At 40.4% G+C, this 1152194-nt stretch overlaps 6 protein-coding genes across 48 annotated transcripts; 4 read left to right on the forward strand and 2 right to left on the reverse strand.

Moving 5' to 3' along the window:
• The first annotated feature begins 8305 nt into the window (after positions 1-8305).
• On the forward strand, positions 8306-27889 carry PYROXD1 (pyridine nucleotide-disulphide oxidoreductase domain 1). Of its 5 annotated transcripts, XM_072874629.1 has the most exons (14): positions 8596-8861; positions 11319-11414; positions 13528-13608; positions 15424-15520; positions 15862-15981; positions 17434-17562; positions 19234-19307; positions 20250-20410; positions 21405-21505; positions 22809-22938; positions 23868-23980; positions 26202-26324; positions 26623-26760; positions 27286-27889. In XM_072874629.1, exons 6-14 carry the CDS (start codon positions 17464-17466, stop codon positions 27532-27534), a joined length of 1188 nt encoding a protein of 395 aa, XP_072730730.1. In that variant the 5' UTR covers positions 8596-8861; positions 11319-11414; positions 13528-13608; positions 15424-15520; positions 15862-15981; positions 17434-17463; the 3' UTR covers positions 27535-27889. The 5 variants fall into 5 exon arrangements, with proteins under 5 accessions (XP_072730724.1, XP_072730696.1, XP_072730730.1 ...); XM_072874623.1 differs by lacking the exons at positions 8596-8861; positions 15424-15520 and adding an exon at positions 8306-8517; XM_072874612.1 differs by lacking the exon at positions 15424-15520.
• Positions 27885-54767, reverse strand: RECQL (RecQ like helicase). Of its 6 annotated transcripts, none has more exons than XR_012044364.1 (16): positions 54652-54767; positions 52331-52403; positions 50743-50940; positions 48636-48815; positions 47648-47754; positions 46477-46675; positions 45157-45323; positions 44507-44588; positions 43247-43395; positions 43044-43161; positions 41249-41387; positions 39763-39854; positions 36844-37063; positions 35827-35956; positions 35376-35623; positions 27885-31164 (listed from the first exon to the last, which is right to left on the reverse strand). XR_012044364.1 is itself a non-coding variant. In XM_072874566.1 (15 exons), the coding sequence occupies exons 2-15, from the start codon at positions 52344-52346 to the stop codon at positions 35435-35437; spliced, it is 1986 nt and encodes a 661-aa protein (XP_072730667.1). In that variant the 5' UTR covers positions 52347-52403; positions 54652-54766; the 3' UTR covers positions 31184-35434. The 6 variants fall into 6 exon arrangements, 1 of the variants encoding a protein (XP_072730667.1); XR_012044358.1 differs by having other exon boundaries at positions 27885-31168; XR_012044361.1 differs by lacking the exon at positions 54652-54767 and adding an exon at positions 54277-54530 and having other exon boundaries at positions 27885-31168.
• On the forward strand, positions 54761-69060 carry GOLT1B (golgi transport 1B). Of its 4 annotated transcripts, none has more exons than XR_012044375.1 (6): positions 54761-55025; positions 60074-60165; positions 62004-62182; positions 64424-64823; positions 65017-65098; positions 66468-66520. XR_012044375.1 is itself a non-coding variant. In XM_072874649.1 (6 exons), the coding sequence occupies exons 2-6, from the start codon at positions 56353-56355 to the stop codon at positions 66504-66506; spliced, it is 414 nt and encodes a 137-aa protein (XP_072730750.1). In that variant the 5' UTR covers positions 54771-55025; positions 56307-56352; the 3' UTR covers positions 66507-69060. The 4 variants fall into 4 exon arrangements, 3 of the variants coding, with proteins under 3 accessions (XP_072730750.1, XP_072730759.1, XP_072730742.1); XM_072874649.1 differs by lacking the exon at positions 64424-64823 and adding an exon at positions 56307-56374 and having other exon boundaries at positions 54771-55025; positions 66468-69060; XM_072874658.1 differs by lacking the exon at positions 64424-64823 and adding an exon at positions 56310-56374 and having other exon boundaries at positions 54771-55025; positions 66468-69060.
• Positions 69061-78449: 9389 nt separating this feature from the next.
• On the forward strand, positions 78450-145281 carry BCAT1 (branched chain amino acid transaminase 1). Its single transcript, XM_072874675.1, has 11 exons — positions 78450-78885; positions 96928-96999; positions 114109-114309; positions 117629-117739; positions 118636-118755; positions 121651-121814; positions 124157-124299; positions 130222-130307; positions 132229-132369; positions 133579-133653; positions 137724-145281. The coding sequence occupies exons 1-11, from the start codon at positions 78877-78879 to the stop codon at positions 137763-137765; spliced, it is 1164 nt and encodes a 387-aa protein (XP_072730776.1). The 5' UTR covers positions 78450-78876; the 3' UTR covers positions 137766-145281.
• Positions 145282-178909: 33628 nt separating this feature from the next.
• SOX5 (SRY-box transcription factor 5) lies at positions 178910-900546 on the forward strand. Of its 31 annotated transcripts, XM_072874851.1 has the most exons (23): positions 178910-179016; positions 197507-197676; positions 282731-282895; positions 285736-285831; positions 286426-286557; positions 411599-411685; positions 445061-445123; positions 540364-540445; positions 558291-558451; positions 641398-641629; positions 674959-675169; positions 735923-736009; positions 749708-749880; positions 752393-752461; positions 796959-797082; positions 810128-810213; positions 839263-839409; positions 862780-862957; positions 867862-868034; positions 883572-883680; positions 884602-884775; positions 891156-891372; positions 894752-900546. In XM_072874851.1, exons 10-23 carry the CDS (start codon positions 641399-641401, stop codon positions 895053-895055), a joined length of 2283 nt encoding a protein of 760 aa, XP_072730952.1. In that variant the 5' UTR covers positions 178910-179016; positions 197507-197676; positions 282731-282895; positions 285736-285831; positions 286426-286557; positions 411599-411685; positions 445061-445123; positions 540364-540445; positions 558291-558451; position 641398; the 3' UTR covers positions 895056-900546. The 31 variants fall into 31 exon arrangements, with proteins under 31 accessions (XP_072730952.1, XP_072730999.1, XP_072730913.1 ...); XM_072874898.1 differs by lacking the exon at positions 558291-558451; XM_072874812.1 differs by lacking the exon at positions 540364-540445.
• Positions 235542-265485, reverse strand: LOC140660442 (uncharacterized). The gene is made up of 5 exons (XM_072881743.1): positions 265372-265485; positions 246526-247671; positions 239472-239538; positions 239126-239329; positions 235542-235670 (listed from the first exon to the last, which is right to left on the reverse strand). The coding sequence occupies exons 1-3, from the start codon at positions 265483-265485 to the stop codon at positions 239509-239511; spliced, it is 1290 nt and encodes a 429-aa protein (XP_072737844.1). The 3' UTR covers positions 235542-235670; positions 239126-239329; positions 239472-239508.
• Positions 900547-1152194: the final 251648 nt, after the last annotated feature.

A 1152194-nucleotide genomic window follows, 5' to 3' on the forward strand; every position in this document is an offset into this window, starting at 1 on the left:
TTTTGTGCACTATAAAAATGTTAGTGATGTGGTCCAGGGTCACATCTCCTTTGAAGGGCTTCCATGAGATAGTGACTGTGTCCTCATCAATAAAATCACAGGAGGACACATCATAAGACAGAGAAAACAGGTAACCATACAATTCATCTGGTTCTCTTGCTATGGGACTACTGGGTAATTTGGATCTTTGTCCAAATTTCCCCATACAGAATTTAAAAACAGTTTGGCAATTTGGCATTTGGCAAACTGTTTCCTAATATGTTCAGGCCACAAAACAACATCTTCTTTCTACCGATAATCTTCAGTGTATTTAGCTTTTTTTGTCATCATCTGTGCATCAGGTTGGGTAGCCTGAAGCTTCCTGCTTCTGGCACAGGTTTATCTTTATATAATCTGAGAAAAGGCTGTTACGCCTCCGTTCAAAATGCCAAACCTCATTGATTTCACAGTCCCCGTAGCCCTTTTCCAGAGCCCTGTTCATCTCTGAGGTACCCCAGGTGCCCACAGGGGCTCTGTCTTCATCACTGTGGGTGCAGAGTGGCAGGTTTCAGCACAAGTGCAGCACAAAGGAAGCAATAGCTTGACATTTACCCACAAGGTGCGTACCTTTTTACTTTGATCATCCTGAAGTAGCCTGTCAGGATGTCAAAATTCTTAAAAATAACTTCAGGGTGCCCTGCAGGATATAGTTTTGTTTTGTTGATGAAGGGATATAGGCCAGTAAAATCATAGTAATGTATCTTTTCATCAGGGGCTGCTATGTGATACAGACAAATGGCATTTGTCCTCATGGTGGGTTGATCCTGGCCAGCAACCAAGCACCCACCCACACAGCTGCTCCCTCACTCCCCACCCCCCAGGTGGGATGGGCAGAAAATAGGAAAAACAAAAGTAAGAAAACTCATCAGCCAAGATAAATACAGTTTAATACATGGAGAAAAGAGGGAAGAAAACCCAAGCAACACAAAGGAAATCACAACATCCCACAAGCAGATCAATGCCCAGCCAGTCTCCAAGCAATAGCCACCTTGGAAGCCAGCCTCCCTCTTTTCTTCATCTCACCATGCTCAGGTCCTACACTATCCAATATATCCTCATCAACTACCATCCCCCCACTTCTTACTAGTTTCCACTTTGACATTGAATCATTGACTATAACTCTTTGGATGTGGCCATCCAGCCAATTCGTTATTTAACTAACAGTCTATTTGTCAAACCCATGACTCTCCAATTTAGCATCAAGAATGTTGGGGGGGCCTGTATCAAAGACCTTACAGAAGTCTAGGTAGATGACATCCGTGTTCTTTCCTTGTCCACTGATGCAGTCACTCCATCACAGAAGGCCACTAGATTAGTCAGGCATGATTTGCTCTTGGTGAAGCCATGTTGGCTGTCTCTAATCGCCTCCCTGTCTTCCGTATGTTTCAACATGTCTTCCAGGAGGATCTGTTCCAGGCCTCAGAACTAACAGCATCACCAGCCCGTTCCTCCTGCCTGCAGTTCCTCCATGCCTGAAAACAATCATGGTCTTTCAGCTCTGCAACACTCCCATTGCTTTCACTGCTCTCCTGGCTCTTCTTGCAGTAGCTATGGTCTCTAAGAGCATGGGTCTGCAGGATGTGTCCCAAAGCCTGGGTCTTGCTGCTTCTGCAGTAACCATGGTCTAACAAGGCCATCTTGATTGCATGATCTGCCTTCTGCCTCTTATTTGCAGCATTACTCTAAGGGCAAGGAAACACATTCAGCACAAGCCTGTACTCCATAATGGTCTTGCAGGCAGCTGTTAGACCCCTCAACAACCATTGGTAAAAGGAGGTCCCTACCACTCCCCACCCTCTCTGTGTGGAATTTACCTCAGTTTCTGAGTCACAGGTCCTTCACCCAGTTCTTCTGCTTCGTGTGGTCTTACTGAGAAATGCCTGCGGTCTTTTCCTTATCGTCCCCAGGCACACGTTCTTCCAAATTTGGCATTCTGCTCTGGTTTTCCGTTTTCACCGACTGTGTTGCCTCTGTCTTGCAGCACCATGCAAAACCCAAAGTTTGCCCCAGTTATACTGTATGGCCATGCTGTTGGGCTGGGACCAGGTCAGGGGGCCTCTTAGTCCAGCTGCCAGGACTGGTCTCTCCTTTACACAAGGCCACATAGGATGGGTCTGTAGCCTTCAGGCACATTCTAACTTGTTCGTGTCCCCCACCCTTGCGACACCCCCTGCCCTCTTGATCTTGTGCCTCCCCAGCCATGCTAAAGCCTGCTCAGCAGCTTTTTGAAGTGGGGGGCCCCAAGCCCACTGTTGTGGTTTAACCCCAGCTGGCAGCTAACCCCCACACAGCCACTTGTTCACTCTCCCCCCATGGGATGGGGGAGAGAATCAGAACAGTAAAAGTGAGAAAACTCATGGGCTGAGATAAAGACAGTTTAATAGGTAAAGCAAAAGCCCCACACACAGGCAAAGCAAACCAAAGAATTCATTCACTCCTTCCCATGGGCAGGCAGGTGTTCAGCCATCTCCAGGAAAGCAGGGCTCCATCACGCGTAACGGTTACTTGGGAAGACAAATGCCGTAACTCTGAATGTGCCCCCCTTCCTTCTGCTTCCCTAGCTTTGTATGCTGAGCATGACGTCATACAGTATGGGATATCCCTTTGGTCAGTTGGGGTCAGCTGTGCCGGCCGTGTCCCCTCCCAGCTTCTTGTGCTCCTGGCAGAGCATGGGAAGCTGAATAGCCCTTGATTTAGTATGAGCGCTACTTAGCAACAACTAAAACATCTCGCTATTATCAACACTGTTTTCAGCACAAATCCAAAACATAGCCCCATACTAGCTACTATAAAGAAAATTAACTCCATCCCAGCCAAAACCAGTACACCCGTCTTTTACTTTTATTTAATTCCTTTCTGTTGGCATTTAAATGTCAACTATTAATTTCATTAGCTCTTATTAAAGCGTGTTTTATACCAACATTTTTATGGATATATATATTTATTGTATGTTATATATCTTTATACACGTATATATACATACTTATATGAATATACATATATAAAGTGTATCTAGGTATAAATAAAAAATACAGACATGTTTTTACACTCCTTTATATATATATATATTTTGTTCTCTCCATATGTATATGTATAAATATATGTATAGATCAGTGCCCTGGTCAGAGGTCCATCTGATGCTGTATCATCTCAGGGTCCCCAGCATCAGACAGAACATAAGATTTTGTAACTTGCTATTACCTTTTCTGGGTTATTAATTCTTCCTGAGAGTGTTAGTGCCTTTCTTGTTGGGATCCAAAAAGAATCAGCATTCTCCTGGGGCAAAACACCCCGAATAATTTAACAAAACAGAAGAACCAGTTTGTATGGGGAGATGACAAAAAAGCCGCTTTTGAACAGGCTAAACACGCTGTGTCCCACATTGTTATGTTAGGTTCCAGTCAAGCCCTTTGTAAGTCCTTTGTAAACCCTTTGTAAACCTTTGTAAGTCCTAGTATCAGATGATGATATAGCACCTTGGAGTTTGTGGCAAAGAGGGAAGGGGAGGCAATACAAGTGCAGAGTGATGGGCAGTGTATAAGGGATGAGCCATAGGGCTTAGTAAGTGACAAGTGGACAACTGGACAGTACATGGGAAACCATTGTGAAGTCAGGACTTATGGAAGCAGAAGGCAAAAAAAATATGGGAATTCAAACCTGTGGGTTTGACAAGTTGATGCTCACATCATCCAAAGTGTTGGGGAAGAGGGGGAGCACAATGCTGCAGCAGACCTGTCTGCTCAAATTAGGAGTGTTACTTTATCTCCTGATGCTCTGTCTCCCGCTACTCATTTCCTGATGAGGAAACCCTTGCTTAGCAGGCACACGAGAAGTCCAGACAGCTTGCTGTTGATCTACATATAAATGTGGCAGTGTGCAGTTTGTGCAATACTGAAAGCTAAAAAGTTCCCTCAGTAGCCTTACGAGCAGATTCAGTGATGCCCTGTTACTGGTCCTACCAGACAAACAGATTATATTGGACCTTTACCAAAAGCACGGGGATTACAAAACTTACTGGTGATGGCAGATACATATACCAGCTACGTTGCTCTGTCCCCAGCTGCACATTCCGACCAGAGAGGAACACTGAAATGCCTGTGGTTACTTAGCCAGTGGATGGGCCCACCCTCCTGCCTCCAGTCGGACAATGGGTCTCATTTTAGAGGCCAAATGGTCCGACAGTGGGTGGCTGAGCATGAAGGACACAGAGTATATCATATACCTATCACCCCAGAGGAGCTGATCTAATGGAACAGACCAATGCCTTATTAAAAGAGCAGATGCATGCACGGCTCCCCTCTCCCACTCTCCATAACTGGCCAACAGTACTATTACAGGTTGTAAAGAATTGGAATGGTAAAGCATGCTTCCAAGGCTTTACCTCCTATCCTAGCATCTTCTGCTGGAACATCAGCACTACGAGGTACAGTCCAGGATGCTGACAGAGCCCAATGATCCCTCAAGAGTCAGAGGCAAGTGCAAACACCAGACTCTTCAAGGGAAACTCATCCCTGCAGATGGGAGACATGGACCAGGAGCCACATACTTAATCCTAAAGGAGCAAGCAGGCATCCTCCATTACATGTCTGAACTTATGCTGTATGTAAAAAAAAGTCTTTGTTTTATCTCATGCAGAACTGCTATGTGGGGCCTCACAGTATTGCTTTTGATCTCCGCATGCTGTATATCAGTGAACATGAAGTGCCGGACATCTCTGCCCTCCAGCAGCACCAAAGCTCCTCTTCAGCTACTACGTCACATAACTGGACTGTTTGGTGAAATTTGCACCACCGTGTCTTAGGGTACATGGGACTAGAGGTGGAACCTGATGGCAGGACATCTCTGATGCTCCTAGTTCCAAGGTGACTGCTATCCTATGCTTATTCTCACAATCAATATTTGTTTTATTACTCTTGTATTATTAATTTTAGTAAATTTTTTTTGTAAAATAATCTTTCTAGTAGCCAGAAAAACTTACTGGTATAATCCGTAACTTAGGGTATCTGTAGGAAAGGTCAACTGTATGTGGATCAAGGGGTGGAAGTTAAGTCATCCTGACCGGAAGATCACTGTATATCGAGGAGTTAGTGATCCACAAAACAGCTGACCTGGGTTGGCCCAAGCCTGTGCTGTGCTGCACGCATCCCATGGCCACAGGACGAACTCAGCCAGCTAATTGTAACGAGGACTCTGTCCTCAGCTCCCACACAGTACTGGCGATTACACCACCTGTGTGGCCTTGCCTTTATCTAAGAGTGCAGCAATGAGTTCTCATGTGAACATCCTTTTTGTTTGACAATAGAAATGATGAATAGAAATGTTTTCTTGTAAGAAAATCCTGTAAGAGCTCAAAAGACTGGGTGGGTATGCTGGGTAACCTTTCCACTGACGGGATCTGTATGGTGTGCCTCGTTGGAGACCCATCCAATACTGCAGCAACTCGGGGCTCCCACCATCTGTAAGGATGTGAGATTATCAATACTATCCTTTTTTTTGTTATAGTGTTAGCTCCAATAAATGTCGTTTTAAGTGATACTTTACAGAGTCTGAGTGCTTGCTTTTCTTACTGGAATCATAATGAACCAGCACCTCCTGGTGCCAGAACATTCAGGTGTTTTTCTAGAAGCAAGTCTGTAGTTTTAAAAATCATTCAGATTAACCACAATGATAATATTACATCATCTGCCTCTATGTGAATCAAGTACTAACTGACAAAAAAATCTTCTTGGAATCTTTAATGTCACTCAGCCTGTAAAATGTTTTGTGCTCCTTTAAGGCTTTATCACTTCTCTGATCCCCTTCCAAAGGCCAATCAAATAGTATGTAATTTTCAGTTCATCTTTATCATTCAATCAGTGGATCGGGCACCTCTTGCCTCCCTCTGCTCTCATTGTCTGAACCATTTTTCCATCTGCTTGAGGAATGAAAGACAGTGAAAAAAAAAAAAATTCCATATAGTATGTATCGCTATAAAGGCTTTATTGTCATATTCTGTACATTAATTTATTATTCATGAGTGATACATTACTCATATTCCCAGACAAAACCTACCATCTCGGCCCAAATCAACAAAGGCCTACAGACACCTGAGGTGCCCAAACACACTTGCAGAAAAGGAAAGATGACAGAAATGCAAAGTGCATCACCACCGGCACGCAGCGCGGTCAGCTTTTCACAACAGAGCCATGATCTAGCAGGCCTTGCTCTGTGCCAAAGCACGGTGGCCACTTAGCAGAGGATGCAGGGTAGCAGAGACCCAGTCAACCTGTAACTGTACATGTCATTTTTTTTCCTTCATAGAAAAATGATTGTGCTTTACAGACAAGTGGATTTCTTCCAGAATTTCTGCGAGGACTCCCCCAGGTCAATACTCACTCCATCTATGGACTGCAGCAAGGATTTGGCTACTGGAGTTTGGGGTGGTTATGACAGTCACATTTATATTTAGATTGTGAGCGTCAGATAAGCAGTCATACTTTGAAGGTTGCGCACACACTGATACAAGTGACATAGGCACCATGATGGGTCCACAGTGATTTTCAGAGTTCCTCAGAGAACATTAAGAGTTCTCGTTTAATAACGAATAAAACCTACTTAATGACTGCCATTTACTTTCATGGTCTCACATCCTCTGCTACTCCTCTCCAGTGCATATGCACTAAGCTTGGTAAGAAGTGTCAGGAATGAATTCGCGATGGTTTACTAATACTAAAGCCAAGTTCATTACATCCCCTACACAAATTAAATGTTATTAATCTGGAAAAGTTTTTACGGATCTGCACTTATCATCTCCTTGCTGTCAATTAGGAACTAAGAAGGTATGCTGTAATTGTAAGCAACTATTTTCACGGCCTTAATTTGTCCCATTGTGTCCAAAATGGCTTTTTACATTTTTTGTGAATGGAGGCAGTAACAACTTTTCTTAGTTTGCACAAGCAAACGCTCTAAGTAAAATGAGAATTTCTCCCATAATTTATCACATACTGCAGAATAAAATCCTTGGAAGGTATTCTTGTACTTGATGACGCAAGTCTATCCAATTTCTTGCACCGTTTAGGTCAGGTCATTTACCCAGGTAATTTATAGTGGAATGGGATGTGTTCAGAGAACAGAATTTAGTTTATGACCAAAATGGCCAGCAATTGTCTGGGCTGTGAAATTACCTTCAATGCTAGGAAAAAAAGTTACTTCTTAAAAAAAAGACAAAATGAAAGTATTTATAACTAACTGCCATCATGAAGTGACTGTTTTGAAGACTGTGATTGATGGCCTGATAGCAACAGGAATGCCTGAAAAGGCGTCGGCCATAAAACAGCATCATTTTCTGTGGTGCACGCAATTAGTAGTTTTATCTTTTATAGCTTATCACTTCCTCCAAGAGGGGAAAAAAGCACTGAAGGTCAGTTTTAGAATGAAAATCATACTTACTAATATGCTGAAAACTCTAAGGTAAACCAGACTGCAAAAGCTTCGACTCATTTTGAGCGGCTCATATCAAACTATAGGCATTGCTGGGCAGTTTATCACACGTCAATTTATCTCCTTACTTAGACACACTTCTCATGGTACAGTACCACACTTCGTATCCAAGTCTCAAAAGCAAAGAAGGAAAGCAGCCGAGCCATTCGCTCTGATGACCGAAGAGCAGCTGAGGACGCCCGGCCACCCAGCCCGGGCGCTGCCGGCTGGCCCCTTGCCGAGCGGCAGCAGACCCCCGCGGGGCAGCGCTGGGTGCCCCCGCAGGGTTACGCCTGGCGAAGGGAGGGTTGCAGGTAGGGAGAGGAGCACCTCAGAAACATCAGCTCCATGTTCATCTTCACACCAGGGTCTAAATTATACTTCTAGTATTGCGTCCAAAACCGGTGGGAGGCGGGGAGGCCTGGGGAAAATGCAGTCTCTCACATTTCAGTGTTTCTTTTCTCCTGATTTCCGGTTAAGGAATGAGGAAAGGCCTGGATGTGGGGGTTTTTTTCTTGAATTTTTATCATAACTATTTGCTATCTGTTCTCTTTGATCCCTTGACAAAGTCCATCAAAATCCTCCAGCGTTCAGGCCCGCGAAGTCCTCGCCCCGTCAAGGGGAGAAAGATGAAACTCGAAATTAAAAAAAACAAAACAAAACAAAACAAAATCCAAAAGACCCACAGCGGAAACAGCTGTTTTCTGACTCCCCCACCCCGCCCCGGCCGTGCCCTGACCCCGCGGGAGGGGCGCCCCGCCAGCGAAGGAAGTTTGGGCGCTACCGCGCGCCGTAGGCGGAGCGCCGCCGCCGCCGCCGCCGCCGCCGCCGCCGCCTTGCGCGCCCTAGCGAGGCCGCGGCGGTGAGAGATCGCCCCCGTGGGTGAGCGGCGATTTGTTTTTCCTTCGTCGCCGGCGTGCTCGGGAGCAGGCAGGGATAATGGCGGCTGCCCTCGGCGTTGCGCGGAGTCGGTTCGTGGTGGTGGGCGGAGGAATCGCAGGGGTTACCTGCGCGGAGAAGGTAAGGGCCGGGGCCCGTCTGCCCGCCTCGCGCATGCGCGCGCCCCCAGCCGCCGGAGACACCCCCCCCCCCTTCCGCGCCATGTTGGCCCCCAACGCCGGCCTCGGCCCTCCCCGCTCGGCTCCGGCAGGGGCGGCGGGTCATGTCAGCCGGTGAGGCCGGGGCTTGACCCTTGGGCTCCCGGGGGAGGCTCGCTGGCCCCATAGCGTTATGGGAGCTTCGGCGTGGCAGGGCCTGTAGGCAGGTGGTACGGCGTGCGGGCCTGCGTAACTGCGTGTGCGCGCCGAACTCGGCCAGCCGTACGCTGCGTGAAACCGGCCTGCGCGACTGTGGGGACCGCTCAGGTATTGGTGCTTACTTAGAGGCAGAAGTGCTTTCAGGGTCGACTTATGAACTTATGTAGAAACACTTCATTAGATTTATATAGTAATTGCATAGATATTCTCATGTATATAGTCATTACATATTCTGTCCTACCCCCCCCCAATTTTTTACAAATATATTGTCCCTCTTAAGAAAAAGAAAAAAAGCAGCCCCAGGGAAGCAGTGTTGTTATATAACAACAGTTATCTGTCTAGAAATATTTCTCAAGAGGTTAAAACTGTCCTGCAGATAACCTGATAAGGGCTTACAACCGCTTCATAAACAGAGGATTAAAACTTTGTAACTTGGCATTCTGTATGCTAGTCAAGAGGTCAGAAACTTGAAGGAGCACTGCATGCATTATTCCTCGTAGCCATAAAGGATTGTACTACAGCTAAGGTGAAGGTTGCTATGATGTGCTTCTTTTTATAAAAATATTGCTCTGTTTTTATTGGATCCATGTTTAGGGCTGTACACCTGTGGAGATTGTCCAATCTCTTCAGCTTTCCATGAGCTCAAGCTCTTAAAATAAATTTGTGTGTTTCTTGGTTTCAAGGTTTTTGGTGTTTTTAAAGTAACAGTAACTGGAGGTAATTTTGTACCTATAATGTGGGATGAAATGATGTGGATATTAGTTCAGTGAAGAATATTTTGTCTGTTAAAACTACAAAGCAATATAAAGACTGTGTTTCAGATGCATCTGCTCTCTGGTGATGAAGTGATATTATTTCATTTCTGACATATTGTATAAACCACATGCAGACTACATTACAAAAAAATGTTGATACTGTTCTCCATCTTTATGGAATTGGTTTGTTTCTAACATTTACCATTTTAGGTTTTTTTCCTTTTATTCATTGTTAAAGTAAAATGTGGGCTCTGGTACTACAGATACTTAAATGCTATATTAGAACAAGTAATCCCTTAAAAGTTGATAACTAGTTAAACTATTCACATAATTAAGGCTCTTGTGTATCCTTATGGGCTTGCAAGAGTAAGATTTGGGTCAATATTTAATATGCGCAGAGACTTCATATGTTTTCCTGGAAGTAATTTAGAATTATCTCTAATTGCTATGATCCTGATTCACAGTACAGTTATTTCCAATATATATTGGATGTCTGTAATCTTTTAAGATTGCTATAAAAGAGACTAAAATGTATTGTTTTCTTGAAAATGCTTTCTGCTGTGTTAGTGCCACAGAGTTCATGCTTTGTTTTCTTCCAAAGCTTACAGAGAGTGCCGCTTACTGCTGTAATTTATGCCTTATTTTTTATGCTTTCTCCTTTCCCTCACCATTATTGTTTTCCTGGAAAACTTAAATGTTGTGGTTTAGCCCCAGTCAGCAATTAAGTACCACACAGATGCTTGCTCACCCTTCCCACCCCCCGGTGGGATGGGGGAGAGAATTGGAAGAGCAAAAGTAAGAAAACCTGTGGGTTGAGATAAGAACAGTTTAATAATTGGAACAACAACAACAAAATTGTAATGAGAAGGAAAACAATGAGAGAGCGAGAGAAGAACAAAACCCAGGGGGAAAAAACAGGTGATACAACCGCTCACCACCCGCCAACCGATGCCCAGCCAGTCCCTGAGCAGCGATCGCTGCCCCCCGGCCAACTCCCCCCAGTTTACATACTGAGCATGACTCCATATGGTATGGAATAGCCCCTTGGCCAGTTTGGATCAACTATCCTGGCTGTGCCCCCTCCCAGTTTCTTGTGCACCTGGCAGAGCATGGGAATCTGAAAACTCCTTGGCCAGTGTAAACACCACTTAGCAACAACTAAAAGGTCAGTGTGTTATCAATATTATTCTCATACTAAAATCCCAAACACAGCACTATACCAGCTACCAGGAAGAAAATTAACTCTATCCCAGCTGAAACCAGGACACTAAATCAGATTGTTATGTGATGACAGAGACTTGCCTCTTTTTCTCATGTCTCAGTACTGCAGGAAACACAGTTAGCAGTGACTATTAGTGGTCTTCTAGCATACCCTTTAATTCACCAAGGCCATTAAAAGTGGCACTGTGTGTTCTGGAAGGATTTGTGTGTCATGCACCCATAGCTGGGGGCATGCTTTAAATAAAAGAGGAAGATTGAACACAATTTTTCTCAGTCCTGGTTTTGAGCAAGTACAATTCTGTGAAACGTAGTGGCAATAAACAACTTGTCCATCCATATTGCATTTTGGGTATGCGTTATATGATGTCTTGTAGTTTCGACTTCTCAGGCAGCTATCTAAGAACAAACATTGCATCAGGTCTGTCTCAAAAAAATTCACATATAGCTACTTTTTGAGTACATTTTGAAATATTCTGACAAAATTTTTTAAAAGCTGAATTTTCCTTAAAAGCTTGAGTTAGATTTACTTTCTCTGTCACAAAATGTTTCATGTCTTACATAATTTCTGCCTTTCATGCTTACATTGCAGCATCTCCTTCTGGATTGTGATGACTTGCACATTTCCATAGGCATGGATAAACCTAATATTCTGTCTGGCAGATTTCTAATTTTAGTATTTTAAAAGGTAAAGAAATGCAATGGCCTTAATAATACTGAATGAAAGTTTCAAACAACCATTAAATCTTAATGAGAGGGCAGGGGTAAGCATTGAGCGTAAGTGATGCAAAGTACATGATGTCAGTCTTAAAATTTCGGGTACCTCTGATGACTATTACATAGAATCACAGAATAGTTTGGGTTGGAAGGGACCTTTAAAGATCATTTAGTTCCAACCCCCCTGCCGTGGGTAGGGACATCTTCCTGTAGATCAAGTTGCTCATAGCCCCATCCAACCTGACCTGGAACAACTCCAGTGATGGGGCATCCACAGCTTCTCTGAGCAACCTGTTCCAGGGTCTCACTACTATTCTTTACTGTAGGAGTAAAGAATTTCTTACTTATACATAATCTAAATCTACCCTCTTTCAGTTTAAAACTGTTAACCCCTTGTCCTGTCACTGCAGGCCCTGGTAAAAAGTCCCTCTCTGTCTTTCTTGTAAGCCCCCTTTACATATTGAAAGGCCACAATAAGGTCTCCCTGGAGCCTTCTCTTCTCCAGGCTGAACAACCCCAACTCTCTCAGCCTGTCCTCATCGGAGAGGTCTTCCAGCCCTCTGACCATTTACCATGGCCCTACTCTGGACCTGCTCTAACAGGTCTACGTCTGTCTTGTCCTGGGGGCCCCAGAGCTGGATGCAGTACTCCAGGTGGGGTCCCTTGACCTGCTGGCCACACTTCTTTTTACGCAGCCCAGGGTACGATTGGCTTTCTAGGCTGCAAGTGCATGTTGACAGCCCTTATCTGATATTTCATAAACCAGGATCCCCAAGTCCTTCTCTGCAGGGCTGCTCTCAACCCATTCATCCCCCAGTCTGTACTGACAACTGTTGATTGCCCTGATCCAGGTGCAGGGCTTTGGCCTTGTTGAACTTCATGAGGTTCACATGGGCCCACTCATCAAGCCTGTCAGGGTCCTTCTGGATGGCATCCCTTCCCTCTAACTAATCAGCTGCACCACTCAGCTTGGTGTTATCTGTAAACTTGCTGAGGGTGTACTCAGTCCCACTATCTGTCATTGATAAAGATACTGAACATGATCATGTGCTTTCCATAGCATTCTGTAGTTTTTCTGAGGCTTATTAGATACAGCTGGGAGCAACTGCTGCAGCGCAGTATGTTACATGTCAACCTTTCTTCCCATTGTCTGTCAATACAAAGCCTATGGGTACAACATGTGTGAAACACATGTTGGGGATTCTTGCTATAAAGTGTGGATTACATGAAGTTTTACATAGCCTCGTTAAATTCATTTGTATTTGCTGAGGGTATGAGCAGGTGAATCTCCCTTGAACCAGCAACAAGGTTTCACCACTTTCACCTTCAGAATACTATGTTGCTCCTGTCTGAGATGCAGGAATACCTGCTAGTCCCTTTATAACTCAGTTGCTCATATACAACATGAAATGTGCTTCTTGGTGGCTTATACAACTCTTCTGTTCATCTGTAGAATGCTGGTGACAAGGAACCCTGGCTTTTGTCTGTACCTCAGAGATGAGTAGTTTGTACTTGACAGAGCTGATTTATTTTCTGTGGCAGAGCAATGCACGTTTAAAATGGGAATTCTTCACTTCGGCTTGGGGCCTGTAAAAATCTTGTATTGCTTAGTAGCACTCTGAAGGTGATAATCCGTTTATCAGTTCCCTAAATAACATTTAAAATAGCCAATAGGAATTGGCATTTCCTCTGTCAAAACAACATCTGTGAACAGTTAGTCACTACTATGCAACAAAAAAAGTACGCCCAGCAACTGGGTGTCTCCAGAAATCACATGATCATAGTGTATTCCTAGAGTTGGCCTTTAGAATACTGTAAGAATAGTCTTTTTGGTAGTCGTTTATACCATGGCTGCAGTTCTTGAAGATATATTTGTGTGTGAATGAATTAAAATCTTGGGTCTCCAAATTCTGTTCATTTCAGTTGTTATCCTTCCATAATCTTGAAGTAGTGTTTATCCAATAGGATTCTACAAGACTAAAGTAATGTAGTAACATACATTACTTTTCACCAATAATTTTATTGTCTTAAAGTCAAAATCTATTGATGACTGTATTCACTCATGATTTCTGTTTCTTTACAAGCTGGCCACGGAATTCCCATCAGAAGACATTTTTTTAATGACAGCTTCTCCAGTTATAAAAGCTGTAACAAATTTCAAACAGGTAAGAGAGACTTAATTTTTCTTATGGTCAGACCTCTTCAGAAGTTTGTATATGTACAGATAATTTAGAACCTAATGCTGAAAATGATTATGATTTTGAACTTGTTTTCACATTAGTGTGACTGCAGTGGTAAGTATTAGTAGGACTGATGAGGTATTTTATAATGATTCATAATCATTAGTAATTGGTGAATATATTCACAACATTCAAGCAAAGGTTAAACTGGGTACTTCCATGGCTGAAGTATTTTCTAAGTTATTGAAGCTTTATTTCACTGCTTTGTTAATGGGTATGCTCCATTTTAAGCACTGAAAATGGTAGCTGTTGAATAAATTGCTTAAGAAACTTAGTCTTGCTAATGGTTCATATATACAGTAGTGTGTTTGAATTTCGGGCAGAAACAACTTCTGACAAGTAACAAAAAAAGGGATAGCCTTCTGTGAAATTGGCTGCAGATTTATCTACATCTCCAGCAGCTGGTGATTCAATGACCTTTTTCCTTCTCATTTGAAAAAGAAAATAAAATCCATGCATGAGTTGAGATTTCTGGCAAGTAGGTTCATTAAGCTAGTTTCGCAGAGGTACTGAGATCTTGGAAAGCACTGCTCTCTTTCCCACTCTGAGGGAACTTCAAACTCTACCATAGGGCATAGAAAGAGTTGGAGACTGGATTGCACAGAACTCAGGATGCAAAGCTGCCAGCCAGTAAGAAGTTAGGTTTTACCTCTCAGGGGAAGTTAAGACACCTAGAGCTGGGCTTCCACCTGGTGTTTACATTCATGACTCTCTTTGTGAAATATGGTATCTAACAGGTGAGGCATGTCTCACGACAAGTAAAGAAAGACCACTCTGCAGTTTATCTGACAGCCTGGTTTTAACATAATTCTTCTCGGTGTATGAATGCCTGATTCAAATCACTACAGGGGGAAAATAAAGCATAGAGAGATTTGAACAGCAGTTATTTGCATTTAGTGGCTGTAACTGGCTATCAGCATCTCTTCCTTTTTGCACTGTGGTTTTTGTCCAAGGCTAATGGGATACTCAGAACTTAGCTGAGAGACTGAGAGCTCTATGTGAGACTGATAGAGTAACACGCAATTAAAGAATAGCTTCTGAGTTTGAGAGTGCTGACAGTAGGGTCGTGAGTATCCAGGAAAGACGCTTACACGTTGTAGAGATGTGAAGTCTGTAATTCACATCGGCAGAAGTTTCAGTATCTGAAGAATAAGGGAATAGCTAAAGAGTATTTGAAGGCAGCATCTCTAAGTTTTGGACATGAGCATCTTAATTTCTCTCTGAATTGTAAGCATGGTGTGGCTTCTGGTTCCTAGCTGTGTTCCAGACTCTTTGAATGTTCTGTACAGTAGAAGGCCTGGAGGCTGCCGTGTAGCTGCTCCCTTCTGGAAGAAACCCCAAATCAACATAACTTACTAGAATGTTTTCCAAGTTCTGGTTCGCCTGGGTTTTTTTGGTTCGGTGTCCTGTCCTGTCCCGTCCCATCCCCCCCACCCTTCTCTGAAATATCAGATAGTGACTACGGATGAGATGCTGAATAAAATGCTTTGAGGTGGTCTTGAATCTGTTTTGCCTAAACAGCTGTTTTATACGTCCTGCTTACGAGCTGAAAAACAGTAAGCACTTTTCCTGACATGAGGGCCAACTACCTGCAGCAAGAGATTTTTGAATCATTAGGTTTTTGAAGAAAATGTCACCAGATTTTTTTTTTTTAAATAAAATAAAAATGTTTATTCCAGAGAAAACTGTGTTTCCATAATTCTGTAAGCTATTTTGACCAAATTTTTTTTTTTCCCAAAGTACTGAGGAGAGGAAGATTCTTGCATGGGGGAATATCATTGAGTTATTTTATCAAAGTTAAAACAAACAGAAAACCAGGGTCTTAACACTGCATCAGGTAAGTTAAAAAGCAGTGTTGTCAACTCTAATAATATAGTCTATATATGGAATAAAACATTATAGCAGTTAGAGCAGCCATCAGGGTTCTCCATTTTTGCTCAATCTCTACCTTTAGAACTAAAATTCTCTATGGTACTATGACTCTTTAGCAGGAATAGGCATGAAAAGATTCTGTATATAAAAAGGAACTTTTAGCAGTAACTTAACATGTTTTGAGACAGTATGGGCTTTATGTTGTGACTTCTTTACTGGAAATTAACATAATGCATTTTGTTACAAGCTTTAGAAAAAGAGATGAATAAATGATTCATATTTTTAAATACGTCTCTCTTCCGACAGGTCTCCAAAACACTTGAGGAATTTGATGTAGAAGAGCAACCAAGTTCTCTATTAGAAAAACGATATCCCAATATTAAAGTTATACAGTCTGGAGTAAAACAATTGAAAAGTGATGAACATGTAAGCTAATGTGTTTTTCTCTTACTTTTATGTGGTTTTTGAAATTATTTAAAAAAAAAATATAAGAAACAGGTGAGTATTTTGGGCATGAAATTTTGTTGAAGAACATTCTGGTTATTAAAGTGTTAAGTTACCAATATTACAAGAAAATACTGCCTAACTTTAATTTCAGTTACCACTTACACTGTTGTTCAAGTAGAAATATAGGGAGGGGACATAATTGTTGATCAAAAATTACTTGTTAATTAAGAAACTGTATCTTTTAGATTTAAATCTTTGACACCTTAGAGATATTGCATTGAATACCTGATTGGAATAGCAGGGAAACCAGTCAGTGAAACTAATACTGTATGTCAATACAGGTGTCAAAATTTCTGTAACCCTTGATTGGAGATCTCTCTGATTCCCAAATTACTGCTTGTTGCTACAGAGACCAAAATATTAACAACTTTATGATTAAAAAAATAATAATTCTTGAAAGAACCAACATTTCCACCTTTTCTTCTTTCTTTTTAGCAGGAAATATGGTGCAAGTATGAGCAGTGTACAGCACATACTGATCCTTGTTGGTGTCTGTGTCAACTTGACATGTTACTTTTCACTTCAGCATTTATCAGAAACTCACATTCAGATCCAAAACTGGTTTTGCTCATTTTAAGTCACAGAGATATGATTCCAGTTAGATTATAATTCTGCTAATACTCTGAATGGAATTATATTCTTGTATCGTTGTTGTTATATTGTTTTAGTTTAGGTATGTCTCTGTGAACGTTAATATTTCATGTATAGGGATTTGGAGGATCTTTTGCCTCTGTTTTCTGAAAACCTTTAAAAACCTCTCTTTGTGCAAAACCACTGTAAACTATTTAGCTTATAGTTTGGAAAACAACAAATAAGGTCATAAAATGTTAAAATTTAAGTATTGCTTGTTGCAGAATGAGGTAGCTTGTTTAGTGCCTACCCTTTTTCTTTAGCAAAGAACAGAATTTGTGTCTTTCTAAACTGTATTCTAGCCTGTGTCTAGTTAAGTTAACACAGGTCTACCGTTGTTGAAATGTTTTGAATGAGATTCTTAATTGGTAATATATAGTAGTGCATAGGTCTACGTCTGTTACTGGGGTGGGGGGACATTGTCACATAGAAAACCAATGCTTTTAGCACAGATAGTGAGTACAGAGTGCCACCACGTGGTAATCTTTATATTTCATCTTTCTTTGAGTGCACTGCGTGCACTTTCCATTTTATCTGTCCTATGTTACATATTTAGGCTTGTAAGTCTGTGGTGAGTGTAATGCAAATAAATTACATACAATCAATGAGAGTATGAAGGCTTGCTCTTTAAGAAGCCAGTTACAGCTTTTAATATCTGCAAAATACTATATGGGGAAAAAAAAGTTGATGTTCTCTTAGATGTCTCCAATTGTTTTTTTCTTTTCTCTTAATTTTTAACAGAAAATTTTCACTGAGGATGGGAAGGAATATATGTATGAAAAACTTTGCCTGTGTGCTGGAGCAAAACCAAAATTAATTTTTGAAGGAAACCCATATGTGTTAGGAATCCGGGATACTGACAGTGCACAGGTAAATGTGTTTTGGACTTATAAGTGTATAATGTATTCCTGCTTCTGATGCAAAATACTAAAAATGATTGTGGAGTGAAATGGAGAAATGTGAGATGATGTTGTTTATTATATATCCTTAGATGGGAACACTTTCAGTAGCAGAGAAATAGCCTTAAAATACCATTAAAAAATTAATTAGTCACTAAATTTATTAACTTTATAGATAGCTGATAGAAAATATTTCTAACATGATAATGCAGAATAAATGGTATTCTTTTACCCTCCAGGCAGAAGCCAATCTGAAAATATAAACAGGAAGTAGGCACCAGTAGAAACTTCCCTGAGAGGTGTATCTGGTGCATGGTATGAAGGGCTACTTCCTACAGTGAAAAGCTACTGAAGGACACTTTTTTCTAGTTCTACTGTAGCCTCTCCTCATTGTACAGAAAAGAGTTATAGTCAAAGGTGTGGAAAAGTTTTCACGTGAGGAATGACTTAATAGACTAAAACTTCAGCTTGGAAGTAGAAGGTGAGGTTTCACTGCTGTAGGACTTTAGAATTAGAGGAGGCAGAGTGAAAGTGAACACTGCTTCTCCATAACATAAGAACTGTAATTCATCAAATGAAGTTAGATATTGAGAATAAAAAGGGAGTTAGTTTTTCAAGCAAACTGAAGTGAAACTATGAAATTTCTGTTGTTGGTTTTGAATATTAAAACTTTACCTGAGTTTAAAAAAAAAAAAGGTCTTCCCTGTGCATCCACTGTTGGCCACTGTGGGAAACAGTAGACTGGGCTATCATTTGTCAAAACTGATGCTGAACTTTGAATGAGACTGAAGATACTTGTTTCTGGTTTTGGGAGGTTTTTTAATGGTGACTGGTTGCATTCACTAGTCCCCTCTGATACACCTTCAGTATCCTTCTCTGAAGGGATTAAAGGACTGCAGTTTTCATCGTCTTCTACAGTTTAGGTTCTCTGCTACAATTAGTCAGGTAAACTGGAAGCGTGGATGAACAGATTTTAATGTAATTGCAATAGTTGTTTTGAAAGTCGTGATTCTTGATTTGTTTGAAAGAAAATACTTAAAGTGGTTATATTATGATCTAAAAAAATACTGTCTGGGCTATATTTTTTTTTAATTTCTCTCACCACTAAGATGGATTTGGAGACTTGTTTCTTTATGAAAGTTTTTTGCACAAATAAAATTGGTTCTTTGATTTGCTACAAATTATTTTTTAAATTTTGATTTTTGATCAGAAATTTTTAAATTCCTAAATTTCTGTATCTTTGCCTTTTTAATGTTATGCAAATTACTGTGAAAATTATGCAAGTTGTGATAAAACTGGATTAATAGATATCACAATGCTAATGGTCTCTAGGACAGAGGAAAGTCTCTTGGATTCTATTAAGGGGTCTGTCAAATTGGCTTAAATGTAATTATTTAACTTCTGTCTCAATTTGAGACTTGTAAGGCTGTATCAATAACTTCATCCCTTAATGTGATAGATCTTACAAGTTTCATTAACTTCTGTAACAAGATCTTAGCATAAGAAAATGTGTATCAGTAGTCTGAGAAAATCAAAATAAGAAGACTCAGAGAACAATAAAATACTGAAAAGGATGTAATTGATCAGTGTGAGGGAACATATGATCTAAGTTGTAATGGAGTTTTTGTTTTTCTTAATGCAGGCTTTTCAGAAGAATTTGGCTCAATCTGAGAGAATAGTAGTGGTAGGAAATGGTGGGATTGCACTTGAATTAGTGTAAGTAAACGACTAAGTTTTAAAGATACGTATGCAAATAAAATCTTTAATAATGATATGTGAAATCTAGTGTGCATGGGTTTGGGAGAAGGTTGACTTATAAAATTGTAGCTCTTAAAGCATTTAGTAGCAAAATGTATTAAAATACCTTTTTCACAGTATAGTGGCACTTACTGTCACATAAAATTCATCAAGCTTCAGAATAAGCTTTGACACATAGATATCAAGAATATACAGCATTTTTGTGATTTGGCACCAACAGAGATTTCTGTTAAGACTATTAAGGGCAATATTTAAGTTATAAAACGTATCTGACTTCTGGAGACAGAAGATGTAACAGGAATAGAGAGGCAGCTTATCTTGCACCCAGCCTAATTTAAGTTGATAGAGCTTTTGGAGTGTCTGACATGGCCTTTGTCTTAGGCAGGATATTGAACCGTGTGGTCCTGCAGTCTGCTAGATTACAGAAACATCTGTATTACACAATTATATAGTCTTGTTTTATGTTGCAGGGAGTCACTTTTTCACTTTCACTAGATTGTCCTCTGCATGTTCCAGGTAGTACAAACAAGATCCAAATGTCTGTTCTTAGCAGTGGGCAGTCTGGCAAAAATGCATATTTTTTTCATTGTGGGGAACAGGAAATACTAAAAACTACTAGTATAAACTTGATCTGCCTCCTCTCACCCCCTGCCCTGGTTCAGTGGAGGTTGTGCTGGTGAGAAAGTATGACCTGTCAACTTGAAGAGATTTTTATTTTTTTTTTAATGTGTTCCTTATGTAAATATTTAGAAGCAGTAGTGGATTTGATAGGCTCAAAAGTCTTGGATCCCTTATTTCTAGCTTCTGGAATGAAACCTGGCATGCTTCTTAGTTGTGTTGCTGAGAGTCAGATCCCTTTCGGGTAGTCTGTCACTTTATCCACTGTTTAAATGTCTGCAGGTATGAAATTCAAGGCTGTGAAGTAATCTGGGCTATCAAAGACAAAGCCATTGGGAACACTTTTTTTGATGCAGGAGCAGCTGAATTTCTCATTCCAAAGCTAACTGCTGAAAAACAAGAGACTCCAATTGAATGTAAAAGAACCAAGTATACAATAGAAGGTATGGTGTTTCAGTCTTCTAAGACTGCAGCAGCAGCATTTAATATTGAAGATAGTCCTAACATCAGTTAATTTAGCAGGCCATCAGTATGGTTTACTGTTATCATCAATGGCATTTCCTTCTTCAAAAAAATAAAAGTAAAAAAGCGATATAAAAAGCTATCCAGAATTGATGTAGACATATGACAGCATTTAATACAGTTACCTAAAAATATGCTTATCTTTATAGCTGTGTCAAGTTTATATCTCATTTCCTGTATTCCATCTGCTGAAGAACCTGTTCAATTTTCTGGAATATTTTAATGTTTTTCTGAATTATGTCAGCATTATGTAGGAAGGAGCTGTCCCATAATAAGCTATTGGAGGACCAGGTGAAACCTCACAGAACGTTATTACAGATGCAGTGAAACTGCAGTCTTAATCACAACAGTTAACTAGAACAGCATGAACAAACATTACAGAAACATATATATGACCAAAATAATAACAAAAAGAAGAGCATGGTTCTAGACTTCAGGCTGGAAGAATAAATTGTAAAAGTGTCAGCCTAAACGTCATAAAATGGCACCCAAGGTTCTTCAAATGTATCATGGTATGTTAGAATTTGCACTTCTGTGCAATGGAGGGGACAGTGCACATTTGCTAGCAGATGGACACCAATTTAAATATTAGCATCGATACTAAGCAACTAAGTCTACCATGGGTCTCCAGAACCCTGATGCTGTTGGGGGTCAGTCTCCATGCAGGCACCTAACAGTGGCATGGTTGTTTCGGAGATGAGTGAAGTAATGAAAGGCATAAAGTTGAAAGGCGTTAAAAATATTGGCTTGGAGTTTGATTTGTCTGCAAATTAATGGGTTTTGGGACATTACACATTTTTGTCTTCTCTTCTGGCAACCAGATCATATTTCTCTTAATTGAGAATCCTTGTTCTGAATTCTGCAGGCAGTGAAGTATGCACACTAAATCTGATACTCTCCATCTCTTTCCTTCAGGAAGTGAGGAAAAAGAAAGACCTATAGCAGCATCTGACAAACTGGGCAGTGCCTTAGGCCCCGATTGGCATGAGGGCTTATGTCTTAAAGGGACTAAAGAGGTATGGTCGTAATCTTGCTTACACATCTGTATAAGTGTTGCTGTAAGTGGGTAAGGATGACAGAATGTGAACTGTCACATTCAGGATTATTAGAAAAATAAGAACAAAATGTGCTTGAAATTACTTTCCTGTCAGAATTAAACAGGAAAATACGTTAACACAAAAAAAGTAGTTTTCTGCTTGAAGAAGGAAGTGGCTGATCAGATCCACCGGCATAGTTTTAGCAATTTGCTCTTCAGACTGAAACATAAATGTTGGTTTGCAGATTTCTGTAGGGCTGGTGTCAATCCTAGCTTTAACCAGAAGCAGTGGTTCCTCTATTGTCCTGATTTTAGCTGTCATACATACATTTCCTATGTGAAAAATAGGACAGTAGGATTTGTACAGAGGTGCAGGGAACATCAGTCTCCTGTTACAGCAGGTAGTGAAATGCAAAATCAGTAGTGGACATGGGCACTGTGAAGAGTTTCATGTTTGAAATAAAGTAAAAATCCTCACATTTCATAGGTTATCAGGTTTTACTTATTAATTTCTTAGCTGTTAGGTGTTTGCATCTGTTACACTCGTTTGAAAAAAAAGGCCTTTCAAAGGTGATCAGTCATATATTCTACAGAAATGGCTTTACAATACCAACTAAAAGGTGTTTAGGGTATTCAGCAAGCAGTGGTATTTTGGCTGTTGAAGGCTGTGGAAATGTGTTTGTGTAGTGGAGAATAAATCTGTGCAAGGCCTGAATCCAGAAAATAGTTTAGGCAAACAGGTAACTTTCCAACATCTGTCTTGAGCTCAAAATAGGAGTAAGTGGTTCAAACATGGGTTGATGGAACAGGATATATTTTCTTTTTCTTTTTACAGCATTTAGAACATAAACTTGTTATTGTTATCAGAATTTAATTTATGATAGAAAAATGAAGGATTTGAAATACTGAAAGACAGAAAAGATGAATTTACTTTTTTTCCTGTTCTGATAAGTTCTGAATTCTCTTCCTGTAAACTGAGGGGAACTTGCATATGTTTTCTGGCATGCCAGAAAAATCTAAATTGTCATGAAATTTCAAGGAACATCAGATATCTGCTGAAAAAGCAGGTAAATTGCCATTTGCTGTGGTTAGATCTGTGCCAAAAAAGAAAAAAGTCTGGGAACTCAGCTAATGTGTCATGCTTTAGGATGGGTTATAGGGGTTTTGGGTTGGGTTTTTTTTCCCAGTTTAGTAACATGTCACTTTAGATGAAGGTATACTTGCTATTAAAAATATTGTTATCGCTAATCATTATGTTTACAATTTTGTCAATCTTTCTTTAGTTTTCTCATAAAGTACATATTGAAATACTATGTGAAGTAAAGAAAATACATTTACAGCAAGAATTTATACAACTGCAACGGACTTCTTTGACTTTTCCTAAGGAAGAGAAAAAAGTAGAACCAGATGAGGGTAGGTGCCAGGTGCTGATTAGAAATAACATGTTGAAGATAAAGCAGTGCTGGAGCATGTTTGCTCTTGTTTGCTGTTTGCAAATACAGATTTGGAAAAAAAATAATCCTTTTTCTATAAATTAAATGGAGCTCTAGCAATTTATAGTAGTTGAGAATTTGATTTATGGGCTACAATTGAATTACAAAATGTTATGGGTCAGACCCTTTTTCCACAGTCACCTAAATCCTGTATGCAGAATATTCCCTCCTAGTGAGCTAATTATTTTATATATAATAAAATAATACATTAATAGTGGAGTTAGAAGCAAAAAAAACCCAAAAAAAACATTTAGTGTCAAAACTGATGTCATCCTTCAAAGAAAGTAGAAGAAAATATCACTTATTTCATGAGTAAGTCTATCTATAAATGCCACTGAATGAAAATTAATATTTAAAATAGTATTTTAATAGCCAGTTACTTTCAGCCTAACATTCTAGGAAGTCAAATCTCTGACATTCTTTTTGCTTTTGAGGCATTTCCTGTGCATCTGTAAATTGGTATGTAAAAGAATATTTGGCAGTTGTGTACTTCAGAGAACATCCCATGGGTCTGAAGCAGTGGCAGGACACAGTATTTTACGCCTACAAATTAGGACTTTGATTTAGGAACATTCCAGAGAAAGTTAATGGTAGGATGTGGAGCTAAGCTCCAAAATCTCATTTTTCTAGTCCTGAGTGAAGGTCAGAAGTGTTATAGGCAATCTCGTGGTTTTTGTTGTGGGGAGTTTTTTTGTTTAAATTTTATTTCTATTTTTTCCTTACCTAATCAATTAGATCTCTCAAAAGATTATTTTTTTCTTCTTTTTATTTCATGTCTTATTATAAGACATCGTTAATAAAAAACTTCTGTTGGTTACATTCTAAGGGCAAAATTTTCCCCTTTTTCAGTGCTATGGCCTGTATATGTGGAATTAACTAATGGAAAAATTTATGGATGCGATTTCATTGTCAGTGCAACTGGAGTTGTGCCAAACGTTAAACCATTTCTTGATGGCAATAATGTAAGTATACTGATTTCTTTTGAAGTTTAAGCTTTTTTTTAAAGTAAGGTGAAATAAGCTGTTTCAGCTGGTTTATGCTTCTGACATGAAAAACTGGTTGATAAAGGTTTTGAATGTCGTACAGCATTTTAAAATAAGGCAGGTATGTCGATATTGGAAATACCCAACATGATAAAAATTAATTTCATTACTGTTCTTGGCTTATTATATTGCTACTCATGGTATGTCCTGATACACAGTATATATACAATATACACTGTTAAGATTAAGCCTATACAAAGAGAGAAACACATTTGTTATAATTGGTTAAAGTGGCAAAAATTTAGAATAATTTTTGTGTTAATTCTGTACCATACTCTTATCTTACAAATCTTAAAATTTTCTCCTGGGAAGGAAGCAGTTATTTCCAATAATTTTCATCTAGGAAACTGAGCTATAAAGGTGCTCATATTCATCGAGGGAAGTCACACTTTGCATCAGCATCCAAACGTGGATGATGATGATGGAGTTCATAGCTGCCGTGTGAATTTTCAGGCCTTGAGATCGTTCTGTCTCCATGTTAGGTGTCTGGTTTAACCCCGGCCGGCACCTCAGCCCCACACAGCCTCTCGCTCACTCCCCCAGTGGGATGAGGGAAAAAGTTGGAAGGGTAAAAGTGAGAAAACTCATGGGTTGAGATAAAGGCAGTTTAATAGGTAAAGCAAAAGCCACACATGCAAGGAAAGCAAAGCAAAACAAGGAATTAATTCACTGCTTCCCATGGGCAGGCAGGTGTTCAGCCATCTCCAGGAAAGCAGGGCTCCATCATGCGTAACGGTTACTTGGGAAGACGAACACCACCACTCTGAACATCCCCCCCCTTCCTCCTTCTGTTGCAGAGCACAACATCGTATGGCTTGGGGCATCCCTTTGGTCAGTTGGGGCTAGCTGCCCCAGCTGGGTCCCCTCCCAACGTCTTGTGCACCCCCAGCCTTACCGCTAGCGGGGCAGCATGGGAAACAAGAAAGGCCTTGACTCTGTGTAAGCCCTGCTCAGCAACAACTAAAACACCCCTGTGTTACCAACACTGTTTTCAGCACAAATCCAAAACACAGCCCCATACTAGCTGCTATGAAGAAAATTAACTCTATCCCAGCCAAAACCAGTACGTTAGGGTATTTGGTGTTTTGCAGTTCCTTCTGATTAGGACATAAGATGCTATCCTCTGAATAAAGCAGAAGAAAATTATGAAAACAGACATCTGATGTAGAGCCATGAAATATTTCAAGGCCTGTGTTACAAAGTTAGATTAGGAATTAGGTATTTGCAGTGGTGTTTTCTGGCCTTGGCAAAAATACAAAATGAACTCTTAAGACTCAGTGTCCCTGTAACATACGTAGTGTGACTTGAAATTTGCTAAGCTGTTACTTCCCTGCCTAGGTAGCAGTAAATAATATTTTAAAAACCTGTGCTGTGTTCTAGAAATAACACTTAATGCTTTGTATCTTACCACAGAGGTCTTGCCACTCTAGTCTCATCTTAAATAATTTTATTCAGTATGTAATGCTATTCTAAGCTTTTTTTAATACATAGTTTGAGATATTTTAAAGGATATGTGAAGGTCACTTGTAAAATGCAACCCTGATCTGTTCTTAAACCTGGTGAGAAAAGAATGCAGAGATTGCTAGGAAGTTCTGGTTTTGTAGACTAATTTTGTCTTTGCTTATTTGAAGGGTTCTAGGTTTGAAAAGGTTCAGGATAAATGCTGTGGGGGGCAGGGTTGCATTATAATACAGGGAAGTAATACTCTTGTATGTGGACAGTTGTGAAAAATACTTCATTATGGCACTCCTTGGGGGATCTGCTTTCTTCCCTTGAAGATGAAGGAGTCTCGAGATTGTGAGGTTTGAACGCCGTGTTTCTCTTGTGGTTATCAGTCTTTTTCTAGTGAGTCAGATCAGATGGGAGAATGAATAGCCATAAATTGTTTACACTGAATGACCTTTTCCGCTGTTGCTACATGGCATCCAGAAGGGCATCTTGCTGGGTTCCCGCAGTATTTATTCACATAATTTTCTATCTTCAAATGTTTTGATTAAACAGAATAGTGACTTTACTGACTTTTTTTTAGGAGTGTGCCATTGGAAAGTAACAAATGAGATGACTGCTTAACATGGATGAAGTTGAATTACATAGTTTAAATGATTATTTTTCTTATTGCTGATCTGTGCAAATACTTCAGTTTGCTGTAGGTGAAGATGGAGGTCTTAAAGTGGATAAACACATGCACACATCCCTGCCAGATATATATGCAGCTGGAGATATCTGCACAGCATCATGGGAACCTAGTCCAGTGTGGCATCAGGTAAATCAAATCATACGATTGTGTGCTCAGCAGCAGTCTAATCTATGAAGTAAATTACACACTATTACACAGATGGGGGAAAAAAGAAAGTTTAATTGAAGCAGAAACCAGTAGGAACAAGTAGGTAATCCTGGGTGTGTTGATGACAGATAATTTTATCTATGTGTCTGAAAGCCAAGCTGTTCAGCTTTTCTGAGTATAATGAAAATATGTAGTACGTATATGATGAGAACAGCGAGTGTCGGTCATTGCACAGTGACGTGTATCTGTGGTTTTAAATCTTTTTTTTTTTTTTTAGATGAGACTGTGGACTCAAGCTAGGCAAATGGGATGGTATGCAGCAAAGTGCATGGCAGCAGATACTTTAGGGGAATCTGTTGATATGGATTTCAGCTTTGAACTATTTGCTCATGTTACAAAATTTTTCAATTACAAGGTAAAGTAAATACAGTCTAATAGTCTTAAACCACTGAGTAACACACATATTACTTGCTTATATTCACTTGCCAACACTGAGCAGATGCTTTAATATTGACAAAACAGTTTTCTCTATATAATAATCAATCTTAGTTTAGATTTTCTCCATTCCTACTAACTTTGAATGCTGAAACTGAAGAGGGCAAAGATCTTTACAGATGTATTACAAATTTTAATGGGTGAATGACAGCTGATCTACTTTGCACCTCTGTATATATTCCATTTCATTAAGTTTCTGTTCATGGATAAATTCAACACAGTTCAGCATGGTAGCTGGTTCATTACTGGTTTTTGTGTATGATATTTCAAGGTGAAGATTTTTAATTCTGTTGTGGGTTTGAAAGCCAATGAACGGGAGAGGTTCCCTAGGGGCAGATATTTCCCTGTTTACATCAGTCTTTTGAAGCTTAGAACTGTTACCAGCAGAAATACTAAAAGCCACTGCAATGACCTTACGAGTGCTTTTTCTTTTTCCTTCTCTTAGGTGGTGGTTTTGGGAAAATACAATGCTCAAGGCTTGGGTTTAGACCATGAACTGATGCTGAGATGTACCAAGGGACAAGAGTACATTAAAGTAGTGATGCAGAATGGCCGAATGATGGGAGCTGTGCTGATTGGTGAAACGGACTTGGAAGAAACCTTTGAAAACTTAATTTTAAATCAAATGGATCTTTCAGCCTATGGTGAAGATCTCCTGAATCCAAATATTGACATAGAAGATTATTTTGATTGAACAAAACCCCATTTCCATTTTGTATAAAGTTTTGACACTGAGTAATATAGCTTATAAAACTGTTTCCTCAGTATTAGCGGAAATGAGGGATAAATGTAATTCCTTATTAAGATTTTGTGTTGATCTTATCAAAATACTGACCGGCAAATTAAATTAATCTGTGTAGAAATGCAGCAACAAAGCAAATGGATTAGTCTTGGCAAAGAGTTTTTGTCTAGATTAGATAAGCGTATGAGAACAGGGCTATAACAGTCTTAAAAAGTGGGCTTCTCTGTGCTGTTAAGATAGCACCGCATTCATTTCAATGCGAGGTAGCCTTTACTTTTTAAAAGTAAATAAAACATGCTAAATCCCGTGCCTGCCTCATAGCTCCCTTCTTCCCCAAACCATGCATAATTCACCTGCCATGGTTACCAGAGCCCAGTTTCCCCATGGCTTAGTGCCATGCACGTTCCTCATCCCAACCAGCAAGCCACCCTTGTGAGCCAGGATGTCTTGATGCGACGGTGCTGCCCTACCTGCCTAAAGCTACCTCCAGACTTGGGCGGTGTGAGTATTGGCTAGGGTGGGAAAGCCTCTGCTTCCTAAAACCACTTGCTCAGATGCATGTTCACAAGGCAGTCGGGCAGTGTGTCACTGTCCCACTAGGGCCCCTCCGCTGCCCAGACCTGTGAGTACATGCCACAGGTTTCCAGACTCCTATTCCAGCTAACGATGCCATCTCTGTCAAGCTGGCTCAGATTAGCAGAGGACATCTTTAGGGCACAGGGTGCTCAGAGCTCTCACTACCTGGAACGTGGTCTGCAGATACATGGCAAGATGGATGCTTTATCTTCCCCCCTTTTTTTTTATTTTTTTCCCCATAAGTTTATTTCTGAAATAAATGTATTTTCTACTCATCTAAGTACAGAACACACAAACTTTGAACAGTGAAAGCCAGGATGAGATGTCACTTGAGAGCAGCTTTTTTACTGCTTGTCACTGCAGCTGTTCGGCTATTGTGGTAGAGCTGCACTGGTGCATCCTGTCTGGTCTTCAGAAGGAACAATGTGCAGCATGCTCCAAGGAAAGGCTAATGCAACAGCACTGGTGGATGTCACCTGCAGGGGTCTATCCCGGCAAGAGCCTGTGGAGCAGGCTGCTGTGTCCAGACTACATGGTAGATGGTGCTGGATGCTGTTTTGAATGCAAGTCCCATATGCTGATGGGATTCTCAGTAGACAACTGTTATGAGTCGCTTAATGAAAATGTGTTTGGGGACTATGTGTCTTGGCCACTTTCTGCCCTCTCCTCATTCCCACTGTCATGCACATTGGTTCCAGGAAGGAATTTCTGCAGGTACTAAACTCCAATTTGACTTGCGGTAACTACCTACTATTCAGTTGCAAATGGGGGTTTAAGCTGTTTGTTTTCAATCATCACTAGCTCCCTGGCTGTATGCTTAGTTATGCAAGATGCATTTTAACAATAGTGATGTGTACGTACAGGCTTGCTTCAATCAAGTTCCTCCTTTTTTAGTTGCTAGGCATAATTTAGTGCCTAGATGATAAAGCCCAACAATTTAAGCTATTCCTTAATGTCCTCTCTGTATTCCGTAGTGCCATCCGTGGACGTAGGTTATTTCATACTGGCTTTTGGTTTTGTTCTACAACTGCTACTTGGGAGTTGCTGTTTATTTAGGGTCAAACTGGGAACAGGTTGTTGTACTCCACTAAATGCAAAGTTAGCAGTACATATTGAGAATTCCCAGAAAATCACTCTAATTAAAGAGAGAGAATGACTGTTTAATTAAATGAATGAATGCTACTTTTGGCAAAGGTTTCAGTTAAAACAATGGGTGAAATATGAAGCTTTAGTCACTGACAAGATTCTACTAGAAAAATAAAGATGGAGAGCATGTTCTTAATCATGTTTGTTTTATATTTAAGTTAGTATACATCTAAATGTGGGGTGGGGGGAGAACCCAAAATGAAACCTACTGGAACTTATGTTTATAACAAGTTTGAACTTGCCTTACTGATCACTTGTGCTAAGATCTTAAAAAAAAAAAAAAAAAAATCTAATCTAGCATTCAACCTTGTGTGTGCCTAAGCAATGCATGAAGTCGGCAGTAGCTGCTGGGTCTTTACCCCTCTGGCACACAGTTACTTGTTTCTGGAAACACTGATGGGTCATCAAAGGAAGTCAACAGGTATATAGTTCTACTTCACCTACAGTTTTAAATATTCTCCCTGCTAAAATGGGAGGGAGAAAAAGTCTGTAGCTGAAGATTTTCTTTAGTCCATAGATGAGATGGTGACCCTTAGCGTAGAATGGCCGCACTTCAGCTAGCAGGATGTGGTGTCCTACATTACAGGCTGGCTTAGGCACTTCGTTGCACTTAATTACACAATGCAGAAATAAAACAATGTTGATGCACTTCAAAGAACCAATTTCAGAGAATATTGATTTATTTATATAACCATAAGTACCTCTTGATTGGGAAAAGTAGGAATGGAAAAAAGCTTCTACTAAGCCCCCCATTGCAAAAGAACTGAAGCTTTTAACATACCCTGGCACTTGCCTGTACTGAAAAACATCAGCTGTTCTGACCTCTTCAAGCGCTCCTTCAGGTTTATTTCAACATAAGAACATTGTTACAGTGAAAACAATCAATCACTGGTACAACCTCTGCAGGGCAGCAGTAGAGTCCTCAGCACAGGAGCTTTTCAGGACGCAAGTGGACAGGGTGCTGATAATCTCACCTAAGCTCCCTTTCCCACAAGAGGTTGGGCCAGATCATTCAAGGTCCCTTCCCCCCTGGGCTGTTCTGTGATTCTGTGTTGTCTGAATGTGGAACAGTGCTAAGCCACATGGTTTGCTCCTTGTTTGGAAAAGAGTATCACTTTCCTCAAGTCTACTTACTGGATGAAAATGAGCCTGCCATTATTAATGAAGCTTTTCCTTCTATATAATTAGTCAAATGTAAATATTAAGATGGCAATAGTGTTATAGCAACTTCTTGAAGTGCATGTGAGAGAAGGGAGGTCACATGGATCTAGGCTGAGATCAGTCTCAAAGGCTAATTTCCTGGTTACTGCATTTATCCCAATGGCATTTTACAGTCCTGGAATTAGGGGCTCAATATACCTCATCTTCTAGTTCAGAAGAAATTAGAGGGGAAATCCAGAACCCTGAGCAGCAAGGAAAGGACCACTCGCTCTTATTTGTAACTTTCACGGGGTTCAAAGATTCTTTTTAATACATAGCATAACCACAACAGCTGCATTTCTGAGATGAAGCACTGCTTAAAGGTTAAGCATAAACAAACCGAAAGCTCAGCAGTTGCTGCTCAGGAACTGAAAGTGTGGACAGAGCTGCTCTTCAGGCCTTTTCCCTCAACCCAGCTATTCTTGCTCCCAGCCCTGACAAACACAAGTAGAACTGAAAGCACCAAGTTCTCAGCAGCAGCAAAAGGCCTTACTGGTTACCAAACACTAAGATTTCAGTAGCAGCTCGTTTTTCCCAACTCATCAAGGTAACAGAGCTCAAGCATTCTCTTTATCATCTATCCCTTTGCACCTAGTACACTAAGGTCTTCCCATGTTCAATCTCAGGTCCTGACAGTGTTCAACATCGAATACAATTTTTCTGCCTTTCCAGTTAAAAAAAAAGAAGAAAAAAAAGTATCAGTTTCAATCTAATTCCAAACCTCAAAATTAAAATTCTACCATAATTTCTGAATTATCAAATTCCCACTACTTGTGAAACATCTTAAAAACAACTTCTGTCTTCTGTTCTACTTTGTAATCCTGAGTGATTTTTATCATCTTTCTTCTCTCAACTATTACGGTTTTGACTAAGCTTGCATTGAACCTGTGTGTTACGGAGAAACACACTCAGTGTTCACCCAGACAGGTATTTAATTGCCGTTGGGATGAGGTGAGGTAAGAACCTTCGCAGCAGTAAGCACTGGCTCTCTCTTACCTTGACAGATCCAAGACATTACATGAAAGGAAGTGTAGGTGAGTCAAAAGAGACAGGCTGCTCTTTAAAATGGTGGAGACACACTACTTTAAGCCACAGGCAAGCAGCAATACTCTCCTATAGTTGCTTTCTCTTTTCCATTTCCACAAACAACAGGAATATAAGCAAAGAGACAGGTGGAGTAGCAAAGTTAAGAGACTTGAATTGAGAAACTTCCCAAATATTAAGTTTAAGGTAGCCCACATTTAGGGCTTAAAGTATGCAACTTCCCATGCAGTCATGTTCTAGTGCTTAGAGAGCAGAAGAGTATTTCTTAGGACAACCAGATTCACTTCTAATTAGAATACAGATCTGTAGTTGGAATAGAAGCAAATTCAACAGGGGAAGGAGGGGAAAAAAAAGAGGAGAGAGCAGTATTTCTTCAGTGGCATTTTTTTCTGTATTTCCCATATAAAATATAACTTTTACAAAGGGAACAGCTGAGATCAAGTTGTCTTGGTTTTAAGTATAAATTTAGGTACTTCTGAAAAGCACAGAAGAGATAATTTTCTATTTGAATAACAAGCTAGAGAAATGCAGTTCTAAGAGCAACAGATGTATTTTAAAGGGATAAATACATGTAGTATTTCACAAAAATCTCTACAAGTCAGAAGCAGTGCAATGTTTTAACAATGCCCTGTTGAAATTCTTCTCTAAAGTACACTCAAGTACTCAAATATGATGTAGTAGGTGGAAGTATTGCAGAAAAGGGCCACATCTCTGCTCAAAACTGCAGTAATGGTGATGTCCACCTGGGCTGGAACAACCACCCCGGCACTGCAGAGGCTTTGACCCACACACAGCTCCAGAGGCAGGGTGCTGCAGCAGCCCAGGTCTCCGGATGTCTGATGTCTCTCCCTGGCACTGGCAACACCGGCAGTGGCAACTGGCACTGGCAACAGCACTGGCAACAACTGGCAGCCTCACCGGGGGGAGCTGTGCTCTGGTTGCAGTGCCGAGTTGCTGCATGAAAGAGCTGCAGGAGGAGGCGAGCAGCCTGCGTAGCAGCCAGGAGGAGGAACAGGCGATGGCAGGGTCTTCACAGAGACGCTGCAGAGCTAAGGACCACCCTGGTCCTGTGCTGCAACGGAGGGAAAACCTTGAGACTACCCTTACAGGAGCAGTAGATAGAGACTCCCACAGGAGGGAAAGCTGGAAACCTCTTGCTTCCAGCAACACAAAGGGGCTTTTCCCACCTGCAGCTCTGCGGTTGCAGAGTAGGTACAGTGCCCTGAGAAAGACGAGGATGATGACTCCACCAAGGAATGCATTGATACCAGCTGAACATGAGCCATGTGTTCACACAATGAAGAAAAGGAAGAGAAGAGTTACCAGAGAATCCCTCCTGTGGGGGACAGAGGCCCTCACTGACTTGGAGAAATTGACAGGTTTGTTTCTTACTAGGTGCCCAGATCCCAGATGTTGCTCTGTGACTGTGCGATTCAGAATTTTAAACTCAACAGAGAAGTGAGAAAAACATAGTAGAACCACTACCCTGGGCCTCAGGAGAGCAGATTTCAGCTTGTTCAGGGATCTGCTTGTCAGGATCCCAGGGAGACTGCCCTGGAAGGCAAAGGGGCTTGGGAGAGCTGCTTGATTTCCAAAATACAACCTCCTCAAAACACAAATAGTCTATTCCTATGTGCAGAAGGTAGAGCAAGCCTGGCAGAAGGCCAGCACGGGTGAACAGAGAACTCCTCAGCCAGCTCAAACACAAAAAGGAGGCCGAAGGTACAAGACATCCAGAACAAATAGAGACATTGCCTGAACACACAGGGAGGGAGTTAGAAAAGTCAGTGCTCAGCTAGAGGTGGAACTAGCACAGGATACAAAAAGCAGTAAGAAGAGCTTCTGTAAGTACCTTAGCAGCAAAAGGAAGGGTAAGGAAAGTATGGTCCCACTGCTCAGAGGAGTAGAGGACACAGGACATGGAAAAGACAGAGGTACTCGCAGTTTTTGCCTCATTTTCACTGGTAAGGTTTGCCCTCAGACCTCCCAGGTCCCCAAGCCTACTTGCAGTCCATGGGAGTAAAGCAGTAGAGGAAGGTGGAGTTACAGATCACTTAAGCCAATTGGCTGCACACAAATCCACAGGACTGGATGGGCTGCACTGAGGGGTGCTGAGGAAGCTAGCTGAGGTCAGTGCAAGACTATCACTTCTGAAAGGACCTGGAGACTGGGGGAGGTTCCTGACAACTGGGCAAAGGCAAGTATCTCACCCATCTGCAAAAAGGAGGGTCTAAGGAGTTACATGCCACTTGGCTTCACCTCAGCCCCCAGAAAACTTAAGGAGCTAATACTCCCAGAAGACATCTTCAGACAAATGGAGGTGATTGGGAACAGCCAGCTAGATCTACCAGAAGCAAAGCATACCTGATCAACCAGACTGAGATAACTGCCTGTGTGAATAAGGGGGTAGCAATGGATGTTGTATACCTTGACTTTAGCAAGGCTTTTGACATCATCTCCTATAATTTCCTTACAGCTAAAAGTATCAGTGAGATATAGACTGGATAAATGTACAACAAGGTAGGTAGAAAATTGTCTGGACCACCTGGTTCAAAGAATTGGGATCTGAGGTACGAAGTCCAACTGGTGGCCATTTACTAGTGGCAACGCTCACAGATCAATCCTGGGGCAACTACAAGTTAGGGTCTTCACTAACAATCTGCATACAGGGATGGAGCGTGCTCCAGCCAGTCTGCAGACAATACCAAGGTTGGGAGAGCTGTTGATACACTGGAGGAGCAGGACTGCTATTCAGAGGGACCTAGACAGGCTGGACACATGGGCTGACGGGGACCTCTAAGTTAAAGACAAAAGCAAAGTCCTGCACCTGGGATGGAGTAACACCATGCAACAGTTCAGGCTGGGGACGGACTGGTTAGAAAGTAGCTTTGCAGAAAGACCCAGGTTCCCAGTAGATAACAAGCTGAACATGAATCAGCAGTGTGCCTTTGCAGCACAGACAACAACTGCATCATAGACTATATTAACAAGAATGTAACCAGCAGTTTGGGGGAAACAACTCTTTCCGGGTGTTCAGCACTTGCATGATTACAGCTAGAGCACTGGGTTAAGTTTTGCACTTCCCAGTAAGAGAAACACACTGATACACTGGACTCACTGAGTCTAGCAGAGGGCTGCCTAGGTGCTCAGAGAGGAGCAGGGGCTTAGAGAGGAGAAACAGAGAACTGGATTTCTTCCAGATTAAAAAAGAAAGCTAGGGAGGGAGGAAGTAGAGTGATTGTTGTGATCTTGCTGTTGTCTTCAACTACCTAATGGAAGAGCATAGCAGCAATGGGGCCGGACTCTTCTCAGAAGAACAGTGATAGGACAAAGAGACAACAGACAAGTTGTAACACAGGAGATAACAATTAGCTCTAAGAAATATCCTTTTTTCTTTTTTTGGTGGTCAAATACTGGAACAGGTGCTGAGAGGGGTTGTGGAATCTCCACCCTTGGGGACACTCAAAACTTAACTGGACATAGCCCTGAGCACGCTGTTCTAACTGGACCTGCTTTGAGCAGGAGGTTGGACCAGATAATCTCCGCAAGTCCCTTCCAGCCTGCTTGATTCTGCAATAGTGTTACTACACACTACACTTCCAAAAGAGTTAAAAAGGCAACACAGTAATTATTTACATTTTGTAGTCATTGTTGCATCATAAGATATGCACCAGTTATTTTGATATGAAGTATTTTTCCCTTGACTACTAGACTTCTTCTAGATTTGAGGGTTTTAAATATGTTGGTTTTTTGTAGTTTCCCTGTTGTTTCTTTTTATTAAAAAATGCACAAAAATATACAATTACTAAAACACAAACTGAACTTACACACTGCCTTGTCCATGGAGAAGCAAACATGATCAGATCCTAAATGTAGTCTGTGAAATTCAGTCAAGAACTACTGGTTGGTCATCTCCACCTGCCTGAAGCTTAAGCTTCTTTGCTTTTAAGTTAGAACCACAGTTAGGCCGTTTATGTTCCTGTGAATTCTTCACTGCTGAATCTTGGACAGTCTTTGAAATAGTCTGAGCATTTTCTCTGCTTCCTTTCGAATTCGAAGATTGAGATGGTTTGTCCTGTAAGTTATAAATAATTCTATTAAAATTCTAACATTGTTTTCCTTCTTCAGTGTTCCCGCAAAAGAGAGAAGATAATGAGATCTATTTGAAATGCTGTTGATTGCATTACTATGAAAAATATATTGAGCAGATACCAAACTATTAAAATAAACTATAATGGAAAAGACATCTATATAGCAAGTCAGTACAGATATAAATACCTTGTAAACACTTTTCTTGTTTATTGTCCCTTGTATAGTGATGACATGTGCCTCATTTTTCAGCAGACTTGCTTTTGGTCCTATTTTCAGGTAGGATATTGTAGCAAATGCTGTGAAGCTGAAGTCTTCCCTGCATAAATTAAACCAGTGTTATAAGAGAAGGCTGGAGACAAAGACAGGCTAGAGCATGCAGGGGAAAAATGTGACCCATTAACCCTTCTGATGGATGTTCCAAATAGCAGCTTGATTGTGCTTTATCTATTCAAGTGGATAGTCACTTAATTTAGAGCGAGTCTGGCCAACACTTAACATAGTTCAGTCTGTGGACCTTTACACACACACATGTCAATTTGCTGGAATATGTGGAGGAAAATGAGGAAAAAAGATGTAATAAGCATCTTCTCACTTTCTTAAGAGTGTAAAAAGTCAGCTGTACAAACAGATGCCAAAAAAATTTTAAGACAAAAATAAAGGGATTAAATATTTGATTTGTACATATTCTTGGAACTGCTAGAACTATATGAAAAGACAAAATCACATACCACACAGACAGACAGATTACAAGAGAAGCACTGTTGTTATTTTCACTATGCTTTCTTAAAATTTCTGAGTACCACTTTCCGTATTAGCCAGCCTGTCCTGACTTAGACTTCATCTGGGCAACCCCATTTGCTTTGCTTAGCCATGGAATCTAAATGAGACTCTGTATAAACAGCAGACTTCTCTAAAATGAAGCCTGCTGCAGATTTAAAGGTTCACTCTGAATACAGAAGACCTCAGCTTTTTAAAACTGCAAGACATGCAGCATTTCAAATGTTCCTCCAACTTTTGTTTTAACATTCTGAAGTAGAAATATAGTAATCTTTTGAGGTTTTGTAAAATACATTAAATGCATCTGAAATAAAGGCTAAAAATGAGACTACAGAATATATCCATTAATATTATACAGAATTAACATGGGAGTAAAGAAAAATGACTACTAGATGTTAAAAAAAAAGTAGTCGTCATCTTACATACTTCAGATACTGCTGCAGCAGTAAATGGGCAATAATTCTCTCCAGTTCCTCTCGAGGGTGCTTTGGTGGAATAACTTCAGCCACTCTGAATTTTGATACACCTTTCCCAGACCACGCATCAATTAATTTCAGTGGGGTGAGTTTCTCACTCATGTTTTCAGCCTGCTCAAGTATCTTGATTAGATCCCTGCAGTATCCTGTTACATCCATTTTCTCACATGCTACAAATAAAAGTGAAGTAATATTTAAACAGCAATTTATTTAGTTATTTAGATAGTATCCATATATACATTGAGTGCATACATATATATGCACTTTTATATGTATATCTATAAATATATAAATGTATAACAAATAAAGCTGTAACTTTCCCTCTGTCAAATTAGGATATATTTGTACTCAAGCTTACATTTATCTTTCTACTTCATTATTAGAACTCCAATCCTGAAAATATGTTTACATGTATTTAACATTACAAACCACACAAATTATTTCAAAGTAGCATTTACAAAGCATAAAATTTGTAAAGTAGCTAGCTACTGTGTTACTCTGCAGCTGGATTCCTTTTCCTCACCCATAATATTTAGTATGGAAAGAATAGAGAGCAAAGAGAAACTGAAGAATATAAGCGAGACATTTCTTCTCTCAAGACACGGACAAAATGAGACAGAAAAAAAGAACTAATTTCATTATACAAATTAGCTTCATCATGACTAATTATTCTGAGCACTAACACATCCATGTAGCACATAATGATCATGCTTCTACTGCATGATCAGATCATGGCATAGAATTACCCCAACTGTCTCCTCCAACACTAAGAATTAAGTGCTGAAAACCAAGTACTACTGCTAGGTTTCCTCAGACCTTGCTTATATATCAAAAGGCCCTGGGGCTAAACCAGCAGTAAACAAGATATATTTCAGCTACACTTCATCACATGGCTCCTCTAAGTCTTGGGTACAAGCAACCTCCATACTCTTCTCAACCTCTGACCCCAGTATAAATTTCAACTAAGCCCCATTTCCAACTAGAAGATAACAAGACACTGTTAGTTGCATGACTTTGCAAAACAGTTTCATTATACAGATACAACTAACTGTATAAAGGAAAAAAGAGGTTAAATATCTTGTTTTGTCTACTTTACCCTCAAAAAATGTACAGGGTGTCCTGGTTTCAGCTGAGATAGAGTTAATTTTCTTTATAGTGGCTGGTATGGGGCTATGTTTTGGATTTGTGCTGAAAACAGTGTTGATAACACACTGATGTTTTAGTTGTTGCTGCACTAGTCAAGGACTTTTCAGCTTCCCATGCTCTGCCAGGTGCACAAGAAGCTGGGAGGGGACACAGCCAGGATAGTTGATCCAAACTGACCAAAGGGCTATTCCATACCACATGACGTCATGCTCAGTATATAAAGCTGGGGAAGAAGAAGGAAGGGGGGGACATTTAGAGTGATGGTGTTTGTCTTCCCAAGTAACCATTACACGTGATGGAGCCCTGCTTTCCTGGAGATGGCTGAACCCCTGCCTGCCCATGGGAAGCACTGAATGAATTCCTTGTTTTGCTTTGCTTGCATGCACAGCTTTTGCTTTACCTATTAAACTGTTTTTATCTCAACCCTCAAGTTTTCTTACTTTTGCTCTTCCAATTCTCTCCCCCATCCCACCATGGGGGAGTGAGCAAGTGGCTGCGTGGTGCTTAGTTCCCGGCTGGGGCTAAACCATGACACAGGGAAATAAAGTCTACTTATGAGAAGAGCTTTGAATACAGAGTTGTTCCTAAGTTTTTCATGTGCTGATCACTACATTATCCAAATGCTTCGCACAGGTATGAGGTATGAGTAGATGGTATTTTCCACGTATTACAAGAATCCATCTGTTACTTAAAGAAATTTAAGGTGGTTTTGTGTGTTCAAGAGAGATGCCCAAGACCAACTTTTTCTCAGCACTCTTTTCAGAGCTTTCTAGCTTTGTATGGGATTTCGTATGTCTAAACCACAGCTCTCACTTACTAAGTGCAGCAACAGATGCTTTGTGCATCTTCAGACTTACGGCTTTCTGGATGGGTACCAAAAATGTTAAAGCAGCCAATGATCACCCATGAAAGTGTAGTTTAAGCACTGCCCAGGATGTTTGTAGGCAAAGCAGCAAAAGAACTTATGTCCCAGAACCGCGTTCTGCTGAAACCATCCTCCTTTAACAGGCGGCAGGTCTTGTTTCAGCTTGTCTCCCAAGTTGCCTCTACGTCTGGCCCATATGCCTTCCCTCTTATGATCCCAACTTTCTTCCAAAGGAAGAGCACGCACTAGACAGGCATTGTGCTGTTAGGGCTAACACATGGCAAAATCCTGAATTAGTGTGCTCAGCTGTTCTGCACAACTGTCATGCACAGTCCTGACACAGGTAGGTCTCATGAGCATGCAGCACTGAAATCCTCAGATTTTTACCAGGCGAGTTGTAAAAGGACATGTGTGAATTGTGCCTTCTCAGAGCCAAAGTGTGAACAGTTTAGCATGCAGAGAGCAAGAGGCTCCTTCTCAAATTAAAGCTTTCACACACACACAAAAAATCCTGAAACAAAACCCAACACATACCAGAATCTTTTTAAAACAGGTAAGCCAATCTCCCCCTTGCCTGAGCTTCGCTTTTGGGAACAGGTGAACAGCTGAGCCTGAAAGATACCAAAGTGTTTGGCCTCAGGCAAAAAGCCAAACCAGGAAGTATCCTGCTAAACACCCTGAATTTGGCAACACTAAGCCACCAAAAACTGATGTTCATAACAAAAGTTGAACCTTGGAAACAGGCAGTATTACGAGCACACTTTACAGAAGTTGCTCACAGTTTGTCTAAACTAGACATTTCTTTAAGCCAACCTTCTCCATGTTCTCTGTCCTTGGTTATAAAAACAATTTACTTACAGTTCTCTCTACAGCAGTTATCACACATTCTGTTGCAGTTTGCAGAATCCCATACTTCATCAAAATGATGGGCTATGAGGACCCGGCGACACCTGAAAGAACAGAGAGCAAAGAGGGACTACAGAATGTAAATGTATCCACCTGTGTAATAAATCATGAAAGTGGCAAAAAGAAGGTCCCCTGGGTCAGCTCATATCTCAAAACAAGCATGAAGAATTAGCTCAGGAAAAATAAGAAAACAAACATTGCAACACAGAATTCCCTGTCAGTTACACTAATAGGAGTAACTAGCAGCTTTCAGCAATACTCAACACTGCTGTAGGAACAGTTTGGTTAAAGCAGAAAAGTAAGTATAATCTGCAATTCCAATAGAACAAAATATCATTAAGAATATTAAGAACTAATTCTTAGACTGAGGCAAACAAAGGCTGTACCAAATGCATGAGTTGTCCACAACATAGATACAAGTGTTTTCCATGAAGTATTCAATACAGCTCAGTGCAGCAGATGAAGCATTGAACACATGCAGATTCCTGTATGGCCATGAAACGCTGGTACCTTAGGGTAAAAGCCAAGGCATTCCAGTACTTGCTCTGAATGGGATTTGAAATCCAAACACCATTTGTTGACAGATATTTTATCTCAACATAACTGCTTCCAGAACTTTATCCTGAAGCCAGCAAGCAACACCCTGTCTTGGTTTCGGCTGAGATAGAGTTAATTTTCTTCCTAGTAGCTGATATAGTGCTGTGTTTTGGATTTTAGTATGAGAATAATATTGATAACACAATGATGTTTTAGTTATTGCCAATTAATGTTTACACTAGTCAAGGACTTTTCAGCTTCCCATGCTCTGCCAGGTGCACAAGAAACTGGGAGGGGGCACAGCCAGACCAGCCAAAGGGTTCTTCCATACCATATGGAGTCATGCTCAGTATATAAACTGGGGAGAGTTGTCCAGAGGGCAGCAATCGCTGCTCAGGGACTGGCTGGGCATCGGTTGGCAGGTGGTGAGCGGTTGTATCACCTGTTTTTTCCTGGGTTTTGTTCCTCTCTCACTCTCTTGTTTCCCTTCTCATTACAATTTATTATTATTATTATTTTGTTCCAATTATTAAACTGTTCTTATCTCAACCCACGAGTTTTCTTACTTTTGCTCTTCCGATTCTCTCCCCCATCCCACGGGGGCGGAGGAGTGAGCAAGCAGCTCTGTGGTGCTTAATTGCCAACTGGGGCTAAACCACAACACACACCAACATTCAGTTATGTGCAAGAGTACACATATTTAGCAGCCAAACCACAAACTCCAAACTCAAGACTCTGTTACAATGGTAGTGTTTCTATAGTGTGGTGGGGTTTTTTTGTTTTGTTGTTGGTTTTGTGGGGTTTTTTGTTCGGTGCTTTTTTTAAAATACCCTCCAAAAAACCAAACAAAAGTAGCCTAACTATTTAAAAACTAAGCAACCAAGCCACCACAGTAACTTACTTGTTCATATTCTGGCAGTAAGACACCATATCATACAGCTTCTCTTGCCCTACATTTTCCATCACTACCATTGAGCTGATTCTGAATATATCTCCAAAACCATAGTATAAAATACAGTCAGCTTTTTGGTCATCTCTACCTGCAATGCATTAAAACAAACAAAAAATTTAGACTTTAAACTTTAGAAGAGTTTTTTTTACTTTAAGTATAGCATTTAATTTACTTTAAGTATAGCATTTTCTGGTACAAATTCCACTCTTATCTGCATGGGCTTCTGCAGCCCCTGTATAGGGAGCGCAGGACTGTAACAGAATATCAAGCATAACATATTAGCCGATAGAACATAGCATGATACAGACTAGGAATAAAATAGGTTTAGAACAGTCTTCTACAAGTGCAGAATCAAGCAAACTGAAAATACTACACAGTGAAATTTTTTTACTCTTTAACAACTAAAATAAAATATTAATGTCATACAGAAAGCCAGTGAAATCACCATTTTCTCACCCTAACGCCTCTTGGAAAATGCTAGCCAAATACATCTTGAAGCCTAATTCTTATTTGATTAATAGACATTGTAAGTTTCAAATACGGTATTAGGTATTAATGGTAATAAATAGAGAATTAGGTATGATTTAACAAAATATACCATTTAAAACCAACTGTGTCTTCTATAGCTGAACTTAGATCACCTCTTCCTTCTTGTTGCCCCCCTCTCCCAATGATGTGCTGATAGGTGTCCTCCTGCTATTTATAAGATCCAGAGAGCAGAAAAGGTCTAAAAAAACCTAAACTTTTTGAAAGTTTAACATATAACAGAAAGGAACGACTTTACTTGGATGGGCAGTCAAGGGGAAAGAGGAAGGTTTCATAAGCTAAGTAGTATGTTCAGGCAAATGAGTAGTAGTGCTTAATCAATCCCCTCCCCTGCCCGAAGATTCTCATTTAAATCAGGTTATGAAAAAGAAACACACAAGTGCCTGCTCTAATCACCTCAAGCTAATAAACCCTGTGAAACAACTATTTCAGCACCTATACAGCCCTTGTCTCTCTAGCGTAAGCAGATGCAAACTCCCACAAACTTTGGTGACTGTTGTATTTCTTAGGCCAGTATTAAGGCCAATTTCTACCATACAGGCATAGTTAAAATCTCAACCAATTGCACCTCAGGGTCCTTGAAAAGCTTTCCTCCACACAGATTCGAATCTGTCTTTGAAAAAGTAATCATGCACAAGGTCAAAAAAACCAAACCAAACCACACCACCACAAAACCTTTTCTTCAGCCGTAACAGCTATTTAGCGCTGCTATACATTGATCAATCCTTGAAATTCCCTGCTCCAGACTCCCCATCCTACTTGCATTTCTGTGTCCACTGAAACTCATACAGACATAAGACATCATCTATAGACAATCTGAGCAAATCACGCATCCCAGTTGCTATGCAAAGAAAAAAAAAAGTAATCCTTTCTGTAACATACATTTGATTGGTCCATGACATGTTATGACATTATTCTGGTAAGCCACAGATGTCACAAAAATCAAATAATTAAAAAAATGCTGAGTAAAGGGCTAGGTACCCAGTTATTCTTTGCTACACTGCAGTAGAGAGGCCTGAGATCACAAATGTAGTTTATATTTGCTTTAAAGCCTCTTTACAGACGCAGAGTGGCATTATACACTTTGGAACCTGTCTCAAAGACAAGACACTTTGCATAAACAGCTGAAATCAAAGTACAATTTTATTGGTTTAATGGATGTAAATGGCTACTTTGCAAAAGCCATTTCCTACAATACCTGCACGTCCACTCTCTTGATAGTAGTTCTCCATGGATTTGCTCATAGAATGGTGAATTACAAACCTCACATCAGGTTTATCAATTCCCATGCCAAAAGCAACAGTCGCCACTACAACCTGAAATAAGATAAAGAAACCATAAAGGTACCAAAACACTATTTGTTTAAATGAGACATAAGTCTATGAAAAGTATCTGCTTAACCTGGATTTGATTTGCTGCCCATCCTTTATGAACTTTGGTCTTATATTTAGCATCCATGTTTGCATGGTAAGTCCCTGCCTTGATTCCCAGTTTCTGCAAACTCACAGTAACTTGCTCAGAATCCTTCTGAGAAAAACAGTAAACGATTCCTGCACAAAAGTGAAAGATGACTTATTGTAATGTCTTAAAAAAACCAAACAATCCCCAATTCTTAAAAACAACTTTGAAAGTTTTATTAACTTAAAAATAAATAAATAAAAACCAGTAAACAATCCTTGTGCCTATTCAGTCTGCAGTATTGGTAGCCATGAATGGAACTTCAGTTATCAGCTTTGACTTGAGGCTATAAAGAGAAATTAATTTTCCACATTAATCATGGAAATATTCTATTAATGTTCAAGGAGGACAATGGTTATTAATGCTTATGTAAAGGAGTGCTGTTCCTTATGACATCTACGACATCTCACCTGAGGTTTCAGATTAATCTGCTTTTTGTCATTAGTCAGTTTGGGCTAAGTCAAGGATTACACACAAAGCCATGTAATTTGTGATCATCTCAGCACAGTTTGTACTTGGGGAGCTGCTCATCAAGCCACAGAGTTCCACAGCAGAGACAGGGACAGATTGCTGCTCCAGGAAATTGGGTTCTGTTGCCTTTGTAATATGGCTCTCCTCTTTATTTGCACTACGTAATTTATTGACTACACAAAGTCCAACTTTTACAGTTCTGCTTTCATCACAGAAGCCGCAATTCACCCCACCACACACCCATTCTGGGCATTGAATAATACATGAATCTTACAATGAAATATGAAAAAGAAGTGTTAAAGATCGTAAGTATCCTGACACATAAGACACTAAATGACATACGCATGATTTAAGAACATACAGATAACCTTTTTCGAGCCTTGTTTTTCCAATCTTAAAAATTGCTGTTATTCTTATCTATGTAAACATTGTTTTTGTAATGTAATGTTGATGTAAACATACATCAACATTATATGTATGTTTACATCAACATTATATATCAATACTTCAGAAGATATAAGTAAACTGTAAAGACATTTAAACACTAATGAATGAAAAGAGTAATTATTCAAGGTATGGATCTTATTAAATTTAATTTATTTTAATGCTGGATGTTTAATGTATGGTGAAGGCAGAATTTCTCTACATGTTTCAGGATCACTTGAAAACATCCCTGTAGCGCTTAAGATGACAAAAAATAACATGCCTTTTTTTTTTTTAAACACTTTTTACCTGAGAGTCCTTTGTATCTTCCATTTATGATCTTAACTATGTCCTCAATGAAATCTTCATTATTTGAAGGCTTATGCCGAACCTCAAAAATATAATATACACACGCCAGAGAGTTCAAGTAGGCACACAGTGTGTCAAACAATCCTATTATTCTACTTCTTCCAGTACAATAAACACAGCTATTCTGCCATTTAACCAAAATTACTGTATTCTCTTTGTGTACAGTCAGATTACATCTCAAAAGTCCATAAAAAAAAAAAACCACCACACCAAAATCACAAGTTTTCCCATGAAGAACAATAAAAGAACCTGTGGCCAAACTGAAAATACGGTACAACACAATAATTCACAACTTTTCGTAATCATATGATGTATTTTCCAACAGGCTGTAGCAGTCTGAGCCCGCTACCTACCTCTCCCCTGTACACAGGCCTATCTGCTAAGCCTTGCTCACAAAGACAGAGCAGCCCAAGTTCCTCTGCAGATGACAGCAAGTTCAACAAGATGAAGTCATGGAAGAACACCATCATTCAGTTGAAAAGCTATTTATTATTAAAACATATAATTGGACATCTATTCTAAAATTCATCAACTGTAACTTACAGAAGATATCATGACTGCAATGCAGTCAAACAGGTAGCAAGACATACCTCATAGTAAAGATTGGGCCGGTTGAAAGAAGCAGTAAAGGTAATGCACTTCTGAACATGCAAAATTTTCTGAGCATCCTTTAAAACATGATTCGTAGCAGTTGCTGTTAATCCAATCAAGGGAGCATTGGGAAACTGTCTTTTCAAAATACCAAGAGACTTGTAGTCTAAGCAAGAAAACAAAAAGGAGAAAGAAAAAGATTTCTCATACCACAGATCCAAAGTTAAAAAAGATATTCATGTAGGTAGCATTCAATGGGGTAATACTGCAATAAATGTTATTACTGATCAATTTACCATAGAAATAATTTATACATCCAAATGAAGTAATAAGAAGGTTACACTTATGAAAATAGATGCTTTTGTTCTAACTGAATTTTATGGAAGCAGTCACAATTTAGAAGGCAAAACATACTGAAATAGAAGTTCTTAAAAAGTTAGGAAAATGTAAGTGGCATCGCATTAACCAACACTCAGGTTAGTTTGCAGGTCTGTTTTTACAAATAGCTTTTCAGTAAACACAGCTTTGCTAATAAACAAGCAATGTGGAATTTGGATACATAAGCCAGACTGTACTAAGGAAAGATTTTAAAGGCTCAGTGCTGACAATCACTTGCTGCCTTAGAACAGAAATGCAGCCAGAGGTACATATCCAAATTCCATGTTGCCTGTTTAACTGGCATGGCTTTTTACTCAGACACCACTTTTTAACAAAACTGCAAAGATTGACTTTACAGTTACTATTGCTTCAAATCAGATTTTCTTTCAAAGGCAAAGAAACAGTAACCAGAAAGTTACAGTCTTCTACAACTGACAAGATAGGAAACAGACTGAAGCACACTTTCTTTCCCTGCAAGTCAAGGGCATTTGTTTCACCTAGCTTTAGAAGCAATTAAAATATATCTCATGAATTTACAAAATGCCCTACCTCTGTTACCCAGTGTGTTAGGGAGCAGCGTACAGAATGACACTTTTTCATGTAGCAGTAGATTAAAGATGACTGTATTGTCCATATTAAAGATGGCAGCCAAAACCTTTCATTTCATTAAGCTCTAATTGAGGTAAGCTGAATTAGGAGTTCTTCAGAATCCTGACAGCAAAATCTACATTGAAATTGCCCCCATTTGCATGAACTTAGCTCCTGGACAAGGATATAGTAATTTCTGAATTAAATGTAAAGTCCTTGAGCTAACACAGGTACTTGCCATGCACTAAGTATTTACCTAACACATGAAAAAAGCACCTGGCTTTATTTCAGGCCTAACTCATTATTTATTGGTGCCTGAATAACACTGCAAACTGGATTTCTAATGAGCATACCAGGCCTGAAGTCATGGCCCCATTGACTACAGCAATGGACCTCATCTACAGCAATACGAGCAAGACACCCTGCTTGATAAGCTTTCTCGAGCTTTGACATGAACATTTTGCTTTTTGCAATCTTCTCCGGGGTCACATAAATGAGCTTCAGTTGCGAATTTCTGTCTAGCATTTCGGTATGAACCCACTTCACATGTTCCTGTTCAAAACAAAAGGAGAAATCAGGGGCTAACAAACTAGGACAACACATTGAAGTTGCTAGTGCTAAGATTCTTAAGAGGTTATTAACAATACATAAGGGGTAATTAATAGAGACTGATAACCTGTTACATAGTATTTACCACTACTGTAAGTCTTTGCAGAAAATCATTATATATAAAATGTTAATTTTAATACTTGGAAAATCTGTCGCAGAACTTTGAAAAAGCAAACTATTGAATATTTGTCTTTGCTTCATCATGTGGTATCAGTATTTTCCCAATAAACTATAACATAACAAACATGCCTGTGGTACTACAAGTGTAAAATAGTTTCTTACACACAATTGTAGTCTTTATTACTGAGTTTTCAAAGCGCTCTACCTCAAAGCAGGCTCCAAGTTTGGCACATTGCATCAAGCCACTAACCTATCAAATCCAGTGTCATGCGCAAGTTAATGACCACAGCCTCCTGGTAGTCAGGAAAATGTATTTCACTGTAAAAAGCAATTGACTAATAACAGTCTAGGAAAAAACTTACTTCTTGGCCTCTGGATCAAACAGCTTACCATCCTAAAGTAAGTTAAATAATTATATGTAAAAGCCTGCACTGTTCAGCATGTTACTAGTGGACAAAAATCACCTACTCCAATCTTCTTTTAAGTCTAAATGCTGAGTAAAAATCTACAACACACACCAACCAAAGGTACTTCACATCCTCTAAATAGGCCCATGAAATCTATTTATTCCATGAAAGGTGTTGGTTTACATGTGTTCTTGCCATTAAAACAAGAACACAAGATATTTATTCATGTTATCCATGTCACAGCACATAGCTGGCAAGATACTGTAGATAGAATGGCATTAGCTGATAAGACTGTGCCATTCATTCAGTATTCATAAATAACATAAGCAGAGGCAAGACACCGGCACATACACCACAGAAACCATGAAGACTTGGCAGTTAAACATACCTTACTGCTTGAGGCATTTAATAAAGTTGCAGAAATACCAAGCTGTTCCAAAACCATGAGCTGATCTTCCATCAGTGATATCAAAGGACATATCACAAGTGTGAAACCTGTAACAATCAATCATTGTGCAAACTGAACAGTTCAGATGTCACAAATATCTCCCCAATACTTTTTACTAATGCATCAGCCCTGTTCTGAAAGAACTGCCAAATGCGCACTTAAGCTTCGTACATAGTAGCAGATTCCCATCCTAGAAAGCTGATAAGTGAGTGCTAGGTCAGAGGGATACTTCTGATCAACTGCCTGTGACATGCACCTTCTCTTAGAATCTAGACCACAAACAACTGCAACAAACAGAGTACAAGAACTAATAGACAAAACAAAGAAAGTTGGATTCACATCTGTGTCATGAGGTGCTAATTTACCATACAACTAAGCAATGCTAGGTATTGGTAAATTTGGCCTTTGTAAATAAGTAAACTTCCATGCAATTGGATGGGTTATTTTTTTTAAAAAAAAAAAAAAAGCTTAAAAACTAGAACTGGATACTTATTTTTAAAAATTAATACACAAAGTCTCTCCCAAATAATCTGAAGCTAAAACTTCAGAGTGGAACAGACAAATAACAGATATCCATCCTTTAATAATTTATAGTCTGTATATTGAATTAAAAGAGAAAGAAATAAAAAAAAGTAGTGACAAACTTTTTAAAAGTTCTTTCAGTGTTTAATAACATAACGTATTGAGAGTAACTAGATAAATGATTTAAATCTAAATCACATCGAAAAGGCACATCTACTTTAAAGCTACTATTGCTCCTTCAGACAAAATAAAGACAGCAAATATTTCTAATAAATCTTTCTCTCCTATCTTTGCTCTTTTTTCCTCTGTATGGTGATATTAGACACCAATATAATGTTCATTCTCCAAATAACTCTCCAAAAATAAATCCAATTGTTTATATATGACCTTTTCTTCCCTTACATACCATCAGAACAGACAGCTGGTAACTGATAGCAAAGGCTCTTTCCACCGCCTGTAGGCATGACAAGAAATATATCCTTTCCCGCCATTGCAGCATTTACTGTTTCAAGTTGCAAGGACCTAAACTTCTGGAGTTTAAACTTGCTCTGCAGTGCAGTTTTTATCTTCTCGTACCATGGAAAATCTATTAAGGGAAAAAAACCAAACACATTTCATAGCCAAGTTTGTTAAAATGTAAGAAGGAAGGGCAATTTACATATACAATAACTAAATCTGGAAGCAATATAATTCCAGATCTGGTAAAGTGTTCGAAGATTCAATAATGGCACACAAAAAGCTACACACAGCCTGAGTCTGTATAAACTAATTTCCAAGAGGGACCTTTGAAAACCCTATGAAATGTAAACACAATCCACCTCTAGACTAAAGGCTCTCATTGCACATAAATGTGAACTAATGCTAAAAACTAACAAGCAGATGAAGAACTTCAAAGTGCTAATAATCAAGTTAACCGATTAGTCCAAAATTAAATGGAAGTGAGAAGCACACCCTAAAAATAAATAAAACCAGACACTGAGCCCTACAACAGTCTCACTACTAAGTTGCCCAAATGCTTCCCTCATGCAAATACAATGATTATAAATAGTATAATGAAGGCGCTACCATTTTTCCATATATTCCAGAGATAATAAGCATTTATTTAAAAAAAAAAAAAAGAAGGGGGGGGAGTTTAAGCTTCCCCAAAATAATCACCCCAACATGCTTATAATAGTTTTTTCTTTTCTTCAATAAAGAGTTAAAGACTGCATCATTTAAAGAGATAATACTGTAAAAACTTAAATTTCAGATGCATCAGGAAGCATATTAACCGTTTTTGTGTTATTAAAATTAAAATGCAGAAAAACTATGGGAACTCCAGGGTACACCGCACACAATGCAAAAATTAACTTTGGGACTTGAGGTGACATTGCTTCCCAATTTACAGAGATTACAGCCAAGAGCCAAGGCTCTCTGAAACCAAGAAAAGCCTCCCACTGACTTCAATAAGCTTTGTACTGGGACCAAATTTACCTACTGTTCAACATGTACACATCATCCGCAACATGTACACAGCATCTGATTGTGAAGATGTTAGTTTTCAAAGCATAGGAGGAGAGAATTAGGCACAAAGTCACCCAAAATAAATTGATTTGTTCAGCATAAATTCGCAATTATAAAGTATCGGTATTCTTACATATGCACGACACTTCTCAAACACAGACAAATACCGATTAGACTACAAAATTAATTTCATTTTTAAAAAAGCCAAAAAAGAGAATACATACAATAGATACAGGCAGAAACTAACAGTGCATTTCCAAATTCCAAGTTAAGTAAAAGAGGAGGGGAAAAAAAAACATAATAAAAAGATCTGAAGGGAATTTGGCTAGACATAACTTGGTCAAGACCCACCAGCTATCCAGGACTTCAGTTAATGGTTAACTTAAAGACAGCACTTCCAAAAGAACAGCAGCCCTCACACCACCATGGGGCACTTGCCACTTGGACTAACTCTATGTACTAATGTATTCTATGTTACTTTTGGCAGTCAGCATCCATCTAATTTGCATAATTTGGTGAGATGGTGAGGCTATATAACCCACGGCAGACAACCAATGTGCTACCCACTCAAGCAAGAAGAAACACGAAGACAGCCAGAAGTAACTTTGAGAGTGCAAGATTGTTATTATCAAATCCTGAAAAGATCCAGAGTAATTATTTTTAGAACATAAATAAACAGGGAATATAAGTATTGCAATATATCCAGATTTACTCTGGGATTCTTATAGCAAATCAAATCAAGTTGTGACTTTGCAACAAAAGAATAAAAGTAGTTATATCAGGCCACTCTAGTGATAATTCTGCCCAGAAGAACTCAGATTAGTATTTAGGAATGTCCTTAGGACTTACGTACAAACATTACCCTGTGTAATTACGATGGCAGGTCACCCAGCTGAACAAAATGAAATAGGACAATATCATTATCCAGACAAAAGTCTGTATGAACACATTTTTGCCCTACTGAATTAGTTTACTTCTATGTTAGAATATTTGAATTTGACTCTGCAAACCTTTTTTGTTCCATGCCTCAGGTGAGGTTTCGGTGTCTTTACTTCCACCTGCTTCCAAGTCTCCTGAGGACTGCTTTATCAGATTTGTTACCCTCATCTTCTTTTGAATGAGTTCCTGCTGTTTATCCACAAGCTCCTGAATCTGCATCTCCACTGCCTGCAGCTCATTTTCAATGGAAACCAGTACCTCCTCTAGCACTGAAGGGAAAAGCAAGGTGAAGGCAGAATAGAGACTACAGTAACATGTTAATCCCAGTTGTAAAGGATATTGTATTTCATTTGTTGATTGAGAACAATCAAAATTAAACACAAACCAAAGGCATCTAGAGAAACAGACAGCCTGACATGCCTACTGATAAGATTATAGCACCTAATATTGTATATGACATGTAAAAATACTTAGCAAGGCTTAACAACATATTTCTTATATTAGTAGGTCATATATACACAGGTACACTGTAAGTTGTCATCTCTGATACGGTGTATGAGAGATATGCAACAGTATAATTGCCTGCGTTGATTAATAGAGAAAAAAATATATCACAATCCAGTTTCCCAAAAACGGTGCCTCTCCAGAGACACCTGAAATTATTTTATTTTCTGCAGATGCATGTTAAGCAGTGAAAAGCATATTGCATCTGCCCTTATATTAAAGGTGCTATGTTACAATGAAGACAAGTACTCCAGCCAATTCCAAGATAAGCACTTTAGAACATTTTTAATAGAAAGCATTTACACGTGAGAAGCAACATTAACCTCAGCAAGTAAAGGTCTTCTGAAGATGGAAATAGGGACATTAGCAAAAAGCTACATTTCATGCACCCAGATCTCCCTTCTGTGCAGAACCAGAGGATCTGCTGAACGCCAAGGTTTGAACACAGAGGACAAAAGCTTTTGTGAACACAAGCCATTTTTCAGATCTGAAAAAGCTGAAGCAAATACTCCCCAAAAGCTTGGGCTGCATAAGTGAATCTTTGGCAGGAATTTGCCTCTTTACATCCTTATATGCATCTCTGTGAATTACAGATTGTGTTCTAGAATCCAATCCCCAGGGTTTAAAAGAATAATTAACACATACCACAGCATGCCAAGCGTGTATCAGTATTTCAGAGCCAGGCCAGAAAAGCATAAGAAGAAATGTCTTCCTTCCCCTCCGCCCCGCAAAATACGAGATTTTGGTCCAAGCATAGCAGATATGATAATCTGCTTATGGAAGAAAAAATGTATGATATGGAAAAAGATATCCTCATTACAAATGGCATAAAATGGGAACATATCTCTTCCTAAATGCCCACTGTTACTCAGCAGGAAAGAGTCAAAAGTATCTTAAAATATGAAGCATATTTTCAAAATATTGAAAACCAAGTAATTTCCTTGACAAACCTGCTTTTGTTTTAGTTTTTATCTAAGAAACAAAAAGTTATCCAGTAAAAGAACTTTTTCTTCAAATCTGAAGTATTATAACATAGACCCCACAAACTCTTTTCTGCACACATTAAATTCATATAACAATCAATAACATCAGGTGATTGTGTCAGTTAACTAAAAGATAGCAAAACGAACATATTGAATACTAATTTTGGATTACCTGCAACAGCTGACATCTTTGGAGATTAGAGAATGTTATCCTTAGGAGACCTTATTTAACCAAGCAACTGTCGCTAAGAATAAAACAGAATAAATTAAAAAAAAATTTAAAAAGACAAAAATTATTTCATGAGTAATCCTTCTAAACTTAGAACAAATTTACTGCAAGAGATTCTTCATTAATATAGGAGGTGTTAAAATAACAGTTTAAGTACTGGTTCATTTAATTTGCCTATATAAATATGCCCAACTAGATGACAACACACTTTGTCCCATCTGCAAAAGAGGCAGATACCAACGCACAACCAATTCCTAAGCTTATAGCTCGCCAGCCTTCTAAATGAAACCAAGTGAATTTTGACCAAGTTATAAATTTTCCACGAGAGGCATGGTCTAATATAGACCAGTCATTCACCTACCTTTGACCTATCTTTTTTTTTTGTCTCTTCAAAGATTATTTTACAGAAAAGTCTGAACAAATCATATTGTGCCCCTTAGAAAAGTAGTCACCATAACTACTTTTGGAGGAAGTAGAAAAGTCTTTCGGTTCAGAGAAGGGGGACTGGTTTTGACTAGACCATCAGTGAGATGAACTTAGAATCCTATTTATTGGCTAATTTTTTTAACAACATTCTTTGTCGTATTATATTCTAACAATAAAAAACTCAAGAAACTTGATATTCTCTCATCCTTCTTGAATTCTGGACTATTTATTATATACATGGGAGCCAAATCTGAGGGAAGGTGAAAGGGAACAAATTCAGCAGACTCTCACTATAAGCTGATCATAACATAACAAATATTTTACTGCATTCCTATAAATGGGGAAAATATATATAAAAAAGAACGTGTGAATAAAACACTGACTTTGCTAGAAGAGGTTATAATTAAAAATAAGTTAAAGGTGCACACTTCAGAAAGAAGTTGATTATTGTATGAGATAACTCAGCAGCGTCCAGGTCACCCACATAATTTGAGTTACACAGTTCTGTCTTTATACCACCTGCCACTTGCACAAAAGTATTTGGAAATATTAGTCTCCCCAAAGTACATAGCAACCAGGGACATCCAGAAAAATCAGCAGCTACGGCACAGACACCCTGTAAATGCAATATGCTACTTCTCCTCCCCCCGTAAACACAATCCTCACAAATATCACTAGGCTGATAGCTCAGGAAACATAAGCCATTTTCTTATCCAAGGAGTGGGAAGAGGATGAAAATTACTCATGAAAGTTTCCCTATATGCTGCTAAAGCTCTGCAAGGCTTTAATTTAGCTCCTGTCTCTAAAAGAAGTAGCTCAGCATACCTTATAATTGATTCTATACCACCACTGCCAACAAAGACCCCCAATTACCATTTGGCTCCTCAAAACTGCAGCTCCTAAGAAACTGAATAATGATGAACTCATATCTCATAAGCCAGAGTGGACAAAAGGCAAGCGGAAGCATCTTGCCCATTAGGCAGTTTTACCCCACTGTAAAAACAGCTGAATTCCTGTGAATTCACCCCATCACAGCTTTTTCTAAATACCCCACTAGTGGGGAAAGAGAGGCCTCTAAGTGCATGCTGGCCATGCCTAAAACAGACAGTTTAGTAACCAGCATCACTTTCCACCCTGCACAGAACTGAATCGGCGCCCTAGCACTGGAAGCTTTCTTACTCCACCTTCTATCCAGCCTCCAAATTAACGCTCTTCAGTCCCAACTCTAAGAAGTGAGTGGTGTTAATGAAGCATTATCAAACCAAGAACCCTTAAAAATTAGGGAATAAAACCAACGATAATTGCAAAAGCACGGCGTATCATCTTAGTAGTAAAAATCCACCATCCAGCCATAAAACACTGAGAAGCCACCTTAAAAAAAAAAGGTCATTAAGAGAGAAAAAAAAAGCGCCAAACCGGCAGCAGGGAGGTATATTTACAGCGGCCGTTTCAGCATCCGTCACCTGCGAGCCGAACACAAGCCGCGGGCACGAAACGCAGGGAGCGCCCGCCTCACCGAGGCGGCCCCACGCCTCCAGCGGCCCGTGACGGAGCCGTCACGGCCAGGCAGGGAAGCCACCTGCCTGACGGGCCGGGACGGAGGCCGCTGGGGCCACACAGGCGGAGGAGGAGGCGGCCGGCGGAGGCGACCGGCAGACCCCTGCCACCAGCGGCCGCGGCTTCTGCCGCGGCTCATCACCCCCTTCCACCCACACAACGGTTACAGCCCCGGCGCGCGCCGCCCCCGCCCCAACGGTTAGTGCCGGGGCGCGCGCTCGCGCTCCCGCTCCGCCCCCACGCTCCCGCATGCCGGCACCGCGACTGCCCCCCACTCCCACCTGGACAGCCGGCTGTCAGGCCCCGCCCCCTCCCGGTTCCGCCTCTTCCGCTGCCGGCTTCCCTTAGCCAATTGTCAAGAAAGAGCGAGAGCGAGGGTGACCACGTGCATCCCCTCTCCCTCAATCAACAGCGGCTCCGCGAGGCTCCCGCCTGCTTTAATGAAAGCGGAGAGGCGGGCACTGACATGGGAGGGGGCGCAGCCGCGCGAACAACGCGGCTGTTGATTGGCGCCGGCCCCGCCAATCGGCGCCCCCCTTTCACCCGGCGGCGAGGCGAAGGGGGCTGCGTGTTTCCGGAAGACGTGGCCGTTGTCAGCCGCAGCTTCTCTGCCGCGCGCCCGCCGCCACCATGATCTCCCTCTCGGACACCCAGAGTAAGCGCCGCCCCCTCCCCACCGGTAGTCCGCGGTGGGAGGCGGGCAGCGGCTCGCCCGCCGCGGGGCTGGGGGCACCCGAGCTGTGGAGCGGGGAGGCGGGGGCTGGGGGGACGGGACCCCGGTAGTGGCCGAGCAGCGCGGGGCGGGCCTGGCCGCACCGGTCCCGGACCCGCTCGGGCCCCCTCGCCCTTTGTTCGCGCTCGCGGCGCGTCGGTTGCAGCCGTTGGAGTGGTCGGGACTCAGGGCCCCGGCCGGGCCGCTGTGGCGGAGCGCCCTGCGGAGAGTTCGTCTCCTTCCTCGGCCCACGCCCGCTCGGGGCCCCGGCGCTCTGGCTGAGCGCGGCGCGCAGAGGCGGCTCTTGGCGCTGGGGAGGGAGTCGCCGAGGAGGGGTCCGGCTTGTGCGGGCGAGGGAGGGCCGTCGGCACGCCCGTTTGCCGCCCCGCGGCGGTCCCCGACGGGCAGCGGCTGGAAACCGGCCGCGGGTGGGAACGGGGGCGCAGACGGAGCTGACCTGGCCGCGTCTGTAGGCACCGCCGCTTCGTGAGGGCTGTTGGCCTGGGCCTCGGGTCTAGCGGCGGTAGCGTGAGCTGTCGGGTAAAACGGCAAGTGGGATGGGATGTAGGGCTGCAGCGGAGCGCTCGGCGGGGCTGACTCCCTCGTCCTTAGGAGAGCACTGACACCAGCGCCGCTGCCGCCAGCGTTTGTCATGGGCTCTAAGCTCTGCCGTGTTGGCAGGGGTGCGGTGGTGTGGCGATGGCGAGAATGAATGAAAGCTGAGCGGTAAACAGAAGTAACAATTAGCTAAAGTTTTCTAGTATGCCTCCGTGTGGACATGAGTGCTTTGGAATCACTTAATTACATGTTAGTGGCTTTACTGTGTTTCTCTTAACTTGCTGTTGTCATGCTGAGCATTTGCAGGTACCACTGAGGGGGTTTTAAGGTGAAGACCAGGTGCTCAATCTGAAGTGGAAAAAAAGGAGTATGTGTCTGTGACCGTAGTTTTGTTTTCACTGAACAGAAATACTTGGAAATAGAGATGCTGAAAGGGAAAAAACAAAGAAATCGTAGTAAAGAGGTTCATAAGAGTTTAAACTGCAAGGTAAAGGAGAATGTTAGGTCTTTGATTTAAATTAGCATCTCACGTATCATGCATTTCTGACATGGTTGCCGTGAAAGGAAATGAGCCTGCTTGATAAGCACCGTAGTGTCAGTTATGAAGGAAGGTAAGTGTGAAAGATGTAGAAAAGAAAGTTACAAGAACTAACTTTAACTTGATAGCAGGATACTGGAAACGGAGGTATTGGAGAGCCAGTCAAGGCCGAGGATGAAGACGGGCAGAAAATCAGGTTAGCAGCATTCAAGGTCCACAATTTCTTGAGAAATTCAGGTGCTGTGCTCTGTTACTGGGATGGGTACTAACCCTTGGGGTTAATTTTTAGGTTTCTGATTGATTAAACCCTGTGGGCTTTGCTTTTGCCCATTCCCCTATCCTCTTGTCCAGAGTATTCATTGGGAAAAAAAGAAAAATCTCTTCAGAAAGGGGAGATCTGTTCACTGTTTTTCCTTTTCTCAGTTCCACGTTTGGGACCTTCAGCTAACTCCAGGCCTGACTCTGTTGGTTTTAACTGTCAGAGCCAAGAGTAGTAAGTAAAATACTGCAGAGTTCAGGGGATTTTAGGGTTTTTTTCCACTGTTTTTCTGAAATTCTGAAGATATTTCATCAGATATTTTTAAACTCACTGCTGTTTGGAAAATTATGGAGTTAGCCATAGAGTCACTGGTGGAGTAATGTGATAAATACCTGGAGAGGACCACTGCATTAGTTGATGTTTGGAAAGTTAAATTTGCAGCTGTAGTCTAGAACATTTTTTAAGCGATTCATTGAATGGTGTTATAAATCACCAGTAATTGCAAAGAATGCACTTAGTTTTTCCCAAACAAATTCATTTTTTAATAATTAAAAATTGAAACTTTTCATAACCTATTGTTGTATTTTAGCCCCAATCGGCAATTAAGCACCACAGAGCTGCTCACTCACCCTCCTGCCCCTGGTGGGATGGGGGAGAGAATCGGAAGAGCAAAAGTAAAAAAACGCATGGCTTGAGATAAGAACAGTTTAATAATTGGGGGGGGGATATAATAAATTGTAATGGAAAGGAAAACAATGAGGGGGGGGATGGGACAAAACCCAGGAAAAAACAAGTGATGCAACTGCTCACTACCCGCTGAGCGACGCCCAGCCAGTTCCCAAGCAGTGATCGCTGTCCCCCAGCCAACTCCCCCCAGTTTATATACTGAGCATGACATCATATGGTATGGAATAGCCCCTTGGCCAGTTTGGATCAACTGTCCTGGCTGTGCCCCCTCCCAGTTTCTTCTGCACCTGGCAGAGCATGGGATGCTGAAAAGTCCTTGACTAGTGTAAGCACTACTTAGCAACAGCTAGAGCATCAGTGTGTTAGCAACGTTATTCTCAAGCTAAATCCAAACCACAGCACTATACCAGCTACTAGGAAGAAAACTAACTCTATCCCAGCCGAAACCGGGAGACCCATAAACTGCATTAATTTTTGTCTTCTGAGAGCCTATAGTGCAGGATTCCATTCTTATTTTATACACAGAAGATAGAGGATGTGCATTGTCTTTCCTGAACTTTCACAAGCAATGTATCAAAGAGCTGCAGTACTCTTGCACAGCCTATGGGATTTCTGCAGAAACATTGAGAAAGCATTGCTCCTTCCTCTCAGTAAATCAAAATAATTTAAAAAAAAAAAAAAAGCTGGGTAAATGTCACGTGGCTAGTATGTGTTTCTGCATTTCTAGGCACTGAAGTATTGTATTTGAGTAATATGGGAAGGCTCTTCTGGCGCAGGAGAAAGCGTTTAAAAATAGTTCACACCCCATATAAAAATTCCTAGTTCATTGTTGCAAAGATCATGTACAAAATGTCGGTGCTTTTTTTTAATTCCTCTAAGAATGCTAGTCAAATATATTTCCAAATTTTGATATAAATGAAGTCAGTTATACCTTCTACTGAGATATTGGCAACAGAGAAGAATAGTCCGTGACTAGTCATCTTCTTTCAGCAGTAATTTTGGGATGATTAGAATGGTGGTGGTTTTTTTTTTTCTTTTCCCTCCACTAACCAGAGAATATGGTTGACTTCTAAAGTGAATCTGAATCTGTTGTAGGAGTGGGTGATTACAAACATGCTTCAAGTGAATACAGGAGAAGTGTCAGAGTAGTAATTGCAGCAGCTGTTGGGAGTTGGCCTCTGCCATCTTGCTAGATCCCTACTTTGTGCTGTATCTGAGGGAGGAATGAATACTTGCTTCCCATGACTGCATATTTATCTTATTGGCAGCTGGTAATTCCTTTGGAGTCCTGCCTCCAAGTGTTTTCCTTCCAGAATACAGATTGTTTCTGCTCCTCTAAAGTAAAGAGTACTAGAGAAAAGGGCAGAGTGCAATTGTTATATTGCCTTCAGTCAGCAGATTCATTGCAAATACAATTTGCAATTCCATTTTTCATTGTAAACGAATATTGAGAATGTCTGCAGTAAATGAATTGTAGCAGGTTACTTAGTAGTTTTAATTCTGGGTGGTTAAAATGCTCATAGCAAAAGTTTAAAGTGGCAGGTGACATTGTAGAACTACAGATTTAACACCATGTGGTCTGCAACCTTGCTGAAAGATGAGCCCTTACAGCAGTTAGGGAAGTTGAATGTTGCTGTAACAAATCTCTTTACTCTGAGCTGTTTTGAAATTTTTTTGCAGTAACTAAATGGAAGTTTGGAAATATGCAGAATGATACTCCTGAGCTCTTCAAGCAACAGTAAATGATCAGCTAGATCTACTACATTGCAGTCAAAAGTGCAACTAAAACACTTAGGTAGATCTGGCTAACAGTAGCAGTGAATGTTATGATAGTGTAGGTGGAGTTTTTTGTTTGTTTCAGGCTAGACTATACAAAACTACTGGGATCTTTTATGTATATATATATATGCACACAGATGCAAACTGGGCTGCCAGCTTGTCTATAGTATTATGGCTGTTTTCACTAGCTGTTTTTATGTATCCTGTATGTTTCTAAAATCCCTGTGACCAGAGGCAGCAGTAACGTAAGGGTGAGTGCATGGATAAATGCAAAGATTTTTGCAGCTGTGTTGCTGTTCCTGTTACTTCTCTTCTATTCAGTCTGCATGAAAGTCAAGGCCTTAGAGGCTTAATTTTAAAAGTAGAATGTATTTCTATGTATGGTCTTCAAGATACCTCAGAAGCTATTGTCAAATGGTAGCTTTAATCATAGCTTGACATTTCTAGCCCAGTTTCTCAGAGAAACAAATCTTTCATCCTACTCTTGCTTTCCCAATATTTCTTGAACAACCTTTACAGACAGGCAGAATGCAAAGATATTTAGTATCTACTAATTTTGTGAAAACTGGCTGGAGACCCGAGCTGGTGTTTAATAGCTGTCCAGTGCATGTGCAACTTGAAAGGAGCCTACAGCATTAATCTGAGTTGTGTTCAGTCCAGAAGTTGTGGGAAGTGGGACTGCTATGTGAGATAATGGGAGGTGGAATGTGAGGTCTCAGGAGGATGGAAAGGACCAGGGTACTTAAGTTACTGTGGTAAACTTAATGGGTTAAAAGTTGCAAGTGGAAAACAAAGTTTCATTATCTGTTCACAAAACAATCCTTTTCTCCATACTAGCAGTAAATCAAAAGGGATGTCTTTGCCGTATGTGTATATGCATGCATGCTTTTTTTGTTGCATTCAATTTCAGTATATAGTTCAAATATGTATTTTTTGATAAGCAGCTTCCAAAGATTTCTGTCTGTTATTGAAGTAATTGATGTCCTCAAGACTTACTGTATTTGTACACTCAGGAAAGTTTTTTAGGTGGTCATAAAATAGGCTGAGTTTTTCTATAAATTTAAAATGTCTGTAGATTGGATGTTCTAAGTAAGTTTTTTCACAATTCTTATGCATCACTTTTTCCTGGTACTATGTTTTGTTACGTGCCTAAATTTGTTTCTTTTTCAGAGATTGGAATGGGACTAACAGGCTTTGGAGTGTTTTTCCTTTTCTTTGGAATGATACTCTTCTTTGACAAAGCTCTTTTGGCTATTGGAAATGTAAGTGCCTGCTGTTTAGTCTTAGATTCTGCACTGCTTAGAATTAATTGTATGATATATTAAAAATAAACTAAATATAGAACAATGTTATCAATTTGAAACTGGATCACAAAAAATGCTGTGGCAGTTTGGTATAAAGGAAGAGTTATGCTCAGTGATGAGTGAATAATTTTTCCTGATTAAAGTTAGAGCAGCTCACATCAGTCTAAATATCGTACCTCCAGGTCAGGCCTGCGGTATGTTGGTCAGACAAGAAGCAGCTTGTTCAACAGTTGTTATGCTGCTGCAAATAAGATTTTTTTTTTTTTGATTGGCTGTCATTACTAACACTTTCTTTTTTGTGATCTTGTAAGATAACTGTCAAATTTAAGTATCTATTTGGATAAGAATAGTGAAGTGTTCTGTACATGCTAGCAAATGCAGCTTTGCTGTGCTTTATGAGGAAAGAAAGAAGTATGAATTGCTGGTAGTCTGGGTTTAGAAGAGCCCTCACCCTTCACAGTAGAGAGATTTAACGTCTTCAGTTTTTACCTAATCAAAGTTTTCACTTAAAGCAGGATAGAAAATAAATCCTAGTTCTAGTACACAAGATTCCCAATCCAAAGCAAATATAAAATGACAGGGTGTTTTTCTGAATGCAATAATCTCTGTGCCTCTGCTGTTCTCAGCTTTGCCAGCCAGCCAAGAGCACAGCCTGGTAGAGGTTCGCATCCTCTTTTGCTGATGCCTGGAAGTCTGTGGTCAAAACTAATCTGTTTCATTCTGTGGCAGCAGGGTCAAATACTGAGATTCACTGAAGGAAAATTTTGAAATGTATATTTGAATTTGGGTGTATTAGTTGAAACGTTGTTCTGAACCATCAATAAAGTGTATAGTGGAAGAGTAAAAAATAAAATAATGCTTATTTTTTCTTTTCCTAATGTAAGGTGGAAATATGAGATCCTGTTTAGGGAAAATGATGAAAACATAGGTAGGAAGAGACAATGACAGGCTATATGGTAACCAAAGATAATGCAAGAAAAGGTACTGTATGCTTACAGAAAGTTAAAAAAAAAAAGTGATCAGAAAGGGGAAAAGGTGGCAAGAAAGTGGTTTATTAAATAACATACAAAACTTAGATTTCATCTGTAATCTTGAGTAAAATCCCCTTTTCAGCAAAAATGTTGCCCAGATGTATGCTTACAAGCTGAAATAATTACAGTTCCTGTTGCTAAAGGACACTAAAAGTAGTTCTAACTGGTTGGAACTATTGTGATAGTGTTTAGTCTATGCTGGAACTAGTAAATGGTAGAAAGACTATACACAGTAAAAAAAAAAAAAAAAAAAACAACCAAACCCAGGAGGATAACTGATAATGCTCTTCAGCTGTTTTGCTTTTTTGGCTTTGCACTGTTCAGTAGATCAGTACAAGCAATTGAAGACGTCCATGGTACAGAACAGAGGTGCTTTTGTAACATGTCTGTTCTCAGTTTTTAGGAACCTTTGCTGTCAGTAGTACTAAGCTTCAGCACTGCTTGCGGGTAATCATTGTACTTATGATACAGGACAGATAACTGTTGTCACCAGGTCTTTTGACGTGATCATGTTTGTCAGAGACCACAAAGGTAGACTCTGCTTTTTAAGCAGCTGAGAGAAGAGTTTTGAATGCTAGCTACATATGCTTTAAGATGGACTTTACAAAAGAAAATCACTAGTAAATTCCTTCTCACCGTCTTTTAGTATTAAAAACTTGTGCAAGAAATGCAGTCTAATTTGGTAGAATATTTATATGTGTACATCCTAAACTTAGGAATATAATTAGCTATTTTCTTTCTTTGGTTGGTTTTTGTCTTTTCTAGGTTTTATTTGTGGCTGGCTTGTCGTTTGTTATTGGTTTAGAAAGAACATTTAGATTCTTCTTTCAAAAACACAAAATGAAAGCAACGGGCTTTTTCCTGGGTGGTGTGCTCATAGTTCTCATTGGTTGGCCTTTAATAGGAATGATCCTTGAAATTTATGGGTTCTTCCTATTATTCAGGTAAGACTTGTTTCAAAATACCTTTCTGTATTGGTGTATCTAGGAATAAATGTATTCATTTAGTGTTGCTGCATTACAGCTGACAAAGCGGCATCCTTTAAATGTTCACTTTTGATAGATTTTATATCAAGTTGTTGATTTACATTTGCAAGAGGTGGAAAGTTGGTAAGTATTTTTCGAAGACTTAAATCTGCTAATGTTTGAGGCATATACCAAACTGACTTTGGTAATGTTGTTTATGTCTAACCAAAGAATTGTAAAGCTTCAAAATATCTGGGAGTCCAAATTGTTAGCAGTGCAAAGTTTAAATATTTCCTCATAAAAAAGGCAACTTAGATACTTAGTATTTTTTTGGTGAGGAGTTTGTTCTTTTGTTTAACAAATGGGGCAAAATACTTGGTTACAAACATCCTAAGTTTGTAACCTTACCATTTCATTAGTATGGTAGCCCAGTGAACAGATGTTTTCTCTCATGTTTCATTACACTTGTGCCCTAGTATAGTCAGAACTGCTGGTTTTGGTTAGCATTATCTGGACTGAGTTAAGAAAAGATGACAATTCTTAGTTTTTGAACAGCGATCCTGATACATGTTATAGCTTTCACAATGCATCATTTAACTTCATAAATGCAATTGTAATGGTGAAAGAATTTGACTTGTTACAAACTTTATATCTATATTTTATCTTTATTTCCACGGTTGAAGTTTCATACTTCAGTATAAAACAAAGTACAAAATATGCTAATAAATAAGGAGGGAGGCTTTTAGTTGTTCCTGGACTTCTCTTCAGATGAAGACACTTCCATTAATGCTTATTAATCTAATAACAGACCCCTAAAATATTTTCAAAGTGTTCAGCTGCTGGCTAAATAATACAGTTCCTGTTAATCAAAATCAACCACTCTTCTCATGGTGCTCTTTTTTCCACCCAGTTAAATTGTATGTTAATCTTGTATTTAGTTTAGATAAAATGTTTACATATTTTAGAAGAAAATCTTAACTTGGCTTTTAATATATGCTTCTTATTGTTCTACTCTGTATTACTCTGAACTCTGTCACTGCAAGTGTTTTGAAAATCACAGTATTTTACTGAATACTTTGTCCTTTCTTGCATGTAGCACTTGGATTTAATCAGCATTCTTTTCTTAGGCCCAAAGAATACCAGGTCAACTTATGCACCTTTGGATTTGTTAGGGCAGTATGTTGTGAGGATGGGCATTTCTGTGTGTCCTAATGGTTCTAGTCATGTGGGTTACTAGGATTTATATATGGAAAACCTTTATCAAGAGCAATTTAGCAGTTCTAGTAATTTTACTTCAACTCAGACTAAGATAGTACAAAGGTAAACCACTGTATTGTACTTTTTTCAGTCTTTTGATTTTTAGACCACTAAACCAGTTCCACTAGGTGTTCAGATCCCTCTAGAATCTTTACTCGTAGGTTGTTGTCTTGCATATCTAGACTACTTTTACACAGTCACCTTTCATATGCCCTGTAGCAGTAATTGCAAAGCCCCTGTTGTCCACAAAGCAACGGTTAGGTACCGGTGACCAAGAACACTTAAAAAAAAAAAAAGACAGGATTGCAAAGATGATACTTATCTTTTTTTTAAAGATGCATCTGACTAAAGTGAGACAGACATGCAATTATTATTTTACTCTGGTTTAAATCTAGGATGTCTTTCCATTAACATGCTGCCACAAGTTTCCCATCAGAGGTTTAGTCTTTTGCCATACTTTCACATGCTCAGATTGCATTCACTGGAGAGGACTATTGTGGGACGGTATCTCTTGTTGTACTCTAAGCTGCTTTTGGAGCCTTGTTCAGATTGCAGGCATCCAGAGTTATGGCTAAGAACATTATCCTGCGTATACTGACTGTTAGTTATTCTTGGCTACACCAATTGTTTTAATCTGTTAGAAGTGGTTTGCGTGCCTTGCATCACAATTTACTGGACCACTGAAATGATCCGGTCTTTAAAAAAAGAAAATCTCCAGGAAAAATTTGCTGGTATTGATATTATCCAGCAAATAGTTTTTACCAGTGTAGTGAAGAGGATGATGACTTGTGAAACTTCACTGTTTCACTGTGGCTGAGGTTTCATTACACGTTAATCCTTATTCTATGCAGGGAATGTGTAGCTCAACAAGAGACAACTCGGAATGCCACCACCAGCTGAATTGCTGCAGTTGACTGCAAACAGCTGGCATACTGCCATTTAAAATTTGTTTTTCTGTTGCAGAGATGAAGTGGACAGTGCAGGGGGCTACACCATAGCAGCTATGCTAGGCAACATCCCCTGGCTCATGATTCAAATACCGGACTTCACATGAATTTGTCAAATAAGTGAACACACAACTCTGTCATGCTTAATTTTCTTTAGTTAATGTAAAAAGTACCATATATGGTTTCAAAGGGGATTACTCAGAATTAACTTCAGTTGTTTTTACATCGGGTGTTGCAAGAATGTATTTCCTATAATGTAAAAAGAAATTATCTCAAAATGCATATGGTAATTTTGAGGAATTAGTTGGGAGCATCAGTTCTGTTGACTAAGTTGGGTATTCTTTCTTTAGTTATTTTTTGAAGAGCTGACTGAGGGTTGCCAGCTATGAAGAAAATTAAGTCCATGTAAAAATAAGGTGCTTCTTTCCTGGTTTTCTCCTTTCTCTGTGGAATGTATGTTGATATATTTGGTAAAATTAATGTGCTGCTAACAAACAAGATTTTATGTAATCTTGGTTTAAAAAATACCTCCTATTTCTTCATTCTATAGCAATAGGAGAATAGTTTAATTATAAAAACTAATACAATCCTCTGATATCTTACCTAAAGGGGGTTCTTTCCTGTGGTGGTTGGCTTTATTAGAAGAGTTCCAGTTCTTGGCTATCTCTTGAATTTACCTGGTATAAGCTCGGTAAGTGTTTGGTACTTCATGCAAAAATTGAAGCTTGTACTGTTTTTTATTCCATTGTTATAGCAATAGTAGAAATGCATAAGAAAAAGCAAATATAACTTTAGAACAGTGACTTTGAGTGTATTCCTGTATAGTTCTTGCACCATACAGATCACCTTCATTCCCAGTGAGAAACTTCTAGATGTAAAAGGAACAAAAGGACACCTTTGCAGAAGCTGCCCCTGCTTACAGGTTGTGAAGTGGAAAGAGCCTTGGGTTGTGACTTGGAATGCTGGGGTTCTGCTTCCTGCTTCACTGTTGGCCCTAGGTGACTAGATAGGTGAATCGTGCCACTGTTCTGTGCCTCTTCTCCTGTCTGTACAATGAGGACGACACTGTTCTTCTTTGGGTAGTAGTTGGATATATTTATGAAAAGCGGCCTGTAAAAGCAAACAAGCTTAACTCAGTGTTAAGTTGCAGCTTGTATGGTGAATCCAGAAACTTTCATGATGCATAATCATTCATCAAATATATTTATTAAGGACCACTGCAGCAGACTACATCTTGCTATTTACTAAGATTTGTATTTTTTCAAATGCAGTTTTCCATTTACTTAACCAAATAGCCAGGGATTTGAAGACAATTACAGGTGCCAGAAAGATGGTAATCTAGGGTGTTTCAGTCAACTACTTTTACTGTGCTAATTTCTGTATGTATTTTAACACAAACATTTCTAACCCTAGTTTTGAAAGCAATAGTTTTAATAGCTACTATTAAAAAATTACTAGGGGTTATAATTTAGATGTATACAGTCTGTTTTTTAAAAAATGGTGTTTGAGATCATCTGTTCCAATCTTACAGTTAGGCCAAGTTCTGGCTCATAATTCATGATCAATTGAATGCTTCATTTGTCAATTGATCTTACTTAGTCATATTTAATTTGATCATAATGGGGTTAAATCTTGTTTTAAAAAGATAATTGTTAATGTTTTATTCAAAGCCTACGTAGGCTCAGAAGAGAATCCACAGTAATGGTCAGTTGAAATATCTTACTTGGTCTACTAATGCATGTGTGGCTGATACTGTATTGTTTTGTTTTAATCATTAAGCTAGCAGTGTTAGCTGCATTCTTCTATTTCCTTTTTCATTCTGTTGCATCTTCATGTTGCACTGTTAATGTCTATATGAGAAAAACATGTCATGCAGAAACACTGTTGCAATGTAAGATTTTTAATTTTCACAAACTTAAATCATGAGACCTTGGTGAGTACTATTTGACTCTCATTTTCAGTCGCATACTAACTGTGCAAGTAGCCAGTAATATTTGAGAGTAACTTCACTGTACATAAATGCCATGCAGCTTAAAACCTTTTTGTCTCCTTTTCTGCAGCTTGTAGATAAAGTTGGAGAAAGCAACAACATGGTATAATGACAAGAGGGCAGAAGACTGATTCTAAACTTACTGTATTATTTATAAATCCTTTTGAAGAATACTCAGCACAAAGATTAAGTTGTGTACAAAGGAAAAGCTTGTTACATTCTTTACATAACAGTTTAATTTAAAACGTATAGTCAACAGTATACATTAGAAAAGAAGCTCGGCAAGTACGCTTCTAGGAAAGTAACTCCAGAGTTCAGGAAGTAAAATGAAGAGGTGAAAGTCATGGAATAACCCACGTTACAACTGTTCAAGACTACTTTTGTTGTTTTTGGAAAACATGCTAGAGGCAATGAACCCTTGTGGAATTAATGGAGCCTGTACTTTACCTCCTTATTTTGAAGGTACAGTAGAGCAAACAGGCCTGCATTTTTAGGGATGACCCAAACTTATCCAACCCTCTGCTTGCTATCTTCAGAGTGCAAAAAAACAAACAGAAAGCCTCTTGTGTAACGAGAGATGCATCTTTGCATGAAGGTTAAGATGACTATTCATCTTTAAGTGTATTATGACAAAAAAAGGCAAACCCTACATGGTTCTGTTGTAAACATTTTTGTAAATATGTGGCTGAAATAAAACATTGTTATCTTAATGTTTCAAAGCCAAATCTAAGTTGATTGTATTTGCCTTCCATTTTGGAATATGCAAAAGGTCAATCTTTAATAACTTCAGTCTTAAATGTGGTTCTGAACATGCAGAGCTCAACAGGGAACTCTGGAAACTGACTTGTGCTCCTTCCAGTTTGTTCTCCTTGAGTCATGTTACACATGCATCTGGATGAGAATGTAGCCCCTTGTCACTAACATGAAAACTTAGTGAAATACGCTTAGTTCACAGAAAAATGCATTTGGTTAAGGTGCTGACATGAACCCTGTGAAATGTATCTTACCAAAATTTGAACCTTTGTTTTTAAATAGTTTGAAGCTAAGGTTTCTTTGTTTACTCTGGAACTACAAATTGACTTTTATTTTTTACAGTAATAAAATGAAAACTTAAAATTCTGTGTACGTGAGTCTCTGGGGAGAAAATTGAGCTAATGGGACTGACTAAAGATCAAGTGCCAATCTCCATATGTTTTGTAACTTGTTGCTTGGGTCATCTTCAAATAACTTAAAACTTCTATCAGTCACAGCAACAACTTTGCTGTTACAGAGATTCTTAGCTAACCTGGAATAAATGTCCCCTACTAATGCAAGGGTCACATTTCTGCTTCTATTGGAATGTTAAACATTGTGCACTTTCAATAGATTTAGTTACGTAGTATCCTCGCCTAACAAAACGTGATCATTAAGTAAATTGTATTTGTGGAGGCTTTGGGGCTTTCTGTTTTTCTTTTCCCTTAAATGTAATCCTAAAAAAATTACTGAAATGCAATGTTAGTATTTCAAGTAGCTATGTAGTCTTAAAGGTCTAATGACTGTTTAGTGGGTTTTTTCTCTTTATTATGCAGTTAAAATTGGTATTTTCCAAAATAACTTTTAAGTTAAGAAGACTGCTCATATACCAACCCTTTTGGAAGTTACTACAAAGTTCATTTGTACAAGATGTTTTATTTTCATTACAACTGTATAAATAGCCACAATCTGCTATTCCCAATGTTTAATTTGCTTCCTTCTCAAACAGGCACAAAATCATTCAATGAAAAAATGCCATTATATTTACAATGAATAGCATCTGAAAAATCAGTGGTTTTATTTTATAAATGACAAAAAATGGGTGTATTTGCCTGCTGGCATGTGTGCTGTAGTTTACAGATGGGACTAAATATGACTTGTGGCTTCTACCTCAAGAGATGAACCAATTTTAACTGCTCCCGTAGATCTGTTGTGTGTTACAATGCCTAGAGAATAACACTACAGCAGTTTAGCAGACTCATCTTGTTTGCTTTGGTAGAGCGCTAGTCTGTACTCTGGGAATCAAGTACTGTTTAAAGCAGACAGTGTTCATCATTTACATTAGAAGTCAGCTACCTGAAGATTTTTGTTCTTGTCTTTTGAAAAGTAATGTGATGGGAAAGGTGGATTGCACCACATGACTATGGAGCTCTGCCTTGAAAGCAAATTGCTCGGTAAGCTGAAGTACCTTCATCAAGAAATCTGATTATATCTTTTGGAGGTGATGAAGGTGTTGCTGTGTATGACCTTTTAGCCCTCGGAAATGCCGGGATGTAGGCAGTTCATCTCACTTTTATTTAATTCATTGTTTTAAATCAAAAGTCATTTTTTGTCAGATATGAACTGTTGTGAAAAGTGTCTGAGGGAACAAAATTGTATGTTGAATTTAGCATAGTCTTTATCCCTCAAGGTAATGTTGTCTTTGAGACAGTTTTCCCAAGATAAATGTGGGTGGCAGCAAAGGTCAAAACGGCTTAGCCTTAAAGTGTTTCTGTCGTAAAAATATCTTTAACGGAAACATGCTTGGAACATTTCCCCTTTTAAATGTAATTTATAACTGCTGCTTTAAAAATCGTAAGGATGGATCTTATTCTGAGCAAATGAATACTGTAAATATCCTTGTCATACCTTGAATAAATGGGTACCTTTTTCTATAACTTGTGTTTGTGTCTCTTTATGTGCATATTTTAAAGTGTTTTGACAAGTTTTCCTTTCCAAAGGTTAGGGAGTGCATGCTGTTACTGCTTGGCTATCTTGCACTGTTGTGACTTTTGTAGTAAATAATGTCTTTGATTAATCTTAAATGGAAGGGTTTCCTCTTTTTCTTACAATAAACCTTTTACATAAACATCCCCCTGGTTATTCAGGTTCCAGTTTCAAACACATCACAACAAAATGTGGAAATTACAGTTACGTGGGAAATAGTTTCTTTGTTAAACTACCTCCTTTCCTTTCTGAGGAAATAACTGTGAAACTTTAGACATGTGCCCTTTTTCTCCTAGAACTTAGAGCAGGTTCTAGTCCCTGTGCTTTCAGTTTAGGTCAAGGATATGAGCATGGGTTCTCTATATCCTAGAGAGCAGCCTGATAAACAGGTTTACTGTTTTGTAGTGCGCTGCAAGCTTGCAGCCCACTCTTGAGGATTTTCACAGAGGGAGGAGAACAGCAAAGCAGGGATTTTAATTGGTTGTTGAGCTGTTGTGTTGGTGCTATGTGCTAGTTAATGCCCTAAAAACTTATTTTGACTGAAGTTCCAGCCTCTCAACTAGCTTTTACCGAAGTTGGTTCTATCCTAACAATTCCAAAGAATTATCACTTCCTAATTTAAAAGGAAAAAATCCTAGCTACATCTAGTTATATTTGGTAAACTGCGAGAGGTATAATGTTAATCTGTATGTAGCTCATGGCTAGTTACTTTCAGTGAACGGTTGCCATTTATTAACCAGGAACACTTTGACTTTGTTATTGCTCACAATATGGTACTGCTGTAGTTTAGAGTCTGTGTCAAAAACATTGTAAAGAAAGGTATCTTGTCTCTGCAGTAGATGTCAAAGGCAAGGTTTTATTGCATTACTTTAAAATTGTTTCCTTGCCAGATTTCAAGGTACAGACTCATCAAAAGTTGTTGCTTTTCTAGTTCACTTGATTATCAGGCTGGAAAGTAGAGTCCACGTCCCTAAACCAGATGTAGTATGTATGCCTCCCTGCTGTCTCTTCAGATGTCACTGCCAGCCCTTGGACTCCTGTCTGTATGTCCTGGCTTGCCTTGGCTGTCACTTCCACCCTTCACATTGCCGTTACCAGCTATGACAGCACTAGCGTGCCATTACCAGACTAAGTCACCCAGCAGAATTTAGCCTTTGTGGCCCGTTTGTTCTAAGCTTTACCCCTCTAGTATTGGGCATGGCATATTAAAGCATCTTTTAGAAGACTTGGATCTCATGCTCAGTCCAACAAAGAGATTCTGCAGCTGCTGTAGTCCCTCGCCAAGCCTAATTTCAGCACAATTATTATATGCTAAAGCATCCTCCTCAAATATGTAACAATTTACAGAAAAATTACAGGACTGATGGGGAGTAATTTGGTGTAGAATTCATTATCTCAAACTAAGTGTTACGACTGATAATTTGGGATATTGCTTAAGATCAAGTTACAGAAATGCATTTATGTGTTTTTTACGAGTCATTAACATGTCTAGTTTACGTGCTGAAGTAGTGCATATCTGGAGGTATACTTGCTGAAAAGCATGTGTATTCCTGTATACTTTCTAGCACATACCATTTTTCATTGAAAGTAGTAGTACCACTTGGTGGGGAATGTAATGGATCTCCTATAAAAATATAGAGGTTTGAAGTATCTTATTGCATATGATGCTGAAAGCTCATAAAAGCGTTGGGTTCCTAGCTGACTTACCACGTACAGGACTTTTTCTACTGAAAGGGCAACAGTGTTTAACCTGCTGTTTGGTACAGGGGTATAGATCTCGTTAAGATCCGAGATGTTTATAACCGAGAACTGGCCTCCTGCACCGCTGCGTTGGCAGCGGAGCTGACCACGGGCAAAACGCAGGTGACCCACAACCTCTTTATTTTCCTTTTTTCGGTGCCTGGCTCTGAACTTCGGTTCGGGTCCGAACCGGCCCATCTGCGATCAGGTGCGGCGGCGGTCACCCCGCGGGCCGAGGCCCCCGCGGGGCGCGGGGCTGCCCGCGGCCGCCAGGGGGAGCCACGAGGAAGGGAAACGCGCGGGGGCCGCCGGGGAGGCGGCGGAGCCCCGCCGGGGTGGCGGGGAGGGCCCGGGGGCTGCGCGGGATTCGGCGGCTCCTTGTGAGCACCAGCAGGGAGCCCATGCTGCCCAGGGTCCCCGAGGCAGCGAGCGGGGTTATACCTGTAAAGCCGGGGACTGGAGATCAGGTGGCGATATCTCATGAGGGCAAAAGATACTTCTTATTGTCTTGTTTTCAAATCAGCCACGCAACGAGCCAACAGTTTGGAGTCCTACAGCCGGTAAGTGGGACCCGAAAAATGTCTTGAAAATATCGGGCCGGTTTGTTCTGTACTTCTAGAGTCTTTTTAAGCTTGATTTGGTTTAGACTGGGGAACCGCAGTGTGGCTTTAAAACACGAAGCAGATGTTGAGCTTTTTATAGAGAGCTTTTCATGCCGAAACGCTGCACGTTGGCCCCTCTCTCGGCTGGCAGGATTTGAAGCAGTCGGGTTGTAGTTTGGAGACTGGGAAGGCAGGCTTTCCACTTGCCGCAGCCCAGCTGCCTCGCTGCCTCCTTTTCTCCAGGGACTCAAAAGCTCTTCCAGTAACAGAGAAATCAAGACGTCACATTGATTTCTACAATTTAATTCTACTGCTTTGAAATAAAAGGCATTTTTGGCCCAAAATGTTTTACACCACCCCAAAAAATCACATTAGGTCAGTCTTTAAATATTGATTTAGTTTTCATATTGAAACCAAGCAGTTCAGCAGCAAGTCTTTCAGGTGGCCTGGCTGAGTGGCTTTTATCATTAACCATCTAACTTAGCGTGTCCAGAGAAGGGCAACGAAGCTGGTGAAGGGTCTAGAGCAGAAGTCTTATGAGGAGCAGCTGAGGGAACTGGGGTTGTTTAGCCTGGAGAAAAGGAGGCTCAGGGGAGACCTTATCGCTCTCTACAACTACCTGAAAGGAGGTTGTAGAGAGGTGGGGGTCGGTCTCTTCTCCCAAGTAACAAGTGATAGGACAAGAGGAAATGGCCTCAAGTTGCGCCAGGGGAGGTTTAGATTGGATATTAGGAAAAATTTCTTCACCGAAAGGGTTGTCAAGCATTGGAACAGGCTGCCCAGGGAAGTGGTTGAGTCCCCATCCCTGGAGGTATTTAAAAGACGTGTAGATGTGGCGCTTAGGGACATGGTTTAGTGGTGGACTTGGCAGTGCTAGGTTAATGGTTGGACTCAATGATCTTAAAAGGTCTTTTCCAAACTAAACGATTCTATGATTCTCTGATTCTATGAACTTATGTGGAGAATTATCCTCAACTTGCTCACCCCCCCCCCCGAAAAAAACACAACAGCACAAAATATCAAGTGTTGCCCCTCTCTTGCTTTTCTGCCAGTTTTTAAGCAGGCCTGAGTGGGGGAGAAAGGAGCAACTTAGCGGTTATGAAATCTTGGGAATTACCTTGGATGGGGAAAATGGGCTGGTGAGGAATCATGGCGCTTCCTTTAAAAGGTAAAGGAGTGGGTTGATTTTGATGAGAACTCAGGATCCGCGTAGCCCCGGGTGCTAAAGCCTCAGATGGAGCCAGCTGAGGAGGGCTCTGCTGCTGACTCAGCCTCTGAGGTGCTGCTGCCACCTGCAGCATCTCCCTAAGCCCCATTTCCCACCTCTGGTGCACCTAAGCTCATTTTAAATGCCTTTTGAAGGCTTCGCTTCAGAAGCATGATTGACACTTTACCTTCTGAGACACAGAGGAAGCTAGCCCCATTCCGGCAGGGCTGTGGGGTGGGCAGCGCTGAGGCAAGGCAGGTGCAGTGGCCTGGAACCTTCTGGAAGAGGCCCTGCCCCACCGCCGCTGAGGAGGCTGTGAGGAGGCAGAGGAGAGGAGCTAGAAAACAGAAGTCTGGAAGAAATAGTGAAAATAAGCTCTGTTCTTGGTTAATTCCCAGAGCGTAATGTTTTTCTTGCCTCTCAGGGCAGAAATAAGTGACACATTCACAAAGTGCTTGTTCAGGAAGAATGCATAAAATGCTGTTTCTCTGAGTGGGTGGGAATGAAAGGGCAAGAGACGTGTTTATTTGGTTCCAATTACCCTCACACATGCAGGCCTTTTCCTTTCAGCCTTTTTCTTAGTGTTTTCCTGGTTGTCAGGTGTTCTGTGGCTGCTTTCCCCTTTATCTTCTCTCACGACTCTTGTTTTTTAATGTTTCTTTCTGAGAGTATAATTATGCAGTCTATTACTTTGTGAGGATGCCAGCTTAGACGCTTCCCACCCTTCAGCATCTATAACAATTACTTTCTACTCCCATACTTTTTATCTGGGTTTTTTAAACCCAGATCACTCTATTAATCCATTTTACAGCAGAGCCCGCACACAGCGGAGTTGGCATGTCCAAGGAGGTGGAAAAATGGCATGAGGATGGAAATGAGCACCAGAAGGAGGTACTGCCACAAAAAGATCTTGCTTCTCTGGAAAATAACGTCCACTGAAACCTTGCATCTCACTCAAGCCCGTCTGTGAGGTGACATGTGCCTGTGACTACGAGAGAGGCCACTGTGCCTTTACCTTTCTGTTTCCACAAAGAATCCTAACTGTTTCTTCTTCTCCTTTTCCAAAATGAAGACTAGTAATTGCAGCCATCACTTTCTGTGTAGAAAGCTTATTATTTCAGCTTCTCCAGTCATTCTGTTGTAGCCCAAAATGACAAGACTCTAAATGACGTGTCCTCTGAAATAAAAATAATTTTTAAAATTATCTTACCTTAATATTTTGTACATATATGAACACACAGATACATATAATATTTACGTAACACATTTTTCTTTTTTTTGTTAGGAAATTTCTACAACACCAACACAATTCTCACCCAAAGGTTTCTCTTTCCCTTACTTACTTCAGGACTTTAACAACTTTCCACAATCGTATTCCCAGTTCTGCAAGGCAGCTTTATGGAAATTATGTCCTGCAGTTACCTTCTTAATTGTTCTGAAGAGTTTTAGTTTTGAGACTTAAATCAGTCACAGGTTTTCCCTGAAGAATATTGTAGATGAAAGTTGATGTTTCCGTATTTTAAATATTTGTGCCAGTGCACTTTCATGCAGTTGCAGAAACTAAGCATGATTGAGTTTTAGTACAAAAGCTAAATAGAAGCAAAGTATTTCAGAAAGATCAAAACATACCATTCTGATACTTTTGAAAAATATTTTATTTTTTGTTTTTTGTTTTTTTTAAATAGCTTTGGAACACATTTCAAAAGGGCTTATATTACAAAAAGCTTTGAAAATTTTAAAAGATCAAAATAAAACTGAAACACAAATTTTGTCAAAATGATACCTTTTGACTGAATCAAAATTGCTTTCCCCACATTTTACTACAGGAATTTTTCATTCCGTTTCAAAAGGAAAAAAATATCAGAATCCCATCTTTCTTTTAAATGGAAAACCTGGTGTCTACCCACCTTCGCTCTATCCTCTTTATGCAGAGCAGCGTTATAAGAGGAAACCTTTGAAAGTGTATCAAGCTGTGGGCTTCTGCCCTTCATTCCTTGTAGAATTATGGAATTATACAAGCTACCTCTTTCAAAATTCCCCATTTGGCTTTATATCATAGAGCCTTTTCATTTTCCCAATGGTAGCTCCTCATATTTCTGTGGCTAAAATGTGAGTTTATTCAGTTCTGGTTTGGGTAACGTGCACGACTGAAACCCTTTCGGTCTTCTGCAAAAATTTCACTCACAAGCCCACAGCAAGCAGAAGGAATGCTGTGCTCTTCTGCATGGCTTCTGTGCAGACCAGCAAAAGGAATGGAACATACTAATCACAGGTTTTTGTGGCCACTCTACAAACATAGTCTGCCTCTAGGGCCCCAGGTATCACAGCTCCTATTCACCTTGTGAATCTCTAGAACTTGTGGAAACACTTTGGACTCACAGCATACAAATTACGTAATTCTCTAATTTCTGTGAAAAACTTACTCATCGAAACTTCTAAAGTTTAACAGTGCTGTCAAGCGTTCACAGAATGCTTTGCATTAATGGAAAATCTAGCGTAGAAATGAACAGTGGCTTGTTTTATGAAAATGAAATAGTCAGAACGTAGAAAATCTATGTTATTGATTGATCATACAACTGATTGAATCAGTAGAGGTAAAAATAAAGTCAATGCCCCTTGGATAACTTCTGGAGCTGAACATCCCACATAAGGAAGTGTAACTAGATTGAGACAATGCAAGCCAACACTGCAAAAATATGTCTGTATGGCACATTTACTCAACGGCAATTTCAGTTTTTGGAGTGTTGCAGCAAGATGCAAGTTTTGGGGTAAGTTCTGTAGCTTCTCTGAGTTTTGGTCTCCTTTTTCTGGTTTTTATTTGGAAGTTCAGGGCCAGCTTGACCAATAAAAAGATCTCTTTTTACTATATATCCTAGACAACTTGGTGTTTTGGCTTTGCATGAATCCTCTGTAATTCAGATAACATTTCTCCTTGCCCTCTCCTTTCCTTCTCTTCTTTCTTAGTTATGCCCAGGCCATGGATTCTGTTCTGTACCTCAGTAGTTGGCAGTAGTTTGAGGATAACTTGAAATGTATCTCTGTGGTGGAGCATGATGCAGAGAACTTCAAAAGAAAAAGGGCTCACAGCACGATACTATTCCGACTGGCAACCTGAGGTCTGGAAACAGTAAAATTGCATTCAAACAGCTTTTGTTCTAGAGGGACTCGGGATACTGAAGTTAAGTCTGGAGAAACTGTAGAACCTGTAATAAGGAATGCAAAAAGATATAAGGATAAATACCACATTGAGGGACAGACTCAGCATGACTTTTCTGAAAGGAAATCCTGACCTGCCTATCTAGAAACTTCTTTGAAGGATTCAATGAACATGCAGACAGTAGAGGTCCAATTCATACGATCGACTTGGATTTCCAACAGACTTGACAAGGTCCCTTACCAAAGGCTCATAGAGAATAAGCTCCCAATAAGAAAGGTGCTTTTATGGTTGCTCTCATTAATTGCTTAAAAGATAAGAAACAGAAAAGGGAGAGAGTCTGTGGAATTGAGAAAATGATAGGGAAATGGAGGCAAATAGAGAAAGGACAAAGTTTGCTGATGAGATTAAAAGCTTCAGGGTAATGGTGTTAAACAATTCAGCCACACTAGAGCTATCTGCAAAGAGTTGCAGAAGGAGCTTATGAAATTGAATACATAGTTGTCAAAATAACATAAAACAATGTCTGCAAATATAAAATGATGCACATGGCAAAAAAAATGCTAAATTTATGTAAACAGTGATGGGTTATGAATGACCTGTTACCTTTCAGGAGAGAAACCTTGGAATTAGAAAGTTTGTAAAAATATCATTCAGTTTAGTGCTCAGGAAGAGTCAAATTAGGAAACAGAATACCAGGCATTATTAGGAAAAGAAACAGAGGGAAAAAATCAAATTAAAAGTAAATATGGTGACCTGCATTTTGAGAGTTTTGTGTAGTTCATGTCCCCATCCTAAATCAAGGATGATCAAGGGTATGGAACTGTTTTTATATTAAGACTAAAAAGATTAGCACTCTTCACCTGGAAAAAGGAGGTGGCTGACAGAGGATTCAACAATAGTCTGTAAAATCACAAATGACATAGAGGGGATGAGTATTTTGATCTTCGTTTGTGTTTACAGTCTTACAATATCAGAAGAAGGGAGCATGATGTGAAATTTTCAAGTCACAAGTTCAAAATAAAACAAAATTATGTATTTTTCCATAGAACAGAGCTAAAATGCGGAACTCACTAGCACAAGATCTTATAGATGCCAAATTTTACATGGGTTCAAGGAACAATTAAATTAACGGAACAAAAATCCACGAAGAACTGTTAAGCCTAAAGAATCCATCTTTCAGGAAATTGCTGTGGTACAAACCCCTTCAGGCAAAAAGGGCATAACAGGAAAGTGCCCCTCTGTGCTTGTGCTGTTCTTGTAACTCTTCTGTTGGCATCGTTATTGTCGACTGTCAGAGACAGGATATTGAATTAAATGGACCTTTGGCCTGACCCAGCATGGTTGTTCCTGCGTTGTGGTTGTAATCTGAAGATCATTCATCATGAATGGATTGAATTGCTCTCATGAGCGCTGAGTAGTAGTTCACTGGTGATGAATTGTATCTGTCTGATGCTTCTTTGCTGCCTTCTCTGCCTCCTGTTTTTTGCTCCATCTTTCTTCTCTCCCAAATAGCCACTAGAACATCACCGTTCACATGAACTTTCATTTTGGGTAGCGTGGTTTACCCATGATTCTTTGGAATCCAGATTTTTGTAACTCCATTAAATAGCACTTTCTTACCTGGCTGAAGAGTGGCAGGAAGAGAGATCTCCTTATGTTTATGTAACCAATCTCTGGCACCGTACAAGAGAGAATAATTCACGTACATCATGCAAAGCAGAACCTGACACTTTTTGACAGCAGCAGTGAGATGAAATGGCTTTCTACAACTCCTCTCAAGCAGATCAGAAGGGGAAAACATTTACAAAAACAGTAGTAAAGGAAGAAAAGACTTAACCGTAAAATCAGTAAAGATGAAAGTAAGTGCGTTGTGAACGTTACACTGTGGTTACACTGGGATTTTCTCTTACAAATTCACCGTTTTGTTGTGCTACTGCTGTACAGTTTCACTGGCAGCAGCACTGGTAGAAGTAAAAGAGAAGACTGGCCTCTGATGTTTATTCTCTTGTCTTCAGGTGCTGGTCACCTCCCTGCCAGGTACCTACGCATAGAAATCAGAGACACAGTAGTACCCGTAGTACCTGCCAGCTAGCTGTAGGATGGCCAGCTGAGGTACGAAGAGCTGTGGAGGTGTAGCTACATGGACTTCAGCATGGACTACGCACTGGTGAGCAGGGGAAGGACCCCGAGCCCCATTGTGAAACGTGGCAATCCCAGCTAGCTCCAAATAAAATGGGTTGCGTGGGCCCCTCCTGTGTTCGTGGCCAGTGCTGGAGGACTTAGCACAAGTTGTGCACGTAGTGGTGGAAGGCGGAAGGCCTGGGGAAAGCCTGCCTTGCAGCGAGAGAGCTGAAGGGCTTGCTAGCGATGGGAGGGATAACTGCGAGGTGTTTGGTGTGTCAGACGCAACTTGGACGCAAGGAGGAGGAAATGACTCAGAGACTGAAAATGATGAGTTTCTTAATGCTTGTGAAGGGCGAGGAGTAAGAAGAACGTGTTATCCTTAGTATAAATTACAGTAAAAGCACTGAATTGTCTCTGCTTGGTAGGCGCAGCGCATGATGCAGGGCCATTTTAGGGGCGAGCCACGGGCCACGACCGACCCTGCAAGCCGACCTGCCCCGGCGGATAGGTGCGGGCGGTGGGTTAGCTCCCGCCGCCCTCGTCCCCGGGTGGGGCTCTGCCGGTGCTTCCCGAGAGCGAGGGCGAAGCGGGAGGCGGCGGGGCGGCCCGCCGGGCGGTGTGCGCGCCCGCCAGGAGGAGCCAGACGGGGCGGCCCGCAGCCCCTCGCCGCTTTCCCCCGCGGCGGCCGGCGTGCGCGCCGCCCTCGCCCGCTGATGCAATCGGAGCCCGCAAGCGGCAGCGGCAGCAGCAAGCAGCGGCGGCGGCAGCGGGCGGATCGGCCGGCCCCGAGCCCGCGCAGCGCGCCGCCGCCGTAGCCGCACCCGGGGGCTCGGCGATCCGCGGGGCTCCAGCACGAGCGCTGCCCGAAACAAGCGGCGGCCCGCCGAGAGCCCGCTCCGCCGCGGCAGGGAAGTACCCCCCGTTTGCCAGCATGATCAAGGTAAGCGGAGCGGGTTTCCTGCCAAAATCCCCTCGTCCATCCTTCGGGGGATGTGGAGTAGCAAAGGGACTTTTCCTTGGCAAACAAGGAACGCGGTAGTTCACTGATTTGTGTTTACAGATTCTGATGCTCTTAATTGTTATTTATGCTTCGCGAAGGAGATTTCTGTCCCCAGGAGATTTATTGCTTGAGATTCAGAAGCAGGATGTGTGTGATTCTACCTCTTTCCATGTCCTTTCATTGCAGACAACGTGTGTGGAAAAGAAATAATGAGTCGGGAGGGAGAAGGGGGGGGAAGGGAAGGTGTATAATTTCCTCGGGGGGGGGATTTTTTTACTGTTTATTTGTAACGTGGGACTCTTAAATGATTAAAAAGAAAAAAACTGCAAAATGTATGGTCTCCTGGTGAGCATCATGCTTTTTTATGCCTATGAGTTTATTATAGGTCTTATGTCTGCCATTGTACTAAAATAGACTATGAGTAAAACCCGGTAACACGTATTTAGAGGTTTTGAGTAATTTCTGAAATAACTTTAAATAATGGAAGAGGAATCGTCGGTAGTGAACACTAATGTGAGAGATGAGCATCTGTGGGAACTATCCTTTGATAAAAGTCATGTTTATGATGTTCTGCTTAGTGAGGCTGATCTGGGGATTAAAAAGAAGTCTTCGTTGTCAAGACAAAGGGCATGGATATAGCACAGGTGCTTTTCAATTAGATTGAGGGAGCATCACCGCAACTTTATACCCTGTGGTATAAAGCCCAAGAATAATTCTTGGGTTTTGAAGAAGCCCTGTGCTGGGCTGACTGTGAGCTTCACAGCCACAGCCTGATGCCAAAGTTAACAGCTGAGGAAAAACAAGACTGAGTTATTTGCTCTCCTTGGGTAACTATAACAGATGGACTATGGGCACAAGAGGCATGTGACTGGCAGGTGTCTCCCCAGCTCCTCTCTGCTGCTGATGACAAGTGTTACTCTCATCCCATCCTAGGTCTGGTCAACATTGCTCTCTCCTGGGTGGGTCTAGCAGTGGTGCAAGTGCTACTGATAATGGCAGGGCTAGAATGGGTGAGTTCTCTGGAGGAGCCTCAGGAGGCTCTCATTAGTGCCATTTGCACTTTCTGCAACTGGAGAGTGGCAGACCAGCCATGGCAGAAAACTGATCTGAAACTGCTCGGGGAAAGTACCCAAGCATCTGCCCCCAGCCAGAATGCTTAGGGACAGAATGCAAGTGTGTCAAGGAGTGAGATGGACTATGTTTTATATCACTTTTGATGTACCTGTTGTGCGTCTAGGAAAGAGGACATGGTCTCCAGCGTGTTATCCAGCACCTGGCAGTAATGATCTGGCATGCCCATGCAAAAAACAAGTAGCAGGCAAGCCATAGACCTACCTGCCTGTTTGCTCAAAGCCGCGCTGACATCTCATTGGGTTCTCCTCACCTGCACAAAACCTAACTTTGCTTTGTATTTTTACTGTAGAAAAGACAGCATGAAGCAGTAGCTGCAGCAGTAAAAGTGCACTCTTGTCACTTGCAAGTGGTGTAGCCTTGGGCAAGTCAGTTCTCTCTGAGCCCTTTACCCTTTATTTGCCTCATCTGTGCAGACTGTAAGCTCTTCAGGGTTATGGCTGTTACTGTGTATTTGCAGAGCATGTATCAAAGGTGCAGAAAATTACCATTTGATTATCACAATACTTATGCAAAACCCAATAAATTTATAAAGGTATCAGTAAGCAACAGTATTATTACAGCTCCTTATCCCTTCATCTCCCCCTTCATCATTTCCTGCTTTTAGTCACAACCGTCCCTTTCTTCTTGAACCATTTCCAACTCAACCTCAAGCCTCTCTTTCTGGGCTATTTAAAGGAATGTTATGTATAAGGAATGAATTATGCCTCTGGTTTCTGCAGTCCTGCCTTGTGTACCTATTGCACTGATTGCTACTGACAGGCCTAGCACTCCTAGCATTGTGTGATCCAGTGGATATTCTGATTTTCCCCATGGAAATTGAGTATTGAAATCTGCTGCAAAGTCATAGGTAAAAAAGAAGATTGCAAATCATTAGATAGCTTTAACCCAGTTGTTACCTTGCTAAACCAGTCTGTAGGCCATATCCTTGGTTTAATTTGATAGATGAAAATAATTCAAATGGAATTCACTAGTGATGAATTTATCCCTGGGAGGGCAACGTTAGGAAAGGAGGTAAATCAGCTCATTAACTGTGTAAGCACTCGGTTACGCTGAATTTGTTCAGCCATTTTAAAACCATTTATTTGGTGTGGGCATGCTAAAGGATCAGAACAGACATTATTTTCATTACTTCCTTATGTTATGCCATTTTCTGAAATGAATAATCATAGTTGAATGTATAGTGAACTGCAGATTATTAGTAGGTTTGAAGGCAGGACCTTCAGTGTTAGAATGAAGGAGCTAAGGGGTAACTTCTGTTTGGAAAATTTGCACAATTAGCCTTCTTAGGCCACGCACGTGAGGACTGGCATCTTCATGTCACTACAGTGACATATTATGTACTCCACAGTGCTAGATAAGCTCATCAGAGACTTCTATGAGCTCAAGCCACTCAATACTGATTGTGACTTTTGATAATAAGTTGTGGCTATCTAGCTGCCACGATGGCTGTAATGTAGAGATTAAATGCACAACCTTCATCTTGAATGTCTGAATTTTGGTGTTGCTTGGGCATAAATTGAAGTAGTACGTGACCCTAATTTGTTATTCATAGTCACTTACATGCTTGCAAATTGACACCCCCAATTCTTACATATGATGAAGCGAATGGGTGGTCCCATTTACCTTGGAAACAATTTCATTACTTTATGACTTTATACATTAAAGGGACAGGTAATACTACATCATAAAATACAGCACCTGTTGTAGAAGGGCAATTTAGCAAATATTACCATATGCTATTGCAGATGAAAATCCAGTGTTATGCTTAAGGAAAGTCCTAATGTTGCCCTGTGGTGTGTATATCAAAAGATCCAAAAGAGTTAACGTGAACTAAATAATTGAAACTATCTTTAAAATGATAAAGAAGTTTTACCTATCTGTCTTTTGTGCATCTTGGCCCATAGTTTATTACTGTTTTTACAAACTAATGTCATAATACCCTTTCAACAGAGTTACTCATTTACTTTCTTCCCTTGAGGTCTGCAGTTTGTTCCAAGTTTTATTTTAGAGTATACCTGATGCATTAATGAAGTGCAGCATATGACTTCTCAGTAGGTACACAGCTATTGCTAATTCAGTTTGCCTATTGGAGCATTTCACACAATATTTGATAAAAACACTGCTAGTAAACACAGAAAATTTATTTTTTTTCCCCTAGTATATGAATAGGGTTTAATTCCACAAGGTTCTGATTGTATTAATTTCCACTAGCATTCAGAGAGATCAGTGCCACACAAGTCATGTCTACTTGTTTAATTTTAGTTAGACTGTTGTCTTAGGGGTCATCACTTCTGTAATAAATGCTTGAATTGGCATTACCCTTACTGAGAGTGAACTTTTTTTAAACTTTGACACTGAGAGGCTGAGGGAATTGGGTTTGTTCAGTCTGGAGAAGAGGAGGCTTTGGGGTGATGTAATAGCAGCCTTCCAAAATCTAGAGGAAAATCAAGGAGATGGGGCCAGGCTCAACAATGATGTATGGTAGGAGGACAAGGGACAATGGCATAAATTGAAACAAAAAAGGTTCAGACTGGATATAAGGAAAAAATTCTCCCCGCAAGGACAGTCAGGCAGTGGAACGGGTTGCCAAGAGAGGCTGTGCAGTCTCCATCCTTGGGAGCTCTCGAGACCCGTCTGGATAAAGCCTTGAGAAACCTAGTCTGAGCTCAGAGCTGACCCTGCTTTGAGCAGGAGGTTGGACTAGAGACCTCCTGAGTCCCCTTCCAGCCTGGATTTTCCTATGGTCCTAGAAAAAAGCTTATGAACTAAGATTTTTTTTTTTTTTAATCCAGTCTTAGTCTTTGACATAGTAGTGTGGATCAGTACATGTTTACCCAGAGTTCTGCTTGCTGGGCTTTTAACAATACAAAGAACTCTGTGCAAAGATGGTCTTTAAAGTCACCAGCATAGGCAGATTTCTATGCAGAAGGCAATTTCTTTAACATGTCAGTATAGTAGTAATATTTTGTTCTTCCTTATCTTGAGGAACTCCAAGTGCTTAGCAGAAGAGGTTGAACCGTAATGTTGGTGCAAGTCTGTTCATGAGAATGCTACTTTATTTGGACCCTTTGGAGTTTGTTTGTTGGGGATTTTGGGGGGTTTTTTGGTTTTGTTTTCAGTTTGGTTCCCCCCCTCCCCGGGAGCCTTGTTGCTTTAATTACCTCATTAGGATCCATGGTAAGGTTTATCAATACTCCATCAGTTTGCCTACCACTGAGCCAGGAAGGACGACTGTACCTCCTTCCTACACTCTCAACACCTTTCCCCTAAGTACTGTTCCTGCTTTCACGATCCGTGTTCGAAAGCCAAGCTAGTACTTTTTCTCATAATCAGAATACATCCTGGTTTTGCTAGACTTTTTTTTTTTGTACCGTGTATTTTTAAGAATAATTCTTTAAACAAGGATCATTGTACCAGTATGCACTGGCCATGGGAAGGGAAGAGGTATGTAAAAACTCCTAGGGATGTTACTAATGTCAAGGGAAAGTTAAAGGGTATCTCAGGGATTCAAACATCTTTTTCTCAAGGTTGGGGTTTTTATAATACTGCTGGCTTTTTAAAAAAATAACAGCTTCTTGTTGGTTTCGAAATGAATGCACAAGGTGTTCTTTTTACTTCTTTTCAATGCAACTGACTGCAAGTAAAGTTCAATGCACTGTTAGAATTCTTACAGCTTTTGAAAAGGTTCTGTCTAGTAGTTTTCACTTCTGTAATATTTGATGCTAGATTTTCTAAATTGTGTAATTTTTCCTTTGATATGTGGAAAATAAAACACTGGCAAAACAATATGAAGCACTGAAAGAAAAGAGACCTTTCTTGATTTTCTGGAATGTGAACTTTAAATTACTATATCTTAAATATAATAGATAAATGTACCATACAAAATTGCATATTCTACTCTTACAACAAAATTAGTAATTCACAAGGTTTTATACAACTGCATATCATCATGCAATTAGTTAAAAATCACATAAAGTCCACTTAAAATCAGCAGTAATATTGTAATTTCTGTTGATACATGGAGTTTCTCCCTCTCCAGTAAAATAAAGGAAATTCTTAATCAAAACAATATGGGGAAGAAAACTTTATAACAAATTTTAATACTTGCAGTATCCTCAACATATTTAGCGGGCTAGTTGTTAAGTAAGTTTCTTACCAGATGCATGATGCAGGTTTTATTTCCCTGATTTTAAAGTTTGAGGAAACAGGTGGCGAGGTTAAGTTTTTGATCCTGGACGAATAGAAGTGTAAGTCACTTTTTTAATAGGATCTATATTTTTAAAACATTCAGAACTACCGTAATAATTTTTTGAGAACAGAACATCAAGATTTATGAAGATCATCAAATTATCAAGGTCACAGTCAGTGCTAGTGTTAAGAGTCAAAACTGTAAGTCCTTTGGAATCCTGCCCTATACTGTGGCAGTGCCTACTTGCAAACTCAAAAGAACCCTTGCTAATTGCTAGAAAGTATTGCCTCAAGTATAGGGGGTAAAAGCTATAGAAAATGAATAGTTGTGTACTAGTATAAAAATGTAATGTGAGCCAAGTTTATTCCTTACACAACATGAAGTAGTAGTTGTAGCATAGGGTATTATAGCATGCAGTGGCTACACAGCCACAATTTTTGCCACAGCTATACAGCTGCGTATATACATGCATGCACACAGAAAAAAATAATCATATTGTATTCACATGCTCATATATTTGAGGCGTTTATCCATTATGAGTATATTATTTGTTTTATAAGCAAGTATGGTGGTTAGATATGCTGTAACCTATTTATATGTGCATGGGAACTGAATTGCAGACTCTGCCTTGAACTGGATTAACTGTCTTTAGAAACAGAAGTGCAGTTTGCGAGACAAATGAAACAGTTTCCCATGCTGGGAAGTGTTTTGTTTCTGTAACCAGAAAGCAAGTCCATTGGGTTGTTTGACTGTAGTTGGTTCTGGTCAGTTTTTCTTCTTTCTGTATCCTTCTAACACAGCTGTGCTTTTTTCTAAATCTGATCCTGTGCTGTGGCCCAGTCCATGGCCCAGGCTTTGTCCTCAGTATTACACAGTGCTTTATAGAATACAAAGACAAGTTCTGTGGTCTATGCTTTTTTCATATTGGCAAGTGTCTGTACCATTAGAATAACTTCAATTTTTAATATTATCCTTTGCCTTTCAACACCTTTTCAGAGATGATTTTTGGCATTTACAGGTTGATTCTCTTGACACCTGAAGATAGAAGTTCAGTAACATCAGCATTCCTTTCTGGTTCTCCATTGAGCTGAAAATGCTGCATTTACAATTGCTTCCTTTTGGATCTTCTTTTAAGGGGTTTTGCTGTAGCCAGAAATGTTTTCATCATGTCAATTAGGCAAAATATTTATTGCGACATACATATAAAATTAATGTTCTGTCCTGCCATTTCCAGGTGAACTGGATTTCAACAGTGGACAAATCAGATCCAATTCTAAACTGTTTTAAGATGCTTAAGATTAGCTTCATAAATTCAGAAATGACAGAGACATTCTAGTCAAGAGCATTGATATTCATGTGGGCAAAACCCTTGGTTTATGGGGATGTTATAAATAAGTCATTTGTCAATTTAGATTTATTGAGCTGAGCAGGGCTGGTTGATCAGCAATACAGATGTTGAACTGTAAGAGGACAAGCCTACATTACTTTTCATAGGCCTATTTATCTTCATTACTAGTGCCATTTCTTAGTATTTCAAAGTTACCATTTTTCTAATAGAGACTGTATCACTCTTGATTTGTGATGACCTTTTAGCATGCTATAATTTTGGCAAAGGGCCTCTGCTTTGCGTGCTTAATGCTGACACCTCTACAAATACGTCATCTGTGACCACACTTTTTCAAGGCCACTTTTAACGTGCTCAGTACTATTTTGCTCTCAAATTCCCTGGGCAGAATCCAGTTTGCTCTGAGCACTGTCAGCAATTGATAGGGGATTTCAGATGAAGGGTTTGCTCACAGGGTACTTAGAAAGGACACACAGGGTAACTTTAATGCAACTCCAAAATTTTGGAGTGTTATAATGCGTGATTTTTCCCTGTCTTAGTGTTGTTACACAGTTGAATATATACTAAGTAAGTGGAGTATCCAGTTTTTTCGCTAGTTTAAAATATTTTACCTCTTCTGAGCAGACATCATCAGGAAAAGCAGTTTCTTGTGGCTGTTATCTTGGTGTTTTTCCACATTCAAGGGAGTAATGTGTGACACTGTACAGTGACAGTGTAGTTGTGCTCTGCTTTTCTTGGCTTGTTAGTAAGCTTCCATGGGATTATCTATATTTGCTTGGTGTGGTGGATTATGCTTACTACCTTTTGTTGCACCCACTGCAACTCATAAAGCCTGTAAAGCAAGAGAAGTTCCTTGCATTTTCTGAGCTCGATGTCAATCAAGCATGTTCCCTCTCTGTAGTTTGTTGTTAATTTGAACAAGAACATGAACATCATTGTAGGTGCTGTCTTCAAACAGGTTCCAAGGATTTTTCCTGTGGGTTAGCTCTGTTCCTAGTGCCCCTTACATCAAGAGGAAAGCTTCAACTTCCTTTCTACTTTGTTGAATTTTGTCCGGTTAAATCAAATGAAGGCAGTGTTTGAACACACAGCAAAAGACACGTCACAAGGATATAACCCAGGTTTTGGTAAAAGCCAGGGAGAGATCTCCCATTACTTCAAACCAATTATGCCAGGCTTAAAACCCACTGGAGCTAGTATAGGCAGGTCTTCTGCAGCCATCACCTGTATGCTGTTATGCAAGAAGCTTGCATAGGGCATAGCTGTGAGTAGAGTGCACAGCCAAAACCACATCAATCATTTACACTTGTTCTCCTTCCTTGAGAAGAACTGTGATGGATCTGATGGGTATGTCTCTGTAAGGAAGAGGAGCTATAGATTTAGTTCCAGGGGAGCTGTGCACACCCTATTTTGGCACCTGTCTGCCTCCCAGTGAATTCTCTGAAGAAACTGCCAACCAGTGTGACGTATGCCGATGGGACAATCTATGCCTAAATTTCCTGTCTGTAGAAGAGACAGATATTTCTACCTTCCTTCACTTAGGTGTTGTGACTGTAGAGCCAGTATTAATTTTTAAGGCCTCCAGGTATTACAGTGAGAAGATTCATTTAGAGCTTATAAATAATGAAAGTCTCAGTTCTTTATTTGGAACAAACAGTAAAATAACTGCAAGCATCATACAGACCAGCCCACCATCAGAATTCAAGAGAAAGCACAGTATTTGCAACACCTCTAGACAAAGCTTGCTGTCTTTCTGGTTTTTTTGTTTGTTTTTTTTTTTCTTTCTACCCTGGCTTGCATCACCCGTTTAAAGAGACCTACTAGATCACTCAATCTACTGTAAGCCTTGAAAGCTCAAGTCTGGGTCCTTTTGCAGCATTGTGGCCAAATGTCCAGGCAGAACACATATCTAGATGTATACAGTTCTGCCTGCAAGCAAAAAATGGGGACTGTGCTCAGCCATTTGAAAAGACCGACATAGCAGAGAAGCAAGTTTATAAGGAGTACTCCTCTGACCAGTCAGGCAGAGTGTACCTGCAGTATTGAGCCTATTCAGATCCCCAGGTTAGATAGCTGCTGCCATGCTTTATCAGCTTCATCTGTTGGACACTTAACAGCTAAACAAACCGCCTGGGAAGCAGAGAACAGGCAATAACTGCACTAACAGCCTAACGCAATACAGAAAATCGTGCTTCTTATGCTTTTGCACCAGTGGCATTTGACGCTCAGTGATGAATTAAATAGGCCATGCAAAGTTATCAGGGCTAGATGCAATATCAAGCCAGCATATGTCTGCCCTTTACAGACCAGCAACCACATGCACAGTTGCATAATGTTTTATTGTACTTAGTGTCATTTGAGAACCAGCTGTGTAAGTTACTGTTTTATTATCTCTAGTGGGACTGTATACACGACTTGTGGTGAAAAAAGTAACTCCTTTCTCCTCCAAAAGCTTTATTTTTCCCCCAGAGCTTTTGTTTTCAGTGTGTGATTCATCATTGCTCAGTACCTTATGTAAACCTTTATTCCAGTGCAAAACGGACTTAAATGGGACACGGTCTAAGCACTCTGAGAATAGCTACAAATGACCCCTTATACAGGCCAGTAATTCAGGCTTGACGCTCTGTTTCTTCTGGTTCCACTGTAGTTATGAGGGAGCTTGCAAACAGGAGTATGTCCTTAAATACAGGTTTTTATCTGCTAGCTCTTTTCTTTAAGCATGTCAGTTCTCATTTTGGAATCCATCACTGTCTCTGCTGTGGTTTGGGTTTTTTTTCCCCTAGGAGTCTACAGTGATTTATTTGCAAACTGCGGAAGCTTTGGTCTCCCGCACTAAATTGTCTGCTTCCAGTTCTAAACCCTCAGTAACTCTTCAGACAATGATTTTATTTGTTTCTGCTGTGTATGCATTCATGTTATTCACATTATCGTTTGGTAATTGCATCAAGCCACTTGCCTTGGTCATCATCTGCAGGATCTGTGGGTAGTTCCCACCATCAGAGAATTTCACAAATAAATTGTAAGCTATATTTTATGCATCTTTAAATCAGATCTGTACTTTACCTTTACAGCTGTCTCAGGATAAAAAATATAGCCAGTATAACTGAATCCCTGAGGAAAATAAGCAGAATAATTTTTATTGTGCTTAGGCTTATTTTTACTGGTATTAACAGTGCAGCTAAAAATGCATCCCATAGCTCTAGTTAACTTTACTATAAAATCTTGAAATGCTAATTTAGTACCTGGCATTATAGAATAGATGAGCAAAGAGAATGTTAGAGAAAACGTGACGAACACAAGCTTCCTTGTGGTTAACAGTAAATCCCTTTTACAGTGGTAGGGGAAAGTATGTAATAGCATTTATACCCTTTCTTGTTGCCAGTTTGATGTAAAAGATCTCATATCAATGAGAACTGGGCCTAAACACAGTAGAACCATGGTGACTTTCAGAGTTTTCATTTATTTTGTTTGAGCAATAACAATATTACATAGCCATGAGACACTACCTAGTTAGAAAACAGGCAGATTAATTTATAGGTCAACTAGATCCAGCTGGTTGCTTTAACATGTTTTTCTTTATGCCATTCTAGCAAACAATGCACTTGTTAAAAACCTAATTAATGCTAGAGCGGACAAACAAACCAACAAAAGAGGCACTTAGAGGCACTGTTCATAGGAGTTAGAGATGGAAGAGCTCCATTAGGTCATCTGCCTATTCCCCTAATAGTACAAGGCTGTTTTCCTCCATCAGAAGGGAAGAGTCGGTGAACTGAGCAAGAGGGTGAAGACAGAGGAAATGGCACTGGGAAGTGACAGAGCAACAAGAGCATCATAGGAAGGAAAACAAACAAGAACAGTATGAGCAGTGGGCTTAGAAATCAAGGTTAAAGTACATTGCATTTGGAGGTCATTCGTGAAGAGGATTTCTTTTGAGTACTTGCCTATTTCTGTAAAGAAAATAGGAAGGAGGATTGTATGGTTGTGCAGGAACTGTATTGACAGAACTAACTATTGAATAAAGGGACACCATGCTGAGATGTACAGCTGCTTTATGTCCTGTATGGGATGGGGCTGGTGGTAGGTTTTCAGTATTTTTCAATTGGGAAGGATCACACTTTAGACTCCATGTTGTATGAGTGTAATTCACAGCTCATGTTGTAAATTTTCTGAAATATCTGGCAAAATAGTTTTAGCCTGAAGCTGAATAGATCCCTGGTCAGGTTTTCCTTAGAGTTAGTTACAACAAATTAATCTATTTTCTATTTCTGGTGAACTCTTTTCTTCCCTTTAGCCTTCTTGATATTCCAGTTTGTCAAGCACACATTCTTTTTGGATTTCAGAAGTAGTTATCCTTCACCTTGCCTAGCCGTGCTACTATTCAGGTGAACTGATACAGGCTTTCTTGTACAACAGGTTAGGCATTACTGAACCCATTCAAATATTAATTTAAACACTGAGTCAAAAAATTGGCATTATTTCCTAGAGAAGTTTCTCACCTGAGTGCTGACTGCAATGACTTTACTTTGGCAACATTGTCCTGCATTTATTTAATCTCATGAAACCAACTTGGTCCACTTTTAGAGTTGTGATATAGCTATAAATGTTACTAAATATGAGTCTTGGATGGACTAGCTGGATGTTTCAATTTCTTTATGTTCTCTGTTTTAAGGTTTTTCTAACCAATAAGTTGTGCTCATATAATCTGAATTGTCTTTTATTTAAACATAATAAAACCGGTGATACTTGTTTTAAGAGGAGCATATTTCAGTTTTATTCAAACTACTTAAAATGCTTTAAATTAAACCAAAGAAACTGCTCAAGCCAGAGGATAAGTGCCTGCACAGTCTTTTGGACTAATTTTATTATAAACTATTTAAATTCAACCTTACTTTATGCAATGCAGCTTTCTTAGCTAAAGAAACTCTTGTATGTTCTAAGCCCTGATGCTTTCACTCTGATGCAAAATTATCATTAAATAATGTGGAAGCTTTCTTTTTCTGCTAATGCTAGTTGCCTTGTATTTTTCTTTATTGTATGCTGTTATTACACTGCCTCACTGTTTAACCAACATTAGTGCCAGCTCAAGGTCGAACAAGCAGCCACAGTAAGGTGATAATGCCCAGCTGACAAGGCATCAGGGCAGATATGTTAGGTAAGAGTAGTCTTAAAGAAATGTATTGGAAGTACAGAAGAACACAAATGAGAATTCTTGGTGAACTAAGTAAAAAGCTAAGCACTGAAACTGCATATGCTAAATTGTCCTTTTTTCTCCCCCCCTCCCCGTGCTGATCTGTGCCTACATTGAGGTTTATCATTGGGCCTGCTCTGGGATTTGTGCTGTACATGTTCTTAGAATTCTTTATTGAAGACTGGCAAGCCAATATATGGAGAGTGCTCCAACCTAACAAACAAAGATACCTCAAAGATCTCTGTTTGGCTTGATAAGTGGTTAGAAATACAATTTAAGAATTAGTCTTCTTGCTCCTTCTGTCTTGATTTTGAAAAGAATAGATTTAAAAGAAGTTGTGCGGATAAGGCATGCCATGCTATCATGTAAATGACCCAGCCCAATGAACGTACTTGGTGACACTTGCATGGTAACACATACATATGTGTATGTTCACGTTCACATACATACAACTGAAAGACAGCATTAAAATATTTTTATATCATGCAACTACTCCCATGACAGCTGAGGTAAACATTCCTGGCTGTTAGATCTCATAAATGAGCTTCCTGAGCTCTGGAAATATTTCATAGATGTCATTAAGTAAATATCTTTTTAGTTGATATTAAAAGTAGTATTATATGACTCGGCCCTACAGCAACATTCAGAATTTCTCTCTCAAGTCTGACAGCGGGTGTTTTGTTTGGTTTTTTTTTAAAGCTATAAACATCACTACTGTTTTTTTCTGCAATTCATCTTTTATGTGGTGTGGCTGCCAAATTGTATTAACATTTCCTAGGGGCAGATGAAAACTGTTTTGAAGTTATGGAAGTGTTTTACATGACTGTAGCAATACACAGAATATGTGGCATTTGTGCGCGTTGGAATCTATTTTATATCTGGAAGAGAAAGGCAACTCTGATTTGTATGGCTTTGAATGCCGAAGAACCTGCCATCACACACCTGATTTGGCTTGCCTGTAGGCAGTACCATAGTATAAGTCATGTATTGAATGTATTGATCTGCTAGATTCCTGGAATCTGAGAAGTATTCTAATTTCATTATCCTTCCATTGTAAATTAGAGCATGAAATATTTCTTAGACACTTAGTAGCCAGAAGCAAGCACAGGAAAAAGCAGTAAGACACTGTTTTAGCTTGGAGAAATGTCCCAGAAAGGACTTTCTTCATTGAAAACTGTTTTTCATATGACTTCTGACTGAGAGGAAGTTCTCACTCCATCTTTGCTGGGGCCTGATGACTGCTACAAGATAGTCTTGGTTTTCAGTTTCTCTGCATAGCAGGAGATGGGGTTGCCTCAGTAGAAGGAACTATATGCAGCCATAGCTGTGTATCTGTGGCTTATTTGCTTCTTTAGGTTCTTGTTCTCCATGAATAGCCAATGCCTGCCAACAAAGCACTGTCTACAGTTCTTTCGTGGGCATGAAACTGGGTTTTCAGATGTTCCCTGTCACTGGTAGTACTCTAACCAGGGCACTGGGGCTGTTGATGAAATTCTCACTCAGAGGGGAGACATCAGAGCTGTCTGTGGGCTGACTTGGATAAGCACACACTGGTGAAACCAGAAAGATGAATAAGAATTTTGTGAAACTGCAGATTCTGAGTTGTTTTGAAAAGCGGCCAATATTATTTCCTAGCTGAAAGTGTGAACTCTGTAGAAATTATTTGCAATTTATTTCTTTACTCCTACCTTCCACTAGGGAAAGTTTTCTGTTCCTCAGTGGTGAGATGAGTTATCAAGCAACAGGGAAAATTAAGTGAGCACAGAACTGATTAAAAAATTACATTTCTTTGAAAAAGGGTGACAAAGTACACAGCATATAGAGGTAACTGCAATTTTTTTTTTTCAGAACTGGTGCCTTTTTTTAAAAATTAAATAATGTCATACACCAGGTTAAAGAAGTGCAGTTTGCAGCTTAAGTTTACAGTGATGAAGCTTCTGATAATCTTCAGTTCCTGTTTCATAACTGAGGATGAGCCTATGGGATAATAGGGTAGCTAAAACCTAAGAACAGCAGTTTGATGAAGGATCTGGTAGAATTGCAGTTTATAGAACAGATAATCCCAAATGAGAACAAAGACATTGGTGCTACCACTGCGTCTCAAAAGCCACTGAGTGTGAGGGCACAGGAAAAACTAAGGCAAACTCATGTAGTCTAGGAAGTCTAGGGAGTTTAGGGAGGAGATGGGCCTGTTTTTGTAGCAGAAGGTCCTTTCAGCTGAAGGATGAGTGATCTGACTGCATAAAAAAGGTAGATTCTCTGTTTTGGAGAAGCTGTGAGATGCAGGAAGATAGCCTAAAAGATGAGCATAACTAGAGGCATGGCAAAAGCGGTAATAGCGAAGTTGGTTGGATGCTCTTGCAGGTCAATACTTTGGCTACAAGGTCTCATGCCTGTAACAGCATAGCAGTCAGAGAAGGTGTGCCAAAGACAGCAGGGAAAGCCAAGAGGCATTGACTGGAGCATCCTGATGCTAAAAGATGTTGAAAATACATATGTCTAATGCAGTCTGAGGACCAAATGCAGGAGCTGAATGTTCAGGTTTGGGAAAGCTCTAGCAGAAGTGGAGGTGACAACTATTAAGTATAAAATTTCCAAAAGTGCTCGTAAGTGTTACACACACAATGGTCCTTTACATGTTGGGAGGAGACTAACCCCCCTAAGACTCTTCTTTATATAAGTTAGATTGGAAGTAAGTACTAATGTGAGGGAGCACTAGTATACAACTGAATATATTGCGATTACTTTTGTAAATGCCAAAGGATTTGCAATGATTGTTATAGCATTGAGATTTTCTACAAAAGTAAAGACAGAATTACTCATCACCAGGTCTTTATTTTAGTAGTGTTTCTCAGTGATACAATGACATGTAAACCCCATTTTTTAACAAAATTTAATCTAGTGTAATGCTTTACACTTTTTTCTCATACAGGCTTTATAGTAATGATAAAATCAATGTGCAATTTCAGTATTTTTGAAGGAAAACTGTGAAATACTGTCCTATTTCCAATTTAGAAAAAGCAGTTGCATATACCATAAAGAAAATGTTGTTAGCTCTACACGACAACATAGGAAATACTGTCATGCTTGTGTAATTGCATAACAACTTGATACAGACTTGAGTGACTTTTGAGGAGACATTGACCCAGTGGCTCAAATGTATCTTTAGGATAACATCAGTGTTTTAATGGATGCAGTTTTAAATCTACCATGCTATTAAACACAAAGGGCAAATTTATGCTTGGCTTATCTCCCTTGGCAATGTTGGCACTAAACCAGGGAGTAATTTTCCCTATTGCATTTATCAACAAGTTTCAGATTTAAAAGCCATGGAGCCATTAAAATATGACTCCATCAATTAGAAAGTAATTGTGGTATGTCTTTCTAGTGCTGAGGGATTAACTCAATTTAATCTCAGTGCAGTTAACAAAGGCAGTTAGCTACTTGCTTTAAATTTGTAAAACATAATGACTTCATGGAGAACAGGATTTGCCACATGACATATGCCCAAAAAATGGGCTGTTGGTTTCACTGAATTCAGTGGGAGCCTTGAACTGAAGGGCAACACGATAGAGCCCCTAGGGGCTGTTCCTGTAGGTGGTCCACGCTTGGAATTCACATACGAGTTTTGTATCTTTTTAAAGATCATGAAAGAGAATATTAAACTATATCCAGCTTTGGTCCTCTCTGTGTTGATGCCAACACTTGCTTTAGGGCAACTTCATCAAGCAGAGATGGGAGGAAACTGAAGCATAATGGTTGAGTATTTGTCAGTATTTGCTGTCACCAGTAATTATTATTAGAAAATCCAACTTTGCATACTAGATATTAGACAAAAGCCAGCAATGGAGCTGGAGCTGCTTGAGAAATTCTTGCTCCACAGCTGGCAGTTACCGTCCTGTTAGCTGATGACCAGCGCACTCTCCATCCAATTCACTGCAGTGCAAAGAAAAAATCAGTTGGCTTAATTTATCTGCAGAATACGTAACTATTATAAACTGATGGTGTCATGAAGGCCTTCTGGGATTTTACCACTGAATTTGGAAGTATTTGAAGAATTACAGGGAAAGCAAGGACCTATTATACAGTGCTTAGTTCAGCCTGTCCCTCAGTTTGGGTAACACTTTAGTCCTGCTAGGGTCTGACACTGAATGCCATTGAACACTTTACCAAAAAGACTTGTCTTTCTGCAGTAAAAAACCCTAAACTTTAAGGCAAATAAAACATATTTTTAATAAGGTTTTAAGGTAAAGCATATTGGTACATTGTAAAGAGATTTGTGGTTCCTCTCGGCAGATGCTCCTATACTCGATAGGAAGGAGCCTGTAGCCGTTATTGCATGACTCCCTGCAGAGAGTTAAAAAAAAAGAGGAACAGAAGGGTTAAAGCTGATGGTGAGAAAAGGCAGGAGGGATGTTATGGCCTCCCTGGGGCGTTGGGGGGAGGGGAGAGGAAGTGAGATCTGCTGTGGTTGGGAGTTTGCTTTTTCTTTTGTTGGTAGCAAGCCTGCTCTCTGTTAAAGGCCCACTGAAGATACCGCGCTTTTTTTTTTTTTTCCCTTCTACCGTATCCCCAAGATCTGCAAAAAGGGAAAAAAATCATGTTATTTGCCTTGTGTGCGTCATGCTTCACAGCCCGTGAGCCATGCGGCCCCAGTCCTGGCCCCACTGTTTGGTGGCTGCTGCAGGGACTGGTGGCTGGTGTCTCCCTGGCACTGCCATCCGCCCTACACACAGCCCTCCTTGTAGGGTGAGGGCTGCTCCCTGGTTAAGAGCTTGGGGCAGGGATCTCACAGGCTGACCATGAAGGGTTCCCTGTGCACCTCCTTCCTTCAGGGGATTATACCTTTGACCTGGGGTTTTCCCACCTGGGCTGGGACTTCCCACCCAAGATGCAGCAAGGCTGAGGGGTGGCAGGGTGAGAGGCAGCCACCAAGTGGTGAGCAGCCAGTGCAGGCTTCTGCTAGGGCTTTTCCCTTGTAGGGTTGAAAGCCCCTTGCCTGTCAGCCCTGGCAACAACATCCCTTAGTGCCTCTGTCTTTCCTTCACCCCCTTAGACAGTGCCTCTGACCAGCCTGACTAGTTTCCCTGTGCCCACCCATCCCTGGCCTCATCTCGGCAGCTAGCCATCCTTTCTGCCATACCCTCCATCTTGCTAGTTTGTGCTTCCCTTAAGCTATCCTCCTAGCCATCCCCTTCATGGCCCATCCCCCAGACAGTCTTGCTCCTGGCGCCTTCCTCCCTCTCCCAAACCTCTGCCCCCACTTCACCTTTCCAGCTCTTTCTTAAAGGCTGCTCGGAAACAAGAAATGCTGTCAGGGCTGTATTTGTCTCCTTCGCTCCATGCTGTTGGGTGTAATATGCGTTTACTGGCCACTGGCAAGGAATGTCTAGCCTAGTGCAGGAGGGTCCACAAAGATGCTAGCCTGATGCTGTGGAAACTGGAGATCTTGCTTTTAGGTAGATGGCTTGCACCTATCTGTGTTATCCCTCTGTTGCTGAACAGAAGGATGCCGGGAACTATCACTCCTTTTCTTTCAGTTCCTTTCTAGCATGGTCAGTGGCAGAACCCTTAAATTCAACAAAATAGATAATTCAAAATACTCTGATTATATATTTATATAAGCGGGCATTCCTTATCACTGTCTTCATTTAATGAAGGATTTAACAAAACCAATTCTTTCCCTGTTTCTTTCATTCTGCTAGTCAGTCTTCTCAGAGATTAGGCAAAAGCAAATCTGTTAGGTGGATGCTTTAGAAGAGAAACTGGGATCTGATGGAATTGTGTAAAACCACAATTTGTTTATTCAGCGTTGAATGAAAGACTTGTGATGTTGTCCATACCCTTCCGCACTTCAGAGCGATAATCTAATCTAAGACGTTGTCTTTCCTATAAAGCCCTGAAATACAGTTGCGCAAAATAATGCAACTGAAGTAAAACTAAAAACCTAGAAGGTGGAAAGTTGTGCTAAGAAACTACCAAAAAGTTCTTGCTAATACATTTACTGATGATGAAGTCTGAGTGATCATTCAATACGATCTGTCCCTAAAAAGAATTAACTGAATGTGTATCAACTTTTCTGCAACGTGCATTGACTTTGATTTCCTCTGGTTTTATTTCTTCTAGGGCTGTCAGAACGAGTGCGTGGCTGGAGGATGTTCAGGAGAAACAGCAAAGCATATGACTGAATCTTTCAAGGTATGTTGTCTGTTAAAAGGTGAGCGTCTGAAGCATTTCAGTAGATGGTGCCAGACAGCATCCGTAACATGATAGTGATTGTTGTGCAGGCGTTCATAGCTACTGACATGCTTGAACATCATAATTCTGTAAATAATTCTGTAAGTTGCATTTGCTGAAAATGTTTTCAATGTAGAAATTAAGAATGTTACAAGAATAGCTTCAATTTATTATATTTTCAGATACTAGCTGAAAGGTTAGTAGGCATTAGGCAAAAATTAAAATGGTATAGGTGATTTTATTTTTAACTGTTATCTGCTTCAAAAGCAATAGGAATAAAGACTGATTCCCCCCATTAAGGTTTTTTCCAAACAAAGTCTATGTAACACTCTATTATTTGTTAAACTTTGGCATTATGAATGGTGTTCAAAAGTAGGTTTTTCCATTTGGTCTCAAAGTTGCAGAGCTAAGGATCTCAGAAGAACTCCAAAGCACACCACAGCTCTGGCACATTATCAGCACTCAACAAGCAAACAGGGCTATGATAATAAGGAATGCTGAGCAGCTGCCAGGAACTGACATGAAATTGAATCCCTCTTTTTTTTTTTTTAATTTTAATCTTATGCTTAGAACTGAGCTCAGTTAAGATATCACTCTTTTCCTCTGCCTCCTTCCTGGATGCAGTGCTAGTAACTAAGAGCTCATTTTAAACACTGTATGGACACAGATGTCAACTTTTGATTTTCTGTGGGAAATGTAAAGCCCATCAGCATGTACTCCTTTGAATTCTACCTTCTGTCCTCATTCTCTTTTTTTCCTGCCTCTCTTTTATACTTCTTTTGCCTTTATTCCTTACGTCACACATCTGTAATTCTTCCTCTCCCTCTCTTTCCCTGCTTTAAAATCTTTAAAAACCCTCATTTGTATTTTGCAGAAGTTTAAAAAAAAATACCCAGAAAACAGTGACCTCACTTGTGCTTTTTCAGCAGTTCCCTTCCTGTTATTGCTGACTATGTCAGCAGTACATGAGATGAAATAATAATGATACACTTTGTAACTGTCATGTTCTTCCTGATTTTTTGGGCAGTCTTCTGAATTATGCTTAGGTAGTTATTCCCCTTTTAGTTGCCAGGCTTTAACCAGATATGGAAAATAAATGCTGCATAAGATGTGTTGGACTCCTTGATAAGATTTATTCTGATGCTGATGTCATTGAAAACAGCAAAGAATTCTTGAGAGTCCATGACTACAGAATTTTGCCATGTAGCAACATGCCATTTAATTTCTTTTTCCTCATTCTCAGCCCTTCCCAGTTCTTCTCTTCCTCATTTCTTTGCATTTTGTCTCTCTGACAATTCTGCCCAAGAAAGATGATTTAGGATGACTTTTCAGCCAGAAGGTCTGATTTGGAAAATGTTGACAAAACCAGGCATGCAACCAGTTTGGAAACCCCAAGAATTCACAAGTATGGAGTATGGAGTTGTTTTGTGAATTCCCTTTTAATAAATAGACAAGATAGACCTCAGTAGATTCATTCAGTAGACTATGCTAGTGTATTTAAAAACAAAAATTACTTTACAGAGAGGAGACTCTTGTGTAACTGCACTGTAGTGTTTCCTTCCACTCATTGATGTAGTCCAGAAAGAAGATAGAGTAGCAACAAACTCTGATAGTGTTTGGGTCGTAGGTGAACTGGGCATAAACTAAAATGGGCTTAAGAGAGATTTAATTATACTGGCATTCAAGTAGGTGCCTTACCAAAGCTCCAAATATTGGGTGGCACAAAGCTGGATTTAATCCAGTTTCCTTTCCATCGATATTTGTATGTCAGCCAGAATGGCATATCATTGTAGTGGAGAGTCCGTGTGAGGGGAAAAATACATTAGCAGGTGGGACAGGTGGTCTTAAAGGGAATAATGCTAGAAAAAACAGCTGGCTCAGGCTGAAGTCTAATTTGTAAGTCCATTCCTGCCTTATGGCTCTGTTTCTGAAGATTAGCTGCAGTCACCAGAGAGGGGTATAGTTTTTTAGAAAATATTGTACTGTGGGGGGTGTGTGTATGAAAGTTATGATCAGAATACAGGTACTGATTGCAATGTCATGCATTATAATAATACAGGTACTGATTGCAGTGTCATGCATTATAATAATTATTTGCAGTCTCTTTAACTTCATTGTCAAATTAAAAAGAAAAACTTTATAAATGAAGGAAAAAATAACACCAGACAATGACAAATAAAATAGCCTGGATTCATTCTAGGGAACTTCACAAACATTTCTGTGGAAGACAGTTATGGTTACAATTTGAGAAACTATAGCTAATAATATTTCAAAGGAATCAAGTTGACCCATGGGGCTGACTGTGCTGAAGAAAGCTGCAATTTTGTGCCAGTAACCTAATTAATCCAAGAGTGTGGGAATGTAGAAAACAGGGTATGGTTTTGTTTTATGCTTACATAAAACATATTGTTTAAAGTGGGTGATGCCCAACGTTTGAGTGCCCTCTGAAGACATTTCTTTTTAGAATGCAGTGCTCTGCTTTTTAGGTGGGGCGAGCTTCTTTGAATTTTACTGCAATTTCTGCCTGATTTGGAAGGTGGAATTGGAGAGTCCGTTTACACTGGGAGGGAAGGAATGAATGCTACTTACAGCTTCTAGCAAGCAGTGAGCCCCTCTGCTAGCTGCTTGCTGTTTTCGATTCTCATGGGCTTCTCTCAAGTCAGTAGGTCAGAATTGGCACTTTGTTCATTTTAACTGCTACTGAACTGCATTAATTTGACTCACTTCTGCAGCTAAAAATCTCATCCTGACAGGTCTGTGATTTACAAGATACTTAATGTGTCACATTCAGAGTTGACATATGACCAGTGATCTTGGAACAGATAAGAAACATCGAAGGAAATAGCGATTATGCTAGAATTTCCTGTGTTGTAGAAAATGTCAAATCTCCAGGATTTATCTACCCAGCTCCTTCCACTAGAGTGAAATCTTCCTCCCTCCCCAACTATTGTATGCACATAATTATTTATTTATTTATTTAAATAACTGGCTGTGGTTTGTGACCATAACCTAAGAAGTTATACTTGTAGTTTTTGCCTATTGTCAGCATTGGACCTCTAGGAGGGGAGTATGAAACCAGTAATGGAAAGTGCAGTCATCCTCTGTACCACTGAAAGTATTTTGGAATGTTGAATCAAGAAATGCACATATCTGTTTTTGCTCTTACACATGTTTTTTTGCATTCAGTAATACCACAAAACAGCACACAGTTATGTCTAAGGCACTTAATGTTTATGATTAAAAATCTGGTAATTTCTTTAATGCATTCATTCTGCTTATTGTACTGTCACAAGACAGAATGAATGTTGTTTGGATAATGTAGCAGTCTATTTCCATACGTAACTCTAATTTGGTTTCTTTCAATGTGTGTATTAGCTCCGACTTTGAATTAATAATATTTGGTCTTAAGAAACTAAAGGCATCTATGATTACCTTCTCTTTTCCTTATGTTATCAATCCATATCCAGAAGGATGATTTTAGTTTTTATGTAACCTTCTGTCATGGAATACATTTTCTCTTTGAGAGACTGATACATGGAACACCTTAAGAAGGTATTACCTACTCCTATTACGTTTCTCTGTATTTTAATGATCTGAAGCTATATAGAATTAGTTGGGCATCTTAATGGTGCAAAGTTCAGTTCTTTTGTTTTAATTTTTAACGGCCTATTTAGTGTACCAAAATGGTGCAGACCTTCTAGGGAATACTGGCTAGTCTGCTATGCCAAAGCAGAATAAAGTAGCTTTAGTTTGCAAGTGGATCTGGATTGACTTGCTGATATGAAGACTTGTGGTAGTGGAATGAAAAATGTTTAAGTGGAGCTTCTGTATCTGAATGGCTCCTCATGTTACTTTAAATAACTGTGAGTGTTCCCGCACAGTCTTCTGCAGACAGACCCAACCTTCCCAGGCTCTGAGCCAGTGGGATGTGAGCCTATGGCAGACTGGAAGCTATATAGGCAGGTTAGTGCAGTGCTGTGCTCAAACTAATAATCCCCATTGAGATCTTGGACTTGCTAGACTGAATACAGTGCTGTGCTAGTATGTTTGCATGGCTTCCAGTTTGAAGCTAGCTCGCGTCTAGCTGTGTGAGATGCTGGATATAGTGAATTTTCTGTAATGATGTATGTTTTAGTATTTGTTTCTTGCATTAGTATAATGTTTTAGAGCCCAAGCTGTGAACTAGTTGACATTGTGCTAGGTATTGTACCAATTAGAACATAAAGATTATTTCCACACTGTAGGTATAACCTACAAATAAACAACCAAAAACTCTGACAGTTTTTCCATAGAATCTAAAGCGTATTTTACCTCTGGATGAAATATGAAGAAATTGAAAATTTATTTCCAATGCAGGCATTTGTGGTTCAAATTGAGAGATTGCCAATGAAAGTTTTACAGACGTTGATCTTGTTCTTGGAGGTCTCTTCACACAAATGTAGTTGTTCTTTGTAATAGGACCTTCAGTTGCATCTTTTAAAACATGTAGTCTTTGCATGATATGACTGTGAACTTGGTTGGCTCTATGCAAAACATACTGTGCTGATTCCGATTCTCTGCCTTGTTTCACGTTCTTGGCAAATAATGCAATAGCATTGAAGATAAAGAACAGGTCTATATCTTAACCTGGAAACATTAAAATTATAAATAAGTTATTATGGGAGTAATCTATGCAGTTAAGATGTAGGTTAGCTGTTATTGCAGTAGGCAGCATTTCTTGTTATATAGTGTACGTTAGAGTTGGGAAAATTCATTTTTTTTCTGTGGAGAAAGATATGCCTAATTTCAAAACAGCCTTTCAAAGGAAAACCTGACTAATTATTGCATTTTCTGTGTTTACATTAATGAAACTACAGTACTGTGATTCATTACCATGTTTATATTAAAACTCAAGTATGTCTGTAATTTCTGCCAAATATAGGGGGATATAGGATTCCTTACTCTGGGAATTGGGAGAGGGACCAATCCATTTTGAGATATTAGACAGTTTTAACCTTTATTTTGGAAAACTATTTTATATGTGAAAAGGTTGCTGACAGAGATAAAGAATAAACAATTCTCCAACCCTATTTTTTAAAATAAATTGTTTATTCGCCAAATTTTCTTCCTCCCTCTCCAATGCGAAGATTAAAAATGTATAAAATACAGAGTAGTCTATTTTTTTTGAAACATCTTTTTAAAATCTGAACTAATTGACTGTATCACATTGGCACAACATTAGAGTTACATGGTGAAAGTTCCACTCCTTGAAGACTTTAGGAAATACATGGCACTTCTCTTGTGTTTTCATTTTATGTGAGTGCTAGGTAGAGTTTCTGACGTGCTCAGAGCATATGGATCAAGGGAACACTGAAATGTTTCTGCAATACCTGCATGATAGTTACCACATTATGTACAAAGCTAACAAATATAAAGCAGTTTACATGGTTTATGTATTTTCACAGCTCTTCCTCTCCGGCTTGTTCTCAATTTGTCATTTTCTACTGATATCAATAAATTACTTACCTGCCAAAGCATATGGGCACTCAGTGAGGCTTTTTTGTCATGTTGCAGCTGTTGATTCTTCTGTGGTTTTGGGGTTGGGGGGGTATTAGGAGAATGCCCTGCATTTCCATTTAAAATTCTGTATTAGACCCCATTTTGAATTTTGATTGATCAGATAGAATATTTCCTTTATGTTAAGTTGTATGGGGAAAAATTTATTACAGAAATTTACTAATATCTTGATGCTGTGATGAGCAGTATCTCCCCAAAATGTGTATATAGGAAAGCTGCTTTTATGTAAACTGTCTTGAAGCAGTAAAAGAAAGATGACCAATTGGATATCTGTATGTATGTGTGTGTGTATAACATTACACAATAAGGCATCTCCAAATATTTTGTGTCTTAGAACCATAGGCCATCTAGTCCATCCTCCCACTGAAAGTGGGACTCTCAGCAGTAGCAGACCAGGTCAGCTGTGGCTTTGTCTGTTGAATGCAGTGCTGCACACTACTCTCTTTAAGAAAATTGTTTTTTTCTGATGTGCAGTCTGAACCTCCTAAGCTAAAACTATGTCAGTTACCATTTGGTAGGTCATCTCTGTATCATTTCCGTGGAAGTACATAGGTGTAGCCACTGTTAGATCAGGGTGCCAACCTAGAGGCCAATTCTGTTGTCGTCATAACAGTATTTAGAATTTGTGGACTGGGCATTGCTTTAGAAAAGGTAAATGTGATTTTATCTTGATTTCAGCTGAATCTATTCACCCTAGCTTCTCATCAATGGCAATAAAATTATTTGGTTTTTGTCATGTGTTGAATCAAAAAAGATTGGCGAGTAATAATATTATTAGATTGCAGTGCCTTCGTATTGCTTGATTATGCCTCCTAGCAGGGTATGTATATGCTGCAGAATTACTTCAGGTGATTTACAATCAAATCCATTCCCACCTGCCAAGAGGGAAACCATCTACAGAACAGAGAAAATTGAGTGCTGAGGGGTTTCTGTCCTGTTCTGCATCCACACAGGCATTGCACAAACTCTTTTGAAGACTACTAATAATAGCTGGGCAAGACTGACTTACATATCTGCTGCTTTCATTCCAGTTATTAGGAAAGTATGGGTCTAGGTCACAGTAATGATCAACACACAGTGTACTTAGAGTTGAGAGTCCTGTTTTGATGAAAGAGAAGAAACAAAGCCCAATATGTGTAATGAATGTTTCAGTGGTTGTTGGTTGCTAGGAGAAAGTGGTTTTCCTGAAGGAGACCATGCAAGTTGCATGCACAGGTGGAGGATGCACTAATGCAGCTTAGTATTGCCGATGGCTCTACTTGGCACATCAATATTTCTCAATCAAGCTTGTTATCAGAGAGTAGTGTCACTGCTTCAGGATCGTAGTAGCCAAGAAATGCTACTGAGCAACAAGTTCTTAGTGCTGTGAAAATAATTCACCATGATTCTTCCATGGTACACTAAGGGATGATTTCCCAACAGTCTTCAAGTAGGTTTCTCATGCCATCGGGAAGACATCTATAATGTGGCATTTGAGATCTGTGGCAGCTCTCTTCAGTTTTAGCTTGGTGCCAAGTAGTTCTGTGTTTCTCTTCATGTGTGTAATGTTTCTCTTCAGGTGGGTAATGTCCTTCAAATAGTTGCAGGCTTTTAGCAAATAGGTTTTCTAAGCTGTAGTAGAGAAACTGATTGTCTCACTATCTGAAGCTGTAGGATTTGCAAATAAAGCTAATCGTCTTCAGCAAAGAACAGGAGCTTTTAGCCAAGATAAAAGGAAGATGCTAGAAAAACAGCCAGGGGGCAGTTTGGCTGAGTTGATTTATAGCACAAAGAAAGTGATGTTTTATCTTCTTTTTAATGAGGAGCTTAAGATATAGTTGGTGTCTGTAAAAGCACACAGATTGTGCTTTTTCTGTGTGCTCTATGCACATAGAATTTTGGAAATTCAATTTGGCTTGTATAATTTTCTGGATTTATTTTTACCAAGGTGAAGAATTGCTTTTAAAATGCAGGGCTTTAGCAGTAGCCAATGATTGTCAAATGAAACTATATGACTCCAAAACATATGAAATCCATGGTGTCCTTACCTATTTCCAAGAATTCTTCAATTTTAACATCATAGTGATAACAAGTCCCCAGATTTGATATTAAATGTTTTCTTTGTTGAACACATATGAATAGGAACTACAATTTAGGAAGACAATTTAGTCTTTTTTTCCGTAGTGTTCTGTTGGCCTTTCTGCTTGCTTTTGAAATTAGCTCTATATCCTAACTCCCATGAACTAACAGCCTAGAGAGCTGGAAGATTTTTATCTTAATCCTGTACTTAGTCCACATTTCTGGGAAAGTACTGAATGGAATGAATTGGTAAAATGTGGCAGTTTCAGTGGCAGATCAAACATTGAAATTCATGGCAAATTGTAAGTTTACCTTCTTTCTGCCAGTGTGAGAGGGAGATGGGGTAAGAGAAAAAGGGAGGTGTGGTTAACTGAATGTTTGAAATTATTCCCGTAAGCTTTACACAAGAGACTGTACCATGAAAGCATTTTATATTCCCAAAAGTTTTTGAAATTCCATATGAAACGATAAATTCTGAATGTCTTCATTCCATGAATCCACTTCTGTGCATGTCTGCAAGCTTATTAAAATCAGGGTAAGAAGATTTAATTGCAACTGCTCAGGACTTGGACATGTGAGATTATGATTCTATTCTCGGCTATTCCACATAGCATGTTTGTGACTGGCCAGGCTACTTAGGTGAAATATTTCCAACTTGTTTGTCTGAAATTTAGGTTTGCAATTCATTTCTTCCTTCAATATGGCTACTTTTTTAGAAAAGCTTAGATGTAAATATCTCTTTTTTTTTGTTTCACTTTCTTCATGTGAAATAGAAATGATAGTGTTTCCTGAACCAGGAGACAGTAGTGTCTGAAATCTTTGTGGACCAAATTTATAAGTTTTGTTTTCATACCGCATTATTTGAACATCTAAAGCACTGCACAATGGTACAAAAATGTGGTATCTGTGAAATGTCACAGATCTCTCTATTCCAGTTTTGTGTCACAGGCCAGTGTGAGCCCCTCAGCTTGTGTTAGGCTCAAACCTTCTCTCAGGCAAACTCTTTCTAAAAATGGAACATTGTGTTTATGCTACAATGCAGAAATACAGTGGTTGTGAGGCAAGGAGCAGCACAGCATCAGGAATTACATTAACCAAGCTGTCAGATCTTTTGAGAAGCAGCAGTATATACTAATAGTGAATAATATGAATAGTGTAATTATTTAATGTGTTCCATTAGTGAAGAATGGTCCTAGTTTTGTATTTATGGAAATATTTGAGTATGAGTCTATGAGAGGACTTTCTGTGCAAGGAATTGAGCTATTACAGAATTGCAGTCTGTGATTTCCCTTATTGTTCTATATGGAATTGCTTCTTTCTAATTGAAAGCCCAGGTATATCTACATTGCAGACATGAAGTGCAGTTGCATGGGCGAAGAAGATTTTTATGTAGCTAACTTGACCAGCAGTAACAGTGAGCTACAGCAATGTGTTTTTCAGTCCAGTGCAATTACTGTATTAAAGCCTGCTCATACTTTCTCCCTATTCACACTTTCTGATCACCCCACTTAGTTAACTGGAAGAGCTGTTAGCAAACAGAAATAGTTTACATGACCAAAATGTAATAATGTGTCCAGTTTCTGTTCCTATGTTTAATATCTTATCAGCATCTTGGTGGTTTATATTTTAAAGAGGTAGTCATATTTGAAATGTTTTATATAATTCTTTGATAGATGAGATTACTAGATGACTGGTTTTTGTAGATCTGAAAATACCATTAGCTGGAGTAGAGGAGTCAGACCCCATTAAAATCAAATAGATGCTTTCCTTAAGATTTCCGTAATATCAGGTAGAAGGTTTCCTTAGGATCTCTAGGAAACCAATTCCCTCATCTTTCTTAACTTTAAAAATATGTATCTTCTGAAACTTGTGTCAGTGGAGAACAGACTGATGAGAAAGGGACAAAAAACCCCGCCAAACCATTACTAGTATATTTAATTTTCCTGAAGCAGTAGAAATGTGTGAGGCTATAAAGATTCAGGTAGTTTTGTCTCCCTTACAATCCAAATTCCTACAAAGCTGGAAGAAGGGGTCTTGATTAACTTAAATGGGCTTTGGACCAAATCAATGGGAGTTGGTGCAGGGCAACGTTTTAGCGCATATGGAAAAACTCTTAAAATGTAGTTAGTGCCATTGAAATCAATGATACTATGCACTATCCATGTGCTTGAGTGTTATTGGGCAAGATTGGTTTCTTCAATGCTTTCTCTACAGTCTAGCTGGACTGTAGCTTTCCAACATCTTTATTTCCCTTTGGGTGCATTTTGGGAGCTTCAGACTGCATTTTCAGCTGTGCTGCTGCCCTAGGTGCCCTTTTCATTCTCTAAGGCAAGAATTTTATGTCAATTCCAACCACTTACCTGTTGTCTTGTCAGAGCTAGTTTACTTCCCTGCCTACTGCTCCAAATCAAACATTCCTGCATCAGAGTTGGAGCATCCATCAGGTCAGGGGAAAGGTTAAAGAAGCCAACGGTAAGTTGTGCCCTTCTTTTCTTCCCATTGCTTGCGGAGTGTAGCAGAAGCTCATTCTTTGGTTTGACGAATATTTGATAAGCATGTTATGAATAGTTTAGGTTAGATGCCTTGCAGAGGATGGACTAGACAAAGTCCTTCCAGCCATATTTTCTATCATTTCCATGACTGACTCACAACTGATTCAGAGCCTTGACTCCCTTTTGCTTTGTCATTTGTTCTGTGGTTTATTACCCACTGTACAGTCAACCTGATGCAATGATTTCAGGCCCCAGTCCAATTACATGTGCTAACATATTCTCAGATGAAATCTCAGGGAAGCTTTATGTTGAAAGATTTCTGGGTGTTCTCCCTGGGGTTGCAAAACATATTTTGTTATATTTTGCTTCTCTTTATTTTTTCATAGTAGGAAAATTAGGGCTTTCTTCCTGCTCAAATCTTATTATATCTTGGCACACTTTCCATTCTCAAGCCTCAGGCTCTGCTGTAAATTTAAAATAGTAAAGGGATTATAGGATAGCTTACATCAACATTACTTTTTATATTTAGGAGCTAGTAATAGATTTCTAAGAATTTATTTAACTCTGTCTTATCCTGTTTTGAGTTGATAGAACTCTTATTGTCCTTACTGTTTTTAGTATAGACTTGATTACCATATAGGGCTTAAACCTATACAGAAAGTGATGGTCTCTGCCCTGGAAAACTAGCAGTCTTTTCCAAAGAAGGTGGGGATGGAAAAGAAACAAAACCACAGACCTTGGTTTACCCAAGGCCTGTAGGACATAGGTCTTCTCTTTTTTACTCAATTAGATGCTGCTGTGGTGTCAGCTAGTGATTACTGTATAGAGCTGAGAGGTAGTAAGTCAGACAAACTAGACAAAAATAACACCTGCTAGAAGAGGTTGCAGTTGGTTTCATCTACTGGAGCTGTATTCAGCATTTCTATTTCTAAGGCAGGGTTTAGGAACAGGCAGAACAGGTGATTGCTTATTTTGTCCCAATGGAGGAGAAAAGTACCAGTTTCCCTAACACCACACACAGCCTCCTTTCCCTGCTTATCTAGTTGCATAGCCTAGCACTGCTGCTGTCTGCGCTGAGGCCACTGGTGGAAGAGTTGGCATGTCATCCTTGATTCCTCTCAGAGTTTGGCAATAGTTCGGCACAAGCCTTTTTTTGTGTGTGTGCAGTAGTAGCTGTTAAGCATGATTTGTGATGTCTGCCTACTGAAAGCAGGCCCGTGTGGTGAAGGCTCTTCCTGGGTCAGGTGGCAATTCCCTGTGGGCTGCTCATAGTAGCTGCTCTACAGGAGCAATTGTGTACAATGTATAGTAGCCTGAACCCTGCTGCATGAGGCTGCTGGGCTGGAATATCTAATGGATGAGCTTCTCCAGCCAGCTAAGATCACTGTTCAGGTCAGCAAGAAAATGGGGGCAATCCTCTGCCACCTGCAGCTCAACATCTGGAAAGCGATGAAGCTGAATGAGTTACAGGAGAAAGGTGGTAGCTTGCTCATTGGGTGCAATGCTAAAAAAAAACTTGTTTAAGAGAAGAGAGGGTTTCAGCTTCCAAAGGTGAATTAACAAGCCACTTTCTTCAGCCTAGTTAGTATCCTCAACCTAGTTCCCTACCACTGCTTCTCTTTGGCAGTGCAAACCTCTTCTCCTCAGTCTGTCATATAGGAGAAGCCTCAGGTTCAGGAGGCCAGGCAGAAGGTGTTGTGGGGCGAAAGTAGCTGCTCCAGCAGAAAGAATGGCTTCCTGGGATAGAGATGTGTCTGCTGGGGAGGGCCAAAAGCAATGATGAGGGTGCCACGGCCATAAGGACTGAACAGCAGGAAAACGACATCCTCATCCCTGGAGCCCTCCTCAAAACCATTCTGTCTAGTCCCAGCCTTATTCTCTCCAACTCCCCCTGGCTATGCTTTGTTACCTTTCCCCTTTATAGTAATTCGTCATGCTCTTTGTAATCTGTTTCCTTCTCAAAATTTGCTCTGCTACTGCAGCCACATTTTGCTGTTCACAAGTGCAAGGGCAAAACAAGTTATTCAATTTTGCCTACGCTTCTGTGTCTGTTATTGCATCAGAAGGCCCTGATCTTTCCTAGGATATGCTTACAAACTCAGCATAAGTAATAAAAAATAATAATTGCAGTTGCTTTGTGATCTTGAATGAATCACCTTGACTAGAAGTCAGGGAGGTTACTTATTTCATCAGAATAGATTACAGTTAGTCTCACTGAGTGGATTTTAATGTTTTGAGAATCTCTGCTGAAACTCGCCATTATAGTTAGGTAACTTGTGAGCTGTTTTACAGCTGAGGCTGCCAGTTCTGTTTTTACTCAAGTAAATGATAGAAACGCTTGGCCCAGCACAGTGTTTAGAAAAATTTGGGTATGTCAAATGAATTACACCTGTTACAGCTGCTCAACCTACTGCTTATGGTCTAGTAGTTTCAGTGCAGTGAAAATAACTGCAGCCAAGGATCATTTGGGAAGGCATTGGCAAAACTTGATGGAAAGAGTAGGACAAAATATGCACTTGCCACCTGCACCTACCCGAGACAGCTCTCTAGGGTAAGAAAGGTAGGAATATAGTAATCAGAGTAACAGCTCTGGGCAGAGGCTGCTGTCAGCTCCAAATCCACTTAAGGCTATTGCAAAGGCTGGGTAGAATAAGCGTTAAACTGACATCTTGGCTAGGGGCACCAGAATGTCTTGCTACAGCTTTGGTTAAAATTGACACTGACCAGCATGTCACTTTTAATTTGACTTAGCTCATAACTGACAAGATCTATTTTGATCAAATGATAAATTTTAGTTTCAGGAGATCACAATATATCTTCTTTACTTGAGTTGGGTAGAGCTTCGCTCTGGAAGAAGTTGTGTTGGAATCAGCAGGCACTTTTCAGATGAGGGGCTATTCAAAAAAGTGCGTCTGGTTGAGACAGTGGCTGTTTGTAGGTGTAGTGTTGCTATATAAGCCCTGAAAATCAACAGTATCCAGCTGGCTTCCCCACCACTCCCTTTTGCCTACCATAGGCAGGGCAATCTGGTTCTTCCTATTTCTTACTGGAGTGCCCCAGGCTGGGACCAAGGCACATATATCTTGTATGTACTGCACTGCTGTGATATGGACAGTTTGCAGGGCTGGAACTATGTCTTTGTCATTTTACTTTAGGCAACAGGGGTCGAATAGCTGCACTCAATAGACTCTGTGCCACATCTATTTCTTTCTTTATCTCCCTTATCCTTTTGTTCCTGCATTTACCAGTTTTCCTTCCAGTTTAATGGTTTTATTAGGCAGCAGCATCAGAAGATTCTTGAGACCATGTTGATAAACAAAGCAAGCAGAACACAAACCTGGTTGAAAATTGCCCTTTGTATTGGCAGTACAAACAGCGGAGATCTGGATGCGTGTTAATGCCAGTCCCTAATGCATCCTTAATATGCTGCTTCCAGGGCTGGGGGAATGTTGACAAAGGAAATAAATAAATTGCTGTTTATAAAGGTCATAGGTGATATCATGGTAGCACTGAGATAATTTTTTAATGAGTGATATTAAAGTAATAGGTATTGATACTTAATCAGTATTCCTGGTATTAGTCACCTGGCCTTGCTCTGCTCTCTTTATGTGGATTTTTCTGAGTGTTTGGTTTCCCTCCTGCTGGTGCTGCTGTTCAGCACCACAAAAATGCTGGGACAGGACTTTGGGGCATGTTAAGCCAAAAGGGTCTGTGGGTCAAGTGAGATCTTGTGGAGGAGGTCTCACTACTCAGGGACCTAGAAGAAGTTGAGGGTGCTGGCAATACTTTGTGCTGCAGACCACACTGTGGGAGAGAGCACTCCAAGGATGGGTTCTCCAGTGCTCCCCTCTACATCCCCCTCCATGTTAAAAGAAAGATTGAATGTTTTGCAGTGCTTGATCGTGTCTTGACGTAAAAAGCATTGGGATTCTGGAAGATTCAGGTGACTTTGCACACTGTTAACTTGCACTACTCGGTGCTTGGTGAAAAGAGGGAGAAAAATACAATGGAATGAATAAGAGGGAAGAGCCTTAAGAAAGGATCTTAAGAAAATAATGGCCAAGAAAAATGTTAAATGCATCTCCTGATAGCTTAACAGGATTATAAGGATCAGGAAAATTGCCTTTTTGCCTCTTTAATGATTATTCCCCTACTGGTCTGTGCAGTTTACCCTATATTTGAGGTCTTCTGCAGGGTGTTCCTACTGTTGTTTGAAGGAAGTGTTATTTATGGGTCAAGTGTCGTACCTGATATTGTTGAGTCAGGTGTTTGCAAAATGCCTGAATGAAAGCTGGTTTCCCTAAATGCTGAAGGGGGTGAGAAACAGCAGGTGGGCTCCTTGTTCAGAGCGCGCAGCTCCAGGAAGCTCTGTGGTCCAGAAGCTGTTTGCTTCTTTTCTGAATAAGCATCATAGCTACCTACCTCTCTAGGCTTTCTGCCTTCAGGTGACTCAACCTGAAATCCAGTTCAGTGATTTCTGTTTGTGACTGCAGAAAGTCCCCAGTCCTTGGGGCTGAGAGCTAAGTAAGCAGTGTGGGCTACTGCTCTGAGCCATAGTCACTGCTGTGTGACTGCCCATGACACAGGAGTACCCATTTTATTGAACTTGCAGGAGTGAGCGCTTGGCCCACCTCTTATCTCTAATGAGCCAGCATAGGAGTGACTCTGGATCTGGGACCCTGTTTGTATTAACCATTAGAGCATAACAGTGTGCTTGTACTTGATCAGCATAGTTTTATTAAATTATCACTCACGTGACTCTGTCCAAGGCTTTCTAGAACCCCAGGTCTCCAAATCTGGAGAAATATCTTTGGTGGCAAAAATGGGTCAAAGAAAGCCCAAATGCTCCCAAGTGAGCGTGTTTCTTCACTTGTGGCTGCAGCTCGTGCTCCCTCTACATGTGCTTGTGGGCCTGTGAGAAGAGCCAGATTAAAATCGTTCCCCATCCTTAAAGTAAAAGCTATTTGTTAATCCTAATGAGCTTAGCAAACTGTTTTATAGTGCTGCCTTTCAACTAGTTGTGCTACACAGAACTGAGGAAGTGGCAAACTGAGGCATAAAAGCAGAAATCAGCACACTGATGGGCGTTCTAAGGGATGACACTCCATATGATAATTCTGGTCCCCAGGCCAGTTTATTGTAAAGATAATTACCTTAATGAAAATGACCTGAGATGAGACACAAGCCTTGACTTCAGGGAGAGCTGTTAATACCACTGGCAGTAGGAGTTCTTCAGAAGCTGTGATTCTGTCCAGAGATAAAGCCAAGGATGTAACTGTGTTCTACATCCTCGCTTAAGCCCCATTGACATCCTGCTCCTGCATAAGTGTTTTCCTGATCTGAGTCTTGCATTGTGGATAATTGCAAACACTCCTTTGTGGTTTTTATTTTGATCTGCGCTCTTCTGTGATATCTTTTTTCCCAAAGTGCATGATAAGAGGTTGTCAGGTAAAATTCATTTTTATTTTCAGGACATCATTAAGTAGTGCTTTTCTCATTGGAGCATTCACTGTCAGCAGGATAAAGGGTACTATAAAGAGTTAAGAAGAGTAATTGTTGTTTCATCAGATTATGTATTAGTTCAACCAGGCTAATGCACTGTAATATCTAGACAAGCCCAATAATTGGAGATAGTTTGAAACAAGCTTTTAGCTATTCATGTGCTCCAGCTCTAAGTTAATTTCACATCTAAGCCATTAAGCAAAAAAAAACCCCAACAAACCAAAACCGAATCCAACCAATCAATAAAAATAGGCCATTGTTCATTAAAGACCTCTTGAAAATCAGGTTGTTTACAGAGACAGGGGTGCGTGTGTTCTTTTTCAAAAGCTGGGACTAATTTTTTCTTGTTTTGCAAAATGTGTGCTGAGTCTGAGAAGTCAAAGTCAGTGATATCTCTTGCAGAACCGCCTTTTTAGAGCACATGCAAATAATTTGAACAACAGTCTGAACTGCCTGCATTCCAGTCTATTCTATATGTACCCAGCGTAGAGGAGTAAGATTTCGCTTGGGTGTCTGTAATAAGGGTCAATGCTTTCTGAGTCATGTTAGGAAAGAAAATGGAGCTTTGAATACAATTCTTTGTTGAATTCTTCCTTGCCTCTGATCAGCACCGTTTAAATGCTCAGATGGCGTAGAAAGAGAATGGAGAGGGTGGATCAAGACTCTGCCCACTTCATATCTGTCTCTAGTTGTTTAGCCCCTATCTGTGTATAAAAAGGGAGTGACGTGCCAGAGATCCTGCTTTCCTCCTTCCCCTGCTGTTCTTTAGGATGATTAAGAACAGCTACCATACAAGTTACTATAAAGAAAATAAACTCTATCCCAGCCAAAACCAGTACAAAAGATTATGCTTCATTTCTCCAGCTAGTCATGGTTTGTAAGAGAAAGTCTCTACAGTTAATCATGCAGGGAAACACTTAGCTGTCTTTGCTAATGGGATCTTTCGAGGAAAATATGAACGTGAATGAACAAGCTAGTGTGACCCAAGTAATCTGCTGACTGCTGTCTCTGATCTCTCACATTGGTTTTACGCATTAAAGGAAAATCAGCGTAACATGTCTACTTAGTTGTGAGGGGGATTAATTTCTGATGATCAGCTTACATTCTGAGGTACAGCAATTGGGTGTTTCTGGAACTTGTATAGATGTGTTAATCTAGATATCCAAGAAATTTTCATCTGCTAATTTTCTGGTTTTACACCTTGTACTGCTTCCTCCACTTAACAGTGCTTCAAAATATGCTAACTACTTCTGGTATAAGCAGCATTGTGTGTATGTGTGCATACACAGTATGAATACTTTGCCAGCTACTTAGAGGTTAGCTGCCTCTAACTATTCTGTCATTAAATGTCCCTGCAGATAAAATATTGCATTTGTCCATGTTCACTGATGCAGAATCATTTTTAAATCAGTCTGACTTAGTTATTTTTATACACTTCATTTTTGTCTTCGTGTTCCTTCAGGCTTCAGACTTGATTATCACCCCAGCTACGACTTTCAAGGAAAAACCAGACCCCAGTGGTTTGGTATTTGGAACTGTGTTCACTGATAATATGCTGACAATTGAATGGTCCTTGGCTTCAGGATGGGAGAAACCTTGTATTAAGCCACTTGAGAACCTTTCGTTGCATCCAGCCTCCTCGTCTCTGCATTATGCTATAGAAGTGAGTACTGAATCGATTTGGAATCTGCTATTTTGCTTCATTAGCTCTTGAAGCCATAGCTTTGTAATACGAGGACTATTACTGTCTTAAGTTTATTAGTACTGAGTTACATTTTGTTTTGTTAACTGATGTCCTTCCAGAATAATTCCATTTATTTACAACAGGGTTATGTTTATGTTAGTATAACTCAGAAGCAACTCTGGCCTGTGGATTCCAGCTCACTTAACTTTCTAGCCCAGTGAAGGTGAGCCCTTTCTTGAGCGGTGACAAGTTCATTTGAGAAAGCATTCTAGTTCACTGACAGTGGATTGGTCCAATTACTGTCGCTGATGTGACTTAATGAAGCACTGGATAAGACTGGGTGAGATTCCAAAAGTAGCTTTAATTTGGGGGCTGAACATGCACTTTGTGAAAGTTATTTTAAGCTGTTTTAAAGATTCATAGCTTCGATTGCAGGACAGACTAGACAGATGCTTGTTTGCAACTCTGATCAAGTCTGGAGAGCTCTGAACTAGTTCTGATGCATTCAGCATATACAAGTGTATTTAAAGCAGAGAATATACAGCAGGAACTTTGGAAGGTTTAATGTTAAGTCGGAAACCAGCGTGGTTAATAGTTTCCGTGCTTAGCTGCTTACTGTCTAAAGCTGCCTTTTGTGTTTCCAGAGCAGCTTTGGCTATGCTCACATCTGTGTGAGAGCCTCAGTAGGGCACGTATGCTGAAATGGAAGCCTGCTTCTCCTCCCACTTCTGGGTAGGTGGGAGTGTCTCCACTGAAGTTAGTGGAGTTGCTTGTGCTTCTTTATTATTTATTTTATTTTCCTTTTTTTTTTTTTTTTTAACCGCTGGTATAAGGGAAGGATCAAGCTTTTCCCTGCTTGTTGTCCTTGAGCTCCTGCCTTCACCATTTTTTGTTCTTGCTGTTTTTTCTCCATCTTAGTCACCAAGCCTCCAGAGGTCCTGTGTAAATTACAACAGGCCCCTGTGACTAAGGCTGCAGCTTATAAGCTGATCTGCCCAAGGAGTAAGAAACCACGCTGGAGTCCCAAATCTATATTTCACTCAGTAGCATATTGCTTTAATGCTCGGCCTCTGGCCCAGTCTGAAATCATTGCTAATATGAATATGCTCTTATTTTTTTTCCCATTTTTTTTTATTCTTTTACCCTTATTGCATCACGTTTCCTCTAGCCAAGAGGACAGACAGAGGAGAATCTGGTGCCAATGCTGTGGCTCAATGAATACACAGTGGGTATATTAAAAATGATGAATTTGGCATTCCCTCCCCTTTCTCCTTGCCCTCCATGATGCAGTGTGATAGTCTGGATCTGCTGAACTCCAGATCCAGCTCCTGTGATGTACAGATGTCAGATAATATTGTTTGCACACCACTGTAGCAACCAACCATCAAGCAACCACAACAGTTGCTTTTATTCAAGTTGAGCATTTCTGGAACACATCACTGTCTCCCTTTTTAATGAGTGAAAGGTTTTACTGAGCTCTGGAAGGTTAAAAGTATTTCTTTTTGGAGAAAAAGATTTAACAGCTTGAGAAGGCTTTGTGTTTCAGTAATGATGTGATTCTTATTTCTCTCAAACCATTGATCAAATCTTAGTAGTAACATTCCTTCCTCTTCCCTCTCATTAAAAGTTCTGTGAATGTGTTTGGGAGAAGGGTGGGGGGAAACAACTGTTCTGTGATAAGAAAGTAGCATTACAGGAATGTGGTATTAGTTAGTAACTGGCCTGATAAAAATCATATCAAAGTATCAACCATGTCACTATATCTATCACACCTTTATTAAAGATATAATTTTTTTTCTTGTAACTACAATGTTTATCCTAGGAACAGTTTCCTTTCCAAAACTGCATACAAAGCTTTTAATAAGGTTGGCATTGCCATAGGAATAAGATAAATTTTGAAGGCAAAAAGTTCTGGGTTCTAATTCTGGTTCTGCTACATAGTTGGCATGTAGCCTAAGGAAAATTGCTGGGATTCCTGCAACCCAGTTACAACCCAATTAAAATTTGTCATGTGGAAGGACCTAGCTCTGTCATGGGATTGCACAAAAGCTTTCTAAACATTGCATTCCACTGATCCTTATGGGAAAATGTTATAGAAATTAATAATAATGAAAGCTTGAATATTCTACTGAAATTACTTATACACAAATACTTTTTTCCAAATAAAAAACCTACATATGTAGACTTCCAACCACATAGAATGTATTTCCGGCCATTTTTTGTGGAACAGGCAGGAGGAGAAGTCTGAGGAGACTGACAGCAGTGATGCAGTTAAATTCATAGAACGTATACTGAAATTTAATGTACAAAGAAGTGCTTTAGAAAATAAATTCTAAATATCTGAACTCTTGTCTGTAAGCATAAGTGATCCTTTAATACTTAATCTAAATAATACCTGTATATATGCATATATTAATGTGAGTTTATATAATACATGTGTTTTCTGTCTATAACTATAACTGGAAATTATCAATCTGTAACTGAAAATAACTATAGATATTTTGTGGGCATATGTTTTTTGCTGCGGTTAGGAGATGTTGTAGAGCATTCTGCTGGGCGGGCACTGGTGGGATAAGGGTTTCTGGTAAATTGATTGTCAACACCAGTCATCCAGATTCTCCAGTTTGATGGGATAATTATGATTAATTTAAGTTTCCTGTAAAGTATAGATAAAACATTTTCATGCATCCTTCCTCCAGTGTAAGGCTGATACATCTGTGTCTTATGCTAGCTAAACCCCCTTCCACAGCATAGGGGCATATGAGGGAAATAAGTGACCAAGGATTTGCTATGACTACAGCAAGAACTGCAACAGAGTTCCCTTAATTACCTTATTCTATGCTTCCTACCAAAATGCATTTTGGACAGAGCCCTAAAAATGACTAACATATATAATTAAATTCTATAGATTTTTTCCATAAGGGAGAATACTATTTTGCCTCAGCCTTAGGTATCAGTCAGGATGTGAGGGAATAGTTAAGTTAAACACATGCTACAAATTTTAATTGCTGTAACCAAATTATGAAAAAAATGGTTATCATTGAGTCCCCTGGCAGAGAAAGATATATCTGAAGCATAGGCAGGTTGTCTTTGTAATATAAACTTCATAATACTACCTCACAGGAGTGTGTTGCAAGGATTAACTAGGTAGCATTTATGCTTTGAGTACTGTGAGCAGGAAAGTGAAGTTCTTTTTTTTCCAAAGGTGTTCTTTGTGTTGTGCTTTTGCACAGATCATCATGGGATAACATGTCTCAATTATTATTTGATTTCTTTTCCCTCCTTTTTGGCTTGGTAGTTGTTTGAAGGAATGAAGGCTTACCGAGGAGTGGATGGCAAAATCCGCCTGTTCCGGCCAACCCTCAACATGGACAGGATGGCGCGATCAGCAAGACGAGCAACTCTGCCAGTATGTAGCCAAGGCATCTTATTCTCCTTAAGTCAGAGCGTATTTTCATTTTCAGAGTGCAAATCTCTGAAACTTTACAGTAGCATAACATTTATCAAACACTCTAACTCTTGAATAGTTCAGTTAAACGTCAAGAGATCTTATTCCGTGAACTGTTTGAAATGCATTTTTCTTTTAAATCACAACAGTGTTTTGCTTTCTTTGTTGCCTCCCTACTGCATCAGGTGTACACAGTCTGTTTCTGAGGGATGAGCACTGTTCTGCAGCTATTTGCATGCAGACAGCTGATGAAATTGTTCTGGTGCTAATGTTCTTCCTTTTCTTCTTTCCACTTCAGTTAAGTACTTTAGCCTCTGAGTGACTTCATTTTTGGTCATGCTAGCAACCTAACACTGCTTTTAGCAGTTGTATATTGGCCACTGAATTTCCTCCCATGCTTATTAGATTTATTACTGTAAGAACTTTGCAACTTTGTAAAACTGGGAGACTTGGTAGGCCCCTTGGAGTTACAACCCAAAGCACTCTTCTGCAGAACAGGTGGTACCATAGGTTGCAGCATGCCACAGTGAAGGCGTTCCCTGCACAGGGAATTCTCTCCATGTGCTTTGAAGGCAAGAAGGGTCAATGGCTCATTTTACTATCTCAGGAGAATACTTTGTAGCAGAAGGAGGACATTCAGGATACTGTATAAAAAGGCACAGTGGCAAAGACCATGGGATCTTAAATTCTCTAAGAAATGCACTCAAGGAAGATGATGTAGTCCTATGAACCTCTATGGGCTGTCACTGTTACATATCCTGATGAATTGTTCCCCTTAGCATATGGATCTATAAAGACCACAGAGTGCTCGGGCTATATTTCTCCATTTGCCTTTCTCCCTTTGGTTTTCCTTCCAGTGTTTTGACCAGAATGAGCTGTTAGAGTGCATCCGGAAGCTTGTGGAAGTGGAAAAGGAGTGGGTCCCATACTCAACTGCCGCCAGCCTGTATATCCGTCCTACCTTAATTGGAACTGAGGTATGAAACATTTTTTTCCTCTCTTAACTTTTGTGTATTTAAGCACGAGGCAAAAGCCTCCATCCATAAAGGGAAATATGCAGCAGGCACTAGACAACAGTATTACAGTTAAGGGCTTATGTTTTTACTTTTGAGTTAGTCACCTATAGCTGTACTTCACAAATTTATGTTGACCACACCACCACCTAGTGGACACATTGATTCAGGTCGCAGAAAATAAACTTCGATTAACTATTCTGAGTGGTAACGACAAAATTTACATTAACTTTGGTTTTGTACTAAAAGGATAGTTATTTGTGACGGTAATGTATGCCTTTAAAATATTAATAATCCGGAGAAAATGTAAGGGAACAGAAATTTGCTGTGTAGATTTTGTGATTTCATCTCATACCTCCATCCTGACCTTAGTGAGGAGATTTCAGAAGATTCTACCCAGTAAATTAAGACGGCTCTTCTGAGAGATACTTTTAACAGAACTAAGAACAAGTTATTGTGTCAATTTATTCTTGAACCCAGATAAACCTGACCTTATAAGAGGCTCCTTAGCAACTAGGTATTAGTGTGTACTCTGTGAGTTTCATGTGGGTGTAAGCCAAGCCTATAGTATTTCTAAAGGGAATTAGAAACAGGGAGTTTATTTTAATTAAAACTGTAAGGGGTTTTTTTTAGCAGTGGCAAGAGAGAAACTTATAATGGTAGAGCATAGGACAAGGAAGCTAAAGAATGTATGGTTCCCAACTAGGCAAGTTACTCTTCTGCAATATCCACGTCTGTGAGTAGTTAACATACATGAGCATTATACATTTCACATGTGTTCTAGGACTCCATTAATTTAATGCTTGTAAACTAGTTGCAGATTTTCAGATGGAAGGATCTCTACTCAGTGACTGTAAAGTATTAATATTAAAAACTGACTTTTTTTTCCCTGTCTCTGTTTTTGGAAATTCTTTTGCTGTTGAGCTTTGTTTCAGGTTAGCCAACATATCTGGCCTTTCTGCAATGTCATATGTTGTTTCTGGGCTGCATTTCCTGCTAATCTTTTATGAATCAGCCCAATTATGAAACCCAGTCAGCATGATCTTTTGAATGATCATGTAAGAATCAGGAAAAATATCAAGATCTCAGTTAGTTAATCTTGTTAGAAGTTTTGCTGAAAGAGTAAGGTAGGCAGAAATCAAAAGAACCCTCTCAGCATCTGAGGAAGGCTTATTTGAATTTTCCAGTAGTTACATTATTAAACTATTATTTTCTCTCCCACCTCCCAATTTAGCTTCACGTGCTTTGTGCACAGTGTTTTGCTTAGGCCTTTGGTCCTAAAGATTTAAGTTCAATAACTTTTTTTCGATGGAGACCTAATCTTAGAAACCAAGGATGAGTTTGTTCTTTTTACGAGACTGGTTTCTCTGAGTGGAGAGAAAATAGTAACCTGTTCAGTTGCATAGAGGAACCCAAGAATCATGGGCAACCAGCCGTATGTAGCCCTGCTTGAGCAGGGGGGTCGGACCAGGTGATCTCCAGAGGTGCCTTCCGACCTCAACCATTCTGTGATTCCGTGGTCAGTCCTGGGCTTTGCAAAGAATCATATAGTTAAGCAAAGTCTCCTACCACAGGATTCAGACTTTGACCAGTGCCAGACTTTTCACGTCCACCTTCAAGTATTGATGGTGATGACTTGAAGTGTGACAAGTCATCTCTCAGAGAGAGGGGGGGGGGGGAAGTGATACATTCCAGGTTATTTCCTGTGCTGTTGTGTGAACCATTTCCAGCAGACAAATCATTTTAGCTTGTCACACAGCCATTCACAGAGCCAGCGATTTCAACTCTACCAATTCTAGCCAGTGCTCAACTCTACCAATTCTAGCCAGTTCTAAGTGGCATTGGCTAAGTCTCATCACTAATGCAGCTGACAGTGGTTCCTCCACTGTTGTTTGTCCTGGTTTCAGCTGAGATAGAGTTAATTTTCTTTATAGTGGCTGGTATGGGGCTATGTTTTGGATTTGTGCTGAAAACAGTGTTGATAATACAGAGATGTTTTAGTTGTTGCTGCACTAGTCGAGGACTTTTCAGCTTCCCATGCTCTGCCAGGTGCAGAAGAAGATGGGAGGGGACACAGCCAGGATAGTTGATCCAAACTGACCAAAGAGGTATTCCATACCATATGACGTCATGCTCAGTATATAAAGCTGGGGAAGAAGAAGGAAGGGGGGGACATTTGGAGTGATGGCATTTGTCTTCCCAAGTAACCATTACACGTGATGGAGCCCTGCTTTCCTGGAGATGGCTGAACACCTGCCTGCCCATGGGAAGTAGTGAATGAACTCCTTGCTTTGCTTTGCTTGCGTGCACGGCTTTTGCTTTACCTATTAAACTGTTTTTATCTCAACCTTCGAGTTTTCTTACTTTTACTCTTCCAATTCTCTCCCCTATCCCACCAGGGGGGAGTGAGTGAGTGGCTGCGTGGTGCTTAGTTGCCAGCTGGGGCTAAACCACGACATGTTATTGCTAACAGTGGTCCTTGCCACTCCTCCCCCCAGAATGCTTTGCAGGCTTCTGCTGTGATTAATTCATATAATTATATAGTATCTTGTTAAGCTAATTTCTGAATTCTCAAAAGCTTGAAACTATTTGAGAATATTAGAATAATATATAGATAAATGAAACAGCTGTAAGTGAATGGTGACAGTATATAAAATCAGGGTTGTTATGTTGCTTGGATAGGGAGGAAGTTACATAAATATTTTCTCTTCATTGCAGCACTTTGCATTGTCCTGGTAAAAGCACTCTTGTGCTGCAGTTCCTCTGAAAGCAGTGTTTCAAAAGCTAATTGTGCAGCATCTGATGTTTGGAGTGAAGTATACCAGTAACTTTTGATTTGTTTACATTCCTTACTTTCAGCCTTCCCTTGGAGTGAAGAAGCCAACTAAAGCCCTACTGTATGTCATACTGAGCCCTGTGGGCCCTTACTTTGCAAGTGGAAGCTTTAATCCAATATCCTTATGGGCTGATCCAAAATATGTGAGAGCCTGGAAAGGAGGAACGGGGGACTGCAAACTGGGAGGGTAAGAAAACATAATTCTGCACCTTCTACATAGCTCACAAAGGAGATTTGGGTTTTAGTGAAGTATGTAATCCAGCAGAAGTAGAGGTATTAAATGTACCAGTTAAACAAACAATGTAGTATAACAAAGATTTCAAAATTGTATTTTGCAAATATTATTTACACAATTCAGTTGCATATTTTTGTTTGGGTATTACAGCCAAGTGGATTATTTGCAGAGGCAATTTTGCAGCATCTCAAGCTGAGGAATTGGACTTGGAAGGTGTCCATGTAGTACTTTGTCTGTTCCCCTTGCAGAAGTTGACACTAAAGATATCAGTTCTGTGATGCAGCATTCAGTATAGCAGCCTGCTGCCAACTGGGCAGTGAGCAGCATTGACTGCTGACCTCTTTCCTTGGCAGACTGTCCTGAAAAGCCATCTGCAGTTAGCTAGGGGAGTGTGGGTGTTTAAGGGAAAGCATGAGACAATTATCTGCATTGACTTGACCATAGTCTGGCAGTTTTCTGCTGAACTAGGCCAAAGCACTAGTTAGGTAGAAACATAATTCTTAATGTCCAAGTATTTGACTTGTAGAGTGAAGCTGCTTAGGATTTGACTGGAGCAAGCAACTTGGATGTGGATAAATAAATTACTTGATTATACATCATAGAATCATAGAATAGTTTGGGTTGGAAGGGACCTTTAAAGGTCATCTAGTCCAACCTCCCTGAAATGAGCAGGGACATCTTCAACTAGATCATGTTGCTCAGAGCCCCATCCCACCTGACCTTGAATGTTTCCAGGGATGGGGCGTCTACCACCTCTCAGGGCAACCTATTCCAGTGTTTCACCACCCTCATCGTAAAAAATGTCTTCCTTATATCTAGTCTGAATCTACTTTCTTTTACTTTAAAACCATTACCCCTTGTCCTATCGCAACAGGCCCTGCTAAAAAGTTTGTCCCCATCTTTCTTATAAGCCTCCTTTAAGTATTGAAAGGCTGCAATAAGGTCTCCCTGCAGCCTTCCCTTCTCCAGGCTGAAGATCCCCAACTCTCTCAGCCTTTCCTCATAGGAGAAGTGTTCCATCCCTCTGATCATTTTTGTGGTCCTCCTCTGGACCTGCTCCAACAGGTCCATGTCTTTCCTGTGCTGAGGACTCCAGAGCTGGACACAGTACTCTAGGTGGGGTCTCACCAGAGTGGAGTAGAGAGGCAGAATCATGTCCCTCAACCTGCTGGCCATGCTTCTTTTGATGCAGCCCAGGATATGGTTGGCGTTCCTGGCTGCAAGTGCACATTGTTGGCTTATGTCCAGCTTTTCATCCACCAATACCCCCAAGTCCTTCTCCGCAGGGCTGCTCATCCTTGGTCTTTGGTTTAAACGAAGCTTATTGTCTCTAGCTGGGAGTTTGTTTTCTAGGCAGGAAGTTAGTAGTTGTCAAGTGCTACTCAACTGAGCTAGTAGAATAATCAAAGGGCAAGAAAACAGCTTTCCTTCATTCAGTCTGATGTTCTGAGACTTTTACTCTTTGTGAGTTTTTGCTTAGTTTTAGAAATATATTAATTGTTTCCTGTGCATCCTTCATACGTCAGCTGTGAAAAAAGGAATAGTCTGGAATCACTATTGACTTGATTTGTGCCCAGAGGTGAGAACTTAACTCCAGTCTGATCAGCACTTTGGAGCTGCTGACTTTGGGTCTTGATGGTTGTTGAACATCAGAAGCGAAAGGGGTTTTTCCCCCCCTCAAAGCAGCTACAGAGTAAACACATATTATTCAGTCAGGTTCACTCCAGCATTTTAGGAAAACAGTTGCTCCTCAAGGATATGGAATTCATCAGGGCCCATCTGCAGCTCCTGGAGCTACTAGTTCTGTGAATGTCTTCTACTAGAAAAGACATGACTCGCCTCTGGTGATTTTTGTGGTCCAAGAGGTTCATCTGGCATATATGAGATGAGGTAGATGGTTTTGTTTTGCTTTTTTTAAAACCATGAGCTGGATGGGAATTGTTGCTCTCTCTCCAGGATGTCAGCTGCTAAATAAAGTTAAATGCTTTCCTAAGGTGTCTAATTGCAATGATTAGAATGTCCAGAAAATGGAACAAGAGGTATTTTTAAGACAATTTGGATGGATATGTTTGAGCTGTTGATACTGTTCAGCCCTTCAAAGTTTTTGGGTTGTGGATACAAATGATCTAGTAAAATACTAGTAGAGTACTTCCAATTAAAATATTCCAGGGACAAGCAGTGACTGTGCAGAGCACTTGCTCATAAGGTAGATGTGCACAAAACCTTGCACAGAAATGAGAAAATACCCAACCAGATACTTACAACTCTTTGCTCTTTCTTTTTGTTTCTGGAAGGAATTATGGTTCTTCTATTTATGCCCAGCAAGAAGCCCTGGAGTTAGGCTGCCAGCAGGTTTTGTGGCTCTATGGAGAAGATCACCAAATAACTGAAGTTGGAACAATGAATCTGTTTCTCTACTGGATAAATGAAGATGGAGGTATAGTAACACAAAATAGGAAAACTTTAACAGAGTAGACAGTTGGGATTGTAATCCACAAAATGAGTATTGGAGTGCAGATCATAAACCTTTTAATGAAGATCAATTAACAAAGGAAATGTCTATTCTCTTCAGAAAACTGATAGGTGACTTAGTTACACCATTGTGAAAGAGGAGATTCTGGAGCAGCTGTGAGTACTGCCTACTGATAATATACTAAACTGTTGGGCCAGTCCACGTGCTCAGAAGGGTAGAGTCTAGCCATACACGAGGTCATACTGCAGGTTTGGTGTCAACTCCAGCAGCATGCTTGATCTTGAAGGAGGTGTTGGGTCAGAAACAATACAGACATACTAAAGACACCTTATGGCTGTGTAACTCTTCAAACTCTGTGGTTTTGGGTATGAGTGGTTCCCATCATCACTTTCTGGCAAGTCAAATGTTCCTGAAGCATAGCCAAAAGTATTTCAGCATCCAGCTGATGAAGAATTTTGCTCGCTCTTTGAAGAATTTGAAGTTTTGTCCAGTGGAGGCAGAGAGAGAGAAACATGTCAGTCAGTGTTCCACATCACTAATGCTCAAATGATGCTTTCAAGATATACCATCATTCCTGAAGCCCTTTCTATCTCTTTGTACCCACAGTCATCTCTGAGCAATGTACATGCTGATTAGAAAACTATCTAGTCAATGAGCAGCCAACTATTTAGGCATCTCAAAAACACCCATTGGGCATGCAAGTATTCAGTGCTTGAGAAGTGAGAGCTGCACCTGAGAACTGGTTTGGAAGACTACATGACTCTGAGTCCTTTAAAGGATTAAGACAATGTATAGGCAAGTGAATAAAAGGATACCTCCTGACTTCCGTGAGTGCTGGCCCTCCATGAAAATTAAGTGTTACTGAATTTTTGCATGGCAGCAGATGCAGGGTTTAGACTGATTTCATCATAGTGCCATGGGTACCCTTGGAAATGGACATTTTTCTGACAGTGCTCAGCTGCAGTACAGAAGCAACATTCTGTGGGGACAGCGGTGTGCTTTGGATAGTGTAGGGTAATGGGAATCCAGCTACCTGACTCCCATCTCCAGTTTCATTACATGTTCTTCTGCAAATCTTTACCACTTTTGTAAGAAGAGGGATGATACCCCCTCAGTGTTGAATGAGTCTGTGAAGTCTTGTGAATGAAACTATAAATATGAGAAATCTTGTTGTTGTTGTTGTTATAGCAGCAGTAGATTTGTCAGTGTAGCTAGACGGCCAAATTCACGCCTTGTGTAACTTCGCTGGAGAGTCATGAAAATAGATTTTGGCTCATTCTGCCCAGGGAAAGGACACTGAAGGGGGGACATAATTAGAATTCAATGTTCTCATTGTACTTAAACCAGGAGTATGCTGGAATTATCCAGCTGCAGCACTGTACTGTTCCAAAGATCTGCCAATCATTGTGTTACCAGTGCACTACTGAATAGTGCTATTGTGAGGTGGCCGTAGCAAACAACTTGTAATTCATGCCACCCAAGCTAACTGTATACTGGCAAAGCTGCCATTTCACATGACATGGTCATTAGCATCATTGGAGCACTTTGCTGTCTCCCAGTGTGTTGATTAATGCTTAATTTATGATATCTTTGGTTGAGAATCACTCTTGCTGCCAATGTGTGTCATCACATACCTGCCTATGGCTTTACGTTGTGATTTAAAAAGTGTTTGCCATTATGTTCTGTCACTTCACAAAGGATACTTACTTAGGCTGTGGTTTTGTTTTGCCATGCAAATTCTGCAGCTGAGAGAGGGATCTAACATAAAAATAGTAAGGCAGAAATTGCAGATCATCATCAAAAGGAAAATGCCCTTCTTTGAGTGTTCAGAGGTCACTGTGGAGTAGTTGGAACTGTTCTCCTTGGTTTATAACAAATCAAAGACCCAGCCCAGTAAAGCCTAGACTAAAGGACATCTATGCTTCCAATGAGCATAGGCTTTTCTTGCAAGCCTTTGCTGTATATTTTCAGTTACAGCATTGTGACTAAACATGACATGCTGTCTTGGGCGGCAGGAGGAGCCTGGAAAAATGTTTCATTTGTAACATCAAGGAGGAAGTAGGGGAGGAAACTACTCAGTAACTACTCAGTTTCTGGTAAATTAATATGACATGCTCTGTGCTGCTCTTGTATGCCCACTGCTGCTCTGGCTGAGGCTTATAATATGACCAAATCTGGATCCCTGCTGTTGCATAAATACAGGAGTGTGATACTTAATTCATCAAATACTGTTTATGGTTTATGTTCACAAAGTGAAAATTTTGGTCACCCTACAGTCCCTTCCACCTGCGTCTTCAGAGCACATAACAATCCCAAGAAGCTGTTAACATTGAAACTCGTTTCCTTTAATATTGTCTGATCTTCTGCTTAGAATATAGGCTTGACTTTATGGAAAACCTTAAAATTTAAACATATGTCCAACCTGAAGGTTGCTAACTATGAAATCTGTGTGCACTTTCCAAAAATTCAGTTTCTTCAGAATGATTTGGAACCATCTGGGCTCTACTTCTAGTTTTAATGTTAAGGCATTGTGAATAGCATTCAGGCATTACTTAATATTTTTGTGCTGTTATTAAAATGGGGATTAATAGTACCCACTTCAAAATAGCTACATAAATTAAAAAAATAAATATGTTAAAAGTTCTTGGAACAGTCAGGTAAAATATCAGGCAAGTTTGCCTAGTGTTCTGTGGGTGGAGGATTATTTATGCTGCAGAAGTATCTTGTACAAGTAGACTACTAACAAAATAAGGATCACACCTTCTGCTCTAATAGAAAGCCATAGCAATAGCATGGAGGGGAGAGCAGCAGACGAATGAGATGGCAGACAAAGAAAAGGAGGGGAAAGTAATTGAGGAAAATAAATTGCCAGAGATGCAAAGACAGTGATTGCATGAGGGGAGAGTAGAAGAAAAGCCTGAGGGAAAGGTCCAGAACAAACTGGGAGAGGCAGTCAGCTGTTAATAATAGTGAAATCAGGGTTTCCTGGGTGCTCCTTGACCCTGAAGTTCACTGGGTATCTTTTATCATCTTGGTAAAATGTATTTTGGTGAATTTCTCAGCATTGTTATAGTGTGACTAGTACTTAAGGTATCCCATGTTTGGAATCTTATCTGCTATATGTTCATAAATACAGGTGTGTAAAAATTGAAGCTATGTAATATGCAAGACCTTGTTTTAAAAATCCCTTTAAACACACTGTTGGAGTTCCATTGTTACAGCATGCCTATACCATGCCTGGTGTAATGGGGCACTGGACTGATAGTGCTACTACTATAACAATAACAGTAGTCAACTGAAGAGAAACCCTGACATTTTCCTTCAAGTGCCTTTCCCCCCCTTTTTGCTACCATACATTTTAAGGCTTCTAGCCCATCAAAATAATTCAGAAGGCAAATGGAGTCTGTGAGCTCACAGTCTGTTTTTTTGGAGATGGACAAACTGATGTCATACGGAGCCTGGTTTGGCATCAATTCACAGAGAGGATGAGCTTTTTGGCATGCCATGTTGTATAGCATTATCATCTCTGCCGGATACCAGGGGAGCAGATGTTCCTTGGGTGGCCCCAGGCTGGTAGACATCATATGTATACTTGACAAAATTCTACAGAGCAGGCTGTTTAAAACATTTCGAGACTCATGTCCTGTCTGCTCAGTGCTGTTTGGCAGCTGGTTTGGCCTGGCACCTTTTCAAACTAGCTCAAATCAATTAATATATGTTGTTGAGCTTAAACAGGTCGTGGCCAAGGTCTGTGGCAACATCACCAAATAGAGAACATTATTTGGTGTGTAGTCACAATCTTCAGTATTAAGGTCCATGTTATTTGAAGTTTTCTGTTAGAGAAGGATGACCACTTGTATATGACTGGGCCACAAGTGCAGAACATCAGGTTTTCAGTGTTCAGCATCAGGTGAGCCCTGTGGCTCATAGAAAGTTTTAAAGTCCTCTTCTTTTGATAGTTGTGCCAGAATTAAGACCAGACATGCATCACGATTAGGAGTGATTCTAGACAGACTCCAAAAAAGGAAAGCTATTGTTCCTGACTGTATGAGAAAGAAGAGACCACTGCTGTACTTGGGAGTCTGGGATAGGTTAGAGAATGGCACTATCGGTAAGCCAAACCAGAGCAGAATATATAGCCTGTTCTAGGGTAGCTTTTTTATACATTTTGGCATGACAGTTTACATCTATTACTTATGCGTGTATGGATCCTCATAAAAGGGACATGGAAGCATAGGTAGGAAAAACTTCTAGTCCAAATGAGTAAATCCAGGGGTGGCTGCATTAAAAAGTAATAGACATTTCCTGAGAGAATGGACAGTGAGTAGCAGATTCAATGAACAATTCCATTTATTTATCCTCAATTCCCTTATCCCACCCCAGCTCCCAAAGCCCCCTCTTGCAGAGCAGGAGAGAGCCCATGCTGTAGTCAGTCTGGAGCTGTTTATGCACTGGCTGGCAGGCAGTGTTTGTGCACAGAATTATCTAGCTGACTGTTGAAAACAGAGTATTAAGCAGCTGAGCTCAACGTGCTCTCTCAGTCCAAGGATGAATACCATGTTTCTCTCTTCTACCCAGCTGCAAGTTTTCAGGACCTATAGAAACATTTTTAAGACAGCTTCTTCTTTGAGGCTGGTTCAAACAGGCCTGGATTCAGTCATCTTTTGTGGGTCGGGAGAAGAGGGCAAAATAAAAACATGAAGATGCATATCTTGTTATTTTATGTCACCTAGGTAAAAATTAATCAAAAACCTTAATGGTTTGTGGATTTAATGAGCAGGATAGTATCCTTATAAGATCAAGAAAGTTACTGGATTCTCATTGAGAAGAGAAGATGGTTAGGAAAAGAATACAAAGAGTATTACTGAAAGACTGTGGATGTCTTCACTTCTCGGTGCAAATTTGAGACTGTCTTAAAAGAGCCTGGCTGTGTGAAAGAGTAAATTCTCAGTATTCTCTGATAATAGAAACCACTGAGTATGCTATGTGATGGTTTAAAATGAAAAAGACTAACTCTGATTTCCTGCAAAGATCAGATGGAAGAACCAAGACTACATACGAACTTCTGTGTTGTAATTTAAGTATTTACCAAGTATGGATTACCATTTATCTACTGTTTCATTAGTTGTTAGATGAACATTTATCTAATGTTCTTTTTCAAAAGCAAACAAGAAAAACAAGCTAACAAACCAAAATAGTTGAACAATTTGAATTGTTGGTGCTTTTGGAATTTTATTAGGACTGCTCTTTTTGTGTAAAGAGAAAATTAGGGGAAAAAAGGGATGTCTAGACTAAGACAAAAGACCATTAAGGAAGTCTCTTCTCAAGATGCATTTGGCAAGGTTTCCACTGCTTTGCTTGTTCGGTAAATAGGCCTCAAAATTTCTGGTAGATGTTCCATACTAATGCTATGAAGTATGTATACTGAATGCCATATTTCTAAATTAAGGAAAGCAGTTCAGGGTAAATCATGATCTGCCCTGGGATTATTAGGCACGGCTTTTTCTTGTGCCTCTCTATTCTGAATTTGAAGACTGAGCCATTCAATGGTTCCCAGTAATTATACAGTGAATCCGTACTACACTGAGGAATAAAACCTACTACTAGGCTTTAGCCATGTATTTATTAATGTACTAAATATGTTTCTTACCCTCTCACTGAAGTGTACTCAAAAGGTTCCAAACACTCAACCACAACTTGTGCTTGAATTGAATTTGTGTAACTTGTATTCTTATAGAACTCTGATAATTGTTGCATCTTACTGGGTAGGGAAAGTTTCTGATACCATTCGACTTCTTTTTAATTTTCAAGTTTGGCGTAATATCGATAAACATTTTTGTTTCTTTGTTTTTCAACCAGTGTTTCTATTTCTTTTGTGCTTGACAGAAAATGAACTGGCAACCCCACCTTTAGATGGCATCATCCTACCAGGAGTGACAAGACAAAGCATTTTGGATCTGGCACGCAGTTGGGTGAGTGTTTAGACCTTGGCAGTAATGGTTTCAACTATCACATTATAACATCAACAAGAGGAAGCATTCCTGGTGCTCAGTATCTTGAAGTTCAACTGATCTGGTCAAATCCCTTAACCTAAATGGGAACTAGGGGCATGCTAATTCATAGATTCCCAGCAACATCATCAGAATACCCACACCTGTCACACAGAACAATACCAAGCTTGTTAAAGTAGCTCCGTGTAGTATTTAACATGAAAATTCTCATTAAATCCACTGGTACCAGCAACTTAAAGCAAGGAAACAAACAATTATCGTGCATGACCACAGCTATACTTCAGTCATCAGCACACTATTTCTCCACTTAGTTCTCATGGTTCCACCCTTATTTCTAATAACTAGCATGCAGCCTAAAATCCAGCCACAGTCTTGAAGTCATCTGTCTGCTTCCAGATTCCAGTTCTGTAGTGTAGCCATCCAAGTACTTATTTGGACACTTGGGACTACCTCATATCTTGAAATGCAGCAAACTGTTCACTCTGCCTGTACTGTATCCAAAGGTTTTATTGCGGCTTGGATAAGAATACTATACAGCCAAAGGCTCATCAAGCCCAGTATCCTGTCTCCTGGTTTTGGCCAGGCTTATGTTCAGGGAGGAGTAACAGGAATAACACAGGCATGTGTGATACTTTCCCCCTGGTATTAACTCAACTTCCAACCACCTGTAGCTGAAAGACTTCCTGAAATACAGTTCACAGTTATATCACTTAAATCTAACTTGCGGTGAAGAGAGCTAGGCATGTACTTCGTGGCATATGTGCCATTTGTTGACCTGCACTGAACTCTTAGGCGTTTTTATTCATATTGGTACTCCCCTAGTGCAGATATGCATGCACACTTCTCAGTCCCATCTCCTTTACAAGACAGACAGGTATTCCCAGTTGATAAGGCTTGTTTGTGAGATACCAGACTCTCACCTCAGTCCTCTTGAATAATTAGGTGTCTTCTACTCTCACAAAGGTTGTTCTCTTCTTCCTGACCTCTGTTCCCTAACCTATCTGAAACTCTGCTTACATGGTGTCCCTGCCTCTCTCTCCAAATACTATCCTGTCCAGAGCTAATCATGTTTTCTGCTATCATAAGCACCTCTGTTTCATGTTAAAAAGCTTGCATATAAAACAAGGGCTAAGCTTTAGTTTGGTCTGATAGGACAATAAAGTCCACATAAATCCATGAAATGAAAATTTCAAAGTTTGATGTTTATTTTTGTTCTTTAAACATGTCCCCTCAATCAGTTGCTATGCATTCAATCAGTTGCTATGATTTCTTCAACACTTGTAGAAGGTAAAACACTTCCTATGTTAAGACTGTCCAATGTGAATTGCTTTACTCATACCTGCAGTACAGTTAATTTTTGTATGTGACAGCTGTGTGCAGGCTACAGTGTGAAATTTCACCAGGGATTAAAGAAAGATATCACATCTAGTTGGCATCGCAGGTGGAATTAACAGAATGCATTTTGCTTAGGAATTGTCTGAGAGTGGGATGCAAAGCTCTCTTGACATAATAGAGTAATTTTTGTACAAACTCTAGCATGCTAGAGACCATGAGTAGTCAGATCCTGTGTCACATAACCCATGACAAATTCTGTGTTATTCCCTAATGCAATATTGATATTCTGTACCAAATCAGAGGGAAGTGCCACTTAATCATCAGCGTTGTATGTGGCAAATCACTGGCTTCCTTGAAGGTTATTCTTTTGATTAGAGTCTATCTTGTGTGATACTGGGAGGTTTGAAAAGATCACATGATCACAGCCAAAACTTGACTGATTGCCACTAGGCTAATAGTTCTATTAGAGATGTTTCAACATGGAAAACAAAAATACAAACCATTTTTAAACTTTTTACAGTTTTTATGGTTGATTCTTCTTGTGCAGGGAGAATTTAAAGTGTCTGAGCGATACATCACCATGAGTGACCTGAGAGCTGCCTTGGAAGAGAACAGAGTAAAGGAGATGTTTGGGGCTGGAACAGCTTGTGTTGTATGTCCTATCTCTAAAATTTTATATAAAGGCAAGGTAAGAAAATGTCTCTCTCTCCCCCCCCCTTCCTTCTTTCTTCAGAATTTTATCATAATTAATTGCAGCTGAAGCAAAAAAACCAAGTGAGATAGAAAAGGAGCGCTGCCAGAGGCTCCTGGAAAGATGAACAGTGTCAGTATGTTGTTTCCCAAGTGAGTTACTGCTATGTTGTCAGAAAAGAACTTTCCCTCTCGTCTTCTGGGGTTTTTTAATAGTTCAAATCATAAAATCTCAGTTCCTGGGTGGGGGGGAGTTCCCAGCTCCCAGCCTGTTTAAAAATATAGAAAAATACATTCTCCCACATTTATTTTATTGAACATTTTTTCCAAAGTTAAGGCACCTGGGAAAGGTGAGGAGAGAAAAGACTTTCGCAGGGAACCAAATCTCTGAGCCACTGCATTCTTTCCTTCTCAAGTTCATCTCTTCTTCACCACTCATTGCAGGCAACCCAGCTCTGATAGAAGAGCTGTTTCAGGAGGGTGCACAGCTGCTTCCACCTGCTATACACCGTATGGGTGATTTCTCCTGCGCAGGTGGAATTCCACAGGCATTCAGACTGTTAAGCTGCCTTGATGCTATTTAGCCAGCACAAAGTTAGTTCAGAAGGCTGGGTTATTGCAGCTGCATATATGAATGTGCCTTGTTCCATTAAATATGACAAGTACAGTAAATGTCTGTTAGGTGATAATTCTTGAATTAATAAGATGGAATAAATGGACTGATATTATCAGATGCTAAGATAATATGAGAGACATCAAGATGCTGAGTGATAAGTACTATAAATGTACCTGTTGTGTTCTACATGATGTACCTTGAAATGAAATACTGTATATGTATTTACTGATGTACTTTGAAATGAAATACTGTATATAAGAGTGTTACTACGCTTGCCTGTACAATATACCCTCCGTTTTGGACAGATCTTTTGGAAGGCTTAGATTAGCCTTTGTTTAAAAACAGCATAACAGTTAAACTAATCTAACTTTTCACTGGCTCAGCATGCCCTCATAAAAAACATTACAACAGTCTTGCCTACTTGTAAGGAGGGCAAGAAAGCTTATATAAATATTTATTAAAATTCCTGGTGACCCTAAGGTATTCCTATGTATATAAAGCTATTATTACATGTTATTACATGTTATTCTCTCTCTCTCCCCCTTCTCTCCCCTCCTCTCCACCCCTCCCCTTTTCTTTATTCAATGTCAGCATTTGCACATTCCAACTATGGAGAATGGACCTCAGTTAACAACCCGTTTTCTGAATAAGCTGAGTGATATCCAGGTAAGGTGCTTCCTCTTCTTCAACCAGATAAAATAATAAAAGGTGAACATTTGAAAGCATCGGAAAATAATCTTTTTAATAGTGGTGTTATAGGCACCACTAAATAATAATATAAGCTCTTTTGTTTGGTGTGGTTATTCTATCTTTTTTTTTTTCCCTTGAGAAAGTATGATATGGATGGAGAGTGATATATTTTTTTCCTTGTTCATCTTGGAAGCTGAATGAGAGTTGTAAGATATTAATGCTATCAGTGAAATCCAGTACTGTTGTTACATGTTCCCTTTTAAGGGAAAAAATAGCATTATGAAGCGTCTTAATAACCACTATCACAAATGAATGTAGGCTAATCAATAAAGAGATGGGTGAAGTAGTAAGCACTCACTGGGTGCAGCCAACTGATCATCGTTTCTGTTTCTCAGCATCTTTCCAATCACATGGTCACTTCTTGTTCTTAAAACAGTTCCTTCCTCTGTGATTTTCTAAATATCAAAGTCTATTTGGAATCTGTGCTTGACCTTTTCAGGTCAAGTCAATACCATTTCAGGTAAAGTCAATGAGCAGCACGTGATGGCCCTTCTTATTTTAGTTGCCCGTTTTCTTTTCCTTATTTAGTGTAGTTTATGGTGTGGGGGATTTGGGGATAGGAGTAGGTCTTGGCAAGTTACAAGGCCCTTTATTTAAGATCTGATAGCAGCTGCTTGGCATTATTGCCATGATTTCTTCAAATCAAGTCTGATGCTTACAGTTCTACATTGTTAGCTTTTGGCTCAAGATGTTCTTAGATTTGCTACTAAAATTTTTATCTTCCTGCCAGTAAGCTCTGAACTAAGAATCTTCCTGAAAGATTGTGAGATGTACTGCACCACGTAGCAACTCTATGAATCCCATAAAATAATTAGAACTTTTTAAGAAAGAATCCTAAAATTGATTTTTCTTTCTATTTTACAGGCCCTTTACTAGCATGTAGAAATAATGTGACACAGGGTTCTTCTGATGAGACCCCAAACAAAAACTACCCATGAATTGCAGTCTGCTGTCATATGTTGACCCACCTAAAATCCCATGATAAGCAGGTTCATTTATGTAATGTTATTTATTCAGTGTTTTGTGCTATATTGCAGTCCAGGTTTAAATCCATTGCTATTCATTGTGGCTTCTTTCTTGCTTAATTCAAGTAGGGTGAAGCATTCTTAGACAAGGGGAGGTCAGGCCATCTCATATCATTTTGGTGGTTCTTGTGTACTCTTGTTTCTCTACATATTTTTACCTTTCACAGCTGCTGGTCTCCAGCATAACTACTTCCCCCCCCCCAAGAGTTGTAGCTCAAATGCAAGACCATTTGACTGTTCTTCACTAGGAGGATGACATGGGATCAGCATGTCTTGTTCTTTAGAATAGTATTGGACATTTCTGGCTGCAACTCAGGGAGGAAAGAATTCCTGATATTCTGGTACCTTTGTGTTGCTGGCTGAGCCAACTTTCCTGGGGGCAAAAAGAGACACGCCCCCATCATGTTTCTGTTGTTTCAGCTGTGGCAACTGTAATGGCTTGGGACCTGGGTCTTTCTCTTCAAACAGTAGGACTGACAGCTAGGAAGAAGCATAGGCACCTTTGGTTCTAGATTTTATTGCTTGTTGAGGGGAAGGAGAGGCTTAGTATTCCATGTTCCCAGCTCAGTTACATGTAACATTTTTATCATTTTACTATATGAGAATACAGAGCAGCCTTTCTCAAGAATCCCACTACATACCACAGTTTTATTTCATCTTTCTCATCCCAAGTACCTGATACACCTATCTAAAATAACAGTTGGTGTCCGTCACTTGATTTTTTGTTGTCATATGTCCAGACTTATTATACACTTCTCATTGTGATACATACTGATCACTGTTTCCATAGCTCTCTGCTCTGTATTAAAGCCATCTTGCTAGAATGTCAAATATCTATCTTTAATGTCTAAAAGCACTTGTGTAACTCCTGTGTTGTCTTCTGATGTCTAGGTGATGCTTTTGCAATATATGTTAGGGCCTTCAACAATTTGTGATCAGTTTGATTCTCCACTGATGACTTCTAATTGCAGTCATGGAACAGCTCAGCATCAGAAAGAGTTGAGGCCAGTTCTAGCACCTTGTTGAGTGTTATATGTGGGAATAGGTACTGCCTTAGCAGTTTGTGTCATGAGACAAGCAAGTGCCTTCTCTAAAGAATGGCTTGTGAAATCCAGAATTCTGTTTCAGAAGACAACACTATGTGTCTTTCTCCCTTAGCCAATAGATAGTGGATTATTAAGACAAACTGATCCATCCTGCTCCCCGAGGCTTCCTCCATGCCTCCTATGGACCTTTTCACCTTTCAACTATGTACATACCATGTGTTCATTAGTTACATGCCAAGAGTGAATCCATCACTCCTGGAAAGTGCTGGACTATTATATATATGTTTACTTCTGGGTTTTCTTCCCTCTTTAAAAAAGCCAGGAGAGTTAGAACACTTCATTGTTAGAAACATGATTTTAAAACGAATGATGCATGCTTAGCCTTTAAGAGTCATTCAGTGGTTGCTGATTGTGTTTCTGCACTTTTCTACCGGTGGAGAGATGAGCTCATATCCAAATGGACCCCAGGTTATCATACAGAAAACAATGCTGCAACACACAAAATGGAATATATAATCATAAAATGTCAGGGGAGTTTTCAGGATCTTTCACAAAGATCTTTTATATGTTCTACCAGGAAGGGGAAAAAAGTATCTGTTTGCAGTATCATTGGACTATTGTCATATCATTTGGACAGACTGAGGCTGTTATTCCAAAGAACATTCAAGTTCTGAAGAATAAAATGCAATGGAAATTACAGCCAAACACAGCTTTGGTCTCTGTGCTGAGCTGTTGCCTGAACCAGGGCAATGTATCCATTTCATGTTGGACAATGGACATTTGCAAAACAGTAAAAATTCTCAGTACCGATATTGTCCTGCATTTGAACCTGTGACCACGAGGTGCAGGGCTCCATATCCAATATCATTATACCGATTCCCTTGTGTACAATACATGCTTTTTAAACATTTTCAGATTATCTTCATTATTGTGTTTCCAAGTCTGTTTTCATGCTGCTCATTGTTCTTTTGCAAGTCTTCTGTGTTCAACAGGATTTCTTTGAACAGCTGTTCAGTGGAACTAGAGCTAGAGTGACAAATTAGAAACTCATGGGCAGAACTGATTCCATTTCTCATGCTGATTGAGAGAGACAGTAGTAGCACTGCGATATACATTTCCCTTCATGTCACTGAATGGAAATCATGATTACTAAAGGCTGATAAAGATTTTAGATTAAATCATTTACATTGTATACAGTAATGGTGTGCTTATGAATGAATTAGTCATAGTACACTGTCTTCTATAACCGCTTGAGTTAGAAGATTTAGAGATGAGATTCTTTTCTCTGGGAATACACTCACTGAAATACCACTGAGATGTTTTTGTGGTTTTGCATTCCATGCTTTGAGAATAAACAAGCTTTTGCTATACCCTTTAAAGTGCATTCGTTTCTGCCTGGCGATCCTGTTGGTTTGCGTATGGAAAGATGACTTGTTTTATTTGGGTTACAACTCTCCCTAATTGTACTCTGTGGTATTTGTGATGGGTTTTATTTCACATTCAATCAGAATGCTGTAATAAAAAGCCACCTTGAAAATAAAAAGAAATAAAAACAAATGTGTTTGTTTATTGGAGCTTGAGCAGTGGCATACTTATGAATGAATTAGTGAACTGACCTCAGGGAATAACTGTATTAAATTGATGGAAAGCTCTAGTGAAGCAGGACTATTCCATCTCATCTCTAGTGAGTATCAGTATCGCCCCTTCCTAGTCTACTTATTGGAAGATGGATAAAGCTTCAAGCCGCCTTTAGGCTTTGCTCAAATCAAAGACAGAAGTAAAGTCATAAGAAATAATGTAAACTACTGTCGGGGTGGTGGATATGAATCTTTCTGAGGAGACCTAAGAAGTTATCATAACTGTACACTGTTACTTTTAACTTTTATTCTTAAAATCTGTTTTTGCTTTGTTTCAGTATGGAAGAGAAGAGAGTGATTGGGCAATGCTGGTGTCGTGAAGGTGGAAGAGTTCAGACCCTCCAGGGAGAATAGACATGAATAATGACAACTTCTGTAGCTGCCTGTGCGTAGCATAGTTTCGGTATCAATTTGCTCCCCAGGATGATTGTTTCCACAATCCGGCGAATGTGAACACAATCATTTTGATTTCTACTGTAATCCTGTTGGTAGAAGCCTGTCTTCTTGGTAGAGGTGCTAAACGTTAGCAATAGAACTTTCCTAATAGTTTTCTTAGTGCCTCCTTGTGTCTTATGTACAGTCTGAAAACTTGTAAAATGCTCTTCAACTGCTCTTCAGTTTGGTTTGTTTTAACTGCCATCACCAGCAGAGCACGTTGTCATATAACACAAAGATGTTGCCTGTTAGCTGGCCACAGGGTTTTATTGACATTATTCTGCCTTTTGCTCTGCGTTGGGGAAACAATTAAGTTTAGCTATATGCTCTTTCCTTTCATACTCTGCTTGTATGGGAGATTCCTGAGTTTGCATAGCCCTCTAGATCCCCTCATGCATACTCTGTCAAATAACAGCTCTGTCCTTTAGGCCAAAATTCTCTGAGTCGATCTAGCCTGCAATATGGTCCCTGTTGGCCTATTGCCTTTCCCTCCATGGGGATATGCAGTGGCTGCTTGGGCAGTGCATACCTCTCTAATAGTTGAATACGTGCTTCCATACATGATTTACAGGGCTGAGTCAGGCCCTGCTGAGACAAGAATTACTCTTTATCTGGCCTAGCACAGAACTGGACACTGCAGACACAGTGTTGCCTTCCAGGTGAATGTCTAGAAAATAAGATTAGAGAACTGTGTCTGTGAAAGTTGAACCACTCTTCACAGCAACCAAACCTTTGGATTGAGGAATTTCTTTCATCATCCAGTAACGTAATTTAGACCAGCAAAATGTTTTTCTTGTCCCCTTCACCACTCGCTGTGAAATGTATCCAGCCTCCATTGACACATGTACTTTAATAGGGCCTTCCTATTAAGGAACAAGCTGTGTGGTCAACAGAAAATATTTAGCACAAGAAGGAAAGATTTCATTCAAACCCTGGTTTCATTCTGATTAAGCATATACTTCTTCATATACTGGTACTGTCTCATATGCAGTCTTGATACTATTTGGAAGCAATATAGAGTATGTAGCCCACAGTTAGGGAAATAACTTCTGCAAATGTTCACTAGCAATCATACTGTAATATTTATTAGCTTTCTCTTTTTGCACACAGCTTTGTCGAACAGCTTTAAGATATCTCTTGCCAAAAAGGTTCACCATATTCTGTGTCAATGTTCCAAAGTGCTACTTCAGTGTAAAACTGGTGGAACTTTATTGACGCTAGTGGAGTCCTATATGAAGTAAAAGTGAAACATTTATTGCCATAGTTTGCAGTAGAGATGCACCAGTATTAAGGGAAATATTTAGCACTTTATTTTTTTTTTTAAGACCCAACAGTATCTCTCCCATGCTTTGTAAGTCCTTTGTAGTTACTGGCATTTGTTAACATAGTTTAAAAAGGCAAAATATAATTTCTAATAGATCATCCATGCCTTACACAGCTGCTAAAAAGTAGCCTTATGGCTTTCCTGTTCATTTTTGGTCAGATTTTAAAGACAACCCCTACTTAGCCATCACTTTCTTTTGCTCCCTTAAATCATGACTTTTACTATCTTTCACTGCAGTCCAATCTGATCTTTTAATGAAGAACAGTTGAAGGTTCTCTCTGACAATGTAACCATTGTTAAAATTTGTTGGACAGTTTTCTCTTTAGAATACAACTGCAAGCACAAAATGTTGTTTCACTTACAGTAGCAATAGTATTGTGTGTCTGCTTTTCTGACCATTTGAATCTGTATTGCGTGCTGGTCTTCGTTCAGTATCTTACTATGTATTATAAGCTGCTGGTAGTCTTTCTTTTTATTTAATTAGATGGGTGGAAAAATTAACATGGGGAATATGTCAAGATGCAATGTGGGGTAGAGAGTTTTGAGACAAGTATCGTAACTAAAGAGTGCCTTTAACTAGAGTGTGGCATGGAGCTCTCTAAAGATTATGTAATGAGCAACCACATGTGGCTTCCTGTTACTGAACAATCTAATCTATCCCCTTATGTACATCTTAAATTTAGCAGCAAAAGGAAAAGTGGAAATATCTAACTTCAGATGCATGGCAAAGTGATTGTGTGATACCTTAACATCTCAGGCTGTTGATAGAGTTGACAGCTATCATATCAAAACTCCCCATGAAGGCATCAGTATACCAGCAGTAATCTATTCACTAGTCAGAATGAATAAGGACCAGTTAGAAGAATTATTTTACTGCGGGTGTAAACCTAAAAGTTGTGGAAAACTCTTCTTAAATTGGATGCAAGTAATTTAATGTGAGGAAACCAGGTGGTTTCATTTATTGGGGTTTGCACTGTTCCCTGCACTGACCAGAGAGACACCTTTTCTTTTACTGCACGTTTTGAGCTGATGGAGACTTCAAAATGATGAGAGTTGAAACTGGAATGACCCACAGAAATGCGTAGACTTTTCTAGCAGAGAAGAACAAAAACATGTAGTGTGTGTGTGTGTTAACTGTTGTCTTTAACATTGGTTAATTGCTTTACTCTGGCTATGTCAACTCAAAGTTGTGCTTGTTTCCAAATGGGATCCAGGTGAATAGGTTCTAGATTTTAAACTTTCAAACCTAAATAAGGGGGCTGATGGGTCAGTATAATATAGGAAATTCTTCTGATGTTGCATGCAGTCCTGCCCTGCATTCTGCCACTGCTTTTTTATCCTGTTAACCAAAGGAAAGAAATAATATATGTAAATAATAGTGAATATTTGGTATTGCATTCTCCCTATTTTCACCTGTAAAATTTAGGAGGGAACCGTGGTATTCCCTGAGCTAATAATAGATTGTAAAAGAACATCTGCACATCTTTTCTCCATGTGCCCTATTTGTTTAATTGCAACAGATTTACATGGAAAGAGTATGGTATGTCATAACTAGGCAATTATCCATTCTTCATCACTTAGTTATGGTTCTGCTAATTGATCATTTAAGACATAAGATAGTCTAACATTAGGAGAATTTGAGACTGTTCAAAAAAGATCAACAAATTAATATTGTTGCATGATATTTGCATAATTGGCTGCAATTATTTAATGTTTAATTGGGTTGATCAAATGAGATTCAGCCTTTCACATGCTTATGTTTTACAAACACTGGTACTTTAAAATTATAATAATGAACTCTAATTTTTGTATGTTCTTTCTTCTCCCCTTCATTCTTTTGATTATTATTTTCAGTATTGAGCATGTCCTTAATTTTCAGTTTGGTGAGCATGATTCATGCGTAGGAAAGAAGTCCTTCAAATGAGAGAACTTTTCATGAAAGTGGCATTTCATACAAGCTTTTCGGATGCCAAGAGCTTCAGCAACTGGGATTACTTAACTAGATTCTTAAATGCAATGAGGGCAAATTTGCTGAGAATTTACAGTGACAGACTCTGGTGAGAATGCTAATAAAGGTTCCTGCTTAAGGTAGATAATCTGTTCAGTCTGTAGCAGTGCAAAGCAAACATGATTTTTCTGGGATATAGAAGGGAAGTCTAATAAGACAAAAGCAAGATAGTGAGAGAGATCTCTGCCCAGCCATTTTTTACACCTGTTCAACTATCTCAAGCCAAAAAGCAGTTGTCCTCCACTCCTTTCTAGATAAACCCTTGTTTAGGGTTTACCTAATGCAACAGAGAGATATCATTGATCCTCTCCTGTATACTTATTTTATACTTATTTTTTCTCAGGCATGAAGAATGGTAATTTGGAAAAACATGATATTTGAAAGAGTCATTTGGAGTGCAAGTTATTTGAAATGCCTGTCTAATACATGGTCTTCCAAGGAGGTAGACAGAAAAACAGCTAGGACTGATCTCATAGCTGCCTGATTAGAGGAGGAACCCTCTTGAATTCAGTGGCCTCTCCAAAATAATCTGCATAATCTCAATAGATTGCTTAGTGTGAACTGTCTGTTGATAGTGCCTTGCTATGAAATAGAATACAGAGATGGTAGCACAGCCTGCCGGACTATGGCACATTGGCTCTCTCTGCATGGGATTCACCCTACTGATGGTAAGTTTTAATGTTCTAGTGGCAGCCTCATATACTGAGAGGTGGGCAGGTGTAAGTGATGGCTGAGTGTGCCCTGAGGTGAGCCGTTCCTTGCTGTCTTTCTCTCCCTTCCACACAGATTTGCAGCCCCTTTTCCCCAGCCTCCTATCATGATGCCACTTAGTCTCATATCTAAAAGTGACCATTTAAGCAAAGTTTGCATTCTTTTTGTTTTTAGCAGTAGTGACAGTCAAAAAAAAAAAAAAAAAAAGGCATTTTGTTCATCTTGCAGGAGGTGTTCAGGGATCAGAATTGCACTTTACCACCTGCACATGTAATGCCTGAACGGACTGCCACTGACTTTGTGACCCTGGACAAGTTCTCTAACCTCTCTGTAAGTGCAGAGTAGTAGTACTACCACTTATATCACTTTTAACTCTAATCCAAACTTTTGCATAAAAAGTTATTTTACTACAGATCAAATAAGCTTTCCAGAAAGCTTTTTAAGCAGCAGAGAAAGATGCCATGTAAAGTCCAGTATTTCAAGGATTGCTTTAGAGTAGACGTATCTTGATTATGCAGGAGAAAAATGTTATTTGAATGAGAAATATATTTAAGGTTTGCTGTATGAACCCATAAACAAGTAAAATATGTAGCTGAGAATATAAAATAACATACAGAAAGATCTTGAAGAGAATTCATCTCCACCTCTCAAACAGTGCTATCTTATTTAAAAGTGATACTTGAAGAATCTAATGACTCTACATTGTACTTCTCAATGTAGAGTCATTAGATCACAACTATTCTAGAGGTACACTTTGTCATGTAGCTCTGAGACCTCTTTATCAATCTTGACTACAAATTTTCTGAACTGCAATATTTAGCAATTGGGAAGTGTCAAAGAGCTGTGTTTTACTGTATTTTGTCACTATCCTCAAGATTTGGAAAAATAATTCATAGGTCCTAAATCATTTAAGCTAAGTAACTTCTTAATAAGTATTTGCATTTTTAGTCATAATACCAAAAGAGAGAACTGGTATTGCATTGGTGAAAAATACTGTTGTAGCAATCCTTCTGTCCATGCCTTGCTTTAAGCAAGATGGTTAGTAGTGGGAATTCCAGGATATTTTCCCTGACTATGCAAAAATCTGAGTGCCATGTATAGCACAGTTGGCAAATATATCCCCAACTCCATAAACAAAACAAACTTAGCTGTTACCTTGAGCTAGAACAGTCAAGTACATTAGGGCTTAGCAGGTTTGTAACAATACTGAATTAGAATAGTCAAGCCTTAGATTTGGAACAAAATTTTGGAATTAGTAGCTCAGATAGAAATAAATCTCATTAACCACACTAGCAAGGTTAACCACACCCAAATTTACAAAAAATAATGGTGTTTAAATTCACTAGTAATAACAGCATGGCTAGACATCCTCGTCCCTCTCTCTGAACATGAATTATACTGTTTGCTTATCTTAAAACTTAATTTATTGTGTCTGATTTTTACCACAATCCTGAATTCTCATGCCATGCTTTAAAAAAAAGAATCTTAAATTCCATGTTCATAGGAAGATCTTAAGAAGGATTTAAGACCTTGATATAGAATTTTAAAGTCTTTAAAATTTGTGCTGGATAAAGTTAAGGTAGAAAAAGAGAAAACAACTTTGTGGAAATAATTAACTACAGTGTCCAAATGGTTTTCCAGCACTGGTCATTTTTGGTTTTTACCAAAGAGGTATGCAGGGAATAGTAGATAAAATAAGCATAGTGCTTTTTTTCTAAGCAAGAGTTGGGAAAGTTTCTAAGAGCTGGTTCTCTTAATAATGCTTTATAGGACTTGATTCTGCCAGGCTTAGAGCATTCATTTAATTGTGAGATGGAGGAGCTCAGAAGTTATCTCAGGCGGTACTATCTTGGAGGAACAGATTTTCTTTCATTTTATGATCAAAGTGATCAAGATACGAACATGGAATCATTTAAATTTTGCACCTTTTTATAAAAAATTTGCTGTTCATTTTAGAATTCTGATACAGTATCACTGAACTATTATCTTAAACTATCAAGTCTCAGTAGGTTATGAGAAGAAAGCAAACATTCTTATTCTTTGTGTAATCACCTTCTTCCTGTATGCCAAATCCTCTCTTTGTTATGATTTGGTCACCACTAGACTTGTGACCTCTTCAGGTGAAATAACAGGTTTTTTCTCTACTGTACCCTACTAGTGCACTCTCGGGTTTTTAGTAAGTACTAAGTGCTTGCAGCAAATGCCAGAGCAAAAAGTAAAGTGAAAAGTCTTCTGTTTCCAGAACAAGCATGCTAAGGAATGAGGGTGAAATTACCCATCAGGTCAGTCAAGACAGGAGGTCAGAAGAATATCATTACCGTTCTCATTCAGTCCAAAACAGAGACTACCCAGGTATACCAAATGTCTAGCAGGATGGTAGATTGCTATTGCTATTTAAGACTGCTCTTATTCAGTTGCTTAAATACCTACATCTGTGCCTACATTTTCATGACTTGGGCCCTAGTATCTTAACTGAAACCTGCAACACACTTTTATATGTTACAAAACACTAAAATATTGGATCGAAGCAAACAGGTAATGCTCCAGATCATCCAACAGTCAGAAACTGTTTTGTACAGGTCAGTGGCCTGTTCTGTTCCCATAATTTATATTCATTTTCTAATGGCCCAGTAGTTGACTAGAACTGCAAGTAGGAGACAAATATAATATTATTAACTCTATTCCGTAGTCGAGGATGTTGACAAAGAGTGAATCTATTACCTCCATCTCCTGGGGAGATGGGTTGGACTCTAGCTTGGCCACTATAGTAGAGTGTGACAGAAAGTAAAAGGTTCTTTGCCGTGATGGAGACAAGTAAGAGTTTTATCTGAAGCTATTTGCAAATAATTTCTGTCAAAGCAGTAAATTTGGAAGGACAGATGTCCCAATCTACATGACCTTCGAGGCATTTAGAAGGGTGCAGTAGTAGTTATCGGAATTGTAGCATATAAGCAGTGGGAAATTAGCAACTTAAGGAGGGAGAAGTAAACACCTCTGAAGGGTCTCTGTTTTCTCAAATGTTAAAGTTAACTGGGTACTTTACAAGGATCTGAGCATATAAAGCAGTAAAGGACAGATGTGTGAAAAAATACTGGATAAACTAAAGGAAACTCTACCTCATTCTTCTCTAAAGGTTTTGTAGAAGCACAATTAAGCGCTCCTAATGGCATTGTTACATACAGACCATCTGGCATGAAAGAAACGCTTTATATTTGTATGTCTATAAATCCTGTAATAACTGTATTTTGCTGGCAGTAGAAACAGTCTATACTATTTGCAGTTTTCCTCATCAAATCTGTAATTATGCAATGTTTCTGTCTCCAATAAAGGAATTTAATGGGCACCTGTTTGTGGCATGTTATGAAATCATCACTGTTGAGTACAGCTAACCAAGCATAATTATCCCATAGATGGGAGCTGTTATGAAATACATTCTTGAAGGCTGGATTAAAAGAAAAAGGAATTACCGAATGAAGTGTGGTGTTTAAGAACAGCAAAGCAAGATGCAAGTGGTGAGATAAGCTAACTCTATAGTCAAAATGCAAAGCATGTATTCTGCCTTCTGGCTTCCACTGAAGTCTAAGGATATGACACTCAGAGGGAAGAATGAGGCCTTAACAATGGCAGACACGCATCTACCCTGCCAAGCCTGGAGGCTGAGCCAGTTGTTTCACTTACAGTAAAATGCTGGACAAATCAAGTGGCAAAACTACCTACCTGCTAACTATGTTGTCAGGAAACAGCTTTTAACATGCCAGGACTATATAGCAGTGATTGAATACAGCCCCCATTCTAAGGGTTTTGGGGCGATGAACTCAAGGGAGAGAAGAAAGCCAGAAAACAACTTTATGCTTTGAGCACTTACTTCACGGGGCAGTTTTGAATAGTCATTAGTCTAAAGTATGTCAGCCAATGGGAAGCCCTTTGAAGATGGAAAGCAATGTAAAGTGAGCGTCATTAAAATCTTGACATTTGCCATGTGTAGTAGCTATATTTACCAAAAAACTTGACATATTCCCCCTTTTCAGTGCAGGGAACATTGTCATTAAAGGTGGTACTGATCCATGCTGTGGTAAAGTACACATCAGGGTAAATTTTCCATCTAGGTTGGTTTTCAGTGACTTCAGAGAAAGCTGGCATGGATACAGGACACTTTAAAGAAGCTGTAGACAGGTAAGTACTAAGAGTTGTTAATTACTGCTAGGAGAATGAGCCTAACTTGTCAGAATCAGGCTTTATTCCTGTATTTTGACCTCTCCACTTTCATTCTAAGGGAACCTTTCTTAACTGTAATCTAGCTTGAGCTTCAGTAAGACAGCTTTCAAAACTTGCTTATCCCAAGTAGTAATAATTTGAGGACTGATCCTACAAGGTGCTGAGTGGGCTTCAGAGACAGACAGACCTGTGCCTTTTAGCAAAACTTAAAAAGACCCCTTTTTTCCTCCCTTTTGAAACATCTCAGTAGCTGGCAATAGTTCTGTTCAATAAAGCGCTTGCAGTACCACCACCAGCACTGTGTTCTTGGGGATGGAGAGTATCAATTCTGAGGACTCTGATCTGGGATACATAGTCTTGTAAAGTTAATCTGACAAAAAAGATCAGTTTTAAAATAATGCAGGGGGAGGACAAAGCAGAAGGAAGAAACCTGTGTCCTGTACATATAAACAGGGCAAGGAAAAAAGTTGGGGATTCCAATATAGGCAGTCATTATTAGAATTAGAAATGCCAGGTTTGAGGGTATATCAACAAAAGTGTTGAATTTCAGTTTTTCTTCTTCCTTTCCTTTTGCTCAGTGTTCTGATATTGTGGCATCACAGTGGTGATTTTAAGAGAGCTGCTAAAGAATTACCCTGTTGCGAAGAAGAGCAAAATTTTCTGTAGTAGTACCTTTGTTGTTCTGGATGCTTGTCCAATGAGGAACTTGTAAAAGAAAATACAAGAATGTGGAAGGTGTCTACTTCTCTCTTTCCTGAGGGAATGATTTTTAATGCCAGGTAAGAAAATGTTTGTCCTGCTTCACCTGCAGGCGGTATTATATAGTATCGGTACAAATTTAGGATATTGAATTCTTAGCATTGCCAATGCCAGGTTAAGTAAGACAAAACAGTTTATCTTGACTCATATAAGTTCGTGTGGATCATGCAAAGAAATTATGTTCTTCTGAATTGATTTCAGAACAACCTCTGTTTTATAACTTTTTTTTTCCCCCATCTTGCTCATGGAAAAATTCTTTTCGAAGTTCAGCTTTGGTTAGTTTATGCTCTTAGTGGTATATAGGCATTTATCCTTTACTTTGATGGCAATGTAGGCTAACTTTTTTTAAAGCAAGGTAAAGAAAATTCATATATGCATCCTAGCCAAACTCAGTATTTGTGGGATCAATACCTAACTCTAAAGGATAAACAGAAAAACAATATTTTAAAATGGGTCATTCTAACCACAGACTGTGTAAAATGCACCCACACTTTAATTTTAGACACTCTACATATTATCAAAGGGACTTAATAATGAAATATTTTCAATTGTCATCTTATGGGTGAGATAACAATTGCATGTCTAAGACACATATGCATATTCATAGTCTACCAAACATATGCCTTTCAAACAAAAGGCTGATCAAGTCAATACTGACTTGATATGTGGTAATATCTATGAAGCAGGTGTTTTGTAAATGCTCAGCAAGCAGGCCAGTCATCTTGAGTACACAGCATGTATTCAAGGACCACTCTGGGTCTGCCCAAAGGCAGATGTAGGTAAAGCCCTGGTCTAGATGGGGCCTGTGCAGCTGAAGCTGTGTCACGATACAGAAGTGTGTGCTTCGCAGGCTTGTATGTGCAAGGGAGGTGATTTTATACCCATCCTTTATAGATATACAAATTAAATACATGCTGGGAGGCTGCCGCTACCAGAAACACTATCACCTGTAAAACAGCTAGGGCTGTTCTGATTCTCATTTTGACAGGGATGAAATTCATCTAGTGTACCACACCTAAGCTGAAAACAAAGACTGTGACTTACCTGCCTTTTAGGTGAAGTTTACATAGATCATCACCAAGCAGAGCCAGTGGAAACACTAATTTCAGTGGAAACTTCAAATTCAACTGGTATTAGCTCAGACCCTAACTTGAGCTGACTTTCATGCTCTGAGCATGATGAAGAGAATGGCTCCACTCTTCTTATTTCCAGCTGCTCTATCCCTGAGCTTCCCTTTGTGGCACTGCTGGCACTAGAGCAGTAGCAGAGTGACCAGATCCCTGCTTGACCAAAGGAAGGCAGAAGCATATGCACAGACCCCACGCATAGGAAGAGCAGGACTGCTCTTTTAGCCATGGCGGAGTTTTTAAGGAGCTGAGGCCAGTTAAAAAGTCATGCCCATATGAAATGTTAGGATTTTAATATCTCCCAGGTGCTAGCCACTTTTATTATGGCTCTTAAACTTTTATGCACCAGACCTTGCTTAAGCCATTGCTGAATTCTGGGTTCTTTTTTTTTTTTTTTTTACTTTCCTTTAGCTCATAGAAGCCTTGTGCCTGAGCAAAGACTGTAATGTTTGCTTTACTGTAAAGTCCTAGGTTGGAAAAGAAAGGAACTTCTGAAGATTTTGTATCTTCATCATAAGGGCATGGCTGAAAACGGATTAGAACAAAGATAGTGAAAAATACTCCCATTTTTTCAGGAAAACTCAGTGCTTAAAAATTTGAAGAATAATTCCACAGATCAGACTATTGTCCCAGTATCTTTTTACCTCTAGGGACGGGGTACTGACCATCCCATTGCTCTGGATCCTACCAGCTAAGACTCACATTGCTCCTAAATGCTTATAAACTTAACATCATTCCCTTCCTCCATCACAAAGTCTATCCTTACTTATATCATGCAAAGAACAGAAAACCTGAGTGGCTTGATAGCTGCTTATATTCATGACTTGAAAATGCACTCCCACAAATACCAACCTCTATGCATAACTCGTAGCACAGGTTCCCTTTGCTATTCCCTCCTTTTGCAGGTGGAATATTCCACCATTGAGGAAAAACAGTTGAGTCTGAGCTAAACTCATGGTTAAAAATCCTCCCTAATCCCTGCTGCCAATCAGTTTTCTACAGAGGGTTCTCCCTCTGAAGGGGTAGGGTCAGTAACTCACTGGTGGGGAGAGACCCCATCTGTCCTGTACTTGGTGTAATCAAAATGCCTACTTAGTTGTCAGGTGGCAGCAATCTTCACACCGTTATGCAGGCTTGCAAAGTCATTATGAAGATCGTGAAAGTGAGACAAGGGTTTGTTATCCATCGTACATTGCCTTACTAAGAGAAATTACAATTCCTCTTGCTCTGTTTTGGTATCTTCATCTACCATTGGTGATACTGTTAGGCTGAGAAGTGCTAATAGCTGCTATCAGGTGAGTCAGTAATCCAAAGATCTTAAAATTTGTCAATGGCTGTGCCAAGGAATTTTCAGATTGCAGAGTTTGTAGCCTCTGTGTGTGGTAAGATGGAGAGCAGAGAAAGGTAGGGTTCCATATGGTTTTCTGAAGGAGCAAAGAAACACAGTTTTGGGAATGTAGGGTTTACTTGCATGGCATACTTGAGGATTCCCGAGGAAGACACCTACCTTATGCTGTTTGGTCCCACCATATTCCTGAAATGAAAGCTTCTTTGTAACAAATAAACAAGCTAAAGAAATAATATTACCTAACTTCATTGCCTGTCTTTTTGCCTGTATTATGGAAAGAATCTGGTGAGACCCCAAATGCTGGTGCACTTTATCCCTCGTGCAGTATGACCTCCAAAAGAGGCAAAGCATAATTTTTTTTTTTTACTTCAGGGAGACCAGACTACAGCCTGTCAGCCTAGGCAGAGGCTTATTTAACGATATGTGCGTGAAAGCCTTGTAACTGATACTGGCATTATGCCTATGAACCATAACCAACCAGCAGATTTTTTAGGTCAGATGGCTGCTCTGTTTTTGAAAGATCAGTGTTACTGGGTTCCTACCTTGCAACTCCTTACCTCTGCTAAGGTGAATCTTAAGAGCTTGATTGTACCTCCTACAGCTATTTAACTTTCAGAGTCCCTTGGAAGGATTCCCTTTGTTAGTCTACATGCTGCTACATCCAAGCAGCACAAAGGAGAACTCCTTATTCCACGTTTCATTTCACATTCCAACAAAACAGATATCAACATCTGTACTATTTCCCCATTTTTGCATATGTGTAATATTGGCAAGCTTTTTCAGTACTAAGATAACATCAACTCAAAAGTTAAGAGAGATGTCAATAAGGCCAAAGTTCAGGCTGACAAAAGGGAAATTGCCCAGATTTTACAGGGTAAGATCATATTTAAACACAAAATTTATTTTCTGAACATGTACGTATCTCTGCCAAACCTCACAGCTTCTTTGTGGCAACTTTTCCCTGGAAAGAGAAAGTAACACGAACAAGGCTTTATTATCTGTTACTACGATTTAAGCAGCATGAGGGAGAGCCAACAATGTTTGACCCAGTGAGACTCTCATCAAGTCATATATGAAGTTCAAGACAAAATTCATCTGCTGTAGAGTTGTTTAGCCTGCTTTAACCATTTTTTTCTCTCTCTGATAAAATATATCTTGTCAGGAAAAATAATTTTGTGTTTGTGTAGAGCTGGTAACCAGAAAAATGTATGGTGTTCATTTAAAAAAATGAAAAGTAATTTTTCAGGGAAAAAAGAAAATTATGACCCACAGATCATCAGTAATCAACCAAGTACATTTTAACAATTACTGTTTCATTCAGTCATAAGATGATAAGTTTGAGATCTTTCACAGGAAAACTGGAAATCAAACTGCTATTACAGTAAATTGCTAAAACCATGTTGGCTTGTAACGATTTATTTTTAAAAGACACTGCTTCTCTTGGTTTCCTCTGCAGTGCATAATATAAGTTTATCAGATAAGAAGTGATTTTCATTAGGGAAAAATTATAAGCAATCTGGAAAGGAAGAAAAGATTAGCAGTTAACCTTGATCAATTCCTTTCTGTGCCTTTGAGCAAGGCAGGTAACTCTCCTAGCTCCTATTTTCCAGCTGTAAAATGGGGGTAATAGTTCTCGGCAAACTGAGAGACTCCTGTGAGGATAAATGCATGACAGGCTGTATGATCAATGAGCAATGGAGGGCCATATGGACCTGAAGACAGATTCCACCATGGCTGCCTTCTCCAAATTAATTTGTAATAGCGTGCTTACTCTTTCAATTAAACCTTACAATCACATTTCTGCCAAGCTCAGTGTTGCTTCCAGTTTCAGTGAAACTTCACAAGTTGGAACATTGCCTACAGCTGACAGTGACATTTAAATGCAAGAAAATCAAGCTTATGCATGGCCAAACCTTCTATAATTCCAGGCCTTGTCAGTCTACGGTATTGATTGTGGTTTAAACAAATAAACACCCAGCTCATTTTCACCTAACCCTGAAAGAGTTTGCATTGCCTAAATGTTCCATGCTGAATCCCAGGTGATATCTTCTGGGATTATGAATGTTCTAAACCAAATTAATTATACCAACAACAGGCATCCAGGCACAGTGCTATGTTTTTTCAAAAGAGGGCCGGGCCACCTGAATTTTAAGCCCTTCTCCTTTGTGCATGGGGACCAAACACAACTTGGACCTCAGAGGGGGGAGGCAAGTTGCAAAAGGAAGGACTTTGGGGACTGCACCAGAAAGTCAAGTTTCTGTGCCTGCGTGTTTAGTGGCCATATTTTTTGCATACACAGTTTTCTTAATTGAGGACCAGCTGTTTTGGGTGTACAAAGTTCTTTTGTGTTACTAACCAGCATAGAGTAAAAGAATCCACACAGGTGAGACTTGAAACACTTACTGTGTTTATTTTTGTGATCTTGACCCAAGCACACACAACTAGGAAACCTCACAGCCACCTGTGGAAAAAACAACACATTGGTTATTGCTTAGGAGAGAAAAGATGGACTTGAGTTGCAGTTCAGTGACTTAACCAAGATCTCTCTGCTCCAAAACTGCCTGGCTACATGTACAGTTAATAGCTGCAAGAGCCCTTTGGTGTCTGTGTGCATGAGTGAATAAATAGGCATTGTGGACTCTTGCTTGGCCAGGCCAGGGCAAGATGCGGTCAGGCTGGCTCTGCTTGCTGTACCTGCAGGAGAGTCCCCTCTACAAGGAGGTTATTCTGCAGCTGCCTTCTGGCTCCTTTGTGTAGCACCACATTTATTTAGCTGACCAGATAATCTTTGGGTGTATAAGATGAGGTAAGGTGTCTGAGACATGGAAAGTAAGACCCATATTTGGCCTCTTCCTTTCTGCCCACAAGTGAACTATTTTTGCTGCTTAAATGCACTCTGTAGTGCTGGTTTAAAAGAAAAAGAGAAAAAAAGTACCAAAAAGATTCTTCCATGACCTCCACTGCAGAAGTAAGAGCTGACATCAGCCCTGGAGCCCCTATAGTCAGTATTGATTACATATCTTGTCCCTGCTTTGGCTTTTCCAGGTTAATGCGATTTTCAAATGCCTGAACTGCAGGAACATTCATTCCCTGACAAAACACAGAGCTCCCAACTTTTCTTCATTTAGCTTGCGCCTGAAACCTGCCGTGTCTCCAGCAATCAGGTTGTGACCCCTCTGATTTCCACTAGCAGAATGACTCTAGGTTGTTTATCACAATTTTAACTTTCCAGGTAAATTACTCTTTTAACTTGAGATGCATGATTGGATCTTTCTTCCTACCTGAAGAAAGATGTCCATTGAGGGATATGTGCAGTTCTCCCCTCCCCTGAACACTGTAGGGAATGCAAGAAGTGTTGTTGTTTTTCATGCACAAAAGAAAAAAAAAAGCCTCGCATATCTTCAGTTTGCAATAGCTTCCTCTGAGTAAACACAACACTGCTAAAGAGAACAGTAAAGCCTCTGTGACGTATCAATGGATTTTTAGACCTGCTATGCATAATCAGCCTCCAACCCTGCTTACCTAAGTGTGATACACTGTGCTCTTGATGTCTATGCTTAGGTGCATTTTATCAGTGCAGACATACAGCCACAGCTCTACCAGTGAAGCTGCATTTTTTGTTTATACAGTAAGACCATACCTGGCCACGGCCCCACACAGGAAAAGCTATACCAGGAAAAGCACAGTTTTGCTAGAACAACGGAGTCATTTGGGGCTTTCGTTGGCACAGCTCTGCTGGGGAAATCACAATTCACCATGCTCCTAGTTGGCATTGCTGTTAGCAGAAGTTTGGAACGGAGTCGTAGTCTCACAGGACTCTCATAGCTCACAAAGAACAGATTGCCTTCAAACTTACTGATCCCAGGCGACTCAGGTCTTTGGTGTTTTCTTGACAGCCCTGGGAGCCTGTGTGAGCTAGAGCAGGCTTTTGCAGAGCTTTTGTAATGTACTGTGATTTGTTTTAAACTAGAATATCCCTCCTTCACCCCTACCTACTTCTACCACATTACTTACAGGAGCAGATGTGAGTACTGCCTTCTCTAGAAGATAATTTGTAACTGTTTTTACTTTACCCCATAACCACTTCTTTACCTGATATGAGAAGTTTGCCAGTAGATTGGGAAATTGGATCTTGTTCCAGCTTTAAATCTGGTGCAGGAAAAAAATAGGTCAACCCTCCAGACGAAATAACATCGTCCCTTTCCCCTGCCATCCAGCACCCTGTCCTCAAAAGAAGAAAGCAAAAACAAATATAGAGAACAGAGGTAGAGAGTGTATTTCAACACAAAACCTTCTGTATCAGTCCTGCCAAGAAACACAACAGTATTAATTCATTTTGTACTTATTTAAAAGCTTTAGTACTATGTTTCTTCCAAACCAAACAGAAACTGAAATAAAATCCCTCTTATGCCAAAATAACGTACAAAGAGGAGCATTTGGGAGAGTCTACCTAAGAATGGACCGCAATCATCATCCCATGAGCGCTACCTTACAAGTTGAGTTTCTTACCTCACATTCTCGACTTTTCCATTAATATTCCCCAAATTATTACCTGTAGTATTCAGATTCATAGTAAAGTAATTTTTAATTCTTTGCTGTTTGAATTTCAGCCTGCCATTCACCTTTCAGTCTTTGGGCTGGTCTGTTCAGTTACATTCTCCTGGTGGGAGGATGCCCTCAGCAGACACAGGGCGGTGTTACTGCTCCTGAACCCTCCATGCGCGTCTCCCAGAGAGCTGATGGATTGGCCAAGTGGCTTTGTACCCTGGCCGTACGTACTGCATGCCAGAGCTGAGTGAGTGGGTAGGTGTCCTGTCAGGCACACGCTCCTCTGCCTCAGTGGCTCTTCATCCCTCTGGGGGCTCTGTCCAAGGATCACCGCTGATTTGCTGAGTAGAAGTAACAGCCACTAATAGATTTGGACACATTTTCCCCTGCTGAGTGTCTGTCTTGCCTTGTCCTTTATATTGCTCTGAATTAGAGCTGGCCAGTGGATGGGCCAGATCTGGTCCATAATAAAGTTTTACTCTCCCATTCTCTCCTCCTGGCAATGCTCGCAGGACAACTTGATTGCTGCCACTGCTGATGTAAGGCTCTGAGGAACAGGGAAAAGAGATGGGGGTAAAATAGAGAGTCAAAGTCAAAGCTGTCAGGACTGGCTCAGCGGCAGGGCCATGTGAACCACGCTCTGTTCTCCAAACACACGGTGGGAAATGAAAGTGGTCTCCTAACTTCTGGGCAGCAGTGGGAAATTATCTGGACTATTATATTAAATTAAGCTGAGGAAATGGCAGAGTCTCAAGGAGAACACACCTGAATTTGAGTTATTTAATTCTTAGTTTGATTTCTTGTTCACCCTTCCATGTCTTCATGAGGAAAAATGGGGTTTATTCATTTACAAAAAGCAAGAAGTCATTAGCATGCTGACTGCACAGTTTATGTTGATTTTTTAGGATCAGTAGTATAGCCTAACCCAAAATCATGAGTCAGGTATTACAACCCGTCAAGACAGCCTTAAAAATCCCAAGCATCTTTTGCAAAATAAACCAAATATTTGGATCTTTCTTTCGTGGCTTTCCTGTTTTTAAACTGCATGATACACATATTCCACCTTTCCTCTCCATCATATGGGCTAAAAAATAATGTTTAAAAATAATTTTTTCCTTCCTACAGCATGTAGAGCTTTAAAAAAAATGTACTACGTATTATGGAGCTTGCAATAACACAGACAGCTCTTTGCTCTCTATCAGGTATTTTTTCTAACAGTTTTAAGATGTACCTACTTTATGGCTGCAGACATTTTGAAGTAGTGATGCTCATCTTTTTTGTCATCTCTTACCTCTCCTTTTCTCAGGAATCTTTGCAGCCATATCTATTGGAGACATCACAGAGTTAAACAACATGCTTCTGGTCTTTGCAGGTTGTGTATAGTAGCACTTTGGTTTAATAAGTGTTTTCAAATGTCTACTCATCTATCCTACTAACTTTAATTGTCATCACCACAAACGGCCTTTACCTTTTCATGAAAAAGATTGCAATATCAGTAGTTGCTTACAGTGAGAAGCAGAGATTAACAGCATTATAATCTGGTGCTAACATGTCATGCAACTAACGCACATCGCTTCAGATGTATTGTGAAATGCTATACGTGGGGCTGTGAAAGGACCCAGCTTTTGCTCCTGTCATGGAAATCAACACACCCTACTCTCTAGCCCTTGTCTCTTGATGGGATTTTTTGGCGTTCTTGTCTTATTAGGGATATGCATTTGTAAATTATTTAATCCCATGCAGGTAAAGACCTTTGACATGAATATAACCTTCAGCTTCATTAACGTCTCTTCAGAAACGTAGTCCTCTCCCACCAGCCAGCAATGCTGACCACTTAGTCTCCTTCTCAGGTTCTTGGGGTGTTCCTTGGCTGCAGCTGAGCTCGGAGGGATGCTGCCTGCCTTCGAGATTACTCGCTTCTTTCACTTACTTGCTCACAGTCGGAAAGGGGGTACAGCCAGTGTTGCCAAGGGCTTGGGCCTATAAACTGTGAAGAAAGAGATCAGCTTTATAGTTTGTCTGTGGTAGAGGATTGTTACCAAAATACCAGTAGGGTGACAGGGAGACAGAAAGATTAATGCCATAGTATTTCAGGACAAACTGTAATTAAGAAATGTTACAAATCTTACAAGAAAGCTGGTTCTCACAATATTTCCAGGTTGAAGAAATTTGCTAGGGTCACACCCCAGACCTATAGATGTATTTTCTAGAAAACTGCAAGGCTTTAAGCATCAGTTCAAAGTAGAAGAGTTTCTGGTGGCCGTGGGGATGCTTCTGCTGGATTGCAGGAATCAGTCCTACAGCCAAGGCTCTCGTCTGGAAAGGGCCTTTCTCGCATTCGTACTAAACCAGTGTTTTATTAGTTAGCAATAGATGGCGCTAAATTTCCACCTGTCCAACGCCGTCAGCCAGAAAATGTATTTGAAGTAATTAGGCCTGCAAGATAACACTTAAAAGGGTTACTGCTGAAGTTGATGAAAGTGTGTGGGCATAGAGAGGCAGGAGCGCCAAGATGCTTCACCAGCTGGAGGAGTCTTAGGTGAGATAGTCTGGCTGCCAGAACAGGCTGCCAAGATAGTCAAAGGGAAGGAGCCAGGAACTGGAGAACGATTTGCAAATTCTTGAGAACAGCTATCGTGATCCTCTTGCTGGCTGGGTCAGGTAATGCCTGTCATTATCAGCGATTGAGGATCCCAGGCCAGACGTGTTAAAATCCCACTAGAGATTCTCAGTCTAGTCGGTGGTTTGTCATAAGCTCCCCTCGCCCTGGGATTAACCCCTTCCCCAGCACAGGGGATGCATTTGAGCTGTGTCATTTGGGCCGAGGCTGTGCTGGCAGGACCGGAGAGAAGGGCTTCAACAACTTTCTCACAGTCCTGCTGGCTCATCACCCCATGGCTCTTGGTGCTTACAGGCGTGGGGAGCAGACATAGTAATTTCTCACATGAAGCAGAAGGGAGAGAGAAGAGGCTTCCCTACTGACTTCTGCGCTCATTTTCTGGTAGCAGCAGGGAGCACCTCCACAGCATGGGACTCGGTGCTTGCAGTTTTCATTGCACTGGCTTTTTCTTTTGTGTGATAGCCCAGCATCCCGAAGGTGACAGGTATAGGTGAGGAAAAGGACAGAACAGCTTATTGCAATAGCAATTCACTCTCATGCATGCTGTGGAAATTATATTCATAAGAGGAGAGGTGGTCCTGCTGGGAGCCAGAGCACAGCTGGTGCCATATGGCCTTCTCTATACTGCTCCGTTAGCTATCCTCACCTGGCCATGCCGAGCAGCTGCCTGCAGCCGCGCCATGGATTTCTTAATGCTGCACAGTCTGCCCTCATGCAGGATCATGCCTGAGATCCCTGTGTTTTAAGGTACAGACATGATGTTGCTTAGAGCGGTGTGGAGTGGGGAGACGAGGCTGTGTTTGCTATGGTTAGTTGGGAGGAGTATGTATCACGTGCTGCTAGGCAGTTGTGGGTACTGGCAGCTCTCAAAAAGTGAAACATGTCATGAGTACCACTCACAAACTTGTTTTCCTAAACAGTTTTCCCCTCACAGACACACCTAAACATAACTTGCAGGGCATTTTTTTCCATGATGGAAAATTTCTTTCTGCATCTCAGAAGGCTTCTCCTCAGAGCTGTTTTGCACAATGGAGTGAACAAAGTTAAAGTGTCTTGTGGACGATGGCTGCATTGCACGCACACTTTGCAGTACACTGGCTTCTTTATTAGGTGGGCAGGAGCTGGCGCTGCTGGAGGCAACACAAGTAAGGCTGTGCAGAAAGAAAAGGAATAGCTCACAAAATAAAATCCTGACCAAGCACATGAATCGGGCATGGAACATACAGAAACATAGTGTTAAAGCATAGAACTCAGACAAATTTTGCTCAGAGATGCACCTGTATTAACATTTGAAAATGAAAACAAAAAAATGGAAATCTTGTATTAACTTTGCAAAATCATCAAGATTTGTCAGATCTGACCCTAGATCCAGTTGCCCATCAGGAAGAACCAGACTGACTTGCCTTGTATGAGGAAAGGCATCCCGGTTTATGAGCCTCACCCGGAGTCTCAGTCCTGCATCCTCCAAGCCAACTGAATGTTGCAGGACCTAATAATCCTCCTCCTGAATAATGCCCACTGCTTTAGAATTTGATTGTTCACCAGTTCAGCACCATTAAAGCAAAGAACAGTGGATTTGATGCTTGAAATATGTAGCCTAGAGGTTTAAATGTCGAAGCCAGGGTTGTGTTCTGCTCCTCTCAGTCTCTTGTCCCTCAATAGAGGTTTCCACCAAGGACTGCAGTTCTCTTTCCCTGTTCCTCTAGTACTACTCACCCCACAACAGTGGTGTGAAAATGATTGGTTCCATCTCTCTTCAAAGATCTAATTAGAGGTGGTATTATTATTATTATTATTATTATTATTATTATTATTATTATTATTACTACTACTACTACTACTACTACTACAATGGTATCTCTCTGCAGTACTTTGCAAAAGAAAATATTGCCATAGATTGAAGTTAAAGACAGTTAAAGGAGTCCCCCTGCCACCAACCCACTGTTTCCTACCTGTGCTCACAAAGCTGTCTTGTAGCAATACACAGAAAGGGTCGCCTGTCCTCTTTGGGAAGAACTTAAAAGCCCCAATGTCAAAGGCTCTTAAAGGCTCTTCAGTGGCAGAGTTTGCCTATAAAGACACTAGGAAGGCTGTGGTGCTTATCTAAGATTGCGAGACTTTCAGATACTCAGCTGATGTTAAATGTGGGCCATTGCACTTCGGTTGCTGGTCTGTGGCTTCGGGAGCTCTGCTGCAGGGAGCAGGCTTTGGAAACGCTGGTCTTTGTGCTGGTGACTCGTGCTGTTCTGAGGGGAGAAGAGGTGGCTGCTGCCACTGAGCAGCAGGGCGCTCCTCCGCTGTTTCATACCGTCAGACAAAGGGTGTATAGAGCAGAAACTTAGACCCATAAATCCGGTGTAATTAAAATACTGAATGTTAACTGTTAAAAGTACTCCGAACAAAAAGACTCTGAAAGAGTTATTAAAAAAACAGAGTTTTCAATTACTGCTAAATGAAGCAATACATGCACATACAGTTAGTGATGTATCCTAATTATTATTCTGAACTTCTGCCTTAGTCATGTACGCTGGCTGGTGAGTGCAACAAGCTGCAAGAGGCAGAAATGATTCTCCAGTGTCTCCCTTCTTCCAGAAGGTGTTGCTATTATACAGCTCTGTTAAAGACACACAAAGTCGTGTAGAAAGCAGGGTGGAATAAAATGTGGTAAAGCAGGATAAAAAAATGTAAACCATACTAAGTATATAGAATTCAGTCACAAGGATTTCTATTATGCAGGGAAAAGAGAGCCTTTAGTGTAGTATGTGTCCACAGTATAAATAGTTCGGCAAAATGTAAACACCAAATATTTCCACCAGAGATCTTTGCAACCTCACATACAGTAGCTCTACTTTTCTTTTTCATTAAGGACTTCTTTTAATAAAGGGGCTTTTGTGGACTGAATTGGGAAAAATAGCAGCCACCTGTAACTTTTTTTTAAACCTAAAAGTACATACAGTACATCTATCAAAAGCGGAGGAATTTGAAACCTGCAGACTTTTTAAAGAAGCAAGTTCCACACATGATATAAAACAAATACCATGTGTGCACCAAGCCAAGCAAATTAACAAAAGGGCAGGGGCATTTCCAATATTGCTTAAATAACTCAGGCTTAATAATGGGCTCTTTTCACACAAGCTCACAAAAGCTAAAATGTGTTTAAGAAGAAAAACATGCATTTTCATTGTATTGTGTGGCAAGAACCCTGATTTTTTTAAAAAAGCCATTCACCTAAGCACGTGAATTCTCTATGGGGTTTTTTGGAGGTGAATGTAGCACCTTGATGTAGAGCTGTTCTCTATGGATAAAGGGGAAAGATTGGTTTTCCTGGACCATTATGTATTGCTTGTCTGTAAGAAGTACTCTCTTGAGGTCCCTTCCCCACCAGATAGGCATCACAGAAGTCCCCTGAGTGTTGTTTTGTTTGCTATCAGTATTCAGGGAGAAGCCAAGTGTTATGTGGGTACAGAGACTGATGCAGTGCAGAGGCTGGTTTTCAGAGAGGCAGAACTCACTCCGTTCCTGCTAGAGCCGGGTTGGTGTCTTTGGATGCTCAACAGTTCCATGTGTAAAACCATGAAATGTTCCCAAAGGTGCACCTTTAAGTCAGGGCAAGTGTACTCAGTTAAATTATTCTTCAGAGCTAGCAAGTCCCTTATTTTTCACAGCCCCAGATAACTTATAAACCCATTCCTTAGCGTGACCATTCAGCTTCAGCTCTTGGCTGGTGTGCTAGTGGTGAACCATGGTGGTGCTTTACAGGGATCTAGATTCATTAGGATTTCCTTAGAAAGGGAAAAATTTTTTTAACATGATCGTGCTTATGTTTTTCAGCCCAGTGGAGAGTGACAAAGAGACAGGACAAAAAGATACAAAAAAAATTACTCATGCAGGAAATTTAAAGTTATGTGTTGGTTGATATAAACAGACCTTTGTATAGAACTGTTGTTCCCAATCTTCATTGGCTTTGAATAAGCAATACAACATGTCACACTTTGCTTTTCCTGTTGGCCTCCATTTAAACTTCTCAATTTCCTGTGGCCACAGCAACATTAAAAGGTCTTGTGAATAAAACATTTGCCCTCCTTCCATATAAAAAACCAAAGGACCTCTACCACAGATCCAGTAGAGAGTAACTTGGACCCTTCTGTCCCTGTGATACAGAACTCTCTATGACTACAACACTTAAAAATTACTGCCTTTTGACTCCAGCCCTGTCTGATTGCATTCAGCCTGAGTCTAAGGACTGAGATATTGCCATGCCACTGCTATACTTGCCAGGTTTCTGGAGCTGTTGGTGGCTTGTTCTGTCTCAGGTGTTACAGAGGCCTCTGCACCAATTGCTCAAATGCAATTGGCATTCAAGAAGTTCCAGAAATGCTCCAGAAACTCCCCAGGTGTCATTTTGTCAATGCCAGGGGCCAAAGGTGTGAACAAGAGCCACCTGCACCCACCAGAGACTGCGTTGCAGTAGGGGACCTTAAACAGTCAGCTAGACTTTATTATGGTCCCTTTATCCTTCCATAGTGTCAGCCAAGATTTTCCCCTAGCTGAAAGTGCTTTGCAAACATTAACAAATAATTGTATGATTTAAGATTTTGTTCCCCTTTGGAAAACATAGAAGTATGTCAGAGAAGCTAAGATGTCTAAGAATCACAAAGTCACACCAAGGATGTGAATAGAAATGCTAGTTCCCAATTCCTCTTTTCCAGCCATGGGCTTTTCTTGTAATTTATTCTCAGTGGTCTCCCATTGTCTTGCCATGAAATTAGATAGAGCTTTTTGATACAGACACCTCACCTTTCTTTTTGCCTGTTATAGGTCTCACAAATTGTTCCCTCTAGGGACATAATGAGTGTCATGAGCATTACTGTTGGGTTGGACTTTCAGCTGCTTGTCTATTTGATTTCAGTGCACTTGAATTAGAGCCTGAACCTTGATTTGGCTTTGAATGCAATGGTTTGGATGCACAATCAGGTCATCCTGGATCAACAAGCTGCTGTGTGTCAGCTGAGTGATGGTAGCTTGGATGCTGAGGCCTGATGTTATACCAATTCCTCAGTTTTGCTGGTCATTTCAAAAAGATGTGGCTCCATGTATAGGCTAGTGTGGCATTTCCAGGCTACCTGAAGAGCAGCTGTTACTGTTATTCTCTGCTATCATACTAAAAAGAGACTTCTTTTTGTTAAATATTTTGGATGTACAAATTGCATCATAACATATTGGCCTAGTGCGTGTATGAAACAATTGCCTTCAGTGGATAGATTCAGAAATGCTTAACTTTATCCTGTGCTTGTGCACATGACCTGCTTGCACTGCCCTGAAATGGCTGAGCATCAACAGCCAGTCTGCGTTAGACTTTGTCCTTAAAAAGCAAGAGCTATGCTCCATGCTGCCATTTGCTGTGGAGTAGTTGTTGTGCACTAGATGAAGCTCCTGGATGGGTGTATATTTGTTACAGTGTTCATTAGTATCGAACTAAATAGTGTAGTGTAATATATATGTTTGTACATAAGCCAATGTAACTAAAAGGAATGAGCCATTACCTTTTTCCACCATTGAAAACGTCTTCACTTTTTGCCCTTTGAATAGTATTGGGTTTTTTGGATCCAGCTGTAGCAAAGAAGGTAGGTTGTCACTATACAGTTCAAGAAACAAGATACCAGACTTTGGAAAGGGGCTTCTGTCAGCTATTACACTGTTTCAATGTGTATCTCTGAAGTAGAGCTGGCTGAAATTTGTTTTCCCCACATTTACTTCTTTGTCATTTTTTATCACTTTTTAAAACAAATTAAAAAGAAAAAAAGATATGTTTGTCAATTTTAACTGACAAATCAGTGTCCCCCAGCCTCTCTCTACATTTTTCTTTTTCAGTACAAAAATGAAAAAAAGAAAATGTGAAGAAAATAAAAAAAAGAAAAGGGAGGAAATCAAAGAGTCAACAAAACTGCTTTAAACTGAAAAACTGAAGAATCTTTAAAGAGGAGATCAGTTATTTGCAAAATACTCATGTTTTTAAATGACAAAAATGGTGGGTTTTTTTAATACCAAACCAGCCTTCAACACAAAACATTGCAACCAGCTTTACTACACTGCTATCTATGTTGGTGCTGATTTCCCTGACCTGGCTCTGCATTACTTGCCTACCATAATAAACTATAAAACTGTCTTTGGTGAATGCAGAGTCCTCTCACATGGCTGGCTGCATTCTTGACCTGGCGTTTGGTCTGATTAAAGATGAGGCAGCTGAAAATAATGACTGTCACAAAGTGACAGTAACCCCCTTCTGATCTGAGGCTGCTCCTCACCGTTCCTGGGCAGGCAAGTCCATCCTCAAAAACCAATAGGCTGAGTATTTCAAAGGCCTCTTCTGGGAAATTGTGTCAGTGGATCAGCCAGATTTCAAAACAATCTCTGATCTACCTGTAGCAATAAAAAGGGCCCTCTTGAAATGCCCAGTAATAGAGCAATCCCTGATCTCCAGTTTGACCAGCACAGGGGTCACTGTTGTCTATGTGCAGCCTGTATCTGGTAAGGAAGCTTGCTATGCCACCGGCTGTAAAAGCCAAAGGAAAACAATTGCATCACACAGGGATTTTTTTCCTCCTGTGAAGGAAAGGAGAGGCTATGTAGTAGTCATCAAGCAGCAATCTGTAAGGTTTTGTTTTGTTTTTCAGTGCTGAGCAATCTGGTCAGTCATCCACACTTAGCAACTGAACGCAGCGTGTCCTAGTGCTGGCTGCTTGTGGCCTCTGTGTCTGTCTACTGATCAGTCATTCAAGACTACGTGCTTTATCACTCTCCAGGCAATCTAGATTTTAACAGGTCTCCTTTGGGGGTCTTCCCCTAACAGTTTCAAACATACCCTTACAGGCTGTAGGTGTGAGCCATATTGCTCTTCCTCCCTTACCCTACACCCTTGTAGCACCTATAGCAGGGCACAGGCAGAAGCCAGCTCCCGCTGTTGCTCTCCCTAGTACCAAAGAGCATCATTGCTACGTGAGCCTTCCTTGTGGCAGGGAGGGAGGAAGGGAAAGCAGGATGAAATCCATCTATGATTTTCAATAAACAGACAAATTTTGCTGGGGAAATGGCCCGTACATGGCTTGCTGGCTGGATTCAGCAGCAGGGGAGCCCACAGTTAATCAGCTCTGCCTTCGCCACTGGTTTCACAGCAGCTGGAGCCATGTCCCAGAGGAGGCACAGATGATTCAGCTGCTGGACAAACAAGGAATTAACACAATAATATTAAGCAAGAAATATCAGCATGAGCTCCTACTTCTTTGCCCTCTCCCCTTCCTCCCCTTATGTAAGGCTGTATTAAAAAACAGACCTTGGCTGGTGGTTTAGAGAGGAATGTTTGACATGGTGAGATGGATAATTGGGGCTAGCATTGTGGCCACCTTTGGCCAGGGCACAGCTGGGAAGGAGGCAGCGGACCCCCTCGGCTGTGCTGGGTGCTCGTGCACGGCCAGAAGCCCTGCCCAGTCTTGGGCTTTTTGGCACGCCTGGCCGGAGGAAGCTTACTGTGTGCGACCATAGCAGTGTTTTGGGGGCAGGCTGGGGGCAGCCTGAGGAGGAGTGTACATCTGCTCCTTGCCTGCTCTGAGAGTCAAAGTGAACAGGTGGGGGCATGGGGGGCAGATCAGGATGGTCAGGTGTGCCACAATGTCACCTCATCCCAGTGGGGAGAAAGCCTTCCTGAGCCTGGGGGAGAGCCCCGCGGGAAGTGGCTCCTTCCCTCCGCCGCCCCAACCATCGCTCCTTTGCAAGCAATGGCTGAAATCTGCTCAAGGCTGAAACAGTATTAGTGGGAAGCTGAAAAACATGCCAATGCACTGTCCCTTTGCTGGCTTTCACAATCTCAGTGCACCAGGGAACCATACTGCTCTTTGAATTGAGCTGGCCCTGAAAAACTTCTTTGGCTGGTAAATAAAGTGAAGACTATCTCGACCTATCTGCTTAGAAAAAAGGCATAAGAGGGACATCTGGCATTACTGCACTTTCCCGCTCGGTTCTCAGTCCTAACAAGTATTTGGCTAATGAAGTACCCAAAGTTTGTCTTCCTTTATGTGATCCAACATGCCACAGGATCCTCTTTTCACCTGAATTATGAAATGGCCACCCGAGGGAGAGAGATTTGATTGAAGGAGCAACCTAAGATGGGAATTCCACTGACACAAACTAGGGAGGCCCCCCAGCATCAGTCCCCTTACATTCAGGTCTGATGAGAAACACCTGCGCTGAGCCGAGTCCTTCCTCATTCAGCTGATACTGACAAGTTTTGAAACATGTATATACCACCCTAGATCAGAGAAATGTGCAGGCTATTCATACAGAAAAACATAAGCCATAGAAAAGTGCTCTCCAAAACAATGAAGCTATTCCTCCTACCAACCAAGGTGGTAAAAAGAAAAGAGGATTGCTGTTGTCATCCAATTAAAAATGCCTAGGCAGCACTCAGATGCAGTCCTATGCTGGATATGATCTGTATTTACATAGATAAGCCCTCCATGTCAGTCAAGTGTGAGATGTTGGGCACTTGAGGGAAATGCATTGCCCTCACAGTTGGAAGGAAATTATTTGTGATTGTAGTTGTCCTTCACTGTTGCTTAGTATTATTTAATGCTCCTATTTCAATAATGCCCTGAGGCTTTGATTAAGAACTGGCAATGAACTAGAGTGCAGTCAAACTGCTCTCGCTGTTACTGCAGTTGTACCCTGTCACTGGAGGAATTACCATTCCCTCGAATACTGTCCTTCTGCAGGTCTTCCTCTGCTTTTCCTAGTCAGCATGCAGGCATGTCGGCAGCTTGCCCTCTGAGCAGTGAAATGGGCTTACTGGACATTTTTCCATCACCTCTTAAATATCAGTCAGAGTATTTAATTTTGCTTTGCATGTGCTTTTGGAGATGCAAAATGCTGAGTGGTTGGTGGGGCCTATTGCTGTTGTCATTTGATTTCAGATGCAAGTTTGTGTCCCTGGCACCCAGTTGTGGTCTGGCAGTCCTGGTAGGTGACCCTTTGCAAGTCACTTTCCTATCTGCTTCTTCAGTCATATGCTGACTGGTATGGGTGGCATAAAGTAGATGGGGAAAATAATATTGTTCTTTATCTAGAACTTCACAAATATTAAAAACTGCAATATATTCTTTCCATCTTACTCTTGTTCTGTAATACATTAACAACAGATATATGTTTTATATCTTGGGACTTAACACATTGCTTTGGTTAATTATCCTTGTCACATCCACTTTGTTTATTGTGTTTTGTAGTTGTCATGTCCATTTGTTCTGCCCAGCCACTGATTTTGAGGTGAAGTGTCCCAAACCTTGATGCTTACTGTTTACCTAGTAAGTGCCCTGCTAGAATGTGGGTAGCAATAATCCAAGTGACCTCATGCAGTTTCCATAACACAAAACTTTGTTTAATCCAGTCAGTAAAAAAACCTAATGAAACCCATATAATTAATCAGAAGGTATTTTAAAAGAAGAAAAGCTTGACACAGTTTACCTGAGCTTGACCACCTGAATGAGAGAAGGGATCTCTCTGACTATCAATCTTTTCCTCATGGAAAGTTATCAGGCAATTGCTCTTCTTCAGATGGAAAGAAATTGAAAAACGATTCTTGGTCAGTTGGTCATCTGGGCTTCAGGACTGGCAAAATTGGCAGTATAACTTGCCTGAGCCAAGAAATCAAGATAGGTTCAGTTCCTTCCAGAGCACTCACTGGTTCATGCCTTAACTGAAGCTGTCCACTTGTCCTTTGTCCTCCACAGCCTACTGTTAAATTAAGGCAGGATGCAAGAAATACACCAATACCTGTGTCATATCAACTAGTGAACGGTATTCTAGTGCAGCCCTCTGGTCTTCACACTTAAATATCCAAAACAATTGATCTTTCTACCACTAAAGATAAATAGGTTATATTCAGTGTCCCTAGGGAGGCACAGGTCATCTGTAACAAATGGCATTAAAAACCTGAAGAAAGCAAAGCTGTTACAAAAGTATCTAGATTAGGAAGATATGAAATATGATGAGAAGTACAGAGTAAAGATTTTGAACTGGAAAACAAATAAGGAGATTGGGAGTATCAGTTGTAAAGTCTTCATTTATTCTGAGAAAGAATTAACTGGGGGGAGTTATTATTTTTCACTCACTCCTATCAGAAATAACTACTGCGCAGAAGCCCACTTGATTTATAAAAATGGTTTGTTTAATTTACAAGGCATTTGTGAAGTATATGATCACTATGGAATTATAATGCTTACAAACACCACCTGTTGAGGAAACTAAGTGTTAATATTTCCTAATTTCACAGGGAGAAATGGAGAATGAGGAGATTAGTCTCAGACTAGAGACTGAAAACCAAGCTTCCTGTGTCTTTTTCTGCAGGCGTTAGCCCATGGAATGAAGATGTCCTTTCCTCTACAGAAAATATAGGATGCAAAAAGAGTTCCAGAGAAGCCGTTGATGACAGCTCAAAGAAAAAATATACAGATGCTGTAAGGAGTAAGTAGTTACACATCGAGTATTTTCCATATTTTGCTTTGCTCATAAATATTGATCCAATCCCATGAATGTATGTAATGTTTCAATACACTATGATATCTATTTTTAGTTCCTTGACTCATGAGAAATGTTTGGGATTTTGGCAACCCAGGTACTTGTCAACCCCTGAACTCTTTTTCTTTGTTTTTCCTCTCATATAATACACTAAGGCTAACTAAATTGGTGAAAATGTTTTTGAAACTCAAGAAATCAAATGGTTAATTGAATTATGCAGGTTAAGAGTCTGCTTCTCCCTTACCTTGCATTTTAGTTAGCAACTTACAGCTGCTATGAGTACATGAACAGCTCTGATCCAGTAATATTTAGATGCTTTGTTCTAAGCGATTGTTTGGTGTGCAGTGTGGTGAAACATCTGGTCTTCTGTCATCTCCCAGCATTGCTAGGATGGGTGCTGTATGGTCCTCCTCTCCCCTGGTAATAATTCAGCATCATATTTAGAGTGACCAGTTTAGCTGAGTACATTCTAATCAAAGTTAGCATAAAAATAACTATCTCGTAAGTTAGATGTCCGTGACTTTTTTTTTTTAAAATAGTAAATGTTGGAACAAATAGTATCCCATATTGGTTCTGTAATTAAGATATGCATATGTTGGCTCCAAAGATCCCTCATTACATCTGCTTTAGGGATGCTGTTAGAGAGAAGATAATTGTATACAGTTGCTGCAGAGACAGTACAGGAGCTTAATCTGAAGTATAGGGAAAGCTTAGAATAGTAGCTTTGGACCACCATTTATCTTGTGAATTCTTATCCGCAGATATTATTGCAAGCATGTATTGTCCTACACATTTTATTAAAAAAGTATAGATATTAATATTTTGGATGTAGCTTTTCAACTATGGGCTTTCTCTTCTTGATTAAATCAATGACAAAACTCCCATAGATTTTAATGGTGCAGTCTCAAGTGCCCGAATAATAGATGCTGCTCCTGCTGCAAATGGCTTTCGTTGTGTAGTTTCTTTCATCCAAAGATTCCTGAAACATCTCAGACTTCATGAGCCAAGTTGAGCACCATACGCAATTCTTAAGGCTAAGCGTACAACTTTGTCAAAAAAGATAGGTGGGTGTGTCAGATGCACGGTAAAAATCTCCCATAGAAATTCTTCCTTTGTGGTTGATGAGAAACTGGCTGCTCATGGCTTGGATGGGTGTACTCTTCGCTGGGTAAAGAACTGGCTGGATGGCCGGGCCCAAAGAGTGGTGGCGAATGGAGTTTACTCCAGTTGGCGGCCGGTCACAAGTGGTGTTCCCCAGGGCTCAGTACTGGGGCCAGTTCTGTTTAATATCTTTATCAATGATCTGGATGAAGGGATTGAGTGCACCCTCAGTAAGTTTGCAGATGACACCAAGTTGTGCGGGGGTGTTGATCTGCTTGAGGGGAGGAAGGCTCTACAGAGGGACCTGGACAGGCTGGATCGATGGGCTGAGGCCAATTGTCTGAGGTTCAACAAGGCCAAGTGCCGGGTCCTGCACTTGGGCCACAACAACCCCATGCAACGCTACAGGCTTGGAGCAGAGTGGCTAGAAAGCTGCCCAGCAGAGAAGGACCTGGGGGTGTTGGTTGACAGCCGCCTGAATATGAGCCAGCAGTGTGCCCAGGTGGCCAAGAAAGCCAATGGCATCCTGGCTTGTATCAAAAATAGTGTGGCCAGCATGAGTAGGGAAGTGATCATGCCCCTGTACTCAGCACTGGTGAGGCCGCACCTCGAATACTGTGTTCAGTTTTGGGCCCCCCACTACAAGAGAGACATTGAGGTGCTGGAGCGTGTCCAGAGAAGGGCAACGAGGCTGGTGAAGGGTCTAGAGCACAAGTCTTGTGAGGAGCTGCTGTGGGAACTGGGGTTATTTAGCCTGGAGAAAAGGAGGCTGAGGGGAGACCTTATCGCTCTCTACAACTACCTGAAAGGAGGTTGTAGAGAGGTGGGGGTCAGTCTCTTCTCCCAGGTAACAAGTGATAGGACAAGAGGAAATGGCCTCAAGTTGTGCCAGGGGAGGTTTAGACTGGATATTAGGAAATTTTACTTCACTGAAAGGGTTGTCAAGCATTGGAACAGGCTGCCCAGGGAAGTGGTTGAGTCGCCATCCATGGAGGTATTTAAAAGACATTTGGATGAGGTGCTTAGGGACATGGTATAGTGCTGGTCTTGGTAGCGTTAGGTTTATGGTTGGACTCGATGATCTTAAAGGTCGTTTCCGACCTATATGATTCTGTGTGATTCTGTGATAAGTCAGAACAAAAGGACCGAGAAGCACATGGTATGGGCATAAAAAGGCATGATGCCATGGAGCTTCAAGCTGCAGTATACTAGAGGCTTACAGCAGACTGCGGAAAAAGAGCAGTGGTGAACTGGATTAGAGGTAACAAGACAGAATGGCCACAGCCTGCCAGTGACTAAAAGAGTAATTTTAAAATTATCTATGGATGGGTGCTGTCTGATGGTGTGGGCAGAATTTGAAGTGATGCTTCCCGTCTGGGCACTGGCACCCTAGCAAACAGCAAGAGTTAAAAATTAACAATCTGAAGACAAGTCAAAATGCACTCCCTGTCTGTAAATTAAAAAGTACTGCTTCAAACTCAGCCAAATCTGGCTGCTCCCTTATCCCCCACAACCACCATCGTAATTACAGCAGCTGATTTTCCTCACACCCACCTCAGAGATTTCTGGGGGTTTTGGCCAGGTTTGCATCCCCATATGATTCAGCCTACTTTTACTTATGTTTAGCGCATTGTGTAATAAGTAAAGCTTACATAAGTGAGGGACTGTGGCTCCAGCTTCAAAAACGTTCATCAAAAATAGGAGATCAGAAGCAGGATAGCAACTCATGTAGTTTTTTTCTTAAACACGGATACAGAATTAACTGTCTTTGGGCTAAATGCTCAGCTGTTTCAAATCTGTGTAGAATCGTTAATTCCTACTCAACTAAGCTAATTTACACCTTGCTGAAGGTCTGGTTCTCATCAATAAGCATCCTAGTGTTGAAACCTTGACAGTAAGTAGTCAAAAAGAACTGGGATGAAAATTTGACGCATTAAATTCACGGGGAATTTTCTCATTACCACTAGATAAGCCCTTACCTTACCCCAGAACAACCAGCCATTCAAAGTAAAAAACAGACTCTGCTGTGTATCTGTGTTCCTGTCCTGAAACTGCTCCTACTAGAACAGCCAGCAGTCCCTGCTCCAACTCATTTTATCTGGAAAAGGTAAACAGAAACCGCCAGTTCCTCACAAGAAGATGTTTGATTGTTTTATTGAACTGACACAGATTGGAATCAGTTAGCTGCAGATGCATGGAACATTTTCACATGGTCCAGACCATAGTAAGGTGAACTATACTACTCTAGCACCTTAACAGCCAAGGATGCAGGTTTCCTTGCAGTAGGTATTGCAAAAATATAGAGTAGGAAAGCTTATGGAGAAGTGAATATTATCTACATGATATCTACTAGCCTGAATGATGTGATGTTTTCTAAAGGTTAAATTAATTCCACTGGCATCTTTTGGGGTGAAATTGTTTCTAAAAAAATATATTTTCAGTTGCTGGGTAAGTCTGTGTGATCATTTACATTGATGTAGATCCTTGTGCTGCTGAAGTTAATAGAGCTATTGCAAAGTTATGCTGTAGTGAAGATCAGTCTCTGATCTTGTATTTTAGAACATCTGAGTTCTTATAAATCTAGTGTTTTCCACTTTATGCAAAATAAATTGATAAATGTACTGCTAGTAATGAAGGAGTTAAAAAATACAGCCCCAAAAAGGGCTGAGCTACAACCCAGGCAGTTTCTGTATTTAAGGATTTATTTTTTCAGTGTCTCTGCACCTTCAAGTTTTTTTGCTGGGGTTTTTTTTTTGCTTTTACAATTTAATCTTTCACATAATGGGACAGACACAAAGCCTTGGTTGGAAATCTCCCCCTAGCCTGTTGCAATATTTATAAAGCTCTGCTTTTTAAACATGCTGCAAGATGGGTTTAGTAAAACAAAAGGCATTATAATTTATTGTTCCAAGATTATTGATTCAATAAATTAACAATAATTTCCATGGAGGGTAAGAGCCCTGGCACTATAAAAGTTTATTTATCTGCACTTTAACTAGCATTGATTAGAGTATTCAAATTGTCCCAGTGCTATATAATTGCTCTTTATAGGTGGAATGCCCTCTGCTGTGCAGGAGACAGTAAAATAAACATTCAACCAGAAGTGACAATGGCTCTTTTAAAAGCCAGGATTGTTTGGGGGTTTTTTTAAGAGGGAAGAAAGAGTTTGTGTAATGTTTTAAAAACACGGCCAGCTTTGGCCAAACTACCTTGTAACATCGCAAGGACAGACAAGCAAAAGGTTGCTATTGCTATTGTTCTGAGAAGCACAAGACATAAATACAGTAGTAATATCGTTATATTTGACTATATCCAAATGAGAAAGCCTTTTTCTGTTGTTGTTTTAAAGTGCCATTCCGTGTTGCACTGAAGTGCAGGGTGGAAATTGTTGTTGCACATGCTTTTCCCTTTCTCCCTTTTGTTTCTGAAGTGCCCACTGAACCTGTTCAAGGCAACCATGAAGCTATTGTAGATATGTTAATAATTCAAGCAAAACAAGCCATACTTCCAGATTCAGGATCACCATGCAGGGTTGCTCAGAAAGGAACATTTGGCACCATGGAGAACAATAGCTGATTTAGTTCACAAGCAATTGTATTCCCCTTATGTAGAATACTTAGGACAGTTACATTTTTTAGACATAGAGTTATGAGGTCTATCTTCTGATACGTATGGTAACGCTGCTTTTATTTTACAGCTCTGTTGATGTAAAAGATTAACAGTACCTTTTCCCTCTTTTGGTTTTAATAAAACATCCAACTGCTAGAAATGTCACTTAGAACCACGAGTTTGCAATAATTAAAACAAATTATGCATCTTAGTAACCCAAGGTGGATGATTAATGCAGGCTTTAAATGATTGTTTGTGTTAAATTGTTTCTCCAAATGCAATTCAGGAATTTGAAGTTGTCAGATTAACTGCTGTATTTACTGGTCTGTTTGATTAAGTGAGCATAGTTTTATATTCCCTCTTGGAGACCTAAATAGCAACCATTTCCTACCAAAACAGCACACAAAACAAAGGCCCCATTCAGAGGACTATTCAGAGTGGGCAATGCTATATAGCCCTTTGTATCCTGAAACAACATGGTTACTGAAGTGCCTCTAAAAGGTACAACAATTTTTTAAAAGAAAATAATAATAGCCATTATAATAATAGTTGGAATATTATATTTTTGTCTAAAGCTAAATACATTCCATCATCAATTAATGGATTAATTTCATTATTGAACTTAAAGACATCTCTCAGAGGCCTTTATGATTAATAGTGTAAAACAGGGTTTAATGAATGCTGTTAAAAGGATGGCTAATATTCATTTGAAACTGCAGTCCACACTGCCAGAGTTTGTCCACTCTGTACTCTTTTCATGAATATCCATGGAGTTGAATTTTAATAAGCATTCATAGGAAATGAATTCTAGGCTTGGACATGTGAATTTTTAACCAAAGTGAATTTTAATTTCTTCTTCTGTGGGCCTTTTGCACCAGAAACTTGGTCATCGGAGCCAATGAGGGAACAGAAATAATGTCATGTGTCTTCTTTCTCTTTTTCCAGTCAACGATTGCATAATAAGCACAGCTTAAACTTTGATCATCACAGTTCAAATATCAAGACAGATGAAGTGTTTACAGTAGATTTTCATGAAAATTGTATAGTGCCTTTCTATGTCCAGATTAGATACTAAGTATTTTTCTCTTAGTTTGATGATAATTTTTTTATATATGCACTTTTCAAGAACAGCTAGCTAGCAGCTTTGCTGGGACAGTGGAAAACCACTGAGGAATAATAAATATTCCTAATAACTTCTTAGTATTTCTGGGCAAAGCCAACCTGATTGCCACATCATTCCTGAGAAGGGAGGGAAAATGGAGGACACAACATCCTTCACCTTCTCTTGGTGCAATTTCTTTCTTTCCTTTTGAAGGATGACTTATGGTAGGAGCAACTACAAACAGCAGCGGAGGTGGGAGGGCTCTGCCTTTCAGGATCTCCTGCTAATGGTCAGTAGTGCGGCTGGAGGAAAACCAGCTATGTATGGAAAGACTTTGGTAGGGGCACACTTACATGTAGTCCCACTTGATTGCTTTAAGAACTGGAAGGGCCAAACTGTTAGGCTCAGTACTGGCTTTACATTATGCAGAGAGGACAGAGAGATTGGGGTTTTTGGAAGAGGGGACATGGTTTCACCAGAGCAGGAAGTTTCTGACTAAGAAGTTGTTGGAAGCTGAGAGAGTATTTTTGAGAAATATCACTTTCTTGCTCTATTTTTATACTCTTTCCCAGGCATCCACTTATGGCCACAGTTGGAGTCAGGATAGTGAGCCAGACAGTCTGAGCCACTGCAGGTTTTTTGCTCATATTTTCTTGGGATTATCCCTTCTAGAGAAATGCGGTCCCTTTGTCATTCATGTGGACGTAGGTAGAGTAAAGCAACATGTGCAACATGGGATTTAGAGAGATCAGAAAATATCTAACTTCACAATTATTTATTTTGCTGGTTTGAGGGAGTCAAACATCATATGGGATGAATGCCAGTGAAATTCAGAGAGGTTGTTATGGTTTTCCAGGTCAGGAAGCTGTAAAGGCTTCAGCAGCACTGAATCCAAAGCATCCTTGGTGAGAAGACTTGGCTATTGCTTTTTCCTCATCCTCATGGAGAGACACGTGATGCTCTGCCTGGTTAGCAGGAAAAATACACCTCTGGGAAGTTTTTGTGACTCTGTGCTCTGGATTGCTAAAACTATATTAAAGCAGCAGACTACTGGAAAAATCTAATGAATGTGTTCCCAGCTATGAGGACACATACTCCTTCTCCACAGATATTTGATTTATAGTTAGAGATCTTCAGGCGATGCCTCTACAGTCTCCCTTCTAGGATCCCAGGTGAACTATGATGGATGGCTGTCAAAAACAGGCATACTACTTCCAAACCTGCCTCCCAGTCATTAGCAGTAAAGAAGACATAGCTGGGATGCTGGCTGCATCATTACATCAGGAGTGAGACAAGGATAGTATAACCAGGGGTAGCTGTAAGAGTTGGGAAACTGCTTGTTGGAGAACATCCACAGGGTTCTCAAAGATGTCCTGGACACTGGAGGAAATGAGGCACTCTAAGAGAAACTCTTACACTGAAATCAGTAATGTGATTTGACACAGTGCTGCTGTAATGGTCTCAAGGACTAGATGGCTAATTGCAAAGGTATAAGCAAGGGGAGGAGTCTTTTTCATCAAGTAGGAATGTTAGAGCCCTGGGGAAAAAACAGGAAATCTATTCATTAAATTTATTAAATTTCACTTAGGAATTTACAGCTCATAAGGGTTCATATTCCTAATGAAGAGATGAGTACTCTATTTCTCCTCCTTTTCTCAGTGCTCAGGGGAAGCCACTTGTACCAGCCACATACAGAAAAGCAGCCTGGGAAGCTGGACTGTGATTTTAGTTTGAAGGAAATATGAATCATAGGAAACTGCTCTGGTGATACCTTCTGCTATTTACATTTAAATTTCAAGTAAAGTACTTAAGCTCAGGTGTGTTGCTAGAAGTACTTCAAGCTGAGCAGCTGGACATCAGTTTCCAGGAAAGCCTGGTTTGGTTCCTGGGGTTGGCCTGTTGAGTGCTCTGGGCATCAGATGCTTGCCATACACCCAATCACTCTCTAATTGGGCTTGCAAAGTCCGCCTGAGCTTGTCTTTAAAGATGACCCTCACCCACTTTTTTTACTTAGCAGTTTACTGGTTAGTACATTTGTTTCCCCTTCCTTCTGACTGCCAGTGAAAATGTCCCTTTCCTTGACTGATTATTATGTGTAAAACATGGTCCCTGAGTGGGGACCAGATCCTAACTCTCCTCTTTGTTAAGGAGCTGCCCAGTCGCAAAGCTTCAACTTACTGAAAATGCTTTTCTCTACCAAAGCAAAACAAATCCAGTCACACTGAAGGCACTCAAACAATTTCTGAAGGCTGTTCCACAAGAGCAGCCACCTCAGACTAAAGCACTCAAATATAGTGTTCAAAGACTAGTGGAATGGCTCTGCAAATATGAAGCAGAAGTTGCACAGCCAACGTGTATTATGCTAGTTTGATTGTATTAGCTGATTTTTATTTTATATTGAAGTGTCCAATGATGACATAAGGACTTCTGATTGATTGAAAAAAACCTGAAGAGATAAGTGTTACGTATTGCAGTTTTTCAGTTTTCCGGTGGACATTTGTTTCTTTCACACTACCACATATCTCTGACAGGACTAAATGCCACAAAAGATGTCAGTCTCTAGGTCATAGATGACACGTATCTTTTCAGTATTAGAGCTTGAGCCTGAATGCTCAGTGAGACCCACTGAAGTCAGGCGCTCAGCTTCTGCTGCTGAGTGTCATCATATTTTGGAAGCTAATTTCCTTTGAAAATCCCAGCACAAAGGAACATCAAAGAGCAATGACTGAACATCATAGTATTGTGAAATGAAAGAAGGAGGGAATATATAGTGAAGAGGGTTTTTTTGCTGCAAGACTCTATTAGCAGTAGAAAACGTAGGGAGAAGTGGAGACTAGTAGAAGTAACATCAAAATATTTGTGGCTAAAATACTCAAAAACTTTCTGTTTCAACAAAGTTCAGATTCTTTTTAAGGAAAGAGCATGCTATTAAAAATGGTGGCTAGCAAAAAATCAGTCTTCTAACATAGAAGTATCAACAGAAATCTTTCAGCTAGCTGAAGATGTACAATTGTATTGAGGCAGGGGCAAGGGACTGAGTTGTTTCTAGCATTGAAATAGAAGAGGTGATACCTTTCTCTGAAGACGTTATTTGCGCCATCAGCTAGAAGAGAAGATCCTACAACAGGATATTGTGCCCCTTGCAAAAGATTGTAAGTTAAGGGAGTTTATTTGTCCCTTTCACCGTGTTGGTGACAGGGCCTTGAGGGGGGCTGCCCAGACTCCCCCCCCAGCCCAGAGCCCAGGACCCCATTTGTGCCCACTGGGGCCATCAGTTGCTGCTTCAGCGACACCGCAGCAGGGCCTGTCTCCAGCTCCCCACAGCCCTGCCCTGCCTGGCCATGGGTCCACACCACACTGGAAAACGCTATTGCTGGTAGCCACATACAGCACAGAAATAACTCAGCTGCCAGTATACAGCTGCTTTTTGCAGGACTTATATTTTTTAAAAAATCTATTACTGAGATTTATAAAAATAAATATTTCCATTGTCTTTAGTCTGCTTCCACTGCCTTCAGTGGGAGATTTTTCCCCCCCTCAATTTTCATGGGATCAAAGGCAGGTCAGTATTGAGCATTTCAAGATCTTGTCCAGTATTGTTGTAAGTTGAAAGCATTTGATACAGAAATCACTAAGGGTCTGTTTTCACTGAAGTATTAACAAGAGAATTGCCCCTAACATGAACCTTACTGACACAAATAACTCCTTAACTATTAATATGAGTTGTCTGGCTTGTTGTGGAAAAGAGGGGGAATTTGCTGTAGTTCACACACCTCATCTGTTGCTAACCCCGCAGCAACTGAAGTACTATTTTTCAGCATGGCTATTCTCACTTAAGCTTCTCTAGCTCTAGAGGTGAGTAGGCAAGTTGAGCTAATTCTGTAGCAAATGTATAGCATGAGATGGTTAACTTTACTGAATTATTTTACAGCACAACATGCTGAATTATAGCTCATGTTGCATGAGCCCAGGTTTATACACATTTATTTAAAATTCTAGAGTAAGAAGACCCCTCTGCACAGAACTATATTAGAGTTTGCAAGGGACATAGAATTACCCTGAATAAAGAAATGGTATCTGTAATTGGTGACATCATGCTAAGAGGAGCAGAGTTTGCATAGCTACTGGAATTTCTGTAGATAACTATAAGCAATGACTGTTGACTGGATTAACATGCTGCCTTGCCTTCTGCTGATCTGTTTACTTATGACCAAAAATGGTTTGCAACTGTGGAGTCCTTGCACTATATACAGTCCTGGAGCTCAGAAGCATTAGATTCACTGGTAACGATTGAATCAGTTGGTTAATGAGTCTGTGAGATCTGGCATTGGCATCCCTTAGTACACAGCAGTCAGTAATATATAGACTCTGTGTGTATACATGCTGAAGCTTAATTTGCAATCCTATTTAGAGTGGAAAAAAATGCCGCACTTAAAAAAAAAAAGTGCAAACAGGGTTCTTTTCACAGTGGACAGAGAATACTGTTAAACAGAGGAAGCACAATATCCCTTTTCATAGCAGGAGATCAAATGTCTGCAGAAGAGTTTAATTTATACTTCTTCATGTGCCAGAGCTGTGTCTGAGACATTGCAGCATTTCAGTACTTTCAATCAGGTCATAGTTTCCAGCACAGATTACTTCATCCTCTTTAAAATAGAACAAATAGAATAAATGGAATTCCACATAATCATGGTAGGAGCTGGGATTATAGGAAATTAAAACACATATTTAAAAGCAGAGGTCTGTGTGGTAAATAATCGTGACACAGAGCTTGGAAAGTAGTGCTTGGTCTCTTGTAGGTAGTTAATGGGCAATGAGGGTCTTTGGCTCTGCAGCTTTCTGTAGCATGGGGGTGTGGGTGTATCCTAGAGGAGGATGACGAGAGTGATGGTGGATAATGTGCAGTGTCACATTTAATGAAGTTGCTACCTTTCCAGAAGAAATATTAAAATAACGCCACTTGACTCAAATGCAACCTAGACAAACGCTGGCTGATGTGAATCAGGCATGGACTTTATAGTCTGTGCACCTCCACGCAGTTTTGATTGCTTTCCCCAGTTAGGTCCTCTGTTCCCTAGCTGCTACAGAATATTTCACATCTCCCAGCCACAGCTTTGCGTTGGCAGTTGGAGAAAAGGTGTTGATGAATTCTGTCTCAAATTTCTGCATGTCTGAAGAAAGCCCTTGTAAAATACCAGCATATATTATACTGATATCCCCCAAACAGAAAAGTAGCTCACTGCAACCTGGAATGCTTTGAACTTGCACTGTAAGACAAGTGTTTGCAGTATTTATTACAACAGGAGAAAATGAAACTAGAAACATGTTGTTCCTTAATTATAGTATTTGCCCAACACTGCCCTCATTGTGATTCACTTCTGGCAATAGAAAAAAGAACTATCAATAACTTACTTGTGACATGACAAAATTCCAACTCACATCAGAGCTATTTCATTAGGCAAGGTACAAGCATGCAGTGAAGACAGCCCTTGCCCCCGAAGGACTGTTTTGTCTCCATAAGTGAATGAGAGACTAAGATATTACATGTGTTACCTCAAGTCACAGAAGAATTCAGTAGCAAGGCTGGGAATCGAATTGTTTTCCTGAGTCACAATCCTGTGTCATTAAAGATAAGCTCACTCAGATCATGTGTGTTTTATGTATGTGTATATATGCGTGAATACCATCACGTTTGTCTAGTTTGACATGCAGGATAGGCTGTGGGTCTGTAACTTGCATATTTGTATCCTTTTTTTGCATCATGTCTAACTATGGTAAAGATTACACTGACAGACTAATTCCGTTCGGGAAGGTTTCTGTTTAAAAGCAAGTAAAACTCTGGAAGAGAAGGCAAATTCATCACTGGTGAGTTGGCTGAATCCAGTCACATGCTGTATAATATAACTTATCCTTAGGAATTCATGCCTCCATTGGGTCTGCCTACCAGATAAGCTACACCGAGATGAAAGTGAGTTGCATCAGATTCTGGTGCCCAGAGCACACAGTTCAGGCTCTGTTTCTCCTTTGTTCAACTGGATGCTATATAAGAAACAGCATTCTCTCTCTCAGAAAAAGAAGTTAATCGAGGGGGAGATATACAGGTAAAAGTTTTATGCATGGCACTCTGTTAATATTTCTGAACATTTCAAAAGTGTACTTTAAAGTTACTTGCGTTGACTCGGCTTCTTTAAAAGTTTAACGTGGATTGCTTTAATCGCAGAAAACAGAACTCTCTTGCTTGATTTTGGTAAATGCAGTCTCCTACTGACATCAAAGATTATAGCAACTGCAAGGCACTAGTTTGCCTTTGTAGTTCCAAGTTGCTCAAAAAACTTTTAATGTATTCTTGTAGGTGTAACCATGTGTCATAAATATACCCGCCAACAAGAGATAAACCCTAACTTGAAAGCAACTGTTAATCGATTACTGCAGAAAAACTGACAAACTCAAAGTGAATAATGGTAAAAGGTGTTAATTTGTGGATTTCTGCAGGCTTTGAAAAGCAAAATTAAGTCTATATGGGGTTTTGGATGTGTAACACAAACTGTGGGCCATGTGCCTCACTTGTATAAATCAGCATCATTGCATTGAGAGCCAGGAGAGTTCTGCTGCGCTCCAGCTGAGAAAGCGGCCCATGACTCTGAACACATGGTGATCAACATCAGTTTTTGTTTGGTTTCATTTATTTGGGGAGGGAGGGAAAAGAATCTAATGGGGATTTGCTAGACTATTACTCAAGTCCGTAAACGTTTTTCTTTTTCTGTATGAATCTTGCTGCTGCTGACTGGTACAAACTGAGTATGAAAAATGTTTCATGCTTGCACCAAGCTCTAGACCCCCAAGCCTTGGGGACCCTGGCAATGATGCTAGGAGATTATATGATCCATGGCAAAACGATTCCAGGCAGGCAGCAGACAGTAGACAACATTGGCAATCAAGAGGGGCAGCACTGGCAGCTCTAAGCATTGTCCTAGCTTGCTAAATGGCCCCTCTTTCCATGCAAAAATGCAGGCATACACAAAAACACTTCTCTTCAGAGTTAGGCAGAATTTCTGCAGCGAAACTTCTTACCAGCTCTGTATATTTAGCTCCAGAAGAAACAAATTCACAAATCTGTCAAAAAATTTGAAATTTTGAATTTCAAAAAGAAATGTTTTGACTTTTTTATTTGAAGTGCTTTGCTTTGTTATCTTAAATTTTACTTACATTCATAATTTAAAAAATAATTATCTCAACAAAATGAAGGAAGGGTTCATTCAGATAGAATAAAATTAGAGGGAAAAAATGGAATATAAAATTAGAGGAAAATATTGCGTTTGGTTTGGTCAGCAAAGTAAAAGATTAGTAAAACTTTAGTCATAAACTTCACTGCTTGTTTTCCTTTGCTCCATCCTTCTCTGCATGATTTTGCAATGCGTACAGGAACATTTAATGAGGAACAAATTCAGGCAAAAGGCCGTTAGAATATTTGTTGAGATGGATACGAGATGACATCTGACTCTAGTGTACTGGCAATCTCATGGGAATGTGGAAAGTCAGGTCAACCATACCTTTGCCTTTGTGGTAGAATTGATGCAGGGACAAGCAAAGGAGGGAACAAATAAGGGAAAGTCATAACCAAGTTGTATGTATGTATGTATATACATCTATGTGTATTTCTTTTAGTGCTTCAAGCTAGAATTGGGAAATCTCCTTTAGCCTGCTTTTGGATTATACTTGCAAAGCTTTATGTATCTTTTTGCCTTGAGTTGGTAGAGAAGAGGAGAAGGTAGAGTTACCATCATGGATCACAGTAGCCATTGAAGCTGATGCTGGGTATGCAATTTAGCGTGCTATAAATGTCAACTAACCAAAGCTCCCCCACTCACTTCTTGGTGCTGTGGAAGGATAATGAAACCGAACAAGCTTAAGTATCCTTAACCAACCTTTTGTCCTACAGCATCGTGAGTGAACCAAGCCTTGGCAGCTCTGGGACTGCAGAGCTCTCATGGACAGTGGGGTGAGGCTGATGGCAGGCTGTGCTGGAAAAGGGTGGCTTCACTGGCACGCACCAGGCTTGATCCTATGGCTCAGGGGCTGCTCGGCCTCACAGGAGGGCTGGTGGCATTGTCCTGCCAGGGAGCTGTAGGCAACCTAGCACTGCCACTGCGGTTGGCTCACATTAAAGTGAGAGAGGGAAGCTGCCCCAGGTGGGGAGGAACTTGCTCAGCCTTGCTGACTCCCCACTGGCTCAGCTTCGTGGCGTGGGGTGGGACTTGGAGCTGGCAAGGAAACGTTTTGAGAAATTGATGTATTTAGAAACTTGGTCAGATTCTTCTGGGTGCAAATAGTTGCACTGCTTTAATTTTAGCCCTGGTAAGGGTTTAGGGTGGTTGCCATTTAGATTAGTGATGTAAAGAAAAGTGGAGGGCAGGCATGAAAAGCCTGTGCCTCGAGCACTTCCAACACCATCTATGCTGCTTTAGCTTGCTCTGTGTAGATAAGGGCATAACCTGGAGCAGCATAAAGCACCTCCATACCAAAGCACTTGTGTCTTCTGTAAGTGTTGTGGTCATTTCTGGAGTGGGAGAAAACTACTTCTTTTGCAGCTGAAATTACTCCACAGTTACACAAACTACTGAGGTAGCTATGGTGGCATACAGGCAGTGCCTGGCCCTTGTCTAATTAGTTGGTTTCTCAAAACAACAACAAACAAAGCAGCCCAGCCTCACTCATCCTGCACTTTTCATTTTGATATTGTTTGCCTTGTTTTCAACCTCACTGGCTATGGGCATTTTCTTCCCAGCAGGACCTGAAGTTGTCATACGAGGGGAAAAAAGCTCCTACTGCAACTGTTAGCTGATCTCAAGGTGCATTGCAAATTAAACCTTTGTAGCCCAGGGTCTATTTGGGCCCATTGTACCGAATATCTCTTTGGCTATACTGACATCAGGGAGAACTTCTTCACCATCCTGCACAATCAGGACTCAGTGTTGCAAACAGTAAATTTAGTTTTTGCAAATTGATGTAAAAGACAAGGTATGCGCAATGTGGCTGAGTTAATTGTGCAGGAGAAACATGGGGCCAGATGCACAGCGATTATCAATTGAACTGAAGCCAGAGACCCAGCCCCTTAACTTTTCAAATTTTTGACTCCCTGATGTTGCCACTCCCTCTATCGCGCCGCATTAACTCACAGCGTAGCTGGAATGTTCCACAGTTACTTACAAAAAAGGATCTGTGTGGGAAGGTGAAGGAGGATGGTGGGGGCGACAGGCAATTCATGGGGAGGAAAAAAAAGGAGCTGGAAAAATCAAGAAATAGAAAGAACATAAGGGGGAATTGCATCTTTCCCTGTATTTGAGTGGGACACTCTTGGCATTTCTGCCACTATGAAGTGCTGCGTGAAGTTATATATTGGCTCACCTCTTATTCAAACAATTTAAGATGGCATTTCGGAGCAGTCGAGCGTTTCGTTATCCTGTCCCTAATTACGCATTGCTCCATCAAAAAACAGTGGTGAAATGAGTCCATTTAACTCCCTTGCAACGCTGTCTGAGAGTCCTGAAATATTCTGGAATGTGGATGGCATAATTTTTTTATAATCAGCATCTGCAAATGTGGTCATTCAAAAACCCCTTGGCCAATTTACCTCAGACTTTGTTTTTTCAATAGGGGCTATAAAAACTGAAGGAAACTGTGTTTGAAGTTTCTAATTTTGGCCATTTTAAAAAAAAAATGACATTTGAAACTTACAGCAAAAGTGTTTTCCATCCTACTCTCGCAACATCAAATGTCTAAGCAGACTTTCTCTCAAACTTTCTATAATATGTTACCTTCCATTGAGACTGCACATGGAAAATTTCAATGCAGAATTTATTTCATAAAACTCACAATAACAAGAGATTAGAGTGGAATCTCAGCGTATTTAACTAAAGCGCCTGCTCTTCTCCAAAGTTATGTTCCTCTGATGCACACACACATGCACACACACGCAAAGAGAACTTTCACAACAATGCAAGAGTCACCATTTGCCATCAGACAGGGCAAGTCATTGCATTTATTGCCTGTTCAAAGCAATTGAGAGGAAACAGTGGTCTATCAGACCCTACTGTGTGATAACTAATGGCTGACAAACAGAGATCTAATTTTTAAAATTATGTGTGTGTGTGCATATACTCACAGAAGTGGTGTGCAGTTGCATCTGCGGTATGAATTTGGAAGCTGTTGGTGTGCACAGACAATATACCCATAGATACAGCTAGGAAGGCGGTAGTTCCCAGAACGTGTGTGTTAGGGGGGAATGGATTCAGAGAGAACCGCTTTGACATCCACTGTGGATTTGCATAATAGGTGGCCACTGAGAGTGGAAGTACAGCAAGGACTGAGAATTCCCAGATTTCTCTTTATAATCTCCAGAGCAGCACACACCAAAAGATCTGCCTTAGGATGTATTCCTCCTCTATAAAATGGCCGGTTTTCTTCCTCACCAGAAACCTGTGGGTCTTAACTGATGCCTGTAAAACATCGCATCCTGGTATGGCATGTGCTGCAGAAATGCAAAAAATATAATTAGCGTTGCTGTCCAGTGGTAGAGCTTGATCCAAAGCCCACTGACTTCCCTAGATCTTGGCTCAGGTCAAATAATTTGTAAGTACTACGATTGCATTGCAATGCTACCCTGCCTCTCTGGTGTTTTGATCCTCAGTTACACAGGGGAGATGAGGAGCAGAGGGAAGAAGAAATGCTTCTGGTTTGCTGCTGAACATCTCATAGGAAACATTGGTATTTGGACAGGGGCAGCCTGCTGTGCAGATCTCCACTGAGACACTTCTGACGAGGATAAAAATCTAAGCAATATCACAAGGAACCTGTGTACCCAAACAGATTTGAACCTAACTGTTTCGAAAGAGAGTCTTGCAAGTGAGGGAGTCAGTGTAGCACAACACACGGGACACTTTTTTTTTTAAAGAAGTAATTCAACTAAGAGTATTTTCCTGAAGCAAAGAGACAGAGGGCTACTGCTGCATCAAACCTGCAAAAGTGCCGGTCAGCGGAGTGCAGGCCCTCCTCTTTCTTAACATTTCCCGTCTTGTTCTCTACTTAACACGGGCGCTAATGCTCTGTGACAGCACCTGAGAACACGGGCCAGCCACGAGCAGCTCTGCCGAGCTCCTCGGAGCTGCTGGCAGCCAAGGAAGCCATCATGCCGGCAGAGCTTGCCAACCACAGGCAGCACCGGCTGGCTGCGGGGCACCCGTGCCTGCCAGGGGCAACCTCTTTGAAGCGCAGCCACTCTTCCCGGCCCCGTTCCCTCCCTTCTGCTAGGTGTTAATACAAACATCTCCCCGTCCAAAAGAGTTTCATTATTTATTGGAGGCTACTTTTCTGCCAGCTGAGTCCCAGACTTCAGTAGCTTTGCAGGAGCCAAACAACTGGATATACGTCTCCAAAGATATCATAAAACCCAGGGTAAAATGGCTATTGAATGTGCATGCGGAGCACCTTATGAAAGTAATCTCTTGTGAGTGTCAGAGCACTGTGTGCCAAGAGAAACAGTGAGCGAGCCCTCTCTGGAAAGAGGTGCTGACAGTGACAGGTATTAGTGTGCTGATTACAATGGAAACATTTGTATATTAATTGCAAACCACTCAGACTCACCCCCCTCCCTGGTTTGCCTTTTTTTTTTTTTTTTTTTAAAGAAAAAAGGTGGAGGAGGGAGGTTTTTATTATTGCTGATCAGGGAGTATTACTTGCATCTCTCTCATGGCATATGTTCATACGCCTGTGGGCTCACACACACAGCGTTCTCATTTCAAAGCTGAACAGCTCTCTTAGCTATTTTTCTTTTCCCTTCTTCAGGACTTCAAGGAGTGAGTAGGATGTAATCTCAGAGTGAGGAGGCTTGGTTCTGTGCCAGGCACTACTGACTTACCACGTTGTCCCTGAGTAAGTCACCTCACCTCTCTTCTCCTTCATCTTGCCACCTGTAAAAAAAGGGAGTGTGATATTTTCCTTCCTTTGTTTAATTAACTAGCGGAGCTTTAAAAATTCATAGACTGAAAGCCTTCACGTCACTTTTTTTTTTTTTAATTAAAACCTAATTGACTTCAGGGCATTGTAGAAATCTCCAGAAACATGCAGTTTGAGTCTTATCTTACATGATTACTGTAGCCTCGTTGCTTTAAATAACTTCCATCATTTTAAATGCTAGTCTGCCTGTTGCAGGGGATGTAATAAGAAGGCAGTCCTGATCCAGCAAGGCTCATCCGTGGGACAATATTATATAGGCCTCTCCTGAGCACTAGGGGGGAAATCCTGCTTCACTGAGGGCTGGGGGAAAAAGATTTTGCCCTAAGTAACAAGAAATGGACATCATCCCAAAGCAGGAATTGAATTTGTACCGTATTGTAAAAGAATCCAAGTTGCAGGGAATAAGTAAGGGGAAAACCATACCACTGTCACCTGACCCAGCTTTCTGCTTGTTGCCTGTCTTATGCTTTTTAATTTGTCTGTATTTATATCATTGAAGCTTAAAAATTAGAGATGGAAAAGGACACTTGGGCCACCTAAATTGTTTTTGTGCGTTGCAAAATTGCCTCGTACAACTTATCTCCTGTTTTATGTGTGTTGGCATGTAGGGCAGAAAGGAGCAGAGAGGTGATCAAAATAAGGGCAATTGCCCACCCCAGAGACCCCCATTCACACTTCTCCTGTAAGCCCTTCTTTCAGGTAGCAGCTGGGATCTGATTCTGTGATTCCTGCTAATTTGAATATAAGCCATTTTTGTATGCAAAGGATTGCTGACACCAGCAAGTTTCACTGTAATGATTACTATGGAAACGTTTATCTATAAATATAAAATTCTTTAAAGCTTAGCCTTTTATCTTTATAGAAAAAGGCCTGTTTATGTCACTTCTAAGCTTCCAGCTTTAATGTAGACATGAGCTGTTCTCATGCCAAACAAGATAACCTCAGTGTTAGAGCTGTGTGAGCTTTGAAACATGGGAATTTGAGCTAAAACTATTATTTTTTTAATACAATATTAATAGCTGAATGGAAAATATTTTAAAATGCCTTTCTAAGCCCAAAGCTCTAGTTCACTTGCAGTCATCTTTTCTATAGGTTTTATTGTAATGTTGCTTGTATGGAATAGCTGCTTTCAGCTGCCAGTCAGTCCTTAAACTCTGTGTGTGTGTGTGTGCGAGTGCACATGCACGTGTGTGTGCCCTTGGGTGTATGCATGGCGGTGAGGCTTGCGGAAGCAGAGCAAAAATGGAGAAGTTACTTATTCATTAACCTTTTTCCTTTGGAATGCTTTTAGATGTTGCTTTTCAAAGCCTGTGTAAAAATATGGTTTCTAAGTTTAGGCCCCCAAAAGTCATTTGGGTTTTTTTTTTTTGCTAAGTGACAAAAAAGAGACATGATTTTAAGTTAATAAGATTAAGGGGTTTGTTACTTAAAACCTACACTGAAAAGGATGCATTAAGAAAGACGAGGACTAGTATTTTTTCTTTGCATTTTTATCTAAGAATTTTTAAAAACTATTTTTCCTTAACTTCAACATTTACACTTGAGAACTATCTATATTAACACAGATATTTTTTTCAAACATACACACTAGTACCACAAACACCCACATTTGCAGATGCTCTAAAGCTACTCCATTAAAGTTATTCTCAAATAAGATGGAATAATGGGGGTTAGGTAATATATATTTAGGGTCAAAACTTAAAGTGTTCCAAAATGTTTGCAGGATCAGGTCCCCACTGACTTTGGGAACAGAATTCGTGACATACGCAGAGTAAAATCATAGCTGATGATGATCAGAAGGTTAATTTGTTATTCATTGCCAGGGAGCAATTGATAGCAGCAACCTTGTCTACAAGGGCACAATTCATATATATGTATTAAACTTTCTCTTTGTGTAAGTTTTGATTATTAATACTGATGATTTTTTCCTTCCACTTTTCGGTGGAATGAGAAAATGGACAATTAAATGTTTCATTTAAAATTCAGCGCTAGCCTGATGAGCTAAAACTAAGAAGTTCAGTTCAAGGATAGAGGGGGCTTTAAGTTGCCTTTTGTTCTTCCAATTTTATAGTAGAAATAGAGAGATCCTTGGCATAATTTAGACACTGGGGAGAGTCAGTTTTAACGTTAAAATGTCTTTCCTGGATTGTTCTAGGGACTGCAGTCCCATCCATAGTGCTTCCTGAGCAGGTGTTTGAGAGGGAATCCCATGTTACCAGACTGAAGAGGCTGCTAGCGGTGAGACATGGTCTCATCTTCCTCTTTGATTCTCTCTTTGTTCATTTCCCTTCCTCATTTTTTCTCACCAGTGGACTGTTATTAAAGGTCTCTGAAATCTTAAATGGAAGTGCAGCTGAAGTACAGACAAACTATCCTAGACTTCACTGGGCTGTACATACCTCTGCTTGCCCTCACTCTGCTCTTCCAAGTTCACTTATGGTTTCAAGCTCTGAGAATAGCAGCAGTCAGAGGAGTCAATTGGACACTGTTAGTAATTGAACAGATTGCCTGGAAATAAAAGATCTAAGAGCCAGCATTAAACCCTTAAATAGGACATGCAGTAAAAGCACAACAATACACTGTGGGTCCCAGAGGGCTGAGGGAAATTCAAATAGTAAAGGTCTCATATTGGATTCAGAGAGATACTCCCAAATTTAGAAGCTTATTTGAATCCTATCCCAATAATTCAAACTTGTTAGATCTGTAAAATTAGTCTGTAAATCTCACAGGAAAGGCTGTGGGGTATTTCAGCACTTTCATTTGTGCTCCTGGCAGGAGCATGAGTATTAGTATAAAAACATAGAAATGACCATGAAAGTAACTTTTAAAGCAGTAGCAGCTTTTTATTCTCTTTCAAATCCTACAGAAAGGATTAGAGTTGTGGGAAAAGATTTAGCTTACTTTCTATTCAGTCCTAATTGGCTTGCCTGGCCTTGATATATTAAACCATACATTGTTAATGTCTTTATCACGTCTTTATTTCTTGTCCCATTTCAAGGTTCAGATCACGGTCATCAATCCTCACCAGAAAACAGTCTCCTTTCCTAGAGTGTTGCATTGTAAATGTAGCGGTGATTAAACTGGGAGGACTGAGGGTGGGGGATTACCGTGATAACTGGTACCTGGAAGGAGGGGTCTGGATGAAGTTCCCTGAAGTTGAGACAGGGACGTCACTGAGAGGGACTTGCATCTACGGCATTCTGCTCAGCCTGATACTGTAGGATATTCCTCTATTCTCCTTCTCATAAGCTGTGCTCACTGCGGTGCTCCAGTAGCACCATAACCAGGACTAATGTGGTGGGGTCTTTGGGATCTGAAGACATCTACTGGATGTCTCTGTGGCATCTCACACGAGGGGGCAGAGCTCCAGCAGGCAGTGGGGAAATGTATGGGTGTGTAGCAGAACCGTAGCAGTAAAATCAGCATCTTCTTTCCGTTAGTAAACTGGAACCAGACTCTTCCCAGCTATGCCAAGTGGCAGGACAAGAGGCATGGGGCACAAAATGGAACACAGGAAATTCCACTTAAACATAAGAAAACACTTTTTTACTGTGAGGGTGATTCAATACTAGAAGGGGTTGCCCAGAGAGGCTCTCAAGTCTCCATCCTTGGAGGTATTCAAAAGCTGGCTAGACATGGTCCTGGACAACGTGCTGTAGGTGACGCTGCTTGAGCAAGGGGCTTGGGCGAGATGATCTTCAGAGGTGCCTTCCCACCTCAGCCCTTCTGTGTGTCTGTTACTGTGGTATGGCTAACTGTTGCATGTATGAGTGAGACACTGCATAGGAGGGACAGTTGTGTGGGGACTACACAGAGCAATTTGCATAGCTTCGCATGTAATGAAGCCTGCTAGGCCTGATTTGAGATTGCAAGCATTCACTGCGACCCACAGAAATACCCCTAATTTGTTTGGCCTGCAGACTGGCTAGCATCTGGGGAGGATAAATAAATGACAGTAACCTCTACTACTTGTAGATACACTGGTGCAAGTGGGATGCCTTGTCCCTCCTCCAGAAGATGAAGAGAAGCCTGTGTGACAGGGAAGCAAAGTCCAACAGATTTTGCCTTCACTGGCAGAAGTATGTACTATTGCAAGGCAGCAGTATTGCAAGAGGTAAAATTGCCAGGCAGGTCTGCCCTGTTCAGTCACACTGGAATATTCTGGCTTTGCATTCTGAGAAGCTTTGTATGTTTTCTTTGCACCCTGGAGATGTTCACCCCATCTTTCCAGCACAACTGTAAAATTTATGCAGAACAAGGCATACATATATTACATGTATATCTACATGTATATGAATATTAGGCCTGAGGGTTTGGTGGAGAAATAGGTCACAGCTCAGTCACTCAGTTTAGTCAACACCTTCTTTGCTGGCAGATATTGCTGTTACATGATAACAAGCGTCAACCTTTCTGATGTGTATGAACTTGGAGGTTTTTAGCCTTCTTAATCAAGTACACCACAGAAGTGATGATTTATCTGAGGAACTAACCCATCAGGGCGGCCAGGTTTAATAGCCAAGAGCTAGAAAGTGCTCTTTCCAAGTTAAACACATTGTTGTGTTTCTCTGGGTTCTGTTTCTGTATAGTTTGTGATGGAAGTACCTGTTTCCATTCACAAATGGATAAACACAAGTATACATTTACTCTTCTGACTCTGGGAAAAAGATTGCTAGCAGGCTGACATGGAGGGGGCCCAATGTACCTGGAATAATATGAAACACCTTTTTTGTATGTATTAGTTTACATACTGTGTTCAGGAAACAGGGTACAGAAACTTCCTTAAAACTCCAGGAACAATAGCTATTGTTGGTTGTTGATATGGCATGAGCTCATATCCAGGATACCGAGAAAGGAACTCCTGACTACAATAAATAATATACTTCTTAACTCCTGGTGTGAAAGAATGTATTTATTGTTTTTGCAAAGAGAGATGGAGAAATAGGGCTTTAAAAAGAGGGGGTTTGCATGGCAGGACAAAGGCTCTGATTTTTTTTTCTTTTGAATTTTTAAGAGGAAAAAAAAAATTAAGGAATTTCTTATGGAAGAAAAAGTTTTATAGTCAGGTTCCCAACAGTCTGTGTTGAAATCTATTTTGAATTTGACTGCATTATATGAAAATGATAAGATTAGTGTGACAGGTCTATAAAGCTATTCTTTCTAGCTGTTTCTTTCTTGCCTACATCTGCAGTGGGGGTGGGAAACTATTCATCACACAGCTCAAAGCTCTTGGTCAAAGTTATACAGGAATATGTTTCTCTGGATTTTTACAAAGTTGGCTAGGGTAGAGGAGCTTCTTTAATGCTACAGTCTGTCAGTCCTTTAGGAACACAGCTTTAAGTTGTTTGAAAAAGAAATTTGCAGAACCCTGGCTGTTCTATCTCAAACTGACACTTACAGTAGATTTAGTGGATACTCATGACTAAATTGTGCACTACAAAAGGAAAGGCCTTGAAGGGAGCCTAATCTTTAAATGGTATGCGCCAGTTAAAACACAGGAGTGGGAGTTAGGGGGCTCTGCAGCATTTCTGATACTGTGGCACCAGTCACGTCACTTCGTAGAGGAAAAGGGAAAAGGCTCCTATCTGTCCTGTGGATCCTCCACTGCCTAGGAGCGTTACCTCTTTTCATCCCTTTAAATCTTCCCAAGAGAGCCATCTGCAGTACTTTGGTGAAGCAAAACTTTTGTCACGTTCATCATTTTATTGAAACATTAGCCTCTGCAAAGCTTTGCTCAGATGGCTTTTGGGTTCAGAGGGAGTGCTTGCTTGGCTTGCTGGAGGTCTGGACTGTGTAACACTGAAGCCAAATCCCCACTCCCTACTCAGTCACTTGGAGCGGACACTCATACCTCTGTATGCCCAGTCTTGCCATAAGCACCCAGCTAATGCCTGTGAGGTAGACTCCCCTGGAAAATTGAGTTATCTTTCCCTGTTTCTAAGACAAAAGCAATGGACACTCAAAACTCTTATCATTTTTTAAAGATGTCTCCTGCCCCAAAGTCTAATTTTTAACTGCCTAAATGGCTATTTCAGGTGTTCTCTGTGTTAATGTTGCTATACAGGTGTCTTGTAAGGGCACGTAAGCCTTGCAGTGACACTTCTTAAATGAAATGGTAAATTTTTTAAAGATAAGCTCAATCCGTGTTAAAAACCCAATAAATTCTAAGCACTGATGTCCAGCAGTGGGGGTTTTTTTAATGCTATATATGGTTTGAGGCACCAGTTTCCTGTAGAATTATGTGTTATTGGCTACTGCACTATATAGATGCCACAGAAATAAAAAGACAGCATTACAGGCTCCAGTCTAGAGGTGAAAAATGGAGAGTGACCTTTGATAGGTTGTTTTTTCTTGATTTCTTTTAGTCACTGCCCCTACTAAACTGAACAATTCTTGGAATATCAAAGTCTTTTGCTAACTTTTGCAGTAAATAATTCCTGGTTAGAGGCAACTCAGAATATTTTTTTTTTGATATGTGCACTTTACGTGTGCTTCGAAAAGAACATGGCATTCTTTTGGTTCCTTGGTTGCAAGGCTTTAAAAAGAAACTCAGTGCAACATTGCAAATGAGATAAGATGCATACTTTGACATTTACTTTTGTTTCTCCAAATTTTAATGAGAAATTTAAATAACTTCCTATGAAACATGCCTAGGAAGTGGTAAAGCTGTGCAGTGTGTTGCTTCAAGGCAAAAAGGGTCCAGTTGAAGTTGGTCTCTACAAACAGGCCACTATTTGCCCAGCCTGGAGTTGCTTACACACTTAGGCCAAACTCTTGATTTTCCCACGTAAAAAGCAAGGAGTTTTGGGTGAGGCTTGTTCTGTGGTTTTAGACTTTCTCATTTCAAGTGCATGTAGGAAAAAAGTGAAAAGCAAACCCAAATCCTTGCAGGGTAAAGTTGTGAAAATGCTTCATAGCTGTTAGGTCCCAAAGCTGTGATCCTGAAGGTATGTTGGGCAGATGCTCTGGACCCGTTCAAAGCCCCCTGCACACACAGAGCAGCCGAGCACCACTCTGTCAGCAACAAGCTACAGCCGAGTACCATTCTTACAAGCCACATTTAAATGTTTTCCCAAATGAACCCCAGCCAGCATTCCCCCCTGTAAAAATTAACCCATATATGGTTAAAACCATTTACCAGAGGAACAACATCCCCTCCAGACCTTCCCAAGTATGCTGGCAGAGATGTGTAAAATCCATAATCTATCAGAAATGGGACCATGTTCTGATATCCGAAAGACAAGCACTTTAAAAATTATCTTGGGTTTAAAGTGAGTGCTACCATATTTAAAGAATAAGAATATTGGCTAATCAATAGCGAATTCCCTATGGGATTTTATTCTAGAAAATTAGGACCAGTTTGTCTTTTGGTCGTTAAAAATAACGCCAGGAAATGATGAAGACACTGTATCTAGCCTTATAACATTCTTCAACATTATTGCTGATTCCTTATATCAATGTTTGTAACTCATGTAGGATAGTGAGAAAACTTGTCTAGTTTGAAAAAAAAAAAAAAGCATCTCACTTGACAGAATTAAGTTAAATAATCTTTAAGTATTCAGAGACTTTGCTTATATTTGAGAAACCTTTTCTGAATGTTCATATTCCGAGGAAGCCAACTGGACAGCTCAGCTAGTATGAGTCTGAGCAAGGAGAGAAGCAGGTTTAAAACTACTTTTGTAGGACTATTTTTGTTACCTTGGAAAACTACAGGGAAGTTAGTTTAGCAAGTTGCAGCTTTGACTATAGAAGGTTATATACCTACACTTTCGACTGTATAATCCAGCTACAAAAGCTGCTATAAAGGCTGCCTTTTAAATGTCCAAGTGCAACCTTGCCAAATTAGAATGACAAAACATTCCTTCCTAATGGGATAAGCCTTGCTCTCATACCTTCTGATGTGTCCGTATCTCCTCTGATTATTTTACAACAAAAACCAGAAGTTGCTGCACCAGAAGTACTGAAATTACTTAATCCTCCCGTGCCAGCTTTTTCCTGTTGATCCTGCTGCCAGTTCTGTATCAATGTTTATAGACATTCTTCTTCTCCCCCCTCTCCTGCTTAGATTCCCATTAAAGAAGCACAGAGAGTGTAGCTGTTCAAGTACTCAGAACCTGACTGTTGTGGGATGACACTGAGACAAATAGCTTCCAGATTTTATTCTATTTTTTAAACAAATAGATGAAGCACTTCTGTTAGTACAAATAGCATCACAGTAACTGGGACTAAAAGAGAAGGGCTCCAGTCACTATGCTTCTCTGCAGGGGACACTTGACATCTCGGACGTGACTCGGTCTCTTCAGTATTAGGAAGAAGGTGCCATGAAGTGCATCATGAGAAGCTTTTTTCTTCTTCTGAAGTACCAAACAGTAACTTTTGTTACAAGCACACTAGTGATATATGCTATTACCCATTCTACATTTGCAAGTCTTAAAATAATTGTTATACTCATGATCTAGCATCTCTCACACCAGAGGGAAAAAATATTTTCCTTACCTTTACCCTCACTCTTTATCTATTTTTATAAGTTTAAACAAGGAGGTTGAAAATTATTTCACGCTGATTCTGTAGTAGAAGCAGCAATCTAGACTCTGGTATAGTTTTGTAAAGTTAGAGGAAAAAGAAAGATAGGAAAGAAATACGTAAAAAGCTAAGTAACGTTTTGTCTTCTGGGTTCTGGTCCAAAGACAGGGCTTAAGAAGTTCTCCCAAAAGAAGTTAAAGCAGTCATGAAGGGTGCTGTGTTATTAAAACACACTCGTACAGGTTGTCCAGAGTTCCCAGTTCCCCTCTCCCATGCCATCTACACTAGTGCTTGCAGAAAAATGGCCACATAGAGCCCTTTATGTTTGTTCTAGTCTGTCTTGTATGATTAGGGGCCCTATACCACAGCTGTCATGTGAAGAAGCTAGAACCAGTCCCTCTGATTCCAGTTAAAATAGCTGCCTTTTTAGGTATGTGCTTAGAATGTGTGTTACAGAAACGTATTTGTTTTTTCAGAGGTCATTTTGAAAAGTATTCTAAGTGTCCTGGAGTAGTTAAAACATCCCCCTCTACTCACAAGGGTCTGTCCCCAGACCCAATTCATTTTCCCTTTTGGTCATCTGGTGGCTTCATTCTTGTGACTACCAAAATTCTTTTAATAGACCTTGGATCTCTACTTGAATGAGCAATTTTTTATGCAAGCATAATTCAGCTTTTCAGACTATCTGAAGGCAAATTTATCTGTGCTACATTGCAGAATTCGGAGTAGGTTTTGTTTTACATTTCTTTGCTTTTTAAAAAAATACAATAGTTCAGGTCAGGAAGAATTCCTCTGGTCAACCTGGTGTACCCCAGAATAATTCAGTTGCTATGCTTATGAGCTTCAGCCTATGTAAAGACATAAAACATATAGTAAGAAGATAAGCATCAACATAAGGTATCTATCTCTGTTATGTGGTTTACAAGAGCATCACCATTGCGATGGCATAATCATGATGGAATTGCAGGACACCGCAGAAAGTATTTGGATAGCAGATAGTAAGACAACATATAATCCAAAACTTCTTTGTCGTAGTCAATATAGATAAGGAAATGGAAAACTGATACTAGAGGGGAGGCCTCTTCCAGCTTGTTCTGTTTCTTTTTAGTGTCTAACATTCAGAGTCATCACCGAAAGTAATTCAATGGCTTTGCTTTCATCAAAGCATTGCAGTTCCTCCACAAAGTTGATGTAGACGATCCATCAAGGGAAGGTGGATCCACAGAGCTCCTTAAAGCGCACTGAAACCAGATCCATTTGTGGCAGCTGCCCTTCTCAAAGCCATCCCACAAAAAAGGCGCGATCTTGCTAGGACTGACCTATCCAGTTTCCTCCAGTACTCTTAGCTTTTAGCTTTATAGTTGCAAGCAGCTTTGAAAAAAATTGCATTTCTGACCTACAGAGAGGAGGCTTTATATTGCTGTGCCATGTGGTTTGTTTTTTTTTTTTTTTTTTAATGCCAAGCATTTGGAAGCTCTCCAGTATTTCCAATATTTGCACTCTCTGCATCCCTCTCTACTGCTGCTATTTGGAGCTGCTGCATTTCAATTCATTAAATTATGACCCCTTTTCTCAGAGAGTAACTGACTACATTTCAGCAATTAGGTGCACTTTGGACATGCGAGACCAAGTCTCCAGTGTTATGAATGACTTTTTAATTATGGGAAAAAATGCAACAATTTCAAAAGGAAAGGTCTCCCTTTCCTCAGCTTTGCTTCCACTGTAGTTCTGCATCCATATGCCGTAACAGACATGACCACAGTCTATTAGGAGGTAGCTTTTTAAAGTACCCCTCCAGAATGGGAGAGATCCAAATTCAAATGCCTGGATTTAATCATACAGAGGAAGGAGAAAAATCCAAAACTCTTCAAATCAGTTGACCACTCAAATTCAGAAGCTACCAGCTGTTTTGTATGGCTGAGTTTATTTCTGGTTTTAAGAAGGAAGTCAAGATTGGGAATTAGTTGAAAACTTTCAAGTTTGTCTTGGTGAAGAGGCAGATTCTGTATTCTCTGTGACTTTACTGTGAGATGTAGTGAGGAATCTGCTTCAGTGTGCTTGGTGAGCTGATAATCTCCAGCCTTCATTTCCATTTTACATGGTAGACACCTCCTACAAACAAGGGACTAGACAAGAGCTGGATGGGCAATAAGCTGTTAGTGAGGTGAGAGGGAGCTCCCTGATTTCTGGTGGTAGTTTCTGGCATGCCCAAATGGAGGAGGGCAACTGTTCTTCACAACTGTGGTTAGCTATATTGTTGGGCACCCAGGAGGAAGCTGTGGCCAGTGCTTTTTTCATTAGTGTTTGTCAACACCCTTCTGATCTCAAATGCAACTTCCCCAAATGGAAGCAAAGACTTTCAGCAGAGAAATAAAGCACCAACTCAAAGGCAGAAACCACTCCAAAATATTCCCTTTGCTGTGCTTTGCACTAGGAGCATGTCAGAGCAATGATCTCAAGTCTGGTGAAATACTCATGTCCACGTGAGTGGCTGTGTGTGTTGGGTGTGGGACAAAGCCAGCTGTTACAGAGGTAGAAAGATGTTTAAAAAGACTCTAGAATAAAGACTTAATGGGCAATATCTGGCTTTTTTTGCATCCAGATGGTATTTTTATCCTTTAAGCTAAAAGTGGCTCAAGTGGGGCTGTTCCTTTTAGGTTGAACAGCTGAGTGTGGGAGCAGGGAGAAGTTTCCAGTCCACAGTGATCAGGTGGAGGTAAGGTGAGTGTAAGGAGCAGGAGCTTGGGACTGATGCTCACAGGGCAAAGAGGTTGCTGTAGACAGCAGGGTGTAAAACCCACAGCCAGGTCTCCGGTGATGGGAATGAGTGGTTCCTAGGCACCAGAGGGGATTGTAGTACCTGTGCAGTTTGCTGCAAAGCAGAGCCATTAATTTGTTTGAATCCATGCTTGGGAGCAATGACCTACTTGCAAGAATATAGCTAACAGGGGAAGACTTGGGTATAAACCTTTTTTATTTCTGTTCTGCTTTACCTACCCTCTTTTGAGTTTTCTCCATTTAGAACCAGCTAATTAGTTTATAATCTAATTAAATTTGGCTTTTTTTTTTTAGTTTGGTCATCTTCAGGGAGCTCGCTATAAGGAAAAGCTCTGGGAAGATGTAGTTCAAGGCTCTGACTGATGAGGAAACCCATCAGGCTTTCCGCTGCCTCACGCAGGGAAGACCCAACCTGCACGGCTTGCTGCCAGTTAACATTTGGGCAATGGTGCAGCCCCCTCCCTACCTCAATTAAGATAAGGGAAAGGAAGGAGCTGATGGAGGGCAGAAGCTCCAAGCCTGCTGAGCCAAGCCATGCTCTTGTTTCTACCTTGAGCATGAATGGTGGCCCCTGCAGTAAGGTGTGCAACTTAGTTTGGTTGTTCTCACGGGTGGAAGATTTTTGTGGCAAAACTGAAGAATCATAGTCTCGCCTTTTCCGATACGTGATTATTGCATGTAATGCCATTATAGAACTAACTATAACCTTCAGATTAATTGATAATTATAAAAGAATAACCAAACCATCTGCAATACAGCTGGGCATAGGAGCGCCTGGCTGACACCTTAGAAAATGAAAAGGGGATTTTGGAGAAACATTTCCTATTAATTCATGCTGCCAGTTGGTCCTGGAATTCCTGTGGATATTACTGGGAGTCAGTCATCTAATTATGAAGGGTCTTCAGTGACCCATTTGATTCTCTCACACAATGATGGTTAGAGTCACAAGTTTCAAGAGCATTATTTTTTAGTTCTGCCTCCCTGAAAACTTACTGCTGTCCACCCACTTCTTAGAAGGGACCATTTTATATTAAACAAAGACTTTCGTGCAGGTCTTATTGTTGGCCTTGCTGTTATCTATTTATTTCTAAAGTAAACTTAAGGTTAGAACTGACTGTAGGCATTAAAGTGGTGATTCCTTACAATAACTGATATCCATGCAAAAAATCTCATTTCCGTCTGCTTTTGAAAAATCTTGGCCTTCAGATTTTATTGTGAAGTCCTTACTAGGTCATACAATTAATAGATTGACCTATATTTATTTTATTTCTCTTGCTACAGGTTAATTTTGACCTCTGGAATTCAGCAGAGAAATAAAGCACAAAATAATGCTGCATCAGATAAAATAAACTATTGCAACGTAAGTTGAAAAGCCAAAACTGAAGGGCAAAGGTGGCAGGAAAGAAGGCAGAGTACATAACTTCTGATGATGATATTCATGGCATCTCACAGTAAGTGCATTCAAATCCATTTCCAGTAACTACAGTTGCTTCTTTTGGACTGGGGGGATTAGCAGTAACAGGAGGTAGGACTTTAAAGTGAAAACATATTAAAATAGTCTACTTACCAAAGAGCATGGCTCCTATGATCTTCTTTTCAAGGCTTCATCTTCATTGCTATGTACTGTGTTTGCATCAATACAGTAATTTGTATTTGCAGCTTGTAGAAATTTAACTTAGCAACTGCTACCACCTTATTTAGAGGACTGTATTTTTTTTGTTGTTTGTTTGTTTTTAAAAAAAGTAGGTGCAGATCTTTAGCATATTTCCTGTCTAGTCTCCAGAAATAATACTCTAGGTCTTAGGCTAATACCTTACTGAGAGGAATCACCTGCCTTTGCTTAGTCCACAAACAGGACTAGTTAGGTATGCGGACTAGTTTGCGTTGGAGCTCATTTGGGCACCACAGGATTTAGAGCTGTAGCCATTCAGAGAGCATTAGCATTTTGAAAGGTTTAACCAACAAAAGCACACTTGTGGCTTGGGGAATACAGATGCTGAGAAAATGTTTAAATTCATGTAATGATTTGGATCTTCAGGACCGCTTGATTCACCTGTGCAACCTTGTCTCCAGACAGTGCCACAGGCTTAACTCACCTGCCAAGAAGTGTGAGCATTCCTTCGAGTCTCTGTAAAATGCATCTGTGTGCAACTTTGATAGCTTTTACAAGGCGTAAAATTACTGTTCAGGGTAACTCCCTTCAGCTACTTTTAAGTCAAGTGAAGTAAGAGTAAATATTTCTCAGCAGGTTGGAATTCCAAATGCCACTTCTCTTTCTGTCTTTGGAGTCTCTTTATATTTTTGTATGCATATATTTCATGCAGGTTCAAGCTGAGACATTTAGAGGTCAAGGGAAAAGGAGTCTGGAAAAATCACAGAACATTCTTGATAAATATTCACCAATATGGTAAATTCCATGAAAGTGTGGGGTTTTTTTTAAGAAATATGAATACATGAAGTGCTAAATCCATATGTAGAACTTTTTGTGCGATGATAAAATGAGAAAAATTTACATTTACCTTGAGATTTTGTTGGTACTCTTAGTATATAAAACTTCAATTAAATATATCCATTACTATTATTCTATGTCGATGAATATGGGCTTTTCTGAGAAGGCAATTATATGCTGATGTGATGGGCATTGCACTAACGTGGAGTCTTATTGCTAACGTGATGAGGGGTGGGGAAACTGCATATGGTGAAATCAGCCTTGTAGAGGGTCACGTCTCTGCATTAGAGCTCCTGTGGCATTGCTCAGCAGCAAGGGCTGGCTCCCGAAAGCATGCCAACAGGTGGCAGAAAGGCCTCCCACTGTGCTGTGCTGCTCCAAACTTTCAAAAGGGAATCCCACAGAGCACTGTCAATTAATTCTTGCCCTGACCAGGAGTGGATGCAGCCTTGATCTAAATGGTGCATAGGTTTTGCCATGTTGCATGGGACTCTGTGCTATGCTGACTAGTGCTAGAGCCTCAGTACCTCTGTGATGAGTACACATCTCAAGTACTTGGATATGGCTATATACATCTGCTTTGGCAAAAACTTGGGTTTAAGCCTCCTCTACCTTCGGGGGCCAAGCTGTTCAATGTGTAAAAATTTATACCTCCTTTTCTTGCTCCTTCTTTCTCATGTTAATAGGTTCCACATTTCTGGTTAGTTGTGGTTTTTCCACTTTCGTGGAACAGATTTTAATAGTGGCTACTCCCGTTTATCTCAGTTGTGCACGTGTGCTGGTGTGCTGGGGAGTGCTGCTCTGGTCTAGGTCTGATCTGCTCCTGCAATGAGTAAGCAAGACTTGCTCCTTCTCTGGCCCAGTGGTGTTGGTTCACAGCCGTGAAAGACTATGATTAGCTCAAAGTATGATTCTTACTTTTTCAGTCCAAATCTACCTTCCAATAAGGCAGATAGATAGGACATTCTGCTCTGAGTCCATTAGTCAGTCCCAAGGGGGACTGAATCCTTTTTCCAAGGGGCAGGATCAAAGGGTTGAGCCTGGGCTCTCCAGACTCTAAACAGGCTCTTTTGCTGTGGCTGTGAGCATAGTGCAGGTAAGATAGCTCTCAGGACAACTTCAGACAGTTTAGGTTTCTTGCATGTCCCCAGCAAATGCCTTCTCATTTGGAATCAACATGATCAAGGTCATGAAAGATGAATTTGTTGTTCTTTGTTCAGAAGGTGTACTGGTTTTGCCTCTTTACCTCTGTCTTAAAAGGAATCTTCATTATCTCATTATGCATGCTCTATTCTGGTTCACATTTCAGATTCTGCTTACTTTCTTACAGTTCCTTAGGTTTTGTTTTCATTTTTTCTGAAGTCATGTTATCACCTTGTGTTAACTGATTAACACAGAAAAGGGCTGGATGAATAATTCATTATGTATGATTTAATCAAAGAATTTACCTTTCCTTTTGTTTCATAAAATGTCTGCAAATATATCAAAGCTTTCTTTCAGCTATTTGTTTTTGCAAAGTTATTTTGCCAAATAATTGCAATAACTATTCCTTTGTGCTGGAAGTGAAGCATTCTTTGCGCAACACTTTGACGTGGGTATCTAACACCGTTACAATGCCAGCAGAGACAAAGGGGAAAGTTGTTATGGGTTGGTTTGGTTGGGTTTTTTGAGTTCCACTCCCATAATTTTTGCCTACATGTCACTTGAAGAAGCAGAAGAGAATAGGTCTGCTTTGGAAGTAGGTAGGGAGCCAGCTTGCTTCCTCTCTAATTCTGTGTCTGAAGATTTAGGCAGATGACCCTGTATTAATTACACTTCAATTGCTTCTTTAGAGCTAAAAGGAGTAGAAATTTGATGTTGTACACATATCTTCAATATCTACCTTCCTAAATTTTGATGCTCATCCGTCTGAGAGTCAGGTTATTAGGCATGCACCTAATAATGTGTATGGAGCAGCACAGACAGCTTCTCCCCAAGGAGATAGTCCTGTTAGCTATTTTGTCCTGTCATGGATCTCTTGCATTTTGTCTAACAAAATTAGAGAAGGAAATGGCATTTGTTATTTGCAATGTTTCAATCCCTCTTTGAAACCCACAGACAAGTACTGCAGCTGGTATAAGATTTAAAATGGCAGAAGCATATTTGGTGGAGGAAAGATTTACTAGCTGTGCAGAAAAGGCGTGGAATCTGGGGGCAGTGGATGGGCTCCGAGCACTTCTTTCTCTGTAAATGGCTAAACTGATAAGAAAGTATTGGTATCTGGCAGTGCCTGTTAGCTGGAGACCAAAGCATCTTTACCAACAATTTCCCACTGCAGATTTTGGGTCTTATGGGCACTCTTTTTTTTTTTTTAAATCAAAATAAATATATTAAAAATTATTCATTTTGCCTTTTTGTGTTGCACACGTGTGTGTGTGTGTATGCGTGTGTGTGTGTTTTTTATTTTATTTTCATAACCATTCCTAAGGAGACAGAGGGAAGATTTGCCCTCTTAAAATAATGGCAAAGATAGCAAATCAGATGGTAGTGGGGGGAGGAACAGCCTTGAGGAGACTGTTTATGAAGGCTTTCATTCCATCATGTACCTTGGACATAGCTCAAGTGAGGGAGAATCTGCTATGCCAAATCTAAACTTGGCCCTGGTAGAGGCAGATAAGGACCTGTGCCTAGTGCAAGCCATGGGAAGAATCATATTTGGAGACAGGCACAGCTGATTGAATCAAAGATAGTGATAACCTGTGGATCAGACTGTGCATCTTTTTGACAAGCATCAGCTGTTCGTTCCTAGCCTCTGGGTGACTCCTTTATACCAGATGCAGTATTTCAAAAAACAATTGCTAGTGATGCGGATTGCGGGGCGGGGGGGGGAATGTGAATTGGAAGCAACCCAAGTTCCGACTATGCATGGGTGTCCCATGGGTCAGATGAGAGAGGCTGTTTCCCAGGAATCACAGGCCAGATGACATTTGCAGAAAATGTGGAGGCAAAGGCTGTTAGAAATGGAATTGCCTGAATAGGCGAGGCCACATAAGAGGAATTAAAATTTGCTAATGCAGTAAGGTCACCATTAGCAACAATTAGTATCCCCAGTGTGGGCAGCTACCCCTAAACCGATGCTATTATGTGTCTGGAGACATCAACAGATAAAAGGTTACAGTGGACAAAGGATCAGAATTTGGTGATCCCTGGAAAATGACAGGTGTGGAGGACAAGTACATTTTTGACTGCAGGAGTTAAATAGGTGGCCGCTGCACGTCAGCTACTGCATGCAGGAGGAGAAATCCAGCTGTTTATCCGATCAAGGCTGCTGCATAGCTACATGCTGTTTCAAGCTGGATGAAGCAAAAGTAAAAGCAAATGGTATTACTTACTGAGGTGCAGTCAATGGAAAAATTGGATGTCTAGAAAAGAGTTTCAAAGCCTCTCACAAGAGAAAGAAGATGTCAAAAGCTTTGGACAGGACTTGCCAGAAGCTTCTACTGATGGCAGCTAACAGAAATATGCAAGTAGTTGCTTTTACATTTTTCCAGGAACAAGGTCTTTGTAAGACTGTGCTCAAATAAGGGAGTGCTCAGACAGACAGCTTTCATGTCCTGTTCCTCAGGAACAGCAGGTACCAAGGACAGCCCAGGTGTCTACCCTGATTCTCAGGTGGGTTTTACAACCTCAGATATGCTCTGTTCTTCTGCATCCATACTGCAGGCAACATCTGTTTAGCGAGTTCAGAGAAAGCCTGAGTTTATTCCTGTGTTCCACAAAACATATTTGCCGAAGTCCAGCAAGATTTGTTCTTTCTCCCACTCTCTCCCTCCTGCTCAAATTGATATTCATCTACCTGTGACTTTCCCTCCAAGATGACTTCTGAGAAGTGTCAATTCCACATAAGTTAGTCCAGGGGCAGTGGCAGCCAGTTATAAAGATGTGTGACAGAGCTGAGCACTAGATCTGAGACCCAAGGACTCCTTTCTAGAAGGGTGAGTGAAAAACTATGACATGAAAAGCAGGGAAAAGGTGGGGAACGATGTGTCATGCAAGAAGAAGAGAAAGCATAGCAATGATATGGAGAAAAAGATTTAGAATATTTGTTCCTTTTTTGTGGGACATCATAACTAGTTGCTTAAAAGGAAGACTTCCTCAAATCATCGTGTTTCAAGAAGTGAGGAGAGCAAACACTGGGAATAGCTGAGAAGGGGTCCCAGAGGTCTGCATGCAAAGAATTGAACACCTCCAGCAGGTTTATACAGCTCGTAGTGTGAGCTCAGCTGTAGAGAAGGAATTGCTGATATGTCCTCAGGGCACAAGTCTTCCATGAATTTACCGGTGCTAAAGCACATTAATACCCTCCTACTAATCTAGAGCCAACTTTGAATGGTGCCCTATGTACACATTGACTCACGCAGTCAGAGCACCAGAGAAACCTGTGGTGGACTGTGGTTACCTGGGTTTGGAGGGGCCACAGTAGTATCTGATCTTCTCATTGTTGCTGTTTCACACTGGAAATTTGTACTGTCTTTTTCTTTTTTGGAAGGAGAGGGGGGGAAGAAGAAAATTAAGGCCCATGTGTGCCAGAACAGAACTGGTAAAACAATTCAAATCAACTGGTGTTTTTTTCTCTGAAAAAAGTGGGTTTTATGCTTTAATCTGCCCAAAAGTGTGCATGGTCAGATTTTGCTTTTGGCATTGTGCTCTTTGTAATAAACCCTTATGGAGAGCTTGGTGTGAATCAACCTCAACCGCAACCACAAGCTCTATCGATCACAACCAAGCACAACTCCTACAGTAATGGCATAGGCATAAGACTTCTGTTGCCAGACCCGCTCAGGAGTCACAAATCCTTTCCCTTAGTATTTAGTTTGGAAGGACAATAAGCAAGTTGCAAGATGACAAAGATTCAAAATTATACAGGAAGATTAACAGATTACTTTCTTTTCTCCCTAATATTCTGAGCAAATCTACTACATCTTTTTAAATATATTAAAAAGGAGAAGAGGAAAGGCTAGTTTTAACATAACATAGCCAACTGATGGGAGTCATTGATGTGGGATAACTATCAGCCCTGAATTTTAATGGATTTTGAAAAAGAGAACTGGGCATATTTAAAGGGATGGGAAGATTAAAAGATTTAAAACAGAACCACGGAGAGTTGCACTCAGCATTGTGAAGATGAAATCTAAGCACAAATTGACAGAAACAGGCAGATGTTTCTTTTTTGGGTGAATCTTTCTGTAATTGTCCACAAGGGTTTCCTTGCCCTTTCCTCTGAAGCTTTAAAGTATGACTGCTGTCAAAGACAGCAGAAGTAGTACTGCTGTAAGCTCTGTTATGAAGCTAAAAACCCAGCAGAATGGCTTAATACTTGAAAATAGCAGCTTGTAATGCAAGCATCAGAAAAGAAAAGTTCCCAGCCATGAAGGGTAAGTAGTGGTAGATGTTTAAAGAGTAAAGTAAACCGGTTTTATCCAAAGGGTCTACTTAAGGCTTCCATTAGAAGGATTAGGTCTTTTCTTCTCCATCAGAGCTTATTCTCAGTTTGTACGTCAGTCTGCCAGCAACATAAGACTAAAATTGTCAGTCTGAGTCAACTGAATCCACTTTGGCATGGGGGACGAGGGCTTGCTGTTTGGAGGAATAGTTTTCAAACTCTGACACCTTGACCCAGAATACTCCAAGGTAATAGAAGTGCACTACTCTTAAAGAGGAGGGATTAGTAAGGACCAGGTAAAGACACTTCCCAGAGTGTCAAGTGTTTCGTGTCAGAACTATGACAAGGCAAATGAATAAAGTTATAAACTTTCATCATTTGAGGGTAAGTGTGTGAATACACGTATATGTATATATACACGAGTGAACCGAACTGTCGATGAGTTCTGAAGATGCCAGGGCATATAACTCCGTGAAGTGCCACATTCAAAGCCAAATAATACAGATTCTTTTGTTTCATTTTGTTTTCTTAGCATAGGAATAGCTGGTTTGAAACCCGCAAGCAGTTTTATGTCCTTAAGAGTATTAAGCGAGAAGTTTCGATATGAAATCATTATCTTCCCTCTTCTAAATCCAAATACTAATTGCAACCTTGCTGTGAGCCTACAATATTAAGGCTATCATAGCCATGGCAACCGAAAGCAACATTAAATGAAATGCATATCCGCTGCACAAGATTGGGTTTTTTGTTGTTGTTTGGGCAGTAGGCATGCATTTCTTTTCAGCAGCCATGATATACAGGTCAAAAGAACTTCCAGTTCTTCAAACCTCTGAGCTATTTTGCCACATATGCTCTGCTATCACTTAATATTTTATGTATCTGTATAATTAATTTCAACACAGGATGGTTTGTTAATCCACAGACACAAATAAAAACACAAATTAAAATTTCAGCATGGATTTTACAATGGCCCATTTACATTTCAGGATTAAACCCATAATAAAAACTTTTGTGTAGTTATAATTGGGCTGATTTTTCTTAAAACCAAGAGATAAACATCTGTGTAAATAGCTTCAAAAAGATACTGTGTTTAAGAAAAGAGCACTTCAAATGAGCTGCTTAAAGTCACTTTCTATGCTTTGCATGATAATTGTAATGCAAAATAATAAACAGCACAGGGCACCAAGCACAGCACTTCAAGGATGATATTGTGCCATTTATATAAAGATAATTAGGCATTTAAAAACAACCAATATCACTTTTAAACCTTCCAATTAAAATAAAAAAAAAAAAAAGAAGGGGGGGCTGTAAGGTAAGATTATTGAAATAAGTTTCCATTTGCTTGATTTTCCTGAGGGTATGTGTTCATAATGATCTGTCTGACTCCAAAGCATCTGAGTACACACTGAAATTAATTGCTGGGGACATTGCAGTGCACTATAGTTCTGTAGGCCATGGGTGATATTACTTCAGACATGGATATACTTTACCTCTTTATGGGTATATATGAACATTAGTTTTACCTGGAAAAGATGCTGCTTTGCCTAGATTGTCACGTAGCATAGAGGAAAACTTGTATTAGCTAAAGAACTTATTGCTTGGATTGCTTATTACAGTTTTCAGAGAGAAAGTGTGAGGGAGAAAGCTGTATCAACACCAGTGTCTTTATGCAGGTATAATTGTATCCCTGCTAACGAGATCTCTCTACCAGAAAAAGCTCTAAAACATTGCACCTTAATTCAACACTACTCTGTCAGCAAAAATTTCTATTCTATAATGTAATATTTATGTATGTGTATAAATGGTTAAGAAAGGGCTAATATAGTCAGACATCATTAGCATGGGCAGAGACTAGTGGGAGGCGTTAGAGATTAGCTGCTTATGCCCATGATTTACAGCAATTGTCCTGCTGGAACCAGTAATTATCTAGCAGATGATTATTAAAACACCCTTTAGCAAATTATTTATAAGGATACTTTTCATGTAAATTACACCAAAAGTTGTTCAGAGCAGAGCTTTACATTGATAAATAAATATTTTAATACAGACAATTGAATTGAATTGCATTTTCACCAAGTCTTGAAGTGTTGCTTTTAATGGTAGAAATGTGTTCAGGTAGTTCATGTATGTAACAAGAAAAGTAACGCGAGTCCGTTTCCTCTGAAGGAATCTCTCATGTCCCGCTGCTCTGCGGCTGTAGTTGCAGAGGGCAGCAGCGGAGGAAGTGCCAGCTGGTTGTGGCCGCTCAGCTCTGCGCCCTGCGCACAGTGCCGCGCGCTGGACCCAGCGTCCTCCAGGTGCAAGTAGGTCTTGTCTGAGGGACTTCTGCAGAGCACCTGAAATCGTAACCCTTTCCCCAGAGTGGGATAAATCATGAACTGCTCTAGATTCTGTCCCACAGGCAACTGGTGTGGTTGTTGGGTGTAAACCATGATGTCACTTCAGGCCTCCATTTCCCACTTGCAGAGAGAAGAAATAGTCCTCTGTGCCTCAGTGGATCTTGTGGGGATGAAGGCGCTGAAGATGCTCCTGCACTGACATGGCATGAATTCCAGTGGCAATCTTTGAAAAGACTATTTGCTGCTGGTGGGATAATCTAAACCAGAAATCTTTGCAGTGCTCAATGCACCCTTAGCCATTAGCAAAGAGCTTAGATGGAACGGAAATAGTATCTCTGAGCTTTGCAGGGGGTCTTGATTCTATGATTCTTTGCATAGGGGGGAATATTAATCTTTTCAGCTCTGCATGGTTGTGTGGCCATTTTTTTTGCGCAAAAATTAAAAAAAAAGATTCTTGTGATGAGTCTGAACTGTGATGTATGCTTAGCTGAACAAAAGCTTGTAAACTTGACAGTAGTATTAGTTGATCTAAAAAGACATATTATCTCATCCTGCAAACCGTATCTGCTTGGGTGCTTGGACTATCATGGCTGCAACTACACCATAGTTAATACTTGGAGATCAGCTTGTTTAGGGAGAAGGTGTAGCATTTTAATTAACTCTCAAGGGCTCAGTGTTGTGCTCAACTAAGTTACTACAGGTATTTTGTTTACTCTGGGCATGCTCAGAACCTTAACATGAGTTTTCTGTAGCTACTCATTGCTCTTTTCATGCTGGCTCAGTCATGTTTTCCTGTGGTAATAGTGTGACACCTGACTTTGTGTCATTGTTGTAGGAGGAAGAGTAAAGGTAACCCTCATAAATTCAAATATGTTTAAACCATTTTGACACAACTTGTAAAAATTAAAAAGCTGATTGCACTTTTAATAGCAATCTTGTCAGTAATATTCAAAGTGATAAGTCTCTAGTATTCTAAAGACACAGATTACCCTAAGTGACTGAAAGAGACTTCAAAGAATCTATAATTAAAATCAGTAATATGTACCGTACGTTTTAAAATCCTGAACTCTATTTGAGAGATTATTTTCTTTATATAGTACCTAAGAACATATTCAGATATATTGATACCACTCCTGTCTTATTTAATGACCATTCCTGCTGAAGACTAGCCTCTGCGTCTGTAGGCTGAGTCCTGCATGTGGGACGATATGCCATTGTACTGTCCCAGGAGGCACGCTGACAAAGAAACGTGTCTCAGTCACAATACTGTCCCATTCTCCTCTCTCAATCCAGAGAAAACATAAAAAAGGTGCAGTTTACTCCCCCCTGCCTGTCTATGGTTCCCCTGGCAAGCATGGTATGAGCAAATTCCTCTTAGTCTCCATTCATGTGCAGAGGCACAAAAGGAGAGAACAATATCTGCATTTTCCACCGTAACCCATACAATATCTGGGTAGGCAGCGTAGCTAGACAGGGATCTGGGGAATTGTTCTCCTGCTTGGGACTGAATGACAAACCGTTCTTGCAAGAGCAGAGTCTGCTGGTGTCATTATACTGAACTATCACTGACACACCTGGAGCCGCATGTGGATGAGAGGCACTTTATAACCAAAATTTGTGCCCTTCAGAAGGATTTATGAACCGTTTGTACAACAGCGTAAATTTAACAGTGCTGCTAAGAAGCTTTTAGTGATTTCACTGTGAGTTATATATGCAGAAGAAATGAGGATTAAGCTCTCCTTAAAGGTTTTGAGGTTTAGAAAATGGAAAAAGACAAGGGGGTGGCCTTTTTCAACCATCTGGGACCCCCTTCTTTCTTCCCATCCTCCACAAGCTCTCTAAGGTACACACTACTGTAGTAAGATCCTTAGGTGTGTCACAGCAAACTTCACCTGGAGAACTGGCTTCAATACTTCTAACTTACCTAAATGTTCTTTAACTCTTTCTTCCCTAGTCTGATCTTTACCCTTATTCTATTATTAATGTTAATTTTGTGAGCACATCTTGTCATAACTAACATTTTGTGTGAAGATGGGAGCAAGAAAAGACATGAGAATGTGTCAGCCTTTCATCATCCACTGTTTGTTTTTCTCCCTCATTAAATAATGGAATTATTCTTTTCTTTGCCTTCTCCTTATATTGTTGCACATAGTAATAGTAGTGAGAAATATATGACTTTCTTCTTTCTTTGGAAGTTGACTTGTTAAAAGTTGAATGATAGTGTTCATTGTGGAGACAGGTTTTTTATTTTAACTTTTTGAAAATATTTTTTATTTGAATAAAACTAATTTTCAGGCCTCATCATCATCTGTTCTCAGTGAGCTTTTAGAAGTCCCCGTTAGTATGGCTTTGAATATGAAAGGTCTGAAAGCTAAATGGGTTATCTCTTAAACTCTTTTCACTGGGTTGTTTGAAATACAGATTAGACTAGAGACAAAATAGTTTTGTTGGCCTGCTAGCCATTTATTTAGAGAATTAATTCTTCCTTTCTCCTGAGTATTAAAGTCCAGAGCTGGAACCAGCAGGTCTGTTAGAAATACGGAGTAAAGGAGTAAAGCAGAATCCTCTCATCTTTTCTTTCATTGTGAGCAATGGGAAGATAATTCCTTACTGCTAGAATCGTTAGCTGGAGGTAGAAGGGAAGACTATGTAAAGAGAGTGGTAAGAAAGAAGACTTGGATTTAAATATTCATGTTTTGGGGGCTATTCAATGATATTAGGAATAAATTACCAGCTAAGGACACACTTGATTGATTCTGTCTGAATTTGTTTTATAATATTTTCACATAATTTCATTTATTCTTTCCTTTAACATCCATTAGAGGAAAAGAGAAAAAATATACAGCATATGAAAAGAACATGGGGAATTTTTTAATATAATGTTAATAATGGTTGATATTTAATTGAGATCGTATCTTTAATCTTTTCTTCTTTTCCCCTGCCAGTGTTTCATCTCTATTCTTATTATCTTGTTTTCAGTACAGAATTATCACCCACTGGTTTTCAATTACAGCGATGCCCATATTGATTCTCCCCTTGATTTTAACTTAAAGCTGAAAAATTACTCACTTAAGCCAATAAAAGTAGATTATGTGGTTAGTTTTGGGTTCCTTTTTTAAAATAATAAACGAATAAAGAAGAAGAATGATAAGCTTATAATAATTCTGAGTTACAACAAACTGGTATGGAAATGCATTTTAAATCATTAGAACTCAGAACAGTGTTATAAATTTATATTTATCTCTTCACGTTGAGGTAAGTGTTCCCTAAGGACACAAATCCTACGCCTAGAATTCTAAGTTGCATTTGTCTGCTGGTACTTGGCACTGAGACCACCTGGCAGATAATGGATTCTGTCTATGCTTCTCTTAGCTTCCAAAAACAGGGTGTCTGTATGCAAAGTGCCTATTGGGAATGGTCCATGGTCCATGCTAGCTCCCAGACCGAGGCCAGGAATTGTCTGGGGGAGTGCCAGCTGGCATGGGCCGAAATCACCGCTCTTTGGGTTTAATAGCAGAGATGATCACATTCCCGGGCTTGGGAAAGTTCCCAGGCACTGCTAAATTTACTAACATAGATGTAGCCAGAGAACATTGTCCCTTCTAGAAGAAGTTACATAGTTTCTCCAAACACTTCCGTGCATACCTATCTTAACACAGAGATAGTCCCAAGATGCAGTAATAACAAATTACAAACTGATAAACAAGTTTAGGTGCAAGGTTTGACTTACACAGAGGCAAATGCCAGGAGTTGTCATTGTATGGTTTTGGTGGCCTTGTGCAGTTAAGAATCAGTCTTTATCGATGCTGAGAAAGTACTATCCAAATGAATTCAGGAGCAGAAGCTGAACAGAAGCTGAGTGGTAAGCTAATGGATTTGATTCTGCACCCATTGATGTTAATGGAAAACCCTCTTACCAGCTTCTGTTAGAGCAGAATGAGAGCTAGCTATAGGGAAAAATCAATTAAAAGCCATCAATTTCATACACACAATCAAAAATATAGATAGCAAAGGGTCAAAGTTATCTAACTACAATAATGAAGATCTTTCAGAACCTTAATCTTAAATTTCACAGGTAAGTAATCTCGAATACTTTTGACAGAATGAGTGGTTTGTAAGGGAATCCAAACAGATGCACACATTAAAGTATTGGCAGTTATGTGTGTAGGTGGGATTTCTCCACAGAAGGAGGAAGGAAAGGTCTTATGTCTCAACTTTAGGAAGATGCTGAATATCTATAGAAGAAAATTGCCTTAACTAACTGCAGCCATAGTGATCTGGGTTTGATATTCCCAGCTGCATCCAACACCTCCTATGTAGATATAGTATAAAACCAATACTTATTAGCCTGACCAGGAAACACTGAGAAGCCAAATCGCGTATGCTTTTGCACTGTTGCTTTGATTGCTACACGTAATCTCTCCTTTTCCTTGAGTGTGTTCAGTATTCTTGCCCATGTTTTATTGTGAATCTAACTTTTAAACCCAAGACTACTAATCCACAATGATACTTACCAATATTTGAGTGAAGATTTTCAGACATGTTCTTGTAGTCCTGGAAACTCCAGCGGACCCCTCGCCCAAGAGGCCTTTTTTGAAGAGCAGAGCCATCACAAAACTTTTGGTGCCATCCAGCTGCTAGGCATCTGTCCTGCCTTACTCTCTGGTTGTCAGTCCTGCCTTACTCTCCTTGCTTCAGACAGACAGTCCCACTTTCTCAGGGGCCCAGGTGTATTTGCCCCATTTCAACATCCATTTCTCACACTTAAATCAAATATTTGCTTTAACAAAGGCAAAGTTTTTCCTAGACTTGGCAATGCACAGGGTTCTTTTTACATGTCTAATTTCTCCACTTTTTATGCATTGTAGCAGCGTTCCTCTCTTTGGAAATGTTCCAGAAAGCACCTGTACACACTTGCTCATTTGTGAAATGCCGGTATGGTAGATTGTAATTTGCCAGTCCATTTCTTCTCTGAGAGTAAATTAATTTAGTTGATAGCAGCAGAGTTTATAGTTTTATACAGGCTACATATACATGCTATGGTAATATTTTAGCATTAGGATGGGGTAAATGAGTCATAACTGATTACGGAGCAATTCCTGTCTAGGTGGCAACAGGGAACTAAGGCTTCTCTTTCCATTCTTTCTGGGACGCCTGCCCTGCAAGTAAGGTACCTTAAGCAGTTGCCTATCTCCCCTCCCTTTTCATTTGCACTTAGTGTCACACGGTCTTAGGGCTCAGACCTTTAAAGGGTTTGCAAAACTGCAGAAGACACACGTTTTCTGGGGTGGCTCACCATTACGTGACATTGTTTTACTGCCTTTTGTATTTGGGGCAGGCATGTTGATGAGGGCTTCAGACTTGCTGGGTATTCCTGCACATCATACGTATTCGAATTTTTATCCCTCATCTCCCAATTCTTTAAATGGAATTTATTTTTCTTTCTTTAGGGTTAGGCCAGTACGTCTGTGGCTCTTTCTGAACCTGCATAGAGGCTCTTCTACCACAGCCACTCCTCCCTCCTCCACCCCCATCATACTAAAACATTTATTTAGACTATAGTACCCTCTATACCATCAAAAACTTGTTGTCTTTTCCTGTGAAACACCTCAGGTGCCAAACACAACCCCAATGCAGCCTGCGGAAATGGAGTCTCCCAAAGGGGATGCTGAGTGTGCATAAAAGTGGACTCTGTTTTTCCAAGGCACCTGCCAGAACCTTGCTGGCATTTTCAGCATAGGAAAATATTTGGCACTGGACATCTGTTCAGAAACTTTTCCCCTTGTAGGTAGTAGAAAATGTTCCCTTTTTTAAACATATTTATATAATTATTTTTGGGCCTATACGTATGTGAAAGGCTTCATTTTTCTCCCCACTGTGATCTTCAGGTAATTTACCTCCTCAGTTCTTCCTATTTGCTCTATCATTCCTCACAGTGAACACATCCAGCTCTTCTTCTTAGTCTCTGTCTTTCCCAGCAACCTGAGCTGAGGATGGTTAATTACTTTTACTCTGTGTTCCAACAAGCCACCTTAGAAGTCTGATTCTAGCATCTATTTTTTAGTTTTAGGTTCCTCTGGTATGTGCACCTTGTTGAATGCTTAACGTGTTTGTTTTTAACACCTCCTCCCCCAGTAGTATTGCAAATCGTTTCTCTTTCAACTTATGCACTCATAAAATTCATGGGGATAAGATTGTACCTGCAAGCCCCAAGGTTTACCACTTTATACTTTTCTGTCAGTTGGCTTTTCCAGATCATGGTGTGCAATTGGCTTATGTTCCTGTATTCAGTGTAAAATTACCGAGCATCCCATTTGCTTGTAGGTTGAAATTTTAGCAAAGAGTAAGTTGATGTTTTAACTATTGCTTATATAAAGAATTCATGAGAGCCAGGGGCCCTGTGTTTGTCACCTTTGTGTCCTGCACATTTTGCTGGCTTTGGCAAAGCGACAGTCCAGTGCGGTTGCAAATGCTAGGCAGTGTCTTGATTTGTGGTGGTAGCTTCAAAGTATTTAGCTGTATGTCGTGTTGTCCTTCCCCACTCCTTGCCTTGCTTTCCTTTTTCTTTTAAATCCCAGCTAAGAGCTTTGCATGCCTTTCTACCCAGGTCTCTTTTCTTTCAGTTGTTTGAATTTTCCATAAAGTCTACTGAATAGATCATATAAGTGTTGTCTCCGAGACTATGTTGATGGTGGCTATATCTTCTTCTGTAAACCTTTCTATTAACCTTGTTCTGCATGCTGCAATGTCTAATTGTTCAGTTATGGTTTTCTTTACTTCAAGGGTTTCTAATTGTCTCTCTGAAGTGAGTTGGAGTTTTTATCTGTCTCACAGCTTAGACCTGGACACAATAGGCCTCCTTCTTCCCTTCTTGGCATCACTTCATTGCAGTTGGAAAAAACAAGCGAACTGTAAACCTACTCTTCAGCAGACTCATCTGTTAATTCTCCTATTTTATACCTTGTTCTAAGACATTTGTAGGTAGAAGTAGAATGCAATATTCAAATGCCTCTAATGCACTGTTTTTCAGAACTAGAAATTGTCAGATTTAGGGTAGTCTTGGAAGTTAATTATTTTCTCTTTCTTTTTTTTTGTGCTTGCTTTGTGAATGCAACAGATACTGTGCAGGGAGAAACTCTGATATAGCCCTTCATCACCCTTCATTTTTCTGGACAGTTTCAACAAATGAGAGTTGTTCATCTTGTTATTAAGCTATCGATCAGAGCCCAAGATTTGTTTTCCTTCACTGTTGAATTCTCATTGACTAGCGTTATCGAACCTCAGTCTTTGTACAGCACAAAAGACAGCCTATTTTAACAAATTCATTGTGTTGGGTTGCAAATGGGAAGGTGATACTAGCAAAGTCATGAATTGTGTTGTCAGGACATGCTTCTTCATTTTATTCTATAAAAAAATACAGATAGAATATAACTAGCTGCTTCTGAGGGAAAATATAGGCTGCATTCCAGCAAGAAGTATATGTAAAGTGTTAGACCATGGGTAAGCTAATATGCAATTACTTTAGTGCATCATAATTGAAGAATAAAGTCAGTCACATTGAGAAAATTTCCTGAAATACCTCTCCAAAATAATTCAGGATAGTGTGTTCTTAAATGTGTGCATGGGAACAGTGTCAAATAAATAAACAAATACCACCCCACCCCCAACTCTAAAGATTTTGTTGTCCATTCTCAAATACTATGGACTGAAAGAACAACAAAAAGGTAAGCTTCCATCATAACTGTTTCTTCTGCACTCATGTTCACTAATTTTGCAACCCGACTTGCGCTTTCTGTAGTCAGGAAATAACTGTATCTCTATTTTGATAAAACTGTACAAGGTAATGTAACATTGAACCGCACAGTTTCCCTACTACTCATCAAAATAGGACTCGAAACATCTGCAAGTGGTGAGCAGTGCAACACACGCTGCCAGTACCAGTTTCAACCTACTGTCCTTAGGAAAGGAACAAATGACTAGATCATGACAGATGTTTTTTAAAGGGTTCAGGCATTTGTCTAGAAAACACAAATTGGAAATCAAACCTGAAGTGAAACTGACACAAACATCAGACAATATGAAAGTTCCTTTTAAAGAGGGAGATGGAAAATGGACACGGAAAGGGGTTATTTATAAAGAAAGTCCCTCCCCATAGACTAGATTAGTGATAGGCTGTGGTTTAAATAAGTGAGATGAACTAGCTGTAAATATTAATCCCTTGCTCCTCAAAGTTTTAAATTATTAGTACTATGTTTTACAAACTGGTCTTTTCTTTTTTGGGGAAAAAAAAGCTGTTCCTTTAAAATGGGGCAGGGGGGAGTGTGGGAGAGAAAGAATTACTGAATAAAGGTTTCTTTTAATTTATTCACTAAAGATTCCTGGCAGATAAAACTCCTTTAAAGGAAACACATTTTTTTCATGATCTTCTAAATTCCCATCTGTACTCAGACAGTTGTATTTACACTGTTACATTCTTCAGGAGCAAAAATTCTCTGATGTGAAACACTGAAGGAGTTGCACATGAATGTTGCTGAAAAATGTCTATGTGCAGAGTATTTCTTGAAAATGACAGTGGTGTTCACCATGATAGCCTCGTGTAATCAAACTCCCAGGGTACCATATGCACTGATCTAATAAGTTGTTGCAGCCCTAGCTAAGGAGACAGGGCTCTTTTCATTAAGTTGTAACAGCTCTTGGTTTTAATTCAGAAGGTCCTCAGTTTGTTTCCTGATCTGTCAAGCTCATGGTAGCTAAGATAACTGTGCTAAAGATATTTTATGTCTAGGATACTTAAATATAAGTATACCACAAATAAAGGAAGCAAGGAGGAGAACTGACAACAAGAGAGATGTCCAGTAAGTGCAATCAATAGAAATGATTTGAAATTGCTTAAGTGGCTTTAAACAAAAGCATCAAACCAAAACAAAACAAAAGCAAAACCAAACCCTAAGTCCTAGCCTTCTATTTGCTAGCACTTTGATACTTAAAATGCCTCACAGATGTCTTGTCCAGATCCTGGGAAAGTTGAAACAATTTTGGATTTGCCAGGTTTAAACCTGTATTTATGATTCATTCATCTCGGACCTAACAAACCTTTTCTGTCCATGACCTTTGCCATGGCCTGGATTTTGCAGCATATTTAGGTATTGACTTCAATGCTGCAGTAGAGTTTCTCTCTTCAAAGTCTCCAATTGCCTTCACAGGCCAACAAATCTAGGTGGTGTTTGGTGTCCGAAGTCCAAAGGAACAAGCTATTTTGAAATATCAATAAAAGAGCGGTAAACTTTCATTATTATGCTAACAGCAGTAGCATTACAACAGAGCAATCCACTTACAGCAGTTAATTTTGTGATATTTTCTACAAGACAGTAAAATTGTGCTGGAATAGAAAACCTATATAACAGTTTTCCAAGCATGGATTTTGACTTCTTGGATGGTACCAAATGCGGGTTGTCAAGATTTCAAATTCTGTGTATCATCAGTATCTTTGTGTTGCAATTTCTGAAACATCAGAAAGTAAGAAGTTGTCACTGTATATAGTACCTGCAGAGCATAAGACAGTGATTTCGCTATCCCTTGCTTGAATTCTCAGCAGATGCTGAGATGTGTTCTTCCAGGATCCTTAGTAGATTAACAAATTAGGTTTTCTTTGTGGGAGATTTATATCAGTGTGTGGAATACCTGGACTTCAAACACACAAAATAGGGTATCTACAAATGAATGAAGGGTTAAAATATGTGCATGACAATTTGGTAGTGGAGAGTGGATAGCACAACGGTAGTCTGTAGGAAGCATCAAAATACTTGAGGATATGAAGACTGATGCATTTCAAAGAAAATGCAGGTACCACACTGGTGATTGATCTTTATGCAAAGCTTTCTGTGTAGACATACAGAAGCAATGTGGTATAAGGGTTCACAATCACAAGCCTAGGAAATTTCTGCAATAAATTCCCAGCCAGGCAACAAAGGAGAGCCATGATACATAGACTGCCTTGCTGTCCTTGAGTCAGGTTAGGTATTTGCTTGTTTATGAGCACTGACAAGAAACTGCGTGGTGACTGACTCCTGTTTGGGTGACTGGGAAACAGATCCCTCACATGCAACAGCAGCCACTCTCATTGAGAGCTCATTTGCCTGGCATGGAATTCCAGAGACTGTAATTACAGATAATGTATCTCAATTTTCCTGTCAGGAATCTGCTATTTGTAGTACCAGCAGAACCAGAGTGTGTCACATCTCTGCCACACTCCAGCCAAAGCAGAAGCAGCTGTCGGGGTTGCCAAGCATACCGGGATAAGACGGATGCAGAGGAAGTATTTCTGTATGTTATTTGGTGATCAGCAAGCCTACAGGATCATCCTGTGCCACACCACGCATTGATACTGTGGTGCACAAATGCTGCAACTCAGTCAAGGTAGAAAAGCGCTTCGTCTGCAATGGTCTAATCTGTAAAATAAGACTGTAAAAACAAAAACAAATAGCCCTCCTTGAATGAAAAGCTCTGTTATGCTCAGTATGGTATGTCCCATATAGCAGCATCCCTCCTTCTCCTGTACAGAATAAGAGGACTTACTTCAATAAGGATGGACGTAATTTATAGTCAGTCAGGCTCCCAGAATCAAAGCTACACACAAACTCAAAATGAAGGCTGTTATGTTTAAGGATGTTGTATTTGTTTTAATTTGTGCATTTAGCAAACTAGGCCTCTGGCTTTTTCCTCCATTTGCAGTAAAATATTGCTTTGTTACCGTTAGGGCCCACAAGAAAAGGCACAGTATGAAATTCTGGGGAGGTACTGAATTTTCATTGCCTGGGACTAAACACTGAAGCTTAGAAGTAAAATCTCATCATTAAAGCAAGTGGAAATGACAATAGGATTTCTGTTTTAAAAGCTAGCATTAAGACACCTGCTGTTAGTGAATAACAGGTATCAAAGATTTTTTCACCAAACAAAGGTCATCCTTTCTCTTCAGCTGACTCTTTGTATTTGTAAAAGTAAAATCGACTTGACTCAATCAAGACTGGCTTTTTCCCCCCTATGCATAAAGGAATTTAACTTACATGAGAAAATGAAGGTCATTTCCTCAAGTTCCAGAAATCCGACGGCTATTTGTGACTCCCTTTTAGTTTGATCCAGGTTAGAATAACTGGTCGCTGAATCTACCTCTGACTACCCCTTGTGCTTATACACGTTGACTACCCATCCTACAGTTATTTAAAGCAGAGACTTTTTCACCTGCAGTCATCTGGAAACAGAATCTCCACTCTCCTATTCCTGTCTTCCATCTTACCCAGTAATTTTATTCTGAACAAAGATTAAAATCAACTTAGAGGAACATGGTAGTTATGTTTCAATGCATGCAGATGCAGTGGCTCTGAAATAGCACTAATAACGCTGTGACAAGTACCTTGTCATTTCTAGAGATGTCTCAGTTCATTTGGTGTCATTCATATGCCATGTACTAGTAAGCCAGAAAGAAGCAGTGCCTAGGATGTAGAAACTGTTGCATGCTGGTGGGGTGGAAATTGGGACAGATTTTCTTGGTGCAGATTAGAGTCAGAGAATCTGAACAATTCAGGTCATGAGGACCTCTGGAGGTCATTTAGTCTAACCCTAACCTCCTGCTCAATGCAAGGCCAGCTTGATCAGGATTTCAGGGCTGTATTTAAGTTTTGAAAATCTCCCAGGATGGAGCTCCTTCAGCTCTGCACCACCCTCAGAAGGAAGATTTTTCTTTTTCATTTAGTCCAGTCAGAGTTTCCTTTGCTGCAACTTGTTATCCATTGCTTCTAGTTCTGTTTTGGTGCCTCTCTGGGACAAGCCTGGTTCAGACTTCATTGTAACCTCCCTGTAGAACCAGGCAGGCTGCTGTTAGGACCCCTAAAGCCATCTCTTCCCCAGCTCCCTCAGCCTCTCCTCACAGGACAGGTGCTCCAGCCCCTGACCATCGTGATGGCCCTCTGCTGATTCTCTCTGGTTTGTTAGTATCCAAAACCAGACACCACACTCCAGCTGTCTCACAAATACCAAGCAGAAGGGAACAGCCACTTCCTTTGGCCTGCTGGCTGCAGTCTTGCTGATGTGGCTCATGATGCAGCTAACCTGTGTTGTTAATTGATTCATTTTGCCCTCCTACTGCACTGTGAAGCATGTGAGGGCACTATGGATAGATACCAGGTTTACGGAGGCGAGGGGGCAAAAAGAATTGTTCTTGTGGCAAACTATGAGCATCATATCTCTTCCAGTAAATTGACCGTTATGCAAGACTTTGAGGATAAAAGAGGAAGAAAGGGAACATGATATAAACAGAAAAAATGAGTGAGGACCAAAGAGGGCTCTTAGGGCAAACACACAAAAAGGCTTACAAACAACAGCCTCTTGTTCCCAAATATATCCATACAGGGACCTGAATGTTTCTAGAGAGGTTTAAGAGCTGTGTGTTGTGGGTTTGCAAAAATACCTGTGGATTCTGGGTGGGTTTGGTTTATGATTTTTTTTTAATTTCTTGCCTCAAACCCACATATGACCTGTCCATAATGACGGGTTTATATTCCTAATCGGTGAGTACAACCAATTCATTTTCAGAAACTATGCATCAAGTGTACAGTAGGTCAGACATGCTTTGGCCATTGGCCGTGCACATTAATTGTCTAGGATAACTAATTACCCAGCAAGCCTAGCAGCTCAGTGTGTGGAAAACTGGTACATCACTGCTCAAAGCTGTAGTCTCCTCCTTAAATCAGGAGAATGGGGATTGCATCTTTGACTTGCAAGACAGAGGAAAGCTAGTCCTCCAGCTAAGAGAACACTCCAAAAAATATATAAATATGTTTTCAGATGCTGCTGTTTACCCCCTTTAAAAAGTTTTCATTTTTCCAAGAAGATGCCATAAGAAGAGTTACATAGAAAGGTTATATAGAAAAAGCAAGCTTATTCACAGTGACATCATACTATAAAACTTGAATATCGCTGTATTATTTTTATTTTTTCCTCTTTAGCGATGTCTGTCTCTATTTTGCAGTATGTATGTCATGGAATTAATGGCATAAGTAAAACAATTAGGTAAGATATTAGAAGACGTACTTCATGCTTCAGTTTATGAGTATAAAAACCAGTAGGGCTTGTTAGGAAAATGTTCACATTTTTAGGTTTGTGTCCCTTGGAAGAAAGTACTGGCATGGAGAATAAACATGTTGAGAATATATAGCAGCATCGAGCTAAATGTGAGGACTTCTCAGTGGAATGAAGTAGGGGATATTTTGCAATCTTTAGTCACACCTCTTAGTCTTTAAAAACTGAAAGTGCAAGTGCATTGCAGTCACAATGTATTTATTTTTAAAGACTCTCTTCCTGCATAGCATACTTTGTATTGTGGTGCTGCTTGGAGCCTTTACCAGGGATAAAGACTTATTTCTCTAGGTGCTGTGCAAATGCAATCGGAAGACAGCACTTTTCCCAGCACACCACATTTGAATTTATTAGTAGTTGTGCCCAGATGCACCTGCAAGATCTGACACTAGAAAATAAAAAGTGAGTGATCCTAGCTCTGCCTTTGAGATTGGGTGAATGAAACAAGAAATCCTGTCCACTGAAACAGTGGAGGCTGGCGTAAATACTGCTGATGTGCAACAGGAGCGAGGGCTCGATCGTACCCCCGCAGTGACGCATGTGAGGGGAGGTTAGTGCCATGCAGAGCCCTGGTGTAGAAGCATCAGCGTGGTGTTATGCCAGCCCTTCCCCCCGGCTCTGCGTGCCCCGCTTGGGAATCTGTGTGCCACAGTCGCTGGTCTCAGGTGTGGATGTGCCTGGCGTGTTTCAAATGATGACTGCATCCATTTTGCAACTTTTTAAAACAGGAGTATCTTTGCACGTGAAATGCACTGTTTGCATCTAAGATTAACAGCCTGAATTAGCAGGGGAACACAGGAAAAGACAGAAGGATAGTTCTCTCTGTTTTGTCACAACTTCTATTTACGTGAGGAAAATGTTAGCGTTCTTTATCTCCTCAGGGTACCCGTCAGTGCCCCAGTTCCAGCATTTGCTATGTCGCTCCTCAGGGAAACCCTTGAAGCCATATGGTTCACTTGCTGTTCCTGCATTTCTGTGTTCCTAAGGAGTTGTTGGTGGTAGTGGTCCCTATTCTTTCTGCTACTTCGCTCCATGTCTCATTTGCTTTTTATGCTTTTTCCAAATGGAAAAGTGTCTGTTGCACTCCCTAGCTTTCCTCTAGCTCAACACTAGCAGCATATAAATACAATTCTGCCAGCACATGTGCTCCTTCTCCTATATTAGAGCAGCCAAAGAGATACAACTTTTCTGTGTAGTGAAGATATTAGGAAAATCAAGCTTATTCATCTTCTAGGTATAGTTGATCCTTTCAGGTAAGTCAATGGACTAGATTTTGCTTCCAGTATATTCATATATATCTCCCCAGGCCTTTTTCTCTGGGACTCTAACCCCATGGGGAGAGAAATCTGTTGTGTTTTACAAAGGCCAAAACTGAAGAGGTTGCTTTAGGAGTGTGCATGCATGTGTGTCTGCAGCATGACATAGCTGGCAAATAATTTCTGAAGTGAATGCACAGGGACTGTTACAGGAAAGGCCTCTTAATGGTGTATAGTGAAAGAGTGAAAGAGACTACCCTATGATATATGAAAACACCATGTAAGTGTTTTCACCAGGTAGGGATCCCCAGTGTGTTTGCAATGGATGTGTCCGTCTCAGGTGACAAAGGTTTAAAGGGTGCATAACGGCCACCTAAATTTTATCCTGTCATTAGAGCTTGCTGGGGCTCATGCTTAGACACAATGAATGAAGAAATTCCACTTATGTGTCTGTGAACTACCAGTATGCTTATTTTAAAATACAGAAGATTTGGTACAAAAGTTGCATGACATTTAGTCTCTGCAGGCAAGGCCAATGGAAAAATAACATGAAATGCACTATCAGCAACAATTTTCCACAGCTACATGTAAAAGGATTACATACAAATGCCACAGTAAGTACTGCATGATGTGAAGGTCAGTGTTGCATGCTAGAACTGTGGTTCTGTCCTCCAGGATGCAATTGCTTTTATTCAAAGCACTGCATGTTCAGCAGAAGAACATGGGGAATTCATGGGATAATTGCAGGACAGAATATTGTCCAAAGTATTTGTCAACAGCTCTCAAAACCGGAGCTTGCAAAAAGAGCTGGCAGAGTACTCATGGGAGTCTACTTCAGCCTGAACCAGTGAACCAGTTCAGATTTTTTCCAAGCAATTCAGTCCATGACAAGAGCTTAAAAGAGCCTTCTGAAGGCTAACAATTACACTGAACCTGAAGAATTAGCACTTCTAGAGGCATTAAAAAGAATAAACTGATTCGTGTATCCAGAGATTTGACCACATATCTCTCAAGGGGAAGGTATTCGTGACAGTACAGTGTCTTTGCAGCCAAGCACAGAATAGTAATTCAGACTGTAAAAGAAAAAAAAATGAGAGTTCCGTTCATCTTCCGTAATGCATTATTTTGGACATTTACATCCAAAATCTGCTTTTCTATGAATATATTTTCTCCAAGTTCAGAATTGTACTTTAAAATTTTACTGCTCATTAACCATAAAACAATTTAACATTTAACTTTTTTTTTTTCCCCTCACAATTTAATTTTACTTAAGTAATTTGGGAGAAAAAGATGCAGAGGTAAACAGAGATTCTGCAAATATGAGCAGAGTAGTGCATCTGTTCTTGAACGTACTCATCAGTAATCCCTATCCTAGGAGAAGCAATGGATACTAAGGCACCATATCCAGTATTTCAAGGACTTGGGCACATTATATAGCATATCTGAAAAATGGCTGTGTCATTATTTACATTGTACAGAACAAAGGAGTGTTTCAGAAAATGTCATGGAGGATTAAAGTGGGGAAAAAATGGATTCCATTTGCCACTTCCCATACTGCCACTAATTTTCTGTGTGTCCTCATACAAGTTTCATCTTGCAAGCTGTTAAGCACGTGCTTTCTGGATGACCCAACTCACTTCAATGAGAGTAGTCTAATACATACAAGTATTATATATTCAATACATGCAAGAAAGAAAGAAGGCCTTCAATTTTGCATGCCTCATTTTCCATATCCTTAACATCAGGAGGATATATTTATTAATTTTGTGGGACTGTGAGGACATATTATTGTTTGAGATGTCAAAGGGAAGGTTTTACCAAGTAAGATGAAGATAGAGATAGCAAAAAATGCCAGTACACATGGTACAAGTGCAGCCGAAATGAAAATCTACCCTTTTCAGGAAGGTTATATATCCACCATCCTAGAATTTTATCTAAATGTTTCACCATCAAATGATTTTAAGCTCTGAAACGAAAGAGTGCTTTAAATAAGACTGCCTGCTGGAAGGAAAAGGACATCAGAAGAAAAATAGTTATACAACTTGGGTTTACAGACTTTTAAGGTATTTAGTTCAGCATTTACCTGAAAGGTAGCCCATCCTTAAGCATATCTGTAGATAAAAATGAATTATTTACTGTGACACCTTGGTATCATTCAGAATTCTTATTTGATTTGATTCTCAATGTTTGTTAGGTGGATACACAACTATGATGGTTATAGCTGACTCTTACAGAAACATCCTTTGTCACATAAAACAGGTACAAGCTGAATGTAAAGCAAATAGCAGGTTCACTCCACCTTGTTCCTTAAAAGGAAATTTAGTCTTCTGAATGTTATGGTGTCTGGGGTTTTTTTCTTTCTTAGTGGTTTATTGTTTCTTTGAGGTGTCAGCCTAACAATCCTCTAGACAGTGATCATGGTATGGGTAACAGTACAGTATGGTGGGAGCAAAGAGAGTAGAAGTTTTACTTGGAGATGGACACTACGGAAAAATGTATTTTGTTGGTTTAAAGGACTGGGATTTTGCTTGTTACTTTGCTTACCTTACCTTGTAGTTCTGTACATTAGAGATTCCACAACAAAAAAACCCCAAAACTCCCTCAAGACATTTTTAGATGCAATAACCTATGACAGTACATTTGTTGTTTTACTGCAAAAAGGAAAACAAAATTTTCAAGCAATGGAGATAAAGTTTACACATATACCAAAAGGTAAAATATCTGTCTGTCCCTAAATGTGAAAAAGAATTTTCCTTCTATCTATAGGATTTCTTTTCTTTGTAGCAGCATTTGTGATATGTCTTGAGACCCAGAATGAAATCCTTAAATTTACTTCATGTTGCCCAGAAGAGAACTGTTGGACTGGTACAATTCGGTCACTTGGGCCCACCGCTAACTTTTCAATGAAATTGGTGTAAGTTAATGCCTAAATGCTTTTAAGGATGTGGGCCATATTATCTGGTCTAGATGACTAACACAAATGCAAGAAACTCTGTATCTTGCTACTGCTTTAACTTTTTCTGTGCTGCTCTCAGAAAATGTTCTGTTTAGACCTATTTTGCTGTGAAAAGCAATGTCCACCAATCACCTTGCAGTCAGACACATACTGGCACACAGCAGGAACTTCCTGATGTCCCTCTCAGTTATTAAACTGCTGAAATATGCAGTGCCATCAGTATTTTGGGATTCCAAAAAACTTCAGAATCATTTTGCCTCTGAAATATTAGGATATTCTTATCCATCTGGGCCTTAATTCCAAGAAAACATGAAGAAGATACTAGTAGATACCTGCTGAAGGTTATTTTATTCATCACTAGGCGTCCTCTACTAGAAGCATCTCCTTTTCTGGCCGTCAGGGTGTATTCATTTTAGATCAGATCTCACCAAACAGAAGCAGGCATGAGGCGAGAGGTGTACCAGCTCTGGTTAACAGGTCAGAGCCCTGTTGCATGAGCACCCCAGCCTCTTCATAAAGAAGAGCCCAGTCTCTGGTGCCAGCCCATGGAAGGAAAACAAAGGCTTGAGCAACCTCCTTTCTGTCTTTCCTGAGGCACTAAAACTTCTCCCTGAAGGTGTAATTTTCTTTCACTTGGTCCCTTTTATTTCATAATGAAGTAGAATGAGAACAGTAAAAAAACTTCAATTTACATACTACTTACTATATTGTGGCAAAATTATTCCCTATGAATGGACCCTTTGAAGGTCTCTGAAATGAGTGCTGCATTAGGGTGAACTCCATCCTCTACTTGAGGGCTTTGGGAAGTTTCTTCCTTCTCGGTCCCCCATGACAGTTTTCAAAATAATCTTGTTTGTGTAACCTGTAGCTATACTGTTAAAATGCACCCGAAAATCAGAGGCCTTTTGAAAAAAATTTGCTGTATTTATAGGATTGATTTTCTTTAACTCATCAGCCCCAAATGGCTACCTCATATATGTTTATTGCTCCTGGCCATGCATAAAATCTACAAAAATAAATCGGAAAAGGCAGAATCCCTGCCATCTTTCTGTACACAGACCGGGAGTCTGGCACTTGCTCTTTTGCACAGTTACCTGTCTGAAGGCAGGCAGGTTTTTGGATGGGATAAAATGAATAACCTGGCACTTGTTCTACTGTGTCACAGGCGCAACAGCTCCAAATTCTGCTGTTTGCTGGCTAGAACCTCCTTCTAGATAAGCTAATCAGTCCTGACTGCAGAGCTACGGGTTAAGGGGTAAGTAGGTCAGTTCTGTGGAGGTGGACTCTGTTTTGGGGAAAAGGAGAAGTAGAATTAGTCATGGATACATCTTCTTCAGCATACAGTTCATAGAGATTAAATGCTCTATGTTATAGCTATAGATAGGGTGGGATTTGAGGCATGTCACAGCATAGAGCCAGGAGCAGCTGCTGTCAGTTTTAGTGGCAATTCCAGAGCAAACTAAATTCGAAAACCCTTATGGTAAGAGTGTGTTTATGAATTTCATCCTTATGAAATCATGGGCTACATAGATAAGATAATGGGTGAGAGGAATATATATGAACATATATATGAAATGCATGAACTGAATAAAACACATCTCATAAATTTAATATATATAAATAATATAATATAGATTATATAATTATATATAATGGAACCTATGAACAAAAATTGTGCTTTGCCTAAAGCATGTGGGAAATTGGTGGTAGAGCTAGGAATTGTACAACACCTTGTGTTAGGTGCAAGATCATTCTTCTATAACTGCAGCAAAAAGCTGAAGGAAGGTTTATTCCCATATTAGCTTTCATTTTTCAGGCAGCATTGCCCTTCTAAAGATATCCCTTCAAAAGATGGACCTTTTAAGAATGTCTGCAGGTCTGGACTCCCTCAGATTAACTGGGGGCACATATTTCAAAGGGAAGTGGTGTTCATGTGGAATTCTCTGCCAGCTGCCCAGATCTCAGCCACAGAAGTAAAGGATAAGTAGTAAAGGAGTTTAAATTTCCCCAAGCTGCCTTCTGTTGTGCTTCAGCTTTGATCTGCCAGGATTACCTCGAGAGGTGGGAAAAGTAGTTAATTTTCCACTTTTACTTGACACTTCCCCTTTCTCTAGGGGCTGCTGAGTTAGTGCCCACTACCTACTAGGTGAGCTGAATGCAATACCAGAACTTGTACTTTCTTGGCATTGACTGACTTCACAGGCTGTCAGATAAGGAAGGCATTCAAAGATTTTCATTGGTTTCAGCGTAGCTGCCAGCCAACTACAACCAGCGCAGTGGACTTTCTACTCTGGTCAGCCCATGATGCATGCCATCGTCTTTACCTTGTCTTTTCCCATGTTTCCCATGTTCCCACAGAGCCTTAGTCCCCATGGAACACCCTTTAAATATCCTTATAATTATTTCTTTATCTTTCTCCAGCTCCAGATTAAAACCATTCTTTGTGGTGATGCCTACAAAAAGACTTGACTGTGCTTAGGTGACTCCTGCTATGCTTTTAAAGTTAAATATGATGTCTTATTGTGTTCTTTACTCCCTCACCTTTTGTCTCTGGAGTTATATTTAGGCTTTTTGTTTTATTATTAATTAGACATCACCCTTTTGTTCCACTCTTGTAGCACCTCAAACAGTGGATTCTCAGCCATGGCCAAGGCTCCTGACTTCTTCAGCAATACAAATATTTGGCAACAGAGTACAGCGTGTGTTTGTTTTTAAACAACTGTCACATGGAAGCTCTCATGTCCTTGCACTGTTGTCAGCTGTTGAAAAGGACAGAACAGCAGATGGACTAGAAAAAATGACTAACCATGACTTGAGCTCTACTTCTGCACTAGGAGTAAGTGGGATCAGAAATAATGCTGTCCTCGCCTCCAGGCTCCATCTTTTTGCAAACTTTTTGCACTGATATCCTGGTTGTGTGCATGCTCAGCACGGAATGAGGCTGGTCCTTGTGCTGGGGCTGGCTAACCACCCTGCCGGGCAGAGGCTGTCCTGGAAGGAGAGAGGTGGTGGTGGTGGAGCGTGATGGCCAGGGTGCATGTCACCTGGTGGCACCTCACTCTCAGAGGTGCCTTGCTCTAAGGTATGCTCCTTAACTGCAGTGTACTCTGACAGCCTTTCAGGTACCATGTGCTAGTGTCATGTACCATGTATCTATAGCCCGTCATATAGCTCAGATGCAGACTCTGCCCCACACAGCAAAACCAATAAAACCTGAGATATATTTTTTGTTTCCTCTGTGGTAGGAAGCAGAGGAGACCTCTGTCATGTAAACACTCTGAGCCAAGCCGCTTGGATGGTCACAACTATCCTTGAACTGATGTAGGTATTAGTGGTAACCTCCGGGACTTTCAATATGCCTTAGTTCTCATGGTAATATGTGTTCAGATCAGGGACGATTTTAAATTAGATATGCAAAAAAACAAATACTGCTTCTTCACTGGAACCACGTTGTGTTATAAGGGACCAGCCAGGCCTACCACCATGGTCGATGCTTGGGGTAAGCCTCTTCTGGCCTTCTCAGCTCTGCTCCCAAAACACAAAGGGCAGATAAAATAATATCATGCCGATTTCCAACAAATGCAGTGAGTCAGTTCCTGTTAATGATGAGACCCCTGTAAGTCAGATCATTATCACTGATTTCCATTTCCATTGCTCTCGCTGTTGTTTCTTTTGTTTGTTTGTTTTTTTAAGAAAGAGGATATTTCCATTTTACAACTGTTTTTTAAGCTGCTTTCCTAAGGAAATAGGTCTTATGCAGTGATGATCTCTGTTTGCCCATCCTTCTTTCCTTGCTCAGGAACTTTTGTGCCCATCAACAAGAACTGGTAGAAATATAGCAATTTCAAAGTTGCAAAGTCCCTGCAATCTTCATGAAAATAGCTGGCTGGATAGAAGAAAAAGACCCTGTTAGCGCTGTGGTGAGAGAGATGCCACAAAGGCAACTCACTCTGTTAGTCACCAGAGAATCCACACCTCTAGATGGCAGGAAAAGCTTCAGAGTTTGCATGTTATTAGACCTCAAACAGAGACACTTCTATTAGAAACTAAAAATAAGCTTTGTCGCTGCTCCCAGGAAAACTGATTTTTAATTGTATAAAATCCATCCTGTAAAAGAAGTGTCTGTATCTTGCTCTGTAGATTCATATGCTCCCCTCTCTCCATACGCATTAAGATTTAAGGTACTCATCAGTGGGAAATATGTATAATCTCCCACAGGACTGCAGTCTCTTCTTCAGTACTAACATATTAAAACTAGGCTTCTTAAACATTCATATTAATTAGTCTGTAAGGAACCATTATCAAAATATGGTGTGAATCCATAATTATGAGGGTGTGTTGTCTGGCAGGAAAATGAGGGTCTGATCCTGCCTACTCCAAAGTAAATGGCAGCTTCACCACTAATTTCCGTATGAGCAATAGTGATCCCTAAGGCAGCAGAAACAGGAGACAATTTTCCCCTTCCTGCCTCACTGGAAGCACTGTCCCACCCTTGCTGAGAAAGCACTTCACCCCTCCTGGGAGGGGAGATAGAAAGAAGAGCGTTTGGCGGCTATTATCAATATTCATGTAGAGCTGCAATTCACAGGCCTTATTCCCTGCTGAAATGTGCCATTAGCTTCAGCAGGGCTCGACCCGCAGAGAGTGGGACGGACCCCGGTTAGCAGCAGTCAGGCATGCCTGGCCCTGCTCCAGGTGCATCTATCTGCTGCAGGAGAGGACAGCCTGATTCTTCTCCAGTGTTGGGGCTGCCTTTGTCCCCTGGTCCTGGGGCTTGTGAGATGGGGCACCAAACTGCCCTACGTGTGATAATGCGTCAGCACAGGCTGGAGGCTTCAGACAGTTGCAGAAGTTCAAATTCTGCCGTTTCACTGGGCTTACAAGTAGGCAAAATATTTGTTTGCCCCGGATAAATGCAGTGCCAGAGCCTACAAGATACAGCAAGCTATGTGTTAATTTTCAAATATCAAGCCCGAAGTTAATCTCAGATTAGGATATCCTTTTTTTCTTTTTTTTTCTTTGTTTGTTTGTTTTCCCTTAAATAAAAAATAGCACAATCTAGGAAATGCAGAATGGGACTGGAAAACTGGAAAGAGATCTTAGATCTTGTTTTTCTGCCACTGATTTGTTTGCAGCCTTGGGAGAACATGAGGATATTATTTCTCCAGCCCCAATTACTGTCTTGTTTATAATTTGGTGGAAGAGCTTTCCCTGCTGTTTCCCATCCCCAAGTTTCCCTTCCTCTTGCCTTAGCCATATGCAAGAGCAGTGTTTTTGTGCTAGCGCTAGAACATTTCCCCCCTCTTCGCCAGCATTTCTTTCTCTCCTGAAGTTCCTGTCTCTCCCATTCACTGCAGCAAAGTTGCACTGCATTGGGAAGAGCAGGGGTAGAATATGGGCTTGTTCCCAGCTGCCACCTCGCTGCCCTCCCCACCTGAGTGCTGTGGGGGGCAATTGCCCTGACAGAGAGACCTCAAAGTGCCCAAATGTCTGGGTGCTCCCCCCGCAACATGGCTGCCCTGCTGGTTTAGGGAATGATGCTCTGGCAAGACATCTGCAAAGGGATTACGTTTCACTTACACTCTGTGCTGGTATAAATGGACAGGCATGCTTAAAAACACCATCATGAGATTTTCAGTCTTGAGGCTTTACTGACTCTTATTGCAAGATGGGCAGCTTAGAGGTGGAAATCTCCTAATTATGCACTTAACCTTGAAAGTGGCAGTACGGACCTCCCCTTAGTGTTTTACTGTAACAAGTTCCCACCCCAGTCAACATCAATGACCCTGGTGGTGGTTGGACACTAAAGGCTGGGTTGAAATCCCTACTTTATTTTTACCAAACAACCGTTGCATATCAGTAATGGTGCAGGTCAGCTATTGTGAGAAAACTGGATGTATAACAGGGTTTTCAAAAGGGCAGGCATTCAATGAGATGTTCTCCATATGTGCAACGGAGGATTTCAGCAGTCCCTTCTAGGTGTGTAACTGTTACCTTTTTTGCATCCAGTTACCTCTAAAAAATCTGGCCTTTGGTCACCTATCACTTGAACTGAACTGTTGTTGTGAGCAAGTGGAGAGGAAGAGAGAACCTATATCAAGTTAGCAGCCTCTTAAAACTCGAATATCACCCTTTTTTATTAGAATTTTCCCCACTTGAACGTTCTGTTGGCTTTTAGGAGAATGAGAATTTGAAATATGTCAGGAGCTGAGAGAAAAGCTTATTCTCACCCTCTGTCTAAACATTATATATCCTTGGGATTTCAGAAGTGTCCTGGGACTCCCAGTGCCAAAAGCTTGAGTTTGGTTGAGATATAGTCAGCCAGAAACAAATTCCCAAACCTTGGGTATTTTCACCAACTTTCACCTCTTTCTAAGCAATATTCTTTCTGTAAAATTAAACAGCCAACAATCCCTGCAAAATGAACATTTGCTAATTGGCTTTAGTGAAGTCAGGACTGCATGTCAAAGATGTGCTCAATAAAGTGCTTTAACCTGGGACTTTTAGCACAGAATTTGACTACGGCAGTGATTGTTTAACTAGAAAATGCCATCAAAACTGCAAGTAAAGTAGGCTGCTATACTGACTGTACCTAGCCACTAGAGAGAGACATTATCCCATGTAGTAAACTGAAATGTTTCACTCGCGAATGTCCAGGGACCTCTCCTCACAGCAAAGTATCCTGTTCATCTGGAGCGGATGATAGAATCGACTCACTGACTAAACCTTGGAGAGCTGTGGCCATGCTCACGTCACGCGCTGCATGTACAAGGAGGCCGTGCCAAAACGCTGTAACAATGACATGGGGAAGGTGTTACATTTACATTTATATGTTTTCCATCATATCAGTGTATCTGCAGTTAGACAAGGGAGGAAGAAAGTTACCTGTTGTTCTTTGATGGAGCAGGGCAGATGCTAATCAAGCCTGTGCAGCTAGCTTCTTGCAGCGTGACACTCGGGCATGCACAGACTTCTCAGGTTTTATAGACAGACCGAGAGCCAGATCTTATAAAAAGTGTGCTGAGCTGCACAAACCTATGTATTTCTGTACATGTTGTTGCAGAACCTTCAGCGCCAGAGCTCCTCTGTGGTGTTTGCTGAAAATAAGTAATGCCGACCTTGTTTTGACCAGGTGTGTTATAATCCCTGTTTGCTCTGAAGCGCTCCTTTACAGATGTTACCTGTCCCCTTTCAGATGTAAGCAGGGTGGTTGGTGGCTGGCTGAGCACAGGGCCTTTTGCATCCGCAGACCTGCTTTTTCAGCTTTTCAGTGCTGGCGCAAGCCTTGTGTGACCACCGGATTTGTAACAGGAGCATGAGAGTGCTAAGGTGTGCTGTGCTGTCCACGGCGATCTCGGAGGCTGCACTGGTGTGTGAACGGTTAACGTGGGCTGCCCAGTCCTGAGACTAACAGGTGCTTATCTGATCAGAAAGGAGAACCGGGCAGACTAGAAACTTTCATGAATTGATAGCGGAAATGTCCATAAAACTAACACTACATTCAGGCTGATAAATGTGTGGTGCGGACTTGGATAATGCCCGGAGGTCAAAAGCTACACTTCTATTTGTAAAGCCTGCCAAAACATTCAAGCTTCCAAGCACAGGAAAATCTAGTTAAAGTAACAGTGGTGGGAAACATAGGAAGTCTGATCGTGCTAAAAATGCATCTGGATACAAAACCGGCTTGTCCTGTGAATAAGCAGGGTAGTGCCTGATGTGTAAGTGGGGCTGGGTATTTAACCTCGGTGATTTTCTGCAGTCAGGTGCCAGTTTTGAGTCCCAGAAGGAATTCCTTGAGAGGGGAGTAAGCACTGCCTTGCTGTTTTGATCTTTCACAGAGTACTGAGCAAGGATCTGCTATTAGGATCAAGTGGTCATTTCCTACATGATTAGTTTTCTTTTAATGCTGGCAATGAATGACACTAGCATAGTATGAGTTCTCGTGTGTGCTGTTTAAGTTATTTAGGAAGTTCTACAGTTCTCCTTTTTGCTGACACGTAAACACTAGATAACAAGCATTTGATTTATGACTTCTAATTAATTATTTTATATTGGTTTTTAACCTCGAGTTAGAATTAATATTAGTATCTTTCTTTGCACCTGCACTTACTCTCAATTTCTCAAAATAGAGTAGAGACTTGCATGTGAAAATCCCACTGAATTTCACAGGCTGCTTTGAAAATCTCAGTAGTAGCACTTTAATGCTCTGAAGGTACAGATTCAGCTGTATGCAAACATGCAAAGAGAAGTCTCAGCCATGGGTTTCCACTAGAACTTAACTAGGTGGATGTTGAAAGTGACCATTCATTTTTTGTCTTGCAAATTAGCAAGCACTCAACTGAGGGGACTCCTCAATCATTATGCAAATAATAAACAGGTAAAATCCCCTTTTCTCTTCTTTTTATATAACAGCACACCCTTTAGCGCATCCTCAGAATTAATCAGTTTTCAGGATTGATTACTGTAAGGCACCGCAATCTGCTGTGACATTAAAACATTAAAACAAAACCTCTTAAAACCCCCTTTTTGAAAAGCTAACCAAACGTGGGTTGCAGGCAGGGGTATTTCCTGGCCAGCTGTGTTGATTCCGAGAAGCTTTTCTAGAATCTGGCACGACACTTTCTAGCATCTTACGACTGTTTCACACTTCTACTTTTACCATGTTTTCTGAATAATGGAAAATTACCTGTAAACATGAACGTTTAAATGAAAAAAGTGTGTAGTACATACTCATGTATCACAGGATGGTGCAAACAGCACTTGAAAAGTCTGTAAATCAACAGAGAGTTTTGAGGTTATACACTGAGTGAAGAATATAGAATTATATACACACAACTACCATCTTGATGGCTGATACAAATCTTCTAAGATGAGAAAACGGTTTAAAAAAATGTAAAGGAAAATGCTACCCTCAGTTTCCATGAGAAGAAAAAAACAAAAGTGCAAGAGAGATTCACAGAAAGGAGAATTGTTTTTTGCTTCTCCTCAGCTTTCCAGAAATGGACAAGGACAGCACTTTCTGCTCCTCCCATCTAACCAGTTGTCCAGCTCCAGGCCACAGTGGCATATTGCCATTTGCATTTGCAATATGGATCCCTCACCCCACCCTAAAACTCAGTAAATCCATACTGCTGTGCAGAGGGAATAGGAGGAGGTTCAGGAACTTTCTGGAGACTCGAGCTTGGCTGTGAGGGGGCTTCACTTTTCTCCTTCTGAAAGAAACCTGCTGTGACAAGTTTGCGGCATTCCCTGTCTACCAGGAAATCTACATCTACTAATCTAACTTCATTAGAGTTGTGCATAGGCACAACACGATTAACCTAACTTTGCAGAGAATTTTTTATTAAAGCTTTTCTTTCACAATTATCATTTTGCCCAATGAAGAAAAATATATATTTTTGTGCTCTCGCCCAAATACAAATGATCTCTTTTGGAGGTTCAGAGACCCTTTTGTAGTGTGTCTAAAAAGTTATTGCCTGTTTTTATTTGGATATGGAGGTGACAGCGTTGAAAGAGTGGCTGTCTTTGCAATACAAGCGTTCCTGACCAGGACAAGGAGCACACAACTAAGATGCCATTGCTTAGCGTACCCAGGCCAGTTGTCATCTGCATGCAAAGGCGGGGACTCTGGGAACCCAGGTGGCCAGTGCTGCGTGCTTACACACTCGTGCTGTGTATATATACTTAATAACTTTCCTTTGCTGATAAGTATACACTTCACCATCGAGGAACTCCGAGGGTAAATATTTTCACTAGTTTGCAGATGGGGAAACTAGTTTGAGATGGGAGAAAGCCAATGGCTTGTACGAGGATGGAAGGCCTGGCTAGCTCAGGACTGTGAGGCTTATAGTTCTGTGTCCACACCGTGCAACCACAGCACTGTGCAACAAGAACATGTTTCAGTTCATTCCCATTTATGGAGGAATATGAGACCATTCAAACAACTAAATAGGCCCCTTCCCTGGAATGGGAATGCATAAAACGTGTGTCCTGAGAAATAAAGGTAGGCTAAGTTCGTACTTGTGATCTTTCTTTTCTTTTTCTCTGTTAGTCGCATTGTTTCAGCATCCACTTTCTAAGGGACTCCGTAGCTGAAGTGGCTGTTTATTAAAAGGAAACCTCTTAGGGCGGCTCAGCTTAATTGTGTTCTCGTTGGAGTGAAACAGGATGCTTGGCCCAAACCCTATTTCCTTCATTTCACTCTGTTCTGTTACAAGCACTTCCCTGCCTCCTGCAGTAAAATACCAGTGACGCTGCATCTCTTGGAGCCCGGGGCGTTTGAAGGGATGCCTGATGACGGAAAGTTTCATTTATCAGTCGCAGGGGCAATGAGGACGCCCGTGTCTGACGGCGGGCAATTCTTTCGAGCCACTTTTCCACTTTTCACTTTTTCCACTAGAGGGGGTTACACGTTCTAGTTCAGAGCGCTGCGACCGCCCAAGATAAGATGGAGCTGCCTCTTGTCCACCTATATCTTTAACCGATACAGTTAACTCATAAATACAATAATGAGCTGACAGTACTAGGCCTTGAGGCCTTAATAACCATTACAAAAATCATTAATTACCAGGAAATTAGAGAGGTGTCTGTTAAGTGCTTAAATTTGCAACCTTCTGTCCACAAACAAGAAATCCAAACGCTTGCCTGAATCATAGCTATCTTCCCACACATTGGTTATAAGCTATATCTTGTTTATTTCTGCATATATTACTCTCAGTAAATGATTAGATTTGTCACCCATGACCCAGTATGCTGTTTGCAATTATTTCTTATATTAAATTAATCACTACGTATTTACTTTGAGAAATTATGTATGATATATCGATGCACGCATGTGTATAAGTGTATGTGAGCACATGAACTTTCCTGATTGCCTTTCCTCTTGTATGGCAAATTAGAAATAACGGCATTCAAGCCAGCGCAGTCACGCTGATGGGGAAACTAGCACAGAGAGAGGGGGAAAATCGCTACACAAACTTATCTTTCTTTCACATTTTAAGTATTTCTACTTATTTACTGAATTCTAAGGATATAGACAGTCTAATCTCCATTAGCAGATATGTGAACACTTGCGGCTCTAAGTTTTAAGGCTGCTGGTGTGGACTGCTCTCAGCCTCGCTTTTTCCACCTCCCACATCTTGCGGTTGCGCCTGGGTGGGGTGATCTGCATACATATGGACTCTCACCATATCTTTGGCACGTTGTGTAGCAGTAATACTACCCAGATAACTACTTTGCAGAATCAGATCCTTTGTGAATTACTTACTGGGTGAAAATAATTCACATGGCTTGTGACTTTTTCCTGAGTAACGCAAAGCCTCTCCTTTATACAATGATAATTAATTGGTAGTAGCTCATTTTCTAGGGAAACTAAAGCTTATACTATGCATAGAAACAGGACTTCCAACAATTTGGGCTCCTGTAATGTTTGGGAGTTCTTTTAATAAAAAGCTTTCTATCTCTGTTTAGTTTCCATCTAATCTTTTAGATTTTTCATTCTCAAAGATTTCTGTTCTGTACTGTGTTTTATTCTTCATTGCAATGCTTTCTCTGTCTTCTCTGAACATAATTTCTTCTCAGCAGAATTCACCCCCAACAACTTCCAAGTCTGAGCTGGATTTACAGATCCATTGTGTTTGAGTGGGTTCAAAACGCGACAGAAATATTCACTCTTAATCTGTTGTATTTCTGAGGTGCTAATTACTTTGCCACCTCTTATTTGCCACCCAGTTCAAACTGGCAACCCAAATGTACGAGAAAGTCTTTTAATAATCTTTTAAGAAAATTATATGGAGTAATTTACTTCTGCAACAAGTAACTTGCTTCAGGAGGGGGATCACTGGGATCCAGACAGTTGTGATAATGTGGATTTCAAGTCATAAACACTTCAGCCTGAAAAGAAACCACCATTACACCTATTAAGAACCAAGGTTTAAACAATCTTGTAGGTTTCATTACTTTTGTCTGTAAATATATAGCGTTCTTTATCCCCATACAAAAGGTGGACTGGAGCCTCCAGTATGTAAACATACAAAGTCCTTTCTTGACTTTTTGACTCTGTTTCCTTGCTTAACTAATACTAATAATGAATTCAGGGACACTGGATTTTACATAACTTCAGCGGATGGTCTTCTCAGTTACACCTTGTTGCAAAGCAGCAAGGCAGAGACGGGAGGGAAGCGATACTGCTTTGAAAGAAACGGCCTCGGACCTTCACGGAGTGAGTATGTCTGTGAACCCTTACTGACACACAAATGAACTGTGTTTTTTGAGGTATTGCATTGTTTTGTCTTCTGGGCTGCCTGGAGTTCTTCCAAGCGCAACTAACAAAGGCTTGAAGAAAGGATTCAACACATCATGGGGGAAAAAATAAATATCTTTGCTAAAGACTAGAATGGGGTTTTGGTCTGGTGCCAGGTACGCAGAAGAGGGTGCACCAAGCTCGTGCGGCAGCAGCGAGTCCCAGGCACCGCACAGATGCCAGGCAGCTGCCACTTCTCAAGCTCCCGGGGTGGCCGAGCAGGGTGCGGCAGGGGAGCAGGTTTGGGGAGGAGGAAGGGGGCATCCCTTTTGGGAAATGCTCCTGTGTGCGTCAGCCCAGACTTCCTCTTAGGCTTTTTCATGATTGCCTGCTTGCCTCCCTCCCCTCTGCTCCCAACCAAAAATATGGTTCATCACAAAGGAAAGAACCATTAGTCCAGTTAGACATTATCTATAGACAGGCAGATAGATTTACTGAGTAGAAATTATTTTCTCTCTTTATACAAGCAGAAGAACCTCTAGTAGTGAACCAGCTTGCCTGCAGAAATCAAACCAACGGAAGAACCCTGTAAGCCATAGAGCCGTAGCCGCGTTCAATTCAATTCAATTTCTATTCAATTCAAATATTCAGCTCAAATTCTGTAAGACCTCGCTTTCTCTTTCGGACTTAATGGAGGTGGCAATGGGCAGTTCTGATAGGTTTCATTGTATGAATTGAAATATCCAGTGTCTGCTCACACATGGAAACATATAGTTTCATGGAAAATTATTTTACCAGTACCTGAACTTAAAAGCCCCATAGCTTCATTCGTATATAGACATTTCAGTTGGTTTTGTCAAAAAGAGTATGCTAATGGTAAAGCAAAATGTCACATGACTATGTGTATACTTACTTTGTAACCCTGAAACTTATGAATCTTTCATTAAAAAAGAAATCCCAAAACAAATAGCTTAACTTTGGCCCTCAGTCTGTAGTACAAGGATTTGGCCTATGGATTCAGTTGGTAGTGGGTACAATTTATCTATGTACTGTGTCAGAGGAAGATACCATCCATCCTGTCGAGAAGCCTCCCAGTTGCACAAAGCATATGGGACGAGTTATTAGATTCAGAAGCGCATGGAAACTCCAGCTATCACCCTGCAAGGTAGCCCCAACACTAGCTGTGGAAATGCAGCTCTTAAAAATGCCCACAGCACCTTCCGACAGGGGTATCTCTGGAGAGCTCCCCCCCTTTTAGGATTAAAAATACCGGTGGCTAGCAGTATATCTAAGGAAGGCCCAGTTAGCGTCTTTTAGCTGTTTTGCCCGTGAGATCACAGATCCCATTGAACACAGCTGCCAAGATGATAATCACTTTCAGCCAGTGACATTTTTCATGAATGCTACAGTTTGAGAGGAGCATATTTTTTGATCTGCTATCCTTCCCTCCCCTATCTGTCAGAAGTTGGTTATAATCAATTGGCACTTGTGCAACACGTCTTCTAACCAGCCAAGGATCTTTAAAATAGCTTCACCTACTTCTGTTCTCATTTTTCAGAGATGGGGTTTTGAAACCAGAGGAGCTGACATGCCTCACTCCAGGTCACACAGGAATCAGTGACAGAGGTACAGCTGGAACTGGGCACGAATCCTGTTGGTTACGTTCCTACGCTGGGTTTTCCTCTGTGCTTACCTTAAGCATTTTTTCTCCTCCCATTTCTGTCTGACATCCTTTACTAGAAATTTGCTAATCTCAGGATTATGCAAGGGAGCATATTTTCAGTCATAGGATGCTCACATGCTTCACAGACCAGGGTGAACTTGAGCTCTCTGTTGCACACTTGTTGCCTGATACACACACACGCACGCATGCATACGCAAGCACTGGCTGGGCATTGATCATCAGGGAATTGGTTACCCCAAGAGGGGTGAAGACGTGAGCTTGTGAGTTACAGTAACAAGCAGGATCGCGCTTACCACCTCTGTGGAATAAATCTGTCCAAAAAAAGTCCTTCCTTTTGCTACAAAAATAACGTTCATCTATGTGCATTCTTCTCTGATGAGCTGTGTCACCACAGAAATGGTAATCCTGCCACTTATCAGTAAGCTGCTTTTTAGGAAAACAGCGGGTGAGGAGGGTAAACAGGTTGTAGAGGAAGGTAACATGAGAGTAGGACGGTGATTAGTTTTCAATGCCATTCCAACTATTCAGCAACTAAATAGATTGTAACTGAACAAAAGAAGCTGAAATAGGAAGAGATAGCTTTTCCAGCTCCTGAGTGCTTCAAGAGACGCTAACCGTTCCTGGGTAAAACACCGTTACCTGCTATAAACCAAATACTAATTATTTAATTATCCTGAAAGTGGTGAGCCTTTCAAAGCCCCAAAAGGCTGGGAGCAGCCTAACTACCATAAGCAGTGTGAAAGCTCACTACTTCATGCCTGGTGCTGTTCACGGCTCCTGGGAGTCTTCCCTGGTGCCTCTTCCTCTTGTCCCACGCCTGTTGTGGACCCTTTCCCCCGTCCATTAAAATTCGGTCTCTGCTTCCTTATGGCTACTAGTTATCCCACAGTCACTTTTGTCTTTGAAAACCTCCTTACCCAAAAGGAAATGTAATTAATCAGCTGCATGGAGGCCTTTACTATTAAAGTATCAGTATGGACCTAAGAAAGAGAAAAGAATATTCCAGATATAAACAGCTGGTGTCTGGGTGAGAAGGACTTCAGGAATATAATAGTTGGAGAGTCCTTGCTGTGAACTCTTGGATTTGCTCTTTGTCTGCAAGCCTGGCTCCTAATCCCTACTCTGGGTTTACAAATCCCAGCCCTGCTTCTAGGCTTGGAGGATGAATACAATAGAGTTTTATTGTAGATTTTTTCTGAACAAAAGTCCGTACTAGAGACCTTCTGTTTTTTCCAAACTTTTCAGTTTGTTTTGAAGTCAGCTAAAAGATTAAAAAAAACAGAGAAAAAAACCCCAGCTAATTCAGAGCCCCCTAAGTGGTCTGACAAGAGTTCTGCGTGAGGTTTTTTTGATATGCCTAATATACCCATTTCTGCATTTTCCAGACAGCCACTTGACTTTTTGTTTCTATCTTGATTTCACCTTTACGGCCTGCCATCTTCTCTTCTGGCCTTCTTTCCTGCTTTGACTCTTCTGCACAGTGCCCTGAAGCTGCTGCCAGGGGGTGGCTAAACCTTGGATTTCCCTGCCCCAGAGCACTGCCCAGGGGCTCAGCGTTTATTCCAGCTGGGATAAAAGCTGGGACAGTCCCATGCTTAGCCATACTGCAGGCCCTGGGCTCTTCACCTGCAGCAGAAGATCACACACAATCAGCTGTTTCAATGACATGGTCAGAAGAGAAAATAAGCCCATTTAAACCAATCCAAAACAAAAGCTATCTTTTTTACTAGTGAAATTTCAAGTTTATCAATAACAGTTCTTGACATACACATTTTCAGGAATAGATCGTTGGTTTGCTCATCTCTTTACTTCTTTTTGTCCGGAGGGAAGTAGTTCTGTGGGAATGGAAAAGATAAAAAAAGACTTTCCTGAATGACCTTCACTTTTTGGCAAAAGATTTGCAATCAAGTCTTATGTGTCAGAATGCCTAAGAGTGAATGGATGGTGGGACACATGTTCTCCTTGAAAGCTTTTATGTGCTGCAATGTGAACTGGGGAAGCCAGATCACCAGTCATATGGCATATGTTTAAAAGTATTGTTGAAATAAAACTCTCTTAAAAAATAGTATACAAACCAGTAGCATAAGAGGTTTTTTGTGACTGTATGCACATACATTTTCTTTGTGTTTTTTTCTGGTGACTGAAACTGAGCTCCAGAGAAGCTATTTAGGGACACATGTAAGTGCCATTGACTTTCAGTCAGATAGCAGGTATGTAATTGCTTTTGAATAGTTGCATCAGTTATGTGACAATTAGGATCAATGTATTTAACACATGCACTAAAAGTTTTGCTTTTCTGCAGAGGGCTTTGGATTTTTTGGATGCTGAAATCAGCATGTTGAAATGTTTTAGGAGTATCTGTGCCTTGGACGTGATTAGCTGCGATCTGATTCTCACTGAGGTTCAGCATATGAAATCTCTGAAAGATTTAGACAGCTTTGTGTGTTTATATATTTTTGCTACTTCATGTTGCTGATATCTGGCACTTCCTATTGCTAGATGATATTTACATATTGTATATAATTATCGTTTTTATAATATCGAGTTACATTTCTGACTTAAATTGATTATTATATAAAGCTGTAAAGTTCCACAAAATAGCTCTGCAGTGTAAAATGCCGTGATGTAAATTATGGCATACTTATTATGTGTTTCTTATGTTGTGGACTATTTTGTTGTACCACAGAAACATATGAAAATAGTAAGTAATGTGTTTGGGCTTGTTGTTTTTTTTTTCCCCCCTCATGCTATTATTTATACTTTCTAATGCCATGTCTTACATCCTGGTTTACAACAAGAGTCAGATACTCTTGTTGAACCTTTAAGGAAGTCTGAACAATTTGATCACAAATGAGGACAGTTCTGATTAGATACACTAAGAAAATAAAAGACAAAACCCAGTCTCCTCTCCTGGATGCAACCTGACTGCCAGAGTAGTTCCCACAGTACTACACAGATAGCTAGGTTCATTTTGGAGCATCCAGCTGTGAGGTGACACACTTAATGCACCAGTGATCTGATCCAGTATAGAAAATCTTTGGGGCCTGATTCTCCAGTGCCTCTCACCTTGTGCAGTCATTTGTAGTGAACAGCCTGAATGCCTACACACTGTAAAAGCAGAATATAAAATATTTTGCTCTGCTTATCCTTCACTGCATACCTGCAACCACACGAGCAGGTGTACGAGGTGAAACAGGCTTTAAGTTCCTAAGAGAATTTTATTTGTATGGAATTGTAAGACTGTTTGTTTTCTTTAAACATAAAATATAAAGATGTATGAGCCTTCTAGACAGTGATCTTATAAGCATTACTATAGGATACTTGCAGAGCAACAGAACGTGCACGTGTTTAAAAATGCGCAGGTCTAACAGTCAAAACACAGAGTAGGGCAAGTGCTAAACCTGAGCCGTTCTTCAGAAATTCAGATGTCGCTAGTTGGTTTAAAGTGTTGTCTTCCTAACCTAGCAATCCTTTCAGAAAAGGAGTTCCAATGCCAATTTTAAATCAATGATTGCCCTGTTACAAATACAAACGACATCTCATTGCGTTGCAACCTCCTCTCCTCTTTGTTTTTATGATAGTAATTTAGTGAGATTAGGAGCTGTGTTACTCCACAAAAGATGGTAGTGCAAGAAAACATATTGACATGAAAAAATATTGTAGCAAAAACTGTACAGGCTTTATGATTTTTCAAGCAAAGATCATGAATTAACAAAACAAACTTTCTTGTAAGGAACAGTATCTTTGGCTAGGGATTTGGCCACTTCTTTACTTAATTTTTGTTTGGTTTTGTTATGTTTGTTTGCTTGTCTTGAGGGTATTATTTACTGCGTACATGCTGGATGATAAACCTACAGCAACTGTGCTAAATTTTAAACAGGGTCACACCATTTTTTTCAGATTTATTTTAATATTAATTACTGCACCTTAACATAAAAAAAATCTTGTTGCACAAAGGTTGATTATATTCAAAATTAGAGGCTTTTGGCAATGACAGGAAATTGAGTCATTTTTTCTGTCCTTTTACAGCATTTTTTTCTTTTGTTTTCATTTAAGGAGCACTGTAGAGATACTAATCTTAATAAAACAGTATATACAAATCCCTGTTCCTGTGCTACTGATAAGACACTAAGTGCTCAGTCCTGTTAAAACTTACTCACAGGAACTGGCCTCTATTTTCAGAAGTCACAGATGATTTTGATTACCTCCCTTTTTCAGTCGATCACCAGTTTTAGAAAATGGGGCTAGATTTAAAAAATGAAAGACACCGGCTTCTGGAAAACTCTGTGCCACCTGAGGCACCACAATTGCTTCAACTCATAGAGCACCCAAAACTCCTAATCGTTTTGAAAACTTTATGTTGCAGTCCTTGCTTGAATTTAATGTGCACTCTGTGCACAATGCTACGCCATGCTGACATACCTGGATTACTTGGGGGTCTGGAAGTACCACACTTGCACTGTCCTAATGGTCTGCCCTGACTAATTAGTCCTAAGTGACCCCCACTGAGCCGTGCAAGACACATTCCTAGTGGTCTCCGTACGTAAGTAAGCATCACCACATGGTTCCTCATCCTGCAAGTGCTTCCTCCACCTCCAGTGGAGGCTCCATGGAAAACACTATTAATTAACCTGGTGGTGGGGTAAACAGCCAAGAAAGAAAGGGGACAGCCAGAATACACGCATGAGACCACCAGCTGCGATCGTTGACTGGTTCTGTGGCTTTTGGTAGGCATTTAAGTGAAGCTAGGGTTTGGGGGTCTCTGCCTTAGGCTACAGTATTTCCTCTCCCTCTGTGTCATGGCATATAAACTATGGTCTTGGGATGCTGTCACTCGATTAGTCGTTTTGGTGTGAAGAAAGGTGTGTTCTTCTATTAGGGTATAGCTGGGGGAGGCATAGGATGTTTTCACGGTGTTTGTAGCACAATGGAGTCACGAGTAGCTGAGAAGTTGGATTTGGAAATGGAATATATGAGAATATACGTGTATATTCACCTGTTGGAATTTATGGAAAGTTTTAGATAATGTTCAGTGTGGACTAAGGTTGAAATTAAAAAGAAATCTGGAACTTTGCAATTGGATTTGCGCCTAGGAAAGAAGCAAACCTAAATTAAGTGTTTTGGGGTTTAGGTTCTCCTCCTTTTTCTTGGGGAAGGGTTGAGGGGTGGGCTTCAGATGTGAGCTCGTTGTAAGAGGGAGATCAGGGAGGATCTGCCCTAAATTGTAGCTTTGTAATCCCTGCACTGGGCCCACTTAACTGCTTGACATGTGAAAATATTGTGTTAATGAAGTTCCAGCCTGCTTCTTAAATCCATCCTTGTGACTGTCTTTATTCATCTGTGTGTCTTGACAGATTATGCTTATTTTTATATATGTGAGTAATCTCATTGAAATCTAAGAGTTACTAATGGTAGCATGATAGATGAGTGTTGCTTGGGCCTTTAATCCATTATTGAAACTGAAAGCTGTTTACGGATTCTTGTAAAATTTAAATTTTGCTCAGCATGGACAACTAAAAGCAAGTATCTTAACTTCTTCAGCTGGCTTCCTTTCCTTTTTATCGTTCTGTATGTCTGCAATAGTTTAAATTACAGAACACCTAATCAACATTTAGTTTAATCAACATTTCCTGTTTCTTTCAGATTTTGTACCCACCTTCTGCTAAAAATAAATATATTCCTTATTTAGTTAATAGGACCTAAATGTGAGATCCAAACTGCATTTAAGACCATCAGTTACTCTGCTGAAACATGACTCTATTATTTAGTTTGAGGAACCAGCTAACAAGAAACTGGATAGAGAGCCCTATTCAGGGACACAACAGCAGCATGCTTTATGTTCCCTAGGAAGTTATTTGGATGTCTTTTTGAAATATCATAGCTGGGATTCTCTGTTGCCTCTGGGGGAAAGGAGACAGGACCTGCATAGAAGCAGATTGCTTCAATTTAAGTAACAGAGGCTTTTCCTGCTAACAGAAATCAGTGCAAGTATCACCCTGATTTTATTATGGAGAAGCAGATAAGCCATGCTGAATGTAAAAGACGAGAGCGATACTTTGCCTGATTAGGACTACATAAGGGTGTTCTGTGCTGATGCACTCTGATACGAAAACAGATATTTGTAAGTTCCTAAGTGGTTTCTTCATTTTGATATGGCTCTAAGGTTATCACAGTACCTCAATAATTGGATTACTTTGGCACAAAGATAATGTTGTTTTACAGGACTCGGGCTTTGTTCTTCAATGCTGTTATTTATACCTCTGAAAGGTAGTAATAAACCATTTCCATATGAGAAAGGTAGCATTTCACACCAGCTCTTGTGAGAATGAGTGCGCCAAGACTCAACGTACTAGAAAACCGGAGCGCTCTGAATTTTCTAGGAGGATGAGGCAAGGGGGCGCACACAGTAGCTCGTGAAGAGTGGTAGTGAGGGGACGGAGTCAGGGAGAACTCCAGACAGATCAGCTCTGCGCAAGTGGAGGGATCTACCCGTATGTTTTTTCCTTATGGAGTCACGCCTAAAAATGTAATTGTTGAACTTACAGGTACAGGGGTGGGGGCAATTTAGTGCAGGTGGACCTGTGTATAAGCCACCTCCACTAAGTATGCACAAATTGATTTCCAGGTGCACGCTGCTCACTGTAAAGGTGGGTGATACTTTTCATTTAAACACGGTCGCGTTCCATGAACTCAGCTAGAACGGAACCAGACTCAAGCCATGCTTCCCTGGCATTGGGAAACCGAAAGCTAGCCAGAGCTTTGCAAATTTCAAATTTTTAATAGGTGGCAATCTTTGCACAGTAGCCTACCTTTCATTGGGCAAGTCGCGCCAAAAATTTTCTTTTGTGCTTTCTTCAGTTATTCAGGGTGGAAGAGTGGCTTGAAGCTGTGCTCCCAGCTGTGTCCAGCCCGTGTGTACTAACATTCAACATCCTGTGCTCTCAAATATGCAGAGCTAAATAAGGAGACGTCTTTAGGTTCTACTAAAAAGCATTTGGTTGACTGAAAATTTTGAAATGAGTCAGTGCAGAAATGGTAACATCCTTCCTCTAAATAAATAAAAAAAAGCAGAATGAATCCTCAGCAATAAATAGTAAAAATTAAATTATTATTGGCATTCACAATTACTGGTTTTAAAAGTGTTTGGAAATAGTCCTTGAGGGATGAAATGTCCTTATTATGTAAGAAAAACTCAAATGCAGCTAGTACCAGTCCAACGGGGCTTTTTTTTTTCTAATTCTCTTTTCCACTGAACACCTTAATCCTATTGTAGAAGTAGAAAAATACAGCTCCTGTGGAGAGCATAATACAATCTCACACCATTGTGCTTTTGATCTTAAATAAAATGCACCCGCATTTGGCTTTTTCTCTTTGCTCCAGATTAGTTTTGGACCCAACCACCCTAATTCCTTTCTTGTGTTGAACTGCAAAGAACTCCATGATGATTGTAAGGAGGAGTTGGCATAAAGCAAGAACTGAAGGCGGGGGGGTGGCGGTGGCGGCAGTGCTTGTGGAAAAAAATGGGTGGGAATTGTATCAACAGAAAAGGGTTCTGAAAGATGTGGGGAGGACACAGATACTCCTGTCAGCTTAACCCAGAGAAGTCTGGCTGTAGGTCCCTAGGCTTGAGATTACCTGAGATAAGAGTGGAGCTTTATACGACATATTTCATTACCCATGCCAGTACCTGGGGCTGCCAGCCATCAGAAGGGGGGTTTGCATGAGCGGGTGGGGACTGAGGACTTGTGACTTTGATGACCAGCATGAGAACTTGTGCAGAATTTGGTGGCTGGGGCAGCGCAGGGTGAAACTTTGCCATTCAGCATGTGGGCAGCTTTCTCAAATGTCTGAATTTGATCAAGATGAGGCAAGTTTGGGTGGGGTTTTTTTGGGATACAACTGGGCCATGGGCCATTACCCATCCGGCCTGCTTGGCTCACTGCAGCCGGGCACCAAAGGGGTCCTGAAAGTCACACTGGCCCCCTGGCACCTCAAGCCCATGCCATGTCAGAAATGCTGCTGCAGAGCTCAGGAGTCCCATTCCTCTCCCAGTGTGGCTTTTTCTCTGGTAAGAGGAGTTACCGGGCCAGCTAGGAGGGCTGATGCGTGCATCCAGGCAGCGCCGGCCGGCCAGCCTCGTGCCAGGCAGTGGTGTGTTAGGTCTGCACGGCTCCCATCCCACCCACGGGACTCCCGTGGGAGTTCCTGCCACAGAGGTAGGGAGGGAGCCAAGAAAGAAACATTCCTCCATGTCTTTTTTTTTTCCCTTCCCTTTTCCCGTCAGGGTTACCACCCTCTCTCCCCACTCCTACAGAGAGGTCTGAAGTCTCACTGAATCAGCAGTTGTGAATATTATCTGTGCTGTTAATGGTTTGCATCTTTTTGCATCAAAGGGTAAAATCACTTAGGGACACACACGCAGTGAAAAGATCATATACAATAATGCATCCAAGCAGAAAAAAAAAAAGGTTGTAACGCTCATGAATTCCAGATGATGACTTTTTAAATCCCCAAGAAGGCAGTGAAATTGTTTGATTGTTCTTGTTAATTATTGGACCTGTCCCAGTATCAAATATTTGTAGAAGATAAGACTTCCCTCGTGGAGATGAATAAGAACTGAACTTGCTCTTCTCTGAACAATCTGGCTCAGGGTGCGTAGTTCTGCGTTTCCCACTCTCGGGCTCAAACCCCATCTAGCCGGCTTCACCGCTTCATAAACGCACGTGTACAAAACGCCCAATTAAAAATAAAAGACCCCGTAAGTAAACAAGAGAGAGAGAAGGAGAGAGGAGGAGACCTCTTACTTGCAGAGCGTGACTTACTGGCAGCCGCGGCGGGCTCCCCCCCCCACCGGCCCCGGGCTGCGGCCGCCCGTCGCCCCGCTTCTTCCCCCCGCGCCCGGGCACCGCGGGCGCGCAGAGGGGCGCGCCGCAGCCCGCCGGCACACGGACTTGCTCCCAAACAGCTGTGTTACGTACAGGCAGAACAAACGGCTGCTGAGAGGAAAACACCCCCCCACCACCACCCACGCACATACCCCCACCCACACGCGAAGCCCCGGGAGGGGCCGACCGGGTCCCCGCGGGCGGGTGCGGGTCCCCGCGGGCTGGCGGCGGCCGGGCCGCGGGGCCAGCCCGGGACACGGCTGCGCTCACCCGAAGAGCGGCGGGGGGTGCTGGCGGAGAGAAGGAGGTAACCGGGGGGTCCGGGGCAGAGGCGGGCAGCGGAGCCAGGCGCAACGCTGGCTCCCCGCCTCCCTGGGGGAGCGGGGACACGGCCGGGGCTCCCCCGGCCCCTCCGCGCCGGGGACGGGTTTCAGGCCGCCGGGCGGAGAGCGGAGAGCCGCAGCCCTCCCGGCCCCGCGGCGGCCACCCAGCGCGGGCGGGGAGCCGGCAGGCCGCCCGCCGCTGAGGTAACCCCGCCGCTGCGCGCCCCACTCGCGGGACCCCACTCGCGGGACCCCACTCGCGGCGCGGGCCGCGGGAATGACAGCGGTGATCTTCAAACCCGCCGCGGCTTTTTGAGGAGCGCGGGGCGGCGTCTCGTCGCCGGCCCCCGGGGAGAGCGCGGAGGGGAAGGGCGCGGGGGGGACCCCAAACTTCTGCTTCCCCCTCGGGTTCCTGCGCACGCGTGGGGGCTGTGCCTGGCCGGGGGGGCTCTGAAATTAAGAGGGGGAGCTGAGGAGAGGGGCTGCTGAAGGGGCTGCGGCGGGCGTCCCCACGGGCGGCTGTGCGTGTGTGCGATCGCACCGGTGTGACAGGGGCTGTCGGTGCAGGAGGTGCCAGCGGACACGCACACGCCCACGCAACTCCCGGCTGCTTACTCTTAGCAAAGAGCGGGAGGGGGACTGCTCCTCGGGAAGGGTCCCGGTAGCGACGTCCCCGGGACCCGCGACAGCCCCGCTCGGCGAAGAAGTTCCCGGGCAGGGCGGGGGCGGAAGGCGGGAAGGGCTCGGCGCCCCCCCGCCGCTTTGAACCGCTCGTTCAACCGGCGGAGAGCCGCCCCCCCGCCCCGAGGGACGGTGATGATGATGGTGGCGGCGGCGATGGCCGTTCGCCGGCTCCGCGGGGGCGGCGGGCGCGTCACTTACCGTTGGCCGCCCCGCCGCCGCGCAGGGCCGCCCCGGTGCGCGGCGGGGCGGGCGGTAGCCGGCGGGGAGGAGGTCGGGGCTGGTCTGAGGCAGCCCCGGCGCGCCGGGGGGACTCCCCGCGCAGCCCTCTCCCCGCTGCCGCCACCTCGCCTTCCTCCTCCGCCTCCGCCTCCTCCTCCTCCTGCCTGCCGGGGTGCCGGCGGCGGCCAGGCGCGGCGCGGCGCGGCGAGCCTCTCCTCCCCCATTGTTCCCGGTCTCCCTCTCCCTCTCCCGTGTTTTTTTTTTTTTTTTTTCCCTTTTGTTATTTGCACTCTCATTGTGTTGTTTGTCTCTGAAGCCGCCTCATGACCAGCAAAGGGATTTCACCTCGTCCTTGAGAGACAGAAGGGGGAAGGGGGGGAAGGAGGGGAGAGAGAAGGGAAGAGATCACCAAACACCCATCGCCCGGTCCCTCCCCGCACCTCTGCCTCTCCCCACCCCCAGTGTCTCACTTAGCATCCCGCGCCCGGAGGAGACATTACAGACAGCGGGTAGGTGCGCGGCCGCCGCCGCTTCAACTTTCTTCCTCGCTGCGGCCGCCGGCGGCTGTTCCCCGGCGGGCGCTCAGCGCTCAGCGGGGCTCCCCGGGCGGCGGCGGCGGCGGCGGCGGCGGCGGCGGCGGCGGCGGGGGCGGGCGGGCCCCGGCGAGGGGCAGCGCGGGGGGTGGGCGCCGCTGGCGGGGCGGGGGAGGCGGCGGGGCCGGCTGTCAGCGTGGCCGGCTGCCTCCCGGGCGCTCGCACACCTCCCGAAGTTTGGCACAACTTGTCACGCCCCCCCCTTCCTCCTCCTCCTCCTCCTCCTCCTCCTCTTCTTCCTCCTCCTCCTCCTCCTCCTGCTGCTGCGGCCGGGGCTGGGGGCGGGCGGGGGCGGGCCGGCCGCGGTGCCCGCGCGCGCGTGTGGCGGGGGAGCCGCTGCTCCGCGCCCTGCCCGGGCATGGCTCAGCCCTCGGGATCCCGGCGGAGCCGGCGGACAGGAAGCTTTAAATTATTGTAATTGCCTCTCCGTGCGTGCGTGCGTGAGTGCAAAGCGGCGGCCGCCGCCGCGCCGCTGCCGGGAAGGCGCGCAGGGGCGAGCCGGGGCGCTGCGCTGCGGCCGCGGGGCGCGGGGGGCACCGGCGGGCACCGGCACCGGGGGGCACCGGGGGAGGGGGGCAGCGGGACGCGGCTCTTCACATCTTTCTGCGAGGCACGTTCCTCGCTTCTGCCGGAGCAGGAGGGTGAGTCCGTGGAAGTGGCTGAAGGCTCTCGGTTCACTCGTTTCGGCTGCTTTCCCCTCAAAAGGAAAGCGGGTCAGGGGGAAAATGATCTCCCGGTCAGGGTGCGGAGCGCGGCCGCGCTCGTCCCGCCGCCCCCCGGTCGGGCTGGCCCAGGCACTGGTGGTGGGAGCGAGCTCTGCCTTCTCAGAAAAGTTAAGGGACTTTATTCCAGCCCGACTGCGATCCTAGAATAACCGGAGCCGCTTGCCGGGAGGAACGTGATCGGCTTTTCCCTGGGGATGGCATGCTGCCTCAGCCCTGTACTTTGGTCAAGGGTAGAACCAATAGCAAGCTGTGGGATTTTGGGTAATAAGTGTGGGAATCTGCAAGAGGAGTAGGTCTAAGAGTGATTTGTTTTCTTACTGCTCATGAATAATGGCCTCTAGCTTTTTTTTTTTTTTTTTTTTTAACCAGCAGGCCAACGACATAGGCACGTGGGAGATATGTAGGCGGTCAACATCGCGATCATCAACAACAACAACAATACAGTAGGGGCGTCCAGGAGGAGGGTGTCTGATGAGAACTATTTTCTTTGAGAGGCTAGTATCGCACGCTGGTGCAGGTAGCTTTTGTTATCGTTGCTACCGCTTAACTCTTGTAAAAGGAAAGCCAGCAGTATCCTAAAATTAGAGAGGAAGTGTTTTTGGGTTTTTTGGATACAGATGCATTTTGCTCAATCTCTGTCAAGGAATGGAATATTAACTTTAGTTCAAATTAAAAAAGGAAGTTTGATTCCAGCTGTGGAACTGTAAGATAATGTATCCTGGCGTTTCTCCTCCCAGTTTAAACACAGCTAGTTGTCTGCAGCCTTGCTGAAGTGAACCACTCAGACTAAAAAGCAACTTCTTAAACATGAGGAGCTAGTACAAAGTTCTTCATGAAAATATTTTATCACCTGAAGCTTACCTGAGAACAGCTACTTGTATCTGCTGCTGTTTTTATATCCTCTTAATCCTTCCCAGCACTGGGAAATACATTATTGCCTCAGAAACAAATTCTTCATCCTGCAAAATACACTATTGACTACTATTAAACTGGGATTGCAAGGGGAGATTTTTTTTTTTCCCTAGCTATAATATCTGGCAAGGTTATAGCCAGCTTTGTTTTATAAGGCTTCTCCAGCTGAAGAGGGAAAGGCTGGCATCGATGTGTTCCATTTTGTGAACGGGTAGCATGTCTATTCTGACATGATTTGAACACGAGAACCCAATAAACACATGGCCATTATGCATGGAAATCTTGCAGCAGGGCTTTCTGGTTGAACTTAAACTGTTTTGGTTGAGAGTTACGCTATAAGGAGTACAAGACTTGAAAGCTGCAAGTGTCTTATGTAAACAGATGGACATTTGAGAAGTATTGACTGTTTCGAGTTAATTCAGTTAACATGTGGGTGCACATGTATTTAATTTAGCCTAGTCTAAGTTTTTGTAAGGGATGGAAGCTAATACATGCTTTTTAGAAAGAAAATAAAAGCATGTGAATTTTGTCTATACATGTTGGAGCTCCAGCTGTAGAGGTTCTTAGGGACTGTGATCGTCCTGTTGTCGTGATCTCGTAGTACCAGGTGAGAGTTAACAGAGAGCTTACTGTTTTTCACTTAAGTATGCAGGTAGCTTGCTAATGAATTTTGAAATGCTAAGGTACCCTTCTGAGGTCTCTGTGCTGAGAAAATATAAAAGTGTTTAAACATACGTCTTGCTGCGCCTTTATCTTACGTGCTGCTTGCCAAAACCAGTTAGGTTGAGCAATATCACGAAACTGTCATATGTATTGTTTACAATGGGATAGTTCCTCAGTGTTCAGGATGAAGAAACAGCAGTTTTCTGTTACTCATCGTAAAAACGTACCGCTGTGTTCCAAGAAGGTTTGTAAGTGGCGTAGCTAACTATCGCTGCATAAAGCATAGGAGGAGATTGAGACTTGGCATCTCTGACAGTGCTGCTGTAATGCAACGTGTATACAGGAGCTTTGTTTCTGCCTGCAGTTCGTACTTACCCTGATATAAAACACTGTGATGTTGGCATATGGATACACCAAAAAATAGAGCGTTTGTTGAAAAATAAGAATTCCGGCATTTAGGAGAAAGTAAATGAACAGTCCTTCTAAAAATACAACAGTATGCTAAAATATTGCCAAAGCACTGCTGTGACGCTGTTGTAAGCTGTCATATTTTTTGACCATTATAAATAGATTAGTATTATTATAAGGATTTTTTTCCTATTAGCAAAGAAGCTTTTTTCCCCCGTTTTCTACATAAGGATCCTTGCACGTCCCCTGAATGGGCAGAGCCGTGCTCGCACTGAAGGCGGCAGGACGGTTGCTGGTGAGGAAATGGGCAACTGGGCCCTACAGCCTGGGAGTGGCCCTTGTAAAGCCTTGAAGTCTCCTGTACTGTAAACTTGTTTTTTAATAATCTGTTTTGCTTATATTCTCCATTTCTTCAAGACATTAGAGATGGTCCAATTCATCACTCATGATATATTATTATGTAGTCAAGTTCAGATCCGAATTTGGTTTAGACAGCATAGAAATTGAAGCCTGAAACAAGAATGAGCTCCTCTTTGGTGGCATTGAGGTGTTGGGGGCTTTTGCGAGTTTTCTTCCTTTTTCATGGTGTGCTCAGACCCGATTAGGAAAATTTCCTTTCAGATTTGTGACCAAACTGTAGGACTAGGGGAATTTGAAGCCAGACCTGTTTCCCTTTGTGGAATTTAGTAGCAGATAAGAACATTCAGGTCAAGACCAAAACACTGGATTCACATCCTACTGCTAGTTATGCTACAGTTACACCTTCTTTGGGCATTCTGTGGAGAGCGGAGGCTACAGGTAAAGTGGATTTCCGATGACCTGTGTGCAGTCTCTTAAAGCAGCTCGAGTCCATGTGCTGCTTGCTCCACTGATGGACATCCTAGATAAGTGTAAGACGATCATTCTTGCAGTACCTTTCCCTATGTCTCCGGCCTCTTCAGCCACGTGGTGAACACAGACAGGCACGGGCACATACACAGTACATTCTGTATATGTAAAGTGCGTTATCTGAACAAGTTTTTGTTGCTTACAGAGCAACTCGTCCTTTCTAGTTGCACACATTTCTAGGTGAGGAGACCATATGCTTCGTGGCACCTTGAGGAGGGTCTCCTGTAATATTTCTGACAGCTTTATTTTCTGTCTTCTCCAGCCTCTCTCTTTTCCTTTGAGCTGCAAGCGTAGATTGAAACTCAGGTAATACATAAGAGGATCCTTTAATATTGGCTATTTTCAGAGGCACAAAGGACAATTACTTTCTCTTCCTACTAACCTCCTGCTGGCTTACTAGCTGCTTGGGAGGCTGGTGATTTTAAGAATGCCACTTTACCCAGTGCATCAAATACGGAGCAAATCTTTGCTCGCTAAGATCCCAGTTCCTACACCCCGTGGTAACACCAAAAATTGAACTTGAGTGGCCCAGAGCGCCAGCTCCTACTGTGATGACTCATACAGCCATCAGCACTTTTTAGAGTTAAATTTGATCCATTGGCCCTGAGCAGTGCTGACAATTGCCAGCTAAAAGACCCTTCAGTGGATTGTCCTTTAACAGAAGTCTTCCCCCCCCCCCCCCCCCATTTCCTGTTGTTCTTTCAAATAAAAAGAAATCCTGGTGACAAAGCTAAAGTGTTTTCTGTGATTATTGTTTCAAGAAAGAGTATTTACCTATATTTCAAGGAAATTAATTGCCTGAAAATTGCAGGTCAGAGTTATTTTATAAGGATAGTATTCTTCACTACTGCAAAATCTCCTCAAGAAAAAAATCTCACAGTATTTAAATGATACATTTATGTACGAGTATTTGATCCTTTGAATGGTTATAGTTAAAATACATGGGAGAGTCTGTACTGTATTCATACTGTACTAGTCTGATAAAGGACACTGAACACTTAAACCTGTCTTTTTTGTTTGTGAGCATGTCCTGAGAGAAACTGAGCAGGCTCAACTGGCCAGTGCAATTTGATGACATTTTGTACCTTCTGCGAGGAGCATAGTTTTACAGAACACAATCCAAATAAAACCACATCCTGTAGAGGAATGATTTCCATTGTATTCTCCTGGTCCCTGGCAGGGTGGTCCGTGTTTTACTTGAAATGAGTCTAAAAGGTCTTGGGAAAGCTGACGTCTTCTTCAGTAGGCTTAGATTTGCTACATAGGGTTCTTGCGTTTGCTAGTCAAAGCCTAGGGAGATGCTTAAGGTATACTGGAGTATTAGTAAAATTGTATTTAAGGTCCTGCTCTTAGTGGCAGTGATGTTAATGTATTTAATTTAATTTAAAACAAGATTTTCAGCACTGGCTTTTGGATTAGGCAGGGTAGAAGGTTGGCTAGTATAGCAAAGAACTGGTGGGATAGGGTGAAGTTGTCTGCACATAGCTGGGCAGTAAGGGCTCCTCCTGCTCTAAGAATTTGCTTTGCCCATGTTTTTGAGGAGAGGGGACAAAATTCAGTTAAGCTTGCTCTGCTCAGAAGCATTGAGCTGGCTCTGAAACAGATGTAAATATGGTTTGCAGTATCCTCAGTTTCTGTAGGGGGTGAGTGAATACAACAGGTTTAAATTCGACTGACTGCCATGCTGTGTTTTGTAGCAGTCAGTCTAAAGACAGGTTTAATTAAACTGATTCAATTTCTAAACTAGGATTATGGAGTCTACCTGTTACACTGCTAGAAAATCCTTGTGTATGACTAAGCTTTCAGTGTAATGAAAAGGGCTGGGGGACACAGTTGTAATCCTCAGCTAACCAATTAAATATTTACTTAATAAGGATCTAAAAGTTAATTTTACGGTCCTTTTTAAAAAAAGAAAGCAAAACACCTGTTATATGGCTAAGTCAGTGCCTTTGGTCAGTGAAGGGAAGAGTTGCTTTTCTGAGCTGGGAACACCACTTTAATGTCACAACCGACCTTCTAGCGGGAGATTAGTCCTAATGGACCAGATTTATACTGAGAAAAATTCAGAAACCATTAGAGAAGAGAAGAAAATTAGAAAATGAATAGTTTTCAAGTGATTTCAGATCAGACTGAATTAAAGGCAGATACTGACTTCTGTATTAAAGAATTCTTTACAAACACAGCGAAAATACCTATTCTGTAACAGTGATTCATCCACCAAGTCACACTGTGGTGGAGTCTCTCCTTCTCCACTGACTCCAGAAGGAGCCTGGGGACATTGAGGTTCCCAGGCAAAGGCAGCCGTCGTGGCTCTTCATGTGCTGTCCTTATGTGTGCATCCAGTAACATACAACCGTGTTTTCACTGAAATGAGATTGCTCCTTAGGCCATGGTATTAAAGATCATGCTTCTCCTGCTAGAATATGGGCAAATGCATAAATAATAACAAGAAATGCAATATATGTGTCAATTACCCTTCCGTTTAATAATAAATTGAATGCATCTGCTACGAAGGGTATGCAAAATATATAAGAAGCATATGCAGTCACAGAAAAGTGAATGTGTTAATGCAATATTCTGCTTTATGAATTCAAATCTGGAAGAAGAGTGTGTTTAGCAGGAGATACTGTGCTCTTTGTTGTGCTTCCGATTGATTTTATATTTGTAATTGTATGCAGGCGGCCGCCAGAAGCAGGACAGTCTGATTCTGAGAAAACGGAATTATTTGTTCCGATTCCTGGGAATGCGAGTTTGTTTAGCGGCACCATGGTGCATTAAGTGCGTTGTGGTTGAGATTAACAAGTGTAGTACAATTAATTAGTTCAGGCTTGCAAGTCATGCATAGATTACTTGGTCAGTACGCGCACACGTAGGGTGAGCTTTTTAGTTCTCGCTGAAACTTGTTGCTGAGATCGGTTTCGTGCCTCCTGCCAATAGTCAGACGACAGAGCTGGAGTAGAAATACTGAAATACTTGTCACTTCTGTAAAACAGTTTCCATTTGAAACCTGAAATTATATAGGTTTATGAGGAATTCCTATTATATGAGGCGTTCCTATAAACAGGGTTGCTGTAGGTAAGTAGCAGTTTGCATGGGATGATGGAAGTTTTGCGACTGTAGAGGAATAATATTAGTTCTCATGAGAGATTACAAACGAGTAAATGCTGATGAATGTGTACAAATACGTATGTGTGAATTTAGTGCTTCAGAAAGGCAGTTGACAGTTCTGGAAACTAAAGGCTTCTCTCTGCCAGGAAAGTGCCGTAGAGGAAAGCAGCACCGTAAAAATGTGTGTGGGAGCATCCCCGGTGTGACCTGGGGTGTGTTCTGCGGGCAGCCCCTCCCGGGGTGAGGAGGGGAGTCGGGTCTGCGCACATTCGGGGCCTGCTCAGTAAAACACTTGCGGATGTGATTCTGTAAGCACGCGTGTGTAGTAGGTTACTAACGCGTTTAAAATGCACGCTTGGGAACTTTACGTGGATGCTTACCTCCTCCCTCAGTCGCAAAATGCCATTAGACCAATATCTCGCTTTATATGAGATGTTATCTTTGAATGCTAGCAATATGTGCATTTTTAAGAGGAGTAATGGGGAGGGAGGGAAGTAAGACAGAGTCTTGCACCTTCTACTACATGTCCCGCTGTTCTTTTAATAACTAATGCATTGTGTTGGTACAGAAAGCGGTTCCTAGTGAGAAGTAACGAGCTGAAATGGGGTAGAAAATGGAGAAACCAAGAGATTCTAATCCTTAAAGGTATATTGGACGTAAAGGTGTGGGTACAGTAGCGTGAATAGCAGCAGCAGTTCTATACCCAAGCACCTCTGCAGTGCACAGAAATATAGCATAAAGAAGTAGTAGTAAGAGGCTACATGGAAGAAAACTGCTGTTGCACAAGAGTGTAAAGTTTTAAGAATGACAGATTTTTCTTCTTGCTTTGCTTAGTTTTAAATTCTGTGTTTTTATGTATGAGAATAAGGAAAGTATTTACTTGTATAACTATACAGCTTTATATAATTATTTCTATCTCAACACTGTAAGTTTTGCTCCTTCTAAGCCTAAAGTGCTTAGAAATGTCTCTGTGTCTTCACTGTCCAGTTGTAACTAACTCAGAATATGGCATGTGAGTTGTAGAGGTGTGGTTTATGGCCCTGATTAAGAACAATGTTTGAGTATAGGCTTAACTTTAGGAATGTGGCTTAGTTAATTTAAATTCAGCAAAACGTGAGTGTTTGCATAAGTGCAGTGTTCCGTTAGAAAAATGAGATTTCAATGCAGCCAAAGTCCCATTTTTGAAGGTAGCGCAGACAGCGCCCTGTTGACCTTCAGGGTGATTTAGGTGCCTAAGTCACTCTAATGAAGGGAAAAAAGAAAAAAGTTGGTTTCCTAAGTTACTTGTGTTGTTAAACATTGCTTGTCTGTTCTTAAAGCCTGCAGGGCCTGTGACGAGCGTGAGAGGTGTCTTCCAGGAGCTCCAGAGACTGCAGGATTTACGTGGATTCCAGTTTTAAGGAATGATATCGAGGGCATTTTAAATGGTTAATGGTAGCAGAGATTGGCTTCTCCAAGTCCTTGTACAGTTTTGTTTTCTTTCATAGCACCAGGGATGTTGGTCAGGTTGGACCTCAAGTGGTCACCTGGTGAGTCCACCTGCATGGGGCAGGACTGGTGCTAGAGGCAGATCAGGTCAGCCATGGTTTTGCCTAGTTGAGGCTTGAAAACCTTCATGGACGGAGGTGCCAAAACCTATCTGTGCAGCTTTTGGTTTGTTTTAGCGTGTTGTCTTTCTCTGATTATATTTCAGTTTGCGTTACGTTGCTGTTAAGTACATCTGTCTTCATTTTATGATACTTTCTGGTCTTTTTTTCCTGGTTGACACTAGGTCAATAATGTGAATGTATATAGGATCTTTGTTTATAGTTTACATCCAAAGGCTAGCTTTAACCTAGTGAAGCTGATCCTTCTTGGCTTCCTCTGTCGATACAGAGAGAGAGGCTTCTGTAGAAAGTATTGCAGAGCAAGAACTTCCCTATCACCATTGACTCTAATAGGGATGACCCATCTCACTAGACCAAAGTTGCCTGTGTGAGAGTGGAGCTTATGACATGGAAGGTAAGCGTTACAGTTTTGTACCTGCTACCATCAGGGCAGGCTTTGCTATTTGTTTTAGTCTGTCGATGCTAAACCCCTGAGGTGGTGAGCCTTTGGAAGCTATAGCCACTTGAGCATGCATCCACATGGGATTTCCAAAATTGTGGAAAGAAGTTCAGCAGTCAGTGTTCACTGGTGTTTGATGGCTTGGGAACACAGCTGTTTCCAAATCCAGCTGTTTCAAAAAAAAACCCCCAAAACCTTTCAAAAAATCTGAGTGAAACCTTGAGAGGTTTGCTATTAGTTTCCTTTATTTAGTGGGACAAGATTTTTTTGCTGTTCAGAAAGTGTGGAGTCTTTTCAGTGTCTTAATAGGTTTTGGTTCAGCCCCTTGTACAGTTTCCAGTGTAGAGCTTTTGTTTGTTTGTTACAGCTCCAGCTTTGGAGAGCAACGAGTGGGGTGTTTCTGTGAAGCTGTGGACTTCTTTTTATTGACTCAAACACACAGTTTAAAGAAAATGGGGATGGAGGCGGGGGGCAAATGAAAGTATATTGTTTTTTATAAAGTATCACCTGCAAAGCGCTTTTAAATAATCCCCTATATAACCATGTATGGGTTTTTTTCACTTGAAAGACACTATCTCCTACTTCTAAACATTTGCACAGCAAAGTAATGCATTATTGCATTTTCATAAATAATTGAAAAGCAACTTAAAAGAAAGTAGGCCAACAGAAAAAAAAAAAAAAAGAAAGTGTTGGTTTCAAATTTGAGAGAAGAAAAATATGTTTCCTTCTTGATAGCAACTCAGTTAAATGTTATTAAATCCCATTCTCCCACCCTGACATGACCAAAGACAAATCTGACAATTGACAGTTTCATTTAAAAGAGAGAGAAATGGGGAAAAAGGTTTTGGAACACTGAGTCTGGTTTGTTTTGTTTCTTCTTTTTTTAAATTTTTTTTTCCCCTTGGTAAGAAAGACAATTGTGACCCCTTATCAGTTTGCAAGTGGCTGAGGAGCAAATCTCTGGAGGTCTGCGTGTTGGCTTTTCAGCGCCGTTCTCCGTGCTGGGCTGTAATAATGCAAGCTATTTTAGAACTGTGCATACGTTAGTGTTCTGGCACGGCATGATACAATAATGTGTGAAAAAGCATAAGATCACACCTTGGTGAAACTTGCAGATTTCCTGCATAATCCGACAGTGAGCTCTTGTCAGGTTTTGACTATATGTAAAGTGAGAATAAAGTTTCCAGAAGCAAAGCGCAAGCCTTGGATGCATTTTGAATGGCTGTGCAGGGATTTTGGCCCTGACGTGGTTATGAATGTGCCTGACTTTAAGCACTTTAGTGCCACCATAGCCAGCGGGCCTCCTTCAGTGCTTAAAATTTGGCACGTGCTTTAAGCCCTTCACCGAATTGGAGCTGTATTTTTGCTAGTGGTGAGAAAGATCAAAGAGCCAGTGTAAATAATTTCTTAAAAAACAGTCAGTAATATGAACAGTTTTCATATAACATACAGTGCAGTGTATCTGGCGAGAGAACCAGGTGTCATCAATGGGAATGGTTTATGGCCACGGGTCTCTTCACTGGGATGCTGGCATGTTGGTCCTGAGCTGGTGTGGCTGAGAGAGGATGGGCAGGCTGGAAGCGAAAACTTATTCGGTTACAAATGCTCTGAGAATCACAGAATCACAGAATCAGAATCACAGAATCGTATAGGTTGGAGAAGACCTTTAAGATCATCGAGTCCAACCGTAAACCTAACACTACCAAGACCACCACTACACCATATCCATAAGCACTTCATCCAAATGTCTTTTAAGTACCTCCAGGGATGGTGACTCAACCACTTCCCTGGGCAGCCTGTTCCAATGCTTGATAACCCTTTCAGTGAAGTAAAATTTCTTAATATCCAGTCTAAACCTCCCCTGGTGCAACTTGAGGCCATTTCCTCTCGTCCTGTCACTCAATGCAAGATGAAGACCAGGGCCTTTATTCCAGCAGGGGCTTTGCCGGGGCTCTGGCTGCCGCTTTGTGCTGTACCAGAAGTTACAGGGAAGTTACAGGAATTGCTGGGTGAGGTTCTTGTGCTGGGCAGGAGGCCTGAGAGGCAGGTCCTATCGGTCCTTTCTGGCCTGGAGATCAAGAGATCAGTGATTGCCGGTATTACTGTGTTGCTAAGTGGTGTTTTAACATCAGAGCGACTTGAAGAGTGGACCCCGTTCAGGTGAGCCCCATGGGTGGAAGCTTCATGCAACTGATGTCCTCCAGAGGAAAAAATGTCAGCATGTGCATTCCCCGCCTCTTTCCTCCCAGATTTACTCCATCTCCTTTCATTTTTTATAACCAGTGTGGCTGTATTTTAAGTCACTGCCCACCATTTCCAAAATGTGTGATGCATTTGTTAAGGATGTGGAATTTGGGATACTTTGATATAACTTTGTGTAGGTTTTATGGAAACACCTGACATGTATGTTTAGTTCCTAAACACCTTCTGTGCTTGATTTATCCTCACAGGTTGTCAAGGTATTCAGATGACCTGAAACTGAGGAAGTGAGAGAGAGCTCAGCTGGCAAAAGTCTGACATTGAGTCTGACTGCGGCTGAAATTTGTTTTGCAGAGTTGAGCCCAGGCTGCGTAGGCGGTGAAGAAAGCCTTCTTCACCTTCACCATTGTATCCAAAAAGCTCTGAGCGGCATAATTTTTTGCAGGTGATGAATAACCTATTTAGGTCACGTTGTTTCAATTCAGTGACAGTTCTCTGAGAAGGCATGGTGGTAATTCATAATAGCATACTCATGTTCAGGCTCAATGGTGGGGATGCTCTGGTGGTTCTTTGGTGGGTTTTCTCAGCCAGAGAAACCACGCTGTCAGCCATCTACCATGGACCACCATGCACTAGTTACTTCTTTACATTAGACACTACTGTTTAATATGGCTCAGCAGGTTGGCTTCTAGTGAAGCAGGCTCACAACTTTTAACCTAGCTGGATATTTTCAAGGTCCTGTGGCAACTGTGATCACCAGAGACATGCAGATCTTGAGGTTAAATATGGGGAGGATGCTCATAAAGCAATGTCATTTTCTGTTGTCAGAGAATTTCCTTTTGCTCTGGTTGTCCTGACCGGTGTCTCTTAGGGTGTAAGGACAGGCCTCTCTGTCTTGGGAGGTTTCTTGCATGGGTTGAAGGAGGGCTTTCTGGGCAGGCGACCGAGTAGTTTTGTTGACACAGAACAGTGTGCATCATTGTTTATGTTATTACTGTTTTACATTTTTTGTATTTGTAAGAAGAGCATATTGATGACTGCGTGTTAAAACTCTGTCTTTTAGTGGCTCGTTTTCTTTCCGAAAAAGGAAGAAAGCTACATTCTTTCTAAGAAAAACCCAGAATTATATTAGAACAAGTACTAGTGCTGTGTTCATACATGATCAAATTCAGGAAGATTAGGGCACTGTGTATAAATTGCCTTCGTGTTCGTTGGGTTAGCAGCTGTCAAATAAGTGATTATAGATGTTGGCAAAGCTTTTCTTCCCATAATCGCTGTGAAACTGGGATGGAAATATAACAGATGCCATTTAATATGGACCAGCACCTAAGTTTTGTTTCTGGGTCTGGCTCTTTATTGCCTCGTGGCCAGAGTTTCTTAGCATCTTTTTTGCTTTAATTCCTCACTACTTATAAATGGAGATAATAGTACTCTCTCACTTTACAGGAGATTTCTGAGGCTGTTTGTTAAATTGTTTGAGATCCTTTGATGAAAGATATGAAATATATGCAATAGCATTAATGATAAGATTAAATAGAATAATTCTGTTGAGATTGAGGAAAATTATTGCTCCTAGATGAGCTGTACTTTGCTGGGCAGTGTTAACCTTCTGCAGGAAATAATTTGGTCCGAGATTGTGTTGGGGTTTAATTTCCTGGGATTTTTTAAATTTGTTATCTGACAAGGCTTTTGGATACCAGGCAGTACACTTGAAGTCCTGTTGAAGAGCAAATGAAGCGTTGTGATGCTATTTTTTGCAGCATAGGAGTCTATGGTGACTCATTTAGTGTTCGTAATGCCTGTGACAGATTAAAAAAAATCAAATCAGTTACTCCCAGTGAGACAGATACACTCAGCCAGACCCTATTTGAGAATTATTTGCTGCACTGTTAAGACCAAAGTACGCATCTTCCCCCTCCCCCCGAAAGAATCCAGCTTATCATGAAATGTTTATCAGAGCCATATAAACATTTCTCGACTGCTGAATTTTGAAGGGAAATTCTTTCGGTCTAACATATGTATTGCAAGCAAAACTCTTCACAGATTTAGAAAAAATATATAATTAGCTCGGTTACAGCCCTAATTATTACCAAGCATGCCAGCATCTGGCAAGGGTACGGCGATCTGGGAATTCACTGCTTGAAGCCATGGAACAAAGTGTTCTGATCCGACCCCAGGCAGCGAGTCCAGGACTTGAACTGGAATCTTCAGGAGCAGAGAAGTCTTAAGTGTCTGGAAAATTGGCCTGTTGAGTCACCACACAGGCACTAAAACAAAACTAATTTTAAGCAGGTCAGAGTTCAGTGATTCCCTCTGGAATCTAATTTTTTTTTCCCTTTAAAAAAAAGTCTCATGTTTTAAGTGAAAAGGGTCAAAGTTGATGCACTGCTACAATTTTTGAATGCTTTCCCTTAAGAACAGCCACCCAGGCTAGGATTAGCATGAAGGGCTGCTAGGCTGGCACTTCAGTGTCTGGGTTAAAAATATTTTAAAGCAGTAAATGCAGTCAGAACGGAGAGTGAGATCCCTGGGAGCCTTCCTATTCAAAAATGTGCGAGCTCAGGGCAGCAACTGCAATGTAATTTAGGGCAGTATATGCTTCATAGCTTTGGAGAATATTGCCTCTTGTTAATGTTACATTGGAGGGCAGTGGGATAGTAGTAATTTTAGAAAGGTGGTATTCCTGTTTGTTTTACATTGGAAACTTCGGAATAAATAAAAAGAAGCATCAATTGAGGACGGAATGTAACTGCCGAAAACCAGCAATGAATCCACCTCTGAGCAGACTATAGAATCGACAGGGGAAAGCGGGTATAGAAACATTTTCGTAGGAATGCAGCTGCAAAAGGAACTTAGCAGACAAAGGCAAAATCAGGTACGTACTTCAAAAGGCATGTGGGCAAACTTTTGTCTGAGAGCCCAGTGAGGAGCCTGCTCACATTAAATTACAAAATGTTTGGGGGGATCAAATGACAAAAAGCTTGTATTGCTTTTCCATTGCTGAGGAAGTGGGGCTGTCTATAAGCAGGGATGATTCAAATAGCTGTTTTAAAAAAAAATGCTTGCAAGAGTGAGGGAGATTTTTAATTCCCATTCCTGTATTAAGATGATTTCCTTCTTTTTCCCTTTGGATCTTGCAGAGTTCGCTTTACATTTGCAAGTGAGAAGGATGGGGTCTAGGCTACCTAGGGAAGCTTGAATCTGAACTCTGTTTGTGTCAGGCATTGTGAGCTTGGTGATCTCTGTTTATCTCTTAGGAAATAGTCATGCTTGCACAACAGGGCAAATGCAATGCGCAGATGTCAGAACAGCTAAAACAAAGGGCTGTCTAGGAAAAGCCATGCCAAACCTAAGGGCTAGAGCAGAGAAGTCGCAGCTAGGACTTCTGCCTTCTTTTCTTCGCCATGCCTCTGCGTGGCTGTAGGCAAATCTCTAGGCCAAATGGAAAGCTCCTTATGCTTGGTAGTGAGTTATAGCTCATGCGAACTGTACTGTGGATAGGAGGATGTTTGTGGCAATGGTTGCCCACATACGTGTGCGAGGGTTTGTGCTCTGGTCATCGGTGCAATAGTCAGACTGGTCTGCAAAATAGTACCTGTTCCACGGGACTTCCCCTTTGATGTGTAGTGATTGCTAAGTATGTGGCTTCTGGAGTGAAGGCGCTATTAGGGTTAAAATTTATTAGGAGAACCTCAGTCTGCCTTGCTAGTACGCAAAGTTATTGGAATACTTCTCCTTTGGATTCCCGCAGGTATACAATGCACGGGGATTTGAATGGGAGGATGTGTGAGGCTCTGAGATCTAATTTGTCTTCCAGGTTATGGCAAGGCTCAATTTTTCTCAGGCTTAACAAGTAGTGACCACAGTTTACTAAAATATTTATTTAAATTTAGGGAAAACTTACTAACATGCCGTTGCTTTTGCATTTAAGATCACAGTTTATAGCCCTTTGAAGTCTGCATGTTTGAAGGGAAAAGAAGTGCTTAGGATAAGCTGAACGTGAATTAAATCGTGTAGGCAGATAACAGATTGAATTTGCGGTATGGCTCGTTTTGCTAAGGAAGTAAGTCAAGCAATGAGTAATGCTGGGCCAACTTGTATCACAACAGGAGGTGGTGTAGCTTTAGTGCAAGGTAGTGTGGATCACTGAATCTGAATTATGGACCAGTTCTCCTAACTTCAGGGAAGATGGTTCTGAAGAAAAAAAGTTCATTTATGATTTGTGTAACTTTATGATTCACAATTGTAAAGCTGGGATAAATCACACAGATTTCCAGCCCTGATACTTTCATTTGCGGTGATATGAAACTTGAAAACTACCAATTGTTTAAAGGTTTGGAGTTTTTTTTTTTTTGTTTTTTTTTTTTTTTTTAATGATTTATTTCTTCTTACTAATAGGTGACCTAGTGTAAACTTTGCAATAAGGAGGAATTTTAGGGAGCTAAGAGGCAGAACGTGTTTTGGGTAGTTTCCAAATATAGTACTGATTTTTTTGTTTGATCTCTGCATTAGTAATTCCACAGTTGTCCTTCTATCCAGCCCCTTTTAAATCTTCTCTTAGCGCAAGAGGGTTGCAGCATGTGCATGCTGTGCTGATCCTTTTTGTTTAACTGGCAATGCTTTTGCACTCAAACTAGCTATCAGAATATGATGGGTCAACAGGATCGTTCTCTTTATCATGAAGCACACCTGAAATATCTGCTTAGGTAGCGCTTGTGATTTCTCAGCAAATATTCAACCCAGTGGGGAGCTGCAGGACTCACCTCCATCTCCCAAGGGTTAACAGTAACCTATAATAATAATCTTGTGGCACAAAAATGCTTCTTTTTATGCATTACCTATTTCCAGAGGCCTAATTTAGGTTTTGTATCAAAATGGATATCACAAACGCTTGAGCTTCCTGCTGAGAAGGAAAGTGCTACCGAGAGACTTCGTTCTCTGTTATTCTCATGGTGTCCGGGAGGGGTGAGAAGGCAAGGAAACAATTGCTGATATCTGTAGCAGTAAGTATAAATAGTAGCAGGATGGGTTGCAAAGGTAGAATAGTTTGACAGTATTGTTCCTGTGAATGCCTGGCCTTTGCTCTTGGTTAGAATATATATATATGTGTGTGTGTGTGTGTGTGTGTAAATATATGTGTCTTTGTATACAGGGCAAATGTACACATCAAGAAGAAAAACAAATAGTTATATTTTGTAACTGCACAAAAATTTCACCTGTCGTTAAAAGAAAAGATTATTGTCATGGAGTAAAATGAGATTGTGTCTTCTTGCCTAAATACACAGACAGCTACGCTCAAAGATCGGCACGCGTGTGTCCCTGCTCTCTCTGTCTATGTTTCATGCCAGATTCTGCTGTAGATCCAGTTGAACTGTTTTCATCAGTTATGTTCCTCAAGGATCTGTTTGTTGAAAGTTTTCACATACAAAAAATCAAGTTTGGATTTTTTGTTGTTGTTGTTGTAAGAAGTAGAAACAAGGAAAAGAAAAGCTGGATTTTAAAAAAGAAAAATTTTTTTGAGATCAGAAATGCTTACTGAATACCCAGATACTGTCTTCCCCCCTAGTATTGATTTTCCATTGGAAGTGCATGTGGGAGGAGATGGAAGATTTCAACAAGACCTAAAAAATACTCATGTTTCTGAATGTCCTGGCAGTTGCTTTTCCCCCGCTCTGCTCTTTTGTACAAAACTTGGTTATATCAAATTTGTCCCGGACCTGTCCTCCTCCTTCTGCCCATGCAGATGCCCTCAGGGGTGGAGGAGCCCTTGCCCTGCAGCCTGCCTCCTGCCCAGCCCACGGGCACATGCCCCCTTCTCCTCTCCCCAACCCCTGCTTTGGGTGGGAGGGCAGTTCCTGTTGGGGAAGCCGTTGTCTTTGCTCGGTCTCTGGAAATAAGGGGTTCCCGGCGTTCCCCGTTGCTCTAGTCTGGCAGGTTCAGGTGCTGAAATGTGGATGTGGTGAAGAGTGCTCACCTGGTCTGCCAGCTCCAGTGAGTGTAGGCACCATATTTTACCTGTGAGGTCAAACGAGGCATAGCGGTGGGGTCTGGTGGGGAGAGGGCAAGAGTCCTGCCCAGTCCCTGATGCAGGTCTGCCTCGGCGTGCTGGCCGGTCAGGAGGCCATCCATGCTGGATGTACAGTGAGTGTGCTTGGGGCTGTATGTGTGTGTGTGTGCAGGCTTATGTGCTGTGGGAATAGGCAGGGCAGAGCCGGGTTGGGTCTGGTGAGGTTTATTCAGTTGGTTTCAGCCCTGCACATGTAGGGTTGTATTGGCTTTGGCCCGCAGTCACCTGGCTGAGCATAAAAGGGTCCTTAAGCAGACTGGCATTCGCTGTCCCGAGTGTAGTGGATGAGTGCATGGCGGAGAGCATGGAGAGCAGGAGCCGCGGCCCCGCTCTGCTGCTGAAGTGCTCTGGCGTGCTGGGTAAGTCTCTTGACCTTTTGTTCCTCAGTTTTCTTGTGTTTAAGGACGTACAGACTTACCATCACACATGGGTGTTGCAAGAATTAATTAATTACCATTTGTACGGTTTTGAAGACTTATAACCCTAAATAAACAAGAACTCAATCAGTTATTTTTCTTCATATTTATACTATAGGAAAAATCCACTAATTTAGTTCCAAGCACATGACACACAAAAACTATCTTCACACTTCTAAGTGGAGCTGGGGCTCGATGCCAACAGTTTTTTTTCCTAGTGAATATGGTATACTTGTACACTCAGATAGAATGGTACAACCTTACAGTTTCACTCAGGAGGTGGAAATTTTTTCTTACTGTGTTTTTGTACTTACAAGCTGTAAATACCAGGGGCTTCTCTTTGGTCAGATTCTTTGTCCTCACGACTGCACCCATTGCCAATGTCCTTTAGCATGTCAGCTTACTTCTCTGGAGTAGCTCTGACTAACTAGTGAACTATATGTCTTTTTTTTCCCATATGTTCTGCTGTAATAATAATACATTAATTAGTGCACAAGAGTCTGGGAATTAGGGAAGGAGAATGGAAACAAAATATAATAGGGATGTTTGTCACCTCTTGTCCTCTTGCCTCTGTGTGTGAAGAAGCCCCTTAGTGTATTGCTTTGGGAAGGAGGAGTAACTTATGACCCATACCTGATGCAACACTACAGAAATGCCATGCAGTGCCCTGGTTTAATGTGGAACATCTAGGCACAGTGGGGTGAAGGAAGTCAGACTTCATGACTGTCTCTGCATTTGCTGTCATAAGGGAATTAAATCAGAGCTAAGGGTTTTTTCTTTTGTGTTTTAATTTCCTTTGTTTTAAGAAAGTATTTTTTTAAATGAAGTGGGGGAGGAGGGTAATATACCACTCACATGCTTTGGGATCTGAGGCTCCTGTGGACCCCATAGGATGTCAATGGACTCATTAAGATTTAGCCAAGTTTTATGCATTATTCATAATATACATTCACAGCATGCACCCTAAAGACTGTCTCCTGTGAATGCTTAGTCAGAATCATTTGCATTCTGTATTATGGATCCATAATATAGAATACATTTAGCTACATTTTGCGTATTATCCTTTACACATATTTCCAGCCTTTACTGTTCTGGCATATGCAGCAAATGTGTTTAAACAATAGCATGCAGTTGTGTTTTGTTGCTCCATAAAAACTAATGCATAATAAGGACCCTGATGAAAATTAATTATTGCATAAGAGCAGTGGACAGGCTTTTTCCTCTTTTTAGCGTCAGTGACATTTTAAATTCACTTTTCTAACATGTTTAAGAAGTACTTTAAATTCTGGGCTGATATTTTGTAAATTTTTTGTTTCAAATACACAAAAAAATCATTTTTGATGTGGAAGGTTGGCAGGTGAGGAAACATCAAATTGAAGCTGAGATGCTTAATAACCATAAGAGTCGTTTGCTGTGAGTTTACTCTAATCCTATGAACGTTATTTCTGCTGTACATGACAAGACGAAAGAGTCAACAAAACACCACATCAGAAAATTAATTCTCCTCCTGTCATCCAAAGCGTTGAAGCTGCTCTGTTTTCTCTTTTCCTTGGCTGCCATTACATCATGGTGATTGGTCTCATCTCAGCTTTGCCACTGATCCACAGAGTGGCCCAGGCATGTTCCTTAGCACGCCTCTGCCTTAGTTTCCCCATCTGTTACACGGAAATAGCAGAAATGGTGCTCCTTGAAATTCTCTATAGTAGCTGTCTACTTAGATCTACCCCTTCATACCCTGGCACTGCCGATAAAGAACACTCCTGTGGGAAATACTGCTCTTGCAAGAAAACGGGATTTCTTTTGGGGCCAAATTGCAGTAGAGTGAAGGCGGGGAGGTATGAGGATTATCTTCCTTGTGCAGAATCCGTTAAGGAATCATTTTAATGAAGTGTCTTCCAATTCGGGGATCATAAAAATATTTCTAGTTGCCAGTCCCTATGCATGAAAACACCAGACAGGCAAAATCCAGGATCTTGTGGCATCTTTTGCAGATCCATTTCCTTTGGGGATCGGCCCCCGTATATCTTCAGGATGACGTAGGGAATGTCAGCCTTTCATGCCTTTCCTTGTTCAGGGCAGCGCTACAAGGTTGTACAGGTTACAGAAAAGCTGTTAGTATAGTGATGTTCTTGTCTGAGGAGCCTGGCTCACGGTGGGCAACGGTGGTTCCTTGAGCCTAAATATGCACAGCATAGATGAAGGATATCAAGTGACTTACTATGTCAAGTTTTTTGCAAATATTGTAATACTTGTTGAAAAGCCAAGGCTTATCAAAATACTTTAAAAAAAAGTCTTGATACCATGTAAGATTGAAATGTTTTTTCCCATCATGGGCTTAACACAGGAGAATGTTTTGGCAAAGTCAGTCGGGAGGCAAATATATATAAAATTAGTATAAAATGAGTTCAAAATCCTAAGGATTATTTATATTTATTCTTTGCCACTAGTTCTTCAAGTTTACCTTTAGGCAGCATTCGTACATACATGCCCTGAAGATACAATAGAGAGTTAGGAAGGATTTTGCTGTGGCCTAAGCAAAGTGGAAACGTGCTATCCTTTGGTCCAAAACTGACTGTTGAGCTCTCAGTAGAGTAAGGTCTAAAAGATAAACATTTTATTGCTTTTCTGTTCAAAAGAGATTACTAGTTTTTCATCAGAATTTTTCACAAGTGAATTGAGAATTGTAAATTTGTTTATAAATACATGTATTTTGCAGCATGCCATTGCTGTTACATGTTCCTTTTGCTTACATAGCAATTGACAGTTCATGTTTAAGTCTGATGCAGAGAAGCAAAATACTTCTTTTTTCTTTTATATAAGATGTAGTGCAGTGGAGTCCTCATCTATGTGTAGTGTAGTAATAGTCTATGTAGAGTGTAGTAATGTAAAGTAAGAGCAATCATTGTAGAGGGAGTATTGGCTTTGAGAGCAAACATTATTGGATGCGTTGCACGGTGGCTTTATGTCCCGTGGAGCAAAGCTACCTTTCCGTCTTAGTTGCTTGTGCTACTGCTGCATACATGGGACAGGGGGCAGGAAGGAAAGACAGCAGGTACGATGCCGGGATCCAGGCTTCCCCTCAGCTTTGTGCTGAAGCTTTTTCTTATTATCTCCCTTGAATCTTGAGCTTTCCTTCCTTATTCTCTCCTATTCCCTCTCCTCCCCAGCTCTTGCTGCAGCCCTGGCACTTCCCTGCTGCACCGTTTCCTCCTTGCTGTACCCTGAAAGTTCCAGCATAAAACCCAAACTAATATATGCAATCATTAGCTTGGCCTCTGCCGCATGCTTACAGCACTTAAATTATTGGTCCACCTTACTAGTTGGACATCAGCATCTGAGACCAGTGAGAATGCATTTTTTCCCCCTGCAAATCAACAGAACAGGAACATAAACAACGCTCAAAAAACCAAGATGTCAAAATGCCCCTTTCAGGTTCATGAATATGCTATATATAAGCCTAACTTCGGAGATTTTCTTTTATTCTCATGAATACCATTTACATTTGAGCAAATGCAAATTCATTTCCACTTTTGATACTCTGGAAGCTGCTTCTGGAAAGCGAGTAGAACGTGCCCTTTAGTCCATCCTAGTTCAGGCCCCAGCGCTGCGTGTACGACACCTGGATCTCCAGAGCATTCAGCGGTTCTGCTCCGTCTGTTTTTCTTTTCAGCAGTCTGAATTCATATTGTAAAATGTGCAGTAGTGTAATGAGCATGGGTTTTGTTAGTGTTATTAGGCTTGTGATGTGGAAAATAAAGAACTAACTTCCTACTGTTTAGTGAAATTTCTAGGAAATTCCTAGCAGTTTTATTTAATATTTGCAATAGGTAGCTTTATCTTTCTAAATGATTTTAAACAGTCTTTCTTCAATGAACAGCTGTTTAAATAGGAACTAGGGTACATAGAAAATGAGCATTGTACATTAGCTAGACTCACAAGGGACAGTAAAAGAAGGAGAGTTTTCTTTTTCTGTACTAATCTCTGTACCTCCATGGTAGTATCTGGCCTAACAGAGCACCTCTATACCAGGTTTCAGTTCAAGACTCCTCAGGTACTGTTACCATTATTAATTACACTATAGAAGCAGTGGTTTGAATGGATAGATTTTAAAGGGGTTTCGCTGGGTTGCCTACTATATTGTTACTCCATTTTACAGATGGGAAGGCTGTGAGTTTTTACTTCTGACTCTGTTCATCAGAGGAAAGCCAGACTTTACAGTTAGCTGATACTGTTGTATGCTTTGTTCTCTTGGCATTCTCTCTGCCCTTTGTCCAAAATCATTTGCATAGTATTTCTGTCCATCCATAGTGTTAAAAAGTCTACTATCAGAACCCTCATGCATTGTGGGGTTTTAAAAGTAATAGATTCTTGTTTCCTTTTTATTAGCCTCGATTCTCAGCCTTCATAGTTCAGGGTCTTTAACTTTACAACAGTAAAATTCAGCGCTTTAGAAAAAAGAAGCTGAGATTTTCATATGATCAAAGTGTTGAGGCTTTAAGGAAAGCACCAGGTATTCCAAGACAATAGAAGAAGTTCATGGGTATTTGCAACCCTGGAACTTCCTGGAATACACGATTAAAAGGGGCCACAAAGACTTTCAGGTTGTGTGTTCCTCCCACACAGAAGATCTTTCACCTTGTGGTGCTTCATGGGGTGCATAATATCCAAAGAAAAAAGGTGAGACCGTGCCTCTTATATCCCTGTTCTCCATACAGTAGAGTTGGGAGCAGAGGAATACTGAGAACAATGAACTGCATTTAGTGAAGATAACACCATCAGATTGTTCTTTCTGCTTAGGTAAAATGATCAGAGGAATAATTTTCCCCAAAACTTAATTGAAGGAGAGGTGCAAATTTGCACAGATTTCTGTACTGGGCATTGCTCAGCCACTTTGACAGACTCAGAAGACCTGTGCCTTTGAAAGGAGTATTCCTCATCCGTGGTCTAAATCTGGCCCCTTCCACTGGTCTTTGCTTCGTTGCTGGTATCATCAGGAGGGCAGGGAGCAGAGACCCTACTTTCCTGTTTCCTTCCTTACAAGAGCCGCAGAAATCAGCTGTGCTCAGCCAGCAGGACTCTTAACCTCCCCGTGTGGACAAAGCATTGCCTATATTCTGGGTTTTGTTACCTATCTAAAATACTTAGGTCTCTGATATGACTCTATTCAGAAATAGTTTCCTCTGCTGTTTTTCTGTTACACATTCTCTGCACATACAAGTTTCTCCTAGGAGTAACACCAAAATTCCCCCCACCCCTTTTCTGGTGATTACTGGTAAAGCTTGAAGTAATGTTGGGGCTTGCTGTCCTTGCCAGGCTGTTCCTTCACCTCTGTTGCGTCTCATCCTCAGCCCAATTAGCAAGATGTACAGTACCCTGCCTGTTATTTGTTCCCAAGTTTAAAAACTTAAGCTTGCTTTTCACCATTTTCTCACTTTTGCCAGTTTTGCAGCAGTGGCACTGCTCTGATCTTACTGATTTGTCTTAGCACTGAAACCATTTTGTAGTGACAGATGAAAAAGCAAAGACAAGAGTTTAGAGCTATATTAATTCACCTCTGTGTTATTTTAATGCTAAATCTCAATGATAAATACTGTTATATTACTGCTGATTGAAACGTCCAAGAAAAAGAGTCCTGTTTTGAAGTTCAGACTATTTTACTGAGTAGAGGGGATGAGAGCCCTGTTGAAAAGGGTAAAAGCTGAGGAGCCTGGTAGGTATGTCCATTTTAAATATGTGCCATGTGTGCTGAGGGTGAATTGGTTCACACAGAATATTTGCAGTCAAGTCAAAAATAGAACTCATAACTTGCATGCTTGTGCTTCCTCAGTCCAATCCCTTCAGAAACAAATCTCCATGTTACTTAAAAAGAGCAGAACTGAAACATGACCGCTGGAGTTTGCATTGATTTTCTGGTGATCTAGAGTGAGAATGAGGAGGAAGGCCAGGGACAAAAATTGGGACAATATATGGGGAGGTTTATGCAGATGTTATGAGTGCTGTACCTGCCCTGCTGTCTAGTACTTGGGTCTTCATGGGTGTCAGTCCAGCATCTCCTTAAAGTACTGGATTAATACAAGTATTCCGAAACTAGTGCTAGTACAGTGATGATGTATTACTCTAGTTCAACCAGGACTAGGGATTATATGTAGTAAATAAACTGCAGACAACTGCAGTCTTGGTTGCAGCTGGCTTGTTTCCTAAATATTAATACTAATACTACACTGGAAAAGTAAAACAATTTAAAAGAACTGGTTGGAAAATCTGTACAGGTGTAAAAGTTAAGCATATGGCAGAGCGGAGATTGCCAATGAAAATGACAGGTGATTAACATTCATTAATACTTTCAATTAACACCTTGAAAAATTCCATAAAATAATACTGCATGTAAATAATGTGTGATCTCTCCAAGTATTCTTCTACCTGTTTTTAAGGGAAGGGAAGAGAGAGAGAGAAGAGGGGAAGTGTATTCCAAAAGTACTTACTACAAAGATCTTTTTAGCCTTTGGTTTGTTTTGGAGTTCCATGGTCTAGTGATGAATAAATCAAGTTTGAGCTGTCAGTATGGGAAAAGATTTGGCCTGGATAAAAGTTAGTCCTTTATGTTCCCAAAGATGAGCAAAGATTTTCTTATCCATATTTTTATTGTGAGCATGAGAGAGAACCCGCGAGAAACTGCAGGGCGATGTGGAAGATGCTCTGGTCAGTTAGCTAATTACAGAGATTAGTACATGACAGTGGTTGCAGTCCTGCCCGTGTCATTCCACATTGCTCTCAGCTTCAGCGGGATCTCCCCACATTATGGAGAATTCTAAGTCTGTGCCTTTTCTTGTTGGTGCATACACAGGAACTAAGGAAGAAAGACTTGTCTCATCTAAGTAAGCTTTGTGACAGTAAGTTAAAAAGTCAACGTTAAGAACTGACTTAGATGTCAGTTCTTAACACAGCTGTTAATTATACTGAAAAAAGCTTCCAAAACCAGGCATGCCCCGGCTCCTTTGACCTGAAGAATTGTGTTTCTGGAGGGAAAGAAGCGTCTTGGTCTTGTAAAAGCAGGTGTGTGGTTTAAACAATGCAAGTAAATTCATGTGAATATTACCTATGGATTTTTTGACCCTTGGGATTTGACTTGTTTATTTCAGAAAGCATCCATTGGCACTGGCACTTGTAATCTTTTTTCTGTTTGTCATTACTGAGCACTTCAGTGGTCCTGGCTAGACTCAAGTGCTGCAGAGCTTTGGGGTTCAGGGGATCCAGACTTCAGGCTTAATTTCCTCTACTCCACTCCTGTTTGAAGTTCTTGCATTTGTTCCTTCATCATCTTTATCTCCTCTTCATAATCGGGTCCAATCAAGGCACGAGTGTGGCATTTTAAAATGTAAACGCCCCTTTTCCTTCCTTCTTAAAATGCTATTTCATAGGTTTAGAGTGTGTATCTATATGTTGTCATGTTTTCACACTGTTAGCGTCTTAGAGCTACCATTTGTTTGAGGTAGCTGAGGACTCATGAAGAGGATGTGATGGCTAGTAAAAAATACTACAAAATAGCTTCATTTGTAAAGCTCTGCCTTTGGGGCTGTGGGAGGGATGGAGGGATAAATAAGAAGTCCTCTATCTAAAATACCAATTAAAATGCTTAGTACCTACTTGGGCCACTCTTTTATACATGTGGTTAAGAACTATTTTTTCCTGTTTTAAACTTGGCTGTCACTGTGTTCCTCTTACCACCACCTGTAATTATTGACTAGACTTTGCCATATCAAGAGTGTGGCTCCACCTGACTGCATCTGCACTCCAGCGAGGGCTGTACCAGGCAGAGAGGCCTGGCCTTGACACCAGCTTTGTGGGTTGGCGTAGGTCCATTATGCTTAGGGCTAACGCCCTCTGCATTGAACTAGCCACCTCCGTATTGCAAAGCTCTGGGCCTGTAATTTTTCTTGGTCCTTGTGGTGTCCCTGGGATGGTTTTGTGGCATGTTTTGAATTCTGGCAATTCGAAATGGCAGAAGTACTGAGCAGATAGCATGGCAGAGTGGTGGTGGTGGGTGATTTTTCTGTAACACACCACTGGGTTGTGTGTTTCATGTTCTGGGTTCTTAGTTTGTGGATGTTAGCAGATGAGAGGTCTGCCAGAAAGGTTGAAGGAGCCAAAGTTGGCATTACACATAGACATACTCCTTGTGTAGCATGCATGCGGGGATGAACTCTCCTGTCAAGCTGTTCCCCCCTGGAGGGTCCTCACAGTTTGTTCCAGAAGGGAGTCAGGGAGAAAAATAGGTTGTTTTGCAGCGTGGATGATCAGGGCACCTCAGAACAGGAGTAAAATAGGAAGTGAACTAAATAAACCGTGTGCACGCACCCACCCTTCCAGTTGAATGCTAAATGAGAAAGCTGGGTTGGAGAGACAGCATCAGTTTAAGCATTCTTGCAAAGGGCTTTGACCTCTCCATTTGGTCTTAGGGACCCCCTCCCTGAAATAGCATGCAGATGATGGGGTACAGTTAAATAAAACTATAATTAGAAGCAACAGGAGGGAAAAGAAAAATCTGTCAGTCTGCTATCTTTTTGCATTTGACTGCTCTTGGATTGCTATTTTCAAAAGTGATCCACAGTGGCATCTCTTGGCTTCCAGGAAGGCAATGGGAATTTTATAGCTGATGCCAATGGGAGCAGAATGAGACTGATGTTAAGTGCTTTTTTTATAACCCCGTCCCTAGTGTACAGTCAGTTTCATTGTTTTCCCTGATATTTTTGTGGGTGTTACATAGATCAAGAAGGAGAAAATAGTACTTAAGAAAGACAAGTTGTGATTGTGAAACCACAAAACTGTCAAGAGAGGCTCTGGGGGGCAGCTGTGGGGCTTGGGACTGCTGTTAATTAATGTTACAGATTTGACTAGATTTCAGTATGACACTATTACTTTGAGCACCTTTCCTTCCTGGAGGACATAATCAGTAAAGTCCACCCTCTCTGACACAAGAAAATCCAGAGCAGTTCTACTGGTGAGCTCATGATTTGCTGCAAATGAGAGGAGTTTGGCCCTTTGGATTCCAGTTTGTGTTGTCCACCTGAAGCCTGACACCCTTCATAAGTTCATGTGTTTGGCATGGGATGTAGAAAGAACACGTATTTTCCTACAGCATTGTGACAGGCTGATCTGTGGTGAGACCTTTACACTGTGATGTCTACTCTCCCTTGATCCGTGTCTGACATTCACCAACATGAATGGCTGATACATGTGTGTGTGGAAGGGCTATTTAGACCTAAGACTTGCTTATCCTAGCACTGAAGCTAATCTCTTTGACGCTGCTAAGGTCAAGGTTGAAAGATGACTCCAAAGAGCAAGGAAAGGCAAGACAGGTTTGAAAATGGATACAGGGAGAACACACAAAATATGCCGCTGTAAATGCTGATTTGTAATCTCTCCCTTCCCCTCTTGCCATCCTTCCTTCTTTCCCTGTCGCAGGTTATTCATTAAGTATTTATTGAAATACATGGTAAAAAGAATTTGTTTAACAGTTGAAGTGCTAATTTTAAAAGTATTTTGGATTAGGCAATAGGTGGTGGATTTAAAGTTGGAGAATTCATATTCAGACAGATGCCTGAGGGTGGGGGCAGAAGTTACCTCTGCAAACTTCTTCCGCCTGACAGTACGTATTCTCACATACTGCAATAGAGTGGTGTTCTCGTGGTATGTGGGGAAAAAATTGTGGTATGTGGGACAAAAAACTGATTAGGCCGATCAGCCTTTGCCCCATCTCCAGGGGATTGCTTTTTAGGTCAATCAGGAGAAATCTGTGTGGAATGTAATGGCATTTGTTGAGCAATCAAAAACTTACCCTTGAGCCTACAAACTGCTCTTGTGGTATTTAACAGGACAAAAAAAAAAAAAAAAAAAAAGATAACCTGGGTTGCTTTTCCCCCTCTCTTTAAGCAAGGAATAATAGGTGTTTGGCAGTGGCAGGAATCTGTCATATTGTAGTTATGTTACTGTTTTTAATTGAGCGGTTTCAAAATCGTGTGAGGGATAGTCTTAGTACAGATGAGTTAGCAGATGCAGTAAGCCTATTTTTCAGTAGTCATGTACCATTATACGTAATACAGTATTTTTTTAAATTATAAATGCAGCGTAACATATGGGAAGAAGCCAAGCCTTGCACTGAAAGCATCGATTTCATTGATCTATGTTCTGTATATTTCTTTGGGTTTTATTCTTTTAACCATACCAGCCAAAACAAACTCTCTCTTTGCCTCAGTTTCTTCTTCTAGTAGAAAGAAATAATAAAGTTTCTGTGTGTAGGTTTATCACCTTTATATCTACTCTGAAAACCTTACATGAAAAGAGCACTAAAATTATGATTAAGTGCAGTAGATTTGTAAAAGTGGACTCTTTAAGATAGCATTTAAGTGTGTAAGATGAGATAACTTCCTGCTCCAGAGCTCATTTAATCATACGTATGAACTCCTGACATAAGAAGAGTGGCAGAAGTCTGACTGCTGTACTGCGAAGATGGCAGTCATTTCAAACCTCTGCAGCCCCTCAGATGAGTGTTTCTGTCTACCTGTGGTGGGTTTTTCTTCAAAGTGAAACGTGTTCATTAAAGCCCCTGTCATACAAATTGCTTTGCAAGAGGAGGACCTTTACCGGTACTCTCATAGCAGCGTGGAAGTCGATGAGGCTTTGCATACAGTGGTCTACACATATGTCTGGCAGGACTTTGGCCTAAGTTCTCTGGCTCGTGATCTGAGAAGAAAGAGTTCACCCTTCAATTGTGAAGTGGCTGTTTTTTCTGCTGTTGTATATATAAAGCCCGAGATTGTCTTTGTTTGAAAATAATTTTGATATTTCTTTTGTTTGGAGCATACCATGTCATAGCATCATCTGAGTTTAGCACAGCATTTACTTTCAATGTTGGAAAGCCAAAGCTCTTGTAAAGATGTTAAATTGTCTGATAATATTTAATCAGTTCATAGACTGTGCGTGCTTGAATAGTAAGCACTCCTGAAGAGCTTGCACCTTTAAAAAAAAAAAGTGAAGTACACTGATAATATTGCAGAGTGTAGAGAGGATTAAAATTATTGGAGCACTTAATTTTTTCTATAATTGCTTCAATTTGAAGGGAACTAGGCAAAATACCAAGCTGAAAATGAGTTGCATTAATCGAAAAATTCATCAGTCAGAAAGTAGGATCTAAACCAAAACGCCCAATTAAAACAAAAAAACACACTAAAAATGTTGGAGCTAAAGCCTTAAAGTAATGGGGCTCATATTCCTCCATGTTGGCTGTTGACTTCGGAGGATATTTGAATAGCCTCACACATTCATTTCACTGAAAACAGCAGAGGAGCTAAGGTGGAGTCTGAGCGTTGCTTAGAAAGGAAAGCAGTACACAGGGAAACCCTGGCTCCTTGCGATGCACCACAGTGGATAACAATCAAATGTGAGGATAGATCAGCTAAAGGTTAAAATCTTTTTATAGTAAGTTGACAATAAGATAAAATATTTAACACCACTGTGAATACCTTATGGTGGGTAGAGAGCTTTTCGGTACTATGTAATTATATTTCATAATGATTTAATGAGCCTTATTTAAAAAAAAGGTTGTATCACTTGAAAGGTACCACACAATCCAAAGTAAAAATGAGGCACGTTGCTGCTGTTCAAGGCTCTTTTTAAGTTTTCAGGTCAATAAGTTTACCAGTAAAAGTAAAATTTCGCTAATAGATAGTCTGTTTTCTGGTCTGACTTAAATTTAGCATAAGCATTGATTGTTTCTAAACAAAGGAGAGCTAAAAAGAATTTATTTTCGAAAGAGGATGAAATACTAAGTGTGCATATTATACGTCACTGGAACTTAGTAGGTCCTGACAAGTCTTGACCACATATGGCTCCAGTACACCACATGGTAGATTTTCATATAGCAGGTTTCACTGGGTTGTTGGCACTGATATAGTCAAGCAGAGATAGACACCCAGCTTCCAGTATGTAAGCAGTCATCTTTGAATCCGTGGGATAGCTCATGGACTGGAACTTCATTATGGACTTGCATATCTTTCTGAACCTTGTTCACCCTTTCTTTGCCATCATGCAGAATATTTCATGGTACCGTACTTCGGTAGAATGTGGACAACTGCTGTAATTTCCTATTTTACCTTTTACTTTGCACCATGTAGATGGTTGTGATACGCAGAGGCATAGCAAGTGAGTAGTGGCAAATGTCCAGGGAAGGCACTCGGTGCACATTCTGTTCTGTGTGGATCCTGAGAGCGTTTGGTGTGCTGGTCACCACTGGGTTGCTATGAAGGCGACAGCACTTGCATTTTGTCCGAGATCTCCATGGTGGCAGCTGGCTTCATAATCACACTGGCAACAACAATTTCCTTGTCTCGGATTACCACCTGCGTAGCTGCAGGATTGCGTGCTGCTGGCTCCTAAACCGCACGTAAAGAAAGGTCACGGGGAAGGTCTGCTGCTGTTGATCTTTTTGTCATCTCTTACACAAAAACTTGTTTGGGCCAGAATGCGTCACCAGTGGGTAAGTGCTGTTCAGATTCATTTGTAAGTCAGTCATGAGTGGAGAAAAACAATGCACTTCCTTTTTATTTAAAGTCTAATAATTTAATGACTACTTTCAAAGGTTCGTACTCCTTTTGTTCATACAGGAAAATGCTGTGTTTTGTGTGTGGTCCTGTTGACAGGACTAGGCTGGACCCACAGCCTTTTCCAAAATGGCAGAAAGGTTTGAGGGAAGGAAACCTGCATCCAAGTCCTTGTGTTTCTTAGCTGGGGAACAATAATCTGACCTGCAGTAAGAGTACCGTTACTTGGCTTGAATGCAAAGTGATGTCTGCCTCAGAATTTAATATCTGCGAAAAAATTTAATGTCGGGGAAAAAAATATTTGTAGCCATGGCCTCCACGCTTGTCTCACTGGGAGGTGCCAGGGGATGCCCAGTATTGGATCTGGTGGTAGCAAGGGCAGTGGGGCTGGAAGCGAGCGGCTTGTGTGGGACTCATGTCAGAGCAGCAGATGAAGGGGACGTTTCTTGGCTGATGAAACCAAGGGGCCTGGAAGAGTTGTAGCCTTCTCCTCACAGCTTCTTTGCTCCTCATCCTTGTAGTCGTGGGAGGACTTGAGCTGTGTGCCTCATGCACAGCTCAGTGGAGCTGGAGTAAGGTTGGAGGTGGGCAATGATGGAGCCTGTGGGGAAGACAAGTGCTCAATTTTTTGGCAAGTTTTTACTTCTGCTCTTCCAAAAGCGCATGTTACTTTACAGTTGATGCCACTATGTTCAGATGAGTTCAGTATGGGCTTTCAGACCAAGGGCCCAGTTTGTGAGGCAAATTAAAGGAAAACACTTGTAGCTGTGAAACCATTGTGTGGTATTATTTTCTAAATATCCTGCCTTATTTACTTAGAGATAATGACAGATAATTAAAATATTGTAGCATTTCTCCAAAGAAAGGAATGAAGGACCAGATTTTTGAAGGAACTTGAGCGTTACTCTCGTCAGGGCTGGAGAAACTTCCCTGGACCACCATTGACATTATGTGTGAGTTTCTATCATCGCACCCATTTTGATGTCTCGGCCTCCTCACCTAACCAGCCCACACCTCATTGTGTCTTCTTCTGTAGTGTACCCTTCTTGTGCCACATATACCTCAGGTTTTCCTCATTCTGATCTTTCAGCTGAGGTCTAGACTGCTACAGACAGCGTGTAACTATTGATCTGAGCTAATACTCGGAGAAATTATTTTTACTGTTTTTATGTGCTTTTTTCCCCCAGAAATGTGCACAGTAAATATTAATAATTTCAAATTCTAAAGTACTTGATTACCACTTCAGATGACCCAATTGCATGCCAGGTTTTTACTTCTGATATTCTGCTTCTATTCTTTTCTTCCCCCCTCTTTTTCATCCACCCTCTTGCTGGTGGTAATATAAATAAATCATCCTCAGGAGCACAGATATTGTGCAAGTTGCTGTGCTGGAAGTTAATACTTTAAATAGTCACAGGTTTGGTTTTTTTCCCCTTTCTCACCTGCACTTAATCCTATCTTCAGTGCAGAGTGAAAAGAAGAAGTGAGAGCAACAGTAGTGATGGTTACCTATATTGCAATTCCACTGCATTTTGATTAGCCTTAGGCTCAGTTTGCTTGGGTTTGTAATCCACTCATCAAGGTGGATACAAACTCAGAGAAATGAAACCCCAACTGTGTTTTTTGAAGGGATTTTGCGCTTCTCTTTTTGTATTGAAAACCAAATTCACACCATTAAGCAGTGGTGATGGGAGAGGGAAGAGAAGCTGCTCCCTTTTGAAACTCTGTGCATATTTTTAGATTAATTTTTATTCTTACTGTGTCTCTACAGACTCTGTGTCTGGTGGTATTGAAAAGAATTGTTGTCCAATATGCTTATTTAAACAATAAAGGTTATTCTTTTTTACTTCTCAGTGAATGTTACTTGCTTTTAAGAGCTACAGAGCTGGCTTGTGTGATCACTCATTGTCCCTCCTGTGCTATGTCTCTGTAACATATCTGTGAATACCTGTGAACGTTTCCTAAGATTATACCTCTTCTGGAAATAACTATTTTGGTGGAAATACAATAGTAAGTCACAAACATTTCAGTCATTAATCCTCTATTACCCTGCCTTAACATGTACAGTGCATTCTGTTTCTTGGTTTTAATAATACTTTTTTTGTTGGCTTCTTGATGCTTATGGAATCACAGAATATTTTAGGGACCTGCGGAGGGCGTACGGCTCAGCCCCACACTAAAAAAAAGGCCAGCTTTGAAGTTAGATCCTATTTTAAAGTTAAATCAGGTTGCTTGGGTCACCAATCATGCCAAGCACCGCTGAGGATTAGGCACCAAACAGATAAAAGTACGGTTGTACAGAGCTTCTCCACATAGCCTGGCCGTGTGAACTCCAGCACCCACACCTCAGATGGGCACCCTGAAGGAGAGCTCCTCCGTTGCCAGAGACACGCGGGTACGCTCTCTCTCTGCTCCCTGCGAGGGCTGAAGGGCTTCCTGCATCTGGTCTCACAAGCGCTCTGCGGCTGATGGTGAGTGGTACCAGGCTCTTCAGTAGCGACTTTGTGAAGCAGAGACTCCAGAGCTGAAATGTACGGTCTAACTTACTTGGAGGAGGAGACTTTATTTTGAATGCAAATATGAATGTTTTCATCCACACATGCATTAATCTTTTCAAGTCCTGCCAAGCTCTTTTAGCTAGTTTCTCAAGTTAATTATATGTTACGGAGTGTCTGGATCTTTTTATATTTCTTGAAAAAGTGTTTTAATTTTAAATATATTGTATGCCATTTAACTGTGTGTCTCATGTTAAGGAAAGGGGTAAATATGAGCAAATGATCTCTGCACCATTTACCATTTTGCATTAATGCCCTCTATGAACTGCAGAGTATTTTTTTCAGGATGTCATGTAAACGTATCCCACACTTCTGAGTATGGGAGTAAGAGGAAAGAGATTCTTTCCAATTTGTCCGTTTTTAAGACAGAATAATCAGAACTAACACCACTGGCAAACATTGTTTTTAAAATACGGGGCTCAGTCCACAGAGGATTTGATGGGAAGTTCTGCCAATTCTTTTATTTCAACAAGGTACAATCTTGTTACCGGAGTCCTTTTTCCAGCCTTTTCAATGAATGCTGAATGATTGTGGACTACTTCAAAGTGCCCGTGAATGGTAGCTGGGAAAAGCAAGTGGTTCTCAACAGGCTTGAATTTGTTCTCCAGGGGCCTGAGTTTTCACTGGGAAGTTGCAAGTTTTCTACAAAGTAATGAAGGTCATAACATATTTTGCTAACTGCTAATCTGTCTTAGAATCAATGGACTAAAAGTGAAAGACTCAAACTGTACCTGTATAACCACTTTAAAGTGGCACCAGAATGGGATGTCACAGTATAGGGCTGTCACGCATCCTTTCTAGTGCTTGGCAGTTGTGTGGGGAGCCAGAGCGAGGGACTGATCTGGCTGCAAACTAATGTTCAGTTAGTTTTTTAATGACATACCTGTCACATAAGCATCATCAGCTGTCCTAATGATGTAGCAGGAACATCAGGCTGAGGGGCAAGGGGAGAAAGAGAAAACTCTTTTAGCAGACACTGGCTTTTGCATTGGCTCCTGGCTGACCCTGCTTTGAGCAGGAGGTTAGACCAGAGGGCTGCTGAGGTCCCTCTGAACCTGAATTTTTCTGTGATCCTATGGAAGTGATTGTGAAACTGCAGCATCTCCTTTAAATACCTCAGTTGTGGGGGTTTTTTCCCAACTGCAATGTCTAAAGTAGCTGGAGGAGGGAATTTTCTGTTTGGCAGTCAGTTGGATAAAAACATGGATTCTGCTTGTAGAATTTGCTTCTTGGAGAAGGCAGCCATCCTGCGTATGTGAACTGGCTTCATGTGTGCTACATCACTGCCCTCACTGCAGCTCAGTGGTATATGGGGAATGTACTGAGACCGTACCTAGTGGTGGTGTTTGGAGCTGCTCAGCAGGAGCTGTGAATGCCAGCTTTGCGTTGACATACAAGGCAAAGACATTGGGGAAACCCCATTGTGGGGGCTTATTCTGTCTCGAATGGCACAGGTATGGTTGGATCCACTTTGGGGCCAAGTATGGACTGGTATTTTTTTATACACTGTGAAACTCTTGGCCACAGGAGGTTATGGATGCTCTAAAGTATAACTGTGTTAGAAAGAAATCAGACAAGTGGATGGATGAAAAGTCCGCTGGGGCTGTTGACTACAAAGATGTAGATACAACCTGGAGGTTCTATTTTGGGGTACTTGGGAAGTCTATAAGTTATAGGTTGCAAGGAGTTGGGACGATACACTGGAGGAAGAATGAGTCTATATCTGATTCTCTTCTATAGTCTCTCCCTAGGTATATGTTCCTGATTATTGCCAGAGGAGGGAATGGATGGGCCTTTTTTCTGACTGCGTATGACTCTTCGTACAACCCGTTGAAGTGCTTTGAAATCTGTTTTATATGGTTGTGAGAACTGGGGAGTGTAGCTGAACTGCTGATACTCTTTATGGTGAGAATTTGCTATTTGGAGTTGAAATAGCTTTGAACTACTTGATGACTTGTGCTGCCATTTAAAAAAGAACCCAATATGCTAAATACCATTGTTATCTTTTATTATTAGACTTATGTTTGCAGAACCAGCTGTCATTGTAAAGCAAATCGAGATCTTGACTGCTTGAGTTAGAGCCCATTAAAATGGGCTAAAGACTGAATATCCTACGTCAGGCTGCTTACTGTTGTACTGAAGTGTGCTCGGTATGAGTACTGTTCCTCTGAGACCTTAGCAAAAAACTAGGTGAGACTTTATGAGACTCTCCTACTGTGTAAAACAGATCCACAAAACTGACTGTGCATACTGGTAAGGAATTAATGATTGTGCATTTAGATGCCATTTGTAAACAACAGGGGAAAAAAGCTAAACTAAGTATTTTTACAAATTCTCCTTTATGATCCCCATTTTAAAATAGCTCTTACAGTATTTCTTAGGAATTAAGGGTCCAAATCTTGCAGTTAGGTCTCTGTGCTTTTGCAGGACTAAAGTCAGCAGGGCTCCACAGCAGCACAGGGGTTTGTCCACTAGGATCCAGCTGCAAGCCTGGAAGCAGACTTTGTTTGTGTGTTGGTCTTAGTTGCTCTGGAGTGGAGCCAGAGTTCCGCCTCTGCTTAAGGGCAAAATTGTACTCTGACAAGCCTTCTTTGCTGGTGCAAAGAGCTGCTGGGCTGTATGCTGATCCAGTAGGTTTTAAACATATAGTGCAAATTAAATTAGTACCCCTAACTTACTGTCAGTGCTTCGAGTTTTCCTCCAGAAGCCTGGTTGTACTCGTATTAACGTTCATACTCACATTGAAGTTAGTGACGAAGTCCCTCTTCACTGTGAGCAAGACCTGGTTTTAAGAGGCATCATTAGGATTGTGCGTGCCTGTGTGCTTCTTTATGGGCTGTAGGATTTGCATAGCCTCGTTTGTTTAATCTTGTAGACTAGTTATGGGCTTACATTCTTTTTCAATGTCTGTCTGGTTTGTTTTCTCAAAATGATGGGCAGGCCTTTCCCAAACAACTCTGATCCTCTAATTGATCTGGTTTTGGAGCTCCCACTTAATTCAATAGATGTTCTGAGCATGGAACAATTACAGGATCAGGACAATGTCTATTTAAGTTCAGTCAAGTCATATAAAAGTGTCTTTTTTCCCTCCCTTCCAGCAGGAAATTGATTTCATGCTTTTCAATCTCCCAGCATGTTTATTAAACTATTATTTATTCATTTAGTTACTTTATTATTTAATTTTTATACCAAAATGTGGCTTTGGTCTCTAGAAGGAAGAGTGGGAAACAGTTCAATTTTTTTTTCCCCCCTCAAAAAGTACTTATGTTCTGGCCTCTTTTTTAAGGTACAACACTACTGTGCACCTTGGAACAACAGTGGCTAACAGCTCTTAACAATAGGAGTGGGAATAATGGCAGGGGTAGCAAAGACATGAAGAATTTTGAAAAGCAATATTCTTCAATGTTGGGAAAGTAATGAAAGGTCAGAACGAAGCTCAATAGAAAAGCCATTATGAAGAGAATGGGCAGAATTCTGGTTTTATGTTGCTGTCACGGCTTTGGATTTGTTTTCTTTCCATTCTGACAAATTGTATTTAGTTTAATTCAGATTATTATTGTTATTTGCTTTAACTCATGCAGTTTTACTAGGTGTGATTTTAATGGTGCACAACTGTAAATGGCTATATTTTAGGGACTTCTTTCTCTTTCCCTTTTTTATTTGGAACCTTCTGTATAATGAATTCTTAACCAAGAATTATTGTTTAGTATTATTTACCCAGAGCCAGGCTGTGCTATCGAAATACAGACTGAGTAGCACCATACTCTGCTGTTAGCTCTGCTAACTGCTGTAGGACGGCTTAAGAAGAAGGGTGCGTGCTGTTGAATGTATTTCATGTACTGTTCAAAAGTCCTTGCCATTAATTCAATTCCACTGTGTCTGCAGTCAGTGTTGAAATCTCCATTGACTTCTGTGCCAGCAAAACTAGATCGGCTGTGACTGCTTTTGATAATATCATCCTAGAATTTACTTTCTTACCCCTAATTAATTAAAAAGACATTCTGCACCCATTAGTTATGGAAAAAGTATGTTTTGAAAATAGGACTGATAAAAGAAAATATGTACGGCTGAAAGAGATACATAACAGGTATCGATGCTGGATCTATCCTCATCCTTTTGGTTTTGACCTAAAGAAAACAATTCTGTATGATGGGGTGGTCATATAAAGCACAGTCCTCCTCTTCCCTTTTCCCTTCCCTATATGTAAAAGCAGCAAAGTTGACCAATACAATTTAAAATCAGCATCCTTCAGATATATCTTTCTTGCAGATAGATCATTGGTTGTTCAGCAGATGCTCAGTCAGTATGTCCAGATAACCAGTAATTTGGTCTATTTCAAACCTAAATAATGTGTAGTGACTACATGTGGGGAGAGCCTGCATAGCTCACGTTTATTTCCTCTCTATTGCATTTTGTATTTTTTCATTATTTTCATTTCTCCCAGCCATGTCTGATAATAAGATCCCCCTGTAGATAGTGCTGGAAGTCTGGAAGGTCTATGGAAATGTCCTCCCAGAGCTGTTAAAGACAGATTAGACATCCATTTCAGCAAAGGAATAGTCCAAACCCTGGACCAGCCCCTGTGGGTGGTTTTATGCAGACATCTTTCTTCTGCAATTTTTTAGAGCAGTTATCGGAGGCTGTTTCTGGTCTTGTTTCGTAGTAGGGGGTGGTGATTTAAAAGCGCTCATGATTTCTCTCTGCTGCCATGGAATTAAATACTAAAGCTCTCGTTTACCTCTGAGGCAGATGAACTGTGCCGCAGGCTGAATGCCTGGAAATCCCCAGCCTAGAAGTCTAATGATGAGCCCCACATGCAATCCACCACTGCCACAGTAGAGGTTAGTCTCAAATGTAAGCAGTGAGTACAACAGCTGCCAGATTGATGCTCAAAAGATGCAGGTCCCCAAATAAACCACTTATTCCTTCACCATTTCCTCTTCCATTATGCACAGGGAGGAGTTTTCTGTTTTCTTTTATGTGTCTTCATTTGTTTTTGACGAGTGCACTTAGCAGATGAGAGAGTACCCTTCTTGCCTTTGCCTAGGTATCAGTGTTCTGAAAAATGAACATAAAATGCATTTGGACTCTTTCAGGTCCAGAGGTTGGAATTTCAAATAATTGTAATTGAAAATCTTGCTTATATTTTGAATTAAGTTTACCCTTTTCCTCTTGCCATTTTTAAATTCAAAATTGTTAGACTAACATGTTTCTTGAAAATTGTTTTGTCACTGGGAATAGGAGATGTTTTCAATATTTAAATCTAGTTGAAGACTGGCTTACCCTTTTTCTTTCCTTTTTTAACCTCTCCAAACATGTACTTTTCAGATTCCTTCTTAGCTGTCTAAATTTCCCCTATGCCCTTTCTGGTTGACTTTGTTAGCGTGGTGCATTCCTTTTATGGAGCTCTACATTTTTCATTTTTTGTCCTTCAGTGGATTCTTCAGATGGGATTCTTGGCCGCCTACATCTTTCTCACTCTGGGTACCAGTGTGCGCGATCATCTCTTTCATGGGAAATTGGGCTTGTGTCCTTCTTCCTCTAGGGAGTCAACATGGAGAATCAAGGTACAAAGTTGTCCCTGGCCTTAACCAGGGCTGCTGCTGAAAGCGTGCCAGAGGAGACTTCTTTATATGTTGTGGTACTTGGTAGTGCTGGGCATTTGTTGGAATTTCTCAGCTGAGTGGGTGATGTACCAGGTTCCTGGGATTCTACGCTTGTCGCGTGCTTCAGGCTCTCAAAAGTTTTGTCTGCAGTGGTGCTTCTGTATGCACTTCTTACCCTTAAGGAAAGTGAAAGTATCCAAATTATCAGGTTGACCAACACTTGCTTTAAAATGTTGGATGAGTTTAACAGGAAGAACGTGTCCTTTTAATCTAATGGAGCAATGGGTAACGCTCTTGATTACAAAACTGGAAACCAAGCTACGAGCAAAAAGGGTGAAACAATAATTTTTTGTTGCAATATGTCAGGGGAAGTTCAGATTGGACATTAGGAAAAGGTTCTTCACTGAGAGCGTGGTGGGTCACTGGAACAGGCTTCCCAGGGAAATGGTCACGGCACCAAGCCTGTCAAGAGTTCAAGGAGCGTCTGGATAATGCTCTTAGTCATATGATTTAGTTTTAGGTAGTCCTGCGAGGACCAGGGAGTTGGACTCCATGATCCTTATGGCTTCCTTCCAACTTGAGATATTCTGTGATTCTATGAATAGTTCCCAAGCTGATGTGAGGACTGACAGCCTATACCGCTAGCCCTGAAAAATTCTCTTGTACTGCATCTTTGCTCTGCCTTCACATCAGATGGGATTGCCTTTCACTGGTCTGTCTGCAGAGGGCTCTGCGTGGATCGTACTGCTGTTCAGTGAGTGGGATCTCTGCTTTCCCCGTCCTGCAGGCTGCTTTGAGTTTATAGTCCCTCTGTGGTCTTTAAGCAGCACACTGATCCCAGCTGGAAGAGTTTACTTGCTGTTTACAGCATGTTCCGGAAGAAGTGTTCTTTGCACATACATGTTAGATCTTCATAGGGATCGTGCATTTCCTAATAAGATACAAATGATAGACTTGGTACTCATAGTGTTTTGCCCCTCTGCCTTTCTTCAATCCATCCTCCTTCCACATGTCTTTTTTCCTTTCATTTCATTGCTGTCACGTCTCAACTGCATACTGTAGCCATTGCTGTCTATAATGCATTGTTTCAAAGCAATTAACTTGTTATGGAGAGTAGGATAAAAAGCAATAAACAAATTCCAAGCATGTGGCCACTTGCTTGGTCAGGTTTGAATGCAGTCCTACCAATATCATGAAAGGGCAGGTCCCACAAAATAACACAACAGCGGAGTCTACTTTGCCACAGGGAAACCCTTGGAAGCAAAGCCAATCTGTGTGAAATATTCTTGATAGCTGTTTCTATGTTTTAGATTAAATTAATAGGCCAAGGTTGGAAACCTAATTCTGTGTTGCAAACATTTTTCATGGCAATGTCAATTATGAGTCGTTCTTTCTAATCCAGTCGTGAGCATTTTTCGTCTTTCAATACAGCGTGATTCACTACAGTGTACATAGAAGCCAAAAACATAGATGAAATCATAGAGCCATCCCTGAAAGCTAGAGTTAATTCTTTAATTTATGGGGGTTTTTTAGGTTTGTTGTTGTTGTTGTTTTGTCGTCCCCCGAGTTTATTCTATTTTCTGTCTTTCTGTCTCTCTCTCTTACAGGTTTACTTTTACATTTAAGTAAATTGTTATTCTGCTCTGCCTACTTCAAGCATTACAGGAAAACTTAGCTTGGGTTTTTAATACATTGAAATGACTGATTCTTAATCTAATTGCAATTTGTTTAACTTTATGTCCAGTTTAAAGCTTTGAACTTCTTGTAAAACACTGTATAAAGTACTGGGTGTTCTTGTACTTCCTAATTCTGTCTGGCATTTACAACAATTCTTTCACTATCTGTGAGGGTATGGCTCCTAGCTCTGCCAAGATGGGCTTAGAGTCTGATCCACTCCATTGCTGTGAATAGGAGTCTGTCCATGGACTTCAGTGGGAGTTGATTCAGGCTCTTTATTGCTTCACCTTTACAAACTGAATTCCAGGCTATTCTCCATGGTAAAAATCTTGGCACTATTGAAGTGAATGGGATATTTGCTGTGGAATTCAAAGGAGCCAAGATTTCAGCTAGAATATTTAATATCTCACAATTTAAAATAACCTATTTTCAGCCCTTGGATTTGACTTGGACATTCTGCTTTGAAACAGACACAGGAGATTAAAGTGAAATAAAATTTCCATACTGAAGCTTGATTAAGGTCAGAGTTACTATTAGATACTTGGTGTTAACTACAGCTGTGTAGGACAGAGTTTACTGAAGTCTTTAATTTGCCCATTAAAGGAAATCCTGCGACATGTCTGAGTCAAGGGTATACCACCCAAGTGGTAACTCTGACTTTAAATCTTGTTGTGTGTCAATACTTACTTTTGACTAATAAAAGTGCATATACTCATTGCAAAAAGGAAACAAACAGTGTGTGTGGGTAAATCTAATTGTAGGTTTATTTATTTATATGTGTTTTACGGGGCAATATTTCATACATTTGTGAGCCAACCAATGAACCCTGAAAAGTCTGATGATGACTGCCCTTGTAGAGGCTTCGCAGGGGCCCTGGGAGATTTTCCATCTGTGAACTGAGTATTTCTCTTGTAACATTAATACCCACCATCAAGTGCAAAATCAAAACAAGAATCATCAAAACAAGAATCACCACTATGTAAGACTTGGTATGGATATGGTATCCTGCTTAAATCTCCCACCCTTAACCATAGCACCTTTTTTTTTTTTTTTTAAAGTGTATGGCTAGTATTAAATATAGTTGGATTTCCCATTGCCTTCCAAGAGGACCTGTTAGATAGTCAGATAACTAGTTTGCTCTTGGATCCTTACATTAAGGAAAATAAATATTAGATAAATATGGTAGGAATCATAACCAGGAACCATAATCTTGGCTGAATTGTTACTATATTTTTCTCTACAAGTCTTTCCAACCATCTGAAAAAGAAAAAATGTATCCAGGAAACTCATTAATGTAGTTCATGCATCTAATATAGAAATTCAGTCATAAGATCTGTGAATAAAAATATGTATTAGAATATATGCCTGTGCATATTTTTATTTATTACATTAGTCTACACATATTAAAGTCTCCACTTAGAATTTCAGAAGGGCCAAGGTTGCTCTATATTTCATAATGTTTTAATTTTTAATTTTTTAAAATCCTTTTCACAATTACCAAGTAACTAAACTCTTAAACTGTTTCTGTCTGCCCCAAGGGTTTTTTCTCTTCCTCTATGTGTTGAAGGGAAATCTGAGCCTAAGAACACTAAAGAGGAAAAACATGTCTCATCTACTTGTCACGGCATCTATACTTTGCCATTTTTTTGCCACCCAAATGTGACAGGGCAGCACATAAATGTGTGAAGTCTGTCACAAATGGCAGCCAGAGCTGGGAATTCAGGAAAATGAGCTTTGCCTTTTTGAGGCTTTTGCATTTAAATCCTGCAAAGTGCTGGGTGCCTTCTGAAAGGTTATGCTAAGCCTGCTCAGTGTTAGTTCATGGGAGGTGTTCACCTTGAGGGATTCAGCCTGGAAAAGGCGTATCTTCTACATGGAGCCCTGTGGGGGATGCGTGGGGTAGGAGAACATGACATGTTGCCTGTACTCTCATATGTCTCATGCATGTGATGTTATCATATGTCAGAAATCGCAGGTGTGGCTCAGAAGCGTGGGAATGACGGCTGTGGAGAACAGAAAGTCTCTCTTCACCCGCAGAAGAGAGCGGCAGCAATGCAGGCAGCAGTGGTGCAGCCTCACCCAGTGCAGCAGGATTGTCTCCTCGGAAGTGAAAAGGTGTTTACAGTTCCACGATGCGTATATCGTAGTTCCTTCTTCTAAAGTGCTGTTTGGTGTCTTTTTGTGTCCCACATCTGCAGGAGCTCACAATATGCTCAGACTAAAGAGACTTGAGGATAATGTGACAACACGGAGCAGGAGGATGAGGCCACCACGTTGATCTTACACTAACACTTAAGAGAGAGCACCTGTGCACTAGTACAGATGGGCTGTGTTTTAAATTATCACGTGAGGCTCCAGGTGTTTTGCCAGTCCGCAACCATTCAGAGCCTTGAACTTCTTATTCAAATCCATCTACGTATCTGTCTGCCTCTCTGTGTGTCTATCATACAGGTTTTTATTTCATCGGCAGCGCCTTAGCAACACTGGTCCTCCCCCTGTTACAGCCAGGCCCTCCTGAGAGAAGCAGCTAGATGTGACCCCAGGAAGCTCTGTTTAGGCAGGAAAACAGCATCGTCGCCGGTTTTTGAAACAAGAGCTGACCATGTCACCATGCCCTACCTTCTGGAGCACATGGCAGCATGTGCTCCTTTTCTTCCAGGAGGCGAGGGTAGGTCTGATACCTTCCCCTCCCTTTTCTCTCTCTCACAAATGCGCTACCTTTCACTTGGTTGGAGGGCGGTTTGGGAGCCAGGCACATCAGCAAGCTGCTTGCCTTGGGTGTCTGGCAGGATGGGCAGAGCAAGGGATGAGCAGCATGAGGTGTGGAGTGGGCACATTACCTTTGCAGTCCGTGCTGTCTTCTGTGGTGAGGTATTTCATGTGAAGGGGAGGGGGGGGTAGAAGGAGAAGGGAGGGGGAGAGAGAGAAATGCAAACATCACCACTATCCTCAGTAAGAGATTTAGATCTCTGTGTTGGCATAAAAAGGTCATTTTGGGCCTGAGGGTTTTGACATTGTTCCTTTAAGTTAGACCCACAACATAAACTATTTTCAACACTTGCCATGAAGAACAAATGACCTTTAGTAACTTGCCCAGAAGACAAATGGTACGTTAACACAATAAATATACTTTGCTAGTATCGTGCTTCTTGCTTTAATTTTCAATTAGAAAAGTTACCTTTCCCTCTCCCTTTTACACAAAGGACTGCACTTTCATGCTTTGATTTTGTAACAGAGATTTCTTTGCCCTCTGTGGGATTGGTAATATTCACTGATAATTACTGGCTATCCAGTAAATTTCCTTCTGTTCAGGGACAGCGTTTTGTGCTCATCTGCTCCAGGTGGGCTGGATGGAGGGTATCTGTGAGGGAAGGAGCGGGTAGTTAAGGAGCCTCACCAGACAGGTCTGCTGCGAGAGCAGAGGAGAGGGAGTCCCAGGGACAAACAGTTAAGAGCTGGTGCTGGTAAGTATACCTTTTGTTTGACTGAGCTTTGGTGGCGTGTAAAATGAGAAATGAGACGGGAAATTAAAGGTGAAATTATTTCAATTTACATCAGTAAAGGTAGGAGGTATGGATGTTGGCATGTTGACTTCTCTTCAGGGAAATGAAGGGCCGGTACTCTTCTCTGTGCTCATTTTTATTTCAGTTGAGGTTTCCAGGCTGGGTTGTTAAGAAGCTAGCTGCCAAGGCACAAACTCGCTGAAGGACCTGAAAGTACATCAGTGGTTGTATGAGGGTGGAAATGCCAGGGTTTCTGCTGGGGATGCTCAGGCCATGGCTCGCCCAGCTGCTGATCTCGGCCCCACGCTCAGACGACACCGTGGAAGAAAGGGAAGTCTGCAGTGTGCTGGTGTGGGAGGGGAGGACACCTGAGGGAGGAGAGGAGAAGAGTGATGAGTAGGGATGCACCAGCTCTCCTCCACGCAGTGCTGCGGCTTCCCGAAAAGGGTGGAGAAAGGAGGTGGGCATTAGGAGATGCTTCCAGAGAGCTGGGTCAAGTTTTGTCAAGGGGATGACGGAAAAGATGTCATTGTCACACAAGCAATAAACGCCTGGAAGAAGGGAGAGGGTGTTGGTGGTGGGAAGATAGTAGATCAAGGGATGGCACAGTGGCAAGTAAATATTTAGAAAAAGAAGAATGATTTGTCATCCATTGGAGTCACAGATACAGTTCTCTTAACATTAATAGTGTTTGGAAGGTAGGAAGATCTAACGCGTAATGCAGAGGCTCATTTGGCATTCCTTAGATGTTGGTTAATTATTTCTAGGGCTGATACAGTGCCCTTCATCCCAAAGGGATCCAGAACACTTTACACAAAAGTAGATTTTTCAGTTTGTTGGTTGTTCTGAGGATTACAGTTACTTCACATCAAATAGAAACATTTTGGAGAAGGTTCTTTTTTTGGGTGGGGGGAAGATCTTTTGTTTCAGCTGAACAGAAGTTATTTTACAGAATCAAAAATGAAAGCTTTCTTTTGCGTTTAGGATCATAAATCCTTCAGAACCTTACTGAGGGTGTGTTTAAGTAAAGAATTTTTAAGCAAAGCCTCTGGAAATGAAGAATTGAAATACTTTAAGTTGAAATAGCCCTTTTGCATCTCCAGAAATGTTTGTTTCTTCTTTTGCATCAGACTGCCAACTGAGTCTGACCTTATTTCATACATAAATTAGTAATCCTTTTTTTTTTTTCTATCAGCAGTAAAAGTCTCAAATTTTTTTTCCCAGCTATATGTTTATGCCCTTTTATGATCATTGAAGTGGGACTTAAATAGAGCTGGAGAAGCGTGCTGCTCTGAGGCAGTTTTATTAGGGAAAAGCTGAGCTGGGGAGAAGGAGCTTGAAGTGGAAGGAAGCAAGGGATGAATGAACTGAAAATGAGGGAAAACTGAAAAGAGTTGGACAATGTGAGTAATGGTGACAGTTACTCCCCAGAGTAAAAATAGGAGCGAGGAAATGAGGATTAGGGATACGAAGATGAAAAGGGGAGTCAAGAGGAAAAAAAAAAGCTGACTGAAAAGGCAAAAATAGGACACTTCACCTTTATTTTAGTGAATGCTTTAATTCTCCATTTTCCTGAGAAATGCCATATATTTCTAAATTTGGAAAGGAGGAGAGGATGGCTATTTTTAGGAATTACTAATGTTTCTGGCTGCTTGCAATTCTGTAGTTAACCAGAGAAAAAAAGAAAAATACAACAATGTAAAAGTTAGTGGAACTTAAGAAAGTACTTTTGAAAAACAGGACCTTAGTAATACCTAAACTTTCAGGTCATTGTACTTCTAAAGGGACAACACAAGGCCTGTATTACTTAAATTTCATGTGAACATTACAGGTGTAATCCTGTAAACACTTACAGGTCATCAGTAATTTTTTTTTCTTTTAATGGAAACTGATACCCGTATGCAATCAGGTGGCTCCAGAAACTAAGGACTCGAGAAGAAGACTCAATCTTGCTAGACTTGTGATAAGAAATCACAAAAGTTGGGTGTGCTTTTTTATGCTGGTCTTTAGCCCCAGGAGGGAATTCACCCTTAAAAGGTTTTTTTGAGTGATTTTTCTTCTGATATTGCAACTGTGTGTGCCTGGTTCCCACCTTAGGGAGCCCAGCTTGTGTTTATTTAGTGGACAAGACTACTGGAAACTGAAAATTCCTTCTGGTGATTCCTCAATCTCACTTTTTTTTTTAAATTTTACTCAGAATTAATCAGTTAAAACGGGGTACTCGTCTTACTGGCCCTCCCAGAACCCCTGAGGTGGGTTTTGCTGATCTCTTTCGGTTGTTCATCGTTTTATAGAACAACACTGGGACCCTTGAGGATATGTTTGACTAGCAGCCACAGTCAAGCGCTCACAATGTGAGAAGGGGGAAGGAAAAAAAAAGACCTGGGTCAGCAGTACAAACGGGGAAATGACACCAAGCATGGTGGTGAGACTGAGGATTTCTGCTTCGCTGGTAATTTCTAACTTTCTTTTTAAATGGGTTTAGATGTGGATTTTCAAATGAGCTCTTTGAAGTAGAGACAAGGCTATGCAAATTTTTTTTAACAAGAAGAAAATATGAGGGAAAATTAAAATGATCCTTACTCTCATGCCCCTCCACTCTCCCTCTCTCTTTCCCCACCATGGCGTATACAGAGAGGGATGTGGTTATTGATTAGTATGTCCACAGTCCAAGTACATCCAAGCTACGGGAAAGGTATACTGCAGTTACCTGGGCAGGGGACACCATTTCAATGCTCTTACTGGCACCCCACTACCACATTAGGTCAGTGCTTCTATGTTGGTCTGTTGTTTTTTAATGACATATTGGGTCACGATCCTCATCGCATGTTGCTGACATCAACGGGTATTTTGTTACTGAGTGAAATTGGCATTGGTGTCAGATATTTCATGGGTTATTCCATCGTTCTGTTCTTGCTTGGACAACATGAGGCATATAAACGGTCGTGAGCCTGTTCATGGTCTCTGAGTCATGAGTTCTTGTTCTTAGGAATCGTTTGTTATACAGCACACATTATTTTTGCATTTGAATGTCTTCATTAAATTCAGCTTTCCATCTCTGTAATTTTACTTCAAAATCTGAAATTCCTGCTTTTCTTACAGGTCACTACTGAGTTATTTTAAGCCCTCAATTTTAGATGGTAGTGCTGGGTAGCGATAACTTAGGTAAAAACAGTATTAATTTTGTTTTATGAAAAGTTTATGGAAGTTTTAAGCAGAGCTGAAGTCTGGCATATTCAATTTAATTTTCCTTAATGAGTAAGAAATTAGGAAACTTTGGATGCAAGTATAATAGAAACATTTAGAAATTTGATTTATAGATGAAAATTCAGAAAAAAAGGTGTCTGCTTTTATTCATCAGCTTGGGGAGCGGGTATCTCTTTAAAGTACCGTAGGAAATGGCAGATTGGCGGCTCCACCTCTGAACCGACCTAGAGCAGCAGGATCCACCAAAGTAAAAACTGAAGAAGGCTGACACAAGACAGAGCATTGCTAGTGGAAAAGCAGGTTTTCCTCAGAAATAGCTGAGTGGCTGAGTGTGTAAAACCAAGCAGAGATAGCAAGAAGACTAAGGAAAAAGAAAAACCATATGAGTATGGGCAGTGTCTGTGAATCAGACAAAAACCCGATGAGACAGCCTCAGCAGTGGAGTCTTAGGAGTTGTCTGAGCTCTACTGATGCTGGAGCATATGTGAAGCTGAAAGAGCGGGCAGGAGGGAGACAGGACCTGAATAAAACGTTGCCTTCGCTGGGGAAAACAGATCACCCGCTTGTGCTAGTGGCCAAGGAGCAGATAGTGCAACTTTATAATAAACGGGCTCCCGGGGAGGCCTGGTTCTCCATAGCTTCTGCAGATCGCAGTCATTCAGAGTGGTGCAAAATGTCTATGCAACAACAGCTTTTCAATTTACTGGAGTCCTGACACGTGTTGGCACACGCACGTGGGGGTAGATGTGCCCTTGCTCTTGGTTGGCTGGCAGCAGTCTCCCTCTCGTGCCTCTCACCGCCAGAAGCCATGTAATTGCCTTGGCATGGCGCTGTGCCCTGCACGCTGGCCGTGCGCACAGTCTGCATTGTTGTGGATGGGAGACAGTGTGCATGCCCGTATTTTCTTATTTAAAGAGACTGAATACTTAATGTAAGAAAAATATAAAGGGTATATTAACGTGGGTGACCTTTCTCTTAGTTTATTCACCTCTTAAGATGGCTACAAAAGGAGGGAACCAAAAGTACTATATGGAAAACAGCAAGGGTAGTTGGACCCCGTAATCTCCTGTGACCTACAGAGATTCACCATGTCATTTAGTGTACTGGGAGTAAGCCAGGGTTTGGGGATAGCAGCAGCAAGAGGGTAAGTTGGAAGCTTGTGGGTCAACAGGAGATTTAGGTTAGCTGAGAGACTTCAGTGGGTTTCTTGATGATGGGAAGAAGCTGAAAGCTGGTGATGCTTGTTTAGTAGAAATACTGGAAGTGTGTTAACATTTTGAGTTTGAGGAAAGGGAAGTCAGTGGCAGGAAAGCATATTCAGTACAAACACTTAGGAGAAGTTGGAGCTCTGTTCTCCAGCATGAGTTGACCTTCTGAGGAAAATGGGGCGAATCCAGTCCCCACAGACCCAATTTGGTTGTGCCAGCAGAGAAGAGTAAAACAGAACGAGGGTAGAAAATAGGACTGCCACCTTGACTATAAAGGTTACAAAGTGAGACTGCTCTTCTGAGAGGAAGTCAATCAAAATGTTAATCAGCCTAATATGTTTCCAAGTTCTGTATTTTGCATAACTTCAATAGAAGAAGATTTTTTTTTTAAGTGGCAAAGTTGGAAATAAATAACATGACAGTAATACTAGTCTCATTGCCTGCAGTGTAAGTGTGGTGTCAGATCATAAAGGTAGTCAACAATAGCGTGGAGATAAGCAGTGAGGACCCCAAAAAGACAGAAGTGTACGGCAGGAACTGCAAAGCCATCAGTGACCTTTCCGTGTAGGAGAGTGGTGTCTCGGGGAGTGTGTATCAGTTTAAGTAGAGTCACAGTAGAAAATCCGTACTGTCAAAATGAACTTACTCTACCATAGAATTTTGTTACATTTTGTTTTTAAGTAGTCATTGCCCAAATGGAATTAAGATACTAGTTCAGTAAACATTTCAAATTCCTCTGAAATGGAAACAACTTCATTTTTTTTCCAGATTTGTTTGCAAAGTCGTTCTCTTGTCTGATTCTCCTTAGTGCATTAATAATTAAGTTGTGCGGTCCATTTTTGTTGCTGTCTTCTTTAGCTTTAAATCTTTCCTTTCACTTGATTTTCTACATGGAGAAGGTGGCTGGTGTGGCTCTTCAGCCCTGCTAGGCAAAAAGCCGTCGCTGTCCATATTGCTAAAAGATTAAACACACACAGAAACTGGGCTGCTGTCATCCAGGTAAAGAGGAGTTTTAAACATGAGCTGGTGCTGTGAGCTAACAGCTGCTTTGCCTGCAAAAACATCTTCCCCCACTAAAACTTTATTAACAGTTGTTTAGCTTCATCAGTGGGAGTAATGGTAGGAGGAGGCCTAATGTAAACAAAGCACAGGTGGCTGTGTGGGGATTTTATCGCAAGGGCATCTGGACCTGTTCTGAACAGAGATAGATATATATATGTCTCATATATAAATATATATATATTAAAAAAAATAAAAGCAATCCCATCATTTTTACCACTGGGGGAACAGAACTGGTTTTATTAATGGTGGGAAATGATAGGGAAAAGAAGTTAGTGCCACGTGAGGGAGCGGTGGCTTCTTGTCCTCTCCATGTGTCTGTAGACCTCTCTTGGCCTTGGTTTCCCAGCTGGTGAGATGAGGATATTCCTTACAGAGGTACAGGATGAGGCTCACAGGTAGTTAATATTTTTGAACTTGAAACGTGCAAAAATGATGGAAGTAGTAGGGATTGTTACTATTCCCCATTTAGCACAAAGTTGAAATATTGAGAGGCTAAAGCTCTCTCAACCAGCCAGCCTCAAGCCCCAGTTTGACTGCAGAGGAAATCTATTACTCATTTCCTGCCTTTACTTAAAATAAAGAACACCCTGCTGCCCAGTACCATGTCTAAGAAGACACATCATCACTAATTTTTTGCCAGAATAATAAAAGTGACAGAAGGGGATTCCCCTGAATGTTTGATGCTTTTCTGCTGCGCGGCTCTGGCAGTCCCAGAATAGCCGTGCAGAATCTGCACCGAAACGGGAAGTCAAAGGGTACGAGCTGGGCTCACACGTGCCTCTTCTCTGCTTTGGCCTTACTGGAAATGCATGTCCTTGTTTCAAGAAATAACTGAAGGGGCATGGTGGGAGAAAACCGATGGACTTAAATCCAGAAAAAGGTGTCGTTAAGAACGGAAGAGAAACCGCCTCTTTTCAAAGAAGAACTTGAGGGGAAGGCACTGAAATGGCCCAAGTACAAATTCACTCTGACTCCTTACACGTAACACAACCTTATTCTCTGACATGCTGAAGGCATACGTGCTTTTTGTATTGTATTGCAGTTCTGGGTAAGGATGTGACATCTCGCTGGTGGGGTTATGCACCACAAGTCCTAAGGAAAGTGCCGTCATCATGGACTCGGGGCACGTGTACCTGTGGCACTATGGAGGGTTGTACATATAGAGTTTGCAGAAATGGTATGCTGGTTTGCAGACACTAGTGGGAGTGGAGCCATGTCTTTACTTGCAAAGAGGTGAGCAATAGGTGAGTGGGCATACTGGAATGCATCTATGTAGCTTTGACTATATTGATACAGATAAATCGGTACAATTTTTATGTACTGGCGAGATACGAACTTTGTCAGCATGTGCTAATAGCATTATGAATTGAAGGCATTCAGCTCTCCTTGGCTGATACTTGCAGTTCTTAGGTTTGGCCCCTTTGGAATGAATCTGGCATCTGCATTGAGGCTAGATCTGAAAACCAGGTTTTCATGGGTGGAGATTTCAGCATCCCAAGTAGGTAGGCAGATGGCCACAATGGGAGCTCTTAAGCATAGAGAGGACTTGAAAATCTGTGCCTTGTTTAAGTAGATCCCTCCAAGAACCCTGTTTAAAATACGGATGTTGAACACCAAAAACTCTAGGCCCAATGTCAATTTTTGCAGTTATCTAAACTTTGTTTTTGAGTTACTAGAACTTTGCAATGGGGATTGCATGCCAGAGAAATGCACTGCTGAGGCTGGAGATCAGGACATGCCTTCTAATAGGTCTCCATTGAACATGGGGCCCTCCTAAGCAGCTGCTGACAGAGAAATAAATATACTGATTACCTGGTGTAAGTGGAAAACCTTTAAAATTCGTTCAAAACTTGCAGTATGCTCCAAAAGGGTGTTATTTCTACATCCTCATGTTAATTTACAGACAACAGGCCACCACTTAGTCAACTCTAAGAAGCAGAGTATATTAGCATTACTGTTATCATCATGCTGACAACTCGAACATAATTTTCTAATAATTGAAATTAAAAAAGCCAGACCCATAACCAGCATAAATCATATTAATTCCACAGACTTCAGCGAAGCTCCAGTGCCATTCAGTAACTGCGTGTCATATGCCTTATGGTGATCTATGGTTTGTGTTCGAAGCGAAGTAACGTGGTGATCCTAGACTTATGCAGCATCTACAAGCCACAGCAGTATTAAGTAGTACCTGTGAGCATCTAGTGCCGTACTCTCCAAATATCTCGATTTAACAGTATTGGAAAGAATCCCAAAGTGTCCCCCTGCAGCAGCACCACTCCACGCAGGAGAAAGGTGGCTTTGCAGGGGAGCGGTTGTCACGTCGGGTCACTGGGCAGACACATAGCATATGCCTCTTCCTGCATTCTCCAGCGCTGAGCCAAGGGGGTGTGCACAGAGCAGAGCCCCAGTTGCAGAGTTTTGTGTCGGAGAAGATGGGGCTTTGCTAGGGCACCCCCTTTCTGGCTGCAGTGCAGTGCTGTGGCCTCCTGCCTGTTTCCTCTCTCCCAGGTTCACAGGCAGGGCTGTACATGGCTTCCTGGAGAGGGAGAGACCGTGGCCCAGTGCTTCGAAGGTGGGAGAGAGGGGCTAGTGATGGGGCAGCGTAAGGAGGGAGCCAGTTGCCTGTCTTGTCTTCACCACGTAAAGCTTAACATTCCTGTCTCCTGAGGGCTAAAATACCCTCACACGAGGGTATCACAACATCTGTTTTCTGTACCGGATTTGCCCTGCAGTTTTTGTTTGGCCTTGGGTGAGTCATAAGAGGTTACCATCCCGTTTGGCTTAACTATAAAAGTAATAAATAAATAAATAAAAGAAGTAAAGAAATACAGTGAGAAAGGGAAGCCAGAAGAAAGATTTTTAGCTCTTCGTTACTGTTTTTAATGTGAAGAGGAAAAAGCTGCTCTTTTTAGAAACCACACATTTTAATATTGCCTACAATAAATGGTGCTTGAAAGCGTAAAGGGTCTGAGGTAGCTGGTGAGTGTCAGTAATTCCAGAGCTGAGACTTGACTACATCTGCAATACAGCCTCTCCCACTCAGAAAAATACACCCATGCATACATATATATATATGTATTCATATATAAGGCACAGCACTACATACGATACTTTGTGAGTATGAACTGCATGAGCATAGCACCTTCCTTTTGATTTTTGTCTCTTGCAGAAGCACCACTAAAATGACTAAAACGTGAGTTTTGCACTTTTTGTTGGGGAGTCTCTTTCTGGGGAGGAACGCTTTCTTGGGTGGTTTCAAGACTCGCTGAGTTTTCAAAAGAGCTGACTTCATCTCTGATAATGAGCAGTACATAAGGTTGAATTCCACTCTCAGCTGTGCCGACGCAGCTGCCATTGACTTCAGTGGGAGCTGCATGTACACATTCAAGGGCAGAACATGGACCAGAATTTTTAGGTGCATGTAAATGCTGTTGGAGGCTAAACAGAGGTCATGTAGAGATGCTGGCATAGAGCCACATATGATAAAGTAGGCTATGTTTTATCTTCCTCAGGATGCTTACTTTTAAAGCCTCTTGTGTTTTTTAGAGATGAAGACATAGAATCTCTTCAGTTAGTTGGTGAATTTTTTTTTAATTATATCCAATGTGTTAATTTCTTGCTGTGAACTGTGCTGTAACAGTGTTGTATGCTGTTGATCGGCTCCTGGATTCATCTCTAGAAACGGCTGCATTTTCAGTGATGAGACACTATGAAAATTCTGCAACCTGGAAGATGAATATCTAATTCTAATCAATATTTTTATTGTTTATAAGTTAAAATATTTAATCTTTTTTAATACGAGGATGGGATGAGATCAGGAGAAAAAGGAGTATTTACAGTTTCACTGGTTTATATTAGAAATGTTTCCATGTGACCAGAAGTCCATTAAGGAAACATGCTTATGTGGCATGCCGCCAGAAGGTATGCACTTTTTTTATTGCTTCATGTACGCTGAAAGTATGGAAACTAAATTAAGGTCCGCACTGATGAGCGACTTTACATGCGCAAAGTCCTCCTATGTTACATGCTCAGGCTCTTTTGAAAGAGAGAGCTTGAGACCTGTAGAAGGATCTTTCCTGAGACCTTTGAGATTGTGCTGAAGTGCTTTAAGAATGAATTTTCAGTTTGCTTATTTAAGTGCTGTTCAGGTGAGCTTTAGATCACTATGATTAAGACTATTTTAATAAATCTTTAAAATGCAAATCAGCTTCTGAAGTTTGTGAGCATCTCACAGAAGAATGTGCAAGAAACCTGTGTGTATATTGTATATACGTGTATGTGAGTGCATATATGTATATATACATACTGATGGAGACATGTATTATTTTGGTATTTGTAATATTACTGAAGTTATTCTGTGTGAGGCAGAGATCCTGCAAATCTATGGAAGTGAATTCTGTTGCATGATGGTGTGGTCTAAGGATATGAATCTTCTCACATGTTCATGTTTAAGTTTTTTTGATCCATATGAAGAATATCTGAAGTGCCAAAATGTTTAGGCATTCTAATCCAAATGATGTGAGTAAGAGGGATAAGTATTCTACATTTAAGAAAAGATTACATAGTTGCAATGAACAAAAAAAAACCAACCCAAAGCTAAATCTGTTACTCTTCACAAAAAATAGTTTTGCTTCCAAAGTGTCTCCTGAAGCCACCCGTGATGCTTGCCCAGCCACCTAGAAGAGGCCCCAAAGAGGTATTCCTGACAAAAAGCACTTCCTTGACTATGCTCTTTGATTTATTTTTTTGTGTCTGTTTTTCTTCAGAAAAGAATGGCTTACAGGGTAAATTCTGTTTTCAGATTCTTTTTTTTCACTTGGCTGAGTGATGAGAGCAAAAATTCCATACTGGCTTGGACTTACTAGGAGCTGCATCTCCAGAAAAGCAGGAGGCCAATCAGGGTATATATTTGAGTAATTCAAACTGCTGGAGAGAACCGTAAAGTGGAAAGGACACTGTGAGCAAAAGTGGCTATAGTGATGCTTTTTTTAGCAAGCTCAATGGAGAGGAACTACTGGAGGGGAATCTAGTTAGTGTCTTACTAGAAATTCTGAACACTAAAGGCTAAAGAGGAATTGCTAGTGATTAAACTTATTTTAAAGTATGGGGTTTGGGCTTGATTCAGCGATATACTTTCTGAATCCAGCTATCAGGAATGGCATGTGTTTTCCCTTTTCTTTACATACTGCATGTGAGCTTACGAATGAGGTTTTGATGGGATGCTGCTCCCCAGTGTAAGATAGCATCTTCATCCTCAAAGGGGTTCACTGAAGACTCGATGTTGAATTGTTCCTTCCTAAAAAAAGCCTGCTCACTAAGCAGTAGTTGTGAGCTGAAATATAACTCCAGTAGACAATTTACAATGAAATTCCCTCTTCCATACCTCCCTTATCTGAACGTCTTGGTTTGCACATGAAACCTGCTGCTTCTGTTGCTGATCCTGCCACTGTTGTCATGAAAGAGTTTAGTATGTACACTTGAAGCTCACTGCTTTTTTCTTTTGTCCTATGCCAAAAGCTCATGTTCAGTGGAAAATACAGCCTGAATGGTGTATCTGAAGAAAACATGTTTGTGATAGCAAATACCACCAGTACAATAATGTAAACTTCCACTAATGCAAGTGGCAATGGAGTCCTGGAGTATTTGTATTAGTAAGAAGATAATCAGAGCTATGGAAAGGTCCCCTTCAGCTGGATCCGTGTGTGATACCACCGTGTGGTGCTCACACAGTCCAACAATGATGACTTGGCTTTTTTTTTTTAATCTGGGCAGAGTTGTACTCTGCTGTAAAGCTGTAACTATCAACAGTGCATGGCTTGGCTTTATGCCATACTATTACTCAGGTATTTTCTCTTAATGAATTCAGAATACAGGATATGCAAGCTGGATAGATGGGAGGTATTCTTCCTTCACTTGTCTCTCTGCACTAACAATTTACATATTATAGATCATCATGGCTCAATAAGTATCCAGCCGTAGTTCTGATATGAAAATAGGCTTTCCTCATGACAGAAATCAGTGCACTAATTTAGTTTTATTCCACTTTTTGAAACTGTACTATGATTGGTGTGTCACCCAGATGGATTTATTCAAGCACAGTATGAAAATGGCCATTACAGAAATAGGCACAGTCTCTCCAGTCACGATGTAAAACCTGACAGAGATAACACTGTAGTGTAATGTAACTTCATAAAATCACATTTACTGTTCTGCATTCAGTAAAGTCCTCTTATTTAGGTATTGGAATGAAAACATGATTTACTACTTTTGTGTTTGGATGAAAACTAAGCTCAAAGGTTTGTCCAATGGAAAACTTTAAATATGAAAGATTCAGTGATACTCTATAGGACTTCCAAAGTCCAGTGTATAAAATTTCTGCAAAGTTCCAAATGTATGTTATACCTTTTTTTTTAAGTAACCGTAGAGTGTTTCTGCTGCTATGGGAAGAATTCTTTGAAAACCGTTTGGATACAAAAAACACTACCACATTGCAGTATACATTATTGTTTATTGGTTGCCTCTAGTTTGTTTTACTCTTGTCCTACTTGTGATTATATTCCCAGTTATTGCCATACTTCTTAGTAAGGTAAATTATGTATTTGATTTTAACAAGAATTCCTAGTACAGAATTACAAGAAAGTGTACTACTTACTTGAGACTTCAGTTCTAAATTCTTCAGATGAAAATACTTTTGGGGTTTTTTTCAATTTTTTTAATGCCTAGATTTTCCACACTTTTTTCAGAACTTAATTTTGAGGAATTTGCTTGTTATGATGGGTTATTTATATGTTTCCTTTGGAAGAAGTATGATAGTTAACAAGGGTAGTCGGATCTTTGGAGGCAAATTGTTTATGTAATTTGTTGTGCTGTGTAAAATTGCTGCTGAAAGCCTTATTACCAATGCAGCTGATACTAGTAGTAGTTAGTTAGAATTTAACATCTGCTTTTAATGCAGAGTTGTCCCTTAAAACATCTCCTAGAAGAGAGAAGAGTGGACACACACACACACACCCCTAGAAGAGAGAATGTATGAGGTTGTGTGCTTATTTTGTGTTTATTTTATGGGCTTTCAGTTTTGTTTGCTAAAATTGCCCTTTTAGGTAAGATGCAATACTGTTTTGTTTTGCAGAGCTAAGACTTGATGGAATATTTTTTTTTTTTTCCTCATGTGACTTAGGCAAGAGGAACTAAAGTCAAATTGAAAAGTTAATAGGTTCTAGATTCAAAAGTTAAATAGCTACTTTGAAAATTAAGAGCTGTGGTTGTAATTTTAGCTGTTTGAAACAATTTTCATACAGACCAGAAGCAAGCCAAATTATTGTTTCCTTGTGTGGGTAATCTTTTGGTACAAAAATCATGACAGATTTTACCAAGAGTGGTACTAATGTAATTACTGCCTCTAACATTCGGTGTATAACCTGTTGATACATAAATATGGCCTGAATTTGAAAGTATCACTTTGGCCGTAGTGAGCTGATAAACCAGCTGCAGTCACTCATTGCTCTCCAATATGGTTGCTGACGTGATGCTAGCGGTAGGATAATGCTAACATCCAGCTTGTTTTCTGACTTACTTTTCTTTTTATGTCTTATTTCCCACAGCGTAATTCTTGTAGGCATATTTTGGCAACCTTGGTTTGTGCTTCTTGGAAAGCTGCTGCATCTTTTTGCCTGTCCTTTTTCAGGCAACGCCACCATTGCTGTTTTATGACTCTATGGGGTTTTAATGTTTGAAAACCAACAACATGGCCTCGTCTAAATTGAATTAGCCCAGCTGTAGTCTGTTCTGGCTGCTGATCTGAAAGCTGAAGTCATTCAGTCTGAGATTCCCAGCCAGCAGCACAATACATTGTACTGTTTCAGTAGTAATGAAATTCCCCTACAGTATATACTGATGCTTGTTTTTGATAGGGAATATGTCTGATGTTCAGAGTTATATTAACAAAATATTTGAAGGCCAGGGAGATTGCTCTTGTGATGAAGTTCTTCTCTGATGTTGTTATCGTTAAAGCTGGCTGAAAATGTTCTGTTTAATACTGGTTTTGGAAAGCTGAGTTCTGAGGAATTTATGTAGGATAATTTTTACTTTGCAGTTTCAGCTGAAAACAGAAAAATCTTTGTATGTGAATGCTGCTGTGGTGCCTCACGGGAATTTCAGGTCAGCTGCACCCCGCAGATCTGTGTGTTCAGCGCCCTGGCTTTCCTGCGCATCCCAGAGTGCCCAGAGTCACTTACTCCTGTAGTCCCAGCAAGAAGAGGGACGGCGAACATTTGAGGAGATGTAGTCTGTGCTCTCAGCTCTGTGCCACTTTTCTCACTGTAGTATCTAAATTTCTTGCAGCAGCGTGTTCATTAATGTGGCTAACACCTGAGACAGTCTTCCTTCTCTCTCTTTCTGTTTCATCCGAGAGAAAATTGTGTGTCCAGTGCAAGTCTTCAGATCCTTTTCAAGGAGGGTTTCTTTTGTTGTTTGAAATATACAAACTGTGGTGCGTAGCATTAGGAAAAGCAGGTTGAAGAAGTTCGTCCATCAGATGCAATGGGAAATGATGAGGTTTTTCACAGACCCTTATTCCAATGAGAGCTGCTGCCACATTTTTGACCAGCTCCTGCAAAAACTCTGCCTCCTGCTGTACCATTACCATGATGGCATAAAAGCCTGCAGCGCCTAAGTGGAGCAATTCACTGTGATTTTGAAACTTTAAATGATATTTTGAATATGCTGAAAACATGCAGTCCCTGCAGCGTCCTGAAAATAAGGACCTTGTTCTTATATCTGAAGTACTGTGGAAGCCCGTGTAGATGAGTCAGAACACGCTGTCACACATATGAATTGGCGATGCTGAGGAAGTGTGCTGCAACTTGCTGTACCGGAGGACTTCTTGTCGAGAGGAGTGTGGGGAGGTTGCACACTTGAAGTGCAGGGAATAATTTCTGAATGGTCATATTCTTTGCTTAGGCCTAAAACATCTAGTGGTTTTGGTGGTTTTTTTGGGAGGGGGGAAGGTTTATGGATTTCGTTAGTGGGGAAAAAGGTGAGGGAGCTTTTTCACATAACTAGAATAGTGGTTTTGCTTCATTGCCTTACTCTGCAATGTTACATGTTTTAATGCACTTAAAAAGCAACTTTGAAGCTATGTTTGAACAGTGATAAATGGAACTTGTCTAACAAAAGTAACCAACATTGATGCAAAAAAATGAAAAACCGTTGCCTTCACTGCAACTCCAGGCTGCATTGCAGGCTCACTGAAGTTAGCCAGAATACTGGATTGTGTCCCAGCACCTGCTCTGCACGTTACTTACCAGGACCTTTCAGGGACCTGAATGGTCTTTGTGTATAACCTAGAAGCTGGCAAACTGAGCAGTACAGCGCTGTCTAGCCCCTCTTCTGGTGCCGGGGTTAAGTGCAAGCACAGAGTTCAGAGTGCCTTTCTCTTGTTTCTTCCTTTTCTACATTTTATTTTCTTGTCAGATTCTGTATAGAGATGCTAACCAGGCTTGTTGTGTCATCTGAAGATTTCTCAAAATCGGATGCCACCGGTGCATACTTGGCCCTGCAGAAGGTGAAACTCCTTGCAGGCAGATGCTCGGAAGACAGGGAGACGAGAGAACATAAGGATCTAAAGTACAACATTTTCCCACTGGAAGGAACTGTGGCTGCGCCCTTCCACCTTTGGGAACCATTCCTCCTCTTGCTTTGCTGTCTCCCTGCTGTCAATCCAGAGAGTGTCTCAAACTTCATTTGCGCTCATTTCACACAGAGTTTGCTTATCAGTCTGAAAGGCGACTGTCTGATCATTCCTTTTGCGTGCTTTCACTTTTAAGATCTTCCCTTTCTTATGTAAAAAAGGCAATTAGAGTCGTATCTGTTTATTTTAAACAAAATGGCTGTTAATTAGCATGATCAAAAACCCTGCCATTGTAGACTATGGGTTTCACTTTGTAGTCGCACTAAATTGCGTACAGTTTGGTGCCAGCTGACATGATAGCAACACAAAGTCTAGCTTTTTTTAACTTAATGAACAAACAGATTTATGAGGCTTTGTTATCTTCTTGTTTAGATCTATAGGTTCTGAATGCATTATTTAGAGTTCTTGTTTCTTAATGACTAATGTCATGTTGTTACTTATTAAGAGTGCTTTAACTTGCTGAAGAAGTTTCCCTCTCCTTTTTTCCCCCTTTTTTCCATTTTCCTTCTTTTTTTTTTTTTTTGACGGCTTAATTAAACAGTACATCTGTGGTACACAAAACAGTCGAGGTGCACTTCTCTAGTCGCATTCAGATGTTTCAGCGCTCACTCTCTAATGCTGTTCTCCTCGTGAGCAGACTGAATATTCTCTCATCCCTTAAAATGAGCAAAAGGGCAGTTCCTTAATTTTTTCATTGCCTCCATTACTGCCTGGTATTCATTCATAATGTCTGGAAAAAAGATGCCCACAATAATCCATCAGTGCAGTCCTGTTTTGTTTTGGAAAGAAAAAGATTAAGAATATTGGTGGTAAAGCTGTGATAGCTTGACTCCCATCCATCTCAACTCAACGCGTGCAGGTCTGCCATCTTAATGTGAATGACAGCGTGTCCTTCTAAATGAAAAAACATTTTAAAAAATAAAAGACATTTTAACTAGTAAGGGAAAATTCTGGGTGACTTCTTTTTTATTACTGTGACTATTATTTTTGGAGGGAAAGTGCTCATTTCAGAAATTTTAAAGGTCTGTTTTTTGTATTCGGTGTGTTAACTTCTAATTGCCATTGAAACAGGAACTAGAACTAGTGAAAATGTAGAGCTGGACTTTGATCAGAAGATCATCTACTCTTGTCACCACTGGAGAGCTGGGAACTGCAGTGTAGTTTCCAGAATTTACTTGCCTTTGAATGCGTGTATCCCCATCACTGAAGTTTCCGCTGCATCCTTAGCTAGCCATTTTGATGTTAACTTTTTCTGTATGCTGATACAAGGCCTAATTGACCCAATATTTCTAAAAGTGGCTGATTATTCAGGTATGTCATTATTTCTCTGCCTTTTTATCTGTTGGTCATTATTGAAGGATTCAAGTGAAATCCTTATTTGCATAGAGAAAATCAAAATTGAAGTCAAGTCATAAGCAAAGTCAGTGAGCTGGCATAAATTTGATTAAAAGAAGGTGTGATCAGACCATTTTACGGGTTTTGCTTTCATTTAAAACTTTACATTGAGTGTAATTCTTGGTTATAATTCTCCAAGTACATGTTTAATTTAAATACATAAGACAGTTAGTACTTTTTCAAGTGCTTATATTTCAGTATTAAACCATACATGATTTCATATAAAAATATTGAAGAAAATGTACTTGCTATTATGGAAGATTAAGGTAATAATATTCTGTACGGTCCATGAAATAAACAGTCTGTGTAGACTCAAGGCAAGGAGAAAAAAAAAAAAGACCAGAGAAAGTCAATATGAAAACAAATTGAAAGTACCACAAGTTTTAGCAATGCTCTGATAGATTCACATTTTTGTAACTAACTGTTGCACTTGTAATTTCCAAATTAAAGACAAATGAAAGAAATTTGAAATTTCCAGTGGAGAAACATTTTTAGAATTTTTTTCTTTTGATCTGTCACAACATTGTATTGAAATAAAATAAAGGATTCCTTTTCTGTTTTAACACCATAAAATAAAAAAGAAGCATCAGGTAAAAGAAATTTTCAGATGATAATTTGTCTTTATATATCAAATAGAGCTTTTTAGGGCTAGTGATTGAAATGGAAAATTTTCAACCTTATCAAGAGCTCTCTTCTACGTTTTTCTAAATGAAATATAAAAACTGGTGTATTTATTGAAAATGTTGAATATAGATGAAACAGCAATTTACAGTGGAAATACTATTTGCAAGTTTTTTGAGTAGATCTGTTTTTTTAATAGTGAACAGAAGAATAAGAAATGGTATACAGTTAAACAAAATAAATAATTCTGGAGAGAATGGAAGTCAAGCACTGTGGTCCATTTCATCCTGAATTCAAGAACAAGGAATTGGTCAATGAAAAAAACAAGGAAGAAATTTTGATAAAATAAGCTTATTAGGCACTAACTGCAAATAACTTGTGGATCTCATTAATAAAACTAAATTGATTTTCATAAAAATGAAAGTTAACAAATCAAGCTTTTGCATGAATTGTTGAAGTCTGAAGATAAATGAGATGTGCTTTCTGTCTCTCTATTTTCTCCTTTTTGCCTCAGAACATGAACTACTTAGTCAGGAGATGGTTTATGAAGGGAAGTCTCTTATGGCAAGTTATTTCGTAATTGTTGAGTTCCAGGAATTTTTCAGCTTTGATGAAATGGCTGATATTAGCAGTTGTTCTTCGTACTCGCTAACTGGAATATTCTATTATTACAAATTGTATAGGGGTATAAAAATTTATGCAAGTGCTATTTTTCATGTGCTAGTTAATTTACATATATTTTACGTTTAATTAACATATATAATACTTTTTCTGTAGATGTAATAGGAATGGGGCTTTGATCCATCCGAGTCCTTCAGCAGATGCTTAACCTTAAGCACATAAATAATCCCATTGTTTTCAGTGTCTTTAATCTGTGCCCTTAAGTGCTTTGTTGGATTGTGGCCTAGTATAATTATATGTTTGCAATAACAGTAGCTTATTAAAAGCAGTTGTTAGATCTCAAAAATAATATAAAAGAAATAACATGAAAAAATATGTATCAAACAGTATTGCAAAAATACATAAAAATTGTTTCAGAATCCTTATTTGCTTGTCATTGCCCATCACATTGCAGATTCTGCTTTTGGAAACGCTCCTTTAATTTATGAGGTCAAGACCAAGGCATATTAAGTAAGATCCCACAGATATTTATGTAAAAATTCAGGAAATTTTTACGAAGTTTTATTTGTTATTAATAGTGAATTCTATAACAAAGGTGAGATTTTATTAAATGCTTTTCTTACATATCATTCTAAAGCGCTTAGAAGGACAAATGGTAGCTGTTAGTTGCTACAGGAATTTGCTTAGCTCTTTAGTAAGAACAACTGAGTAAAAGTAGTGTTCATATGTTAGAAATACTGGTCTCTGTTTCCCGCGTTTCATCTCTATGTAGTTAGTGCCTTTCACATTTCCTCCCTCTTTTTGTGTCTGGATCCGTTCTGTAATGTTCCATACTGTGTCAAGCCCATTTTATTTCCTTTAACCCAAAGCAAAGATTAAAGACCTAAGGGTTAAAGATTGTATTATACTGTGATAAAATATTCTGATGGGATGTGGGTGATGTTGTCCACCTGACTGCCACCCCAACTGCATTTCAGAGAATCTTGCGATGAGAGTGCCTAGATTTCTAGACTATAAATCCTCTGAAATTTGGGGTTGATATTAACAGAGATACATGAGGTTTCCACTGACAAATTTAAGAAACCACTTGCATGGGTAAAATGCTGGTCTTAGCATGCAGTACTTGTGCCTGCAGCTCTGTACCGGTATCTCCCCTCTCCATAAATTAATTTACTGCTTCCCTGGTCTACCTGGTCCTCTGAAATACTTGTTCAGTTTATTTTTCCGTAGAAGCTTGAGAAAGACCACAATAGTAATAATTTAAAGGCAATTTTCCTTGGCCTTTTGTGTTTCTCAGTCAGAAATGTCAGCTTCAGTTTTATGTGTATTTTACAATGAATTGTCCCTTCAGCTCTTCTAGCACAAGCATCTTCCCTGGACTGCCAGCCAAATTTTTTGAGTGCATTTTCAACTAATGGGAGCGTGAGTAAGTGAGCACAAGCATACAGCAGCATTTAAAGGGTAAAAGAAATGTGAAATGGTCTGTAAATATCACTGTTGCCTGTGATAAAAAGGATGGCATGGCTATCCTAAGTTAGAATATCCAGCAGTATTTAGTGAATATGATACTTATCCAAATAAATTCAAAGTAAATTTATTTCTTTGCATATAATGGAGGTTCTCCTGTGGGTGTGATGGGGCATATGCATACTCTGAGTTGTTCCTTTACAGAGGAGCGTATAGCCCCATGTGCCGCTCTGTGATTTCATGTACCTATTGTAGGATGCGTCACACAGAGCTCCCAACTAGATGGCCTTGTCTGAGAATAGGTGGGTATAGCTGTGTATAGCTATGTGAAGTAGTGCTGTTTAGAAAAGGTGAAAATACAGCAAAAGATTGCAAGAAAACCAGAATCCCTTCTGGTTGAAGTGGCAGAGTAGTCTCCTCCCCCACTCACTTGGGGAGTAACAACTTCCCCCCAGAAATTAGTTCATTAGTGTGTATTGCTATTCATGCAGGAAGGTGTGTGATGTCCTGCGGCTGTATGTATTTGAGTAGAAAATGTCACCTCATATCAGATTTGCAATACTCCCAGCCCGTGCTGGCCCAGGGCATATAATCTCTTGAGATCTTCCGTAATGCACAGTGACTGCATCACTACAGCTGAATCAAAACTTCACCGTGTTCAAGGAGAGGATAATGGTTGCCACCTTATGCAGCTCAGATAAATGACAAGTTTGGGGAAGGTCACAGCTCAGTATGTAAAGTCGTCTTCCACATCTCACAAGAAAAAGAAAAATCCCACATTCTTCTTGGCGCCTCCCTCCCCAGTCTCTTTGCTTACACAGGTGGAAATGTTGAGATGAAATAGGCACTCGGCAGAGTGAGCGTGAGCGTGTGGCTGTTGTATTTTGATGTGGTTCTTAAATTGCCCTTCATTGTCAGAAGCTGTTAGGCTGAGGAGTGAAATATGCTCCATGAGTGGCAGTAGGAATTGGTAATTATCTTTAATTCTCTACAGGGGCACACGGAGGTGGGGCGTTTGCCCATGTGCTGGTCGGAGCTGACGCAGAGGGAATAGGGGCGAGGGCCGCCCATGACGCCAGAGTGCGTAGGGGGCAAAATGGGTTGATGTCATCCCCTTTCTCGGCAGCCCCTGTGCACTGGGAGTTCCGTGGGTGGGTCGGGGGCAGCTGGGTGGGAGCTCTTTGCTGGGGCTTCCACCCTGCTTCAGCCCCATTGCAAGGGGAGCCTTGGGGTTGTACAGGGGAAGGGCTGCACGCACAAAGGTGGGAGCATCCCTGATTTTTTTAGCAGGTCTGGTCAGCCCTTGGCCATTCCAAGCCCTCTAAGAAAGCAGCTTTCTCAACCCCAGGAGAAGGCAGAAGGGTGAGGGAGGTACGTGCTGAAGCTGGGTGGGATGATGGGAGCCGTGGGCAATCTGCACTAGGAATTGCTCTCAGCCATGGTTAAATGCATTTGCAATGATACAAGGAAGTTTTTGCAGTCACCAGCCCTCCAGTTGAAGCAAGACTGAAAAATGTAACACACCATGCCTTAATCCACTTAATATGGTCTCTGTCCATAGCTACCCACTTGCTGTCTTACAGTAAAGCTGTTCGGTTTCTCCATGTCCAAGCAGAAGAGAAAGATTAAGTATGCCGCTGCGCCGCATAGTTTCTGGCAGAACTTCTTTTCTGCTACACGGACTGTAAGATGCGCTTTGTTTTATTTTCTCCCTTTCTTTTGAAAGGTACAAAGTACAGTGACAGGAACTATCATATTCAATTGGACATGCTTTCTACAGATTTGTTAAGGATTTACTCTACACATTTGTAGCATTTAGTTGCCATGGCAATGACCTCGGTGCAAGAGGGAACAGCCTTTAGGTTGGACCTCAGATTTTCCTTTCATTTCCATTTAATTTGATTTGACTGCGAAATGTCACTTCCATTGCATTGATTAAGCTTCATTGCCACCACCAGCTCTGTTAGAAAAGTTAAAGGGCAGGCCAGTGGCTGTCATTTTTCTTCCCCCGCCCTTTTCTGATATCAATACAGATGGGGTTTTTTCAGAGGAAGAATAAGGTTTTACCCCATGGTGTTCCACAGTAAAAGCAAAACTAATGCAGCAACAGTCTGAAGCTGTGCTAACCTGCAGCTTCCTCATACGATTTTGTAGCGCTTTAAAAAATAGAAACTTGTTTCTCTTTTTCTTCCTGACATATGCTCCCCCCAGATAAATCAAAGTGAATGTACCCTCCAACCCTAGCAACCATACTGGAAGGAGGATGGCTGTCTCTTTTTCTAAATCTCTGTTATCCCCAGGGTGTGTAATAACTGCCTGCCGGCTTCCGTGAGGCTGGTAATTACTGCGAGCTGGGTGCAGAGAGTTCCCCTTGGACAGGCTCTTTCTCGTTCGTTTGGTGTTTGCTGATTATGCAACAAGTGCAACATAGAGAATGGCAGTGCACTGGGATGGGAGGCTCCAGAGAAGACCCAGGCAAAAGCAAGGATCGCTTAAGCAGTTTTATTAATGGCAAACAAAATAAAACCACAACTGTGGTATTCTTCAGTAATAGTCAAAAGCATTCTACCTTTGAAAGTGATACTGCCCGTCTGCGGAATACAAAGGTACAAAAATTGTGCTGTATTTATAAAGGCTTCCCCCTCTGGGTGCCCTAAGACCTCTGCTTTGTACTGTGTGGGCTGTCAAGGACTTAGATAAATTAGGTCTGTTCATTTAGGTATTGCAGAACCTAGGATACCTCTTTTGTCTACATCCCTGTGATAGCAGGCACACAAGCCTTACTGGCAAGCTGGCTTTTTGCTGTAAGCCAGGTTTTCTGCCACATGCTTCAACATCAGCTAAAATATCATCTTGAAATTTGCATATTGCATGATAACTGAAGTTAAGATTTCTCCTGCGTAGTTTGGTCAAAACTTAAGGTAAGACTCTTATAGTTACTTTTTCTTTTTTTTAAATATATCAGATGTTCATTTTGAAAACATTGAGAAACTTTGTCTTGATCTTACTAGTGCTGAAAATAATTCTGTCATTGGATTTCTAAGTTTGGTTGGATAGAAATTAAAAAACGAATAAACCAGAAATATTAAAACAGCTTGGGATGAAGGGAAGGGTATAAGGAAGGCTCATTAAAGCAGGCATGTGAGTACGAGCAAGTGGGTTGGCGAGGCAGAGGCCTGGAAAGGTCAAGGGAGAGAAAATGTTTGTCTAGCCACAGGGTAAACGATGCAAGGAAAAACTGAAAACCCAAAGTACGGCTTGAAAGACTTTGCAGCTGAAGGACTGTTTTTCTTTCCTGACTGAACTGAGCTTCAAATTAAGCCTCTTTCTTTTTGTAAAGGAGGACTGAACTAGTGTGAAGAAAACTCCAGTTCTGGACCCTGTCTATTGGCTGGCGTGGAGAAATAACTCACACATATGTGAGAAAGGGAGAATGTATTTCATTTCTTTTTCTTATTTCTGCTCTCTTTTCTATGACATGCAGCATCTAATATCAGGGCCACCCTCTCACAGAGACATCTTCCCATCGGTGGTGGTCAGGGCCAGGCGTGGAAGGGTGCAAATGCCTGGGGATGCACAGCTTTACTTCCACAGCACTGTTCGCAGGTGGAGAGGGCTTGAACTGGAGAAAGGGCTTCAGAGGGAAAATACTTTCTCATGTGTCCCTGTGTATCACGGAGGAGGGGTATGACCTGACCTGGCAGCCTTGAAGCTCAGAGCTTCATTGGCAATTCAGGTGAAGGAGCAAGCCACCTGGCTGTGAGCTGTAGCTCCGTTATCTGAGTTTTATGCTGCTGGTGGGCTGACTGCCAGAGGGGGGACAGCCTGCACGGTGGGTGCATCACCTGCTCGCCCTTCCGGCGAGCACCGGCTATGCTGGCTCCCTTTTCTGTTTGCCTCCAGAAAGTTAAATCAATAACTGGGGGGAGAAAGAAGGAAAGGAGGGAGAGAAGGAAGCAGCTTCCTATGTCAAAGCGTAAGATGAAAAAAGTAGTTTAAAGCTGGAATAACTTGGAGCGGTTCAGCTGGTGGCCTGTGGGATGATGCTGTCTGACCTGCTTGCTTTTCTGCTGTGGTCTTGCCTTGGGACTGGGGGTGAAGGGGAAAAGTTGGATGTGAAATCCAGCAGCTGTTGAATACTTTTGCTTAGCCATGCAGATTGTCACCATACCCACGGAGGGGGAGGAGGAGTTTGGCATTGCTTGAGCCTGGACACCGGCCCGTGGAGGTGCCCCAAAAATCAGAATCCTGCTCACGGCTTTGGAAGTACTCTATTGTCTTGGCCTGGGTTTGTAAAAGAAAATGTTAGCTCTCAGTTGTGTGTGTGTGTGTGTTTCTGACAAGATATTACTACCACTTTTTCTGCTTTCCATCGTTTGGAAAGGACACCAGTTTTAGAGGAAGGTGATCAGTTATCCTTTTGAACAGAATATTGCTAATATTCTCAGAGCATAAATGCAGATGCTGTGTACTCCACAGAAGGTGAGGTCTTCTGCAGTAACATTTCAAAAGCTCCAAAACTCAGAATTACTTAAACTCTGAGTCAGTATTTAGAGATAAAGAAAGTGTGAGGCTGTGGATAAAAGGGCGGATTAAGAGAAAAGACTTGACTTCTCTGTGCACTTTAGGTTTTAGTTCTTTAATATGGATCATGGTGTTTGGTTTCCTATGCAAAAGCAATTTGAGGCCCTTAGAGTTTTGTAAATGATCGATGTCGGTATTGCTAATTTTTTTTGTGATTTATGAAGTGGTTCTTTTTAGGAAAATAGTGTTTAAGACTAAATATTGAATTTGGTGCTTGTTCTTCTTGGCAGTTCTGCTGTGTGGTAGGAATACCAGCTTTCTGAACTCTCAGCCACACTCTGTGACAGAGATGGGAGAACAACAAATAGCTTCCTTCAGATGTCTCCTCTGTCATCCTCCCAGTTATAAACACTGTATAAAAAAACTGAAGCAGGTGCAGAAAGTTAAAAGCAAAATTATGAAAAATCCTATTTTTTGCAGTATCCCAAATCTTTGCTCAAAAATGAGACAAACCAGATTTATTTGGGTAATTCCTTAGAGCTTTTTTTTTTTTGGGTGCAAAACCAATTGTCTCTTCTGTCATCAAAAGCTTGTCTGTGACTCATGGTCTGAGCAACCGAGATGCTCCTCCATGGAGGAGCTGCTGCATCTCCTTGCCGAGGCAGGTGCGGAGGGGCTTACCACCTAGCACAGAGCAATTCCCATCTCCCTTGGATGCTGCTCATGGCAGCAGTGGAGTTGAATTGACACATCCTTTTCTACCTCAAACCCATGTAATTTTATTTTGAGTATTTATGTTACACCATCAGTGAAAGACACTATCTCACCCAGGTAAACCAAATTTGCCCTATTTAGTCAGTGAAGGGAGACGCTGGTTTAATTCCTTTGCACAAAGTGAGCAGGATTCAGCAGCTCCAGCTCCAACACATTTTTTTTTTCCTCTTCTCAGCAGGAGCTGAGTATTGGCGTTTCTCCCACAGCATCATTCCTTGTTGTTTTCTCTCAAGCAAAAACAACAAAAAAGGAAGATTAAAAGGAAGAAGTAGACAGATTTGAAAGAGGATCGTTAGCTCCAAGATCTGATAGGACCTCCTTGAAAGTGTTCACAACCCTGTGTCACCCATGCCAAAGTCATACTGCAGTTTTCAGAACCTTTTATAATCTCCAACATATAAACACTGTCTTTATCTTTCCCTTTTTTCTGTTTGCTATTTAACAGAAACAGTTCATAGTGGATTTTGTCTATTTACCTCTTCTTTCTAGAATTTAATAATTACTTCGTGACATTCATGTGTTCGTGTCATAGTACACTATTAATATCTTTGTTTTGTATTAGTCTTCTCAAAGCATTTGTGTGGAGGCATAAAAGGAGAGGAGTCTCCCCTAGTTTTAAGCTGAATTACCAATTTGAATGTCAGGCCAGGTTCACAAAAATTTCCAAAATAGGTGAGAGTTATAAATAAAATTGAATGTGTTACTGTTTTGGGGGAAAGCTGTGGAACTCAGTTTTTTCTTCCAGCTCAGCCCCAGAATAGATACATGCTGTTAGTTTTTCACTTTGAGCTTTTAGATTCCAGCAAGCCTCAAACTTAGCAAAAAGATAAGAAGAATTTTATGAACTGAAGAGTGAGTTTCATGCAGATATGAATCAGCACTGATATCTTGGCTACCATCATCATGTGAGTATGCTGTCATTGCAGCATATATGATAAATTTGGGAATCTTAAACTGAACACACTTGTCCACTGTGCCTGTGAGGCAAAGCAGGGAAAAGAAAATTTTTCAAATGCCAGTAATAGTAGTTTTAGAGAAAAAATGTTTTACCTGTAGTCTCTTAATTCAGTCTGTAAGCTCCATTCAGATTTGGAGATGCAGGAGGGCTTACTGGGGTTTTTGGGCGCCAAGCCAATATAAATACTAAAAATAAGAGGAAATCATAGAGCTGTTTTCTTATTGTTAATAGCATAATGCATCTTTTGTTGGGTTTCCTCTCTGCAGGACTCTCCCTGCTACAGTAGGGCTGTTTACCTCTGTCTTCTCTTATAAACAGAGTTCCAAAGGCCCTGTTCTGCAGAGCTGCTTCCACAAACTGTACTAAAGGCTGCAGATTCTTGCAGAGAATTGCACAGATTTGATTGACCAAGTAAACTTAATTCCCAGGGACAACAGAAAAATTAATTAAAGCATTTAGAGATGTGAGATTTGGGGGAGTTAATAGTGTTAGTCTATAATATGTGTCTTTAATGTCTGAAGGCTTCGAGTCCATGTTTATAAAGAACTCTTTTCACTTTGCCCCCATTTTGAAGCACTTACTTTCCTCTCTGCTTGCAAAGATCATAAAAAGATCTCAGGTCTTTGTACTTCAGATTGCTTTTGTTCAGAGTTGTCCAGTGTTTTCTCCCCTTTCATGTTTTTTGCACTGTTTGCTTTGCTATGTGTGAACATGCAGCCTGAGCTGTGTGCACATTGTGGGTTTTAATGTAAAATTCTGGTGGGTGAAATTGTGCATATCTCCTCCTGGTTTGCCCTTTCTTTTTACTACGTGAAAGAACCAGCAAAAGGGAAAATGCTGTTACTAAACATATAAATAAATCATAGCGTGGTAGTTTCATAATCAGTTTAGCAGATTTTATTCTAGTTGATATATAATATTGCATGCTTGTATGTGAAAATGAAGAGAAAGTAAAAACAAAATCGTATTTATCATCAATTTTGTTAATTACGAGAAACTAGTTCACAAATACACAGGAGTACTATCTTCAGCAAATCCTTTGTCTTCTTGTTTGTTTAATAAATTAGATGGATGTACCAAATAGCGTGCTGCTGGGGCAACATTAATTTTATTATAGAATAGAAAGTAGAACTATTAGTCTCTGATTCTGGCATGTTTGTAAGCTATCTGACTTATTTTCTTCTCCTGCCCTCTTCACAGCGCTTACCAAATTCCCCTCTCCTATGCTTAACGTAAAACTGTCTTACAATTAAACCAGCTGATAGTCAGCCCTGGAGACATTACCCAGTATCCTGGCAAATAGATAAGATATATTGTTTTATGTATTTCTGCAACACGGAGAGACTGCTTCATCACTTTAAGCAAGGGGATAATCTGTTTACACTAGAGGAATAGGCTCACTTGGTTTTCTTCCCTTCAGTTGTGGACATATTTTCAGGGGACAATATTTACCTCATTTTACCAATAGAAATACCTGGATGGTTTGTCTTAAATTTATTACATTTTAAAAGAAGAGTAAGCTAGGAGACTACAGTTCCCACAATCCTCAGGAAGCGTCTAATGTCTAACACGGACTTTTAAAATTGAAGCACTGTGTATGCAATTAGTTTTTTGCTACTGCTTGTCTTCAGGAGTTGGAAGTATCATCTGGACTGTTTTTAAATGACGTTCCTTGCAAAAAACCCAAACCAACCAGAAAAGATCTACTACTTAATATTGTGTTGTCACTGAAGAGGAAAAGCAGACCTTTAAGATTGAAAAAATGTTTAATTAACAGTATAGTCATTCCAGGTCTTCAAAAGTCATGACTCTGATGTAAAAATATCTGTCTTGAGTCAAAAATCTTAGACACATAGAAAGTCAGGAGTCTTCTTTCCTCTGAACAACTGTCTGTCCTGCTTTTTGGTTTGGGCAGTTGGTGATGACTTTCAGGTTTTGGTGCCTTGAAAGAGGTGTTTGTTATTTAAGGTTTTATATGTGGAAATAAAAACTACCAATTAATATAGGACTTAATATAACACAACTTGGAATTTTTGGTATGACCTTGACCTGTTATTTTTTAGTAAGGGACATGTCTGCAGGGAAGGGTACGGCCAGACTAGTTTGGAAGTGAAGAAACTAAGTTAATATATCCCAGCAGTGCAGGTGGACAGAGCATCTTGCTAAGGTGGCCATATGGGCCAGGATGGATTCCAATCAGACAGGTCAGAGCGCGAGTAACGTGTCTCTGCCCGCACCTTGAACTGCACAGGCATTTGTATAGTCTTCAGCTTGGCCCGACTGACTGCATGCTTGGCCCGAGGAAAAGTGTCTCAGTAGCTGCGTTAGAAATGCAGCCCCATGTGGCGTGATACCCAGTTCAGTGCCTTAACCAGCAGACTGTGCTGTTTCCTCATTTCAGTCATCATCAACCCCTATTTCTCTATTTTGTCCAGAGTTTTGAGCCTTTTGTCACACATTAGCAAAGCCAGTGTGAAATATTTGGATATTGAGGAATGCAAACTCTCAGAGATGATTATGTTTTATTATTGGACACAATTATAATAATGTTTTTCCGTGTCCTCTATAATTTTCCCGTTGAAAGCACATTGTAAACTTCATCTTATTAATAGTCAATAATGCATGTATAGTGGATTTTTAGTGGTAGTGGAGGGAACTGCCATTTGAGAAACCTCACACTGTGTTGAGATCCTAAAGTACAACATTGTCTCCTTCTCCACCATCCCTTTGGTTCATACGCTCTTTCAAGATGTGCCAAAACAAGTCTTAATCTCTGTCTTCAAGATACTGTATTGTAGTGTGTGTTTCAGCCTAGCTAAGCTATCTGGGATGAATTTTTATTACAGTGCAAGGTACTATTATTGTTCATGTGCAATAATAGCGAAAATACTGATTTTTCATTTGTATTCTTTGAGCTTTGTATATACCCCAGAGGTAGATAAAGAGTTTATGAAGAAAGGTTATATTTAAGAAAAATGGGTATCAGTGCTATGAGATTATACCCATGACAGATGGTTGTAACTAAAGCTTCATCTTGGTGCTGAAAAGCTGAATGAAACAGTATTCAGATTTTGAAGTAATGTTGGCTTCATTTCAATGGGACTTTTGCCTGAGTAAGAACAGACTAAAAACTCACTAATGACTCTAATTTTTTGTGTCAGCTTTGAGTAGATTTAAAAAATTGAATTTTCTTTTTTCTTATGTTGGATTGACAAAATTCCAACAGAAAACCTGGAGGGGTTGTTTGTTTGTTTGTTTGTTTAAGGAAATGTGTGCAACATTATGCCTTTGTTCGCTGGTATGACAAGATATAAAACAACATCGTTTTAGTCACACTGAAACGCAAAACATCTTACTGGGAATCATGAAAGAGTTGTTAAAGTAGTTTCTTTCGCTCTTAGTTTCAGAATTGGTTGTGAACCTCAAAATTTCTTGAGGTTCAATCTGAATAGTTACGTAAAAGTTCAGATACTAACCTTAAGCAAATCCAAATATCTCAAGGCTGGAAATCTCTACAAGAACATATTTCCCCTTGACTTGTCTAATACAATGAGTTCAGCAAGGCTACACCCTGGGGAGTTTTGGCCCACCATGTAGTCTGTATGCTTTAAGTGCTTACACTCAGCCATGAGGGTATTTTTAATTTCATCTTGAGAAACTGAACTGAGGGACTTCACAAATGAAACCATCAGAAAGACAAGGTTAATTCTGGCCGCTGTTTGTGGGAGTATGGTGCCTTCAAATACCAACACGTTTTTTTTTTCAGTGGTGGCATTTGGAAGAATAAATGAAGTGTGACTCCCGGCATCTCTTTAGTTGCCCTGAAAATGGAATGTCAAACAGCATATAATCATCTTCCTTGTTTAAAGAAAGAGGAGCAAGTGAGAGACCTAGTTTTCTATTTGTGTCAGTTTTTGGATGTCTTAATATTCTATCTTGTCTAATTTTCCAGAGAGTGATAATAGAGTTCCTGTCAAATTAGAGGTTACAGACTTTTTAACCTATGTCACAAAAAAACCCCTACATTACTTGTTATTACCATGAATATAATCCAAATAAAAATTTAGTTTTTAATGCTGTTATGCTGAAGGTTGCATTCCAAGCATATAATTTTATTCATTATAAATATTAAAAATATTCAGACTGACATTAGCCTGCTTGCTCCCCCATCGCTTCAAAAAAAGGCTGAATTTAATGTGGAGCAAACGTGTCGCTGCTTGGTCTGGGGAGCGGAAGTTTGGCCTCAGCCCCCTGCACCATCAGGACTGAGCAGGCATTGCTGCTGCGCTGCAAAGTGCAGTTCTTGGGTTTAATTGGTGTAGCAGAGAGGCTCTTTTCAGACGGGCCAGTCTGACATAACCATCTTCTAGGAGGGAGCGGGGATGAGCCGAGAGGGTAGATTAAATGAAGTGTATGTGCCCTGTGTTGGGCTTTGCTACGAGAGGATCCCGATGCGGCAACGCTAGATTTATAGCTAGCATCCTGCTAAGGTGGCTCTTTCCTTTTATCGCTGAAGGAGCTGCCATTGAAGCACACTGAATTGCAGAGAGTGGTGCAAAGGCTAAAGTTTCTTTAAAATTAAAAAGCCCCAGCCCTCTTCAATGTAAGAAGAGCTGTGGCAAGTACGACCTACTGTTTGGTCAAGTTTTATTCTCATTTACATGAATTCCAACAAATTTAGACCTGCCGTAAAAGGGTCCTACTTTCAAGCTTGTAACAAATGAGTAATGAATAAAAGTATCTCATTATTACATATTTTTGGTTCAAAATCCAAATTCCCCGGGACTTCTGCACCGAAGTCTGTAGTGCCCAGTGTTCACAAAGATGCAAATCCAAGACTGTGGTTTTCTGGTTTTGTTTTAAATCAGGTGAGTGTCACATGCTTTGGTTTTGTAATGAGAGTTTTTGTACTGTCCTAATTAATACAGTGTGCCTGTCCTGGACCTTTGAAGTAAGTGGGAGTTCTGCCACCAATTTAAATAGGAGAAGGATTTGAGCCAATTTGAACAGAAGTTTTCACTTATCTTAGTGCCTAATCTTCTTTTTAAAGGGATGTGGGAGTATCAGCACCTCCTACGTAACGCTCAGCAGCATGCAGAAGTAGACTAGTCTGGTCACTTACGGAGGCCCATTTAAAACCAGTAGGATTACTCAGGTGAGTGACAAGGCATTCAGAACAGATTTTAGAGAAGTTAATTCAGAGTGCAAAATGACAGTTAACCCATCTGTGTGAATATTACCAGTTGAAGCAAGCCACAAAATAATTTAGAAATTGTAAGATAAAAAAAAAACAACAAAACCCTCTCTGTGTTTTTCTTGCTTTTGAGTTGTCAGGGTTCGCACTTTCAAGGCTGGGGTTTTTTAAGCATCAGAGCTAGTAGCTCCATTTCCTTGTTAAAGTGGAGCCGATATTCTCCAATGAGCAGAGCAGATCATTAAGAGAAATGCCTATTATGAATCTCATGATAAAATCACAATATTTGACAACACTAGGTCTGTGTAAATACGTATGTATCTTTGCAGTGCTTTGTCCCTGGAGAAACACGGTTGTCTAGACCTCTTCTACTGTCCCACTGAATTGCAATGTATAGCTCCAGAGTGGCTGACCAAGTATGGCTGATTTATCAGGAAACTGGCAGACTCTGACTGTTGTCTTAGGAGGGTATTGCAAAAACTAAGGCAAATTTACTGTAAGATTTCTGCACTTCACTGGAATACTTCACGTATCTGTAAATTGAAGAAGGCGGAAAACTGATGTTCCCTTCGTACTGTGTCTCTCTTTCTTCACTGAGTGCAGAAGGAGCCCATAAATACTGACTTCCTCTAGTCTGCCCCATGGTCTTTTTAGGTTAACCCTGATTTTTCCCAAACTGCCAGTAGAATGATGTGTTGGAGTTTGTGTACTACATGCATGTCTCTCCAGTCTCCATACAGCATTCATCTAATTAAAGCCTTGCATACAGCAACATTAAGAATTTGGTATATTGTGTTAGCTTTATGGAAAGACTCTTTGTCCTCCATTCCAAATGGTGTGTTACATCACATAATTGACAAAGTTTTATTCATTTTTAATTTAAAGGGAGTCTCTTTCCCTTAGATGTTCATTTTCAGACTGGTAAGAATAAAGTAGCCATGACTGTAGGTACTGCTGTGTGAGGACAGAACTGGGAAAAAAACCAGTTCCTCTGGTGCACCTCTGGCTGCCACTTAAAATATGTCTGCATTTTAAAAAGTGAACAATATAGCTTTATTTATGTGTTTTTAAATAAAATTTAAAAGATTATTTTATACATTCTCTGAAGCAAGTACAGTGAGATTTTTTGCTGAAAGTTTTTGTTTTGCTCTGTTGCATGGAGGCCAGCTGGTTTGCTAGCTTGAGTGACCTCACATTCCTTAAATGTACTCATAAATCAAGCCAAGGCCATGCATTAAAAGCTCAGCTCTGACATTAATTCAAAGGAGGGGAAGTCTTATACATTGTGGGAGAAGTACCTAGCTGGACACCTAAGGCCAGATTTTTCAGTTCTTACTCACATTTAGCAAACTGGTATCACACTGAGAGTCTCACAGAAGACATGGAAGTCAACTGGATCTTGTATTACTTAAGTTAGATACAGATTCAAAAAGCATGCCCTTGAGACCCAATACCTGTTGTAAGTAGTGCAAACAAGCTGATTAAAACAAAAAAATTATGATAGTGAGATCATTATTTAAGACCTCATTACTTGAAAGTGTCATTCTTGTGAATGTCTCTAATAAAGGAAGTTTGGCAACATGTTCAATGAGATTGCCACAATGGAACATTTTGGTGTGATTTAGTGAAAAGGATGTAAAGCATCAGGTTTGCATTAATAGGTTAGCATGTCATTATATTTTTGGAAAGTAGTGATGTTTCTGGATCACACAAGGATTTTGGTCTCTGCAAATATTTCATTCTGAGAACCCAAGAAATGATGAGCAAACCTGGTTTGATTGTAGAAGCAGAAAGACAATGATGATTAGAAACATGAAAGTAAAAGACTTTAAAATTCCTGTGCTTTTTAAGACTTCTTGGGTCTCTAGGAGATTAATAGTGCTTAATTTAATATCCACTTTAAATATTATAATTTATTGTTATTTACAAAAAGAACTCGATACAAAAACTGAAAAAAACTAAAAAATAATATTTCCAAGACTTGAAGGCATTGTATTGCTGTCTGCTTATCACTGTGTTTGCCGTGTGATCCCTATTAGCATACAGCCACTCATCTTTTGACCTGGTATGAATGAAGGCAGACTCAGGCTTAGCACCACCATGGCTGCAAAGGCTCTGCAATGGGTTGTTTGTTACTTGTTTTATGGAGCACAAAATAAGAACACGCAGAGACAGCTCTGGACCAGAAGCATCTCTTCAGCAATTAGGATGGTATAGATAGATTTGGTCTAACTTGGGAGAGAGGGAAGGACTGCATGAATTATTGATGTTCCTACTGGTCACAGTAGCTAGGTTTTTGTGATAAGTGAATGTGCTGGGGTGCATGGCCTCATTGGCTTGTACATGGCGCCGTGTAGTCATTGCTGAATGCTCCCTGTGACGCTCCCTGTCCCCTTTGCACTGTGCGGGGTTCAGCTATATCTTGAATTTTTGCACAGTGCTCACACCATGAGTATCTCTAGGATTTTACTGTTGTTTATATCTACCTTTAAGGTATAAGGTATTAGAACAATATTTGTCTAGGGCATTAGAATGTTTTTAAGGTATTAGAACATTATTTAACCATAAAGTTGTTATGTGGATGCCTATCCACAGGGACTAACTACAAGGTAACAACAGCAAAGTAGCACTGAAATCTGGTTGTAGTAACTTCAGGTCAATTCTGATTTACCTTAAGTTGAAAGGGTATATATGAGGACCTTAACTGAATATCAGTAGCAGGAGTCCACAAGAATAACGATAAAATAATTCGTATTATTCTGCGAGTGGATCCAAATTAATACCTCTCAAAGCTGAAATACTTGTACTTTTAAAGAGTTACTGAAGCATTTTTAATGGCAAGTCCAAATTAAATGTTAAAATTTGTGAATATTTCAGTGGGATTTAGCTGGCTAAATTGAAGCACTTGCAGTTCAAAATAAAACAATGGCTTTTAAACCCCCTGATTAAAGAGATAAAGTATATGGGAACACTGTTCACAAATAGGGGTTATTCAGACAGGCTAACTTAAGGCTAGCTTTCATCTGTTCCTCTCTCAGTGGGGAAGGATGTGGGTAGAAGGTGCTTCAGAGACGGCATTTAGCTTAGGTGCTCTGAATTACTCCTTGAATAAGCTTTTATCTCTTTACTAGTTATGAATAACCAAAGAAGATTAGCTTCCTGGTGCTTGAAGTAACCTTTTTGAGTATACTCCTCATTATTGTTTATTCCTGACTGATTTCTCCACAAGAATAGAATTCTCCACCTCTTGCAGTTAAAAACACAGTTAACAACAAAATGAAAGTCTTCCTACTTAAAATATTGTTTGGCCTGTATCAAGATGTTATCCTTTTTCTGTACTTGCTAAACACTCTCAACACGGTCCTTATCAAATGTCTTTTATACAGTCACTCTCCAAGTAATTGTTTCATACACAAAATGGAACATAGCTAAGTGTACTCTAAACAGTTATATATGTTATCTATTCCTTCAACAGATAGGATAAACCCTGCAACAGGGTTTCTATTGGTAGGTAAAATATCCTTTCGAATGGATAAAAAGTTGGAAGATAAAACATACCAGCCAAAAAATAAGACAAATTATTAAGATTAATATTTAAATACATTATTGTTGAGAAAATTAATTTCATAGTACAGACACTGAGCAAAATAATTCTTCAACATGGTGTCACTGTATGAATAAAGATACTGTGGTAGGAACCATATCATGGAGTAAGACCTGACTGCGACTATCCAAAAAGTTTACTGTCTTAGACCACTCCACAATACACTGGGGAAACTGGTTTAAAATATCTAGCACCAGATGTTTCTTTCTGCCTTTGCACCTCACTTACTTGCACTTTAACTTGTGCCATTGCAGCTGCTTGTGCATCCATGTAAACTGCAGCCAGGAGCAGTCTTCATAGAGTGGCTTCACCACCAAAACCTTACGTGGTGTAAAACTTTAACATACCTTGAAGATTAAAAAAAGAAAAGGATATGGATAAGGAGATAGAGGGAATGCATAAAGAAAAATTATAGTAGTCAGCATTGGTTACACCTGTCTTAGCATTTTGGTATGGAGCACTAGTGTGGTTTTGAAGCAAATTTCCCTGGTTGTTTTTACTTAGCATATGTCAGCTTGGTTTGAAGTATGGTTTTGGTTTGTGTTGAACTAGATTCCTCTGGAGGAAAATAAAACAGAAGCTCCTTTCCAGAAACACACCACAGGTGCTCTGAGCACTGATGGAAATACAAGGATCTAAACCAATGGTTGGTCCCTTGAAAGAAACGTGAACTACACGCAAGATTCAGTACAGAGGACGAGGCTGAATCTAGTAGATAGTAAACCTGAGCCCCAGGTAATCTAGATGTAGGTGCCCCAGTATAAACTTCTACAATCTACTGCTCTGCCTCTATTGCACCAAATTGCTTGCTAGTGTAGACATAATAGGCAGATATCTTAATACACCAGCTGCCCAGCAGTCAAGGTACCCTTTCTAGACATCAAGGCAAGGAAGGAGCCTTGACAGAAGATTTGCAGGAGGACAGTGAGGTAGCCTTAATTAATATAATTTAGTTAATTCATCTTGATAGCACACTTGAGAGGAAAATAATGTCACCCCATTAGACATGAAGGGAACTGGTCTAAGAGATGGTATGGCTTAACCAATTTGACATAGGCAGTCTGGAATTAGACCTAGGAGTTCTGAGTGCCCAGCTCTCTACTTATTCTTTGTTTTCTTACTACCTTTCCTAAATGCTGGGCATAGACCTACTCTATTTATTTGCAACTGGGTTCTTAAATGGATTTAAAAGTAACTAAATAGATTAGCTATGTCCATGTAAGACATCACTTCTCTCACTTCTTTTAGCCTCTTTCTTCAGAGTTTTTGTTTCTGCCTATGCCCCAATTTTTCACACCTTGTTTGGACTTGTGTTTACTGTAACTCTACTGTTTCAAGTTTCCTACCTCCGTAAGACCACAAAGCACTTCAAGAAAGGATTTCCATGTATTATATTTTGTTCTGAAAGCCTTATCTCATACAGACATATTTGCCATTTTCTTTTTTTCTATATATATAAAAAATTATGTTTCAAAACCATTATATATGCAGCATTCTGCTTCCATAGCCTGGGTTAAGGCTGTCTTTCTGAAACTGCAGACAATAAAGCATTTTCCCTAAGAAAAGTTAAACAATGTGATAAATACTGATGCAGCGTTTCAACACACTTAATTATTTATTTTTTCATTGTTTATCATCATTTTGTCAACTTTCCATATCATTCCCCACAATGCTTTGTGCTAAATTTTCTTTGAAAATTCCTTTCCTCTGAACTTACCATGAACTTGTCTCTAAAATATGGCCATAAAATGCCACCAACAAAACAAAACAAAATCCTCTATTCACTAATAAAAGAACACCCTGTCTCCTCCTCATCCCTCACTAAAAAAGAAAAAAAAAAAAGAAAAAGACAGAACTTGTATAGAAAAATAATTGTCAATTGCAGATATGAAGCAGAACCTGAAGGCTGAGTAGAAAACTGAAATAATCGATTGTGAGGATGTGGTTTAAGCCACGTGCAGAGTTTGTGTTTCATTCCATTTGTTCTCACTGTACTGATGGCTATTTAGTGGGTAATGTCAGAAGTGTTGGGATTAGACTTGGTGTGATTGAGGGGGAGGAGGAGGATTGTGTTTCTTGAGATGCTCTGTGGGAGGAGAAGGATTATGCATGTGCTTTATGTAATGAGGAAGAGGCTGGAGAACTTGCATGTCTACGAGGAGGAGGTGGGAGGATTAGCTTTTGATGTAAAGGCGAAGGAAGGGCCCTGGTCCTGATCCCTGGAGAAGGAAATCAGAAATGCATTACCCGTTTTGTATATTAGAGAAGGGAGTTTTGTTTGGGCTTTTTTCCGAGGTGGAAAACAGCTGGATTATGGGAGAGGCAGGGAGGCAGGGGGTGCTGTGGGGAGGCTGGACTGTGCCAGCGCCTTAGGTGAAGGTTTACACCAGAGGCCTGGGAGAGGGCTGGAGTTGTGACTCAGGCTTCCTGGAATACTAATCTGTAAGGATGGGATGTCCTCATGGTCCTCCAGAGGACCAGGGAGGGGGTAGGGAAGTCCCAAAGTCTCAGTTTAGGTGAGGTTTGGCTCCTGTAGCGATGCCCTCTGATGAGGGGTGGCCAGCCGGCAGTGCGGGGAGAAGAGGTTTCTCCAGGAGCCTCTGCGTGCCCTGCCCCTTCCCAGGCCCTGCATGTCAGTCTGCAGGGCCCTCTGCAGGGCTCAGTAAATGCAGTTTGCCACCCTTTGAGGGGAAGATGGAGAGGGGGGACCGAGGCACCGAGGGATTGAGCAATGGGGATTCAGGAAGGAACGGTCATGGACCCCCCACCATGATCTGAGACAAGATCCCAGGCCCCTGCATGCTGTTGTCCATGCTTTCACCTTGCTGGAACAAGGCATGGTGGCATGGTTTTGAGGCAGGCCAAACAGCCCTTACACCAACAGGGCTCAGAGACAGTTTAGGAGTTACCACAGGCCAGGCACGATTCCTGGTCGGCAGTTTGGGTGTTCAGTATGGGCGTGAGCAGTGTTGTGCCATTTGGTTTTAAGGCCTGTTTTGTTAAATAATGCTGAGGTAGCCCCAGTGGCTGGGCCTGTACTTACAAAGGAGGCAGGACAAGGGCAAAGAGTCGACACCAACAGCCCGTGGTTTGTGGTGGTTGTTGGTGTGCACTCCAGCGTGGCTGTGGCCCATGGCAGCGGCCACTGTCCCAGCCAGTATCTGGGCCTCATCTGGGGGACAGCAGCAACCAGAGACGTCCCGTGAGGCATCACGGGTGAGTCTGTCCTATGTAGGGGGAGGAAGGAGCATCGAGCCATAGGGCTGCAAGCCATGTTGTGCCGAAGAACAGGCCCTGTCCCACGTTTGCCAGTCAAGGTGTAGCTGGTGATGCTGGTGCTCAGGCTGCAAATGTCTTCTCCAGGTTCCCTCTGGGAGCCTGTCCCTGCGGGCTTTCGTCTTCCCCCCCCTTGGGGCTCCTGCTGGTTGGAAGAGCTGTTTGGGGGAGCACCGGGGGTCCCTTGTGGCCTTTGAGCAGGCCTCAAATTCACTATCCGGTGGCAGTGAATGTCCTTCCCCGATGATGGCTGCTTCCTTTTCTGACCCTGGGAAATCCAGTGTCAAGTAAGAAGAGTTACGGGAAGCAGTAAGAGGAAACTGGGTAGGATTTTTGTTTTTGACTCTGCCCCTGCTTCACCAACCAACAAAAAGTCTGTCATTTTGAAGTACAAGTAAGGGCTGAAGCAGACAGCTGAAGAAGACATCAGCAGACGAATTGAGAAGACTCCACAGTCAATGAGAATTCTGGCTTTGAAAACATGGGCAGGAACTACTTTTTCGAAGTGATTGAGTTACCACAGTTTAAAACATTTTCAGAGGCAGTTGAAACAGCCTGAGCGCACCCACACAGAAAGTTATGGCTCAGCTGACACGTGGTAACCCATTACGCTGTGGTAAGTTTGTCTCACCATCATGTCTGCAAATGCTTCATAGATGCATTTAGTCTGAACATACTAACATTCATTCTCTGTAATGTTAAGTTTACACTTCGTACAGCTGAGTGAAGAAGGAAAAGATAGTCTGAAAGACTACCCCCAGGAGCTAAGTCAGAGGCTGGATGCTTTTATTTTTGCCAAATGCTACTTAGACTATAATAGCACCTAATTATGAAATTTAGCTGTTTCATAGTGCTTTTTACTCACAGATTTCAAAATACTTTATCAAAGAGGTATTATTCTTTTTTTATGGGTGGAGAAATGACAACAGAAGTGGTTAAGATCACCCACCCAAACAAGGATCAAGCTGGAATAATACATGTGTATGTTTTTACTCTGGGTCCAGTATATTACCCATTGAATCCTGATATTGTTTTCATAAATGTGAATTTTGAAGAGTTCTGAGGAAAGGACTAGGTTCAGGATTTGCTAATTGTTCGGGGGATCAGAGCTGAACCTAAAGATCTCCAAGAGTCAGTGTTGACTTGCAGATTCACAGGGGAGGAGATGATTAATAGACCTATCACCTTGTCAAGTCTGCCCTGTCCTCTCCCCTGCATCTGTAAACGTGCCTGTGGGACCATATGCAATGTGTGGTTGAACAGTTTGTCGCTTTCTCTTGTACTTGGCCCTGCTTTTGGGATGAGAAAAGGAGGAAAGGAATCTCAGGTTAGGCTCACCCCCACTTCCTGACTTGGTCTAGATTATTTAGAAAATCTCCACGAGAATCTATACGGGTGTTTGTGGAAGCCAAACAAAGCCCTAAGAGACATGTACATTATAAAAGGAAGTGTTTTCAGTGCTTTCAAGTGTCTGATTTTTTGTGTTTGGACCCAGCTTTGGAGTTATTTTTGTTTTCTGCATAAAACCAGCAATACTTATAGTTGACAAGTTGTGGAAGATACCTATTGAGAGTCTGGGAGAATTTACCCCATGGACTTTGAGAAGCACCAATGATATTTTCTTTAAAGAGGTGGAATTATTTCTGGAGAGCTATCAAAAATAAATCAGACTTTATTGCATCATTTATGTAACTCAGAGAAGGTGTCATAAGTAGTCAGGTCCAAGGTGAGGTCAGTGATGGAACACAGAGATGACAAAGCCCACCACACACCTTTTAATGCCTGTGGATTTACAGTAGCTTTTGTTTGCCTGTGCCATTGTTTTTTTCCAGCATGAACATTTCTCCTTCTTCACCCACTATTGAAAAAAATAATAAAAATTACGAAAGGTTTCAATATACAGTAGTTAATTACTATATTACAAGCTCTAATTAAATTCTTGGAGACTCTGCACAGTATGATGTCCATGCCAAGAGGGACATATCCCATTCTTAAGTGAATACATGTTCTTGTCAAGTTAACTTATCCACATTTTACTCACATGAAATATTCCTCATCTCTTGCTTCTTGACACACGTGACTGATAAATGTTTTAAAGGCACATTTAACATTGATATTTTTGTCATATGAAATGACAATGGCCTCAATAATTCTGAGATTTTATTTTATAGAAAGTGACACATTATGTGATGGCAGACTCCCCAGACCATAATGTAAGCCACACACTGGTAGGAATATATATTGCTTCAAAACTTGGTCTTTGTGTGATTCAAACGTAAACTTCTAACGTTTCAGCCACATGTGAGTAGTTAAACCTAAAGGGTGTTAATATTACAACAAGTCTTACAAATACCATGGACATTCAGAATAGTCAGAGCTCAGGTTCCTCTATCAGCTATTCAGTTTTCTTTGAGACATTTAATGAAGAGGGATTTTTTCTTACTTTTTGGTAATCAAGTCATCTGAGAAGGGAGATACAGTAGAAAGATAGCCAGATTTTTATAAGTCATTTGCAGATTTAAATGAAGTGTTACACAGGATTTTATTAGTTCTTCTACAGTTTTTATCACACATCTGTCAGGGTCATAGGTAAATTTTTTTGTTTGGATTTTTAGATAAACATTTAAGTCCTTGTTGTATGTGTGGACAAGTCTGTCTCAAACAGTTTTATTTTTGAGAGAACTTTTGTATTCACAAACTGATAATTTTGTTTTCACATTGAAATAGATGGGAACGATCATTCTGCTTGACCTTAGAGTTCCATTAGATCAGATGTCTCCAGGAATTATGTGTGTGTGTGTGTGTAGTTTAATGACAGTAAAATTCAGCCAAATGAGCTTTGTGTTGGCCTCATTATTCATTCAATATTAAGACTTTATATTATACCGTGTCAACACTTATTCTGACTTTGGCCCTGATTCAGCTTAGTACTTAAACACCTGGCTAACTTTAAGGACTTTAGTAAGCACTTATTCAAATGTTTAAAGCCAGGCACTTGCTGAATATGGACCCGTTTATGTCACAATTAAATACTAATGCAATATTTAACAAGGATGTTATATTGGCAGCAAGCAGATGGACTCACACGTATGGTAGCTACATCTATATCATAATACACATCTTCATTTGGAAACACTACAAAGTACTGCAGAGCAGCCAAGTATCGAGTCTTGATGATGGCCATGATAAGCAGGAGAAATAGTTCATGCAGTTAGAATAGTGTATCCCAGGCATGGTTAAAAATGTAGTCATGTGCTTTGATGCTTCAATTTGACTTTTTACATGAATTGTAAGTAAGCTTTGGACTTAAATTGCTGTTCAAAGCTGCCAGAAATTGCTTTGTTCAGTTTATGATGCTGCATAGTGCTGACCAAAGCATCAGCAAGAACTGTGTACAGTGGTTTGAGGATTTATTTATTTGTTTTACTAAGTCTGTCTGTCTTTTCCTATAGTGTTAGCTGTGGGGGTTTTTTTGTTTATTTTATATTTTCCTATATGGGTCCATTCGAAAGAGACAAGTTCTACCTCTGAAGTTAATATTGATGGGAATGTCAATGTATAAAATACATTGCTTTCCAAGCTGATGACATGAGGCCAAATAGGCTTAGCTTACTACTGTGAGTAAACAAGTGGCAATTCTGTCATAGGCAAGTGAAGCAGAGTTTGGCCTTTTTTATGTATGCAGTATTTATGCAGTGAAATATCCTTGTAGGTGAGGAAAAGCTACCACAGACATCTCTCAGGAGCCAGTGAGAATTTAGCTAAAGACATGAGACTTGAGTGTATAGCTTTGCATGGACAAATGTTTTAAAGAATTGGATGTGGGGGTTTTTTTTGTTTTTGTCTTTTTCTTATCTTAGGCAAGAATTCCGAAGAAATTAATTGCTGTCTTTTGCAGGTCAGCTTCACTTCTTGGTTTTCATTGAACATAAAAAGCCTCCATCATTTCTGTTTCTGTTGGGTCAAGCTGAAAGCTAGTCAAGTCAAGAGGGTTATGCTGATTTAAATCGCGCTGTGTTGATTTGTGAAAGTTGAAGTGCTGGCCCATTGTATTTTTCAATAACCCTTCAAAAAACCCTCTGTTCTTGTCTTTTTCTGAATCAGAATGAAAAAGGAAGCTTTCAGGAATTTTCACTAAAAAAAAAAAAAAAAAAAAAAAGCCCACCCTCCCAGAAGTCAAATCTAACCTTGAAAGAAAGACACCACTTGGGAGTAGTTCATAGCCCAGAGGTTAACATACTCCCACAAGACATGTGGAATCATCGTTCAGGGCTCTCATCTGAAGCAAGGGTTTGAACTTGCAGCTTGGGTGATCTGCTGTCCTGCTGGCCTGTGGGTTTTTTTTCTGTTTTCTTCAACTCAGTTATTCTAGGCTTGAGAATTTTGCTATTGAAACTAACCAGTTTCCATTAAAAAACATTGTCAATTAAAATGCATTTAATTGAAAAAGCCAGAGTAAGTAGTATAGCTGGGTAAATTCTGGTTAGTGTACCCCATACAGTGCTGAGATGGGAGATAGAAAAGTTGCAACAACTGAACAAGTAAATTGTTTTAGCCTGCGAGGAATGGACTCTTACCTGCATTGGGAATCCCTTGAACTCCAGTAGAAGGGGAAGGGATCTGCACTAGCAAACTGCCTTGCAGGGCTGTCATCTGCAAATTGAATTTTTGCTGTAGGGAAGAATTGACACTAGAAACATGTAACTGGCAACCTTGGATTTTATTATTTCTTGTTACACTTCCACAGATCTTTTTGTTACTGATTTTATTTGGAAGAAAGTACTTTCCCTGGTTTTCCACTTCAAATGATATGTAACTTCACTGCAAATGTAGTATTGTTTCCTAGTCATGTAATTAATAGTTTTTTCCTTCCTTAAGATGGAAGTTATTTGCCCTGGCAGAATGAAATGCCACTGTCAGAACTGGAGATCCGCAGTCTGCATTTTGTTGCACCAAAGCATAAAAGAGATCAATTCTCTTTGCTCAGAGTCATCTGTGTTGAAGAACTGTCCCACAGAGCAAGGTCAGATGGCTCGGCGGTTTCAGTGCAAGAGAACTGCTTATTTTTTCAGGAGCAATCTGTGGCTTTGCTTCTTCTATGAGTCAAAGAGGGAAAGAGGGGAAAGAATTCCACTGACTTCTGTACTCCTTGTACTAAATGCTGCATCCTGTGCTGCTGTCCTTTACAGGTGATGGTAATCCCGATTTACAGGTGTATGTTGTGAATTGTCTGGGGGTGGTAAAGGTGTTTCTTTACTGTTTGTCTGTGCAGTCTCACATGGTGAGGCCCTGGTTTTGGCTGAGAACTCTTAAGAAGTAATGAAATACAAATGATGTCCAGGAGTAGCGATTTACCCTCCTGTTATAATACCTGTGAAATTGCTGGACCAAACTGGGAGCTTTGGCATAGCTGCTTTAAGTTATGACAGACTAAATCAGAAGCTTTTCCTTTCCTTTTTCATTTATCCTTTCCTTTTTCCTTTCCCCCTTCACTTTCAATATTACTTTGTTGAAATAAATTATTGCCACACTCAACCTTTTTTAGTGTCGGTTTTCGAACCCATTGTTTCTTGTTTCAAGAGGAGCATTTCACATGAGGTCCCTATTCAAAGTGAATATATATGATAAGACAAATTGTTTCAACACTTGCTTGCAAGGCCAATAAAAAGAGATGCTGTAGTGCAAATTACCCTTGCAAATGCTCTAAAAAGCTAATAACATTTTTCCCCTCAAAGGATAGTTCCCAGCCATAAGGAGAGTTTCTCTTTCATGTTCATTTGCCACACAGATTTATAAAATGATCCCAAATCCTTGCATAGGCTGTGAGGGATTGTAGCTTTGAACTGCTGAATTGGAAAAGCTATTAATGGAAGAGGAAAAGTTTTCAATTTCAGTCAGATTGGGTCAGGATGGTATAAACTCAGCCCTCCAAGTTTTGGTGTAAGATGGAAGGCTGTTTCTTCTCTGTTGATAATTTTCATAGTAAGATTCACAAGGTTTTCTGTTTAAAGGCATGAAATGAGATTATAAGAATGTAAGGAAAAATCATTAGCATATTCACTGCTTTTTTTTTTTTTTTTTTAAGTAAAACCAGTCATTTTAATTTGCTTTCTGTGGAACATGGTATAATTGGAAACTTTTCAAAACCAGAACTATTAGGCAAGTGGTCAAAATCTTCAGAGAAAAGGTCCAACCATTCTGCACTGGAGTTCATCCTCCATGCAGGCCTGCGGGCAGTGCCAGGGATGGCCATTTCCCCATCGGCTTTGTGCACTGGCATGTGATAGTTTCTCCTTCTGTAAAATCCAGGGCAGTGTAAAGATGCAGCCCCGCAGCTCCCACTCGTATTTAGCCCCATAGTGATTGGGGGTGGGAGGTGTGCTGCCTAACCCCCAAGATCAGCAAGCTGTGTTCCCAACCCTGCAAAAACCCTGGAATTCTTCCACCCAGGGACGGTTTCCAGCTACGCACGCTTTTCCTTTTTAATCAGACCTGCGGTAGCTCGGTGATTGTAAAGGACTTTGAAAATCGGAACTTGGCCAAATTACTTCTCCTTCATGCCATTTTGACAGAAGGCTTTCACAAAAATTAAATAGTAAATAACTCCTGTGAAATTGCATCTTGTATTTACTGCTTTTAGTGATGGTGGGATAAGCGATCAACTGAAAGCCAAGCAAGCTGAATATGTGTGCTTCTGCGAAGATCGGCTTCCACCAACTTTTCCCGCAGCGCCACTCTACACACCCCGGGTAGATTGTGAGGGGGGACTCTGCCTGTAAATAGAGTTGCTGTATGCAGTCCTTTTCTTCCCAGCCTCTGTAAGTGACTGTGAAATGCAGTGGCCGCTAAACACTGGCGACTGATTTTGTACGGGCTCCCACCAGATACCTGGTGGTACCAACTCTCGGTTGTTTCCAGCCTCTCTTGGATTTGAAGGAGTGGTACAGAAGATTTGCCTGTAAAAGGCTCCCTAGCCTTACCTTGCATACACTGGGATAAATGGGACTGGCAAAATAGTAGCTGCTGTTTGCACTCTTCTGACTGTTCATGACATCCTTTTGGAGCGTAACACGTGCGGTGCTGTGTTCTGATGGAGCCAGCCCTGTCTCCTTCCCCTGTTTCCTTTCTGCTGTTAATCTGGTAACTGACCACTTATCGCATTTATTATCTTTGTAATTGAAACTGAGAAAGCCCCGTGCCTCTGTGCACTCGCTCTGATTTCTCCTCCCTCAGCCCTAAAACCACAACCCTTCCCCCTCTCCCCGTAACAGCAAGCCCTAAACACAAATAACTCTCAGAAGCCTGATGCTACTATGTATTTGATTTTGTTTGCAAGCTTGTCTTATGACCAGCTCTCAGCGTGGGAAGAAGCAGAGAGTGGGGAGATGGAGAGAGGAGTTGTTGCAACATATTTTAACATATGTGCTTTAGGCCTCTTGGTGGACTCCCTCTTGGGAAGAGGGGAGGGAGCGTGCCCCTAAGCAGTTGGTTGGCTTTGCTTGTTTCTATAGCAGCCTGAATGAGGAAAATCATGTTTTAACACTAATATATTCAACCAAAAAACCCTAACAATTACAGGAAGAGTCTTTTTTATTATTATTAAAGAAATTGCATTAAAGATGAATGAGCATATATTGGAATAATTATGTTTTAAGGTGTGTAACATTAAAAGGTACTGAATGGAATATCGACTGTTTTGTAGGAACAGTAATAATGAGATTTCTGTCAGCTAATCTTACAATAATTGGGTTATTACTATGCAAATTAAGGTATTACTTAAAAAAAAAGAGGAGGTAAGACAGATCCTTGAGGCAGCCATTTATCTATCCTTAAAGCAATGCTGTCAATTCTCTTTAGGCTGAAGATCCTTTTTTAAACAATTTGGAGATGCTAATTTCATTATTTTTTCACCTATGTTTCCTACTAGAATGTTTTTTTATTCTCCCCAGGTAGCAGATCAGGAGTGGTGGGTTTTATATATTTTCTAGTCTCTTATGGATTCCTTTAGGAATAATTAGATCAAATAACTATGATTATTACCTTTTTGTCCCCTCTTTCTTTTAAATAAAATAATGATTTGTGTATTTTGCCTGAGATTTTTACAGCAGGATCACAGAGAATACACATAAATTATTTTTATCCTTCTTTCCCTTTAGCAAAGAATTATTGAGCAGCTTGTTACAGTTTTCCTGATTTCTATTTCTTATTAAAGTTTACTTGCTGGCCAGTTACTGGCCTTGAAGAGGAATCGTGGAGTGCTCAGCATTTGCATTTTTGAGTTTGAGACTTTGATAGCTTTTACTCGATCCGCCAGAGGCCTGATGGCATTTGCTCTGTCCCTGATTGTTAGAGGTAATATTTACGATTGGGCTGCCAATGGGAATTTCCTTGTTTCAGTGTAAGTCTTAGTTCCTTCGTAATGCATAATATTTGCAGAAATTTTGTTTGTGGGAGAAAAGGTGCTCATAAAGGCTTTCTGAAGCCTCAATCTCTGCACTGTGAATGCTGTTGTTATCTGAGGTAGTTCAATTCAAACTTGCGTGGTTATGCCCAGACATGCTGTGGTCGCACTTCTGATTGCAGAATACATATTCCCTAGGAGGTGCTGAGCACTTGTAACTCCCACTGACTTCAGCGTTCCTGGTTTTCTGTTTGTATCAAGCATACAGATGTGTCACTGCACTAATCCAGAATTTGACTTCCTGTGTCAGCAATTTACTCTGGAAAGCAAAGCAAGACTTAGCGGTTGGATTTCAAGTAATTATAGTGTGTTACTCCATCTTAAACCCTCTTTTAGTGCCTCCCTTGGTCTTCTTTCTGGTGAGTTCATGGTGACTCTTGCTTTCTGCCTTTTTGGTTCACTGCTCTCCCACTCTGTACTGAAGCCTGGTTTTAATTACACTTAGTTTTAACATTTTCAGATCTTTCTTTCTTTTTTTAATGCGTGAGTCCCAAGAGAAGTGGAGGACTATAGTCAGCCAGAATGGGCACAGAATTACCACTTGAGGTCTTATCCCATCACAGGCAACAGCTTCCTCTGTGGCTTTCTGCAAGCAGCTTAATCTTTCCTCATTTTCTGTCTTTAGTACGAGTGGGGTGTAAGTATATCTAAAATTCACCTACCCTATGGGTAGTTAAAGGAAGTGATATTACCTTGCTATTTACCTACTTATATTATGGGGTGAATAACTGCATACTGAGAACACATTTATTGATTAAAACACACAAATGAATCAGGGCTTTTAAGGTGATTTGTTTCATTAATTAATAACAAGTTTATTAATGATGCTGAGTAATTTTACAAAAATGTACTTTGATAACGTTCTAGGTTTTGCAACCCTGTGAAGTATTTTGTATTACTTGTGGTAGCAGTTGTGAGGTGCTGCCTGTGAAAGGGGAGGGAGCTTATGCGATACGAATGCCAGTCCATACCTCATGCCACCATAACTCCCCTGAAGCATATGCTGCCGGTATCATTTGTAAAGGAGAAAGCTTGGTGAAAGCTGTGAACTTCCACAATGTCCTTGAACATAATAACAACTAACTACACATTAACAGTGATGTGGGGTCATACTTACATGTTTCATGGTACCTGCCATCCATCCAAGAGAAAGCTGTTAAGCTATTAGGGATGCACAAAGAGATGAAGTCCTTTTATTGACTCTTAACTGACAATTTCTCCTATGCTCAGTGTATTAATTCTTGCCTGATTAACAGTTCTGGAACAAACGGAGCCATTGACCTCGTGGACCCCAGGTTGTTTGACTTAATAATCAGGAAGAGTCTCTCTGTTTAGCTGGGTGTGCCTGACAAAATGAGTCGTGATCTTGGTTTAGATCTGAATCACAACAGCATACAGTGAAAGACAATTCACCATAATAGAAATAACAAGATGTCCAGAAAAAAACACTTGTGCAGTTTCTTTCTAGAAGGGCCATGTAAAACACCCACTTGGTAACCCCTAAGCCTTTGCTGCGCCATTGTTCCTAAGGTGTGGCATGGTTGAACTAGCTGCAGTGAAATAAAATAATACTAAACCATTTTCCAGAATTCACAGTTAAAAAAAAAAAAAAGATGTTTGAAGCTCAAAAAGATGATTTTGTTTAAGATTTCAGTTTAACACATATGCATCCTGCCCTGGTGATTGCTGGTGGTTGCCAGGAAGTTCTCCAAGAAATCTGCAAAATGTCTAGTCTGTGTAACAGACGGGCAAGCTGGAAAAATTGTGTGAAAGTCCAGAGAGTTTTAGATTTCTTTCTCTCTTTTCTCCAGAAGGAGTTTTGGACTGTTTAGATAAGATGTGTGAAACTTAAATTCTCTCTTTACACCCATTTGAACAAAACCTCTGAGCCTTTATTGAGTCTCTTCTTCCCTCGCAGTTACAGGTTGAGAACAGGGTGAACTCCTAAGCAAGCTGTGCATGGCAGAATTGATGAGTGAACAAAATAAGCATTCCTTAGGCAGGAACTGAAATTTGAGCAGCTACTTAGCATGTTTTCATTAGTACTGCAGCTATATTCCATGATGTGGAAGACCTATGGGGTAACTAGCAAGGCAGGGACATCTCCTGACTCTGCCATGGCGTGTGTGACACATCCTTGGAGTGCTGGCACACTTGATGGAACGATGGGGATCCCATGGTGGCACTGATTAATTGATGAAATAAAAACTACTACACCAAGGTCGCATTTCCTGAGTGACCGTTACTCTGACTGGGGCCATGATTTCCCATGCTAAGAACAGATCAGAGCAATAGGGGAAAGGAGACCCAGTTTGATTTTATATCTGCCCCAGGTTACCCCAGCTTCACATGCCTCAACAACTGGCTGCACTTTCGCTATTTTTAACTCCACCTCTTCCAAGGGTCCTTTGACAAAACACCACCCTTCTCTATGCGGCCCCAGGCTACCTCTGCAAGTCTGGGGAAAATCAGAGCAGCAAAGACTGCAGGTACAAATTACTGGTTTAGCTAAATGCCAGCACCCGAGCTGAGGGGGTCAATAAAAGTTGGCTCTGCAGCAGGTGAGCTCACTCTGTGGGTGTGTGCACTGGGGGCATAGAAGGGAGTGCAGATGACAGCAGAGAAGGGGGCTGCAAGACCGATGTGCTTAAGTTTATTGCTATTTTTCTTGGTTTAATTTACTGTTGATCTCTTAAAGCTGTTACATGTCATTTGATAACCATTAATAGGTAGGAGGTGTCAATTTGGTGTTGGTCTGTAATGAACTGAACTTGTTGGTAGGTAGTTTTACCAGCTAAATGGAAGGAGTGGTGTTTCATTGTTGGTTTTTTTATTCTGTTAAAACCATAATGATTGTTCTAAATCACTTGTTGAGGAGTTTACATACTGAGCCTAGAAGCACTCTATGATCTTTTCTAAAGCCTTTGATTTTAACTGTAGGTATCCAGTAATTCCATTAGATTTTTTATAGTCTGTCTCTTTTTAAAGGCAAGTGGGGGAAAAAAAAAAAAAAGGAAAAAAAAATGCTGTCCCATCAGTGTGTCTGAAGTCACTGCTGTTGAGTCTTCAGTAGCAGACGGAAAAAGGTTTTACCAGTTGTAAGATGAAGCAAAACTGGCTGAAATGTGTGTTTAGATAGAACAAGATTGGTTGGGAATGAGATGTGGGAGCCATCAGCACAGAGGTGGTGAATTGAAGCTATCGTTCCTCAATGATGTGAAAATACAGAACTATAATGCATATAATTGCTCAGATACTACAGGGACATTAAAAATACACAGTGTTTTATGTAACATAGCAATTTATAAGAATGAAGTAGCAGTTAGTGTGAGGGTAGTGCAGAAACGCTATAATTATTTGGGATATGATGTTAATAGATCCAATAGTAAGCCGAGATGCAGCTCTAAATAATTCATTTTTGTTTTACTTTTTGCTGGTTTTGCTTTCCTCTCTTCTCTCCCTGTATATTTCTTATTTTAAACTCTGTCATCTCTTTCCTTTTTCACTTACTGGTAGGTGATTTCACCCTCCTATGTGATGGCAGGCAGATGGCTCTCTCTGCAAATAATATTTAATGCTGTTCTGTCACTTGGCCACTGAGCAGTGTGGTAGCAGTAGGGCAGTTGAACTTGCTGTGTGAAAAGTATTAACGCACTTGGCCTCTTCTGGTGTAAGGTTTGTGATTCCAGGCTTGCTCATGAATGTGCTTTTTCCCAGGAGACGGTGCAAAACGCTTGCTGAGGCACCAGGTCAGCTGTTAAAAGCTAATTCTCAAATGGGTTCAGCTCTCAGTCCATATGTGGATAACCTGTAAGTGGGAGTAATTTAGACATTTAACCAGACAAAAATCCATGCCGCAAACCAAATGAAGATGTTATTATAGATTCATGATGCATTGTTTTTGTGTGTAGTCAAGGATGATGATACTAGGTACATCTCAAAAGAAGGATACACGTGAAGGTATAAGTGTTTATAGGTTTAAACCCGAATAAACAAAATGCTGTTATTTTAATCTTAGCACCTGACTGAAAATATTAATGGATGATATAGGGCAATATCCTTCCAGCTAAAAATCTGGAAGGCTTCATGAATGAAAAGTAATTTCTCTTGACCTCAAATTTCTGAGTGGGGTGAAGTATGAGGAGTGACTCCTCAGAGACAGCAATAGTGAAGATTAGAACTAGTATTATATGTATGGTGAATTTTAAGCCCCAGGTCTGTTTGTTGGTCAGGGCTTTTGCCCTTCTCCCCACTTCATGAAACCAATTCCTTCTTTTCAGTGTTCATGCAAAACTTATTTCCGTTTCATGTTGCATGGTTTCGTGTCCCTTTAGTTTCCCTTAGAGTTCAGGCTTTGAATAAAACCCAAACCCCAGAACGAAACTCAGCTGAAACCACCACATTTTGCATAGTTTCCACCAAAAACCATAAATTGCCCCACGTTCACTCTATATTTGGCCTGGATACACCAAAAAGCTACTGAAGCCTTACTGAAATGTTCTATAAAACTGGATTCCCCAGATTTCCTTATATCCTGATACACTGCTTTCATGCTTGAGTGTAGTAACAAAATTTTGTGACTGCTCTTTAGGATCTCTGATGACTTTTGGGAGCATAGGGTTTCATTTTGACCTATAAAATTGCTTAAGCTGGCCTGAAACACCTATCTGAAGTGCCTCTTTCTTTCTTGCATGGTTCGCTAGAAATACAATAAGCAGAAAAACACACGTTGCCATGTTCCTGTGACAGGAAGGGTGCTAAGTGCAGGCTCTTCTTAAATGTCCCTCTGAATCATTCCAGATTTGGGCATAGCAGGTATGCTAGTTTTTTGTGTTTTTTTTTTCTTTTTAACATGGAGGGAACCTATTGAAGGGGTTAATAGTAGTTTAATCTATTATTAATCCAGTAGTATAATCTCCTGGGAGTTCATTTTTACATTAACAGTACTATAATCTTCTAGGAATTAATTTTTATAATTTGATGAGTGAGGATTGCTTTTGCGGTATTTGATTTTTGACACCTCCTCCCTTACCCCGTCTCCCTGAAAAAAGTCAGTTGTAACCAGACTGCTGGTATTTTTGGATAACCATTCCATGAGAAGTGTTGAACAAAGATGCACTCTCTGTGTGTGTAACCAGTTACTGCTTTATTTCTCACAAGCTATGTGAAATGCTTTGAATCTGTAAAGACCCAGACCTTTACCTTTACACAGCTTCCAGAGTTTTCCCCTGTTGACCCTGCTTCTGGGCCCAGGAGTCACACTTCTGTTTCTGAGCCCAGCTTTTCTGACTTAATTTTGGTTAGGCTTGTGACCCCAATTGCCAAGGCCTCCACCTCTGAATTGGGAGTCACTGGCTCAGGCAATTTGTGTTGTGTTCTGGCAAATTGCCATTTGGGTAATTACATACTGTTTACTTTTGATATCTTCTTTGACTTCAAATCTGGGAGCAATTCCACTTCATTTCTTGTTGTGAAGTGGTGCTGTTGCTTGGTTGTTAACGGTCTATTTTGGAAGAGGGCTGCCTCTTGAGTAGCTGGGGGTGGGGAGGAAGCGGTGCCTGTTCATAGTTGGTAAATGATTGCTGGGTGCTTTGAATCGCAGGGAAGTTGGTGTCTGTGGATGCATATGTTCGTGTATATATAGTTGTTGGACTTGGCCAAGCAACAGTCGTAATGAAGCTAATAACATCAGGGTGTAACAGCTATGATCTTTGTTTAAGATTGGTGAATTCAGATGGTGAGCTTGTCCTTCTGCGTCTCCATGTATGACAGTGGGATGCTCTGTAGGGACACAGGATCTCTAGTTGGGTTGTAATGGGAAACTTCATTCATGATGCGTGTTTCAGGTTGCTCTTATCCATTTGTTTTATTTCAGAAAATGTTAGTTTAATTTATAGCTTTACAGCATCTTCCTGAGCAATGGGGATACCATGCATTCCCAAGTGCCTTTTTCTCTTTGCTTTAGGAAAATTGGCGTTACAGATGTTGCTGGGGGATTTCTCCGGCAGTAATTCAGTAGATGGCAATATTACAGTCCAAACTCAAATCTTTATTCCCAGACTGTACCTACTGTAAGGAATTAGTACCATTTTGATTTGAACTTTCTTAAAACAGTTTGTTCCAAGATTTTCTTCAAACCAGAGAAACAACTTACAATTCCAACTGGATTTGCAGTTTTAAAAAGGTGAATATCATATTTATTCTTGCAAGACATCAGTATCCAAACCTTGACCAATATTTGACATTGGGTAGAAACAACAGCCTAAATCAGTACTGAAGTCTTCTTCCTGATGCGTTTGCCACTATTATATTAATAACTGTCATTTATGTAACATCTTTCATCACACTGAATATCCAAGCAATTTACAAACATGTGCCTTGATTCCTCAGAGAAATCTGCAGTTAGTCAGGTTTAAATTTGTCTTGGGTCATGGGGGTTAATAACTCGATTCTTTCGAAAGGTGCTGCAGTTTTAATGACCAGAGCCCTTAGGACCTCTGAGACTCTCATGCCAAACATACCACCTCTGTCAGCAGGGTGCCCGCAGCACCATGCTGGCACGCTGACCGACTTGTGCAGCCTGGTGGGGAGAGCGCTACCTCTTGAATTAGCTGCCGTTTCTGCAGGACCTTTGGGTTTTGGGGTTTGTTTTATTTTCTCCCCTCTTTAGGGGGCATCCATCTCCATACTTGCCCATCCTGAGATACGGGTCTTTTGGAGATGCAGGTGCGTCAGATAGCAGGGTAATAAGATATGTTTATGTGTGTGATTTTTTTTTTTTTTTAATTTTTTTTTTTTAATTAAAAAAAGTGGAGGGAGAGGGGAAAATCTGGAACCATAATACTTCCAAACCTGAGTTTTTGGGGGTAACTTACCTGTTGGGCTTAATCCTAATATTTCAAAGGAGCGATGATTTTAAATTAGCAGAAAGCTGAGGGTGTTTGAGCCCTGGTGATTCTGAAAATAGATATTTATGCAGATGAGCAGGATGTGTGCGTGCTGCAATTCACCACTGTCTAACTCCAGATGTCAAGCACTTCACTGTTCCCAGTGCATAGGTCTAAAATATGTTTGTGCATAACATAAACTTGGTTTTACAACCACTCACATTTATACTGATTATAGGAGCTGAGCTACGTCCGTGTACTTCTTGCATGATTTCTTGTTCAGGAAAGTATCGAAAAAGATTACTATGAGGAGTATTTCATTCATTGCTTCTGATGTTTAAGAGGTTAGTCTTTGAAGAAATAGGTCTCATTATAACATGTAGGACTTGTTTGTTTCATTATGACAGATGCATATTTTACATGGAGATATTAAGACCCTTATGTATTTAAACAGCATTCAAGGATCTTCTTGAACTGGGCCTTAAATTTTAAGCAGATACATAGAGTATTAGAGTCAGGGAAGTATACTCTCCAAGATACCAAATCGGCAAAAAAAAGTGCAATTAAACTGTGTGTACAATAATTACATCCAAGATATCATGTTTAATGTTTACATTCTCCTGTTAACTTGCTATTATCTGCATTCATGAGCCATTCATAGATAGCTGCTTATTTATCCAGATAACTAGTAAAGCAAACATGCAATTGATGAGATTTTGACTCTGAAATCATTACAGTGAAGCTGGAATTTTATCCTACATATGCAAGTAGAGAGTATTACTGTAAGCGCTCTTACAGAATATTCTCATATGAACTATGCTGTAAAATGTCACAGTAAAATGTAGCTGCAAGGTTATTTGAAATTAGTCATTTAGGTAATATAAATATTATTTTATGGGGTTTATCCATTTATCAGTACTTCCCAATTCTGTTGTATCCTAGAGAAATGCCTTAGCAGTAGATAGAGAGAAGTATATACGTACAATACAGTCTCTTGGGGGGGGGGGGGGGGGGGAGTTATGATTTCAACTTCTCCAGAGCAGAGTCACTTTGGTGGTTGTCTTCTGTCAGTATGGCTGTAGTTTGTATAACTACCGATATTTTTAATAGATATACTTTTTCTTGTGGCAATTTAGTACAAAATACAGATCAAAGGGAGAAATTGGTACAGTACTTGTCACTGTGATTATAAGAAAACTTGTCACCTGTGCTTGAGCTGTTGTCTTAAAATACCAAAGAATCTCTCATTAAAAATAAAATGCTTTTACCCTCAATATTGCAGTTTATAATAGTATTACTTCACAGCATTTGGGGCTGTTACTAACACTTTTGCCAAGAATATCGTGTGTCTTGGGCTAAGCAACCCAAGCCCTGTGGTGGGAGCTGGTACTGCTGAGCTCTCTGAAGCATCAGGCCCTTCAGCGTAAGGCAGTAAGTGACACAGCGCTTGATGCTGACACAAGTGGAGCTTGATTTGAAAGTGCATGTCATGAAACAGCATTAGGCCTTTTTATAAATAGAAGCTTTGCAGTAAGTCAAGCCACAGGAAGACCGATTAATAATACCCTTCTCCAGTTTTGGGAGATTGGGCATTGCATGCTTGAGCATTCACTACTTCTCCTGTAATGACCATTCACCTTAGAAAACTGCTTATGATGGTTCCCTGAGAGGAAAGACTGTGCTTGGCCCAGTGCAGTGGTAATGCTGCGGCCAAGGCATTTACAAAGTATGTTTTGGGATAGCTGTAGGTGAGCAGCCCTGTTGCAGCAGTGTTTGAAGCCTTGGGGTCCAGTGCTCTAGACAGCCATAGACTGTCTGCAGGCATCAGCAACAGCTGAACACTTACAGCAGTGTTAGCCATTGCTTTCTATTACCTAGACTTTACGTTTATTTTGGCATATTATTTACTGTCAACAGTTTCTGCAAAAAAAAACCCCTATGTAATTCTACATGAGCAGGAGCTATAAAATGCTTGGGGTTAACTCAAGGTTAGCATGACTTTCACAGGTGTGAGGAATTAGGTGCCAAACTGTGGTTAATGGGAGCTGTGTTCTTGCCTGCAGTAAGCATGGAGAACATCCTTGACCCTTGCTAAGTATCGTTTTGTTTCTCTTCTCTACAAAGTGGTGGGAGCCTGAAGGGTTAACTGTCGTTTTCCTTAAAGTTCACTAATTAGACAAAAAATCAGCAAATATCATCTTGCTGACCTTTGAAATCTGCCTGACCGTTCGGGGCCTCGGTTTCGCGTGGGAGCAGAGCAGAGGGACGGAGAGTGAGCAGTTGTTGTGGTGGCACCAGCAAGGGTTAATCAGCCTTGCCAGCCTGAACAATGGAGACAGGGGCAGCTTTAAACGAAATGAGCTGAATATTTCATTCGGCCACTCAGCTGCCTGCTCCAATTGCCTCCATTGCTAAAACGAGAGCTTAATCTAAAGTGACAACAACATCAGTTTCTATGTGCTCCAGTCACACAGAACATGACTTCCTTAACATAAACACTATTTACATGGACCGTCTGGATATAGCAGGGAATCGGGAGTGTGCCCAGCTAAGACAGAGGCTACAATGAAGGACGAATAACAGGCAGCTGAGAATTAACATCGGCAAATGAAAGCCTGACCCTCAGAGGGCATGTCCCTGTTACATTTTAAAGCTAGAAAGCCTTGCACCGGTAACCTTACTTCCAGTGAAGACTATATAATTTAAAAGAAAATAGTACCTTTTCAGCTTAGATACTTAACCAAATGCATTATGTCTGACCCATTTTCCTACTCCGTATGACACGAGATGAAGGACCCCCAGCTGCAATTACCAGTTGTTCAAACAGCTGTAACCGATAAGCCTCCCCCTTCCTTATGCTCTCATCTCAAAGCAGCTCCTGCTTTTTGGCAGGAAAGGGGGGAAGGTGCTGGGCAGAGACAGGGGTCCCAGCCCAGCACCCACCCTGTGCCCCGGCCCCCATGCCACCAGGGCGAGACCTCTGTGCCGCACACTGCTGTCTGAAGAAGCCACCGCTGAACCTCGGAGTTGCTGTGCCGTTTCTGGAAGAGCAGGCTGTGCTCCGGCTTGCCTTGACAAGACACAAACAAGGGGTGTCTGCAGCCCAGCTTCTTCCCCCAGGCTCTGTGGGGACGGGCTCTCTGCAGGAGTAAATGCTTATGGCCCTGCTGCTCCACTGGGGAGCTCTGCCCAGAGGAGGGGTCTGTGGAGGACAGGGTTGGCCTCTTCCTCCTCTCTCCCTGCCTAACGATAAGGCAACTTTGTTTATTCCAGCAGTATCCCACTCTTGCAATCTTGCTCTCTTTTTTTGCTTTTGGCAAGGAGGAGGGGGGATTTTTTTTTTTTTTTTTGGCTAGGCCGCAGGTTTTTAGGCCACTGAAGGATTTAGGTATTCATACTCCTCTGTGTGTTGTCAAATCTTTAAAAAGATAAGGCCTCCGCATTGGGAAAACTCCAGATAATTCATTCACTGTGGGGGAAGGCAGAGCAGGAGGGAGTTTGGGGTAGCGTGGCACTTACCAGAGGTAAACCCAGGAGAAGTTAATGAAACTTCTTTCTGCCCTGATGTAGGTGCCGTGAGGGCCTGACCATGCTCCAAGAGGTAACTGCTTCTACCATCTCCCTTGCGATGCATGCTGTGGCTGCCCAGGCAGCAACATGGGCAAGGCCATGAGCACCTTCTCCCCTGGCCACTCTGGCAGCCCTGTTACTCCCTCCTTTCCTCATTCCCTCCCCTCTTCCCCCCAGGCTTGCTGTTCGTGCAGAGTCACTTGTTTGGTTGGGCAGGCAGGGCACTGTGCAACAGCGGGTCTAGGTATCAATTCCCCTTTGGGTAGTATGGGGCAATTCACTTTTCTTGACAGCTGTGTTAAGCTGACAGTTGCTCAAGCAGGCATTACTCACTAGTTATTTTATAGGATTTTTTTTTTTTTGGCTGGTTTTGCCATCCTCAAATTAGAAGTTTATCTTAAAAAAGAAAAAAGAAATTGTGGGATAACTCAGTGGTGTGTTGAGCTGAGCAGCATGACAGTAGGGTACCTAGATCTTAATCAGACCCTGCAGTTAGCCTTGAGAAACAGGGCAGGATTGTGTGTTTCTATGCAATTTTTTTCTCCATCATGTAGACCAATACATGCCCTCCTTTCGCGTAAAGGAAGGACAATATTTCTATCCTACTGAAGAAGAAACAGTTTCTTTCCCATCATTGAGCTGACAGCAGAATTTACAAAAAATTACTGATCCTGAAAGAATTTTTTTTAACCTTGTTGGAACACTTGCTGTTTTGAAAGTTCAGAGCATGCTAGTACTTGTAGCATCATTTAATATTCACCATCTTTTGTTACTGAATGTTAACTATTAAAATTTAGGAAATTTTGGAAGTGGAGAAGATGGATATCTGCATCAAAATATGAGAGGTCCATTGAGTATAATCCCAAACTGAAATCCTGAGCAGCTCCCTTTTCATATTAAAGAGTAATTACTGTTGCCAAGTTAAGTGGACTTTTGTGACACTTTTTTTTAAACATACTGTAGTTAACTTTGAGCTGCTGTAGCTTCACTTTAAAGAAGGAACACAGATCACTTATGGTGTCAATACAAGACTTAAAATAGTAGCCAAAATCTGTGCTTTTTGATTCTGTCTGACTACCATCTTTCCTTTTTCCTCACTTTCAGTTCCAGAAGGGAGTGTAAGCAGTCACAGATTTACAGAATTACAGATGTATTCCTTACACCATCAGAAAACAAGGTCTACTATTCTTGAGATGCAATGCACTGGCATTGGTTCAAGAACTAACACCTCTTCAAAGAGAGCAGTCACTAAAATCAGCTCATCACTGAAGTGCAAGGGAAAAAGACAAGACAGAAATGGGGCTATAGGGATTTTTAAGGGTCATCCAGACATCATCTTGCAAGTCTCCTTTCTTAGGTAATGATGCTGACCATCAGCTGGGAGTGATAGATTTCCAGAGATGCAGGACATAAGTTTATATACTCACTGTTTCATGAAATGGCCCCCACAGCTTCAACTGAGGGATCGGTGATCATTTTATTAAGCTTATTTCCTAAAAAGGCCACTCAGTGCTATTTATGCTATAAATAAGTCCCATAGTTCCAGTCCTAGAAACAGGCATCACGCCTATCTGCCTCTGGCTGGTGCCTAACTGGAGTTAGGTACCAGATGAGTAACAGGATATGCCTGTCTCCTCACAGCCTTCTTTGAAGGAGGTACCAAAAGAATGTATGAGAAATGAAATAGCAAGAAGTGCATCTCTGTACAGCTGGATATGCATTTAGTCTTATTCCAAGGAACTGGGAGCCCCAGTGAGTTCTTTGTTTTTAGAGGGTTTTATCTTGTTGGATCCACTTGCCCCTTCCAGACCAAGTCCTCTGTCTTGAAAACAAGACTGCGATTTGTCCGTGTCACACATTTGATGTTAGCAAAGGCTGGACTCCTTTCTGGAGACGTGTGATCTCAGGTGCTTCAAGGGAATGTAGGAGTTGTAGGTAGGTGAACTCCTCCAGGCTCCCCTGTCCTCATCCTGGGGCCCAAAAAGTGTGTGGATCAGGGAGCATTAACCCCTTCTTGGCCTGCATTTCTGTAGGCAGGGAAGATGTAACATACTGGCCTTCATGTTGGAGAGTAGCTCTTGGATGCTAATACAAGTGATTATTAAAAAAATCTCCTTTTCTGAGGATTACTAATCTGTCTATTAGATGTATGCTTATTACATAGTTATTAAACCTAATGAATGTATTTTTTAACATGCAATAATTATCTAATTAAATATAAAGCATTAGATTAAGTAGGCTAGCTCTCATACTAAAATGCTGTCTATTACAAGTAGATTTATTGAGGATTAACAACTACATAATAGAACTGTATCTATTTCAGGATTGTTAATCCTCAGTGAATGTTTTTAATAATTAATTGGCACTTAACTAAAGGATTATGTTCATTGTGATGGAGTTTATGAAGCAATAGAACATTTTTTGTGGACGATTAAGTGCCAAAGGGAATATTCCTATGATATGGCTAAATAACTGGGGGGGTGGGGAACGACACAAAAAAAACCCCAAACCACAACCCAACCCCCTCCCAAAAACCCACAACACAAAACCCAAGAAACTGGGTGGGAATGAGCAAATCGCATGTAGTAGCAACATTTTTATTTCTGTTGTTACCCGATAAGAGTTTGAAAGTTTTGTTTGATTTCTTATATATTATGTAGGAGAAGTAGTAACCGGCTACTTAGGCAGCAAGATATTTAATGCTGGAAAATAGTTAAATGGGAGTGTTGTGGTTAAAGATGGTAAAATATTTCAGTGTGGCTGATGAAGATCCTTCAGTATTTAAGTTTCATTCTTGAAATCTTTATTACGCATGTGAATTAGTGAACTAGAACATAAATACAATATACGTTTTGACTAAATGAGTTCTAGGAACATGTCCCTGTGTCAGCTGTTAGAGGATACAGAAGAAAGTTACATGTTTTACTTGAGCACAAAGAAGCGCTGTGGATTTTTCATAGAGTCAATTATGGAAGCAAACAGGAGAAAAAACATATTCTGTAGGTTTAGCTGACCCCAAGAGAAGACACCAGTCCTAACATCCAGTTAAGGTTTTGGCTGTTAACAACTAGGAAGGTTGAGTCAGTGGAATTAATCATCAGCTGTTACTCTGAACACCTTAAGATTTTTCATGGATGGAAAAATTCTAATGCAACCATGACGTTTTCTAGTGAATATTTGGTGAATTCCTGTAATTAAGGTATGTACACAGATCCATACACAGATATACACAGCGGGTTGCTTTAGAAAGAAGTTGTTCCATATATTGCATATTTTCAAGTGGAAACTGATAAATTGAAATAATGGCAAATATGTTATCTGATAATGAAGGATATTGATAAGTAAATATTCTGTTGACATTAACAAACTTAACCAGCTTTACTGTTTGAAGAGCTTTAAGAAAAATTATTAGCCTTCATGAAAAAATGCAACACCTTTTCAGGTGAATTGAATGGGGGAAAAGGGAGAGCAAGTTTATGTCTGTGCATGTGAACGTATATGCATATATTTTTCTATTCGCATAGCACAAATTAAATTTTCCTTCTTTTTCAGTGAAGTTGTACTTATTAAAATTTGCTGTAGTTATTTGGGGGGGGTTGCTGGGATGCTTTGTAATCCAGACTTCCTACAACAAATGATTTGCTGTGTTTTGTGTTGATTGCTGATGAAATTTGATTTTTCTAGATTGGAATGTGTTTGAATTGGGTCATTTTTCTGATAGGTTTTGGAAGTGAAGGTAATGGTTCTGTCTCTTTTTGGCAGTGTTGGAAGTGCCAGTACTATATGGGGCTCAGAACAGTTTGGGGGTGGGGAGGAAGCAAAGTGTGTTAGATATCCAAAAATCACTCTTTATTTTTGAAAATCATGGTTTGTAGTCACTTTACAAGAGAAACCTTAGGAGTAATGAGGAAAGTGGTGTGTAGAGCCAAATCTCAGTCTGAGGAGAAGTCCTGGTGTCTTCTTCAAGCTTAAGGTCTCTGAACTCAGACTTCAATTAGAGACATGGAGACATCCTGACAGCTGGGAAGGCCCTGAAGGTGCAAGTTCTGCAGATTCCTAGGACTTCAGAGTGTGCCATGCAGGTGACAGTCTCCTTCATACACAGCTCTGCAGGCTTTTTAAAAAATAAAAGATTAAAAAAATCTTGTTATCAGGGTAATTGCATTTTGCAAAGGGTGGCAACCCTGACTGCCCACAGGATTTGGCAAACTACAAGACAAAGCCAGGCTTTCCCCCTAAAGCTTAACAGCAGTTGTGTTGCAGCAGCAGCTGCTGCAGAAGGTGAATGTAGTGACGATATTGATGAGATAACTAATTTGTTTAGTAGACAGGGAATGAGGATTCGTCTGTTGGCTGTCATCATCCATCAGCCGTATGTTGCCCCAGGCAGTGGGTATATGCTGTTAGCCTGTTACTAATTTTACTTTGTTTTTTCTCAGCTTAGTTCTTTTCTTTGGTTCATTTCATTCATTTGTTGTGACTGAAAACTAAACAAGAAGGAGGAAAAAAAGCTCATTGCTACCTCTCTTTGTTTGTCAGAGCAGGTACCCTACAGCTCCTGCCTGCAGCCTCTTCTGTTTGATTTCACTGCAAGCTGTCAGTGAGAGATGCGGTGGCCTATAAGGGAAATGCCTTTCAGGGCTTAAGAAGTTTTCTCTAGAAACTGGGGTCTTAGCTGTATTTACCCTTCAAAATCAGTAGGTGAAAGCTACTTCATCATTACGTAGTATTGCACCAGCCTGCGAATGAATTGGTGATGCCTTGACGTTGCCATACCTGTGTTGATATATTGAGTTGTTGCATGTACTGTGACTTTTTTTTTAATTTCTGAGACGTTTTAGATTGTGCTAATCAAACTTGCAGTTCTGCAAGGGGCAGGAAGTTTGTGCAAAGGAATTTTGCAGTCAGCAGTATTAATTGGAAGCTCATAGAGGGTTTTATCTCATACTGATTATAATTTCACATTAGGCCAATTCTAAAAGGGGAGGTCTAATTTGTAGCTGCAGATTATTTGACTTGGATTAAGCTTTCCAAATTGAGCATCCCTGTCAGAAATTATTTTTATTATTGTACTAAGGGTCCCACTGTTGTCATTAAATCTGTACCGTAATGTTGTCACACTCTTCTCATTCAAAACTTGCTTAGTATTGTGTTTATGAGTATCTTCAGGATCTTTTCCACGTGGAGATGAGAGAGGTGTAAAGGGCTGTAAGGCCGTCTGAATTTCCAGGCTTCATTGCAATCTTTTTTTTCTTTTTTTCATCCTAATACTTCTAGTACTGATTTTTAGTGGTACTGACCACAGCTTTAGGTAGTTGCTGAGTTTTGCAGCAACTTTGAAAAGTACTAAGGAGCCATCCACAAAGAAGTGAAGTTGGTGGTACTATAGTTATGGAAGACCTCATGTGTGGATTTGAAAAAATGTAGTTAAAAACTTAACAGGAGGTAGATGTTGGTAGGTAGTGGTGAAAATGTATTTTGTGGCTGCATTATTTTTTTTTCTTCTTCTTTATCTTTTCTTCTGTCTGTTTCCTCTCCCAGTAACAAGTGATTTATGGCCCATCTCCTTGAGTCTTCACTCATTCGGAGTGAGCACATTTTGATGATGACGGTACTTTTAAACAGGATTGCTCTTGTGGTCAGCATGGAGTACACATCTGCTTCCTACCTAAATGGATGGCGGTGGTGGGAAGCCTGTAGGAACCTACTGTTGGTGGCTTTGCTGGGCCTTATAGAGCTTCTGGGTCTGAGGTCAGTCTCTTTTCTGCTCCCTTCCCGGTCTTGCTTCCTTCAGCGCTGGGGGGACTTGTCAGCCCACTGCAGGGCCTTGAGTGACAGCTTCCCAGGCCCCCTTCCTGGCTTCCTGCCTGCTGCTGCGCCCCAGGAGAGGCGAGGTGTCCCTCAGACCAGGTCTTGGAAGAGTTTGCAAATGAGATGTTGGGTGTGGGTGGCTTTCAGTAGTGCCTCCTGGGTACAGTGCCTCTGGCTGATGAGGAGTCTCTTAAGTATCAGTGCAGACATGTCGTTTCCTTACAACCCCTGCCCTCCTCCAAAAACATCTGAGGTTATTTGCGGTACAGACATGACACAGAGCAAGTGCTTAGTATGATCTTGTGATGGCAACTTCTTTATGAATTTACAGGTTGTATAGGCAGAGTAGGATTGGACAGGCTCAAGGGGATTTCAGGAAACGGACAAGCGAATCTTGATGAGATAACACTTTTTTTTAAAAGATGTGATAATCTGCATGCAAAACAAAGGAATTCTACTAATCTTCTCACAAAAGTGCAGTTTTCTAACCAAATCTTTGTATCAGGCTGGTGGCTTGGTAAGCCATGAGTTGAGTAAATGAGTGACTTTAGGCAGACTTGAGAATCCCGAGATTCCAACTTGGAAACCTTGTTAGTTTAATCAGCTCCCCACATGTAAACAATTTAAGCATGCTTTCTGGGTGGCTTTTAAAATTTAATTTTTAAATACAGTTGTTGATGCATATCTACCATAGTGGTTAAAAATAGAAAAATAAAACTTACTTTTGCTTGCATGAGCATTGCTTGATGCTTTATTCCAGGTTATATTGAACCCCAGACAGGGGAAAAATAGCTGCAGAGAATGTTTCTGGTAGCAGTGAAGTAGCAAATCCTCTGAAGGATCAGTGGGGCACAGAAGAGCATAGAGGGAGAGCAGAGGATGGCCAGAAGAACTAGGTTACAGCTCGTAGGTTAGCATTGGTGGTCACTGAAACTTCCCTCCCTGTTGAAGCTGTTAGTAGCAAGTTAGTGGGATGAGACATGCAACATGGTTCTCCTTGAGCAAAGAACTTCCCTGTATTTCCCTTGGCCCTATATTTGGGAAAGTTGGATAATACTGAAATTAGAGATGGAGGAACACTTTCATAGGATCATAGAATAACTTAGGTTGGAAAAGACCTTTAAGATCATCGAGTCCAACCGTAAAACTTTTCAACGTGCCACAAGGATGAACAGCATTCTTGGACTCTATGGGGAAAATTGCTGGCTATTGGGTTTGCCGTTATCTTTTTATAGTCATGAAAGTGTCTGGGTGCATTGTGATTTTCTTGTCTAAAGCTTCAGATGGGAGCTTTTTCGGCTGAATGTGTGGTGATGATTATGATGAGATCCTTTGTGGTATCTCATAAATTCCTGAGGTGAAAAGAGGCTTTGCTGTCTAGGAACTCATCGTGATAGTTTGTTTTTAAATAGGCAGGAGTAAAGTTAGTGTGTTTTCCTTCTTTCTTTTTGACTTACTTCTGTGGGGAAAAAAACCTATCAAGTAGTGATGAGAAATGTGAGAGCCCTTTCTGTAAAATACCACTGTTAAAAGATGGCAATATTTTGAGTACTTCCAGCTAGCTACAAGTCTTTTATCAAAGTGTTGTTTTTGCAAATTGTTTCTGTGCTCTGCATGTGTGTCTGTGTACTTAAACAGAGAAAATTATAGCAGGGAGGGAAGAAAGGCATCCTTCAGTAGGTAGCAGCACAGCGCTGGCTGTGTGTACACGCTGGGGACTGGGGGTCACATCCTGGGCCACTTGGGGAGGTGAGGGGAAAGGAAGGCAAGGGGAGCAAATCAGTAGAAGGAGGAAACAGTAAAAACAAAGGAAGGGAAGCAATGGGTGGGGGGGCTTTGCTTCTGTTAGCGATGCCTCGAACAGCAGTGCTTGTACCCAGAGGATCCCGAGTAGGGGCAGTGTCTCTTTAAAAGCAGTAGGGGGTTGGAGCTGGGGGAGCGCTCACAGCAGTAAGTATAACACAGCTGTGCTCTGTTTATGCTTAGGCTACAATAAAAAAGCTATAAAATGTGAGATGTCATAGCTCCACTTTGCTTTATTTATACTATTTCCTCTGAGCTCTGTCACACTGCACATTCATCTGCTAAGTTGCAGCAAGAATGGAGATTAAAATATCACGGCTCAAAATAGGAGTCAAGCGGAAGGAGATTCATCATAGCCCTATTAAAAAATATGTAAATATGGGAATGAAGTCATTTTAAAGCTGTATGGCTCTCTTCCTCAGTGGGCTGGGGAAAGCTGTGACTGATGTGCTATGCGAGTGACAGATTTATGGGACTTGTTCTTCTCTCTATTTTTCACTCCATACCACCAAAATACTTTTAAGATTAAAAATATCAATTTGAATTGCAAATTTTCTCTATTATATATATATATGTATATATATATATAAGGTTTTCTGGTTTTCTTCTTAACCATTGCCTAAACTAATAACGGAAAGAAATATTATTCCCGATTAAAAGGGGTCAGAAGCATGGTCTGATGTTGAACTTGCAGTGGACGAGATTTGCCCTTCCAGAGCGCTTTTCATCCAGGGTCCTCAGAGCACTCTGCAGGCATTATGTCAAGCCTTTCGTGCCCGTGGAGATAGAGGCCTGCCTTACCCTCCGTACAGGAAAGTACACTCAATACTTGCAACTGCAGTTCTCAGAAATGCCCTGTGGCACCCAAACCACAGTATTTTTCATAGAGGTTTGTTCCTTTTCTCCCCTGCAGCTATTTTGAAAATGGAGCGGGGGTAAGAACTCTGAAGTCCCAATTTCTGATTGCTTTCCGTAAGCGCTGTGCAAAGAGAGCTGCCTCCGCTAGCAGGAGCAGTGCTCTTTTGAACTTTGCAGCGAGTCTGTGGTCTTTGATGTGGTCAAGTTTGGGTACGAGTTTTCCCCTGGAAGAACAAAGCACAGATGTTACAAGATATTTGAGAAATGAGGGATTTTAATTAATGCCCTGAAGATACAACAAAGCCACCAAGATATTTCACCCACGTTTGGGTCTGAAGCCTGGTTTTGAATAAAGGAGGTGAAATGTGCTGCCACTAAATGGAGCTGTGTTTTGTAGGTCAGTGTGGGTAGAGTGCAAGGACAGGGTAGCCAAAGGGGAGCCAAGGGAGAGGGAGGGCTGCCCTGCCAATGCTGTTTCCTGAAATTGCAGTGTGAGCTGAGGGGCTGTAAGAAAAGCTGGGAAGTCCTTGATGCAAAGTGATCAAGGCAAAGCAGTGATTGTGTCTGCATGACCTTTGCAGCCATTGAGTTGGCCTGCCCTTGAAGAATTTTATACGTCTGTCCATCCAGGTAGGATCATTGTTCAGCTTTTGATCAGCAACTAAACAGTATGGAGAAATTTCATCCAAAGGAGGGATTAAAATTTATCATTAAAGGTGGTTGAGAAATACTAGCTTTCCTCTTTCTTTTGTCTTAAATAGTGGTATAAAAACACCAGAAGTTAACCAAAACTTAATTGACTGACATCCTTAGAAGTTGGTGCTTTGTGGATAAACAAAGATTCAGCTGAGCAAGAGCAGGTCACCCGTCTGTCCTGTAACCGTGTCAAGTGCAACACTGAGAACTGAAGGAGTCAGACCACAATTTAGTCTCCAATTGTCTTATTCCTGGGACTGCCAGCATGCCTCATGGCTTGTGCGAACTGACGTGCTAGGGCGAGTGGAACGTGGCCCACTAAGAATGAGGCTAAACCAACTTTCTTCTCATGGCACTTGATTTATTTCCTGGAGCAGTGGCTTTCCTGATCTTGACTTTCACCCTGTCTTCTATGTCAGTGTGTTGGCAGGAGTAAGGAGGAGTGCCCTTGGGTTTGGGTGTCTCGTTTTTGGTTTTGTTTTTCCTTTTTTCCTTCGATGCTATGGAAGTCAGGAAAAGTCAACCATTTTTACTACTCCAGTATATGATTTTGGAGTAGTTCTGGGATATATTGATTTATTCATTAAGCTCTTATTGCCAGCAGAAAAGACAGATATTTCCTTGATAAGTTACTTTTGTGCCATGCATGTTTGAGCATTGCTGCTTCTGGCTGAGGGCAGCGCTCTTGGTACTTGTGAGCTGTTTAACCTGAGAAGAGCTGTGGATACAGGATGCTAATGCCATTCAAGCAGAAGAATAATTGCTTAACTCTTTAAGAAGGGGCTGTACTCAGTGACATGGTATGAGTATCCAGGAAATGCTTTGCATTTAGGAACATGCAGCCTTCTCTATACTGGGCGCATTGGTACCCTGCTGTGTTCATCAATGTGGTGTTTATCCCAGAGCACCTTGCTTAGTATGGGATGAGAGTAACATGGACTTGTGCAGGATAGTTTTTGGTTTGTGTGCTGTTTTGGCATGTCAATAGAAGCCTATTTGACCTGATAACATTAATGTGTATTTTCTTAGTGCAGCTATAGTTCTGTAAGCCAGAGAAAGCTATAAAAATCTAATTGAGCTTCACGTATTCACAGCTCTTTGAAGCACCTGTAGGTTGTCGGGTACTTGCAAACAGTGATCCTCCTTCTCCCAGGTCACTTGTCCTTTTTTTTTTTTTTTCCCCTTCTGTTTGATTTTGCTTCAATCAAATGGTGAATTATTTGATGGAGGAACTAAGAATGGCATTTTTCAAGACCCAATATGATTTATAAGCCCAAATCCTGTTTCAAAAATGACTTGGGAATAATTTAGGAACCTAAGGCTTGTTGGAAAACAATGGATTTGGACAAAAAAGTGCTTCGTAATATCTTTTTTTTTTTTTTGTAAAATTTACTGCCTAAGCTACAAATTTTCAGGATGTGTGTATTCTTTCAATTAGCTAATGCTTTGCTTGATCTATGCATTTCTATGCTATTCTATCTTCTTCTTGAAAGAAAGGTATTGATATATCATGAGAAAAGGTAGTAGTTTCAATATTGTGGTATCTATTCAGCAATGGGTCTTCTGGTGGGGACCTAGGAAGTCCTGTTGTATTTCAAGGCCCAGACAGGTTTGGAAAAACATCTGTCCGTTCATTGAGATGGTGGTGAGGAGAAAACTCATGAACTGAAATTGTGTTTCAGAGGGATTCTCGGCACTCTCTGAAAACCAGACTCAACTTACGCTTTCTCAAGTCAGTCAAATTCTTGGTTCCTTCCAAAATCTTATCCTTTGCATTTCTAAAGTACTTATCTGACTGTGTACATAACCTGAAGTATTGTATTTGTTCTGTATACAGTGATGTGAAGTTTAATGTTTAAGAACTGTAACTTTTTTCTTGTAATGAATTAATTTCTTTTATATGCATGATGAATTTTAAAGAATAAAATACTGGCGTTACATTAACATAGCTAATAATAAGTTTTATTGCAAAATTCTAAGAATAAAAGTCTTAAGATTAACAGGTTGTGATTATAAATATACATTATAAATATCGTCGACTTCTGACTTCTAGATTTAAGTCATATACTTCTACATACATATAGAAGCTTCATAGGGCTGTCTTATTGATCAATTGGATTTGCATATGAAATCATCAAAGTATTATGCAAAGTTTAAGAAGTGCAGCTATGATACATTTGGTTCAAATTGGAAATTAACTTTGGAATTAGTTGCTAAATTTGAACATCTTAGCCCAGGCAAGAATGTGATTTAATTATTTGGGAGTCTTTTAAGAAGGTCTTAGAACTGTGAATTCAGTTGATTATGAGAACCTAATTTGAGACTAAGCTATATTGACAGTTTTTATGATATAACCGAGTTCTTGGTTGCCCACAGTAATCTGTCCAGTTGATATGACCCGCAGCTGTTTTCTTCTGTGTTTGAATCCAAGCAAGGAAATATTAGGTAAGAAGTCAGCATTGCTTCATGTCTTTTCCTTGCTAGCAATGTCAATTTTAAGCCAAATGCAGTACAGCTGGGCTATGCTGAATAATAAAATACAGGTAATCCAGTGAATCCACTAAAGGATTAATATTTACAAAACATAAGGCTCTCCCAGGCGTACTATATCAGTTTGGCTAAATATGGAAGACTATTAAAGCTTGACAATACAACAGGGTAAGTCATTTGCTATCTGTTACATTTTAATGAGAGTGTTTCCTAATGCCAATTGGTTGACACTGATGCTTCACAGCCTTTGTAACATTTATCCAGTATATTTAGTAACAGTCTTAATACTTGCTAGACTGAGTATCAAAATTGCTACTAATGCTGCCCTGATTAATTTTTTAAAAAAGCAAACAAGATGAATACTTTTTAGATATTTTTAACAGTAAATTTTAAATTGTTTTCCAAAGCAGCGTATTCATACAGTACCATTGATCCTGTGGATGTTTTAAAATGGACAAATTACAATGTTTTTACCCATTTCAGTGGTTTCTCTCTCTAAAGGAATAAGCCTTTAAAACTACCTAAACTATCATTAGGTTAATGATTTTCAAAATGGCTGCACTGTCAAAATGTATATGCAAGTTAAAACCACAAAAATAAAATTATAAAACTTTCACTCTTTATAGACTTTTCTGAGACAATTGCTGAATCTGATTTTTTTCCATATACAATTGTATCAAAAGGTATAGAATAAATTAATGAAATAGGTTTTATGATCATTTTGAAATGGGTACATTAGCAATTAAAAAGGTCAAAATTTTTTTTTTACTTTCCCAAAATAAGCACCAGTCAATTATGCCTGTAATGCTGCTGTGTTTTAACATCACCAGAAAATCTGATTCCCTCCTCTGTTCTGTTTTGAAGGCTGTGAGATTTCTTATTACTGTCCTGTTACCATGCATGACTTCTGCTCCAAAGCAGTTGTATAAAACATAAGGCTGTTCTGACTGTGGACATACATGTTGCTTGGAAGAACTAGAATACCCGTGTTTACTGGTTAGTGTTTTGTTCTTGTTGCCGAATTAAGTGTAAAGTTGAAACCATCTGTTTTCCTTTGATTCACAAGCACTTGTGACTCCTCGGAGGGGAGGAAGGAACGTTGTCTTTTGTCGTCTCATTCTCTGCCTCTAGGAATATAGGTACCTTTGTTTTGTTAGATTGTATATCTAGCTGGTCATGAGGTGGAGACCATGCTGTCCTCAGTTAATCTGCATCTCTTGCATCGCAGGTTGCAGGTCAGGAGGTCTTTGTTCCTTCCTGAAGTCTGCTGTGATTTCAAAGGTGGCCTTCTATGCTTAGTCATTAGCTCGGTCTTTCACAGAATGACAGTTTCTTGCAACCTACCTTTGGTTGTATTGGTTAGTAGCTTAACATCTGTCTTCATGTTTGCTTAGTCGCACTGGGATCTCTTCTCTCTTCTATTCTGCCAACCTGCGTAGAAATGAGCAGCACTTAATGTGCAACTTCTGTTTCCTCCCAGGCCTCTTGTGTGGCTTAGATGTGGAGAGGTAAGATGGGGGACTGTAAGTCCTTCCCAAGCCACTAGGCATGAACCAGCCCTGTATATTTCTGTGTCTTGTGTTCTAATGCCATAATTACTTCCATATTATATATTTTAATTTGGGTCTCTGCTGGCTACCCACAAAAATTAATTGAATAATAAGAGCAAGCAAAGAAGCTAAACTGGAAGCTTCAGGCTTAATGTGGAGTTGGCATCCGAGTCAATAAAAGGGTCAGTTTTCTTTTTTTGATGTATTTGCAGCTTCCATAAGCAGGAAGGAACATGCCTGCCTCGTTAGGTTTTGAGGTAGGCTTGCTTGCCATAATTGAGGAACTGCAGGCAGTGGTGGAGCAAGTGGTAATAAAAGTGGATGGAATAAATTCCCCTGGTGCCTGAAGCTGCCTGGCTGCTGTCCCACCACTGCCCAGGAGCACCCTCATTTAAATTATGAGATCCTGTATTGGCCACACGTCATTTTGGGGACCACACAGATGTGGGTTCCTTGAATGCAGCTAGCGATCTTTCTGGCCAAACCAGAGGGGTTACAGAGCAGATCCAAATACTTAGCAGTTAGTGAGGATGATGTGGGGTGAGGAGAATCTTTTAAAAATACAGTTCTACAAAATTCAGCAGAGAAAATGGCGTAAATGACGTTACACAGTACTCACCTGCAACCCCTGCAGAGACAATGAGTTTACACTTAAATTTACAGCTTCCAAGGATAACGAGGAGCAGTAAATACATGACTGTGCCCTGGAGAAAGAAAGAAAACCAAAGATAATGTACTACTTACTAGCTAGCCTAATGATGGCTATGAGACAGTACGCTATTAGTCCTACCATGTGCAACAGTTTATTGAGAGAGAGAGGCGCTCTGCCTCTCTTCCTCTTACTCTCAATGGAGTCAGTTACATTTTCTCATTAACTAAAACAGGATAGATAAGAAGATAGATCCTTCCTTTGGATATGGTGGGGTTTTTTTTTGTTTTGTCCAGCAAACATCACAGTTATGTTTCAGGGAATAAATAGAGTGAGAGTAAATCTCAACTGAATTTATTTAGCTGGAGAAGTTTTCACTAGCAATGTGGGAACACAATGTCAGACTGTAAAAATAACCAAATAAATAAAAACAAAGCTGCTATTCTAGTTCAGGAATCATATTAAAAAAAAAAAAAAAAAAAAAAGAGGTGACTGTGTTTAAACTTTAAATATTTTATTGACTTCTTTCCTACTGCAATTTTTCTGGTATAAAAAGATAAATAGGAAAATACTATGTAAATAAGTGGGACAACTTTCTAGTGTTGCAAAAGATTATTGAGAGAATATCATGATGCCAGACTACCATGGTACTGTATTTCTTAGATTACACTTGTTACTTGGTTTTAATACCTTTATTCAAAGAATCCTTAATGCACTTAACTGTATTATTATTATTAGGAGTAGTAAAAAGAATGATAAAATATTTATTTGAATTGCAGTAATTACTTGAAGTTATTGTCTCTTATTAATTTAAGTCCAAAGACTTTTGACATCAATGGGAATCTTTTCACTGACTGCAGAGATTTGGACCCTGCCCTATGAGAATATTCAGATATATTCTTAATGCTATTGGTTATGCTGCTGTTCACTCTGATAATCATCATAATTTATAGATTCATCACACTTGACTATAATTAAACTTTATTTTCAGAAGTGTGATGATAATTGGATTTCTCAGTCAAGACAACTGCTGACATCAGTGCAAGAATAACAGCACAGAGCGAGGATCCTTGAAGTCAGATAACAGATAAGTTAGAAGCTACATTTCAAAAAGGTCTGAAATGTGGCAAGTGCAGTGGTACCCAGAACCCCATGGAAAGCATGGAGGGAACGGATTGCCTAAAAGAGGAGCTGCAAGAGAGACCTGCTGAGCAGGGAGCAGTCTGCAGTGAATTAACGCTGAGGGTGTGGGGCATTACTGCCCCTTGGTTGGGTGCTGTTCACTTTTATGGGGGGAAAAGGCATGATTCACTGTGACAGAAAAATAGAAGCAGCACTAGGGTTTAATGGAAATAGTGATATTTCAAGGAAGGTGTACTACATAGTGGGTTTTTTCCCCCAAATTGCAGGTTAAGCACCCGAAGGACAACAACTAAGCATATTGTGAAAGTACGTGGGTGCTGGGGGTCACTGCCTCTTGCAGAAGCCAGATGCAATCCATCAGCTGCTTAGTGTTGCTTTGCTTTTTGTGTGACGGTGTCTTGCACCGAGTTGTGGCTCTGTGGCTCCCAAGCGGGAGGGAGCCCGGTTGTCCCTTCTCAGGGGCCCTGTCTCCCGGCTCTGGGCTGGGCCCCTGGACAACGGTTCAAAGGGGTTCAGGTAGGTTTGCTAAAGGATGCTGGTACTTTGTCTGGAGTGAGCATTTTGCAAATATTTTTCAGTCACTTGAGAAAGTAGCTCAGGATTTGGATGTTGTATTGTGCTTGTTCTGGTTCTGTTTCTTTTTCATGAACCATCCAGATTGCTTGCATGAGTGGACTGTGGTCAGAATTATGGCTTCGATACTGATTGCTGCTGCTTTTGCAAGGAAACAGGTGGCACCAAATCTTCCTTTTCCTACTGGAACCATCAAATTTAGGGGACAGTAAATTGCATTCACTCAGAACTGCAGTAAACATCTTCCTCAGCAGGGAGTAAAAAGCAGGGAAGGACTCAAAATATGTGAGTTGAGATTCCTCCTTCTTCAGTTTGCTGGGGCAAGGCAGCTTTGTGCCACCCATAAAGACTAAAAATTCAGTGTAAAGGCATTGCTAAATGGGGAGGTACTCTCTGCTTATCAGACAACTGGAAAAAGAGTGGAACGACTGAATGAAGTTGTTTTACATTAAGGGAAATATATTGAAACTAATGCTGTAATAACTGCTTAACAAATGGTTTTTAAAATAGAGATTTCATTACTAAGGCGTAAAATAGTTGTCACCTTTTCTTTACTTTATATATGAAGCAATCTGTGTCCTGTACCAGTTTTATCACTGGCACAATAAGCACCTCAGGCTGTATTATATTTATGATGTTGCCACATCATCCAAAGTATAGTTGAACATTTAGCACACTTCTTATTTTATAATAATAAGCAAGACTCTTTTCCCTGCCCTTTTTGATATATGTATAGATATAAAACACTTTAATAAAATAAGGTTTATGTAGACAAATACTGTATTTTTACGGGTAGACCAGATTAAGAGAGGATTAAACATTCACATATATCATGTTAGATACAGATTTATAATGTATGTGTTTCATGGTGTATGCTAGCCACTAGTTGCCTGCAGTCAGGAAGAAGTTTCCTGTATGACAGGCTGTGACATGACTGCAGTATACCTGGTACCTTACACTTTTGAGCTGTGGGGTTCTGGCTGCTGTTAGGATACTGGACTGGGAGCTACTTGGTCTAGTAAGCATAGCACATCTTTACTTTTTCTTTTAATTTCCTCAATAACAATGTCATTTCATGAGTTCACATAGAAATCTTTATTAGCATTAGTTACCAAAGATGTAACAGTATTATTATCACTAGCAGATTTTTTTATCCTGTTTTTCTTTTTTGTTTGTCTCTGCATCTCTTTGCTATCAGTCTCATACTAAAATACAAACAGTGACAGTGTCAAGTCCTTGCCTGTATGCATGTGCCAAATATGTACCCAGATGCCGTGCTTGTGCACGTGCTTTTCTTGTATTGTCTCATTAGGTAGCATCTGGTATGACAAGAACTTTTCTTCAGTCTCCAGTTGCTAATAATTTGCTTTTAAAAGAAGGACGAATATTACAGACTGAGAAAGTAAAAGTCCTGGGAGAGATAGTGACATCTAGGCATGTTAAGTCTGACTGTAAGTATCTAATCTGAGCTCCTAATTCTCTCTGTCTCTTTTTGAAAATTGTACCACTAACTCTTTACAAAATACAAAGCCTACAAATGGTAGGTGTGTAATAGCGGTGGTTATTCAGCTTCCAGATAGTAGTCTGCTACAGTTTGCAGGCAGTCCTCAGGATGTTCTTGCCTTCTGATTATGTCCAGTGTTAAGTGTACAGAGGTACCAGCTAGGCTGCATTTTTTGCTCTTCCCTGGGCAGGCTAAGTCAGCAGTGTGCACTAATGGCAAATGATGTGATAGGGAGGGGAAGTGACAGAGAAATATCTTCACTAAGAATGCTGAGGGGCCAGTTCTGTGTATTGGGGTGCAGTCATCGGAGAAGTGGTAGCCTGACCCCAGCTTGTATTTCCCAGCTCCTGATCCTTACCACTTGAGATGCTTCTCAAAACTTGACTCTTGTGCATTGCCATTCGCCCCATCCCTGAACAGGAACACAAACATTATCCGATAAGTGTTTGGTCTTAGATGATGCACATACTACCATCGCAACACTTTGCGTTCACTGATACGGTACATATTTCTCTGCTATAGAGAAGTACAGTGTAAAAACAGACGTGGGTAAACTTTTTTGGTTAAACCAGCATCTTGAATCATTATGATGTGGTCAAAATATAGATGAGGTTAAGAGCAAAACTAAGAACCTTTCACTTAAACATATACTGCTCCATTTGGAGCTATTCAGGAACAGAAGAAAAGGTGCCAATGTTAAAACTGATTAATACGTTAACTAATACAACCCCGGGGAAAGTACATGTTTTAAGTCCCACCCTCTGAGCTGATCAGGGAAGATAGGAGCTGTTACAGCCTTCAAGCAAGGGAGTCTCTGCTCTTTGCTCTAAGTTATAGCTGCTCATGCTTTCAGTTTGAGATCCCTGGTCCAGTCCCCAGCGTGTTGGCCAAGAGAGCAGCTGTAATACTAACATGAGGCAAGAACAGCCTCTCTTGCAATGTTTCTGGCCTGGAAATGGAGAGAGAATATTTAAAATCTCATGAGAGAGAGCTTGTCCTGATAAGCTCTCCTCTGTTAAGAAGACACTGATGGTTGAGCGAGTCGTGGGAATGAACGGGCAGCTTTCTGCAGGAAGTCTTGGAACAGAAAACATCCATGCCCAGTAGTGACTTTGGATTTCTAAGCAAAGTGATGCTCACATAAGACCTGAATTGCTCAGAAGAACAGAACCAGGCCCTTAAAAAAAAAAACAAACAAAACTGTACTAAGATTGTGTAATGAGAAAATATCAGGAAACAGCCATAGTGGAGACAAATAGCTTTCTGACTACAGCCACTAGTAATCAGGTATGCTGCCGTTAAGTGCCCAAAGCGTTTTGTCCTGGTCAGTGTTGCTGCCAGGCCATTGCTCCTCTGGGAATGATCCCCCAGGAGGCCCAGCTTTCCCAAGTGGTGACCTGGTCCTGGCAATTAGATCAGTGCCGTTGCGGGCAGAATTCCCGTAACTTGTATTTGGAACAAATGCTGAGTAGTGTATTGTGGTGGTTTTGTTTTTTTTTTAAGCATGCTTTACACTATGGCTGTGTATTTGCTAAAGCTGTGATGAGTTGGTGGCTTCTGGATGCCTTGCTGGGGAACAGAAGTGGAGGCAGCTAATCTGTATGAATTCGGTGAAAGCAGAACCTGGTTGTGCCTAACAGCATCCAGGTACTCCAGGCAGCATGGAGACAAATCTGCATGTTTGGGTATGTAGTCATCTGGCTATACTCATTTCCCAAGACTTTTTTTCCCAAGGTTGTTAATTCAGAGTGACAGATAAGGACGAGTACATATTCTTTGCCACTGACCTACCTTTCCTGTCAGTAGAGCAAAAGACAGGCAAGAAGTTGTATGCAATGGGATTCTCCCTAGCATGGGATATTTCCCCCACTATTAGTTCTTCTGTAATTAATAAAGAAGTGTAATGTTAAAAATGGTAACATTTCTGAATAGGTGCCATGCTTTCAGGTTAATTTAAGAATATCTTTTCATTATGAGGAAAGATTAAATTTCTTAGAGATTTGCTGCTGTCACCAGTACCCAACATCAGGAAATAGCTGAATTCAGAGGAGCCTTGTCTTGCGACTGCCTTTCCTTTAAACGCACGTTAAGTTCAGCATGCAAAATACTGTGGGAAAGTTGGCTTTCACCCGTTGACAGTGTTTAATGTTCAGGATTTATGATAGTTTCTTGTGTGTAAACACAATAGGCATTTTATAAATTGGATTGTTCGTAGAGTAATATCAGACGTAAATGATATTGTTCCTACTGATGACGTTATATAAAATACATAACCAGCTGCTGAATTTGTAGCACAGAGGCCTGTCATACTATCTTTCTGTTGTGTGCTGTGGGCTAGGTGCATCACTTATGTAACTTCATTTACTCCAACAGCTTACTTTTGGAAATATTACTGCATATAGTGACTATGAAAAGGAGTACCTACATTTTGCAGTACCAAAGGCTGTAATGGCAGTTTTCCAGAAGCCTTGAGATCTGCGTGTGATTTGCATAAAATATAGCATGTTTGCATGTTTTTTCATCTCAGATAAATGTATGCTAATAAGGTATGTATTAACTAGATGGATGTATACTAATATTATTTGTTTCATCAATAATAATTCTGTGACGTGCTTTCTATCCAGTGTGCCAGCATTTGTAACCATCATGTAATGTTTAATTCAGAATTATTTTTTTGGGGGGAAGAGGGTGGTGGTGTTACGGTTTTTTTTCCTCAGGTATTTTAAAAAATAAGTAGCAAATACATATTTGACTGACCAAGAAAAATCTGATCTGCAGCATTCCACTGTGCATGAGGAGCACATTAGTAAAAAGATGATGAGGATGTAGCTGACATCGGTATCTGAAAGAATCTCTTTCCTGTAGTACAAACCAGAAATGGCATTATCTGGCCTTTCTAAAGGGCATTTTAGCACTATCCCTGTGTTTCAAATCCTGGCTGAAGAGTGGATCAGCAAACAGTAATCAGCAGATGTGGATTCCAGGGAATGGGCAAAGTGTCTAATGACTAAATGCAATGATTAGTGAAGGTAGGATCAAGACAGGACCGTAATCCCCAGAACAACCAATATAACTTTTTTCTTTCCAAAGCTAGTTAATACCTTGCCCTTTTAATTATCCTAGCATTGGAGGGAAGTGCCATCTTCTACCTGGTTCTCATTATTCTATCAGATGCATTAATTTAAATACTTCTGAACATATAAAACAGGCTTCTGGGCAAGAGGCTTCTTTATTTTTTTTTTTATACACATTTTTATACCTCTCTGAGTTTTTATAGATTTTATAACCAGTTCTAAAGTGTGCAGCTCTCTTCAGCTGCACAGCATGCAGAGCTGGGGTCTGCTCAGGATGTCTAGGGTGGATTTGGCAGCTCTTGTGACACTGGGGCTAACAGCCTTCTCCAGGTAGCAGACCCCTAGAGGCACTGACCCGCAAGTGGATCCCCATCGCCATCTGCTGTGATCTCCAAGGTCTGGTGGAGAAAACTCGGTGGCTTCACCTGGGAGAAGGTTTGCTTCTTCCCTCCATCCAAAACTTTTATCATGTGAAGGAAGTAGGAAGGAGCTGACTGGTTCTACCTTACTTTTTCCAATCCTAACCAGCAATTTGAGCAGCCTTGGCATAAAAAGAAGTGGAAGGAAAAGAGTAGAGAAGCAGCAGGGGTTAGCTGTGGAAAGAGGGAGTAAAAGCAGTTGAGGGAAGTCCTAGGGAATAAGTGAAAGAACTACATATGCTTCTTAAGCTCCTGCAGCTTCAGAGACTTTGTCATCTAAGACTCATCTTACCTTTGAGCACTGTTGTTTTTTTTTTTAACCCCCCCCCAGTTGTATGGCTTTTGTGCTCCCAGGTCTTTTGGGGATGGTGGTAGTTGTGATTAATACTGTGAATTGTTGGTGTTTGCTGGAAAAAGTAATGTTGATTTCAACAGGGACTGTAAAGCCCTGTTTCATTTCACTTACCATTTTGATTTTTGAAAATTCATTTGGCATTGATAATACGAACAGAGCATTTTTGCAGGAGTGAGAGGCATTTTTGCATTACTGGCTGTGAGGAATGTTTTTTTCTGAATTTAATACTTGATTTGTCAAAATGACTTGTCAATGTGACAAGTTTACTCATAGCTCTTCCTAATCAAATCTTAAATGAATAGTTATCGTGGTTTTAGTTATTTTTGATGACCTGTCTTTTGTTGTTATTGATGTCAAGGTAAAACTGGAAAAGAAAAGGAAATGGAGGTCTTCTAAAAGCCATGAACAATACAAACATAACAGTTTATCGAGGCTCAAGATTTTGATGCCTTGTGGAAGGTGTAGTCTATCTACGGATCCCAGCCCTTAAAAGAAATGGAAGGCATGAGGCACACAAGTGACAGTTTTGCCGAGACACTATGGAAGTGTTTTCAAGTTTAATTTTGTTTAGCTTTCTGCTATGTGGGGGATGGAAGGGCAATAATTTGTGTTTCTGAGCCTTTTTCTTTGTAAAGAACCCCTTATTTCTAGTGTGCAGGGAAATACCTGACTAGTTTTTCTCATAAACAACCTTACATAAATAGTAGTTTTAATTAGGAACTTACTTTGCAAGCGATGGGTGCTGGTACACTCAGGGAGGAGGACCACCACTTCATGCTTATCTTGACTGATGGAAGATAGCTGTTAACCACATCATGTTTCAGGTTAAAAGAAGGCATTGGTATAAAGCTGACCTTTATATGGAATAAAGAACTGTTGCTTTTTAATAAATGCCCTTTTTGATAAGGTTTCATTTTTTTTCAGACAGTGGTTATATTTTATATAGTTACCTCTCTTATGGAGGGATTGAAATAAGCTAAGACAGCCTGCAAATGGTCTTACCCATTCTACATGTGCCTTTTTTGTGATCCTCTGTGTACCGATATAGGCGTAGTCTGAAAGTACTTCCTTGACCACAAGATCAAATGTGGAGAAGTCAATTTTAGCCTTTTTGTACTCAGTGACAAGTGGTGTCCCTCAGGGGTCTGTACTGGGACCAGTGCTGTTTGATATTTTCATCAATGACTTTGACAGCGAGATCGAGTGCACCCTCAGCAAGTTTGCAGATGACACCAAGCTGAGTGGTGCAGTTGACACACCAGGAGGACGGGATGTCATCCAGAGGGACCTGGACAAGCTGGAGAAGTGGGCCTGTGTGAACCCCATGAGGTTCAACAAGGCCAAGTGCAGGGTCCTGCACCTGGGTCGGGGCAATCCTCGGTTTCAATACAGGCTGGGGGATGAAGTGATCGAGAGCAGCCCTGCGGAAAAGGACTTGGGGGTACTGATGGACAAAAAGCTGGACTTGAGCCAATAATGTGTGCTCTCAGCCCAGAAGGACAACCGTATCCTGGGCTGCATCAAAAGAAGCGTGGCCAGCAGGTCGAGGGAGGTGATTCTGCCCCTCTAGTCTGCTCTGGTGAGACCTCACCTGGAGTACGGCGTCCAGCTCTGGAGCCCTCAGCACAAGAAGGACATGGAGCTGTTGGAGCGAGGCCAGAGGAGGGCCATGAAAATGATCTGAGGGCTGGAGCACCTCTCCTACAAGGACAGGCTGAGAGAGTTGGGGTTGTTCAGCCTGGAGAAGAGAAGGCTGCAGGGAGACCTTATAGCAGCCTTCCAGTACTTAAAGGGGGCTTACAGGAAAGATGGGGACAGACTTTTTTAGCAAGGCCTGTTGTGACAGGACAAGGAGCAATGGCTTTAAGCTAAGGGAGGGCAGATTTAGACTAGATTTAAGAAAGACATTTTTTACAATGAGGGTGGTGAGGCACTGGAACAGGTTGCCCAGAGAGGTAGTGGAGGCCCCGTCCCTGGAAACGTTCAAGGTCAGGTGGGATGGGGCTCTGAGCAACCTGATCTAGTTGATGTCCCTGCTCATTGCAGGGAGGTTGGACTAGATGACCTGTAAAGGTCCCTTCCAATCCAAAGCATTCTATGATTCTGTGATTTTTCCGAGCATGTTCTGTAAAGATGTTGTGCTTAAGGGGACAACTGCACAAGAGCTTTTGATGTTGCAGTGCTTGTCTGATGGCACTGAGTCATGGTGATAGGTGACCTTGTGGAAGATCACTTATTATGGTCAGCTGTAATCCCTCTCCCACTCATGACGCTGCCTTGAGCCATAGTCTACTCTCCCGATGGAAGGAGCTCCCTGCTACTTTCCACCTTCTTGCACTCACCTTTATTTTACATTTCTGCATTGCCTTTGAAACACAATGATAGCAATTGTTCATCCTTGAGCTCGGGTTCATTAATTTACAGGTGACTGAAGAGCTGCTGCATTTGATTTGTTTGCCTCTGAAGATACTTTCCTAAAATAGGAATGTGAAAAGCATGTACTTATTTTCTTTGTGGGTTACCCAATGTCTGGTATTTTTCTCCAGTTTCATATTTTTCTCTATTTACTGCTCAATATTTACTTGCATTTCCACTTAAGATAATCATAGGTTGATATCTAGTATGTAAATTGAATTTGAACAATGGAGGACTTGGTGTCACTTTAGAAGCCATGTGTGCACCTCTCACTCTGACTTTTGAAGTTTTCATACCGATGGACATGACACGTGAGAAACCTTGAGCAAAAATGAACGTCAGGCTAAAACTTAAAATCAGCAGGTTTTATGATGTCCTGTAGAAGCATGTAAGAATTTTAATTTTTTTTTTTCAATATACTTCTTGCTACAAGGAGGTGGAAGAATCCTGGTAACCATAATCGGATGCAGTACCTGCTACAAAGGTAACAACTTGCAGTTTCTTTAACATGCTGACAGCCAACTGTATTTCTAGGAAAGCAATATGCTCACGTGTGTGAACACACACCAGCACACACACACAGGAGTTTTCACACAAACTTTGGAGAGGAAATCCTGCCCTACTAAGAAAAATGTTTTAATTTCCGTAGAGAGCAGGGAAGTTGTGCGGAAGTCCTGCAGGAGACCCTCCTTGCAGTATATATACAAGCCTTGCTTTGTATATGGTGAAGGACCTACTGTCCTGGAAGTCTGGATGACGAAGTTTGAAGGTGGCATGTAACCTTCTACAGAACGGTATTGCTAGCTTAAGGCTCAACCTGCATCCCCAGCAGATACACTGTCATTATGGCTTCACGCTCCAAAACTTATCAATGGTTGTCATTTATTTTTGGATGGGTCTCAAGCTTTACAGGCCCACCTGGTGGACCTCTCCTGGTAGCAGAAAAGTCACATTTGTTATGAGGAAAGGAGCATGAGGTACATACAGAGGAATGGCAAGCTGCAGGACACCCCGGTGAGTGCTGCCTCACCCACAATGTGAATACACTGCTTGGATAATGTAGGTAATAGTTCTTTAAAAGTTCAGACTTCTCTGTTCTGGATGCTAGTTCAGGTGACTGTGATAACCACTCATTTGCGGCTTCCAGCTTAGGCAAGAGTCCACTGTTTCAAACAAATACTGTCCTGTGGTATACTGGTTCTAAACCAGAAGTATTTCCAGGTTTAGTGATAGTAGCAGGCTTTCTTTTTATAAGTAGGGTACAAAGAGCAAACCTTGGGGGATAACTATGAGTTAGTTCAGGAGAATAAAATAATAATATTCTCCTACTATTCCCCAATAAGAAAGAAAAAAAATATGCTGAGATAAATTACCAGTGGTAGTTGTTCCTATAAAAACTATGGAAGGAAATGAAACTCTTTTACTGACACTTCAATGGTGGGTTTTTTCCATTTCCTATGTAATTTTTAGTTAATTTGATTTTTAATGTAATAAAATATATTTATTTTCAGTTATGGGTTATGTTAATTTCTTAATTCTTCTTTCCTCTACTGGGAAAGAGTAAGAGGAGTGCATTTAATAAATAAATAAAGGAAGAGTAAAATGGCTATTCAGAAAAAAAAAAATAATTCAGTACTATGTGATAAATTGAAAAACTTAACCAAATGTAGAAATCTTTCATACAATCTGAAAAGCTACACTTGCAAAAGCAACCTTATTTTACCCTTTTTCCACCCCTTACTCTTCTTGAGTATTTTTTTTGTCTAGTGGTAAGTTAGAGACAGAAACGCAAGACCGTTGATAGAATAAGAGAGTCTGCACTAAGAACTGTGGGATGGTGAGGTATGTGTCTGTGAAATATCAGAGAAAATTTCAGGGAGTAGTAGGTAGCTGAACTGAAAATTCACCAATATGCAATAATCAGTAGCTGATACTCTTGAAAACGATCGTGGGATTTACATCAATCTCAGGTGGGTGAGATCTCTTTTCTCTGGCCATATGAAATAACAATGGAGGAAAAAGATTGGTGCCCTCCAACAGTGTGCTTGGGAGCTCTATATGATTTCCAATGGTAAAAACAAAGTCAATCTTAAATATTTTTAGGAAGTTCTGTGCATATTGTTGTTCAAGTGTTAACAGTAGTTTTTGGTTGACTGCCTCTTTTATACACTTACGTGGAGGAAGTAGTAAGGAACTTGTATTTCCTCTTGCTTTATTGATATCTTCTTTCATTTTCATTCATGAAATTCAAAACCTCTCAGTTAAATAACAGCACATAACAGGGCTGCTGCTGTTATTAATACGTCTTTGAAGGACAACGAAAGGAATGGGTGTAACCAGTTGAAATACTGCTCTTGAACAGTCAATATTGGAAGGCAGTAGCAAAGCCCTTACTGTCTCTAGAGGAGCAAATGGATTACTTTTCCACTCAGGCTCTGCTAGCTCTTTAGGGTGATTGAATTTGAATCTTTGCTGCTGCTTAATAGAAACTCTTATAAACAGGGTAAAAAATGTTTAGAGGGAGAGTGAAATCTCAACAACATCACTTATACAGACTTTTCCTTGTGGACATTTTTGTTGTTTGTTTTTTTTTTTTTTCATCCTACCTCCAATTAAATCTACGTGTCAGTGGAAGTACACAGTTACTTCAAAGACTGTTTCTTCGGGTCATGATTAGAGATATCTGAAATAATGAGAAAGTGGGAGGCAAGGAAGAGAGTAAAATTCTGTAAGGATTTATAACATTGGAGTGTAAAGAGGTGTCTTCGTTCATTTGTTTCAAAGGTCCAAAATGTGCCAACCTACTTCTGCTACATTTCTACCTGCTAGCTGAAACCTGAGCTAACCTTCCCCATCAGCCAGGGGAAAAAAGTGTCAGTATATTCTGGGCTGTTCATATGAGTGTAACAAACAAATACAACTTTTCAAGAGGGAACGTCATGTATCTGGGTTTTCAGTACCCTGTTTGTCACAACTCCTCAGCCATTTTGGGATGGTGAAGATGTAAGGTTGGCCTGCTCTGTGATGGATATTGGCTATCAGGCATCCCTGAGAGGCTACGGCCACAGCACTGTGCTACTTTACATAGACCTTGGGAGTTACTGAAATTACAGAAAGAAGACTTGGCTCCATTGCAGCCTTATGGCAGCACAGCGGATAAAGTACGAAACGCTTGTGTTTATCTAACTGGTGTGGAAGACAGTTGTAAATGGCAAAGAAGTACTATTATTTAGTTTCTTACCAAGCGTTCGTTTCTTTCTGTTTGTATGGATCAGGCAAACTTTCTGGACGTGGGACATGTTTATGAGCTTCTGTAATTTTTTTTTTTCTTTTCCTTGCATTTTTCCCATAGGCTTGTTCACAGCAACACCCACTGGAGGTAATGAGCAGTGACAGTATCACTGCAGCTTTCCCCCAGGGAGCCAAACAACATTGGCTCCTGTAAGCCAACGCTGTAAGCTGTGGTTTTTTATATAAAGGGTGGGATGCCTCTAGTCTCCAGCAGCATGTTTTCTGTCAACCAGGAGAAAATGCTTAAATAAAAAAGTCTAATAAACCTGGTCAAAGCAAAGCTGGGTTTTGGTTTACTCAGCTGCTGTAATGGGTTATGAGAATGACACAAAGTTTAATGCAATCTAGTTTATTTTATTCCTGAAGTAGTTTCGTTGTAATCCAAGGAAGAAGTGGAGCTGTCATGATAATGTGAGCGTGTTCAGTAGAAGAAGCATGAGATTCTGTTTTTAACAGAAACTCAACCCTAGGCATATGAAAATGTGGTATTAAGAGTATAAATATAAGAAGCTCCTGCTAAAGACATGGGAATGGCCCTTTTGCGTGGCCTTCTGATAGGAAGACAGATCAAGTGAACGTACAAGACCTGAGTTGTGTTGCTGTGAGAGCTGGGCTATAATTTAGTGAGCTGACAGGAGGAGTGAAGTATCTCCTCAATATCTGTGTTTGGCAGAGGAGATGAATGCATACATCAGGAAACAATGTTTAAGTGTTTTATTTCCTTATTTCAGCCTGTCAAACTGTCAGCGTAGTTAATGGCCACCAAGAGAGAGTGAGGGGAAGGGAGGGAGGGGAGGCGGAGGATAAATGGAAGGAAACAAAGGTGCTGTAGAGTCTGGAAGAAAGGAAAACTGGGAAAGATTAGCAGGGTGCTGAGACATAATGGTCCCCTGGATGCAAATATCCAAACTCCCTCCGTCGGCTTGAACCTCGTCTCCCCCCTCAAGCCCTCCAAGGAAATGCGTAGAGATAATGAATGTCCTGGTACACCGCACACGGTAACTTTATTTTACTATATTAATTTTTCTGCGGTAGTACTTAGGCCCGCAGTCAGCAGGACTTCATATCATGTTTAAGTCAGGTATTTTGCTGAAGTGGGATCCAAACTGAACAAGATGGAATTGGCTTGTCCGGACTTTGAGATCCCGGGGTTCAGGCAATTTCTTTGTGTTGTTTTACGAACTGTCTGTAGCTGGACTTTTTCTTTTAAACAAACAAGGTTTGAATTGTTACTTTATTAAGTATACAGGGAGATACAAGTGTCTCGGGACTTAATTCTTCTTTCTGACACACCCATGCACCTTCCACTAAAGTCAGTACAAATGGAATGCTTTTCATAAGAGAAGTATTTTTAAGGCAAAGCCAATATTATGTATTATTTTCATTGCATGGAAACAGAACGAGAGTAAAAAAATTTTTTTTAGTACATCAAAGACTGTTTGGTTCAGTAACCGCAGAGAGGAGGATAATGCAAACTATTCTTGTACTTTATTCAAAGATGACACTTTGTTTTCACTGCCTTGTAAATCACGTGGGTTGGCAGCAAAAGGACCTACAGTTCTGCCATGGGAGGTGGAGTTGGCTCGCACACACTCGGATGAAGCACCTTCTGTTCAGAAGTGCATTTTGGAGGTGCGGAACCCAGACAGCATGTGTCCCAAACTGGATAAATGATGAAGCTGAAGCTTTCTGGGCTCCGTGGGGAACATGTGGCTCAGTTGTGGCTTTACCTGAGCAACAAAAAGCCCTCCCCTTGTGCATCAAGGCAGAGAGCAGAGCCTGTATGGAGACAGGGAGTGGCTGTTGGGATTGAACCTTAGGATATGTAGTTTTGATTCGGAGGAAAGCTTTGGGCATTGCCTGTTTGTGTCAGTAGAGTTATGGGGCCACAGCCTTTCACGTGAAGCCGCTATCATATCATGCAGCGTCCTAAGGTATGAATTTGAACTGGGCATGGTAAAAATGGGTTTTCCTTTGGCATAGCATTGTCATAATAGTGTTGTGTGCATTCTATCCAAATATAGAGCTCTTATTAATTATTCCAGTGAAAGCCACTTGAATCCTGTAGTTCTTGTTTTTTGCCTATCTATTGCTCTTTAAAAATTTCCTTAAGTCAAACAAACAAATGGGTAAAATAAGGAAAGAGTGATACAATGGTATTCAGCATGGTTTAGTGTTTTTATTATATTAATGGTTGAAGCTTCCAACTTTTCTGTAGTCATTTCAATGGAGGAGGGTTTTAAGAGGAGTTTTGAAAGAGAATAAAGTAGTAGCTTTGTGAAGTCTTACAGAATGTTTTTGGTTATGAGGGGAGCTATGGGGAATACCTGGTGTACATTTTTGAAAATATGGTTAATAGGTGTTGGAGGGTGGTGCTGCCAGCTGCCTTGAGCGATGATTCAGCCGGGCTGTGCAGAATTGAAGAGAATAAAGTAAGACGGCATTAGGCTGGGAGGAGCCTTGGAAGTCAGGACAGCAGCAGATACCTGCTGTGATGAAGAAAGGAAGCCAAAGGAAAATTGCAAAGGCAGGTATTTAATGAGGAAAGCAAGGGATGAGAAGGATGATTTTTGCAGTGGCAAGTGCTAAGAGGGGGATGGGACTGCTTTTATGGACTCTGAAGCAGCCATGTCCTTAGAACAAGTTTTTAATGGCTTTATAGTGGGACTCCGGCTGAACTCTTCATGGTATTAGAAGTGCTCTGGTTTAGCACCCTTAGAAAGAGGTGTTACTTATTTGTCTCTGTCATCGTATGGGCAACTGAAAGGATAAAGCCTGAACCCAATCCACAAATTTCAGAAGCATTATGTCAGTAGAATACAGCAATGATTTTTTAATGCAAATTTAATCAAACGCATGGACCCTACTTGGCATAAGTACAATCATGTCCCCAGGCTCTGTCGTCTCAGGAGATGCAGCAGGTTAAGAGAACAGTATCTGCTCAAAACCTGACTTAGGGATTTCCAGTGACTCAGGGCAGGTGGAGCTGGTGATTGAGTGATATGTGAACTGAATGGGTCAGCCATTGCCGTGCTGGGGAGAACTGAGCCACCAGTGAGCCTTTCTTTCCAGTAAGTTGTGAAATCCATGGTTCATTGAAAAAGCACATGCTTCATTTCAGACCTGTAGTGGCATTACTAATGTCTGTCTGAATACAGAGACAAGTAACTGTATCTGCATATTTAAATTTTACATATGATCGTGATGCAGATTTGAGTTACCTTGCTATGCTAAGCTATGATAGGAGCTCAATATTAAATTATAATTCTGTTTCACCCTTGAATTGAGGTTCTTTGCTAGAGTGGACAAATGAGCCCAATGTACAGGCTTGCACAGCTGGAAAGACTGAAGAGCTGAAGCAGAACTCAAAAAGGAAGTGACTTTGTTAGTCAGCCAGTTTTTCAAAAGGAAAAAGTTTATGTGAATCACTGGAAAGTACTTCACATTGTTCTCATTCAGGAATATACATAGGAGACACTTTTTGCCAATAAAAGCATTAATTAATGGGTAATGAGGAGTCCTTGCCATTCCCATGTGAAAGCTCTGCCAGATTGGGTCGGATGACTCCACCTCCTAAAACTATGTATGCTTATGACATGCACTGCTTTAAGCCATAAATAAATCTGTGGCATTGTGCCTGTAATAATCTTTCTGCAGAGCGGTACAGCCTACTACCCATTAGCTGATGTATTTATCATGCTTACTGTTCTTTTCCATTATTTCTGTAGTATGAGTATGATGGTATCTGGTAAAGTAATTTTAAAAGTATTGTTAAAAGTACAAAAATACAGATCATATGAAGTACCCCTGAAGGTAATGGAGCTCTGTGTGGGCACAGAAGTAATTATTGTGGATCAGCTTGTTGCTCATATAACTGAAGTTCTTCATCCATATACACACACAGTGTGTGTATATATGTGTATATATATATGCACAAATACATTTATTTGTGATATATTTAAACTCTCATGCTTGTGCATACTTGACTATTACAAAAGCAAAGTGAATATAAATATATAAGACTATAAGCGTCTACATGTGGAGAAGTTCATAGGGAGATGCTATTTTAGTATGTAGAAGGAGGTGATCGTGTAATTAAAGACTCTTACAGTTTTCAGAAAGGGGCAGATGTAATCTTTATACCTACATAATGTTAGGCATTCAGAAGTAAGGACATACCAAGTGTGCAAGACTGATGTTCCATTGTTCTTAATTATTTGCTTTTTATAGAAGTAAAAGAAGAATTCTTCAATAAAAACTTTTTGTAATTAATTATGTTTTAATATTAAACTCCTATTGTTTACCAGTTACATACTTAAAAAAAAAAAAGAGGGGGTTCATCATTAAACACAAGTGATTGCCATCAGTGCAAGACTGATGTCACAAACCCCAATTTTTTTTAACTGTGGCTGTGAACAGGTTTTCTTCTAGCATTTCTGCTGGTTCCTGGGATTAAAAAAAAAGTCACAACAACTAACTGTCCCTTGAAATTCAAAACTATCTTGAAGCCTTACAATTTTAGGAAACCTGTTAGTTCTGATTTTAACTGGGAGCCAAAATCTTCTGTGTAACTTTTATGGTGTTACATACTCCTAAGGCAGAATTTTGGGGTTTTTTTCAGTTTTAAATCAGAGATTTTTTATGACGATATCACTCCAAAAGCAAATATTCTATGAACTGTGATTAAAATTTCAATTTTCTCAATAGACATTATGAATATATTTCACCGTGATTGTGCTGGGAAATGCAGGCTGAATATTTTGTTTCTCATTCAACTAAGTTAATTGAGGACTTTTTTGTATGGCTGTAGCCATATTTGGAAAAAAAAGACAACTTTTTAAAGCATGTTCATGAAAGGGCAGTAAATGAAGAGCTGTGAGCTGAGGATGTATGTTAACCTGCACTGGATGTATGTAACTGCTGAGACATCGTGAACAATTGCTCTGTTTCTGAAAGGCTTCGCAGTCTTCCTAAAAGTAAGCGTTGGCCTGTGTAGTAATACTCAATTATACGGTCTCAAAATGGAAGAAACAAGAGCATTGCTGTATCTAAGTATTACAGAGTGTCCACGTAGAGTGTAGCATTTTGGCGTCTCCCTTCTGTCAGCAGCTGAATACTATTAACTCCAAAGTAAATGAAAGATTTCAGAGCTTGCATGGGACTTCCCTGGAGGAGGAGTAGTTCATCAGCACAGTAAAGAAACTCTGGAGGGCTTTGATGGAGAAGTCTGCTGTTAGCTGTCTAATACTGCACTCCACAGTGGCAGTTCTTGACAAATATTGTGATGCTGTGCTCACGTTCCAAAGTTGCTAACATAGAAGATTTACAACTTTGCCAAGAAAATAACTTCTGTTGTTTGGAGACATTCTTTTATGGATTTAAGGAAAAGGCACAGTTGATGGAAACCTTTTAGAATTTCTGATACAGATACACCTGGGGATAATTTTGTGCAATAGGAAAATACTAAGGTATCAGTCTTCTGGAAAACGTTGATGTCTTTACACTAAGACTAAATCCTAGATATTCTGTTAAGTACGTTGCAGTTATAAAAACATCCTACACTTGCATAGTAAGAAGTCAATAGTCCTTTCAAAGTACTCCCTTTCTCCTGAAATGCCAAGCAAAAGAACAACATACAGATTAGAGCAGGTTTTCTGCAGTGAGTTTCCATCCTGGAATGTATTTCTTCATGCTCCACCCAGAAAGCCAATCTTCATCTTCCTTATTCATTTCGTCTACTGTGGCAGTTGCTGGGGCATAAATTATCTCCTGGCCCTGCCGCTGCCAAATATTTTGCCATTTGGCCTAAAAACACGTGTGCTGGGTTCTCTGGAAATCTCCAGTGCAAGAAGCGGGAGCTGACAGGAGCTGGGACTTTCTGGGGATATCTCAGAAACCCAGGGGTACCACTGGTGACAAGTTTTTGCGTGCGCACCAGAGCTCCTCAATCTCATCCACGCTGGACCCCGCAACCAGACTAGAACAAAAATTTTTAAAAGCATGTGTGTGATATACGTAGGCGACATTTGTGCGTGTGTATATGTAAGTTAGTAATTACAAACATGTTTTGATCAGGTCTTTACTGTAACTTACTTGAATTAGAGTGATTGGCTCAGTGTTTTTAGTGTTGAAAGGTGCAGAACAGAAGTGTTGGGGAATATATCACAAAATTAATCACAGGATGATGCTAACAAATTTTCAGAATAATTTGGGAATTAAAATTATTATTTCGTGTGTGTTTTTCTATCTGTAAGAGAATGATCTCATCAGGTGATAAATTCAGTAGAGGTGACACTTTCTGTGGGATCCCATGTATGAAAACTAACATTCAAATTAAAGGCTAATTTTTCTTCCACCAAAAGTGATGAAAATATTCCACTGGGCTTAAAGAAGGGCTATATGCTTTACACTATAGTGGCTATCCTGCAGGTGTTTTAGAATCATAGAATCATTTAGGTTGGAAAAGACCTTTAAGATCATCGAGTCCAACCATTAACCTAACACTGCCAAGTCCACCACTAAACCACGTCCCTGACCGCCATGTCAGGGTAAGAAACAGCTATCTGTAAGATTTGGTAAAGAGGCTAAGGGGATACCAATGCAAGAGTTTAAAAGACTTTCAAACAAACTTAACCCTTATTTATTTTTATTTGGATTTTCAGTTTTTGTTTGTTGCCTTAGGTATTAAGTTTGCCATTTGTGCTTCAAACACAGTGTTTTATATCCAAAAAGGGAAGTATATCACATACAGGAAAATGAACACCTTCTTTTATTGTTGCACTCACTAAAACGTGTCTTATTTCTTAGGAACTTTTTTATTCATTGTCTGTCATTCTGAGACCTTAACACCATTTTACTTTTGCAGTTCACCATATTACTTCATTTATTGGTCAAAATTTGGGAGGGGGAGGGAAGTATCAAACTATATTCAGAGAACAGTAATTCTTACGGTTACCATCCTTTCTGGGAAGACTGTGATGCTAGCTTTCAACTGTGCCCACTGTTTTTAAGCCTGTTCTGCACTCTCCCTCTTCTCTTATGGGTATTGCTGAACAAGTAAGTTAAACAGCAGCTGCAAGACCTCTTTCAGTCAAGCAGAAGTCTAGGAGTCCAGATTCCTGGTTTGTAGTGCTGCTTCTGCTGCACTATCACCATGTTATTTATTTGTCCCTTGATTTACCTATCTGTAAAATGGTAATGAGATATTTATCTTGAAATTTGCTGGAGACTTACAGCCTGATCCAAACTCTACTCAAGTCAATGGGAGCTTTCCATCTCCATGTATATTTCTGAACCAGACCTTTAGTTCACTGGTCTTTGAGTCCTATGAGATCCTTCAATGAAACTAGCTATGAAATATGAAAAATTATTGCTATTTGCACAGTGTTAGGGTGATAAGATAAATGCAAATGAAGTGTCTTTGACCCTGGCTGTGAACAGTCTAAATTAGACCTAACACAGCAAGAATATGTTGGGTTTTTTTTAAGTGTGGATGGGGAATCATAAAATATATGCATTGTTTCTTATGTCTTCTGAAAGCGCAGCAACAGGACGCTTCTCAGTCTCTACCTTGTTCATAATTTTACAGCATTCTGTTAATTTCTTAGACTGAAAAAACCCCAAAGATCAAAAGATCTCTCGATAGCTCTGTCTGGTGCTCTGGACTGTTGGAATGACTGTGAGCACTGATTGGATTTCTGCACCAGAGGCTGGGCACTGCAACCCTGCCGCTGGTATTTGTCCAGTAAAAATCTATCAGTAGCACAGGGGTTCCCACTCACTAGCTTTGGATTTGGCCTCAAATACAGCATTTAAGAAAAAGGAGGAGAAAAAAAAGGGGATAAAAAAAGAAAAGAAAAAAGAACTGCCAGGAGGAGCTTCCTTTTTGTCACTAAGACAACAACAACAAACTATCCCTGTTTAGTATACATTTTGAGATTTCTTTGGTGTCAGGAGTTCTGCCACCTGTTCCCAGCAGGACAATGTGGGGATAAGAAGAAAACTGGTAATCTTTGAGAAATAAAATACACATGTGCACTTACAAAGTGAACTTTGATAATCTTTTTAGTGAAGGAGATAAACCTTTTCAGCATTACAAATCACTCGGAGGATGAGCTTCTTTAGCTCAGCCCAGACAGCTGGGGGCTATTTGTTTTCATTTATTTAAAGGAACCTCGGCAGGCAGTTTCAAACAGAAAGTCTTGAGTTTTTGTTTTGTTTAAAAAAAAAAAAGGCAAGCAAATAAAAAACCCTACCATGGTAAAAGGTCTATATAATATTCTCTCCTTTCTTCTGTATTTTTTCATATTCTGATTTTCCTAATGCTTGCAAATAAGATAGTAAAATTCATTCTAAACCAGAAGCAATGCTGCTTGGTGTAAACCAAGAAGTTAGAGTAGAAGTAATACAGGTTGTATGCTCGTGCAAATTGGCATGACTCCATGCACCTCAGTGGCCTGGAGGATCTGACCTGTTAGGTGGTGTGGAGGCAGAACCAAATATTTATAACCATTAATAAATTAGAAGATGCCCGAAGCAAAACCGAATGCAAGAAAAAAATACCTTTCCAGGCTGGGGCTGGGCTGGGTCCTCAGCAGGAAGGCCTACTTTCCCAAAGGCATTTTCCCATCCTTGCTTCCCCCAGCAGCTGTTCTGACAGACCCTCTCTCCAGCAAGAGAAGGGACAAGAGGAAGCAGGGAATTAACCCTTTGCTTACAAGAGACTAGGCTCCTTCTTGTATTTGGCAAATAACAATCAGAAGATACTACCTCAAAAAAAAAAAAAATCTGCATTTGCTGTAATTAGAGGGATCAGAGGTAACAGATAAGAACATCCTGCTGTTGAAAATAGATTTTTACAATATCCTTCTAGATGGACACTGTTAAAACAGTGACAGTGGGGTCTTGGATTCTGGTAGCAATGAAAGGGTTAAATCATTTTTGGCAGCCCGTTGATCATGTAAAACCATAAAGCAGTTCCAGTAGAAAGAGATGTGTAGAGGTAGAAAATATCGGACCAAGTGCATGCTCTCTGTGGATAATAAAAATTACCCACTTTCTCACAGATGTCGAATCTGGCAGTTTTCCACTAAAAATTTGGATTGCATATCAACTATCCAAATTATTTTAGTGTCTGTTGAAGAGTGTGTTTGGCAGGGTTTCCAGTAGGAAAATAGGAAGTCGATTTGAAAACATTAATACTATTTGAATACAACTGCTTAAGCTGATTGTTCCTTAGATGAGCTCCAGTGGAAACACATTCTGCCCTGCAAGTCCCCAGCAAGTCTCCAGGTGGAGAAAGTGGAGATGTGAAATTGGTGCTCGAGAGCGCAGGGAGAGGCCTGCCTCCAGGACATGGGGGATCTACCTTCCTCCTCCTCACTTCTCTCAATTATATATAGCCTGGTTAAATAAGTATAGCCTGGTTAAATAACAGAGGGATATATAGTTGGACAAGCATTTGAGAGGAACAAGAACCAAAAGGAGAGGGTATGGTCATTGAAGAGAGCAAATATGGGAAGTACCTGCATAGCTTTTAGGGCTCTGAATGAACTTCACTGATTTGGGATAGGGAGGCGAAATCGTTGAGGCCTCAGCTAAGATGTACGTGCAATGGGTGGGTGCCATCAAAGAAGTAACTGAGGGATTAGATGCACCAACACTGGGAAAAAAGAGAACAGCATATAAAGCAGTCAGAGGTACATCCTTATTTAAAGTAGTGTATATGGCGCTAGTCTGCCCATCCCAGAATAACACGGGATTTTTTGGGTTATGACTCGACCTTGTAAGAGGACAAACACTCAGGTGTTTAGCATAGGGCTTCTTGCATCTTTCTCTGAAGCAGAGGAAAGATAATAAATCAGAGGAGTGGCAATGCTGCTATTCTTAGGCTCCAATTGAGACACAATAGGATGCAGTTAAGAGAAGAAAGTATCAGAAGAATAAACTGAAAATTTCCTGATGCTGAGTTTGGCTAGAAGTGAACTTATAACTATAGGTCATGGATATGATAAAATACTTGAAAACTAAATAACAGGACACTGATGCACTTCTGAAAGGAAGTGATGGAATTGACGTTCTGGCAGGCACTTCCACTGGCTTTGACACGTTATTTTAATGCCAGCAGAAGTTAGTATTTCTAACTGGGGTTATAATCAGAGTAATGTTTTACTGAGTTTTTCACAGAACAACAATTAATAGGAAAAAAAAATGCGCTCTGATTGTCTTGGTATTCTAGACACCTTCTGTCAGATCTTGAAAATGTCTCGTTCCACTGAGCGTCATGAAGGATGTGAGTTTGATGGCTTGGGCCAGGAAAAGTGCTAGAATAGAGCTGTTGCACTAATGTGACTTTTATTTATTGAAGTTGCATCAATTTAAAGCCAGTGCAGTGTTAATAGGGCTGCAGAGTATTTATCTTTGTAAATTCTGTGGCTCTTCTGTTTTCCTCTCCTATCTTTGTCCCCTTACTAGACTCAAATACGCTTTGGCATTAAAGCTTAGTCCTGCCTCCCTATTTACGATTGTTACTACACTGCCAGGAAGATTGGCGTATTGCTGTAGTATGAAGCGTGCACGTGAGAGAGGGAGTTTCTGCTCCACAGAGCTCGTGCTCTGCAGAGGTCAGAGTCAAGTGCTTCTCCTGTCTCTGATCTGTCAGTACGCTGATACACTTCTAAAAACACTCATAAAAATTCTCAAGCTTTACCACATTTAATCTTTTGATCTGGTGCTTGGAGAATTATTGTCAAGCCCTACTGGGTATCTGAAGGATAACAATGGGAATCGTATATTTTTTTGGTCTGGTGAAATTCTTGACATAGTGAAATTGTTAGACATTTATTACTTGAATTTCAGAGAGGAAATCAGACTTTCATCTTTCTGAGGACTCTTCCAAGAGGTGGTCTGGTCAGGTGTTCCTGTTTGCCTCAGGTCAAAGCAGATTCCTAGAGGTTGTGTCCAACCGATGTGTTGTCTCCCAGGCTGTGTTACACACTGTGGGAGAATAGCTCTGGGGGCAGAGAACGCCGCAGGATCCGTGCGCTGGAGTGGGGCATAGGGTAAATCATAGAGGATAGTAAATACACTTGAACTGTTAGTCTGGAGCAGCCAAGAGGAGAAGAAAAAAGAAACAGGGAGAGATGTTTGAAAAAGTTGTTTGTTTTTGTTTGAAGGAAAAAGTGTACCTATCAGGTCATGATTAGAAATTATTTTTTTAAATATCTTTTGTTCATACTTCATCTTTTAAGTCAGGAAATGTGTTCCCAGATACTTAAATGGCCTACTGGAAGTGCAGAATTGATCTGTGGAGAATTTGAAAGATTTTGACACATCTTGTAAAATGATGACCACTGTACGTTTGTGAATAGGTACAGTTTCTTGTATATATGTGTTAGAGCATTGTCTATCTTCAGCCATTGTAGTGGTGCACAAGATATTGATTGTAGGATCCCTACATGCACAACTGTGGCAAGAATTATTCAGTTTTTACTGCACTGTCCCTGGTAGGGAATGTCACCAGCTGAAATGGTAGGTTCTGGTAGAGGAGTTTTTCCTCTTCTTTTTGCCAGGGCGTAACACAGAGAGAATATATGAGATAATTCAGTATGCATATGTGAGACTTGTCAACTTGCTGAAACACTATCTTATCAGTTTTGATACTTTAATAAGACTAAGAGAAATTTAGGTCAAACCCAAAGCAGAGCTATACTTGACCATCCAACCATCAAACAGGAAAATATTTATTTTTATTATCAAGGAGTGCATCTGACAAAATAATTTTTGGGTCTCTTTAATCTGTGCCTATGGTCTCAAACCCTCAACAAATCTCAGTTCTGCCTTATGTAATAAAGCTTGTTCATGCATAAAATCAGACTGTTTGGTATGCGTCCTGTGTTGTTTGTCCATCCTGAAAGGATGGCTGAGCCAATTTGAATAAAAAAAGTCTCTCTACTTTTTCCTAATCTTTAGTGTCAAACTAGGATGCCAACTCTGCAATAGGCATTTTTGTCTAGATGGTTTGCTTGGATCTGCCAATCTGATTGGGTTTATCAGTTAAAGGCCTATATTACTTACTTATTCATTTATTTATTTTTAGGTTTGAGAGAAAGCTTTCAATATTTCACTGCTTTCTACATTTTCCACAACTGGGAATTGAAAAAGTAAAAAAGCGAGTCAAATCCTGATGCTGTGGTGGAGTCTAGGTCCAAATCTAATCTTTGTGGCTTCAGCCCAGCTCTCCCCCAAAGATTATACGGGAAGCTGCTTTTGTCATTCCTGTCACATGAAAATGGGAAGTTCTAGGAGTTTCATGAGAGCCAGTTTTTATAATATTTCAACCCCAATTACAGGAATTGGTTTTGATAGTTTGCTTGAGATTATAATAAGACTGATTTTTTTTAATTTTATTTTTGCCCGTGATTCAACAGAACCAAGTTTAGTGTTTTGCTCACACTGCCAACTCTCCAGTACTCAAATTTACACAGCCCTTTAACTTTTGGGCATACTTTTATATGTAAAATAGGATTATTTGATTACAGAGGCTTCCCTGAAGCCAGAGGCACTTTCTCTTCCTGTTCTTTGGACATGTATATTGCTTCTGGTATGATAGATATAAATGTCCTTGATCTTCACAAACATATAGCTGGTGGGCGTTATAACAAGTCTCAGCTTGCTGGGAGAAGTCTGTAAAACTAAGAATGTTTTCCGATGTGGATAATAAAATACTTTCCTGCTCCTTTATATGGTTTTAACAGACATTCAGGGTTCCAGTTCCTCTTAACCTGCTTTCCAGATTTCTTTGGAAATCAAACTTAAAGTTGTGAGAGCACAACTGACTTAGAGGGGTCCAGATTCTGCAGGTTGTAAGCGATCAAAGCTGGTCAGGACTTGTGGTTGTTCCCAGAGTTAAAGTATATTGAAGACTATTATTTGAGATACTTTTGCCATCAAAGCTTGGATTCATCTCTCTAGGACTAGTAATAGAAATTTCATGAAGTCTTTCCTTTTGATCTTGCTCTGTGAGATCTGTAGCTCGGCCAGAGATCCAGTTGTCAGGATTTTCAGTTTCATTTTTTGTTTTAAAATGTGTTGGTGTTTTTTTTTTGTTAAACCCCAGTTGAAAACCTTAGCATGTGCTGGCACATAAAGTTAACACTGGTCAATCCTAACATAAGAAAATAACATGACCTTAAGTGAAGCATTGACAAGTGTATAAAGACAGTATGTAATTTTCTGATTCTCCTCTTCTCACTCCCCAATCCTTCATCCAGCTTTAGGTGAAGGTGATAATAAGACATGGACTTATCTGAAATGAAGCCTTTCTGTCCTGTTAGGTCTTCCTGTAGTTACTGGATTTAATTTTTCTCTATTTGGATAGACTGTAGTCTCAGCTAGAGTGTTTGTCTTGGTGGCTATCTGATATTTTAGCAGGAATTTCAGCTTGCTTTTCTCACTTAAGCATTATTCGGAATACTTTTGTGGGTCAGTGTTTTTCAGGCTTTTGTAGCTTGGAGGATTTTAAAAACTTCTTCCACGCAGTTCTACCTCAAATGGTGACTTGTAGGACCACAAGATACCTGTTCCGCATGTATCCTTAGTGACTATGAGATGAAGCCTGCCCCATTATTCATTAGGAGTGGCTTTGGCCACCTCTTCATTTGCAACTTGGAATTTGAAAAGCTCACCTCTCCAACCATTCTGCATCTGCAAATTAATTAACACTTATAGTGTTGATGAATCAATCAATTTGATATCCTTAATGCAGGAAGGGGGCTTTGCAGGAGTCAAAAGAATAAAATGCAGGAAAACATTTGTGGTCGCTGGGTCTGAAAACCAGCACTCGCAGGATCGTGCTGAAAACCCGGGGTGCCAGTGTGGAGGGATGGGTGCAGGAGCGAGCATCGTCCAGATATGGGTAGGCTTGTAGCCTGGGCTCAGTCAGGCTATAATCTGATAGAGAGGTATGGGTGGATGGTTGCCTCTGTATGAAGTAATAGTGAAGCGAATACAAAGCTGCTTCAACTCTCAGACCTGTTTATGCAGTTAGATGGCGAAACCAGATCTGTATCAGTCTGGTGAGCAGCTGGCTGGGTCTGTGGAGCTTTCTGGAGCCTGTTGGTTGACTTACCATGTGTCACTTTTGCATATGTACTTTTAAAAACTATACTTATTTTTAAAAAACAGTATCCCACTTAAGTGAAATCAACATAAGGATGATGTCTACAACTCTCCAGCTACCTTTGAAAGAAGATGTTTGCCAGCTAATTTTTTGGTTGTTCCTTGTAACAGGAAAGCGTAACTAAATTTTCATTTATGATTTTTCCTTTTTTTGCAGGTAATTTTTAGAAGTTTATTTAAATATCTATTGGAAAAGGAGCTTTATCCTTTTAGCCCTTTCTTAGGCAGGGCAGTCCCTGCTAGCTTTTGAACAAGATTTGTCCAAGAAAATTAAGCCACTTAGTAAAAGCAAACAAATAAAGCAGCACATTTTAAATGAACTGCATTCTAAAAGAAAACATTTTTTTACCCACACCACCCGCATATATGTTAACGTACAGAATTAGTCCTAACCTGCCAAAAGAAGAAAATACACAACACCTTTCAAAGATGCAAATTGACAATTAACAAAACAATAGAGTTCTAGCCTTCCTTTGCTGAGGTGCAAATTGATAATCAGATTGCAATAAAAAGCTGGTGGCTTCTATTTAAGATTTAGTTTGAGATGAAGGCTCCCTACGGAAGAAGGGGAGGGAAAAGGACAAAGTAATGCAACCAGTTCTCTGCTGGGAAAAAGCTGCATAAGGAGCACTGGGATACCAGGCTGACATCAACTGTATAGTTCGCATGTCATAACTGTGACAACAACAGTAATGAGAAGGGGATGGTAAAATATGGCTATGTTACAGAATTGCAGAGGGCAGAATCTGAGGGGTAACAGCCTCTTTTTGTTCCTGTACATATTCTGTGCCCTACAGTGATGTTGATGAGAGAAACTGCAAACCCGGTGTGATAATTTTTTTCACTTATCTTTGGCAGTCTCACCCTCACTCTGCCCATTAAACTCCGTGTCTTGTATTCATCCTAATGTTTCACATACCCCTGAGCAGCTGCAGGTAACTACCAGTTTATTTTATCTCGACTTGCCTCAGATGTCTTTTATCCTTTCCAAATATGAAATTTTACATAATAATTTCTACTTAAGTTTAAGAGCAAATAAATAATGAGAACCACTATCGGCTTTTCTAATAGTAAGTTTTAGTGCCCGGTGCTTGGAAGACGGCAAAACAGGCTTTTATACTGCAGAAAGTTTCCATGTCACAAATTAGAGAGGACATGAGGAATTGGAGATTTGTTTGGAAGTTGTAGTTTGGATGCAAATTTTGAAGAAATGGTCGTAAACTTTGTTTTGTATTTTCCTACCATCTGACTTGTGTCTGTTCTGTGCTTTTGGCCAACTCCAATGAAATTGGTGCCTTAAGTCATGTCCCTTTGTGGCCTGTAGTATTTCTGCTGCTACATACTTATGAGTGTTGCTGGGTTTTAATGGGATTTTTGCTTATTTTGATTTTGGTTTACCAATGACTGGTTCCCAACGCTATTTACTTTTTAACATCTAATGTCTCTTGAAAGATCTGTGTTGTAGCATGTGTATGTTCATTTTAATTTTGTTCTTCTGAATTCTTTTCACTTGAAGTTTTGTTACTATGGGAGCTGAATTTTAAAAGTAGAAGAGTAATTTAAGGATAAGACCTTTTTAATAATCTGAATAATTTGTGGCATTTGACAAATATATAGATACATAGTCTGTGATTTTAAAGACTGGTTGGAGTATTTGAGACTTTGTTAATTTGAATTCAAGCTGTATGATTAAATGTCCTGGATATCTTGGAAAGTTTCAGCCATAATTATACAATTTTAATGAATTTGTTGCTCTTGAAAATGTTGAGTTGACAGCTGCTTAGGATGAAGTCCTGGATAGTTGCAGCACATGATAGGTAGGGGATTGCAGAGCTCTGAGCATGCTGCGCATTACTCAGTGCTCTCTCAAAACAAAGTTGAAGATTACTCTGTAAATGAGTGGCTGAGCCTTCTCTTCCCATCAACAGAGCAACTAGATTTTATTTTGTGGACAGCTGGCTAGTAGCAAATACTTGACATCTTCCTTTTATTTGTGGTCAGCATGTGTCAGTGCATGTCAGTCCACCAGGATGGTTGTCACAGCTCTCATCACGTGAGGAGGAATGGAGCAATTTTGGACGCTGACACTGGCAGTGACAGTACTCTTGAGCCTGTATTCAGGGAATGTATTAATCTCTCTTCCAGGTGTCAAGATTTAGCACCTCTTATGTATTTTGATTAGCGCTGAATAGGAGATTTTTATCCTTAGTGGTGTAGTAGCTTGTTGCATTTAGATACCATTTATTATGAACTAGATCCTGACATTGAATATTATCTGACTTCTCTGAAAGCCAACCCCTCTTGAGTGAATGTGGTGTTTGACAAGTAAATAATAGGGTATGATGCCCTATGAATGTGTTTTAACCTGTTTTAACCTGTGTTTTAACCACATAAGTTTTCCTAGGCTTGATGCATGTATTTAAAGTGTAGTATGCAAGGCATGTAGGTATGGAAAAGTTTGTTTACGCATTCAATGATTTCTTCTTGGGCGAAGTTCATGTTGGTATCTATCTACGCAGCATTTTATTATCCTGCCTCTGGTACAAAGGGGTATGGAATCTGAAGATTGGGGGGTGGACTTATTTTTCAAATAAAAGCCACTAAGGCCAGCACTTTTGTCCCCTTTCATGTCTTGTGATGTCTGTGTGATTTCTAACCCTTTATTTCTTTTTTCCAGGCTATTCATGTTTGCTGTTGGGCAGGGCAAATCAATTTTTTCTAAGTACTCTTTAATCATAAATCTAGATGTATTAAGCTTGCTATTACCTAGCCAGTGGTAGTTAGAAACAGGAAAAGGCAGGGGGGAATATCTAGTCAGTATAGCTGAACACTGGACTTCTTGCTCCGTGCACCTTGACTCTTGACTACAGTGATGCTTTTGGTTTTGTTGGTGAGCCGCTTTTTTTTTTTCTTTTTAATTTTATTCTTTTCATATAGGCTACTTTAGTATTTTGTCTAATTAATGTGCTTTGCAATGTCTGTTTTGTGTGCTCTGAATGCTCATTTCCCTTAGCTTACATTTCCCCTCTGGTTTTCAATAAATCTTGGTGCACCTTTGTATCCTGCCGTCTTTTCTGCTCTTTTTCCCTAGAGTGTTAATTCCCATCCCCTGAATATCTGTAAAATCAGCATTTTATTTTTTCCCTCCCGAGCAGCTATTGCCATCAGCTGTTATAAAATAATGGCTTTAGACATGTCCCTTATAGTACATTGACCCCTCTGCCTGATTTATCATTAATTTCCAGAGATTTGTTCCAGGCTTGAACTAATTCCTTCCCCCCAGGGTCTTGAGTTAAAAATCATGCCGAAACCCACTTCCTTGTTCTTTTCTACCTGGGATATTAATCATATTGCCACCAGCATCCCTGGCGCATGGAGGCATCCCACTACGGTTAAAGATACTATTAATGTCTTCCATTGGCTTCTGTTACAACAACATTCAAGTTTCTTAAACTTATTTCAGAGCTTGTATCATATCTTGCTACTGTTTATATCTTGCATTCCCCCTCCCCAGTGCCCACACTCTTACTTAGTGAAGAAGTAGTATTTGTCTCCCCCAGGTTCCTGCCCGATTACTTCTTTCTACTGCTGCTTCACGCAGTTAAAAGGCAGTGTGCTGACAGTCTGGCCAGAAGATCTGGCCATATGCAGTAGAACTTGGGCTTTACCTAACAGTAGGTCCTGTTAGGTAAACACCTTAATGTCCTGTTCCTTCTTAAAATTGCAATCAGCTCCTTTTAGGAAAAGGACTGAGCAGATTGCTGTACAGGAACCTGTTCCTTCATAGCTGAGGCTCATCCCTACCCTCTATTATTTTCCTGTTGCTGCAGTGCAGCCTGGCAAGCAGTTACAAACTGCTGCTTAGGATATGATTGCAAACATAGTGTACCTCTATATCTCCCTCTCAAGACAATAGGATCTGTCAGTGCTTGCTACTTCTGAAAATTAACACCCCAGAAAACTAAATGCACCCTGACCCATTATGAATTTTAGCCCTCCTGATATTAAAAAAGAAAAAAAGTTATTTTGACAGTGTGGAAATCCTGATACTGAATTGCTTGATTCAGAATTGCTTTGTACAGCTATTGGAGTGGCTTAGTAACGTTTGATCATATAAATAAAGTGCATGAACATCTATGTATATGAAGCAAAGAATAATGAAATGTATGCTCTAGGTTGCTTCTTGTTTGCAAACCTGATGCTGACTAAATTCAATTGTAATCTACAAGAATCCACAGGCGCATTAGCCAGCAGAGCTAATATGTAACAACAATACCGACAAATAAACATTTTGAAAGGAAAACATCAAGTCCTTACTCATCATAATGTTTATTGAATTAGAGTCTTCAAACACTGGGGCTACAGCATAGCATACAGCTTGCTCCCTGCCTCTGCCCGGTGTCAGAAGGACACGCTGCTTCTGAAGCCTGGAGTAAATTTGCCGAAGACCGAAGTATGTCTTGGAAGTTTTGTTTCTTGCAGGGATCTGTGTATAAAGACTCCATTTGTGAGGCAGAAGAAGCTACAAATAGTATGTTGTGGTATGGTTAACAAATGATACCGAGAGCTGTGGAAAAGTCGTACTGCCACATTGTCAAGTCTGCTTGCCAGCTTGGGGTTATATGTGGGGGTAAGACATTGCTAGTCATCCCTTTGCACTCATGCCTGGTATCCTTGCCTGAAGTCTCAAATACCTGGAGACATTTTCTAGTAATATTAGGCCAGAATTTTTTTTAAAAAAGTGCCTAGCCTAAAAAAAATTCTAAGATTATTTGTAAGTGTTAGGATGAAAACAAAATACATTCTGATGTTTTTGTTCTACTTCAGGTCTTAAGTCAGAAGTAGTGTTTATATACCAGCTTTCCCCAGAAACAGGAGAGATAGGGACCTAATAAAAACATAACGGAAGGTGAATTCTCATGTATTCACAGATGTCTAATTTAAGAGAAGTGCAGATGCAATGGCTTGTGTGCTAACAACATCTACAACAGTCTTGTGGTGTGTACAACGTTACCAACTATTGGTGTGTGATAAAGCTGCCAAAGTGATGTCAGCCACTTAGCCATATATTAGCTGCCCTTAAGTGTCACTAATAGCCTGTCTGTCCCTGCTTGGGCTAATTTACCCTGTGTTGCTGAGTTCCATGTTGTGGAGCATCTTTTGGCTACAGGGCAGATGGACCAGTTTTGGTGTTTGTGTAGTTTTTTTAAGAGTTTTTTTGTTGTGTTTTTTTTTTAAACATATCTACGAGTTTCTCATGCCGCTTATCGCCATGGACTCCTGCTTCTGCTGGCTCATGGCTGACTATACCGAGCAAACGGCATGCCATGGGCAGCATCATGCACCGTTGCTTCTGTAGGCCAGGAGGGTCACTGCTGGTGGTGAAGTGTGGTTGCTGTGGGTGATCTCATGTTTCATTGATGACATCTTGCCTTCAGCTCCTCGGTTGGGGATCACTGCATTGAAGCCACAACAAGGTGTGTGATGGTAGTATGGAAACCAGATGCTGGGGGGACAGTGTTTCTGACAAGGAAATGGTATTTCAGTGTCCTTTTTGGGTCAGCTTTCAATTGCTGCTAGCAGGAGGGGTGTGATGGGCAGCAGCCGTATAGTGATATAACAGCACACACTATATTTCTACTACAGGAAAATATCCCGAGATGCTCAATTACTACCAAATCTTTCCGACAAAAGGGTCATTTGAGGTTTTGGAGGGCTGGGTAGCTGTTTCCTCTCTTCCTCTTCTCTGTGCGTTAACTGCTTTCCATTTGATCTGAGCTTGTGGGAGCACCCATGGTCAGGCATCGGAGCCTCTGGGTTCTTTCTTTCCTCATCACAGTTGCCTGTTTTCTCTCCTGGAAACCTCACACATCATGTTTCTGCTTTAAAACAGTTGTCTCCTGGGCAGACGAAGGAGCACAGTGCTGCCAGCTTGCTTGTCGCCCCTCCTGCCCATCCATGCTGTCGCAGACACCTTGCAGAGCATGGGGAGAGGTGTGGGTGGCACAGTCCTGAGCCGGGCCAGCTCCAAGGCCGGGTGCCTGAAGCAGGACCAGGCTCTGCTGGGCAGAATGGCTCAGGGCAAGCTGCGGGAACAGTATTTTGGACCCCGTGGTGGTACCAACACCAAATAATTTTGGTGTTGTTTGAGACCGTGTGCATTTAGAATCAAATCTTACTCCAGGGTCTGCGCTGCAAAGAGGAATTTACAAATAACTTGAAAGGGGGGAAGTCTACTGGAAAGCTGCAGTTTCTGCCTATTTTGGTTAACTGATTCAGCCTTTCGAGGTCATTTAGGGTGGATTGATATGTTCTCATTCTCCGTATGTGCGGCAGCGCAAGGATTCTGCAGATTGCAATAAATGGGGAAAGGGAAGGAGCAGATTGTCCTACCGGAAAGTAAAAGACTCTTTCAGGATTGTGTAGGTTGTGTAATTTGAAGATCAACATTGCTTATGGTGAACAGATGGAGAGGATGATTAGAAGCTACAAGTGCCCTCCTGTGCTATAGGCCCAATGTCAGATAAACTACCTCTACAGAAAATTATCACTTTCTGAAATTCTAGGACAACTGTAGGTTGCATTCTATGAAATTGAGAGAGAAAACTGGTGTGAGGAGGAGGAAAGGATCTAGACTGTTAACTGTGTGAGACTGCAAACTGCCTCTTGGGAAGCTTGGATTCAAGGTGGTTTTAGTGTCTGTAAGTGCTCAGCCTTGTTTTTATGAAACTGTGCAAGAGGAAATTCCCATTATTTCAGTCCTGGAGTTCACTGTGGCTATCATTAGTGCAAACTGGGGTGATTTTTTTCACTCAGTGAGGGCACGCTCACCTGCCTCAGAGGTCTAACAGTGCTGTATTTATTGTATGCCAGGGCACACATGCTAAAATCTGACCAAATTATGCATCTTGTCACATATGGCTGTATTGAAAGCTGTGGAACAGTGCATGTATATTGTAACATATTGTGTAGTTAGCATTTAAGGTTGGTTGTGTGGGGTTTTTTCCTTTGTTTTGAAAGATGTATTTAAGGTATTTAGTGAATGACAATGTTGTAAAGCAATGGACAGTGTCTGGGGTATACATGGTGGATATGCACTGAGCTGACATGTCTTCTCTTGGCTGGGAATGAAGCATCTGGCAAAACTACCTGTTTGTCTCAAGGATCCCAGTTAGAATCAATACTGTGAGAACTGGGAGGACATACAATGGCAGGCTGGAAAATCCCATAACTGGGTAGGTACCTGCTAGTGTCTGACCAGAGCTTGGCAGACAAAACTGTCAGTGTTGGAGCAAGAAAGCACAGCAAAGTGTCTTAATGGAGCTCTTTCTGCCAGTTCTTTAAGGGCTGGGATGAAAGTTCTGCTCAGTAAGTAGAAAAAAACCTCAAGTCAGCAGAGGGGGAGAAAAAAGTGTATTTTCCCAAGGATAAACCAAACTGAACTACAACATGTAAAAAGGAAGAATTTGGTCATACTCATGGTTAAATCAATGGGAGTTATGCTGGTGAGTTAGGAGGGAAGATGATCAAGCTGTTCATCCACCTCTCTAGCACCAAGGGAGAGCAGTCCTTTCTCCAGCCCTAGAAGCCAAAGTCTTCTTGGGCACCCACAGCAGGCTGAAGAGCTGTGTGTAGCACAGGGCCAAAAGCAACATCTGCTCTAATCCTACCTTCTTAAAACGCCAAGGAGTGGTCACCTCTGCACGCTCTTCTTAACAGGAGAGCCTCTGTTCAGGGCCCAGGGCAAGAGCCCCACATGTTTGTGCACATGTGCTCTGGTCCACAAATGGCTCATATACAGTAGATGCTATTTAAAATGTTTTTTAGCAGTGGGTAAGGAGCTGGAAGTGTTGACACATATTCCGTGTACTTAAAAGTAAAAGGTAAAAACATTTTAACCGCTGGCGCCCCTGAGCAGCTTATTCTTGATGGTGGTAAATAAAATGGCAAGAATCATAGAATCATAGAATTGTTTAGGTTGGAAAAGACCTTTAAGATCATCGAGTCCAACCTAGCACAACCTAGTTAACCTAGCACTGCCAAGTCCACCACTAAACCATGTCCCTAAGCACCTCATCCAAACGTCTTTTAAATACCTCCAGGGATGGGGACTCAACCACTTCCCTGGGCAGCTTGTTCCAGTGCTTGACAACCCTTTCGGTGAAGAAATTTTTCCTAATATCCAGTCTAAACCTCCCCTGGCGCAACTTGAGGCCATTTCCTCTTGTCCTATCACTTGTTACCTGGGAGAAGAGACCAACACCCACCTCTCTACGACCTCCCTTGAGGTAGTTGTAGAGAGCAATAAGGTCTCCCCTGAGCCTCCTTTTCTCCAGGCTAAACAACCCCAGTTCCCTCAGCTGCTCCTCACAATACTTGTGCTCTAGACCCTTCACCAGCTTCATTGCCCTTCTCTGGACACGCTCCAGCACCTCAATGTCTCTCTTGTAGTGGGGGGCCCAAAACTGAACACAGTATTCGAGGTGCAGCCTCACCAGTGCCAAGTACAGGGGCACGATCACTTCCCTAGTCCTGCTGGCCACACTATTTCTGATACAAGCCAGGATGCCATTGGCCTTCTTGGCCACCTGGGCACACTGCTGGTTCATATTCAGCTGGCTATTGACAAATGCCCCCCAGTCCTTTTCCCCCAGGCAGCTTTCCAGCCACTCTTCCCCAAGCCTGTAGCGTTGCATGGGGTTGTTGTGGCCCAAGTGCAGGACCTTGCACTTAGCCTTGTTGAACCTCATACAATTGGCCTCAGCCCATCGATCCAGCCTGTCCAGGTCCCTCTGTAGAGCCTTCCTCTCCTCAAGCAGATCAACACTCCCACACAACTTGGTGTCATCTGCAAACTTACTGAGGGTGCACTCGATCCCCTCATCCAGATCATTGATAAAGATATTAAACAGAACTGGCCCTAACAGAGAGCCCTGGGGGACACCACTTGTGACCGGCCACCAACTGGATTTAACTCCGTTCACCACCACTCTTTGGGCCCGGCCATCCAGCCAGTTCTTTACCCAGCGAAGAGTACACCCGTCCAAGCCATGAGCAGCCAGTTTCTCCAGGAGAATGCTGTGGGAAACGGTGTCAAAGGCTTTACTTAAGTCTAGGTAGACAACACCCACAGCCTTTCCCTCATCCACTAAGCGGGTCACCTTGTCGTAGAAGGAGATCAGGTTGGTTAAGCAGGACCTGCCTTTCCTGAACCCATGCTGGCTGCGCCTGATCACCTGGTTGTCCTGTACGTGCCACGTGATGGCACTCAAGATGATCTGCTGCATAACCTTCCCCGGCACCGAGGTCAGACTGACAGGCCTGTAGTTCCCCAGGTCCTCCTTCTGGCCCTTCTTGTAGATGGGCACCACATTTGCTAACCCCCAGTCGTCTGGGACCTCCCCGGTTAGCCAGGACTGCTGGTAAAGGATTGAAAGTGGCTTGGTGAGCACTTCCGCCAGCTCCCTCAGTGCCCTTGGGTGGATCCCATCTGGCCCCATTGACTTGTGTGTGTCTAAGTGGTGTAGCAGGTCACTAACCATTTCCCCCTGGATTATGGGGGGTCCATTCTGCTCCCCATCCCTGTCTTCCAGCTCAAGGGGCTGGGTACCCAGAGAACAACTGATCTTACTATTAAAGACCGAGGCAAAGAAGGCATTGAGTACCTCAGCCTTTTCCTCATCCTTTGTCACTGTGTTTCCCCCCGCGTCCAATCAAGGAATAAAAGGAGAATATGCAGTACTGAGGGGAAAAGGGCAATGGCCAGAATATGACTGTGTATTGTTCTGCTTTTGCAGTTTGGGTATGTGTGTTCATGTGTGTAAAGATACCTTACAGAATCAGAATATGCAGCAATATGGAAGATGTTACTGACATGTGTATATAATGTATGGTATTATATACAGAAACTGTTTGTTAAATGAACACTAAGATTGTGAAGTCAGGCACTCAAAGCATAGGAAATGCCAGAATTAGATTTGTCTGCACAACCTTAATTCAGCCCCTTTGTGCATATGCATTATGATACAGTCTTTAATTACATGATCACATATCAGACCACTGAAATGATGGTGCTGACAGAATGAGAAGATATTAAATATTTTTTTTTTTAAATCCTTATTGTTTGTGTGGCCCTGTGGCAGGCATATTCTTGCACACATTCAAACCCCATCTTAAAAACAGTAATTCCATAATATTATTGGTATAATAAATACATGTGAAAATTAATAACTTCCTATGGACTTCTTTGTGTTGTTTATCACTAAATTATCTGTTTATTGTAAAGATATTAATTGATTCTCACGACATCCATCTTGTTGGCATTGTATACATTTTACAGATGGGGGAAAAAGTTTTTGAAGGGGAAGAGAACAGCCCAATTCACTCAAGTGCTACCTATGTAGCTACAGTCGACCTAAATCCTGGCAGCAATCCAGTTCATTTAAATCTGCCTAATTCTGTATATTTATTTGTCTGGGGGGTTCCTAGACCACCCAAAAGTGTTTGAACCCCCATACCCCAGAGGACTGCCCTTGCCACCTGGCTTAGGGGAACCCTGAGGAAAAGCATTTTCTACCCTTCTTCCAAAGCGAAGCTACTGTGCATCCAGGAGGCAAGAGCCACATGGCAAGCCAAGGCACCAAGCTGGCCTGGCAGTAGAGGGGCTGGGCTTTCAGTGGAGTGGTTGATCCCAGGTAGATATAGGCACTTAGCCTTTTCTGTTAGTTACCTTCTCGTCAGTTATCATCATGGGAATCTAGCTTCAGCAGAAAGGATTCTCTTGGAAGGCCTCTGTTCAGTCAGTGGAGAGAGGGAAATGCAGAGTTTCGTTGGACTAGACTTCTCCCCGCAAGTCTTCACAGGTACCTTTCTGCCTCCATTCAATGTGTAGGGAAGGTAACTGCTGTCATAGGCTTCTAAATGCATCTGGGTCAGATCTGACTTTCCAAAGTGTTGCTTTCACTTTATTATAACTGTTTGTATCTTTAAAATATAGCATCAGCTGACTGCAAAATATGGTATCCACAAGTATATGTTCAGGTGTACCAGGTCAGAAAGTGGGGCATGTATGACTAAGGGCTTCCTGCAAAGATTTTGGATTCCTGCAAAACTGTCCTCCTTTTGGCTTGCAAATCTCTGCCGCCTTCAATTCTCATATTCCAGTACTTAAAACGAATGAGTTAATGGTCCAGTAGGCAACTTTGTCTTTAAGTATGCAACTCATGTTCATTCCCAGAGCTGGCTCTTCTTGGGTGATATCCTTCTAGAAAAAATTGGAATGTGATCATGTAATTAGAGAGTATCGCAATGCATATGCACAGACTGAATCTTAGCTCATGCTTTCAATGGCTAAATTAGGAATGATTGTACAATCTTAAGTATAGTATTTTGTAATTAAGTATAGTATTTTGTTGAATGCTCACTTTTATTCAGCCTTTTTTAACCAGGGAATTTTTATAATGTAAAGCTGAAAAATAAGAATATTATCCTGTACCGCTCTACTGCCTTTTCCTTGTCACTTAGGTCATAAGAGGGCTTTTACTTACAGATACTCAGTAGAGAGCACTGCCACCTGAGCTGGTGGAGTAATTGCTGGTAGTAGGCTATTACTGCTGCACGCACTGGCCACAAAGAGGTGTTTCTGCTGGTAGTTGTGAACAGCAGCACATGGGTTGAGTTGGTCAGAAGTCCAGCAGTTAACTCCAGGTTGTGGGGGTAGTGTCCTCTGGCAGTTCTGATGCATTCTGCCGGGCATTCTAACTTATTTTTGTCTTTCTCATCTTCACATGTGCTAAGAAGCTCCTCTGCTCCTGCCAGCCCCTGTTGCTCCTTTTTTCTTAGTGCTGCTTTTCTGTGCTTTAGGTCTTTCCCTTGAGTCAGGTTGCTTTATCTGTCTTTACAACTTGGAAGCAAGCAGAGGGGTGTGAAGTTCACTGTCTTGCTAGTGCTTTCCAGTGCTAACACCTGGGAGCTTTCTGATGACTCGGAAGAGCTGCTGGAGGAGAGGCTTGTGAAGCCTTTGGAGTGAAGCAGGTTGGCACGATAGGGGTGGCGTGCAGAGCTGTGCAGGATGGAGCATGCCCAACGTACCAGGCCGTTCAGTCTGTTACGCTGATTGTCAGCAGGTCTTTTCTGCATATGTGCAAACTGAGAGCCTCCCCTTCCCCAGACTTGGACTACATTCAGGTAGCAAAGGGCAAGTCACAAGGGTCGCATTCCCCCAGTCATGTTTCCAGGTCATCCAAGAATGGTTTAAGCGAAGTCCCTTCACAGCCAGGGTGACCTAAGAGGATGTGTGGCTCAGGTCATGAACGGTAAGGCATTTAGCCACAGTAGTTCAGTTTTTCAATTTTTGTACTCATTGTTGTGGTAGTATTGGCTGCTGCATCTCTTTTCTTAATATAAAGTATATATTATGTTGGGCTAACCACAGTTAGGAGTGTGGCATTTCTGATGAAGTGGTGGTAAAGGTTTGACCCTCAGTGGTGCACTTCCTGCTGATACTTACAGCAGATATTTGTGGAGAAATGCAAACTACATAACGGAGGCTTTGCAGCATAGGTTGGAGAGAATTCTGTCCTCTGAAGAGGACTAGTGCAGAGGTATAGTGAATTACTCTAAACTTTACTTTGCCTTTTACTCTGGGGCTGCTTTGCTGACTGGTTGCCTGTACTGCAGTTGTTAAAGTAAGAAATACTGCTTTGCATTCAAGGAAGCAGATTTTCATGGTTGCATCTGAAAAAATTGTCGTAGCTGAAATAAGCAACATTATCAGCAATATAAATTTTCAAAAATAATCTGTATTAAACTATTATAATTCCAGTTTGGAGTATGTAAGGTGCAGCCATATTTGGAGGTTCTAGTCAGCCTGTTGTATTGGTGATTATATACTGCGAGGAGGGATGAGGGTTTGCTGCTTTGCCAGTTTTAATAGAGGCGAGGTAACTAATTTGATTCTAGATACTCTCATCATGAGTTGCTTGAAGGTGTTCAAATTTGCTTATGAAATAGTCCCTTCTGAGCTAAGGAGATGGAAATGAGACACTAAAAGGCTTTCTTGAAGTGCTTCCATGTTTCTCAGCTCAGAACATCACATTTGATATTAATATTAGGTACTGAGGCAAAGTCATCAAGTAGAAAAGGGAGGAAATGTAGAAATAGTCATTTTCTTGTGTGTTTCCTCAGGATGCTATTTTGAGGCTTTAAAAAAAATTCATGCTTTGCTGATGAGGCTGCTGTAAACCAGGGAAGTGGCAGATGTAATTTAAGTCCCAGGGCCCTGCCCTAGAAGAGGTCCAATACTGGCAGCATACATATTGCTTATATGAAGGCGAACAGATGGATACATTTGGTCAATTCTGCCGATTTCATATGGAAACCTTCAGAATTTTTCTTACTGTTTTGAGTGGAATACTTAAATCTGTTATCTGCTGAGAGTCTGTATTTGCCTGGGATGGGTGCTTTTGTAGCTTTGAGCAGGGAGCATTGCTTTACTGTGGATGTCTTCAGATCAGATCTGTTTATCTGACTGATGGAAGTTTCCCCCCATTCCCCCCCCCCCATACTCCAGGACCAATTCAGCTACTGGAGGAGTGAGCTGGATTTTGTTCAGCTTCTGTGGCATGAGAACTGTCAGCTGAGTCTTAATCATGGAGTTATTACTGGTAGTGAAAATGCAGGAAAGAGAAGAAATCCAGCTTGCTTTTCAGATGCTAGATTGATTGCAGAGGCACGTTTTGGTTATTGTTGGGGTGGGGAGGGGAGAGGAAGGAGGAGATGGGGAGAACAAAAACATCGTATTTTCTTTAATTAAGAAAAACACTAATTTTCTGATACTAATTCATGCTAAATTCTTGCTGACAGTTTTTAATGTTTCCCAACTCAAAACAACTGAAAGCAATCAAGTGAAGAGAGAAGAATGGAGAATCAAAGAGGAGGGGTGTAGCTGTATTAGAAGAACACAGCTTGAAGTGTTAATACTTAGTCTGAGGGGAAAAAAAAGGTGGGATTAATCTGTAATGCCTGAAATTAGCCGGTTTTGACTGTCCTCATAGGTTAGTGTGCGTGCACATGTGTGCACGTGTGCAATGATCTAATCATGTATGTTATCTATTGCGTCAAGGAAGGAACTGGCGTATGACTAAATCATTCTAAAAGTCTATTATACCGATGTGCCAGTATCTGTATTGTCATCTAGCTGTCTTTTTTCAAGTGTATAGCATATAAAAATATATACATCAAGTATTTAGACACTATCAATGACAGCTCTGTTCAGTATCAAAGTTCTTAAAGAAACTCTTCTCTTGCAGTTGGAATCATGTAAGAAATGGGATACTTTTATCAGAAAGTTTTAGCTTTAAAGCTTTCCAGGAAAGCTGTAAACAAAGCAGGAAAAAAATTGAAATCTCTGATATTAAAAGCATGCTTCTATGAAGATTGCAGTTGTGTGAGTGCTCATTTCTTTTTTAAAGAAAAAAAATTATTTGAACCATTAGCGACAATAACTTTCATTGAAAATGGGGGTTAGAAAAGAAGAGTAGAAGCCGAGCTCATTGGGAAAGAGAAAGAGGGCTTGAATTTGACAAAATAATTTCTTCTCTGTTCCCATCTCATGCTCTTGAGCTGCATACTTCTCACAAAAACAACTCCACCCGCTGTTGTAGAAAAAGGCCATCTCTAGGTACCTTCTCTGGAGGTTTTGTTTTGATAGTGCTAGTGCTAGTTTTGGGGATTAACATGAATAGCCCCATCAAAGTTTGTTAAGACGTGGTACCAATACAGAAAGATCCATGTATACTATTTAAAATACACTTGTTAACAGAGATTTAACAGTCATTTCATTCTCCACTGTTCATCACATTCACACATGTGGGATGGGCATTAACAGATTGAGCTACATCTTTTCATTTCAATTCTGTGGCAGCATCTCTTTGCAGGAATATTTTATGTGGTAATAATTTTCTTCCTATTACAGATTTTCTAACTATGTTAATGGCAGTAGACTGGCCACAGAGACATTCGTGAGAACTACCTTTGCAGTGACATTTAAACAATTTATTTGATCTTGCTTTAGCTTACCTGCTCATGCCTTTTTTACTCTGTTGTCGACCTTAGGAGAACTTCGTGTATAATCATGGGTCTTTCAATCACATTTAACTTAACAAAATGGTATGCAAATTTCTGTGATATGTCATTTCTGAACTCTTTGGGATTTACTGTGTGTATGCTGTCAGGTGGATACCCCTTGGCTGTATGGGCGTGTTTGAGTAGCAGCTGCCTGGCAGCTCCGAGGCCAGTTGTAGAAGGCAGTGTGTCTTAGCTGAGGATGCTCTCTTTTATGGGTATGCAGTTGTTGGATGTGCCTTGACTTACCCAAAGCAGGAGGTGCTATCAATGGCCTTTTTTGTGTGTGTGTTTGTGTGTGTATGATAATGGAAAAAGCAGAGCAGAGAAAGGTTGATGGCAAGGGGGGAGTTCTATGTATCTCACACTTACCATTGTTGTATTGATCATCTTCTTGTCATTTAGAGAAATTGAAAGTTGTGGATTTGTGCCTGAAATGTGTTACTGGTGTGGGAGTGCTCTTGGCTAAAAGCCTAAAATGAGGACTTTTGCTCTGTGAGGGCGTATCTTGTCTTGTGCTTGGTGTAGCTTTTCCCATACTGGACCATGTGTAAGAGTCTTCTTAGGATGAGAATGGTTAAAACCAATTACCACTGGCACTACAGTTGTTAACACTTGTATCAGTTTCTATCAGAATCTTGTATCAGTTTCTATCAGAATCAAAAGTCCTAGTGTAAAGTGGTGTTATAAAACCATCCAAGCCAAAACCAGGGAAACCGAAAGGCAAGAAATTAACTTAATTAATTGGCAAAAAATATATTTATCAGCTTGTTGATTTTTAGTATAATTCATGGAAATGAATTCTGTGAAATTTTCACTCTGTGACAGCTGATTGGGTGGGAAAAAAGTAGGATCGCGGCTGAATGTTTACATTGAGAGGAACATTCCCATTCGTTAAAAATAAAAACCTTGGACCTAACATCACTGAAATGTGTGTATGTGTGTTACCTGCTGTATTATGTCCCCTAGCTGGGAAACACTTGAAGCACATGATTAATCTCTTCAATTTCTGTTGAAATAATAATGCTTTTTTAAACCAAAAGATAAGCCCACATGTTTTAGGTTTGGCTTTTTCATAAACAGTTGTAGAATGAGGTGCAGCTTACTCTGCTGGCTGTATTTCATGCCTTTTCATTTCCTAATCCTGGTCATGAAAACAGAGTTACTACCTCAGAAAGTTATGTGAAAAGAAAGCTGGTTGCTTGGATGGGTCATACTGCTGGCCTTAACATGTGTTTGTGCACAATGTGTTGTTACTGCATTACTGAACTGGATTCTTTGTCCACATGTAATAGCCTGCCTACAAACGATAATAATCGCTGTACGTGTCACGTTCAGTTCTCTACAGCACTGAAGCTCCTCTGTCGAAGGGGAAAATTCAAAGCAATCATCAGTTCTCCTAAAATTGCCAGTTTTGGTTTCCATGTTCATACCAATTTAGTGTCTGGGTCTGATTTTTCCATTATCCTGCATCTTGTATATAACTATGGTTTGCTGTCAGAAATGAGTAGTCCAAGGATAAGACAAGGGAAAATCAAGCTTTCTGTCCCTGGGGTAAAGGAAATTATACGTAGTTCAACTTTCTCAAGTGACAACATTCATTAGGCTGTTGCTACAGATATCTGTATGTAGGCACAGATAAGTTGGTATTTTCTGGGCACTTCCAGTAATAAAATCCTAACTCAGTGTTTACAGAAGATGTTTAAGCTTTTTTCAGTGATTCGTTCACATGTAGCTTTTCTTTAAAAAAACTTTGATGGAAATGTGCAATCACAGAAAGCTAAACTGAGGGTCCACTGTGAATTTCCTCAGATTTCCTTCTACTTTTGCCTCCTTCCTTTGGACACGGGTGTGGGTCCTGCTTAACATATACTCAACCTGTGTGTACATTCTGGGTGCTCCCATCTGGGGTCTGCGTTAGTACCAGCTCCGCTGTTGCCATATGCAGAGCACCTTAGCCATCTCTCTACCGAAAAGACCCAGAGTTGAAGATATGATTGTGGGGAGGGAAGAGGTAGTCCTTTGCATTTATTTATTTATTTCCTTGCATGATTTTTGTTTTGCTTTTTTGGTTTAGTTTTATTTGTTTGGGCAAGTTTCTTGCCATTTACCTTTGCATTTGCATTTCCTATTGATTGGCAATTTTTAAACTGTTTATTGTGCTCTTTTGTTTAGCTGTTCAAGAGCTAAAACAAAAGCCACCAGGCCCTGTGAGGGACACATTTGCATGCGGCGAACGTTGCCCGAGGAAAAAGTAATTGCTAATGCATATTTATGTGGCACAAATTTGCCATTTGTTTATGCATAAAATTATCAATAGTGCAGGGCGGCCCAGCCGTAGAAAATGGTGACCTTTTTAGCTTAATAAATAGAAATCAGCTGTTATTGTGAAGAGATCAGCCATTTATTCTGTGTTGAGGGACACTGTCGGGAAAATGTAGATTGGTGCCGGCAATATCATTAAATGGAAGGCCAGTGACCCTTTCGGTATAGTCTATTATACTTTATCTAATAGGGGATAAATGACTCTGGTTGGCAAATAGATTAAAAAAAAAAAAAGGGAGAAAAAAGAAAAAAGAAAAAAAACAACCCCACCTCTCCAGACTTCTCTCTTATTCCTCAGCCATATGAACAGGTAGATACTGAGGAGGTAATCTTGCACACACCAGCTGGTATTTTTCTAGCAGAAAAGTGACTTTAAAAACAAACAACAACAACAAAAAAACCCCAACCCCCAAGCCCACTCTGTTTAGACTAGTTTTGACTGTTTTGGAGTGGGAAAAACAACTAGAGCCAGCCTGTGATTCTTCCTAGTTCATGCCATCAAAAGCAATGTTCTGAAAGGCCCGTACAAGGATCAGATTTTGGCTCGTGAAATGAGAACTCATAGTTTGAAAGTAGGAGGTAGGGTCTTTTCTGAAGACAACAGGTTTTCAAAACCAGTTATGCTTTTTTCTTACATGCATTCAATTTTTTAAGAGTGGATAAAAATTTGCCAGTTTATACCCCAAGACACTGAAGACCTCATCTGCTGAAGACGTAGCAACACAGTTTTCTTTATGCTGCTCCGCTAATTCACCTCAGTCTTAATGGGGAGACTTAAGACTTGAAGAGTTAAAAACTAACAGCCGTAAGCCTCAGGAAGTTCTTGTGAAAATGAAAGTATACGCAGAAAACCTCATGTTTCTATGTTTCTCTCATTCTGTTCTCTATAGTGCACTGCACCGTGCATAACTGGAAGCAGCTTTAACCACGCCACAGGTGAAATGCGGAGAGATGTGAGTCACAGTGACTGTAAATGGTTGCGTTTTCTGTGCGCACTGTGTGGTGGGCTGGGCGTTTGACTTTTTTTTTTTTTTTTAATCCCTGAGAAAGATCCAGCAGATGTTTGCAATGGCAGTATTTTACTTCGCAAAGGCTATGTTAGATTATGAGATAGACTTATTTGCATACGCAGCCTGGTTAGGTGAGATGAGATCCCACCTACCACCACTGCCCACCTTCAGAAGATGGAGGCTGGCCTCTGCCCACCCTTCTCCCTTGTGCTTTCAGAAAGTCCTGCTGTTATTCTGTGCTGGGGAAAGGCTGATCAGAGTCATTTTGGGGCTTTGCTCTGTTTGCTTCTTAAAAAAACGATCACAAGGTAATGTTGTCATAATCATGAAAAGCCACCACAATGTTTGCCACTGAGTGATGTCATCCCGGTGGCCTCAGTAAAGAGGCAAAGGGTTGAACAGGACAAATGAACTTGCAGATTGCATGAGAGGAAGCCTCTTTGAGGTAAGGTTGTCTGGGGATGATGGTGTGGAGGTTGTGGTCAGAGGCAGGACTTCTGTCTTGAAGGCTGTTGATCTGTTTTCACCACTATTAAAATTCAGGGAAAGTTTAAAAAAAAAATCATTTTAGTAAAATATAATACAATACATAAAACTTAGTATAGGCTATATTATACATTTGATGATGTATTACGCTCTATAATAATGTTGTAGAAGCCTTTGTAAGAATGTGTGCTACAGTTCGAGACTTCTTCATACCTAAAATTTTCTCTCGTATTGAGACAGTTTTTTGGAAGGGGTTTCTTCAATCTCCTGTTTGTACTTTTCCATGCATTTAACTCCTGTGCACAGAGCTCTTGCCTGCTTCTGGAATGCTGCCTTTGCAGTCCTCCCAAATAATGGTCCCCAAACCGTGTTGCTGTAGAAATGAAAACATTGTAGGACATGTTATGGAAATAGAGAGAAAAGTCGAAGAAAGAGCTAAAAGTATATATTTTCTTAGTTACATCCTATGGATCCCATAGTTAAGATGAAAGTGAATTTAATTGCGGAGTAGGATCTAGGTTTCTTCACATGGCAAGAGGTCCTTTTTTTTTTCTTTTGCTGGTTCTGTCGCTCCACTCAAGACCATAGCCAAGAACCACAATTTCTGAAGTCTCTATTAATGTTTGGGGATTACCTTATCTTCTCGTTAATAAACAGTTGTAATTAGGTGGTACTTTACCTTTACAAGCACATTTTTGTTTTTACTTCAATAAATTAATTAAGCTTTGCTTATTCCAAGTAGATCTGATTTTTCCAAAGGGTCTTTTCCCATGCAGGTATCTCCAGCTCTGCTCCTGAAAAAAGATATTCCTCTACATGTTAAAGCTCACAGCCAGTTGTTAGCCTCAGTTTTGCTTTTTCTTTTCTAACAGTCATAAAACAACCCTTTTGAAGTGTGCTGTTTGACATCATCTAGAAAGTTTTGTGTAGATAAAATTAAAAACTAAAAAAAGCTTAAGTCGGTTGTGTGGGAGTAAACTGGGGGCCACACTGTTGTAAACTAATCTGGATCCAGATGAGATTGTAGCTCAGGATATTATTATTTATTATTTATTATTTATTATTTATTATTTATTATTATTATTTTTTATTATTATTTAGTACAGCTACTGTTGTTATTACTACATGTTTTTTGTTGTATCTGTACCTGCCCAGGCCTGGTTGTGGAAGATACTGTTTTCCTGTGCTAAGTACAGAGAAATAGAAAGCAAGGCTTCTTCAAAAATCTAGAAATATCTAGGTTTATGGAAAATCACAAAAGTTTTGTAAAGAGGAGTTGGTTAAGGGAGGAGAGACAGGACAAGGATGAGCAAGTATCACTGATCAAAGTTTGTAGCAGAAAAAGCACAAGAATGAGCAAAAGGAGTATTACTTTTTCTTTATATTCTGCTTATATGAAGAGGACAGGGGGTAGCACCGTGCCTTGGTTCCAGGTTGCCGGGAAAGACAAAAACATGATGGGGAATATTCGTTTACTGTAAACAAGCCATACAGGTCTGATTGTCCTGTGACCTCTGTTCATTGTCCCGGGACCTCATCCCAAGTAGGAGTGAGTTGGGTGGGGCTTGTTCTTTCCTCAGCTCCTGGTGCATATCTGCTGTATTAATAATGTGTTTAGTTAGGGAAGGAAGATAAAGCACAAATTTTATATTATGCTTCTTAGTTGATGAGTGTTTAATAAGATAACCAAGTAACAAGAGTTAAGCAATTTATATTTTCTGGTTCTTTGAGATGCTGGTAACCAGGTAGTCTGATAGGTCCTGCAGATCTTGACCTTTCTTTGTAAAAGGAAATTTTGATGACTTATCCTCACTGAAGAGTGACTTTTTCCCCCCTTCTTCAACATAGATTTATTTGAAAAGCCCATAGAGATATTCAACTTTCTAAAAGCAGAAATTCACGTTTGAGGAAATTTCTATACAAAATATAGAGAACACATTTCCGTTTGCTCATCTGATTGCTCAAAAATAATATAGGAAATTGAGGTTTATCTTCACAGTTTGCCTGCAAGCAGAGCTCAGTATGAACCAGGGATGGTTGTCTTTTGAAACCTCATGCACTAGCCTGCTCTTGGTGACAGTCTTATGTGCTGCTGTGTTTCACGGAGCGCTCTGAGCTTTAGGGCTGGCAAAGAAATTCCATCAAGTTAAACCAGTAAAGTGCCTGGTTTTATATATTGAGGTTACTGATTTCAGAATTTGGTTGGGTGTGTGTTTTGTAGTTTAAAAATAAAATAAATTCCTGTTTATTGTTATTCATACATATGTTTCATAGTACATATTATTTGTTTTGGTTAGACTAGATTGATATTAATAGATTGTAACACAGTTTAGGGATGCAAAACCTGACTGAAAGGACAGCCTTCACACCTGAGCTGGTGCAGACTTTGGCTTGTGTGAACTTGGCATGTCATGTCACAAGTATGGTCTCAGACTTGCTTATGCAACTGTGTTCATGTGGTCCAGCTAAACAACAGTAGTACTAGAGATTTTTTGTTTTCACATCACTGCTTTGATGTGCACATAAAACTTATTTCCCCAGTTTTGCAACCGGGTAAACTGAGGCACAAAGCTAGTAACGGGGAGCCTATGGCTAGGCAGGGCCACCTGGGTCAAACAGTCCAGTTGCACTTTTCCATGCAACAGTGTCACAGGCCTCTGCAGAGGCATCCCAGCTCCTACCTCATGCATCCCACACATGTACACCTCGTGCCACAAAACACTTCTCCCCTCTCTGCTGAAGGCTTGGGGATAAAACAGCAGCAGCCATAACTGTAATAGGTGCCCAGAGAGATCTGGGGTGCATCACACTCCTGAACTGTGGAGGATGAGGTGGGGTTTGGGAAGTCATGCTGTCTAATGTTAGTCATTGAAGTTCTGGGCTTTGTCATACCTGGGGGAGATGCCACTCCATCACCCGTGCAGGAAGCTCAAGTGCAGCTTAGAGAGCCTCTAGGCAGGGGTCTAGAGAGCTCTAGAGAGCTCTAGGGCTCTAGAGAGCCTCTAGGCATGGAGTAAACGTGTGAGTAACCCTCCTACGTACAGGGTGACAGCTGAGAGCAGAGGCAAATGCAGAGGACTTCTTGCTCCCAGTGCTGTACTTGCACCACTAACCATGCTAAACAGGCTAATCATGCAAGCATGTTAGGCTGGGGATATAAAAACAGCATCAGTGAGTGTAGATTAGCTGTTTAAACACTCAAGAGAAACAGGAATATATAGTCATATTTTTCTCCTAGTTCAATCTTTGTATTGATTTACCATGATAAGAGGTGCCACTTTAGTTCTAATAATGTCTACTTTTATTTTCTTTCCTTTTTTTTTCTTTTTTTCCTATTACATATTTCTATGGCAGCTTTTCCATGTGATATATTTTGGGTCACACATTAATTTACACCAGCCTCTGTTCTGCAAAAAAGAGTTCATGAACTAAATGAAAAGGAATGGGGAGGGGGGATGTCTAGCAGAGCCCAGGCTTTTGTTTCATGTTTTGGATGTATTTTCTTTTTAAAATAAAATTGTTGATATGCATTTGCTTTTATTTTTCTAGCCTTCCTCTTGCTGATGACCAGGTTCCTGTTTGATCCTGTTTACAAGCTTCCGAAGACTGAAAATAACCCCAACTCCTCTGCATTGGGTAGGAAAACAAAACCATCTAAAGACATACGGCAATTACTCTGGAGGGCTAGCAATATGGAAGAGTGTAGTATGAAGGAAGAGCTTGTGGAGAAAAAGGAGAAGGTTACTAGGTTACCACAAAAGACATTAGTGTACACAGTTTTTCTCACCCACTCTTTTGGACTGGTGAGGAGGGGGAGGAGTGGGCATATCAGCAAGTAAATAAGGATATTCTCCAGCGTGTGTATTCCCGGTGTAAATGTTTTAAGTTTATCTATACTTTCTGTTACTCATTCAAGCTGCTTTGCAGTTCTATTTCAATCTATTCAAATCCCCAAAAGGATAACTTTAAAAGATTTTTGCGTTTGGGGGTTTTTTCTCTAAAATTTACTGGCAAGATAAAGAATTTTCCCTAAATTACTATAAACTTGTGGATATATGTGCAACATTTCAGTAGTATTGATGTGTAAGTTTATATATCCCAAGTACTAAATTTTTACAAATACTTTATAAAATGGCATTTCTTGCAGCTAGGGAGAGTTGATGGGGAACAAGCTGGTTAAATGTTGTTGGCCTGACAGGAGACTCAGATACAGGTAATCCCATGGTTAATGTGTCTGCTCGATCCTGTAGTAGTCTTTGTGCTTAAACTGACTGCCATGAATACTAAATGTTTGCAGAATTAAGGTTTCAAAGACAAGCACCTCCTTTTGGTAGCATGGTTTTTATCTTGTTATTGTGGACTTTAGGAAGAATATGGACTTTAGGTTGAACATGTCAAATGCTGTTGTGTGTGATGAGTTTGTCCGAGGGTTAGGCTTCACCTAGCTTGACCAGGTTGCTATCATAGTCATGTATTCTGGTATAATTCGTGCCTTTGCAAGGCGAGGGCAATTGCTACCACATCAGGATTAGAAATGCAGCCACAGTGACAGGTAACACATATGTCCAGTTTTCATGGGTGGAAATGAGGAAAAGGTGTGGAAGGCAATAGAGAGCCAGGGCCAGTGTAACTGAGGATTTAGGGCCAACTCTCAGATGAAACCCTGGGACAGCCTTCTCGATTTCAGTAGGATTTTTGTCCACATGCAGAGGGCTATTCCACTGTTCTTGTGGGGACAAAATTTCTAATTAAGTTTGAATGCAGGATTATATGATTGACTGATAATGTTCTGGTGTAAATCAGTGCTTTTCTGCTTTGTAGTGAGGCCTTAGACACGCATGTGAGATGACAGTCTAAGTCATGGTATTTTAAAATTATTGATTCAGATATGAAAGTTTTATGATTCACTTTTCTCTTTCTAACTGCCAGAAGTCAGTTGTGACTCTTCTAAGTAAGCTTATCAAAGAAGAAATCACTAATTTACCAGCCAGTGCTTAATAATCAAGGAAGTGAAACTTCTACTTTAGAGAAAAAAAAAAAATCCTTTGCTGAGTTGCTGAATGATTTTTAAATAATAAAAGCTTACCATGTATTGGGCAACTGATTTCTTTTTTTACTATTATTATTTTTTAAGACTTACATTCTGAGAGGGGTCACTAGCCTTTGAGAATTGAGCCACTTGGTTGACAAATCTGTCCTCTAAATTGAACAGCATTAATTAGAACTTTATGCTGCAGATTCTTACTCTTTAATGTGGGTGGTGGTATCAACAAAAAAGTCTAATGAATTTGATTGAAGATGATTTTAAAAGGTCTGCCACCTGTAGATAAAAATGTGCATTACTACACATGGTAATTATCAAGACTGAAGGCCGTGACATGATCCATTGACCTTTTGAAATCAAAACACTTACTGTAAAGAAAAAAGGCACCGATTTCTCCATCTATGTTAATATAGGACATGTCTGTATATTCAACTATATCAATACACTGTAATATATCTAGGGGGAAAAAAAAGATACTTTGGATTATGTTAGATTCAAGTTTCCTGTCTTCTCCTCTACAGGCTTGTAAAGCTCTTGCTATTTTTGTATGTGTTGAGGGATCTTTTTTTGGTCTAATGAAACAGATTGCTAAAAATATTCAGGTGTCTGAGACAGCAGCAAAACATCTCTGAGCCACCCTACAAAAATAAACTAGTTTTGTGTGTGCAGGATGAAAAAGAAAGTGTACAGGAACAGATTTCAGCTTCAGGCTTTCTATAGGGGCATTTGTGGTAAGAGAGGGGAGCAATAACCCAGCAACTATCATTGTAAAAATTATGAAAAGCACTTTGATGGTCCTTTTTAAAGTCAGTTCACCAAACAGGGGCCAAAGCAAAAGCCTGAAAGGCAACTCGTAGTTTGCCATTTACAACCTCAGCCCCTTGCTGCTATTTGCAGTTGAGAACGAGTGCTTCTGCATGCAGTAATCGTGAGAAAAACTAAAGGGAAATAAAGGATGCGAATGAAAGATTTTCTGTTTTCATATGAGTACTTGGAACACCAAGCAAGCGAAGAAGCAGCAATTTTAGCTAAGCTAATGCAATACAAGACCACTGCACCCAAACTGTCTCAGCAGAACTTCCTGCATAATTAGATTGTAAATCTTCTCAACTGAGGAAGTTTTGCCCAGGGTCAGATTGTCTAAGTAATAATCCATTCTACATAAATTAGAAGATTTGAACTGCTGGGATACATTATTACATTAGTTTTGTTTTTTATTCCTAATATAACTAAGGAGAACAAATGCAACAATTCTCTTTCTTTTCTTCTTTTTAATTATGTTATGTCTCTTCAGCTTTCCATTACCTCAGAAGGCCTTTCCTGTAGGTTTTTGGATTTTTCCTAAGCAATGATGATAAAGTTGCCATCTAGGCAAATTAATAATTTTTTAATATACTTTAGAAAGTGATACCACAGAATCCTTTGGCCACCGGATTCTGTGATATCACTTCCTCAGTGAAGCATTTAGTCAGAGATGGTGCTGCTCTTTTTGTGCTGTAGTTTTTGTGATGCTGAAGTTTTGTCTCCCACTATGACCCCCTTGTTCTGCAAAGAATAGAGTTGCCATCTTCAGGGTAAGAATTAATGGATGAAAATTTACTAATAACTAGTTTACAGCAAGCAGGCTTCCAAGTTTTTAATTCAATTATTTTCTTTGAGAAAAAGAAGATTGTGGGTACCTGACATGCATATACAACTATATGTAAAAGTGACAGGGGTAAATCCTGAAGTCATTACTCAGGCAAAAATCGCCATTTAAATTTCAGTGTTTGATCTGCTTGAAGGAAGCAAAGTTTGCAGTGTAGCACAGATTAATTTGTATGGACTTGTCAGTGGTTTGTTTGGTGTTTTTTTTGTGGGTGTTTTTTGTTGTTGTTGTTGTTGTTCTACATTTGACTTTCACTATGAAGTGGAGGAGCAGCCAACTTTTCAGGAGAGGCTTGTGGACTTACAGCTTTTGGGCTGGACTCTCGGGGTGTCTGTGCATACTCCGCCAATGCTAAAAACCAGAGAGAGGAGATGTGGAGGGGCTTGTGGAAGTGCTCGCGATGCTGCGGGCTCCCCGTTCCTGGGGCTACTTTGGGCATGCACCAACTCCACAGTCTCCGTAAGATGCATGTGTTAGAGATCTAGCTGTGCACAGCAGTAGTAACTGGTGGCAGGATTGCAAAACCGACTTGATCTACCTCTGTGATGGGTTGTCATCTTGTTGTTGTTGTTGTTGTTGTATGTGCAAGCGTTGAGAAAAATGCAATAGGAGGAAGAGGTTGGCTTCTGTCGTTAATGATGTTTTTAAATATCTGCCTGTTCTTACTGAAAACTCATATGTAATATTGTGCTAATTTTTTTTGAAAGAGAAGAAGGAAACTATCTGGGATGGGGGAGGTACTGAACTCCCTATTTCCCATCTACTTCCTGTGATCAAGGGTAGAAAAATTAAAAAGCGGAAAAGATAATTCTGTATTTTCAAATACAGGGTTATTTTGATTACCTGATGCTGGTTCTGTGAGCTCAGCTGTGTGGTGAGTCTGTAGTCAGCCTGCTCGGCAGAGCACTGGCAGCTGAAGGCAAAGCATAAGTTATGGTGGAAACAGCAAGTGCTCTCAAAGGTCCTGGAAACAGGGGTACTCCCAGACTCAGAGATGTGTGGTCACCCTTCTCTCAACTGCTATGCAAGGAGCAGACTTCAAGAGACTTTTTCATTTTTCTCTATTGCTGTGAGACACGAGTGGATGTGAAAAAGGAATAACACTTTAGAAGACATGAAGAAAAAACTGAAGATCTGTGAAAGCCCTTTGAAACTGGTATTTTGGGGAAACACCAAAGCATTCAGGTGCCCTTGGAAACATACACGAGCATTGGAAGTGAGGAGATAAAACATTATTTTTTACTTCCACTTCAAATCCAAACTTGCTTTCATTACTACCATTATAATCCTTATAAAATTACTTTTATGTATTAAAAATTCTCATTATTATTATTTAACAGCAAGTAGCTATGCCTTTTCTCAGGAACTTCAGATATAAAGAAAATCAGACATCAGACCTCAAGACTACTTTTGAGGCAGAAATAATCCAACCATTATTTCTGGTGTAAAAGGTTTGTGAATAGCATCATTTGCCTAGAAGCTGTTTTCCAACCTAATAACTCCCGGAATAATGACCTAAAACTGTTTCCAAGAGGATTAGGGCCCATATAACTATTAGGAAGTATAAGTTTTTGAAAAAGCTTCTTTCTGATTGGCAGAGAGGTGAGTTCTGATTTAGGTTAGAGCTGCTTGCTTAGGAGAATCGGTTTCAATCTCTCTGAAGTCAAAAGTGTTGAAGTAATCCTCTGGAGAAGGATTGTCTGAGGGTTTTTTTTCCTTTCTTTATATATATAATATATATGTGTATATGTAGATATTACTTATTGCTATAATAACCTCAAAGATGGTCATTTAACTGGGTTTTTAATCCATTTGGGAGGGAGTTTTTAATCTTCTGCTTTAGTTTGCCTTGGGCAAAACCCGTTCAAAATGGGCTGAGATTGCAGCTGAATGCTTAGCTTGTTGGTTAATCATCACTTGAACACTCTTCACTGGAGAGACTGCGGAACAGAGAATTTACTATCTGTAATGATATTGGTGTGTTTTTAAGGTTGTGCACATGTTGTATGTGCTTTACTCGTGTTAATTGCTTTTTTAGCTACTGTGATCTGTAAAGGGGAGGGAGGAGAAAACGTGGGCTCAGGATGACTCAGGAATATCCGCTGTACAGGGGTCAAGCATTAAGGGTTAGAGGAATGCATGGGTTTGCAGCTGAATCTGTTTGATAAAGAGCTGCTCGCCGAGTTGCACTTTTAAATTGGCAAAACTTCCCAACCGTGCATCAAAATACTGGTGACAGAAGTTCACTGCAGAAAGCACGTGAATTCACACTGAAATGGCTGTTAACCTCCTATTGTTTTTCACCTTCTTAAAATAACTGGAGCTAATGCCGTAGCTTCTGGCCGAATCCCAGAAATGTCTCAGCAGATCACACTGAAGACCTGAAATCATCAGTGAGTTCAGCCAGCTTTATCCTAGGGTGCCTTCACTGACAGTAATCAGGATTGGTTTACATCTGTCCCAAGAGCATACTCATGTAAGAAGGTGAAATAAACACCTGGCATTAGCAAAGTAAAATAGAATTATTTGGTTTATTTACCTGAGGAACTAGCATCGCTGGCCATTCAGAAATATGTAGTAATATGCATATACTATATTAAATCTGGCCTTCAGATAAGTTTGGCCTTGTGTGCAATTTAAAAGTGGTCTAGCAGACCTTCTCACTAATAAGGTAACAGTAAGATATGGCTGCCAACTGAGTTGTTATAAAAGACAGGGCCAGTTTTGTGGGACACTGAAATCCATCTTTAAAAAATGCAGAAGGGGTTTAATCAGTGATGGTACTTAACATGCAGCTGAACTTGACCCTGTTTTGAAAAAAATCACTCTAATTTTTGCATTGGTTGACTGTAGTCACAATAGAGAAAGGCAAAGAAATGTTTGCTGATCAGATATATGGCCAAATTCTTATTTCTGATGCAGGACGCACACTGCCAAAAATCTGATGCATATGCTTATGAAAGATTTTTCTGGTTCTATATGTACTATAAATATATTCCACATGGCTTTATACAAAGCTCTCTGTTATTTCAGTAAATCACAAGTCACTAAGCTAGATCCAAAGAAGGTGAAGCTCTGCATAAAATTCTTTAACTTTTTGTGACTTTGAAACCCTGTTTTAGAATATATTTGCTTCATTAATTTGTGGCTTTGATGGTCTCAGTTGGGCAAGCATTGAAAACGTAGACAAAATTTAATAGAAAAAAAATTTTCACAAAGTTCTCTTGTTGCAGGTAGACTAGCAGATAGGGAGAAGAAATTTCCTTTTTGTTTTCAGTATTCTAGGTTTCAATTTTAAACCAGGGCTATATAGTTTTATTTAAAATAAATTGTTTAAGGAATTCTGTTCCTGAAGATGTTATTTGATGTGACCAGGTTTGGCAAAACTGCTTGCTTAGTATGAATACGAGTCTTTCCCAGGATTTTAGAGGAAAAAAAATCTGTTCTCCCTGCACTCCCAGCATGGGACTGAGGGTGTGATTGCACAGTATTGTCTTCCCAAGCCCCTATGCAGGTCTGTCTGGGGGCCCGGGAGCTCCTCAGGGTGTCCCCAAGCAGCACTAAAATGAAGTCTGGCTATTGCCTAGCTGGTTTCCCTTCTTGATTTGAGAACTCTGAATTCTAGCATTATAACTAAAAAGATGAAAAAAGTGAGTGGATTAGTTGCAGAGGAATAGAGTTTGGTAAACCTAAGCGGTAAATGAAGAATAGAACTGCAGAGATTTTTCCTGTTGCAGCAACAGGTTGCTCTAGTTCCTCCCCATTTCTTTTAACCCTAACCACCATGTAGTCAGGTACTAGAGTAAAATGAAGTTAAGAGAGTGAACACTTAAGAGAGTTAAGAGAAGTTAAGAGAGTGAACACTCCCCCCCCCTCCCCCCCCCCCGCCTCAACAGCAGCTTGATGTTTCCAATGGAAAGTGCAGTTTTGTTGTCAAGATTGGTGATACAAATACAATATCGTCCCACTTGGTTGCTTTGCCCCTTCCCTTGCTCATAGACTCAGAATTATGCCTTCTTACTGTACCTTTTCCACATACATGAGCTTTTATGCTTTCTAGCATTGCAAATCTGGGAGAGTAGACAGAGTCCTGCTCCCTGCCATGCACTGTCTGCGCAGCCGCCAAGTAAATGCCAAGCGTCAGGCAGATTGTGGTTGTTGCTTATACCTGTGTAACAGCGGTGGAGATTACTGGGTTTGGGAACTGGAGAATTTTGGGACAGCTGTAGTGCATAATATGGTTAGGGGAAGCGTATCGGGGGGGGGGTGTGGGGTGGTGGTGTCTCATGTGGAGGACTAGCATGGGGGCAGTGATAGCGAAGGTGGGCTTTGGGGTCTCGCACCGGGTTCTCAGCAACCCCAGTCCAGAACAAGTGCTCTGCATCCCTTTGCTCAGGTAAGGGGGGGAAAGCGAGTGTCAAAGAATACTGACATCCCGCAGCTGCTTTTCGGTGAGCCACCGTAAACTTAGAAGTAAAACTTGACAATAATTTCTTAAACAGCCCAGTGTTTTGTGCCTTCCTCTTCAGAGTAGGGTACGTAAGACGAGGACAATGTCTTGACTGACAGCTGGGGAGTGCTGAGTCCCCACCCTTGGAAAATTAGGCCTCCTTGCAGCATCCCCCAAACTAAACCACCTGAAGCCTCCGGCTGCTCCTGAGACATCGGATGGGAGCCCTCATAAGGAAAAGGGAAAGGGGGATCCAGCAACTGGAACCTGTGAGATGGGAGAGCCAACGGCTTCCGATTTCTGGACCTTTGAAAGGGTTAATGCCGAGGTGCTCTATTGTATTAATGATGGTTGTCTCTTCGCAGAGCCCGTTGGGCTCTTTCAGGGGCCTCTCAAAACAATGAGTGCACTGAGGCTGTTCTGTCTAATTACTCCAAGACAGGGATGCTAAAGAGGAATTAATGACAGTTGACAAGTGCAATTAATAATTATAGCAAAGCTGGGAGTCATGCAGCAGGCAGATGACAATAACAGGGTAACTGTACATGACAGCTTTCATCCGTTCCTCCTCCACCCCCCTGCTTCTTCTTTCTTTTACCCTTTAATGTGAGCTGCTGCATGCAGCTGGGCCGCACCGCTTGCTCGGAAGGAGAAGGCGCTGAGATCTGGTCACTTTAGGTTTGGCCAGTTTCTAACCCACCCCCTCCCTCAGTCCCTCCCTCCTAAAAAGATAATAAAATAAAATAAAAAAATAAAAAAATTACCAACAGCACGAACTTAGCAGCACAGGCTTCTGTTAGCTTTCATGGTCAGGTGTTGACAAGACTACTTAAAATTCATGTTGGGTGATTGGAAGGAGAAGGGGACAGGGAAAGGCAGCAGCAAGCTGGAGTTGAAGTGGGATTTCCATATCAAAGGCCAGGCCTTTGGCTCTGAATGGTAATTAAAGTACCCAGATTTCATCTCCTTGGTCAGCTCATGAAAAGGAAAAAAAAATTAGAGGATTTTTTCACTCCCTTTAGACTACAGTACAGCAAGCAGTAAATTAAATGAAAGTTGAGCTAAAAGGTGCCTAACGCTTCAATCTTTTGCATCTAATAGAATCTATGATGTTTTTAAAGCATTTATTCAGTTCACATCTTCATCTTGCTGTGATTATAAAGGATATCATGTCTGCTTACATTTATTGGGCACACATCTTGGCCTTCCCAGGATTGTAAAAGGATTTCACTTTGCATTATGTTGCTGTTGTGTTACGGCCTTTTGGTTTAAAAAAAAAAAGGGAGGGGTGAGACTGTGAAAAGGAAGAAAAAAGGCACATTTCTGTGTAATTTCTAGCTGGTCATTGTAGGAACCACTAACAGTGAGAACCAAATAAATGCAAATTTAATGAGGCATGGGGAACTAGTAATGAGATACAACAGCCCCTCACCTTGAGGTTGCTCGTTCAAACCTAGACCATGGCACTGTTGAAAGTGGCCACAAACCAGCAGTCACATGGCAGTAAATGTGCAATGTTTTGTCACCTTGGTCCAGTTCCTACTGGACACACAGTGATGAAACGAAAGCCCTGCTTGCATTTGCTGGTAGTCCCTCTTCAGGGACAAGGACTGTGTGCTCTCTGGATTTCCTGCCCTTGGCGTGGGTCATGTTCAAGTCAGAGTTACACTGTAATGTGCGGTGTCTTGCCCCAGGCTCCTCCTTGGCTGTCCTGGTTCCAGGTCTCCTGTAGATGTGCTGAGGTCTCCAGTCTCTGGAGCTATTGGTCTGGCCTTTTGCTGACAGTGGCTGAACACCCAAAGCATGAGGGTTTCACCAATATTATTGGTGTCCTGTTGTGCCCTTCAGTTTCTCTTTAGATCTGAGCTGGCCAAGCAATTTCTCAACACCTTGGGCTCCTGCCTCTGGGTTTGCACCTCAGTAAATCCACAGTTGCACTCTCTTTGGCTGAATGCCCTGAGGCAAAAAGCAGTTTAGCTCTTTTCAATTCTGCTCCTTAGCTAGGGAAGACTGAAATCTTAAATCTGAGAGCCACACCTGTATAACTAAAGGTGACCAGGCTTGGGTCTCATTTACCTTGGGGCTGAGCTGGAACCTGCTACAGGTCACAGATTATCTCTCCTGACCCCACTGGATGCTGGATCAGTTCCTTGAGCTGAAACCCTGAAGTCTAGATGTTTTGGTGCGTTTTCCTGTAGTTACATCTCCGCTATAGCAAAGGTATGCCTTGTGACATAACCGTTTTGGTATGAGACATTATAGATGTGGGCAGTGCTGGTGGTATTCTGTTTGTATGAGTACAGCTGCTGTGGTGGAAGGGTTAAGAAGAGCTCCTTGAAACAAAACATGGAATAGTTAGGATCAAAATTTAAAAAGAGAGGGAGGGGGGAAAAAGGCTAATTTTTGTTGCTGTAACAAATAACAAGAACTTAGAAATGAGCCAAACTAAATGCTTACTGAACACAAAACCAGTCTGAACTTCAGAGGTTTTCAAATCTAGACTTGTATTTGAAATGTTGAGGTTATTTTTCTTCTTCACCTTGTCTTTCTTTCTTTCTCTTCCTTTCTTGCTCTCTTCCTTCTCTCTTCCTCTCTAAGGCGCTCTCTCCTTTTTTCCCCCTCAGCTCAAGTGCATCATTTTCTGCTATTGTGTTTAAAAAACTCTGCTGCAGGGGCTCTGAAATGAATAAAAATGTAATCCTCAATGTGCCCATTGTGCACTCTCATTTGTTTTTGCTGTATTGATTTATCAGCAGAGGGAAATTACTCGCTAGAAGAGAGGATGCCAGTCAGAATGACATTTATTTCATAGTACAAGGAGGCTCTCCAGCGTGTTTCCATGTAACCCAGATATTGGAGCTGTAAAAGGGCTTGTAACAAGGTTTAGTGCTGAGATTAGATCGTGTGGAGCACCTTGCTTTCATAACAACAGGCACTTGGCTGGAGCCAAGGCCTCAGGTTATGGTCAACTTTTTTTTTTTTTAATTCCTTTTTCCTTAACGTAGAGTATTTGGCTTGCACCCCAAAATATTTCTCTGTTCAAAACTCAACCAGGCAAACTTGTGAAATCTCATTTGGTTCTTATCAGGGTCTTGAGCTTTCATGTCACTGAGTTAAAAAGAGAAAAAAGATAAAATATTTACTTGTTAATCTTTTTAGCTTTGTGCTTCCTTGCATTTCTAGTGAAATAATCCCATGATTTTAATTCACCAAAGCAAATCTTTTCCTCCAGTGATGACAAGCTACACTTGCTCAAGGCTAACAATTACCTGTAAAAACGAAGTGTATTCTTTACCCAAAACCTGTAATAGGTATATGCGCATTGCATATAAACGTGGGATTCAGGAGGCTGAATCCTGGCCCTAGGGTTCGTGTTTGGCTGCTGTTGCTGGATAGTTTGCACTGAGGGCTTTGCTGTGCTGACTGGTGTCCGGTGTCTGTCGAGCTCCGCAGCCCCTTTTCAACAGCATCCAAGGTTGGGTGGTTCAAAGGAAGATCCCCAAACCCCAGAATTGGCCTTCCTCCACAGTGCTTCTCTTTAGCAGATGGATGTTGGCTTATTCTCTGCAGCATTTTATGTACCTTTGGAAATGTCCTGTTAGGAGGTATTCTTAAAACTCTTGACATATTTATGGCTATTTAAGAACCTGCGCCTGGAAATAACCTTCTGGATTGTCAAGCTCTTCCTCCTAGCATGCATATTGATAGCATATAACCTTCATTAATTTCCTGTGATTTCATTTATTATCACAGGTATGAAGTTGCTGCTAATTTCTGTACATCTATAGTTATCCTTCGTTGACTTACATGGTCATGAGCTTCAGTGTCATCATATAGCAGGGAGCTTTGGGGGTGAAACCTGCCCCATAAGCTGAGGACCGCTACTGCCCTGTGCAGGAGCACAAGTGCTGGCAGGGAGCTCACCACTCCTGACCATTGCTGGAACATGGGGAAATAGGCAGTAGGAGGTATGGGAAGTTATGTCTGTGTTGAAGATTGCTTGATGCTTTCCGTCCTAAAACTCTCTTTTCAGCTGTTTATATCTTTGCCAAATGATTTCAGCTTTGGCTGATATTTTCCATTTTGGGTGTTTGCCTCAGACATTTAAAAAAAAATAAATTTAAAGGAATTTTTCAGCCAAAATGGCTCAGCTGTCCTCAAGCTGAGAGAAAAAATAAGTTGTTTTGCTTTTATTAAAAATATTCTTCCCACTGTCTCGATGGAAAGCTCAGCTCCCAAGTTACAAGCTTCTGAAATGCTAAATTTCTTGTATCCAGTAGTAACTTTCTTGAGTGATAAAATTAACCAGGTTTAACTAACCTGTGTAGTTCTTTGCTAGACTGCGAACCCACTGGCTCACATGTCTCTGTTGCTGCCTTTGTCTTGGGGTGGTGGCTGGGGAGTAATGGTTAGGGTGAACTTAACTAGAACTAGTTAGCCCATCTGCGTACATCACTCTTTCTGTTTTAAACAGAGGATAATGCTGTTGCTGCAACTGTATCCAGCTGAGCTATAGCTCAGCCTGCATCTGAGCCACAGAGTTAGCTGAGGGTCTTGCTAGCTAAGCTTGACCTAAACTGAACTGTTCCTTTGTAGTCTAGATGAGATGTGTTATTTTCCTCCTAAAGTTCAGGTCAGAAATACAGAGAGAGCAAAAGGGAAAGAGTAGTACTGAACTGTGGAAGAGAAATAAAATTGAATAAGTGCCTGGCAGAAGCAGAGGACAACACTTGCTTTTGGTAAAGTTGGGAGCATGCATACAAATAGGTATGATGGAAATTGTCCCAGCAATGGGAGCGTGGCTCTTCCCTGCGGTGACGGGCACCTGTTATTTGCTCCAGACATCCCCTTCTGTGGGCAGGCGTTGAACCTTTCAGGAGAGAAGAAATTGGAGATTTACTTTTTCTGCCTTAACTGAGGTAGCAAATGGCCAGTGTGAGGAAATAGGAATGCTTGTTTGGGGAGTAAGAAATGGAGTTTGTGAATATGTGGACCTGAGGAAAGGAGGTCTCAGCACACCAAAGACTATGAGGAAGATGTGAGGTGGGTTGAAGTAGCCAGAAAATCATCTGGGCAGCCATGCAGGCCTGCATTCTTGAAGTCTGATATTGTTTAGGAATTACCTGTTTTGTCAATACATTGACTGATGGGAAGATTGTTTTTGTTTTGGTTTTTTTCTTTGGTGTCTGCATACCAAACCAGCTATATTTAGAATGAAATACGGATTCTGATAACAGGAAGATAAATAGAAAAAACTAAGTTTAAATGGTGGTGTTATCTTAAAATAAATGCTTCAGTAACATACAGTCTAAAGCTATTTAAGCATATGGAAATGTATGTAAAATCAATATACTACTATGTCATTTTTTGCGTCAGAATCAGCGTGTGTCTGTGCTGACAAAATGGCATGCATTACCTTTCCCCATCTGTTCAAAGCACATTTAGTAGTGCCTTGAAAAGCTTTTGCAAGTCATGACATAAATACACAACTGGATGGTGCAGTATAGATAGAGCAGCAATCTAGTGAAGCCTCCTTTAAAGGGAAATTATTTTAATCCTTTTCAGGCAAAAAATTAATTTTCAACAACAAAAAAATTGGTTTAGTATAAAAGTGTAGTAGCATTTACCAGTCATATCCATGCTAAACATTTCTCCCTACCACTATATCAGAAAATAGCTTCCAACGTGGATAAAATCCAAAATCAATTAGTTCAGTTTAAGTTATTTCAAATTTCATTGTTTGTTAGTTTTTAAAGAACATCTTCCAGATTGTCTCTAAACTTTACATGAAAATTAATTTAGTTAGAAGTTTCTTCCCACTTGCATATTCCAGCCTAGAGGAGCTGAAGATTTGCAGAGAACACCAGTAAAAATAGTACCATTAATTCCCACACAGTAGTACCTGAGTAGTTCTTCAAATGTCCCTTTCTTTGTAATTATTGACTTTTTATTGGCTTTTTAGCAGAGCTTCTTGTACTATGATATGTAGCAAAACCACACCACTCTCCCTTACCTGATGAGTGTTACTTGTCCATCCACATAACTTTATTGATGATTCTACATTCATATAAAAATTTTCTTTTAAGAAGTGTATTTTGCTCATAGATATGCAGAAGGCTGAGAGGTAGCTCACTGTCTATATGCTATCCTAAAATATAGGACTCTCCTTACATGCCCCAGGTGATTGCCATTTCTAGGACAGAGTAGTCTCAATCTTCTAGGCAACCTGCAGGACCACACAATTTTGAGCTTCTTATCTATGGTTTCCTCCTCCTCTGTGTAACCTGATTATAATTCCATCCATCAACTCATCATTTTCCTCTAGCAAAGCTCCTGGTAAATCTTTATGTACAACAGCTGGTGGTATGCAATCGTCATGCCCATCTACATAATCAAAAGGAATTGTAGATAGGCAGAAGTGAATGCCTGAAGTGAGAGATGGTCAGAGTTTAAAATGACCATTCATTTGTGGATCGTTTTTTTGTTTGTTTGATAGACTGTAAGGCTGTAGCAGTTTTGTGGAGCAAAAACCTCAGGTACTAGATAAATGCTTGTGGAATGACTGTTCCTGTTTCTGTGGCACCTGGTGAAGGACTAGGAGAAAATAATAGAAGCATGAACAACTAAATTATTTTGGAAGGTTTGTCTTTAAAACCACAGTGTCATTTGAGAACCTCCAAATTATGAACAGAGTTGGAGGCCAAAGGGAATGGCAGGAGTGTGTGTCTAATCCGGTTCCTCCTACAGCAGTGGCCTTAGAATAGACCTCACTAATTTTCTGCATCAAAACTAATGAAATTAAAAGTTTTATAGAGGTGCACATTGGTAATAGCTATTATTGTGACTTTTATCTTCTTATTCTTTGCTTATTATAATGTTGTTATATTTGGAAAGTATGTGGAATGAGTGCCAAAAGCAATGGAAAGACCTTCCTTTTGAAGCAAAATCAGAACCATTAGTTGGAAAGTCTTGCACTGTGATGTTTGTTCATCTCTTCACCATTGCTGAATTTTGCTTTCACTTGCAAGTGTGAACCATCAGATTAGATGCTTCCAAGGGCTCATTCACTGTGAGGTTTTGCAGGTGATTTCAGTTTAATGCAACCAGATAATTGTAGCCCTGGGGCTTGGCTAGGTTATAAAGCTGCTAATCCAGACAATATTATCCGATCACATGTTGTGCTTATATGAGAGACCTCTGCCTTTAATAGTCTCTCCCCGTGCTTGTAAGTGGGTTTTTGTGGTGTGTGGTTTTTTTTTTTTTTTTAGTTTCAGCAGCCCTATAAAAATGAGACACAGGCTAAGATTAAGATCCTGAACAAGTCACTGGAGTTATGCAGTACTCTATTATAAGTACTCCATACATAAAATACACATACATCATATATCAGTTGTTTCATGATGCTAATGTGTATGTTCACCTCCACGTTTGAGAGGGTAAGGTGGTGGGCACTGACAACTCTGAAAACTGAACTCTGTATTTAGCTCTAGGCCCACATGTAGCTGAAGCAAATGTATGGCAATGTTTTATAAGCAGTATTGTCAAGCAGTCAGAAAACAGATATTTTTGTTAAAGAAGTGTATTTGTATATTTGTCAAAACAGAAACTTTTCATGGCAATATGCTAGTTTGAGAGAAGCTTTTTGGGGGAGAGAAAGGAGGGTGAAATTGTGTGTCAGCCTGAAATATGGACCTCTCTTATTTGGCAATGTTGTTTGCTCACCTCTAATGAAGTTTTCATTATTTAGTTTCAAGAGGGACAGTTCTTGTAAGTTTGTCATCCAGCTCTTTGAAATGTAAGAGGTTGATACGGGTCATATAAAACCTTAGATGAAAGCTCAGGCCTATCGCTATCTGTGCTATGGGAAAATAAAGCACACTGTCCTGATATTGGTACCTTTATAGCATTGCTTTGGCGCAAGATATAAAGTGGAAGGAGGGGCTGACTTCTAAACCAGCCAGCAAAACGTGCTCCTTAGGTTTAGGTGAAATGCTGTGGCTGGAATAAATAATTTGGAAACTGGGAGGAGTATTGGTAAGACTTGCATCATAGTAATTTGGCCTGTTACAGATGGAAAGAGATCTCTATACTTCTACTTTTATAAAGTGGGATTGCTTCTGATTACTCCTTTGCATGCCGCTCATTTCTCGAGCAAACGTGTAGCCTGGCTGTGCAGGTCCGTATGCTGAGAAACGAGGCAGAGTCCTCAGCTTCTTGGAGGACGTCATGGGGCTGAGGAGCATGCCCTTAAGAATAGGAGTGCTGGGCTTTTCCCTGGAAAAGTTGGTTGTACCATTATTCTCTTCTGTGTTGTATTAGTATTACTAGATATTACATACTTATATAGCTAATTTCGACTCTTTATCAACAAGTGTTTGTAGGAGACAAACTATCAGAGTAAAAGGAATTGATCAGGATTAATCCGTTTACACTTGTCCTGCTTCAGAAAAAGAAAAATAACAGCCAACTAGAGCTGCACCTCTCGCTTGAGCTTGCTCTGGTGCTCGTTTGACCATGCTCTGAGCTGAGTCAACTTGCTGAACTTTAGCCCTTGACCTAGTGTCAAGCTTGTTCTCCCTCCTCCTACTTCCAGAATAAACTGGAGCATAGAGCGCCTGTTTCAAAATGCACTGTATCGGGATGCTGTTGTCTCAAGAAATCATGATGGCAGCAGAGAGTTACTGGGGTGTAGGAGAAGTCAAGTCACTTGGCTTTTTTGGGCTACTTCCAGGCTTGAACTAACTTCAAGGAAGGAGGAGATATATAAAACTAGAGGGGTTGTGCAGTACTACAGCTTTGGATGTCTGTTTTGATAATTTTTTTAGAGAAGAAGAGAAGACACCCAACAATTTCCTCATAAAATTTCTGTTAAATATATTTCTTTAAAAAATGAATTTAATTTCAGGCAGTTGTGACAAGGTCTATAGAGTTCACTGTGATACAGTCTGGCTCTGATTTTGCAAAGGCTTGGCAAGTTCACGTGTTAGTTTATGCATCTGAATAGTCCCTCTAACTTCAGCAAAACTATCGACGTGTGCAGATTTACAGGCTTGCTGAAGTCTCTGTAAGATGCGAGCCTAACAAATACCACAGATTTTACACGGGGGAACACTAATGTCAAATGTGTAATTAAAAATCTTCAGGACAGGCAAATTTCTGAGCATGTGCAGTATCCTTTTTGTGAACCTCGGGATCTCAGCTGGTTTTGGTGAAAAACATGGAAAGCAATTAGCTTGCATCTTAGAGGCTAATAATAACTGAACCTTTTGGCAGATTTTGTGATGGGATGATTTCCTCACAGTGATACAAGCCAAATGAATTAATAAAACAGATTTTTAAAAATCACTTATTCTAACACAGTCATTTTGCTGTCAGAGGTGCATAAAAGCAAAGAATTTGAAACCTGGGCTCTGCTACTTTGCACTTTGGACCTTTTTGTAAGGATCAATCTCATGTATTTGCACCATGTTAAAGCAATTTTCCCTCTGGAGCTAGAGTCTTGTGTGTTCTGCTTGAGATTTGAACAAATTTTGTAAACTGAGCCCTCTTTATTCTCTCTCTCTTTATAAAATTTGAAGAGATTTCTTCCATTTCAAAAGTAAAGGTTCAAACAGATCTGCCTGGATAAACAAGATGAGCGAGATTTGGTTCTGCGTCGGGCAGCAGGGGGGTGGTGGTGCTTGCTCTTGAAATCAACAATGTCTGTTTTCCCCAAAAAGACAACGGTTGTAAGCAGGTTTACCGCTGACTGCCTTCTTAATGTGCTTCAGCTCTGACCCAAAGTGACCTCCTCGCTGCTGCGCCAACTCGTTCAATCCCTACAATCGCTCGGTCTTTGTGGTCTCTCTGAGCATCACCAGAGATTCAGCAGTGCAACGAGAACGGAGAAAATGGTGCCTGCATACACACAAATGTCACAGTCACCTGCACGGACAAGTCCAGTAGCTTTAAACAAGGGAAACACCAGTTGCTAAAATGTAGGCACGGGAACCCTGTTTGTGAAGAGGAATATGGACACCCCAGTAATACTAATCTGGAGCTGAGGCTTGGTTCCCAGCTTTGCCACAAGCTTTCCCAGCTGACCAAAGGCAAGACGGATCATGTGCGTGTCTAACTGCCAAATGTAAACAGCAGCATTACTTAAAAGGAGAGCAGTGAGGATGGGTGTGCTAGGTGGTAATCCAGCACTTGAGTGCTGCCGTGATGTGGCCCACGTTGGGCCCGAGACACAAATGATAGGGTCATCCCTGCGGTGCTAGCTGGGCATCTGGACCTCACTGGTAGAGGACAATGTAATCACACAGAAGTCGTAACAGCAGTGCTTTCCAAAAAGTGAGAAGCAGTCCCTGGGAGAAGAAGCAAGAGCTGCTGGAAGAGAGAAGAGTGAAAGAGCAAAGAGATGTACTCCTAGATATTTTAGTTGAATTTAATTAGGATTGAGTGATATGTAGGCAACACTGGAGAATGGTGCCTGTTACATGAAAACTCAACTATCAGTCACTGGAATGAGATGCTTCTGGAAAAGAAGACATCACTTTCCCCTTTGAAAGTGTAGCTAGCTTTATAATGTGTCCAAACAGGATATAAAGTTCGCCAACCCTCTGTTCACCTCGCGTCTATTTCCCATCTCTGGAGTTAGCTAGTGTAGGGCAGTGCTGAGACACTAGTTACTGTATCAAAGGACGTTCCCTCACTGTCCCCTACCCTCATCCTATGGTGAGTCAAGCTTGGTGCCCTGCACTGAATGTCAGGAAAGTTTTCTGTGCTTCTCTCTTACGTAGCCAAACATGTCTGATGTGCAATGGGCTTTTTAACTGTTGTTTTGGTCTTGTTAACTGTAAGCCTAGAATGTTTTGTCTCTTTTGTTGAAGTGTGAAACACATGCTGATTCTTCTGAACAGGTAGTCTAGAAACCAAATGTTTATGCCTCTTAGTTATAAAACATATAGTTTTAAAAGTATCGTTTGATCTTACCTTTGAAAAGACTGACACCCCCACCACCATTCTGCTGAGCAACCAGAAAATACTGTAAATGCTTCATCCTCACCTGGGGCTCACGTCCAGCCTTAGGACTCCTTAGCCTCTGTTCCTGTTCCCATTCCCTATCAAAAGCAGTGATGTGCAAAATACAGACTGAAACCATTGCTGCCTAAGGCCACTGTCAAGGCTGAGAATAAATCTGATCAGCTGCACACTTGTATTTTTCAGTGGAGCCTCTGTTTCTTCTGTTCCTTTTCCAAGGGAAACAAAGGAGACAAAATCCCAAGCAAATGTTCATAAAGCACCTACCAGGAGAATTACTCTGTTCCCTTCAGCTTCTCATGCTGCACCCATCGCCACACTCTCTGAGGTCTGGTGGTTTTGTAGGTGGAGCTGTGGAGTCTTAATGTAGGGCTCTCCTTGAACAGTGTGACTTCTCTGTGCCTTTTCCTCTAGGCTTGCAATGGAAATGCAATGCTGCTTTGCATCCTGGGGTTTAGGCTTCATGAAAGTAGCCATCTGACAAAGCTTTTTTAAAATGAAAGGTAAGATGAAGCAAATTATCATTTGACGCTCAAGTCAGTCTCTCAGACATAGGCTTACAATGACAGTTTAGGTGTTTTAGGGTACCCTGTCTTGCATCCAGTTGCCTTTCCAGGAAGGTCCCAGTCTGGTGCCATGCCCTTGTGTCTGAGGGGTAGGCACAGTTTAGCCATAGCTGGATGAAGCTCAGTGAAGTCAGGGGCAGTATTTACCTGTGGAGCAGCTGAAGAAGCTAGCTACTAGTGCCATCATGGCAGTGCAGCACTCTGCCTGGCCCAATTAGCCTTGCTGCGAGGCCAGCCTTATTAGCTCAGAGCGAGTGCTTTGGAAATACAGTGAGGTACGGCTGGGTATCTCCGCAGAGCAATGTGTTTGGCTGTGGGTCTCCACCATGAGATCTCCTCCCTTGATCTGAGGGCACCGGAGGAAGCCCGTTAAACCTGGCCCTTCATTTTCTGATGAGCTGTCGGTGCGGTGCTCGCTGTCACCTCACCTGGGTGTCCCTGTCCTAGTGCTGTCCTTTTCATTTTAGTACTCAGTGCATGTCTTGCCCACAGTGATCTACCCTACCTGAAGCTCTTTTAAAGAATAGTAACAGCCCACATGGAAGCGGGTTCATAGAAGTTAGAGACCAGTATAACCTTTTGCTCCTCTCTGCCTGTCTCTTTCAAGCTGCTGTGAAGAGGGAAGATCTCCTCTCCTCCTTCCCCACTGCCCCAGCTCCTTCTCCTTGCTGCCTGGGAGTAAACAGTAGATGTTACATGTATTAACACCGCGCTCTAACACAATGCTCCTGGGCGTGCTCTGTGTGCAAGTCCCTGGCAGCTGTAAATTAATTAAAAGTAGACAGAAACCCTAGAAAAAAAACAAGTTCCCTTCTCCCTTCCCCCCCGCCCCTCTTTTTCTTTCTCTCTCTGTGGGTAAATAGCTAATTCCTTTGTTCCTTGCTGCACTATTTCATTTCTGCCATCATTGTCCTCATTGTTCTCCGAAACAGGAGGGGTCTGGGCCAGGAGCAGCCAAGGTCTTGGCTAATGACGGGAAGTCTTTAAAGTTTGCGCTGCATTTCATCTTCTCTGTGGGAGTTTTAGGACGCATCCACTGTTTGATCCCCACCGTGCAACTTTGCTTCTAGTTAATTAACAGATCCCCATTACACTCTCTCATCTGCAAGCACATGGGAGGCCTATCAGGAGGTAATTCAAGGCCAATCTGAGTGATGGCAGAAATTAGAGAAAACGGTTGTTTTAGGGTTCTAACATTCAGGCATAAAGCTCTCCCTTTGCAGAGGTGCCCTGTAAATTTGGGCTTGTTTCGTTGTATCATTTTAAGTTTTTAAGTGATCTGCTTTGCAATCAGGTCTCTTCTGGGGGTTCAGTTTTTTTAGGAACTGTAGACAGGAAGGCAGTTTATTTGTTTTGCTGCTGCTTTGCCGTGCTGGCAGCCTGCATGGTGTACGGTTTTGAGGGCCAGTTGAAATGAAACCGCAGTGTTATTAGCAAGATGTTTTCACCTTCCTTTCATTCCCAGCTTCCCCGTTCCCACCAAGCCTATTATACAGGTTACAAGTGTCTTATGGCAACTTTTTTAGTGTCGAGTAAAACCACCACAGGCCTCCCAGCTGCAGAGCTTTGTCAGGCTTTCAGCTAAATACTGCACCTCTCAGGAGTGCAACCTTCTGTCGACTTTGAATGTTTAGAGTTGTCTGATATTTCCCCCCCTTTCCTCTTTCCCTCCCTCTTCCCCACCCTATGAGCAATGACCCCCTTTAACTAATGAATTAGGAACTGCTCCTGCAGTTGCAATTCTCAGTTCAGCACTTGGCAATGAGAATCAAACCAGGGCTATTTAGTGCAGCGTTAAATGGCCCACCACATTAGCCCCCTGGCATGCTAAGCTATTAGGTTGTTTTACTGTTGTTAAAGTTACATTTGTTAGGTGGAGTTGCTGCTCCAACAGAAACTTGGTAATGTGGGAAGAGGCAGACAGCTCAGTGTCTTGTGGATGTATTGTGCAGCTACGAGAGACCAAAGTTTTCCCCTCTCTCCATGAGCCTATTACAGAGGAAAGTTTTTAGCTTTGTTGCAATCGAGCAGTCTCGATTGACCATTACGCTGTGGCAGGGAGTAGTCAAATCATTCGTTGTTGCTCACCTGTTCCTCGGTCAGCTCTCAGCTGGGCTGCGGCAAGGTGGCGTACCCTGGCAGGGAGCCTCCAGCACTTTGGGAGCTCCAGGTAGTATCAAACTTTGCAGGCCGTGTCCTCAGCATCATGGGCTACTGCTGGTACACTCACCTGGTTCTCTGGGCTCCTCGCTGCATCTCAGGGGAAGAGCAGTGTATGGGCTTGTTCTCCATTTGCAGATTTTGGGCTGACACGAGGGCCTCTGAACAACTGTGGCTGCACAGCGTCCCCCCAGAGGCTCCTCTAGCCTGTACCCTGCAGCACAACACAGCCCAAGAAATGGGTCTTTCTCAGAAATGCTCCAAAACTCCCTCGAAACAGGCTGTCACAGAAGAGGGATTCACCATTTTCTGCTACGAGTGAGAAAGGGGTATTATTTTGATCTTGCCATCGGGGCTGTCTTGAAGATCCTGGGCACAGTTCCTGTAGCTGCAGAGGATGCTTATCACACTGGGAGGCGGGATTCACCCCTGGCCATGAACTTAATGTAAAAGTGTAGAAAATGAACTAGAAGGTATATGCACCTTTGGTTCAGTACAGCGTGCTTGACTTAGCAATGCTCATTCTCAGTCTTTGTCTAAAAATAGTATTACTTGTCTGCTTATTTAAGGAGCCTCGTGTCTTATACTCTGAATGAATATCTAAGTAAAGTCTTTAAGTGTGTGTGTATATATATATATATATATATAATTGTGCCATGGGTTAGAGCAACATGCATAGGAAGAAAAAAAAAACCACCAACAAAACCCCAGGAAGGGCAGCAAAGGGAATAATTTAGTATTTGAGCCTCAAATACCAGTTTGAATCCTGACAGGGTCAGCACAGCCTTCTGTGTTCCTGATTTCCCTCCAGGTCACTGAAGGTTTTATGGACAAGAGGTGAAGGAGTGACATCCTTTTGCTCCAGTTAGGCATCTATGTTCTGTGGAGCCAACTGTAGGTGCGGGAACTTGCTCAGCTCACCTGCGGGATGGTTTTCTTTTTTTTTTTTTTTGTTCTTACTCATGTTGCAGCGATTTGCATCCTCTCTTTCCGCAGCAGCAATACTTCTCCATTGCTGGATACAAAGATATTATAAAGCACTGACTGATTCTTTGGGGCGGGAGGGGGAATCGATGCACCGATGCGAAGTGTCATCGTTTTATTTGATTTAAGCATAATGAAATGGGCAGCGCATTCACAGTCAAGGCACCCTGTTGCTGACGTGACTGGGGTAGACAGGGTCCTCAGCTGCTAAGCAGGGATGCTTGGATGTGCCACAGGGTTTCAGAGAGAATCCCCCTGCAAAAGGAAGCGTGTGCCAGTATTGTAGAGTGCTTGTGCCAGCCAGCTTGCAGGGTTGATTTGGCATTTGGCGTATTGGTAGCGGCTGCCAGTGTGTGTGGTAGAAGAGAAGGGAATAGACAAGAAAAACACATAGGAGTTTAAAATAAAAATGTAAAATTATTTGCTTTGTGCCATATGGACTCCAATATTTTGACAAAACTAAGGCCAAAATTAATCATGCTAGGTTAGAGTTTTAGTTCAAAAACATATGTATAACTGTCCCCCTGAGTGTGTATTTGAGTTACCATTTTCATACAGAAAAACCTTAACCTTTTCAGTTTCTTGTTCTCTGCTCCACTACCAATTGCTCCACCTGGATTAACTTTTTCTATTGTGTGAAAGTTTAAATTAGTTTTTGCTTTTTTGATAGTTTCTTAGTTAAATGTCAAAGATACTGTTGATTTGCTCTTTAAAATTTTGTTTGGAGGACTTTATTTTCTTTTTCTTTTCATGGAACTGAATGGATTTTAAAAAAAGTTGTCTTGTGTCCAGGCTGGACTGTTTGGTCAAAGAGAAAGGGGGAAGGGATGAGAGGATGAGAGAGAAGGAGTAACCAGGACCGCTAGTAATGGTTGGAGAACTATTATATGAAAAGTGGAAGTCTGTCACGCCAATCCTGCTTGTCCTGACTCAGATGCTGTCCCCACTGCACTTGTAGCACAGGGATTTTCAAATCTGGGATTTAAGTTTAGAAATACGGTATGTGGCCAATCTGTGGATTTTAATTTATAAAGGAACCATTCTGAATATCTACAGTAATATGACCTTTTGCACAATGTAAACCATCACATTTTTCACTATAATTTTTTTCATCAAGCAGCCAGCATCCTGTTATACCTGAGCAAATTATTCAGGCTTACACTGTGTTAGGTCATTATTGAACAAGCTTGGCTATGCATTGAAGCACAATACTGTTCTGCACTAGTTCCTGTTGTGGGCACTTTGCTTCACCACTAAAAATGCCATGTGGAGTCTAGCTTAATCCACTTCAAAAGCAAAGCTGAACTATACACAGGCACTCCTGAAAAGACATAAGGATAAGTGTGGAGTGGAGCTGTTCTGCATTAGTTTTTCAGGGCTCGTTTGTTATGTACACAAGTCCACAGGATGACATCAAATCATGAAAGATCCATTTTTTTATAGAGTTCAGGTGTGATTGAATCGGGTATTTTTGTTCATCCCACTGTAGAGATATGAGATGGATATGAAATTCAAATATAGATCTCTATCTTTTTAAAGTTTGGAAATGTTCAGAGGCAGGATTTAGGCAATCTTTAATTCATGTGAATGTAAGCAATACTATCACTATCTGAAGACAGTAAATATATCTCTGTGATTGATCTCAAGATTGGCCTATCTATTATCATAAAGCCCCTCCTTTGAGAGCGGGAGGAGGTGGGTGGAAATTTGAAAGAACAAATTTAAGCAACTAGTTTCCTTTCACTTTTAAAACCAAATAGTGAGAGAGGCATAAAAGAACCCCAGTTTGGATGATAACGAAACACTGCTTTGAAGTTTTAACTAAATTGCATTTCTTGTTCTCTGCTGTCGCCTGTAAGACTCAAAGAAATTGGACAAGCAATGATTAGTATATAATAAAGTATGTTCAAATAGCTTATGGTATTATGAAAACAAAAATTCAAAAGGCCAATATACTGACAGTTAAAATTTAAGGGGCAATAGGGGGGAACCTTCACAAAAACAATATGCTGATTGCATGCAGCTACCCTGCTGAGTCAAATCTTAAATAAATTATACATACATAGCTGTACTGGAACTGAGACTGAGAAATGAAGCAGTTTAAAATGTTCCCAGTTCTGTGCTTTAGGCAAAGCCTATATCCTCTCTGTGTCCTTAATGCATCAGACGTTTGGTCTGTTGGTTTGGGTACCCTGCCACAGTAACTGGGCAGTACTGGGTGCTTCAGAGGCCAGTGGAAAAATCCAGCTTTGTGCTAGATCAGATACAGGGAGAAGTGTGGGTGATTAAACAATCTCTCTTGATTCTTTGATAAGGAATCCCTTTCTGTCAACTGCACCCCCCCCATCCCCTCCACCCACTTGTAAGAAATCCTGATGAAGTACTGAAATGTTGCATATTTAGGTAGATTTTTTTTTCTGCAGAAACAAATTTATGCATCCAGAAATTCAGTTTCTAAGCAGCTGAAGTTCTTCAGAAATTTGGGTCAAATCTGGTAAGTAATTTCAGAAAAAAAAAAAGAAAATAAAATTCTGAATATAAAAAATATTCATTTCAATACATATGAAAGAAAGCATTTTGATTTCTTGGGATTTCCAAGAAGACTCAGTAACTATACAGCCTAGTGATAGGGACTGCTCACAGGCACATAGGAGATCCATGTTCTTATCCTGATTCTTCCTAAATTAAAGAAAGATCTTGAATGTAGTTTTTCCTCTTCTCACATTCCATTCTTAGTCTATATATATACATACACTCATGCATACACATTCATGGAGGGACAAATAGAATAATTCTGTAGGTTTGTGAGCAGGCTGATCCCTGTGAAAACAGGTAACTGGGGTCCACTCCCTATGCCAAGGAATAGGTAAATGCTTATGCAGAACTTCAACTGGAAAGACTGATAAGTAGGTCCTGATGTACCACTGGTTAGGGCAGATATTAGGATATGGTGCACACACAGATCCTTGCTCCAAATCATGTTTAATTTAAATTCAGGTCCTCCTGATCTTGGTGAATACTTTAATCCCTAAGACACAATGGTAAGGAGAGTTTGGCAGCAGCATCTTGTTCACAGGATCTACTTTTAAACTGCTGGCAGCACCTTCTTTTGCCCAGCAAAAGTATCCTTAAGCCACAGTTAATTGTGCAACTCCACTGTCAACAGTGGAAGCTAAGGTTTGGACCTAAGCTAGCAGAAATAACTCTGAAACTTTTAATGAACATTAACAGACTTTGCTCAGGTTTTGTGAGTTTCTTGGGATCAAATCACACTTCCTAAACATCAGTCGTCCAAAACCCGCATTAAACAAATGAACAAAGAAAATTTTATATACTGCTCAGCAGGTAATGCAGTTTTGGTGTTTGGCTAACAGAATCAATCAAATTGCTAATTGTAACCCTAGCACAAGAGGGTGTGAGCAAAGCATGCTGCTGCTCTAAGTCTAAGTGTACTGTCATGAAACTTTGCTGTTCTACCAAAATCCCCTTCCAAAGGTTCAGAGTTAAATCACAGTGAATAAGAGCAAAATTTGGCCCTCACTTTTGGCATAGTATTGCTTGCTTGCTATCTTTTTATCGGTTTTATTTGCTAGAATAGATACTATTTGAGATTATTTTAAAAAGTATATTTCAACATTACTTAAACACAAACAGAGGCTAATGTGTCTAGCTTTCAGATAGCTTATTACCATTCGAATACTCTGTAGATAAATTATATTAAAAGAAAAAAAACCACCCTGTTTCAGCTTCTGACTCATTCTAAATGGAGACTTAGCTCTAAGTAATCAAAATTGCTTTGGTTGTGCATAGCAGCATTAAAAGCCTTGTCCACTAATGGAGTGAAGCGGCTCCAGTGAAGCAGCCTTGCCCCCTCATTATGTGATCTTGCAAGTGCTGTTTGTCATCGTCGCTTGCTGGTCTCAATCTAACTGTACTGCTGGTGCAAATTAATGGTAATTCGTTATGACACGCTGTGTCCTTCCAGTGAAACGACAATATGGATCTTGTACCACCTCCGCCCTGCTCTCCTTTCCTCCCCACACCTCCCAGATCCTTTTCCCACCTCAAGATATCACCCCTGACTTACTCTTCCAACTCCTTCCGACTAACTGGTGTGTCAGGGTGTATTGTGGCTTGACTGATGGGTAGCACCCTGTGCTCTTCTGCTGACACATTATAGAGACATGTGTCAAACAAAAGGCAGCGCCTTCTGGTGGCTCAGGCAGTCTCAGTGCTGATGGAGGACTTGTACTTCAGGGAAAAGCTGTCCATGCACATGGGTATGATCATCCACCACCTTCTGCAGCTGAAGGAACCCTACCGACAGCATGCTCCAGCAAGCAGGGAAGATCAGTGGGTAACGCTTTAAAATCAAAGTTAGCTAATATATGTGGAGTTTTGGTGGGTGACTACTGTACTTAAACACTATTGGTTATTATTAATTTATTACATTTTTACTTCCATCCTGACTGCAAGAAACAGCCTTAAGAAAGGAAGCATTAGTTGGGGGCTCAGAACTCAAGAAATCCATGCCTTGCTTTTCCCCAGAGTTCTTTGTCACTTTGAGACAGACACTTATGCTCCCTTTAATAATAATCTCTACTTCTCATCTTTTGGTTATGCTGCTCTTTTAAATTACAAACTGTATTGTGAGGGCTGTCTCTTGCTTTGTGTGTATAGAGAGGTTCCTACAAGGGAGCCCTGATTTCAGCTGGGGCTTCTGTCCTAGATTCTCAGCTGGTGGAAGTTGGCCGAGTGCCACTGAAGTCATTAAGTATATGTGAAAGGTCTATGGCATATCATCGTTGTTGTTATTTGCATTGCTGGAGAGAGGGATCTTCAGCTAGTGTGATCTTAGCCCACATCTTAGAGAATTAACGTCCAATTCTTAAAGATATGCAGTCTTTCCTCACTTCAGTTATTTTCATTTAAAAGGAACAATTTTTATGTGAAAATTGAACATTTTTTTTTGAAACATCAGCTTTGAAACAAAATATTTATATTTCTGGTGGGGGAAATTGCTGGAGTTATTTGCTGAAGGTAATGTTTTTTTAGCAGATTCTTCACATAAAAATCAACCCACTGTAATTTCTCAATTTAAAAAAATATTTTGGGGAGGAAGCAAGAAAAGGAGGGGAGTTCAGATCAAACCTTAGATTTTTTTTTCAAAGAAAATTTCAGAAGAATCCAGAACTGATTAAAATCAAGGTTGTGGCTCCAGGTTCATCCTAACTAACATTAGGCACTTTTCTGAGGTCACTAGATGTTGAACATTGTCATTCAAGCCTTTTTTTGTAGTCAGCACAGAGAGATGCTTTTCATCAAAAATGTTTCAGCCCCCATTAGGCCTTTACAACCCGTAGGGCAGTCTGTCCATCTCTGCTGGAGGGATCCTGAGCTGACTGTGTTCTTAACCCGTGCAGTTGAATTTAAGTTGGGTTAGTCATCACTTGCCAACAGGTCATTGACTCTGGAATGAATTTTTTTTTATTGATACTAAAAGGTCCCCAAGATGATCTATTATCATTGAAATATAATGTAGACCCATCTACAATGCTATTCATCAGTAACAAGGTTAATGCCATTACCCCCGTTCCACAGATGGGAAACCTGAAGCAAGGGAAATGACTTGGCAGAGGTCAGCCAGAAAAGATGTGTTTCTAACCACACCCCACCCCCCCGCTCTTGTGGTATTTATTAGGAGAGGGGAAAAGCAAGGTTTTCTCTGACCTTAAGTCTTGGAGTCATGTTTTCATATGTTAGGCTTTCAGCTAAATTAATTCTTTCCCTAGTGGATTCAAAGCTTGAAGATGTGATTTCTAACAGTTCAAAGCCAAGTAAATAATGTCCTACAAGAGTTAGCGTATAAAATGTCACTGTACCTTCTTGCTGATTGCGTGATTTTGGGGTTTTGAAGTACACCTGACAACAGCACTTCCAGAATCTACTGCATCTTAAAAGATCTCTCATGGTCGCAAGGACTATTTCATGTACAGGACTAAGCGTAAATATTTTGGAGGCTGTGACCCTGTGGATATATCATAGAAGAGGAGGAGGTCGGGACTTCTGACCACAGAGAGGAAGGGTCAGTTGCCTTCTTCATGTTCCACGCTGTGCCCAATTGGCAGCGTCAACACCAAGTTAACTGGTTTAACATAAGCTGAAGGATCTCTATGCTATGTTGAAATAATTTCTCAGACCTACAGTGTATATATATATATAACCGGTGATACGACCAAAATGACTGTTATGGACACTTCAGGATCAATACTAGAGGTAAGGATGAATCCTCTGTCAAATGATTTTGGGAAACAAAATAAATCTTGATTTTTCAGCTTCAGAAGGGTAGAAATGTTGAGATATTTAACTCTGCCAAGCATCTTATCACCTCTCCATTGAAAGCAACAGCAAAAGTCCTAACTGATTTCAGTACTGCAGGATCAAGCTCCAGGTGTTGGCAGGGCACTTGCATACTCAATGCAAAGAACTTTGGGTTCTTTGAACTGGGGAAAAATATCTTTAATTTAGATTACATATAATCATTTTTTATTAGAGCTTTAACTTGGTTAAGTATAATCAGGTAGCTATTGTATAATTTAAATGGCCAGTGATTGTTATTTGATAATAACAACTTACATTTATATAGTGCTGTATACCCCAAAGGGATCCCAGAGGACCTTAAAGACTCAACAATAAAATACACAACAAAGTAAACATTAATTACAATTACACCATTAGTAGAAAATATAAGGATATTAAAAATCTGGCAGTCTGTGGTTTGCTTCTGCTCTCATTTGAATTCATTAGCCAAGCTCACCCAGAGTGCAAATGGATTATTAGTGGTTCTGCCATATTTGATTTAAGAAATGTTCTGTACAAGTATTGCAGTGAGAGCAGAGGAGGGTAGAAAAGGGTGTAAATACCCTTCTGAGGTTGCCTACAAAATCAGCTCCTCTCATGCAAGTTGCTTAAGTGGGATGTTATTTTTGAACTCTGTTGAGCCACTTGAATTCATCCCTCTCTTATTTGGGCAGTGGTACTGTGTTAGGCTCTGTGAGTCTGGTTCCTTGTTAGATGGGAGGAGGCTAAACAGGTTATCTTTCAAATGCCACATGCCTACAACATCAGAGTGGGAAGTCATACAGTGCTTTGTACAACTTGTTCCTTTTTTCATATATAAGCCTTGAAATTGTTTAAACTTCAACTCTGTTATTGTCATTCTTGGGTTATCAGTGTCAACACCTCACTGAGGTGAACAGAGCAGTTTATTCCTCTCAAGCTGCTCTTCCAGTCTTTTGTAGGTTCAAGTTCAAATTTCTTCACCAGAAGAGCTGTCAAGCATTGGAACAGGCTGCCCAGGGAAGCGGTTGAGTTACCATCCCTGGAGATGTTTAAAAGACGTGTAAACGTGGTGCTTAGGGACATGGTTAGTTAGCATGGTTATATAGATAGAGTCCAACCATTAATCTTAAGGGTCTTTTCAAACCTAAATGATTCTATGATTCTAAGTGTCCAGCTTTGTACTTTCTTTCCAGCAATGCTGCAGAAAAAGATGAAAGCTTGGGGGATGTTAATCTGTTCTACTGTAGCATCTCAGATAACAGTACCCTGAAACCGCAGGTGGGAACTGGAAAACCCACTGCATCAGGCACTTCATGGACAAGTTGCACAAAGACAGTGTCTGCCTTCGAGAGGTCTCTATCTAGGACTTGAAAAACAGAAAAATGAGAATTCCAGAATTGTTTGGGAAGGGGAATCGCTGAAGTGATGGGACTACTTTCAGATTAAAGTCCTGCTGACCACAAAAATTGAGCCAGGAAGCTGGATGCTATTTTTGTGGATGGTTAATATAGGTGGCTTGTTTTGTGCTGTTTCTTTTCTAATATAGAATAAATTCTAGCCTAATTCTGAAAGATTTCCAGAACCCCCTGAAATCCTCTTGAATTATGAAGTTTTTTCAACTGTTGAGACAAGTTGTTTGTTTGCACCTGAAGATAAAGATATACTGCTATTAAACATACATTTGGGGATGTCTGAGAAGTTATGTAAATTACTTTTTTTTTTTTTTTTTTACTGGTTTGCAAGAGTTCTTGCCCATCCGAGATGGTTTTCAGTTTCTGAAAATATTAATTTTCCCTGGCTTTTGGCCACAACGTATGAAAACACTCTACTTCACATAATTTCTTCTTAACATCATAGTTCTTTCTCAATCTCAGAGCTTTTCTTTAGTTTCTGTTTTAACAGTCTTAATCATTGCGTGAAAGTTGTTTGCTGATAGACTGTCTTGTTTTTCAGATTTGTAATGAAGCATGAGGGATTTTTACATTTTTGTGGTGAAAGTTTTGCATGGGTCTTACTGTAAACCTTTCACAATGTCTTTAATTTGTTTATTTTTGAGAGATGGAAGAAAGGGAAATGGTGACTTACAGGCAAGTTTTCTGCTCCATTTCCTCTAAGCAGCAGATGATAACTCTCAAGTACAAATGCTGTTACGCCCAGGACACTGAGTTCTAATTTTTGATCATAGGTACATGCACTGGTGGCCTATTTACTAACCTGTAATCTGCAATAAATTTGTTATAATATCGTTAAGAGCCTAATGTCTGAGTAAAGTTGAGCAAACACGCTCAAATTAATATCCAGGAGGAACCTTCTGAAGTTCCACACTGCTTTGGATCATACGTTTCTGATCCTGCTGCAGCCAAGCGTTGGGAATCAAAACACATGTAACTCCCAGGGAAGTGCTGTAAAAATGTTCTTTCTTTCTGAAACTGTATTTAAGAATAGGTTGATATATAATTATAATAATAATGGTGCTCATGATCATTAGACCTTGGAACAGGACCCAAGTCTTTTCACTCACCAGTGACACACAAACTAATAGAAGAATGCCAAGTTGGACAGTATTTTGTGTGTCATGCTATGTTCAACACCACCCTGTTATAAATACACATATATGAAACACAGATTCACCTTCCATATGAGCAGGTGTAGCTTTCTGCTTACTGCTCCACAGCATTGTAGGAAATCTCCCTCTCGTTCTGGTTAAAGTTGCCTTACATTTTGAAAAGTCTGGACAGATCCTATTAGAAAAGAATCCAGCCAAGGGCATCATCTTCTCTGAAAGGAAATCGGTATTCTTCCGTAAAGAGACTTTTTGAAATTATTTTATCTTTTATGAACTTAAAAGAAAAAACTTTAATCCTGCTTTTTTTTTTTTTTAAATGGTCTGATTTTTAGTTGGAGTTTAAGGACTGAACTTGTAATTATTAATTGAATTCTACCTGTGGGAGCAGGAACTAGATAGAACCTCATGTTTCACTTGTTTAAACATAAATCTCTACAATTTGATATTAAATACATTTCCTTGGGTTACTAGTAGTAGCATTCTCTGTGCCTGTAGGCCATCTACTAAAAAGTGAAAAAATGCGTACATATGTCGGTGACAGACACACAAAATGTGACTAGTTTTGTTGCAGGTGTCATTAGAAATGGGTGGATTTTGTGGACTAAACATGGAAATGAAAGGGAGACTGGATGGAATAATTATTTTTTATTTGTAATAAAACCAGATAATGTTCAAGTTGTTTGAAATCCCAGTGGTAAGGACTTAGGTACAATGTGATAATTGCAGTGATTTTAGAAGGAAATAAGAAGTAAATAAAAGGTAAGAGAGATTAGCTCAAGTCAGAGCTTTAATTTTTATTAAGGCTTGTGTTTTTAGAACAGAGGCAGTGTGTACATGACATAAGGAATGGCAATGCATTAGTGAAAGTAGGTGTGTGAAAGAAACTAGTCTGTGTTTGTGGGAGCATGAAACTGTTGAAAAGAAACTGCTACTTTCACACTGTCATATACAAAACTCACGATGAGCCTAGCAATGAAGTGTAGAGAAAGTCTCCGTTGTTCGTCCAAGAAAAATAGTACATCTCCTAGTATAAATGGTTCTGGGTTTAGTTTTTGTAGCATTTGGTATCAGTCTGTAAGACTCAAAGAAGGAGAGATGATCTAAATGAGAACATGAAAGTCCTGGGATTTTGTTACGAAAACTTTTTTCAAAATACGTTTACAAAACACTTTTAAAATGTTGAAGAAATATGTTAGAACTAATCTCAAGAGTGGGAAATAATTGGGAATTATTACTACTGCAAATTCTATAAAGCATCTCCTTTGTATGTTTATAGCGTGCAGAAAATATAAATAATAGCTGATTAGTAGTCTTGACTTAGAGCTCTCTGTTTCCTCCCCATATTGGATAAATCTCCTACTGATGGATCAATCATTTAATCAATCTACTAACGTGGCCTTCAGCACTATAGTATCTGAGTGCCTCCCAGTGTTGGAACGCTCAATAATGCTTGGTTTTTCTCCAGTTACTCTGTACTCCTTAATTTGATTTTGTTCTTACTTACACTGATGTAAATCTAAAACTACTCCATTGATTTTGATGGAGCAAGCCAGCATTTATGAGCCTGAAGAGCAGAATCTAACCCTCCTCTTGCAATTCCCCAGCTATTCTTTAGTTGTACTAATAATATTTCTTGGAGTTATTAATCTGCTCTCTCATTTATTCTCCCTGTTCCTGCTGCATCTTTTTTTCTTCTGCCGCTTTGGGTATGATCCAAAGTCTGCTGAAATTGCTGTCAGTCTTTCTATCGATTTCAGATGACTGAGGCTCAGTTTCCCACTTGCCCCTCTCTCCTTTTTTCCCCTCTGCAGGCCCTGAAGGTTCCTGTGTGAGTTTGTGTCTGTCTGAGTAGAGACTTCTGATTAATTAAAGTTACATGTATTCCTACAGTCTGTGAATAAGCACCTTGCTGTACTGGGATCCTAATCCCCATCTTTTCCTTAATACCCATTGCTTCCCCTCAGTTTAGTTTTCCTTTAACGAGATCCCCCTCTCCTCCTCATGCTGCAGGTCTTGCTCTCAGGTTCAGCATCTTGTATTTTAGGGAGAGCTTTGCGAAAGGCCTGACCTGAGTTCTGTGGAAAAATGAATGGAGAAACCCCACTTATTTCCTTGAGATTTTTGCTCAGGATAAAAAGTTGTAGTGAATATGAAAAAGGTTTTGAATGAGAGAATTGTGGCTCTTCCTTTGATATATTTTTTTCTTTTCTTTCCCCTCCTTGCCTTCAGTGTTGGAAGCAGAAGAAAATAAAAAGAGGAGGAGCTGAGAATTTAAGCTGGGAGACTTGGCAGGTAAGAGGTGTGTTTTCTTACTTGCCAGCGAGGTGTTTCTGGAAGTGCTGATGTGAATTGGCAGCGGGTTGGCTCAGCTCGGGGAGACGAGGCTGGCCCAGGACCTACACAGTCAGGTTGAGTTCTCTGTTCCTTCGCAGCCTTTCTGCGTAACCGCGGGCAAATGCTTCACTTTGCTGGTTCCTCATCTGTGACAGGGGCAGAACTGCTTCCCTGCCTCAGGAAGGCGGCCTGAGGAGAAACGCAATAAAGGCTGGGAAATAAATAATGAGACGGTATAATAGGTGGCAGCGTGTGTGAGCTACTTGGACCAAGTTGCCTAGCTCAAGGGTGACAACTGTCTTGTGTGGACAGCTAGGCTGGTGTTTGCATTATTTCAATAAATGTTTTACTGAGGTCCTTGTGTGATATCTGTAACTTCACTGCATTTTCTTCTTTGAAGACTCATTTGATTACTTTAGTCTAATTTCCTGTTCTACATGGGTTTTAAATGGGGTGGAGGTGAAACAGAGTATAATCAAGATGCAACACTTGCTTTCATATAAAAACTGTGCTGAAAGCACAATAAAAACTTCGGAAAGCCAAGCACTCATGGTTAGAGAGCTGCAGTTTGCAAAGACAGTTTCTAAGGGCTCACTTGAGGCACATCTGAGGACAAAAGGCTTTTCTTGCAGACAAAAGCCACAGCCAGGCTGCCGGATTTCAAACCTTCCTCCAAAGCTTGAAGCGCTGGAGTTTTTTTCAGAGGAAGAGCTCGAAGAATTTTAAGCATAATATTCCTTAACCTTGTTCTTGGAAAAACTTGTACTGTTTCCAAAACGCTCAGCCTGAGGCAGTCATGCATCATAGATAAATCAGCCGAAATGGCAAAATATTGGCAGGGTATGAACAACTGCAGGTAGTTGTTTAATCGCTTGTGTCAAGTAATCTTAATAACAGGTGTAGCTGCTGATCCAGTCAATTATATAAATCGTCCTGCAGTCTTTCCTGGGTTCTTACTGAGGCAAAGCTATTGATACATAAGATGTGGCTGAGTGAGACTGCAGTACTTGGCCCTGTGACTCTGTCTTAAAAGATAGAGCTTACCCAAACAGGGAGTGACTGATGTATTTCTGCTTCTCTGCCTTTTCTTCATAACGCACTGTAGCAAGGATCCTTGATTTTCCTCCCCCTCCTACAAATTTGTAAGAATACATTTAAATTTTAATATTCAGAGATCCAGAAGATGTAAATAACACCAAAATGAGTATTGCCCTGTTTGAAATTCCCTGCTGGGTCCACCTGTCGTGCTTTGTCTGACGTAGGGATAATCAGCTCTGTGGGGCAGCGAGTGCCTCCATTGCTCATCCGCACAGCCCTCAGTGTAGCGGCACTGAGCTGCTTTTTGGAGGGGGCTTCTAGCAACATGTAACACGAGAAATACCTAGCTCCTATGACTGGGAGTTTGCAGGCACATAGAGCAAGTTTGGCTCAAACTCAGATGTCAAAAGAAGTTTGTGGCTGATAAAAGAATAAATCATTTTCTAATGTGAAATAATTTGGTCCCTAGCACTTATGAGAAAACTCATCAATACAAACTAAATGGCAGCATTGTAAAAATAGATATTTTTTTTTTTAGTTGCAAAATTTTTCTGAGAATGAAGGATTTGTGTTTTTACTGTGTATGTCACTAATAGACCTCTAACAAGCTGTACATGAAGATGATTAGAGATGTGTTGTTTGGTTTGGAAGGATTTGTCTTCTGGGTTTGGATGTTTGTTTTTTTTTAATTTGCGAGTGCTTTCTTGGTTTCTTGAAATTCTCAAAACCATATATTGGCATCTGGTTTTTGCTGTGAAGTTACATCATCTCCGAGCAAACCAGTGTAATGCATCAGGCTGTCTCCCTATGTGTGCTGGGTCATATGTTTAGTATTAAAGCTCAGTTTCTGTGCTTTTTCATAACAGTTTAGTTGTCTGCTAGGAACTGGTAGTTAAAGCATGGCAGACTTCAGATAATTCTTCAGGCTCAGCCTCCGTTTCCACTGCCTTTGATCAGGATACATTCAACACTCAAATATTTATAAATTATCTTTTCACGTGCTCCTTTTGAGTTTCATAGATGTGCTCTTCCACACAATAGGAATAGTGAGTGATTTCTTATTATAGTTCCTTAGCATATAAACATTATGTTACTATAAACTCTGATCAAATTTGGACTGTAAGTGCAAGTAAGAATAGAAAGACATAGATCCTGCTATAAAGAGTTTGCAGTTAAAGTGGTAACAAGTGAAATGGAAAGGATGGGGAAGACAACTGTCAAATACAGCATGTTTATGTATATACAAATGTATGTATAGACATATATACCTTTGTTTATCCCTGCAGTTTAATTTAACATCATATTTAAAAAAAAGACAGTAGAAAGATTAATCTATAAAAAATTTGAACCATGTGGCAGAACTTGTCTTACTGATGAAAATGAAAAGCAGCCAGAGATTGAAATGGGGGGTGTGTGTGTCTGTTGGTATTTTTTCTGGATAGGTTGTCTTAAAGTCATTAAAAACAAATTATTTGACCTTTTTCCAAATAAAGTATAAATTTTTACGACTTTCCCCTCTATATGATTTTGATGAGAAAGAGTGAGTATTGGTGTACAGTTGCAGAAACTTCCTTCATGCAGATGTGGTAAAGCAGCACGTTAAATCTGTAGTCTGCAATTTGGACACCCATTGTAGGCTGGAGAGCATAGCTCTATGAAAAAATAAAAAGGAGGTTGTCTGAGGTTGTACGTTCGCCTCAGATTTTGCTTCTAATTTGGTAAATAATATAAATGTTCTCAGGCAAATTCTCATTATAATTCCATTTTCTGTTGCAGATACGGTTTTGGTCAACCTGAGAATTTGAGTCTGTTTGTGTGGCGACGGTGGGAAGTGGGTTGGGAGGAATTGCTGTTACTGTATTACTTCCCCTCCAAAAAGGTCTCGAAATGAAACCAACTGCTAAATTGGTAATCTGCAAGCTCACAATATTTGCATGCATTTCTGAGTGTGGCTGTGAGAGGGAGGAAGACCCCGTTCTTGCACACCATTTGTTTTCTGTGTCATCCTGAACTTTGAGATCTGAATCTTTTATTCACATGGATGGCTTTAGTTTTGGTTTGTTTTGTGCTAGTTTTTGTAAAAATCCATGACTGAGGCTTGTTTGCAAGAGTGGCTTGTGAGTGGGTACCTCTGTGTGATTGATCAAGTACACCCACCAGGTCTGGAGAGTATCATATTGATGTCAAAGGAACAAGTCCAAATCATATTGTGATGTTTTATTGGAGTGTTCATATGCGAGGGCTCTTACTGTTATGTCTTCGTGGATTTCAACTGCAAGAACTGTTGCCTAAGAAGGAACTAGGATGATTTTATAGCACTTAGGATAAGGTTCTTGTCCCTTCATTTTACATCCAGCAGTTGCTCAGGTAGCTGAGAATCAGTGGATGACTAATCCTAGATGACACAAGCTAAAATCATGTACATCCTCCACTGATATATCCATGAGAATGGGACCAAATGGGAAATGATAACTAAAGAAGCTGAGTGCACCAGAAAACATGCATGAAATGTCCTTTCACGTGTCCCATTCTGACAAGCAGAAGCTATTGGTTTGTCTCTCTTTTTTAAAAGAACATTTCAATGCAACCAAGACCAGATTTAGGTTTTTTTAAAGTAATCTTGATGGGTTTGGGAATCACATTAGGTAGGATGGGTGGTGATCTCTTGCCTAAATATTATGAGCAATGAAAATCATGTGGCTCTAAGAAACAGCAGAGTAGATGCCTGATCAAACATGATGTCATCCTAAAAGCAGTGTTGTTAGAGTAGCTGAGATGAGATTGAGAGTGAGAAGGTGGCACTAGAGTCTTGGAGAAATGTCATAAACCTAAAAATGTCTTGGATCAACCTGCTTGGGATCTGAAATTGTAATCCGGTGGCTTATATACTTGTTTCTGATTTCCTCTTACAAGTGAGCAATTTTTATATATGCATGGCTGGATTCTTTTTACCTCTTTGGTTTAGGTCAGAGTGCTCCTGGTCATTTTTCCGCTAATGATTTTGCTTGTTCTTTAGAAACACTTTTTTTAAACAAAAAATTCCCACAATTGAAAAGCATTGCTAAGTTGCCCCTGAAGGTAAGCAATTCCTCTGCCTTCCTCCTGTGAACAAGCTGTTTTTTATATATGTGTCCTGCACATGGGTACACTTTGTGATAGGTGCATGATTTTCTTTCTGAAAAATGGATAATGGGAATAAGTGAATCGGTAGTTCAAAGCTCAAGTATTTCATTCACGCTTCCCTGTGGGAAGTTCTGTCGCTGTTTCCAGTCCTGGTCTGTGGGATCTAACCAGCCCTGGTGTAGCTGGGCCAGCTGAGGGGCAGGGTTTCTGAAAAGGTTTGCCTTTCTTTGGCTTTGAGGCTTATGCGTGGGTGTTAACTTCTTGTTCATTTTTTCTGAAAGGGGAAATGCTTTTTATTTAGGAAAAAAAGAGTCAAGAGCTTTATCTGGCTTTCCTGCTTTCTGTGTGTGTTTAGTAATGTTGCTTTCTACTGAGAGGTGTTGGTCCAGCTTACCTGGAAGCAGTGTGCATCTGGGCTGTTTTTCAGAGGTGATGAGTAAGTCTCCTTCTGAAGCTGACGTGGTGTGTGGGCACCTCAGAACTGTGAAAATCAGCTAGTGAACATTTTTCATGGTTTTCCTTAAGCGTCACCGAAAAGTTAGTTAAAATTCCAGCAAATGTCAGCTCTACAGAGCTGTTATGCTTCACCAAAATACAGGGTCAATGCAGTGGACAAATCCTGCTTTCTCTCTTTGGCCAATATCATGATAATTTACAAAACTCCAGGAAGTTTTTGTCTCCTTTTCTGCTTCCAGTCAGATATCTGTTCAATGAAGGGAAGAGACCACCTCATTTACCAAATTCAGTACTGAAGTGTAAGTAGCATTTGTGGTGTTTGCTCATGTGAAAAATCATAGTTTTTGATTTCTAGAGTTTTAACCACTTTAAACAAAAAGATGTTAAACAGATTAATTTAACTGTGTAAATAAGTAATCGCATATAAATGTAGAATGATTTAATCAAGCAAATTAACTTGCTCACTGTAAGGATGTGAGAATGTAGATGCGCACACTTTTCACGTGAAGGGCTTGGTGGTGATGGAAAGGAGTGACCAAACCGAGCTGGACCCTCCCTGTTCCTGCTGGGCAGTTAAGACCCACGCCCAGGGCTTGTAGCTGCAGCCATGGGTGCAGGTATGTGTTTGCTCCATGGCTTCTCCAGAAGGAGGACTTTGGGTTTCAGTGCCTACTCTTCGTGGATCAAAGTGCAATTTGACTGTGACTTCCTCTGAGAGGAAACAAGATCTACCAGAAAGTTATCTGGGTGATTTGTGTTGGTTATCTGCCACACAGACTCACCACAGAGTAGCTCACAGTTGTTATACCATTTCCTGATACGGCACAGGGAACATCCAAGGTTGAGCCTGAGAGAAAGAGAACAGAGAAATAGTGGGCAAGAGCTTACCAAATAATTTTCAGTCAGGAGACTTGATATCCAGTGAAACGTCAGTAAAAGGGATTTCAGAATTGTTTTTTTGTTGTTGCTGTAAGCACAATTATAAGCTTTCCAGTTTGTCTGACCCATCATCGTGAAATGCTGTCGCCAGTATCATTAGCAAGGCAAGTGTTGCTAACATACTCAAATGCACAGCAGAGTTCTGGCTCTTCAGTGTCTGGACCAACTCCCAATATTAGGAACAGGAGTCAAATGGCCATCCTTTCTCCTGTGCTGACACATACCCCGCCATTAGCAGTCTGAAGGCAATTTTAATAAAATACATAGCCCTGCTGAGCTGGTCTCAGAAGATAAATAAGCGATGTAGAAAAGAAGCTTTTGTTTAAAAGTAATTATTTAAACTATGTATTACAGGTAATTTTCCTTTACCAGTAAAGCAAATGCTATCAGAATTTCAATAATAGCTTTGTGTTACTTATCTAGATAACATGATATTGTCATTTCCAGGAGCTTAAAATGCTGTTTTATTTTCATTTGTGTCAAATATAAGGGTAAATGAGACCTGAATATATATATATATAAACCCATGGGTTTTGTATAATTTTCTGAAAGCAGTGTTTTGTTTTCCAACCTTTTATAGTAATATAACAATCTAATGATAGTTTCATAAAGTGTGGACTTAAAACAGTAGGGTGAGGAGCATCTTCTTATTTTCTGTTTGTGTAAACATGCTGCGTTTCACATTTGATAGAAAACACTGTTCTTTGAAGAGGTTTGTCAATAATAACCGTAACAGCATGGTAACATTATAATGTACATGTAGACATAGCCAAACACTAAGTGCTTCAACCCATCTGTAGTTCAGAAAAAGCAGAGGTGTCATTTTTTACCCAAGAGATTTTTCACTTTCAAAAATTAAATTAAAAACTTAGCCTCTATGTTTCTTCCTCTCAGCATTATTTCTACAGTGTAAACCTCTCTAATGATCACGAAATAGTTTATTATAAGGAAGACGAACCAACTAAGGGAGGAAAGCAATTCCGCCCCCCTGAAGAAGTAACTTCTCTGTATTGGGTCTTTAACTTAGAGGATGGGCATTTTTGTTATAAAGAAGACTTTTTTATTATTATTATTCTTATCATGGATATTTGTATATTTTCTACTTCAGTTATGGATGAAGGAAGAGTTGCTACTTTGAGAGTTGAAAGCCTGAAGCCCTGATTGTGCAGCTGAGCCCATGTAGGGTTGTCCCCCGTGATGCTCAGCTGCAGCCATGGCTTCTAGCTGGGAGCCCCGTGGCGTGCTTTGGCTGCAAGGAGGTATGGCAGGAAAGATACCTAAGTGCATTAAGGGCAGTTTTCAAACCAAATTTAGGCCTAAATTCTGCCTAATCCCTAACCTAGTGTTTTCTTCCTGGATGTCTCTAGGCCTTTAGAAATGCCTAGCCAGTCAAACGTGGAGGCCCAGGGATTAGGTGGATTTTTAGGTCGTTTACATCTGGCCATAGTCCGTCTGTGCCAGAGTTTCCAATTACCCAAAATGGAGAAAATAGCATTTCCCTACTTCAGAGAAGATTTGTGAGGATCAATGTGTTCAAGATTGTGACAGTAGGATATATCTGTAACTTACATAGGTAATAGATCAACTTAAATACTTTTAATAAAAGTGGGCACAATAATTCATTGCTCTGTCACAGGAATATTGTGACGCTTAGTGTTTGTGATCTATGTGAAAGAGGTTGAGATCTTTTGATTAAAAAGTGATATTGATATAACTGTGTGAATTATGAGCATGCCTGCTTCCACACTGAATTTACTTTTTGACCTAGCTAGGCTGGAGTTTTAATCTGTGGTGAGCGAAAATTGTTGTTCCCCCCTCCGGAAAGTTTGGCCTGTTTCAAGCCATGCTGACCCTGGCTCGGCTTTCTCCCATTTCTGCTGTCTGGGGAGAAGGATGGTGCCGAGGCAGAGGGCAGAGCAGGCAGCTGATGCCAGGTGGGGGTCTTGCTGCCGAAGAGCCTGGCCGATAGCAAGGTAGCACCACGACTTGGAGCTGGCAGGCAGAAATCAAAATGCCACCCCTTGGCTGCGGAAAGAGCTAAAGATTTGTCTCCAGCAAGTGACAGGCGCCAAGGTACTGTCGCCCGTTTTCTAATTTTAGTGGGAAGGCTGGCAGGAATCTTACCTAGACAGACAAGCGTTGTTTCTGCCCGGGCCGATCTGCTGCTGCAGGTCCTGTTCCAAATTGCTCGGCTCAGTGCCTCCCCGGCTTTCGGGAGGTGGTGTGCCGGCGGGAGGGAGAGGGGAAACCCCTACCCTTTTCTCAGAAGGCATGTGAAACTTCTGAGCCTGCTTCAAGACAGTAAAACTCATACCTTATACTAGCTGTCTGAAAATAAGTGTTTGTAGGAATATTATTAGTAAAGCAGCAATTGATTTATGAAGACCATTTGAAGTGCCTGTGCTGGTACGTGTGGTTACACGCCTGTGAGAAGCTCCTGCGTGTCCTCTCGCCTGGTGACTTGGGTGCGGTTCCAGTACAGAAGCAGAAGTGGTTAGGGGAGTCCACCGAAGGGGAAAGAGAGTGGGTCTTCCCCCCTCCAAAGTGACTGGGGCTTGTGTGATCATTACACAGCATTTTCTGTCAATTTGCTCTGGTTTTGACTTTTGATTTTGGAAATAAGTGTCTAGGGAAAGGTATGAAGGAGTCTGAAATAGTTTTCTTTCTCTTCCTTTCCTTGATTCACAAGTCACCTTCACAACTTAGAGGCTGTGCTCTGCAATGCATCCACCTCTCTGCCTCTTGCAGAGTGGTGTGATATTCATGGCATCGCTAGAAACTTCTACAGTAGGGAGCTGGTTGGTCATTTCCAGGATGGGCTTTATTGGCATTCTAACTAGCCGTTTCAATGGTCTCAGAGCCCTTTAGAAAGGTAAGTGTGGTTCAATATACCTGTTTTGCTCCTGGAGAGCTCAAGGCACGAGGGAGAGACAGCAGCAGAGCCAGAGGTCACTCAAAGTCCCCTTCTGGCGTGTGGTTTGGTGATGCACTTACCCACACCTACTGCTGGAGGCTGCCGGAAGAAAGGAGTAGCCCTGCTCCGCCAGCCTTCTGCCCCGACCACGTGCTCCCGCAGCTCCCCTTTGCCTGGCACAGGGCTCTTCTGCCCCACCACGAGCCCAAGCAGAAAGTTAAGCTGGCAGAAAAGTGACTTTGGGAAACAGTGAAGCATTTTCTCCTGGTTTAGCTCACCGAACTGGTTCCCTGTGAGCTCAGGGAAATGCCAACAAGGCACTGTTTTTCTACAGTCTTAAACAGCAAACACAAAGTGATCTGTCACATTTTGAAAATACCTGTAAGGACACTGCAGCTAATAGTGTAGCTGTACGTTTCTTCAAATAGCCCGTATTCAGATACAATCTTAAATAGAAGAGAGTCTATTGGCAGATATTATTACCGTACTATTAACACTAGCTTTTATTAATGTGTTTTTCATTCTTGTCATAATGACATGGCCAGTATTTAGCTATTCTGGGCATTACATAAATAATAATTGGGAGTATCCTTTTGTCAAACGTGGCTGGAGGTGGACAATACAGAAGAGTTGATATTTATCACATATTTCAAAGGTCATTTTCACCATCTCCATTAAAAGCTATACTTGCTCCAAGCACATCTTGCTTGATGGAGGATAAGTTCTGCCATTTTGAGAGGAGTAGTTTTTATTTATAATCGTGAATGTGTTTAGCCACATGAGGCTGTCAATCAGTGAGGTGAAAGCCCAGTAGGATTATTTCTGTAAATGGCCAATTTCCCCCACCCTTCCCCTCCAAATCAAGGACAGATGAAAGGTCATGATTAAAACAGTGATTTTTTTCTGAAATTGTAAGTAACAGTTTGCAACTGTTTTTTACCAAGATGTCAAAACTGTATTTTATCTTGGGGAAAGGGGGGAGGAAGAAAATTATAAGTTCTTGAAGATGTTGGCAATTTTCCAAACGGTTGTGTTGAAATTTATTTTAATTATTGTACTTGTGTCAGTTCCTAGCAGGAGTAAAAGGGGGGAAGATAATTCAGTACAGTATTATGCAGCTATGGATTAAACAATTAATGGTGAACCTCTGTATCCTATTAGTATATTTGAATTCATTATTTCAACAAATTGTTTTATGAGCCAGTGACTAGTGGATTTAACCATTTATTTTGTAATCAAAACAGAACAGAAGAATAATTGTCTTGCTGAAGCAGATCTTTATGTGTATGAATCTTTCCAAGGAATTAACCTGAGACAGTCAAATAATGCAGAATGTCATTAGGAAGTTATTTTGTCCCAAGAGTTTGGTTTTCTTATGTGCGGTCAAGGAACTCTCTGTCTGGGAGGGCTTTGGCAGCTGGCTGGTGATCATTGCAACAGCTACCATCCCTAAAAGTGTTGAGGACTTTGGCACAATCAGCATTTCCCTGGAAAATATCTCAGTTGGCATTGTATGTGGTGTTCTTCTCTTGAATATGTGCTAACCACTCACGAGTCAGAAATAACACTTCTTGACTGATCGTGGCGTGCAGATACTCGCCAAAGTAAATACTTCTGTGAGCAATCTGTGAGCTCAATTTTGTGTGTAAGATCTATTAACAATGACCAAATAAAAAGACATTCTCAAGAAGTACCACAGGGCAAATTATCTAAGCATGTGAGGACATCACTGGTGTTTCTCTTTGCAGTTCACATTAGAAGTATGCTAAGACCCTCATGATACCCTCATGGAATTTGGGCCAGATGTATCTTCATAAATATTATTTATGCTAAATATTTTCTTCTCAAATTAGGCATGAAACCAAGATGCTGTCTTTCTATGTCGTTAGGTAACACATTTATCTTGATAAAGGAGGTAAAATGGGTAATATTCTAATCTCAATAGCTTCTGGTTTTCCATTTAGTGTTTTTTCTGCGATGGTATGATTTCCTTTTTGCCTTGAAGAATCCTGTGCCTTTGTAATGTGTGATAAAATGTGTGTCATCTTCTACCACCACAAGGGATGTGTAATCAGATACTTACTCTATCACCGATGATGTGAGTGGTACAAGTAATACTGGGTGACTTCAGCCATCTTTGCACTACTACATAGTTAATCCATAAATTTCATAATGCACAGGGCCCATGAATCAGGTACAGTTGACTATTTAAAGGATGGACAGTGAAGTGAGTCATTTCTGGGCGTATTTTATAACTGCCAAAGTCCTCAAAGAAGATTCCTGTGTTTGATATGTATGTAGTTTTTATGACCGTTTTTTGCCATTTCCTTTCATTCTCCTGTGCTGAGCTGTTGTGAGTTTTAAATTTGAGTGAAGAGCTTCCCTTTTTTTTTTTTCCCTCTCATGTGAGCAGGTGAGCAGAAGATGATGGTGCCACCCTCCTTACAAACTTTTAGGTTGGCTAAGGAAATTGACTATTGGTTTTAGTTGTGGTTTGGCTTTTTTGGTTGTGTTTTTTTCTTTTTTAAGTATGCAAATACTTCTTTGGTAGTCAGTTGAAATTATAGGCAAGATGCTGAAACAACCTCCTAAGCGTCTGTAGTGGTCGGTGGAACTGACAGTGTATTCTGCTGCACTTCTGCTGCATACTGTTCTCTTACTTTCTGCTTCTGGGTGAGTCATACAAATATCTAGTGCCAAGCTGTAGGACTGAGAGTGTAGCATGAGACAACTATTCTCAGGATTTCTCCAAAACATCAAGGGTGTTGATGTTGCATAGATGTGTTGCTGTGAGCTGTTTATCACTGGGTGCATTGCTGGGGAGGAGGGGTAGAAACAGAGGTGTTGCCCAGGCTGGTTATGAAGGAGGGTGCTCTGTTGCCTTCTTCCTCTACTTTGGTAGCCTACATTCACTAAAAATAAGGCTTTCTTGGCTTAGCACTCTTAAACTTGATTTATTTGTTGACCTCTTTTCAAATGGCAGAATGAAATCAGGGCGATGTGGAAAGGGAGAAGGTTTGGGTGCCAGCTGAGAAGAATATTTCAGGGGTCTTAATTTTCCCTTGTACACAGATAGTGCAAGCTAAAGGTCAGCAAGACAATTGATGTGAAGAAAAACATGTGAATATGGTGTTGGGAACACTTGCAGAGTGTGCCTGTATAAAAATATAAACAATAGGCCATTTAAAGGGATGAAAAGAAGTGGAAAAAAGTAAATTTTTACATGCACAACCATTTCCTTCCCTTTTGCTATAGGAGAGGAAAAAAAAAGATGATTTGTTTCAGAACCTTTTCTGGAACTCTGTGAAATGATTTATAGACGAGGTGTGCTGTATACAAGAGCTTTTACTGGCTTCCTTGCCAATGAATTAGGGCCCTATTCTGAAAAAAAAAAAAAAATAATGTTAGCACTTTCTTTGCAGCCATCCTAGGCTTCCGTGATGCGGAAGTCAAATGTAAATTCTGGCTGAATTGGACCCTTGTGGAGGCGGTGTTCAAACAGCCTGTGAGGAGAAGAGAAACCATTCAGGTCGTGGGCCTCTGCATGCTTCAGAGTCCTTCGATCATTGCTATAATTCTCTGAAAGCAAACTAATAAAACTTCCTATTGACTTGCATTTGTGTGTGCTTTGAGCAGTTATTTACAGTCTACCATCAGCAGATTAAAAATCAATTAAAATCCATAGAAACAGCCAAAGTTACATACTCCTCTTTGCTGGTAAAGATTTTTTAAAAGATTTTACATTAATACTTGCTGCTTGGTATTACTGAAGATAATGAATCAGATTTAGGCAAAGTCTATGCGTCTTTAACTCTACAGATCTGTGCGTTTTTAACTTTACAGAAGCCCTGCTAAGAACCTCTTATCCTCTGTGCCTCTTGCCCTCTGTAGAAATAGGAGAATTTATGCAATTCATTTAACTGAAATGGAGATGTTGAAAGCTCTCCAATACTATAATGATGGATGCTATTGCAAATGTGTAGGGAAAACAATAATCTTAATGATAAAATGATAAGTTTAATACCAGTACATTAGAATGGAAAGTGAATTTTAGTACCGCTAATACATTAAAATAAAGGAGACTTTGATTTGTGTTTCTGGTTTTCCATGGAAGCCCCACAGACTAATTTGGTTCCATCCCGCGATTCAGGGGGAGGCTGCGTGGTCTCAGGGAGGCGGCACTGGGCTGGGACTGCAGAGGTCTGGTTCTGCCAGCGACCTGCTCTGGGGGATTTCGGAGTGTGCGGGGGTTTTTTTCTTGAGTTTCCTCTCCATCTGTTTGCCTCCCATTCTGTGCAAGTCTAATCTGTTTATACTATTAAACTCTCCAACATAGTGCTTCTTTTTCATTTCTTTATAGGTATGTGCTCCAAAGACTATTATGCCATTGAATAGTCATGATACTTGTTCTAATATGTTATTCATGTGTAGACTGGAAGGATATAATCTACATTTCTAATTACTGTTTTTATTCGCCCTTTCTGTTTCATATCTTAATGCAACTTTTATCTTAAACGGAATTTGCAGTAACTAAAGAAGCCATGACTTCAGTGCGTTGCAGTTGTATTCAGGTATCAATCACAAAAGGCAATGCTGATTACACTAGTAAGACAGAAAGCCCAAGCACTGAGAAATTGGGGGGGTTGTGGTGGTGGTGTATAATTAAGGTAACTTGTGCAACCTTAGTTTAGTCCTCTTGTGGGTATGCATGTTGGTAGACTGCTGTATTTGATACAGCGTAATGATTCTGTTGATGGGAGACTGCATAAAAGCTAAAAAGGAGTTGCTTTATCAGAGAGGAGTCTGAATAACTTAGAGTAAATAAGGCCAGGCTTTTACAACAAATGCTGAAAATAAACAAAATACGAAATGACTGTTTGTTAAGCAAGCAGAAGCTATCCTGCAGGTGACATTTTACGTAAAAAAGACTGGCGTGATATATTTATAGACTACCATGATACATATGCACAAGACAACTGAATTAAGATCGCACAGTCAACTTACATCCCGCAGTTCTCTCTTTCAATTCTTTACTTTGCTGCCTGAATAGCGTTTATGTACGTGCGTTGGGAGAAAAACAGAAATGTCATCCTGTCCATCATACTGACTCCTCATTGTTGTCCTTGTGAAAACCTCACATCCAGCTGCACTCATTTCTGCCCCTCCCTGCCTGTAGGAGTATAGCTATAGGTGCTGCCCTCTCATCACCCTGGAGAGACGGAGAATTGTCAGGGTGTTGGGGAGGGAGGGCAATTTTTTTTCTGTTTTCCCTGTTTACCCATCTCCACCAGTCAATTCATGGCTTGTCTATACTGTTAATGGTCTTCTAGCCTTAGTGCCTTTTTTCCCCCTCAGTTGGTTCTGGTCTCCACTTTTCAGGGGATGCTGGCACTCTCTGCTTGTCTTCATCTTGCTCTTCAAGAGCAGTATCTATCAGTTCAAGTTTTTCATGTTCTCCGGTTCTCCTATAACAGCCCCCAGTTACCTTCTCACATTATTCATCTCCCCTAGCTCCAGATGTCAGAAATTCTCCTCTCCTGTTTCTACAGTCTTCTCACTTTCTTGATGGTATCCCCCAGCTCCTCGTTCCACTGTTGTTTTTAGTAATCTAGTAACTCTCTTGTTTCTCTCACCCACCACATTTAGCGGCTCAGAAAGCCATGCTCCCACTCTGCCTTGGCGTAGGCACTGACTTGCAAAGGCGAGCCCACCTCCCCACGGGTGCCTGGGGCTCAGGGATGCTCAGGGCTCTGTGCAAGCGCAGCCTGGTCAGCCTTGGGCATCAGGAACGGCAGGCATCTGCCCTCTGAAGGTGGGATCTTAAAATTGCTTAGCTTCTTTCAACTGAGAATATTTTTCAAGTCTTGTCTGTATTTGTAAAGATTCAGATATTTTCTGATCTGTTCGCCCAACTCCCGCTCCAGGTTTGTATTGTTAGCACTAGAAAATTAATTTGCTAAAGTTATTACATTAAGATACTGAAGCTCTTCTGCTTTCCTTTTCGTTACTATGTATACCTCCTAAAAATCTGTCAAAAATATGTCTTTTTGAAGCTATACAAAAATACCATTGCTTTCAATAGTGCTACCATTTCATTCTTGGAACATCATATTGCTTTACTGCTTTCAGGATTGGTTCGGCTACCTTCTTCTATGCTGAGCCCTGACTCATAACAATTAGCATTACATATGTGCTAAATTGATTTCTCAAACAGAGATGCTTTTCTGAGAGGGATTTTACTTTGCAAGCATTCTCGGCAACTGAGACTGCTCATGTGCTGGGGTATTAGATAACAGAGGGTCAGAGTCTGTACTCCAATCTGATCCCATTCAAAAAGAAACAAAACCAAACTGATGAGGTTTTTCAATATTTTACTTGAATCCAGAGAGTTGTATTTCCAGATAAAGTTAAGGTTCCTACATTTCTGAGTTATTGTAACATAAAATATTAACTGCCTTCCTAGAGCTATACACCCTTTCAGTTCTTTCTCAGCATATCATTTCTCTTTTTAGCTATCTGACCTTTCTGTAATTCTTCCAATCTATGGAATAATGCAATTTATCTTTTCTTTACACATCATCTTACTTGGCTGAGTGGAGGGATGGAGGGGATGCATATATCTTCTTGTTACTTTTTTCTGACTCAGTGTTTAGTCATTATTTTCAGTATCATTTAATCTGTGGAAAGTTTCCCCATATGTCAGGCGTATTTTAAACATGCAGCTGAGATCTATACTACAGTAAGCCCTTTTCAGATATGATGCTTAGCAAAGGGCAGAGTTCAGTCTACAGCATTTATTGGAAGTTAAGCTTTTTCAAATGCTGTTATTTAAACAAAACCCAAAACTGTATGTTCTTGTTTTGTTAAACATGTAAATCAGGTTTCCCTATGTATCTCATTTCCCTTAGAAGTCCATTTCTTTGTGTTGTCTACAGAAACACTTAGAAGTATTAGGTGAGCATACCTAAACTGTGGTACCATTTGCTACAAGATATTGTAAGTATTAAAGGTTCTTGCAAGAATCCATTAAGTACTATTAAGCATAGAGATGCAGCCTGTGGCTGAGGAAGTTCCCGTGTCAGATCCCTCCATGCTTGTAGATGGTATATTGAGTATTACTGTATGTTTGTCCTCTCTGACCATCCGCTACCCAACACTGGACTAGGCAGGCCTTTGAGCTGACCCAGTAGGCTTGTTATGACACCAATACAGTTGGGTATGTCTACAATTATCAGATGGCCATAAATCGATAATGTGGTTTCGTACCCACCTCTTGTTCTTCTGATGTATTTGTAATAAATACTTCCTGTCAGGTGTGTTGTCCAGATTCCATGTTTGTACATGTATGCGTACGTACAAGAATACGTGAGTGTTTCTATGAATGTCGCATACATTACAAGCCTATGAGGTCCTGATTCAAGGTGCACGCAATTCATAGTAGTCTTCCCCTAGATTTCAATGTATATTGAATCTCGAACTTATCAATAATTGTTTTAAAGATGTGTCCTCGATGTCAAAGAGTTTACAGGAAGCGCATAAAAAAAATACAGCAAACAACTGTAAGAATACTCTCAAAATGATACTACAGAAGCTCTGATTATTAAGTTTGTTTCCTGCAGAAGTTTGCTATTAGTTTATTGAGAATGCTGGACCTAAGAGTATTTAGTTTTCTTTACCACATATGTTTGGATGTTTAATTGAATGTAGTGGGGTTTGTGTGCTAATGGGTTGGAGACCACGGGAAAATAGGTATTCCTTAACCTTCCTCTTTGCTGTAATTACTGAATAATGCTATTTATGGTAAGGTTGTGTACGTATGCATGTCTTGGGAGAAGGATATGGGATTAGTTTTTAACAAAGAAATGGAATTCCTTTTCACAGGGAATTAGAATTGTGACTCTAGACTTGCTAATTTAAGTAACTTGCTGGCTAAACAGACTTTTATAAAGCATTAATGCTATTATGTGTTGTGAACATTAAACACATTTTCTGAAAATACTAATTTCCCATTGGTTTTCTTGCCTCCTTCTTGTTGCTTTCATTTGAGACTGGGTGATAATCCATCCTCGACACACCAGAGGCTGGGGATTTCTGAGACTGCTCTGGTGCCTGGTTTTAGCAGTACTGTTCCCCTCTCCTGTGGCTTTTACCTCTGTTCTTGTGAACAGTAGATGTTCACCATGTGGAATGATTCAGGATGAGGGAACCAGCTGGTAATGAGTTTGCAGCAACCTGGTATCCTTGGTGATAATGTAAACCCTGAGTATAGTACCCTAGCAGCTGTGGGCCTGGGTCTTCCCGAATTTCAAAAAACCTGGTAGCTAGCTCTTTCTAAACCCTGAAGACCAGTGCAGAAAGATGACGAGAGAACAACAGATAATCTTGGAGTTTTAGGGAAAATCAGTAACAAATGGTCAGTTCCAGAGACTGATACACATCAGTCTGACTTGTATTTCCTAGACTAGCTGCCCAAAGAAGGGGTTGACCTTTTTTTAAGAGCATTTTTTTGTGGGGCGGAGGAGGAAGGGGTTAGAATAAGTTGAAATCCTCTTTTTATAACTACTTCTTCAACACCTACAAGCTTGAAAAGTTTGATTCTGATCTTAACTGTTAGTGTGTGGGGAGGTTTTATGACTGCCATTTTTCACAGAATCACAGAACAGCCTAAGTTGGAAGGGACTTCAAAAAATCATCTAGTCCAGCCTTTCTCATTAGAGAGTTTTAAGCTGAAACGTTTCTTGGGCAATCCACCATGGCAAGCAGTTTTGCGTATGAAGAAAAATATGCTTTAAAATCTAACACTACAGCTAGTGCTTATCCTTAAGTCAAAGAGTACTGTAGGCTGTGCTCCATCCTGACAGGTTTTAGAAAGTTTGAATGAAATATGAGTGTAATCTTGGACATTGGTTATATAGCTCCTATTAACTCGTATTGGCTACTGATTATGCAATTTCTGTGCTGGTCACTTCGATTAGCCTTGATCGTTTGGGGGGGGGGGAAATCAATTCACTCTCCTGGTTTTAATTTTGATAATTCTAATTCACGGTGTTCTTCATCTGCTTTGTTTGATGCTATACATAAATCAAGGTTATAGACAAAACCAATTCGTGAATGAAAAGTTTCAATTTTCTTTTCTTCTTGGCTACAACTATGCAAAGAAATCATCATTTGGGCAACTAATATGCCTAAGTATCCTTCAAAAGGAACTGTGATATATTAGAGCTGTTCAAACGTCCTCACAAATCATTTTGCCTTACAGCTTTGATCCTGAAATATGTGAAATGATGTCTGATTTATGCCACTGATCCTTCTTTTAGATAGTTAAGTGTTCTTGCTTAATGTTATTAAATAAGTTCAAAGCAGCAAATAGGCCATCCTGGGCTGAGGACATTTGAAAAATAGCATTCTCAGCAGGCTGCATATACAATATATGTTCTTTAGTTATTTCCTTTGCTTTTTTGTGTACAGCAAGCTACTGGAACTTTCTTCTGCTCACATCTTTAGTTACAGTGGCTTTGGTTTTGCGTTTGTGGTTTGGGTTTTGTTTGGTGGTGTTTTTTTTTTTTCCCCCTCTTGATAGCTTTCTCCTGGGCTTTATTTTCATTGGGGTGAGGGGGTGGGCAGAAACAACCTCGGGACAATATGGGAAAATGGGAAAGATATCACTGTCTCCCCTAACTGGGAGGCTGGTAACATGTGCTAGCAATGGTATAAAACAAGCTGTGTGACCCAGCTGAAGCAGTACGAGGAAAAAAACTCTGAGGGTGTAAATAAGTGAGTCAAATTCACACTCTAAGGAGCAGAGTAAGTTTGACTACTTTTAATGAAAAACTATCATTATGTTGTGATTTCTCTTTTAACAGGCAAAAAGAAAGCGAGAGATGAGAAAACTCTTGATTCTAAAATATTTATCAGTAGAAACATTCCAAACTTGTATCAGAATACTGAAGTGCAAATCTTTCCAGGCATAAGGGTTGCATAGGAATCATATCAGCTCTAAATTTAGTAAACCTTTTAATGGAAATGTCATACAGTTCAGACACAAGATTTAGGGATTTCAATATGTTATATGAGCTTTATAACCAATATTATTCTTGTGAAATTTCAGTAGGAAGTAGTAAATCAGCATTTCCAGTCTGGTATGATCCTTGTTGAAGCAATGAGAGCCATCCGAGTCACCTGCTGCTGGAGAAGAGTTATTAGCTAGAGAGAACTTCTTCCCAACACTACGTCTTCAGCAATACCAGCCCCTAAACATCAGATTTTCAGATATAAGACTGAAAACAAAGATTAGATTTGAACATGAGACATCATCCCAGTACCTCTCTAGCTGTGTTGACTTTCATGTCTAGATTTGGGAGTTGAAAGTTGACAATGTGATCTTGTCCTCACTTGCATGCCTCCCCGGCTTCTGAACTGATTTTATGTCTCTCTCTCTCCTCATTTATATACTCCTAGAGTACAAATGTAAATGCATACAATGGCTTTTCTGGAGTCAGCCCTCTTTGATAGATAATGGTGGGTTTTGGTGTTCACAACTCATTGTACATGGATGGCATTAAATGATAAAAGAGACTGTTTCTGGAGCTGGCTGCATTGGACACATCATGGTTATTTCCCCTGTGACCTTAGCAGACTAGCTGACTGTTCCCATCCTAAATTGCTTTCAAGGGGTTCCTGACAGGTTTTTGTAAAATATTATTCCGGATGCTGGTTACACATACATTCATTTAAGCTTGTGGTTCCTGATATCCTACAAGCTTTTCAGAGAGACCACTGATGGCAAGCCAGTATGAGACAAATGAGACAGTTTTGGCGTCATGAAACTTTCCATCAGTTTTAGATAACTGCTGCTGCTGGCGGCATAGATAAAAATACACGTACAATTCTTGGTAAGGAGGTTAGCCACTGCTGAGTTCTGGTATGCCAGTTGGTCTGCTTATGCATAGTTTGGCCATCTCCACATAATGTTACTACACTCTTCAGTAAAGTGTAACTTGAACCATCCTGTGTTGCTTGGTGTTAGCTGCTGGGTCCATCTCCTTTTTCTCAGGAAATTGGGACCTTCCAAAAGTCGACATCAATATTGGTTTTGAGGTTTTGCTTTGTTTGTTTTATAAGGTTACACTGCTAGCCCTTTTCCTTGTCAAGACAGCTGTGAAAAACACAGTGACAGCAATCTCTAGGAATGCTTTTTTCTGTGCTTTTCTGAGGTCCAGTCCTCAAAAAGATGGCTGTCAGATTGCTTTGGAGAGAAGGCCAGATGGGTTGCTGCTAGGTGTGGTGTTAAAGCCACTGTTTCTTAATGCTGACCTAAACCAAGATTAGTCTGCTACCCAGATGCGATAACATTGCACTAGTGAATGAGAACCAGAAGGTTTTGTGTAAGCAAGAGAGAAACTGGCTGAAGTCTATCAGTGTAATATTTTAAATTCCTCTTTTCTTTGTTTAGCTTTTCCGTCATGAGCAATGCTTATAAAGTTCTCAGTCTTCAAATGATTTGTCTAGTAAGCTTCCATAAAAAAAATGAGGGGGACAATGGAAACAAAAGTAATAATACAAATACTTAGATGTTATGAGTACAAAGATATTTTTAATGAATAAATATGTATCTTTCTACTTGCTCTTCCCATATTTTTACATAGCATCCTGAAGAAATCTGCACGAACAGGATAGCAGGCAGAGGCTCACCAGTTGGTTGTTTTGGTGGCTGTATCTGCTCTTCTTCATGCCAGCCACTTAATTTTCCTTTCACCTGCTTCAAAGAAGTTATTACCCTGGGATTTAGGATGTCTGGATTAATAGTCATTTTCTGCCATGAAAAAGCATAATCATTGTTGAATTATTTGATGTCTTCATTACTTGGGGTCATGGGGGTGGTATGTGTGTGCTAAAATCACTTAAAACTTTTGTGCTTGTACCCTCATTAAAGGGTAGGAGGGGTTCAGGTACTACTGTGGCTTTAAAGAGCAGTGGAAGATAGAGATGCTTCAGAGGGATTAAAACAAATGCTCCCATCTCTGACTGTGCAAAATACTGGTTATGTTCCCAAAGGGTGCAATTTGCAATCATGTTTTCACAAGGTTTTAGACCATTACGTTCATGGAGAGATGGGTTGTATTGTTTTTCATGTTTGATTTTTATATTTCTTTTAAAGGAATAAATTCTTAAATAATAAATGAAAACACAAAAAACAGCGAGAAATGGGGTTTTTTTTGGGGGGGGGGTTGGTTTTTTTGATGTTGTCGGGAAGCTGCATTTCTGACACCCAAATGACTCTGAGCATTGGACTTTTGCTGTATATGGACAGACAGATCTAATCATTAGTGAATGCCAGAAAGCAGGAGAGCCGGGGAGAGAGAGAGTGTGTGAGAGGGAGCTTAGTTTATTTCTGCGGTGTCACATCAATCTGCCCGGTTAAGTGATTGAAGGGGAGAAACGCAGGCTGCGAAAGAAACTGGGCCCTGATTTGTTCAGGGTCACCAGCAGTGGTTTGAAACCATCTTGTTTGCAGATACCTCTTTCATGTTATTAGGCTGTCAGTTGAGTGACTTCGTAAGATTTATGGCTTGAAGCTGGAGCGCGTGCGTGTGTGTGGCGATGGCAGTGACGGGCAGCGGGCGGGGGGGAACAGAGATGTTATTGAGAAGACAGTGATCCATGCCTGCCTTGATTGAGCTTTGCAGCCTTTTGTCTAGTCCTAGTTAACCTCCTTATGCATTTTTTTCACGTGCCGCGTAAGTAGCTCAAGCAGAAGGTGAAGCAACAAGTGGTAAAAGGTTGCTCGTAACAACATAGAACTGCAATGGACTCGGTGCAGACTTATTGACTGTGTAATGATGGAATAAAGCTGTTTATTGGGTAGGTCCCAGGTTTAACTTAGTAATGTCTTTCAAATAGTTTTATTTACTGTAATGTTGTCAAAGCCGTTGGCTGAGTGTTCCCTTGTCACTGGTAACCTCGTAGGGAAATGTTATCTTTGAGAGAGAATTGAGAGACAACACTGGCTTATACTGAGAGTGAAAATGTTTTTCTAAAACAAAAAACCAAAAGCGAACAAACAAAAAAGCCACAAAAAATGAGGGGGATGACTTGATCAAAACAACATATAATTTAAATTAAATTTGTCTGTGTGTTAAATAGTAAGAGGAGATTTTATTTTACATAAGTTTGAAACTTTTCAAATACTGGATTTTGAGAAACTTGATTTTTTTTTTTTCCTAGAAGTTGGTTATAATTCAGAAAATAATGCTTTCTGCTCTTCTGTTTATACAGTTCCGAGTTATGCCAAGATCAAGGCACGTATTATTTTAAAATATGAGTAAGAAAACTTTCAATGTCAACTAGATTCAGTTTCAGCTGTGGTGATTTAAAGTCAACAAAATAGAGTCCAACAGTATAGGAGTTGGAGAACCTTTTTGAAACAAATTGTCACAGGGTTCTGCCATTTGAGGTTTGTAACAGAAAGAATTTATTTGTAATTAGTTATCCATAGGTTAAAAGAGTAAATAGAAATTGCTGTTCTGTTGTCATCCACTTAAAAAGCAAGCTATATTACTGATCTGGTGTAATTTGTATGTTGGCTTTCTGTTTTCAGCCTAGTCAAGTTAATTAACTTAGAAAAATAGACTCGGTTGTAAATGCTTTGTGAGGACCTGCCAATGCCTTTGGTATTATGGTAGGTTTCATGTACCTGACCATGAAATGCAAGTGCCGCTTCATGAAGGTGTTCTACCACACTGTTGTTTGCTAATTGATACAGTCGTGTGAAAGCTTACAGTAGTTCTGCAGAATTGAAAAGGGAGCTAGTATTTGTCTACAGGATAGTTTCTTCTCTCCCAAGTTTGAAAATGGGCCCCTTAGTGGCACAGCCTTCCTAGACAGTTGTTGTTCCCATGTTGAAATGTCCAGCAGGAAGGATGCAGCATGAGTCTTGCAGGGAAAAGAGTAGAGCTGCCTGCTCCCCACGGCATATTACAGCAAGAATTGCTTACTGCATCTCTTTTACAGCCTTTCAAAATTTTGTATTACAAAGTGTATAATTTTCAGTTTATGTTTTAAAATTTCTCAGAAATGAAGTTCTGCTTTTTTTTAAAAAAAAAAATCCTTACCTAATTCCCTTTTTTTATTAAGTCATCAAGACAACACCTGTTCTTTTCATTTGTGATAACTGTGCACATTTTGACCCTATAGTAATCTGACACTTTTTAGTATAAATGGGATCTTAGTTGTACAGACACAAAGATGCCATTCTTTCTCTATGTATGGAAGGATATTGATGAGAATCTGAGGTTATTAAGCTGAATAAAATACTACTTTCAGTAGAAAATTCTGTAACAAAGTCCTGCCATAATCCCTGGAAGAAAGATGATACTATCTTTAAGTCACAGAACTGGGTCTTGGCAGACCGTCACCTTGCCCTGTGCCTGGCATGGGCACAGCCATGCTGTGTGACCTTGCGCCAGACCCATGCTCCCATCTGCTCTCTGTACTCCTGCTGCAAAATGCATGATGTGTTGGTTGGAAAATGCCTGAGATCCTTGAATGGAAAACAACCTGTAATATAACTGCACTATGAATTACACCACAAAGTTAGTAGCTAATTTGATTGATAGAATATCTTGCAAATAAAAACTCAGATTCCCCCTCCCCCCTTCATTTTCGGTCAAAAAGTAGATGAGATTTTGGGGAGATTTTGACAAAAATGTTAACATTTATCATGAAGATAATTTCATTAAATCCTGAATTCTACCAAAAAGATTACTCTAGCTACTTTTAAAAGATTAAAGTAATTCTGATCAACTGTAGTTAACCACAATTTTGGAAATTACAACAGAGGAGCTTCAGAGACATTGCCTGGGCACACAGGGATGGTGTCAGGAATGCCAAAGCTCAGCCAGAGTCAAGACTTGCAAGGAGCGCCAAGGGCTGCAAGGGCAGCCTGGTGGGCACCGAACTGGGCATGAGCCAGCAGTGCCCTGGCAGCAGGGATGGCCAGCGGCCTCCTGGGCTATATCAACAGGGACACGGCCAGTAGCTTGCAGGAAGCGAGGGATCATCCCCTCTACTCAGCACTTGTTAGATCATACCCAGAATGCCATGTCCAATTTTGGGCCCCCAGTACAAGAAAGTTATTGACAAACTGGCATGAGTTCAGCAGAGGGCCACAATGGTGGTTGGGTGCTGGAGCATCCGCCCTCTGAGGGAGGATGGGAGGGAGCTGGGGAGCTGGGGGAGCTGGGGAGCTGAGGGAGCTGGGCTGGTTCAGCCTGGAGAGGAGATGGCTTCAGGGGTCCTAACAGCAGCCTGCCCGGTCCTGTGGGGAGGGGATTGAGAAAACAGAGCCAGGGTCTTCAGGGTGGTGCATGGCGGGAGGAAAAAAAGGCAATGGGGACAGACAGAAACCAGAGAGGTTCAGACTGGACATGAGGAAAAATGTCTTCATACAGGACAGTCAAGCAGTGGGGCAGGTTGCCCAGAGAAGCTGTGCAGTCTCTATCCTTGGGGGCTTTCAGGACCTGACAGGATAAAGCTCCGAGCAGCCTGGTGTGAGCTGACCCTGCTTTGTGCAGGAGGCTGGACTAGAGACCGCCTGAGGTCCCTTCCAGCCCAAATGATTCAGAGGGGGATTCTGTGATCTCTCCAGAGGAATTAGTACAAATTTGTTATTCTGCATCTTACATCTGTAATTTTAAGAAATTCTTCAGAGAAACTTACTGATGTAGTTGTTTGTTGTGCTGACTAGCAAATATGATTCCTGAAATAAATAATACTCTGCCTGTTAAGAAACATTAAATGTAGAGTTCGGTAGAGTTTGGGAATATTCAGTATGTTTCTTAAACAGTGAAAACTATTTTAAAGGCAAAGTGTTTGGAAGAGAGAAAAGGAACTGTATACTGTGTGATTATTTTGGGCATTTTTGTTTTGGTTTTTCATTTGATTCAGTCAACTCTTGAAAGCTGTCCTGTCTTCTTTAAATCCACGGTGGCAGCTACGGTATTGCTTCGTTCCTCATTTTAAATGCTTTCTGCCTCTACTTTTCAGTCACTCACACTTAGGTGAAATTAAGAAATCTAACTGTTGGGTATTACCTTTTAGACCTGCTGAAATAGCTCTTCCTGCTTGCATCCTTATGGTCTCATTAAGACGATGCTCACAGCATGCCTGACTCTAGTGAATATTTGCAGACCTCATTTGCCTACATTAGAGACAAAAAGCTTTAAAAAAAAAAATCCTTCTTGAGCAATAAATGGTTGAGTTTGTCAGTATCCGTGATCACAGAGCTGGTGTCTCCCAAGGCAAGGGCTGAATGCTGTCCTTGTAGTTGAGTAACTGTTGAAATGCTTCATCCAAGCCCTTTCCACTGCTGTGAGAATACACTTGTCCATGGCTTTGAGTAGTGGTTTTTAAGTGTGAGGGCTGCTAAAATCAGTGAGAAGTGAAGGTGTGTGCCACTGTTATAGCAAGCCCTGTACGTCAAGGACTTATGTAGGCAATATTATCATTCCCATTCATACTTTTTTATACCAATTAGAGTTTAGGAATTTTTTTATCATTATTTTATTTTAATGAGTTCTGTTTGGTTGAATCAAGTTATGGTAGCTCATCATAAAGCAAGATCCAAGGTCTTTGGAGCAAAACCCAGATTCCAACAAGCGTGAGTCATCTTTGTGGTTTACCTTTACGATTGTGACTCAACTGTTTTCTCTGTGCTCAGACTTCAGGCTGAGACTTTGGTTCTCTAGGGATTTAAAAAATCCTTGACCTATTCTGTAAGATTGAGGTCATGCTTTAATGCCAGCCAAAATTTCCATTATCTCTCCATTTATGCATTGTGTTGTGCTTCAGCTGTTCACCTGCCCACCACAGGTGACTCATTTCATTGTTGAGTTGATAACGATATATAATGGATATATTTTTTTAAAGCATGTTAGAATCACTTTGCAATGAAAGATGTCATATAAATCTGAAGTAATACTGATGTTACTTTTTTATTCAACAAAATGCAACTGGAATTAATTGCAAAAGTATTAATCACAGGTGATGTAACTGTCACGTTAATGAGAAGTGCTTGAAGATTACTGAGCTCTACTATAAATAGATAGTAATCTCACGGATTTCCAACCCTTATTTACTCTGTTTAAATCTCATGGTCCTGAACAACTGGGCCAGAAAACTCAAGATGGGACTTTTTCCCTTGGAGCTATTGAATTTTCCTGACAAAACAGTTTTGAGAGAACTCTCTGTTTACATACGTATGCCATGAAAATAACCTTTTTCGTTATATTTGAATCATTTCGCTGCTCTTGTTACTCTTGTGAATATAGAAATGTGAAGCTATTAAAAAATGGCAGTCTTCGTTAGAGGGATAGTTTTCTTGTTGAAATGTCAAAATAGAATCATCAATTTTTTAGAGAAAAATTTGGATTAGCTTTTTTGATGGAATCACTAATGGAAGTGAAGAAAGAAAGAAAGGTAAAAGGATTTTCTTCATCTGAAGAGGGGTAAAGTGCCTCTTTGTCTGATAAATAATTTGTTGGTCTGTGTTCAATTTTGGAAAGTTTTTGTTTCTTTGGATAATTGTCATCCTTACCTTTTGAAGCAGTAACCTGAAATATAATAGTTGTGGGTCTTTGAATGGATATGTGGCTTCTATGTCAGGAATGTTCCTTCTTCTGTTCCTGTGAGCATATAATTCATTTTTAATACAAATTTAATCAGCCTATAAAAATCAATTTGCAAATGTTCATTAAAGTTTTCCAGATTTTTGCAGATCAACCTCCAGTGCATCCACTCTTACAAAGCTTGCTCAAGCCTTGCACAGGGCACAGCAGTGATATTTTTATCTCATCAGTCTCCCAGGGCAATAGGGTAAGCCATTTCACCCTTAGTTCGAGTAGGTAACCAAACCTCAGACATGTCATTCCCAGGTGGAAGTAGTTAAAAATACTCAAATTGTGTACAGTTTCCACTTGTTCCTGGACTACATATGCACCATCCATACAGTATGAAATGCAGTTGCAGAGAGAACAGTATTTCCTAGTTTTTGAGAGGTTGACTTTGCAATTCTCATTGTTAACTTTTCTGTTGCTATCTTCAGTTTTAAGCTTTAGGTTTTATGTGCAACAGATGTCACTGAAGCAATTCTCTGCAGCCGTCCAATCACTTTTGTTTATTTCCATAGCTGGAAAAGTTATTGAAGATAACTGGATGGTAATGCGCTTCTCTAGAGTTATCCTTTTAGTAGATATTGGACTGTTACATGGTCTGTGTAACAAACCTCTTCCACTTTTGATCAGGGTGCCTTGTTCAAAGAACACCAGGGTCTGGCACTGCAAGGCTCATGAGGGGACCAAATGAGAGAGCACTGGCCAAGATTTTTGTGTTTTCTTGTTGCTTGAATTATCGGTAATGCCATAAGCATTGGCACCATTCAGATTAAGATTGGAGCAATGCATATACACAGGTGTTGCAAAAGAAATTAGAGAAAGCTTTACTTAGAACGTCCCCCTAATGGTGTGTGGGGGCATTTCCCAAACTATTGACTTATGATAGAAGAGCTGTTATTAGATGCATCGTTCCTGAAGACATCAGTGAGCGTTGCAAAACACAGTTTTCCTCTGTCTGTAGCAGGGTTAACCAGTTTATAATCTGTGAGGCACATGCAGCCTGCCAGGACAATTCATCTGAGGCGTGGTTCTCTTTGTTGTGTATGCTGAGCCCATTTCAGGGGTGGGCTGCTGGCTGGATGACTTATTGTGGTGGTGGTGGTAGGTGTCATGCAGCAGAAGAGATGCGTGGCATCTGGCCCCATTACCTGTATTAGAAAAGGCTCAGTTGCTCACACAGCTGCAAGATTGGGCTGTGCTGTTTTAGAAGATAGAGTTTCGGGCAGAAGATTTCCTAGCTGGCCATTGTCACGAGATTCCCTCTTTGTGTGTGATCTCCTGTCTCCCATCAGATGACTTTTTTTTTTTTTAATATATATGAACTGAGGCATTTAACCAAAGAGAGTGCTTCATCTTAGGTTTCCTGTTTCTAGTCCATGATAATGAATTTGAATAATACTTCTGGAATTTGGTATGTACACTCACTGAAAATTCCAATTAGTCTCTTCCCCACCTTCATTTCAGCTAGCTATTAGCAAGCTATGAAAGACTGCTTGCATACTCACTAACAATTTTCACTCCCACTTTATTCTGTGTATCAGTGCAGATATAATCACTGCAGTGTCCATATCTACCACAGTTTAAGGTTAAAGTTTAGAGCCAGTCACAATTTTTTTCATCTATAAAACTTATTTTCCTCTGGAATTTTTCTAATGAAACTATACGCTTTTGTTGAAATATGTCAAGTTCAATGAAACTTTTGTGGAGAAAGGTTTCTTATCTCCAGGTTCTATTTTCTCATCAAAACCAGATGAGAAAATCTGTAAGTTATTCTGACTAGAATAACTTACAGATATGAGAACTCACTTGTGACTTTACTGATCTGGCTAAATTCTTACCCTACCTGATTCAAACTTTAGAATTGCTTCTCAGTTTCCTTCATAACAGATGAAAGCCTTCACCTCTCACTTGTTTGGCTGTCTGGCTGTAACAGGGGGGACCAAGAGACACAGCACATGCTCCCGGTAGCCTGTTGGGAAGCACGCTTATACAGCATGTGAGAGACTGTGGTAAAGACCTTCATCTGAATCGATTATGGTAGGAATTTGAAGCTTGTGTCATATGTTCAAAGTGAATGCTCTAACCACTGGTGTCAATGCAGTTGATTTATCTGTTTGCTCAGGTATGTTGTACTTTTAATGGTGCTGGCATCGTCCCATTTTGGAACTTGAAAATAGTTTGAAATTGCACAGTTTTTCTCAAGAATGGGAAAACTATTCCCTGCTCAGCTAAATTTGAAAATTTTGAGAAAAATTGTGTGCAGGTCTCTTATGTACTGTAATAATACATGGAGCTACTAAACAAGAGAAATGAGTTTTTTCATTTGTTGCCAGCATAAACAGGTGTTTTGTCCATGGAGGATTGTGATAAGAGAGCTGGGTGCTATAAAGCTTTCAGGTTTTGCTATTTTATATGCAGTCAGTAGTGGTCTTGTCTTTTCTCTTAGGATTTTTGGTAACAGTAGTAGCAAGCAAGTCATCTAAAGGTCTTCAGTTGTGTCCCAAGAGTTGAGAGTTCAGAAATGTTATAAATTTTACAGTATTTCTTTTGGATGTGGTTTTAGTGTTTTTATAATAATATCAAGCCTTTATATATGGCACCTTTCATTCTATAGCACCCCAAAGCACTGTATAGAATTATTAGAGAGAAAAAGTTTTCCTCCTCATCCCTTCCTGCACACCCCACACACCTACCAAAAAAAGGGGGCGGGGGGACGACCCCAAATTGTTTCCTTCAGTGAATTTATTCTGTTTGCTTCAACTCCCCTCTGCCATGGTCTCCTCTGTCAGACTGCCTGGAAGGGAGCAAGGAGGAGGAAGAAGGGCTCAGAAAGTCCCATGAAGGAAGCAGAATTAACGTAGTGAACTCCCATGTGCTCTCGAGTTTCCAGACACCTTCCTATCCCGTTTGCATAAAGCTTTGTGGATTTGCAGGGACCATGAACGGAAAAGCCAGAAGCACTCACTGCAGCAAATATTCTTCTCAAAACCATCCATATATCAAAACAGGATTTAATGCTTGTAAAAAACAGAATTCTCTCCTATGATGTTTAAGGGCTTTCAGAAAAGGAAGCATGTTAGAAGGGGGGGGCGGGGGGAAGCTTTGGTGAGCTGCCAATTTTTAGGCACAGACTCCTAAAGAAAGATTTCTGGTACATAACCTGCACGGCCAACACATGGATGAAAAGCAAGCAACGGTAAATTAGTTTGAAGTGCTGGGATGGTATACAGGTTTATGTTAGCCCATTTTGAACAGGGTGTTTGGTGTACAGCACCAGTATAAGGCATGTAGCATATGAGTAAATAATCAGATGGTCTAACCTTTATTAGAAATAGAAGTAAAAACATGCCAAGTAAATCACTCAATGTTGGAGCTATTAGGAACTGTGCAAAGAACCCAAAACAATTCAATTAAGTATGGAATATTTCTGTGATTTCTCTAAGTGGCAGGAGACCAATCTGATTCACATTTCATACGACTGTAGAATTACAGAATAATTTAGGTTGATAGGGACCTCTGGAGATAGTCTCATCTGACCTCCTACAGCAGGTTGTTCAAGGCTGTGTCTCGTTGGGTTCTGAATGTTTGCAAGGGTGGAGACTCCACAACCTTTCTGGTCAGATGCTGGCATAGGTGACCATCCTCCTGGCAAAAAATCTTTTTCTTATACCCGACTGGCATTTCCATTGCCTCCTGTCCTATTGCTGTGTGGCTCTGAGAAAACTCTGGCTTTGTGTTCTCTCTCCCCTCACACTGGGTAGTTTTAAGCAGCAACTCTGCCTCTGGGCTTCCCTTTGCTTTCTCTTCTTAATGCTGAACAGACCCTGTTTCCTGAGCCTCTCCTCACATGCTCTGTGCTCCAGTGCCCAACTGTCTTGGCAGCCCTTCACTGGACTTGCTCCAGTGTATCAATGTTTTGTGCTGGGAAGCCTGAAGCTGGACACGGTGCTCCAGGTGGGGTCACACAAGTGCCTGCTAGCGACACTCCTGTTTGCACAGCCCAGGAGGCTGCTGGCTGGCTTTGCTGCCAGGGCCATGCTGGCTCATGCTCACGCTTGCCATCTACCTCCCCTAATTGCCCTGACCCTTCAGAGATCATACAGCGGGACCTTGCTGTAATATCAGCCAGCTCCCTCAGATGGAGCTTGTCTGGCCCTACTGTATGTGTCCCATTGACTTAAGTGATCTCAAACTTGACTTTCGTCTGTTGTGGGCACTGCTTTATGCTCACAGACTGCAAGTAGGCTTGGAGACCTGGGAGGTCTGAGGGCAAACCTTACCAGTGAAAATGAGGAAAAAAATGGGTTGAATACCTCAGTCTTTTCCAAGTCCTTTGTCACCAGCTCCTCTACCCCTCTGAGGAGTGGGACCATGCTTTCCTTACCCTTCCTTTTGCTGCTGAGGTACTTAAGCTCTTATTACTGCTTTTCACATCCTTTGCTAATTCCAACTCCAGCTGAGCTCTTACATTTCTAACTGCTTCCCTGTGTGCTCATGCAGTGTCTGTATTTGTCCTGTGTACCTTCTTCCATTATCTATAGACTTCTTCTTGTGTTTGAGCTAGCTGAGGAGTTCTCTGTTCACCCATGCTGGCCTTCTGCCACCCTTGCTTGACCTTCTGCACATAGGAATAGACTATATGTGCTTTGAGGAGGTCGTGGTTTGGAAATCAAGCAGCTCTTCTTGAGCTTCTTTGCCTTCCAGGGCAGTCCCTCTGGGATCCTGACAAGCAGATCCCTGAACAAGCTGAAATCTGCTCTCCTGAGGTCCAAGGCAGTGGTTCTACCATGTCTTCCTCACTCCTCTGTGAAGCTTAAAATCCTGAATGTCACGGTCACTGTGGCCAAGGTTCCCCTTGACTTTCCCATCCCCAACCATTTCTTGCCGCTTCTTGTGTAACAGGCCCGGCAGAGCATCTTCCTTAGTTGCCTTGTCCATTTCTTTAATTAGTTCTTTAGATGTTTTGCAGAAAGTTTCAAAATATGTCCCTAATGGTATATACATTCATGAGAGAATCAAGGACTCTAGTTCTGTTTAAATGATTTAATATTTATATTATGTTAGTTGTAAAGTGAATCAATAAAATAATGCACAACCTCCATGCATGGCAGTGTTAGAATGACCTACAGATTAATTAAGTTTAGCAGAACACTGTGAAAGGTTTTGGTTATTGGAATGGGATGGAGAGTTTTGCTTGTTTTGTTTTGTTTTTCTCTTGCAGGGAAAAAAGTGACCTTGGTAGGCAGACCCTTTTTGTCTTTCTTTGACGAGTGTTCTCACTTGAGTTTTCAAACCTCTCTGTTTAAGCATATAAAAGTAAAATAATACCAAATATATGTCATGTACACATAGGCGTAAGTGCAAAAAGCATCCTTTGTCATGTGGGAGTCAGCACCTTGGTATCCTACAAAAGCTGATACACAATAGCCACATGTTTAGACCCTCTACTAGTAACTCCCTTATTGCAGATTATCTTCTCCAGAGCATAGCTGCTTTTCATGGAGTGTCTTTGATGCACTTGTGCTGTGTAGGTCAACCACCTTATCTGTATGGCGTGTGGGAGCCATAACATTATTGAATATGCCAAGGTTTTAGATCACTGTTATTGTACTAATGTTTGCTTTGGTTTTTTTCTGCATAATCTTTTTTTGCATCCACTGCCCACAGATCTGATAACACCTGTGTGCTAATAGAATTACAGAGTTAGCGATTAGTAAAGGTGTCTTTGTTTTACACCCTCTTCTCTCTTTATGATTTATTAAAGAGGATTTTAGTACAGATGCTGTGACTTTTTTCCTCTGCTTCCTCCCACGCCATAACAGAATTTCAGCCTGTGAAGTCTTGCTTTGTTATTACATGAATATGGACAAGGGCATTCCTCCTCTAGACTTTAAATGAAAAAATAAACATGTAAGGAATCATCTTTCTCCCAGAGTTTTAGCTGAGAGTACGCACTTTTACAGAGACTAACTCAGGCTGTGCAAATAGTTAAAGGTTCTAAATTCAGGTATAGTTCAAGGAAGCAATCAAGATTTTTATCCAGCTCCTTAGAGTTTGAAGTATGCTGACAGAAATCTTATGCCAACATTTTCTGTCACAGGAAATTTCTTGTCCAGTCCACCGAAAAATCCTTTAACAAAACATTTCAGGGTTTAAAAACTAGTACTGACTGTAAAAAGTTATTACTTTATTTTGCTAATCTAAACCAATTAAGGCATCTTCGTTGTCAGTGTTCCTGAGCAAAAGTAATATTTTAACTCAGTCCTTATACAGCCGAAATTCCAAATTACGCTAGGAACTTTTACTTGTTTCTAACTTGCTAAGCGAAGCTTATTCTAGTTATGCATTTCTAGTGGTTTTGTCCCAGTGTGCTAATGAAGGGTTAAACTAGCAGCAAATTTTCCATCATCTGGCCATCCCTGTTGTTAAAGGGATGTAAACTGTATTGTGAAGTAAAGCTGTCTACAGTTGGCATGCGGCAAGAGAACAACACTGCTCGTAAGACAAAGTGTTGGAACACCACAACATTTGAACAGGAACTCAGAAGAAATAATGAAGTTTTAGATATTTTAACTTTTTGACCTTTTTCAGAAAATGAACATATTCTCCAAAGCACAGAATATGTTGAATCAGCAGCAGGCGATGTGAAACCAGATTGTGATGTAATCTTCAAGAAAACCATATTTGTAATAAGGTTAATTAAATTTGCTGCAAGCTTGTGACAAGCATGCTGTAAGTTTGCCAGTAAATCTGGTCTTGCTTTATCAAACTGAAGGGCAAGAATTTAAAAAAAAAAAAAAAGACAGAAAAAGGGGGGAAAAAAGAAAAAGCTTCCCTCCTCCAGAACAAGTAGTGTGTTGCCAGAGGACATGCAGACTGGCAACAATAACTAATACGTTATGAGAGGTTGAACAAGTTTAAATGGGATTTGTCTCTGAACTGAAAGGCATATTGTAAGAAATTTCTTTGTCTCCTTGTGATGCTGTTAAATTGAAAGCGCGATGGGAGGCTTCAGTAGAGGCAACAAAGGTTGAAATGATAGCCTGCTGTTTGCAGCAAGCATCATGGTTCCACTGATGGTCCAGACATCTGGTAACAACAGCCACTCCTTGTCAGGTTTTGCCCCACACTGGGCGCCTGAGCACTTTGCACTGTTTAACTCATCAGACTCTTCTAGCTCAGTATGCTCTGCATCAAGAATGTTTATGTAATAAAACAGAGCTAATTAAACATTTCAAAGGGAAACATTATTTTAACTCTAATTAGATATGATTACGGTTTCCTTATGCCTGCGCTGGATTGGTATTGAAGCTCTCTTGTTTCGCCTCCTTACCGAATTGTGCAGCATTGTTGTTTCAAAATAATTTTTGCATCTGCTTAAATAGGCTTTGTATTCCCCTTGCCCGGAAACAAACTCAAAATCTTTGATCCAAGATCCATGTATTTAAAGTAACAGCATATGACCCTGAGACACATGGGGTAAGTTGATACCCCAGGCAATCAGGGAAATAGGAGAAGCCCCCCCTTGCTTGAAACATTTGAGGGTATTCCAGACAACCACAAATGCTGGCAGGTGGGTGCAAGCAATGTACACAACATCTACTTTCCAGCTATTTGTGCTGTGATTCAAACTTTTCATAATTATTAAATCTAGCATGAGTGGAGACAGACAGGTACCACAGAGCTGTTATCTCATGCACAGGTGGACGCAGGTTCTGTGACCTTCCTGGAAGTCCATTGTTAAACAAGGCATTTGTCACAGGCAAATATAAAGCCTATCCTTCTGTATGTATTTAATCTAGAAAGATAGCATCTGACAAAGCTTTGGAGACACATCATGTTAGGATACTAAACATCCAAAATGCTGAGAAACAAATACATAGGGAAATCAAAAAGAACAGGCTAATGGCAGTAATAATCAGTGAATATTTTGTCAGTTAAGCAAATGCTGTATAACTTGTTTAGTGTTTTCTAGCTTTTATGACAGAGCCAGTCTGCAGATCATATGGGAGAAGCAGACTGAATATAAGAACCCATCCTTTCTTTGTCATCCCTAAATCCAAGTTTTTATGGGGAATTTCTTCAGCTAAAGGACCTTCAAATGCAAGTTACTCCAGCTTTTCACTTGGTTTTCACCCCTACCCAAGAATTTTTCAAACTCTAGCTTGGTTTCAAAAAGAAAAAAAAAGGGGGGGGAGGCAAAAAAAAAAAAAAAAAAAGCAGGCTTTCATTCAAACTGGTTCTCTGCAGTCCTAATTAAAATAGACTTCAATGAGAAGTTTTCTTTTCCTCTTCCAACTGAAGCTTAAGGGCATAGTTCTAGCTGGAGAGTATATTGTGTTCATTTTACTGTTTGAGTGGTTTGGTAGAGAAGCTGTCTTTCAAACGCAGAGCGACTACTACGATGCCTCAGGACTCAGCTGTCACATCAAGGCTGTTTTCCACATATATATATTATATAATGTGCATATATCATCACCGTCAGGTAGCTGAAGTTTGTACCTCTTGCATGGAAGCAACTTTTTCTCACCTTTAAGAAGTTCTCTCTACAGTGGGATTAGAGGTAAACGTATCATATATTTTAAAGGAAATAATGACATGGGTTGTTCCTTTAAAAAGAAAAGAATGATGCAAATCGAAAGACATGTATAAATCTCTCTCTACATAAATTGAGCTGCAGTACTGGTGCAGTATTCTTTCCTTTGTGCTAGGAAAACCGAAGGGGGGAATTATTTCCTTTAAATGTTACAGTCAACTTAAGTGACTGCAAGAGTTAGTAGACTGAGAGCAGCACTGGAAAAAGAAACCTCCCATTTAGCCACAGAGGAAATCTTCCATTTAGCCGTTTAATTAAATAGGAAATGGCAGTGCATAGCCCAGTCATTGTCTCAGCCCTCATGGAGAGGATCAGAAGAAGGTCAGGAGCTTGTTCATTTTCCATGCCCACGGCCTCTGTCCTGAGACCACCAGCAAGGATGGCCAATTAATACCAAGTGCTTTAGGGGGTTTTGGGTTGTGGGGTGGGGTTTTTTTGTCCACTAGGATCTAGACTGAAGTTGCAAATTCATTTCAGAGAAGCTGGTCCACAGTCAGTGACAAGGATTTCAATCACTGCATCTCTGACTAAGTATGAGATTAGTCAATGAAAAGTGAAAAATCAGTGCCTTGGGTTTTTTGTAACTAGCACTGCCACACCACCAAAAGATACTTTCTCAAAAGCTCCTGCAAAGTTTTGGTTTCAGAATTCAGTCTCCTGCCTAATACACTGAAAATACAGACAATGTCAAAGTGCAACACCAAAAACCCCCAATTTTTCTCAGCTTCAAAGAGCTATTTTTAAATTTTATTGTCATACTCATTTTCTGAATCACCTCTACGTCTAACTGAGGAGTCTGTACAAAGCTATCACTGCTTGCTGGTGAACTTCCTAAACCTTACCAAAACTGCATTACTGCTGCTGGGTTTTCCTGTGCTCTATCCCATTATCTCTGATTATCAAAGACTCAACTTGGTGCAGTGAAATTCCAGCAAATTTGAGCACTGGGAGCATCTGCAGGCCAGGCAGTAGACTGGTGTTGATAGTGTGAGCATCACCTGTAGCAGTCTGCTTGAGATAGTATTTATGGTGGTATCTCCTGGAAATTAGACTGACCAGCCCAATTTGTGTTGCATGCTGTAAATCACCCAGCAGATTTCAAAATGCAGTATTTTTTTTGCTTTCAGTTGACCTCAGCTGGATTCACTCTCTCTGAGAAGTGAAAGCCTGAGTGGTATTACTGAAGAAGGATGCCTGCATTTTGCTGGCTGCTGGCCTCTTCTTGCCCGATCCAGGCGCGAGTGCTGGTGCTCGCATTGCCTCCCCGCTGCAGCCGTGGCAGCCGGGTCTGATGCTGCGGTTCAGGGCTGGCTCGTCCCCGAGTGAGTGGCACAGACCTGAATGCTCTGGGCTGGAGGTCTGGAAATCAGTGAAGTATCGGGCAAGTAACTGAGAATTTAGGAACCTGTCCAACTCCCACAACAGCCACTGAGAGTCTTCTGTTGACTTCAGTGGGAGATGGGTTTTCAGTGCTGTCTTCAAAATGTTGTATGATTTTAGTTGGTAAGTGCTTGGCTATCCGTGGCTGTATGTTTTGCTGTCTGTAAGGATGTGGGTACCACTTACCTCATAAACTTATTTTGAACAAATATGTGATTGTAGAGATAATACTGATTTCTGTATGTATTGTCTATGCTGGTAGGAAAGAAAATATTGTGAAGACTCGTAATACACACAGGTTTTTTGAGGAGCTAGATTGCCTTCCACCCTGCAGTGTGATTCATTGGCGGTGTGCGGCTGTGCACATATACGTACTGTACACACACACTATGCATACATATATTCCCAGTTTCGGGGGTGGTGAGCAGAGGTTTGGAGATAACTGGGATTTTTTTAAAAAGTAATTAAGGTTTCAAAGAACCATCTGACTGTACATGTAAGAAAGGCAGAGACAATGCGTGGTGGTTTAATCTGAGCAGAGCATAAGGTTAGCTGTTATCTTTCATTGCCCATATTTAAAAACTAGTTCCAGGAGCCCATTTTTACAGCTAACCTTTATATTACATTTAAATTCCCTGTTGGGAAACTCAACTTCACTTATGAATGTATCTAAACGATAAATCATTAGAATATAAAAAGGAGGGAGCATCGGGGAGATACCCTGCTTGCCTGCGCTTGTGTAACTCAAAGGCAGTCTTGGCCGAGGGAGCAAGCACATTAGGTCAGTTTTGTACAGGTCCAGCCTGCAGTGAGGTCTGGGGTCAATCAGTGGGGTTACATTGGGATTGTCTTGGTGAGATGAAAGGAGATGGTGAGCCATGGCTTGCTGCTTCACTCGTCCTCAGGGCTGCTGGGCTCTGCCCAGCATCCCGAAGAGTGTGGGACCGACTGCCATCCACCCTACCTGTGTGTTTTATTTCAACATCCGCTGGCATCAGCCGAAAGTTGTTTGCAGCGGTGTGGCTCAGTGCTGGGGAGCAGCACGGCTGTGCCCAGGCCCTTGCAGCTCCCTGCGGCAGGGTCCGGGGTGCTGTGCTGCCGGCCAGCGGGAGCTGGGGGAGAGGACACCAGGACGAGCCTTCCTCCTGTCTGTGTGCTCACAGAACGGAAATGCAGCCTGACAAGTCTGAAGCTGTATATAGCAAGAGATAGATAAACTCTGTTAACCACAGAAGCAGGTTTTAAATACATTAAAATATTTTATCCCATTATTTGTTTTGACCAATTGACCACAATATTAAAAATTCAATCATGGAGCAGCTGACAAGTGCAGTTGCCTAATTTTATTTAAGGGTTCCCCCCCCCCCCCCCTTTCCATTTTTCCATCCTGTTAACGCTGCTGCCTGTGCCCAGACAGTAATGGGCTTCTTGTATGCCCACGACTGTTATGATCATGTAAATTTATTGGTGCTTAGAAGAAGCGAGCTATTAAAACATTACAACAACCATTACAGCCAGGCTCGTGTTGGCTTTCGCTCCCAATGAACATATGCTTCCGAGTGAATGCCTAAACTCTTATTTATGGATTTAATTTAATATGCGGAAAGAATTCAAAATTAAATTTTGTGTCTGCCTCCAGAGAGTGTCAGTGTATAATAACATGGTAATTTTTACACATCTTTATGAGAAATGGGAAAATTAATTCTTTCTGACAAGTTGTAATTATTCGACTTGGAACAGTTGCAGCTGAGCAGTTTGCATGCCTGTTGTCTGTTGCTGCGCAGTGTAAGGGGAAAACGTGGGGATGGAGATATATTGTGTGTCTGAGAGTTTCTAATAGCTTCTGACATTTTAGCCCTGCATATTATCAGGGTGCTCTTTAAAGGAGTGGGGAGTGTAATCTGCTGCCTAGCTGGGGACACACATGCAGCAGTGGACCCAGTGTCAGGAGATGGGGTGGGGATTATTTTGGTCTGTCTGCGGCTGAGGAAGGGGCTCTCTCCATTACTTTGCAAATGGTTAAAGCTGAAAGTGAGGTAACGTTCTTTGTACTCTTTAGCCTCACTTTTTTTTTCCCCTTTAATGAAGATACAGGTGGAAGAAAAGTGTTTTAGCTGCACACAAGCAGAGCTACCCCGTTTAAGTGTGTCCTCTTTCTCACCAAAGTAAATGACAGTTGGAGGCACTTAGCACCTCTCAACCTCTAGGGACTGACTCCCCAAAAAGTTAGTGGTCTTTTACAATGAGAATATTTAAAAATAAAACACACCTCTTGTTGAAACATGAGCTTTCATGACAAATATTTTCATGAGGGTAACTTTGTTTGTAGCTAACTTAACTTATGTTTCAGAGTTTCTGCTGAAAGGTAGGACATGTTCATCAAGCACAAGCCTGAAGCATCACTGGATGTATTAGATAAAAAGGAAATTTATTCAAGTGAATGAAGTGTGTATTCATGGCTTTGAAGGCAAACCTGGCAGTAGTGGGTGCTGCATTTTTTGTCCTCCTGGAATGGTCCCTTTGGGATAAACACATACTAAAGGCAATGCTTAGAAAACATTTTATCAGGCACACATTAAAGGAAATAGAAGTGCCACAAATAAAACAGCTCTGTGCTTACTTTTATTCCCAGTGACTTATCATAGTTGCGCTAGCTAGAAGGGTGCTAATGGTTTAGAAGGTGCTACTCTTTCCTGTAAGACACTGAAGAGGTTTTGTTGGTGCGGGTACTTGGCATATGAAGATACCATGGTTTAGAAATATTTATTTCTCCAAAATGTGGTGTGCTAGCTCTGATTTATGTCCTGATTGCAATCTGGGTTATTGCTGAAGCTAGGTAAGTAGTGCAAAAGCCTGTGAGTTCACAACTGCTTGGGTCTTGTAGGCATTTACCAAAGAATTCTTGAACCAAAGAGTAACTCAACTTCTAAGGTCTCAGGAGTCCCTTTGTGTCTAGTGGACACCTTGGCCTGGTAAGACACCAGCAGCTCTGTGAGAGGATGCTAACAGCCACTGCAGCACAGCGGGGCTTAGCTGGGACCTGGAAACTGCAGGGGGAGAGTGGAAAATGCTGCTGGTTTCATCCAGCAAATGTTTTTAGGGAGTCTGGGGCTTTGGGGTATTGTTCGGATGAGTGGGTCCAGGGAGTTATTGTACAAGGTAATATGCTTGTAAGAGGGACCAGTGTAAATCAAATTTCATTGGGAGTGATTCATGCCCAGAGATCCCAGACTCTTGGGATATCGCTTATTTCATTTAGACCTGCATAGTGGGCTCATCAACAAACCTTGAAGTTAGGGATGGTGGTGAAGCAAATGCTTCTCAGCCTGTGCAGCAGGAGCACAGGGTGCTTCCCTAGGGAGCTGTTCTGCTCCCTGCCGGGCTCACGCGTGAGCCTGGGAGAACAGCCTCAGCAGCATGCCCCGGCCTCACCTGCCCTGGACTCATGGGGCCTTTCTTCCAGACTCAACAGTGCGAACATCTACTCTGAGATGGTTGTCGGGACTCCCTGTTAATCAATGAGGAGAACAGGCAGTTTGCAAGTTCAATCAATGTTATCAATGTAATCAAGTTCAATCAATGCAATCGATGTTTGATGCTAAAACAGCTCAGGTGAATTGCACCTGAAATTGCTTATTTCTCTACCTTTTAACTGCCCAGGGAGCTACAGAAATGTAGAAGTCGGATGGATCTTGTCTTGATGAACCAAAGAGAACAGAAAAAGTTGAATCTTCCCTGTGAAGATGTCCCCTCTCTTTTTTTCTTTTTTTTCCCCAAACCAGTGAAGGTTTTATTTCCAGTTGCAGTGAGTCAAGCATTGCACGAAAAGAGAGTGTCTCTTTCACCAGCATAATAAATAATCTCCAAAAAGTCTAACTTGTTATGAGAATTACTGCTTGGCAGAACACATGCAACTCTTGGGGTATGCCTTCAGGTCTTCATTTTTCTTTCCTTCCAGGAAAGGCTGCAGTTTATTCCTGCTCTGGAGAAACCTCTCCTAACTGCTGTCATCTGGCACTCTGAGCCCTTTTATTCACTCTTTTCTGCTTTTAAGGAAACACTGCTCAGACCTTTTTCTTCCTGAGAACATGTTCTTCTCATGCCGTACCGAGCCACTGCATTCAGGAAGACAAGAATACCAAGAGATTGTCAGTTTTCTTCCAGTTCATTTTGAACCGCAACAGGAGACAAATTTAATGGTAAGGCAAAGTCTGGGCTTATTTAGCAAGACTTAAGAGCAGTCTTGTAATTACAAATTGGAAACAGAAAATCATAAAAAAAAGAAAGGCAAATAAATGCTGCAATTCTATCTTAACAGCTGGATATATTTATATATTGGCTAGGTAGAATATATACAGTATATATATGCTTAAATTTCTGTAGCTGGTTGACTTCTTACCTAACCTAGAATCACCTAGAGAGCTCCCAAGTTGGTGAGAACTCGAGTCTCAGTAATATCCCATGACCTGTGAGTGTTTCCTTCAGTTTTCACTGCCCTTGTCTTTTATTTTCTCCTTCCCCTCTTACTCCTCTTTGGAATTAAATGTTGGGCTACCACTGTGGGGCTTGTTTTGTTTAACAGTTCTAAGTATTTAACAATAACTTCCCCTGGTTGACGCAGACTAGCCAAGGATATCTGTGAGCTATGCGATTGCATAGCTCAATCGCAAAAACACTTTGACCACATTTAGCTTGGAGATGACGAACTGCTTTCTACCTGCTCTTACCTATTCCCCTTATAGGTCTATAAATGCATTCACGTTAAGGATGTACATAACAAAACACCCTGGCGACCAGATTTTACAGTTTTTATTGATGAGATGAAATGGCTGGTTAGCAAGTCCTCCAGCCAGTCCATCTGAAAATAGGTGTGCAGTTGCACTGCACTGCTGTGGAAGCTCAGCCCTGTTTCTAGTAGTCTTTCCACGTTTTTGCTGTGGATGAGGAGGATGGGGTTGAGGTCTGTGAATTCCCTGTGGCTGATGATTGTGCCGGCTGTGCTGCCCAAGGTGCCTAAGGATGATGCTTGGGTTGTGCACTTGTTTGCTGTGAGGTGCTGGGAGCCCAGGGAGCATTTGCTGTGCCATCCTGTTGACTAGCATGCCTAGGTGATGCTAGTCATGTCCTAGGTATGGCGGAGTAGGAATTATTTTGGGGAAGAACTGGTGAAAGAGGAGTCTGTCTCATGGGCATCCAATTCAGGAGGATACACTTTGTACTGGTTTTGGTCTTGCAGTGCACACAAGTTATATCTAGAAGTATATGGAGAAATTTACCTCAGAGCATTGTGATTTTTGTCAAATGCCTTCACCTAATAAAAACTTGGTCAGCTTAGATTTCATCTTATTACCACTACTCTCATGAGGCTTGTGCTGGATGATATTTCTTTTCAACCTCCCCCCGCCATCCCCCAAACAACTAAAAAACCCACCAAAAAAATCCCCCCAAACAACCCAACCCCCCAAAAAAACCCAAACGTCTTTCAGCACTGAACTCCTGTTAGGTGGCAGCTTGAATGATGGCCTTGTTTCATTAAGACAAATACAGCTTCTGGAGAGGTCACTGCTCATTAAATAACATACATTTTTCTTAAAATAAGGGAGCTTGCCCTTCCCATCTGAGCATGGGTGAAGAGGAACACTTTGAGAGGTCTTCAGGCCGTTCTGTAAAGCTCATTCTAGAAAATACTCCCACATTTGTAGTTCCCAGCCTGGGTATAAATGATAGAGAAGTAAGCAAAGCCAAATCACCAAATGTGCTTAATTTTATTTATTTGTTTATTTAATTCCCAACTATCACCAAGGCCATTTTGAAATGTATTTTCATGCATGTTGCCCAATATACCCGTTTTCTACTTATGAAAAAGAAAAAACTGTTTCGTGTTGTTTCTTACGGAAAATAGGAGAGAAGAAGAGGGATTCTTCTTTTATTCCTGTAGTTTCCCAAACTTTCGGCCACACAGGGCATTTATGCTGTTCCTGATATTAACATGGTGCTTGTTTGGTGCGTTATGTCCAGCGTGTTTTCAAATGTTATTTGTTGTCCTATCCAGAACCATATCTCACAAGTGCAAGTTTTGCAAAATGGTCCTGGTTGCAGCATTTCTTCTTTTAATTTGTTTAAATGATTTGGGGAACAGACGGTGGTTTAGAATGAGATGTGGGGGCTTCATAACTTTCCATAGTTCATGAAACACAGAAATTGCTATTTAAACATAAGTGAGCTTTTATCTGTAATAATGCCTCCCTTCTGTGGGGCATTTTCCACAAACCCAGTTTTTCTGCACCACTTCTCTCTTTTACAGATGGCAAAATGAGACTCGGAGAGCTTAATTACTCCAGGACTCACAGAAAGATAGCAGCAGATTAAGGAATAAATCATGTTTCTTAAATTGCAGTCCAGTGTTTGAAAATAACAGCATCTTTCTTTACAGTGCTAGATCAAGCTTAGTGATGAGTGAATAAAATAATCACCAATACAATAAAGGGATCTGGTTCAAATATATGTTCAGAAATTGGGAATTTTTTTTTTTTTTGGAAGTTGCCAGACTTATCTGAGATTCTTACATCGCCAAACACATGCTTGTGCTCTTCTGGAGTGATCCTCTTCAGAGACTTTCCTGTACTAATGACATCCAATAAAATGTTACTCATATTGCAAGATCTGGCCGTCTTCTGGTGGTTTTGCTGACTGAGCAGCAAACTTGCTGAAGAAGTTGGCTGATCATTGCTACTGATCATTCTGTGGCTTATGGCTGCTAAATTAATCTATCAGTTTTTCTTCTGTAAAACAGAAATAACACCTACTTCTTTGGTGTGTGAGGTTTAATGAGTTGTACTGTGTTTGATGAGGTAAAGCACTGTAAAAGTTCTATCAAGGTGCATCTGCTTCCAGTTTCAGCATGATTCAGGCATGCTACAGAGGAGATTTGCTGTGCAATAGCAGTTGTGGGAAGGGATCAAGAAACTTTTGAGTACGCTGCTAATATTCGGTCCAGGGTTGGAAGAGCAGATTGGTATATCCTCATCTATTTATACAGGGGACCAAGCGAAATCCTGGCTCCTTCCTAGTCTGAAGCTTGTAACTTGAGACAAATTTTTATCCCGTCAAAAACCTTGAGATTTGGGCCCACTTAGGATTTCAGTGCACCAAACCCATCCCACTCTTCCTTGCCAATAGGTAGCATTTCTGCCAGCTTCCCAGCACTGCCCGGATCGTGTTTCCCTTCTCCGTCTTTTTTGGTTCTGCATATCAGAACGTGATTAAAATCATTATATCCCTATCTATATCTTGCTGTCTGTTTTCCTTTTAATTAGGTTGTAAAACAATTAGTTACCACCATGTCTCTCTCTTCCCCCTCTCCCCCAGTGCGCCCAGAGCTGTTTGTTCTCCCCGGGCGGGGAGGAGGGGGCCCTACCGTCTTGCTTTATTTACAGCAGGGTGAAGGTCAGATATAAACAGTTTTTGTTCTTGTGCTGTTGCTTTCTTTTGTGACCTATCCTGCATTGTTTGGCTTTTTTCCTCCCCTGTGCTTTGAAGTGCCGCACACCAGGTGTTCCTGTTCTGAATTACACATGAAAGGACCACATCCCTGGACTAATTAACTAGTAAACTGCACCCGCCTCCCCTGGGTTTAATTGATGCTGCTCTTAAAAGGGGAAGCCAGTTTCTTATTCCTCCTGATTTCACACCGTAGTCATCTCCTCTTTATCTCCCTGAATACGGAAGATACTCTTGAATTTCTCACTCCCGGGCCACACGGTGCTTAATATGTCTTCTCATTTCACAATTAATAAAACAATTATCCGGTACAAAATTTTTGAAAGAAATCCTCCACGTTCTTTTTTTTTTTTTTCCTTGGCTCCTAATTTCTTTGTGCCTGATGGTTGCAGCCTCTCTGGGGAGTGCAATGTGCAGAACCGCACCGCTTCCCGAGAGCTGGAAGATCCAGTATCTTGCTGCTAATTATTTTACTTGATTGTCTTGACCCAACAAAAGCATTGGTGTATACCGACATCTTCCATGGCTCACAGTTTCTTTCCTGGGGCAACATTTCTTGCAGTGTAATGAGCAGGAGCTTTCGTGATTTCTTTGTTAGGCCCGGTAGTAGCACACCGATACGCATCTAGCTTGTCTCTGTGGTTGGGTGGGCCTTGTTGATGGCAGAAAACTGCACAAAGTAATAAAACCCAGTTTAAAATCAGAAAGCCTGAATCAAATACAGCTCATTTCTGTGGGCCCTCCAAAATTGCTCAGTGCAGATTTATCTTAAGTTGATAAAGACCCGTCTTTGGCTGAACCGGGGCAGAGCGTTGTGTTCGGGCTCGAGGACCTTGCATGCTGTTGGGGCTGGGGTGCAGGGAGGTCCCAGCCTGGTGGTGCTGGCAGGCAGAGTTGCAGCAGGCAGAGAACCACCACACGCAAACATTTGTATAATGCTTTATTAATTTTAGACTTTCTTGGCCTCAAATGCAGTGTTTGTGTCTTGCCGGTCCTTTGACATTTTGAGGTGTTAGGGGATGATTTCATTCCCTGATTTTCTTTACCTCAAATAGGTAATTTCTTCAAAGGGTACTGGTTTAGGTTTATGGTCAGGTTATGCTTGCCTGTCTGTCTGTCTTACGTACTTATTCACTCACCGTGAGCATCCTATAGCCTCTTTTAATTGAAGTCCTTGTTAAGTCCAGTGAAGTCTTTCCACTGACTTCAGTGGGTGCCAGTCCCTATTCATTTGGTTCGAGTTGTTTTCAACTTGAAAAGGAATTTCAAACTTAACAGTCTTATGAAATAGAGGGGAAGGATTCATGATATTAACAGAAAGTGAGTGGGATGCAGCAACATTTTCACTTAAGAGACATTTTCCTCTCTGGGTGGATGCCACAGGGTAGGTCTTAGTGTATAACATACCTGCCTCTTTCTTGGATAGCTGGCAGAGGGAAAACTGAAATACTTTGCTGTATTGAGAGCGTTTGGTTTCAGGGGTGGGACCTGAATATTAGGCAGATGCGTATTTCTTCAAGGCAAAAGATATCCCTTGAAGACAACCTCTACTGGGTAATAGCTTGGGGTCAGATTCAGGGTGGCCAAGGTGGGAGCTTTGCTGTTAATGCCATGGAGTTTTGCATTAGGGATTTGGTGTTGTCGATGTACAGTGCAGAATGGAGAACTGGCTGCTTTCCTCCGAAATTACGGCTGTTCAGCGCTGACATGAATTAGGGCTCCAGTGGGGCTCCCATCTTTTTTTGTTGTTGAAGATCCAGCAAAACACAATCTCTAGTCCTGCTTCCCCACTCCTCCTCTCCACCATGCTGAATTTCCCTACCCTTGAAAAAAAAAAATAATTTTTTTTTCCTGACTCTTGACAGCAAAATCATCACTCTGTTCTCCCTGAGGAGGGTAAATTTTGCACTTCTGTAGGGTGCAAAGTGACTTTTGTGGATCATGCCATTTTACGGAGCATGATGGGACCTCAGGCTTTGGAGTGAGCCAGCTAACTGACACTGGAGAACAGACCTTACTGCAATTAATTGTAAACTGACTGAAGCTTATATGTCAAAGACAGACTGAACTTTAATTAACATGAAGCTTAAGACAGACATTTTTATACTCTGAAGCAGCTATTTTAAAACAAACCAAAAAAAAGCAGTGAACTCACTGAATTTTAGCAGAAGGTAAAGGTAGAACTTTGGCCTTTATAAGCTTCATAGCTCTATTGAAATCCATGCCATGTTACCTTGGTTTAAAATCTGGAGCCTCTTTTGCATTATATTTGATTGTTTAGATTTAGTATTTCCTGAATTCTTAAATTTATTTTAATCAATTTTTGCTAACATTTGCAATAAATTCCTTTTTAGGGAAATTTTGCTTTAAAAATACCTTCAACCTGGTTTTGCTTATTTCCTATCTTATTTTCTAGCAAGGATGTTTTCAGCTTAGGGCAGATACAAATGAAAACCCGAAAAAAGACATTTTATTGCCAAAAAGCACTGGTATAATTCAAAAGCACCTCTTGCTAAATCATTTGTGAGTGTCTCATCAAAAGCATAGGATATGGTTTTGTTAGCGCAGATCAGGTCTTTGAGAATGGTTGTCATGCACTTTCTTAATCTTAGTCATTTTAACCCTTTTACAATTCTTTCTACCTTTCCCTCCGAGCTCTGATGTTCTGTAATTTTTTGCTGCCTTCCCCTTCAAAGGCAAGTTTGCCAGTGTTTTTGTGATTAACTTTTATATGTCTGAGTTTTTCAAAACACTACCAGGTTAGAACATACTGTTTAAAAGCCCATACTCATCTTTTTTTATTAATCCTACCTTTCTTTATCAAAACTGAAAGTCTTGTCATATCCTGTTTACATTTCAGCTTTTATTTTATTTCATCCTTCAGAAAAAGGACAAAGATACTGGGGCAGAATCTGAAATTTAAGAGAAAATTTGCAGTGGCCCCTGTTGTTCTTGCAATCTGGCAACTAGCTGGGTTACCCCACTTCGTTTCAAAGAAATAGCAGACATGGCTAACTTATTATTCTAACTGTTTTACATTTCCTTATCTCTCAATTATAATATCTAGAGATATGACACGATGGCATTAAAAACTTAAAGGAAAAGGATATATGGAATTTTTTTGTTGTTGTTTAAAGAAGATGCTGGCAATGTTTCTGCTCATAAAACATGTATAACATTTTATTTTAAAAACTTCCATAGGTTTAGATCTTGGGCTTAAAAATGTTTGGCATTACCGTTTTTACGACAATTGCAGAACAGGAAAAGGCTAGTGTAACTTAATGTGTAGAAAAGCAAGGTAATAGTTACTGTTGTGCTGCTAGATTTAAATGAATCAGAGTTAATATTTTATATATAATTGTATTTCAGCACTTTACTCTTTCCAGCTGGCCTTTCTCCCTGAATGTGTCCTACTTCCTTCTCATCTTTGCTCTCTCCCAGCGCCTGCCTTCCGAATCTCCGGGCACTGGGATATCGTGAGGAGAATGCACTGAGCTCTCACTTGCACTCGAATGAAAGAACTGATTTGTTAATTTGATCTCTTTTTCAAAATAAGACCTAAATTAAGTATTATCTCAATCAGCAATAAAATACATTCTTTCAATTACTTGTTTCTCTGACTTATTAAGAGAACTCTAAATAGTTTCAGCGAGTATTGTTGTAATTGTTTCCTCCTTTGATTTTCATTTCCTTAGTTGTCATCATCTCCTGGCAGCGGCAGCAGCTGTAAAGCAGATCTTTCAACAGCCTTGTTAATTGTGTAGAAATTAATCTGATTTTAAAAACCTTATTGATATACGGATTCGTGTGCCTTAATGTGCATGTGCATATGCCTGCTCACCTCTTTTACCCAGCGTATTCTTCTGCATCTCATGTCGACCTAATGCGCAGGTTGGGTCATTATCTCTGCTTGCCCATGAGGACTCTCACGTTCCTGTGGGGTCAGATTTCATTTCGGTGTTCCTATCAAGTGCACTGGCTACCTCCGTGGAAATACAGAAGCTTACTCATGGCTTTTATGTTTGTAAGAAACGTTGTTTTTCAGCCAATCTATCTTCATTTTATTTACTTCCATTCTGTGTGTGCAAGGGGAGATAATGTAAGTTATATACGTACAACTTCATCAAGGTGTGTTTCTATTGTCTTGTCCAGTTACCTATTGCCACAAATCAGCAGATATACTGGGAAGGAGCTAGGAGATCCACACTCACGTCCCCTGAAATACTGACCAGCTAGTGCCCAAAGGATGTTACCAAAATAGACATGAGGTTTCATTCTTGAGAGGCTTCCAGATGAACTGAAAGTATATAATGCCCAAAATTCATGGAGTGCAGGCAGCCATCTCTGTTTTCCTGAGAGGAAAGATAAGGCTCCTTTATGGAATAAAAAATCATAAAAATAAATTAATGTATTAAACAGTCTTTTGTAATGAGGAAAAAAACCTGATGCTAGCTTTCCACAGCTCCACAAAGAATACTGAAAAAGAAGTTATTCTGTACTTTGTGCTTACTGGCATATGCCACTGAGCAAATGAGAAGGCTATTGTTAAATAATATAAGTATCAATATAAATTGTATACAATTGAACAGTAGATTCTCTTCGTGATCCTACCTGTGGTCATTATAGCTTTTGTGGTACTGGTTATTGATTTTAGCATTCTATCTTAATTTCCAGACTGGAGTCTGTATACCTTAATTGTGCTGTCTACAATAAAAGGTTACCTCTTTCTTCCTGTCTTATATATCAGCGCTCTGGTAAAAAGCAGCATCTTCTCAGCATGTTGGTGAAATGATAACTTATACATCATTATGTAAAGTGCTGCAAAGTGCTTTGCATTTCTTTAGGATAAGCAGTGACATAGAAGGATAAAAATTTATCATTTTAAAGATGGTAAAACAACAGGTTCTCTATGCCAATACAAGTGGCAGAGGCAGGCGTAGCTTTTTCAACTTCAGTGAGATTTGGGTCAAGTTCTTAAAGAAATTCAAATTGAAGCTGTCCTTTCTACACATGTATCTGTCAGGAAAATGAGCAGCAATTCTGTGTGTAGAGGAACTTCAGCTGTGGAGCCCCTGCACTTGCTGGCTGATGGCTAGAGCTAGATTAGTGTTTTTATTCTTTAAAGCCGCTATTCAGTCACTGTTAGCCCAATGGGAGATGAAGGCTGAGTGTTTTCTTTCCCTCGTGCTGTCACATAACCTCAAGAATCCAGGGAAGAAACTTCACGTGTGCAGTTCAGGCTTTTGAATACCTAAAAATAAGTTATAACAATGATTTTGTTTGTAGAGTTGCTCTTTATCTCATTGCTTGCAATGCCAAACAACAATCTAAGAAAAAAAATTACAAAAAATGAGTGGAAATGCTGTTTGGGAGTTGTAAATAAACTCTCCATGAAAATCCCAGACTCAAATCCCAGCAGAATAGGCTTAGCCTTTCATCCCTATGAGACAGATAAATTGAGTATTGTGAGCTTACAACTAGCGTTTCTTCTGGATGAGAGTTGTAAAATCAGGGTCCCATCTTTCATGCATTGACACCAGACTGCTTGATATTTTATTTTAACAATGGTGATTTTTATTTGGGAGACTAACAGTTCTTCTTCCTTACACTAGCTGAGAGTTTTATTTCAGGGGTTGTATATGTACTGTATATATTTGCAAAAGACTTTGCATTTGTTTAGATAAAAAGATATGCCATAATATTAAATTATACATATAAAACATGAGACCAAATGAAAATTCATTCCTATTGTGAAATGCAGTCTTTTGCCAGTGACTACACATTTAAGCTCTGCACATCTAACTTAAACAGAAACACAAAAATGGAGAACAACCCTGTGCTAAGGCACGTCTTCAATCACTGTGCTGAAGTAGCGTACATATTTGAGCAAGCTTTGAATTCATTCGTTCAGTGCTGGTAGCGATGTAGATGTGGCAGCAGTCCGATGCATACAGAGGCAACTTTCTTTTAGAAGTGATAAAGGAATAAAGGGCAATCCTGGAGTATTAATGGGTGAGACTACATATGTAACACATGTATGCACACGCTGGCTTAAGGTTGCTTTCTAAGAGTAGGTGACTTGGGCTGCAGGAATTTTTTCCATAAAGTGTTTGGGGTTGATGAAAATGCTGCAAGGCAGTCTTGCTGAGAATGATAAGCCTCTTTTCCTCAGCTTCCAGGGACTTTGAATTCTGTCCTGTATGAACAGAAAATATTATTGGTCTTATGTTTATGGAGCTGTAAGGTGACAGAAATGCAGAGACGTTCCAGGGTGTCACCTACATGTTGGTCATTACTCGTCAAGTGAGATTCATCTCCCATTGATCCAGCAACTTCTCTTTTAGGTGCTTGAGCTAAGCTAATCATAAACTTGTTTTATTGTGAATAGATACAGATGCGTACGTGAAGTGAACAGTTTTTCCCTCCTATCTTAGATGCCCGTTTTCTTGGAGGCACTCTCTCTCCATTCATTGAAGGGGTAATTGATTGAAACTAGGCACTAACTTTCAGATTGTCAGTTAGATAGAACCAGAAAGTCCTTCAAATTCTTCATCTTGAGTCTTCATATCTGTATTTATACTACCTCATAGCTGCCACTTATGTATTACATGGCAAAGTGTCTAAAATGGGTTTTAAAATTGTTTTGTTTTTCAGATAGGAAAATGTGTATTTTATTTTGTCCACTTTTTTAATTAAACATACCTCAAAACTGGAATTGGACTACCACACACAGCAAGTCCACTCAGGCAACATCCTTGTGGAAAGACAAGGTGCTATTCTAAGACTAATCCACACTCTGTAGGGTTTGGGAAAGAGCAGGAGTCAAAATCCTCAGATACTTTGAAGCTCCTTCAAGACAGGAATAGTTTGAAACTCTTTTATAAGATGGGTTTATCCACAACAGTCTGTGTTAATACATTGCCACTTCCTCACAAATGCCTGCTTAGTGTCTCTGTGGAACACTTGGAAAATACAAAATATCTTTGAAGGGATCATGAGGGCTGCCAGATGATATCAGATGAGTCAGAGGTCTGTTACTTAAAAGGAATCCTGCAGGACTCTTGTTTCACTGGTTTCCATTCTCCTCTGGTCTCCACTGGAGACTAATGGACTAATTGGGCTAAAATATTACTTAAATGAAGCTGCTGCCCTTTCCTAAACTAAAAGGGGTTACTGAGCCACTGTTGTAATTTAGTTATTCAACACAGAAGAAATGAAGAATAAATTAGTTATAAATATGTGTGGGATGGCTTTTTAATATACAGTCTGCTCAGTGTTATTTTGCAGTAGGTGCTCTGTTGAACATGGAGGAACTTTGTGAAACAGAGCTGGTGCAAAGTATGGAGCCAGGATCTGCATGACAAAACCTGCAGGCTTTTAAGCTTTTCTGACCAGTGCCGGTATCTTGCATACAGCGTGCTTGGCTTGTGCAAAAGACAGGAGTAATTTTCAGATTTGAATTTTATGTCTAGGCTTAGATTTTTGAGCACCCAGATTTGGTTTTGTCTGTATTGGGGAGGGTCTTGTCTGTTTATCTAAGTGTGTGTGGGATGCACCAGATGAGACTATACAGAATGATCATATGAACACAAATCTGCTTGTACTGCTGACAGAAAACACTCTGGATGTTGTCTGCCAGGACCCTTCTTTACTGGGAAAATGAGGGGTGGGGGATGTGTCATGGGATCTGACTTAACTTCCAGTGTCAGTAGGAAAGGACAGAACAAATCAACGAAATATGGAGTATCAAATTGCCAGGACCAGACAGTATTCATCCACAAGCTGTAAAGGAATTCAAATGGGAAATACACACCGTAACAGACCATTTGGAAGAAACAACGGCGAAGAATAGGGTTAGTAAACACAAAGATACATGTGTTTTATTGCAGAAGAGTTAATGTGGTTTCTGTTAACAGAAGTTGTGTTTCACAGATTACTGCAGTTCTGTGGAGGAGTCAAGAAGAGATGCTGGTGTTATCTACTTTGATTTGAAAAGGTGTTCAACAGGACCCTCACCAAAGGCTCCTGGAAAAACTTAGCTGTCATGAGATAAGGAGTAAGAGTCTCTATGGATAAATAATTGGCTAAAGGGTAGGAAACAAAGGGCAGGAATAAATAGACAGTTTTGACAGTGTAAGGAAGCCAGTGGTGTAGTCTCATAGGATGTCTGTGCTGCTAGGATATCTGTTGCTCAACATATCTTAAATGATCTGAGAAGGGAAAATTGAAAAAAAGGTTGCAGCTGCTAATAGGTTATTCAAGGAGTTGAAACCAAAACAGATTGCAGAGAAGGATCTCACATTAGTGAGGGACTGGTCAGTAAAATTAATGGCAGGTAAAAATCGGTGTGTATAAATTGTGAAGTAATGCATATGGGCAAAAAAAAAATATTCTAATTTTGCGTACAAAGTCATGAACTATAAACTAGCTTACCACTCAAGAGTGTCAGCTCAATGCTTAGTACCAATGAATAAAACAAGTAGTATGCTAAGAGTTGTTGGGAAAGGAACAGAGAACAGTATTATGCGACTGTATTTAGATTATTATTATTATGTCATTAGTGTTGTAACCATGGTTCAACCACATATGGAAGACTCTATTCCATTCTGGTTGTTCTCTCTCCTGCCCCCATCTCCAAAGTAGAAAAGATGTAAAAAAAGGATGGCAACTACAATCAGCTGTACAAAGTGACTTCCACATGAGGAATAGTAGATTGAGATCCTTAAGCCTGCGGGAGAGAAATGGTAGCAGTCTCTAAAATTGTGAGTGGCTCCAGAGAAAATGTATGGTCACACCTGGTCACGCTTTCTTCTGGTACAGAACTAGGTGACAGCAAAAGGATCCAGCACATCACTGAGTCGGAACTGTTTTACTTGCAACACATAGTTAAACTGTTGATCTTGTTGCCGTGAGATGTCATGGGCACCAAGCACCGGCATGGGTCAAAAAAGGGGTTAGACAAATTAATGGAAGAAAAATCCATTGAGGACACCAACATAACCACCAGCAAGTTGCTGGAGGGTAGGAGAACATACTGAGGAAATGCTGCCCTGTGATGGCCCTATTTTTGTGTTCTGCCCTACTATATTCTTGTGGCACTGCGTAAGGCAGAAGACAGAGCGTAACTGGGCAGATCTGTGGTGTGGTCTGGTCTGGTACAGTCGTTCCTGTGTTATAATTTTATGTATGGTGTCAGTGGTTTACAGTGCATGTGTGTATTCAAAGTCTTTTTAATTTACCAGTTTGTAGACAGGGAAGTATTAATGATTTGCAGTTTTGGGGGCTTGACAGGAAAGGAACTGTAAAAACACAGGAATGTGTGAATAGGTATGAGACCTCATTGGTGTCCTCCCAGTAACAGAGCTCTTTCACGATCATCCTGTAGTTGCCTGCTCAGTTGTTTCAAGCTGTATTTGTGGGGAGATCAAACTGTCAAAAGCTGTGGTATAAATTTTTCTTTTTTTCATCAGCTTCACAGATCACAGTGCCCCAGCAGCTGGATGGCCATAGGGGCAGGGGATTATGTTATAAAGAGGGTCAACCCTACTGATATATAATGCCAGAGCTACTGAGAGAGTCACTGGATTTCCATTTACAGTGCTCTAGATACTGTCTCAGTGGAAATACTAGACTCCTAGTCTTGCTGAAAACCGTGACCTTTTCCCAGTTGATGTCAATAGAGCTAGATTCTCTCTCTCTCTTTTTTTCTTTCTTTTAGCTTGAGCGTGATCTAATTTGTTCAAATAGAAGTTGTGCTATATATTTTCCCTACGCTTTCTCCTGTTTCCATACGCAATGGCTGGGACTCTTGAAGGAACCTGAAGCGTGAAAGTGATCTGTGTCAGCGGGACTGTGTATTTAACTCCATTGACATCCTTTGTGAAGTCCTTACCAATGGATTACAATTATCAGATTGTTTAGCTTAGTGTTATTAATGTACCTACCATGTGCATAGTCAGAAAAGTACCAATAGTTTATAGCTAGCACAGCTCTTTAGATAAAAATAAATTTATCAGACTAAATTATGTTTCAGCTTTTGATGGACCTTTATTTGTTTGGAAGGTTAGATGTTTCAAATGTAATGTGACACACGCAGACTAAAAGCTAAATGATTTATTTTGGTGGCTGAATGTGTTATAATAGCCATAGCTAAGAAATGTGAACTAATCAAGGATTAGATCCAAGAGGTTGTTAGAGCACCAGAGATAAATGACCAGGAGATCTAAGAGAGATCTAAGCTGAGGGAGGCCAGGTACAAGTTAAAATACCTCATTAAAAACATCTATGTTAATAGGACATTTCATTGCCTAACTGAAAATGTCTCTTATATTTTACATAGCCGTTAACTCAATTGTTCACGATTCTGCTCCTGGTGTAATAAGGGCTTTTAACAGGTCCTTTTTTGAGGGGAGTATCATTTGTGCTTTGTTCACATAATAATATAGGATAATACACATCCCCATAACCTTGTTAATATATGGTCATATTTAAAAGGCAAGGTGTTGAAACTGTATGAAAATACAAGAATGGAAGGATCTTTGCTAGGTTGGCATACAGTGAATCTTATTTCCTATTCCTTGAGTCCCCAGACTCTAAATGGTGAGGGCTCCAGAGACTTTTGGATACATATGTGCAGCATAGTTGATTCTGATACAGACATGTCTCAAGCTGAGAGAAGAAATGTTGTTCAGAAATAGTTTTCAAGGAATAAAATACCTAGATATTTTTAATTCTAACGTAAAATATATGATGGGGTCTCAACTGCAGGACTGTATGTTAATTTACAAAATGGATTAGACCATTTTTACTCTAATTGCACTGATATTATATTATTTTGGCCTGGTATCATTTGCGTGTTGTTATTTTAGTACTGCAGATTGAAGAAGATGCAAGCAATCACACAAATAATTACTGAAACCATTAAAAAAAAAGACCTACATCTCTGTGGACAAAACTCTTATCAGTGCTGATATGCAAGAAGTACTTCAAGAGGAAGCAGAAAAAGCAGGGAGTGCAGCTGTCTGTAATTAATTGGAGGAATAATATAATAACTATTATTAGAACAAACCAAACAATAGCTTTGGCAAATATTTTTGTAGCAACTTAAATCAGCAATGAAGATGATAAGCAGCCGTCGCAGGGGCAGCATTAGTGTACTAACGATGATCAAAGGCAGCAGTCAGCAGAGGGTGACTGGCACGCAACCACAGTGGAAACCTGCCGAAACCCCTCCTCGCACTTGCCTCCCCTCATCCTCCCCTCTCCTGACGTGACATTTCTGGTCTTTCCCAGAAGGCTCCCATCCCAGGAAGGCTCCCATCGCCGAAGCCAGCCAGCCGAAGCGATGCTGGGTACGTAACGTGCACCTGTACGGACACGCTCAGCACTTTGCGCCGGCTGAGAAGTCCTCCCGGGTCTTGGAGCAGCCGCCGAGGGGCTTCACCCGCCCTTTGGTGGTCCCGTACCTGCTCTGCTCTTGGCTGATCCTGCTCCGCAGCGAGCGGGCAGCCAGTTCCAGCTGCGTGGCATTTAAATGTTACCATAGTGATGAGTAGTGGACACTGCCACCTTTCTCTTTTTAATTAAAGAACAGATGCAGGGAAAGCTGATCTCTCGGTGACCCTCTTTAAGCTGACATCAACACGCTAATTGTTTTCAATTCTTTTCTTCCCCCAGCAGTCGCAGCTCTGTCCTTCGTTCCTATCAAGGTCTTGCCTCTGGTTAGGTTAAAGAAGCAGTAACTCTTTTCAGAGGCTCCCTTTGGGGACTGTTTCAAGCGGTGGCTGCTTCAGAGCGACTAAACTCTGCCGTCTCCATTAGCGAGGCGGGTAGGGAGGAACAAATGCTCTTGCCTGTGATGGGAAACTTCTGACTTTCCTGCGCTAAAAACAATCCTAGCAACAGCGCTAAGCAGGGATTTGCTTGGGGTATCCGGAAAAGTGTATGATTATGAAACGTAGGCATGCATCCTTCCAACCTCCCCTCACCTTGCACCATTTCAGTACAGCACAGTCATTGCTAAACAAACAAGGCAGTTGTGCCTGGGATGAATTTGGCTCAGGAAGAATTCTCCTGCCTTTTAATCCCCCTTCAGCCCTCGACTTGCAAAGCAGCCTCAGCTTTCTGCCTTAGTTTTCTCTTTTATAAAATAGCAGTAGAATTGCCGTTCACCTATTGTAGATAATAATTGAGCTTTGTCTAGGTGTTTTAATGCATAAATTATTTTATAAAGAAGAACTGCTGCTAGAGCAGTCAGTCTTCATCAGCAATTGCTGTATGCCGATGTCAGAGATTGTTATGGCTTTTCTTTAGGGATTGAAATTGCACATGGTATTCATGTTAATGATAGGCAAAAAATACATTATTTAATGGCTTCTGCTGTATTATCTGCCCTTTTTGCTTAGCTTCAGGCTAGAGTCAATAGGCAATTTAGCTCGAGAAAAACAGTTACCAAACAAGAAAAGGGATATTATTCATCCCATGCAGGTGTAAGTAAAACAAAAATAGTTTCAGATATCAAATTCAGACTTGCAGAAAGCACTTGCATCACGTAAGTTAACTGGTGATTGCCACTGGATGTCCTCATTGCTGAAGTGTAGAGTTCGGCTACAAGATCCTAAAGATCATCAGTGACAAGAACCCTTGAAATGCAGGAGGCTATTCAAACTGTTTATACAAGGAGATGGAAGGGCTGATGTTCTTTGTTGTTGTTGTCTCCTTTATCTCTGGGCTTGCTTGAGTTGGAGCAAGATCTCATTTTCATGATAACCTTACAAGGCAGGAGGTAATTCCTACATATGAAATACATCATTCTAACACATTCACAACACTCAAAAAAATAATTATTTTAACTGTAGAGCCAAGCTATCTGATGAAGCAAGATTTACATCTGGGGTCATGAATTGCTTTGTGTATAGTGCACATGGCTTCTTTCCTTAGCATTTTGTCTATTGAAATGTAAAACAGAAACACAGAATTTGTCAGTTGGTCTGTGAAGTTCAGATCACTTTGTCCATCATGTAAATACTCTTTCTCTGGCAGTTCTCGGTGTTTGTTGTCTAAGAGGAAGACAAAACCATCTAAAATACTGCTAAATATTTTGTTGTTCCTGGAAGGAAAGTCAGAAGTTTTCTTTCTGCTATCATAAACCTCAACTGAGAATTGAGGCTGAACAATAAAAGACCAACTGATCCTCTCATAATCCACCTAGCCACTGTTCTGTTACCCACGAACAGATGCAGTCCTTTTTAAAATACACCAGCAGTGTGGCCTCAATAAGTGTTTAAAACAAATACTTCTCTACACACAAATTTCCTTCATGTGAAATAGGCAGAAGTTACGTAGCAGTGTTGAGCTGCACAGTACAAGCCCTAGTGAGCTTCCCCGGAGTTTGCTGAGTTTTAGGACGTAGGACTGTATTTTGCTGCATCGTGAGGATAAAGTGAAGGTGTGAAGTTCATATCTGAATGTCAACATCCCACAAGTAATCTTTTAATGCATTATGCTCCCACTTTAATTTGTAGGCATTTGAATTTTCTGTATCAAGTCAGGGAAAACTGACAGGCGCAGCCAAAAATGCATGTTGGCCTTCTATTCAAGTGAGACAGTGTGGGGTTTCCTTTCCCAGCAGAATTTGGAGTCTCATTTATTTGACTGTAGCTGAAAAATGGCAAACTATTCATTTAAACCAAAACCCTAATAATAATACTGATGCAGAAAGACCTTTAATAATTTTAAACAATGGTGATTTGTGACTTCATTTATGCCAAGAACATGACCACAGAGAGAAGTGTTGTGTGCTGTAATAAAGTGCAGAACGTAAGACCCAGCTTAAGCTGGGACTAAATGCTCGGTAGGTCAGTACATTCTGTCTTAATTTGAGCTCATCCACAGTAAGCCTTTTTTGCAGGATAAGTAGCTGAAAGGGCAAGGCTTCTTACGCCTCTTCTAGGGAGAGCATCTGCGTGCTTCTGGGGTTTTATTGGAAGTTATTTGATGCTAGATGTTTGCTCCATTATGACAGTGATTTTAACAATATTTTGGAATGAAAATAATTTGAGCAGATTAGTAATTGGACCACCCATTTCCTCAACATCAGGAGGCCAATTTCCCTTTGAGAATTGTCAACTGTGAAGCCACAATGCTTGAAAATTTATCCTAAGTTACGTATTTGGTTGTATTTATTTCCTTTGCCTCCAAATACTGGTTTGATATTTCCTTTGTTGTTGACAAGTTGTTGACAACATGCCAAGGAAATAGGGCTGCAGCTTATACGAGGGCCCCAAGTTTTTTTACATTTTCTTTAAGGTCATTCCTGTTAAGCATCTGATTTTTGTCACGTGCAAAGGTCCTGAAGTCAGATTCTTTAGTATAATACACTCCCATATTCAAAGACCACAGAGAGTCTGTTTGGCACCTTAGCAATGATGCAAGGGGTCTTATTGGCATATTTCAGGAGGTTGTTTGCCACTTTGTAGTTAATATAGATGTGACTGTGTATTTAAGCAGAAAGTTCTTGTGAACACAATGCACATTTTAAATGCTTGAAATTGAATTTAGTTTTATATAACTCTTGCCCCATATAATATGAATTTCTAACAAAAGCATATAGAGCTAAAGCTCTACGTCCAGTTTTTGTCATGCACGGAGCATTGGGTCTGTAATCAGCTCCTGCCTCGTGCTCATCCACAGCTGCAGTTCTGTTTTGAGGTCATTTGCCATGTATATGGCCAGCAGACCATACAAGGTCAACAGACCAGCTGCATCCAGTGTTTTGACTTCTGGAGCCCATGGTCCTGCCCCATCTTACCATGGATGTAGCCAGCTTTGTTTCCTGGCTCACCTTCAACGCACACAATGCACGTCCATCGTGGTACCCTGATGCTCTAGAAGCCCTCCACGTCGTGTGCAGGGGCTCGTTCAGAGGGAGGAAAGAAATTCGGGAGTTGTGCTTTTGCTTTTCACAACTGAAGATTTTTTTTAATTGCCGGACAAGTAGGTCCTCAGATCCATATACAGCTCTTCAAATTGGTGCTCTGACTTCCTGGGAAGTTGTTGGACACTTTGGAGTCTTGAGAATTACGTTGGAGCATGGGACTGGGAACCCAACTTTACGTCATGCCTTTGAAAATGCTGCATCTACGTGTAGTTGGTCCAGCTTACTTCTGTGGTCTAAAAGGAAGTCCACAAAGCAGAGTAGGAGGAACATACTCTCCTTGTCTATCCTAAAATATTATCCTGTTCCTTGTCAGTATGGAAGCAGTACTAGATAGATCCTCTGCCAAAAATATGACAGGTTGTCATGATGGAAGGACACTGCTCCGAATAACTGCTGGAGATTGTCTGCGTAAGGTTGATTTGCTGTGGGATGTATAGAGGGATTTACTGTCATCCATAGATATTGGAAACAGGAATCCCAGTTAGGAAGCAGGCATTACCCAAGTATGTGGTGAAATGACAGAAACTCATAAAGCTGCAAGGGTCCTTTTGTAAAATGCGTGTGAGTAGCCAAGTGGGACAATAGTAACACTGCTAATTCATTTAATTAATATGTAATTTACTTGGAGTGGTGTTCATTCTAGTCTGTTTTTCTTCAGAAAGATGTTTTCTGCTGTGGTGAAGCTGTGATTCATTTCCATTTCACTACTTTCATTTTCATGGTCTCTTTGTTAATTGTCAAGGCCTGTTTGATGATTACAGTGGCTAGTAAATGCATTGCTAAATTATGGTCATAAAAAACAATGGAAAAAAAGACCCATTCATTTAGATTTTTTTTTCTTTTTTTTTGTCCCAAGCAAAAGACTGTGTTCTGGACTCTAGCAAAAACAAACAGTGTAATATTTCTCCTATCCTGTTCGCTTTGCAGCTTCTTTGTTGTTTTTGCTTTCATATGCTTTTCTACGGGGTTATGTATATTTGCTCTAGGACAACCTGGAATGTAGGTAGAGCAGGAGTTTGAGTACATCGAAACTCCGAGGATGCAAGGGGTGTACAGGTACATCTTGGTGCCCCTCAGAGGGAACTGCAAATCCCTGAAGCATCCCATCACTCCTGGTGCGTGCTCCTCAGAGCAGGTCCTTCTGAGGAGGAGGGTTTCCAGCTAGGCTTGAAAGACGCTAGCTAGCAAATTAGATGATAATTTTGAACCGATGTCTGCTCTGCAGCAGAAAGGAAATATGGCACTCGCTGGGCCAGAAGTTAGGGCACAAAAATTTGGGGGAAATGCAAGCGCTGTCCTTGTTGGGTTTGTGCTCTGTTTGTGTGTGCGTGTGGTTGTATTAAGTTAAACTGTGCAGAAGGAAATACAGCTTGAGACTTTTGCCAAGTTGGTGTCAAATTAGGCATTACCACAGGCCCTTTAGTAAAAACTCTCCACAGAGGATGATATTTGTATGCAAGCCTTTAAATTTTTTTCCTTGGTTTTGCTTTTGATGTTTTGCTCCTGCTCAACAACAGCAAGTATGAAAATAACTCCCTTCAGCCTGGCTTTAATTTCAGTCCTCCTCCTTTTTCTGCAGAATTGTGGCATGTTGAGCTTAAAACCATCTTCACTTCAGAATATATGAAAACTTTTTGCCTAGCCAAAGATGAAGGATTATTTTTGGCACACAGTCAAAACATGGCTTGATCCTGTCTAATCCATGAGACTAGTTTGATCAGTTTAACTGTTACGTAGGTAGCTTTCCCAACGCCATAGCTTTTCCTCTTACAGATAGAATCTGAACTGGTTTCAGTGTAATGGAATATTAATTTTGCCTGTTTTAGAAATGTTGTAGTTTGAGAATATATGTCTTTGTAGCAGGGCTTATATCATTTATTCTTTAAAGCAGCACAGTATTGCTTAAATTTTAGATGTTATAGCTAAGGAGTTGGGTTTGTAAAGGAAATCTTTTGTGCTTTCTATTAAATGCAGTTCTGATTGACTCAACCAAAGTGATTAGTGCCCAACCTGTGTTATCCAGACGTTTGTCAGATATTTTATTTCATTTCATTTCATACATCTCGAACTACCAAGGCAACCTTGTCATTGCAATTTTCACACCCTTTCTTTTTCTTTGTTCTATATGTCAGTGAAATCTTATCTCTGCAGTCTTCTGTCATAGGTTAATAGTCTGGAACAAACTTCATTTAAGACTCTTACATAGGAAAAATGGGGAGAGATTATAGAGAAGAAAGTTGGTGGCCACAACCACCGTTGGATAGATGGTATCTAACAGACTCTGATAGTTTTGAAATACCAGCCAAAGGTCTGGGAGAGGCAGAGAAGACCTGACCTCAAAAGATTGACTCACTCGGTTCAGGTGCCTGGCTGAACCCCTGGGACCTCCTTTCACATCACCAAAGTTCAAGTTTTATACGGGCAAAACTGAAGTTGTTCAGGTTTTGCATGGCGTTGCTTTTAAGGATGGGACAAAACCACAAAGGTCAGGCCTGGATTTATATTTGTTCAGTGTTTTTGTTATTGTTCATATAAATCTACGGAAGTATGTGTAGGCTCCTGGAAAATCTGTGAGATAAAGTTTCCTTATTTCACAGTCTTACAAAAAGACCTGCACTTGGTTTTTCTTCAGCACATCCTTCATTGACAGGTCCAGGTACCTCTTTTAAACAAGGAACTGTCTTGTTTACATGTTCCTCTATTTCTCCCATTTCCAACTGCAGTTTCTGTTTAAAGTGGCTCAGAACAGCTTTTTAAAAGCAAAACATTATTTTTACACAGAAAAGTAAACCACAAGCAGGCAAAAATGTTAAAACAAAAAGGGAAGGTCTGGGATAAACCCCGGTCAACTTAGAATCCCTGCTTTTTGCCTGAGAGAAGCAGAGAGCCCCTGAGTCACATTTTCCTCTGTCCCCTTCCAGTATCTGCTCAACTGCCCTCTCCGTAAGGCTGCGGACTTTTACTATCCCCTTTGATCCTGTGTTCAGTCCTGGAAAGAATAAACTCTGCCAGCCTAGATTCAGCCAGTGAGGAGGCGTTTTCCAATTAATAACTTTTCTACTGTTTCCTCCAGGATATCATTACTGTTTCTAACAAATAATCTTTACTCTTGCTTCATTTCCTGTTCGTCTCCCTGTCCGTTCCCTTTGGTTTAATTGTTTGAAGTTAGCCAGCATAATAATAATGACACTGTGATCTACAGCAAGTCCATAAACTGCAACATGATTTTTTTCCTTTTTCATAAGATGCATCGCAGACCACAGACTCAAAACTCTTGGAGTGCCTGGAGACCTTCATTCGGATCCTGGTAGAAGAGCTTTACATTTTTCCTGCTCTAAAAAAAATTCAACACAAGTTACTATTGAGACTTTGCTTGGATAAGACCTTACAAAACAGAGCCTCTCAGCCGGTCACATGGGTGGATGTTTACAGATACAATTTGATAAGGAAGTCAGTAGTGTTATGCTGGTGACAGTATTGGCTTCTTTAAATAAGAGCCAACATTTCCCAATGCACAGGGAAGAACTCAGGAAGCTCTGGCAGATATGAAGCCCAGATTTTTGAGCTGACCTTCACCCACTGACACTTGTAGTCCTCCTCTAATTTGGACCCACAGCAGTCGTTGGCTGGCCGGCCAGCTGTGGTGTGACAGGGGAAGAACTGTGACTGTGGGTAGGGCATCTGCACCCCAAGTGCCTGAATCCTGCGAAAAACAAAACCCCAGGACTTTATACCAGCAGGACACCTGTCAAGACCTGGGAAAAAAGGCACGAAGCTGCTTTCTCATGGGGTGTTTCTCTCCTTTTCTTGATAAGGATGGCCATAGCCTTTATAGAACACCGAGTCACCAGTTAAAGAGATGCTGGGAGACTCCCTTGTCTTTCCCATGTCTCCTTTTTGCCCTGCTTAGCCTTTCCTCCTCTCCCTCCAAATATTTCTAACCCGTCTCTCCTTTGAAGACACAGAACAGCGTGGCTGCTGCTGGCCAGTGCGGTATCAAACACTGGCGTGCTGCCGCCGCCACACAGCTCGCAAAGGTCAGGCACTTTCTGTGAGCGGCTGTGGAGGAGCAGCTGCCGGGGAAGGAGTCCACAGCGCTGCTGAGACTTCAGGTGCTTTATTTTTCTACTGACCACTCTGTTTTTATTTTATCTATAGTTTCTCTCTTTCCTCCCCAACATCCCTCCTTTTTGCTCCATTATTCTCCCATTTCTTTTATCTCTTATTTTGATTTATTTTAAAGAAGATTCGGTAGTTCATAGTGAATGTTGCAAAAGAGGAGTGAAGAAAAGACAGAGTTAGATAAAGGAGGGAGGGTTTAGGGAAGAGGGCAGAACAAGTACCCTTTATCAGGAACCTGAAATGGATCCCCTTCTTTTGCCAACATCGAGTATCTCTGAAACTTCAGTGGAAGATTAACTGTGTAAGAGCTACACAGGTATGAGTTTATTTTTACTCTTGGTTACTGCCATTAGCAGAAGAGCAGAGGTGCAAGAGGTGGAGCTGGAGGTCCTGAGCCAGATGATGAATATGTCGTTGGCCGCGTGATAAATACGGTGAAACCACTGTTTTCTCTGTTTTCCTTTTTCAAGAAACGTAGGAAATTATGCGCACAAAAGCTGTGTTAAAATAACATTGCTTGCAAAGTCAAGCACTCTAATTACATTGCTCAACACTGTGTTGTCTGTGTAATTTCATTTCAGGATTCTTCTATCTGTATGTATGATACAGTCTACAATTATATGATCATGTACAATTTTTCTTCTACAGAGAGCCTCATTGACCACACAGAATGAAGATGGTCAATTAATGAGCAGCTGTTCAATCTTGCATTATTCCTTATTGTACAGCATGTAGCACTGTCCCTACACATACCGTTCTTGCTCTGAAGACAGAATTATTTGTTTTTTCATAGTCTTTTGTATGGCACTGTTCAATAGAATATCTAAGTGCATCACAAACTTTTACTTTATCTTCACAATAGGTGTGTTGGGAACCTGAGGAAGGGGGGTACCTCCATTTTACAGATGGGGAAACCAGGGAGCAGAAATTTTGCTGATGTGGTGCATCCAAGACAATTTAAGATACTAAAAAATCATCTGGTTTTATGTATTCCTTTCAATAGTAAACCCTCACCTCATTCACAACATACCTTCACAATCTGCAACAAGTGAATCAAACCCTCAAAACCCCATCCTCACTGACAACCCGTGCTTGATGCGTTCTGCAAGAAGATTTGTTCTGTGCAATGGTACAGGGATCTTGCAGAAAAATAATCTGTGATCGTGCAATTCCTGTGTTGCAATTCATCTACATGATGGGGCCAAACAAAGGTTGTATAGGCAGTTATAATTCTGCGTGTCCTAACTTTTCAGCACCAGATTTTGAAGCCTTTGGAGCATTTTGCGTGTATATTATTTTGTCTTTTCAGACTAGGCATGGTGTGTAAAACCAAACTTTCTTTTCCTTTTCATCATCTTCTTCCCTTCTCTTACCTCCCCCACCAGTATCAGGTGATTTTTTTTTCTTTTACTTTGGTTTTTTGCTACTTTTTACAGCTCTAGTACAGATATTTCAATGTCCTGTAATTTATTCTTTCTCTAAATGTCAATTTCCTTGCTGCTGCTGATTTGCGTTCAGATATAACGCCTAAAGCAGACTGTCAGCCATTCTGAAAGTATATGATTCTTCTCTCTCAATATCACACGAGCCAAGTCTGGCTGGAAGGACAGCAGAAAACTAAATTGTTCTCATAAAAAAGAAAACATAGCACTAATGTATCTTTATACTTATGTTCAGGTATCCCTTTTGTGTTATTAAGGGGCCTCATGATCTTGTGTGTTTTCTCTACAGGGGATCATGTTCATTTATATTTATAAGGTCTCCCGTAATAGATGCTTTCCAGAAACATAAAAGTGAGTCCAAAAGTTCTTTGGATGCTATCAAACCAGAAGTGAGCACTGCATTGTATTATCCAGCAGCAAAAAAAGAGCTCCTCAGAACCCCAAAAAATGAACTGATGAAGTTGTATATATAAACTAAAGGCTGATCCTGCTGCCCTTGTGGAGCTCAGATGATTTCAGTGCAAGGGAGCATAGAAATCAAGCATCTTTGTGAAAGCTTGGTTCTCCCTGAGATAGACACGCTTTAAGACATCAGGTGTGTGGATATATTTGTGTATACATGAATATTTAAGTCCTCAGAAACAAATTATTTGCTGCAACTCAACAGGTTGCCAGGCTGAGCCAATGCCTAGTGAAGGTTATTGCTGGTCCCTGTCTGGGTGTGGTAGCCTGTCCCACCTGCCAGGTAATGAGACTTAGTGGAGTAAAAGCAGTTTAAGCTAAGTTTCATTACCTTCTACTTGTGGACAGTTGCAAGTCGTGTTCTAGCTTGGCTGGTGGACTTACTTATGTACCCAGAAGCCCTCCTAAGTTTGCACTTTGACACTCATAAATACCTTTTCACTTCAGAAAACATGATAATTTTTTTAATTTAGAATATAACTTTCTTCATGTATCAGTCTGTATTGTGTGTGTGTGATTTTAAAGGTGTCTCAGTGTTCTATACTAATGTCATGGATGTAGACAGTTTGAAAAACATCCGTCAATCATTTTGTCTGCCTATCTATCTTTCTTGGTGGTGGTTGACATCTTCTTAGATTTTGCTGACTGTGTTTTAAGCAAAACAGTTGGTTATTTTGCGCTTTTTCTTCCCCTCTATAAAGGGCACGTCAGAAAGATAGCTGCCTGAATCCCATAACAATGAAGGCGTAACTCTTGAGTCTAATCCAAGTTTAAAAGGGCAATAAAAATTGACTCCATTTCAGTGGTTTCCAAGGTGTCTCTAAATAGATTATTATGAACAACTTAAAGGAAAATATAGTTCAGTCCCTGTTCTCCTCCCCTACATGTTCCTACCTCTGGAACAGGCAACATTTTTCAAGCGTTATTGGCTGTTCTTATATTGAGGCTCCTCTTCTCAACTATGTGCATCATGCTTTTGCCTTGCTAGGAGTGATCCCTACTGCAAACCCAACCACCAGCCTACAGTGGTTTCATCAAGCAACCTTGAAATAGTAAATAGCACTCACTCCAAGGCTATTATACACCAGCCGGGTGCCTATACATTTCACCTGGTAGAAGAGCGTCAGAGTTCGCCCACTTCTGTTGGTGGCCACTGAAAAGTCTCTAACGGTCCCATGTTGGCCCTGTCTGCTGAGACACAAGTTGTCACTGCTGTGACGAGGGAGCAGCCGTGTTGTCACACAGTCCTCTCACTGCAGCTCCCAGCCTTGCCTGGCATCCATGCTCTCATGGGACTGTGACTCAGCTAGAGTTTGGGGGTGGACTTTACTTTAGTGAGCTTCCCAGAGGGATAGAAAAGGCTTTTAAACTCTACATCCAGGTTTTACTTAAAGAAACAAAGACCTTTTTTTACATATATGTGTGTGTGTATGTATGTATGTATATATATATTAAAAAAGATAACACTCAGAAGAATGAGGTTAAATGGTGTAGAAAACTTGACTTATGAATATACCTTTCCTACCTAATGGCTCCTTGTGGTTTAGACTCTCCTCTTCAGTCTTCCTTTAAGCCTAGCAAACCTGTGACTCCTTCTCTTGTACCAAACTGTCCACAGTCCAGTCTGAGACACCAAGAAAAGTCTCTTTCCCTCATCCAAGGGACTTGGCTGAGCATCATCTCCTTGTTCAACCAGGGTGCTGCTTCTTATGAAGACTCCTCGGGAGCTGCACAGGCATGCTCGGTCCAGGCTCTTCTCTCTCACCCCTCTACCTGCCACCCTGCACCTAGAGAGCAGCCTGCGTTTTCCCTCCAGGACGTGGCAAGAGGGTCAGAGAAGCAACCTTCCTTGCTGCTGCCCAGCCCCAGCCTTTTCAAAGAAACATAACTGTGCAAGCACCCAGCCTGCAATCCTTCAGATATTTGTACGATATGAGCTGTAAAGGATGGAGGGATTTTTTCCAGCAATGCTTTAATTAGCCTGTATATGTGCAGCTACAGAAAGGCATGACAATTTTTGGCCTAAAGATCATCAATGCCCTGTGTCTTCACATGAGACATTTGTTCGAGCAGCCAGTTGTGTTGCTAAGTTAATGATGTGCACTTCAGGTGGTGAAAAAAATTGAGGATAAAGGGAGATCTCCTACCAGAAGGCAAAGCTGGACTTCCTACTCCTGCCTCCTCCCACTTGTTAAGTGCTGTTGTATAATGGAAAGAAGAGTTGGGTCTGAAACAAGAGAATTTAAATCTGAGATCTAAAAACACTTACAGTCTTGATGAGGGGCTGTATACTTTATTTAGTTCACTTGTAATTGGTTTTAATTTGTTGCATCTTTTTTTAAGACACGTGATTCGAATATGAATGTGGTTCATATTAGCTTTTGATTATAAAAATAAATAATATCAGATTAAGTAGATTCAGCAGTTTCTTTGAGAGTGGTACTTCCTCAGCCCACCCAACAGTAGCTTTTTCCAGAATGAAGCATATCAGCTTGTCAAGCCATCACCTGAAGGGCTGCAGTCATCTTCAGGGCTGAGTATGCACAGCACCAGCAATTGCTAAGAAAATAAGGGGTGTCAGCTTATCTTCCACTCAATCGTTGCTAGTAACAAGCAGGGATAGATTGAGCTGTGAGCCAGGGCTCAGTGTAAAAGGACTGGTTGCATACTTTTAGTAAATATTTTCAGATTCCTCCTGTGATATTTTAGATCAGTGACTGAAAAAAAAATACCCATTTATAGGTGGCTTAGAGTTGTGCTCCATCTATTTCTGCATCTTCCTTCCTTTGTGCCTCTGTTTTTTGATTACTAGATGGAGCGTTATCTGCAAAAGTTTTTTCTAGCACCCAGATTAACCTACTAGAGTTGAACAGATCTTTTTCCATAAGTATGTTAGATTTAGTAAAAGCGTAGATCACAAAGAGTAGGGCTAAGTAATTATGGGTTTGCCATATGTTTTGGGGGTTCAGGAGAGATTTCAAAGTCAACTTATCCGCTGGGTAGCGATCCAAAGACCTTTATGTGGCTTAAAAGAAGACCTAATGTAGAAGCTCCAGAGATGAAGCTTCCAAAGAGGATATGGTCCATCTCTTGAAGATTTTTTTTTTAATGAAAAGTGAGTAATTGCAAGTAAAACACATTAAGAAAACACCTAAACTTATATTTACCTAGCTGAGTAATTTTAAAGGCAGGTTCAATACAGTACATGCATGTTAAATGCTGTGCTATCATGTTTTCAAAGTAGATTTTTTAGTCTTGTATTCTTTCATTGGAGAGTCTTTCTTTTTAAATGTTCTTCCTTAATAGATTTTTTAAATTTAAACACAGAAAGAAATGCTATTGTCCAGCAGACTTTCAAGAAGTCCTTTTACTGGCCTCTTAATTTGCTTCAGCAGTTTGACATAGACTGCCATTTGTAGGCAGAAACCCTTGGCTATCAGCCTATAGATGATGCTCACACATGATGATCAGATAGTTAAGTTTTACTCTATCAAACAAGAATGCGCTAATGGTACTGACTCACTCATTTCTGGGTCTGCGTACAATCAAAATGTGGGGAGCAAATTTGGAAGTAACTTAGTGGTATTAAAAAATTGGCTGTCTTTTCCACATGTCTGGAACCCATGAGTCAGTACTCCAACACATACATTTTGCTGTTTAAATAGAATACGCTATGTGGTTTTTGGTTTTTTTTATATTAACAATATGGTTTATCATTCTATAGAACTTTTCATCCATAGATCTCATGTAGGTTTACCAGTTAAATGAGTAACTCATTCCTGATGGATCCCGAGATTCTCCTAGACATTAATACACCGTTGGTTTCAGCCTGAATTGTACGTTGAGTTTCTGTGCTGGTTTTGGCTGGGATAGAGTTAATTTTCTTCATAGTAGCTAGTATGGGGCTATGTTTTGGATTTGTGCTGAAAACAGTGTTGATAACACAGGGATGTTTTTGTTACTGCTGAGCAGGGCTTACACAGAGTCAAGGGCTCTTCTGCTTCTCACCCCACCCCACCAGCGAGTAGGCTGGGGGTGCACAAGAAGCTGGGACGGGACACGGCTGGGACAGCTGACCCCAGCTGACCAAAGGGCTATTCCACACCATATGGCGTCATGCTCAGCATATAAAGCTGGGGAAGAAGAAGGAAGGGGGGGAAGTTTGGAGTGATGGCGTTTGTCTTCCCAAGTAACCGTTAAGCGTGATGGAGCCCTGCTTTCCTGGAGATGGCTGAACACCTGCCTGCCCATGGGAAGGAGTGAATGAATGCCTTGTTTTGCTTTGCTTTGCTTGCGTGTGTGGCTTTTGCTTTATCTATTAAACTGTCTTTATCTCAACCCACGAGTTTTCTCACTTTTACTCTTGTGATTCTCTCCCCCATCCTATTGTGGGGGAGTGAGTGAGTGGCTGTGTGGGGCTTAGTTGCCGGCTGGGGTTAAACGATAGTCTCTAGTTCAGATGAACATTCATACTGGGGAAGGTTTTTAAAATTAAGCCCATACTTATGGGATTTCCTAAAGTGGGTTGGGATTAAGTACTTGTTTGTTTTCCTTGTGCGTGAAAGCAGAATTTGGTCCCTAGCATCATGCTAGTTCCTTGAGATAACTGTTCCAGGGAGGCTTAGTATCATAATTCAGTTAAAGTATATTTGATCCTGGTGGAAAAAAACACCCAGACATCTAGTTGAGGCCCTTGTTCTGTAATTCTTCGCTGTCCCGAGTGATCATATATTGTAGGTGTGGCTGACCGTGCCCTTTGCATGCTGGGCCTTTTGAGAACGGGTAGATGCAGCTTTCAGGTTTGCTTGCCCTGGCTGTCTCCCTTCCAGCAGTGTGAGGGGCGGAGAAGGGGAAGCAAAGAGCTTTCCGGTGCAGGAGCAACTCTTAACACTAGCGGGATTTGTGTTGCGAGGCTGGGGGTCATTTTTTGGGGAAGGAGTCTGCAGCAGCTGAATGCCATGAAAACAGCATGGTGCAAAATGGAGGGAAAAAATTGCCATAAGGTCAGAAATAGAAATGAAGAAAACCCGTCATCTCGTTATAGGGTGAATACTCTGAAATTATTCTCTTAACGATGAGTTTAATGGCATTTGACTGTCTGCAGGTTAGGTTGCTGTGCTCCCTGTTGTCAGGCAGGGGGGTGGGGGGGTTCATGATTTCTGATTAACTAAAAAAAGATGTGTGTGTTTTGGAGGCGCGTGGGTGAGGCAGTGCAAATGTCAAGTTAAGTACTGGTTATAAACAGTCTTTTTAAACAGCAGCACATTTTCATTCAGATCTTTTTAGGTTGTGAAGAATACTGTATCTCTAGCGCATATTTAAAATAAAAATCTTTCTGGCAGCAAGCTCGCCGTATCTAGTGCAACGTTCTCACTCTGTCTCTCATCCTCATCTGCTGAAGGAGTAAAACTTCTGAGGTACATCTTCAGAAATAGCAGCAGTAGCCAGCGCAAATGCGCAGTAATTGATTTGCTGCTGTTGTTGTTTGCAGTTGAAGCAGTTAAACCTTCCTAAGCAAAATCAAATTGTGCATGCGAGCTTCTGCATTGTTGTTCAAACAGTGAGTTTTCTAACGCGGCTAATGGCAAATGATACGATGAAAAATAATAGCTTCTGTTTTATCCTTCGTTTCCATTTTGCACTAAACTGTATACTCAGCCACGCATATGCAGGCTATAATGTAGCATATTTAATCTTCCACTTCGTCTCTGCAGCTTCTCCCTATATACCAAAATAGCAAGGACTGGAGTAGCTACTCTCTCAAACAGCACTTACTGTTCTTAGACGGGCTTTTTGTTGTTTTTAGAGTTTTCTTTTTTTAATCTGAGCTAAGTTTGAACAACTGTAATGGTGGGAAAATCTATCCAGGGTTCATTCTTTTTTACCGTGGAATTGGCAAACCAGGAAGAATAGACTTTGTCATGTGCAAATATGGTGACCATAAATGGTGCTGGAGGCTTTCTCCATTGTCTTGTGACTTTGCCACGAGAGAAAGCGCGCGCGAGAAAGAAAGACACGTTTGATAGAGTTGTGAAGAGCGCCTGAATGGCTGTTGGGTGTTGGGCATTGTCTGGCAGTGACCTCAATTCGGTACAGTAGAGACCCTTGAAAGCACTGTCTGAAGTCACAATACCACTATTCTCCTCCGCTCCCCAAAAGGGATTAGTTAAAAGGGTGACGTTCCGTGCAGAGAGTTCCAAGTATTCCCTGAAACAAAGGGCCCTGAAATGTTTTTGAAGTTATTTTTAATTGAGTTGAACTAATTTAATAAAGGTCCTAAGAAGGAGGGGGGGAGAAAAAAAAAATAAAGGAATGTGATTGTTTTATGATTCCTCGCAGATGGAATGGACATTTATAGCATACTTCTTCTTTAGTCTTCCAGAGAACAGTAGCCCCATTTACAGCTACTGTTAGCAATTTAAAACTGCTCCAAAATGAAGTCTTTCAAGAAGTTGACAGCTTATAAATAAATCTGTCTGATAAAATTGAACATAAACTGCATCTGTGGTTAGTTTGCCAAAATTAATTCTACATTTAATTAGAGATAGCAGTCAAACATATTTAATAAAAAACAGTCTTGGAGAGTAAATCAAATGAAGTCAGATTTTAGCAGACGCTTTGCTTCCCCCCCTCCCCCCCCTTTTTCTTTTCTTTTTTTTTTTTCCCCCTTTCCTCCCAAGGAGTGATGAAATGACCTCACCTCTATGATCCTCAGATATTTAGAAGAGGACGCTGAGGGGAGGCCTGGGCAACCCAATGAGATTATGTAGGAGAAGCCATGAATGACTTGCCTCAGACAGAGGGGGGCAATTATTGTGCTGCAATTTTTATTGATTCTATAATTAGGATTTTCAGCAATGCCGCTGTGTTTGCTGTAAACGTTAAAATGAATTGATATGCTAATTATTAACCAAACAGCAAAATTTGGGTTTGGTCTGGACTTAAACCCGCTGCAGTCCGAAAGTTGAGGCGTGTTGGCACAGGTGGACTGGAAGTTAGCTGTGCTGTAATTATTAATTACCGGCATTGTGAGTAAAGTTTTGTTGTTACATCTTCAAATCGAGGAACCAGGCCCCCGCATGCAAAATTTATATGCACTACTTCACATTCTTTTTCATGTGCAGCTCATTCATGTCTCTTCAAAAATATTATTAGATAGACTCCTTAGCCGGTGTAAATAAGTACTGCTCCCACTGTGTAAAGGGAGTGTGGCTCTTGGCAACAATTTAAAAAATACGAGATAATAAAATAATTCGGTGTCCCAGTTCACCAAATAAAGTCAGATGAGCTGTATAAAAAAATTGATCCATTACATTTTGAAATTAAGCAGAATGTTTTTCCTTTATAATCCTCCCTCTCAGTGCAGCTATATCTCTACCACCAAAACCAAACCAAACTTTATTTAAAGCTCAGACTTTGTATAGGAGATTTAAGCCCACGCTGTAAAGACATTCAAAACTTGTTAAGGTTACTAGAGAAATCCTGTCTGCTTGGCTTTTTTTTATGTTGTAGAAAACGACATGATTTTTAGGCATAAGGTGTTGAGTGCATGAGCTGATAATAGACTATCCTTCTTTCAGGAGTTTAGATTGCTTTTGTATATTTTGCACCCCAAAATAAATATTGTAGGAACTCACTGTTTCCCATGTGGAAGGTATTGATTAACCATAACTACAGCATTCTTCCTTCTTATCCTTTTTTTTTTTTTTTTAATCTAGTCATTATTTTCAGAACAGTTTTAAGATTGTAGAAATAAGTTTAAAAAAAGAACCTTATAGATAGCTTGGCTTAGACATTCCTGGAGGTCATGATTAAAACCTTATTTAGTTAACCCTATTAAAGTTCTACTGTTACCAATACCCCGAATGACCCAACTATACACAGAACTCCCTAACTGAGAAATGTGGAACATTTTGTTGGTACACTTTTTTGTTATGTGCTGTTGCAGCAGCACAGTAGCTTGCAGACTGAAATAAATACTTGTTTCTGCTTTGAACTGCAACAGAAAGGGATCTCTTTGCTTTCCTTTTCACCCTTAAATTATGAATGGTAACGTTGTTCAGCAGGGACTGTTTTTTAATCCAGTTTATGAGGATATCATGCATGTACATCTCATTTTAGGGAGGCTGCAACTTGCAAGTCTAACAAATCGCAGTGCGCCCAGTGCCTTAAAATAAACCATAGCAGTGTTGGCTTTAACTTTCTAGGAATTGTGGCTGAAATTTCCAGAGTCACCTAGGGAATTTGAAGCTGTTTTTAAATTACACCAGCCTTTTTTAAATTACACGGGAACTTAGATGTAAAATTCCACAGGCAGCTCTGAAATACTCAGCTCTTCATATTCAAGAAGTGAAGAACTATTTTCTTATTTCCAATATACTTATATTGGGTAGGTCCTCAATCCTTAGAGCTAGCATGTTAAAACCTATATAGATGTATATTAAAAACATTGGATTTGACCCTACTGACATCTGTTCATGGCATATGTGTAGTTATTTTCAAGAGCGCTCCTTGAGTGAGACAGTTGACTTGAGCAGGACTTCATATGGTTAATTATGCCGAAACAAAAGCACTTTGCTGAATCAGAGGCTTTAAGACTACTGTTTTGTGAGCATTATCCTTATAGTAGTTTTAGGAATGATATATATGCATATGCTCATTACCTGCAACACACATTCATACAAATACGGATCATTTTAAAAACAACTGATTCTCCAAGATCTAATGTATTTCTCTAAATATGGCCTAGTGATGATACATTATCATTCTTCTCTTTAGCCTTCATAATTACTTATTCAAATATTTCCTACTTACCCACATTTTAAAGTTTTCAAAGGCTTATCTTTTTAATGTGATGTTCAAAAGTGCTATATGAAGGTCATTAAGACTTAAAATTGCCATTTTGAAGCCAAGCTAGAGATTTTACTCTTCACTTAACACACAGTTACGGTTTGAATTTAGAAGAAGAAAAATATCGCTTACATAAAGACGTCTTTAAAAGTAGAGCACCTCCTTACAGAAATTAGCTCTTTCTTTTAATTGCATATCAGTGCTTGAATCTGGTGTGGATTTCTGAAGTAATAGGAGGCTTTGATGTTTTATTAAATATTTTTTAAAAGGTGGGACTTTCTGAGAATTAAGCATGCATATTGTATTTTGTGTACCAGGGACATGATAATTTCTTTCCCGTTACCAGTACTCAAGGAATCTAATTTGAGACTGTTTTTCCAATTTTTATAGTTTAAACACTTGATGTGTGATAGCTGTTTTTCAAAGGGATTAACTTAATGTAAGTAAAAGGTAAAGAGATTCCTTAAGTAAAAGAAAGCAAGGGTACGCTTTCCTTTTTTTTTCCCCCAAAGTGAGAAAGTCCATCCTACGGTGAAGAAGACTTTCCGCACAGGTTGCAATTTTAGGCAGAATGGAAAGTCTTAACATTTCAGTCATTCCTCTGCAAAGGAGTACACAGCAGAATCTCTCAACGTCTCAACATGTCCTGATCCTCTGTCATTAGAATATGACTGAAAATTTCAGGAGGGTTTGGTTTGTGGGGTTTCTTTTTTTAAATAATTTGGTACTTGTTAATCGCATCCAGTATAGAAATAATATCGATCACTTAGGCTTTCCATTATGAGAAGAGAGCTGAGGATCATGAACAGCTACTTTCCCACCCTGTACTTGTCTTGCGACGCCTATGGAGGATGTGCTGCATTACTCCATCTCCTTCATCTGCTTCATCCTTTGTTTTTATGCAGTGGGAATAACTGTGGGGTATCTGCAGGTAAAGAGGTACGTGCTGCTGTTTTCCTTTTATTGCTGTGGTTGCAAAAAAAGGAAGAGGTTCTCCATTATGATGTTTTTGGTGGGTACAGCTTGGAGTAGCAATAAGAATCTGTCCGAAGACTGGGATTCAAATTTTGGATGAATCTTTGGATTAAGTGTATCTGCATCTCTCAAATACATGAGTGGAAGGGACTATTACACTGAGAAATTAAACTGACTTGGAAGTGTGTGAGGCTGCCCATAAAATCGTTCCCCATGTAGAGTTTTACTGTGGTGATGGCAAAGTAGGATGATGGCTTGTTCTGCAAGAAGCAAACAAAATGTGAATGAAAGCAGGGGGTGTTATCACTCTACCTAGAGCCCAGTTTGGATATTTTGATAATAGTTTGAGTGGAGCCGGTGAAATCGTTTTAGGGGCAGATGATGCTGAGCTGGAAAATGAGGGTCTTTAATCCGCCAAGCTTTTCAGTAAGCTGCACTTCAAGAAAATGTGCCTGCAGGTGCAACAGAACTTGAACCTGATTGCTGTGTTATTCTCTCCAGAAAACTGGCTTTGAGTGTTTTCTCTGTCTTACTAGCTTTCCTTCCTGATTGACATAATCTAAAAAAGTTGCCAGAAGGGTAAGAGGATGTTTTGGGGAAAAAAAAGAAGGAAAACATGCTCTCATGCTGTTTTAGCCACCCCACCAACCTTTATCGCACTGTAAGCACTTCTAACTTTAAAAAATAAAAATAAAATAAAAAAAAAGCAGCAAGGGTGGAGTGGTTTGGGTGAAGATGCTCAAAGAGCATCAGCAAACGGATTAAGTCAGATGACTTTGCTCCTCCTACCAGAAGATAAGGGTTTTCATGAACAGAGAGGAATTACAGGAGGAGGCAGAGTAATATATGTAAGATCTGTGCATGTGCTGCTTATGCTGTTTTTTTATCCTTTACCCTGTACTTTGCAGAAGAAGAAATGCTTTGAGTGGAGAATGGTATTCTTTTACTCTTTCTAACTAACTGACTGGTCAGAGTTCCTCAGGCTGAGAAAACCTGCAGGCATCAAAATGAAGTGGTCCTGCTGTAGAAACACGGCCAGGGAACTGCAGGGTAACACCCAGAGATTCAGTCTGGTATTCAGTGAGATGTGAGTTGCACCACTCCGAGGATCGGGAAGGTCTGTGTCCCACGGGGTCTGCGCAGGTGTAATTAGAGAGGCAGAAAGCACAGTTTGTTACTGCGGAACTGGAGGCCATCTCTAACAGAGATATTTTTTTTCCCCCTCACTGTGTCAACTCTGAGACTGTAAAAGATGATTCAAAATCAGAAGGAAAAAAAAGTCGTGAAAGCTTTACAGCTTTTTGAACAAAATTTTTGGTCGCATTTAGAATTGCTGGAACATTTCAGTTCCTGTACGTGGGACACGAAAAACCAAGCAAAAACATTTGTCTGTAGCCCTGTTTGAGGGAATACGGTGTTTACCACCTCTGGTGATTGCTGCCTAGCTTGGATGAAAGGGGAGGCAAAAAAGCAGTGGCTGCAGAGTTCTGCATGCTCTATCTTATCGCCATTATAGGCAGGTCACTAGTGGCAAGTATTCGCAGGATATTATTGCCTAATGTCTCTAAATCAAACAAGGCTGTGTCACAGAAATGAGCTAAGAGGACAATTTCAAATCTGAGTAAAGCTGGAGGTTTGGTTTAGATAAGAGGCCGATACTGCCACAAACGCAGAACTGGTTTGGAGCTGAAAAAAGCAGAATTTTTTACTTGGACTGACAGAAGGTTTTCAGGACTAACAATTTCAATTAAATTTCTGCTGTTTCAGGAAGAGCTTTAATGAGAGGAACATTTTTTTCTTCATCTATACCAGTGCTGGAAAATGAACCCATTCTGGTCTCGGATGTAGTCCGCATTCAGTAAGCTAATAAGGAGTTCATATCATGGGACCTTAGTGTAAACCCCTGATTTAATTCTGTGTAATTTTGTGGAGTCCAGACTGTGGGTGGGATAACTTTTCAGCAGTTTTGTTTCAAAAACCTGCCAGGCACCATTTCATGTAAAATGTCCTATGTACCACTGGGCTTGATTTGTCCATGGAGTCATCAGAGATGCCTCTGAAAACAAAACCAACCAGCAGCCACTTTTCATCAAGCTGCTGGAGGTTTATTTTGTATTGTGGCTTTGCTTACCTTGTGTTTAGCTGAGAACAGGAGAGCCTAAGCCTTCACGCAGAGAAAGTAAGCAGTTCCAATGCAAATATCCACAGCCAAAATGAACATCCATTCAGACACTGAATCCGTTTTTGGGCTACAAGGAAAATAAAGTTTAGGTTATCATGGAAGACTTTCCTGTGGTATTGCCAATTTGCCCACAATGGAAAATACCAAAGAAGTTTTTTGTTTAAAAAAAAAAAAAAGAAAAAGGCACTCCATCCCTGAAGAAGCCTGTTTCAGAGTGATCCCCAGGTCTGAATCTTTTTGAAAATTCAAAAGATTTATATGGTTTGACTAAAGTTCGCCTAAGAACCCACATTTTGAGCTTCCTTCTTTGAACTGACGAGAGCCTCCTGAAGATTGCTCATCGCACCTGGAAACCAGACAAATTTCCCTCCTCTGCACTGGAAACTCCTATACTTCTGGCTTCTCTCCCACCCTGCATTTAATTATTTTGAATTCCAGCATGCCAAGCCAAGTTTAACTGCTACTTTCCTGCAAGTACGCTTTATTCTCCGCTCTCGTGCTGCCTGGCCTGTCGTGGTCTGCAAGTGAGCAGCAGCAGCGTGACAGGGAAGAAGGTTTGTTAAATTAAGACCCTCTTAGTCCCAAAGGAAAAGGGTTACTCACTCTTCCATAGATGAAAAATGACCTCTTCCTCTCCCCTTGCCCCTGAGGGATATTTTCCTGATATAACAACATGAAAACTTGGCAGGCTCCATGTGTTAGATGACACTGTATGTTGATGAAGAACATTTCTGCGATATCTCAGCAGGGGCAGACAAGATGGTATTTGGAGAGCAAGAAGAAAAGAAATCGGATGGGGGGTAGAAGTGGGTTTGCACGGGTCACGCAGGCTGCTGGTTATAACTCCTAACCTGCCAAGACCCACATGCATGACACGGGCCTTTAAAAATGTGTGACAAATACCTCAAATGAGGGACAGGACACCAAAGCGCAGGGGAGGCAAAAAGCTTAGAATGAATGTGGAATTTGCGCCCTTAGTATATATATATGAATTGTAACCTCGGCCTGAATTTCTGATGTCCTTAAACTTACAGGATTAAAAAGTGAGAGTGCCAACATGAGGGGACGGAGGTAAATTGTTATTCTGAATTATTTATTTGTTAGCAAATGATGCTTGTGTGCAATCGAGGATCAAATCCATTTCTGTGGAGCAATATACATTTACAGGCAGAGGGAAAAAAAAATGCAGCGGTCGCCGCTGCAGAGACACAGTACTCAAAACGCAGCTAAACAGAATTGGATATAAAGTTAGGGGTATACTTCACAGTGAGGGAGTGGAGAGCTGCGTGGCTCTCCTACTAGTAGAGAATAATGCTGCTGACAGCAAATACTATTGAGATAATGGAATTTCTTTCTTCCTTTTTTGTGGAGGGATGAACGAGAGATTGAAAGAGATATTCAGATTTTAATATATATTTAACCAGCTAGATTCACTCCTGGCACAGGCCCATTTATGTCAGATTTCACCTAGCAATTTTTTCCTTTCTCCACTGCCCCCCCCGGTTTGTATCTCTACAGATCTTTCTGTCAGTCAGGTCCGATGTACTGCATCAGTCTGATTGCTAACAAAATGCGTGATTCTGTATGTGGGGAGAAAACATTAATTCCCCAAGACGTGGAGTACAGGTGGATAGTTAGTCATCTAACTGTGACTTTGGGTTACGCATCCCTTTTAACTCTCTTCTATTGTATTTTTAAAGGAAATCGTCAAAAGAAGTGGCAACAAAATAAGCTGAAGGCTCTGGTTTAAAAGTGGCACCATGAATATTAGTTTGCTGTGCAGCATGCTGTGCAGGCTGGGCTGGGGAAGTGCCACTCTGTGACCCTCGGTGCCGGCAGTGGGCTCCGCTTGTCCCCTGGTACAGGCAGAGTGGCAGCTGGAGGTGGCACAGCCAAAAGGTGGGGTTGTGTTAATGCTCATTTTATTTATGAAAATACCTCTCTCCAGTTGTTATAAAGCAATTACCACAAAATGCTGCCAACGCAGCTCCAGGCTCCGCAACCCATCTCGCCTGTGGTTGTGCAGGCTCACGTCCCTGGCAAGAGCAGATCAAGGTGGTGGATTGAGGATTCTCATCACTGAGCGAAGTGGGGGGGAAACAGTCACAGATGCAGTTCATGTGAATTTCACAAGTTGAGGAAACCACTTTTTGTTAATAGTTGCTTTAACAGATGTTGATAAAGGATTTTGTCCTGTGAGGCCCCTTCTAACCTGGGGAAGCAATTGGAAATTGAGGTTTACACATTAGGATTTCCCCAAAATTCCTGACATTTATCAAGTGCTTTTGACATGATAATGGCAAATTGAGTTTTATTTCAAGTGTGGTTGAAAACCAGATGAACTCTTGCTATCCAACTACATCTGTTGTTTGCTCCTTCCAGAATAAATATTGCAGTTCCTGATGCTGAAACAGCTGGAAATCTTGCATTCATTTGTTTTCCTTGAGATGAAGTGTGTCCTGTGGGTTTACCTGGTGACACTGTTTATGTACTATTTATTTAAGATGGCTAGCTATGAAAAAAAGATACTCCGTGCAAGACTTCTTATGCTAGTATTTGCCAGCCTGGACATCTAGGATAACGCGCCTTGATCAATTTTACCTAAATGTCTCTAGGCAGATTCAATTTTTGGAGGTGGTGAATATTTCTAATGCTAGTGGCTATCTATAGGAGACAAATGAGAGCTCTCTAAACAAACCAGCTCATCCTGACACGAAACAGCACAATGAGAGCTTGATCTGGATGCCACTTCAGAATACGTAACTAAAATAATTCGCAGCTGAGGGAGAGTAAACTATGTAGAGCATTTCAACTCCAAACCTACAAAGTTTTTGTTTTGATAATGTCATTTTTGGTGATTTGGTTTTTTTCCTCCTCTGACACGACAAACGCTGGTATCATTTGTTGTCGCAAATAATACAGTGTGTTCTTTCCAGTTGTGCGGTGGGTGGGAACGTGGGATAAAGGTGGGGTGACAGAGGTGGAGTGGCATAAACATTTAAATAGTACACAGCGGTGAAGAAAGGCATCTTTTGTGCGCCTGGCTCCAGCAGAAGTTCTTGCTTGTGCTGCCGAAGATAGCCTGAGAAGATTAGAGGAGGGTCAGCTGGGGCAAGACAAAGGGAGACTGTGTAAAGCAGGATCAAGCCTGTTTGCTTAGCGGAGCTCTCTGTCTTCTTATTGACAGATGTAGCTGGTGCAGTATCAGACCTCTCAGGCTCCTCCTCTGGATTGTCAAGTGACAATGGTTGCGGTAGTAAATGACAGTGTAAAGTACTCCATGAATCCTTTATTTGTTTGGCAGTTGTAGCCTGGGATGGGGATTTAATATTGAATGGACTCCAGATTGTCTAAATTGCAATCGCAGTGTTTATTTAAGCAGTCTGTGGGGACTGCTAAAGCATGTTAACTTTTGCTTCCTTTTCATGTTGCAAAGTATTGAGGTAGGAAAAAAGGATGAAGGGGATTGGAAAGGAAAAGTTAGCACTGTAAAGACATAAGGATGCTAGCGATTCTCCTTAGCTTCTAAGGAATCATCAAGAGTTTCAGGTCACCAAATTAGCATGTAATATGATGGACAAAAGCCTGCCGTGCTACCTAAATAAGAGCTTTTCCTTTTGCTGGTGCACTAATCTGTCCCAGAGTACGTGCCACTATCTCAGCTCAGTTAAGTTGCTTTCAATGCCAGATCGCAGCTTGTAATGTCAGCAAATAGCATGTACAGTAATTTGTACTTTGATAGCACTGTGGCACCTAAAAAAACCCAGACGGAGTCCACAAAGCAAAGCAAGGGACTATGTACCGAAGTAATGAGAAATCACAAAAAATAATCAGCTTTCATAGATACCTATTTCAAAATATAAAGGAAAACTCGATCCCCTTTAGGAGCCAAAAGTACCTTGAATGTAGCCTTGCAACTAAGTGAGCCAGAAAGGTTAGGAAAAAAACAGCCAGATGTAATGAATCCTAACTATAGAAAAAAGTGTTATTACAACTTCTGGGACAGAGAAGGGTTTTCTTTAGCAGAAAGGGCCCTTTATTTAATATCATGGCTCAAGACACACGATCACGTTGGAAGTGCTAACAAACACATTCAGTAACAGGTCGCCGCTTGTTCAGTCAATAAAGACCCTTTCTTGCTCCATGTTTTGCAGGATCCTAAGCCTCAGGTATCTTTGACAGAGCTGTAAACAATTATATGTGGCTATGTGTTCGCACAATCTGATAAAGAGGACTTTAATAACCTTGATGCCACATCTGGAGCACAATCCATCTTGACTGCATCGGGATCCTCTGCAGCTCCTCTCTCACCTTACTGTGCAGTTCAGCTGCTTTTCCCCAGCTACACGCTGATCTGCAGCTTCTGTCTCCAAAAAACCCCTCCACTTCACTACACTGAGCACAGTTCCTTATCTGAGCCATCTGGGGCAGGACAGAGGTGTGAAAATAACTTAGTCCTGCCTAATATGCAGTTGTTGAGACTTTAGCCCTGGCAAAGAGGGCAAGTGTGCAGCTTGTCTGAACATAGTTGTCTGAGTCCTCCCCAACGAGTCTGAGGGTTTTGCAAGAGCATCCTCTTGCTTGCAGAGGTACGGGCGTACAACACTGGTCTGTATTCACCGCCAGCAATGAGAGAACACTCTCATTTTTGGGAGGGTTTCTTTCTCTGAGCACTTTGTTTTCTCTTAAAGCAATCATCCCTTTCAAAGCTAATGGAGGTTTTCAGTGGGAGAACAGGTTAGTAATAATGACTTGATGTCTCAAGTGGGATAGGGACCTTGATGTTTTCCAAGGAAATCTTGGCTATGCAAGTTTTGCTGATCCTGTGCACTTCATGTGAAAAGTATAAAAGCACCCAGAGATGCTTTTGTGTAGAGTTCTCTCTTTTATGTAAAACCAAGGAATGTTCTGACTCTTAGTTTCAGAATGATTTCTTTTTTCATTTATTACACACACATTCATAGTGTCTGTTACTGTACTTCTCTGTGTCTGTGTATATAAATATATAATAAAAAAACTGGCCAGGTGACAATTTTTTTTAAAAGTTTGGTATTCATAAATCACTAGTCACATCATCCAGACTTGTACTGGAAGCCTAGTTTTTAATCGGCTACAGTAGCATCAGCTCCAAGAAAATGAGACCCCAGTTCAGAGAAATATCCCTTAGTTTGAGTACACATTTAAGTACTTTCCTAGATACAGATACATTTAAGCATGTCCCGAAGTGCCCTCCCCATTCAGGGACTAAGAGGAGTTAATCAGTCTTCGTAGGTGGACGTAAAATCTTGAAGTATAACACAGGCTCTGCTTGAAGTTTGGTGGCTGATGTTATTGCAACAGCATCAGTACTGTTAATTCCCGAGTTGCCATCTTTTACTCTTAAAATCCTGAAATAGCTCGATTTAATGACAGACCACAGCTTTTATTTATAATCACATTGTACATGCCTTCAGAGTTATACATCTCCAGTACTTAAGCAAGGATTAAGTCAACTCTAATGTCTGATTATTTGTTTTTATAATTATTGTTGCCATTGTATATATGGAAAGCTGACAACCAGTATGAAGTATTTTTAAGGTCTGCACCCTCCCTACTCTGACATCCAAATTAGTCCTTCCTTCTTTATTTTCTTTTTCCTTTTTTTTTTTTTTTCCTGTGATATCCTTTTCTCAAATGAACGGGAAGAACAAATCCTCCTGTCCTCTAGCATAGATCTTCTCTCCTTTATCCTCAGGCACATGGTGTTCAAGGCTACAAACAGTAAGCCCCCCCCCCCCCGCATTCCTTCAGTCCCACGGCAACACTTGTGAGCAGGAAAAAAATTTCCCCACCAACCTCAGCAATAATTTTTCATGCTCAAAAATAACTGATGTAAATGTGTTTAGGAGGTTACTGAACATGTTGGGAAGAGGTTGCTTCTGCATGCCTTTGTCACTAGTCTGTGCAGCGTTTGCACTCGGATGCGACACTCCGCTTCCAAGTCCTCCCTGGTTGCTGCAGGGCCTCGAGCCGTCCCTCACCCAGCAGCTGGGCAGCAGTGATGGCAAAGCTAGCAAAGAAAGCAGCAGTGTATGGGACAGCAGCTCTGCTTCATCTTCTTCCCCAGCCCACCCGAGGGCAATGCGGGTGCTGGGGCTTAGGGTGGCTCTCAGACCTGGCAGTGCAGCTGAAGTCTGAATTTTGGTAATTGCTTGATGGACACCTCAGTTCTGCTCAAGAGTCCAGTTGTGCGCAGTTGGGTCGTGCTGGCTGGACAGGCTGCCCTTCCGTATGCGCTCATTTACGTTTTGCTAGCAGCTGTTTGAACAAATGTGAGAAACAACTGCTTTTAAGGTGCGTATATAACAAATTACACGGGGTTCTCTCCGAAAAAGGTGTGCCATTGGAATATATGAAAGTGCATCTTACTCAGTATGTGGGGATGATATTACTCTGTTATTGCCAATAGTGGGATATGTGGTATGGTATCAATTTTAGATTAAGAATATACCTAGTGTGTTCAGCAGCAGAGCAATTTTAGGTAATGTTCAGTGCTAAGATCCTGACTCAGCAAAAGACGTAAGCCCTGTCTTCACTTGCACTGGAGTCAAGCTAAGCGTGTATTTATGTGCTTTGCTGGTCACCAGTAACTAAATTACTCTGACTTTTGTGTGGCTTTGGTGTGTTCCTTTTATTTTTCCTTTTTAACTGGTATTTTTTAAGCGTGCCAAAGAGATAGTGGTGCCAGCTATGACTTTTTAATATACAGATGATTGACTCAGTAGACCACAAACACTTCTTTGGAGCTGTTACAATCCAGTGCATTAAAGCCTGCTCAGGGATGGAGGGATGCTGTATTTCCCACATTCCTGATACAGTGGCTCTATTGTGTTGGAGTGGCTGTTGCGCATGTGTATTGTTTCCATCTGTCTGCTGAGACTCCTTAGGAAACTTGTGATGAGAACTATTTACTAGGCTTGTGCAGCAGCCGGATCTGAAATACTTGCTTCAGAAAACCATGGAAGAGCATGAATCACAAGACTGTGAAAAAGAGCATCTCTAATACACAAGTCAGCCCTGACCTTCCCTATCCCATCCCTTTGCGCACACACACATATTATTTTATTGAAATATCAATAAAAATATATCTGATTCATTTTTAAAGTAGCCCAACATTCGGAATGTTTTTAATAATGGTAGCAGTGTTTCAAATATTGTTTGTTTAATCTGTTTTGGATAATGCATTTGTTCTTGTTATAATCGGTGAATACGAGGAGCTATAGAGATCAGTGCAGAGCCAGAAAGAACCATCATCTGGGCTGTACATTCTTCTAGCCTGATCTCCTCCTTACGACAGGCCATAAAATTTCAGATTATAATTTTATCATCAAACCTAGAACTGTTCTGTCAGTTCCAATATATATTTGAGGAGTCCATTACGTAGAAAAGAGTATGTTTTATAGCACTATGAAAAGCATTGGCATAGTAGATCATGAATAGTATCTTGCATGTTATTTAGAGAGAAAATGATATGTTTTAAAACTGTGAACTCTAGTACAGAGCTGACCTTTGGCAAAGCCTATTGCCTGATTGGGAACTGCAATTTTCAGCTTGCTTTCCCCCCCCTCCCCCTCCCTTGCAGTGTCAGCTTTGAAAATGTTCAATCAATATAAACCTATCACAGGGGTTAAAAGGAATAAACAACCTACCAGTCTTTCAGCAGTGAGAGGGTTGGGTCATGACAGTTATGGAATTAATGACTCAAAACTTCATATGGTTGGCTTCTGTTTGGGGGGGAAAAAAACCAAAAGAACAAATCGTGATTGACACCATGGTTTTCATCGTTCATGTAACTAAATAAAAGGGAAAAAGAGGACCAATAAAGAAATAACTTTAATTGCTCTTACAGTTGTGTTTTAAACAGAAACCTACCATACAAATTTGAGGGGCACTACCATTTTAGGGGAGGATCAGAATGCCATAGTGAAAAATTAGATGACTTTGAAGAACAGGGGATTAACAGTCAGATAAAACTTAACAGCATAAACAACAAGGTCATTTGGTTAAGGACTAACGACAAGAATGTTTGCTATACCTTGTCATCTCCTCCCTTCCTCAGAGTGAGGGGGAAAGACCCGGACATTTAGGTGGTCATAGGATTACTCTGAAACATTAAATGTGACAATGTGAAAAAGGCAATATGAGTGCAGAATGTATCAGGTTTGGTATTTCCAGCAAAAGAGGGAAGAAAGCCATTGTACAAAGCACGTAAAATATTGTGTACAGCTCCGTTTACTTGTGTTTAAAGAGATTAATTTAAACTGGAACCAGTTGAAGAATAGCTACAAAAATTATCTGGGGAACAGAGAGTCTGTTTAATGAAAAAGAACAAAGGGTTTGATTTGTTTAACGTAGCAAGATCGAGTAGTAACATGATTTATCCGGTATTAATACACCAAGAAAGAGAAGAACAATTTAAGTTAAGGCATAAGAAAAAAGATGTTCATATGTACAGTGGTCATTAAATTTAGGGTGGAAATTAGAAACCATCTACAGGTAGACCACATCTCTTTTCAAGAGAAGTGCCCTCAAGTAGTTCTCCGCAGAGGTGTTACCAGTGATGAATAGAGTGAAAAATTTTCTTTGTATGATGATACATATCCCAGTGTGATGCTGGCCTTTTTCACAGTATCATCATGTTGTTGACTTGCAGTTGACTGTAACACCCAGATCCTTAACTGCTCCCTTATCAGTTGCTCCTAATCCTGCATTTATGCAGTTAACTGTTCTACCTAATTACAGTTACATCTTCTTGTTCCGATTGCATCCTTTTCAGGCTGCTCCTCCAATTTTCAAGATCCTTTTGAATTCCGATTCTGTCTTCCTACTCGTAGTCTCTGTTGGTTTGATGCTATCTGCAGGTTCCGTAAGAACACTCTTCCATTGTCCAAGTTGTTAGTGAAAAGTAGCACCAGATTTAGGGCAAATCCTTGCAGACTGCCACTCTATGCATTCTGCCATTTTAGTAATGAACCATTAATAATACATTCTTTGTAATAGTGTCTTGTTTTCCTGTCTGCCCTATGATAGCTCCAGCAAGATCACGTGTCTTGAATATCATATAGTTTACTTATGTGAAAGTAGTGTCAGACAGTTTCAAAAACTGAACCACACTCCAAGTATGGCAACTACTACTTCTGTGCTCTGCACAGAACTGTAAGTAACAGAAAGAAATGGGATTTGTTTAACAACGTGTTTTCTTGACTGATCAATACAGATGTGTATTGTTTATCTCCTTGTTACCTGCCCATGTGCTTACAAAAAGTTTGTTTATTTTTTCAGATTTTCTGGGAATTGAAGGTAAACTGAAGTTTATAATTTTTCCAATTTTAATTTCTTTAAAGGCAGGCATTATTTTGTTCTTTTCCACCTGTACTTCCCCTGCCCTTCATAAGTTTTATGCTAACTGCTCCAGAATTGCTTCAGTTGCTTGCACAAATGCCTTCGGATAAATGTCATCAGGTATAGCCATTTGCAGATAGCTTAAATATACTGAAGTGATTCAAATTGCATTGACCTTGCCCCAGAATATTTCATTTCATTAGAGTATTTTGGCACAATCAAAATTTTCTTGTAGAAATTGTGATTTAGTGAAGACTATTTTTCTGTCAAAAAAGCATAACAGAAAGTTCCCGAACATCCCTAAGAAACATGGAGCGTATGGTAATTTCAGCTTCTGAGCAATTAATATTTTAGATCTATAAAAATTATTTCTGCTATTAATGCAAGTATTAATCTCTCCTAGTAAAACATATTTAGTAAATATATGCTGGAATATTAAACGATGTACTGTTCAGCATCAAGATCTTTTCACTACATCTTCCAAACAGACAAAGGTGCTGCCTAACTAGCACTGCCACAAACCTGGTCTGGTGAAACACCTTCTAAGTCCATTTCCCATATTTGTTCTCTGAGCTGAGACTTTCAGAGTTAGGGTCAGATGCTATTAATCATAAAGGTGATTTTTGCAGTGCTAGTTCAGTTCCTAGTGGTTTTGTGTTAGGATTATCAGCTCCTGTCCCATTATTCAGTCTGTTCTGATCTTCAGTATGTTCAAACAGCTGGCCAAAGTAATACACCTCCTATAATCAATCCTCGCAGACACCCGTCCTCAATCTTTTTGTGTCGAAAACAAATTCAGAGTTGGGATTTAAAAATAAGTAGATAAAAGAATGGCTTCCTCTAGAAAGGTTTTGAGGGCTTTTTATTGTTGCCGCTGTTCTTACCTGACCATGAATTCCCAGCAAAGGAGACTATAACTGGTCCTTGAAACTTTAGAGCCAAGATGATCGACGTGTTGCATTGGAGAGCTCAGGGAGGCTGAATATCGTCCTGGCTGGCAGTTGCGAGGTGATAGTATTGATTTCTGTTCAGAGTACACATGGATGCCTACAGATGTATTCTGTGTCCATTAGGTTCTGAATGCAGAGCTTTTAATTCTTGGTAAGTAGCAGCACGGTGCATAGGCAGGCTTTGCCCTGGTTTGTTTGTTTTAAATGTAAGTAGAATTAATACTGTGTGCGTCCGTTTAAAATGAATTGACCTTTTGTTAGAGTAAGGGCTGTATGGGGCTGTATAACCCACTTGTTATGGGGTGACTCCATTTGTCCATGCAAATAGGTGCAAAACAAGGATTATATCGGGCTACTGCAAAACTGAGAGGTAGGTCAGATTTAATGGAAACATCAGTCATTAACCCTTTTACAGCGGCTGCCTAGGGAGATCCTTGTGGATGAAAGTTGCGTTGTTATCTTACCTAGCTCTGCTGAGCCACGAAAAAACGGTGAGCCTAATGCACGTACTCTGTCTAGCAGAGTTTACTTAGGAGCTCTGCAAGGAGACAAACATAGACCTTTTCTTTTTCTTTTCAGAGAATATGAATCAATTAAGGCTGCTAAGTTCCAGGCTTTTACCATTACTCATGGTCCTGCTGCTTTTCCACTGCTGTGCCAAGACAGTGGGGATTAGGTACAGGGTGGGCAAAGGCACAGAATGGGAATCACAATGTTAAAGTACGTTGCCTTTTCTGAATACAAAAATGAGCAGTTTCTTGAACTTGCAATTATAACAGAAAAGGGACTACGTTTTTCGCAAACTGTTGGGATTTCCATGTTTCCATGTGATTTGCACAACAGCAATAATAAATCCGTGTGGTTATGAGGACATGAATAAGATGAATTTAAAAAGCAAAACGATTGTTCATTTCAAAATGATAGTAGCTCTTAAAAGCAGATAGTTGCAAATAAATACTAGCTAGAGTGAATATTATTTTAAAATATTATTTGCATGATGGTTTTTCTACAGCACAGAAGCAGGCATGATCTCTGCCCCCAAAAGCCTGCATATTTTACACAACAGAATTAAACAGTTTCTTAGGGTTAGGTCAGAGCTGAGGGCTAGACTGAGGAACAGTCTAAATCAGGTACCGTCTTGAATAAGATGCTAAAATTAGAAGCCTGAACTACGTCCTTTGTTGAATGGAAAAGCATGTCCTGTTCAGTCCCCAAATTTTGGTGCAAATTTGGTTTCACGTTTCTTTGTTCTGCTGTGCTTGTCGTGTTAAGTGGCAACGTTACAATACATGGAAATTAAAAGCATTGATTGTAAGTTGTAGGGAAATAGAGGGTTTTTGTAAGCACTCCCACCCATCTGGAACTTGCTGCTCCCTTATAATCAGTCACAGATTGTTAAATAAAGTAGACTTTACTTCACCCTGAACTCTTGCTTTATTCTTCTGTGAGTAGTCCAAAATAAGTATTGGATCCCTTAATTAGAACTGAATAACCAATTGGCTTGCATTACCTGCTGGCCTTCAGAGGTCTGTAGCCACTTTTCTATTTCCTTCTGATCATATTGTATTTAATGAAGGGGTTTGCTGGCCAGCTTCCACATAGGGTGCTTGCATTCTTGGTGACTGCAGTTAGTGTTTTTATTTATAATTTGTGCAGTGCTGCTTTAAATATTTTATTATCCAAAATGCAAATGATCTCCTTTAGCTTCCCTTTGTGGACAAACCTGTTTGCTTGACTTTCTGTATGTGTGTCATCTTTCCAACTGACATGTAGCAGTGTGGGATCTCACATTTGGATACTTCTCACTTGGCGCTGTGCTCATCCTTCCACTTACATTTTGAAGAGTAATTTCATATTTTCTTCTCTATCATTTTGTTTGCCAGCATGGATGAGAGCCATTCCTGGAAGGGGGTGTGCATCAGAGCTGGCACCAAGCGAACCACTGGCATAGGGAAGAGAAGCTGTTCCTGTGTCAAGAAGGCTTGGGCATGTCTAGGTTGTGCCGCCTATTCCACTCTCAGCTCGTTGCCAAAATTCTGTGTGCTCCCTTATGCCAAGACCTATTGAGAGAGAGACTGTCTGTGAGCGTGTGAATTTATAGATATTTAATTAATAATCGAGCAGATAATTTCCATAGTAATTGCCTTACCTAGGGTGAGGGAAGAAAGGGAAGGTACGCATGCATGTCGCATACTTTACCCTCGACTATAACCACGGGTTGGTTTCCAACCTGAGCGTGAGAGGTGAGGGATTTTTTTTTGTTTGTTTGTGCTCTGGTTTTTGTTTGGGGGGAAATTTGTGAGGAGTTGTTTGTTTTGCTTAATTGATGCAACACAGGGTTCTTCCAAACCAGCCCCCTCATCAGAAATCTTTGTTATGAGAAGCCTACTGTAATAAGGATTTATTGCGCGTAGCTCTGTTAATGTAACATGTTGGTGAGAGTGTGCCACAGATACTCCTCTACATTTGAGCTGAACATGAATCTTTCAGTCCTAGCTGGTGAGCCATGACTGTTTAGTTTGAGCTAAAGCAGCTTGTGTTTTTAGCTGTAGTTTTTCGTTAGTCATTATGAATGTTAGTCATTACAGTGGCTAAAACTAGACTATTTTTTGGTCCCGCTGTGAGAAGGTGAGTCAGGGGAAGACAATTAGGTATAGGTACGTGGGGTGTGACAGGGATTAATATTTACTGCAGAGTTACTGAAATAGTTTATACTGCTGTTTGTTAGATGAATTTGCTGAAGCTGCTTATTTTTTCTGAAATGTCAACAGGAGACAGTGTTGGCTCCAGTCCCGGTGAGCCGGCAGGTGCTGCACACCCTCCTGCCAGCTGAGACCCTCAGCAGTGAGCTGGGGTCCCTCCTAAGGAGACCCAGAGACATGGGATCTAGGAGGGGAGCTTAACAGGCATCACGTAGCTGAGACCTGAGCACATTCCAAAGTTACCTTACTGCCTGGATCACTTGAGGAGCAGTGATCTCCTGACTGCTTCATCCGCTGTCCTCAGTTGTCCTTTCACCATTCAGAAGTTGCTGGTTTTTCTTGTGGGATTTTTAGGTAAACTTCAAAATAGTTATATAGTTTTGATGTCGTCGTTATCCTTTGGGTTATGTAGGTATTTATCGTCCACAAGACTCAATCTCCATCTTGTCACAACAGTTTTTGCCGTTGTAGCAGCCCTGAAGTCCATGGAGATGAGCAGAGACTCTTCTCTCATTCTCAGAGTGCTTTCCTTCTGGTACAAAGCTACCGTAACTCTGCGTGTCTAAGATTTCTGTGCAAGATTTAGCCACTCTGCTAACACCATGTCAGCTGCATGTAATTACTGGTGAGGCGGCATATGACTGTCCTTCCATCACCCCAGCGCTCACCAGAGTTACCAGGACAAGGCAGAGAGGCAAGCGTGGCCTTTTTATGGAGTACTGTGTGCATGTTCAGCAGCATGTTCGCCTGTCAGACTGGGGGCACTGGAAAAGAAGAAGCCCCCAAAAAACCCATTGAGGCCTCGAGGCCAAATGAACAAACAGCAAATAAGAGGTGGACTGTGAAACAACCGCGTTTTGCAGAACTTCAAAGTGATTTTGAACAGTTGTAGTCTAGTCACTGACTCATCCCCTCCTCCCCCTTTTCACTTTTCCTGCCACTCCACGAACAGCATGTGAAAGCACTGAAAGAAAATAAGAATCTTAAACTCATAAACATACCTGCCTCCCATCTGGCACTCATCCCAGCAGCCTGGTGATCTCCTTAGTTGTCCAGCAGATAGTTGAAAAACAAGAGTCCTGTGAAGATTCGCATGTCACCATATCCCTGCCAGATGGCAGTTAGTAAAACATGGGCAAATTGCATTGGCTCTGCTTCCATCATGACAATCACAACAGAAACACTACAGTGTTGCAACATCGCTATTTTTTAAGCTAGGAAAATGAAGGGACCGTAAAGTAGGGCAATCATGGAATGCTGAACACCACTTAAACCTAATTGCAATGAAGTAAGTAGACTCTGAAGGGTACAAAACACCGCTGAAGGCGACCCACCGGTTTTAGCCTCTTGCTCTAGGAGTATGGGGGTGACCTTCAGGAAGACGGCACTGGGCATATTTGCCTCACCACCCTGTTGAAAAGCTCTTGCCAATTTTAATTCCATTTGTAATCCATTTTTTACTAAATGGCCATTCTTAATTGGATAAGCTTTTCAGTCTTCAGATCTCAGCAAAAAGGGAACAGAACTGGACCATAAGGCTTGATCATGTGTTTTTAAGCCAGGACACCAAGAGACTCCCTATTTCATTAGGATAAGCAATTTGAGGTAATAATGGCATAGAAAAGAGAGAAACTTTAGCACGCAGTAGGAAGTCAGGCTGCTGCTAGTGTCATGTGCTGCAGTAAAACAATGCCTCGACACCTCAGCTAGAAATCTGCACCCCAAAATGCAAAGGACAATCTCTGCTCTACCCACCTTGTCATGTAGTGGTACAATTCAGTGCTCAGCTGAGCCACTGCTGAAAGGGGAAGCCCTGCTCTTCCCTGCTTGCAGCCACTTGGTCCCATGCTCTTTCTTGTACCAGTTACGGCATTTTTCAGACCCTTCTCTGAGCTGTGACCAAGTAAATGAAACATTTGAGTGTGTGCACAATCCTTGTGTTTCTGGATGAGGAGCAAGAACCATCTCCCCAGACACCACCTTCTAGCTGGTACAGAAAACCATTTTCCCTTAGGCAAGAGGAAGCCGACTGGCTGCGTGTGGGTGCATGATGTGATGCTTGGGAAGCAGAGGTCTGGGATGTTGCTCAGGATCTTGTCTGTGCAGATCAGAACATCCCACAGCTGAGCACTGGCTTTCTGCACCACACGGAGCCAGCCAGCGCTTGGTGCAGGGATGTGGTACTGACCCAGTAATGTGCCTTAGTGTTTGAGGTACCAAAAAGCTACCGTGAGGGACCGTGGACTGCTTTTTGCTATTGACTTGCAGTGCTGTTAATGCCCATTCAGGTTGTTTGGAGAGCCATCCTTCCCTTCTCCTCCCAGGCCCTTGGCCCCATCCTGAACAATTTGCTTTGGCTGGTATCGGAAAAAAGTCACAAAAGCATCAGAACTTGCGGAGTTATCCAAAGGCATTTGAGCCTCCATGGTCTTGCTGGTTAGTGGCTAATTTGCGACTGCAGGCTTTCAGCAGGCGTTTGAGTTCCTTCTGAACCATCATGGGTAAAAATGCTGTGGGGGATGACTTTGTCAGAAGTGTCTTACAAAACAAAATTCGAGATCAGCCTAAGATAAAGAATTCAATCTGAAAAAGGTACTTATTCTAGTGTTTGGGTGTGTTTTAGGCAAAAGTGCCCATTACCCCTGTGCTCATCTGAGGCTGTGAACGACTTACTTCAGTCCAATTTCAAGGATAAAAGCAAGTAAGTGGGCAGGCTGAAGCTGCATACCCTGCTCAGAGTAAATGCACTTCAGGCTGGGATGCTGGCAAGGTATGTGCCTCTGCTGGCTGGAGAATTAGCTTTGTTTGTTGCTTTGGATTCATTTTAGGTCAGGTATGTGGGGACAGATGGGTTTTTTTAGCCCTTTGATGAGTCAAAAAGCAGTTTGGCAGCTGCAAGGCTGTTCTGCTCTTGGGTAGCTTGAGTGCCATGGCTTTCAGCAGAGCTGCAATGCCCAGCACAGATCCTGCCTCACCTTTTACAAGTTAATTTACTATGTACTTAATGACACCAGGCAAAGATTTACAAATCCTTCTACAAGCACCAGAGGAACTCAAATGTAATTCCATTAAAAACTGATGTTTGGTTTTCAGCATTTATATGTTTGTTTGCATTCAGCTTGCTTTCCTCTTCACCGTGGATTAGTTCACTTTTCTGCGCTGCTTGTTCTGCTGAGCGACCAGAGAAAGACTGAGAATCTTCAGCTACATTTTTAAAATTCTTGTATCAATTTTGGTAACTGTTTTTCTCCTTGAATTTATGATCTAAATTACCTGGCAATGTCCTGCTTCAATTGATAACATTAGCATTACTAGCTTGGCTTGAATCTGTATCCAAGAGTTATTCTGTAGCAGCAGTTCAGCTTATTTCTGGCTGAAGGAAAATAGGGGATCTCCTCCAAACCAAAACTTTTTACATCACTTCTTAATTTCTTACCATTTCTCCCTCTCCCCTCCGCCTTTTATTCTCTTTTCTTGCCCTGAAGCCTTATCCCCTTCTCTCATGGTTACTCTTAAATATGCCTGTTCCCCTCAGGCTTTGACCTTGCGCAGGCAGTAAGCGCAAAGCCGTGTTATTTGGAGTGAAGTAACACCAGTAGTCAGGAAGGAACAATGTAGTTCAGGCCAGATAAAATAAATCTCGCATTTCCTGTCAAGAAACTGGGCCAAAAGCAATGATGAGAGACAGAGGGGGCAAACCACGCGGCTCAAAACTAGAGACATATGGGTTAGAAACAACCGCAACCCTTGCTTAAAAACAGAAAACAAAAAGCAAAGGCATTGGATAAAAGAGAAATAATACCAGCTCCTCGGCAATAAAAACCACACGACGTGGGGTCTAGCCAGCTTCCAAACCCATCGCATGTGTGGCACAAGCGGGGTCTGAATTTCCTGCTACTGTACAAGATATTAATTGTCCTTTGATTAATTTATTTAATTGATGCTTTGTGTTGTAAATTAGAGAGCTGATCTTACTCTGACTGACTTGTTTCTTCACCAAACTCCCTTCCAGACCCGAGGAGACGCGCTGATTAGAAGTTGTTGCTACTTTTGTTGTATTTTAGTAACTCTCCAGCTGGTTTGCATAGCAGTGAAAATTTCAAAATCACGTATGTTTTGTACTGTGATTGCCTTATCCCAACAGTCAGCCGTTAATGCAGCACTGCTGGTGCAAGTGAATATTAATGAGCATATGGGTAAAGGGTTCAGGATCAGTCCCCAGACCAGTGAGGGTTTTGAGTGGGTGTTTATTTCTCGAAAAAGGTCTGTGGTAGCCAAACTATAGTTAGGATTTGGAGGGGGTTTTGGATTTTCTTTCTGGGAAGGATACCGATGTGTGTGTGGAGAGTGATGTCATCTGAGGAGCATCCCAACAAGGCAGAAAGCGAGGGTGGCGGCCGGGGCTCCTTGGTATGGTTCCCATGGGGGCCAGTGTTGGATCCTGATCAGTTCGGGAGACTGAACTGAAAGCAATGCGCCAGGTGGTGTAAGAATGTTTAAACAGACATAGCACTTTGAAGATGAAAAGTACTGTGCAAAGATTAACTAATTAGATTGTTTTTCCTCCTCCTTAGGAAGAGTTCGCAATGTAGTGGTCAGGGAACAACTGGCAATATGATTTATTTAAGTGCTGAAATGCTTTGTATGAAGTCCCTCACAGGAGGCCATTAGGAAAATGCGGTTACTTTAAGGAGGTGAAGAAAAGTCCTTTGTGGTGAAGAGGCAGGAAGCAAAGAGCAGTCAGTTTTACTATGGACAAAGATAATATTTAAGCACCTCAGTTATACGTGCTGAGAGTTCAAAATGGATCTTGACAGCATACTGGAGAGGCAAAATTTTCTGTCACGAAATGTGTTTGGATGAATTCAGTACAGAGGGGGGAGATTTGTGAAGCACTCTGGGAGAATTTGTCCATTTTCAGGAGTCCAGTCAAATGGGTGCAGAGGAGACTGGCAGGATGAAGCTCCTTCTCCTGTCCTCCTAGAAGGAGGTTAGGGGTTGATTTGAGGAGGGCATATTATGCACCTGTCTTCTGATTAAAAAAAAAATAATAAAAAATTAAAGCCCCCAGCAGGCGGCATGAAAGGACACAAAAGGCAGGGGCTACACAAAAGGAGTAACTTAGGCTAGAAATAAGGAGAAGCAGTGTGTGAGCATGTAGCGGACGAGTCTCTGTGCTCCGTTCTCCACTGCGGAGGCAGTGAGCGTGCCCCACGGGGCACGGTGTGCTCCCAGGGGTGCCGATGGAGCTGCCCCTCGCCCCGGCAGCCCAGGAAGGGGGCACGCAGCCGGGCTTGCGTGCAGTGCAGTCCCACCGCAGCCTGTCGTGTGGGCTTGCCTGTGCCAACAAGCCCAGGGTTTGATCATTGTGGAAGTGAACATCCTGATGGAAAGCTTAACTGATCTGACACAAAACTCCAGCCACAGAGTTGTCTAGCAGGATATCAAATAACAATATATTCAACCAGTGAACCACTGTGTTAGAACAACACATCTTCAAAACAAACTGAGCACACCCTGCAGGTATCCTTGTTTCTAGGTATTTCTGAAAGCTCTCCTCACTCTCTTAACCCTTTCAGGTGCTGTACATCCAGCACAGATGGAGAACTTGCACTGAGGCACGCCCTTTGCCTGGTTCAACGTGATAACTGCATTGTGCTGGTAGGATTTTCTTTGCAGCTTTAACAGGATGTAGTTGCCTGCTCATTTCCCACCGCTGTGTGTTGTGAGCTGGAGGGGGGAGAAGGAAGGGAGGTAATGCTTTAACGGGGAGTGATATGCTAATGCCGGGCATGGTATTTGTATTTCTGTAAAGTCCTGACACTTATGAAGTATAATGTAAAAACGGTTCAGTAATGATAACTGAATGCTTAAAAATGGGGATGTTAACTTACGATATCATTGGAATAAAACAAATAAGGAACCTTTGGACAATGGGTTTATAGCTTCTTTTAGGAAAAGAATAATCCAAATTTCCAGCCAAAGCTATAGGTAGGTCAGAGAAATTTGCATCTAGAATAGGATCTTTGATTCTTAGAGCTTGAGGGCATCTAGATCTGCACTTACTTAGGTCCATTTTTTGCTAAAACCTGAATTTAACTCAGACCCCACTCGTTTGGGATGGAGTTAGTTTGTGGCTGACTAGCATGTATATATATGTGTGCTACAGAGCGCTTGAGGACGAAATTATCACACCAACCAACCTCATCTAAATTAGGTACCTAAATTAGGAGCCAAAGCCACCTGTACAGTCAGTAGAGACAGGCAGGCTCCCAAAGGGGGCTTCAGAGCAGCCATGCTAGGAACCTCTGTTGACTCTATGAACAGTTAGATGCATGAAGTTAGGTGGTAGGAATACCCTTCTGGGTGCCTTGTGAGTGAGTTTTGTCTTTTCGGTTCGGTTTTCAAAGGACCAAAACAACATGAGAAACTCTAGGCTTGCAGTGGAACCAGGAATTGGAGAATCTGAAGCACAAGATTTCCTCTGATTTAAAGAAGAAGAAAGATCACAGATAATGATTTTGAATTTCAGTGTTCCCTATAGCAGAGTTGAACATGCATTCATGATCAAATTCAGGATTAAATTCTCATTTTGAATATGCACATCTGTTAAAATATTAACTTGTTATACATCAGAATTTTCCAGGTTTCCTGGCAAGTCGTGCTCAGGATGAAGTCTTTGCAACTGTGTGTATTCAAGGATGTGTTTATATATATGGGTATATACAAACACATGCTCTAGACAGTGTGTAGGTGAGAATGTTACAAAGAAAGATTCTTCCAAATTATTTATTGCAAGAGACAGTAGCAGTCCCCTGCATTTAGATTGCCTCAGTGAATTTTAAAAGATCCTGTTGGACCAAAAAGCTTTAATGTTTGCTCTGTCTTCGGCATTCTTTAAAATTTATTAGTGAAAAAAATTCCAGGTTTCAGAAGTACAATTTTGTCATGCCATGAGGCTCTCTTCAAACCTGGTGATGATACAAGCCTATGAAAGTCACCATTTCACTTTCATTGTCATTGTCTGGGAAGCATGTCACAGTGTCACAACATCAGCCAAACAGGGGTGTTACAAGGAGCTGATCTCAGCTGGTACCAAACCACCGCCGCTCCTGCAGTGCATACTGAACTAGGCACCCTTGGACCTCCCAGAGCAGCTGTAGCAGGATGGGGAGCACATGCTCTCCCAACCTCCTCCCTGGACATCCGATTTCCCCTTCTTCTCCTTCCCCAGGCTGGCATTGGCTGAAGTTTCCCCAGCAATGTAGGTGGGAAATGGGAAAAAGTGGTGAGGTCTCCTGGCTACTGACCAGACCCTACCTTATTTTCTGCAGACTCCAGCTCGTACCCTGAAGCTTAAATGGTAGACTTCCGTGCAGAGGGGCAGAGGCTAAACCTTGCCAGGGAGGTGTGATTGGGAAAGTTTCAGCAGTTGTATGTAATATAATTAGTTTTTATTCCCCCCCCCCCCCCTTTAGAAAAGGAGGAAAGTTCATGCAAAAACAACGTTTAAAGCAAATTGCAAAGCCAAACATTGACAATTAAGGCCAAATTCAGGTTGTCCCTCCAATCACACTTCTGCCCTCTTGTGTGAATGCCCTGTGATACACTTTTGAACTGCAAGAACCTGGGCTAGTTTTCCCTCTTCAGTGCGGAGGATGGACACATAACAGGACAGAAATAATGGGCAAATTTAATACCAGTATTTCCTAACTTTGAAATGCTTGACTTTAACCTTTTTTCCCAATGTTTTTTGAATGTACACTCTGTTGTTATTGATTTCAGAATAAACACTTCACTAGCTCTGAAGAGAGATATTTCTGTCACGTACAGCTTCTCTGAAGTTACTGGTTTCACCAGGGCTGAATTTGGCCCATTATAGCTAATTAATTGTATATTCAAAAATCAATATTAATAATGCCGGGTGCTCTTTTTAAATACATTGTAGACATTCATGTAGTCTACGTAAAGTTCATATGAAATGATACTTGCCTATTCTTTATTCATCCTTTCGGTTAATAAATAATCCTTTAGTTTTCAGTAGTTGCTTTCTGGGATCCTGTTGGACATCTGTATTTATCATTTAGGAAGCCATCACCAGTAAATCTTTCTCTCTTCAGATTTTTGACAGAAAGCCCAGGGTTTTCAGGATTGTTGGCTACTTCTCATTTTGTTTGGGTTTTTTTTTGTTCTGGGTTTTTTCATATATATATATATAATCTATTCTATTGGTGAGTTGCAGTTTATCAATTGAGAAGTTGTTTAGCAAAATGTACGGCATTGGTGAGGCACTGAGATGGAAAATCAACCATCCACTTGCTGAATCTCTGCGTTTGCTGCAAGGCACCATTTCATCTGGGGATATGAGTGACTCACAGAGGTTGGAGGGACTCATAATTTCCATACTACAGCACCATTCACTAGGATTTTCTGACTTTTGTATTTATCATTAGAGGCAACGTTACACAATGTCAAAGAAAAAAATCTAGCCTTCATAATGTGCTTTCCTGATTGTAAATGGGGCTGGATATCCTGTACTGAAATGTCAGGTTAGATCCTTTGTAAACTCTGAAGCCTGCTCTCAGAATAGAACACTTCTGGAGTGTATTAAATTGGTGTTAATTGAGAAACACATATGCCAATGACATTTTAAGCTACGCTAAATAAAACCAAACCTTTAGCAGGTCCCTATCACAGAGAGATCCTGAGATTTCACCGAACCTGCTGCTGCCGTCATCTTTTTTCCATCTATGCATATGTTACTTGCAATGATATATGGTAACTCCTGATGCAAATACCACTCATTCTGTTACAGCTTAAAAGGCCCAGAAATAGAATGCAAACACAATGTCTGTTTTTTTCTGCTCCACGTTATAAAAACCTATGACCAACAGCCTAAAGTTTGATTCCTTTTCCCTGCAGTTTTCACACAAGCTGACTTCAAAACATACGTTTAGCACTGCAAGTCATAAAAAATTCAGCGTCTCTTTCTTTTTTTTAGGGGGGCTAATCTTGCGAATGTCTTAGGGTTCTTTGGCTCCTGTTGCAGCTGAACCACAGGTCAGCACCTCAGGAGGGGCCCCGTCCTCAGGGGACCCAGTGCCCAGTATATTCACTGACTACTTCCACGACATGGCTGGTCCCTGGATCAGGGCCTAAGCGTATTGGTAGAGTACATGCGCTTTATCTTAAGACAAATAAAGCCATTTGAAAAACGCAAAGCAAAATTGGGGTTGAAGTCCCAATTGTGTCAATATACTAATGGGATGTGGCAATATTTTGCTACGCATTTGATTTGTTACAGAAAAGAAAGGGCAGCCTGGAAGTTTCCTAGGGCTGGGTCTCAGCAGTGCTGGCCACACGGCAGCGCAGTGGAGTGGTGGTAAAATTCTGCTCTAATGCAACCACACAAACTCTCCCGAGCTGGCTTTGCAGGACTGCTCTTGTTAGAGCAGCTGTCCTCTGCTGCAAGGTAGGGCAAGAGGTCAAGAGCCAGTTATGAAGAGCCTGGTACCATTAAGCTGGCATGATATAGTGAAACTCTGACTGGCAGCTCATTGATTTCCAAGTGACAAAGCCCACTGCTGCTTTGCCACTCAGTAACTTTTTGCCTTTGAACAAATAAAACCCTAGATTTTTTCCTCAAATAGCTCATGCAGCTTTTTTTTTTTTTTTCTGGACAAGCAGAAGTACTTTTGAAGGTGCATTGTACGGCCACTGTGCAGTGCACTGTAGGACCTCTTTTGGTGGGAAGATGATTTGTGGCCATACCCTGACTATGGCCTGAAGGTCCTTAGGTTTATTTCTGACTCACTGCCTTTATGAGCGTAACTAAATAGACACCAAATCCTTGAAAGGAATTTGGTGTCTATAAAACCCAGACTTGTAGGTGCCTGGCTCCTAAGTTGAGGGGAACAGGGTCTCTTCCCTGGTTGCTGCCCCCAGGTGTAGTTACATGGAGTACCCGGTGCCTGCCTGATGCACAGCTGATGGAGCTGTGAGGGGGCTGCTCCTCTCCCAGTGGGTGCATGAACCGCTAAGCTCTTGCACAGTCCACCTTATCCATCTGTGGCCCCCAATAAATCTTGATTTCTTTAGAAGTTCGTCATGCGTGCTGGCAATCTTCTTTCCAACTTTCTCGTGTTTCTGATAAGGCCTCAGGTTGTGGGAAAGTGTCATCACCTGGGACACGGTCAACCTGTACCTGTGCTCCAGGTCCCAGTAAGCTGGATATTGGCCTATGCTGTCTGTCAGGAACAAGGGCTGGGGGTTTATAATCTCCAGTTATCTGATGAATGGAAATTAATGAAGCTATTTAGTTTTTGAATAAATATCTCCCTCCCAAGCCTTCTTTTGTGGGAGAAGTATTAGACTGAGTGTACAGTAGTTTCTAATTCAGAATATGTATTTTTCAGGTCAGTCAGGTTTTCCTGTTCTTGTTTGTTACATACAGTACTACATGTGGGTTTAAAGTGAATATGTGCCTACGACGTCCTACAAAGATGGTAGCATCTTTATTTGCATTTCGCAGATGAGAAAACGCAGAGCGGAGTGCTTTGCTAGGGCCAGACAGGAAAACCGTGGCAGGAGGAGGGAGGGTTCTCCAACCGCCCATTGTGGACATTGTCTGTCCAGCCTGTCTGTCTGTCTGTCCTTCCTCCTCGTGGCATGGCGTCCCACCACCGTCCACTGGAGCAGCTCTGGAGTGCAGGAGACTCGCACGCTGTAGTGACTAGCCAGCTGTTGGTCAGGCAGTCTTTCACAGGGTAGATGTGTGCAGAATTTGATTATAACTCGCTTAATTGTCCACTTCCTTGTCATTGTTCTTGCTGCCTCCGCTCCCGTTAATGGCATGCTCACGTTGGGAGGACCAGGAGGGCAATGGGGTGCTATCCCAGAGGATCCCTCTTTTCTCCTTTCGTGTCTTTCTCAGACACGATAGCTGCCTCGCAGCCAGCGTTAGACCACGGTGTTACACGCTCAAACATGCTCTTATTAACCCCGGACTGGGAACTCCCTCGGTGATAATGCTGTAGGTGCAGTACTTGGGCTGGTGCAGATTTTAACACAAAATATTATGATTTGTCTGCCTGCTTGCCTATCTGTCTATCTGTCCATCTATCTAATGGACCTATGCATGCTGGAATAGCTTGGGGAAGGTCAGGGGGAGTTCAGGATGACAGAAAAAAAGGTCAATTTTTGTGTGCGTGCATGTGTTGCTCCAGCTAACTGATGAGGCGTCTTGGCAGGGCGTTTTGACTTTAGAGACAGCCCCGTTCGTTCGGAGGACACAAGCACCCTTCTTGTGAAACATGGTAGAAAGTTATTCACCAGAGGTTACTTTTTTACGGCTCTCCCAATGATAATGTTGCCTCGCAAATAGCTCCAGTAATTCTGCTGGACTTGTCAGAGATAAGCATGGTATGCACAGAGGGGCCCGAGATTTGGTTTGTGTTTAATTGGGATGTCTATACATTCGCACATGTTGTAAAATAGAGAGAGGGGGAAGCCTTTTAACAGTGGTGAGAGGGGGCTGAGTGTGTGCAATGGGGAATGAGGGGGCTCGAGTGTCTCAGGGTGGGTACACACATGTGGTGGGGTCGGTTAGACACGCAGCATGATGAAGCAGCTTGGAGAAGTTTCACTAAGTGACTTTTTTGGTGCCAGTACTCTTTCTCGATTTCAAGCGGTTTTGGGTAGGTGAGCTGGAGATCAATTCCCCCCCAGCCACTAAGTTAAGGATTCGATGGCCGGCATGGCGCTGGGGTCCTGCGCTTGGGAGCAGCCGGTTTCCAGCAGCAGCCCGGGCTCACAGAGCGACCATTAGGCGGGCGGAAGCCCCCGGCAGGGTTACGGACCAGACAGTCTATACCAAGGCAGGTCAAAGGGTGAGCTTACTGTTTACTGAATCGGTAAATAGCTAATTATTCAGCCTGGCAACGGGGTGAAACCCCACATGGGATGTAAATCCTCGACAATTCAACGTTATCTAGTGGGGAACGGATTTGAGATCCGAGGATCCCTTGCGGTAGCAGAGGGGAGCTCTCTGCGCTTTAAAACCTTTTAGGGTCATTGTACGATACCGCGGAGCCATTAAGGAGCCCTCACGTGCCAGAAGCAGTTTAACAGGCCCAGTGTTGGGCACTTAATTGTGTCAATAATTATTCACGCATTAGCACCAGCTCCTCCTTAAAGTGTGTACTGCAGTGACTCATTAAGTTATTACTGGTATTCATTACCAGTAAAATTAGCCTTTTTTTCAAAGTGTAAAATTTATGTTTTATAGAAAAATATTGCTAGGAGTGCAACAGCTTTGCTCTACTCCCTGCTTGGTGTGGAGGAAAACAAGACTATGTGGAGACGAAGCAATATTTTTTTTGTCTGAAAAGAAGCCCTCAAAAATAAAAGGCAGACAAATCAGAGAGAATCTTCTGCTTTTTTTTTCCCCCTTTTTTTTTTTGGTGGGGTTTATCTACTTAAAATTGGGGTAAGGGAGAAGCTACATTCCTGCCTGGCTTTGGCTCTTCGTCATGTGTGCATATATGCTGTTTTCTGGTATCAGGAGTGAGAAAGATGCCCAGTGTCTTTTGATTAATAAAGTGTTAATGTATATGCAGCAGTCTTTATGTTAAATGCTTCGTGGTGCACTTTGTTTCTTTAAATGTCGATCATTTACAGTGAGCTGTACAGTATATATGCCTGGAGGGAGAGCAATTGTTATACAACTCTTTAATCCGAACCATGATTAAAACCCCTTTTGTTCCTCCCTCCCTGCATTACTCCAGCCTATCATCTTCTCTGAGAAATCATTTGGCAAGTAGATACGTGTGTATTTTAAGAGAATAACTCCTTTTAAAGAATCAGTTTTGCTTTTGTTCTGCTTTTAGAACTTAGTTTTTTGCATTTCAATATACAGCGCTGTTCAAAAGGCGTAGGAGGGTCATAGCCATTTTTTGCATGAATAAGGTATAATTGAAATATGATGTATGCAGATATCATCACTTCTACAGCAATTATCCGGATTGTTTGTTTAGCGGGAACATACTTTCAAGTAGGGGTTGGTCAGTGGCAATCATGTTGCGTGACACAGCTGAGGGAAGTGACAAAGAATATGGAAAGTCTCACGCTGAAATCTTACGTTGCGCCGAGAGTGTCTACTAGGGGGAATCATTAGGAATTTTGGAGGTGAGGGCCACGGTGGTTTCAGAGAGAAATGTAAAGGAGGACGGGGAGGCTGGCGCTTAGATCTTGGGTAGAGGCTGGGGTTTGGCATTCTGTTTCATGTGGAGACCAGCAGTGAATGTGGTCCTTGTAGAAACTTGAAACAGCTCTATTAGTAGCTTGATTGGGGAGAGGAGAAGAGACGGAGTAAACAAAAATGTGCGGTCTGGAGATGGGCTTAATTGTGCACAATACATCTTGCCTCTGTGCAGCTTATTCTGATCACTCCAAATGGCAACACACACGCTCGCGCGCGCAGACACACACACACAAACAAATTTGATCTGCTCAAGCAGATAAAACTGCTATGTGTATAATATTGCCAGGCTAGAAGGAAAAAAAAAATGGACATCTGTTTAACAATTCTCTATTGTAGACAGGATCATAGAAACACTGTTGCCTGCCTGTCGTGTTCAATCAAAATGAATAAAATGCTGATTTAAAAAAAAAAAAAGAAAAAAATCGGGCGGAAGAGAGCCTTAAAGTATTTGCTTACACTTTTTTTGTTTGAATTTCAGCAGCATGATGAGGAGGGGGAATCCCAGGGGCAGGAGGAGGTTTCAGGAACAGTGAAGGGAAGATTTTGTTTTGTTTTGTCTTGGTTTTTATCCTCGGTGCAGCCGAGAGAGGCGAACAGCAGTCGGAACTAATTGTAGCTCGCTCAGGAAAGTCTTCATTAGCACTTGCCACACATGGTTACCAGATGTGCTGAAGAAGGGGTGGGAGGAGGGGGAAGGGGTATGTGGAGAATGGGCTACATACTTAAACCTAATAATCTGTCTTTTGTTTTCAGGTCTATTGTGTTGGGGAGGGGAAGAATGGGGAGAGGGAGAAATCCTGGCTGCTTTTTGATGCAGCCAGTCCCTATTAGCTGAATGGCATTCCTTGTCTTGCAGCCTCCTCCAAGGAAGGAAGAAAACCCTCAATCGTGGCCAAGTAAAGAGGGATTTATTTGTTTTTTAATATTTTTGTTCAGGCTGTCAGTGAACTATTATTGCACTGAACCCAGCTGAAAGTATTTGGATAATCAAACTGGTAAACCACCCTCTTTCTGGCCAGCTTGTGAATTTGAGCTGGGGTTTTTTTGTGAGCTTGTGGGCTTGCAGAGTATCGGTGGGGCTGTTGAACTGGCAGTTCGATAGCAGCAGCAGCAGCATCTCCTTAGTTCACGTGTACTTTGCCAGGGAGTATGCGATGCAGTCAGTGAAGCCAAGTCCGGCAGGAAGGTAAGAAGAGCTCTGTGGTCCTGTCAGTCAGCCCTGAGGTTATCTTAGTCAGATGTTTAACCTTCTGCCTGTTGCTATTAAAAAAAAAAAAAATTAAATAGATCTTCCATATGTAGTGGCCGTCACTGCTGCAGACCAAATTGTGGTCCTGCTGTCCACATAGGTGATTTTCACAGGAACCAGTGTTAATTTTACTGCAGACGTTACCACAAACATCGCTAGTTGTTCCTTAGGAAAAAAAGAGCCCCCCCTTCCTGGGAGGCTTTGAACTGGTCATCTCCAGGGGGATCCTGCGCGGCCGACCCACTGTCTCCCCCCGCTTCAGCAGCACTGCAGCTTCTTTCCCCTCTCGGTCCCTGAACTCTTCCCACAAGGTGGGCATTTTTCGTCCTGGCATCATCTGTGCTTGGACGTCCGCTTTCTTCCCGGACTCCCCTCTTCATTCCAGTGGCAAGAGAACATTACCATGTCCGGCTGACAAGGCTTAGATGACTCTCCGAGCTCTGAATAATCAGGGATGAAGGTTTAATTATGGCACTACACATGATATCCACAAGAATTGGCACTCTGGTCATGTGAGAGAACAGCACTAGATGAACTTTTACTAATTAAGCACTCTGTTTCCCTTCCTTCTGGAAACTGCAAGGAGGTATAAACGTGGGAAATCACTTATGTTAAAGCGAAATAGAGACATTTTTGGAATTTTAAATAATCTGAGTTGAACCTCAATCTTGTGGCTCCAGCCTTGTTTTATCCAGCTCAGTTCGCCAGTCTGTAATCTCATCCTGCTTTGGAGCCTGGAAATGTTCTTGCTCACAATCTCGAAGCGTAGCAGATGTTTCATAAATAGAAAATAGGTTGTGTGCACAGCCTAATCTAAGCACAGAAGGGCACAGAAGAAGGTTTGGATGAATGTAAGCTAATCAGGGCATGGATCTGCTGTACTTCGGGACTTAGGACCAAATTTTTTTTCAGATATATTCTGCCTACCAGATCCCAAATATGCTGTTCACTTTTTCCCACTGCATGGCAGCTCCCACTTGGAGCTTTTTTAATTTTTTGAGAATAGGGTAATGTCTGTCAGCTCAAGCTCACCAAAGCAAATGGCTGGTAAGAATTAATCTATTCCATTATTTCTTCCATTTTTGACTGACTTCTTCATCCAATGATCTTGTTATTCCAGGTCTGAATTAATCAAAGTCCAGGAATTCTTCTTTCAGATTCCCTCAGAGGAAACAATAAAGCCATATCACTTAGCTGACTTAGTTGTATCTGCCTGTCCTACTGTAGGTTTGTAGAGTCTCCTTCAACCCTGTTGAAATTGGTTGGATCAACATAACTAGCATAGGCAGAGTCACCGAGTGTATGGCTTCCATAAATTATCTTTACTGACTGTCAGAAAGGCCCAAGGAAAAATTTGATAAAAATTAACCTATTTACCATCCCAATTTTGCCGTAGCTGCTATTGCATCAGTTGTTTTCTTTAATAAAATTAAGTGCCATATTTGCAATTTGTATAATGCTATCCCACATTATTTACACAAGAATGAACTGTGGTTGTGCCAACATGCAGTACGTAGAGACAACATCTCCACTTACAATAATTCATGATTAGAAAAACCAACATTGCAAACTTGATGTTTTTGTCAAGTTTTCTTTCTTCTGGAGGCACACATAATTTTTTTTTTTTTCTCTCACGTGTTACCCACAGAATGAGTTTCACATGTAAGTGCTATTGCCTTCATGGTGAAATCACAGCCATGCACATCCTAGCTGATTTTTATTGTCATGTATTCCACAGAGATATTAAGTCAAATTTAAGTCAAATTTGAAATGGCTATTGATGGCTCAGGGGCCCGTGCTCTCCACTTAACAAGTTTTCAGTTACTTGGAATTTTGGCAGGACTTAGACAGAAGTGCTTTCAGAAATTTGATGCACTGTAACTTTAAGACATTCTTCATATTATTAACTTCATCTTTAATTATTATAAGTTAATTATTTAAACATTTTATTAACTCGGAGATGGAAAGCATAAAGATCAAATTTATTTCCTGCTTTTTGTGCATTTCCGCACTGAAGTCAAGGTTTCAGGCAACAAGGCAAATATTTTTATGCAGATGCAAAACTAATCAGCCAAACATGAAAATACTCCTGTGGGGTTTCCTGGAGGCCTTGCTGGGGATACTGCAATGCAAATAATATATAATGCAACTAATAAATAATATAGCATGAGTATTATAAGGCAGTAGGATTCAGTTAGAGACCGAACATAACGGGTGATCCACGTGAGCTGGTACTACCATCCTTTTTATGATGCTCCAAATCACATGTTTTTGCTGCCTAGATCTCCTATCATGTTTTTTTTTACCCTCACAATGTTCTTCTGTAATGTACTCCATCAAAATGCATGTTTCCTCACAGATGATGTCATTTAAGCGGAAAAGAATTGTAAATCCTTCTTTGGCCTCCTGTAGTTTTTCCTGGGTAGCCGGCTGAGCTCAAACTACTTCTCTTTCCAGTACAATATGTAAGTAATCAATATGTTTTTTTTAATATGCACATCAACAGTACTGTATGTAATTAGAGAGTATCCAGCACTATTCTAATGCTACGCAGTAATTACATATGGCAGTGTTTCTGCTCCCGCGATTTGCAATTTTTCCAAAACAAAACACGTGACTGAAACGACAGGCAGGAAAGTTTCATTGTAATGTTAGGAAAATCAAGAAGAGCAAGTTTACTGGGGAGAGTACAAATAGCTTTTCTCTTTTCCAGGGTAATGACTTGAAGATAGATATGCAGTGCAGCAACATGAGGTCCATCTTTTTGTCACCTCAAGATGAGGTTCCTGCGGTGTGTTATCCGGGAGGAACCTGCGGGCTGCTCAGGGACAGATGCTGGCGCAGGAGATTGCAGCCGGGTTTGTTTGCAGGATCGTGTGATGGGAGTAGAGCAGCCTGTTGCTCCCAGCCTGCACTGGCTTCCAATAAGTTTCTGATACTTACAGTGGATTTGCAGGTGTTGGCTCTAACCTGGACAGTTTCCAGAAAGGCTGGGAACCCAGTTACCTTCTCTTGTTGGGAATGTTGCTATAGCTGAGACCAGAGCAAGGCTAGGCTGAAACTTAAGTGCAACGAAAGGTGCTGGTAAGGTATAAAGCATCTTGGCATAAATACCTTTCCCCCCCGCCCCCCCCGCCCTTTTTTTCCTTCCTCCATCCCTAAATCTGCTGAGAAAGATACGGGGTCGGATTTATATATTTAAGAGTGATCCTTATCTTTTTAGTTTTTCATGATTGGCCATTTACAGTTTCACCATACACACTGGAAGAAACATAACTATGAAATGAGAAGCATTCCTGACTGAGTAAGTTTATTTTTATTTTACTTGATTCTGTTTCAGTGACGAAACAGATTAGTTTCCCAACACCATGCCTGCAATTTTATCATAAAGCTTACAACATGTAATGTGTCTTGTAAAGCCCCGTTCTGAGATTACATGAATGTGTGAGAATCTCTACCTCCACTTATGTAAAAGTAAATTCTTACTCCAATGAATTGCAGTGAAAAACTTGAATATGTGATATGGGGGCAGCCTAAAGGAGTAAGAGAAAGGTAAAAAACAAAAGGATCTCAAATGCATTGGAAGTAATTTGTGTGTGTTTTAGGGTCTTATTTTTTTTCTAAGCATCACTATTTATGGCAAATCTTATGATTTTAAGTACTGGTCTGATGACTTCTGGGTGGTTGGGAGGGGCAGTACCTAAAATATCCTTCAGACTATTGGTCCTCTCCTCGAGTCGTTTAGTTTCTCCTGTCCCACAGATGCGTGCCTCATCCTGCATGGTCTTTCCCCTTCCCCATGCTCTTAGGTCCTGGGTCCTGGCAGTGCTCCCTTACCGTGGCTGCGGAGGTCTTGGCGTCTCTCTGGTCCCAGTGAAGCCAAGGTGGCTGGGAAAGCAGTGCATTTCTAGTCCTACCTTCCCCTCTCCCCTGGGCTCAGCCTCCATCATTTTCCTGTGTGTCAAGCATCTTCATTTAGATTTGGCCCCAGGAACAGTGAGTTGTGCTGAAGAGCCAGCCGTCTTTTGCATTAAAATTTAAGGAGAACAGAAAGCAAATTACATAGAGTATAAAATAAATACTTGAGTAACGTTTTAATCTCACTTGGGGCAGTTTGACAAAATAATGAAAACATACCACATGCATATGTGTCTGCACATAATCATTGTCATTGTCATTGCTTTTGTTGTCAGCAAAATCAAGCAGCGAAACATTTTAGGGAAGATTGTGCTTGCAATTCAGCGGCAAGCCTTGGCTTGTGGCACGGGCGGCCAGCCTTTGCTAAGGGAGCCTGCAGCGTATGAGCTGAGCCGTGTTGCTCTGCAGAGCCCATTACTTTTAAGAACAGCCTTTGCGTGTGAGCAAGTACCTGCTTTTACACAACACGAGGCTCCAGGTCTCAAATGCTAATTCTTCGGTTTCACCTGAAGGTGTGGCTTGCCAAATTTTAGCCTGTTTCTGGTCCACGATGGAGCAATGAAAGCAATAGTGCTTTCTAGAGGTAAGGTCATACTGTAATGCAAACCGGAAAAAGAAATTGTGTCCCAACTTGACTCGTATTCATTTCAAATTCTGTGCAAAACTTTGAGTAGATTTTTTTTCACCAGACAGTGCAACTATGATCTTTTTTTCATCAAAAGGAAAGAAGCAGCAGCAACAAAAATTCACATCAGTGCATTATCAATTCTTTGTACCATTAGTGAATTTGAAACAAAATAAAAAATGCTAAAAAAAGATAACTATTTGATTATAGGGACAGCAATTTGTAGGTCTTTTCTTGACTTCTGTGAGCAATTTTCTTCCAGTTTAGGAAATTCAGGATTATTTTCATTTTGGTAAGAATGGAACATCCATTCAACAGACAATAAAAGCTGTTTTCAACATGTTAAATACTATGAAATAGATGTGTACAGCTAATTAAGGTATGTGTTGAATAGTAATTATGTCATCCTGAGGGATTTACAAATAGAGTCTAGTTAAAATTTGATTCAATCTTCTATCATTCACAGAAAGTGTAAATTATTATTCATTTAGCATGCTCTGATTTCAGTTCTAAAGTAATCCAGAAAAAAAGGAGAGGGATTTCTGTTTTATCAGCATTGTTTAAGAACTAAGATCCCTTAATTATCACACTGTACCAATAGTCTGCTACCAACTTACTGAAGCAGCCATCCAGCTTTGAAACTAACAATTTACCCTCCAAGCAAAGAAAGATATAAGAAAAAGTGTTTAGTCAGCAAGCAAATATACCAAATTGTATGTTTTGGCTGTTGTTGGCACTCGTGTTTCTGAGCTGTGCAAACGTGAGTCACTTACACAATACTTTTCAATCAAAGGCATCAAAGCAAAGGAGACAGATTTCGTAAGAAAGAAGAAAAAAAAAAAAGGCAAAGGTGAAATACGGCTCCATGGGATCCAGTTCTGTCAAGCTGCTGGAACCTCTTTCCAGGTTCTTTCTTTTTAGGTAACATTGGTAGACTCTTGGCCTTACTCCTTCGTGTCATTTCTCATCATAGTAACAACGAATTAGGTAAGATTCCTGATCACCTTGTGAAAGTATTATAGATTCTTTTACAAGGAAGTTACTTTTAATGACCTTAAAAGAAAAACTTTACTGCTTTTCTGGATTTATAACAGTAATTGAAAAACCCTGCAGTTACAATTAAAGCTGGCCTAAAATGAAAATTAAAAAAAAAGTTTCATGGAGTATTTTTATGTCTTGGAATGAAAACTGTATCTTTCAAAGAAATTGTGAAAATTCCTAAGAAGCCCGAAGACTCCAGGAGCTACAGTGGTAGTGGTGGTGTGGTAGAAACAGGTTACGTTTCTGTTCTGCTTGATTTGGAGGTCCAGCCTCTCTAGCTGCTGTGACTTCTCTTCTGCACGTCTGAGCTGCCATGGAAATTTTGTCAAAACTGAGATATTTTCTTGAAATTTTTTTTGCTTGTTGCATTTTAATTATTTAAGTAGGAAAAACTTTTCCCACAAATTGTTTTCATTAAACCTATTTCTTCCACTAAAAAAAAAAATCAGACAATAGTCATATTAACAAAGATACAAGATGTTACTCCACTTTTTCCGTAAACTAAGAATACGTAATCTGTGTGGTTATGTTGGCAATTATTGTTTGGGCTTTTTGGAAGGTAACTTCTAGTGTGCTGAGACTGGATGTATCTGTTGTGGGGTTTTATTGCAGAAAGGTAAATATTCTCCTGCATTACTTTTTTTACAGTACCTGTTTTCCTATTGATATCAATGGGACTAATCATGTATATTAAACAGCTTTATGGGAATAAGGATTGTGTATCCTGCCCTGCTTAATGCCAGCCAGTACTGAAGAGGAGCCACCTTTGTGACGGAGCGCAGCAGCTGCCCAGCAGCTCTCAGAAATGGTGTGCAATTCTTTAAGTTGAGCTTAAGCAAAGGTGCTGGACTTCTTTGGAAAAATTATCCAGAAATAAAACCTAATTTTCTGTGTTCTGATTTTATCTTTCTAACCGAAGTGGCATTTTGGTAAGGTGAATAGAAGAACCCACATTATATTTGGTTGGTTGGGTTGGGTTTTTTGGAGGCAGACAAATGGGCTTGACATAACCGGTTTTCTCTGCATGTCCCGTCGTATTTAATCTTTTGACACAGCTGATCGCTTACAGTATGGTTTGGAATACTACCCACTGAAAAACTGTAGTCCTAATTGTTGCTTGGAATTTGGCAGAAAACTATCATATTTATGCTTTTTTTTTTTCTCTTAGACTGCTTTATAGAGGTGGGTAATATTGTGGGTAATATTGTAGTAAAAGTGGAAAGTGTTCCCAGTTCTTAGCAAGATAAGAAAATGTTGTTTCTTATCTGTGATTTGAAAAGAGATGAAGGGTCAGTGAGGTAGAGATACATGAAAGCTATTGCGCATTTGGTAGGAGCTGCAGAGGAGGAATATCTCTCACCGGCGGCTTGTTTGAGTGGAAGGGAAGAGAAAGAGGGAGCTTCTAAGTGAAGGGAGAGGATTGGAAAAAATGTCAAGTAAAACCAGAGAAATTTGTCGGTTTATTTGTTTAAAGAAACAGGTACGCAGCTTTGAGATGGTTACTGAAAAGAAGAGAGCAAGTCAAGTTGAAGGCAGCTTTAAATGCTTGCCTGCTGTTGATGCTTTGGGATTTATAAAAATTCATAGGCCCCTTCAGTCTTTGGAGGTAGCTGAAAGAAGCAAGAAGAATGGGACGGGCTCCAAGCCACCTTCAGTTTTGAGGGTTTGCATGGAAATACAGGGCAGTCTGCTGGGCCCTAGGTGTAGCTTAGCTGGGGCTTGCCTTGTCTTCCCATCTGCCTCAGCATAGCTGCATATAGGGAAGGTTTTAGGCTACGCCTGTCCCCAGCCAAGAGTTAGCTGCTTGGAAGTTGTTCTTCTCAGCAGCATAGGCAGGAGCTATGAAGATGGACAAAATTTGATTTCAAGACGTAGAACGCATGTGCCAAACTTGGCGATAGGGGCTGGCTGGGTCTGCAGCCACTTAAATAACTTCTTCTCCTCACCATCCACAGCAGATTTGTAGCTGGTTTTCATCTGATGTAAGGTACAGGAACTGCTGGCCAGCTGGCCTGTGCTGGCCTTTGGGTTGGGAGTGGAGCAGATGCCCAATACCTACTTGTCCCTGCCTTCTTCTACAGAAAGCAGAAGAAAGCTGTCTTAGGTGCTTTTTTTGTATTACAATAGCAGTGGATGTATTTGGTCACTACAGTGTCCAAATACCGAGCTATTTTTTCTTGACACATCAGTTTTTGTCTTGCATTTCTTTGCACACCATTCTCCGATCAGTGAGAGGTGCGTGTCCTGTATTGAGAGGAGTAATGACGTTTCGTGGGCCTGGGGACCAGGGCTATGAAATTAGGCCCTGAAATTCATGAGTGTGTGCTAACTGTTGGATAAAATCTCGTATTTGTTCTTGAGTAATTAGAATATATTGGAAATGTGTGGCCAGTCTTTCCCCTGTTAGACTGAAGGCTACAAGCTTAACTAGCTTTAAACACAAAAGTTGAAATTCTTCTATATTCAGCTGACACATGAAGTTGAAGCTTCATGTAAAACAGTATTGCAGGATGCTGGTGTGCAGCCTGAGTGGACTCCATTTGGATTTTATGGAAGTGAGCCCTTTGCTTGCCTTGCCATAAAGAAATAACATGAATGAACACCAACACTGCACAGTCACTTTCCCAAAAGGTGCTGCAGAGTGTTTCCCAGTCAAGATTTTTACAATGGAGTCAAGCACTATAAAGTCTTTGACTCTACTCTGCTATATGCAATGAATTATTGTTTCGTATCACAGAATAATAATAACTTCAGGTTCAGAATTCATTATAAAGCAGGAGGATTTTTCCAAGAGGGTGGTGTCTCTTTGGGACGAGGAGACGAAGAACTGCTCCATAGAACTTGTAACAGGAATAATGGAAAAGGACAAGCTTGTTCTCCCATTTCTTCTTACTGGGATGTGCTCACAGGTTGCCGTCTCTTACAGACTAGTAAGTGGGCTAAAGTTTTGAAGCTGTGCATTTAAAGCTTAGATCTTACTTTTGCACTGAAGAGTGGAAGTAGCTACGATAACTGGTAGTGCACATAATATCATTTGTCACTGAGCTTCTAATAGCAACAGATTTCAAAATTACACTTACATTTTGGAGCTGGTGGAACGTTTGAGGGATTTATGTCTAACAGAATTTGCATTCCATGTAATTTGGATTTAATGACTCTGTGTAACACAGGCAAAAGGGTTTCTGAGTATGTGACTCTCCTTTTCCATGGCATAGTAGGTATTTAATCTTAATTTTGGTTGCATGCTACGAAATCAATATGTAAAGCAAAAGTGAACAGATACTTAAAAGGAAAGCAACAGAGAAGTTGAATAGTCATTTACTGGGTTAGTATTTAAAGCTGGCATATATTTCTGAGTGGGAAAGGGCTTCAGAATGGGGCAATTCACAAACCACTTCTTCCCCTTCAACAGCTAATTCAGAGACAGCAGGTGTGTAAGCAGCCCCTTGGAAAGAGGACCAAGTGTAGTTTGTGACAGAATTGAGTGGAGATGATCCCAAGCTGAAAGTCAAAACAGGATCTTCTTTTAAGTTCACCAAGTGACCTGCAATTTTATTCCAGCGCCTAACACAGGTAAGAGGCTTCTCCAGAATCTGCATTTCCCAAGGTGTTTTAACATGTGAATCCTAACCCCATTCATCGGTGCCTTCAGGTTTTGAAACTACTGATGCAGTGCCAGGTACCAGTACCAGGTTTTTGCTAGTTTTATTGGGCTTTAAGGTATCTGTTTTGGCAAAATCAAGTCAGAGCCATGGTGCATTTGTCAGCAATCCTACAGTAATGAATACATATGCAGAATATGTCTGGGACCAGAATTTGAGAGTAGAAGAGGACTGCTTCTTAAATCTTTGTATCTAATTTCCATGTAAATCAGGAGAAATTTGTCTGAGTTAAGCAAGAGATTGACATCAAGGTGGGAAGTGTTGTTGGCTCTTGGCCCCTTGCTGGAGCTGATTCCTGGAGAAAGTAAATTTGGTCCTGAACTGTGTTGCTGTTACAGAACATATACAAAAAAAACCCCTGAGAAATTCCAGTGTGCCTTTTGAAATGTTGTGTATAAACACTAGGGATCTGGCCGAGAGAGAGTTCACCTGCACCAACCAGGCTAGGCCAGCTGCAGACAGCTGTGTGGCAAACTGACATTACTGGGCCGATGGGCAGAGCCCTTCAGGAAGGCAATGAGGGTGGGAATGAACTCCGTGTTGCAGATCCACACCCTGAAGCTTCTTTCTTGCTCCTTTTCAGTTTCTATAGGCTTTTATACTTGCTCTTGGGCATGAGGTGCCAGATTCCTAGGCAGACCTGGGCTTTCCTTTTTTCTTTATATAGGATGAACTGTGCAATCCATATAAAATGCCCTGCCATGCGAGTTACTTGAGAAGTCATGTTTGGTGGCAGCGGAGGGTGCGTTCTGTGTCTGCTTACTGGAGGGACAATGTATTTTAGCTCATGAAAACTGAGGGCTGTTTTGCTCCATCATCATTTTATTGGGGGTGAACAGCAAGAAAATATGCAATTCTATCCTCTCTGGCTTAATTTCAGTTAGAGATAGGACTTCAGGGCCGTAATATCCTTCTTCCTCAGCTAACGTACCCACAGGACCTCTGTATTAAGATATAGGCAGTGCATTGAATGTGTGCGACGCATCCTATTGTGACCCCCCAGGCCCTCCCCAAGTGCTGTTTGTTGTGACTGTATCACGCTGAAGCACAGCAGTATGTGGCTTCTGCTGTCAGAGACGACCCCCCTCAAAATGAGGAGCTGCCTCTGCAGATGCATGGGCAGTGAGAGCTAGGGTGCTTCCACGGGGCAGCAGCCACAAAAGCTGCTTTCTGACAGATAGCGTCCTTATTCCTTGATCATTAGCCCTAATGAAGGGGTTTTGTCGTATTTAAAAAAAGAAAGGAAAAGAAAAAAGAAATGCGAAAGAAAAGAAAAAGAGAAAAGAAACAGCCAAGAAGGAGAAAAGATGGGGAATAGTTGGGATTATCTCTGTGCCGTCTCTCAGGTCCAGTGACAACACGACTACAATGGGTAGCTTTCAGGACTGCATATGGTCTTCCTTCCGAGGGAGTTGATTAAGCGACTCCGGATGAAATTGAAATCCTGTGATTTGACCTTTGTCTGGCCTGGGAGGGCTGCAATTCGCATAACAATTTCCTTTTGTTCTTTGTTTGGAGTTATTAATCCAACATGAGCCTCGAATTAATCAGGGGTAGTGCGTTGTTACATTTTTAATTCACAGCTCCACTGCTTGTGTCTTTTTTAATTAAGGCCGAATGATAGCAGGCCTTAGCCCCTGATTGCAACACTTACTAACCACACATTGAGGGATGAAGAGGCTAAATAGGCAGAATGAGATTACTTCAAGGTTTCACTTAATTGTTTTCTTCCTTTAAGTAAAGAGCACTGAATGAACATTGTTAATGCCAGGCTGGGAGTATTTCTTTTATATGGGTGTTATGTGCCTGCGTGTATGTGTGCGTGCTGGGGTGGAGGAGGTTATGACGGGTGCACCGAGGACTCAGAGCTCTAATGGTTCAAGAGTTTGTAAAATTGAAGCCTTTGGTTATTGATCTAAACCATTCCTCCCACCTCCCCTGGGGGGCAGGGGCAAGGGTAGAGGAAAGAGGAAAAGAGTTGAAGAACATTAAACTTAAGTTAGCTGCATGGATTTTCTTGTATCCTGCGTGAACCCATTTGTTTATGTAGTTTTTCTTGCTGTTTGCTAGTGATTCAAAGGTAGAAAATGCAGGAAGATTGAAGGCTATCAGAAATGCTAAAGAAATGTGTTGAGAGACACAGCTCTCCAAAGCCTGGAAGTGGTAATAATGATAATAAAATAAAGGCGAGCCAGTTGTGTCACACACCACATTTAGCTCATACTGAGGGATGTTTGAGTCATGTTTCAAAAGCTGTTTGTAAATTTGTATTGTCAGAGCAGTTCAGGGCCAGAAAGGCACAGGTGCTATTCCAGGGGAACGGTGGAGACGATCTCAAGTTAGATTCATGCTGGATAACTCAGCCTGTGGCAGCCACTTGGGCTGCTGGAAAAGCAAATGCACTGAGCGCCCAGCCTTGCAACATTTATTTGCACAAATAGTTCTGTTAGCTTAAAAAAAAACAAATAAGGATGACCAGATTCATATTGCAGGATCAGGCCCAGTGTTTTGGCCTCTTATGATCGCAGTACATTGGATATGATTGTTATGGAGAAAGGTTGATAGTTAAGGTCCCAAACCTTCAGTTGCTGAATATACAGAAATCCCATTTAATTCAGTTTGTGTTGTGCACCTGCAATATCAGATAGAGCTCCGTAATTGTGGGAAACTAGTTCTTCCTGAGTTATTTCATCCATCCAAGGAGCTAGATGGATGGGGGAAGCGCTTGCTTGGAAGAGTTAATGTTTCTGTGTAAAATGGCAAGCCAGTGTTAATCATACCAGGCCGCACAGATACAGAGCTGCCATTCTAACTCTGGCACGGGATATACAGGGCAGAAACGCTGTTCCTGCTTTTCTGAATTCTCAATGCGTGGTGACTGTTCCATGCAGGATTATCTAAGAATGCAATGACAAAACCTCTAGATTAAGCAAAAGTAGGGTATAAGCTCCAAAGGAGAAAAATGCTCCCAGTAAAAGCTTATTTCTGTGTTTAGAAATCTAAATAGTGAACTGAGTTTGCTTTTTTAGGTGAGCCTGAAAAGAACAGGCTATATATTCAGTCTTCCATAGAAATGTATGTAGTACCTGGAAACAAAAACTAACACACAAATCTTTAGGTCTGGCTTTCAGTTGCTGCAAAGAAGCACCTGTGACTCCATTTCTTTCCATGCTCAGTCATGTCAACACAGGATTTACACTGAATTGGGTTCACAGGTTCAATGCCATTTTCTTGACTTTCCTGCTCTTTTCTTATGTGCTGCCTGATCCTGTGGTCAGGATACTTCTGGTAGATTGCCAGCTCCCGTGCAGGGAGAAGTCAATGGGATACGAAGATGCTCAGCATTTGTTGGAGTAGGTCTGCCTTACTGGTAGTTCAAGTACCTTACACATAATTTTGTTTTTCAGAACCAGTTTTGATGCTCTTGCACTGAATAACACTTTATTCTGCAAGTACTGCTATTGAATCAGACTTTGCATGGAGAGAATAGTATTAAGTATGAGTAAGCACATCAGAATCTGACCGTCAATCAATCATTTATTGTTGTTTATTTCCATTCAAAGACTGAATGCTTCACATTTGTCCACCTTGTTCTCTTTTTCCTAGAAATCTCTGCAGACCAGGGTATGTTTGTTTATAGCAGACACAATTCCAGAATTGAAGCCTACTTTCAATGCCATTCTGTGTCTTAAATTTGCGTGCTGCTTTTTTAAATTATTGTTTGAAGGTTCACTGTCGTTGGTTTAAAGGTGTCACATTACACTTCCAAAGGGGCTTGGGATGAATGGGTACCCCTGTGTGTTTCTTGTGTGAGTGTTTTGAATAACATCTTAAAACCCAAAGTCCAGTCTGTTCTGTCTCCTGTTTAAAATCTCATGGCAGTGGTCATTAAAATGGGTATATTTGGGGTACTTCTAAAATCTGCTTCTTTTCCTTATTCTTGTATAGCATAATGTTAATCATTAATGTATTCAGCAGCTCTCCTCAGCAAACTTATAATACCGTTTAAGTGCTTTGAGATCCTTAAAGATGAAAGAAGTTGTATAAACAGATGGCAGCAGTATTATAATACTGCTTTGGATGGCTAACCCTCATTGTAAACTGTCTTGCAGGACCTTGCTATACAGCTAGAGCCAGGTACCCTGTCGGTGGTTTTCAGCAGTTGTTTGCTCTTTCTATAATATGACATTTCTGATTCCTTTCAATTACTCTGTGAAGGAAGTTAGGCTTCTTGCCATACTCAGGAACCAAAAGACCAGGTCAGGGTGCATGATAATGCTTTCCTGTCCTTGCCCAAAGTGGCTGTAGTTGCATTTATTTAAGGGACAATCCATTGATCAGTAGTTCTTGAATATTTGCAGCTGCCACAGTCAACGGTGATGAGTCCACAAATAAATAAGGAATGACTTTTCTTGTTGCTGCTGCTGTTATTCCTGACGGTTTTAGACAATCTGTTGCTATTTATGAAACATTTCTGTTGAGATCAAAACTGCCCTGGACTCTCCTCTCCTCTCCTCTCCTCTCCTCTCCTCTCCTCTCCTCTCCTCTCCTCTCCTCTCCTCTCCTCTCCTCTCCTCTCCTCTCCTCTCCTCTCCTCTCCTCTCCTCTCCTCTCCATCCAGCTCCAGCGGGCACGGGGATGTGCTCCTCACGTCTGCAATGACAAGCCACCCTTGTGCAGCAAAATGCCAAATTTCAGCGGCAACGCATCGGCTCTGCCACTCCTCCACCGCGCGTGGAGGTGCTGACACTCCTTCTCCTTGAAATCAGTGGCAGGTCAGCCCCAGCCCGTTACATTTCTCTGCTCTCCCATTTCGGACATAAGGTAGAGATTACGATTAATGGTCCTTTGAGTTGCTCGGCGCTCCTCCCTCTGCGCTGTCTCCCCACGATCGCCCTTCCCGCGCCCTCCCTCTCCCCCCGTCAATGGGAGCCTTTGATGTCGCACAAGAGAAGACTGTTGGCTAACAGTCTGGAGGCTGCTTCGTTTGAGCTAACCACCACATGAAAACAAATGTGATCCATCATATTTCATTAACTAGCTGCCCCCTGTTCGGGTGCCCTTTTTGATGTCAGAGCGCATCCTGACAGAAATCAGAAAGATATGTGTGATTAAGACCAGTAATAATAGTTAGTGCATTGTATTGTAAATTACCTTTCTGGGCCCCGGTACTTTATCAGCCCCACTGGCCTTGGCTTGGGTACATTTTTGACTACTCTGTATATACAGTGTATTAGCGCAATGGAGATCATTATGTGGCCTGTATTTGAGTCATTTTTATTTAAGATGCCAAACAATAAGCTGTTGATTGGGGGAACAAGAGGCGAACAATAATGTTCTGTGTCACATAATACACCACCATTTTCCAGCTTTGCTTTAGAAGGGCCCTCTTTATTGTTTTTGTATAAAAATGGTTCTTAGGAGGAGGAATATTTTGCTGAGGTATGTCATTATTTTGCAAATTTCTATTATCTCATCATGTTGTCTTCATTGTAAATTGCAGCTAATTAGGAACCTAGTTAGAGCCCCAGCTTTGAGGCTGGCTTTTTTGTGAAAAGAGCCCACCGATTACCGCACTACAAGAGAGGAAGGGAGAGAAAAAGGAGATTAATCTGGTTACCTAGGCGACACTCGCTTCCATCTGCGAGGAACAATACATTTTTGTTTCCTTGGCTCAGTTCAGATCTGTTTTGTTTGGGGGGGGGGAAGAGAGAGAGAGAGAGGGAGAGGGGGAGAGAGAGAGAAGGGGAGAGAGGGAGAGGGAGAGGAGGCAGCCCCACAACAATGCTGGACTCTGTCTGGCCCCGGCTTACCCGCTTCCATCCCTCTGCAAGTTCGGGGTCTCGGGGGAGTGGGAAGATGAAAGAGATAAGCTCCAAAGTTGTCAAAGGTCATAACCTTGCCACACAAAGCCAGCAGTTTTACTTCTAAATCCCCTTCTCCCAAAAAGCACTTAATGAAATAATATACTGTGCTTCTCAACACCCCGTAGTCTTTCTTAAGCAGCCAGGGCCCCGAGATGGTGAATTTAAGGAGTCGGTTAAAACTTCTGACTAAACAGTCGCCAACTAGGAGCGTCTACAGTAGATGTGATGGGGTTTTTCTGAGCGAGAGAGACAACTTTTCTTCCAGTGTCTCTTGTTAGCAGTATTGTGGCTTCCCTGACACATGTTTTATAGCTGCCTTCGCACAAAAGGCAGAGATCTGTGAAGGCAGGGCAGTCTGATTTTTTTTTTTTTTAATTTCTTTTTGGTTACCTTCACAAGGTCATGGTTTAACAGACGACAGCGACCTGTATCTTTCCTGTTGTGCATCAAACTATTAAACCCTTGCACGGCTTTTGCATAGGGTAGACAATGCAGCCGCGTTATTGCCTTCTTATTTTGGAGCAGCTTGCCAGAAAAAGGACGGAGGTAATAACCAGAGCTGATAGATCCTGGCTAAAAGCTCAGAAATGCTCATGAGCTCTTGAACTGAATTGGCTAAACCCACAGCCTTTTGATAAGCATAATGCTTTCTCCAGGTGTTATGTCATCGTGTATAATGTTTTGCTATCTGGTAGCGTTATGGATGATGACATTAAGTCACAAAAATATCAAAGTTACCAATTTTAGCTTATCTGAGCTTTCCAAACCTGGACTGTGCTGATAAAATCAGAACAAGTATCAGGTTAACAACCCTAAACCTCCTATTCTGCATTGCTCTGAAGTACTGTTATATTTTCTTCCTCTAAAGAAGCTTCTAAGAGCTGCTTCAGTGATGGTGCATTGCTCCCTCTGACTGGAAATGACAGTCATCATGTTAAAAAATCACAAATATTCAGGAGGAAAGAATGAATGAAGGTCCTGAAGGTCCTTTTTCCTTTGGGGAGCGTGAGGAGTCTTGAAATTGAAGTCATTTGAATTTCCAGTTCTGCCACGTGCTTTCTGTGGAATCTTGGCCAATTCATTTGGCCTATTTCTGCCTGAGACCTTGACCTATAAAGTAGGCAAAGCTATATTTCTCTACCATGGAGGACAACTTGAGTCCTAATTAATTAAAGACTTATGAAGAGTTTGAGATGCTTGGATGCAGGGCTCTGTATAAATGCAGAACATTTAGTCCTTACCTATTCTGTTTCAATAAATGCCTTGTTGGGTACACCTGAACCAGTTCTTCTGAGAACTCTCCAGTGAAAATTAAATCAATCATACTTGACTTTGTTAATTGAAGAGACTTGCTGAGATGTTTTGCAGACATTTGGATGGAGCAGTTGTCACCTCACAGACAATTAGCCCAGTGTTAGCCGTCGTTTTACAAGCTCTGAGGAGAATGTCCTCAGTAATTCTGCAATACATTAAGATGAGGCGGGGGAGGAAAGATGGTTATATGTTATCTATGTGCAAAACAGAGAAGGGACAGTACTCTTCAGGACACAGTTGGTACTGTTTGAGGGAAAGGTTTGGGGAGTGAAGTAGCGAGTAGAGACTGTTAACAGTATAAAGAAAGGAAGAGGAATATTTTACAAGTTTGTTTAAATAGCATTTTTGTATTTCAGTAGCAATGCTCATTCTGAAGGAATCATTAAGAACGCTCCAAAATTGTAGGGGGGGTGGAAATCTTCACCCATTATTAGAGAGAACCAGCATGACTCCACATAACAAGTTAGAGAAAGATGTTACTTTTAACTACATTATAATTTGGAGACACTCTAGGGTTAGCCTTCCTATTCTTAGAGATGCGTGGGGAGGGGGCCTTTAATAACTTTGGTTGGCCTACACTGTTCTTACATCTTGTGGAAAAGGTTGACAGTGATGGAGTGTGGACAGAGCCCATTACTTCTTAAACAGACATCATAATGTGAAAAAACAAAGTCATATGACTCCTATTGGGATGTGCTGGGTATGCATTTAGTCACCAGAGCATTATCTCTGGCTAGGAATTATCAAGGAAAGAGAAAAATAAAGAAAATGCAATGTCAGTTTAAGTGACTGCTAGGGAGAAATGAGTATGTTTCAGTCTGATACGGTTTCACTTGTGTTCAGAAGATCGGGAATCAAGAATCAAAAAAGAAGCTTTTTAGAAAAAATTTCCAGGGTGGCCCAGGCATGAAGAGCTTTGCTGAGTCCTGCAGCTACAGAGATGGAAGGATCCTCCTGGAGAACTGTTAAAGTTTCAGGAAAGATCAATGTCTGCTTCAGCCCCAGTATAAAAGCTGGAGCATTTATTGGCAATTCTGTGCCCCTGTCATCATAACAAGGCATTCTGTTTCTATGTATGTACTTCTAAGTATGTGCTTAGATCTGTTTCATTTTCTTGAAATGGAGGAGATCTGTTATTCCAAGGAAGGGAACTGCAAAAGACCCCGTTTCCTTTCATGTCCTGGCACTGTTGCCAAGGTCTGCAATACTATATACTTGTCTAGATAGACCCGGTTTACAGTTGAGACTTCTTAAAGTCCCAGCCAGCTGGTGTTTTTGAGATGGTGAAGGTGAGATACTCTGCACTGCAGCCTGCAATCTCACAAGCTGTGGCACCAGTGGACTGCTGCCCACCTAACACCAGCCTGGAGCATGGGATGGGGACAGATTTCCAGAGAGGAGTGCCAGGACCTTACTCCTGGAGACTCTGATGCTTTCCTGGAAGGTCTTTCTGTCTTTATTGCTAATTGGTGTAAAGTCTGCTTGGGTCCATCAAATCCGACAAAATAAAACCTAGAGGGGAATATTGCTGCAGCCTCACATCACAACTTTCGTGTTGCATTTTGGAGCAACGCAGAGTGTCATCTTGAGCTGTTAGTCTGAAAGTTCCTCAAAGGGTTTCTGTTCAGGCTAGTCCCTTATCACAGCCAGTTTAAGAAAGTTAGCTCTTAAATTCCATTTTTTTTGAAACTCTTTTTTCTGTGTTGTGTAATGGTTTCCCTGCATTTCCAGTCTGTTACTGTCAGTTCTTTTTGGGAATGTCAGGTTGCATAAAAGTTGATATAAACATTCAGCAGAGCTCGAAGCAGTCCCTGAATGAATTCTGCCTTGGCAACCTACTCCTTTACCAAAACAATTTCTGAATAATCATTGCAAGGACCAAGATCTGTGTTATTCCTGTGTTATTCTATAGTAAAGAATTGGTAATTATTTTTCATATAGGAGTTTGAGGAGATGTGAAGAACTCAGAGGGACAAGACACAATAGTTCACGTCTCTTGGTCTAGCACTTCTTTAGACAATTTTAAACTTCTCTTTCAACTTAATGAGAAATTTCCCTGGGAGAATGGGATGTGTTGCAAATGTGCGACCAGTCTGCCACATAAGTGACCCCACAACTAGCCACTAGCAGTGGACAGTTTGGCTGTTTAAACCGTAGTTAAGAGTCAGAATTTAGGTCGGAAAGAGCCCCTGAAAGTCATCTGGGCCAACTCAGAAATTAGTTCAGGTTGTTCAGGGTCTTATTCAGTTTCTGGACACTTCGTCCAATGCTGTACCACCCTCACTATCAATAATTTTTTTCTGTATATCTAATTGTTATTTCCCTTGTTATTATTGTTCTACTTAACAATATAGGCTAAAAACAATATAGATCTAAAAACATTTTAGTCATGTTTCAGGATAATGTTGTATCTTGTATCTGTTTGGTAGAGGGAATTTACATGGTACAGGATTGAATGTTAGTGCAGTTATTGGCAAACATGGAATATGCACACCATGGCTGGATTCCCTGAGATGACAGAATTATTGGTGCATGTTGGCTATCGGAGAACTTGGTGCTAATGAGTAACCACCTCTCTGCCTCTCTCTCTCTCTCTCTCACTAATACAGCTATCTCTTTTCTGACAGAAGAGAAGAAAGGAAGGGAGGAAAAGAGAGTGAGAAAATCCTTCATCTGTTACTTAGGTAGCAAATACAGTAGAAGAGACCAGTGTGCTGTGTACACGTGAGCTGTAGATAGTCATTTGGTTTATCCCCTTCTAGGCCACACCACATCAGTGGCTCAACTGCAGGCAATCGAAAAGGAGTTAAAGGAAACAGTCACTGATCACTTTTACTTCTTCCTTACTTTATTTTTATCCATGGTTACCCAGTGCCAAAATGCGAGGACTTCTTTTGTGTGTCATTTTTATTTTCTCTGTGAACAGGGAGCTATGTTTAGATTCTCGTGACTGAATAAATTTCCTACAGATGAGAGCTTTCTTTAAGACAGGCCCTATCATGTGCGCACTCTGTGAGACTGTTTCTCCATTCTACTTCAACCTCTTTCTGCTCCTTCAAAAGTGAAAAAGACCAGTAGAAACAGATTTTGAGGAAATATCCTTGGTAGAAAGGGTTTCCCAGGTTAATATGGAACCAGGAGAATAACTGTGCCTTCCTCTGCAAATGAAATTGTTCTCTATTAGCTCTTGAGAGAAGCTGACAGATACACACTCTATTTCTTCACAAAACATATGTTAGAGATCTTTGAAGAGGACTTCAATACAGTGCACAGAGATTTTATTGGCTGCTTCGTTAATGTGCTTTGGTTCAACAGTCCGTAGAATAAAATAGAAGTGTTGCCAGCAGAGACTGTTGAAAAATCATCAATTAAGTCCCAAAATGTAAACTTGGCATAATAGTCCTGGTATTATAAACTAATATATCCTGCATCCCTTTTTCTTTGCCTTTTTGTTTCTGAACTTCTTCACTGCATTCAGCTGATGCATTCTGGGCATTAACACTAAATCTCAAATTTTAAAAAGTGAAGCCTTTTGTGATCTAATGTGATCACTTGATGCAAGGAGTTGCAGCTTTGAGAGAAGGACAGACACTGGAAGATTTGTGAATAACAAAGGGTGAATCTCAGAAGACTCAGAAAGTCAGTTCAGTTTGTATCAATTCCTGAACTCTTGAGTGCCTGTCTGTACAATTCAGGCAGTTAAAGGGGTTTTGAGCTTGCTAGGATTTTGTCTCCTGCTTATTGTTTACCAACATGCACATACTTCCTGTGATAGATGATGACAGGAGAAAGGGTTCGTTTTCATGGAAGCACTATGAACTTAAAAAAAAATATTTGGTAACAGAAAAGTAGCAGTCAGTTGAGTTTTTTTGCAGTAGGTATTTCATGGTACTCTGTTAAGTCCCCTCCCACAGTGGTTCTCCTTGAGCAGGTTGACAGAGCCATCCTCTAGTTGCAAATCTTTTTTTTTTTTCTGTCTCGGAATGTTGTACCTGCTGTAATTCACGTACAATAAATAACTGAGCAGGAAAAAAAAATAGTTTTTCTGTTCATTGCTATCTGCTTGTTTGTTGCATACGCTTTTGAGAGATTTTATTCTCCTCCTGATCCTGCTAATATTTAGTTGTGTGCTTGGCTGTGTGTAGGTCAATAGTTTGCAGGTCTGGGGTACCAGTTAATGTCATTCTTGCTGAAAACACCTTTCTAGACAACAAAAGGGGAGTGCAAAAGTAACAGAAAAGAATGTAAAACATAGGCGTTTAAAGTATATACAACATTTACCAGGCACTCAATTTGAAACATCTTATATATGTACTTATTTTTAATTGAGCCATTTAAAAATGTCAAGTTGATTGGCTTCCTTTCAGAAAATTGTTTGGTGGTATTTTCTTCACTAGTGCTGCCTGTGGACCTGCATACATTGATTACTCTTTCTTCAAGCTTTCAGTCTGGAACTTTTCATCACATTGATGATCAGTAATTAAGAAAAAACAGATGAAGGGAAATAGAGGGATTGATGGTCTTCCACACTTTGAAAAGTGACATTGTAAGTCAGATTTAAACAGAAAAAGACAAGAAAATTAAGATTTCTCAAGACTTTTTCTTTCACAATTGTGCTTGTATATGTGTTACAAAATTCCTCAAACTAGACTGATTGCATACATTGTATTGACTGAAGGCTTTGATAATTTAGCCTAAGAATCAAGTACACTATGCACTATTCTCCATACTTTCTCAACTCTTTTTGCCATCTCATGTATATTCTGGCCTCTAAGGACAGTCTTTCTATAGACAGTGCTTTGTGGTATGTAAATGTTTCAGCAGCTAGATGAAGTCTTTGGCCAGCAAGTCAATAAAACTTGCTGTGAATCTGCACATTTTCTATTGCATTCAACTTTTATGCTTCCAGAGTGAAGATGATTAAGTTTTAAAAAGTTTGGAGAACTTGATTTTAAACATTGTTGACAGTTTCAGGAATCATTGGGCAGCCTGACATAATGTTATTCATGATGAGAGAGCTGTCAGCACAGATCAGGAGTGGTACCAGAGAGAAATGTAAGGCGATATTTTCGCTATAGTATGTGGGGATTTAGCTGTGCGACTTCTATTAATAATGGGAGTTTTGCAGTTAAATCCCCAAGCACCATCCCCCCCCAAAATGCTGAAAACATGCCCTGTAGTGTAGCTTGAATTAAATTTTATGTTGGCTGTTGTTTGGACATTGAAGATCATCGTGTCTGAGCAGTGGCTCTGGTTCCAGTTTCCTTCAGGTGCTGCTGAAGAGTAGGGAACTGCAATAGTGGATGGATAGAGACAAACCGCATGACCAATTTGTGATCTCTGTCTCTTTTTGTGCATTTAAACATCAACAGATCCATCTGTCTTCCAACAAATTTGCCGTCTTTGGGCAGATCTGATCTATCAGTATTTATATACATTGTGACTGGTCCATCAGGATTCTGTTCTGCACATCATAGTTGCACAGCAATGCCTATAGTCATATTTGTCAGAATTTCTGAGTGAGTTTCTGTTTGGACCTTTCTTTTCCTGGGTTATATTCTTGCTGAGTTTCCAGCATACTGGAATCCTTGCTCCAGATGATGCAAATGACATTAATAACTGACCTGGAAAAGTCAACATAAGCAAAGGGATGCGATCTTCTCTGTAATCATTTTCTCTCTCTCTCCCTCTCAAACTGACCAAGATTATGCAAGGCTTGGGACATCAGGCAAAGGAGAGGGCAGTCTGTATGAGGAATACCTCAGCTTGTGAAGGCAGCTTGTTCTGTCATTTATGGTTCTGCCCTTGCATTCAGGGAGGGAGTGGAAGGCTGCTGAGAATGACCAGCAAGCCTCAGTAATGAGGGCAATCCATAGACTAAAATGTCTGAATTTGCTTTTAAATGAGTTTATTTCTATTCCCATGTAGGGTCTATAGAAATATAGGGATTTGGGGAGCTTTCCTCTCTCACAACAGCATGGAAGAAAGAAGGAAAGCAAACCAGTTCAAAAGTATTTTGTAACTGGCATTGCATATCTGATTTAATATATTTCCATGACAGAAACAACCATGCCATAAAACTATGGCTGGTTTGGCTGCACAGCTGACCAGTGAATAAAGCCATAGGTGTTGACTAGAAACCCAGACCAACAAGTTACATCTTGCAAGGAGGTACAGGTCCTCATTCTCATTATCTTTAGAAAGTAACTTTTTTTTAGGACAGAGATTATGTCTCTGTTTGTAAAGTGTGTATTATATTTTGAGTGCTAATGTAATATAAATAGTAATAATGACAACTTCAGGATTTTTTATGGCCACTAAATCTTTGTTGTCTAAATTATTCCATAGCTATTTTTCCTTTTCCTTACATTTTCTTGCTCATTAAATTTTGATGCGACTGTATGTGGGGGGGGAAAAAGAAGAGGAAACATAATGCATTAATCCATCAAAAGCTGTGCTGAGAATGTTTGCGTTCTTCTACTGAAAGGTCTCCCACCTCAATTTTAAGCCACAGCCTCAATCCACTTTTGTTTCTGTTTACCTTTAATGTATTTTCAGTCATTGTATACTTATAAAATAATTAGCATACTTCAAAAACCACTATTTTTGTAAAGCCACAGTTTCTATGGTATAAATTCTTCCCAGCTGTGATAAAACACTCTTGAAATTAACAGTAGCTTGATGAGATCTATATGGGACTTGGTAAACAGGAGCAACCTTTGTGCCTCTGTAGCTGACGTTACCTCAGCGCTTCCCACCGCAGCCTGAGTTTTCACGTGATTGTTTCAGCTGTCCACGCATCCTCTGCGATGATATTTATTGTACAAAATTTCAGGTTTTGAGCGCATGTCTATCAGATTTAAACATAAAACATTTGACTGTTTCTTTTCTAATGATTCCCCCTTAGAAGCTGATTTTTCTCTTTATGTCATTATGAAGATTTCCTTTCTTTTAAAGTAATTTGTTAGACTCCCTGGTTACTCCTGATGTCAGTTACCTTTGGTTTTGTATGCATGTCTCTTAAATATTTCATTGAGGCTTGATCTTGCAAGGTCCAGAGTACTTACATGATTAAATATGAGTAAGTGCTTTGTAGCATCTTCAGCAAGAGTGCTGGGGCAGAAGCAAGCCCTATAGCAGACCCAGGGTGAGCTTTTGGCTGAGGACTGGCACTCAGTACTCCTGACAGTCTGGGGCCCAGGGATTTGCTCACTGTTGGGATTTTACCTCGCTTTACTCCACTATAGAGTGGATATGGGAACATTTGTGTCCATTTCCGCAATTTTCTTTGGTTAATCAACCGATGCTTGAAAAATTCTTTGAGTTCTTACAGAGAAGTACACAGTGTGCATATTTGTACTTTGTGTATGTGTGTTTATAAGCATGCAAAATATGTATTTATTCCAATTTGATGTAGTGATAGTCCCAGCTTGAAAGTAGTCTCCTGCAGATGTACTGTAAAATGACTAAAAAAACCCTTTTTAATGCCTCAGACACTGTAATGTGCAATCCATGTCCCATCCTCTAAGCTGTTACAATGCTAAAACTTGGAACGGCTGCAGAATGCCAGGTTAAAATCATCTTTGTCCATGTGTAAGGGTTTAAGGCAGTTATACATGTTTATGCTGATTATGAACAGTTCTAGTCTCTATGGCAAGTGCTTTAATTTAAAAACCTTTTATGGCAGACTGAAAGTGTTTTAAAAATGCAAATACAGAGGAATTTGATGTCCCCCAAATGCTATACTTCTCCACAGAATAAGGCTGGGTAACCACTGATTCTTGCAAAATTGAAGTGTGGCTTCCCAGTCTGAACTGTATCATGAGATCAGCCACAAGTGCATGCTATCACAAGGTCTGAAAGCAACCTAAATCTGGCATTACCAGGTGTCTTTGGGATTGTAACACATGCTCAACCCTGTACTGACATGGAGTAGAGTGCTGGGATTCCTGGGGGAACTTTGCCATCTCCTGTCTGTGAGCTTCTCCTCTCTTTGGCTCTCAAGGTATGTGATATGAGCGCTGAGGATCCTGGCCAGAGAAAGATTTTGTCGTGTCGTTCTTTGGAGCGAGGTACCAGTCGCCCCAGCAATAATGTGTGTCTCCAAGCAGAGTAACTAACTTTGAATTTCCCTTTTATTTTCAAGGAGAGCTGGGATTCTGACTCTTTAAAGACAGGAGCAGCACATGTATTTCTTTTGAGTACTTTGTTGTGGACTGTTTAGCTGATCTCAGTTTTCCTGGGAGTACAAGAAAACAGGATGATAGAGATATTCTGATTGCACGGAGGCCCTGGGCTGTTGTGTTCAGCTTGTTACATTGCTTCTCATATCACGGTTTTGCTCCTGTGTGATGAACAGACTGCCAAGGCAGCCTTAAGTGTCAGGAGACATTCTCAAATTTCATGTACCTGGTTTTAATCCTATTAGTCAGTACTAAAATTCCTGACTTTATTTTGGTTAGTGTCCAGGGGAACAAGGAGGGTGATTCTTCCATCTGCATCACGCTGGGCTACATGACAAGGTTTGCGTTCTGTAGGTTTTTCTTCCCTCCAGCAGAACTCTGCTTTTGTACATGAATTAATTCTTTGGCTTGGATGGGTTATTTGGGTCTGGGTTATGATGTGATCTTTGAAGGCAATTCTGTGCGGTTAGTCCACTTGCAATTATTGCACTCAGACTGGATGTATCTTCCTTTGTTGAAGGAGATACAATAACTCTTTTCTATTTTCCCCAGAGACCACATGACCATCTGAAAAAAAACTGATTATATTAATTCCAGATGAACATGAGGGTCTTTCTAATAATTAGAAGTTACAATGCATTAGGCAACAAGGGTTTTCTGTTGTTGATTATCCCCTGTTCAGCTTTTGATTTCTTTCTGCTGCCATCCTGATTACCAAATGTATTCAGATATTGACTGGAGTTTGTCCAGGTAGACTGGGCACGGAGGTGAGAAGGCTTATATTGTGGAGTGACTTGCTTAGCGCCTCAGTCACTGAGGACTCTCGGTGATATAGATTCTTTGTACCATATATATTAATTTCCTTCACGCCCTGCTTTTAGCCCAACTTGTATCCAGCTAATAATTCAATAGACATTAATTGTTATAATCTGGCTAAGAAAAGCACACACACAAGGCAAGTTTTTAGTATTCAGTTCATATTGGTGTACATGAAAGATAACCCCCACAGGGGCCCTGTCTACAAGCACTAGGGACTTCTCAGAGGAAAATGTACTGACAGATCTCAGGTCAATACCATAATCATCCCTCACAGAGATTGATTCTGGACATACCGTAGGTAATGGATATATTTTTGTTCTGTTGGGATTTATGTCACTTTGTGGTCCAATTGTTCTAGACATTTTGTCCATCAAAGTAGGAGCATCTACACAGAGCAGTAAAATAACAGCTTGTCTCCTTGGATCTAACAAAAAAAAAACCAAACCAAAAATGCTTTCTGATCATTCAGGCTTTTCCATATCTGTAGCACTTAAAAAAATTTATTGCAGTAGCTTTTATTGGCAAGAGTTGGCTGCTAGGGGCTTTCTTGACTAGGAATGAATGCAGTTACCTAGCGTTGTATGTCTAAATGTGCATCTGGAAAAAGGTAGCAGTTTTACCTGACTCCTTTCTGGTGTATCACCGTCCTTCCTCCGTACCACGTATGGCCTGTAGTGGCTGGCACGTGACTACAGAGCGGCTGCAGGAATCTAATAGTGTGACAAAAAAGGCAAACCCTGCCAGGTCCAGTATGAAAGGAAACTGCTCAAAGAGGGTTGGGCCTGCAGCAAAAGAAGATCTTGGGTGGCCTCAGTGTCTCTGAAAGTATTGTAGGGGATGTCTTTGGGAAGAGTCAGTCCTGCCAGGCAGCAGAATGGCAGAGCAAGCCACATGTATTTATGAGTCTGAGTAAAAGAGGAGACTGATTGAAAATTTGAGGACTATGGGTATAAACTCAGTCACTCGCAGCTCAAATTCTTGTCCTGTCCTCCCTTACTATCTACACATCCTGTGGTTTTCTTTAACCTCTTTCTTTCTGCATTTCCATTTTGCCTCCTTCCAGCATCCCCCTCTGCATGTCCATTCTTCTTCCTCTTTCACTGGTTCTTTCAGTCTTCCTTATTTTCTCTAAGGAACATCTTTTTTGTTGTTATTCTTATCTAGCCAGCAGGAAGAGCCGCTTCTAGCGCTGAAAGTTACTCTGGCTCTGGGGTCATTGAATCTGGCCCATCGAGGTATCTAAGAGAAACACTTGGTATGTTGACATACTAAGATGAAGTTGTCATGATGGCTGTTTGGAACACTGTCTGATTTGACAGTATTTACTTTCTCTGCAGTTTCGGTTGAAAAGAAAAACAGTGCATCTAGGGAGTAAAGCTGCAACTTGTAGCCTGGACCTGGTGCTCTTAAGAAAAGCATTATTTTATAAACAGATAGTGAAATGGTTAGCCATGGTAGAAGATAACATGTTATTGACCTGTGATAATTTTCCGAGGCTATTAAACTTCCAGGCATCATGAAAACAGTCTTCACTTGATAAGCCAGAACTTTTTAGGTGAGGGTAATGTATTTTTAATTGTAAATGTTTCCTGTTAATAGCCAGATATCTCCAACTAAAATATATGAATGTAGTATGTTCTATTATATTGTACATGTATATGGAGCCAATAATACTTGTGAAATAGTCCCATTCTTCCTCTGTTTCAAAGAAATAATGTTAATGCTTGTGCAAGCTAATGAATTGAGCTCTAGGGACTGAAATTCTCTGTTCATTCACAGAGCTGCTATACCACACTCAACAGCAAAGTTCAGCCACACTGTATTACAGAAATGCCCTGTTTTTATGATGGATTTCTACTATAGTCAAATAGGTAGTTCTCCATATAATTCATTCCTTGGACCATTTAGTTCCTTGGGCAAAATCAGGATTATCCGTCCTAATCCTGAATATAATTTGCTGAATGTTGCAAACAAGCAACAGTCCTATTGAAATCACTACTCAGAATTAGTAACCAAAGAGTGATATATTGCTTTGGTACATTTTCCTGGTCTAGGAGTACTTAGCTGGGCTTTCTCCCAGTCCTGTCATTTGTGCTAGGTAGTGGCAAGAAAAGAGCAAAAGCTGCAGCTGAAGCCTGGGTCACATCTTAATTTCCAGTACATGTCATGTTTCTTTTCTCTGTCCTGAAAAAATATTTGAATCATTTGAACAGGAGGAATATCTGATTAATGTAATATCAATAGGTAATACTAATCCTTAAATGGTGCCAACTGCAAATTCCTGCTTCTTTGGATGTGTTACTTAGGCATAATTTCATTTCAGCTGGAAAAAAAAGGAAAGGGTCAAATTGTGCCCTTACAGGCAAATCCAAAGGCAACATTTACATCTAAATATACAATTAGGTCATAACAAATCACTTCATCAGGCAGTGAGCTGCCTGATCTTTTCTGCCTGGCCATCAAAGGGCAGATTCTGATACACTTTTGGTAAGTAGCCAAATTGGTTCCACCTACATGAACAGATTCACAAGAACTATAATTTGAAGAAACTTCTTAACTCACATTTCATACATGCATGAAAGCCTGTACCTCCCTTATAACATGAGTTCTCAGATCTGAGTATTGAAACAGTGCTCAAGTCCTGGCAGCCCACAGAGTTTCATGTGGATATAAAAAGTAGCAGGGACTGTAGCCCTGAGCAGTAACACCTTACATCATAAAAAAAGATGTAAAAAATGTATCCCCCAAATTCCCACAGTTTGCTTGAACAGGTCTATGAGCAATCCTGAGTCCAGCTGCACTTCCAGAGGTTTTCCAGAGCTCTCTTGATTCTTCTGTCAGTTGCTAACTCTCCAGCTGTTGACAGTGACTTTCTCCTCTAGTACCTATTCAAACCAGAGCCTAATAATACATTTAAAAAACTTTATAATTGCTTTTTCGCACTACTCTCACATCGAAATCCACAGAGGGCGATCAGAAAACCGGCGCCTCCTTGTCCTCATAAACCTCCAGGAGTGCCTGCTACTAGTCTGCTATGTGTTGTTCTAAACTTTACTATGTTTTATAATCTGCTCAGCTGTATGGTCTCCTGTGATTTGCAAACATGAAATATTTACGTTTAAAATCTAATGCATATCATAGGAATCGGAAAGGAAAGGCATTTTCAAACTTCTCAGAACTAATTAGGTGAAGTGGTCAGGAAACTTCAGAGAGTGTAATAACCATGGAGACTTTCTTCCCGCCTTTTCATTGAGACCAAGTGGATCGGCCAGATTAGTAGAGTGCTGTGCCTGTCAAGTAGGTACAAAATATTAGCTATGTAAAAAGTTACCTGCTGTGTAGGTGGACTTACCCTGTGCTATTAGGATGTACATGAATTTAGCTTGAAAGCTGGATGGCTTGCCTGTACTCTTTGAGGCCATAGGGACTGCTTTTCAGGAGTAACACTGTCATTTTTTTTAATTGAAAGGCTCAACTTCTGGAGCATAATATTTATTCAAATAAGCAAATACTGCTTCAAAGCGAGTGCTCTAAAGAGTAGCAAAAATATACGCCGTCCTCAATTTCCTACCTTTTCTTTCCCAGTGCAATCCATTATGTAACATTGCACACTTCAGCTGGGTGAGCACACTGGCTAGTATTTCCATGTTTTAATAGTATTAACCATCTGTCTGAGATCAGCTTCATATAATGCTTTTGGAATGTGATGCTCTTAATTTGCTACGTTTTATATCTAAACTATTGTGCATTGGCCACTGACCTGCCATCAATCAACTCAAATGCCTCAGTGCCCTTTCCATCCATTTGTGTTTTCTCTGTGTGTGCTGAGAATTAGATTTAAAGCAATGTGCCAGTGATTAAACAATTACTCTGTCCTCTCTCTTACATATCAATAATTTGAAAGAGAAAAAAGCCAGCTATTCTTTTGTGTGTTTGGCTGTGGCCTCTAGCTTTGAATCTAGTATATGATGACAAAGTGGTGTCTGCTTAAAAAAAAAAAATAATTGTAACACATGTGGCCTTTTCAATTCCATTTGGGGACCTCTAACCATCATAAAACAAAGAGAGCAATTTAATGCAGGCTTTGATAATGTCATTTTCAGTCACCTTTTAATTAATAAACATGAAAAGCCTGAAATTGGATAGATCTTCTGAACTAACAATGGCAGCAATGTGAACTCATTTCCAAAGACAATTTTAAGGGTATTTGAAGGTGAGCATTACTATTTAGTAAAAGGGCTGGGACGACAAGCTACCAATTAACAGCCACTAAGATGTATTTGGGCTGAGACTGCAGGACACTGATACGATACTGCTCTTCACGTGAGCAACTATTTTATGCTGCGTAAGAACTAAACGGTAGGAGAAGTTTATTACTGTGAACTGAAGGAAAGCACCGGGTAGCTGACTTCCCTACCAAGTTGGAAGAAAGATTGGCTGTGAGCCTGAGACATGTCTAATGCATGTCTTCTCTTTGTCTTCACAGACCTTACTGAAGGGTAACGCTTCTCCATATGCTCACTCTGGAGGCAAAGGCATAATCCCTGCTACTGTAGCCCGTTATCAGTATATACACTAGCCTTTTGGATGCTGTTAAAATAATCATTCTAAGTGGATAAAAGTCCACGGAGACTGCATGTTGTTTATTAGACCCCAGGGCTTCTGTTTTGTTTCCTGGTATTTCTGGACACCATAGCAGCACTGCTGCTTGAGGAGGCCTGTTCCCAGACTTCCCCTTTCCAGGAACTCATAAAACAGGGGAGGGAAGACACGAGGAGAGGCAGAATGGCTGTGATACTGGAAATGGCTCTGCTTCCCGACTTCACATTGCTTTTCCATTTCTCTCGCACACACACGTGTGATTACATGTGCAATGTGTAACCTGCAGCCAGAGCTCAAGTCCTGGTATTTTGACAAATATAAGTTTAGTCCAGATTCCTGCTTTGAGCTAAAATACACAAATGAGCAACAGTGCGATTAGGAAAAGTAAGAGTACTGTTTCAGTTTACATACTCCTGAAAAAAAGATGTTCAGTAGTGTTAATTGGAACATCAAGTGCTGATTATGATTATCAGGGGAACTTGTCTCTCCACAATGGCAGTATTGTAACAAGAAGACTTGTTCTTTTCCTGAAGGATCAATCTATTACTGGTAATCAGTGTTTTGCCATGTAGCAAAACGATGGCATTTTAAGTTGTGTGTATCTTGCAAAAATGGGCAAAACAGTATTTTTAGGTTATTTTAAAATGCTTCAAAATTCTATATGTTCATAAAATTGAATTCCTCAAATTACACAATGGGAAATCCATCATAGTCCATCTAATTGGACAGATAGTAACCTAAAGGGTGATCTCGCTATCACAGTGCTCCTTTTGATCTGAAATGGGAAGAACTGGTGCCCTTTGTTATCATGACCTGAAGGGGAACAATTCCATGCACTGATGTAAGCTATTAGGGAAGCAGATGAAGGAGTCGTGAGCACACATCCAGGAAAATACCTGTTGTCAGTCTTCCACCTTTCCGAGCCCAATATGTTGAATTTGAATCCATCTGTTGACCACAGCTGTGAGGTTTGCACATGGGGAAGGTGTCTGCCTGTCAAGGGTCAAGCTGTTCACCATAAGTGTATAGCTGATGTTGCTACGCCATCAGTGATTCACCATCCCTAGGTAAAATGTAGAATATGTGAGGCGTTGTTTGTAAAGTAAGCAGGAATATTCTCTGGTGACTGTATTTGCCAGTTGGTTTCAAAGTATAATACCTTTAGAATTCATTGTATTAGACTAAATCCCCAATCCTTAAAGAGATTTAAATTCCTAAATTCCATTTATTTTGGTGGAAGTTAACACCTGACACAGTATGAGCATAGGTTTCTAAGTGACTACAGTGTTGATATTTATAGTACAGGTTTCATTTGAAATGTTGTACTCTGCCTGGGAAGAATGAAAAATAAATACCACTGAGGAAACTCAAAGGATGTGCTCCTGTAAGAGCATCATCAGTTCCCACTAAAATAAGGATGTTCCGTATCCCACAGCCTTGAGTTGAAAATGCTTCACAGGTATTCAGGAGTGGGATTTGGCTCAGCCACTAGTGAAATAAAGAAGTGAAGACATCATTGAACTGAATGGAAAGGCCATTGAACTGAAGAAAGGCACAATGAACTGAAGGGAGAGGCCATATCAGTTTGAAGTAGCAGAGACAATTTAAAACCTACAGCTATCTAGATTTTTCCCAGCAGTGTCCCTCCTGATACTACCTGCACTCACACTGGTGAATTTGCAAGAACACATCCCAGAGTAATCCATTTGCAAGCATCTTTTCTGAACTAAAAAAAAAGAGCAGTTAATACATATGCAGAAAGGAAAATATTCTTATCTCATTAACAGACTTTCTTTAAGCTTGCTAAGATTAGAATACTTAGTTATTTCAAATTGGTAAAACATGCATTCATTATAAACATGATTATAATGATAACTTTGTAGATAATAATCAATTATTTAAATATGAATTATTTCCCTACATTAGAGTCATGTTTTCAGCTATAATCACCTCGGGTGCTCAATTCCTCCCTCCTTTACAGCACCTCTGGCTGTGTGTGGAGCATTAACCATTTGCTTCCAGACACAGACTGGGAGAGTGCCAAGTCCAGAAACAAAATTTACTGTGTTGTCCTGGCTAACAACTTAAACATGTGTCTCCTTTAGACTTTCTTAGGTGGGAAAAGGGGAAAAAAATAATCCATGCCAATGGCCATTTTAACCCTCAATTTTTTTTCCCTTTCATTTTTATAAAAAGCTTGCAAAAATGCACTGGGAGCAATGCTCATGGGCTTAGTAAATCAAAATCTGATGCCCTGGCTGTTTGGAAGTACATGCAATCATCCATTTTTAATAAGAATTCTGAGAAGATTAGCACCCTGCAACAAGAGCTTCATTTACACTGTTGCAAGGCTTAGCGGCACAATAAACTCTCCTAGCTTGCATACGCTCCGTAACTCTACATGACAATTTAACCAAGTTCTTTGCTTCTCCTCATGGTGTGGAGAAAATCCACCTTGAAATATTAGATCTCTTGAGCATGTGCAACATGCTAAACATTTGTAAGATAGACTATTCACAACGTTTATGTGCAGCGAGTGGAATTTAATCTCTTTTATTCCTTGCTCCAAGTCTTGTCAGTTGTTTTCCCCATTCTTTAGTATTCTCTTTAATATGGTTTGCACATATTTAATATATTCCCTCTGAGGTTCTCAACACACTTTCAAGAGCTAGTTTTGCCTTGCTATGACTCTGCGGCGTATCTAGAATGTAATAGCACTATAATATACCTTTTTTTATAGATACATAAACTGAAACATTGAGAAGTTAAATGATTTGCTGGTGGTTATGTTTGGAGTCAATGACAGAAAGGAAGGAATTCATAAAACTGGACTATCAACATCCTGTTTTAACCTCCAGACACAGTGGTGCAATCCGTCTCACCTAACTTCAGATGTCTTCAAAGCAGATACTATGCTGAAGTTAGTTATCTGCTATTCCTTTCTGGTCAAAGCAGAGATACAGGCAGTTCTGAGATGCAGCTCACCAAATCCTTTAGTAGTTATTTAGAATGGGTCAAATGAATTCTGTCCTGTGAGACCCTAGTTCTCTCCACTAACTGCGAATGGAGCCTAGCTGAGATATTAATGGCTATGCTGAAGATGTCTAATGTTAGGTGAGACAAATCCCATCCAAGCTTTCTTTCCCATAAATTTTAATTCTGAGTGCTAAGTGGCTCTTTATCAAGGTTTCAAGAAGAATACTTTGGCAATAAGATTAATTAAATACTTAAAGGGAAAACTTGGCTGCTACCAGATTTAACCCAGGAAGAAAGGGTTTATTGTTGTCACGGAGCACTGAGCTGTGTATGGGAAGAGGAGGAAGCTTTGAGCAAATTTTTTAGCGTGAGGGGTCAGTGCCTGAGATATTTAGGCACTGGGAGGTTCATCAAAGTGTCAGCTGCGATTTTAAAAGGTGCTTAAGCCCTACTTCTGTAAGCAGTTTTGAGTACTACAGAGTGATCTTCTAGTTACATTTTAAGGCATTTTGAGAATCTGGCCCTAGGTACTTAAGGAAAAAAAAATCTATGGATACCATAAGGGAGGTTGACCAAGAGAAATTCGTATTTCAGAGGGGGAGTAAAATATACTAGAGAAACTGTACTGCATTTGGGCATGGTGATTTATATGCTTGTAGGGATTAATAACTTCTTTACTTCATAACTGCTTCATAGCACAGCTATGTCTTTCAGTCTGTACTGTCAGCTTTCAAAGTAGCAGTGACAGCCCTGGATGGAAGTCCATTACTGCAGAAGGTGAAATAGTACAGTTCGGCTATTCCTAAGCAGTAAACCACAAAACAATGGTAGTCTACAAAGCTTGACAATGAGGTGTATGAAGTTGTTGAAACTGTAGCTGGACTGATAGTTTGTCTTAATATCTAAAAAAGGTTGATGGGTCTCTGTGAGACCACTGCATAATCATCTTGAGCAAATGTATTTCATTGCTTTCATACCGCCCAGTCTAACTGCTGCCTCTTGTTTCATAACATGCAAAATGCCTGGGGCAGGAACTATGATTTTCTCTGTGTTTATGTAGCAACTACCATCCACTGGTGGCTGAGGTTCCTAGGCACTAGCATTATAATAGTTCTGTCCTGATAATTGCATAGGCATAGAGGCAGATGCTCAAAATTTCATATATTCCTAGATGGCTCACTGAATTAGAGGAACACAGAGGCAAAGAAAAGAGGGAAAAAAGCAAAGAAGTGAAGAGTCTTTTTGTATAATGTGTCATTTTTTGAACAATGTCAGTCCCTAAAAATATGCAGTCATGTTTAGAAGGTTTTGGACTTGTGCAGAGTATGGAAAGATCCTATGCTGATGTCTGAAAATGTTTCTAATGGAATTTGGCTTGCTTCAACAGAATACAATGATAGGTGTGTTTTATGTTGGGCTGGGAAAAGAAGGTAAGAATTTCATTATGAATATCTTTGTAAATAGACCATTAATCATCATGATGGATATAAAGTCGAAAACATGGCATAGCTGGCAAGCGCATTCCTTAAGTGAATCTAACCTGAACTTAATAAAGAAATGCCAAACTAACTGCAAAACACTATTCTGCCAAGATTCAGACTCTAGTCAATCATCCTGCCAGGTGACAGTGTGTTTAATGCTAGGACAATATATCACTAACAATCTCAGCTGCTACCAACTCAGCAGAATTAGACTCCTTACTGAACAAAAGCCAGTGAAGTACTGCCAGTGGCACAGAAGTTAGAGCCACTGCTGTTTGTAGAGGAAGATTGTGAACTACAGCCTGAACGGAAAAGCAAGTAGGAAGATGGGAAGTAGCCAGCACTGCTCTTAAATGCCCCGAAGAGGACACAGTGGCAGCTCTATCAATTGCATCACTACTCAGTTTGGCTGGAAAGCTTAGAATTGAAGAGAGCATAGTTCCACGCTCGTATCCCTTCACTGTGGCTGAGGGCAGTGCCGCTGGTTACGCGCACAATTTGTATGCCTTCAAAACATGACAGCTACTCACTCAAAAGCTGCAAGAGGTGGGAAGAGTCTTGTCCCCTTTTACAGTTTTTGAAAGAAAAAGTAGAGGTGGTAGTCTTTGTGTCTCAGTTAAGCTCAGATAACTGTCTCGCCAAAAAACTTAGAAAATTACTGTTTGTTTTCTCAAGTATTTTTCATTTTAAAACGTGCAGAGTTGCTTGCAGTTATCTATTCTACCCTAACCAGTGTGTTGCGTTTATGTGTATTTACTCTCAGACTAACTGAAAATGTTTGTCGAATCCTGAAAGAGGTATGTGAATTTGAAACAAGTGCAAGGGCACATGTAATTATTTTAAGTGAATTTTTCTCTAAAGTGAGTGTTTGGGCACTGGAATTGCCCACGTGCTCCTGGACAGAAACTCAGTGTTACAAATAAATTTGCATGACTGAGGAAGTTTGTATCATTTCCCATGACTTTGCAAGCTTCAGGGAGTGTTAAATGCTATTTTCTTTTGGTCCTTTGCCTCCATGCTAGAATCGGTGCCCAAGTTGGGATATGGCTTTGAATTCTGGACAGATTTTTAGGGTAGAAGCTAGGAGTTGACCACTCATGGCATCAATACCATAGGGCAGATTTACAATGGCACATAGGAAGGCCAGTGCAGGAGGTATCTCTGAGAGGCACTGGCTCCTACTGAGATCCTAATTCCCTGGGAGCCCAGAGCCCCTGCCTCACACAGAGGCAAGATACTGCCAATCAGCTGATTGGCAGCATGTTGCCTCTTTTGAGAGGCAGCGTCTGTTGGCTCCTGCAAAGTTCCTGCCAGCATTCTTAAACTCTAATTTGGGAAAGAAAATTACAATCTGGCACATCACCGTTGGAAGGTTGCCGACCCCTGCTCCACACTGTACGAGCGGCAGCTTCAGAGAACAGTGGTATGAAACTTCCTTTGTTTCATGCATCAGGAGCAGGCGTCTGAATGTGGCTCCTCCGCAAGGCTGTACAGCCCCACGGAAGGCAGCGAAGGCAATGGAGTTATCCACGTGTTGACAGTGAACAAATTGTCTATTCCTATTGTTGCTGGATGAGCCACTAGGTAACCAGATTGATTTTATGATCCCTTACTGAGTGTTCAGGACTGGTGCTTGAAAAAGACATCTTTTATCTGTCAGCCAGTAAATCTCACATTGAGTTGCAAACATACTGGAGAGCTAGAATTCAGCAAGACCGTTTTTATGAATAGAAACATTTTCAGAATAGACACTCTCCTGAACACACAGTTGTTTTACAGGAATTAAAGAAGTCCTTATGGTGGATGGATAAGCCAACTCAGGATAAAATAAGAACCAGACTATACTTTGAACTGCTGTTTGAACAGAACCTTTTTGAAGAACTTAAAAAGTTCTGAGTTTTTTTGGTTTTTTTGCCTTCTTCCCTGCTTTTCTCTTTTCAGGCTTAATTGGAAGCAAATAGTATACAATACGAGATAAGAGGCTTTTTTGCAGCATTATTGACATGAAATATATCAGATTTGCAACAAAGGTTTTTCTGGTTTATCAACATTACTCAAGATCTTGGATATTTGACATGCATGTAAAGCAAAATCCTCCATTGACCAAAATCCAAATACCACACCAAACAGCATATCAGCTACAATGGTCAGCACTGTTAGCCTCATCTCTTCAGAACAGCCATAAATCCAAAAGAATGCAAACTAAGTATGAGAAAACATTGAGTTTTCCTCAAATGAATGTTCATGACACTTCCAGGTCATCCAGTAAGTAGTATTCCATCCCTTGCACCATCTCTGCCTTTTTAGTAACAGATGATTGATGAGAGGACTCCAGAGGAAGCTGCAGAATATAGCCCCACTGAGATCCACCTCTATTCTGAACTTTTGTCTTGGTTTCCACAAATCCTTGCCATCTATTAGAGAACTTAATAACATACTAGCAGTGATTCAGAGAAAATAGAGTCTCTCAATGAGAGAAATCGTGGCTGTTGAGACAACTGTTTCACCAAAGGAAAATTCCAGATACATTGTCAGTTCTTCTAGCAGTTCTGTGCACTTATGCAGTACTCTATATTTTGAAAGTGCTGCAAAAAACCCCATTACCTAGCTGATTCTCTTGGAAGCCCCACAAAATAGATACTAATTTTTTTTAGAGTTGGGATACTTAGTGCTCGAGTTGACAAGACCTTAAAGATCTGAAAGAAGCTGGACCAGCACTGGCATTAGAAATTGGGGAATTCCTACCCTACGGTCACCTGTTCAAACTATTAGGCAGCTCATCTTTACCTCAAATACATTTTCTGTATCTAGAGATTACATAAGATGTATTTTTTGGTGATGCATGTTGAAAACAAAAAAGGGTTAATTTTATCGTCAAAATTGCTCAGAAATTACTAAGTAAGTGTCTTTAAAGTGTTCATTTGAGAGAATGTCCTGATGATATAATAGTACTTAGCTCATACCATAGTGCTGCTATCTTATGTTGTCTTGGCTGAGTGTGTTGTTTAACTGTACTGAAAGAACCATGTGACAAGTTCTGCATATATCCTAGTGCGGTTTGACAGTAATTCTTAACAAAAATTAACTGTTGCCACTCCTTGAACATTTGAATGGCTTTGAACAGATATTAAAGTTGTAGCAAACCTATGTTTAGGAAACAAAGATACTAATTCCAAGAGATTGCTAAATACCAGGTTCAAACTCTTGAGTTTGCATGTATTTCCAGCCTGTTTCCTGTCTGGGAGTTTTATTCTAACCACATCCATTTTCTTTACATAGGGAATATCTTGTTCTCTTTAATTGGAGCTGCACTTAGGCTCAGATCTGCAAGTGTTTAAAGTGAACAGTGACAGAGCCTAAGTGCCTAAATGAAATCTTGTGTTCCCAAGAACCTCTTCTTAGCTTATGTCTACCCTGATTGTGCTGAAACTTCCCAATTGCATGAGATCCTTAACTTAAAATAAAGTGGACTCAGAAGTGCTGCTGTCTCGGTAGAAATGAACAGTGAGCGTAGCACCTGTTGTCCTCAGAGATCTCTCCGGATCCACAAATTAAATACTGCTCTGTGGGGATTACTCTTTCCTCTTGCCGAAGGGGGGTCAGATGTGTGTTTCCCACGTTTGAGGAGAGTGGCCCAACCACCAGAACTGGAGAATCTGGGATTAGCTGAGATCTGCAATGTTCTTAATAAAATTGTTCAAACTGGCCAGAAAGAATAAAAGACTAATTTGGCTGCAGAAAGATATTTATCTCCTAGCTTAATGAATTAGGCAATGAAACAATTTTAATACTTTATCCATGGCCATGTAATGTAAAATGAAGGAAGAGGCCCTAGAAGAGATTCTGGAAGCTGGAGGACCATCTTCTCGGTTGCGTACCTTACCTGCCGTGCTAGCGGGTCGTCATCGTGCTACTTAACTTTCCCATGAAAGCGAGTTTTCTGCATCTTGTAGCAGCTTCTAGAGAGACTTACTGCATTCGGCTGGTCAGTAGTTGCAGCTTTAATGCCTGGTGGTTGGAGCGAGTCTTTAGGAACAGCAGGGCGTGTGTTTGTAGCCTTCAGGCAGAGGAGGGCTGGGCCCAGCTTCTCCATTTCCCGGGTGAAATCAGTCATCCTGAATCATTGAAGTGTTAGGTGTGTGGGGCATGGAGAGCCATAGGCACTGCCCTCCCTTCTTCCTCCTCTGGCGGTGTTCAGAGGAACCAGGTGGCCGCTTCTCTCCTCCTGAAAGCAATGGCCTGGGAAGACCCAAAGGTAGAAGATACAGTTGAATTGCGAGTCCCAAGGGGAAGGAGCGGTTCCTCGGTAGCAGTGAATTTGAACACCAGTGGGGGATATTATTTAAATACTGTCCCCATATAAGTAATAAGTCAATAAGTAACTTCCTTATTGACTGCCACAGATCAGTCTCCTTCTAGTGTTTAAGGCACCTAATTCTATACCCTATATAGACAGCTTGTGGGTGTAACTGGAAGGAGCGTGTTCGTGTATGAATGGTGTGTTCCCACGCTCATCTCCATAGGGAAGATGCTTGTGATGTTGATTTTTATTTGGTTTAGGTATCGGAGGTTATCGGGTAGGTTTTGTTACTGGCATCGGTTGTTGGTTGTGCCACGGGTGGGTTACGTTCTAGGGCCTATCGTCAGGGTACCAACAGGGGCCGGTGGCTCCCTGGGGGCTGGGAGCTATGGGGGCTCCCCGCAGGCTGGCGGGGCAGGGCCTGGCAGCCAGGGCCCATCCTGCCACCCCAACCAGAAGCAGGGCAGCTGGGGGGCACCGGGGCAGCTCCAGCCCCAGGCATGGGGCACCTCCGAGGCCAGGCCCAGGTGTGGGCCTGTGGGTGGGCCTGGCTTGGCAAGGCAGGGCTGTGGGGAGCTGGAGACGGGCCCTGCTGCGGCGTTGCTGGGGCAGGGGCTGACGGCCCTGGGGGGCTGAAGTGGGGCCCCGGGCCGTGGGCAGGGTGGGGGGAGTCCTGGGGCGTGGGCAAGGGCAGTCAGGGCTGGTGGTGCCCCCCGGGCCCTGGCACCTATGGGTAGTCAGTAAGTTAGACCTGCTGTGTAGCAGCTCCACCAGATGAAAATGGTTCATTTCTTCCTGCTTTACATTTTCTGAATAGTCTAACGATAGGTTTGCTTTCACATCCTTTGAGATTAGTCTTTATTTCAGACAATGCTTTCAACACTAAAAGGGTCATAAAAATAGACAGTTCCTGAGAGCTTAGAAAGAAAAACTGCTCGTCTCCCATCCTTCTCCCTCCCCCAAATTATTTGATAATGGAATGGGAAGCTTTCCCATAATCTTTTGCTTGATTTTTGCTAATATGAACCTGTCAAAGATCGTGGCATTTCCTTACTGTGTGATGTGGAGCCAGCTGGAACCAAATAATCCACCCACGTTTTCCATCATCTTTGTATTCTGATAGGAGCTTCTGCTTAGCAGAAATGAGAAAATACCTGTTATTCCTTCCTTGCTGTCATGGTGGCTACACTGAGGCAGTTTCCTACTTGGCTAAAGTCTGGCTAGATCTGAATAAATGTGACCAGACCAAAAATAACGGGTTTTCTGCCTGGAACCCACACACTACTCTTATGGCAGTTCAACAGGAAAGTAATGACACTTTCCTTTCCACTCCCTGCCCCAAAGAAATACTTTCAAGGATGAATTAGGAACATTCCTCCTTTGGCTTGAAGATGCAGAGATTTAGGTCTGTAAAAATGCCTTCCTTCATCCTCAACCTTACTCCTACAGAAAGGAGAAATACCACTTTTATGTGAGCACGTGGACCTGCTTACCAGAGAACATGAGTAACTTCTGTTATAATTTGAATTGTACTCTTCCTAACGAAAGCATCTACAAGGGTGGGCAGCCAGTGCAAAATACAGCCCCTCAGCCCTTTGGTTTTGAGGCCTGATGGCTCTGCAGCTGGAGGAAAGAATCTCTCCCACTTCGCTTTCCTGTTTCCAGACTGTCTTTTGGTCTGTATTGCATCTGTTTTAAGCATTAATGTTGCATGTAACGTCTCTCAAAGTCTAATCCATTGCTATGGACCCACCTAGTGACGGCTTTATAGATTCTTTATATTCATAAAGGCACTTCGTGCTTATCTCTTCATGATTTTTGTTAGGTTTGTATTTTTTTGAAGTTTGAAATGGATCACAGTACCCAAACTGAATGCTTTGCGTGAATACTTCCTTCATTCAGCTCTGTGTGTTTAAACACTGAGAAAACAATGACAGTTATGTGGTTGCCTGTGGATAAAGGCATAAGTACAAGGAGTGTGGTCACAGTGTTAGGGAGATGACCTCAAATATTATAGATGTATTTTAGATTACCAAAAGTAAGAATTGTCCATAGTCTAAATGTGAGGAAACTTTTACTCACTGGTATGGGAATGGAAATGGTCAGTGTCAGCTTGCAGTTTAGAATGATGCCACGAGACCTGCACATGCTGCTTACAGGATCCTCTTCTGTACCGTAACTGACTCGGTGAACGTGGTAAGTCTGAAAGCTTCTCTAGGCATGCAAACTGTAAAGAATTGGGCAACGTGCTATGGCTTTCAGTGATAATCTACTGCCTCGTTGCTTTGTGCAGTGATCGATGAGATTTTTGGACAGCCAGAAGCAGCTCAGCAACATCTGACTCTTCAGCAACAGATGCTGAATATCTGAAAATCCTAGACAGGTACTCCTGGTTTATGCAGAGAGTGACTATGTGCAGTCAGGCTAAGGCAACAAAGCTGCATGATGGGATTCACTGTCCACATGATGTGGGATCCAGTTAAGCACATGTAATGGGGCTGTTGCCTTTGTACTGCCCGTGTAGGTGGGGGTGAGCCTCCTTTCTGTTATTCCTGGTGTTCGTTAACCTGCAAATCAGAATAGTCCAACAGATTGTTTCTAAGAGGTTTGCTCGCTGTAGTCCTCCCCATGTAGTATACCCACTGTGTTATAATAATAACTGAATATTCACATATGAACAACTACTGTGGTACAAAAATTTTGTGTGTAACAACCTTCAAAAATACAGTACTAAGAATTTTTCATTGAATATCCTGTATTTTAGGGATAGGTCACGTTACAGGTCCTGTATAGATATCAGAGAGAGTGGCAGGGAGACTGTGTATATTTACCAACAATGAAAGCAGTGTTTGCAGCTAAAATTCTAATGCAAGGAAATATTTTGTAAGGTTTATAAGAAATATGTATTTTTTTAAAGAAAAAAATAACCTGTCAGGTTTTGGTTAATGTTGAAACTTTTCCATCCTGGTTGCACATGCTTTCTCTCCCGCCTATGAAAATAGCACAAGCTTTGCAGTGTAGTCACACAAAACTCTGCAATCAGATTTGTAAATGCAGGTCATTGGATCATTACTAAAAAATACTGTATTTCTCCTTATATGGGCTAGTCCAACCATGTGCAGAGACTATCAAAACTCTTACATGGTGGCTTAATCTCACAAAATCCCTGTCCCAATTGCCTGATGCAGGAAGCTCTAGTTCCCTCGGCTTTAGAGAGCTGATGCCATTTCATACCTCCTTGACAAAGACAGGATCTGATTTTATAGGCTCCCTCTGTAAATCAATGTATGGTGAAAGATTATCAACCCCTGAGGGCTTACCAAGTCTAGGGGATGGACTTGGTTCCAAGTTGTTTGAAGATTTGGTTTGCACCGCCCAGTATACAGTCTTAGGAAAGGAAGTGTGCTATTGGAATAGGTGTGGCTTAAAACTGGAGGATGTCATGATTATTGCTAGCTAGAAATGCAAGAGAACCCCATCCAAAACAAGCATAGTGTCTTGAGGATGGGTTGGTCTGCTGAAATTACAAGGAGTAAATTCAGATATTTTCTAAAAGGCTATCCACATCAAGTTCGTAATAATTTTTCCCTCAGTACTGTAACACAGAATAATAGTTAAGGACTTTTTCCTTAGTATGGTGACACAGAGTAATAGGTAAGGACGATAACAGGTTTGCTGAGAAATCGAATTATTTCCTTGTCATATTCTATCACAGAAGACTTAAGAGGGAAATCTGACTTGTAGCCATTCTTTTGCAATATTAAGGATTAGCTACTGTCAAAGAAAAAAGTGGAGGAAAAGTAGGTGCTATACTCATCAAATGAAGAGCAACAGATTACCAGGTAAAGTTAGACATATCAAAATGTGCTACTGGAAATTGATGGTGAGCTCAAATAGGGCTGCTAACTTAATATGTAGTCTTTCCTTTAATATTGGCTTCTAACCTATAAGGTTGGAGAAAGTAATTTTTCTGCTTCTCTTTAATTGAACAGTAGAATTGATGCTGAGAATTAGTCTAATGAATTTTCTTTCCTTACTTGATAAATTGGTTGAAAGAGTAATAAAAAATAAAATTAGGAGACCTATAGATGAGTGTTGTGATACTATAGCTATCTATCAGCATAACTTTTGTAAAGAAAAATGATGTCTAATGATAATTCCTTGAGCTTGTCAACAAATAGTAAAAGACAATCATTAATATTTTTTTTCCCTTTAAAGAAAGTTTTTGAAAAAGACCTTCACAAGGGGCTATTAGAAAAGTGGTTGTGGGATAGGAGTACTTTCAAGAATTAGATAGTCCTCTGAGGAACAGAAGACAAAACTAGAAGTATATTATCAATGTTTGGTGTAGGAAAACTACAACGGGGGTATCCAAAGTCTGAGCATTGTAGGTGGTGTTTCACATATATATATTGATGAATTGAAAATGGCTGTGACCGGCGGTACAGAAACATTTGCGTCTGAGGCAGAATCATTCAAGTCAGGGCTGGAGAAGATAGCAGAGGACTCCATGCAGGAAGACGGGCAGGTTGGCTACAGAAGTGTGGTGTAGACAAATGCAGAGTATTGCACATCAGGCAGAAAAATGGGTGTGACGATGCTCACTGCTCTGTTCTAGTGTAACTCTGACCATTTGGGAGCGGAAGGGAAGATGACCTATGTTTCCTTATGGAACACTTAATCAAAGTAGGTGGAATGATCCAAAGACAAGATCCAGTTGTTGAAAATGGAATAAGAAATAATGCTGAAAATACTAGAGTGGCATATGTCAGTAGCAAGCCCTTTCCTGTGATACCAAGCTCTTTATGGGTTAGGCTACCTGACGAATGTATATAGCAGAAACAGAAGGAATTAAAAGAGAAGCAGTGCAAATTTTAATCTTGAATAGGCTGACTTCTATATGAGGAAAAAGCTAAGAGACTGTTTAAAGATAAATGATAAAACCAGAAGTTTATGAAATAAAAGAAAGGAAGATCAGTTACTCCTTTATACTTTTTCAGTTATTACAAGAACAACAAGTCATTCAGTCAAATGCAAACATACAAATAGAAAATAGGAAACAGTCTTTTATGCAACTTGTAATTCACTTTTGGTCCAGATTCCCAGAGTATTTCCATATCAGAAAAAATAAAATAAAAGACTCACATGTTTATCTCTGCATTATGTGTCCAAATACAAGATTTTGGAGCTAGCCATGAAAAAAGTTGCTCTTACCCTGTCTTTGCAGACCACACCTCTAATAGGTGAGATTCTGTAACACATGTCAGGCTCTGTCTGTCCACCTTGGCCAGTGTAGCCATGAGCTCCAACCACAGGTGCCTGGACCGGCACCAGTCAGCTGTGGTCCTCAGAGGGATGTTGTGGGGTCACGGTGCATCTTTGGTTCGTACTTCATGGTATCAAACTCGGTAGTGCGCTTGCCTGTTTTTTCTGTCTTATAAAAATTGGTTTATTTTATATTTTAAGCCACTTTACACTTAGGCCAACGTTTCATGAAGTAATGTATATGCCAGAGTTAAAGCAGCCAGCAGGAGATGAGGGGCAGGAAAAAACTTCCCTTTCTCATTATAGAACGCCTGTCTGGTCTGAGCGCATCTTGCTTTGAAACATGTAGGACATAATACAGTGGAGAACTGTCTCTTGTTTTGAAGCAGGCTGTAGTTTGTGTGTTTCAGGCAGGGTTCTCACTTAAATTCTGTGGTGATTTTTTGAACTGTCATAAGAAAATTTGCTTGTATTAAATGATGTACATCTTTTTCATGCAATTAAACACAAATCCCTGGTAACATAATGGGCATTTTTTTAGTGGCCCTATGTGTCATGGCCCACAAATCACTCTTAAAAACTGTGATCTTTTTAGAGATTGTAGTCACAAAGCTCTGTATGGTTGCTCTTGTGCCAAAGGCCTGTCCTGACTGCATACACCAGGTTTTTACTTTGACTACAGTACTGGGACCCCTCTGAGAAATTTATGGCAAATTGCAAAAAAAAAAAAAAGAAAAAAAAAAGAAAAGGGCAGTTAAAAAAAAAGGTAGGTGTCTGTCTCCTTTTATTTTCTACTCAATTTGCACTTCTGGAGACACCTGCTGCCATACTATTGCTAGCTCAGAATTCATTAGAAAACAAGTTTCACCTGTGACATTCTCACATGTGAAATCTTTGCCCAGATTTTGAACCACATTGCTCTCAAGAAAGGGCAGTAGCTACATGCAAATACCAGGAGAGATGGTTGACAGGATTGATCATGTGGGGTCAAATGCTAAAAAGTTACGTATGAATGTGATTTTGTTTCTTGAAAAAGTGTCAAAAGACTATCTCTGATATCTGATGTGGTGACATTCGCTGTTTCTGCATTTTGACATTTTTCTCTGTATGCCTCAGGCTGTTAACATGCAGAAGTTATCTAATTTATTTTATTTTATTTATTGGACAGAGGTCAGGCACTTTGTAAATTATGGACTGCATTCTCAGTGAATCAAAATATTTAGGTTGCTTGTGAGGTTCAGTCCTTGGCATCGTGTCACTAATTACTTTTACACAACTCTGAAATAATGACAAAAGGAAAATGCATCAACAAAGAAAGAGAAATTAAACTTTGTAAAACAAAACAAAAGCCACATCAGAAATAGAACGTGTTATTTAAGGGGGAAAGCGGGTGACCAAATGTGCAGTCTGGATTCAGTACAATGTTACATGGCAAGAGAAGAGACACTCAGCTTTGGATCTTCTTCAGGCAGAGGAAAATTTATGATATAAATTTTCTTTGATAAACATTCCTGAGAAACTTCTTTGTATTTTAATCTTAATGAATATTTGTCTCAATCCAGTGGTGTCTCTTTTTTTTTTTTTTTTTTGGCTGTGGTTTTTTATATTCCTTTCTGATTCCTTTATATTCTGAATATACCTCAATGGCAACTGCTGAAGATCTGTCTTGCTTACAAGCTAATTGGTAGTAGAAGGTAGTCAACCCTGTACCTGGATTGCATTAGGGCTTTGAAGAGTGTCTTCAGATATTCTGGTTTTCCCATACTTACGCTTCAGAATACTGTAGCAGTATTTTCTCAGTTTTTCCCCATACAAGGTGCAGAAGCAGTCCCAGGGGCCTTCAGCATGCTACCCCAGCAATGTTTCTAGCCTCCAGCTGTCCCATGTAATGAGAGATGAGAAGGAAGAGTTAAGCCTCCATAGAAATAGCAATAACGACAAGCCATTGGTCTGTTTTATACCATACTTACGTATTTATTTCTCTATAATAGTGGCTGAATTGGAGTCTGGGTGTTGGAAGTAGGAGTTCAGCTTTTTGCTTTGACAGAACCAAATGGCATTAGTTTTGCTTTTACTCAAAAGTGGAAAATCACTCATAAAACTGCATCAGAGCACCATTAAAATAAATGAATGGGTATAGTATGCTTTTGTAACTTTATAAATGAAACATAACTCGACATACTCATTGATTGCTGTTTCAGTGTGCAAGGTGTAAGATAGCAACTTGTTTTATAACTCCTTCCCTTACAGAGATGCATTTAACGTCATTAGAATCATTGCGTAATTTACAGTTTGATCTTCCCAGTGACATGTGTAACAAGTTAAATATCAGTAGAGTGCATTTAATAAACACTAATTTGTATTAATCTTATCATAGACTGTATATGTAATGTAGGGACCTTGTGCATGGTACAGTAGAAAGGGAATATATTTATAAATTTGTTCTGAATTTTAAAACTGTACATTTCAGCATCTATATTTTTTGAAACACTTACTAGATAGCAGTTACATGAATTCTTATGATTATACAGACTAAAAAGGAATAAAATAGATAAGCAATTTACAGAATGTAAGAAAGTTACCTTTTTTGTCTTCTTTGTCTAATCACAATTACAGTTGAAACTGTAAACTGGTTCAGATAGAGGGTATTTCTTACAAAAGACCTAATTCTTCACTGCTCTTCCAGTACAAAGTGAATACAAAATGGTAATATTATTGGAAGTATTTTATATTCCCACTTTTTCTCTAATCCAATGGAGTATATAAAATGGAGGGCAACCACGAATTGAGCTGTGTGTGTTTGTATCATGCCCACTGCAAAAGAGCTCAATCTGGTTAGCTGAGGGTGGCTGCAGTCCTACGCTAAAAGTGTAATCAACGATCGTAATGGCACTAAAAGACAATCGCTTTTAGTGAAGAGAAGCAGACAGTAGATGAACCTGTGGGTGTAGAGAATTTTGATTGCAAACACTGGAGCAAACCTCATGACCACAAGAGGAAGGCTGGAATGCCTTCACAAAATGCATAGGACTAGGTGCTGTGGATTATTCCAAAATACCCTTGCACTTTTAATTGCCTGATGCTTGTTTTACATCAGACAATCAACAGAAGCAAATCTATTTCTTTTAAACCCAGCGTCCTTGGTGCACAGGTTGATAAGAGCAGACTATAGTGGAAAAAGCAGTCAGATTAGAAATACAGAGACAAAATGTGATCACTCTAACCCCGTTCAGTGGATGAGTTAAAAAAAAAGAGAATTGTTACTGGGGAAGTGATGAGAATGTGGTGATAAAACCTGCAAGAATTATATTGAGAGCCACACAGAAAGGCCCACTGGGTTAAGCAGAAAGATCTCAATTTCAGTGCACTTGGAATCACACTCAACAATTATTATCTACTTCTACAAATAGATCAAAGTTGTGGGTTTAAGATGCTTAGGCTCAGAAGCTTATGTTTGGCTATAAAACTTAGGTTGCCTGTTCAGAAGAGACTCGATTTCTACCAACCACTCCTCCGCACACGCACCGGGGGAAAAGGGAGTAATTTCCTTTTGATGGGAGTTGATTATCTGTATGAAATGAGTTAGGTTCATTGTCAGGTATATTGTGGCAGGCATTTACATGTTCGTAACAGTCATTGGAAATGACACCAAGGAGGAACATTCCTGCTGGCACTGTCATCTGAGAGGCTGAAGATCGGATGGGCACTGACGGTAAACAGGCCTGTCACTCAGAAAGTAATCATCCCGATCAGGATGGAGGCAGAGTAGGTGTGTAAGGTGAGGTTGTGGGCTTCAGTCTGGACGGTACGTTCCGTGCAAAATAACTGTGCTGAAAAAAGAACATAGGAAAAAAAAAATACTTAGAGCAACAGGTTCCTATTTTAGTAACATTTTATGTTCAGAACCTTAAGGAGAAACTGTAAATTTGAAAGCCAGTTAGCTCCTTAAATCATTTCAAGCACAGTTCCTACCCATGGATATGCTCTCTATTTTTGTGACTATTTTTTTTAAACTGTTCTGTTTTTTATTTAATTTTTTTTCAAGCTGCTTCTGTGCAGACCAAGGCTACTGAGATGAACGGTAAAGAGACCCTGTAGCTAACTGACAGTGTAGAGAAATAAAACAAGCTGTACCCAAAATAAAGGAACTGGGGGGGACACACAACACAAAATCAGGAATGTGTCCTCTCTCTAATTTTTCTCATTTTCACAATTAGAAGTTACTTTTTGCCAAAATAGATATGTAATTTAATTTTTCAAATGTGTTTACATATACTATTTTTATTTCTAAAAAATCCATTTATATTATAGTTTACATCTGTATTAATTTGGAGGTTCCTTTACCCTGGTTGATGCAGAGTGGACAGGATCAAAGAGTGCTGACCTCATTTTAAAAAATTATTAGGAACTTTATTGTAATATTTAGTGACCCTGAGGGAAGTTTGAATTCAAATTTTAGATTAAGGCTCAGATTTCTTCTTAAGGGTAGTGTCAGCTCTCTTTTACAGGGAGGGTTGCAGATGGTAGGCCCCTGCTGAAATTGCAAGTAAATAGCTGATAAATGAGGGCTTCCCACTTGCAAATGAGATGGTTTTACTTTTCCTTGAAGAAATTCAGTAAATTGAAAAACTCTAAATAGCACAGAAATTTCAGTCCTCCAGACCGCCTTCTCCTTCTCAGATTTTGCTATACTATATTCAGCACTCAGTTTTGCCAACACCGAACATGCCTGATGTGGCATTTACATTCTTTAAAAAAAGCATAGATTAGTTATATTTCGAAGAGTTAACTTCTCCTCTTGACACATGTACTTAATTCCCATTAATGGAAATGGCAGCTAGGCATGCACGCTGAAAGGAAAAATCTGTTCCTAAGCATATGATCCAAACTGCATTGTAGCTAAACATTTCCATACTCTGAAGTAAGCACTCATTATTTGTGAGATATTCTTCATAGTAAATGCATCAACCCCACTCTATTCTCCCTCCGCGCTCTCGTAACCTGTTCCAAAACACCTTTTCTTAGAAATCTTACAGATTCATTCTTAATGCTGCAGTTGTTTTGGATGTGTGCCTAAAAAAGAAAATCCATTTAGGATCTTCAGAGTTTTGCATATTTTCTGTGAGAATTTTCCAGTAAATCATTCTGTGGAACATCTTACATTTCCTTGGACTTTGTAGGTCTCTATTATTAAAGTCTACAGTGGAAACAACAAAACCCGAAAAGCTCTTTTTTTTTTTTTCCCCCAGCACTTCCTTTACTTACTGTATTGTAGTATCTGCCAAAGGCAGCAGGCTGAAGAGCTATCATTTGATGATTTAAAAAAAATAAATTAATGTTTCCTTTAAGGTTTTCCTTCTGCCAATATGCTTGTATAAAGACCTGTGGATTCTGTCTATGCAATATTCCAGCGTTACGTTATTTCTAACTTGAGCTGGGTGGATAATTGATTTTTTGGTTCACCTCTTGAACTGGAGAACCACAATAGCGAAAAAAAAAATCAGTTAAGCACAAAAATTCAGATAGGAGTTTATGATTTGAGTTGTTTCCCCTCAGCCAAATGAAAATCAGAGCTTTTTTGTTTAGTTCAACCCAAATTGTCCTCTTTTACCTGGACTTGTTTGTTTTGGGCACCCCTTAAAGGAAGCAAAGCAAGAGAAATGCAGATTCACTGAACTGCTGGGGGGGGAGGAGGAGGTTTCATTGTTCTCATCAGTTGAAGGTATTTGAACTTATTTCTTGAATTCTCAGTTTGGGAAGAGAATTGAGAGAACTGAACATGGATGTCCCAGGTTGCAAGTGGGTTTTGTAAGTACGACCTGCTTGGTAAAAAGGGGTATTGGGGCTTGCTGTTACTAGTCAAAAGTTTCAGGACAAGATAAAACTTCATATGTTAAAAACTGGACAGTTGCATATGATATACATTTTCTTCTTTCTCAGTCAGTTGTTATTTATCCCAGTTCCTCAGTTTTTCCACTTTCTGATATGATAGCAGCCTTTGTGATACGTCCTGGCAATTTCTAAAAAGCAAGCCTTAAAGTTAATATGAAATGATTTGTAGAAAGGTTTCAGAGATTCCCTCAAACCATTTGTTTAACTTGCTTTTTCTCCCTCTTGCGATTGCAGTTGAACTTATTATGAGAGCATAATTTTATCGATAACTCTGTACAATAGACCATTAATAATCCAATAATAACAATACAATGATACAGTAATACAATACAATATTGATACAATAGTAACAGTAACTTTTTTCTCCTTTTCGGACCCAACTCTGTTTCCTCCCCACTCAGCTGGGAGAGGGATCTCAGTAGTTGCAGAAAATATAAAATGAAGGAAACCGGGAAGAAGGGGTAGGTACCTGAGCACAAAATGTATTGCAGAAAGAGTAAATGTAAACTGGGGTAAGCACAAAGAAGGGTTCATGTCAGAAGCATTCAGGGGAATGATCCCTACTTCCTTCCTTTCTTCCACTTCCTCTCCCCTTCTCAGCTCTCCCTCTTGCTCAGTTATCTTTGTTTTCTCCCGTGAACATTTTTTTGCCCCCCCCTGGTTCTTTGTACTTCTTCCTAGTCTAGCCAATGCCCTCTTCCATAATTCCTGAGGTTGATGGTGGTTGCTCTGGTTTACAATCATATTAGCTGGGAGCCAGCAACCAAGAAGCCCTATTGTGCTAGGCATAATACCAGCTCGGAGGAGTATGTGATCATTACCCTGAAAAAGCTCAAATAGGAAATGACATAGGAAGGGGTAAATGTATGTGAACAGGCAAGGGAAGGACGTGGTAGAAGAAGGGCAGTTGTGGAGTGGAGCTGAGTTGAAAAAAAGGATATGAGGTTAGGGAGCTGAGTGGAGCGAACATGCAGTCAAAATATGATAGTCCTGTTCTGCCAAAACTGTTGACATTTTTTTGACTGGAAGGTGGTCTTAATTTTCCTCCAGCTGGGGCTTCTGAGTGGCTTCTCCCTGCAGACTTCTCCCAAGGCCAAGTGTGAGGAAACAGGGGAAACAAAGCAAGAAGTGGCAAAGAAAGAACAGCATTTATGGATGGGCAATGGCGCATCAAGGGGAAAATGAAGGACCAAGAAAAGGGGCCCTACAAATGTCAATACAGCAATGAAGTATGTTTTAACCAAACAGTATATGTAAAAATCATGCCTTTGTGGGAAAACCAGCTGAAATATACGTGTTTCAGCAGCGTACGGACTGTTGTCAACTGTGAGGCACATGGGATCTTTGTTTCTCATCCTTTCGCTGGAGTTGGCTAAGTGTGTCAACTTGGGCAAGCTACTAAGCCTGCCTGCATCTCAGTTTCCTTATTTGAGGCCAAATTCTCCTACTAAGTAGCCTCCTACTCCACACAGAGATTTGCTGATTTGAATAGAGCCCCTGTGGAGTGCGATACTTTTCAATACAAATAAAGTTTTGGAATCGGCCCTAATTATATTTATTACCTGCAGAGGAGTAACGTGAGACTTAACATGGTTTGAGACCCTCAGATGAAAGAGAAAGTATTTGGAATTGTTCTTTTTAATCATCTGCTGCCTTTTCAATGTCTACTTCATAGCTGTCCTAAAAGGGCTAGCTACTAAATAACAAATGAAAAATCCTTGTACATATTAACCAGGTTTGTCAGACTCCTATGAATGGACCTCTGTGGAAAATATTATTTGCTAGGGGCTACTGAAGGAAGTCAGTTTACCCTGCCCCACAGTGAGGAGCCATTAGATCTACCTCATGCCAGCAGCTGACAGATTGTACGCGACTCCGCTCCCAGCGCTGTGGTGGTGTAAGGCAGACTGGAGGCAGCCTTCGCAGATCCTCTTTTATGAACTGCAACGAAGGCGCCTTTGCAAACTTAGCTTCGGTGTTTTGTTTCGTGGATGGTCTAACGCTCTTTGGGGATGATGTGCGTAAGTTACAAGCGGGTTTGCTACTCGTGATTTAAATGATCATCCCGGACTTCTAGCTGATGATGCCTTTATGCCGATACTGGATCGACTGGCCCCTGTGTGAACCCCCTGGTTTATAACATACGCATCGAAAGGGAAAAGGAGCAGATTAAACAGTGTAGCTGTTGGATAGTAATAAAAATAATAAGCTTTTCTATTTGGAATTTTTTTAAGCCAATGGGCATGAAAATGTTGAACATTTTATGGATGCTCTGTGCGAGTATGTGTATATATTTCAAAAAGTAAACTTGCTTTCTCCGTGCCACTGGGAGGTACGGATAAGAGGGGAAGAGAGGGGGCAGTGGACCTAATCAAACTGTTGTGGGGTCAAAACCTTGTGGTTTTTAAAGGCCCTTAATGTTGTCCAGCTGCAAATGAAAGCAGGGAAAAAAAGGAGAGAGAAAGGAATTAGGGCTGGGGAACTGGAAAGAATGGAGTATAGATATGTGGTTGTGTGTGGGTGTGTGTGCATGTGTGTGCTAAAGAACAGGGAGACCAGGGTTTTTTCTCTTTTTTCTTCCCCTCCTCGCTGCGAGCTCAGTGCCAGGCTGGACACGGGCCGTGCAGACTATTGAGGCATTGTCCGCTCCGCTTCCAGAGTAGCCCCCGGCTAATCCCCGGGGCTTGGACGGGAATTTCCCGGCGGCGTTCTCCCGGCCGCTGCCCCCCTCTCCCCGCCGGGGCGGAGCGGGTGGCGGGCGCGGGTGTCCCCGGGCCGCCGGGGCGGGATGCGGGGCTGGCCCGGCCCGGCCCGTCCCGTCCCGCGCGGATGCTGCCCGCGGCCCCGTCCCCGCGTGTCAAAGGGCCCCTACCTGATCGCCTTCCTCGCCTGCCAGATTTTTATCTAGCTAATTGGAAGTGCGGCGGAGGCTGCGCTCCGCCAGCCGGCCGAGGGGCTCTGCAGCCGCGCTTCGCCCGCCTCGTTATCGGGGGCTGTCTGGGCAGGGGAAATTAGAGAGATCTGCCGCGGAGGGACTCCCCTTGCTCGCCCAGAGGGGGGAAAAAACGGGGAGGGGGCAAAAGGAAACAAGAAAAGCCCCAGCAGACGAACGGAAAGTTTATTTTTGTTGTTGTTTGTGCGTGTGTGTGTGCGCGCCCGCTGTTTTGGCATGTGGCTACCTTTTCCCTTGCACACAACAGGGCTGTTTGATGGAGTTTGGAGCTGAGGAAACTTTGGGTTTGTTGCCAGGACGGTTCGCAGCACTTTGTGGAAAGCAAGAGCTAACAGTGAGACCGACAGAGTGAGTGACAAGTTGTTTACAGGTTTCCTTGAAGGGGCCTCTGCTATATTTCAATCTGTCAAAGTTGCTTTTCTTCCCTCAGAACAATGCCTGATTGTTGTGCGGGGTGTTTTTTTTTTCTTTTTTTCTTTTTTTTTTTTCCCCTCCCCAAAGAGAGAGAAAGAGGGAGAGAGAAAGCGAGAGAGCAGAGAGGGAGGGGGGAGAGAAAGGAATGAAAATTCTTCAGAGCACAAATGCCTTTGGTAACATTTTTATGTGTCTAATCTTTTCTCCCTTATTTCAACTCCCAGAGAGTTGATAACTGTTTCAATTTAATCAGTCTGCTCTTGTTTTATCATCTTTCTCCACTGATCTTCCTCAGCGCAGGGGATTTGCTCCTAGTTTGCCGGTTTAGGTGGATTGTCGGGCTTTTTTTTTTCCCTCCCCCTTATTTATCCCCCCCCCGGGTTTGAGGACATGGAACGAGTTGACTTTTCCCGTTTGGCGGCGGCGGGCGAGCAGAATTAAAAGGGGAGGACAGGCACCCTGAGGTCGCCCGGTGCCTCGCAGCCGCGGCGCGCCGCGCCGCTGTGGGGGGAGCTGTGCGAGCAGCCTGCTGCGAGGCGCGCTGCCCCTTTAAGAGACTGGTCAAGGAGTCCTCGCTCAGAGCGAGCGAGCCGGGAGGGAGGGAGGGAGGGAGGGAGCGGGAGGGAGGGAGGGAGAGAGAGAGAGAGGGAGAGAGAGAGAGAGAGAAAATCAATCGGTTTAGAAGGTTTGGACTCACTTGACAGGTTCAGTTGGAGGCGACCATAGGTGGCTGCTGTGACAAAGGGAAATTGTGCTTTTCCAGCATGCTAACTGACCCTGATTTACCTCAGGAGTTTGAAAGGTGAGTCGAGTTGTTGGGGCGGGGGGGCCGCTGCCTTTTGCCTTGGGGGGGGGGGGTGGTGTCGTCTTTTTCCCCCCCCTTTTTTTTTGTTCTGTTTTGTGGTTTGTTTGTTGTTGTTGGGTTTTTTTAATTTATTTATATGAGCACGCGTCTTTGCGCGCGTGTGCGCGGATCGGCTGCCCGCGGTGCAGGCTCGCACACAGACACACGGGGACGGGCGCGCAACTCCGGCGCTTGGCGGCAGGCCGGGGAGATGCTCCCCCCCGGTGTGCCCCCCCACCCCCCGAGCGTTACCTTGGCTATTCAAGCGGCGTGTCAGCTAGCCGGGCGTGGGGTGGGGGCGGGGCGGGGCGGAGGAGCCCCCTCGCCCCTCGCCCGGCCGCCCCGGCGGTGCGCCCGCGGCGCGCAGCTTTGTTCTGCTGCCTGGGAGGCTGCCGTGCCCTCCTGCAGCCCGCCCGAACCGGCCCGCCGAGGCACACGGAGCGAGGTGCCTCCCTCGGCAGCACCTCCCCGCCCCTGCCCGGGGACTCCCCGGGCGACAGAGGATGCCCGGCGGCGGGCGAGGTGGGGGGGTTCCACTTCCAACCTCACCCTCCCGTCAAACTTGGGAAGGCGCTCCGCCGAGCACATGACCTTTTGTTGATCCAGCAGGAGCGATTATTTTTAGGCAAGTTAACATCCCGGCCCTCCGTCAGGAGAACATCCTTCTGCCCGGGGGGGGGGGGGAAGAAAAAAGTGAAACTCTTGCCTCCAAGTTTTGGCCGTCGCCTCTCTCGCGGAGTGTCAAGAGCAGGGTTTGGGTATGACGAGCGGGGTTTGGGTATGACGTAGACGCGCCCGTCTCCCCCTGCCCGAAGCAGGAGCCTTCCCTGCCTGGAATTAAGTTTTTGCTGTCACTGGCAACGGCTTGTGACCTTCCGGGAGTTTAGTCCCTATTTCATATGATCTGGCACTCCTAAGAGGTTTTGAAATGTTTTCTCAGGCGCTTGTATGCACGTCCATTGATGATCCGGCATCCCTCCCCTCCGGCTTCATTTTTAAAGGTTATTAATAGTCCCTTGTGCGGATGCAGTAAACAATCCAAACTTTAATTTCTAAGCGGTAAATAAAAGAACGCCAGGATGCGCGTTACTTAGGTTTTTCTCATCTTCGTGAAAGCTACCTCCTGTATAAACATTTGGTTGTATCTGACTATGCAATACAAGCTAGGTGCTAGACCAGCTGGTTAAAAATATGCTAAGTCAAGCTGTTCATCGTTCAAACCTACTGAATTTGATAGTAAAGGCATAGGAAAGAAGGCAAGATAAAAACATTTTAAGTGGGCTGAGGAACACGCATGCAGAGAAAGGACAGGAAAGAACGCTTGAATTAAAAGATCGGAGAAAAATAAAATTGGGAAACGCAGAAAAGAACTATTTTAACGCTTTCAATCCTCGTTCTGCGACTAGAACACTTCCTTACTAGAAAGTAGAATTGGCATGGTTGCACTGCTCCAAGGTCGTCTTTAATACAATTAATTTTCCAGACTTACTTGGAATACTTTGCGTTTTTCTTTGGGTTGTTATCATTACAATAATAGAACAAAATTGGTTTTGTTCACGTGCATTGTATTAATTTAGTTCAACTACCTGAGGAAACCGTTACTGTTTCTGGTGTCGAATCTGATCTAGCATCACGATCATGCATTTGCCTTGTTCATACAATTAATAGATTTGAGTATTTCATATGCTTCACTAAGATTATACATAGAAATCCGTAAGCAAACTATTTTGATTATTCTTTGAACTTTGTGATCAACAGAATACTTGCAAACTCTGTGAAGCAGAATGAAGTCCTTTCATTTTCCTGTTGGGGGACCTTTTTTTTTTTAATCTGAAGTCTCTCTGCGTTCTAAATATATATTTATATAATTTTTATAGATAAACAAATAATTTTGGACAAAACGTATTGCTGAGAAATAGAATGAGCTTCTTTACTCTCCCCCCCCCCCCTTATGCATACGTTTCATTTTCAGAGATCCCAGGTTTGCTCTTGTAAACATTCTAGTTAAATAATCAATACGCTGCTCTCCTTTTGCTATGCAGATAATAGCAAGCAGTAGAAATGGGAAGCAATAAAAACAAACCTCGGGACATATAATATTTTTTTTTTTCTTTTTACAATTTTCCCTCTGCAGTTGAAATTGGTAATACAAACCAATATCTCTGTTAATCATTACCATTTGTTTACATTGTGTGTGTTTGACTATAGTTACACACACATACACAGAGTAGATACTGTCCATGTAATATATGTGTGTTTACCAGAAAACAGCCATGAGGACACAGTTTCTCTTACAGAGAGATGCACAGACCCTCAGACACACACATGTTCACAGAGTTCACGTGTGTATGTATGCACGATGCACAGATGATTGTTTTTTTAGACGTTTATGGCAGGTTTTTTCTCAGATTCTCAGTAAACACAGCTCTTGGAGCACATTTCTGCAGTTGCTGGGGTCCAGCATGTCGTAGCTGCATGACCGACTTCAGATTTGTCAGTACTATCCATCTCCCACTATTCCCTTTTAAACTTGAATAGCAAATTACAAGGAGGTAAAGATTTATCAAGCGAAGTTGTTTGCAGTTCAGATCTCAGAGTGTCTGTATATATTTCAGGAGGTGGTTCTTCTCTCCCTGTCGTCTTTCCCGTGATGTTTCAGTGTATCCCGGTAAACTGCAAACAGTTCAGAAACTTTCAGTCACCCCAACTGAAGGGATCTGAACCAAGGGGACTTCTCTTGTGTGTCTGTGGCCATTATCAGGGGGCATTTGCGATACACACTTGAAATGAAAATGGTCCTCAGTGTCAGATGAATAAACATTCATTAATTCATTCAGCATCACTAGTAAATTGCAGTAGGTTTTGTGAATTAGCATGTATAATTAATTACCATACCAAAAATGTGAGGGTTTTCGTCCTTTCTTGAGAAGTTACTTGCATGTCTTTATTTCTGTTTGTGGCGGTTCAGCTGCTTGATTGAGAGGAGCATCAGAATGCGTACGCTGAGGGGGATGATGTTTGCAGAAGGAAGAAATTATAACTGGAATCTGTTCCGTTTGTTACACAGGGAAAGGATAACTTCTGGGATGTACTTTGTGATGTACCTGTGGCACTCTGAATTTGCTTTAAATGTCTCGAAAAGAATAACTCTGTTGTTGTTTGGGTTTGGTTTGTTTTTGGTTTTTGGTTTTTTTTTAAGACGGGTCATTATACTTAAATATAACAAGTATGGCCACACTAGAACGAAAGTTTACTTCATTGAGGAAAAGGTAGAGAGAATGCAGCCAGAACCATTGTGGACAGCTGTGAAATTTACAGAATGATAAAATCTCAGAAATGCCCAACATAAAGTTTTAATGTCTTAATAAAATCTGATAAATGAAAAATAGATAAAGTGACTGCTTAACAATGTCCCTAGCGTATGGAATGTTCTTAAACCCAAATTAATTACTGCATATTTACATTTCTCTGCAGACCGAGAGAAAGGCTACGCTAGGCATCCGGACAGAGTGACATCCTTTCTCTTTCTCTTTTTCATTCTTTTCTTCTTCTTTTTTTTTTTTTATTTTTAAAGTGACAGTTCAAGGTAAAGAGGTATGCAATGTTTATGGAAGAAAGAAGGATGGGTTAGTGCTTCCGTAGGAAAAAAGGAAGAGCTAGAAAAGACAAAAGGCCGTGGATGGGAGCTTGGGCATGGGGACAGTAGAACAAGTTTAACATTTACAGTCACCAGTTCTGTGCACTCGAAACGTTCTCCGTGCTAGTGACTAGCTTGTAGAAAGGAAAGGCTCAAGGATGTAAAGCAAGCCTCTGCTGGGAGGAAAAAAATATACTTAGCTGCTTCACTGCTGCACTGCACGAGTCATTTCAGACTCCCACTGAATTTATTTTGGGGTTGTACCAACACTGTCAAATGGAGAAATCATTTTCCTAAAAGGAAACTTTGCGTATTCCTAAGTGCTTTTCTTAGCTAAAGTTACCCTAAAAGCTTTATTCTTCTGCTGCGTTTGCTGAGAATTTTAGAGAAAGAATAATACCTTTCTATTAACCGGCTTGCTCAGAATGATGTCCCACTCTCGTAAAAGCTACCTGTAGAAGTAAGAGTGATTATTCCTTCATTTAAAAGAAAACAATGAGATTTCTTTAATATCGGGCTGAATAGCTTTTACCTTCCACTGAGATGTTTTGAGAAAAGGACTCTATTGCTTACATTTGTGGGTCTAGGGGTCTCGGATCTGAAGAATAAACACAGTGCCAGTTAAAAGTTTCAGATAGTGTTTTTTTGCGGTGACGAAAATTAATATGATTTTATTTCTCTGAGACAAGGCTGAAGGAATTAATGCATTTGCAGACTACTCATTAATGTCCTGCGTGCACTAATTTCATTTGTTGTGCTTATGCTTAGCGAGGAAGAAGTTGACTGTTACAGATTATGGATTTTAATGAACATCTCAATAATTTACCAGTTGCTGAAATTGTGAACTAGACTTGGAAGGCAAAAGCCCAAATGAGAGAGCTGATGAGTGACACACCAGCCCGCACAATTCGACTGTTGTATTCATTGCATTTGAATCAAATCGGGAGTTTGGCATTACTAATTCTGGGTGGCTGGCTCATCATATGCATTCAAGGAGTTAATTAAAACACACACAAACACATACACACACTCTCCCACCAAGCATCTTGCGATGTTTATGTGCATGGTGTGTTTGATTGGTACCTTTAGATAGGAGAGGAATTGTTTTTCCTTCTCTTGCTGTCCAGAGATCTTAAATATATAGCTAGTTTACACAATATTTACTACTTCTCAGGGAGCTTTTAACAAGCATTTATGGCTTTATCATTTAGGAGGCGTATAGTATCTGATTGAGTTACTTTAATGTGAAGCTCCCTGATAGGATAGGCATACGTGTCTGTGTAATGTGATATATCTATAGCTGTATAAAATACACTTTTACAATATTTATACAGGAAAGAGAGTATCTCCTCCCAAGGCAGATTTATAGTTTCTTCACATGCTTTTCACACTGTACTTAAAAAGACCTCTTAATGTTGAATAGGATACCTGCATGCTTGTGTGTCAGATACCTCTGCCTTCACAACTCTTGCAGAAGTCAGTTTGACATCCTCTTGGCTTTTTTTTTTTTTAATTATTTTTATTCATTTCTTACTCAGGCCTGGTTATAGCATAATTAACTCGTAAGTGGAGGGGGAAAAACATGTTGTCATGTTGCACCTATACGCACTGGAAATATTCAATGCCTGTGAATTCTGCTACTGTAGTCAAGAGAAAAGAAGTGCTCGCAGCAATTAATCAATAGCTATAGTACGTCTCTGCTGATGGCAAGGAGTTTGTTTAACAAGTAGCATCCTTAGAAGCAAAGCGCTTTTCCCTTTTAAAGTATCTGTGGATTTTTATCTAACTTGGAAAATTTGTAACAACGTCTCCTGTACTTCCTACAAAAGGTAAAATTGTTGTATTTGAGTATGTTAAAAGCTGTGCTGCCAATTAAGCAAATCCTCATCGCATTATTGTATTACCTAAACCAGAACTTACTTCTCAAACTTTTGAAATGGGTTGCATTTTTCTCTTGAGCTTTCGGCTTTGGGCGGCGGGCAAGGGCGAGCAGTTGCGCGCTCTGTACCTGACGGGGATTTACGGCGTACGTACCTTTCCCATCTCCTCCCGCAGACCCCCTGGCGAACCCCCGCTGCCGTCAGCGGCCATAAAGTTTTCACCCACGCCTTTGCTGAGGGTTATGATGCTAGCCTGCGGTCTGCCACGCGTCCCACCTCTCCCACACCCCACCGAGGGGCTGACTTGGTCCAAGTGGCTTGCGCCTCGCCTGGGGCCGTGGCCGGGCTCAGCCTGTGGCCAGCAGCCGCCAGGGGTGCAGCGGGGAGCCCTGCGCGCTGCAGCCTCCGCTCGAGAGACGCCGCTTGTCACCTCCGTGCCGAGCCCAGCCTTTGCCAGCCTGAGAAGCCAGGAGTCTCTGAAAGTTGTTCCTGAGCCCACATGTCCTCGTGACAGTGTGAAGTTCTGCGCGCAGTAGTTGTTGGGAGAGAGCGCATCTCGACAAGATTTTGGAAGAATTTTGGTGAGCGCTGCTTGCAGGGACCGTGGTACTTGAAAAGGATGTGAGGAGTGAATGGAAATTGTGAGATGTGCAGTGGTAATTCAGAGAAGCTGTCTGTCTTTTTTTAGGTTGGATGCAATTTTTTTTATTTTTTAGACAGAAAAAGAAAGAAGGAAAAGAGAAAGACGGGTTGCTAGAATCATTAGATGTTAATATGAAGTTCAGGAGTGTTAGAGGTGCTGCCCATGGTATTGGGGGGGGCTGTTTGTTTCTTTGTTTTGTGTTGAAATAAATTTGCAAGCATTTGCCTACCCCCTATTTTTGATCTGGCATGGCACTTCTCTTCAACTTGTCCTTTTGTCACCTTGTTTAAGAAAAAAAATATTCAATGTGTTGATATTAATTTTGACTTGTAGAACTCTGAGAGTTGAGGTGAAAATGAGAAAAAGCTTGGGGCTCATTTTGAAAGTTTGGAATGGCTTTGACCTTGTTTCCCTTAGAAGTATTGTGGGATTAATCAGGTAACATTTCTCATTTCTCAAATTGTAATTATATTTGCTATTTTTAAAATTTAGGTTTGGTATTCCAGATTTCCTTTTTGTACCTTTTTTTTTTTTTTTTGGAAGGATCAAGTATGGAAATTCGTGTCGGCAACTGCTCTTTGAGATCTATAATAATTTTATTTTATTTTGTTCTACCACGTACTTCTGGTTTTGTGTTTTCTCAAGTTCATATTGACTGTCTTCATTGTGTTTTGGTTTTTTCCCTAGGATGTGGGTGTCTGCGTGCTATTTGATCTAAATATATCATAAAATGTTACCTTAGTGCTAATTTTTCTGTGTGGTTGTATTATAGTCTTATTACTACGTATTTGTTTCTGTCTTACTAGTCTTAAGATAATTCTATTACTTTGGGGGGCAAAAATATAAACAGAGTGAATAGAAATTTAATTTTCTTGTCTGAATAATCAGAGTTCTGTTAGTGGTGAGGAACTCTGTGTGTGTGTGGGCATGTGTTATTCTTACATAGTTAAGACCATTGTCTACATCTAATGTTCTTCATGAACCTTTGTAGCTCTAGAGAAGAAAGACCTAGGAATGTAGTTTATGTAAAGAGAAACCCATGCAGTTTGTCATCCTCTTGGTTTCTTTGGTGCTGAGCTTGTCTTTTTTGTTTGTTTGTTTTTTTGTTTTTTTGTTAAGAATGCGGCAGTGAAAAAATGCCCCATGTTTGATTCATTCATCTTGCAGGTTGGGCATGGGCAAAGATAATGTATCTGACAGTGAGCTGGAGTTGCCAACCCAACTCAATACATAGCATAAGACCAGGAGCAAGGAAAATGTTAGTGGTTCCAAACAATTTTTAATTTTGTTATTCCTTTTTTACCATAGTTACATGAAAAGATTTCACCAAACTTTTTTGGCCAATTAAAACTATGAGCCTAAAAAAAAATAAATCTGAAGAGTGTGTGTACCCATATGTACAGACGCATTCGTGTTTGTTCTCTATAGTTTGGTATGTCCGTTTACTGGGTTGTGTTAAGTTGTGTTATCTTCAGTTCATTGGGAATCCTAAAGGGACTGCGCTTTAATAGAGTTTGATGTGACTAAAATTCATCAGAGTCGGAAAGACCAAAGTGCCTCTGCATACAATTTTTATAATTTTGAGGTGTTCCTTGTTTCAAGAGAGAATGTTTAATGAAGGGCATGAAGTGTGCGGTGTCTTCTCACCTTTTGGGGTGGCCTGCCTGAGTTAGGGTTGAGGCAGAGCTTTGTGCCGGGAGGGGGTATGGGCTTGCTGTAGCACTGCTCAGGCTGTATTCAACTGTAGAGAAGTCTTCTGTTTTCAGAGAAATTCCCTTAGCGGCCTCATTACATTCACTTTGTTAAACAAGACTGAAAACATTTTCTCCAAAGGTTTAGTCAAGTTTCTATTCATAGGGTTTTCTCCCTAAATTTTGATGCTGTGGCCTCACTGGGGCAGAGGCTTTTTTGGATAGAAATGAGATGTGTGGGAAGGTGATGGTTGGTAAGGGCGGAGGAAAGGATGTTCTTACCCATTTGGCATGTCTATTAACAAACTGGGTCATTTTGTTGTGTTGTATTTACATGACTTGTTCCTATGCTGGTGTGAAATGTGAATCACCAAAACATGATGATTATTTAAAAAAAAATAGGCTAAATGAAACAAAACTGAAATAGAACTGAAAGGCTAAATGAAATCAAATGAAAACAGAACATGCAACATTATTCTTTTAGTACAGTTTCCTTCTGCAGTTGCTGAGTAAAGCCAAATAGGTTTCCTTTCCATGTCTGTTAAAAATATCCAGGCTTTTGAGTTTGAAGATCACAGGGACTTAGAAAATACATCTCTCTCTTCAGGTTCAGCCTTTGGTTTGTCTTTTGCTCATGGGTTTTGCAGATTTAAGTAGGTATTTATGGTCAGTGTGTTGTAAAGAAGGCTGTTGATTCTCATCTTTGTCGAAACCATATGAACATTGAGTTGATTCTGGTTTTGCAACTGTGATCAGAATTTGGCCGAATTTCTCAGTGGAAGGCTCTCGTCCTTTGCTTATGTTTTGTAAGTTCTGCTCACTTTTGCTGTTCTTGCCTAGACTCTGAAATTAATTGTGTGACTCAGGAAACCGTATTAGGCTATGGTGTTTGCATGAAATACCATGCAAAGTATGGGAAAAATACTGTGCAACTCTCAAGTATGCCATGCATCTCTTTTATAGATAATCTGCATGTGTATTAGTGTCATTGATTTAGTGTGTTTTTGTAGAGTGCGAGCATCCTGAATCAGGACCCCATTATGCTCGTCACTGTACAAACACAAAAAAGAAGGTTTCTTTCCATTCCACAGAGCAGCCTTTGTGCTTAGAGCTTAGAGTAATATCAATGTGTCTTTGTATGGGGAAAATTCAGAAACAGAGAGTAGGTAAAAGATCCCTAGCATGGTTCATGAATGAGATTTCAGTCCTGAAGCCATACTTTAGAATTTATAAAGTGAGCAATATATGTGCGTGTGTTCTCTCTCTGTATGTTTTCTACACATAGGTATGTAGAAGTCGCTTTACTGTTAGAAGTACTGATAATATTAATAATAGATTCATACTTCCTATAAAGTCTTTTGATTAGGAATTCAGAGCATTTGGGAAGCATTAATATACAAATCATGAAGATTTCTGTGCTCTTTAGATTGAAAAGCAAGATTAGCCTTAACCTATAGATGAGAAAACTGAGGGACGGTGTCACAAAATAATTTGCATGGGTGGGTATAAAAAGTAGAGATACTGACTGCTAGTCCTGTTTTTGAACCTCAAGACCCTTCTTTTCCTTCTTGAGATGCTAAGAACTGCAAACTACAGACTTCTGTCTGTCCAATTATAATTTCTAAAGGTCTCGTTCTAGCAAGATGAACTGTAATATTTGAATTACCTGAATATGTAAAATAGGGACTTTGGAGTATAATTAATAATACAAAGTACAGAAATATTTACAGCCCCAGCCGCATTGGTTAGGGCTGGGAGGGAATACTGGCTGTAGCCCCTGCAATTGTCTGAGCGTGCTTCTAAACTAACTCCCTACCTGGAGGCAAGTTCGGAGAACTGGAGTTAGGTAGCAGCACCAGCAGTGTTTAAGCAGTAAATTAAGAGACAGTCTGTGTTACTAGCAGTCAGGTAAAGGTTTTATCCTGGAGAACAATTAACATCTTCAGCCATATATACAAGAGCTGTCATATGTTTTATAACCGAAGGACCAGGCACTAGGGGAGTCCAGGAAAAAATTCTTCACATGGAGAGTATTAATGCGAGGAACAGACTCTACTGAAAGCAGCAATGTAGGCAGCCACAGTGAGCAAACCAACTAGCTTAAAATCAAAAACCACGTTGCAGAACACAAAACGCATTGTGATTCTTACCCGCATATTTGACATTTGTTTTTTAAATGTGTGACAGAGATCCAAAATGAAGGAAATTATACAGGCTTATTAAAAGGGAGGAATTATTTTCTTATTCATGTTAAAAGTTCTTCTAATCTGTTTTAGTATTTTTTTCTCATTTCCAACTGTACGCTCAGTAAAAGTAGAGCTGAATCATTGGGGTCTGCAGGTAGATTTAGATTTGGTCTCTGTGTTGCCTCTCTTGCCACATGCTGTTGAGGAAGTGGGTATAAACTAAGGAGTCCTGGGTGGATTTGATCTCTGTAGCATATGAATATGCTACAGAATATGAATATGCTACAGAGCTATTAAGATATTTTCTTTGATAAGCTTTTCAAGAGGGAGACTACTTTCAAGATAATGGATTATAATCAGGCATGTTCCATAGTATTTCAGTAGTAGTTATTCATCAGTGTGTTCACAAAGACCTATTTTGTGATAGGGTCAGTCAAGGCGTCATTTAAAAAGGTGCCCATTCATTCTGGGTGTTTGGACTCGGTGGCACTGAAGTTCAGTGTCAGGTCCTAAAAATGTAGGCCTAATTAATTAATGTTCTGCTCAACTCTATGAAAAAGGCTGACGTTTTTCACCCCAGTAAACCAGGATGGCATGAAATGGTGACTCGGAGGAGATCACTGAGCAGAAGCCTGACTTTTCTTAATCTGCAACAAACTTCCATCAGTTGCAATACCACCAGAATTTCTAATGCATCAGGAGAGATTTCTGCAGGCTTCTGCAGATCTGTAGATTTCAGAAGTTCTGTGTTGGTGTTAAGACATATTAACTATCTGTTCCTCCTAAACAACTTGTATCCCTGGCAGATTAGAATGATCAAAACGGCGGTGAGGAAAATGTACCTGAATTCTGCCAGGGCTAACATCTGGGCCTTAGTGGACTTGGCACTGTACACAAAATCAATCTTTGTTTTGAAACTGTGTGTTTCCTAAGGTAGTAATTCCCACTTGTGGCCACCAAGGTCTTAAGTGAGACTGCTGCACAAAAATGCATTCTTCCAAATATACATTTGTTTGATAACCTCAGTTGTCAAAAGTGTGACCTCTGTTAATTTGTCACCAGGCAAATTATTGTCACCAGTTCCCAGATTCCATGAGAACCCCAGGCAGACAGCAGAGCCCCATGCTGGTAAGCATTTCTGGTTTTGCTGTTTGTGGTAATAAACAACCTACTTACAAATGAGTTGACTGAGGTACCTGCAACTGAGGTGACTTGCCATGGGTTGTCTGGTGTAACAGCAGCAGATTCAGTGGATTCTTGGAGGGCTCACTGCCCTCGTCTGGAGCTGATTCCTCCAGAGCAGCATAGCCTATCTTATATTTTAATATTAAATAAACTAAATGGTTAGCAAATAAGAAAGAGAGAGCCTTATTATTAAAATGGTTTATAGAATTTCCTTCTTGATGTTTATTAGAAAGATGAAAACAAGATGCATAAAGTTGCGGCTGTTATAGTTGGGTAGAGTCTGACATGGAAGCCTGTATTTTTAAAAGCAGCTATAAAAAATTAGAGCATAATAGAAGTTAGAACATTATTTAAAAAAGAAGATAAATAAAATAGCTTTTTACATACATGTGCAGTCTGTTGAAAGGCCATCCAAAGCACTGATACCAATTTAAGAAGATGATCTTTTGCCTTAATTATACATTTGGGAGATATTTGCTGAACATTTTGTGGAGAACTGCGAATACCTTAGTTGCCAGTTGTCTAAAATGCTGCTAATGATTGCTTCAGTGCCAGTGTTTTGATGGCTAGAACCTAGGCCTGAATATGAATACAAAGAACTCAATCTAAAAAAACCGCGTGTGCGCACACACTTTTTATAACAAAACAGATTTCAACCATCTGCTTGGCACTTAGCTTTGTAACTATAGGCTCTGATATGAAAGGGAGCACTGTCCAGGTTATGAATGGTATCACTTTTATTGGTACCTTAAAAAAATCACAGTGTTTTTAGAAAGGTTGTGTATCCAATGGTTTTCTTCAGTGGAATAATGAAAAAACTGCCTTAGCGAAAATGTTGTGCCTTCCGTCGTTCCTCCGACGGCAGCGTCTCCTTACCCTTGCAAAAGGGATTCTGTAGTGAAGAAAAGTTTCTGTTCTGCACCTCAGCCTTTCCAAGTGTATCAGAGGAGTTTAGATGAGTGGCCCTTAGAACTGACACCCCAGATGGTTTATGACACAAAGCACTGTTTGCTTAGGAATACGTTGTATAGCAGAGTCTGTTGCCCAAGCACTGCAGAGCGTGTCAAATCAGCATGGAAGTTAATGGACCAAAAGCCCTTCTGAATTTAACACTTTCCCATTTGATCTGAATTTACAGCTTTGAATCAGGACCGCTGTTTTCCTTTAGTGGTGCAGTGGTGGAAAGCAAAGTTGATAGCATAAATTACAGGCATATAATACAATAATTTTGACCCAATTCATCTGTTTAAAGGTTTAGAATGAATGAGAGTGACCGAAATCTTTGGTAAAAGCCTATTCATGAAATATTAAAAAAAAAAATTGAAAGTTAGGAGAAGATTTGAGTATGTATTAATTTGATACTCTGGCCAGTCCATGTTTTACTCTTAATAGGTTAAGCAGAAGAAAAGGCACCATACAAAAAATCAAACATCTTGGGAGCTTTCACTCTTTGTTAGCAATTTAGGTATTATTTCTTTGCCTTTGCTAGATTTATCCTTAAAATATGCAGGACAAAATGTGTTTCTTCTTTGCTTTTCTTCTTTGAAAGGGTTTGATAGTATTTTCCCTTAGGTGCACATTTGGAAAAAGATGACGAAAATGCAACCTCCTGCGTGTAACAAAGCCTCTGTGTTTGGCCATCCATTTAGTGCCGTGTCACATTAGTACTGCATTGTTAACACCTTTGGACAGGGCTAAAGGTTCCTTGCTGCTGTGTCTAGAGAGCTGCTTATGTCAGATCATAATGTTGCTGGATGCTTTTCTCAATAAATGTACTTTTCATTTAAAAGTAGGGCTGGATTGTTTGCTTCTGAGATGTCAGGAGGGTGAATAAAAGGACTAATTGTTATTTACGCTTTCATTTTATAAATACTTCCTTTTCTCTATGTTACGTGGTCTTGAGAAAGTGCTGCTTTTAACTATTACGTTTTATTTGCCTGAGTCTGTCCTTTTGTGGAGAACATCCGAGATGATGAAAGAAAGATAAAGCTGGATCTCTGTGGATAATATTATGATAATACTGGAAACTTAAAAGCTTCTGCATAGTTTTAGGTGAATCACAATGTATGGACAACAAAAATCTGACTTTTTAAAAAAATGTACGTGAAATAAGCCTTAACAGTATTCAGGTTATAGCCCTAACAAGCTAATAGACTTGCAGCCCTCTATTATTCCTGTCCTGTCTCTTCCTTCCTCAGCTCTTCTCCTTTCACTTTCTCCCCACAAGCAGTCGGGCACGCTTTCTACATTTTTATGGGGAGCACTGTTATTCTCACAGGTAGAGATTAAAACAATTAAACTTATTAAACTTCAGAAAATTCGGAGGCCCTTTAAGTGTTGATCCTAAGGGAAAGCAAGAAAGCCAGTTCTCCAGCTGCTGTGTCACCATGCCTTACTGTAGCAACTCTACTGACGTTACTTAACCATCTTATTAGTGAAACAGTTCTTCGTGTTGCATCCCATAAAGTGGGTTTCTTCAGGAGTGCGAAACAGCAGCCTATCTGCTGTTCAGCATTAATGATTGTATGAGAATAAGCTCCTGTATTCAGGGATGGATGAGAAGAAATTCTGTAAGAAACACTATGAGCGGATTCATAATGAAACCTTTGCTATTCGGCCCTCGTGTTCTTGGAAATTTTAGAGGGGAAAGTCTCCTTGACCAATGTCAACAATTTGGTCATTTTCTTTGCTTCTCCTCCTCCTCCCTTTGGGTAATATAGTAATATTTATTGTCAGTTTATTTTCTGTAGATTCCTCCAATCCACTGTGGTTGGAAGGGAGTTCCGGAGTGAGTGCATGGCGAGGTAGATTTGAGATGGCAGTTGGTGGTGTGGGAGGGAGGGTTGGGAGAAGGAGGAGGCAGAGTGGTACGAGAGTGCAGCTACAGTTTTAAACAACCTGCTAATTGTCCCCCTTTTTATTAAAATAGCAGCTTTCAAGCCAGGTCCCTGAACTGTTTAATTTGACTTACACTGTTAAGGCTAAGTTCCCTCATGCTTGTAATAAGGACTGAACAAAAACCTTGCTCTCTCCCTTCTTTTTATTTCTTTTTTTTTCTTTTTTTCTTTCTTTTCTTTCCACCACTGAAATTCTGGTTGTGTCTCTTTCTGTTGGTTTTAAACAAACTGCTGTGTTGTGTCACCTTCCCATTAGGTTTAGACATCCGACTTAACGAAAAGCTTGAGATGGAGAGAGGATGGTTCACAGAGGAGGATGCACTTGGTGGATCTAGTGTGGCTCCTTCTCCTGATTTTCAGCCAGTTCAATGTTACCATCAGGTTGCAGTTACATTTGCATTAAAGTTGGGTATGAATGACCAGGTTCAAAGGTTGGCCTTCAGCTCTCTTCGTGGCTTGTCATTGTCATAATCCAAAATAAAATGAGGTTCACAGTATGCAGGTGCCAAACGGCTACAGCATATCAGCCTGCCAGATTCTTTGACTGTCTAGCTCCAGTGTATGAGGCAAAGTGAGATCAAGCACATGTCAATACAGGACTTTGGAAATCCCTTGAAGCATTATGTGCTGCTTGTGCCTTCCAGGAAGCCCTAGGTACAGATTTGAAAGTCTCCAGAATGAATTTGGCTCCTACATTTCAAAGGCTGTGTAACATCTGTATTTTCAAAGATTTTGATGTTATATTTAACACTGAAAGCAGGAGGATAGGATGAATGCGTGTGTAGGAAGAGTGCATGATTTTCCTAAAGAAATTAAAAACATTGTGTGTGAAAGAATTGCATGTGAGTCACCTAGTGCAAAAAACTTGCGTGTCCTTTTAGTATTTTGGGGCAATTAAATGTTTTTAATACTTTGGCTCATGCATCTCATCTGTTTGGAAATATACCAGTTCCAGGGGTGTTTGGGGAGAAAAATCAGAGCTTGTTTTTCTCTTTCCTTATTTTTATCCATATGAAACATCAAAGTGAGTGCCTGAAATAAATTGATCTACATTTTTAGACCCATTTATCAGGTAGAGTTCAATAAAGCAATACAAGTGCATTGTAATTGTGAACTATTGTGCAGATGACTTCTTTTTAATTTGAGACGAAAATAATCCCGTTGAATAGGAGGGTATATGTAGCACCAAGGGTGGGTCTTGTATTGTGTTTTTAAATTTTTAAAAACACTTCAGGAGAGTAATAGGTAAAAGTTGCTTCTCACCAGGCACCAAGTGCCTTGTGTCAGTCTGGTTTTCATCAAATGAGTTTGATGCTCTTATTGATAGTCTTAGAAAAGAGGACAAGGACTGATTTAAGTCCAGAGAGCGCTGTTGGCCCTCACCTCCAAAGCTTTTGTTGCTGGCTTCTCTGCAGCTCCGGGCAGTAGGAACATCACGGGGAAGTTTGTTCTTCCTCTGTCTTTGCAGTATCGTTGTGTGAATAAACAGAGGCTATGCTTGTCATCCAGTCTCCTTGCACAAGCCCCACATTCATGTATGATCATAAGGCTCTGTCCAGCTCCTACTGAAAACAATTGTAAGGCTCTTACTGACTTAACTTGGGTGTTGGATTGGGCCCATTAAATGGGGAGAAAATAAAGTGGAAGTGTTGTTAATGATTCCTATTGATGCTTTTCCTGGCACAAAGTACTGCAGATAATTGTTTTTAGATGAAATGCAGTTGCATCTAAGTATTACATTTATTAGCTTTTTAAAGGAGGAATAACCAAACTGGACATATGGGGTGTTTGAAGTGTGATTGTGTGAGACTAAGATAATTTCAGGAGAATAGCTTAAGTCGCAAGATATGTGTGATGCCCTTTGTATACAAGATGTGGGACTGTGGAATTTATTTTACATGCACTGGTTTTCACTGAGAAAGAATCCAGAATGCAAATATATAGTCATAGTTAGAATATATAAGGAGTGCAGCCTCACTGCTGTAGACTTCAAGACCCATTAACCAGGCCTGATAGTGATGTGATCTCTGGAAATACTTCAGTTAAGTAGGTTTAATCCTTATTAACAGTAAGTTGCTTGAAACCATTTTGAGTAAAGTCTGAGAAGAAATATGGTAGATTGAACACACAAATAAAGGCCAAACCTGCTTAGGCTCTGAGTGGCTTTGACTCCTTTGAAGTTCTGTAGGTTTTGGACTTGATACAAGATCAGGACACTAACAAAAGAATTTTCACCTTATCTTCGTATTTTTCCGCTGTAATTGACAATGTCATTTCCACATTAAAATGGGGTACTACTCATGTTTTTGATATAATTTAGGTGTTGCCCCAGCCCTCCCCATGACTTGGTTAGAACATGTGGTATGGGCAGATACTAAACAGCCCGTTTTTCTTAAGCCTTATTCTGGAGCGTTCGGGTTAAATGACGTATGTAATTTGTCCACATTTTGGAGTGTTTCCTCTTGACTTCAGTGTCATTTAGCTGTGTATGACTGTCATTCAGAGCCTTTTAGAACAAGGAGATGGGAGAGGGCACTGCTTTTTTCACTGCTTTCTTCCCATTCATCAAGACGGTGGAGGGAAGGAATGAAGTGGCAGAGCTTTCGTTGCTACTGTCTTTTGGGAAATTTGTTCAAAGAACTATTTTGGAAGATGATGGTGAAGTTGTTCCTACTATTTGCACTGCATTGCCAAAACATTGTGCTCTTGTATGAGGTAATAGCTGCGGTTTGTGGCGACATTATGAAAACATTGGTTTGTTATGATGATTGAAGAAAAAATCCCAGATACATGGTAACGTATTTGTAATATTTTATTGAAGTGAAACATGGAAAATACAGCATAGCTTGGAGTCCCCTTGGACTGATTTCATGTTTCGGGAATGAAGAAGCAATTGTGCAAAACTGAAATGGGTGTACATGACATCAATTAAATAATAGATTTGGGGCCCTTTCAGTATAGTTTGTTCCCTCTTTTTTTTTTTTAGTATCGCTTTTATGTTTTACATTTGGTTGGTAGTAGGATGTATTTTACATTGCTAATAATCCAAATTAGAATGTATATTTTCTTTTTGTCCTGTGAAATAGAGGCAATATTAACTAAAAGGTAACATTGCTGCGGGACACTGTTGTAGAATAAACAGTGGGACGTAGGTAATACCTTACAGGTTATATAGCATAGTCATTGAAGGCTATCTAAGTATCTAGATAGGCAAGAAGACCACAGACTCTTTCCTCTCGTCATCTAATCCTGAGGTAAGGCACTCAGCATAATAGAAGGAGATTCATACTGTTCCTTTACACACTTAAGCTGGACAGGCTAAGCTCCTGGGTTTCCCAGCTGTGCTGACTGAGAGGTCTGAAATTAATTTTTGAACTTTTGATTGCCTCTTTGTTTACGCAACCTATTTTTGTTTCTTCTTTAATTCCTTTTTAGTTAATGGGCATTACTAAGTCTGAAAGCTTAGATCATGGCTTTTATATTTTTTTAGTTTATTAAGGGAATGGAATTAAAGCAACACAATATGTCTGTGATGCTCCAAAGCTCTAGGTGTATAAAACTGCTTGTTATCCTATTTTGACAATTTTGTATGCCTGCTAGGTATGCGAGTCCTTCAGTTCAAAAACTCTGCTTCATCTGCATTTGGTGTCTTCCATCGTGTTCAGATAATCAAGCCAGAACCTCTAAATGTTTAGTAGGAGTCACTTGCAAGAGAGCACCGGTGATAAATGTTACCAGATTGTATGAGAAACAAGTCCCAAAAGAGGTGTATTAGAACGGGGTGTCACTATACCAGCAAACTAGCACTGTTGCTTGCTTCATCCTCTTTTTTCCTGTGACTGTTTTAATCTCCTTTTTGTCACACACTGCAAAAGACTGGTCTAACGTATTTATCTTTTAGAGAGTTGAAACTTCTGCAGTATTTTCGTAATGCCTGTTGTTATGACATGTCTCCTGTAAAGCAGAGCAGGATCTACAGCAGAGAAGTAATGAATGACCACAGTCAATTACTGTGATGAACAATTGATTTCTGGTTTTTGAAAGTATACCCTTAATAATTATTCATTTGGCTGAACTATCCTATTCTTCTTTTTATGAGTTGTGTACAGGAAGATAGAGGCATGATACATGTTATTACTCATATAGCTGTGTCAATAATTATATAAGCTATATAGATGTGACAAATGGACTAGAATAAATAATGGCAAAGAACTGAACTAAAATATTTTGCTTTAGGTACATACTGGCTCTTTTTGGTGTGTTAAAGAAGCTAGACTATGAGAAAAATACAGTCTCAGAACAATTATATCAAAAACATCTCTAAAGATGTTCTGGTCAAGTCAGTGGGGTACCCCTTTTCTGGGTGTCTCTTTCTGCTTTGTGTGATGATTCATCCAAATATATAAGATTACATTTATTCTGTGCAAGAAAGAGATATTTAGGGTCATATTCTGTTTGTACAGGAATGTCCTTTTATAATGCAATAGGTAGTACCAGACTAACAAAGCAGAACAGTTAGACTCACAAGGTATGGGTTTACAGAAAATCACCACAAAAGGATTAAAAAAGAAATAATAGTATTTTATTATCCTGATATTGTAAAGCTCAAAATGGAGTGCCCAAAGTTTCTTTTGGAATCTGTGGCAGCTGAAAATGCTGAGAACTTTGCAGGGTTAGGCATCCTCCTCACACGCTTCAGAAGGTGCTAAAGTCAAAAGGAGCTTTTAACTCTTTGAGGTGATATAGCCTCACTGTGAAACGCTTGTCTGCAGAACATCCACGGTCTTGTTGTGGGGTGAAAAAGGGAATGGGAGAAGGAATGGCAAGGAAGGGAAGGGGGGAAAACTACTTACATAAGTACATTTGTATGAGAGAGACACTTAGCTGCCTTCTGTCCTACTTTTTGCATTGTAAACGGATGGTGGCATGATATTGGGCACTCGGTTCTTGTTCTCGGATTTTTTTTTTTCTTTTTTTTTTAAGTAGTGGCGGTGGGTCATTTGGAATTGCTTCATTTTGAACAGAAGGGTTTGTTTGGCAGTTTATAGGTTGGGGATGGTGCAGCTGGAAATGGACAGGAGTGGCAGAAGGGAAGAAAAAAAGGGAAACAAAGGTTGTTTTAGTCTTTTCTAAGGTGTACGGCTATATGGGTTTTGGGATTCATCATCCAGTGGAAAAAAAGTGAGAGACGGACCAAGGGAAATTATCCTGTTTATTTGACTAGGCCTTCCCTTGACTCAGGATGCTATAATCGTCTTTATGCTGGTTGTCTTTCAAAGTATAATTAGCCCGGAAGTGAATGTGGGTGGTGGGTGGTATGGAGAAGTATTTCTTCAGAAACAAATAAATGAGAAAGAAATGGTCTGCTGAAGAAAAAAGTCTTGGGTAGCTTTCCAATTTTTTGGTTTGGACAGTGTATATGTAACTCCAGAAGCCAAAGACGTCCTGAGTCAAAGTCCAGAGAGATTTCTCTAGAAACAGTCTAATTGGAACATGCCCCAATTTATTACAATGATGATAACACTTCGTACTTCTATTGTGCCCTCTGTGCTAAGATCTCAAGGTGCTTTACAAATATTAAGGGATTAACTTGCACAATGCCGCTGACAAATAGGTATTATTACTGTCCCCTTTTACACGCCCGGGGAATTGAAGTACCAAGGAGTACAGCAGCTCAGTTGTGCAACGCTTTTGCCTGGAGAGAAGAACTTGCGTTAAGTCACCCCACTGCAGCCAGAGGCTTGAATATAGCAAGAGGAAAACTTAGTACCTGCGTCCTCCTGAGTGTTTGCAGCCCTCCACTTAGCTACATTCAGATTTGTTTTGGTAGACAAACTTGCAGCCTTAGAGGGACAGGAGGCAAAGTTGTAATTAATTCCTCCTTAATTGGCATAGCAGTAAGTAATTCTGCTTAATCCATTCCTTGCTGTGAGGATGAACTAAGGCTAAACATTTGAATTGTGGAGAGGACAAGGGGAAGAGGGGGAGTAGGCAGTGAAAGATGGACAGAAACAGACATTTCTTATGCTGTTGTAGGCACACATTAAGAAATACTTACATAAATAAGACACCTCTCTTATTTTTCCCTCGGTTGCCTCTTGACTTAATTAGGTGAAATGCAAAGAAATAGACAATTCAGTTCGGAAAAATTCACTAAATTTTCCCTACCCCTTCTTGTCTTTCATTCAGTCCGTAAGAGTCTCTGGAGTGTGAAATGTGAAGACACCAAATTGGAATTAATTTTGCTTTTTCATTTAACAGATTGTGTTACATTAACACCACACTATTGCCAAGCAGCAAACCTTTCCTTTCCTCAGATGTTAGCTACTAATAGAGACTAAAGACTGCTGAAAGAATGGTTATACTGAAATGCTTTATTTAAGTTTATCCTCCCTTGTGGCTCAAGCGGGCCCTGATTCTGCTAAGATGTATTCACATGAGCAGTCTCACTGAGTTCGCTTTTATTGCTTCCTGGCAAGTAAGCTGGATTCTATTTCATATAACATCGCCCAAGTTAGAATTTCAAAGCTCACTCAGTCCTCAGAGAGACCTTTGCAAGACTCTCTTCTCCTGTATCTACACAGGCACTAAACACACTGAGGACACAATTGAATTAATCAGGACTACTCATGTACAGAAAATCAACCAAGATTCTGTTAAAGAGATGAGAACTTTGATATCATATTGTTCATTACCAGCCAAGGAATTGTTACTGCTTATATAACCGGATTATTAAATTGTTTATTGATGATGAGTCTTGCTTCCAATATTAAGCATGCATTGAGAGTCTTAGTGTAGTTCTACTGAAAAGAACTAACTATAAATATCATCACAGGATTTATTTTTCTCTCCCTAAATTGTGTTTTGTTTGTGCTTTTGAGTGTGCTTTCTAATTTTCAGTCCTACAAGTTTAGCCCAGGATCTGCCCGTCAGGCTGAGTTCTCTCATGCCCTTGGATGGTGACCAACAGTCAAATTCTGCAGGTTAAATTCTTCTCCTGAAGATACCTGCCTGTCTGCAAAATGTTTGTTTTGTGCCTCTTGCAGTCAGGATAGATCCTGGAAGTAAGTTATGCAGATCCCAGGGGGGTTAAATCTGATTCTGCAATTAGTACATTATTCTATGGTGACTAGAATGAAATGCTGTTCAGTGGCCTGTGTGTAATTGGTTCTGCAGGACTTAGGAAAGTAGAAGTAGTAGTAAAGAGCCCTCAAATTAGAAAATGAAACAAACAAACAAACAAAGATGTACACGATTCTCAGTGCATCCAGCGCTCAGGACTGTTTAGTGAGGAGGTGTCATTTGACATTACCCCTGTCTAGAACAGAATTGTACTTTAATAGTTTGGATCCCTTTGTTTTCTTTGCTGAAGATGGCAGTGTTTATAGCTCAAGCTCCCTCAACAGCAGTGGCCCATTCATTGGCACTATGTCACTGAAGAAAATACAAGTCTATTCCCTTCAGTTTTAGCAGAATTGTGTTTCATCTCTCTGTAAGAGACTATTCCATTTCAGGCGTCCTGCCCTTTGAACTAGAATTTTCATATACATTATTTAAAAGATCCTGTGCTACAATTGTAAGCCTAGATTTGTATGAATTTGAGACAACTTGAGCAAAACTGTCTTTGAGGGATGGTAGTTCTTTCAGCTGTGGTACTGTTGCCTTTTTCCATCTTTACAACTATAATCCCATTGCATTTGGAATCATCAGGACTCAGTGTGAAGTCGCTGCCGGTGGACCTGGGTCATGAACCCAATGAGCAGTCAGTCCTTTTTAATGTGAACAAAACTCATACTCTGTGTGTGTATGTTAGAGATGACATGGTTGCACATATGTAGAATTATCCTGCATTTCATCTATTACAAAAATAGAGAAATATATTACAGTGCTGCTGGGACTGCCATTCTCAAATGTAAAAGGCTTCAGCTGCTTGCTGTGTTATACCTACAACCCATGGTGGTGGGCACTTCACCTGGTTTTGTTTTTTTTTTTTTTATACCCATAGACCATTTTTAAAGAAAAATACAATCACGTGCTTGTAATCATGTAGCCTTTTCCAAGGATACTATGTTTCTAAAAATTTTCATTACCTGCCTATGTCTTCCCTCTAATGTTAATTCTTTGTTTCCTTAAACTATGGTGTGCGTGACAATATACAATTAAATAGTTGCCGGCCTTGCAGTTTATTGCTGTCATGGTTGTGTTTCCTGGTTGGTGAAATAGGTTTTTAAAATACGATTTGTCAGGTGTGTTTGATCCCACTGAAGATGCAAGGCGCATGGCATCCAGGGCTGCTCCAGTAAAGTTAACTGGCGACTATCCATTAAGTTCAATGGAGTTAAAGCAGGAACTGTGAGAATGTCAGATGTCATACGTTGGTCATAGTATTGCCCCAAATTCTCAAAGTGGTGCAATAGTGTATTGTGCCCAGCAATTGTGGAAAACATTGGTCAAAATGTTTATATCAAGGCTCAACTGCATTTTGACAAGCAGTCTCTTGTACAAAAAGGTCCCCCTCTGTTCCTGTGCAACGCGGACCTGAGGGTAGGTAACACTAGTCTGCTTTACTTGCAGCTATCGCTTCCTGATAGCTTCTCTTCTTTTTCACAAACGAAGCATGGAAAGATCTTTCTAGATTTTTACTGTTAGATTGTAAGCGTTCACTTCTAGTAGAAGAAAATCAGAAAACTGCGAAAGGGAAGATGAAATTTCTGTACATCAGCTCAAGTTTGGCAGTACAAAACAATGTGTGCTTTATTAAGTGGAGTTGAATGGGTCTAAATTAATTGTAACTGCTGCTATATGTGGGAAGGTATAGAATGTAAAATATAACATTAATAATGAATGCTTTCCTGTTGGTGAATAACTAATTTTTAAACTGCCTGGAAAATGGAGTTGCTGGACAGGATTCACTTAGTGAGGCTGCTGCCTGCCATGTAACTTTGCTGGTTTTAATAAGGGCTGAGTACACAGGTGGCAATAACAACAATGGTAGATTTTCTGAGAAATGCATTTTTTTCACAGTGCCGCTGATGGAAGAAACGCTTACTAGCAGCTGATAATTAATGATCAATTTGGAGATTATCACAAACAATTTACAAAGGTTGACTTTTCCTTTAGAAGTCCCTTTGGATAAACTGGATGGTAAATTACCTGCCTAAGGCTTTTACTTTACTTGTGCTAATAAGATGAAAATGAATGTGTTTGAAGAGCTCTGAACTGAACTTTTCAGACTGTCTGATAATCCATACAACTCTTCTTTAAACATCTTAAGTGAGTGAGCAAATAGAGACGATAATAAAATTGAAAACCATCATATAGGCGCATGTTACCACCCGGTCTAAGTAATGGGGCATGACAAATAAGAGGCACTGCTGTAGAGTTCATATTTTCATTTTATGGCATATGTTAAATATTTGATCATCAGCCAGCAGAGAGAAACAATTGGGCTAAGAGTATCATTTGCAGATAGAAGGGTAAGATTTAGACTGTCATAGTCTGAGCAGGGGATGGAGAACTTCTATATCTTTATCCATGCTTCAGTATCATCTCTTTACGTTGTGGTGTGTAGACCATTTAAAATCCTCTTCTGTATTTCCTCAGTCTGTAGAAAGGAGTTAGTAATCCCTGTTTACTTCAGAGGGGATAATAATCCTTATTTACTTCACAGAAGGGATATGTGAAGAGTAATTAGTATTTGCAAGTGCTTTTAAGGATGAAAAGAGTAGTGCAAGCATAGAAAGCTCTCTAGTAAATTGTATAAAGGAAAGGAGAGAAGTAGGATGAGGTTTGTAGAGGTATGTAGGTGTTTAGAGACATAGGCTCCTAGTCAGATTTTCAAAAGTGTATAGGTATCTTAATATTGGAAGCATATTTGAAGATCTCTTACAGCAAGACAAACTCTATGTTTTTGGCACTTTAATATCTTTATAAATCTGGCTTGTGCTTTATATCCATGGCATATGGGGTGGGGGGGAAGTAGAAGGAAAGGGGGTTAGGGCTTTAAAGGCCTAGTAACAGCTGCACTTTCTGATCTTCCCCCTCTGAAGCAAGGGTGGAGATGGGGTGAGAAGAGAGTAGGAGAGAAAGGAAAAAACCTTTGTACATCTGATGAGCTCTTTTACAAGGGGGGTTTTGCAGACTCTTAAAAATGCCAGCCGGGAATCCCAGCATACCGCTGTATGCTTGGTCCATGTTGCGAGTAGATTAGTGGAACCAGAAGTATGCTGTTGCTTAAAAATGTTCTCCTAGCATTAGTTTTGTATTTTTGAGACTTTATTTTGTGGTTCACATTTTTAAATCTTAAAATCTGATACACCTGTGTGAGCCATTTAAAAGAGAAAAACTAAACAGAAGGATCTTTGCATTGTTTGTGAATGAAGGGACAGGTGGCTAGATACAAGTTATAGTAGTATAGAAAGTACCCTTTCTAGGGAGTTCTGTCTTTTTAGTATGCCTTTATAATTAGTTAGCCAGGGCAGAGGTTGGCAAGGGGGCTGGTTTTAGCTTTCCATCATTATCTTGATAGTGCGTTTGTTGAATGCAGTATGCCTCATTTTCATTGTACTGAGGAATTATCATCCACGCTACTGCATAATAGAGGAAACTGGAAATCAGAGCTTGCGGCTTGCTGTCTGAATTTGGCCCTGATGTGCTGTGAGAGGGTGGGTTAGAGCTCTGACTTTCACGTGGGTGCCAGTACTGGGCAGTTCTGTGGGTAAACAAGAACCAAACTGGCATCTGTAACGGTTCATCTGTGAAATGGGTGTTGCCATTAGTATTTCATGATGAAGGTATGTGGGATTCCTTTAAAATAGTTTTTCTGAGTAAAAAGCGCTCAGTAATTGTAAATTACCACAGCATTACCTGGGAAGAGGTGAGTTTTCTTTTTGTGTGAAGGACAGAGAAGGGGGAGGGGATCGAGTGAAACTGGACAGTGTAGTGAAAAGGATTCAGTGACATTCCCCTGCTACATGCTGGGTTTTGGTTTAGGGTTTTTTGGTTGGGTTTTGGTTTTTGGTTTTGGGGGTTTTTTTGGGTTTTGGTGGGTTTTTTTGCATTATCACTGCCCAGAAAAGAAAGATGAATAGATTTTTACATAAATATAGTCAATAGGTAAAAAGAAAAAAATTCTTAGGATCTGTTGGCAGGACTGTATGAAGAAACTTAGTTTTGCAGTTTCCAAATACAGTAGCTGAATAGAGTACTTAATTTTTGCCCTTGCTTATGTGTCAGTATGCACAAAGCCATCAGGTAAATTAATGATACAAGCAAGTAATACAAACAGCGATCCCCAATAAAATGTTTTCTTTAAAGAAAGAAAGTCAGAGCTTGCAGAGCTTTTTATAAAGGCAGTTAAACATTCTTATCTCTTACGTAGAAATAGAAAAACTGGGAGCCAGAAAGATTCCATAAATTATATGGGGTCACACGGGAAGTTGCCGTCGTCTGAATTCTTAATGCTGTGTCCTGGTTTTGCAGCCCAGACTGAGGCGGAGAGGGTATTCAGCAGTAAACTACCTGGACATAGTTTCAATGTTAGTGCTTCTTCAGCAATGATCAACGCCATTGCTATACTGCAGAATTAAATTTCTGTGATGTATTTCAATCGGTCAACCAATCCTCTATCCTAGGTGTCATTCAAACAACTGTAGAGCTTGCCAGATGACTACTTACCCAAATCAAAAGCTATTTATTACCTTTTTGAAATTAAAAAATGGACAATGGACCTTTCTTGTTGCGTTTTGTAGCCAGTTCAGGCTGGTAACCTTGAAAACATAGCTGATCATCAGCCTGTGATGTGGAGGTGTTTGTTAATGTCTGATGCAAATGAATCCATGGTTTTTCTCAGTGTCCTAGTTTAATGTGACTATAATTATTCCTAATCAATTACTTTGGTTGCAGTAGGTAGCCCATGGAGTGACTGGGCATCCTCTTCCAATAGAGAAGTGTTCTTTCCAGTATCGTCTTCAGATACATCCAAAGGCTTTCTGGGAGATCTGCTTTCTGTTGCCCGTGTGCTATCTTTTTACAGGGATTCATGCTTGCATTGTTCTCGGTGCCAAATCCATATAGTTAGAAAAACAAAACAGCGGTGTATGTGTGGGGACTGTGGAGTAAAAAAAGAAGTGGGAAGTAAGGAAGTTTTGTTGTTTGTTTTTGTTTAATAGATCAGTTAATTTTCTAAGATGCCCAACACCTACACCTCTTACGCCTGAAGGAATCTGAAGGTCCTCACTCCCTTCAGAGCCAGTGGTGCCCTTTGAATGCCTCGTTCTCCATGCAGTGGTCATTTTCCTCGTAATACTTGTGACATACGTTTTAGATCTGAACATCTGGATTCAGATTCACTTATAATATAATTAGGTGTATCCCCAGCGGGGAAAAGGTTTTTGATGGAAGAAGTCTTTTCAAGAAAGCTATTATACCACTTGTTATGGCAATAGCAGCCAGGTTTACTTTACAGTAATGTATATTTATTTTTTTCAGAAGACTATAGCTCTCATCTGAAGTTGGACCTCCGTGGCAATACGTGCCTTAGACCGCTAAATTGTTTTAATACATCTCAGTAAAAACAGTTCTAGGCAAGAGCATTTTAATGGTGATTTTTTTAAGTGTGTTTGAAGGCAGTGTGTGGACAGTGTGATGTAGGGGAAGAGCCAAATGTTTATTTTAAGATGTGTTTGAATGAATCTGCCTACATAAACTTGCCAGTGTTAAGAAAGAGGGGCTCTGCCCCTTTTAGATCACAAAGGCCTCTCAGTGGGGGATGGTTTTGGTAATGGAAAAAACAAAAAAGGTTCCAGTATGTGGTGGAGGAGGTAAAATAAACAAACAGCAATGGATGATTACTTCTCTCCATCAAGGCTTCTTTATCCTTGCAAGCTCAGTCAGTGGTCAGCATGTTAGACACCCCTCCCTGTTTTATCCATCCCTTAACTGTGTTCTTTGACAGCATTGGTTTATACAGCTGGGTCTTTGTGGAGCTGGATGGGAATCACTGTTGAACAACAGACATGAAGGTAGACAAAATACCTATGGAAGGGCGAATGGCAGACATCCTCCGAGTTTCCCTGGAGGGAAAGATACTGGTTTCAGGGTTTTTCTCTTCCTTTCCACCCCACCCCCCAACTCCCAAAGATTTTTTAAGTGGACATCTTTTTGCGACAGTGTTTCAGTGCCTGCCACTGCAGCCTTTCTAAAGTCAAATTTGAGACTCCTTATGGTCCTAAAGGTATGTTGTCTGTTTAGAATGGTTTCTCATTTTCATATTTCTGGATTTGTTTTTCTTCACATAGCAATGTGCATTTGTTTGTGCAAGGGTATACGTGTGTTATATGACTAATAGCTATATTTTTCTTAGCTAACAGCTCCAGCACTACCTAGGGTTAATGTTTGTTTAAGCTGGGTAATTATCAGCTGTTTGTGACTGTTCTTTCTCTTGAAATTTGACAGGCATTTCTTGAATCAGGTACAGCAAAATATCAGCTTTTAGACAGTGGTGAGCTGAAGTCAATCCACTTACCTACATGTGCCATCACAGCGGTGAGGAAGCATGTTAGTATGTGCAAGCAACAGTTTTGAGAAGTGTTCAGTAGCGCTTTAAACTGAACATGGATGTTCAGAAATCAGAAAATTACAGAAGTGAAAGTGGCTTGTACAATACTAATGCAAGTGAACGGACATGTGCTATGATGGGTGATTACACCACACATTTGTTAATGTAGATTTTTAATTCTTACGATTTTATGAATAAAAACTGGGAAAATAGTACAACTTTCAACCTTTCACAAGACAACTGAAGAAGACTTCACAGTACAATATACACAGGGAGTGAAGCAGGAGCCTTCACATCATAATATAAACTTTTTCTCCCTCATGCAATCATTTGTTGGAACAGAGATGGCATGACTCTGCGGATAATCTGAAGTAGGAGATAAGAGTGCGAAACTGCCTGAACACTTGAAAAAAGTTCATCTTCTCTTTTGGAATATCAGAATGTCTGAGTTAAATTATTTTTATTTAAACAATTTTTGTTTTACTCTATTTGTATTTCAGAGTAATTTTCAGAGGCAGCAATTTTCACTAGTTTCTGAAAGGCAACATCTGGGCTTTGGAACAATCTCTTTGCAGCTTTGAAAATTCTACCTCAAATTGCTTAGACATTATAAATGTTCAAAATTTTTTGTGTTTTTGTTTTTTTTAACATAATAGAAAGGCAATAATGTATTTGTTCCCTGTCATTTTATCTTCAAGTTCAGTTTGATTTTTCTTTCTCAGGCTCTCCAGCACTATTTGTTCCTGGGCCAGGAATGCACCTGTCATGTATAAACCCTCCAAAAAGGGGGGAGCACACACATGCATGTGAACAAAAACATAATAAAAATTCTAGGCAGCTGGAATTAACCTGTTGGAAAGAAAATGTTTACATCCATTAGAAACATTGCTCTGCCTAAGTATATTTTTTCATACACACGCGCACACACAGACACAAAAAACATTTCACTGTGCCTGTAATTCTTAAAGGTACACATGGGTTCTCTGAGGCCCCAGTTCTGCTCCCACTAAAGTTATTTAGGGGCCCAGTATTTCAGTGATGCAAGTTCAAGCTCTGAATGGATATGCATACATACTTTACTAGCATGATCAGTTTTACCAGGAAACTTACAGTATACATCTGGATGTATGTGCTTATGTGTTTCCGTGTTTATATGTATTTTTTTATAAAGTGATAGACATGATGCAAATGTGTATGCAAGTGACAGTTGGAGCAAGAGTTCATATAATAATGGTAGAACGATACTGGAAGTTCAGATTCGTAAACATCAGTGGGTATATTGAAAATTATTTCATAAGTGCAATTATATGTACATTTGTTAGAAGCAAACGTACATGCAATATAAACTTATTATTCTGAATTTACCAGCAGGGAAATTCAGAGTGAATTGGGGAAAAAAGATACTTTTTTTTTTTAATTTCCTTGGTTTGGGTTTGTTTGTGATTATACACAAACTCTGGTGAGGGAATGTTGTTGTTTAAAAAAAAAGTAAAAATTCAATTTCTTGAGTTTGAAATGTAAGTAAGGAAAGAGAGGGGAAAGGAGAGGGGGCTTGAAGCTCGATAGCTGTTTCTTTGGCACTCCCATTACTGAGCAATGGCGTGATGGAAGAGTGGGAAAAGCTGTGTCATATTTTACCGAGATCTCAATCAAAAGAATGGCTTCTCGTACTGAAATCTGGGCGTCTTTTGGGAGAGAATTCTTATTATTAATGTTGATTCTACTGAAAGTAATTCATCATTTAATAATGCTTGAAGAAAATTTTATGTTAGCTTGATTAGACAAAGACTACAAATGACCAAGAATAAGCTCCCTAAATTGCAAAAGTTTTAATATTAGCTAACTTTTCAGAATGAGCCTGTGCTTCCTCAAATTTCTTTGTAATAAGTAAGTCATTCATAATTGTCATAATTTTAAAGCTTTTTCAACTCCTTGCCTTCATTTCACTCAATGTCAATGGAAATTAGGTATGCACGTCTGTGTGTGATGTATGGATTCCTTGTAGCATGCAGCACAGCTCTCCCACTCAGCGTCTGGAGACTGACTGACTTCTTTTCTGTCATTTTCAAGTATTAGTTTGTACAGTGAAATTTCAAGGCCTGAAATCTCCAATTATTTGACTAGATTCCTCTTTGTAGTTCAGCAGGTAGAAGAGTGATGATTACCTAATGTCATGGTGATTGCGATAGTACTTTCAGCAGTGAGCAGTTCCTAAAACTATACGTGAAAATAAAACCCAAACTCTGCTATTTCTGCTGTGACATGAGGACAAATGTAAAATAATAATAAAAAGTAAAAAAGCAAGATGTATGAGGAGCTGAAGAGTGGGGGGAGTTACATTTCTAAAAGGTTGGGGGATGTGGGGGGAAGGACGCCAGAGCTAATTTGAGGATGCACTGGAAAATAAATGAGCTTGTGGATTTAATTCAAAATCATCCAAGCAGAGTCTTTTGCATGAAAGAAGCCAATGATCAGGCTCAGTTTACTTGAAACATCAACAATGACTGCATCCTGCTGTTTCAGAGTTTGTGCTGATAGATGCTCATCGTCTTTGACACCACACCATTATGGTTGTATGTTGCCTGTACCGTAACCACGTTTTCACTACATGCCTCTTCTGGTTTTGAGAAGTTCTCAAAAAATCCAGGTTTCAAAGTTTGATCTTTTGGAAACATACTTTTCAGCAGAGGTAGAATCTGATCCTGTAGTTTCTGGTTTATAAACGTACTACTAGATTTTTGGCTCTTTTAGTTGACATACAGACTAGTGAAAAACAAAAGGCTTATGAAGTTGACAGGTACCGAACAAAAATAGGATACAGGTTCTCATGCTAAAGCTGATTTTGAATGTGTGTCTCTGGGCAAATCACTAAACGTTCCTGCTTAACACCTACTAGTTACTGTACAAAAGAGGGACAATAATGCAAAGTTCTGTAGGAGATGTCCAAAAGAATTAGGTAATACTCTTTGCAGTAATACAATATAATATCTTGATAGGAGTTCCTTCATCACCTTACAAATTCTGTTTTGGTTGAAGGTTGGTTTGTTTCAGGCTGGAATACTTCACTAAACAACTTAGTCATGCACAAAGAATCTTTCCCAGTTACCTGCTTCAAAAGGTCAATGAAAATCTTTGCATAATGCACATTGGAAACATGCAACATGAACTTTTTTTCACAACGTATTTTTCCTAGACTTGTTTTTACAGTGGTTTTTCATGCATAAATTCCTTGCAAATGCAAGAAAATGGAGATGATAAATTTTTAGTTGAGAGCATAGAGTTTATAGAAAGGTGTGGGGGTTTTCTTTTTCATTTTTCTAGTGTAAAATTTTTCTTTTTTTCAAGGTTTTTGTTAACATTTTGTTGAAAGACCCTTGTAACAACTTTCTCATTTGAGGGTTTCAAAACTTGTCAAAATGAAACCATTTACCACTGGCATTTTGAATAGTACCTTTTCTCAAAAACCAGTTTCCACAATATGTGGAATATCAAGTTTATCAGCCAAGCTGCTGATACTTTACTATATCATACTTTAAAATGCAAACTTTAAAATAGATAGGGAATAGCATATTCCCTGCCCATTTTATATTCAGAATCTTCTAAACTGGTGGACTAAAAAAAATTATTAAAGTTACCCTATACAGGGAGGAAATCTGGAAAGCAAAAGGGAGAAAGCGAGTTGGGTGAAATGGAAATTATTGGGTGGCCTTAACTGTAGGATTACTTGTGGCAGCTGCTATAATAGCCAACCGTACAGAAATATTACACAGGTTATGCCGTAGCAATCTTGGTTTGTATTAACAAAAGTGACTTGTTCACCAAAACCCTTGTCGAATAACACAACTTATTTGTAGCATATGTGCATTTTAAAAGATGGCTGATTGATATGATCTTAGAAAGTAATAATTAACAGATTATTCCATCTCAGTGTGAGTGACAGATGAGAAGCACGTTTCATGCACATTTTTTATTGATTAGCAGATTAGAGATGTTTGCTGCCTTTTTCTTGTTTTTTTTTTAATTGTAAAATTACTTCAGTAAAGAATTCCAAACCAGGCTGTAAATGACTCAAAGATATTGCCAAGTGAAGTCTGTTTTTAGTGGTATGTGTAGAAACAAGTCGGGCTTGCAGTTCCCAGTGGGACAGAGTGTGGGAGTCTGCCACCCTTACTCATGTTGAGTAATACCTTATTACACAAGTAATCCTGTCAAAATGAACAGAGTTGGGTTTTTTTAAAGGTACTAGTTATTCGGTGTACGTAAATAATGAATGAATTTGGGGCCAAAATGGAACGGAGACAGTCATTAGTATTAACTAGCACCTTTTGCTTGGACTGTCTGTAGAGAGATCGTAGCTTCAATAAACCTGGGAATATGAACCATTTTATTAGTACTAAACATGATCAGAGATGAGGCAGATGTATTGCTGACATTTTGGATAAGCTTGTGTTTGTGCATCTGTATTGTGTGTGTGTGTATGCTTACACATATATATATGTAACATTGCTGCCGTCTGTAAGCATTCCTGTGGAAAAGCAGAGTCTGCAGATTTCCAACATGTACTTTTAACTAGAGGGAAATATCCCTGCAGATCAGGAAGAGAGTCAAGCTGAATCCCACTGAAGTTCCTGGGACTAGTTTAGCATCTAGCATTTGGTTTGGAATCAGGCCGTGTTAGCGAGTAAATTCCTGATGCTGTTGGTAGCTGGAACGCTCCTCCACACTGCTGCTGGAGGATCAGATCTGCCCGTCTTGTCCTTGTGCATCTCTTCAGAGTGCAGCTTTGTGCCTGTCTCCAATGTAGGGGGCCGAGTGATTTAAGCTCTACCCATGAGAAAGACTTAGTCTATAGCTGCCAGAGAAACTCAAGAGGTGAACATTTTCATGCCGATTCAGAAACTGGCTATGCGACTCCAGTCAGGCGCTGTCACGCCTAGTTATGGTGAGAAAACAACAATGCCTCTCTTGATAAGGGAAAAAAAGAAAGTCTTGCACAGTCAAAATTTTGACATACAATTTAAATCATCTCTCTACATCCTGTGACTTGGAGCTGTCAAAAAGGAAAAGCCTGTGTTTGAATGGAAAAGCTTTTTATTTCTTTAAAAAGTGTACCAACTATAATTATCCATAACTATGCAGGCCTGTTTTAATGCTGTTTTATAATTACAGGTCTTAATGCTAGATTATACAAAGTCATTTATAAATAGTCAGAACAGAGGGACTTTGGGAGTTTTTAACCTGTAGATTGCTGTAGGTTGTGGCAGCTGACGGGATTTTGCCTCTGTGTGTATGGGGTGAGCTGTGTAATGATTGATGAATCCCTTAATTAACTCCCAACAAGTTAAGATTTATGGCCTCATATCTTTTTCTCCTGACACATCTGTGTTTGTCACTTTTGAAGACACGGATAAGCCATTTCTCCAAAAGCTTTTGTGGGTATCTGAAATGTTTCTGAGGTATTTTGCTTAATGTAACAAGATTAGAGTTTTATGACATAAAATTTATGAAATTTTATGGCACGAGCAATCAAATTGGGATGGATGCTGGTTGTGTGCTAGAGGGCACCATCTCCTTGAATACTGAATGCCATTTCAGATTTATTTTGGATATACAGTCATGTATGAAATGAACCAAAACCAATGGACAAATGGAAATGTTGTGGGGACACTTAAATGAGGTTCTGTTAATAATAATAATAATAATAATAATAATAATAATAATAATAATAATAATATAGAGCTGTGGAAGGATCACTTTTGTGAGGCACTGAACTCAAGGGGGAAAAAACCCAAACAAAATAATGTTATTTGTTAGCCTGAAATTATTTGGGTGGAACCAATACTTGTAGATGGCATGAGGAAACAATTCATGTGGACGCAGTGTAGCTCTTACTCTCTCCAGTGGGAAAATCCAGCCATGCTGAAGTCAGTCCAAAAATACTGAGATCAATAGACACAGGGTATCAGTTTAAGCCTACAAAGAGTCTGTTGTTAATTGAAGGGGAGTAAAGAAATACGTGGAGAAGCTATTGTAAGATGAATCGCATCAAATATTTGTGGGATAAGAGTGAGTTAGAAGAGTGAGATTTTACTTCCCTGAAAAAAACATTCTTGCTACCAAGAAAAGCATTTGTTTAATGAAAATTTAACAAAAGGCATGTTTTTTACTGCAATTTCTGCATGTTAAGAAGCCTTTCCAAAAACAGCAAAAACAGTCCCTTTACAAGAAATAGTCATGTTTGAATTCATCACCAGAACTAAATTCAGTTCCATCCTAGCCACTGATAAAAATCAAGTATGGGGATATGTTTCATAACTCCGATGTGTCTCTACAGTAGGCTGAGTACTGCCTGTGTCCCACTGTGTCTGAACTTTGCAGATTTAGGTTGTCTAAGAAATTACTATTTAGCTATTTATATTCAGTAGAATGATTAATGACAGTTCAAAATGCAACTCTTCTTGCAAGTCTTAAGTTGCAACAGATTTCATCTGCAGAGGCACCCTTTTAGATTCAGAATGTGGTCCACCATATTGCTACCTTTCTGAGAGTAATATCTTGAGGTTTTGTTGATTTTTTGTTTGTTTGGTTGGTTGGTTGGGTTTTTTTAATCCTATCCATAAGCTGATGTTTGAGGAAACTGATGTTTCCTCTCTTATTGTAAAACTTCTTTTAGAGAGGTGTAATTGAAAACCCTTCTGAGTTTAAACTAGTTTGAGGAAAAGATCTTGAAGTCATGCAAGTTGTAAACTGTCATGTTATCATTGAGGGTAGATCCAGGATGTTTGCAGTCCTTTGTTAGGATGGGATAATTCCAGTCCTTCATTAGACTTAGGTCTGTTTAGAAGAGCTCAGTTTCAGATAACGTTGTTACTCAGAATTTAGCTGTTTCCCTTTTTCTTATTGTTTATAATGGGAACTCTTCTTGCATCTCAGATATGGAATCTGTTAAGACCTAGTATTAGCTCAGTAGGAAAATGAAGATGTATGAAAAGAAGATAATTCAAGGATATGGGATGTGGGAGCATTACAAATTCGGAAAAGGGACCAATAAAGCTGTAGAAGTAATGAAAGACCGTCTGTGAATGAATTTACCTTGTATCATGTTGTTTTCTGCTCATGAACCTATCAGTGAGTTGATCCTTTGCTGCTATAGGCTTTGATAGTTACTGTCCTTTCGGAAGACATTTCTAAAAGTAGATATGGGTTTATTTATTTATTTAAATCTTGCATTGGCTTGTGGAAATTTCCCAGATGTTCATAAGGAGTAAGTAATTTCTGTGAAACTGTGATGTTTGTGTTTGATGTTACAGGGGATGTTGAGATTTCTGAAAGGCCAGATTGTGCCTAACTCATGTTGTCTATGGACAGAGCTACCTGAAAACAATTGCAATTGTCATCTGAGCTGTGAGGCCTTTACCTACGGCTGTGCATCTGTTTCTTTGTGTGTCCTAGTCACTTGGAAGACTAATGCAGTTTAGATCTGTAACTTCGCTACCTTAGCTATTTTAGCAATTTCTTAGCCTTCTAGCATGATGATGAGCACGTGGCTTGTAATTTAAACCGGGTGTTATAAGAGCTGCCTGAGGAAGGAAAAAGTTTCTTCTTCCCTCTCTAGTATCACTGTAGGTTAGCCTACAGTCCAACCCATAGGTTTTCATTTTAGATCAAAAATATAATAGTCTCTGTTATTGCTAGTGCATGGAGGTGGTCACCTCTATTGCCATCCTTGCCTGTTTTTATAAATTCCCTGCAGAAAATGATATCATCCCTGTTGGGAACAGTGACAAGCAGAAGGCAGTGATGATCTGCAGCGGAATCTGTAGAGGAAACCGTATATTCACTAATAAAGTTAGCAGAAGAGCTTTACTTCAACATGATAGTCAAACTCTCCTTGTGAAGCAATGTGACAGAATCTCGGTTATTCTGGCTTAACAGCAGTAGAAGTTTTTAACACAACTTGGGTATGTAGTATATAATACAAATCAATACAAAGCAAGGCATCCTCTCTCTATATTGTATTGTCAAAGTGAATTGTAGTGGGGAGTTTTGTAGATGGTTTATGATATTTTCAGTCATCTTATCAAATATAAATTTCCTAAAGTATAGAACGTTACTGTGGAATAATTGACTAATGATTTTGTGTCCCTCCCTTTTTTGTTTGCCAAAATTGAGGCAACTGCTTAGTGCTGATTTTCAGAAGGAGAGATTTTCTAAAAACCCAAGCTTCTATTAAGGCAGTGTTGCAATGAGTAACCAAAATGTTACACTCTGAATCAATAGCAAATGTGTATCTTGGTGCGATGCAACGCAGAATATGAATAATTCACATTAACTTCAGGAGGGAGTTGCATGGTTTCTGCAGAAGAGAAGCTTGGGATCTGTCACGTCAAACATAGCTGTAAAATGCTGAAATCAGTGGGCTAGTAGAAAACTGCCAGTAAGAGTCTATCTGGTGATCTCTGTCTTTATACATATGCTTCGCTGCAGACACGTAGGTGGGAAAGCCTAGAAGACAGAATTCAGGTAGGATGTATGAAGTGTTAGCCTGTTGGACTAAGTCAAACATTAATAGAAAATACAGATTGCTTCTCTATGTACAGACAATAGGTGGTGTTCAGAACAGGCGATGTGCAGCTGAGTACAGGTTTTGGTAGGTATTTTTTTGTCCGAGTTTTTTTGTTGTTGTTGGTTTTGGTTTTTTAAAATATAATCTAACTTGGCTCAGGAGGCAAAGCTCAAAATGAGATCATTAGAAACAAAATAAGTCCTAACAAAGGGCTGTTTAAAGTCACTGTTTGTTTTCAGACCCAGTTGACTGCTGCTAAGAACCATTTTGTGCTCAATACACCAAATCGTATGGACATGCTCCACCTCACAGCAGCCCCACACATGGTTCAAGAGGCTGCTGGGCTTTTGAAATGCAGTCCTTTAACTGTGAAGTGGAAAATCAAAATGGGGTAATTAGAATCATAAATACTACATTTTTGAGGAGGAGCAGTATTACTTCAGCCTGTCTTTTCAACTTTTACGTACAAGTCTTCAGTTGCCTTGTTCATAACTTCCTATTTTCTATGAAATATTTCTCTTTTTTTCTTTCTTTTCTTCTTTTGACTATGCCTATAGAATTTCTTATTTCTCATTCCACTCCTTATTACAGATGCCCCTGCTTAGCACAGTGGCCCATTATGCCATCCATGCACATACCCTGATTTTCATGAACAATGTTGGTGTAATTAATCCCAGAAGTCTGCATTTTCATACTTCACTGGACCCCTCTATTTTGAAGACCAAGCTGAAAAAGTGTTCTTGGTTCAGATTGTCCTGTAAGATTTTCAGTAGTGCTTGGTTTGGATGAAAACTGGATTTTCCAATGACTTGAGGATTTTTTCAGTCTTTCTGAAAGTTGAAGGTACACACATGCTATCAGAACAGTGTTATCAAACAGTCTCAAAAATTTTGGAATGTGGACCTGAATTTTAAGTCAAGATTTGTGTGTGATTTTTACAGTGTGTACTCTTATGTATCTTGCTTGTGTATCCTTTTTTATATGACTATAGATGTAAATTACATTTACATGTATTTTTTTCCTGATCTGGCTATAGGTAGGAAGTATAGGGTATCTTGATAGCAAATCTTCATTCACTTAGTACAACCCTGAATCTGTGTTGTCAAAAAGCTTAGGTTATTAATGTCTAAATGTTTAATTGCTTAACTATCCCAGATCTGCGAACCTGAAAAGATTCTTGCAACATGACTATAACACTCTGTTGTTCACATGGGTGAAGTTTTATAAGCACAGACATTTTGGCTTGCTAGCAAGTTTATTTTATTTTATTTTACTTTTTTATCAGTTACGGTTAAATACATGCAGATGATTATTCCTTAAAAGCTAAGTTGACAATAGCTTGTATCGGGAGACGTTCTGTCTTCTTAGAGTCTCTTGCAAATGCAAAACCAGATGGGTATTTTTTTAAAGGAATTGCATTTCATTATACAGTCTTCTTAGGTGAATTTTCATGTTTAAGAAGCCAGAATACAAGAGAGTGCTATATTAGTGTATTATTCTCACAACAAACAAGCCACTGTTCTGTTGCTACCTGCTTGGCCATTGTTCCCAATTGTGTATGCTTTGCAGTGGTATTTGGATGGTTTCCTGCTCTCTGCCAGCACAAAAAAGGCATTTCTGTTACAATGGCCCCTAACCACACAATGACAGCATTAAGGATTTATTTGGAGGTTTCATTATTTTCTCCTCTTTTGTTCCTTCCAGGATGTCTTCCAAGCGACCAGCCTCTCCGTATGGGGAAGCAGATGGAGAGGTAGCCATGGTGACAAGCAGACAGAAAGTGGGAGAAGAGGAGAGTGACGGGCTCCCAGCCTTTCACCTTCCCTTGCATGTGAGTTTTCCCAACAAGCCTCACTCTGAGGAATTTCAGCCAGTTTCTCTGCTGACGCAAGAGAACTGTGGCCATAGGACTCCCACTTCTCAGCACAACACAATGGTAGGTTTGCTAATGGTCTATTGTGCTTACATTCATTCTTTGAATTCTGCCTCTACAGTAGTTTGGCATCCAGATCTGTACTTTATGGAGTGTACAATGCACAGTTACATGTACAGAACATGCTACAATAATGTGAAAGCTTTGACTTAGCTGGACTGCCTTTACCCTCCACTACAAATGCTAAATCACTTGCAGTGCAAACTCCAGTTTTCCTCACCTTTGTCTGCTGGCATTTAGGGTGCTAAAAATTTTTAGCTACAGCGATGTGAATTTGAAGTATATGTGTTCAGCAAACAGTAAATGGTTTTGGAACACTGTAAGTGAGAGTCATGTTTGGCATGGTGTCTGAAATATCACCCCAATGCCAAGTTTATGCAATAGTAAGGCACGAAAGTCTGTATAAAGGGTAAAAAAAGCAACTTTGGATTTTGCTGGTTTTAAAAATTCATGTGTGATGTGCATTTCACGTGCCACAGATACCTACAAGAAAGTTTCCTGTGCTTATGGAATTAAATCAGCCTACCAATTTTTCACCTTTTTAAGCACTTTACAAATGACACAGTGCACTTTGTTAATTACGTTTAGCAGCCCACTGGAAGTCCAGAACTGGCTTTATCTAAAAGCAGACAAACAAAAAGAACAAAAAGCAATGCCATGTTCCTCACTAGTATCGTAGTGTCACTATTGTAATGTGACGTGTTTGGGCCCTTCATGCAGAGTACTGTGATACATTTTTATAACGGCTGAAAGGTGCAGGGAAAGGCATTGAGACCCCAGGACTTAGGCACCTCCACAAAGCTGTCTATTGTGAACACACACAGCTCTTGCCTGTTTACAAATTGACTGTAACTTTTCTGTTAGTCCCCCACTTTGACAAGGGCAGTGAGAATTTCACTTTAAGTGAAGATAATGAATGGACCTGCATATTTGAAGGCTTTTAAAAAGCATTGCAAAATAGGTGATAGTGTATCCTCATAAAAGCCTGCAACAGCTCCATAGTGGTATTTAAGCCCTTACAGCTCATTATGCGTATGTAACAAGCCCTAAGTAAAAAGCCTTAGGGATTATTATTTCTCATAGGACCAAGTCACTGGATATTCACTGAAGCTGCTCTCCTAGACAAAGTAACTCGCTGATCCCGATCCATTTTTGTTCCTTTTTGGTCTAATGCTTAAGTTCAAACAGTGGTTTGGAATATTTAATTTTACTTTGTGTTATTGCAACTTTAAATGAAGAAAGAACATCATTGGAAAGGGTTCTCATGGGCAGACATGTCATTATCTTTTTCTAGCTTGTTTACTTCTCATCCTTTATCAGATGTTTTATGGAGATGTAATTCATTAACATACAGTTCCAGCCAACCGGATGTTAGGGTATGTAACTGGTGTATGAGCTTTGGTGTATTTTGGTCTATTTTAAGAGAGTGTATTGAAGATAAAGGGTTGTTCCTGACAACATGTAAGTCAATAGACAAACTTGTGATGACACCAGTAGTGTAGAATCAGACCCTAATGAAATAAAAACTCATTGTCTTCTAAGGAGCCCAGCAGGAGTATTTTAACTACACCTCACTGAAACACTAAACTGCTCTTTAACTGATTTTAACTAACTTCTTTATTCATTTATAGTTTGTAAGACCAAGAAGTTTAGCTGATCATCTAGTGTGACTTCCTGCTATGAAGGCTATATTTAATGTGATGTCAAAACAGTGTGTTCTGTTTCTTTATAATACAAGATACTGAATTATTGCACATTTTAGACAGTTTTGCTGTAGTAGTGAGATGCTGTAGGCTTATCTGAAGCATGTTTGGGGGGTTGTAGGGACTGAATTTGTCTTCATACATATTTAAGAAAATTGCCAGTTTGTATGAATGTGACATTTTTGTAATATCTCTCTTTTAGTGAGGAGTGTCTTGTAAAAATCATCATCCAGGTAGGTCAGAAAGGATGTAGCCTATGTGCCTCCAGAAAGAAGGAAGTGATCAGTGTAAATGAGTAAAATATACATAATCACTCCCTCTGCTGTTGTGGTATGTAGTTATAAGAAAGAAGTAACTGAACCTAGTGCTTGAATAACTTTTAGATGACTTCAATTTGGGTGATTAGCAGTTATGAAAGTAATCCCCAAAGGGTATTCACTTTGGTAGCATTACATAGGTCATTTTTATACTGTTTGAGTTGACATTCTGTGCTATTTTATAGCCTCTGGGAAGCAAATCCAGGTGTATGCACATGTGCACACACCACCACACAGCGCGATCCAATACAGTGTTATTGATAAAGCTCCAGCAGTGTGCTTCACACTTCTTAATAGCTTGTCAGCTGTACTACTACACCTACTAACTGAGTTTGCAAGTGACTATGGAGTTCTCGTTTTGCAGCCACATGCTGTCCTTAGCAGGGTACACCTTTACAGATCTCTCCAATGTCCGATAAGACAGGATCAGACATACAACTGGTCTGAAATCATGTAGTGCATCACTCTGCTGCACCCCTCTAAACCATACTGCTTTGTGTGTGATTGTTGGCTAAGACTCTTCTCTGAAGGGATTCTTAGACATGGTATAGATCCAGAGAGATCTTTCTGTGTTAGCTTACATGTACAACACCCATTTGGCTTAGGGAACAATCTCAGTAGAAGAAAACCACAGCCAAGGGATCTGGAAGAGGTGTGGAATTACACAGCTTTGTCTCATCGGTAGGCTGCGTAGCTGAATTCCTCTTGTCACCAGAGCCGTCCCTGTCTCCTTATAGTCTGCCTCTCAGCACTAGGTCATGAAGGGACAGTTAGGAAAACAATTTCAGTGTTGAGAATCAATTTCTTGGCCTCACTTTTCTGGCTGCTAGTTGACCTTCTGTTTCATAGGTTACTTCCAGCTTTTACAAGTCCTGCCAGCTGGGACATCCTAGGATCCTTCAGGTAAAGGGCTGGTTGCAACAGAGTGATAGCTCAACAGTTTTTCCAACTTAGACTTTTGAAAATTTATCCTGTTGCACTTTACCAAGTTGTACAACTGTCAACTTAGAGACAAGGCTTGGAATGCTGGGTAAATTTTTATAAAAGGAGGGCAAAATCCCTAGAAAGAAATCTTCAAACCTAACCAAAATTGACAAAAGCTGCAAAACCCATCTTCCCATCAAATTAACAGGGTATTTCTGAGGATGCTGGAACTGCAGCCAGAGAAAGGTTAGTGCAATGGGCACAAACTGAAACGCAGGAGGCTCCATCTGAACATCAGGAAATGCTTTTTACTGTGAGGGTGACTGAGCACAGACACAGATTGCCCAGGGAGGTTGTGGAGTCTCCATCCTTGGAGATATTCAAAAGCTGTCCGGACACGGTCCTGGGCAACTGGCTCTAGGTGGCCCTGCTTGAGCAGGGGGTTGGAGCAGATGACCTCCAGAGGTCCCTTCCAACCTCAACCGTCCTGTGGTTCTGTGAAAGTCAGGGGCAACTCTATCCCAAACTCTCTTCCTCTTGATAGAAGAAACTAATACTTATTGTAAGTAGGAAAGCTCTTCCACTGATAAGAAAAGAAACAATAATTTATCAGACTTAAACCAAAAGCTCAGAAGAAAATACAAGACAAATCATTTGACCTAAAATATATCTGAGGGTCCCCTTCGCATGTTCATAGCAGGCCATAAGCTTAGCAGGGAAACACTTGACGATTACAGTATCGGTCAATACCTCTTTTGAATAAATCTATTAAGGCTACAGTATTTGGATAGCACGGATAGTTGTTAGCTCACCTAAGTTATGAGGGTTTATTTTACTTATTTCTATTTGTCTGCCTTACCATGTTGCTTTTGCCACCTCTCAAGACTGCTGATCTCACCAGTGGTGTCTGTGTGCTAATTTCTGAAAATAAGAGATGTCAGTCAGGCTAAAAGCACTGATTGAAGTATACCATGGGCATGGTATGCTGTGGCCAAATTCGACCATTCTTCTTACCTGTAGAACATCAATCAAATGCTGGACGAGATTTAAAAAAAAAAAAAGTTCTTACCAAAAGATCAAACTGATAAAGTGTAATTTTGCCACTGTCCAGTTGCTCCAAACTGCGTGACTGCACTGCTAGCCCACATTTGTCCTGCACTTTCAGTGAGATTTAGAATTCATTGTCAGCAGTGCTTTAAATTGATAGATAATATTACAGTGCACTATTAAATAGCTTTATTACTTCACACTAAAAAATGTTGCATTTCTGTGGTGAATGAAGTTATTCCTCTGTAACTTGGGAATAATATTAAGAAATTTTGGTCATATTAAGGATAATAGTAGTACTGGTCAAAGAGCTTACCGACACATTGCTTCATGCTTTTCCTCCACTTGTCCAAAATAAAAGGTTGTTTAATGCTGCATTTGCATTCTCTTATCACATACATCCTGGCCTGCACTTCACCTATTGGTCTGGGGTTGTCAGCATGTGAATAGTGTTGGGTCAGAACAACATGCGGCTAGAGCACTTAGCTACTATTCAGAAGTTGTGAAGATAATGGAAATCTGAATGCATATAGCTTTTTAAAAAGTCAAATAGGACTCTAATTATACTGAGCTAAAGAATGCCTATTAAAAAAAAAAAAGAACCACAGTGGTTTTAGAGAAATTTTAATTTCCAGTGTACCTTTGTGCATCAAGCTTAGGATAAGTTATTGTGATGGTACAATGCACAGTGTTGTGAACACCAGTGCCGTTATTGTGCCAGCTCTAATAATGAGAATTTCATTGTTTGGGGAGAGCAGTCTCCTACACTCTAGACAAAAGTGTAATTACTTTTGAACGATGTGGAATGTGCTCAGTTTAATAGCACGGAGAATAGATTCACAAAGATTCAGATAAAGCTAGCTTGGAAGCCATATGTGCAATGTGGCAGTATGAAATTGTTAGCAGGCACCATAATTACAACACACACACGCACGCACTCTCACAATTTCACAGTTTAAACGATAAACTGTTGTTTTTGTGAGAGAGAGACTGGCTTATCTGAACAAGACTAGTTCAATTAAAACAAAGCAGAAACGGTGATAAGTTTGCATTTGTCTTTTTTGATGTTCTTTCCTTCCTCTCTTAATGGTAAATTGATATTTATAAGATGATGAAATTGCATTGTTACAAACATTGCATTATAGATGTTGTCACAAAAGTGGCACATGAAAGCAGTTCCCACAGATACAATTTCAGGCTTGTATCAGAGTTTGATCCTTTCAATCTTTACATTTGCACCATTTCAGAGAATGACTGTATGGGCTATTAGGAAAGGGAGAAAATAAAGAAGAATCAGCCAGGACCCATCAAAAGCTGTAGAAGTTGCCTACTGTGTCATTTGGTCCAGACCCTAGAAAACCCTATGCAGTTATCGAGCACCAGTCATGATGGAGCCAGAAAAAGCTTTGATGCCTCCGGTATCTGCCTGACAAAATATCTTCCATTTAAGCTGTTATAACCTGCCTGTCTTCCTTGTCATGATCTGTATTCTCCTGGCTCTCCAATCCTGTCCCATCTATGTAAGTAATGCTTATAGTATTTAGCAGTTACTTGCAAACTACTTGTTGTGCACGTTCTATGAAGGGCAGGTAAACCAAAAAAAATGTTTTCGTTCTTCAGGTGAGGCAGGGATCAAAGCCATAGTGCAGTTCAGGAGAAGTATGCTAGTTTATGGAAGTTCCCTTGGTTTGTTCTACCACTTTCTTAATACAGTGAGTTTTCCTTCCTTGTGGCCATGGAGAACCAGAGTGGATATATCATTCCAGCTGAAGTCAATGGGCAGAAAGACTGGCCAAAGTTTGAGATGACCCGTTGGCATTTTGGTCAGACTCCGAAAGGTCCAAAGGTTGGTTAGGGGACAACAAATAAGTAATGAAGTAGGAAAACATTTTTTTTTTCCCAAGCAGGAAGGTTATAACTACATTTAAAACAATAAATTAACAAATCAAGACCAGACTTATGATATATAAATTGCCTGAAATACAGGGTGCAGATGACTGTAGTTTTTAAAGGCCATGAAGAGAAGTGGAAACAGCAGTTGTTTGTTTTTGCTGAAGATCATCTTACTGTGAAGCAGTCACGTTTTTAATGGATTCATTTGAATGCAGTTAAGCAGAAAATAATCAACAGAAAAGTAAACACCTTTGTTTTATAGAAGTGCTGGGAACTGTATGTATCCATTGTTTGCAAGTGATTATATGCCTAGGAATCAATTCATTGACTTCATACTGGAAAATATCTTCATTTAAGCTTCTTGCATAAATACTAGTAAAATCTAATTCAAGTGAATAGCTGAAAAATTCCACAGGAAAAAAGACAGGTAAAACCATAAAACCCACAGTCGGTAGGAATATTTGAACCAGATGGTCTCTCTTACGATGAAGAGAAAAGAACTATTAAGTGCACTATGAAAAAAAAAGAACAACGTAAGCCTTAAAAGAAAAAAACTTGGTTATCTTTCTAAGCAATCTACCCTAGGACATCCACAGTGGACACAGTTGTTTCATTCCAAATTAATATCTCAATCCAGAGTGCCTTCAGTAACTAGCTCAGTTTGGGATTGCACACATTTACTGAGATCTGCTAGGTAATTTTATTGAGGATTGTACGTTTTTACTGGAAGTACTGCATTGGCATCAGTTCTGCCAGGTCAGCCTAGTGGTATGTGCAGCTTTCATGGCTTGGAAGTGTAGCAGTGTGCCCACAGCAGTACATTGCAGCCAGTACCCAGAAGATTGGGACAACGATGTCTTCTGGAGGGAGGTAGGAGATACCACAGATTTGGGACAAAATTTTGAAGCTACCAATTTGAGGAGCGCTGATGAAGGTGAAGACTAGGGTATGGAGAAAGCCCCAGCAGGACTGCAAGGTTAGTTTATAGCAATAATGTAAAGATACTACATTTAAGTATTCCTACTTCTTGATACAGCTTTTGCTTTCAGCAGTCAATCCCTAGCTGTGACATAACCTAGGCAGGATCTATGGTATCTCCATCCTACCAGAACTCAAACAGTAGCTGTGGACTTCGTGTAGTTTCTCCAGTCCAGGTCCATCATCTGCGGCACTTTGCCTGAATTTATTCTGAAACGCTGCCTTTTCTTTGTTGATAGTGAATCTTTACGGGATTGCAGTGAGGCAGAAACTCTGCTGCCAATTAAACACCCAGTTCTCCATGGTTCTGGAAAGAGAAGGCAGCAGAAATTTAGTTAAGTTTTCATGCTTTCCCTTTCAACCGATGGCGTTATCTCCTTTGGCCAAGCTTCTGCACTGTTAAGAAGTTTGTGGCCTTGGGCTGGCAGTGTAGCTACTATCGGAATAGAGAGCAGCATACTGGACTTTCATATTCTTATCTGACACACGCCTCAAGGCAAGGCACGTGGGAATCTAAATTGATTATATTTTGCACCCTACGCAGTGCAAACTTCTACTTTTGCATACCACCTTGACTCATTTTTGCTTCAGTAGTTGCCCATTCATTTTAGAACTTCCAGAACATTTTCCCTGTGTGCTTTCTGTCTGCTGCATACGCTTTTCATATCCACCTTACTTCCTCTGAGCAGCTGGTGTGGCTTTCTCCCTTTCTTTTCACTGCAGGTGAGAAAGCCTTTTTCTCTATTTCCAGCTTTATAAGAACAATATTACTCTCTCATTTTCTGTCTGCTTTCAGTTGTCCTCTGAAAACCTTTTTCTGCCTTGCCCACTTTCTTCCTCTGCTTGTAGTCATATTTAACTTAGTCATTTTTATTATTTAATCCATTCTAAAGCCTTTTAGTAAATAGCTCATATGAAGACATTGCACAGTAAAAGAAAGTATTGTGCTATTTGCTTGGACAGAATGTCAATAAACTAAAGGATGGTTGTTTTTTGATATGCAGCTCTACTTTCAGTAGAGATATACCAAAACTGAAATGCATTGTGAAGTATTGGTCATGGTTTCTTGAATTTCAGGGTTGTAAGTCATCTGTGTGATTATCAGCTCTGGCTCCTAGAAGTGCCAGAACTTTCTGCTACGCTCAATACTCACAGTCATGTTTTACTGACTCTTCTCTCCCTATCAAATGTTTGTGTCCATAGTTAGGATGTTATCCATTGCAGCAACAATTTGAAGTGTCTCTTTCTTTTCTGTCCTTTTAATGGCTGAGTGTAATGCTCCGTCATGTTTTTTGCCTTATCTCTTTAAGTACGTTTTCTCAGGTTATACAAATTAAGTTGGATTAGGCTGTGCCAAGGCCAGCTTTCTTCCCCTGATTTTTCTTGCCACTGCTAATGCTTTTGCAGATTCACCAAAACTAATGATGGTTGGAGTGGTAATGAAAATGTGGCTTCAGGCACTTGCTAGCATTTAAAGTGTCATGTCATCCAGTTATGTTTTTTTTTCTTTCATGAAGCTAACTACTTCCTCTTGTCTTGAGTATATCAGTGAAATATCACCACCTTCTCCACTGTAATAAAGAGGTTTATTAATTTTCTCTGGAGATTCATGGCTGGAGAAGGACCTGTGGTAAACCAGACTACAGACTTCAGTATGTGTTTACTTAAGTATGGGCATCTAACATAGGTGGGTTGACTCCTAAGGCATGTGCAGAAACCTCTGTAAGGGAGAAGATTGACATGCTGCAATGTTTGTGAAGCAACCAATGTTCCAAAATGTTTCAAGACAATTAAACGGAGGAAACAAACTTTCCTAAGTAAAAAGAGTCCTTTATGTCTGGGTTAGCAAGCTTGCCTGAATAGTTTGGCTAGCCTCATTTCCAAATTCTGTTTGATACTGTTAAGTTCTTTGTTTCTTTTTCCAGTTAAGGTGCAGTTGTGTGACCAGATAAGGCATTTTTGGTCTTTGCAAAGGAGAGGTAGATGCAATGAATCCTGTGAATTTAGCATCACTAGATAAACCAGTGGACATAACCAAGTGGAGTTTGTGCCCAGTTTAACTAAGGATAATTTTTGCCAGAGCAGTGTAAACAAGACTGCCATTATGCATGGAAATAGTCTGCTTCAGCATCCTTTTTTAATGCTTTTAAAACTGAATCCACCCCAAGGAAAAAAAGGGCTATAAAGATTAACTTTTTGTAGTTTGTACAGGCAACAGGCAAATCATATAGATTGTCCGAAACATAGACCAATAAAATCTAACATCAGACTGTTATTATCTTTATTTATATTGTACCCAGAGCATGATTTATTTTTATAGAGACAGAAAAAAGAAACATTCCTGCCCCAGAATGCTTAGCTTATGACCCTGTTCCTGCAAAATAATCTGGTTGATTGGAACCTAATGCTGATGGTAGCAAGAGGGAGGGAAGGAGAGGTCACTGACTATAACTCCTTCTGCACACAGCTTTTTGTAGGATTGGAGTTTGATGACACAAAATAAGAAATATTATAGCAAAAGGTAAAATCTTTCTGACATCTCAAGTCTGAATTACTGCAGTAGATTGTGTGTGTATCTATACACTAAGTCGTGTCAGAAGTGGAAGCTTGCATTGCTTATTAATATTGCTAGCCAGAAATAAAACAAAATATCTGTGCTTCAGACCCTCCTCTATGTTGATTTTCAAATTGAATTTAAAGTGTGTGTTTCATCTCTGAAACTGTAAGTGAAACTTCCCTCTTTTTCATTCTTTTCATTTTAAGCTGCTGCAGTTGTAATCAGGAGAGTTGCTCAGGTTTGGGTCCATCTGTGTTCAAAGTCAGTAGCATTCGCTGAGGTTAGTATCTAGCTGCCTCAGATCTGTGGGTCTCCAGAAGACAACTGTATACAAATGCAGAGCTTAGTGGATTTAGGACTCTGTAGGAGAGAGTTAGTTTCTTGTATAATTTTCAGTTAAATCTGTGGGGTTTTTTATGGTATAGGACAGCAGTCTGAATAGTAAAATTTCTGTTGATTATAGGTCTGTTGGAACAGTAAGAGAACATTTTGGCTTTCTGTTATATAGGAAGGAAGTTAGCATAAACGTGGTCACTAACACATAATGTCATGTCAATCACAATGTCACTTTTGGGGTGGGGATTCAAGGGTGAGGACTGGTCAGACTAAATGTTTATAAAGTGTATGTCCAGAGGTAGGCTAGTAACTTTAGGTTTAACTTTATGGTTAATGGAAATAAATAGGGAATAGCAGAGTGTGATCCATTTTGTCCTAACATAGCTTCTAAGTAGGTCAGAGAAATCACACCCTAGAAGTGCCTATTTTACTTCATAGGTTACAACTGGAGCTTAGGGTGATAAGCTCAGCTGTTGATCCCTATAGTTTAGAAATCTGTAGTTAGATAACTTCAACCAGAAGAGCCTTGAGTGAGAGGTAATTGCCTGGCCAGAGAATTTGTTTTTTTGTAAATAAGTGTTTGCTATATAGTGTCTAGCTCTGTTGGGAATATAAAGCATTCTGCGTCTCGGAGCTCAAAACACTCAACTCACTTGAGTTTGTCTCCTGCATCTGGCTGATGTTAGTGTGAGTCCATGGTATATTCTTTGCTTTTATAAATACAAAATCTGCAAGTACCCTTTTCTTATTATTCTTAAATTTTTATTGTCTTGACACAGACAGTAATGCACATAGAGTATGAGGGAGAGCAGATTGATCATTCATGATAGTTACATATATAAGACTTGTTTAAAGTCTTTTTAAACCAATTTGATAAATACTATTGGAAAACAGTTTTCAGGATTTTATATATCTACAAGCAGAATTGAAAATAGAGTGATTCAATTCTGCAAAGAATACATCTGTGGTAGATGATGTACTTTTCCTGTTTGCTTGTGGCCAGTGTAAACTTAGCTTTTGGGCAGAGACCATAGCTTCAGTTTTGAAGCTGTCAACATGAGTATTGGGTAATATATTGACACAGGGCCACAGTGAATTCCCTAGTTTTCCATGTGGATAAACTAATTTGACTGAAATCTCAAGTTTCTACTTAGGGCTTGTATCTTTATTTTGCCCTGTAAAATACCACAAACAGTTGTTGGACTCCATACTTGTAATTTCATAAATATTAACAAAAATGGCAAGTTTTCAGTTTACTAGATGAAATTAGACTGTATTCCCAGCTTCCCAGTTGTTGATTTATCATTGGCGATTCACTTCTCTTGTCTGTGCCTTAATTTATACGCTGGTACAATGGAAATTATACTTGTCCTTCATCCATGATGGTCTATGGTCTATTAGTGTTTCCAAACTCATGGAGATTCTTGAATGCCATACAGTGAGATTGGGGTTCAGTTCACCAAAGTTTAGGCACATAAAAGTTAGGTGTCTGGGCTCTCTTCACAATTTATGGAAAAAGATAACCACCCTCCTAGGACAACCTTTCCAGTCTTAAAATAAGCCTCTAAGACAAGAAAGATGAATTACCCTCTGAAAGTGCTTGTCTATTGACTATAGAGGGAGCCTTGATGACTAGTTTAGACTAGATGTCTAATTTGGGGCTAAAATTAGGTGAGAGTAGTCCCATTCACGGTACATGGTGGAGTTAAAGAAATAACACACATTCCTGTATAAATATTCTCTTGTATTTTTGTAGAAGTAGCCATGTTCAAGCTCTTTTTGTGTTTGTGTATGTGTGTGTGTGCATGAGAATATGCTAGCAGATTTCTTTTTTAGCCAGCACTGATGGTATTTAGTGGGGTTTTAAGAACTGGATAGTCCCTAAAAGCAAACTTTTTGTTGTATATCCAGCCAGCAATGTTAAGTTCAAATAATAAATTTTACACTTACATGTACAGTTTGAAGTGTGTTGGTTAGCAACATGAATTGGAGAACAGAAGCAATCCAACATGCCTTTAAAAAGCTATTTTGAGAAGATTCTCTTGATACTGAAAAATGGCATTGATTCCAGTGGTTTTCCCCATTTTAAATTTAGGGAATTACTTCTTGATTACTATTAGAAACTTTTGTGCTTAATAAAGCATTTGTCATTCTTACTATAAGCTGCAACAAATGTCAAATTTCATTATTAAATTTAGTTCATTAAAGAGAACACAGTATATATAACCTGTTGTGTCTGAAAGATTTGATTTAGCCTTGCTCGGTCATTTTTATAGCAGTACTGGCAAGTTCAAATGCCATGCATAGGCTTAGTAGATAGACGTAGCAATATATTAGTTAAGAAACTGTAGTTAAGTTCCAGTCTTATTCTGTAGGAACTTGTCTGCTGTGCTTGTTTTAATTCTATTTATGTCCTCATCTATGTTTAATCCAGAAAGTGGGTATATATACATGAGCGCAGTTTCATTTTGGCACCGTATTTGGTATATTGTGTGCTGTGACTTGCATCATGCCTGCAGGCCATAGGAAAACGACACAAATTAAATGTGAAATAGAGAGGAGACATAATTTAAAACTTGCATGTTCTAGAGATGCAGTATGGCATACGAGAGTTGCAACATATTGCAAAAAATTCACCCTATTTCCCCAAAAAGAACATGTTTTCAGCTGTGCAGGGTGCTGGAGACATAGGCAGCTTTCTTAGCTGTTCGCTCGAAATAGCTGTCACTGCATTTTATTTGAGGTAGTATCATGACCACTGCTACACATGCTCTGTTGTCTTTTCGTTCCTGTCTAACTACACAGGTCAGTGTTCTCTGTCCTCTTCTGTGATTCTGTAATTATATTTATTTTACATAGACATGTGAGTTCCCTTTTCCCTTTTACATATGTTGTTTTGCTTCATGCTGAGAAAACTCCACAGCCTGACAGGGCGCACTTTTTTTTTTTTTTTTTTTTTTTTTTAAGCACTCCAAATTCTATCCAGCTTTAAACTCTTATGTTTATAACCCTGAATATCTCTAAAATGTCTTTACCTAAAACACTTTATGGTTTTATTACCAGGTTTATGCCAGTAATAATATTCACATCAGCTTTCTTAGGGATAATCTTTAAGCAGAACCTAGCAAGAAAGGCTTTGAAAACTATCATTCCCAGGAACGCAAATCTCAGAACATGAAACATCGGTTTAATCGCCCTCTCTGACAACTTAACACGACAGATTGAAAAATACAAGCCGATATGGAAGTGGGATCAATGGATTATCAAAGTCCTAAACATCTTCTCTTGGGGGGGGGTGCTTTGGGGTCCATTGGCATGCGTAAGACATGAAGTTTGCATAGCTTACCGCAGATCCGATGCTGTCTGACTGGCAGGGAAGTTGAGAGGGAGAGAGAGAGATTTACATGAGGGAACTCAGGGGGCTTTGTCACGGCAATTGTATGAAGTGATATACAGTGCAAATCGACTCGAGCATGTCCCTGGATAGCAGGCGGTTTACAGCCTCTTCGAGCAGAGATTACTGCTTTATCTTGTCATACTAAATTAACGTGGCAGCACACTGTTAAACAGTGGTGACCTCTTCATCTGTGGAAATTGCTGCCTAGAGGAGAGATGGTATTTAAGACTCTCTTTCTCTCTCTCTCTTTCCCTCCTCCCCACTTTCTCTCCCTCTCCCCCTCCCTCTTTCCCTCTCTCTATCTTGTCTTTTTTTTTTCTGTAGGGCCCTGAGGCATTTTTGGGTTAGGTTGTAACATTAAAGACAAAAAGAAAGAAAGAAGGGGGGAAGGGAGAGGCTTTTAACATCAAGGTGACAACAGCTATGTGTTAATTGGGCCTTTGTTGTTTGATTAATAGCCACTTTGGTGTAGAATATTAAGACAGTTGTTTGGACAACTTTCTAAAAATGACATGTCCTTTCAGTAAACTGGGATTAAGCAATGTTCTCCGGTCTGCACATTTTAACTCCTTATTGTTATTGCATTTAGTCCTGAGTTTACTGTTATTCAGGAGCAAGCGTGCCGTCCGGCTCTTCTGGCACCGTCCTCCGCTGGCATACATTGACATAGCTCTCTCCAGTGGCACTCGAGTGAGCTGCTCACTTGCTGGTATTACTGAGGGTCAAGGTGATGAAGATACCACTGAAATGTAGTTCGTCTCTTGTGTTAGACTGTATCAGAGGATTTTTAGAATTAAATAATGATCCTAGCAATACAGCTAAGCGGGAAGAGGACCATAGCCGTTTCATTGGGCTGGCAGTGTGATACAGAAGAAGGGGAAAAATAAATCTCGCGTTCCCATCTTTTTCAGTAAACTGAGGCAAGGAAGGAGAGAATGACATCTCTTCCTTAGACCAGGTTTTCTGTTCTTGATTTCTCTGTTTGCTATGCAGTGATTCATTGTGGGTCCAATCCAAAGCTCTTTGAAGTCAACATAAAGACTGCTTTGTCTTTAATAGGCTTTGGATCAAGGCCCACCTGACCTTAGGCAAATTATTGCAAATCAGTGTTATGAAGTGCTTTGAAATTTGCAAGCATACATGTCCAAAGGACTAATTTTTACTATAATTTTTTATAAGCAGTTGGAAGGCCAGGTGAAGTCAGGTTTGCCAGCCCAGCATTGGAGATAGCCCTATGTGCTGAAAATGGTAACATTATGGCTGCATGTTTGGGTGAAGGAATCCTTCCCTACCTCTTCCTTTGATGAATCTTTTAGTCTTTAGCAGATTCTGTTCCTACGTTATTTAGTTTATCAGTTGACAAGAGAAAACACTTTTATGTCAAAAACTCAGCACTGACTCTGGGATGCCATAGGTCTTTCGCTACTTCAGTCATATGAAGAAGGTTATGGAAATTTAATGATCTGAGATGGAAAAGGACTTTAAGATCATCTAGCTTGGATTTTTCCTTGCTGTAGACAATTGTTCCTTACTGTGAATTTCTTGAGCTGCCACCTACACAGATTCATGCAAAATTCTGTGCATTTTGTATTGTACATTTTGTATGTAACGTTTTCAGAGGCAAGCTTTTATTCACTTCTCTGAGATGCCAGCAAAGCTTATTTTTGCAGTAGAATATTTGCCATTTGAGATGCAATGTATCTGTGAACACCGATGTTATCATTGTTTTCTTTGGATGAATTTTGAAGGCCATTGAGCTAAGCACTTACACTAGAGATATGGAAAGGACTGACTTCTGGATTTATTATTTTTAGAAATCAATGCATTTGATAATTTATGTACAGCTTACAGAGGCCGCGTACGTGGCTCATGAATCAATCGGCAGCCAGCAAAAATGAAAGCTAATGAGCTCATTTCAATAGCAAGTTGCTCATTAGCAGGTAGGCTCACTGATCTTTCAGGTTTTCCAGTTCAAAGTCACATGGTCTTTCCATGTTCTTGGAAGAAGTAGTTTCCTTGAAAAGAACAAAACAGAAAAAGAAAGCATGGCAATGTTTTGAACATTTTCTCATTGCTTTGACATCTACATTTACGGTAAATGCTTGATATTGGGCTAGAGGGGCGATCACCTAATGGTCTGCAGGGCTAAGTCTGTGCCCATCACTATAGTACCAGCAACTTTCAGTAGCTGGAATTGAATTTACTAGTGAATTTACAAGATGTATGGGAAGAGGAGTATGGAAGCCTCTTCTCTACTTCTGCATAGAAATCGATATATTCCCAGCACAGCACTTTTCCCAGCACAGCATTTTCAGCCCAGGTTTTCTCCAGCTCAAGTCAGATGTGGGATGCTAGAAACTGCATTACTGTGCAGAGCTAGGCAGTATGTGCTTCCCCCTGTTCACCATTGACACCGTGGCCCATCCTGGTTAGATAACACCAGGCCTATGTCCTCCTGTCTCCTAGTAATAGTTATTTGATGCCTTGTTTGAAACACTTCGGTGATTCCAGTAGGACTTTTGTAGGGTGTACGCAAAAACTAGCTCATTTGGCCCAGGCATTATCCTTCTTGGTAGAGATACCAAGAGCTGAAGAAACCTGGCAATTAACCTCCCCCTGGGAAGCACTCTAAGGGACAGTAGTAAGAAGTATTGTGGATTTTATTTGCTAGGGCTCATAGACCAGCCTGAGAGAAGGTTTTTAGCTTTGTGCATTAGTAGAGTACATTGGTGTCCAGTGCTACCATTATTTTTTTTCCTTTTAGTAAAGAAGCAAATTAATTATTAATCTTTTTGAAAAGCAAACCTACTGCTTTAATTACCAAACCTTTCATAGAAAATTCTTGAACCCTTATGTTATTTATATACGTAAGTATATACGTAAAAATATGTAGGTGTATATATATGCAAACACACATACTTTAACTATCTCCTATAGACATGAGAAATATACTGCTCCTAATCAGACTGGAAAAAAACAGATTCTTGACAGAGTTGCCTGAGGCCCCTGCAAAAGAGGGACTCTTGAAACATATTTTTAAAATAATTTAAAAAAAGACAGATTTTCCAAATCTCAGGAATAGATTTTCAACTGCCTGATTTGGCTTGAAATGAGTTGGCTGAATCAGTTTCTTTTTCTTTTAAGTAAGTCTATAAAGCTTTGATGAATCTGGCTCATTGTTTAGCACTTATCTCATGAGTAAAGCTTGAGAGGTTTGGCTTGAAACTTACCAAATCACATCTTTGGAAAATGGCCCAAGCCTATTGATTTATTTGGAGGAAAAAAAAAATCCAAAGCAAAACACAACCAAAAAACCCTGATCCAGCTTAGTGAGTAAGTCCCTTACAGATCTATAGAGCCCCTACTGAATGAGCCCATCTATTTCTCAATGTATGTGAGCCCTGCACTTTATGGAATTGTAGGGCTGAGAGGGATTGCGAGAGGTCATCCAGTCCCAGCTTCAATCCAGGGATCAGCTGTACCAATGTCATTTCTATCAGATAATAGTCTAACTTCCTAAAGTTACTCCGTGCAGGAGACTCACAACCTACCAGTCTGTCTGTCCCAGGGTATTGCTGTCTTTACCATTAGAAAGTTATTCCTAATGTGTAACTCAAATCTTTTCTGCTTCCGTTTTAACTCATTAATTCTTGTCCTAGCCACTGCAGCAAGAGAAATGTAGTTCCTCTTTTCAGCAAATCTTTTTGTATTTGCAGACTGATATCACATCCCTTCTTCTCAACTTGTCTTTCAGTATGTGGAGTTCTTGTCTCCTCCATATTTTTCTAGACATTTTTTACTGTATTTTGGTTCCCGGACACTAGTAGTAGTGGAAACATTTACATTTTAACAGCTATGTCTCCTGCTTAACAACAGATGTGTTTCCATTAATGACAATGCTGTCTGCAGCAGGTGCATCTGAGATGCTACTGAAAAACTAATTCCAAGTATAAACAGACTCAGGGTGGCTCAGTCATGGTTTCATAAATGGTGCTGAGTAGTTTTGTTCAATTAACTTGCAGTTAAATCCTCTCTGGTACTAGTCTATCTAGTTAGCTGTGGTTAAATTTTCTAATGGAAGGAGGGCTTTGTATGTCTTTTGCTTAGTTCACTGTCAGAAGACAAGTTTTGGGGCTGCTTAGCTTTGCAGAGCTCTGACTGCATAGCTGTGGAATAGCAAAATGGATTATAGTGCCTCTTGCATATCAAAAGAATTGCCGGTGAAGTCTGACTACAGGATCTTTTCTTACAAGGAGGAGGAAGAAGAAACACTGGGGCTCGGGTCCTAGAGTGAGTTTCCAAGACAAGGAGTTGGCAGGGAGGAAATCTTTTAAATTTAAGACATTTGATCTGGAAGTCAATGGGAAAAAATAAACATCAGACCTTATGATATCAATTATCTGAGTCACGTTTAGAAAGTACTCAGTCCTCTGAACATAATTATTTTCATATGTACAAGATAGAGCATGCAACAGATTTAAAATCAAAATCCATTTCCTTTTATGATCTTTAAGGAATCCACTGTTTGTACAAGCTGAAACAAGGTAACTGATATAATGAGGGTTGTGCTTTTCTGTATTTTATGGATTTAATAAATCCTCTGTTAAAAGGAGTTATCAGGTCAATCTTCCCACTTTATTAGAAGAAATTAGTAGAAATTGACCTTGATAGCAGTCAACAGTTCTCTTTTTACTGTGTTTTGGGCTACTTGATAAGAGAGAAGCCACATTCCCCTTAAAGCGATTCTTTCTCCCTTGTCTCTCTATTTTTACATTTTGAGATTTTGTCTTGTGACCACCAGAAAGAAGGTATACATATGAGCCATCTGGAAATCAGAGCTGTTTGTGCTCATGGAACTTGATGCATTTTTACAAAGCAGTGAAATAAGTACTGATCTTAAAGGGAGAGTGAAGACTAGGAATTTGTTAATCTGCTGCACACCACTGCTTTTTTTGGAGCTCTGCTGGGGTAACTACAATGCCAGTAGTGAATACTTAGTGATTTCTTCCCATCTGTGTATCTGAGAGAGGCTGGAGATCAGTCTAGGGTACAGTGGAACAAACAGGTGTGCTTTACTGCCAAAGGAAAACCAGTATGCAAGACAAGATGGCAATGAGGGGTGAAATTTCCAGCTGATCATGAGTAATCTTCATGTGGTGAAGCCCTTTTCTTTCCACTCTCCCTCCTGACACTTTTTGGTGGAAGATTTGGAGCAAACTCCCCCTTCTTTGGAAGTGCAGAGTGCTACTGCAGTCAAAAAGTCAAAGTAATTGATGGCAGATGACAGCTGCTGATGAACAGCTCAGCCTCACACTTCAGTGAAGAATTTGGGTAGAATTTCACAACATAAGGATATTATAGAAATCTTCCAGAATTCACAAAATTTGCAGACCACATGGTTATAAACCACCATAGGTCCTGTAATAAAGCAAATAAAGTTTATACGGTGGTAGGAAGATGATGGTCAGCTCACCAAATAGGAATACTGTGAACAGGCATGGTCCTTGTGCTGAAACTAAAAGCACAAGATAGTAGGTATGATCAAACGTGTCGGAACTCTTCTGAATTTTCTGATTGTGTTTCTGAGGAAAAGGTTTGAAGATGCCTATAAATACAAGATATTAGCGTATATTATTTCCAAGAAAGAAGATGGAAATTAAAAAAGAACAAAAAAGCTCTGAGATTTTGTCAAAACCAATGTGAATTAAGGGACAGTCCTTTAAAATGGATGGCTGTGTTACAAAACTGACTGGAGGACTTGCCCCAGGAATTGTGGTAGGAAGTAGCTCTTCATCACTGGCAAAGGATCAGTTTGTTCTGTTACAGCCTCGTTTTTCGCTTCCAGATTTATCAGTTGTCTGTCAGGTACTCTTTTGAACTGTTTTGATGAATAATTGTACTTGTGAAGGTTAATGGAGTGTCAGTCCCTTATTTACTCTCAAGTCAAATGTGGTGCATGCTAGTCAGAAGTGTAGCTCATGCTTCATGACCAGCTGACCTTAACGCTTTAAAGTGTGGTTATAGTCAGATAAATGACTGTAAAAATGACTTTAAAGGGTCCCATGTTTTCTGTCTTGCTGTGGCTTTAGAGGTCAAATTTAGTTGCATAAAAATATGATATTTTTATTAATTGCCTGTAATGCTAACTTAACCTGGGGTTTGAAAATAAAGCTGTGTCCTTTTTGCCTCACATCATCCCTAGTAATAAACATTTTGCAAATGGTACTTAACTGACTATTTTGTTGATGATATGTCTGCAAAGCAGAGTCCAGTTCCTTCTTTTGTAGCTGTATTGACTCTTCAGTACTAATGGCTGTTAAAAAAATTTAGTCAATAAAGCAAGCGGATAGACATGACTCAGAAAATACATGGGGAGCACATAAGTTGAATAAAAATGACATTTTAAAGCCACTGTTCTGCTTATACCCATACATTGTTGGAGGTTCACCTGTTGCAGAAGCAGAACACAAATGCTTGCATTTTAACTTCTACTAATCTGTGCCAATCTAAAATTAATGCAACCCTTGTAGTCACAAGAATGGCTAGCAATTTCCAAAGATGTTTGTTACTGTCTATTTTCCATTTATTTTCATTAGTATCTTTACTGGATATTGTAAGAGAGTGTTTCTTTTCATCAGTGCTTAAGCGAAAGAGTAAAACCTAAGACAGACTACTAGTTCTTTTGAGAAATTTTCACAGTTAATTCTGGTCATATTTTATGAACTGTACACTGTGCATAAGCTGACCTTTCTCGTACTAAGACTCATTCTGTTACTTCCAAGGAACAAAGTTCTACTTTTTATTTAAGTGAATAATAGCTGTGATGAAAATTAATAAACTTGCACACAAAGGCTTAACGTATAACGTGTTCTGGAAGTGAGATTTCCAGAACAGTTTAGTCTTCTGAGCAAGTGATCCCATTTTCACTGAAAATAACCTGTGGAGGTAAATGCAATTTGCTGATGGAGATCTTCTGAAACTCTTGCTAATCATTCAATATTCTGGCCAGCTTCTTTAGAGAATAAATATGGGCTGAAATCAGGAGAATCAGGCTTATAATTAATATCTTAATGGAAAAATGCTTACAAAAGGATGTTGTTGAGACAGTCCTCAGAAATCCTCCGTTTAGTCACTGCAAATGTAACTGTGCATCCCTGTTCTGTTCTATGGGCATTCCTAATCCCAGATTTTCTCCTTTGAAGATGATGTTTTGGCTGATTTGGGTACCTGTGATTTATATATCATCTAATCTTTTCACATTACCAACTCCTTGTCTGATAACAGTATCTTGATTTGTATAGGCTTGAGGTGAATTTGAACCTACAATGTAAAGACTTCCTTATTTTATGAATCTGCTTCCTAAATAATCAAGGAAAACTGATAAAGTTGTGTAAAACTGGGTTGAGAGACAGGCCAGCTGGCAGAGTATGTATGTGCTCCTTCCAAATAATTTAATTTTTCTTTAACATAAGGCATGGATGGAAGGAGGAAAGTACCTTGCATTTCTACGAATGACACAAACATGCTTCCCAATTAATATGTGATACTGATGAAAGAAACAAAATGGTAATATTATAACTATTGCTAATATTAATAGCCATGTACTACTAAATGTACTACATTTACTACTCAAGAAAGCAGTCAGTGGTCAGGTATATCGGAAGTTGCAGCATAGTGTCATTGTAACATCTTCTTTCGGCCCTCTATTTTTAAAAGTTTCTTTGAAACTTAAGTTATGAGACACTATGTAATGTTTGAGTAACAGAAATGTAATGCCAAAATGTATTGAGAAGAGCTTTATATAAATGTGTAAGTGCAATTTCCAGTACTGTCAAAGATACTGTAAGGAAGATGAGATGCCTTTCAGATGGACTGGTCTTACATGTCAGAAACTAGCTTTTGCCTGTACAGTACAAATAAGCTCTCAGAGTAGTTTCTGTTTATAATATCATTTGCATGTGATTTTCACTCTTACTTCACATAATTCAATTTATTCAGGCAATTTATTTTTCAAATATGTACTCTCCACACACTTGTACATCTGAAGATTAAAAAACTTAAATCAGGAAATTTTATGTAAGTCTTTTGAGTATGTTTAAATATGTATACTGTAAGTGTAGACACTCATAGACCAGAATAGAAGTGAGGAAGAAAAATAGGAGAACCCTCTAAAATGTACTGTAATCTTTTTAATGTGTATGAATACATATATATATATAAAAAAGGATGAAGTGTGACTCTTATAACCAAATACCTTGTCTTTGTGTTCACCCCCGTCTGTACTCAAGGTCTCCAGGTGCTCAATAGGAGCTTTTTAATTATTTTTCCCTGTTTGATGTTGCTAAGTATAATGAATGGATTGCAGAGAACTTTTTGTTAGAAACCTTCTGTACATCAGCTCAGTGCTGGTAGGCACAGTGATACTTGGCTGGATCTCGTCCTGAGACTCACCCTTGATAAATTTAAGGTCAGAAAAAGACAGATTTTGTAAAACCATGCCCTATTAGTCAACCAATGCTTCCTCATCACAAAGTAGGCTTACATTCTTTCCAGCCAAAGTGGAGAAAATTGTGTCTTTCTTATTTGGGTTGGGCAATTCTGTGGGTTTTTCAGCATCACTTCACGATGACTGAAAACTACAGGGAATACTCAGAAATCAGTGATTCAAAGAGGAGCTTGGAGAAGAAAGGCTAATTCCAGCAAAAGTTATTCATCCTCTGCTGATGGTGGGTAGTTGCCTATGACTGTAGAAGAATAGATATTCTTTGGGATTTTTTGTTTGTTTGTGAACATGACATACAACTTTGCACAACATTAATTATTAAGGAAAATATATAGTGGTCTTAATCAGCTACAGGAATATGATTTATTTAAAAAAATGGCATAAGAGAATGAGAATGAACTGCCTTAAAGCTGGTAAAGATCATTTGTATTACTCAGAATAATTTAGGTAAGTGATGAGAAAGGGGAGGAAAATGAGCATTTCTGTACAGTTTGCTTACTGTGTAATTCTTAATCAGGAGTGTCACAACATCCCTTGATATCATCTTATCACAAAGGTCTCTTCGTCGTAGGCAATGTATACTACTGACTGCAGTTTAAAGGAACAGAAGAAAGAATAACTGATCTGCAGAGTGAGAACAACTGTAAATCTGTCATACATTAGAATTTATTGGGTTTTTTGCATCACTCAACCACAGTCTGAACTGGCTCCTGTGTGCAGCGTCTATGTGCATTTTAGATCTTGTTTAAGCTTTGCTTGAATGAGCTTTAGAATGGGACTTAAATGATAAAATGGCGTCATGCTGCTCCCCTGAGCAGAACATAATGTTACCATTTGAGGTGTACTAAGACGAAGAAGAGTGAACAGAGAATTGGTTCCCAGGAACCCTTGGATGCTGAATGTGCTCTGCCATTACCTTGCTTTGGAACCTGGCAAGTCAGTTCATGTCATTTCCTAATTTGCCCTATATGCAATATCACAAAGGGATTTTGTGTCAAAAATTAACAAATTTTTGAGTAGCTCTAATACATACTACATTTATGTATCAATGTTATGTGGAATGACTTTCATCATATTAATTTTTATTAATTATTCTGATATATTTGGCATTCTCTGATCAAACACCATCCTCTGTTTGAAGTGCATAAGATCCAAATAAGATTGATCCCTATTCTGTAAACATCTTCTGTGGAACTGACTTTCTGTGAATGTATTTATTCTGTGTTGATAAACACAGAATATATATATTTCCTTTTTTTTTTATTGTTATTTCCTGTGCAGAACTTCCAGAAGATTGCTTTCAGAAAAAGAAATAAAGTGATATTAATCTCTATGGAGGCAAAGATGATTTTGACAGTTACCATCCTGTAAGTCTAGTTGTAATCTTTTGAAAAGCAAGAGAACAAATACACGGTAAAAGTAAATAAATAGATGTGAAATGAAAAGGCTCATGAACAATATAAAACATATATAAAGCAGAACATGATTATTTTAAAAGTGTAGTGGATTTAGCCACACACCTACCCTTCATGAAGGATATGTGCAAGATTCCTCATATTAAATGTGTGGGCTAAGATCTTCAAAAGTATAAAGAACAAATTCCAAAAGGGTTGATTAGTGGAACTTGCATGGATTTCAGTCCATAAGTATGCATGTGTTGCAAGGTGCTTTCTTCATACAGTCTTTCATGCATCTCATTTGAATGTTCCAGGTAAAGTAACTATAAAAAAAGAAAAATGGTAATACATTAAGTTGTTGAGAGGAGGGTAGAATACAATATGATTGTTGTATATTGTTGTACAATATGATTTTATTTAACTAGTAGAAAGGGGCAGATATACTGAATGTCAGAAAAAGATGGGTACCTTCTTTGAAAAGCCACAGTGGCAGAGATCGTTAGAGGAATTCCTTCAGTAGAAATTAGGAAAAAATTCCTAGGGCAATATACTCTGCACAGGTGGCCTTCATTATAGTACCTTTTTGCTTACCCTGGCCTGTCAGAGCCTCCTAGTTATGTCGCAACATCTAGCTCTTGCGTTATTCCGAGGTGGCTGGAAAAAAAGGTGGACTGAAAGGAATATGTTTATGGTAGTACTTTGCCTGCTGTAAGCTGTCTAGTTCTTGGTACAGGTTTCATAGGACAGTGAGCGCCTGTAGCAACATTTTAGAAATATGGATAAATAAATATGTTGTTATAGAAGTTAGAACAAGTGAATTACAATACACTCATTAAAGTTGCCAGTGGTGCACCAGGCAGAAGAGAGCCGTAGTATCAAAGGAATCAAGGGGAGACTGCATGGCAGGAAATAATCAAATGTAAAATTACAAACTGATACAGCTGGATAAAGTAATCCGAAACACAGATAATCAATGGGAGTAAGGCACTTGGAAAACAGTAATGCTGAAAAAGGTTTAGGTGTGTTGAAACAAATTAGACAGGAGCTTGTCATGCAGCAAGGCAGCAAAAAAAGGCGGTAACAAGGAGGTAATTGTCCCTCTCCTCATAACTCTGCTGAGATTAGATGTGAAATAATGTGTTCAATTCTGGCCACATTAGAGAAGTCAGCAAATTGGAGGGATTTCAGATGCAAGCAACAAATTATTAAAGAGTTGTAGGAGCTGATTTGTGAGGGAAGACTGAAAGAGGAAAGGCTAAATATGGGCCAGTAATAACAAAGTAAATATATGCTAACTGTCCAAGAAGATGTGGATGGTACAAGCTCTAACATGGAAAAGGAATAGTCCAGAGCGCTGGAAGAAGCAGCTGTATAAGAAGAGTTCTGGGCTGAAAGGAAGCAAATATGAGGCAATGTTTCAGAGCCGTGAGGTTTGGGTTTGGGGTTTTGGGGGTTTTGTTTTGTTTTGTTTTGTTTTTTAATTGTGTAGAATATTCGTAGGGAGAATGGGAAACTTCACTGTCTGTCTTGGACATTTTACTAGCCCAAATGAAGCAACAAGGGACCACAGCAGAGGGCTGAGCGTACTGTTTTGTTACGTACCTGCTTGAGGTACTTGGCAGAATCGCGCTGCCTCAGTACGAACACAAGCACAGGCCCTTACGGGTGCGGGATATTTTCCTTTCTTTTGTTCCCCAGTTTGTAGAGTTGCTCTCTCCAGACAAGATATCCTCCAAATTGTCCTCAACACAGAGGACGCAGTTTTGACCACATCGTACGTGGCTTGTCTTTACTGTCCTCTCAGACACCCAGACAAAGGCATGAGGTGAAGTATATCTGTCTGGTACGATTTTTTTGTAGGCTACCAGAGAACAGATGAGGTGATCTTACATCCCTTTCCCGTCTGAAAACTGTGGTGAATCGTAATGTGAAAGCTGGGTAGCTGGGAACAGCCCTGGAGCCATTGCTAGCCTTTGGCATTCCTTTTATTATATCACTAAATTCTGTTCACGTGGTCCTCTCCTCTTCTCTCTAGGAGTTAGCACAGACAATGGGTTTGTTTCATAGTAAGAAAGCTGGTGATGAAACTGTTTTTTGACACTTAACTAAGTTTTATAACACAATACCGGAGTTGTTGTATGGTTAGTAAGCTTGTATTTTTACAAAGATAATAGTTTTATACCGCATGATTTCCAAACTAATAGAAGGATTTAATGTATGTTGAAGACTCTACCAAGCTGTTTTGATAAGTAGTCTTATTTTTTGTTTAGCAAGGTCTTAAGGGTGATCTTTAGTCCCCCAAGGAGGAGATCATAAAAGTCTTAAAAGTGCGTTTGCAGAGTTTTATTTATTATTTTTAAGCATGAAGATTACTAGCATGAAGATAACAAGGCTGTTATAGTACAACATGTTCTTTGTTTTTGCAGGTTATAGCTAACATATTAGTTCTCAAAATGCCAGTTTTGTTTGTCAAGTATTTTGAGAGCAAATAGATGTAATCCTATATTACATTCTTAAAATGAGTTCTGCTGGAGAAAGAAGCAGTAGGAGAGATCTGGTCCGAGGATGGGCGTCAGGAATTATGTCACTAACCACATTTACCCAATAAAAAGTAGTTGTTACTATTTTACTATATTTAATATCTGTATTCTGTAGAAAGATTTGCAATTTAGTTTTATATATGGGGGAACGCTTCATTGCAAGAAATGGGACAAAGAGGTGGGCTAAAAATAAAACCAAAATCTGTAGCACAAAATAAAATAAATAAAAAAAACCTGTTAGATATCCAATATAAAAAGGTTCTAAAATTTCACTCACAGGGTTTTCCTCATATACTTTTTACTACAAACAGATCCACAGTTTGTGTATAATTCTTTGATTTGTAATAAATCAAGTAGAAATGGTGGGATAAGCAGTAAGAAATACTAAACTTGTGCTGTATGTTTGGGGATGGGCTGGAATGCAGAATAGCCAGAGGAGAAAAAATGTTTGTCTTAAAGCATCGGTTATCAGATTGTGCTCTGTACTATAGATGGTCTGATAATGGTCTGTTGAAGAAGTGCAGAGAGTCAGACAGTCACACTGTGCTGGTTCCAACTCTTTATTTTCAGGGACTTATAATGAAATCAGTGGGAATTAAATTAATATATATTACTGTGCATTTTCAAAAATCACTAAGCACCTCCTTATATCTTTAGATACTTTAAATCCTTGAAAAATCTGCTCCTATGTTCTGTAAATCACAGAGGGTAAAGTTAGGAATCAATGCAAAATAGATTATAAGTTATTTCTTTTGTGTGAACGCAACTGAACAGTTTCTTACAACTCATCTCCAAACCTTAGAAGTGCTTGAAATTTTCTCTTGCTTGTGCAGTTATGGACACAGTCTGAGTGTCATGGTATTTGGAAAAAATCAAAGTACATTTCAGTGTTACTGTCAGATATTGTGGGGTGGCGCTTGATATATGGGAGAGTTCCCAATTTCCGTTTTCAGATGATTGGGCTGTAGTGCACCACAGAGTAATGTAAGAGCTGACTATTTATTGCATCAATAAAAATGAAAATACAACCGCCATGAGGTGGTCCAATAATCTCTAGGCTTTTTACATCAATTATATAAAATGTCCTAAGCTGCAGGAAATATTTATTTGTGTCTCAGCTTTACATATGGAGGAAAAAGGTAGAAGAAAGGAAAGTGTCTGGTGTATCAGTGTTCATAGAGCAGATGGTCTTCTTTTTGAGCTTCGAATCATTTTCAACCAGGTTCATAGATGTCAAACACTGGAAATACCTGTTAGTCTTCCCATTGAAACCTCTGCCAGTATATCTTCTGCTTCATCAAAAACAGGTCATTAATTAGACACAGCAGTTGATGTCAAATAAATACAACCTGAAGGACAAGAGATAGTAATGATTGCCAAAAAAAAAAAAGGCAGTACCAAGCAAAGTATTAACATTTTAGAGGGAGAGCTAGATATGATCAGGATTCTGTAAATCTGATAATTGGTATATACTTCCAGAACATGGGTTATGGAGTCCCAAATACATCATCTCAGCAAAGCCAAAGCAAGATTTGACTTGAATCTATTTTGCTTGACTGTAGCATGATCACAGTAAAAAGAAAAAAATGCACATCTCTATTTACTGTCTTTAGTTCACCTAATTCAGGTAAAATTCTTACTTCTCTGCCATGATGACCTCTTCAGCTGACTCTTCAGATCCATTCATCAACTTCTTCACTCTCCATTATATTTCAGTTCCTCATCATCATTAAAACCACAGTCCTAGAAAAAACAATCTATATAAGAATAGCTGTCAGTTTGCATGAATCTAATTGTAGAACCATAGCCTATGGATGTATATCTTTCTAAGTTCATTTGTGACACCCTTCGACATCTCTTTTATCCCTCCTTGGGTTATGTGTTCTTGTCAGTTCTTACTTCCTAACTGTGTATTTATCCTCTTCCACTTTTTTCCCCCTCTATGCCCTTTTACATAGTCTCCCTTTTTCTCACTATATCCTCCACTGTTTCTTTTAAATCTCCTTGGGATCATTGCTTTCCACCACTGATGAACAACTTTGTTCCGTGAAGGAAACCTATAGACAAAAGACCTATTTAAATGTAAGACAGAAGCAAAGAAATTCTAATGTGTAAAAAGAACAGTGGCCACTGGGAAGCCTTGTGGAATATGTATTTTGTCTTCCTGAAGGTGCCAGGTTGACAGCCACCATAAACCATACAGGTTTATGGTAATATCTGCCCTACAGCCCCTATGACATAGAATGTAGAAGGAATTTTCCAAATCAATTAAGTGATTTGAAGATACAGTTCCCATTGAAAGCTGATGGCACTTACGCTCCTACAGTTAATTACATTAATTAAGGCAAAGATTGTAAATGGAAGGTTAAGAAAAAAATAAAAGATCATTCTTGATTTGTGAATATTATGTGTATGTTTTGTTTCTTTTAAACCTTCAGAAATATTGGAAATGTCAAGTTTGGTTTTTCTCATAATTGCTGGTGGACCTCCTGGGAGCTTTGGGAGTGTTTTTATAGCTTTCAGATTTTCACTTGAAGTATCTATGCTGTTGAATCTTAAACATAGATATTCATTTCCTAAAAGTTTATTAAGTAAAATAAATAGCAAACAGTACTAAACTGCTTAAGAATCATTTGTCTTCAGACGTGTGAAGTATTCTGTTTTCTGATTATCTCTTACGTCATACTGTTACCAGCTTCCTGGTCACTATGGAGACTATAAAATAGATAGGCCTACATGTCTAATGTAGAAAGCAGAGCAAAAAAATTTGCTTTCGTATCTTCTTTACACATTCTAAAAGAGCAAAGTATGGGCAAAATTCCAGCTTTGGAAAAAAAGAACCTGTTAGGTTGCTTTTCGGATCACAGGCTTCTTAAAATCAGGCAGTTATATCAGTGCTTGTTTTAAAGATACAAGTATTTTATTCCAGGTGTTTTTGGCTGCAAAGCCAGAAGCTTGATTCTCATAATATTTTTTTTTGCTGCAGATGCGGCCTCCTTGCATACCATATGGTGGTAATTAACAGTTTCAGACTTAGTTCTGAGTTTTCTTCTGCTTCGATTATTGGTTGGTTTGGGACAAAATTCTAATGTCACAGAAGCCGAGTTTTCTGTCTAGAGTGTAATTGCAGATAGGAATAACGTGCGTCTCTAGATGAGGAAGAAGATGATGAGATCTCCTTAGAGCACTAAGAGATATTTTGGAAATCTCACCAAGTACAACCTGTTTCTTTTCATTAAGTGTTTCACTGTCCCTCTATAGAACTGAAATAGGCCTCAGTTGGACCCTGGAAATGGAGAGAGACAATTTGAAAGATACAGCTGGAATGAATAGTTTCTTTTAACAGCAAAGTATTTGCGCTTTTTATGAGAGCAAGGGTAACATTGTGTAATCTTTAAAAAAGATATTGCTCAGTGAGGATAAGTCCATTGTCCAGTGACATGACTTTTCCTGTCAATCACAAAGGTGACAAGGGGGCTAGATTAAGTAAAGCTTGCCCAAGATTAACAAAGGAAGATTATTGACCTCATCCTGAAAGGGCAGAAGCCTGTTTTATCATTAAACCTTGGAAGAGGTATTTCCTCCATAGGTGGAAAGCTGTTTGGCAATATAGAGGCAACTTTCTTGTAAATGAACAAGTCTACCTGTGGATTCTAGCTTGGAACAGAAGCAGAAGACGTGAAACGTGGGCCAGTCGGGGGTTTTTTTGTTGCTGTTGTTGTGGGGGGAAAGAAGGGCCCTAGGGTGTTTGATTCGGCAGGATCTGTGTAGGTCCTTGTCTGCCTTTCCGAAGTGGGAAAAGCAAGCAGCAGCAGCATCAGGTGTTGGTGAGTACAACCCCAGCTCCGAGTTCGATGAAATGTTGTGCCAGCAGGCATTAGCAGAGCAATTCGCAATGCAAATGAACAATAGAGCCCCATCCATGAAGCAGCTGCTAACTGCATAAAACTGTTACCAGGATTAACAGTGCCAGAGGCTGGAATGTAATCAAACTTGAACAGGTGAAATGGTTACGCAGCTGAGGGAGACTGTTCTCCAGTAAAAGACTGTCTGTTTTTCCACTGTTTTGGTGACTGAGAGATAGGTCTGTTGTGTGGCTTGATGGACTTCATTTTAAAATGTCAGTAGTAGATATTTAGGTTCTTTAATACCACGCTTCACAGGGGTGTTGCTTTTCTCTCAGTTAACTGAAAAAAGCCATGTGAATTTGTCCTTTCAAGAAAGGAACCTGCTAAATCTCACTTGTTGGGAGGGAACTTCCTTCTCAGGGGATTAATTTAGAACTGTTGCTGACATCTCTCTTTCTTGCCATTAAGGACTTCTCTGAGTGTTTTCAGGGGGATAGTTAAACTCTCATACATAGTATCAGAGGATTTTCTTTGCTAAAAGATTTTTAGCTTTATACAACCATTGACATGAGTAGGCTTTATGTGGAAGTATCCTTTCTTTTTATGTGGTTGAAGTAAAAATCCAGAACCACTGAAAGTTCTTTTTCACTTTCCCCAGCAATGACATAAGAAAGAGCAAAATAAAACAGAGGGACATAAAGTGAAAGCCAAGATAATAGTTGAGCGTTTCAGGTTGTTGTTCTGAATGACAGAATAAAAAGATCATGGACAAGTGGGGAAGGCAGATTCTCGAGCTGGTGTGCTAAAGGATACATGTAGAACTGTCATCAACAGCAGTAGCTGATGTGTGCCCTCATCCGCTGGTTCGGAAAGGAGAGGATTCCTCTTAGATTGCAAATCACGCAATGAATGTGTGATTGCTACAGATCTTTTTGAATGAATAATTCACTGGTGTACCATAATTTAGCCCACTGAGATGTGATTGCAGCTGTTCCCCTACTGTATATGTGTTTTGATTAAGTGGAGCGTATCTTAAACCCCACAAGTGTATAAATAGCCCATGTATGTGATATGCAAACACTGCTTACATGCACACATAACAAGAGCAGTCTAAGGAAACATTTTGTTTTGGGGATGATTACTTAGATGTATATTTTAATATATAATTTATCTTTTAAAAAAATCTGTGTAGAACACTTCTGGTTGCTTTTTTGTCCAGCTACAAAGTCTTCTTAACTGTGGTACCATATAAATGCTTTCAGCCAACATTGTAGTATCAGGGTGTCTCTGTGTTATTGATGAGTTTATCATTGCAAGACCTTTCCAACATAAGAAATTACTTCTTTTGTGCCTGTTTTACAGATAGGAAACTGAAATGCAGAAACAAAAGTGACTTTTTCCATGGTTACACAGAACATGTAAAAGAACAAGGAATTAAGGATCCAGAGTCATTTCATGATGCTTTACTCACAAACTACTCTCTTGTCCTCTCCCCCTCACACGTCCTTTCCCCAGAAAGAGAGGCAGGGAAATTTTAGTAGTTTTGAAAATACTTGTGGGTTCCATTTGAATGCCAAGCAATTTGTGATTTTGAAAATAACCTTGTATTACCTTACATATTATGCAATCTTGTTATGCTGCTTCTCTTATAACAAACTTGTCGTATACTCAGAATATATTTGTACATATAAAAACACTTGCCTGTACCCAAAATGTACATGGAAGCAGTAATGATGATTCCTGAGGTTTAGGCAGCTGTTACGAGTACTTTGTGTCTGTGGCCAATGTGTGGCATACACAGAAACACAGGTGAGTGTCTTTGGGGCCTACTTCGAATAAAAAAAAGAAAGTAGTTCCTGGTAAAATTAGAAATTATACTGTTCCTGTACATAATTGATGGTATAGGTAGATTTAAGAACTGTAACTAATGTTGGTATTTATTTGGCTTATCTGTCTTCAAAGTGTGAATAAGAAAGCAGCTTTCAAGATATTTCCTCTTTTGGCCTTGTCTGTAGGAAAAAAAATACCACTTGGTGGAAACAGGTTTGAATGTTAGATAAAATCTGAACTGATGCTGAAGTTAACTATTTTGCTCATCTAGACCAGTGTTCAAAACCAGTTTATTCAGGTCTGTGTATGTGAAAAAAACTACATTTGGCTCCAGCTCATTTTTGAAGTCCAGTGTTGGCAACTAGTAATTTTCCAGGTGCAGAACAAAAATGGAGGGAGTTGCAAGAAAAAAAAAGGAGCATTTCTGTTGACTAGAGTCGGAAGATTTTTTAGGGCTTGGTCAAAAGCTCATTGACGTCAGTAGAAAGTCTCTCATTAACATCACTGGGTTTGGCTTTTGGGGCATATGATGGCCCAGATTGTAATCTCAGTTAAATCCGATTCTGTTAGGGAATTTATTCACTAGTATAACGCATTCAAGCTGCTCAAAACTGTTTGCACTAAAAGTTTTCTTAACCAAAGGTAATCTTTTTGCCAAAACGAAGTAGTCTGTGAAAAAAAACCATCAAACATTCTTTACCTCATATCGTCCGTGTTGCTTTATTCAAATTCTAGCGAGATCATTTTCAGCAATTTACGTTCTATTTATGAAAAGACACATTTTTTTCTGAAATATTGGAGTTTATTAAACCAGAGACACCAACAATTCCTCAGGAAAAAAAAGATAAAATTATAACACAAATCACTAAAAATAGTTTATGTGTTGCTTTCATACCCTGTAAAATGAAAACAATTTAAAAATTAAGACTTTTTCAACGAAGTCTGTAACTCAGATCACTAGATGGTCCAGTGACTTTTTTAGAAATAATATTCATTAAACATCTGGAATACAAAAATGTAAGGAAATAGGATAATGAAAAAGAAAAAAAAAAACTCTGGAGAATCTGATGAAAATAAAAACTGTTCATGTTTGCGGCATTATATTATGCAGTGTATGTACTCTGCAGCAAGCTTTGTTCGGAGACATTGACCTAAGTTTTGCAAGGTATAGATGGCATATGTTAGCAGAGGAAAAAAAGGCTTTCAGAGATGTGTTCAGAAGGGTAGGGTATAAAAGGGACATAAAAGGGGAAAGGAATATATGCAGAGAACATTGCTTTATGTTGAAGGAGGTGTGGAGAAGAAGGCTCTCACATTAATGAAGGCAAGTTTGAAGATGCTGGAACCAGTTTTGGTTTCCATTAAAATTAATGAGTAGACCTCTATGGACTCTCACGTGAGGAGGATTGTGTGTATGTTCCAGGAAGTCACAGAGTTTTGCCATTGTGCTGCCAGTGAAAGTCATTAGGACCACCTTTGTGAAAAATACTGTCTTTAAAAGAAATAAAGATATGAGATGGAAGAGGAGAATAGAAAGAGAATTAGAAAACAGAAAACAATTGCTTCATCCCTTATAGATGGGAAAACTACTTGAACTGTGAGTTAAAATAAGTCATATCGTGAAGGGCATTTAATATTTGGTTACTATTTCATTTCTTACAACAATTACTTTATAAAAAGTCAGGAAATTAATGGTCCTTGTAAAAATTGAAGATTTTTTCAAAAGACAGCTGTAAAAGAACAAACAATTAAAGGTAATCAATACCATTGTTATTAGGAAACCTATGAGTACAACACTTCTCAATTAGGGAAAAACTGTATTTTATGTTTCTCTCCTGCAAACTGATCTTTGTTCGCTTCAGCCTGTAATCTTGGTTTATGGTTTATGGATAGGCTTTGTTCTGGGTGTTTTTGAAGCATTGCATGCCTTTTTAAAGGTTTCAACAGAAGAACAAACAGCAATGATCTCAAAGAACAAAGGATTGTTCTTTCTTTCCATCTTTATTTTTTTCTTTTTTAAGAAAATAAATAAATGTTTCATCTCATTTTTCTCCCCTTTCAGGAAGTTGATGGCAATAAAGTGATGTCTTCATTTGCCCCGCACAACTCATCTACCTCACCCTTGAAGGCAGAAGAAGGTGGGCGTCAGAGTGGAGAATCATTGTCCAGCACAGCCCTGGGAACCCCTGAAAGGCGCAAAGGGAGCCTAGCGGATGTTGTAGACACCCTTAAGCAAAGAAAAATGGAAGAGCTCATCAAAAATGAGCCAGAAGGTAAGGCCTGGGAAACTGGCCAAAATTTTCTGTTTTCTTTTCTCCAGATTCTTCGGATATGTATACTTTTTAATCTTCCCATTTTCTGCTCCATTTGCTTTTTCTTGCTAGCAAAATCAAAGTAAAGAACTCATAGTTCTTGTCTATATTAGAGATAAATTTCAGCAATATCCCATTACAGCTAACATTTTTAGCTTTTCCCAAATGTGAGCCTTTGTCTGACGCAGTGGTCTTTTTGTCACAGTTGCAATAGACACAGCAACCTCCTCAACATGGGTACAATGAACACTGTAATTTTAACAGCCTGGGGGTCATTTACACCACTACTCCCCCCTCCCCTATTTCTAGAGCAAAAAGAAGTGTTATCAGCAATGTCAATTTTTTGGTGAAATTATCTAGTAGGCATGTCATTATTTGAAAGGTAAGAAGTTAAATTTGGAATTCATGAAAGCTTTTGTCTGGAGCATGTCCTATCATGTCATCCTCTGTTTATCTGTAATGCAGGTACTATACAAACAGACACAGTACAGGCTTTCTCTGCATTATGTCTGGCCAGCAAGTTTCAGCCTTGGCGTATAGGTATCATCTCTGGAGAATCAGTTTCTTTTTGAGACTGTATGTCCAGTCGGTGACGATGCCACTGGTGCTCTGTGGGCTGAGACTAAGACTGAACATCTCGCCTCTGAGAAGCCACAGAACAGCTTTCCTTTAAGTAAGATATTCAATTCCTGCCTGTTTGGGGCAGAGTCAACCCCCTGACTGGAAGGTTCTCACTGTGTTCTCCATAGGTACCCCACATGCATATTTACAGCTAGATTTCCAGGGGACTGCGAGCCAGCTGATGTTGTGTGAACATACTGAGCCTTATTCCCTAATGCACAGTAATAAGACTTCATTTTCATTTACACCCGCCTATCCTTTGTAGAAATCTATTTCAAATGTTTAAAAGCATGGCGCTCAGAGCCCACCTCAGTGTTGAAGCATTAATTGACAGCACCTACAAGAAAACTTTAGGACAACCTGCATGCTGGAATGAAAATATGGATGCAAACACAGCCACCCTGTCACATACATGAGCATGACAGGATTGTAAATTAGTCTTCTCTTCTTCACTGGAGCACACAGTAAGGGTCTGCTGAGAAACAAATTCTTTGTCTAAGCATTTTTTTGAATACTATGTGTAATCATAGCATTTCGTTTTGCATTTACGTTGACTTAATGGTCAGTGCCATGACCTACCTTGTGCCTTTGAATGGAAGAGATCTTTCCTGTGTATGGTATGGGCTGGAGGGGGAAGGAGACCAGACTTTTATATTAGAGAGAGGAAAGAACAGGGGGTTCTGGGCAATGTATAAATACTCTGTTGAGTATGAGGTTGTACAAGCTGCACAGACTCCATTAAGGAAAGGCCACAGATAGACATGAGAATGGTTACAGAGCCTGTGCATTATCTCAGCTCTACTAAAATGAAAATATACAGTACAAAAAAAAAGACCTACAGCTTTGTGAAGAGATTGGGAGAGAGAGGAGGGGGAGCAACTGAATGTTGGGCTTTGCAAATGCATGCAACAGAAAATCTTTTCTTCCCTCTAGCCATTGTTCTATTGTCTTTCAAAGGCCATTAAAATGAACAGCAGGTTGTGATGAAAATTTCATTAAGCCCTAGTTAAATCATTATGAGGGTGCCATATTCATGTCTCTGCTTACTCCCCATCCAGGAAAAAATGAATAGGAAAGGTGTTTTTTTTTTTTTCCTTTCTCCTTAAAAGCGAACTAACAAAAGTTCAGAAGTTAGAAGAGAATGGGAAATGGGACGTGAAACAAAAGGAGGCCAGAGAGGTGAGCTGGCTAGGAAGAAAATTAGACTTGCATAAGAGCATTGAAAGGTGGTGAGGGGCAAATACATCATTTTGACAAGTCTCCCTCCCCTTCAGCCAACATGATTGTTTTTAGAGTGGCTAATTAAAAAATATACATTTCTAGGTGCAGAGGGCAAGACTGTTCTTAGAGATCCTCCACAAATATGAATCTCTTTCCCTAAAAGAAGTATGTACTACTGCAAGTACAATGTCTTCTCTGTATGAACTCCACCAGAAAATCTACTTATTGTCATGTCTTCTTCATGTAGTGCTAAAGTAAACTTGTCAGTCGTCACTGGTTGCTAGCCAGGTAACCAGCATATTAATCATAGGATCATAGAATACCAGGTTGGAAGGGACCTCAAGGATCATCTGGTCCAGCTTGCCTTTCTTGGCAAAAGCACAGTCTAGACAAGATGGCCCAGCACCTTGTCCAGCTGAATCTTAAAAGTGTTCAATGTTGGGGAATCCACCACTTCCCTGGGGAGATTATTCCAATGGCTGGTTGTTCTTATTGTGAAAAATTTTCCTCTTGTGTCCAATCGGAATCTCCCCAGGAGTAACTTGTACCCATTAGCCCTCCTCTTTTCCATGTGACTCCTTGTAAAAAGGGAGTCTCCATCTTCTTTGTAGCCACACTTTAAATACTGGAACATGGTGATAAGGTCTCCCCTAAGCCTTCTTTCCTCAAGATTGAACAAACCCAGTCTCTCAGCCTTTCCTCATACAGCAGGCTTCCCAGTCCTTTGATCATCTCTGTGGCCCTTCTCTGGACCCTCTCCACCCTGTCCACATCTTTTTTGCACAGTGGGGACCAAAACTGAACACAGTGTTCCAGGTGTGGCCTGACAAGTGCTGAGTAGAGTGGGATAATGACTTCTTTATCTCTGCTGGTGATGCCCTTGTTGATGCAACCCAGCATCCTGTTGGCTTGCTTTGCTGCAGCAGCACACTGTTCACTCATATTGAGCTTGTTGTCCACCAGGACCCCCAGGTCCCTTTCCCAGCCTGTGCTGCACTCCTGGATTATGTTTTCCCAGGTGCAAGACCTTACACTTGTCCTTGTTGAACTTCATAAGGTTCTTGTTAGCCCTCTCTTCCAGCCTATCCAGCTCAAATGAATTTCCCTGTGAATAAGGTAAGTTACAAGTGGGAATCTTTGGTAGTACATGTAGGTAACAGTTCAACAGGCCATGATCACTGTGTATTTCAGTAATAATTTTTAGTCTTGCTAGTTCATGGAGCTTTGTAGGAGAAGACCAAGAATCTTGGTTAAGCTTTGCTGCATTATGTCAACAACAATAATACAATACTTTATTTCTCTTTGGGAAGAAAGGGAAACATTTGCACCAGTAGCTGAAGTTTAATTAAATCAATTTCCTGTGAATCTTTCAAAGACCAGATATGAGCCAGATTCCCATTTCTCTATGTACTCAAAAGTTTATATATTATTTAACTTGTACAATGGGCTGTGTTTGCTCTGTTTTTATTATTTGAAATTGTCTTCTGAATTACTGTGGGAAATGTGCTTTTGAAGCATTCTTTCAAATGGCCTGTTTCTTCAAAACCAGAAAAAAGAGAAGGGCTTGGTAGACAACTTTAGGTCTTGATCCAAACCTCATATCAGTCAGGAAAAGGACTTCTCTTTTCTTAAATGGGTTTTGAGAACAAGTGAGATACTCCAAAATATTGATAACAGGTCTGACTGTTTTTAAGAAACTTTATTTATATAAGGTAAATGGTTTTCTTAAATTATGTTTGTTAGAAACTAAGAGTTAATACTTAGTAAATTTTGTCAGTAAAGGACAAGGATTTTTACAGTGTTACGAAACATACCGCTCAGAGTGCATGAATGCACATATGTATGTACGCATATATGTACGCATATATGTACGCATATATGTACGCACCTACATGTACCCACACATGCTCTGACAAGGGAAGCATCACTGTTCATATAAATGGTTTCCATGTTGATTTGTTGTATATATGCCCTTGGTTAACGTCCCCCATAGGAAGCCACGCTACCTATTCATTCCTAAGAACTTTCCAAAAGCTTGTCACTTTCTTTTCCTCCTTGCATATGTGTATGGTTTTGGTTTTCACAGGGGTTTATACTTAGCTCTAAAGCTCCATGCTCTTTTTTTTTCCCCCTAAACGTGCCATTTTACTCTTGCTGTATGAAAGTATGTATGAAAGATTGACAATGAGTCATGCTGACACAGAGACATAGAGTGTTTCAGTGAATCTAAAACTTGTGGAATTTTACTCGTTGCTAATACAGTGCTCCTTTTTCTTCTCTCAAATTCTGCAGAAAATCCTTACATGCAGCTGTAGTATTAGGCCCCCAAAGGCATAAACCTATTACTGAAGTCACACAATGTTATTTTATATGAAACATTCTGTCCTTTCTAACTTGAACTTCAGGAGTCAGTCCCCTTTTATTCCTGGTATACAATAATGAAGATAATGGAGTGGGTTTGGAGAAGCCTTATATACAGTGACAGACCTCAAGCCCTTGCCCTGAGGGTCGTCTGCCGACCATGGGATTTCTTTTGCAGCTAAAATCATTAGGCGAATGAGATAGATACAGGCATGTTTTTCTTCTGTTTTCTTAAAGCATCAGAGGATGGCAGAGACTCTCTGTCTGTCTGTTCTCTTCATTTGTAGAAATGAAATGGAAATCTCTTTGAAGTCACTGAGCTTGACACAAGTTCATGAAAGCAAAGACCAAAGCAGCCACTTAGCTTTTTCTTGCACTATTAATGGGATTGGATTGCTGTATTTTAATTTATGGCCTGTGCCTGTGGAAAATTAAATCTCTGCAATCTGTGTAGCCTTTCCTCTGAACGTACAGCTTGGCTTCTGGAAAAAAAAAATAGGCAAACAAGTAAATTCTCTCCTATTTTTAGAATAAGCCAGAGTACTCACCAGCTCTTTACATCTCCTAACTTTTAATTAAGAATCAATCTTCTTTTTCCCTTTTGGCCGTATATGTTTGTAACAGGTTATGTATCTGTCTGTTTGTCTTTAAAACTTACATACTGTATCTTCTGAGGCCAGATCTATGTTATTGTACAGAATTTGTAGGAATTCCAGATAAAAGGGATCATACGGGCATCTACCTGACCACAGAGACTGCACATATGAGCGTATGCATATGTGGGTACACTCGTTCACCTGCATGGCTCATTCTTCTATAATAAGGACCTGTGAAACTCAATTTGGTTTGGCCATTTAAATGAATACTTTGAATTTTATATAAATACATGTACGCAGATATACATATATAAAGTGCATATATTAGACATATATATTTAGACATATATATTCAAACATGCACACACAAGAATTATGTATATATAGTGTTTAATATTGTTCCTACTCCAAAATTTCTATCTTCTAGTCCTTAGGTCTTCTGAGCAGGAACAATTAATCTCAAGCGTTTAGTAAGCAGGTAATATATATGTTTGTAGGGCTTTAACAGGCAATGTGAGTACTAGAGCCTCGTGTATTATAGTATGCTGCGATACTATAAGTAATTACTTTGTCGGAAAGAAAGGGATGAGAAAGGCCTCTTGGGCATGATTTTTGTCTTCTGAACATCCCCCAAAGGCTATTTGTGTTTGATGTTTAAGTTTACATTCTAAATCACAGCACCTGTTCTTGTGGTAATTTAAATGGCTGTTGTTTAAGCAGTTCTGTAGTCTATAAAAGTGAACCATATTGAATTCAGGCTCTCTAGTTGAAATAAGATCCCAGAATATCTCCTAATATTGTCAAACTTTTGATCAACTTATCTTGTAAAGAAATCAAGAGGTCTCCCTCTTCTTAAGCCATAAAGTCCAAAGCAGACCCTTAATGGGCACAAGAAGGGAGGCCTTTGAAATGCAGACTCCTCTTTTTAAATCACATCTGATGAGATGGGAAGAAGTAAAGTGAACAGATTCAGGAAAAGCCTAAGGATACTCTAATTGGTTGAAGTTTGAATTTCTTTTATTTGGTTCTTTGCTGTCCCTTTGACAAAGTACGTGTTGAAGAGGCTTTGTAATGCTGTTCTACTGAAGGACAAACAAGGATACTTTGCAGCTGAGTACTTTTAAGTTTTGTTCGTACACTCCTGCTGCTGTGGAAGGATGCTTCAAGTGCATTGTGGTTCCATGTTCATCTATGCAGTCTGTCACCAGAAAATTTGTCTTTCCTTGTAGAGCAAGCCAGCATCAAATTTCCATGCACTTCTTTCAAGGACCCTGCCATATGGAATTGTGCATTCATATACTGCTGATAAAAATAAAAAATAATTTAAAAAAATTTAAAGATGAAGTTTATGAAGTAGGCCTATGTGAAGAGAAGGCACTGTTAAATGCTGCAGTGGCTTAAACCTTTATTAACAAGTGCTTTAACTCTAGAACAGAGGTAGCCTAGTTTGAAGCCCTGCCAGCTCTTACTTGCTCAAAGTGAAGTTTATTCATTTGTCACCTTCAGTTTTTAAGTGTTTTCCTTCCTAATAGTTTAGCCCGATAGTCATGGTTTATTTCAATGGATGTTTTCAAAATTTGCTTAGATTTCCTTCCAAGTCTCTCTTGCTTACATCCTCAAAGGTTTGTAGCTTTTGGATTTTTCTTTTCTCTTTTGATAAAGGCATCTGAGGTGCTGATACAGCATATTAAATATAGAAGAAAGCATTATGGTCAAGTGAGAGTCAGGAAACTTTTGCTTTTGGAGAGAAGATGCAGTCCCTCTCCCCCTCCCTGTTTTAGAATGAAAGTCTTCTCTGATGGATCTCCATAATTAAAATTTCCTTCCAGGGTACATTCACTCCATAATAATGGACAAGCAGCAGCCAAAGCAGAATGCTTGATCTCTCACTTCCCATCTTTTACAGTGCAGCATATAAGAGGTTCACCAAGACCAAAATAATTATTTGGGTTCCTGTCTGCCCCTAATTCCCCAGGTAACCAGGCTCTTCAGTAGCCGTGATTGATTAATTTCAGTAGGGGTTTTCAAAACTTGCTGCCACTCTTACCACCGGATCATTTTGATGTGCCTGTTGCCCCCAATGTATTCCAGCTAGATGAGTTTGCAGTCTGCCTTCATTTTTTGCGCTCCTTTTTTTTTTTTTTTTTTTTAAATTTACCCCTCCCCGAAAAGCCATTAGCTTTCTGAGCTTCGTTTCACTCCTTGGATCACTGCTGGAGAAACCTCTGACCCAGACTGGTAATATACAAATATACACAAGGGAGTGTGCCAGCTCTTTCTGTATGCTTATGTGCCACAGCTTTTGGGGATGTCATTTATTCAAGAGTGAAGAGCGAGCCACCTGTTTCTCAGGCCTCTTGTCCCTCATATTAAAGGTTCAAGCCCTTGCTGAATAGTAACATCTTAATCTGGGCAACATACGCAACATTTAGCTGAAACCTATTTGTCGAGCTAGTGGGGTTTGTGGGATTTTTTTTCCCCTCTCTCACCCCCGAGGCGCTTGTCACAACCGTGCATATTAAAATTAATCAGACCTCCCAGGCTCGTGTGACTGTGTGGTTTAACATGAAGAAGTGGATATCAAGCATTTGCCCTAATTAAATAGGCCTGCTTGGTTTTGTTCTAGTGGATACTTGGTCTTTTTTTTAATAAGAGCTGCTTATGGAGGAGGCACGGCCAGCTCTAGAGTTAGTGGAGAGCTCACTTCAAAGTTTTCCCCACCACCTGCGCCCAGGATGCTGAGACCTGAAGGGCTCCCTGCGTTCTTTCTTAACAGCACAATTTGCAGGAAGTAAGTGGAGGGGGAAGGGGAAAATACGGCCAAATGAGCGAGAGAGCGACCAGGGAAGGAGAGGCGAGGAGCTGGGACGAGCATGTGGATTGGCTTTTTGAAGTTGATTAAGATGACCTATCATCCTGTCTGATTAGCTTTAGATCTCAGTCTGTGCCATGAGCTATTCACAAGGCTGTCTTGTGTCTTCTGTTTACCCGAAGCAAGGGAAAGCCTCTAGGATAGTAAGGAGCAACATTTGCAGCAACTCCCACTTGCTTGTTTAGCTAATGAAGTAGCCTTGTAAAAACACTCTTAAGTTTGAAGCTGTGGCTTACTTTTATTAGTTAGGTGTCTGTTTAACGTTGATATTTTTAAGGTGGTTTGAACATTGCTAGTTTTACACAAACGTATGCATCTCCTGCATTGTGAATAAGCTGTACTGGGAAGACAGAACTGCTTTCATCATCTTTTCTTCTCATACAGTTTCATTGTGTTGTGGTTTCTCCGTTGCCTCAGGAGAAAACATGCTGTATGTGTGTGATTTCTATACTGTAATGTATAAATTCAAAAAGTGCTCAAAACAGAGTAAAGAAGAGTTGGGGGCGAACCCTAAAACCCGTTAAATAGTAAGTAAGGCCTGATACCATTTAGTAATTCAACAAGTTAATTTTAGCCAAAAATAGTAGAAAATTTGGAACGGTCAACATTTTTAGACAAAATGTTTCACTGGAAATGACATTTTTTGTTTTTAGATGTTTAAGATGATTAATCTGAAAGAGAAATGAAAACATTTCAATTAGGGTTAAATAAAACATTTTGGGTCAGGTGGAAACAGCTTTTCCCCTGACTTGGTTTGGCAGCTGAAATCAAAAAATTCAAACTAGTCAAAGAAAAATGAGTTTCAAAACCTGGGAAGGTTTCAGGGGTGTTTTTGTATCTAATGACCTGAGGAGGACAAATGAGCAGTTGTTATAAAGACACTTAAATGTACCTGAATGTTGTGCACTGTGGTTTTCAGAGTAAACTAATATTTTAGTTCAGAAAAGCTTTGAAAATTTGATTTCCTCTAAATGTGCAAATTTCTATATCTTCTGAAGCCTCAGTCAGCAAAGTTTTGCAGCACCTAGGACATTTTATTTTGAAACGGATTTTGGAAGTTTATCATACTTCACGTTAGACATACTTGGCATGTCTTTGCAGCAGAAGCCTATGAGTCTATTCTAGAGGGCCTAAAAATCTGCAGTCGTTACACCCCCAGAATTTGATTTGGCTTTCTATTAAAATTCTTGCAATCCAGTACGCAGGCAAAAAGCAAAGCTTTATTTATCTGTTTCCATAACAGTTCAAATTGTTGAAGTAAAACCCAGCAGGTAGGACGATACTCCATTGATTTAAAAATTTATTGCACGTCCGTGCACTAACTCGTTGCCATCTTTCTCTCTCTCTCAAAGTATTATTGTTATTCCTATTTTATTTTTCATTGCAAACCTTGGCACAACCCAAATGTAAAGAACCATATTGACACTGCCAAGCATCTGTCTGGTGCTTGACAGCATCATAGAAACCCTTCCACTGTTTCATCTGGGTTGCTATTGGTTATTTAACAACACAATGCAAACGGTGCAGTGTGGGTGTATATGAAATGGAAAGAAAGGTTGAGGTGGGGGGAAGGAGCCCTGTACAAGTAAATACGTCTTTCATCATATCTTTTGTTTGGTCTGTTTGCTGTGTGCTATTCAGTAGTCAATAGAAGTTGTTTGACGGCTCTGCAAAAGGGTAAGAAACCTTTTCTTAAACTTTTGTTCTCCTGCGTTTGTCTCAGTCCAGAAAGTTTTCTGCTTTTGTTTTTCTTGCCTCGCTTTGTTGTCACCTGTCTGTTGTTGAAGGGTTTTTGTCGTTGCTGTTTAGCTGAAGTGACGTAAGCTGATACTTACGAAACGCTCCTTATTGAGCAGTACAGGTGAAGAGGACCTTTCGAGAGCTTATGAAAGGTTTACCATGGTGGTCTTTGGGGCAATAGAGTTCTTTCAAGCTTGCGTTTCAATTTATTTATTTAGCCAGGGGATGAAAGTAAAAAGTGCACGAGGAGAAAAATCAGTCTGTGCTTTCTGCTGAAGAATGCCCTGTTAGCACTTGTGCGACTCGATAAGGCTTTCTGAGATGTTTAGCCTTGATTTAATTCGTATTTAAGATCTCTCCTCCCAGCACATTAATATAATGTCAATGTAGAATGCATTGCATGGTGTAATTACTGAAGAGAGCAGTAGTTGGGAAAACAGACGGTAATTGAACACATGGCTGTTTATTACAACAGGACAGTGCTCCTACGCTGGTATTTAGGGCATTAATAGGGAAGAATTGATTTGTTGTTTTAAGATGAATTCAATCACTGTTGCTTAGGCCTTTGTTTGTTCAGGCCGAGTTATGCTTTGTTTGTGTTATGTGCCCAAGAGGTTTACACACCACAGCGTGGCATTAGTCATGCAGAGGGCTTGGGAGCAGAGAGCCATTTAAATGAACAAAGGACATTTTTCTTTTTGGCTCTGTTTATCTTCCTCTCTAGTTTTGTTACCCTCTAATCTATCTCCATCTCTCTCTCCCTCTTTCTCCCCCCTCCTTTCCGCCCCAAACATTTTTGATCAATGCAGAGGTCCTCCCGCTTTCTTCCTTCCCCCTCCTCTTTATTCACCCTCCTGAAGACAAATGGAGCTCTGATTGACAGGTGGCAACACGGGGTTGCGGCACAGTGTAAATAGGAGTGGCTGCTCCCAAGTTTGTGCAAGGAAGAATTGGGGGGGCTAGGGGGGAGGAACGTTCAACTTGGAGGAAAATGATTAATTTCAAAGCGAACAGAGTGGGACTGAGATGTACCGCGGCACGTCTCAACTCTGGGGGTTTTGAAAGAGGGAACGCACGCACCTTTTGTGGCTCCTGCTGGCTTGCACTCTGGTTGGGCCCTGTGCAGGCCACATCCTGGGATTTAATGAGCCTTCTGCCCTCTTCTCCTTTTTGCTGATGCGAGTCGGAGGGAGGAAGAGAGAACCATATGACCGAAGTTGAATTCCTGGTCTCCCCGTTGTGAGCAGTATGGTTTATATTTTAGGCTCATTGTGCTTGAGAGGAATCTTGTCTTGATTTATTTCTGAGTGTGGGAGAGTTAATAGACACTTCAGAATGATGTGGGCCAAATTCTGCTCGCAGATCTAAGTTCACAGCTCCCAATGAATATGGCAAGAGCTTTAAGAAGGCAACATTTGACCCAATACAGGATTTGTAAAGAACCCAATGTGAATTGGTTTTTTTATCCCTATACAGACAGGGTTTATGCCTGTTCCTAGAAAGAACATTATTAAGAGAACTGAAAAGTAACAACAACAACAACAGCAGCAAAGTCTGTGCAGTCATTAATTGCTAGAAACTCAGATTTCCTCGATGGTGAGAGACTGCTTGTGTCTAAGTAATATAGTGCATGATGAATTAGCACCCAGACTTGCCTTTTGGAGGTATAGAAAGTACTAGCTTATACAGCACAAGGAAGGAGAGCCACAGATGTGTGACATGGAGAGCCGGATTCTTCCTGTCAGGGAGAAAGAACAATTTAGGACACATGTTCATGCACTGCAACATGCAAGGAAGGATAGGAACCTCAGTTGTTCTTCTGAGCCTTTTAGCTGTAGTTAGTTAAATTACTGACTCTCTGAATAAATAATAGAAGCACAGGAGATGACAGCTAGAAGAGGATCTGAAGTCCAGCAGTGTTTTTATCCATGGCTGCCAATTGGTTGTGTGGGGGACATGCTACTTGGCCATTTCTCATAAATCTTTTCTAAATATCTAGGAATTGTAATTGCAAAGGCCCAGCCCATATGCCCAAGGGGAAGTTTCCTTCCCACCTCAAAAAAGCCAAAAAAACAGTTATTGTATTGCTCTGCCAACAAGCAAGAATGATCATGGCTAAAGATTTATATAGCCCTGAAGTTACAACTGGTGTCCAAGTACTTTATCAGAAAGGAAGGTGTCTCTCCCGACTTGGAAGTGGTTATCCAAGTGTCCTGTTTTTCCAGTACAGTTTGGAATGTTGCATTAGTTTGGTACTGTAGATTAGCCCACACAATCTCAAGGTAAATAGTCTAGAGACAAAGATCACATGAAAGAAGAAAAATCCTCTCAGTTTTGTGTGCATCCTTGATCTTTTTTTGCTAAACCTTTTTCATTTTTTTTTCTTTTCTGTTTTGCCCACAACACATATCCCATTTCAGTAACTGAGCGTCTTATCTCCCACAGGCACTGGGGGGGGGAAAAAGGCAAAAAAGTCAACAACTAAGCAGAAAAATGGTTTTAACTGTAGTCATTACTGTGTATTCACTCAAATCCTGTAAGATCACTGTCTTGTTGCAAAGTGTAAAGCACATTAATGTATTTTTGCTGGGATGTCTATACACTAGACTTAAATAAAGCAACATATTTCAAAATAGTTCCTTTTCCTTGTATGTGAAATTAATATATGAAGATGAAACTAGAGGACAGCAGGCTTTCGCTAATGATTTTCAGCTGCAACAATTCTGGATTCCACACTGAGCTCATGTACAGCCTTAATCAGCAATGCTGTTTAACTAAATATGGAGACATTTCACTGAAGATTATTTTATTTTAAGTCTTTTTTTATGCATTTCCTCTTGCTGTGTCATCTAATTGATTCACAGCTCCTGTGAAGCTTTGGGGTATGGGACGCACATCCAGGCAAAACGCATTCTTCCTTTACAACTTTGGCCAAGCCAATCCTATCTGAGTTCAGAGGAATTAAGAAGCTGTCATTGGGAATCATTCTGTAACTAACCGTAAAATTATTAGATGAATAATACACATGATGTAGGGGTTTAGGCTATAACCTGTTCTTTCTGCTGAAAAAAAATGCAATCGTTTTGAGATGATCCTGTTATTACCCTACCATTTTTACCAGCATTTTGTTGCTAGACTGGTTACTGAAAGGGGGAACACAGTACTCAGTGGATGACCCAGTCTTTTAAAGTAACAGGGCCCACAAAAGACAAAAAGACAACAAAATTAGAGGTGCTTTCTTACATTGCTAGGCTGCAAAATTTTCCCAATTTTTCTAATGTAAACTTTTTGTTGGTTGTTGGTTTTGTCCCAGCCTTATGCCTTAAATATAGCATGGAGCAAACTGCCGTTAAAGTGCTAGAGAGAGAGAGTTCAGCTGCCAGTTCAGTTTCATCCTTGGTTTCTCACGTCTTTGCTAATGATTGATCAGCTTCTGTTCATTATAAATGTTCACCAGAAATCAGACTAAATCTACCAACCACCACACTCCTAGAGTATTTTCAGGAGCAAATGAGATGCAGTGTATGGCCATTTTTTAACTCGTCTGCTTCAGTTCTTTTAGTAGTAGTTCTTTTAGTAGACAGGTCCCTGTAGACATAAAGAAAGGTGAAAAAGCATCAAGAGGAGAAGAATGAAGATGCCTTCTGCATTTGCATAAACAGGCACCTTTGTGGGAAAATGAAATGGGGAGACAATTTTTGTAAGCTTTTCAGTATAACTCTTTAAGGGGAGGTTAAAAGATGCGATGTGCTGTTCTTCAGATCGTCTCTTCTTCCTTAGGATGCACCCTTGCAATCTGATTAATCTTGGGATAGGGAAAATACTAGCGGGGATTTGTTTGTTTGATCAATTTCTTTTCTTTTTTTTTTTTTTTTTTCCCAAATCTTGTTCCTAGTAGAAGAGGGCGTTGGGATTGTTTAGGCAATCCCAGGTAGCTTTCCTCCCAGGCTGAATGCATTCCATAAAGCTGTCAGTTCTTTAGCTTAATACTGGGTCTTAGTGTATTAATTCAAGGCTTTCAGTGATCTAGGGCACAACATGTGCCAGGAGTAGGAACTAAAATTAGAGGCAGACTTTTGGCTGTGAGAGCTGCTTGAGGCTACTTGGGGTGAAAGAGGAGGGAAGAGGCCTGACGTCAGCCACAGCCCAAGGACTGCAAGATGTCCAAAGCATCCCCTCAGATAGAGGTTTTTCTGCAACACACGCTGTAGTGAATGACCCTTCCTTTTTTGTCTCCTCCCACTCACTGATACAGCACTCAGTGGTTCATTTCACACACCAACTCCTTCTCGAAAGCTCTTGTAGTTCACTTGTTACAGCAAAGTCCAGTTCTTGGTATGCTGGGATTGTGATTTTGTTCTTCTCTGCTCTAACAGAGGAATGAAAACTTAAATAGTATCTAATCTTTGATAACATGCACCTAAAAAAAGTGAAAACATTGTGAAACAAAGTGAAATCCATATGAAGGATTCTAAGTTTCCATTCATAGAAAACAGCTCTTGATGATGTAACCTAATGGTAAAAAAAAGATTGGGCAAAACAGGGTTGAGCGACAGGAAAATTGCTTCTTCCTCCTTCACTGCAGTGAATATATTTTGTTACGTAAAATTTTGTGCTCTTGGCTGTATGCAAGAATCATTTCCCTGTAATTTTTTTTTTTATATACCATAATTCTGTCAAGGACTATGAATGAGGAATAATTAGGCATTATTGTTTGGTTATGTAGATTCTCTTGTGATCCCTTGTTTACTTCATTTAAACTGTCGATACTGTTCTTGCCGTGTAGAAGTAATGACTGTGTTAATTCATGAGTATGAGATTACAGGGACCTTGTTTTACATTGCTATAACACTTGTTCCTCCTCCGTGATCATTTCAGGCCATCTGAAACATATTCTTTCTTCATGGAAAGATAAATACTCAGAAAGACAAATTCATAGATATTTAGCTTTTATTAAAAGATCTTCAGTCTTTACCTTATCCTGGCTTGTCTCTTTCTAATGAAGTCATAAGGCTGCACTTTAGCACTGGTGTGGAATTCACATAAACATAAGAGGGGGGCCCTGGTCTAAATAAGATATGTAGAGGCTGTTCTGCAGTATGAGAAGTTTGCCTTATATTCAAACATAGAAAGATTTCTAAGTTTTTATTGTTCAGGAAAAAACCTTCTCCTCTGAAATCTGTACTGTGAATCTAAACTCTGATATTTTGCTCCTATTCATGTACAGCACTTTCTTTGATGACTGTTGGAGTTCTGATCTCACAGGGAGAGGAGAATATTGGAGTTGAGATTTCTTGAACAGAGCTTAGGGGGTAATATTGTGTTTAGTTTGTTTCACTAGATGCAAGCTAATCAGAGAATAATTAACAGTCAAAATGCCAAGGTCCTTATTCATGTAAAGGATCTGGTATTGAAGTCCTCAATAAAGTAACACTCACATTGAATTCAATGAGAGCTTAAACTGAACAAATGCTTCAGGATTTGTCCCCAGCTATTTTCTCCCTGTCAGTTTTTAATGAGCATCCCATAAAAGTGTTTAACAATTGTACTGACTTTGATTTTTCACGGTTTTGGAGAAAATTGCTTTCTCAGGTTGTGAAAAAAATGTTGAAACAAAAAAAAGCACATTTTTCCATCGTGATGTCTAACATACTGTAAGCAGATTCAAAGACTGTCTCACCTCATGCTTTCTGTTAGGGAGTATGTTAAGGACATTATAAAAAGTATTGTATAGAAATTGCCGGGAGGAAGAGTTACAGCTGATAGATGGAGGTATTTTAGACCTCATCTTAAGTTCTTGGGATTGAGATAAAATTTAGATAGAGAGGTAGTTATAGATGCCAGTTCTTTGTTTGTTTGTTTTATAAATGAAAGGGAAAAAAATGCCACTGCTAAGATCACCATACAGAGCCTGGTGTTTAAATGCCATGATTTTGTGTCAGAAGAAGCAGCTAGTGTATCTGGATTCATCCTTTGCCTTGCTTTCCTCAGTTGTCACTGAGAGCTCCCAGGCTGAGACAGATGGCTGCTGGTTTAGTTGTGTGCGTGGGAGACAGGAACTTCCACATGTGATTTTTTTACCATTTGGTAGTAATTAGTTTGTTGTATAAATTAACATTAACTGAACCATTCTTCAGGCATTGTTTGTAATTATCTTCTTTGAGCCTCTGAGTTGTGTAAAGAAATAAAAAGCGGAGAAGAAACTGCTTCTTATTTTGTACAGGGAAAGGACTCTATCATTAAGCAGAACAGAGCAGCAATTATCATCGCATGCCCAGTAGACTGAAAACTTCGAAAAAACCCTTTAAAGAGCAAGGATTTTTTTTTCTGTAAATATTAATGGAAATTAATGATTCAGAAGTGCAGACACATTTTACAAAATTTGCAAGAATGAAGTATGAATACAAGCAATGGTGATCGTGCCTTCCTGACATCATCATCATCGTTATTACTGCTACTACAACTACCACTGCTGCCACTTTATTTGATGTGTGTTTGTAAGGAGTAGAGAGTTTCTTTATTTTTTAAAATATATGTTCTCTCAATTTTATTCCAATTTTTTTCTCCTCATCTTTGAATTTTTTTTTTTTTTTTTTTTTTTTTTGTGGTAGACAGTAAGGATCTTGTGTCTGCATATCGGGCAATGAACTATCGTTAGTGCTGCTTTTCTCTGGGGATTTCTGTCGCTTCCAGCAACCAGCCAAATTGGAATTGTCAGGAGAACAGCCTCTCGCATGTTCCTTGGCACTTCTGTTTCCAGACTTGGCCAGAATCCAGACATGCAGAGGTTTGTGGACGTGAAAAATAACAGGGAAAATGCCCGATGGTATTAGCCCAATATTTTAGTGACATATTGGGAATCTCTAGGTTCATTTGCTGGAAAAGTTCAATGCTTCAGCAAGTAAGAAAGTTTTATATTTCATTAGACTGAAGTTCTTCCCTTTTCTACCCAGGAGTAGGTGAGAACTGGTGTCAGTGTCCGTCTTTTAGTATAGCTCTCCTGCCCTGGCTACAAAGCTGGCAAGATGGGCAACACGGCACTGCGCAGTAAATCCTCTCGCGTGTAGGCTAGGTTGCAGTAGTAAAACTCAGGTACATTCCATCACAAGGCACTCCACAGCTTCATTAAAATTAATTTAGTATCTGAAGTGTACCCTCTAGAGAAAGGTTCACTTGACTTGAGTTTTAAAGTGTCTTGGCATTTTCTTGTGAAACAAAATGAGGATAATTTTAGACCCAGACTTGAAGCTGTCTAGGTAAATCGGTGCTGATTGTGGTTTTACCTAAATTAGTTGCATACAGGGTCCACACCAGAGTTGCGTTTGGGTCTTCTTTCTCCATCAGAATTGCCATTAATATTTACATTAGTCCAGATAAATAGTTTTACCTGGACAATAAATGCTAAAAGAGCACTTGAAATTCTGAAATGAGTAAATATAGTTGCAGCTTAGTTAAGAATTGTTCTGTTTTTCTTGGCACGGTGAATTAGCCTATATGAAGCTCCGTGCTGTTTGGGGAGGAGGAAGGTGGGAGGGAGCATGTGGGAGCTTTAGTGGCTGGAAACGCAAAGAGAATACAAGCTGAGTACGCTGAAACCTGCAGCGAAGAGAAAGCTACCATGGATGGTTTTCTTTCTCTTTTTCTTTCTGGCAAGGGTTAATGCTGTAACCGAGAATATCTGTGATTCTCCGGCTTTGATATCAATGAATCAAACATGTTTTTGAACCATTCTGTTGAACACTTTATTTATTTTTTCAACTATGGAAACTGAAGGTGCCAACCATACTTTGATATTGATGTGACAGCGCAGTGGACAGGCTTGCAGTTAGCTGAAGTGAGCACGTGAGCTTTTCAGTTCACCTTCATCCCGCTGAAGGGCTGTGGAACAAGAAGGAAGAGCTGAACACAGCCTTTTGTTTTATCAAGTGTACAGCTGCAGCATCATCGTACCAACTGTAGAGCTATTTTTTTCATCCCTGGAGGAATACAAGGGGGAAAGATTGGTCCTGTGGCTAAAAGGACAGAGCAGAGTCAGAAAATACAGTTTCTTCTGGTTTTTGTTTTGGGAGGCGGGGGGGGGGGGGGGTTAACAGGTTTTCCACATGAACTTCATTCTCTGTGTCCAAGTTCTGCGTTTTTGAAGCATGGTTGATAATAGTAACTGTGTACTTCTTCACAGTGGTGAAATTTAATTACTGCTTGGGAGATGCAGCCTGACAGTGGTCCTACTTACAAGAAAGGACTAGACATAGGTCTGAGGAAACAAGCTAGCTGGAAATATGTGTCTGTTACAACTCAGCTTTATTTGTCTGCCCATGAGATTGCGAGGTAGAGTTTGGAAGCCTTTGGCCTGAATTCAGTAGCTTCCTCACAGGCAGAGCTCACTTTTGCCTCGATGGGATTTCTGCAAGTGGAGCAGCTGCAGAGTTGGGCCTGTAGGGTGGTTGGGCAATGCGAAGTTGGCACTGTAGCTTTGTGCGGTAGTTATTCTACTAGGAAAAGATTCAGTTTCCATACCTCTTCCTAGATTCTCCTTTCCTGGACCACACAATTCTCCTTGTTGAATCTTTTGGTGCTCTTACCTGGAGCAAGGGCTGTGCTGGGACATCAAGCTATGGTCCTCCGGGCTTGCATTCCTCGTGGCGCAGGACACCGCGCACACGCGCCGGAGTAGAGGATCGTAACCATAGAGGCAAACATAAAATCATCCCCTCCTTGCTTGCCACATCAGAAATGTCTTGCTGTTTCACACGCTTTTCCTCACATGCCTTGTGGAATTTATTTATTTATTTATTTTGTGGACATGCGAGTTACAAGCTTTGGCATGGCAAGAAGGTGAGGAATTTTTGGTTTTGTTTTTAGTTTGGGGAAGAGGCGGGTGGGAGGGAGCGTGTGGGAGCTTCAGTGACTCGGAGCTCAAAGAGAATGCATTAATTAACCCAGGAGGATCGCTGGGATGCGGGAGTGAGAAACTGCAGCTTTAAAATCCGGTGATCTTTATCCATTGTTGGGTTTGGGTCAAAGACCTTGGATAAGAAGGGGGAAGAAGGGTGAGCAGGAGGGTGGGCACAATGGGAACCAGATGTTTCAAGCTGACGGGGGTTGGCCTCTCTGTTACTGTGTGACAAGCCACCGATCTCCCCCGCACAGCCAGCCTTCAGAAGTATGTCATTCTTTCCTGAAGTCCTTCTGTCCTCCGCAGAGGGAGGGGGAGGCACACACGTGCATGCACATACATGCATGCATGCATACATGCACGCACACATGCTCACACAGACAGCCCTGGCTCTGCTTTTTTCCTTTGGCCTACCTTGTCGAATGGCCCTGGAAGACTAAACAGGTGTTATCTACTTTTGATTTCAGTGCATTTAAATTAATCCTGTCAGCTCAGCTGTTAAAACAACTGTCATCTCCAGCTGTTAGTAATTTTCGACTGGGCACTTTTACAGGTTGCCAAGTTCTGAGCCTGCATTGTGAATCTCTCGCTCCCTTTCTCTCAAAGCGCTATAGTAACAATTTGTATTTTTTTTTAAAGGGGACTTGCATTGCACTGTTTTTATATCGAACCCTGTTTATTATATATTGAAATAATAATATCACAAAACCCAACATCGTCATGCCAGACTTTGGAATAAAGAGCTAAACCATGTGTGGAGTGCAGTGCATATCAATCTTCTGTGGGTTTGTTGCAGCCTCTCTGTGCATTTTAAATTTGAATGAGAGATGAGTCAACCTGAGGGTTTGGGAGGGAGGAAGAGGGGGGGCTCTAAATTTTTGTTGCCAAAAATAAAGCCTCCTTTTTAGAAGCACTGGTCTCTTTTTTTCTCTTTTGCCTCAATGTACATTTAGTTTTCATAACTAGTGTTAACAGGAGGTACCTTGTAATGAAAATATTTAAAATACCTTTCAATTGTTAGACTAACGACATACGCATGGTAGCCTTAAGAATTGTAGGGGAAAAAAGATCATAAATTGGATACATGTTATTGATTTCAGTAGACACTCTCTAATGTGAATTATTCCTGTGTGGTCAGGATCTATAGTCCATTACCAGTGCTTCAGAGTCAAATAGCACTTGTGGATTACACAGATCTGAATCCTGACAAGGAAGGCTTTCTGTGCCTTTAAGGTTTCCACTCATTACAGTTGTCTGGCCAGATTTTCAACTGGTATAGAACTGAGGCTGCTCCCTTGACTTATGTTGCAAGCCGTCCTTAAAGCACTGGAAAGGATTATTCAGGCATTCTTTTGCATGTTCCTAGGAAAAGGATGTACTTAAAAAGTGGCTATAGGTAATCTTTTTCTCAGCAGACCACAGATGATTTCAAGTGTTGGGTAGCCAAATAAAAGGGATCCCTTAACAAATCATGCTTTGTATTGTCTGTCCCCTACATAAATAAGGGCACTGTTTCTATATCTTGTAGTAAAATAAAGACTTCAAATTTGAAACCTCATTTCTTCAGATTTTCATTATCTTTTAGGTTTGAATTTCTTCAAGAAAATTCTGTTAAAGGAGGAAATACTCTCCAAATAACACCAGTATAATTCTTTTCCTTTCACTCCTCATTCTTATGCTTGGATGAAGAATTTTATTATGTAAGAAAAGAAAAGAAGCCAAAAACTTTAGTAATTATATGAAAGATAAAAAGGAAATGTCAGGTGCTGAAGTACCACCTAATTGAGCAGGGCGGGTGCTGATCTCATTTCCACCTTTAAAATGTATCTCTGCTTTTTGGCATGTTCAGCCTGTAATACAGATTTGCAGCTTTCTGAGCAGCATCCTAAATTCCAGTACAGTTGTGGCTGTTTTTGAAAGCCCCCACATTAATGTCTTCCTAGAGAAGTTTTGAATTCTTTATGAAATAACTGTATTCATATGCATCAGTCTTTGGGTGAGCCATCATTATTATCTTTCTTCTCAAACAGTGCTACCATTTCAGTAGGAGGTGAAGCAACTTCCTCAAATTTCCCATCCCTTACTAAATAATTGTAGTATTTTTCAGTTAAATGTGAAATGATTACTGAAGGTCCCATTTAGTATTAAAATCTGGAATACTAGTTATGAAGTATGCATCTGTGCACCGGAGGCTGTGGATATGTAGGACCAAATTGCATACATACTTACATACATTACATACTTACATGCATACATACATACACAGAGCTACCATTGCTACTAGCATTAGCAGGAGCTGTGGTTGCTTATCTTGAATTCTGCTGTGTCTCTCATACTGCATGGATAAGTACTGGAGCTACAGTGGTATACCAGACACATTTTAGTAGAGAGTTTAACATACTTTTCCTTAATGTAAGAATTTAATCAATAATGTATTAATCTAAAATTCTGATTTCACAGAAGCTGCTACTGGGCAGGAATGTTGTTAGATCAAAGCAAGTACTTCCTATAAAATACTGCATTTTTGAAAAACAAACTGAAGTGATTGAAATTTCAAATTAAAAAAAGATACACTATGATGGAAACCTTTTTGTACCCCAAATCCAAGCATTTTGTTTTAGGGAGATTAAAGAGTTCAGACTCTGATGCAGTTTCATTTGGTTATTCATAGTGTATGCGATACTTCATTGTTTAAACCTGCATCAAGCCCTGCTGGAAGATGCATTGTCAAAGGTTCTTGCTTACAAGGATTTATCAATATAGGTTTAGTTTCTGCTTTGCAAGATGCCCCTAGCTGTTTGAAAAACAACTGAACTTTGAAGCCAGACATGCCTATGGTTCCTGAGGTGGACTGCTGCTTCCTTACTTCTTCCATCTCCACATCTCATCCCCACCACCTTTCGCACCAGAACTGACGTTTCACTCATGGCTTCTGCAACAAGCTGTCACCATCTCCTTGGTGCCGAATACTGTTAAAGGTACGGCATTTCTTAAAGTTAGATGGTGATTAACTTAATGCTGCAAAGGCTAATTTACACATATTTTTCTCATTGTCTTTTTTCTTTTGCAAGTTCCTTTCCTTGCAGGCACATAGCTTGAATCTCCTTTGGCATGACACCGTTGTAAAAGACAGGTAATTCCAGTGACAGTGGTGAAACTGTCTATGTGTAAAATTAAAGTGAGACTGAATCAGAGCCCAGTGTCTTCAACATACAAAATGTGTGTCTACTTTGCTTACTCAAATTAAAAGGTAATTCCAAACCTTTGCAGTTTTTGTGCAACTTGAAAGGTTCCATTAATCTTATCTATATGTAGTAAAACCTTGTCAATTCACACTAATGATTCTGGGAGTTAACAGGTAAGCACATTTTTCAGCTGGCTTCCCCTTGGGTGAGGGACTGAACCTAAACTCTTGACCCTGCACATCTAAATTTAGGGGTATTCAAAATCTGAATTTTGCAACTCGAGTCAATATTTAAATTTCTTTGACTTTGCATTTAGTAGTTTTGGCCAACAGATTTATGTTTGACAATCCAAAGGTGTAAGAGATATCTACATAAGCTATTATCTCTCAGAAGATAGACAGAGCACACATAGGAAGGGTGGGAGCGGTGGAATGCTCTAGCCTGGCTGAGGAGGAGTCTGCAGGCACACAAATATTCGTGCTGCTGAATTGATAAAACCTGTCCCTGTTCTCAGGGACCAAGGAGGCCCTTTAGTGTCTCAGAACTCAAGGGACCTGTGATACTTATAAGAGCGTTTGTCCATCCGTTTGTTTCTTTCTTGTGCGACTGGAGTAAGTAGAGGAAGATGTACCTGAAGTCTGTTTTTTGAGAGGAGAGGAAAGATTGCTCCATCGCTTTTTTTCACCATTGACAGAAAAAATGTATAACATGGGGTAAAACAGGCTCTGGTTGGTTATTCCTCTTTTCTTTCAGTTTTCATCTTTCAGTTGCATATCTTATTTTCTCTTTCTTCTTACCTTCTTTTCCGATCTTTCCACTTGTATTCTTGAAAGAGCTCATTAACATCCATTAACTAGATTTGACGAGCATGAACAAGCATCTCCAAGGCAAGCAAGAAAAGCGACAGTAATAGCAAAAATAATAGTGGAAATTTGGTATCAACAGGACATGAATATGTAAAGTGCACTGCAGTGTCAATATAGTGTAGAATATTGCTAGGCTCTTAATTAAGCAGTGATTTCTGTTAGATGAGATATTAAATACAGTTCTTGACTGTTCTTACGGATCTCTAACCCCAATATATAGTAAGCTGTGCTTCTGAAGTTCCCATATTCATAAAACCAAAAGTGCAAATTTAAAATTATCACTATATTGCCATGACTTGCTCTGTGGTTGTTCTTATTTTGGTAGAAGAGTGACATTTTCAGTTTAGTTTGTTGTCTAGAAAGACTATAAGCTAAGCTGAAAAAATACTCAAAGTAAGCGCATTCAGATAGCTGCACCTGTTTTCAGTGGTACCAATGTGATTTGCTTCCAACATGAGAAAAGAGGTGGGTTTTTGCTTTCCATAGTAAAGTGGTTGTTTTGGTACCTTTGAACAAAACTTTCTTTATCCACTGTTGATGGGTGTCCTGGATGATACCAGTTAAGCATTTTTCTCCTCTCCAGGTAGACTGCTTGTCAGTGGTCATGTGTCTAGATTTTTCTGATTCCATCTAGGTCATGGAAGATGTCATTTTTCAGCGTTTTCAGAAAAACATAGGAGATAAGCACATTTATGTGGCATGAATTTGGTGGGCTGTCACAAGCAAAGTCAACAGAGCTAAGATTAGGACTGTATATTTCTCTGTGTGTGTACACATGTGCACGTGTTCATGATCCTGTGAGAAACTAATGTAAACTGATGCCTATTCCTGCTTTTCTATGGAGGACAGGAAAGACAAAGCCCAATGTTTTCACTATTGTTTAAAACTTGATACGTTATAAACTCATTGAGGCAGAGACCATGCTTACTTTGTGTTTTCTTTACCAGTAACTATAATGTTGGTACTATTAAAAAATAGCTCACCTCACATAATGTGCACTAGTAAAGATAATATTTCTTTGTGATTTCCTTCAAAATTTTGCTTTAGAATTTCCAAAATCTTAATGTTTTCTGACCAGTTAATGTGACAAAGAAGAAATGGATTTTTACCTTAGATATTGTCTTTTTAAGTGGATTTTATTTTCAAGTTGTGAAGAAGACACAAAATATATAATTGTAAGTGACTTTTCTTCCACCCCATTCCTGTCCACTTTTTTCCACAGTCAAGAACTCTGGACTTATCCATAGGATATTTTTCAATAAGAGAAATGCCTGTAAGTACTTCACCTCAAGTTAAAACAATTAGAGCAGACACTTTTATGCTAAGCTAGAAGAGTAAGTGCAGCTTTTTCCCTGTTGAGCAAAACCACTTTAAAACAAGTTTAATGTATAATTGTTGCATTTTTCTGCAGTTTCAGAGTATGGTCATGAGCAAGTTATCATGAGGTAAAGATAAGAATTTGCAACTTGTCAACTACTTCTAGTTATTCCCTACATGAGTTGTCTTTACCTATTGTAGACTGATGTAGCGTTGTCTTCTTCCATTGATTGTAAGTTAGCATGTATACTGTGGAATAAGAGCGGGTGTACAAGCAGTTACTGATGAGTGGCCAATGTTCTGCAAGGTCATATTGCAACCTGTCTTTCAAGAAGATGTTCAGATGTTTTTAATTTGGACAAGGTCCATGGCTGCTTTAGGGGTATTTCCTTTTGAGGTTGCTGTGTCATACTAATACAAGCTGTTATCCTAGCAAGTCAACCATATGAATCTTTCAGAATTAGTGCTACTCTTCTTTCACGCACACTATTCAGTTAATTTTTTTCCTGCTAGAGAACCAGTTGATCAAACCAGTTTAGTTCTCCTGCATAGATTATTTCCTTTCACTGGTACTTTTTACAGTTGTCACGTCTTTGTTTTTAAAAGTGTATGTTGAACATTCTGAGAACATTTTGATGTTCTTACAACTACAGGGAGCGTGGCTAGAACATAGTTTTAGGAGGCTTAGTTAATTGCCCTGGTTAGAGAGCTCCGCCAGTGCTCTTGAGGAGTGTCAGTGGAAGGAAAACTCATGCTAACAAGAAGGTTCATGTGCAACTGTGAAATACAGGAAATATAAACAGTAAAATGTAGTAATTTTACTTTGATTGTATTCCCAGAACTGTATAACAGTTTGCAAACTATCTAGTCAGAACCCCCTCCCTGCTTTTTTGGACTTAGCTGAAAGAAATTTAATGGTAAATAAAAAAAAGTTAATTGCAAGCCTTTTTCTAGACCTAAGTTCCTTCCTCTAGAACTGCCTCTGCCCTGTATCTTCTCTCTTTTTCCCCACTTCCATTATATTGAATCAAAGTATTCGTAATGGCTTCTGTGGTTCAGGAGAAGCCATTTAACCCCCTCCCTGAAGCATAAAAATCTGTATTACAAGATGAGGATACTTCATGGAAAAACTCTGACTTACTGTTTCTCCTCCATATTTTAAGAATGATATTTATATTGCTAGGTATCTAACCTAGGTGGGCTAATTCAAGCTCTGACAACACCCGCCCCACTTCATCAAGTCCATAGGAAACTTAACCCTTAACCACTCAACTTGAAATACCTTGAAACGAGCTTAGACACTCGGAGTCTAAAGTAAATAGCCTAAACACACTTCTCCCCATCCAGCCAACGTTATGTATCATAACTGTAATTCTAAACTTTAAATTTGCGCTACATATGCATGGCAAATGCAGATTGTATGAGGCAGACTAGATGATCTTGGCCAAGAGGAAATGAAGGATCTTGAAGCATTTTCAGAGTCAGTGTCATGCATTGTGCCATGACATTTCATTGTGATATGATGAGACAATATTATGACGCAGGCAGTTTGACTTTTAAGTTTCGCCTGCAGGGCAAACTCAACATGGTTCAACTTCCCCTCCCACATATCTAATGGTAGTTGCAGGACACAGTCACCCAAACTCCTTAAAGCCAAAGGCTAGGCTGGCAGTGCTCCAGAAACCAGAGCACTGCAGCTGATGCTCCTATCTCCAGGCTGCACTGTGAGTGCTAGAGCATTTGACTTTTGGGTCGGATTCCTAAGCTTTCTTCTTTCCTAACCCTGCCTTTCCATGGAGATTGTGACGTGAAGTTAATATTTGAGGGACCTGTTGAGACTCCTTGATAGAAAATAATAGTTGAGAATCCAGAAGTTTTCTTTATTTTCAGTATGTGTGTGAACATGAACAATATTGTCTTTTATCTTCTGTGACAGGTGATTTGAGCTAATTTGTTGACTATTCATAGGGTTAAAAGAACCACAAAAGATTAAATAGACCTGTCCTTGAGTTACCAGGGGGCATAGGAAGTTGGTTGCATTGCCTTTCTGTGGATCTTTTCTTTGTTTACGAGAACAGTGAGTACTTTAGGAGGGGGTTTTTGTTTTGGTTTGGGTTTTTTTGTATTTTTTAGAGAGTCATTGGTGGCAAAGAAACGGATGAGCCACAGACTGACTGTATCACATTGAATGGCAGCATCATGCTGGCTCATGGCACTAAAAGAAGCAACCATATTAAATAAAATGTTACCGATTCAGTTTATTTGGCACACTTGTTGGCAAACTCAGCAGCAAAGGGGAAGAAGAAAATGAGCTAGGGATACTGTGTTGTGTCCTCCCCTTAGCTGCTCTCCTTCAAAGATGCTTGCTGCCTGAAATTACACTGGTGTTAGGTTGGTTCTTCTGGGTGAATAAAAGGGAGAATTTAATTCTTTAACACCTTCAAGAATTCAGCAAAACCAAATTTATTAACTGATCTTATTTAGTGATTGTCTAAGCCTACTGAAGTCAATGGAAGTCAGTGAACTTTGGAACAGAAGCCCAGAATATCTCCTGCTGAAACTCTCTTCTGTTGCATGAAGGTCTCCAATATTGTTTAAACTGTTTAAGCTTTTTCCCCTCTTTGGAAGTGTCTTCTCTGTGTCAGGGATAGAGCCTTCAGTCAGTGCATAGCACATGGAATAATTGTATTATACCTGTGTAAAGCCTTCTGTGAGGAAGCTCTTGTTTGGTGAGGTGGACAGACTTGAGGGGTGATGCTAAGACATAATATTAAAAAATAATACTGTGCATAAATTTTCAAACCTGACCAGTTCCAGCCAGTAGAGTTCTGAGGCAATTTCTGGACAACTGCACTTTGGAAAAATACATAAACGCAAATAATGTGCTAGGCAAGACCTTGAGCAAGAAAGCTTTGAATGGAACGGTAGTGTGTAATTTTAGTTGTAAACAACATGGGCTAATTTTGCCTTGACAGGATTCAGCCAAAATGAGTTGTAGTTAAAAGGATTTGGTGTGCCGTTCAGTACAGATAGCTAACAGTTTGGTGGTTTGCAAGGTTTCCTTTAATGTGGTTATGCTCAGACTGTGTATCGGACAGCTTCAGACTATTAAATTACACTCTTCTTTCTAGCACTGACTTCTCAGCTTCTAGAATATTTTCCTTTCTGTTTGTGTATTAGTTAAACACCGTCTCAGCAATTCAGATGCCAAAGTGAACCGTTTTCCAGAACGATTTCAGGAGAAGGAAACTTTAATCTGGTGGTATATCACAAGTAGCTCAATGTTTCATTTTGATTTTTCTTGAGAACTTTTGTTCTGTTTGGTCTCTGTCTATTTGTGTGGTGCAGAAAGTCCCAATGGCATGTATGTCGAGGCTCATATATTCTTTGCTCAGTATCTGCCAGTAGCGAAACTTGCAGGTCTGATCCACTTTATCCTGACCATACTGGAAGCAATGGAGCCCACAGGCTGAATCGCCACTTTCTTCTTTCAGGCAGTTCTGGGAAAGAAAATTGGACAGTGCTGGTTTCCTGTAAGACTGTTCCCTTGTTTGAACACTAAAACATCAGGACAGCTTATAAAGCCCTACATTCTCCCGGCACTGTTGTGCAGACGCATGCATGTTGTGGGACTGTTGACACAGTGGTGCTGCATACAGGCCCAGACTCATCGTCAGTTTGCAGCAGAGTAACGTTTCCACCTGAAAGCACAAAGAATATAATGCACGTAACTTGTTTTCACCCTCAGAGTAAAGAAAAAAAAAGAAAGAAAAACCACCCACAAAAACCACCCAGAACCTCACAGGTAGGAAAAAAAACCTAAGGTGATGTTGATTAAGTTTTTTGAAAGGGGTTAATGATTTAAAAGGCTGTGTCCAGTTTTTGGACGAGGCTGATGGGCATAATGAAGCCATTTCAACTTTCAGTGCAACTCAGAACCAGGCATATCTACTTTACCTTAAAATTGGACTTGGTCTCCCACGTGATTTAAATGTTTGAATGTTACATTCTAGTAGTTCTTTAGTATTTATTTCAAGCAAAGTGCAACCCTGCGTGTCTTTCACTTACATTAGAAAAATAAACAAAACTAATATTGTTAAATGTCTATTTTAAAAAAAGTTTTAAAATCAGCACTATTCTAGAAAAGTGGTTCTATCACTTTACTAATTATCCCATAATAGCATATATTCTGGACTACTGCAGTGTTTCAGGTCTACAGTATTCCTTCTCATGGAAGAAACAACTGTCACCTAAGCCCAGTATTGTCAGTATTTTTATTTAATGCCAGGTGCAGTAACCCTGTGAGGTGCAAACTCAGACTGGCATCCTGTGTGCTAGGTTTTCTGACGGCAAACTGTAAAAGCATTTCTTGCCTCAGAAACCATAGACTAAAAGTAATCTGACAGCAAATGTGAGCTGGGGGGCAGAACAGAGTGGGGACCTGAATTTGGATCACCTCAACCTCACTCCCGTATTCTAGCCAACACAGTCCATTTCCACATACAAATTTGAACCTTGCAGCTTGGGCCCACACCTAATTAAGTTTGAATGTGGCAGAGTGAATTAGTGTGTGGGTGTATATTGTCACGTGTGTACCAGGGGCACCGCTCCGTGCTACGCTAATTAACCAAGTTTTTGTGAGAGGTGACAAAAAACAACTCTGGTATTTCTGTCTTTGGTGCGGTTGGAATCTAAGTGGGAAGAGTAAGACAGTAATGCACATTGAATAATTTAATACCAGACTTACTTTTAGTTGTGGATCACATTTTTCTTATAAAATCCCTTTGTCTGTGGTATTTGGTTAATGTAACAAGAGTTGAACTGTAGTATTATGGGTATATGTAGCACGTATCAATTTTGCTCTTGTTTACTCTAGTAGTCCCATTTGGAGTCAACAGAAGGGAGTATTTAACAAAAAAAGCAGAATTTGCCCCACTTCCTAATATGATGGACTGGAAAACTTGTTCATATCATTTCTCTCTCTTTTTCATTTTATTTTTTGTTTCTGTAAATTAAGATTTAGCTTTTTGAAGAGAGTTTATTTAAATTCCCCAAATCCTTCTTCACAAATATACAAAACTTTCAGAAGAGGCACTTCTTAAAATACTAGAATAGTGCTTTTCACACCACTTTTGTAATAACCAGATTTGGTCAATATTTTTGTTTAAAAACCCCCCACTTTTTATGACAGTATTAGCTTAGCATAAAATCCAGTTAAACTGGAGGCACTTAGGCCATGCTTTACGAAGGTGGATTTAAGCACATATTTTAAATTAAGCACATAGTAAATTACTTTCTGAATTAGGGCTACATATATTCAGCAATAAGAAGAGTGGTGGTAGCTGTTTTCATATGGTGTAGATAATGCTGAATGATTAAAAACTAGCTGTTTAACTTTGAAATATGCAATATCCCTATTTCAACTGCTACATTAAAAGAAGGACTTTATTGGATTTATTTTAATTTTGAAAACAATAGATTTACCATAATCAAATTAGTTATCTTTTACATGTTGTCTTTTGCCTCTGGTAATATCTAATAACTGGAGACGAGCAGGGAGATCTTCCAAAGAAGAAAAATGGAGGGGAAAAGAAGATAATGAAATAAATGCTTAATGCACCTACATAGGCATATATGCGCTGTTTTGTGTTAGTGGGAGGAAATCCAACCTGTTACTTGAAAGGAATCACTTTATGTCTAAAACATATGACTTGGTCACTTTTAGCTTAGCACACATACCCCCAAATATTATTCTTGGCCATAAAAGTTCCTAGTTCCTTTGGGCAGCCTCACAGCTGCAGTGTTTTACTTTGTAATATCTTGTCAGTAGAAACAAGGTTGTACTGCCCAACAACCTGGACAAGGAAGTGAAGAGCTGAGGTTGAAATCCATCCGCAGAATTAAAAGCTGCACCCAAGATGCATGCACTCTGTACAAATTTTGCCGTTTGTGTTATAAAACAGATCAAGGCCTATGTGTCAAGTTTAAATTTACAAACTTCCGGTGGTTTGTGTGTAAACACCAAAGTAACATTAACATTACTTTAAACATGGTTTTGTTTGCTTTAATATCCTATAAATTTTACTCTGACATTAAATGTGTCGTTGAGTGTGATGAAGCTGGAGGGTAATATCTCACTTAAGTGCAATTTTTGTCATCGCTCAAAACTATGGTAATGCATTTGATGATTCTTATCTGTTCTTCGATGTATGTGGTTATTTTTCTTATTTTCATTCTCATACATATCTATAGCACTGTCTAGATCTGGAAGATTTGATTTGCTGTATATGTTGAAAGAATAGAAAAACTGATCCTCTGTTTTTATTATATTTTTCTGCAATCTTGTAGACCTTGAAATTGAAGCTGGCACATTTGCAAATATGATTTTCTTTCTTGGATCTTTTGAAAGTTGATTTTCTCCGTAGGTAAATTAACCTATGATTCTAACAGTGACTTTGGCAAAATCAACACAGTGGGGTATGGATACAAGAATTCTTCAGAGTTCTGTGTTAATAATGCCACTCTGCTCCTGTACATGAATCTATCACTCAGCTAATTGTATTTAATGGAACTGACAAAGAGCAAGCTTTGCTTGCTGTAGGAGAAATTCTGATAGAGGATTCAATGCTGGGGTGGGAACTGAATGGATACTCAACCCGTTCCTGATATGTGAGTTTACTTGATCACCTGCCTGTCCATCTCTAGGAGTTTTTTACTCCATTGCAAAGTCAGGTAGAATAATTCCACAAAGCCACAAAAGAATATTTTCAGTCATAATAATTTTTTTTCTAAAAAGCTTCCTTGTTCAAAGCATTATGCTGTATTTGCCCTGCTTGAATTTTGAAGTCATTGTAAGAGTAGATTCCATATACATACACATATACATAGTTAGTGATGCCCTTTAAAGTCTCAGAGTATGAGAAAAACTATAAAATAAAATGTTTCTTTTACAAAAAAAACCCCACCATTTTTCCTGCTTGTGCACATGGAATGATTATTACTGCACTGCAAGGGTTGGATGTGTCATATTTATTAAAGTCTTCATGTTGGAATAGAAGTACAGGTTAGCATTATTTATCATACTTATGCTTTCCTGATTCTTGGTAGTAAACATTAATAATCTGTTGGAAGTGTGTATGCAAATTTTGGACAGAAGAACAGCACGAACCCTTTTGAAAATGAATAAACTTAGGAGTGAATGGTAAAAAGCTTCTGCATTAGACTGCACATTGATTGTGTTGCTGCTTGTATCCTAACAGCACAGCCACATGTTAGAATAAAGCCAGAGGTAGTAACATTTTCTATGTGAAAATTTATTTCTGTCCCTCAGGTATTTTCACATGCATGTTGTTAGAGTTGAGCCATGCTATGCAATCGCAGGATGGTCATCAGGCATTTGGTCTAATTAAATTCAAAATCTGAGGTACATATATCCTGTCAGGTTAGTTCAAGGCTTAAGATAACACTTGAGCCAAACTCCCCAGTTCTCTGTATTAACTGATTGGTGTTTCTCCCTTTCATTCTACTATGGAGCAAGCCAACTTCCTCTCCAAATGTGTCAAGGATAGGGCAGGCTCACTCTGAAATACTGTTTCTGTTGACAGTTCACTTACAACTGGGTCTAAGTCTGTAAGACCTGAGCCCAAATTTGAGCACTAAAGAAAAGAAAGAAGAAGTAATATTGTAATACTATAATATTTACTGGGCAGATTTCTGCTCGGTTGCAGTGGAATTATGTAAATATGCTACAGAAATAGGGACTTCTCATAAAAATCCAGTGACCACCTTTCTTCCATCCTCAGTTCACTGCACCTTAGTTTTGCTTGTCCTTCATCCTTGTATGCAGAACATTTCACTAATTGTCCCACCTCCCCCCAACAATTTCCTAGTACCTGTCTGTTCCCCCAGTAATGGCTTTGGCCTGGCAGCCCTGTATGTTTCTTTTGTAGCTTATACCTTGTGTTTTAGGATTTGGAATGCATCTTCATTTGTTTTGGGAAAGCAGCCAACCTTTTCTTTGTGTTATCACAGTTAAAAATACTAGGCAAAAACAAATGCTCAGCATTGGTGCCCATACCTTGTTAGACAGCTATGCACCGGATCCAAAGTTCTCCAAACAGAACACAGACTGGAAACTAACCTTTTACTGTGGTAACAAGAATAATAGTTATTGGTAGCGATTTCTATTTTGTTTTGGTTTTAATTGGAATACGCAGTTCATGAAAGTACATTTTATAGTTTAGTAGACAAATGGCAGTGGAGGGTTTTGTCTGAAATATTTGATTACTGAGCTGAGTCTTCCCTTTATTAATAACTTTCAATTGCTACATCAGCTTTTTTTCAAATGTTCCCTATGTAAGGGATAATAGCGTGTCTGGTGAGCTTAGTTTCAGGAAGCGGTGTTTGTCAGCTACAGGAAGCGTGCTCCGAAGCAAGTATAGGACAAATTCTGCCTGTGAACTCAACTGTTGGTCATCTAGAAGCCAAATTCATCATCAGAGTAACTTAGAAGTTAAGAAATGCTGTCCCAAATTCTGCCTATTTTCAGGAGGCACAGGCAAGCATCAGTTTTTATTGGACATGGCAGTGGCCCTAAAACAAGAAAGACTGGCTATGAATAAAAGTGATCTGGAAATTAGATGGGTTTTAATCATTAGAACAGTGGGGTTCTGGAGCAGCATGTTGGAGCAAAGAAACCTCCCAAACTATTTTTACAGAAGAGCTCTATAAGTTAATGAAAAGCATCACACGACGTGCTGACTGTAGTATCAGAGGGACAAACCTGATGACCTAGAAGGCCCCTTGCAGTGCTGTAGTACTATGTAATATTTGTATGCAGTTACGAAGAGAAAAAAAATCAACAAGCCATAAGATTTACTGTGTGTGCTTCCAAAGGGCTGTTACAAGTCCCAGGGATTAATAAGAATATAGAATATTAAAACATGTATTACAAATATTAAAGCGTGTCACAGCTGTCTGCATTCTTCTAACTTTCTCTGAAGACAATGCTGAAAGAGGTCTGTACTCATTTAATGTTCACTTGACAAAATTTTGCAGTCTCGTGCAGTATAGCTGTCTTTTACAAAACAGTTGAAGGAAGTTAGACACTAAAATCCAATGCAAATGTTGCTTAGAAATGGCAGCTTAAACTGTCAGATAGCAAGAAAGTAATATTGCCCTTGTTACTCCTGTGTTTTCATTTTTTCCCTAGCTCGGAGGCTAAGCATTTTAGTGTGGGCAGTCGAAGTTTGCGAAGTTAAAAGCAATCGAAAACAGACGGACAGAAGGGGAATTTTAGGCAGTCCAATTAGTATGAATTATTTTCAGCATCTTGTGTGGCATAAATTATGTTTTTCTTTTGTTGGCACTTGCGAAAAAATAACAGCTATTGATTAGGCCTGTCAAGCCCTCATGGCCTGACAAGATATCTTTACTGTAGTCATGCAGGCACAAGCTAGAAATGATGCTGAGAGAGTGAGATCCTCTACAATCATCTCCTCTCATTGTTATTTTTAGTGGGCTTTTTTTTAGATGTACTGTATACAGTAGAACCTTATTAAAGCCTCACTTAAGATCCTCAGATAATCACCCTCACCAGGCTGCTTCTGAGAAGTTTTCAGCAAACCATTTTTAAACACAGCAATATATTGATTTCTGAGGGGGGGCAAGTGGGAGGTTGCTAATCTGGGCACTTGGGTCAAAGCTAGTGTTCGTGTCCCCGATTCCTTATTTTAGTGGGAGTGGGCAGCAAGCGTAGGCGCATCTCTCACTGATTAGAACTTGGTTGTTAGTTTTTGGTGCTGGCAGTCTGAAAAACTGTGAATGTTGTCTCTTAAATGTAGAACAGATGTAGATTTTTACTCTGATGGAATGAAATGGGGGACCAACGCTGACAGTGGTATGAAGAAGAATTTCAAAGGTGGCAGTGAGAGGATATAGTGGTTTGTTTTCGTTTTCAGATCTGAGCTGAGGAATAAATATTGTAATGCGTGCAAAGATCCTGTATTTTGGGGCTGAGTATAAGCACATTAGGGTGAGATGGGCAAGTGTTTAGACTTCGTGTTCTCAGGTGAAACAGGTGGGAGAGACAGGGTTTTGAACAATTTGGTTTCCTGAAATTTTCTTGTCCCTCTTAGTTTAGTATCAAGGTGTGGAATGAGAGGGAATGCTCCTTGCCTTGCTTTTTGAGGATCTTTTTACCAGCATAGTCCATGTTTAGATCTAGCAGCAGCCTTTGATACTTGAGCAGCAAACATTGTTAAATCATCTGTGATCCCTTCCCGAGGTGGATGGTATTGCTCTTGGGTGCTCCTCTATTTTCTTTTCTAAATGATCCCAGACAGCTGTGGTCACTTGTTCATTTGGCAAGAGAGGCCATTAATTTCCTCATAGTTATCTATTCAGAATTCCTGGGAAACGATTTGGAGATAGGTAGTGTGTGATAAAACCCATGATACGCAGACAGAGGTCATCAGCATATTGGTGGATGGGAGAATTCATTATGTTTTTCCTGCTTTTCTTCATTGGAGTTCAAAATATTGTCAGGAACAATGACTTGAGTCAGAGAGGGTGTGAGTTCCAGTGAAAGGACAGCTAGCTCTGGCTGCTGGGACATCTTCGTCTTTGGTCAAGTAGCGTATGGAGTTAAGAACAACCCCCTCCCCCCAAAAAAAAAAAATGAAACAGTTCAGATGAGAGAGTAGTGTCAGACATTAGGAAGGGATTTAGGTGTGATGAAGGGTGATTCCAGTCCCCCTCCCTCATTCACAAGGGTCTTTTTCTCTCCTTTGCCAAGAAGTTCATGCTTGGGACTGTCTCTGATCCGTCGTCTGTTCCTGGAGTTTCAGGTGGCTTTAGTAGCTAAAAATTCCCTTTGCTTGTTTGTGCTTGGCTGAAAGATTGCAGCCTTGCCTTTCATATCTGGACCCTACCACTGTAATCCTTGTCGCTGTGATTTGTAACTGAGATTATTACAACTCATTGTGCAGAGGGCTGATATTTAGACACTACAAAGAAGATAACCACTCCTGCAGAATGCCTTTCTGATTTCTTATGGATGACATTAGCCACGGGGGACATGCTGGACCTGCTTTTTGACACCTTCATTGGCTTCTCATTCATTTCCAGGTGCAGGTCAACCAGGTGCGAGAGAGTGACAGAAAGCCCTGATTATTTGGCATCTGGCTCAGCTTTAGAATAGAAGACCTTGGCTCTGCCACTGGGCCTTCTTGGGTGACCTTGGGCAAGCCATTTCTTTTTCTGCCTTATTTTCCCCACTTGGGAATAATGATGTCTTTCCAACTAAAGCTGGAAAATTACACAACCGTTAGGATGTACAAAGTCATCATCAGATTTGACACGGGCAAGCAAACATTGTCAATATCAGCTGATCTAATGAAGTTCTCTGCTTTTCCCCACAAATCTTACTTCAGCCATATACCCATAGACTATGCAGCTACAACACTACTACTGTAATGATAATGACCTCTTTTGTAAAGCACTGAGATCTAATGATGAAAAGCACTATACTAAACTGCCTGAACAGTTCTAATTGGGACCCTCAGAGTAACAGCCCTCAAAGTAATTGTCTTGGACCTGCCAGGAGGAAATTTTGACATGTGCTGGTTTACATCTCCCAGCTTCCCTAAGTCTGAGTTTGCTGATTATTCAAGGTGTGGTGCAAGGCCTAATTCTTAAGTTTTCGTGTCAGGAGAGTGATTGGAGTGTATCGGTTTGCTTTATAGGTTTTTAGAGGTATAGTAAGATACTGAGCTGGAATCCCTAGGAGTTCTGGAGTGCAACAGTTAAAATACATTTATCACTAACACTCCTGGTTTAATTGCTGTTGTTATTCCATATAAGACTTGTATCCTTTCTGTCCTTACAACCACTTCCTTAAAATACTGTATCCATAACTCTCCTGCTGAGATTTTTTGGTATGCCTCCTTTATTCCTCTCCCCTCTTGATTTCCAAACTCTTTCAAGGACTAGATTTAAATCAAAGGGCCTGTCTTTGACTTCAATAAGCTTTTAATAAAATCTGAAAAAAAATGCGACCAACACCCCTACAAGAGCAGTTTTTATGAGGGTTTGCCTCCCTGCTGTAACCCCACAAGACCCCATATTCTGAGAGTACTGCTTCCCTACACACCTGGCCATAATTAAGTAGTCTTTGTTTTTCTTTCAGTCTTAGCCTTGTTTTACCAAACATGGTGTAATGTAGTATTGGGGGGAGCTTATAAAAGAATTAACTTCAAGTAAAGTGAAGCCTAACTGCCTGGTAAACATGCCACCCAGTAAGAGACTTACTTATTTCAAGGCAAGTTTTAAAATGTTGACTGTTCTGAAGCCTTGGGTATCTCCCTTTACAGTAGGATCATTAATTTTCTTTTCCTTTTTTATTTTCTGACATGTTCCCCATCCTGATTTTTTTGTTTGTTTAATGGAAAGTTACAAGTAGGTGAGGATTTTCTCAGAGTCCTAGAAACCTGGCCATGTCAAGTTGAACAGCAGATAAACTGGTTAATAAGAACAGATCCCCCAAATTAAAGCACTTCCATGGGCTTTGGATTGAAAAGGAAAACATGAAAGAGAAAATGAAGGGAACGCAATATGGACATGATGCGTGATCTTGCTCTCCTTTCAGGTAGGAGCTAGCACAGCAGTTTTTAACAATCAGCCCTTGTGTGTTTGTGTGTTTTCCTTCCCTCCATGTTGTTTCACAGTTATCTGTTAGTAACAGCGGTATTATTACACACAGATTAAAAGACAGGCAGCTTTTAGGCTCCCTGACAGTTGGCCAGAGCAGAGATTAGAGATAAAAGTTAATCCCGTGAGGTAATAGCAAAAAAAGAGTACAAAGACATGAGATGAGCCGATAATGGTTTGTTTAGGTAAGAAGGCTTCCCTTGCCTTGGTGATAGGCTCTTGCTCAGTGGTGCTCTGAGTGATAGCTTCCCAAACCCTTTCTAAGGTTTATAACAGTTAGCAGTGGGCTGGGGAGAGAGCTAGGGAAAAAATATGGCAGCCGGCAGTGGTAAAACATAGTGAAATCATTCTAACCATAAATGGAAGGTGCTGGACCATGGGGGAGATGAGAGATGTTTTCTTCCACAGCTGCAGAGCTATTAGTCAGTTAACACTTGGAGGGAGGGAGGTTAAAACAGTCTAAGTCGGGGTTTAAAATATCAAAGAAACTTATGTTTATCTTTCTTGTAAAGGGAAAATAACTTGAAAATGTAACACCACAAATGTGACTGAGGGTGGTTAAAATGTTAATAGTCTGATAGATTTTGTTACATTTCTCTTAAGTTTCACTGTTCCTGGCTGTTTCACTATACCTAGTGCGTGTTCAGAGAGAAAAGTTTCCAAAGATTTTCTTGTATTTCATATATTTAGGAATGCTCTTAAATCTGGATGACATCACAAATGAAATTCAAATAAATCCATCCCTTTATAGTCAAGTTATGAAGGGATATTCAGCAGAAGATTAGGAACATGAAACAAGTGAATCTTTACTTCTGTACAGCCCTATCATTTTGCAGCTAACACAGATAAATATGTGTTTGAAATAGAAGCTATCTACCAACCACTGACAATTCAGCACTTTGCCACAGTCTCAAAATTGAAGAGGTGGAAATTTGGGTTTTTAAACAAAGATTGATGAAAGCAGTGGCATTCCAATTCCTGAGTATAATAATAATATGATTCTGAAACAACCAATTAGCAAGCTAGAATCACTGGACCTGCCTTAAAACTGGCTATTGCTAACACTAGGCTAAGAAGTGAACTGTAATAGAAATAAAAGCATGCTGTATTAGGCCATCTAGCCATCAGAATTGATGGAAGAAAAAATTTGCCCTCACATTTGCTTCTTTGTACTTCTCTTTTGATGAGGGCAGGGAAGTAGCATGAATACCAAAAGGCACAATTATAAATAGAAGAACTGCAGAGTGACCACAAGAAGGAGTTCTATAAGATACAGTTTGTTCTAATCTCTGAATTTCTTTAGTTCCCCTAAGAATCTGTTTCAAGGAGTCAGTAAATCAAACTCTGATTTATTCTTCTTTTCTGTCAAGGGTTGAATAGCTAGATATTAATTAATATCTCACTTGGAATATTAATGAAAATTATTGGTGTGATCGCAAATAAGGTCTTGGAAGGAAAAGTGATGAGCAGGTCGGAAACTAACAAGTCAAATTTTCTCCCTAAACTTAGAAGGAAGTAAAACTATTATTTTTAAGATTATTATTTTTTTAATATCATAACAAAGCACTTCGGTCACTCACTAGAGTGTTTGCCACTCTTTCAGGGTCTGTGGACTGTGGGACAGACTGGGCTAGTACCATTTGTAGATTAGTGTTCAAATTCATGAAATCCGAATTGTTCATATTCCTTGTTTGAGAGAGCTCCTTTGAGGTTTGAGACAAAAATATTAGGTAGCAATCAGTAAGTACTGTACTATGTCCTCTTTCTGCAGTTATACATAACTGTTTGCAGGAAGCCATCTAACAGTGGAATGAAAACACTGCTCCACAAGTCAGTAATATGACAATTTTACTTCAGAGGCCCACCATCTTTCAGGAAATATCAGTTTCCTCCAAATACAGAAGCACCAGCTGCTGTAGGTACATTACAGAGCTGTAGACTATCATCTTCTGATGCATAAGATCCTAACATTGCTAAAGTAACACTAAGATGTCACAGAGGTGGTATATCCTCCTACAGAACAGTGCGTCTGAGAGTGTCTTGTGTGGTGACCAGAGCTGCAGACACTTGCAAGATGCTAATTTTTGAATAAAAGGGGGTGATAGGTGGGAATTTTCACTTTCAGAATTTCCTGACAGAAAAAAGAACATTTTTTGTAACAATATTTTCAAGTTAGGCCTTTTTTTGTTGCAATCGTTTGTCCAAATATGATGCAGTTTTGCATCCTTCTCGGTCTGAAAGCCTGTAAACTTGCCAAGGTGTGTCATGTCCTGTTTTGTTGTTTTGGTTTTGGCCGTAGAAATTCCAGCCCCATTTTCTCGTTTTTCTGCTTGAATGAGCAGGAAAAAGAAGTCAGGGTTCAGAGAATGTCCTTTTCCAGAGGGGCTCAGCTGAGTTGCTCTTCCTTAAATAATTTTGAAGCTTCTTGCTTCAGGCTTAGATTAGTACAAAGTCAGGTTAAGAAGTTGTAAGAAGTTGTAAGAAACTGTGGTAACAAAATTTAGCCTCAATTTTTTTCCTTTAGAACAATTAGACAAGAGAAGGAAACAGAAGGAAAAATACCAGCCTCTCCACTTGCCAAAAGAATTGTCCTATTCCTCTCTTCTGTTCAGAGGTAATTCACATTTTTGGATAACAACTTGCCATAGCTTTCATAAACAGTGCTAATATAATTTGTTTCTAATAGAATTTCATGGTGCACATAGCTTGCAGATAATTGGTTTAGGAGTAAATTGAGGGGAGGGCTTTTCTCCAGTCTCTCTTTCTATCATTTGCTGCTACTATGTGTCATTCAGAGTCCAACTCAATCAAGAGTCTATTACTGATAGCTGAACAATGTGGTGCCTTTTATGATGCAAAAGTGGGCAGTTGCATTGTGCATGTTTCAAAAGGCATGACATAAAAAAAGAAAGAAAGAAAAGGACTTTACATACAGGCTTTTAGATAGGAAAGTGATTCATTGGAAGTAGGTTTTGGCTATAATTTCCTTGTTTAGAATCCTAAATTGAGTAACAGAGCTTCTTGAAGATTTTCATTTTTTGTTGAGAGCCAAAGAAATGATGCAAAGTTGGGATGTCTCTCCATTTAGTATGCCACGGCTGCTATGCTCCTCTAGCAGCGCATCTCAATGCTTCATGTATCCCTAACTTTTCCCAAAGTAAGGAATGAGGAAATAAGATCATTTAAGCTCCCTGCAGCACAGTTTGGTACCATCACATGCAGCTGTCTGTGTAAGTATCAGGGGTTGGTGTTAGAAGCCTTAGCGCTCAGCAGAAGGGAAATACAGATTATCCAAAACCTGTGTGAAGGTTTTTTTAAAAAGCAAACCAAAACATTTTTTGAAAGTCTTACCCTGATGAATGACTTTCTCTTGGCTGAATGGGTTTGCTCCCTTTAGGACTAGTGTACAATTTACGTGAATAGTATGTTTCATGTTCTTCTGAAGTGGGGCATATTGGGAAAAATCTTCCATTTTCCATTGTTGCTGTCAGACTTCACATAATGATGATGAGTTGATACAACCCTCAGTTTAGATGATATTCAAGTATTTGTGCACTTTTTCTTGACTGTGATAATCTATAAATAAACAAGTAGATTCCACAGAAATAGTCTTTTAAAAACATTCATCTGTGTCCATTGACTTGCACAGTCAGACATGCCAGAGAAATAGGTGTGTTTTTGTTGTGCTTTGGTACATTGGTCTGGACTAAAAAGATGAAGTCTCAAGCCTCAGGAAAGTGAGGGAGAATAAAAAATAATCTCAAAAGTTTTTTACTTGTCAGGATCAAAGTCTTTTATCTGAATTGCCCTATTCTTAACTGTAAAAAGACACAAAGTTAAATGAAAATCAGCTTTTGTGATCAGGAATCAAACGGTAATTTGTAAAATAAATGTAGCTTTACTGTGGTACCATTGGAGATCCCTTGCCATACTGCTCATCTCATACCTTTCTCCCAGTGATATTGTATAGGTAAACAGCAGTGATTCATGTTGGTGGTGTACAGCCCTTCACAAGAGTGTGTGCCTGGAGGTACAGTCTGACCACTGATAAAATACCTTCACTCTGAACCAAACAGCTTTTGTATGCTGTATAGTATGAAATGAAAAGGTAAAATTTAGTCTTTGGTTTCCCGTACCATTTTGTGTAAATAGGGCAGTAGGAAACGGAAATGAAAAAAGTAACAAGAATCCCTTTATCTCAAAAAGTGAACCTGTAGAAGATTTTGAGTAATTTTCTTTTCTTTCTGTTTTCAGAAACAAACTTGTATACAGAGATGATCAATTTGATCAGAGAAAATAGTCTTTTACAAAGAAAAAAACAAAAACCAACTTTAAGCAAGATCTCCATCAGTCATTCACAGGAAGATGTAGGGGATTTTGGTTCTATTTTTTTCCAGTCTTTTCCAGCCTCCTACGCGTCTGGGTTATAGGTGGGGTCAAGTTGGGAAGCATTAAAAATCAGAGAACAATTTTTGGTATGTTTAACGTTATCCGAAAGTAAGAAAAGCCATTCAAAAGACTTTTTCAGTGAGTGAACTTTCCTGATAGTTTAAGAGACCCAGGTGATTCAGGGAGTCTCAACAATGTCTGCAATTTTAAGTAATTATCTGAACTTTCAGAGTTTTAAACATTATTCCTGTCACTAGCGGTACCATACGTTCACCGTGACTGGCAACTTTAGGAAGCATGCCGTTTTTACTCTATTGACTCTTGGCTACCGTTTTGTTCATGCGCTGCTCTGTATTCTTGACAGCAAATTGATTTAACTTGCAGCAGGAAAGAGTGTGTGCGTGCACACGCGCGTGTGTGAGCGCGTGAGCAAGCGAGCAAGCGCGCAGGAGAGCGCGGGAGGGGGAAAGAGAAAGAAATGCGCCTATATGAAATGTACCAGGGGAGCAAGGCGAGGATACTGAATGGCAACATTTAGGCATTGACTGTGACATTGTATTAACCTTTTTAATGGATGTATGTAATAAAGTGACATGTAAATGGAGCACAAGGGGAGATATGACACTATATCTGGAAAAGGATAAAACAGTCAGTGAATACTGGGCTATTATAGCAGTTTGCAAACCTTGGATAAACTCAGTCAGCGGTTGTATAATTGGTTATTCAATCCCGACCCTTGTTCACAGCTCAAAGCCAGGAACACTGAGACCTGTTGCCAATTTGAGTGAATGCAGTGACTGTACTCGGCCGGGGCCTAACACTGGAGCCAGGCCTTTTCCTGTGGGCTGGTTTCCACCATGTCTGGGACTGGCGCGGTGACAGTAGCCCTTTTGTTGCGAAAGGCTGGCTGGTACTCCCCTCCTTTGCAAAATGTCTAACAGCTACACAAATATAAGAAAATAGGAAAAGGGACTTACTGTAGCTTTTCTCTTACCGAGTTAAACGTAGGGGCTTTGGAAAGGAGGCGAAGTCCAAGCAATAAGGAAAACTGAAGCATGCTGTGAAAAGTTATGGCCAGATAAGGAAAGCGCCATGTTCTTCCAACGTATGATACCAACCGTGGGGAAAACTGGGTTCTCTTAAATCGTGTGAGACACAAACTGTACATCCAAAGCGATGTTCTCCTGCTCCCTTTCGAAATACTCACCCCCGCGTGTGCGGTGGTCTCCCGACCCGTGCCAAGCAGCCTGGGAAGCACGTTCTGGAGAAAAGGTTCCTGTGGGCCCGCTGCGGTGGCTGCTTGCGCGAGCGCAGGAACTCCTGCGTGGACCCACTCCATAAAAAGTTCAAAAATGTTGACGTTGTCGTCATGGGTTTGTTTGAGAACCGCTGGTATGGAGGTTGTCTCTCGCATTATGGAGGCAGCATTGTATAAGCCAGCTGGAGATGAACAGAGAGAGTGTTACAAGTACCCCGGTTCCCTCCACCCTCATCCCTACACACACAACTTTCCAGTAAAAGCAGGGAGATATTTATGGAATGTCCTGACTCAGAGGCCAGCTGTTTCTCTTCTAGTAAAATGGTAGTTAGAAATAAATCAGAAGAAGGTTTGATTTTGGTTGATGAAATAATGAATATTCAGTAATATATATAGAAGATGAGCCTAGATGAGCTAATGGTCCCTTCTGGTTTCCAACTTTTTGTGAATGAATCTGCAGTGCTCTGAATCTACAGTTTCTCTTTTCCCTTTTCCCTCCCTTTCCCCCCCACTTCTCCCTGGCTTTCAGTAGTGGCATCTTGCTCCTTCACAAGCATTATAGTTTCTACATGTACCTAGGTTACACAGTGTTATTTTTGTCATGTCATCAAACTATGCCACCTCAGAGGGAAGGGAATTATTGACACAGTAGATTATGCACAATCTTTTTAAGTTACAAAATAAAAACGAGGTAATGGTTAAAAATTATATGCCTCGGGATCACAAAGAGATGGGCTTGGGGGCTAATCTCTTTGCCATTCTGATTTACTCTAGTTCAGAGAAAATAATACAGAGTGCCCGATTTAATGAAAGGCAGCAATTCAATCAAGAGGTTCTGCTGAGGTCATATAATATAAATGGTTACAGCACCTCTTGACTGAGTTACAGCCTTGATAATTCAGTACTTTGTTGTTATTTATGAGGGTAACTTTTCAAAGTAATCTGCATATCTCCCGCTAAAACCTGCTTTGAAAATTTTATACCATGATGTCATTGAAAAAGAATTTTTTTCTTTTGGTAAGAAAGGAAAAAAAAAAAAACACACCAGCAAAATGAGAGGGGAAAGGAATGCATTGTTTTAGAATAGAAAATTAATCACTTGGAAATGGACTGGTTATTGTGAAGCAAATGCAGAAAGAGTATTGAACTTGTGATACATGAGAAAAACTACAGAAACTCCTGCCGAGGCTTTTAATGGAAAATACACCACACCATCTCATTATAAACACAGCTTTGGGAGTGAAGAGTTATAACAGTGGAGAAAAAGTGGCATTATGGAAATATATATTTTTTTGATAATCATAGTTAATGTAGCTCAGCCTTAATTGAAGTATTGTATGGAGTAGCAGGAACATATTGTAGCAGGGATTCTTGGAATTTGGGTGTTTGGGGTGTTTATATGAAGAAGGACATAGTATTGCATGCTGGCAAAACTAGAATGGTTTAGTGGTCTGGAGAACTGCACTGAGTCCATTGAAGCCTATCCCTATTGATGTTGAAAAATCCACTCATCATACACCTCATCTTCTTAATCCCCCAGATATTATCTGTGTTTTACATTACAGTGCAATATTGTCTGCAATGATAACGCACTGATGTCTCCCTTAGGTCAATATTTCTGATTTAGTGAATTGTAGGTGTCCGACTAGAGAGTCTACATACACTCCTCTGTAGAAGAGTGAATGCTTGAGATGCCTCATTAATTTAATGTAGCTAAGAGACTAGTGGGCTTAAAGGATTTTGTAGTAGCCCCACAGAGAACTACCCAAAGGTAATTTAAATAAGGTGGAGGAAACTTTTTATTCCTTTATTTTCTCCAAGTTAGAAATGTTCAAAGTGGTAATAGCTGCTTTTATATGTTTTAAACTTACAAAAAGTATCTGAAATATATATGGAAACAAGTGTTTCAATTAAACTCGGATCAAGGCTTTGCAGAAGCCTAGCTTTTGTGCAGAGCATTCTAGCAATGCACACCTATGGTGCTCCTTTTTTTTCTCTAGCAAAAGGGAGAGGGAAGAAGGATAAAAAGTACAACACACTGCCTACCAAGTAAACCACAAATCACAGCTGAGCTACACTTCAAGTCTGAATTCTTGGAAAGCAAAATAACTTTCTTTGATCAATTGTTTTAGAATTGAATATCATTCATAAGATTCTCTGAGAATTGAAGAATTTCTATTGCCAAATTTAGAACCCACTAATAGGTTTCATCTAGATATAGTAGGAATTTGCAAATTTAGAGGCCAAGTTTCATAAAGATCTGAAAAAAGTTTGATTTTGGGATTGCTGCATTACATTTCTCCATTTTACTTCTCTGTCTGAGTTAGAATGAGATTAAGATACTTTTTTTTTCAAATAAGAATCTTATTTCCATGAAGAATTATTGTAGTTGATTGAGAAATGCATATTTCTATCTTTTCTATGAAAACCAGTCATTTTGTATTTTCCTTAATTCCCTGTCCATATAATAAAGAATATCCTGGCTCTTCTGTTATATATAGCCAAAAGCTGATGGTGCCATTTTTAGCACTGTTCCATTTTCCACTGCCTACCCTGCCATCCTTGCAAGGATAGGCATAACGTATTCTATATTATGCCCTAGAGTGTGACCTTTACTTTTTTAATTAGGCTGCCTTTTCTGTATTCCTGATTCAGCTTGTGTTGAAATAACTGGAAAGGTGCTCTCTTTGACGTACCAGGAATTAGATGGGACCCTCCAGCTCCATCATCTGTTATAACAGGCCTCAAGAAATACATGAGCAAATGGGAAAGTTTTCCAAAGACATATGATGCTCTGTGAGAGACTTGGAAGGTTAGCCTCCATTTTACACCAGGTGTCTATTAAGGCACTTCCTTTTCTTTCGCAAGGAAGCGGGAAGCTGTGTAAATTGGTGGTGTAGTGCTTAATGGTTGTGTTCATATAACCAGGAGGCTCCGAGTTTAGTTCAGTGGTTAGAACATAGGAGAGAAGGGAAGCCAGCACAGAATAATTCTTTCTTTCTCTTCTGTTCTTCCCTCTAACCATTGTATTTTACGTGGCATTTGACCATGTCTATTTGTCATTCATGTGGCTTATTCCCGCCTCCACCCCTCAAGTACATTGGAAAATGCCGTTGAAGAGGGAAAGGGGGACATAGAAGGGCATGACTGTGTGGTTTTTGCCAATTGCAACTCTTAAGACTTTGCTGAAAGCTGCAGTCGTCAGTGTGGTTATGTGATACAGAAATTTATTCCATCAGCTTTCAAGGTATAGACTGCTTTCATTTACGCCATAGCATCCCCCCAGGATTAAGTCATTTGTTGCTCTGGCATTCTCTTAAAGCCTGGTCACAAAAGAGAACTTTCTGAACAATGGGCCTGTTATCCTATTCAGCCTTTTCTGATCTATTAAATTCCCTGTTACACCATTCTGCAATTACTCCACACCCCACCTTCCCAGACCCCCTGTTCTCAAGCAACCTGGGAATTTGCCCTTGTCATTTGCCTCTCTCCACAGGAGCCCCACATCCCTCTGTTTCCCCACACCACTTTTGATATTGACTCTGGGTCCTTTTCTGTGCTTGGCTTACTCGCACGTATTTGGTACGACTCTCCTTCATACCTGCATACCAGAGAAACATTTAATATATGTTTATTCAAAGACTTCTCTATCTTATTCAGAGAGAGGTAGGTTTAAAAGAAAATATTTCAGTCTCAGCCCCAGTTTTATCTCAAGGTTGAAAAAGAAAAATTGAATTGCATGTGGTTCTTTTTCCAAACAGCTCTTACTAGATAGGAAATAAATCTGTGTGTAAACTGCGTATTGTTGAGCACTGTGTCTGCAAAGAGAGGTAGGTACCATACATGAGAGGTCAATGTTATTCACAAAATTAAATCGCAAAAGATACGATTCCATATAACAGTTTGATAATGTTATTATTCAGAGTTCATTGACATATTTTAGATGTGTCAATGTTAAAATTGAGGTACAGTTGATAATGGACTTGGATTGATTTCTTTTTTCACAGCAGCACAGCAGTTCTCTGACTGATTTCAGTGCAAACATTAAAATTTAGCTGAGTTTCTTAGGGACTTGGAGATAGCTTGAATCAAAGTTCAGAGTTTCCCCACAAAGATAAAGACACAAGAAGACAGAGCCAGGAATCCCAGCAGTAAGGCTGCACAGATCTGTTCTTTGGGTTCTTTCACCGATCTGTTCTTTGGTCCAATATGCTCTTCATTTGCAGATTTGGTCTTTGTCTGAAGGAGCTATCACTCCCAAAAAGCACCCACTTTTACTGTCAGGAGGGTCATTTTTAGGTCTTGCAAGATTGCATTCCTGAGTATAGGTCCAGCTCCTCATAAGGATTTGTCTCGCTAATTCTCAGATCATGCATTATGATCCCTGTGTCCCATTCTTTTACTCAGTTGTAACCCAGTCAGTGTTTGAGATCAGTCATAGAGGGAAGTTTGGGTTTGGTTTTTCTTTCGATAGGTAGATGTGCTCCCATTTAGGGTTTTGAATATGAGGCCAGAGGCTTAGAAGAGACAGGGCAGTGAATAGAACTTCAGATTCATAAAGACCCATGTTGTTGACCTAGGTGATTTGCTGCTTTCTGTACCAGTCAGAGCTGTTCAGAAGATGCCTTGTTCCTTTCGTAACCATGGAAGGTAGAAATAATCAGGACAAAAGAACATAGCTATGAAGATCACTGGTACCAGATTTCTGTGTGATAAAACATAGTGCAGCTTTTCTGCTCATTTACAGCAGAAGTCAGATGTCTCTTATCACCACACCTAAGCAGCGAAGGATGATTAGGGTCCTGAACTGCAGATGTTGCAGAGAAGGTAGACCCTTCCTAGTGGTTCTTTCTTCCTCTGAAAAACTTCTTCATCCTGCTCAATTCAGTTTAAGCCTCCTCTTCACTGATCTGGTGGGACTATATAAGCAAATGCCTTGGTATTGCAAAAAAATGTGGGTTTGTTTATGAGAAAGACCTCATTTCAGTCTAGCAGTCCAAACACTAGCAGCAGGCCTCCTCAAACAGGTAGTGTGAGAAATCTGGGAGGATGAGTACACCTACTCCTCCCTTGTTTTTTGATGAAACAAATTAGTTTCCAGAACAAGGAGAAGTTTGTTGGACAAAGTGGGAGAAGGCTAACTCTAGGTGGCGGTTGGTGAAATTGGTAGCACAGAGGTGTGGGGAGTGTTTCTTGTTTTAAAGTAACTTCCCTTCATCGGAGGAAATGTTGTCATTCTCTGTATTTCTGGGGTCTGTGTTCTTTTTACCAGGGAGAATGTAGTGCCTCTTGATTGTCATCATTGTGTAAAGAGCTGCTCAGTGAACGACCTTAATTCTTGGGAAGGTATTCTGTTCCTGCCCTGCATTCACCTTACTGGTCCTTGGTGATTCATGAAGCCATCCTGAATGCAGATGATCTTTCTTGTGGAACTGGACAACTATTTGCAGAGGAAGTTGTATCATCCTGAGGTGAACAGAGGAAGTCTAAGTTTTCTAAAATAGTCTGAAAAAGTTCTGCTGCAGCGTATGAATAAGATTCCTCTCTGATAAAAAAGAAGTAAGATTTTGTCCCTTTAGAGTGCTGGCAATGACTTGAAGGCATAGTTTATGCTTGAATCCAAATCCCGTTGTCTTTTCTGATAGCAGAAGTTCATGTTACAGCTCTTTACCTCCTCTCTTTCATGTTTGCCCAGGCTGCTGTAGTTATCTATTGGATGGCTGGGGAATGGGGGAGCTCGGTGTTTGTGACCATTTTCAGTCAAGGAGTGGCTGCAGGGTTGCCCTGACTCTCCTATTGCTTCAGCACATTGTGTAATTTTGGATTTTGACAAATGAGTTCCCTTTCTTAGACTTGTTCCTTCCTTGCTCTCAGTATTGTTTTCTTTGTCTCTCTTTTCTTTTCCCGTCTTTGACTTTTCTGCTTTTACTTTCTGACTTTCCTTTCCCCTTGTCTAGAACCATTATGTTAAAGAGCTATGCATAATAGACTTTCTCTGATTTCTCTTCACTTATTTGGGGATTACCTGTCACAACTGTTACATGGCTGAACCACCCATGTATCTTGATGTTATTCCCTAACTCAGGAAGAAAAATGCTCGATCAAAAGGAAACCCAATGTATTTCCTCTCCCTATTTACACCGAAAATAACAGAGTCCAAAAAATCCATGAATGGAGACAAGTGAGAACAAACAGAACAAGTTGTCAAGGCAGATGGAATGCTGTACTTCGGTGGAGAAGCCTGTGTGCAAATCTTGGAAGATTATTTTAAGAAAGTCCAAAGATTACATTAGCTTTAATAATTTCTACTTAATTTGACATAATGATTCCGTGCAAATACCATTTACATCACAACTAGCAGTCTGATTTACTATGAAACTACCTGCACTTCAGAAGCTTTGATTTATAGTGTACATCTTTTTTTTTTATTATTATTGTTCATATCTTTCTGGCATCTGGCAACTGATGATTGAGATTTTGTTTTCACATATGTTGTGCAAGAGGAGTTCAGGATGTGTAGTTGTTTAGCATCAGGTGCATGTGCTTTAATTCTCACTTCCAGTGGTAAAACAGTCTGTCATATTTTTAAAGAGAACAGAAATCTGAGCCTACTATGTGTTTTCTTGGTTGTTTCAAGGGGATATCCTTTTCAGTTTTCTATTTTCAATTTTTAAAATCCTTTTAATAGTTTTATTAACATCCCAAATGAGTATTTTATGGTTCTTTCAATGTTATCATTAGGTTCAAATTATAATAGTACACATTCACTCTAGGAAGTACACAGACAATCTGATGACTGTAGCCCTTTCACTACACAATTATGTCAACTTATACTTTAAATAAATAGGTCCAGATGATCAAAAGATGTACATGCTCTTACCTCAATTTGATTGATAACATATGACTCTAAACCAAGCAGTTCCATGATATGTCAATATTTTGATGGGTTTTAGCATTATGTTTTCAACTTTCAAGTGTATTTGCGCTTCCAGGTGACTTACTTGCTGGTTTACTGATTTTGTTTGGACATGGAATTACCTGGTTTGCCAGGACAGTGGCAATACAGGGTTTGCATTCGATGGAGCTTATCTGTTATATACAGTTTATTAATTGAGTAACCTCAACTAGTAAATATAAGCGTACGAATGCATGTATTCATTATTAGGATCAGAAAATATTTTGGCACGTTTTTTTCTCCTAGCGGTAACAGGTCTGAGTGCATCGTTTAAATGGGCGCAGTCACTTTCATTGAAGGGAAAATGAACTTTTCTTCCATCTGCCATTGTTCTCTGAAGAGGATTATAATACAGTTGGTGAAACGCTAAGAAAAATTATGTTAACCTCAAAAGAGGGAACGATATTTATCGCCTAACCTTGTAATGATCCTGCAAAAAACAAATACTAGGGGCGGCGGAGGGGGAACCTCTTCTGTCTGTCCGACTTCCACCTCCCCTTCCTCTCGCTGGCACTCCTGGCAGTGTAACTAATGGCCATATCTGGATCCAGCCTTCCCCACCTCCACTCCGCTGACATCATAAATTATCCAGACCTAAATGGACAACACTCATTAGCTGTGCACTTTACAGAAAAAGCCAGCTCAGGAGCTAAGCGCTCGCCCATTTTTATTAAAAGTTAAAAGGCTCCTTCCTGTCACGGAAGGGGGAGGTTGGAGGAGGTACAGTGGAGGACAGTGCCGCAGAGCTAATAAATAAAAATAATAACTATTACCATTGGTTGAGTGACCCGGGGAGAAGAGCACTACCGAGCCATTTGTTGTTCCCTTTCACTTGTCAACAGCAGTGGCTTAAAAGCCTTCGCCATTGTTCAGGGCCTAAAAGCACCTGTTGGGAAGATAGGAAGACAGCTGTCAAAAAAAAAAAAGAAAAAAACAGAAAAAGAGAGGGTGGGGGAGAAGGGTGGAAACCGATGATTAGTTCAGTGCCATGCACTGTGGTGCAGCTGCAGCGGGCCATTCCGTGGCTTCCATTCGAGGTGAGGCTCTTCCCAGCGGGCCGGGCCGGGCCCCGGCAGAGCCCAGAGCGCGCAGGGGTGCCGCGCGAGGGGAACGGGGCTCCCCGCGCCCGTTTCCGAGAGCAGTGATAGTTAACCAAAAAAAACCCCAAACCCCAAAGCAGGCCTCAACAGCGGAAGTTGTGGCTTTGCGACAAGAGCGCTGGTTTCACTTTTCTTTTTCTTTATTGCTCTCTTGTGTTGGCAAATAAGGCTCCTCTTCCCTCTTTGTCAAGGTAAAGCCGACCCGTAAGGAAGGCCTAGGAGTCCCGGGCCCCAGGTATCAACAGCTCCCTTGCGGCTGATCATCTGGAGGCCAGAGCGGCGTACTTTTTGGTGGTGGGAAATAATGGCTGTGGTAAGGGCTGAAAGATGGGCTATTTAGAAAATTGTCTCCTCAGCTTCATCACATATAGTCCCTGCTTCTGTCATTTCGGGGAAAATTATGAGCACTCCAGGACTCATTTTTTTTCCATTTTTAAAAAGTTGCTTTGAGATTTTCAGGTAAAAATGCTAAAGTAACCCTGTGTGAAGGGTTACATTGTTGCTGTTGAAGTTAGGATTTGAAAAGTGGAGTGGTTGAGCTTCAGAAGGATTTCCTTGAAATTCTAGCCAAACGCTGTACTTCTCAATTTATGTTTTACGGTTATTTAGATTATATACTTTTTGGCTCTCTTCGGGTTTTGTTTTAGGGTTTTTTTGAGAACGGGCTTAATTACTTAAAAAGAGACAGGTCAGCACAAAAGATCTTTTCTGTCAAAGGATAAACTCTGGAATCTCCCTAGAACATCTTTAATGATGTGTCAATACCCATTAAAAGTTAGTGTATAGTCATCTCGTTGAATGCTTTTTTTAAGCCCTCTTGCTTATTAAAGATGTGCTGAAGATGTAAAAAATTAGCAAACCAAAAACATTGCCCTCTGTTAATATTAACAAGTTATTATGGCCCTTTAATTAGAAACTGGCTGTGCTGGTAGCACTAATACAAAAATGTATTTCAGGGGAATATGTCTTTCAGTGGAGTATCTCTGTCCAACTGAGACAGAAAAATAAAACTGAAGTGAAACTTAATGGTATTTAATTCCAGATGTCTCTGTTTTTATGTTGTTACTCTTGAAATAGTCTCTGGAAATATTAAAACATCTTTGTGGTTTCAGAATTTCAGTGAAGCTCAGGCTTGGTATAGTGCCTCCTTCTGTCAACTGCCACAGGTTTTTTTGCTGGGTGGACCACTCCTGAGAAAATCAATTCCTTCTTTCATTTAGAGATGCCTGGAATTAAAGAGGCATTAAAAAGTGGAAGAACACAGATTAAGAAAAAATTCTCTTTTTCTCATGTGTAGGAGAATTTTTTTTTATTTTACCGTTGTCCTCCTTTTCATAAGGATTCCTACTGGTGTAATTGTAACATCAACAAAAAAGTAAAAGGTTTGCTGCTCAGGTGTTTGAAAGTGAGTTAGTTACACTGTTTCATTTATTAATTTAGTTTTTGTATGTCAGGAAAGTATGGGGAACATTTTTAAAATTTAACTTATTTTTTTAAGTTTGGCAAGGTTAAATAACTTGCTTCGTTCTTGTCTGTTAATTTAATTAGGGGTGAAGAAGATGGTGCTAGCGGGGACTTGGGATCATTCTAAAGATTGTGTATGCTGAAAAAGATGTTCCAGCAACAGTTGTGCCAGTGAAATGCCGCATTTGGCAGAACGTGTTCACGATCAGCTCTTTTGGCCAACTCGCTGGCCTGGATCTCCAAAGGCAGTCAGGAGCCGAGTTCCTTTCCAGAATGAGATTTGTGCTCCTGAATGCCTTTGGGAATCCAAAGCACTGAGTCCCAACAAATTTCAGTGACAAAAGTTATATTGTCCAGTGCATGGCATCCAGTGCCATTCACAGTGCCTCTGTGCACCCTTCTCTGGGGGAACACAGTTACTTTGCTGCAGAAATGGGAAAGGCAGAGACTGAATCAATTCTCAGACCGCCGTATCATACTAAGTATTTGCAAGGACAAGGATTTAGGTGGGGCATAACTGAGCAGTGACTACAAACTACGCTGTGCCAGTGTTTCTTCAGAATAATTAAGCTGTAGTGGTTTTGGGGGGATCCTGCAAGTAACGCAGTCCCATCTCCATGCAAATCTGAGGCAACCAGCAGCGGCTCCGGGCTTGATGTGGAAGGCCAGATTCACGGAGGTGTGAGTGAAGCATGCCACTGTCCAGCTGCCCTGGCACACAAATATGAATGCCACCCCCACAACAGTGGAACAGGTGGCAATTATCATGTAGCAGCTTGCAACCCTAGATTACTATTGTTCAGAGGGTAATCAACGTCCACTTAGTAGCCTTGATGGGGTCTGTTGTCACTAAGCTATGTAAGGCAATGAAGTATGTACTCTACAAGTTAGCGTGCTGGAAATAACAGAGATTGAGCTGGAATTCCCTGTTGTTCTGAGGTGAAAGCGGGGATGCAGGCTTGTTCCCTGACTCAATGTTGTGTCTGTGAAAGAGGTGGTTTTGTCGGGTATGCAGGCCTCAGAAGGGCTTCGTGGACATTTTATTGACGTAGACATTGTCAGTCCAGAAGAGTGTATGATGGACAGACTTTTAGAAATACCTGAATTTTGTCACATTCTGAAAGCAGACTCTGTCCCGAAGCTGTATGCCAATAAAGGGGATGGAAGCTGAGAAAATCTTGACTGTTGCCTTTGTAACCCCAAAATGAACATAGACTCCGCTGCTGGGAGATTAAGGACTGGCAGAAGGTATTACGTGACAGGCTTGATTTCTTTGTGTTGTACGTGTCATATCTGTAGTTCGACACTGCTCCCGGAGTAGGTGACCATTTGGTGAAACAAGACAGCCTGAAAAGTACACAGCTAATGGTGAACTGCCAGTGCATTCAGGTGATGGAAACTATAAAAATTTCAGACAATAGCCTGACTGTTCCTGAGGGTGTAGTTGAATGAGATGCTGGTTTTGGCCGCAAACCTAGCTTAAGAAGTCCCCGTGCCCTCCCCCTGTCCTGCTTGGCCATGTGTTCCTGCCTTGTGCTGTGGTTTGCTGGCTTCTCGCTTACATCCTAAGGGATAATTAGTTCAACAACTGGTAGTATAATGTATCTGAAGACTACTCTAACCTTTTCTTCCTAATAAACGTCCTTGTGTTTTTAGGTAGCTTTCTTGTAAGACTGGCAGTATGCATTGGTGAGCAGTTGTAAAAGTAACTGCTTGTATTATTTGTAGATAGAGTAAAATCATGGGTTTAGTGGCATTCATAGATTACTGATTTTGATTTAAAAATCTTGAATAATTTATTTACTGTGCTATGGAACCTTTTCTGGCTACGTGAATTATTTTTTTTTAGCACAAGAAGCAGTACTCTTGTGCCAGAAATCACAATAAAAATGTCTTATCATTCATATAGTGTATACTTCATTAATGCAGCATGATGGGTATTGCAAAAGAGAGCCAGCAACTTGAAAACAACTGTTGTATTATTAAGCATACACAACATCATGCAAGTATGTGCCATAAGAATACTATAGTAACCTGATGTCATTGTGCACCACAGGTAACTATGGTCACCTGTAGATACAGAAGTTGATTTTGTCCTTTGAAACAAAATGCTATGGGAGCTAACATGTGGCTGGGGTGGGACTGGAGATTTCAAGAGAGGGAAGGCTGGTTATCCCTGCCAGAGAAGGGAGCTTTTTAGTAGGTTTGGAAGCCACCCATGGACATATGTAGCCCAGCTGTTTTCTGCACAGTGGTTGTGATGGAGTGGGATAGTAAGAGTTGTACTGTGATGTGCTAGCCAGAGCACCGTAGCTTCCTAATATCTCATCGAAACTTGAATATTTCGTTCATCTCTGTGAGTCTGTGCCCAAAGACCAAAAAACATTTTGTGTATTAAAAAAAAAACCAAACCCAAACCAAAGAACCCAACAGCATGCTGCTTTCTATCCAGTCAGAGAAGCCCCAGGTAGTATTGCACTTAGCACCACATTTTTTCTTGTCACACCTGAGCAACTATGTCCTACATTTGAAAAATATTTACATTTATAGAGGTGTTTCCTAGTGTCTTCTCCAAAAGTTTAAAATGCTTTTAGACTGGTGAAAAATTGCAGTACTTCCTGGAAGGCAAGAGAAAAATGTATGTTGTGTGGTCTTTGATTTCCAAATTTAAATACATTCTGCGTTGTGCCTGCTCATGATTCATAGTGTCTTGCCTAGCTGCAAGTAGTTCCCTAAAAGCATGATTCTGTTGATGGAGAACCATATGTGTATGCAGATGCTGTATGTCTATGTAACCTGCTGATATCAACCATTTCTTCATAATAGTTGCTTTATTTTCTTTGCTAAGAAAATTGTTTCTGATTTTGTATAGGTAAGACCTTTGTAATAAAAAACGGGTGCATAAAAAGAGAAATTTATTGTGTCTGTATATGGGCTTGTCTGCTCTTTTAAAGGAAGAGTGGAAATCTGCCCTTAATCTTGCTTCCCGATTTTAAACCAGAAAGGGTTTGTTGTGGTGCATGAACACAGAACAGAGTGCCAGTGGGGTGGCGTGTCGATAGGTGAGGGTTGTAGAAACGGTGAGTGGAACTGTGGCCAACAGGTGTAATGTATTTATAACCGTAGCAGAAGAAAAGGGTGAATAATGCATGGAGGGTATTTGCCAGCTCTTTCATAATATAAAGGAAGGTGCTTGCCAGAAGTGGAAGGTATATCAGCCAATGCTAAAGTTTATTCATTATCATTTGTGCCGACCAAATACTTCGTCCTCTAGGAATGACATGTGTCGGCAGGAAATGTTTGGTGGTCTGGCTGTGTATTGAGCAACTCCTGGCTTCTCTCCACTCTGCTACACTTCATGTCATCATCCTTGCTGAGGCCAAACATCTTTCTTTTACTTTGTTCTAAGGAGCCTTTATCTTTCATCCCAGGACAAGAGCTTTGCGGAGGAGGGAGCACTTCAGGCATCTCTTAGGGATAGCACCTATGCTCAGGCACGCAGACACCGTGCCAGTGGGAGGCTCCAGGACTTGTATTGTTCCTTTAACTTGTGGTCGACTTGCGTTAGCCTCCTTCCCTTTTATCGTAGTTGTCTCTTCTTTATAAAGTCAGAGCTTTGTTCTCCCCTTTCCTCTTCAAATCTGGCTCTTCTGGAAGTGCCTCATGTGAAGAGCCCCTGTCCCACACCTTGTTACAGCATGATGGAATTACATTCCTTTCTCGGGAAGCAGGCAGCTGCATGAGACTGAAAGACTAGAGGTTTGCTTTTAGTAAATAATCAGCAGGAGCAGAAAAAGGTAATAGGAAGCGATTTGGCAGTGAAGACCATTCTAAGCTTTTATAAGTGGGTTGCCAGGACTGTGACCCTGGAGCATGGATTGAAAAGGGCTATCGGAGAGGTTAGGCCTGAAGGGTATGCTGCGCTGTGGCACTATGTTTTTGGAAGGCTGCCGTGGCAGGTTCAGGTACACGTGCATCTGCACTGCTGCTGAATTGAGAGTAGGATTAGGTCAGTCCCAAAGGGGAGTAACAATGCCTGAAAAAAAATAACGCAACTTCTGGAAGTAGGCTAAATTAAATAGAAGTCTACCAGATAGTGCTAAAAATGGTGCCTCTTACTACGGCTTTGTAGCCTCGGCTACTTCCTGGAAACAAACTGCTCCTTCCTCGGTGTGAAAACTTGAAGTCTTTTAAGCAAGTAAGTCAATGAAGCTATATTTAAACATCAAATACAGAAGTGGAGGGACAGTGGCATGCTTGTTAGCATACAAAAAGTTAGACTAAAGAGCGATTTTATGTTAGTTTACCTAGATGCTTTGCCTTCCAGTACTGTCAGAACAATTCAGCATATGCATATGTGTGCCCAGCACGTATGGATGCACACGTGCACCCGTACATGCAAATGAGAGCAGTTAACGTGGGACTGTTACACCACAGAGAAAGTGTTTTAATTCCGTGCGCTGAAGGCCTGCGTGAGAATTACTGGCTGCTGGCACCCGTCTCCAGGTCTCATTGTTGTAGATGAGGGAGTCAGTCTCGATGGTGCTTGGCACGGGAGGGAGGGAGGGAGGGAGGGGAGGAGGGAGAGCGGCGGGGCCAGGGGCACCGAAGAGCCAGAGCGCTGCTGCCACAATGGCTGGCACAGTCGGAGGGCCTTTCACCAGTGGGTATTGCCATACGCAGTGATGCGAAGAAGCATATGCAAGCAACAGAGGCAAGGGTGAAACAAGAAAAACAAAATGCGCCATAAATATCTCTAGAAAGAGCTAATGACTGATAAATGTGCTGAATAGAGACAGCAGAAATCATTTTTGTGGATTAATTTGTATCTCTATTAATTCAGTCAGTCTCCTCTTCGCCAACATTTACTTAATGATTCCTGTTATTCTTTCTATCTCGGTCTTTCCCTTTGGTGCCCTACCCGTAATCCTCTTCTATAACAACACTTAACACTTTTCATAGTGTTTCTGGAACAAAAATGTTTCCCAAACATTAATGAATTACTGTTCACAAACAACCCATGAACAGCTCTTTTGTAGATGTATTCATACTGTGCTGTGGATAGACTTGGAATTGTTTTACTGTGTGCCGTAGGACCTACGCTGCAAATAGGTAATGGGGGGTATTCTTAGCTCAAGTGGGGCTCGGAAGAAGAAATGGGGCTAATCCTGGGTTCCTCTCGAACATGGAATTAGGAGAGGCTCTGAATAATCGTGATGCTCAGAACGGCAGAGCACACCACGTATAGCTTTTTGGAAATGCTAATATAGATTATCATAACTCATAGCTGTCCTGATGCGTATCCGAAGTCTGTCCCAGTACAGCTCAGATTTCGGACGTAGGAACATTGTTCTGGTGAATGCAAGAGGAGAGTAAGTGTTGGGGTAGGGATCGGGCATAGCAGTTCCTGCGTGCAGGCCACCATTCCCAATTTCAAGCTGCACTTTATATGTTCAAGCATTAAAAGTTTTACTGACTTTCTAATGAATCCAGAGAACGAGTGCTTGGCAGACAAGATACAGTGTTTCTTTTCTTAATTTGAGAGCATCGTCTTCCCAATGAAGTCTAAAAACAGCCTGAACAAAAGATGACTTTGTTTCTGTATAATTCATGAAAGCTCTACAGTTGTAACCTTTTAAACAGTTATTTTTATTTAAGATGTGTAAATTTCAAATCTTTTTTTAATGGGGTACATAAATGACATAATAAATGTTTGTTTCCAAGATATGGCGCATAATGTATTTCACAAGCAGTTACTGAAATGTGATAGGGTGAGTATATGAATAGCATATTTTATGTAAGTACAATATGTTAACACGGTATATAATAGAATTCAACTAGCTGTAATTTAATATAGCTCTTTAGCTCTATAAAGCTATAGGGGTGGGGAAGCTATTGTCTTTCAGAATTCAAGTTCTTTTTAAGTATTAGCAGAAGGACAATGATTTGCTGATTCTGTATCAAAATTCTGTTGAAGTGCCTTATGTAAAAATTGCAGTTCCAGTCAAGAGAGGTTTGAAACTAAGTTAGTACATCAACTGAATATGAGTACATGGGGGTTTTTTAAAGGAAAAAAAATCTATATAATATTATTTTAAATAGTTAACATACAGTATTTCAACAGGGGAAGCGCTGATTAGATCACCACCATCTATTTTATGCCGTCAGGATTGCTGAGGGGCTTATAATTGTGTTAAATTTTCATATTACTCATATTCGCACATTAACGAACAGATGCATTGTTACTATTGGGATTTTGCCATTTGGCCTTTCACATCCCTAATCATGATTTCCTACTGAGATCTTTACCATTCTCGCAGAAATTCAGTCATTGATACATGGCCATCCTTCGCATTCATTATTCTCCGCTTGTTTGTCGCAGCTCTCCCGGAATCACCGGCGGAGTCGGGTTGCAGGGATACTCATTTGTAACACGAGTCCTTCGCTGGGGGACTCTGCCGCAAAGTCAATACGATTTTTATTGACAAAGCCGACACACACACCCCCCCACCCCCGCTCCCGGTAAAGTAACACCGGGCCCCGTCCCGGCGCCGCTCCCCGAGCGGCTGCCGCGGTGGCTCGGCGCGGTCCCCGCGGCTCACGGCCCCGGCCGCGGCGGGGCGGGGCGGGGGGAGGCAGGCGGGCAGGCAGGGGGGGAGGCAGGGAGGCGAGCGGGCAGGCGGGCAGGCAAGCAGGCAGGCAGGCAAGCAGCCCGCCGGGCGGCGGCGGCTCTGCCGCGGCCCGGGCAGCGGGGCCCGCCGCCAGCCCCGGCGAGCGGCTACTGTTGCTTTAAGGCGGCAAGTTAGACAGAAGACTTCTGTTTCTTTACGAGCGCACCACGGCGAATATTTTGTCTAGCTGCAGGGGAAAAGCTTTGTCGTGGACTTTGCTGACAATAGACTTAAAAGTAAGACGGGCTGCTTTTGGTGCCTGGAGGCTCTGGAGCCTATTGTCAGCTCACAATGGATTTCTATTGCCGCATTCCTGCTTTGCAAAGGTTTGTTAGCTTTTAATGACTGACAGCCCTCTACTGCAAATACCGCATTTGCTCTGGCCTGTTTACACGCTACTCGAGAATTTTTTGGAAAGCGCAGGGGGAAAAAAAGAAAAAAAAAGCAAGCGGCGGCGTTTATTTGACCTGTTCAGATATGTTTGGAAAAATGGTTTCCTTCGTGGGTGCTTGCAAAGTTCAGAAGTAGCCGTGCCGGTGCCGGGAGCGCGGCGGCATCTCCCTGTCGTCAGCCCCGGCACGGAAACGGTCATGGCAGTGCAGCTTCTCCCATCGGTTTCGTTAGGATGCAATTGCAGGTTTAGGGTTTCTAACAGAAAACTCGCCTTCGGGCCATCCTGGGCGACTGAGTCCGTGGTTGTTAGCGCAAGGAGCGACCCTTCCTGCGAAAGGCTGCCGCTCGAAGAGCAGGAAGCGGGCGCTGATACAGGAGGAAAGTGGCGTGCTGCAGCGCGTAGCAAGACGTTAGGGGAAGGAAGGCGCTCTCCCGCCGCCCGCGGGACCCGGCTGGCTGCTGCGCCGGCAGCGCCCAGCGAGGTGCGGGCGCGGGGCTGCGGCTGCGGCTGCGCAGGGTGTCCGCCCGCGCCTGCCCGTGTGCCAGGCAGCGGGGGGTGAGGCGAGGGGCACGCCGTGCCCGCGTCAGTGCGGCGGCGGGTACGTGGGTGTTACGCGGCCTGCCGTTGGTTTAGCGGGAGTTTGGGCTCGCTCGGTGCCTCGGGTGCGACAAGTGCTTTGCAGGGCGGGAGGAAGGCCCGCGGCCCGCCCGGCGGCGCGGGGAGAGCCCGGCCCGGCCCGGCCCGGCCCGGCCCGGCCGGCCCCGCGGAGAGCCTCGGCGGGGCAGCGCAGCCCTGCTTCCTCGGAGCTGGGACTTCAAGAAAGGAGGCAGAATTAGCCAAACGAGATAATGAAGGTTGCTCGTAATGGTTTTTACTGTGGGGAAAATTAACCAGTTGCTAATAATTGTATGGTCTCTAGGCCAGACGGTCCCTTTGATAAGTTAACATGTACTCCCTTTATGCTCCTGGTAGGGGGTAAACAAATGCCTGAACAAATACAAATACACATAAACACAAATGCGGAGAATAGCAGTATATGTCTTAGATCCAGATAATAAGTGTGGGTATTGTTATTTAGATGGCGCATACTGGGACACTTATCTTTTAGTACACTCCATTTTCTAACTGAATGCAGTGCTAATCGTGGGATTGAAAGCTATTGTAATTGTGTACCCATCTAAATGCTGACAAGAATATACAATTACATTGTTTGGAATTGAGTTTAATGTTCTCTGAATTTTATTAGCATTTATATTTACTTATGCATTAAAATTCTACACAAAAAGAGGTCAGAATACAAGAGTTACAGACATAAATATCAGACCCATCCACACCCTCACTGCATTTTGCCTGAAAATACGGAACTATTTTATTTTATTTTATTTTATTTTATTTTATTTTATTTTATTTTATTTTATTTTATAAGGAAGTGATAGAATCTGAAATGAGCAAATAACGGGTTTCCATTCGAAGCAATGCCTTTTCTCCCTCTGGATTTTGCAATCTTTTAAAGCTTTTTTCATACCCAACTTTTTATTATTATTTATAATGTGCGTGTTACTGGAAAATCTTTCCACAGTATGCTTACCACCACACGATGTTTAAACACACATTATAAAGTGGATGTAATTGTAAACACTCAGAGGGATATAATTACATGTAGCAGATTTAGGAGCTAATTCTTTGCTTCTCTCTCTCTCTCTTTCTCTCTCTCTCTTTACTCTGCATTTTATCAACATAATTATTTTTTGACTGCAGACTTACACCCAGAAATTGACAGGCATCCATTATAGGCAGCAACTTGTTCACCAAATTGAAAAACAATGAACTGCAGGTTTATATGTGCCCATTGTCGTACAGAATTACCGGGGCTTTGTTCCACAAGAGGAAAAAGCTAATGGTTTTGAAACAGCAGGTGACAAAGCACATTCTTTTTTTTTTTTTTTCCTCCCCCCCCCATCAGTTTGTTGATGAAGTCATTACGAACTGGGGCCCAGAATAGGGTTGGCCTTATTTTTAGCAGATAGACTTTTTAATGAGTTCTATTGTGGAGACAGTCATGTTGATTTGCTTACATTTTTTTTCCCCCCCTTCACTCAGAAACTCCCAGTATTGAAAAGCTACTATCAAAGGACTGGAAAGACAAGCTTCTTGCCATGGGATCAGGGAACTTTGGAGAAATAAAAGGTAACGCTGTTTCTGTGCTAAAGCAAATTGCGAATGAATATACAGATATCACTGGCTTTATGGAACTTGGTTTGTTTGCTCCTCTTCCCCTTCCCTTGAAACGTCATAATGTGGGGCTTAAATGAGATGTATGCTCTCCGCCTGTGATAATATAGATAAATGAAATGGTATATTGCCCTAAGTGAATGAACTTACGTAAAGCATTTGTTACATATAGCGTTCTGTGTTATAAGAGGACACATCCCATTGCTGGATTGGAAAAAAAAGTCAATTCACATATCAAACACAGGCTTATGTGGTATCAGAGTATAGCAGAGCTCAGCTTCTGAAATCTGAGGGTGATCAGAAGTCCTTGTTAATTTTGGGACAGATTTTGATGATGTAGATTTTTTTTACTTTCCTGCATGTAGGGAAAAAAAAAAAGAGACCAAAGTTTGTGTAATGATACCTCTAGGTACCGAAATTAGCCAGTGCAGATTTTAAAAGACAGTGTACAACATCTGTGCACTAAAGCATGTTCTTTTAAAGCTGTACTCCAGAAGGAAAATGACAAAATTTGACCACTCTCCAGCAGCAGTAGCTTCTGCTTTGCCAAGATATTTCCCCATTTTATATATGTGAGGTCATTTTAGGGAACCTGTAGTTGTTTGTTTTCATGTAATTTAATATTTTTATAACTCTTCCTCAGTGATTGTGATGAGGAGCCGACTCAAAATACACGTGTGTCAAAAATTTTAGTTTCCAGAGCAGCCATTATCACTCTGAAAAGAAACAGTGACTCCGATTCTTCTCCCATTTATATCAGTGTACATCTGGAGTAGCAAAATCAAAGCCAATGTTGTTTTGGAAATGTGAAAGTGGAATGAGATTAAAATTAAACCCTTCTTTTATGTTTATAAACTAGATTTCATTTCTCTCCATTATTTCTTGTTTGTTTGCTTACTAATGTTGTCCCTGATACAGAGATCCTCATTCAGGCAGGCTTGCAAACCTCGTGCCTGACAGGTTTTAAGGACCTTCTGCACAAGAGGTGGGCAGCGTTCAGTAAAGAATACAACATGATGTGCTCTGAGAGGTTAATGTATTGGTACATGTGCAAAGATAATGTTATTTTAATTATATGTGCCTTCCATCTTGTCACTGATAAGCCACCGGCATTAGTTTGCGTTAGTCCACTGACTTACACAAGTAGGAAAGTATGCCACTTGCTTCCCCTAGCTTCTCCCTAAGAGGCTGTAATTCAAAAATATATATTCATGACATATGTAGAATAACTTTAAAACAGAATATAGTGCTTCAGCCCCAAACAGGCTGAGATATTATTATTATAACAGAGGGCCAAACCTGGATTCTTTATTCCCACTGAGCACGTTTTCTCCATGTGCATAAAGCAACAGGTCATAAAGAGGTAGGGTAGCCACTGGGCTTATCTGTGAGTTCTGGTTTTTAAAAGCATATTGTTTTAAAGTAACATCATCGTCTGCCATGAACTGATGAATCTTTAAGATGTTTCAGGCCCAAAGTACGCAGGCGGCTTTCATATCCACTTTTGGGTGTGTATTTCAGCAGTTCTTGCGTGTTGTCTGGAGCCTCTTTAACTCTTGATATGCTGGAGCCTTTAGAAGGACTCCCAGCGATTCTCCTCTGCCTTTGGACTCAGTAAAGCTGCTCTGAAAAGCGCTGCGCACTGAGAAGGCGGTCTGTTCCCAGTCCTTATGATCTTGTTCTGTTGGAGGGCAATCTTTTTTCTCCCTGCCTCTCTTTCCCTTTCACAAGTTAAACTTGAAAGCGGCAGCAACAGCTATATGCTAGCACGAAAGAAATTCAACAGTCCTTTCAGTCTTGCCCGGGGGGAGGATGGGGAGCAACAGCACAGCCTCAAAGAAGAGTTTTCTTTGCTTTAATTTTTGTTTTTTAGCTTCATATTTTGAACACAAGTCGAGTTATTGTTCTGCAGCTCTGTTCAAAAGCCTCACATCTGAGGCTTTTTAGTGCAACTGTGGTTCTATGGTTGGGGGCATGGTTATTAGGTGTTTGGATCAGGTTTGGCAGTAAGCTGTGAAAACAGGCACTGGTTTATTTTTCCTACTGACTGCCGTGACAGTTGCAATTATTGTCCATTGTTCCTAGGTGGCTAGAAAGGAGGGAGGATACAATAGAGCATTGCCCTCTGGGGGTAAATGAATTTGACTTACAGGTTCTTGGGGGGTCAGGCAGGCTGATTATTTAGTGCCCAGGAATGCGGTTTTCATGGCACCGCCAGCCATGAGCGGCCAACAAACAATGGCTCAGCTGTATTGCAGCTGTATTTAGCGAGGCAACATGAAAGGTGTGCAAGTTGAGCTGTTTTATACTCAACGTATGCATGTACAAACACACATATATTATGCTAGGAAATGGTTTTGTCCTTCTGTAGGAACGTAGAGTTATTAAGTTTTCCAGTTGTGATTTTTTAATTAACTTCTCTCTATATTTGGCTTGGCAGCTTCAGGTTTTTTTCCTCATTTCTCTATTAGCGATATTTGGAAGCCCCGCACAAGTAGTGTCTTATTATTAATACACCCTGGAATGTGGACAGCACTAGAAGCTGTACTGCCCAACTGTCTTATGCACTGAATAGTTTTTTCCATTTAACTGTTCAAAATTTCATTGTGTTTTTCATTAGATCTGGGGGAGTTTTAGTACGTCATGTGCTAAAGTCTCAGCACTAGGCTACATATTGTTAATGCCCAAGTCTGTGTTATTACTATTGAGTTTTATTCTCTGAGAGAGATTAAAAGAAAGGGAGATGAAGCGGAAGACTTTATTTTCTATTAGTGTTATTTCTTTTAAGTTAGAAAGCAGTAATACTTTATTAAAGATAGGGGAGCTGGTGAATGGCTGGAAGTCACCAGACTCCTGTGTTTTGTATTTAGTTGTTCCTCTTAGTTGCTTTGTTACTTTCCGCAGCTACTTCAAGCCCCCCTTTCTTCATCTGCATGCCTGTAAAATGGGAGAACCATCACAGAGTATCTGCAGAGGTCTAGCTGCAAACTTCAAGGTCACAGTTAGAAGGATCTCTATATGTCCAGTTACTAATGGAAAAGGAAATGTAATATTTCATTCCAGGGCTTGACTGAAAGGTACTGCAAGGGAATACTCTTAAAATGGGGCAAAATCTAGAACCTGTCGTATCTGTAGAAATTTTCACTCAAATGCCTCTGTTTAGAGAGGTAGTGTGGGGCTCAATACATACTACAAGTTTAGCACTGGAGATTTCTTAAGAAATTGTGTTTTGAAATCCCTGGAATTTTTACTCTGTTCAAAACAGGTCAGTCTATAGTAAAACCCACAAAACGTGCCATTAAATTGAAATATTTTAAAATAAAGCTGTAAAACTATATATTGAATTGGTTAAAGCCTGTGTAAACTTGCTTATATCTGTCATATTCAAGGGCTCAAAAGGCCTCTGGATTATTCATAGATAATGCAGTTTATTGGATTCAGTGGAGCAGAGAGAACTTCAGGTCTCAAACTGATCATCTACAGGAAGGAGAATAATACCCCTTTCTGCTTTCAGCGTAGCCGCCTGATACCTGTGCACTGCAGGGTGGAAGTGCTTGCTTTCTTCCAAAGCAACATTACAGACTGCAGCAGATGCAGCATGTAGGGTGGACCGTTGATAGGAAAAGGTGTAAGAAGTTTATTTCCACACTCTTCAATGTCAGTGGCTATCCCTATACTTAGAAAATCAACATGAAACTTCTGTTTGACTGGTATTGGGCGTCCACTGAGCAGACTTCAGGGAACGGTGCTGGCCCCCCAGGTGGCCAGGTGCGTCATGTGGTGCACAGTCTTGCTAAGGCTGATATGAGTGAGGCAGCTTTAACCACAATGAGAACTCTTTTTAAAACTTCCCGGGCGTACACAAAGCCTTTCTGCTAATCTTGTCCATCTCTTGCTTATCGAGAGTTGTCAAGAAATAATAATACATATTTTATATGTTCCCCACTTAGCTAATTTTGAATAGGTGTGTGGAACAAAAGGCTGAACTGACTTTTGTTTAATCTTTCTGAGTTGGTTCTCTGTTGAAGTGAAGGCATTGTTAACTGTGATTGAGCCTGAATCTCTCAAGAAAGACCGGGCAAGCCTGAACCTGATATTTTTTTGTTGTTTGAAAATCCTTCTCTGTTGTACAGTTTAGTTCCTAAATAACTCAGGTGAAGCATTTTCTGCACTCACTGTGAAAGGGATCATCATTAGGGTAAATGCAGCTCTTCATTGGAGCCACTTAAATCTAGGTGACTCCAAAGACTGTACTGGCGTAACCACAGATTCATGAGCGTAATTGAAAGCAAGATTAGCCTACCAATCCTAATCTTTAATGCACGATAACACAGACATTTGTTTTGTGCGAGAAACTGGGTTCCAAGTTACGTGAAGTATCCAAGTATCAGTGCAGATATTATATCAAGCGGTGCTTGATGTGTGATAGAGCTGTGTTTGCTGAAGACTCTAATCTTGCTTATATGTTCAGAAGATGGGGCATGAGAGAGTATGCAGTGAACGGTCTTATGACTGCCAATAATGGATAAAGAGAAATAATCCATTCAGTGATACTATAGCTCGTCAGAGCCCATGAATTAAAGACATATGTTATGTAGATTCAATGTATGGATTAAAATGGATAATCTGGTAGGTGACACACAGAATCTTGAGATAAGTGGGCTATGCAGATTCGGTATATGGATTGTGACGGATAATTCCATTTAAGTAATGCTGGACAAGTTGAAGACAAGTAAGCTTCGGGTAGTGCTCAGGTTATGTGCAGTAATCCAGTGAGTGACACTTTGGATCGCATAATCTGTAAACTGAAGACAAGGAAGCTGGGGATTCTGCATTTAGATGTGGACAGGAGGAAGGAGGGGGAAGGGGAGAGAGATTATTCATGGGGAATACACTGGGTTTAAACCTTTGACTAATAAAGCACAGATCCCCAGGAGATGTTTGAAAGCTGCACGCTTTCTTAAGAGCTGTGTGAATTTTGCATTTGCAAATTAATGGTTGAAAAATGTTTGCAAACTTGTGTCAGATGTGGACATTTTGCATTATTTTTTGTGGATAGTATAGTATTTGGAGTGGGGAGAGAAGGAGGTTGAGAGAGTCGTAAGTGAAGGAGGTAAGATATGTCTGGTTGTCGACTTTTAACTGTGATAAACTCAGTATTTATTGCAACCTACTTAGTATCTTCTTCTCTGTGTTTATTTTTTGAGGGTGTTTAATAGTAGCAAATTGCTGAGAGTGAGCTTTAGTCTTTTGTTAATATTTCAGAAGTGCTGGGGGGGGGAACCTGCCCAGTGGCACACAGGGGAACCTAAGTTTTGAGAGGAAATTTGGCAGCTGCTGAAATAGTGGAGGTTGATCACAATGCAATATGATACTCTCAGGCTGCAGAGAAGTAGACAGTGCCAATTGAGCCACACCAACGCAGAACTTCTTTCAGGCCAAATGAAAGCCTGAAATGGAGATTGCGACTGGATGGAGCTGCTCCTATTTGACCCTAGAGCTGGAGGTTAGTTGAGGGTAGTATCTGTGGAAGGAGGGCTGGAAGAATCTTTTTTAAAGCATCTAAAATGCAAAAAATGTGAATTTGTGACAAAGCAGCAAATTTGGGCTGTTCCGGATTTATATTTTTTTATGTAAAGATACTTAATTTGATCAGAAAAAATCAGGTTCTGTTTAAATCAAATACAACTTTTATTTTTAAGAAGTGATTATTAATAGAGAAAATAGAATAAAATGGAACTAATTAAAGTAGCAAATGCCAATGGCTTTCTTTTGTTTGAACATATGGAGGCCAAACCACTATATTTAAAAATCATCCAGAGGGTTGGATGACAAAAGGGACCTAAACCAGTTCTTCTTTGTACTAAAATTACCTGAAAGATGTGCTGATAGAGATGAATGTTGCTGAGCTACAATTACCAGTTTGTCAAAACAAAGCAAATATACACACACATACATATTTTTTACTGTTTTTCCTGCTGCTGCATAAAATTCTAGCAGCAAATGCTATTTCTCTAGCCTAGTTCTAGCTTGTTGTCTAGACAGTGAAACAATGAATAACCTCTGAGAAATAGTCCCAATACAAATGTTGTCTATTCCTTTTGTAACCTTGACAATAAGTTACTAACCTGGTTGAATACCAAGCTTTGTTTGCAGTCTACTGTACCAAAACTTTTTCTGACAGCAAATAAAGAATACTCACTGACAACTTATTTCCAGCGTTGCGAAATAGTAATGTGCTAGTCTGTTATAGAGCAGACGGCTAAGTTTTTGTCCCCACAGAATATTAATTCTTGAGGGTAGTAATGGCAAAAGATGGTAATTGTTCATCATTTGTTTTTATTCATTCTGCAAAGTCTTCCACTGAAACCTTAAAAGATGAAGACTGTCCGTGTGCTGAAATAAATAACTTCCTCCTAGTTTGCTGTTCTAAAAAGGACTTTTATTTGTCAAACAGAGAAGATTCATTACATGAATCTGTAGGTACAGACAAATCAGTTTGAATTCTGGGCTTTTTCTTTCCTTGTTTCTTTTTCTGGTGGCTGCGGCTTGCTGAGTAAAAAGCAGTCAGAAAGTTTTCTTTTATTATGCTGACTTCCCGTATCAATCAAATGAAGTAATTTAATTTAGCAAGGTAGGTAGTTGTAAGTGATGGCAGTCATTGTGTAGTAAAGTTGGCTTAAATGCTTAATGAAAAATGCCAGTTTTTAGATGTTTACGTCCTGGCAGCTCCAAGATTTACTAGCCTGAAAAGCTATGTGCGAGCCCACAGTAAAACACTCTCTGAAGTATTGATCAGGGAAGCATCAAGGGAGTTTGCACACGTGCACAAGCACATACCCACATCCACCCACAAATACATACCGGCAAGTACATAATTTAAAGTATATACTCATTGCTTGCTCATAAACATTTTACATTTCTGTTCAAAGACAGAGGAGAGAAGAGTTTAAATTCTGAACTTACCTCAGCCAGTTAGATCTGTTTATCAGACTACGTTTCCTGAAGGCACGTAACATCAGCTCCCCATTGCCTCACATATACAACTTCGGGTGACGTCAGCAGCACAGCCGTCTGTGCAGCATGGGGGGAATACTCCTCTTTAAAATTATTATCAGGTTTTAAATAGACATTTTAGGGGGAGTATGACAAAGATTAGTTTGCTTTTAAGTAGAAGATGACTAGGTGGCCTCTATTTTACTTTCCTGATTTCCTTACTGAGCAGAGTAATACTGGGTTTGGATTTCTAATGTGACAGAGCAAAGTTAAAACTGGGGTGGGGAAGAAAAATAGTTGACAATGGGATAAGAATGAAACTCTCAAGAAAAGCTATTTTATGGACTGCTGATATTTTTATTTATTCTTTGGATATAATAATGTTATTGCTAGTAGGAGTTTAATTCTTCTGAGCACAGCTTACTTAATAGCCTGTTCAGTTTGAAAAACCTCCTTCTTGGCTCTTTTTCATTTTTATATCGAAACTGTTACATCCCTAGCTTAAAAATCACATTGAAAAAACACATCACTGTAGGAAATGCTTGGACATGACTCAGTTTTTAGCTGCTGTATGGGTTGTAGTTATGTCCTCATCACACTGTTGTTACATCAGAACAAAGATACACAGAAACTGAGTTGTGGCATGGTTCTGTCACTTCGTTTGTTGGATGCTGTCTATAATTGCTTCATTGGTAGGGTCTCTCTAGCTAGAACCCTACCTGGTATCCAACCAGGTCAAGCAAAGATTTAATTATTTATATGACATGTATCCCTGTTAAAGTCAGTGGGGAACTTCTTGGCCTTACTGATACAATTCTGCTGGTGACTTTAGTGAGGCCAGCGAAAGGGCTTACAGTGCATAAAGTAAGAATGACTTTAGGCAAGTTTCTAAAAACTTCACGCCTCAGTTTTGTCATATATAAATAAGTAATGCATATCACTACCTTTCTACCTGCTCACAGTCTTTAAGAAGATCAATTAGCTAATGCTTTGAAATTAAAAAATGCTCTATACCACATGCTCTAATTATTATTATACATCTTAACATTATTTGAATATAGAGCACTTCAAAATATTCTTATTTCCATTTAATGTTTGTGGGGTTTTTTCCCCCTACAAAGCTTTGTAGATATAGGAGGATTTTTTTTCTTTTGTAACCATAGTTAACGATACGAACGTAATACAATATTATTGTGTCTTCCAGGCTTTGTACTCGCACATTGTTTTCTTTGATTTTTCTTTGAAAGACAGATGCTGACAGTTCAAAAGCTATTTACGTAATTACTTTGATAGTAAACTGACTCGGGGGATAAATTTCACTGTCTGCATGGGTTTGCATGAGTGTGCACGCAAGCCCCCCTGATTGATAACATTCCTAGCAGTTTAAATGAGACATGTCAGAGGGATTGAGGAGAGCCTTGCCATGTCTCTGCCCCTTGCAGAATACGCTGGGTGCTTCACGGCTGCGAGCAGATCCGTAGGCTGGCTGTAAGCAAACATTCTCATCGCTTCAGCATTCACAGCAAAAGCTTAAAATGCCTGTTAAAGAAAATATTGGCTTTCCTAATTTCTCATTTACATTCTCATTCTGTCTAATAAATTATAATAAAGTATTTACTGTTTTGATCGCAAAAGCGGTTTCTCTGCCTTTTTTTTTGCTTTGGTTCTGTTTTGGGTGGTTATGCCAAGGTTTCTCCTGTTCGTTTTCTCACTTAAAGTGTGTCATTTGGTCATATTGGTGTCTTCATTCTAATGTTTATTAAAATGTTACTGTCACTGCCAGTCTGAGACTGTGAATCAGAACTAAGAATGTGTAATAGTTTATTTCACATTTCAGTAAATTTCTTTTACTACTTAAACACTATTATGGATAGTGTTGATCTGAGATGAAGTTTAGGTTTGGCGATACAGAATGCCACTAATTTGAGTCTTCTTTTATTGCCATCTGCTGTGGGTGTTGCATCCACAAACATGTTTTTTTTTCTTTCCGAATCTCTTTTTGTGGGGATAGAGAATAAGCTGACGCATCTGGAAAGCATCTTTTCTTGGGACATTCACTGTATCAACCCGTAGTGTATACTTTGATGGTCTCTTGTCTGAGTTGTTTTGATAAGTTGTGAAAAATCCACATTTTGCCATTGCAGTGATAGAGTAGAGAGAACAGTATGAGCACCTACAGCAATCTCCTGAAAGGCAGGTGGTCTGGTGGTTAAAAGCTTTGTTAAACATAAAATGTGCAATATCTATTTGTTGTGGATCTGACAGTAATTAAGAGTAATTTTTGAGGCAGTCATTGGTGTAAGCCACTCTGCTTTTACTCCTCACTCAATACCTGTGTGAAGTGGGTCTAGCTTGCTGTCAAGTTGTACACTGCAATAATGGACACTTGTTTTTTCTCCCAGCCACGCTGCACGGCTAGAGTGAAAGCACTGCAACCGTACACATACTGCGTGTAGAGCGCAGGACAGCTCCAGAACCATTCCCAACTCTCTACTACTTGGAGCAGCTCTAAGTGAGTTAATAACAAAGTGGCTGAAGGTAGCTGCTGGGGCTGGTGACTTACCCGCACTGAGGTTTGCACTGCCTTCCAAGTTCTAGCAGGGTTAGCAGCTGCGGGGATAATTCATTAATTCCTGAGTAGCATAATTTAAGTAACTGTCTTTATGCGGTTGGTGTTGTAGTTACTTAAAATACTGACATGTTTTGCCCTGTAAGCTACAGAATTCTTAAAATGGAAATCCCTTAGCTGCCAAGACACTTCACACGATGATAAAGGTTTAGATCTCATGCGGGTTAACAGAGAGAAAATAGTGACAATAGGACAGAAGTCCACTGTCCTTGCCTACCCACAATCTACAGCATCTAGAAAGGGATGCAAAAATGGCACCTGGTGCTCTAATTCTGCACTGCATTTTAGTATACTGGAAAAAATTCCTATCACTGAATGTACTCATGTAGTGACCAAGCTGTTGCCCTCAGCTCACCATTAAACAAACAACATCAAGTATCGTTTGGCCTTAATTTTTTATGCAAACTAAGTAATTTATGAATGGCAGCTGTGAAATGGCAGTTTTGTTGGCCATTTCCACGAAAGAAATTATAGAAAAGGTGTACTAGGTAATGAGGATAACATAAAAAATACCAAACTTAACCTAAATACAAACACTTTATGATCAAGACAGTCTGATTCAAGTACTTCTCTTCTTTTTAATTTTCACGCTTTTATAAGCCACCAGTTGTCTGCGAGAAACCTCAAAACTATCTGTGATTCATTGTCAGTGGGGCATATATAGACGTGTGGGTAAGGCAAGGGGAAATTTACCCCAGAACTCACTGTCACCCAGTAGACCCACACATCTGATCTCTCTTGCCTCTGGTTTTGTGCAGGTCACTTGAGAGTATGGCTATCCGAGTACTTATTTTGCAAGGAATGGTACCTTAAAGAATTGAAATTGTAATTATTACTGAAGTTATTGGAAGGATGGGCTAATCACATGAAAATAAAGTACCTACTAAGCCATGTTTTCCAGAAAGTATTCTCCAACAAAAGATTTTTTTTTAAAGTTGACAGTGATAAATTCTCCTTTTCGGTTTATTAGCAAACTGAAATTGCCCAAGAAATATAATGCAAGAAGGCTGCCTTTTGTCAGACTACTTCCACTCCAGTTTTATAAGCCAAAGGAATTATGCATTGTAGTTACAAAGATAGTACATAAAGCACCCCCTTTGGGCATCTCAAAGTTTCTTTAGAAACTGAGCAATAAGGAAGAGACTGAGTTTGGTGGATTTGTCCCCAGCTGCATGGCCGCCGTGTGTCTGCAACTCTGGCATCTGCACCGGCACATGTTGCCTTGACTGCTTGCTCTTAGTTCATCCAGACTTTCCTCTCATTCCTGCAATTCAAATAAAGCTGTTGTTTTGCCGGGGAAGAAGTTTTTTTGCTCCTCTCTAGGTAAATCAGAGTAAAGAAGAAACTGCAGTAGGTGAATGGCCCCGCGGCCGTGCAGTTGTTTCGTGTCGCAGTCAGGGCGGTGGCACGTGGAGCGTGCTGCTCTCTCTTGGGAAGCGCAGCCTGAGCTTTGCAGCACAGGGCTGGATATCAACATTTCTTTTTCTGCCGCTGTCGGTAACTAACTCTGTGACCCCTCTGTCTGTCAGTTTACACATATGGAAACATTTTTCCACCTTTCAAAGGTGTGGTGGGGATTAATTTAACTTTACAAAGTGCTTTTTGATTCCCAACTGAAAGCTACTGTAGGAGCTCAAAATACACTGATGAACCAGTACTGGCTGAAGATCTTTGATGTGTGTCAGTGTATTTGTCAAACAGTTTATTTGACAGTGATTTCTTTTTGCTTACCCTAACTTTAGGACTAAGCCAATCCTGTGTATTCCTTCTCTCTCTAAGTGCTTCTCCCTCTCTCTCTCACACACACCCACCCCTCAGTAAAAGTTTGGAATAAAATGTCTGCTGAATAAATAAATAAATAAATAAAATATTTAGTTTTCAGGTGTTTCAGTGTGCTCAGCGTGTTACACTGCCAGTATCAGTATACTGATAGTCTTCATTAGATGAGCATTACAGTAAGCCGACGTGCTAGGTGCGGACAGGACAAGGAAGGGGCTGCCTTCTAGAATAATTCTTCTATGCTGCTTGGAAACACTGCACCCTTTTTCCTAGGGAAAACCAAATGAAGGATGGAAGAGTGGCAAGAGAAATTTCTGATTAATTGTGTGGCCAGGTGGCAAATGCATTACTTGTAGCAGTTCTCTGTCTCCAATGTTTGAAATAAAAATCCTAAATTCAAAGTGTTTTCTTCAGCAGTGTTAGTATTTTAGCACTGGCTTCCATTCTTTCTCACAGCTTTTAACAGAACAGGTTTAAAGTCCTATGGTTTCTGTTTTGGTGTGTTTCCCTAGTTTCCAGCTTGTACCATAGGTTTTTTGGAGGCTATATCTGAGAATGTTCTGCTGTAGTTCTTTGCTATATGATGACAATATTTTCACATAAATCTCCAGCATCTTAATAAAAAGTTAATTAAGTTACATTTCCATTATATGAAAATGTTGATTCTCTGTGTTTTCCCACTTGTATATGGCTGTCTACAAATGCATTTAAGGGCTTGGACTTGTCTGATGTAGCAAATGGGATGCTGCTTGGGAGCGCAAGGCTGAAATTAAGTGAATGTAAATTAAACTAACTGTCGAGCAAAGAGCCCTAACAGTGACACCTCTAAGGCCGTGGTACAATCTTCCAAAGAAAGCAGTAGATGATTCACCATTTCAGACATTTCAATCCAATCTAGAAAGCTGTAGTAAATATATTGTAGGGAACATTCCTGCACTGGCAGGGGGGGTAGACTAAATGAGCTATTACCAGTAGCTCTTTTCCATGTCTGACTGATAGTTGGCTAGGAACATGTTTAGTATAGTCGCCAATTTTTCTTTTTTTTTTTCACTTGGAGAGCACTGGTGACATTGGCAGAAGAACACTTCCTGTATTTGAGAAAGGTTTGTGTGTCAGGGTTGTCCCAAAAGCAAGCTATTTTCAGAGGAGGCATAGACACCGAAAGCCTTAATCCTTTCCTAAAGCTTTTTTGAGAAAGGGTTTCATAGGATCTGACTCATGTGAGAGGGTGTGGTAGTATTGGAGATATCTGTGGATTAGCTGCTACACATACTTTGTGGTCTTTTAAATTCAAAGTTGAATGATACTGGATATACTAATAGCGCCATTTTTTGTTTTAGTGTATGATTCATAGCGTTTGATTTTTCCTGGAATTTCTTCTCCCCTTCCCTTATAACCACTGTCCTTCTGGGTAGAAGGAGAATTTTTACCGAATGATTATGAGAGCGAAGTAGTCAGTTTCTCTGTCTGCATCTGCTGAATTCTCCTATAAAAAACATCTAATGACAGTACAAATGAGAGAGACGGTGAGTTGCGTTTAACTCAGTTTTTCTGATGCGTTTATGCAAGACTTTTTCCTTTAAAAATACTCATCAGTGGCAGCAACAGCGATAGTAGTTATTGACAATTTAAATACTATATAATTTCATCCTAATCAGGGCAGCCGTAGATGATATAACAGGTAGCATCCTGACAGCTGCTGTGCGCTGTGCTAGTAACAGTGCGAAAGCTGGGCGTGGGGAGCCAGAGAGGTATCCAGCACCCAGGAGGCTTCTCTGCTTCCCCTTGATTATAGAGGGATGTTAGTACACACCTTACAGTTTCTGAAAGTGTCAAAGCATTGATGTGTCTTTGTCATAAATTTCTGACAAAAATGTAATCATCTTTCAAAACTGGAAGTGTTGATTTTGATCCCCACAAAATGTAAACAATGTTTAAAATTGGAAACTCTTTCAAAACAGGCAGTATTTTTCCCCCTATTAATCTGATAAAAAGGCAACGGAAAATAGGTGAAAGGGCCAGGAAACATTGAAGAGGGACACCAGATCAAAAGCCTGTGTACAGAACTATCCTTCATGGCTCATTTTCCTGTAGAGGGACAGGTCTTAATGTGCAGTATATTGCAATATGCTGCTGCTCTTTGGTTCTACTAAAACTTTGCTTACAGAGAAGCTGCAAAATAAAAACCTGGCTAGCTCTAAATTTCCTCTCTTCTCTTCACCTTTTTTTTTTCACCATATGATGCCCAGGGACTCCAGAAAGCCTCGCTGAGAAAGAAAGGCAGCTCATGGGTATGATCAATCAGCTGACCAGTTTGCGAGAACAGCTGCTAGCAGCTCATGATGAACAGAAGAAACTGGCTGCATCACAGATCGAGAAACAACGCCAACAAATGGAGCTGGCTAAGCAGCAACAAGAACAGGTGAGTGATTATTATAGTGGCTTTCAGCTTAAATAATTTTCTAGGAGGACTTTCCAGTAGCTTATCTTTTAGGGTTGATACTTCTCAAGTTTGCTCCCCACCCAGAATTTTTTTCCATTTGTTTTGTTTTCTTAGGTGAAGAAGTTTAAACAAAAAATTGGAAGAATGCTTTAATTTGCAATATATAAAATAGTGCTCTTTGTCTTTTAAAGATACACCTTCCAGTTTGGAGGTATTCTCTTCCAATAGTGTTTTTTCTAAAAATAAGTGTAAATAAGCATACAAATTCAGACCTCCTGAATAATCTTCCCATGCTGCTTGAATTGAGTGATGCTGAATAGGTATAAAAGGAACAAAATGCAGCATTTGGATTGTAATATGACAAATGAAAGGGTTGATTTTGCCAACTGTGCAAAAAAGTGGGGGAGAAGAATATAAAGTCAGTGAACAAGTGTGACTTTTTTTCTTCTGCACTTGAGAAGCTTGATTTTCAGCTCTTGCAAATATGCCCTCCACTGAAAATGCAAACATGTTTTCACACGTGAACAGTTCCAACGTGCACACATGGACACATGATATTTTATGCAAGAACACAACTTTTCTAAGATATTTGCACTGTGCAAGTTTTGACAGAAACGGATGTCCATTTTTGTACCTGAACATGAGCAGAGAATACGTAGGCATCTGGTTAAAAATTTTGTCAGGAGTCCATCCTGATACCTCTTATGTGAAAGCATTCTGGTCTGCCTGACCATTTATTTCAGCTTGTAATGAAATTTATCATAGAATTGCAGCCCTGTGAATTTAATGAAACTCACAAAACTCTTTGAAATCTGTCATAGTTGTCATACTTCAATGTTTGTATTGTACCAAAAAGGTCTTAAGATTGTAAACCACTGCTGACATCTTCAGACATTTTAGCCTTGGTTTTCCCTATTTTTGATTATTTAAAAACCTTATCTTAAATACCGTGTATTTTGGCCTCACACCTGAAATAACACATAGAGAGAACAGGAGAAGTGACTTATCTATTAAACTAGAGAATTTGTATCACACTGTTGTTTACATGGAGAAGGTAGATGAAGGTGTGAAGGTGGAATTGGCAAGATTCTTCCACGAGGAGACATCCTGCAGGAGCTATTTCCTTTGCCCTGTCTTTCAAAGTCACTACTGCTACAGGATGGCCGAACAATCTGAAAGTGAAAAAAAGAATGGAGAGAATGGAAAAAGGCAGTAAGAAATCCTGCAGGATTATTATTAGGATAACAAGGATTTCTTTTAATTTAAGAAATTGTGTATAATTCTGTGTTACATAGAAATTAAAATAACCAAACTTTCAAAAAAATGTATTGATAAAAATTATTCCAGTTGCTTAAAGAGAGGCTCTAGAAAGAAAACATTTAATCTTTTAGATGTGGAGTTAACTATGAATGAGTGTTTCTTATGCTAATAGTTTAATAATAGAAATGAAAGAAAATACCTAAGGGGAAGAATGCACAAAATTCCTCCCAGGAAGTGTGTCTAAGTTCCCATCTGACCCTGAGATGTGTACACATACCACAGGGGAAGAGCAATACTCCTTCTAATGTTTGTACTGCTGTGCTAGCTATTCATGAGAGCAGAGCTTTTGTGATGACTCAAATGAAAGTTTTTCAAGTTTGCTTTTTAAGTTTGAGATACATAATGGTTTATCTCCATCAGTTCTCTGAGAACTCTAATTTGGTTCCGTTACTGTCTGCTTTTTCCTTCGCTGTGTGTAAAATGTGTCTACAGTAAGGTTCCCAATCATTTAGTCAGTGGAGAGGGAGGATGGAAGTCCTTATGGAAAACACACATGACTTTAAGAGGAGACTTACAACTACTCCATCAGCTTCTGTAAATCAGTTTTGGTGTTGAGCTGTGTAGCCTTGCACTGCCCCCTTAGTTCCTTTCAGCTGATATGCACGTTGCAGAGTCGGTGGTTTTACCAAACCCAGTTCCAGTCTCTTTGTGTCTGTTTCTGCATCAAGGAAATACGCATACTAATACCTTCCTCACGGGTGTCAGTTTTCCTTTTTTTGGAATTTTTGAATAGGTGGTGCCAAACATAAAAAGAATATTACTGTCCATCCTACTTTTTTGCCTTTCCTGCCTTCTCCTACTATTTTCCAGCTTCCCTGCCAGTATTGTTCTTCCTCCAGCAAGTTGGAGCAAATGAGTGCTCACTTTTTTGGGGATTTTAGCAGTGCCATTTCAGATAATGAGAGAGGAGAGATTTTTGCATCAGTTCGCCTCTTAATATCCAGCACAGCATTTTCCATAAGGTTCCCTTTCACACTAGTATTAGCTATAAATTCCTCGTGAACATGAGCCCCTTGCTTCAGCAGCAGTCCAGGCTGCTACCACCCACACTTGAAGGTTTCTTAGCTTAATAGAGCAGTTTAAAGAACCAAGCAGGGTGGAAGTTTCCTATGTACCGACTCCAGGAATGATGATACGTATCTCACGTTTCTTCTGTGCAATTTCTCCACAGATTGCAAGACAACAGCAGCAGCTCCTGCAGCAGCAACACAAAATTAACCTTCTTCAGCAACAGATCCAGGTCAGAGACTGCGTCTCCACCATGCCCCTGTTACCGCTCTTCTCTCCTTTCTGTTTCCACATGCTTTCCCTCAGCCATTATTGTCATAGTTTCTTTAAGAATCTCTGCAGATGGCTTACATCTTATTTATGGAAACACATGAGGATGTTACCTGTCATTAAGCAAAAAAGGTCAGTTTCTAGAAGGCCTTGTATGATTAACACTGCTCCTATAGGATCAGGAAGCAGATGTGAGAGGAGCTGGTCATGTGAGCAAGGGTTTGCAGGACCAAGTCCTCTTTCAGCCGTAGATCAGGGGTGGCAAAAATGTTGCCAGAAAGAGTTGTATTGCAGTGGATCTCCTACAGCTCTGGTTTTGAGGTTTTGCGGAAGAAGTTCTCTGCAGTGATCGGTCATCAATGTCCCTCCTTCCCTCTGCCCTGGGTGTTGAAAGTCCGGAAATTTTCAATACTTTGTGTGAGGTATTGTCCCAATGAGAAACTGGTCAAACGGTTGGTTAGATTCAGGAGAGCAACTGTGTAGGTCCTAGGTATCTACAGGTTTACTCCTAGTAGCAGAAAAAAGTTATTAACCCAGCATAACCAGTAGACTTTTATTTAACCTCTTTTTTCCTTAAAGTATTCAGAAGTTTCTTTTCATGCCATTGACTGTATTTAATTACTTTTCTTCCATGTGTATATATGTATGCCCCTGTTTCGGGAATAATGCAAATCAGTGTGCCCATGAAGGTTTTCAGAGAATAACAAAGGAGGGGTTTGACATTTTACAGGTATCTAGCATCATGGTAAAATCTCTGTCTGTTTAAGTATGCAATTACATATAGAGAATTGAAAGTCACTGTGGAAGTGGATGCTATGTTCTCTTTGTTCAGTAACAACAGGATTTTCCTTCCAAAGCTTCTCATTAATATTTCAGAATTAGTTCCCTAAAATTATGGGCCATATCTGTAACTGGTCTAAGAAAACTTAATTCCAGCAAAATCAGAGGAGTCGTATGGCTTCACACGAGAAGAAAAACTGGCTCTATCATTTCAGAGGATATTCTGTCAGTATCGGGACTTGTGTAACTATGAAGAACTTCTGGGGAAGGTCCACCCCTCTGTTATATGGCAACTTATATACAAGATGGGCCTTGCTGAAAATAGTTTTGAGATTGGTAAGGCCTGGCTTGCCTTGACCTCTGTATTTTTTTTTTCTTCTTTAAATTTCTGTGTGGGAGGGATTTTTCTTTATTGCTGTATCTTTAATAAGACTTAAAAGGAAAAACAATAGTAGAACCTCTACAATAGCAAGGAAAGGATTTACATTTTTAGAATTTAGCTATGGCAGAGAGAGAAGAAGTTGTTTTATAAGCAGCGAACAAATATAAATTGAAATAACATAATCTGACCCTAACCCTTTTAAGTTTTAGGGCCTTGCAGATAAGAATGAAGTATGTCGTTTTTAGGGTAGTGGAGAACACTGATTATTGATAATGAGATATAGAGCCTTTCATCTCTTGATCCCTGGTCCAAGTTTGACCTAAGTCAGCTAGCTACCATCTGATACAAGCTGCAAGCCTAAGAAATGATTTGGAGGCCTGTCTCAAGGGATTTCGGATGAAATATTGACCCTGCCAAGGTCAGAATTTCACCTCCAGGGTCCACTTCATACAAACCCCATCAGATTTGGGGCACCCTCCTTTTGGACGGTCACATGATAAAGGTCAAGAATTGAACAGGCAGAGGGACAATACTGTCCTCTCATTCCCACAGAGATAATCTATTTGTAGTGAAGTTTTGATTATACTGCCTGCCTCTTGACAGTTCCGCGGTCCGTATGATCGTGTAGTCTCACAAACCCTGGTTGCAGCCCAATTACTGTGAAGTCACTGATGGGGAAAAACATGTAAAAATAAAAAAAGCCTTATTGACAGTGAATATGAAGCAAAACATTTCTTCTCAGTTACATGCTTAGTTGACTGTTGTCAGAGAAAAGAAACAATGCCTGAAGAAATCTGCCTTTGTATATAAATGGAGACAACGAAGTCACCCTAACATGCCCATGTTGAAAATGGTCTGTGAGTTTGCAATCAGGTTATGGTAGGTGGAACAAAACTGTAACATGAATGTAGCTGTGAGTTCAGCTTTTCTGACCTTGCCCTAATTAATCTAACAGGCTTCTGTCACATTGGCCCGGAGTTTTTAAATAGCATTAGATTTATTGACAGGGAAATATTCCTACAAAGTCTGGATAACTATTTGACTTATGTGCAATTGAATGATTAGGCTGCAGTTATGAACACAACCTATTTATGACAAAGGATTCATTTTACTTGAGCCAATTTTTTCTAAGCTTGTAAGAGTTGCCATAATTCCAGATAAATTATTACACAGAAAAAAGCTATTGAAATATTGTATTGAAAACATAATACCCTAAGGTTAAAAAAAAAGCACAACCTGACTGACCCCATGATTTATGACTCCTTTCTCTAGGTGCGCTAACTTGGAAACAGTTCCCTCTCTCCATACCCCAGCATACAATCACCAGTACGCACACCACACATAAGCACAGAGAGACTGCAACGTGTCTCTCCTCCTTAGGGGACTGCAAATGCTGAGTGTAACTATGGCTCAATTAAACTAGCCACTTCTGTGATGCTGAAGAAAGATGCGTTAGCTACTTGAGCTTAGAAAAATGTGCCTGGCACGTGAGTCTCTAATTGACATTATGCCTTTTTCAAGTCCATCTCTTCTGAATTATCTGGAAGGCGGTTTCACTAATGCAGAATACAGACAGCTTATCTTCATATAGAGAGTTAAGTAAAGAGATAATGCTAAACTGGAGAAAAGGTGCAGATTAGATTAAATTTAAGAATCCATACGACCTCAAAATGCCAATATACAATCTGTACAGGATTTTGTGTTTTGGCAAACAGTTATAATATTTTTTTTTCTGCTTTTCAGGATGTTCTAGACCGAATTTGTGAAGAGGTTTGAGTTTCTCTGAATAATTAACTAAACCTCCCCCCATCTTATTTTATGCCACTTTGTAATGCATCCTCCCATGCACACTGCTTTCTGTTTTATTTAATCTTTGTGTGCATGTGTATGGAAAAGGTTTTAGCTTTAACAATTTCTGCCTGCTGAGTATTCAGGGTTTTCCCTGCACACTTCAGTCTTGCTAAGTTACCAGAAATGAAGCTGGAATGCGTGTGCTGTCCTGTTAACTCTTGTCCATCAACAGCCGCAAACATCTCAGATTGTGTTTCAGAACAGCTCTGTAGTGATCTTCAGCTGTAGAACAGGCTGAGGAAAGAGCATGCAGACACCAAGTATGGCTCAGCAAGTTTTTGAACCAAATCTAGTTTTGTCCTTCAAGGCCTCAGGGGAACTCTCACTGCCACCTCCCCATATTCTTTTGTGCGGCCACAATCCACTTCCTGGCGTCCTTGCTCTAGAACATGGTAAAGTCTGGGGCTCTGTAGCTGTCCCATCCGGTGGGCAGAGAGTGACAGAAACTTGAAGGCTAGATGCTCCTTCTTCATGATGCTGAGCTAGTCGCCAGGACAGGCAATGAGCGTGCGTGGTGCTGTGCCTTGAGGGGTGCCTCTGAGATGCAAAGTTTTGTGGGGTGGTGCAGTTTACATTTTCCACTTGCTCAGAGAAAAAGTCTAGCCCAGGTTGACAATCGAATAGTTTGCTTTGAAGCTCAGTGACGAGTGTCACTTTAATTGAACTATATTTAAAATGAAATATGGTTGTTAAAATTCATAAAGCAATTCATATTCAGTAGGGCACTGTTGATAAAATAGGTCAACCTTGCAGCCTAAATTGTGATAAAACTGATGCTGCTAATCTCACAATTTTGTAGAAAGCCTGACAATGTTTTATGTTTTTCCCTCAAGCCCCAGCTCTTGGAGTCATGTGATGACAAAAATGCCAGCTTTCATTTCTTCAAAATGTAAACTTCCAGCTCTTGTATTTCCAGGCAAAATCTGAAACCACGAGCACGACAAGTTCCAAAATTAGAAGGCAAACAAAACGGAGGCCAAATGTTGTTTTTTAAACTGTTCTGATTTTTAGTCAAAATTTTTTTTGGAGAGCCCAGCTCAAGATCTTGGAACACTTCAGGTTGCCAATAATGTAAAACTAAGATCTCAAAGCAGCAAGAAGCAACAGTGCTGCTTTACGATGTCTCTAACATTTGGGACACAGTTTTGTTTGACTGTTTAGTTTAATACTGCCAGTACTTGGTTACTAATTTGTATTCATTTCTGGGTGACGTACTTAGCCCAAGAACTGAGCGCTATCTGAAACCTGAGAGCAATTCCTGCCAGACAGCAACCATTTGATGACTCTGTGTGTTTTAATAGAGGGTTTTCTTTTTCCTTCAGAGCTAGAGACTTGTCAGCAGATGTTCTAACAGGACTTCTGTTCGGACCTCTGAAGGATGAGAGAATCCTGACTAAATTCTGGTGCAAAGCTAGAAAGCCGCACCTCTAGCCCGCTCCGCCTGCCAGGCGGGATGTGACTTCTGCCCGGTGCCTGGCCGGATGGTGGAGGCAGCTCCAGAGCCTGGTGGCACCTGGCAGGCATGCCAGGAGGCCCTGCTCCCAGGTGAAAAGCTTACCGTGGCCTCGATGGCCTCAAGCTTTGCAGACCCTTAGCAGCTTGTCTGGCAGGGGGTGTGGGCACCCTGGCCCTCCAGACGCCGTGCCCCTTTGGGTTGCAGGCTTCCTGGCTTTTCTGAATCCCTCAGCTGCCCTGGGTGTCCTCCCGGCTCAAAATAAGGCTTTCCCTTGTGAGTCTGGATCCAGATTTCCATCCTTCCCACCCGCTGTCAGCTGGCTGTGTCCCTTTCCCCATGAGTTGTGTTGGTAGATGGCGAGGCCTGGCTGCGCTAGTATGTTCCCAAATCAGAATATTCCCATTCTCATTAAGTTCTGAGTTCTAAGGTGTTGTTCCAATTTGGAACGTAATAAAATCTTGAGCACTTGGAATTTCCTGCAGGATGGTTAGTCCCTTTTGTAGCCAGATCTATTTTTCAAAATCTAGCTGTATATTTTGGGGAGGAAAAAAGGATTTGGTTTCTGAGTTACACAGAAGTTCAGAAAAATATTTCTTAAGCTTAACATGCAAAGTTTTGAAATGACACAGTTGTTATTGTCAAAACTTTCCAAGCACCAAGAGGCTCTGGGTTGATTCCAGCGTTCCAAAACACTGGTAAAGAAACCCGCTTCCAGAGTGCTTTAGATATCATAATTTACCCACACAGTTATCTATAGTGATAATTTTCGTTGTTGTTGTTTAGATTTGTTGTTGCTTTTGAACTCCTCAGGTGAGCAATCGTCTGTTATCCAGAACTGGCTGAATGATGTTCAGGCCTGTTTGTGTTCTCTTTGTTTGGGAAAACATTGAGATTTTGATTGGCCTATTTCAGATGAAGTTTAGTTGTAAAAAGTACCAATTTCTCTTTCTTGTTGTGAGAAGACACTGACCGTTTGACTGTACATAAAGAAATGTAAGATTTGTTCCCTGCCCCAACAAGTTTGCACTCTAAATTATACTTCCAACACAGCTCATCTTTTCATTTTCTGTCTCCTGCTGGAAAGCAAACCCCAAGCAAACTGTGAGTTGAATACTTGGAGTACTTTGTGCCTCTGATAAAGGAAGGTAGAGATGCCTACCTTTAATCCTTGCCCTGTTGGTATCTCAGTGCAACCATAAGGACTTGTGAAATTTCTTTCCTGGTCCCCAGCTTCTTGCGTGCCTGTAACCCAGAGTTCTCTAGGAGGCTTTAAAGGGCTGTGGATGATGAATCCTTCACTCGAGATACAAAAATGAACAACCTCTATACAAGTGCTCGGTTACAGATTTAGTAATGTCTGTTGCTTCTGTATTACCATTTTCCCTGGGAATTCTGCTTTTCTAAGAAGTCAGTGACAGCAGAGCAGTGCTTCGTGGTGCTACGACCCCTTTGCAAGCCATTGCACAGCAGAGCAGTATTAGTTCTTCCGTAATTAGAGTCCTCTTTGCATATCAGAGAGAGGTGAGGACAAAAGGTTTCCTTGGTAGACAATAAAGCTGTTGAAGTGAGGGCCTGATCCAACTCCCACTGAACATAGTGAAAAGGCTCTTATTCATATTAGTGGGAGTTTAATGAGACCTTTCTTCAGTAGGAAACTGTGAGAAAGTATCTTCCTTCTCACTCTGCAGAATGTTTTCTGAACAGGCTCCGTCCACTGAGACGGTTTGTTTTTTGTTTTGTTTTTTGCCAGTGTGGATATGACAAGCTGTGACTGCACAGTCAAACCGAACAGGCTTGTAGACTGGGGACATTTTGTCCAAATTCATCATGTGTCAGGAGCAGCTGTTTTCCTGCGACTTATAAACATGGGCATACTGGATTCAGTGAGACAGGCCCAAGAAGGAGTCACGCTGCAGCCTTTCCCATGACTTTGCAACCTCTTCCCAAACAACTGAGGTTGCCGGCAAAGAGGCTAAACAATTGTTTCTCACAAAAGCTCTGCAGCTGATGTCCTATCAGTTATCAGAATAACTCGCCTGTCCCTTGAGCAGGAAAAAGCCCCTGGGAAATTAATTATTCAACAAAACAACCCAAAAAAACCACATCAAAAAAAAAAAAAGAAAAAAAGACAAGGTTGGGGGAGGAAATAGGAAAAGGGAGGAGTGAAAAGAAAAATCTAGGCTAGCAGTCAGAATGAGCTAATGGCTTGCTGGCCTCTCAAGTTCTGCAAATAATGTGTGTGTTTGGCTGAAGGATATGATGCCTGTACTTCAGAATAACCTATGGGCCTTCACTTCCTTCCATTACCGTAAAAGTTAAGTTACGTAAAAAATCACAGGGGTGTTCATCTACACTTATTTCTGTGCAGAGCAACATTTTGCACCAATGTACCACGTTTTTACTTCCAAAGATTTCCTGTACAGCAAGCATCTACAGATAATTCTGTCTCAGGCCTTTCCTATACTCTCATACAATCCAAATTTGCTGACTGGTGTAGTTGCACCAGTACAGACAAGGAGAATCTGCTTGGGATTTGTGCAATTTGAATTTATTGAGATTGCAAGGGCATGTTTTCATCAGATAAATCAGCTTTTTTTCCTATGCTGAGCTACATGATTGCAACAGCACTTGCTGATAATGAAGCTTTCTCCAGTGTTACCAGTCCAAATGTTCTAAAATTATGAGATTGTTTTGAACTTCGTGACTTTTTTCTTGCAATTTTAGCATCTTTTCTTAATTTCCTTTTTGGTACTGAGCTTTCAGTGTTCCCATTTTCCAGTTCTCTCACACAATCACAAGGGAGGGCCAGAAACTTATTTTTATTAAAAAACCAAAACAGAACCCTGAAACACCCAAAATAATCCAGCAGCTAGGACTGTAAGAAGAATGCCAGCAGTCAAATACAGTCATCGCAGCTGGCAGCATTGTACTCCAAGGCCTAATCTTGGTCCCTCTCCCCTCAGCAAGCGTTTTCTCAGAGACCTCTCTTCCCAGGGCCCCGTCTTTCTTTTTGTTTTCAGATCCCCTCTGCAATTTCACCATCTCTCTGAGGCACCCCACAACTTTTACCACTTCCTTCCACTTCCAGATCCCTGACGTTGCGGTACCGAGCAATCATCCTTACACAGCTGCCCACCCTTTCCCGCATCAACTCCTCCTTTCTGCCAGCCCTCCCTTTTCTTTTCCCTCCTTGTAATTATTTCCACAGTCTTTAATGGTGTCAGTTGGCGTTTTATTGGCTATAGAGCATGCATATGTCATGTTGTGAATGTTTGTGTTCAAAATGCGTGGGGCAGTGTACCTGTGTGTAGGTGAGCTATGTTCACGTTTGTGTACCCGTGCAGGTATTTACACAGCAGGCAGCAGAGGTACAGGAGCAGAAAGTACCACGGTAGTTTGTATAAGTGGCTTGGGAAGTTGAACATGAACTCTTTATGGCTGTGATCCTGTCTGTATGGAGTGTGTGCAGTCACGAGCACTTTTGTTGTGCAGCCAAAAAAGGCTGCTACTGCTGCCTCTGCAGTAAGGTAAAGCAGGAGATAACAATAAATTTTTTACTGCTGGCTGGCGGAGGTGTTTAGGATGTGTTTTCTTTATATCTTCATCCGCCCCTAATTGAAGATGCTTTAAAATTGAATGACTAGCAGTCAAAACGTGTTTGCTTCAAGCTGAGAAGAAAAATGCTGGTGTCTCTGCTTCCAAACTGATTGCGCTTTGTACACAACTGACAGCCACAGTCACTTTGAGTGACTGATAAGTGGGAAGCTTTGCCACTTATCAAGGAATGCACGCTGAAAAGAAAGGACTGGAGCCGTTCAGATGCTTTGGCATGTTCAAAATAACATCTCACATCAGTCAGACTCAGAGGCACTAGGAGACATTTCAAAATAAACTTTATATCTATCTATCTATCTAGAGGCAAAGATTCAATTTAACAGACAAATCACTGTGTGGCATCACATTGGCTCTGAAAACGAGAACATCATTATAAGGGTCACCAGTTGCAAAATGACTCGGATAGCTGCATAATTCGAGAGCATTTATTGTAGGGTCTCACCCCCCAGAACAAAACTAAATTTGAAAATTCACAACTGCATATCATTCTGGTGATGTCTCTAAATTGGGGGGTTTCACCCCTGTTGGCCAAGCAATATTTGGTTTATATAGCACGTGACATCCTGAAACATCCCAAAGAGAATGAAATTCTAAGCCAAATTATGATCTCATTTATTTCCTCTTTGGTTTTATGGAATATGTTTGGGATTGACTGGCATTAACTAAAATCACAAATTGGTTATTAGGGTTATTTAGGAGTTGCTGTGCTTTTCAGTGACACACAGCATGAATAGAAGAGGGAACTTTTTTTGGTACATGTTTGTTGGTGATACTATTTGGTGATACTTATATTACGAGATTTTGACCTGCAGGAGCTGAGGTGTGAGGCTACATTTTCTTGTACTGACTCTCTAATGACAGCAGTAACAGCCAGCGTAGGGTTTGGTTGGTCCACTGGAGGTGGTAATGTTTCAACTTGTCTTAGGAAGCATCATAGGAGTTAACCTGTTAGAGCCATCCCTGCAAACATTGAGTAGAAATACAAGCACATGTGATACTCAGAGCTGAGATAGGGTGTGGGTATTCACGTAAAATGGGAGAACAAGGAGATACAAGCAAGTAGTTTGTAATTTCCCAAACTGGAATTTGAACAGGAGATACATTGTGTTGACCTGCGTCCACTAGTAGTACTTAAAAAACGTTCTCATGACTGCCGCCAGGTTTGCACCTCTTGTCCTAGCAACGTGGGGAGTGTTGATGTATAAGGACGATTATCTTTTGTTATGATTCTAAGCACTGCATCTGGACATCTAATTCTGCCCAGCTTGTTCTATCTAGAATGGTTGCTTTTCTAACCAAAGCGGTTACATTTGTGAGACAGGTTATGTTTGGCACTCCAAAGTTGCTACTAGCCCCCATACCTATGTTATCAAGAGGGAGAAATTTGAGGATTATTTAGTTTCTACTGGCAATGACTTGCTTTTCTGATTCATCTCTTGCCACGTTAAGTGGTCACGACTTCATTTTGATGGCTCATTCGAAATAGAGTGCTTCAAACTCTCTGCTGGAATAATGGCTTAAAATGATTCAGAGGGAAAAGTATGGTTCCACCTACTGAATCAGCACCACTGTCTTCACCACCTTGGATTTTCCTCAGACATCTGGCATCCAAAAGCTGATGATGCCTTACCCTGCATAGTTTAGGAGACAAGATGAGCTCATCATTGGTGGTAATAGCATGCAAGAGGCCAGAGGAAATGGTTTTATTTTTGTTGTCCATTTTCTATCGATTATCTGCTACTGAATTGTATTGTATAAATTAAAGTGGAGGGCAATTACTTATGCTTGGTATTTCTAAGAAGAGTAAATGAAACACTTTAATCACTTCAAGGGTAGTGATTGAAGGGGCAATGTGAGCAAAGCCTGACTTAGAAGTTTGGAGAAAGTGAGGGAAAGGTACAATTGTCTCATGGAAGTCTCTGTTGAGCAAAGATGAACTAGAGAGTTACAGATCTCATGCCAGCTGTCTGTATTTTGCATATTGTATTTAATATCTATTTAAGTTCAACTTCCACCTAAGAAAGTTAAATTAAATGTGTATTGGGTAAATAATTGTAAGGAGCCATTTCAGATTTTCTTTCAAATTGGTTTGAAAGATGCTTTGGAGAGGCTAAGAAGTATATGTCAGAGTTTCTTGTATTTAGAAGTTAAATAAAATAATTGAAGTTCCAAGATAAACATAATAAAGTTATAAAAACTAAAGTGAAGACTTATATGAAAGGTAATAAAAATTAAATGGGACAAATTTAATTCACAGTCCTTGGAGTTTATAAATATTTGACACAGTGAGGAAACTCATTTAAAATTGTATGTATTACAAAATAGTTTTTATCAGGTTTGACTTCTTTGAAAGACGATAGTGATAGCGTTCAGCAAATTATTCTAAAGTTGAAAGTTGGATAGTTTCAACAAAATTGTTCACAGATAGCAATTTAAAATGGATTTGGATAGACATGATAAAGAGATTTCTGTACTTTTTTGTATGCTGTGAAAATTGTATACAAAGAAATAGATTAGGTAACGAAGTAAAGCATTTGAAAGTTACGAGTGCCAGAATTAGGTTAAATAGGTATCTTTATTTTATTCCCATGTATCTCTGTCATACATATTGAATAAAAAATGGTATCCTGGGGGAGCAGAATTACGTGATAATATAATTGTAGACTGTACTTACAAGAGGGAAAATTAAAATTATGTTGACAACCTTAATTCTGGCATTCTCTAATGTTTGAGTCTTTGACTTTTCATCCAAAGTAGCATTATTTTAACTGTGTTTCTGTGTGGTTTTAATGGCCGTAAAAGCACATAATACTGATACACCAACCACCTATGATGTGTTGTCAGTACAGCTTGAACCCTGAAATGTCAGCATGGGAGAAGTGCTGAATGTCACTTGAGTTACAGGAGAAATGGTTCTCCTGGGCTAGCAGGAGAAAACAGTTCTTTGGCTGTGGTGGATAGGAGCCCATACTATGAGGTCCCTCTCTTTCTGTATCTTGTTTCCTTTCTTCCTCCTTTTTTGTATTTTGGTCTCCATCAAAATAGAGAAGACCTTTTTTTCTATTGCTGTCCTCCTTGGAAAGGGAGATAGATTGTTTGAGTGCCTTTGTTGAATTTGGGCTGGCTATGTTGAAAATTGAGTTTGACTCTTTAAACACCCTCCATTTGCTCCCCCTTTTCTCCCTTGGTGGGATTGGAACCAGATCGGTTGTAATCACAAGTTGCCACTAATCAATTCTTTCTTCCTAATTTACCACACTCTTTATGCTTTAGCAAGAAAACCGAGGCTGAAGGTACAAAATTCAAAGCCACAGATCTTTTAGTTAAGGAGTCTCTTGCTTTGAGTATGATGGAAGCCTGTTTAAGCATTTGTCTCTTTAAAGCTCTGTGTGGTGAGAATATGTTTTCTTATCTTTCACTATGCATGTAGAATCTTGTCTGTGGTTTAAGCATTACTGAGCTGCAGTGTGTCAGTGAGAGGGGCTTTTTTATGTACTGTCTGTAATGAGTTTTATGTTCTTAACATCCTTAAGAATCACATATGTCTAAATTGAGCATCATTTCCCGTTTCTTTAACCCTGGAGTCCGAATTTGTCGTCCAGGAACAAGTAACCATATATTAAACAGCTGCTTGATTACGTTCTCACCTTATACACAGAAGTAAGCTGCCTTATGCACGCCCAGGCACATACTTTCATGCATGCCTTTGGAATGCCACAATTCAGATATCGATTACAAACATGATTACTTTTCTGAACATCGATTTTTAATGTCTCTAAAGGATTTAAAGAGGAAGGAATAGAGATGTTTTCCATGTGGGGGCCACAGGTTATTAATATTTACCAAATTATAGCTGATCTTAGATATGAATTGTTCAAGGCTTTATGAATTCTTCAGCCCTGCTGACAGTTCCTCTTCAGCTGAAATCATGGTAAATAGAGAGAACCCTTAGTTTAGATCAAGATGCTGATGATTGCAGTATTTCCCAGTGATGCAGACAGACTGATGCATGCACTGGGAGATACAAAGTAAGCAGAAATGGACTCAAAGTATGTGAAATTAGAAATCTTTGAGGAAATAAAACTTTCAAGCTTCCTTCTTTTCCCCTTCTGTGATTCTTTGGATGACTCTATAGCTATAGACACCCCTATAAAAGTTGCCTCTGTTCTTCCACAGAACCCAGTTCTGGCAGCAGGAGGTTTCCCTGATAGCTCCCCAGATAGATGATAGATCCAAGAGTTTCTTTACCATTGTGTTAGAAAGTAAAGTTTTGGAGAGCTGATATGTTCTAGTGACTGGAATTAGAATTATGCTCTATTTCTTGTATTTCTTCTTTACTTGAGACGAAAGGCAGATTTTAAATGTTATTTTTCAAGAGTTTTAGCTTTCTGTGTCATGAGCTTCAGGGTGTTATTTAAGCCTACTTCCTTTGTATTACTTCTTATTGCACAGTTAAGAATTCCTGTCTTTTGGGTACAATCAGAATAAATTCAAATAGTAATCAATTTACTGACATAGAATTCTGTATTCTATGTTACTAATATTCACACTTCTTATTTAAAAAGAAACGCATCTGGTTTAGGTGTTCTTCGCATCCCCTCTGTGTATTGAGATGGATTTGTTGAAATCACAAGTTTGCTTTCTGCATCTTTTGTGAGGGTTGTTTGAGCTCAGTATCCTCTTAGCAGAAACTCTCGCAAAGGCCCCATGGGAGGAAAATTGTCCATTGTGTTCTTTTGAAAGCCGGCTATCTTTTTTCCTGGAGCTGGGCTCAAGCAAGTTTATTCTTCCACTCAGGGATATCTTAGGAGGTTCCTGTCCTTTCTGGTGCCTAGGAAGCAGAGCTCAGATACGTATATTGTATTTGTTGCCATCATATAATCTGTGCAACTTCCCTGCAAATATAAAGAATTATGCTTTCCCCAGCTGTTCATTTGATAGGATTCTAGCCCTTCATTTAGAGAAAACTATGCTTCTCCAATCTGCATTGTATGAACCATGGCCTCCCTTCTATACCTATTGTTTGTTTTGTCTTTTTTTGTTGTGCGTAACAGGTGTTTCTTTCAGACAGCCAAGGCAGCAAGGCAAGGGCTTTCTTTATGGCAGATCTCTTGAGACTTTGATTAAACTCTTCTTTGTGATAAAAATGCCACTGCCTTTAAATGAATTGCACATGTAATCTGTAGTCGCACAAATGCCCTCCATCCCTCTGCCCTCATTGCTGAAGTCTGTCTCTCTTTTGGTATGGGTGTGTTTGCCTTTTCTCCTGTCTTTCGCCACAGAACTGATTCCTTTTTACCTTCCTGATACTGCACTCCCCTCAGAGCCTGGATGCAGCCATTGGAATGGTTTAAAAAGAGCAAACTGCTTCTGCAAAAAGAGCTCCCTTTTTTTCCAGTGTTGCCTGTTGCTGCCTCCACAAATACCATCGTCGGACGGCTGTGAGAACCTTCCTCAGAGTTTCTCAAGGGGGAACCAAGGGTTAGAAACTAGGCGCTTTTCCTGCATCTGCTGGAGCAGGTCTCAGTCCAGTGGGTTATAGGTAGCACAGATATTTCCCTACCCGTCCTACTTTTTTCTTTCACACCTTCTCACCTGCTGTTGAGGAGGACCTAGTAAGCTGGGTTTCCTGGCTTAGGCCTAGGAATACTTTGGGGAGGTCTGGTCAGTTGTGGCAAGAGCTTAGGCATGTTGTAGGCAGAAGGTATGTGTAAATCAGTACCCCGTGCTACCAACTTGTCTAACGTACATTTACTATTCTTCCTAGTTTTTGTTTAGAATAGGACTTCCACACTCTCTGGTATGATCCTCTTGACTCTCTAGACGTTGAGACAGCCAGAGAAGCAATGCAAACCAAAGAGAGGCAAGAGGCTGGTACCGTGTTTTTTAGTAGCTCAGTTGGCCCTCGCTGTTCAGTATTGCTCACCTACAATGCATTATTTTCATGCCCTTCTGTTTATGCCAGGACATTTATCGGTTAGAAGCCCCAGGGGTGAATGGATACAAATATGCGTTAGTCAGAAGAGATGTAATGGATGTCCTGGGAGCTGTGCCAAACAATTAAGAATATAGGCGTAATGATTTACAGGGTAAGCAAAACCTCCAGAGAACACTACATCTGTACAGACTGCCCTGTGAATCTGCAAAAGTCGAATAACTTGCATCATTTCAACCTACCAGAGATAATGCATATCTAGGGAACGAATTTGGATGGACTCTTGCTTTCAGTCTGAGACATACCTTCTGCCGATGACTTTCTGTTGCTTTGATCAGTTGTTAGAACTTCTCAAATGTCATCTGCAGTGCCTCTGAGATCCTCTCTGTGTAATGTGTGTTTTTCCTCCTGGTGCAGACCGACTCGCAGTTACAGTGGCAGGGGTATCAGTACAGCCTGGATGTGACACTAACATTGTATCTATTTTAGTGCCTAACTTTGTGGCAGTGGCAGCATCTGTGGAAAATATGAAGATAACTGTCAGAAAGAGTGTTTGAAGGGCATTTAATTTAGAAACATTAACTCCCTCCCCATGCTGACATTTGCTTTAGCATGCAGTAGTTAACAGTGGAAGATGGGACTTTAATAATGCTGTATAATATGGTTTCCTAAATTGGTTCTTTCTCTTAAAATGCGTTGCCTGTTTTTGTTAGTGTTTAGCTACCTAGTGCAATAAACATAGTTCATTCCACTGTTTGACTCAAAACCCATGAAGTTTTATTTTATTTTTTCTTAGCACATAGATGGCAGGGGCCTGAAATTCCCTCTTCCTGTACTAGTTTAAAACATTGTAAAATTGGAACATGAGCATTTAGAGAAACTTTGTGCTGAAATAAATGACCAAGATGCAGAAGAGACTAACATGATGTAGCAATTTTATCAAGTTCCACATAGCTCCTTCTCTGTACTAATTTTCTTTATGTTCAAGGAACATGAGCCACTGTTTTAATACATAAATACAAGAAAAAAAAAAGACTTTTAAAAAAGCCAGACTGTTCTGAAAGCAACCATTTCTTATGTTCAGGCATGCAAACTTCTCTCACAGGCAGCTCTTGTTAGAGTACGGGGACATTTTCTAAGAGCCTCGCACCCGTTTTTCTTCCAGACACCGTCTCCCCATTCCTTCAGGAGGTGCCCTTCTGTAGGAGGTTAAGCCTTCTTCCCACCAAGGGGGACTTGGGGAGGCTCCCTTGGAAGCCTGTCATTGCTGTTCTTGGATTTTGCAAGACAGCGATGCTTCCCGAGACACGTGTGAAGTTCACCTGCCCAGAAAGATTGCTACTCAACAGCCTGCTTTAAGACGGCTTTGCATGCGAAAGACTGATTTTCTTCGTTTTGGGACTATCGCTCAATGGAAATGTCAGAAATATGGAAGGATAAATACCGAGTTACATTAAAAAGAGAAAAAAAAGCGCTCTGAAATTATCTCCTGGCTCCATGTTTTCCGAGGTTTTGCATTAGCGGGGACGAAGTCACGGTGTGTTGACACAGTCTAATGTGCAATGACATAATACCTGGAATATGGAGACAGCGAGAGGCGCAAAATCAAACTTATCTGAGTTTTCACAGGAAAAGAAGGGATTAAACTTTGCTGGTTAAAATATGGATTTTTATTTTTTTTTTTTTAAATAAAAACTATCCTAGTTCGATTGAGATAAACCTACTCAGATCTAATTCTATCCAGTCCCTGGGAAAAGTGGGCCTTAAGATGTTGAGCCTATTTGCCCAATCCCTTTTTTTAGAAATAAAGATTAGGGTAGGAAGTTTGGTCCTTATCTCTAAGGTTCTTACTGCTTCAGAAGGAAACTGAAATACTTACATGAAGGACACTTTCTTGAACTCTTGATTTGTCTTCACTCAGATTATTTCAGAAAGCTCTGGCAATGTAGATTTCCCACAATGCTTGGCTATTTTTGTTTTATATATCTTAGAGGAGCTATGATAAATTGTTGTTACTGCCTATTAAATAGTAGAAAGAGATGTCAAAATACTCTAGTGACTTAAAATTCAAATGTTACTGCACGTGCGTGGAAACTTTGATCTGGAAGCATCATCCCCCAGTTCATAACTGCCAGGTGTGATTCTTCCCTGCCTTTTCATCCCTTGTGGTTACTTATAGCTCTGCAAAATAACATTAAATCACTAAGTTTTACTTGCATTTCACAGCCTATTTGCATGGATATTAGTATTACTGTATGATCCAAATCTTACGTAGCACCGTCATCACTGGATCTTGGAATATTTTTCTTTCTTTCTTTTTCTTGCTTTCTTTTTTTTTAAAGCATCCTGTTTTTCAGACCAGGGGAATTGAGGACAGAGGGGAAGCAGCTTGCACATTGTTAGGCTGTAGCTCATTGCCAGAACCAGGAACAGAACCCAGATTGTCAGTCGTCTCCCATTGGGCCACAATACAAAATGTGAACTGAAGTGCAGAGTTATCAGAGATTCAGGTTTTTATCTTCTGTCTCCATTTTTACTGTTTTTCCATAGAATTTCCCGTTTCAGTGACAGAAATCGAATACAGACTGCAGTGGTTGTGGGGTGAGAATGAGGCAGGGAAGCACTCAGAAAACAATCCCTATTAGTTTCAGAGTCAGATTTGTGTTGGTGCCATTCCACTGAATCACATCAGTAGAGTTTAATGCGGAAAATCTGATCTGATCTGATCCATCAGTAAAATGTGAGTGAATAAATGGTAAAAAGTTTGTGAGGGTCAACTTCTGTCCTCTTCCAGGTGAGAAAACAATTTTCCTTGCATTTTTAACATTTTCTGTGTTTAAATTTTTCTAGAATTTTTCTAGATCCATTCAGTGTAACAAAGCCAAGACTTTGCCAGCACATACATTTATTTTTCAAGCATCTCTTGATTCCATGAAAACTGCTTAAACAAATCAGAGTGTAAGGCACTTACCAGTCATTTTGCATGAACCCTCTCCTCACCTTGACCACTGTTAGGTTTTTATTCCGTTCTGGCTGTGCTAAGCTGTGCTAAATGTCAGTGGGATGCCTGCCCATGTTTTTTGTCCTGGATTGATCTGCTCCAACTCAGAGTGGTTCATTCACTGACTTGCTTTCTTTTCAGTTTCTGGATACTTAACCTGCTTTCATGCCAGTCTCAGGGCTCTGGTTACCTAAGGCCAGCTTGTTGTATTTAATAGGCAGGAATGGCTGTGCCTCAGGCCTGCTTTTCCCTTCTCTCCCCCTTCTTCTTCTGTTTTTCATTTAATGGCTTGCTAATAATGAAACCACAAAGGCAACAGTAGGGGCGGCATAAACACATGCTCACCTACGGGAGAGTTGCTGATGTTTTAGAATTAAAAACCAAACCAGGATTATTATGATAATAAAAGCCAAGACAGGTGCTGGGCACTTTGTTTATTTGCTGATTAAAACAGTCACAGTGTGACATCTTTTCATATAATAAACTAAAGAGGGAGGTGGATTATTGCATTGCCAAGGCTTTGAGTATACCTTTACAGAAAATATTTGAGGACCATCTGATTTTAAGGGTCACCGTGTATCACTGTGTGCCAGGAATATACCTGTTTTGCAGGGTGGTGGGCAGGAAGTCAAATATTCAAAATAATTAGTCAGCTGCCAGAGCATTCATTTCCTTCTAATTTGGCATAGTCCCTTGTTAAGTCCCCAAGAAACAAGACGGGGGACCGTCTAAGTCTGTGCCTCTGCCATTGAATAGGATGTCAAGTAGTGGAGGCAAGACATATGTTGCCCTCCTTGTTTCTCCCATCTTCATAGTGAGATGCCCAGCTTCTGTTAGGCAATTGTGAGCCCTTATCCTTTCTTAAACCAATGTTAAGGTGTTTTGGATTGAGTTTTAAAAGTCCTTAATCCTGTTCATCCTCCTTTGAACATACTATGCTTGTATTTTTATACAAATGCTTTCCTGGATTTGTCTTTCCTATTTTTTTAATAAATCAGTTAGTTCATATCCAGTAGAATTTTATTTTGTGCAAACAGGTTTTAGCCATAAGTGCCCTCATTTTATGTCCTTTAGGCTCTTTACACTTGCATAAAGTTCTTGGCATAGCAGAAACTTTGCTATGTTGGGAATTCCATCTTTACACTTTTATGTGCGTGTGTCATATGAATTCTCTGCATTGTGCAATTAACAGTTTCTTCTCGTGCCTGATGCTCTAAATCTGCAAATGCAGTAGGTAGATACTTTTTTCTTTGTCAGGCTGCTTCAGGCTAAACGTTTAGACTGCCACTCTGAGTTAATTAAACACCTATTTGAAGTTAAGCAGTCGAATGGCAAATAAAATAAAATAGTTGTTCCAGCCCTGTGGAATGGTTATTGAGGTTGACACAATACTTTCTGCTTTGTCCCTTTCTACTTTTCAGTCTCTCTACCTGCTCCATATGCTGCTTTTCTAGATAGGGACACAATATTTGACAGACAAGAAATTACCTTGAGCAAAGGGCACTAGCTGATGTTTCGGAAAGTATGCATGCAGAAAGAATGCTGATAGTCCTTGTCAAAGTTCTAAATTTTGCAAGTGAAAGAAACATACCCTTCTGTATGAGAACTGCGTAATTTCATCTCTACCAACTACAACTAAAAATATTTATTAGAAAAGGCAGCCATAGATCCAGGTAAAACTGTTATCTGTAACTGTTAACCCTCCGGAATGAAAGAATATAGTGGGCTCTGCCTTTTTCCCCATTTGTTTCCAGTTTCCACAGTTTTTCTGATCTCCTGCTGCCATGGGAAATAGGTGTTCATAGGGTAGACAGCTCTTTTCAGACAGTAGCCTGTCTTGCTACTTGTAGAAGTGTCGGGTTTTCTTAGGTAAAAATGCATTTCGCTGAATTTGTGCAGGAAACTGAGGGATTCAATATTTGTTGTAAAATGAGGTGATAAACAGGCTAAGGCATAAAAACTTGTTGCATTGATAAAATTTTTCATTTAAACTTTTTTTTCTTTTGGTAGTGAAAGGCTGAAACTTTTACCCATAAGCATCTTAAGTGTGAAGCCTTAGAAAGCAGGCACTTGTTACAGCACCCATTAAAAGCAGTAATAAAATCCTTTGTCTTTAGCAGGCATTGTTTTGGGAGAATAAATTTTGATAAGACAAGTGGTCAAGACAGAAACCTCTGGGAGTTTGTTACTTTCATGAACCTCCTTTGCGTGCTCTTTGCCTTCTCCTCAATATAGACATACTCACAAGCATACTTCTCTGCATTTCTGGAGTTCACTTGTGTTACTTTACAACATATGCTGATTTTACTTAGCAACCTCATATACTATGAGAGGGATGAAAGTGCTCTTGGGCTTCAGAGGAAAAACAGGATGAGAATTAATTTCTTGTTCAGTTGGTGTCAGAAGCAGCTAGACATATGAAAGAAATTGGGATCTTCTTAGACTGCCTGTTTGATTTTAGAGGAGGCTTAGATGTTTACTGAAATTTCCAGCCTTTCGAGACTCACTCAGGAGTGCTTTATTCATAGCTGCCACTGAAAAAAAGTATGTATCACCAACATAATGCAGTTTTTTTCAGCTGGGCTAACATCTCTATACTAAACATTTTGTGGGTGTACATGTGTAAGTCAGCATTGACAATTCAGCAAACCACTAGGACAGAAGTGGGTTTAACTGTACTAATTTTCAGGGTGTATCCAGGTGTGGTTTGCTTAGTTTTTCCTTCGATTATAGCATAATAAAACTATGGTCAGTTTTATTCACATCTTTCTTGGATATAATAGTGCTGCTGAATACCTTCTTGCAGTGTTTATTTCCATCACAGAGGACTGGAAGAGGTGTGAATGATCTGAAGAAGACAAAATCAGTGGAGGGACCAATGTTTGTAACTTCTTTATCTACTGAATCCTGCAGGGAAAGTGTCTTCTTTTTGTACTACTGCTACTATATAATCCAGCTCGGCTGATTATTTGTACTTCTGCAGACAAGGTTTCAGTCAGCTCTCCCAAGCAGTTCTCCTTAGAAATGCAGCAGAGCAGGCTTTAAGTTAATGAGTACAAACTTGGATGTGAGTTTTGGATAAGTGCTTTCAGGTACACCTCCTAGGCCAATAAACCTCAGGAGAATGAATTTCATAGGATACTGGGCAAGAAAACCTTGTTGTCTTCAGATGTGTGTGTGCACATGCACACAACTCTGCAAAGGCAAAACTATTTTTAACTTCCCAGGACATCATTGAGCATAAGCATTGTTCTCATTGTACATATGGGAAGGTGAAGTTTGGAGGAGTTAGTCATCTTGTTTAAGTTAAAATATAGAAACCTGATTCTTGCAGCTAAGCAAGACAAGACCATGTCTTTCCTCAGACACGACCAACTGGAAGATCTAAATGATCTCTGAAGGAGCTATTTTACTTAAACAAACACTGTAATTCATTTTTGTCAAGCAATATGATCATACCATGATGAGATGGAGTAAGGGTTAGAAAGCATAAGGCAGCAAAATATAAGAAAAATCCTCTTCTATTGGTTACACCATTGCTTTTGAATGACATTGTAAAGAATTCATGTATCTTCCCTTTCTTCCTTGAAATACATAGGATGGTTCAGATGTTCTTTAATATTGTAATCCTATCCATGCCCAAGATACTGTTTACAGCACATTATGTCCTCTATAGAATCTCACACCTTCTGAACTCTTAATTACTCAATGAGATTTAGATTTAAACCAATAGGATTGTGTACTGGATAATATACCAGTTTAGTCCTGTTCTCACTCCATAATCAAAGTTTATATGGTACAGAGTTTATCCAAATGTTGGCGTGTGTTCTTTATCAAATTTACATGGACTCTATAGGCTTAGTTGTCAAGCTTCAATATAGGGCACCAGTCTGTAATACCAGGTGTTTATCCATGGCCAGCAAGTAAGAAAGGTGATAAATTAGTTGTGATTCAAGTGCCTTAATCTCTAGCTAGAGGGAACATCAATCTTGGACAGAGACACTAACCTCAAATGAACTCATTAGCTGTCTTCCCAAAGCTTCTCTGCTTCCTCTATTCTTTATTATTGGTAGCAACATCATCTTCCTCCCTATCAAGCAGATTCGTGTTCCAAGAAACAATTTTGACTCCTTCCACTGTCTTCTGTCCCAAATCTTCTTAATTATTTTGGTATGGCATTTCTAAAATCTGACTTTTTCTTTTCTTCCACCTAAAACTTTCAACCACATCTTTGTCAATCTTACGACTTGATTGCCGAGTCTTCTGTTGTCATTACACTTCCATTGTCTCCCTGCTTCCCTGGCAGGACATTCCCCAAACACTTACCATCATCCCTTCAGTTCTGTTGATATTATTGGACCCTTCTCCTTCCTTCAGCCTAGGTATTAGCTCCTTGTTCTCCATAACATGAAATTAAAGTTCAGTGTTGTTTCTCCAAGGTTCTTCACAGATCTGTCACTCATATTTTTTCTCAGGTTCATTCTGATCCTGATCTGTTCTGTTGGTGATGCTCACCTCATTGTTTTGTTTGTTCTCTTTTTCTATCCTGTCTTACACTTTACTCCAAAGTGCCCCAAATGTGTAGTCACCTTTCCAGAATGGTCCAAGCCTCTGTATTTCACAAATTATTCTTCAAATTTTAATGCTGCTGTTACCTGCAGGCAATTAGCAAATCCATGAAATCTAGACTAGAGCCAAGCACAGCACCCTAAATAATCTTGGTAGACATTTACTCCTTTCTACCTTATCATGTTTCACACTTGTATCTTTTCTTAAAAAAAAGATATACGAATGTGCAGGACTCTCTTTGATCATGCACAGTCGGATGCTGGACCTCTGGAGTCCTTTGAACTTTCTCACAATATAACTAATAAATGATGACAGTAATAGAAAGATTCACTTAACTTCACTTACTTCCCTCTCTGAATTCACCTGGATTCTGAGAGTTAGTGTTTTTGTGTGACACAGCCTTGTGTTAAAGAGCCTTGGCTGATATGGGGCATCAATGTGATCATGATAGTCACCTCCCATCAATTACTTGCTACTTTATTGCACGAATCCCTAAAATTCTTCCTTCTGGTTAGATAATTATCCAAATGAACTCTGTCTACCTACTCATGGATCAATCTGTCCCTCTATGTTCAAGGCTTTTGACATTATTTAGGTTGAGGATTGCTATGAAATATGTACCCAAATTTGGTTTCACAGCATTGGTTTCTCTCTGCATCCTACTGTTCGCTCACTAAACTTTAAATTGCTACTAATGCCTGGACTCAGGGACCTGAGGAGTGAAGGAAGCTTCGTTTATCAGAAAAGATGTGAGTAAATTTAAACTTATTTGTCCCATCCAGGATGGGCCTCATCGAAAGTGCACTTTGAATTGTAGTCTATATCACACACAGCATTCGTTCCCCTTATGCCACAGAAAGCAAATAGTGGCAAAAGGCAAGCTGTAATAAAACCAAAAAGCACCTGATGTTATCTGTTCCCTCTTGGGAACTCCTGCAGCTTTCAGTACGTTTGTGTGCAGCTGAGTAGAAGAAAGGTAGCGGTGGGATTATTAGTGAAGAGAGCAGCTTAGGAGAGACATGAAAAGGGGACCGTTCTTATTCTGATTCCCTTTTTTCCCATGCAGTTAAAAAGAGAGAATCGTTTAAACATGCTTCTGTCAAACTCCTTTCATTGGTCTCTTTTTCTCAGCAAAGTTACCAGTGGTTTCATTCATAAGATGATCTTGAAGGTTGTTTCACTGTCACTGGGATATAGTTAAAGTATTTTGTAAAGGGTACCACTCAAGTGTAAAGATGCCTGGTAGGAAAAATAAGGCCCTTGCAGAAAAAGAGCAGCAGCCCATCAGATCTTGCTTTTTCAAACCAGGCAGGTTCCCCCATAGAAAGATTAATTACAGCCAGGTTTGGAAGACAGCCTTGCTGTGTTTTTTTTCTCCTAACATTAGAAAAGATAAAGGGGGTGATTAGTGTGCACAAAGCCTCTGATCAAACCAGCACTGAGGTTTGTGACAGGAGGTTCAAACACTTTATGGATCACTGGTGCTGACAGGTAGATCACACAAGCCTTAAACAGATGTTTAGTGAGAAGATGAATGTGTGAGATCTCAAACATGCAGGGCTCCTTTGCCTGGCCATAATAGCCTGTGAAGCATTAAAAACCTTCCATTTTTTTTTAAGCTCCCCCACTAAAAAGGGAAAAAGGAAAGTACTAACAACCTTGCATTAAATTTTGGATTTTTTTTTTTAATTGAAATTAAATATGGCCAGGTTCTTAAAGTCGTTAAACTTTTTCTTTAGGAAATGAAGGCTATTCTTTTGGGATGTATGACCACAATTTGCCCTCTCCATAAAACTGTTGCTGTGAGCCCATGAGTGTGCATGCGCTAACGAGGTGCATATGAGATGCTCAATTGGAACAGGGATATGTTCAAATTAATTTACAAAGGTCTTTGTACCAGAGAGCTTCAGAGACAGGGTGCTTTTTATGGGATATGCGTACTCTGTAGGATATACTACATCAGCACGATGACTTGAAAATACAGTAATTATGCAAGGCTTGTTGAGCAAACTGTATGTACTAGACCTCTTTGAAACATTTTGAGTTGTTATGAAGGGAGGAAAATATTGCATCGGTGCCATTTATTATGAAAATTCGGAAGTTCTGGGCATGATTTTTAGTACCTTCTCCAGACAAATTATCTTTAGCCTTGCACTTTGTAATCACAGAATCCTGTAATTTGGAAGTGAAAATATCCTGTGTGTGGGACAAGTGGAGACCCTCCCTATCTAGCAATATATTAAGACCTTGGCACAATGTCTGATGAATGTCAGACACCTGGAGGGATCTATTCAATTTAAAAATGGGCTCAAGCCAAAAAATTCAGAACCCAGTCTCAGATTTGAACACTCCGGAGTTCAAGGATTTTTTGGATAAAGCATTTAAGCCACTCTATGTAAATAATGAAATTACAGAATTTGATCTGGGCATGGGTTACAAGCTCCCCTAAAATCCAAGAGTAGTCTTTAGGGTTTGGTTTAGTTGGTCTGTAAAGCCCTGATCCAGGGTTTGAAATCTTTGCCATCAACCTTGAAAGCAGTTGGTTCGTAAGTGGGGTTTTTTCTTATTTTTCCCCCATTTCCTGTTTTTTAGTTCTTTTTAAAGAAATGCAGAAGAAAAGGTGTTTGTAAGCAACTTCCCAAATTATTTTTTGCCATCCATGAGCGTAGGGCTGCCTGTTTGAATGTTTCCAAGAAAGTATTGTTCTTATGTGACAACAGGTCAGAAAGACTCTGCATTAATTACACTAACATATGGTTATTAACAGATTCTAGCTCAGGGAGCAATACTTTACAATGTTATCTTCCACATAGTCAGATGTTAGCCATATTGTCAGTGCTGGCAGCTATTGTTTCACTCATTTACTTCACAGAGCTAATTACTCCCTAATAATAACTTTACCTTGGAGTTTTTCACTTGCTTGTGCCAGCAAACCTGTTCACACTACATATGCTAATTATTGGCACTTATTCATTATGTTAAGATAGCTTTAAGTTCAAGCTGTGCAGCCTGGCTTTCGGTATGGAGCCAGCTGGCTGCAAAGTTCCACCTTTTTTTTTCCTGTTTTTTTTTTTTTTTTTTAAACTAAAGTCATTAAAAGTTTTAATATGGGCCTATCTTGTTCTCTTTACAAGATTCAGTCTTTCAGGAATTCAGGCGCATAGTTGGTTACTCATGGACAATTGCAAGTTTATAAGGAGTTCCTGGTTTTCTTAAAATATTTCTCAGAGCTTGCAGTGAGGTCTTTTCTGTTAAGTGGATTGTAAATTCATTTGTAATTAGAACCACGAGGCCATTTACCAAAATGCATATTCATTTTCCTCCTTCCCCCACCCAATTCTAGCTCCTTGCCTACTTTATCACTGCTTATACTTTTCCACTGGGAGTCCCAAGGCCTTTTCAGTGCCTGGTGAGGATGCTCTGTATTGATTTTGTTTCTCTATGCTCTCAATGTCCATGGGCCTAAACCTTCAATGAGCTTTGTATGGATGGATTCACTGATTTGTCCTGGGCTCAGCATAAGTACAGCAAATCAGATCATTCAGATTTGCAGCCTAAACCAGGCAAATTTCATGGGATTTGGTCTATTACATCTTTCCAGAATTCTCAGTAATCCTTTTTCACACTCTAGAATAGTGCATATTCTCATAAAACCCAGAGAAATGTGGTGTCTTCTAAAGATAAAATACTGTCCTTGATTTGCATGAAGAATTTTATGAATACCAACTGAACATCTACATGGGAATCAAAGACAATTGATGGCTGATCCTGGTTAATGTTGTGTATACTGTATGGGATGTTACAGAACTGACTGTTTCAGCTGTGACTCTTTAAAAGTCCTGTGTCAGATCATCATCTAGTGTAAATCAGCATAAGTGCTTTTCCACTATCTGGTGAACTGGTCTGACATTTTGTGAAGTTCTTCAAGAAATGATTTTTATCCAAGATAAGGTGAACCTATGTGAAATCCCATTCGTTTTTATCAGTAGAAAGAGGAGACTGAAATCTTCCATATGTAAGAAATCAGTCCATATTGAAAAAAAAAATAAATCTATTTCTGCCTCCCCATGAGCTAAAAGCTTTGAATTCTATAAACTTTTGAGCTACCCTGACATTACAAATAAAAGCTTTATTTTAAGCTGTGATCTAGCTAACTTTATTAGAAAAAATGCATGCAGAAAACTGCCATTTGGCCATCTTATCTTCTTGGTGTGCACATTAGGATTTCTCTCCATGCTAGTTGTAGTATCGAAGAAAACATGGATGAATTAAGTAAGATTATTTCATAATCAGGAAAGACTTAATCTCTCCTCTCCTGTACACATGTACTTCCTTCCAGTGTCAGTATGAACTGGTTTTGTATACCTCAGTGCAGAATTTGGCCATAAAATAGGGGAGAAAAAGCAGGACACCTGAAACTGAAAGAAGAGATTTACTTGAAATAAAAGTATTGTTTCCTGCAACATCCCATTTTACAGGCTCAGAGCGTTAGATTGGATTCCCTCCTGTGTTACTGCAGTTCTGCTTCAGTACAATTCCAGTGACATCAATAAACAGTTTGAATACATTTCATAATAAGACTGAAGTAAACAGACTTTTAGTTGAGCCATAATAGATGATCTTTACAGACTTTTTTACTTGTGGTATTTCTTGGGCTAAAAAATCAGAGTATTGTTTAGTAAAAATACTGTAATTGTGACTGTATATTATAATGTCCAGTCCACATTATACAAAGGTCAGGGCTTTGGGAGAGGAGGAGTTTATCCTATCCTGCAGTGATTTGGAGCTATGGAAACAAGTGATACACAGAAGGTGGAAGAGGAAAAACTCCAAATTCTGCTCATGGCACACAGCTCATGCAGTCAGTGGCTGCATTATATGAGTAAAGCACGTAGAGTAAATCTATCAGTGGTTCACTAGGTCAGAAGTTGGTTTTCAGTTGGAAAGAAACTGCAGATGATTTCTAAAAGCTTGTTCTCAGCAGCGATCCTGGAGCTGACTGTTGGGTCTATTGTCTGGTGAAATTCCAGCTCACTTGAAACAAGGGGAGTATGGGGCGTTGTATCTACTAAACAGATCCTATTGAAATGAAAGAAACTGTCATTATGTTTAGAGAAGGTTTGAACCAAAACCTTCAAACTGTGGTACACCTTTCCTGGGAGTTGACCTTCACCTGTTTTTGTGAAAGACTGAGCCTAAATGCCAAATCTGAATTAATTGTGGAGATTTGGATTGAGGTTTAGACCTGTATTAAGAGAGCGTGGTATCACTGCTCAGACACCACTCAGTTTCTACCTCGGTGGCCTTCTGCTTTCTTAATAGACTTAAAACATTACCAAAATAGCCATACCACGTAGCAACAAAATATTAATATTTTATGCAAGGAACTGAAGTGGGGCATGGCTGAAGAACCTGTGCTGGGACGCTGTTGTAGCATTACAGGGCTGTGGCTGGGAACCCTGGTTTTAAGAACAGTGGAAAGGGGAACCCAAAGAGCCTGTGTGGGCAGTTAGATTGATCTTCAAGTTAGTTTTCCAGGATTAGGCATGGTGTTTCAGGCCAGGTAAATGAAGATAGAGGAAAGCCAATAATTTTGGCTTTTCCTTCCTAACTGCTCCTTCTAGGTGCCTAAATTGAAATTTATATTTCCATACCCTTCCTATAACTAGAAGTTTGACAACTAGTTATTGAATCCACTGGAGGTGAGAGTAAATGGGAATTTCTGGAGGTAATGTTAGTATCGGTGTCCATCTGACCAATGAGTTTGAGAAAAAAGAGGAAGGTTGCAGGTTATTTTATGAGGTGCTTTTATGTCTGATGAAATAGGGACTATCTCCAGAGGTGATTAGGACAGACAAGAAAAAAACCAACTTAATAGCACTTAAGAAAAGACATCCAGCAAAAATGCTGTGACAAAAGTCTTAGGAACTTGTTTATATTTTGAAGGCTGTTTCCTCAAGGAAAACAGTGAGAGAACACCTTTTTTTTTTTAATAAAAGCTTAGTTCCTCCTCAGATATTTGGCACTCCTTAAAATCTGCTGGAGCCTGACGGACTATACTGACGTTCTTAATGCACCTGAGAGTTTCTTCCCAAACATGCCTTTCCTTATGCTAGATCTTGCCAAGATCTTTTGGATAAACCTCATTTGAAGTTTCCAGGACACAGCGATGTGGCATGAAGGAGCCCTAGAAGAATTTTCAAAATACAATTAGCACCTATTTCTAATCCCATATCACAAAAAGATCTTGGCCAAATCACCTGTAATTCAGCTGAAAGTATGTTCTTTGACAGCGACCACCTGTAAAGACTTTGGAGGATAAATGACCTCTCATGAGATGGGGGAACTAGTCGAAATGTATCTAATCTAGGTATTTATCTGTGCTTTGAACCATGTACTTTGAATTCTTGGGTTTACAACAAAAAGCCAATCTTGGTCTTAACTATGGACAGCCTATCTGTATTCTCGTACATAATGCATGTGGGAGACCAGTAAATACGCACTGGACTGATGCAGTAAGGAGGGTTTATTGACTTGTTTAGGAGAGGCGTGCTACTTGCCACTTGTGCATTATACTTGGTATCTTCAACTAATAGCAATAAAACCTTTATGCTACCTTATACTGTCACGTATTGTATGAAAGCAGCATATTTTAAAAAATCCATTTAAATATGTTTTGGAGTGTTTTAGAAGAATTATTGGTATACATTTTTGAGTCGCTCTACCTGTAAAACTGCTTCATACCATAGGTTAAATAAACTTCCCAAACTCACCTGAAATAGCTTTTCCATAAATAATGTCATGATTGGAGTCTAATGTCTTGAGTTGTTTCAAGGCTACACGCAGGTGTTGTGGACCACATTAGGAAACTGTGAATCCTCCACTTCTGCTAATAAAAAAACTTTCATTTTAGTCCTCATGGGTTACAAAATACAGAAGCTCAGAAGTCCCTCTGGCCTAGGACTGTCTATGGGTAATACGGCAGCTCAGTATATTACGTGAAAAGTTGGGAAGGAAAAGGCACGTGTCTCTCAATTGGCTGCAGAGAAAATACACTTGTGAGAGATTTGGGGTTATACGATTCTGTCCCTGTTCAGACAGGAGAATGTATGCTGTGCAAGTGAAACTGTCAGAGGTGTGTGATAAATACTGTTTGCATTCTGTTTCAAATTTTCCCTTGGGTATCACCATCTCTTGTATGGTGCATGCCTATATGCTTGCATATGCGCGTGGACTCCTGTGTGTGGGGCATCTGTTCCGTGGGTACTGTGTGTATATATATATGTGTAAATATCAGTACATGTGCACATACACACACATTTACATTTTAAAATAAATACCAGAAATGAGATTTATAGATAGCTTTCCTCATTTGCTTGTGTGGTGTGTGAGACGTGTGCACACACATCTACTGGAAAAATGTATGTGTTTATAGTTCTGTATGGGCACAGATGATGCGTATGTGTATACAGACGCAGACAAACATACACTCACATTGTAATACATTAGATGCACTTAGATCTGTAGGACTCACTGTTGACTTTAATTAGAATATCAGCATAGACTTCTTGTAAAAATCATTAACTTGGAGTTATTCTTGCATTTTTCTGAATACATATTTAACGTATTTCTTGTCTGAAGTGAGATGTAATGGAGACTTATTCCACTGGTTGAGTCTGAGGAAAGTTAAGTCCCTGGAAAAATCAAGGTACACAGCTAGACCAGCCTGTGGGTGTGTTCTACTGGACCTTCCCTAACACTCAGTCATCTCGAGCCATGACAGAGATTGTCAGATCATTCTCTTGAATATATGCTCTTCTAGGAGAGAGCCAAACCACTGCAGCTCTTGAAAAAGGCTTCTAAGCAAAACGTAGGCATTGCAGCGCTTCTGACGTTAAAATAAAGGTATCGAAACCGTCTGATTAACTGGAGATGCTTCTTCATGATTACTTAATGACAAGGTGGGAGTTTGAAGCTTGTCATTAATATTGTCATTTGTCTAAAAAATATCTTCTAAGTGCTGCTGACTAAGCACCACATTATCGCCTGAGCCTGGGTCTGGCTCGATGTATTGTTAAATTCGTTGCGTCAGGACATTCTGCCGTACAGCCCTAGAGGACCCTACGAAAGGCATTTGCAGGCAGGAACTTGAAATAAGCACAGCCTCAGTGTAATTGTAGCCAAATGGTTCCACAGAAGGAGTGTCTGTGTGTGGAGTTTGAGCGTCCAGCTGTTCAGAGGAGGATTACGAGGGCTTTAATGGAGAGCACAGATGGAATCAGTACTATTGTCCGGAGTATTCTGGGGCAGAGGCTAAAGTGTGAAGGATGATCAGTGGAGAGCTGATTGGAGGCGGGGGGGGGGGGGGGGGGAGAAAAAGAAGGGGAAAAAAAATCCCCTTGTTCTCTAAAAAGCAAAGGGATTGATGCTGTCCAATGGTGAGGGTGCAGAGGAAATAGTTCCCAAAGCTTGCTTTCATGGTTAGCAGGCATTGTAAAGATGGCACAGGTCATGTGTTGTGTGCAGCTGTTTAGAGGTTCTTACAGAACTGTTAGAGACTTAGCAAGGCCCATTATTCAAGGCACTAAGGCAGTTTTACTGGATATGGACTACTGCAATTGTATAAGCTCTCCATTGTGTGAGTACTAATTTAGAGTGCTACCATAAGCCAGCCATACAATCCATGCTTCCCATGAATGAATGAGTCATCTTGATGAAAAGGCTCAGAGCACACAGCTCTGACTTTTAGTCTTAAAGGGACCTGATGTGTTCAGAATGGATCACACTTTAATGAACAAACTCGCTGGCAAAATATTTTGGGTTCGAACGGCTAGAATAATCCTTTTCTTTTTGGAGAAAGGTACCGTACCCAAAGACTTTAGATGGGTTTTCATTTGCCTTACCACATGTTAGACGTATTTGTAGTTACTGATTTGTTATGGGATATTAAAGTGTTACTAATGTGCTTGTATAAACATAACAGGTTTCAAGGCCACTCGGTAAGCCAGCAATTTATGTCCTAAATCATTCCTTTAGGTGCCAAGGAGCCCCATGATTGTTTTATTCAAAACCATTTGGCTGCAGGAATGCAGCTGTTTTTCATTAACGATGTCCATGCACATACACAAGCAACATGTTGTTGTATAGCACTGCTGTCTTTTTATTTCCTTGCCTGCGAAGAATATGAGAACAGTATTAGGACCTTTAACATAGTTGCAGCGTTGTTTGGTAAAGTAATGCTCTGTAGAAGTCTTACCTGGGTGGCTTAGGGTCACATCAAAAAAGAGGGTTTACTCTCTGATAACAGGACTTAGATAGCCTTTGGGAACATCTAAATTGAGGGACCCAAGAGTGCTTCCTGAGTTCATATGCACATCCTGTCCAGCCATGATTTAGGCAGACCCTCTAAGAGCCTTAGTTCAAATATGAGATCTGAAGCTTTGGGGGCATCTAAACATACATAGCACCTGCTGATGTGATCTGAGAGTTTTCTGTATTTCTCCTTCTGTGCGTGCCCTGAAACTGCTCCAGTCTGAACACCTAAATGCTTACCTCCTGCCTAAGGGTCATTGCAATCCAGAAACAAGGCAGAGCAGCATTGGCGTCACCTGAAAGGCTCAACCAACAGGCATGGTGCCTGAAGCACAGTGACAGGATTGTAAAATGTAGCTGCTTCCCTTCCAACATACAGCAGTTAAAGAAGGGGTAGTCCTTCCTTTTTTTTTTTGTGCAGGAGCCTGGTGAAAGCTTAGCAGTTGCCTAAGAAATGGAAAAGAACTGGACTGGGGCGTCTGTTTCCTTAACACAATTCACATTGTGTCTCCCACATCTCAGGAGAGACAAGGCCTTTCTCCACATCTGCTGAAACTGGGCTTCAAGCAAAAAGAGACAATACTGTTCATGTCATAAATGGAGCAAAAAAAGAAGTGTCATAGCTCAGTATCCTGCTGATTATGACATTTGAGCCTGTGTTCCGCTCCATAGATGCCGTGTGGTGTTTTTTTTTAGTTAAAGTTATTTTTTTAAATTAAGTTATTTCTGCTGAGTACCACTGAGGTCAATTTGTATTGACTTCAGCAGAGCAAGGACTGAACACAGAGTTCCTACAGGTCAAATTTTGCCCTTAAGAAAATAATGATTATTACAAAGTCCCTTTTCTGAGCTGAATACTACTTAAAAGCTAAAGGCATTTAAAAAACCAAATATTGCTTTATGTTTTCATCGTGTTTATTTCTGGTTTCCTTTTTGATCTCTCTTAGTATCAGACTAAGTTTACTGAGTCAGCTCTGTTTAATTAGTTTAATTTTACTTGTTCAGCAGCATTGCCAGAGTTGTACTTTTCAGATTCACAGCTCTGAATGAAAATATTCCCTGTGACTGGCAAGACAAAACAAAAACAAAAGTGGAAAAGGAATTATTAAAATGTTTATATTTGCTTAGGTAAAATGCTTCCACAACTGAAATTTGGAGCAGGAAATATGTAACGATCCTGATACTTAGTTAACTAACTTAAATCTATTCTTACTGAAGTGTCAGAAGTTTTGTTCGCTTTATTGTGAATCAGGTCTACCACACAAAGTGTGCTAAGTGTTAGTGCCTAAATTAAAAAAAAAAAAAACCAAACCAAAACCAAGACCCAACTTCCAGTAAACAGTTGCAAAATTGTTTGTATTGTCTATTGGGAGTTTCAAATAAATCTACACATCCTCAGTCATGCCAATGAGTGAGTGAAGACTACTCAAGGGCTTTTCCCGCTCTCCCTTCAAGCAAACTCAGTGGCATCAAGTGCTGTCATGTCGTGTGACATGATGAGAGCCATGAGGTTCATCAGTTCCCACCGTTACATTGGGGCTGCAGCTGTCCCATACTAGCAGAAAAATAAAATTGCCAATTTGCATTAGTGAACCTTAGTAAGCCCTGATTTTCAGTTGCACCAAGCATCCAGCCCCAGAGACTGTGTTCTGGATTAAAACTTTGTTCTCTGTCTCAAATGGTGCTTAAAGAGTTCTCAGGAGTACTTTATGGCCAGCAGTGTTTCAGTATAAACAGTACTAGGAATAAATCAATTGGTCAGAAAATTCCTTTTATTGCTAAAGAGAAATAGAGGGCTGAAGAGCAGAACTTAAAAATGAATCCTGAATGGCCATGGTTTATGCTTAGAATAGAGTAGATGGATAACATCACTGTAGTATTTTCAGAGCTTTTTACAGTGCTCCGTTATATCCCTCTCTCCCAGACACATCACATCTACCTTTCTCTTTAGTATGCAAATGCACAATTAAAAGCATTCAACAGATAGAGATGAATAAGCTAATACAGTGTGCTGCTAGTAATTTATTTTCATTAACTGGGAGTATGTGGAAGTACCCCAAAGAGCAAAGAGATGCTGGAAAGTTGTAATAGATAAGAATCTACTAACTGCCTTTATGTAAGACAATAGATCTTGTGAATATTCTGCTTCCTCTCCAGGCAGTGAGCTAGTATGGTTAACCAAAATTGTTGAGTAATTGTTCTGTGGTTGAGAACAAAATGCTGAATTAAACTGTTCCCAGCACAATAATTGTGTGATTACAGCATTTATGTTGCTGGCCAAAAGAACAGTCATTAGGTTTGGAAGACTTACCAAAACCACAGGCACAGAAAAAAAAATGCAAATCACATGTAAATTGTCCTCTAATACCTATAGTGGCTTAAAAATTGAACTAGGAGTATGGTATGTGTATATTTAAAGGCAGTCAAGCCAGAAAAAATGATTGTACATTCAAGAACTACTTCAGACTAGGAAGAAAATACCCAAAGATTATTCGTTTTCATTATGTTGTACTTTTCCCCCTCTTGTGAGATCCTGCACTTCATATATTATGCGTGTATTCTGCTTTGTGAATGCTATTATATTTTTCCCGACTGCATACCAATCAGATATTGTCTGGGAGTTGTAAGGTAGGTAGGACTCCCACACCTAACTAAATCTTGGGCCAAGCCGATTCAAAGAGCAATATACAGGAGAGGCAGGCAGCAAATGTTTATCTGATTGCTGTAATCCACCAGTAAAATTAAAAACTGATTTATGATGATCAGTGCTCTTGTGAGGTAGACAGTTTTCTTCCCCACTGCATGGTCCATATCTAGAAGTGCCAAAGAAACAAGTACATTTAGTCTTTCCTTTTTTTTTTCTTTTGTTGTTTTTCCTCATATTTTTAATAATAAAGGAGGATGAGGAAGACAAGGACGAACTGAAAGAGACATCAAAGAAAAAAATACAAAACGTTTAGGGCAATCAAAATTTTTGTGCCTGCAATTCAGTGCAGTAACAAGCTGCAGGATTTGGATAGCTGGCTACCTGGCTGTACACAGAAATCAGATGATCGGATGTCTAAACTTCATCACTGTATCTACAGTTAATTGTGCTTTAACTGTGTTGCTGTCACCAAACTGTAGGCACAAAATGAGAGACCATCTTCAGTCCTATTCAAAAAATGTTCCCAAACAAAACTTGTGAAAAACATTTTCATATGAGGATTTTGGTAACAAGGGAAAAAAGGCATCAGGACACGAATGGAAGAGTGGCTGTGTATCTATTTAAATAGTCTTTCTTCTGCAACTTGAATCCATTTCACTTTTAAAATCGAACTTTTGATGGTAAAACTGAACTCTATTAAGGAACAATTCCACTGGCAAAAGGGACAGTCAGAAACAAGTCTGAACAGCTGAAAGATTGAAAAGAGGTCTTTATTGTGCATTTCCCTGGGCAGTAATTAGAGGCTATCCAATACTAGAAATGTGTTTTCCACAGAGGTTCCTGCTAACATTTGGTCTCAGTTTTCCTGGCCATTTGTCCATCATGTTTAAGTACAGAGGTTTTTAAGATCATGTAGAAAGCAATAAAACTCAATATAAAATAATAATAATAATAATACTGTCTTCAGGAAAGAATTACATCGAGTTGCTGTAGCAACTAGTGCTCTGAAACTGATGTCACTAGAGACCAGACATATACTGAAATATGTGTCTGATTTAACAATAATAAAATTGGGAAAAAGAGGGGGCATTCAAAGGGTTTAATCAGTGGATTTAAGTCTAAGATCTGAGCAGACCCAATTCTGCCAAAGTCTACACTGATCAGGCTGTGAAGAATGTTTCTTTCCCTGTGCTCTATTAGATTGTATAAAGTTTTATTAACTACGTCCCTCAACCTTTCAATTTAAAGAAACCAAGAGAAGGTACCGACTTTTAGTGTGGTATTTGTTTTCTGAGTCCTTTCTGTATATTTTTTCTCTCTCTTTCTAGATAGTATGGTTTTAAGTGAATGACTTTGATAAGACTTTCATGTTTGTTTATACCATAGCACTATTCAGCAGACGAATAGGTTTTGGATTTCTGCCCACTACATGATATTAAATAACCCCGGTTTCTTGCCCACCGCCTACACATTAAAATTGTTGTGTTTGTTTTAATTAATGATATTCCACTTGTCAAAGATATACTGAGTGAAAAACACATCTTGAAACCTTGGGGTTTTGTTTGAAAGAATACCCCTTCCTCTCTCTGTATAGTAATATTACCTTAAATCATATTAAGAAAATTGGCACCAAAAACCTCAAACCAAAACAAGAAATAGTTATTATAAGGCAGAATTCTGATGATCTCCTTGTCTTCTGTGTCAGCTAATTTGAGTAAGCAAGATTTCTGCATTAAGGGTTATGAAAGTAGAATTGTTTCATATTAGTTGATGAGACTTAAATATTTTACTATAATTATGTATAGAATCATTACAAGCAATGTGTCATGAGTGACTCATAATGAGTGGCAGTGGAAGAGTCAAAATAGAAGGCCAGAATGTGGTGATACTGCTGTGCAAGAGCATTAGAGGGGGAGGTATCACTTCAGGAATAGAGGAAAGCGTTAGGGAGCTATCACTTCCCATTACTGATACCTACCATGCCTGCCATGGTGGGGACGAAGGAAGACCGGGATGAGAGATGGGCTTGCCTCGCAAACTTTTTCCTTTCCACTGAAGTACCACAGCATGCCCACTTACTTCATTTTTCGTCCTGTCTTACTTTACGATCCCTCATTTCATCAAGCAGCGTTTGAACCATGGGCTGAGTACTACTCTTGATTCACAGCTTTTCTCCAGGAGTGCCTCAGGGTCATTAATAAAATAATGAGTCTCTTAAAGATGGCAGTCCACTATTAAGTGGTTTAGGCCTTAGATATTGATCTATTCATGAATTTGGACTTTACCATTGTGTCAAAAATGAGGTCATGGCACTTGCCTTCATCTATACGCCATCTTAAATACAGTGGTTTCCATATTAGAACTGTTCTCCCTGTTTCAGAGGTTAACAAATTCTTTTTTTGGAACAGTAGACAGGAGAAATATTACTGCAATTTATACATCAAAATGATTAGTTACTGGTGTTTCAATATGTTATGGAAAAATCAACAATGGGTAAAGGGGGAGGTGTAGTAGCTGGCCTTAACACAGATGCCTCTGAATAACTTTGTATGACAAAAAATACCAGTCAGCCTTGCTTAAGTATAATGGCATCAGCCTTGCTCTTGCCACCCATTTCTTGATCTTTTGGGGAAAATGCACTAAAGAAACCTTTAGTGAGTAGCTTCACTTCCCAAAAGCTATGTTAGTTCAGTCTACACAGGAGTAAGAACCACAATTAGAATAAATATGTTTCTTTACCTAAGCTGCATTCTCAACCTGAAAACCATCTTGGGCAGGTTTATAGCCAAGCATTTTATGGTCCTGTTTGCATCCTTTGCATGAAAACATTCACAGCAATACCGTGGTGTCAGGATGAGCCAAAAGGCACCTCAAAAGGGCTGAAGACATAGCAAGGTGGGGCATTTCTCCTAGCTCACAGAATTTGGCTGTCAAAAAGGAGCCAGACTTGCTGCCTGTGATGGTGTGTAATACTACAATTTATTTCCTTACCTGAATCTGTTGACTTCCAACATTCACAGAAGGTCTTGAAAAGTCAGTCTTGGATGATCCCTCTTCCTCTTCTCCCCCGCTCTCTACATCCCATGCTAGTGCTGAGCCTTGCTCCCTGTTCCTACTTTTCTTATAGTCTGCCCATTGATTAATAATGTTAAGTTTTGCAGAGTCAACCTTGTATATGTTTAAAGAACCCCTGTGCTCTTACAGGAAGAATCCTCTAGATTCTGCACACCTCTTTTGACTGTTACACCTGTCACACTATTTCTAACAACCTCAAATAGAAACAGCCCCATTTAACACAGAGCCAACACAAACTGTCCTATTTGCTCTTCCCTGCTTCCTCTGCAGCAGTAGTTAATACCAGACCTTCTTTCCAGAGCTCTTTTGACAGCAGTCCATGATACTGTTGCACAAAGACTTTTGATCTGGTAAAATGTGAGCACTGGGTATACCAAAGAAGTGACTTCGAAAAGAAAGAGAGCTGGGTTAGCACACACGCACAAAACGCAGCCACTCCAGTCTCTTTAAACAGAATGTGGAAAATCAGAAGGAAAAAGTATACAGGTTTTTTCCAAACCTTCTGGAAGACTGGTATGAACAATGACAAGGGAAGTATACTTATTTTTGTCTCTGATTCTTTCTGGCATGTACAAAAAACCCCATAGTTCATTATAATTTGAATAACTGAACCAATATATAATACCTCAGCTCACTGTAGAAAACAGTACACATGCAGCTCAAGGAATTATCCTACATGCTGTCTTTTAAAACACATCAGGAAATCTTGCACCTGTTTTCTTTTCACTGACAAATGTTTTGCTGAATAGCTTACTGCTAGAGCGATCAGCACTGGTCCAGACCTCATTGAGAAAAGCATTAACCAAGCATCTGGGAACTGTGTGCTCCATCATATGCTGTGAGGTAGCATCAGTCATTAACGTAAGTTCGTAGATTTTCCAGTTTGAAGGGAGTGACTTTGCAGATTTAACTCTTGCTACGTGACAGGTATATTTAGGAGCAAGTTGCTATTAGCCAGCAAAAACACAGATAGAGGACAATATGCCATCTAAATCAGCAGTTTTGACAGCCGCAAGTTTGTGGCAGCTTTCCATTATAGTCCTGGCTTATTCTTCTAGGAAGGGTACTAGCATTTAAACAAGGCGCCTAGGTGCTTGGAAGCTATGGCATGAGAAACATAGTATTTGTGTGAATATTAAGTAAGGTGAAATAAGTCGGTTTGGCCCAAACACTGGTCATCATACCTCAAAAGCCCATTTTGTGTCCTTTGCTAACTTTAACCTCTTCATGAAACAAATGGCTCAATCAACCAAACAATGGATCTTTTTCTTCTATAAAAAGGAAAGAGCACATTATTTTGAGTTTTGCTCTTGAGCTTGGATTAGAAAGGGCTCTTTTGAGAGTGCACTTCAGTGTTCCAGTATAGCTGTTACCTGAATTACAGTAGCTTGCTCTGAAACTCCTGGTTTTGCCAGAGGACCCCACCCACTGGGGTGCTGTATAGTCTGGAGCAGCCATTCCTCCATGAACTCTTAGGCTTTTGACTTAAAACAGCTGCATATTGGAATGAATTCCAGTTCATGTTCTTTGTATTTCAGGTAGCCTCTTCCTTTTCAGTGAGGCTGTTTTGTTCAAATGCCTTTGTGGCAGAATTGCCCTGTAGATAACTTACATACTAAGTGGCACATGCATGAATACTTCTTGTTACACGTCATCCCAAATGGGAAAAAATCATCTTACTGCTTTTCCCTCCTCTGTATGTTTTTTCTATGCCAAATCAAGTATAAAAGAAGCGTTCTAAAGTTCTTTATTTTAGTTACATAAATGAATAAGTAATACTGCTTTTTCCTTTGGAAGTATCCAAGAGGTGTTCCTTAATGCAAAGGGTCCTTTTGGCTTATGTCCTTCAAAGTGCTGCTGGAGGTGCTTGTCTCTCACCAGCGTGTTTTCTTCTGTAGTATGAAGTGAAGGAGGGAAGCCTTTGGAAGCAAATTATCGACATGGAGACAGCTACTGTCCGTATTATTTGGCAGTTTAAGGCACTTCTCTGCACTTCGGTTAAAAAGGTTAAGCATGTGTTCATTTAGTAGTACTTACAGACTTCATGATGAGAAGAATTTGAGATGGATGCTGGTAGTGACACCTGGATTCTTTTGCAGGACTGAGCAGACAGAAAGTTTCCAACCTCAAAAGCCTTGCTTTTTTAAAATGAAAAATGTTTATGTAATTCTCTGAGATGCATTTCGGTTTTCCTGAAAGTTTGTTCCTTGTGTCTTCCGTGAGCCAAGTTGCATACATACCAACTATTACCCGTTAAGGATTGTCTCCATAGTCCATCAAACTAATAATTTTTTCCACGCTATCACTCCAAATAGAGCCCTCCTATGCTAGTGGAGTTGTAATGGGAGGGGGGGTGTCACCCTAAATAGCCTTTTGTATTCTTCTTAAAAGATTGCCACTATGAGAGCATGTTTCTCTATGATCAATGTCACTGTTTGCAAACAATTGTGAACAGTGAGGTGTTACTATTGAGTGAACTGAGGTATTCAGACAGCATGAATTTTGGTAAAGCACTGGTACGAATTGTGTAAGCATCTTATGCAGCAAAGGGAATAATAATATTTAGGACCCAAATCATCCACTGCAGAAGAATTTTCAGGTAGAGATTAGGAAGAAAAAACCTTCACAAAATCCTTTGTCGGGATCCCCTATACCAGTATGTCTGGCAGAGGAGTGAGCTGCTCCTCAGCAGTGAAAGCAAAGCATTAGATCAGAGCATGGGGTGGAATGGGTGTGCTCTCTGTCTCCTCAGTGTCTTCCTCTCTGCTTCTTGGCATCCACCTTCTGTTTTACATCTTAAGCACTCACTAAGCACCCCATGAAAAGCCACCTCAAACTCAGTAGGAGAGTGATCATTGCATTGCCCAGATAGGCAAGGCTCCCTGCCGTATAGATTTAGGACACACTTATGTCAATTTAGGGAACTGAAGTAGGGAAGAGAATGAGGAGAACAACATTTTCTTTTCTTATTTTAAACGTCACTGTAAGGGAAAATAGCAGATTGTAGTTATATGAGGACATATATTTTTATTTCCCTTAAGATAGACGTGGGGGGGTGTGAGGGAGAGAGAAAGAGATGGCCAACACATATGCTAATTAAAGAATCCGGTCTTTCAGCATAGTGTGCGCCACCGTGAGCCAAGTGTTTCTGGAGGAAGGGGGACCGATGCAATTAAACATGTCATTTTTGAAGGACAGATTTATGTTATCGCATGTTAAGTGTACGTTACATTCTTTCATATACAGTAGAAGAGATGCTTGACTTATAAACAAGTCACAGGCAAGAAGAAATTCATACAACAGTTTGAAGTTAAAAGAATCATTCATGCACATCCACTGTTCTAGGAGTGTAAAATCTGAACTTCTTTGGGGTGGCTGAGAATAACTCAAATGAAAATAAAAATTAGCCACACTTCTACATGAAGAAGGCATGTAAGAGACCATTTCAGCAAAGATGCTTATACAGCTCTTGAAGGGCATCTTCTAAACATTTCAAGAGTAAAGTACTGCTCAGAGTTTTGTCAGTTTGTAGAGAAGGGAGTGTTGCTTTTAGCAGCTGTTCTTATTCACACTAAGTAATTCGTTACTCCGTCACCAGCCTCACCGAAATGGATAAATTGCTTCTGAAGAACTAGAGGTGGGTGGAAGATCAGTATTCGCCTCTCAGTAGAAAGTGTTATATATGGATGCTGGGAAATGTATTGAAATATTTACCTTGGAGAGAGGAAAACTTATGTAAAAGTTTATGCTAATAAACATGTAATGAGCAACTGCAGAAATGAAATTGGTGGAAATGTATAAAGATAAAATAAAATTAATAGCAACTGCTATGTTAGGGGCTTAGATTTGTTGAAAGTATGGGTTTATGTTATTGAGAAATATTATAAGCCTGCTAGATTAAGCAAGAGTCATGTGAGGGGGAAAATGGTGAACTTTTTAATTAAAGACTCTGTCAGGATGCATGGGCATAAAGGACCAAAATAAGGTCAGGCACGCTATCCTGATTCTGGCATTTCCTAAGCCTTGAATGCCTAACTTTGCAACCTTAATGTTTCCTTAAACTATTTCATCTTTGTAGCTATTTATATAGTGACCCAAAGCGCATGTGACATTTTACAGAAAATAGAGTAGAACTGTAGTTGTCAAGTGTTTGCAATCTAAATTTATATAAGTCACAGCAGGAGCTAGTAACAAACAGTAGGGGTAACTGTTAAAAACATACTGCTTAGTGCTTAGGTAGCTGTGGTAACCATAGTATGTTCCTAAAAGTAGGTAGGAGACCAAAATTCAGGCGGAAATACTACAGTTGGAATGAAGCTAGGAATGCTGGGAATCTAGCTGTGGCTCCACTGAATGCACATCTTTGTGCAGTTGGATTTGTTATGGTCAAGTCATAAAGGACACACACAGATTTGTGAAGATGCTGGCCCAGGCTTCAACAACTTGAATCAGCTCCAAGTTTACTAACAAATTTCTTTTGATAAGCATAAGTCATTTAAGGGCAAAGGCACTGAAACAAATAAAGATAGTGAGGCACTTCCCAAAATCGAAAATCTCTACGGGCAACTGTGGATGCCTCAGTTTACTACTTGGACAGTAGATATACTATTAGTTGCTTGTCATGTGCTCATACTGGTTTTTTCATTGATAAGTTCTTTAGGGCTAGTCTCCTTTTTTGATTTTCAGTGGCAAGTATGAAGGGTCCCTGATTTTGGTTTGGACTCTATGTGAAACTTGGCTGCAATTTCTTCTGCTCCTAAAGCACGTTGCCGTTACAGAAGATGACTTGCTGTCCTCATTATGAATTAGATCCGTGATCCGTTAACATCATGGCAATAGTATGGGTAGTGTAAAAACAGACCCTTAGGAGATTGTATCAATCAGTATCATCCAGACTAATATCCTAAGGTAGGTAAGAAGTTACAAGGTGAAATTGTAGCCCATTAAATCCATTGGGAATTTTGTGAGGATTTAAATTACAATCTTTACCTTTAGGTAGTTACAACTAAGAAGAAGTAATCACGTAGAGAGATTGACAAGTGGAGAATCTTGACAGCTATATGCATTTTTAGATTGCTAAAGAAGTATTTCTTTTTATGGACATATATATGTCCATTAGCAGAACAAATTGAAAGGCCTGAAAAATAGCTTTGATTTGCAGTCCGTTACGTTCAAATTAGAAATGCGGTATCAAGAAGTTACCATCGAGAAAACATTGGAAAATATGTAAACTTTATAACAATAAACATTTGTGGGAGATGTAACTGACACAGTAATAGCTTTAAAAAAAAAAAGGAAAGAGGAGAATACCCTTCGTGTAAAACTCAGAAGGAGGGCCTGTATTCTGTGCCACTTGAAAGAGTTGTATCCTAGCAATTCTAGGTAATAATAATAAACAGAACAAAAGTTAAGATGTAGTAGTTAAATGAGCCATAAAAATGAAGAGTCTGTAATTTGTATTGTATTGTGTCAGGTCATCGGATTAAAATAAACTAATGTTTGCACTTATTTGTATTTGGGAGAAAATGAAGTGTAGCTGTTTGAGTGGTACTACATACATTCCATCCTGGAATGAAAATCACATTGTTTTGACTGCGTTATTTCTGTATCCATGCAAACCATCCTCATCACTCTATAGTTCTTACCTCCTTAACGCAACCAGGGTTGTGTCATTTGAAATTAGTGGGTAGAAGGCCCCTTGGAGAGTTAAAGAGGAGCAGCGATTTGAAAAAATGAAATGCAGCAGTCAGATTTAAGAATAAAGGGCATTTTCCTGGGAAATGTTTTCCTAAATGGGAATTTTTCAGTGTGGTGTTTTGCTCATGTATTTGGCAGTCACTTGGAATCAAGTGCAGACTTGTGCTACATTGTGCGCTTGGCAATGACAATTTGTGTGTGTGTGGTGCTTTAGTTATATTAGCCCTGGAGGCAGAGTTAACACTTGCAGTGGGACAAGAGTATTTGCAGTCATCAGAGAACTTTGCAGTCAGCTTCAATAACATCACTCCATTTTTTTCACTTTTTTTTAACATTTTTTTTGGCAGCAAAGCTCTTAGTAGAACCATCTGTCTTTCTATTAGTGTTTTTGAGTCCTGTTTTGAAGCTTCTTTGCTTGGCAAAGTCACTTTCATCCTTGGAAACCATTTAAAAAAAAAGTTCTGTGGCTTTTTGCCGAAGAAGAGTACTATGCAAAAATTCCACACGGCTGTTCATTTTTGTTCTGAAAGAATACAGTTACTTTGTCTTTGTCTTAAAAAAAACCAAAACCCCAAACAAAACAAACAAAAAATAAACACATCAAGAAAAGGCAGACACTGGGCAGTGCTAGGGTGACTGAGTGGGGATAGAGAAGAAATCACATTTTATATGTTTTGTTTTCTCCAGCAATCCAGCTAAAAGTATGTATGTCTTCTGGTTAACAGGATCAGAATAGAAAGAAGAATACTGAAGTACCAAAAAAATGGATCGAGTTAGTTCAGTGAGCGGAGCTACTTCTACTCTAGCTTCAGTCAGGCATTTCCATCAACAGCACTCCTGAACTCCATCCTTACAAATTGTTTCAGACACTAAAGATGCAGTCAGCACACACACAGGTGTTGACAGGTCCTGGCATAAATGAAGAGGTTATCTTCCCAAATTTCGTATCACTCTTCTGCCTTGTAACAGTGTTGGGTGAACTGAGACATCACCTGGACCTTCAGGAGGTTAAATTAAAATAAAATTAAGTCAAGATGTAGTCTCAACTGTGGCAACCAAGGAGCTGGCACAGGTTCTCTTTTGCCAGTTCTGCTATGCAGGCAATAATGAAGGGAGTAACACCTTCTTACACCACTGGCCAAAAAAGATTGTCTATCAACACACTAATTGTCCTTCTTTCTTAAGGCTACAGACCACAAACTAAATTTTAGTCCTTGATAATGTATCTGTACCTCCAATGCCTTAGCTTTACAGTGCCATTTAAAATCTAGATGACCTCTCTTAAGAAGTGAGTCAGTCTCCCTTTACTGACTGATCTGGTCAGCACAGTGGGATCTTTTAATTAAAAACAGCCATTTAACATTTTAATCTAGCAAACTTTTTGTCTCTCATCTGTGTGAAATACCAAGATGATGTCCATTTCTAGCAATTAAAAACTCTGACAGAACTGGGTGAAAGCAATAGTATTAGACGTTGTGCCATGGCCAACTTCCAGTTTTGATGACTAATTTCTGCATGTCTGAAGTCCCCTGCAGTATCCACTTACAATATAATATTTTCCATTTCCTGACTTGCATGGTTGTGTACAGTTGCTGTGCAAAGTTGAACAGCTAATGCTTCAGACATAGCTGTGTTTTATTTGTGAATAAAGTGTCTCAGCATTTTTTCTTACCATCTCAGAGACTTTATCTTTTCACATGTACAAATAAGTTCTTGTATATGGGCAGAAAAATAGTACTGACTGTGCTGTACGCTACTTACGCACATATTTGTACTTCTGTGTGTGTGGATCTTTGGGTTTGGGCTCAGTCAGGGTGATGTTGTTACACAGGGCAATAAAAGAGAAGAAAAACCCACCCTGCAGTCAAAGAGAAGTGAGGTGTTATGGACTGTGGGGGGAATAATTAATTGGGATATAGGTGTGCATTAGTGGCATCTTTTGATTTATTTTGGATTAATGTAATTCATATGAAGTGCTTTGGTAATTAAGATGAGGCTGAATAGTTGATGCTACTGGAACACCCCATTATGGAGGAGCATACTCAAACCTGACCTCTCAGATCAGAAGTAGGAGAAAGCATGTAAGCAGACATTTTCCCCAGAAAAAATTCCACGTTTGATTTTCCCTCTCCTGTTCAGCAGGTCCAGGGTCAGCTGCCTCCATTAATGATTCCCGTATTCCCTCCAGACCAACGAACCCTAGCAGCAGCTGCACAGCAAGGATTCCTTCTTCCTCCTGGTTTCAGCTACAAAGCGGGATGCAGTAAGTCCTGTAGATATTTTTAGCTGGAAGTGGGTATAGGGCTCAATTTCATGCCAATCTGTATAAAAGTATCACCTCTCTCGCCAGATAGACAAAGCCATTAACTTGCACAGATGAGTGTAAAATAGAGAATTAGTCGGTATTGTATGAGAAAATATTGTCAGAGGTGAAGTATGTGTTTCAATGTAACAGCAAAACATTTCACACGACAAGTAGATTTGTGCACCTTCTTTCTGACAGATCTTTTTGACAAGTGAACAGGCTCATGACCACACATACGTACATACATCTGAAGAGAAGCTATTTGAAACTTCCCAATAAATTTCAACACTGTTGTAAGAAAATATGTTTTTTTCCTGAAGCAGCCTGCTTACTATTTGTGAACTGAGGGCCTATTCTAGTCTCTTTCTTCACACAGAACTCACATTAATCTCAACAGGGGTTCTGCACAGAGATCAAAGATAGCATATGCCTTTCAGTTTGATGGACTAACACAAACTATGGGTATGTTTATGAGAGCCTAACACTAAAAAATATAGCATCTACATTTTTAATCTTTGAAAGATTTGTATTGTTCTCTATACTCCCCAGATTTTTTTTGAAATTTTATTTAAGCCTTCTATAGGATTTCATGTTCCTGTCAAGAGGATGATAATAAATACAAGTTAAAGAATAATTGAGGAACTCCATTTCCATGAATAGACTTAGCTAGAGCATGGATTTCATAGACTTGTTTTCATGCATTTATGCTTGTATAACTCTTCTGACATCAGTTTCCTACTGAGTTATCTAGGACTTGCTTGTTCTACCTTTCTCTGTCTCTAGCATGGGTGTTTAGCTTTATTATATCCATGTCAGTGTATCCATCTGTATCATTGACTAACTCATGAGTTCATCAGTTGGTTTTGAGTTACTGAGGACTTGCCACTGCAGCAGGTTCATAAAATTAGAACATAAAAAGATTCCTTTAGTTAAACTGGCTTAGCCCACAATTTCAGATTTCTTTCAGTTTCTTTAACATTGTAGATACAGTACTTGAATGTGAACTTGAGTTTCTTTGGCCACTGATGCCTTTTCCTAATATTTTACAGACTGGGACCACTACTGAAAATTACTGTTCAAAACACTTCATGTCCCTCAGCAGCTGCAGTGCCAAAGCATAGGCTCATTCAGTTCTTCCAGTGATTTCACACTCAGTCTCTCTCAAATGGGAGAAGTAGTGATTCACATAACAGAATGTTTAACCGAAAGCCACACTGAATATGAATGCTACCATAACTGTAGGCCTGGAAAAGGTCAGGAAAGCACCCTGTTAGATATATTTGGCAGATTAAATTAGTTGTGTGTTAATGGAGTCTGGTTTGGATAGAAAGAGTTGAGGTTGGTTTTTTCCCTTCTTTTTACTGCATGTACATTAACTGTAAGACAGTCCTATAGTTCCTCACATCCATGAAGTACACATGACATCGCATGTTTGTGTAACCTTGAAAATGAAAAATAAAAAAGAGCAAAGTTGCTGCTGCTCCTGGCAGTAAGGCTTGGAATTAACAGCATGCCAAGGTCTAGGACTGAGCAGAAGCCAGTGGAAAAAGACAGCTCTGTGTTTGGTGATTCCCTGGCATGTTTGACTGAATTTGACTGAGAAGCTGAGGAAAAGTGATAAGTAGTCCAAAGGATTTTTTCTTTTTTACTCACAGTTTAGTGTAAACAAAAAAGCATATACGGATTTAGCTACACCTAGAAAGCTTGTAGCAATGAAAAACATAGCTGCCTTAAAACTATAACGTTTACATCAAGTAATGTTTTTGACAGGCCATTAAAACATATTTCTCCCACTTTCCTGGTTGCACTTCTGTGTATCAGTCCTCTTGGCAAAGATGTGGTAGATTGTAAACCAAACAGCTTTGGATAAAATTTTCTAAAGCACCTGATGTAGGAGACTAAATCTTCATTTGAAGAGTGACAAAGGCACTAGGATCTAAGTCTCAGGGATATTTAGCAAATGTTTGTACTGTAAACTTTGGTACGGTCACCTATGTTAACTTGAACTGAGCTAAAGTGGGTACCAGTATAGCACTGCAACGGAGAACGTACAGCCGATTAATTTGCTCAGCTTGTTAAATGCTTAACTTTTACTGAGTTTGCTTTTGTATGCAAGGCCTTCCTATGAACTTCTGAAGATCCCACTACCAGCATCTTTACCTGACTGCCATTGTATGTTTTAAATTTGGCTTATGTACCTTATGAAAATGGAACCTCACTTCTACATCTTTCCGGTCCTTTTGGAAAACCTGCCCTTTTTTCTGGACTGATAGATTTTCAGAATTATTTTGTATGGCTGATTGACAGGAATTCTCTAGTGATGATTCTGTTATCTACTAGCATTAACAACCTGCACATAGGAACAATAAAGATCTCCACAGGACAATTCATTTCCAGTAACAAATAATAAAGAACTATTAAAATTTTCATATACTGTTTCTCAATAAACGGGAGATTTGAAAATTTGGAGGAGAAGGAAGAGGGAATTGTTGTGACAACCAATATTTTCATAACTAACTAATGATGCTGAGTACCTTGATTATGGATAACCAGTTGGGGACACCTTCAGAGGGATGTTTATACTGTTATGTGCCCTGCCCCTTTGAAAAGTCAGATCTCCAGAAGAGTATCTGAAATTCAGCAGCATGTCATCTAAGGCACTGCCGATCTCTAGTCAGTTGTGCTGTTGGGCGCACCTCATGGCTGGGTTACTTGCCACCTTCTGTCTGCAGGCTAAGTAGCTGGAGAGATAGCTGCCTCCAGTTGCTCATCACTGTGCCTCCAACTTCTGACGTACTGGCCAAGCTTCTTGGTTAAGCACTCCCTAACTTGCTTCTGTCCAGGCTGGGATAGCAAGGACTTCCTGTTAAAATTGCTTAAACGGAGCTGGCTCATTTTAATGGAAACATGTTGGGAAGTGATTAAACAAGCAGCTTGGTCACAGTGGTAACCTTTGGCAGGGGGCTGTGATTGGAGATGGTGGCTTCTTCAGCCAGCACAGCTGTAGCTGGAAGAGAATGTGTGATCGAGCCTCGAGGTCAGTGAAAGAGAAAAAATGATGAATACCTAGTTATACTGCTATTTTTCTTTCATTCAGCTTAGATAATGAAACCAAACTAATTTATTCAATGCTTTCTGATTCACCTGTCCATGTTAGAGCAACAGAGAGTCAGATGTATGTCTCCCAGTGGTTTCAGAGAAGGATTCCTCAGCCAGTGCTTCCCAGTGGAGTAATGACTTATCCAGAGAGAGACTGTGGAAAGGAAGAGTACTGATTTCTCTACACCTACTTCATTTTCTGAGGATTTAACTGAAGATAACACAAAAACAGTCGTAACAGTTCATAGCAGGGGTCCATTTAGATTCCTCTCATAGCAGACACCTAAAGAAGAGTATAAGAACAGAGCAAGAGTATACCGATACTTTACTTGCCCCACACTTTGCCAAGTTCCAGTGGCTGGGGACTCAGGGACCTTCTGACCTAGTGGTGGCATCACTGTGTGAGAGCTAGTCTGTCTGTTATCAAAAACAAAGAGGTTTCTCTGCTTGGTTTCCTACCTGATTGGAAACATTCTAGATGGCTGAAATGCTCAAAAGAATACAACAATATCAATCTCAAATATGTGCAGAGCAAATTATTCACTTATACTTCTCCAAATATTTTGCACAATCGGGTAAATACAGGGAGGAGAGGGGTAAATATTTTCTCCATGCTACATGGCAGGTCATGGTCTTTGGCTTCCAATTTGATGTAGTAAATTTCCTTTTCTTTCTTTTTCTCCATAGCAGATCATGCTTGGGAGTGGCTTGGTTTTTCATTTTGTTTTGTTTTTTAAACAGATGGTTTGCATTACATAAGGGACAGTTTACACAAGTTGACACTTCCCCTTTTTTCTTTATGGCATATTGTGTGGTGGTAAAGTTGGCAGAGAAAAAGGGAGGAACTTCTATTAGGATTACATTTCTATTTGAGAAAAAGATTCATAATCTATGGTTCCAGTTGATTTTTAACCTCCATACTTAGATATAATTGCATGGTGTGTAAAATATTTAATATTATTATTTACAACATTTTTTTCATATGAGAAAAATAAGTTGGCAGTATGTGATGGACTATATTGTCCACGATTAGCAAGAAAAATACTGCTTACCTACTTATTTGCTACAGACCTGGTTATCCATTCACTGTGTGCTACTTGGCATTTAAGTATTTTGATTTTTATGCAAACCTCTTTATATGTGTTTTATTATATACATAATATGTAATATTTATATAGATGTGTAATGCACATCTCTTTATAAAGAGTTGATGTTTCAAAGTGGGGTGTTAACTAAGTGACCTGTGGCATGAGCAGATGTTAGGAGTTAACCCCAGTACCCTAAGTTTGTTAATTGGTTTTAGCAGCAGGTGAGTTCCTTCCATTTCGGCTGATGTTGAAACCAAACAGAGCCCAATTACTGCATTTCCCAAACTATGGCAAAGCTTCTCCCACATTTAGGCTATGCAGATTGGCTCAGGTCATTTAACCCTTCTCTTTTTATTGTCAGCCAGCATTCCTTAACCCTATCATTTCTTACTACTGCTACTACTAGTTCAGCTTCAGTTGTGATACTTGCTAGATAATATACATGACTCCCAGCATTTTAGCAATGGTGAGTGAAAAGTCAGCTTGCTGAGGTCTGAGGAGCTGTTGCTGTTGACTTCACTGAAGTCAGATTTCACACCAGATGATACAGGTCTGCTAGGGCCGCTCTTAGAAATAATTAGAATTTATTTAGAGCTAATTAATATTTGTGAAGTGGTTTGAAAGTATAAAAACAGTGTAAGTGATAGAAGATAAGTTTTGTATTGTGCCCTTTGAAAACTGCATAGTTCCACCTCAGAGGAGGCTGCTCTTTAGTCGTAGGTGGTGTGATCTTTTTATTAATGCACATATGTATAGATTCGTATGTGGAATATTAAGGCACGATTGTCTGTCCTGTATAAGAGATAATAAAGGGAATGAAATAAAGATTTGGGGAAGCAAAAGGGGCTGCTTCTGGGGAGCTATTTACAGAAAAGGTAGAAGGAGTTAGGCTGAGAAGAGTGGTAGATTGGGTAGTCTTCCACAAATGTAAGGAGCAGAATGCACCAGGACAGAATGCTTCCCCATGCTTCCTCTGTGGTTCTACATTTGCAGCACTGTTTACAATTAGCTTTCCACTAAAAGACACAGAATAGCTGAAACTTTGTAAAGAAGATGGGCCCTCACCAGTCAGTGGTGCTAAGTAAGATTCATTTTGGAAACTGCACTCCATCTCTTCTTTAAGCATTTGACGATCGCGATAAAAAGGAAGTGAAATGTTGACTAGCCCCTTACAGCAGTGTGGTATGTTGTATCGGTCCTGAGGTTTTTCAGTATGATTGAAGCTGTTGATTTCCAGATAGTTTATTCTCTGGAAGATGAAGAACAACATACTTCGTTTTCTAAACTGAGGTGTGCAAGAAATTGAATTATATGGATATTTTTAGGATTTGTTTTCTTTTCTCAGGAAACAATAGTTACTAAGTCTGTATTTCTGGAAGTGGGATTTACCCCAAATATATTTTCCAGGTTATTCACAAATTCTCAGGAGAGCTTCTACGTAGCCTTTTATTTGCTGATACCTATGTTATTTTTACAGAAATTTGGAAACAAGAATTGTTTCTCTTTGCCCATTCCTCCTCTCCCCTGTGGATAATTTGGTGTAACAAATCATATTGTGTTCCCAGTCAGATGTCATCAACATGAGGTTTTCTGAAAGCGCTTTAATCACTATTTCAACCATATCCAATTAGGGGGGGAAATCTGAATATACAATAGGTACATTGTATGTGTCTTACATATCAGCTTCTTGCTGCTGAAAGTGTTCTAAATAAAATAATGCACACAAAGTTATTGATGAAATATCTAATTAACTTTTAAAATCGGCAAAAATGTGTGAGATGAACAAGCCAAGCCTAATAAAATTAAAATATGCTGAATTTACTCTTCATCTATATTATGAACAATAATTCCGATGTCTGATAAAAATGAAACTCTCACTTAATTGGTTCCTCATACAGTACAATAAAATTAATGTTTAGGAGTTAAATACCATAAACTTCCTCAGGGAAATTTGCTGATGTATCTCTGTTTTTTAGTCAGTCACATGTTTCATTGTTTAATGGAGTATCATGTGGACTGTCTTATAATTTTTCTTGTACTCAGTGTCCATGTGTCTGGCTTCTAAAGAGACTGAGTGCTAATTTCTGATTTAACTGTCAGCTGTATCAGCTGACATACAGGTCATTGACAATCACCAAATCACAAGAAAAAAATATTGACATTGCTATGCTTTTATCCGAATGACAAAAATAGGAACCATGTGTTGTGAGGACCACATACTGTAGCTTCTTTATAAAGATGGTAGTCATCTTTCAGGGCTACTGTTTATGCCTTGGAAAAGAATGAGCATATGACTAAACCCTCATGTTCCCCCCAGGATAAGAAAAGAGTAATAGCATTGTGGATAGAAAGAGCAAGAAGGAGGAATTTTTGGTAACGACTTTGCTTTTTAGCGTACATGAGAATGTGTCACTTCTGTAATGCTGCAAATGCAATGGAAGGCATCAAGACTGCAAAAAATAACAACACAACTAAAGACTATTTCTAACTGAAAGAATCCCATAGCCCCTAACCTATATGTGGCTTCTCACAATAATGCTAATAAGAACAAAATAGACAAGCAAAATAATGGGGTCCTGTGAAAACAGGCTGATAGTTTCAGTTCAGTTTCAAGGCCATAAGAGACACCTGGTGTTAATGGCACTATTACCCATCGTTGGGGAACCAAATAAAGTCCCGATTTTTAAAGTCATGAGCATGTACAGACCTCTGTGGAAATACATTGGCTTTCCTTGGTTCTCAGAGCTTTTGAATAACTGTCATTTATTCAACAGGTATATATATAAAAAAAAAAAAAAAAGGGCACCCTGGAAATCATAGGATTATTCTGGTTGGAAGGGATCTCAGAAGGTCTGTAGTCCAACCTCTTCCTCCAAGTGGGATCATCTAGGAGATAAGACCAGGTTACTGAGGGCTTTATTCAGTCAGGGCTTGAAAAACTCCAAGGACAGAGACCGCACAACCCTGTTTTGACAGCCTGTTTCAACATCTGGCTGTCCTCATGGGGGAAATCTGATCCTCTTGATTCACTTTATGTCCACTGGCTTTTGTCCTCCAATGAAACACTGTAGTGAGGAGCCTGGCCTTGTCTTGTTGATCACCTCCTCATAGGAATTGGAAGGCTGCTTTTAGGTCCCTCCAAAGGTATTCCTTCTGTAGACTGAATTGTTTCTGTAAAATACGAAATAGGCTAATCCCTTGTAGGCAGCACTCGGTCAATGCTGTCCAGAACTATCCTCAAAGAAAATCAGGGAACCCGTTTGGATTTCTTTTTGGAAGCCACTGGTTGGATCTTCTTCATACTCTTTTTCTTATTTCTCTAAATCCCTAATGCCTAGAGCCAGAAGTCAGGGACCGCTGCTCATGTCTTTCACAGCCTCCCATTACTCTTACTACATGTCCACCATCACACCAGAAAAACAAAAGGAGAATGGTGATGAGGATGAGAATGAATCAGTGGTGAGAAGAGATGCAGTGGCTTACCTGTCAGTTAGCCATCAGCTGTGATTATTCATTATAAATATACATAAGTGATAAATTGAGTGTAAAATTATTGTGGCTTTTTCTAGAGCTTGTCAAAAATTGGGGGGAAGATCATGTAGAATTCCTTTTCATTCAACAGAATCTGCTATAAGGAAATGTTTATTCCGGTATTTTTCATGGAATTTACTTTAGCATTCTGGTTTTGGAAATTATAATTTAAGAGTTTGGTTTTGTTTCCTACTCTTTATATTCTTTACACTGTTTTCTTTTTTTCTTCTCCTTCTATGACCTCCAACTTTTTTCACTTGCTCTCCCTGAAAGACAGGTAGGAGGAAAACAATAAGTTTAAAAAAAATTGTAGGAGATAAAACCCCTACTTCTCCTCTTCTGGTATCGTTTTTTTTTTAAAGAAGAAAATTTCAGGAAAAAATCAGAGAGTTCTATTGTTTCATATAATCAGGTTCAACTTAAAAATCCTGTCAAAACATTATAATTTAACATTAGCATGTAACTTGATTTATATAGCAAGTAAGACAATTGTGCCTGCTCTGAAGAGCTTGCAGCCTGTCAGGAGACAAGACAAGACACTAGGGAGGATTACACCATGAAGGAGAATAAATGAGATGAGTGACAGAAAAAGGAATACAAAAAACATCTTATGAGTTCAGGTGAATGGTGCAACACACATAATGTTAGCTCCTATGCTTTCTTTTCTCTTTTTTAAAAAAGTCTTAATGTTTTTTAACTTACTAAACTCCTTTGATAAAATTTTGCAAAACATATCAATGGTTTAAGAGCCACTGTTGTATTTCCCCAAGTATCCAATCATTTAATATCCATGAGCTTGGTAGCTAGTCAGTTGAAAATCAAGTTCCTAAACACACAGGGTTGTTATTTTGCGTTTTGGGACAGGATGTCCACTTGGCTCTGTACCACAACTTACTTTCGCAGAAAAGCCTTTTCAGTGGAGGATGCTAGGGAAAGTTCATAGAAAGAGTGGTTTAAAAGTGAATGTACTTCATGAAAAATCCGCTTGTAAGCAAGATCTTGGAAGATTATTTTGGGCAAGGATGAAGGTGTGATTTGAAATTGAAAGAAGTTGCAGTGCATAAATTATCAGGAAAGAGGTTCTGGGTATGTTTGTGGAAGACGGACCAAAAGAAGGATAGAGAAATAAAGAATTGGCACAGAATTGAGGGTTCAGCCTTGCCTTCTTTCTTCCCTGAGCCACTGGTGTTCTCCTTTGCTCACGGTGTGCACCAACACCTCTAATATACCCCATCAGCTCCTCCAGGCTGACATATCCCATTCCCTTCTTTAAGTGCTGTATCACCAGTACATACGTCCTTCTGTGCTCTTTTCACATAGTCAGTCTGGAATAACTCTGTTCTTTAAAGTCATCACCAAGTAGCTGGGAAATAACTATATTTTAGAGAAGAATATGTCAGCTAATGAAATAATTTTTACCTTGTTCTTACAATAAAAATCCCAGCCTTTGACTTGCTCCAGATTTCACCATAAAGTGTACTAAAGAAAAGCAACGACAGGAAAACAACAACAAAGCTTCTCTCCGATGCTTTGTTTATAAGAAAAGTCCACTCATAATGAGAAACAGTTTGGAACATGAAAGGAATGCACAAAATGTATCTTTTGGTAGCTGAAAGATGCAGGGAGGTACACTCCTGCCTGCGTGCATTAGTAGATTAATAGTGAATTTTGGGAAAAGAAATGTAGTATAGTTGTTTGAGAATTTATTGGTGTTTTCAGTGATGCAAACTTATGAATGGCTTGGGAAATACCTATTTCTAATAACTGTATATCTTGCCTCACGTTCCTGAAATGTTCCCAGAGCTTGGGAAAAAAATGTACCGACTTTTTATATCTAAAAATAAGATACTTACTGAAGAAGTAATTAAATAGTTAAGGCATGCATTTCCCAGACTTCAGAATTAACTAAAACCGCTCAGGCAAAACCTTCAGTCTGATAGGGGAATAAATTTAAGGACAGTAGGAAGAGGTATCATGTTCTAGAGTAACAGCAAAGAGTGAGCAGGTCCATATTTATCAGAGGAGACTAGAGGCCTTTGTTAATATTTTGAGGGATGGCAGCTGCTCCTGCGCAATGTGATTGTGAGCATATAAGTGCTTGGCCTCCTCATTGATACAGGGCCCGGATCCTTCCCTGGGAAGGACACTGTCTGAAGGGTTGTCTGTGGGTTTTAATCTTGGCTCTTCCACTGGCCTGTTGCATGACCCAGGGCATGGCACAGCGTTGGAGCATATTCCTCGCTCTTTTGTGTTTTGTCTCCTGTGGACAGTAAGCTCCTCCAGACAGAGGCGGTCTTTTGTTAGACATTTGTACCAGGCAAACACAGTGGATGGCTAACCCCGATGGTGTCTCTGCTCGTTATTGTGCCTTCCTCCAACTTCTTCGCCACTACCGTGTCTGTACCATGGGAGAAGTAACGTGGATGTACTGTGTATGAGTAGCACTTGGGAAAGAATTGCAGCACAGGCAGGATGTACTTTTCTTCATAAAAAGAATGGCTAAACCCCTAAGATAAGCACAAGATAGCAGAGGGTATTACCAAAGCATAACTATGCAAAGATTCGTAATAGGTTACAGAAGCCTTTCAGATTTGTTTGTTGGGTTTGTTTCTTAAAAATATTTTGGAGCACTGGAAAAATGTAAAACCCTTTAAAGAGTGAACTAACAAAAAACCAACCTGGTAAACAGGAGAGCCTAGCTCTGCACAGCTATAATCTATTTTTTGGATGAATTTGAGTTTTTTCCTTAGAATTCTGAAAACCTACATTAGCATGTATTGGTGTAGTGGTTGCCTTCTAGCATGATCTCCTAAGGAGTCCCAGAGGCATTACCTACACCACCAAAGCCAGTGGTTGTGACCATGCACGTGGCCATGGGGACTTTAGCATGCTCTTCTCTCAGAAGCATCTCCTTGTTATAGCTACCAAATGAACAGATAGGAATTACCACAACAGACGAGGGTATGGGAATCTGCCTGGCTGTTTAGGGAGATGAGAATAGTGGGATTTATGAATTAGCATGAGGCTGTGGGAAGATGGGCTAAGGCTTATACATGTGTGTGTAGAGAAGAGGAATGTGGGACAGTGCATGGAAGTTAATCTTTTAATATGTATGTTTTAATACAAATAATTTGTAACTAAAAATTTTAACAGGCTGTAAAATCAACATTCTACTGAGAAACTTTTCCTCGTTCTTTTCTTTGCAGTTGAGAAATTAATAATTTTATATTATTTCATAGCTGGTTCTTGAACAAAATGTCCTTTTCTGGAGAGGAGTCTTTCAGAATGATACTGGGATTAGCCTTTGAGTAGTGTGGAAGCAGCTAAACACCATCGACCCTGAGTCTTCGACCACCATCTCTTTCTTCTCCTTGTCTTCACATGTTTAAGGCCCATTGCTTGGGTCACAGGATAACTCCCCAGAAAATTTCAAGTCAGAGAAATGTTTCATTCAATCCATGGCATGAAATGGAAAGTGGGTGCCTCAGTTAAAGCAAAGGAAAATGGGAAAATGTGAAAATCACATCCTCTGGGGAAAAAAAATCCAAGCAAGTCAGCAAATCTGTTGCCCATTGACAATAAATAAATAAACAGGGAAGTTGTGGCCTGGTGCTGGTGCAAAGATATTTGTGAACAGGGATGCCTGGGTGGACCTTTAGATTCCCATTGCTTGGCTGGCTGGCCTTGAAAGACTGTGAGGCTTCAGTCAGCAAAGCATTATTTAAGATGTTCTTAAATATAAGCAGGCATGCTTATTGTAGTTAAATATCTGTTAAGAGGCTTTGCCAGCCCAGTTTTTTTCTGGCCCTCCGTTTCTAGAAGTTACGGTATTTAATTCTTAACACGAGATCAAAATGCTTGAATGAAAACATCTCTGTAAAGAAGGTTGCATTATAAAAGGGAAAAATAAACATTAGCATTTTTCCTGAACATGTATACACCAACACAGCTTATTTCTACCATTTCAAAAACATGAGATAAATTTCTTTCCCTTTGTTTTCTGTTTCCTGTAACTTAGGCTTGATACCGTTATAAACTTCAATTCAATAATAACTAATAATGATTGTACAGAACAGCCTGCATTGCCTTCTTAGTTTGTCATTTTTTCTCCCTAGTTCACTCAAAAAAGCACAGTAAAGCAGGAAAACTTTTGATTTACCTTTCTAATGAAATGTACAGGAACATTTAGGTAGATTTTCCTGATAAAGTGCTCTGCCTTTTCCATAGTCTCATTTCAAGTGGCTGTTTTAATGCTACAGAAATCATGCACACTACCAGAACACAGGGACATAGAGAAATGCTCTGGTGATCCTTATTTGAGTGGAAAGTGCTTAAACATTTTATCATTTGGAGAAGCAATATAATGCATGTAACATTTTTTATTATTTTTTACCAGTTTTCTTAATAGTTTTGTTGATGGGCTAGTATGAAGTTTATTTTAACAAATCAGATATGTAAGGAGTGACCGCAAGTGAGTGCTCCATAACATTAAAACATGCCTGTCTCCATCTTGATTTTTGCCATCTCAGGTAATTTTCCTTTATAAACACCTGCAATTTTTTCTTAAACCTTTACTGGGTCCCTTTATCTCATTCAGCACAATGCAGTTCTTACTGAAACTGAAGTAGTTTTCCCTCAAGCAAAATTGAATCACAAGTCATGAAGTGGAGTTGGCGCAGGGATTGCAGGGGCTTGTATCTGATTTACTTAACTTCACATGCTTTTTCCTGTTGTAGGATCAAACCCTGAAACTAAAGCAAGATTTTTTTTCTCACCTAAAAGAAAACATGGTGGTCAAGGGAATGCCATTTCTGATCTGTGTGAGGCTCAGTTTACTAACAGTGAGCAGAGTTTGGTTAACTTCATATTCTGGACAAGCTTGTAAATTTGTCCCCTTCTATGCTGTGATCTTATCAAGGTTGTACTGTTTTCCTTTTCTTCTCCTCCACCCCCATCTTCTTTCTTTCCTTTTTGCTTTCTTTCTTTTTTTTTTTTTTTTGAAGTGCAGCCTTCTGATCAATGTGCACTTTTTTTTTTCCATTTCCCTAAATACATCATGAAAAAGGATGAGGTTTCCGCCTTAATTGCTTGTGCCTTTTATTCACATTCCTCTCTCAGCCAGAATTGTGAAAAGAGTGTTAGTAAAAGGCTGCACAATAGAGCTTTTCATTAGGCCTCAACAAGGCACACAAAAGAAGGCTTTTGGAAGGAGTGAATGCAGGACTTTAATTTGCAGGTGGAGAGTAGATAAAAGGTGCTGACGCCTCTATTATTCTCTTACTTAGGTGACCCTTACCCCGTTCAGCTGATCCCAACTACCATGGCAGCTGCTGCCGCAGCAACACCAGGCTTAGGCCCGCTCCAACTGCAGGTAAGTCCGAAGACAATGCAGAAGAGGCAAAGGTTAAGTAAATACAAAAAAATGTTTTCTCTTCCATTCGAACACAACGCAATGAACAGGGGTTTGGGTGCCTTCTCTTCAGGGGAAATTCACGTCCGGAGCAAAATAGTCGTCACATCATACACATTTTCCTTTTGCCTCGGGGAAAATTTGTGTTACGTTTTTGTGTCTTTGTTGTCAATTTAACTACTTTTGGGGTTGTACTTTAAATTTCCGCAGAGCGGTATATTTGCTTGTCTTTTCCATTAGATAGTTCTGATGCAGGCTGCACAGGCTGACTAGGTGTAAAGCAGCAAAAGGAAACACATTGCCGGGCAGAAAAGCTCTGTCCTGACAAGCACTTTTAAACTGCTTAAAAGTCGCTTAACATGATTATGTCCTTTTAGGCTGTAAGCTCTTCAGAGCAATGACTGGCCCCTCCTACAGTGTTTTATGGTACCCAGCACATTTTAGGCACTGCTGTAGTGCAGATAATTAGCGATTATACTAATTTAACATAGGCAATTAGAAAACAGGTGGAAAGATACTGAAGAATTTTTTTTGAGCTATGTTAAAGAGTTGGCCTGGTAGCCAGATGTATCTGATTCAAAACTCCCAATATCATTCTACATTTTGGAGGTATTAGGGTGTCCATGGGTCTTAATGATAGTGGTGCAGATGTTCCTCTGGTATTCCTGATCAGCTCCACAACCCTTGTCAAGTCATTGGTATTAAAAAAATGTGATGTCCATCTCCACAGTTTGAATTTTGTTACCTGCCATGTATGCTTTGCTGTTAGGATGAAGCCGGGTAAACTCTGGGACTAAAATGAAAGCAAGATCCAAATCATCTCTAGTTCTGCAAAATCTGGATTGACACTCTTTTGTAGAAAGAAAAAAAAGTCCCATACTCTCCATTGCTAATTCGTCTCCCCGCTCTTTATTATTTGCCAAGTCACATGGAACAGCAGAGCTTTATACCTGCTTGGAAAAGCTCAGCATTTATAAACAGTACGTGTAAAATGCATTCTCAAACTCAGTTTGGCCAGCATCAGTATGAAGTAGACTCTCTGCAACATCAGATATTTCAGTTGTTTGGCCAGCATACGAGAGCGTGGGACATAGTTCTGGGGAAGATTTTTTTTTTTTTTTTATTTTAACACAGCCAGCGGAAGTTAGCTGAGTTTCACAGAAATAGCTGCCAGTGTGTAAGCTGACACGTTCCATGCACCACAGAGGTTAATACATTCATTCCTATTGTGCCTTTGTATGAAAAGCTACACTGTCTGTGTGTTAGTTTCTGATTCTGTGAGTTACAAATACCGTAGGCGGCTTAAGAATCATGGGAGCCATAAAAGTCATCCCTCTGAAATGAATTTTGAGTAGTAATGCCAGTATTGATAAAGTGCTTATAATAGCCAAACACAGATGAACACACTTATGGAAGAAAGAGGGGGGGAAAAGGAAAAACAAAAATGGAGCTAGCTAGCAATGAGAAAATAGAGGGCTGAGTCTAATTCTCCTTATTTTTGCAGTCATTCAGGCTAGTCCTAAAATAATGCATCAGTGCTCCAGTAAGTTGGGAGGATGGTTTGCTTTCATTTCAGGACCAGCTTTGGGCTGTATCTCTGCATGCGGTGGGCTGAAGTATTCTGATTAAAATAGGCTTTATCACAATGACAGTTTCCTTATAAAAAGGTGGGCTTTGTGCAAATGTGACTGACTTCACAAATATCTTAAGATGAGTTGAGGTTGTGGAAAATTTGAAAACCTCAACGGCCTCTTGTTTCTGTGCAAAGGAGAACATTAAAATGAACGTATTGACCAAGTTCACCTATGTTGTTTTGCTACATGTTATTTAGTCTGGAATTAAAGCGAGAGTTTGGCAGCCAGTCAGTGAGAGAGGTTCAAATTACTACCTCTGTAGACTCCTTCAAAGCTTTCAGACTTGATCTCTAAGGGTATGCATATGCTGGAAAAAATTTAAAGTTGTCTTTCTTTCTTCACGTCTTAACAGTGATTTTTAGCTATCAGCACAACCTGTCTAATAGAAGCTGGACATGCCTCTTAATTTCTGGTGCCATTTGAAAGAGTCAGATAGACTGTATGTGCTTTGAGAAAGGTTTTGTGGTATAGTACTCAGAATGGACTCTCACCCATGCTAACGTGAGTGGAGCTGAATCTAGCGTAGCTGCTAGCCTAGGAAGATTGTGCCTTCCAAACTCTGTCCAAGTCCAGTTTAGCTCAGTGATGACTGTTTCTACAGCCATGAAGAAACATGCATGATGTTTGTCATGAAGAACTGGTCCAAAACCACCTTTAAATGGCATAAGTGAATGTGCAGGCATTACAGTCTGTTTCAAGGAGGAACTCCTCTTACTTCAGACATTCCCCTACATTACATATAACCATAGTGTTCGCTCCAGACCCTCTGTCTTCTGGTCATCAGACAGTAGAAGGTCAGAAAAGTCCAATGTTCCTTCTTTTCTTCTTTTTCTATCCTCCCTACCACTCATTCCTCAGGCTTTGTATACTAAAAGCAGTAGTTTTCAGGGGAGATCAAAGAACCTGACACAATGCTCAGTTTGTTGCTCCCAGCAGAATTTGGTACACGTTATCTCAGTGAAGACAAAGCCAGGGAATTTTTCTTGTTTGTTTGTATAGTGATAAACATGTCTTTGTTATTTCATTAGAGAATTTTAAGTCAGGGCATGGCTTTAGTAGTGTACTGTGAGATCAACAGGAAGTACTTTTTTATCCCTCGTTGTCAAAATCGGATTTTCTTTATGTAAATGAAATGCACACTCTATTTCTAGAAGAAGAGCTAACACCTGATTGTTTTCCTGTGGCAAAGATACTCTTTGTCAGTGAAAATGTAATCTCTCATTTTGAAATGCCCTGTTGATTCCCACTGATGGGTTCGTAATCTGAAGCCCTCCGTTTCTCTCCCTGCCTTTGAGTCCCCACTGGGGTATACAGATTCTGTCATCTGATATCCGCCACAATTAGCCATACGTGATTGCCTTTATTTCCAGTATCCACAGAGAGACTAATGACTCAATAAGAATGGAAACTAGAACTTACATTGTTAGATGTTGCAAAAGGAGTAGATGGATGGGGCCATGTTGCAGAAGCTGGAACTAACACGATGCATGCTTGAAACCTCTGATAAAGAGCTATCCATCAGCCCTGCATATTCACTCATACCCACATTTAATGACATAAATGCCATTTGAAAAAAAGTTTTTAGCTTTCCTCTGTTAATGAGAAGATTCAGTCCCAAACACTGTGTGAAGTGTCATTTTAAAGTATACCCTCACTGCAGTAAAATCCCTCTTGGTTAGCACATGAGTTTCTTATGTTCATTTTCCCCCCATAAATTTCATATGGTCTTGTTCTTCAAGGGTGATGCAGCACGGTGATTCTGTTTCAAATGAACGAGAACAAAACTGAACATAGTCTTGCCACTGTGTTTTACTGAATAAGGATAATGAATCAAAAGTACTGCTATACACCTTATATGAACATGATGTTTTCCTATATGGTTCAGCAAATGAGGGAATTAAATTCCTCCATCTTGAAGATCAACATTCAAAGCTGTAAGCATAGATACCATGTAACAAGTTTTACACAAAGTAATCTGAAGTAATTATTCTAATACCAGTCGTCTTGGGCATACCTAGTATGAAATAGATGTTTTCAGAAGTCTGAGCAAATTGAGTATAAAATGATATCTGGTGGTTTCTTTTCTGAGAAAAAATAATTCCTGAGCATTAGGAAACAAAAGACCTGATTGCCTGATCTGAAAATTGAGATGAATCTGCACCATTGGGAGCGCGAATGGTTCAGATTTCCCAGATTGTTTGTCTGATAACCAAATACTGACAACAACTGATTAATTGGCAGTAATACAAATGCCATATATACCCATCACTATATTGAAAGATAATGCTGGATGTATAATGACAGCTGCCCGTGTAGTGTTACTATATGGACATTTTGTGTCCTGTCAAAACGATATAGCAGTCTGATGTAATACAGACTTCCTGCAAACATCTGCTCTTGGAAAAACACCCCAAAAAGTTTTGAGTGCCCACGTTCAAGCTGCCTTCCCTCTTCATCTTGGCATGAAACAGGACATCATGATTATTGGTGGTTGCCTTCAACCTTATGACCAAACCCGTCACTATACGGATCAAGAGAACCTCATGTCAGCATATGGGTGTGAAAGCATTTTAGCTGGGTCTCAGTTCTGAAGACCAGCCATTTGAACAATCCTGATTGATTATCTTTGGCTATTTTTATAAAGATGATGAGCAGATTTAGACCTCAAACATATCCGGAAAAATAATTCAGCCAAGTTTTTTAGTCTGCACTTTCTTTGTTAAGTACTTGGGTCAATTTTTTTTTCTTACTACAAACCTATATTTTCAGCAGTGTGGGAGGATGCATACCAAGGACTGAATTTCAATTGAATTTAGCATACATAGTCTGGACCACATTTTTAGAAGAATTTGGGTCACATGTAGGCACTGACATAAGTGGCTAGATTTTGAGAAAAGTTAAACCCATTCGGAGTTTGAGTGCTTTTCAAAGTTGTTCATGTTGCTATTATTTAGGTGTCTGATTCATTACAAATTTTCCTTTGGAAAACCTTGCTTCTAGATATCTTAAGGGTCACATAATCATCTGTGGTCTCCATGTTTGTTTTACTTGAAGGAAATGGAATGGACAGAGATATTTAACAAGTGTGCAGTGACTGATCAGAAGACAGACTGTTCCGATGGTCATATGAGTATTACATAAAACATCTGTTGCCTATGAAACAAAAATAAAGTATGAGGACTGCCTGCTCAGTCAGATACCATTTTTTTTCTTACATACTAGCTTCCTTTTGGCTTCTGCACCGTTGCAGGGATGAGCTACATCTCTCCACTTGCCAGTTCAGGTTATTTCTCTGAAGTATCTCCTGAAGTTTCATTTGAAATGTTGCTGATGATAGAACTTCACCTTTCTCTTAAAGAGATGGCACTATATTTTCATGCATTAATTGTCAAGTACATTTAATTTTCCTTTTTTTTTTTTTTGGCATATCTCTTTCTGATTTCTTACTGTAATCTGTAGACGTAACCAGTTTTGACCAGATTAAGCAGTTGGCCTTCCAGTGTTACAACACCGCAAATCTGTAAAAGAAGACCCTGAAAAAGCTGTATGAACACTCTAGTGATACATCTGAATACTGAAAGCTTGATTCTTTTCTTGCATTGGGGAGCCAACTTGCCAGAGCTGCAAAGACATATGAATTATTTCTGACTGAGAAGAAAGGTCCGATGCCCCATTGTTGTCTCTACGGAATGTAGCCAAGAGATGGCAATACTTTATCCGTTATTCATTTACTTTGCAATCTACATTCATGACCTCTTTGGGCTATTACTGTAACCAATTCTTTGCCTACAAGAAGGTAAACCATTTCTTAGCAGTGCAAGGTTATTCCTTCTATTTGCTGGGCAGTGTCTATCTTTAAATAACCATCTAAGCTGGCTTTTCAACAGTGAGAGTCAGTATCCTTTTCACTGTTTGCTTTTCTGCTTTACCTGTTCTCATTAATAGGACTCTGACTTAATTTGTAGGGAATAAATCATTAGTGCACAGTTTAATTACAATATTATAATACTCATGCAATCCACTTAAGCATAAAAAAGTAGAATTAGTTTTTCACTGTGAGCACACACATCTGGGGAAAAAAACAGTTAAGTACATGAAAAGCAGCATTTCTCATTAGCATAACCAAAAGATGGCAGTTGTCCATCTGCCATTAGCTCAGTGTATTGCTATGCTGTTTCTGATGGCCATCACAAATAATGATAATAATAGGAGTAATAAAACAACATAATATGTATACATTTTTGTTGGATGCCCTTTTAAATAGTTTTTAAAATTGCTACATTCATGCAGATTCTATATTCCCTACTTCTGTCCACCACGTGTTTCTGGCTTTGTAAGTGAATGTGTTGGCCACTAGATATTCGCCACCTGTTCTGCAAATGAGTAGCCAAGATGGCCATTTTAAAAGAGATCATTGAACACCGAGGTCCAGTTCTTCAGCTAGAAAAATGGGGCATAGTACTCTTCATGTAAGTGAAGCTACAACCATCTAAACGGGGTGAAGATCTTTATGTCAGTGTGGGGTAAGTTATCTTCAAAAATTTGAACTTCCCAAGATTTATTTATTATGAAGTCTTAAGTGGTGATTTTAAAATATTCATTAAACTCTATAAGTAAAGCGTGGAGTGAGGAGCTATTGATTGCCAAAGCATTTTTGAGCAATCCCTATGTTTTTAAATGGAAAAAGTTCCTCCCAATTAACTCAAAAGCAAGCCTCACAACACCAGGATGCAACTCGTCCGCACTTTCTGGATACCTGCTGAGAGCTAGAGATTGTGACAGGTTGTGTAAAAGCATGAACCACAGAACATATCAGCTCAAATAAATCTTGTTCATGGTGAGTAAATGCGCTTTGTAGTTGATGTCTAAATAGCCAATACTTGCCTTTGATACAATCTTATACAATGTTATGGGTAAACTCAATATATTCTATCAAAATAGATTTTAATGAAAAGCTTGACCACATCATTTTATCGAAATCCAATCAATTTACGAAGACAATCATCATGACAGACTATATATAAATGCTTTGTATTTTACTGAGCACTGTGCATGTCTGAACGTATGCACAGTGGACATTTACAGGCAGTAAATACACATGGTAAAACAATATCATGGCTACTCTGTGGGTTGTCAAATTATAACTCCCTCCCCAGCCCTCCAGGGGAAGGAATTAGCAGTGGTAGCATATTCGTTTTATCTAGATTAACAGTCCTTTCTGCATAACTTTCAGATTCCATCCATATCTGTGAAAAATGAAAAAGACTGAAAAATGACCAGCCTATCTTCCTTTCAGTTGTAACTCAGGCCTGCTGTTTGCTAGCAGACCTCTGTCTGCATGAGTGAGTTTTCTTGTAGGTTAAAGAGACTGCATTCCCTCTTCCCCCTCCCTCCGACCCTGAGCCTGCAGGGCAGACAGACAGAAGCACACATATGATTAATACAGCACAGCTGCAGTAGTGACTCATTTGCATATGTATTAATAGAGGCAAAAACAACAATTCAATTACATACAGAGACATTCTGCATACTAAAGAACATATGCAAATAGCCTGGAAAAAGTGCAGCCAGCGTTTTCTCCGACTTCCCTGACCCCATATGGGCTAGCATCAGAGCCTAGCAGTTTTCAAGAAATCCCCTTTAGGAAGAACCTGTTACAAGATGCTTATACAGCTATTACTCCTCCCACCACCCCCCCGGGTTCCCAGAAGGCGTTTGACATTTGGACAATGGAAATAGCACAAGAAGTGTCTTTTCCATGTTATTTCATATTTGCCAGCCTTCAGCTTCATATTGTTGTCTCTTTACATATAAGCCCCAGCATGAAGAAACCCAGTCCTTCGCCTCGTCTTCCATATGCACACATTTATTCTATTTTTCTTTCTCATCTCTTGTGTTGGTTCCATTTTCCTTTGTCTTTCTCTCTCTCAAGCGTTCTCTTATCGACTTCTGTGAATTAGCAAAAGATGACCGTTTCTGTGCCTTTTTCTTCTAGTGACCTTAAATATCTCATAATAGTATAATTCAGTGATTTTCTGCTAGGGGGCCATTAAATACTTTTAATGGGTCTGAAAGGTGACTCAGAAAAGTTAACCTGTTGTAGATAGGCTTTTATATCATGATACATTGGTCTTTGTCACTACTAAGGTGGTTGTGGAGTTCTCAAACCAAAAAGGTTAAAAATCACGGGTATTAAATAGTTCGTACTACAGGTGATGGCGATCTTCATAACTGGTACAGAATCTGATTCTAGTAGTAGAAACAGATGTTCTCTAAATCTCACGGGAATTTAATAGGGAATAGTTTTGAGCATCTTTCAAAAGCAGGTTGAAAGTATTCCAGCATTGGAACTTAGGCTATAGGAAGGCTTACTTAAGCTATAAATAGTTTCTTTAGCTATAAGTTATTCCTCATGTTAGTTTGTGTTATAACTAAAACACCAAGTATACTAGATGTATGTAGTCAGTATACTTCTTCAAAGGGGCCATTCACACACTGTGATGCACAAGAAAATATTAGGCCATGATCCATACCCAGTACACTGATTTCTGGAAAAGCGTGGCATTTGACATTGGCCGTTATGGACTAGATAAATAGAGCTCTCTTTCAACTTGAAAAGAGATAACAAGTCACTAAAAACTTTTGGAAACCTGACAAAGCCATTAAGGTGCCCAACTGTCTTGTTTGGGTGGCAACCCTCTGTGTTTCAAGCAGTCTAAATTACTGGCCATTTGTTTGAAACGTCTCTGTGGTGTGAGCAGGGAAAAATAGGTCATGGAAGAAAGAGTGCGTACCTGTCTGGCAAGCACACTTGCGAGGTCAGGTCATCCTTAATTTCTTTTCTCTCGCAAAAATGTTACACTTCTTTCTTTTGGGGGTTAGCCTGACAGACGGAAGCAGATTACTCCTTGATTATTTATAAGGCATTAATTTTAGATGAATATTGCTGAAGTAACTGACATTGTAAGTAGTTTTAGCAGCCAGCAGAAGAGCCTGTTTGCAGATTGGAATATGACAGTCTTCACTTACACAACGTCCTGGGTAGGACAAAGTCTGAAGTGTATGAAAGAAGAGAAAACTCGAGGAGCAGAGGCATATATATCAGCCAAGACTTTGTTTATTCTTCTGTGCGATATAACTGGGACTTCGGAAGGTTGGAATGATGTTGTCCATGTCAGGAGTTCAACCAGCTGCAAGTCAAAACCAGTGCCAAAATAGCAGCAATGGCAACACCTGTTTGCCAGAGTCTGAAACCAGGCGGGGAAAAAACATCTGAGAAGTGTCTTACATTGCCCCAAAGTAGCTTCTGTTGAGAAAGAAGAAAATAGCCACCTTTGTACATATACCTTGAGATAAGGGAAACGATGCCTCCCTCCCTACATTGGCAACAGAACAAACCTGTGAAGTGTTGGTGTTTCACAGAACGCGGTGTTTCGTGGCTTACATTCGTTTGGAATTAATTCTTCCTGGAAAGATCTGTATGAAAAACCTGGTGACAACACCAAAAATACTTTTTTTTTTCTCCTACTTTATGCCCTTTGCACATTCCAGACACTGGGTTTTGAAATAGTTGGCTTATGCTACTGGTTTTCCTATTATATTGTTTGCTCTTTTCAGAGGGATGTTGCTGAAAAGAAGATTATATAATCATGCAAATAAGATTGTATAATCCAGAGCAAACGGTCCGTGGGGGGGGGAACAGGAAACCACACCGAGTGGAGCTTGGCTGGCTGCGGGGGCACTCGCTCTGAAACCATAAACTGGGGGGTTATGGGCCTCCTATAAAACATGAAAGCTGCAGTCAGACTAGTGGATTTTTCTGGATATTTTTGGAATGCATTGTCTTCAGGCTGAGCTCTGCCAATAGTGTGTATTTACAGTGCCTCAGCAGAACGTCGTGACAGACAAACACACAGGAAAACTGCAAATCACTAACATGCACACTCTTCAGAGCTTGCGGAACAATGCTACCAATAACAAATAACAACAGTGAGAAAAGCTGACTTACACAAAACTAACTACTTACTGACACTCACTTACTCCTTTAGGTCCACAAATCAAATTGCTACATTTTATGCATCCCAAAAGTGACCACAAGAAAATCTCCCTTGAAATCTTGCTAGCTTTGTTGTACCTAGGTCATATGACATGGTTTGTTGTTAGATGCACATCAGTATAACATATGAGCATGTAAGAATTTCAATTTATGCCTTATTTCTTACTACAGTCTTGTTTATGACGGTTCTTTTTTCTCCAAAGTTTTAGGTCATTTCCAGTTGACAAGGCAGAATGGGATAGAAATAAACAAACAGCATAGTAAATGTGTACACAGGGAGAGTATCACTGGCCAGTGATATAAATTGCATACAGCAAGAACAGTGCAAGCCATTAAAAGTTCTTGTGCTCTTATTCTCATCCTGTCTTTCTTATGTCTCATTCCTTGCCAGGGTTAATTGTTACCAGCCAGGATATTTTAGCATCTTTTATGAATGGAGGCTAATATTAGGCACAGTTTGAAACTGTGAAATACCTAGTTACTGTAGACTATAGATCTAAGCATTAGACAACAAACCACTGAGGTCAGGATGCTTGCTCTGTTTGTTTTCTTTCCAAAGTCATCAACTGAGCTTAGCTCAATAGAAGATACCATAGTATGTGGAGATGGAACTTTCAGAGTGTTAAATTTAATTATTCTGTTGTGCCTGGATAGCATAAGCCTGTTCCTGAGGTTAAGTCAGAGTGCAATTAATTGCCCCAATACCTAGGCTCAGTTTCCTCAAATTCCTTTTCTCCTTTCAGAGGTTCTTCATGTTTTCCACTCCAGTGGATTTTGGAAGGTCAGTCTGAACAAGAAAATCTGGAGCCAACAATACCTGTAGCTCCTAGTGGTCCTGAAGACTAGCTTTTATATTTGTAACCCACATGAGCTCTGCTGGTCTCTTGAGTTTGAGTCTAATTCCTAGACTAGCTTCTAAGCATCCCTGTCGCTTTGCAGAACTGAGTTATTTGTTTGCCATTTTTACCAATGGTCTGTTTCTGTTCCTGTCCATTCATTAGATAGCTAAGGAGAAAAGTATTGCAGACTACTGGATTTACATTCCTTCACCCCTTAGCCATAGAGACCAGTCACATTACAGATAATTTACCTGACCAGAAACATACAGCAAGTTTCTTAAGTCATCTGTCTCAGAGACTGACAAACTCCAGAATTACAGAGAGCAGGGCTGTCAGCAAGCTACCGCTTGAGTTGTCTTTCCCTAATGGACAAACATATAAATCAAACAAACTAGAAAGCAAAATAAAAAGCATGTATACAAGAAAGAAAAACATTTTAAAAAGTCAATGTGTTTTTAAGATGGGAGAAGCTTTGAAATCAGTATCCTATGATTATCAATACAACAGGAAAGCAATAAGAAAGTTTCAAATGCTCTCATGTTAGTAGAAACTGAGATTTTTTAAAAGCGTTTTCCAGCTATATCTGCATCTCTACATCTTGCTTTTTAGAGTGATTGCTCTCTCTATTTAAAATCTGCACTACAGCAGAATCCTCTAGCCGTATTGCAAGCTGTAGTTTGGTTTAGTAACCACAGCTGTGCCACATACTGCACCAGCCGTGGCTGACAGGGGCAATCTGTTTGTGGCATATTGAGGGAGTCAAATTGTCTTCGGGGACTGCTGCGGAGTGGCTTTTTTCAGCTCCTTCCTATAGGTACAGTATCCGCTTCTCCCAAAGGGGCTTGGGACTGCCAGTTTGTGTGCAAGGGAATGAGGTTAAGCCCTCAGAGACGTGGGATGCCACGAGAGGTGGTACCCATCTCTCCGCCTGGTGCACTCAGGGGCCCGCAAAGCAGCATTCCCATGTTCCTCCCCATGGGTGCTGTGCCGGGGAATGCCGGCTGTCCCCCAGCCCACCTGGGCAGCAAGGCCAGCGGCTCTCTGCCCTTCTGAAGGTGAAGTGTCCACTCTGTAGGTTACACTTCTCTCCATGCTGGAGTGTGAAAATAGCATCTGGCTGCAAAGCCTTTTCGTTTCCTTTTCCTAATTTTTCTTTTCCCGTTCATGGCTCAAAACACTCTTTACAAATTTTAACAGTGTGTTCCCCGTTAATGCACCAAACCAGATTTGTGATAGTGTTATTGAAGTTTTTTGGGCCATTACCATGGAATACAGTAGCATATTTATTTCATTAAGGCAACCAAGTGGATCTAGCTGAATTTGGCAAAAGACCATGGCTGATGTCCTATTTTATCTCTGATGTGGATTTTACCGTTAAACTCTGAACTTCTGAAAATTAGAAAATTCACGATAGAAGCAGTCATAGGTGTGCTACATTTTGTAGTCTTACTAATTGTCTTTCTAACTGTCTTTGTAGTCTTACTAACTACATTTTGTAGTCTTACTAGCTTACTAACTGTCCTTAAATATCTCTTACTTTCTCCACAGTAGTTCTGCATTGGTATTTGTTCAATATTCCGATGTTTACTTTACAAACTCAGGGCTTATTGATGTTTAGGGTAAGCAGTATGTCATGTATGTATAGCTTACATTTAACTCACTGTCCTGCTGTGTCACCAATAACTGCCTTGGAATATAGTTCCTTTTAGGCCGATCAACCCTACTCATCCTATTCCCAGTATTATGGCAGCCTTGCTTCTTACTATATGCTGGTCTGATATACTGGTGACGAAAGTAATTCGGACGGTATATATCAATGTATGTTTAGATAAGATTTTTAAAGAGGCCTGAAGGGATTTGGGAGCCCAGCAATAATTAATTTCTTACGGTGGCTTTGAAAATAGGATATGCAACATTCACACTTAATCCTTCCTTCTTTCCACAGCTGTTTTATTTTTCCCATGATTTGTTTTGTGGAAAGGAAACAGTCATCAAAATTATATCAGAATGTTTGATGGTGATGTGGCGTTCATTCAGTAACTCAGTTTTCATTGGATACAGTGAAAGACCTACCTCTAGTCCAAGCTGGCCAAGCTCATGTTTGTGTGATAGCTTGTGTTTCAGTGCATAGTACGTGCTTTCACGTTAAGTGGGAAAAAGAGAGAATGAGCATAATTTCCCAGCATTTTGTGTTGGGTACTAGGATGTCATATCTCATATACTCATGCATTAGAATTTCATTATTGCATAGATGTGGGACTCTAACCAAATTGAATGCTGCCCCAAAAGCGGTGTTGGGTACCCTGATTTTTATCATACTGTGTGGGCATGGGTAGATGAACTTGTATATATGACCTGAGCTCAGACAGAATAAGTTAGAGAAGAAGAGATCCTAAAATGAGCCAGGGCCTACCCAGTTAAAACTCAAAGTATTATGCTTACATTTAAGCATTTTCTTAAGTCTGATTGATTTTTCTTTTTTTTTTCATCAGTTCATTCAGATAACTTCATTTCACTTCACAGTAATTGCTGCTCTGAATCAGGTCCTTAATGGATGTAGGATAGGTAGGTGCTTGCACATCAAGTGTTTCTTTTGTATCACACTGGGTGGCATTACAGGTTTGATTTCACTAAAAGGTATTGTTCACCATCAAGTGTAGAAAGAAATGAATACTAAAAAAAACGAGGAAATGTTAGATTAAAAATAAGCTGATTTGTCACCTTGCTCATTGACTATGAACTGAATAGACTTCTAACCCTTAAAATACTTTCTCCCCCTTTTCCTTTTTATTGCCTGGAATCTTAAGAGCTTTATCATTTGCAGTCATAAAATGAAAATATACACCAAACCCTCAAAGGGCAAGTATGAAATTAAATTATATTTGGGCAGCTGTAACCTTTTAAAACGATCAGATTCCAGTTAATGTATTTCTTCCTGTTCCGAGTGCTGCCATGGTGTTTGATGGTGGGAAGCAGTCCAAAGGGCATTGGGAGATAATAAATTCACTGGAAATTTCACCCTGAGGCGAGCCTCGATACACCAAGGCTTCCATTTAGCGGGACTGACCTAAAAATCTTGTCACATCCAAAGGTCACTTAGGTTGGGGTTGGTGTGTCCCATCTATCTTTCCTTGGTGCAAAGAATGACAGCTGAGCTCATAAACAGCCATCGGAATATGGAAGGACAAGGAGGGGGGAAAGGGAGGAGAGGGAGGAAGGATAATACCACTGACAACTTCTTAGATTTCCTCTAGGCCAATGAGAATAGATACCATCTTTGGGGTTGCTTGTTTCTGCTACGGCAGAAATGGCAGTTCAATTTGAAGAGGTTACAGTTAACTGTGGAAGTCTAAAACAAGTGATTCCCCCCATGTCTGCAAATGCCATGTAATCCTGCTAGTACACGTTATACTGTCCCTGAATATTTCATACTTGTTACCAGTCTTGTTAGTCAAAACAATTCACGGTTTATACAATGCTTTGCTTTCAAGGAGGGTCAAAAGTCTAAAAAGCTGTCAGTGATGACACTGATAGGTGTCATCTGTAAGAACAGTGATTCTAAGGGAAACAATTTGGACAATGACACTAATTATAAACAATACTGGAAGGTAAGATATTTTCAATCTTATGAGAAAATCTGTGATGTACGTCCTCTAGGACGTTACTTATCCTAAGCTCATTAAAATCGGTATAATCCTCCTACACAGTAAATTAGAAGCAAAAGGCCTTTGAGGATGACCGTTGTCTTCTAGTCATACTTCTTACTTCTGCGATGGGAAGCTCCAGTGGATCCTTCCTATGCTTGCAGTATATTAAATATTGGGGACAGGGCTCAGAGTTGCATAATAGAAGTATATTTGAAGGACAAAGAGCTGTCTTATCATAATTGGTCTTACTTAATTGGGGATGAGCCATGCAGCATATGTCCGTTGTATCCTAATGGTGTGAATCTCCTTCTCAAAATTCCCTAAGAGGAGGATGAAAGAGGCTGTCTGCCAGTCACTGCTGGGATGCAAGCAGCAAAGATTCCCTTTTCTACATCCTGTCTTGGTTGGAAAAAGAAATTGTAGTTGGTGGTCAGTGTCCCTCTGAAATGTGGTAACACCCCACTGTTGGAACAAAGATACCATGTGTGGTATAAGCATTGGTGTGATTCTTTTTGGAACATTAAATTGAAGATAAAATTTAAAAAGAAATAATTATATAAAATCAGTGTAAACTTGGACATATGAGAAAAAAATCAGAATGAAACACCCATGTTCCAAAATTTGCAAGATACTGAATAAGTTAGGTATCTTAACTCCTCCTGGGAATTTGCTGACGTCTCTCCGAGAATTTTAGTAAATCACATCCTGCTGAAGAGGATTGTAAATTGTATGTTCCTTTGCTTGTTAAAACTAAATGGAGTATAACTGTTATTTTCAGAAGTATTTCACACATTCTTACAAACATACTATATTTGAGGCAAACACAGTAAAGAAGGGCAAGATTGGCCAGCTGTCAGTGTTTGTCTTCATTTTCCTTGGGTTCACACTCTACTTTATGTTAACATATATGTTCTCTACACAAATCCCAAGTAATTTGCAGGCAACTTTGGGGGAGTTACATGCCCTTTCCCACATGTTCTGTGCTGAAAATGTAGCTGTATGCCTTACCACTTGTACAGCTTTGAGGAAGACAAAGTCACTTTCCATCTTACTTGCGTAACAGGAAAAAAGGAAATGTGTATTTTTAATGAACTTCAGAGAGGGCAGATATATTTCACTTTAAAAAATTCAGCTGCTAACACAAAATTTAAAAAATAACATAGGCATGCTGAGCACAGACTAGCTAGTTTTTTTCCTGGTTTGTACTCAGGATGGTGGGGTGAGAATCATCTTTAGCCATGGATGCCTAACATGTATAATTCATCTGGCCTAAAGTTGCAGGTTCCGTTCTAGTTTTTATAAAGGGAGCTGAGGGTGATTAGCTGAGACCTAGTCAGGTGGATTCCCCACTTACCCCCACTTCATGTACTTTTCTACTGTGGTCCAGTTTCCTTTTTCATTTGCCCAGGCAATTCCAGTTAGTAAGCAAGTAACAGTGGACAAGAAAGTCAGAATATTTCTGTGATTGGTGGTGGGACATGGAGCCTCAAGGCCACCTGATTTCATATTTCTCTAGTGGTTGGAATTTATGAGACACTGCGTTGGAGTCAGCGCAGACAACTTTTTAGCTGCCAGACATGTGTAGCTTCCCTGTGTCAGTTGAGTTTTCCGTCCTTGGGAAGAGGAGATATCCCGTTGTGCTGGTCAGTGCATTGCTACCCTACGTTTTCATATTCATTCGATTTCATGCCAGATGACTTTGGACAATCGGCAGTGGTCCTGAAGTATGTCAGTGTTGTTAAATACATGATAGAAAGTTAGATGGTGAGAATAAGGATTGTATTTAATGCCTGCAATATTGGGAAGTGCTTTTATGTTACCTTAGATGCTCCTTTTATTGTAGTGAATATGATCACTTTGACCAAAAGCCTGTACTATGCCATGATACTAACTGGAGAAGTTGAGAGATACTTTACAGTTGCTGACTTTGGCAAAAACAAGATGTGTCCCTGCGTAACGGAGGACTGTACTGTTTCTTGCATTATTCATGCTTCCCACACTGGAGTCACAAACATTGGGTAATGTTAATACTTGTCATGGAAAACTTTAATTGGCAGAGATGTTTAATATATTAGCGATAGATGGGAGGGCCCTCAAGAGACCTTCCCTGTTCTGGATTGAAATGTGACACATAATTAGCGATAAAGGAAGGCACTGTATGGAATGGATCGTTGCTCTACGGAGAGAAGTGAGGAGGATCCTTGCTTGACATTCCCAGTCTTTCCCGAAATGGGGATATATTTACAAGTTGCTAACTGAAGAAGCAATGAGTACTGTTCACCCTCCCACTGTAATGAACAGCCAGTCTTGGAGCAGCATAAAAAGGGTCAATCAAAGAGGTCGTACATCATACGAGGAGGCAGATGTTAGAACATATTGTAATGGATTGCTGTGCGGTATGTGAAGATGGCTTGTGGAGTACAGAGATGGGGGGAGAGAAGCTATCAGCGATGTTTTCTGTCATGGTCACTGTAAATATCCGAATTTTTGAGGAAAACTTCTGAACACAGGAAATCAAAGCATTAGCATTCCTGCTGTGGTAGACTTGTGGGTAGAGTGATGGAGAGAGAAAGGAATAGAAGCACAAGTCCCTCTGTAATACTCTGTGTAATATGAATATGTCTAGGTATTATCTGTGCTCTGCCAAAGTCAGTGTTAGCCTTGGAACGTGTGAGTATTTTACCTGAAAAAAAATTACAGCGCTTCAGACTATATTAAACACAGAACTGTTAAAATAGCTTCTATTTTAGCAGCGCCCCTAATTCACACCCACTCAAACACCTCCTCGCTCGTTAACCCCATCATCAGACCCAAGTAACTCAAGTGAAATGAGATGGCATTAGGAATGAGGTAATGAACAAAGATTTCTGGATAATGTTATTACTTCATGATAGCAGCTCTTGTTAGTGTGACTACAGTTAAGAGCTTCTCGGTATTTCCATTGCAAACTCTTTGGTACTCCCACCCCTTCTGCTTTACAGACAACTACTCAGCCAGAAGCAATTTAAAATTTGATTTTACATCCATTTTTGCCGTTGTTTTGAATTGAAAAGAGTTTAGTGTTTTGGTACTGCTTTCTAAAACATAAAAATTGCTGGTTTTTCCCTCCTAATCCAAATTTCCAGATGAACAATTTAAAATATGGATTAGCTCTTTTTATAACCCAGCCACATTATTAACAATTGAAAAACGTCTCCTAAGCATGCACAGTAATTTCAGTATTTAATGTTTTTGGACAAGCAGATCCACCTTTATGTTATAAAAAATTCCGTACTAAAAATTTGTGTAGGGACGATTTTCGAAAAGCACCATTTTCAGTTACGAGTCTACAGTTTTTATATGTTTTTAAAAAGATTTACTTGGTGCCTCAAATTGTGAAAATCGGCTTTAATAAGTAGTCATGCATGGATCAGATGTACTAACAGATTATAGAGCTTGTTACTAGTTAAGTAGTGTTAATATAGTGCACATCACTGGTTGTAGAATATGCGGCTATGTAGGATCCTTCAAGAGATGAGTTAGAGGTTACAGCCATGTTGCCAATGAATGGCATCCTTTTTGCCTGAAAAACAGGAGTTTGGAGATAGGTATTTCTGCATTCACCCCCTCTAGATTTAAGAACAAAGTGCTGTGGAGTTAAAGGCAAGAGAGTACCCTTCCATAGGGTAACCCAGGTAAGCTGGAGGAGTTTGGGACTTAACAGCTTTCATCGGGATGGAAGGGTGGCAGTAGAGAAATATGGCGAAGCTTGCATTTCCCTTGGTCAGTTTGATACTAAGAAGTAGAAGGCTCACACTTGATACGGGAACATTAGGCTCCAGCAGCTCTTTGTCATCCATATGGATTGGTAAAACTAGAAGCAGCCATCATACTCCTCTTAGCTGAATATAAAGTTCCAAAGTTCATCATATAAGCTCTTCTTGTGCTTGGGTGATGCACAGCATGTGAGGAACATAAAAGTTAAAGATGTAATTCCCTTTGACCTTCAGTCATGTTATTGTGCCTACAGCTTCTTAAACCTTGAGTACAGCGTATGCCAAAAGAGGAATATTGGCATGAGTTTCAGGCTAGAATTAAGGCTTTTCATGCGTGGGCTGAAGTCTGACCATGCAGTGTCATTGGACCTTAGTGTCTGCGGTTTCATTGTAGTGAGAATCAGAAATGGAATCCTGAGGGATTTCTGATGGTTTCAGAGACCGCTTTTGGGGGAACAAAGTCTCTAAGAATTAAGAATTAAACTTCTGTACGTGTCCTAATGCAATATGCAAAGTGTCACTCTTCCCATTACATCAGTGTAAGCATGGAAATAATGAGATGAACCAGAAAACAGCTTCTTATGTTACTTCCTGAGAAGTTTGCCAAAGCTTCACAGAGGTTTCAGGCTCTCTGGAGTTTTATGGGCTCCATCGGAGGGGGAGTTTTACAGACCACACCCATTTTTATCGTAAAATCAAAGAGTAAAAAGATGAAACAGCTATTGAGTTGTTTCTACTACTTCATTTTGTTAAAGGAGGACTTTTATATAACGTAGCAAACTCCAAAATAATGAAATTAATTGAGTGCTTTTCTACTCTCTCAGCTGTCCCCAGCAATTTTGTTAACAAATAATGGCTCTCTCCTCCACATACTCTTTGTACCCTGTCATCTCCTAACCTCAAGCATCCCAGTTCAACAAACATGCATTTGTTTTTCTAAGCATCTAAGTTGTCCAGCTTATAGCAATGAGGCTATTTTGAAGTTAGGCACTTCTGTGAGTTTAAAGTGGATAGGACTCACTGTTGAGAACATTAGGAGGAATCTGACCAGAGCGAAACTCAGCTGGTTTCTGGTTTGAAACAAATCAGATTTGCTCTGATTCAGTGAGGCTCAAAATGTTCTCGATCAAAGTTAGGCCGATTTCTATGTGCCTGGTTGGAATTAGTTTCCCTACAGGTCTAGTAAGTTTGATTGACCTTTTCTGCAAGCTTTGTCTTTAGTAATACGTAGAACACAAATACTCTGTTTCAGAAGAGGAGGGAGTCCATGTGGGTTAAAGCCAAAGGAAAAGTACATGCGGGCTGGAGCTTTCCACAGTTCTTGTCGTGTATTCTGCATTTACGGAAAGGGGTCACAATGTGCTGCTGGGAAGGTGAACTGGTGCCCTGTATTGATAACCATGACTTCTCAATGGGATCCCATAGGACGAGGTAGGACTTGTCAGCTTTCTGGAGGACTTAAGTGATGAGCATGTAAGGCAATGAATATGAACAGAAATTACTTTAAAGGTAAACAGATTCCTGTTGAACTCTAATGGGACTTCTTTGAGAGTTTCCTGCAGTACAGAAACCCTTAAACTGGAAAGCTACCACTGCGGGGCTGACGTTCTTCTCCCCCCAAAATAACCTTACTCTACTTTCTCCACCTCCAAAAATAAAATAAAATAACTGCTGCAGCTGAATGTTACATCCTATTAGTGCTCCCTGGAAAAAGGGAAGGGGAAAAAATTTCTTCAGAACTATTCTAGAAATCAATTTGTTTTAGTTTAGCTCTCGGAATAAGTACGTTTTCTTCTGCAGCTCGGATGGTCTATCCATCACCAGTCCCTCCCTTTAATATTCTTCTTCTACACGTACTTCCTCCTTTATGTGTTCTTTTCAGGGAGGCTTGGCACAAGGGAAGCAGCTCAAATGCAGTCCTTAGTTCCACTTTAAGGCACAAATGTAATGTTCTTTCATCTCTACCCAAACTGGAAGAGAGTAGCTGTGGCTCTCTGCGCCTGTGAAAGTGAGCTCTGTTGAAAGTTGCTTACGATGGACCGAGAGTTCATCACTCTCTGTCTCCTGTGCCTTTATCCAGGCCCTTTGTCCACATAATACAACTCAGTTCAAAGAGCAAATTAAACTTTTGAATGACCTCAGTAGATGTCACTGGTCTCCTGTACGCATCAGATAACCAAGGAACAATGTTAATTTATACTTCCAAGGACAACAGATACAATTGCATGGTACTCCAGGTTCAGAAATATTCTTAATGTCAAGAGGGAAACAGAGTAGGAAGAATATGTTTCTCATTTCACTGATATCATAATTAACAAATGAAGGTATAACCATGGGGGAGCTTTAGGAAATATACTGGGAAAAATATCCAAATGAAATTTTTTCAACTTATTTTGTTGTTTAATTTATTTCTTGTCCCCTTCCACACACTATTATGTGGTAATATGACACTGTTGCTTCTGGTAGGTGATTTATCATCCTTCTGCTACCTTTAAGGAGGGACTTCAGTATTTTAGGACTCCCTTCTTATCACAGCTTGTCACAAAAGCTCAGGCTGAGTGCTGTGGTCCACATATACTGCAAAATACCTATTTCACTACTTTATTCCTGAAGAAGAGGAGGGACAAGTCATAGAGGAATCTTACAACCAAGATATAAGAACCTGATACCGTATCAGCATTCAAGTGAGCAAATCTGTGTTCTCAAAATAAGAAATGCAGTTGACCTTAATCTTTCTACCATGAGCTCTGCACTTTTAACTTCAAGAGAAACAGAGTATTCAGATTTGAAGTAATTAATTCAGTATCAGTCCTAAAGCAGGTAGAGTTTTCCTGACTTAATTCCCTGTTGAATACAACAACTTAAAATGCAAGCAGAAAATCTATAAATAAAAACTGGAGAAAGAGTCGCTTAAGGAGATGTGTATAAAATAGTGAAATGCCTTAATTATAGCTCAGCAATCTAAAATATATAGAACCTTATTTACAGTAATTCTGCTGGCAGTGTTTGCTTATTAACTACTCTAGTCACTTAATGGATAACAATGAATGATTATATACAGTACCAGTCAAGTAAAGCAATGTAATATGAAATCAGTATTTTGTCAAATGGCCACTCATAGAATTTTGTTCTCTCAAATGGGAAATTACACTTACTGGAGTCAGGTGCTCTGAGCTCGTTGCCAAAAATCTGGATATATCAAAAATAAAAGCTCTTGGGAAACATACTTGTGGTAAGCAAATAGGCAGTAGTGAGTTTTTTCCTACAAGAGTATAATGTCTGGGCCACTTTACTGACTTCAAGCTTCTAACTTGGAAAAGCTATACTGGGGCAGAAGTCTCCATGTGGAACCTTCATACAAACACTTCATCTTCATTACAGAATAGTCGGCTCTATTCTTCATTACAGAATAGTCAGTGATAAAGGGAATGCAGTTTACAAAACAAGTGCCCTTCTTCTTAAGTTACACATCCTTGTTGTTTGTTGGTCTTCTACATTACCACTGCCCATCTTACTGTATACTCCTTAAGGATTATGCTGCTAAAAGTGTGTCCTTATTTTAAAGAAATTATTTTACCTTTTTTCCTAACAAAAGAAGTTCTGTTGGCATAAAAATAAATCACAGTAATGGCAGCAAGAATGCATTATATTCTGGTGCTGCACAACAAACTACAGGAATGAATTGCTGCCAGATTATATATATATATTTTTAATATGTATAATATTAATTACTTTCCTTGAAGGGGACACTGTTCATCTGCAACGTTTCATCCAACAAGCTTTTTCCAGAAGACATTATCAAGTTTCCTCTCCAATATGCATTCCATATAGTCACTCTATTTCAATTACTGTCATATGGTGTGAACATGGTATGTATGAATATGTAGGCCACTTGGGCAGTTTTCCAGTTAAAAACTCTTCATTTGTAAAGAGCAGGCAGTCTTAAACACACAGTTCACAATGATATTTTATCACAGAAACTAACAGATCTTATTAGCCTCTGATAGGAAGTGTCTATTGATAAGTTCCTACAGTTACATCCTGTAGAAGGATTGTCTTCTTGTTAAGGCATGGGACAAAGGAGCCATGAGGTCTAGGCTCTAATCAGGAGTTTCCTACAGTCTTCCTGTGTCACCAGCAACAGTCAGTTGGTGTCATGGGTGCTGATTCTCATCCTGCTAGTATTTGAATGGCATTTATCCATTGACAGAATTAAAGACTGCTTTTCAAGGAAAAGTGAATTTCTTAACATTTGTAGAGTGTTATGGTTAGTGTCTTTCCCATAGAAGGTACTATAAATACAAATATAGATGTACTTTAGCTAAAATGATTGTCCTATCCATCGAAATTACATTAGTTTCTAACAAAACTCAGAGCTACCATAAATTGTACCTACATTTTTTACTTTATCCACTGTTTTACAAGCAAAGCAAGCATTGTTTTGAATGTACTGCAGTGATGATAGAAGTCTTCATTACTTCAAATGCAGACTTAAAGCTCATTCAGTTTTTCAGTGATCTGGACTCCAGCCTTGTTTCTGGATGCCAAGGATCCCCAGTTGGTCATACCATGGAGTTCCAAATGAAAAAAGAACTAGTGCATTCAGCCTGGCACGGGCAAAGCAGTCCTGTTGACTACAGAGAGATTATTCTCAGGAATAAGGGCTGCAGGCCTGGAACCCTAGAGATCAGCTACCAGAATCATATTTTATGGAGACTTGTGGTTACTGATTCTAAAAATGATGTTTTTCTAATATGAGAGAGATGGTGGTTACAACGCTCTGCTTGTAACTTGCATGCAAGAAGTGTATAAATGAAGCCTTGTTCTGTTTGTGAATGCTTTACAGTTTTTCTAATGAGAACTTGTTTTTCTTAATGTGTCTTTCTAAGTCTCAGGTTTTTTAAGGCTAGAGAGGCTATTAGATTGTCTAGTCTGACAAAACAAGATGTAAAATATTATTGGGCATAATAAACTCTTTGTTTGAAGTTCATCTTCCAGGAACATATCTGATTTTGACTGAAACATCAAGAGTCAAAATCCACCATTTCTCTAGGCAGTTCCTCCAAGTGTTACCAATGCTCTCTGATTAAAAGCAGCATATTACTTATCTATTAACTTGCCCTGTCTTAACTTTCAAATATTTATTATTGTTCCTTGAGTCATGATTTATCTATCTGTCTTTCTCCCTTAGGCTAAATACAGAGCAAAGCTAGGATGGGAGTTTTCAAAGGAAGTTAGCTGGTTTCCGTGGCCGGGGAAAGAACAGTGTAGCTTTTCAACATTTAGTGTATCTTCTCTAGTCTCTGTGTGGTCCACAATTTTGGGGCAAATTCATCCAGCTTGCTATTTTTTACTTGGTGAATAAAGGAAACACTAGTTCAGGCAAAGTCCCCTGCCAGAAAGAGTCTCTGTGGGACACATGCATACCTCAGCACTGGGAGCCAGGGCAATTTCTGTTAGGAAATGCGTGTGATAAAGACATATGGTAGGTAGAACAGTAATAGTTATCCAACTCTGTTCAGAATTCTAAAGAACAAAATAAAATAAAATAAACCAAAATACTCTAAGTGCATCTCGGGATCTCAAGCTATATTGTTCTTATCTGAAATTAGCCCAAAGTGGAAGCTACCAAACTCAAGCACTGAAGCCAAGTAAAATTCACCTTGCAATGGATTCTTTGGGCAAGGTTTTAAAGGAGCTTATTGTATTTGCGTTCACATATTATCTTTGTTTTCTGAAAATCTCCCAGTTGGTGCAAACAAATGGCACTTTAAAGCCTTTGCTGAAGTTTTGAATGTACAAATTAATGTGGCCCTTTGAAATGTTTGATTAGCAATCTTTGAAGGAAACTCAGACACAGAAAAAGATGAAAATCTGGCATTTGTACCTTTCAGATATGTAATGAAGAGATAAATTAAGAACTTCTTTCATAAAAGATCTCGAAAGCATTGCTACCAATCACTAATGAGTGCAGCTTTAACTCTAATTTCTGTAGTTAACTTTTTATCTATGTTGCCACTACCTTTAAAAACTTATCTTACAGTAGGATGTATGTCAAATGTCTGTTTTAAGTGAATTCCTTTTTCTTTCTAATTCCTTGTGTCCTTTTTTTTTAAGTAAAAAACCACCTGAACAGATCCAAAATCAATTCTTTCTGCCATAATCAAACACTTCACGTGCCTTATATAAGCATAAAATTTGAGGTAAAGAAAATGAAATTCATGTATTCTGAATGAGAGAATCTCAATTTATACCATTCCCTCCCCCCAGATTATGCAAAAATCAAAGAACAGGGCCATTCATGTGTATATTTTTAATGATGGGTCTCAGAATGACAAAGAAATGGAAGTGTTGGATCAGTCAACAGTTCAAACATTTAAGCACAGTGGTTTGTAAATTCATCACTGTGGTAACTCCACTGAAAAACTAGTTTATATCAGAAACAAATTTATTGCAGTAACTGATTCAGTTTCCAGTACTACCTGTCTCTCTCTCTCTGTGGTTTTTTTAATAACAGCTCTTAATCTCTACTGTTCACTAATAAAAATATTTTAATAAGAGATAATACTGTAATCCAAATGCCTATAGGTGCTTGAATCAACTATCTCTGCCTATGTAATTGCTAACACTTTGTTCAACCCTTTTTAAAATTGCTATTAAATCTCATTCTCATTTTCTGTATTAATAGAACAAGAATTCATTTTTAGTGTACCCTCAAAGCAGTAATGAGCATTGTTAACATGTAACAACAATGCCCAAGGGGAAAGTTTTCAAAGTGGGTCTAACCTTAAGGCTTTGCTATTGATGTACTACAGAGTCATCAAGCCAAGAGCTGTTAGAGCTAGTCAATTTGGAGAGTTCAGCTGAATATTTCTGTGTAATATATTGGAAGAATTATAAATGGTTTAGGTGGTGACCTAGGGAGAGGGGGGAATTTTTGTTAAATAGCTTAAGAACAAAGGGGCAACATTAAAAAAATAACTATACCTCCTGCTCATTTTAAAGCGTATCACTTTTTGCTTTTGTTCTGATGATTTTGCTTCCATACAGATTTTCATAAGAGGTTAATGAGAAAACATTAACAAGGCATGCAATATTGCACATGGGTGGGGGAGCTGAAACATAGTTATTTAGTTATAAACAAACAATAGATGTTACTTTTTAATTGCTTTTTTAGAAGCCCAATTCTGTCTTCTGGAAGAAGTATTATCTATCTTATTAAGTTCAGAATATTATCCTTATTTTGTTTATTATGTATAGCAAAAGTAAACTTGTCTAAAGCAGTAGTGCTTCACTGATTTCAACTGAATGCCTTGGTCACAATAAACAAGTCAAGACCCTATAGATTGAAAGTCCTGTATGAGTTGTAGTGTAGCAAAATGACCTCCTTGAGTGCTAGAATTTGAGATTGAGCCTTTAGGTTAGCTGAAGGTAGCAGAAGTGGCTTCAGGATTCTCTGTTTGGGGTACAAATTAAGAGGCTCAAGAACAGTGTATTACAGCAGCGATACAGAATAACACCATTTTCATTGCACTTTTTGAGGTCTTGGTTTCATTACTGTGAAAAGTATAAGGGTACATTTGAGATGATGGTTGAATGTTTCAACAGAGGCCAATTCATACACTGTTCCAAAATCTGAAACTCTATTGGGGAAGCAGGGGTAGAAATGGTCTTTTGTTGGAGTTATGTTTGTCTATGAAATGAATGCATAAATTGTTGTCATTTAGCTGTCTTGATTCACAGCACTTGGTCACACCATTACCCTTTCCTTGGGTATAAGCTAAAGGTCATAATGTCCTAAAACAACTAAATATGAACAGACAAGCTCAATAATGTCAAAGCTCAAAAATATTGACAGTCTGAGAAATGTGCTGCATGTTGTGTATTTCTGTCCATTATTTGAAATGGGAGGGGGAAATAGGAGCAATCTTACTGGTTAAATAGGATTCAGACCCTTGCAATTTCATAAGCTACATGTTTTTTGCTTTAGAGCTGGGCCCGATGTTGCTTTTCAGTAGAATAGTTGGTTTGTGTTGCAGGAAGGAACTTTTTAAGAGGGTGCTCCAACAAGGGACCTCTTATAAGATTTTATTTAATGTTTGTTTTTAATTCTCAAAATGTATTAAATAGAGGTGAGATGTTGAATCTGATAACAAGAGGACAGAAGTTTGTACAAAGCATGAATGAAGGCTTTATAGGTTTTCTTCTGCCCCTCCTTCCAGATTACTGCACACTATACTGTGTGCTTCACTCTCTTGAGGTATATCTGTCCCTGAACTGAGAATAAGGCATACATTTGAAACTCCATATATGCCATTTATCACCTAAAAATAGGGCTTTCTCCTGGGCTGTTGCATAGGGAAATTCATTCCCCGTGCTTATTTAGTCATCATCTGCTTTGCATGCATTGTCAAAAAGGTGGTTGATGACAGTACTGTGAGGAGGAACCATGGCTTCCAACACATTTCTCCTTGACCACTGAAGAGGTGTAAGATGGTACAGATTCTTGGACACCATGTTGTGCATGTATTTCATTTAGTTTAGTTCTTGTAATTCACTCTTTGGACCTCAACAGAAGGTTGAGAGCTATGTTTGAGGTAGACATTTCCCTCTCTTTCCAGGGTAGGGATTCTGTTTGAAAAGTCTTCCCCAAAGGCTCACAGAAATTTCCTGGAGGATCAGTCCCCAACAGGCTGGTCCCTGTATGGCCTGTCAGTGATCTCCAGTTGGTTCAGGACTGCTAAGTGTCCAAACTGACTATGCTATTTTTACCTTTACTTGTGGACTAGGCGTATTCTCTGATATCTAATCTACAGATTAGCAGCAAGCTTGAACCTTTCCTGCTCAATGGCCATTTGACTTTGTCTTTTTCCCATTGTTGCCTCAATTTGTTTTGTCATTTCTTCAATAGGGAGCAAAAGAAAAGGAAAAGCTTTCCCTAGATCTGCTCTGTCATCACCAGAGTCCGATTATGTTTGAGCTGTTCCCTAGTCATGTATCCTATTTCTTAAACAACTGTTGCCCTTCTGATATATTAATTCATACATAAACCTGGCTTGGTTTTCCTTCAACTGCCTGCTACAGTTCTTCTCTGGTTCACACAGACCCTTGTTCCTTTCTCCCTGCTGGATTTAGTCTTCTTTTGAAAGAATGAATGGATATGAACTTCAACTGATAAATACATGCATTTGAATCTGTGACTGATTTGTGGCTGGATTGTTTTTGATGACTTTTATCTGTAGTTGATTTGCATCTATTTGGCTCAGACTCACCGGGGGTAACACATAGAATAAATGAATAAATAAATTTGAGGAAGGAGAGAACGGATGAATGAATGGATGATAGGGAAAGAGAGGGAGACTGAACAGAAAGGGATGGATAAATGGTGATTAAGAAGTACAGAAAAATAAGGAACAAGCAGTGATCAAAGTAGAGAAAAGAAATAAAAAGGATTCAAAACTGAAAAGAACAGGAAGTCTGAAAAGAATAGAAAGAGTGAAAAAGAAATAAGTAAGATCTTGGTGCCTGATTACACCTAAAAGAGTAGAAATGAGTTACTTTTAATTATGTGAAGGGGCTAGGATTGTGCACCAGTGAAGGGAAGAGTTTGTACAGGGAACCACGGGACAATGTCCAGGGTTGTCCGAGACTCAGAGCAGTAAATCTTGCCCATTTGAGCAAGTGTTTGCTACAGGGCTTATGTACTCTGAACTCACACTAGCAGTGTCTCTCTACCTTTTGCACACTCCACGTGGAATACTACTGTAATGAATCCTCATTTTCCTCTTTCAAACTTGCTGGTTTGGGTTGGCATTTCTTTGTGCCCTCCAATCTGACCTTTGTTCTTTTATCAGCATATACAATTAACTAAAACACAACAGCAAAACAACTAAGCACCACAACAAGACTTCTTAGACTAGTCATACTGAAACCCCCTTGTTTTTTCACATCCGCTTCCATGATCCTGCAAGTTGCACCTCAGAAGCTCTGCTAGCACCTGCAGGCAGAGAGCACCGTCGTTCAGTCTTACACATTACACGTGTACTGCACAGCACAAATAATACATAGCATGAGTCTTTGAAACTGATACTGTGACTGAGGAGGGAAAGCCTTTGTTACTACATTATCTGCTCTCTCAGGCATCTGACTTCTGTTTGGCTTCACTTGAATCCCTCTCTAGTCATAAAGCAGCAACAATTGCTGCTTCTCCTGCCCACCATGTTTATTTTCACCACTTTTTATTTGGAAGTCAAGGGAGCTTCCAGGCACTGCCAGTTTGCCTGTTTTCTCTCCGCTTTTGACCTCTGTCCATTAAACTCTTACTGTAGTGCTCAACTTTAAACAGATGGCTGTGATTATAAGTATTCGCATGCTGATAATCAAATATGTGTTTAAAGTGCCTTACTAGTTTAGTTTTGAAGAGAAAAACATTCCCAGTGTATATCTGCTTTGTATCTGTCACAGAAAGGGTTCTTAGTCTTAATTGGAGCTTCTAGTTGCTAACGGACAGTACATTACCATCGATATTTATATTGACTATAGTGGTTCCCCAGAACCCAGCTGAGTGGACTCTCACAGTAAGTGCTAAACAAAATTTTGACGTTCCCTGTCCCAAACACCTCACAGCCTGTGCAAACAGGGCAAACATAGCAAGTAAGATAAAGAAATGTAAAACGGTAGCACAGAGACCATCATATCAAACATCATGTGAATTTCACAGGGGTTGATGCATATTATCAGTGGAGATGTTGTTATGCCTAAGTCATCTCAGGAAAGGAAAGATAGCCCAGTGGCTCAGGCAAACCATGAATTTTAGCTTGTTCCTTGCTTTGAATCCCTGGACACAGAGGGAAGCTGGGACATTCCTCATGGTGACGTCTGTCATTCTTCCCCTGAGGAATGAGTCACAAAAGTTGAGATGACAATTCTTGTCTTGAAATATACAAGTGTGCTAAATAAAAAATACCCATCAGAAGGAAAATATATAATCTGCAGTAGGAGAAGTTTTGGGAAAATTACGTATTTATTGAGTGTATCTCTCATCTCTTCCCCCCCCCCCCTTTTCGTTTGTTTTTACAGCAGTTGTATGCTGCCCAACTTGCTGCGATGCAAGTGTCTCCGGGAGGCAAGATACCTGGCATACCCCAGGGTAACCTTGGTGCTGCTGTATCCCCTACCAGCATCCACACAGACAAGAGCACAAACAGCCCTCCACCCAAAAGCAAGGTACTGTACCAGGCCCTGCAGCATTGCATTTCTGACAATGTGGGTACTTGCATGTGGTTTTTTTCAGAAGGGTATCTGTGTGCCTCGCAGCTGCAGGCAGCTTTGTTCTTAGGATGGCTTCCTGAAACAGGAGGATATTCGTAGTGCCATTTTTCCTGTGGGAGGACCTCAGCACAGTAATACCAAACATACACGATGTCCGTAGCAGACACTACCTCAGCTGAGATGCTGTGGGTTCCCTTGCAGTGTCCTAGCTATCACACTGCTGTTTCTTCCATCTTCGGTAACAGGTAGCAGGCTGAGGTGACCACCTCCTATTCCAGCACACAACTGTCATTCCCTTTCAGAATGCTAAACCGGAGTCAGGTTAGCAGTGTGCCAACAAGAAATGGAAAGCAGTGGGGCATCTCATCTGTGGCCAGATCCTGTCCTGGTGTTCAGTGGGAGTTTGTGGAGGAACAAGTCTCCAAAGCAATGTCTGTTGTGTCATAGAACAGGGCTGGAATCTGTCCATCAAGTGATAGGCTCTGATGAGTAATCTTGGTCATAGCTGGGCAATTAGGTCTGTACTCATTTAAAAGGTCAAGCTAGCAGCTTGTAGTCACATCTGTGACTACAGATGTGATAACACCACCAGTGTGTGACTAGTTATACCTAGAAAAAAGACACAGAATATGTCCAGTGGAAGAAGACGAGCTCAGGGTATGCCACAGCTGAGCAAAAGTAACAGGTCAAAATTGAATGGCACATCTTAGGTGTTGCAAAACAAGCAGGAAGAATTTAGCTAAGGAATGCAGGGAAAAAGCAGTCCCATTTAGGTGACAGCAAGAGCTTGATAAAAATGTGTCCTTCCTTTTTGTTAGCGTCCTCTAGCATGCTGTCCATGTCCTTTATCATGTCAGAAAAGATTCCTTGAATTGACAGTAGTGTCTTGTTTTTACCCTACCAGTAAAACAGCACAGATTAAAAATAACCAGACAAATAAATAATACCATTGTCAGCTCAGTGAGACACATGTTCAAAGAATAAAATAGATGGTGTGGAACCAGTAGCTGTTGCGTTAATGAATCAAGCTCTGGGTCTACATTTTCTTTCTTCTCTCCTCAGTGTAGACTTTCTGACTTCCCGAAGCTTATCCTTGGCTTGGCCTCTTCTTTTATATACTATAGAGCAAGGAATCACAAAGCCATGCAGTGCTCGATGATAGTTTGGGGTTTTTTTTCCAAAAAGTCAAGTCTATGGTTAACAAGAGATTTTTTTGCATTTTACAAGGGGTTTTTTGTGTGTGGCTAGCGGCTTGCGAGATGCACTGCATCTCGGTGTTGTTTAAAATCCCGGTGTTGTTTTTGGATCTCTTGTACACAATCAGAATGTCTGATGAGATCTAAGGGGACACAGTATTTATTTTGTGGCAATTGTGGAATTAGAAGGCCTGCCATATCTACCGGTAACATCAAGCATAACCATCTTACTGGCAGCTGTCAAGATCGGCTCTGGTCTCCCTTGTGTTTTAGTGCTTTTTCATATTTGTAGGTGTTCCAGTGCCGTTGGCTTGCAGTTCTGTAGGACACAAACAAAACTTATTTGCAAATTGCAAAAAAAAAAAAAGTGGGCCAAAAGGAAAGGAAGGGGGCTCCAAAAGGCTGTAAAATTGTGCAGCGTGAGCCCTGTGATGCATGCTGTTTTCAATCTGCTGTGTGCCAGTTGGAGGCTCAGAGAGAGAGCGAGAGAAAGAGAAGGGATAATGCTGAGAAATGATAGAGTGGCTGTGACCTCCAAGCTCAGCCTGGAAATCCAAGACATTGATTTCACTTAGCATTCCTGCTGAGAAATCCAGCGGAGTTCAGTTGTAATAAAAGAACAAGGTTCTGTTCTAATGGTAATGGCGTATGACAGACATATCACTTTGTCTGTCCTCAGCACCAGAGAGAGGAGAATTGGAGAAAGGTCACCTGACCTGCCTGTGCTGTTGTGCGAATGCTATACTGAGCTTTGAACTCCAGCCTGGAAGCACAATTATTTATAATACTAAATGATAAAGAAACCTTTATAGAGCCTACAGTAATTAGAATAAAGCTTATACAATAGTGCAGTGGCCTGGCTCAGAAAACACGCTGGCAAATCCATCACAGTGGCAGAAACTGAAGCTTATGTGTTGAAACTAAACACCTTCGTTCGTGTCTGTGTGAACCTTCCTTTGCTTTTTCAAAGCTTGTTTGTGTTCAACAGCTCCAAATGTTTATTATGTTTGCTGATTTTTATTTTTTTTTAATTTAATTTTTTTAGCTGTTGTCAGGGAGTATCTGTCTGGGTTTCACAGCCATTTTTTAGTTTTGTTTTTTTTTTAATCCCCAGCAGCAACATGGTTCATGAAGTTAGTTCGTGGTGGTCTTTCTTGCTGTTACTGTACGTCAAACCTCCACAGATGAACAGTTAATGCCTTAGACAAGCTTTCAATAGATGCTGTTTGCTGAATCTCTATTTTCAGCCCACAGTTTACACTGGCGCAGCTTTGGTAATACGCTCAAGTGTTTGGAGACAAGGAGACAGCCTTACCTGAGAGTGTGTCAAGCTACTGGCAAACATCTAGGTCACTTCTGAAAAGCTGTGGGTTTTTTCCCTCTTGTATAGTGTTAAAGTTAGTTCGCTGCTCTTTGCAAGGATTCTTCAAAGTCGGCCTCAGCAGCAGATGGAACAACTGTTGGCTCTAGAAATGCTGAGAAGCATCAGGGGGAGTTTGCCAAGGATCATCCTTTAAATCTAGTAAGACTTGAACACATCCCTGAAACTCCTCTAAGACCTTGGCAACTCCTATTTTGGCAAACCTTTTATCAGTGGCCCTCACCAGTGTTTGGACATTGTGCTGGGCAGGCTACCCTGGCATCTTCTGTTGTCTCACTCGCCTTTCAACAGATGTGACCTGAAGTAGTCAAATTCACTTCCTAGGTTTCTGTACTGTAACTTTTAGAAAGCCATGAAGTAGAGATGCCATTATGCTGTGCTGCACACATTCTGTCAAGTTTTGGTTAGGAAACTGAGCTGGTGTCATACATTCTTCCAAGAAGAAATCTGTGCCAGAAAAATTGATTTAAGAAACAGAGCTAGTGGAGCCTGTCCAAAAGAAAATGCGTGTGTCTTGCGGAAATGGATTTTAACACAGCTTCTTCTTGAGCAGTTTTAAAAACAGCCGGTATGCTAATCATACCATTCAAATTTACCAAGGCCTCCTCCACAACCCATTTGAAAGGCAACTATCTTTGAAGTTTGCCAAATTGTGCTGGATTTCCAAAGTCTGTCTTAAGCACATTTTGCCTTTGATCACGTAAATGCTTGCATGCTGCTCTGTTGGGTGTTCAAGGTGGTTACATGCTCCCAAGTAAGCAGGAGAGAACAATAGGCACAGGTGCAGATAAGGCCTAGGCAGAATAACCTACCAGTCCATCTTGTGATTAACTTCAAGCCTCTTGCTTGTACAGGGCCATGCAGGAGATTAAAAAAAAAGCAATGTTATAGAGAATATGTTTGTCTGAACAGCGACCTTTACCATGCTACCAGGATTCTCACCTGATAGCTACAGTCTTCACTGACTTCAGATGAGGTGCATTATACTGTTGAATAAGGACAGCAACATCACCCTCACTTGTAAAGCCAGGGCCCTGTTCATTCCTGCCTTTGTTCCTTGCTTTTTATGTTGCATGTATAAATATAGCATCTAGTGCCTGCGTGATGCAATATCCTAGCCCTTTCCATGTAACCTTTCAAGTACAGTAATTCTGGAGTGAATTTTCAATGTGGCTTGTAAATGTAGCTAAATGATTCCCCGTATTTAATGGAGCACAGTGCGTTGTCTGTAGCATCTGCTGAAAAACAGGAGCAATTCAGTGTGAAATGTGACAGGAGAGAATTCCTGGGCACTTTTCTTTTAACCTTGTTATGACCTCAGCCCTAACCCTACTCACAGTTGTGTCTCCATCAATGGCAACAGCACACAGATTGTCCAAATCAATTTTTTTGTTCTTTTCAAATACTTCTGGCAGTGATGTTACTATTTGCTCAGCAGTAGCACCTGGGAGTTGTGACAAGGAAAGGAAATGTGTTTCAGACAAGCCAGAAACAGCACTAAGCAGTTGGATATACACAATCAGATTCTCCTCAACTGCAATATCCAGACAAATATCAGTGTGAATCCTTAACTGAAGATGGTACTTTATTCTCACATTATCTGATCCTCTGATCACCAAAGTAAACATTGGATTGAAAATTTTTCATGTTGCCTATACTGAGCAATAGAATCGCCTTGGAAAGACTTAGAGCTTGCCTCTCTACCACAGCACAGATTGGCCTTAAAGTAGCCAGAGACTCTCCAGGAGAACTTCTTCCATTTTCGAGGAATATCCGATGATGATGCTACAGTTGCTGCCATATGCACCAGCTGTGTCTTGCATCTTGTCTATGTTATACGAAGGATAGAAAGGGACCAACAGCGTGCTTGCTCCATTCTCACCCAGGCAAAGTAAGCCTGGATACGAAACCACGACTGAGTCACTGTCGACTTTCTTACCAAGTACATGTGATACCAGGGACAAAATAAAGAATAGGAGTCTTTGGAAATTTAATTTTAATTCAGACACACACAGTCTATATCATTAGGAAAAATAAGTAAACTGTTTACTATGGGGAGCTGGTTGGGGATTTTCCTGTCCCAGTCAAAACTGATGATGGGACTATACTCCCCAGTTTCAGTAGGAAAGCTTTCTTGACTCAGGATGAAAAAAAAAAGAAAAATATCTCAGGGGAAGGAGAAAGGAAAAGGCCCTAAAATGGCCTGGTAATAGGAACACTCATCTGGATGATATTTCTGATTCTACTTTGGGCAAATTGTTGACTTGAACTTTGTTTTAGGTGACTACCCTCAGCAGCCCTGTTAACTTGGGTATACTTGTCCCCCTTTTTCTCATTTCTCTCTTTTGTATGATAGTGCAGAATGTGAAAATTTATCCTGGGGAGATCTTGGGGAAAACATTAAGCTCCATTATGTACATAGCTGCATTGGTTTGCTTGCCACATCGAGCTACAACTGTTGTGGTTTAACCCCAGCCAGCAGCTAAGCCCCACGCAGCCACTTGCTCATTCCCCCGCCATGGGATGGGGGAGAGAATCAGAACAGTAAAAGTGAGAAAACTTGTGGGTTGAGATAAAGACAGTTTAATAGGTAAAGCAAAAGCCGCGCACACAAGCAAAGCAAAACAAGGAATTCATTCCCTGCTTCCCATCGGCAGGCAGGTGTTCAGCCATCTCCAGGAAAGCAGGGCTCCATCACGTGTAATGGTTACTTGAGAAGACAAACGCCATCACTCCGAACGTTCCCCCCTTCCTTCTTCTTCCTCAGCTTTATATACTGAGCATGACGTCATGTGGTATGGAATATCCCTTTGGCCAGTTTGGATCAACTATCATCTTGGCTGTGCCCCCTCCCAGCTTCTTAGGCACCTGGCAGAGCATGGGAAGCTGAAAAGTCCTTGACCAGTGCAAAGATTACTTAGCAACAACTAAAACATCCCTGTGTTATCAACACTGTTTTCAGCACAAATCCAAAACATAGCCCCATACTAGCTACTATAAAGAAAATTAATTCTATCCCAGCCAAAACCAGCACAATGATGATTACAGAAGCCTAGCTGATAAGTAAACATACAGATTCCTCATACCTTCAGAGCTGCCATTTTTGAACATGTTAGGAAAGTATTTAATTTCAGCTCTACAGATGATAGATGTATTGCTCTTCAAATGCAGAAAGATATTGGTGTTTCCTCTTCATAACACTTCTTCTTTTTATTTAGTGATACCAAATATTTTTTGAAACGTGAGCTAATTGGTCTGCACAGCACTGTGAAGTACTTCAGCTATAAAGAGGACAGCTGTGTGATAAAGAAGACTGATCATGGCTGTGTACAGGTGATCAGAGGCCGTGACTGCTTGTGTTAGATGGGGCCAACCTCTCTTCCCTGAAGAGAAGAGGAACCTGTCTGAAACTAACCCATTGCACACGTTAGGCCTCATATACTAATGGCAATTACTGTCCTCTTTATTGGTTGAAGAGCTCAGCAGCTGCTGAATGCCTATCCAAGCAGCAGGAAATTAAGGCATCCTTATTTTCATTAAAGAGAGTACTGAGGTATTTTAGAGTGAAGAACAAGAGCTCTCATTAAAGTGATGTAAGACACACCATCCCTGCTAGAACGTCAAGGCTATGTTTACAGAAGGTTTATCTCCAAGATTTGTGAGGCACTTTTATTTTTGAGAATTTCCGGGCTGGACACAATCCTTTATATGCCACTAATTAAAAAACATGCTTGTAAATTAATCTATTAAGCTTTTCAGCACCAGAATAACAGTTAGCACTAGAATATTATAAATCAGTAAATTCAGAACATTTTTCAGTGCTTGCATTTCCCAATCCCCTTGTCAGTGCATCAAACAGGTTAGAAATAGCTGTAAGATAATTAAGGAGAAGTTTATAGTATGGATGCAGTGATGTATAGGGAGCTGTAAACTGAGACCTCATCTGCCTTATCTGTGCTATGCTACTTTGCTATGCTACTTCGCTATGCTACTTCTTTAGTATCCCTGTCCATTCTTAATGGAGACCTTGTAGTTATCTCTTTACCTGGAAGCCTTTTTCCTTTGCTGCTGATGCTTTTAACCCCAAATAGCAAACTGTGGAGTTGGTGACAGAATCTTTGAGACTATTTTCCTCTTCCTTGCTCTTCTTTCTATACATGACATCCAGGCATATAAACAATTACTTTTTAAACCATTTGCTGGAAGACAATGAAGTGATGTGTATTAATGGCACTTCTTAAGATGCTTCTCTAAGATAGAGAATGGGTTCCGAACAATAAAAACAATGCCATTAGCAGTATCTAAAAAGCAGCAGCAGTAGGAACTTGCACAGTATTGTTCCTGCCTTCCACCCCTCCCTACTTTCCTAAATATAAATTAAATACATGGAGGGGCTCTTAGGATGCTTTTTCAGGTTAACTCTCCACAGCTCTGTTTCCTGATATCACGCCTCTCTGACAGGAGCCTGTCTCTCAAGCAGAGTTGCCAGCCAGTCAGCCCTTGTCAGGCTCAGTCGGCACTTTTTATAATGAAAACTCAGAAGAAAACATAACAAAAAGAAAAAGGGGGAAAAACCCTCAGAAATCTGTGATCGCAAACCAAAAGCAAGATACAGAAATTAAGCAAGACCGCTGCATTTCTGAGAGAGAGGTCTTCAGAAATCAGACAGGGAACAACAGAAATGTAAAGCAAAGCAGTAATGACAAACGTGCAGTGTGTGCTTCTTATTAGTTCACCACTGTTTCTTGCCACTAGTGCCTTCCTTAGCTGGTATGAATAAATAAAACACCCACTTTTTCCTAAGTGGCAAAGTTGGTGGGGTGGGCAGCAGGTAGTAGTTTTCATTCTTTTTGGTTAAATGATCCACAGTATTGGCTTCATACTGAAAACCAAGATATTACACCAGGCACTATTACTTTCAGGAGGCAGCTACTAAAGCCAGGTTCAGTTACAGAATCCCTCAGCGTTCAGGAGTGCTGGGACCTGACATTTTGGTTCTGCTCTGTATCTTACTCTCTTACTTAGAAATACCTAAGCTTCGACTTCTGCAGAAGCTTTTTGACAGAACTGCCCATCCTAGTGTCACTTGGAACAAATAGCTTGCATGGGAAAGAGCAGGATTTTGCAAGAAGAGACTGAAAGAGTCCCAAACAAGAAAACAGTGTCACAAAGTCAAGGTTTTTTAATGCCACTGGGATGGCTGTTGAGCTGATGTTGCCAGTTGGTCATGCAGTCTTAAGAATAGCAGTAAAAGGGCTTTAGGAGAGCGTGGAATCTGGAGCTGCATAATGAAACAGAGAAAAATTAGATTTTTCTGGTTGTAGTGGTTTTTGTTGATCTTCCTTATGTTTCAGTGGGCTTGTTCTGTGGGGAGAGTTGGAAAATATTTAGGAGAGGGTCTTTCTGCTGAGAAAGGGGTATCAACCATGAGGAGAAATATGTGAAGTTCAGCTTGGGACATAGTGTTCTTCACTGGGGGCTGCTGAGTATCACAGCACTGCAAAGATGAAGGACCAATATTAGCTCTAAGTTAAATACAGGTAACAAACCCACCAGTTATGCCAATATCAGATTAATTTCTAGTTTCCTTCATAATATGAAATTCCTATAAAGTAAAGGTCATCCTTTATTCCAGAGATCTATTTTTTAGACTCTGAGCTGTTAGGCTCTCTAAATCAAGGAATGTGTTTATTCCAGCAGCACAGGGTTGTGCAAAATAATAGTACTGTAGCAGTGTACCTATTTCATGGATTAGGAGACAGCTTGAAATGGAGCAGGGGACTTTCATTCTACCGCATCCTTCTAGAAGGGAGCCAGGTACTTCACTTCAGGAATTAAATCTTCCTTTTTGCAGCTTCCGCTTAAGTGTTTGGGTATTTTGTGGCATGTGTTAATAATCAAAAGTAAAGTGCATAGGCTGCGTTGGCAGGGCTGTCTACTGGGCAGCAATGTAGACATCTTTTACCACATGCAGAACTTCTTTTCAACACAGAAAGTAAATTTCTGAGGTGATTTAAATCAAATTCTAATGTGATCAGTCTAGCATCTTCCAGAAACTGCTTGCTTTGTCTGCAGAAGGGTGGTTTGCTTCCACATTACATGCTAGATTTGAAATTAGCTCCTCTTGACACATTCAGGCAGAATGGAATTCAAACTAAGCATCAAATAAATATATTTTGCAGTAAGTATTCGTGTACCCACAGCTGAATGATTATCATTTAACAAGGGAGCTCTACAAGTTTTTTAATCTGAAACATTTTAATCTGTAATCCCTGGTAGCTGTGGATAGCTGAAGAGAAGCAACATTTAGCAGCATAATGGAGAAGAAATCTATTTTATTTTCAAATTCAGAGACAGTTTCTTATAGATTAGTATTAACTCTAGAGTTATATGAAGTGCTTGGCAAATATTTCACTGAAGTTTCTCAGAACTACATATTTGTTGTACAGAATGGAGTTTGAATTTTTTAGTGTAAAATGAATTAGTGCAAAAGAGGCTTTCGGAGAAATTATGTGGAAATCATCACTTTAGAGTACACATTTTTCAAAGCAGTGTGGCTATATCTTGTGATTTTATAATGGATAGTTTCCTTAAAGTCCCAGCTCCTGGAGTCATGTGAATATGTGAGAATCTCATTTAAACAAAAAGCTTCAGGCTGTCACAGCTGAAACTTAGAGATTGGTATAAATGTATCTCAAAGGCTTAGAAAGCAGCTAACAAAATGACTCTATGAGTTACTATTTTAATCAAGTGGGATTAATTTTCAGTCTCAAATTGTAGAAGACTTCATGTTGGCAATTCTGCTAAGACATAAATATTTCTCATCAGAATTAGACTTTTTACTATACTATCTCCCAGTAAAAGTGCTTCAGTAGTATCCAGAGAGAACATTTGAGAGCATCCAAAGAATATCAGAGGCAGGCAAACTGACGCAACAAACCATTCTTGGTTTTGATATAATTTGACAGGATTTAATATATGAAACCAGTTTAATATTTTGATTTTGATCATGTGCCTTTACCACTAACACTGCCAGACTATGAATTCAAATGTGTACTTTTAGTACTAATGAATGAGGTTAGTTTCTGTTTGTTTCATTTCAGTGGCTACATTTTTCCCTGCTGCTTTTAAAGGAAAGATAAGATAATGCCGTGACTGGTATCTCTGGAAAAAATTTATTAAGAAAAATGTCTTTGATAAAAGATTGCGCAGTATCTTGACATGCGGAGTGCATGGAGGGGAAGACCTTGTCTCTTATGGGAACACTGGAGAGGCGGCTTTTCAATTTCCAATCATGATGTTACAGAAAGAATATAACTCTAAGTATTTCATAAGTTATTAGTGTTTCTTCAACTTTTTTGAGTGGATGTGCCAGCACCTGCTAGTAGATTTAAGATAAGGGGCCATTTCTAGCAGCTATGTGTGTATGGAGATGTAGCACATGGGTTTGTACAGGCTTTCAGCTGACATGCCAGGCAGTGACATGTCACGTCATGAATCAGCCACATCATGTTATGTGATTTCAAGCTAACAGAACACAACAGGAGTTACGTAGTGACAAACACAACCCAACATGACATATCCATGGGAAAATTGGCACAAAAAGCTTCTTAAAGTTGAGTTTCAGGGGTACGTTTATTCATCTCCAGAATGCTCCGAAGAAGACTATGAAGCAGTGTACCGGAAAAGGGAGTAATGCAGTGACAGAATTACTAAAGCAGCTTTAATTCAGTGTACAATTAGGAAGAAAACATATGTATATAACAATTCTGGAGAGTATTTTTGTTGTGAATTCCATGTGAATTTCTTTCTTTCCAAAGGTAGCTCTCTCAGGGCTGCAGTCATTCCAGGTCAGTGATTATTTTTATCTTTAGCCATGCTAAGAGCTGTATAGACTTCAGGTTACAGCTGTAAGTTAATATATTTTGAATTTAGCTGTTGGTTGCCTCAGTAAATCTTGAGTCCTTCTAGTATAAACTTTGTTGTTTTTTCTGCTTTGCTTGCAGATCAGAGTGACCCCGTTTTGCACCTGTTTCCAATATTCTTAGTCTTCTCTGGAATTATCTTCTTTCCCTTTCTGGGTACTCCTATCCTAGTTTCTGATGTCCACTGAAAATAGAGTCCGCAATTAAAACTCTGGGATGAATTAATTCATCTCTGCTTATTATTCATCATAAATGTGTGGATAGCCTGTGCTTTCAACTTTCTGTATAAAAGGCACAGACCTAATTTGGGGTCACAGAAATGCAACACATACCTTTGGCTAGAAAATGCATGTCAAGTAGCATTTTGTTCGTGATACCAGAAGTTAAAATGGTGTCACATGACTTATTTGCTCACTACATTTCATGTCTGGATTTACAGTTCTTAATTTCACAGCCTTAGAAATACCAATTTCTCTACACAAAATGAGTCCTTCTAGTGAACTGCAGCTCATAGGCAGAATGACGTAGTGGTGAAATACCCGCCAGATTCGCTGCTTTACCAAACAAGTAAAGTTCATTGGGGCTAGCCGGTGAGGAAGACAGCAGCCACATCATTTTGGCTAGCCTAAGCGAGAAAATAGCGCAGATATTCAGAGGCCTGCAAAGCGGAACAAACTGAGTAGATGCTTTCTCTTCTGCCTTCATTTTAAAATGAGCAAGATGCTCCCAGAGTGTCAGGAATGGTGACGCCTAATTTCATTTGTGAAGTCTCACAATATTTGGACTCTGGCTGGAGATGTAGAATACCCATCGCCAGGGGATCCCCTGGTGCCTGTTAAAGTGTGGGTAAGCATTGGAGTCTTCTCCTGAGGGGAGAGACTTAGAGCAGCCCCCTACTCTACCCCACTGTCCCTCTACACAAATGATGTGGGACCGTTGAGGACTTCATCAAACCTGATGGAGATTGGCCGGTGCGCTCAAAATGTCTGCAGAGATGAAGACTGCCAAACATGCATACATGCACGCAGACCTCACGTGCCCAACTCACACGCACACACACACAGACTAATTTTGAGGCTAAAAATAATCTCACATTTGGACAACTCTCAGGGGTTTTACTGGCATCACATCTTAAATTGCAAGTGGATGCAGTATGTCTTGCTACTGCTTTTCTTGCACTGTTGTTCTTCACCCCCAAATGATTACAGTTCAGTGCTGGGTGGAAGGATTCCCATGATAGTATCATTTGGGACTCACTTTGTAAATTGCTCTGGGCTCAAACAGAGGAAAATAATGCTATATAAATACATGTTATTACTGGTGAAGCGATAAAATTATCTTATGCTTACCAAGTATCCTAATGTCTTGTCTTGATCGTAATTAACTGGTGACATACACGTTGAGTCAGTGCTCTAGGATTTGTGCCCAGAAAAAGTCACAAAAACATAGCAGCCTTAGTATGGGAGAAAAGGATGAAGGCAGCTTTTTTTTTCCTCCCTTTTTTTCTTGTGGATAAGATATAAAAACTGCCCAGAGCTGGCCCTGTTCAGAAATAGCGAATCAGCCTCTTGGAATTTTTTTTAAGATGTCAAGTTCCCTCTCGTATACTTCCGTGAAGACAAAGAATGTCTTAACGTCTGTATTGAAGTCATCATTAAAATAAAAGGAGATCTGTAGACATCAGCTATAAATCATCAAGAAATAGCTTGTGGGTAACCTTTGACACAATTGAACCTACTTGAAATGAGCTAGGGCTGGATTCATTGCCTTTAGTGAAGCCAGTAGGTGGACTAAGGGTCTCTCTCTCCCCCTCTCTCTTTCCATCTCTTACAGTATTAGCTTCTGGGAGGTGAATGTGTTCTAGCTGAGCGATGGAAATGCATTTGGATGTGTTCTTAAATAGACATTTGTTTTATGTCTGAAAAGAATAGGCCAATCTTAACAGTGTGATGCTGGGGCTATTTGAAAGGTATTTTTTAAGGCAGTTGTCTTCTTTCAGCTTTACAAAAACTATTTTAACCAATTGTTTAGGCTTGAGGAACAGCATGGAATATCTATTGTGTATGGATGCATGCATGTTCTCCAGAATTAACAGAAAAATGGTAGATAAAAATCTGCCTAATTTTACATAATAGATTTTTGGTATTCTTGTGATCTGACTTCAAATTCGTGCTGAGTTTCTACAGTATAACAGAAATACTAGTTTGCAGTTGTTAATTTTAATTTCTAAGATGCTAGGTTTTAAAAGGAGCTGCAAGTGTTCAGCATCTCATGGGGACAAACTATGAGTCTTACTAATGAATCCAGCAATTAGTGGTTCATTGTGCCTGCCAGCAATTTGGCCCTGATACCAGTCCTGATGGTGATTTCATTTTTGCTGGTGTGAATCAGGAATAGGATCTGAAGTCTATTCACCAAGGGGGGCTGAATACTTCTTCAGCACTGTTCTGCTTGTAATCTGCATTCAGTACTGACAGCAGCAAATGAAAAAAAGGAACTACAATATATTTCGATTTTAATTATGATTATTACAGTTGATTAATATGTTCATTAGGAGAATTATATAATATCACTAGTACTTATTAAACTTAAAGGGTTGTAAATGGTGGTGTCCCCATGCAGTTAGATAAACATATATATGATGTATGCCCACTTTGCATAGAAGAAACCCTTTTCATAGATTGAAGTATGTGTTTTCTCCAATTTTGTAAATAGAGAATTGAGACAGAAGATGTGGCCCTTTACTTTCTGTAGCCATTTGCACTTGTGCAAAACACTAAAATTCGTATTTGGTAATATTTTATCATAACTTCACAAAGATGTCAGTGACCGTGTGCAGAAGAAGATTAGATAATGAGTGACTCATTCAAGTTCACGGAGAAAGTTTGTTGGAGAGTCAGGAACTGAACCCAGTCTCTTTGGCATGACCCAAGGAATCAGCAGTAAATAAATGCATGACCGTGGCATGGGAAAAGGAACGACCCTTCCCAACAGGTGTACTCCCAAGTAGGTAACCCCACGTATGTAATTATGAGTGGGGTAAACAAATTCTTTTTCTATGCATGCAGTACTCGATGGAGCATGTGTTTGCTTTGAGCATTCCCTACAGTACATTCAACTCCCTCGAGTTTCTGGAATTGCTGATTAGATTTCATCTTACTGCTAAAAGGAGGTGAAATGAAAAAATACCCAGCAAGACAGAGTTGTAAAATCATTTTGATTTTGGTGATCTGGGATGTTGCTAATAGCACGCAAGCATTAAAGACGGATGAGTTATGTGTTGATAGTATCCCTTTGAAAAGCTATTAGTTGGAAAAACAAATTGTCAAGCAGGTCATATCTACAGTTGCAAAACATATTTTGACATTTTTCTTACAGTTGTATGTATCTATAAATAAAAACAGTGCATGTTATCTTTGCACTACTTATTTGTAGTGCTGCATACATTGCTGCCTCTCTTCGTGAAAAATCTACCTAGACTATATAGATATATCCAAAGTCAGAGAAAGCACAGGTTTTTGAAAAGGAATTTCTTAGCCCACTGCCAGTCGTCCAAGCTGTTTGAAATCTCTTTTCTTTCAAGCTCTTTTGACTTGTTTCTTCTAAAGTTTTCAACAGCTGGGTTTTTTCGGTTTTGTTTTGTCTTTTTTCCCTCCTGAATCTTAGAATCCGTGCAGCATCTTTGCTTCTCCTGCCTGACCACAGCAGGAGGAGGGGTCTGTTGCTAATTTGTTTTGATACGGTACGCTTTGGTCTGTATTCTTTTTGAAATTAATTCCTTTTGCAGGTGTGGGGTTAGAGGTGGTGGTGTGCTCCCAGCGAAGGTGTCATCCACCACAGAGAGGAGGTGGGAGGCTTTGATCAGTGTGGCTTCTGTTTTCTTGTTGTTCATTTAAAATGTACCAGTTTGTAATGCTGTTTGGCTTTGCAGGTCCTTGTTTTATTTCCTTCCAAGTCCTTCCCCGTCCTTTCAGGTTTTGTTGTTTTCATTGCTGTTCATTCTGCTTAACATTTACTGGGGATTATTTGTTGGAAGGTGGTGACTCCAGGTTCAATTTAGGCAGCAAACAAAATCCAGTCTAATGTCTATTTCCATTTTTTAAACAGCCTTGTTATGGGTGGGAGAGTGCATTATTAAGGACACAACACCACATGTTTAGACTTCTGGGTTTTATTGGGACAGAATTATGTAGCAAGGATTTAAAAAAAAAAAAAAAATCTAACCAAGACCCAAGCTGCAAGGCATCATGCTTCAGGGCACAGGCTACTCCAGTTTCTGCCCAGCACTAGTTCAGGAGTACATGCCACAGATCAAACTGACAACTATCTACTTTTCCTTGCAACTTCTTTTGAAGCAGATGGACATTTAGGGAGTTTCAGTACAGTATCAAAAAAACCCCCAAACATTGGTCTGAATAAGAGTGGCGATTGCTCTGCTCTTCTTTATGACTCAGCTGTTTACTCACTGTGTGAGATTAGGCAAATCATTTAGCCACTTTGTGCCTTATTCTTCCTGTTTGTAAAATAAGGCAAAAGCTGTCAGAGTAATTATGAGCTTTAATTAATTAATATTCCTATGGTACACTAGAGAAGTGATTTTTTTTTTTCCCTCTTGTACTTTACTACTTGCCATGTATTTCAGTGGCGGCAGTTTGGAAGAAGCATTCTTTCTAAGGAAGAACCCTTTCCCCTCCTGTCCCCCACAATTTTGTGATCCTCTCTAATGATTTTTACCTCTTGTGAAGTGATTTGCATGGTTAAAAGCATGAAAAATCAATTGTTGTCTTCCCCTGAAGATTTGCAGTATCTGCGTCAATCCCTGCTGACCTGTGCCTAAGTCACGCTTCCTGCTTAGCAGCTGACTTGAGCCTTCTTAGAGAAGCGCTTCATTAATAGCATTATGCCAAATAAATAGATACAGCAGTGATGTGAGATATACAGCTGAACAACAATTATTAGAAGCAAAAAGCTAACAACAGGACCCAAGTTTGGCACAAAGTATGGACTAGCAGAATCACAAGCATCCAGTCTCTCTGCACTGGCTCATGTTGTATCTTGACTCAACATGGACCCTTCTCATCTCAGGCCAAACCTGGCAGGATTTGCTCAGAACAAGCTTCGCTGAAGGTTTTTTGTAAATGAGGCTACTGAGTTAAATTTTCACTCACTCAGAGCTGCAGAGTCAGAAGGAGCTTTTTCATTATGAGGTGCAAGCAAATGCTAAAAGCTCTTTGTTCCTGCAATTTTGTTTCATGCTGTACTGAAAATCCGCATCCTGGGTCCTAAGAAGTGTGGTGAGCAACTCTCACTTCTGCTTGTTTCAGACTAACAGAAGAGCAAATGCCCAAACAGCAGGATAATGGCAATAGGAGTAAGTCAGTTACTTTCGTATGGATGAAAATGAATGTTTGAAGTTTGGATCTGAGTTGGGATTAGCATCCATAAGTCGTCAGGTTTCCCTAGAGGTTGATGTGACTGAAGACTCATGATCAAGCAAAAATAGCCTAGAAATCTCATACCAGCCTCTTTCCTCAAACACATTGTGCTATTTGTCTGTGGAGATTACCAGGAGACTTCACAAGGATGGTGGGCGTTTTGGCAGTCCAGAGCCAGCCGGGAGCTGCAAGTATGGTTTGGAGGATGCTTCTCTGAGGATTTGAGAAACTAAATGATGAATTTTGGGTAAACACATACCAGTCTGCTCATTTTGCTAAGCTGCATGCCCTGGTGTATTCTGTTGGCCAACCAGCCTGCCTTGAGCTCCATGAGACCGCAAAGGGCTAGGTCCCAGTGCAGCTCCTGAAGAGTTTTAAAGAGCTGCTTTTAGGGTTCTGTGTGCAGAGTTCTGACCAGCTGCTACCCAGAATTGAGGCCTTTGCCTCAGGTCATCGTTGACTTTGAAGAGGAGTTACGTAGCTCTCTCCACAGATGCCACTTTTAGGCTGCCCTGCAGCTGTAACAGCCCACACTCTTCCATGTCTGAGCTAGCTGGAGGACTAAAATGATCCCAGACTTGGTTGGCATTTGGTGCTCTGTTACTTCCGCATCTGTATTCTGTGGCTCATAGAATAGAGCAATACTACAGAGTAAGCTCTGTGCATTGGATAAAAAGGTTTTAGGGAGGAGGGGAAGCCATCCAGCTCCTAGGGCCTTCCATGTATATAGACAGGTCATTTTGCATGCTCCTCTTTTGTTCTTCCTATATCTGTCTGTGAATCCTGCGTACAACTTCGGGAAACAACAGTGCTAAATACAAAGGGAAAACCACCCAGCAGCTCTCTTATTTTACTGTGACAACATGTGGACTAGAGAAAATCAAAGCTTGGGGTTTCCAGGGCAGCAAATTAGTCTTTGTAACTGCAGACTTCTTTCCTGGCAGCTAGGCTTCCTGTAAAGAAAAATGAAAGGGGAAGATATTAGGGATCTTTCTGAGAGGACAAAGTCCCCAGAGAATATCTTCACTGAGAGCCCCTAGCATTGTAAAAAAGGACTGGGAAAAAATCCTGTCTGTCCCTGGTACTATGAAACAGATTAAGTTGGTGTGTTCCTGCAACCCTTTTCCCCATGAACAGGAATGGAGACTGTGCAAGGAGACTCCCACTGTATAAATCAGCATTTGGGAGTAATTTATTCCTTGAGTAGTCCCCTAAAAGAAGCAGATGAGAGAACAAAAAGAATAGTTGTCACAAATATAAAGCAGCTCAGTTCCCTCCTTTGTTTTGAATCCCATGAATAAGAGTATTTGGGCACTATCAGTAAAGACTGGAAGTACTAACTTTGGCTGGGTAACATGCACTGAGTCCAGAAAGCAACACATTCAGGAAAAGATACTCAGCAAAGCAACATCATTAAAAAAAATCTGCTCTGGGTATAGATAGAAACCCAGGCTGAGATGTTTCTGCAGCTGTCTGTCACAGAAGGAAAAGTCTGTGCACTTTGCGGGATCAGAAAGAAAGAAGACAGTTCTTCCTAATATTTGCCCTCTGCCTTGTCTTTGGTGCCTTTTCCTTTCTGACAGGAGTCTAGTTGTGCCTTCTACTTTTGGCACTGAAACTCATGGGCAAGAGTAGGATAAACTGACTTCTCTGAACCTGAAGAATAATTCTGTTGTGATTATTATATCATAACCAAGATGCCTGTTTATATGTCTCCATCTCTTTTTCGATGTAGTTAGAGAAATTTCCACCTTTGCAGGAAGGGACACATTATTCTTAATCAAAACTTGAGAATGTGGCAGGAGGAGGTACAGCTGCAGATGAGCATTATCTAATTCACCCATCCTGTCATGTGAACATCCCTGCTTAATTTAATACAATTATTTCATCAGTGAGGATAATATCAGCAGCATGATTCATTTATACAACATGTTTCACAACTGCCTTTACCTCTCAGCTTCTTATTATCACTACTGATAATTTCACCATGAGTGGCTTCAGCGGAAGGGGAGGGGATGTGAAGGAAGCTGCCAGTATCTTTGTGTGAGTGTGTGGACAACTGTAGGCTTGAGGGACAGTGATGCCAAAGGATTTTCTTTGCATATATGCTGTTGCACCTCGGTTTCTGATATATTTTGGTTAGACATTTCTGGCTGAGCAAGAGACTGAATGGATAAGCCACTGACTGGCTGCATTGTTCAGTGGGCAACAGTAGCATCATTGTCTTCTGCCCCAGACATACCAGTAAGTGCTCCATATTTTGCATTTCTGTTGAAATGAAGATCTTCACGAAACAGAACCAGGGTGGGGAAATGAGGCTTTGTTTCTGGTGAGGTGGCAGAGGCATTCTTTTAGAAACTCCCTCTCCAGCTTCTTATTTCTAACTCATTTGGCTGTAATTTGTACTGTCAAGGTCATTTAAATAGGCAGCAAGATGTGGCGAATGTGTTCCCAGAGGTCATGAAAAGCCTCTTTAATAGAGCATGCTAGGCTGTGCTTATGCCAGGTCATTTAAGCACATTTATATTGCCAGTCAGATGATACACAGAGTAGTTCATGATTTTGTAATAAACCATGCAACCTGGACCTTCAGTGTGTGCCACAGTGGGATACAGCACTTGGATTTAAATGACAGTACAATAATTCAGTAACTGTATCTTAATAGTCTACTAATCTTTAAAATACGTGAAAAGAAGTGAGATTATGAAATCTAAATGAATCGTCTGGGTTCTTCCCCACCACCACCCTTTTTTTCTTTCTCTGAGACTCATTCATTCATCTGGGCTATCAGTCTTTTATTCAGCTCTTGGTGTTGAAATAGTGCCATTTTTAATAAACGGTTTAGAGAGAGTCTCAAAATCAGATTTTATTCCCTTCTTTTTCCATATCCATTCTCCGTGCAGATAAATTAACCTTTATCTTAGGAGAAAGTAAATAGAGACAGCATGATTGAAAGGTTAGAAAAGGCACCATTTCAGCCAACTGTTTGCAACATTGGTGACTGCGAGTCAGAATTCCCGGGTCTGTCTGAAACTCTGCTGTTACATTACTGTATGACTGTGACCAAATCCTTTCCTTTTCTCTCTTTCATTTTTTCCTCCCATATTAATAAGCACTTTGTGTTTACCTAGCATTTTACCTTTTCAAAGGACTATACAAACCTTATAAAAGCAGTGTGATGCACACTCAACTTACCAGCAGTATTTCTATTTAAATGTTGCTTGTCAGGCACTTACATTTGGAGATTTCCAGTGTCTGATACTTAAATATGAAAGCTCAAAGTTACACAAATCCAGGTTGAGTGAAGCTACAAAATACAGCTCTTCAATAGTTTGTTTATCCCCCAAATTCTGGTGTAGATGAAGGGTTCTTCTTTCTTCCCTTGTATTTCTAGAGATCAGCTGGGAAAATAATCTAGAGCAAATCAACGATTTAAAGTTCCCCGAGCTCCAAAGTTTTGGTTAATGACAGTCTTCCAGTCCTGGGAAGCAAACCACCAGCTCTCCCTAAAATAGCAACTATTCTGACACTGCTGTGATACAGGGGATGGGAATCTCTTTACCAGTGCTTTGCTCTTGCTGTGGGTACTTCATTTTATTAGCCCTCTGTCATGTGTTTTTGCTTATGCTTTATTCTCTACTTTTTGTGTGTGTGTATTTTGCTTTGTTAGACAAATGCACTACTTTAAAGGAAACATTTCATAACCTTTAATCAAGATCATATTTTACTTTCATCACATCTGTGTTTATATTATTACAAGCCTTTTGGGTCTTAACGTCCTCTGGTCTAAGCATTAATCGTTTTGGCTGATATATAAATAAATGTTTGACTTTGTTTAACTCTTTAAAAAATACTGGCTTGAAAAAAAAACCCTTATCAGTGGCATCTTAGAATAACTGCATGTCAAAAAAAGGCAGGGACCAATCAATACTGAGCTTTCTCTAATAAAAACTAAGTGCAGAGAGTAGTTCTAGATTCTGTGATCCCACTGTATAAAATTGAATCTCCTGGCTGTTGAAAGATACCATCTACCTGGACTGAACATGCTACATCTATTTTTTTCTTTTTATTACTCTTATTTGCCCTAGCTGTCATGCTGCACTTATACACAACCGTGATATAACTGAGAGTGAAGCCTGCTAATCTATAATGTCGCAGAAAGTTAGCTGGGAGATTTTATAGTTAAAAATAAAGGTAGGCCAACACCTAATTCTTCTTGTGGTTACACAGGCGCAAATCAATAATGAAGACAGTACAGTTGTAGACTTAAACTGGAAGAGCAGAGAATTTTGAATTTATGTCTGCAGATAGGAAAAAGAGTAAAATGGCTCACTGAGTATAGGAGTGAAGATCCTAACAGTCATCTTCACACTTAACACAATTGTATATTATTACCTGCCTCACAGATATTTTTTAGACTCCCATGGAATAAATCAGTGTAGTTCCACTGTGGTAAAGGAAATGACTTAAATTATTATCAACTCATGATCCAACATAGGATTTCTAAACTCTCTGACTGAATTTTTAATGTATTTGACTTCCAGTGAGGATTTGAGAATGCTCTTTGAAATAACAGAAGTAAAAATGTTATGAAGACCAAACAGTGAAGTAATATCATTTTGTAAATACATATAATAGCTGAAAATTGTTTACTTATCCTCCTTAATGAGAACCAAGCTTCTGTGACCTCCGATTAATTTACCATTAGCCTGAACACACAATGAAAGTGAATGAAGGAGCAATTTGAAATGACATTTATCAGCTCTGGAACTGTCGACTTCGATTATTTCCACAAGGCCTTATACTTCTTGGCTCCAGAGAAGGCTGTGCTGACTTGAATGAAGAAGAGCATTCTTACTACCAAGAACAGTTACAGCGCAGACAGCTTCATTGCTGGATGCCTACAATGGAAAAAACCACCTCCCCCATTTCTAACTTGCATTAAATGAGACCAAACCCACTGTTTTATAGTGGACTTGCACAAGGCCTTCACACCAGGCTAAAAAAAGGGAACAGAGGAACTGAGGAAAGGGAGAAGGAGCGAGAGAAGGGAAGGAAATAAACTTTATAGGGACAAGATAGCCGAGGGATTGAGTCAAAACGACGGGACTGAAAAAAACCTTTCAGCACGAGGATGCAGGTTGGAGTCCAAGCTGACTTTGCAGCGAGTGAGAGCCATCGGGGACTGGTTGCTGCTCTGTATGAACTGAAGTGCTGCTCTCAGTTAGATTCCCAGTGGCCAGAGAGCACACTGCAGCTTTTATGACCATATCTGAAACTAATCAGCCCCTTTTGTTGAGACTTACAACAGAGGTCAAGAATTGAATATGCATGGAAACTAACCCCTCTTGGATTGAACCAAAACAAGTCTGTGGGCAGGTTTGCATTGCTTCTGATACTGTCTTCCAAATAGATGACTTTGCTCTTCAGGGATCCTTGTCTGGCACAGGGTCGCTGTGTTTGGTTGGTTTGTTGGATAGTTTGTACTTATGCTTTTATGCAACTATCTCAATACTGATTTTACAACATTATAGTTGCACTGTTGTGGGTTTTTATTTTTTTTAAATTGAAATTGGTGGAACAGCAAAGCAAGTCCTCTTCCATTTGGCTAAGATGTTAATCTATTTTATTCTAATACAGATGGATTTGTAAAGTAACGAATACCTTCTTAAAATGTCAAAGGCTGGTTGAACTGGGTGATGTTTTTAACCCTGAGCTTAAGTCTCCTAGAAGATCAACAGAACTCTGCCTTCTAAGTGCCTAAGTTGCTTCTGAGAATACAGAATATAGGCTCCTAAGTCCATTTTATGCACTGATTTTTTCCCCTTTATTTTATGCACAAGTTGCATCTGGATGGCTTAAATACCACTTCAAGGATGACAGCTTTGTCCACAATGTCCCTGATAACATTTGTTTGCTAAGCTTTAATTTATTTTTAACCATGAGTATTACAAAAATACAGAAATAATCAAATATTTAAAAAGTGCTTTGCTCAGAGCTTGCTTCTTTAAGGTAGTGGAAAAGTTATATGACAGTGCTTTGCAGAATTGTCCTGTGTTTGGAGACGTACATCTACATCATACTTCCACAAGCAATAGGCAGCTATAAAATTCCTTCTTTACTGCAGCACACCACTCTCTGTGGAAAAGAATCAGTATTATACGATAGTAGTTACAGATACCTTGGTGGTAACAGTAAAACACTCAAACATTATGAGTCTTAATTCCAGTCAGCTTTGCCTTGCTGTAAGTTAGGAATAATGCTATAACAGTGAATGTACTTAAAACTTAGGGAGAGCAGAACCAGCTGCTTCAGTGCCTAGAGCCAAACCCAGTTGTGTGATGTAACACTTCCTGTAGCTAAAGGATGGCTTTCCTGAGTCGCAGTGTCAGAGGAAAGCTAAGCTGATATGTGATGGTTGGATCTAATACCATATCCATTAGTTCTGGTTATTTAAAAGTCAGTTAAAATCACTTCTAAAATATCTGCCTTGCTGAAAAGCTTTTTCTCCCTTCCCTGTTTTTTTTTCCCCTTATTGTACTTTATTTCGGTCGAACAAAAATACATGAATTAGAATTTTAATGTGTTTTGTAGCACTGTCTGTTACTCTGTGTAATCAAGCCAGGTTTAGGAATAATTTCAGTTACCCTGCAAAAAATGTCACCCAATTTTTCTATTTTTTTATCATAATAATTACTGAAATCTTGAAGTCCAGCTCCGCAGAAGGTGAAAAAACCTAGGGGCTTATCCAGGTTATTGTTTCACATTTTGTGGAAAGAAAGGGCAGGTTCTTCCTGCTTTCTTGTTGTGGTGGAAGAGAAGTAATTATTTTGTATGATATTTTTGTGCTTGGAAATCTAAGCCTGGGAAGTTCAGAGGAAAGCGCAAATTTAAAAACAAACAAAGAAACAAACAAACAAAAACAAAGACCAACAAAAAAACCCAACTGAAAACCCATTCACTCAAACACATTTGCCCAATATGGGTGGTGGTGGTTGAATTTTAAGTGAAAATGCTCTTCAGTTCTTATTTAATTCATCCATATCAAGTTTAAAATAACAATAAAATATAACTGTAAAAATTATCTTCATTTTCATCGTAGAAGCATGTATCTTGTTGATGTGAATAATTGCTTCAGAGACAATTCTTACATACAGAGTGCAAATGGAGGATGTTCTCTGATCATGTCATGCTAATTTTCCAGTTTATCAGTCATCTCAGTTCCACACTGAAATGACAAGATGGTATCACATTTGATCTTAATATATATCATACAACCTTTCGGGTTTAGAAGTTCGTATGAGCTGAAAACAACTGTCTTTGCTTGGACAGTGTTGTGCCAACAGCAGTGTTTTTAATAACATTCTTTTCTCTTCTGCTCGTCGTAGGATGAAGTGGCCCAGCCTCTGAACCTTTCAGCCAAACCCAAGACATCTGATGGCAAGTCTCCCACATCACCCACGTCTCCTCATATGCCAACTCTGAGAATAAATAGCGGGGCCAGTTCACTAAAATCCTCCGTGCCAGCAACATTAGCTAGTCCTTCGGCCAGAGCTAACACAATAGGTAAGCTCAGTTTCATTTGTCCCTCCTTATAATGATTAACAGATGTTATTGGAAAGCAGGCATTTATAAGCCAGTGCCAGACAGTGGTCCATGAGCTGTCACGGGTTGACCATAATACTACATTTGTTGATGTCAGTAAAGAAACTCCCACAGACTTACCATTTCAGGAGGAGTATCTTAACTTTTACAGACTCAGAAAACAAAGACCTGTGTTATTTCAGTTACTGCTTTATCAATAAAAGTTAATAAATGCTTTTTGTTTAATGGCATACATTAAAGACAGTGACCTGTCTAATGGCGGGCATTAAAGACCCGTGATATTGTACTATGTCATCATAAAGTGATGGATAAACTTTAAAAAAATTCCCTTTAAGTTAAAAGTCTACATATGCAAATACATCTTTGCAAAATTGCAGGTTTAATCCTTAGTCTGCTTAAAAGCTGCATGGAGCATTATTTTACCTTGGTCTAATAAGCAAAACAATCACCAGGCTCATTCAAAAAACAAGTTTGATATTGCATCTTGCAAAAAGTCTTGACTGGCTGTTTTTAACATTGTTCCACAAAATAGTGTTAATTCTTCATCTTGTCAAAATTACCTCTTTGGCTAAAGACCATCTAAATAATAGCAGTCCTAGTGGTGATTTTACAAGTCGGATGTGTTAAAGGGACTGTTCTTTGTGTGCATAAATAAAATGCGTACGCACCCCATTCTTCAGCCTTCTAACTGAAACATTTTATTCCATGAAGTGATTGAATATAACCTGAATTAAGATTGCAGGATGTAAATCAAGCTCTGTGTAGGGAGTTAAGTGAGGTAGACTGTTGTACCTTTGCTACCATGTGTCTTCTTGCTCCTAAAACATCTCCTGCTGGCCACTTCCAGAGATGGCACAAAGAACAAAAGAAGCCATAGGTCAAACCTATCAGAAGCTGTTTCTGTGATATCTCAGTGCTATGTAGTAAAATTGTTTTGTATCTCTATGGGTCTCTCCCAAGCTCTCTGTAGTCCATATTCTACCTACATAGATGCCAGGAAGACCCATAGTTATGTCCAAAGTTCAAAAGAGATCTAGCTCCCACTGTATCACTCTCCCACTGTGCATACATGATTATTGCTAAAGTTGATGATGGTTACGTATATCAGAGAGAGAATATGCTTCTATGCCTTTTAGAAAATAAAATAACTTTATTTGGTATGACATGTTACAATTATATAAATATTTTTTAAATATCACATTGTTAATTGTTAATGTATATATTATTATTAGCCCTACACTCTTTAACTGTGGTAGGTAATAATGTATTTCATCTTTAATTTGCCTGGCCCTACTCTTCATGTACAATGCATCGAGTTTCAATTTTTTCACGTTAATTTTTTTGTCCCTAATAGAGTGAGCATCACATTTAGATGTTAGATGTGGAGTTAAGCATCTGACCTGCATCTCAGTGGCAGGACATCTGTTGTTCTCTCCACTCCAATCTTCTTTTCCTACACACCTGATATTTTTCATAGGCTTGAGACCCCCGCAATTTACTTCTTTTAACAAAATGCAGATTTTAAAATGCTGTACCTGTAATGAGTGATAATGTAATTGGATAAAAGCTGTGAGGATGAATGGAGCTTTAAAGGTCACTCTTGTAAGAAGAATTAATGTGTTATACCATTAATAAACCATGGAAAACTGTGGAGCAAAAGATAACATACTTAAGTTATTGTTAATGACATAGAGTTCACTGCTGTATATCTCTCAGCTACAAATATAGAAAGTGACTTTTTGAGGTTGCTGAGCAGTATCACTGTGCATACTGTATATATAAGATAAGCAGTCTTTAACTGTCATGCAGGAGCTGGACAGACATAGCCTACTTCTAACAAAGGTCTATCCTTTAATGGAGGACTAGAAGAACGAAGGGCTTGTGAACATTCTACAGAGTCTTTTCCTGCTAACTGCTAGGTCAGATCCAACCAAAGTTACAGCAAGTAAAACTCATTACCATGTTAAAACCATTTGGTGATCTTAAAAAAACTGCACATACAACTTCAAGTCACCCTCCAGTAGGAGCTACGCCACAAAAAAATTTTGATATCATTTTTAGCAAAGGGACTAAGGTCCCTAAAAATGATAGACAAACTGGATTATTTCTTTATCTTGAGAGATGGATCCCTCCAGGAAAGGTCACTGGGAAGCATGCAGTCACTTGCCAGACGGTTACTTCCACCATCTGAATGACTGGAGCTGTCAGTGCAAGGCACAAGTTGTCTGTCCCAGGTGTGCACACCCCACCTTGCTGGGATGCAGCTGACCTGTCACTTTTCACTGCCACTCACTTCAAATGAAAACCGTTCTCTGAAAGCAGTTCTTCAGGCTGCTCAGTTCCCACGGCATGGAGAAATGTTCATGTATTGTTCAGGTGTCTTTGAAGGACGTAAACTTATAGCCTCCTATGATTAAGAGTGTAGCTGCATTTGGGCGTACAGATATGTCGTCCTTTTCTAGAGCTATCCTTATAGCATATAAATTATGCTACAGACTGAGCCATCACAAATGTCGTGGCTTCATGTATGACTTTAAATCCAAGCATTTCTTTTTGGGAACAGGCATATGTCCGTGTACTAAAAACAGAAACAACTTCTCTCTGCCCTTTGCCATTATCTTCAACATCTCTATGCTAGTTTGGCAATCCTTGTAACTAAGTGCATTTTATGTAATGCAGTTCCCCTCTCTGTCAATAATTCACCACCTACCCTAAACAACAATAATTTACATTCAACTCGCTTCTATATTAATCATTTCCCTGCACACCAGCATCTTGGCAGCTACTGAAAAACATAAGGAGTGCTTGCTTTTATTCACTGTCATGTGCCAAACTGTCTCAAAGATAGCAGTATTCAGGAAAAGCCAAATAGTCTGGAGAAGGGCATGAATTCCAGTTCCTAGGCAAATTCGGCTGTATTACAGATTGAAAGTATTATACCTAGCCTAATCAGGAGCACAACCAGCAGTAATACTACTGTTTGTTTGTTTGTTTGTTTGCTTCCTTTTTAATTTATTCTCACTACATGCAAGCTTGATCAGTAACAGATGCAAAGTGGGGAAGAAACCAAGCAAGTTGATAAAATGGAGGTAAAAAAAAAAAAATCAGCTGGTAGCACTGTGCTGGTGCGGGTTATATCCTTCCTTATGCTGAGAAAGCTGGAATTACTGGAATTCCATTGGCTGGGAATTACTGAACTGGGTCATTTGATAAAAGCAATGTGGATCGAGTTATTTCCTATAAAACTCTCAGGGTTTCTGGGTATTTAGCCAAAAGCTAACTGTTAGTACAATTAACAACAGTCAAACCGCACAGAAACTTCTCTTTCTAGTTTTTGCACGCCAAGGAAGACGGGAATACCAGTCCCATTCTGTCTGCAGTCTAAAAAAAACAACAATAAAAACCCAAACCAAACTAAAATCCTGACAGCAGCGCAGCACTGAACTAATCTGACATCAGCTTCTTCCCCTGAAATGTTTTAAGAAGGCAAGACAATGTCCTACGTTTTTTGGCAATCAGCGGATCAGATAGAAGAGTCTAGCAATACAACAAGGATGTGTAATCTGACATGATTAGACAAGGCTCTTTAGGAACAGAACATTCATAATTGAGACAAAGAAAGAGTATTAATAACACTTTCCTAACACGGCAGTTAGCCATTTTATATTTCCTTTCTTTAATCTTAGTGTTTTTCAACAAATCATGGGATTTAATAGCGTGTTTTGGCAGATTAGAGGATTTATGGCCCAGATGTTTTTTGTTCTAAAAATGGATTAGGGTGTAAAGTTTGCTGGAATCCATGGAACATGTTGAGGCAAGCCGGTCATTTTGTGTGTGATTAGTGCCTGCCTTCTGTCTCACAGTCCCTCCATCTGTCACAATTCACCAATGGATCTGGTTAGATTTAGCCTCATGTCACAAACAGAAGTCCCTTTTCTGGGCAATTTCATATTACAGATTCATTTTATGCCGTTTTTATGCCCTAGTTAAAAGACAGAAAGAAGTGTGTGCGTGCGCACGCGTGTGGGGATGTGGAGAGGGGGAGGGAGATGGATAGATATTAGCCTCTCCTTTAATGTTTGAAAAACAGACTGGGGCTTGGAGTCTCCCATCAGTATTCTATCCTACAAATCACATGCAGATCATAATAAGTATAATCTACAGTACGCTAAAGGAAAAAAATGACAAAGTGTCACATTTAAAATTAAATAGTATTAGCTGTGCCGGTGATGCTTGTAACATTTTAAAAGGAAATAATTCAGTGACTACTAAGGCTAAGCCCTAGGCTTTGAATTTGCAGCAAAACAGTGGACATTTGACCTACTATTAGCAGCATGAATAGGAGTGGGAATGTAGGTCCGTGTAGCTGTGGTTTCTTATACATTTCTGAATGACAGGTGGTGGTGGGGAGCATTCAGTGGATGAGGTTTCTCTTCCCAGCCATTATGCATTTCATATCTATAGCAAACCACCGCCACCTGTGGTTTATTTTAATGTACTCACAAGTTTTAAGAAGGGGAAGAATGAAATGGTCTATTTTTGAGAGTTTGGGATTGCTGGTGTGATCAAAGCTTCCCCTAACTCTTATCCGGTTACATCCTGCTGCATACAAACCACAGGGCTAACCTCTGCAGCATCAGGGAAATATTGAAACTAATGGGATCAAATATCAGGACGATGATTTTGGCTCCGAGGTTTCTCATGCTTTCTATCCAGGTGGCTCTATCATAACAGTAACAGAATTACAAAGCACGGATGGATTTCTGGGCATTAACTTTTAACTCTTTCTCATTAATAATGATAAACTATTGGTGCGTTTCACTGATGAAAGCTAAAGTGTTTTCTTGTAACTTTCTTTTTTTAAGATATCCTTTCTTCTATCACGTCGTCAGGTTATTTAAATGACCACGATGCTGTTACCAAGGCAATCCAGGAGGCCCGACAGATGAAGGAGCAACTTCGGAGGGAACAACAGGTGCTGGATGGGAAGGTGGCCGTTGTGAATAGCCTGGGTCTCAATAACTGCAGGACAGAAAAGGTGAGTTTCCGAGACTCCCTTTGCAGAGGGTCAGAGATTGCATGTGGCTCTCCCTACAGATACATAGGTTCTTCCTCCTTTTTTCCCCTCCTCCTTCTTGCTCTATTTTCTTCTTCCCCATTTTTAAACAGAATAGTTGCTTCATTCAAAAAAAAGGGAAAAGTAAAATGAAAACCACAACCAAAAGATGACATGAGAAAGAGACCTGGAGACCCCTGGGGGAGAGTGGGGAGGAGGCAGAGATAGTTAAAGACCTCACGAGAACTTTGGAGGCCACTAATTCTCTGTTTCAGCCTGTCAACGTGCATTATGAGAAGGTGATCTTGGAAATCTCTGGGTCTAAGTGGAAATCTTGCTTTATGGAAATGCTTACATGTGTTTGTGAGATGAGCTGGATTTGAAAATATTCAAGCTTCTTTAGGAACATAAGCTTTGCTGATACTCAGGCTCAGCTTCTGGGTATTTAGCCTTGTGAGGTTGTCATGTATGATATTTTGTGACCATTGCAATGTAGCACTGTCACGTCACGTTAGATGACTTAACAAAATTGAAAAAATGGAGAATTGACAACACAAACTGCACCAAATATTTGCAGTGAAACTTAGAGGCAGCAGAACGTATGGGCCTTACCACCTTCTGCTTTTGAACTGGCCTGTGAAGCTGTGCTATAACAAAATGTCGGCAAAGTGAATATTCTCTAGTAAAACTTGTATGTACTGTATCCATCACATATGTCAAAGAGGTTGTGATTTGCTGCTTTTCTCTGGAAATTCCTGATGTCTTTTCGTGCACTGCCCTGGCTTATGGAGGATAAATAGACCTGCCAGTCCTGGCTGCCACATTTATAGTGAGCTGTCCTTACAACACTGCCACCTAAGATATACATCCAAACGCTTGGGTGTGTTTCAACATCATATGCTTAGCAAGACTTTTTCCTCGATTCCTCTCTTCCCCTGTGATATTTTCTGAGGTGATACAGCCTTCGTCATGCAGTACAACGAAGATGACCGTTGCTGCATTTGGTGTAAACTGAATTTTATTGAAACTGCTTCCAGTGGCTTTTCACTGTAAGGCCTTGTGTGAATCACTGAGATAGGCAGATAAATAGAATGAATAAAAATGATCAGCTATTTAGCAGAAACTTGAAAGTCAGTCATCCTAGGAGGCTTGTGAGTCAAACAATATTGTCCAGAATGAGCAGATTGCTAATTTGGATAGCTTTCCGTTTTCCCTGTTTTTAGATGGAGTTTGATCAATAAGCTGTGAGAAGCCAGCAGTCTGGGTAATGAATGTTAAATGTACATGTGAGTCTCTCGCTACTGTACTTTTTTCATCAGCCTATCCTGGGTGTAAGCGATGTAGAAATGACTCCAATTTCATGCACTTTCTTGAGAGGAAGGGGAAGGAAAAAAGAGGTCAGTGTAATAGGTATCTGGCAGTACATACAATCTCTCTTAGAAGAATAAGAGCGCTGGTATGGGGAGAGAGAAAGAAAGAGAGGGGTGGAGCATGTTTACGGCATTTCACATAGAAGAGTACCAGAAGGGAAAAGGGAAAAGCAGAGTGTCAGATATAAGAAGAAGTGATCACAAGCACAAAGGAATTTATATTCAAATATTTAAGCATTCTTGAAAGGATGCTCGGAGCAGAAATTTCTTTTCTCTGCTCCCCATGTAGAAATGTCTTTAACACTCAGCCAGATGCTAATGCAAAGTGACTCAAGCTATTCCTCGCAAGCATAGCTAAATTGCCGTTATTTGTTAAGCGCATTGAATTCAGCTGTGGATACAGCAGTTGGTTGCATTCAGAAAGCATCTGTACCCTTTTTTTTTCTTTTTTTTTTTTTTTTTTAATCCTCCAAAGCAGAGACAACTCTACCTATCTCCCCCCTCTCCTCCCTTGTGCTGGCTGGGAATTGTCAAGTGACAACCGACCAAATCCTTTTGGACAGGAAGCCTTCATCCTGAGTTCTATATACTTGCAAAGCAGGCCTTGTGGTTGGATCAGGAAGCCCATTAAAAGCACTTTGATGGTATGGAAATTCATCTTCATGAAGCACCCAGGCCCCTAAGCAGCATGCTGTTTAGCTGTGGTTACAGATCAGTCATTCACATCGGAGGGCAGTAATTGTGCTGACGGCTTGTTCGGCAATGGAAGTACATAAAATAATCCCAGGCCCTCCACCATGGCATTGCGAGTTAATCTTCTTTAATACAGATCAGCTGTTGTTCTAACACATGACTTTATGCTGGCTCTAGTGACTCTGCACAGCCTTTTGATTAAGTAACAGGAGTGGAACCATCTGCATTCACTTTATTCTGTTACTTTCCTATTGTTGGGATTCTCCTTACCCCTTCTGTTTTCACTTCTCACCCTCAACCCCAGTTGAAGTTTATTTTCCTCTCTAATTCATGCCTCCTGGTGGGCTCGTGGAGGGCAGAGAGGAGTTCTTTTACAAGGTAGCAGGAAGAAAAAATTGTTTGCTCAATTGAAAATTTTTCTAAAGCAACTGTAGGGTTGAGGTTTTTGATACAATAAATGCCAAAACTTTATCGGTGCGCAGTGATTTTTTGTTGTTGTTAATTTTTTTATTATTATTATTTTTAAAGTGGAGACAGGAAAGGACAGAACCAAGTCTGAGCTCGCCTAGACGATAATGGCATTTGAGTTGCTGAGATGACCACTTAAGCCACTAAGCACTAGTTAAAAAGTTGCACTTTTAAAACTTGTAGGGTCTCCTGAGCTGTGCCTTGCATTTGCCCCAACAGAGGAAGAGACGTAGGCTGTAAAGTCAGGTACTTGTTCTCCTTTCCTGTATATGCTCTAGGCCATCCACTGACTAGCCAGCTGTGAAGTTCAGATCCAGACAAACACCCCAACTTCTCTAAAGTTTGTGTCTGTTTGATCTAGGACTTTAAAGTTTTCTCTCTTATTAAAAGCAAGATTTGAGAGGAAGGCAAGTGTTGCCATTTTGAATTAAATTTTATTCTGTTTTTCCCTGTTTTCAAGGAGAAGAAAAAGAGATAGTTGGGAAGGTGGGTAGTGAGAAATAGAGTGCTGCAGTGTTACCACTGAGGGTTTCCCTTCAGAAGCTCGGGGTCCCGCCAGGGGACTTAGAGGCAGCCCCCTGAACTTTTGGGACATTACGTTTGCTCACTGGTTGCTTCCTGACAGAGAGATTTTGAGGTGGGGGATGGAATTGAAAGAGGGTTAGCCTAATGTAGGTATGTGTCTGTGGGCATATTCGTACTTAGAAATGTACATTATGTCTCTAGTTACTTACAGAAGAAAGACTCTCCTTCCTGTAGAGTGATCTCAATCTTTATAGGCAACAAACACTCCTCTGGGGCTATCCCAAATCTTCCTCCCTTCTTTGCTGCAGTGGCTAGTGTAGTTATGGAGACCTACAATTCCCTGAGACCTGTTTTTTGTTGCATGAATTGCTGCTGCAGCCTACTAGTGAAGGTAGGCTCAGTGCAGTTCTGAGCACGTATGTTAGACTCTTGGTAGGGATTTATCTGCCAGCAGTAGCTGGGCAGGCTCAGGGCTGGAAATCACCTTTGTGAGTCTCTCTTAAAGCTCTTGGGGCTTTTCTCCACACATGTACATGACCTGTTATCTGGCTCATGTTCCCAGATGTGTTGATCCCTGTGGACAGCCAGACCTGCCAGATGTAAGGCAGTAGTCAGACAGGAATTTTGTGGAGTTGGAGAGAAACTGTATAAAAGGAGACATAAATGAGAAAAGATTTTAAAAAATGGCTAGGATGATTTGGGTGAGTCACTTTATGGGCATCCAACTTGGACCATCTTGAGGGATTTGATTTTCAGAGGATTACAGTAAAAACTATGAGCATCATGATGAACATGGATTTTACTAAAACCTATTTTAATTGCAAATGCAATAAAACATATTTTTACATTACTTTTCTTGGAAACATTTCCGTGTACAAATGAGGAGTGTGTGTATATGTTTTTCTGGTTTCTTGGAAACCCAGGAGCATAGTTTTATTTGTAATTGTCATCTACAGTTAATTATAGCTTGATATGCACTATACATAAACAGTGTTACCTTTTATACATGTAGCTTAGAGCGCAGATTGTCATCTAGTGCAAACACCACAATGGGCAACATCAGCAAGTGGACTCTGGTCTATTTGTTCGGCCTCAAAACTGCTTGTGCCTCTGCAAAGGAGATATACACAAACACGAGGAGCCAGCATGTGTGTGCATGCATACAAGCCTACAGTGCACTCTTTCAGAGATGCACAGCACAAACATGCTCTGAGAGAGCCAGTAATTTTGTGACTATAGTCAGACTCTCAAACATTTGTGTATGTGCCCTTGTAACAGTAAAAAAGGAGGAAAGGGGCAGACAAGCAGGTATTGGAGCATGTGTCTGTGTACACTGGTACGAACGGAGGTACTGGTTTCCGAATGCTGGTGCCTGCTGCTAAAGGTGCCGGCGACTGGGACAGTTGTGTAAGTATACACAGCCACACAAGCACTTCAGACGCGTATGGACGCCGTCACACTCGTGGCACTCTCTGAGGTGACTGCGTACGAATACGTACACCTCCTGTGCTGAAGTGTTTCTTAACCTGTGATACAAGTTCTGCCTGTTATCGCTTGGAGTGTGTCCTTTTAAAAGGCTCTGACATGTACTTGTCTGCTGGACTGTAACTAAAGAGCTATTTGTAACAATATTTATTCCAGCATTGCAAGCAGGAGCCTATTTATTACTCATGCTTGTGGAACACCGGGTTCAGGATGCCTTTCCTCCCATTCCCACCCACCCCTCCTCCCACCATCCTCCCCACTCCCACCCCCACCTCTCCCTCTTCCCCTTAAGAGAGTGCCAAACATGAAATGACAGTGACCAATGTTGACTTAATGTGGATGTTTAATAATGAAAAAAGTGTGTCAGTTCCAGCGTTAGTTACAAATGGCAGTAAGTATATCGGGTGGCAGCCCTGTAATAATTTTACATCCATCATTCCTTCCTGATGCCTCGCTGGCTGCCTGATGGATGGGGATAGCAGCGTTAACTCTTAAGAAACTGCTGTGATCTGCTGAGCTGAAATGAATTCTGTCCCTGCTCTCCCCTCGGGAGATTAAGAATCTCAAACCCGCAGATCCTGCTGTCTTTGAGAAATAAAACACTGGAGCTCACTTTACTAAAGGCATAAGGAGGAGCAGGTTTAACACATGGGATTTAAATTTCTCTTGCAGTAGAGAATTTTACTTCAATAATGTTTTTTTCTTCCCCTAATGGTTAAATTTGAACCAGAAAGTCGAGAAGAAAACTGGCGGAGAGAAGAACAGGGAGGAGAAGAAAAGAGAAGGGTTGGTAAAACAGAGTCTGACCCCATGCTTGGTGCAGACACTGACAGTCCGTGGGTCAGAGTAGAGTGAATAAGTTGTAGTGATTGAAACTGGGAAGAACAGGATCTAGTGCAAGCCAGGCTTCCCAAACAGGAGAAACCCACTGGAGATAAGTCCAGAGGTGCAGTACTAACATCATAAACCAAATCACTTTGTAAGAGTTAAAACCTGCCCATTTTCATAATCTCCATAGTATTTTACTGGAAAAATACTTTAGCATTCCCAGTGACTAGCAGAGACTATATTACCCACAGACATTACATACACACACACTTATCCCTGCAAGTTCAGCAGACTGCTGATATATATGTCCTGTAATTTGTAGCCCACTCTATTCCTCACTGGCCTGTAAAACACTAGGAAAGATGATCAGTGTAATATTTTTGTTCTCTTCTCGCAATGTGAGCAGAAATCCTTCTGTTTGGAATAATTATTATACAACGTGGGGACCAGGGAGTGTCTTGTAGACAATGGACTGTTACAGTCCCACAACACAAAAGTCAACATATTATCCTAACAACTGTATTGTCCCCTTCTTCTTACCCTTTTCCCTACCCTCTTCCTAATTTTGTCTTACTGAGGTTCTTTGCCAGCAGAAATTCTTGTATGCGGGTTGCAGTCCTCTTTGTTAATGCTATCAACACAGAGCAGACAGTTTTCAAAAAGCATGACAAGAAGGCGAGCAGGTATTATGTCATCACCCATCCATCACCCTGTATGTCAGCCTTTCAGTAAGTCCAATCAGCAGGCTCAACAGGATCATTCATGTTCAAGGAGTCCTCTATTCAACAGGGCTACTGTATCCATTGTCATTTCTCCTGAAACATTTCTCAAATTTAATTAAAAACACATGTCAAGTTTGCACACTGCAAAGATCAAAATTGTTTTTGCCCAGCGCTGGTAACTAAGCATTAAACATTTTGATTTGCTTCAGCCGAAAGTTTATTCCTTCCCCCCCCCCCCCTCCATTTTTTTTGCCATTTGCTTTGTGGAGCTTGTGTATATTTATATTTACAGCCTCTGCATTTAATGGCCACATGCCTTATTTTCACAGATGGCCAGTGGAAGACTTCCCCTCCCCCTTTTCTTTTAGTAAAGCCTGCCTTTGGTTTTGCTACTTTTGTCACAGTGCCACTACTCTCAGTTAGCAAGTGCCTACGCATGGGAGGGAGAGATTCTGCAATGAGGATTTTTTTTATTCCCCCAAGGACTTTAGCACTTTATTGTAAAATGCCTTTTTTTTTCCTGATTGACCATCATCTATTAAATGCCCAGTTACAGTTTGCAGAGAAAAATGAAGTGTGCATGTGTGTGTGTCTTTAGTACATCATTATGGCAGGGATGCATAGGCAGGGTTAGCTAATAAAAAATGAAACATACAGAGCGAGGGACAAATTCTGCCTACAAACGTGTGCATGAAACTCCCGTTGAAGTCAAGGAGAAGAGCAGGCAAAGAGACAAGGGAAGTACCCTGAATCCTTGAAGGTGCTGAAGTCTGAATGGGAATTTAAGTCTTTGTTCACTCCAAAGGGCAGAGATTGGAAACATTCACAGGCTAGTGTGGATCAGGGAGGACTGCAGCTGTTTATACCTTAGTGGAAATTTTATTAAGCCCAATAAAGATGGATCAACTTCCTCCTGAAAAAAAACCATACAATTGATTTGGAGTTCTTGTTATGTCTTTTGAGCTTTTTGAGTCTTTGGGTTTAAGTTCTAAGCTGTGCCCTACAGCCACGAGAGCTAATTACTTCCTGAGATTTTATTATTATTTTTACATACTCATGTGCCTCCAATAGCTAGGGCTTTCGGCACATTCATGGGCACCAGTGTCAGTGCAATACCTCTCTTCAGTGTAATAGAGGCTGAGCCTAATTCTTCTGTGAATTGTGTCCACTTAATCTCCTGGGGGATCAGCCTGTCCTGTTCTGCCCATCCTAGTATGCAGGTGTTCACTTAGCTGTGTGGCAAACAGCCGCTAGGATGTTTTGGGGGTGCAGAACTTTACTTTTATTTGTATTCATGCTGATGTTGGGGACTAGACAAGCTAAGCCTTACTGCATGATTGGGAAAATGTTGCGGTTTCTTTCTTAGGAGATAGCCTAGATAGCGTGTCAACTCCTTCATTAGGGCTGGAAGAAATGTAAGCAAAGGTACAGCAGCCTTCATAATTTTAATACTTTCTAGGGAAAACTGGAAAAGAATAGTCAATATATCTGTAATGCTGCTGCACAGTTGAGTCACCCATTGTTTAATAAACAATTGCCAGGAAAGCAGAGACTGTGTTATTGCTTTCTCTTTACGTTCATTAGACCCTCTTTCCCAGGATATCCTGCGTGGGTTGTGATTTTCATCGTTTCTTTCTTGGTGTACCACCTCTCTTCCTCAATTAACCCTTCCTCGTCTTGCTGATCAGTTGTAGCAGCTCTTTCTGACTTGCTGTGAGATCCTTTATTAAGATTTACACAGCAGATTTCATCCAGAGGTCTCAAAACTCTTCATAATGGTGGGAAAATGTAACGATCTCCATCCTGCTTAGTTGGGGAAACTAAGGTGCAGTGACTGAACAATTCACGCAAAGTTACAGAGCATGTCAGCCCAGAAGGCAGTCTAGATGAGAAACTGGGTCATGTAACTCTTAACGTATTTGCAATCAGCGGACTACAGCTGGATCTGGTTGAGGTCGATACCTATGCCCGCACTGTAAAAACTTTTGTAGGAAGGAAGCAGTATCTCATCATTCTGCTTTGCTTTTGCTTTCCTTTTTATTTCTTCTTTAAAGTAATGGGCTGGGCCAGCCCTACCTGCATTTTCATTTAAAAATCCTGACTCAGAGCTCATAACCAAAGAAAAGGAGGACCTCGGTGTCCCCATTTCCTGTCGAATTGCTACTTCCCATCAGTTTGTTTCCAAGGATTTTACTGAGGAAGTCATTCTTTCTCAAAATAAAGAATTAAAAAAAAATAAAAATCTTAGGGACCTGACCCCTGCCAAGTAATTGAGGATTTTCCTCTTTTTATTTCAGTGGACTCTGTCTTGTCGTCTTGTCTTCAGTGCTTTGAAAGGTACTGACTTGAGAACCCTTAGAAACCAAAGACCTACATCCACAACGTACGGCAAAGAAAATTACTATACAAATTTCTGCAAATTCCCCCTGTGACTGGGTGTCTGTTCCTGAGAGGAGTTAAAAGTCTGGGCCTACTTGATCCATCTGATTTCTTCCCTAGAACACCTCATAGGGCAGCTCTCTACTGAGTCCATATAGCACTTCGTATAGATTACAAATCAGATGCAGTGATTTCCAGGCAGTATTGAACCAGTCTGGATTTGAATATATACCATAAACCAAAAGATGTGGTTCCTTTACCAAGTGATGTAGCCCCAATTAAGACTGAATGTAATAATTCTGAAAGAAGTACCATAAAATCAAGAAGAGCCACAAATAAAGAATGTTATTTTATTTTCTTGCTTCTAATGCTGCTTTTAGGTTCTGTGGGTGGATTATTCCATGAAAAAGACAGATCTCAGATAAGCAAGACTGAAAGAGCTGAGGGGGTGGTGAATGCATTGTTTCTTCATACTTAACTTTGATGCAACAACAACAAAAAAAATCTCCCAAATGATAAATTACTGTGGCATTATAAATAATCTTTCATCTTCTTTGGTGGTCCACAGAGCTTATATAATTGGAAGGCTAAAACCCTTCTTTGTTGTTTCTTCCCTTTTCATTAGTACAGTAGAAGACTATAAAATTGTGCAGCCAGAAGGGTTTTAACAATTACTGAGTCAACATTTGAAAGTCTCACTCTATTTTATCATTTCATGCATGTGCTTTTTATGAGTTTTACAGCCCTGCAAGCGTTACTTAAGCAAGGTCCATTGTAATGGCAGATCTATAACTGCTCTTATTTTTATTTTGTTTTGCTTTCCCTAGTAACATGTGCCATCAGCAAGAGTCACAATTCTCACACTCACAAAGAAAAATAAGCTTGAGGTTATAATTTTAGATAAGATTCAGGGGTGCTAGTTTCAGTTCCTAAAACTACCAGTCTTCCTAAGGAACCTTTGGCAAGTCACTTAATATGTGACTCAGTTTCCCATCTGATAAACAGAGTTAATAATACTGCCTTTCTTTGTGAAATTTTGTGGCTAAATTCACTGATGACTGCAAAACAATTGGGCAATGTGATCTGCTACACAGAAAAACCTAAATCTAAATAGAAGATCCCTTAGAAAAGAGCCAGAAATTCTCTTACAGCAGTTATAGGTGTAACATGATCTGGACTGTAACATGGTTCGGACTGAGACATAGACAGTGTGCACAGTACCTGTTTTGAAGTACCATGGCATTCATATGCAGGAGTAGAGCCTGGACTGCAAATAATTCATCATGTGCAAACCTCGGGCACACCTCTCACTACTGCCCATGGTTCCTCTAAGTTCTTCCAGCTCTCTATCATCCATAATGCCTACCTACCTCATGTTTTCCACATTTTGAAAGACTGTGGATGAAGATTTTGTAACACAAGCTATTCTGATGTTTATTATTGCAAGAGGGAGAGGAATTGCACAGAAAGATTACTTTTCAAAATCTTCACTCATATCAGACGTAGGATAAGACTTCACCTTTTTGGAGAGCTAAGGAAAATATCATAATGTTGAATGGATAACACCTGGCACCACCAGTGTGTCCGATAATTAAAGATGTTTTTCTGTCATAAACAGAAGTGAACTTTCATTGCGGGACCATAGACTAACAGCTGATCTGCCTAGTACTTCAAGATTTGGTGCATATTGACCAAGGTCCTTGTCTGAATGGTTGATATTTACTGGGGCTTGCTGGGAGAATACTTCTGCCTCAGCACCACAGACCACATGAGATGGTGTCACAGGCCCTTTGATTGTTGACAATCAAAGATAAAACCAAGTTTATCAAAACTCAATCTGTTTGAAAATACCACCTTTAGAGTTTAGATGTGGGAATTTTTCCCACAGAGCAGGGTGGTAAATAGCTGGACAAACTCCCCTTGGAGAGGGGGGAGGGAAATGGGACACTAAAAAGGACAATAACAGACAACCATCTGTTTCTTTTTACATATTGACACTGAAGGGAACAAAGGTGGCAGGCACTCTGTCCATCAGTGTATCTGTAATTCTTAGGTGCAAGAACTGATGAGCGAGCTTCTCCTTGCAGTCCATATGTAACCGTGTTTGGCTCTCTCCAGCTACTCTACAAACGCATTTTTTTCGCCTGGCCTTTCAGTTCACTTGGAATAAGAAAAGCAGGAATGTGAAGAGATGTGCCTGAACGCTCCTTCTCTGGTGTTCTACACTGGCTGTATCTCTGCAGACATCAAACTGAGAGGAAAAATATTCGTATCAGGGGAAATGGGGGTAGGGTTAGGGGAGTAGAAATGAAGAGTGGACTGCTTCAGTAAAACTGCTAACCTTGAATTATGCAATCGGAAGAACAGCTCTTGCCAAAATACAATTCTAACGGAGTTCAGAGTACTGTCAGTGTTTGCCAAATACCCCAGCCAAAAGGATGTCTCAAAGAGGGGGAGGAGGGATCCGTTGCCATATGCCCAGCATTCACAGTATTCTGGAAGAACTGTGGAGTCCTTCAGGAGTGGAGGCGTGCACATGGTCTCAGGTGCACCCTGAGCGCTGGTACCATGATCCAGCACAAGACAGGAGCAGCAAGGTCAGAGAGGAGTAGGCAAATATGTCAGAATGTCTTTATTTCTCAAACCTTCCAAGGTTTTGCTTCACGTTTGTAAAGTAGTGGGAGGAGTTCTGGCAAACATTATCAGGCTGTTCTACATATGTTTTGACTCTTCTTGTTTTATGTTTCTTCTATGAAAGAGACTGCAACCAAGTTCTTGTCATTTTTAGATCAATGTTTTGTTAAACTATGACAGCTATCCATGACAGAGAGCCAAGTAACTTTTGCAGCTGACCACAAAACCGAGTCTGACTTGCGGTGCTTAGTCATTTTTTATTTATTTTTTTCCTACATGACACATTCCATGTGCGTATGTTTTTCATTGTTCTTTTAAATATAATTAGAACATTGCTAGGAGCTGTGGTACAAATCAATCTTCTCCAGCAGATTACTTTCTTTGATTAATAAAATTTTAGAAACTTCTTATCACATTGTGGCTATTGATGAAACCTCTCTGGTTATACTTTGAACAATTGGGCTATTGTGGGATTGATTGCTCTCTACAGTATTATCTTCTCTGGTTTGCCCATTACAATTTTAAATTATCCAGATAACAGAGGTCTCACTGCCCCTATGGAGAGTCTTTCCTACAATCCAATAGAAATGACCATTAGGATAGTTTTTCCCAACCTCTGCCAAAGTTCTTCATAGAGGAAAAAGATGTTTGTAAGATGTCTTTCAGCCTCCTGGGGCCTGATCCAAAATTCAGAAATCTAGAAGGAAAGGAATCACTTCATCTTTAGCAAGAGATCCCTATGTTTCTCCTCCTGCAAGAGCAGAAGCATTCCTTACCATTTGTTTCTCTGCTTTATGCAGTCTGATTTTTAGCAGGTCTCACAAGCAAGACTTCGCAGCGCTTCCCTGGGTCTGGACCAGCCTTGCCTGTTCTTCCTGGCAGTATTGGTTCTAGGCTGCAATTGATGCCACTTGTGCATTGCTCATAGGATGAATAGCATATTATACCTTTGGGGTCTGGGGCAAATCTGAAATTAAGGGATTATCACTCTGGTTATTTTCTTGTAGCTTCAAAAACCTGAAAGCATGTACAATTTCATCAGCTGAACTCTCTTCCCCATTTCTTTCTCTGCCCAGCAAGACAATTGGATGTAGAGCTTGATACAGTGATAAAATACATTTAAGGCATAGTCCAGCGTAGTGTGCAGGAATGTACCACTGCCTCCTGAATTGTAGTGCTGTATCACAGCTACTTTATTAAAGTGTGCTGCTGAACCCAACACGCATGTAGTCCACCTGTTATCACGGGATGGTACCACAGCTCGCTGCTGTTTACATAGCTAATGCAACACAGCAGAGTGGTGGCAGTTTTAAGAATGTGTAATTTGCTATTGAATTAAGATAATTATTATAAATAGATCCTCCTTTTGTATAAACTTGAAACCATTGTGGATCTATTGTCTGAAGTTCTTAAATAGGTTCTGTGAGAGGAGGCTGGGCTAGCAACGTCAGCAGGTTGCCAGTCTATTTGAGGTCAGGGAAGAAAAGATTTCTTTTCCTTTGTTTCTTTGGAGCTTCCATAAATACTTTCTCCATCAACTGAAAGACTCTGTAGGAAAGGTAAAAAGATGCTTCCATCAAATGAAAAACAGTAAGTCATCAACTGAATGCTTTCAAGCAAAACAACTCGGTAATGCTGCTTAGCCCCTTTCAAATATTTTGTAATTGTAGGAAGCATTTCTGCACATCAGGATTGGGGAAAATCAGCTTCTGTGTGTTTAATGGGAAGAGCGTAGGACAGGAAATCGGAACACTACTTACGTATAGTCAGGCTTTTGCATCCTGCCAGGGTGTTGCTGATCTCTTTCTGCTCTCCTAAGGCTGTTGCAGAGGCTTAGGAAAGAGCAGGCCTTAGGCTTATTCTTGCCCGAGTACTTTTTAAACTTAAGCATTTCTAAACATTAACACAGAAAAGTACAGCTGGCTGTTTTGACATCCTCTCTTTCAAGAGCAACGTCTTGCAGAAGTTCTTTTTAACTGCCACCTTATCGTTGCTGACTGAATTATATTGTCATTCGCTGTGCATGTAGAGGATGTCAGTCTCCATGTTTGAGTAGCAGGGAGTAAATTGTCACCATGTTGAAAGGGTGGTCTCCCCGCTCACCCACGTTTCAGCTGTCCGGAGAGCCACTTGCAAGCGCAGGGGCTGAGCGGTGCAGCCCGGGAGCTCAGCAGTCATCTGGCATTCCTTCGCAGCCCCTCTTCGATCGTACCTGCACTCTCTCGCTTCATCTAATGTGGCTGTACCTCAAAATGCAAAACTTTGCCCAAGATGGATAGCGGCAGAGCATCTGTAGGCTTGTTAAGTCAAACTCTGATAAACGAGCCATACCCGGTGTGTACCTTGCAGACAGCATGCGGGAGTATTCGCTGACCTTAAGTCTCAATCAGATCATGTCGGCAGAGTGTGGTTCTGAATGTAACTGCCTCCGACTTCAACAGCTGCGTTTACTGCATAAAGAAAAAGCTGTTAAGCCTGTGCCCTTTGCGCTTTCAGCTCTGTTTCTCTAAGAGGTTTATATATGATTCAAGAAAAGTCTGCAAGAGAATAACTCCCCTCTCCCATAATATACTCAACAAGATGAGATGTTCTTTTATATTTTAGGTAGGTGGCAGCATTTTTAAATGACTTCTGACATAAAAATTTTTGAACTCTATCATTATGAAGTTGACAGTAAATAGATTTTTTTTTGAGGAAAAACTGTTGACTTGCATTATATAGCTGAGATCCATTTGGAAGAAATACAAAGTCAACTCATTCTTGACTTTCTGTCTGCTGACGGGCTGCTTTGGAAATGAGAGCTGAGTTAAAACCGGTAGATCAAAGAGTTTGGTAAAGCTAAATGCCTCAATAGTTCAGGTGCTTATTCGAAGCTTCTCCAAGCTTCCTGGATCTGCTGTGCCTGGAAGTGTTACAGAAATCCTTTCTCTGCTGCATGAGCTATTCCTGCAAAAACCAAGAGGATAACTCATCTTGCACGGTTTCAGTGGTGATGCGTCTGCTTATAGACAGAGCACCAGGAGTGTGAAAGGGATCCACAATGAAAATGAATGTGAGAAGAGGGAAAGTTAATCTCATGTTCCCTAAACTGTGCGAGTGTATGAAGTTGGCAGATGAGCCTCCTTTCTAACTCTCTCAAGAAAATCTTTGTGAAATGACTTACATGAATTTGAACTGTTCTTTGAATTGCAGATGCAGGGACATCACATTGCGGGAAGCGTTTCTGTATTCGTATTGTTCTCTTCTCTGTTTTCTTCTATAATACAACCCAGTGACATTATTAGGCTACATAGAATAGTTGTAAAGGCTCCGGTTGCCATGTGAAATCTGAAAGTTTTTTTAGTTTGTTGATCTTTTACAGTCATCAGGAGTGGAATAGAGCAACAAAACAGCAATCTTTCTTTCGGGTAGAAGCTCAAAAGAATTTTTTCTACTGGAGCCACTTTATTATCATTCCGTATCATGTCATTTTCTTAGCTTTGCAAAAGGCACAGTGCCTAACATTTTGAAATGTTAGTATTGCTTTCCTGAAAGATTTATTTTTAAACATATGATTGTCAGGAAGATAGAACATTTATGAGTAAAATTCATTGGGAAAACAAAAACAGTTGGAAAATGGAACACCTTTGTATTTGTAAAGTAAAACAATTCAGTGAGAAGCGAGGTGTTTTGAAGAGAACATTGGAATTGATGGCCCTGGCATGTTGTTCTGGCAATGTCTTTAGACACCTCTGCAGCCTGACAGATTAATTGGCAGCACGCACTAGCCTGTTGCAATCCAGGGTTCACAGATAGTTCTGACTAGATGAATGATGGACGGGCTGTTAGTAGGGTTGGGCAAACAGTCTGGACAAGAACACAAACTGCTGCCCAAGTATCATGCTTAATTCAGGCTGACCCTTTCCCAAGGCCTGAATAAGTTTCAACTACAGGGTTGTTTTTTTTTTCCCTATGGGCTGCTTCCTAAAATATAAAAAAGAAAAAGGGTAAAGTCACCCATGTCTCTGCACTTTGATTGCAGGCTGGAAATAGAGTAAAACAATAAATACATTGCAAAAAAGCGTGTGTCATCTAAACTTCCAGTCCAGCTTTGCAGTCCCAGGGACATAGAGAGTTGAAGTATTCTTCAGATGTGCAGCCAATTTTATCATGCCTAACTAAACCAATCTTTTCAACGCTATGAAGTTTGCTCATCACGAGCTAATAAGCATGTTTTAAAAAGGATTTGGTAGAGTCTGGAACCATATCCCTTCCAGAAAAAATATTATTATGTATCTTAAATACCTGTCTCAGTAAACTGTTGTGAATGAATTGTTACGCAGCTTCTCTGTCAACCTTCTAAATTACCTATGAACTTTGCAGTTACAATATTTAATGATTTTCCTGATCCAAATCCTGTCATCTTGCCCATATAGGACAAAACAACACTGGAGACCCTGACTCAGCAACTGGCAGTAAAACAGAGTGAAGACGGGAAGTTTAGCCACGCAATGATGGATTTCAACATGAGTGGAGATTCTGACGGTCAGTACAAATGGCTTATCCTTATTTCCAGGTTTGTGTGTACATGTCAACAGGATCTGCGGGAGAATCCAAGTGCTTTGGAGGCCTGTGAGGAGTAAGAGCAGTTAGCAATAAGTGGCTATTAAACAAGGCAGGAAAAAATGATTCATCGTGTGGTGTTTTCAGTCCGAAGGTGATTTCTAGCCTTCTCTCTGTACACTGCACTTCTCAAGACCGAACCAAGAATGTATTTCTGATGGTAAAAGGGAATAAAGGAGGCAAATAGATGTGGGATAAATGAGATCACACAGTGAGTCTGTGAGTTATAGACCTGATCATCCATAGGTGATGCACGCTCTGCATCTGTAAGAACTTTTTTTGGTTTGATGAAGCAAGCGTAATGTTCATTTCTTTCTCTGCTGTTGCTTATGTTGTTACGGAGAGGTAAGCACAAAAACAGGTAGATGTGTAAATGTTCATCTGCTAGTTAGAGAGTTGCTTAAGAAGAAACGCCTGAAGTTGCCATATATCACCCCCTTCCCATCACAAAAAGGGTGGAAAATAGGTAACGTAATATGACCAGCATTTGGTAAGCAAGAAAGGAAGGAAGTAGAAAGAAAATCTACATTGGTAAGTGCTGAGTTTATGTTATTAAGTAGTAAAAGACGGTTTAGAAAAGCTGTTTAATGCTTCGTGTTGAAAAAAACAATTGAAACTCTTCATCAAGTCTATACTATGTGATACTGAATCAATAGAATAACTAAAAACTAGACAATATGCAATATATGGTATGTCCTGCTGCTTCAAGGAAAAAGAAGAAACGCCATTAACCTATTGTGAACACTGACTCATTGAATGTGCAGCACCTGACATAGGTTATTGATGGCAGAGGAAGCTGCATAATGAAACACAAGTTGGGAATGTTTTTCTCTTTCTTTTTAGGAAGTGCAGGAGTTTCAGAGTCTAGAATTTATCGGGAATCCAGAGGGCGTGGTAGCAATGAGCCCCATATCAAGCGCCCAATGAATGCATTCATGGTGTGGGCTAAAGATGAACGGAGGAAGATCCTTCAAGCCTTCCCTGACATGCACAACTCCAATATCAGCAAGATACTAGGTAAGAATGATAGAGCACTGTTCTTTCAGTAGCAAAACTCGTAAAACTTTTGACTGAATAGAGCTGAGCACCTGACACAACAGAATTACTGTCTCTAGAACACCTATTTTGCTACTTAATGACTGCACCAAGGACAACAGTGATACGAGCTTTCACTGTGCTGCCCAGCAGTAAACATTAACCATAACCTGAAATGTTCTTTTGTCTTTGTAATTAGTGAGATTGTGGTGGTGGTTTTGGTGCGAAAACATGAACTGAATAGACAAACCCAGTTCATTTCATTAGGCTGTTGAACAAGCACAAAATGACTGCTATCAGTTATTTGCCCACATATTTCATCTAACTAGATTCTATGGGGTAGGACACCACAGTATTTGATTTGTGCCATAGCACTTTCTGTTCAAATCAATGGCCATAGGGAAAAGATCCTAAAATACATCCTTTTATTTTATACACTGACAGTTTTAAAGGATTTTTATTATGTTCCTGTTATATTAAATTTCCCTTTAGTACACGATCACTATCACAAGCTGCTTTTATTCTAAATATTCTGAAAAGAATCCTGAAATCAAAAAAAAGAAACATCAGAACTAATTTCCATATCCTCTACTCTTCACATCCCAAGCAATATTTGTCATGAACATCATCTACTGAATTTCATGCCATAGTCTTCCAGCTTTTCACTACTTGCTCAAATTCCCAGGACCACATTCTGTCCTAAGTTACTCCCCTGTGACACGCTGAATGATACAGAAGGTGAATAATGAGGATCTCTGAGGCCAATGAATTACTGTTCTGCAGAAGAAAAAATATCTGTGACCAAATTGGAGATGTTGCATTTTTACTGATAAAGACTGTGTTACAGGACATAAGCATCCCTCAGGCCAGTGGGTAAAAGCTTAAGCAGGGAACATGTTTACCTGGGCTGCAGGTCTCATTGGTTTTGCAGACAACTCGAGAGATGTAGCGCAATTGTAATGGCAGCATTAACCAGCTGCAGGGCTGGTAAGTATGCTGAGTTTAGACTGGTCAGGGGTTTGAAGTTTAGCTTGATTAGAGTGGTATTATGGAAAGTTAGCAGGGGGCAAGTGGAAATGAGATGAATTGGTCGGAGAGGCAGAATGTATTGGCTGTGGATGGCAGATGTGACGATATTAACCCATGATTAAAAGGGTGGTACAAGATGATTAGATTAGTTATGGGAACAGGATTAGAAGGCTAAATTGGTTATGTTGATGGTAAAATAACCTTATACTGGTTAAAAGGGATTATACTGGTCAGAGGTGTATGATGTGATCAGACTGAGGACAGGGCAGTAATAGTTTTGGTCTGTTTCTAAATTGAGAGTAGACCTGGTTAAACCTGTTTTTAAATAATCAGCTTCAGAAATCTACAAGATCATTCTGAATGGCCCTTTTCATATAGAAAGTACAAAGAGAGCTTGATGTTTTCCCTCTTAACTGATTGTTTTGGATAACAACCTCCGACAGCACGCTGCTAATTCATTCTGCTTAAAACAGGCGCTTGAGCTGGGCTGACATTTTACGCAGTCTCTGGGGATCCTGGTTGACATTTTAAAGGGCTTCTAAGCATTTTATAATACCCTAAAATCTGGTTTTAATAAGCCATTCTGCTGAAATTGTTAACATAAGGAATCACCTTTTACTATTTGGCGCTAGATCAGGGAGATATGGGGACATCTTTTTCTGATTAGATATACAGTAGTTGGAGTAAAATGTGCAAATTCATTACAGATCCTGTTGAGGTGACAGACAGTATAGCCGACTCCAAACTCTTTCTGTTTTGCTGCCAGATACGGGGAAAAGCAAGGTCTGAAGCAGTAAGAGATGATGTTTCTCTTTCTTTCCAGCATCACATTTAATTATTTTATTCCACCTATGCAATGGAGAGGGATGTCCTGACGTCTTCTTTCTAGCAGAAACGTTACAAAGGTCTTCCCTCAATTGCAAAAGGCCAGTCTTTTGAAGTCAGCAGGGAGCTCTCTGTTAACTGGCGTAGGGTGAGCAACTAGAGGCTTACAGTTCAGCCAGGTATTAGGGTCACTTTATTAGAAAGCCACAATTTTTCCTTACCATTTTTTTAGCAGCACTGCTACACATTGAGGTCAGAGAGCTCATTGTCACGGAGAGTGGCTTAGGTGGAGTTGTCACCGATCGAGGGTCATTTTTATAGTAAAATGAGAGGAGGTGCCCTTCCCAGCACTAGAATTCTCTAGGGATTATGTTTGACACTGTGGTATTATGTTTTGAGCATAAAAATTAGATACATGGATTTGTCACTAAATTCATCTGTGCATACGTTTGTCATCCATCTGTTCATTGCAACTTAAACTTGTGGATAATGATTTTTTTTTAGTAAATTGTTAAAAAAGTGCTAAAATGGGTCTGCTGGACCCTATCAATTTAATAATGCATTGTTTAGATATTTTTGTAAATATTTTAATTAATTTCACTGAGAAATCTACATAAAGAGATTAGGAAAAGATGAAGTTAGATACTACCTTCAGAAATTCTCTCGTTGATGTGGAAGTGTGTGAATACAAACCTATATGCATACCTATACATTATACAAGTGTTTGTGTATGTGAGGGTATTTTTTAAACGTAAAATCAGCCTGATTCAATTGCTCAGATTGAAAAATGTCAGTCTAATGGACTAAAAGTTAGGCAATATTACAAACAGCTGAAAATTCTTGTCAGAGAAACTTGGCTTAAAATCAGCAGTAAGCAAAGCTCCTAACCCCACCTAGTGCATGCATGTGTGTGCCCGAGCAGAAGTGCCGGGGCACACGTGGGGACATCTCTTTTCTGCCCTGCACTCAAATAGCTGGCCCTCTACAGCCATCTTCACAGTCATCATGTGGGCACAGCTCTAACTGCCCTAGCTCACTTTGGGGGTAGGAGACATGTTTGGTGCTGCAAAGTCTTATAATTTTCTTGTTTGTTTTCTAAATACCTCAGCCAGCAGATCAGGGAGAATTGTGCGAGAATCCTGCTTGTCATTATGTATGCATCCAGGGAGTGGAACGGGTTCTTGTTTTCATAGTCAAAGAGAAAAGCCTTGCATACTTGACCCACTCAAAGCTTTCTAACACAGATGGTGAGCAGAAAGCTCACCCAAGAGTGTAAATCTTCCCTTAAAAAGAAAGATTTTTCAAGATTCTTCAATCACACCTTGTTTGGGCTTGGCACTGCCGTACCTGTGGTACCCGTGCTTGCCTGTGTGTATTTATAGACACATAAAACAATGGCAGATAAAGCTATTGCAAATATAGTTTGTCCAAACATAAGGTATTTTTATCCAGTTTGAGTATGTTGATTGACAATACTCATTCATAGCTTAGCTTGCCTGTGGGTGCAAATTCAAAGATCAGAGTTATATATTCTTCAAACTTTCCAAATTTCAGATTAAGACCAATGAGAGAGCTGGTTGGATTTTGTATATTACTAAGAAAATAAGTGAAAATCATAAAATGTAAAAAACAAGGGTTTATCATCAGAAAATGTGCCCTTTTTCAAAATTTATTTTGACAGCATTGTTTGTTTAATTATTTATGATACTTCAAAACATACTAGTAAATTATATTTAGTATATTTTGTAAAAACAGTAAAGTCTTAGTAAGAGGAGGTATCACTGCAGAAGGCAGCTATTAAAAATTTGCTAGGAAGAGAGGTGACACTGCCAGGATTTTTGTTGTATTGAGCTTGCAGCTTAGGAAGGAAAAACATAACGAATGACATTTATGTATAAATATTGTATGTGTAACTGTATGTACAAATATTATGCATCAAAATTTCAGTTTTTATGGCCCTGATCCTGCAAAGACTTATGTGTTTGCCTAACTTCACCCACTATTTACAGATCTTTTCACATGAGGGGGTAGGAATCTGCCTGCCCAGATCTGACTGTAGGATTGCAGCAAGTGAGCTAGCACAGCGAAAGAGGAATTGTGCTGGGATAGAACATTTTCATGGCAATTTTGCAACAACTGATTTTAATTTCTACCTGTCTGTCTGTCCATCTGTCTCAAAATATATCTGAGTTTCTACATTGCAGGTCCTCTCACAGCATGTAAAGCAAATGTCAAGATTTGTTTAAAGACTGAGGTTCTCAACCTTATTATTCATAAATAAAAACTGATTCATCAGCAGGAAATGGGGCTGGGGCTGTTTGTCTAAGGCAGTGGTACTACAGCAGATCTGTGATTAGAGGAGTCTAGATTTAAGACTAACTTTTATGATTTTCTTCATATGCTAAAACACCAGTGTGCCAGTGTCTACAAGGTAGAATTTTAAAGTAGGCCTACGTCTGGGCATCTTCCAGTAGAGCTCATATGCTTTACCCTGAATTCTTAACGTCGTTCAACACAGACCCTATCTATGTTTCCATCTTACGCAGCATTAGTAGGTGTTCAGCGTTGTGGCAGTCTCCGCATGTTTATCGCTGTGTCATTTAGCCCAAAATCTAGGAGGTACTACATGTGGGAAGTTGGTGTCACTTTTTCTAGCCACTCTCTTTGTCAGAAAAAGCTTGGAATAATTTCTTTGCAGGAGACAAAGCTGCTGATGGGGATTCTGGCCGCAGAGGTTTGCTGCCCTGCGTAACACAGAGCCCTGCCACAGATCCCCGTGCACAGACGCTACCTCTGTATGGCATACGAAGTGCCGTGCAGGAGTTCTAGTGCAAATCCTAGAAACCATCTAGTCACGCTAATATGGTGCTGCACCTAAGCTAGTAACAATGCAATTAAACCGTTTCCCATTCCAGAACGAGCTGGAGGATCTCTGCGTGTTACCTGTTGTAAACATCATGAAAAATGAAGGGTTTTGACTCCAAAGTAATGTTTGCTAAGAAAGGGACATCCATTGCTCCTCTTCAGAACAAAGGCATGATTATTTACAAATGCGTTATCTCTAGGTGTGAGGTCTGTTAGCCCTTCACAGTGAGCCCAAACTGCAGTTTGGAATAAAGATTCAAAAAGAGCAATGGGGAAAATGGTGTCAATAATCAGAAGGGGCCTTTCTAGAGGGAACCAAACTGTTTTCTTTCCTGGGAAGGGACAACTGTGCTCTCTATATTGCGAGTCTTAAGGGCACAGTGAGCTAAGAGCGGCCTGAGTAATAGCATGAGCTAAGTACAGTATGAGTAACCATAAAAAATGAAGAACAAGAGGAAGTCAATATGACGTATGACATTATGAACCCATTAAATTGAGAAACTATTCAAACTTTTTTTCCAATGGGAAAATTGACTATTTTCCAATAAAGTTTTCCTTCTAGGCCACATGTTTCACAGCTTGGACCATGCCTGTTACTTGTAATGTGTCTTACCCTGAAGCACTTCTATAGTTCATGGAAAAATAAAATAGGATAACTGATTCAAGAAATTTTACTTTCTGCTCCCATGTTATGTCCTTTAAGAAATATTAGTTTATAAATTTCAGGAAGTATTTGAAAACAATTGTAAAGTCTTCATTATTTCCCTAGCTCAAATATCCACACTAACATAGGCAGAGTGTCAGAAACAAGGCTGCCAGCAATGAAGCCATAGTGCGGCTCCATGGAGAGGTGTGCCAGTATCCCAGTGCTCTTCCCTTCATGACACATACTAAATTCTTTAAGTTGGAGCTGGCAGTGTTCACCAGGACTTGGTCTTGGAGTTAAAACCCCACTGAGACATACGGGATAGTTTATAGCTTTTAGAGGCATTGCTTCAGGGTCTTTGCAGGCTCCTGTATCCAGCAGCATAGCATTTACGATCAGTTCATATTCTGCTTCTCGCAAACCTGGAAGCTAGAAAGGTATGGTATTTGTCATGAAAGACTAACCTGTAGACGTGTGCATATCCAGAGTTTATGCCTTGATCCAGCCGTGGTGGAGCACAGCGACGAGATCGCAGCACATGGGAGTGGTGCCTCCTCTAGAACAGGAGGTGAAGACAGGCTCATGGCCAAAGGAAAGTGGGGGGGGCATAGCAGAGCAGACTGCGTGTAGCTAAGGGGTCTTTGGCCACTCCACTAAAATACACTGCCTTGTCTTCTAAAACAAAGTGTCAGGGATTGCCCATTATCAGGATGATGGTTTTACTTCCCACCTGAAAGACATTATAATGTAGATAAGTTTCAGTAAAATATTGAGTCAAAACCTCCAGTATCGTCTCTCTCTCCCTCTTGGCCATGCCCAAGAGGTTTACCAGTCAAATACAAACAAGACCTGACCCCTGTCTAGAAGCTCTGACAGATTCCCAGCCCAAAGCAATGTGGCCGTAGGTATCTTGTTCTGGGTGACCTACTTGTTTCTCTGCCTTCCAGTGTTTGTGGATGAGGAGAATCTCATTTCTCATTCTTTTTTTTTGTGACAGGATCTCGCTGGAAAGCTATGACAAACCTAGAGAAGCAGCCATACTACGAGGAGCAGGCCCGACTCAGCAAACAGCACCTGGAGAAATACCCAGACTACAAATACAAGCCAAGGCCGAAGCGTACCTGCCTTGTAGATGGCAAAAAGTTACGCATTGGCGAATACAAGGCTATCATGCGCAACAGACGCCAGGAGATGAGGCAGTATTTTAACGTTGGGTATGGGACCTTTAAAAACTACCACTCATTTCAGCAAAAAAATTTTTCAGGGAGAATTCTTAATTCAGTGTGGTGAATGTTATATTTTATTGGCAAGAACATTATATATTGCTAACAGAATATGAAGCTTATACTTTAAAACAATGTGTTCCAGGAGGAAGTTAGGCAGTTAGGGATTTTTTTGTTGGCTCTGCTATATACTCATCTTACAGCTTTGGCCAACTGTCTCATTTCCACTCTGATCAGGCAAAAGAAAAAAATAAAAAGCTTAAGATTTTCCAATGAAACGTAAGTCTTCTAATAAAGCCTTATAAGTATTACTTTATTATGAGGCCTCAGAGGGTATGTCTGAAGGAATCTATGGTGGTGCACATGATCCAAAAGTCAAAATACAAGCTTGCATTCAGTATGATCTGTGGCAAGTGGTCTGCAAAAAGACTGCTGCACATACTGAACTTGAGCTGGAATATGGACTTGGATCAGTTAATTCATATCGGGCATTAAGTTGTCTGTGTTGTTCATCATGACGGCATTTGTCATACTAGGGAGTGTCCTCCAGTGCAGTAAGCTAAATGCTTTGTGCTGAGCATAAATTTCAAGAAGACTGGTTCTGATAAACAGCTAATAGATCAGCTTGATATGATTAGATTAAAATCTGCCTAGCAAACTAGCATGTATTTTCCTTCTGCAAAAACTCCTTGGTTTTGGTTACAGCAGATCAAAAGAATCGGAAGTAATCAAATATTCTACAATATTTCTGTATTCACTCCAGAAAATCAAAAGCTACACAGTGGTCTTAAAAAAAACAAAACCAGCAACAAGAACAACCCTCAGAAGTAATGGAATTTGTGTTCCGTTTCATCTGAATTTGGAATCATTTTAATAGTAACTGAGTTGCGCATCTCTCTAGTTAACGGCTAGAAGTAGCAATAAAGGAGAGGATATCTGTCCAGCAACTGTTAAGTGTCATCAGACTGTGTTTTAAACAGCTACAGTGTGCATTGTTATAATAAGCCGCTCAGCAGAGAAATTTGAGCTGCTTAACCCTGTGGCGCTGGCAGGTCCAGTGATCCCAATGGTAAGCACTGAAACAAACACAGGGAAGTCAGCCAACATTTGGCATCAAGAGATTAAAAAAAGAGGAGGGGGGGCCTTCTGGTAAAAGAATAGGTGGCAACAGAGCCCCCAAAACACTGCTTATCTGGTTAACATGCATGCTTCATCATGGGAAAAAAATTAACCTTGTAACATTCCGCATATTATTTAGCTTTCCAAACAAGGCTGACATTGAAATCAAGACATTTCAGGAGATAATTTGCACTGGGGCATTAGAACACAGAACCTGGGGTGAAATCTTTATAGAAGTTACTGACAAAGCGGCCAATGACTGCAGTGGGGTCAGTGTTTGATGCTGGCAGTCACAGCACTACAGTTGCATTCCTGGTTTTAGTTCCCCATCTGCTGCATCACCCGGTGCAGGTCATTTAGGGCTAAACTTCTAAACACCAGCCTGGCTCCTGCCTGGGCACCAAAATAAGTGATTGAGTTTCCAAGAGCTGTGGCTGTGCCAGCTGCTGGGACACGCTGAAAGCCCGTCTGAAGGCATCACAATGGGAAGGACTGGGCATTTTTTGCTACTCTTGTGCTTAATTCTTCTATGTCTCAGTGTCCTCATCTTTAATGGTGGTAGGGTAAGCTCACCTCACTGGACTGCTGAGAGCCCTAATACATGAGTATCTGAGGACTGCTTTGAGATCCTCTGGACTGGACACCCTATAGAAGTGGAAAAATACTATTCTTAAATAATTTAATATTTGAAAAGCAGTCTGAAAAGCACCATTTAAGTGCAAAGTGTTCCTATTGTTAAATATTAAAAGCAATTTAAGTGTGCTGAATCTTGTTACAGAAATGCTGACTCCAGAAAACAAAAGCCTTCCTATTGAATTAAGAACAAAATGCAAATTAGATCCGCTCCCTACTTTAAGAGCTGTATCTTCAGCTGACACAACTTCTACTTGTTTCAGAAACACGGAAATAAGGACTGTGCGGAGGGAGGCCTCGCTCGAATGGCAGGCAGGAAGTATCTGAAAATGCAGCAAGCAATTCCAAACAAATGTAAAGCTGTTTGGCAGAGGAAAGTCTTTCAGGATCACTGTACTGTGCAAGGCTTACTGTACAGTCAGGGCACAGGCAGGCAGGGGAACAGGGGAGGGTTTCATTCTTAATTAAGAATGTTCATCTCAAGAGACTCTGCCCTGTCTCCTGTGGCAAGGCTTTTCAGTGCAGATGGACACACCGCTGATGACATTACAATGTGCAGCATGTACTGAAGAGTATTACTGCAATGGAATTACTTCATGCAGCAAGGAAACAAAAGGAGCATGAATTTTAAACCTCTAGGCTTGTTGGGACCCTGAAGCTTCTCAGGGAAACAAACACTGGTATAACACAGCTAGTGTTCTTGATGCAAAGGGAATTTCTATGGCCTGGAATAATTCTTCTTTCATTACTGCAGACAGGTTTCCAAGGCTTAGACACCGTATAAAGGCATCCTGTAGAGGATTTTCTCAAATGCTCATGTTGCTTGCTTGCTTTTTATTTATTTTTAAATAATGCATGCTTCCGTTTTAAGTCTGCCTTTCCCCAATTTTATCCACCTTCCTTCAAAGGTTCTGCTTTTCACAAGAGCCGCTCACTGTGGAAGCTCTCACCTTCCAGTGGGAGGCCCTTAGTGATCATCGTATAAACCCATGTTGGCCCCAGAAAGCCCACTGTTCCTCTCCCTAATAATGGCCAGGTCTCTGAGTGAACGTGGAGTAAACAGTGCCTCTTTGGAGAGACCGGCCTTGCTTTCTCCTCATCCACTGGTACTTTCCTACAGCACCTCCCCATTCCTGTGCAAACTACCTAGCCCTCGCCACGTCTCTCCTGTTGGCAGTGTGTTACTTTTATGTCTAGTCCTGCCAGCAGCTTGGATTATTTAAAAGGAAGATTTTCAACATATATGTTTTTTACGTTGGACCACAAATGAAAGGATGTTTATTTTTGGCTGGCAGCTCATGGGACACCCAGTTTACCCAGTAAAGAAGTTTGCATCACAAGCAGGCAAGCTGAAGCTGTGTAGTTCAGGTACAGCTAGAGATACTTACAGAGATTGGGTTTTCTTATCAGTGAAGTTGGTTTGGGCCTGATGTTCATTTCAAGAGCATCAGTTGGTGAGTCTGGAATATTGATGGAAGGGTTGTCTTGCACGGGCCATCCATGAGCTTCCTCTGCATGGCCAAGAGCATATGCTATGGGCTTGCGAAGTGCTGTTGTACTTGCATTCCCTTTACTCCTTCCGGTATTCAAACATCCTTTCACTTTTTCTCCACGACAGGCAACAAGCACAGATTCCCATTGCCACCGCGGGCGTAGTTTACCCAGGAGCCATTGCCATGGCAGGAATGCCTTCCCCACATCTGCCCTCCGAGCACTCGAGCGTGTCCAGCAGCCCGGAGCCCGGGATGCCTGTCATCCAGAGCACTTACGGCATCAAAGGCGAGGAGCCTCATATCAAGGAAGAGATGCAGACCGATGACGTCAATGGAGAAATCTACGATGAATACGATGAGGAAGAGGATGACCCCGATGCGGACTATGGCAGTGACAGTGAAAATCACATTGCGGGGCAAGCCAACTGATCAGGGTCCAAATATCTCGTGACCTACAGGACTTCAAGGAGAAAAGAAAAAATAAATAAAGCCCCATCTGGTTTATCCTTGCCAGTGGCCAAGCACATTAACTTTCTCATACACTGACTGTTACTTTAACTGTTAGTCTTAACTAGTTGGGACATCAGCTGACTAATAGACATCAGCCTGCATCAGAAGAAAAAAGGCTCAGAAGAAAGGAAACAAAGACAACGACGACAACAACAACAGAATGATATAAGCTATGGGTAAAATAATGCCAGTAATTCAGCTGCTATACCCAAGCACTGAAGTCTTACCCGTCGACCTTTTATTATTATTATTTTTTTTTCAAATAAACTTTATGGCTGTTTGTTCTACAATGTTCTAGAAATTCTCACTCAGGTACACAGTGCCAACAAGTGGCTTGTGAATGTGTTTTGTTGTTTTGTGCTACAGTTTAAAGAGAAATAATTTTTTTTTTTTTGGTAATGCACCTGACAGGAAAGAAAAAAGATAAAATTCCTTTGACCCCCTCTGTCTCCTCCTCCTCCTCCTCCTCCCTGGCAAATCTGGGTCCGAAGTGTGTGTGTGTGTGCGTGCATGCCTGTGCGCGTGGCTGGCAAGGAAGGAAGTGGGGAGTCTGTTTCTGTTAACCCCAACAAGCAATTATTTCCTTTCAAGAGAGGACTTCTCTTCATCAGTTGCACACCATACTGAGTCTTTGAGCAAGTGCCAAATTTGTACTAAAGCGCTGAACTAGTCCAGTTTGCTTTTTTTTTTGGTTGGTCTCTTCTTGTTTTGTTTTTCTTTTGCTTTTCTTTTGCTTCCTGCTCTGTCTTAAGTTAGGACAGTGTTGTATCTTAGACAATCCCTTGAAGAACCTGATATACCAGCAGCTGGTGAGATTAGACGTATATTTTTGGTTTTGGTTTTGCTTTTTAAAGGAAACTGTAGGTGCCGTTCTCAGGTGAAAAAAGAGAGAGAGAGAGAGAGACATAAGAAATTTAGAGAAAAAATATTTTATGATCTTGGATTTTCATGTGTGCGTGTTTATGGTACTAATAGGAATAATATTGGACTATTGTGAGCAAAAAGCATGTTCCAGAATGAAGTCCCGCACCCTCCAAATGACTTGGTCTGTAAGGAGCCTTTGCTTTTAATTTACACTTCAAGTGGCAGCATGTACAACATAAAAAAGGCTTGTCCAAAATGTGATTTGTTCAGCACAGGACAGGGCAACTGGAAATGTTACCTCCTCGCTGAGCATAATTAGGTTATCGTGATGTCCAATTTTAATGAACTTGTACCTTCAGGGTGGCTGAGTACTGATCTCTGATTCAAAAGGCGATTTTTTTAACTGACTTTTTTTTCTTTGCACTTGCAGAAATCCATTTTTATCAGTGGGATGTTTGTGTAGGAAGGAAGACTAATAGCTATGAAGAGATTTCCATTTTCAAAGTGGGCATGTAAGAACCCGAACCTTTGTGGTGCCGAGTGTCCCTAGCTGCTGCCTCTCACAAGTGAAAAATTGTTCTCCTGGGCTAAAATGTTTTCAGTGTTGTTCTAGAGCCCTTAGATATGTTGGTTGGGCAGTTTTGCCTTCCTTGGGCAACAGCAACCAGGTGAGGAAGGTGGATTTACACAAGAGTAGTCCTGAGCAGAAGTTAGCCTCTTGTATTTCCAATAAGGTGACTGAATGTTACGCTTTATTTCAGAAAAAAGAATGTAAATACAAGGGAATCAAAGAGTCTATTTTCATCTCCTCACTCTGATCTTCCTGTAGAATGAGAGGACCCAGGCTCGTGTAAGACAGAAGCAAGACAGAAGCATTAGATCTAAACCAACCGACCAACCAAAAAGGCTACCTCTAATTTCAAACAGCAGCTATCTGGGAGCTCCTCTCTGGCCTGGGAAGCAAAGTCTTAGGATTGTACTGAGGCAAAAGCCTTCCTCTGAGTCGGTTTTCTAACCGAGGATGCCACCTTTATATTCACGTTGTTCCCTGGTAAATTCCTACTCCTAGAGAGAGACTCATTGCTATCGTTACCGCTTTTAAGTTGTAAAAATAGCCCTGTGCACCTTAGTGCCAGTGAGATCCCAGCCCAAGCAATCACCAGAACCATGGTCTTCAGTACTTGGCAACACTGATTTCGCAAATGGTCCCTTAATCAGGCAAATTTAGCCCTTGGTGCGGTCAGCCATTTAAGTTCAGGTGCAGGATGGAAAGGACAGGTAGGAGGAGAGACTGAGAAGGAGAACGGGGTTGGTCTTTCTTTGCCTTTTGAAATCCCACTTGAAGTGTAACTTGACCTCTGCAGACCTTGTGCAAAGCAAACAAGCAAATGCCATTGAAGACCTAGGACAATACTCCGACGAGCGGTTTGGACGTGTGATAGTTTTACCCTGCAACATCTGTTTTATTTTTCTCCTGTTCTCCCTTTTTTGATTTCCACCTCTGCCTCAAAATTTTTTTTCTATTTTCTCTCTCTCAGAAGATTTGCTCTGAAGTTATGCTTGGAGTAGCTGATCATATCCTCCATGTCAGAGAGGGTTCTTTTTGTTTGTATTTTATGACTGTGTTGGGTTTATTTTTCAGTTGAACTGCCTCTTCTTGCTAGTGTTGTAATGGTAATTATAATAATAATAATAATAATGGTCAGCTGTTCCCAGATTAGTAAATTATGTATAATTTATTTTATCCCCCCCTCCCCCTTTTTTTAACTTTATTTTATTCTGTTCTAATTTGGCAGTGCAGCAAATGAAGCTGTTAGGCTATTTAAAATGGATACCCCTCCCCACCTTGCCTTTTTATATATATATAAATATATATATATACATATGAAAACAAATCGCTTCTTCTTCTGCTCACACCATTCCTCTTTCTTTTATTTTAATTTTGGCCCCAGCCATGTCAACTTCTGATGTTTATTATGATGGAGTGAATTAATGGGAGTGTTGTTTTCAATCTTAATTAACTTCTGCTCTCTCATCACTCATTTTAGTTATTTAATTACACCAGTCATCTAGAGCCAATTTTTTTGAAGCACTCTGTTTGGATAAGAAGGAAAAAAAAATAGACAATTGTTTTTATATCATTATTATGTACAATGTGAAAACAGATATTTGCTCCTTTTTTTTTTTAACTTTTAAATTTGTTCCCTGTCTTTGTGAACAAATTACTTCTGACTCTTGTGGGTTCACCTCACATTTGCTGGATGCTTGATTTCCACCACGTTATAGAGACTCTCTGGTTTAATTGTGTCACTTTGGGCTACCAGAATACTTTGTTTTAGCTCCAGGTAGGTGCCACTGCGGCAGGCGTGATTGGAGCAAGTCTTAGACACGTCGGCTGGAAAGCCGGCCTCGGGGAAGTCAATGGGAAAAAGGCCCTTTGACTTCAGCGGGACCGAGTTTCACCCCCGAACTGTGGGCTGCGCGGCAGGAGACGCTCCTGGAGGTAGCCCCGTCTCCGTGGGCAGGGTCGGTCCCGCACCGGAGGAGCGCCTGTGCCGGGGCTGCAGGACCGAGCTCTGCTCTCGGCAATGGACGGCGCGACAGAGCCCTTCTCCGGGAGCGCTCTGCTTTGCTCGCTGCCTTGGCCTGGACTAGGGCTCAGATGAACGCTAATTTTGTTACCGTACACATTTCCGTCTGAGAGACTACGCTACAGCCTGGGGTTCGGTCAGGCTTTTCAAATGGGTAGCTTTAGCAGGCTATCCATGTCCTGCATTTGGATGTTGAAACCGATGCAGCAATGTTAAAAAGAAAAAAGGCAAAAAAAAAGGCTCTGGGGTCCCAAACCAGCAAAATACTAACGCCTGTGCTAATGTTTTGTTGGGTCCAAGGATGAGCGCCCATATATCCTTCGGCAGTAGAAGACCAGATTTGAAAATGAGGCCCTGTTTGTCCCTCTCTAATTTTCTAGAAAAAACAAAGCAAAGCAAAGCATACGTTTATAAAAAGATCTTCTTGTCTTGTTTCTTTTTTTTCCTGGGTTCTGTGCCCTGGAGCATGCAGAAGAACCAGGTTAGAAGAGATTAGGATCGTATTAACCTAGAAGTGCATCGAGGCCCTAATGCCGAGGCGGGCTTCGTTCCCCTCTTCCCTGGGAACCTGGCGAGCGAGCATGGTCTTGGGGAGCTGCCCGGGGGGGACGTACAGGCCGTCTCCTCCGAAATCGGGGAGCCGCTTATGCCGTGCGTCTTGCGAGCTTACAAAAGAACAACACCAGCAATGGGGAAAAGGGGAAAGGAAAGAAGAAAAAAAAACTGAGGCACTTGCTTCTAAGCTCAATTAAATAACACAGAGTATATCCTTTTTCAATTTATTCATGCCTTATATTAGTAAAATAGGATTTTTAAGTGCATTTAACATCTTTATTTAACCGTTCCGCTATATTAATCAGGCCCCCAGAAAAGAACACTAGCTATTATTATAGCATTTAATTAGTTTTGTAACCAAATCCTCTTATTACGAATGCATATGGAAGAAATTCTTTCTTCGAAGACATTATTTCAAAGATTTGGTTACTGCTGTAGACTCTCTCTTTAATTAAATCATTTTTTAGAAAGTAAATTGTCTTTAACCTTTTTACAGCACATTTTCAGAGCTTTTTCTTTTTAATCCAAAGAGATGAGCTGTTATTGTCCCCGAAGAAGCCTCTGACATCACGTTCGTAACATCAAAAATAATTATACTCCATGGAAACGTAGACCTTACTTAGCAAGAATTCATCTGCTAGAATGAATGGCAACTATATGGTATCTCGTACGTTTAAGGGCATGATGTATTGGATAGGAAGTATTTTTGTCTGCCCACTTCTCGATAGAATCATACCTTCAATTTTGCAAAGAACTGTGTGTAATTCACTAGATGTGGATTCAAGTGTATCCTCAATTCACAGGGCATGGGCTGGCTGTTTAGCTTGGTTTATATTTACATTTTTTCAACTTTATCTTAACTTGTCAGTTTCCCAGATTGAAGAACATGTCAAGTTCGTTTTTTCTACTGACTGATTTCTCTACTCCCCAGTGTTTTTGTCACTGGTTTGCTGAAACAGTATTTATATAGCTCCATTGGCTCTAAAGCTCTTACTCCTTCTAACGTTTTGGATTTTACAAGTGAAATGAAAATAGAAAAGAAATAGAGACAATCAAATGCCTGGAGCTTAAAACAAAGTATGTGCAACCTACCATCTCACTTGAAATTTAATAAAAGAAATAATTATGTAAATATAACATAGAGTTATAGATTTATATTTTGTTCATAACACATAGTGTAATATAAGTTGTATATTTTCATGTTTTGGTTTTATGTTATCATTCATGCCACAATAAATAAAAAAAAACAGGAGTTGATGTACTCTTTAAAAAAAATACAATGTGGGTTGCCACCATCCTGGGTTTTTGTTTTTGGTTTTGGTTTTTTGTTTCTTTTGCATTCCCCTTTTTCAGTATTATTGCCCTGCAAGGCACCAATAAAACAGCAAATGTGTTCTTTACCTATACTGTGGTCTGTTTCCCACTTATTATAGCGAAGGCTGTGCTAGTTAGTTTTGTTGTCAGGAGAACAAAACACCTGGGCTGAAGGAGGAAAAAACGAGATTCAGATTCGGCTTGCCAGTCTGCTCCAAAATTCAACGTTTTCGTCAAATACGGGACAAATTTCACCCCATCTTTAAAATATCAGTATTAAACCAGAAGAAAAAGTTGGTTCCTGAACAATGTAAGACAGCGCAATTTCCCGTTCGGAGTTGGGGCACCTCATAAACGGGGATGGTCGAATCCAGAGGTTTGGCCCGTGCCCACCTTCCCAGGTCACGCTCACTTTCTACAGGCTTACCTGTTTGGAGACCAAAGCAAATTCAGGGAAATACCCAATTATAAACGCCGATGACACAAAGCTATGAAAAAAATAGCTCTGCTCATAGTTAGTCAAAATGTCCCAACATGCTGCCTAAACAGTTCATGAAGTTTTGACAGCAGCATATGGCACAAAGTGGGATGAAATGAATTTGTACCTGGTTTTGACAGTAAGTTATTCTGATGGGTGCTTACTCTCAAGTGCCTCCGGCTTGACAGATGCCATTCTATGGTTCCAGATTTCCTAAAGGGAAAAGGCAATATTTGGGAAAGCAGGAGGTAGCTGGTGGAGGTCCTCTGAACCTGCTCGCACTTCTCTTGCTTGCCAGGTTGTCCTCTCTGCTCTTCCTGGGAGCAGGGTGGCACCTGAGACGTTCCCTCAGCAAACCAGAGGTCTCTTTTAGCAGCTTCATGATACAGCTGCTGCCGTATAGCACCTGTCCAGTGGCAGTGGAAATGAACCTGAGCAGAGCTATATAACGCGAGGCTCAGGCCAATGAATGTCAGCATCCTTTAGCCCCTTAAAGTCCCTTTATCCGTTACTGTCATCAACATGTCACCAAGGGAGCACCTGTCTACCTGAAAGGCCAGAGGAACAGACATGACCACCCTGGGCAGTGCGGCTGTCAAATTAAGGTGTAGTTTGTATTCAGTGTGCCGGCAACCTTACCTGCAACTTGAGCCAAGGCAAACATTTTGCTGCTTTGCCCTTTTAACAAATATGGAATACTGGTCAAGGAATACTGCTGCCAAAGCCCCGCTGTCTTACGCCTTTGCTGGCATGGCACCCACTGCCCACCTAAAGCACCACTGAACATGCAGGTCTTCTCATTGCCCTGCTCTGAGATGGAGGGACATACGATTTCTTCCTTTTTTTTACGGCTGGGCTGGTACCTAACAGGGGCAACAGTGTTCCCTCAACCAGTGGGAAAAAAATGTCTAGGAGAACATAGAGAAGCTAAGCTGAAGATATATCTAAACTGTAATATGTGTGGACAAGGCTGAGCTTTGCAAAAACAGGAATGAAGACCAGTTAAATCCTAAAGGTGCAGCTGAGGTAAAAAAAAGTTTCTGGAGTGCTTAAGTGATATTATGGCCTAGACTTGGGAGTGGTAACTATTCTTTCTCCAGACAAGTTATGGGGTTGGTTTTTTTTTTCGGGTTTGTTTTTTGGTTTCTTTTTTTTTTTTTTTTTTTTTTAATGCTAAAGCATTCCAGCAATTGCCTGTAGCAGGAAGGAAGAAAATGAGGATAATTATGACATTAATCTATTTAAAAAAGAAAGATGTGTGACAATTAGCGCATTCCTACCAAGAAAGTAACATACAGAGCTATATGTGTGTAGGAAAGTGAAAAGACCCCCCACAGAAGCCATGAAAGGTTATGGAAAGCGTATGTGCCTCACGAGGAAGCACAGCGCTGTGACTTCGGCATCAGCAAGAAAGAGTGCATGGAAGCTTGTCAATAAGCTTTCAGTTAATAAATATTCAGCAATACTGTAGAAAAGCAATGTGGGAGAAGAACAGGCAGTGGCTGGCGGGCCAACCAGTGGAAAGCGCATACTGAAAAGGTACAGAAAGTCTTGTGAACATACTTACCAAAGTAATCTAGTGCCTGAGACTGGTGGACTCGAGATAGTCGGAGTAGCTAATTTCAGTCCCCGGGGTGCTTACGCTCACATCTGTGGGTATTACACTAGCACTGATGGCCACGCACTGAAATCAGAGGTTGCTTGCAAGCTAACGACGAGGACAGGAAGAAGAAAATGGCACTGCAGCATCGTTGGCCTAATTCCGAAAGGCTGGTGGTGTCGGCAGCGCTGTGAGCATCAGCTGCGCCCCAGCTGCAAAACCTTCCCACTAACGTGGCTACGCAAGGTGGAGGGGTGGCAGCCTCCCTTCCCCGTTCCGGGCTGGATGTGCAAGGCTGGCAGTTAGCAGACACTGGGGGGTTTCGGTGGGGGTTTTTCTCCCGTAAGTAAATTTGATCTGAAAGCTAATGCAAAAGAGATCCTACAGATTCCCCGTATCACTCGTAACAGTTGCTCTCCAGCCTCTAGGCGCGTGAACTTCGCAGGCATTATTACACTCTCGGTCTCACGGCGTGGTTCAGCCAGGTCACAGGTTCCCCCTCCCCACACGCCGTGTGCCGTAAAGCAACACGCACACACACCTACCTACCCACCCTTGCTCACTCTACGCCACATCTGGCACAGCTACTCAAAAATCCTGTCTTTGGGAGCTGGCTATCTGTATCCGCCACTTTGAGGGATTAGCCAGTGCTTATTGGTTTGGGGGTTTTTTGGTTTTGTTGGGTTTTTTTTTTCCTGCTGGCAGAGCAGCCTTGTCGGAGCACAGCAGGCACCCGGGGCTGGGGGAGCGGGGAGAGCACCCAGCACTCAGCCGGAGTCCTTCTCCACCTCAGATCAGATTCGGCTCGAAGCGCTGTACGTCCAGTGAACTCGGCTGTCGCCACTGCACCAGCACTGCACGGCTGAAGGGCATGTGGCAGCAGCACCAAGGAAATCGTTCCGGACCCATTAACCTAATCAAAGCAAACTGCTTGGCATGAGATTATGAATTGATTGATTATGGGTTTGGTTATTTGCAGGCTCACACCAATTTACCTTTTTGGATGCTTCTAAAATTGCTGCCAGAGGCAGCACAGAAAGTTACTTTGGCCAAAACTCAGGCTTGCCCCTGCCCCCATCCCTGTGGAGGCCAACTCAATTAGGAAGAGGTTAAAGTCACACCAAAATACACCCCTCCGCAAAATCTAAAATACTTCAAGCAGGGAGCCTTTCTGTAGAGCTGGGTCTTAATGGCACTAGACTGGTACATACATAATTGAAAATACAATTAAAGGCACGAATTTAAGGTATAGTTAAAACTCTGCCAGCCCTGTGTGGCAGTTCAAGCTGCAGTTTGAATGGCTTTTTGAGATAAGTTAGACTTGATTTAAGTCCTGACTATATGTTTGGTCTTAGTTAGCAACATCAGGAAGGAGGAAGGAAGGCTAGTCTATCACAAAGAATGTAAACTACTCACGTAGGTACAGTTCTAGCCATATGAAGGACCATTTACAGTGCAAATTATTGCCCATAGAAAATGCCACTGGTAATTTCAGGCAGCTGTGCTGGTGGTGACTAGGGTGGGTGTCAGCCGCACTGATGTAGCTGTACAGTACTCAGTGTGTGCGTGAGGACAGGGGCTCAAACTAAGGCCTGAAGAGCCCCTCCTATCCCCCCGCAAGAGCATCCCCACACAGGGATTTGTGTCGGTTTAACTTCACGTTGTCAGCGCAACTTTCACAGGCAGTGAATGCCAAACCCACCAGGGATAAATCAATGCCTCCCCTTGTATTTAACAGAGATATGACTTAAATACAGTAAGTAAATCAAAGTAATTATTTAAAATTAAAATGATTTAAGAGACTTAGTCTGGGAGAATGGCATGGTGGTTAGAGAAGCGGCTGAGGCGGAGGACTTCAGCAGACTATTCCTGACTCTGTCAGAGACTTGCTCTACAACTTCAGGAAAATTACTCAGCCCATCTCTAAGACTGCTATAATAATACCTACTTCAAAGGGGTGTTATGAGGCTTAATTCATTAATGCCTGCAAAGCACTTTGAGATCTTTGGATTAAAGGCACTACAGCAGTGCAAAGTATTATTAGCTACAGGAAAAAGCTCTCAGGCAAGCATGGCATTAAATGTCTGCGGTTTAAAAAAATAGGAAGGGGAGGGGGAAACCCAAAGATGGGCAAATTGTGGGTGGTTTGGTTTTTTTCTGCGGCCAGGTTTCCATTAGTCAGATCTGTGCTTTGCTAAACCAAGGCCAGGGGTGGTACAGCTCAAGGCCCAATTTTGCTCTTGCTCCTAGAGCTCCCAGATTGCATACATAACTGTTCCAATTTGGGGCTTCTTTTTATTAAAAATCCTGACTCTGTGGCTCAAAAGCATGGACAACTTCCCTCTAAGGACATACTTACCCACTGAATTAAACAAGACAAAGAAGAAAATCATTTTACCTTGTATTGACTACCTATATTTTTTTAAATTCAATTCAAGCATTTACTCTCCCAATGAAAAGTCTATTCCATTTGATTTAAAAGGGTTAAGATTTTCATCAGTGGTAATTATTTTGAATTCAGAGGGATTCAAAACACACAAAACAGGACCTTTTTTATTATCCCCAGTAGAGCTGCTCCACCTACTGTGAACACAATTCCAAATGGACAAATTGCGATGGACAATCCCAAATGGACTAACTGAAGGGAATTTTTTAATGAGTGCCTTGGTCCCAAGTTTTAATTTCTTTCTGATGTTAAGTTTCAAAAGCAAACAACTAAGTGTAGCAGATTTTTCTGTTGGTCCAAATTTAAATCTTGTCTGATCTTATCATTCATTTGTGCCTGTGGCAGCGCCCGTGCACTAACTCGGGGTGCATTGGAGCCCCACAGCGCAGGGGTGAGCGGGATTTCTCCCATCAATACCAGGCAGCAAAGGTGAGGACACAAGCAAGGCTCCCAAAACAATCAGCTGAAGAGCAATCTTAAAGCTGTCACGTTTACCTTGTTAACCAAATTAATCCAGATTTTAGGGTTTTTATATTTAAATCTTTGAAACTTTTCCAGTACAACTTACTGACTTAAACATAACCAACAGCCCCCCTCACACACCTTTAATGAAAAGAATGTAACATAACAGCCTAGAATTTTTTTTTTTTAAAGCATTTGTGACTTTGGTGAGGAAAACCTTTCACCTTCACTTTGTTTCCAGGTCCCATTGAAAGAGAACACAGGGGAAGTGAAGTATAAGTGATTCTGGCTCCCGGAGATGCTTTGTTTCTCTTCTGATAGAATATGAAACTTCATGTAGGTGGTGGGTAGAGCCATTGTAACCTGCTTTCTTCTGACTGAATGAGGGAGGTCAATATATTATCGTATCAAGGAAGAAGAAATTACATAGGCGATTCCCCCACAGACAATAAAGACAATTCTGACAGCATGATCAAAACAACTCTATAACTTTTCTTTTCTTTTCTTACAGACACACCAGTGTTTAAATGACAGCTGAAAGAGGATGATGGACTAAACACATTATTCTCTGTTCCATCTACTTTTTTATAATAGAAATATATCTTGAAGACTATATTCAAGTTGATCAAATAATAAGTCAATTTGTCAATAAAACAGATTAGGCAACCTGTCTGCTGAGATGATATCTGTCAAACAACATATTTTGTTAATACAGTCTGGAAGCAAATGCCTTCACGAAAGACAATACAAAAAAACCTGCAATGCCACTTTTAAGTTTATTGAGACAGAGCGCTGACTTATTTCAGTTATAGATGTTTAGACTTTTTTACTTAAAGTTCTAGTTGCTAGTTAACAAACCGCAATTCGGAAAACACTAGAAACAAGTGTTAATGGCCTGGTGGGCACTGTCTGCTGCTAAGATGTGGATATATTTCCAAGCTGCTTGGCGATGCCCACACTGTGGGCACAAGTCGTCATTAGTGGGGGTGGTGGAGGGGTATCTCCATTTCTCCATGCACTGTTCTTTCTTCACTCGCCCACGTTTGTTACCCCTGTTACCCACTCCTGGCAAGACATCTACAGCATCGACTGATCTGCCTTGTCACATCACGAGCCCTGTCACTGCGCTCACCGGATTAAGGCATGATGCTTTGTCACATTGTGTACGCTGATGCAAGTCATCCCTTGGAGATGTTGGGCCGTGGCCTGATCTCAGCCGCACGGGGGGATCCCTCAAATTACCCTGCGTGACAAAAAAATAGAGGAAGCACTAACACGCACGAATGCACAAGAGTGATCAAATATGAGTAATGTGGAACTAAACGGCATAAAGCAGAAGACCCATTGTTGAAAACATGGATTTGTAACTCAAATAGAGCTTGAGTTGTCCAATATAAGGTGTAATCGGTGGCTGGAAAAGGCCAGCACTTGGACTAGAACATTTCCATTCTGAACACTGGAAACTTAGATTAACCAGTCTCGGATATTAGCGGTTTTGCCAGGTGAAGTTCAAGCCAGCTATTTCATTTTGTGTGGTTTTCTCCCACTCCCTCCCTGTGCTAATGCCGTGTAATCCTCAGGGAAGTGCCTGGTTCAGAAACTCATATTCTTCTTTCTCGATTGGGAAGAAACAAGTGATATGCGCTAATAGGTTGGAAATTCAAGTAGAATTGTCTCGGGTTTGATTTATGTTTTTTTTTAAACAGAACTTGGGAAGCATTTTGTTGCTGAACTATCTGATGCAAAACATACAGGCTGAGGAAAACCAAAGTTACTCAGAAGTGTGAACAGGCGCTCTAACATGAGGATCAACCATGGTGGCTGAAAACCAAGAAAACAAAAAAACAGAGCTTAAATGCCGACAGAGATTTAAGGACTTTCCCACCCAAGCTTGCCTCTGCAGGCTCAGACTGTTGTTAAGAATTAATGAGCTAATTTGCTATTGCTCTCAATAATGCATCAACACCTTGTGGAACAGAAGACCTTTCATTCAGAAAAATCTTTCCAAAATCTACAAATATGGAAACTATATTCTGAAAGCTATAGGTTGTTAAAAAATAATAAATCTCTGTGGCAAAGTTGGTGAATAGATTTAAAGGCTGCACTGAAAAGAGATGGGTATTAGGAAAAAAGGTCCAAAAAGCCCTGTCAGAAAATTATGTCAAAACATTACCTTTTGTGGTGAAATTTCTATAACAGTCGAAGATATTCCCATAAAGTCTACTGTGAAGTTCATTCAACTTCTTGTAGTGGAAATCCCCATTTACAGAACCAGACGGTACACCCGGTAGGAACCTGAGCTTCCACATTAATTTCTCCAACCCTCGGAGTTTATGTGACCACACGGCGATGTCAGGAATGCTTAATTATCCGCCCAGCCCTACAAACCTTGAAGCACAAGATAGCCAGCAATCCACTCTCATTCAGAATAGTCTGGCATGTCTCCACGTTGTAACTAACCAGTGTTACCCCTAGCAATTGCTCTTTAAAGCAGAAACATGTGCAAAATGTCTTCATTCAGCCTAGTAGTATCATATGTCAATCAGATTCAGGATGCAGAACTGGCCAGCAATATCCTAAAAAAAAAAAAAAAAAAATCATCTTTCTTGTTTGAATCACTTTGAATTAACTTGACTCTGTCATGTTACTGGCAAGAATATTCTCTCTTGAGCATCTGATTTCTAATTTTTTTCTTTTTCTCTTTTTTTTTTGGTCTTTGGATTTGTCTGCAAGTTCCAAGGATCTGGTTTAAGCTTTACAAGACCAACTTAGCCTGGGGCTTTGGCAAGCAATTTAACATTGTCTACAGCACACTGAAGTTTATTAACACCTTTCAAAACCTCTGCAAGTTTGTAAATCAAGCAGTGGTTCATTCTCCAGAAATAATAAGGGTCTGGTTTTGTTAATGTATACAAACACAAATGACATGTACTTATGATACACGTGCGTATGTATGACATGCGTATACTTATATTGACGTGACATTAGGTATTTGCTGTATGTCATCATGATGGCATTGAGACTTATTGAGCTAAAGCCATAGAAAGACAGCATCTATCAGACTCTAAAAGTCTATCAGATGCTCAGATTATTTTTTTTTAAAAGCAGATATTTTTTGGTTTTGACCTTAGCATCCAGGTCTTACGCTTCTCTGCTCTGAAAGGGAATGACACTGCTGACACTTGATGCTAACAAATGGCAAATCCCAAATATCTACAGCACAGCATTAGTGTTATTTTCATCTGATTCCCTGAAGAATTACTCTGCTCCCAAAACCACTTCCCTCTCCCCCCCCCCTTTTTTTTTGTCCTAGGTGACTTTATTAGGATTCACAGATGCACAAAGGATAACACCAATTTTATGGTGTTTCTTCCAGATCTAGAGGAGAAGATATTGCTTTACAGTAAGGTCCCTCTAAGATACCCCCCTCTCAGCAGCACATGGAAAGCCATGTGTAACCCACAGAGGAAAATGAGTGCTGCTGTAGTTTACAATAAATCAATAAATGGTTCTTTTATTAGTATGCCTTCAGCCTCCATGATACTTTCAACATAAAATGGTTGTGTGGACTGCTCACAGACCCTGGACCAAGGTATAAGTGGGGTGTTGCATGGGATGGCTTATATGTCATCGTACTGACTTGTGTCAGGAGTCATCTCCCGTGCAACCACCATGTAAATGGGAGAAAAAGTACAACTGTAGCACGCGCAGAGTAGTACTGCATACACATAGAACAAGCTGTTGTAAAATAAAATATCACTGTGCTGTATGCACGTTAGGTACATATAGCGTTCCTAACCACGCTACTGTGAGGATAGTCCTACACTGACAGAAGCAAACTTCAAAGATTGGACTATTGGTGCAAACTTATGTAGGCCTCCTCAGGCATATGCGTTATGGTCTAGTCTCCAACTACATGATTATTTGTCTTTTTTTCTTCCTGGGGCCTTGGCTTAGCACAGAGCACAAGATATACTGACTTCAACGTAGACCCAAAGCCAGAGTTTCCCTTGAAGCTCACTGCTCCAACCGTGTCTCCCAGCCTCCGCCATGGCCCACGGTGCGAGCCCTGTCACGAAGGCAGATGTATTAACTCCCTGTGGCATGCACCGCTACATTATTTGCATTCTTCTCAACTGTTTGCTGTCTTCATCAGGTCTCTGGAAGGTCAGAGGGTAGGATAAGTATCGTTTTGTTGATGAACAGCAAAAGCATAGTGAATTTAAGGTCAAATAACTTCCCTAATTTTAAGCATGCAAGTGGATAAGCCCTGAACCTGCCTGTTGGTTGGAGCAGTTTAGGAGTGCCAGCCTGGTTTCTTTGGCCTTCAATTCCTACCCCAAGCACCGAGCCTTTCCACCAGGCAGATTAAGCCCCGGATTCAGAAAATGGGGACTATACAACCCGTGGCAAATTGTGACTCTTTTGTCAAGAACACCCCAGATAGGTGGAGAATGCAGACATCTATTTCTTTATTCTTTTGCCCTTTGAAAGTCTTTGCTTCTTATACCCCACCACGACCATGCTCTGCAATACGGGAGGTATTGCAGAAGTCTCACTGAAAGGCAACGCCTTCGCTGCCTGGCTCGCACACAGCCGGAGCAGCCCCTGAGCACGGCAGGGCTCCTGCGCTGAAACGAGATGTCATCCTGCCCACGCTCAGCAGAGGCTGTGGATGAAATGTTACATTGACCCTTTATCGATAAAACCTGGCATTTCCTCACGGCAGCGGGCTTGGCCTTGCAAGCTTCATCGCGCTTCTTAACTTCGCTACGTATCCGTTGTCTCACACACGCCCACAAATATCTATACACGCTCCTCACGCCGTCTGAACATTTTCTAAACTGTATTTCACGCTGGTTTTCTTCTTTTCTCTCAAAATGTCTCCCTTATACCTGGAGTTGCTAAAAGCGGCAGGCAGTTGCTCTCCCACAGAAAAATCTCCGGGCCCAGCACAGTGCCGTCTGATGTCAGTCTCGGCATAAATCCTTCCTTTGCCCTCAACTGGCAATAGATCAACCCACTGCCTTTTTGTGGCATTTCTGGGGGTGAGGGAAGATTATTTATTTTTAAAAGTCGAGAGTTATTGAATTTGCTGTACCTGGATGCTGCACAACTCTTTGTAATCGTTACCAACAGATGATGTCACTGAAACTTATTTTTATGTCATTAACCTCACCCAAGGTAAATATGGAATGCTGTCATGCCATTACATGATGTAAATATGTCATCATAATTTGTCTTTACACATCATAAATACTTTATTATATGACATTATTACACCTCCAGATATCTTTTTCCATATGAATAGTAATTACTCAAAGTATTTACTGTAATTATGTCACTTGATGAAATTACAGTAATTACATCGAAAAATGATAGCCCATGACTAATGAATTAAAATAGCATGGAAATTCGCATAAAAATGACATTAAAAATGTTAAGGATCTGAGGCAAACTCACAAAAGCAAGGAAATTCATAATTAAGAATTTAATCTCTAATAACATTGCAGGGTGCCACATTTTTAGATTATATCACAGAAGAAGGGGGGGGGGAAGTAAAAAGATATTACCTGAGCAGGAATAAAGTGCAGAAGTGAACTGCTGCAAAGCATAACCTGGCATTTTGTGTACGTGTGTACAGCAATATAGGCAAGTGCTGTATAGCAGCGTTCAACAATGTGTCATCAGGAACAAAAGGCAGCGGACCAAAGTCAGAACTGGGGTAAGGAGTTGTCACTTGGGTGGAAGTTTCTATCTAAGAGCCATCAGGGAACATAATTTTGTGATAGGTGAGGATAAAATCACGGAAGGACCGCAGCGCCAAACTTAGGAGCAAGATGGCTGGCAGATCCCAGGAACGCGTGCGGGTCTCACGGCAGAAGTGAGGGTTGGATACCTAACCTGTGCTCACAGCTTTTGTAACGCCGCTTACCTGACGTCTGCAAGGAAGTATTTCCATAAACCTAGCTACCCCAAGCAGCCGCACGAGGTACTGCTCCGGCATGTGCGCTGTGTCCTTGCTGCCACTTGCATCCCAGGGAGGCCCAAGACCCTCTGTCGGTGGGAAAATTCACAACCAAATCTTTTGTATTTGGACCTTCATGACAACAAGTTGATTCATTATTATATTAATTTTTAATCCTGTACTCATTTTCTGCATGAAAAGAAATTATTCGGTGGCCACTGTAAAAAAAAGACTAACCACTGGTGGTGCCTGAGAAGCAAAGAGGAACCACTGATATCGTATTTGCTCGTCTGCTGCCTGGCTCAGGAGCATGTCATGAGCCCATACCTGTGAGAAACTCAAGGTTATTCATCTCCTCCTTTCACAGCTGGCTCTCTTGTTGGTCCCAGTGAGGTACGGTACCTCCATGGACTTCACTCCTTCTTGAAGTTGCCCCCAAGCTGCTCCACACTGAGGTGCCCAAATTATATGGTACACCAGAACAGGAAACCCTACTGAGCTGAAACAGCTCCCCACAAAGCATAAGGAAAAAGCTGGGGTCTTAGCAGAATTAAGAAAGAGACAGAGAGACAGACAGACAGACAGACTGGGGGGGGTGGGGGGGTGGGTGAAGAGAGAGAGAAAAGGCAAGGAAAGAAGGAAAGAAAGAAGGAAAGCGAGAAAGAGAAATTCTGTTTCCAGTTAGAATATCCAGTAATAATTTAATATATGGTGCCATTTTAGAAAATGTGCTATTCATATTTATGAAAGGCTTAATAGATGCAGCTGCATCCTTTAACAAATTATTATAAGGCATGGTATGAAATGCATTAGTAAGAAATGCTTAACAGATGATGCTGTGACAAGCTGTTACAACGCGTGTTATAAGACGTCAATATTATTAAATCTATGGGCTTGGTTAGCACATGAATATAAATAATTTTTATGCATGCTACAAATTGCCATGCTTTATTAATAATGAAGTGTTTATAAATGGAACCTTACTGTAAAGCATTATTAAATGCAGCTACTCAGAAGACCTTAGAGTAATACTGTAGTAGCATTATCATGCTGAGAAGCAGACTAGAAAGGCTGCTTTATTTTACTGTCTGAGTTGACACAGGTTCAAACACACTGGGCTTTGATTCCCGAAAACCCATGTGGTAAGGGCCAGCAGTAGGCACCGGTTGAAAGCTGCTGTTGTCACGTTCTTTGTTACTCTGAAATCACTCTGGCCTCACTTACATGGGATTTACACCAATGTAAGTACTAGTGTCAGTGGAGTAACTCCTGGTTAACCCTGCTGTAAGTGATACACGCTGCAGGCCACATTGTTTTCCTTCTCAAGTGAAAGCTGGCTGAAAAGTAACTGTGCATTGCAAGGCATTCTTCTGGAAAAAAAAAAAAAAAAAGAAAGAAAGAAAAAACCGTATGTAGATTTGAAATGTACAGTTCCCTGTGTCTCAGATTCTGCCCTCCCAACAGATAGCTTCCAAAAGGTTACTGCTGCATTAAAAAGAAACATCTTTCTACAGAGCTTTTCAATGCAAAAAAAATCATGTTGCTCCAGAAGTTACCATGACTCAGTAACATGCAGGAGTGGCTCAGTTTGTCTCGCCTTAGCATTGTGTGGGAAAGCATCGTTTGCTTTTATTTGTTTAACCATTTCATGCCTTCATGATTGATGCTGTCGAAGTTGCCAATACCACATTGCATTGGACCAATATACTTACAGACAGAGAGCTACCACAGACTATATGACCTGGCCTGCAGAGATTGAAACTAACTAATAGAAAGACATAGTAAGACCACATAGGCAAGAAATGCTTACCATGTGATGGTAAACAAAGTCTTTCGAATTCTCAGTTACAACTTTTTTTTTCAAATTCTTAGCATTTTAGTTAATGTTTAAATGGGGCGCTCTGTTCTCAACCATCTGCCTATTTTACCTTTTAATGCTAACTTTTTTTAAAAACAATTTTTCACAACTCCCAGGTTATTTGGATGATCACCTCCTCCAAGCTGTAGCTTACTATTTTTACTAAGGATTTCTAAAAACAGTGGAGTTCATGCTACTGAACTGGCATGATGGCATAGGAGGATCTACCTTTCCTGTACCCAGCCAGCACAGCCTCTTCCCCTGATCTAGCCTGTGACCTTGTGTCAGCAGCCAGCACGCACAGTTTCAACACAAGGTCGTGCAGCTCTTTGCAGGGGGAAGCTTGCCCTGATTGGAAACCACCACCGCAGGGAACTGCAGGAGCAGGTGAACAATGCTGATCTTTTGGATGAGCTTACACAGCGTTACCAGTATCATCATCTGAAGGCACTTTGAGAGGGAGGCTTCATTCTGGTATAGCAAAGGGATTTACGTGACCCTGTGCGTGCTTGCGCATCCATACTCACACACGAGTTTGTGGGCACATCCAGTTCTTTCTGTTCACATGAAGTACTTTCACGTCCGCTGGTACTGCATTATCTCAGCACTCCAGCACAGGACAGAGGAGCTTTAATTCAGTTTTCCAGGGGGACCTGAAATGTAGTGAGAGGGGCACCAATGGCCAGATGTGGAGAGGCATCTAGGTTTCCACAGCTGGTGGTTTCAGTAGAGGCAAAACCACTCTGCTGACCTGGTATCGCATGCCGTCTGGGGAAGAAAGGATGTGACCCTGCGTCGCTCAAGCCCTGCTGCAGCAGCTGGGCAATCCTTCTTCTCTTCCAGCTCTGCTCCGTTTAACGCCAGCAGCCAGAGCGACCCTCTTCACAAGTGATGTAGACCACTTCATTTATCACCTCTATTATCACCCAGGAATTGAAAAACAAAACAAAAATGTTACCTAACTGCATGAAGCTCATAAATGTTGCAGATGGGTTCATTCTAAGTTCTGGGCAAATGTTCAAATAATTTTTTTTTAAACAGATATATACTTATACTAACCAAAGCCTTAGTCTTGACTGTTCCATTTCTTTTTTTTTTTCCTCCAGTGTTTCACGGCATGCACAGACTAATGTCAAACAAGCATGCTGAAGGACTCATATTTATCTATTAGCCTTGATGTGATTGCAATCTTCTGTATCTTCATGCATTAGTTTCTGGTATAGTTTACAGTTCCTCGTGTTATAATTCATCTCATATCACTTCTTTTCTTTGTTTTCCCATTCTTCATTAATTTCTGAGCCAACTTTTTACTTATTGCATGACTCCTGTGCCTGAAACATTATTATTAAACTTTAGATGTGGAACTTGGTCAAAAATCCTCTCTGAAGTGTAAACAGCTTTGGCATTTCATTACAAAATTTGCCATTGTGTTCCAAAACACTCCTTACTGTAAACTTCAAGGTCACTTGCGTCTTCCCCCTGTAACCATTTCGGCTCCAGGTGGAGCCTTCTCCGGAGCTGGGAAAGGGAGATGTCGAAACCGCAAGAGTCAGCGCTTCAGAAATCGCACCCAGCTTTACAATTTGGCAACGGGGCTTCATTCGAGGAAATCCGGAGTAGGATTTCCACATCGTGCTGCTGAATAGGAACAAAAAAAGGGCAAATGCTGCTTTTGGGTCAGATGGGCCTCCCTCGTCCTTCAAGGTTTTCCAAGAGCCGTACGGGGGTCCCGCATGAGTGTGAGGGACGGGCAGAGACAGAAAGGAGGCACGAGTCCCACTGAATGCCTGGCTTGGAGCTGACCTGATCCAAACCCGAGGTCCGAGGCCGAGGGCAGGACACTGCGCGGTGGGGTGAAGCCCTCCCTGTGAGCTTCGCATGCTGCTTGCTTGCGGCGCGGCGGGAAGCCAGCTCCTACCCGCTCTCTCTCCCCACGCATCAGGTTAAGTTGCAGCAAAAGCAAAACAGTCTTTGGTACTTTTTGAAGCACCCCTTGAGCTTTTCCATGCATCGGTTGATTGATAGCCTTATTACTTAGCACGTCTTTATATCTGCAGTAACTGTAGCAATCAGCAAAACAGCAGACAACTGTATTAACTACGACTGGGGAAAAGTGAAAATAACACCTGGCATTTAGCACAGTTCGTCAAAGGATCTCAAAATGCTCAGCAAACTTTAATAAAGACACATGACGCCCAGTGAGTCTGGAAATATTGTGACAGCCGTATTAAACCCAGCCAAACTGATAAATCAAGGCACGCTGGAGAGGCACCGGCGCAGCAGCGAGACTGTCGCGTTGCGGTAGTGTGCTGCCAGGGTATCACCTCTGCACCCCCCGCCATGGGCTGCCTCTGCCCAGCGCTGCCCTCCGAAATGGCTGGGTGCTGGGCAGGGTCCAGCGCTTGGCTGCTTGCGGTCTTGCCTGCGTCCTGCAGGCATTTACCTGGGAGCGTCGGGATATCCACTCGCCTCTATCTTGTTGGCTCCCCACCCTTCCTTTCTGTGGCGTGGTGGATAGGCCAGCAGGAAAGCAGGACTGCCGACGGTCCTGTTTAGCCTTTATTTACACGCTCAGTTCATTCTGCATTTCTATTTTATATGTTTCTCTATTTAGATGATGTGTGAATTCCATGTACACATTTTTTTTTCCTCAGAGTCATGCAGCGAGTGTTTGTTTGTGCATCTGTATTGTGCTCTACTTTTCCTCATGTTCACAGATTTTTATTAAAATATTTCCATAAAACAGGTTGTTACCAAAAATAAATGAACACATACAAATTAATACATAAAAACAGATGAGTTATATAGAATATTTACAAACAATGGGATGGAATTCAAAACTTCTCATAAACACAGCATATAAATAAGCATATACATACCCCATGTTTACTACCATTTATTTTAAGAGTTACTTAGTAGATCTGAGGTAGGCTAAGGCTGACAGACAAGCTTTTTCTTCCCATTGCAGATTGTGGGTGCATCAAAAAGATCTCATTGAACAGCCAAATGAAAAAGATCTTATTTTATGCCCAGCTTTTGTTTCCTCAGCCTGCAGAAATAGACACATGCGGTGTAAAAATTGGGTTCAAGAGCAGTACTGACATGACCAAGGCTCGGTCTTCAAGTGTGATAAACGAAGCACAGAGCTTTTAAGTGGCCTGGCCAAGGGTAGGCAGCAGGTGAGCAGCAGCACCAAGGGTCCAGTCTGCTGACTGCTGGGCTTTCAGCTCATCTGTTTCCTACCTAAAACATTTGGAAGAGAGAAATATCGTTGTGAATAAGAAATACCCACAGCAGCAGCAGGCTGAGTGTTCAGACAGAGAGTGGGTATGCCACCAAGCTATGCAAAGGGAGAAAAATCCAAAAAGTTAATGACTGCCCCAACCTTCAGTCCAAAATAAAAATTAAAAAAAAAAAAAAAAAAGGAGGTCTCTGCAGTGCAAATCTGCTTTTGTTAAATCCGATCGACCGAAGGTAGTGGGAGTAACTGACTGATTCAAGTTCACAGGCTATTTATGCCAATCCGTGCTTTGCCCTGCAGCTCGGTGCCGAGGTGCAGCTGCAGAGCTGAGGGCTGGGAGGCGGCGAGGGGGGTGAGCTCAGGCGAAGCAGCGCTGGCCCCGGCATGGCTCCGGGCACCGCTCAGCAGTTACCCCGGGGCAGACCTGAGGCTGGCAGGGGCTGGCAGAGACATCGTGTCCCAAAGCAGAGGGCTGGAGCCCCACAACCGGCAATGGGTGCACCGGTGCCAGTCAGGGCCCGGCAGTGTTAGGATTAGGTGCAGAGGTTGGGTAGTTCTGTGCACCGAGACATCACCGGAGGGCAGAAAAGTGGGATGGGACCCACATTTGTCCTCGTTCAAAAGAGCTGTTTAACAATAGGCGAGGTCCAAGCCATGTGCTCAGGCTCTCCTTTGCCGTTGCTGGGCTTCTCAGGTGTAAGGTGTGTAGCGTTATACTGGCGTACGGGCTAACACGACCTTCTACGCAAACTGAAATGAGCAAGTATTTGCACTTTATATCCTCAAGTCGCAGAGGCAAAACAGCATAGCTCTTAATGATGGTCTTCTGTCTCTGCAGCGCAAGATCACTTTCTGCACCCTTTGACAAACAGGAGGCTTATTAAAAGCTAGGAAAGGCAGGGCCGACTTTTTCTCTGTTTCCAAGAGGAGGCTGTTTTGTCAACGTTTTGCCGGAGTCTAGGAGTGTGAAATTGGCTGTTCATGTGCAGCCTGCACAAGTACTGTAGTTTGAAAGTGAAGGCAATTAATTTTAGTTGTTGACTTAAACTGCTGTTGAGAGGTACTTCATTTCCCGATTCTTCCTCCTATAAATAGATTAAGGGTTACATGAAAGTCAAGTTGTGCTCGTTTGTCCTCCCTCTAGATAGATTTCCCATGACTGCTTATCTATCAGCTCCCCCCCTCTTAACACAATTTGTTTCTCAAATTAATTTAGCTCACTCGCTGTCATTGGTCCACAGCCAAAAAAATTGTCTCCTGTTCCTTTCTTTTTCATTAAAAAAAAAAGAAAAAAACCCACACTTTGGAATTAATATTTTCTGGAAAGGAGATTGAGCAATGTGTGTCTTGAACTTATGATTGAGAGAGCTAAAGAAAATGTATCTCTTGGAGGGATAAACATTTGTGTTAGCAGTCTGGAAGGACTACCAGCCCTGGAGAGCGGCGGCTCTGCACACTACTCTGCAACGGCTCCGTGCAGGCATTTGTCATCGATACTCATGGAAGCTGCATGTGCCCAGCAACTGCAGCATAAATCCCTCTGCTTATTAATCAGCTATTATTTGGCAAATTTTCTCATTGTTATTTATTCATGTGTTGGCTGCGATTTTTTCCTTGCTTTCTGGTATGGCCCGTGAAGACATCTATGTTATCTACAAAAGTAAAGGACAGTTTTGTTTCCTACTTAAGCTTGTTTGCAAGAAGGAACATTACCGATGCTGAGGATATTTAAAGTGTCCAACTAGAACAGACACACACATTCACTCTAGAGAAACAAAGTTGATTGATGCACACTGATGTGCCTGGAGAAGTTCAGGCTCCATCCTGTTGTTTAATGCACATTAATCAGAGTGCTTGCCCATGGGCTACTTCATCTCTCCCCTCCACAACAGTTCCAGTCCCAGGACCCAGGCCATAAAACACACACAGTACATAGCTAGTGCGAGGGTTTGAAGGACAGTCATATTTTCTGATGCAGATAAGGACGTCTGGGTAAGTATGAATCACCGTTCTGAGGGCAGCATTTGTATTTTTCATAGAGTGCTTGTTTAAAGAAGAATAATTCCTTGATCTAAAGATTCTGTGGTTGTCTTACTGCTGCTCATCTGATCTCTGATCTGGAGCTGCAAAATTCATTTACTCTTCACCATATAAAATAGAGCTGAACAGAATTAGAAAAGGTCTGTGTTTTATCACTGGAGACGCCAAATCGTTATCTGCTAACACTGCGCTACAGAGTTCTTGCCAAAAGAGGAGGAGAAACTGAAGCAATTTAAAAATAATAGTGGATATTTGGAGATAGTCAGATACTTATTTTTCTAATAATGGTATTCTGGGATGTAGGAATTTGTGCTTATTCAAGTTGCCTAAAGTGTTTTGATAGCCCGAAATATGGACCCATGGCTTTTAATTTGTGAAAGGACTGTGCCATACAGTTCAGAGCTACCACACAGATGGGCTTCCTGGTCACCTTTTCTTACTTCAAATGTTTATGATGTTAGAATTGGAGGTTTTCATACAGCTGCCCATCAGCTGGGCCAGAGCAGTCCTTCCCACTGCATCGCTGGCTATTCAGAGGTCCCAAGTGTGTGAGACCACCCTGCTACACCTCTCCAGCAAGCCGGGCACTTTTGAGAAGTATCAGACTTAGTGCTGCTGCCATGTGGTGTGGTAAGCCTGACACCCCACAGGCTCACTAAAATTAATGCACTTCCGCAGATAACTTGGTGGTACACGAGCAGTAAGCCTGACATCTCCCAGAAATATTGGGCTCATTGTACATAGGGACATCCATCCATCCAGGAAAGTCAACAAAAATACGTTTGGCCCATTTCCTGTAGGTTCGCCTTCTGCAGACGTCTGGAGTCGGGAAGCTTGTACATCTTTCAAGCATGACAACGATCTGGGACCATAGGAAGAAGTAATAAAAAAGTAGTGGAGTTTGCCTGTGAGCTGAAATAAAATACAAATGTTGGTTAAATACTCTTGGAGATGATATAGAGAAGGTGTAAAAGGTGACATGACTTTGTGCTATTCCCTTTCTTGAAATATTTAGGTAGAATAAAAGGAGAATACTAAGCAGCTGAGAAGTTAATCAATGAAATGTGCACCCAGATATATATTGATAATCTTGTGTTCCAGATGTAAGATTAAACATTTGGTGGGAAGCCACCCAGTAAAACTATCTATGAACTAAATTGGTGTCATTACAGCAAAGTATTACCGTTAGAACAACAGGGTAAAACCAATGCCCATTTTAAGTACTGAGATATATCAGCCATGTCAGGCAGCCACTACACAGCTAAAGATCCAGGTCGAAGCATGGATACAAGTGAATGCTGGGTGTTACAACTGATCTATGCAGAAAGAAAGTGGAAAGCCTGTTTTTTCAATAAAGACTCTTCAAGATAATAAACAAACAAAACTACCATTTAGCTGTCTCGTTGCATCATTTTATATCTCATCCGATGCTCCTGTAGTTGTTGCTAGTGATCCCACGCATGAATTGCATAGTGGGACACATAAAATTATTAAGGTAATAGGTCAGGTTACATCATTGCCACCATAGGTTCTCAGGAGCTCTCAAACCCTGTTCAGCAGAAGTATGCATTTAAATTGGACTCACGCTGAATTTCAGAAAAGCCTACTTAACTATTCCTTGCTCAAAATTCACAATACAGAAATAGTACTAGTGTCAAAATTCAACAGGGGTTATAAAATAGATTTAGGGCACCTCCATACTCTTAGGGGTTTTGGTATGCAAAGTTTCCCTCTACCCATTGCTCCTGTGAGCTGATCTATTCTGAGGTAACAATAATTATTTTGCTGCATCTGATTTTAGGAAATTTTTTTCCCCAATTTTTACCTCAGAAAGATGGGAAAACACAAGAGGCTTGTTCCTTGTTTCTTTTAAAATTATCCTTGCAGTGATAAATTGAGATTCCCTGTAGAGGTGACATTTTGGAGTGCACCTCCGGCCCGCGAGAGCTTCTTTGCTCTGCACACAAGCATGCAGTGGCACCCAACTTTCACCTCTTCCTCCTGGCCCATTGCTGCTTGTCCAGCACTTGGCTTTAAAACAATGATGTTACAAGGTTACTGCCGTCCTATTAAGCTTAGTCTGAACTCATTTTTTGCCCTAGGTTCAATCTGTCCTGGCTGAGCTTCAATACAAAGATAATTGTTGCAGTGCTAAAGTTTTATCTGATGGGTTGAAGACTATGCTAATGACTGTTCGAGATAATTTTACACCTGGCCTAGCTCTTTATTCCTTCAATTTGCTTCTTTCTGACTGCAGCACTGTAAGCGCAGCTGCAGCTTGCAGTCAAATTTTTGACAGATGCATCTGCTGAGAAGTTTTCAAATGGAACCTTGTTGTCCTGCTCTGCTTTTCATCAAAGGTAGAATAAATCCTCTTACTGGATGTTAGGGAGTCATTGCAAACTCTCGGTATCTCTCTGTTATTGCCCCAAATCTGAGGACAAGCTGGATAGAGCCATGGGACATTGCTATGCTCAGAACACTGCAGCTCACAGAAGTAGATCTCGCCTCAATTTAAACTAGTTCTTTTGGGGAATAATAACATAGGACTTGCAAAAACACCAAGTCCAGAATGGGGAAGATGTCTATGTATTTATCCAGCCCTTCTAGAGAGTTTTGCAGCCTGTGCTGAGCACTTGGCTTCCGGCAGTTATGCTGCTAGCAGTACCCAAGCTGGCAAGATTAAATGATACTTGGGCATAGACCCACGTTGTGTGTGTGTATATATATATATTTTTTTATATATGTGTGTATATACACATATACACATATATGATACATAAATACAGGATATTGTACATCTCTATATACATCTATATACACATTCCACACATTATACATATGTATGTGTCTATATGTGTGTGTATTCATACAACTGAAAAGGACAAAAGTCATCTTTGCTCCTACCTTTTCACTGTTGTGTCAGGTAGAGTTCAGGTTGAGGGGTAGATTTTGGTCCCAGGAGCTACATGAAGGTGTATCTGGAATCTCCCAAACAGGTAGCAAATAACCTCTTTTACATGCTGTGCTGAATCCAAATTAATGTAATGCCATAACAAGCAAAGCAAATAAACTTCTTCAATACATCTTTTATAATTTTGGGTCTCCAAAGGTTTTTACAGCTTTGGCAAGTCTACTGTATTAGCAAAGTCAAGAATTGTTCTTCCTCTGGGTTGCACAGCAAGTGCTGTAGTGATGTATAGCATCAATTAATATAGCATACATATAGCATAATGCAATACCCATTAGCACAATACAAAGTAATATTATGTTATTTTATTAGCTCGTATTAGTAAACACAGATTGCATTAAAAGCTGTTTCAGTTTTCTTTTTTAAATGTTTATATATGAAAGAATAGCCCAAACTACAGAAGTCAGTGATTTTCTGACACTACAAAAATTAGCTGCCTGCAGATCAGCTTAATTTAAAGGCTTTCTGTCTTCTTTGAAAAGGTTAATAAAACTGTGGCTAAAGAAGACCCTGTGAACCTACTTATTAGGATTTCAAAAGCTTTTTGACAAGTTCTTATAAGATGAGAGTATGAAATAAAATAATTACGAATCAGATGATAGACAAAGCTTATAAAGAAATTAAACCCCACTTTAAAGTCTGACAGTTTCACTTTGTTTTAATCATTTTCTGCCACAGTCACATGTGGCTGCATTAAAAAAAAAGTGACTACCGTACAATGTTTCTTCATCTGGGCTTCACGCTACTGTATTGAAAAGTTCATTTTAAAACTTTCTAGTCCATGTTAGAAAGAGGAATAAAAGGGCACCATCTTACTAATTGTAACGCTTTTAGGAAAAAAAAACCACCCAACCAACAAACCAAACAAACTTAATTTTAACTTTAAGTTTAGACGAGTAATTTAAAGTTTGTGTCACGTAAGACACAAATACCAGACGCTGTTGTTAACCACTGTCAGACGCCTGCGTTCGCATACTCTGCAGAGCAATGGCACTTGATGCCGGCTCAGGATTTGGGCCGATAGATGAAATAACGCCCCATACATATGCTGAGATATCTAAAGACACAGAGAGAACTGGAAAGAGAGCCTCAGTAAAAGATGTTATGTGTTTGTTGTCAATATGTTGAATGAACATTTGCCCTCTGGACTATATATATTTCAATAGATAATCGTCTTTTCCAAGCATTTCCATTTTGCTGTCAGGATTGTACATGACAAGTTTTTATTTTGCTACTGATGATGATAATGCCTCAGACTGGGTTGCATTTTACGGGAGCAAACTGTCTGCAGCATAATGAAGACCATTCTGGCTCAGCAAACGATGGCAGGTACAGCTTTCACACAGCACAGTAATTTATTAAAATATGAAGTAGATACTAATGCTGCTCTTAAAGGCGGGCAAAGCACATATCATTGTATTCACTGTGGGCTTTTTCATTAATTTTATCTGGAAACAATGTAAAGGTATACAAACATGCACACACAAAATTACTCTCCACATAATCACAGTTTCACTGCAGGGACAATGGCCTTGGTATGGAAATCACCTTGACTAAAGCAGATAAATGGTTTCTATACCTTGGAAAGGCTTCCTTGCTTGGAGAAAATAAAAAGAAGTAACACCAGCTTTCTGTTTACCAGATAGAATGAATGCATTATAAAACCCTAGAAGTCTTTTCGAAATAAAATTATTTGAGCTTTTCTTTAACCCATGGATGCAGACATCTCTGAACCGTGATAATACTTCACGTGTATTATAAAATAACAAAAATGGGGCAAGCTCACAATGCGGCATCGCATCCACTAAATTCACATTCCCCACATTGCTTCATTTACACTCGGTATATCACGAGGGATTCCAGCGATGTCAGAAATATCAGGACATGGTGACATGCCACTGTATTAATCTTAATCCCCTTCTTACACAAAGTGTTTTGCACACCTATTGTAGGGTGAAACTAGGTCTACGTTGCATACATTTGCATGGACAGGTATGCCTAGGCAGCTGGGAGAAGAGATGCCATCCCACAGCATCCATGCCAGCAGAGACCACAGTTTCACTAGTATAACTCTGTCTGTGCTGGCAATTTTTAGGTTTGTTTAGGTATACTAATAAAAGTTGAAATTCCTTAAATAAGAAAAAGCACAGTTATACATGTATTAACTCCATCTAAACTGCCAAAATTTCGATGGTCACACTAACTATACTGTTAAAGTGCTCTCAAATGAGCAAAATATTTTCTTTCAAGCACCTGGAAAATTATATATCTAAAAGTAGAAATTTAATCAGTATTGGTGTAGCTGGATAGAGGGGGGCCCTGTTGATCGGAGTGGTCTGCACTGTGCAGCAGTGGCTTTTGACCTGTCAGGCAGAGAAGAGAAGCGCGCTCGAGTCTGCAGCCCCCAGCCTCTCTGGGACCCACCTGCCCCAGCTTGCCTTGCTCCCCCAGGGAAGCACACTGGAACCAGTAAGACTGTCCACCTGCAGACCCCTTCCTAAACCAGTTTTCATTTGGCTACTAATTTCCTGTTCCCTATCCGGGGACATGAGAGCAGTGCTACAGCAGATGCCCTGGCCGGCACCTGTATTTTGGTAATTCAGGCAGCGGAGGAATTACGGCAGCAAGCACCTGAAGCAATACACTGCAGAGCAGTCTGGCGGCTGGTGAGGCCACACTCTTTGACCGGAGGATGAGGAGTTCCAGTTCCTCATCTGGGACCTACTTCCTTTGCTGACCAAAAATTAAGCAAGCTACAAATACCCAAGAAAGCACCATTTTGTGATCCTTCAATAAGAAGCGGAAGCCAACTTGTGTTGTTAGAGCACTCCGGAGCCTGACTACAACTTTTAATAATTGGTGTAAAGTCCCACAGAATCCTGCTGAGATGTAACATAATGAAATGCCAGACAATGTCACTGTGAGTCTATAGTGGAAAATATAGGCAAAACAATGTCAGTGGATGTCTGTGTAGACAATGTTATGATTTGAGGAAAGGCAAAATACTGTCAATGGGAGTCTATATGCTGTAGATAGCATTACCACAGTATGTGAATAAAGGCAAAATGATGTCAGGGCAATACACAATATGCTCAAGACAGAATATATTTAGTCTGAATAGAAAATCTGTCATGTAAAATAGCTGCATTGATTTTCATCTTCCACAGTGATGTGTTGTCATTTTTTACACTGACTGTCTTTTTTATTTAGATTTACCCTATAGTCTAATCTGAGTTTTTTTCCACATTAACACTTCCTTTACTTGCCTTAAGTGAACCCACTACCATTGACTTTTTTATCTTTGGATTATTTTATTTAAAAGAAAAACAAATCTGGACCAAAATTCCCCACTAAAAAACCACCAGCTATATACACACTAGAATTACCAGGTCCAAGATTTGGATATCTATCCTTTCACTGAATTTCACAGACAGAAATAAAATTAAGTTGCCTATAAAATACACAGATATACATATGCACACATATATTCAGGGTAAGTAATGTTATTGAGGGGCAAGTAGATCAATTTTTTTTCATAATTGTATGGCATTTCTGCCTAAAAAAGCTCCTGTTGTGACCTCACATGATTTACACTTCTGTAAAATGTGGCCTCATGTCCAAATGAATCTAATTTGTATACATTTCATTATTTTTCTTAAGTATAAGATTAGTAGACTCTGGGTCCAAGTAATTTATAGTTTTCTCTACAGTCCTAATGCCAATCAAACATTCATGTCCTAAAGTGTCAGGTAATTTCTGTTAGAGCAGTGATGTTTCAGCTGCCAGGGGAAATTAAATGTTTCCTGTGTATTTTGGGCCCAGCCTGCCCTCTTCACTAAATCACAGCTCACTTCAACTTCCAGCAGCCCCAGTGCTGTAAAGGTTAAATTTCCCCACAAACCCTACTTTGCAAAGCAAAGTATCTGTACTTATTGATGAAAGGCTCTAAAGTATAACATATAATTATCTAAATTATAATCAATCAAGGAGAGCACTGAAGCTCTCTGCCTTCTTCAGCCCAGTTATAGCTGACATTATCGCATTCAGTGTTCTCTTCTCAAGAGTGTTTTGACTCTGGCCACTGGCAAGTCTACCTACACCTACATTAGCAGGTAATTTGGTGTAATCGGGGCAGATAAGCGGACTGAAGCAGCCGATGGCAAGGTCCACGCAGCTATGCTATGTGTGGTGGGTGTTCTTCCTTTGGATGAGATTTAGTCTGCTCCCCTTGGACAAATGACTCTCCCGTGTATGTGGTTCACAGCCCTTCCACTGCCCACTCGTTTGTGTGGATCTGTGGGATTCTGACTTCTTAGAAGTCACAATTTTGGCACTGGCATTTATCACACACACCTGAGAAGGGTCATCTAGATTAACTGCCTCCCTGTGGGACCCCACACGGACATTTGGCAGCGCTGTGAACCAAACTAATATGCAGCACATAGGGGAAAACAGGGAATTTGCTTTGAGTGCTGGTGCTACTGCTCTGACTCTACACACAGAAGGAGGTACGGCCTCCATTTCAAAGATTTTATTTTCTAAAAAGCTGGTTTCATGCTCATTCCAAACTAAATATTTGAAATTGTGGAGAAAAACAGTCACAAAATTCAGACATACCTGGTGTGCTCGGGTTGGATACCCAGACTTTTTAACTTGGGCACTCTCGTGGGGACATCATTGTAGAGGCACCTCTGGAGCACAAGCTCTCCAAAGCAGCAGAAGGGCAAATTTCTGGGGAGCTGTGAACTGGCTCCTTCTCCTCCCACCTGAAATGCTGAAGAATTAGAGTTTTGAAAGCTTGGTTGGTATGGAAGCTGAGGTCTACTGAGTCATTAAGGTGCAAAACTGACAGCATCTCAGAAATAACTGGCAGGAGGGGTTGATAAGATCTTGGGAACTAGGCCATTCAAGTGGGCTGCTTAAGTGGTGGGAAGACAAATTACCAAGAAAGAAGCCCAATTTTAGACAGAATCTTGACTGTATTCCGTCTTTCCTGCAAAACATCTTTATTTTTATAATCAGCATTCTTTGGAAAAGATAAATTCTGTAGGAATACACCTGGTGCTCCACCTATATCTTTGCAAGAGTGCTCCAGCATGTTAGAAAAAAATACAAATTCAGATCCAGTCACAATAGTCCTTAAGTTGTTGTGCAGAGAGTCTTAGCCCAAATTTTTCTTGCGTTTGCTGCTTTGCATTTCAACCTTTACGTTACGTTAGCATAGTGTTCCCATGCTTAATTTGCCTCTCATCTGGATAATGATAATGAGCTGTTATTGACTAGCATTTCCAGTTCAGTGCAGTGAACATTGGGTAGTATTCATAAAATGTTCTTCTTATGCCAGCTGAAATTGGTAGTGGTTTTGAGGCAAAAGGCCAGATTCATCAAAAGGATAATGGGCAGATATATTTTTTGTTTGGTTTTTTTTTGAGTTTTAATGACGGAATTGCATTGCTATTCTTTGTTTATCTATTTTTTAATTCTATCAGATAGCTTTAGGGATAACTACCCAATTTCTGTATTTATAGGAAACTGGCACAAATCGAGAAAACAGAACAATTCCATGTTTATGAAGCATGAATTCTCACAGTAAATGTCAATATATTGTGCATTAATACACAAGAATTCTACAGTAAAGTACAAATATATTAAATATGTGTATCTTCTGCACGGAGCCTCCAGCTTGGCTATTTTGTATGGCAGTGGTTCACGCCAGAGTCCTCCTGGGGAGTATAAGACCCAGCTGTACACATTGCTGCTGAGCTATGAGAGGACCCCCCCCTCCCTGTCCTGTCGCACTGACCCCCTCCCCAAACCTGCTGATGGAGGGCCCAGGGCAGGGGCTAGCCTTGCACTCCCTAGATGCTGCCATGGGGGTTTGGGCCCTGCGGGACCCTTGCTAGAGCAGTAGGGGGGCACAAGGAGAAGACAGCTGGTGACAAGTAAGGTGTCCACCTCTCACAGCGCTCCAGGAGTATCCAGAAAGGAGGATGGTCCATCCATTTGAGGACGTAGGAAGGAGATTTGTCTGAGCTGGCTTTGCAGGGAAGGCTGATTGGGTTTAAAATACATCATGCACATGTATATTTTTAAGGTAACTGTATGGTCCATATGTGGTGTGTTTGCCAGACCATTAGAGAAAATAAGAAATGGATGTCATTTTGGCAGTTTAAAAACTACGCTTGTGGTATGCACATCTTCTACCAGTGCCCACCTGTATCTCATGCTTAAATTTAGCGTGGAATCTCGTCTCCTGGTGAATGTCTTGGAAATACGAGAAAACATGGGGGTTTTTTCCCCCACTAAAATTGGTTGGGAAACAGACCACAGAGCCTCCTGGATTAGGCAGCAAGAGGACTGTGTCTGCTTAGGTGCAGCACAAATGAGGAGAGACATTTGCCTAACCATGGCCGGGTACAGGACCAGCCTGTCCTTTGGAGGCTGCAGAGACATAGAGAAGGGTCCTGTTAAAAAAAAAAAAAAGGGAGACACTCAAAAAATCCCACACAAATCATCTTTCTACCAGCATACCAGCATGAAAATCCAAGAAACAAACTCCAAACCTTGTATGAATTGCAGCAGGCAGCAGGACTGGATAGGGAGGGGAGGCAGACCTGAAGATGCTGCAGAGCTGCACCCTGGGCTTGGTCCAGGCTCACCCCGTGGGGCCAGTGTGGGGCTGGGGAGACAGGGGAGAGCAGAGGTGGGCCCATCATTATACGTGGCTGCATTTTGGTACACACCTAGTCAGGCTTTGCTGAAGACAAGACACTGGTTTGTATTTATGGAGTGTGGCTTGGAGGAGCATGGTGATACCAAGCAGCAAGGTAGGACACAAAATCACAAATATGAGGGGATGTCTCATCGGCAAAGCTTAGGGAAAAGATGGCAGCTCACAGGTGGATGGGGCTCTAGGAGAATATGTGCAAAAAGGACAATGTACAAACAACCTATGGCTGGGACCCTTGTTTCGTGGCACAGAGAATGCCATCTTCAGCAGCACAGCATCTCCGACCACTGTTTTGTGAAGTCTTTTATCATCATCTTAGTGATAATATTCACTCTGTTAAGGAAATCAACAATTTTACAGCATTTGCATTTTATCCATGAAGCATGGCAGTCCAATCAACCTCTCTATGGGCACGTAAGAGACATCTTCACAGATGAGGAGGGAAGGCACTCATGTTTAAAGCACTGTCTGTGGTCAGTGGATAGGTCCTACAGAAACTTCACATCCCTTGATCTCAGGGTCCTGTGATAGGGGTTCAACATGAAAACCTGGAGGCTCACAAAGGTGGGTTTTAAGATGGTCGTTTGACTCTATGTAATAGTGTACTGGTTCAGGACTTGGAGTTCTGCAAGCTGAAACACAAGTATTACAGGGTAGGTCATCCAGTGACTTAGCCCTTCAGTTATTCATATTTTTGCCTTTGCCTTCTAATTAAAGTCGAAATCCTCACAGCTTATGTGAGGCAAGCACTTAATGACCTATTTCTTCTGCTTCATGGAAATGTGGCCTCTCCAGACTCTTCTGCATTCCAGATAAGGAGACAGAAATGATGCCTAGATCGCAGAAATCTCCCAGAGAACATCTACCCAGGCAAAAGCCTGGCACTTTTAGCTCACAACACAAATGTGGCTTCTACTGTCTTGAAATCTGTTGAAATGTAGACTGTGTCAGGCAGAAAAAATATTCCACCCCTTAGGTAAAGCAATGGCTGTGCATAAGCCACCATAGATGAAGAGACACGAGCTGTGTCACGTTCTCTTCTCCTCCCTGATACACATGCAACGCTCCACAAAACACGGCAGCCTCCACCGCTCTCCCCTAGATGCTAACCCACTGGTGACAACAAACATGATGTGACAGACAGAAGGGTCCAGAGGAAGAGTTATGTGAACTTTGGTCCATGTGTGATATGGAGCATTTTTTTGAAAACATCATCTGAGATAATCCACTGTGAAACAATCTTTTGGATTCACTGCCATGATCTTGTGTCCTCCTGTGCAAACAGATGTTTGTCACAGCTGGAATTAGGATACTGCACTTCTGTGTCATCTTTGGGGAGGAAAAGCACAGGAACAAAATCCACGCTTGCCAAGAGTACCGGTTTACCTTGATCAAAGAACAGATACAAGTTGCAGTATGTAATCATATAGCAGCCAGAGTTTGGTCCTGAATGTCAGAAACCTTGGAGATGATGGCAAAAATGATTCATTGCATGACACTGCGCAAGCCTTTTAATTTGCTTGTACCTCAGTCTTGTCACCTGTAAAGCATGGTTAATAAATTTTTTACTTCCCATCCCCTGCTTATGGGGATAATGGGCAAAAATTCTGGGAATTTCAGCACAGTTGATCAAAAATTCTCAATAACTGCAAAAAGCTGTGTGGGTAAATGATTTGATCGTTGGTGGGGAATTAGCTGAACATAAGAGCTGGGAGTCTTTATGAAATGCCTCCTCACAGCTATATCCATCAAAGCTCACTGAAGTTGCAGGCATATGGCAATTCAGAACAAGGGTGGGTGAACATGTTTAACCTAGTTAGAAACTCAGTGGAAGACTGCGGAGTCTAAGGCATTGCTCAGCCTATTCTGAGCTCTCAGACTGCTTAGGAGAGATTCAGGAAAACAAGCATAAGAGACAAGAAAAAAAGGCTGGTCAAGAAAAGGTCATATTAAGCACAGCAAGAATAATTTCTTTACAAAGACTCACCCCTCTCAAAATGTCTAACATTTATAAGGGATCTTTTTTCCACAGCAGAAATGTGCAGCTCTGAGTTTATTTGATGATGGAGTTTCAGGGGATTCTTTTAGACTGTTTTTGTAATTAATCCTTGAAAAGAAATACAGGGAAAATATTTATTAGATAAATTCAAAGGTACATAAAACTTCTGCCTTCGTGAATGAGGCTTACCTTTTCTTACATCAAAGTGAGCTTTTCTGCCTTCCTGTGTACAGAAATGTGAATGTGAGGGGTATATCAATCCACACATCTTCCTAAAACAAGGAGCTGACTTCAGTGCAATGAGAGTCTGACCCATATAGAAGCTTTCTTGTGCTACTTTTCTGTAAAAGAAAAGAAATTACTTCACGATAAAAGGCTTTGACTGTGTTTTAAGAAACATAAATCCTTTATTAAGGATTTGAATAATAATTGTGGGAAACAGTTTAGTTGTTTGGTTAATGATCCTTTTTGCTCTCAGCTCTTAATGTGATGATGTCAGGTTCACTTCTAGGGAAGTGCTAACTGGATATGACTAATAAACTATGTTATAAAGAAAACAGCTTCAGAAATAAAACCTTCTGAGCTATTTTAACCTCTGTCATGTATACACAGTAGTTTTTGGCAACTAACTGGTATCTACTGAGATACAGCTCTTGCTCTGACCAAACATTACGAGCTGTTGTTTTCTTTTACTGTATATGCAGCACATCCAGGGCCTCATGGAAAACTTTGAAAAACTTTGTAGTCTGATAAAACTCTGCCACAGTGCCAAGCATCTTCCTTATTTGTTTTGCCAAGTGTTTTATGGAAATGAACATTTTTGTGTCCATGTTGCAGTTTCCCATTTACACAAAAAGGCTCCATCCCACAATGTCCTTGCAATACCATTTGCACCCCACGTCGGCATCCCTTTCCACTGCCACAGCTGGATTTGCACAGATGAGAATGAGACTTTTATTTCAATCTTTGTGACATCCTGATACCTCCCCCCCACTTAATTTTGTGTGAATATGCTGAAGTTATCTGCTGTTTGTGATGATCTGCTTTCCGAACACCAGCTGTGGCAGTTTGTCGTAAACAAGGTTTTTAAACAGTTGATCTTAAACAAGGTAATTATTTTTGTGCGTATATTGGAAGTGTGAGCTGCCCCACTAGTGCAACTGTCATTCAGAAGTGCAACTTTTTACCTGATTTACCTTGACAGGGATTAGAGAGATGGGGTCCTAACCTAACTTGCTGTGGAGGCTTAACAGTATAATACACATTTTTGTAGTTGAAAAGAAGGTTAAAAGCTATAGAGCACAACATGCAAAACCTAGATACTGAGACTCTGCAGTTTTAATTCAGACCTCTTTCAAGGGTATAATTTCATATTGCCCTTATATATATGATCAGACTCCAATTTTTCTAAAATCCCTAGTTCATTCACTGAACAGTAGGTACTGAATATTTTCCATGGAGCTACCCAGCTAAAAATCTCTTAAAATCTTCCCTCTTTTGGCAGGGCTAGAGGCAACATCCAAATCTCCAGGAAGCATTCAACTACGCAAAGTACAAGCAATTTTTCCTCTTTCTTAATTCCCATGCCTACTCCTCTTGAGTGATTGCCTTTCAGATTCAGCAAACAAATGAGCCCTTCTTCACCATAGGCTGCACAGGCCCGTCCTGTGCCCTGCATGAGGCTGGGTTCAGTGGGGAAAAGAAATCTGTCTGTGATCATGTAATTAAATATAGTATGCTAAGGCTTCCACACAAGGTGGGGGGTGTAATTAAGGCTACCAAAGCAACCTTAATTCTGGAATTTCCTAACTTTTTCCACTCCAATCCCTACTGCATTAGAGAATATAGCTGCCAAAGTCTCACAATTCTCCATTAAGCATGAGTTTAAGCGAGTTTTTTGGGGACAGACATAGGCTGATGGTTTTCTGGGGGTGCAGAGGCAGACCCCAGGCAAAAAGCAAGGGATTCACCGTATCCTTGAAATCTCTACACCAAAATATGGAGCTGCTAGTGCTTTTGAACAAAGTGCCTGTAAAAATTCTTTCAAATGGCTAAACCATGGCATTTTTCCTTAATTGCATTTTCAGAACTGTCTAAACCAGTCTAGCTGAAACTTTCCAGAAAAATTTTGCTTGAGACACCTGGCATGGAAAAATTCAGTCCAAGTAATTTAAAGCTGCAAAATTATAAGCAACTAAAAACAAAATCTTGTAATGGGAAATGTCAGGCAATTTTAGCTACTGATGATACTACCAGCTCTGTCTGTTACAACGTGAAAAATAAAGAGAGACAAGAAGAAAAAAAAGACAGACAGAATTATAAATGATAAAAGGAGAAAGCTTGCTTACTGGAAGAGGTGGATTTTAAGAGATTTTTGGATGTGAATAAAAGGACGTTTGACAGATGAGGTCATGGAGACTGTTTAATGTGTTAGGAAGCAGCATGAGTGAAGGCATAAAGCTGAGAGTGAGTAAGGGGAGGAAAAGAGCAAGGTAAGGCTATTGGAGGGTGTTCTGAGAAGGCAGATGGAAGAAGAGATGTACAATAGTACAAAAAAAGATAGTATCAGAGTTCCACTGTTATGGTCATTAAGTTAAAATAATACATAGAACATAATCTGGATTCACTTGGGATGCTCAGGTACTTTGTTGACAGGTAGGTGGATGAGAGTATGCCTCCTTAAGAGACATCCTTTTTAAATGTAAGCGTTCGTAAAATATCAAGGGGAGGGACAGCCTAAACCCACTTCTCATAAGTCATAGCTGCAGCTCATTTCTAAATAAATTTTTTCCCAAGGTCCTTATTCCTATTAGTACTGCTGACTTCAGTGGAATTCAGCAAGAAGCAGAAAACATCTCAAAGGCAGAATGTGCCTTCCAGATAATTTTTTAGATTAGAGTGCCCAATCCTGAATTCCTTGACTTCTTTGGGGACTTTTGAAGATCTATGTACTGCAGAGCCAGTGCCAGCTATCATTCTCAATCTTTCTTCACTTGGCACAGCCCAGTCCTTCAACTCTTGAGAAGTGATCTTTAATAATTTGAGAAGTCCTTTTGATTGAGGTCGGTCATGTTAGTTTTGTGACAAAAGTTCTCAAGAACTAGCCTTTATTGTCCTTTGTTTTGCAAATGTATGGGCTTTAGTTTTAATTGAATATTGAAACTCCTACTAGTTTTCATGGTGCAATATTGGCTCTTAACTCTTCTACCTGCACCCTATCTTGGGGCCCAGGTGCTTAGAACTACACGTCACTTACGAAAAGCATTTTTCTCCATTTACATGCTAGGATCATATTTATTTGGGAACTGCTTGGAAATCTCTCATTATGGTGTTTGTGACAGCTTGACAAGGCCTGTTGCCATGGAAAAGCTTTGTGATGTTGTATAAATATATTCCTAGGTCATAAGTTCTATGTATTTTTTGGACATGGATGCTAAAGGGAAAAAAGAATGACTAAACATTTAAAAAGCGGAATAATAAAAAATAATAACAATAACTAACATTTGATACTATATTTCTGCCCAGTAACCAAACAAACTGTTTCTCAAAGCATTTCATTTATGCTGTAACAATCCTGCTAGCAATGAAAGTTCATTTATTTCCAAGGTTCACTCCTGTCCTTAAAATATTCTTATTACCAGTCATTTTGCAATATTGATGGTTCCTCTATTAATAGACTAGCAGACAAGGGAGCTATTATTCTCACCCTCTATCTGTTATTCCATTAGGTAAGGCTGACAGTCTCCGACTGCTCGCAGTTCTATGACCTACCATGTGCTCAAGCCACTAACTAAAACTCATCCTCGCATGTTGTTTTTGGTGAAAATTATGACTAGACAGGAAAAGAGACAACAAAAACATGTAGAAAAGTATGAGAGAAAGCTCAATATAGGCTTGCATCCAAAATAGCAATATTTTTTTGACTCAGACAGAAATGAGGAAGTGTCGGCACAACGATGTGGAAAGTCATCTGAAACTGTCTCTGCAGTTTGTCCCTGCTGATGACTGATGCCCTGTGTTTTAGTTCCAACTGTACCTTCACGCCGACACAGAAACAGTCTTTCCAGCCCTTTTTGCTGTCTGTAACACAAAATCGTTTATGCATTTCGTAAGGGGATTCTTAAGCATGGGCAAGTTCAGGCTGTCCTGAGCCGATGCGGCCCATGGGCATGAGCTTTCTTTCTTGAGTGCCAGCAGTAGACTCCAGAAAAGCCAGTTCTCACTCAGTTTCCTTTCTCCCTCTCTCTCCTATATGTTTGAATACATATGTTTTGCAAGGATGATAAAATGCTTCTCTGAAACAGTGTTTGAAGTGAAGGAGTGAGGATAGGTTATAACCCTACCTTTGGAGAAGGTTGAGGCATAAGTACAAGTTATGACCCTGGCTGGGGATCCTGGCTCCTGCTGAGCTCGGGATCCGTGAAGACCTGTGGGCCAGGGCAGCTGTCTCTCAGGGAGGTAAGACACCACTGAAAAGCAGACTGGCTTGGTTTTACCCTTGTGAAAGATGGTGTCTCCAAGCCAAAAAGTTTGACAGGGCTTGCAGGAAGCCAGTGCAAGCAGCTGACCGTGTGTACCTGGCCTTCGTGCATGGCAGTGACTCCTGCTGAGTTTCTTCTGTTAGCCTAGACACAGCCATTTCCAAAAGAAACAAGGTACATGCTGAAGTTCAAGATAAAAATGTGGCGGTGTGGCATGACACTGTGTACCACTGTACTTCATGCCTGACTCAGGGGCATGCGGTAAACTACAAAGAGTTTTAACCAGGTTTCTTCACCCGCTGCTCTTGGCTGCTGCGTTCCCACCGACTGTCCAGCTGCGAAAGCAGCCAGGGGAAGGTGCTGTCCTTTGGAGCGTTAGCCAAAAACAGATGTCCCATAACTCACTGGGCTTCCTTAGTCATCTCTCAGGACATAAATGGTTTGCAAAAATAGAATTAATCTTTAAAAAAAATCACGAAGAATCACGAATCCTCCAAATTTGCTCCTATCCCTAGACTTTGTTGATTAGCCAGCTCTTTTTCCACCATAGGGTCTCTCTCTGCTCTATTTCTTCCATAAGAGTTTTGGCTTCTGTTTTTCTATTTGCTTAATTATCTCCCATCAAACTATGAGGTACTGTTTTTGAGATCCTTAAACATCAAAATACCATGTATTTTTATTTAAAGTTCCCTGCCATTTGATCCTTACTTTTAAGTGCTAACTTAAAAGAAGGGGGAAATGTCTGGAAGTAGAGAAATGAGAATTGATCTATAGTTTGAATGCAAGCCACAAATATGCCATGGGAATATAGACACATGCACACTGTGCCATCAAGAAAAATATCCCAACCCTCCCACACTTTTTACACATTACAACATATTAAAAAATATTTCTGGTCATAGTGAAATATGTTAAAATAAAAGTTGCCAGTACCTCCAGAATTTTCTACAGACAGAGGCACAGTTCTTGCTCAGAAAAACTTTGACAGTTCATTAACTTAATCTTGATTTTTGGAAGATGTGGTTTACCAAAAAGAATGCGAATAAAAGAGAAGGAATTAATTTGTTACTAGTCTAGCTACTACCTGCTCTGGTAGGAAGAACAGCACTTCCATAATACGAATTAAGCTACCATTGGGCAAACCAAGTCCACCTCAGGTGCCTGTATGCTGTGGAGCACTAACAAATCATCATTTGACTGCACATTTCACGTGCCCAGTGTAGCACCAGCTGTGCTGGTCACCAATTCAGGAAAGCATCCTTAAGTGCTGTTTTAGACAAGGATGAATGGGAGCCTTGGCCGAATAGCATCAATGACCATGAATGTTCCATGCACACATATGCGCACGTGTATCAAAAGCCTGAAAGAGAAGTGTTATTAAATCTGTCTAAATACTCTGGGAAACTCAGGCACAGGGTGATGTGCTCCAGCCAGTGCAGGATATCACTAGCGGAGCTGTGACTGCGAGGACATGACTCACGGTCCTGTGGCCCATGGAGCAAGGCAAGGTTTTCGGTCCTCTTTGGAGAAGTGCTGTTGTTATATACAACACTGCTCAGCAAAGACATTGGAAACCTCCCCCAGTAATTTATCTTTCAGCTTGGTATCCGTGAAAGCTTTTAAGGAGAAGATTCTAAATAAGGAACAAAAAAATGTTGCTGTTTCTCACCATAATTGTAAACTGAAAATAAGCACTTATACAACCTAGCCCAAATATTTAGTTAAAGAACAGGTTTATAACTAAGGACATCTTAAAGCGTGTTTGAATTATTATATACACTACTTAAACAGTTAAACTGTCAGCTTAGAGTTTTGTATATCTACCTCATTAGCCTGCCTCCAGTGCCTGTGGTAGGTGAATCTGCATTTTAAAATTTTGTATTTTTCCATGCTTTATGCATCCTGTAAAATGCCTTGAGAACTTTATGAGGGATGTTGCATTAAAATGTGTGATTATAAATATGATTTAAATATCTGAAACATTACAGAGTGATTATTGTTCAATAAGGCAGCGTGCATAAAAGGGTTATCTGCATGCTGTGCTTAGGTTTCAACAATATAATGTAATGAATTGTTCAATATAGTTTGTATGCTATTTGTCTCTGTTTCTTCTCATACTCCAGAGATGCCTGATATGCAGTACTCTAACAAGGCTATCATAAATTGTTGAACAATAAACAGCCCTTGAGATTTTTAGATAGTATGTGGTTAGTATGTAATCCATCTTGAGGAACTTGATTTAGTGCCACAAAGGAACATCCTTGACAATGCTCAACATTGTTTTAAACTGCTGCTAAATCAATTACTGCCTTTGGGAAATGGCACGCTTCTTCCGCTCCCTGCTCCATGCCGGTGGCCTGGCTGCTCAAGGAGAGATTTAGGGAAAAACACTATGGAGGCAGATGGGTTCCCTGGAAATCACTGAAGTAACCCAGCTTGAAACAGTGATAAGTAAGGCCTCCTAAAATCTGCACTAAACTGCACTGCTCAAATACTGCTTGGCTGGATTGTCTTAGCTATGTCTAGCAATAAATGAATTATGAAACGAACAAAAGTGCTTCCTTTCAGATCAGCACTGTGTCATGGAACAACAATATCCACACTCACTAATAATCTTTGGTGCTTACACCAAGATTTTTATGTTCGGAGTATGCTATGTATATTGATTAATTTTCCCTTGCAGCATCCCAGTAAGTTGGAGAAGTGTTACTACCCCTTTTTCACAGATGAAATACACCAATTACTCAGGCAGTGTGAGACTGCGGGGGGCCTCATGGACCAAAGATGAATGCTCTCTTGAATTTAATGATATGATGAAGAGTGACCCAAAAAGTTAAACAAGACCAAGGCCATTTGTAGTTCTTTAATGTTTTCTTCTGCTCCTCTGTTGAGGCAATTGCTGGGGATACCGAAGGCAAAAGGAGAAGGGCATTTCATGTATCTAAGCTGTAACCTTGCCCTTCTGCTTTAGAGACATAGATAAGGATTCCTACGCAGTATTTTCTATGCCCCTGGAGACTGCACAGGAGGAATATTGAGATGCAGTTATTACAACAATAATGTTCTGACATGTTTCAGGGGCTATGACAGTCTCAGAAATATCACTCTTTTATTCTGAGAAAATAAGACTAGAGGGAGGGAGAAAGGATCCTGAGATCAAGGTAGAAGGAGGCAAATTGTGCAGGATTCGTTACTGAGAGCCACATGATCTAGTTTCCAAAGGATTAATATACTTTCACGATCTATACATTACAGATATCACATCATCTGCCAGTGCGAGCCTACAAGCCTGCCTTCAAATTCAGCATCCCCTCCAGGTTTTGGAGTTTTGCTCATCTCTCTCTAACTTCTGTCCTTAGAGGCCGGCTGAACAGCGGTCACCTCTTTTTCTCATAAACAGCCTTATGTCCAGCTGATGCCATACCTCTCACAAAGTGACTCTGATCAGGTATTGATCTTTAATCTACAGCATTGCTGGAAATGGCAGCCAGCTGTAGCTGTGAAGAACAACAACTGGCAGACACTCTGGTTAGTGTTGGCACTGGCCCTCTCTTACGAGATCCAAATTCCTGGGAACCAAATGTTCCTGTGATTCTGGCTTTCTGCTGCCAATAAAGCTTATGATACAAAGCTAATTGGCTTGTAACTTTTCTTAGAAATCTGGAAGGGAAATGGATAGGTTGCCTTTATTTATACACCGATATGCCGAGAATCTGCATTAAGATAAGGAAGAAAATATATACAGCAGTAGCCATAAAAAAGCCAATGTTTACCCATCTTCACTATGAAGTGGTTTCAGAGATATATAAGTAGCTTTTATTTCATATAAGCTTAACAAGACTGTAAGAGTTCTTTTGGCCTCTGTTATCACTATGAAGAATAACGGCAGGCAGCGTTCATTGGAGAAGGGTATTTGTATAGGCTCCTCGAGGGAGGGACTTCATTTGGAATTTGTGTCCATTGTGCACCAAAACTGTGGCCAGTCATCACCCAGAAAATGAGAGCTAAAACCTGCTGTGAGGGGAATGTTTGTGGGACCTTTGCTTTGCTCAGCAACTGATGATTCCTATCTCCATTGATATGTATGTAAAGGAGTTTATGACTGAAGAATACCTTATTCATCTTTGCCTGCTTCCTCCTAGCCAGTCTACTCCTATCAGTTGACAGCTGACAGTAACAGCAGTAAAATGCACATCTTCCAGGGATTAGAGGAGAGGAATTCTCCCAGCCATAGAAAAGTTGCTTTAGATTTGGCTATCATGTTAGGATTGCTAAAAAAGTCATGAGGACCATTTAATTTTGAATACTTTTTAAACCATTTCAAGAAGCGTAGTCATGGAAATATAGCTCCCAGTCAAGTAGTAAAAAAAATAAAATCCCTGTGGGATAGAAGGAATTAAGATTAAAATTGGCTTGGAACATTTGTGCCAAAATCCAAACAAGCTACTTCTGGAAGTTTGTGGGTGAAAAAGCACTTTTTCCTGTGAAATGGTTCCTCCTGTTGTGGGCCAGATTCTGTTTTCACCCATGTAACTGAGAGCAGTGATTGGATCCAGTTCAGCAGACATTTTGCTTTATGGGGCTTCCTGGAATGAGAAGAAAAGTACTTGAATTGTGGAAGAACAGATCTTTTTTTATCTGTCCTCCTGAAACAGTTTCACAAGGCCTGTTGACCAGATTGAGAGGACCAGAGGAGTTATAGCTGGAGCAGAGCTGGGAGGACATGCCTTGGTATAAATCAGAGGAGTGCAAAAGGAGGTCGGATCCAACTTCAAATGTTTCCAGCTCCTCCCTCTGTTCACAACATATTACTGTTCTCATGCTATTACTAATTTACCTTTTTCGAAAGCAACAGGGAGAAATAGAAGCAGCTCTTCCACACAGCGTGGGACTGAAGGGGTTAAAGTCACACAATTCTATCATTCTTGATGGGTCTTTTTATTTTCTCCTAGTTCATCTTTCCCTCAAAAGAATACACGCATTATTTTTACCTTAGGTGTATCTGCTTCACTTGTTTTACTTTTCAGACAGTTATCTGGCTGTAAGCCAGCACTGCAAAATCAAATCCTGCCATTTATTTTAGGATTTGCTTTTATTATTCTTGCTGAATTTCATATTTTTTCATTTCTTATTACTTTATGTCATGCCTCTTTTTTTTTTTTTCTTTTCTTTGTTAGCTTTGTTTGCTTCCTGTCACTCACTGTGTGGTAGCTCAACTATCAGAGCAGAATGAAAACGCCACACGCTAACTCAGGGTATATATATTACTGTCACTTTCCTACCACTGAAAAATGCAAGCAACAACCAGAAAGCAAGCAGATCTGAGGTAGGTCAGCACCTGAGACTGCAGTTCTTTGAGCTACGCCAAGTCACAAGGAATCTTGAATTGCAGATACAAGAGGCGTTGGGCTTTAAAAAAAAATATTCTGTTTATCAAAGATGAAAGCAATACAATAACAATGAGAATAAGCATGAACATGATGAAAAGCAAACAAGAAGCAGCCCCAGTCTCAGCCCAAGTGTAATATACACATAGATTCTTTTTATTCCTAAAAAGAGCAAAAAAGTATTTGTAACAGCTGGTCTCAACCCAAAAGTTTGTTTGGATCACTGAATCATGCCCTCATACTGTTTAGGACTATACATAGTTGTCACTGAAATGATCCTGGAAAAATCCCCATCTACTGCTAAGAATTTTTTTTCTTCTTGCTGCTAAACATATTTTGTTGTTAAAGATGTACAGGGAAATGAAAAACTGGGGGAGAAAGAAAGGCCAAATTTCTAAAAACGGCCACTTAAAATTATTTTCTTACACTTTTAAGAAGCAGCCTGATTTTTCACAAGAGCTGGGCATCTGCCAGCTTCCAGCGTGCTCTGGGGGAAAAGCAGGGAGACGTAGACCCTCTGAAAACCTGCCGGGTGCCTACGTGCCGCCTCGGAGAGCCGTATTCTCGCTGCCTCTCACTGCCTGTGCTGGTCTGAGGATTAATGGTAAATCCAACTTAAAGCTTCCACTTTGAAATGTTTTGCCCCAGCTTTTCCTGTGGTCCAGCAGCCCACAGGAGATCTGTCCCCCTTTGTAACACTGGCCTGTGCCTGACAGATGAGACAGAGACTCTCAGCTAGAGAACCAGCCCAGGATGAGTGTAGGGTGTTGCATACAGTTTCCCTCAGGAAATAGGGCACGCTATCTGGGAGTGTTTTAATTGCCAGAATAGTTCTGTTATCCCTATTTTTCCCTTAATTTTCCTTGATTTCCCGTTATTCTTCCTGTCATTCTAAGGTGCTTTCTTCTGTCTAGTGGTTAGAAATCTCTTTGCAATTGCACAGCAGATACAGCGTCTGCCTTTCAGCCCCCCTTCCTAACCATATAATATCCCACTTGCATGGAGGTGATGAAACCTATGAGTGGTACAACTTTGTTGTACGGGCCTTTCAAGATCTAATCCCTTTCTCTGGAATAATTTCCTCTTCCTCTGAATGCAAAGAAATCCACTAACCTCAACCACGTGCACTACAGCTTTCTCTATGTCTTGAGACCAAAACCAAAAAGGTTTTGGGTGGTTGGAACAAAAGGGTGGGAGGTAAAGAGTAAGGGTATTTTAGCCACTGAGTAGCTTTGCAGTCAGCCTGGTGGAAATTTGCTGTGGCCCAGGAAGAGACGAGCGCCCTTTGCCGAGGCAGTGCAGCTGGAGGGGTGCTACAGCCTCTCCTCTACCAGACACTGCTGCTGCCATGGGAGATGGCCAGTCCAGCATTCGGTGCTGCAGTTGCTAGCCTGACCATACCGCCACATCACAAACAGGTCACTGCTTCCCAAGCATGCCCCGCAATGACAGCACACTGTGCTGTCGTGGCATCCCGGCTGGTCTTCTGGTGATGAGTCGCTGTCTCCCATCCACCCTGGCAAAGAGGCACTTATAAAATTTACCAACCAGTATACACGTGTGCCATTCCACTCCCTGGCTTTTTTGGGGTTATTAACTCGTAACTCTTAATCAGGGAAATCTGCCTCTGGACAGTTTTGTAAGCAGACAAGGACGGTGCTTTCTGTCCTGCATTTCCTGACCTTATGTGCCAGTGTAATATGCAGAAGTATGTCAAATGCCATTTAATCTCCATAATCCAAGCAGATTATGTTCATAACTTCACCTCTATCTGCTCACAGCATTATCTCCTTTCAAAAATGCCACATGCTTTTTTTAGACAAGATTCACCCTTTACAAGATGGATTTATGTTTAGCAGCCAGGTCTCATGTCCTACCTGCACCAGCGCAGGCCAATGCACCATATGGGGCTCCACGTTCCTGCTGTACTCTTCTCAAAGTGCAATATGGCAGTAATATTTGCAGTTCTGAACTTGCATTTCTGAAATCTGTGGTAGCTGAAAGTAGCAGTGTGAAATAGTAATTAGTCTCCTGATTATTGTTTTTACAAAGTAGACTATTTGCATGATTATTTAGAGAGGTTACAGCCTAGCTCCAGGCCCCAGCTGCTCATTCCCACTGCGGCAAGAGGAGGCCACAACAACAGGCTGCAGCTACGCAAACAGATGATTTACGTTTGGCGTAACTGAGAGCGTGAAAACCTTGTCAGGGCGGAAGAGGTCAGGAAAGGAGCGACTGACGGGGAGGGAGGATGCACGCTGCCTGCTGATGCGGCAGGAGCTCCTGGCTTGGCAGGAGGGCCACTCTTGCAGGTCCCCACCTCCGGCCACGTGCCCCTGCGCTTCCTCCAGAGCTTCTGCTTCCTCCATGGGCCCAGTGTGAAATCAGCCGTCTGTGTGGCTCGTTTTAACTGAGGAGGCAAATAACTCCTGCAGAGGGGACAGGAAAGCGGCAGGAGGAGGAAGGATAACAGGCTGGGGGGGGTTTCCCCCTTCAGTGCCTTTGGATTTTTTCCAAGTGATTGCTAGCCGTGCTGCCACGACAAAATTAACAGTCCCGTTTAAGCACATTTCTGGGGTGAAATCTTGAAAAGTTTTGTCATTGAGTTCAACTGAAGCAGGTCCGAGTTCTGAAAGCTCTCAAATCCTATTCCTTTTGGTTTTCTCATGTACTTAATCCTTGCTGCGAACTGAATGAGGCAATGATCCTACAGAAAATAATGTATTATCACATAATTGCAGATTGCATTATATGGTGTATTCATTATGGGGGCTAAACTGAGGTTACACAGACAGCCTTAATTCTGGCATCTCCTAGCTTTTTAATGTTTGACTTTACATCCTTTATGATGGCCTTTGAATGAAGTTTGCAGTTGTAACTAGTGATTAATTTGGATGCAATTATTACAACTTTACTTTCCATTGGTATCTTATGGAGAATTTCACAGCTGTGTCCTTCATAAACAATGAGGCTAGGAATTTGCTAGTCGGCATGTTGAAGTTGCTGAGTTTTCTTCAACATTTTTAAAGAGCTTTGATTACTTTGGACACTCCTGTCACTGCAATTCTTTCACTGTGATTCAGTAACAAACTGCATCATTCAAAACAGGAGCTGGGCAACAGATTTTGGTGGACCAAAGCTGGAATATGCCCTTCATTAAGTTTATATATATATATGTATATGTACGGGTTTTTACAGACACTTATATCTGCCTATTGCATCCTTTTATCTCTTTTTACTGTCACTGTTATTTGGTGGTTTCTTGCACCAAACCTAGTGTTAAAGTGCTGAGAGCTGAATCAGTTTAAAGCCTGCTCTGTTCTTATGAATAATTATCATTTTAACAAAAGCTCATGTCCCATTTTCAAAGCACAAAAAGTGCCAGGGATTTCAAGTTAGGCATGTTCAGAAGTTCTTGGGGTTTGGATCTATATGTAACTGTGGGCATAAAGGTCATCCTACTGACTTCAAGGTTTCTGATGGGAAGTTACTCTAGATGTAATATTTGTAGGATTTGAACCTTAATTTGAAATCATATCAAGGGACCCTAATTTGAGATCATGCTATATCCCATTCGCTTCTTGACCCTGTAGTAAAAGAGTATAATATACACTGTTAATACTCTCCTATGAGGTGCATACATATGATGCATGAGGCAAAGTATCATCTCAGCTACGTAGCTATTAAATTAAACTTTGTGCTCCTGACTCTATTGTCTCCTACTCTCAAAATTACTAAAAGAAAAAAAATCAAAACATCAGGAGAGAGCGTTAATGTTCATGTCATATTAAATTACAACTGTGCTATTTGTAGTTTATAGTAGATAATGTTACAGAAGACAATAATCTCACCACCTGCTGGAGAAAGTAATTAGAGGAGAGTAGTATTCGATAGCTGTTTTTCTTTGCAACACATTTTTCATTGATGATACATTAGACTGCAAGACAGTTTACTTTGAAAGAAATACAAAATAAAACCCAGAAAGTTCAAATTCCTTTGGTTTCAAGCACAGCAAAATTTGAAGAAATTCCAAGTAGATATACTTTACAGTAGTTCAAAGGATTGTCTAGCAGAAACTTCAAAAGTCTTGAATGAGACTAAATATGACTTTAAAATCTCAGTTTCTATATTTAACTAGTTCTACAAGTAATAAACTAACTTTAGAATAATTTTGCCTGCAGACCATCCCCAGTGACAAAACTTTGGTTTTGTCAGCGTTTCCATTATTACTTTTGAGCCAAATTTCCAGTGGCTTTAAAATTAATTCATAGCAGTGTTACTACAGGTTAGAAATGAATGTAAAATGTCCCTTTCCTGCACTTCTTCCTCAGACATTGTTACTGTTGCAATTAGTGGTATTGCCATTGAATTGGCCTGGTCAGACCATATTACTCCATATTACTTGGGAATTGAGTCATAATATAGCAGAAATCTCTTCTTTCCATCTTAATTTTTATAAGCCATCATAGTCGCTGCTCAAGGTTAGTCAGGAATATACTAAAAGGAGCAAACAATCTTTTATCATTAGGTTGGCTGTTCAAATCTAGCAAACTTTGCAGTGACTAGAAGTAAATCACAAACCTTTGGAAAATTTAAAAATATGGATTTGGATTCCGCTCTAAAATGTGAAAGCAGGTTTTCACTGTCCTGCTCAATTTCAGCAAATGTTTTCATTGCTTCCTCCAGGAGGAATCACCTGGAACACGTTTAGCAGTCTGTGATATGGACATCGAGGAACTGTGGAGTGTGGGGTAATGTTAGTGAAGGTACTGCTGGCCTTTGAACAAGCAATGGAGGAAACTACAGCCAGGCCTTTCTCAAGCTGGAAGTGCCCGCACCAGACTTTTGAAGCATGGCACAGCCACCTGGCTCCAGGCACTGCCCAAGCCTCCGGTCACCCAAAACTGGCAAGAGGGACATGAGTCATGGAAGAGTTTTATTGTGAGGGAGTATGTGTTGAAACCAAACCTTGAGTTTTGACAAAACATCCAAGAAGAAGTTTTCCTTGGTCCAAGATACAGGAAAAGGAGAAGAAGACAGGCAGAGGGAAGGGAAAAAACCCCAAACCCTTCTTGACAGCAGCTGCCATGCTAGCTATTGGAGTATTATCCAGGGATATAGGACACCAAAGTTCAGGCTCTGAATCCAGGCCTCAAATGTGTTGCTAGTAGGAGCTATGGCAGCCTCTTGCAAATACAGATGTATTTTAAATTCAAAGTGTCTTCATTTCATTTTGATTCAGGTTGAATACATATTTTGAAACCACTCCATGTTTCAAGAAATTAAATTACTTTTAATCTAAACTGTTCTGAGACTACTGCTTAGGCATTGTACTACTCTCCCCTTAGTATTGCTCTGACTTCAAAAAAAGCAACATTACTTTTTCCTGAAATAGGAATATCAATGTGTTTGAATTACTCCGTGTATGCAATTACCTTTAAGAAATCTCTGCTAAATAAGCCTATGAACAAAGCTGGGAGTCCTGTTGTTGCCATGTTGCTGTTGCCATGTAAGGTGGCAAATTCTAATAATACTTTTTGAAGGCATCTATATCCATTTACTTTTATTTAAATATGATAATATTCTGTGACCAGGAGCTTAGTAGTTGCAATTTTGTTCTTAATGACTGTCCAGCAATTATATATGTATTTATAATTCATTTTGCATGGTGAGACTTCACCTATTCATTATTTGAGAACATTTTTAATAAAAATGTGGAAAAAATGTCATGAAGAAAGAGAAGAGTCTTTACCCTTGATTAAGAATACGAGCTGTACTGTAAGGAGCACACAAGACAGTAGATGTATGCCCCTAAAGGCACTGATCTCTTCCTCATTTAAATCTTCATTAAAACAACTTTGTAGTGCTCTTCTTCAATCCTCTTTAGTATAGCTTTGCTAAGTACACAGCCCTAGCACTTGGGGTCATTCTCACGATTTAAGCATGCTTCAGTGTGACATGGACAGGGTGGACTTCCATTCCCTAGACTTCAGGACAGCTTTGAATTGTTCAGATTCCCTTTGGCATCAGTTGTCTGACCAATGCTGCAGAGCTCAACACAAGAAGCTTAACAGAGAAGAGATTATCTTCAAGTTCGTGCTTGAGAGTATGCACACAGTGCCTTTTGGAAAAGAGAGTCGATATGTTGGGAAGCTGGCTGGAAACTGTTTAACCCAGCTGGCACTGAAATGTAGGTAACAACATTCAATGATATGGCTTGCTGCACTTTTAGGGACAGACAGATAGCATGTGAATTTTTTAATTGCAGAAAGAAATCTGTTTCTCCTATGCTTGTCCAAGCTTAGAGAAGATTTGTTAATAACTATGCTCTCTTTGCAGCTGATTTAAGGCTCCCAGTTTTCCCCTGTCGCTAAAACTACTAAAAGCACAGAAGAGGTGTACAGTCTTTGTGCACAGTTTTTTGCATACTTGTTTCAGTGTTGTACTGTGTTTTACTGAGTGAAGTGGAAGTCGTTTACACCCATGGTCCAACCTGCTCATATATCGGACAAGATAAAGCTGTCTGTGGAAATGGGAGTACAAAGAAATTTGTCTTCAGAAATGATTATATCTTATTTGTCCTCACCAGTTGAAACATGGAGTACATATGGAGTACAGATCTCACGGGAAATGGAGAACATTTGTTGTGCAGCTTATCTCTGCAATCCTTTTTCCGCCATTCCTTAGCAAAGAATTCAATAGGGCTTGACTACTGATGCCCTGCACAAATATTTCCTCCTGTTGGATGCTGTGCCCAGCTTTATATCCCTAAAATTAATTCTTGCGCTGGATCCTCTGCTGTTTCTCTCAGACCTGTTGTGGTATCTCCCAGGATATAATGAACTCCCAGGATATAAAGAAAAGTGCATCCGTTCTGTAGCTTTCTGCACTGCCAGGGAGGGCTAATCACGGGACACGCTCTGCAAATGTCGTATTAACCATTCATTTCACAGAAATGCAGACAGATGGCCTGAGGATTGTTTCAGCAGGGTCCGTGTTTTTTTTCTCTGTACCTAAAGTTGCCGTGCTTGTTTTTTCATAGTTTTTCCATATTGCCAGCTCTCAGGGAACAGGATCTACGTGGGCATGACAGTACTTCTCTGATCTCTAATTCTCTGCTTTGAGCAACAGTCGAGTTTCAAGGTGAATTCCTGTCTGCTCAGAAGATGCATGCCTCTCCTGAGATCTTAGTAATAATACCTTTCTCATCATGGATGTCTGAAACATTCAAAATTTCTGTTTGGACAACTGGTCATAACATTTCTATGAAGACAAGTCATTATTATACAGTCTCTTCTCAAGCGTATGCTTGCTTCTCTATGTGCTTTCAGTAGCTATCTATAGGCTTAGGCTGTTTTGCAAGCTAGCTAACCAGGTGACAAATAGACAAAACCTGTCCAATTAACACTGTCAGTGCATATCCAACTATCCTCAAGAACAGCAAGTACACATTCAACATCTGCTCAGTCTCAGTGAATCCTAGGTATCTAAAAATATGCTTGAGTTGAATTGCAATTATAAAGTTGTATTATGTTTCTCCATTGTGGTACTTACTGGCTGCCCTTGATTTGATAGTAAATCCCTTTACATCTTTGAATCTGAGTATCTTTTTTTATTGTCTCCTCAATGATCTAATATACTGGGGTCTTTTTCCTAAGGTGTGCTAGGGAACCAGTCTAAACCAAGAATTCTCCACACTTACAATAGAGATGGATAAATGAATAGCAAATAATCAGAAAACTCATTTGTACATGGTAGATTGGCAAGTGTATGTAAAAGTCCATGTGTACAAACAACATTTCAAGGTAGTGTCAAAGTGTTCAAAGGTTGTTTTAGTGTGTGAGCAAGGAAGCATCCAAACCAGGCTCTTCAGGCACTGCAATCCGTTGTCCTTCACCTGACACTCCTGTCTCTCGGAGCAATGGTAATCGTTCTCTGTTGCTCTTCAAAGCATTACCCAGGGGCTTTTCTTGCTGTTACCTAGTGAATAGAGGCTGAGAAGCAGTGATGTATCTTCTTTGTGTACTGTCTCCTCAAGTCTATCAGCATGATCACAAGCCAGTACACCATACACATGGTAGACGATGTATGGTGACTGTACCAGCTCCTCTTCTGAGGCTGATCCTAGCTTATAGATAAAAAGGGCTGTATCAGCCTCTTTAGTTCGAAATTCGCCATATCAGAGTCAAATAAGCTCCACATTGCCTCTTAAAGACTGAACAATAAATAGCAGCAAAATGTGCTTTGGTGGATGGATTTCTTTCAGCAGGTGACTGCATAAACTAAATCTTGGCAGTAGAACTTCAAGTGAGTGAAGCATTATGGTTGATGGGCTTAAATCTTTCTTCTGCTAATGCTGTGCAGGAAAGACTGTGACTGAAATAGGTATAATTAGTGAACCGTGATTGAATTCTCAGCATCAAGAAGACAACAACTCTTTCACAGTTTCTACTTTGATGTCATCTCTCATCTGTAAAGCTGTTCTACTCAGAACCACTTGAAGGTATTTTTCTTTTGAATTGGCTGCTTTAGACTGTCTTTAGTGCTAGATTATCTGTGTCAGGTTTATCACAAGCTGTCTGGATACAGGATGATTTTTCTTTTCATGGTAAAACACAGCACTCTTCTAAACTCTGCTTCCAGTTTATGATGACGGTGCTTCTTGGTTGAAGCTTCTGTTGCTGGTTTCCAAATACCCAGAATCTGGATCAACAATCTTACAATCTTCTGCATCGTTATTTTTGTTTTATTTACACTTCACAGTAACAACTTGGGTGATAATGACTTGCTACAGTCACTGTCTCTCTGCTGACAAGAGCAAAGATCTGTCATCATCTTCTATCTAGTAGCATTTTGCACTTTTGAATCTGCATGTAGTGTATTACCAGCACTTCACAAGTCCTTAGTCTCAAGCACTTGTTATATTTCGGGTTTGGGGGTTTTTTCCTGAAAAAGATACTATTCACCTTATATGTCATTCCTCCACTTGGAGCTTTTCTTGGTGACTTCCTAGGAGTGTCTTCTGAATCAAGGAGCTGCTGTTTTGTTCTTTTGAGTTAATAATATGCAAAAGATTTTCCTTATAACTATGCTGCAGAATTGCTGATAACAAATGTGGTATTTCACCAGCATGTAAGTTTCTACCATAATCGCACCTTGAATATTGAGGAAAACTATTCCATGATTTTATGCCTTAAAATGGTATTTTACTTGCATCTTACTAAGGTTTTGAATTACACATTGTGCATGTGCATGCTTGGAAAGGTGCTGACTGGTACCTTCTTATTTTCCAGTTCTCTCTACCTTTGCTTCAGAACTATAATGAAAACTGCAGGAATTTGTGCATTACGAACAAAAATTCAGCAGCATTATGGAAGTAGAAGCACTAGTAGCAGACTTACAGAATGATTGATATTGTGGTATCCAATTTTCATTTCAGCAATCATTCTGGGAGAGCTACTCATGCAGAAAAGTTACCACATATAAAAAAAGGTATACTAAACCATACAAATACACACCCCTGACTCAGACTTTCACCCCCCTTAATGCAACCCAGGCTGGCTCATGGACGAAATGACTAGATTCTGAGTGGATATATGGATTGGAAGTACATAGTTAATAGGGTACACTTCCTGTTTGTATCTGAGAAAAATCATTCACTCATTTTCCACTGAGCATTTTTTAAATAAAGCTTTGACATCTAATTAGTTATTTTCTTTTTATATATCATCCTTTGTCTTTGGAGTATTCTATTGTCCCTGTGAAATGCAAGAAGTCTTGTGGATCTAGGAGCTGTGTGAATGAGGGAAAAAATTAAATGAGGTCACCATGTTGATGTTTTGTAGCACAACATGGAACTAACACCCACTTCTTGGTTTTTAAGTACTAAAAAATCCTTAATCTAATTAGTTTCTTTAATCTGGCAAGCAAAGATACCTCCTCTTGACTCTATTGCTTTCTTGCAAATGCGACACCTTGAAGATCAGAAATGTTCAGTGAGGGATTGTATTAGGCTAGCTAATTGAAATAAGTCAAGAGAACCTGGAATCAGTCTGTCTCTCCGCTGCAAGTAGTGCTGGTACTGGCAGAAGAGCAGCCCAGGTGAAAATTTCCAAGCACCTCTGTATCATTTGCTTACGTGTAAAACAAAATTTAGTTGTGCACTGGAATCAGTTACAATGAGTTTGGATAAACTAATTCTTTGTCTATGTCGTTTAGTAAAATATAAGCAGCTAAGCATTGAAATGAGGAGCAAAGAGCTGCCTGTGCGAGGCCGCAGAAAAACTTGAAGGCAAATTTGCGTGGAGTTTACACATAATTCTGTAAAACCAACATTAGACATTGCAAACCCACAGGAAATGAAGTCTCTGTTTCAATTTTAAGTCTCTGCACTTCAGGAGGGATTGCCACCAGGCGGGAGATAAAATGCATGTTTTCCTGCCAGGTGCAGCTTCCTTCACCCTCCTCGCTGAGCTCGGGCTGCTCCTGTAATCTCTCTGCGTCCCCTGCCTTTTTAACTCCAGTTTTTGTCCTTTTCCTTCTGCTACTCTTTTTCATGGGCCAATTTTGAGGCAGAGGACTGGGGGAAGACAAAGTGATGGCTTTCCCTCTCTGCCTGGGGTTCCAGGTGTCCTCTCCTCCACAGTGGACCGGCAGCAGGAAAGCAAAGGGATCCATCAAACTGAGGAGATAAGAGGAGTAGGCAGGGTGGGAGGGTTAACCCTAGTGTCCCAGGGAGCTCTGCTGTGAGGCTGGGGATTAGGCAAATCAAATGAAAAAAATGGTAAGAGCTTCTTCCCCTGCGCTCTATGCGCTTGTGCCACTGGCATAGCCAGTACCTTGGAATGATTCTGTACCGTTGTGATAAACATTTACCAACTCTAGATTTTAGCCATGACTAGAGTCTGGATGGCTGAGAATATATGGTTTTTTTTTCCTGGCTTGGGGAATTTAACACATAATCTAAAATTCCGCTGCAAGCATCGAAATTTAATATGAGTTTCCATTATTAATAGGTATAACTTTTAGCTTTTCCTCTCTTACAGGATGAAATTCACCTCTCCACCAAAAAAACACCAAATCCAAAATTTGTTCACACGTTTGGTGCCAAGAAAATACAGATTGCAGTTAAGAGGCTAGAAGGAAGCTTGCAATGCCATCAAAGCACAGAGCTGAGTGCAGCAGCATTACAGCTTGAGATGAGGCTCATGATTCAAACACATTATTAACACAAGCGCTTCAAATATACACATCCACAAAATTCAAAATCTGCAGCTGACCTTTGCTTACACCAAGCCCATCCTTCGCACTGATCTGTACAGGTGTATCATCGTAAAGGTCATGGGACAGGCACAGGGACAAAGCCAGTCCCTTAGACCTCCAAAGTCAAAAGGTAGGGGAAGTAGCAACACTGAGTAAAAAAAAAAAAAAATAATGAAAGCAAATGTTTCCCACCTCCAAGCACCCACCCTCCACCTGTCCATGTCTGACGTTGCCTCGGTAGCTGGGGCAGAAGCTCCCGGGGGAGCCGCGCAGGCAGGAGCGCTGAGGTGCGGCTGCAGACAGACACAAGCTCCCTGGGAACCGCTGCTAGGCAGGCGCCTACCCCACCGCGCGCGGGGAGCCACAAAACTATTGCGACATGGAAGGACGGGTATGAAATAACAGATTCCTCCTGCTGCTCTGGTGGCTGTCACATTTCACACCATACCTCTCTCCTTTTCACAGGCACTCTGGCTGGATTAAATGGATTAAGAACTGGTTGATAAATATGAATGGAGTTGCAAGTTGATGTGGAAAAAGGTTTTCACTGTTTCTTTCTCTATGAATGAATCATGAACGGAAATTTCTTCAAGTGCATTAGAAATTAATTCCTAGAGACTCCTTTTTTCTCCTCAGGCTGAAAAACTGAAGAGCCAAATTTTGCAAGAAAAAAAATAAGGCATTTCAATTTATCTGAGAATCTCTTGCTTCAAACCCTAACTACTAAGTGCAATATTCACTATGTAAATTATTCCCATAAAACAACATAACATTACAGTCCATTTCAACTAAAAGGATCTACTTACAGTAGAAAACTTCAGATTTGATAGCATGTCTTTACTGTATCAAATTACTATATCTCATCAAGTCTGCCCAGCGTTGTGCTGCACGCTTTAGGTGGTCTAAATCTGAGATGAATTGATGCTGAGGAATTTGGCTGCAGATTTTTTTTTTTCAATACCAGGCTGCTGTCCCAAAGTTTGGAAATGCTGGTTTATGCTATTCATAAATTGACAGTAGATCTTACCGATACAGATATGTATATACACACACACACACGTATATATGTATAAAATTCAGATCTAATTTTAGATTTAAAGCACCTTGCAAATTCATATTTGTTTGGGTCTAACTGTATGTTTAGGATGGCCACTCACTGTAAATACATTTTGATATGGCATTTGTCAATTTTCCTTACATGGATAGTATATGTCAGTCTGTGGCTAGAAATAAAAATATAATGGACATAAGCACAAACTTCTGAAAGTCCCTAGCATGTATGAAGAAACTCACATGGAATGAACAAAATCTTGGGAACTTTGGACTGATTTTCTAAGAAAACGGGGCTTATCACATTGTCCCATATGTGAATCTGTTCAGCTGTTTGTCTGTCACTACCCCCACGTCTTTCCCCAATAAGTTTTGAACATGTTACCTACTGTCAGCCTAATCTGTCAAAAGTCTTAAAGACCGTGAGATAGTGAAAATCAGCAGTGGAGTAAAGGAACCATCACTGACTGCCAGATACAGCAAACGCTTCTCTTTTCCATGCAGTGAATGGTATGGCATGGCATGGCATGGCATGGCATGGCATGGCATGGCATGGCTAGCGAGACAAAGGGTAGCACACATATGGGCAAAGCAATCTTCAAACTTGATCCAACACTGACTGTCCATTGAGTGGCAGGGAAAAACAGAGAGAGAAGAGACCTGGAGGTAACTGTGGACATTACGTGTGCCCAGGCATGAGAAAGGAAAATGCGCACGGAGTACGGGAGAGCAATGAGATCCTTGTGGCACAGAGGCTTGCAGGAGGTCTGGAGGTGTTTGGATAGGAGGGGGCAGTTCCTGAAGATGAGGGGAGACTCCAGGTTTTGGGGGAAGGAACACAGGGGAGGGGGCACAGATCTTTAGAAAACTGGGTTTTGCTATTCCTTGGCTCACCATATTTGTTTCAAAGGTGGCGAGGGAAGAAGCTTCTCCCTTTTTAATACCTCTGAACTCTCTGGTTGTAGCAGCTCCAGGCTTCAGTAGCAATGAAGTCTGCTCCAGGATAGTTTAGTCCTGGCTGAAAACCAGCGCTTCTGGAAGTCTCACAAGAAATCTTCCTGTGAGATTTCCAGTTGATACAGCAGACGTGAAAAGCTGAAACAATTCAGTAATAACTGCAAATGCTCTGACCAGTACAGATGAGCTGCATTCACCTGTGGGTTGGCCTTCTACCCCCTCCTCAGAGGAGTGGTGGAGTAAGGTGGTTTCAGCAGCACAGACCACTCACACAGTCAAACGCCAACTCTTGGAGAAAGAGGAGTGCCAGCATATCACCTGGCACTGGGAGCCTGAGCTTCCGCAGCTGCACTTGCAATGGAGAAAGTCCTGAGCCTGATGGGTACATGCCTCCTACCAAACCTGCTGGTAATTACCACCTCCCTGCATCAACACAGCTGGAAATGTGAAGCTTGGAGTAAGGTCAATTAATAAACAGTATCCAGGCTGAATTACCTAGCCAGATCTCTTCTGAGGTTTGCTCAGAATGGTTTTGGCATTAATGTTATACCCAGGATCAAATCACAGTAAGGACTAAAGGCATCAGTGGTGAACACGGCCCTCACACGGTACACACTGATAAAATGAAAATACTGGGTGGGCGGTGAATGCATACAGAATTGCATCTTGACAAGAGATGCTGTAGAGATGCCTCTCTTCCATATGCTGCCACACAGGAGGGAATTCAAAGTGCGCAGAGCAAGTAAGCTATTTGAAGATTTGGAGTATGATGCATCACACAGATCAGCACTTCACTGAAGAGGCCAGCAAAGGAAGAGCGAGTCAGGATGTGGATTTGTAGCATATTAGACGGTCTGCAGTAAGCCCAGCTTGGACACTCAGTGCTCTCTCACATTACTGCAAGAAAGGAGAGCTCACCAAGGCAATTCAAGCATAGCAGCTAATGCCATAGGAGAGTAGTAAACCCGTATCCTCGCTTTCTTCACAGTAACAAGTCTGTGTAGTTATATCCTTAATGTGCTTTAGATAGAGTAAGCCACAATGCAATTAGGATGTCCATATGGAGAGTCAGTGCAGCATAGCTAGTACACTGTAAATTCATATCCTCGCTTACTGAGAATTAATTATCTTGTAGACAAGCCATGTGTCAGTGAAATCCATTTATTACTTTATAGGATATGTGGTCTTCTAGGAAGGCTGGCCCAAAAGAAATGGGGGACTGAAACTATGATTGGCAAAGTAAATATATTGGTAGGAAATGCAGTTTTATGCCAAGTCAGTTGATTTAAAACAATCTGGCTTGGTTTTCAAACCCACCCCCCCACTCTAATTTGGGTCAAACAAAGCCAAACTGAAATGTTTTGTTTTGGTTTTTCTATAGGAAAAAAATGACTTTTAAAACGTGAATGGAAATTTTCATATGGAAATTTTGCAGTGTATGTTTCTTTGTAGAAATTGCTTCTTCTGTCAAAATAACATTTCTATAGAAATTTTTCATTTGGTTTCACTTAAAAAACTTACTTGTCCAAACTTGTATCATTCATGGAAGTCAACAAAGTTGAACCAGAATGAATAATCCTCTTACACGACATGCTTTGCAGGAATGACAGCCTTTTTTTCCTCCCTGTAACCAAAATATCACTGGAAGTAAATCTGCGTTGCCATTGCACCTATATAACAAAGACTGTCTTAAGAATTCTTGTGATTTGAAAACTAGGTCAGTTAATTGTCCAAAAAATAATAATAAAAAAGGAATGGGAAATAACTGTTGGAAACAAATCCATATTTCAAATTTCAGTGAGACTGCTCTTGATGTAGTCAGGCTTGGTTATAGTTAATAAACCTTTGAGATGGAGATTGGGTTGTGTGTCTCGTATCTTCATTCTATGTGGTTTTAGAAAAACATATGCATGTGTCAGGGCACCTCGTTGTTCCTCTGATGATTTATCATATCTTTGTGGGATGGTTTTGTTTCCCACTATGAAATGCAAATTTAGCTTGCAGTGCTCCTGCTGTCTGTATAAAGGTTAAAAAGATATATAGATATACATTTAATGCTATTCTTGCTACTTTTAGAACTGGCTTTGAATGATGATTCTAGCACAATAAAGATTTTTCACTGTCTACATTTTCTGATTTTAGTTACCTGATTTAGTTTAGGTTTTTTTAGTTACCTTTTTTGAAATTTTGCAGTTTGGATTATATAAGCACAGCCCAGCTGCTGACAGACCAACTCACAGCATACGATGGGTGCCAAGAAACTGTGGTTTACTGTCACGAACAGTCAGGCGTTGCTCTAAGGTACCTTGAAGGGAAGACTGCAAATACACTACCTCCAGAAATAATAATATCCCCATAGGTATTCAGGGTTGCGGGTACTGTTGACATCAAAAGGTTTATAATCCTCATGTGAGTAATCAGCTGAACTTCTGAAAACACCTCAAGCGTTTGGTGCCTCAGCAAAGCTCACATATGACAGGAAAGGTGGCTTTGTTACCCTTCGAGCCTCTCCCACTATTCAAGCTTCACCCATGCAGGTCACTGAAATGAAGCACCATCCCCAGACTCTCTGTAGAGATATGACTGTCCATCTGCTTAAGGTTCATCTCAGCTCTTAAGCAGCTGGACATTAAATACACATATCACTTTAACTAAGCTTCTAGGCCTAGCCTTCTTCACTGATGGTGTTTCCCAAATGCCTACCCTTTGTTTCACTGAAGTGAAGCCCAGTTGGTAATGAAATGTGCAGCTCTCCTTGGTGTTCATTATATTTTCTCATGCAAGAGATGGAACAGCCAGTAGTGCTGGCATTTGTATCATCAGTGCTAAGATCTCACTGAGATTAGAGGAACATACCTTAATTTTCATGGTTGTTACAAAAAGTGGAAGTGAAATTCTGAGTATTGAAAACCTAGATAAAAAAGAGGTTTCTATATATCATACAACCATCCTGTGGACCAACCTGAGCACAGGTTCTTTATGTATCCACTGGTCATATATGTTCAATTTGTTTCCATTCTTTTCCTTACAGGCTCTGTGCCAATGAACGGGGATTTCTTTTTTTGGTTGGTTTCCATTGCTCCAGAGTGGGTTTCACACCAGTCTTGCTCTTTGCCTTCTCGACAGATAAAGGCAAAAACTGCTTACCACTTTCTTTCTCTTACAAGATGTCTACTGGTAGCTAGCATTAATTATGAATCTGTTCTTTGTCTGTTTTTTCCCTCTGACTCATTTTAACACTTACCAACTTCAAGTTCTGGTTCTCCCAAAAAATCTTGAGAATGCAGATAAAATTTCCTTTCTCCTAAACCTCAATCCTTTGCTTTGTAACTTGTTATTAAAATAGCATACACCACAACATAAGCTAGGAGGGAAAGTACGTTTTCTGAGAGAGGCTTGACTCGCTACTATCTGGGTCTGGCATTAAAAGTGCTGAACTTGAACACAAAATCTTGTCCTAGCTTGCTATTATGCCTATGGCAGTCATTTTAGCTAGCATTTTAAAAATCACAGGCCTAAAATTGTGCATCTACTGGCATAACTAATATCAAACGAAATCCAGCCCCAAACCTTATTTTCAGCAGTTCTTAAGACCTGCACCTATCAACTGCATGTTTGGCCCAGCCCTAAGTGAAGGTCTCAGTCCACCTGTACTAGGACACAATTAGGATTGCATTTGGATGCAATCAAGCAAACTTCTCATCTGAGAAGAAGTAGGATGGAAGATGACTTTAAAGCTACCTACCGGCTGATCCCAGCAGCTGGAGCCATGCTCCTCTGACCAGAGTTTAGGCTATGCTGTCTGGCTTTGCACTGGAGCAGAGGGGAGGAGGGGAAATGCTCACACAGTTGGGCATTAATCTCAGCTGGGGAGCAGAAAGAGGCAGCCAAGCGCAATATATTGCTCACAAGAGTTTCCCCGCGATGCTGCTGGTGCTCTCCTGGGAAGGCCAGGCCACGTCCCGGCGGGTTTCCAAGCAGAGAGAGTCCCTTGGGAGGGAATTAGAGCAGTTCGGGTGGTCAGAAAATTCAGGTTCTCATTTAGACAGAAGCCTGGTCCTAATTAACAGTGTGAACATCGCGTGAGTTAGTTTTCAGCATCATTCTGTTTGATGCAGGGCTTCAGTCCCTGACTTCTTCCTAGACTTGCCATATTGCTTGAAATCAGGGCTTCCTGAGTGAAAACGTTGTGTACTGAGATTGTTTTTTAGTTCACGTGCTAAGGTGTGTCAAAGATGTGCTGCAGAATTCCACATGAACTGAAAAAAAACGCCCTCATCTTTTAAAATGATCATTTAGCCATTCTTAAAGTTTAGGCTCAGATAAGACAAACATATCCATTTAATTTGCATGCCAGCAGAACTTTGCCTCCAGTGAAACCAGGTCAGCGGGAACAGCTTAAATGGAGGAGAGTTTGCATGTCTGATGCAAAGAACGTGTTTGTTGCTTTTTCTCATGGCACTGTAAATATTTTTCAGAGAATAAACTTGTGTATTCATTAGCACCACGGCCTCTTCCACACAGGGTGCTCCTTGGAAAAGTACCAAGCGAGCACGACTATTAATTCAGATCAATATGTGACTCTGACGGAGAATGTGAAGCACACCTAGCCCAGCTAACTATGCCCCTGATAAATGTCGTGAGAGCAGTGTGTCACCCGTGCCTTGCCTTTCTTTATTTCCATTATCCATCAGGACAGGCCATGAGGGAATGCCTGGGAACTGTGTCGTTCTCTGCAATAAGCCACAATGCTAATGAGGCATAACAAATTGAGGAAGTATCATGTATAATCCTGATCCCTCATTGACACTATTACCAGTATAGATTTCAATTCACCATTTGTTACATGCTTAATACAGACAAAGTGGGAGGGTGTAGAAGAATTACTCCTTCAGTCATTGCATTTTTTAAACAGTTGTCATCCTCCAAGACAAAACTCTCTGGTAATACCCTCTGTTTTTGCTACTGCTGTTTCTCAGCAGGATTTGCTGCTTGTTCTTGTAGGGGGTCAGCCAGACTTTGTCTTTCTCACAGTTTCAGTTTCCTACTGGGATTAAGGGTCTAGCATATTTCTGCAACAAATCAACTGAACCCAAGATAAACAAACCTACTGAACAACATGGCTCTGGTACGCGCCTGCATTTTAGGAGTCAGCTGCAAAGTTTGTTTTTTGTAAGGTGTTCCAGAGCAGAACCGAGGCAAATGTATTATTTTAGTGAGTTCTCATCAAAATGGTGGCATAGTTTCTAGTTTAGTGGGGGTTTTTTTTAGGATGTGAACTGTTTTTTCGTATGTGTTGTTTTTAGTCAAGTGCTTTGTGATTCTTTCCAGAAATGGTATTTTGCATTACTTCGAAGAATGCCAGGGTGCCCTGCAGACAATGAATAATGCTTCACTGCATCCTTATGACAGAAAACGGTAAAGTTTTATCTACAGATTGAAAAACCCAGATATTGGGCCATGCTATTGGTTTTCACACCTCTCTCTTTTTACCCTAGCAACTCAGCGCCAGGTTCTTCTGGCCTATGGAGAGACTCCCCACAGGTTGCTCTTCTCTTACAACCTTGCTTGCAGGTCCTATTGACAGTCTCCATCCCCGCACCGTGACCAAAGGGACGAGGTGAAGAACCAGGTTTTCTTACAGATGGTATTCTTACAGATGCTCAGCCTGCCCGCCGCAAGGGAGCTGCCCTCCCTGGCCAGCATGTCCCCAGGTGACCCTGCCTCCTCCCTGCCGCAAGGCCGTTGTCCCCATGGGCTTTCCTGGCCCCTCGCTTTTCCCACGGGCTCCTGTTTCCTCCTTCTTGGGGCTCTTCTGCTTCTTATGACCTAGGCAGAGGGAACTAGGGAGGCAGGCTGATGGCTCACCCGAGCAGACGATGCCCCTTGATTGGCATTACTCAAGTCTAGAAACCTACTGCTGCCCCATGAATACTATGTAGTAACCAAACCCAAGTGCAATGATGTACACTGCTCTTGGACAAAGTGGTACTTCATTGATAGTAGCATAGCCTGCAAACCGATGCCCCCAACCAAAAGATTAATCTCTCATTTAGATTTTCATTAAAAGGCATTCACACCAGTGCAACACTGATATTCATCTGGATCAGAGTTTGGCACCTATACACATTTTAAGCGACACATTTTAACTGCTGCTGAATCAATAAATAAAGAACTTTTTGAAGTGAAGTAGAAATTTTTCCGTAGTAGTGAATGCATTTTAAATGGGGAATAGGGTGAGACTTCCACAGAGATATGACAAAATAGAAGACTGATAACAGAAATAACATATTTGACTATGAAGTATAAAGTTATTATTACCACTTGATTAGGAAGATTTTTATTAGTCACCTCTGATTGCTCCTCATAAATAGTGAGACCATCTAATACTCCTGTAATGATGGCCACTACACGAGTATTGTGATAGTCACACTAAATGTGCTATGTAAAAGAAAGAGCACTTGAATCTCTTTATAAAACCAGACCTGATTAGGAATTGTACTCCAGATGTGCTTGTGTTAAACTGTGTATAACTTTCAGGCCATATATTCGTTGTGCTGAGCGCTTGCGGCTTTGGGGTGAAGAATTAGTTCCTGTTCCATTCAGTATTTTATTTTCTGGACAAATGCACTGGTTTGAGAGAAAAGGTATTAATTTTGGCTCAGATATGACTATTTCCATAGAAACATACTGCATTTGAAAGGTCTTTGATTTAAGTTCTTGACATGCTTTCAAATGATCAAGTGTCACAAAAAGTGGTAACTTTTGATCTCATTAATGAGCTAACTGCACGATAGTTTAAATGTAGCATAGCATTTTCATGATTTAAATTTTTATCAGGCTGTTTTAAATTGAAAGGCTGATTAATTTTAATAAGATTTCTATCATAAATGGGAAAACTGTCCAAATTTTGTAACCAATACATTTTTCACTTGAAACACTCTAAAGTAAAAAGCTACTTAACCAGGTGACTCAAGCCAATATAGGGCAGGTCTACACTATTAGGTCTCATTCATAGGTCTCCCTTAAAGTGATTTCCAAGTGTTTATGGACAACCAGAGATGTTCAACATAAAATGGCAGCTCTTTGAGTAAATTCACACCACTTTATTAGTCATATTAGCTATAAATTACAGCTGATTTGAAGTCCTGTTTAAAAACTCTGTTACAAAAGCTGTCAGTCAGTATTTAAAAAAAAAAAAAAAGAGGAGAAAAGGCCCTCATTAGACTGATAATACTGAATTTAACTAAAAATGTCTACTGCTGAAGAGGTAGAAAGACAACTGTTTTAAATTTGACCCAAATTTATGACTGGGCTGACAGCTTTGGACAGCTGACTACAGAGACCTAAAGAATCTGCAGTGTTTTTAGACCTGATTTCTCACTTACAAAAAGATGGGTTTCGAGTGCCCTGACTGTGTAAGGGTGTCCTAAGGTAAGTATAATTTTGATCCAAGAAGTTTAAAGGATTGACGTAAAAATGCAAACCCAGATGCTGGATTTGTAGCCCAAATGATTCTTTGGAAGACAATGAAATACTACATATCACATTGTTTTCCACTTGTTTTTATTTGCTAATTGTTGATTCTTGCCTCTTTTCTTGCTTCTCCCCCCCCCCCCCCTTTTTCTAATTTCAGTGTTTTCTTTTATCCTGAAAAATAACTGAAAATTCACTCTGGGTAGTATGATTCAATAATCATGTACCTTCCTGAAATACAAGGACATTTTCTAAACCGAAAAGAATGGTTTCTGTGTTATGTTGTGTCCTGCATTAAGATAACAATAGAAAATTAATAACAAAACATGAAAGGAAGGTAATAGATAGCTAATATGTTTTGGTTTGTGAGATTATGAAGTTGATTAGCTTTTTAAAATGATTTTTATTACTGACATCCTGTAGCAATAAATGATCAAATCTATTACACATAATTAACTACCATTTATTATTGTATCCACTGTTTGTAATTCAACAGATAATTTCCTATTTGTTATATACTATGTTAGACATTCAGCAAGTCCTAAATCTGCATAGTAGTGTCAGTATGTAAATACAGTTACACCATGAAGATAAGCTAAGTAGACTGGAAACCAAAAAACCCTAAGTTTCTTCAATTTGTGGTTGAGTTTACTTTACACTCAAGATCAAGACACATAAATTGTGTGCCTCGGTTTCCTCATCTGTGTTCTGGTAGTAACAAAGCCTGCCTTTCTGAAGTGTTTTGATAGCCTTGGATGAAAGGCTCCAAGTACAAAGTATTATCTGTTATAGCTGTGGCTTTGCTAAATCTTTGCTAGTTAATAATGCAGTGTGAGTTGCTGAAAATTGAGAAAATTTGCTTGCAAGTAACAAAGGATGTCTGCTTCAGCAGCCTTACCTTTCCTTGTCTTCTTTTTTGTCATTGTAATGGTAGCTATGAATATGCATCTTTGTTGCATTAGAGCAAGAAGCAGTTATTTGCCCCTTCTGAAAAAGCAACAGATTATACTTCAAAGTTAACTGAAGATGGCATATTTTTTTTCCTTTATGTTTTTCTTTTTTAAAATTAGTTTGGGAAAACTGTGAGATTGAATGTAAACTCACAAGGTCTGTGGACATGAAATTCAATGAGGGAGCAATACAAATAAAACCAGAGAAGCCAGAAGTTCTCTCCCATAAACTGGAGCTTCACATCAATGTTCCAGCATTTTAGCTATTTGAAACATGGATTTCTACAGCAAAGTCAAAGCAAAAGATAATAAAAATGGTAAATAGTGAAGAGAAGACCAAATCACTAAAACCTACTCTATGTACAGAGATATGCTAGGGGAAAGCTAGTACTATGTCAAAAATAATTTCTAAGCAGTGCTGTGACACGTACAGAGTCACAGAAGTGTTGAGGTTGGAATGGACCTCTAGAAGTCATCTGGTCCAACCCCCCTGCTCAAGCAGGGCCACAGAGAGCCGGTTGCCCAGGACCGTGTCCAGATGGCTTTTGAATATGTCTAAGGATGGAGACTCCATGACCTCTCTGGACAAACTGTTCCTGTGCTTAGTCACCCACACAGTAAAAAAGAGTTTCCTGATGTTCAGATGGAGCCTCCTGTGCATCTCAAAATTCACAGGTTTGTTAAATCCAAGCAGTTTCCAACTGAATGTTAACACCTCATTACTGGATTTTCCCTCTCCCTTAATTTTATTTAAATGTAAAGATCCTCTGTGAAAACAGGTATCTGATTTCTTTGCAGCTACTAGCAATTTGCGTACTGATTTGATTACATAATGGGGAAATAGATCACCCATTATTTAACCAGAAATAGTTTCCGTATTGCAGCATCTTCATTTAGGTAAAGCTTCCAATAGCGATGCAGCTGTCAGCATTCACTTGCCCCTCAGACTGCACCCAGCTGAAATCTTTTTCCTGGTTTGCAAGAGAAAAGGGGGTCCTGCCTACCTATATCTTTTTTTCTTGGCTGGGAGAAGAACAATGAAATATTCCTTAAAAAGATTTTTGCAGTTTTGTAGATAGGTAGGGAGTTAAGCTGGCACGTGACCCTCAGCAGCCACCTGCCATAAATGAGGCAGGTGCTGGGTGACTCAGGACAGCTGGTCATAGCCAGGTGAAAGACTGTTTGGGTAATTTCTCCATGCAAACCAACAAAAACTAGCCTTCAAATATTCAGAAGATGTGGCTTTCCCCTTGGTCCGTCAACTCCCCGTTGTGGTTTTCATGGTACCCAGCACTCCAGTACTTAGCACTTCAGAGAAAGAAACCCATAATGTCGCAGCTCAAATGTGCAATATCTGAGGGGGAAAAAGCCTCATCTCCAGGCCATGAGGCAATTTTCTTCTACTCTGAAACATGAAGCGTGATTATCCTTGCTCTGCTTCGGTGCTCTAAATTTGGCAGGAGTCCTATAAAAGTAAGGCATCCTTTATCTTTTCCGGAGACTTAAAAACAGATTTGCAGGGCACCGTGTGAAGAGTTAGCTGCACAACTGGTATTAACATTAATGAGAGATTTGGGTGTAGCTTCTGTGCAGCAGGTAGAAAATGTTTCTCTTGTTTCAACTTTTTACTTAATGTATGTTTCTTATTATTTGGCTAAGGAAAGTATGTACTATGAGTCAATCACAAATATTTGAAGGCAGCACAAGACAGGGGACTAAGTTAAGGCTGGCGAATAAATATTTTTGACCTGTTTTTAATCCATACTGGGACCAATTCACACCAATACATCAAGGGAAAGGGGTTGACAGTGGGTGCAGAGACCTTTACAGTCTATGCTTACATTGACAATTCCTCTGCTGTTCTCATATTCTCAAAATAATGTATATCAAAACACTTTGAAACATTTCTTTTTTTTGTTGGTACCTTCATAACATGGCTTTTTAAATAGCTGGCCAGCTTCAGCCCAGGCTTCCCTTTAAGTCTTGAAAAAAAAAAAAGAGGTTGGCACAAGAATGTGAATGATTTAAAATGAGATACTTTCATCTCTTGAAACATTTCAGATGTACTGAAAAATAGATTGCAATACTAAAAAAATGAAGATTTCAAAATATTTAAAATAAGTTCGTTTTCTTTGTGCTTGAATTACTCTGCAAAACTTATTGAGACCTAAAACTCCTTAAAGTATTTGCATTTTAATTTCTTGCTTATATCATTTCAAGAGAAATCCCATTTTCACTTAAAGTGTATTGACTAAACTTTTATTCATATTTTTTAACAGAAAGAACTAGAGCGGGTAGCAAGTAGAATAAAAATATCTGCAAACATTTCAGTCTGCCTTTCTTCTTATTTAAATATGAAATTTGCACCACGAACATGTCAAAATGCCCCATTCAACATCACTGTCCAGCTCTCGCTGTATTTTAAAGAATAAGTTCAACTATGCAATACCGAGATTTTGAACTTTCCTTCTCTTCTTTAATCTCCGTTTTCTGAGTTTTCCTGTTCTCACATAAAGATTGCAGCATCAGTCATTCTTTTCATGGTACTGCTTTTGCCTTGGAAGCTACATATTTTTATTTTTAATTATTTTTTTCCATAGACCATATATATTAATATATACACACAGACATACCCTTAGCTACTGCTTTGGGATGGTACCTGCCTTTTCCCAAGACTTCAGAAGTGAAATAAATTAGTGAAGGGGGCTCCTGAAAGGGGATGGTTAATAACCACAGCAGACGGGAATTTGGAAAATCAAGATTTTTGGTGGCTTCAGTTCAGACTTTGATCTTATTATTGGAGCGGTTTTTGCATGTTTTGATTTTGTTTTGTGTCCTTAAATGTGCAAGAGGAAGTGTGGCAGGGACAGGCTCCTGAGGTGCAGTACAACAAATGGTAGGTGCTTAAGAGATCGGAGACACGATAGCTTGAGTAAAGGACTGATGACATTTCGCCGGTTTGATTTTAATACCTGGCACATCTGTGGCATCGCCAAACAGCCTATGATTTAGCTAAAACATCATAAAGATATTCAGTGTCATAAAAGTAACATTTTATTTAACCTTCCTGTAACAACTTTAAGAACAGTAATCTGTTAGAGTAGGCTGCATGTCTGGCACATGATAGTGGATGAGAATGAGTAATCAAATCTTAAATATGTATTTGTAGCAATATTGCCTCAAAGTTTTTGCAAATATTGCTAAAAAGTGTGTGATGGGAAGAAATAAAAAGAGCTCGAGCAAGCAAAATAAAATTTCATTGTCCTTAACTGGGAGTTCAAAGAATAGAGTTTCCCAGTACATCAACAGGGCTTTTTATTTGTTTCATGTCACTGTATGCTGATCCCACGACGGCTTTCCCCGCCTCCCCTGCCACAAGCAGTGGAGATAAACGATATATCTCCACAAAGAAAAACATTCTGAGCTGGTTCCTGGGCTCTTAATTTCTTCCTCCATGACTCCAATTATGGACCTTGGTCCAGTGTCCGGCATACTTTGTGTCTGAGAACAGCACCCAGGCAAAGGCACATGGCACATCTTGATGCTTTAAAAGGCCAGGCTGTGGCATCGGGTCTTGGGAGTCTCGCCGCCAGCCGTTCCCACCCGAGCTGCCTCAGAAAGGGAAGAGGCATTTCGCAAGCCTTGCCAGGCCTTGCTGGGATCCGTGCCATGTCCCACTCGCTCGGCTTTAGACCAGCTCATCTGGAGAGGTTCATGCTAATGGTATGGGGGCAAATGCATGCAAAACCAAAGCCCCAGCACCCCAAATCTAAGGAAAATCTGATTCCACAATAGTTAGCGCATAGAAGGTTTAAACAGGCATCTTACTGTATTTTTATTTATTTTTATTTATTTTTCCTGATTCTGGGGGGTTTTCTATGTCTTTCACGTGCATTTGATTATACCTTTCTCGGCAAAGTAAGAAGCAGCAAATGATATCTATGCCTCACTTCTGTAAGTACAGAAGCCCTGAGAAAATGAAGAACTTCAGGAGAGGACTTTTTATCCCGCTGAAATCCACACTGCTCTGTGGGATCTCTATGTTACTGGCAGCTTTCCTAAACTTCCTCCTGGGCTCTGTATTGCCCGGATATTTCTCAGCACTGTTTACTGCAGTTAACTCAGACATCCCCTCCCCTGCCTCATCCTTAATGTCTCCCAAATCAGAGTTTCTCCATGAATCCTCAAGAAGAAACCTCCTGGCTCCTACATGGGTACACACCAATACACCCTGACCTGGGTATACCTTTCATGGGTGAAAGTCTCTGCTGGGCACACACTGGTTCAGCCAGTGCTCAGATACGCTGGCGGCTAGGGTGGCTGCTGAAGTTACCTTCACCAATTTGCACTCCCTTTATAGGTTAGAGGAAGGAAGCACAACTCAAATAGAAAAATATGTGTATGAAGTAGCGTTGTGCTTTGGTAGAACTCATGATGAGAACTGTGTGACTTCTGAGGTATTTATTTTTGTTGCCTTAACCACAGTGTTCCTGTTCTTGTTTTTACTTATTTCCAAATAGAAGGAGACAAAGTCCTTAGTTTGTTACTGACAGACATGCCAGTCACACAGACCTTTAATTCTTGCAGCCACTGGGCACACTACACAGGGAGCTATGCAATGAATGCCAAGTAGATGTACACATAGACACATGTAAGAAATACCTCTATGTGTTTTAAACATCTTTCTGAAAGTGCTGTACCTCTGCTCACATAGAGCAGAAGTGAGCAGAGGCACTATGCCTCCGTTGGTCCAGTTCCATGCTAATACCACTCTGCACACAACATACACTGCTGCTTAGCACAGCCCGATCCTCCCTGAAGCAGCCTTCCATACCCATCTGTGCTTAAAATAACAGTGTGTCATTCAGACAAGAGCTGACAGTTCAGGAGAGAGGATAACCATCAATTTCCGTACCTCTCAGTTTCTCTCACAACTAACATTTGTTAACCAGGTCATAGCACAGGCATCAACTGCACTCCTTCCTTCTCTTGTTCTCACCTTTCCAAGCATATTTTGGTCTGCGTTGTCTTAAAGAAATATAAAATGATCATTTGAAATCATTTGAAAGAGTCTGTTACTGTACTGAACCTTGGCAGTCACGTAAAAGAGTATGTTTGTGTTTACTGTCCTCCTAACACAGCAGTTGGTCTCACCACATAATCCCATCCCAACTTGTAAGAAAATCAGCAGGCTGGGACTGACAACATGTGCAAGGTGATGGACAGCGAACATAATCACTGGGTGTGTCAGGCAAGGGGTTTCCAGGAGAGACAGTGAATTATCATTGCCATTGTAGAAGGCATTGGTGAGGCTCCATCAGGAATACAAAACACATTTTTTGGCCATCAAAGTCTGCGAAGATGAACTAAAGTAGAAGCAAAGAAAGGCTGCCAGGAAGATGAGGGAAATGAAGAGCACATCGTATGAACAGAGACTAAGATCTTAACTCTTTTTGCGTTGCAAAATAATTCTGTGAGGGTGATGACTCCTTTCTGCCTACATCTGAGGATAAACACTAGGAGGGAGAAGAGCTCATTAGGTAAATGATAAAACTGATACAGTAAAAAGTTGTTATAGTCTGGCCTGAATAATTTTGGGCTGAAAATGAGAAAAGATTATTAACTCTCAGAGCAGTGAGGGTCTGTGTGAGTTTTTGAAACAGTTCATAGAAAGTGATTGCCTGCTCTTCCAGAGAAGCCAGTTCATTGAGCCTGGGGATCCTTAGCCTTTGTCCCTTTGCTACTTACATGCTTTATAATAATGGTGAGAGAACTAAGATGAAAAAATTAAGTAAAGGTAAAAGCGCTACATTTTTTTAATGTGTAAATATGTCTTATTCTCCATTCTCAGATTCATAAAGCCAAGGCAAAATCACTTCATGATTTCAAAGGGGGAAAGGAGCAATAAGATCACCTGTCTATACCATGTTTTCATCTAGTTACTTTTGTATGATGCTCAATAACGTGTTTGGCTAAAGCATGTTATCTGCTTGTTACCTGGGGTGAAGGCAGGGGACCAGCTCTTGCACCATCTCACACCGATTGGCTCACATGAGGTTGTTCTTATTTTGTCCAGTCTTTTTCAGCACTTTGGATTAGGTTTCTAGAAGTCTAAGAATCACTGATTGAACTGCTGTACAAATGTAACCCATTCTTCGAGGTGATGACTGGATTTCTCAATGACATAAAAACATACATAACCTGAAACATGATGTTTTGCATGTGCTTGAAATAAAAGCCAAGTTGTTTATGGCTGTACAAGGCTGGCCTATGTGACTATCTCTGCTGAGGAGCTAATAAAGTCCAGTGATGAAGAAAATGTGTTGCTGGTTACAGCAAGGGCTAGTATTCTGGTTTCTTTCCTAGGTTCTGCATAGACTCAGTATGGTGCCCTCTAGCATGCAAAGTTACTGTCTAGGTACATTCATCTTCATGTCTGTAAAACGGATTTGTATTTATCAGCCTCGCGTTCTGTTTCAATACAAAGCCATTAATACCTGTGAAGGATGCGCTACAACAGTGCAATGTAATACCACACTTACACAAAGAGATACATGCACCTGTGATAACGGGGAAGAAACCCTATAATGGACTAGGTTTTTATTTTAATTAGAAGAAATCCAAAAGAACAATAGTGAATCAAGCCACTTTTAAAATTTACTAGTAACTTACTAATTTAACTAAGACTACAATTTGCCCCAGTGTCAGAATCTAGAATATTAATAAATAATGACATAAATAGCAACCACAGAATTAAGCAATTAATGAGTTCTTTTTACAACATGAAGGGCCCTGATCCAGGCCCTTTAGCTCTTGCTAATGAGAAAACCAGACAGTTTCTCCCACAGGCAGTCTGTCAGCTTTCTTCAGGCATTTCATGAATTTTGGTCAGAGCGCCCATGATACACAGTAGGTGCGTAAGATGGCAGATACTCTCCTCAGTGAAGGAGGATGCCTAGAGCCAGACTGAGGGTCCTAGAGCAGTCCAAAACTTTGCTTCATGGTTTTTCAAATTTAGGTAAAAAGGGCAGTCTCGCAGTGTGTTTAGAAACATAATTATTTGGTCCTTTAAGTTGTTTTATATGATCTTTTCTTTCTTTTCCACATTAATCCACTTTATGAGAACAGACGTGAGCAGAAGAAAGCCAATTATTTGACAATTTAAAAGGTGGGGGGGAGTTAAAACAGTCACTAAACAATAATGAAACTAATGTTGAATGGCATTCAATTAATATTTATAACGTGCAGCAATATTAACAGCAGAATTAACTTATTTTTGTACGTCTGACAGCTCTCTGGTTGATTAAGAATTGCATGATGATATTTTGCATATTTCCCATGCAAATACAGTATTATTTGCAGAATTATTTTTATCCTTAATTGAAGTTTTGTTTTGAAATCACTGTTTTCTGCTGTACTAAAGCTCTGTAAGTGATCTTAATAGGGATTTGATTTTTTTCTGTCACCTTATCATGCAAATCTACTTTTTATATGCTATATATTGGTAGGATCCTCTGAGGCATAGCGTAGACCTCAAAAATATAGGAACTCTTGCTCAGAGATTGGTGGGAAGACTTCCCGTAGCTGTAGCCACAATGGCAGGAACGGTAGTAACGTGACAGTGCTTCTGAGCTCCATCAAGGATGGAAATCTTGTTTGTATTATGACACTTCAGAAATACAAAAGAAAGGTGGTCCTTGCCTCATACAATCACAGTACAGCCCTTTCCACTTTTACAATGCTAATTTAGGGAATGGTTTTGGTGAAACCAGCCAGGACCCCTTGATTATGTGCAGGGAATTATTCAGTTAATACTATTTTGTAACAATACTTTGATCTTTACCAATATGCCTTCTTGTCTATTTTTATCTGACAGTAGCTAGCATTTTCAAAAGCATCTGTCTGATTCCCATCGCTGTTAAAGCTCCCAAGTTACTTAGATGAAAATTTACATATCATGTATGCCTAAAAGTGCAAATAACTGTCTAGTCAGATTTATGGAAAGAAGCAGTCCAGGAGATGCCTAACTTCCACTGAAAATTATGGGAACTGGTGTTTAGCCTAGTTTCCATTAGACATCTATTGCATCTTTACACGGCTAAGAACTCTTCTAAACGTGGGTTTAAGCAGCTTTGTAAAAGGATGAAGGAAAGGAAAACGAAGTAAAGGCTTGGAGCACTCACCTTAGCTCCTCATAATTTATGTGGTATGTTGTGAGCATCCCACAACACAATAGGGTCCCCAGTAAAATAGATGCAAAACCAGTAGCTTGCCACACACCATATGATGAACGTTTGGCAATAGAGCTTGATGCTGTAAGGATAGGGTGGCCAAGTACAAACAGCCTTTCTGCACCACTGTCTATCAGTACAATTTTGCACATTTTACTTCCTACAGGGAATAATTTTCATCACTTTTTGGTCAAACTTACTTGACCTACTTCTGGTTTCAGTTTTAAAACCATGTAGGGATTTGACTGAGTTATTGGGTTAGGACAATGGCGGCCAAAACCTAAATGAAATGTGGCTGTAATGGCAAGAACAACTAAGAAAAATAACTTAGTCTATCCAAAATATAATTTCAGAGGAAGGGTGGAAGCCTCCATGACATGAGTAATTTCAAATTTCCCTGGCAAAGGCACTAGGCAATAGACAGGTTTAATCCTGTACTGATTCAGTATGATAATATAAGAAACTTTTATTTCTCCCACACTAGTGATTCTGTGCTAAAGGTCTGCACTGGGACATGTTTCTCTGCACTGCTCTAAGAGAGAAAAAAGGATAAAAGTGGAGGGAGACAGAGTAAACAGAGAAGGAAGGGTTTTGCTGGTGGTTTTAACTCTTTTCCACTCTCACTGTGATTTTTTCCCTTACAGTCCTGCCCTGCTTTCAACAAGAAGCAAAGGATGAACATGGCAGCGAGAATTTATCTCCTTCTCTAATTCCTTCCTTTCCTCCTTGGATGACAGTCAGACGCCAGGCTGTGAAAAAAAGCATCTTCCAGTCGCCAGTTTTTCATGCACTCCAGAGACAGACAGGATGACAAGTTTTGGATCTACATCTGTATCTTCATCCTCTTTTGCCATTCCTTTTCTTCCGAGCCATTTACATTATTTTAGATACTGTAGAAAAAATACCTATCAAGTTATTCAGAACACTCTATTAAAGAATAATAATCAGATTTTTCTATAAATCACAGAAAAAAAGCTGTAAGAGGGGAAAAAAGAAAATGGCTCAGCTTACCCTAGCAGACAAGTATAAACTCAAAAGAGCTGAATTCATGCCCTGCTCTGTCAGAAACTTTGTTTATAACATTGGACAGATCATAGCCTCTCTCCATCTCTGTTCCCAGACTGCAGGATAGGAATACTATGGACATTTTCCTTCTTGACGGCAGTGGGCTGGGTTAAGGGAAACCTTATGAGCCTTATGAGAAGTCATAAATGTTTTCTGCAGAACAAAAAGACCAACATGAGTAAAAAACGTACTCAGAATTGTGACGCAGTCAGAGACTAGTGTAATGACAATATATAAGTACCAAATTAAATAACCGGTCTAGGCTGTTAGAGTCTTAGCTGTAAAGTCTATTAAAACACATCTGAAAATACGATATGCACATTCTTTGCTTGGACTAAGTGTAATGCTACCTTATACTAACAATATGGATGAGGTGGCTTGCTTGCATGTATATCCACATGTAATTGAATAGCTTAAGTGAACAGCTCCCCTGTACCTAACAGCTTAAATTTTCTCAATGTATAAATAAATGTTAAAAATTACTTTCTTCTGACAGTTGTGCATACTCCTCTTCCCTACAGACAAAAAAGTTAAGCTGAACAATAGTAAAAAATCTGGAGGTCAAATTCTGCTTTCAGCAATACCTAGGACACTTTAGACAGTATTTTCAAAGGAGGCGAGAGACCAGGCTGTCCTACAAACACAGCAGGAGAACGTAGCTGGTTACAGCACTCACCTTTCTTCTTTTTTCCCAGTAGCAACAGACCAGCTACACCAGGAGTTGTTTTGGGGCTACAGTGCAGGCCAGGCAGCAGGCAGTAACTCACCTTCCCAGCTCACAACCCGGACCCCTGTCCTGGAGTGAGGCATGCACGCTGGCCCCCTCGTCCAAAAAAGGGGCCAGGGGAGACCGTCTTAACACAGTGAAGGAGGAGGAAGGGTTACCTCTCTTGAGCAGTTAGACTGGGAAAGGGGGAGAAGCTGGGGCAGCTGCCTACAGCCCCTTGCCTGTAGATTTGAGGGACTCGCATCTCTACAGGCAGAGAGTGAGCTCTGACTACCAGGCTAAAGGATACTTGGGAATGAGAAAAACTCAGCAGCTCCATCTTGCTGGAGTTCTCATACTGTCCCCTGTAATTGAAGATCCATTGGGTCACACAGTAAGAGAGGGAGGGAAGGACTTCAACCCTCTAGACAATCAGACAGGAGCTTCTGGATTGCAGCCCCTACACCAATGACTGTATCAGCATTTTTTCAATAATAATTTATCTAATATTGAATAAAGCAAAGAATGATTCCTGGGAGTAGGACTTGTTCCTTCCAGTCAAACTTCCTAACCTTTAGGCTATATTCTCATATATACTCTTATTCTCTTTGATAGATATATAAAAATATATGTACAGTACAATGCTTATTGAGAGGCATTCTCTTCCCATTTATTTTTAATTTTATTATTCCCTCACTAGCTTTAAACTGTCCACAAATGTGCCCCTGATAATAAGGCAGGACCTCTCCTTAGAAGAGCAAGCCATGGGCTCAAATCCCTTAAGAATAAGAACAAAAATGAAAATAAGTTTCCCACACCACGACTGAGTGCTCTAGCTCCTGACCCAGGGAGTGGAAGGAGGAAGGGGGAAGGCATCTCCTTTACTGGCGTTTGGTGAGACAGCAGCCTCCATGGCTGTGCCCTGCACCCAGCTCGCCTCTCCGGCCACTTGCTGGGAACACCTGCCTGCACACACCTCCGTCAGGTGCTCTGATCTCAATTTGGGAATGAAATAGATACTAAGCAGGTCATAGATACTAACCTCAGGAGCCTCTGGGCCTGAGCAGAAGCTGAATTTGGAGATATGGAAGGTCAATGGTGAAAAGGGAGGTGCCTCCAGGGCTTCGTCTGAGGTTAGCGGTGGCTAAGTGAGGGCTTTGTAAATGTTAAAATCTTACTGAGGGGATCTAAGTCCCCGGGCAGTTCCTGTGAATAGATGTGTCAATGAGATGTGCCCGTATCCCACATTGTAACAAGGCTTGCTGGCTCCTGGAGAGGGAATCAGCTGCTGCTTGCCCCCTGCCTTCGTCCCTCACCCAGGTGGCACCTGGCTGCAGAGTTTTGGTGCCTGCAGGGTAAGGTAAGCCCCTCTGCCAGCTCCTTAGCACAACCCCCTCCTCCAGGGCCTCGGGTACTGGTGACGGGCAAGATTTTACATTGGTGCTGCTGGGGCTGCACCTCGTCCTCCTGGCTGGAGACTTGCAGGTCCCGCCTGCCTGAACGGCCCTTTGCCCTGCACAGGGGGCTGAGAGACGGGTGCTGGCTGCCATCAAAGGTCACCTCACTCCTGAGCACTGTCTGCCAGCTGCATCCTGAAAACCTTTTTTTTTGGATTCATCTACCAGGGAGGAGGCAGATGTCTGTGGAGGTGGCAGGTGATGGGGCCTGTGACTTCCCTACCTGCCTGCAGGGCAATGCCACCCTGGCACTGTGGTCACGATAGCCCTAAACATACACACACATTAAGTGGTTTGCCTACCACTTAAGGAATCCTATTGATTTAGATCCTAAATTTATACAGGTTGAATACAGTTGTGATGCCTTTAATAGGTGGGAATGGCTTGCATGAGGCACAGCCATAACACTGAGGTTACAGAAGGTGTCATCACACCAGAGCAAAAAAATCCCACAGGACTGTTAGTTTTCCTTTCTCCCACAGGGAGAGGCTCGTTGCTGGGTGAGAGTGGTGGCTCCGGGGACAGCTGCCCCTCGGGCCTTAATGGAAAGTCCTGGAAATGTGAAGAGGTTCCCAGCACCCTCCCTAGAGACCTGCCGCCCAGCCCCGTGGGACTGCATCCCACCAGAGCATCCAGGCTGTGGGCTGTTCCTTTGAACTGACCCAAAGTCAAACTTTCGAGGCTCCCCCCACCCCATTACAGCTTGAGGGCAATGCAGGCTTCTCCCTTCTTGCGAGAGGAGACGTGGGATGGGATGTGGTGGCCAGGGAGCAATAACAAGTACAAGAGAAATGTTAGCTTCAAGCAACTGAAGAAAGCAGTTAGATCCCTTTTTGGTCATGTTTTGAAAGCAAAACGAAAGGGGCAACCTTCTGATTTAAATTGTTTAATAAAAAAGAAAAATAATAATAAAAGCGCACTGTGTATACAAAAAAAAAAATCTTTAAAATTTGCCTGAGCGTAAGTATGTTAACGAGTGCAGAGTTCTCCAAATATGGACTCGATGCGAGTCGGAGGGGCATGAGCCAGGTCTCATGAGTAAACAAAATAAAAATACCAGAGGGAATGTTTTAATAGCTTCTTTTAATTCCCAGTTCAAATAGATTCCTTGCTTAATTTGTTCAAGTGAAGCCACGTCGATTTGGTAGTTGTTATCAGTTCGTTTTACTGAATGCGCTGGGGCCTGATCCCAGGCTGCATTATGGTGAGCGTACACCAGTGAAACTTCCCTGGCGCCAGGAGGGTTACAGCTAACCCACACACCAGCAGCAGCAGGCTGAAGAACCAGAACCATTATTTCCAACAGGCTGTTTTGCAAATAAACCTTTTAACCACTGGAAAATCACTGCTCCTCCAACTACTGCGAAAGCACGAGATTTAAAGCTTTGCTGAGACCATGCAAATCTCGTATGCTGAACTTTCCCAGAAAAGCATATTAATCTGTCAGCTAGAGGAGTTTCGAAAAGAAATGCTGACAGGGTATTGAGCTGAGATTTGGGAAGCCCACATTCAGCTCCTGGCCTGGTTCTATCGCTGGACCAGAGCAATTTTAGACCTGACTTTTCCCTGCACTGTGCATTAGTTTCCGCACTTGGACACTGGAGATGATGAAACTGTGTAAAGTAATTAGAGATCTACTAATAGTAGGAAGCTTCACCAACAGTCATGAAGCCTAGGAATTGCTGCCTTCTAGAAATATCTCTGCTGTTGGATCACCAGATGCCTGCGTGCAAGTCACTGAACTTCGCTGTTCCTCAGTGTAATTGCATGCCAGTTGGACACAATGAGTTTTACCCACTGTGCAGAGGACTAGTAATAACAAATTACATTTGCAAAGTCCCTTGGAACCATTAATTACTAAACGTGATCATATGAATCAGCACAAAGTGTCAGAAAGTTGGCCAGGTGCAGCTAAAATTCAAGGTACAGATTCTCATTCAAATTACTGCCCTTTTTCTTAACTTAAATGAATTTCAGTGACCAAAGCCTGACTGAAAAACTATTACTTGTGAATGGTAACACCACCTACAGTTTTTAAACCTGACACCTTTCTTTTATCCTCAGACTGGTTGAATTAACTTTCATTTTCAGTTAAATGACTCCAGACAGCTATTATTTCTATCTGGCTCTATGCCTACTGTCCAGTTGTACAGAGAGACATTTAGTTAGTAAACAGTGCCATTTCTTTGAGGTTTCTGAAGAAGGATAGGTAGACAGGAAGAAAATTGGCCCAGTGCCATGAACTACCGCTCAAAACTCATAAATAAAATCTTCTGCTGGACCTATAATTTAAGGAGGGAGATTAGCTATAGCAATATGAATTATATTTTTGTCTCCACCCCACTCTCATATCCTTTGCTCCTCAGACACATTTTTACCAGGTGGACAGGCAGGTTTTTAATGCGAGTAGGAGTCTGGCTGAGATCTGGGTTTTACCTCCAGAGCTGGATGAATGTGATCAATTTATCCCTTTCCTGCACTGATTTGTCTGCTGGCAAATCACCAAGCAATTCCCAGCTAAGAAAATGTCGCTGCAAGATGATATATAGGGTGAAATGGAGAGCAGTTCCTTCCTCAATATAGCTGCAGATGATGTAGTCAATGATAGCCATTTTAGGTGGAGAATAAAATTCAGCCATCTAGAAGGCAGGCTTCCATCTTGTTTATACGTTCTGAAAAAGCTGTTACACTGGAAACATTTTATTTGCATGGCCAATGAAAGCTATTTTAGATGTAAAGTTCAGTCTTGTGGAAGGCAGAACTTCATTTTTTAATGCATCCTGAAAGAGCTCTTACACTGAAAACATTTTACTTGCATATTCATAGTCAAGGGGCTCCTGTGTTACAAAGACAAGGGAAGAAACAACACGTGTGAGTAAACCGAGGGTACCCGGGCTCTCTTCACAAATGGGATTTAGGCTCGGCATTAGTCCCTCCAACTTGTGAGCGCCCTGACCACGGAGGGATTCAGCACCTCGATGGTGGTGGTGGGGAGAGCGAGGTGCCTGTCAATGAGATTTGCTGAGCGAGCAGCAAATCTAGATCAGCCAGTAGAAAATGCGGGCCTTAAGCCTCTGCCACCTATGTGCGTCACTCCAGGTGTTGGGGGAAAAGTATTGGTCTGTATTCCAGTATTAAATGGGGATTTTGAGGGTCTCAGTTGTGGCCCTCGATTGTAGATGGGCATCCAGGCTCCAAGTTGGTCTAAATCCCTTGTCTTCAACCTCCTCCTGGCTGAAGTCCTTTGAGAAAAACTCCCAAGTTTGCCCTGGGTACAAGTGAAAGACTAGATCTGACTTTCTGGGAAGTTTGCTCAGTTTAGGACTGCCCAACTCAGACATCACGTTATTTTAAGAGTGGGCACGAGGCAGCTAGAGTCAGGCAGATAACGCTTTCTGTCTTTCTTTGGGGGACCTCGGAAGCCAATCCTTTGCTTGGCAGGGACTGCTGTTTCATTTTCAAGTGGTTGTGGCTTTGCACATTTTCATATTACAGAACAAATCTGATCCAGCAAGAACCACTGGATCTGGAGAGGAGACTAGAAGAAAGGTGAGGGAATGATTTGACCTCGGACCAGGAAAAGAAAGAATACTCAGGACTTTTCTGGCAGGAATGGCAAGGAGAAGAAGATCCCAACAGTCTGAAACTGCTTTTTGCAGGGATCACAGTTTATGTTTTCTCTCTGTGTTTTCTTTCCCCAATGTCCGGACAAGTGGGCTTCCCCCCGCAGTCTGCCTGAAGATATGATCATAGCAAACCCAGTGGAAGTAGCGTGCCTTTCCCAGATGTCAGAAGCTGCTGAACAAGCACAAAAGAAAGCTAGGATGGAAGAGTCATGAGGACATGAGTCATGAATTTCTTTCAATCCTCATTTCAATTACTTCCTGCCCCTTAACAGGAAAATAACTACCACAGAGTAAGTGGAGGAACATCCATAGACACAGAGAAAGCTTGGAACACAACAGATATTATTTAAGAAGTAGCTGCTGATTTAAAGAAATTACATATTATTTCTTGTATATTTGCTTATAAAACATCATAAAGGAAAACTCTATGTCAGCCTGCTAATTCAACTCAACACAATCGGTTCAATTACCTAGATTTGCACGGTATCCCAGTAAATCCCGTACCACGTTCCATTTTCCAGACCCACCCCACTGGTGCTGACAGGGGAAGAACTGGTTCTTTGCTGTCTGTACTGTGAGGAATTCCTCACAGAGCTGAGGATTAAATGTGGCTGTTTTAAACAGATTGCCTTTTCTTTAAAGTGATGTTAGTTAAACAAAGCTATCGTTTCCTATCACAATATTTATGCTTGCTACTAGCTCTTCTGTCTCCAAGTTACTTGCTAGTGCAAGGTGGTGATCAGAAAGGAGGAAAGTCTGTTTTGGGCCTTTTTTATTTATGAAACACTGGAAGAAAGATTAAGTAGCATTAATTCATCTCACAATGTTTTCACAGCAGAAAAAAAAGTTGGCAAAAAGTACATTATACAAGCTCAGTCAGCCAGCTCCCAGGGTTGTACTGCTATTTGCCCTGGGCCAATTATATTTTACATGATCAACACACCCAATAATTAAATAATGAATTGGTTTCTTTTGGAAACTCTATAAAATGTCATGGACCAGAGAATATTTATCTTGCCTCTGTGATTCCTGCTGAAGAAACATCTGGTTCTTTTTTCTTCAATCAACATGAAGCCTGAAGGGGCCCAAATTCAAAAGCAATTATATTTTATGTCATTTATGTGCATTACAGGCTGACAAATTTAACTTGTTGGAATATGTGATCCCACCCTCCCTATCCAATTTATGTTGATCACATTTTCAGACAGCCACGGAAAGAGCTGTTGCAGCTTGATAAAAGTTGTTGATCTATCAACTCCTATAACTTCATTGACAGAGTTTACAGTAACGAGGTGCTTGTTCTAACATAAAAGCTGCCGCTCGACTGAGCTCCCCTTCTACAGGGATTATTGTCAGGGAAAACCCCAGAAAATGTCTCTTGGTATACACCTTGTAGCAGGTCCTTCAAGCGCTTTCAGGCTTCACCTCATTTTGAAAGAGAGGCACACTTTTTTCCTTTAAAAACAACTTTTACTTTGAAAATGATAGAAGACTTGAATGAAAAAAGACCACAGATGCAAATTCTGGATGGTATAACTTTCCGCTTCTCATAGAAGGCCTATTTTGATGCTGAAACTTCACTGCTACAGACACTGTGTTACAGAGCAGTGGTGCCCATAATGTTTGCTCATAAGCAGTAAGGCAGGTGTATTTGAGCACATTACCCCCCATATGCTGCTATCCTAGCAGAGCTCAAAAGCTAAGCGGGTAAGGAGACTCTGTGGTACCTCTGGTGCCACAGTGAGGGGTATTGGCAATTTGGTAAATGGTAACATTTCTTGTGAGTTTTATTTGAACTAAAATCCCTTGGACTGTGCTAGGAAGATTAAATAGCACCATGACAATATTCTCAGTAACCTCTGATGTGGGTGGATTAAATGTCAGGCTGCTAGAAGTACCAGCTTTGAGAAGAATAGAAAAACAAAAGCACTTATGTCTTCTATAAGTATTGTCATGTATTCAAAAAAGCTTAACCTCCTCCAATTTTATACAGTTGATCTCAAAACTCATAAGATTTAACAAACAAACAAAAAAACCACACCATGTTGGGTGAGCTATTGGGATTACTCCATCATCACTTTGAGCTTTTCTCCCAACTCATCAGAAACTAACTTAAAAATTTTAACTGCCTTCAACCATGTGCCGGGATGTGAAACAATGCAGCTGGAGCTTGCCACCTTGTACAAGGGATGTCAGGGCTGCTCTGGTGAGAATTGGAAAAACCACCTTATGTGTCACTTTATGAGTCTTATGAGTCAGTTCCAGCATGGGCAATTACATTTGCCAGTGTAATACCCATTTTCAGTTTCTGCTGGGTCTTTTTTTCCCTTCTAGTGTCTTCTACTGTTTTATTGTAGAGGGGATGAAGTGTTAGGGAAGATGTGGAGGTAGACAGTTGCATTCAGATAAATGCGTAAGTCAGTTTCTTAGCTTTGGAAAGTATGTCAGGATTTCTTGTCCACCTTTCTTCTGCATGTATATATTCAGATCACTTATGTTTACTGAGAAATCCCCATGATTTTGCTACAGCTAACCTTCCACAATGCAAATTACATGCAGATGAGTGATCTGTATGTGATCTGTATCCAAGGCCTCACTTGGAAAAAACAGCATGGCTTGCTTGCTCCAGCCCTCTGCCATTCCTCATATGCTCTGAAGATGCCACTGCTACTGCCTCTTCCCTCCTCCCAGGGATGTTCGTCACCTCCTTTCCACTCCTGCCAGATCTGTGGTCTGCTCCGACAGCTCCGGAGTTAAGCCAGACCGAGTGCACCCACCCAGACCACGGTGACACCCTCCGGAGCTGCTTGGGTGAGCCGGCACCCTGATCCCCCTCTGGGAGCTGAGGGCGAGACCCAGGCTCATCCCAGCAGCGGGGTCCTGCCCTGCAGCCCCGCGGCAGTGTGCTCACGCTTCCCTGGTGAGCTGCCTCACCGCTTGGAAACTGCTTTGCTGGTGAATAACTGGAGATGAGACTTGCCCAAGGATCTTGGCCATCTCCGCCTACTTGCAGCTGCATGGCTATACATCAGCGCACAGCATCATATAGCTAGACCACAGTGCTCCTTGTTTCCAGCTTCTAAACTGTATTAAAAGGCAGCTAAAAATACCTTAAATACTTTCCTAACGTTCCTTTTCCATGTAAACAACTGCTGTGGGAGGAAGTGGCTTGTACATTTTTGTCTGGTAGGGGTGGTTCACACTAAGAAAATGCTTAAGAACGCCTATACAAGACCATACTATCTGATGAACTAATCAATTGCCAAATTTGTGTTAAAAAGAAAAAAGAAAAAAAAAAAGGCCTTGTATAGCTGCTTAAGTTCAGAAAGCTCCTTGAACTGCTTAAGTAACTTTGAGGCCATCCTATAACTGGAAGACTGCTGAACTATTGTTTTCATAAATATTCCCTCACAGGCATACAAGAAACAGGCTCTGTTGACAAGTGGGAACTTCTGCTTGAGCCAAAACTTTGGCAAAACTTTTCTTCTGGAAGCCAGGGCAGCAACACTTCTCCAGCCCTGACAGAAGAGCCAAAACATTCACCAGTCCAATCTACCACTCCTGACGTATTTCTAATGTCACAAAAATGTCATAGGTGCAGTGTCAGGCAGTCACCAAGGGAGGTAAATGTCCTGCAGCTGCCATTGCCAGCTACAGCATCTGCCCTGGCACCTTTGCGCAGCAAAGCTGGTACTCCACATCTTGTGGTTAAGCTGCATTCCCAATGGGTGTTGCACTACTTGTGATTTTCTGCAAAAACTTTTCAAGCACAGTAACGCATATTTCTGTTGATAGTTTGAAGCAAGAGAGAGCTGTCTGCCAGCCTGGCATATAGATCCTCAAGCGCTGACTGATGCCGTAATGCCTGAGTCAGTACTGAGCCACTGCCCTAGCATAATGCTAAGAGGGCTGGATATGCCTTGATTTGGAGCAGGCACAAGATTATGAGTACTTCATCCCGTCACCCTCCTCCCAACAATGATAATTATAAGTCTTGTGGTATTTTTTCACAAGAAAAGGGCTGTTAGCTTAAGCTGTCCTGGCCAAAATTCCACTTCAGGTCATTTCCTTTGCCTTCCCACACTCATTGCCTCTGTAATTTAAATCTTATATTCATGCTCCTAAGCTATGTAGTGTTACTTTTCTCTGATTGAATTAGATGGCTACTCCATTGCAACAGATAATTAAGAAATCTGTTTTCAGAACTAGGACCAAAGCAGTTTCATCTTCCTTGTGTGTTCAGAACACTTTGGAGAGTAAAGCAATATAGACATTGGGCCTGATTTTATTAAGCAATTCTTTAATTTGTCAGTTTGTTGCAAATTTCTCAGAAGTTACAATGGATTTGCAATATTGTAATTTCAGGAGAGGGATGTGCAGAGGTAAGAGCTCAAGCAACAGTTATCTCTTGAGGGCCTCAGCACCCACTGTTCACATGCGACAGCGGGGACTGATGGGGTCTCAGCACCTTTCAAAATCAGGCCCAAAGTATCTCAAGTTGGTCCTTCAAAAGCAGAAATAATTTCTGAAATTTTTTACTTAAACAAACCCAAGTTTCCCCAGTAAGAACGTGAATGAGGCAGTCTTTTGTATAGAGAAGTTGCAGCGATAGTAACAATGGCAGCTTTCCTAGGCAGCTCATTAAGCTAGCATTCATATCACCTTTGGAGTATTTCTTATCTCACCCTTGTGCCATACGTTTCAGCCAGTCCCAGTTAAGATTGAAAAACTATCAGATAATCACAGCAAATGCTTAAAATAATCAGGACTCTGTTTTACAGTCAGTAACATTTCCTGTAACCGTTCTGTATCAGCCAGAATTTTTGCTGATGCTAATTCATAATATAGGCAAAACACCAGATCCTTCATTGAAATCAATGGCCACATGCTTCTTGATTTTAATGAGACAACGTGTCTATTCAAAGTAAATTCAGAGAGGGAGAGATTTTTTTCATTTAGAATCTTGACTTTACAAGGTTGGTGAGACTACTCATCTATTCTGCTATATTTTTTTAGCTCTTCAGGTAGAGTCATTATTCTGGAAGAAAGTCAGGCTTATTTCAGCATAGCATGTTTGCAGGGGAAGCTCTTCCAGAACAGCTCTGCTAGGCAACTTCTCCACATTCTCTGGTAGTAGTTCAAAGTGACTGAAAATTTCAGTCATTTGGTGGTTCTTGGGAGCCCATCAGAAACAAGCAGCTCCCTTGTTCTCGGTCTCACTAGATGCTTGTCTGCAGCTCAGCTGCCAGTAAGCAGGCACTGTGGTAGAAGCAGCAATATACTGAACTATTTTTAGCATCTCAGGAGGGATTCCTAGACTAAACCTTTGAACTACAGTGTCAATTTAGGTGGGGAAAGCTTGTTCTACTGATGCCTGTGTTGTACCTGTTCTACATGGAGGACACAAGCCTCCACAAAATACAAAGCTACTCCCAATAAAAAATGTCTCCTTCCACACCAGCTTGAACTATATTATCCATTTTTGTCCCCAGAGTTGGTCTCCTTTATTGCTATAAGAGTCTCAGTTATTTATTCTAACACCTATCAGAAGTAAAAGAAACCAGAAAGATCTATTATCCTGTTCTGCAAACAAAGAACTTAGAGACATAGTAAGGCTCTAGACAGACAGTGTCTTCCTGATTCAGATGTGTTTTAATACCATACCTCAGGTGCTCTCAAACACACCAAACCCATAAGTAACTACTGGCTGACTGGTTGTTCACGCCACCTATGGCATTTAAGCTCAGTCACACTAACTGAAACCACTTCTTAAAGCTCTATAAGCCGAATTTTGCCTGTTCCAGGTTAAGAAGTGCTCACAGAAACGAATGAGGGTAGTAATGCTGGCAAAGGGAGAAAGCAAACAGGTGAATGATGGCAATTTGTTAAAGCACACAGTTGTTTGCTAAATAAATGACTGTCCATGGCATAATGGCAGACTTTCAACAGGTTTTAGCCGCTTAAATCTTGCCTCATTGCCCCTGTGAATGATGAAGTCTCTATCCACAAAATCTCCTGTTGGCTACTAGTCCTTCTGCAGTTTAAAGGCACACAGAGTGCCTATGTTTTTCCCAGCAACTTTGCTAAGTATTTGAAAGTCTGCTTAGACTTGCCAAGGACTTCAAGTTTTCACAGCAGCAACTAGCCATGCCCGCTAGGGGATCGAGGGCTGAAGGGACACCTCCTTGCCCTGCCCATCGAGATTTAAATTGGGATGTCATTTTGGAGCACTACTCTTGGATTGAGCCTTCCCACACAACCCCCAAGGAAGGTCCAGAAGAAAACCTTGTCTGACCTTTCCCCAAACACCCCATAACTCAGCAGTTAGGGGCATCCACCAAGGCTTTTGTAGGTTCAGATTTAACTCAACCCTCTGTTTGGGAAGATTTGAACCCACATCTCCCACTGCTAATTCTCTAACCATAGGACCACATTGTATATACAAGGAGGGCTTTTGCAAACCTCTTTTGAAGCGGCTCCAGTGTGCTCAGACTAATGAAGTATTCATTGGGCCAGAGAGAGTACAAGTGAGAGAATAAGCATGACTCCATTGCCTTGTGATTAGAGCATTCCCCAAGGCGGGAGACTTAAATTTTGTCCCTGCTCTAATGGCTATTTAATATTAAATCATTAGATTATACCATATTGTATCAATACACTTTATATTACATATACACATGTGTACGTAAAGAAAATGTAAAATAGTTATTAAAGCAGGGACTGGAACCCAGATTTCTTCCCCTAACCTCCTCTTCAGGGGGTGCCATAATTATTGGGCTATGAAGTCATACTTATTCTCTCACTCTCACTTTCTCTGGCCAATTAACATTTAATTATTCCAGCCCAAGTGAAACATTTTTGATAGGAGGATTTTGGCCCTGCAGTCTGCTGCAACCTAGTGGTTAGAGCTCCGCGGGTTCAGTGCCCCTGGGTCAAGGAGGCATGGTGTTTTCACCCCCATGGCCCCTCCTCAGCAGTACCTGCTGGATAGCCTTGCTCCATGAGCTGATGTCTGTGGTTCCCATCCTCAAGCACCTAACTCTCCTCCCATAGTGTATGGGCAGTACTGCATGGGCCGCCTAGGAACCTAATGCAGAACTGTAGATGCCATTACACTGAATAAGCATTGGATGCTATGTTGCCTGAGCTCTTTTCTGCATCCAACTCAAAGCTACCTGCTAAAGCCAGTCTTTTAAGCCAAGCAGAGTCCTAAATTCTGGACCATACTTCCTTCTTTTTCTCTGATTTCTCAAGCTAGGCAGATCTGTGTCTAGCTAATAAGCAGATGGGCGAGTTCAGAGGAAAACTGAAGTGATAACGTTGCTAGGAGTTTCAAAATTATTTCATAGTGGTTGCAATGTTTTAGGGAGGGGCATCTGTAATCATGCAGCTTATGAATCATGGTTGATATTAAACGGTTGTCAGTCTGAACACTATCCGGTCTTTGACCTAGTATGGACATACATGGGTAAGCCAGGAACAACTGAATGTCATTAGGGAGACCCCTTTGGACAGTGGACTAGTTGTTATGCGTTTGTGATAGTTACTAAGAACAGAACAAAGATATTGAGTGGTGAGGGTGGCTTTAAAATAAATGCCTCACAGGACAAAGGCCATGTAAGATGAACATAGAAGTTAACAGAATAAAAGCAGACCTTCAAGTCAAGTATGCAAAACTAAAGGCAAGGTCCCCCAGTCAGCAAATAATGCACTGCCATAGAAAATGAAGGCACCCCAGCAGTGCTAGCTTCAGCTTAAAGAATACCCTGCCATGTTGCAGGACCAGAGGTGGTGAAGCATAAGCATGGCTATATTTCTCACATTACCAAAAAGAGAGTAAGTGATGCACATGACTGTTCTGTAAAATCTGCAGGTTTTGTTTCCTTGTACCTACTCTATTCCAGTTAAAGGAGCCTATATCAGAAGGTTCACGGCTTTTGGAGGTTCTGGGACTACCAGCATGTAAGTGGTTGGGATAGCAGTGTAGGGCACCACAGCAGGCACCCAGGCCAGATGGTGTGGTAGCCAGATTGTAGATGTCCATTCTCAGAAGGAAAGCAGTAGAGGGTGCTCCTGCCAGAGTACCTAGACTAGAGAACCAAAGCCAGAAACAGGGACTGAATATTGGTCACTCTCTGAAAACTTAAAACTTTCAAAGAGACCTGGTGGCCAGACCCCCAAACAGGCAGTGTAATTTCCTTTAAAAAAACTGTAAAAATGAGATCTTGAACAAACTGCAGCTAGGGCAATGGCTACCTGTATTTCCCTTACCTTTGATAGCACACACTTTTCTATTTCATTTCTAAGCTGTGTGAGAGCTATGAATCAGCCCTGCTATGAATACAATCTAACAAAGAGGTGTCTGTGTTTTATTAGGGGAGAAAACATATGTCTTCCTACATCCTTCATGGTTAATGTTAACAACACTGCCTAATGCCAATAAAGTTCTATAGATAGACAGACAGATAGGTATAGAGACATTTTTTGTAATTAAACATAATTACATAAAACTTCAACTTCAACAACTCCATTGCAAAAAGATCTCCATCCATTGCTTAACATGGGCTACTGCCCCTTGCTTTTTTTTCAAAATGTAAAAAAGATCTTAGAATATCAAACAGTATCTCTATGCTTAGAGGATAATACACTTTTTTCACTTCAGTAAATGTTAATCTCCAGAACATTTTTCATTACACATTGGCTGAGTTAGACTTGGTGATTCTGCCCCTAACACCTGTAAATCAAATGAAAGATGTGCAGGGCTGCACTGCTCTGACACCTCATCTCTTCCCTGACCGTCACATTTTCACCTGCTCATTGTGTGAACACCGGTGGCGTGCTGGCAACGCAGCTGGTCACAAGCTTGGTGCTAATCTGAGCCAGGCACAGATTCTGTGTCCTTTCAGCACTGGTTTGTCTCCTGGCTCTTGGTCACTTCTCTGGTCCTGATCCTGCACTTGGGCCACGCTGCAAGGATTTCAGTTCTGGACTAAGCCTGGATTGTCCTAGGATCTACACCCCTTTATACAGCTTATTTGTAAAAGTATGTGAAACATACATTTTAGTAAATATATTATAAACACAAATTTAATAAAAACTCTCCTTTCCTTTGGAAATTACTTTAAAATGTCATATACTAAGAACTTATTCATTTTCATCTAATAAAACTATTCATAAACTAAAAATTCTGGAATGTAGCACCTGTATAAAATAGCTCTTTTTAGCTGGGAAAAAACAGCTGTCTGACCTAACCTGAACTCATCATAGTCAGGAGCTTTTCTTTCTTGTGAATGAGCCCTGGATGAATCTTGACAAAAACTGCACAAATACCTTCGCTCCTTACCTCTCAGGCACACATGCGTGCAGACATATATACATACACACATACCCCCCACTTAATTTTTTTTTAATGCAAATTTCATGCTGAATCAGGCTACTGGACTCATAATCCTAAAACCATATGAAATGGGAGTTTGACATTCTGTCCCCTGTCCAGCCAATGGATTATTTTTTATTACAGCATAAACCTGCCAGACCCCTGGCCAAAATAATTTTATGTGTATTTTTGTTTAAAGATTTGCTGTATTTATCTCATGAGGATATGCTACAGGCTGATAAACCCTACTTTCCAGAGACTTCCTATAGTCTTCTTTCACCTTGCTCATCTTTAAGTCAGGTCAGATATAGCACAACATTTCACAATCCCTTCTCCTACACTATGGCCATGCATTGTGAGATCTGCTTGTAGGGGCAAACATCTTATTCACTCCCTGTATATACAAACAGTCTTTAATTTCTTCATGCAGAAAGGAAAAGAACTTGTCTCAAGTGCAGTGGGACTCTTTAAAGCAGAAACATCTGTCTACCAGAATTTAAATCAAGAACAAAGCTCATTTATCATAAGTTCTACCAACACCAGCAGCAAGCATATACCATGCTTCCTGTCAGGATGACCTTTATCTTCAAGTAAGAAAGCAGCAAAACAAGAAAAGAACAAATACAAAGTTCCTAGAGGAAAGCACAGCATGTCCTGCCTCTGCAACACACTACAGGAAAAGCAAGAATAAAAAGCCTTAAAGAAAGACATCACAAAGGCAGATACCAGGGCAAGGGCAGACAAAGCTAAAAGAAGAAAATAGAAACATTTAACCTACCACACCCTCCGAAACACCCATTTTTCTCTTTCAACAGCAGTTTTTGGACTTCCAGGAAGTTTTACGCCATTGTTTGTGGTAAACATCAACCTGGTCACGGTGCAGTATCAGTAGAGCATTTGTTGTTCTGGCAATTGTTGCTATTGTTTAGGAAAACAAATGGGAAACTGATGAAACCAGGTCCTGAGTCTGTGTTATCACTGAAACAGAAGACCAGTGTTGAAGAGAGGGAAGTAAAGGAAAAGGTAGAGACACAAAAAGCCACAAAAGTGTAACAAAAATCCCAAACACATAGGCACAAAAAGGGGAAACAGATAGGAGAAAAAGACCTACACATAAGTTAATCTCCAATTCAGAGTTTTCCTTTTTTACCAATTTTTTGGTGGTGGTGGGTTTTTTTACTGGTAGCTTTCTTTCTAGTGGAAAGTGCTCCATGTTCAGCCTGACATTCAGAGTATTGTTTTAATATTGTTCTTTAAAACTGGGAGGTGTATTTCAGTAACAAAAAGCTATGTCATTAGCTCAATTAGGAGACACGTTACACCCCTTTTGACAAAAGGCAAGAAGCTGAAACAATAAAAGAGAGCCTAGCAAGGCATGCCCTATTGTGGTTATTGTTTCTTTATTTGCCAGTGTACACAAGCCTTTGTATACAACGATGTACATGAGTACCTGATGTACAGAAGCTCTGTACATCTGTACAGCTCTGGCCTTGCCAAGGCCACATAATCCTACATCTTATCCATTTTCAACAAGGATGAGTTGGGTCTTGGGTTCAAGATCCAAGATCAAGAACCCAAGGATCTTGGGTTCAAGATCCAATATGCCCTCATGGAAGCTCTCTCCATCCTGGTTTTGGAAGAAGTCATGCCAGAGTTGTCAAAAAATACTCTTCTCATGTCTGTGTACACTCATTGGGATTTACCCAGTTTACAGCAGAATCTGATTTCATATACCTCCTGAAGCAATTAATGCAAACCTTCTACAGCTGGGCAAAACAAGGTTCCCATGTAACCCGATTTCCAGAATTATCAACAGCACAAAACTGTTGTTTGCCACAATCTATTCAGCACTTCTGGAAAAAGCAGCTACGTTTTAGGTATCAAATTATGAATTTAGGACACTAACTTCAGGATGCTCTTCTTCTAAGAAACTGGGTCTTGAGCCAGTGAAAGGCTAAATTCTACCTTCAATTATCACACTGCAGCCCCTTGGTCTTGGGGGCCACGTAACTGAACTGCATGTGCAGAGCATCTTCTTAAATGTACACAACTGGGGCGTTTCAAATTTCCCTCCATTTTACAGATATAGTACCAGACACAGCCAGTCTCAAAGTTTAGTAAGCAGAGGTTCCTATACAAAACTTGAAAGCAATAGCTTTACATTCAGCTGTAGAAAAAAAAAAAGAAAAATCCCATATATTGTGATAGTCTTCACTTTTCACACCTACTCAATGTCAACACCTGTTTAGAATCATAGAATCATTTAGGTTGGAAAAGACCTTTAAGATCACCAAGTCCAACCGTTAGCCTAGCACTGCCAAGTCCACCACTAAACCATGTCCCTAAGCACCACATCTACACGTCTTTTAAATACCTCCAGGGATGGTGACTCAACCACTTCCCTGGGCAGCCTGTTCCAATGCTTGACCACCCTTTCAGTGAAGTAAAATTTCCTAATATCCAATCTAAACCTCCCCTGGCGCAACTTGAGGCCATTTCCTCTTGTCCTATGGCTTGTTTCTTGGGAGAAGAGACCAACACCCACCTCTCTACAACCTCCTTTCAGGTAGTTGTAGAGAGCAATAAGGTCTCCCCTGAGCCTCCTTTTCTCCAGGCTAAACAACCCCAGTTCCCTCAGCCGCTCCTCAGAAGGCCTGTGCTCTAGACCCTTCACCAGCTTCGTTGCCCTTCTTTGGACATGCTCCAGCACCTCAATACCTTTCTTGTAGTTTAGCTGTAGGATTTTGAAAAAGCAATGGCTTATTTTAATATTGCTGCAAAAGTACTTTATTTCTGCGTGATTTATTTTAATTTAATTTCATGTTATTCAACATAAGCTATTTCTAGTATATATCTATAATGTATCGTGGGTAGAAAAAGAATCTCTGATGAACATATACTAGTGAGTTCTAGAAAGGCAGATAATTTCCTTCACTTAATAATAGTTTTCTTTCCTCTTGGCTGCAGACTCTCATAACTAGCACCATGCCAAACATTCGAAGATTGGATTATGGCCTGTCGTACTTGATTATTTTTGTCAGCATGCTGACCCAGGGTGCCCTTTTCTTGTGTTGTTCCTTCTGTTTCCATTTTTCATGTCATCCAGCTTTTCATCTTGTCAATCAGCTTTTGACTTCCTGATTAAAGTGTCTGTCACAGGAGCGGCCTGGTCTCCAGTCAGTTGTTTAATTTGTTCCTCATGGCATCCAATTGAGTTATTCATCTGGCCCAGCTGTTCCCAAGTGCTTCCAGCATCACTTTTTCATGTGTTTGGGTTTAACCTCTATATCTATGTACAACAGTGTGAATTGTTCCATTCATTCTGTTGACTGTGGATTGCTTTGCCTCCTTCTAATGCCTTGACATTGCTAGGACGGCTGCTACTGTATTCTGCGGCTTAACCAGCTGAGAGAAAAGCAGTATTTCACCCTGGTGTTATGGTAACAAGTACAACTAAACAGTCTAGTTCTCAAGTATTATAGCAGGCCCAATTTTTAACAATTAGGAATGTGTAATGGAAAACTCTGCTCTCAGAGATTTGAATCCACCCAAAAAAATAATGTTGATGATGCTTGGCAGGAGGAGAGAAACGTTACATTGCCAGGAATTTTTAGCATTCACTTGAAATCAGTCCGCTTCATTATCATGAGGGACGTTTTCTCAGTGCCAAGTCTAGGCCTGGTATAACCCAGCCATAACTCCCAGTGACTTATGCGGGAGTTGCACAAGCTCACAGCAGGGCTAAATTTGGTGATCTGACTGAAGTCGTACAGGCATCCAGTTGGAACAATGGAATTTAAATCAATTCAGTGTCATCGCAGTAAAATGCTCAAATCTTGTTGTGTTGCTTTAATTGCTGCTTTTCAGAGAGAATTAGGGGAGAAGGATTAGCATTAAATTCTGACTCTATTCCATGATTTTTTTCCCTCTGGAATAACAACTGATATGCCTCAGTTTCCCTACTGGATATAGCAATACACACATCACATCGGGACAAAGGAACGATTTTTTATTAAATAAGTTGAAGCTGAGAAATTCTGAGTATTATTATTTATGATTACTGGAAGCTAAACTAATTGAGTAGAATGCTGGAATAGTTTTGAAGTGTGTATCACAGGGGAGGAAGGCATTTTCTGATAACCAACTTTTATTTTTGATGGAAGTGAAGCAAAGTCCATGCTGTAGGGCACATGTTGATTGTTTTAGGGTTTGGGAAGAATCTTTTTTTCTTCCCAGTTGCTCTGTTGTTTCATCTTTTGTTCCTATCTTCTACTGCATCACAAAGTATTGTCATTTGCTAATGGCAGGATAACTTAATGACCTTTCTCATATGAGAAATTCTCTGCTTCAGTGTAAAAGCATATTGCATTTATTTAAGTTTTATCTGATAAGGGTAGAGAGCAAAAAATTTGACCCCAAGCTGGGTAGATTTTCAGCAGACTGCAGCTTTTTTCCTATTGTGCTAACATTCATTTCTCCACAGACACATCAAGACTTGAAGTGTTGATTCCATAGCACTGTGAGTTTTTAGTAGAGTTTTATATACCAGAAGAATTTTATTAAAATAATATTAACTCAGTCAAGTCCCTGCTGGATGCCTGTCCACATCATAAAAACCACTAGCTTGACTGGCACTCACTGGCACCCATATAGGAACTCTCAGTGGGGAAGCCAAGGACTGAATGGACCTGAGTCCTGAAGTGCCCTTTCATCCCTACAGGTGGTCCTTCCAGCTCAGAAGTGAGGTACGTTCTTGGAGCAGTACCATACCTGTTCTAGGGCTAAACAAATGACTTCAGCTTTCATCACCTTCATGCCAAAACTTTTCAAGAGTCTTATTTCTTTCTTTTCTTTTTTTTTTTTTTTTCAAATAAAGAATCTAAAGTTTTGTTTGCTTGCTAAGAAAACTGCATTCTTTCCAGTTGTAGTTTTTGCACTTATTTAGAAAACAGAGGTACACATAAGAGAGGATCAGGAAATATCTCCAGCAGCATTTGCGGTTTGGAGCCATGATGCATCTAAGAGATTCCTGTTTTCCTCTTACTTTCTCACTGACTTTGTAGAAGCAGCCACAGCACCCTTTTACAGAATGCAATCTGGCTTTAATCACCACTAAATGGCTTCCATCCTACTGGAGATTTGTTTGGGAAGGACTGTTCCTGAAAAACACTGCTGTGAAATGTATGCCATTTGGAATGAGTTTGTATTTGAAATGCATTCTGTTTGGAATGAGTTTGTATTTTCTAACCTCACAATATTTTAGGATGGGTTAAAAAATATGGCAGAGCAGAGTGAATATGCACATTGGGCCTAAGAAGTATGTACTTTCTATTAGTATCTGAGTCTCTCCTGGGTGCAAAAATGGAAAAAGGAAGAATTAGTTCTGAAAAATAAACTGCATCCCGTGGCCACATGCGATACACACATTCAAAATAGGCTGTGCAGTTAGTGCTGCTGGACTTGCTTGGAAACTTTGCCCTGAGTCCTCTGAATTTGGTTCCCTCTTACATTTTCCATGAGCTTGACTCCTTCTTGGTTAGTCAAGAAAATAATTGCACGATGTCTCAAATCTGCCCTTCCCCCAGCTTCTTGTATCATAAAATAACTCCAGGCGCAATGTTATGCAAGTCTGTGATCATCCCTCTAATTTCTTATAAAAGATATGACCTCGTTATCAATGAAGATATTTTTAAAGTACTGATCATCTGAGCTAAAACCTCATGGATAGAAATGCAAAATACGTTCTAATCTCTCTTAAAGCTCAACTCCACATTGGTTACACCCAATTCAAATTCTACATGGCTTTCTTTGCAACCAAAACCAACTACTCTACTTTCAAGATACATGAAATATGAGCTGAAATTTTGGGGTGCAGCCGTAATCTTGAGAGGTCATGCTACGATGTTTGGGCGTGTACTGACTTTACTGATGCCTGAGAATGAAATTTGGCTGCCAGGCACATATTTGTCAGGATCATTCTAAAAATTTGTACAGTACAAAGCCCAAATCAGGGTGAGCTATTGAACTGCATTTCTGGATCATAACCTGAGCTGATTCTCTTTATGCATAGAGAAAGGAGTATGCAGTTTTCAGATTGTGACACCTTCTGGTTTGTGTATTATGCACTGTACTTCTAATCAGTTGGGAAGCCATTTTATTCTCAAAGCTCAACATGGGCTGCAAAAGGAGATGTATACTCAACACTCTTCCACAGAGGTTTTACATTTATTCTCTCTTTCTTTCTTTTTTTTGTTTTTGCTGTTCTCAGCCTAAAAGAAAGGTCACTTCAAGTGATGCTGTATATCTTGCGCCCTTTATGCACCTAACAGTAGAGTGTCTGTGCTCTAAGAAGACAGAAGATCTGCAGCCCCTCGTTCCTTTTACCTTTGATGTCTTCAAGAAGTGACTGAAATATCAATATGTTTACTAAACATAGAGGAAAAACTACTTCCCTCAGGGTGAAGTAACTAGGTTTAGGATGGCTTACAAGACACCTCCCCTATGGAAGAGGACGAGCTTCAGGGCACATATAAATATGCATCATACACACATAGTCATCCTCCCAGCCAGAAAAAATACATGTGTTTAACAAGCACATTTCTAATGCAACCTGGTTTAGCTTCTGCTGCACTAATAACTCCTGCAATTAAGCAATGTTGGTAGCCAATTAGCTCACTTTTTTTCATATTGAGGAGCAAATATAGGCAGGTATTTAACCCCTTTTGTGCCCTTGGGCCATCAGCATGCCTAACATTGGGAAAACTGTAATTGTAATCCTCTCAGATACAGTTTTTCTTCTGTTATATCAGGAGGTGCTAAAAAGAAACAGCATGATTGAATATTGAAAGGGCTGGATAACTTCATGAGTATTGCTACTACTAATAGCCACCTTATGTTTAAGTGAAATCTTTTGCATGGGAGGATCTAAAAACTTCCCAATATGCATATATGGATAATTTCACTTATCACTGAACTTTTCTGAGGCAACCCTGGTGTGTAAAAGGAAGACTCCATGAGATGAACAGCAAGCCTGGCACGCAGGGGAAGTGCTAGTGCTACTCTATAACCTGTACAGGTGGACCTACTTTGTAATGGGGAGGTAATACTGTGTGGTCTTCCCCAGACCGTAAGCCACTATGGTGGTTCTAGAAGTTGTCACCAAAAGGTACTTCATTCTCCTTTGTACTCCCTGATTATAGTCAGAGGCTTAAGGCCACAGTCTTGTCCTCATATTTCATGTTGTTAATTTTTCTAAAGCTATATAGAATGAATATTATCTATATAATATTAATTTACTTCTATCTTCTGTTCATTCAGTTTCAACACATCATCCCATAGCTACCTCTTGCAATGCTGGACTAGGTGATACTTTAATGCACTCTCATTTCCATTTAAAATTCTACTGGAAAAGTGTGAAATATACTTTTTTGTATGTGTGTGAATAGAGCCTTTAATGCTCAAGTTTAAATGAATGGTGTATTTTTTGGCTAGGTGTCAAAGACTTAACAGAACTTGTACTATAGTCTTCTCACAGGAAAAAACAAATAGTTTCACACTGAGGTATTTGGAAACAGGTGTGCCGAACAATTACAGAATGTTACAGCTCTTGAAGGCAGCCCTCCAAGAAATTAAGGTCTAAAAATGTATGGTAACACTATCACATTGATAAAATATCTAGTACTGAATCCCACTGGACAGGAGAAAAACTGACTGGAGCACAAGGAGAAGATGTGATCACTATTATGTCAGGGCATTAAGCAGCTAGAGTTGTTGCCAACAGGACTGGAAGAAAAACAATAGAAAAGCTTCACTTGGGATGTGATTTGGAACAAGAGATCAACACTGTTCACTCCCATTCTCACGGCCACCACCCTGCCTCGAGCGGCAAAGCGCTCTCCTGGCCACACTCAGCAAAGTGCCTGATGGAGCCATTGCTGCTTATTTAGCACGCAGCTACACGGCTCTACAAAATTGAGCAGCAACCTTTTTTGCTGATGCTCCTCTTCCCTAAAGCACCAGTTTCACATTTCTGTTGCACCATATATCCGTCTCATTTTGATTCTCTCCTGAAAAAACAATCTATCCGTGCTTCTCTTCCTTGGTTATGATATAACTCAAACTCTTCCATAAAACTTGTAAAGCCAGGATTTCACTTCCACCTCCCAATTTCTAACAAGCATCCAGAAACAATAGTAAGCATTTCAAAGTTGTTATAAAACCACAAAAAGGAATCCAATCTTTGGTCCACCCCCCTGAAATGTTCTCCTGCTCTTACAAAAATTATTTGTGTCCCTAGGCACATCTGCATAGCAAATCTTTACCAAGACCTCTTAACTTATTTTGCACTTTCCCACTCTGAGACCACTATTCTCAGAAATCTGAGGTGGTCTCTTCCATCAAGTCTGATTTATCTGTTATCTCAATTCAAGGTGACCCCACCTCTTCACCCCCCAAATCCACCAACTTACGTGTGCAGTGCTTCCACATGGCGTAGAGCGGAATTCCTCCCTGACTCTCTCCACATTCAGGTTATGGCCCTATCATTATTTTAGCATGTGTAGCTACACGTTTTATTACTGGTCACAAAATTATTCCTCTCTGTTTTCAAATCCAGCCGTATTGTTTGACTCCGTGACCTCCTGTGGCAGCGGATCCCAGAGACAATTCTCCGCTTTTGCCAAGACTGTAACAGAATGTTTAATGTCGAAGGATGAAAACACATTATCCCATCTTTGATGTTTAAAGAGAGGGGAGAGACCTCAAGACCTTTCTGCATATTATACAGTATAACACATTTGTATGCTCTCTGCAGAGCTGGCATGTCTTATTCAAGGTCAGCTTTGCTCCACACTCTGGTCCAGTAACCTCCCTCCCTAAGTTTTCATATTTCAGTTACAAACTGAGTTGCTAAATTGTGAAGTCAAGGCTAAAGCAAATGAGGAGACAAATGGCAAATAGAAAAAAACCCTAACACTTCATACTGCTGTTGTGCTTCTCTGAAAATATCAATGCAATAGCACCCTGCATTCATGGACCTCAAAGAACCTCTGTAGAAGTGGGACAATGCCTTCAGCCCCAGTACCAATGGAGCTCCAAAATGCATGCACACTCACAGAAGGTGGGGCAAGAAGTAATTTTACTGATATTACTGCAGACACAATGGTGCAAGTTTGTTATATATGTCAGGAGAATCAGGCTTACAGAACTTGAGGCGTGATTTGACCCACAGTCACAGAGCTATTTAGCAGCACAGTAAAGAAAACAGCATACATCTCCTTTCAGTCCTCTCCTCTCTAGTTGCTGGGCAGTACCACTACTGTTCCCATAATAATTATACTATGTGCTTAACAAATTGTGTGAAACCTAGTGAATGGCAATTTAGCCTAAGGATGCTCTTCAGGCCCCAGACAGCCCTTCTTCTTCTGTAAGGCTTTATCCTCAACAAGCTAAGACTGGATCATCAGCCACTTGAAATGCCTAAGAGGCAGAAAAAGTAAACACCAAGTCCAGGTCTCTTTATGATCCTCTTTGGGCTTGTCAAGGGACGGATATTCCCACCCAAGTTTGGTGAGACTTCCTGATCTTATGGCTTCCAATGAGGCAAGAGTCTTGCTAATAATTACTTTACATTGTGAATTCTGTGAATTCTGAGAAAAGCATGTTTTTCCTGAGAAAACTCTCCTTTATTTCTAAAAGAAACCAAAAAATAAGACCACTGTCATTCTGTTTTGTCCTAACCACACTGCTGTAGACATTATTTCCTAAAAAAAAATAAAATAAAATAAATGCAGGTCTCTATCAAATGACACCTACTGTGTCTGGTGCTTCCCCTGTTTATGAATGCTATTTCATGGTTTGCTTTTCAAAAATCTTTTGATTTCAAATATCAGAGTGTACTGAAATCAGCTTTGCACCTCAAACCTCAATTCCTCAATGAAGTTCCTCAAACCTCAGTTAATGAAGTTCAGTGATGGAGACCTCTGTCCTCTACAGAGAAGACTGTTCCCCCCACCTCAATCCTCTTTGCTGCTTTTTCATCTTTCTCAGGTGGCTGAGAGTGCAAAAACGGCCACCAGACTTCTGGTTTTGCTCAGGAAAAGCTTGTTAGGAGGCAGTGTGGCTTCCCAGGTAGGTATGAACGTCAGGCTCGGATGCAGGAGGTCACAGGTTCTATTTCTACTTCTGCTATTGCAGTTTCCCCTTTGATACAACACTAATGACCTGCCTTGCAAAGCGGTTTGAGATTGGTGTTGAAAAGCCAACTTCACAGAGGTATTATCTCATGGAATATGATAATTTAGGATCTGCCATCCTGTCCAACCTCACGTTCAGCTGGAAATGTGCCCACCGGGCTTAGCTTGCATACTGATTTTGTTGCTAGTATTGGAGGGGTGGATAGAGACAATGGAAACTCAGTACCAATCTTAATGATAAAACACACACTGCCACATTATAATATTGCATTACATATATATACACACACACAAATACACACTCACACACACAAACTCTTGCATCAGTTCTTTAGCAGTCCTTGTTGTATGTAAATGTAAGTCATTATAATCCCCATACAAAATTAATTACAGTCAGAAATTCCCACATTCGTATTTTCAGAGGGTTACCAGTTATTCTTTTAATTTGGCTCTATCATCTTGTCAAAATAAAAGCTCTTTGCCTAACATTTATGAGGCCTCTAAGCTTAATTGCATTCATCTTTATCAAGTCTTGAAACTGGCTGATATATTTAAATGAGCTAAAATAAAAAGGTTTGAGGCAACTGAAGTCTCTTCAATAAACTGAAGAAAAATTTCTGAAAGACTATGGAAGCAGTAGTGACCAAAGCTGTAAAGAAGAAAGATTTTTAAACTAATAAGTTGCCAAGTGGATCCTTTTCTTAATTAGTCTTCCTTTCAAAGAATCAGTGAGTAAAAGGCTTAAAGAAGATGAAGTGAAATTTGAATGTTACCCACAGTCTATAAATAAGTCTTAAATTAGTCTTTCATTTGGCCCATGATAATTCTATTATATGTCCTGCCATATTCTAATTTTTTTGTCTCACCTCCCTACATTTCTTCACCACCAGGAGATGTGACTTTGACTACTGGAGGAGACTGAATATTTTTCAGCCTATAAAAGCAGCTGAGGTACATTGGTACTCTTCTTCACTTGGGGTTTTTTTTTGGCTTTCATTGTTAAAACATTGTAAGTATTTGCGGGTTTACACTTGGAAATGGTAGTCAGAGGTGGTGGGTTCAGCTCTTAGCTCTGTCGCAGACATCCTCAGCAGCCTTAGGAGGTAGCGGCAAGAGACCACACTGAGCTGAGGTGAGTATTGTCCCTAGGATCCAGCCCCTTTGAAGCAGGCACCATCAAGCTCTGGTTTGTGGACCTCTGAGGGTCAGAGGCTCTAACATAGTTAATGAAGAAGGACAAACATACTGTCAGGTTGTACCAAAAGCAGAACCATCACTGGAAAGTTGCTGGAGGACTCTGAACAGAGCCATGTTGCCTGTAGGTCAGTTAAAAGGCACTTGCCCAGGGAAAAAATGTCCTCTTGTTGAATAGCCTTCTATGCCTGAAGATAGTTTTAATTTTTCTGTGACTGAATTCCCAGCCAGTAATGTGATGGAGTAGTGGGAATACTGGGAATGTTTCTGACCCTGTCTTCCCTGTTTATTTTATAAAACCATAAGCTCATAGATTGTGTTTCTGCAGAGTTTCTTCTGTCTCTGCAGGCAATGTTGCTCTTTTATCTGCTGTTATGAGTGGTATTGAAGCAGTGATCACTGTCGAGCTCCCTCTCCATTCAGGGCTCAGCTCTCCACAGCATGATCCCTGGGTCTGAGTGGAGAGAGCAGCTCTGGCCCACACCACACATGGGGACTCTGGTTTCGGGCTGTGACAACATGCAACGGTTTAGGATAAATGCAAAACTACGAGACCCTCAGAGCCTTGTACTTTATTGTCCCAGACTTTTCTCTCAAGTGAATCCTGGACTGGAGCAGAGCTGGACCTAGAGGGTCAAGATTCATGGGTCTTTATTAATCCATTCTTTGGAGGCCAGGAACTAACATCTTTTTTATCTCAGAGCTTCACATTGCTATTGTCTACCACACAGTATGGTCGATAGCTACGCCTGTGCAATTTATTCAGTGCCATAGAAACAGGTGATGTAAAAAATAGCTTTCATTTAGATCTGTGACAAATTCACAGAGGAGCTGAGTTTCTCGAATGGCTGGAATGAGGAGATGCAAACTATGGCAGCTCTAGGCAGATTCTTATTTTGACAGAAGCAATGACTCACTGTGTGACCACGGACAAGTCGTTCAATTTTCTTGTGCTTTGGTCAACAAAACTATAAAATTATTAAAAGACAAAAAACAAAAAGTCCCCAGATTTTGCTGAAAAACAAATCCTTCCTCTGAGCTCAGTTGGTGAATAAATGACAAAAACAACAAGATGAAACATGGGTGTAACCCACAGTTTTGCCAAATATACCACAAAAATATGGAGAGGGTACAGAGGAAGAGAAGGCAGGGGGGAAAAAAAAGATCAGCAAGAACACTGAAATGCCCCAAAGCACATGAAATCATATTAACAGAAACAACTTCAACAAAAGAGAGTATAGATGCCCATAGGCTGGTGAGTAGGAGGGTGTACTCCAAAGAAAAATAGCAATCAAATGATCTAATGCTCTTTTCATCACAAGCAGCTTTTAAAACTAGATAGTGATTGTCTCACCCTTTCATGGGGTGCAGTATGACAACTATTTAAATGTGTCCGGAAACAACACCAATCAGACTTTAGCACAGTTAATGAAGGATGGTTTGTCCAATACTAACCGTAGGGAGAAACATGGATGCCTAGAAGGCACCATTGCCTACCAGTGATGGTCTCCTATTTTAGTCCGCTCGGTGACACCTGTTTTGCCAGGGCCACATGCAGAAACCAGGGGGACTTAGGTATCACACACACTGAGCAAGTCCTGAAGGAACTGCACCATGTAACAGGGGGACCAGGGTCTACTTCACATGCCGTTTGGAGTCCCCTCTGCATGCAAGAGATACACTGTGCTGCATGGGTGCAATAGGTCTGATGCATCCTACAAAAACCCCACTGCATGCTGGCATCCAGCTTTCTCAGCCATCATTATAGCTGGGGTCTCAGGCCCTTTGGCCCTGGCTGCAGCACTGTACCCTCGGTTCTTGCCTGGGATGAGAGAATGTGAAAAAAGAGTGACACCTCCTGAGACATCAGCATTATTTCTAGGACCTATTCTGTGCTGCCTGGCCATGGCTGGTTTAGTTTTCTACACAGAGTGAGGTTGCAGCAAAAAGTGCTGTTGCATTAGACTGCTCCTCGGAAGGAAAGCAGGATGATGCTTTAGCCCTGGTTGCAGCAGCCAAGTGGCTGTAATGGAGTGAGAACATGAAACACAGAGGAAAACAATGAACAGCGGAAAAGTCAAAGTTAGGCCTGCAGCAGAAGAGAGGCTACAAAGGTATCTTCAAAGGGTTTTCTGGGGAAAAAAAAAGAGCAGACAACATACATATTAATGAACCAGAAACAATATTGGAAAACAACCTATTATCCTTACTCAGATCAAAAGAATGTGAAGATTAACACCTCAGACATCAGACCTCTGCAATAGGAGAGTGGGCTTAGCAACAAGTCTGCTTCCCTCTGTCTTCCTTTGGTTTTGTGACTAGGACCAGGCAAAGAGGGAGCAGGTTCATTGTGAAGAGCTGTAGGAGCCTACAAGCCCAGCAGCTGCACAGTGGAAGTTTTTTAAAAAAAGAGCATTAAAATGAGCAAAGACTCAGTAAAATCTGGATGAGCATGGGAAGAAAGTGAAGATGAAAATTATATGGGCTACAATGCAAAGACAAGATTTACTGTCTTGCCTTGCTTGAGGGGAGTGCTGGAGCACTCAGGGAAAGATGCCGTGTTATTTGCACACTCCTCAGTGAACTGCCGAAAGGCTTCCCGGTAGCCGTCAATCTCCTCTCCTCTCCCCTCCTCCCACCCCAGAGTCCTCTTCTCCTACAAGCCCGTGAGGCTCCCCAGCTTTCCAAGAGAAAGAGAGTCTTACAGTGCTTGTCCCTGCAAAGGCATTTTCATCTGAAAATCGGAGACATTCTCTGCTGGGGATTGTATCCACTTGCAATGGGAATGGCTTAATGATCTGACAAGTCTTTTCCATATTTAATTTCTTTGATAGGCAAAATAGCAATCTGACCAAGTTAGATTTTCTCTTAATAATTTTCCACAGCACAAACTGTTATTTAGGGACTCCTGCCTGGTGCATGAAACCACATCTGCATAGTGAGGGCATTTATGATAATGAAATGAAAGCTACGCCAGAAGTGGTTACAAGTGAAGGAAAGGTACCTTTAATGATGACAATGGGGAGAGACACATTCATTCTCTGACAGAGACTTCATAACAAAAATCCCTCTTTCTGCACACCTATCTTCTATTAGCAGCTCACATTTGCTAGGGACATTGAATTTCAGACCAGCTTCTTTCTGATTTTTTGCAGTTATGTTCATATATGCACTGATGATGAAAAAGGGTCAGAATACAAAGTTAGAATCCAGCACATTTTTCATAGCTACTTTGTTGCTTCAGAAATTATGCAATCCAAAAAGAGAAAACAAAAAAACTTGGTTTTGCCATGAATGTGACTGAACAAAATTTCAGCCTTCTTGAGATCAACAGAAGTTTTGCTGCTGATTGCAAAGGATTTTCACTTGATTTCATATGCAGGATTCACTAGATAAGACGTAGCTATGTTGTTTTGACTACAGCCATCTTCCTCATTCTAGCCATTTAAAAAATGATCCAGACTTTTCCCAGCTGCGATAGGAAGACAGTCACTGGACACAAGGTAGAACATAGGAAATTCCAGTCAGATTTAAGGAAAAACTTTTTCAAGATGAAAGTGATTAGCCACTGGAACAACTGGCCAGAGAGGTTGTGAGTTCTCCATCTTCTGAGATATTCAAAACTCGGTTGGGCACACCCCTGAGCAACCTGCTCTAAACAGAAGTGCTTTGAGCAGGATATTGGACTAGATGGACTCTGGAGGTCCCTTCCAATCTAAACTATTCTGTGAATGTGCATACGAGAAGCACAGTAACTTACTACGTAACTGCACTGTATGGATTGTATCTCTAACCCTGCTAGTCTTCAGACACTACAGAAAACAGTGCTAAATACTAAGAATAAAGCCAGAATTCATGAATATTGGAATTAGAACCATTTACAGGAAGATGTAGACTTTGGTCCAAAATACTGTTTTGCATAGTAAAAATGCTATTGCTAAAAGGATGATCATTTAACCAGCCCCTCGTGTTTTACTGAAAGTTTGCATGAAACCCACGCCAGTATTTTCTTTCTATATAACAATAAGATCATAGAAAGCTTTGGTTTACGATCAAGAAAGTGGGCCAGGTTCTGGGTTGACTTATACCTTCTGCAACTTCAGTAACAATGAAATTTCACAGTGAGGTAGGACAGGATCTGTTCTAGTGCTCTTCAACTTGTAAACCTTCTTCCTCTTCAGACTGAGTGGGAATTTTTGCATGAACAGGCTGATGCCTGACATTTCTAATGCTCCTTGGTTAGGCCAGATTTGAAATACCAAAACCATTTTTCATGGTATTTTTGTATTCCTATTTCCAATTTTCCCCCTTTCCAAATTTTCTTACCTTCTCTTTCCATATATCCTGCCTCTGCCTCACTCCTAAGAAAAAGAAGGTAAGAAAGAAAGATGTAGAAACTTGCATTTCTATGTGGGTGGGAGGAATTAGCAAACTAGTTTTCAAATTTCCATTCCTGCTGCAATCAGTACTGTTCTAGTTTTATACACATAATCTGCAGATCCTGTTTTCCTGTCTTTCCTATAGCAGTAAGTAGGTTTCAGATGCCTACTGAAAGCCACTCAAATCGTCGAAGCTCTTATAGGTTAACCTATCATAAAATACTATTTATGCAATTATGATTAATGCCAAGCAAAAATATATAGCAACTGGTTAACTGTATGATGGAAAATAATGAATAAAAGGTTTAGCAGCTGCGTCACAACAGATCATTGTTTCCTAAAGTCTGAGACATATCCCCTTGCAGGGTATGAAGAGCTAGCAATGGGTCACAGAATACGAATACATTAAATTGTGTGTGTATTTAACAACATGTGGTAATGTAGCAGGAGAAGCAAAACTATTTTTCTCTTAATGCAGGAGGGCTTAGTTTTCAAAAGTTTGGGAAACAATCTGGTACGTCATGGTCCAAGGCAGCATGTTGCTGCCAGCCCGTGGTACAGGGAGGCTGTTTTTTATAAAAAAGGGTTTCAGGCAATTTTTGCATATAATGGAGGCTCTCATCATCAATGAATAATAGGACAAAAACGTGACCACACTCATCTGACCCAATATGCAGTTAGTTTCTGAGCTACCTGTGAACAGCTAACAAAAAAAAACCAAAAACAACAACAACAAATGTTTAAAAGATAGATGGTAGGGATGAATTCTTAACATACTAAATTGAATGGAAATTCTTCCTGGACTTCAGTGCATCTATCACTCAAGTGGTGCAGCCCACTGAAAAAGTCCAACTGCAATTCCTCTGTCTCTTTGGCTGCAGTTTCACAATGGGCCCAGAGGTTAAATGAGCCAGCCGTTTCTGTTCGTGGGCAAAACTCAACAGCTCTGAAATTCCTCCTTAAAGGCCGCATTCAAACAGGAGCTTAGACCCACTAGGGAAGGACTGTTGTTATCTTGTTTTTCTGGAAAGCAGCATTACTCTCCAATGCAAGTTGTATTTCTGTATAAAATATGTTGCATCCTCCTGACATCAGTCAGGAGTCAAAGTTTTCAGCTGTCTTCTTAGGATGGATTTTCAAGAGCACCCATCCACAAATCAACAAAAAAAGTTGTCAGATTTTCAATAGAGACAAAAAAACAGGGCAAAGTTTTCTCACAAATAAGGCCACAAGTCTCACAAGAAAACTGTTTGGGCAAAAGAGTTCTGCTGAAAATGTGGCTCCACTTGTGGGCATCAACACTAGACAGTCTGGTACTCTAGTGCATTAAGAATATTGCCTCTCTTGTCTCTCCAGTCTGTCTGCCCCCTGCCTTACTAGAAAAGATCATGGTCTTGAACTTTAAGGAACTGATATTTGCTTACACATTATCAAGTTCTGTGTCAGATATATGTAGGCAGTTACACATGACACATACTTTGTTCCTCCTACTACCACAAAAAGAAATCCCTCTATTCTTTATTGTTATCCTAACCTGAGTGTAATTTTCAAAGCTCCTAAGCCATTTGTGGTCTAGGAGATGTAAAGGCCAAATTGTGGCCATTGGTCATTTATTTCTAAAGAGAAATGCTCATCAATTCGTAGCTGAATTTGGTCTAACATTACAGTTCTCAAAATATGTTCTATTAGCTGTTAGTGGTCTCTGGGGATCTGCCATGTCATCCATGTTTTGTTTTTTTCCTTCCAGCTATGAAATACTTTAGTAAAAGTTAGCTTTCAATTAAAAAATAGAGACACATAATTTACGTCAGGGACTGGACTGAATTTAAGAAGACTTGAGTTTTGTTCTTGATTGTACAACTGACCTCTTGTGTGGTCTAGGACAAGCCACCTCCTCTTTGTCTAGCTTATTTTGTTCTGCTTACCTTGCTACATTTTGCCCAGTTGAATAAAGAACCTTCAGTGAGTAAATCATGCCTGACCAACTTGATTGCTTTCTATGATAAAATGATTGGATCTGTGGAAAACTAGAGAGGAGTAGATGCCATTTACCTTGACCTTAGCAAGACTTCAAGCACTGTCTCCTACAGTACGTTTGTATCCAAGTTGAAATCTCACAGTCTGGATGGGTGGACAACTAGTTAAGTAAAAAAACTGGTTGGATGTTCAGGCTCAGAGGGTTATGGCTAATGGGTCATACTCTATCTGGGTGCCTGCAATGGGACCTGGACTGTTTAATATCTTTATGAATTACCTGGAGGAGGTGATGGGTTGCACGCCTGTCAAGTTTGCAGATGGCACCAATTTGAGGGGGACCACTCAATACACTTGAGGGCAGGGGCTGCCATCCAGAGGGACCCAGACAGGTGAGAGGAAGGGCCCAACAGATACTCCATGAAATTCAGCAGGGCCAAATGCAGAGTCCTGACACTGGGAAGGAAGAGCCCTTCAATGACATTGACAAAGTAGCACGAGTTCAGCAGAGGGCCACCACGATGGTCAGGCACTGGAGCACCTGTAGGGAGAAGCTGAGGGAGCTGGGCTGGTTCAGCCTGGAGAGGAGACAGGTTTAGGGGTCATAACAGCAGCCTGCCTGTACCTATAGGGAGGTGATGGAAAAGACAGAGCCAGGGTCTTCAGTGGTGCATGGTGGGAGGACAAGAGACAACAGAATTAAGTTGAAGAAAGAGAGATTAAGACTGGATACAAGGAAAAACTTCTTCACCATGAGAGCAGCACCCACTGGGACTGCCCAAGAGGCTGTGCAGTCTCCATCCTCAGGGGTTTTCAAAATCTGACTGGATAAAGCTCTGAGCAGCCTGCGCTGAGCTCAGAGCTGACCCTGCTTTGAGCAGGAGGTTGGACTTGAGACCTCCAGAGGTCACTTCCAAACTGAATTACTCTGTGATTGCACAAGGTCCAGTGAGCACCAAATTAGATCCTTACTCAAGGATCAGAGTGCACAGTCTGTGGACTCTTGCCCTCCCTAGAGCTCCCATGTTCCTGCCTGTGACTCCAGGAAAGGGAATGATGTACATCCCAGGTTATGTTGGACTGACAGTGCAGATGCCATTACCTGCAGACTAAGTCTCATTCAGCTCGTTTCATTGCACATACATTGAATATGTGAGCAGGTCACAAACAGAAGGTACAACACACCTGAGAACTCACCCTCCCCCAGACAGAGTTGAGAGACACCTTGATCTGCCACATACGCCTGGGCCCTCACTGTATCTCTACAGGATATTCAGGGAAGTGGCTCTAAATCCTTCTCGAGAGAGCTTTTCCATGTTATTATGAAGCTGAAGTATTATAAGGTGCTTAAATAATCACTGTGGCAAAGAGCAAGAGCGAGCTACGGAGAAAAAGGCTTTTTAGCCTGGTGGCTGAGGCAGCGGCATTCAACACCCTGCTCCATGCAGTCCCCGAGACAAACGGGAGGAGCCGCGCACGCAGGGCACGGAGCACACCTGCTTTCGCAAGAGCTGGTACCCAGGTGAAGCAGGAGCGCTGGCAGGATGTGGAGGTTCACATCAGGTGTGGAAGGAAACTTACCTTCTGCCTACTGTGTTGTGGGCACAAAGATACCTGGGGAAGCGCTTTTTGCCCCTGCAACAGCCTGTGCTTTCTGTCCCTGTGCTAAGGTCGCGCAACGAGCCGGGGGGTCGCTTCTCAAATAATAGTCATGTATCTATAACATCCCACACACCAGCTGCTAGGTAAAAAGCACTGCCACCTCTGAAAACCTGGCAAATCCCAGCCCTTTATTTCCTTTACTTTTCCTCCTCATGCTTCAAAATGAACATTTTTGTTTTGGATGAAATGGAATGTATGTTTGCATTTTACACTAAATAAATGTTTTCAGATTTCCATTTTGGCAAGAAAAACAAAAAACGAAGTTCCATTTGGTTTGACTCTAACTTATTTTTTCTCCCTCTTTTTTAGGTTCGGCACTCTAGCTGAAAAAAAACAATTATTCTCACAGCCTTATTCACACGTTTTCCAGGCAGTGCCTGAAATGTTTCCTTTCAACTCTTTGCAAGCATTTTATAGGTTGTCATTTCGCTGCTGCTTCAAGAACAAGAGACTGCAATTCTTCCAAGTGAACAGCTTCGATGACTTTCCTGACTGATGCAAATGTGTTACACTGTTGACAAATACTAACCATGAGAGTTGACTTGGCTATTGCTGTTTGCACTAACTGGTATTTCCCCTGAAAATTCTCCTCCCACCCATCAAATGGAGCATTCTGTTTTATCAAGTTAGTTTTTAATAATTTTTTGTACGCCTTATCTTTTATCTAGACAAATAAGAACTAATCAGTTTTCAAGAACCATAATTTGCCACTTAAATGGCTGTAAACGAGTCCCTGACGAGAGGCCAGGCACTGAATGCATATGGAGGCCAGAATATCTCCTACCATTAAAACTGATCCTTTTAGTCCACACTGAAACACATGGAGAGGGTAACATCGACATTTCAGCTATATCTCCACATATCTTAACTTCAGCTATTTGCAGCTTGGTTTGAGAATAAACAGGGAATGCAGTTGATGCCCCAAGCTGGTCAGTGTTTAAGAGGCATTTGGACAACGCCCTTAACATGCTTTAACTTGGTCAGCCCTGGATTGGTCAGGCACTGAATGACTAGATGATTGTTGTAGGTCCCTTCCAACTGAAATAGTCTAGTCTGTTCTGTTCTATTCTATTCTATTCTATTCTATTTCCATAAGTGTTGCCAATACCTATAGCACACAAACACTGACGTGGTTCCTGCCCTGAGGAACTTGCAATTTAATTAACACACGACAAAACGTGTGAAGAGATGCAGTAGATTATAGAGCCCAAAGACTCAAGCTGTACAAAATGCAATCCTGCCCCTGGTCAAAATCAGGAAAATGTAGGCAAGCATTCTATACTTATGGACCCAAGTCCTGAATCAGGTCCTTAAAATATATGAAAATATACACACATTAATAGGAAGATAACAACAGCAATTTTGTCACTGTAGGTTAGCTTCTAGAGTTGGTGCTAACAAGCTTCAGGAGAGAGCAAATCTGGTGTATCCTAACTTTGACACTGTCTTCAAAAGCGGTTCTCAACCTCGTCAAAATTACTACAAGGAAAAAATAAAACAGCAAGTAAATTACTTTTTAGAACTACTAACCCGCATGGATTAACAGCCATAACTCGGTTTCAGAGAGGTGACTGGATTTTCATAACACATGCACACACACACAAAATAGACACCAGGATATTGGGGCTCAGTTAAATATTTAAATAAGATCAAAATAAAATTAAAATAGGTTTTGTATTTCATATTTGTATTTTTAATTGGCTGGAAAATGGAAAGAAGACATTGAAATACTGTGTTAATATCTACGCTATCTCCACTGGCTACGCAAAGATTTGCTTCTGATTTTAAAGTTTCTCAGCTCAAAAAGATGTAGATTTTCTTGGCAACAGCTGCTGTGTAAAATATTCTGAGATAGAATTTTTTATCATAATTAATAATAGATGAAAATTTCTGTGTTTTTGATGTTCTAAACTCTATGCTGTTTGATTTACGACGTCTTTATAGTTGTTTTTCTAGTAATTCTATGCCTCTTTCTGTTGGTATAAGGCTGGTCTTCTCTTTTATTTCCCTAGTGGAGTTGGTACAGTACTCTCTTCTTCCTTTTCTTGCCTTCTTTTTCTGTAAATGTATTTCATAAAGCTCCCCCTTCTTCCTTGATGAGACTGATCCCTATCTTCTGTAAGGTTGTTGCTGTGGAATTTTTTTTCTTTTTCTTTTTTTTAACTCTGCACAGGGCAGTAATAAAACCTTGGTGGAGGCTATTGCAGCGAGGAGTGTGTTCTGTGTGCGCTCCTGTAGATCTGGCTGTATTCTCTGTAATGAATGTTTTAAACTGGATGGTGACTGAAGAGGTATAGTCTGGTTTGGGGGTTGAGTTTTTTGGCTTGCATTGCAATTTTTTCATTTGGTGTTGGGGTTTTAGGGAAGTGTGCCTTGCAAAACTTACTGGTTAATGCTCCATGTGTGGTATTTTATGATAAGTTGGATACAGGTACTTATAGGCTATTATTACTGTGTCAGCAGTCCCAGCTCTTGTGACAGTAGAGGACCATATGTCATAGCTGGGATGCTCGTGATAGCTGTAGTTAAAGCTGTCAAAGAACTTCCAGTAGTAGCCCTTGTTTTCCATCATTCATAACTTTTTCAACATTACACCTGCAGAGTGCAAATTTTCCAGGAAACGTTTATACCTCAAAGGGAAGTTTTTTGGATAAGCCTGGCCAGTTGTTGACACACAAAAATAAAAATAAATAAATAAATAAATAAAAAACCCCAAATCAACCAAAAATCAAGCCACCTTCTATCATGAAATCAAAAACATTCTTTTTCGAACCAGCCATTTGTCAGGGTGCGAAACAGCCTGAAACATGTCGGGGACATCCCGCGTGGCAGAAAGCAGCTCCAGGGAAAAGTGTCAGATACTTGATGGGGTTGGGAGGCTCCGACTTACTGCAAACCAGCTGCAGGCAAACTGTTCCTCAGCCCGCTGGGGACAGGCTGGGCAGGGTGGATATTCATAAATGTATGGAATTTTTATTTATAAATAAATAAACAAGAAAACTCCAAATCAGCTCCAAACAAAAATAATAAATACCCTCTCTGGCTCTTTGTCAGCATTATTGCGGCACGAAAGCTCATGAAATTTCACCAGAGAAGCCACTGCTGCAAGTAAAAGGCAGCAGTAAGAAATCCCGTCTGTTCTCCTGCACTGCCTGCTTCCCTGCTTTAGTGCTGTGCAAGTTTAAAAGGCCACTTCCATCCTTACTCCCTAATACCCTTTAAGTAGCATTTGTGCATCATGACTGTCAATTACCTCATAAACATCTGCAGCAACATCATTGTTTGGATAGCTGGTTCTCAGTATATATCCTTACAGAAGAATAAGCTTTGCCTCCTATATCATTCAGCTTCTGTGGTTTGGGGTTTTTTCTCAGTAAGATCTATATATTTGCCTATACTGCAACATGCCATATGGGTGTACTCATGGTAGTGTGGCTTTTTCTACTGACTGCATTTTTATTTGTAACACTGCACTTTCCATAAAAGCTTTTGGCAAAGGCAATGGAGAATCATAGTTTAAATATAATAATATTAATTTACCATCCTTTCTTCCCTTTTCTTTTTTCTTTTGGAGTTATAACTTAACAAACAGCCTCTAGCACACAGACACTAATTTCTTCTTCAATAATCCCAGGAGATAACATTCTGGCACTCCTTAGTAAATTGGGCCCTGTAAAAACTATGCCTGGGTGGTCCATGATGATCTTTCTAGAACCAGACTGTTCTCAGTCAGCACTGTTTTGTCTTTAATAAAAAAATGCTCACTGAGAAATATGTGTCTTTCAAATCAATGCAATTTTAAATGCTGGTTAGAAAATAAGTTAGACTTACTATATAGGACTCACTTTCATTTTTAAACTACCATCATTATTGTCTTAGAAGCGTAAATTTGACAAATCTTAGTACTGCGTTAATACCTTGTATTTATGCAACATCCCTTATTCTGAGGGATCCCCTCATGTTACTCAGAGCCTGACCAGGCACAGACTCATCTCCAGGTCCAAATACCCACTTCCTGAGTGAGTCCCTGTACATACATTAGCATTTTGCAACAAGTTCTGTGCTAAATAAGAAGGGCAGAAAGATTAGGAAATCATTGAAATGCATGTGGCAGTCTGAAACATCTGTGACTACGTAGTGGCACATGCTGCTTAATAACAGAGTTAAATGTATTACAAGCACTATGGTCTGCAGCCACAACTGAGTGGGACTGACACTGGTATGTGACCACACCTTCATAGCGAAGACCGCGCAAAACCTGCCTAATCGAGGCAATTAAATACACCAGGCAAGGATTTGGCCTCACCCTTTGTGGCAGGGAAAATACACGCATGCATCATACAAAATTACTTTGTCTGAATGTGGTGAGAGAAAATTAATTTTACATCTGACCACAGCCTCTGGTATTACAATAGCCTAATATTTCTAACAGTGATGCATTTGGCAAAGCCTGATTCAAGTAGGCAGGAAAAGACGATTTAAAAATAGGTACTAAGTATTCTCTGCTCTCACAGACCTGGTTCACTAATGCCAGAAACTTTCCCTACTCTTTCTTTTTTAGCTCATCAAAGGTCTGAGGACCACACTGTGCCTTGCTCTTCTTTATGCAGTTATGCTTAGCCTGCTGGAGAACATGAACAGTACCAAGCCATAAAAATGGCCCTGCTTACCAAGGTAGGAAAGACCACAGACGAAGCAGCCTGTATTTGTGAGCAATCCCAAAGATGCCCCTTAATCGCATGGAGTAATAATAACAGTGGCAGCAATAATAATAATGAATGATCACATTTATAAAAATAAGAGAATAAGTAACAAAAATTATATGTATCCTTATATAAAAAAATAGCAAGAATTATTAACGGTATGAAATCATTGACTACTGCAGTTGATCACAAATTATAGCCACCTTGTGAAAGAAAATAATTGTTTCTTAATAGTTCCAGCAATGCAACACAATAGCTTTCTAACACTGTTTCTTAAAGTCTGAATAAGTGGTGTACAAGCAGCGTACAGACCCATAGTTGCCCCAGTGGTATTTTAAAACTGAAAAGTGTGTTTAATACAGGTAAGTGCTTGAGGCATTACAAAGGCTGAGAAGTGGCTCACCAGTCCAAAAATTTGAGAGCCACTGGCTTAGGAGAAGAACAAGGAGAAATACCTTACAGTTGAAACTTCAGGAACATACACAGAATAATATTTCCTATGACAGATTCTGTTCAGGTTGGTAGGATGTCCAGCCACGCCATGATTTTTAATAACCATAAAAAAACAGAAGTCCATTTTATGTTTTACTTGGAAATGTACCTTCTTGGCAGTTGCAGATCCATTGATATCATTTGTTCAGCAAAACATTTGCTTATTACTGATTCAGAAGGCAGGCCAAAGATTCACTTGGCAATTCTCTATGTCCATTATCCAACTTCAAGCTTCGCTCAAAATCGCTCCGTTTAGGAGCTCAGATGAGATAACCTCCTACAACAGTATGACGGATGCCAGAAGTCCAGAGGTGCTCACTTAGTCATAAATGTTTTGGACATAATTTTTAATCAGAGTTAATAATATTCAGAGAATAATTCTAATAGTTCAACAGTTTATGGATAAAAATTGCAGAATTTATCAATAAATGTGAAAGTTCCATTTGTTCTATTACTCCAACTGGGACCATTTTTCTATGAAATGGATTTCTTTTATGTGTCCATTAACGTAAGATTGGAAGGGACCTCTTGAGTCATCCAGGCCAGATAACCATCCAACTATCATAAGCAATCACATCACATCATCTCTTATACAGAGATTGACTGAACTGTGTTTTAGAAGCAGTTCCATTTTTATTCCCACTACATCTCTGGAGATGCTGTTCAAAATCTCAATAATTTAATGTTTGAGGACTTTCCTTTGTCTTCTAACTTCCTGCAGTTTTTCTGACTGGTTAAATGCATTTAATCTTTTATTTTGATACTGAGTTTAACTATCTCTTCTCCCTCCTTGGCATATGCCCTCAGGATATGTTCATAGATATTCCTTTGCTAGGTTAAAAAAGCCAGGTTGTTTTTAGTATCCTCTCAAGGTACAGGTTCTCTGTTTTCTCCTGGTGGCCCTTGTCTGAACATGCCTTTGCTTTGAGTTCCCCTTTCTTTGATGCAGTTGACTTCATCTGTACACAGTCTTTCAGGTGAGGTCTCATACACTGGAGTCACATTAATACGTCCTTATCTCCTTTGGGTTACTTGGCAAGAGCCTACTTGCTTATTCTCCTTGCTCCCCATATTGCACTGGGAATACAGCCCTGCTCGGCCTCTTGTGGTTGGCTTGCTAGAGTCTGAAGGTACAAGTAAACACCGTTTCCTGGAACTTAGGGAGCTATGGGAAGACTTGATTGACCGCCATTCATCTTTGCACTCTCCCATCAGATTATAGTGACCCACTACAAAGGTGTCCTGAGAAAGAGCATTAAGAATATTCCCTCTACCTTTGTGGTGGTTTCTCTCTAGTTTAAAAACAAGCTGTACAATAACAGATAGGCGATGTTTCATGATGACCCCACTGGTTAAATATTTTGATGCTGTAAGTACAGAAATGGTAGAAAGACCGCACAAAAAAATATGCAGTCCGAACAGCATCTACAAAGCTCTCCATCCCTCTTCCTTTTAAATACCAATGAAGAGGAGAACATAGCAGGGAGGAGTATATTCATTCAATCAGTTCAATCATTCTTGTGTTACTTCTGTGGTGCCCTTCATGCAGAATGATCACAAGGAACTTCACTTAAACTAAACTCAAACGCTTACCAAACTAAAACAGAAGGAAAGCAGAATAAAACAAATTAGTCTAGTCAAGACTAAGGCTTAAAAATGCCAAGGGCCCTATTAACTATAAAAAGCTTACAGTGTCTCTGTGTGTACACACTCGCGAGCATGAGAGAGAAACGATATACGTACATGAAAAAAAAGGAATTAGCAATCCATGCTGCTTCAGAGAGATTGTGCACTTCATTCTTGATTCACAAAGAAAACTTGTCTCAAAAGTGACCCACATTCAAGTATTCGAGACCTTCTTAGGCTACCATCCAGATTAACACAGGTAACAAGGCTGGCCAGGAACAGCTAAAATCTCTCTCAGCAATTCAATTACGATAAAGCGCATGGACATGTGTTTCAGCATGGATTTAGCACGGGGCCTTATCCATTGGGATAGAAAGCATGGCACAGCATTCCTCGCGCTCATAAATACTGGAAACATGCAAAGTGCAAATTAGCTGGAATTGGCAGGACCAATATCTGTTACAACATCAGATTAAAAGCCTGCAACTACTGGCAATTTTATGGATCATGCTGCGTTAACATTTTGTTAATGTTTTGCTAGGGAAGTAGGGAAAATAATTGTAAAACTTCCCTGTATAAATGTATACTTGTATCTTAACAGAAAGCTAGGGGAGAAAATCAAGGAAGGAAGCAACACGATCAGCTACAGACAAGCAACCTCCTAAAAACCATTGAAGGCACAATCACACACAACCATTTCTGTCCTTGTCTACCCCAGCCATTGTGGGCTGTTCTCCCCATGCTGGAAACTAATAGATAAAAAGGTTAAAAAGGGTCTTGTGGGAAAAGAGAGGTGCTCAGGGAAGGGTGAGCTCTGGGGAGAGCAGAGTGGTAGATGAGGCAACCAGCCCAGCTGCCGGAGGGGAGGGAGGCGGCCTGGGGGCTGAGGAGCTCACGCTTGAAGAGATTTGGAGATGTCAGAGGCAAACACACTTGGGTGCAGTAAGGGCGGAAAATATAATACAGTGCTATTTCTGTTATGATACAGTATATAAGATAGCTGAACTAGGTAAGGCAGAAGACCAACAAGTCGCAGGACAACAACTTTGTGGAGCTGCAGAAAATAAACGCACAATTGGCTAGTCAAACTTAGAGATCGCTGAGAAGGCTTTTACGTGAATGGCACATTTCCCACTCACAGGTAAAGATCCAACCCAAAAATGGAGGAAGAGATCATAAGCAATGACAAAACAAAATGGAAGCTGCCCTCAGCAGGAGCGAATTATGTCTAATTTTTAGTTAATATAAGTCAGGCACAGTTTTAACGATAGCTAAGAAGGCTTCTGAGGCATGGTAATCCCGGCACATGTCCCTGCGAACGTACAGCCTGACTGAGTGTTGCCTGGCTGTTACTGTGAAACAGCAACCCTGCACCGTCGGCCCGTGTGGACACAGCTACCGGCAGGAACAAAGCTGATGAAAGTACATCAAAGCCAATTAAGTATTTCTGCCAGGGGTACTTTTATTATGAAATAAGAGTGTGCATCTCTTAATAAAATTTAAAATAATATTTAAAAAAAAAAAAACAAAACAAAAAACCTACTATAGAATAGCTTTTCAGCTTTAAAATTGTACCACTGCTTTTTCTCTGTAGGTTGACTCCGTAGAAAAGTCCTTACTGAGGTAAGATAACCTGAGGAAAAAAAATCCCATTTAAATTTAATTTTAAATGGCATCAGAAGGAATTTTGAAAAAGTTCTCTGTGTTGCAGGATGGTGGTGGGGAAGTAGTGTCTCTAAATAGCTTTTTTCCCTGGACAAAAAAAGTATTTTTGTAGACTTTTAAAAACACTTTACTTATAATATTTCTTGGGTTTGCTAGTTCAAAGAAATTTTAGAATTTAGAGATTTAAAGAACAGGACAAATTTCAAATTTAAAAAAAATTATAATTTTATTTTTCAGCTATTGAAAGAATGTACCCAGGGTTGCTGTTAGCTTAAAATGCTGAACAGTCTCTATGGTAATTTTCAATGTTTCTTGTCACTGAAAAGATCCTATTTTGAAAAAAAAAGTCGAAAACAAAGTGTTTAGAGAACGACATTAACTAGATTACATCCCCACAACTAATTAACAGTACAAATAGTAAATACTTAATAGAGGCAAGCTGGTTACACAAAAATGTAAAATGGCTTAACACAAATTGGTACATTTTAGGATTATTGACAAAAACTAGACTGACTGTCTGAATAATATAGGCCACATAATTTTATCTAGTGATTCTTGAATCAAAATATAGAAGGTACAAATGAAGTTGAACATATATCTATGTAAATGTATAGATATATTTATAAAGATGCCCATCTGGATTTAAAGCCTTTAATTAACAGAAATGTTACAACACCTCTTGCTTCATCACTTCAGTGCTCACGAAGTAGAATTTACACCTCGTGAAGAACAGGCATAGAAGAGACACAGTTCTTTTAGAAGAACCAAAATTTACATGAAATCATACTTTAATTAATTAAAAGCCCTAGTCATAATTTCCCTGGAGGGGAAATTATTGTGGTAATTCACCAAAAAAAACCCAACCCAAAATGTCAAGGCAATGCTTTATTCTTACATGTATTTGTCAATGAGGAAAGATACTCTACACAAACTGCCAGTGGTAGAAAATCACTGCTAAAACATCTTGGCTACATCACATTCTCATAATAGAAGGATGAAACATTTTTTGAACACAAGGTTCCTGCTTCCTTCGCACCAAATCAAAATTTTCTGAAAACATATTGCTTCATAGTTATTAAAAGTAAATCATAAAATGTACTACTTTCTCATGTTACAGATATACACATGATAATAGTTTGTTCTCTCTTGCATCCAAATCTTCAGGCTCAATGACATAATCTTTTAGCAGGGTGTCTACTAGTTCTTAAATGGAAGACACAGTGTACTTTTTTTCAGCTGTAGTTACATTTCACAAGAAGTGCCCAACTATTTTGAACTAAGACATTGTTTGGAAACATATTCCGTCCTTTTATAGAAACATGATTGCCAGCTAAAGCCATGGGTATAACTATTATACAAGATGAAAAAAAAGCACATCTTCACAAAGATTTTCCAAATGCAAGTGTCCCCCTCCCCAGACTTGTAACTGGTTGGAAATCAGCAACTCTAAATTTTCCCAAACTTCATTTATTTAAAAATAAAGGTTACACCCAGGACCAAGTCCAACAGTGAAATCAGCCATGTAAACAGGATGGAAAAATCAGTTATTCTCACATATGGAGAGTTATAAAAGGTATGTGACATATGGAATCTGTATTTCAGTTAGGTCACAGTTTTGCTCTAACACTTTCTTTTACTCTTTTAACCTACTAGGAAAATGGCTTTCAGTCAAGGAGATGGAGATGAAAAAGAAAACCTATTGACTGTTGAATCTGAAGCCCTTTCAGGGCAGGATGTTTGTACCCAAGAAAGATGTGTTAAATAACAAATATGTAACATGCGTGGAGGATAAGTTAGATAAGTGTGTAATGTACTTGCATTAAAAAGCAAACAAATAAAAATTTAGAAAAATTAATCCTTGTTTACTCTGTTATGAGAAACTCCAGGTTCTTTAATATTCTGTATATTCATCAGAGTAGGAAAATATGAAAGCTAAAATTCTTGTGGGATGGGAAAACTGTTTCCTGCCCATCTCTGACCTCTCAGTGTAAAACTGCTAAGCGCTTTGGTTTACAGTACAAATATTTCTGGATATGGTATCCATCTGTTATGTATTAGTGAAATGTTTCTGATATTCAGCATTCTTTTAAACAGCACTATTACAATTTCATCGAGAAAGGTTAATAGCTAAGTAATAGTCTGACAGGTTTACAGTGGATGGTATTTCTGGAAAGAGTATTTGCTGTTTAGCATTTCTTAAGCAGAGCTGTTAAAATTTCAACCAAAGAGTTTTCGAAACTTCAGGATGATGTATCATATGTGGGGTGATTACACAGAGTATTACTCTTAAAATGTTTTTTCAAGGAAATTTGACTATTTTTAACACATAACTAAAGGCTTTAAATGGTGTGCTTGAGTTCATCATAGTTATCCATAAAGATAACTTGGTATCAGTTTTCAAAACGTTGCTTGTCTTGGTTACATCTTGATTGCAGGTCTTTATTTGCTCAGTAAATTTTATAGGTATAACCTCCTTACAGTAATGGAAGAGATGCTGTAATCCTAAAAAGTCAAAGAACACACAGAACAAGAAAGGAAATGAAAAATCCCAAACTGAAGACCTACAGGAAACGTCTGCTAAAAGCAGTGAATGGATCCCATTTCCATTCCAATTGCTTTCTAGCTGCATGCAATTACTGTGCTGAATGTTTTCTTGCCAGGCTTTCCAATCTCGTATGCATAAATGATTGGGAAGCTGTTTCCCCAGACACATATATACCTGGAGGAAAACAGTACTAAGGTGTGGAAAGCTATTCAGACTCTCCTCACCAGCACCTGGCTCAGGGCTGAGTCAGAAACTCAGATGCTTCAGAGTCTTTCTGTCAGGATAAGGGTCCCAGGGGCTTGCCTCTAGCTTGACATTTTCTCTGAGGTCCTTACAAAATCTTTAGATCCTTGGGTTCTTATCATCAGCAGATTTTGGCTCAGTACACTTTTTCCCAAGCAGCCTTTCCCAATACCTCTGGTGATGCCATGGCCATGTCATTTTGATTCCCCAGCGGCATGGGAAAGGAGAAATGGTCCCAGATTCCTTTTTAACTTGTTTACTGTGAGGGTGACTGAGCACTGGCACAGGTTGCCCAGGGAGGTTGTGGAGTCTCCATCCTTGGAGATATTCAAATCCTGACTGGACATGGTCCTGGGCAACCAGCTCTAGGTGGCCCTGCTTGAGCAGGGCGATTGGACAAGATGACCTCCAGAGGTCCCTTCCAACCTCAGCCATTCTATGATTCCATGTGATTCTGTGATTCCTTCATGCCACCCTGCACCTCACCCCCATTTCTCCTTCTCCTTAGCGTGTGTGGGAGTTCCTAGTTTTTGACTCATACTGATGTGGTCTCTGGTGACTTTTCTCCATCTCATTAATGGCCAATAAACGGAGCACATATGATGCGAAGGCAACATGTTCAACCACATTAGCTGCCAAACTACAATAACTATAAAAATATTCCTGTGTGCTGCTCTGCGTCCTCCTTTCTCCTCCAGTTCTTCCCGGGGACTGGGAGAGTGCTACCTGCTGAGCCTTTCTGCTCCAAGAAAGAGGAGGAGAGAGAAGGAGCTGAGGGAGACACTTCCCATTCCCCTTCTCCAGCCAAAGCACTGCTCCCTCTCCCTGAATGTTCTGGCCAGCTGCTTGTATCCACCATAGGGCAGCTGTAGGCACAAGGAAGCAAGCTGGATAGCATTTGTGCTAGTACATGGACATCTCAAACCCAGTGGGGAAGGCACAGCAGAAGAAGGTCCTAGACACCTCACTGCCACTTCTGCTCTAGGGCCAGGGTAAGGACTGCCAGGCAGAGGCCCTAAATGGAGCTGCAGTGAGGACCAAGGAGAGAAGCACCAGCACCAGCACTGGTCTGCCAAAATATCTCCGTGCCTTTGCTTGCAGTGCTTAGTAAGTAGTATCATAGAAATTGGTGATGTTGAGACGTCTTTTCTGCATCAGTACTGTAAAAGAGTCCAGGGGAGCTGCCCATCGTTACCTCACTGGGTTTCTTCCTGGAGAAGTACCTTTTCTTCCAGTTTCAGGTTCAGCTGAAAATGAAGCTGCTGTTAAAAGGTTTCATGAGCAGCTTTGGTTGAGGAGTCACCCCCCGCAAGCAGGCCTGTCTTTATGCAAAACAGCACTCACTTACTTTTCACAAGTTCTTCAGCAAAATGTTGGCAAGGCTGACAAACAAATGGGAAATCTCACATGCAGGATTTATAATTTTAAACTAAAGAGAAACTTTGGTTTAAATGTGCATATTTTTAACCTGGGAAGAAAATAAGCCGCCATGGCAAAAAGAAGAGTTCGCAGATAAACTGCAGTGAATAAACCTTATGTACAGAGAAGTCTCCTGGGATAAAGAGCACTCTGAGTTTCACCACTAGATCCGGGACTGACACGTACAGCAGCATACGGCTGCAGAAAGGAGGCAAAATGAACCTTGCGCTGTTCTGCAATCAAGGCAACAGACCTATTTCACACAAAGAACCAGCTAATCAACCTAGACTGCAAAACCAATGTGATAGACCTATGTATCAACTGTTGTGAAAAGCTTCCTGTGTGCTTCACTGATCAGGTTGGCTGAATACATATGGAACTAATTGGGAAGGAAAATTTCAGCTGCAAACAAAATGTATTGTCTGCCCCACCGTGTATGGCTGAATGTAAGCCGCATCACAAAGCTTAAGAAGCCTTGAAAAATATTGAAAAATACTGAAAAATATTACAGCTGCCCTCTGTGCCCATGTGCCTGACAAAAGCCAGCGAATAACAACTACCTTCATCACTACGGGAAACAGTTTGCGCTTCTGTCAGAAGCACTCTTTGAAAGGGAATTACACCCACCAGACTCTTTTTCATTACTGCTCCAGTTCCAGTTTCCCCTTTCTGCCCAAAATACATATGAAAGGAGTCATCAGTAAGTTCCTGTCATCCCTAGGGCCTGACAATAAAGTTTGAATGGTGGCACAAAACAGAGCTGGATCTACACAAGACTGGAGCCACTCTGCTCAGAAAGGAAAGTGCTGTGAAGAGCTACAAAATTGTGTCTTTACTGAAGGCATTTATTCCCCCGCTCACTGAGGGGTCTGAAGGCACAGGGCACATTTGACTCTCTACTAAACCTGGAGGTCAGGTATTCAGGAATACCTTCAGTTAGGTTGAGGAGTGTGAAGGCTTGAGACCAACCCTTGGGAGACTCTTGCATCACCTCTCTCTAGGCTGGGTTACTATCAGTAACTTCAGTGTTGTAACTGAAGCTGAAAATGAAAATAGCACTGTACTTTCTCCAGGAAGGAGAAGGAGCTGCCTACCTTATCACATGACAAGCTATGCCAAGTCTGTTCTTCTGTCACCTTCAACTGACTCCTGTCTTCTTCTGTTGGTTTCTAATGCCTATTTAATGCTTTGGTCTCAGTCTTCAAAAGCATGACTCACATGCATATGAATGAAATTTGACCTCTGATCCCAAGTGGTAGATGCATCCCTCTGCAGCAATGCAGATCACAAAGCACAGAACAATACAAAAACTGTGGACAAAAGATATTCTGATAAAGCCCACTTATGAAGCCATTTTCCAGAGAAATCTCAGTGTTATCTAGCACCTGACCATCTAAGGAAGGGTGCAAAACTTTCTTCTGAAAAAGTCTTTCCCCTCTAAAGGATGCTTGTTTTATATAAATTGTACTGGGTCACATCATGAGAAAACTGAATTTTTGCAAACTGAGACTAGTTTCTTAGGAAAACAACTTTTTGTGGAGGTACAAGAGGCAAGCTTCATAGTCACACTTGTTTTCCTACTCCTAGAAATTATTCTCTTCTACCAACTTCCATATTTGAATCTCAGTACTTCCTTCTCCTTCCACATCCCTATTAGCCCTTACTCAAACCTCCCACAACACGCCCAAACTCCCCTCCCATCATAAACAGCTTTGTGTCCTTATTCCTGACAACATTTCAATGCTGAGAATTGAAACATACAGAGTCTATTTTTACTGATTTTGTGTACTAAGTCTACTAAGATTGGTGTCTGCTAAGATTATCATTAGGATAGCCAACAACGTAAAATAGCCTCCTTGGAAGGCCTCCCCAGGTCACTGTCATGCTTCCAAAATAGGAACTACAGATAGGAGGAAGAGGTTAAGTCACTGAAGGTATTGTACTGATAAGATTTCAGTAATTTTCCACTTTCAAACCAAAGCATAATCCTGTCCAGATACAAAACAGTTTGCAGTAAAGAAAATACCAGTGCTCACCAAGAATCAGCTGTGAAATGGTCTGTGAGATCCTGGCAACAGGAATAGCACAGACAAAAATGTGCAGTCCACTCCGGGGCGTCTTTTGCAAGTATCAACAAAAAGCACTCTATCTCTCCCTTGTTATGACCTGCAGATACGGGCAGTAATTATAATTGGACTTAACCCTGCCCCTTGTGTTTGGTAAATGAATGTCGGCCCTTCAGACAGAAGGAAGAAGGCAGTTTGAATACCAGAGTGTTTCACAGACCTCCACCATGAGTATTTCTACCTATTGCATTTCTTAGAGCACTTCTCAGTAGGAAATGGTGATGCTAAATTTACATAAAACCAGTAAAAACCCCAGATAATTCCAGGAATTCAGGAAAAATAAACTTCATACAAATTTTTAAAGCTCAGGAAGCACCATGTGTGCATGGTGCAGCACCATGTATATGTATGAGCATACAAGGGAAGCACCATGTATGCTCATACATATAGCTGACAAGGTCCAGGTTAACAAAAATATTATTTTAACAGATAACTGCCTGAAATACCAGAAAAACCTTTATTCAATCAAAGCAGTCTCACCTACAACACAGAATAGGAACCCAAGGCATTTTAGTGGACAAAGAGTTTAAAAAGAGCAAGAAAGAATGAGAGCTGGCAGCAAGTACTATTCAAAGTATGTATGGCTGAAATGTCTTGGTCAAAAATTAGAATTTTCAGCATCTTTAGAATTTTTAGAATTCTTCCATTTTTTAGTGAAAAAATATAATTCAAGTCCTTTTTGTTTTCAAATTACATAAATAATAGAAAAATTACACATATTCGATTCTTTTTGTGTAAAACAAGCAAGCAGATGATATAAATGCAGATTCCCTAGCATAAAAACCATTCTTCCAAAATTTATGCTACTTTCTATTTTTAAGAGGAGCTTCCATCTTCAAACTGAGATTCCACTTAATAATTTGCCTTCCTGGTCTCAGAGTAATTCACAAAAAATGCCATTGTACTGTGACACTATCTGATCGTGAATGTTCAGTATTTATTTCATTTACAACTCATTTGGCCATTCAGACCTCCTCAGAGTACAGACAACAGGGCTGCATGAATAACTGATGGAGGAAGGCAGAAGTGGAAAGGAAGGAGATGAGAGTAATAATAATCTAAAGGTCTGTTTGTTAGTTCATGTAATCAGTCAGATCTCTGATGGAATAGACAGCTCTTCACTAACACATATGTTGCCTACACTTGGGTATACAATGACACACCACCATCAACTCCCCCTTAATTTTCTTTTGATAAACTTTTTGTATTCTCTGAGAGCTGCTTTATAGGACAGCGCTAAAAAAGAAACAACCCTTCCTACTTGCACAAGTTACTTCCTACTTTTACCAGTTACAATTTTGATTATTAAATACTAGATTAACTTTTTCAGGCCGTTTGTGGGGATAACAGGCATTGGAAGGGTTTTTTTCACAAATGGTTCTGTGCAGAACACGGCACAGTAGGCGTAGGTGCTGGCGTTGCCACTGCATCTCAGTCTCACAAGCTGTAAAACATCTGTTATTCTTCCAGACTAAACCTGTCAATCAGGAGGGACTGTGAGAAGCGATGCAGTGGTTAGTGATGTGGACTAAAGTTCACAAGAGACCAACTGATTTGCTCTTGTGACCTAACACAAATTTGAAATTTCTGTCTCCAGAGGTAAAAGGTTAATGGAATAACCTATTTTTTTCATCTAGCTCCCTACTACAGAACACCCTTTTAATTATTGCTATTATTTATTGATTTATAAAGTAACATGTAACATAAGGTACTCAGCAAGGAAATTATGAAGCATATAAAACACAGTTAAAATGATCAAAGAGATGTCTGATTTGAAGAGATCTGTGATGACAAATATGGAAAAGCACTTCTCCATCTTGGAGACAAACATCAACTTCACTGTGTCTGGTTATACAGACACAGGAAACACACACACACACACTCACACACAAGATCCATCTTTAAGTAAAGGAAGAACAGGGATTTTAAAAACCCACACGGTTTAAAAATGTGAAGACTATCATATTAAGAGTCCAAATACTAAGGAATAAACATGTTAATTCTTATCATAAGTCAAATAACTGATCAGTGATCCAAACTTCTTTTAGTGTCCAAAGAAATCACTTTGATTGTTTTAACACGACAATAGTTGAAGCAGGATTTCAAGCCATATTGCCCTGAAGTAATAAACAAAGAACCAAACCCAAATTTTCCCTGCGTCTGACTGGAGTCAGATGTGATGTTCCAGTGCTATGACCCATAGCAGGGCTCCTAAAGGGTGCAAGAGTGTCATGAGAAGCTGCAAGAACTGGAAAATATCAAGGATGTTGATGTGTTCTCAATACATTGCCAGTAGGAAATGGGAAGAGGGGCTGCAAAAGAAGAGAGTCGGCTGTGATGGAGACCTGCTGTTGTGCTCCCCTGCATTCATTCGGCTGCCACGAGCGTGTTAGGTGCCCCCAAGTCCGGTGTGCAAACACAACATGCTACCAGCTTCCACACGCAGTGCTAAGGCTGCATTTGATGCTTTCCTAATGCAGCCTCGAGCCAGTAACTTCAAAGGAGCACATCAAAGCTGTTATTCACAGCGGAGAAGAGAGTGTGAAGCCGGGTGGCATTTTTTTTCTCCCCAGCGAATATGAAACTTTAGGGGGCTTCCCAAAGGACATACGAGTGATTAAAAAAAAGGAAAACTCTCCTTCGTATCCTAGGGAAAGGAGGGTAGAGGCCCCATAGAGGCAGATGGAGGAAGAAATGAAAATTTCTCTCTATTAATACATCTCCTAGATAGCCTGCTATGCTGCGAAGGGAGGGGGGAGGGCGGGAGAAAAAAGAACTAAGTTTCATCTTTGTTTCATTGGTCTTTTTTTTTTTAATCTGAGTCACAAAAGCTTAAAATGATGAAATGAGCATGTGCAGTCTGACTGCGATAGGAGACAGGCAATTACTGAAACTCTGGGCCACAATATCAGCTGCCTGCTGACTTCTGCGATTGAATTAAAACTACCATAAGAATAATGCAAGGACTTGCCCTTGTCCTGCTTGTCTATGTGTTTATTTAATTTTCTGTCCAACTGACTCTCAAATAAATTGGAAACAGCTGCCATTTTTTTGATTCAGTAGCTCCATTACCCCCCAATGACATCATTCTGGGCACGCTCACCAACAATAGGTCATTATGCAGCAATTACTTTATTGATTTATGGAAGTTTTTAAGCTCCACCAGGAATATGCACATTCAAGGAAAAAAAGGACTTTTCCTTCTGCGCTCTTGTAAGTAGTGAGTTGCTGCACTAGGCAGGGATAGTATTACGGACACAAAATTGGAATTTAGATTACAAAGGGAAAAGGAGGAAACCTTTTTGCTATTGGTTACATCACCAAAGAAAAAAGAAGATAAGATTTCAGAGAAGGATCCTGCTGTGAACTGATGTTTAGAAACCATGATTTAATGCGGTAATTAAACATATGACGCAAGTAAAACTGCTATGTAATAAGCTGGCAATAAAAGCATGCAACATTTGCTATAATCCACCCTAATGAAAGCTCTGATGCATGGGGTCTTTGAGGTAGTGCAAAACACTTTTAAGAATTATTATCACATGGAAACATTTGCTTTCTTCTGTTCCTATCAATATGTTAGATCAGCCATCATTTATACATTATACACAATTCTAAGGGAGGAATGCAGAAACCATATAGTGCAGATCTGATTCATCATGGTCTTTCAGCCTTTAATCATCTGCTCGGTTTGAAAGTGTGGAATTTTGAAGAAGACTGACACTGCAAATTAAGACAATTTGTCATTTTCTGTTTTCAGAAAAACCTGTTGGCATACTCAGGAAAAAGTATCGCTGTAGTTAATAAAATAGTGGTACGCAATTAAAGAATTTTATAATCTTTTGAAACAGAATGGACATTAAGCTGTATGGAACAGAGATATAGATATTCCTTTTAAGAATAGTTTAGAAGTGGTTAAATACCTGCAAAAACTGCATCTGAACATGTATTTGAATATTTGAGTGAGGCTCATACTTATACCTCTTCACTTTTACTTCTAAAACTTCTGTCATTTGCTTTTCTTTGCACTAATGTTTGGAGTCTAAAAATGGCCTGCTGCAATAATCAGTAGTGTAACTCGGGTTTTCAAAAATCTAGAGGAACTGGGTGCCTGAGCATCACAGTATTTAGCAAGAGCTGAGTGCCTTACTTGGATATTCAAACTTCACTCTTTTTTTCTTCCTGTTCCTGACTTTGATGCTTAAAATGTTTCAGTCATCCACTGAGGTTAAGAAGCCAAATCACGTGGTTTAGGTGAATCATCAGAGTTGTGCACAACAGAGGCTCTGATCTTCAAGGGCAAATAGGTGATAGCAGCAGGTTCCTAACTCAAAGGACGATATATACAAACCAGCAACCTTTCTGCAATGATTCCAGTTCCTTTTGAAGACCTGGCCATACTGGATAACTGAAATGTACAACTTATGAACATCATATAGTCAGATATTCCTTCACATTAACTTTTATATACCAGTTGCACATAACAGAGTCACAAAAACTAGCCTCAGCTTGTGAATGATTCATACAGAGAAAAAAAATGGTTGGATAATTAAATTATAATGAAAAAATGATGATTTTTAGGAAACACCTCAAGAAAATGTCTTCAGGTCTGCAATCAGCACCATGTGGGTATATTACTGTGCCTAGCAGACTCTCATATTATGACTTGCAGAACTGGGGCTTAACTGTAGATTGTCATCACAAGTGCTTTGAGAAAGTATCAGAATAATATTTGTGAATTTTCCTTCATTTTATGGATGCATTTTACAATCAAGTCATTTCATTTGTTGTGGCATGTCCAGTGTCCCTTTCCACATCAAATATATGTTAATATTTGAAAGTTGGGTGTTTTTCAGCAAAATGACCCCGGATGAAAGATATATCCTAATTTTTAGGAGGTCATGCTTTGAAATGCAAAAAAACCTAAACAGCTCGTTAGATCTGCTGGTATCACATTAGAAGGAACTACATAAAATGCAGTAAGATATTATGATTAAAATAATAACATATCTGTATTTGATCATATTTTTGCATTTCACACATTAAAATAAATACAACTGAATGATCAGGACATTCCAATGGCATAAGCTTAACTCCTTTTTTTCTACTTGTGACACACTACCAATTGCACTTTGATTGAAAAACATGAAATGATGTGAGACACCTTCTCCGTAGTCTGATTATTCTTTTAAATTTCTCTGATACAGCTGTTGTATCTTACTTGCATCATCATGAAGAATATGTAATGAAGCCAGATACAATACGCTTTTAGTAATGTGCCTGTAAAGTACTTGAAATACAAGCCTGGACTCTATGATGTCCACACAGTGGCCATACAGTTATATGACCTGGTTGTGTGCTTATACCATTTTTACCATGTCCAACACAAATGTGAGATCTCTGTGTGGCTCAGGTGTTGCATTAATAAAGCCACACCAGCAAATTGCATTACTCTGACCTTTTTGGTTTTGTTAACTTTGCCAGACTCCTCTCATTTATAAAAGCAACTTATGAGGAAAGACCTATCAAAATTGACCCGTCAATTATTACGATAATTAGCATTTAATTCATTTAAGTAGCACTTTCAATAACACAGCAATGCAGAGAAGTTAAAAAGCCAAAACAGCTGCAGAGAGCGAGCCTTTCACACAGACAGCAAGGGACCCCAATCTCATTTCTTCCTCCCGTGCATGTCCCATGGGCAGCGTGGGAGGTTTTCCTGTGTGTAGAAGCTGTGGTTAGACCACAGGTATTGAAATTCAAATTTCTCATTCTGGTCACAAAGTTGGTCAGGAGTACAGAAAAATGGTACAGCAGGCATTTGCTCTCACAATGACGAATGAAACAAGAATGAGGAAGGGTACAAATTGAACGTCTCTAACCATCCTACCCCACAGTTCTCCTCTGAACACTGTTCCCGACCCCCGAGCTCGGCTCTTGCTGACTGCATTAGGTGAGACTCGGCAGCCCCACGGGCTCTGGGCGTGCAGGGTCACAGCACTGTGCTGAACCACAGCAAAGCTGACAACGGATCGATGAAGCTGGAAGGCAAACAGGATAAATCTGCTGTGGACCCGTGGAAATGGAACGTGGGGGTAGGGCAACGCTGGGTGCTAAAATTCCCCTTTGGCTACTGGAAATCCTTCAAAGCCAGCAAACTGGCGTACTACCAAAACCAATTGCTAGTGCCAGAACACATTTCTATGGTAAATCAAGTGACAGATTTTGCAGTCATACCGTAAATAATGCACCTTCTCCTCAAGTGGGATGAAATGTAGTTCTACCAAAATGAATAGTGCTGCCTCGATTTATAGCGTCTGAGAATCTGGTTCAGTGTGTTAATATCTCCATTGACATCTTCTGGTTTTAAGTTATGACTCCTCAGTTTCAAAATTCCACCTGGAGTTATTAGTAATAAAAAGGAAATTCCTCTCTGTTCCACCATCCCGCTGGTATTGAGAAGGCTGCGAAGGTTACAAAACTACACATTTTGTGCCTTTACGATAAACGGGTTTTCTCATGAAACAGACATTCTTCTTGACAGTAGAGTGACCAAGATGAAACCCCACGTTTCAGCCAACTGATGTAATTACACTTTAGTCAGTGGTACAATGTTAAGCCTCCATTATACCCCTGTGGCATTTTTCTATCTTGAAACCTTAGGTAAACAGTCCTCTATATCATTATTTATCCCCAAAAGGCACAGTAGGTGAGAAAGGCAACAGTTAAATGAACTGCCTGCTGCTACAAAAGATCAGTGCCAGAGGCAGGATCAAAAGTTGTGAATTTCTGGATCTGCTAACAAAATTTCTCTGTGTAATTATATTCACCATTTACAGATATTAAAGACATGTAGATATTGAAAAATGACAGAAAAAGATACCCAGCTTCTGTAATGGTATCTGTGTCTGTCCCATTGTTTGTATAGACTTTCCAGGAAAATGCATGAAGATACAAAGGTGAACAGCCAGTTAGCTGGATAGTTATAGAGATAGCCAAGGGATGCATTAGCAAAAATAATCACTGGTTATCCTCAACAAATGAAGAATTAAATTTTGCTCTTTGGCCTAGACAGCCTGGCTTTCAGTCCTATGTTTTTTCTCTTTCTCTTTGTACAATTTCCATTGCTCTGGATACTTTCATCACCTTTATGAATGGGGATTTAGCTTCACAGTAGCCTGTGAGGCAAGACTGCTTTCAGAATTAGGAAAGTAAGGCATGGCTTATTTTCAAGCGTAAATCACAGAAGCTGAGTTGCGAGAGAGACCCAGTTTTCTTGTGTGCCAAAGCAGCACTCTGTGCACAAGATCATCTCTTGCAGCTCAAGAGCACCACAGGTTATCGTGTAAGAGAGGAGTGAACCATGCAGTGCCCAGTTGAGCCCCCATGGGTGTACCAGCAGCATCTTGCCTTTGCGCTCCCCCCTGCCTTTCATAGGCACAAGGCCACATACAGGAAGATGGTATCGCAGGGGCATTTCACTGATTGCAAAAGTGAGCCTTGAGATCCGAACTGTGGACCGGGAAGTCAGTCTGTCCTGCTCTGAACTGGAGCGCCATTTGGAAAGACCGTGGTACCCTCTCCCACAAGGTCGGCGTTGGCTGACGCAGCCGCCTCTCCCTGGGCCTGGGGCCAGACACCAATCCAAGCAGAGCTGCGCTTTTTCCCGTGAACCGCCGGGACCGTCACCGGTTCTGCAGCAATCCCTCTGGCTGATATAGCTCAGATGTCACAATAAAAACTGATATATGCAAATTGGCAAAGAGTGTTTGCTTTTTACCTTAAACATAGTTTTTCAGCTGAACTTTGCATTCTATGGAGATGCATTTTTGAAAACCAGAACTGAGCATAAAATTCCATTATTTAAGTGGCATATACTAGGTAGGTATGGTCTAAGAAACCTGGCAGTAACTTACTCTGTTTGTGGTTTCTACTTTGTTAGACTCTGTGGAGCCATGAATCTATCTTGTCCTTAAAAAACTGAAAGAGGGGGCCTTTAAAATGAATATAATGTTAAATTTATGTGCCACAGGAGCAGCATATCAAGGCCTCTGTGCTGATTAGACCCAGATGTTGGTAACAATGTTAGTGTTATGGACCAACTGCAGGTGTGGGAATAAATCCCTTTCCCTGGGACCCTCAGCAATCAGACCAGTGGTTTCTCCTGGCTCTCAGCTCACAGTTTTCAATTAGCACTACAATGGTATTGTTGTTCTCCAGCATTAGATCATATGTCATGTAAATGAAGTTGAATATACACTTTAACTCGACAAGGTGATTAAGGCCAAGGATACATATGTTCACTATTATAACACCATCAAGGTTAAAAAATAATAATAAAAAAATAGCCCTGACATGCAATATAGCTTTTATTATTTTGGCTTATCAGTAGATTTTCACATTTTACTTTCATAAAACAGAACATAGTGTAAAGCAGGGCTAGACCAGAATTTGAATAAAAGGCAGACAAAAATAACGTATGTGTAAAATTACATACACGTGTATGTGAGTATAATGCTTAATTTTGGACTTTTATGTATTTATGTGACAGTCTGACATCTGACAACTTGGATTGCTCTGTATTTCCTTTCCTCATTTTCTGTCCACTCTCCTTACCTTTCCTCTTTCATGTCAATGAAAAGTGTATGCACAACTATTTCCAGAGGAGGAGAAACCGGGATATTCCTGAAAAGCCATCCACCTCAGAGCAATGAATCCAGCTCATCAGTGCCAGAGGCTGTTTTCTCTATCTCCTTTGGGTTTCATGATATTTAGAACACCACCATGGCTCACTAAAACATATTAAGGGCTCTATTAAGTAAAGGGGCCATGCTCCTCTTCCACACATGCATAATTCCCATTAATGTCAATGGCCATTACCTCTGCAATGAAGAGTGCAGCCACTAATATTTTTCTTATATGTTCACTTTCATCAGGTTCTCTGTGCCAGAGCTGTGGGGCTGCATATTATTCAGTGGCAGCAAAACAAAAATAAGAGGGAAAGCTATGGAAAAGTAATGTAAAAGAATGACACAAACCACCATAGAGACAGGTTCTGGTTTATCATTTGCAGGGGAAGAAGATGATTTCTCTTTTCTGGCAGTACAACGGAACTGCAGACACAAACCCATTAGGAATACAGGAACTGTAGGAGGTCCCCAGGGTTATCGAGTCTTACCAAAGGTTATCAATCGCCAATCTCCTGCCACCGTAGGCCATCACAGAATAGATATGGGACTTATTCTGAATGCGGAACAAACAACAGAACGATGGGACCCCAGTGCCCCCACAGACCCAATGAACCCCAACACTGACAACTACGCGTCCTCTCTTAGAGAGTGGAGCTCAAGAGCTCATCAGTTTATTACTGATGATCACAAGAAGGACTATCAGCTTCTCTGTTGCCCGCTTACACATTGGCAGTCGGCAGTGTAGGTGCCTTTGAGTGTTCCTGGCCAACTGAACGTGAAATCACAAAGAAAATGTCCCTTAAGGAGGTGCATCTTGGTGGGAGAGTAAGAAACTGCAAGTCTTGGATGCTATATTCTGCTCTGATCCTTTGTTATTCTGCACATGCCATAACCTCCTCTGTGTCTTGCCTTCCAATAAAATGGGTGCAATAGCTGATGAACAGGAATTATCTAGATGTACATTCACCACTTATATACATTTCAGAAGCCAGAGAAAACTGCATAGCACAGGCCATATAAATATTCAATTAATACAAACGATTCTGTGAACAACTATCAGTAACAAATATTTTCTATACGTTGTTTACTCTGCAGTAATTCTAAAAAATCTGTTCTGTCCACCTGCCTTAGATATGTCACCTACTCTTGCCTTAAGCTTTTCCTGCAAACTCCTTGGAACAGAGACTTCTGTTGTGCATCCAGAGGCTGTGACATGATAAGGAATGAAGTACTGAGTCTCTAGGCGTTATTGTTATATAGCTACTTACAACTGCTACTATTCATAGATTCACGTTTTTGCATCCCAGCTTTTGTTTCAACAGCATTGAGAAACATGCATTTTGCCTATGAAGAGTAATAATTCAAGATTCAGAGAAAAGTAAGTCTAGTTCATGTAGGATCTGAGAACTCAACATTTCTTTTCTGCACAGATTTGAAACAAAACCTGCGAAAACTCATATATTTCTCTATAAGGAGGAGTTGCAGGTCGTAGGAAGTCTGGGATTCCTGACTCAGAGGCAGACTGGTGAGGAGCACAGCACAGAAGCAGCAAAATTAAAAGAAGAACAAAAATCCCAGCAAGACATCCAAGCCAGAATCTTACCTGGGCTTCATTAGAATTTACAGTTCACCCCTGGGAAGCCTTTGAATTTCCATGAGTTTAGGTGTACTCCAATGAAAAAATGTTGTCTGACCTGTTTCAACTATTTCTGGCTAGGAAAACAGTAAGTACTACTCTATAGTGATGAAGCAACCTGGAAACCTGCCTCGAACAATTTTATCCACACTGTATTAACTCAGAACACTGGAAAGTCCCAGAATAGGTGATGTAGGAGAAAAGAAAAACTCCAGCATTAATGATGAATAAATGGGGATAGCCCAGTGATCACTGGCGTGCTCACTCACAGGTGACAGGTCTCAAACACACACTCACACAAACCATGTCCTGTTTGTGGCTTGTATGCAGGACATGCTGAGCAAAAAATCATTCCCTCCTGTTAAGAAGTACAACTGCCTTTGTAACAATGTCAGCATACACTAACTTCAGCAGAAATGTAAGCAACATAAGTTAGCAATGATATGTAAGATTTAACTTGCAAAAGAGCTTCAGAAGTTTGTAGATTTTGAGACAGGAAACCATAAACTTATTTTAGGGACAAGGCTCTCCTGCCTGGCTTTATCTTCTGAATGTTCCCTCAAATGGTGTGCTCTGTATGGCTAACAATTCTCCCAAACAACAATTAATCCATGCTAACAAAGTTGTCAGATGTATTGGAGTTATTAGCCAAGTTTTAAACAGGTTATTCCCAAGTTACCTGAACAGAAGCCTTTGTGTACAGTTGTAACAGTAAATCATAATAATGAAAGTGCTCACATGGGTATATAAAAATAGTATTAATAATATCTAACTCCTATATGGAACTTTTAAAGTTATTCAAAAGTTTCAGGGGAGAAAATTAAATTTGGGGGGGAGGGACGAAACTATCATAAAGATACAAATGTTCATTTAACATGAGCAGCATAAAGAAGAACTCATAAATGGTCTGTCTAGGAAACAAACAGATCAATCAAGAAATAATTAAGCTTACTAAAATCTATGAAGTATTGAGGAATACAAAACACTAACAATATTTTCAACCTATGACACACTTTCTGTCCAGTGATTATAAATGTTCTACAACACTTGCAAGAAGCATCTGTCTTGTTTTAGAGACTGATAGAACAATGCAATGTGCAAGATAAAATTTTCCTCTCATCCACGCTCTGAAAATACCTCCAGCTCAATGACCCCAAATCCTGCATCCACGTGAACAGTGGGAGGGTGTGTGTGTAGATGTGAAAAGAGGGGACAGAGACCTGGTCTCAATCCAAGGTAGAGAAATAGGCTCTCTGCTGTAAGTGAAGAAGATGGGCTTGTTCCAGGAACTGTATCTCAGAGGATGCAAGGATGGCCTCACCTCTCACGTAGCTGGATATACTCTTTGAACCAGGGAATGATACAGGAATTTCTTCAGAAACTTTGTCTCTAGCAAAGATTTCCCAAGCAAGAAGACTCCTCCAGGACTTCATTCTGCCAGCCTCAGAAGATCAGACTCAGGGTCAGAAAAGGTGGTACAGAATGTACATGTATCAAGTTCAAATCTATCTCCAGTTGCATGGCCACAGAGACAGACAGAAACTGAACTAGAACTCTTAACACATAATTTCTAGTCTTTGTCTTCAACCATTTCACCTTCCTTTCATTCGTTATTTTACTCACTATCCTAGACACCAATCCACCTTTTAAACTTATAAAAAAAAGTGACTGCAAAGGCAAAGTTAAAGGTGTAGTTGAGTCAAGTAGCAGCATGAAACTAGTAAAGGCCAAGCTAACAGGAGTTTATTGTAGCAGACATTGATTCATAGTTGTTAATCACTGTGAATAAAATACAGACAACAAGTGTGCCACTTAAAACTGACTAGGTGTGCCATTTACCCATTGATTGGAGGGAATGAAATCAATGGTGCGGGCTCTGCTCCACAGCAATCGCACCACAGACAGAGGAGTATATTTCAGCAAGGCACCAATTAAATGGATTCTTCTGTTGTTATAGCCCCATCATGATCTGAGCAGCTTTGGTTTTGAGTAAAAGCAACGGGCCCGTGTAATCACAACCCATTAAAAAAACGGCAATCTATAATTTAGATCATTTCAGTGCAGGCGTCAAAGCACAAAAGTTAATATGAACTTAGGATATGTAAAACCGTAGGCCATGATAGTCCTGTGTAGTTACCTTTCCGAGCTCTGCCTCCTATTAGCAAGGCAAACACTGAGGAGCAAGGCCAACCCTTGCATCTTGGGGAGGACAAAAGGCTGGAGAAATTGAGAAGAGACTATTATCCTACTGTTTGCTTTCTGTTGACAGGAGGTTAGTGAGTTCAAAGGGAAGTCTTTAGAGACAAAAGGTCATTTCTCTTGTTATAAGAAACTCCCAGCTCCCTCCCACTCCTCTGCCAATGGTTTAAAATGAAAAATGTAAGAGTGGTTTAGGCACTTAAAGAGTTCTTCTAAGTGGAGGCAAAATACCTTTCAAATTAAATACAAGTACTCAGATGCAAGCCACCAGCACAGCAAGCACTGTAAACAATACTTACATAGAGTGGGTTTAATGAGTCATATATCAAAGAACTAGAAATACCCACCTCAGACAGACCCCTCATAGAAATCACTAAGCTCAGTGGCTGAGCTGTTTACACTAAAGGCCATTCGTTATGCATGCCCTAGCAGTGAACAATAGGAATATTATGCTGAAAAGTTGAGTAAATCTATCCCACCTTTCACCAATACCTTCGTGAACCCATGAATCCGTGGGGATGGATGGCATTATTCCACAAAGTATTGTGAAAACAGGCACCATTGTTAGACCCACAATACATTACTGATAACCAGGTAGAGGCAGAGCTAAAGGAACATATCACTACTGCAGGTGAAGAAAAGAGAAGTGTTCTGCAAACACATGTAGAGGAAAGAATATGCTTTTTGTGCTTCTCACTCATGGTTAAAGTATAACTGATTTTCACGTTTAAGCAACGGCTTCCTAAATATAGCCTTGACAAACATCTGCCTTTCCTTCACTTTCCTGTCTGTTTTTGGAACAAATTCTGACCAATGCTAAGATGAGGAATTTAAAATTAAACGTAGGATGCTTGAAAATTGGATCTTTTTTGAAGCTCTATCTTACTTGTACTGGGAGATCTAGCCTGAAGGCCAACAGTGGCTGAGGTTGGAAGGGGAGCGGGGGGGAGGTGAAGGAGAGAGGGGTGGTGAAGAAGGGAGAGGATGAGACTAAAGTCCCCGCACGGATGTCTTGTTAGTGCAAGAGCATCCCTCACTGGCCAAGAGGAGGCAATGACCTAGAATAGGCTTGCCTCTCTTCTGGATGAAATACTACTCCTGAATCCACCAACAGCAGAAACTTCTTGAGGTGTAAGAAAATGCGTTATAAAAGCACGGATGATGTCTGAGCGATTACAAACAATGAAGGGTTTCTCTGCCTCATATTCATGCTCCACACATTACATGTGTTTATGCCTGTATTAAACACAGAGAAGCACAAATGGAGTATTTCCATACAGATAACACACGTATTTCTAGAGAGAGTGAGTGAGCATACAGTTATTTCCATTTAATCCAAATTATGGAAATTTCTTTTAAAATGTTACATTTAACTTATATCAGTTAATCAGTTAAGGATATAGCATGGTCTAGATTTTGGCAGTTCCCATGGGATGAACATTAAAGCAGTGAAAGCCGCTGTAACAGTAGTTATTATGTTTTAATGTAACTGCTCTGGAAACCAGCTGTATATGCACCCCACACTGCCTATTGCTAGTCTAGAGGAGGCATAGAAGTAGGAAATGTAGCTAAAAGGGTCTCACTGTCCAGTCATGCTAGGCACCTTACAAACACATGAAAAAACGAAGTCCCTGGCTAACAGAGTTTATAACCTCATTTAGGACTAGCTGTAAGTTATAGTAGACCTCTCAACTGCAGTATCCCCCTCTATCATTTATATCTATTGGACATATGTGCGGAAAGTGAACATAAAGTAACCACATCTTACTCAAATGTCATACACCCCTTAAGTGAAAATTAACTAGGCCCTGTGTTTATTACAGTGGAGCTTGCTAGACCTCCTTGGGTTCAGGGTCAGTTGGTGTTTCTTTATGAACCCCTTTATGAAAGTTTTCAGTGCTTTATAGTTCAGCCATTAAATGTTGCTCCAGGCTGAAGCTTCTCACAAAAGGTTTAATTCTAGGAACATTTTTTTTTGGTAATATATTTTCAAAGAGATCTCTCTGGTCATTTTTAAAACATAAAAAGAGTTTAAAAAAAAAAAGTTAATTGGTTTTAGGCTGTCTTTAGGGCTTGCCATAATTCAGAAACAACGTAGAGCTTGCCATTTTTGGTGTTTGAAGCCTGTCTACTGAGTTTGTACTGGGACTTTTTATTGCCTTTCTAATATGCATGTCTATGAATAAGCATTCCTACACCTTTTTATGGTTATTACAGTTTGTTTTTCACCCCATGGGCTGAAATTCTGCTTGTCTGACTCATGCAAAGTAATCCATATCGAGTATGATAAGTGGTTCTAGGCCTCCATTTTTAGAGATTAAATTCTAGAGAACTAAGTCTTTGCTTCATTTAATTGCACAATTTTAGGATGTTCTTTGCATTTCACATTTTCATAGCATTTCAGTAGTGTTGAATGTTGCATGGCACTTCCATGTTTGCGCTGAAATTAGTTCCTGCCCTGGCCACACTGGTGCTTTTATTCCAGTTCTAAGAAGATGAGCTTGTCGGCAGTGCTGCCTAAAACTGATCCTGCTCAAACTGCCCTGCTACGAATGATTTCTGCATGTGCATGGCTCCTGGAGTCAGGGAAGGTTAAGGCTTGAATGTTTAATAACATTCCCCTCACATGTGACTAGCACAACAAACCAAGAGGCATGGCTTGTCCTTGTGAGTATTGGTGAGCTTCACAGGAAGGGGACCAGGACTGACGTTCAGTCTCTGCATGCTGTGTGAGCCTCCCCACACAATTTCTTCCAAAGAGCTATAAATGAAATCAAGACACATTTGCAAAAGCATCTATGTGAATATCCACACTGAAGAACTTGAGAGCAAGAAGTGCTGAGAGCTGTATCAAAAATCTCCACGTGGCTGACTTTTGGCTATGGATCTTGAGCTGTGAAACCCCAACAGCACGCTTTGCTGCCCCAGTCCTGGCGCAGCTTGTACATGCCTCCCTCACCGGCTCCATCAGGGCCCTAAGCTAGTTTTAGTGCAGAAATCTGTTTCTTTAAAAATGCTTTCGTTTCTTTTTCTCTCATCTGGGAGCCAACCAAAGCCCGACTTCGACCCAGCTTCCCCATCCAGGGCCCATCTCCTCTCACTATGAACTGGTGCCCCACTGGTGCCATTTATGGCTCCCCATCCATCCTCACTCTTCCTGCCACCTCCACAGCTCCCTCCACCTGCTCTACTTTCCTCTCTCTCTGACTCACACCTCTTCCTCCCAAAATCTCCCCACCCCAGCCCCACACTCTCACCTGAAAGAATCAGTGTACCACTATTTTAAATGCTGATATAGGCAATAACAAGTTGGGGGCAACTGATAAGTGGTAACTGCATCAAGCAGGCTGTGCGCGCCTGTCGTTATCATGATCTGACTGCATTTATCATGCAGCAACTGGTATGTGGCAAGCAGAGAGCATGCCCTGTGCATCCTGCCGGCCCTGTGACATGGCAGCTTGATGGGAGGAGATGCCCTGCAAGCAGGAGTCCAAAGCTCTTGTACATGTTACGTCTACCTAAGAGTGACCCCTGAGCCCACCCAAGTTAGGAGGGTTACACTTACGGTAGCTAGCATTGCTATGCACATCACGTCATTAACACAACATGACTGATATCAAATTAAAGGAGCAGCAACAAAGAAAAGTTCCTTGTAATTTATGATAAAAGGAGAAGCAGATGTTTATAAAAAGACAAAGGCAGCAAGGAAAAAATAAAGAAATAAACTTTCACATGCTCTATTTTTGGTAAACCTCAGGGGCAAAACTCAGGTTTGAGCAGGAAAAAATATCTGTTGCATATTAAACTAAGATTTATTAGCATTGTTAGGACAGGCAGCATAAATACAAACCTATACTTTACCTGTGAACTTAAACTTTTATTAGATAGCTACATCCTAGAGCTGAATTTCTCTCTACAACCACCCCTTCAGGCTATGTCTCTACCTAGTAGATTCTTTCTGCATAACAGCTCTAATATATAGCTCTTCCCATCCACTAATCACGGCACATCTTGATTACTGCAACATTCTTTTCTCTGGCCTTGACAAAAGCAATCATCCTCATGTCCATTAAGAATATGCCTGGCAAAAATTATTTTCTAGCCTGTTTCTTTTAACCATTTCGCTCCCTCTTTTCATTTTCTTCTGTTGGCATCCTTTCCCTATTACATCAAATACAAAACTACTTGTTATTTTAAAGGAGTCTCATAGGTGATCTCACTCACACTTCCTATCAGCTTTTCTTCATTAATGAGTTGTTTACTCCTGTCTGGCCTATTAAAATTTCAAACAAACGCTTTCATGGTTTGTCCCATAGGTTGTCCTCACAGTCTTCAAAACAAAAGGTTTTCATGGTCATAAATAAATATCATTTCAGTGTTCTTCTTCAAACTTCTCCTTAAAACATTCCTTCTCCCTGAAATCTGGAAAAACTTGTCAATGGTTAAACTCACAGTGTGCTGAGCCCACCATCTACCATGCTGACCTATACTGTCCCTTGGTTTCCTTGAAATACCCTCAGTTATGTCTGCAGCCATATGTTGTCTCTTGTCTTGGGCTCAGATGCATAATCAAATTGCCACAGCTTAATGAGTACCACGTGTTAGCTGAGCCAAAGTAGTAATTTGCATAGTTTTAAGCCACAGCACATGCAAGTTAAAATGCACTAACTTAAACCTCAGTGAAATGGGTTTAAGAACATAAGTTTACATTATGACAGCTAAGAGTATGCATGCAACAAGTCATCGTGGCAACTTGTTAGACCATTGCAACTTAATTATGCATCTGGAGGCTTACACGTTGAACTGTGTTTGGAGCAAAAACTGTTTTTTTTCATACATCCATGTAGCATTTAGAGGCTTTGCCCAGAACAGAGCTTCTAGGATTTACTACCACGGAGTGAGTAACTACAAGAAGCAACACTACATAAAGACAAAGTTGTTATGCGAACAGCCAGATGCACTGTTCCTGAAGTGGATCTGTCTCTGTTCTTACGACAGCTCCCTGCTGTAGCATGCTTCTCAAGGGCTGATAACACATCACATTGTTCAGAGGTCAAATGTTTCTCTCTCTACTCAAAGTCATTTTGACCATGTATTTGACTTCCACATTTACACCTTGCTCTCTCCTCTCCTGCAGTTTTTTTCCCTCCCTCTTCTTCTTCAGTACCTAAACCACGTCTTCAACACACTTTCTCCTCTTCCTCCTCTCCCCACCTTTTTTTTCTTCTTGTTTGTACCAGCAGCTCTGGGAAAGAGAAACAGAAGAAGTGTTTTTCACTCTCTAAAGCTCTTGAGAGTTGGTACTGCCAATGTGACAGGGTAACACTTTCCTGGAATAAACAAAACTTTAAAAACTTTTTTGTGGTGGAGTTCCCGTTGTTTGGGACTGAGTTGCAGTCCTAAAGTCACACAAGATTGAGTGGCCAAGATCATGTCAGTAAATAAAAGTACCTTCTTTCACTTGTGATACTGGAGAGGACGCAGGCAGAAGTTGAGGACGTGTCTCAACAAGAGCTGCTGAATAATTTGAAAATATTTGAGGATGAGCTTTTTTGTCAATGAAAAAGAGATAATTGTTAGGCTTCCACTCTCCCATTCCACAAGTGCTACCTTCCAGCACTTCTGCCTGGTGTATCTCTCTCTCTTCTCTGCCTGTTTAAGCCTCAAAACTGCCTGCAGCAGGAATCCTGGACTGCAGTGGTATAAAGCAGTATATCTTTATACATAATCCAAGTGGCCAGGGAGAGATGAGAAAGTTAATGATTCATCCCTTGATGAGCTGGAGAAGATATGAACTGGCATATTGGTTTTTAAATAAAGAATTCCCTCCATCAGCAATACAGGCTTGTACAAGCAGCTATCAAATACAATTCTCAGAATTGCTAAAGCGTCTTTGGCATACAAGTCCAACTGAAAACTGTTATTAAAACACGTACTCTCCTAAATTGTTTAGCCAGAAAATGCAACCAGAGGTTCTGAATGCCTAAGGAAAAACACATGCACATGTTCAATTTCAAACACTCTCAGAGACAAAATAATTAATTCTCTCTGCAAGCTAGTGAAGCAAGCATTTAAACCTCTGAAAAACTAGAGGAACAGGGGAAAGGAAGACAAGGAGAAAGAAAGAGGAGAGGAATCAGCCTGGCATGGTTAAGTGATTTGCTCATGAACAAGATCATCAGCAGATTTAAAGAATGATCCAGCTTCCACTGAGTTTCATAAAACAAGCTTAGAAGCTCCAAGCATCATTCTCAAACACAGGGAGTATGTGATCCTTATGTCCCTACGTAATTGGTTAAAGGTTCTTTGCATAGTACACATAGTTTAGGCCAAGAACGAAAGACTATGGGTTTTGTTATTGAGGATCTTTTTCCAATGTTACTGTCTAAAAACAATAATGAAGCAAACATTGCAAGAAGACAAGCTAAATCATTGGCATTCCTGCAAACAGAATAGCCAAATACTGATAATGCTGCCACTATGGATTTCTATATTCAGAAAAACCCCAAACCCTAAAATGTGGCTGGTTTGAAAACAACTCTGCAAGCATGTGCTTGGCTCTGTTCTAGGTCGTGGTCACAACTGTTGCTACAATTGCAAACAGAGCCAGGTCAAATTCAGGGCTGATTCATAGCTGACCTTTGGCTCATGTAATCTATGCAACAAGAAAAAGAGGAGTTACAACTTGAAACGCATGGATCAGGAAGGCTACAATGTATAGCAATCCCCTTTACTATTCCCTCTTACCCACTTCAATATGCACTTTGGCTTTTTGGTTCTCTTAACATTTCCCATAACAGATTGCTGTCATTGGGCTAACCCACTGTCGCCACAGCTGTTTGAGGTGTGCTGGCTTATTGAAGACGTCGTAGGGAAGGATATGACACAGGAGACCCACCTGCCTCTGCGATGGCAGGTGGAGGTCTAACAGGATAACCTAGAATATCTAAAATGGCACTAATGGCTATGTTTAAGGAAGTGGATTGACACCTTAAAGTCAACGGCAAAATATCTACTGATGTCAAAATAGGTAAATTGCATTCCTACTGGATATCTCCAAAATGCCATAAAACAAATTCTGATCTAAGGCCAGTTCTGCCCTACTGAGGCTATCATCTGGGCTATTATGGTGACAGCATTATATTTTGGAGCTGAATTTGAACCAGTTACCTTTATCACACTGCTCGTCACTGGTACCTAGGCCCACGCTGGAAGCCTACACCATGGCCAGTCTGTGTAGCACTTTTGGACTGAACCAGTGAGCATGGATATGATCTGTTCATCTCATTTGTGCTCTGTTCAAACAGTGAGAGAAGAAAGGGTGTTCTCAAGTACAGAAACCATCAGAGGCTCTCATATCGCACAGTCCAACCCGCAATCAGCAGGATATGGGTTGTTTTTGCAGGTTCATGTGTAACATGGCACTGGTTTCTTTCTTTTGCAGTTCCAATATTACAATTCCTGTCCCAAATAGCAACTGGGCACAAAATTAAATTATTTGAACATTTTGAAGCCTGAGAAATAAATAAGCCTGGGCCTCGCACTCCTGATTTTTGATAACTTTTACGTTTAGATATTTATTGTGTAGTAACTACCATCCATGTAGTAGGCTGAGATATGTTTCTCAGGGACCCCAGTCTTTAAAAACATAGAGATCTAGATCTTTCCAGCTTTATCAATATTTCCTTTGAGGAGGGGGAAAAGGTAGCTTTGGCTTTTTCAGTGGTTGATTTATTTTCTGAGGTGAGGGAAATCTAGTTATTTTCCACACCAGTTCACCTAGGTCTGTTTGTAGTATAAGAGAAAAGCCCTCTAATTACATGTTTTATATTTTCCTAAGATCCTAGGCCAATTTATTTCTGCAGAAAACTGTATCTTTAAATTGTGAAAATCACTCCATAAATTCTGAGTTAGAACAGTCAAGGTCTGATACCTTATCTGTGCGCTTACTGTGTACAAGGTCACATCATCAGCATGTAGATGTACAGAATATTTCATGAACTGTACAGCGTCGACAGGTCATTAATAAAAACTGCAAAAGTAAAAGCCCTCTAATTAGCTCCTGAGGTAACTTCACATGTAACATTTTCACCTCAGATTCAACACCATTAAACAAATGACTGGTGTTTGCTCTCTAATATAGCCAGAGAACCATTCTACTGTAGTTAAACTCAGCCAAATTGAGGGAAACTTAGATAGCAATATGTTGTGATTTATTGGATCAAAGGCCACAGTGAAATCAATATAGATAGTTCCAGCATAAAAAATTATAATGTATGTCTATAACAATATCAAGGTTACCTTGAAAAGAGCAATGTAGCAGGCCAAAACATGACTAAAATAGGGTCAGTACATTATCTTTGAAAGGAACACTCATTAATTTTTGAGCAATTGGGAGAAAACAGAGAAAACACAAATAGGTTATAATTAGGGCAGTACAACAGCATCATTTCAAATGGCCGGTTATCTCCAATTAGAAAGTAGATATTATAATAAAGATCCAGCAACAGGTTTGAGAAGAGCTTACAGAAGATATTTAAAGAAATACAGGGTAAGGTTCCCAATGGCTAGCACACTGACTAGAAGGTGGGCTGAGAGCAATGAGGCCACTTTTTTTGTGGACTCAGTTTCTCCACTGCAGTACAGATGACTGAAAGGACATTTTCATGAGCATTTTGTAAGGCAAGGTAAAGCTAAGTATACAGGCGTTATCAGATACAACAGGAATGTAGAAGGCAAAATAGGAGATTAAACCATCAACTCTTTCTCCTTATTAAAAAAAATGCTTTTCATATGTGAAGGGAGGAATGCAAGATTAACCGGGTGACACTGGCTGGGTTGAAAAGGAGTAAATTCCTCTTCCTGCATTAACTGCTCGTGATTAGGAACAGCTTGCTAATCAGAAATGAACAGCTCCGAGGTCTCCCAGGCTGCACCTCTGCGAGGAAATAAAACAGGGCAAAGGCATGTTCAAAACATCAGCAGGCGACATGCTCTGATGTTAGCACTCTCCCCGCCACAGCTTTGGCCCGCTAGCATGTCCCGTTCGATACCGAGGTACACCTCATGGGGTAGCATGCGGAAGGACTGTTTCCTATTGGCGTCGTGGCCTGTTTTATTTAACAGTTTAGATCCGGCCCTTGAGTCCAATCAAGCTAAGTGGACAGAGCAACATGTTCCCTGTGTGGAGCAGGGAGAACTCTCTATTGCAAATAATATGTTTGGTAAATGTCGCCCTTTCTTCTGTTTGCAGATTGCCATTGACGGATTTTTCATTCATGTGTTTGTTATTTGATCTTGTCTGATGAATAGGTTGTGAAAAAAGATATTTCAGTCTATGTTCTGGGGGCTTTTTGGTGAGCATATTACTTTTCACTGTTTGCTATTCAATATTTATAGTGGTTGGTCACCCAAAATACATTTGCATTGCTTCTGCTTTCTGGATTACTTGAGAGAAAGAGATTAATGAGAATTTGAGATGGCCAGACAAACTAATCCAAGTGTGAAGAGATTAGCATGCATACCCATGAATTACATTCTGTAACCATCTTGTAACCTTAAAGTCCTTAGTGTAAAAGGTATACAAGGCCTTTTACATCAATATCTCAACTTGAATGACATGATGACAATTTAAAACAACTGGAATTTATTTTAAAGCCAATTAAAAACCCGATAATCTACTTCACTCTGATATAATGGAGACATTAAAACTGAAATTAATTAATTTGTGTCAGTTTATAACAACAGTAAATTTTGGCACCTTTCCATCAGATAACTTGAACAATGTGAGGTTTTATGTTTTTTAAATCTCATAATCCTTCTAAAATGGAACACGAAAGAAGCTCAGGCCCAATGTTTTCATGTTCCCCTCAGAGGCGCAAGTTGCCAGCCTATAAATGAGACTCTCTCCAAAATCACACCCCAGCTGCTCCTTCTGTCACCCCTCATATTCAGGAGAGGTTACTTCCACAGAGGGATGGTGGTCTTGAACATGGAGCAAACAAATGGGCAGAGCTGAAGATATGGGAACCTCAGGTCTCATCCAGGGTCTTATACTGATGCCCACTCCCCCTGAGGCAAAAAAGATGAAGGAACAGGAAGGCCAAATTTTCTTTTATGTCAGTGACTTTTCATGACAGTGAGGCAAACTTATCAGACATCTGAAGAGTTTTTCAAGGGTGCAGAGTCATTGCTTGGTCCTAGACAAAGTACAGTAATGGAGAGTGTTATCCCTGGGAATCATTCTGCAGTGGCCCACAGCTGGTTCACTGTACGAGCTAATGGCTCTTTAGCCAACTGTCCTGTGATTTCTTTCTCCTCAGGCTTAATAACTTTCCTAACAAGTTTTTTTGTACAACTATATATGAAGCTGTGTTTTTTTTCCAAGTGGTAATTGCCCCAAATATACTGGAATAGAGCTATTATCACTACCAGTGCAGTTGTTACAATAGTTCCTAAGCAGAAGATTGCAATAATATCCCAAGAGAGCGCTGGTGCCTAGAAGTCAATAGGACTTCTTCCTACTCTACCATGGACCTTTGGTTTTTGTCTTATGTTCCCCAGTTTGTAAATGGATAACAAAAATATAACCTATCTACATAAAATGCTTTCAGATCTACTGCTGACAACAGCTATATTTCACCTATATTTCACCCTTGCATCCATATGGTTGGACAAAAGGAAAATAAAATTTATATTTATTGCTAATTCTTTAGCCTAGTAGGAAACATGGAATAATAGTACTGTAAGAGAAACTCCTTATGGTGTTACTCGAAACAGTTGAACATTGTCCAGATATTATTGAAAAGTTACCTTCCCATATCTGAATATGAGAGAGACATAGAAATAAACACAAATTATTAGAACTTACCATAGGTGTTATATTTGATGAAGAAAATGCTAAAACCACAGGCAATAAAAAGGAAAATCATGTGCTAGCTGGCAAGAAATTATTTCTACATTATTAGGGTACCAACTTGTTAATCATATTAACAATTTTATATTATATTTAATGTCGCATAAGTCCTACGCTGACTGAGTTGTCAGTGTTGTCTGTGGCAGTCATAAAAAATACTAACTTCTGGGAATAACAGTAGAAAGCCAGTGATACTTTTTACTTTAAATTGACAGATGATATGATTGAATAGTTCATACCTGACATGCTGAAGTCTTTTCTTACTAAACTTAATTCAGATAGTGACTAATGTAGAGATAGTGGCACAAATTTTTGCACAAGCAAATGAGTAAGAGTTATACCCTGCAGGCAGCTCCCATTCATGTGCTTATCCAAACTGAGGTCTGTGCTTCCATGTCTCCATAACTATGGCTACCCTTCCAGACTAAGCATAGCTGTATCTGTCTACACAAGGACAAGCTCCAAGGTATCACCCAATGAACACGATATAACTCATGACCTAACCAGATGGTCAGCCGTGGTTTCTGTGTCTGGGTACTGTTAATCTGTACTAAATTTAACTGAGGGAGAAAGGCTTATAAGTTTCAGCCTATATCAGCCCTATTTTACTTCATGTTTTGCAGACACATTTTGATTTCGGTGGTTCACTAATGAATATGCACCTGTATTTACTCCAAAATTCATCGTTGAATGTTATTTAATAGGCACTTACAATACTTTCTATTAAAACGAACATACTCTTCTATAAAAATAAACTAAATGTCAACTCAAAAGCTGATGGAAAAGGATGTTAAAACAAATTGTAAGTTGTTAGTGAAGAACTAGAGACATGCACTAGGACTACAATCTCTTCCAGTGAACAGCTTTTTTTCCTTCTGGAGCTACTGAGATCCAAGGATCCTCAGTCTGACTGTTTTACTTATGAGAAGAGACATTCTTGCATGCTGTGTTTTCAGTTGTCCTAACCGGACACCTGATTGATTGCCAGGGCCCTTGTTTCTGCTTTAATTGCTAACAGAAGAATAATCTTTAACATGGATAAAATTCTGAGCAAAATTAGAATACAATTAAAAAACACCTGAGAGTGCCCTACTCAACAGCTTGCATTGCTCTTCCCAGCAGAAGATACATTTGACAATGAATAGAAGATCTCATATATGGAGATGATTACAGAAAGCGTCTATGGATTTGAAAGAATTTGAGCAAGAAAAATGTGTGGAGCAGATGCAGACACATTGCCACAATGAGATTTAGCCACAGGAGGCAGCAAACCAAATGGTAAGAGGTTCAGTGGAAAAGGCCCTAAACCAGTTTCATATCAGCTGTTCTTTTTTTTTTTTACAGTTTATAGCTGAAGGCAAAGTATTGCAGTTATTGAACACCAGGGTCCAGTTCTCTTTGTCTGGAGGAGCTGAGCCCAAATAAAGAACAAGGCATTTGATCCAACAAAAATAGGCAAATAAAGAACTACACTATAATATATAGAAGAAAATATTGTGTTGCTTTCTTTACCTAAATCTAAGCCTTCACAGAAATCTGATGAACTTATTTAGTCCATAGATTAAGATCTCAGCAGAAATGTAATAAAATTACAATAAAGGTTATGTATCAATAAGGTGTCAGTTGTGCATAGGGATGAAGTATTCTAGTCATAATTAAATTTCAAATCTAATTATAATTTGAGGAGTCCTTTTAATTACATTGCAATAGTTTGCTTTTGTAGGAAGATGATTGCTATAGCATCTTTTATCTGTAATTTTCTTTTAATTAAAAAATGTAAATAAATCAAAACCACCTACTTAAAATATTTAAATCTTAAATGAAAACAAACAAAAAATGCAGGAATTTCTCCATCCAGGTCTTATCTACCAAATCACACCTAGGTCTGCTTCTTTTTTTTTCCTAATGAAGCAGTGAATTTTACATTATCACTTATTTCTTTCACATAACCAGAAATGGCAAAATGACTTCGGCCAAAGAAGAAAAAAGAGCTTCCTCAAAGCAAAGACTGTCATACAGGAAAGATATCAAACCTTTTTTTCAAAAGATGTTGGGACTGTAGGGCATCCTTTGAAAAGCTGCTGGATGCTTCCCTGCACTGCACTCCTCCAGCCAGTCCCACCAGACTCAACTGTTCAAGAGAACAGCAATTTCAGGCGCTTCTGCTTATTAATACTTACAAGCCTCCTTGTGCTTACCTTTCTTTGTCTTCCTTGTGTTTCTTTGAAGCATTTAGTCGTGGTCAGTTTATGTCACCTGCCTGTGTGCTAACACTGTGTGTTGGTTTAAGCAGTTCCTTTTTCTCCCTGACATTAGGCTTCCCGATGTGATGGCTTGATAAGAAAAATCTTTCTTCTTGGCTTTCATTTTTCTAAGTGAAACAGGCAATTGTCTTTTACTCTTTTAAGACTGAGTCTCAGTTTGCCTGAGCACCTCCTCCAGTTTGAGTTAGTCTTTCCTGAGTAGAGGAGACCAGAATTTTACCAGGAGAGTGCAAGGTACTCCAGGTGGATTCCCCAGGGCCTCTGCAGTGGCATAAATCCTTCGTTGTTCCTATGGCAAATACCTCCCTTACTACGTGTTAAGGCCAGATTTGCCTTTTCCATAAACTCCTCATAAGGTGGCTTGTCATCCACAGTCATTTCCAGCTGACAGCTAGAACACTCTGTAAGATCATGCATTTTCTAGTGTTCAGCTTTATTCCGTCCCCACTACGTAAGACCTCAAGATCTAGTTCTGGCTGTAAGATATTTATGCCGTTCTTTTTTTTTCATCAACAAGTTTCATTGCAACATTTTATACCAAAATTACGTAATCAAATCAACCCAACACTTGTAGAGGAACTCCGTTAATAATTTCTCTCAACCTCTATCCCTCCTTTGTGTTTCTGCTGTAGTAAATTCCTTACTCAGGTATTCTAATCTATTGCAGTAGATTCCTTACTTGGTTGTGTTAATCTACTGTTCTTTTGTTTATCTTCCTTTCTCCAGCTGAAAAAATTATTCAGAAATTTTAATGAAGCATTAACTACTTACTGCAGAACTACATACCAGTCCAGATAGATTGGATATACAACTTTTCCTCTGCTTGGAAGATCAGCTATTTTATGAAAGAAAGATATTAGTTTAGTCTGGCATAATCTATTTTGTGTAAACTTAAGTTTTATTCTAACTCATTTTCTATTTATCCTGCATCTTTACTGTATTCTGCAAACTTTGCTTTAAAGCCTGACTCACAACTGGTGCCCGACAGTTAGGCTTATAGTTATCCACATACTCTTTTTCCTACTCTTAAATATATATGTGTATTGCAAACATGTATGTAAATAGATACGTGTATATGTTTCTGTGTATATACATACATAGTTATTCTCTTTTCACACAGTACTGGCCTGACTTGGCAGCTGTTTCTGGCACAACACATGAAAAATCAGATACCATTTCTTCAGAGTACTGGAGTGGAAGTTATCTGGTACCCCAAGACTTGAACAGGTTAAACTCTTTGAGCCTTGTTACCTTCCATGTGATAATCTCCACTTTCACTTCCATACCTTTGTTCCTAGTAGCTGACCTACCTTTGCTTTCCATATTAAATATTATTATGTTAATACCAAAAGACAAATTTTTTATCCTCCTTTTGGGGCCTTACAGTATTTTTCATCTCTATCCCATCCTACTGTAGAGTAACCCTGTTTTGTCTTTCCTTAGTCTCTTCCTATTTATAAGCCTGGGTAAATAAAACCTAACTATTTGTTTTAATATTCTTTGCAAAGCATACTGTAGCTTTACTACTAGAAATTCTTGCCTTATCAATACAACTCCTGACCTTTAAGGCATAGATTTCGTTGCTGTTCACTCCTTGCTTTCATGCCTCTTAGGCTTTGTGCTTGTTTCTACTGTACAGGTAGTTTGGGCACATTTTTTTGTCAGATAATGTTTCCCCTTTTGCTGAGATACAAATTCTTAACAGATTTTGAAATGTGGATTAAATTCTAAATTTCTTCTGTAATTAAATCCATAGTTTCTCAGCCCAACTAATTTAAAAAAAGACATTTATTAGAGTTTGTCTTTTTGAACTGGACCTTTGAACCTTCACTTATCCTGCCATTTACTTTAAATTCTATCAACTCATGGTCACTCTTTGCAAGGGTTATTTTCTACCATCCTGCTCCCCTCAAGTCTAAATTAGTATTGATTCTCAGGTGTTAATGAATTTTGTTGAAAGAAACAATCTTTCTCCCATCGTATTCCGTCATAACTAAACTTTATCATTATTCCTAGGATTTGATCTCCAAACTAGTAGTTGATCTGTTAGTCCATAACTGCTAGAATGAAAACAAATATAAGCACCACTTTGAAAAGGATTGGGCACAGAAGTTAAATACTGCTTTTAGATTCAAGTAGACTATTTACATGTATTCAGCTAGTCATACATGTGAGTTATTCCTGGAGCGTGACAGTCTTGTGGACTGGACCAAACCAAACCAATTAATTAAAGTCTTCCTGAATGTGCAAAAATGTGTGATAAAAAAGTGTGAGTGCATTCAGGCAGGTCCTTGGATCGTTCAGAATTAATAAAATGCGATCTGATCCTTATCCATAAATTTTCTTCATCAGTAATAGTAATGGAGATTGCCTTTTCACTTCCATGATCTGTAATCTCTGCACAAGTGAAGAAGAGTGGCTGGTGAAGAATATGTATTTGCATTACTTAATCTATACATTTGTCAGCAGGAGAGCAGGGAAGGAAGCTCTGGATCTGTTCCTGACCCCAGCAAATCTCCTGATATATATGGGGCAGGAGGGTTGCAAAGGGGCAGGCAGAGGAGGCAGATGGCATAATCCACATTAAACTGTGTATACTCAGAGACCTGAGAGTCACCACTACATACCGGCTGTCATACAGAGATTTCTTAGGCTGTGGATATACACCCAGTTTATCAATGTCAGTGACACTTAAGACATTAAGGCTTCCTAGCTGCTTGCTGCCTTTATTCTCCCGGTGGTGACCAACCCCACAGCAGACCCGGTGGTAGGGAGTCGATGAGCCATTCTCATTTGTTTCAGCACAGAATGAGACAGATTAGTTTAATCTGCTGATGAAGACAGTTTGAGCTGACCTTGCTGAATCTGCACTGGGGCTGACCGGGGTGCGTTCACACATTGGATTCTCCAGGCAGGACTGTGAAAGTGAGAGCTCACAGCTGGTAGGCAGCCTCCCAGGCAGCTGGGAAACCCGTAAAGTATTCACCACACAGATGTTTGCAAAATGAGTATCTATCTACAGCTTTATTTTCCAGAGGAATCAACCACAAGCTGCGGAGGCTGTGGGGTGGGTATCATCCAGGCCATGCCCCTTCTCTGTAGGTTCAACTCTCAGATGTGGGATACCTTGCACGCAAAACAAGAGAGGACAAAAGTACCTGTACATCTTGATGCCCCACCTAATCCCTGGAATTCAACAGATATATGCTCCAGATCCCAGGGAAATGCAACACATCCGTAAGTAGCTGGTTTAGCAGCCAGTGGTCACTGGGGTACAGCAGCACTCCAGGCTTGGCTTTTTCCCCTCAGACTCTTTATTTGAAGTTACGAGAGTGTAACTTACATTGGATAATTGCAGTGTTACACTTAGATAAATGAAGTTATTGGCTCAATGCCTATTAGCATTACCTAACAACATCTTAATTAGGCTAGAATTGCAAATACTGTTAAAGTTCATGTTAGCACATCAAGTGACTATCGCCAGACAATTTCTTTTAATCAATGTCCCAACTTTCCTGTTAACAGTTTGGGTTGTTGGCTTTTACCTTTACCTTTAGCACTAACATTTTCTAATTTTCAAGTATACTTTATGTGTTTAATGCTACATTATAATGTCATTGTGCATCAACAGTCTACATAGAACTGGAAGGCTATTTTAATAAAGTTCTTAACTGGGACTCTTTTCTGAGGGCAACTTTTATAACAATATGTGAAAACAATGTTTTCACATCAGCAGAAAGAGATTATAGGTTGGTATAATCATATGCAGTATGTGCTTTGAAGGCATTTCTGAAGCATTCATAAACCATTGGATCACGAGGACTTTAAAAACTCTTCTTGTCTTGAATCATCCATAAATTAACACTTTTATATTTACAAAGTCATCCACAACCAGCAAAAACTTTAGTAACTGCAATAGATGTGTAACAGAATGAAAAGACCCAAATAACTCAAATATTGGACTTCTACATTCTGTATATGTTGATAGCATTTGGCCTTGGAGGGAGGAAAGAATAAGCCAAACATGGAGTTTCTAGGTCAGATTACTAAGTTTTTCAAAAAGTCCAAATATCTGACTCCGTATTGCTCCCTCTTCTAGAAGCAGCTTGCTGATGGTGGTCAGATCTGAACAGCAACAGCACTAAGTTGTTCCTCAGCACAGTGCCATAGGAAAAAAATGATCACAATTATTTTTGGACTGGATGCAGCTGAAGCAGTTGCCATTGCTGTCAGACGTATCCCCCACCAAAGGTCACCAGCCACCGAGGAGCCGGCGGGGTACGTGTTTCTCACCCACGGCAGCTCACAGCCTGGTGCATTAATGGAAAATGCCATAACCTTCCTTTTACCTCTGTGCATGGAGAAGGGGCAAAGACACTCGGCTTCTCCTGGGACAACTGTTGTGGAGGCAACCTCCCACAGAGGCAGGGGACACAGCTGGGGAGAGAAGGTGTTTTGCAGCCAGGGCCGCATCCAGCCAAGCTGACAGATCAGAGTCCTGGAGCAAAGGCAGCCAGACGGGACATTTAACAATACCACAGTCACTGTCACACTGAGCTGAGTGTACACTGCTGCCATAAACGTTTTAATGGATGGTTTATGGTCCAAATGATTCTGAGTGGGATTCTTTAAAAACATGCTGTGTTGGTGTAACTTCCCCTTAAAAAAATCCTCGTAAGATTTCACATGACTTCAGTAGGAGCAGAATTAGGCCAAAGCCAAACGGCTCTGAGATGCTGCCCTCTGCACTCGCTGAGGAGAGGAGCAGTGTTTTATGTTTAGCGTGACCATTTCAGCGCCAGTTTTCTAACACAGTTTTCTAACAGTGCCATCTTTATGGAGCTGAGCTTACTTTCCCTTTTTTTTTCTTTTCTTTTTTTTCCGGTTTACTTTGGTTTTTTTCAACGTGACTTTTTTGGGCCGAAGAAATAGTTACTGTAGTGCTCTTTTGCAACTTGGCTCTAGCCAGCGTCTCTGGGTGATCACAAAAGCTTACGTTATTTTGCAATAACTCCCATCCTGATGCACAGTACGAGCGCAGCCCTCTCGCAGAGGAGCTCAGGAGTTTCCTACGCTAATTGTACCCCCGCCAGTTGCCGATTTCCCCGCAGCAGCACAAGCCAGACTTTCTTACAGGCTGTTAATATTTTCCACTCCAGTACCTGGTGCCAAATTCTCCCACGGCTTGCTACAAGTTTCCTGACAAGATACGCTTTTAGCACAATGTACAGGGGACTCACACAGGCAGCCGAGGCTGGGTTCCCACCAACCCACCGGCCGGCATTGGAGGAGGGCCCGGGCGGTGAGGTGGGGCCCAGCCTCCTCGGCCTTCCCGGCGAACCCCTGGCCTCGGCGGGCTTGCGCCAGCATGACCAAAATCAGAGGGCTGCCCGCTGGGACCTGCCCTCGTGCCAGAGCCCTGCCCGAGGTGTGAGGACACGAGGTTTCCTGGGGAAAGCAGGCACGGGTGCTGCCGGCAGCCGAGGGGGAGCCGGGGCACAGCTCCCGGCGAGCAGCCGTGACTAAGCCGTGCCAGGCCCGGAGGAGCCCAGGGGATGCGGTGACTCAGAGGCACACCTCTGGCTCCCCGTCCTTCCCCCGCCTCCCCCAGCGTGGAGGGGGGCCAGCCACAAGCTGCGGCGAGCCCCCACGGCTCCCTGGAGGGGGGAACACACCGCTGCAGGGTGTCTGTGCCCAGAAATCCCTACCCGGCCTCCTCTGCCCACGTCTGGAGCTGCTGTGGGGCTGGGCAGCAATGGGGCATGGGCCAGCCCGGGGGGGACGGCCCTGCCCTCGGGGGCTGCTGAAAGGAAAGCTCAGAGCTGCCCCAGCCAAGCGAGCCCTGTGGTTAAAAACTGACCTGGCAGGGGCAAGGAGGCAGCAGAAACTGTGTCTGTGCTGGCCAGGAGGCAGAGAAAGGGGCAAGCTTTTGATGGTGCTTGAAAGAAAAATAGGCCTGACGTTGCACCAGTCTGGGGGGCTCAGAACAATGCCCTGCAAGAACTATATGGCCGCCGATAAAGGGGATAAGCAGTATGAGTCACTGGAGTCCACTCATTCTTACTGTAAGACAGAGGAAAAAGAAAAAAAAAAAAACAAAAGCTGGTTTTGGAAGTTGTGTTGTTATTTTCCCAAGGAGGCTGGGCAAAGAGGCGATCTGCCTGGGTGTCAGTGTGGGGGAGAAGACGCCCGGTGCAGAGGCAGGACCCCGGGGGGATGGCGGAGGGCTGCCTGCTGCCTCTGCCCTGCCCACGAGCATCGCCCGGTGAGACACAGCCACAGCTGTGCTGCTCCACGCAGCAGAGACCACCCGGCCACTGCCAGCCTCTGTCAGCCCAAGCCCCGGGGAAGGGTGGCAGAGGCAGGCAGGAATGTCCCCAGGAAGGGCATAAGCTTTGCTGCTTTGGATGTTGCAAAACTTCAAGCTCTGAGTCCTGGAGTCGGGGGATGATATGAGGACCTATGCTTTCAATTTCTTTTATGCTAGATTTCTAGCCCTAAAAAGACCAAAAGGCTAGAAGTGTGATCTACAAGTATGTTGAAAAGTACGCACAAAAAAGACAAATACGCAAAAATCCTGAGCTAACCAACACTGTAAAACTCATGACTTTTAAATTGGCCTTGAAATTTTTAGGTGGATCAATTTCTAGTTCTGACTTGCAGGTCTTTAATTGCTGGAGTTAGCGATACCACATATGAAAAAAACACCTCAGAAAAAGCTGTAGCAAATATTGCCCTCATTCTTCCGCTAGTAAAGAGTGTCTCCATTTTTAGTGAAGCAGTAAGAAAGAAAAGCACATCACGATGAAAGCAGTCGGTTTACAGCACTGCACATGCATTTTCCTAAGACACTCCCATCTTCCTCTGTCACCTGGCCCCAGGGGTGCCAGTGCACGCACACACACACACATCACACCCCTGAAGCAGGGGCTCTTGCCTGTTCCCTTACAGATCCAAGCCAGTCCTGTGGGGGTCCGCCAGACCAGACCAGCATTTAAGTGGGGAAAAATGAGCTCCCAGAACCATGGTACACCCCACCTCGCTTGTACAGAAGTAGCCAAGAGCAAGTACTCAGTAGGTAACGTATACAGTTTGTTCCGTATTTCCAAAAAAATACACATTTCTTTCTGTATCCTGGATGCAGCCTAATCAACTCAGAGCTGTCTCCCGGTCTGCCGCAGCCTGCTTGGTTCAGTAGTTCTCACAATAGCGTAAGTGTCAGTTTATCTTTGCTGGCTACAACTCTCTCAGTCTCCTGCCCTTTACTCTCCGCTCACAGATCTCTTTCCCAGACAGTTACTATTTTCCATGCAGCAGAAGCAGCCACAGTCTCTCAAACATACTATGATTTTTCCCAGTACCATTGTCTCTGTGTTTGCTGCTGCTTTGGAAGGGCACAGCTTCTCCCCACTTGCTAATTTCCCTCCGGTCTTCCAGACATCATCTCACATAATTTTGCCACAGCTTTACTGCCCGATCACTTGCCAAACCACTTGTAGCTTTTTTTCTGAGCTGCTCTGCAGAGATTCTGTGCTTCAGTTCTGTACATGCCTCTCAGCGTCAACTTTTTTTTCCCTTGTACTCTACCAGCCAAAGATTATCCATATAAAGCAATGTAAAACACACCATTAAAAGGCCTCCTTGCCATAGTGTTCCCAGTTATTTTAGCTTTAGGCTTCTGTCCTGGGTTACTATAATATTTTTTTAAGTTCATTTTTCCAAGATCGAGTCCAGAAATATCTAATCTGACAGGCTCTGGTAGAACACTGCAGAAATACCTCCGCAAAGCTCAGGAGTGTCTGCATGATTTACAGCTTTTGTTCCCTGTTTAGTTCAAAGTTTGGAAATGCTGGGATCTAAGCTTTTGACCCCAGCTGTTTTTTCTAATTTGGTTGACAGCCCTTTTTGGCAGAGACCTGCCATCTTCTCAACGCAAAGTTCTTTACAGAATTGACAGGTAGTGACACCCCCAGAAATCAGGTTACTCAGCACATAGAAATACCTAAGGAGTAGAACACAGCAGCAATGTTTGGGTCTGGGCAATAGCTAATTCAAGTCCCTAAAGAAAGAAGATGTCCTAGCATGCAGATGGACCAATGGCTGGAGTTGAGAAGTAGTAAGGTTACCTAGACTGTGCAATAGAACTTTTTACAAGACCCTGAACAAAACTGAGCACCAGAAGTGATGCTGATGCATTGGAGTGGTGTGGTGTAAAGCTAATTAACACTGCTGCTGGTAATGTTGCTTTCCAAAATGTTCTGCACCAAGCCATGTGGGTGCACCACTTCTAGTTCTGCTTCTCTGAAACTGTGCACCATGTTCCCAAGCTCTCTAGCTGCTGAGCTCCTCAGATCAAGTTTAGACACTTAATAGATCCATATAGTTAGTTAAGGACAGTAAGACATCTCTGCTCATGAAGTAGGACTGGAGAAACAGTTGGGGGAGTAGGGGATGGCAAAGGGAATGAATAGAGATGACACATGGATTTTATTTTCTCAGGAATAAAGCTTGTTTTTATGAAGCAAAATGAGGAAGGAGGAGACACAATGTCATTTCATGAAGGGACTGAAACAGAAGACAGAGCTCTGGGCAAGTGGCAACATCTTCATCTCTGAGCCATTAGGCTACTGGTCTTAGAAGGGAGGAAGCATCCAACAAGACCTATAATATATTTCAGTATCATGTAACAAAAACTATTAAGCTCCATTAATGAGCAATCTCTAGAGTGAAAAGGACCTAGTGTCAGGTTATGGCCAAGAATTTCATTTGACTGTAGGATCATTGAGGAACATATTTAAAACCTTGATTAATTTTTTAAACTCTAAGTGTGGACTCTATTTCTTTTGGCATATGTAGTTTGCGTCTTTGAATCGGTAATATGACATATTTATGTGTGAGATTATCAATTACTGTGTGATGAGTGATTAAATTTATATGTTCAAAACCTGATTGACTTTCACTGACTGTTCTCTATTTAAAGAAACCCACGCTTATATGGAAAGCATAAATCATCAGCCCATTCTTAAAAGGCAATGATTGCAGAATAATAATTTATAATAGCAACATTAATATCAATTATTCTGCCTGTAAGAACAGTTCCCGCATACACTAAAATATGAATGTGAAAGAGGTAATAACTAACTAAGATTATATGTTCCTTTACTTGTGACCGTGTTTGCAAAGACTCAGGCGCTAGCATATATGAAAGGGACAAAAGCTTTGTGTAGTCCCATCTAGCTACATTTCTGGCAAGGCAAATGTTACTCCCTTTGAAATTTTACCACTAGCTACGCTAAATTCAACATTGTGTTGGTTTACTACCAGTAACTCAGCTGGAATTGGAGCAAGACTGCAGAGGGAGAGAATCCAACAAAGAACTTTGGATGGGTAAAATAATGCAACAGAGTCCCAGAGAACAGACTAAATCCCTTGTTTTCAGAGCAATAGGTAAAACAGATGTGCATATAGATAATTCACTAGGATATTTTTTGTTCTTGCTGTTAAGATTAAAAAATACCTTGGGTTGACCAGACGTTTAGCACAGAGATTTCTGAATGTTGGGATAGCTGTGGGGTTTTCCCCAACAACAGGTGATGCAAGACCTAACACATAAACCAAGACACCTACTGAGAGTTTCTGCTTAAGGCTAGGGGTCAAAGGCACTGTCATTTCAGTAGGTTTAGTCATTTCACTGTCTCGTGTCATTTTCCTCAGTTTCAATCATTATGATTTTGAAGGAAAGCTTGAAAACAAGAGCTACTCATATAAGATTCTGCCACATCCCCGTATAAGAGAGCCCTAAACAATTGTGCAAATGTCCTTGTGAACCTTACATGGATCTTAGCTACAATACTTGCGTGATCTCCACCAACGCTTTCACAGCGGAAGACCTTGGCAGGGAAGAAGATAAAAGTGGAGCAGGCCTGACAGGCAACCATCTATCAAAAGAGAAGCCTCTCTTTTGACCTCTGAAACTTCAAAAGAGAGGTTTCTCTTTGTGACAGATGATTGCAACGCAGAGACAAGCGCACGGAGAGGAGAAACACCTCACCTCTGCATACTAGAAACCCTAGGTATCTGTTCGTCCTCTCTCTCTCTTACTACCCACCACTTACCTCAGCACTGTCACAAGAGGAAAAAAGGTAGGCAAATGATCCCAGGCTCCTGGGAACCTGCTCTTGCGGGAAACCTTCCCAGGTAACATAAATGACCACAGCAGCAGGAGAGGGGGGAGTGCTATGCAGCATGATGTGCCTAAGTACATCCTCTATCTCACACAGCCTAAATGACTATAAATTACCACAGACAAAGCCTGTGGTCATTATTTAGTCCCTCTTCAAGTAAAGCTTCCCTTGACTTGAAAGAGGGAAGTGCTCTGATGTTAATGGAGGGTATCTGAGAGGAGAATATACCCCCTTGGCTTGTTATGATCATATTGGACACTAACTTGGCAAATATGTTCCCAAACTTAAACAGTTAGCTTTAGCAATAGAAAAGTACAGCCAAGAACCATGCTGGCTTAAGAAATTAGTATGTTCACATAAAGTAAGAACTGACCTAAACTAGATCATGATATTCTCTGAGATTTGTAAAAAAAAAAAAAAAAATGTTTTTGTATGTCTCTGCACTTCAACACTCACTGTAGAGACTGCAGTTATAGGTTCTTTGGAAATGCAAATTAGACAACAGTGCCTGATTTTGCCTGGCACAAGGAAGGGAAGCGCTAAAATATTTTGTGATGGGTCTGAGCCAGAAATCTAGAAGACTAGATTTAAAGCTAGAGGTTTAGATCGATCTTTAAAAGAAAAGCTATTGTCACAGATTTTCTATTCCCACTGAATTCAGGACATATTGAAATCTCCTGACAACTGATATTCTCTTGAGATTTTTTACCTCCCAGTTTCCATCGAGTTTGTACAAAAGCACTACCTCATTTCATGGCTAGTTTTGAAAACTTGCATAAGAAATGTGAGACCAAAACCACAAAGTTTGAATAGTGATCTGTACTTTTTGCAAGTTTGTGGGGGGTATTAGGATCGCAACTGCTCTACTTCAGATAACTGCCACTAGGTCTGAACTGAAAAATAAAACTAGGCTTGTCTGCAAACACTGAAACAAACTATATTCCAAGTTATGTCCAACAAAATAATGGGGGGGTGTAATTGGCCTGTTTTCCTCTTCCTCCTGTGACTACTTAATAGATATATATCTATTCCATCATTGAACATTTGTAAATTAATGTCCATCCATTTTGTAATGCTTTTTTAGCACTGCCCTGTACTTTTATGTCAACATACATATTTCTATTCAAGAGATCATTACTATTATTTTAAAACAGATGGTTTGAACATAATCCACATAAATAGTAGATTGGCACTGCCAGTCATGATGGCATGTGTAGAAAAGAGCTGGCTGATGCAACAATATTTAAAGATTAGCAGTCTGGGACACTACAAATGACAATGTCTCTTGCCACTGAACCTAATGCTTGTGCTATGGCATTCAAATAAAGACACAGCAGTCATCATGCCAAGAGATCTGATAAACTCATGGATTAAAAAAAAGTTAGGTTTTACTGTAGGTATCTACTGAAAACAGTGGCGGGTGGCATAGACCCCTCTGTAGAAAGGAGGTATGAAACTCACACTCCTTCCTGTCCTTGTGTTGGCATCAACAGATGGAGAGCTCACAAAAATCTGTGCCCTGACCACTTCTGTGAACATGCCAGGCATGGCTTTGGCTTTTTCTCTGGGACACCAGGAAATTACCATTAATATAAAATATATAATTGTTTAAAATTACCTATAATCAGTGTCCAGTAGAACCCGTGAAAACACTGCATATTTTAGAAGCGCTCTCGGTGTATGTGTGCCCTGCCGCTGACCCTACCGCAGCTGTAACTATCTCAAGTTGCAGCTGATCGGGAGGAATGTGACATCACTCCAAGCCGTCAGTTGTGTCCATGACACTTCATCAAAATACCCACTTAATAGCCCACATCTCTGCTGTCTGGCCAGTTTATTCCCTCTGCTTTGGTTGCCATGCTGACTCATCTCCTACTCCTAAGCTTGTGCGTATTAAGGCTGGCATATTAATTCAGGCAGTTGTCTTGGGTCTGGCTTGCTTGCAGGCATGTTAGGTCTTCTTGACCAAACTAGGTCCAAACTTCTAGCTACTAGAGCATCTAGGACCTGGTTGTATTTGTCATTAGGTAGCGGATGCATGTCCTGCTTACTGTTTTGACACAGAGTCCTTATTTTGGCTCCAAGGGCAACGTTCTCACCGAGGTCAGGGAGGAGAACTGAGACCCATGCAACACCCCATAAATACTAAGAAACAGTAAAAACAGCAAGGCTGTCAGTGTGGCTTCCATTGCTGGTTAAAGGGAGGGGATGATGTACTAGTTCAAACAACAGAGCTAATAAAGGACACATTTTGAATTTCAGTAGCTAGTTGAAGGACTGAAAGCTTCAAGGGCACGACAAACCCTTTGAGGGTTTACACGTGATGCACATTCACAAGTCATGAAGTCTGCCCACAACGCTTGTTTAACCACATGACACTTCAGTAGAACAGCCAGCCGCATGTTCAAAGTGCCACTGCTGCCTTCCTGGCCATGCACTGACATGCCTCAAGGGTACTGAGGGGGTTTATCCAGAACCCGGGGGGGGGGGAAGATAAATTGGTTGAAGACTTAGCTTGCGGACTCCTAAGACCATTACAGCATACATGGAAATGTAAAACAACTTCTTGCACAAGCTGTAACACACCAACAGAAAAACCACTTAAAATATCTTCAAACTATCAAAGTCAGAGATGATTTGATAGAACCTCACAAATCCCATAATCTACTGTAAGTAGTAGCTAAGACTTTGGCTTCACCCATGTGTCTGCAACTGGGGAAGAAGCAGGAGGATAATTTATCCAAGTCTGGGGTAATGAAGTGTTAACAAAAACCATATGAAGTTATTACTACAACCACAGGCCGCAGAATGTGAAGGAAGGAGGATCTCAGGAGACCTACCTATTTTCAGGCATCTCCTGCTTCATAGTTCATCAAAAGGTGTTCACCAAAACAGGAGGCAAGCAACAGAAATTAAGTGATTCATTAGGCCTAATGAACAATGCTGAGCATATCATCTCCAAAATACAGTCAGCCGACATTGATATATACATACTTTAACTCATTCTTCCCAACTTTATTAGGTACATATGTCTACAGCAAACACAAATGAAACATTCTACAACTAGGCTCCAAGCCAAAAACTAATTTATTCTTTAATGTGGTAGTGATTACTTGGTGGTTCCTTGAGCAGAGATGACAGGTCTGAGCTAATGGAGTTGTACTGTAAGTTAATATAAATCATGACAGAGCAATTAATTACAGAAACCACTGCAAATCCCTTTGTTAGTTTTCCCCGTCACCAGAAGGATTTAATAATGTTCATTTTGCTAAGTTCCAGTGACATTTACAAGTCTTAAACCATTTTTAATCAAATCAATATCTCTGGCTGCTAAATTTAGTTGTGCTTTGCTAGCAAGTCCTGGAATGCATCGATACTAATGTTTCTTACCTTCTGTTCAAGTAAATTGTACCGAAGCCCCACACTTCCTCTTCATTTGTTTACATTGAGTAATTGGGATTTTTTTTTAATGAGCAACATAAGAAATAAGTGCATCCAAAGGAGTTAGGAGACAGTGAGCTAGACAGATACACAAATATCAGTGCTTCTGATGCATATCACGCAGTTGAAAAATTTAAGGAAATTTCCCTTAATTGGCTGAAAGCACTCCAAACCAAAGAACTGTGGCTTGTTTGGGATCCAGGGCACTCAAACAGAGCTATGGGTGAGCCCACGTGGCTAATACAAGTTACAGGGCACAGTGACCTCTTTCTGTCTCTATGTGTTCTTGGATCTGTTACCTGAGTGTCCAAAACACTTGAATGACACCTAATTTCCATTTATCTCAAAGTGAACTGAACACATACCTAAATACCATTGAGGTCCGTGAGTGGTGATCTCACACATTGTTTTGCATGGGAGAATCTCTCTTTCTCTGTATCTCACATTTATAGCTATAAGCTAGGGATAATCATACTCCCTCTGTTTGTCATATTCACTTAGATTGTAAGTCCTTTGAGGCACATGTTGTCTATAATTCTGTGTGCATATTATGCCTAGCAAAAAGGGAGTTGTGAGGCCAATTGCACTACAAGAAAATTAGCAGAAATACCAATAACAGTCCTGTATGATTATATCCGGGGACCTTTTCCAGATAAGTTACTGTACAATATTGACAGTTTGAAAAGTGTCTTTACAAACTTCAAGAACAATTAGGTCCAGTCTGTTTTCCTAAAATGGTTTTAGTTTTGAAATGGACTTTTCTAAGAGCAGGATTAGAACCATTATCTTTTAGTATGGGTTTTTTCATTTACATGTTTTTTTAATATTATTGCCATCAATTCCCCCAAAATACAGCTGGTTTCTGAATTTTTCAGCAAAGCAATTCAGCAAATATATTTAATTTTACTCTGTAAAAACAAAACACAGAAATTTACCAGCTCTGGATTGTTCTTTTGCTCTGTCCTTAACAGCAACAACAACAAAATCTGGAGAGGTTTGACATTCTGTTGCATTTAGATCAGTATCTTTTTCTTCATACCTAATGAACACATTCACAACAATGGCTCTTAGATCTCTGACATCCTCAAGGGACTGCACATAGGTCATGGACTCCGAACACCAGCACATCAGCACAGAATACTAATAATAATAATAATAATAATAATAAAAAAGAAGTAAAACTTCAAAGTCACTGCTAGCTGCAAGGTTTATCCTTAGAAACCTTGTAGCAAGTTCTACCTTATTTATTTCATTTCAAGTACTTATTTAATTAATTTTGGTGAGATTCAGCCGTAATGTAGTAATATAGTTCCTTGGTCTATGACCTGTGTGCTATTCTCCATAGACAGGAAAGAATTGTCGTAGCTTTTTTATTTTTAGTTTTTCTGCAAGCGTTAAAACAAAACAACAAGATCTAAAGAAAGAATGGGAGAGAAAAAAGAAAAATCCAGACTTTAAAAATAGAATTACTCCCACTGAGGTTCAAAGGATGAGCTGAGCCAGAGTTCCTCATCTGCACTTTCCATTAATATTGGGTCTTTGTGTAAATAGTACAGATTGGTAACTAGAGTTTCATTTCTTTTCTTCTTCCTCTGGACAATTGCTTTCCATTTTACCTCAGATGACACCAAGTCATTGTGATAGAGGCCCCCAAGACCTTGCTGTGATTCTGTAATGACTTAAATTCCCCACTTTCCCAGCGTGCACTAAGACTTCAGGCTTTTATGTCTTGAGCTGCTGCATTAAGTCCTAATGGAAAATTTCTCTCCTAACTTAAGAACTACCTTACCCCCCATGAATAAACAATGACAGCATATGGATCAAGAATGACCTCTGATACATCTGTCTTTAATGGAGGAATCACTGTAAAAATTGATTTCCTTTCACCCTCAAGCAACAAGGTCTTCCCTGTGCAGAATTAAACACATACAAAGCATAAGATATATTCAAATGCAGTACTGCAAGTAGAGGCATTTCATTTAATATGCAGCTATGCTGGAGGCTCAGACCAATCTGAGATTCAATTTGCATTATAATTCTAAAAATAATAATTCTCTAATGAGAATATTTGAGTGTATGTAAGTGTGCAGACATAAAATTCGCTCTAGAAAAAAAAAAGACCAAACACAATTGATTTTCTGTGGGGAGCTTAAAAGAAACTTTAAAAAAAACCCACAAAACACAACAACAACAACAAAACAAACAAAAAAAGAACCACACCACCAAAACTTAAAGGAAATCAAAAGTTGACCTTTTCTGAAATTTGTTTAGTTGACTGTGTGTTTTCTGAAGTAAATTCTGAAAGACATCTGAGCAGGGAATGTATTCCCTTTTGTATAAGGACAATATACATGGCATAAGCATGACTTTGCTATTATAGGTATGGAAAAATCATGTTCGGCACATTGTTGGCTAAACACAATCTAAATTTAGCTAATTATGATCCATGTTACCATGCTCATTTTAATCACGAACAGTACTTCTCCAAATCCACACTAAAACCAGTATGAATCCTGGACTGGATCTGATAACATTACATCCCTCACAGTTTGGTAAAGATGCTAGAATTTCTCTGCAATGTACAGGAACACCTATTGTCCAAGTTAGTATTGCACTTACAGAGGGATAGTTATTAACAGAATCAATATTTGGTTATTGGGTATTGCAAAAAAAATAATGGCTTTTAGTTTTCTAGTACTAAAAATTATTATTGTTCCTGCTGTTGTTGTTTACCCTTCAGTCAGGAAAAATGTAACTTCTTAGAGAAAAAAACCCCTTTAATCTAAATACTAGAAACTATTCATACCCCACCTCTCTTTTCTGGATGGAAAATGGACCAAGAAGCAAAAATTATTGCATCTTCTGGATGTAACCAGTAAACAAAAATGAGCTGAAATATCATGTCCCTCTAAGCAGCTACTTTTTCCTGTTAATATGATACTAAGTCCTCTCCTTCCCCTACCACAGCCTATCTCCACATTGTGAAAAACAATAAAATATTTACTCCTGAATTATTAGAATACTAACTAGGACTAATATGTTTTCTTCTTCACAGTTCTAGGATCTGTCCCTCAAAATATTGTGGAGTAAACTGTCAGCCTATACTACAAATTATTTGTATCACATCCTGTTTGTCTAATAATGGCTTCAATTTTAATTCAAATTTTATATGCACATGCAAAGAAAGCATGATGTCTAAGCTAAAAGAAGAAAATGAAAGGTGTGCTATTTTAAAAAGACTTAGGAACATAACGAGTTTAATGTGGCCACTCCCCATAGCAGTATACCCAGTTCAGCAGTGAATTTTTAAGCTAAATATTTAACATGATAGAATTAAAGGGTATGTACGTATGTGTTTGTATTAGGAGGTTGAGATAGTCTTGTTTTATCCTCTATGTGCAGTTTGCTTTTAATCTGAAAGGCATTAATTTGCTTTCAAGATGCTCTAAGGACAGAACATGAGCTTTCGGGCTGCTTTGGGGCTTTTTTTGCCTTCTGTGAGAATTCTCAAAATCTCATTCTGGGAAGATGCATGGCCAAAGCCTTTCTCCCTCTTCTCACCCTATGCAAAAGCTCCAATAGAGCAGATGGTTTCACAAAGACATCCTGCCATTTCCACTGTTGTTCTTCTTTCTAAATGGAAGGAATAATCTGTATAGCTAATCTTCCAATGGCAAAAAGCTTAATTTAAACTTTACTGTCACACAGGTATAACATCAAACACAACTGGGCTTCCTGGTCCTTGCTATCTCTAACCTCCACAATTACCCACCCTTCTCTGCTTCCTTAGGCTCCTGCTCTGGTCAATAGGAACTCCGTGCTCCCTACTAGAGTCATGGCTCATCTTCTTCTCCCTCCAGCAGCATCACTTGCAGAGAAATGGGAAAAAGGAGTTTGCAGTTGCTCAACAACCCTGAATAAGCCACTTTTTCTTGACTGTCTAAGCATGCAGAGCAGAGCACAGCCTTGGGTGCCGTTGAGAACTCTGGGCCATTTCATATTGCTATAAATATTGCAAAGTATGTGTGGAAGACCTTATCAGTGTAAAAAACAGAGAGATAAAAGCATTAACATACAGATCAGATATCAGCCCAAATAAACCCAGACTATATTCATGAAGGATTCATATGGCCACATCTGGGGTGAAAACAGCAGCCAACACAGCATGTAGCTGTAAGGAAAAAACAGGATTGCCTGACTTCTTTCTTCCTTTCTTAATTCTTGCATTATATTTACTGCTTCTTTGGACAGACTGATAGCTGACTTGGGCAGCAACATACTGGGAAGTATTTTGAAGGTATTGATCTTTGTTATAGGCTTCATTATTTGATACTTAATTGGATTGTATAATTTCCAAAAAAGCAAGCTCTCCACTGTCTGTATTTCCAGTAACAGCACACTCTGTATTTGGACTTAACTTCTGTATCAGCATCAGGTTTCGCCACTCCTCTAAGGGAAGCTGAGGATTAGATTTATCAGCTTGATAGCCTTATTTTCTAGATGGTGCTTGGACACCATAGGGATGGGAGCATCATGACTATTTAAATGGGTTTAAGCTCTCTGTGGCAATATCTGTCATTTACCATGTATTTGTGCAGCACAGAGCACAGTGGACTGCCAGCGTAACTGAGACCACAGGCCCTAGATGAGAAAAAGTTTGTAACTGGACACCAGTATATGTCTATCAGCAAACTCCTCTTGCAGTGGCAGCTCATCGTGAAATCAAAAGGGATCAAAGCTGGCATGCAGCTCCTGCTGGCCTCGGTGCAAATAGAAAAGCTGGGTACAGCTTCTCCATAAGCAAAGGGTGTTTGCAAAGACACATCCACAGGCTCACCATGCAACACTGAACATGTACGTACCCTGCTGAAGACATAGTCTTGCACTTCCCTTGCAGGACGAAAGGTACAGTGCTCCATGCTACCAGCCCAAAGAAAACAGCACCAGCATTTAAGGAAGGTTCCATAAAAGCACTCAGCAAAGGATAAGATTACCAGTTAGACTGATACAGACCTGATTCAAAGCCCATTTGAATAATGGGCAAGACCCCCATTCATTTCAGCACTTTTTGGCTCAGTTTTTGGAGGTAGCTTATAGTAAAGCCAATGGCAAAGAACTGTCACAAGGACAATAAACACTCAAAGGAGGAAGGAACGGAAGTATTTTGTGTGGCCAGATCAATCAGATTCACTGCTTCATGGCTGCATTTCTTTCTTAGCATTGCAAATTGCCATCTCTAAATTACAGTACTTTAACACCTGATGGATACGTTTTGCTCCAAATAATAATATTGCATACCTGAATAAGTAGCTTGTAATGAGGTTTACATTTTAACCTTACAATGCCTTTTCTAATTCAAATAGTGCTGACCATTGGAGGGAGTTGAAGAATTCACATATCCTAGAAGATGGTTTGATTAGAAGTGGTTGTTAAATTTTAAGATCAGAGTGATTCCTTCTGCTCCTTGCTCATTCTCCTGCATTCTCGCTTTACAGGAAGCTCATTAATAGATCAGTTTGCCCAGTTTGTCATCTGTTTCGTTATGCAAAATACATAAGTTTCATTTACCTTTCCTGTGGAAAAATCAATTATCTTCAGCTAGATAAAATGACTTCTTTGGGTTTCTTTTCAACCCCTGAACAGCTCAAAAATCTCTAAAATCTCAACTGGTGGTAGAATACCAGGGAACCCTGATGTGTGCCAATTGCAATGTAATGATCTTTATGTTCACATTTAAATGGGAAGTGCAATAGCTTAGAAAGCTGACCACTAGGCAAACCTTACATTGACCTGAAAGGAAAATAAAATAGTTTAAAAGCTCTCTGAACATTATCAAAAGATCTATTTGACATAGAAATTAAAGAAGGAATTCCTAAAATGGAGCTTCAGTTCCCAGCTCTTTGGTTTTACAATATCTATGGGAAGTAAGTACAAAATTTTTTTTTGCTTCCTTGTCTTATTTCTTGACTTTTCTTAGTAAAGTTCTGGCTTTTTCTTCACTAAATAGATCAGAAACTCCTAGGCCCACGGATCTGCTTCAATATTTTTCTAAAATAATGGAGATTGTATCTGCCCAGTCTCTAATAAACATACCAGCACCCTACATAGATAGTATATTCTATTTATTGCTATTTCTTGGAGATGCACTGCAGACTCATAAAGATGCATGAAACACTATAAAATTTAAATAATGACAAATTCATTCCCCTAACTGATCATAATTTAAGTTCAACAAAGCATTTAAACACGTGGTTAATTTTATGCAAGCATCTTTGTCCCCCTGACTTCATAGGAACTAGAAGGGACCACCCGTGTGATGAATTTCAGTCCTTGTATGTAAGCCTAGTGGCCTGGTGGCTTTGATGATTTTATTACATGATAAAACATGGGCAGGTATTTAAGAGTTTTGTTTTTTAAAGTCTCGGTCATGTTAATAAGTATGTGGGACACAAACTCTTCGTGCAAATAGCCCCATGAATTCAGCATGAATTGCTTGCCTACTTGCAAGACCAAGGTTCAAATGGATATGACAATATCTGAAAGACAGAGTAGGGAAGGACAGAAAGAAGTCAATATGTTTACATGTTCGTTTAACATGTCTGCAGTGTAATGGGGCTTTGCCACAATCAGGGAAGTGTGTGAGTTGTTGTGATATGAAGCCCTTATTAACTGCAAATGTACGCATTGATGAAAGTGGTGGAAACAAGGACTGCAGGAGAATCCCTGCTGGCAGTCGCATGCCATATCACTTCCATGGAAATTCATAGGGGAACGCAGGATATGCACTGCCCAGACACATAACAATAAAATCATATCTTGTGTAAGGAAAGTAAACTCTTACAGTGTACTGCTGCAGAAAAACTATGTAGAGTGAGAAAATATTAAACTGAGTTCTACTCTTATCACCAACCCATTAGATTTCGTTCACTTGACTCAGGTTTCACTCTCAGTCCCGAAAAATATGTGTTTTATAGAATAGCGTATTGCAAAAAACAGCTTCATCATTCCAGCATGTTTAAGCTACACCTCAGATCTGCACTGTACAGGGACACTAGGACAAGTTTTCAATGAACTCCCTTGGGTAGCAAACAGATCAAAGCTCTTCCCAGAAGAATATGCCCCATTTCTGTACAGGATAACCAGCCATTAACATGTATCAGCAGGCTTCTTCATCCAGGCTTCTGATATCATCAGGAGTTGTTTCTTTCAGCATCATCTTAACTGCCTCTACACTTGGCCACGAAGACATACTCGATAGCTACACACAAGAGCAACCCATATGTGACTTTTTCCATTTACGTAGCTTTTTACACAGTCACAATATTGGAGCACCTCCTGGTTAGATGGAGAGAAGGCAAACAAATCATTGTCTTGCTTTTGTTTCTCTCTTCTACCCACGGAAAACTTCAAAAGCAAATTTTGTCTGACAGCTTCCTCACTTTGGTGGACTGAAGTTCTAAGCTGAAACTCATGATTGTCACTGGAGTTATAAAGATAAAAGAGGGTACGTACTAAAGAAACAAGAGAAAGAACTCCATTTAATTCCATATGAGAGTAGGCATTGTTTTCCCGAGGTTTGTACGATCCATGAAACTAGTGCAAAGTTCCTGTTAGGATTAGACTTCCATAAGGTTTTGGAACGAAGCCAAAAATTTCAAGATGCAATCTCTTTATTTTTTAGTGGAGGGAAGATATCATCATGACCTCTGAGACTACACATCACAGAAACTTGTCCAGTAAACTTTAAATATAACCTATAAGTATAAAGATATCCTTGACTGAAAAGCTTCAGGTGATGAAGAAATATTACAACCTTACATAAATTGTTGCAACGGCTGACCCTGTACCATGAAAATCCCCCCATGATTTGGTTTGAATTTTCTAGCTACGGGATCTTGCAGTACCTTTTGTTGTGTTATTTTGTTTTGTTTTACTAGATTAAACAGCTATCTCCTAGAAGTCTTTTCCTTATGCAGATGCTTAGAGCCAACAATCACCCCTAGCCTTGTCTCAAATAACCTGATAGTTTATGCTTCTGAAGTTTCTAAGAGGAACGCTTTCCAGACAACTTTTTGAATTTTTTCCAATTTTAGTGTTCCAGTTCACACAGTTTTCTTTAAATAGTCTCACTAATTCTGAATACAATGGCAATTTTACATTTCTACTCCTACATAACAGTTTTGGCACATGCAGCCAAAGATCATTTTGTCCTCTTTACTGAAGTTTCATACTAGGAGCTCATTTTCAATTATTAATTCTAAAGACTTCTTATTGCTGTTCTATCCTGCATACAAACCCTTAAACTGTAAACATGGCTTACATTAGTTTTGGACAAATGAACATATATTTAACAGTGTTAAAAGGTATATTTGTTTAAATGTGCCCATTATGTCAAGCAATCCAGACCTCAGTGTGTAACAGGTGACCTGCTTCCATTACAGCCTTTCACTTCACAAACACTTGTATTATTAACAATGTCAGCCAAGAGTTGTTTTATGTTTTCCAGACAAAAGATACTGACTAACCAGATACGACCTTATAAATGTCTTTTTTAGGTGACGATTCCCATTTCTAATTCCTTTTGAGGCAATTTTATAAGATTATAATTAATTTAATATAGATGCAATTAATTTAACTCAATATGACTTATTTTAAGTTTTTGCTATATTTTTTCTGTAAGACTATGTCAAATACTTAAAATAATTTTTATTATATCAACACAGCTACATTGTATTAATACACAGCAAAATTAAGAGGACATCAGGTATGCCTGAAAAAAACATTTTCTTATGTACAATCATTCCAACAGGCAGTAATAAGGCATCCATCATTCCACTCTTTAATGGCAATGTCCACTTCAACTTTTTCCACATTTTTTTCAGAATCCTTATCCTAACTAGCCTGCTCAGGTATTCCAAGTTATTTTTTTTAAATACTGGAATGACATTACCTTTTTTCCAGTAGTTTGGCATTTTGCCCATCTTTAAAGATTAATTCAGTGTCTACAATCTTACTTTAAGACATGACTTGGCCAATTCTTTTAATAGAATTGGCATTAACTTACTCAGTTCTGAAGATTTTGAAACATTTCATTTAAACCTTTGCTGTTTAATCTCCTAAATATTAGCTGAAGGTATTTCAGTATTGTGCTAAAATATAATCCTGCTTCTTTCCAATTATAAAATATCTATTGATTACATCTTTATGTATATTGCTAGAAAATTTTGTCATCTTTATCCAATATTGGGCATATATCATTACTAAGATTGGATTTGTTCTTCATGTGCTTTAGAAATGCTTTCCTGGTTTTGGTACCCTCTTGGGCACAGAGGCTTTTTATTGATGTATTTAGTTTTCTCCACTGGTTGATTTTATTTCCTAAATGTTGGTTTATGCTCACTATGATGAGCTTCTCCTTTTTTCATTTGCTACATACTGTTGTTTTGTAGGGTTTTTTGAGTTTCAGAGGGGGTTTGTAACTGTATTCACCTCCCTTTTTAGCGGGATTTTTTTCAGCCATAGAAACCTTTCTTGATTGCAGAGCTGGGCTTTTTTGGCATCTAATAAAGCATTCTTAAACAATTCCTAATTATCATGCACATTCTTGTGTTTAAATTTTTCCTCCCACTCAATTTTGCTCATGATTGTTTTCCGCTTTGGGAAATTGGCCTTTTTAAAGCACCAAGAATATAATACTGTTTGCACAAAACAAATAAAATTAGATCATGATTGCTTGCACCTAGGCAACCATCTAGATCAGTGATCAATTCATCTTTATCTGTCAGAATATGTAATTAGGAATGTCCCAGTTTGGCTGCAGTGCCAACACTACTAGTTTTAGAAACTTACCTTTTGGAAGTAGTAGCATGAAACTTCCGACACACATGCCGCAAACTAATACAGCAGTTCTTTGTAGGACAGAGGGGTGTTTAAAAAGTTTCCTCAAGTGCTTCCTTTCCTTCACCTTGTGGTCTGTAATATAGTTCCCTTTTTCTACATGATCATCAGCAAGACCCTCATTTCTTAGATGTTCACCGTCTTGTGCCAAAAGCTAACAATCATTAACAGGACATAATGAAGTAATACCTAAATTGAAACGGTGATCAGAAAATATGCCCTCTGGTTTTGATTCAGGACACGAGCTAAATCTTTTGGGGACAGATCCTAGCACAGGGATCCGATCCAGCCCTTCTAAATACAGGGTTCAGTACTCCAGCTTTTATTCATCATTTATGTTGCCTCCAAATATGGGAAGCACTATGGTAAGTTTTCTTTGTCATCTTGAAACACAGACTATCTGAAAACTGAAACAATGTGTGTTCTTCAACTGATGTCTGCTTTCAGGGTTTTACAGCACTTCCTAATCCTTTAGAAAGACAGATTTCTGCATTGCGAGACTGTCATTGTGTGGTTAATATTTGGTTTATTTTAATGGAATCAAGTCAAAGCAGAATACAAAACTCCCATTTTCCATAGAAAAATCTAAAAATGTAGACAACCCTAGCTTTCAACTTTTGGGTTTTTCAGAGCAACTTTAAAAATGCATTAGAGAGATTATCTTCTGCAGCCTCATCTATTTTACAAGATAGTTAATTTGTATTTTTGTGGGCAAAATCAAAGAACACCAGATGAAGAAATTTGACTCTTCTTGTAGTTTTAATTCTTGATCTTTTCCTAAGTTTGTGTTGCCAAGGCATTAATAATTAAACCACAGAGATTGCATAAAAACAGAACTCCCAACTCATGAAAAATGCTGAAAAGCCAAAACCTTCTTTTTTCCTTTTTTTTTTTTTTTTTTTTCCCAAAGACAGCTTCAGTTTGGAAATTCCAAAATGTTCCCAAGGTAGGAACAATCTGAACAGAAATACGCTTCTCAGATTTTTTGGCTGCTGCTTGCCCAGCTGGCAGGCTGCTCAGCTTCCTACATTTGGGGAAACGTAGAACCCAGGTAAGAACACTCTTGGGGAAACTGGTAGACCAGAGGAAGGGTAACAGGCAGCTCCCTCACCGAGATGGCAGGCATCAGCTGATAGGAGGCTGGGGGGAGCTGCAAGCAAGGCAGCCCACCTGGTAAGCTGTAGGGTCCATCATAGAATTTGTTGTCTGAAAATCTGGAGATAAACTATTGACTGGGCTGTAAGGTTGGTGGAAATCTTGCTATCAGAAATTGTGGCAGGGAGAAATGAATAATATATGCACAAATGTAAACAGCTCGAGTGTTGAGGCAGCTCTTGTTTTAAAGTACTGGTATGCAGAGAAACTCCTCTCCCAATGACCTCACAAAATGCTGCAACATTTTACATTTGCTTGAGATGTATTTATTATTTATACATAGGTGTGCACAGATCTTGAGCACACCATGGTCTGTCTTACATCTGCCACCCTCCCAAATGAATTTTTATCACAGAAATCATTCAGAGTTCATCACTGGTGGGGAGTCTGTTCCTTGAAACTCATTATTGTTCTAATGAATTACACGCGAGAGCTGTAAGTGATTACATTATAATAGTCAGGCTCAGCCATTCAATGAAAATTTAATTACAGAGTACAGGGACATGACAAAAAAATCCATGCCTGTGTTCTGGAATGCAGCCTCCCCAGCCACAGCTGGCTATTGAAAGTCTTCATGCAATTATGCTTTCTCTTAATCACACCCATTTTTTAAGAAACGATACAGGAACTGAAGTACGCAGCAGTTGTAGCAGCTCCCCTGCCTGCCCCTCCACTGGCAATTCTGAAGATCTTTTGTTCACTCTTTGGGTGATCCACTTGCCCAAAATCTGAGAATATCCCACTCTTGATAAGTAGAAAGGATGGGATCCTGCAAGCCTGACATAATTGACATCAGCAGAGTTACACCAACTTACTGCAAACAAGGATCCCCTCTTTATGATCACAGAAAAGGACTCAAAGCCACGCCACTGGATATATTTTAAAGCACTGGTACAGAGACTTTGGCTTTGGTCTCCTTTTTTCTTCTGTAAAACACCACACAAATCAATGGATTACTGTAAACAATTAGTAGGTTGCTCTTTCAGTAGGGTCCATAGTAGGATCCATGCTAACACATATGTCTTGGTGCTAATAACATAGTTCCTGTTGGGAATGACTCCCAGACATGAATCTAGGGCTCTCTAACGGAGCCCAAAGGCCTCCTGAAATGGCTTCTCCTCCTTGTCTGCCAACTGCATTTTACAACCAATGAAGAATCTCCCATCTCTGTTACAATAGTTGGACTATAAACCAACACCTGAGCATCAGCCAAAGCATCCTCTTAGCAGGCAGCTCGGTACTGAAGAAGTCAACCACCAGTATCACATTATCCTTGACTAGTAACATGAAGAGGTTGAGGAAGGAGAGATCTACTATCCTGAAAATAATCCCTGAACAGAGGGTATTGCACTTATATCCAAGAAACACCAATTTGTTGCTTATACAATAACAACAATAATCTCTGCATCAAAACAATCTTTGTCAACAATTGTGAAAATAACCCTCACCTTGTATATACAATGCTCTGAAGTTACTTCCTAAATCACAGTCACTGTTTTCCTTTTTGTGCCTCTTTACAATGCCACTATGAAAGAATAAAATTTTCTAAGAAGAATTTTTGAATTTTTCCAACAGTTTTTGACAACCCTTTGGGAAATTTATGGAAGAACTTGCTGGAGAAGCTTAAAGCAATTATTGAATATGTCTTCTTGAATATCCACATCATCCTTTTTTCAGCAGTCTTTATAAGATGGGAAACAACTTCACCCTACACTTGTGGTGCTTAAGCAAAATCCTTTTTGTCCAGGAGACTGGGGAAATGGGAGAATAGGGGTTAGTAATGACATGACAAACAGAGCCCACTGTTCCCTTCAGTGAATCATCTACAAGTCAGAATTTCTTCACTTTCCTTAAAAAAAAAAAATTCTTCACATAAACTTGAATTGTTGCTAAAGTTATATTGCAGTCTAATGAGATAATATAATTGCTAACACATGCCTCCAAATCACATACTGTGATTAAAGCTGTGTATGTTCCATAAGCGCACTGTGGAGTGTATGTCTGATATTAGCTGGTCAGTGTTATTAAAATAGAGAGGTTATAACCTGCCAACATAACATCCGTGCTGTGTTTTCAGTTTATTGTCTTTTATATATGCACACAAATGCCCTCCCACACAGAGAGTTCACATTAGCTATGTCTGTGGGCACTTTAGCGGTTAGAGTATTTGACAACATGTATTCACATTAGGAACATTTCCCCGTGGCGTATCAATGATGTTCAAAATTAAATCACATCTGTTTAACGTTGCACTTGTCATAGTCTGCAAACTACGAAGACAAATTTACTAAATTCAAGTCACTATAGTCTTACCTAAAGAAATGGGCACACCAGAAAACATCTGTAACCATGACTGACAATATAGACAGCATCCGGAAATTGGAAAGGTGTTACTGACATACCTCATCATCAGATCTCCTTGGAAAGGGCTTCTATATTTTGTGTGAAAGTAGCTAAAAGCCTGTGCCTGATTCTTGTTTCCACCTGATGTGTAATTATAAATAGTGTGTTATTTTAAATACCACAGTCTAAAAAAGGACCTATTTTTACAAATTAGTTTCCGGTACTTACTGGATGTCAGGGGTATGTTGTGAAAGTCAAGACCAGCATCATCCAACTCAGCTAAGAGCTGCTTTAAAACAGGCTGGAGATTTCTAAGGTGGCTGGGCTTCAGCTGCAGCTCTGCTGCAATCATTTACAGATGTGAACCGATTTAGGAGGAGGAGAAGAAGGAGGAAATTTTATTTTCATTTCCAAGTAAAAGTGAAAGTATTCATGAAAAAAAAAAAATCATAAAAGCCAGTATAATATTTTTGCCTTCAGAGAAAGGCGGCCAGGTCTGGGATATTCCTAAATAAAGGGTTAGGACCTAGTGATGGCTGATCCCAGATGAATTTTTCACAATACCAACGCTTTAGGAAACATTACAGATAAGCAAAGAAGAGGACAAGACATCAGGACTGCTATTGCACAGAAGATCATGAGACCTTGCTAGAAGGGCACTAGCACTTCTAGGGTTTCTTCCCATGGTGGCTGCTAGGATTCTCATTTCCCTGGTGCCCAGGTCCTGCCATCTCAGACCAGCCAGCTTTTTCATCCACTGCCTGGGGCCCAGGGATCCCCCCCCCCGAGCCGTTCTCGGCTCTAAATATGTTGCTGAAAAGAAGGAAGGATGCTGGCTGGGGTAGAGAAAGAGTAGAGGCAGTGAAAGGCAGTCGGAAGGTACACAGGTGGCCAGAGGCAGAGCAGAGCATGAAACCAGCACCACAACTATTGTGATCCTACCAGTATCTGATAGCTTTGTCATTATAATCATGAAGAACTGCAATACTGCCATGGCACTGCTTTAATGCCCATCACACTTACTTCATGAGAAACCTCAGGGGATGGCGAGAAGAAATTAAACAACAGCACTGGATACATCAGATGCAGATGTTAACAAAAAGCCTTGGAGAGAGGCTCCTCAGTAAGGGCATGATTTGGCAGGTGTGCTGCACTCTGACAGAACTGACATTGATATTCCAGTCCAGGAGAAAATGAGTCTGGACCCAAAAGCCAGGACCGTACAACAGGATTTATCACAAGCCACAAGACTTGTTCAACACTACATGCTCTCTAGTTTCCTCTGTTTCTGCCCCCTGTGGATGCTAGCACTCCCGAATTCATCAAGTGCAGCTTTCCTGGTGTCCTATCTCCAGCTTTACAATTAAATGACAATTAAAACGCAGGATCCCTGGCTGCTGGTTCTCTCTTCTAGCCCCAGAGGATGGCAGAGGTGACAGACTCAGCTCTGTGGCTGGGACAGAGTTGATAGTTTGCTCCGTGACTGCTGTCCATAACACGTGTCAAAATTGTTTATATTTTGGAAATCAGTTGGATATGTTAGATATGCATGTGTCAGGAAGCCCTCATAAAAGGCATGAAAAATAAGGAGCAAATCTGTCGGATACCAAGTAAGCTGAAATTAAAACTATGGTCTATGTGAGAGGTATACAAGCAGTATACAAGTACACTTATACGAATTCAATCAGGTGATACCACACAGTATAAAAAGTATAGAAAATATCTTTCGAACTATAGAAGAAACTTTTTGTATCAGTACAGTTAAAAAAGTATCCCAACCCTGCCTACACTGTGTCAGTGTTTATCTAACTTGAGAAAAAGCAAAGGTATGTGGACCATTAGAATAATATTTTCCACTGTCATAAGGGAATCTTAAGTTTGGACAATTTTCATATAAATAGGATTTTATAAGTTGGTTATGATCCAAAACAGAGTATTTTAGTAAGTGAACCACTTTGCTTTATATACTGGAGCAATTAATTATCCTTTTAACAAAATTGATTGTAGCAAGAGCACATTTTTCCCCCCAAGGAAAAAAAAACTACAAAACTTTAACCAATTAAAATCAAGGAACTAATAAAATCCAGCAACAATTAACAAGCAAAATGTTTTGCTCTTTTAATATGATTTTCTCTAATTCTATTTGAAAAAGCAATACAGAGGAAGTAAGCTTTTTGCTCTATCTGGCAAGGAAAGAGAAATAAAAGAAATAAAGGAAAGGATGAATGAAAAAAAAATATTTTTTTAAATGTAGATTTGATACGGTAGTGATAATTTAACTTGGTTCTAAGTACACTGGGCAATAAATAGCCTCATAAATGTGCTGGGTAAACTCTGAGGATACAGCAAGGAGCCATTTATTGCCTTGTAACCTCAACAGCAAACTAAAATTATCTCCTAAATAACAGATTTTCTAGTTGCACTGAATTATTGTGTAACAGAGGGGCAATAACTTCCCTGTATCTCTCCCCTGGTTACCAGTAAAATGAACAGCATGAATTAGTTCCAAGGTAATGTTAGGTGTCACTATTTTTAGCAAATTCAACCTTGAAAACTTTTTCAAGTTAATGAAAGTCAAAACCAGGCTAGAAATGGGGTTCATTCATGTGGTTTCCAGGAAAAACATAAAGCAATTGCTGCCTTCTGATGAGACTCGATATCAAAATTAATCTGTATCCCCTGGCAAAGCTGGCACATAAGCTATGGGGCACCGTGACACCACAGGGTAACAGGTGACGCTAACTGGTGACACCCAAGCTTCAGCAGCTTTGGGGGGTTGACTGCTGGTGCAATTAAAGTTCAGTCTGACAAAAATCAATCTGAAAACTTCATGAGATTTTTACCAATCCATGCTCTGATCTGTCTTTATGTCAGATCTCCGGGGAGCACTTGGGAACTGCGCTGGGGCACAAGCTGCCCCTTGGAGGTGCACAAGGTGCCCGCCACAGACCAAGCACCTCCACAGCTTCCCTGGCAGGTTGCACTCAGTTGTGGTGAATGAGGTGATTAGCTAAAGAGTACTAAGAGATAGATGTGGAGGGTTTCTTTTTTTTTTTTTTTTTTGGGGGGGAGCTGAAAAAAGCCAGAAATAAATGACAATACAAGAACTCACAGATTACACACATGGGCATATTAAATTCAGGCAGTCTAAATGTCTCTAATTAAGATACTCTCCCCCTCCAACAATTACCCAGTGATACTGAAGTATGCACTAATGAAAACAATGTTCTCACACACATTTCTGACCTTCAAGCAAAACCTAGTTCAAATTTTGGAGGAAGATGCATTTTAGCTAAGCTCTCACCCGAAGTTATCTGCATCTGCCAGTATTCTTACAACTCACTAATATTGGCGTTATAACTAGGAGTTAACTGGTCTTACAACATTCTATATATGGAAAATACCAACAAAAAGCATAAAAGGGTAGAACAAAACGTTCTTTGTCAAATGCAAGTTCAAGTTTGCACTCAGAAATACACAAAGATCTATAATAATAATATTTATCTATCACTTATCTAGTATCTTAGACATTTTACAATGAAACAAACAGATAAATTAATTCCCAAGTTACAAGAGTAAAACAGTCCAAGTTACTATAAAACCATAAATAAAACCAAGATACAATGCCAAGACCTTTCTGGAATGGAGATGTTTTTTATTTCAATGCTACAATGCTGTGTTGGTTCACAGGTCAAAAAGTCATATAGGCAAAAATACTGACAACACGTCAAGTGCTCTTGAATATGCCAACTGTCCCATTTTTTTCTTAAAGGCATGAATATTCATATAAAACAATTTCTGCACTTTGAGGTCTTCTTGGCAGCAGAGGGAATTGTAGGCCTATCTGAATAAGGAGGAAAATCAATAAGCAGGTAAATTCTTGATGCTGGGAATGAGCACATGGATTGGAGGGAATGCAAATCTAATTGGGTTTCCCAAGCTTCAAACACTGCTATGTGAACAATCACCAAATACACTGTTTTTTCACATGGCCTGCATGGATTCTGGAGAGAAAGCAAGGCAAGATAGGCAGCATAGGTCTGGTAGGATAAGGGAAAGATGCCTAGCCTGAGGCTTTGGCAAGAACAAAACCATCTGTGAGCTGAATGTGCTGCTTCTGTTCAGAGGATCAGACTCTTCCCTACATTTTAAATATATGGCAATTATGCTAAGAAAATACACTGACTCCATGTCACTTTTTTTTTTAGCCAAATAGAAACTAACTTCCAAAGCTCCAAATTATCTTTATTAATTAGTCTAGGAAGCAAGAGTATAATGTAGTCAAAGATTACAAAAAATGTCTAGAAACAAGTTCTTTAAAAGCCTGGAAGTCAAAAACTACTGTTCATAAAATTGAACTCCAGCTTTGCTGGAATTTCATGGCACTCTTGGCATATCACAGTTCCTTACATAGCTGAGTTTTAGAGAAGCCCTTCTGATCTTTTCTGAAAAAGTACGTGGTTCTGTGGGTGAAGTAGTGACATACAGTCTTCTTCCTGGGCAGGGAGATTTGCCAAGTAAAGACACTGGACAGACGTAAGACCCTCCAAAAGATGAAACACCTAATCAAAGTAAAAGTTTAGGCATGACACAATATTATTAATTATGTTCGACATGCTTTGCCAAAAAAACAGTTGAGCAGGGGAGAAAGGCACAGAATGTGAAAGAGAAAAAGAGACAGAAAGAATACCATCCTGGAGATACCCCGCCAGCATCTGCCAGAGGGACTCGAGCAATAGCCAGTTTGGATAGTGGCCAGTACCATCTGTGTAATATCTTATACTATATGAAAACGAGAGCCAAACTGTGGCGCTTTACTTCATTTAATACCAGGAGCTCTCCACTTCACCTTGGATTTTGTGGAACATCCCACTTCCAAACTTGCTCTGAAAGTCCCAATGCAAGAAAATAATACCAAGAAATAGAAAGTTTTCTTACCAATAGGAGAACTTTGAAATCAATGAGTTGGACAATCATTTGATGGTACATTTCAAATTCTGAAGCTACAGAGATAAAAATGCTTAAATCTGAAACACAGCTGTTTCTGCCTCTTATAAAGACTCTAAAATTATGGATATCCTCTTACTTAACAAGTACATCCATAAATGGGTGATATCAATATGGTCAAATCGGATAACAGAAAAAACTACCAACATATTAGGGGAAAGTGCATCTTTTCCGTAATTCTGTTGACCTCAATGCTTGTTTTTGACTCCTTAAGTTTAAAGTAGAAAGTTCTTTTTTTCAGTCAATGAAAAATGTGAAAGGACAAAGAAATTTTGCAAAAGACGGAAAGACCCTTTTGAAAGGAGGATCAATGAATAAGAAAAAATAATGCATTTGCTTTTTGTTAGGGGGAGGATGAAAAATTGAATGGAATCAAGTCCAGTGTGTATTAGCAGTGCATTTCTTTCTGAAATACTTGATGAAGCACATATGTTGCCTTACCATAGCAATTGAATTTTGTCTGGTATTCAGCATACCTCTTAACTTCAGGAATTTGACATGCACAGCAACCTTCTGGAGATGTACTGAAGATTTCAGAAATGTCCCAAAAGACCCAAGACTTCAACTTCATACTTACATCCATTAAAATAATATATGTTTGCCCAAGAAATTCTTGTTGGAAAGTGTAGAAATTTGTACGCCTCCTTTGAAAGTTCTTGTAGGACTTAATCAAACAAGGCAGTCAGAAAACACTACAATAAAAGGACAAACTGTACGAGTGCTTATCAAATCATTTGCTCATTCAGTGAAAGCACCTCTGATGGCTTATTTTGCCACAATGTACAGACATAACAGATCAACCCTGGCAGAAAAGAAAAGCTCTAAAGCTCTGTGACGAGACTATACTGTCCTTTTTGCCAAGTTCAGTCCTCCATTTCTTCAGCATCCACCTAAGTCTGCTAGGGATATTGCTCCTTCCTAAGAGATTTTAAAGTCTTCCCTTTCTCCATTTTGGCCTCTTCAGACGTGCCTGGTTCCTTCCTGCATGAGAGGTTTGTCCCTAGAGGAACAAACTGTGTTGGGCATGTTTAAAGTGCTTAGTGCTGTTCATACACTTAGCATGCTGGTGAGCTGTTTCTTCACTGGTATTTACAAAATAAGACTAGCATGGCAGCTCACAGTGTGAAATTTGAGCAGTTCATATTACGGAATCACTAGTCAAATCTGTTGTGAAGTAAATTTCCCTTGAAAATAGAGACAACTGAATGAAGTTTGGCTTGGACAACAAGGTGCCATGAGCACTTTCAATGTCCATCTTGTAATTTTCATCCAGGGAATTTTAATTAACATTTCCTGAATGCAAGCTTCTGTGCTAGCTAGAGCCTTTGACTTCTTCTAAAGCCAAGAATTTAAAGTATATTTCCTCCACATTGGCTGGAGGTACACATAGATCATTGCCACTAGAGTCTGCCAATTTTTCAATTTATATTGAGCAATTCTGCATTCTCAGTTCAGCAAGTGACTTGAATAATCCTACTTATGAAAACCTGCTGCTCTGGGGAAGTCAAATAAGGGAATCTGTACAACATCCTCCAGGTAGCAAATCAGTATTACACCTAAAAACCGTATATATGTATGCATATATGTACGTATGTACATATGTATGTTTATGTGTTTATCTATTTATATGTATTTCCATGGCCCTCATTAGCACTCCAAAAGTAATGCAAAGTCCACTGAAGTCTATGGAATAATTCCTCTGTGTACCAAATGCAGACTTCAGGTAAGCTAGTGGAATTGTTCCATAGATTTGAAACACATTCATTTGCAAATGATATGTAGAAATCTGAATCACAGTCTCATAAGAATTAATAATTACACACACTGACAAAAGTCCAAGGATTGTGAATATTATCATGGATCCTGTAGTAAGAAGATCATACCTAGATATTCTTATAGGACAAGAATACACGGTAAGAAGTTCACACGCAAGTAACTTTACACTTTTGTCATAATGCAGTTCAGCATATACAGAGGAAGAAATTACGTATTTGTAAAGAAAAGCAATGTGGTCATTGCCACATTCTAGTTACTCGTTCAAATGAAAAAGCTGAGCAAGTTAATACGTGAACTTCTCCTGCCAACCAATATAAAATTGATTATACCGTGCCAATTCCAAAATGCAGATTAGACACTCTTATTGCTGTTCTTTGCCTGTGACATTTTATCCATTTTGTTAATCTCCTCTTACAACCTTATCTCAAGATTCAAATCTTGTGCCATTTCCTGTCCTTCTTACAATCTTTTCCCCTAGAATAAGGTTTTTAAATCCTTCTTTCTTTCTGTGAAAAATAGCACTTTACCTGACTCACTCTGACCTTTCAGTGTTCCTAATTTACTTGGATGGACAATTTCTTTCCCTACTCTTCTATCTTTTTAGCAGGCTATGAGAAAGTACTGGAAACAGCAAGCCCTTAAGGGTTGCCAGCACTTAAAAAGTTAATGTGTTGTTTTCTTCGTAGGGGCTAGGTAAGATGGCTGAGATCACCGCCATCACCACAACACCAAAACTGTGCAGTCCTGATTCCCTGTTAACCAAGGTTCCAGGAAAAAAGTCCCAAAAATGTTGGATTAAAAAAAAAAAAAATTCCCGTTAAGAAAAAGATATTCCGATAACTGTATTGATCTAGACAGAAAGGAAAACTCAGTATGAATCAAAAGGCATCTAACTATCATGGCAGTTCTGTGGTATCGTTAAAGGCACAGAAAATGTAGATTGTCAGAAAACCAAAGCAAATGAAAGATTTGCAACATTTCAATATGTAATAAGTAAATTAAAACTTCATAGGCCACTTCTTAAACACTTCTAATGGACTGTTAGAAATAACCTAAGAAAACCATAATATTTTACTTTCTCTGCATTGAAAAATGATTTCCCCCAATATGATTTTCAATGTGAGGAAATATATATATTTCCTCATAAATATATAAATATAAATATACAGAACTAGTCCTGTTCTGGATTACTAGATTGCTATGGCAGGTAAATGGTGCAGTAATTAAGAGCCAAACTTCGCCTCTAGATAACGAAATGCAACTCCCAGTGAAGCACATGAGAAGCTTTGTGAATATTAGATGACTATACCAGAGAAAAGTAAAACATATGTTAAAGAAAGACAGATGAACATTTTTTCTAAGGAGTTTACTGTGGGCAAGACAAATGCTTAGCAAAGCCCATGGTAGTCCTGTTGATTTCAGGGAGCATTAGATGGTCCCTGGATCCGAGAAATATATTTAGTCAAAAACCCTGTGGAAAGGAAACTAGTAAGAGGTTTTGTAAACTGTCTGTTTGGGTTAGTTAGGTTATATATACACACTATGAAATAAAGACCTTTGAGTGTCTTAAATAACAAAGCTTATCATTACTGTCTTTTCTAAATCTCTTTTCTAATATATTTTCAGGTTCTTCCTTTTGGAATGCTATGTAGATGTTTGCAAGCTGCCAGGGCTGCTGCAGAGGTTTGATCAGCGAGGCATATACTGCAGTGTAACGTACACTCCATGGCCATCACCTTCCACCCTGAAGCTGATTATCCAGGAAAGAGCCCACACCTCTTTTTTTGTACAGAAAAATAGACACCTTTGACACGATTCTTCTGTAACTGACTTTCCAGAAGAAAAAAAGATTTTTCATAAACAAGTTTGCAATTAAAATCTTTCCAAATTTTTAGATATTTAAATTACAGCATCAATATTTCACCAACATCAGCTTTAAGAAGCAAAATAACCCCCAACAAAATATGCTGAAAGTTTAACCACTATAATTATATTCCTTAAGGCATTTATAAATACATATAATATCTAAATATTTATCATTAAATTCTACATTTTAAAAACTTGTTTTATTTCTCTTAGACTTACACTTCCTAGTTTTCCATTAAGTGGGTCAATAATATGGTCCAAGATTTTTCAAGTATTTGTGTCTTTGCTCTATGTGACTGTTGAAACTAAAGCAAAAAAAAAAATTCTGCACTCAAGTTTTTCTAGTTGCTAATATCTTAACAATATTTTTTAGCTTTTGTCAGGCCCAATTTAAGGCTTCTAAAAGACGAGTGACTTTCACAAAATGGATGTTAGGCATTTTCTGACATTCAGCCATATTTTAAGGGTTTGTAACCAGGAAACAAATTCAGGGATACTGAACCTGTAGTCACTTTAGCCCTTGGCAAATGGGGGTTAGCGAACATGGCCACCTCCCTGTCGCACGGCCCACTAAGGAGTTCAGGATCCTGCGCTGTAGTGTAGGTAGTGTAATCCTTGTTACCATCAAGTTTTGCTGATCATAGCACTGCAGACAAGGATCCAATTAAGCCAATAACATCACTTCTTTCAAACATCCTCATTTGCCTTTGAAAAGAAATTAAGAGTTCATGTAGCATCGTTAATTTTCTATCCTGTGCTGCTGAAAATAAATGTGGCTTAGTGTAGGCTTACCCTTCTGAGTCTACTGAAACTCTTGCTAAGAGAACTATGGGACTTTATCTCGATTCATCTCATCTGACTCTGAAATTAATGCCAGGTGGCAGTATGAACATCTCACAGATATCATCCCTTATCATCTCAGCTTTTGGACCTCAGGTGAAGACTGTTAAATAACAAGTCTCTCCATCTAATGAGCCTCATTATCAATGGATCCACGATGCAGGAGGAATATAAAAAAATGAATGCAGTCACTGTAGTGTCAGCAGATGGACTTTACAGGGTACTAAATCTACATGCAGAGCTAAAAATCGCTCAAGAAATTAAAAGACTTGCCTTCTTAGCTCTGAAGCCAGCTCACCCTACAGGATGGACCAACAGTGAATAGCACTGCACAAGCAGAAGTGGAGAGCTTCATGCTCCAACCCTGCCTGCTCAGAGAGAGCCTGCTTTGATAGGCACAGTAAGGCTAGCTGTGATGGTGGATGCTGCTGCAAAAGCAGCAGAGCAGTGTCAGTGTGAGGCAGGAAAGTGGGGCTAATACCATATATTCAGACTTGAACAGGATTTCCGGGGAGTTCCTGCTTTGGCATGTGAAGGGATTAGTTTAATTCCAACTCCCTGCTGACCCAGACTCTTCTTCACTCAAGAGCTCAACCAAAAGCTGTTAATAGTAAATTTCTGTAGTCGGTGGTGAGAGGTCTCAGAATGCGCCATGGTGCTGAGCCTGCCACTGAACGGGAAAGAGAGAAGAGGGAGGAAGGGACACCAACAGACAATTGCCCGGAGCATTTATTCAGGATGCAAAACATCTACTAATGCCTGAAGCAACGGAGACCCATGTTTTGTGCTTCCAAAAGCTATGCCTGCACAACAGAGGGAAAAACCCCCTGACAGACCCCAGCCCATCTGACCTGGGGCAGAGTCCCTTGGGTCCGTGATGAGTTATTGGTTCATCCCAGCTCCCTCGCTGGGGATCACCAGCCCTCCTTTCCTAACCCCCTCCTGATGCACTGACCATGGCGACCAAGGGACAAGGATTTTGACACTTGCTGCCAGGGTGAGGGCTGTCTGTGCAAGCTGCTGCTATGGGAGGCAGGGAACAGCCATGTCTGAGGAGCTCAGCGGCAACCTGCAGTGAGTCCCATACCCCGAGATGGCCCCTGTTGCGGCTGAGGCTGGATTATACTGATCTAATGCCTCATACGTGCCAGGCATTGCACAGGGAGTCCAACAATTTAAATTCTGCTAGAAGCTGGGGAGAAGAGAGAGAGGCTTAAACACAGATCCTTTTCCAAATGTAACCTGACAGGCTCACCTATAACAAAGGAAGTAAAAACACAGAAACAGCAGTGGAGGAATATTGATGGCAATAGAAACCATATAGCAGGGGGTATAAGGATGCAATTAAAAAAAAAGAATCTTTCATGATGTATTTTCTGATATCTTCAAAATACAAGTTGATCTGTAAGGGTGGTAATTAGAGTTCTGACACTGGGAGGATGAGAGATCTGAAAACGCGCATGGGACAGACTCCTGAGACTCAAACACTCATCCTAATTAAAATCTATTATTACAAATCAGTATTGCCTTTTTCCTTTCTTCAAAGTTACATTAATTTGATAAAACAAGCAGCAGAATTTTGAATGTTAATCAAAGAGATAACAGTTTCACAGGACAGATCTTTAAAATTCTCCCTCTTGTACTTTCACAGAGAAGACTGGAGCTCAAAAAAACCTTGAAGAAATGTTTTCCTATTATTGCTTAACAAGAAATAGGCAGCTAATCAAAAGAAGATGCAGTAAAAACAAAAATACACAAAACCCCACGTCTGCTATCTCAATAAGGTATCAGAAAAATCCTCTTCATTTCTGTGTAATGAGACAGCATAGTTTAAAACACGACAGTGTAAATTTTCAAAGCAGCAAGCTGATCTAACTATACAGATCCTATTGACTCTACACTGGCCACGCAGCTAAATCCCCGAGTGAATCTTTGACGACATATCCCTAAAGAAGATTAAAGGTGCCAGCTGATCTTGGTGTTAAAGATGTGGACTGCCTTGTGGAAAACCATATAGCAATAAAAATTCTTTTCATAAAATCATAAAAGTTAAAGTAACATCCATCTTTCTTTCACGGAGGATCATTCCTTTCTGTGCACCAGGAGAGAATTTCTCTGGGAAGAAGAGAAAATTATATTTTTAGTTACAGGCCACAGACCAAGAACTGACTTTGTCACTCTGACCAACTTTCTATGCAAGATTCGAAACTAGGTTTTGTACCTAGTAATTTTACAGTTATAGTTAAATACCCTATACAAGATAATTGATGTGCACTGATCTAGCCTAATATCAGGTACTACAATCCTGCCAGACCACACTACTGTGCTTACTTACACTCATTTGTTCATATATGGTAGATGTAGGTTATAACAATGCTTGAGCATAAGGGAGATTTACTCTTTGAGAGAAGGCAGAGATAGCCCATAGGTGAGCTGTTATAAAGCACTGAAATCAAAGAAAAGTGATAACATAGTAATGATTTCCACAGAAAAACATATGTCAAGAGAAAAAAATGAAACAAATAATGAAAGAGATGGTCTTCTGGGTTTTTCATTACCTGTAGGGGAATATATCTGGTAGCCTTTAAAGATCCTATCATTAGCTTTTCACAAACGCAGTTCTGCATAATTCTGCTTTCAGATCATTCCAGGGAACTGTGTAAATATTTTCTTCAGCATGAGTTTTTTAGTGAGCTTCACACTTCTGAATTTTACTTTGAATTTTTATTTTAAAAAATCATGAAGAAAACTAATTTTCCACTTCTGAAGGTTACCTGGTCTCACTTGGAATTGTGTAACCAAAACAAAACTATGCCAAGCTCTATAGCTTGTAAATACTTTCAACCATTTCGGTTGAGATTCAGGATTGTATTGACATGTGGTTTCATGTTCTGTTTTCAAAGTATTACATGGTTCTGTGTAAATAATGTATCAGGGTTGAGACAAGGAAGAGGAGTTCTCAAATCCAAATAAATTATTTTAGGACAAAACTCTTGGAGGAGCCATGCCACGTCGCTCAGGAAAACACAACATATCAAACTTTCCCTCATTTTCCAATCTGAAACAATCAGACCCAAAACTATCCTGGCATTTGAAAAAGTTTATCTACTTATTCATGTTTTTGGAGAGCCTTTAATTATTACAGAATAACAATAGTTTTTACTTGCCTTGCTCTTTTAGACCAGAGAAACTTATAACAAAGTACTAGAGGAAAAGTTGTCCTTGAAATATATTTTGGCTAGAAGTAAGAAAATACTATTGATCATCTCTCTAGAAGGTACGCTCTGCAGTTATCTCCAGCCCAGCTTTTTCACCCACGTTTCAGGTACGTTCAACCCTACTCTCAAAGAAAATTCAACTCTAATCCCCAGATTCTAAATAGCAAGCACTAAGTATTACACTTTCACAGATTAAAAATAAGCAAATAAAGGGAAGGTGTCAAAATGACAGCAAACAGAACATTTAAATGTCGGCCTGCTACAAAATTGTAATGGTAAACAAATATTAAAAGTGGCGCAGAAGCTGCAGCCTTCTCTCCTTCACATAAGGGCTGCTAAATTACTACACTGCCCAATCTTGAAAACTGTTAAATAGAACTTCAAACTAAAAATAAGTGCTGCCAGAAACACTGAATTTTGGAAATGAAAATGAGTCCAACGTGTAAAGACATTTTCAAACCCTCCCACAGCTCCAAGCAGCTCTGCAGGCCGAGTCCCCGATTCCCCTCCTCGGCTGTGTCTGCACCCCATGGTCTCTCCCTCCTCCTGCCCCCCAGGAGGACGTGTCCCCCTCACCTGCCTGCCCACCGCCCTCTTCTTGGCCATTGCAAACCTGCCGCAGGGAGCCTTGAAGAAGGAAGGTGGGGAAGCAGTGGGATATCGAGACCCATGGTCAAGCAAGGGGTGGAAAGCAGAGGGATGGAGAGCAGCCTCGGGTGCGCAGGCAGGGGGCTGGGGCTCGGGGGACGTGGTGGGGAGCAGGGGGTGCCCACAGGGGAAGGAGCTGCCCCGTACGGGCACCGAGTGGGACAGCCAGGCCTGTGATTCTGCAATTCTGTGACTTCTGGGGGAAGAAAGGGTAGGAGGTTTCCACCCTTCCACGTACTTTTATCTGTTTCCACTCAGAGACCTGCTTGTTTCTTCCCCTTCCACATTTATCACCCCTCTGGGGGCAGGTGGGAGCAGGAAAGCGTGTTAGGCTGACCATGTTGTCTGCTCAGCTGCATGCCAGGGTATGATGCTTTTCAAACCTGAATGGTGTAATTTGTCAGATATTACTTGTTTTCAAAACAAATGGGAAGCTCCTCTACGAGTAAAATTGCGGTATCAACACTATGGATTTGGTTTTTAACTAAAAAATTGTATTGGGTTTATGCGGCAAGGTTTTGATAATGCTACCAAAACCTTGCCGCATAAACCCACTGCAAAAGTATACATTGCCTGGTTTTTGGAAGGGAAAAGTCTGCTTGGAGTTAAGTCTTTTCCCCTCCAGGTAAGCACTGCACTGCATACAGCCTTCGCTGTCTGTGCTCCACAGATTGCCTGATGCCAGCATCTCTATGATGAACATGAAGATTTCGCATTAAACAAGGTCTGGTAACCAGGGTGGGTATTAGCTCTCAAGGAATTATTTTTATGGTCACAATTTCGTCGGTGGAGGAACTGACAGGCAGCAGACCCGAGGCTGAGGCAACACAGGAAACAGCTTGCTAGTCCAAAACATCCAGAAAGAGGGATTCAAGCCCAGACTGCCTGAACTCTGCCATTGCCTCATGAGGGCAAATAGAAAGAACAACAGCTATTTCTGCAGGCATGGACAAGGACAGACAGCTGTTTTGGGCGTCTCCATTAGTAAATCCTTGCCCCTTTGAATGCAGCCTTCTCTTTTGTTAAGCAGTTACCAGCAAGAGAAACCAGCTGTCGTATTCGCTACCGGTGTGTGTTTCATCAAAGCCATTGGGATTACAGTAAGTGCAGCCTTGCAGTGACTCTGGTTCAGAGCACTCGGTGCTGCTTCTGGGCAGTTCCTGGAGAGACCTGCCCACCTCCCTGCAGCATTTGGTCCTTTGGCAGACCTGCCAAGTATTGGTAACTTACTGTCCTCTTCAGCAGAGTTTTGGAGATCCTTAGTTTGCCTCAACCGTGAGCGCCAGCAATTCCCTTTAACATACATGTGCACACAACACATCCTTTCCATTCAAAGCACGGCTGCTAGGATCACCTTCTCTGCCCAGAATTCAAACCATGTTATTTCCATCTTTAAACTTCCAAAACAGGAAACCGCTTAAACATACGATTAACCTAAAGCGTGTGCTTAAGCCCAGCACTTTTGAAATTCATTTCCATTGAAGTCCATGGTAGTTCAGCTTGTGCCGGATGCCTTTGAAGAGACAAGGTCTGAACTTTCCACAAACAACTTCTATTTTATAGCATTGAGTCCAAGTACCATTTGGGTTTAGGATTAAGTCCTCCCTATATTAAATATATTTTAAAATTGCCCATTATTTCAACAGAACAAATATTTGGGGTTTTGTTTTTAAGTTGCATGCTTCAGAGAGAAATCTTTTTTTCTCCCCCCTCCTAACTAAAGGTTAGGAAGTAAACTAAAGCTTCTGAAAAGACAAGTAAAATTTTCTTATCACTTGTAGTCCACAGCCACTACGTCAGAACATGACAGAAGTAAGCTATACGATATTCATGTTAAAAATAGGGCTTGGAAAAAAAAGTAAGCTTTTCCACACAGTAAGTTGGCAAAGTTTGTTTGCCACTACCATTTTTTGGAGAGTAGTAGGAATAGCATTGGGCTGTATATGTTGTACTGGGCAGTAACCCCCCAGTAGCATTGGGGTGCAGAGTTCATTTACTGTTTCACAAACAAAACCCCATCTATGACCTACTAATCCAATATGCCAGAACTTAGTTCATAAAAGGAGTAGATTCTCAATGTTAAGTCTTCTTCATCTTAAAATGTTTCCATCTGTGAATCTCTGCTCATGGAGAATGCCAGTTACTAATACCATACTCTGGCAACTACAGCTCTAATTTCTGCAATTCCAGCTTTTCAATGTTTTAAAGATTAATTTAAAGTATTAACAGAAAAGAGTTTACAATTAATATGTGGCAGGGGCAAAAAGAGAAGTGAAGAACATCCTTAAAAAGAAAACATTTATAAAATGGTGTATACACCATCACTTGGGCATGCTGAGTCTCAAAAGAAATGCAAAGAGACAGAGTTTGTTTTCCTTTTCTTCTGCAAAACTACAATGAAGTGATAATGACCTCAGGAGTGTATGTGTGTGTTTATTCCATCTTTGGCCCATTTGATGTGGTTTTGGCCTAAGGATAAGCTAAAGGCTAAATGTATTTTAAGTGGGCTAAAACCAAGATAAACACATGTCCCTGAGGTCATTATTTCCATTAGATGACAGCTTGCATAAAATATCAAAAGCATTGTAAAAACAGTGTAAACTTTAAAAAATATATTCTATCGTAGGTCAGCACATCTTTTGGAAAGTGTGTACTGTTTCTAAGCAATTGTTTCTTCTATTGTCAAAGTTCTTTCTTCAGGAACAGAGAAACGAAAGTTTATTTGGATTTTGGCTATGCATGAGATAGTCCGGGCTTTGTAAATCCTACACATAGCACTGTAAAATGCAAACAGTGTATCCAAGCAGTAATCATGCTCATCATGCACATAACAACTGTGTACATAGAAATATCTATCAGCTACACTACCACTTCAAAGATTTGATCTACATGAGGAAGATTGTCAGTGTTTTAGAAACCACGCTAGGACTTGATTACGGGTATGCATGCAATTTAATAAGGCTTGTGCCTGGTGTGGACAAAATCCATGCTTGTAACCGAGAAAATTACATCAGCACAGTTTTGTCTTGCTTTTTGGTACATATTTTGAGGGGAGTGATGATCAGTGAGCCAAGAAAGCTGTTTGAAAAACACACTTCTTCCTCCACAGGTGAGTTAGAGGAGCAGGGAGCTCTTCCCTGGTGTCAGCGCTCCGGCTTCCCCTTGCAGCCTCGGACTGTGCTGGCAAAGTTTGTCAATAGAGGGTTTGTTGCCTCACACCCCCCGCCCCCCCCTTTTCTTCTCAACTCCCCCAGATACAAAACTGGCATGCTCTTTATTGCTTGCTCTTGAGCAACTCCATCCTGCTGATACCCTTAGAGTATCTTAGTGGATCACAGTTTGAAAACTATTTTCCACATAGAAGGTTAGTGATGGAAATATTCACTTTTGGGGAAAAGTAACAGAAAAAACCCTGAATAATTCTTTTCCTCCTCTTCTTTTAAAGCTCTAATTCTAAAGACCCTGTATTTAGCCAGAACTTTTTTCTCATTTTCTGCATTCTGAAAATCAAAAAGGAAGCCAAAATTTTACATTTGTTTTCTCAAAATTGTTTTGCTGAATCCAGGGTTGAATTAAAAGCTGCAAGTATTTCACAGTTCCCAGCAACTGAACCAATTTGGGAGGCATTGTGCCTTCAAGATGTCAATTGTGCTGCAGTTAATTTACAACTTCTCTTTCCCAGCCACTCAGAATAGAAAAAAGTGAAAAGCTGAGGCTTTTATCAATGAGCATGTCACAAGACAAAAGTATGGTTGAGTCTAAATCCACACCTGGGTTTCATCTATTTTCAGCCTGCCCCCTTCTCCTTAGTCCTGTTAGACTTTAATGTTGCCCACAATGTTTCTTTTCTGTAATATTATCACTTCACTGTTGGTTTAGGCAAAATGCAGTAATTTTTTAACCTTCCCTGAGTGACATATAGAAGACCTTTCTGCACAGGGGGCAGGAAACCAAGGAGAACAGACAGCTTCTAACAATACCATCATTTTGTTCTCAAACGCAACTTTCCTAAAATTAGCTTTTGGTAAATTTTTGTTTGCAATAGACTGGAGGGCAGTAGACCATTTCAGCTAAGACTACTCTTCCTTTTCTCTGGATCATTCATCCTTTCAAAGATAATCTAATACTACTACACCATACTCGTAGTAACTTAGCTCTTTTTTACCTGGCATTAGATAAGTGACTTGCATTAAATATGGGGATTAATCTGTGTAATGACTGAAGTGCTGTGCTTTTTGTGCTTTTATGCAATTAGAGAATATAAAAGCATTGTTATGAGTGAAATAAAGGTTGGGTTCTAGAAGGAATTTTAGGATTCAGATTGGAAGATTATGTGAGGGGCTTAGCAATATGACAAACATTGCTTACATGACCTTAAAAGGCTCAGAGCAGATTTCAATTTTGTCATTCCAGGATAAATTTCTTCCATTATTCTTTGTTACAATCTGCTGAACTCTTATTAGCCTCAGTAAATCAACATTCACACTGAACTGGAATGATTTGTATGTAAATCTGTTATCGTAGCTTCATTTATATGAGTACAGTTGGAGCCCTGTTCAAAGCAAGCAACACAGTGTCCATTTTCACTGTATGTGCAGCTCAGCTTCTTCTTCTACACAGTTACAGACAATTATATGTTATTGCTCCATTACTAAAATACTAGCACTGGTAAAGAAATTTTAGCAGCCAGGTGTGCCAAGTTGCAATGAAGTGGTGAGCTATGGCTCAGCAGTTTCCTTCCAAGTCCACCACTTTGGATAACTGGCACCCTCGCTGCCACTGGTGCTTATGATGGTCATGATTTCATCTGTGGGCTGCTTGTTTGGCCGGGTTTTGGTTCTGCCATAAAATGTTCCTCCTGTTGGCGAATGGAAGGAACCAACAGCTGCCTGCCAGTTGCGTTGACAGTAATGAGCAGAGATACTAACTGGAAAGTGCTCAGTGAAAAAAAAAGGAGAACGAATGAAAAAAGAGAAGGAAGAAGTAATTCAGTAGGGAAAGTCATGTGTGAGGTGGGCAGCAAAAACTGAGGCAAATTGAACAAGGACAATGAAGAGCAAAGGAAATTTAATCTCTTACACCAGAGAAAGTCCATTGACTTCAGTGGAGTTACTGTGACTTCTGTCCAAACTTTTTGTTTTCAAAGAAAAAAATAAGGAGAGGTTCGCAGAAAAAAGGGAAGTGGAAGAAAGTACATAGAGTTTGGAAAGGAAAAGGAAATCCTGAGACAGTATAAAAAAGAACCCAAATGCTAATGACTGGTACAAAATGCTGTTTCCCTCTCTCACGCTCTGCTCCAGCTGTTTCTTCAAACTAACTACATCCAAGCAATATCCCCTTGTTAATTTGGGTGGGTTTTTTTTTTAATTTCCCAACATTGCATAGGCACCTCTGTATATCAAAATACTGCAAACATGAAAACAATAACTTTCCATTTTAGGAAGTGGAGGAAACGAGACTCGCAATGCTGTTGTGAGCGGACACTGCTCTATTTAGCACAGGAACGGAAGTAGTGAACCTACCCTCTTCAACTTTTGCTAGCAGTCGCACATTTCTGAGGTGTTTGCATCTGTAGTATTTTGGTTGCTAGGATTCCTGGCCCCCTTCCCCTCACTTCTCCCTCTCCCCCCACTACTTATGAAATGACACTGAAAAGAAGAAGGGAGGAGGGATGGCTTTAGAGCTTCGCTCTTATTTTCCATCCTCTTCTTTCCATGTCTTGTTCTCCTAGAATGGCAACAGCCAGGCACACATTTTTTCTCCCTGAAACAGTCCCATTCTGTGCATTTCCAGTGATATCTATATCTTTGTTTTTATTAGTGTTCCTCTAATTCCTCAATTTCTTTTTATGGTCTGATCTTTATAGCATCTTCCTCTGACTTTTTTTGGGGAAAATATACGATTGTGTTTAAACTTCGTCCTTTTCTCTCTCTCATTTTTTTTTCCTTTTTTTTTTAAGAAAGGACTAAAATATGCAGGGAGGAATAAAAACGCCTTTGAAAAAAAGGCCAATTACACTTATATAACGTTACATTTCCTGCATTGAATTTGCATACTGCATCAATAGTTTTCAGAAGACTTCCAAGAAATAACAAAGAAAAGAACAAGAACAGTCTATGCCAAGAACATCCCTAAAGAAAAAAAACAGCCATTCTTTTTGAATACTAAGAAAACAGTGTTTTACTGCTCAAAGCTCACGATATCCTCCCTCATTAGAGAAATATCTGCAAGCTGTAAAGTATCTGCCCTGGCAGAGGATTCACAAATCACAACAATTACCTGCTTCTTTTGGATATTGAATCAGCTAATTACCCACCAAAGTTTGGATTGGACATCTGCTACCTGACTTATTTTAGTATCCACCACAGAGTGCTTCTTGGCAAAGGTTTTCAGCTCTTCCCCTCACCCACCTCTCAACAGGAAAATGGGAAATGATTTGGATGCCATCACTAACCATTAAGTAAAACTAGGATACTCTGGCCTAGGGTACCTGATCCCTGGATGACCGATAGGATTTCTCCATGCTTCAGGCCAAAATGAGTATTAACGCAGGTGGAAGAAAACTAAATGAGAGGAAGAAAGAGTGGGGAGAGGAGGAAAAAGAGGTGGAGGAATAGTCAATTAGACTTCTAGTGGGCTGAAAAATAAATAACCAGTAGCCCCTAACGTAATATGAATTACAGTTTGGCAAGCACTAGGGATGAATCACAACATCTGGCATCCTAGGTGTTACTGTTTATCTGAACTACCAATAGCATCTGTGTAAGCAAATCCTGCCAGTACCATTGCCTGGTATCATCTTTTATGTTAGGAAAGGAGTGTAAAAATGTTATACAAGGCTCTGTTAAAAACCCACTTTTGAAACTCTGTGCCAGAACTTCCTCCCCAAGGAGAAAATGCACCCGTGTGTAGGCAAGGGGCACTCCCGCTGAAATCATAGGAAGTTCCACCCACTGAGATGAAGGATGAATTTACCCCCAGTAATAAAGATTTATGCTGCTTTAACTAACTAACTATATGTACAGAGCCAGTGACTCACAGCAACACCAGGGCAGGACCCCAGGCATCCTGACTGTGATACATGTACCGTGATATAGACACCCATGGTATATACACCAAACAATATTCCCTTCCTGCTTTTTGTTTGAGCGTACCAAGTTTAAAGCTCCATCTGTATTCATTCTCTAAATTTAAATCTAATGATTAAAGATAAATTTAAAATGGCAATATAAAAAGGAGGCTGATTTCTTTACATGAGGACCACGTCCACCATAAAACTACTATTCACATTGAGAAGGATGAACAATGGGACCTGAGACCTGACCTGACTACATCTCTAGCTTCCAAGATACTAGAAAATGTAGAACAGTGAAACTTAAATGGGTAATTTGCCATGGCATAAGAATTAGGACCAGAATGACATTGGTCTAGTGTTATAAAAGATCAAGGCAAAACACTGACCATATTGCTGGGACTGACATATTCTGCTTTTGCGTTTCATTGAAATTCATGCTTACGTTAAAGGAGGACTCAAAATTGTGCTTTCAGCTCCAGAGGTCTCCAGCTGAATTTTTTGCAAGCCCAGTCATTTTCTTATTAACCAGAAAGAAAATGATAGACCCCATTATGAAGTCCTGGAAAGATTTCATTAATTACTTGGCCACCCACTAGGCTCAGTAGATATTAAGTATCTGTTCCACTAGGAAATACACAGAGATACTTCTATAACTTTTAAGCATATTCCTACATATTTTGCAATTTACATTGCAAAACATGTTCTAGAATTATCCCTAACGAAGTAATTGTGAAAAACGTCACCTATTCTTAAAACGAAAGGGGGTGGGTGGGGAGAAACAACCATCCAGGAGAGGATGTGTCACTCGACTGCATCTTGAAAGCCTCTGAAACCACTAGCTCTGCATAGTCAACTCTGCTGCTGCACAGCTGTGGACAAGTCACTGTGTTTCTCATTGCTTCTCTTTTCCACACAAACTTTCTATAGGAAATGAGTTTACGCATGGGTCACTCCTGGGACCAAGGTCTACCCCAACTTGGCGTCTGTATGGTATCACACATAATACAGTGTTACATTGCATAGCACTGCATCAACAATCTCTAAAAAAATTGCAAAATACAGACAATGTTAGGTCTAGAAGTGAACTATGGCTATTTAAATGTCAGCATTAACTATTTTCACCTTCGGGAACAATTAGAAAACTGTTGATTCAAGACACAGTATTGAACGTTGCAGCTGGAACATTCGGGTTTTATCATTTCACGCAGGCCCAGACAAGTGGCTTTTGGCCTAAAGCAAATGAAAGAGGGTGAGAGGACATGTGCCAGGTGTCCAAAACCCAAATTACCTCACAAACTGGATGTAATGAATCTAAAGAGTATCCTGCACAGAGCCTTGATTTTTTCTGCTGAAAAGTTTTGCAGTGCAGACATACATTATCATAACAAAGTTTTGTGGCTTGTTGAAAATGTAGGGAACACATGAAAAAATTGCATTTGATAATGTAAACTACAAGGATTACTGTACCAATTGTATTATTCATGTACATATTTAATTCAGTAAAAAGGAACTGAACCTGAATTTATTTGTAGCTGCCACAGAATTCCCATTTTATCACAGGATTCCCCAGGGTGCTGCAGGAACAAGAGGCCTTGATGCAGAATTTAGATCTAGCCTCCACACAGCACATGGAGTACGTGAAGTGCAAACCAAGAGCAGGCAACGAAGTGGATTCTTTCTCCATTTACACTACATTATTGAAGTTAACAACACTGCACACAGTCATACCTGCCTGAATCAAAAACGAGGCCAATGAACATAATTTAAGACCCTTTAATTTTGAAATGTAGCAACCAGTGATAAGCAAATCTATAGGGGCCAGAGATGGCTTTAGGCTCAGGACATAAACTAGAAGTGGAGTTATTTATCCAGAGCTCATTCACTTTATTTGAGCCTCCTCCAGTTCTTGATTAATTTTGCATTTAGCTGAAGTTACTATTGTTGAGAGTCATTAAACACTCTTCCTAAATTAACCACAGCAATGAGCAAAGCACTGTATTTGTCATAAGCTTTTCTAAGATCTGCGGGAAGGTACCTTCATTCAGATAGAGATTTAAATTAATGAAGAATCATTTGCACTCCTTTCACCAAGTAAACTGTAAGCATTCAACCCTAGTAGTCACCTCTTGCTATAAACACACACTTTCCCAGACCATTTCCAAGGTCTAATTAGAGGACAAAAAGCAAAAATTCCATGCACTCTTCATTCCATGCGCAAGTAAAACATACAATTTCCTACCCTTTCCCACTCTTTCCTGTCCCCAGTCTCAAAGCAGAATTTCCTGGTCCAGCTGGTCAGAAAAGGCACGAGTTCCTCTAGCCCAGCTCCCCCACATTCCTCCTGTGGAGTCATCTCCCACTAAGGGGTCGAGCAGCAGCTCCCCACAGCCCCCCACCACGCTCTCGCGCCGGGATGAGGGTTTGCAGCAAGACTTTGGAGCCCCTGTGACAGCAATGTCACCAGCCCAGCCCAGGTGTCGGGCTTTACACCACTGCTCCAGCCTTAGGGCCCACGAGGACATTTGGGACCTTCCTTAGAAATGTTCTAACTGCCCGCTGTTATTAGGAGTAAAAGTCAGAGAAAAAGAAAAAATGCTAGATAGTTTCATTTTTCTTAACATATATAGTCATTTCTCCCTTAACTTTAGAGGAGTTTTGCATACGTAAAAGGCAGAAAGACTAGCACCCAATACATACAGGCATTTACCCAGTCTTAATATTTTAAGGACAATATAAAATCTGTTATACAGCACTGGAAGAATCTTGTTCACTCAGAAAGACAGAAGGGTGGACAGACAAAGACAGATAGACAAAGGAAATAGGACAGAACAACATTCCTTCTTAACATGAGAAAAGCTGGAAAAACCAATTTCTATTACTCCTTTTTATCATGGATTTTTTAAATTTTTTTTTAAAGTCAGCTAAGTCCTAATCTTCTCTGGGATCTGAAGAACTAAGAAATATGACTCACAAACATTTATCCTTCATTAACAAAAACATAAAAGAAAAGATTAATAAAAATTAGCCCTAACCTGCTGTTCAGCTTTAACTGTCACCTCAGGGGCCAACCACAGTCTCTTTTAATCACAGAGACGACTGGTTCAGAATTCCAGCCCTGAATCTGGAGGTTGGTCGCATTTTAAACAATTAATAGTAAAGAATTAAAGGAGTGCGTTACCAGCTGGGGATGAGGTAGAGCAGGAGAGCTCAGTAAAGCCTTTGGGAGTGAAATGGCCAGTTCCTCCCTAACACAGCACTCTGAAGACAGAGGTGGCCAGCATGGAGGCCTGTGCATGGTGCAGCTACTCTGCCGTGCTAATGAAGCCACTCGGGGGTTGCAAAGAGAGGCTGCCTCTCAGTCACGGAAGCAGGCTTATTATCGCTGTCTGTTGCACAACGTAGACAGTTTAGGGTTAATCTGGCACTGAATCCCGCTCCTCATCTTAGGTGGTGTCAGGCAAATGAGCTTCAAAATACTTCTAGGTGTCCAGACTGAGACAACTGATTCAAGTTCAGCACGCAAACAATCATCTACATAATATTTGCAGCCTCTTTGCAAACACTGGCAAAGATCTCTACACAATTATTTTTTCAACTATAAATGAGTATCAAATGCTTAATTCTTTCATAAGAACATTTGAAATCTTCCACAACTGATTTCTGTTTTAAATGGCTTGAGTTTTTTCAGTGGAAGGAGTTGCAGAGATGTCTATCATGTTCCTCGTCTCAGCTATACAGCTTGAGTCACCAACCCTACTTGCTCCATTAAACTCCCAAATGCCTATTCTTCCTCACATATTTCTAACAACAATGCATCAGGGTCCTTAGGCATATGACCAACGGTGAGTGGAACAGAGCCTATGATCAGCAGTGATGATAGGGCAAGAAATGCCAGCGTCGGTCAAAATGGCATCTCACCGCAAACCGTGATAGTTTGTCTATGCAGGGCACTGATGAGACTGCTCCTACAATAACCTTTTCAGGTTGGGGTGCCTGACATCAGAAAGAGGTCCCAGAAGAGAATAGTCTGTATCATGAGGTGACATGAAAGGAAAGAAATGTAGGTAGGAATATGGGCATATAATAAACAAGGATGGGAATGTTTATTTATGGACTGGAGTCTGAAAAGAGCAAACACATGAGAGGAATGGGAATAGTTTAGCAACAGCAAGGGGTGAACTAGCAGCAATATGATAAAAATAAGCAAAGGAAAAGTTTAGTCTGAATAGGAGGAAATATTGCTTAATGGCAAGGTACGTTAGGCTGTGGAATAGCCTCCCCAGAGACGCCTCAATTGCTTGAGTAATTTAAAACTAGATGAGACAAAGCACTTGAGAATTCATTGAGGGAGCAGTCATGCCCTGCCATTATCTAATAGGTGTTTTCCATCTCTAACTTGTATGATTCAACTGACATTAATTGGCATTAGGGTGTGAATCAAAATAAAATAGAACCCCTAAATGTTACCAGACATCACAGTGATCAGTTTTCCTGTTACTGCTTTTCAGCAAAATGGAAGAAAGTAACAATAACTTCAGAGACCTGAGTGTCATGATCAGTTACAGCAAATTTACATCATTCTAAGAAAAGTTTTTAGAGTAATTTCATTCTGGTATGTTACACTGACAGCTAAAATCCATAGCACCTACAAAAGTGCCTTTCAGTTGAGATGCTCCTGGTGCTCCACAGAGAGTAACTGAATCATAGACTGAAGAATCTGGGGTAGGAGTAAAGAAACCATTTTCCTTAGAGAACTATGTCCTGAAGATGGGGAAGGCAGGTTAAGGTTTTCAAGTACAACAAGAACAAAACCAGCTCTGGAAAGGGCTATGTTTAATATCCACCTCTCCAGTAGACATCTAAAGTTTACGTGCTGCACTGAACTCCTATCATGTTTTTTTAGTCACTTTGCTTACATTTTTTGCTGTACCTTCTACTATAGCTATAATCCAAGAACTCTTTTTCCTTAGTGTAATCAGTTCTTTATGTTAGCTCTGCTCCTGCAAAAGTCACAAGAATAAAACATTAAACCAAAACTAAAGGCATTTTAAAAATTTATCTTCCACACATGAGATTGCTACGGAATATTTTGAAATATTTAATATTTTAAAAGCAGTGTCTGTCCAGGCTAGTTGATAAATTTATTAAAATATTGAAGGTAATAATAGTTTTAATTTCTAGAATATGGGGATGGCAGAACATCTTGAAAATCCTAGCAAAGCACTGTGACGTACTGTGAAAAGAAAACTTTTCCCCCATTTTAGAAATGCAGAAACAGAAGAGAATCTAAGTAACTTGCCAAAGATCACTCTACAAGGAAAAGAAACAAAAAAGTAATCCATTCAGATACTTGTCCTAGCAAAGTTGGATGTCAATATGTCACTAGCATCCAACCGCAAAGCCTTTGCTGTGAGTAGGCGGGGGAGGCAGCTGAGCCCCAGTGCAACCACAAAGCCCAGGAAGGAACTCAAGAGCAAAGGTTCCCAAAATCAGAGAAGCCCTGTGCTGCCAGCTCATAGAGTGATGGAGAAATAGTGGAAAGGATGAGAGAGGCATTTCTGTTAAAAGGGGACTTATGCCATGAAATGAAGAAAATCTGCTAACTGTAAAAGCGCAATGAGATTTAGGTCAAGTAATTTTGTGTGAATGTGCCTGGGGAGTGGTCACCCGAATGGACGGCAGTAGCTTCCAGCACTGGCCTACACAGGTTTTACAGAGTTCTCTTTTCTCCCTTCCAGATAATACAATTTTTTAAGCAATGACTCATGTTTGTGAGTTGAGAAAATTAACTCATTGAGCGCCAGAAGTTTGATTTTTGCTGGTTTCAGTATAGGGCTTGAGGTAACATATTAGTAGAAATCTCCTGAAATTTAAGCCTGAGTCTTGCTAATGTCAATCAATTCCTGGCAAAAGGTTTATATATACTCTCAGAACATGCCTGTTCATGCTATTACCTTAATTTTGCAGGACATACATCATCATAAAGAGATTAAGCAACTTGCCCAAGGTTGTGCAGAAATCTGTGGCAGAAAAGGGAACTAAAGCTTAGTTTTCCACAGCCTGCCAAGTACTCCAGTCCTTGGATCATTGTTTCTCTCCTTCAAACAGTGTAAAAGAGGAATGTATCTATCGGCTTTTTGAAAACCTTACAGAATTTGGATAAGCTTTACATCTCAGGCCCAGGAACAGAATAAAGAGCTTGTATAGGAATTCACCCATACTGGCAGATGGGAAGATGTAAACGAAAGAAACAAACTCCAGTAGTTACAGTTCAGTTTAATTTTTTTTTTCTGCAGCCATATCTGTACAAAATTCTCTCTCTCTCTCAATTTTTCCATTTTCAGTGGGACCAACAGTTAAAAATACCAAACTGTTGCAAAGAGAGTGACCTTTTTTGTCATAATCCTGTTCAGGACACAAGATGGAACCATGTAAATCTTTCAAGAATCCTGATTTTAACAATGATCTTGTCTCTATTTCTTAGGTAAAGTAAATCATGACGGTTCAACTTAGCACATGGTTGTTTTGGACTCCTACAGGCAAAATATTACCCATTTTTTGCAGTCAAGTTACCTCTCTTCCCAATGATAAAATCCTCAGTGAGAAGGATTAACAGAGACAATTTAAACTGCCCTGTAATTTGTAATCAGATTTGTCCCAATTTTAAAAAATATTTCCCAGAATGTTATTATTTATCTGTTCTTTCAGACTTTTTGTGTCAGCTGGGAGCTGAACGATGCCAGCCCAATGCCATGGCTGGGAATGATGGGCAGAACCCACCACCTGAGAAAACGTCTCTACCATAAACACCAATGCTCTGAACCACTACCACCAAGGCCAAGATTACAGGAGGTTCCAGAGGGGAACAGTAAGCATGGCTTTATGTCATTAGAGAACAGGGAGCAATTTGTATTCAAATACGAAGCAGTGTGCATTTCTCTATACTGTCACCCTGACACCCCTCATCTCAAATAGACCATCTTGTCCACGAGTCTGGAGTGCTCCATTTCTGTGATCTAGTCTGCTCAGGATTTTTTAATTTTCATTGACCGAGTTTGTCTGTCTACAATGGAAGTGCACAATGTGGTCAAGAGTCTTCTACTGGAAAACTGACTCCCATTTAGCCAACTAAATTAATTTCATGCCTGCTAGTGAACCCTATGCAGAGAGTTTTAATGTTCTATGTCTTTTCTGACTTTGAGCAGATCTGAACTAGCAAAAGAAAAAGGCTCATGCAGTTAATAATGAACCACCTGAGCCACTCAGTTCCCCGTCTTGATGCAAATTTACATTTTTAGGAGCCATTCCTAATTTATAGTTATTTAAATAACCTTTGTTGTATGAAGGGCTCTGTCTGAGCCATCCATGCTGTACAAGGCACCCCACACTGAAAGTCGACTCTTTGACCTTTTATTCTCAGGCCAGGGAATGAGGCATGCCATGCACTCATACGCTCTGCCCCTGGGCACTACTCTGGGTAAGTTACTTGGACAGCACCTCTTGCCAGCTGATTCACAGAGTGGAATCTGCATAAGCTCTTGAAAAGAAGTGCTCATTAATATTCCTAGCCAGAGGCAAGTGTGCTACAACTCAGTGAGAGGAAGGGTCAGGGAAAGGGAAAAAAAAAAGTAAAAAGAAGGGAAAAGAATTGAAGGCCTCATAGAACAAGTCAATACCCCAAGACAAGTGGCCCCTTTGTTGACGGAAGAAGAACAGACCATTCTGCTCTAGGAAGAACTATGCAAATAGACTGAAAACAAGGAGATATTCTCTATTCTATTTTTATCAATAACCCAAGAGTATCAGACAGACTAGGACAGCCCCTTCCCCTAGGATACTTGAACAATTTAATGGAACCAAACAAAAGGATCGGGGACTTCCGTGGAGCATCGGCCCTCCTTTAGACAACAAAGCAATTGCAAAAGCTCCCCATTTGGCTCAAAACATTCTAGGGGCATGTTCCCTTTCCCCAGTATGCTCTCTTCCTCTATTGCCGCCTCCTTTGCCCCTCCCCTTGCTCCATCCCTGGAACTATGCTTCCTTTCAGCTACGGAAATTTCCATTTCTCTACAGTAAAATGCAAGGATTTTACTAGTACAGGGAATCGCAAGAAGATTGTGACGGTACATATGTTTTTATCTGAAACCAGGAATTACCTGCCATTCCCCTCCTCCACTTCTAGAAAAAGGGGAAAAAAAAGGTAGAAAAGAGGTGGTTATGTTATAGTTATTAATTTTCTTTTGATCTAAGTGATATATCACTTTTCCTATTAGGATTTAATTTGCTTTAGCATGAAGAGATCAGCAAGTGAGTTCTGTTTTAATTAGACAGGTACTAAACAGTTTGATAGTAATTTGAATACTGACAAGCTGGAGTGCTCACTGGTCCATGAACAGAAATTATATTACAGTGTTCAACCTGCTTGAAGAGAAAAAGTCCCTTAAATATTTTACATGCAAGGGAAAAATGGAAGAGAAAGATATGCCGAATGGTGAGATGAAACATGGGCAATATGATACCAAGGCTGACCTGTAACCCACCTGCAAAACTTGTTAGCTACCTGTCTGTAGTTTCTGCTCTTTAGCAGGCAGCCTCATTTAGCAACATGTACTGCAGATAGGGGTGTAAAGTTAGAATACAGAGCCTGGAAAACCGTCTCTCATAACCAAGATTTTGGAGCAATCAGTGTAGATGCCGGCACCCAAGAAGAATGACTCATAAATGTGTCATAAAAGACAGTTGCATGCACAGAAAATGAGAAGCACGCAAATGCTAAACTCGTGCAGGTAGGCTTGCTGCTCCTTACCACAGTGCAGCTTTTGTGTGCTCCTTCAGAGTGTCCATAGTTATTGCCTCCTCCTGCTCCACACAATTTTTCCACTGGAGCTTTCTACCAGTAACACAGTTATGACAGCAGGTTCTCTCACCAACTCTTTTACCTCACACAGCATGTGTACCAGCTTGCCAGTGATTAATTCCTTAAAAAGAGGGCTACCTAGGAGCCTTTCCTGGATTGCAGGAGACTCATCTCTTCACTCATCTCTCTTTTATTGCTCCTACAGGAGCTACTTCTTTCCTTCTCTGCCCTTCTGCAGGCAAATCATATTTCCAGGAGTCATGTTGCTAGCCCAGCAAGCAAAGGCTGTGCTTTATTTAAGGTTTCTCTATTACTGCTGTCCCAAAACCAGAACCAAAAGCAGCGCACTTACTGAGCCAAACAGAAATATATGTACATATATATACATATACACAGACCCACCTTTCATCTATGGAAAAGCTGGCATCTCCAGCTTCTGAATATAGCAACATGAGCCACTGTAAATAGTATTAATTCAGATGTGCTAGTCTGCATTGCACCCACCAGCAAGGCACTAACCTGGTCTGGGAGAGACTCTCTGAACCATTAAATATGTCCCTTGCAGTACAAGCTATTATCTTTCCTGCTAACATTTGCATCAGAAGAGATATTTCCCATGTCACTCAAGCAATGAGATGGGTAATATTAAAGATCCAGCATCAGGAAAAAAAACAAAGCAAAGCACCAGTGAAAGTACTAATGTAATATAAAAAGTGCTGAGCTAATGAAAGGTCTCCCCAAAAGATATCTAATAGCTCTGATCCTACTTTAGTGGGCAGAAATGGAAACAAACAAGTGGTTCTAATAGTCTAACAGTGTGATATCCAGATTCACAAACTCCCCTTTAGCATTTTAAAAGAACGACACAACTGCTATCTTCAGCGGTGAGAGCTGGAATTTCAAAGCTGCCAGAGTCTTCTAATTTCTTTGGGTTATGAATGCTTAACTCCTGCAAATTTCTTTGAAAGTCCCATTATAATATTCAAAACTGAGATTTGTCTGAAGAACTACATAGCACTCATGATAGGCAGAGCTGCCTAGTGACTGGAAGAGGACCGTAGAGCAGTCACCATTATTCATTTCCATTCAGGACTCTTGCCTGAATCACTGTGCGACCATAGGCAATATAACCTCATTTCCTCAGTTCATACACACATGAAATAAATAGCATTTTTTCTATTCCCTCAGAATTATATTGTAAATCTTATTTAGTTACAATATGTAAGGTTGTGTGTTTCTCACATAATCACCTGGAGGTAAGCCAGTCACTCAGATGGAGACCTGCATCATTTAATACAGCCCTAAACTGCTCAGCCTGTGTGATAATGATTTCCCACTGATTAAGGACACAGCTTCTAAAAACTTCAGTTTCCCACACTTTGGATTTACCTACTGAAAAACACTAGAAACAAAGTATTTTTTACTCTAGCTACTTTTCTCTTTCTCTTATTCCGTGACCTTAGTAAACTCTTAATTTCCTTCTTCTTCCTCTTCATTTTTTTATTAAAATGCATTTTGCTTTGAAGTTAATTTTTCTTTGCTATTTAGCACTGATGGTCAGCCCACTAAAACTTCTCCAACTGACCCCAGCTTTCTGTCCAAAGCACAAATATATTGTATTCAATGAAACCAGAAAAAAGTAAAGCCACAGAGAAAAGCAGACAAATGCTTTGTGCAGGCTTCTAGCTTCACCCAAACCCAAGTCACAGGGGTACATGCTGTTGCTTCTGCTGTCATGTCCAGAGTTGCTGCAGCCCTGTACTGCAAACACATCTCTTAAAAAGCAGCAGGGTTTCATGCTGGTTGCTGTAATAACAGTCTGACAAGCTGGCATGTTTGTAAGTGAGACAGATATTTATTTTCTGGCTTCAGTAATCTGGTGTTGGTCAAATTTTAGAAAACTCAGTTCATCAAATGAAGAGACAACAGTTATAGAATACAGGAAGGGCACTTAAAAACATGTGTAATGACATATTTAAATCCCAGTGAAGGTAGACAAGGATTGACTGTTTCACTGAGCTAAATGTCAATCATTTTAACTTACATGTCTCCAATACTAATTTTTCAGCCGTGATTTCCTCTCCTCTTGACTTTCCCATAAACACTCCTTCTTTTTACAAGTTCTCTCCTCCTCCTTTTTAATTTTCTGGAATTCTTGTTCCATCTCAATACAATCAGCTCTAGGTAAAATATCATCTTCCCACTTTCTTCCTGTTCTCATCCCTGGAAAAATCTGGCTCTGTCTTTCTGATATTGCCTCTATGTCCGTTCTCACTTACAGCCATTTCCCCTTCTCCTATTTTCCTGCCCTTGACAGTGTGGGAAAGATACTGTGACGGAGACCCACAGTCAAAAAAATCCTGATCCTTCAGCTCTCAGCGTTTTCATACCCCACCTACCTCACACTCTGTTTAGTTTACCACTTCTGCTAGTTTTTGCTTAGCTTTCTCTCCAGGCTCACCTTTCCCTATGAAATACCCTTGAGGATCTAGAAATCTCTTCCAGCCTCTCCCATTGCCTTTCCCTGTGAGGACCACTTGTCTTATAGTGGCTGAAACGAAACTGTCAAACAGTAAAGCAAAGGTAGATGGACAGTAATGACTATTCATACTTTTTGTTTTACATCACTTATTTTGGTGATTTAGAGCCCTCAGTTATGCTAATCTGCTGTCTAACACTCTCTCTGATTTTATGCTCCTGTGCGTGTCAGTCTGGAATTGGATGGCAAATAAAAACTTCCAGACAACTAAACACTTGCCTTTAAAGGGACTGCAGGATCTTATTCCCACTGTTTGCAGTACATTCAAAGATGATAACCCATCTCCATCCTGCTTTCAAAAGTGAGTTAAAATTCAATGGAGTGTAGGCTCCTACGTGCCTGAATCACTTTTGAAAACAGAATTTAGGAGGTTTTTTCTTTAAATATGACCCTCTTTGGATTAGGCATCCTCTTTTTTCTGTCCTTACTCATAATCAAAGTGTAGCAACCGTGACCACTATTGCAGAGCAAATAATATCAACACTGCTCAACATTATTTTCCACTCTGCAATATTTAAATGTGTAAAACTAAAACTTCCAAACTGTGCTTTTAGCTACAGACCTGTCACACCTAAAGGTTTTTTTCTAGAAAGAAAAGATTATTGTTAGTCCCTTGTATATGTGTATCTTACATGTCACTGCTCCCCTGACTTATCAGCGCTACATAATGACACCTATTGCTTTACCTATGTGAACTAGAAGGTCCAACTGGGTCATCCTCAAATGAGTCAGTCCAAAGGTTTTCTAAAAACTAAAATGCCCAACAATTAGGCATGACTGAAATCCTATCTCTATGAAGCTTCCACCTAATGCTGTAGTCCCTAGCCTTTGCTGGGGAGCATGCATATTTCACATGGAGGTCCCATGCTTGTAGCTGTCCTCAGAGCATAGTCACCAAATCAAGCCACCTAGGACAACGGGGATAAACAGATTCAGGGGTTTTTAGGACCTAGTAAAATTGAATGCTTACACATGTACATGTATATTTTTATTTAATAGTCCCATGGCTATTGAATTTTTATGTACGGAGTTATTTAACAGCCACATAGCTCTGCTGCTGGGCTGTAGGAAACCCACCTTGGCGTCTTCACTATTTGCAGTTAATATAGATACTGAGATTCAGATCACCTCAGCCATGCTCAGTGACTGCCCTATCCATTCTGCAGCTTGTGTGCTGGGGAAATGTGGGAGAGGAATGAGGGTCTCCCTTGAGTCTTCAAAGACGGTGAGACATGACAGCCTAAGAAATGCCTTGCTGGGACTCCCTGTGGTCCATGCAGCCCAGGATTCAATCTGTGACAGCCGCAAGAGTAGATGTTGTTTAGGAAGAGCATACCAGCCAGGCCACTTCTGCCATCCACGTTCCTTGCACTCCCCCAGCACCACTATCTATTGACAATGTTAGAAGGAACTTCCCAGACCATTTCCTTCTGCATATGTTTACAGACCTGGTGCCCGCACATTTGTCTAATCCCTTTTTGAATCTGCTAAAACAAAAGGCTGGCACAATTCCAGCAAGCAGCAGGAGAGGGTTCCTGACAAAGAGCCCTAGATAGGGAAAAACACCTCATTCTGATCTGAAGCTAAGTACCAAAGTAATTCTGAGGGAAAAGGCGTAGGCTTGCCTCATTCCTGTATCTTTTCCTGTTGGCTATGTCAGGTGTTCCACACTCGTCTTGCTGTTTGGGGTGAGATGGTGATTAGAAGCTAGCTCCTATGTGATCTATGAAGATTTACAGACTAAGAAAAAAACAAATGAAAGACTGGTACAATACAGCTTTTAGATATAGCTGAAACATGTATGTTAAAAAAATTTTAATGATAACAATTATTTGTGAGACAACATTAAGAAAAAGCAAATGGGTGATGCTTCATCCTACACATAACACTAATATTTTGAAGTCAGACAAGTATCTTCTACCTAGCAAGAAGAGGAATATGAACCTATATGTATCTGAAGAATGGATGCACCCAGGAGAGAAAAGGTTACTTACATTTCAAATAGTGTTAGCACAAAAGGAATTAAGCAGTGGTAGCATGATATGAGACCTGTGTAATTCTTAAAAAAGCTGTAATATCACTTTGTCTCCTGAGTTACAGAAATCATTGACACAGGGCAAAATCTTGGCTGACCCTGGAAAACTCCAACTAAGTTAGAGCCATGATGGCACCCATTAAACTGCCCTTTCCTTCCCTGCTATTCTCCCAGCACCTTCAGTCATCACAATTTTACTCAGAGCATATTCTTCTTTCTCCTTATCTTTGATTCCTTTTTTATTTAGCCCTGATTCTGAATTTCCTGAATATGCCATGCTTACTTTCAAAGAATCATGGATGAATAGAGCTGGAAGGGACCTTGCAGGGTCTCCTTGCTCCTTTTCCTGTCCTAAGGCAGGATCTACTCCTCCTGTATCATTCCTGATGTTTGTCTAACTTTTCTGTAAGACACCAAATGATGGAGTTCCCACAACCTCTCCCGAATGCTCCCTCCACTTTTATGTAGTTGCATATAGTTGTCATGTGCCCCCAGTCCTTGCTTCTTTATCTTAGAAGAAAAGTCATTTGCTCTTCCTTCGTAGGTCACACTTCCTGGACCTCTGATCACTATCACTGTTCTCCTCTGGATTTTCTACAGTCAGTCCACATCTTTCTTGAACTGCACTACCCAACAGCCTTAAAGCTGAGGTCTTACTGATGCTAAATAAAGCAGGAAAATTTCATGGGTCATGTAGGCTATACTCCTGTTTATACATCCCAGTATGACGTTTGCCTTTTTCACAACAGCATGACAGCATTGACTTATGTTCAGCTTATGCTCTACTGTATATCTCAGATCCTGTTCTACAGAACTTCTATCAAAGGCGCTTTTTTCCCCATCCTGTACTTCTGCAGCCAGTCATACAAGCCTGAATGCGACACTTGTAGCTCTTCCTATCAAATTACATTTGATTTCTTTCAACCTATGAATCCATTTTCATGAGGGCTATTTTTTATTCTAATCCAGTTCTCCAATGTACTCTCAGTCTCTCCTAGCACCATGTCATCTGGGAATTTAATAAGCATGCTCTCTGTTTTGCCACCCAAATTGCAGTTGAAATATTGAATAGTCCTGAACCCAGGACAGAATCCTGCAGAACACCTTCAATCCACCCTTTTATTTTGACAGCAAACCCCTGATAATTCTCCGCATTCTGTTTTCTAATTGATTTTGTGCCCAATCTACAGTAATTTCACCAATATTAGGTTTCCCTAGCTTACTTATCAAAATATCACAAGAGACTCTGTCAAAAGCCTAACAAAAGTAAAAATATGACATCTGCTGCTTTTCCTTTATCCACAGGATCTGATACCCTCTCACAAAAGGAAATTAGATTGGTTTGACATGATTTGTTCTTGACAAATCCATTTGGTTGCTATTCATCTTGTTAACTTCTCTGTGCTTACACAGCATTTCATTGGTTACTCGTTGCAGAATTTTTCTGGGAGTTAAAGGAAAGACAACAGGACCAAAATGCCCTAGTTCCTTTTCTCCTCCCATGCTAATGCTGACACAACACGCACCTTTCCCAGGACTTTGGTGCCTCATCCAGTTCTCAAAGACAAGACAGTGACAGCTCTGAGACTACTTCATCCATCCCAGGAAGAAGTTCATCAAGCCCAGCTGACTTTAAAACATTTAGGTATTTTCTGTTGTGTTTTAGAAATAAAGGAAACACAGCGAGATTGTTCTTTACTTTGAATTATTGATCATCAAATCACAATTTTTGCATGGAAGTATTTATAAGTCTGACCCAATCTGCAATCTTGAATCAGGCTGCAAGCCTGAACCCAAAGGGTGGCAAGTGCTCACAAGTTCCATCATAATTAAGCCTGTTTAATTGACCCTGTTAGGGCTCGCTTTCTCAGCTCTCTTGTGACTTGAGAGATGATATTTTCCTATTTAGTGTCTCTGAAAAACATGTGAGTGGTATTTGTGGTGGTAGGTCAGCTCTCTCTTGACTGTGTGAAGAATCACAGACAACAGCCTAGTGTACTTGCACCGAGTTAATATTTTACTGCCTCCAAGAAAAAAAAATTAAAAACAAATAAACAAACAACAACTCCTTTTGTTTGCTGTCCTTCTTTTCAAGTATCAGATATATCACAAGACACTTGAAGTTAATAAAAACAGGGACAATAAAAACAGACTAATGCCAGCAAACCAGTCATATGCTTCTTGTTTTTACACGGCCTGATCATGTGTCGTCTCCTGCAGCTAGATAGGATGCAGTTTTGTAGGTACTTCAGATCTTTCTGAGATACTCTGACTGTGGTTATCAAAGCTTTTTTGCCCTAAGATTTGTGACCATTAGCAGGACATATATGCTGGCAGTTGTTGCTAGCTCTGCTCGCATGGGAAAACCCCAGCGGCATGTTTCTACAGTTATTTTACTTTCCAGTTCTACTTTCATTTGGATGAAGGTCAGTCAACGGATTAACTTCTCTTCCCTTAAACCCATTGACTTCAGCCAAGCAACGAAAAGCTAGTCTCTTCTTTTCGCCTTCTACCATCAATTAACTAAACTTTTTGGAAACTTGCTTCAAAACTTGCCTCACTAAAACAGAAAGTCATCATACTGTGATGTTGTCCAGCAAACCTGGCTTGCCACCTGCAAGCGAGATAGGCACGCTCCTTAACCAAGACAGTCCCGCACCTTTCCAAAGACAAGTACGTGATCCTGCACGGGGTTACAATCACGTGAAATGGTCACTACGCCCCTGTCCCTTCACTGAAATTAGTGAGATCATTCAAGGTCCTAGTAATCCTCCAAATCAAAAGTAACCGCTAGCCTTGGTAAACCTCAAAAGAAGAAATGCCTACAGACAGCAGCTGTGATCCTCCACTACTGAATGGCCTGGGCTGCTTTTCTCCCCATACAAGATACTATTAAAGCCAGCTGTACATAGTTGTGCTTTGAACTAACGTAGTGGAAGTATCCTTCTCTGATTCCTACCCAGATCTTGCTGAATCTTCCTGATTAGCAAGCTGAAGACACCTCCAATAAATGTGCCTGCTTTTCTTTCTCTTTTTCAGACAGAGGACAAAATTGAAAGCAGTTTCTTCTTGGTAAAATATCCTCATGGATGTTGGGAAGAGAAAGTCGTTTTGGAATAACAGCACCAGGGAAGCTGGAAGTCAAACTCCTCATTACTCTAATCCCCAAAGCTTTCTCGGAAATATGAGTCTTGATTTTCCTTCTTCCTCTGTCTTTTATTCTTTCAAATATTTGAATGAAGCACTTATTTTGCAGTCAGAAATGACACCCCATTTGCTTTCTGCCTTCCCCTGGATCAGCATAATTTTTTTTTCTTTAAAAAACCAAAGCATTCTCGAGTTGCAGCTCTTGACGGGCAGCAATGCCACATCTTTCTATCACTGCATGTACACACAGCAAGAGCAGCAGCAGCTGCCACTGGTGCGCAGACCTCCTCCCCTCGGACTGACAACCTGTCTTAATGTTGAAAAACAGTTCAAGGTAGCACTTGAGACCAAACGTGCCATTTTCCTTGTCAAAATGAAAGCTGTAAATTTTAAGCCTAATGCTTAATGTATCCAGATATTGAACAGAGGGACTTTTATCCTCAGCTTAATGGTCTGTCTAAAATCATCAAAAAAGATTACTTAAAAATTCAAGGTCCTCAGAGGTCCCATAAAAATTGTATGGAACATTTTTTCAGGTTGGGGGGGGGGGGTTAGAGAGTTCTTTCAATTTTTTTTCTTCCCTTTTTCCACATCCAATGGAAAAACATGTATAGAAAGATTGTAATCTCTCTTTTTTTTTTCCTGGACTTGAAAGACTTGCAGACAAATCTGACTATATTCAGGGGAACCAGAGCTTCAGCTGGAGTAAATCATCCTAGCTCCACTAGTTTGTAAGAAACAAGGATGATTTACACCACCAGCCGATCTTGCCCTAGCCGTTTCCTTTAAAAGCTGCACAGTGAAGTGAGATCTCATACTTCCAAGTACTCCTCAGAGACTGGGATTCTAGAAATCATGTCTCGCTCAACCTGTCTGCTTTGTGGGTTTTGTTTATTTTGCTAACGTTGGTTAGATGTCTAAGGATTTGAAGGTTCTGTTTATTTAGTTTTCAGATGTTAAATTGGGAGAATCAGCTGTATTTTCTTGCAGGGATTTTAGAAAGGGCTTGCACAAACCTACCCTCTGTTGCAATCCTGAGTGCAGAGGAATTACTGGCAAAGCATTCCGTGTTAGTGCAAACTTCCGCCCTTTCCCCAAAACAACGAAGCATCTCCCTTTCCCGGCATTGCAGCACCTTCCAGTGCCCAGAGGTACCCGCCGTGGGTTTGAACTAGGATTCACACCAGGAAAAGGCAAGCAGCATTTGGTAACAGTGCATTCAAAAAACTTCAGTTTTAATACATGTTTACCAAAACCTCCCAAACACTAAAACTTTGCATAAATGTATACTGACAAATCTTTCTCCCTCGCTGCTGTAGTTTGACAGAACTGAAATCCAAACATATTTTGAATCTATACAACTAAAAGCTTTTGAAGTGTGTCAGCATCTGTCCATACCTATGAGCCACATTGTGTAGCCTGTATTCAAACATTTGTCTGTAGCTTGCAATAAAAAGCATTATCAAAATAACAAGTGTACACGGATTATAGGCTGCATTTTGAAATGTTGGTAAACACAGTGTTTATATGTCAGACCACAATGCTTCCAGAGAAGCTGTCTGTAGGAGTCAGCTTTACAAAAACTTTCTAATTGTTTCTTTATTTCTGTTCCCACCTTTTCGTTACACTTTCTTTAAAAATATAGGTACACATTACTCACATTGTGGCAGCCTCTCGGACAAAATACATGCAGATTTAAGGCTGAAGTTGGGTATCCGTAAATGGCAGTTCCATGAATAAGTAGAACCCAGAAAATTCCTCGTTCAGTTATGCTTTTGCAAAAAGCAAAAATATCAGGCAAGAACTTTGCTTCATCTGGTTTTCCACATATGAACTGAAACCTTGTCACAATTTTAGAAAACAGACACATGTAAATCTCAAAGTTTAAGGTTATAATTCCTTTAATCAAGCATAGCAGTATGTGTACATGTAGCTTCAGTGAACTGATAAAACATACTTAGCTCCCTGTGTTCAGCTGCTGTAAACCATTTTTTTTCCCCAAGTCTGAGCTATATCGATTTATATAATCTGGGGATCTGTCCCTGTCTCTACAAAATGGTGCTGCAAACTTTACCAGGCTTACTTGCAAGATTTCTAGCACCTCCACTTTCTATTTTTGGTTAGCAGTATCATATAAGCAACCTGATTTTTGTTTTTAAAACAGTCTTTCAGTCCTTCTACATCCAAACTGCTTGCACACTTTGCTAGCTGTTTAAATCACTAAGAGGAATTTGGTCTCACTTCAGATCTAGATAAAGGGCAAAGGTTTGGAAATGTGTTTGTTGGTGATTTGTTGGGGCTTTTTTCCCCAGACGTAATTTTGTGTGGTTGTTGGGTTTAATGATGGGCATTACATAAGAAAATGTACATTTTCCACAGCTTTGGCTCTACAGATAATGCTATCCAAAATACACAAATTTGAGTTTAAAATTAATTGCAAATATTATATCAATTTTGTAAGCTTTTCAAGAAAATACAAGAGTTTGTAGTTAATGTTTAGAAAGGAAAATAAGCTTACCTTTACAATAACTGTCTGTCTCTAGAGGATATGAAATATACTTTTACAGTGCCAGATCTCCTACGTTGGGAAATAAGACAATTCCAGGGAGGAGGCAGATATGCCGCTCAGAAATCCTGCAGCAGCCCCAGCCATGTGTCACTCAAGATGGAGTGTCAGGCAAAGAACAGTGTGGAATTGCTACTCTTACCTGTGCCTGTTCCTCTCGGTTCATTTGAGCATTTTTAAAAAACTATAACAAATGCATTCAATAATTGTTTGAATTGCTGCTGTGCATTCTGTCATAAATGGTTTATGGATAACCATCAATTCGTTCTGCTCATCACTCTAACAAGTTCAATGTACTATTCGGAGCAAAGGATGACTATTTATTTAACAGCTTTTGGCAGGAAAATTTGTTGCGTGCCACAACTTTACAAAGAACATTAAAATCAATGACAATTTATAAACCAGAGACTTGGAATTATGCTTTGGATTCCCATAATTCATCAGAATAAAGCTGTCAGATACCTTTTATTATAAATTAATAGCACGTTGTCTAGGAGCTTGGCAGCGGCAGCTGTTTTGCCAGGTTAGTAGTGACATCTAGTGGGTATTTTTACCCATTGCTACTGGTTTGATGTCCTTTCCCAGAAATGCTTACTGCTCTATTATCTCCTGGTAGTACAGAAAATGTGCAAAGAAAAAAAACTGTATTACATCGTGCAGACATCAACATCACTTAGGTATGTTCATTACAAAGAAAGAGTTGTGATCTTGGCTAGTATGCTATTACTAATGTAATCTAGAAATTTGGACTATAAGAGAGCATTTTTATATACTCCTCTTGCCAGTCACATTAGATATTTATTGCTCTTACATTACATTTAATAGTGAATTTACTAATTTCCCAACGGACACTTTTGGTATCTTTGTAATCCACAATTATTTAGTGTGAAGATGGCCGTTTCTCTTGCATTATATTGGTTTTGGAAATCCACCTTTAAATGGTCTGAGAGCCAGCCTTTTTAGACTCTTTCATCTTTGAGTATTCTTTAACCTTTTGCAAGTCGTCCCCCCAAAAAAAACCCCCCACAACTCTTGAATTTCTCCTTTCAGGATCCACTTAAATTATGTACAGAGAAGCAAAAGACATTACTGGATACTGCAGGATGGTAGATTTCTGGGTTTTTTTCATATTCTTCAGGGCAGTTACTCTTGCTTTAATGTTAATAAAAATGAAGGAGCAGCCTTTAATACATTCCTGGGTTTCACTTTTTTTTCTTCTATTTCCTGTGACTACAGAATAATACATAGAAGTTGTAAAGAAACTGTATCTGCTTCCAGCAGCTTCGTTGGCTTACAGAGGTCCTGATGATAAAAAAAAAAAAAAAACCATGAAAAGATAATGTGTGAAAATTTTCTTTCTACTGTATAATGTCATGGGATATAGAGCTGATAATCTTCCAACCATAAGAGTGAATGGTAGCAGATGCATATACAGTAGTAATCTTTACATACTCACACACTTATTTTTCTATGTATTCTGATCTTATTATATCCTTAAGAAGAAAAGTCTGTGTTTATTTCTCCACTGAGAAAAATAATCACTTGTACAGCAATTCTCAGGCGAACATGCTCATCTGTGGCATGCATAGCAATAACAGAGCACTGGATCAGCAGAGGCATTGAGGGGTGATAGCCAAGGGGGTATGTGCCCAGGTGCCTATGGACAGCTGATGCAAAGTGCCACATGCAACCTGCTGCCCATAGTTGCTGCCTCCCATCCCAGGCATCCTCAAAGTCATATTGTCTTAATTTCCCTGTAAGCAATCTCTAGCTGTCGTAGGGATGTGCTATAAATGGGTTGGGGAGGTTCTCATTTCTATAAGGATGTGATCCCTGCTATTAAGAAGCATCTGAAAGTCTGGGCTAGTGACATGCAGCTCCTGGCCACTCACAGTACTCCTACTTCTGCCTCTCCAGTTACTTATGCTATTCCTGGTTTTGTGGGCACTTAGCACCTCAGAGTCTTAACTCCTCAAACACTCCTTCCAGAGAGAGAAAATATTATTGTCTGCCCAGGCAATAATGCGGGGGTCAGGGAGATGAGCCCCAGGTCAGTCTGGAATTGCATGGTCGAGGTGAGCACACATTTCCCTAAACCAGTGCCACAGTCATGGGAATGTCTTCCCTTTCCTCTTGTAAGCTGTTGTTCACAGTTAGCCTCCCAGCCCACTTCACAGTCCAGCCAGCCTTTGCAGAAATACCTGAAGCTTCACTCAGGGTCAATGGTGTGCCAAGGTATTGGGTTAGAGGAACTGCTTCCCTTGCTATCAGTCCATAGCTAGAAAGTCCAATTCAAAACCACCTAGGATAAGTAGTAAACACCCCGCCTAACTTCAGCCATCTAAAGATAGGCATCTAGTCTGAACTACCTCTCTAGGATTCCTCTGTTGTCGATGGGAAGGGATATGCATCTCCAAAAGCTGATTTATCTCACCTTTCTGAGATAAAACACTGCCTTGAGGTGCTTATCTCTTTCCATTAACTACAGAGGGAATCCAGATGACTAGCTTAGACTGGATGCTAGAAAACTGAAATTAAGTCAAGTAAATCCCACCCATAGATAGGGAGTTGCATGAAAAATAAAGGTAGAAAGAGTGGAGTTTCCAAGTGGCCAGAAATCAGGCAGCTACCTGATCATCACTTCACTGCCAGCCCCCAAGTTTTCATTTAAACTCCAACCTAGCATTTCTACAGCAGACTACAATGACCTTAGAAAAATATCAGCGTTTTAATAATCAAAAATACACCATCAGAAGCTAAAGCATAATATATATCCCGGTAGAGAAGCCTTTTAGGAGGAATCTACACAAAAATAAGAGCTTTTAAAGTTTTTATCTTGAAGGACTTTGAAATGTTGCCTGTTCCTGCAATTTTATAACAAATCTTACACAGGGGTGTCCGTCCTAAAGCTCTTTTAGCATGCAACACTGCAGGATTTTTGGGAGGGAATAAGGGGGGCTACTGGAAAAAAAAAACTAAAACAATCCCATTCCACTATCAGAAAGTTACAATGGGAAGACGCTAAATCCACTATGAATAGCAATATTTCAGATTCAAAGGGCAAATAAGGAAAACTCCATGCTCGTTATTTGAAAGAATCTCATAACTTGTAGAGCAGTCTTCTTACACCAACACGGCTGATTTATGATTTTTCTCATGCAGCATTCGGGAAACAGTTTTACAGGTCCCAGAGGCCCCTTACCAGGCAGAGGCATGGATTATAATTTCTAATGTATCACTCGTAGTTACATTACTCTTAAACAGAGTCTATCTGCTCTAACCTCCAAGACTTGTTTACAGCTACTCACATGCTGCTGAAAATGATCCCCAAGAACAGCAACCTACCTCCTTTGCAATGTTTTCTTGAATTATTTTTGCATTTATCCCAAGGCTTTAGCCCATACCTGTCCTAAGAACTTTTGCTCTCTCTGCTCACTTCATTGATTCTTCATAATTCATCATGTCTGTCACTTAAGCACTAACTTCTAAAAACTGTATTTAGCCTGCTAAAAACTGCCTAAGCCATCAGAACATCCCCTGGGCCTCTCTGAGGACCCCTATCATTAGCCTGGCAGAGCTGATGGGGGCCATTTGTGTTCAGACAGCTTGTGACACAGTTCTCTGCCTATGCCGGCCTTTCCGAGTGAAAGCGCAGGCTGGTGTGGGTGCTCACAGTTTTATGAGAGTCCTAGCCCTAATAATATACAATTAAAATCATAAACAGAGATACTAATACAGATTAAAATGGGACAGAATGGCAACAACCTGCCATAAAGAGCAAAGCAACTGACAAGATTAGCCTGTGTCCTCAGTGAGCACATATGTCTAAGAAAGGCTGTCACAGCACATTTTAGCAATAGATTTAGCAGATTTGGTGAAAGACATTCCCCACCTGTCCCCGTTTTAGCCACCGCAAGGCACAGAGCTCCATCCCGCGGTGTGCCACGTGGGGCACGGTTTCCGCAGGAGGAGAGATGGCCTCTTTGCAGCAGTCATCCCTATAAATCAAAGCTCTACAGAAGGATTCAAGGGGCCAAATTCAGGAGTGATGGGTAAAGTGGAAGATGCGAGACCTCTTTTGAGCTGCTTATACCCTCTGACTTATACACAAATTAACACCAGGGCCTCTGCAGTGGCAGAATTGACAGAGGAGGGAGCTGGAAGAAGGACTACACTGCAACATCAACCTACACCTTCAGTGTCAGTTTTCCCCTGCACACCCACACACACTCCTCTCTTCTGGCCCATTACAATAAAACTACTGTGTAGGCTCTTTGTTTTTTTTAAAAAAAAAACACTTTCAGGATCCATGCATCAACTCTAACTGGTCACTCAGACTTGATAGGTCAGCTGTGTAATAAAGTTAGAAAATTACACAAAGAGAATAACCTGCAATCAGCTAGAGCACAGCTGTAGAAAACTGTACAGTATCCCTCACTGTGGCTCGTACTACCTTTGTCTTCTTCATTTTCAACTTGAAATGATCTGCATTGTTTCCAAATCTCAATTTCAGCCTGGGATTCATACTTGTCCTAGAAAGTTTTTAATAGCTTATTTTCTCTGGCCTTCTGAACGACGTGGGTAGCCTCACAACTCACCTCTGGTTCACCACAGCTAAAGGCATCTCAGTGAGTCACATCTGCAAGCCTTGCATGGGGCTGAACCGCATGTTTGGTTTGGTGTGGCAAAGCACCCAGACAGTAAAGCAAGCAAAAGAAAATACTTCATTATTCCGCAGAGTCCATTGCCACAAGTGTTACCGAGGCACAGATGTTAAAACCAGTATGAGTAAGTAAAGTCTTGTGGTTTATGCCATCCATCACTCACAAGCAAGGAAGAAGAGATGTAGTCTGTTATGGGCAGGACTATGCAACAATTGTCTCTTTGGGAGTTTCTGGAATTGCCGCTGAAAAGCCTGGTTCTTGCCCTGCCATGGCAGCACCCTGTAATGAATGGACTGCTGGTCAGAACCAAGCATGAAGGTTTCTGCTTTCCTAAACATGCATCTAAAAGCTTAACAGAGCATGTTCCCAACACCTGCTCTCTTCTAGAAATCAACGCAGAAATACTGCAAACCTTTATTTCTTATGAGGCTGAGATTTTCTGTACTTCTGGTTCAAGTAGGGCTAGAATTGCTGTATCACAAAAAACAGCTTTATAGTGATAGAAGACAAGCTAATGAACTCTTTAAGGGTGTACATACATACACATACCATAGCCCCAACTCATTCAGTGCTTAGGTGTCTTATTTTCAAAAGGACTTGGGGGAGGGGGGTGTCCCTTATTTTTTGAGAGCTGGGCTAGAGATACCTGAAAATGGCTGCTTGAAATGGAGAGTGTGCTAGCACCAACAGCAGTCAATACAAGACATAAGCAGTGACAAACTCTAGAAAGCACATCAATTGTTGAAATTCAGGCAAACTAAGCAGAAAAAAAATTATGTAAAGCCACATTCCCTAAAACCTAGTTTACATCCACTTTTGTTTCCAAGTCCCTGTGTATTAGGCAGGTCATAAAAGCACGCTGGGAAGCTGTTTGAATTCCTCAGATGAGAAGTGCCAAAAGCTTTCTCCAAGCTCAGAACTAGAGCTAGTCAGAAAACAGGAAATGTTTTGCATAACATTTTTGCAAGCCAGGGAGCTGAACATTATTCATCATTAAGATAGACATGAAACAAGTTTTTTTACCTATAAGACACGCAAATTTTATGTACAGGACCTTTAGGCTCAGGCCAAGAAAGAAAAGCTAAGTACTGACTACAACTAGTTTCAGCTAAAATATTTTTTTTTAGTCCACTCTAGTCCTATCCCTTGGTAATGGATTTTTTCCTGCGGCCCCAAGTAGTCAGAAAGCATGAGCTTCATAGTTTATTGTCACCTAAAGAAAGCTGAAAGGGCACAAAGCCAGGGCTTGCAAAGCCTCATCCACAGGAGCTTTGCTCATTGCTTCCGGGCAGCAGCTCTGCCATCTTTATGGACTCTTCAGTCCTTCTGATTTCTTAATACAATTTTACATTACAAATATGTTACAGAATGAATAATGACATAGATAACACACCAAGGACTTTGTTAAACTAAATACAGCATATGATGCTCGTTCTCTTGCAGCTAGTCACACTAAGAACAGGGAGAACTTCCAGTCCCAAAGACTGTCTCGTCAGCAAGGACAACAATAAGGGAATACTACAAATACCTCCCTGGAAACAACTGTCTTAATTCACAGCAGCATTATACCTTTTCGTTGTTCTGCCAACCACATGGAAGAACAGGTTTGGTTGAGTAAGCACAAGTAAAAGCAGTGTTCGAGGTGAAGGCAAAAATGAAACAACTTCAGCAAATAAAGCAAGGAATAGTAAATGAGATGTCTGCACTTAGCTTTTTATCCTCATAATTTAGAGCGCTCATTGCAGAACTGGCACAAAAATGTTCTGAGATGCATCCTGAATTATTTGAAAATATAGAAAAACAGGTCCAAAATGCCTGGTCCCAGGAGCCTCTATGCAGAGAAATATTAGCAAGCCAACCTTAAAAATGGCTTCTGTTTTGTGTTGGAACCCTTCAGCTGAAGTTTAAGGTGCAGCAACATGCAAAACCTAAAAATGATTCAGAAAACAAAACTAACAGCTAAAACAGATATTAAACATACCATGGGTTGGGTTTAAGTATACAGGAAAAGGTCTGAGTCTGATTACGTAAATAAGTGTTGAATAAATAAAAGGCAGGTCTCCAGTTCAAATAATCTATGCTTAAAATTATTTGAAAGAGCATAAGAAAAATGTTTCAGTCCTCTGACAATGAAGTTCAGTAACAATATGCAGTGATTTTAAATTTAAGGAAAGTATATCAGAAGGTAAAACTCCATGACTGGTGCACACTGTCCCTACACATTGAAGCATTGGTATAAATATGTATATAAACCAGTGTTTATAGAACCCTGGGAGGCCCATAAGTCTGAAGCCTTTTCTACAAAATGTGAAATCATGATAGAGACCCTAAAACTGTCTAAGATGCAATTGTCCATCAGCAGCAAAACTGGGAAAAATGTGGGTATTCACACGTTCAGAACCTGTGCTTGTCCTCTACATTGTGTTGTTTCTCATAAACGTAAAAAAAAAAAATTATCACACTTGAGCACAGAATGTGCTTGGAGCATAGTTTGCAAAAAGATGAGGGGGATGGCCTTACCTGGTAAAGTAAAATGGGGGGGGGGGGGGGAGCAATAGCTATCACATCTACATTACCATATGGGCTTGAGAGATATTAGTAACAAGATGAGAATTGAGCCCCATAAACAGAAGAAAATAATTGTAACAAAAGGAGCTGAACAACTGCAATCAGAAAAAAAAAAGCAATGTTGATGCTGAGAATCATAAGTTAGCAGCAAGACATTATTTACCAAGGGCAAAATCTTTTCATCAGATCAAGGATGCAAATATCAAAATCAGAAGTGATGGAACAGCTTCAGATATAGAAAGATGTCTTTCTTCATTGTCCCTAGATGCCAGATCCGTGTTGCACTCTCACTGGGACAAGCGTACTGGACAACTAGGAGATGGCTTAGCTGGTAAATGGGTTTGGGTTTTTTTGACCTGCTACATTCAAATGCCCACTACTGCTCTTGATCATAACTGTCAAGTAGATTAAAATGCAGTCTATCCAAAGTGTGATAAATGAGGAAGAGTAGCTTCAGCAGAGAAGTTCAAATTTCCAAATTCTAGGCAGTACTTTAATGACTACAAAGTAAGTGAGAAAATTTAAAGTGTTAAGCAATGCATGAGCTACCCATACAGACTTGTAACTGTAGATATATATGTCTCAAAGAAAATATTGTCAGACAAGTACACAGAAAGGACAAAAACTGTTTCTAAGGAAGCCAAAGGCAAAACTCCCATTGACTTCACCAGAGTCAAGATTAGCACTATAGTATGTTTTGCAGGTGTCTCTTTCAGGAAGATAAAAAAGGACTTGTTCAATGCTACTGTTCTTTAGGCTTCTCTACCTATATTTCATTGCCATCGTTAAGTGCAGATATCTTCTCTGGCCATCGGAGGACATGCCCATGAAGACAGGGCTTACACCACCCGTGGTCACCCACCCTCACTCTTCCACCTCCAATCACGCCCTGTTCACCTCCCTTCTTCTGAGCCAGTATTGCCCAGTCCTTCCAGAGCCGCTGCAGGTGACGTACATGAAACTAGGATGCATGGTAGGCATGCAATTTATATGTGGCCTCCTCCATGCAGCAGAACTGCACTAGTTAGCAGGTCAGACTAGGAGAGAGAGATGTCCCATATAAAACTCCTGCATATAGTCAGAAAATACCACCATTCCCAAAGGGGGTATGTGCTCAAAGACAGACCTGCTTCACTTATTGTACAAAAAGTTAAAAAAAATCACTGCGTATGGTTAAAAAGAAAAAACAACATACCACTATGTATGAAGCTCTCCAATTCCACCCAATAAAAAGATAGGATTTTTTGCAAGAATTATGCATGACTCGTCCCTTCTGTCAGTTACACTTAAAATACCATTCACTGAAGAGCACAAGCAAGAACCATTGACTTTATTATAACTAAACAGTACAACATCTCATATAAAATGTACATACACTATTTAAGGCTAACTCTCCTAAGCTTCCCCATGGTACATATAAAAACACGACAATAGCTTTTCAAGTTATAAAGTGTTTAGATGTTACTGAAAGAGGCAATCACATTCTGATATCTTAAAAAAAAATGTGGAGAAGATGTTTGATTATCTGTATAAATCTGGCATATTTTTCCTGAGCTATTAAAGGATAAAACTTACTTTCCCTCTTCCTCTGAAGTCTTTTTTTAAAATAGTATCTTAAAGACTTTTGCATGTCCTTTCCTCCCCCTGCTTTGTAAAAGAACATAAGTATCCTAGGATTGCTGAGTTTAGAACATGTGAATTATAGAGGATCTGTAAGTCTTCACAGCAGCTGTTTTTCAAGCGTTGTTCTTAAATCATAAAAGATAGAATAAAATGAAAAAAAAAAATCAGAGTTCCAGGAAGAAAGTGTATTTGATCCTGCAAGACACATTTCAGGAAAGCACTTAAGAATCTTCTTAATTAATTGGCAATATTCACTTCTGTAAAAGGAGGCATCTGCCTAAACACTTAGTTGGACTAGGTTGGAGACCTGGAGCTCTGTAATCCTGACACCTTCCGTTCCTGATGGTCCTCATCTTGTAGAAACTACTGCTGCAACACTGTATCAGCAACATAGGAGGGGAAGATTTTTTTTTTTATTATAAAGACTGAAATGCATCAGTTTTCACTCTCTCACAGTCAGAAACGCCGGAATGTGAGTAGTGCCAGGAAGTCCATGCAGCTGTGGGGCACAGCAATGTTTGTGTGCAGCTGTTAGGTCCAGGATCCATTGTGATGCCAGGGAGGACAAGGGACACCAAGCCCTCCTTATACCTCTGGGTATCTTCTTTGGTGGGCAACCATGTGTGTGCAGGGTCTGTGCCTTTTTGTACCCTTCTGGAGCGGACAGTGATCAGTGTCTCCATCCTGTCCCACCTCTGCAAGTCATTGGGATTTGTTCACAGTTCTTTGCTTGCACAGCTGGGTGTCCTGTGAAACTGCCGGTAGATGTGGTGGGGCCTCGATGGGTTTCTGGCCTGCAAGCCACCAACACATGTGCTTGTAGAGCCTTTCCCTGCTGTGTTTCCCTTCTGCAGCCCCCTCACCCAGACATTGCCATCCCATCATTAGCCTTTCCATTACATTTCTCTGTATTACCTTAGACTTGGATTTCTGATGCAATGAAGAACAAATACCATCCCTCTCAACTATTTTTCACCTGACTGATCCCACAACACACAACTGCAAAGCAGGGGGTGGGTGAAGAGGGAGAGTCAGGGATGGAGAGAGAGAGAAAGAGGATCCAGACTAACTAACCTCTATCTCAGACAGCAAAGCTGAGGCAGATGTGAGTGCCAACACCTGGAGGCTGATGGGTGGAAGATGCTGTAGCCTGGCAGAAAAAATCTGCTGCGTTGCCAGCAGGGGACTGGAGACATATAACCACCATACCATAGCTACAGCAACAGGGAGCCCACTCTAACCTGGATAAACCTTATTTACTTCAATCGTATTTCTTTACCTGACAGTTCTGCTATTGGAATGAGCTACTGTTTTTCTTATCAAATCAAAAGGAGCTTCTCTCCCATAAGGACGTGTTGATAAGCCTGAACACCCTGAATCTGCAGAACAGAAAACTATCCAAAGCATACAAATGGATATGCATGCCCGAAAGCAACAGCAGGGATAGTCTTATAGCATCAAAGATGTGTATCTCACCGTGTTGGACCTCAGCCTTCCTCTTTCCTGTTTTCCTAAGTCCCAAGATTTTAGCTTTAGCACTTCATTTCTAGCTTGCGAGGGAGGATATGTGGAATGGGCCTCTCTCCCCATACAGTGAATATAGAGGAAAAGGAGGGTGTTTTTACTGCTTGCTTTTCCTTTGTTCTATAAATGCAGCATGACATTTGTTGGCCTGTTATCATCAACAGCCAAAAATCCCAGGGGTCTTGAAAGCAACTTGAGGAACATTAGCATTGAGAACAGGTCAGGGAGGCTTCCTGGAGCACAGACTCAGAGTGCCGGCTGTTCTGTATGCATCTACATTTAGCCTTTTTGCTTGACTTGTGATCTCAAATTCTGGGAGCCAATACATAATAAACCAAAGCAGCTGGAGAAAGCTCTTCCTGGATTACGCCCAAGTGGAGCAGTTGCATGAAGGATTTCAGCAGCTTCCAAGGAAGAAGTTCAAAGACATCAAGGCGTGTGACAACTCTGGCAAGCTGCTGCAGTCTCCTTAGTGGAAAATTATGTTGAATGTGAACTGTCGGAAAAAGTGTCTCTTTCTCTTACATACAGAAGACAATACAATTTATACCAGTGAGTTTAATAATACAATTCCCTCAAAGAAGCCAGAGCTCCCACTTACAAGATCTTAAATTATCCCATTTCGAGTTATAAAACCTAATCATTTATCTTTACAAAATAATATCAAGAATCTTTACACAAATTTGGTGCAAATAAGTGTAAACAGGCATAGCTCCACTGTAGTCAGGGTTACTAAACCAATGTGCAAATGCTCACTGGTTACAAAGCAAAAATATTTGCAGAAGCCCACACTGGAAATTACAGACAAACAGGATCAAGCTCTCTTTTCAGCTACACAGCTGGATGGCAGATAACATTTACTGACAGCAATACAATGACTGTGATTCACAGTGAGGTAACATAAAGGCAGAATTTGGCCCATATATTTTTGTGTATATCATTAAGAAAACAAATTATTTGGCTATAAATACAAGAGAAAGTCTTTAAACAGGAATGGTACAAAGGAAGTTTGTAACATCATTGAATCAAGGAAGCCAGATCTTCTGCAGATGCAAATCAAAAGCAGCTACTGGAAAGCATGTAGCTGTGCTAATTTATAGCGGTTGAAGATCTGGCTCTCAAACTGAATAGCAATCTCAGCAGTGTTCTTGGTGAGGATAACAATGGAGATAGGATTTACAAAGGAACTTTCATCTTCAGAGTGTTTTATGAACTAATTACTTCTCCCAATACCCCTAAGGTAACCAAATCCCTGGTTACATTTCCAATGGTATCTCAGCTTTGAATATAAAAGGACGATGCTACCAGGCCTGACAAAAATAAAAAGTGTTCACATGTGTATATGCACACAAATGCCTCCCTATTAATCAAGAACAGTATTTCCTCACTTAAAAAGAAAAAAAATCACACCTCCAGCACCTGGCCTCCACTCAAACTACCTGCTCTTTCCTAGAGCTCCATCTTCTCCAGCAAGAGGTGGCGTTCATTGGGAGAGCACCCTTCACTCCCTCATTACAAATACTTCATCTGTACTGCTAGTAAGAAAAGCTCTTATCTCTTAATGCAGATTGTGCTTCTAAGACATGGATTCTAAAATTTCAGGGGGGAAAAAAAAATTACTTTCTCCTGCCTGCCTTTCAAGGACTGCTAATGGTCTGTGGCAGTATTCCTTCTCAGAGGAGGCTCCTCCTCAGAGCCTCTGAGTCAGCTCGGCTCTGCCGCCGCTTTCCTCTCTGTCCTGCTCTGCAAGCCATCCTAGCACATGCAGCAAAGGCCAATGATGCACCTGTTCTCCTGGGCAAAAATCGACCCTCTATAAGTCACTCTCCCTGTTATGGCTAAATGTCAAAAGCATTTTCATTTCTGCATTTTCTTTTTTTTTAGTTTGATGGGCTTTTTCTTCCCCACCTATTTCTAAGCTAAACCATAACCACTGGAATTGCGGAAGATCAGGTTTCTTTAAATGAAATGACAGGTGCCTGCAAGATGTTGTATTCTTACAGAAAACAGTATGTAAAACAGAAAGACCACCAGACTAAAAATTTATGAACGAGCTCTTAAAATGCAAATCCAAAAGCTATTTTTGTATTACCTGCATAGCAAACAAAGTATAATTCTGACTTCAACTGGTCATAATCAAAAAAGACAAATGTAGGATATTATTGCACAGTGCTGGATTAATGGCTCAGTCATACAATAATATCCTACATGTGTCTTAAAAAAATCCCAATGATGCAACTGTATAAACCCATAAAAAGGTTGTTATGGGATTCCTTATTTAATAGAAATAATTAACCTTACTTTTCCAATTTTTGTTCATTTAAGAGAATGTTTTAATAACTCAGGATTAAGACTATAAATATTCAGCCTGCCTGATCATGTCGCCATCCTAAGACAACAACCAGAACTAGCAGTACTAAATTATTTTCCTAGAGGTGTTCACCCACTATCACATTTTAGGTGCCTTAAGTAGTTACTGAATAAAACCAAAAACTCATCTGAAGTGTACCAATAACAAACTACAGCATGAAATAATTAAAACCAGAGTATGTCATGCTCTGGTCTCTAAAATACTAAAAATATTAATAATAATACCGAGTATTCAAATAGCACTTTTTAACACACAGATCTCAAAGGACTTTATAAAAGCAGGAATCGTCATTATATCCAACTTACAGATACAGAAACAGAGGCAATGTGAAGGGGCCATGGGCCAAGGTGACCCAGTATGTTGGTAGCAAAATCATGGCTTGAAAACAAACAGGCAAGAGAAAATTGTAAGACTCCAGTCCTTATTGTTAGAGGGAGGACTGCAACAACACTGCAGTATTTCAGGTGTACGCATGGTAGTATAATTGAATCCATGCATGGCGTATTTCCTACTTTACCATCTCTGCCACATAAATCTTGTGGTAAGGACCTGATTCTGGAAGACAACCTTTCAGACTTTATCACTCCAGATCTATAGGCACTACAGGTACAGCAGCTGCACATTCTGGCTTACAGACTGTTACAGAGTATTGTGTACCCAAAAGTGCCACCCAAACAAATGACACCTTGACTGCATCAACCCAGCTCTAACTGACTAGGCTAACCTGGTATGAGCTGGAAAAGAAAGCAGTCGGTGAACTTTGTTTCGTAAGTGCTATGAACTTCATGCTTTTTGGACCACATCTGGGCCAAAGACCAGAGAGTGATAGAAACCACGGAGGAATGATAAATGTCCCTAGGCATGGAGAAAGTCAAAGACTTTGAGCTGGGGCTCTATAATTAACAAAGCCATTGGTGTCTTATGCCATTGTCTTATGCCAACAATCTATTACAGAAAGCAATAGATACCTAAGACAGTATCCATGGAGCAAGTGGGACACCATCCACACATCTCATGCAGAAAGCTGAGCCTGAAGTGGACTCACTACATGTAGGAATCGGGGCACTAGCTGGGACCCAACACGTCAAACCATTGGAGCAAGGGTCCTGCTCCCCTGCATCTGTGATGTTGGTCTAAGCTGGTAGGGACTCTGATCTGTGTATGTGGAGTGAGAGAGTCAGGAAACAAGCCTTGCAGGTTAAAAAAAAAAAAATCTTAAAATCACTTCAAGTACAAAATTTTAGATCACCACTGAGTGGTGTGGTTCTGTTCTTGTAGCCACCCCACCCAATTCCCCCTTACATGGTCATAGAAAGTGGCGCTCTCTTAGCTTACTCGGAGTCTGAGTACTCCCATCTTAGTACCTGAGTGAAGTGGATTATTCCTACTTTATACAAAACAGACTTTTCTTTTTGTGAAAGAACACATTGAACGAAGAAGAAGGAAACTTGCTTCTTCATAGGGCTTTCAGTGTCTCCCATAAAATCTTTGGACAAATTGATAAAGTACAGGCTACATAAACAGACAGTGAGGTGAACTGAAAACTGGCCAAACTGCTGGGCTCAGGAGGTCATAGTCAGCAACTTCAAATCCAGATGGAGACCAGTCACCAGTGCTGTGCCTCAGGGAGGTCAGTACTGGGGCCAATACTGTTTAACCTCTTCATTAATGACCTGGATGATAGGACACACTGCCCTCAGCAAGCTTGCAGTTGATGCAGAACTGGGAGGAGCGGTTGATAGACCAGATGGTTGTGCTGCCATTCAGAAGGACCTCAAGAGGCAACAGAAATGGGCAGAGAGGAACCCCATGAAGTTCAAAGGGAAATGCAAGTCCTCCAGCACCTGAGGAGAAATAACCCCATGCACCAGTACAGAGTAAGGACCAACCAGCTGGAAAGCAGATCTGCAGAAAAAGGCTTGGGTTCCTGGTGGACAAGTTTACCAGGAGCGAGCAATGAACGCAACTTTACAAAAAGGCCAACAGCATCCTGGGCTGCATTAGGCAGAGTGTTGCCAGCAGGTCAAGGGAAGTGATCTTTCCCGCTCAGCTCAGCACCAGTGAGGCCACATCTGGAGTGCGGAGTCCAGTTCTGGGCTCCCCGGTACAAGACAGATATGGATTTACAGGAGCAAGTCTAGCAAAGGGCTAGGATTAAGGGAGTGGAGCACCTCTTGTACAAGAAGAGTCCGAGAGCTGGGACTGTTCCCCCTGGAGAAAAGGCAGCTTGAGAGACTAGGGGTAGATCTGACCAGTGTGTGTAAATACCTGATGAGGTGAGTAAAGAAAACCAAGCCAGACTCTTCTCAGTAGTAGCTACTGAAAAGGCAAGAAGCAATGGGCACAGTGAAATACAAGAAATTCCATTTAAACGCAAGCAGTTCTTTTGTTGTTGTTGTTGCTGTTTTTCTAACATGAGGATAATCAAACACCGGAAGAGGTTTCCAGAGGGGCTGTGGAACCTCCATCCTTGGAGATATTCAAAATATGACTGGACACAGTCCCAAGTAACCTCTTTTAGCTGGCTCTGCTTTGAGCAGGGAGGCTGGACTAGAAAAAAAGAAAAAAAATCTTTGAGGTCCCTTCCAACCTCAACCATTCTGTGATTTATGGTATTCCTAAAACCCGCAGACATTTGATATTGTTTTCCCACTGTTGCCTCCCCAAGGTGGCAATAAGTTATTTGTTATACCTACGCACAACCAGCTCCCTTCACCAGCAAGTTTCACCTTGAGTTTTAAAGAAAATCCAAGGTCAACAGAACCTTGTTGCTCTCTTGTGGGTTTTTTTTTCCAGTTTCAGAATAAACCCTCTTAATGGCAAATGTTGCAAGAATGTTGCTTGCTTTGTTCTCTGAAAGAAGGTAAATGACTAAAGAGCTCAAATAACTTTTCTTTTGTGGTTGAAAGTGCGTTGGGTTCAGTTGTGAAGGCTGGTTTCAGGAAGTGCCATCGAGACAATGAGCGTTAATTACCAAGTTTCTGCATGGGTTGTGATGACAAGTAGTCTCCACTCCTTTTTAAGCAGACTCCGCTTCTTAAACATATCAGTCAGATGAAATATGACAGTGTCCCAGTATTTACAATGTCAATCCAGAATTTACAAGTGAGTAATTAGCAGTGAACTTGCTATTTTGAAGGCAGGGGAAAACAAAAAAAAACAAAAAAAAACAAAAAAAAACCAAAAAATAGAACATTTCTCCTCTCACAGAAATAACATACGGAAGTTCCCAAGAGCTTGAAGTAACATGGAGAAGACTCAGAAGAAAGAAAACATTTTTTTTCCTCCTCTGCTACTGAGAGCAAGTAACACACGGTACCCTCTCAGAGGGTGCAGGTTGCTCCTGATGGTGTTTCTAGCTAGAGCATTGGGAAGTCCCTGTTTCTCTCCTCCTCGACCTCAGTTCCCATCTCCCAGGGGAGCAGGAGACCAGAGGTCTTCTCCCTTTCCCTTCCCTTAAGCCATGAATCAATGGGAATGAGGGCAACCAGAGCAGCAAGGCCTTCAGAAAGGAGAACAAAATGCCATACCCTATTTCTATCTCCACTTACTTTAGCCTGCCCACCACAAATTTATCTGATAAGGATATGGGGTTTGTCCCATTGACTAATCCCTGCCACATAACCCAAACCATATATGGTCTAAGCAGAGAAATAAAATACTATTTTGGTAGCAACACAGCTCAATGCTTTGCAGAGACACCAGCATTAACCCCCAACAACTAGCTCACCATGAAGACCAGTGTGCTCGCATCAGCATGGTGTACTTCCAGGTCCACAGATCCATGCTAATGAGCATACATTTCTTTAAGGGCCTCAGTAAGTACCTCTGGGCACTACAATATAGGCTTTTGCAACTACCTCAATGCATTTAAATCTTCTCCCTGTAGACATAACATTATCAGTGAGATTGCTGCAAAATAGGTTCATTTTCTCTCACTTAAAAGAGGTGACCAAGAGGCAGAACTCCATTTTTATCCACTTCCAAGAATTACTTTAAAACTTGAGTTTCAGTTTACTCCGCTGTGAAATGGGTCTAAAAAACTGGGCCAGATCTTTAGCTCAAAATAGCTCCATAAACATCAGTACTTACCCTTGATGACAAGATAAAAAGCAGTGTTTTCATAGAAAAGGAGGAATATAAGATCACAGACAGTAACTGCATTATTTTAAGTATCTTGTGCTGGATTAAAGTTTATGGGTATGTCCATCACCTTATGGCACAACTTTGTGTGGCCATGAAAAATAGCTTATTTGGAAGAGAAATTTAATAGAAAATGTATTTTCTTCTTGACAAATTATGTGCCACAAGCATTATTTTGTAATGGCTCATCCACTAAAGCAAGAATTTATGGCGGTTTAATTCCCTGAGTTAAAGGGGAGAAAAATGTAAATGATGCTGCAAAGGTAACTGGGCTACCAAGAAGCAGATGGCTTTAATTACCTATTTACAGGATTGTTTATACTGGGAATTTGAAAGAGAGACACAGCTTAGAAACAATACTCATTGTGAGAACACTCTGTACATTTTAATTAAGCCAGATTTTAAACGGGAATAAAAAGAGATTATTGAATGTTACCCAAAGTCAAATTGACACTTCAAAATCATATGTGCCTTGCACACAAAGATTTAGTTATACCAGATGTGTACAAAGATACACAAATCCATACATGCTAAGCCCCATCCTCATTTTTGCTCCTCTTGTTTTCTGCTGCTCCAGTCCTGCAAAGAGGCCACAGCTGCATGAGGCATCATTACTGCACGTAAGAGACAGGTTCACTGGGTCCAGTTTGTTTCTGGAACTCAACAGGGTTCTCTAAGAGGTGAATTTAACTCCCGGGGCTGGACTCCAGGAGTCTGAGTCTGATCCTCCTTTCCCTGAGGGTCCTTTCACAGTGACAGAATTTGAAGCAGCGAAGTACCACCAGCCTCGACCAGGTGCTGAGCACCTGCTGACCTGGCCCAGCACTAACTTGGGATGAAGTTATGGTGGTAACACATTGAGCTGACCTAGCAGCTCACTACTGCCAACACAGGAGGACAAGCTTCCACCCAAAAGTGTTACTGGCCTTTCTTCCCCACTCCCAGATGTTGCTGCCCATCTCCCATTACTTTTATTGGTCCTCAGACCCCTTCCAGGAGCCAATGTACATCACTAGCCTAACAGAAAACTAACTCAGCCAAAAGAAAAAAGAAAATGCTTTTTGCAGGGTAGCGATCTCTCACGAGGCCCGGACGCAGCAGGAGGAGAGGGCAGGACCACGCGCTCGCTGGGAGCGGCTGCAGGGGAAAGGCAGAGCAGCAGCTGCAAGCACCGAGGTCTCCCTCTAGCAGATGCGAGCAAAGCTGCTGCACATGAAGCCACGGCCTCAGACCAATTTTTGCAAAACAGTTTAAACAAGCGCAAAGCCCTGTAGGGCTGCCTGGTGTATTGATTAAAGTATGGTTTCCTTCAGATCTTCTGTCCCACTCATTCCTTACCAAGTGCTTTTATGGTCCAAACATGGGCACACAGTCAACAGCAACCAAGTCTGCAGTAGCTAACCAAACGGCCTGAGAGTACTGGTCTTGTGCACGTTCTTTAGTGTGCTAAATCCCAAGCAAAAGGTGTTCATTTAGAGCACTTCAGCTTCACCACCTCTTCTAACCTATTTACTAGATCAGTCTAAAATTACACTTTAAATTAAGCTGGTTAATGGATGCCAGGCATTATCTACAACTCAGGGGAACAATGAGCACTTTTTTATAATCAAGATCAAACATAAGTAGCATAAACACACTAATAAATCAAGTGAGCAAATTATACCTGCAAAGAAAATATGCATAAGGAAGAGCTATTCAGCTTCAGTGACTCAGTACAAACAAACCCCTGGGGCAAAGAATAATTACAGTATACTGTCTACAAATGAATAGAATAACCAAATCAAGCCAAAATTCAAATGTATGGCAGAGGCTCTTGAGGTGCTTCTAAGTCAGAAAGAGACAAGACACATAGAAACATTTTGCATGTGAGGCAAATCAAGAGCAGCAGAAGCACTGTGTCTTTACCTCTCCTGGAAAAACTGAAAATATACACAGCTTCACAGAGAAAAAGCCTAAGCCAAGATATACTATTACGAAGAGAAACAGTCACCAGGAATTGCCCTGGCAGTTTGCGTTATAACAACGTGCCCTCCGCAAATGACACCTGACATGAAATGGTTGTATCAGTCCTCAGAACAGTGGTGCAACACCAGAAATGGGAAGCTCTGCAGGATTTCACAAGTCTGGATTGAAAAATGTCTTTTCTCAAACTGCTGTATATTCTCCAAAGCCATTATGTAAAAAAAATCAGTTACTTCCTATTCTGCTGAGACCACAGTCAATCTAAACTCATAGATACCAAGTTTTTCTGCCCTTGCAAACTCTTTGGACACGTCCGTGTGTCTTCTCTTGGACTGCGACTGTAAAGTCTTTGGGACTGAGACCACATCTGTTTCCTAAGTGTGTACACTGTGAGGGTCTACTCACAGATGAGGCTGTTACAACAACATGGATGTTCCTGTGTGGCGATATTTTCAGTTTAGATACCATTAGTGGTTAAGAAGACATCAGAGATCACCTGCAAATTCTTCACAAATTAGTTTTTTTAATCCCATACATAAAAGCATGCAAACAGAAAATTAAAAGACAGTAACAAGCATTCATAGTTCAGCCTAGTATTTTTTGCAGTTGCCAGTGAAAGCCATTACAGCAACAAGGAGATCTCACTTTTTCTTTCTCCTATAAAATTTTCAGTGATCCAATTTCCTCACATTGATATGAAGGACTGCAGAAGGTGCAAAGCCTCAAACAGAGTCCATTCTGCATTGTTAAAAACATGTCATAATTCCATGGAAAACCATCAAACTGCGACAGCGTGTGCCAGCTGGGGGCCTATTCTGTATGAAAAAAATCCTGGCCAAAAAGATGAAAGTGGCAGAATTCCCACTGTATTCAACAGCACTGGATTCTGTCCTTGAGAGTTTCTTCTATTTTTCATCTGTGACAAGTTTCCAAGGTTTATCTTTATCTTACTTCTAGATTCCAGGTACAAGTTTACTGTCGTGTTTCATTTATAGACATTGGCTTTCTATTAATTTTTTTTAATACTTTTTTTATCACCCCTGCTGTTATGATTTTTTGGCATACTGACTGCAGCCTTCTGGACTATGCTAATCTCTGACAAGTCTGAGACACAGACCTAACTAAAATTGTCTAGTACAGCCAACACTGTGCTTAAAATAGTTTCACTTTTTTTTAAATCTATTTTTACTGGCTAGGGCAGGATTTAATCTTTCAATCATAAGGTTGTGCCTTAGATTTTATTTTAAAATGTGTTAGAAACTTTTAAAATATCTGTTTTACTATGTGTATTTTCTGATGTGGGTTAGATAACTTCAAACCAATATAAAATTAGGAGACACAAGTTAGTCTTCAGCAAGCAGAAATATCACATAACTTGTCTTTTCCAGAAGACTGTCTTATGCTGAAAGTCTGATTATCGTCATGCCAATGCATGGTTATACCTGGAGGACATCCACATTTTTAATGCACAGTCACCCTGACTCTACATTGCAATTTTATTTTTTTTTCCCACAAACCAGTTCCTCACTACCATATTTTGTCCACCTTATGCTGCTAGAAAAAAACAGAAGAACAATAGTTATTTAAAAAAAAAATAATTAAATTGCTCAAAAGTTTGCTCTGGTTTCTGTTGGCTTTCTGTTCAGCTATGGGAATGGGCGAGAGTAAAGACCTGCAGGAATACCTCAGTGGCCATGTAGTCAATTTTAGCCTGAAGGATAGTGCTATCAGAGGGTATAGACAGTGATGGAAATTATGCCGCCCAAGTCCCTTACCCTTGTTTATAAGTCTAGACTCATTCCTTCTCTCTTGCCATCTAGAAACTCTGCATTTGCTTTTGTCTTTTGGTTACCAAGCAGTAGCAATTTTTAATATTTTTATGGAGTTTGTCATTGAATTTTAATTTTTAAAGGCTTTCCTCCAGACATTCTGAAAAGTCTTTCAATCCAAACACAGGATGAGACCCTGGCAGAGCCTGTGGGAGACTGCAATACCTGAGCCTGTGACCACATGTTTTAAATGAGGTGCTATGAATGAGGGAACAAGGGGACCGGATAGAGGCAAAACTTATAACGTCCTATATAACATACCAAAAAAAAAATGGCACTTGTATCCTGTGACTGGCAGGTTACTAGGATGGTGGGAGTGTTTTGTACTGCACACCTTCCAAAAGGGAATCAAGACATATATTACAAGGAACTGAAATAAGAAGTTTGGAGATCAGCTTAAGTGCTACTTACTGCTCTGCAGCAGCGAGCAGGAGGGAGCAGGATGCACCAAAGCCCCCGGAGCAGCAACCTGGTCCATCCCGCTCTTCCTGCAGCTCCCTTCCCCACAGCCCCCACCAATGCACAGGGAACTGACTTTGCACGCTCAGCCCAACAAAAGGGCTTTTTTCTTCATATCTCAGACACCTAAGTCACAAGGGCTGGGAAGCCAAACAGCTGGCCATCGTTCCCCACTTCTGTACAGCACTCATCATTGAAACGACACGACTGAGGCTCAGTTCCCTTTGTCATGGATTTCAGGGTGAGAAATTGTGTTATATTGGGATACCACATCCCTTTGACTAAAGTGTCCACTTCCAGAAGAAATATAATTGAACAGAAGGCTATAGCAAGAAGAAAGGTTGAGTTGTTATCTCATGGTTGGGAAAGAGAGCTGACAACAAGGACTTCGGGATTCTACTCTCAGCTGTGCACTTGACTCCCTTGGTAAGTCACAAAGCTCAAATTTAAGATATGCAGAGTTTTTGATCTGTAGCTACAGACAAGGTTGGTTATTCTGAGCCCAACATAGATTAACCTCCTTTTGAGAAAGTTGTCCTTAACCAATTTAGGTTTCAGTTCCTCCTCTAAGCTGGGCATGGTAATGCCAACCTCTATCAGAAGAAGAATGAGAGTGGCTTAATTAATTGTTTATAAATTCCTTTGAGATGTCAGAAGAAAAGTACTATTTAAATATTAAAAACTTAGTATGAATTCCTTCTAACCTATTAGAAGTTGGAAAGTAATTTTCTCTAGATATGTGGAATCATCTAGAAGTGATCTATGACTGAAGTTATGAGACATTAGTGATATCTACACAAGTAATATGCAGGCAAACAAGACTATGATTTTCATTAGAGATTTACTAAGGTTGTATTAATTTATAAGTATATACTCATTAGCAAAACTCCTGCATTTCTAACATCTGACAAGTACTGCCTCTAGCATAACACTGTAACTGGGACCTACGATCAAAGATATCAGCCTAGAGCATATTGGATCCTAATAACAAAGTTAACGATTAGAAACAATACCAGTTATTGAAACAGACTTCTAAATTAATAATTTGAATATCAAAAAGTCACTTATATGTAGTATATGTATGCATCAAATACACCTCTTTCCTGCAGATATTTCACATCTACAAAAAAGCATGGCTTCTTCTATCAGAGAAGTTAAGAAGCTTTTTGCTGTATCAGGACTGTGTGGAGCTGACTGTAATTTGACATCTTTTCAGAATGAAAGTCTTCTCTTACATAAAATTATTTTTCTGGGAGGAAAAGATATGCATTGAACATGTTTATACAAATTTTTTTCAGAGTTTGGGGGGGGGTTGTTTGTTTGTTTAATTTTAGGGACACTGGATTTACTCCTCTTGTGTTTTCCATTTTCTTTTTGTAACTGAAAGACAGGGAAAGAGGACCCAAAGAAAATTTTTTTAAGCACATTTGCATAAAAGTGCAGAGTACATTTTTTTTTAAATTATTAAATTGAAAATCATTTGATGGTTTTTCAAAAATTGTCAACAATATTTGTTCTCTTATTGGCAAGTTCCAACAGTACCGCAACGGCTGCTAGGTTGCAGCTCAGTCTATGGGGCAGCTATAGCTAAAGATTCCTGCAGGAAGCATTCAGAAATAGCTAGTAGTTTCCACTTCTATTAGTAAGAGTAAACTTACTTGATTATGGAAGAGTAAGCTACTTCTAGAACACAGATCAACTCCTAAAATATGGCCAATTTCTCTACTTATTCAAAGCAAATGAAAAGCTGGTGTTAACATTTGCATGCCTTGAAAATGTAAAGCATCACATACAACTAATGCCAAGTATAAACTTAACAATATTTGTTACCTAAAAGTGAAAGAGTAACTTTTATTTTTCCTATCTTTCTCTGTTAATCTTCTGCCATTGTTTCAGGTTAACATACTGCTGGTTAAAAAGGACAGATTGTAGGTAAGGAAAATGTAAACCCTTTATTTCACCATTAAAAAAAAAAAGAAAAAAACATTGCCTTATGCAGGAGAACTTTCTTCTTGGTAAACCAGTAATAGGGATACACTGGGCATAGGTTTTAGAACCATGTATCCAAAGTTCCATTTATTTTACTACCTCTGAAAATCTGATGTTCCCAGACTAACGCACTCATAATCATCCTCTCTAGAAAATTAGAACCTGTTAGTTTTAGTAGAAAACTGAATCTGGAATTGCGGCTTCCAGGCTCTTCCTCTTTTCCAGTTCTCACAGTTCAGATAAATATGGCAATCACGTTTTTAAAATTAAGAAGCATCTCTGACTGTTGCTTAAAGCAACTTTTCAAAAAACAACCTCCCCCAAAAAACATGCTTCCTTATTAGTTTTAATACATGCATAATAAATGCAAAACTTTAAGTTTCTAAAATACACATTTTGAAACCATATAATAGTCAACACTGTCAGAAGTAACTGGCAATTTAGGTGCGCTAACTTCCAGGTGTCTAAATGGAGACACCTCCAAGAACTTGGCTTTAAGAGCAAGGATGTGTTTAATCATCAGCCCCCATTGAAAATCTTGGCCCAGGCTTCTGTTAAGAGTAACCAGCATCAGCCTTTGTGCAATAGTAGCTGTGCACCCGTTTCTGACTGAGAAAAGATCCTTTTAGTCTCCTATGCAGGCAGAGACTCCACCATTTCCCTGCTGTTGGAACACACCTTCAGTTACTTCTCTCCGTAATTAAAGCTGACATATCTTGCATGGGCCATTCACCTTTTATTCAACATGAACAGCCTGCAAAAATGGCTGAAAGGTTCACAGGAAGGAAGCAGTTAAATGATAAAAATGTGAAATGTTATGCAGCAAGCTGTGTACAATTAACTAGAATTCAAATATACACCTTGTTCCAATCCAAGCCATTTATCAGATAAAAATAGTCTGCTAGAAGAATGTCATGATTAATGAGGTGAGACTCCAGCTAATTACTGTTTCCTCCAGAAGTAATTAGGTTGGCATTGCTAATCAAGATGAATGAACACTCTGACCCGCTTTTTTAAATGTAAAACTATGAGCTGCAGCAGCAATAACATCATTTAGTTCAGGCAATGTAGTCTTTATTAGGCTTGTAGTTTGATTAAATTCTTTTGTTACACCAGGCTTTCCACACATGAACAGATGAATGCTGTGATGTTCAAAGAGTTTGTCACCCTTAATTAAAGACTGAAAAGGCTTGTTCAATTCACAGGGCAATACACAGGACAGCTCTAAATTGATAGCTTTTAAGTGGGGGATAACTGAGGGAGTCATAGGGTTTGCCCATCTGCAAGAGGATCCCTCCTCCTTCCACAATTTTCCGTCATAGTAGCTGGAAAATTAATATCAGATATGTTTGTATTGATTCCATTAGGCAACACTCATTTCATCAGAGCACCTTTTCACACACGACTATACAGCTTTACTTGTATAGAGCGAATCCATTATGAATTAAGAGAAAGAAAGCCTTAAGAAGTACGTTAGCTAATTTATCATGCTGTTTCTGACTGTGACCCTTTTGCACAACTAACGAGTCCCAGAATAGCCTCATCCCCCACCATTTCAGCAGTTCACATCATGACCACATATGTTATTTCATGCTGGGCGGGAGGTGGGGGAAATGACAGTGAAGCGTCTGAATGATGTAGAGATACAACATGTTATAATGGAGTTAACATGTAATAATTTCCTTTTTCACTTCTTCCTATTACATAAAGTACTTCCTTATTCCAAGGGTTTATTGTAGGTAAATGCTAGGTCCAAATTTTCACCTGAGAATTTTAATTTAAAGCACAAATTAGACTGGATAAGAAGATGACCCTCGTCCAATGATACCTTTTGGATCTACTCACTGTCTGCTTAAGGAGGAGACTGCAGCCGAGAACACGGGGCCTCAGGGCCAGGAGCAGCAGTGGGGGCACAGGGAAGGAGAGGGAGCAGTGGGCACAGAAGGCCCGTCCATCTCCATGGCAGTGGGTGCAGGTTTAATTTCAGCCAGGAGTTAGGCCACCATACACCCATTCAGCCCGGTACAAAGCAGCAGGCTGTCCTAGCTGGGGCACAGAGCAGGCCGGACCCCGGTTCTCCCAGCTGGAGGGAACATCCTCAAGAGACTGCCATGACCCAGCAGCACCACTGGTAACAGCAGCCGATCCTTTGCCGCAGGATAAGTCGCTGTCAGCTTGGCAACATAAAGACCAACCTGAGCTTTCTCTCACGCCCTTTTGGTGGGCTGCAGGCTCGTCCTGCCAGCAGGATGAGACCCGGCACTGGGGCTCCCCAGCCAAGCCTTTCTCCGTGACGTACCAGTACGCAACGTGAGAGACGCCCAACCTGAGCAACCTCGGACCTGTCAGTATTTGGCTAAGAAGCTACCCACGCGCCTCAGGTGAATGACAAAGCTTGGTGCCTGAGCACAACGCCTGCAGACACCAAGCAAGCAGAAGGACACCATTTGCCTCCCTCAGCGCAGCTCCACTCAGCCACTGCCCGCAGCAGACATGACACCCTGCCCCAGCGGGCAGAAGTTGCTTGCTGCATCTCACACCTCTATCACAACATTTATCAGGACCACAGTAAGGGCTACATAAGCCACACCACGGGAGACAGACAGACACCGATCCCGTGGGAGAGCTCAGGCTCGTGGACCTTGCCCCACGCACTGCTAGCACTGGGCTGTGCAGCACCTTCTTCCTCTCCAGTGTTCTGATACTTAATGATTTAACACAAACCCTTACCTAGAGGGTGGGAATAGCATCTCTTTCCTTCCTCTGCCATCTGGTTGATATCTCCACTCACTAGATTGCAAAATCCTATTTTTAACCTCTTCTGCCTAATGGTACGGCAACGCCAGCCACTGATTGACACACGCCTGCCTCCCACTGCTGCTTCTCCCAGTGCCTCACCCGAGCTGGGCCGGCCTCGCACACCACCATCTCCAGGAGCAGAACAACATCTAGGCCCTCACGTGTCCCACGGGTCACCCCCAGCAGCCATGCACGGGCTTTGCAGAGGGAGGCTCCGGGTGGAAACCCTGAGAGAGCTGATTTGGGGGGGTGCCTGGGAGACCACACTATAACCTATATAAAACCTCTCCTTCCTCACTGCTCCCTGACATGGCCTTTAACTGCCCTCGCCTGCTTTACCTCACCCCACAGCCCCTCTCAGCACGAATACCTAAAGCCCCTTGCCCTGCTGCCTGTGTGTCAGGTTCTGAGCCCCACAAATGTGTCTCTGTGGTGTGGGGGCATTTAACTTCTAATTTATGTATTACTTTTTGTTTGTTTGTTCTCTTTTCTGGAAAGTGAGGAGGTTTTTTTAGAGTCAAGGCTTCCTCAAGTTGGAGCCAAGATGGTGGCACTGCCATCCAACAGCTTTGACTCATTTTTGTTTTGCTTACTGAATCGACTTGCTGGTTACAGATTCCTGCGGTGATGAATTTGCTAGGAAACGAGACAAGGAGGCACGCTCGTTGTTCCTAAACGCTCTGCTTCTTGTCCCGGCGGTACCCCTTCGCGGCTGCAGGCAGGGTATTGCAGCCACACGCAGGCTCACCTGCTGCCTTACGACCGCACGGCACTAACTGCAGGGCACAAGACTCACCTCACCATCAGGGTAAATCTGCCATTGCCTCCCTTTTAGTGCTTGACCAGGAAGGTAGACAGCATAAGAAGTTATTTAAAAAAAGGTTAAACCAGTCAAAGACAGATGTTTCATATGAATGCACGCTTAGTTTTTCAGACAGGCACGCTGGTCTCACAAATGCAGAGCTCTGGTTTCCTCACAACCCAGGGAGAGGCGCGAAAAGACGGACTTTAGGTACACTGCTCTGATCTGTGCTGACTTGGCTAAGTATGCTCAGTATTTCTTTATTAATGCAGTTGGTTCGCGCATCCCTGGCTTGTCAATGACTTCCTTAACACGCATCCCTGGCTTGTCAGTGGCTTCCTTAACTGTGTAGCTCTTAAAAGTGAAGCATGCAATTTCTGAGCTGCCACATGCTACTGGAGCAACTCTAGTGATTTATTTATGAAAGGTTTATTGACCTACCCAAGTTGTAGATGCTCATTCACTTTTATTGACACGTACCCTTAATTCCTGTTGTGAGAACATTGGTTAACTGAGCCAAATTAAAACAGGGCACTCTCTGGAAGCAAGCGATTTCTAAAATCCCTTTCTCTGCTCACAGCTGTGCCACAAAGGTGGTTCCCTTTCACTCCATGCGTTATTTCCATGCATTCCTGTTGGCTGAGTGTGCTCCAAGGTTGTCCAAATGGTCCCACTCCACAGAGCATGGGCAGCAGCTCCAGTGCTGCTTGAACATATTCATTTCCATCTCAGCCTGCTGCTACTAACAGCGTAGGCATTGCACCAGTGTTGTTCCTTGGACTCCTTCAGACGCATCACTCTAGCTCCTGCCCAGAGGAACAGTCTAGTATATAGGGACTGCTGGATTTTTTTTGGCTCTGCCCTTCCCTACATGTGGTCTATGCCCACTCTCACAGTGAGCTGTGATGTCCCCTCAAAGGTCTGCCAGGAAACAGATCTGTTTAGACAGGGGGTGTTGCAGATGAACTCTCATTTTGTTTAGGGCATGTGAGATCTGATTGCTTGCTTTTTTTTTCAAAAAAGTAATTTTTGTATTAGTAGAACTACAAACATCTTTGCTGCCAAAGGCTGAGCTCTACACTAGCAGTGTAAGCAAAATTATTCTTAGTTCCCCTTTTTTGTGCTGATAATAGGACCCAAGGGTAGCTTAAGAAATACTGAGAGAAATAAAATATTGGATGGGTAAATGAAAAACGCAAGTGACAAAATGCAAGTGAAGTAAGAAGCAATAATAAGCCCATGAGGTCACTGATCATGTCCAGACCACATTGGGATGCGGGGAACTTGCAGTCATTCGCACGGCAGCTATCACCCCCCATGGAGAAAGGAGGGTGGAGTCCAGATCTCATCAGTGAGGTCACCTCCTTTCTAATCCTACACTCTTACTACTTTTGGAGCACAACTTCTGTGGTTTTAGCAGGAACTGAGCTCAGCCCTGCCAGCCAAGGGGCGCGGAGTGTCAGGAATTTCCAGACTGCTCATCGGTCCAGCCCGCCCCCCCAGCTGACATTGTTTATAAGTCCCTGGACCCTCTCTGCTTAAAAAGAAATCTCCATCCACCTACTCTGTGCACATTTTGTGCTGTTGATGCATTGCAGGGCTGAACTTGGCCAGCCCAGGAGCCTGACCCACAAACACCAGTGCATGCACTGGTAGCGCCTGGTTGGTGTGGGTTAGGTGTTTCTGGGTGCCTAAACCACAGGGAAAGTAAATCAGTCACACTTCTCACTCAGACCCGAAGTGTATTAACGTGAAATGGAGAAATACTTGTGTCATGTCGTGGGAGGTCCCCAGTTCACTGCCGTACTATTAGACAAAGTAGCAGGTATTATGGTTATTATGCATCACGCATTCAGTCTGGTTTGGACAGCAGAGATCAGAGCAAACCATTCTTCCTGCCTGCTCTTCATAAGCAGCTGGAAGAGTTTGTCCCCATCCATAGATGAAGACCACCAACTTTTTAATATAGGCACCAGAGTTGGGTGTACAAAGGTGGGCAGAAGGAATACCATCCTTTTCCCATGCTTTTTTGGTTTGGGGTTGTTTTTTTTTTCCCCTCTAGCAGTTTTCCAGACATGCTCCAGAGCTTGTCAGGTTTATGAAAAGCACAACCTGGATCTCCTCAAAACTGTTCTTGAGCTTTTCAGAGACCCCCACCTATTGTGCTGCTGCAGCTATGGCTGAGAGAGCGTGGGCACACAACCAGGCTTGTCTGCTGCGAGTTTCCTTTAGCTTTTTTTTTTTAACAAATCTAATTCAGGTTTTGCAATTCTTGATGTGGGTTTTTCTTCCTGAAAGAATAAAATAGAAAAGTCACTGATGATTTGTTCTTTCACTATATTTCAGTGCCAATGCATCATTTAGCGCTGCAGCAGCCATCAATACCCACTCAGCCACTATCGTGCAGCTTTTCCCTGTCATTCACTGTGTCATTTAGAAAGTGATAAAAATCCCAGCTTAGAGCAGTATATTCGCTTTTGTGGTCCCCTACTTCCAGCAACCTTTTAAAGCACTGAACAAAATTAGCAACAAATTACTTTATGAATACCGAGCCCTTTTGTTACAGTGTTCTGAGAGTTTGCAATACTGTCAGATTTCAATTAAATTTAAGAAAAATTAAGCTGCTCTGTGTGGCTGCTTGCTTAGACAGTGAGGTAATTATATATAATAAGGAGATCTGTTTAACAATTGCTCCTAGTCATGGCAACGTTGCACCGTTATTGTGCTTAACATGAAGACAGAATGTTATATTGTTTTTGGAATGTGGGAAACCAGAAATAGCGGAGGCACATCATGAGCTTAACGCATAGAGTAGGATTTTAACATTACCAGCTGCAGTGAATTAATTGTTACAACTTTTTTGTTCTTTCAGGGAGTCTGGTTTTGCACATAGGTTAAAAAAGTGTAAGAAAGATCCCCAGCAACTTGTACACTGTGCCTTCAGTAGTAGACATGCAGCAAAAGTACCATTAAGTCTACATTTTTGTTGATCAAAGCAAAAACGACTCTACGGGTGCTGCCTTTTTCTTTTTTTAGAAAGAAAAGGAGGCCACAGCATAAAATAGCCATTGTCTTATCCGTATGTCCCAATGAGATGTGATGGCAGGTAGTAACACCAAACATCCTGGAAGAGACCTCTTCATCACTGAGTCCAGGCCCAGCAGTGCCCCAGTGCCTTCCTTTCAGCCATTGTGCCATGGGGTAAGATTACTAGAGTATATGCTACTGTGATTTTACAGTGCAAGCGATTCTGTGTATTTGGGAAGACTAATGGATATGGAGAGTTCAGACATAACCTTTCACATGTGGGCATAATGACTTTTGCTTTTAAGGGCACACACACTGTTTGCCTGGAAGCATAGTCCTCCGCTCAGCAGAGGGGTCTGCAGAGCATTTTACCCTGAAGGATGGAAAGAGGAATTTTACAAATAGTGCAGTTTTTTCCTGTGTCAGTAAGTGTCTTGTTCAGGGTTAGAAGAAAGCAGCTCTATTCTGGGACTCCTCTTCACAGTAGCGTGGCATTTTGAACTCAGAGAAGCAGCTGGAAAAGAAAATGTCAAAGTTCAGTTCTGTTCAAGACTGAGTTTTGAATCCTGGCTAAGCTTAATTGGCCAATCAAGGAACGTAAGTCAGCTTGCTGATTTGTGCCATGAAAAGGAAACAGCTCAGGCCTAAGCAAATACAAAACAAACAGCCATGCTTTTTCAAAGGGGGCAATACAGAAATCTGTGCAAGAGTCTTCTTACCAGAGCAGGAGGAGAGCTGGGAGGGAGGAAGCAGTGGGGAGGCACTCACAGGAACTCACTTGGTACCAAGGGGTTTTAAGAAACATTTGAGAATCATTTAAAAACTAAGAGTGAAAACAGAGTGGAAACTTCTTGTAGGGCAGTGGTAGCCAAGTTGAGCTCCCAAACATCTCAAGTGCAGCTCCCACGCTGGGACTGTGACACAAGCCAGCAGCACAACTATTTGGCACAGGCAGCGTCTCGGAAATCCAAAGGTCCATCTGTGGGAGAAAGTTATTGGGTGAGTAGGTGATAAGGTAGTCAGGAAAAGCACATAAACACCAAGAAAAGCGAAGAACTGCGCTCAGGCATGGAGTCACTAATTATCACTCAGGAAAGAGCTTGGCGTCACTGCCGATAGTGCCACAGGAACGTTGAGCCTGTGCTTCACAATGATTGAAAAGGCAAATAGGACACTGGGAACCATGAGGGAAGGAAGAGCGAATGCAACAGAAAGGAGAATCACACACTGTGCCCATGTCTGCTTCAAGTCCCTGTCATTCCTCTCAAAAAATGACACAAGGGATATCGAAATGATAGGGCAACAGCCACAATCACAGTTACAGAGCAGCATCTGTGCGGGGAACAGAGAGGTACCCTGGGACTCTCCAGCCTGGAGAAGAGAGAACTTGGTCTTCAAAGTGCTGGTGGCTGCAGCGAAGGGCAGGAGGGAAGATTTGTGGCTGCTTCTCAGCATCTAAGACCTAAGGACATGATATGAATTATCTTGCAACAGAACTGGAATGAGCAGAGGAAGTACTTTTCCATGTGGCACATAATTAAGCTCAAGTACAGATAACTCTGGAAGCCAAAAGTATAAATTGGTTTAAAACGTAATTTGACAAATTCATGGAGGAAAATCTATCAAGGACTGTTGAACACAAAGACATAAGTCTCCAGCTCAGAAAAGTCCCTGAGCAACAGGGGAGGGTAAAGTTTCACGACACATTAGACCCCTTCCTGCACTCCTTTTTTAAACTACCACAGGAGGCAGAAAGCGTCGTCTGGTCTGACACCGTACTGCTATCCCAGTGTTCCTAAATTAGCCTGCCCAGGCTGCCGTCGCTGGACTGTCCTAAGACCCCGCTGTATGGCTGGCTGTACCCTGCGGGACCTGTTGGGAAAACCTTGGTATCTCCTATTCGCAACTCACTCCCAGAACTACCTCTCCCCATTGCTCTTTAGGGTATGCTGTGTGTCTTTTGTATCTCAGCTAAACAAAGATTTTTGTAAGTATTTCATGAGGAAGGTTGCTCACACTGTTACAGAGAATAGCAAACAAGAAATTACTGTGAGAAAAAGAAGTGATTTGCAATAAAAACAAATTAAAATCCCTATTGAAAACTCTGACTCATGGTCTGAAGTAACACAAGGGAAAACACAGGAAAAATCATGTCTATCAAGCCCATGAAAGTAGTTACATGAAGTTCAAGAATAAAGGCTACCGGGAACATGTCTGTCAGAGCAAAGGAATTGGGGAGATTGATTGAACAATGCTGAGTGAGTTGCACTTCTTAGGACCTGAGTCCAAAGAAAAGGCATCAGAGCAGAGCTGATGGTTACGTAGAATGAATACACCCAAGAAAATGCCAGTGTTTTTATACGTCTTCAGAAACAAATCATAGTTGTTTGATATTCTGACATTCGTCTGATATTCTCCAAATCAATTGTTTCATTGCCATGTGTTAAGCTGATCTGTAACGTGTCATTCTGAGACAGATCGGGGTATTCAGTACATGTTTTCTTTGGCACAGTGTCTCCATGAGAGTTGTTCAGGAGCCCAGCGCTTCCGTTTTCCTCGTGGGATTTACCTGCTTGTCATGCACCAGCTGGCTCGGTCACAGGAAAGTATTCATTATGTTGTGGGACATGTGGTCCTCTAGGGAGCCTTGCTCATAGAATAGAAGAGAGCCCAAATGTCTCAATAAAACAACGTGCTGAAAGAGAAATGTAGTTTAGTGTTTTATTGCAGGATGAAAAATTAAATGTTCTTTGTAATGCTATGCATTAACTATTTCCACTTGGATCAAATCAGCTAAAACCATATTTTCTTTTTTTCAATCTTTTTTGCAGTATTAATATTTTCCTAATTTTTAAGGTTGTATTTTGCATCAGAAAATAATTTTTCAGAAAATTTGCAATAAATTTTAATAATCAGACTTAGGCAGTTAATTTTTAATTCGACAATCTGAATAAAGAGATTTTTGCCATAGATATCTAAAGGACTTTAAAAAAATAATAATAATTGGCCCCACTCTGAAGCAATCTAGTGGAGAGCTTGATAGCTCAGAGGAAGAATAAAATCCATTTAAAAGCATTGGAACCAAAGAGGAGGGGCTACACTTTTGATGTCTGTGTCATGAGAAAATCTACTATTAATATTGTGACACTGGCCGAAAAGCCACTGAGGTGGCTGCAGTCAAAACTCACAGAGGAAATAGACTTACCAAAAAAAGCATGTGTGACAACAGCAATTAGTTAACACCTAGCACAAGCTACTACGGAAAGACATCAGACCATTATATTTCTGGTTGTGTTCGCGTATAACTTTCAACCACAACGGCTAAGATGCAAAGGGATAATCGGGAAGGGACCTTGCTGTGCAGCTTGCTATACACGCATAAGCTCAGCCCACCCTGGAGGCTTCCAGTTAAAAGACATGTGGATGATAGGTAAGAAATGCGAATAAGCCACATGAGCAAATGAATACAGTGGAGTATTAGCCCAGCACAGTCCTCCTACATGCTGTTCAAGCCACTGCAGGACACAAACCATTATTAGATTATATGTAGAGTAGAATAAAAGATTAGTTTGAAAAGCACGTTCAGAGTTACATCCTAAATTAGGTAGAAAGAAAGATTCCTGTCTAAATGTTGCAGAAGTTTGGGGGTGGCAGCCAGTCTGCCTCAGGTTTTAGTCCTATTTTCTCCTAGAGCACGTTGAACACATCATCTCATTGAACAAGCTTTAGCAGCGAGCAACTGTGAAAAATCTAACTCCAGAAAAGTCTGCATGGAGAGGAAGAAAAACATAGTGTTCTCCCCCAGAGAGCAGAGCTATCCACTTAAAAAGTAAAAGTAATCTAGTCTCTCTTAAAAAAAAAAGAAAACAAAACCAAAAAAACCCAAAAAACAAACAGAAAAACCTCCTCCTTTCTTTGATTGTAATAATCTTTAAAAATATGTAATCACTTTGGATGCAGAGCTGGCATGGAAAATTCCAGTCCAAATGGTGAAAGTTGGAGAAATTTAGAGACATTTGAAACAAGGGGATTATAGATGAAACCAGGTTTTCAACGCTACCTCAGGCAGGTGCAACCAGTCTTCTCATTCAAGGGTGTCAAACCCATTTCCTCTGGTGGACACCAACCAATATGTTGGCAAGCCATATTCAGTGGAGGCTAACAAGAGAGGTGGACATACTGTACAGTAAATGAGTATTTCCTTTGTTGAGATTGCTGCTCACCGACCTCTCTTACACGTGGCGAGTATTGCTGGAACCAGGTGAGGTCGGCACAATGTTGGTAACGCAGCACACAACACACCGTGCCCAAGCCGAAAAGCTCCAGTTCTTGTGTGCAGCCCTCAGCGTATGAAAGTGCACTCTTTCTGAAACGAGCTGCTATGCCCACCCAGCTCTCTGTATGTGTTCATATCTTGCACAATCGCAGGGTCCTGTATACAGGCATAGTCAACATTTCAGATTGATTAAAGTGAAAACGTCCTCTGATTTGTAACTCCTTTGCGTCCATCTGAAAATACCAATTCTGCTCTTAAACTGCCCAGCGACCTTAGGGAGCATCTGGCAGAGTTTCTGTTTAGAATTAATTTTATATTACTGTTTCACACTATTTTGGTCTCCTAGGACAGGCTCAACAGGCTTAAAGGCAGCCGAAGCGCTGTTTCTAAAACTATAACTGATAGATAACAGTGGTCAGCACAGGCTGCCTGTTGGGTCTTCTCTGATGGAGTAATGAACTGAATGGTATTATGGCCACCCGTGAAGACCTCGCTGTAGAACAGCATCCTCTTTAGATGCTTTTCCTGAGTAAAAGAAGAAAATGGTATCTACGTGCTCACGTTATAGTGAGGATAAAGCACAAACTGCATAATGTACATTAGTTTCATACATGTAATGCTTCCAGATTGCTGCTTGCACTTCGTTTCCTATATATTTCTGCAGTATCTATTGTTACTTGAGTGGCTTGTTTTGTTTGGGTTGGAATTTTTTTTAATTCACTTTAGCTCTTTACTTTTTTTTACATTGATGTTAGGCATTGCTTTATGGGACACGAAGTAAGCACAAAATATTGAGAAGTATCTTTTTATCTATTTCTGCATAAAGTAGTTTGAAAAGCAGAGCTTGTGTCCTCTTCCAGGTATAGGAGTTACTTGTTAAAAAGCTCCAAGATCTGGAGAATTCTGGGTACAAACTTCATTTAATCAAAGGAATGAAAAACTCTCAGTCAACATTTTATAGAACCTGACTACAAGCTAGAAAAATCCTACCAGATCTTCCAGAGAGGACAAAAAAATATCTACCAGAAGAATAAAAAATAACCAGAGATAAATTGTGAAGATTTTATAGAGACTAATCATCTTATTTGCATAACTTCCATACTATACGTACTAGAGTATACATATGTAATAGTATATGCATACCACTTTTTCCATATAGCCATACTATCTCTTTTTCCACATATCCATAATATCTTTTTCCACATATTTACCTCACGTGAAGATTTTATCAAAATGTTTTTCACCTTTGCCTTCTTTATCATTTGTACTAAGAGTGTATTTCTCTTCTGTCAAGCAATCAAAGAAATAAATATTAACACATATTTGTAAACTGCGCTGAGTTTGTCAGTAAGCTCATGTGTACTGCTACCAGCCCTAAGATGTATCTTAAATACAAAGGGCCAAGAATTTAGGCAGCTATCTCAACCTGAATCAAAATCTAACCACTTCTCCTGTCCTATCAGTGTTCTTTATTGTCTGACTGCTGTAACCAAAGCATCTTCCTTATGCATCATTGCTTTCTTGAATTTGCATGGGAGAAATAGAATAAAGTTTAGTAAGATCCTCTTCCTGATGCAAAAGAGCATCTAGGTCAGGCATTGCTACTGTTTTTCTGCAGTGTTAATGAGAGAAAAAGCAATAAATTTTTGTAACTCAGAATATGACTCAGAATAAGAGACAGAAGATCTACTGATTAGGAAAGGGGGTTTTTGTTCATTTAAGTAAGCAGTTACTTAATGAAGTAAAATGGCACTTCAAATCGAAATATCTAAGGCCGCAAAGAGTTTAGGAAAACTGTAAGTGTTTGTATTTTGAAAGTAGCCTGGGTTAAGATTATTTCTCCTTAAGAGGTGACATCTTGGTTTTACAGATGGAGAAAGGACTTTGAGTTCTAGCGAGATTAGTCATTGCCAGTAACATCACCACTGTACAGTAAGGAAAGTATATTTTTGGGTATAATGTTACTTTCCTGCTACATGGGGACTACAGTTGCATAGATGCTGTAAAAAAATATTTTTTTTACGAAAAATGTTGACAGAGAAGACAATCTTGTTTCAACATTTTTTCTTAAATTTTCTTTTGTACAAAATCTCAAACCATAAATGTTTGGACATGTACAAAATGAAACACTGAAGCTGAAAATAGCATGTGTAATTTTTTAGCCAAATATTTCACCAGCTTGGATAGTTAATGGCTATTATTAAAAAGTTTTAAAGTTTAGCTGTACTTTGGAAAGAAATTGCTTTTTAAAAAAAAAAAATTTCTTAAGAAAATATTTTTTGTTAAGAAAACCAAAACAGTATCAGATTTAAGCCTTTGTGCATGATACAGAATTGAAAACAGACATTTCCCCTAGGAATGTCCATTTCATCAAATTTTCCATTTTGACCAAGCAGTTGTTTTCCTACGCATGAGGTGGGGGAGGAGTTTTATGACTATTTTTCTATTAGCTCTATTATCACTTCTCACTCTTTATATTATGCCCACCTCAGGCTGGGGTTACAGCACTCCTAGCTGCCCCCACCCCATTGGATTTAGGCACCTGCCTGCTAGCTGCTGGGAACAAAAAGGCTTCACTCGAAGCTTATTTATGACTCACTGGTTTTAAAGCAAGCTCTCTTCCACCGCAGCTCGATAAAAGCAATTGCTTCCTTCACACATTTATTAGCGAGCAGATGCCTTCAGCTCCTCTGCATGAGTGAAATCTTCAGGCTTTTCCTAACGCCACTCAGTCATTTAAAATGCCATTTACTCCTGAAAGGCAGGAGTAAATGGACTGCCTCTCCTCTCCTCGCCGTGCTTTTCTGCAGCGCTGGGGCCTTATGTGGAAAGTCAGCTATTCCGCAAGAGGCTTAACCTGATTTTTCCAGCCATCCCTTGCAATGTTGCGTAGCGGTAGGAAAAGAGGCGGCTGGGGCTCCTTGGGCGCCGACTGTGCTGGGGAGGTTGTGGGATGGCTGCCTGCCAGCGCCAGCTGCGCAGGGACGGGTGCGGATTCAGATGCCGCCATCCTACGCGGACTGAACAACGGGATTATTCGCTTGTGCACAGGCAGATATTCAGCCACGCTGCAGCGGGGACAGGAGGAGGGGAGCGAAAGAGAAAAGACAGGGAGAAAGAGAGGTTGAAATAAAGAACCTATCTGTAAGCCAAAAACTGCAGGAAAAGGCAGGATTGTGCCTGGCGGTCTATTTTTAAATTGGCTGACAAGAATCTGATGTGTCGTTTGGGTAAGGATACTGTACCAGCTTATCAGCGGAGCCAGTCGTGGGATGGGGAGAACAGTGCAAATCCTCATTTTTTGCTTCAGCTCTTCTATTCTGGTCAGACTCCCGACCAGCAACGCTGGTCTCCAGCTGCCGCAAGGAGCCCAGAGCACTGGGCCTGAAATGACAGGTATTGGAGCTTCAGCTGGTATAAAGCCTGCCAGACTCCAGCGATTTCACTGCAGCTTGGTGGCTGAACACAAGCCGAAGACCTGGCCCTTCATTATAAAAATTATTGTGCTCTGTTAGTTCTAAGGGGAGGGAAGACATCCAAAGAGGAGGGAGGGCTATGAGGGGATGTCAGGCAAGCCAGGCTGCCTAACGTCATCTGGAGTCTTGCCACGGGCTCCCCATTGTGCCAGAATTTGTCTTTTAATTTGTACTCCTTCATGGAGTGAGCTTTGGCAAATGTAGGTGGTTTTGTGCCTTGCTTTATGCATATATGAACTGCAAAATGATAAATGCTATCTAACCTCCAGGTCAAGGGAAGCCCATAGCTTTTAGCATCCCTGTTGATTTGGAAGACTTTCATTTGTTCCTTCAACACATACACAGGTATTTAGATAGGTGAGGTACTTTGATATGTCAATGATGCTTCAGTATTTCTGTATCCTGCCCATGATGGGTGTGCAGTGGACCAGCCATAGCTATTACACCTGGGTAGGTGAACTGAGAGACGGCATCAGCTTAGTTCTAGCTATTACTATTTACTATGCAAACAGAGGCTTTACTTGGGATATTTAGATATTTTACAAAATAAGCCTCAGTAGTTCCCAGGAATATTGTCAATGTAGATAAATGAGTATCTCCACTCCTTTCCACAGGATTTTCACTGAAAATGAGATCCCTCTTCTTGACCTGAGCAACGTGGGGTGAATCGCAATGGGAATTTCTGCCAGGGACATCTTTGGCCCACAGTTTCACGACCCATGTCCTACCCAGAAATTACCATCTATTTTTAAAGCCTGTAAAAATGAAAGATCTTCAACCTTTTTGGAACATTTCTACCAGCTTCATCCAGACCAGCTTCATTTAGCTATGCCCCAAATGGAGATACACTGTGGAAGAGCTGACAGATGGACAGAAGAGGAGCATAATACACAACTTTATCGTGGCCCTGGCCACACAAGCACCTTCCCAGAAGCCTGAGGGCTGCAACTTTGCTTACATAAACATACCTGATGGGCGGGTTCACTACAGATCTCTCCTCTGCTTTCATGGTAAGTTTCAAATTAATTATTTATCTACAAAGGAAAATACTAGCACTTTCTTATATTTTTCTTCATATATGACTTTTTTTTCTGTCCGGGTTTTTTTTCTTTTTCTTGGTGCCTTCATCTTTCATTTCTTTACTGTTATTCCTTCCACTCACGACCCTGTTTCAAACTCCATTTCCTAGCCATTCAATTTATTATCTCTTCTTTCTTCTTCTCTTCCACTCCAGCCATGGGCAACTTGGAAAAGTCATTCTTGGACAAATCATTCTCTTATTGCCCGGCTACCCATCAGGGCAAAGGTCTGCAACAGGCCAGGCTCCATCTTCTTGCCCCACTCAGCTGGGTAGCAGTGTGAATATCTGCCCTTGCCACTCTGCAGCGTTTCATATTTTGATCGCCAGAAAGCAGCTGCAGCACAGCAGCCACTGCCAAGACTTATAGCCCAACCTAGCTACTGGCTGCTGCCCAGAAGTGTAGCCCTGGTCCCGTCCCCCACACTGTGCCCTTCCTGCATGTTGGTTCCCCACAGCCACACCATAAGCTGGGTCAAGAAAATGCCCTGGCTGAAAATTAAATGCTCCTGAAAGCTGACTCGGGCTTTTGGGGGTCAGGCTGCTCCAACCCCGCCTCCTTCTTCAGGCACCCGGCTGCATGCTTGGGGCTGCACCAAGACTGGGCGGCTCCCCCCTTTTCTCCGCAAACGGCTTTTTGCTGATGGGCTCTTGTTGGTAGAGAAATTGTGAGCGGCGCAGCTCTAGCCTTTGCTGCACGTTGTTCATACATTTGCCAGGAGGTTTGGAAGAGAACTCCCCAGTCTTATTGCTGTGCTTTATCGAAATGTCTCAAATTTTGCAACACTTGGTCTGTAGTACTAATACG

Source organism: Ciconia boyciana, chromosome 1 (genome assembly GCF_034638445.1).
Source record: "Ciconia boyciana chromosome 1, ASM3463844v1, whole genome shotgun sequence".
In the NCBI taxonomy this organism is placed as follows: Eukaryota; Metazoa; Chordata; class Aves; order Ciconiiformes; family Ciconiidae; genus Ciconia; species Ciconia boyciana.

What these genes read in the sequence shown, in the direction of transcription:
- PYROXD1 (XM_072874595.1), top strand. Translation starts at nt 8,437, where the DNA reads ATGGCGGCTGCCCTCGGCGTTGCGCGGAGTCGGTTCGTGGTGGTGGGC. An exon ending in GGGATACTGACAGTGCACAG is followed by an intron (nt 17,563 to 19,233) that starts GTAAATGTGTTT and finishes TTCTTAATGCAG; the next exon opens with GCTTTTCAGAAGAATTTGGC. An exon ending in CATTTCTTGATGGCAATAAT is followed by an intron (nt 23,981 to 26,201) that starts GTAAGTATACTG and finishes CAAATACTTCAG; the next exon opens with TTTGCTGTAGGTGAAGATGG.
- RECQL (XM_072874566.1), bottom strand. An exon ending in TCAAGAGAGTGGACGTGCAG is followed by an intron (nt 41,388 to 43,043) that starts GTATTGTAGGAA and finishes AATGCATTGCAG; the next exon opens with GTAGAGATGACCAAAAAGCT. An exon ending in TACTGCCAGAATATGAACAA is followed by an intron (nt 39,855 to 41,248) that starts GTAAGTTACTGT and finishes CTGTTCTTTCAG; the next exon opens with GTGTCGCCGGGTCCTCATAG.
- GOLT1B (XM_072874641.1), top strand. Translation starts at nt 55,001, where the DNA reads ATGATCTCCCTCTCGGACACCCAGA. An exon ending in GGGTTCTTCCTATTATTCAG is followed by an intron (nt 62,183 to 65,016) that starts GTAAGACTTGTT and finishes TCTTACCTAAAG; the next exon opens with GGGGTTCTTTCCTGTGGTGG. An exon ending in ATTTACCTGGTATAAGCTCG is followed by an intron (nt 65,099 to 66,467) that starts GTAAGTGTTTGG and finishes CCTTTTCTGCAG; the next exon opens with CTTGTAGATAAAGTTGGAGA.
- BCAT1 (XM_072874675.1), top strand. An exon ending in CTCTGCATTATGCTATAGAA is followed by an intron (nt 114,310 to 117,628) that starts GTGAGTACTGAA and finishes TTGGCTTGGTAG; the next exon opens with TTGTTTGAAGGAATGAAGGC. An exon ending in CTGGATAAATGAAGATGGAG is followed by an intron (nt 124,300 to 130,221) that starts GTATAGTAACAC and finishes TGTGCTTGACAG; the next exon opens with AAAATGAACTGGCAACCCCA.
- LOC140660442 (XM_072881743.1), bottom strand. Translation starts at nt 265,485, where the DNA reads ATGGATGGCCTCCTGACCGGCCAGCACGCCGAGGCAGACCTGCATCAG. An exon ending in TGCCTCGTTTGACCTCACAG is followed by an intron (nt 247,672 to 265,371) that starts GTAAAATATGGT and finishes AGCGGTTCAAAG; the next exon opens with CGGCGGGGGGGCGCCGAGCC. An exon ending in GGAGCCCGCCGCGGCTGCCA is followed by an intron (nt 239,539 to 246,525) that starts GTAAGTCACGCT and finishes CCATTCCCACAG; the next exon opens with AACTACTTCCCTCCGGACAA.
- SOX5 (XM_072874717.1), top strand. Translation starts at nt 603,371, where the DNA reads ATGCTAACTGACCCTGATTTACCTCAGGAGTTTGAAAG. An exon ending in GCCCTCCACCCAAAAGCAAG is followed by an intron (nt 839,410 to 862,779) that starts GTACTGTACCAG and finishes TGCTCGTCGTAG; the next exon opens with GATGAAGTGGCCCAGCCTCT. An exon ending in AGGCAGTATTTTAACGTTGG is followed by an intron (nt 891,373 to 894,751) that starts GTATGGGACCTT and finishes TCTCCACGACAG; the next exon opens with GCAACAAGCACAGATTCCCA.